We start from the raw sequence: 966,384 nt of genomic DNA, 5'->3' as shown, positions 1-966,384 counted from the left end.
CATGTGAAAGGAAGTCAAATTGTTTAAATATCCTTCTTCTAGCTCTCCAATCTAATAACTTCTTCAGTGGTGTATCAAGTTTCTAAATGTCACGACAAATTATGGCTATTTATTACTTTATCTTGGGGCTATAAAAGACTCAGAATGCTTATGCTTTCACTCTGGCATGTAGGTGGTGATGGGTGGAGCTTGCAGTGCTTTGGATCCAGCTGTGTGAATGAATGCTGTGTTATGGCCACCTTCTATTTTCATGCCATTTTACATTTTCTAGAAGCATCTTAATATCTCTTACTGTATTAAAAATCCAGTTTTAGAACGAGAATGGACTTTAAGAGTTAGTTGAAAGGAGTTTTCAACAGAAAAAGCAATGGCCTTAGAGCAATGTGTTCAAACTAAAGCTCTGTGATCTACTAGATAATTGGTGTTGGATCAATCACAAACTCTTGCCAACAAGGTGTCCTCATTTCTACACTGGTGTTACTAGTACCACATTTGGGAGACTGCCTTGAGTAATAATAGACGTCATAAATGAGAAAGGTTCCTAGGAGATGTTTATATAAATACTTTTAGCAATACAACACATGTTCACACCCCAACTAATTAATACAGGCAAACCTACAAGTACATGGTTCCCAGCCAGGTACTATTGACTCAGTTTTACAGGTGATGAAACGGAATCGGATGGGGACAAGCCGCTTGTTAAAGACGAGTTATAAAGAATGAATTACAACAAAATGCAGGTCTCCTGACTTTTCGTCTTGGATATTTACCTCCATTCCTGTCCTTCACCTTTGGAACTTCTTACCCTGCCGCATGTTCTCTTCTTTGGGGATTTATTCCTTCTTGTATTAGGTGGAAAATAAATAGCAACTTCAATGGGTTTTATTAACATGACCCTCTGACCTCAAACTACTACGGTTTTATATCTTATAAAAGACCTCTTTTACCATAAACTATTAAATTAAAAAAATAGAGAATGCAATATGGTAGAAAGAAACTAACCTGGACAGTGCAGTGACTAGCTGTATGATTTTTTTTTTTTTTTGAAATAAGACACTTAAGGCATAGAAAGGTTATCAAAAAAATGATACTAGACTGGAATATAGATGTCGACTTTTCTGCCCTTAATATTTTTGAGAATCTATGCATAGAAATAATAATTGAAGTGCTCATTACTTACCAGAGCAATTATTACCAGTGAAATGTGTGAGGTGTATTTCCGTAGTTGGTGCTTACTAAGCCATTCTATACATCATCCTAGAGGTTTTTTCTACTAAATTATTTCAGCACTTGGTTGGTAAGGACTTCCCATGGGAATTGATGTATTCATTTTGTATTTGTATGTTTATGAACCGCAGCAGGAATACAATACTACCTTTTGCACTCGTTGTTTACTGAACTACTTAACATTAAAGAAGCAGATCAAATGTGTAATTTTTGTGATGCCTTCCCATTCACCCAAGTGGAAACAATTACACTCAAAGCAGGTATTTATAGCACCTACTAGGAAGCTATGTAACCATTGGTTTGTATGTCTGTTTTCTGTATTGAGACTAATGTATTTCCAGAATCTAGTCTAGAACCTGGCACATGATAGATGTTCAATAATTTATTATATTATAGAGACTTTGGAAAAACTTAATTTCCATGTGTCTGTCATTGAGTGTACTAAAAAGAACAAGTTTTATATTCTAGGGGTTTCTTCATTGCATACTTGATGCATACTTGATGCCTCGTGGTGTTTACGGTAGAAACAATGATGGTGATTGGGACAACTCAAGTCACCAAAAGCCCAATGATTTGCAGGAAACTGCTCCTGTGACCTTTGAGTGATACTCAGAAGTGACTGCGACTCCATGTGTCTCTTCTTTCTTCAGTATTAGCTTCCCTTATTGAGGTGACTTGATTTGTTTGCTGCTGGAAACCGTTAAAAGGTGGAGCTGCGGAGAATAGGATGCGGTTGGAAAGAGATGAGCACACAGAAAGCCGGGGGTATACTGAGGGAGAGTTGGGTTCTTCCTTGGTGTGGAAATACCACCTTGAAAGTCTTCTCTTGGTTTGTAGGTGCTCCACAGCTGCTTCTCGGGAACACTGCAACCACGGGACCAGATTTGCAGAATTAGTGCTGGAGTTAATTGACAGCAGATTGGCCATCAGTTGTAGTTTGGGTGCTGACTGGATTATTGTAGACAACAGTAAAGGTTATTCAGTGCCAATACACTGGATTTGTTTCTAGTTCTGCCATTTACCAGCTGGATGACCTTGCAGAAAGCATGTCCTCTGAGACTTCAAAAGGAATTAATGATGCTTTTCCTTCTCTTTCATAGAATTGTTGTGAGACTCCATTTAGAAAAAAAGATTAGTGTTGGGAAGATGTAAGATGTTGTTACTTACCTCGTCCATTTATATTTTACTTTCATGAATTAAAAAATGACAGACCACACTATATTATTAGCTTGTGGTTAGGGGTAAATTTTAGCTTGGGGATAATTTGGGCAATTACACTGGTTTATGATCTTGGGCAAATTTAGAAGACTTGATGTGCCCTAATACAGGTTTTTAGTAGAAAATGAAAAAGCAGATATCCTTTCCTAATCCCGAAGAAAGGTTTTGTTCCTTTTGACTAAATCGTAGGCTTTTGAACGTCGAATCATCTGAGTATACCACAGTCAACATATGTCTTTAAGCACAAGTATATAAACACTGTTGATTTCAAAAATGAATGTTTCCCCTTGAAGATGCAATGTTGTTTGTAAACTGTGTTGATGATATATGGCTTATGTGTTTGTGAGCCTACTTAGAACTAAGAATCCCCAGGTGAGATGGGAATTAGCAATCAGGAGAAAACTGTGCTTTCACAGCTGTTGTATACCAAATATTGAATCAGAGTATTGTTTCAGTCAATGAGTTTTATAAAGACAAAGTAGCATTTTGTTTCCTGGAGTACATCCCAGAACAAAGAGAATTTGTTGGCATTATTTCATTTTTCAACAGAGGGGGTAAAGGTCACTTAGTGATTTGATTGGTTATTACTCATGGACTTTTATAGCAATTACCTTAGATTCTTATTTCACAGAGTATCTCCAAGAGCAGGACATTTTCCTTAAAAATAATAAACCACATCATATTATATCTTTAATCTTTCATAATATAAAAACACTCTAATTTAGGAAGAGGACACAAAAAACAAGATGCTTTTGTTTGGGGCCTGTCAAGATCTCAAACCCCAAAGGATCTGTGTTTGGCAATACAGCCTCTCCTCCCCAGGAGAGAGGCTTACTTTCTCTGTAGCAATTAGCATTTGCCACACACCTGAAGTTGGAAGGACTTCTGAGGTGAGGAAAAAAATCCTTTCAGAGTCTTGGTATTGGTATAAATAAAGCCCCTTAGTCAAGCAGGATAGGCATGTTTTTGTTTTGTAAATTCTGGCTTTTCTTAAACTCCTTCGAAAGGTAGCCTAGCCCTTTTGTTTGGACTTTAAACATAAGGCTCTCCTGGTAAAACTGTAAGCTCTAGGAGTCTGGCTGCCTCATTTAATTTGTAGTGTCATGAGAAACAATCCCCAGTGAAAATAGAAACACCAGACTATTATTTACCAGTGACACTGGCTTTGAGCCTAATCTTGAGGTGTGTCAAAACTGTTTTTTAAAGAAAGATCCTTTTTGTTTAGATCTGATGAAAAATTTCCATGCCTGACGAAATGCTTTGTTTTTGTGACCTTTCCTGCCTGGGTCTGTAATATATGAAATGACTTCGCAGACCAGACCTCCTTATGTGGCTTCAAGGACTTGGTGCCCTTGGATAAGTCCTATGGATTTTAGTGTCCTCTTCCTTTGAACACAAAGTATTTTAAGTGAAACCCATCTGGGAATTTATAAGACCTATTTGTCAGAGATGAATGCATTTATCCAGGAACAATACTATTTTTGCTGACTAAAACAAAATATCTCTTTTTGGTGCGAGTGTGTGAATCTCAAAGCATAGGTATTTTGTGAAGGAGGTGGATAGGATGATATTCTGTTGATTTGTTTTTTCATTTTTTTTAACATTTATTTTTGAGACAACATGAACAGGGGAGGGTCAGAGAAAGAAGGAGACACAGAATCTGAAACAGGCTCCAGGCTCTGAACTGTCAGCATAGAGCCCAACGCGGGGCTCGAACTCAGGGACTGTGAGATCATGACCTGAGCCGAAGTCGGACGCCCAACCGACTGAGCCACCCAGGGGCCCCCTGTTGATTTTTTTTTTAACGTTTATTTGTCTTAGAGCATAAGCAGGGGAGGGGCAGGGAAAGAGGAAGACACAGAATCTGAAGCAGGTTCCAGGCTCTGAGCTATCAGCACAGAGCCCGACGTGGGGCTTGCACTCATGAACTGCCAGATGATGACCTGAGTGTACCCGGAGGATGTTTACCGTCCTGAGGCACCTGGGTGGCTTAGTTGGTTATTTTTAATTTCCCAGTGTAACTAGTAAAAAATGATCATCTAGACGGCAGAGTCTGTGATTGTGAATGGTGGGAGGGAAATGTAAGATTTGGAGTTTGTAAGCCCTGGATGAGTAATGGCTGTATCATCGGAGGGAACCCACAGAACTCCTGAGACGTCAGTTTTCTCAGCAGTAAAGTGGGCATATACATACATATATACATATATATGTGTACATATATATACACACATGTGTACCTATATATGTATATACATATATGTATATATACACACAAATGTGTAAATATACATGTATATATACATAAATTGTATATACTATGGATCAAAATAAAATGTGTTTCAAAGTGTTTCATGAATGTTAGAGCAGTTAGGTATTATTACTATTAGTACTACTACTGTTATTAGTATTAAAAACTAAAATTCAACTGAGTAAACTTGAAGATCCAATTGGCTTTATTAAATAATTCAGCAATATCGCATGTACCAAGTAGGGGGCTCCCAAGAGTTGTACAAAATGGAAGATTTTTATTTTTATGTATTTATTTTCACGTTTATTTTTGAGAGAGGGACAGAGCACAAGGTGAGGAGGGGCAGAGGGAGAGGGAGACACAGTCTGAAGCAGGCTCCATCCAGCCTCTGAGCTGTCTGCACAGAGCCTGACGTGGGGCTCGAACCCACAAACTGTGAGATCATGAACTGAACCAAAGGCATTCACTCAACCAACTGAGCCACCCAGGCGTCCAAAATGGAAAATTTTTATATGAAGGAGGGTGGAGTAAGCACATTTTAGCAAAAGAAAAGGATTATTATGGGCAAGGTTGCTTTCTCTTAGGGAGAAGGGAAAGGGTCTTATCATGTAGGTGACGCATCTTGCTTTTGGGAATGGAGAGGGCCAGTGTGGCAGATTACTTCATCATTCATCAGTGCTACTGAAACTATTTCTGGGGGAGGTAGAAACCACAGTTAGATTAGGTATTAATCCCCTCTTTGGGGACTCTCCCTAAGTGGCACCATTTTGGGCATATGGTGGTTTTGTCTAGATCAACCACAATGACTCCACAGAGTCACTCTTCCATAGAGTAGTACATGCTCCCTAAACTCAATACATGTGGATGACACTATTGGGGAAATATTCTCAGAAGCAATGAATCTATGTCTAGATTATTAAAACCTTGTGGGCAGGAGCCATCTATTCTTTCTCTTGGACCTCATATATTTATATGAGCCCTGTGCAAAGTAGAGATGCTATGTTCTTTTTTTCTTGCATCTTTTCTAGATTTTTATTTTTTTCATTTAGTTACAATTAATATATAATGTTATATTCATGTATACAGCATATTGATTCGATGATTACTTAGATTACTTAGAGCTCACCACAATAAGTATAGTCATCATCTGTTATTCATTATTAGAATATTATTGTTTATAATCTCCTTTTCAGAGATGAAAAGTCTACCACTCCACCTCCCCTCTGGCAATCATCAGTTTGTTTCCTATATTTAAGAGTCTGTTTCTTTGTTTTGTGTTTTAGATTACACTTAAAGTGAAGTCCTGTGGTACGTCTTATTTTACTTAGTATAATACACTCCAGGTCTATTTGTGTTTTTGCAAATGGCAAGATACCATTCTTTTTTTATGGCTGAGTAACATTCTATTGTGCGTATATATCACATCTTCTCTCTTCATTCATCTATTGGCAGATAATTAGGTTGTTTCTCTATCTTGGTTATTGTAAATAACACTGCATTGAATATAGTGGTGTATGTATATTTTTAAATTGGGTTTTGATTTTCTTTGGGTAAATATCCAGCTGAGAAATCACTGGATTGTGTGTTCTATTTTTAATTTTTTTACTAACTTCCATATTGTTTTCTACAGTGGTTGCTCTGATTTACATTCCCACCAGTAGTGCACCAGGGTTCCCTTTTTTCTACATCCTTGCCATCCCATCTTCTACATCCCAGCAGAGCTGGAGACCAGCTGGACATGAGGATTTGGTCTTTGTTCAAGGTGTATTCATCCCTTAAGCCACAATAAATGGAAAAGTTTGGCTACAAAGAACAAAAGAAAGAGGTCACACAGGAAGATATGCCTCTTTGGGTCTCACATCTACTGTAGGACCATGTGGGGAGGCTTGGGCAATGTTGAGGCTTGTAGTGGTAGGCTAAGGTGATATTCTGAAAGCAAATGGTAAAGTAAACCATTCCTTGAGCAGTCATTGTCCTGAGAAGAAAAGAATAATCTTTTCTAGAAAGTAGGGATTCTGAAGACCTTGGACACGTGACTTGCAACAGCATGTTCACTGCCCTAAATTTGTGTAAATTTGAACCAAAGTGGGAGATTCATAAGGTGGTTGAGAAGTAAACATGGTAATGGTGGTTAATAGGATGATGTTACTCATTGGGGCAATATTATCATTTTGATAACATGAAAAAGAAAATAAGCTGTATGGATTTAGGAGTTACTTGCGCAACATTACCCAGAAATAAGCTAGATCTTGTAATGAAGACTTCTAAGTCTGTATCATTCTCCCACTCATTCTCTTTCTTCCTCAGTCACCCTCCCACTGAACAATTCTTGAATATCATGTTATTATCAAGTATTGATCGAATACCAAGGTGGCGCTAGGCTAGTGGTTCTAAACGTTGATGCCTATTTAACACCTTGGGATCCTTTAAAACAAAACAAAACAAAACGAAAAACTGGTTTCTGACTGGCTACCAACCTAGACATTGATGTAGTTTGTGAGCTGTAACCTGGGCATCAGGATTGTTAAGAGTTGCCCAGGGGCGCCTGGGTGGCCCAGTTGGTTAAGCGTCCGACTTCTGCTCAGATCATGATCTCTCAGTCCGTGAGTTGGAGCCCCGCGTCCAGCTCTGTGCTGACCGCTCAGAGCCTGGAGCCTGTTTCGGATTCTGTGTCTCCCTCTCTCTCTGACCCTCCCCCATTCATGCTCTGTCTCTCTTTGTCTCCAAAATAAATAAACGTTAAAAAAAAGAAAAAAGTTTCCCAGATAATCCTAATATGTAGCCAGATTGGGAATCCACTGTTCAAGGCACTTGGTTAGGAGCTAGGAATAAAAGGTAGGCAAACTGAAACCCTTAAAAAATTTGCAATGAAATAAGGGATTCAAGCTTACATTTCTTCACATTTACAAAGAAACCACTAAAGCCCAGTGACCAACAATGTTCCTAATATTCAGGGCATATATCATAAAAATGGTGAAATTTTACAATCTCTTAAAATGTCTGTTTGTTTTTTTGTTATGAGAGGTTGTTGAAAATCAGATTGCTAAAGTGCCTTGTATTTATGTGAAGTGCTAAATGTGAAATATGTGACTTCCATGTTTGAAACATTAAGTAAAATAGATGTGAATAGAGCCAATTGTTACTGAATTAACACCTCAAAACAGAAACTCTCAAGGGATAATTTAGCCTTCATTTTATATTGTGCTTCAGACTTTGATGTGATGAGAGGATTTTGAAATGCATTTTGAGAATTCTTCTTTTCCTTAGGTTCATATGGTTAAATGATCAGAGATTACATTTTATTTCTATGTGGAAAACCTCTATTAATTTCATGCAAAGCAGGCACTCTTGAATCCTGAGGGAAATGAGAAATTGATGGTTTTTCTTCTAAAAGCATGACAGGTAGGTAGGAGCTAGGCTATGTGTGCTCTAGGGCCTTCACCTTAGGAGGGCCCCAAAAGTCAAGGCACATTAGCAATGATTCTACAGCTCCTGTCCACCTCAACCTGGAGGAATCCTTAGACTCTAGCATATTTCTGAAATAGCAGTATTATGGCATCACCCAGGAGTATCATAGGACAAGCAAAATACAGATTGTCCATTCTGGATTTGGCTAAAGCTGAGGAAGTTTGCTCTAAAAATGGATGCGTTACAAATGGGGGGCAGTTGCTCTGTGGCAGGGACTGTAGGCAATGACTCAGAGTCAGAACAGATACATAGATATAACTGACATGTCCCATAGCATTTAGGATTACACTTATTAACATGTCAGTTACTGAGTTTGCTTGTGAAATCCTAAGATTGAAAAGGATATGGAAAGATCTTAGGGTTTTCTGGTTTCCTGAGAAATTGCCTCTAAGCCATCTAGGAATGATACATTTCCTCATCACAAATATCTCCTTGCTCTTACATCCCCTGGAAGCAATGTCAGAGCAGAATCCGGAGCTTCTTGTTAACTAACCATTAGCTGCCATATGCAATAGAGTGTGAACAGACACATGCTGTGACTTCAAAGGGATATACAGGAGCCAGGAAAGTATGCATGGCTCTGAGCTTCAAATAGAAGAGGCAGCAGAGGGGTGCCTGGGTGGCTCAGTTGGTTAAGAGTCTGACTATGGCTCAGGTCATGATCTCACGGTTTGTGGGTTTGAGCCTGGCATTGGGCACTGTGCTGAATGGCTCATAGCCTGGAGCCTGCTTTGGATTCTGTGTCTCCCTCTCTCTCTGCCCCTCCCTGTTGGTGTGCATCTGCTCGCTCTCGCTCGCTCTCGCTCAAAAAGAAGTAAACATTAAAAAAAAAAAAAAGGCAACAGAAGAAGCAATTCTTCTTTGGTCTACCATTGTCTCCTTTCTTTCTCATTCAAAATTTTCTACATATTGTTAAAAGAGCCTGAATTTTTGTAGTGATAGGTTGTAGGAGGAATAACTACTCTGTGCCTGTCATTTTATGTATGCCATCTCATTTAACTCAAATAGCCTGTCAGAAGCTATCTTCATCATCGCCTCAGTCAGTCTTGTAAGGTGTTTCTCTGCTGTATTCCTGTAGTACTCTAGGTCTAAATCTTTATTGGCAAAATGTCTATTTGCCTCACTACAGTGTGTGCTTGAGGGTAGAGGCATTGTTTCTCTTTGAACCATAGCTGCTTAGCATAGTAATTTCACATAATAGATGTTTGAATAATTAAAATTTATTTTAAATTAGTGACTGATACTTGCCAAGGAAATATTAATGGAATGAATAAAGAAAACTAAAGTCAACAAGTAGTTTGCTCAATGTTACATATAGCTATAAATTGATCAACTTGAAATGCAAACCCCAAAGCTCCAACTTCAGGGCAGGGCTTTTCCTGCTATCATAAGTCTGTTTAGATGAAGATGAAATCCAAAAGTAGAGGTCATTGTACATTTTTACAACTTGCCATTGAATGAGCTTTCTGGATATTGTCTTCTAACTTCAAGGAAATGAAAGTTAGGCTTCAAATGGAAGTTGTGAGTTAACTTTGTCACAGAGCTGTAAATTTAAATGGCTCTTAGGACAAGCTTATGAAAAAATAGTCAGATTTCTAGTCAATGTTTTGTTTTATGTTGAAGGGATAAGGCATTCTCTCTTTTTCAAACCCAAGGGAGAAAATTTCTATAAATTATAAAATGCTATGGCTAAGTTTATATTTCAGTAAAGCATATAATAAGTGACCTCTTAAGGTGCTTGAGTGGCTCAGTCAGTTGGGTGTCTGACTCTTGATTTCGGCTCAGGTCATGATCCCAGGGTTGTGTGATAGAGCCCTGCTTCGGGCTGTGTGCTGAGCATGGAGCCTGCTTAAAGTTCTTTCTCTTTATCCTTCTGCCTGTCCCCTGCTTCTGTCTCACTCACATTCTCTCTATAAAAATAAAGAAAAATAAGAGACCTCTTCTAACCTTATGTGGAGTGTCCGCATACTATCATTTTGTTACTTGAATACTCTCCCAACTTATGGGGATACCAGAGTCCAGGTGAAAGGTTAATGCTATGGTCAAAAAGATCAAGAAATCAACATAACTTCGCCATCCACTTATAATACTAAGATGAGCTGGCTAGGGTATTGGAAATTCAACTTTTTGTTTCTACGTCTGATATTTTGGCAAATATATGCTGAGAATTGGAGCATATGTGTTCAGTCACAGAAGCACTAAAATATGGTGCCATTAAGTGCAAGACAATTACAGGTGGATATATGTTTTGAGTTTTAATTATCTAGATGATATCTTTTATCTATAGTATCCTGTGTAGAGAGAGATTCTGAACTGCTTTCTAAAGACTTTTTATACAATGGAATCAAAATTACGTGTTTCTTTTTTTTGTTTTTTTCCTCCTAAGAGTCTTATATATCAAGCCTAGGAAAAAAAGTCATTATGAGAAAAGAGAAAGCTAGAAATAATCTTTAATGCTGAACATGTGGAATTAAGGAATACAAAATTGTAAGAGACAAGGTTAGTAAGATACATGATTTTTCCCTCGCTGTATTTGTGTCATTTCATTAGAATGAAAGAAACTAGGAAATGAGAAAAATTGAAACTGCTCCAGCTAAATAATGTGGGTAATTAGAGCAATCTACAGTTGGCTGAAATACAATCAAAATGACAGGGCTTTTGAAATTCCATACCCAAAACATTAAAATACAGTTAGAGTATTCTCTACAGAAATGAGGGGCAGGCATGATGTGGTAGGGTGGAAGTAGATGGGGGCAGAAGCTCAAGAATCCATGGAAAGTATAGTGTACCTAGAGAAGCAGTTGGTACTAAGCGTCCTGAGGCTTCATACATGCACAGTCAGCTGGGTGGTCTCACAGTATCACAAAAACCTACCTGCCCCATCTTGCTGCTGCCTCGTGCTGGTCAATCTAGTTATATTTCTTCCATTTAAGCATATTAAAGGATGGAGTGTTCACACAGCAAACACGTGTTTATTGCCTACAACCTGTGGGCACTAGTCTAGGTGCTCAGAATGCTCAGTGATCGAACACAGACATCTACCATCTAGCTCCAGATTCCTGTTCTTAGCTGTCAGGCAATCTTGTCTTAGATGGCCTTTGTCTACAAAACAAAACAAAAGAGAGGGCAAAGGAGTTTGGGATAGTAGCAAGGATGTTACTGAAACAATGGATCTTGGAATTTAATTTGCATATGCTGGCAATTGAAAAAAGTGTGTGAAATGGGATAAAATTGGGGGCTCAGAGGGATGGGTAGCTCATGGATTTTGCAGATTGGTCATACTGGGAGAAATTGAACAAGAAAAGTAACAGAAACTTTGAGCAGGGAATCATTGTGTAGTTGGACGAAGTGTGGGTGATGACAATGTCCTATGGTCCAAGGAATGGATGGTAGAAGAGGAATGGAGGAAAAGATCACTGGAGTTGAGCAGGTCATGGAACTGAGACCGTATTGTTGGCTAGATATTCGTGGGGCTGGTAAAGTATGTTGTGTAGTGTGTGTGTGTGTGTGTGTGTGTAAAACATGGACACTCTTCACCTCTGTTTATAAAGTCATTTAGGAGCTATTGAGTACTACCCATAAGGCTGAAAACAGTTTGATATTGCCTTCACAGGAATACTTTATTGCTAAAATAGATTCTGAAATCTAGATACTATTAGTATATGTATATTAGTTATGACAGTACTTAGAGCTTCAGAGTAATATATATAAAGTGGGAATTGACAGAAATGGGAATGTTCTCAAAGTTGTGTTTTTATTTTATTTTACTATTATTATTTTTAGTGTATTTTTTTTGGGGGGGGGGCATGTGTGAGCGAGCAGGGGATGGGCAAAGGGAGAGGGAGTCACAGAATCTGAAGCAGGCTCCAGGCTCTGAGCTGTCAGCACAGAGCCAGCTGAGGGGCTCAAACCCACAGACCATGAGATCACCACCTGAGCTGAAGTCAGATGCTTAACTAACTGAAACACCCAGTCACCTTACAAGGTTGTGTTTTTAGAGGGGGTAGTTTTTGTTAATACTTTATTTATTATGCTTTAAATATAAAATCCTCACAACACTGTGACTATACTAAATGTAGTTAATGGTAAATTTTATGTTATATGTATTGTACTACGATTAAGAAAAAATTCCTTCCCACTCCAAGCTAATCATTTTGTTTTACAGCCCAATGATTTTGACTAGCTTGATATAAATACCAATTACTTTCTGTGGTTATTGTTCAACATTCAATTATAGGATATTAAATGAGTAAAGGAAAAGGAGGAATTTGGCCTTATTTTAAATTTGGTTCAAGTCAGCACGCATTTATTGGACTTCCTAGTATATGCCAGAAACAGTGCTCAGCCTTGTGGGGAAGGCACTGGCAAACACTCAGTAGTCCCTGGAGCTCATAGTTTAGCAGGAAAGAAAGAAGCATCAATAAATGAGTCTCTGGGTGTTCCTGGGTGGCTCAGTTGGTTAAGCATCCGACTCTTGATTTTGGCTCAGATTGTGATCTCAGGATCTATGAGTTCAAACATCGTGTTGGGCTCTGTGCAGCCCAAGTGGAGGCTGCTTGGGATTCTCTCTTTAACCCCCTCTCTCTCTCTGCCTCTCACCTGCTCATGCTTGCGTATGTGCACACATGCGTGGTCTCTCAAAATAAATAAAAATAAACCCCTATCTCTTATGAAACAAACTGATCAAAGATTACAACACAAGCTTAGACTGTTTTGGTGGGTGTAGAAGGAGACTGAGGGTGATCTTGTTCCTTATTTTCAGACCACTTACAAAGTAGTCAAACAATTCTAAGATATGTTTCTTGTGTAAATTAGTTGCAACATGAAAATCTATAGAGCCACTACTTAAAGAGAGCTGATGGGCTATGCAGAATTTTTGCACAGGGTTTGTCATTCAGTCCCTTCCATCACCCTAGCAATAACAAAGTGTTTTAAACAATTGGGTTTAAGTTTCTAGAGTCAGAACCACCTCAAACTTGGACAGCTCTAGAGACACTCACAATGTCTTTTTGCCCCCAAAAGTTTGATCTAAATTTCAAATGCATTTAGTCTCAGGGTCCCACATGACTGCCTAATTTAGAGAATTAATTTTGTCTCCTTGTTCCTCTACTGCCAAGATCAGTGTGAAATGAATGCCTGTGCTTGCTGTTTGCACCTGGTCCTAAAGCCTTTGTACTGCCTAATTTTCGGAGACAGATCTCCTATTCGGGGAAATCAGAATGCATATGATGCTGGTGTCTCAACTTAATGATGAGGAAACATAATTCCTGACTTGTCTGAAGTTATACAGCCTTGTGATTAGTTAGGAGAAGACTGGCTTTTTGATCCCCATCACATGCTCCCCCTACTGCCTCTGCCTGGCATCTTCTTTTTTACCCTGTTTGTACTCTCACTGGTGACCATCTTCATTTAATCTTCCTACACCTCATAGCTTCCCCACAGTTTTGTAAGGCTGGGGATAAACCTTTTGGGTTTCAGGGCTCAAAGGGTTTCTGACCTAGTGTGATAAATTATCATATGTATTGTTGCTTGAGAGATTTCATGGCAATGTTTTCTGTATTAACTCTCACAATCTAGAGGAGATCCAAGCTGCAATATTAAAGTAGAAACTCAGTGTGGGATATATGATCTGTGTTGATCAGAATACATCTTATGGCAAAGTTTTTCATAAAGTGAATTTCTATTTACATTTTCTATGGACTTTATTACAAAATCTGAGCTGGGTATCACTGTAGTAGAATTAAATAGAAAAAGCAGATCTTGAAAGATCACATTACAGAAGGAAAAATTAAGACATTTTAATGTAATGAGGTAGCTAGGAGGCAACATTTAAAACTGCCTGCAAAAGCCTCCCCACCCCCCTCCCCTTTTTTAAACCTTTTTATAGCTTCTATTTACAGAGAACATTGAGGTCACTCCCTTACTCTGGCTAATTGCAGGCACTAAGGAGATGAACTATCCTAAATAGTTGTATCATTTTCACCCATTTCATGCAGTTATTACAGGGCCATTTGCTTTTGAGTAGAATTAGATCTGGGTGGAGAACCCTACCCTGCCATTTTCTTGTCAGGCAAATAAGTAACCCTTGTAAGTTTTAGTTTCCTTATCTGTGTAATGGGGTAAAAACTACCTTATTGAGTGTTTGCAAGATCTGTATGGGATGCTCTAGTAGACTACCATGTGTGGAGCCCCTCACATTATACCTCTTCCCTGTAAACGGTAGTTGGGTTTTACAGGATCACACGAATGGCACCAGAGTGTTCATATCCTCCCTTGGTTAAAGTTTGACTTTCTTAGTCTACTAGTGCACACTTAAAAAAACAAAACAAAACAACAACAACAAAAAACCTTTCTAAATAAGAGAAGCCCGCAGAGCTATTCCCTGGATGTAAGAATAAACTGTGACAAAAATAAAACTTTGACTTGAGATTACCATGAGCATGTTTCCATTCAGTGTGAAGTAAAGATGTGGTTTGGAAACGACTCCATTTGCTACCTCAATCGTAATTAGCCACCTATACAACTTGGATTCCAAAGTAAATTATTTTGGGGTGGTGGGGCATAATTTGTCTAATCTTACCATTTTAATAGTCAACACTTTCATATCCATTTTAACTAATCCTAATGGCAAATACACACTCTCAACTTGTGTGCAGCCAACTACTCATCCTCTTCCCAACTCTGCACATACTAAGTTGTTTTCCTTCGTCACACATCTCCGGAGTTTTTGTTGGTGTTTTCAGTGTCTTACTGGCTTTAGTGACCTATTGCTTACACATAACGTATATAAGTTTAAGTTACACAACATGATTTGATACACATATATATTATGAAAACCTTATTACCACAATAAGGTTAGTTGATACTTTCCTCTTCTCATATAATTATGATTTTGTGTGTGATTTTGTATGCATTTGTGTGTTTGTGTGGTGATAGTGTTTAAGATCTACTCTCACTTTCAATATAAAATGAAGTAGTTAGTCACCTGAACTTACTCTAGTTGGAAGTTGATACTTTTGACCAATATTTCCCCATTTTCCTGACCCCTAACCCCCAACAACTACCATTCTCTGTTTCTATGAGGTCCACTTGATTAGTTTCCATATATAAGTGATCTACTCTAGTTTTGTATATTCTATAGCAAGCAAAGGAAATGATGCATTTATTTTAAATTATCCTTAGAGATGGGTAAATTACAAAATTATAAAACTCAAAAGTGTGTGTGTGTGTGTGTGTGTATGTATGTATGCATTCTTTGCCTAAATATATGGATGAGCAAAATTCCACAATTGAGTGAATGCCTGCTTTCTGACTGCCCCCAGATCTTCTGTGCTTCCCTTTGCTTTACCCCTGAGGTTTTGTTGCAGCCAACAGCCACTAAACAATGTCCTGGAGCATTCTGGGGCACTCCAGACAAAGGAGCATGGCTCAGCAGAGGGATACTAGTCTTTGCCAAGTCCTGCCCACTTACCCAACACCTGGCCATGTGTCCTTGGGTGCTTTGGTGCTATTCTGCCACCCTCCCCCCGCCCCCCAACAAGTTTACTCTGGAAGCCTTCCCCTCTGAATCATTTGTCCTCCATAAATTGACCTGTTAGCTAAGAGTTGCTGCAGTCACTGAGCTTTGTCTGAGAAAACCTGCCCTTAATCTCTTCATAATGAAGGATGAATACATAAATGAACATGGGGATGTTTTTATCACTGGGATCAGGGAAATGGCACACAAGTGTTAAAAGCAAGTTTAGAAAGTACATTTGAATCCTGATTTTGATACTGTGTGACCTCTGTAAGCCTTCATTTCCCTAATAATAAAACAGAGGGGAAAATGAGGTTATTGGAAGTATTAAATTGGTTAATGTCTGCAAGTGACTAGCATAAGAACTAGTTTTACAAATGGGTAATGTTACTGCTGTAACATAATAGGTGTTACTGAATACCTCCTACCCTGCATCCTCCTCACTCCAAACATATGAGATAATGTTCCTTATACAAGTAAGTACTATAGCAGAATAAATTCAACCTCAAAATGTCAAGAATTTGGGGGGAAAGTGAGATGGCATGGAAATTACAAACTCCTTTCCTATTCTTCATTTATTCCTCTTTGTGTCTTCTTGACTTGTGTTTCTATAATCAAACTTGAGGAACAGTCTTACACTCCTGTTTTTTGTCTAAATAATAGCATCAAGCTCATATCTCATAATGCTAAGCATTTTGCTGGATTAAGGAATATTATTTTCTACACTGACAACTTTAATGAAGAGATCATATAAATAAATGTATGGATCATTATATGACCAATGGAATGGGAAACACAGATTGAAAGCTAATCAGCTAATGCTTTTTAGATATTACTCCTTAAAAATACGATATTTGAGCAAATATTCTGATATATTATTTCACTATAAATATGGTTTATTTCAAGTGTGTGGTTTGACTTTCAGTGTTACTTTCAAATGTCTATGTGTGTTTGCGTGTGAGTTGATTACACTCTGAGTCCATCCCAATTTTTTGGCAGAGCATGTGTCTGATGGATTCTCTTAGTTCCATTGGAGACTTGAGCAAACTTATCTGCCTCAAGATGCAAGGAAACCTGTAAGATGCTGACTGCTCCTTTTCAGTGTTTCAGCATTCGTCAGGTAACTGGCTGCAAAAAAGAATACTGCATTATTAAAGAGAGGAGAGGAATGGATTGAAGCATCGTTTTTAGTATCTTTTTTTTTTTCTTCTCCAGACATAAAATGGAATCACAGAGGAGAGCTTCTGCTCTAATTAATTTTTCCCTTGGTTAGAATATCAGCCTTCTCATCTCTGCTGCCCTCATCAGAACCACCTGAAGGTAATAACTAATAAGGGTTCATCTGCCATCTTTTGTACATGACAAAATTCTGACTGCCTAGAAATCATAGGTAGTAAGTTTTCACGGTCTGAAAAAAGTCATAACAAAGCCTTTTGTATCGTTGCTTCCATCATAGGATTTTTCATCTTACTTTATGAAAGTCAGAAGGCTGTTTTTACTGTCCTAATTCTAAATTGACACAGAAGGTAGGTTATGTTTTTTTTTTAAATGAAATTTATTGTCAAGTTGCTTTCCATACAACACCCAGTGCTCATCCCAACAGGTGCCCTCCTCAGTACCCATCACCCACCCTCCCCTCCCTCCCACCCCCCATCAACCCTCAGTTTGTTCTCAGTTTTTAAGAGTCTTTTATGGTTTGGCTTTGCCTCTCTCTCTAACCTTTTTTTTTCCTTCCTCTCCCCCATGGTCTTCTGTTAAGTTTGTCAGGATCCACATAAGAGTGAAACCATATGGTGTCTGTCTTTCTCTGTGTGACTTATTTCACTTAGCATAACACTTTCCAGCTCCATCCATGGTGCTACAAAAGGCCATATTGCATTCTTTCTCCTTGCCACATTCCATTGTGTATATAAACCACAATTTCTTTATGCATTCATCAGTTGATAGACATTTAGGCCCTTTCCATAATTTGGCTATAGTTGAAAGTGCTGCTATAAACATTGGGGTACAAGTGCCCCTATGCATCAGCACTCCTGTATCCCTTGGGTAAATTCCTAGCAGTGTTATTCTGGGTCATAGGGTAGATCTATTTTTAATTTTTTGAGGAATCTCCACACTGTTTCCCAGAGTGGCTGCACCAGTTTGTTTTAATGACTTTACAGAAGGGTTCTGGCATTGAGAGAATGCTTTTTGAAACACAAATTAGATGTACCAGCAGGGGGCGAGCATTAGCCATGAGAAAGGCTCAGTGTTAACCACCATTTATAGAGGTTAATACTCCCCTTTTATGCACTCACATGCTTGTGCTTAATTGTTTGGGGGATTTTAAAAGCTTTAACATTTAAATTATATGACCTCTGTTACAAGAAGACCCTCAACTGCTGTTTTTATAGTTTACCAAATTATACCCAGACTTTTGTGATTAAAAAAAAAATGCTTTCTGTTTTGGTGAAGATAGTTTGGAATTGCAGGATGTATCAAGCTTTGAGTTAAATTAAACATTTCTAGGTTTAAACCTCTGAGAGCTGTGTGACCTGAAGCAAATACTGTGACTTGTCTGAATTTCAGTTTCCTCATAAGAGAAATGGGGATGATAAGGTTATTTACCTCCTGTGTGGAAATAGATATATGAGATAATATATGTAAAGGATTTAGCTCTATCTGCCATTTGGTAAAGTCCTGGTAAGTATTATATATCACCAGCAATGAGTACAGATTCTGGGAAAGAGTAGACCCACAAAAATAGGAATAATACCCATTGGAGAAGCCCTGCTAAGAGTAGATTTGGAAAGGCTTATGACAGGATGAGTCGGCAGAACTGAAGGGCGGACAAAATGCTCAAGGAAGTCTGATGTATGTTTCAGCTAGCAGAGGTGAATCCACACAAGAGTACCTAGCCAATGACTAAAGTTGACGGTTCACAAACCTAAAATAACTAAGAAATTGTCAGGGGAATTGAGTGCTACACATGGAAATGGAAATAAAACAGCCCGGATGGTTTTATATCCAGAAACATAATTTACAGCTAAGCAATCGTATCAGGACAGAGGGATTTTCTGCATCTATTTCAACACCCTAGCCCTTTCTGGCAGGATCCAGGGAAGAACATATCTTTTGGAGTTTGGCAAATCACAAACAGGCCCATCTGTTGTGGAAGGAAATAGTCTTTACCCATTGCTCTTTTATAGTTTGGAGTCTTGACAGATGAAAAGATGTGAGCTTGGGAATCAAAAATGGGTTACAATTGCAGGAAATAAAATCAGAAAGGACCAACATGTTTATGGAGTAGAATGAGCACTGAGAGGTCTCCCAGGAAAGACTGTATCTACCTCTTTATACTGAACTAAGTATTCAGGGGACAGCTAAATCAAACAGCTTGATAAAACGAGTTTGGCAAAAAACTGACAATTTTGCAGGGATGTTCATCTCCTTGCTGAAAAGAGAAGTTGAAAAGGATTGATCTGTCTCCCTAAATCCTAAACACTCTGTGGATGTAGTATTTTAAGTCTAAGAATTATATTTAGTGCCACACGATATTTTTACAGTTATTTTACAGAGCTATCCCTATGGTATCCATGAAAAGTAGATAAAAATGATCTTTCTTCAAATAATTACTGGGTATTATCCCATATTTCTCTACACTCTGAGGTATGCAATGATCTCACTCAGGCAAAATAAATTCTGAAGTGATGCTTAGGTATTATTCTGGGGTATTTAAATACACATCTAAATAAAACAGGCCTGAGTACTTCCCTGACCTAGACATCTATTAAATTAAAGGCTTGGCTTACATTATTGAAACGTCATATATATGAAATACATATTCATATATACGTGAAATGTCATATTTTTCTAAAACTCTCTTTGAGAAATAAACTCTTATCCAGGGTCAGCACCAGGTGACGATTTGACAAGCAGAAAGCAAATTTACAGCCCTTTGGGTCCTCAGAGGCTGTGACAGCGGCCAGTATCACTGAAGGGAGATGGGAGCTCAGCTTAAAGCCATGTTAGGTTGTCATCCACAATCCTATGTGTATGTCACATGCTAAGGTGATTTCTGCATTTCCATACTCTCTGTGAAGGTAGAGGCTTAGCAAGACTTTCCCCCCAAAGGTGGAGGTACATTTTTCTTTTGCAGTACTGTTGTCATAATAGAGATTGTCATCAAGATCTCTCATGTGAAGTTAAGTAGTGCACCAGGATCCTCCAAAGTCACGTCTCATAGTATTTATAAGTGGTCTGTGACATTCTTAAGGCTGAAATAGTTTGGGCTATGGTCAGCTTCCATTTGCACATCTGTTAGGCAAGAAAATGTGATTGTGCAAGAAAGGAATGGTAATGATCTATATTTTTCTCTTTGTGCTAATAAACACTAAATTTTGATTTATAAAGGTATAGAGCTATTGGCACATCATATTCACACAGGCCAAATAAACTTATTCTTTTGCAACCTGATCATTAGGTATAAGATGACTTTAACTATGTTTTATTATATAAAAATTTTAAACCTAGTAAGTGGGAAGATTATAATGAACTCCCATGTGTCTATCAACTGGCTTCAGTGATGATTAACCCAAGACCAGTCTTTCATCTATACCCCATCCACTTCTCCTCAGCCTAATTTGAAGCAAATCTCAGATATTTTATCATTTCGTCCTTAAATATTTCAGGATGCATCTTTAAAATATTTAAACACTTTTAACATAGCCTTCCATAACATTGCTTCTCTAACATTATTAAATCAACTTTTGGATGTTTAAATTCTCAATTATCTCAAAGATTTTGTCTTTCCTCCTCTTTCCCCTCTTCCTCTTCCTTCCTCCTTCTTTCTCTCCTTCTCTCCCCTACTAATTAGAATCTGAATAAAATCTAAATATTGAATTTGTCTTTTAAATGTGCTTCAATCTATATTTCCTTCCTTTATTTTTTCTGCTTTTTATTTTTTCTTTCAAAGTTTACTGCTTAAAGAAACTGTTTTAGAAGGAGTTTTACAGAGTTCTCACATTCTGGATTCTGTTGATTAGATCCCTGTGGCATACTTAACACATTCTATGATTTATATTTTATGTAAATCAGTAGTTGATCTACTGGCTTGATTAGGCTCAGGTTCAAGGATCTTTGATAGGATTATTTCATAAGTAGCTGCATATACCTTTCCATAAAAGACACATTATATTTTTCTCTTTTAAAATGTTAACAACTGATGTTCAATATGACCAATTTTTATGCCATATCCCCATTCATTTGGATTATCTGAAGTTCTGTTTATAGTGTACTTCTCAAGGTGAGAACACAAGAATATTGTTTGATATTTGTATGTTTAAAGAACTTTGTACATCAGAAAAACACAGGCGCCTGCGTGGCTCAGTCGTTGAAGTGTCCGACTTTGGCTCATGTCGTGATCTCACAGTTTGTGAGTTCAAGCCCCACATCGGGCTCTGTGTTGACAGCTTAGAGCCTGGAGCCTGCTTCAGATTCTGTGTCTCCCTCTCTCTCTGCTCCTCTCCTGCTCATGCTGTCTCCTTAAAAAAATTTTTTTTTAAAAATCAGTATTGCACTAGTTTCAGGTGTACAATATAGTGATTCAGTAGTTGTATACATTTTACTTACATCATCCATTTCCCCCCACCCACCTCCCCTCTGGTAAATATCAATTTGTTTTCTGTATTTAAGAGTCTGTTTTTTTTCTTTGTTTTGTTTATTTTCTTTGTCTCTTAAATTCCATATATGAGAGACATCCTGTGGTATTTGTCTTTATCTCAGTTATTGCACATAGTATTGTACCCTCTAGATCCATCCATGTTGTTGCAAATGGCAAGATTTACTTCTTTTTTATGGCTGAGTAATATTCCATTTATCTACCTCTTAGTTATCTATTTGCCTAACAGTAGACACTTGGGTTGCTTCCATAATTTGGCTATTATAAATAATGCCATAATAAACATAGGGGTGCATACATTTTTTGAAAGGGTATATTCATATTCTTTGGGTAAATACCCAGTGGTGGAATTACTGGACCATATGTTCTATTTTTAAATTTTTGAGTGATCTCTCTGTTTTCCACAGTGGCTATATCAGCTTCTACCAACCGTGTGCGAAGGTTCCTTTTTTCCTACTTCCTTGCCAACAATTGTTATTTCTTGTGTTTTGATTTTAGCCTTTCTGAAAAATGAGGTGATGGCTAATTGTGATTGTTATTTGCATTTCCCTGATGATTAGTGATATTGAGCATCTTTTCATAAGCCTATTGGCTATCTGTATATCTTCTTTGGAGAAATGTCTATTCAAGTCTTCTGCCCATTTTTAATTATTGTGTGTGTGTGTGTGTGTGTGTGTTGAGTTGTTTAAGTTCTTTATATATTTTGGATATCAACCCATTATTGGATACATCATTTACAAATTATTTTCTTTCATTTGGTAGTTTGTCTTTTGGTTGATGGTTTTCCTTGCTACGCAAAAGGTTGTTATTTTGGTGTAGTGCTAACAGTTTAATTTTGCTTTTGTTTCCCTTGCCTGAGGAGCCATATCTAGAAAAATGTTTCTATGGCTTATGTCAAAAAGATAACTACCTGTATTTTCTTCTGGGAGTTTTATGATTTCAGGTCTAAAATTTAGATCTTTAATCACATTTTGAGTTTATTTTCTGTGTACTGTAAGAAGGTAGTTCAATTTCATTCTTTTACATGTAGCTCTTCAGTTTTCCCATAATTTGTTGAAGAGACTTTTTCCAATTGTATATTCTTGCCTCCTTTGTCATAGATTAACTGACCATGCAAGTGTGGCTGTATTTCTGGGTTCTCGGTTCTGGTGATCTGTGTGTCTGTTTTTGTGCCTGTACCCCACTGTTTTGATTACTACAGCTTTGTAGTATAATGTTGAATTCTGGGATTGTGTTAGCTCAAGTTTTATCTTTTTCAAGGTTGCTTTGGCTCTTCAGGGTCTCTGTAGTTCCCACAAATCTTAGGATTATTCCAGTTCTCTGAAAAAAGGTGTGTTTTTTTTTTTCCTTTTTTCCTTATAAGTAACTTGGTCTTTTGTTCTGGATGTGAAATCATTAGCAGAATACTGCTGGTATTGATTTTTATGGATTAACTTTTCCAGGTATGCAATGTGTCTTCTGAAACAACACATTTCAATTTTTTTTTGTTTTAAATTTGAAGAAATTTTCCTTCATTTAAAGTTTTCCTTTTTCCCCCCTGTTCAGATCCTTCTATTACATGCCTGTTACATTTTCTTTGCCTAGCTTTTATAGCTGTAATTTTTTCTTGAATTACTTTTACTATTTTAAATATTTTTAATTAAAAAAAATTACTCATTTTGCTTGTAGTTCTCAAAGTATTATCAGTTGTGTTTATGCATATTGTGTTCTTTCATTTCTAAAATAATTTTTGTTTTTTCTTACTTTTATAACCTTCTTTATTGGTTTTCTTAAAAAAATTTTTTTAATGTTGGTTTATTTTTGAGAGAGAGACACAGAGCACAAGCAGGGGAGGGGCAGAGACTGAGAAGGAGACACAATCTGAAACAGTCTCCAGGCTCTGAGCTGTCAGCACAGAGCCCAATGTCTGCGCTTACTCTTGGGAACAGTGAGATCATGACTTGAGCCAAAGTTGCATGCTTAACCAACTGAACCACCCAGGCACCCTGTGGTTTTTCTAATTGTAACTTACATTACTCTTTCATAGCTTATATCAGTATCTTAAATTGTAGCTCTTTTAAAATACTACCTTTTTTATTTTTTAAAATTTTATTTATTTTTAGGTTACTTCTTTTTAAAATCTGTTTTGTGGGGTTTTATGTCATGTTTTTACTTTCTAGGGGGATATTTTTGTTTTTGAAAATTTGCATATGGGAGCTGTATTTTTCTACTCACTTTTTCACAAAATTAGTTTGTAAGAACACTGATTTTTTTTGCAGTCATTGTGAGCTGAAGTATGTAGTTGCTGATCTCAAATGACTGACTGTGTTTTTAAGTGAGTGCCTTTGTTTTTGGGTTCTCCTGTTCTCAAGTCATTTATATATCTTACTGCTTCCTTCTATTTCTTCTCCTACAAAAGTTGAAAGTAGGAGGGTCTTGTAGCTGTTTATATTTGGGACGAAAATGTCTTATCAACTATTTTTCATTATTGGCTGTTTCTGGGATTTTGATTTTGGTATTTAGTTACTGTCTAGTTTTATTTATTTATTTATTTATTTTTAATTTTTTTTTTTTCAACGTTTTTTATTTATTTTTGGGACAGAGAGAGACAGAGCATGAACGGGGGAGGGGCAGAGAGAGAGGGAGACACAGAATCGGAAACAGGCTCCAGGCTCCGAGCCATCAGCCCAGAGCCTGACGCGGGGCTCGAACTCACGGACCGCGAGATCGTGACCTGGCTGAAGTCGGACACTTAACCGACTGCGCCACCCAGGCGCCCCATTTACTGTCTAGTTTTAAATGGTATTCCCTTGAACTAGTCTTGGAGGACAGCTCATCCTAAAGATTAAGGTGCCGGTAGGAAGGAAAGGAGAAGCATAAATTATGTTAAATTCTATTGCTCTATCAAGTATTTGTCTTTCTGTTTGGCACAAGCCAGTTGGTTGAAATTGGTTTGGTGGTTCCATGTAGATAGTAATGAACAGTGTCAATTGTGATGAGTTACTTAAAGAAAAGTTATCCTTAGATCAGTAGATTCTAGAAAGCCTTTGTTCTTAAATAGGTAGCTTCATTTTTTTTTCCTTTGACCTCTGTGTCTCAGTATATTTTGCTTATTTAACTTGGAGAATTTCTGAGAACCAATGAACATGACTTGGTTTTGATTCATACATGCATTCTGTGCACAATAGGGACTAACCCTGATGGTAAAATGGGATTGTTTTCATGGCTTTGGAAACTTGGCTTTGGGTACTAAAAGAAAAAGTATCCTTACACTCTGGGCCAGAGGGGAATGTGGCCCAACTCCTTGTATATTAGAGCATTCTTTAGAGAGTAGTTAAGAGACTATATGATACATTATAAAAGCTAATTTCTCCAGGCAGTCCCAGTGGGTTTTGACTTTTGCTGTGAGAACTAGTTCCTCAGTTTTAAGATTCAGCTCATAGTTGCCTTTAGTGAATTAAGCAGGGGCCCCTGATATTGGAAGGCTTCTATCAGTCTAAGAGTATGGCACTGGTAAGGACAGTGGAAACTTGTAAGATATCATATACTTCTCCGGATAAGGGAGAACTTAAGGAAAATAGTGTGAGGAAGCAGAGACGCTCAGGACATTGAGTGACCAAGGAAAGAGGGTTTCAGTATAATCACTGAAACTCTGGGAGGAGCTTTTGGAATCAAAGCCTATCAACTAACAATAGCTTGTGGAAGCCACCGATACCAAGAAGTATCAGAAACAATGTTGGGCTAAGGAAAGATCTTAAGTCCTAAGGTCTAATAAAGTTCCCATATTTGGGGTTCTCTATAAGAAAAGTGGAGTTAGTCTTGTTTTTATGTGTCATCTTGGGAAAAGATCCGATTTTCTTATCTCTTTGAGCTTTATAGCAAGAATCAAAAGCTGATGTCCAGTAAGCAAAGAACCCATGGTATTACTGCATTTCATTTTTACATGAAGATGGTTTTAAACATCACAAGTATTGCCTAAGTTTCCAGATTTCTAGTCTGTTTTGAAAAACAAGCAGATTTCTTTGGTGCTACTGTCATTAGGCAGCTATTCCTTTCATACAGGCCCTATCCTTTGTGGTGTACTATAGTCCCTACATCTTTGAATTTTACCACACTCAACTGACTCAAACCATTGACACGACCTGGTTCATTAGATCATTAGATCCATGTTAGATCATTAGGGCCATTTGTGATTCCAACTTGTGTCTTTCAAGAGAAAGAGAAAAATTATATTCTGAATACTTGGATTGAGTTTGCCATCCAGAAACTCTGGAGTTCTAGAGATCTCAGACTCACAGATTATAGTAGAAGGCATAGTCCAGGGAAAATGACCGTAGGCTGAAAAAGAAGTGAAGAAGAGTCAGAGCAGAATGTCATTGGACATAAGCCTAAGAGAGACAAGAGTGAGGATGGAAAGCGCCTGAGAAATGTGAGGCACCTGAGTACAGCCCCCATTCATTCTTTTAAGGAGCTTGAGTTGGAGACAGTTCCAACATTCTCTTATCTATCTCAAGCAAGAACTTGATAAATTATTTCTGAATGTTAATACGTAGTTCAACATAATACCCCTTTCAGATAGCAATGTTTTTAAAATAAAAATTGTGGTAAAAAAAACCCATAACATAAAATATGTCTTTTTAATAATTTTTAAGTATATAGTTCAGGAGTGATAAGTATATTCATATTGTCTAACAGGTACGTAGAACTTTATCTCATGAAACTAAAACTCTATTCCCATTGAACGACTTCTCACTTTTCTTTCCCCAGTCTCAGACAATGACCATTCTAATACTTTACAATTCTATAAAGTAATTTGACTACTTTATGTACCTCATATAAGTGGCATCACACAGTATTTATCTTTTTGTGACTACTTTATTTCACTTAGCTTAATGTTCCATAGCTTTATCTGTGTTGTGACATGTGACAGGATTTCCTTTTTTAGGTTGGATGATAATCTATTGTTTGTATCTACTATGTTTTCTTCATCTGTTTATCCATTGATGGACTTTTGGTTTGCTTCTATCTCATGGTTATTATGAATAATGCTGCAGTGAACATGGGTACACAAATACCTCTTTGAGATCTTGCTTTCAATTCATCTGGATTTATATCCAGAAGTGGCATTGCTGGGTTATATGGTAATTCTATTTTTAATTTGTTGAGGAAACTCCCTACTGTTGGTGACGAAACTGCATGGTGGCTGCACCATTTTATATTCTCACCAACAGTGCAGAAGAGTTACGATTTCTCCATATCTTTGTTCATACTTGTTCTTTATTTAATTTTTGGATAGTGGCCATCCTAATAAATGGGAGGTGATATCTCATTGTGGTTGTGATTTCCGTTTCTCTAATGATTAGTGACCTTGAGTATATTTTCATAGGCTTGCTATTTGTATATGTCTCATATATTTGCCATTTTTATATGTTGGCCACTTGTATATCTTCTTGGAGTATTCAAGTCTTTTCCCATTTTTTAAAAAATTTATTTATGTGACAGAAAGAGCTGGGGAAGAGTGGAGACAGGGAGAAAGAGAGGGAGAGGGAGGGAGAGAGAGAGAGAAAGAATATATCCCAAGCAGGCCCCACACTGTCAGTGCAGAGCCCGAAGCGGGGCTCAAACTCCTGAAACATGAATTCATGACCTGAGCCAAAATTTAGAGTCAGATGCTTAATCGATGGAGCCACCCAGGCACTACATCCTTTGCCCATTTTTAAATTGGGTTATTTGTTTTGGGTTGCTGAGTTGTTAAAAGTTCCTTACAGATTCTGAATATTAACCTTTTATTGGATAAAGACCTATAGAACAATGGAATAGAATACAGAGCTCAGAAATAACTTCCTGTATCTGGTCAGACGATCTTTGACAACAGTGCCAAGATCACACAGTGGAGAAACAATAGTCTTCGACAAATGGTGTCAGGAAAACTAGATATCCACGTGCAAAAGAATGAACCTGGACCTTTACACCATATACAAAAATTAACTAAAAGTGGATTAAAGTCCTTAAGTGTGAAGACTAAAATTATAAAAATCCTAGAAGAAAATATGGGGGGAAACTTCAAGACGTTGGATTTGGCAATGCCTTCTTGGATATGACATCTTAAAGCACAGGCAACAAAAGCAAAAATAGGCCAATGAAACTACATCAAACTTAAAAACTTCACATCAGAGGAAACAATCAAGGGTGAAAAGGCAACATACAGAATGGGAGAAAGTATTTACGGGAAGCTGTATTTTTAATTTAGTATAGGATGATCTATTAGTGCCAAAAAAAGTGTCTACTGGCTCTTGAAATTATAGGTGTTAAGAGGACCATGTTTTTTAAGCAGAATACCTTTCCAGAATTGTTGAAAATGCTTATTTTGGGGGCGCCTGGATGGCTCAGTTGGTTAAGCATCCGACTTCAGCTCAGGTCATGATCTCACAGTCGGCGAGTTCGAGCCCCGTGTCAGGCTCTGTGCTGACAGCTCAGAGCCTGGAGCCTGCTTCTGATTCTGTGTCTCCCTCTCTCTCTGCCCGTCTCCTGCTCATGCTCTGTCTCTGTCTCAAAAATAAATAAAAACATGAAAAAAATTTACAAATGCTTACTTTATTTCAAGGTATATGTTGGAAAACTGGTAAATTCATCTGCATGGGGGAAACTTTGATGATCTCCCTTTTAATTTTTAAATCTTTTTTTTTTTTTTTTTTTTTTTTTTTAACGTTTTTATTTATTTTTGAGACAGAGAGAGACAGAGCATGAACAGGGGAGGGGCAGAGAGAGAGGGAGACACAGAATTAGAAGCAGGCTCCAGGCTCTGAGCCATCAGCCCAGAGCCCGATGCGGGGCTCGAACTCACGGACCGTGAGATCGTGACCTGAGCTGAAGTCGGATGCTTAACCGACTGAGCCACCCAGGCGCCCCTCCCTTTTAATTTTTATATGATGCTGTAAGATACTACTTTCTTCTCCCACCTTCCAAAGGTACAGCATTTCCTCTTCCAAGCACCCTTAAATGAATGATAATGATGATGACAACAATAATGGCTGATACTCTGTCAAACTCTTTATATTTTTCAGGTATTTAATCTATAAAACAAACACATAAATTTATAGGTGCTCTTCATTTTATAGATGCCCCATAAATCAAAATTACCAACTGTATCTAAGTGCTATGATGTCTGAATTACCCTAAAAAGACTATGGTTTCATTGCTTTAACTTTCTCTTCCTCCAAGTGACATACTTGATTAAAACATAGCCTTGGTTACAGAGTCTTTCTCAGTAGAATAGCCAAAGTAACCAAAGAAGTGCTGAAGAATAAATAAAGGGCAAAGACATGGAAAGCGAAAACCTCTAAAGACAAAGTTAATATAGTTCACAGTTAAGCCAGAGCCAACACTTCTGATGATAGTAAACAGAGGGTCTTTCTCCCTGCCTCCAAACCAGAAATCAGGGTTTTGTTTTTGCTTTTTCTTTGTTCCAGGCCTGCAGAGTGTGTAGATGTGTTCTCTGGAGAAAAACAACTAGGAAACTGAGCAGAATATGAATGTCATGTAAAAGAAAGATACAATGTCCAATTACATTAAATAAAATGCTCTAAGTGAATATACTTTTGATGAAAGTATTTTAGACCATTTCAATGAAATCTGTTCTTTATGGTTTGTATGCATCCTAGACCATTATTAACTTAGGTGGAAAACACTATTAGTATGAGTCATTAATCATTGCTTACAACAGAAACTGGGCAATTAAAATCACTTTAATCCAAAAATGGTTTTAAGACACCTGTTGGACAAAGCATATATCTTCATGAATTTTGAATCTATGAGTTTCTGGGCAATAATGATTCTCACCCAGTCATCATGGAGCTCCTATTGAGGTCATTTTCATTGTTCTTGGAATGATTAGCATGTATTAAGTAACTCCTGAAATACTGGCAGGTAATATGATTCAAAATTATACTCCTTAATTTTCACAAGAAAAGAAATCATTACTGTTCTTGGAAGGAAAATATAAGAATCATCGGTTTATTACTGTGTATATAAATGTTTTATCGGAGACATTTCTTCTAATATTCTGCAAGATCAAATTATGTATGAACTTTGTTGTCAAGCATATGAAAATGTCTAGTGGGCATAAAACATTTAGCAAGCAAATATAAATCATTAAAATAATAATTTTTACTTTGCTCAAACAAAGTTGAAATAAGCATTTGAGAATCCATAAAGCTAAAAAAGGAAAAATGTAACATAATGACTGAACTCATAGTATATACAAACACAGGAAACTAAGGCTCCGGGAGTTTACATAACCGATATGGCAATACAGAGAAAGTAGCAGAGCTGGGAGTGAAAGATGGGGTCTTTGATTTTTTAAAAGTCTTAATAAATACAAGAATTCCTCTGAAAAGGAATGGAGGTCCTCGGATGAATGGAGGTCAGGTTAATAATAGTAGAAAATAATGACAATGATATCTGGTACAAATTTTGATAATATACTTATTATTAATGATTGCTGAGTACGTACAACATGTCAGTATATACTGAATTACTTGGACTTTGATATTTGATTCACTAGAAACAGTATAAATAGGAATTATTTTTTAAAAAACTTACAGATGAAGTAACCAAGGCTTACTTAAGACACTTGACCAAAGTCAGAAAGAGTTCATGCTAGGGCAAAGCTGGGTAATTAGGCATCTGATTTCCAGAGTCTGGGATTTTCAATGCTGTGTTGTATCATTAAATCATAGTTACCATAAATAAGCAAAGGTTGAAGGAGTAAGGGAATGGAAATCATTTTACTTGATTTGTCCAAATTCTGTATCTTACTAGCAATTAGAACCTCTTAAAAAAAAAAAGAACAATAAAAACCCTTCATCTGATGATTTGCTTGAGTATGGTGCTGACCTGAATTTAATAGATGCAGAGAAGAGAGCAACAGAATGGAGTTGTAGATGCTTCACACCAAACAGCATTCAGCATCTCCTGATGGTTACCCAAAGTCTAATGATTGTTACCCAAGTAGACTTATTTTAAAAGAGTATCTGCTTGTGTTGCCGGGTGGCTTAGTCAGTAAAAGTTCTGCCTTTGACTCAGGTAATGATCTCACGGTTTGTGAGTTTGAGCCTTACATCCAGTTCTGTGCTAATAGCATGGTGACTGCTTGGAATTTTCTCTCTCTGTCCTTCTTTCTTTGCTCCTCCCCTGCTCACTCTCTCTGTCTCTCTGTCTGTGTCTCTCTCTCTCTCTCTCTCTAAAAATGAGTATCTGCTTAAGTAATTACACTCTTTATTAAATTTCTAAAAGACAGCGAAATTTGCCATTGATTATGGTGTTTGAATACTGGTCAGCTACTTGCTGAAACAAGTTTTAAAGTAGAAGTTGCATGCCTCATTTCTACTCTAGTTACCACCACTTACTAGTTCTATATAGTCAGGTAAGTCATGCAGGCTTTTGTAGTGTCTATCATTTTAGTACGGGGCAATCACAAGACCATTATCATATCTTGCAGGTTTTTAAAGGTAAGTATCAAATGAAAAAAGGTATGTAAAAACACTTTGCAAGAGCATTAAACTTGATACATTATTATGTTACTGACTTAACACTGTTAGAATATGTAGTTAGGTGGTTTGTTCAGGTACACATTTTTAAGACAGCTGGTAGGAACAAAGGGTGCCATTTGGACCAAGGAATAGAACAAAGCTAATTGGCTACACAGGGACTCAACCCATGTCCTTAGCCTCATTAGCTCTGCTCTACTGACTAAACTCAACCTACCTTTCATGAGTCTTTCAACTGGACATTGGTGATAAAAAAATGAATGAACCAAGGTCTCTGGCAGTCAAGCCCATAAAGGCTTAGGGTAAAGAGTAAATTAATTGTTAACATACCTTATACTAAGCTACTACCACCACAGAGGCTTATAAATTGCTAAGTGGGCACAGAGAAGTGAGCCAGCAATACTGACTAGGGAAGTGTGACATTCTCCTGACATTGTTCCTGAATTTGTTGAACCCCACACTTCCAGATCTTTTTCTTTTAAGTTGTATTTTATTTCTAGATAGGTAACATACGGTGTTACATTAGTTTCAGGTGTACAATATGCTGATTGAACAATTCCATACATCAGCTGGTGCACATGATGACAAGTGCACTCCTTAATCCCCATCACCTATTTCACCCATCCTCCAACCACCTCCCCTCTGCTAACCATCATTTTGTTCTGTATACTTAGGAGTCTTTATCTTGGTTTGTTTCTTTTTGCCTTTGCTCATTTGTTTCTTAAATTCCACAAGTGAAATCATATGATACTTGTCTTTCTCTGACTTATTTCATTTAGGATTATACTCTTTAGCTCCATCATGTCATTGCAAACAGTAAGATTTCAATATTTTATGGCTGAATAATAACCTATTGTATGTGTGTGTATAGCACATCTTTATCCATTTGTCAATCACTGGATACTTCGGTTGCTTCCATATCTTGGCTCTTGTAAATAATGCTGCTATAAACCTAGGGGTGCATGTACTCTTTTGAATTAGTAAAAGTTTTTACATCTTAAGAGACTATAGTGTACTTAAATCCACAAGTTGAAGAATAGTCAATCTAATTTCTCTTTGGAAATTCTAACAGTATATTTCTTCCTTTTTTTTAACGAACATTAATTATTTCATGGGTGAAAAATTCTAGAATAGCATAGCTGTGTGTTTGTGCTTTAGGGGTTCTTAGGTAGTTTCATTCAACATGTAGGCAGGAGCTGGAGTCCTCTCAAAGCTTGAATGTGGGTAGAAGGTCAGCTTCTAAAATGGCTTTTTCACATGACTGTTGGTAGGGAGTCTCAGTTCCTATCTGGCAATGGGGAGGGGAATTTAGGTACTAGTCCTGCGGGCTTCCTTCTAGGCTGCTTGAGTGTCCTCAGGACATGGCAGTGAATTTTACTCAGAGTGAGCAAACCAAGAGAGAGTGGGCAAAAAGAAAGCTGCAGTACTTGTATGACCTGGTCTCCAAAGTTACACAGTGTTACTTCATTTCAAAGGTACAATTTTTACGTGACTTCTAATTTAATGGAAAACTTCAAGAATAGAACTTAGTGTGTGCTTTACTATCCTGAAATGAACATTTTGCAAATCTTTCCAGTCTGTGTGATGGCTTATTCCCAACTATTTGTTTGCCTATACATTATTCAGTTATACAAAGCTAGAAACAACTTAATAATTTTGATGTAAACATGTTTTTGTCTTGACTGTGTTGATTATTTTAACGTTAATCCAATTCACCAATTCATCTAAATGGAAACAGGAACCAATGACTGTTGAGTGTTTTTTTTTTTTAAATAGGTCCAGTGATTGGTTACCATCTCCCTAAAATAAACAGCAAGGTTTTCTAGAAAACAGAAAATGGAATTCAATACATAAAAGATTGATTCCTGCTTTTCAAGAATTCTCTGTTGCTTAAAGCCAAATGCATAGGCAGTAACAGAATTCTACAAGAACAGGCCTTTAACTTGATCTTTTTGCTTTAGTTAGGCTTTATTACCAATAAAAAATGACCAGTGACCCAGAATGGTTCTTCTCCCACCTGAACCATAAATGAGACAAATGATCTGGCCCACCTTATGTCTTGGGACATGGGAGATGAATGGTACCCCAGAGGTTTTCTCCTCCTGAAATTACTGTTGAAAGATTTAAAGCAGAAATTATCTTACAGTTTCAATCAATCCATCTGTGAGTAAGTTTTGGGGCATGTACGTATCTCTAGAGGTGTTAAGTATATAAATGGAAATCGCTCATTTCCTATCCTGTGTTTTATGTTACTAATTCAAGAATTTGATAAGTTCTTGCAGAAGTGGAATGTGTCTTACTGATAAGAATGTGTAGAACTCTAACAGATTGCAGTATTCATATGATGGTGATTATATATTATTCAAATCAAGTATTTAGATGAAAACTAGCCATCAAGAGCCAAGGAAATACTGTTACAGATTTTGATGTCCCTGCAGGTCAATAAAGTTGTAAAGCTCTGTCATTCTCTCCAGTAGTGACATATTTTATTAGCATCTGGTGTCCCTCAGATACATGATTCCTGCCACTCTCAGAGATGTAAATAGTTTCCATTTTGAAATACATAACCACGATCCTGATGATTACAGCTAAGCAGTGCATCTATCAGAACACACACACTAACTTTGGAACGTTCTTGAAAGATATATTCTTAAAAACAGACTGATGATCACCATCCCTGTTGTTGTTTCCTCTACGAGATTATTTGAATTAGAGCAATACTTTGACTCCTCTTTCATCCCAGTACATACAACACATTCTGACAACCGCACAGGAATAGGATCACCTTACCTGTATTTGCTTCTATAGGTTAGGTTTTAACGTTTAATCCACTGACATTATACCCTACTTGACTGAGGTCTCCTCTACATTGCACTATTCCGGGTGCTGGGGCTCTCCACTGAGCATAGCTTCAGCACTTTGTTCTGGGTATTGTACACCCAAAAAAGAAGAAAAAGCCTCTATAAGTAGGTGTTCTTTCCTCTGTGTATTGAAGGGCATTCTTCAAAACAGTATATTGGCTAGCCTGAATTTTTCTATCTAAAAAAGTCAAGTTTTGCCCTACCTACTTTGAGATCTGACAGTTTTCCTTTGCTCCCCTTGTGTGCTTACAGCCAGGGGCAGCAAAGCTTTGTCCTGCCTACCACTCTGGAGCTGTTGAAGGCAGGGATCACGCTGGCCTAGTGTTTGCCCCCTGATGCAGCTCATTAGACCTTGAGCAGATGCTCTAGTCCATTAACAGTCACTTGAGCAGCCGGTTGAGGAAGCTGTGTGGCTGTGAGCTAAAGGTGGGGCTGAGAGCCCGGAGTGGGGAGGGCTCAGCTCCTGGCACCTGGCCCATACATTGTGTTGAATTGGGGGCAGTTATTTTTAATCGCAGAGGTGTTATTGGTTGTCACCTGTAGTGGGTGGAATGGGTTTGGCACAGGTTTTGCCAAAAATGATCTGTCAGGCTTAGCTGTTCGGTTTGCTGTCAATGAGGGAATATTACATGTTCAGGTAAAGTAGAGTCCATCCTAAAGTTGGTCAGACCTATGCATCCTTACGTGTACTGAAAAATGCCACACAAATCTATATGTGCTACTGTCTAATCTGTTAATCATTGACTATTCTTCCGTCCTGGAAACACCCATCTATTTTCTAAAATGCGAGGAAAAGTAGATAGAAGAAAGATAACAGACCAGATGCAGCCTCAAATCTATAAATTATTCCAGGACTTGAGCTTCTTGAAGGCTCTATTTTAAGAGCCAGTACTTTTTTTTGTTTGTTTCAACAGGAGGGTTAGAGGATAGAAAATGCTTTATTGATGGAAAGTGGGAGCTGTTACTCCCTCCACCTCCTCGACTCAGCAAAACTAAAAAAGAAAGCAAGCCCGTCCAATTCCCAGCCAGATCTTTAGAACATTAACATCAAATGGAAAGACGGTCTAAGTGAGAAGCAAAACCTTTGTATTACTCTAAGTTTCCACCATTTCCCACTTTGATTTGTGTACGTGTCTTTAATTCAGATTTTTAAAGAATCACCTTCAAATGGCTTTTCATACATTAAAAAGAAGAAAACCATCTGGGATGGGATCCCAGCATCTATTCCCTTTAAATACGGGGTCCAGTCAGCTGCCTCTCAGTGGCTATTTGGGAATTAGACTGTGTGCAGTGTACTTTTCATGATTCCAAGCACAGCCAATTACATCTGAACCAGTAATTTTTGAATTATTCTCGTTATCAAAGAGGCTGCAAACACAGCTAGCTAGCAGAATTGGCCGCACAGTTGTCTCCTAGGTCATCACTCCGTGATTTAAAAAAAAAAAAAAAAGGCTGAGGAAGCTCTGGCACCCAGGCGTTTTCCCCAGCGATGAAGCTGCGTCCCACAGTTAGTTGTCAGTGTGGTGGTGACGCCGGCCACCCCTGGCAGCGGCCACGGTGCTTTTCCGTGAGCAGGGGCTGTGGCTCAGCCTGGAGGAGCTGCTCTGTACAGCAGCAGGGGCGACAGCAGAGGGAGCCGAGGCGCTCTGGGCAGAGGAGGCTGGGGGATCGCAGCGTCTGTGCTGCATTCCCCAAAGCAGCCGTGGCCCGCGCTGTGTGAAGTTCCCTGCACGCACTCAGCCGCGATGCTCCTCACCCTCAATTGTTGATGAACCTTGGCGCTCGTCAACGCACGGGAGACAACCCGGTTTGCTTTCTTACAGACAGGGATGAGAAATGAGCTGCCGAAGCAATTTGGCAATGAGGAGAGTGAAAGGCAGTTTCATGCCAGCAGCTAAGTTGTAAAATTGCTTTGGAGGCTGCTGCCTGGGGAGCACGATAGAATTGACAAGAACAGACACCGTTGCAGACCAAAGGCATGCCTGATTGCACTTGAGTCGGATCGCTGGGATGCAGCCTCCTCTCCTGCTCTAACTATTTGTGGCTGAATAAAGGAAAGGAGACTAGAAACACGATTCCAAGTGGTATTCCTGAAGGGAAAACACATACACTCCAAAAGGAGGGGAGAAACAGCCCAGCTGGTGTGTACATTTTTTTTTTTTTTTTTAAAAGGAGAATCCCTCAGGTATGTTCTTTTCCCTGTATGCTCTGCCTCATCTGCATGTGATTTTGTTTCTGTATGTTCTTGTTGATTGTTTTTATTTGCACTTTGAATCACAGCCATGAGGGTTCTCCTAGTGTAGTAGATACATTTGTAAATGTTCAGCTCTGCTCTGTTAATAATATGGGTGGCTCTATGTAGGATCATGGACTTCTCAATCATTGCTTTATTTGAAATGCAGAATGATAAATGATTGCTTAGTTTTCACTCAACTTTCAGGGGGAATATCTGCTTAGGGACAAACAAGGCTGGGATAAAAGGCTGAGATGTTTCCTAATCCTGTGGGCTTTGGGGGGCAACAGTAGACCCAACCATAAAAGTTGAAGGCTTTTAGGAAGGGGTTAAAAGCCAAAATGCCATACACTAGCACTGTGTTGCTCAAGTGTTTTTCCAGCTCAGCATCGGTCTGGAGCAAATTGAGCTTTACCAGTGGTTCTGCATTTCGACCTCTTGATCAGTCCTTCAAGACGAAGATCCTGCGGATTTGCTTTCAAGAGACGAATTGCTTAAATTGTATACTTGGTTCGGTTTTACAATTGTTCTATGGTGCTGAAGGAGGCAGTCTAAAAAAATCCTTTTGCTTCAACAGCTCGAGTAAACCCTAACTTCTGCAATTACATCATCGATATACTTGTATAATAAAGAGAAAGGGCAACAATAGTAACGTTGGCTGCCTTTTAGTACCTTAGGCTGAAATGACAAAGCTTAAAGTCAATTTTCTTTATTAGACTTAAAGGGAAAAAGGAAAGAGGTGGGTGGGTAACTCACATAAAAATGAGTTTTTGGAAATACTCTGCATTTCTTTAAAAAGTAAGAATATAAGTTTATCTTATTTTTGAATTAATAGTAAATATAGTGCTTTAAAAAATCTTGCAGTCTTTTATACTTGAGTACATTATTTTCATAAAAGTGGGTACAACTGGTAATACATTAAACATGTATTGAAATTCAATGAGCTTTACTGGAGGGGAGAAATAAGAGAATGGGAAAGTTTGTAACCTTTTTATATATATCAAAATAATTACAGATTTTTGACTTAATACAAAGAGTTAATGCCAAAGCTCTAGAAACTGACTTTATTGCTACTAGTATTTTCTTAAGATTTCAAACTCCAAATGGAGTAGAAATAAATGAGATTTAAACTGTAATTTATTCATACTGTAAAGTAAATCACCATCCTGCTCTTTTAAAATTAAAACCTCTTTTTTGCCACATGTTAGCAATACAGAGCACTGATTTGGGCCATACAAAGAAAAAATGGGTAAATCAGGTGTTTCAAAATTTCACCCTTTACTATAATAACAACGATATCAAAATATGGTAAATAATTACAAGCAGTTACTGGGCCAGAAGGGTGATTTGAAAGATGGGCATAAGTTGAGTTTGCATTCATTAGTATGGTATGGAAAAAATTGTGTATTTCTTTTATGTTGACATCTTGTATGAAAAACATAACATCTGTGGATGAAACACAATAGCAATGACACTACAGTAATCTCACTGAATCCATTAAATGATTATTTTTCAAACTGATGAATGAACTGAGCTGAGATAATTTAAAAGAATATTCAAAACTCTCACATACAAAGTTACCAGTTCAGACCACAATGGAATTCTATGTATAATTTCAGTCGAACTGTGAACTTGAATTTGAAAGTGAATAAACAGGTACAGGTTTATTTCCTAGCATTTGATTATTTGTTGTGAGGCTTCCACTACAGGGATTTGGAAAGTTCTTCTAGAAATGGTCATCACCATGTGCTCATCTGAAATATGAGATGAACATGTTAGATAAGCCTAGAAAATTCACTTACCATGTACTTATTATTAACAAGGTAAACTATTTCCCTTCCTTGGCTGTCTATCACTTTTCTATGGTAGCTAGTCTTTACAAAGCAATGAAGTATGTGGTACACAGAACTACTTGTTTGAGAACTAATGCTCTTTTTCCCAATACTCCATGCACTTCCACTCCTATTGACCTATTCGGCTAATGCATTGTAAAGTCCCTGGCGTAAGTTTTCTGAGACATAATGCCACCTGTACATCATCTTCTAGTTTTCATACCATTAGCTTTTGTTTTTCATTCTTTCCATCTCATAGTCTTTACTCTTGGAAGGACTTTCTCCAGATTTTTTGAAACGGGAATCACCTTTCTACCTGAGAAAAATATACCTGTTGTTCAGCTGGAAATTTTCAGAATTTTAAATATATGCCAAATTTGTTTCTAAACCACCCTCTTAAGGATAAAAAGCCACGTTCTAATGGTGTTACAGTTTATATAAATATCAACTTATTTGATAATACTTTTAAGATAATATCACACAAGACATAATGCAAATTGAAGGAATGAAACTTGCATCCTTTGTTGTAATGTTATTGTTACAAGTCTTTTCCGGATCTTAAGTGTTCTGTTCTGTGCTTGGATGGCTAAACTCCAGTTCCCTTCCAACCTATAAAAGGGGGGTGGTACTTATTAATAGCCCTCTCAGTTAGTAGCTTTTCAGCCTGCAGAAGACTGAGCCCTCAGTTCTACAATCTCTGTAGAGATAATGGATACGACAGCACTGTTTGCTCCATGTGGTGTATTTGACGACATAGGAGGAAAGGTCATCTTCTAACCTCTAGATCAAAAGTTCTCTGGAGAAGTAGAAACGAAGTCAATCATTTCTCCTTCTCTTGTGAAAATGGTTGTGATCCAAGAGGGATAAATGTTTCCTATCTCTTGCATATCCTAGTTAAATCATTTAGCCCCAGCCTATAGAAAATATTATGATCTTGATATGGCAAGTATTTTATATTATTTTCCCTGCATAGTAAATTATTTTCTGGAAATAAATACTGGTTAGCAAGATAAAACTCAACTTAATAAATTATACTCACGGTTTGCAAAGTATGTTTAAAAAGTGATCCCAGGAGATGGGTTTTCCTCTAAAATATTTTCTTGTCTCTTTTAGACTTTTACAACTTCACCTTCAGACGGTCTCTATTCCCAACAGCCAGTCTTCATTGGTCCAAGTCCTATGTTCAAGGTAAAATACACTTTTTTTTTCCTCTGAGCATTCTGGCTCTTAAGAATCTAAGTGCAATATGTCTTTTTGATAGACAAAAACATGTTTTGAATGAAAATATTTTGCCTCATTTGTTTCATAAGTTGAAATAACATATATGCCAGAGCTAGCTTTTCCAGGTATGTTAAAACTAAGGGAAAGAAAAGAAAAAGAGTACTTTTCAGATAGGGATGACTATTTCTGTTTCATAGATGGAAGAACTGATGACTTGGGCACAATCACTGAGGCATGTTTCTGAGCAGGGACACTGCTGATGTGATCCTAGAAACATTGGAGGAAGAAAGGACATGTTTTAAATCCTGTCTTTTTTAAGTGGCACATAACAAAACAACACCCCCCCCCCCACCCTGCGAAAAAACCCTAAGCAAATGCTTTATCAGTGAGAACTATTTAGTAAAAATTGTCAATCAGGTTAAAATAGAGAATCGGCACATTTAGACCAGAGTCCCTTGCATTTTGCTGTCTAGTAGAAAAATGCTATAGTTAGTCAAATCCTGGTTCAGTCCTCAACTGCCTGGGTAAACTGGGGCTGTCCTTTTATAAGCATTGGTTTTCTCATCTGTAAAAGACTTTGGTGCTCATGAAGACTTAGTCCTTAGACTCAAATTCTGTGAAATTTACATAGTGCAGACTCTATGGAGTTGACTTTATTTGAAATGTAGTCACAGAATTACTTGATTCTGTTTTGCTTCTCCAAAGGTGAGAGGTTAATAAATATCAGTTCCTGCCTCACAAACTGAAGAAGCAGAATTAATGCTTTCAGGACTTGTACACAATTGGTCAACGTGTTTTCTTTGACATACGAGACAATGATAAGTATTAGCTTGATCGTATTCCAGATAACTGCATATTGTGTATACAGCCCTGTATGGGGAGGCATAAAATATTTGCTGCAGCTCTGATAGATTTTGAGGTGCTGCCATTTTGTTACAAGAAACAAATGGTATTCAGGTATTTAGCTGCTCACTTTATTAGAGTCATTCATAAAACATTTTATTGAGAGGATTTAAAATTATGGGCGCCTGGGTGGCTCAGTTGGTTGAGTGTCCAACTTAGACTCAGGTCATGATCTCATGGTCCATGAGTTCGAGTCCTGCATCGGTCTCTGTGCTGACAGCATGGAGCCTGGAGCCTACTTCGATTCTGTGTTCCCCCAACCCCCTTCCTCCTCCACTCACATTCTGTCTATCAAAAATAAACAATAAAAAAATTTACAATTAAAGTGTATGTGTATTTAGTCATGAGTAGATTTGTCCTCTCTATCCAGCTGTCTTTCCTTCTGGATGGGCACACTTGTAAGAATATGCTAGAAGGGAATTGCAGGGCCCTCTCATTGCTGAAGGGGCAAACTTAACTTGGGAAACTTCTCAAACCTATTTATGTCTTAATTTCAAAGTAGGTTGATTGACAGGGGGCAAAATATGTAGATTAAACTCCAACTTGTAAAAATTAAAATTTAATTCTAGTTCTTGGACAATAATTGATAGGATTAGAAGATAATGCTAAGTACCCAATAAATTGTCACGATATTACTGGACAGTAGAAGAACATCTTTTTTTAAAAAATAAGACCTAAATCTTGATAAATAAATAAAAGAAATTACAATAAATTCCCACATCAATTGCTTTTTTCCTCCATTTAGCCTTGAGTTAGGAGCAATTTTTTGTTCCTCTCTTTGTCCTGCTGAACTGAACTTCTTTAGTGGCCTATACTAAGTCATTAAGGGGATTTGCATTACATGTTTCCCCAAAATAAAGAGATTGCATTCTAGTCTCCTCCAAACTGCTCTTTTTCCTAATTTCCTGTCTCCCACGCTCAAATCTCAAGTTATTTGCCCTGCCTTTTTCTTCCTCATGACCTGTATTGATGACCAAATCTTGTTTCTTTTTGGTACATCATTTCTAGCCATGCTTTCTTTCCTCTTCCTATTGTACCACCTTAGTTCACGTTCTTGTCTCTTTATGACTAAAATACTGCTTCGATCTTCCAATTGTTCTATCTTTATGAGCCTCTATTCCTAGCATCTGTTCTGCCTGCTATTGCCAGATTCATTGTCCTAAAAACTGCCTTGATCATTGCATATGTCACTCTCTGTGCAAAAACTTTCAAGGACACCAGTTTGTATACAACATTCTAAACTACTTAGTATGGAAAAACAAGTAACTCTTTTACAGCAAGATTTCAGACTGCCTTTCCAGCTTTGTTTTACTTCCAGTTTCTTACCCAGTCTCTGACCCAATTAAACATAATACTCAGTTTCCAAACACCGAGATTTTATACAATCCTACAAACTGAATTAGTTGCAGAATTCATTTGCTAATGCATCATGGGCTTTCTTATGAGATTTCGCTTTTGGGCTTGATGTATAGTTTAGATATTTATTATTCCACCTAATATTTAAAAAAAAATTTTAGCAATACTATAAGGCAATTAAGTACACGATCTGTGTAAACTTTGACAAATTGTTCAAAATTTCTGTTTTCTCAATCAGAAGATGATGGCACCATAAAGAGCACTGCTTCAAAGTGTTTTTACAAGAATAAAATAAACTAATATAGATTAGGTGTCCAAAGAATACTAGCTATCATTAATTTTAATTATGTTCATATTCTTCACTACTTTATACATAGAAAGTGAGTAATCAGTAAATCTGTTTGCTTTTATATTTAATTTAAAGTCTATAATATTACTAGTTAATAGAGGAAAAGACAGGTAAGGGAAGGAGAGAGACTAGTGTACAAAGTAAGAAATAACAAAAAGAAAAACAATGTCAGAAGGAAAAACCTAAGCCTCTCTTGTGACCTAAGTTAGTAATTACCTTAGCAACTACATTTAGAACAAATTGGATTAGGTTTGAACACCTTTTTTTTTTTTTTTTTTTTGATGAAATCAATGGCCCTGGGATTCCAATGTTCTTATATGTGTTCTTCATAGAATAATGAAACGGCAAATCTGAATGACTTTCACTATTACAGATCACTGAGGCTTTGTGAGGAGTCTGCCACTACAAAATGCTTCTGGGAACAGGCAGAGAGATGAGGGTATGATCAGTAACCCTGATTTATTCTTAATTTTCAGAATTTTGACTTCATGAGGCCCTCAGTAGCTCTATGGCAGATGTCAGGATCTAGCGCCCGCCCACGTAGCTCATGAACAGAACCACTGAAAGGCAGAAGTGTAGCTTCAAGAGAGGTGGAAGATGAATAAAAAGGGACGTTCCTGCCTGACTTTTCCTAGGTCGGAGCCATGTCACATTACAGATCCATGTCCGATTTCTCTGGTGCGTGTCTTCCTGCTCTTGACCAAGGGCTCTAGACTAAGTACTACCTTTTTTCAGTTAGGGGTCCCATATCTTCCCTCATTTCTTTTGATGTGAATCTTGCCTGATAATCTAGCATGTGATTTATGGCTATCCAATTTACTGTTGCAGCACATCCAACTTCCATCCACTTTATTGGTCTTAATCACCCTGATTCCTGCTTTGTGGTATCTAGTTTCCAAAGGATTCAGCAATAACCACAATCATGGAAAGAAATCCAGGGAATTTCCAATGGTGTTTTTTTAGTTTTCGAAAGGAATTCTTAGAGCATCTGTTTTTGTTTTTTTTTTTCTGACAGAGGAGGCAATCTGGCTAATTATAGACATGGTTTACACCTGCAATATTTGATTTTGGAGGAGAATTTCCCCAAAAAAGAGTGAATGAGGAGTCTGAGCCAAAATATGCTCAAATTCCTTGGCTGAGCTTGAAATCTTTAAATTCCTCAGTAATGATAGTAAGGAAAGAGGCTGCCCAATAGGGGAAAAGTATCATAAACTCTAGAACTTAAATTTGAGCCTGACTTTGTAAGTGTTCTTTGTGAGTTTTGTGTTCCTTGGTGAAATTTCACTTAATGTACTTGACACTATAAGCTTTGATGAGTTTCTCTCAGTTGGTTCCAGTTGTCTGTACTTGAGGCCTTATGTGCAAAATATAATTTGCTGATTGTTGTGTTTGGAATATAGAGCTTCCTTCCATGAGAATGAAGATGTGTCTGAGAATGCAGAAAAATTATAAAGTTCGCAAGATGTGACACAAATTTCAAGTGTCAAAATAGAATTATAAAATTCCAGATACAGTTTTAAAAAAAGTATAGGAGCACCTGGGAGGTACATATCAAAGTAGTTATAGTTGCTGCATGCCTGGTTTTCAGCTATTTCTTAGTTAAGCCATATCGTGTTTCCCTTTTTATTGTGAACTCAGTCTCTCAGTTTGGTTATCTAAAATGCCTACAAGACAGATAATTTACTGGACTGTTTAAAGCCAGATGAAAACGTTCTAAAAAGTAAAGCTTATTCATATTTTTATGCAAAGATATTTGTTACTATATGTCTCTAAATATTAATGAGAAAACCAAGCAATTTGGAGTCTAAGGGAAAGGTCTTGTGAACTCCTATTTATCATGAATTAAAATATTTTTGAACAATTAATTGGTGCCAGTAACTTTGGAACAAGAATAAATATAATAGATATTTGTAGGTGATGATACTACTTAAAGATTAAAAAACCCTCTTGTGTCTGCAGTACTGTATAATAATGATACGTACTCATTATGATAGCTTGGAAGATTTCTAAGGGTTCCCCTTAGTGCTTTATACATTATAAAATATTAAGTTATGTTTAGCACAAATGGTGTTTACTTAATACTTTCTAATTGGTAAGTAGATGTTTGGGATAAATAGGCATTTCCTATTTAGTTAAATAACACAGTGTTAATGGTGAGAGGTGGCTGGGTAATTAGAATTCTTTTTGCTTTGAGATGTAGTAGAAATAACCTTTAGAAAGTAAGTTAACTCTTACATGGATTGATTATTAGTATTGAGGGAAATATTCTGTACCAAGATCACAGACCTGACTCCTAACACATCATATTGTAAGAGAAAAACAATTGGTCATAAAGAACAAAGAGAAAAAAATAACGTGAAGCAAAATCCATCTCTCTTCCCAAAAGAGCAATTCAAAGCCAGAATCCTACTGGAGGAAAACTTGAATATCAACTCTCTGTCTGAAAAAGAGTACATTTTTTAATATTTATGGATACTAGGTTTATATTAATAATTTTGTTGAGATCACTACTGAAATTCACCTTAGGGTCCTGAGGCTTCTGCAGATGGCTACATAAGATGGGGCATGAGTGTCACAAACAATAGGAGAAAGTCAAGTTTGGGTTTGAACCATGTCCATAAAATTGCTTTTTCAGAAACCCCAGCACACCAAAATGACCATGTGCACATTTTCTGTTCTTGCTGTATGCCTTAGGCTGCCTGAGGGACCTCTCCTGTACCTTTCTGACTGGGAGGTATACATCCTCCCTCTTGCGCTGCTGCCTTTGTCCTAATTAGACGAGCTTTAAAACATTGGGAGTCTAGGGGATTCCTTCTGGGTTAATTACAGAGCTGTAAGCAGCTTTTGCAGGAGAAGTGAAGCAAGTTCAGTTTTAGACAAGATGTGTCTGTGTGGCTTTAATGTGTGATTGCTTGTGCAGGGGCCAAAAGGTTTGGCTTTCCTGACACCTGTCTCCCTCACCATCTAGTCTGGTCTTAATTGCTAGTGCCTATAACTGTCTTCTTTTCTATTCTTCACGAGACTGTGAGTTCCTTGACAGTAAGGCATGTGCCGTTATCATTGCCAAACTGATGGAATGCTTACATATATTAAAGAGAAAGAAAACCCTGGTGAATTAAAATGATTCTGATGGATACAGTACAACAATTTCCTGTGTTTGACATTGTTAATAACAAAAGATAAAGCTTAAACAAATTTTATTGATATTTTATTTTATTAAAATTGTTTTTTAATGTTTATTAAAAGAGACACAGAGTGTGAGTGGGGGAGGGGCAGAGAGAGAGGGAGACTCAGAATCTGAAGCAGGCTCCAGGCTCCAAGCAGTCAGCACAGAGCCCAACACCGGGCTTGAACTCACAAACCATGAGATCATGACCTGAGCCAAAGTCGGACACTTAACCGACTGAGCCGCCCAGGCATTCCTATTGATATTTTAAAAAATAGGGAATGGCATAGGCTATGATTATTGGTCAGAGAGAATATTCCAGACGGAAGGAATCCTTGTGGGGCAAAAGGAAATAACAATGTTTGAATGGAGAGCAGGAAGCTGTTTTTGTCGATATTTAAGAAGCCTTTGGGCACTTTGCTAGGCTCCATAGAAAGAATGCAGAAATAAATAGAAAAGGGCACCTGCCATCAAAAGCTCTTAGATTTACTGCAAGAGGAAAACATGAATACAAATTACTGTATAGGACATGCAGGGGCGCCTGGGTGTCTCAATTTGTTAAGTGTCTGACTTTTGATTTTGGCTCAGCTCATGATCTCATGGTCATGAGATTGAGCCCTTCGTGCTGGACATGGAGCCTGCTTAAGATTCTCTCTCTCCCTGTCTCTCTGTCTCTTTTTCCTTCTGCCCCTCTCCTGCTGTCTCTCTGTCTCTCTGTCTCTGTCTCTCTCTCCCTCTCTGGCTCACTGTCTCCCTAAAAAAAAAGTGCATTAAGAGGAATTGCCAAACTATTGAGTGTGAATGTGGGCTAAGTATGAAGTATAAATGGAAGGAATGTATTGTAAGATTCTGCGTTGGGACAGGGATGGTCTAGTGAAGAGGAAATAAAAAGTACAGTGTCTTCAAGCAAAGTGGTAGAGACATGTTTTGGATAGAGCACAGAATATCTAGTGAGGAGTAGGGCTGTTAGTAGGTCTGAATTTTACACGTTATGCATCAAGGAGTCACTTTTTGATGGAAATACTTGGAAAGAAAATACTATCGTGTATTGAAATTGCTTTCTTAAATAACTTTCTCGGTTTATATTGATCTTACATAGGGCAGAGACTATTGCCATTTGCTCTCCATTGTATCCCCAGACTTAGTATAAGTCACAACACATAGCTGGTGCTCAATAAAAACTTGTTGGGTGAATGAATAAAATGTTCATAGATCCATACTGTCTTTAATTTTTAAAAGCTTTTGAATTCAAATTATAACTAGATTCCTCTTGAATGTATTTTTCAATTCTTCATCTTCACTAGTAACTTACTCTGAGTAGATTACTGTGGAAGTGCCAGAATTACAGAGAATTGTCTTTCAAAGGAGAGGCTTACTGCCTTATTAGGAAGAGAAGACGTGGACAGATAACATGATTGATGTGAGTGAGAACATTACAAAATAAATTGAGCTGTTTCTCTAATGTCAGCAAATGGTTCAATGTTTTGGATGTTACGTAAATATATCTCTTCTTAAGTGTGATCAGATATTTCTTACCTGAACACTATGGCTCAATTTGCATTATCAATGAAGGCAAGTTTATATAATCTCAATTACAATCTTGAAAAATTGTCTATAAATTCTGATAAGTACAGCTTAATTGTTAAAAAAATGTTAGGCAGTTTTTCTTGGTTTCTACCTGAAATAAGAGCTTGGTAGAAAATTCAGAGGTAAGTGGCACCTGGGTGGCTCAGTCAGTTAAATATCTGACTTCAGCTCAGGTCATGATCTCACAGCTTGTGAGTTGGAGCCCCTGTCTGGCTCCATGCTGACAAGCTCAGAGCCTGGAGCCTGCTTTGGATTCTGGGTCTTCTCTCTCTCTCTCTCTCCCTCCCTCCCTCCCTCCTTCCCTCCCTCTCCCCACCCCCACCCCTCCCCCACCCCTCCCCTACTTGTGCGTGTGCTCTCTCTCTCAAAGATAAACATTAAAAAATTTTAAAAAATCAGAAATAAAAAAAGACAAAACAACAACAAAAAAACCCATTAGTCCAAACAGTTCCTGAAGATACCAAGGCAATACAAAGTCCTTAAATTAAAACTGTAATTCCTGATGCCATTGAATCTATAGATTTCTTCTTTGGCTAACATAGGATCTTGTGTTTTGCTGATAATGTCATGTAAAACCTGTTAATTAAAAAAAATTTTTTTTAACGTTTATTTATTTTTGAGACAGAGACAGAGCATGAATGGGGGAGGGTCAGAAAGAGGGAGACACAGAACCTGAAACAGGCTCCAGGCTCTGAGCTGTCAGCACAGAGGCCGACACGGGGCTGGAACTCACGGACCGTGAGATCATGACCTGAGCCCAAGTCAGCCGCTTAACCATTTGAGCCACCCAGGTGCCCTAGCTTTTTTTTTTCTTCTGCTATTACAAATACAGCCAGATACAAACCAGAGGGAGGATTATTTCTGATTATGCGTTCAAGTATTTGTTAGTTTGGAAACATGGATGGTATATAGATGATCTGCAAGCTAATGTCAATGTTAAATTCTCTAGAGAATTGGCTTTTTCTTTTTTTTTTTTTTGGCAAAATTTGCTAAATACTTTTGTAATGTAAGTATCAATCCATTGATTATACCTGTTTTTTGAATGTAAAGTTGCTTATACTGATGCATAATAGAGTTTTTGTTGGTTTGTTTTAAACAACAGACAGTATGGTCATTCTGTCTTCCACATTTAAAAAGACCTGTGCTAGGTGCTAACATGTAACACTGCAGTAGCCCTTCGTCTCAGTTTTGGCAGAGATCTCTAGCATGGTCATAATACAGAAATCAGAGGAAGTATTGGATTGAAAAGTCTAAGCTTATATTCCTGTTTATTTCAGTCGTCCTTCCCACCATCCCTAAGCAGGATAATGAGATAGGGGTTACTTTAACGGGGGAGAAATCAGAAAGGGAGAATAGGCCAATTTGTCCAAAAGGCAAATGAGCCATGACAACTATGAATATCTGTTTCCTCACCTTAACCCAGTCACTCATTCTGTGTGTGTGTGTGTGTGTGTGTGTGTGTGTGTGTGTGTGTGTGTGTACACGCATAGAATCTTCTCCCTATTAAAACACAGCTGTTTTGTGTAGCATTCCCTTACTACTTTGTAATTCTTTGTTCCGTACACTCAGATAATTATCCCATGTATACACAGGGCCATATATGAAAGACCATAAGTAAAGAATAAACAATTACAAAACTATCAAGAGAATGCAACAAACGATTAGGAAGATTAAATGCAGGAGTGTGGGGGACTGTCTTGCTCTCTGCTGGCCAAAAAACTAGCTTCAATTGGTTTATTCCCATCTGTATATAAAGGACATATTAGAGTCATGCTTTAATGCTATGTGATAAAAATTTTAAATCTTTCATTAAAATTTTTGGAAGTTTATTATTTACTTTACTTATTTATAAAGGCAGAGAGAGAGGGAGAGAAAGAGAATCCCAAGCAGGCTCCACACTGTCAGCCTAGAACCTGAAGCAGGGCTCAAACTCATGAACCATGAGATCATGGCCTGAGCTGAAATTAAGAGTCAGGCGTTTAGCTGACTGAACTACTCAGGATCCCCTTAAATCTTACATTTTTAAAAGTTTCAGTAGTAGTATATGCACATATACTTCCTACATCACACTCCTTTCTAAAAATTAGAAATTGTCTTTACACTTTCCTTTTTATCGTGTATGTGGATTTACTTTTTACTACTAGTGAAATTTGAACCTGTAGAGAATGACAAAATAGTTTCAAGGAAAAGAAACTCTTAGAAGTACAAAAGTACTATTTGTTTATTTGGTAAGATTTCAGGGCCATGAAGTTGTCACATTTGGAAATGAGAACAAAAACAACTCTACTTTTCTCCCCTGAGATTACTTGATGCTTTGTTACTCTAAAATTCTTCCAAATATCCCAGATGAGTAAATGAGTTAGGCTGTGCCAGTTATCAACATCTAGTTATCAGATTCTTTCCTGAAAGTTATGGTAGGTAAGGTAAGACCTGAGTAATTGGACACGTGAGGCAGAGAAAGGATTCATCATTTGGTAGCACAGAAAAGATGAACAGAGAAGAGGCCAGGTTGTTGGAAACAAAATTTGTTTACCTTACAAACTTTGTGTTTTAAGGGTTAAGCATTTCTGTGTTCCTCAGCTACAAGGCTCAGGCCAACTAGCTGAAAGCATTATTAGATGCTAGGAAACCTTTGATTTATTACTGGAAGTTTGAACCTCTTGACCCCTTTCACCTGTTGTGCTCATCCTCCCAACCCCACTCCCTTCTGACAACCACCAATTTGTTGTTGGTATCTATGAGGTTGGTTCATTTGTTTTGGTTTTTAGATTCCACATAGAAGTGAAATCATACGGTATTTATCTTTCTCTGTCTGACCTATTTTATTTCACTTAGCATAATTTTCCCAAGGTCCATCCATGTGGTTGCAAATGGCAAGATTTCATTCTTTTTATGGCTGAGTAGTGTTCCGTTGTGTGTGTGTGCGCGCACGCACATGTGTGCACACATGTGCATATGTGTGCACGCACCTCTTTATTTACTCCTCCATTGATAGACACCTAGGTTGTTGCCATATCTTGGCCATTATAATGTGATAAAGATAGGAGCACATGTATTTTTTAAAAATACTCAGAAGTAGATACACTAGATCATAAAGTAGTTCTATTTTTAATTTTTTGAGGATCCTCCACACTATTGTCCACAGTGGCTTCACGAGTTTACATTCCCACCAACAGTACACAAGGGTCCTATTTTTCTGCACATCCTCACCAACACTTGTTATTTCTTGTCTTTTTGATAATAGCCATTCTAACAAGTGTGAGGTGATAACTCATTGTGGTTTTGATTTTCATTTCCCTGATGATTAATGATATTGAACAAATTTTCATGTCACTATTGGCCATCTGTAGGTCTTCTTTGGAAAAAATTCTGCTCAGGTCTTCTGCCCATTTTTTAAATCAAATTGCTATATATACTACATAGTTTTATGTGTTATTTGTGTAGTTTGGTATTCTTCTTTTATCAGATTTATGATTTGCAAATACATTCTCTCATTCAGTAGGTTGTCTTTTCATTTTGTTGATGGTTTCCTTTGCTGTACAAAAGCATTTTATTCATATTATTTATTTATTTATTACAATATTTATTTTTGAGAGGGACAGGGGTAGAGAGAGAGGCAGACAGAGAATCCAGAGTGGATTCTGCACTGACAGCACCAAGCCTGATGTGGGGCTCAAATTCACAAACCATGAGATCATGACCTGAATCGAAGTCAGACACTTAACCGACTGAGCCACCAAGGTGCCCCATGTGCAGAAGAATTTCAGTTTGATGTAGACCCACCTATTTTTGCTTTTGTTGGCTTTACTTTGGGTGTCAATCCAAATATTCGTCACTAAGACCAATGTCAAGTAGCTTACCACCCATGTTTTCTTCTAGGTGTTTTATGACTTTGGGTCTTACATTCAAGTCTTTAATCATTTTGAGTTAATTTTTGTGTAATGGTGTAAGATACTGATCTAGCTTCAATCTTTTATATGTGGCTGTCTCTTTTCCCAGCACCATTTACTGAAGATACTATCCTTTCCCACTATGTATTTTTGCCTTTTTTGTTGTAAATTAATTGATCATATATGTGTGGGTTTATTTCTGGGCTCTCTATTCTGTTTCATTGATCTATGTATCTTATTTTATGCCAATACTATATTGTCTTGATTACTCTAGATTTGTGATATAGTTTGAAATCAGGGATCATGATGCCTGCAGCTTTGTAACTTTATCAAGATTTCTTTGGCTATTTGGAGTGTTGTGGTTCCATACAAATCTTAAGATATTTCTATGAAAAATGCCATTGAAATTTTGAAAGGGATTGCATTAAATCTGTATATTTATTTGGATAATATAGACATTTTAATAATATTATTCCAAACCATGAGCATGGAATACCTTTTTATTTATGTGTGTCTTCTTTAGTTTTTTTCGTCAGTGACTTTTAGTTTTCAGCGTACAGGTCTTTTACCTCTTTGGTTAAGTTTATTCTTAGATGGTTTATTCTTTTTGAAGCAATTGTAAATGCGATTGTTTTCTTGATTTCTATTTCTAATAGTTTGTTGCTAGTTTACATATACAACTAATTTTTGTATATTGATTTTGTACCCTGCCACTTTATTGAATTTATTTATGCTAACAGGTGTGTGTGTGTGTGTGTGTGTGTGTGTGTGTGTGTGTGTGTGTGTGTAGTCCTTAGAATTTTCTCTATACTACACAAAGTAATGTCATTCTCAAAATAACAATTTTACTTGTCCATTTTTTCAATTTGGATGCCTTTTTTTCCTTTCCTAATTGCTCTGGCAAGGACTTCCGATACTATGAATACTATGTTGAATGAAGGTGGAGAGAGTGGGCATCCTTGTCTTGTTCCTGTTACCCTTGTTATTCTGTTGAGGTTCATTCCATCTACACTTTGTCGAGAATTGTTACCATAAACGGATGTGGAATTTTGTCAAATGATTTTTATGCAGCTACTGAGACAATCATATAATTTTTATACCTTTTTATTTAATAGAGTAATTTTTAATTAATTTTTATTTATTCTATTTATGTGGTACCTCATGTTGATTGATTTTCAGATCTTGAATCATCTTTGCATCCCTAGGATAAATGTTACTTGATTATATTGTATGATCCTTTTAATACATTGTTGAATTCAGTTTGCTAATGTTTTGTTGAGATTTTGGAATATATGTTAATCCAGGAATATGGACCTGTAATTTTTTGTGAGTCTGTGATGTCTGTCTGCTTTTGATATTAGGGTAATGATGGCCTTGTAAAATGAGTTTGAAAGTGTTGCCCGTCTTCAGTTTTTTGGAATCTTGAGAAGGGTAGATAATAAAATGTTTGGTAGAATTCATCAGTAAAGCCTTTTAGTCTCCTTACTAGTAATTGGTCTATTCAAAATTTCTATTTCTTCCCAATTATCTTGGAATATTGTATGATTGCAAAAATTTATCCATTTCTTCTAGGTTGTTCAATTTTTTTGGCATATAATTGTTGATAATAATCTCTTATGATCCTTTGTATTGTAACTTCTCCTTCATTGCTGATTTTATTTTTTTAAGTACTCTCTTTTTATCTTGGTGAGTCTAGTTAAAGGTTTATCAATTTTTATTACCTTTTCAAAAAACTAGTGTTTAGTTTTATTGATCTTTTCTATTTTATTAATTTCTACTCCAATCTTTACTATGTATTTCCCTCTGCTTACTTAGGGCTTCTTTTATTCTTATTTCTCTAGCTCCCTTAGGTGTAAAGTTAGATTGAGATTTTTCTTGTTTTTTTTTGAGGTAGGCCTGTATGGTTAAGACTGCAACACATCATCTCTCTCCTTTGTCTTGTATTATAGATACACCTTCCCTGGCTAGCATCTCTGATTGTATAATGTAGGTGGCTTAACTGGTGGGGTGACCCCTACTTGAGGGGTCTGAGCCTTTGGTCATTTTGCCATGCTTAACTGTTTCCCATCAAATTAGTCAGGGGATTATGAGGAGTTTCCTTAGTGGCTTATTTGGGTGCCAGACATACTCTTTCTTGTTTTCATAGTGTAATTTCAGCCCTATATTCTAATGATCAGAATCAGTTCTTCCTGGCGTAAGTTAAAGTAACCAGGTAGCAACCGTATTTTAAGATTTCATGGTGCTTTCACTGTGTCCTTACAGAAGCAGTCCTTCTCTGGGAACCAAGTGCTCCATAATTACAGAAAACAAAATTGTAGGGATGTAAAGTACAAATACTCCAAGCAGAACATTGGGAGTGATAATAAGTAGGGCCACTACTTGCTTCTCAAATATGTATTTTGTCTGCTGGGGACACAATATCATGTGATGATCATGGATTTAGAACGTATATTACATTCTGAAATGTCCCATCCTATCAAGGTATCATTTCTAAACTGGCACTACAAATATTTCTTCAAAGGCTATTTTTAAATTTTATCAGCCTAGAAGCTTCTGGGATTTGGTGTAGTATGTCATAGAACTAGTGAAATGCATAGTCATGAGCCCACTGCTGCATATCCACTACTGTGAAGTAATCCTTTTGGTCTAAGGTGAAATTATGTGGGTGGGAAAAGCAAATTAATATCTGCAATTGTGTTGATTTCATTTAAAATGAAGCATTTCCCTTTCTAGAATAGAAATTCAATGTAATTAATTGTTACCAACTGGCAAGTTGATCTTAAAAGATGAATTAGGTGCTCGGCATTATTCTCTCTTGCTGTGATTTTGAACATTCATCAGCGTTAGTACGTGGATCAACATTGGTGAATGACAGCCCATGCTGTTGAGTCCATGCATTATCTCCATTTCAACTACAATTGACCAAATAATTGTGTTTACTTGGTTATATATTGCTTCTTCCATGGCGGATGCTCTCTGATGAGCATCAGCATGCAAAACCGAAGTTTTCACACTTCATGTCCATTTCCTTAAATCTATCTGCATGTTTCTTACCTGGCTCTCTTTGACTTTGGTATTCCACTTTTTCTTTTTACAGGCTCCTGAGAAATTATCCAAGTGATCTCCGTTGCTCATGAGTTCTCATACATTTTTCCCGTGGACAATTCTCTTTCCACACAAAGTGGATGATCAGGTAACCCACCTCAAATTCTGCCTATTGGGAGGATTTTCCTGCACTGTCATCATTCAGTGCCATATTAAGTAGGACTGTGTAGCAGTAGTCCATTTTCATGGACTTCCCATGTTAAGATAACCACATTCAGAGACAACCCCTCCATACACTAAGGTCAGATTCTTTTCTTCCTCCCTTAGCCTTCCTTAAGGGTTATCTTCCAATGAGGGAGTGTGTGTGTGTGTGTGTGTGTGTGTGTGTGTGTGTGTGTGTACACCCACACACACTCTGAGGGAGAGGCATTGGTGCAATAGTAATGGATGACAAAGATCTAGACTACATACTCATACAGCTTACTTGTGCCCTGTGACACTGTTCATGTCTGATAATCCCAGGTATACCATTTCCATTTTATACTGAATTCCTATTGGGTCCATCTAATCATATGATTTGGTGAGTCAAATAGAACTAACCTTCTGATAAGCAGTTTTGGCAGCATGCCACATACTCAAGTACTCTGCATGTATTTGGGCCCAGTTGCAGGTTGGGAAATACTTTTTTTTGAATAGTGTATAGGTCCCCACCGCAGATGGCATAAAGTTTCCAGAATTGGGGGAGGGGGGTCAGATTGTGACTGTCCTATGGGATCTGACCATAATTTCACAAAGTGACTTTTTTCACCACAGATATCTCTGTCCATAATGTCTGAACTGTATCAGCCTTTGATGTTAGTAGCATATGGGCTATAGTAATACTACCAAGGATAGTTTGTTACTTCCAGAACCTGCAGAGGCTACTACATTTTGAGGCAATGATTTATTTTGTATTTTGGTGGGGATATCTGGGTATCCTATAGACCACTTATTCTGAAAAGCTGCACTAGTGTTGACCTTTGAATCATAGGATTGATCTTCCTCTAGAGCACATATGTCTTATTAAGGCTGTCTTTTTCACCTTCCTGCCATGTTTTTCTCACTGGATCCAACTAACAAGATATCGTCAGTGTAGTGGTTAAATGTAATGTTCTTCTAAATATTCAGATGATCTAGGTCCCAGTGGGAGAATTAATACAGTCCCTGGGCAAGACTGTATATTCTTGTCTGCCCCATTTGAATGTGGTCTGCTTCTGATCTATTTTCCTGACAAGTATAAAAAAGAATGAATTTGCCAATTCAGTGGCCACATACCATGTATCTGAGGCTATGTTAATCTGCTCTAGCAAAGATAGCACATCTGTGAACAAGCTGCAATTGAAGTGACTACTTTGTTGAATTTATGGTAGTTCACTATCATCCTCTAGGATCTATTTTGCTTTTGTAAGGGCAAATCTGGTGAACCAAATGAGATGAATGGAGTATGATTATGATGGGAAACAACAGCTCTGCATCATTTAAAAAATCTTTATGTGTTGTACTGATCTCTGCATTCCCCAAAATAAGGTAGTTTTTTTAATTTACTTTCTTGGCCTCCACTATGATAGCTCTTATCCCACAGGCAAAGGAATCAATGTGGAGGTTTGGCTAACTATCACATATATTCATTCCAATTAAACATTTGAAGACTGAAGAAATTACCAGTGTGTGATCCCAGATAGACTCAGTGGATCACCAAGAGTTCTATCTGAGCTACGACTGTTAATATCTGCTCTTATATACACCCACTCTAAAAGAAGGTTATAATGGTGTTCTGGCCACTTAGTGTCAGCTCAGACTTAGCTCTCCCAGTCCTCACCCCAAAATATTTGGATATTCTCTTCCCTAGAATATGATTATACAAGTAGGCCTTTTTGGTGAAGGTCTATGGGAATTATTACTATTTTTATTTGTTATGATGTAGTGAGGTCCAAACCTCATTGAGACCTGGCCTCTCCTTCAGTCAATAAGTTCTGGGTGACAGTCTTCAATCTCCTGATCATCTATCCATGATTTCTTTTGCATTTCTAAATTAAACATTATCTTCGGAGGAGTGTGTATCTGTACCTCTAAGAACTGCATTCTACTAATGATATCTTTATCTCTAAGTTGCCTCGTGGTTGCAATTCCAACATTGCATCTTATTGTGATAATTGCACCTACCATGTTCCTGATAGAAAAATACTACTACCTAACTTCAATTGTTCTGTGACTCTGTCATTGCCATTGCTATTAGAGCCTAGTTCTATAACATTCCTATCCTATAGAGGATAGCCACCACTGAGATATTCAATGATGCCACTGAGAAACTTAACACATCACTTACCTCATTGTTAAATGGCGTGCCCTGCCATGGAACATTTTTGCCTGATGAGTTTTCTGGCTTTATGTAGTATAGCCACTCTAGAACATCCACTTCTCTGAGACTTATGATCTCTTTCTGTACTGTTTGTCGTATTATTTCTACTTAGTGCAGACAATAATTTTTTCCCCAAGCTTACAAGACACATTATAGCATTGTGTTATATTGTCTTCTATGGTCCTGCCAGATGATAAATTCAGGATCATAAGAGAGTGTTTCCATAGCAATACATTCTTCCCTATTTAACCTCATATACCTCTCCATTAATGCAGCACTGACAGATTCTAGTTAACAAGTATTCTCTCAGTTCCTGTGAGTACATATGAGTACATGTATTTTGGTGAGGTCCTACAGTTTCTTTGGCATATAGTCTCTTTCCTCTCTTAATGGACCGTACATTTACTCAGCTAGATTAGGTTGTGACTTTACCCTAGTTCTTGATCTGAAGGTTCATGGGGGTGTTTGTGGTAGATCTTGTTGGAAACTGCACAGATTTTCTTCTAAGTTAGAGACCTATGCATTGTCTTCACACAAAGATAGAGCACTAGCTGCCAATAGGGAGTGGACCACTTTTGGGGTCTTAGAAGGTTCCAGGGAATATGAAGATTCAAGAGTTTCAAGTGAATTGACCCAGATGTCCCCATCTCATGACTCACAGTCCAATTTTTTCCCCCCAGTTAAGGCCCTGACCTTGGAATAGCCAACCTAACTTGAGAATTAGAACTTCTCTGGAGCTCTGCTGCTCTTCTGATTAATTCCTGGGTCTAGTGCTCAGCTTTTTCTGCATCTGCTACAAGAGGTGAGAATTTATCTGATGACATGAACGTCCATTGTATTTACACTTAGCCTTAAGTTGGTGATTAATTATGTTTAGCCTTTATCTTTCTCTACTGTATCCAGAGCCCCAGCAACAGCTTTTCTATTCCATAGTGCTAATTACTTCCTCTCCTCAACTTCTCAAGTACCTGGAAATACTGTACCCACGGGTTCATTCCCTTCTACTGGTATTGCACCTCAGCCCACCCCTAGTAAATATTTTAACAATTTAATTGCTGCCACAGACGATTCTCAGAGTGACTTAACTATGTGCTTTAGCAATGAACACAAGATTCTTGACAGTTCGTAGAATGAATTATTTAGTTCTGAAGGGGTTATCTCTGTGGTACACCACACTATGCACACTTATCTTTCCATTAATTTTGGGAGTGGATTCAGATGGGAGGCTGTAGTGCAAATATTATGATTGAGATTACATTGATTTTAATTTCAAAAGTACACAGAGTGTATGTTCTCTGGGATATCTTTTTTTTATGTCCTTCTTTCTCTGAAGGCATAGAAATTTACTCAGAAGGCTTTCTCACTGATTATTTTTTAAATTATTTTTAAACTTCTATTTCTAAAATGTATTTTAAAATACCAGATTTTGGTTCCTGGATATCAAAGATCGTCTAATTTGGCATGCCATTCCTTTGGGTCTTGGCTTTGTAGTTGTCATCCAAGCCTAAAAGAAGGGTATGGACTCAGTCAGGAGGGGACAGACAAACACAGGGACATTCAGAGCCTGAATCTTAGGGTGATTTTGTGGGAGAGAGGGAGGGCTTACTTTCCTTTGTGAGAGCACTCTTTGGAAAACTTGAATTTGGATAGATAGACATTGTATATGTTAACTGCTGTGGTTATTAGAGATGTATTTTTGTACTGCCTTTTTAATTTCTTTCTTTTTTCTTATTTCTGCTACACCAGCATCTAGACGTCCTATAGATCAAGTTACCAACTGCTTTCATTGTGATTGTTTACTCCCCGATGCTGTTTGAGGTAAGAGCTGGCTAATGATAAGCATGTTTTAGTTTTAAACTGAAGAGATTTTACATGTATAATTTAGTAATCCTTAGTAAAAAATGTAAGATATTTTTAAAGAACTGCCTTGATATTTTGAGTTCTTCATTGGAAGCATATATTATCTATTATTATATGGATCATGCTATATCTTTACTGAAGAAGCTAAAACATATTTTGCTCTTAGGAATTATGATATAAGTTCTTTATGGATTTACTTAAAAAGCACCTTGTGATATAGGAAGAGGATGAAATTGCAGCTTTGTTGAGTGAGAAACTAATTTTAATTTTAGTTGTAAGTGCCACACCCAGTTTGCTTGCATCCTGTGAAGCATAAGTAATTGACTTTCACCCAAGAGTTAGAATCAAATGAAGTTCCATTGTGTGAAGAGAACTGCACTGCACCTAATACTTTAAAGGGGAAAGGAGTGAAGATGCTAATTATGTAAGCATCTAAATTTTGGTCTGTTGCCATGCTGTGCAACATTCATTCAAATTTAAAATTCTCACTTTTACTACAGAACAAGGATACATCTAGAGTTAAAGCACAATTGGTGAGGTGAGAACAGCTAGGAAGTCCTGGTAATAGTCAAGTGTAGAAGCCTATGGTGAAGAGTAAGTGAATTTATGTTTTTTAATGTGTGTGATACATGGTATGTGACTGGAATGTATTAAGACGTACAACGTTAGTTACTATGTTTTCTAAAAGAAGATACTGACCTAAAGTGTACACTGATGAGGGCCTGACCAAGATGATGGCTCTGGAAGTAGAAAAGAGGTATGGGGAATGAAATTGTAAAGTTGAGAACAATAATATTTAGAAGTGGCTAGAAGTTTATGGCAGAGAAAGAGAGGAGTTAAAAGTGAACCTGGAGAACCAGTCTGTGTAACTAAGAGCATGTTGATTTTGTTGATTAGTACTATATGAAAAATTTAGATAATATTGTTATGGATGTGAAGATGAATTGAAAAATGTTGAATTTGAGATATTAATGGTCATTCAGACCAGACTGGCCAATACACAATGAGGAATTAGTGCAAAGAAGAGAAGGTAGATGCAGATATTAATACTTTGGTAGTTAGAAAAAAGAGGAGTAACAGTCTCAAAATAGAAAGGTCAGTAGAGAACCTCATTAGGGTCTCTTTGTAAAGGATAACACTTATGGAAACTGGATCTCATACTGTAGACAAAACTCAAAGGCCTAGAAAGTAGTCAGAAATAAAGGCATTTTTCTCCCTTTGTGGCCGTATGTTGTCTCATTTTTGCTTTTGATTTCTTGTCTACATTGTTTGATTTTTCTGAAAATAGGTTTTCACCACTCAATTTTTACAAAGTTCAAAAGTTGACCATTCAGGTCACAACTTTATGTCTTTCTTCATATGTCTTCATATGTCATATGTCTTTTTTATGTTCTTTCTTCTTTCTTATTGAAATGACCAAAAAGATCTCATGAACTACATGTTCCAACTGCCAGTTCCCAAAAGAGAGGAACTGATTAGCCCGGTTTCTATCATGTGATGACTCTGGTCAAAATAGCTGTGTCCAGAGAGAGACTCCAGTAGGTCATGTTGTCATGTAGGTGTATAGAATGATTTAAAGAAAGGCCAAGTGGTTAATGGCTTCAGATGCAGCAGACAGTTGGAGAAGGTTTGGTTTATACACATATTATTTATGCCCAATAAAAGAGGAATTTGGTAGAGTTCTGGGGCTAGAATCAAATAGTAGGAAGTTGGGACGCCTGGGTGGCTCAGCCGGTTAAGTGTCCGACTTCAGCTCAGGTCATGAACTTGCAGTTTGTGAGTTCGAGCCCCACATTGGGCTCTGTGCTGACAGCTCAGAGCCTGGAGCCTGCTTCGGACTCTGTGTCTGCCTCTCTCTGCCCCTCCCCTGCTCATGCTCTGTCTTTCTCTGTCTCAAAAATAAATAAAAACATTAAAAAAAAATAAAAAAAATACCCAAATAGTAGGAAGTTGAAGATGAATGGACTCCTGAGGAAGCTGAGACCACAGGTCTCCTCTGTGCTTCAGAAGACTTTGGTAGAAGGTACAGTAACTTGAGGAGGTAACAGCGTTCAGGGAAAGCTGAAAACTGTCTTTTATTCCTTTGTTTCTAATAAGGGAAGATGTAAACATGCTTATTGTTAGTTTGGATGGACCCAGTATAGACAGACTAAGCTATAAGCAAGTGAACACATAATTGTTGGAGCATTATCCCAGCGGTGGTGAGTGGTGATTCAACCAATAGCACAAGAGGAAACAGGACCTTTGGAAAGAAGATTCTTGTATCTTAGACAGGTGCAGTGACCTAAGGGCTGAAATAAATGTTTTTCTGGATAGTTATTATAGTTTTCCAATTGGATGTCATTGAACCTCTGGACAACTTCAGTCTGTCCTTAGTCAAGGGGGCTTTTTTGGTGTCAGCTAGAAGATTTCCAAATTGGTATGAAAATTGAGGCCTGGCCTTGGTGATTAGCCTGGCTGTCAAAAGAACCTTTTGTTTCCTAACCATGCTGTCTTTCTACTTAGACTTGTATATTTTTGAGTGTGTAACTCTTTTTGTGTGCTGCGTGCTCTGAAATAACACTAAATGGTGGAACTAAAAGAAGACCTAATTTTCAAAAAAAGTCCATTAAACCAGTGTCCACCATTCCAGGGAATTTCTTCTCATGGGCTACTTCCATTATCAAAGTACACATTATATTTATTTATTTATACATCTTTATTGGAATAAGATTTTTCAACAGTGAAGTACACCGATAACAATTTTACAGTTTGAAGGTTTTTAAAATAAACACACCTAGTACCCCTGTTGAGTTACAGAGAATCTCTATCATCCCCAAAGTTGTCTCATGTCTCCTTCAAGTCCATTTTCTTTCTTCATAGGCAACAATTTTTGGATTGCTATTATCATAAGATAGTCTTGCTTGGTACTTAATATAATTTAAATAGAGTATTTACTCTTATATCTGACTTTTCTCAACTTAATGTTTTAGAGATTCATGTGACATTTTGGGTCATTCTTTTTATTCCTTATTAGTGCCCCGTTATTTTAATATAATGTAATTGGTGTATCCACTCTCCTGATGGGTAGTTTTCCACTGTTTGGCTTTCATTAATAAAGGTATCTTAGAAATTCTTCTATAAGTTTGGGAAAACATATCTTAATTTATCTCAGGTAAATACTTAGGAATGCATTTCTGGGTCATAGTATAAGTATTAGGTTTAACTTTATAAGAAACTGCCACACAGTTTCTAGAGTAATTATATTACATTGTCTTCTGTAATGCATAAGAGTTCCAGTTGCTCCACATTCTTTCCAGCACTTGAAATGGCTGATCTTTTTAAATTTGAGCCATTTTTGTCTCTACAAAATAGTATCTCCTATTTTCTTTTAATTTACATTTTTCTGATGTAGAACAAATTGCATATCCTCATTGGCCAATTAGAAATAATTTTGAAATGGTTGCTATTTACTAGGCCATTGTATTACTTTTAAGGATGTGTTCTTGGCACTAGATGAATTTTTGGACAGATCAAAAATAATAAAACTGAGTAAAATGAGCTAGAAATACCTAATCATCTATGACGAGTACTTGGTGAACAGATTTTTATTGAGACACTCAAGGTGCAGAGATCTTTAGATTTCATTAATTAGACATGTGGACATCTAATCAATGTACCACTTAGCATAAGACTTTTTTTTTGGCTGAAATACTTTATTGTATAGATGGTTCTTGTAGAAATACAGTAATAACTTAGAAATGTGAACTTTACTTGTGTAGAATGTGTGATAATTACTTCTTCCAGGAAAGGATTAAACTTAAATCAAGAAGAGTATAACTCCTTTCCTCTTCTGTCTTAATAACATTACGTTGACTTCTATTCATGGTTGAGGAGATTAATTATAATAAATGAATTTATTTTATTTCCAATGAAAATTAAATAGCTACTAAATATCAGGTACCTTCATATATTCCATTAAGAAGAACGTGAGGGATTATATTACCTCACAATATGTGCTATAATATATGTAATACAGTATACTAAGATTATGCATATACTTCAGAGAATGTATCCATTATGTCCAAATGAGCTTATGACACAGATGGAGGAACACATTAGTTCTTTCCTGGGCCATCAGGGAGACCTCTGCAGGGAGATGTTGCTTGACCTGAATGTAGAATCCAACTACCTAAGTAAGAAATTCAAGACACTCCAGCTGTCTTAATGAGTTTTGGTTTAAATAGCATTTTGTTGGGGGTAACAGAGGGGTGATGAGGAACAAAATGGAGATTAAAGAACCAAACAGTGCATCCCACGAAGAAATAAGATAGATGTGTTATTATCAAATTATCTCAAACATCTTGCAAACATTCCAAAGAAATCAGTCATATCATTTGTGGTCCATACGTGAAGAACACAAAGAATTTCTGTGGTCCCAATCCCAGTTTCAGAAATGTTAAATTGTGAAAATGTATGTCTTAGAATTAATAAAATACAGTAAAACCACTGTGCATTTCTTAGCTATCCCTTTAGAATATGTAACATTTTAAAGACTTAACTTTTAACTAGGTAGGACACTACAAATTATTATCTTCTTTGTAAACCTTTAGAGCTAGTATGACTCTTACTCTACCTTGAAAAAAATAGTGGCCAATTTTCATTAGTTGAAGTTAACAGAGAAGAGAGGTTATGTTACAGTGGAGCTTTCTTGACTGCCCTACAGTTGGGCAAGGAGTGGGAGGGGAGAAAAGGTCTCCTCAGATGGAAATCTTATTTTTACTTAATGAAAAAATTTAAGTTTATTTATTTTGAGAGAGAGCACGTGTGCAAGCAGGGGAGGGGCAGAGAGAGAGAATTCCAAGCAGGCTCCACGCTATCAGAGTGGAGTCCAGTGCTGGGCTCTAACTCATTATCTGTGAGATCATGACCTGAGCTGAAACCAAGAGTCAGATGTTTAACCGACTGAACCACCCAGTTGCCCCTATTTTTACTTATTAATGACAATAATATTTTGAGCACTTCTGATATTACAAGAACTACTGTAATTTTTATTTAGTCATTACGCACCATGAGGAAGTTGGTACCATTATCTCACTTATCAGATGAGGAAGCTGAGGAACAGAGAGGTTAAACTCTGTTGATTGTGTTCAGCTTGTATGTAGCAGAGCTATGGTTCAGAGCAGACTGGCTTAAGCCTCCACCGTGTGCTCCCCTCCTAAATTAATGAATGGTGTACACTGGAATTCAACTGGGCACCAAGTAGAATATACCTCTTCCTCAGCAAGGATGGAGGTGCTCTGATAGAACTGATGGCATTTTGCTTTGAACAATGTGGAGTAGTATGGTTTCAAATCATGCAGAAATTGTTAAATTTCTAGCCCTCTCACTTGAGTAGTGTTGAGTAAATTAAGATCTCTGAAACTTGGTGTTCTTATTTTTAAAAAGAGAGTAATATTTTACCTTGTGAGGTTCTTTGGAGCACAAAGTAATTATTTTAACATACTGAAGACAAAGTAGACATTGCGCATATGGATAGAAACAACCAAAAAGTGTTGAGGAAGCACGTGTGTGTGTGTGTGTGTGCGCGTGCGTGTGTGTGTGTGTGAGGTGATTTGTCTTACAGGAGTCGGGGACCCTGCCTAGGCATTGGATGACACTAGGCTGATAATGTGTCCATCTAACCTGGTGGGACACAGATGTGAAAAACATGAGAAGTAGTAATGGCTTTTTTTCCAGAATGGGTATTCTTCCTCAATGGCCTTACTTTACACAGCTTAAATCTCTAATAGAATTCCAACATGTTGAAATTGCTCACAAGATTTCCTTTTAGAAATCTCTTTTAACATCAAAGGATTTCTAGTTCCAGAAAATTACAGACTTGACTATAGAGAATCAAGGTAAAAGTCAAATTATTTAGGAGTCAGATTATCATATCAGAGAACATTGGGCACAGTAGGAAGTTGCCAGCCCCTTGGATGAGATTCCTTTAGAGGAAGGCAAAACAGCACAGGGAGAAAAATAAAACACTGAAGTTGAGGCAGGAGACCCGCGTTTTTGTTCCATCTCTGCTGTGTGAACTTAGGTTAGTATTTTGACCTTTCTGGGTTTTCATTTCATGCTGTGCCTAATTTGAGGATTAGCACTTCTCAAACTGTATTCCCCAAGCCCTAGGATCCTGTATAGAGGCTATATGGGCTGTAGCTGATGTGGAAGCAGCAGGTAACATGGGACTCCAGTCCTATTCCCTTAATTCAACCCAAGGAGCTCTGCTTTACTAATTGTATCATTGGGTTTCCACATCTGATTTTGTCTGGGAGGGGGGAAGGATGGATTTTTTGAAGCGAAAACAAAAAACGCACTTATCTCTGGGATGATAGCATTCCAAGTTGCACATCTGTAAGCCAGGATACTTATGCTCTACTATCCATGCATGTAAGTGGGCAGAAGTTACAAAGACTAAGATAAACATAGTTTTTATCCTCAAGTGATGTGCAGCATAGCTAGGAAGAGGGCAAGGCCATGCACGAGAGAGTAAGAGGGCAAAGCTTATTGCAAGGTTCTCAGTCTCTCATCTCTGACCTACCCTTCTATTTCCCTCCTTTGGTAGAAGACTCATTCCATCCCCAAGCTTCTTTGTTGTCTCCCTCTTTGTGATATCCCTCATATGCTTTGTTTTTTAATTTTTAATGTTTGTTTATTTTTGAGAGGAGGGAGGGGCAGAGGGAGAGGGAGACACAGAATCTGAAGCAGGCTCCAGGCTCTGAGCTGTCAGCACAAGAGCCTGATGTGGGGCTCAAACTCAAGAACTGATATCATGGCCTGAGTTGAGGTTGGATGTGAACTGACTGAGCCACCCAGGCACCCCAATCTCCCTCCTATTCTTGAGGAATATTCTAATAAGCCATTTATACCAAGATACAGAATGGCTGATAAGCCTCAAAACGTAGAGTCCAAAACGAAGTCGGATGCTCAACTGACTGAGCCACCCAGGTGCCCCAAGAACCAAAATTTTAAGTAAAGGGAATAAAACTCTAATATAAGAAACTAGAGTAGATTCTTCTTGACGGGGCAGTTCTTCAAGCATAATACATAGGTAATTGCCTTTTTCTCTAACTTTGGTTCTGATCAGCTTTACAGTATAGTGGTGTTTATGACTAAGGACTGAAGCCAGTCAGTTTGGTTTGCAATCTATCTACATAACTTGCTAGCTGTGTGGCTTTGGGCTAGCTACTCAAGTTCCCAGTTTCTCAGTTTCTTCACCTGTAAAATGGGGGTTAATAACACTATCTCTTGCAGAGCTTACAATCAAACATTAATGTAGTAATATATACAAAGCCCTCAGGATGGAGTATGACCTAAAATAAGCATTAAAAATGGAAAACATGTAAAAGAGCTATGTGATAAATAGTTTAGAAGAATAAATAAAGACTGAATATCATGATTGAGGTTATAAAAATTATATGAAAATAAAGATGACCAAATAAAGAAAATTTTGTGGAAAAGATGAGTTTTGATCTATCCTTTAAATGATTGAGATCAGTAAAACTGGAGGACGTTCTAGGCAAGGTGAAGAACATGAATAAAAGAAACAATGAAAGAATACTTTAGTGCATCCATGGAACCATAAAGTGGCCTAGTGTAGAGTTGGTATAGTCTGTAGTTGGAGACAAAGAAGAAAAAAAATAGCATTTAAGGAAGTTTAGATGGAAATCAGCATGTGGCATGGTTTAGAATGGTGTGAAATATTACTGTAGTTGGTCAGTAAGCTATTGCTGTATTAATTGTCTAAAGTAAGAAGAATGTATGTCACTATAGTGAAGGAAGCAAGTTTTTGAGTCCAGAGGCCCAAGCACCTACCTTAGCAACTCTGAGATTTACCACCTTCAAACATAAACTGCAGATAATAACTTTATTAGGTTACCATGCAAATCATATGAGTTGATACACACAGAAGTACTTTGTAGGTTCCAAAGTTCTTAAAGAAGTATTAATACTAGATGTCATCATTTACTCAGAAAATAGCAATGGGAGTAAGTAAAAAATATAAATGGGCTATAGTTGGGTGAAGAAATCACATATCTAATTATCAAAAATAAAGAAGACACAGGGGAGTTTGGGTGGCTCAGTCGGTTGGGTGTCTGACTTCGGCCCAGGTCATGATCTCAGGGTTTGTTGGTTCTAGCCCCGTGTCAGGCTTTGTGGTGACAGCTCAGAGCCTGGAGACTACTTTGAATTCTATGTCTCCCTCTGTCTCTGCCCCTTCCTACTCAAACTCTGTCTCTCAAAAATAAACAAACATTGAAAGAAAAATTTAAAGAAGACACAATTCATTTGACTTTCATTCTTGGGAAAATAGGTCTTTCTGTTTATTTTCTAAAGATAATTTATTAGCTTAGGGTAAACCTCTTAATCACTTTATGGTTTTAACATTTTTATTGAAAAAAAAATTTGATACATAAATACCCAGTTCACCTACTTTCATGTGTTTGGTAAGAAACAAAATTGTTTATTGATCCGAAAATGCTTTAACTTAATTCTGGTAAGGATTTAGTAATACATTACTGTTTAAAGGTTCATTAGCTCTTTTAGCCCAGTAGGGTACCTAGCTTTATAGTCATAGTAAATAGCTCTCTAACAAAATGAATTTAATATACCTGCAAAAATATTTTACTTTATATTCTACCCTAGTATTACTTTCAGAGCTTATATACTTGGAATCCAAATCTGGGGTTGGAGTCAGGTTGTGTTTCTTGTTAATTGCATGGCCTAAGTCAAATTTCCTAAAAAAACTTGAAACTTTAGCTTTCTTACCTGGAAAATAATAATACATATTTCACACAATTATGGAAATGAAATGAGGTAAATTTTAGAAAATTATACGCATGTGGTGCTTGACACATAGTAAGTAACAATTAAATATTCTTATTATTTTTCCATAACAACCTACTCTTGTATTTCAATGTCTCTCAAAGATCTCCTCAAAACCTTTAATCTTAACCCTAGAATTTATTACCAAAATTAATATGTGGCTGTGTTACTGAAGTTAACACAATTGGAGGGTAAGTATAAGATTTTGAATTCAAGCAGTTGAGAATCATATGATATCTTGGTCTCTCCCCATCTCCTTGACCCCCTTCTCCCTTCCTCATAAATGGAACTTCTCAACCTAAATTTCAAAACTTGTCACATTCTGTCAGCATTTTGTCCATCCAGACTCCTCTCCCTCTTTTCCTTATCTTTCTTCAGGGTGGATCTTTCTCCCTCTTTGGACAGGGCATGAATGTTTGTGATAAATGACCTCTGCTCACACTGCTTGTCTTTCTCTGGATTAAGTCCAGCTCAGCCATCTTAGGCTTCTTGGATCTCTAATATTCATCTATTAACTCATGGACTTGTTATTTGTCTATTCATTCATTTATATACTTACTCATATGTCCAACAAACATTATGAGTCTACTACATATCAGGCAAAATGGATATTTAAAGTTAAATAAAACACAACTTCACATCTCCAAGAGTTCACAGTTCTGGGAGAGATGCAGTTAACACATTTTACATAAATAATTGCTGTAAGAGTTACCATAACAAAGGTACATTCAAGGCCCTTGGGAGCACACCAGAGGAGCCACTGACTCCGAGGAGGTCAAACAGGGTGATGTTGATCCTTGCTGGGTCTGGGATATGTAGATTTTTTAGAGATGTTCATGAGAGAGACATGCGGAGGTAAAGTAAAGAAGAAAGGATGGGAGGCAGAATGAACAGCATAGACAAAGCACACTGGTGAGTTAATGGTATGGTAATCAAGGAACTGTTACTACCTCATCATGAATGGGGCAAATGTGCTTGTGGTAGTGACAGGAAATACACCAGTTAAAACTGTCAGCATTTTAGGTAGGAGGATTTATAGATTAATCTTAGGAAAATTGGAGAGAAGGGCCAAGTTCGAGTCAGGAAGACCATATAGAATACAGTGGTAATAGTTCAGATGAGAAATTGTGGAGTTCAGAACTAAGGTATTACTCAAAGGATGAGATGATATATTCCATCAGTGTGGACATGGGATGAACCATAGGGGAGCTGGAATGACTCCTGAGTATATGTCTCAAGGAAGTAGTAATTATGATAATAATTGAGATTAATAATTCATGAAAACAACTAGGTTAGATGGAGTTTAATTTTGGGCAACCAGGTGAAGATATTTAAGTGGCTAAAATGAAGGCCAATTCTTTTTCTTTAAAATGAGTTTTAGGGGCGCCTGGGTGGCTCAGTCGGTTAAGCGTCCGACTTCAGTTCAGGTCACGATCTCGCAGTCCGTAGGTTAGAGCCCCGTGTCGGACTCTGGGCTGATGGCTCAGAGCCTGGAGCCTGCTTCTGATTCTGTGTCTCCCTCTCTCTCTGCCGCTCCCCCGTTCATGCTCTGTCTCTCTCTGTCTTAAAAATAAACGTTAAAAAAAAAAAAATGAGGTTTAAATAAGTTCACACCTGTGAAGCCATCATCACAATCTATGCCATAAACATATTCATCAGCTTTATCCACTTTTTTTAAAAGTGTATTTTGTGATATGAACACTTAATGCAGATCTACCTGTTGAGCAAAAATTGTAAGTATACAATACAGTATTAATTATTGGCACTATGCTGTATAGCTGATATCTAGGATTTATTCATCTTAAGTAACTGGAACTTTGTACCCTTAAGCCAGTTCTTTTTTTTTTTTTTTAATTTTTTTAATGTTTATTTTTGAGAGACACAGATCATGAGCGGGGGAGGGGCAGAGAGAGAGAGGGAGACACAGACTCCAAAGCAGGCTCCAGTCTCTGAGCTGTCAGCACAGAGCTTGCCACAGGGCTCAAACTCACGAACCATGAGGTATGACTTGAGCAGCAGTCAGATGCTTAACTGACTTAGCCATCCAGGTGCCCCTAGGCCAGTTCTTCAGTAAGCATTTATTGAGTGCTTATCATGTGTGCTGAATACAGGATGTTTACAATAGGACAAGTTACAATTTTTACCCTTAAGGAAGATCTACTGAATGGAGAAAGAAATAAGACTGTAATACAGAAGAGTTCTAATTGCCTATGAACTGGGTTGTGGGTGTGTGGCAGAGAGAGTGAAACGCTCAGTTTGGGACACTGGCGAGGTCTTCACAGGACAAATGATTCTGGACTTTAAATATCATTTTTACAGACAGGGTGGGCAAGATACTAGTGATATGTTAGGTAGAGAATAGAAAAGTTACTAAGGTGTGAAAAATCATAGAGCCCTTAGTGAATACTAAGTCACTCTATATGGTCAGAATATAGAGCAAGTAGGTATGTAGGTACAACAGTGGACGCATGCCCTTGGGTTCATGTTTTTTGAGGCATGGCTTCAATTCAGGTTGAATTTTCCTGATTAAAAATTTTCCAACAATTATTGCCTAGAACAATAGTTCTGAACAAATAATGCAGGTCAGGAAATGTATAATGATTTCATGAAATGTCAGAAGCATTAACAAAATTGTTGCTCTCATTTAAACAAAGAGTAAGCACTTTTTTGAGGTATGATAGACTCAGGATCATGAGTTGAATGCTGATTAGAGTAGTTTATTCTATGAAAGTTAGTTTTAAAATAATTTACCTATCCTACTGCCAATTGCCAATGTCTTCTCTCCACAAGAAAAGTTTGTCAAGGGGTACAAAAAGTATTTTCTTTTTAAATTTTAATTTAGTAGTCAATTTCTTGACACTTACAGAAGTGGAAAGCAGGTCCTGGCTTATAATTATGAGTGAATACCAAACTGGTTCAGACAAGAGGAATTAGACTCTTAATAGTTTATGAGACCCAGAAGACAAGGACTTCTTTAGAATGTGTCTCTCCTCCATCTTTATGCTTTCCATTCTCATTTACATTGCCTTGCTTCTTCTTGTGAAGCTTGTCTCCTGGCCAGAGCATTTTTCCCTTCAAGTCCCTGCAGAATGTCAGTGAGGTAAAAATGGCAGATTTCTAAGGAGAGGGAGCTGATAGCCAGCCAGCTCCTAGAACAATATACAGTTGGTGATGTATTCTTTAAAGAATTACATAGATTATTTATCCACTCAAATATGTAGTTCAATGTTAGGAAAGGCTTTTTGGCTGTTACCGGTATTTTTGTGGTTTCTTTCAGCTGTAAAACAGTTAAGCTCAATTCCACAAAATTTTGTTTAGAACCTACCGCATACAAGGTGTGGTAATATTGAACCAGGAAAATTAATGTAAACTTTTTCTCTCTTTTTCTCTTTTTTTACTTCATGTAATTCACGAAATTAACCATCGTAAATATTAGTTACTGGTGTGGTCATTTGCATTATAAAATATCAACTCATTGGATGAGTTCTACCTAACCAATTTTTGATTATCAGTAGGTAACTTTTATTTGTGACACAATTTCCTTTTGTAATTTGGTACTCTATCTGCCCTGGAGATGGGTTCCCTGCCATTTGCCACAAGGCTATACCAGTTGATTGGGATGGCTCAACTCTTTCAAGTCATGTCCTCTCAAAACTTGGATATATTAAATCCAAGCATGTTTTCAAATATGTTTTCTCTTGGTATTTATTTCATTATATGAAATATTTCTCACTTGGATGACTTTATTATTTAAGAAATTCCCACTCAATATCTAGAAAAGTAAAATGTTATTTGAACAAGAAAAGGGCTTACATATATGAATAATATGAATTTGATGACTTTTAAATGTCTAGATTGGAGGAAAATTTAAATGCTTAGGTTTGTGTAAATGAAATTTTAGAAAAGGAAACAAAGTGGAAATGATAATATGTCGTTAATATAGCTTTTTAAATTGGCCTATAATCTTACACAGCCTTTTCTAAATAGCTATTATTACCTTTTATTACTGTGTGAGTTGTGTCCCCTAATTAATGATTTAAAAAGAAAAATATAACTTTAATGTAGTTATTGGTACCAATTTGCTTTATAGTTATTTTAAAAATAACTCTGTACTGAAATTCACATACTCCTCTGCTCCCCTCAGCAATATTTCATACATTGTGTATCTTGACTACTTCAGAAATATGTTAGAAATGGGATTAATCTAGAATTGAATTCTGATAATCATTTCAACATTTCTTTCTTTTAGACACTATATGAAGATATGTGGAAATGAGAGAGATTCCTGAAACCCCTTCTCCGGGAGAGAATGTCTTTCATAAATGGAGCTTTGCTTATGGTTGTCACAGGACACTGACACTGCAGCAGAACCATGGCTGCCATTCTTGTTAGTTTCAGTAATTCACAGAACATCTGAACAGAGATGCTTGCCTTGGATTTACAGATTTTCATCCTGATACTTTGTTTACTACTTTGGGGCAGGAAAACTTGCACTAATTGCTCTCCATGGTGACTAATCTTTTCAAGAGCCTGATTTTACCTTACATACATAAGCTTTGCAAAGGAATGTTTACAAAGAAACTGGGAAATACAACCAAAAAAAAAGAGAATCGTCAGCACAAAAAGGATCAAGACTTTCCTACTGCTGGCCAGACCAAAACCCCTAAATTTTCTAATACCTTAAAAAGCACTGTAAAGAAGATTGCGAAGTGTTCATCTACTCGCAACTTATCCACTGAAGAAGACGAGACTAATAAAGAATTTTCTCTCTCACCAACATTCAGTTACCGAGTAGCTATCGCCAATGGCCTACAAAAGAATATTAATGTAACTAACAGTGATAATGAGGATCTGCTTCAAGAGTTATCTTCAATTGAGAGTTCCTATTCAGAATCACTCAACGAACTAAGGAGTAGTACAGAAAACCAGGCACAGTCAACACACACAATGCCAGTTAGACGCAATAGAAAGAGTTCAAGCAGCCTGGCCCCCTCTGAGGGCAGTTCTGATGGAGAACGCACTTTACATAGCTTAAAGCTAGGAGCTTTACGCAAACTGAGAAAATGGAAAAAGAGTCAGGAATGTGTTTCATCAGATTCAGAGTTGAGCACAATGAAGAAAACCTGGGGAATAAGAAGTAAATCTTTGGACAGAACTGCACGGAACCCAAAGACAAATGCCCTCGAGCCAGGATTCAGTTCCTCTGGCTGCATTAGCCAAACACATGATGTCATGGAAATGATCTTTAAGGAACTTCAGGGGATAAGTCAGATCGAAACGGAACTCTCTGAACTACGAGGGCATGTCAATGCTCTCAAGCATTCTATAGATGAGATCTCCAGCAGTGTGGAGGTTGTGCAAAGTGAAATTGAGCAGCTACGTACAGGGTTTGTCCAATCTCGGAGGGAAACCAGAGACATTCATGATTATATTAAACATTTAGGTCATATGGGTAGCAAGGCAAGCCTGAGGTTTCTAAATGTGCCTGAAGAAAGATTTGAATACGTTGAAAGTGTGGTATATCAAATTCTAGTAGATAAAATGGGCTTTTCAGATGTACCAAATGCAATTAAAATTGAATTTGCTCAAAGGATAGGACACCAGAGGGACTGCCCAAATGCAAAGCCTCGACCCATACTCGTGTACTTTGAAACCCCTCAGCAAAGAGATTCTGTATTAAAAAAATCATACAAACTCAAAGGAACAGGCATTGGAATCTCAACAGATATTCTTACTCATGACATAAGAGAAAGAAAAGAAAGAGGGATACCATCCTCCCAGACATATGAAAGCATGGATATAAAGCTGTCTACTCCAGAGCCCAAAAACAAGAAGAATAATTGGCAGTCACCTGATGACAGTGATGGAGAGCTGGAATCTGACCTCAATAGAAATAGTTATGCTGTGCTTTCCAAGTCAGAGTTTCCAACAAAAGGAAGTACTTCCAAGTCAAGTTCAAAATCACACAATTCAAGAGCCAAGAATAAAACTGCTAGTGGCAGCAGAATTTCAAGTAAGTCTGATTATGATAAAATTTCCTCACAATTGCCAGAATCAGATAATTTGGAAAAACAAACTATAACCCATTATGCAGATGCTACACCCCTCTGGCATTCACAGAGTGATTTTTTCACTGCTAAACTTAGTCGTTCTGAATCAGATTTTTCCAAGTTGTGTCAATCTTACTCAGAGGATTTTTCAGAAAATCAGTTTTTTACTAAAACTAATGGAAGCTCCCTCCTGTCATCTTCAGACCGAGAACTTTGGCAGAGGAAGCAGGAGGGCACAGCCACCTTGTATGACAGTCCTCAGAATCAACATTTGAAAGGGGCACTTCAGGGTGTCCAAGGGCAGAGTGAAATTGAGAACACAGAAACTGTGGATAGTGGAATGAGTAATGGTATGGTATGTGCATCTGGGGACCGAAGTCATTACAGTGATTCTCAGCTCTCTTTACATGAGGATCTTTCTCCATGGAAAGAATGGAATCAAGTAGAGCAAGGCACTGATTTAGGTTTAGATTCATCCACCCAGGAAGCTTTTGACTATGACACAAACAGTCTATCTGATCAACAACTAGATGTTTACAATAAAGACCTAGAAGACTTGGGAAAGGGCCAGAGTGACTTTCAGGATGACTCTGAGAGCTATGATTTAACCCAAGATGACAATTCATCTCCATGCCCTGGGTTGGATAATGAACCACAAGGCCAATGGGTTGGCCAATATGATTCTTACCAGGAAGCAAATTCTAATGATCTGTACCAAAATCAAAACCAATTGTCCATGATGTATCGAAGTCAAAGTGAATTGCAAAGTGATGATTCAGAGGATGCCCCACCCAAATCTTGGCATAGTCGATTAAGTATTGACCTTTCTGATAAGGCTTTCAGTTTCCCAAAATTTGGATCTACATTACAGAGAGCTAAATCAGCATTGGAAGTGGTATGGAACAAAAGCACACAGAGTCTCAGTGGGTATGAAGATAGTGGCTCTTCCTTAATGGGGAGATTTCGGACATTATCCCAATCAACTGCAAATGAGTCAAGTACCACCCTTGATTCTGATGTCTACACAGAGCCTTTTTACTACAAAGCAGAGGATGAGGAGGACTATAGTGAACCAGTGGCTGATAATGAGACAGATTATGTTGAAGTGATGGAACAAGTCCTTGCAAAGCTAGAAAACAGGACTAGTATGACTGAAACAGATGAACAAATGCAGGTATACGATCATCCTTCATATGAAACACCTTATGAAACCCCACAAGATGAGGGTTATGACGTGCAGGCAGATGATATGGTTAGTGAAGGAGGATTGGAGCCATTAAATGAAACATCAGCTGAAATGGAAATAAAAGAAGATGAAAACCAAAACATCCCTGAACAGCCCATGGAAATCATAAAGCCAAAGAGAATTCGTCCTTCTTTCAAAGAAGCAGCTTTAAAAGCCTATAAGAAACAAATGGCAGAATTAGAAGAGAAGATCCTGGCTGGAGGTACTCATGTTTACATGCTACATTTTGAGCTAGTTGTATTTTAACGTTGGGTGGTGCTTCTTTAGAGTATGTTCTGTTTTACTCTTGGGAGAAAGAATGTATTTGCAAGAAATTTGCATGTTTATTCTGAGAAGGGTATTATTTTACTCTGCTCCCCCCACAAGTTGGGCTTGATGATTTAAAATCAGGGTGTTTTCAAATAGGTCATACTAAAAGGAGCCCAGATTTCTCTGCTAGGGTTAGGAACAAACCCCATTTCATATTAACTAACTTTGTGGCATCAGTCATCAAAAGGAAAAAAAAAAGGGGGGGGCAAGTGAAATCTAACAGCAACCCGGAATTACTCTTTGGTTCTATTAGGTTTACAAGGATGAGGAGAATGCTATAATTTTAAAGAATTAAGAACCATAGACTCCAGTTTTACCCCTCCCATCAAATCTATACTTTGAAGCCTGCCATAAGGGGGAGGTGGATATGCATAGCCAGCCCTAGCCAGTCCCATGGAGGACCATTGCCTCCATCACTGCTTACGGATGAAGCTGAGGGAGTACAGTATAGCCAAAACCCTAGGCCATGACTGAATGGTCACAAAGCACTCTTTGAAGAGGAGTCAGTAAAGAGTCAAGTTCTCTCCTAAAGAGAAGTCTCTTCCCCCCTTATGATATTGAAAAGAGTTATTCTTATAAAATTCTTATTTAAGAATTTTACTTGATTTTTCCGAGGGAACAATTTTGGTTCATCCACTTTTGAAAACTAGCCACTTGTAAATAGGTGTTTTTGACTTTTTATTTTCTACCAAACTTCACCTGCACTTACCCCAATCTCTTACCATTTATGTTATTTTCATGCTTATCACTTTTATCTTTAGGGTAGTTTGATATTATCTCAGTTGTAATGAAGTTTATATTGTTAAAGTTGTCCTTATTTATGGAATTGTAGTCTTTAATGTATTTACATAACATTTCTTAAAGGTATATATTAAGATGATAAACTGTCCTTGCCATTATGAAATAATATAACAATTTCCTCAGCCAGTAGCTGATGACAGCATCTTTGTCTTGAACAAATTTGTTGTTAGACATTCCTTAAAACTGGTGATTTTCTTGTTGATGGGGTAGGTTATTGAATAGTCAGATACCTTTATTGTTAAACTGTTTCAGGCCTTAAGGCAATCGAAATAACAATTAGGATTATGTAATTTATTTAAAGAACAACATGAGTTAAAGGGATCTTGGGTGCATTGGCTGTGACTTTGTTGTTTTCAGGAGGCAGTTCTCAACTATATTTAAAGCCAACGTGAATGTGCAGAGTAGTCAAAATTTTATGCAAATAATAATTCATACTGGAATAATAACTATCTTATTTAAGAGTGATGTTTAATATTTAGATATCCTTATTACTGAAACTCAGTTAATAGTTTCTTGGGATAAAGGCCAACATGTGGATTCAGGTAGGTCTACTTAAGGGCATCTTAAGACTAACCAGTGTGCTTGAGTATGTGTCTATTGTGATTTAATGGATGTTTTAATGCCAGATGGTTAAAGTATCTGAAATGTTAGGCAATATTATAAAAAATCCAAAACTATAAATTTCAAAAAGTTGATCTTCATTAACTTTTAAAAATTCCAAATTAGCTTATGTTTTCACTCATATGTGGATCTTCAGAAAATTAACAGAAGACCATGGGGGAGGGGGAGGGGAAGGGGGAAAAAAAGTTACAGAGAGGGAGGGAGACAAACCATAAGAGGCTCTTGGATACTGAGAGCAAACTGAGGGTTGATGGGGGGTGGGGGAGAGGGGAAAGTGGGTGATGGGCATTGAGGAGGGCACTTGTTAGGATGAACACTGGGTGTTGTATAGAAACCAATTTGACCATAAATTATATTAAAAACAAAAAATTCCAAAGTAGCAAAATCTACAAAGTAGATTGTTAGGAGTATTGACCCTTCGAGTAGTTAACAACCTTAATAGTCCAGCGGCACTTTTCCTTAGAGAACAGAAATACACTTAGTTAACTGCACATCACCAATTTAAGAATCTGAAAATAGGTAAAACAATGTTGTGCCATATACCTGATATCTTGGGCCTCGCTATAGAGCGCCTAGACCCCTTTGCCATCTTGGAGCTTGGCGTGTTATCCTTGAGCTAGCTTTGAATGGAATCTGTTGGGTATCATTTATCCTGAAGGAAATCAGACACACATCTTTAAGATACTCTCTGGTTGCTTGAAAGGCACCAGATTGACTACCCAGGAGGCTGCAGTAGCCTAGATTTTAAAGGCCATCTTTTCTTCCTTTGGCAGCAGTCAGGCAGTTGTCTCCCTCCTGTGCCACCAATATGCCTCAGGAGGAAGGGCAGCCAAAGAAGGGCATTTTTCAGGCCCCTTGACTGCTCAGAGCATTCCAGTGAGGTGCCAATTGTCGTGATGGATTTTGTGCCCATGGCCATCTGCTTACTGGGCTTTGGGCAGATGCCAATAGATTTTTCTCTCCATGACTACCATGGAGAGGCTCTCCATCATTAGGTAGCAGAGCTGTTTTTTTTTTTCTTTTTCCATTACTAATCTGCCAAGATTAGACTGTAGAGTTCTTGCTATAAAACTCCATAGGATGCTGTTTCCCTGATAGAGCTTTATGGAATTAGAAGTTCATAAATTTAATTGATTTCAACTTCTGTCTTCAGGGTCCTGGTAAAGAGGAATTTTAAAGACCCCAATGTTTATATGCATGGATATTTGGTCACAGTGTTTTTGAGAACTTTCACCTTGAATAGTGTGCCAGTGGGGAAAGGATTTTGTAATGTGTGTAGCCAAAAACTCGATGAGGTCATATTCTTTCCTTGTTGCTGAGCCCTGCTGAGTGGTACCTTTTGTGTAGCTGGCCTGAACCCCACACCATGGTAGTGACTCTTGGATCCCTTACCTCCAGTCCTGCTGGAATTAACTATTGTCTCCTCTGAATTCTCAGATACCTGCCTTTTATGGCACTAGCTTCTACCTTACATACTGACAGTTTCTCATTTTCTCTTCTAAATTGTCTTCTAAAGGTGAGAGGTTTGTTTTCATTCTTTCATTTGCACTGTGCCTAGACCAGTGCTTTATATGGAGTAGTCACTGAGTTAATATGTGTTGGATGAATGCTGAATCAAGGGGAACAGTATACCAAATAGAAAGCACAACAAGTTTCAAAGTCAAATCCAAAGTGTGGCCCGTAAGACTATGACTTTATGTTTTGAGAGTTTAGAAGTATGGTTTGAAATAAAAGCTTGTTATTACTATTTAAAATTTATTTAAAAGTTCTTACATTTAAAAAAATTATAAATTTGGGTATAGTTGATACATGATGTTACATTAGTTTCAGGTGTTCAACATAGTAATTGGACAAGTTTATACATTATACTGTGCTCACCCCAAGTGTAGCTACCATCTGTCACCATACAATGTTATTATGGTACCGTTGACTATATCCCCTATGTTGTACCTTTTATTCCCATAACTTATTCATTCCATAACTTGAAGCTAGTATCTCCCATTCCCGTTTACCCAATTTGTCTATTCCCCCAACTCCCTCCCTCTGGCAAGCATCAGTTTGTTGTCTGTATTTACAGGTCTGATTCTGTTTTTTGTTTATTCATTTATTCATTTATTTATATTTTTTAGATTCCACTAATGAGTGGAATTGTATGGTATTTATCTTTCTTAGTCTGACTTATTTCATTTAGCATAATACCCTCTAGGTCCATCCATGTTGTCACAAATGGCAAGAACTCATTCTTTTTATGGCTGTGTAGTATTCCTGTATACTGTGTGTGAGTGTGTGTCCCCACCCACACCCCACATCTTCCTTATCTATTCATCAGTTGTATTGTTTCCATAACTTGACTATTATCAATAATGCTGCAGTAAGCATAGGAGTGCATATATCTTTTTGAATTAGTAAAAGCTTATTATTGAGTACTAGTACATACCAGATACTTTCCAGGCAGTTTATTTGTTTATTTTTATTTCTTACAACACCACTAGGAATTATTCTGTTATGATTCTGTTTTACAGGTAAGGAAACTGAGATGGTGAAAACCTGCATAACTTACTCAATGTCATACAGATAGTAAGAGGAGGGTCCAGAGTTAAATAGATGGTTATTTTGATTATTTAGAGCAGCCGTATGCTAACTCACTTCAGAGATTAGGTATTCATGTTTTAAGGTGGAAAAACATGATCAAAAAGGAAGGACAGCATTAGTCACAGTTTTATTACAACTAAAGGATTTTCATTAAAAAACAGTAATAATATGAAAGGCACTGAGGTTTTGATATAAAATAGTTCATTCTTAGTTTTTCTGTTACAAGTCCTTGATACATCGTATAAATCAAGGCTTGTAGAGCCCAATAAATACTGTACGACAGCAGCTTGAGGGATGATTTATTTGAAGTCTGAGTACACTTGACGTGGAATTAGAGTCTAACATCAGTTTGAAGTAAATTTTTTTAGCAGAACAAAAATCTCATTTTGTTTTGAAATGCCATTCCCAGGCTGTGTGTAGATTCTGAAAGAGACTGTGACATCTGTGATTAGCATAATTAATGATATTTTTACCATGGTGTGCATTTTGTTTTCTAATAGCTATAGAGTTTTGTGGAAATATTTTGGCTTCCAACAAAGATATGCAGTTGAATGTAAAATATTTTCCTAAGATTGAGACTTTATTACATTGGACGGGTGGTTCCCAACCTGGCTGGTTGTTAGAATCATCTGGGGAGCTTTTGTAGTACTTGTTGTTCCCAACAAGTGTTGTACAATTATAAATTTTTAGGATTATGTCATAAACGTTTGATTTTGTGGTTCTGTATTTGGGACCATGGATATTTATCCAAAATTGTATGTATTAATGATGAATTATATGTGCACTTGTAAATAAAACTCACACACACACACACACACACACACACACACACACATAAAATCACAATAAAAGAAAATCCAGAAAATCCCAAGGTTAAAAGTAAAATTAACATCTCCTTCTATTCTTCAGAGAAAGATGATTTGTTTGACACTCTATAAACATATATATATATATACCTCCTTTATTTTTAAATTTAACATAAATGATATTACATGTCATATACGCATGTTCTGCATCTTGCTGTTTTCATATATATTTGAAAGATGTTCCATATGGTTCCACCATAGTTCTACAAATGGTGGAGAATGCATAGAATATAAATTTACTTAAGTTTCTTTTTCTTTCAATCAAAAGGACATTTTTAAAATTCTGTATATTTTAACATGATGAAATAGGCATGATCAAAATAGGCAAGAATAAAAACATGACTTTGTCCCCTTTAGGTCAATCACACTTGTGAGAAGCCTAGTTATTCTTTCTATGATGATGTAACCTATACATCTCCAAGATTAAATCTCTGGAATTGACTTAAATTCTGGGATTAATGTTTAAGAAGAATAATATTTCAACTACGTTTTGTGGCTTTTCTGGCCCAAATCTATCAAGAGATACTTCTCAAACTTTAGAGTCCAGGCCAGGAGGGATGGGATGTGCCTTTTTAATATACTCCCTAAGTGCTTCTGATGTAGGTGATCATCAGAACACATTTAACGAGTACTGTGTAGCAAACATTTCACCTACCCATTTATTTAGAGTTGTTTTCTCTCTTCTTCTTCTTTTTTTTTAAATTAGAAGAGATAGAATCAGTCTAAGGAAATACAGGTATACTTTTCTTAACTTAAATAATGAATTATTTCCTAGTTCTCCAGAGCAGTAGGTTATCACATTTATGGAAAGATTTTGGTAATATCTACTCATTAAAGCATAGGCAAGAAACAGATATATTCCTTGAAAGGTGTATGTAAACTGAAAATTTTAGAAAGTAGCTATTTGAAAAATTCTAGGAGATTTTGCCATAGAAAATATTCAGTGAATCACCCATCATCCTACATATCCCACATTTTATGTTTTTTTTTGTTTGTTTTTACATTTTACTGTTGTTGCATGTTTGAGACTTGAGGAGGAGGAGGAGGAGGAGGAGGAGGAGGAGGAGGAAGAGGAGGAGGAGGAGGAGGAGTAGTAGTAGTAGTAGTAGTAGTAGTAGTAGTAGTTGATCTTTCCTTAAAGTAAGTATAGCAGTACTGGTCATGGTAGAAGGCAACCCATGTATAAAATGTTCCATTAAAATGCAATGTATAGTAATAAACTTGTGGTTTAGTATGGTTTGATTTTTAATATTCTAGAATTACCTATAATACAAAGGGATTGTTTTGAGTTTTGAAACAGAAGATCTAGAAAGAATACCTGTGAAGAGTGAAGTGGCCAAGGTCCCCTAGGGGGAGCAGAAACAGCTGGCATCTTTACTTCTTGCTAGACATAAAGCCCAAATGCACAGATACAGATGTCCTTCTAGGATACAGGACTGGAAGTCAAAGGGAGTTCCCTTTGAGTAGGGAGACAAGTAATGGTGGTATATATGAGGAGATTAGGTCAAAGTGGAGCCAAAGGTTTCCTTTTCTTTTGGTTTTCTTTCCTTGTTCCTTTTCTTATTTGTTTAGTTTTTGGTTTTATTTTGTTTTTGTTTTTGTTGTTTAAGTGAAGCCAAGTTTTAAAATATACTCTGGTGTGAGGTAGAACTAAGAGAAAGAGTTAAGAAGTCAATACATATTTAATACTTTCCTATCAGATTTGGTTCTAGATATTTTAAGATGTTCAATTCTTGCTATAAACTTGGGATGATTTTCTATTAACATATAATTTATATATATAATCTCTGTGATTGATTTTTGTAATCTCTGCACTTTAAAAATGAGATGTTTGAGTCTCGGAGAAGCAAAAGTGAGTCTAGGTCATACAGCTATAATAAGAGTATTGATGTAATGTGATGTCCATCTGACAAAATCCGAAGACTGATGCTATTTCTGTGACATCCTATTGCAACTGTCTTATCATGAAAGGGCATGGCTCATGTGCTTCATGGTCAGCCAGTTTTGTGTTAGCTGCTGTAGTAGTGATCTCTTTTAACAAAAAAATGAGTAATAATGATTCGGGCTAAGAGATACATCACCTTTTTAGGAAGTTGAGATAATCTGGAAGGGTGACACTTGTCACATTGAAAAAAGTTATTAGGGATAAAGAGTTGTTAATAACAGTAGTTTTTGAGGAATTAAAGCCTTCTATAGAAGGCAGGAAAGCAATTCACAAAGATATACCAAGGCCCTCTTAAAAATAAAAACGTAGAGTTCAAATTATTTATTTATAATTATTAATGGCTTCCAAACTAAAGTACTTTGTAGAAAAGCTAAAATGGAACACATTTTTCAAGAAAATATTTACTGCCAATGAAATGTGATACTTTACAGATTGTACTGGGGGTGTTGCTTCAAAGACTGCAGTACAAATTTCCAAATTCCAGAGATTCAAGAGTTTTATGTCAAATTCTCAGATAAATAGGTTTTTTGGTTTGTTCTACTAATGTCATTCTTCATGTTCTTCATGTAAGTTCAGAACAAGATTCTATAGAAATTATGACTCACTTGAGAATTTTCTTCTTGGAATAAAGCTCTGAACTCTGACGTAAGACAGAGAAAAGTATAGCTTAATCAGTTGTTATTGATTATATTAAAATGGGAGATATTAGGACCTGGAACAGTTATACCCAATGGGGTAATTCTGGATGTGAGATAAAGCTCAGCAAGTGAAGTTAGAAAGTCCAATGTAGAAGAGAAAATCTTCCAGCTGGAGATAATATTTTGGACTATGGAAAACTATTAAACCATCTGGGAGTCTAGCTCTGGGTGTCAACTGAGTGAATAGAGAAGAGTTGGGCGCAAAGAGTATTGAGGACTGAGCTGGGCTGGAAGTTGTTTTCACTGATAGGGCCTTGGTTACTTGGTTAGGAACTAAGGAAGGCTCTCAACATCCTAGAGTGGGAGCTGGTAAGAGAAAAGCAAATCCCAGAGGGATTGATACACTAGAAAGTTATCAGGAGGTGACCTAGTTACCTGAACTAGGGTCCAAAGTCAGGAATGAGTCTCTAAAACAGATAAAAAAGTCAAATTGTTCCACTAGCATCCAGAAACTGAGTCTCCTTAAGGGCAGAATGATTTGATGCTGAGGCGCAGGTTGCTGGGATGCCCTGACCCCAAATAGGACTATTCCTCATATTTAAGATATTAAGTTAGGTTGCCTCCATAGACTACAAGACCAGATAGAACTGAATGCAGTAATGAACTTCTTTAGTGTGTCTTATTTCAATTTATAAGTATGCTGCTGCTTGTCCTTTTTATTTTTTAAAGTGTAGTTATTTATTTTGAGACAGAGCAGGGGAGAGGGGGAGAGAGAGGATCCTAAGCAGGTGCTGCGCTGTGACTGTGCAGCCTCATGTAAAACTCGAACTCACAAACCGTGAAATCATGATCCTTGCTGAAACCAAGTTAGATGCTTAACCAACTGAGCCACCCAGGCTCTCCCCATCCTTCTTTTTAAAGGTAAATATGTTATGGAATCTTGTCAAGTACACCATTCATCAAACTTCGTTCATGCCAGCTCTCAGCTAGTCACCCAAATAAAAGAAATCTTCAGAGGCTAAAGTGGCTACCATTCAGCAGATTCAAACAACTGTGATAGGACTCGTTTGGCAATCCCAAAGGGTCCTAAAATTGAGAAATGCCATTTTATTTTTATTTAGAATAAATGCATGTCCCTACTCATTCCAACAATCCTCATTGCTCTCAACTTATCCCTCACTTTTACCCCAGTTCAACAATGGTAACACTTTAAAAATGATGGTACTTATTTTAACAAAAGCATACATATTAATTTTCTTAAGAACTCTATAAGGTGGGTAGCTTAATATTGTATAACATTTGTTGAGTATTTTTTTGGGTGCTAGACACTATTCTAAATATATTACACTATATTTACATAATCCTCCAAATAACCCTATTAGATGAGTACTATTATCTCTATTTTATAAATGAGAAACAGAGATAAGGTAACTTAATTAAGGGGAGAAACTACTTTAAAAGGTGGCAGAACCAAGATTTAGAATTAGGTGTTTCTCTTCTAGATTCTATGTGCCTAACTACTACAGTGTAGTTGAGGACTTTGGAAATTAAATGTTGGTATTCAACTTTACACGATGGAGACCTGATAAGGCAAGATGTCAATTTACCTGACAGCACTGATTTGTCAGCAGACCTATAATTACAAACTATTCTCTCAAATCATAGGCAAGCATTCAAGCTATCCTATCATTCTCCCATTTTACATAATGTTATTACAGGCAACATGATTATCCAGGTGTCATTTCTGTGTAACTTGTGATAAAAGAAATTGTTGATGGCATGTAATAGTGGCAATAAGAAATGACAGTTGAATACGATCATTTTTCTCAGAGGTAGGTTAAGGTTCCCCTTAATGCCTTTTTTGATGCTCTGTGATATCTTGTGGAAAGCTGATGGTTTTAGTTTTCTATTTCTGTTCTTTAGTGATTACAATTAAATATATACATACTCAGGGTGCCTGGGTGGCTCAGTCGGTTGAGCGTCTGATTTCGACTCAGGTCATGATCTCGCAGTCTGTGAGTTCGAGCCCCACGTCAGGCTCTGTGCTGACAGCCTGGAGCCTGCTTCGGATTCTGTGTCTCCCTCTCTCTCTGCCCCTCCCTGCTCAGGCTCTGTCTCTGTCAAAAATAAACATTTAAAAAAATTTAAAAAAATACATACTCTCCTGGGCAACCACACACACACAGAAAATTGAATTCACTGAATGCTTGAATAGGGGTATTCTACTATTTGAAGGAAACCAATAGGAAATTCTCAAGGTTTTCAATATTCCCGTTGCATTCTGAGCACATAAAACAATTTTAATATTTTAAAAAGTCAATTATCACATATATTTAAACCTTATAAAACATCTAAAACATCAATGAGATAGACTATAGCCAATCTCCCCAAGTCTCTGACCTCAAGGTAATTACTGGTAGTTATATAGATTGTAAAACCAACAAGTCATGGGACCATTATCAATCCAGGACTTTTGTATCCCACTCTGGTACTCTTTGCACAACAACATGTTTTAGCTACTTGCACATATTTATGCTTTTTTACCTGGACATTAGAACCTCTGGTCTGTAACAAACTTCTGGGGGCTGTGTTGAGGTATTGCTCTGCTGAGTTTAGTGGTTCTCAGAATTTAGAGTGCATAAAAATCACCTGAGAGTAGTTGGTTAAAAATATAAGTTATTTGATCCAGTCTCCAGTTGGTTCCAATGTGGGATGATCCATGAATCATATTAAGAAATGCCTAATGGCTATTAGTTAATAGATCCTAAGTGCTTTTCTCCTTTCATTCTTTCTTGAGTGATTTCATTTGATTTTTTGGCCTAAGTTCCCATCTGTGTGCTGATAGTTCTAGATCAGTGTCTTTGGGCTAATTCTCCAAGCTTAGTCCATTATATACATTTATTCTTTCCATCATTAATTGACCCACTCGTGAACTCATTCTTCAGTAAATATTGAATCATCTGCCTGGGCATTGGGATCAAGTGGTGATAAATCTTATTTGGCCTTTGTACTTGTTAAGTGGGTGAGATGAACTTAAAATTTTAAAGTTACACTGTATCATTTTAACCATTTATAGCTGCTGTAGAAGTAAATACAGAGTATTAAAAGAATATTCTAGTTTGGAGGTTAGAGAAGACTTCTGATAGTAATGAAATTTGATCTGAGATCTGAAGATTAAATACACTGAACTAAGAGGAAGGAAAAAGAGCATTCGAGGAAGAGGAAAGAGCATGGACGAGGGTCTTAAGGCAGAAAATGACTTGACATATTTGAGGAACCTAAAGAAAGCCAGGTGCACCTGACCTACATCAAGCAAGGCAGAGAAGGATGTGAAACAAATCTGGTGTAGTAATCAGAAGCCAGATTTTTCTGAGTCTTGTGGATCACTTGGGGATTTTGCTGCTGTTGTTTTTTTCCTCTTAGTAATCATGGAAAGCTATGAAAGGGATTACTATAATGAGTTGTAGGACTTCTATAAAATAGGAGACCGCTCATGCCTCAGATACGTCATGCCTAGCACTGAACTCTTTTCTTTGTTTCCTAATCCTGCTTCTCCTTCTGGGTTTCCTGTCTCAATAAATGACACCGCAATCCTCTTGTTTGCTTGGGTCAGAGAATCATCCTCTTTGGCAACTTCACTGTCACACTAGTGGACATTTGCATCCTTTCTGGCAATCCGGCACCTGAATTCCTTTCCTGTTGGTGTTCCTGAGTGTGGGAGCCCTTGGAGGGAAGGAGTGCCCATATCTTGCTGCGGGAAGAAGCTGAAGGGCCTGAGCATTACTTCTTCCCATGCCCAGCAGCCTTGGCTTGAACACATGATTCAGAACTGGCAGATGGGAAGCTTCTGCCCAGGACTTTGAGTTTGAATCTGTCATTTCATAAGCTCTGACATTTTTACCACATAATGATCTCTCAAATACAGTCTTCTCAGTCACCATTGTCTCCACCCTTGTTCTAGAAGCTGCTTTCTCTTGTGTGGACCATGTTAGAGCTTCCGAACTAGTCTTCCTTTTTGTCCTATTACCCCTGCCCCTTCCCCTATCTGTCACGTCTCTGCATACAAATAAGCAAAACTACAAAAAAAAATTCTTTGTAGTTATTTCTAGCATGAGGTCCAAACGAGCAGTGAATCCATTGTGCTGAAGATGCCTGCTTGCTTGCTGTACCCCCTCATGAGGCTGTAAACTTGCAGGAAGCAGGGGCTGTGCTGTACCCTGACATCTCTCATACTGCCCACTGTGACCAGCAATGAGACAGTGGAAGATTGTGTATAGGAGCATGGGCTGTGGAGTCAGCCTACAATTGTGCAATCTTAAACAAGTTGTTTACTTTCTCTGTAATTCACTTTCCTCACTGAAAAAATGAAGAGATCACAAGAATATGTGAGAATAAAACAAACATAAGATGGACTTTGAGCCGAACCAGTACGTAATCAGTAGGGAGCCAATCTACTTAAGAAGCACCAAGACTTCTTTTGATCTTAAATAATTTCTGAGAACCATGCACCAAAGCCAAATAGTACAAATACTTTCCTATATATTTTTTAACTGAAGTAAAATTACCATACATAATGCATTTTGGGAAGTGATCAATTAGGTGAGTATTTTTGTGGTTTGAATCCTTGAAAAACTCTGGGCACAAGCTGCTTGAGGAAGTATTAATAGCTAGTTACTGATGTTTTCCTAAAAGACAAAGAAATGCAACAGCCTCAACTCCCTGGCTTGTTAACTTCTTTGCCTTGGGGAAGTTTCGACCTAGAGAACCAAGTAAGTCCATCAACATTTATTGAATACTTAGAAGTGTGATGAGCTCAAGATGAGGGCCTTGGGAAGAGAGAAAACAGAGGATGCAAAGACATACATTCTTTCCTTGATGAGGTTACAGTCTCATTCAGGTCAATTCAGCATTATTTCCTGAGTGAACTGTTGTGAGAATCATCATGGCTTATAGCCAAATATTAAGTTGTTGACTTAAAAAATACTGATTAGTATGTACCTGAATGTGCAGGTCATCAGAGTTAGAAGAGTAGACAACAGGAAAGATAATTTATAACTAGAGAATGAATGACAGTTATTTTTTACTTAGTAATTATTATCTAATTCATAGTAGTTATTACTACTAATGAACTTTAGAAGATAAAAAGGAGTCCTAACATCAAAACTACTGACATTTATTCAACCCAAACTACATATCAGAAGTAAGTACTTCATGTGCATTTATTTAGCTTAAGTGTCTACACACACTTGAGAGGTACACCAGATGGTTCTGGAACTCCATGTTACACTCCTGAGCCTTCCTCTGATCTCAGATGCAGCTGTGGTGGACCACAGCATGGGAGTTCGGCCTCATCCTTCACTGATAGCTTCCAACCTTCTGTTCTTTCAGATTTCTGCCTTGAAGTCTCCCTGATGTTCAGGGATTCCTTCAGCAATCTTCAACAAGGGCCTTCAGTGGTTATTAGGTAAATGCGCAGACTTCCATTCTTTATGAGACCACACCTCTGGAGGTACTCGCTGGGTCAAAGCCCTATTGTCTGCAGCAGCAACTTCAGTAATGTACCCTTACTTTGGTGTCTCTTCCTCCTATCCGTCATCCTCCCTGTTCCTCATTCCTGCTTCTAGATTACCTCTCAGAGAAACTTCCTACCCTCATGTCTTTGCCCCAGACTCTGCTGGGGGAATGCAAACCAAGACCTGAGGTCAAGACTAGTTATGTCTTCATTTTATCCGTGGGATAACAGAGCCTTGGACCAGTAAGCTGAGTATCGCTTACCTTGCTGACTCACCTTAAGCAGAACCAGGGTTTGAATGTCTGTTCTTAAATGACTTACCCAAAATTTTGTGAACAATATGAAGGTACTTGTGAAAAGAGGCCTAACCAATCACAGTAAGAATGCTTAGGTCTGAGGGGCCTTCAAACTGATCTCAGGCAGTGAGGTGAATTGGGTTAGAACCTATTGTTAGTGATACCAGTAAGTGAGCAAAAACACTTTGGTATACATTGGAAAACACCAGGACAAAATTGTATAGAAGTTAGTAGGGCTTCTATCATCCTGTTCCTCCACTCATTCCAGTCCCTTTCCACCCCAATCTTCTGGGTTGGCAGTGCTGGGTCTTTTGATTGTTAAGTGTCCTGTGGCCACCTGCTCTTTGCTTCATCATCTCCTGCCCTTCTTAACATTCCTTTGTACAATGACTCTGATATTTATTGTTATTAATTTTTAGTTAATAAGCTACATCTCCTGGGAATGTTTGCATTTTTATGCCTTTTCTGTTACACAGTGGCAGGTTTTTCTGCTGACGAAGGCATTTTAGGCAGTTGCAAACAAGTGGGGTATAGTTTTTGGAAAGCATAGCTTGTCCATATATCCTGACATCATACCATTTTAGCAACTAAGCACACATAAGGCTGAGCTTGAATGAAATCACCTTTGAACAATTTGGATTTTCTACATTTTGAGGTGGACGGACTGATAGAAATAAATAGAAAGAAACAGCATTATTTCTGTCCATTTGGGAAGGTGCACACGTGTATGTATTTGCCTGTGTGAACGTTCATGTGTGCATAAAGACTGAGGAAGATTACATCAAATTTATAGTTCGGGATCCAATGATTGCTTTGTGCTGAGTGGTATTGAGTTATGAGTGTATTCATTTATTTCTGTAATTTGATTCTGTTGGTGGCTTTGATTTCTTTGGCATTGTTCAATGTGAGTATATGAATTAGAAAAGTAGTTTGTGGGGAAGGGAGTCATTTCCACAACAAGGTAAATCAAATCGCATTGATAAGAAAACACTTTGATTATAAGGCTGAGTAAACATGGGGAATGGTTGGACCAGCCTAGAAGATAACTCTCCAGAGAAACTTTGTCCACCCTGTTGTCCTTACCCATTGCATCAGGGGATGATTACTCAAGTATTAAGTGTAAATAACTATTAGAGAATTTTTTGTCCTATTCCATTTAGCACAAGATCAGATGTTTTGAAAACTCAGATTCACACTTTTAAAGTTCAACAGTGGGGGTGCCTGGGTGGCTCAGTCAGCTGAGTGTCTGACTCTTGATTTCAATTCAGGATCTGATCTCAGGGTCATGGGATCAAGCCCCATGTCAGGGTCTGTGCTGAGTGTGGAGCCTGCTTAAGATTCTCTCTCTATCCCTCTGCTCTTCTGACCCTCTTCCCACCCCCCTCATGCTTTCTTTTCTCAAATTAATGAAATAAAGTGCAACAGTAGAAAACAAAGGAAGGCATGTAGATTTAATGTGGCATTTATTAGATTCATGGCTTTCTATGCTATCAAGAACATTTAAAATCATTTAAACCAATTCTGTCATTTAATAGTTGAGGGAAATGAGGGTCTAGAGGTTAAGTGGGTTTTTTTTTTCTTTTTGTCCAAAATCACACACTAATTGTACTGAGGAACTTACTAGCAACTGGTTCTTCTCATGTAGTCAATTGTAAAACTACATGCTGAATTGCAAGAGAAGGATGCTGCTGTTGAAATAGCTCTTCTCTTAGTGATAGCATAGATGCAATTGTCTCAGAGCCCAGTACCTAATTTATAGAAAGAAATACAAATGCAAAATACTTGATGCACTACTATTTACCAATATTAGAACAAAAATCTGAAAATAACAAATAAAAATAGAAGGAAATCTTAAAACCTTTGTGAATGTTAGAGAAACATCATTACTTGAGATAATATCTTTTAAAAAAAATTTAATGTTTATTTTTTGAGAGGGAGAATGCAAGTGGGGCAGGGGCAGAGAGAGGGGGACAGAGGATCCAAAGTGGGCTCAGCGCTGACAGCAGCAAGCCCAGTGAACCAGTGAACCATGAGATCATGACCTGAGCTGAAGTTGAACGCTCAACTGAGCCACCCAGGTGCCCCAATTTTGGTATATGTTAATCCTATTTTTCTCTATTAGGTGATAAGAAAAATGATTGTTTTGCTCACCTTTCTAACTTTGTTATTTTCATCAAATTTATGGGCTGGAATGGGTATCGTAGAATTTGAGTACAGTTGTTCCCAAGCTCAATGCATGCCAACATCACCTGGGTGAATTTTACATTCAGCGGTTCCAGGCTTTGAGTCCTGAGGATTCTGACTTAGTAGGCCTGGAGAAGGACCTGGGAATTTGTATTGCCACTAGGATTCCCTAAGTTTGTGAGGACCAGCAGGTTGGAGAACAAACCCGATCCCCTTGGTTCACAGATGAGAAAAGCTTAACCCAGGTATTAAATTCCTGGGCCTTTTTGGGGGGATGAGGGGTCAGCACAGTGAGTAATGGGAGGAGCCAGGTCTTTAGGAAGTTGTTCCAAGCTTCAGCTTCCTGAAAGCTCTCACACTGAGCTGCTTGAGTACATGTGACCTATATGTTCTTTTACTGCGTATTTTTGTGGGCTAGAAAAAGCATCCAACAGGAGCTCTCTAGTAAAATCTCCTATTATGTATACTGCAGTGTCATCATAGGGTCATTGAAGGTGTTCAACTCCATGGGGAGAGCCGGAGGGAGGGTGGGAGGAAGGGAGGTTGGGAGAGAGAAATTTAAATAGTGTCAGTGATTATTCTTGCCAATTCATTCAAAGAGAATTTGCTCCTGAGTGGACTTCTCTGGTTTGCTTTCTGCCCCAGGAGGCTGACCTGTGCCTACTGCATCCAGTCTTCTTTGCCAGCAGGCTTCTGGTCAGCTTTGTAGAAGGTCAGATGCAAGAAGGGGAAAGAGGTCAGGGTATCTCTTCTCACTTCCTGCTTCGATGTCTTAGCTCTGGCTGTAGCTGTGTCTCTCTAGTTCATGGCCCTGTTGGCCACCATAGTGGCTCTCACCCAGCACTGGGTGTACTGTTTTCGTCCCTTTGTCCTTAGGCCCCAGGCACAGTAACTGTTTCCCACAACATCTAGGCTCTAGGACCTTACCATTCACTTTTTATTCCCTTAACCTAATTCTCATTCTGTAACTGCCCCTTTTCTTTTCCATTTGAACTACTGGCATTCTGTTTCCTGTGGACACTTAGATTAATACAAGATGGGAATAGAATTATGTAGTCATTCTAAAATTCCTTTATAGTGCCAGTATCCCCTTGAGCCAAAGTGATTTATCTTTAAGCATACAGTGATGTGAAATTATCTTTTGCACAATTACTTGATTTACATTGCACATTGCTGTACATTTTATTTTGAATACTATTAATGTACAAATTTTACACAAAACTATGCACATTGTACTTTGTGAGCTATTTAAGATGTTTTCAAAGGTGATTTGACTACACAGCCTTTCCTCCTTAGACACTGATTTCAGAACCTCCTTTCTATGGTTTAGTGCAACTTTACAGTACATATCATAAATAGAAAGCTGCAGGGCATCTGGATGGCACAGTCAGTTAAACATCTGACTCTTGATTTTGGCTCAGGTCATGATCTTACAGTTTGTGAGTTGGACCCTTGCATTGGGCTCTGTGCTGTTACTGTAGAGCCTGCTTGAGATTCTCTCTCTCTCTCTCTCTCTCTCTCTCTCTCTCTCTCTCTCTCCTTGTATCCCGCTTGCACTCTCTCTGAAAATAAACTTAAGGAAAAAAGTTTAAAACTGGGAGGGAGATTATAGAACCAACCTAGAAAACAATTCATCTAATTGCCCAAACATACAATTTACTGTGTTCCAGAAGTCTCAACAAACCCTTCAAAATGCCCCATAGATGAATGTAAATTGGTACATTCACCTTCAAGGACAATTTGGCAATATCTACCAAAGTTTTAAATAAATGTATCCTTTTTCCATCATTTTTTTCTTTTATGAAAGATGCTTTGGATATATGTAAGACTGTTCATCTCAGCACTGTCATACGTTACACAGTATACAACCTAAACATCTGTTGTCACAAATAACTTAGCATACCACCTAAACATTCATTGGCATATGAAACAGTATTATATGGATTAGAGATCCATTAAAAGAGACTTGTTAAAAACGTATAATGTGTTCAGAAAATACATTGTAGAGATGTAGAGATGCTTGAGATGTATCAAGATATACTAAAGTGAAAAAATCCCAGATGCAGAAAGCATGTTATGTCACCCTGTTTGTGAAGTATATCCCTATGTTTTTCTTTTTTTGTTTTTTAATTTTTTAACATTTATGTCACCCTGTTTGTGAAGTATATCCCTACGTTTTTCTTTTTTTGTTTTTTAATTTTTTAACATTTATTTATTATTGAGAGAGAGAGACAGAGAGTGAGCAGGGAGGGGCAGAGGGAGAGGGAGACACAGAGTCTAAAGCAGGCTCCAGGCTCTGAGCTGTCAGCACAGAGCCCGACGTGGGGCTGGAACTCATGAATGGTGAGATCATGACCTGAGCCAAAGGCGGATGCTTAACTGACTGAGCCACCCAGGTGCCCTTGTTTTTCTTTTTTTTGTTGTTGTTGTTTTTTTAAATCATAAGCATGTATTATTTGTATAATAAAACCATGTGCCATGGTGATGATAGTGAGAAATTAGACATGCCTAACAGATACCTACTGCCGATTAACTTACTGACTTTGTAGGAACTCATTACCTTCAATTAGGAGATGCCCCATATGGGGAGCCACCTTCAAATTGCACTGCCTTCATTCCAACCACTTTCAATCTACAACCCATTGCTGGGTGCCTGCACCTTTGTCACAGGGAGGGGACTCCAGATCTGACAAATTCCTGTGTGCACCATCACTGGGGAATGTGGAAGCTGATTTCGGTAGGTGATGAGAAGGTTTTCATCATCAAAAATGTCAGTGACACAAATGAGAATGTACGAGAGCATTATGCCAGGAAGCAGGGAAGGCCAGGGCAAGACTCCAAAAGCCTGAGCAACTCACAGATTTCACACAGAAGGAAGGTGTTAAATCAAAGAGAGCAGGGTTTACATTCTTAGATGAAGCCATTGGCTGCCAGAAAGAGATAGAAAAGATGAATATGTGCTCATAAATTCCTCTATCTTAAAAGGCAGTTTGGGTAGTAATACTTCAGCGATTTTGTAGGCTGGCCATATGGGACTTGAGGTTGTGAAGATTTATTGCCATGCTAGGGCCTTGCAAGCCAAGTTGAGAGGTTTTTCTTCAGACCACAACCCTTTCCTTCCCAGGGACACTTGTATCTATCCACCTTTAGTCTTTTATTCATTCCTGAAGAAACTTAGAACCCTAAGCATTTGTCTGTAGATGCTAAGTGAATAGTGATAGAACACTTACAGGGGAAGTCATGGGAATGTCTTGTATAATAAGTTGGACAATTAGCTTTTAAATTGAACACTACATCCCAAAACAGGCCAGACTAATTTCTAGTGTTAGAAATCAGGTTAGTTGTTACTCTAGCAAATAGACGATCTACTACTATATTTCAAACGTTTATAGATGCTAGCATAATTAATACATTATAAACTCATTTCAATGTGTAAGTGAATTAAAAGTTTCTATTGCTGTGATCAGTAGATGCTAAGATAGCAAAAAAATTATTGACATTTTCTGATTGCTTACCCAATGGCAAGCATTGTCATTATCCTTTTGGATATATATTGAGTTACATACTTTTTTTTTTTTTTTTTTTTTTTGCATGATGACCCGGTGAGGAAAATACAATTATTCCCTTAACTTTATAGCTGAGGAGGGCAGGGAATAGAGAGTTTAAACTGCTTGCCTAGAGCACATTATGAAGAAACTCAGAGTGGAACACCTTGGTCTTTTTGAATCTAAAATGCTTTTATCCACTTCACCCCAGTGTCTAAAAATACAACTACTATTGAAGGGGAAACCTGCAAAATTATGTGAAAGCTAAAGAGAGTCTCCAGTAATCAAAATAGCTGGAAAAGGTGATGTTAAACTTGAGCCAGCAATTTCTCTTTCAAGAAGCATTCCAGGATTAGGAACACTTTTAAATGGAAAGCACAGAGAGTACTAGGCCAGGTCTCCATTGAATGCTGGATCCTTTGGTTAGCCAAGCAATATAAAAGAAATCACATTGTTTTCACACCAGGCTCAACTTCTTGGCAGTTCTGCCTTTTCATGTGGGCAGAGTGGTCATTTCTGGTGACCTAAGTAAAGCAAGGGCAGAAGGTTCATTAGTTTAGTGATTCTCTTTACTGTACCCGGGATCCTCTGATCTGAGTCATTGAAATTTTTCCAAGTTTGTGCAATTATAGAGATTCAGAGGTAAAATCTGAAAAATCTTTGGAAGTTCTTCATTTTGTTGTAGTCTTCTAACACCTCACGCTACCACTTGGAAAAATATTTTGGGGGAGTACATCTAGCATTTTGTTTCACTCGTGGTTTTTTGTGTGTCCTATTTTTTTTTCCAAAAAAAGTCACTTACGTTTATTGTATGAAATTTGACACATGTAAGAGAATCTCTATTCTTTTGCCAAAAAGTGGGACATATAAAAGTGAGCCAGTTTGTGTGTGTGTGTGAAGACAACTTTTGAGCAAGAAAATTCTATTTATATATATTGTTTGACATTAATATTCAATTTATTAAATTTTTTTAAAATACAGTTTTTCTTGTGCTTGTAAGTTCAACCTGTATATATTATTCTATTTAGGGATATAGTAAAAATCACTTGTCAAAAGCAAGGAGGTTTGAATTAATGTTATGTTCCATATACAAATGAAGCTAAAAATATAATTTTAAACTTTTTGAATTGCATTTCTACATTAAAATATTTGCTTTTCTCTTTGAGAATTTTAATTGACTGGTAAACAGAAGCTTCCCAAGTGATTAAGTAGTTCTTTAAAATGTAACAAGTTAAACTTATAAATAAGGTGAAGATTAAGTTTTCTTACACATCCCAACAAGGTTTAGAAACTTAAATTCTCTTTGAATAACTGAGATCACAATTCCAATATCAATTGTTTAAATTTAGAATCCTGAGGCTTATGTTAGCTTGATTAATGGTCTTAAATATTTCTAAAAGTTTTGTGGCCAAGTGTATCCAAACACTTTGTTTCCATTTTTACAAAATCATTTTCCTAAACTTAATACATTATTTTCTATGTATAGATTTGATTTATCATCTCCATGCTAAGTTCCAAGCATTCCCCTTTAAGGCCAATTGAGGTTACAAATCAGTGGGCAGTTGTGGGCCTGGATGTGGTCTTTGATTCTCCCTGTATGTCTTAAGTACAAACTGACTGCTTGTAATAGTTGCTGTAACAACAGAGACTCCGTGTCCTTGAGAGGACATTGTCATCTCCTAGGTTCAGACTATTATTATGTATATTTCTGTCTACTCCTATTGGGATTGCTTATAATTCTCTTCATGGCTGGCTTAGGTTTTATATTTATTTAATTCTCTTACTATATTTTAATGGTTTCCCATCTGGCTCAAAACATATTTTCTTTGTATGCCATCAAATATTTCACACACATAGGTAATGCATTTGAAATCTCATTTCACTTTATTGCCCATTTGTATTGTTGAAATCCGGCATACTTTTCATATTGTTCTCACTGGCAAAGCCACAATGAGATAGAATGACACGGCATTAGATACTGTATGTCCTTCGGTCTTCAGCTCCACAGACATACCACTGAAGTCAAATAAATGACAGTAAGAAAAATAATCACCGTCTAGAATCCTTCCACACAGACACTGCTGTTTTTGACTTTAAGCATATTCCCTTCCATTACTCCTAAGGTTAAATTGTTTCAAGGTTCAGTTCTTGGACTCTTTTTTTTTTTTTTCTATTTACACTTGCTTTTTAAGCAATCCCATTTTGTTCACTGATTTTAAATGCCACATATGTGCTGATGACAGCCACTTTTATATCTTCAACTACAGACCTTCTTCCCAAACTTGAGACTGTTATGATCCAACTGTTATTTGATTGCTGGAATCTAACTAGAATCTAGTGTAGAATCTAACTTCCTCTCACATACCTGCTGCCCGCCGTCCTTGCCTCTACTGTGCCTCCATCATCTCTGCCCTGGGTAACTGCAGTAGCCTCCAAACTCCCCTCATTGCTTCTACCTTTGACCCTTACTATCTTAGAGGATGTCATCTTATCATTCTCTGCTACAATGTTCCCTCACTTTATTCTGGGTAAGAACCAATCCCCTTACAGTGGCCCTATATCTTCTTTTCCTGTTACCTCTCCAAACTCTTTGCCTGTTGCTGAGCCCCTTACTTGGTCTGCTTCAGCCACACTGGTTTCTTTGTGTTCCTCTAGCTCACCTGGAGCCCTCCTGCCTCAGAGTATAGTATAGGCTTGTCTTCTCAGACCTTAAGACAAAGTGAATGCAACGAGATTAATTAATTTGCAACGAGTTTATTTTAAAAATGATGCCAGGCTAACACTGTGAAAGAGAAGAAATGAGTTAGAGATGGGAAGGAAGCCGATAAAGGGTGTGGTACTGCTGTGGCCAAATGTATCCAAACCCTCTGAGTAACTTTAGAACCTAACCACTTAAGGTATGGGCTGTGAACCAGCAGCACTACACCACCTACGAGTTTGTCAAAATGATAATCTCAGACTCCAGACATGCTGGATCAGAATCTGCATTTGAACAAGGACTCCAGGTGATTGGTAGGTCCTAATCGATGTCTGAAAAACACTGCTCTAGGAACTAATGTAGAACATGCCTCAGAGTTATCCCACTGAAGGGTAGGGAATCTGGAGGTGTTTATTCATCAACTCCTTGGCTGTCATTGGTCAAGTCCTGATTTCAAAACCATTAATTTTGCGATTGTTGCATGCACTCACTGAGCATGCTACCGAGACTTTGCTCTAGCTCTCCTGTCAGCATGCAATGCTCTTCCTTCAGGTCTTCACGTGGCTACATCTTCTATTTCCTCGAAGTCTTTGCTCAAATCTTACTCTCAGTGAGCCTTTCTTCCATTTAATTTTGCAAACTGCATACACCAAAATGGAATTCCCATTTCCCATTGTTCTGTCCTCCCCTTAAAAAAAAAATTCAATTGTACTTATCTTTCTAATTCACTGTATAAGCCATTTACTTACTATGTTCAATGTTTTCCTGTTCCATTAGAAAGTTAGCTTTATCATAGCTGGAACGTTTGTCTGTTTTGCTTGCTTATCTGAAAAAATAAGTTTCTGTATTTTAAAATATAAATAAAAGTATACATAAAACTTTATATTCTACACTGTTTCGCATTATATCATAAATATTTATAAAACCATGAAAACTCTTAGTAAATGTCATTTTTATTGGATGTCAAATAGTCCATTGCTTCTATAAGATACAACTTCTTACAACATTTGGCATTTAGTTTGTTTTCAGTTTTGGTGATTATAAATGATGCTCTCATGAGCTTCTCTGTGCATAAATCTGTTACATTAGAAATATTACTTCTTTACAATAGTTTCTTGGAGGTCAGAATATTGAGACAGAGGCTAAAAATGACTGTCAAGACTCTTGATAAATGCATACAAAATACGTCTAACCATCAATGAATAAATTTACGTGAATCACCGTACCCTTTCTATCAACCTGAGGCAGCATAGCATAGTGACTAAGAACGTGTCTGGAGATAAGCTGGGTTGTCTTGAATGTCAATCATAAGCCAGTTCTCTGACTTATGAGTTGTGTGATTTGGACAAGTTACTTCATTTATCTGCACCTCACTTTTTTCATTTGTTAAGTGGGAATGATGAAAACAATATTACTTACCAAATAGGGTTGTTGTGAAGAAGAGGAAATTACTTAGCACAGGTAAAGCACTTACATGAGTAGCTGGTACATGATAAGTACTATGTAACTGTTAGCTATTATTATACGGAACCCTTTTTAAATTGTTAACATAAGTGCTATGTAACTGTTAGTTATTAATTGGAACCCTTTTTGAATTTTTAAGTGAGTGAAGGGTACTTTACTTTTACCTTATTTGCATTTGAAGTTGTATCCTGAAGAAGTTGAACATTTTTCTTTATATTTGGCATTTATATTTTCTCCTTTGAGAATTTTATGTTCTCCTAGTGTTTTCTTAATTGGTTTACATAAGTAAGGATATTATTCTGTTACATTTGGGGCAAACACTTTCTAACTAAATGTTTGCTGTTTGATTGTTTATCTTTGATATCCATAAATTATGTGATATATATATATATATGTATATGTATATATATATATATATGTTATTTTCCTTAATCATATCTTCATTTTTAAGTGTAGATTTTCCTTATTCAGAAATCAGAGATGTTTGCCCACATTTTAGATTTTATTTGTATTATTTTTTTTTTTTTTACTTTTCACTTCTTTTATCTCCCTAAAATGCATTTTAGGTTTTTGTTTTGTTTTGTTTTGTTTTAGTTTAGTTTTGTTTTTTTGGGGGGCTAAATTCCAACTTAGCTTTTATTTTCAAATTAGCCTACTATTTCTGTGGAAATTTGAATAAGAAATTGGGCCAATTCACTAATTCTTGCACCAAAAGCTGTGGTGACTTGAACTTTCAAAGGAGAGGTCCTTTTCAACATTTTTACAAGAGTCCCCCCATAGTTGCTTTGCAAAATCCTCCCATAGCATTGCTAACTAGCAGGGGGATTAAGTTTCTAGTAATTGATAGTTGACTTTCTGATAGTTGAGAGAGTAGTGTGCAGAAAGTTTGAACTTGAGGGCAGGTTCTGAAAGAGTCTATGGAGCAAGTGATCTCTAATACACATAAAACATCTGGCTTCATATTTGTTTGAAGATATTGGTGTCATTTGAAGTCATTTATCAAAGGAGGCTACTGCTGGACACAGTTTTGGGTAATGGAATATTTCTAACACTTCATCCCTATTGAAGTTGTCTGTCCTGGGAGGGTAGTGCTGTCATTGGTAAAATGGATTATTTGGTAAGATTTACGGAGACTTTAATGTTTGAAAATCTGGTTCTGTACTTTTCAATTTAGCATGATTGAGTTGGGGCTTGGCATTATAAGAACTCACAATACTACAGAATAAGACATTTGAGCCCTAGACCCAAAAAGTTGCTAGAAAGTTTTTTATTTTCTAAAACTTTCACCCTTGATATAAAAAGTTGAATGAAAATACATTGGAACCTACTGATAAATTGTGAACTTACCATTGAAAATGCAAGTCTGTAGGTGAAGCCTTAATCACGATTTTTCACCAGTAACATATGAGGATGCGTATTTTGTCAGAGCCTTGCCAATAAGGTGTGCTGTCAAACATATTTTGTTTGACATAGGTGTGCCAATCCTTAGGTATGACTTATTTCATTGTCATTTTAAATTATATTTCAATGCCATTTAAATTTATATTTCTTATTGCGAATAAACTCAAGCATATTTTCACATACTTAAAAGTTATTTTTATGTCTGTTTTTGTAAACTGCCTGTTCATGCATTTCGTCCTTTTTTTTTTCTACTGCCTTTTTCCTTCAATCTTTAAGAGTATTCCAAATGTTGATTTTTAGTTCTTCAGCTGTGGTATATCTTGCAAATTTTGTCTCCTAGTTTTTCACTTTATTTTGCTTACTATGATTTCTTTTTTCATGTCAGGATTTCATGTTTAGTCACATTTATCAATCTTCTGTTATATCTGGATTTCAATTATAGTTAGAAAAGTTTTCCTCATACCCAGGTTCTAAAGGAATAGACTCATGTGTTCTTGAAGTTTTATGATTGCGCATATTTCATTCATATTTTTGCCTCAGAGTTTATTCTGGTATGTGGTGTGAAGAATGGGTCCGACTTTATCATTTTCCAAATCACTATTCAGCGTCCTAATACTAATCATTTAAGAGTGTATATATATTTTTACTTAGTGGATTGAGTTGACATCTTTATATTGTACCATATTAAATTTTTTATGTATTAGGACTTACTCTCTCCTACTGTTTAGTTTGTCTATTTATGTGCTGTCTTTTAACCATACAGGTTTTAGAACAAGTGATCTCTGGCCAGGTAGCTGTGTACTCCATGGTTTAACATTTTTCTGGCTTTCTATTTCTATTCCTGCATGTTCTCCCCACCCATAGGATCTTTATATCCACCTTGTTGATTGATCTATTGAGAGATGATAAATGATATGTTAATGGTGTTGACATGTACTATTGAAAAAGAAGGGATGCATTTCTGTTTGTTAAACTCTATCTTAAATTTTTATATGTAACTCTTAACATGCTAAATTTTATTTTAGGGGAAATTTCCTTTCCTGGATTGTAAATGTTATGCTTTATTACCACCCCCCTCTGCCATCCCCCACTTTTTTTCTTTTTGATTTATTTTCACATAACATTTAGGACATGTCTTCAATGTAATTGCTTATTTAATGTTACAGTTATCCAGTGATAGAAATTGGATGCTCAGTCAAGTGGTTACTGTCTAAATGAAAGGATACAGAATGAAATTTTGAAATCCAGTTGACTTTTAAACTTTCTCCTCCTTAAGCTGGACTGTGTTTTAGAAATTTCAGAGTGGTACAAAATGCTAATTTGAACCCCACAGGAATATTTAGCTTGAGTGTCACGTTCTTTATGAAACTTAAAGAAACATAAGCTTTCCTGCCCACCTATGATTTGATGGCTCCCTTCTCTGCACCTCCTCTTACCTTACAGATACTTCCCTCAGAGTACCCACCCACTCTTGTTTTCTTGTCAGTTACTCCCTCTTAAACTGTAAGCTCCTGGATATCAATGACTGTGATTTATTTGTTTGTGTGTTTTCCTATCACAATACCTGTCTTAGGACTGGACATGTGTCCAGTGTTAATTGTGTGATTTGCTGCAAGCAGAATTTTATTTTGTGAATAGATTTAAATGTTATGAATCTAAGGCTTTGTACCTTAAAAGTTTTTATACTTTTGCAGAATCAAAAAGCTAAGTCATTAAATTGAATGTTCAGCATTCACTCACTCTTTATAATTTAAATACGGATGTGTGATTCAAATTTGAGAGATTTTCTTCACTTCTTATTAACTTTCCATTTACTCTGCCAGTTTTACAATGTACTAAGTAAACTATTTTCAATCACAGAGGCATATCACAATATAAATTATTTACTTCAAATATGTATTTTCCTTTTATACACTGCCAACAAGATGAGAGTCCAAATGAGATTTTCACGAAGATATTTATTTTTCAGTTTTTATTTTCTCTTGTTGGCTCTTGATGAATGCTAGGCTTAAATTCAATTGACTTTTGCATATTTGAGTTTTATTTTTCTTTAATGCTCATGATGTCTGCTGCCCAGTGATTTGGATCAACTATTGCAACATCTGAACCAACTTGGCCTGCACTGTTTGATCAAAATAACTGGATTGTTTTATTTATTTTCTTGTTTTATAATTACAGTCTACAGAGAAACAGGAATAATTTTAGGGGTAGAACCTGTCTTTTCCACATTGCAAGAATCACTCTGCCTACAAAGGCACATTGACTTGATTAAATTCATTTAAATATGATACCATATCATTAATTTATTATAAAAAATATTCTTACCTTGCTTCTAAGTTGGTTAAACCAACTCATTGGTAGTATATGAGCAAAAGACAGAGGGGAAAAAAATCACAGTTCTGTATATTTGGTTTTCCTTGAACACTAAATTAGCTTCTTAGGAGTTGGTCCTAACCAACTTATTATATTTTGTCCTTTCTTTTTCCTGTCATTTCTCTAGTACAGTTATAAAAAACTAATCATTAAATTATATTTAGAGAAGTATTTACCTTGGGGAAATATATTTATTAAGATTTTATTTTTTATGTTCCTTTTTTGATATGTACTGGTATGAAGCACACAAGTGAGTACTATTGTATTGATGACAGAGATTTATTTGGGGCTTCAAGCTGATCAACTGAGGTATTTGACTCTGTAACCATGTCTAGACAAAATGCAAATGGGGTATTTGATTTTTTTTTTCTTACTGTCAGTAAGCATTTGGAAAGTACTAAGCATACTTCTCTGAGTTAATTGTTTTATAGAATTAATTTTCATCGCTGTTAACACATCTTTGCATTAGGTGGTGTTTCATTTCTCAGAATGAATTTATTCCTACATACATTTTATAGGAAACATTGACAGAGTCAATCAAATAACAGGAAGGGACAGAATTAAGGTGACACTAATAGGAGCCACAAGGATATGAAACTGAAATACATGCTTTGCTTCCAGTAAGTACAATTTATAACTGACCCCAAGGAATTTTAGGATAGCTGAATGATGCAAGAGGAGAAATCTACAAAATAACTATAGGAGAGCTATTGGTGCTCTACTCCACCCACTGGATACCTTTAATCATCTTCTGTGAATCTCTGTATTATTTCTTTAGTTGAAGGAGTAAGCAGGGTCCATCTGAGGACAAGCTAGAAAAGTCAGGGAGTTCACATCTGGGGAGCAGCTCTTACCTAATGACTAGAGGGAGTTGGCAAATACATCCCCCAACTTCCACATACTTGGGTGGAACTCTGAGTTGTGCTCTGTATCATTGCCTGGAGTTCCCAGAAGGAATGAGCCCTACTTGGGTATGGGGCTAGCTAGTTTTTCCTGTGTTGAGTTTTTTCCTTTCCCTTTCTTACTTTCCCAGTCCTCTGCCATTGCTTTCTAGGATTGCCTCCTAAATAAACTGCTGATGCTTGCACAGCCTACCTCAGGGTCTGATTTTGAGAGAACTCAATTTAAAATGGTGACTGATAACTGCATTCCCTCAGAAGGAAGAAAAGTAATACTCTACTAAGTACACGTTGGTTGTATAAACAGAAGAAATACTTTGTTTTTGCTCTAAAAACCTTGCTTTTTCCCTAGGTAAAAGTTTTTTTTTTTTTCCCCACTAATTGGACCACTGCCTAATTTCCCTTAATACCAGATCTCCCTCCCTCCCTCTCTCTCTCTCTCTCTCTCTCTCATAAGCTGGGTTAAAGCACAAAGACCAGCCTAAAAGCCTCTAATGAAGTATACAGTCCTGCCTTAGAGGCAGGAGGAATCAAGAAGGAAGAAGGGAGTGGGAAGTGAATGAAGAAGGGAGTGGGACGTATGCTTAGCACTTTCCAAATGCTTACTTACAAATGCAGAGATCTTCTCATCCTTCCCTCTTACCACCAGTGAAGATCAAGTGGTAGTGCCAGTGAAATCAAGTTCATGAATGTGTATACATTTAAAACACACACACACACACTTACACACACACACACCTCAGAATTTAGGCCACTTTTACTTGATGCCAGTGACTTGATTCTTAGTTTATGTCAAGGTGGGGAATGACTCAAGATAACTCCATATGCCTTTTAACAGTTTTCGTTCTTGTGCTACTCTCCTAACAACTTAGAGATCACAGGTTTCTAAAATGATATGATACTTCACTCCTAGCCCCCAACTCCATTTTCCTTCTACTTTCCCTGAAGCTCAACTTCCATAAAAAGCAAAATGCCACTATTACTAATCGATTCATGCTCTGACACATCTCTATGTTGTTGAGTATGTCCTTCCTTCTTATGTACTATTCTTTCTCTTGTATGTGGAAGTCAAGTTTAGTATAAGGAGGTTCTTGTCCTTGGGCCAGCAGCATCAGCATCATCAGGGAGCCTGCTATAAATGGAAAATTTTGCCCCCCCGCCCCCCCCCCAAACATACTGAATTAGAAATTTTGGAGATGGAGCCTAGCAATATGTTGTTGTTGTTGTTTTGCAATTTGTGTTTTAACCAGTCTTTCAGGTGATTCTGATCCACCATAAAATTTGAGAACTACTTTTATAACGATTGGCAACTACAAATATCATGAACTGAAACAAGGCAGTCCTGCTGTAGTTTGATAGAAGGCTAGACATCCCACTTATTCTACTCCAAACTCCTTTAAAAGAGACAAAATTAAATTGGGAAAGCTCACTAGTCTTGATTCAGGAAGTTAGTGAGAGGGAGAGAAGGGATACACATACACACATTTATTCCTATCAGGGATAGGCATGGGGAATTGTAGTAGCGATAGATTAAAAGAAAATGTGTGGTTTTGTTTTTGTTTTTGTTTTCTCCTTCCTGGAAAAGAGAGAATGCCTTCCTATCCCCAAATAGCTTTTCCACACCGATTGAAATTTTACCAATTAGAGTTAATAAGAAAGCATTCCTGAGTAGGTTTATACAGGGGAAATGATTAGTTATAAACTTAATGTGAATTAGCTTAATTAGCTTTCATTTTAATCTGGCTGAGATGCCTAAAGAAAATGGGAGTTTTGATATAGGGGAAAGGTAATTGCAAAAAAAAGGCATACATGAAGATGAGTAGGAGGTGTAGGCCTTCATAAGGAGGAGGAAAGGTGATGGGGAAGGATTTAGGCAGTTAGAGGCTTTGCTGATTTTGCACAGGGCACCCAGGGGGAGAAGGGAGGTGCTGAAGGTATACGGCAAAATACTGTCTGTTTCTCACTTTTATTTTAGATTCCTCCTAGAATCCATTAGCTCTCAGTCAAGGATAGCTGTTTGTGTGTGTGTGTGTGTGTGTGTGTGTGTGTGTGTGTGTGTGTGTGTGTGTGTTTTGCTTTTTTTAAACGTCCCTATTTACTTTACCATCAGTCGTCTTTGTTATCCTGGATTCAGGAGATGGGAGTATATGGGAACAAACTCGTATTTTTCTGGCAGCAGCATGGATGAAAAAATGTTAAAGGGCAGTCTCTCATGAATGAATTCTAGGTACCTAATAAATGCTCCAAGAGTAACTTGACCTTTGCAAAATGACCACTCTTGGTATTAAGTATGTGAAAGAAATGCTATGTTTCCATTGAGTTCCATAAACATTTTTTTGTGTGTATGCAGAAAAATACTAATGGGATCCACCAGAGATAACACAGGGAATGCCAACATGGAAGACACAGGGCAGCCTGAGAGGCTGTCATTGAGGAAAAGGGGGAAAGGGAGGTAGACGAGTAACTGTACTACAATCTGAAAATAAGGGAATTTAGGGGGAACAAAGGACAATCAGAGTTTAATGGAGAGAACAATCACTTTTGCCTTCCATAAATTTCTGATATGGGATCCAGAGCCTGGTGCAAAAGGAGCTGGATGGAGAGGACTTGATGGCTTTTACGTCTAACTTTTCACCATCTCCCTGCCTCAGTTTCTCTCCTTCCTTTAGATTCTTAAGGTACATGACTTTTTGTGTCTAACTTTTGGTGAAATTGCTCTGAAAATAGATTCTCAGCCTACAAAGGTAAGGGACACAGAATTATTTAGGGATGCTACCTCAAGGTCACAGGGCTGTTTCACAGAGATCCATGGCTCCATGATCTTACCATAATTTCATTTCCATTATTTCTACCTATAAGTATACCTACTAGCTGTACCTAAATGTAGTCAATTTGTTGCTAGAAAGATTTTATAATTTTTATTTTTAGTTTTTATAATTTTTATTTTTTAAAGTTTATTTTTTGAGACAGAGTGAGAGAGAGCATGAATGGGAGTGGGGCAGAGAGAAGAAGAAGGAGAGAGAGAATCCTAAACAGGCTCCACCATTGTCAGTGCACAGCCAGACGTGGGGCTCAATCTCAAGAACCGTGAGATCATGACCTGAGCAGAAATCAAGAGTCAGATGCATAACTGACTGAGCCACCCAGACATCCTACTCACAAGATTTTAAAGCAATGTTAACATCCTTGAAGCTTCAAAAAAAAATGTCTGTAGTTCACTTATGTAGACTCTGGTGAGTCTTCTCCTCACTTTAGAATTTAGTGTAGGGGGCTGGCAGGTCAGTACCTCAAATTTTCATTGTTTTCTGCTTAGTTAAGATGGGCAGAGGATGGCTTGGTATTGAGACTGCACAGTTTCATTCAATATGCAGGTGGGAACAGTGAAACACATTCAGTGTGGCTGATTTCCCAAGAGATGATGCTAACATGCACCAGAAGCTCATTCACAGGAATGAAATGGAAATCTTCCAAATACATATTTACTCACATCCTTCACTTCCTTCTTTTATTTCCTGTGCTTCTCGCTCCTGTGCACTCAGTCTATCAGCAGGAACCACCACCTAAAAATCTTGTTAGGAGAAGTTAAATAGGAACATCTAGAGGTACTGTTTAATTTACTTTCAGGAAACAGCCTGTAATTGAGGAGTCTCCATCTCTTTGGATGTGCTTGCCAGAACATTTGAGGTTTTAATTTGCTGTTGTAGACCATCACCAGATTAAAAAGCTTTCATTGAAGAAAGTCTTGTATTTAGTTCTCCAAATTTGAGAGGGGTGAGAATTTTTGAAAAGTGAAATATGTAAATAAATTCATTCTGTGAGGGTTTCTAGCTGACTAATACTACTCTTATAATAGAAAACTGCCTGGATGTATGATTCATTCACTCCAGTTTTGTAGTACCCTTGGAATTTCGAGCTAATATTTAGGCCTCCAAAATAGATGTGCAAACCACAGTGTCTTTCTTCAAGCTCTGGACTGACTGCAATATGCATGTCAATTGGCATGGTTATACAGGAGTTCACCTTCCTAGCCTGGATCAGAGAGATAAACACCAGGTAAGGTCAGGAAAATCCCTAGGGGCTCTCCTCCCCATTGGTGGCTTGCCTTCCTGGTCCTAGCCAGGACACCGGCTCCAAGATCACTTTTCCAGCCCTTCTTAGTCCTCTGCTGTTTCTGCCTTTGAGTTTGCAACAGTCTTGTCTACCCTAGGTTCCCATACTGTTCCCTGTTTTGTTTTTTCTGCATTACATGATTTATGTTTCCACCCCTCACTGTTTACCATTTCTTCACTGCTCCCTTTTGGATCTAAGACTATTTTTCTATAAAGATGAGTCATGCTAGTATGGCTCTGAATATTGGGTTTGAGCAAGCCCCTTCCTCACTGGGTAATGCTGGTAAGCTGCTGTAACAAACAATGCCACCATTCCAGTAGCTTACGTTTTTTTTTTTTTTTTTTCCTCTTGTTCAGATGACAGCTCAATACACATGCGGAGGCTATCTTCCAAGTTGGACACAAGCATCTGGGCGCTTTCTTTAGGGTGGCTTCACCATCTTGGAGTCCTTTACTTCTAGGTAGTGAGGGAAAGTCAGGGGCCTCACAGGAACTTTCAGGGGCCAGTCTATTCACTGGCCAGAGCTAATCCCAAAGCCCCAATCTAATTGGAAATGCTACTTCCTGTGTGCCTAGTAACAGAATCGATGAACATCAACTACTCTCTACTATACCTGTTACTGAATGATTCATTGACTTCCAATAAGAGAAGTAATATTAAGTGATTATAATACCAACCAAGGGGAAAAATGTAAACACAGTTTGAAATTATTTTCTCTTGAATGATTAATTAACCATACCCACAAATTTTACTCTCTATTTGTATGAACACCTATGCAAAGTTCTGAAGATAGGAATTTCCTTATCTGTAATTATAACTTTATTATGCTCAAGTCCATCTCAAGCATACAGAAAAAAAAAGCCAAAAAAAGCTTAGCCCGGTCAGCAAAGTCAACCCCAGAGTAGTTTTGGGAATAGTTTATTCCACTTTTATGGTTAAAGTCAGTAAACGATATGGATCATCTAATTGAATAAGTAGTTGTAGATTTATTAAGGTTCTATCTAAAGCTTTTCTTTTCTCTTGTCGCTAGATGGAAGTTAATTTCTTTCCCTTCCTCTGATGATTCCTAAACCTGAGGTAGTCTTTTGAAATCCTTTCCCAGTAGCATTGGGGTTTATGTTTGTTTAGAACCAGCTCATCTTGCACAGAGTTTTCAAATCTTTTTCCTAGGCTTGAAAGTTTCTCTTCACATGGAACGTTATCTACACACTTATTATGGTAAATAACCACCGAGAGAAGTGCTGTGAGCCAAGGATCCCATTCAGTCTCCTAACTGCAGACATACCCCAGAGCACTCAGTGGAAACAGAGGCCCACTGCGCTGAGGTTTGAGATGTTGAAGGGATCTTGCTCTGTACACCTTCATTTCCAGGCAGTTAATGCCCAAATCAACAGGTCATTTCTTTGCTCTGAGAAGGAAACCAGAAATGAAGCAAATGTGGGGGTATTTGAGCACTCTTAATTAAGGAATAGAAAAAGAAGTCCTAGACCTGTTAGGGTCAGGACATCCAGCACCGTATGCCAGAAGGCATAGCCTCTCGCACAGAAATATCTAAATTTGATCTTTGGCATCTAGGCATTAATGTTGAAGAGGAATATAGAAGTTTGTGTTTAGTTGTTTTAAATCTAGGCAAAAGAGGTTTTGCTGTGCTAATTCAAGGTGTTCCCATAGTCACTCCATCTAATGCTTGCTTGTTTTGACAGTCTTTTTAAGCTTATAGTCCTGGCTGATGCTGATATGTCTCAAGGTAAATGGGTTTCTAAGATTAAGACAGTAATTCTTCCCCATGCCCCTGTTTAATTCAATTTGACGACTATTCTCTTAATCGTGGCTGAGTATTCCTGAAAGTGATGTTGTCTCAAGTAATTACTTTTACCTCCAGGAAAATTGGATTGTCTTCACATAAATATTATTGAGTATTTATATCAATGCCATATTTAAAATGCCTTTCTGTCATTTACTTTATCTTGTGAGAGAAGAAGTGTATCTGTTAGGTTGTCTTTTTTTTTTTTTTTTTTTTTTAATTTTTTTTTCAACGTTTTTTATTTATTTTTGGGACAGAGAGAGACAGAGCATGAACGGGGGAGGGGCAGAGAGAGAGGGAGACACAGAATCAGAAACAGGCTCCAGGCTCCGAGCCATCAGCCCAGAGCCTGACGCGGGGCTCGAACTCACAGACCGCGAGATCGTGACCTGGCTGAAGTCGGACGCTTAACCGACTGCGCCACCCAGGCGCCCCTGTTAGGTTGTCTTTTAAGGCAAAACACTCCGCAACTAATTTTGGATTCTCTATTCTCCGACTTAATTAGCATGTTATAAAATTGTTAAATATTTGACTTTCTTCAATTGATTAAAAAAATTGCCCTTTGTCCCAGAGAAGGAGAATTCATTACTTCATCAATAAGTTCTGCTGTGACAAGTAAAGTTTGACCCTGTGAGGACTCGTTTAAGTATTGTGTTAGGAAGTAGCTGTAAACTATGTAGACACAACAAGACAAAAGAGAAACTGAGGTTTTATATGTTTGATAGGTATGTCTTTATGAAAGTTGATAGTAATTTGACAGTGAATTCAATGTGTGTGTCCGGAGTTACTAGGGGATATTCACTGTCACTAACCCTCTGATCACTAACCCTCTGTCACTAACCCTCTGATCTTGAGTAACTCGTAAGTCCTTGCACCTCATCTTTTCCTGATGAGAATGATGACACTAATCCCTATAACCAACAGGTGGAGGGCTGTGAGACATAATAAAACTGATCCATGTAAACATACATCTGTAAGAGCACCTACAGTCTGGTTCCTTTCTCAAATTAAGGGATTAGAGTAATGTTGCCACATGAAATACAGGATGTTTAGTTGAATTGTGCATAAAAAACACATAACTGATGCTTGCTAAATCAGCTATCCCTAGAATGAGGTTCTTGTGAAACTCCAAAGGCAGTCTCTATTACTTTCCAAGGGGAAGAGAACTTTCCTGTCCCATACCCCACCCCACTCTGTTACCTGCATTGGTGACTAAAATTCTGGGGGAGAACCTTCAGGAACTTATTTAGTCAGCCTTTAAAGAATGCCTTGATAAACCATTCTGAATGGAGCAGCAGTGAAACTTGAAAAATTTAATAGCCACAGCTGTTTGAGAGATTTTGACAAATGATTCATAGATATTTTAAAGTTGAAGTTCAACTAAAAATCACCTGAGATGCTCCATTTAGAGGTGAAGACTCAAGCCCAAAGTGGTAAAGTGACTGCTCACCATCATGCAGGTAACCAGAGGAGGGGCCACAGCTAAAATTCCATCCTCCTGACTCCTGGGCTACTGTTCTTCCTGCTCCAACATGCTGTGCCAAGGGGCTAAATCCAGGTACCTACCTGTTTTTATAAATAAAGCTTTATTTGGAACACAGCCATGACCATTTGTTTACATACTGGTTGTGATTCCTTTCACTCTGCAATGGCAGAATTGAGTAGTTGTGATGGAGACTGTATGGCCATAAAAACCTATAATTGTTCTTATCTTGCTTTTGGCAAAAAGTCTGTTGAAAGTCGCTGAAGTAGAAAGTGTTGTCTTCCCCTCATGGTTGTAAGTATGTAACTGGGTTTGCTTTTCTAATTATCACAGGCAGACCATACTAAATGTGTAATTTTCTTTTGAGAAATGACAAACCATAAGCTGCACATAGCCATGAATGAATATGTGAATTGTTGTAACTGGAGTAGTCACTCAATTTCAGTTAGGTGGTCTAGAATTGTCAGAACTGACATGTTTTTTTCCCCTATGATTTTGATTCCATAATTAATGGCCAAATGATTAGTGAATAATAATATTGAAAGGTCATTGTGCACAAGGCATTAGATCTGTTTTAGCCATTCTAAAGTAAGGCACACCACATGGGGTTTTGCCATTAAGAAGGTAACATGTAAAAATGTAATACAGAATAGAGTTATTCTGTATTATTATTGAAGATGTCATTATTATGTAAGATATCATTATCCATGACATCTTAAATAATTCCAGGAATACACTGGGATATGCAGTATATATGCATGCCAAGGTGGGTGCTTACACATTAAAGTATCTTGTATATCTGTAAGACCAGACTAGGGGACAATAGGAAGCAGCTCTAAGGAAGCTAATCTTGTCTCTCAAGGTGACAAAGGTTATCATGGGAAACAGCATGTTACCCTTTAGGTTGTATGTATGTGTAAGCAGATCGGGATGACCCTAAGAAAGTTGTAGAGCTAAGAGCTGGATAAGATGGTTAGTAAAGTCTCTTTCTGTGTTGAGATTCTGTGGTTAACAGTCTGACATTTTAGGAGTTGTATTTACAATCTCCTTTTTATCAGTTACTGGCAATGTTGTGTTCATGCAGCCCACTTGGATAGACATTAATAACATTCCAGGTGTGTCTATGAATACTGAACCACTGCACATGTTTTCCTAATGAGACTGTTTATTTTACAAATATATTGCCTTCTGCAAAAATAATGCCAGGGACCACATCCTGGACTAAACTATCTGATGTGTATCTTGAAAATCACATATGGCTTTATGTTTTGCCAATTTTGCTTCAAAAAATTTTTTTTGAAACTATGAATATCATTTTTTAAATTTTGTTAACGTTTATTTATTTTTGAGAGAGAATGCAAGCTAGGGAAGGGCAGAAAGAGAGAGAGGGAGACAAAAGATCTGAATGAAGCAGGCTCCAGGCTCTAAACTGTCAGCACAGAGCCTGATGTGGGGCTCAAACTCCTGAACTGCGAGATCACGGTCTGAGGGGAAGTCAGACACTTAATTGACTGAGGCACCCAGGTGCCCCATCTATGAATATCTTCTTGCTAAAGTCCTTGCACTTGAAGAGGTATTTTGATTGCTTTGATAGAAAATAATGATTTTTTTTAAGGCAACTCAGAAAATTATAGCTCATTTGAAATCACAAGGATACACTGTGATGTTAGATCACATCTTGAGCTACTATGAGGTGTACCTAACCCTTGGGGATTCTACAGCAGTTGTTGGACCTGATTTTCTGTGGAGGCTGAAGAGCCATGTGAGGAGTAATCTTCACTCTCTTATAAGAATATTTTCCTTTCCTTGGCTACATAAGCAAGAAAGAGAATCAATAGTTACATCTGTTCCATGCTGCGTACGTTACATACATTATTTGATTGAACCCACAGAAGTGTCACTAACCTTCCAACTTAAAAATGAAGTTGATGCTCAGAGAAATGTGATGAGCTCAAGGTCATTTAGCTTGAATTAAATATGCTGGCATTCTGGCTAGGGTGGCTAGGTTTCAAAGCCCCTGTTAAGTGATTTTACCAGTGTCCCCCACTAGCAGTGGGGAATCTAACTCAGACTTGGAGCTGTTCTGATTTAGCACTAGCTATTTATAGCCCATTTTAACATCAGTCCAGATGATTTCATTAAACCCTTGCTGTGTCCAAGGCACTATGCCAATTGTTATGGAAATTCAGAGATACATTGCCACCCTCAAGGATCTTATAATCTAGTTAAGGATAAAAGACATGACAATATGAAAAGATAACTGAAAATGGAAGGCGACTCATATCAATAGCTGCCTGAGTGGAATATGTAAGTTGCTACAGGGTTAGAGAAGGGCAGGTCACTTCCAGCTGCAGGTGAAACCACAGAAAAAGGACTTGGGAGCCTCAGTATAGTAAAAGACATTATCACTGTTCATTAGTCAGTGCAGGCTTGCAGCAGAGACGTCACATTTTTAGCCTACGGACCCATTTTGTTGTGCATATTTTTTTTTTACACATGAGGTTAAAATCATAAAAATCTGGTTTTTGGTGTTTCTCAAAAATTTTCAGAAGATTTGAGTCATGCATGTTTTCATAGCAAAGGTCAGAGCCTGTGCTGTCCCCTTTGCTGCAGCTCCGCTCTTCCAGGAGCCAAGCTGCTCGGTTTCTCCCCTGCATGTCTTACTTGGCCTGATCAGTGTGTGTGCATTTATAACTGGTGGTCAAGATGAGGAAAATGAGACTCAGAAGCGGTGAGAGGTAAATTCCCTTAGATCTCAAGTAATTGGTGACAGGATTGATTAGCCTCAAAACTTTCAACTATCAATCTAGTTTTCTTTTTTTCTTGTAATTTTTTTAATGTTTTTATTTTATTTTTGAGAGAGTGTGTGTGTGAGCTGGAGAGAGACAGAGAGAAGGAGACACAATCCGAAGCAGGCTCCAGGCTCTGAGCTGTCAGCACAGAACCTGATGCAGGTCTTGAACTCCCGCGAGATCATGACCTGTGCCAAAGTCGGACACCCAACCAACTGAGCCACCCAGGTGCCCCTATCAATCTAGTTTTCTTTTTACTAGACCACACTATCATTTAGGAGAATCCGTTCATAATTTTTAGTGGATAATATGGATTTAAAACAGCTATATAATTCATCATCTAACATTTGTGGACCACATATGTTTCGGAAGTCAGAATTTTTTTTTTAAACCTTCAGGAAGAACTTCAGCTGGGTCTGTGGCAAGAACCTAAATTAAAGTAATGTTTCTTCGGGGTGCCTGGGTGGCTCAGTCAGTTAATCGTCCGATTTCAGCTCAGGTCATGATCTCGCTGTTAGTGGGTTCAAGCCCTGCACTGGGCTCTGTGCTGACAGCTCAGAGCCTGGAGCCTGTTTCAGATTCTGTGTCTCCCTCTCTCTCTGCCCGTCCCCTATTTACGCTCTGTCTCTCTCTGTCTCAAAAATAAATAAACATTAAAAAAAAATTAAAAAAATCTTAAAAAAAAGTAATGTTTCTTCTATGAAACGTATAAATGTTAACCTTAAATGGGAGAAATAAAGACTATGCGGAACTACAAGCCAATTCAAGGCAGATTTTGCTATCAGTTCAGGTCAGGTTTTGCAATGCATTTTTTTTTTCTATTTCTAAACATTAGGTTTTTAGAGTCCCAGTTAAAGTCTTATGGATAGCAATAGCTATCTTAATACTCTTGTATTTATGGTATCAGTTTTCACATTTATAAAATGGGGATAATACCATTTCCTACTTTATGAAAGATTTAACATATGTCAAGAACAGTGACTACCTAGAACATAGTAAGATGTATATAAGTAATCGTTGTTGTTATTTTTTAGTATTTTTGTTTAAAATGTTTTTTAATAAAATTCTTGATTTGTCTATTACTGTATCGTAAGTGTCCACTTTCAAGCATACCGAGGCACTCTGTACAGTCAATTCTGAATGGACCCAGGGAGCAGGAAGCAATGACCCATGGACCAGATGTAGACCTGCTGCTTTGTAGGGCCCATTACCTAAGAATGGTTTTTTTATGCTTTAAAATGGATTAAAAAAATTAAAGGGAGAACAGTATTTTGTAACATGTCAAAATTATATAAAATTCAAATTTCAGTGTACATGCTTAAAGTTTAATAGAAACACAGCCAAATTCATTTATTTTCATGTTTTTCATTTAGTTTTAATTTTTTAAAAAGTATTTTTGAGAGAGAGAGAGCGCGCACGCGTGCGTGTGTGCGGATGAACGGGGGAGGGGCAGAGAGAGAGAGAGAGAGAGGGAGACAGAATCCAAAACAGGCTCCAGGCTCTAGGCTCTGAGCTGTCAGCACAGAGCTTGACATGGGGCTCGAACTCACCATCTTTGAGATAATGACCTGAACCAAAGTTGGACGCTCAACCGACTGAGCCACCCAGGTGCCCCTCATGTTTTTTGTTTTTTTTTTTAAATTACTGTTAACAATGGCAGAGTTGAGTAGTTGGAGCAGAGACCATATGTCCTGCAAAGCCTGGAATATTTATAATACTACAGATTACAGGAAAAGTTTGTTAACCTTTGTTCTGACCTATTCATGGTCACAATTTCTCTGCTGCTTGCAGTTTCTCTGGCTTCTGACTTGGTTGCCCTTCTCCCTCCTCTCACCTTGCCCAGTGAACCCAGACCACTGGACCTGGTTATATAAGATGGCCTGGGACTTGTTTCTGTTGTGATTTGAGGTGTCTCTCTTCCCTTTTGCAGAATTTGACCCTCACCTTTGTTCCATTACCACTTCTCTCAGGAACTTTGTATCCCCCTGCTTTTCCTGTTTGTTCTAAGAATAGAAACCAGGAGCCTGAAGTATGGCTGATTTATGACTGATCTGTGGAAGCAGAGGGTGGAGAGCAGAGGTACATTTGTTCTGGAATGTCGCAGTCTGCATTTGCAGTTGTTATTTCAAGGATGTCAAAACCTAAGCCCACAGAAAGCTTGCTAGATCACTTTTTGAAAATCAGCAGTTTCCACACTCTAGGTATTTTGCCCCCTAGTCTATGTGTAGAAAAAAGAAATGATGGTAAAGAGAAATCCAGGGCAACCTGAAATCTCCATCAGAATGACTAGAAAAAGCCTTGGTAACACTCACTTGAGGTTGTTACTTGGGTTGTCACCCATTTCTTACTTAAATGGAGCCAAGAGAGCATGAGAAGGGGAAAATTTTGCATACCACCTGAACAGCTTGGGTGTTTGCCATGGTGTCACTGTTACATGGGTCTTGATTTGCATAGATAACATAAGACCTTCTTCTTCTCCCTTTCTTTGGAGACTGTACATTTTCTTTTTTTCATACTGCTGTGATTTTAATGAAAAGTTCAGCTTGGAATAGGCAGAGGTAAATTGAGAAGGAATTTGAATTATCTAGGAACTCTTAACAAGAGAGCTTTGTCCTCATTTCTCTTGGGTAATACGCACTTTCGAGTCTTTCAGGCTGATCTGTATAAGAGAACATTCTACTACTTGTAGGTGTAATTATGTAACTGAATAATGAATTTACTAACCAAACCTTAAGAGCTTGCCAACAAATTAAACTGCAGTAGGTCCAAAGCCTCTTGCTATTCACAGTTATTTAAGAATTGATCACCTTAAAGGACTGTCTTGTTTGTTGGGGATGTAAGTTTCCAGGATCATCCATATTGTGTAGTTGCAATCAGGCAGACCTCTGCTCCCAACATTTAGTAGAGGCGAGACTCCATTTCCTCATCTGTAAATGTGTTAATAGCACTCCCTGAGGAATCAAAGGATTAGGAAGAGGGTATACATAAACTGCTTTGCCCAGTGTCTCAGATTTAGTCAGCTTTCCATAAATGATGGTTAGTGCTATTGGAAGTATTGAGCAGCCATTGTGGATTTGTCTGACCACTTGTATGGTAATTTATTATTTCAAATAACTTGCGGGTAATTTAATCAATTAAAAGAATCATTGCTGTATATTTCATGGTTTCATTGTGTGCATATTTAAAACCATTTTCTGTATAACTACCATATCCAGATATAATATTGTCAGACAACAACTGCCAAATATTAGATACATAAACAAGCAAATTATAATGATTTTTAAATCCAAAAACTGAAAAGGATCTTAGAAACCATCTAGTTAGTGGCTTCATTTTATAGACGGGGGTGCTTAATAATTTTCTCAAAGTCACATAGCTGGTTCCTGACAGAGCCCAGTTTGGAGTATGGTCTTTGAAAGTTCTAAGGCACCTCTTTCCACTTCCTCTCTTAGATTCTTGCACTTAATTTCATTTTCTTTTGTTTTTATTTATTTTTTTTTGAGTTTATTTTGAGAGAGGGAGAGAGCAAGAGTGGAGGTGGGGCAGAAAGAGAGAGAGAGAGAGAGAGAGAGAGAGAGAGAGAATCCCAGGCAGGCTCTGCACCGTCAGTGCTGAGTCCAATGTGGGACTTGAACTCATGAACCATGCAGTCATGATCTGAGCAGAAATGAAGAGTCGGATACTTAACCAACTGAGCCACCCAGGCACCCCTTCATTTCTTTTTAAATGCTTCCCCTTCTTTAATTTATAAATGTAGAAAATATTTAGACAAATTATTTTTTCAATGTTTACATTTCTCTAGAAAATACCACATATCCTGAGTTGTAGAAATAGAAAGAGTTCAGTTTTCTACCAGGTGCCCAGAAGGCTGCCAGCAATAGAGGGAGAGTCTCTATTTTTAATTCAAAATGAGTTTGCTTCAATATTAGGAAACTAGGAGCTGAAATTGTTGTCATTACCTCCCACTCAAACACATACACAAATGCCCACATAACTTTAACTTCACCATCATTCTGTTTTAGGTCAAATCATGTGAGGATGTTTTTTGCTGTGAAGTAGGGATGAAGCGGAAAGAGATGGTTGTAGCTAAGCAAACATTTCTACTTTATTTCTATGAACATTGAACTTATTAGAGTGATTTAGATAAGTTATTATAAAAACTTTTTTAGTTTTTAATTTTTTTAAAGTTTATTTTTGAGAGAGAGTGAGTGTGAGCAGGGGAGGGGTAGAGTGAGGGGGAGACACAGAATCTGAAATAGGCTCCAGGCTCTGAGCTGTCAGCCCAGAACCTGACACAGGGCTTGAACTCACAGACTGTGAGATCATGACCTGAGCTGGAGTCAGTCAGTCACTTAACTGACTGAGCCACTCAGGTGTCCCTTTAAAAACTTACTTTGTATAGTGATCTTTACAAATTATTGTAATACATTTTTCTAATATGTACAATAAACATTTTATCCCTATATGTATGCATAAGAAAACAACATTTGAGAGATGAATGATTTATCAAGGTCGCATGCCTAGTCAGGGTTAAACAGGGTCTCAGGTTTTGATCTTTATGCATTAAGTCAAGGGTCATTCTGAAAAGATCATGAGTCTTTTTCTTCCTTTTAGTCATGCATCTTAGCCTTGGTGGTAAATGGAAAGAAAGAAAAGACTGCCAAGTATAAAGAGGCTATTTCCCACTGAATACCTTACTAATATGCATTCTTAAGTCAGATTGTTAAATATTTTCTTTCTTATTGTGCATTTTTCATGTATATTTTGTGTGTAAATTATATTTCTTCAGCAAGACTTAATCTTAAAACAGCCAGTTCACTAAATGGCAAAAATATTACTGCTTTATTTGTTTCATGGTATCTAATTAAGTTTAATAAGAGTAATTACAAATCAACTTGCTAAACAAGAAATTATTACCTATATTAGCCTTGTAATTTTCTTCCTTCATCACCTCTTTTCTTTATGTACTCTGCATATTCCATTATTCTATTTCCTTTATTTTTTTATTAAAAAAACTTAATGTTTATTCTTGAGAGAGACAGAGCATGATTGGGGAGAGGCAGAGAGGGAGGGAGGCACAGAATCTGAAGCAGGGTCCAGGGTCTGAGCTGTCAGCACAGAGCCTGATGCGGGGCTCGAACTCACTAACCACAAGATCATGATCTGAGTCAAAGTCACACTCTTAACCAACTAAGCTACCCAGGCACCCCTATTCTATTTCTTTTAGTCAGATGGATCTAAGTTCCTCATATGTAACAGAATGAGTGGGCTTTATGTCTCTGGAAGATCTGTTTTTCTATCACATTTTATGGGTTCATGAATTATCCTTCTGGGTCAGAAGTGATAAATGTGGAGGCATACCCCTTTTTCCTTTCTTCGTAAATTAAATATTTCATTTTAACTATTGATTTCTGGGTTTATACATTCCCAGTCTCATGTCTAGATCATTTCCCACCTAATTTTCCACTTTTGGGGTCATGGACCTGAACCTATCTTCTCTACCGCCATTGATCATCTCTTAAGCATGTAACCTAGGGTGTGCATTGTTGACTTCTCTGAACTTTAGTTTTCTTGATAAAAAAGTGTTAATACCTACTTCAAATATATATAATTTATATGAAACAAAATGATATTCAAAAAAACATATCACACATTCGGGTCATATACTATGGAATCCATTATCTTCTCTTTTGGAAGAAATCTTCCCTCAAACCCATGGATGCTAATACCATTTGATCACTCTTTTTGTTACTTAAAATCAGGATCTTTGAGTTCCAATATCACATTTGCAAGAATTAAGAAGAAAAGGTGATGCTTTGTTTTGGGTCCAAAACAGTGGTATTTTTGAATAATAGCAGAACATGATTTTTGTTTAGGGATAATTTTGATACATGGACAGTATATTTCTATTATAGATAACTTTATTAAAATTGATTTATTTCTTATAAAGCTGAACAATTTAGTTTTAGAAATTATTATAAGTACACTTTTGGGTCTCAGTTATGGAGATTTATGGTACCATTATTGGTGAATTAGTAATTTGGATTAATTCTCCCTATGAGCATAAATATAAGTCTGGGCAAAATTGTTCAAAGACATTAGAGAACCAACCAGGCAATGGAGATTTACAGGGCTAAGATCCCAGGGAAGACAGAAATCCACAGAGATGTACCCAAAATTTGGTGCCATTTTCTTTTGGTACATTTGCTTGATTTCAGAAGAATCAGCCCAAGGTGAGGTAAAATTGTGCTTCTGACAGGCTCCTGAAGGCCAGGGATTTAAAAATTGGAGTTTAGTGTGTTATAAACAGGGACCTCATGTAGGTCCTCAGCTTTTTAGGTTGGGATCCCTCAGAATTTGGCTCAGAACAAACTTCCAAAGGAGTACATCTATGCTTTAAATCATCTCAATCACTGAATTTGGATTAAGAAGATTCTGGATTGCCAGTGCCCAGATGCCTAGAAAAAATAAATATTCTCTAAAAGAAGATATGTAATCCTTGGCCTCAAATTGTTTCTACAATTTTTTTTTCAAATGCAGTGTTTAGCACACAATAAAAAATAACCAGGCACATGAGGAAATAAGGCAATATGAACCAACAGGTGAAAAAAAATCAATAAAAAAAACATTTATTATAATTTCAGATTCTAGAATTATTAGACATAGATTTAGATAGGTTTTTATGTTCAAGAAAATAAAAGACAGGATTGAGAACTGGAGACCATAACAAAGTAACAAAGACTAAAAAATACACCAAATGGAAAATCTAGTGTTGAAAATACATGAAATTAATTACATAATGCATGGTTTTTGAGAAGATTAGACATAATTTAAAGAAGAATTAATGCACCAAAGGGTAGTTATTAGAATTTTAATCAGACAAAATAGCCAAAATGAATATTAAAATATTTAAGATTTTAAAAAGATAAAAAATTCAGAATTATAGATAAAATATGTTAAAGATTCATGGAGTAATCCTGATAGATGCTATAGAGTGTCAGGAGACAAAAAGAATGTGGCAGTAGTCATATTGGAAGAGATAATGACTGAGAATTTTCACCAGGTATTTAGCAGTATTAGCCAGAAACAACTGCTGGCTTTGTTCATCTTATTTTTATATTTGTTTTCTTGACATCAATTTCTACTCATTTCTATTTTCTGTGTGTGTGTGTTTCTATATCTTCAAAGAAATGCTTCTGTCAGTGATTTTCAGCGTTTTCTTCCTAATGTATCAATTAAAGACCATAGACTTCTCACAAACCTTACTTTATTGCATAATACATTCCACAGTTTTAACATAGTATTTTAAATGATCATTTAGTTTAAAATATTTTACAAGTTTGTTGGAATTCCTTTTTTGATTCAGGGATTATGTCATAAGGAAATAAAAACAATAAAATAAGAAAATAAAAATATAATTGTTTTCATTCATGGGAGATACTGTTACATATGTAGAAAATACAAAACATACCATATGATTTGCCCATTTAAAGTATATAATTCAGTGGCTTTTAGTTAACAACTCTTTTTTAAATGCAAGGGCAAGGAATATTCGATACATTGTTTTGGTCAACTAGAGAATAGATTTATAATTTTGTAGTTTTTTTTTTTTATTATAAGCACTTTCTTTTTCCTAAGTATTTAAGATGATATCTTTGATAAATGCTGCTGGTTGAAGTCAGTATATGGGAAAAATAAAACTCAATTCCATTTTCACATTACCCACACAAATCAATTTTATTAGACTGTAGATCTGAATGTAAAGCTAAAAATATAAAACTGTAAAAGATAATAAAAAAAAACTAAGACATTTGGTTATAAAAAGATTAAAATACAAAGGAGCGCTAATTATAAAGGAAAAGATGATAAGTGGAACTACCACTAAAATGAAGACATTTATCTATTTATCAAAAGTTAGCATTAAGAAGGTGGGGCAAAAGGGGCACCTGGGTGGCTCGGTCGGTTGAGCATCTGACTTTGGCTCAGGTCATGGTCTCACGGTATGTGGGTTCGAGCCCCACGTCGTGCTCTGTGCTGACAGCTTAGAGCCTGGAGCCTGCTTTGGATTCTGTGTCACCCTCTCTGTCTGCCCCTTCCTACTCAGGCTCTGTCTATCTTTGTCTCAAAAAGAAATATAAACATTAAAAAAAATTTAAGAAGGTGGGGAAAAAAGCCACAAAGGGACAGAAAATATTTGCTGTGCATGTTATGGACTGAGTTGTGTTCCTCTAAAATCTGTATGTTGAAGTCTTAACCTGCAAAGTGACTCTATTTGGAGATGGGGGCTTTAAGAAAGTAATTACATTTGAATGAGGTCATAAAGGTGGGACCTAATCCAATAGGACTGATGTAATAAGAAGAAAAGACACTAGGAGTACATACACACAGAGAAATACCATGTAAGGACTTAGTAGGAAGACATTTATCTGTTGGTACACAGGAAGATAGGTCTCCCCGGAAACCAGCCCTGATGCGATCTTCATCTTGGACTTCTAGCCTCCAGAGCTATGAGAAAATAAGTTTCTGTTGTTTAAGCAACATAGTCTGTAATATTCTGTTATGGTGGCCCTAACTGACAAATAGAGCTTAATGTTGACAAAGAGCTTATATTAAAAATATATAATTGATTTCTACAAATCACACAACCCAAAACAAAAATGTGCAAAATGCACTGAACAGGCACTGCACACAAAGCATAGACAATGCACCAATAAATATACAAGTAAAGGCATTCAACCTCAGTAATCAATAATACACTAATTAAAACTCCAAATTAAATAGCGGTGCCTAGATGGCTCATCAGTTAAGCATCTGACTCTTGGTTTCTTCTCAGGTCATGGTTTGTGAGTTTGAGCCCCACATGGGGGTCTGTGCCGACAGTGTGAGGTCTGCTTGGGATTCTTTCTCTCTCCTTCTCTTTCTGCCCCTCGCCCTGCTCACACTCTCTCCCTCTCCTTCTTCTCTCTCTCTCTCTCTTTGTCAAATAAACTTTCAAAAAAAACCCTAAAAAACAAAACTCCAAATTAAATATATTTGTATACTAGCAGGAGAGTTACAATAAAAGTGATTGCCAATGGCAGATATTGGTGATGGTGCAGAGCAGTGGAAACATTAATGTGCTGCTGATAAGCTTGCCTGTAGGTTGAACCACTTTAGAAAACGTTAGGCTTTATCAAAGTTAAATGACTTGTACCCTATGACCTTATAATTCTGCTCTTGGATATGCCTACATACATTTAAAGGAATATCCATGAATAAGAATATTCAGAACAGTATCATTTATAACAGCTTCAAGCTGGTAACAACCCAATGTTCACCAACAGGAGAATGAATAAATTATGGTACAGTCATACAGTGAAATGCTCTACAGCCGTGGTTCTCGATAGGGGGCAGTTTAGACTCCTAGAGAACATTTGGCAATGTCTAGAGACGTTTTTGGTTGTCACAACCAAGTGTTGGGAGGATGCCACTGGCTTGTAATGAGTAGAGGCTAACATTGCTGCACAATATTCTGTGATAAACAGAATAGCTCCTCATAACAAAGAATCATCTGGCCTCAAATGTCAGTAGTGCCAAGGTTTTGGTTTTTTTTTTTTTTTTCAATATATGAAGTTTATTGTCAAATTGGTTTCCATACAACACCCAGTGCTCATCCCAAAAGGTGCCCTCCTCAATACCCATCACAGCCCCTCCCCCCCCCCATCAACCCTCAGTTTGTTCTCAGTTTTTAAGAGTCTTTTATGCTTTGGCTCTCTCCCACTCTAACCTTTTTTTTTTCCCTTCCACTCCCCCATGGGTTTCTGTTAAGTTTCTCAGGATCCACATAAGAGTGAAACCATATGGTATCTGTCTTTCTCTGTATGGCATATTTCACTTAGCATCACACTCTCCAGTTCCATCCACGTTGCTACAAAAGGCCATATTTCATTCTTTCTCATTGCCACGTAGTACTCTATTGTGTATATAAACCACAATTTCTTTATCCATTCGTCCATAGTTGATGGACATTTAGGCTCTTTCCATAATTTGGCTATTGTTGAGAGTGCTGCTATAAACATTGGGGTACAAGTGCCCCTATGCATCAGTACTCCTGTATCCCTTGGGTAAATTCCTAGCAGTGCTATTGCTGGGTCATAGGGTAGGTCTATTTTAAATTTTTTGAGGAAGCTCCACACTGTTTTCCAGAGTGGCTGCACCAATTTGCATTCCCACCAACAGTGCAAGAGGGTTCCCGTTTCTCCACATCCTCTCCAGCATCTATAGTCTCCCGATTTGTTCATTTCGGCCACTCTGACTGGCGTGAGGTGATATCTGTGTGTGATTTTGATTTGTATTTCCCTGATGAGGAGCGGTGTTGAGCATCTTTTCATGTGCCTGTTGGCCATCCGGATGTCTTCTTTAGAGAAGTGTCTATTCATGTCTTCTGCCCATTTCTTCACTGGGCTATTTGTTTTCCGGGTGTGGAGTTTGGTGAACTCTTTATAGATTTTGGATACTAGCCCTTTGTCCGATATGTCATTTGCAAATATCTTTTCCCATTCCGTTGGTTGCCTTGTAGTTTTGTTGGTTGTTTCCTTTGCTGTGCAGAAGCTTTTTGTCTTCATAAGGTCCCAGGAGTTCATTTTTGCTTTTAATTCCCTTGCCTTTGGGGATGTGTCAAGTAAGAGATTGCTACGGCTGAGGTCAGAGAGGTCTTTTCCTGCTTTCTCCTCTAAGGTTTTGATGGTTTCCTGTCTCACATTCAGGTCCTTTATCCATTTTGAGTTTATTTTTGTGAATGGTGTGAGAAAGTGGTCTAGTTTCAACCTTCTGCATGTTGCTGTCCAGTTCTCCCAGCACCATTTGTTAAAGAGACTGTCTTTTTTCCGTTGGATATTCTTTCCTGCTTTGTCAAAGATGAGTTGGCCATACGTTTGTGGGTCTAGTTCTGGGGTTTCTATTCTATTCCATTGGTCTATGTGTCTGTTTTTGTGCCAATACCATGCTGTCTTGATGATTACAGCTTTGTAGTAGAGGCTAAAGTCTGGGATTGTGATGCCTCCTGCTTTGGTCTTCTTCTTCAAAATTACTTTGGCTATTCGGGGCCTTTTGTGGTTCCATATGAATTTTAGGATTGCTTGTTCTAGTTTCGAGAAGAATGCTGGTGCAATTTTGATTGGGATTGCATTGAATGTGTAGATAGCTTTGGATAGTATTGACATTTTGACAATATTTATTCTTCCAATCCATGAGTATGGAATGTTTTTCCATTTCTTTATATCTTCTTCAATTTCCTTCATAAGCTTTCTATAGTTTTCAGCATACAGATCTTTTACATCTTTGGTTAGATTTATTCCTAGGTATTTTATGCTTCTTGGTGCAATTGTGAATGGGATCAGTTTCTTTATTTGTCTTCCTGTTGCTTCATTATTAGTGTATAAGAATGCAACTGATTTCTGTACATTGATTTTGTATCCTGCGACTTTGCTGAATTCATGTATCACTTCTAGCAGACTTTTGGTGGAGTCTGTTGGGTTCTCCGTGTATATTATCAGCTCATCTGCAAAAAGTGAAAGCTTGACTTCATCTTTGCCAATTTTGATGCCTTTGATTTCCTTTTGTTGTCTCATTGCTGATGCTAGCACTTCCAACACTATGTTAAACAACAGCGGTGAGAGTGGAACATCCCATGTTCCTGATCTCAGGGAAAAAGCTCTCAGTTTATCCCCATTGAGGATGATGTTAGCTGTGGGCTTTTCATAAATGGCTTTTATGATGTTTAAGTATGTTCCTTCTATCCCGACTTTCTCAAGGGTTTTTATTAAGAAAGGGTGCTGGATTTTGTCAAAGGCCTTTTCCGCATCGATTCACAGGATCATATGGTTCTTATCTTTTCTTGTATTAATGTGATGTATCACATTGATTGATTCGTAAATGTTGAACCAGCCCTGCATCCCAGGAATGAATCCCACTTGATCATGGTGAATAATTCTTTTCATATGCTGTTGAATTCGATTTGCTAGTATTTATTGAGAATTTTTGCATCCATATTCATCAGAGATATTGGCCTGTAGTTCTCTTTTTTACTGGGTCTCTGTCTGGTTTAGGAATCAAAGTAATACTGGCTTCATAGAATGAGTCTGGAAGTTTTCCTTCCCTTTCTATTTCTTGGAATAGCTTGAGAAGGATAGGTATTATCTCTGCTTTAAACGTCTGGTAGAACTCCCCTGGGAAGCCATCTGGTCCTGGACTCGTATTTGTTGGGAGATTTTTGATGACTGATTCAATTTCTTCGCTGGTTATGGGTCTGTTCAAGCTTTCTATTTCCTCCTGTTTGAGTTTTGGAAGCGTGTGGATGTTTAGGGATTTGTCCATTTCTTCCAGGTTGTCCAGTTTGTTGGCATATAATTTTTCATAGTATTCCCTGATAATTGGTTGTATCTCTGAGGGATTGGTTGTAATCATTCCATTTTCATTCATGATTTTATCTATTTGGGTCATCTCCCTTTTCTTTTTGAGAAGCCTGGCTAGAGGTTTGTCAATTTTGTTTATTTTTTCAAAAAACCAACTCTTGGTTTCGTTGATCTGCTCTACAGTTTTTTTAGATTCTATATTGTTTATTTCTGCTCTGATCTTTAATATTTCTCTTCTTCTGCTAGGTTTAGGCTGTCTTTGCTGTTCTGCTTCTATTTCCTTTAGGTGTGCTGTCAGATTTTGTATTTGGGATTTTTCTTGTTTCTTGAGATAGGCCTGGATTGCAATTTATTTTCCTCTCAGGACTGCCTTCACTGCATCCCAAAGAGTTTGGATTGTTGTATTTTCATTTTCATTTGTTTCCATATATTTCTTAATTTCTTCTCTAATTGCCTGGTTGACCCATTCCTTCTTTAGTAGGGTGTTCTTTAACCTCCATGCTTTTGGAGGTTTTCCAGACTTTTTCCTGTGGTTGATTTCAAGTTTCATAGCATCGTGGTCTGAAAGTATGCATGGTATAATTTCAATTCTTGTATACTTATGAAGGGCTATTTTGTGACCCAGTATGTGATCTATCTTGGAGAATGTTCCATGTGCACTTGAGAAGAAAGTATATTCTTTTGCTTTGGGATGCAGAGTTCTAAATATATCTGTCAAGTCCATCTGATCCAATGTGTCATTCAGGGCCCTTGTTTCTTTATTGACCGTGTGTCTACATGATCTATTCATTTCTGTAAGTGGAGTATTAAAGTCCCCTGCAATTACCACATTTTTATCAATAAGGTTGCTTATGTTTGTGAGTAATTGTGTTAAATATTTGGGGGCTCCCGTATTTGGTGCATAGACATTTATAATTGTTAGCTCTTCCTGATGGATAGACCCTGTGGTTATTATATAATGCCCTTCTTCATCTCTTGTTACAGCCTTTAATTTAAAGTCTAGTTTGTCTGATATAAGTATGACTACTCCAGCTTTCTTTTGACTTCCAGTAGCATGATAAATAGTTCTCCATCCCCTCACTCTCAATCTGAAGGTGTCCTCAGGTCTAAAATGAGTCTCTTGTAGACAGCAAATAGATGGGTCTTATTTTTTTTTTTATCCATTCTGATACCCTATGTCTTTTAGTTGGCGCATTTAATCCATTTACATTCAGTGTTATTATAGAAAGATATGGGTTTAGAGTCATTGTGATGTCCGTAGGTTTCATGCTTGTAGAGATGTCTCTGGTACTTGGTCTCACAGGATCCCCCTTAGGATCTCTTGTAGGGCTGGTTTAGTGGTGACGAATTCCTTCAGTTTTTGTTTGTTTGGGAAGATCTTTATCTCTCCTTCTATTCTAAATGACAGACTTGCTGGATAAAGGATTCTTGGCTGCATATTTTTTCTGTTCATCACATTGAAGATCTCCTGCCATTCCTTTCTGGCCTGCCAAGTTTCAGTAGAGAGATCGGTCACGAGTCTTATAGGTCTCCCTTTATATGTTAGAGCATGTTTATCTCTAGCTGCTTTCAGAATTTTCTCTTTATCCTTGTATTTTGCCAGTTTCACTATGATATGTCGTGCAGAAGATTGATTCATGTTACGTCTGAAGGGAGTTCTCTGTGCCTCTTGGATTTCAATGCCTTTTTTCTTCCCCAGATCAGGGAAGTTCTCAGCTATTATTTCTTCAAGTACACCTTCAGCACCTTTCCCTCTCTTTTCCTCTTCTGGAATACCAATTATGCATATATTATTTCTCTTTAGTGCATCACTTAGTTCTCTAATTTTCCCCTCATACTCCTGGATTTTTTCATCTCTTTTTCTCAGCTTCTTCTTTTTCCATAATTTATCTTCTAGTTCACCTATTCTCTCCTCTGCCTCTGCAATCCGAGCCGTTGTTGTCTCCGTTTTATTTTGCAGTTCATTGATAGCATTTTTTAGCTCCTCCTGGCTGTTCGTTATTCCCTTGTTCTCTGTAGCAAGAGATTCTCTGCTGTCCTTTATACTGTTTTCAAGCCCAGCAATTAATTTTATGACTATTATTCTAAATTCACTTTCTGTTTAATTGTTTAAATCATTTTTGATCAGTTATTTAGCTGTTGTTATTTCCTGGACGTTTTTCTGAGGGGAATTCTTCCATTTCATCATTTTGGATAGTCCCTGGAGTGGTGCGGGACTGCGGGGCACTTCCCCTGTGCTGTGGTGTATAACTGGAGTTGGTGGGTGGAGCCGCAGTCAGCCCTGATGTCTGCCCCCAGCCCACGGCTGGGGCCACAGTTAGACTGGTGTGTGCCTTCTCTTCCCCTCTCCTAGGGGCGGGATTCGCTGTGGGGTAGCGTGGCCCATCTGGGCTACTTGCACACTGCCAGGCTTGTGGCGCTGGGGATCTGGCATATTAGCTGGGGTGGCTAGGCAAGGTGCATGGGGGCAGGAGGGGCAGGCTTAGCTCGCTTCTCCTTCGGTGATCCACTTCAGGAGGGGCCCTGTGGCACCGGGAGGGAGTCAGACCCGCCGGAGGGATGGGTCCGCAGAAGCACAGCATTGGGTGTTTGCTCTGTGCAAGCAAGTTCCCTGGCAGGAACTGGTTCCCTTTGGGATTTTGGCTGGGGGATGGGCGAGGGAGATGGCGCTGGCAAGCGCCTTTGTTCCCCCCCAAGATGAGCTCTGTCGTCCGGGTCTCAACAACTCTCCCTCCCGTTGTCCTCCAGCCCTCCCGATTTCCGAGCAGAGCTATTAGCTTATAACCTTCCAGATGTCAAGTCCCTCTTGCTGTCGGAACACACTCCATCCGGCCCTTCCACTTTTGCAAGCCAGACTTGGGTGCTCTGCTTGGCTGGCAGGCCGCCCCTCAGCCCCGGCTCCCTCCGGCCGGTCTGTGGAGCGCACACCGCCTCTCCGCCCTTCCTATCCTCTTCTGTGGGCCTCTCGTCTGCGCTTGGCTCTGGAGACTCCGTTCTGCTAGTCTTCTGGCAGTTTTCTGGGTTATTTAGGCAGGTGGAGGTGGAATCTAAGTGATCAGCAGGATGCGCGGTGAGCCCAACGTCCTCCTACGCCGCCATCTTCCCAGGATCCTTCCGATCCAGTAGTGCCAAGGTTAAGAAAACTAGTACTATGGTAATGAAATTGAAAAGCAATTCTACAAATAATCTGGATAAATTTCATAAACATAATTTTGACAGGAAAAAAAAATGCCAATCTCAAAAGATGACTGTATGGTTTCATTTATAGGAGTTCAAAAAAACAATCTAAAATATAGGACTTAGGGTTAACAGCTCATGCAGTAAAACTAAAAAGCAAGGAAGTGATTAACATAGAAGTTAATGCTAGTTACCTTTGGGGGAATGGAAGAAGATAATAATTTACACAAGGCAAAAGATGAATTTCAAGAGCACTTGCAGTATTCTATTTTCTGATCTGTGTGAGGGTTACATGAGTATTCACGCTATGATCATTTCTCAGTTCCATATTTTGTACAGTGCACTTTTCCGTTGACATAATTAAACATGGTTAAAAAGAAAATAAGTATTATGAGATTATTCTTGGAGAGCTCTGGAAAGTCATTTTGCATGCTCTCTCTTGGTGTTGCATCCCAAACAAAAAGATTTTTGCAGAGGGAAGGAAACTGTCAACAAAACAAAAAGACAACTTGCTGAATGGGAGAAGAGTCTTGCAAATAATACATATGATAAGGAGTTACTATCCAAAATATAAGAACTTCTATAATCAGCATCAAAAAAGAACAAATGATCCAATAAAAAAATGGGCATTTTTTCCAAAAAGACATACAGATGGCCAACAGACACCAAAAAAAGATGCTCACCATCACTAATCATCAGGGACATGTAAATCAAAAGAACCATAACATGTCACCTTACACCTGTCAGAATGGATAGAATCAAGACAAAAAGAACTAAGTGTGGGTGAAGATGTGGAGAAAAAGGAACACTTGTGCACTATTCATCTAAATAAGATGATTTCTTTTAAGAGATATGCATGGAGAAAGATGTGTCGATAGTATGGAACATCCAAAACCATTTTTTAAGAGATCTGTGTAAGAATTTCAGAAATGATACTTATCTCCCTAAGGGTCACATAACGTAACCAAAAATTTATCAGGGTGATGACAAAATCAAGGGTGCTAGACCACTCAAAATGTTAAAGGGCCTGGAGATGAGATGGGTTTGGTACTTCTCTAGCAAAATAACATAAATCCCTTCTCAGCTCTTCTGTTTGTTTTGTGACCACCTTAAAATGAGAGTTCAGAGGAGAGAAAGTGAGGTTAAAAAATTGCAAAAAGGAATCATGTCTGTTTAAATGAAGCAGTATGCTGCCATGGAAATGGTCTTCTTTGTTCTAAGTTTGAAACATTACCATTGACTTCACATGTACCATAGGAGCTGCTATTTTCTATCCCTGTGCTTGTCAGTTGCTGTAAGCACTATTTCTCTTTCTCCTAGCAACATAAATTGAACTTACCAAATTCAGACAAATGCCATTCACCTCCTCTGATATATTTTTCTTATTGTCCCCATTTCAAGTACTATTTTTATAAATTCTGCTCCAGACAGCAGGCTTAGTTTTGTTGTCTCTGTGCTAAATATTGTAACGTTAATTCTAACGTTTGGAGGTGGATCATTTGTCTAAGCATGTGCTTATGCTTTGGGGAAAGAGGAAAAAATCATATACATACATATTTTAATAGAATCAAAGAATCTTAAATTTTAGAGAGCCCATGAAAATCCTCTAGTTCGTCAGATATGGCAGATGGATTTGTAGTCTGTACTTGAGCACTACTGGTGTCCGGGAGCTTGTTATTTTATGAAACTCTCTCTTTGCATTTTTGCAAAGCTCTATTTATGAGATAGTTATCTTCTGTATTGGATTGAAATATGGAACCCTGAATTTTCTACTCCATTTTTACCTCCTTTGTTCTATCCTTATTGTAATACTTGTGATAATTTTTATTTCTGTTTTTCTCAGTAATAAGTGTATGCTAACTAGTGTATACAGATTGTCAAAGATTCCTTTAAGTCTGCAACTGTGCAGGCCACATACTTAAATTAGTGTGATGACTTTCACCACCACAAGTGAATTTCCTGTGCCGCACTGTTTCAGCTACAACTAAGAGATGTGTACAGAGAAGTTGTTTTAGGCAAAGCTCTGCCTAGGCACAAGGGAGAATTATTACAGATGAGCCTAAGTACCTAAGATGCTTTCTGTTTCATATTGTTCAAGTTCATTTTCTCTAAGGCCAAAATCCTTTCTCTGTACCAGGGACTTCCCTAATTGGGGAAATAATCAAATAAGTTCTGAATATGATCAATTCTGGAACTTAGATGTTGAGAGGGAAGGAACTTAGAGATAATTTCCAATAGTATTAGAACAAACCTAGTCAAAATGTAGACCAAATGGAAAGAATGCAATTTCATTGACTTAAAACTGCATCCAGTATTGAAGAATACATCTACTGTTCTAAAGACACCGCTAAAATGAATACAGATGAAACCCATGTAGATTAGGAATGCAGAACATTACATCTCTTGATTTTTTAAATCCCCTTAAATTGGGCTCCTACTGAATTGTCCTTAAAACATCCATGCACATGCACACGTACACACACACACCACATAGCTGTAGAGGCACATGCAAGCTCCTTTTTTCTTGTTTCCTTGATTTAATCACTAAAACTCTCTACTTTCCCAGCCCTAATTCTTAGGATCTAGGCACCAGGGGTCACCTCCCACCCCTATCCTTTCCTGCTTCCCTGACCTTCAGTTTGAGGGAAGTCAGTCTTTCACTCTTTGAAAAAGTTGGTCAGAGAAAAAGTAGGACATGTGGTCCTGACTGTGGGGGGAGGGTAGTGTTCTTAGCACCATTTAGAATGTGACTGTGGATGTAGTTCCAAACAATAAATGCTTTTTAGGTGTTTTTTTTTTTTTTTGTATTGTGTGTGTTTTGTTTTGTTTTAGAGAGCTGGGGAGGGGCAGAGAGAGAGGGAGAGAGAGAGAATCTTAAGCAGGGGCCAAATGCGGGGCCTAACATTGGGCTCGATCTCCGATCTCATAACCCTGAGATCATGACCTGAGACAAAATCAAGGTTCCAATACTTAACCAACTGAGCCATCCAGGTACCCCAATAAATGCTTTTAAATGAATAGGATGTTGTGCCAATTCATTGAAATTTGAACTTTTTCTCACAAAACATTATTGTCATTATTGTTTTGTGTTGTTGATATTATTTAAATCAGAGTTCAGCTACAAACAGGTTTTCCTATTCCTGGACTTTAGCTCTTACCAGTGCATACTACTTACTCCTGTTTCCAAAATATTCTCTTAAGGTTAAATTAGTTAGGATCATGGGTTGAAAGAGAATAAATTTCCTCAGTTTCTCTTTAATTTCTAAGCATACAGAGAGTGGAGACAGTCATGTATACTTTGACTCAGCATTCCTATTGCAAGTAATAAAAGAGGATTTAAACATTTTCTGCTTTTTCCATGATTAATTTACTCATCCTTCTTCCAGTGCTGGGGAGAAGAGAAGAAGGAACAAGAGAAAAATTGAGATTGATCCCTACGTGACTTTGGGGCCAGATAGCTAGGGAGAGAAACCTCACAGAAGCTCCAGAAAGCTGATGTGGGGTTTGGCAATATGGTTGCATTGTATACCACACCTCCATGCTCTGGAACATTCACAACAGCTTTGCTCCACCTTCTCCTATGCTTCATTAAAATGTCTGCGTTTCCCACATCCTTCCTCTTTCTGTGGGCGTGGGGCTATCACAGGCAATAGGACTACTAAATGCAGTGCTTCGGTTCTGAGTGGAATGTAGGAGAGAAAACACGGATTACAGCAGAGCTCTGACCTGTATTACTGGAAAGGGCTTTGGCCCAGACACAAACAGCCTGGGGCTCACATGTGTTTCCTTTGCTTTGTACAGGAGAAGTCTGACATTGGTTAAAGTTCTTTCTCTGAGGATATGTATCACCTGCAAATGTCAAGTGATAATTTTGTGCTAGCCAAAGGTAATCAGCTCACTGAAAATAGAACCAATTCAGGATTGCAGGGCAAGAATACATTCTATATGGGCCTTCTATTGGGGCCTTGCAGGCCATTCTGAAAAATTTCTTTAGGTACTGTTTTGAAATATTATTTGTCATTTGTCAGGATGCTGCCATTTCTGTAGGAAAAAGAAGTGTTGTCAGAAAGGCTTATGGATGAAGGGACTAGAAGCTATGTCTACCCAATCCTAAATGCCCTATTTAAAATAAGCAAATGATTTTATAGGACTTTATATAATAAGTATACTTCTAAATGCTTTCTGTATTTGATTATGATAATCATGGCATTATTACAAGATATTAAGCCTAGTTTCCCCCAAGACAGACCTGAAGAAATTGTTACTATCCACAAGTAGAAAGTTGTAGAGTTAGGATTCAAACCCATACCCTCTGTTTCAAGTTCATGCTCTTAACAAATTAGGCTTTATTTAGCCAATCATTGAGAAGTTTATTCTGCACACTTGCAAATATTGAAATGTTTCAAAGTATCTGAAGGATAGGAGTTACAGCCTCCCTTTTTTTCATCTGGATGCTGATAGTCTATAGAGATGTTAGACAATACAACTTTTGATGGCTCCTTCTGGAGAGGCTTTCAGCCTGGAAGCCTCCATTGCAGGGTTAAGCTGCCCAGGATTTGGGCAGGTGTACCAGCTCTGGGAAGCATCAGCTTGCTTCTGGGCCTCCATGATGGAGAGTGTGTGATGTAACTGGTACATGTTGATAGGGACTTGGCACATGTTGGTAGGTAGACTGAAGAGTACTCAGAATTTGGAGCCCATGTACAGGGGTATGAGGGTGCTGCTGGTGCCCACTTAGCCTCAGTTCTGTCAGCGCCAACAGAAGTCATCCTCAAATGCCCCAGAAGCACACACCTTCCTCAAAGGCCAGTAGGGCTTGCCCCAGAAGCCTCCTGCAACTCTTCTCCAGTGGGTCTCCTCTGACTTCCTCTGAACTCTTGCATTGTGGCACTGGTTTGATCCAGCTTCCGTATTTCAGTTTAGAGTGTACACCTGGCCCTCCTGCACTTAGAATCTCCTTTTTCCTTAAATGACCCCCCCGTGATGTGTCTTTCCAGCTCTTTTTACCTTGTACTGTCTCAGGGAAAATCTTTTCCTAGTTGTGTCTTTGTACAGCCTCAGCACTATTTTTTCTTGACTATTTTTCCCATTTATTCTTCCAGATGAATTTTAGAGTATTTTCGTACGTTCTAAATGAGCCATTGCAATTTATATTGGAGCTGCTTTAAAGTAATGGATTAATTTGACAAGAGTTGATATATTTTATAATGGTTAATCCTCCCATGTCTGTCATTTTGTATTTTTATCTAACTTATTCAAGGTTTATTTTATACCTCTCTAAATTTTTATAGATTCTACATGTAGTTTGTCTATATTAATTTGATATGTGTATTCCTATAGATTTTATATTTTGATTGCTTCTTTAAATGGGGATTTTTTTAGTATCTTTTCTGGTACCTTCAGTACTTTTCCTGGATATTGCTAGCATTTGGAGAAACTACCAATTTCTGAATTTTTTTGTAAGTTGTTTTTCAGTGGATAGGATTTCCATTCCCTTGGTTTCTTACACTAGCATTTTCCTGTAGAGATTATTTCTTAATTTTTTAGTGTTCTCATTACTGGCAAGTTTTGCTTATTATACATCCATGTTTCTTCCCTTAGCTATTAGAAATTTGATGTCAACACTGCCTTGTATTGGGTACAAGCTTACTGTACATCAGAGATTTAGGAATTTGGATGGGGAGCCTCTCTCTTAGAAGCTGGGGCAGGGTTGCTATGTCTTTTAAAATTCTTCCTCCTATATTGCCACCCTTAGAGGTCTTGGCTGTAATTTGCTTGCCTCACTGGAAGGACCTGAGATCCCAGAAAGACTTTGCCTCAGCCTGTGCAACTTAGGAGACTCCCTGAACAAATGACTGAGGGGTGATAGGATATGGTAACCTGGATTCAAGTATTTAACCTCACTTATGCTTATGGTTAACCTCTGTAATGTGTAAAATTAAGGGCTATTACTGGGCTGATGGGGTCACAGAACACATTGATTAAAAAAATAGTCCTACAGCACCTGCTGTATTTAAGTATATATACTAAGTAAGTATACACACACACACACACACACACACACACACGATAGTGTTAAACTGTCAACATTTTATAATAATGTAGCAGGTACTATATAAATCTTTACATATATTATTCCATTTATGCTCTCACTACAAGTGAGATAGTGTTACAATCCTTCTTTTAAATTGAGTCTTGAAGAATTTTACTAACCCGCTCAAAGAATCACATTTAATCTTGGAGCCGAGGTTTGAACCTAGAAAATATTTGCTCATATTTACCAAGAACACTGTTAGTTACTAGTGCTGTAAAGAATTTGAAAAGAAATGCTTAATTATTTCAATATATTTAGAAGGAGATAGGTATATAAATATATAACACGTAAAATGTAAATACACTAGAAACAGAAGTATGTATAAGATGTAACAGGATTATAGGGGTGATATTTCTAATATCACAGATTTGTTGATTAATGCAGATTTTGACATTACTTCTTTGGAGACTTCAATGAAAATCGTTTTTAAATTTCCAGTTATTCAGTGAGAAACAGGAAAATTTTTTCTTGGCTTACAGAATAATTGTCTGACAATATATTTCTCTCTGAGAAAGATGCAGTGGTCTTGGACAAAACCCCTGGCTTGTGAGATTAAAGTGTTCCAGTTCCTTTTTGCCTCTACTCATTCATGCCCCATGATACTAGGTTCCTTAAATGATTCTGTTCTTATTTGACATCTCTTGTTGATTACCAGATGTACTCCAACTTATATTTATGCTGCTATTATTCATCCCTAAAGCTATGTTTACAGGATGCTAAAACTTGTGAGTAAAATATTTAAAAGTATGTCAATCTTGGCTATTTTGACAATACAATCAAAGGCAGTTTCCAAACAAATAGTTGAGTCAGTAAAATGTGTTTAACTTATGTATTTCTTATTGCATAGAAAATGAATTATTTTTTTTACTTTCTCCAGAGCCTTTTAGTTTTATATCGATTCATGCAGATATGGCTAAAGAGTTATACTAGGTGTGTTTGCTTTACCTCAGTCTTCTTGAATTGATTTTTGCTTTTATGTAGAAGTATAATTTGATGGTTAGCAACTAATAAAAAGCATGGGTCATAACCTTTGCCAAGCTGGATATTAATGGTGCTCTCTCAAACAGTTTAATGAGAAAACCTTGTGTTTTTAAAAGAGTTTTTATGCTGAGATATTATATCAGTAAATAATTATCAAATGCTACAGAAAGTGCTGCAGTGATCTGACTTAGCATGATTTGAGAGTCCTTGGATATCCATATCAAGATTATTCCCGATATTATTTGCATATATTCTGGACTCAGTGTGACTGCCTCTTGCTGCTGTTGATTATATGTCCATGCTAATAAAACCTTTTTGATTCTCATGAAGGGAACTAGTCACATTCAGCTTTATAAATAAATTGTACAAGAGTAGTCACTAACTCTGAAAACGACACTTCTGAAAACGACATTATGAACCATAGTTCATCCTCAAATGCTATTTCCTCAGTTTAAGTTCTCATGGCAAAAATAAGTAAATAAATGAAATGCCTGTATATAATTATTCTAGAAGTTATGAGAATACACCTCCCAGATCTCTGGCAGTTAGGAACATAACTGAGCCCAGCTGCTGTGCTCTGAAATTCATTACTGCATTTCTACTGAGGTCATGCTTCCTGTTGTCTATGCCAGCCAATGACAGGGCAGGGCAGAGATGAAAAAGCAGACCTGCTTACTGGGCGACACAGGACTCCTCTGACAAGTGACTTTGATATAAGAACTCTTCAAAGTCTCTGCCAAGCTCTCAGAACGACATTGCTATCTAAGACACTTCCTCCCAAACTTCCTTTTCTTCTTTCTCCTTCATCCATGGTCAGGGTCAGTTCTACATCTCCAGCTCTCCCAGCTTTGTCCTCTTTCCCTGTTTATTTTTCGTAACAAACATTGCTCCTAACATATTTTTCTGTGGCTAATCAATCCTATCTTGACATGTGCTTCTTGGAGGACCTGGTTAACACCATCACCTATCAAGTTACAGTAATACTACTGTCTTAATTTTAAGGCCAACTGGAACTCATGAGTTTGGATTTTATATCCTGCTTTGAGATGACTGTGTAAGTATGTCTCCCAAATCCCACTCGACCACTCTAACCTTTCTTGCACACTTGAGGTGCATTTTCTGCTCCATGCTACTAAAAACTACAGTTAAGTAACCTTCTCCGCTTTTGGGGTCCCACTTTGGAAAGAGGGAATAGTTGGTACTATTCAACAGATTGATGTTCAAAGGGTGGTAAAAATACCAATAGCATCCTCACCTGGGGACTTGTATGAATGCTGAAGCTCAAATCCTATCTCAGGGCTATGGAATCAGAATCTGCATTTTAATCTGGTCCCCAGTGATTTATATTTACAGTAACTTCTGAGAAGCACTAGCCCTAAAGTATTCAGCTAAAACAGAGGTGGGAAGTTTCTATTTTAACATTCAAGTACAACTGCAGTTCTGTCTCAGCAGAAATGCGATTGGAAGGAAGCTGGAATGTGCTTATATATAAACAAAATGCAAACAATAAAATTAAAATGTTAAGAGAGTAATAAAATTTTGTAAAACTTTAGAAGAGGAAGGTCACACTTTGGCTGGATGTTTTGAAAGGAAATCACTTGAATTGAGCCTTGAAAGATAGCATTTGGCCAAATGGAGTTGAGAAATTGATATTTTATGTGGAGAGATTTGAGTAAATAAAGGTACAGGGGCAAATTATAGGCAAATATATGGAGGAGACTGGAGAAGAGGGTATGTGAAGGCAATACTGGGGCCACACTAAGGAAAATACGTGGGGGCCTTGAATGCCAAGTTGGAGTTTATACTTCATTTAGAAATGAAGTGAAGGGGTTACTCTCATGGTATAAGACATGATTCTCCTAAGCTGCTACTCTCTTCAGCAGCTTCTAGTGTGTTCGAGGAATAGTGTAAAGCTTTAATTCAGTTTTGAAGTTAAAATCTGGCTGGGGTAGAAAATAAAAGTTTGGAGATGGAGGTTGGATGGTGCTACATCAGTGATTGCAGGGTTGGTCATGTGATCTTTTGATGCTGCTCAGTTCTCTGTATGAAAGAAATAATCTGTGATAGATCGAGAGCTATGTATGGTCTCAAGTACTCCCAGAGGAATTTTAAGAAGGGGACAAGCTGGATACAGTTTTGGGAGCCTGCTTATAGAAGTGTCATTTTCTGCTCCTCTTCAGAGGAAAACTTCTCTAGTTGTCTGTATTTACTGTCTCCAATTCTTCAGCTCTCATTCTTTCTTCAGTATGGATCAAGTTGAATTCTGGACAAGCCCAGATGTCCTAAGTAGAGATAATTGGATCCTTCCTCTTCTCTGTACTCTTGGTTATAGCTCTAGTCTAACATTACATTTATTCTGATACAGTTGTCACTCAGCTGCTAGAATTGTCTTTAGATATAGTTTGATTATGACGATTTCCTGCCTTAAGCATTTAAATGCAATGTAGAATAAAGACTGGTTCCTTACTATTGCCAAAAATGCAACATGGTGTGGCTCCTGCCTTCTGCTTCAACCTTGTCTCATAGTCTCCCGCCCCTCAGTCACTACATTCTAGTCTCCAGGTCAGAGGTAGAACAAAACATAGTAAGAAAAATTTAGGCTAAAATAAAAGGGAAATCATGTATATTTCTCTATGTACATATATGTATGTAAATGTATTTTAGCATGCACAAGGATATATGAAAAATTTATAATTATATTTTATGGGGGAGAGAGATTAAGATTGAGAGAGGAAACTTTTTATCTATTATCTGTAATGTTTGAATCTAATTCTTCACCTGCACAGGAAAGCACACTCCTGTGTTTCTCCTTCCCTCTCAGACTGTCACAATTCACATCTGTCCACCATATACAAGAATTTTTCTGCACGTGAAGCAATTTTCTGCAATATCATCTGAGTGCCCTGTAATTCAAATAAGTTCTGACACTCTCTACCTGGAGTTAGCATCAGACCCCACAGGGTAAAGCTCAGTCCTACAAGATTGATCCCACTTCAGATACCATTCACAAGTTCCATATTGTCACCTGTACTTCTGACAGACCAGCTATAAATTCGGGTTCCCACCGCCCCCCCCGCCTTGGGTTCAATAATTTGCTAAAATGGCCCACAGAACATAGGCAAACATGTTTACTGGTTTATTATAAAGGATATAATAAGGGATAAAAATGAACAGCCACATGTCCCAAGCAGAGATAATTGGATCCTTCCTCTTCTGTGTTCTCGTACTAGTTTGGTTATAGCTCTATTCTAACACTGTATTTATTCTACAAATATATATGAAGACCCATTATACATATAAATGGCTAAGATAGTCACTGCCCTTTCCCTGAAGATCACTTTGCCTACTTGTTTTAGTGTCTATTTCTCTTTTAAAATGATCTATTTTACAATGTATACTATTGGTTTGCTTTTTTTTTTTCATTTTAACAATATACTCAAAGTTCTTCCTGTTACAGATCTACCTTATTTTTATCAATATGTAAGAAAATCTGTTGTTTTAATGAGGAACTTGGAACAACTCTTTCTAAGAAAATTTTGAGGTGCTGACAAATTACTATGCCTGGTGTTACATGTTGTTTATGACTTTGAGACACTTGTTTATTTATTCCTTAGGTAAGTTGTAAAGGAAACTTGGGTCCAAAGTAATGAATTGCTTTTTAGGCAGAAAACCTTGGAGAACCAGAAATTTAAATAACTCATTCATTCTGATAGCAAATTCTGGGAGTAGATGCATTGGGAACTGTGGCCCTGAGTCTATCTGTAACTCATCTAGTGCTTTGATCTACCTGTTCACCTATCTAAACTTCTGTGTCTACAAAGGATTTGAAACTGTTAATTGTGTCTAGTAATGAGACTGATAGTCTTAGATGATGGATAAACCATCTCCAGGAGGAATTCGTCAAAATAACATTGAGATCATTGCTTGCAAAATGAATGCGGTAAAGGGACTGGAACTTATTTGTATGTAGAGACACTGGAATTTTAAGAAAAAATGTCTTTTCTATAGAACCACATTTCATATATGCTAAATAGATATGAAAGTTTTTCTACAATAATTGGTTTAAATTTGCAGTAACTGTTAGAGAACAATACAGTTGAGTGTGTTAGAGGTCTGTAATAAGTCATGGCAGATTTGGTGGTCTCAGCCAGATAAAGTGGCCTGGGAATGTCCTTTTAGGGATAGCTGGACCTCGTGACTCCCACTATGCTTTTATTTCTGTCCTTCCAACTTCCTAGAAGTGCAAGAAACATAAGATCCCCAGTCTTGAACATGTCTTCATGTTTTTTCCAAATAATGTATACTATTGAGCCTTTCCATTGAAACGTAAAAAAGACGTTTTACCGGAAAAAAATCTTTAACAAAGATTTCAGTGTTTTCTTTTTGATAGTTTGCAATTAATGGTCTTTCTAATAGAGATTTCCATCTTCATCAAATGTCCATGAATGTCTAAAGGACAGTATTATTCTGCAATACATTGCTAAAATGGGCCAGCAGAATTTGACAAAGTTGAGGATATGGGTATGATGACAATTGCCTCTTTCACTCAGGGCTAGAAAATGTATTTCATTTCTGTAACTTTGCACTTTGTGACTCTCTTAAATATTTTATTGACCTAAATAATTCTTCTGATAGAAGACTTACCACAGCTTGGCAGTCCATTTGCTTTAACCAAACGTCCAAAGATTTTGATAGCCACTCAATGAACTTCTAGATATTTTTACTTGGAAAAAGTAAAAACTATTCTGACAGTTATGTCAGAATAGACTCATGAAAACTGACAGCAAATTCAGATATCCCATCCATGGCTTCTTTGCATCTTGGGTGACAGAACTTGCCTGGGCGTTCCATTGTAAGAGGCTGTGGCATCTAAGAAGGATAAGATGCTCCCTTTTCTTTTACATGCCTCTTACAGAAAAATCTAAGCCATGGCTAAATCCAATATTCCTCCTGTTCCCATACTCTGTTCCATGTCTGTACTACTGATCTTTGCTTGAGAAAAGAACAAAGCCTGATGTATTGTATTACTATAAATCTGTGCTCATGTGTCAAAGGAACCCTTTCTAGCACCTTGTTTTTTTTTTCATTTTTTTTAAACGTTTATTTATTATTGAGAGAGCGTGAGCTTGGGAGGGGCAGAGAGAGGGGGAAACACAGAATCTGAAGCAGGCTCCAGGCTCTGAGCTGTCAGCACAGAGCCCGACATGGGGCTCAAACTCACAAGCCACAAGATCATGACCTGAGCAGAAGTCTAATGCTTAACTGACTGAGCCACCCAGGTGCCCCTCTAGCACCTTGTTATATTTCCTCAATAAATTTGTGTCCTCATTCCCTATGATGACCATTTCATACCTTCTTTTTTCAACCTGTAATATTTATGTCCCAGCAATGATGAAAATTTCTAAACCTTAATGAGAAAATAGAAGGCTTCAAATAAACAAATTCATCTTTCCGTTATTGAATTCTTAAACCTATGTGTATCTGCACCCAATTATTTCCCTTTCAATAAAACAAAAGAAAAACCTTTCTTTCCTGTATACCTTCAGCCTTCCAGCATTCTCTCAGGGTTTTTTTTCAAGTATATTGTTATAAAGTAGAAGTATGTTTAAATATATCCTGTATTAAAAACACAAAACAAAACAAGCAAAACAAAACATTCTTCTTACCCTTTTACAAATACCACCCAATTTCCTTTCTCCCTTCCACATAATGGAAAGATTGTCTCTTTGTTGGGTCTGCTTTCTCACCTTTTATTCACTTTTTGACTCACTTCTTTCAGGTTTTTGCACCATTACTCACTAAAATAATCTCATCAAAGTAAACAATGAACTTGCTCAATTAAATATCAGCCTGTATCTTTCTCAGTGTATTTTAATCTGATTGATCATTCTTTCCTTATTAACACATTCTCCACTCTTGACTTTTTTGACACCACATCCACCTGGCTTTTCTCCTGTCTCACTTGGCCTTTCCTTTTTAGTGTCCTTTTTTTTTTTTTAATTGATTTATTGTTTTTTTTTTGTTTGTTTGTTTGTTTTTTTTTAGAATTAAGCCACTTAATTGAGTTATGACTGACATGTAAGATGCTGTACATGTTTAATATACACAAGTCAATGCATTTGTGGATAAGTATACAGTTAGGAAATGATAACCACCCAAAAGCCATAAACATCTCCACCACTTCTCAAAGTACACCCCTTAGTTATTATTTTGTGTGTGTAGTGAGAACACTTAACATAAGATCTAACCCATTAACAAATATATAGTACAGTATTGTTAGCTATAGACACTATATATAATCTCCAGAAGATATTTATTTTACGTAACTGAAACTTTGTACCTTTTAATCATTACCTCTGCATTTCCCTTCCCTTCCAGCCCCCTGGCAACCACCATTCTAATCTTTTTTTCTATTAAGTTTGACTGTTTTATATTTCCATGTTTAAATGAGATTATACAACGTTTGTCTGCATCTGGCATATTTCACTTAGCATAATGTCCTCCTGGTACATCTGTGTCATTATAAATGGCAATTCCCTTCTTTTTTAAAGCTGAATAATATTCCTTCATATACCACATTTTCTTTAGCCATTTCACCTGTACATGGGCATTTAGATTGCTTCTACCTCTTGACTATTGTGAATAATGTTGCAATGAACCTGAGAGTGCAGGTATACATTGAGGTTCTGATTTCAATTCCTTTGGATAAATACCCAGAGGTAGGACTACTGGATCAGATAGTAGTTCCATTTTTAATTAAAGAATATACCTCAACATAACAAAGGCCATATATGACAATCCCACAGCTAAAGTCATTCTCAATGGTGAAAAGCTGAGAGCTTTTCATCTCAGATCAGGAATAAAACAAGGGTGTCCATTCTCAATATTTATATTCAAAATAGTACTGGAAATCCTTGCCAGAGCAATTAGTCAAGGAAAGGAAATAAGGGGCTGTACATCAGAAATGAAGGAATGAAATTGTGTCCGTCTGCAGATGACATGATATATATGATTCATATATATCATGTCATCTGCAGACGGACACAATTTCATTTCTTTCATATATATATATATATATATATAAAACCCCTAAAGACTCGATCAAAAATCTCTTAGAACTAATAAACAAATTCAGTAAAGTTGCAGGATACCAAATCAACATACAAAAATGAGTGGTGATTCTAAATACTAACAAATTATCTGAAAAATTAAGAAAAAAATTCCTTTTATAGTAGCATTAATAAGAATAAAATAGTTAGGAATAAATTTAGCCGAGGAGGTGAAAGATAGATACACTGAAAACTATAAAACACTGCTGAGAAAAAAATGGAGGAAGACACAAATAAATGGAAAGATATCCCATGTTGGTGAACTAGAAGAATTCATATTGCTAAAATGTCCAAACTACTCAAAGTCATTTCCAGATTCAATGGAATCCCTTTCAATTTCAATAGCATTTTTTTTTCACAGAAATAGAAAAAAAACCTAAAATTCATATAGAACCACAAAAGATACTGAATAGCCAAAGTAATCTTGAGTGAGAAGAATAAAGCTGGAGGCATCACATTCCTGATTTAAATTATATTACAAAGCTATAGTAATCAAAACAGAATGGTATTGGCATATTAACAGACACAGACCAATGGAACGGAACAGAGAGCTCAGTTTCTTTTGCTCTCCCTGGTTCCTACATCCAAATGCTAAATGTTGGTATATTTCAGGGCTCAGGTGTGAGTCCTCTTTTTTTATTCACTTGTTACTCGTTACATTCCCTATGTGATTTAACTCAGTTTTATGGTTGTCTTTAAATACAGTTTTTTGGGTTTTTGTTTTGCTTTTGTAAACTTACTTTGTATCTTTGGCCAAGATCTTCACTCTAAGTTTAGTACCTGTGTATGCAGTTGCCTAGGTAGCAGATATTTCACAGACATCTGAAACTTAACGGGCCAAAAACCAAATACGAAAAAAGTCTCAAAACTTGAAAATCCGTTAGTAGTCACTTTCTCCATCACTACTGCTGAATCCATGCCATCATCTCTTTTAGGGACTAACCATGTATCTTTTAAACTAGTCTCCCTGATTTTACTTTTGTCTGTCCCTCTCATCACCACCTCCAAGTCCCTTTTCCACACAGCAAGAGGAATAAGCTAAAAATACATTATTAGAATATAACATGATACACATAAAGTGTGTACACATTAAGTGCACACTCAAACAATTAGCATTCAGATTGAAAATAGAACATTTTCCGGTACCTGGGTGGCTTGGTTGGTGAAGTGGTTGACTGTTGGTCCAGCTAAAGTCATGTTGCCACAGTTTGTGGGATTGAGTCCTGTGTCAGGCTCTGCTTTGACAGTGTGGAGCCTTCTTTGGATTCTTTCTCTCCCTCTCTCTCTCTCTCTCTCTCTCTCTCTGCCCCTCCTCTGCTTTCTCTCTCTCAAATAAACTTTTAAAAAATTAAAAATAGAACATTATTAGCACTCCAAATGCTGATATCTGTTGTTAAATTCACCTGTAATTTTTAATTGTAGGATTTCATTTAATTTAATATAGATTCATGTTTTATTGTGAAATTCTCCATCTCATCATGTATTTCTTTGAGCATATTTATTATGTTTTTTAAAAAATCATTTTGATAACTCCAGTACTTGAATAGTCTGTTGATTTGTTCCTGTTGTTTTGTTTTTGTTTTAATTTTTTCTTGATTTTTAGTTATTTGGTCATGTCTCCTGACATGTTTGGTTGTTTTTGATGGAAGCATTGTTACTATGTATGAAAGACTGTACAGGTTCTAGATCTTATCTTTGTCTACCAATAATCCATTTTTTTCCAGAAAGCAATTAAAGTAGGCTCAGGTAATTTTGCTGTATTAGAAATTGGTCTATTTCCAACTTTACTCTGTTTATAAGAATAGATTTCTTCAGGGATTTCAGTAGAAAGCCTGGGGCTCTTAGCAGTTGACTTAGTAAGATTCGGCTGCTGTAACAAATTACTGTAGACTAGGTGATTAAACAACAAACATTCATTTCCCAAATTTCAGGAGGGTAGAAGCCCAAGATCAGGACACTGGCATTTTTGGTGTCTGTGAAGGGTGTATATTTCCTGGTTTGTAGATGACCATTTTTTTTCTGTGTCCCCACATGATGGAAAGCAAAGAGCAGAAGCAAATTGTTTCTTGACTTTTATGAAAACATCAATCTCATCTATAGGCCTCCACCCTTATGACCTCATCTAATCCCAATTACCTTCCAAAAACTCCATCTCCTAATACCAGAACATTGGGGAATAGGGTTTGACATATGAACGTTAAGGGGACACTCACAAATTCCCTTCTTTTGAAGGGTCCTGAATTTTAATTTTTATCTACCCAGGACCACAGGAAGGCTAATATCTGCTTAGCTTTTTAGTCTCTTTGCAGTAGCTTTCTGTTTGGTTTCTTGGTGTGTCGCTCACAGATGTGCAACTCATAAATTGGCAGATGCCGCTAGAGGAAATTGCTTTTAGAATTTTGGGCTTCTTATGATGTTTCTCCTTTTGTTTGGACTCTTGTTCCCTTGAATCCCAACATTTTGGCCATTTTCTAATGCCTTCGTGAAGCTCTTCATTTTTTAAAACCCAGATTTTATATTTGTTTCTGGGGAATGTGTTAATCTGATATTAGCTACTCTGTCATAGGCAGAGACAACACTTACCTGTTTTAAATGCAAAAATCAAACCACGTCACTCCTTTGTTTTAAGCTTTCCAACAACTGTCCACTGTACTTAGTATAATCAGTATGGGTCGATACCATGACCTAAAATACTATAAACAGTCTGCTGAAAGGCAGTGAATAACAGAATTAGATAAAACACTAGGGACTTTTGATTCTCAGTTCAGGGTTGTAACAATTTTGCCTCTTGAGGGTGCTTTGCCATTGTGAAAAGCCAAATTTTAATTTCAGTGGGTTGAATGGTGTTTCCCCTGGTTAATTTGATGGAAACATACAGGATTTAGTTATGTATTATTTGTATTCCTACTGCTATCATAGTGCCTACACCATAGTTGGCCTTCAGTATTTATGAAACTGAGCTAAATAAGAGGCTTTTATATTACTTCTTCAGAATTCATATCACTGCCAAAATTTCTGAAAAGGCTTCAGTCTTTGAATTTAATAATTATTTAAAGAGAAATTTATTGGTATATTTTATTTTATATATACTAAACTTTATAATATTGTAACTAGAGAATACTTCCTTCATGTTACATATATGGAAACGGTGGTTTGTACAGGTTAAATGATTTGCTTAAGGTCATACACTTGGCTGGTAGTATAGGAGTAAAATAGAATCCCAGTTTCCTGATTCACTATTACTTATTATCTTTACTGCCTTTCTTTGCCATGTTGTTGTATCAGAATAGAGTTTTTTCCCTCTCATCCCTGTTCTCTGAGAGTCCCCTATTCCTTTCCCCATTTTTAAGGTTATACTTCATAAATACTTTTAAAGCAGAATAACCTATAATTTTTACTAAATGTAGTAAAACTAAACATAACTAAAAGCTTATTCATAATTCTAGACAAGATAAAAGTAGAGTTCCTTGGGGCACCTGGGTGGCTCAGTCGGTTGAGCGTCCGACTTCGGCTCAGGTCATGATCTCACGGTTCGTGAGTTCGAGCCCCACATCGGGCTCTGTGCTGATGGCTCAGAGCCTGGAGCCTGCTTCGAATTCTATGTCTCCCTCTCTCTCTGCTCCTCTGCCACTCACACTCTGACTCTCTCTCTCTCAAAAATAAACATTTAAAAAAAAAAAAAAAGTAGAGTTCCTTGAGATCAAGTGCAGGTGCAACATGGATTCCTTGCCATTTGTTCCTCCTCAGTCTCTTCCCAACTATTATACTTCTTGGTAAGCTAGGGAACTAAAGAACAGAATTTGAAAACTGCTGGTAGAGTGAATCGGTTAAGTTACTAAACCACCTACCTTTGCTTAGTACTTTTGCATTACGGAATTTTTGTGCATATCTCATCTGATGCCCATAGCGTCCTGTGTGAGGTATCTAAGACATGGAATTAAAAACAATTTTAATGTTTATTTATTTTTCAGAGAGAGTGAGAAACAGAGTGAGAGTGGGGGGGGGGTGGTGCAGAGAGAGAGGGAGACACAGAATCTGAAGCAGGCTCCAGGCTCTGAGCTCTCAGCACAGAGCTTGACGTGGGGCTTGAGCTCACAAACCTTGAAATCATGGCCTGAGCTGAAGTCGGACACAACTGACTGAGCTACCCAGGTGCCCCTCTAAGACATGGAATTTTAATATCCATATGAATAGGTGAGATAGTCAAGACTCAGGTTAAGCAAATTTATGTAAATTATGGAAATAAAGAAATGAATGAAGTGATTCCGAAATTTTATGGCTTGGAGTCCAGTGTTCTTCCTTCCACATATATATGGAATACATATAAACTTTTACCAGATCCTTCTTAAATAATTCTTTGGAAATTAGAGACCAAGTTCTAATAAAGTTTGTGTTATTATATAGTATTTTTATTAAAACCCAGTTTTCCAACTTTCAAAGAAGATGTCAAAGGGTGTCCAGAAGTACCTTGAGAGCCTCATGTTCTGGCTGAAGAATTTTCAAGTTGAAAACTTGAGTGCTATTGTGGAACTTGCTCTTATACATCACCCTCATGATGCACAGAGCCATTACTCGCCCGCTTGCTTTCTGTTACCTCTTGAAGCATGTCTGCACACCTCTGAATATGCTGCCATGAAGAAAGACACTAACCTCCTTTTGTGAGTGCGAGAGCAAAACGAATACTTAAAAAAATTTTAGGTACCTTTTTGTTTCTTTTTTCAGAAAGACTGAAGCAACATTGTCTTTATTTAAAGAAGACACAATAATGTATGTTGGAAATCCTATACAACCAATTAAAATAATTTAAACTAATAAGTGAAGATAATATGGCCTCAGAATATAAGGCCAACATACGAAAACCAATTTTATTTCTATATAGTAGAAACAAATAACTAGAAAGTAAACTTCAAAAACATTTAAAATAGTATTATAATATTTAGGAATACATTTTTATTTTTTAATTTAATCTATTTTATAGATGCAGGTTGCTTTATAGTTCATATTTTACTTATTTGAGTATAGTTGACATACAATGCTATAAAAAGAACTTAAAAAAAGAGGGGCACCTGGCTGGCTCAGTTGGTGGAACATGTGGCTCTTGGTCTCAGGGTTGTGAGTTTGGGCCCCAGACTGGGCGTAGAGATTACTTAAAAATAAAATATTAAGAAAAAAAAGAAAACATATGATCTGATTAAAAAATGTATAGGGGACCTGAATAGACATTTTCCCAAAGAAGACCTGTAGTTGACCAAACAGACAAATGAAAAGTCACTCACCATCACTCATCTTTAGGGAAATGCAAAACCACAATAAGATCTCACCTCACACCTGTGAGAATAGCTATCAAAAAAAGGCAAGAGATAACAAGTTCTAGCAAGGATAGGGGAAAAAGAAACACCTATGTACTATTCGCGGGAATGTAAGTTGGTACAGCCACAGTGGAAAATGATACTGAGGTTCCTCAAATAATTATAAATAGAAACACCATATGATCCAATAAATCTACTGGATATCTACCCAAAGAAAATGTAAACACTACTTTAAAAAGATAAGTGAACCTCCGTGTCTATTGCAGCATTATTTACAATAGCCAAATATAGAAGCTATCTATGTCCACTGATATATAAATGGATAAAGAATATGTGATGGAATATTACATAGCCATGAAAAGGTCTTTCCATTTATGACAACATGGATGGACCCAGAGGGTATTATGCTAAGTTAAATAAGTCATTCAGAAAAAGACAAATAAATATGACTTCACTCATATGTGGGATCTAAAAAAACAAATGAATAAACAAAAGAATCAGATCTGTAAATACAGAGAACAAACGAAGGGTGGGGTATGGGTAAATCGGGTGAAGGGGAATAGGAAATACAGGCTTCCAATTAAGGAATGAATAAGTGATGGAAATAAAAGGCACAACATAGGACTTATAATGAATGATATGGTGATGTTATGGTGACAGATGATAGCTACACTTGTGGTGAGCACAGCAGAACATACAGATTTATTGAACCAGTCACTATGTTATACACTTGTAACATTGTGTGTTAACTATAATACATTTTCTGTGTATATCTAATATCCTCTACTTTCTCAGCTTGGAACATTAAATAAAGGCACATCGTTTTCAATGTTTAAATTCAATACTTCTGATTGCCCCTTCTGTTAAGAACATATCTTGCCTTCTCCACATGTCTCTACCTTACTCTCTTCATATACTTAGAACAAGAATCACAGGAGTATTCATTCAGTCTTGGTGATTTTGCCTCATGGGAAAAAAAATCTGGTTTTCCTGAAGAACAGTATTCTCTGCTGCTATTGTTGCCATAGTATTTGGTCACTACTGGAAATAAGTGATCCCTTGGCCAGATGCACTACTAGTATCTTGTTGGAAGCCTGTTGATGGTTTTAGCACATCCATTCTCCTAGCCATGCCACCTGTTGTTCTGGAAGGAAGGCAGATGCTGTGTTCTGTGACTTAAGTGCATGGTCTGGCAGTTTCTCAAGGTACCAGTCTGAGGAAGACCTTCCTTCCACCAGTGTTTTGTTTGGTAGTGATTGTTTCATGCCTGTCCCAGACCTGGGGTTCATCCATGATGACTATCTGATGACTCACTCACACACACACAGACACACACTAATTTAACACATTCACATGGAGACATACACATGCACTTGTGCACATATATCCCCACCCCTGACACATACTTTGCCCTATGGGTGCACCAGCTTAACTGAACATAGCATAATTTCATCGCTTTAATATTTAGTCCCTTTCAAAGCCGACATCTTACCTTTTCAGACCCAAAGCCAACTCTGTTTCCTGACCAAAGTGAATAAGGTTTCTTCCAAGAAAAAGCCGTACCTGGTACTTAGGTAGAGAACATTTTATATTTATGATTGTATCTACTGTCTTATTTGAAACATAGTATCTTTTGTAGAGTAAAAACAAAAACAAAAATTCAGGGACATTAAAAGACATTGCCCAAGAACTTGCCACTTTTATATGACAAACCTCTCCCTCTTTATTATATTTCCTCTAATTTAGGGTTGTATAATTTAAAAATATTACAAACTATTCTAATGTGAAAATCAGACATAAAAACATAAAAGAATACTGTAATGAGTACCCATGTACTCACTGCCCAGTTTAAGCAATGAAATAACAGCAAATAGAATTGAACCCTGTGTGTGTGTCTCTCCATCCACTTTGATCTTTTTCCTTCTGGTAAGCAACCATTATTCTGTATCTGATGCTTATCAGTTCCTTATGTTTCTTTAATTTTTTTTTTACTACATGTGTATGTATTCTATAAACATTCTTATGCATGTCTCCATTAAAGAGAGCCTTTAAGGAATACATGGAAGAATGTGACTGTTCAGTCATGGAAATTCACATCTTCTACCTAGCCTGATATTGTCAAATTGCACCCTAAAATTATTTTACCCTGTTACACTTCACTGGCAGTGTATGAAAATTTATAGGTAGATACAATATCCCTGATGACTTTTTATATAATTTTCTTCTGCCAATTTTATCGAATTATTAATTCTTATGTTTTGTCCTTTTTCTAACAGGCTACAGACTAGTCCTTTTATCTGAGTTGAAGAAATTCTTCATATACCTTGAATTTAGAATCCTTTGTCATTTAAATTGACTAATTATATCTTCTCTCAGATTGTGGCATTTTCTTCCACCCTTTTTGGGTGACTTTTACAAAGTTTTACATTTAGTGTAGTATAATTTAACTTCTTTATAGGCTGTGTTTTGGGGGTTTTGTTGAAGAAATTTATCCCTACCCTAAGGTCATATAATCAGTTAAAATTTCTTCTAAAAGTTTTAGAATTTTAATGTTTATACTTCTCCAATTTTTCTAAAAATTGAAAGGAATAACATGAGATGGAAACTATTTTTTTTCATATGTGTATGTAATTATCTCAGCATAGTTTATTTAATCTTCATTCTTTCCCCCACTGATTTGTGAGGCTCTCTCTGTCTTCTACCTTATAGGTCTATGCAGGGTCTATTGGAGCTATCTCTTCTGTTCCATTGGTTATTGTTTGTCTCTAAACCAAATCCACAATCTTAATTACTTTGTCTTAACTATTACATGAAGTAATATTTCTTACAGTTTTTGTTGCTTTGTCAGATACTTTTTAGCCCTTTGGTTTTTCATAGAATTTTGAGAATCTGCTCAAATTCAATGAAGAAAACCATGGATATTTTGATTTGATTTGATTTGATTTCCTTTACTCTCTGTTGCCCTTTTTGTACAATAACTCTACATTCTCTTTATATTTTCCCTGATTTATGATAATATGACTTTGGTCTCCTCGAGGAAGTCCATTTTGGATCTAGATTTTTGTGTATGTCGAGGTGAGGTAAGGTATCCAATAAGTGATGGGGCCAGTGATACCTGTCTTAAGATGCAGGGTATGGGTTTCAGAATTCGGGTAACTAAAAATGACGACTCCCATCAGCACTTTAAAATTAACTAAAAAGCGAAAGACATAATTACACTTCAGTGGATAAATGTCAGGAGGTGGTACTGGTTAAGTTACATCCTAAGAACTGTTATCCTCTTCGCATCATTCAGACTGTGTCTTTGCTTCAGTAGCACACAGTGGGATGCAGTTGAAAGAACACTGACATTGTAATTACTTGCATCTTCTTCAGACACAAACTTTGCAACTTAAGGTTAATGGGGAATCACTTATTTGAACTTGTGTTTCCCATCTGTACATGAAGATAATAATACTCAGCTTATAAAGTCTGGGAAGAAATAAATGAGATAATAAATGTGAAATGCTATCTTCTATGTCATAGATGTATAACAAAACATTATTTTTTTCCTCCTTATAAAAACTAAATTCAGGATATTATATCCAAACCTTTGCTGAGAAGCAAAAAGAAACATTATTTGTAGGTGATTTAACTACTTGCTGAGGTAACGACAGTTGTGGCTCAACTAATTTTGAACGACTAAAGGATGATTTCTTTTATATTATGTAAAACTTTAAATGAAATAAGAAAGACTTTGGAATGAGATATTTCTAGAATCTCGACTTTGCTCTTTACTAGCTATATGATCCGGAGAGGTCAGGTTTCTTATTAAAGGTATTGAGATAATTCCTTTAAGGTCTTTATAAAAATTAAAGACGTTTATAAAAAAAGTAGATTCAACTTTGCCCTGCACTCTGCTATAGAGTAAATGCTTAATAATTAGTAGCTGCTATTTTTATCATTTTATAGGACTGAGCTTTCAAATGCATTGTAATAGAGGAGGAACTTCTTAATCTTCCTGCCTGCCTGAGAATAATCTCATTGAGATATGTGCCAATAAACAATAACTCATCTTTTGCTTTGTAATAAATTGAGCCTTAACACCTAAAATTTTTCATGGTCCCTTTCACAGAATCATCATTCAATAAGTACAAATAGGATAAATGGGATAATGGAAAATGGATATTCATTTATGTCAATTATTGCTGTCAGAGGTATAGTTGACAAACTGTCCTCTCATCAGGACACCTGAAAAGATTAGCAAATAAATCATTGAAAAAACTCTTTCAACTCTGGGATTCTAACGGCATAGAACAAAGGAAAAGGGACCCTATGTGTCCTCAGCGTTAAGTTGGGGGAGAATTCTGATGGACAAAGCACCATCAGAAGAAATTCAAGAAAGGACATGGACAAGTATTCATGATCTTTTCCATAAAGAAACAAAGGGATTTAAAAATTTAAATATCTGTCAAGAATGTTCCCTTTTTGGCAAAGCACGGGAAACATGAAGAAAGCTACATCAAGGCACATCATAAGCAAATTGTTCAAAAAAATGAGAAATGTTTTACAAGTTAATTTTATTGTATTTTTTATTTAATAGAGTATGTGGTCATTTGGGGAAGATTATAAACCATATAATAGGTAGTGTTTTTCTAGCCAACCAAGTTTTATATCTTTCTTCCTTCTTTGTTAGGTATCCATGACCTGTAATCATTGCCAACAGCTTCTCTTTTCATGCAAACCTGCCCCGCCCACGCCCCCTGCCTATCCACCCACACGCACATCATTGCACACACCTGTAGCCTGATGCCTGTTGATGATCAGGCTCCCAATTTTCCCTGTGCCAGGCCAGATTTCAATTTGCTCCCTCCCATCTGAGACCCTATCTGTGCTTCCCCCTCCCCAGTCTTCTTCACTTTAGCATCCAGGTGCTGTCAGGCTAACGCCGCAGTGGCACTCCAGCCCCAGCAACTGTAACTGCTGATTGGGGAAAGCTCTAGAAAGTCCATGATGAAGTGGGGGTTGGTGGAGAAGCTGAAACAGGCCAGGGGGCCCTGAGGAGGGAGGTGAGAATGGGCTCTGAGACCTTGGGAGAGAATTGGGGGAAAGGAAGTGGAGGCTGGAGATGAGTTGAGGAGCCTAGAACAGCACAGAGGAGGTGGTGAACAGGCTGGCTGGCAGGAAGAGGATTGGAGCCTGTGTTGTCCCAAGAGCTACGTGGATGAAGCCTTGGCAACTCCAGGAGGGGGAGCAGGTAAGGTGGCAAGCCCTTGGGGCAGGCATTAAAGCCCCTCCTCTCTACCTGCATACCCTGAAATGACCCTCAAGTACCTAAATGATTACTTTTAGTTCCCTCTGGGGGACTGCCTCCCCATCAGGAGTGGTGAGATTCAAGGGCAATCAGACATGACCCCCACACCCATTTGCTGATGACTGAAATTGTCTTTATAGGAAATAAGACCTTTCACTTCTATATTTAGAAGGTTGGAATTATAATACAAAGGAAAAGATCACTGACCCCAAATGGATTCATAGTAATGTGTAAGTGACTGAGGTAAAAGCTGTTCCAATACTGATAGAGTAGGAAAAGGGACACCTTCCCTAGTTTGGAAAAGGGTCTTGAAATGGGAGGCTCTGGTCCTATAAAGACCCATATCCCATCTCTGCAATTTCTCCTGGGCTCTGTTTACCTGAAATCAATCTCAGACCAAGAGATATGGCCGGGGCAGAGTTCCTGGTGTGAGCAGTGGTGGTGGTGGTGTTAGCTGCAGTGTGGCCCGCTGAATTATTGAATCTGCCTGAGATTTCACTTTAGACTTTTGTGTTGATGTATTTCGCAGATCTCTGTGTTGCAACATACTTCCACGTATTGAGTTACTCAAAAGATAATATTTATGGCCATGAACTCCCAACAGATAGGTCCTAAAAGGGACAGATATAAACATGAGGTCTTTAATTATATTGGTTCTTTAGTTAAATATAACACACTATTTTTCTGAGCCTACAGGTTCCTTTCCAGAGTAACACTAACTTTTTCCCTCTGACTCAACCTCTTTCTTCATCTCAGCCTCCTCTGCCAGCACTGTGGGGATGGCCTCATTCTGAAGTCTCTTTGCCAGATTTATGGGGACTTGGAAGTCTGTTCAACTGGTAGAACAGTTTTGTTTTTTATTTTTTTAGATGTTTAAAAATGGTCTAACATACATATAGCCATGGTCAGAATAGTGACTCAGCCACTAAAAGAGTATTTTTGGTCCATGACAAATATGTTTGAAAGCTATCTAATTGTTCCTACTCTTCCTAATTAAGACTGGAAAATGCTGGAACAGAGAGTGCACCAACCCATTCTGGAGTCCCGTGTATTTATAGTGCTTTGAATTCTCTGATGTATTTTCATGTTGTCTCACTTTATTCAATGCTAGTAGAGTAGGTAGCACAGGTGTTAATATTTTCTTTCTCTTTCTCTCTCTCTCTTTCTCTCTCTCTCTCTCTTTCTCTCTCTCTCTCTCTTTCTCTCTCTCTCTCTTTCTTTCTCTCTTTCTCTCTTTCTCTCTCTCTCTTTCTCTCTTTCTTTCTCTCTCTCTTCTTTCTTAGAAAGCACACCAGCGGGGTTGGGGCAGAGAGAAAGGGAGAGAGAGCATCTAAAGCAGGCTCCGTGCTGAGAGTGGAGCCCAATGAGGGCTGGATCTCACAATAGTGAGATCAAGACCTGAGATGAAATCAGGAGTGAGACACCTAACTGAGCCACCCAGGTGCTCCCAAATGTCATCATTTTTATTTGACAGATCAAAAAGGTAAAACAAGACACATCAAGGGTTTATCCTGTGTCACAGAGTAAATTGGGAGCTGACTTGGATCTAGAAGTGAGGTCAGCCTGGTGGTCTTTATGCAAGTTTTATACAATTTCAGAACTTGGTATCTAGACCTGCTGAGCTCACCTGAATCTAACCATGCCTCACTTGCAGGTGAGGTTGGAGGCACTCCATTGTCCATCAGGAGTATCAGCCAAAGAGAAGGTAGAATGGGTGTAGATAGATGAGATGTCTGTTCCTAAACCAAGAGCTAATGGACAGTAGGAGCTAACCAAATTTGCATTTTTTTTCATATAACCATTTTAGATTCTCAATCTGGTACTTGTAGTAAACAATATTCTCAAAATAACTTAAGTATCAGCAATGGACAAAATCTTCTAAATAAACATTACAACTAATTAGAATTCTATATATTCAGGTGTTTTGGGCTTAAAACACCACCCTTCACTTACAGGGGGCTTGCTTAAAGATACCTAACAAGGGTGGCTGTGCCAGGGTCTTTGTTTTACTTGTTCTGTGTCTTGATTAATTCTTTTCTGTCATCCTCTGTACTCTGTATGTGCGTGAGAGCAGAAAGGTTGGATGTATATGTGTGAATTTTCTGCAGTATATCTAGTGTCTGATTATTCCATTGCAAGGGCTACAGAACTTACACTTTTTTCTTCTCCACTCTATCCTGAAAGATTTTTGTGTCAGATCATTTACTCCACTGCTTATATCAGCCTCCCTCTCCCCCTCTTCAAGAAGAGATAAGCGGTTTCCCTTTCAAGAAATTTCATGGTTTAGGTGGGAAAGATCTGACTCCCTGCAGAGCCCTAAGAGAAAGATCCAAGAAAGAAAATAATCCTGTATTTCTGGCATTTTCTGGCTGCCCAAGGCATCTCTCTACAGCTGACATTGATAAAATTTCATCAAAGGCATTGGTCAGTCAGGCTGCAGGTTTTTGGGTCATATTAGCATTTAAGATACTGTTCTTTTTTCTGCAAAGAATATGGTGTAGATTATCTCCACTTGGCATGTTATTACTAAAAGCTCATACAGTCCGTAAGATAATTGAAAATAAATTTGAAAATGTAGTTTGATACTCCTGACAGACACAAAAGAATTTTTGAACAAGAAAGCATTTTGAAGAAAAAGACACTTCCCATTCTTGCATAGTATAACTATAAAGATTTCATTTTTCCGAAGTTAATATTTTTGATTTCTTGAAAAGTTTTTGAGATAAAACTGATATATAGCACTGTATGTGTATAAGATGTATAGCATAATAACAGCTTTTATACAGTGTGAAATACCATGATAAGTTAACATCCAGGATTTCATGTATGTACAAAAAAAGAACTCGTAGGGTTTCCTCTTAATAACTTACCATATAGTGGTGTTAACTATAGTCATCATTATATATTACACCCCTTGTACTTACTTATCTTAAAACTGAAAGCTTGTACCTTGTGACCACCTGCATCCAGTTTCCCCTCTGGTAACTGCAAATGTGATCTCTTTTTCTACGAGTTTGGGTTTGTTTTTTAGGTTCCACAGATAAGTGAGACCATAGAGTATTTGTCTTTCTCTGACCTATTTGACTTGGCATAATGCCCTCAAAGTCCATCTATGTTGTCACAAATGACAGGACAGACACACACACACACATGTGTGTGTGTGTGTGTGTATGTATGTATGTGTATATATACATGTGTGTATGTGTGTGTGTTGTTTCCATGTCTTGGCTATAGGAAGTAATGCTGCTGTGAATATGAGGGTACAGATACCTTTTCAACATAGTATTTCCATTTCCTTTGGAAATATTCCCAGGAGTGAAATTTCTAGGTCATATGGTAGCTCTATTTTTATTTTTTGAGTAACTTCCGTATGTTTTCCATGGTGGCTGTTCAAATTTACATCCCTTCCCAACAGTACACAAGGGTTCTTCTTCCTCCATATTGTCACCGGTGTTGGCTATCTCTTATCTTTTTGTTACCCATTATAAAAGATGTGAGGTAATACCTCGTTAGGATTTTGATTTGCATTTCCCTAATGGTTAGTGATGTTGAACACCTCTTGATGTACCTGTTAGCCATCTGTATATCGTCTTTGGAAAAAAAATCTTTTCAGGTCCTTTAATCTTTTTTTCTTAAGTATAGTTGACATACACAATAACTGTATTTCAGGTGTAAAGAATAGAAATTCAACATTTATATACATTATGAATTATTTACCAGGGTAAATCTAGTTACCATTTGTCAACATACATAGTTGTTATATATTAACTAAATTCCTTATGTTCCTTTTATTTTATAACTGGAATTTTGTACCTTTTAATCCCTTTCTCCTATTTTTCTCAGACTTCCACCACCCTCCCTTTTGGCAACCACCAGATTATTTTTTGTATTTATGAGTATATTTAAGGTTTGGTTTGTTTCTTTTGTAGATTCCACACACAAGTCAAGTCATAACACATTTATCTTGTTCTGACCTATTTTACTTAGCACTACACTATGTTGTTGTTAATGGTAAGCTTTCCTTCTTTTTTATGTTCTTCCTTTATAAAGATTAATTGACCGTATAAGCATAGGTTTCTTTCAGGGCTTTTTCTTTTGCTTTATTGATCTGTGTGTCTATTTTTGTGTCACTACCATACTGTTTTGATTACTGTATTTTGTATTAGGGTTTGAAATCAGGGAGCATGACACCTTTAGCTTTGTTCTTCTTTTTCAAGATTACTTTGCTATTCAGGACCTGTTGGGGCTTTATACAAATCTTAGAATTATTCTGGTTCTGTGGAAAATGCCATTGGTATTTTGATAGGGAATGTATGAGTCTTTAGATTGCTTTGGGTAGTATGGAAATTTTAATGATCTTGTAACCTATGAACATGGTATATCCAACTGTTTATTTGAGTTGTCTTCAATCTTTCATCACTGTCTTATAGTTTTCAGAACTTGTACCTCCTTAAATTTATTTCTGGGTATTCATTTTTAGCATAAATGGATGTGAAATTTTAACGGATTTTTTCTGCATCTGTTGACACAATGATATTAATCTTCCTCTTTGTTAATGTGGTCTATCTTATTGATTGACTTCTAGATATCGAACCATCTTTGCATCCCTGGAATAAGTCCCACTTGATCATGGTGTATGATTCTTTTAATGTATTTTTGAATTTAGTTTGCTAATATCTTGAAGATTTTTACATTAGTGTTCATAAGATGTATTGACCTATAATTTTCTTTATTTTCTTTTTTCTTCCTTATGGTGTCTTTGTCTGGTTTTGGTATCAGGGTAATGCTCATCTCATAGAATGAGTTTAGAAGTGTTAATTCCTCTTGACATTTTTGGAATAGTTTAAGAAGTATATATGTTAATTGTTTAAAAAATGTATCTATGAAGCCACCTGGTCCTGGACTTCTGGTAGTTTTTGGATTACTGATTCAATTTTATTATTAATCATTTTGTTCAGACTCTGTTTTTGATTCGTTCTTGGAAGACCATATGTTTCTAGGAATTTATTCGCTTCTAGGTTGTCCCATTGGTTGACATACAATTGTAGTAGTATTTTATTACCCTTTGTATTTCTGTGGTATCAGTTTTAAATTTTTTCAGTTTTGATTTTATTAATTTGAGACCTTTCTTATTTTGATGAGTCTGGCTATAAGTTTGTCAATTTTGTTTTCAAAAGTAAAAACCTCTTTTTGTTTTATTGATACTTGCATTTTCTTTTAGTCTCTATTTCATTTCTGATCTGATCTTTGTTATTTTCTTTTACTAACTTCAGATTTTTTTGCTCTTTTTCTGGTTCCTTAAGGTGTAACAGTAGATTGAGATTTTTCTTGTTTCTTGAGGTAATCGTGTGTAACACTATAAGCTCTTAGAACTACTTTTGCTGAGTCCCATAGATTTTGGACAGTTGTGTTCTCATTTTCATTTGTCTCAGTATTTTTGATTTAATGTTTGATGTCTTTGACTTAGTGGGTGTTTCATAGTATGTTGTTTATCCTTCATGAGTTTCCTAGCTTTTATTTTTCTTGTAAGAGACTCCTACTTTCATATCATTATAGTCAGAAAAGATGCCTGATGTGAGTTTAGTTTTCTTCAATTTATCAAGATCTCTTCTGTGGCCTAACATGATCTATCCTGGAGAATGTCACATGTACACTTGAAAGAATGTGTATCCTGCTGTTTTTGGATGCAATGTTCTGTACATATTGAGTCCATCTAGTTTACTGTGTCATTGAAGTCCACTGTTTACTGATTTTATGTCTGGATGATCTATCCATTGGTGGAAGTAGGTGCTAAAGTCCCCAACTATTCTTTACTGCCCATTTCTCTCTCTCTTTTTTTTTTAAATTTAACGTTTATTAATTTTTGAGAGAGACAGAGCATGAGCAGGTGAGGGGCAAAATGAGAGGGAGAGAGATTCTGAAGCATGCTCCAGGCTCTGAACTGTTAGCACAGAGCCTGGTGCAGGACTTGAACCCACTTACTGTGAGATCATGACCCGAGCCAAAGTTGGACACTCAGCTGACTGAGCCACCCAGGTGTCCCTGTCCATTTCTCCTTATGTGAATATTTTCTTTATGTATTTATATTTTCCTATGTTGTGTACATAGATAATTGTGTGTTATATCTTCTTGGATTGATTGATCATTAGTAATGCACTTCTTGTTTCTTATTAGTCTTTGTTTTATTTTTTTTATTTTTTATTTTTTTAACGTTTATTTATTTTTGAGACAGAGAGAGACAGAGCATGAACGGGGGAGGGTCAGAGAGAGAGGGAGACACAGAATCTGAAACAGGCTCCAGGCTCTGAGCTGTCAGCACAGAGCCCAATGCAGGGCTCGAACTCACGGACCATAAGATCATGACCTGTGCTGAAGCCCGACGCTTAACCGACCAAGCCACCCAGGCACCCCAATTAGTCTTTGTTTTAAAGTCTGTTCTGTCATGTGTATAACTGCTTCAGCTTTCTTTAGGTTTCCATAACTTTTTTCATATCTTTACTTTCATTCTGTATGTGTCCTTAGATCTGAAGTGAATCTCTTTTAGGCAGCATAAATGGGTCTTTTTTTTTTATAATTAAGCTACTCTGTGTCTTTTGATGGGAACATTTAGTCCATTTCCATCTAAAGTAGTTATTAATAGATACATACTTAATGCCATTTTGTTGATTATGTCCTGATTGTTTTTGTAGTTCTGTTTCTTCCTCTCCTCTCATAATTTAGTGACATATTGTTATTTTTGTACTCCTTTCTCTTCATGTTTTTGTGTATTTATTACTGGTATTTGGTTTGCGGTCATCGTGAGGTTTATATGTAATATCCTATATATAGCAGTCTATTACAAGTTGATGGTTGCTTAAGTCAAAGTGCATTCTAAAAGCACTGTTTTTACCACCCCCCTGCCATGCTTTACAATTTTGTTGTCATATTTTATATATTATTTTGTGCATCCCTTAACTATTATACATCTGGATGATTTTTACTACTTTTGACTTTCAAACTTCATAGTAGGTTGTCACACCAGAGGTATGGGTCCTGGCAAAACTGTCTTTGCCCCTTCTGCCCGTTTCAGTGTGATGTTTTCTTTATATCCTTAATTGTGTTTAATCTGTTTTGCTAGTCTTCATTTGTTCTCAGAGCTAGTTCTATGTGTAATTTTAGGTTTTAGTGTGTCCCTGTGAGCTCAGTATCCTCCCTCTCCATCATCTTGATTCCATTTGTCCATTTTTAAATTGGATTGGATTTTTTTGCTATTGAGATGTAGGAGGTTTTTTTTTTTAATGTATTTTGGATATTAACCCTTACCCTTTATCAGATAAATTGTTAGCAAATATTTTCTCACATTCCCTAGGTTGTCTTTTCATTTTGTTGATAAGTTTCTTAGTGTAAAAGCTTTTCAGTTTGATGTATATTTGGTTACTTGTGCTTTGAGTGTCCTATCCAAAAAAAGCCTTGCCAAGAACCATGTCAAGGAGCTTTATTCTTTTGTTTTATTTTAGATATTTTATGGTTTCTGGTCTTACATTTAAGTCTTTAATGACTTTTGAGATCATTTTTGTGGGTGGTATATGATAGGGGTCTAGTTTCATTGTCTTACATGTGAATATCCCATTTTTCCAGCACCATTTATTGAAGAAACTGTCTTCCCCATTAAGTATTCTTGGCTTTCTTGTTGTATATGGTCAACTAATATTGACCATATATGCATGGGTTTATTTCTGGGTTTTTGATACTGTTCTATCAGTCTATTTGTGCTTATGCCAGTACCATACTTTTTTTGATTACTCTAGCGTTATGATAATAGCTTGATATCTTATTTTTCAGGGTTGAATTGGTTATTTGGGGTCTTTTATGATTACACTTAAGTTAGTTTTTATATACCTCTTGAAAAAAAATCTTAAAAGTGGCTAGAGCATAAAAGATCTTAGCAGACCTCATTCCAAGAAATGTTAAGGGGACTCTCTCAGGAAGCAGCAAAATCATACCAGACAGAAATAGAAATCCACACAAAGGAATGAAGAATACTGGAAATATCAGCTACACGGGAAACATGTAAGATGTTGTCTCTGCTCACAAATGGTGGAAATTTGTTAGGAAGGTAAAAATACTGGTTGAAGAATTCATCATTAAACAAAATTGACCTAATTTATCATTAAAATTACATATTAAGAGAATGTATTCCTTTTCCCCCCTGTAATGTCAGTTTTATTCCTCTGGCTAAGAGATCCAGAGGTAATTTGAGTTTTACATTTTTTAAATAGTTACTCCATCATGATTTTAGGTGCCCCTATTGCCCTTAGAAGCTGGTTGCACATTATTTGGCTCTTACAGAACTTTAACTCTTTGTGTGTGTGTGTGACATATATTCATGAAAAAAATACGTATAAGCAAAAAGGAAACTAATACCACACAGAAATAAGTAGTTAAATTTTTATGTATGTATGTATACAGACGTGCATGTACACACACAGTGTAGGATTTAATCCTACATATGTGAGCTGATAATAAACATACTGCTTTGTAACCTGTTATGTTTTACTTTACAATGTAGAATGAACATCTTTTCTTGCATATGTGTGAAACTTTCCATTCAAAAAACAGACTGGGAAAATGGGTCAAAATACAAAATCTAGTGAGATGCTGGTAACAAGGAAGCCACCTAAAAAAATAAATTCACCAGATGATTAAAAGCAAACCGAAGGTCAAAGATACGTCAGAAAATGCTAAAATGCTAACAGAAAGAAAACAGGGACCAGATTTTAATATCAGACCAAAAAAAAAAAAAAAAATCAAGGCCTAAAGCACACAGGATAAGGATGACGGCGTGAATGTCTTTGCTTCCAATGCATCATCACAAACTTGTTTCTTACTCTTCTTAACTCTTCTCTAAGCCTTTCCAACTCCTCTATTCCTCTTATCATTTCTTCAGGGTCCAAATGCCTTATGGGAGTGTCTTCTTCAAAGCCATGACCAGGTTGGGTTAGCTCCTTTGACATTTCCTTTTTCTTCCTGGCTTACACCTTCTTGGGAAGGTTGGGGACTTTCTTCTGCCTCCTCTGGTACATCTTGTGAAGGGTGGTCTGCCTAAGCTGTTGGCATCAACATGGGTTTCCTTCATTTTCTTCAAGAATTTTACATGTTGAGTATTTTTCTGTTATCTATTTTAAATAAATTAATCCTGCAGAGATCCAGGAGATTTTCCTCTTTCTTCTCCCACTGAATTTGTGTCATGCCCAAATGACCAAGAGTCCTGAAAGGATGTGGGCACTTTTCTCCTTCTCCATCAATACAGAGCTCAAGAATGTATTGTTTTAATCTGTGATCTAAAAGACGTTTAATGAAATTACAATAGGCCTTACTTCTCTCTTTTCTTCTAAGAACGTTACTTCATAGCAACTTCTCAAAAGTATCTTGGCTTCCACGTATCAAAATAATGGCTTATAATGCTATCTCATAGTTCTCAATATTCGTAACCATCTAATAGATTTTATAGTAGATATGTATTAAACTCTTCAACATATTTCTCCTCTATTCACCCTCCTATTGCTGTATATTTCACATCTTTATTAAAATAGTTCTCATTTATGTTTACTATAATATGAACATAGTTTTTGCCACAAACCCAAGTGAATCCTTCTATTAAATTTACTTACTTGAACATCTTTCATTTTACCTAGAGTTATCAATCACCTTGTTCATTTATTGGCTTAAATTTCCGTGCCTCAATCATTTCTTCCCTACATGCACCATTATATCTATTAGACAACTATCAATATTACTGGTCCTGGGCTCATTGCTGTGCATCTCTGTTTGATCACTCTTCTTAGGATTTCTATTGGCAACCATCCTGGGAATTCCCTTTATTTTTCTCATATACTGCCTGGATTCTATTTATTTTTGGAATCACTTTTTTTACCTTTTGGGGGAAGGGGGAGGAGAGGGAGCATATTCATATTTGAAAATGTTTTTGTCTGTAGGAACTTTTTTTTTCGAGTTTTTGGATTGATTTTTTGTTGACAAATTTCTTTGTTCTCTAAGGAATTTTTTAAACTTGAGAGTGGACGTCTAGAATTGGTCTTTAGGTTTCTTATCTTTTCCTTGGCTTTTTCTTCCTGTTCTGACTTATGAGAATTTTTCTAACCTACATTTCTCAACACTTTAATTGAATAGTTGTGTTTAAGCTATCATATTTTAATATACAAGAGTTCTTTCTGATAGTTATTTTTATAGCATTTTATAGCATTTTATTTTTATTTTATGATGCCATATAGTTGCTTATCTCTCTAAAGAAGTTATATTTGCAGTTTAAGTTATACTTTCTGCCTTTTCCGTATATTGACTATGGATCATTTGTGCTCCTCTTTTGGTTTGTTTGTGTTCCTCTTTTGGTTTATTCGTGTCTGTTTTTCTATTAACTGTTTGTTCTTTATTGCCTCCTAATCATTTTATATTGGCTTATATGTAAGAATGAGGCACTGGAAGATGACTGTAAGCTTTGTTTACTTGGGTGGGGTTTGATAACTGCTGGGTTACAATACAGGGTAGTATGGTGGCAAGGCTGAACTTTCACTGGTGTGTGTGTGTCTGAAAAGTGTTGCAAATGTCACTTTGTGGAGTCTTCTTTCTAAGACTATTTACTTTGCCCAGAGAAAGGTTCTAGCTCTGAGAAACATATGCCTGCTTTTGTGGCTCTAGGAGTAGATTGAGCAGGGGAGTCTGATAGTTCAGTAGTTCATATATAGGATTTTATATAAGTTTCCTGTTTTTATCTCATTCCTATAGTTTACCAGGAGTTTCTGGATCCATACGTCTCAAATTTAATGTCTCATGAGGATAAATCTTGAATCTCATTCCTGAGGCAGAGACAGCTTGACTGTGCATGGTGGTGAACAGGACCTAGGGATCCAAATACTGTATTCGGATGGGCAATTATTCTCTTGTTTTCAGCTCCTTTCTCTTGGTCTATGTTGCTTGCCCACCCCTGTTGCTTTACAGTCTGGAATCTGTGAAGGGTTTTTCAGGGTAAGTTTAGTTTCTTTGTTTTCTTTCACGTTGCTGCTTTCATTCTGAAGGTTTTATGTGTTTTAATCATTTATTGTCACTTTTAGTGAATTGACAAAAGGCAGAAGAGATCCACGTTTTTGGCCAATTCATTTTTAAACACAAGTTCAGTGTTGTATTATAAAGCCCTCATGTGATTAAGAAAGAGCTTTAAATCAAACAACACCTTCTACAAATGACAAAAGACACATATACCAGTTTGTTAAGAAAATCTAGAGGCAGGAAAACTATACTGACTGTTGAAGAAATCATGAGAATCTGAACTATGGCAGTGATAAGATTGGGTGGAAGAGTGTGAATGTGAAAAGGAAATTAGGAGATGATTCAACCTGATTCGGTGACTAGTTGAATTTGGGGGTGAAAGGAATAAAAGGAATAGAAAGTTGAGGATGACTTCAAGGCTTTTGACTTGCATGACTGGATGAAATCCATTATCATCTTTTATGCAAAGAGAATGCAGGAGTAACATTAGCAGAAAAATAGATTAGTTCTGTTTTTAAACTTGAATTTGAGATGCCTGGGACTCACCAAAGTAGAGATGATCACCAGGTAGATACTTTGTTCTTTAGCACATGCCGCAGTCATTGCATTTGAGTTATCCTTCATAGTGTAGTTGTAGTGAGCTATAATAATTCTATTTGTTGGTATAGCAGTATTTTCAGTTCCCTTGACTCAGCAGTTATAAGTAATGTAGTGAATCCATTTCAGAAGCATTTGGCTTTCATTTGAAATGAGAAAGAATTATGAGACCTCTGAGATTCATGTTTATAGAACTAGGAGATGATATATTGAGAGCAGGATCTGAAGCCTAGAATTTAGATTTGTCAGAGTGGATAATTTCCTTTCCTATAAAAATGAATTATTATTGGTCCTCAAATCATTTGGAACTGAATAAATGTTAAAACAAGAACTTGAAATACCTCCAACGACCACCTAAACTCTTCTAACCCTTGAAAAATACATTAAGTAAAAATATTTTCAGGTTTTCTGCTGAAGTGTTTGAGATTTGAAAGTTCATACAGAATGGCATGTAATGAGCTTTCTTAGAATAAAAGTAGCATGTAAGCATCATGTCACACACATTTTTTCTCTTCCTTAGTTTTAACAGAAAAATCATCCTTTATCCTTACAAATGAAGTTAATCCTTTCTGTTTTATGTGATATGTCCTCGTATTTTCTTACCCAACAAATTTCATTCTCCAGTCATTCTTTTCTTCCATTCATCCTGTGAAAAGACATTTTATAGATAACTGCCATATGACTCTGGGTTAGGCTGGCCAGAATGTTCAATCAGCCTGTGTGCTATTGGTTAGCAACCCAGTTGGGAACTTCACTGATTTAATCTGAAACTGGCCCCTGTATTCAGGGCAGGGAGAGACTGAAGAAAGAGGCAAGCAACTCCAGATTGGTAGGTGGGAGTTTGAATAAACAAAAGGAACTTACATAGGAGGTTTGTCTTGTGTGGTAGCAAGACAAATGGATTCCCACATCCACCCTCAAATCTTAAAAGTTTATAAAGAGGCCCTAAAAACTGTGCTCAGTCATGTATACGATACAGGTGTTTTCAACACCACATCACCATCTGAAGGCTATGTCCTTGGAGTGGCCTCAGGGAGTGGGAAAGGGAAGTGGAACCCACATTCTAAGGACAGGGAAGAGTGTTAGGAGCCTCTGAGTGCAACATTCATGTTGCAGCATTCATGGTTTTTTGATAACGTACCCCAACATGTGTTTAACGGCAATTAGACAGTAAAGAATGTTCAATCAAGGGTGGTGCTGACAGTGGCAGTCAGGCAAGATAAAAAAAAAAAAAGATTAAAAAAAATTACTTTCCTTGCTTTTTTTGCTCATTTACTGTATAATGAAAGATAATTTTAGAATGATGTTGCATTCCTGGAAGAATAAATTCTCCAAGGTAGGTTCACAGGTTAGTATGCAGTAGACATCAACTAGCTATGTTGAAATAAAATATGTATTTTTTGAAAAAAGTCAGAAAGTTAACAAATATCTTACTAACATGACTATTTTTATTGGTATGAAAATTGTGACTAATATTTTTGACAGTTTCCTTTTTTAAGTACTTCTAATATCACAATTAAATGCCTAAGCCATTGTTGGATTTTTAGTTTTGTAATATACCAGTAATTGAACAGAATAAAGCTGAAACTAAGGACTACCTAGTACAAGGGTAGGGGAAGGCTTTAACAAAAAAGAACTTGTATTTTAAATGATAATCATTCAAATATCAATATAAACATTTCTAAGCCAGTTTAACTTGATTTCTGACATACTTGCCATACTTACATGTATTGCTTGATACACATAAGGATGTGCCAGGCATGGAGTTAGAATGTAGAGTTGGTCATAAAGATGATCACCTGGTTCCCATTTCTGAAGGAGCTCACAATCTGCAGAGAGGCAGTAAAATAAGGCAGTCTTTAAAATTTATGGTGTTACTCCAACTTTGGAAACAGGCTGAGAATTGAAGCAGAATTGGCTTTCAATGGCACTGCTTGCCTACAGAATGAGAACCCAACACTTAAAGGGTATTAGAGTGATATACAACACTTAAGGGAAGTAGTCTTCTCTCAAGCTTTTATATTAAATAGCCTTATTCCCATTACTTTGGGATGGTTTTGCTGTCCACTTTTAAGGAAACATGAGAATAGATTAGATCATAAAGACTTCTTTATTTTCATTCTAGGATTACATAAAAAGAGCAAAACGTTGTTTGTAATGAAACTTCCCATTAGAAGATGTGAGTTGAGTCTTGAGAAGATTGAAATTTTAGTCCTTTATACTAAGTTACTGAAAACTGCTATAAGTAAAAGAAACATGGTTTCTGTAACTCTGTGTGTGTGTGTGTGTGTGTGTGTGTGTGTGTGTGTGTGTGTATGATCCCACACATTGTAAGACAGTAGAATAAACTTCAGAGATGATTTTTCAAGCATCTTTGGTTTTTGGTTCTGTAACAAATTTTTTATGATAATGGTTTGACAATAGTTTTTCTGTTATTTCTACAAAAATGTGTTTTAGTAAATCCTTTAATTTAAAATCTCAAACGATGTAGGTCAAGAAAAAGTTATCTAGTATTAACAGTCATAGTACTGTAGTAGATTTGATATCAGGTCTCAAATTAAACCAAATTTCCTCTTTCCCCCCTTAGAATATAGATTTACCTTCAAAGCTAGGTAAAAATTATTGATGATAAAAGCGGCTTGCCTTTCACTTAGTTGCAACTTGTTTTCTCTCCATTTCTATTTCGACTAAAAACTAGGGTTAGTAGATTGAAGAGGTAAAAATACAGTCAGCTGGATTTCTTTTCCTAGTTTGACTTAGTGATTACAGAAGAATGAGTCTGCTATGGGGAATACTACAGACTTAAGTAACTCTGTAGATAGAGACACTCCTCAGCAAATTCAGAAGAAGAAGCATTCCATGTGGATCCTGGGGTGGTTTGCTTTTATATATTCGGCTGGGAGGAATTCGGATACCTGGCCTGAGTCAGAACCTGGAATATGGGTGCAAGCCTCCAGTTCTTTACCTGGAGTGCGATTACTCTCCTCTCCATATGTTTATGGGGATACCCCAGACACCTTTTCTATCTTCTGTACCTCTGTATTGACAGATGTTTCCTAGGATTAAAAATGTTTTCCATGTATGGCTGTCTCAGCCTCCAGCTAACAATTTAGAAAACTGAAAGTTAAGAATCTCAACTTCTGTGCCAGCAATGACAAAACTTTTACAAACTATATTTTCTAAGAGAAATAATTTTGTATTTAATCTTCACTCAGCATAATCCATACCTCATGAGCTCTGTGTGCACAGGCACTCCTTGATAACAGGTAGATTCATGAAATAATGTGGATTGTAAGTTGCAGGGATGGGGATGGAGATACTTTGGGTGAATATTCCTTCTCCCCCTGACATATCTGTTAAGACAGAATGTGACAACTCTTCCCTATCAAAGTCACTCTGCTTTGTGGCTATCCCTTCTTCCTTAGGCATTAGCAATCAAGAAGAGGTCTGATATAAACATCAGTTCTAAGTATGGTTGCAGGTCTTCTGTTTAAAGTAGAAGTATTAGTAGATAATTATGAATCTCAGAAATTGTGCGAGAGGCAAATAGTACTTTGCAAAAATTCCATACCAGGAGGAGTAGAAAAAAGTGTTATTATTCTATTTGTTAGGTCAAATGAGACCTGAATGCAAAATCAACTTCTGTGTTCTCAGTGTGTATCCTGGGAAGTGAAATTGCTGTCGTATTTTGAAGACTAGGAGGGAAGATTTTACAAGAATAAAATAATGCATTTTGTGGTAATTGGTTTCCAAATGATTAAAAGGGCTTTAACTTGATAGAAAAATATAATTGAATATTATTTTAACATTATAGCTCTAGCCATATGACATCTTTTGTGAAAATTAATGATTATTAGTTTTCTGGACCATTAAGCAGAGCCTGGAGCAAAGATCAAAGTTGTTTTGTTGTGAATTTTCTTGCTCAGGAACTTTGGTGCCTTAATATAATTACCCCCTTTTTAGTGATTCCTTGAAGAGAATTTATTAACTTCATGAATGACTTTCAGTAGAGGTTACCAAACTAATGGGCAGGGATGGAAAGCTGATGACTTAGTTCTTTCTCCTGCAATTTCATATTAAACAGTTGCTTTCTGAAAGCTCACACCCTATTGCATGTTTTTAACACATAATGCTTACTTACAGGGATATCACTAGGTTAAATGCATCAAAAAGTTCTGCCCAAGACAGTTGATGATGAATCTTTTTCTTCATGCCGAAAGAGCAGGGTGTGATGCGCACTGCAAAATTTGAGGGAGTGAATTCTACCTTCCCCTCTCTCCCTGAATTTATTTCAGAATTGCTGTGTTGGTAAATTAAACATAAGTATTTCATTCCTGACTTGACACTTGGAAAAGCATCCTTCTGTTTATATATGATGAGGTAGATATTAGAAACGAAAGGTTCCCACATACCTTAACAGTTTCCCATTGTAACAAGGGTTCCATAAACATCAAATCTGTTGAACATAGAAGAGTTGTGTAACCTTGCTAGGAAATGACATTAACTTATTATTTTCTTGGAAAAAATAACACCTAAACTCAGTGGTTTTCATATGCTTTTTTAAGAGAACTGTTTTTGGAAACAAAATCTTTAGAACCTAGTTATAAAGCAGATAAAGTCAGTATTGCTGTTCTTCAATCAGAGGCAGTGGGTGCAGAGTCCTACCTGCCAAGCCCTTCCTTGCCCAGTGAAGCCTCTGTCGGAACTCCAGCGCTTTTCATAACACAGTTTGAAGCCCACTAGGAAACATGATTCTCTAAAAGCCTTTTGTTCTGAGATCCTATGATCCCAACAAGCAATTATATTTCCATATTATTTGCTCTATAGTCTGCTTTACCCCATGGGTAATGGATGGGATATCATCAAAGTATGGTAAGATTTGGTAAATGGAAAAACCAAAGAATATTTGAGGGAACATAGGGCCAGTTATGGAAGGCAGAGAGGAATGTTTGCTAGTACACAGGGAGACGTAAAAGGAGCTACTGCTCCTCTTTGAAGGTTATTTCACTCTCTAGTCACCATTCCTTCATTCCCTAGGGACAATCACTGTAAAAAATCTTATGTACTCTTCCAGTATATGTTAAAGTTTTCCTATCCCTTAATATAATAAAATGATGCCATTTTAGATAATTCTGTCATCCTCAGCAGGGGCCATGCTAATCTTGTCTGTATCATTCCAATTTTAGTATATGTGCTGACAAAGCGAGCGCCCCATACTAGATGATTCTGCAACTTTTTAAACTCCATGTTATGTTCTTAAAACAACTCGCATTGATGCCAATTGATCTAATTAATTCATTTTAATGTATTTGACCATATAAACATATCAAAATTCTCTAATAGGGAATACTATGTAATATTTTTTCCTATTACAAATACTGTAGTAAACATCTTTTAATATGCAATCTGCTACCTAAGTGTAAGAGTTTGTTCATGTCACATACCTAAAAGATTTGTTGGGCAATAGGGTGAGCAAATTTCAACCTCCCTAGAAACTGCGATTTCATTTTCAAAAGTGGTTGTATAAATTTTTAACCCAGTACTTCTTGAAAGTTTCAGTCCATAACAACATGACAGTCTGAGATATTTCATTTTCTTTTCCATTCCAGTGGTTGTGAAGTGATATATCAGTGCTTAATATTAACTTGAACAATGCTCATAGTTGAAGAGTTTGAGCACCTTTTCCTATGTTAATTTCCTGTTAGGAAATGCGTTTCAACATGCAGTTTTTCTACTGGGTTGTTTTTCTTCAAATTCTTCAATGGAGGCCAAGCTAATCCTCTGTTGTATGTTGGAAATGTATTTTCCTGTTCTGTTGTTGTTTCTTTACTTCCAATGTGATACATGTATTTTCCTATTCTTGATAATTTATGCTTTCTGTGTCTTATGACAATATATAAATAGAATAATATAACACACCACACATATATATGTATATATGTATGTATATATGTATATGTGTGTATATGTATATATATGTGTGCATATATATATTTGTGTGTATATATATATATTTTTTTCAGTTTGTTTACATTTAGGTTTGGATGCACTATATTTAAATTTTTAAGAAATAACTACCTGATTTCCAATGTGATCATAGCATTTTACATTCTTAGGGTAGCAGGTTTGAGTTGCTTCACATACTTACCGACACTTGTTATTGTCAGTCTTTAATTTCAACCATTTTGCAGTAAAAGTCATAGTATCTAATTGTGGTTTTAAGTTTTATTTCCCCAATTACTAATGATGACAAGCATCTTTATTGTACTTTTTGACTGTTAATGCATTTTTGTGTGTGAAGTATCTGTTCAGATTTTTGGTCCAACTTTAAATTGGGTTTCTACTTAATATTTTAGTTACAATTTTATAAATACAGTATACTTTTATAATGATATGTGTACGTATGTACATATGTATATGTATAAGTGCATATATATGTATAAATGAAATTCATATTGTAATGTTTTTTTTTAAATTTTTTAATGTTTATTTCTGAGACAGAGACAGAGCATGAGTGGGGGAGGGGCAGAGAGCGAGGGAGACACAGAATCAGAAGTAGGCTCCGGGCTCTGAGCTGTCAGCACAGAGCCTGATGCAGGGCTTGAAACCACAAACCGTGAGATCATGACCTAGCCGAAGTAGGTCGCCAAACCAACTGAGCCACCCAGGCGCCCCTCACATTTTAGTGTTTTTGCTCAGTTTGTGCCTTTTTCATTTTTCAGTTTGTTTCTTTTCATTTTTTATGGTGTGTTTTGAACAGCAGAATTTTTAAGTTTTGATTAAATACAATTCATTTTTTAGCAGATTTTTTAAACTGCTTAATTAAAAAAATGATAGGTTAACAGGACATTGAAAGATACTATAGAGATCAAATGTACCCTTCACTCAGTTTCCCCCAATAGTTATATGTTACATAATCAGAGCACAATATAAAAACCAAGAATTCGGCACTGGTACAATGTGGGTACGTATCTGTCATTATATCACATGTGTAGATTGTATAACTGTCACTGCAATCCAAATACAGAGCTATTCCATCATGCTCTGTGCTATCCCTTTGTACTCTCTCTGACCTCTCCCTTCCCTGTTTAACCATGCATAGCACCCTTAGTAACCACTAACCTGTTAACAGTATAATTTTACATGCATGTAATCATATAATATCTTTCATCTGGATACCTTTTTTCTTTTTAATTAATACACTTAAGATCTAAGTTGCTGTGGATATTAGCATATTTTTATTGCTGATTAGTATTCCTTGATAGGGAGGTATCACAGTTTAACTTTTTGCCTCTTGAGGGACATTTTTATTGTTTCCAGTTTGGGGCTATCAAAATTAAGATGTTAAGAACAGTCATTTGTAATTTTTTGTGTGGATGTTTCATTTTTTTTTTTTTTTTTAGGATAAATGCCTGAGAGCAACATTGCTGGCTGTATTGTAGAGGTACATTTAATTCTATAAGAAATGATCAAACTACTTGAGAGTTACTGTATTTTATATTCCTACTGACAATGTATCAGAGACCTGGTTTTATTGCATCCTTTCTACATTTTGGTATTGTCAATGTTTTTACGTAACTGTTCTAATAGGTGCATGGACATATTTTATCATGCCTCCAATTTGCATATCCTGAATATCTAGTGCTACTAACCATCTTTTGATGCACTTGTTCATCATTCATATGTCCTCCTTAGTGAAATGTCTGTACATCTTTTGCCCATTTTTTAATTGTGTATGTATGGTGGCGGTTTGCTGTTGAGATTTTAGAGTTCTTTAGAAATCGCGGGAAGTAATTCTTTGTTGAGTATATGGTTTGCAAATATTTTCCTCCAATTTATAGCTTTTCCTTACATCCTTTTCACAGGGGCTTTCCAAGAGCAAAATTTTTAAGGTCAAATTATTGACTTTTCTTTTTTTCTGTCATGATTAAAAACTCTTCTCCAAGCTGTGTGTCTTAAAGACGTTGTCCTGAGTTAAGATTTTTTAATCTTATGCTTTATATTTAAATGCATGGTTAATTTTGAGATAATTTTTGCATAAAATGTGAGGTTTAGGTTGAGAATAGTGTTTTTGCTCGTAAATATCCAGTTACTCGAGGATCTGTTGTTGAAAAGTCTATCCTCTGGTAAGTTGCTTTTGCATCCTTGTGGGAAAAAAAAAGAGTTGTGTGGATCTTTAACTGGGTTCTCTATTTTGTTGCATTGATCAATATTTCATTCTATCTACTGATACCACACAATCTTAACTGTAAAATAAGTCTTGAAAAAATATATATATAATTGGAGACAATTGGCATTTTGGTGTCTCAAGGCTTCCAATTCATGGTATACCTTTGCATGTATTAATATTTTGCTTACTCTCATCACTGTAGGGTGGGGATTTAAGTTTCTGACAATAACTGGATTTGTTTACTTTTCCTTTCAGTAACATCAGCTTTTGCCCCACATGCTTTGAAGCTCTGCGTTTTCTTAATATTTTTTAGATTGTTATATCTTCCTGGTGGTGGATTTACTTTTATATTCTTATACAGTGTGTGTCTGTTAGTGTTGTTTTGTTTTGTTTTTGCTCTGAAGTCTATGTTGTCAGATGTTAGTTTATCTACTACTGTATTCTTTTGGTCGTTTGTATAGTATATCTTTTTCCATTTATTTACTTTTAGCCTGCCTCTATCATTATATTTGAATTGAATTCCTAAGCATGTAGTTAGGTCATGGTGTTTTTTATCCATTCTATTCAGTTTTTTATTTGATACATTTATTTTTTTAGTTTATGTACTTTGAGAGACAGTGCACACAAATGGGGGAGGGGCAGTGAGAGAGGGAGAGAACAAGAATCCCAAGTAGGCTCTGTGCTGTCAGTGCAGAGGCCAACACAGGGATCAGTCCACAAACTGTGAGATTGTGACCTGAGCTGAAATCAAGTCAGATGCTTAACCAACTGAGCAACCTCGGTGCCCTGTCTATTTGATAAATTTAGATCATTTACATTTTTTTTTTTAATATATGAAATTTACTGTCAAATTGGTTTCCATACAACACCCAGTGCTCATCCCAAAAGGTGCCCTCCTCAATACCCATCACCCACCCTGCCCTCCCTCCCACCCCCCATCAACCCTCAGTTTGTTCTCAGTTTTTAACAGTCTCTTATGCTTTGGCTCTCTCCCACTCTAACCTCTTTTTTTTTTTTTTTTTTTTTCCTTCCCCTCCCCCATGGGTTTCTGTTATGTTTCTCAGGATCCACATAAGAGTGAAACCATATGGTATCTGTCTTTCTCTGTATGGCTTATTTCACTTAGCATCACACTCTCCAGTTCCATCCATGTTGCTACAAAAGGCCATATTTCATTTTTTCTCATTGCCACGTAGTATTCCATTGTGTATATAAACCACAATTTCTTTATCCATTCATCAGTTGATGGACATTTAGGCTCTTTCCATAATTTGGCTATTGTTGAGAGTGCCGCTATAAACATTGGGGTACAGGTGCCCCTATGCATCAGTACTCCTGTATCCCTTGGATAAATTCCTAGCAGTGCTATTGCTGGGTCATAGGGTAGGTCTATTTTTAATTTTCTGAGGAACCTCCACACTGCTTTCCAGAGCGGCTGCACCAATTTGCATTCCCACCAACAGTGCAAGAGGGTTCCCGTTTCTCCACATCCTCTCCAGCATCTATAGTCTCCTGATTTCTTCATTTTGGCCACTCTGACTGGCGTGAGGTGATATCTGAGTGTGGTTTTGATTTGTATTTCCCTGATAAGGAGCGACGTTGAACATCTTTTCATGTGCCTGTTGGCCATCCGGATGTCTTCTGTAGAGAAGTGTCTATTCATGTTTTCTGCCCATTTCTTCACTGGGTTATTTGTTTTTCGGGTGTGGAGTTTGATGAGCTCTTTATAGATTTTGGATACTAGCCCTTTGTCCGATGTGTCATTTGCAAATATCTTTTCCCATTCCGTTGGTTGCCTTTTAGTTTTGTTGGTTGTTTCCTTTGCTGTGCAGAAGCTTTTTATCTTCATAAGGTCCCAGTAATTCACTTTTGCTTTTAATTCCCTTGCCTTTGGGGATGTGCCGAGTAAGAGATTGCTACGGCTGAGGTCAGAGAGGTCTTTTCCTGCTTTCTCCTCTAAGGTTTTGATGGTTTCCTGTCTCACATTCAGGTCCTTTATCCATTTTGAGTTTATTTTTGTGAATGGTGTGAGAAAGTGGTCTAGTTTCAACCTTCTGCATGTTGCTGTCCAGTTCTCCCAGCACCATTTGTTAAAGAGACTGTCTTTTTTCCATTGGATGTTCTTTCCTGCTTTGTCAAAGATGAGTTGGCCATACGTTTGTGGGTCTAGTTCTGGGGTTTCTATTCTATTCCATTGGTCTATGTGTCTGTTTTTATGCCAATACCATGCTGACTTGATGATGACAGCTTTGTAGTAGAGGCTAAAGTCTGGGATTGTGATGCCTCCTGCTTTGGTCTTCTTCTTCAAAATTACTTTGGCTATTCGGGGCCTTTTGTGGTTCCATTAGATCATTTACATTTAATAAAATTATTAATTTTTTAATGTTTATTTGTTTATTTTTGAGAGAGAGCATGCCGTGCACAAGCAGGGGAGGGGCAGAGAGAGAGACAGATGACCCAAAGTGGGCTCAGTGCTGACAGCAAGAGAGACTGATGTGGGGCTTGAACTCATGAACTGTGAGATCATGACCTCAGCCATAGTCATACACTCAACTGACTGAACCACCCAGGTACCCCTGATGCAATTATTGATAAGGCTTAAATGTGCCACTTTATTCTTTGTCTTCTGTTTGTTTTCTTTGGTTTCATTCTCTAACTTTTCTGCATTTCTGTAGGTTACTTGTAAATATTAAATTTTTTAGTGTATTTCTTTATATAGATTTTTTAGTGGCTGCTCTAGGTATTGAATTATGTTTAAGTTTTTTATTGCTTCCTTAAAACATTGCCACAAACACAAATTTTTATCTTAAAATTCTGAAAGTGAAAGGTCTGTTATAGGTTTGCTGGAATAAAGTTAAGGTATCAGTACAGCTATATTCCTTTCTGGAGGCTTAGGAAAGAATCTGTTTCAATTACTTTTCCAGCTTTTAGATGTACTTATACATTTTTTTTAGCTCATAAAGGTTTAGCTCTATTTTCAAAACCAGTGACTCCATATTGAGCTTTATAATACTGAATCACTCTGACCTCACTCTTCTACCTACCTCTTCCATATTAAGGGTCTTTCTGATTACATTGCATCCACCAGATAACTCTTCATAATATTTCAATATTATGGTCAGTTGATTAGCAAACTTAATTCTATCTACAACTTTAATTTCCCTTTTCCATGTTAAGTAATAAATTAAGTTTCCAAGAACTGTAACATGGCTGTCTCTGGGGGCCATTAATTTGCCTAATACACATTATATACATATACAATTGATCAAGTTGGTTGCTGTATACATTTTACCAATTAAAGTGAAATGCAGAAAGCTTATCTAACACTATTTCCCTTTATTCCCTCACATTTAAAGTAAAATTGCCTTAAATATTTCCTCTGTATACAACCCAATCAGATAGTGTTAAAATTTTTATTTCATCCATCAAACATAATGCAGAAAACTCAAGAGGAAAAGGAAAGCATATTACATACACCCACAGTTTTGCACTTATCCTTCATTTTCCTTTCTGGATGTTTCAAGATTTCTTCTTTTGTCATTTCCTTTCTGTTGAGAAATATATTTTAGCCATTCATTTAAAGTGAGTTGGCTTGTTATAAAGTCTCATATTTTTCCTTCATCTGAGAATGTCTTGATTTTCACTTAATTCCTAAAGATATATTTGCCCTGAATATGGAATCTTGGGTTGATCATTTTCTTCTCTCAATGTTTGAAAAGTGTTCTTCCATCTCTTTCTGCCCCTGTGGTTTCTACTAAGAAATCCTTTCTTATTCAAACTGTTTATTCCCTATGGATCATGTACCACTGCTCTCAGTGCCTTTAACATTTTTTCTTTGCTCTTGGCTTTCAGGAGTTTGTGATGTGTCTTGACATGAATTTTTCATTTTGTCCTGTTTATGGTTTGCTCAGCTTATTCTGCAGATTTGTGTTTTAATTTTTGCCAAACTTGGAGAAATTTTTAGTCATCTTTTTTATTGAATACATTTTCAGCTCTGTTACGGTCTGAAAGTTGGTGTCCTCTCAAAATTAAAATGTTGAAGCTCTAAGTCCTAATGTGATTGTATTTGAAAGTGGGGCCTTTGAGAGTTAATTAGGTTTTGATGCGGTACTGAGGATATGGCCCAATGTGGGATCAGTGTTCTTATCAGAATAGGAAGAAAGGTCACACCTCACTCTGTCATGTGAAGATACAGTAAGAAGGTGGACCTCTGCAAGCCAGGAAAAGAGCCCTTATCAAGAATAAAATTTTATAGCACCTTGATCCTGGGCTTTCCACTCTCCAGAACTCTGAGAAGTAAATGTCTCTTGCTTAAGCTACTCACTCTGTGGTATTTTGTTATAGCAGTTTGAGTAGACTCAGAATTCTATTCCTCTTTCTGTTTTTTTCTGGAACTCCAATGAGATGAATATTATCTTTATATGTATATTTTTTTCCAGAATTATGTATGTCCCTAAAACTTTTCTCAGGCTCTGTAGTTCAGACTGTATAATTTCTACTGTTTTATATTCAGGTTCGTTAATTTTTCTCTCAAGTGGATGTTGAGTCTATCCACTTAGTAATATTTCAGTTGCTGTATTTTTTATTTCTAAAATTTCCATTTTTTATATATTTGATTTCTTTGAGACTATCTACTCCTTCAGTAAAACTTGCTATTGATTGGTTCCAGACATATTTATAATTGTTGAAACATTTCTTATTAGCTGCTTTAAAATTTTTGTCAGATATTTCTAACATCTGTGTTATCACATTGGCATCTGTTGTTTTTATTCATTCAGTTAGAGGTACCTCACATGACAAGTGATTTTAATATGGACATTTGGGTGTTATGTTGTATGACTTTGGGTCTTACTTAAATCTTGTATTTTATCTTGTCTGACAGTGCTCCAATTTTTGAGAACTAGACTCCTTTCTTCTAGGTGGAGATGAGGTTTTCTACTTCATTTACATAGATAATGAGGAGAGGGAACTTTTTTGTTCCTGCTGTGGGCATGACAGGGTGTTGAGGCTTCCCACTGGGTTTCTGCTGATACCACCCTAGCTTAGATGGGAACAGGTGTCTAATTGCTTCTTCCTATGTAGACACCACTGACATCGAGTGGGTGACTTTATTATGGCTGAGCAGTGATGAAAGTCCTGACTTTCCACTAGACCTCTTCTAATACCACTCCATTGAGGAGGGAAAGGGTGCCTCATAACTACTTAGGTAGGGGAGAAGTTGAGGCTGTTGTTGGTGTGATTTCCAACTCTCTAATTTGGCCTTCTCTGAAAGCACTTCAGCCAATATGGGGGACTGGAGTACCTCTTTACAGCCTGGCAAGTGTAGATGTCTAAGCACTCCTTTTGACCTTCACTGACAGTGGAAATGGGGGCCACAGATTTTTTTGTGTGTGTGGTGTTTGGCTTGAGTGGGTTAATTATTGTCAAAAGGTCTGTCTTGCTGGCCTGTCCCTATCTTGGTTTCCCTGTTAGAATAGGCTTTCCTTTAAGCCTTTCATGTCTGCACCATTGATATCCTTGGGTTGCCGTGTTTGGAAGCAAACAGAACATCCATCACTGTATTCTACTTTGAGGCCACAGTCACTGGCCAGTATGTCTTCTACCCAAACTTCAGAGCTTTATATGTGTTTATTTGATATAATATGTCCTAAGATTTTAGTTGTATTTAGTGGAAATAATAGGGAAAGTAAGTCTATCCATTTTTTTTTTTTTTTCTGGAAGCAAAAGTCGGATAGATTTTTATATTGTTAAAGCGCTATTTTATTTTGGGGATAAACCCAATTTGGGTAAATGTGTACACCCATGCTGGATCAAATGCAAAAGTTTTTTTAGGATTTTTTTTATGAGCTCTCCTATATCATACTGATATATAATCTTATTTTATACTATCCTTTTCTGATTTTAATAGCAAGCTTATACTAGCTTTGGAAAATGTACATTTTTTCCTGTTTACATCCTATGTGTTCATTTTACTTCTCTAGTCAAATTTATATATAATTGGTATTATCTCTTCCATACAGACTTGATAAAACTTTAAAAAATCATTTGGCATTCTTTTGCGGGGCTATTTTCCTATTGATTAAAGTTCTTTAGGAATAGTTTTAGTTTTCTATATTTTTGTATAAATGTTAGTAATATCTTTTAGAAATTTTATACTTTGTTAATGCTTTTAGAAAATTACCTTCAGGTTTTAGCAATTATTTACTTGAAGATGTTTATAGCATACTTTTAAATTTTTAAAATTTTCCACTGAATCTTCAGTTAATACCCTTTTTACATAATGATATTTTTCATATATACGTTCCCTCTTTTTAACCAGTCTTGCTAAAGAATTGTACTTTGATTTAATGCTTTCAAGAAGTGTTCTTCTTTCATAACTTTTTTGAGTATGCTTCATAATTTTACATCAGTTTCAGGTGTACAACACAGTGATTGAACAACTCTCTATACTATGCTCAGCACAAGAATAGCTACCATCTGTCACCATACAATGCTATGAAAACATCATTGAATATATTCCCTATGCCATACGTTTTATTCCCATAACTTAGGCATTCCATGACTGGAATCCTGTATCAGCTACTCTCCTTCATTCATGTTCCCCATCCCCTCACCTTTCTCTCTTCTGGCAACCATCAGTTTGCTCTCTGTATTTATAGGTCTGATTCTGCTTTCTGTTCATTTGTGTGTGTGTGTGTGTGTGTGTGTGTGTGTGTGTTAGATTCTACATAAGATGAAATCATATTTCTCTTTCTTAGGCTAATTTGTTTCACTTAGACCCTCTAGGTCCATCTTTGTTGTCACAAATGACAATGTCTCATCCTATTTTATGGCTGAGTAATATTCCTGTGTGTGTGTGTGTGTGTGTGTGTGAATATCTTTGTCCATTCATGTGTCTATGGGCACTTCAGTTGTCTATATTATTCTAAATAATACTGCAGTAAACATAAGGATGCATATATCTTTTCATTTTCTTGTGGTAAACACCTAGAGGTAGAATTACTAACTCATATGGTACTTTAAATTTTTTGAGGAATTTCTGTACTCTTTTCCCCAGCAGCTGCACCAGTTTACATTCCCACCAATAGTACTCAAGTGTTCCTTTTTTTTTCACATCCTCACCAACACTTGTTATCTCTTGTCTCTTTGATTCTGGCATTAAATACACACATACATCAATGGAACAGAATAGAGAGCTCAGAAGTAAACCCATGCCTACATGGTCAATCTATGGCTAAGGAAGCAAGAATATATCATTGGAAAAAGACAATCTCTTCAAAAAATGGTATTGGGAAAACTGGACAGCTGCATGAAAAATAATGAACCTGAACCACTTTCTCACACCATACAAAAAAAGAAAACAAAATTCAAAATGGATTAAAAACCTAAACGTGAGGCCCGAAACCATAAAACTCCTAGAAGAGAACACAGGCAGTAATTTCTTTGACATTAGCCATAGTAGCATTTTTTTTTAGATCTGTGTCTTAAGACCAGGGAAACCAAAGCAAATATAAATTAATGGGACTACATCAAAATAAAAAGCTTTTGCACAGCAAAGGAAACCATCAGCAAAACACAAACATAGCCTACTAAATGGGGAGAAGATATTTGCAAGTTTTATGTCTGCTAAGGGTTAATATCCAAAAAATATAAAGAACTTCTATAATTAGGGGTGTCTGAGTGGCTCAGTCAGTTAAGCATCCAACTTCGGCTCAGGTCATGATCTCATGGTTTGTGAGTTTGAACTTTGTGTTGGGCTCTCTACTGTCAGCACAAGCTTGCTTGGATCCTCTGTGTCCCCCTCTCTCTTGTACTTCCCCTGCTTGATTGCTCACTCACTTCCTCAAAAATAAACATTAAAAAAATTCTTAAATTCAACACCAAAAAAAGTCCAATTAAAAAATGGGCAGAGGACCTGAAAGACATTTCTTCAAAGCAAGGTATACAGATGGCCAACAACACATGAAAAGATGCTCAGCATCACTAATGATCAAGGAAATGCAAGTCAAAGACACAATGAGATAACATTTCACAGTTGTCATATTTTTCAGAAACAATTTTACAAAATTAATTTGCATCTTTATTATCCTGATTGTTATTCTATGATTCTTGTTTGTACCTTCTTGAATTGAATTTTTATCTTGTCTATTTTAATTTTTAAATTATATTTAAAACATTTAAGGCTCTGAACTTCCTTTTAAAACAGATTTATCTCAGAAGTTAATATTCATCTACATGTATGTGTAGATGTATGTTTAATATTAGTTTAGGTATAAATATTTCATAATTTCCACTGTTTCTGTTTTTCCTACCCATATCATATTAGGGAATGTTTATGTCTCCATAGTTTTTTGTTGCTGGTGGTGGTGGTTTTAAGTTGCCAACCCGCTGTTGATTTCTTATGTAATTGCTCTTGATGATACCACTTTTATAGAATATATTGAGGTTTCTTTTGTGGCCAGATGCATTATCAGTCTTTAACAGTATTTAATGTGAAAAGAGAAAACATATTGCAGTTTGATGTGAATTCTGAACCCACACTTGGTATTGGCCTGAGGTATCTTTAATGACCAGTAAACTTTTTCCATTTATGTTTTTAGGTAGATGGAAAATTTCCTCATTGTTTCTCCATTCTCCTAGTGTTTATCTCATACATTTACATTCTAAGTGTTGACATTGTGTTAACTCACTCTTTTATTCAGGTAGCTCTAAAAGTTTTAGCTTTGGGGAATCTGGGTGGCTCAGTCAGTTAAGCATCTGACTTTGGCTCAGGTCTTGATCTCATGGTTGGTGGCTTCATGGCTTCAAGTCTCGCATCAGGCTCTGTGCTGACAGCGCAGAGCCTGGAGCCTGCTTCAAGTTCTGTGTCTCCCCCTCTCTCTGCCCCGCCCCTGTTTGTGCTCTCTGGAAACTAAATATTAAAAATATTTTTAAATTATAAAAAAATAAGTTTTAGCTTTATTTGTGCACAGATTATGCAGTGTGGGTTTACCATAGTTCTATAGTTCTATGAGAAATGGTGATATTTATCTTTATTTTCAAGTATTCTATCCATATTCCCTAGCACAATGCCTAGCACGTAGGGGTCACTGTATCAATATTTGCTGAATAAATAAATTGTTCCAGTGCTCCTGAGAGCAATTTTGGCCTTGACTTCATTCACCATTATTTTTGAGTTGCTACTTCATATGTGGTGATTGGGAGATTATGTTTGTTTTTGTTTTAAACTTAGACAGGTTTTAAAGTTTTGTAAATAATATTTTGAGTATAGTTGACACATAGTGTTACATTATTTTCAGGTATACAACATATTAAAATTAGTATATAGTTGTGGTACCTGGCTGGCGTAGTTGGTGAAATATGTGACTCTTGATCTCAGGGTCGTGAGTTCAAGCCCCATGTTGGGTGTAGAGATGACTTTAAAAAATTGTTACATAGCATTTGTGCATGTGTGTAGAATTGTGGTATAGGTGGGCCAGAGAGCAGACTCTTTCTCATATCATCTTATTCTGCCTTATTGTCCAGAGGACTGGCCTAGATATTTAAAGAACCAAATAAAATTCTGATCATGTCACATGTCAGTGTCTTGCTTGAAAACAATCTGTGACTGTACATTACAATTTGAGTATAATTTAAATTGCTTAATGGAATATATCAAGATTTTTATGCAATAAATCCTATCCATCTATGCTTTATTTCTTATAATTCTTTACTTTCACACTCCCACGTTTCAGTTCCTAATGCCCCACAGTCCTTAAAGCTTCAAAGCCTCTGCAAAACTTTTTCCCTCTAAGAATGCCTTCATTCAACTGACAAACACCATTCTAAATCATTATCCCCATGAATTGTTTACAAGCCCAATGTCCTCTCTGGCTGCAGCGTTAGATCTTTTCTTCATGCTCCCATATCAACATGTTCGTATCTTTCATATATCCTTAACATAGCATGTTCTTGTTGTGACTCAGTTTTTCAGGTTATGCCCCCTGCCGCCAGCCCCTAACTGAACAAAAAAAGTGTATGAGATATGAATGTGAATCTCTCACTCAGCACCCCTTCCATTATATCCAGAATTGCACCTGAAATGAGAGCCAGAACAAAGGATTTCCTCTGCTCTGGCAAGATCTAATGAATATTGATAGCCTCACAAGACAGTTGCCAAGATTCAATAAAAGAGCAGATAAAGTGCTCTGCAGAATATCTAGCACATAGTAAGTACTCTGTAAAGGTTAATGACAACTCAGCAAGCCCCTAATTACAATATAGGTTTTTCTGTGGACGGTTCAGCTCCCATCTCATGACTTTCAGGCATAGTATACATGTTTTAAAAGTCATGTATTTTGATATGCTGGCAAATAATGCAAGCCTGTTTCCAAAGTGAATAGTGAACAATATTATCACTAGTGGGTGATTTACATTATCCTTGAAGGCTCTGAGGGCAAAGAAGGACGTTGGAACAAAGAGTTTAGGAAAATTGCTAAGCTAGCTAGGCCTCCAGAACTCAGATTCTTGATACATTTTGAAATCTCTTACATTCAAACTTTCTTCAAAAAGTGTCATATAACAAGGATAAAATACCAAGAGAGAAAACACGATTTTTACTTTTATTCTAAATTGTGAAATAATTATAAATATCTCAAATTTAGGTGGTAGATATTAATATTTTTGGTGATAATTGGCGAGTAAATATTTCTTGTTAAACTGAAAATAAATTACACATTGAGAAACAAAATCATAGAATTTAGAGCTAGAAGCTTTAGCTACATACTGGGCAAACCCCTTTATTTCATCTACATATGAAGGGAAAGTGAATGCTCAGGAGGTCATATGTTGACTTAAGTCACATTTATTTTTTTTTTTTATTTTTTTTTTTATTTTTTTTTTATTTTTTTATTTTTTAATATATGAAATTTACTGTCAAATTGGTTTCCATACAACACCCAGTGCTCATCCCAAAAGGTGCCCTCCTCAATACCCATCACCCACCCTGCCCTCCCTCCCACCCCCCATCAACCCTCAGTTTGTTCTCAGTTTTTAACAGTCTCTAGGAATACTACGTGGCAATGAGAAAAAATGAAATATGGCCTTTTGTAGCAACATGGATGGGACTTAAGTCACATTTAAATTCCCTTCTCAGGGATGTTCACATGAGAAACGGTGGTGGGTTTAGTAGTCAGGAGGCACACTTAAATTAGGGATTTTCCTATAAGCTTAAGATTTATATTTTTTTAGGTTCCTATGCAGCGTGGTTGAACACAAGAGCGATATTCACCTAGTAAAGATTTTATAAGTTCAAAATTTCTTAAAATAACTAGTTCATGGAATATCGAGACATTAAAAACTGTACAGTCACTGGAACTTCACCGATATCCTATTTATAGAGGAGGTTTCATTATAAAGTAGATGGATGCATTGTGGCCTTATGTTAACATCATTAAGTCACTAAAGTACAAAATGACCTTGTTGTGGCAATGATGAGACTTTTGAGACAAGGAGCATTGGGAGCACCCTTATAAGAAGTATCCAGCATGTAATTACAGAATTTGTTTGTTACATTTTTTTGTATGTTTTTGTAATTACAGAGGTTTGATCAGACTAAGCAAAAACAACTACATGTGTAACAAAAGACAACTGGCAGGGAACAAAGCTATTCTTAGTGAGAGTGTATGGGTATACTGATAAAAATACATAACATGTATAATTAATATTTACTTATATATGATGTATATTATACCTGTATTATACATGTATATATGTATATACACCATAAACATTTCCTATATTTTTATATAGTATTTTAAATGTGTTTATTTTAATGGTCTCAAATTACTGAATCAAGGTCAGAGAACATTATTTTCAACCCATATTTCTGTACTTGATCATGTATGTTTTTCCAATTAGTAAATAATAAAAGAATACAGATCTTTACACATTAATTTTTTCTTTATGACTTAAAGTTACATTAGTTTGCTAGGACTGAATTAACAAAGTACCATAAACCGAGTGACTTAGGATGACAGAAATCTATTGTCTCACAGCTCTGGAAGCTGGATGTCTGAGATCAAGGTACGCTGAGACGGTAATGCTCCCTGTGAAAATGCTAGTCAAGGGTGTGTCCAGCCTCTCTCCCAGTGTCTGTTTGATAGTTCCTTGACTTGTAGCAGCAGAGCTGCGATCTCCAGATGGCATTTGTCTTGTGTGTGCACCTGTCTCCAAATGTTTTTTTTGTTTTCAATTTTTTTAAATGTTTGTTTATTTTTGAGAGAGGCAGAATGTGAGAGGGGGAGGGGCAGAGAGAAAAGGAGACACAGAATCTGAAGCAGGCTCCAGGCTCTGAGCCATCAGCACAGAGCCAGCCGGGTACGGGGCTCGAACCCACAAACCGTGAGATCATGACCTGAGCCGAAGTCGGACACTTAAGTGACTAAGCCACCCAGGTGCCCCCAAATGTATCCTTCTTATAAAGACCCCAGTCATATTGGATTGGGAACAACCCTACTCCAGTATGATGATTTTATCTTAACTAATGATAGCTGTAACAATTGTATTTCCAAAGAAGTCTACATTCTGAGGTACTGTGGGTTAGGACCTTAACATATGAATTTGGGGGTGGGGGCATAATCCATAACAAAAATAATTTTTTGAGCATCAACTGAAAAAAAGTTCTCTTCAAAACAGAGTCTACTGTTAGACATCGCTAAAATTTTTCTAAAAATTCTATTAGTTTTCACTATCACCAACCATGCATCACTATTAGATTAATGACCACCAACCGTCTTTGGTATTATTTTTAATACCATTAAAATATTCTGATCTTTAGTAATTTTATAATCTGAAGCATAGTTTTAATAAGTTTATCATTGTTCATGCATTCTACTTTGTGAATCATCCAGTCACATTCTTGACCAGTTTGGGGGGATATTAGGCTCAAATTTTTAGAGACCTGTAAGAGTTCTTTATATTCTGAACATACTATCATGTGTTTTTAGTAAATACATTTCATTTTCTTTTTGGTTTTATTTTTTTTTAATGTTTATTTTGAGAGAGAGCATGCAAGCACTATCAGGGAGGGGCAGAGACAGAGGTGGAGAGAATACCAAGCAGGCTCCACACTCAGCATAGAGCCCCATGTGGGGTTTGATCTCACGAACCATGAGATCATGAGTGGAGCCAAAATCAAGATCCAGTCAGATGCTTAACTGACCAAGCCACCCAGGAACCCCTCTTTTTGTTTTTACATACAAAAACACTAAATAGGCATAACAAAGCCTCTAACTGTAAATGTATCTTCTCATTCCTAGGGTTAGTTAATATTCTTTTCCAGTTTTACTTATTTACTTATTTAATATATCTGTAACTTCATGGGCTATGTGTAAGATAAGGATATAAATAAATAATACAGATATTTGACCTATGTTCTAAGTGTCATTTATTGACCAGTATGTCTCTTTGCCTTTGATAACAATCCATCCTTCCTTATTTGTTGAACTCTTAGGTACAAGGGTTTGTTACTTAGCTAATTTTGTTGAACTTCTTCATCTATTTTGCCAGGACAATAATGCTTTAATTAGTATAGATCTTTAATATTCTTACAGATTTTCCTCTTAATTATCCTTTTAAAAAGTCTTAAGTATTTTGACTTATTAATCCAGTTATACTTGAAATACTTTTTTTTTTTTTTTTGAGAGAGAGAGAGAGAGATGGGAGAGGGTGCACACACATGTGTGCCAATGAGTGGGGTGAGAGGCAGAGGGAAATAGAGAATTTTAAGCAGGCTCCACGCTCCCTGAGCCAAAATCAAGAGTCAGACACTTAACCGAGTCACTTAGGCACCCCCGTACTTGAAATATTAATTCTATAACAACTTGCTGTTAGGATTTTAACTATAATATCTTATAAATCTGTTATAAAAGAATTTATCTTTTCTCTATCCAGGAAGATGAAATAAATTTTATTTGGAGTTTTAGGTACTTCTATAATGTATTGTAGTTTTTTTAAGGTTGTTCACTCAATTTTCAGCAAACATTTATTGGTGTCTACTATATTTCAGAAAGTAGTAGAAACAAAAACAGAAGGTTAAAAATAGATAAAATCAAGGAACTTGTATCTATTAGGATTGCTGATAAGGAAACTGACAAAAGATAAGGGTTAGCCAGGAGGAGGGCAGCATGCAGTGCTCATTCACACAGCCATGGATCCTTGATATGTTACAATTTTCCAGGAAAGAGTGTTAAGCTTTAAGTGAGTTTTGGAGGCTGACAGACAGCTAGGTGAAGCACCTGTCGTAAGGGAAGGAAACGGAACATACAAAGGCACACAGATTTAAAAGAGCATGGCATAAAGATGAAGTGACAGGAATTTAATTGTGGCCAAAGTGCAGTATGTGAATGAGGACTCATGAGCCTGCAGTAGATGTATATCTGTTTTCTCTGGTTTGGGCATTGTGTAACATTGGTGGGTTTAATGAGGGAAGGGAAGTGATGTGATTTTATCTGTATTTAGAAAGATTTCAAAGGGGATAGTATGGCAGGTGGACAAGAAAGGAGTAGGAGTGAGCAAAAAAGGTTTGTTGGTAATTAATAAAAATATGTATTCAATGAAGGAGTGAATGAAACACTGAAGAATGAATGAAAAAGTTGAAATGTATTAGATTTAACAGCTGAAGAATAATTGATGACTCTAATATTACCATGACTCAGTGAAATGGTTGATGTACAAGTCCGTTATTAATAGGAGACAATGTCAAAGTTATGAGTATTTGAAATCAGATCTCATGTCATTATTTATCAAGCTAATTACTGGGAGTTTGTAGAAAATAACTTATTTTTGTTTACGTGTTGGTTAAATGTTCACTTTGCTACCTGTTTTAGTTTGCTACCTGTTTGCTTCACTTTGCTACCTGTTAATAGTTTTCCAGGTGATTTGTCTTTTGGGTTTAAAATTATAATGCCTGAAAGTAACAACTTTGTGTCCTGCCTTATAACATTTACATTGTTTAATTTTGCTTAAATTGGTCTGCTTTTAATATTGATCAGAATTTCAAGAAATAAGTTAAAATGATGGTTGTGGACATTTTTCTTTTTCTTTTAATGATAATGGGAATGACCTAATATTTCACACTTAAGATTATGTCTTTGGAAATAAATTTTTTTAACATATTAAATTCAAATAAGATTCATTCCAATATGATTTATGTTTAAAATTTTTTGAAATTTTATGACAGAACTTTTTGGTACTTATTGAAATGTAGATGTATATTTTCTGACCAGTTGATATCTCATATTAAATTAGTTATTCTATGATTTAAAATTATGCTTGTGACAATTTCCATGGATATGGTATATTATTTTTACTTAATGCTGAATTTTCTATATTGTATGCAGTATCTTAAAATGTTGATGGCTATTCATAAGATGGGTTTTTTACTACTTGTGCTGTTATCTTGTTTTATAGTCAAAGATCTAACTCTGAGGTTTGTGAAATATCTAAAATACTGCACACAAATAGTTACAATAATCAAGCCATACGTAATTAGTCAAGAAAACAAATGCATTTCAGATTTTTATCAATAAAAGTTGTCAATGAGCTACATGACCTAGATAAATCTTTATATTGCTGGGGCTCATCCATAAAAAAGAAAGGTTTTGACTACATGAACCCCAAGGACATTCTAGCTCTAGATTTCTGCCAACTTGTATTTGTTGAGAAGTTCTTGCTTCATGCTAATAAGCAAAAATTAATAAGTTTAAGAGCAATATTACTGTGTGAGATAGAAATGGACCATGCCATGATGACCCTGGCAGACTCAGACTTGAGTTAAAAACAGAAAGAGTCCATTGTTCGTCTCCTTGGGCCCAAGAGGAATGCTGACCCTTCGATGTCTCTTAAATTGCACTGGAGAACTGTGGCCCATCCACCCCTCTCTGTTTTGTTCAATTTACCTGGAACATGGGATTTAAAGGGCAGCAGATAGGGGGTCAGGAGCCCTCGATTTGTGTCCCACTTCTGCCATTGACTCGCTTTGTAATCTTAATCATGTCAGTTAACTGCTTTGGGCATCAGTTCTTTTATTTGCAAAGTGGAGTATATCTGTTAACTCTTGAGCTCTATGACAAGCCATAAATAAATAATCCTTTACTAAGACCTAATTAATTTATGTAGTCATCTGAGGTTGACATTCACATATTTTGATCTCAATTGATTGAACATTATTTGTAGGCCAATAGGCAAAGTAATTCATGACTTTTTGCAGAGTTGGGTCTAGACTCTAGACTCCAGAGAATTTGGTAGTTTGCCCAATGTGCTTAGTAAGTGGCAGAGCACTTCTGAAGACTTCTGATTCAACAGCGTTCTTTTCTCTATATGACACATTGTCTCATTAAATCCTGTAATCACTCTTCGATACTTTTCAAGCATTCGGGCACATTTTTCAGCTCTTTCAAATAAGAGGATGAACTATCCTTTTTCCCTCCGGGTTCAGCCTTGCAATTCTGTTTTGTTTATGGTTTTAAACAATGTAAAATAGTAACACTTTGTTCATGTATATGTTTAAATGATTTCTTAAAGTACTCTGTCTAACATTTATTCCTTCTTTTCCTGATTCTCTTTCAGATAGCAGTTCTGTGGATGAAAAGGTTTTAAATCATACTTTTTCTTCTCTCCTGAGGGATATTGTCTTTTGTACATGTTTGTTTGTGACATATGAGACCTATTTTGGTTCCTCTGTTTTAGTTGTGAAATGTGCATGTTATCCCAGCTTTCCATCCTTTGGTTGTCCTTTAAGTGTGCCCCCAATATGTTGCATTTATGAAGAGGTTACACCTTGCCAGCTGCGCTTACTTAGCTTATACTTGCCAACCTAGGGGTCTGCTACGGTCAAACTCAGCATCTGTTCTCAAGTCTGGCTAATCATGATCTCCCTGACTGATTCATGTTCACTGCACATAGCAAGTTTTAAGGGCAAAGAGTATTAGTAATATGTTTTCCTGGACTGTGCCAGTGCTTTTGTTGAAATGCTGACAGCTAATTTCAAAACCTCCACTCACAAAAACATAGTAGCTTTGACTTGGAGCTGACCCTGCTTAGCATCTGTCATACTAGGTGTTACATGTCTAGTGCAGTTGACGCGTGTCCCAAATTCATGTGTGTGCAGCTATAGTATGCTAAATGTTTCTTTCTCTTTTGTGTTTCTCTTGTTTTTCATTTAAGGCTCGAATAGTAAGTGGCAATGATTTGGAGGCTGCCAAACTCTCTGGACTCCAGGCGATTGGTGGGTGAGTACATTCATAATCTCCTTAATTCATTCCATTTATCAATGGTACTTGGCTGTGCTCTTGGCATAAGCATATTGAATGCAGGCTGTTGCATGATGGTGTAATTAACTAGCTTTACTATTGTTTTCTTGTTTCACAAAAAGGTAGCTTTTATAGTTTGTTTTTAATGGGTAGATGTGTGTGCATATATGTAATTATACTTAAATGTGTCTATATATAAAGAAGGTCAAAATGACCTAAATGGATTAGCTATTAATGTTATCACTCTATACACAAATATAAACACATAATTTTATGTAAATGAGTTTACAGTAATACAATTAAGGCTATATTTTGATCTGCTTGTTTGCAGTTAATGAAATGTGCATGAATATGTCAATAAGTAGATGAATGTAAACTTTATTACTTTTTAAAGTTACTTCATGGTTGGATGGAAATATTTAAGATTTAATCACAAAATAATGTATGCATTGTATTTTGCATGTAAAATACTCAAAAAACAAAGGATCTTCTTTAATGCCTATGGCTACACATTGCTATCAGTTTGGCATGTAGGTTCACAGGCATTTTTCTGATTCTTGCATACATGTTTATGTTCCTATAGAATAAGTAAGTTTGTGTATCTCTGTACATGCAACATAAACTAAGCCATTCTACATAGAAATAAACACTAATTTAGTCATGACATTTTAGCAATTATTGTTACAATTCTTTCCTATATAATGACTGATCTGATCCTTAAGATGGCCCTGTGAGGTAAGTACTAATTTGACCATCATACAGATTAGGGAATTGTTTTATGAAACAATTGTAAAAATCGTTTCCCTCCATACAGCTACTGAGCGGCAAAATGAGTATCCAAACCCAGCTAGTCTAGTTTTAGAATCTGTGACCTTATTTAATAGGCTATTCTGCCTCTGCAACTTGGGGTTCTTCCCCCTGCTTTTCTCTTTTCCATATAAAAGCATGTCTTGGAAAACTTTCCACTTCATTATTTCTAAGTGATGCAAATATTTCAAAACATTACTAGACTATCTATTCATCTTCTGTTAATAGATTTTCAAGAATATTTCTAGGTTCCAGTATTGCAAATGACACAACAGCAAATACATTAGATTTTTAAGTGAAATTATTGACCAAAGCTTATGCACAGTATAGACATATAGAAAGATAGATTCATTTTAAAAGTTTTGACCTTTGAACATATGTGTGTATGTGTGAACATATGTGTGTGCCCCATGGGGCACCTGGGTGGCTCAGTTAAGTGTCCTACTCTTGATTTCAGCTCAGGTCATGATCCCAGGGTTGTGGAATTGAGCCCCATCAGGCTCTGTGCTGACACTGTAGAGCATGCTTGGGATTCTTTCCCTCCATCTCTCTCTACCCCTCCCCTGCACTTACTCATTCTCTCTCTCTCTTTCTTTCTTTCTCTCTAAATTAATAGTAAAGAATACACGAACATATGTATGTATGATAGAAATATAAGCAAATTTTAGATACATGTATTAAAGTTTTTCAGGCAAAGAAATAGTTTTATGGTTAGGTTTCATAATACTTTCACTCTTTAAGTATATCCACATGTTACTTGATTTAAATTAAACATGTAAAATTTAAAATTTTAAATATGGAGCTCCTGAAAAATAACATATATCACATATAGTTGGATTTTTTTCAAAAGTCTGATGTTTGACAAATAATAAGTCATATCTTAATTACTTAATTTTATGTGTATAAACTCTTCAATGTTCTTTAAATATGTGAGGAACTACTCACATCCCTATTGCAATGTCACAATGGTTTAAATGCATTAGGAAACCAGCTGCAATGAAAGATCAATATGGATGATTCTTAGAAAATTTAAGTAATAAATGGATGACTTTCTCTCCCCTACCCCACACATATGGACTCTTTAAGTTTACTAGAAAGTGATAACTTGGCAAAATGAAAGTTTATCTTAGAAAATAATTAAGATGAATTCCAATTTGATTACAAAATCATGTATATCATGATCTTGGAGACTTATCCGACTATTTGATCTAGAGTTTCTGTAACTCCTCCTTGCTTGTGGCATCCAATACTTGATAACATCTTGCTTTCCTAACTCATTGCTGAATATGGAGTTTTATCAATGTCAAAGCAACAGTTAATCTAAACCCTGGTTCTAAGTGCAAGCTGTGTAAATGGTTACCTAAAACAGATTATCTTGGCATTTTGAATTCCCTTCCATTTCATTTTTCCAGAAATTTCTTTTCAAAGAGTTCCCAAAGGATTTTAGTGTTATGATGATAAGGGAAAGGGGTGATAATTTTCAGTAATCAAGAGAATCTGCCATTATCTGAATGCTTATTTCCTCTTGAAGAACCCAAAGAGTACATTTAAGTATGGCCTTCAATGACAATCTCTTTTAACAGGATTTACTTATTTTACTTATTCTATAAATATTTTAAAATACACTTTTTGTAGAATGAAACATTACTACAATTATTATAAATATTACAACTTCTTTTGTCCTGGAAAACAGATGAGAGCTAACTTTCAGAATGGAGTCCCTGCTTCATGATAATTCTCCATCCCTCACTCTTGTACTTTCAACATTCCTAACCAGTTTAGAGCCAAACCGCATTGATCCTTCCCTCCCCTTTCTCAGGTGCTAATGAAGGAATGATGTATGCACTGAAACCAGATTATTGTTAACCTGCTGCTCTGATCTCTGTTTATCTCTCTGTACATCTCATGTCAATGTTCCTAGAAAATACATGGCAAACTTGACTCCATTTTACCTATCTTAGTCAAAATAAAATATAGACAGGCTCTGGCAAAAGAATTGAGAGAGAGAGAGAGAGAGAAACGATCCAGAAGAAAGGAAAAGAGAAATCTGGAAAAATGCATGTTTCGGTGATGGTGTTAAATTTAACAGTTTACTTATCTCAGTGATTTTAAAAGAATTTGTTAACTTTTTTCATACATGTACACTAAGAGTCATACTAGAAGCACACCTCAAGATGTTAGAAGTACAAGAGCTTTTAGGGGGAGAAACACCTCCCAGTTAAAGTGCAGAGACAGCAAGAGTAGATGAAAAAAGCCTTTGGACCATGACATGGGTCTGACTTCTGTGAGAGGAGATGGGGAAGGAATAATTGGGCATAAAAAGCTTTAAACTGACAAATGAGGCTACAAAAAAAGTGCCAGACCAATAGGGAGTCTGAGATAAAAGATACACTGTTAGAAGAGTCCCACGTTGTGCATATGTGACCCATGTGCAGACTTATTATCTCCACCATGTCCAGTCATTGGTTTGGATCAGCTTGGTGAGTGTGGCCTTGGGATGAATGCTTTAGTGGATTCTGGAAGTGTGGTGGCTGAAGGCGGTCATCCAACTACACTTTTCTCAGAAGATCTACCCTGAGGAATTTTGTGTGACTCATGTCCATGGCTACTCAGCTTTGATAAGTCATATTGATGAAAGTACTTTAATAAATGATAGTGAATGAAATCAAACAAGTACCTTCTCCAAATATAAATCACTTTTTAAAATTAGAATTATACTCCTTTGGTTTTATGGTTGCATAAAACTTAAGTTCACCGTTCACTGGACTTTGGTAGTCACAGTTACACTGTTTGAAAGATGAGCATTGCAAAGCTTTTATATATTATCTTTTTAGTCTTAAGGTACTAAACTGTCTGCACCAGAGTCCATAAAACAGTGGTGAGAATGAGGGGAAAGACAGTTTGGGAGGGGAGATTCTGATCTTCTTTGTTTGTTTTCTTCTCTAGTTAACCAAATTTTCTGCAGGATAGCTCTCATGAAAGTTCCTCAAAAGTTTGTAAAGGACGGTTTATTCCCTGTTATGGTTCTGAACCACACTATAGCTACCTTTCCAAACTCTAGGAATCTGGTGATGACTTGGAAACCACTACCAGGATTATTGAAACTTGGCAGGAAATAGTTGATCTCGAGAGAGGTGAGAAAAAGAGATTGTTGAAATGTAGGATACTAAGAGATGGCCAAATAGAAAAAGACAAACTTCCATTTTGACCTCACTCTCCAAGAGGTACAATTGAAGAAAAAAAGTTGTATGTGTATTTGTGTGTGTGTGTGGGGGGGGGGGGGTACATGTGCATGTATAACAATACTTGCTGAGATTTTGAAGGTAGTTCAATTATTGCCATGAATGAATAATGTGGTGAGTATGCGCAAGCAGTTATCAGCCAATGTTCTGAATAATTTCTTTGCTTTTAAACTTACCTTGATTAAAATAGTGATTTTTGTTATTGTTAAAAAATCTGACATGAGTTAGGTTGTACAAGATGTGGATACAGTTGGTTTAATATACTCTTGATATTTGTCATACTTCTGACATTGCTTTTGTATTTCTCCCTAAAGTTGGAGAGGCCATATGCTGTCCTCATGAACTATTTCCCACTCTTAGTCTTGACCTTCATGTTTGGTCAGTGCCTAAAATTATTTAAGATGGAAGCTAAGGTTGTTCTTAGTCTCTAGAGGCTCTTAATTAATCTTTTCTAATAGGAGAAGTCTCCTCTTGGGTGGCTGAGAATTTGATTTATTTCCCATCTAGTCTATAAATGAGATTTGCCCTTATTTCCTCAGTTAACTTCCTTATTTTGCAAAGAAAGGCTCACAAATTCTCCTAAACCTAGAAAATTTCTGTTTCTATTTCTATAATCCCTTCCTTGGGTCAGTGGTTCATGCTACACAAATATTCTTGCCTGCTTTGAACCGTGTTTTCAAAGTATTAAGAAAATGACAGGCTCCACATAAGTTTGGCTCAATAACAGTGGCAGGTTACTCTTTGCAGGGAAATGGGAGCCTTTGTCTTTCTTTTACTCTGCAGATAGTTGTTTTTATGTAAGAGTTCCTTTCCCTCCAAGGACATCAGTGCAGAAGGAGTTCACTATAGATTTAGGAAAAAATAAATTTGGATTAGAGCATATTAATTGTTATAAGAGCTATCAGATGCAGTCAGGTCTGCATTCTTAATTCATTATTGAATAGCAATTCAAATCATCATGCTCATAATTTTTGCAACTTTTAAATTCATATTGCCATTAATCTAGTTTTGATCCTCAATACCTTTTACCTAGGTGAATACAAACTGATCTTCCTTCATTAATTGCTCTACATTAAGTTCAATCTATACACTGTTAAAGATTAATCTTCTTAAAGCACAGTCCTTTCTAGTTAAATATGTTTAATGGCTCCTTATTTCTGCAGTGTAGAGTATGGATCTTTCTTCATGGCTTTGAATATCTTGATTTCTATTTCTTCTTGATTTCTATTTCTTTATAATAAGGAATTCTTAGTCTCCCTTTTTTGTTCCTATTTGTGTCACTCCCATGGTACATAAGAATTTAATTTCATAAATTAACAAAACATGTATCTTTCAATCAGATTTTAAACTCGTTAAAGACATAGAGTTGGTGTTTTTCACTTAGGTTTTCCTCCCTAAAGCTTCTGATAGTGCCTTGACCATATGAGGACCTCACTCATAAATTAATATTGTTTTAGATTGTCAGTTTCTTCAATAAGTTGGTTAGAATTCTTTCATAAAAGATTCCAGGTCTGCTGCATTTTAGGAAAAAAATTCTAAAACAATTATGGATTCATGATGAGACATATATGAAAAGTAGTGGGAGTATTAAAAACAGCTGGATCCACCCCCCCCCCCCCCCACCAACTCAGTGTTTCTAAATCCCTACAGGCAAAACAAAATCAAGGATCTTTTCTCACACTAGATTTAACCCCAATTGATCAGAGGCTAATTTGCTTTTGATTTTGAATCCTTGTTTCTCTACTTGGGAGAAACATGTGAAGGTTGTGTTGAATGAATCCATAAAAATATTACTCTATTCATGCTTAGACATAAAATTTACCTTTTTATTCTCCCATCTGAAAACCCTAGCACTTTAGAATACCCTAGATATAAATTCACAGTGTATTAAAATTTCCCTTTAATCAGTTCCATTATTACTTCAAGAAAGACACCTTTTGTAATTAATAATTGAATCACCTTGCTCTTTATAAAAGTAATAAAAGGAGTTGTCTTGCTTAATCCATTAAAGGTTGAATAAAACCTGGCATCTTTTAGCTTGATGTCAGATGCACTCAAGTCACAGGATAGTTATATCAGCCAGAAAAGAGTCTACTGTGAGGCTAGGGCAAGTCTCAGCCCTTTCATAGACCCTTGATGGTACCAGGCCCACTAGACCTCAGCACTCTGCCTACAGTCCTCCTGCAAACACTTTATATCTTTAATACAAAGGGTTGGCCTAGATAAAGAGCCTCTTAATTGAGAAAGGTGGCAGCAATAAGACCACCAACTTTTGAAAACTCTTGTGTTAAGAATTGATTGCTAAGCTGGCATTGGCTTCCTATGCCATCTTCTCCCTCTGCTTCTCTCCCAAAAATTCCTTATCTAATTTTGGCCTACTACCAGCAATAAGTTCTCTAGTTCAGGGTCAGCTGCATGCTTCCAGGAATGCTTCCTGTAAATTACTCAGGAAGCATCTTTTCTGTTGATCTTTTATCCATTTAGAAAATCATGTGGTCAATAGAGTACATTTTGACATCAGCCACAGAAACCAGGTGCTAGGCTGACTCTTTCAATGTGTAGACCTATGAGACCCCAGGACCACAACCAAGGACCCTTTGGGAACCATGGAACATATACCTGGACATGGGATCTATGGATCTACAATCTAAATCAGTCATTTTCTTTAGGAATATTAGTTTTCCTACACAGTAGCAGAGAATTTGTAGTACTCAATGAAAGGATTAAGAAAATGAAGCTGTTAAGCTCAAACAACTAATAGCTTATAGTTGACAGAGTTAGAAATTGACAGCTTTTTCATCATCTCCTATTCAGGACTGAGTTTGTGCCTTAACATTCTATCTTACTTAGTAATAGACTGCAAAACAGAAAGGACATTTGAGTATTAGACACAGTCAATCCAGGGATACTGTATAAGACCCCCTACTCCCAATCCCCAATGAGATTGTTGAACAGATTCTTCCATCTTTACACACCTACAAGAAACCTGATTTGTATCATCATAGAAGCCTTTTTATGTGCTTAAATGGCTTTACATAAAAAAATTTTTCCAAATCCATTTTTACTTTCACTATTTAATATTTAAGAATAACAATAATAAAAGAATACCTCAGGATCATCCTCAGTTGCAGACAAGGACAACCACAAATTTTACTCATTGTATAAGTCCCCCTTATTCTTTAAACATTTTTAATGCTTTTAATTTATTTTTGAGAGAGAGAGAGAGAGAGAGAATGAGCAGGGGATGGACAGAGAAAAAGGGAGACAGAGGACCTGAAGCAGACCCCTCACTGGCAGCAGAGAACCCGACACGGAGCTCAGACACATGAATCCTGAGATGAACCTGAGCTGAATTACGATGCTTAATCATCTGAGCCACCCAGGTGCCACAAGGCTATTCTTACTCTTAAAGATAGGGGTATGTTTTAGATTTAGAGTACACATATGACCCCTCTTGTGTATCAATCCAAGATACAGATAATGTCTTCATTTCAGAGAAGGAAACCACAGCCACCATGAACTCTGACAACTTTTCTTTAGCTAGTTCATTGCACTGGAGCCTTATGTAGTTGTGCACAGCCCTGGTTGGCTTCTCAGAAATGGCCTGATTTTCCTTTTATCTTTAAGTGACCGCCAGTTGAAAATACACCCAACAAGGAGTCTGTGCCTTTCCTTAGTTTCTGAGATCGTGAACTTCATAGTATTTGAGATGCACTTTAAAGGAATACCAAATTGAGTGATAGAAGTTGTGTTCTACTCTCAGCTCCTGAGGCCACATGTTTGCTCAGCTGGAACAATTAAGGCATCCAACATAAGCTTAGATATGGTGCTACTTCTGTCTTCTCATCTTCGTGATTCTTATCAAAGATTTCTGTCACTATTCTGAGCTGCACCTCGAAAAAACATGTCTCAAGCCATTGTTTGCCATACTTTCTTTGGATTCTAAACATCATGTGAGGATCCTTCAATGTAATATAGCAGCTACTGAGGACAGTCCAGTCTCAGAAAAATAAAATTCCTAGTTAAACTAGAGGAGAGCAAATTTGTTGGGGGGAAGGGAAGGCTTTGTAGAAGCACATTTTTCTGAAGCCTTCTCTGTGTTCAATTTGCTTATTGAACATTTACATGTTATTAATTTCCTGTTCTTTAAAACAAATCTTTAATTATGACTTCAAAGTCTCTGGCTTGGCTTAAGTTTATTAGAAAACCAATAAGTCTTTAGGGATACACCATACAGAACCAACTTTAATTCTTGAATGCCTTCCAGATATTTTATGTGTTTGAGGAGTAGCAAATTAAAATCACGGAGATCCTTTATAAAGATAATATTCAAGTAGTCAGTCTTAAAAGAGTGCCAGTTCAGTAACTATGGAAAATATCTGTTATATTGAGAATAATCCCTTGTGTTAGAAAATCACCATTTTTAGTTAAAAAAAAAATTGAAAATAACCCTACTAGATGAGATGAAAATTATAATGAACATCATGGTTCCTAAACCTGCTGGTTCTTTCCAAAATGTAATTGATATGGCTATTGAGTGTATCTAACATATATAAAGCACCTTAGGAAAAGAGAAGCACTGAGCTTGATTATTGTATTTCCCAATAAAGAATATATTGAGTATGTTTTTACTTAATTCATTTACTTTTGATAAATGATCATGACTCAGGTCATGATCTCATGGTTCGTGAGTTTGAGCTCCGTGTCGGGCTCAGTGCTGACAGCTTGGAGCCTGGAGCCTGCTTTGGATACTGTATCTCTCTCTCTCTCTGTTCCCCTCCCCGACTTGTGTGCTCTCGCTTGCTTGCTATCTCTGTATCTCTCACTCTTGCTCTCTCTCTCCAAAATAAACAAACATTAAAAAATTACAAAGAAAAAATAACAAGTTTGTTTAATCTACAATGCTTTATTAAATAATAGCTTGCTGTCAGAACCATGCCATAATGCTCAGTTACTGTTTTTCAGTCTCCTTTTTTTTTTTTAATGTTTATTTTTGAGAGAGAGCGAGTGAGTGCTGGCACAAGCAGGGGAGGGTCAGAGAGACAGGGAGATACAGAATCTGAAGCAGGCTCTAGGTTCCAAGCTGTCAACACAGAGCCTGGCTGAGATCATGACCTGAGTTGAAGTCGGATGCTTAATTGATTGAGCCTTTCAGGCAAATCATAGTTTTCCTTAGCATTTAGAAACAGTACAAAGTAGAGAGGTAAAAAGAAACATTGTCAATGTTATTTAAAAAATAGGATACTATCTTAAATTCATAATGATTATAAAAACATAATAAATAATACCTTTTGAAATGTTACAATATAACAGGCCTGCATCTAAGGTTTCTTGTGCATTACCTCCTGTAATACTTATCACAACCTTGTAAACTAAATGTTACAGTTGTTCCATTTTTCATGCATAGTAAATGATGAGGCTTAGAGACATTGACATATGGTGAAAGTCCATCAGTAGCTAAGTTTTTTTTTTTAATTTTTTTTAACGTTTATTTATTTTTGAGACAGAGAGAGACAGAGCATGAACGGGGGAGGGGCAGAGAGAGAGGGGGACACAGAATCGGAAGCAGGCTCCAGGCTCTGAGCCGTCGGCCCAGAGCCCGACGCGGGGCTCGAACTCACGGACCGCGTGATCGTGACCTGAGCTGAAGTCGGACGCTTAACCGACTGAGCCACCCAGGCGCCCCCATCAGTAGCTAAGTTTTAGAGCTGAGGGTTGAACTGTGTCTATCTACTTGGCTCCATAGCCTGGATGCTTCACCATTTGGCCAAATTGATGTAATTTGCAAATAAATTATGCTTGTTTCTGGTTTAGTTCTTTGGAATAACATATTTTGTTTTCAATTCAATGTGTCATTGTGTATTGGTATTAAAAGACTTTTCAGTAGGTATATCAACTAAGTGTTGTAGATATATTTCTACCTAGATCCTAGAAAGGCATTTGCTAAGGATTTTCTGAATATACGCTAAAATAATACCACCTAGATGACTTAATAATGGGTTTAACGATTAGACCCAAAGTATGATAATTTGTAAATAATTTTGTATCCAGGGAAGCTCTTATGGAGTGCTTCAGGAATTGCCTGTAGACAGATTACTTTTAATTAAACAAGATAGAAATATAAAGGATCTCATTGTAGGCTTTCAAGGTAACATAAGGCTGGGCAAAATAACTAGTGTATTAAGATGATGCAATTAATACCCAAAAGATCTTAGTATACCACAAACATCTGAATCTAACCAGAAATATAAGTACTGTACCAACCAGGATAAGCTCAGTTATGATATAGTAACATCTACCAAATCTCTGTGTATTAATGAAATAAAGGTTTATTTCTCACCCATTCTACATTTTCAATGCCTATAAATACAGGGGAGGAGGAGACACTTTTCTCTTTATAGCTGCTGGATGTACTAGGCTGGTAGAGGTTTGTTTCAATGCATGCTTTCATGGTTGCACTGCAGAGAAATGAGAATGTGACAAACAGGGGTCAAACTCTTAAGACTTAACGTACAGATGTGACCTGCCTCCCTTCTGCTTATATTGCAATGGACAGAGCAAATAACCATGTTTAAAGGGAAGGTTGAGGTGCAATTCCACCACATGTCTGAAAGAAAAAAAAAAACTGGAACGTTTCTGAACTACCCTAACACAATTATGGATAAATGGAAGTTTTAGAGTTTGTAGAAGAAAGGAAAATGATGTTTAATGTCAACACATGAAAAGATTCACAATATTCATTGCATCTGGTGATGAATCACATAAGATTCTGGTGATAGTTTGACAAGGAAAGCAGCCTTACAGAGGTAAGAGAGTAGGACCAGAAGTTCTGCTGTGTATAGAATCCTGCTACCTCTCAGGACCTCTGGACTTGGGTCAGGGAACAATAATTTAACAGATGTAGACAAAAGAGAAAGATCAAACAAAGCCAAATAAGCAGATTGAAGAAGGGTCCTGAATCGTACCATAGGAAAAAACACCAAATATTTTGGGTTTGCTGAATCTGGAAAAGAGAAGGTTTAGGTAAAAGTATGTTACAGGCTGTCAAATATTTAAGAAAGTAGGTGTGGAAGGGGTATTAAATTGTCCTGAGCTTTCCATGGGGCAAAATACACTAGGCAGACTTGCGCTCAATATGAGGAGAAATTTGCAAGGTAAGATCTTTCTTTGTGAAAACTAAGTTCCCCATTTCTAGAGCTATTTAAATAGCTTGAGTGATTACTTGTTTGAAATGTTGCAAAGGAAATTTACATATCAGATGTGTGATTCTTTAAAGCTTCTTCCAATCTGAAGATTCTATTACATATCAAACTAATGTTATATCCCAATGAGATCACTGTATCAGGTAGATATTGCTGTGTAACAAACCATCCTAAACTCAGTGACTTAAAACAATGAATCCACAGATCTTGTCTGCCTTCGCTTAACACATGTATGGTCAGCTGGATAGGGGCTACTTCTCACATGTCTGTGGGTGTTTGGCTACTGTCTGGGCAACAGAGGGAATTGGACTATGTGCTACTCATTGTCTAGCTGAACAGACCAAGTTTGTTCATAAGGCAGAAACAAGATTCTAAGGGAAACAACTAGAAGCTTACAAGACCACTTGAAGCCAAGGCGATAACTGACAACCATCATTTTAGCTACATTTTATTGTTCAAAACAATTCATAAATCCATATTCAAGGAACATGGACATAGACCCTGACTCTTAATTGGAGGAATGAGAACCGAGGCCATTTTTTATGATCAACCATACCCACGTGTACCTACAATGAAATGCTCTTCAAAATTACCTGTTACTCATAATTTGAAGAACATAGACTGATAGTTCATATATTTACCTGTACTTATAATGTGACATCCTCTGTACTTGGAATAATAAAAAAAAAATCAACTGCTATGAAAGCATCAGAATCCTATTTCTGCTATTTACCCAGTTATCTCAGCTGCAGTACAGGGTGATTTACTTTCTAGTGGATGGAGTGCTGTGGAAACGTAAGAGAGGAAGAGATTTCTGATTTGGAATTACCAAGGCAGACTTTATGGAGGAGATGACATTGAATTGAAATTTGAAGTTTGGGTAGAATTTTGATACATTGTTATGTAAAAGCAGGAAGCAGTATAAAAACTTGAATAGTGTCACAGGCAAGAAACTATGTTGGAGAATAATGTGTCAGTATGTTAGGGGAGAAACGGAAGGTATATTTAGACAAGTAAGCTGAAACTTTGAATGCCTGACTAAAGATATTAAATATATTAACCTTTTGAATGATACGTCTATAATTTTGAATACCTGCATCTTGTGAAAATGACTCAGGTGCTGAGGAACATAGCAGTTGAACAGTAACTACTGGATCATGACAATAAGAAGAAAGAAGCTGTGAATTCATTTTCAAAAGATAGTACTTTTCATTAACTAGAGTAGAGTCATCTGCCAAAAGTATGAGAAACTTAATTTTTAGAAAGACATTAGTGTCCATGAGCAAGTGCACTCAGGCATAGCAGACATCTCTTTTGCATTGAGTACTTCTGCATAACTCTGTCAACCATGATAAACATCACTGTAACTCTTGCTCATTATCTTGATGTTCAGTTTCTAAGGTTGCAGGTAGGAAAGGCCAAAGCATGAGATTGGTAAAAGCCATCACTGCTGGGAACGATCTGAATCGATTTTTTTTTCACGCAAGATGATACCATCTGCCACATAATCTTTACATACAAAGATCCCTTCAGGAAACAATCCTTGACTTGGTGGTTTCAGAGTCATAGTGACAACTACAAAAACTGATGTTTCAGAAAATTCCCAAAGCATAACAATAAGATGAATTTATTTTTATCAAGTGTGGGAAGTACCAAAGCTATCTAGTGAATAAAACCTTGGATTAGCACATAACAGTTTCCTATCTGGGTCAGAGTGGAGACTCTGATTTGTTCTATGTCCTGAGGTCTGTGAAAACTCTCTCCTGTGTATATGCCTCCGATTGATGGAGAATCTGAAGAGAGTACTTGGACAGTATCACAATTGGAGTTTAGATCAAGACCTATTTTATGGATGGCTGGGTTAGCAGTCATGAAATTGATGGGCCGCAGAATTCAGGAAGGACAGTGGAGTTCTTGTGAGAAGCTTTATCATAAGGGAACAAAGAACCTGACATGTCAATTCAAATTCAGTTGTGAGAACTTGAACATCAGGGGAAAGGAATTCTGGTGTGTGTGTGTGTGCGCACGCGCGCGTCTCTGAGTGTGTGTATTTGTATTTGTATTGTGCCGTATGACTAACTTTTAAGGAGAAACAAAAAGCTAAGTTGAGCTGTTTCTTTCGGAAATAGTTTTGAAATTCTCCCTTGCCAACTGGGTGCAAACAATTCACAGGACACAAACTAGAGACAAAACACGAAGTGAGGACAGACGATATCTTCACTTATTCCACTTGGTCAGTGGGACCTAAGCAGCAGAATATTCTATATAATGTCTGAAGAAGACAGACAAATCACGTGTTATAATGGCAAATACAGATAATTTGGAATTAGAAGGCTAAGTTTTTTTGTTTTTTTTTTTATTTTTTTTATTTTTTAATATATGAAATTTACTGTCAAATTGGTTTCCATACAACACCCAGTGCTCATCCCAAAAGGTGCCCTCCTCAATACCCATCACCCACCCTGCCCTCCCTCCCACCCCCCATCAACCCTCAGTTTGTTCTCAGTTTTTAACAGTCTCTTATGCTTTGGCTCTCTCCCACTCTAACCTCTTTTTTTTTTTTTTTTTTTTTTTCCTTCCCCTCCCCCATGGGTTTCTGTTATGTTTCTCAGGATCCACATAAGAGTGAAACCATATGGTATCTGTCTTTCTCTGTATGGCTTATTTCACTTAGCATCACACTCTCCAGTTCCATCCATGTTGCTACAAAAGGCCATATTTCATTTTTTCTCATTGCCACGTAGTATTCCATTGTGTATATAAACCACAATTTCTTTATCCATTCATCAGTTGATGGACATTTAGGCTCTTTCCATAATTTGGCTATTGTTGAGAGTGCCGCTATAAACATTGGGGTACAGGTGCCCCTATGCATCAGTACTCCTGTATCCCTTGGATAAATTCCTAGCAGTGCTATTGCTGGGTCATAGGGTAGGTCTATTTTTAATTTTCTGAGGAACCTCCACACTGCTTTCCAGAGCGGCTGCACCAATTTGCATTCCCACCAACAGTGCAAGAGGGTTCCCGTTTCTCCACATCCTCTCCAGCATCTATAGTCTCCTGATTTCTTCATTTTGGCCACTCTGACTGGCGTGAGGTGACATCTGAGTGTGGTTTTGATTTGTATTTCCCTGATAAGGAGCGACGTTGAACATCTTTTCATGTGCCTGTTGGCCATCCGGATGTCTTCTGTAGAGAAGTGTCTATTCATGTTTTCTGCCCATTTCTTCACTGGGTTATTTGTTTTTCGGGTGTGGAGTTTGATGAGCTCTTTATAGATTTTGGATACTAGCCCTTTGTCCGATGTGTCATTTGCAAATATCTTTTCCCATTCCGTTGGTTGCTTTTTAGTTTTGTTGGTTGTTTCCTTTGCTGTGCAGAAGCTTTTTATCTTCATAAGGTCCCAGTAATTCACTTTTGCTTTTAATTCCCTTTAGAAGGCTAAGTTTTAAGTCAACTCTATAATATATTAGCTGGGTGAACTTGGACAAGTTATTTAACCTGTGAAACATAATGTCTCATTTCAAATATGGATTATGATCATAATTAGCTCATAGCTCTCAGCTCTTGGACTTAGCACACATAAAAGTAAGTGTATTATGATACAGTATAGAAAATAAAACTTTGCTCTTGGTGGCCAGTGGTAGGCTTTCCTGTGACCGAGGGGTTTCACAGGAAACCTGGGGTTTCACATGCTAAACCTGGGAGAGTCCTGAGCACACCAGGATTAGTTGGCCACCTGACGGGAACTGGGGGACTCTAGTGCCCCAGTTGGCAACGAGAGAGTTTCTCTGGGATGAGTAGCACACCTATCATCATGTAGCTCACAGTATGCTCTTGGTTAAAGATTTAAATTAGGCAGTATAAGGGGTGCCTGGATGGCTCAGTTAAGCATCCAACTTCGGCTCAGGTCATCATCTCGAGGTTTGTGGGTTTGAGCCCCGCATTGGGCTCTGTGCTGACAGCTCAGAGCTTGGATGCTGCTTCAGATTCTGTCTCCCTATCTCTCTGGCCCTCTCCTGCTCATGCCCGCCCTCCCCCCCCCCCTCTGTCAAAAATAAACAAACATTAAAAAAATTAGGCAGTATACCTCATCTCTGTAGCTCTACTTTTCTGGGCTTCTGCCTTAGAAAATGCTTAGAATCAAGCTCAGAAAAGTAATTCTTTATACCAGTTTCCTACTTGGCATATTTCATTAGACTTGATTATTTGCCTCTTGAAAACATATCTTAAGAAACCAAAGTAGAACCCATCTCCAGAAAGACAAAGGAACATGTAAGAGAGGGACCTAGGAGCCCATTTTTTTTTTTTTTTATTTCAACAGTGAGGAGAAACTTGGGTAGAACAGAAATCTGTTCTATTACTCCTTTGAGGAAGTTACAGTAAATAGAATTCAGGTCTGTCTCATTAAAAAAAATTGATGTTTGAGTGAAGACATAGCAAATACTGACAGACTTACCTTTCACTGTGTCTTGCAGTGTAATTGTCTGCTTTTATTAGCTAGATATTTGTCTCAACTGAGATAAGTCGTCGTCTTCTATTATTGCAAGCTGGGGCATGGGCGGGGTTTATTTCACTATGTTGGCCAGAAGGGCCAACTTCTTGGAGTCAAAGTTGAAAACAGGTCTTATTTATTACTGCTTAGAAACTTGACGTTTCCTGCAACTCACCATTAGACATCTCCCTAACGGAAGTGTGACTTACTTATATTTCAGCTATTTCACGCTCACTATTGAGCTGCCTACAGTATAATTATCTAGCTAATAAATATTCTGATATAATAATTCCCAAGTTTCTCTAGTATCCAAATTCTATTGAAACCACTGGTCCAGGCAGAATGAACACAGTAAACACACACACACACACACACATATATGTATGAATATAAATGAATATATATTCATGAATACATAAATATATATGAACACATATGAATATATATGAATATTTATGAATATATGAACATATATGAATATATACATCCATATATATGAATAGAGAAGGGAAAACTAAAGGAGCAGAACTGTAAAATTTCAAAGTGAAATCGACACATTTACTGAGTGCACTGGAGGTCCAAAGGCACTGTTTATTCAATGGGTCATTCTAATTAGAGGATGCAGAAGCATGAGGCCATCTCTCTCCTTGTGCATGTTATATTGATCACGTAAGAAGATCATTGATGGGATAAGACAGCCGTGTGAGTTAGGGGGAACCATAGGAAGCAGGAAAGAAAAACTAGGTGGTCTTGAAGCCAAAGTAAACATAAATGATTTCTTATTATTTAAGGTTCTATGGGCATGGGTAATGACTTGGACGTGGAAATTAGTGATTGAGTGTGGTAGATGAATAAGGTTCACAAGGGATTTTTATGGGACATTAAGGATTTTGAAGATAGGAAACTGCTAGGTTGAGAAGGACCTTAAATATCAGCTAAGAAGCATGGGGTTTTGGTTTGTGTTTTCTAACCTACTTTTATAACTCCAAATATCCAAAGAATATGTTGACTCACCATTGTGGCAGTGGTGCACTGGAGAAAGTATCCAAATGATACTGGATGCAGAAGAGCCATGTATACCTTCCTCGTGCTTTGGCTATTAAATCATTTGCATAATTTGTCCTGCCAGTTTTAGGGAATCAGGAGCCAGAGGAGGCATCTGAACAGTAAGTTAAAAATATTTTTATATAAAATCAGATAGGAGTTATATATAATATATTCTAGATATCAGACAATTAAAAGACTTTTGTAATATTGATAAAAAGATATCATAGAGACTACTTTCTCAGAGTAATCGATACCTTTAGCTTTAAGCATCTTCAGCTTGGAGAAAATATAAAATGGATGGTTAAACAGAAATATTGGGTGGACCAGTAGGAGTGAGGAGCTAGACCTTAGATGACAGTTTAACACTGGTAGAGCTTTGAGATTCAATTCCATGGAAGTGCTAGCTAGATGGAAAGCAAGACTACAGAAACTTAGATTAAATGCCAAGAAAAAAGGATGTTGAAAAACCCTCGTAACCGTGAGTACAACTTCTTTTTCCCGTGTATCAAGTGGCAAAGATTTATGGCACTTTCTTGGGTCTTAAAAACTGTGATAAGCTGATGATCACTCCTGGATATCATTGACTTACACTTATTTGTGTTTCAAGACTAACTTACAAAGATAGTCATTCATCTTATTTTTTGATTGAACAGTGAGAATCCTGAACTTTACATCTGGTATAAGATTCTGATGTCTAGGTTTCAATTTTAGCTAAATAGTTTCTTATCAGTGTAACCATGGGCAAGTTACCTAATTTCTATAAAACTATTTTTCACCAGTATCGGGGAATAAGTCCCATTTTTATCTCATTCTCTTTTACTAAATGAGTCAACATAGGTAAACATTTCATACAATGTATAGCTCACAGAAAATGCTCATTACAAGCTGGTCATTAATAATTCCATATTTTCAAATATGCCTCACTAGTTATATCTCTGGTAGTTTTTGAATAGATTTTAAAGGTAAAATTATATTTTTATAAGAATTTAAGTGTTCACATCAGTGGAAACCCTTTTTCAATGTGAAAACTCCCCACATCTGCACAGTTAGATTGGACTATGATGCATCAGTCTGAGATGGGCTAAGAAAAGCCATTGAGGGTAACAGGACAGCCCCACAATTAAAGAGCTCATCTGGTCCACCCTCAGTGGGTTGTTATAAATAGTTGTTTGGTCTATATTTAATCTCAGTATCATTCTATAAGTTGAATAATAAAAATAAGCTGGTCAATTTGGGCACAGGATGGAGGTGTAAGCTAGCCTTGGTCATAAACCCATGATTTGCTACCTGGCACACACACCTGGCTGGACAGTGGCACAAGGCCTTTTGAGGCCATCGGTTTTGTCCAGAAAGACTGAGTGGACTGATTTGATTATTAATATTTAGAGAACTGGGAGAATTAGTGACACTGCCACAATTTTTCTTACAATGGGAATAAACACCTCAATATTTTTAGAAGTTCAAAGTTTTCCTTTGTTTTGGTATTTTTATGTTTTGTTTTATACTAGATACAGTAAGCCTTTTGTAAATTAGCAAGCAAATTGTTTTTTCCAAGCAGCTCCATGTCCATGCCATAGATGGATTTGTGATTTTGTTGAAAAACAGATTTTATGTTGGTCATCTAAAATTCTCATTTCCATTCTGCCTTGCCCTCGAGTTATTAGGAAATGACATTTGATAGAGTCATGGTGTTACATGTGAATCTGTGTGTGTAAGAGAGACAGAGAGAGAATGAGAAATGTCTACTGTTAAAGATGTGTTTTATTTTTTTTCCCCCTCATGTAATCTGCTATGATTACAACCTATGGACTAAGGTGCTCCCAGATAAGGGCTTAACTATAATACTTGATAATTTCATTAGAAAGGTAGACATGCATCCATTTCTGTTTTGTTCATTGTAGGCCTTATCCCCTGTAGTTGCATAATTTAGGGACCCAACTACCTTGGCATCTGCTATTATGAACTAATGGATGAACAAACCAAAAGACAGATCACCTGGGCCAGCCTTTGCAATCAGAGATATTTGAACTATTGTGGCCCCATGCTAGAAGATACCCTAGTAAGGATATTTCAAAACCTCTCTCCCTTTAAAACATCTTGTCATATTTTACCACCTTCACTATCTTATTAAGGGTCTTTTTGTCAAAACCAGAGTCCTGCTTTTATATCAATTTCTCTCATCATGTCCTCTGACCTTTTAGACCAGTTCCACAAAGCTGACGTTTCCCTGGCTATTAGTGAGAAAGGTCTCTTGAGATCTGTGGACTCAGGAATCTTCCCCCACGTCTTTCCGTTGCATCTAAATCAGACAAGTTTACATTATGTTTGATAGGTTTTTCAGTTTCCACTTAATTCACTGACTCTCTAATCTTTTACACAGCAGTGTTTTAAATTCTACTCTGAGTTTAAAATAATTGCCTAAATAATCCCTTTTCAAATCCAACTAGATAAAGCATGAGGAGAAAATCTAAAGAAAGCATACGTTGAACAATCCACATCATTGAGTTTGATTTCAACTTTCCAACCTATGTTCCTTGAACAGGTGAGAGAAGAGATCTCTAGATAACATAAAATTATGCCACATTTTTGGATTTTCTTCTTTCTTTCTCTCTGTGATAGAATAATAGCCCTACAAATAACCTCCACATCTTAATTCCTGAAATCTGTGAATATATTACTCCATTTGGCAAAAGGAACACCGTAGACATGATCCTTAAATGGGGAGATTATTCTGGGTTATCCATAATTGCATAATTATAATATTTTTTTTACAAGAGAAGTAGAAGGGTTACAGAAAGAGATGTGATGATGGACAGCAGCAGAGGTCTGAGTGATGCAACAAAAGGGGCCCCAAACTAAGGAATGCAGACGACTTTAGCCCCTAGAATCTGGAAAAGGCAAAGAAATGGATTCTCCCCTAAGGCCACCAGTAGGAACAAAGCTCTGCTGATGCCTTTGTTTTGGGACTTCTTACCAGAATGTGACGATAATAAGCTTCACATCTTAAGCCACTACATTTGTGGTACTTTGTTATAGCGACCAATAGGAAGTTAACACCCTCTATCTCTAGGTTTTTTTGTTTTTCTTTTTTTTCCCCAATGGGTCTAAATCATCTTTAAACCTTACTGTTAGAGCACTTTGCATCTTCTGGAACATCTGTTACTGTTTTCAGTCTATCATTTATTCACTGTGTGGCCTTGGACTTAATGTTTACCCTTCAATTGCTTCATCTATAAGATGGTAATCAACTGATACAGTGAGAATTAAAGTGAGAAAGTGGGATAAACAATAGTAGTAGCTGGCACATAGTGCCTGTTTATTTTTTGTACATGCCTCCAGAAATATTCTAAATATATGCATATAATTGTTACACATTTAAAATTTTTTTAAAAAATTTTATTTATTCTTGAGAGAGAGAGAGAGAGAGAGAGAATGAGCGGGGGAGGAGCAGAGTGAGAGAGGGACACAGAATCCAAAGCAGGCTCCAGGCTCTGAGCCATCAGCAGAGGGCCCGATGTGGGCCTCGAACTCACAGACTGTGAGATCATGACCCAAGATGAAGCCGGACACTCAACCGACTAAGCCACCCTGGCACCCCTATTGTTACACATTTAAGAGCAAATAATTTATAAATTACACACTAAACATAATCACATTCTTGTTAAAAATCTTATTAATACAAAACAAGGGGTGCCTGAGTGGCTCAGTTGGTTAAGCATCCGACTTCATTTTGGCTCAGGTGAAAATCTCATGACTCAAGACTGAGCCCTGCATGGGCTCTGTGCTGACAGCACAGAGCCTGCTTGGGATTGTCTCTCCCCTGCACTACTCTCTCTCCCCCTCCGCTCTCCCCCTCTCATGTATGCACACATTCTCTGTCTCATACACAAACAAACATAGTGTGTGTGTGTGTGTGTATGTGTATATATATGTATGTGTGTGTATACATATAGGTATATATGTATACACAACGTTGTGTGTGTGTATGTATATACACATATACAATTAATATATAATTAATAAAACAGTACAGATGCTTCTTTGTTCAAGAGTTTTCAACTTCCATCTTGCATATACTGTACAGCAAAAGTATGTCACTGCCCATTAACATCAAATAGAATTTTTGTTCACATTTTGCTCTTGGGCAGCTCAGGCTATGGCTTGCTTTCTGTGCTTAGCTATTTTTGAGGTAGTTCTTGAATACTATAACCTCAACATGTCTATTAAATTCAACAACAGTGAGAGTGCCAAAACATTAAGAAATTCAGAAAGTATTGTTCTAGGTTTAAATTGGAAATTTAAGAGAAAATAAATAAAATATGTGCATATGGAATAAATTGCCAAGCCAAACATTTGAAGGACATGAATAAATCTTGCGACACAGCAAGAGCCTAGGCAATCAACATTGATCATGGATTTGAAGAATAAACATTGTTAAAATGTCTATACTACCCAAAGTGATCTACACACTTACCGCAATCCCTTTCAAAATACCAGTAATATTTTAAACAGAGCTAGAACAAACAATCCTAAAATTTGTGTGGAACCACAGGAGACCCTGAATAGCCAAAGGAATTCTGAAAAAGAAAAGCAAAGCTGGAGGCAACACGATTCCAGACTTCAAGCTATATTACGTTGTAATTTCATTAAGATAGTATGGTACTGGCACAAAAATAGACACATAGATCAATGGAACAGAATAGAAAACCCAGAAATGGACCTATAACTATATGGCCAACTCATCTTCAACAAAGCAGGGAAGAATATCCATTGGAAAAAAGACAGTCTCTTGAACAAATGATGTTGGAGACTGGGCTGAAAACTGGACAGCAACATGCAGAAAGAATGAAAGTGGAACCTCTGTTTTACACCATACACAAAAATAAAATCAAAATGGATGAATGACCTAAATGTGACACAGGAACCCATCAAAACCTTGAGGAGAAAATAGGCAGCAGCCTCTTTGATCTCAACAGTAATAACTTATTACTAGATACGTCAGTGTAGGCAAGGGCAACAAAAGCAAATGTGAACTGAGACCTCATCAAGATAGAAAGCTTGTGCACAGTGAAGAAAACAATGAACAAAACTAAAAGGCAGCCTACAGAATGGGAGAAGATACTTGCAAATGACATGTCTGATAAAGGGTTAGTATCCAAAATCTATAAAGAACTTATCAAATTCAATACCCCAAAAATAATCCAGTGAAGAAATGGGCAGAAGACATGGATAGACACTTCTCCAAAGAAGACATCCAGATAGCTAACAGGAATATAAAAAGAGGCTCAGTATCATTCATTATCAGGGAAACAATTCAAAACTACAATGAGATCCACCTGACCGTCAGAATGACAAATCTAACACAGGGAACAACAGATGTTGATGAGTATATGGAGAAAGGGGAACTGTCCTACACTGTTGGTGGGAATGCAAACTGGTGCACTCTGGAAAGCAGTATGGAAGTTACTCAAAAAGTTAAAAATAGAACTCCCGTATGATCCAGCAATTGCACAACTATGTATTTACCCAAGCAATACAAAAATACTCACTGAAAGGGGTGCATGCACCCTCATGTTTATAACAGCATTATCAACAATAGGCAGGCTATCTGAGTGGTTCAGTTGGTTAAGCTTCTGACTCTTGATTTCAGCTCAGGTCATGATCTCATGGTTTTGTGAGTTAGAGCTCCATATCCGGCTCTACACTGACTCTGTCAGCCTGCCTGGGATTCATTCATTCTCATTCTCTCTCTCTCTCTCTTTCTCTTTCTCTCTCTCTTTCTCTTTCTCTCTCTCTTTCTCTTTCTCTCTCTTTCTCTCTCTTTCTCTCTCTTTCTCTCTCTTTCTCTCTCTTTCTCTCTTTCTCTCTGACCCTCCCTAGTTTGCACTGTCTCTGTTTCTCTCTAAATGAGTAGGACAAATTAAAAAGTTATTTAAAAGGAAATTTATTAACAAGATCCAAACAATGGAGAGAGCCCAAATGTCCACCAACTAATGAATGGATAAAGAAGATGTAGTATATATGTACACTGGAATATTACTCAGCTATAAAAGGAATGAAATCTTGGCATTTGCCAATGATGTGGATGGAGCTAGAGTGTATTATAGTAAGTGTAATAAGTCAGAGAAAGACAAATATCATATGATTTCACTCATGTGGAATTTAACAAACAAAACAGGGGCACCTGGGTGGCTTAGTCATTTGATTTTGGCCTAGGTCTTGACCTTGTGCCTTGTGAGATTGAGCCCTGAGTCAAGCTTCATGCTGACAGTGGGGAACCTGCTTGGGATTCTGTCTCTCCTCTCTCTCTGCCCTTCCCCCACTCATGTTCTCTCTGTCTCTCTCAGAATAAATACGCTTAAAAAATAAGTACATATGGAAAGACAAAAAATGAGGGAAATGAACCATAAGGGACTTAACAATAGAAAACAGAGTTGATGGAAGAAGGTGGGTGAGAGGATGAGCTAAATGAATGATGGGTATTAAGAAGGGCACTTGTTGTGATGATCATTGAATGTTTTATGTAAGTGATGAATCACTAAATTCTGTTCCTTAAATGAAAAAAAAAGGAATCAATAAAAGTGATTAGTGAAATGGAAACATACTAAAGGTGTGGCTGGAACATTTATATCAATTTGGTTATCCATTAATCAAAAATTGATTCAAAAGAAGGTGAAGCATAGTAGATTCCTGCTCACGAAACAAACTTTGGCCACAGGTTGGGTAGGCAAAAGGCCCATCCAGATAGGCACAACATCAAAATGAAAGGCAGCAAGGAAGCTGTTACAGATAACCTAGCTATTACAGTAGAACCTGGCAAAAACCATCAAAGGGGGTGGGCATTTGCTTAAAATTTTTTCAATATAGATGAAAATCATCCTTGTAAAAAAAAAACCTGGGAAAATGTTTAGAAGACTGTATTTGTTTAAATAGCTTTTTTTTCATTTATTTTTTTAATTCCAGTGTAATTAGCATACATTGTTAGTTTCTACTGTACAATATAGTGATTCCACAATTCAGTACACTACTCAGTGGTCATCATGATACATATTTTCTTAATCCCCATCGCCTATTTAACCCACCCCCCATCCACCTCCCCTCTGGTAACCACCACTTTGTTCCCTATATTTAAGAGTCTATTGTTATTGTTTGCCTCTGTTTTCTTTTTTCATTTGTTTTGTTTCTTAAATTCCCTCTTAAATTCCACATATGAATAAAACCATATGGTATTTGTCTTTCTCTGACTGACTTACTACACTTAGCATTAAACAGCTTTGATTTTTTTCCTAATGTTTATTTATTTTTGAGACAGAGACAGAGCATTAATGGGGGAGGGGCAGAGGGAGAGGGAAACACAGAATCGGAAGCAGGCTCCAGGCTCTGAGCCATCAGCCCAGAGCCCGACACGGGGCTCGAACTCACAGACTGCGAGATTGTGACCTGAGCTGAAGTCGGATGCTTAACTGACTGAGCCACCCAGGCTCCCCAACAGCTTTGATTTCTTAATTCACAAGTTGTTTGGTGGAAATACATCTAAGGGACATAAGCTTAAATTTCTATTAGTCATTTTGCATTTATGCTAATGGAATTATGAACAACTTTTCAGAACCCATCCTCTTTCTAAGTATAGGATTTCCTCTATTGTGAAAAAACTATTGATTTTTTTTTTTTTTTTTAGCACTTTGTATGTTACTGGCCACCTTACTAAGCTCTCTTGTCAATTTTGATAGTTACCCAATTGACTTCTGGTGTTTCCAGGGTTATTCTCTGCAAATAATAGCACTCCATTGTACTTAGAATTAAAGTTTAATATGCTGAACATGACCTAGAGGGCCCAGGCTCCCTTCCAGCCTCTCATACTCCCTTTTTCTCCCTTAACTCCACTGCCCACCATTTTTTTTTGTTTGACCTTTTTTGTTTCCTTGAATGTCCTGATTCTACTTTGTAGTGTCAGTGCTTTAAACTTGTTGTTCTCATTACGTGGAGTGTCTTTGACATACTTCTATTCCTCCTCACCAACTCCTGTCCATACATTAGATCTCTGCTTATGGGACTGTTCTTCTAAGAAGCTTTCCCCTGCTCTGTAGTTTTCATTAGGTCACCCTCTTCTTTTTTTATCGTGGCAGTGCTTTTCCTTCAAGGAACAATTTATGTCTTTTATGTGATGTGTTTGATATCTATCTCCTCTCCCAAAAGGTTGTAAGCTTAATATCAGCAAGAAAGGGATTTTTTTTTTGTCAATAACTATACTCCTACACATAGCACGGTACATGTTATATAGTAGGAGCTCCATAAATACTGTTTAAAAATTGAATGCTATCAAAATGGATTCCTGTTTCTTTCAGATAAGACCTTGCTCTCACCTATCTGTTTAGATAGAAAGAAGAGAAGCTTGTCACTAACATAATATGCATGTCAGATAGTGACTTAATAGATTTACACTTGAGGAAATTTGTATTTGAGAAACATACAACCTGTTAGTAGAATAGAGAGTTTTTGTAATGATAGAAATCTCAGACATGAAACTACAGGGTGCTAAAAGAAGAAAAATAGGGAAAACCAAATCATTTAGTTCTAAGCCACACAAGTGACTGTTAATTTTAGGTTTCACATTTGGCAAAAGATAAGATCTCCTAATATATAAATAGTATACAGGGAGTATAAATATATGAAAGAATATGACGTATGTATTTTGGGAGATCACAAGAAATGCCATTGTTGTTATGTATGGTTCTTCATTATTAATTATTATCATTATCATTATTATTATTACTTATTGTCAAGTTAGCTAACATACAGTGTAGTCTTGGCTTCAGGAGTAGATTCCCGTGATTCATCACTTACGTACAATGCCCAGTGCTCATGTCAACAAGTGCCTTCCTCAATGCCCATCACTCATTTTCCCCACTCCCATCAACCTTCAGTTTCTGTATTTAAAAGTCTCTTATGGTTTGCCTCCCTCTCTGTTTGTATCTTAATTTTCCTTCCCTTTCCTTCCCTTTCCTTACAGTTTTCTGTTAAGCTTCTCAAATTCCACATGCGTGAAGTCATACGATATCTGACTGACTTAATTCACTTAGCATTATACCCTCCAGTTCCATTCACATTGTTGCAAATGGCAAGATTTAATTCTTTTTCATCGCTGAGTAGTATTCCATTGTAAGTATATATCACATCTTCTTTATCCATCATTTGATGGACATTTGAACTCTTTCTGTAATTTGGCTATTGTTAATAGTGCTACTATAAACACAGGGGTACATGTGCCCCTACAAATCAACACTCCTGTATCCTTTGAATAAATTCCTTGTAATGCTATGAATTACTGAATCACAGGGTAATTTTGTTTCTCATTTTTTGAGGAACCTCCACAGTGTTTTCCAGAGTAGCTAAACCAGTTTTTACTCCCACCAACAGTGAAAGATAGGGTTCTGAGAGACTGCTTTTAGATTAAATACATGGGTAAATGTTTTTTAAATTGCGTTTTTTGGTAAAATGTCTTATTTTTTTGAGAAAGAGACATATCATTTGAAGAAGTTATAGAATTTTATGTGTTATAATATGCATCCTGTACATTAAGTTCTTTGGACATTATTGATGTTTGGAAGACTCAGGCTAGAGGGAACTCCACAAACAATACTTATTTTATTTTATTTTATTTATTACAAAAAAAAAGATACTTCTTTTCAGGAATCTCAGTTTTTTCACAAATATAGCTAACTAGTAAACTGACCTAGGTTTTTTGTAAAAAACATGAGAGGATACCTGAAGAACGTTAGCCTAAATGTATAAGCCACTATTTTTGTCAGTGTCTGGGCAGGAAACAGATGGCTTTGCCAAAGAGGAGAATTAAAGAAGTTTGTTTACAAAAGAGATTACTTACAAAGTGTGAATTTAGGAAAACCACAAGGATGGGCATATACATTATATACAGTAGAATAAACATGATTTAAGTGTACACTTCAGTGAATTAAGTCAAATGCACACACTTGTGTAACCAACTTAAAAAAATATGTAGGATATTTCCATCATTGTAAAACATTATCTCTTGTCCCTTTATAATCTGTCACTAACCCTAGGTTTTGGGCAGTCACTGAGCAACCTTCAATCACTATGGATGAATTGTACCTGTTCTTGATATTTTTTATATATAGATGGAGTAATACAGTGAGTACTCTTGGACTATGGCTTCTTTGGCTCAGCATAATGTTGTTGATTACATCAGTGGCAATTCCTGTTTATTGCAGAGTAGTATTTTTTATTTTTTAATATTTTTAAGTTTATTGATTTTGAGAGAGAGAGAGAGAGTGAGCATGAGTGGGGTAGGGGCAGGGAGAGAGGGAGAGAGAATTCCAAGCAAGCGCTGAGCTGTCAGTACCAGAGCCTGATGTGGGGCTCAAACCCACAAACTGTGGGATCATGACCCAAGCAGAAGTCGGAGGCTCAACCAACTGAGCCACCCAGGTGCCCTGAAAGTTATTCTAGGTCCTTTGAATTTCCACGTAAATCTCTGCAAGTTCTAAAATAAAGTCTTCTGGAATTATGCATGTTAACATATTAAATTGCTTGATCAGTTGCTGGTTGGTGATTCTCTTAACAATAATAAGACTTCTCATAAAAGACCAACAAATATCTCTTCATTTAGGTTTTCTTTGATTTCCCAGTGCATTTATTTTAGCTTTTGTAGTTTGCAATGTGTAGTTTTTCCAAGTATGTGTTAGATTCATTACTAAGTGTTCCATGTTTTTGAATATTGTTGTAAATTGTACTTAAAAATTTTTACTTTAAATTTTTTGTTTCTCTGCAAAATTAGAGATGAAACTTATTTTTGAAATATTGATCCTGAATTCTGCAGATTTGCCAGTCACTAGTTTGTGTATCTGCAGCTTGCTTAGGATTTTCTAGATATAACCTTGTTATTTAAATCTATAGACACTTTTATTCTTCCTTTCCATATATGGCTGTTACATGCAGGATGAGGAAATATTATTCTTATTTCTGTGACCTTTTTTATATATTTGAGTTATTATATTTAAAAAATAAATAAAAGGAAGGTAAATGATAGCAACGCAAAATAGAATTTTCTTTTATACAAATTACATCTTCCTCAGGAATATTGGTGTTCCTACTAGTGAGCTTGCTCATTTATATAGTCAACTCTCATTTATTTGTGTATGGATTACACATAGAAAATCTTGGTTTTAATTTTTAATCATACCTTTGCTATTTTAATTCATATCAAAATTCAGCAAATTGTTTGACTCAGGTGTAATATAATCATATGCTGTAATGTATAACATCAAGAATAAAACTAAAACACTAGGATTACAAGTGACTTGCACTTACAAAAAATTAACATATTTTTTGAAGTTTGTTTATTTATATTGAGAGAGAGTGCACGCACACATACAAATGTGGACAGAGGAGGAACAGAGAGTGACACAGAGGGAGAGAGAGAAAGAATCCCAAGCATGCTCCATGCTGTCAGTGCAGAACCTGACATGAGGATCAATCCCATGAACCTGAGTGAAAATCAGGAATCAGATGCTTAACCAGCTGAGCCACCCAGGCAACCCAACAAATCATCTTCTTAAAACAGTATAAATAACGTATGCTTCTACCTTAGTTTCAAATTCTTAAATCAAAGTGAAGCCTGGACCATACATTAATTCCATAATTAACTTTTGATCTGGGTCTCAAGGAGCTAATAGATTAATAGGGGAGATGGACTTCCAAGCAAGTAATGAAAATAAGAGCTTTAATAAAAGAGTGGACCTAAGAAAAGAGGGGAACAGGGCTATATCCACAAAGTAGTACTAAAGATGTCTTCTAAGCTGGGTCTAGAGGGATGAATAGGTATTTCCACATAGAAAGTTTTCACTGCCAAGAACACAGGAATTTTATTTTTATTTTTTTAATTTATTTATTTTTTTAAATTTTTTTTTCAACTTTTTTTTTTTTTATTTATTTTTGGGACAGAGAGAGACAGAGCATGAACGGGGGAGGGGCAGAGAGAGAGGGAGACACAGAATTGGAAACAGGCTCCAGGCTCCGAGCCATCAGCCCAGAGCCTGACGCGGGGCTCGAACTCACGGACTGCGAGATCGTGACCTGGCTGAAGTCGGACACTTAACCGACTGTGCCACCCAGGCGCCCCAGGAATTTTAAAAGAAATAGGTATAAATTGACACAGTAAATCTGGGAAACTATAAGACTTTCAATATGGAGATAATAAAGCTAATGTGGACATGCACAAAGGGTGGGATGTAAGCAAGATCTACACTGTGAAGGGTAATTATGCTAAGGAGCATGGGTTTATACAGAAAGCTTTTTAACACTCATGTGGGATTTTACTCAATAGAATTGATAACAGTAGATTGAATTGTTAGCTTGTAAGCATGAAGATTGGGAAACCAGTTGGAATACTGTTGTAAAAAACAGGATGACAATAAATGAGGATCTGAAAATAGAAGTAGCAGTGAGAATTAAAAAAGGATAGATTTCTACTTATTTAGGTGGTAAAATTTAAAGGACCTGTGACCAACTAGGTATATTTGAGGGACATGGCATTGACAGATGGAGGGGCAAAATCAGGTTTAAATTCCATGTGGCCATCAATGAAGAAAGGAAGAGAACAATTAACATAAGTGTAGAAGAGTATCAGCCACTAACGTCAAAATCAAGTACCCTGGAAATCTGTGCTCACTCAAGGAGTTTGATAAGTTCTTCATAGATTTTGGATACTAACCCTTTATATAATATTCAATTTGCAAATATCTTATTCCTTTCCCTTGGTTGCCTTCTAGTTTTGTTGATTGTTTCCTTTGCTATGCAGAAACTTTTTATCTCGATGAGGTCCCAATACTTCATGTTTGCTTTTGTTGCCCTTATCTCTGGAGACATGCCCAGTGCGAAGTTGCTGCCTATTTTCTCCTGTAGGATTTTGATTCTTGTTTGTTTCTTCTCTTACATTTTAAATTTGTTTTTGTGTATGGTATAGGAAAATGGTCTAGTTTCATTCTTCATGTTGCTGTCTAGTTTTCCCAGCACCATTTCTGAAGAGACTGTCTTTATTCCATTAGATATTCTTTCCTGCTTTGTCAAAGATTAGTTGGCCATATATTTGTGGGTCCATTTCTGGGTTCTCTATTTTGTTCCATTGATCAGTGTGTGTCTTTGTGCAGTACCACTCTGTCTTGATGATTACAGCCTTGTAATACAGCTTGAAGTCTGGAATTGTGATGTCTCCAGCTTTGTTTTTCTTTTTCAACATTACTTTGGCTATTTGGGGTCTTTGTGGTTCTGTACAAATTTTAGGATTGTTTGTTCTAGCTCTGTGAAGAATGTGAGTGTCATTTTGCTAGGGACTGCATTGAACGTGTGGATTGCTTTTGGTAGTATAGAAATTTTGACAATATTTTTTCCAATCCTTGGATGTTGAATGTTTCTCCATTTCTTTGTGTTGTCTTCAGTTTCTTTCATAATCTTTCTATAGTTTTCACTGTACAGATCTTTTACCTCTTTGGTTAGGTTTGTTCTTAGTTATCTTATGGTTTTTGGTGCAGTTATAATGGGATTGATTCATTATTTGTATATAGATATGCAACTGATTTCTGTATGTTAAATGCAGAGATCTTTACAATGGCAGAAAAGATAGCTAAGAATCTTCAGGTGTCAGTGTATACCATATACTACAGTGCCTGTAGAACATGTAATCTCATCACTAACGTATCAGTCCTGTGAGCTGAATATTATCTCCAACACCTAAAAGGAGTTTCTCAGAGATGTTAATTATCTACCCAAAGCAGCTCGGTTAGTAAACAGAAGAACCCAAATGTGAACCCAAGTCTGCTGAAATCCATGTAATTCATAGGATTCAAAAAGAGATACAACGATATCAGAATTGAGGAGGAAAAAATAACAACTGTGCTGTGCTTATAATGTTAGAGATAAAATGATACCTTGAGTTCATCACGGTTTGGGTTCTGTCCTCTGATATTTCCACGAATATAATGAAATCACCCCAAACTGGAGCTAGAATCTTGTTATGAAGTTAGTAGTATAAACCTTTATTCCTAAAGGCTATCTCTAAACAGAAACATTTGTGCAAAGCATGATATATATATGAAGAAGACACTCATAAGTATCACTTATGAGAGAAATTATTAACTAGTATGATTTATGCATTATTAATTATACATTCAATCTCAGAAGAATTTCCAAATTAGGTCCTATATTATGTAGTTATCTTAAAAGATTTATTTCCAAGACTTAGAAATTTGGTTGCCCATCATTTTTCAATACGTGACTTGTAGTAATAGACTTAACATAGATTTCCTTAAGGTGGTTTGAATTTTAAGTAAAGTAAGTCTATTTCCCCAAATTTAAGATTTAATGTAATTTTCTATAATCATACACTTCACAGCTAATAAACTTCCTGCTGTGGTGCAACTAAATTATTGAGTGAATGCAAAGTTGATAAATCTCCTTAGACTTCAGGGTGGAATTTAAATTACGTTTACTTTTAATAACTAATTCCAACAAGTGTTCATTTAGGAATTTGTGTGGAGCTAGATGTCAGATACTGTTGTAAATCTGAGGGGTATTAATTATGCAAAATTGTTCTTGCCACTTTGTAAGTTTGTAACAGTAAGGTGAGCTTATTTAGGGAAGCTTGGTTTCTATGATAACTGGATCACTATACATAAACTTATTTGAAACTGATTTATTCTAGAAAATTGGAGTATAGTTTTAATTAAACTACTTAGGTCATCAACTTTCTCACATCATAGGATACAGAATACTGAATTAATAGTCAAAAGATGGATTACAAAACATGAAATGAATAAAATGAGGTGGATGGCCTATATCTTTTTGTTAAATACAGTAGCCACTAGCCACAAATGAGTATCAAGCACTTGAAATGTTCCTAGTCCAAGTACAGATGTGCTATAAATATAAAATACGGATTGAATTTCAAATAATAAGTATACAAATGCAAAATATCTTATTAACTTCTATGTTAATTATGTGTTAAATATTTTAAATATATTGGGTTAACTAAAATTTTACTTTATTAATACAGCTACTGCCTTGTATTTCTCTTGCACAATGCTGATGTCTAGAGATAAGATCATTAGCTTTTGTTAAAGCCTGGTTAATTATCTTTGTCAAGTGAGGGGTAGAGGTGAGATTTTAATGATATCTGAGGATGCCAACCATCCCTCTTTGCTCCCTCCTCTATTTACAATATTGAAACAACAATTAAGAATTAAATTTTGCAGACCTTTTAGTTAAAAGCTCAGTTAGGGAACTGACTTTTGCTTTGGGCTTGATGCCAAATGAGGCTATATAAAAACAGTGATGATTACCATTTATAGAAAGACTTTCCTAAGAGCTTTATATATATCAAATCACTTTTTTTCAACTTCACAATGACCCAACAAGAGAAGTACTATGAGTATCCCCATTTGACAGTTGTGTAAAATGAGGCACAGGGAAGTTAAGTTGGCCAAGCTTACCAAGTAGTGTCAGAGTTGGGGATATGAATCCAGGAAGGTTGACTCCAACCTCTGATCTTTTAACCTATATATTATATTTCCTCTAAAGGTCAAATGTGAAATTTTAGGCCTATGCTAAGGCCAGACTTCAAGGAATCCAATGAAAAAAACAGAAGAAATTGTGCCATTTGCTCCTGGAGGCTAGACCTAGGTGAATTAATCCTGCAAGCTACATGGAGAGATTTGGGAAGTTAGTAGAACATGATTCTTGGCTTTTAGTACATGTTGACTATGCCCACTGGTACACATGGCCAAATAAATGTCTTAAACTCTAACCAGTCTAATCAAATTAGTAACCAGTCCTACCAAAGTGGAACAGTGTGCATGGGCTCAGAGATGGTTTATAATAGAGGAAATAGCCTGATATTCCAAAGGGAGGAAAAAGGTCTCTTTTCCCTGCATTCTTCCACTCTTTTTTTGTTTTAATCCAGTGGGTGAAAGTCTACGTTTACAGTTAAGGTGTCCAGCTTTTAATTTTTTGAGGTTATTCTCCCAATATATACTCTGGCTTTAATATATCCTAATAAACAAGTGTGATTGGTTATACTGAGTTAACTTCATGGCCATTCTGTTTAGTAGACCAACAGTTCATTCATATCAATAACTCCCAATTATGTTATCTGTGTTATTAACCAGAGTATGACATAATAAAGACTGACTAATAACTCAAATCCAAATAGAGCAATATAAAAACCTTCCACATTTTAATAGTATAAATTTATTATTCTATCAGAGATTTAAATCAAAACCATCTTATACAAACGGAGTTCTCCACATTATTAGAATTCAAAATTCTTTGGTTTTCTATTTCATACTTTTCACTGTTTGGTTATTCAGTGCTGATTCTTAGATACTTTAGTACAGTCTTGATTCCTGATTTCAGGATCAATAGCCCAGGACCTTGTTCATGGGAATAGGTTAGCTCCTTTAGCATCTGCAGCATTCAGTTAATCCAAGATTCAGTCCATCTAGCATCCTACTTGTCCAAAGCACTAATGACTCAACAGGACACATAAGAAAATCAAACCACTAACACTTCTTCACTAACATGCTTCTTGTCCAAAGTTCACACTTTGAATTTAAATTCATTTAGAGGAAATCTCGAATGAGATTAAATTTGCCAAATGTTGAAAAATTATTTTGCCAAGCTCAAGCCTATTGACCCCATATGCTTCTACTTGTACTTTGCAAGCTGTTAACTCTAGTGGTAGACAGAAGCAGGCTTATCTGTGCATTTATCTTTGCTTACCTCCTCAATACCCCAGGCCTTAGCTGACTTTCATTATCTCAATTGAGCCGAAATATTTCCTTTCTACAACTTGTTTTCTAGCAGAAGAAACTAACTTACCATGAAAAAGCAAACTATTGATCATCCCTGAATGAGAAAACAGACTAGAGGAGGGAAGAAGTTTCAACACAAACACAAGAGAAACAGAATCCATAGTGGCTAATGTAACATCAACAGCTACATCTTACTTACCCTGCTAGTACCGATAAAGACAGTAAACCAAAGATCTGTAGTTTTGAGATGAGTCTTTCCTGGTATCAAAGCAGTTCTTTTTCCTGTGCATCTATTAGCAGCTGTAGTCATGACTTGCTTAACTTAGAGCCCAGTTGTCTCAATGAGACACTGTGCTCTCAAACACTACTTCACCAAATAAGCTATCAAAACTCTCCCTTTATTTTACTCTAAAATTAGATGATGGCATAATGACTATATTATGGTTGTTCAACTATTTGAAATATTTGAAATTCCTAAATCCCATCTCTCAATCAGCTTCCTTTTACGTGTGGAGTTCTAAGTTGCCAATACAAACAAAAAAGTACTTAACATCTAGATTCATATTTGATACCTTAATGTAGGATTCTCTGGAAAATGTGATACACAGAATGTAGCTTAGGCCAGAGACCTAAGTGCATCTGATGTTCTTTGTAAAGTCTGAATAAAAATATCAAAATTCTGTTACTGGCCTCAGCAGACAGGTTGGGTATTCAAGTGAAGAGAGGGTGATAGCACCACCTGGGTAGGACTTAAGTTTACCAACCTACCAGTTTTCATGAAGTAGAAATTTTGGGGTGAGCAGAGGGCAGAGGCAGATGGAGAAGGGAAGGGAGAATAAGATGATTACCTGAGTATATAACCACTACATGGCAGCCATATTTTAATGTGAAATGATCCTAGGCTGTTATAAATTTAGCCAACCTGACATCTGGAACTTAATCAATTAGAGTAAGATTTTTTCCTCTTGTGAAGAAATGAGGATAGAGTTGAACAGAGATTAGGTCAAAGGAAAATAGGCAGCTTGTTCCCCAAAACACTGTGGTGGCCCATGAACTCTTACTGTTCCACAAGAAGATGTACATAGGCTGAGAGTGAGGGTTTAGAAAATGCTATAGGGATTTGAAATGACTACAGTAGTCAAATCCATCATCATCAGTGGACTCATTTGATTAAACAGGGGTAGGAATCATCTGGTGTGAACTGCATAGTACTTAAGAGAAGGCAGGCCACATGGTGGTCTACAATGGATAGAAAACTTTAAAAAAGAAATCTTGCCCTTCATCATAGTTTGAGAAGCATTACTACAGAACATATTTTTTTGTGCCTAACACAATGTGTCTGCCATGTAGAGTTTCTCTTTCCCTACCCCTTAGGCAATCTTCCCTTTAGACTCAGTGTAGATGTTCATTCTTGACTTAAATTTGTATAATATCCTTCTTCATTTCAACCTCATAGTATTATAGATGAATCCTATCATAGATCAACCCTGGATCATCCTAAAAAGAATCTGAAAGGATAGGCAGTCCAATACTCTTTTTCAGCCACAATCTTCAAAGTGGTAGATTTTTTTCCCCTCCAATAAATTTTATGATGGCTTTTTCCAATGTTTTATTAGAAAGTATTCCCCACTTTTTAGTAGTATTTCTAAATCACACAGTGGAACAGTGGCTTCTGGAAGATAAGAGCTAATTCCAGTCAAGGTAATAGGATTATTACCTTTCATTGAAGAAACTATATGCCATTCCACTTGGGTTGTCTGTTCTGGCTTTCTGCCTCAATCTTTTTAAGTGTTGAATCTGGCTTAACTTAGCTCTATAACCTACTATAACCTTTTTTATTATCTCCTATAAGCCCTATTTAGCCTTTATAATAATGTTTCTATAAATATTGTATATCAAAAATGCAATTGGTACAGCTATTGAAAGACTTAAGCTCTTCAAAAGTTTTAGGGAGAAAATGAAAATTATAATATTCATATCCATAGTAATACCAGAGAGAATAAAAAAATTAAGCCTATAGAGCTGTCTTTCATAAAAGTTTAACATTGAATAATAGACTTAATTTAAACAGATTTAATATTTAATATTCAAGTAGTACCTTAAAAGCACAAATATGATATGGGTTTAATATTTGAGGGCTAAGATATCAAATCTAAAATGACATTTTTGATTCACCATGCAGTCATGATTTCTACCTTGCTCTTTGGAGCAAAAAAAAGAAAAAAGAATAGTTTATAGGAGATGTCTGAAAGTGCTATAAAAGAAGCATAAATGCTGCCAATACAAAGTCATCAAGTTAAGGTGATGAGAGGTTAATATTCTTTATCAAGTGAAGACCAGTAGCATTGAGATTGATATTACGAAACTATCTTTAAACTGGCAGGTTGAATATCATTGGATTGCCTAACTCTAACCTCCCAAATGAATACTTTTCTCTCTGGTTATAGCCTAGAAATCTGAAAACCTAAAATGTTTCAAAGATATTCTGAAGGAAGATCTAAAAAATCATCTATATCTAGCAATGTGGACACATATTTTTAGAATCATACCACTCGTGTCTAAAGGTTAACACAGTTAAAGGGAATCAATTTTATGAAGTTATTGTGCTATAAGACACTGCGGCTACTAGCACTGACACCAATAGTAATAAAAAATGAAAGTGATGGTAATAGTTATTAGAGGTACTGTATGTATAGAATGGGATAATGACTACATCAGTCTATTGGGTTCCTCTTTAATATGTGAACAGACTCTTTCCAATTCAGGGTTTCATAATACACAAATGGGCTAAGGCACCTTCCAATACTCTAGGAAAGGACTATATGCTGCTACTTCTATTAATAGAAACATAGATATAGTAATCAAATAAATACAGATAAAACTACATTTAAGTTACAGCATGAGTCACCAGTCTGTCCTCACTAAGAGGCTGAAGAAAGGCTGTAAATGAATTTAGACGCAAAGCAGGACAAAACAAGCAGAACTGTATTTTCCCATTTTGCTCCAGTATGTACTCTCTTCTATAATTATGTTTCCTGATAAATTAACTCAGAAATAAGTTTTTATTTAAACATATTAGGTATAAACTCAGACATGGTAAATTATTAAATCTTGGAAATAATGTTGCCCACCCCATCCATTCCCCTGGAGTTACTGAGTGTTTTGTTCATCAGAGATCCTGGCTAGAATTCACTTTAGAGAGTCTTACATTTCTATTTTTTAGGCCTCTTGACATCATAGAGGCAGCAAAAGCGGAAGTGGTTTCTCTTTTGAGAAAGCTTAAAGACCACTTACATATCTCACGACCCTGTGAAGGTGTACAAATGTGGTCTTCCTCTGAAAATATTTCCTTTTTACCTTGCAAAGTTCAGACCTGTAGAAGCATTTTTATATTCAGAATAGATTCATATTTTAAAACTTTATGTTACAGAGTTGATTATATGACAAAGATTATCCAAACAATTGCTGTATATTTATCCTCTTCTTGAGTTAATAAAGCATACTAGCCTGTTACTTCATTACCAAGAAAATAAGTTATTATCATCAATAAGGAGAGCTAAAATGGCATATTAGGAAGACCCTAGGCTTGCCTTGTCCCTCAAACACAGCTAGATAAATATCAAATCATTCTGAACACCCAAGAAATCAATATGAGGACTGAGAGAACAAATTGTACAACTAGAGGGAAAGAAGAGCCCACATCATGGAAGGAGGCAGTGCAGAGATGTTATTTGGGGAGAAAAGGATCATGAGTGCTGTGGAAGAGAGAGAGTCCTGATCATGGGAGGTGCGTGGGGCGGGGGGGGGGGGGGGAGAGAGAGAGAGAGAGAGAGAGAGAGAGAGAGAGAGAGAGAATTGCACAGGGGAATGCACAAGGAAAACACTTTCCTAAAGCAATTGAATGGGAAAATGGGAGGGGCTGATCATTGTGAGTTCTTAGAACCATCAGAGCTCAAAGACTAGAGTTTTGGAGGTCTGTGCCACAGCTGGTGTTGAGACTGGTGGGTGCTGCAGTGCTCCTGTGGAGAAAGAGGGCAGAAGCCTGGGAGCAGATGGCATGATCTGAGGATCCCCCGGGATGCATTGGAAGAGGCGGTTCCCTGTTCGTGGCACTCATCTGAGAGAGGTGGCATGGCCTCTTCAGGGACAAAAGAGCCAGCAGGGGCCATTATGCTCCCCAACCCATCAACATAGGTGCAGAGGCACCTGGTGATGGAGGCTAACCTGGATATTAGCTTTTTGCTTTGTTTTACTCAAAACTCCCAAGCTCCTGTGTGTTGGTGCAACTGCCCTTCTAGGTCAAACCTGCATCAGCCCCGCACAGCAAGACTCTCCACCAGAGGACCAATGTGGGTCTGTACCATGTCAGCTCCCTAAAGTTTAGAGTTTTAAAACTCATCACGTTTGCCTGAGATAAAATACAGGTGCACTGTGTTGTCAGGTGAGCAAATGGTCCAGGCCCAGACAGAATGAAGGCAGAGATCTGAGGGATGCCTGCGACACATGTGGGGAGATGCTTTGCTTTCTGTAAGGGCTCTCTGGAAAGCAGTGGCTGTGAACTCCTCTTGCTGGGGTACAAGGGAGATGTCTGGTGGTATTTCCCTCCCCCATCCTTCAGCATAAACTAACTCTAGTAAGCAGCACAGCATCAGCATTGGTGGCCTAAACTGCTTACACCAGTCCCCAACCTCCCATGCTCTGCAGGTGCTTTAGAACAAGAATAGTGTGTGTCTCCCCCAGAAGATCAACACAAAACCTTCACAAGTGCCAAGTTTATTGACCATAGAGTGCTGCAAAGCTTGAGCTCTAGTGGAAATAACATCAAGCCTCTTTTAGTGGGAAGACCAGAGCAGACCTAGTTAAAACTCATCACATTCTCACCAAGGTCCAAACACTCCCCACTGCAGGCAAGGAGAAACTCTGCAGAGGACTGACCTAAGGGAAGGACAATAAAAACATAGCACAGAGTGTACACAGCATACACCAGAAACACTTGGTGAAGCGCCAGGCACTGGACAGTATATGGCCTCTTCTTAAGCCATTATTTTCGGGAGCAATAAACATAATAGGCTTTCCTAACACAGAAAAGACAGAAATTTAGACAAAATGCCAAGACAGAGGAATTCATCCCCCAATAAAGGACAAGAACAGGTCATGGTCAGGGATGTAATCAAAACAGATTTGAGTAATGTGCCTGAACTAGAATTTAAAACATAATAAACAGGGGTGCCTGGGTGGCTCGGTCGGTTGAGCGTCTGACTTCGGCTCAGGTCATGATCTCACGGTCCGTGAGTTCGAGCCCCGCGTCGGGCTCTGTGCTGACAGCTCAGAGCCTGGAGCCTGTTTCTGATTCTGTGTCTCCCTCTCTCTCTGCCCCTCCCCTGTTCATGCTCTGTCTCTCCCTGTCTCAAAAATAAATAAACGTTAAAAAAAAATTAAAAAAAAAAAAATAAAACATAATAAACATAAGGATATTAGCTGGGCTAGAGAAAAGCATAGAAGAAACCAGGGAGTCCCTTACCACAGAGCTACTAGACGCCCAAACTAGTCAATCTGGAATTTAAAAAAATGCTATAATTGGTGTGTGAAACTGGATGTATTGACCAAAAAAATGGGAGAAGCAGATGAATAAATAAATGATATAGAAGACAAAATTATGGAAAATAATAAAGCTGAACAGAAGAAGGAAAGAAAAATATTGGAACTTGAATGTAGACTTAGGGAATTCAGTGACTTCATAAAATGTAATATTCATTATCATAGGAGGACCAGAAGAAGAAGAGCGAGAGAAAAGGGCTGAAGGTTTATTTGAGCAAATTATAGCTGAAAACTTCCCTAATCTAGGGAAGGAAACAGACCTCCAATTCCAAGAGGCACACAGAACTTCTATCAAAATCAACAAAAGCAAGCCAACACCAAGACATATCATAGTAAAATTTGCAAAATACAGAGATAAGGAAAGAATCATGAAAGTGGCATGGAAAAGAAATCCCTAACCTACAAGGGAAGACAAATAAGGTTAGCAGCAGATGTCCCTACAGAAACTTGACAGGTTAAAAGGGAGTGGCATGATATATTCAGCATGCTGAAAGGGAAAAATAGGCAACTGGGAATACTTTATCCAGCAAGGCTATCATTCAGAATAGAAGGAGAGAGAGAATTTCCCAAACAAAAATTAAAGGAGTTTGTGACCGTTAAACCAGCCTGTGAGAAATACTAAAGGGAATTCTGAGTGGGAAGGAAAAACCAAAAGCAACAAAGACTAGAAAGGAACAAAGAAAATTTCCAGAAACAATGACTCTACAGGTAATACAATGGCACCAAATTCATATCTGTCAATAATCACTCTGAATGTAAATGGCCTAAATGCTCCAATCAAAAGACATAGGGTGTTGGAATGGATAAGAAACAAAAACAAAAAACAATAACCTTCTATATGCTACCTATAAGAGACTCAATTTAGACCTAAAGACACCTGCAGATTAAACGTCAGGGGATGAAGGACTGTTTACCATGCTATTGGACATCATAAAGCCAGAGGAGCCATACTTACATCAGATAAACTAGATTTTAAAACGAATGACTGTAACAAGAGATGAAGAAGGGAATTATATCATAATAAAAGGGTATAACCAGCAAGAATATTCTAAAAGTTTTTAATACTTATGCCCCCAAATTAAAGGAACCCAAATATATAAAACAATAACAAACATAAAGGAAATCATTGATGACAATACAGCAAATAGTACTCAAGGACTTTAACACACCACTTACAACAATGGACAGATCATCTAAGAAAATTAACAAGGAAACAATGGCTTTGAATGACTCACTGGACCAGATGGAATCAACTATAAATTCATAACATTTCAGCCTAAAACAGCGGAATACACATTCTTTTCATGTGCACATGGGACACTGTCTGGAATAGATAATGTACTGGGTAACAAATCAGGCCTCAGTAAGTACAGAAAGATTGAGATCACACCATGCATATTTTCCAACCACAATGCTATGAGACTTGAAGTCAGTTATAAGAAAAATTTTGGAAAGCCCTCAAATACATGGAGATTAAAGAACATTCTACTAAAGAATGAATGGGTTAACCAGGAAGTTAAGAAATTTAAAAAAAAAATACATGGAAACAAATGAAAATGAAAACATGATGGTTCCAAACCTCTGGAATGCAGCAAAGGCAGTCATAAGAGGGGAGTATATAGCAATTTATTCCTGGGCTGCAAGAGTTGTTTAATATTTGCAAATCAATGAACATGATACTCCATGTTAATAAAAGAAATAAAATATTGTTGAAATGTCTATACTACCCAAAGCAATCTACACATTTAATGCAATTCTTATCAAAATACCATTATCATTTTTCAAATTCTACAATCCTAAAATTTGTATAGAACCACAAAAGACCCCAAATAGCCAAAGCAATTTTGAAAAAGAAAAACAAAGCTGGAGGCATAACAATTTCAGACTTTAAAGTATATTACAAAGTTGCAATCATCCAGATGATATGGTACTTGCACAAAAACAGACACATAGATCAGTGAAAGAGAATAGTAAGCCCATAAATGGATCCACATTTATATGGTCAACTAATTAAAAAAAATTTAATCTTTATTTATTTTTGAGAGAGAGAGACAGCGAGTAGGGGAGGACACAGAGAGGGGGACAGAATCTGAAGCAGGCTTCAGGCTCCAAGCTGTCAGCACAGAGCCCAATGTGGAGCTTGAATTCAGAAACTGTGAGATCATGACCTGAGCTGAAGTTGGACACTTAACCAACTGAGCCACCCAGGCGCTGCATATGGTCAACTAATTTTTGACAAAGCAGAAAAGAATATCCAATAAAAGAGACCATGTCTTCAACAAATGGTGTTGGGAAAATTGGACCACTTTCTTATACCATACACAAATATAAGTTCAAAATGGATGAGAGACCTAATTATGAGACAGGAAACAATAAAAAAAAAAAAAAAAAAAAAAAAAAAAAACTAAAGGAGAATACAGGCAGCAATCTCATTGACCTCAGCTGCAGCAACTTCTTGCTAGACAAGTAGCTAGAGGCAAGGGAAACAAAAGCAAACATGAACTTTTGGGACCTCATCAAGCTAAAAAGCTTCTTCACAGTGAAGGAAACAATCAACAAAACTAAAAGGCAGCCTACCGAATAGGATAAAATCTTTGCAGGTGACTTATCAGATAAAGGGTTAGTATCCAAAATCTATAAAGAACTTATCAAACTCAATACTCAAAAAAACCCCAAGTAATCCAGTTAAGAAATGGCCAGAAGACACGAATAGACATTTTTCCATAGAAGACATTCAGATGGCTTATAGGCACATGAAAAGATGCTCAACATCACTCATCATCAGGGAAATAGAAATCAAAACCACAGTGAAATACCACCTAACATCTGTAAGAATGGCTAAAATCAACAACAGAGGAAACAACAGATGTTGGCAAGGATGTGGAGAAGGGGAACTCTCTTGCACTCTTGGTGGGAATGCAAACTGGTGCTCTCACTCTGGAAAACAGTATGGAGCTTCCTCAAAAAGTTAAAAATATAACCACCCTATAACCCACCAATTGCATTGCTAGCTATTTACCCAAAGGATACAAAAATACTTATTAAAAGGGGCACAAGTACCCCGATTTTCATAGCAGCATTGTCAACAATAGCTAAATTATGGTAAGATCCCAAACGTCCATCGACTGATGAATGAATAAAGAAGTAGTGGTTGTGTAGTGGTATGTGTGTGTAATGGAATCATTCATATATATATATATATATATATATATATATATATATATATATGAAATATATACATATATATTTGAATACATATATATATACATTATATATACATTATATATATGTATAATGTATATATATATAATGGAAATTAGAAATATTACTCAGAGCAAAAAGAATGAAATCTTGATATTTGTAGTGACATGGTTGGAGCTAGAGTTTATTATGTTAAGCTGAACAAATAGAGAAAGAAATACCATGTGATTTCACTCATGTGTAACTTAAGAAACAAAACTGATGAACTTGGGAGAAGGAGGGGAAATGGAGGCAAAGCATAAGAGACTTTTCACTAGAAAGAACAAACTGAGGGTTGATGGAGGCAGGTGGGTGGTGGATGGGCTAAATGGGTGATGAGTGTTATGGAGGGCACTTGTGATGAGCGCTTGGTGTTACACGTATTGATGAATCATGAAATTCTACTTCTGGAGCTAATATTACACTATGTGTTCCCTACCTAGAATTTAAATAAAAAGTTGAAAGAAAACAAAAAAGAAATGGTAATATTAATATACTTCACAATAAAATGCTAACATGCAAATGTTCCAAAAAAAAGATAAATCTTGTTTCATTCATTGTATGTAAGTAGTATTAAATATATTTTGTCTTTTTTTTTTTTTTGCCATTTTTTAAAAAGCTCCATCTTTCATGTTAAATTCTACCATAATTTTGTTCCTTTAAGAAGTAAAATTATATTAATTGTGAGTTATGGTGTACTAATGACTTTGTCATCGGGCATGGTTTTCAAGGTATAGAATACTGTATTAAGTGGCTCATTTTGGATCTAAATTGAAAAAAATAAAACCACTTAGCAAAGAAAATCTGTTTTGTTTCAAGCGGGATTTAGAAACCCCCTTTAGGGATATAGGGACTCCTTTCTCCCCATTGTCGGGATAGCCTTGATAAGCATCTAAAGCAACTCAGAAATAGGTTAGAAGTTGCTGGATTTGAGGTGTCCCCAAATTCCAAAACGAAAGGTATCCATAGATACAGAGGTGAATAACTCTAGAGAGATTTAAATAACCGGTGTTTAATAAGTAGTTCCTAAAAAGAGAGATCTGTGGAAACAAAGAGAATTAGGTGGACAAAAAATCCGTGAGGCTGAGGTCTTTCTAATGTGCAAAGTTGAACACCTGTTGTTTTCTTCCATGGAAGTAATTAACAGTTCTCAGTATGGGTTAAGGATTTGGCCAAGTTCACACAAAGAGGAAAGTGAAATTAACAAATCTGTGCAGAACTTGAACATTTTAGAAAGTCTGGGAATCTTTAAATTCTACCTGTTTGGCACATGAAAAGATGTTCAACGTTGCTCCTTATCAGGGAAATACAAATCAAAACCACACTCAGATACCACCTCACGCCAGTCAGAGTGGCTAAAATGAAGAAATCAGGAGACTATAGATGCTGGAGAGGATGTGGAGAAACAGGAACCCTCTTACACTGTTGGTGGGAATGCAAATTGGTGCAGCCGCTCTGGAAAGCAGTGTGGAGGTTCCTCAGAAAATTAAAAATAGACCTACCCTATGACCCAGCAATAGCACTGCTAGGAATTTATCCAAGGGATACAGGAGTACTGATGCATAGGGGCACCTGTACCCCAATGTTTATAGCAGCACTCTCAACAATAGCCAAATTATGGAAAGAGCCTAAATGTCCATCAACTGATGAATGGATAAAGAAATTGTGGTTTATATACACAATGGAATACTACGTGGCAATGAGAAAAAATGAAATATGGCCTTTTGTAGCAACATGGATGGAACTGGAGAGTGTGATGCTAAGTGAAATAAGCCATACAGAGAAAGACAGATACCATATGGTTTCACTCTTATGTGGATCCTGAGAAACATAACAGAAACCCATGGGGGAGGGGAAGGGAAAAAAAAAAAAAAAAAGAGGTTAGCGTGGGAGAGAGCCAAAGCATAAGAGACTGTTAAAAACTGAGAACAAACTGAGGGTTGATGGGGGGTGGGAGGGAGGGGTGCGTGGGTGATGGGTATTGAGGAGGGCACCTTTTGGGATGAGCACTGGGTGTTGTATGGAAACCAATTTGACAGTAAATTTCATATATTAAAAAATAAAAAAATTAAAAAATTAAAAAAATTAAAAAAATAAAAAAAAAATAAATTCTACCTGTTTTCCTATGGCCTGTTGGCTGAATTTGAGGTCATGCTGAAGCTTAGGAAGCTTCACAGGGATATATGGCATTTTCCCATAGTTGCACAAAATTGAGGAAACCAAGTTCCACTTGAGGAATAGGTCTTCCTCAAATGTATAGTTTGTCTTCTTAAGACACTTTCAAAATTTGGAGGTAGCATGGAGTGGAAGGCCAAAGAGCAAAACTCAAAACCTACAAAGGCTGACTGAATCGTCCTTAATCTTTTAGAGATAAGGTTGTAGAGACATGCTAGTCTCTTGGACAGTAGCCTGGGACATGCCTTAAAAAGAAGGAAGAATCAGAAATAAACAAATTTTTACTAAAATACCAACTTAGCCAACTACCTATTTCAATGTATCATTGAATGGAAGTGATTAACCACTCCCCCAACCTTATCTCCCTTACAGAAGAAAAGTAAAACAGGACAACACACACACACACACACACACACACACACACACACACTAACCAGAGTATGCTTCCTTTATATGTAATATACACATATAATAGAAAACCATTAGACATGTGAATAGGCAGGAAAATGTGGCCAGTAACAAGAAACAAAAAATAAGTAGATCAACAAATAATCCAATATTAGATTGAGTAAACAGACTTTAAAATAATTATTTTTTATATATTAAAGAATAGAAGAACAGGTACACTAAAGATGTGACTAGATGGTGACTTTCACTAGAGAATTAAAATTTGTAAAAATGAAACAAGTTGACATTTTAGAGATACACAGCGTAATATATTAAATCATTCGATGCGTTTAAGAAATGGAATGACATGGAGAAGATACTATTATATATGTATTCAAAGATACGCAGATTGAAAAGGTTTAAATGAAACTTTGAGAAAAAAAATAAAACCATAAGAAAAACATAAGTGACAAGTTCAAGCATATTTGCAGTTAGAATCCCAGGAGAGAGATGTTCAACAGTGGAAAATCAATATTTAAAAAGAAAAAAAAAACCCACATTTCCAAAAATGATAAATGGCATCAAATCACAAAATCCAAAAGCACCAAGGCAGGTTAAATAGAAAATCTAACCAAGGTACATTTTAATCAAATTGTTCACTACTAAAGAAAAGTATAATTTTTAAAATAGTTTGATAACATTATCTGAAAAAGAGAAGAAATAAGATTTCACCTGACTTTTCAACAGAGACCATGGACATTAGAAGAAAATAAAATGGCATCTTTAAGTGTTTAAGTTGTTTTAAATGTCAACCTAGAATTCTCTTCTGTATAAATGTATAACCATGGAAAATATCATTTAACAAAAACTAAAAGAATTCAGCAGCATACTTTGATTTCAAGAAATACAAAATCTGAAGAACTTCTTTAGAAGGAAGGAAAGAAGATGATTCCAAATAGAAGCATGGCAACTTAGGAAAGACTAAAGAACACCAGGAAGAGAAAATATGTGCATAGATGTAAGAGGTAAATAAAATACATTGTGTGGTCCATAACACTTATAACAAATGCCATATATATTGTGTAATAGGCTTAAAATATTGTGTTTCATTCATTGTTCAAGATACAGAATTACTAATTGGAAGTTGACTTTAATAAACAAAGGTAAAATTTTAAGATCTAGAATAACCACTAAAATAGCAGATAACACAAATAAACTAGTGGAGAAAAATGAAATAGCAGAATAAAAAATATTTTATCCAGAAGTAGGCAAAGATTGTGGAATAAAGGAACAAAAGAGATATGGCAAAGAATATCACATATGAATACATAGTAGAAAAATAGTGGTTTTCCATTTATTCTATCAATATAAATACTATTTTATAAATACATTTAAATCAAATTAAGTGTGGGGCTCCTGGGTGCCTCAGTCGGTTAAGTGTCCAACTTTGGCTTAGGTCATGATCTCACGGTTTGTGAGTTCAAGCCTCGCGTTGGGCTCTGTGGGGACAGCTCAGAGCCTGGACCCTGCTTCAGATTCTGTCTCTGTCTCTCTGCCCCTCCCCTACTCGCTCACTGTCTCTCTCTCAAATATAAAAAATAAAACATAAAAAAAAACCACAAATTAAGTTTGATTTAAAGAAAAATATTAAATAAAAAGTGGTACTGATTGTGTATAGGTGATACAAATCTGGAAAACACTAACATTCAATATTATAGGGAGCTAGAGAGAATACTTTCTGAATTTAGGCAAAATGGATCCAGTACTGACTATGCAATTGACTATTTGTATAACTAGGGGATAGCAAACTGTTTTTACAAAACAAAAGATAATTTTTAAAAACTTTTCTTTAATACTTAATGATTCTTAAATCATTTTTTCCTGAGGAAATGAGTACTATTATTTTACTCACCTACATAATTTCCATATTAAATGATAAGGTTATTGAGGATCAAAATATGTGCTAAAAATAGATGTATTTACAGAGAGCATTTTTGAAATGGAGGGATTGAGTTATCAAAATGAAATTCTGGAGAACATGAGTAATGAACTTGAAATTCAGTCATTCATGCAATGAGTATTTATTTGTTGAGCACATAAAACATGCTAGTTTTGTCATAGGCACTAGACATAGATTAAAAGCATTTCAGTCTTTTTCTCTGGGACCCATCATACAGACAGTGATAGGTACTAAAGTACAAGTAAATCCCAGATTGAGCAGGGATACAAAGAGTGGAATTGAATTTGTTAGAGCAAGACATGGAAGTTATTACAGAGGACCAGGCACATTAGCTGTTTTTTAAATAAATTGAATTTAGTTGAGGAAGGGGTATTTACTCAGTTTTGGGAAAGAAATTGCAAGTAGGTTCATAGCTTTCAAAGAGTATAAAAATTCTCTTAAACTGTATGATAATTTTTAGCATTATAGTCTGAAATACAGACTATGCATTTCCATCACATTGCATTAACAAAGTATTGATGTCTGACATAGTTATTTTTCTTTTTTTTGGTCTTGTTTCTTAAGTAAAAGATGCTAATAAGAAAGTGAACAAAAAAGCAAGGCAAGGTGCTTTCCTATGTTGAATTTTAATTTTTTTTAATGTTTATTTAATTTTGGGTGAGATAGAGACAGAACACAAACAGGGGAAGGGTAAAGAGAAAGGGAGACACAGAATCCAAAGCAGGCTGCAGCCTCTGAGCTGTCAGCACAGAGCCCGATGCGGGACTCAAACTCTTGACCTGTGAGACCATGACCTGAGCCAAAGTCAGACATTTAACCAACTAAGCCACCCAGGTGCCCCTCTTTGTTGCATTTTTAAACATTTCTGTATTTGATTCAGTATGCATTTGCTCTGTGGCTTAAATTTCTTTCACTGGAAATAGATGGAGAAAATAAAATAAATTCCGGCATACACTTGATGCTTGAAAAATTACGTCTTAAGCCACAGAATAATTGTGTGGGTTCAGTCAAGTAGAGCAATACTAAAATATTCTCTCCTCAATTATACACTGTATTTTAGGATTCTAAAAACAAATTTATCTCTTAACTTCATATCATACAATGTAACTTTTTCTCAAAGTGAATAATTTATGTTAGGATTTTTACATTGTAACTGAGAATAAATCCATACCCACTGTGGGGAAAAATTTTGTTATGAATTACTGGTAAGAATGGATCAATACCATCTCAATGTAAGAACAACTTACTAATTTTTGGAGAAAATATCAGGTAGTTGAGAAAAAAAGAGTGTGTCTTTGACTGAAAAAATATTGCATGCACATTGCCCTTAATCACTAAACTATTGTAATCTGTAGCACACACAAAATACTTAGCTGGTGTGGTATTTATACATTTAAAATAAATATATAAAATGATACATATCTGTTTCTGAGAATAGTTTTCACATTAAGGCAAAATTCTAATGATCTTCTAAATCTCTTTTTCTCTCCATCACCACTGTCTTACTCTGACCTAGACCATTCTCAGTGTTCTCTGTGTGTCTTCCCTGCATCCATTCTTGCTCCACACTCAGATGTTTCCCTTATGATGGCTTGAGTGAACTTTTTCCAAATACAGTTGGGAACCTGTCATCCTACTGTTTAAAATTCCTTACTGATTTTCCATTGCTCTTAAAGATCAAAACTGTCTATAAACTGGCCTTCCACGTAGCTTTCCAGTCACGCTGAATTTTCAGTTTCTAAAATGTGTCTAGCTCCCTCTACCACTGGTACTTTGTATCTGATGCCCACTCTGCTTAGCGGAGTCCGACTGTCTCTTTGCACAGTTAATTCCTATTCATCCCTCAAATCTCTGCATGTCCTCAAGGAAGACTTTCTGGACACTGTGAAAAGATTTTCTTCAATAATAATTTCCGATGCCACCACATGGGTCTTACATCATCCAGCCAGCGATAAGTGTCCCTTTATCTGTATAATGATTTGATAAATCTCTCTCCACTACAGAGAGAGGGCCACAAGAATGCAGACGACGTGTTTTTGTCTTCCACTAGCTCCCCAGGATGTAGGCATTCTGCCTGGTGCATAGTAGGACTCAGTAAACAACTGTTTGATGTTCTTACATTGTTTAAACCAAGTAGGAAGTCATTACAATTGATGTTAATTCCAGTAACATAAAAAGGCATAAGCTTACAGTAGGCATTCTTCCTGGTGCATAGTAGGACTCAATAAACAGTTGTTTGATGTTCATACATTGTTTAAACCAAGTAGAAAGTCATTACAATTGATGTTAATTCCAGTAGCATAAAAAAGCATAAACTGAACTTCTCTTGGATAAACCCCAAATTTAAGTAATTTTCCAGTTGTGATGCATATAAAAGTAAAATACTTAAGCTTTTTTCTCATTCATGTACTGGAAACAGAAAAATCATAATTGTATAAGGTATTTTATTAATCATTGTCAAAAACTATGCAGTTTTAATAGAATTGGATAAAATAATTTTATGATGACGATATGAAATACATTCATTTTGAATTCATTATATGAGTGGAATCTGCCAATTTTCATGAACTTGTTTATTTACTTCTTACAGTGCAACTGTAAATGAATCAGTTCATCTGACTCCATAGTTTATGTTGTTAATTGTACTACTGCTTTCCTGCAGCAATTATATGTATATAATATTTTTCATATTCCTTTACACATCTATTATGTGACAGTCACTCTGCTAAGGGCTTTATGTACATGATCTCACTTGAGCCTCATTGTTAGATAGGTATGTATACATTCTCACTATTTATTAGATGCCCTCTTTATGTAGTTACACATACTAGAAATTTAAGATTGACTATCCCAAATAGGGGAAATCACTAATGCTTAAATATTACTGCCTTTTCCACATAGGAGTTTTTATCAGGAAGCAATGAAAGTTTACCCTGCCATTGTTACAGTTTCCAAATTGTCTAGCAACAAGGGATATACTTACATAATATACTATTTGGATAAAACTACATTAAAGATCAGGACTGTGGTTGATCTGTAAGTTTGTTGTGACTAAACAATATTCCAAAAAAAGTCAATCATTACTAGAAAAGTTAGAGATGTTTATACCAAAAATATATATGTAAAATATCAGGGACATCCCATTGGTTAGTATGAGTACTGGTCATCTCTTCTTTCCATATGAAAAGCTTATTTTCTTTGGCCTACAGGTCAGTGTCTGGAATCAAGGTACAATGTAAAAAAAGTGACTCAGGAAATTTTCTCTTCTCCTCATCCAGAAAATAAACATTCCCTCAGCACACAAGGGAGAAATGAGTTGGAAGATGTGGGAGTTCAGTTTGCCTGTTCATATTCTATTTAGAATTTCTTTTTTTATAAAGTGAGCTCTTTGGATGTTACCATTTTTAAAAACTCAATTTATTTTAATAGCAATTTCACGAAAAACAGTGCCTTCATAGCACCAGTTGCCTGCTGAATCTTTTATAAGTATTAGGAAAATGAGCTCCATAAGTAGTGACTGCTTGAACAGAAGTTACTAGGATATTTTTAAGAGTATCTTAGGGTGTGGAACTGTGTCAACGGAGGCAGAAAGAAGAAGGCAATTGAAGCAATATTCTAGATATTTTGAGCAAATAGAAGCAAGATAATTAAGAGAAAATTGCATTATTTAACTCAAGGGCTTTCTTTGTCATGAGTCAATATTAGTTGCAGCAAAGTTTATAAGACCACAGGAAGACTGAGTTTTAAGTGGCCCTGTAGCTGCCTTGTTACATTATGTTTATTCTTTGATGCTACTATATACCCATTTCAGTTTAAACAAAAACAAAACACAAAGCACAAAAAAAACCCTTCTATTTGGGAAAAAGATTCTACTACAAAGATAGAATTGATTTTGATACTTTGAGAAACATAAATGTGATGTAATGCTCCAGATAAAATGTGTTTTGGTCACTGTTGTTATTGTTAATGTTTTTGCATTTGTAAGAAGGCTTTAGGGGGCAAAACTGATTCTACAAAATTCTGTGAAAATATGCAGTGTAGCAAGGCCTTACCTCCTTATAGGGGTAATGTGTAAGGTCAATAAGGCTAAAGTGTCTAGTATTCTGGTCCCTGAAGTTGGCAAAACAACTGTATTTATGAATATATGTTTATATATATAGACACAAATACTGAGGTTAACCAACTTCATGTGTTAATACTATTGTGCTCTGCTATAGATTGAATGCTTGTGTTCCCCCCACCTCCAAAATCCGTATGTTGAAACCTCACCCCCATTCTGAGGGTGTTTGGAAGTGGAGATTTAGGGAGGGGATTAGATTATGAGGGCAGAGCCCTTATGAATAAGATCAGTGCCCTTATAAAAGAGACCCCAAAGAGAACCCTCACCATGTACAGTTACAGCAAAAACATAGCTGTTTATGAACTCAAAATCTGCTGGTGCTTTGATCTTGGGCTCACCAACCTCCAGAACTGTTTGAAATAAATTTCGGTTGTTTATAAACCACCCAGGGTGTGTTATATTGTTGTAGCAGCCCAAGCTTACTAAGATATCTCCCTTGCGGTGATAAACTGCTGTACGAGTAAGTGCCCGAGACAAGACTCCAATTCAAAACCTACCAACTTGAAAGCTTTTGCTTTTAAAAAAAAAAGTTTACTTAAAAATATCTAGTTCACAAACACAGAAATTCAAATGGCATCAAAAGTACATAGCAACAAGTAAATCCCTTAAATCCCTAATTCGGGCCACCTTTTTCTTTTCCTTACATACAACCACTGCTACTCATTTATTTGCATTTACTTCTTGTGATAGTCTATGCACTACAAGCATTTTTATGTATGTAATTATGTGTATAAAAATAAGGTAGCATACCATATAAGTTATCGTACATGCTTTGTTTTTTAACTTCCCGTATGATAGAGGTTCTTTATACTAAGGGATAGAGAGATGCCTTATATTTTCTAGAAGCTATGTAGTATTCCATTCTACAATATGTAATATACATGAGGGACATTTAAGTTGTTTCCAGTCTTGTTTTATTACTAACAATGTTGCAAAAACTTTTTTTTATGTATACCGTTTAGTAATTTTATTTTAGGTGTATCTTTCTGCATACAATAGAGATGAATTCTGCTTTTTGACTTAATGTTACAGTATTGAAACCATTTACATTTATTGGTATAACTGGCTTAGTAGTTTTTATCTTTTATCATTTTGTTTTCTCTCTTTGTAACCTATGATTTATTTCTACTGGCAGTTTAAATATTTTTTAGTAATCCCTTTTATTTTGGGGGGTTATAGTTAGTACACAGTGTTACTTTAGTTTCAAGTATGTAACTTGGTGATTTGACAAGTTTATCCATTCTGGTATGTTCACAAGTATAGCTTTACATTATCACTATTAGAATATCATTGACTATATTCTTTATATTCCTTTGCTTTTTATTCCCATTACGGACTCATTCTATAACTGGAGGCCTGTATTTCCCTTTCCCGTTCACTGATTTTGCCCTAATCTGCCACTGCCCTCTCCTCTGGTAACTATCAGTTTGTTCTCAGTATTTATAATTCTCAATCTGCTTTTTGTTTGTTAATTAGTTGTTTAGATTCCATTTATGAGTGGAATCATATTGTAGGTTTTTTTTTTTTCTTTCAGTCTGACTTGTTTTACTTAGCGTAATACCCTCTGATTTATCCATGCTGTCTCAAGTGGTATGATCTCATCCTTTTTATGGCTGTGGAATATTCCATTGTATATCTACATCACATTTTCTTATCCATTGATCTGTTGATACTTAGGTTGGTTCTGTTCATTCTGTTTCTTGGCTATTGCAAACAATGCTGCAGTAAATGTAGGGATGCATATATCTTTTCAAGTTAGTGTTTTCATTTTCTCTGGGTTAGATACCCAATAGTGGAATTATTGGATCATACGGTATTTCTGTTTTTAATTTTTTTGGGAAACTCCATACTGTTTTCCACAATGGCAGTACCATTTTACTTTCCTGCCAGCAGTGCCCAAGGGTTCCTTTTTCTCCACATCCTTGCTAACACTTGTTGTTTCTCATGTTTATTTTTTTTAATCTGTAATAGGTCCTCTGGTTTTTGAGACATTATTATATGTATTTCTGATGATAAGCAATGATAGAATTGGTTTAGACCACACTACTTTAATTTTTCAATTTTCTTTTCTCCACCTCCCAAATATATTATTCATTTGTTTTAAATATACTTCTAAACTTACACTTAGCTTGAAATGCTAGCCTTGCCCATGATTATAAACACAATGAGTTCCTAACTAAACTTCTTGTCACCTTCTGTTTCCCTTCCCCTTGCAACTTGTGTCAGTTATACCCATTTTGCTTCATAAGGGCTTCTGTTTACATTCCTTTTTGCAATTTTAATGTGTATACCTATTGTTGTTGCCTTTATATAAATGACTCAATGTTCCTTCCTATTCCTTTTGTCATAGTTTCTCCATTTACCTCTTGGTTAGTTAAAATTCATCCTTTACTACTATTTCCATGAAGAGTTCATGGTTTAACTGTATTCTCTGAATTCTCAATACTTAAAAAAAAATACTTAGTGTCTTTATAATTGAACAATAATTTAACTGTTTAATTAATCAGAGCTCAGTGCTTGAAAAAAAAAAAAAAACCTGTGTGTATTGTAAGTGTCCTGCAGAAATATCTTGCAGAACAATTCATACTTTATCCAACAGCAGAGTTATCACCCCTGAGGCAACTGCTGTAAATGCTGAATTCAATCCTTAAATGTATAGTTGTCACTGAGGGTTTAGGAAGCCAGAATTAAGAAGGTTCCACTGCTGCTCATATCATCACACATCCTTTTGAACCTGGAAAACTGGAGAAATAAAAATGGAATATTGTTGGGGTGGCTGGGTGGCTCAGTTGGGTAAGCGTCCGACTTCAGCTCAGGTCATAATCTCACCACTGGTGAGTTCAAGCCCCATGTCAGGCTCTGTGCTGACAGCTCAGAGCCTGGAGCCTGCTTCCAATTCTGTCTCCCTCTCTCTCTGCTCCTCTCCCACTTACACTTTGTCTCTTTCTCTCAAAAATAAATAAACATTAAAAAATATTAAAAATAGGAAGAAAATGGAATATTGCACAGAAAAACCTGTTACACTTTGTCTCTTTCAAAAATAAATGAACATTAAAAAAATTTTTTAAATAGGACAAAAATGGAATATTGCACAGAAAAACCTGTTACCATCTTTGATAAAAAGAAGCAGAGAATGAACCCTATAGCACTTCTGCCTTCCAAATCTCACCTGAGTGCCTGTGATTGATGGGTCCTAATTTAATGGTCATTTCTGCTCTGAATCTGGGAGACAGAGCTTTTACCTCCCTGATTTACAGTTGTAGAATACATACTAAACATAAGATGGTATGGAGATTAAATTAACCATCTCACAGTACCCAGTATCTGGGTAATAAAACATATTTGGGTCATATTTTATTCTCTTGAGAAACTTCTAAACAATTCCATGTTCTGAATGTTGCTGTGAAGGAATCTAAGGATAACTCCTTTCCCCCCTTTATCAGTAATGTAGTATCCTTGCCTCATTACTCCTAGTATTCTTTATCATGAAAGTTCAGTAATTGTAATAAAATATACCTTGATATCTATCCTTCTGAATTTTTTAAAAATTGGAACATAACTTATTTTCAACACGTTTTAAAACTTGACTTATTTCTGGAATATTCAATTTATCTTAAAATGTGTAATTATGTTACTATTTAATCCTTTTGGAGCATTGAACATGCATGAATGGGATCTCTTCTTATTGTGCCCTCTATCTTTTTATACATTTTTATGCCGAATTTATTTCCACCATAATTTGCTCATGCTCATTCTTATCTTCCTTGTCTATTTTCAGCAGTGTCTGTTCTCCTTTTGTTCTAGTTTATTTCTATAATGTTTTTTCTTTCCATTTTTATATCTTCTAATGGTTTATCGCTAGATGCTATCTAAGTGTATATTCTCTGAGCTTGTGTATATTTCCTGTGAAGTCTCATTTTAGAGAGGCAATTGTTTTATTACATTTCTTAAGTTATTTCTTACATGCAAAATAGTGTGGTTGTCTCCAGTTTTCATTTCTTCAAGGGAAATCTTCTGTCTTGGTAGCATTCTTCCCTGAGATTTTTTTTTCCTGTTCCTCTTCATCATTTTTCTGGTATCTTTGTGTCAATCTTCTGTTTTCTACTGCTGTTCTTGTTATTCAGTTATTTTTAAAAAGAGATGAATTTTTCTTGACTCATCTAACCAGTAGAGAAGTATCCCAGGAAAGAAATGAATTCCACATGATTTAGAGAAGTACCTGGTGACACGGAATTGTGTATCCATACATGAGTTCTTTTAACTTTTACCTCTCTCCCACCAACTGAGACTAACAGCTGCCAGACTACTCACAATGCAGCCCTGTTCACCAACATTTTATTCCTCATTATTACATCTGGATAATTCCTCTTTTTATTTGTTCTTCCTTGATTTACTTGACTACCCTAAAGCATCTAAGGCGTTTCTTTTTCACGATTACAAAATATCGTTGGTTTTATTATTTGTAGTGGGAAGTCTAATTGTGCCCAGCGTGTTATGTTAGTTTCATCTGAGAGCTGTAGCTATGGGACTGCTCTCTCAGCTTCTTCCTGTACCTTATTTGACCTTCACTGCATTTGGCAGCCCTTTCTCATATATTGTGGTCTGGATTACAGATATCTTCTAGTTTTATCTAAGATCTAATTTGCTTCTCTTTCTTTCTCTCATTAATTTCAGATGAAAGGAGAAAACAGGCACTGCTCTTTATTTTTTTATCCACTGTCAAAATAGAAACCGTGCAACTCAAATCTAATAGTCTCAATTACTTGACTACACTACATGCCCCACAGCTCTTTTTCTAAATGTTCTACCATCTTACATTCATCATCATTAAAATTGGGGCTCCAGGTACTTACACATTTTTTAAATCTCTTGTATAAAGTACTGAGTGATACTTAATATGTGGCAAATGAGAAAGAACCTGAGGTTTGGGGACTTGTAGGGACAATTGCTTTTTGAAAAGTTCTGATCAGAGTCTTCACATTATCCCCCTTGTCACTAATGACCATGTGATATACTTGTCATGATAACCTACACATCATGACTGTTCTCTACGAAGCCCGAATATATAAGGAATACGTTTCCTACTGTTACCCAGTGCGTGTTGACAACTCATTGAGCAAATCACTCCTTTCTTTCAAAGGCTTATGCTTTTTACTTTTATCCTGCAGCCCGTCACTTCTCACTACCTTCTTACCTCTCTCCTTTTTCCCCATCTACTTCTATCCTAGAAGCTTCCATCTGTATTGAGGTGACTTTTTAATGTTTTCTCTTGTCCCAACTACCAAAAATCCCTGTACTCATGTCCTCTGACCATTAAATGTATACTGCCTTTTCTATATTACCCTTTAAAAATAAATGGTTGAAAAGCTAAGGGAACAGAGGGAGGAAGAGGTAAAGTGACCTAGCCTTAACTCAATACAAAGCTTGATCTTTTTTTTTTTTTTTTTTTTTTTTTTAACGTTTACTTATTTTTGAGACAGAGAGAGACAGAGTGTGAACAGGGGAGGGGCAGAGAGAGAGGGAGACACAGAATCTGAAACAGCCTCCAGGCTCTGGGCTGTCAGCACAGAGCCTGACGCGGGGCTCGAACTCACAGACCGTGAGATCATGACCTGAGCCGAAGTCGGACGCTTAACCGACTGAGCCACCCAGGCGCCCCTACAAAGCTTGATCTTAAGGAAAATTCATTATCCCATGAAGATTTCTCAATTACCTGTATAATATCAATTCCTCAGTGTACATATCTGGGCTTGATTTTTCCTTTCCACTGAGGTCTCCTTTATTTTTAATGAATTAAAAATGAGATTTTTACATGAATGAAATTGAATGTTTAAAAATGCATTTAGTTTTCTTATTTGCTCTATTTCCATACAGAAAATTGTTTTATAGTTTTTCTCTAGCAGTTATAATCCTGCTTATCCGTTTCCTGAGAGTTGAAATTCTGGTAATACTGTTAGACTCTTGCATATTTGGCTCCCTGACAGTACACATCCTCTGAATGGTCTGTCTTCATTTAAATTCAGTTCAACAATGTAATTCACCATGGATTTCTGCTAGCCATCATATTTTGAATCTTCATTAAGTCTAACATATTTTTACACAAGTGCTATGTATGGATGAACAATTTATTATTAGTCCCTTGCTCAGAAGTTATGGTTGCTCCCTACTAAACACTGAAGAATATTCTTTAATTCATTCAACTAATAGTTATTTACCTCCTACAATGTTTCATGCATGGTTTTAGGCTCTGGTTGTAACAGAAGACAAGATCTCAAGTTCATGGAACTTAATTCTAATGTAGAGGGAGAAGTAAGTATACAAACCTGGAGTTACCTGATAATGCCCAATGCTTTGGAAGAAATAAAACAAGATAATGTGCTAGAGAGTGCCAGGCTAGCCTTTTGCATTGCATTAATTCATAACATATGAATTAATACCTGGATAATGAGATCTGGAGCCAAAAGGCCCTGGTGAAGGGAAGAGAGGTGAGATGAGCCTAGACAAATAGGAGAACAAAAAGAAGACTAATGTGGCCCAAGTATAGTAAATCAAGAGGATGAATAGTTAAAGATGGGTTTGAAAAGGCAGACTAGAACACCGAGGGCTAAACTACAACATACGGGGTGTGGACGTTATTCTAAGTTCAGTGGGAAGTATTAAGGGGATTTTAATTAGGGAATCTGAAATGTGTAGAGATCACTCTGAGAGCTCTCTGTAGAATAGTTAAGAGACTGTGCAATAATCCACACTAGAGGGAATGATGGTTTAGACTGGAGCAGTGATAAATGTAGATGATCATATTTTGAAAGTACTTTAAGGTGGTAAGTCAAATCCTGCTTTATGAAGGTCACTTCATGTTGTCCCTGACATGCTCTTAATTTTCACTCTTAATGCACAGGGATGGTTTCTTATGATAATGACATCATCTTCCTTTGGTGAAATGTTTATTTTTCAAAGTTCTTTGACATTTTTTTGTGGCAAGAATAATATTTATCCATAATTTAATCATAACATTTTTAGTGTTAAAACACAGGAGCTTTAAAAACGAAGCTTTTATAATGTCACTTGTAATGAAGATTGAAGCTTTAATGTAGTTTTATACATCAGCTGCCATATAAAAATTTGATCATTTTTTTTCAGTTCTGTGCATTAAAACAAAATGATGAAAAACTCCTTGAATTCAAATAGTTTGAAAGCTAGTTTATGAAATTACAATGTGAAGTCTGTGTAAAATCCATGAGGTGCATTTATCATTGTACTGGGAGTTAGGTATCGGGTGTGGAGTAGAACACTGTCTGGGAACAGAAGCCATCCATACTCTCCCATATTTTCGAGAAAGGACATTCTTGCTTAGTAAGCCCCAAACTATCTCCATTGACATGGTTGTCCTCATGGATATGGAGGGCTTCTGAGTGTGGTTCTTTTCCTGAGATTAGGTAAAATATTTTTAAAGTAACTTTATCATTTAACATATTTATTGAGGAAAAAGTATGAAAGAAGAAACCATCAAAGAAAAATCTTCAGTGAAAGACAAATAGGAAATGATGTTTGAATTCATAACTTAAAGCTTCTTTCCATGTAATCTGTTACCCTTACTCAAAAAGTACAATTCACTATGGGCATTGCATGTGTAGAATATTGAGTTTAGTCTATTAGGGTAAGAGAGAGTTTTGTGTGTATATGTTTATGATTTTTTCATTCTTTTCTGACAATTTCTGAAACTGACCTTATAAGGAAAGTAGAATTTCAATCTTGATTATTCTCCAGTTTTTAACTACTCCATAAACAACTCTACTGGAAAATGAAGAAGCCTGTGCCCACAGTAAGAAGCCAGTTCATGTTCTATATTACTGTCTAAGTAAAAGCCTGGCTAGCAGACAAGATGTAGGTGTGGAGAATAGTCATGTGATAATTTTTAACAATCCAAACATCATTCCAAGCTACCATTCCACTGTAGCTTTAATATTGAACCAGTGTATTAATAAATGACAATGATTTTGAAGAGAGCCATGAGCATACCAGTTCATTTGGTGATTATTATTGAGTAGCCAACTTTTTGACCAGAGAAAGAATATTGCAAGGAGAAGAGAAGTATTCATATGTATACCACAGATAGGTCAATAGATACAGCATTAATATCATGGAGATTCACAGGTACAAAATAAGTCAAACTTTGCATAACCCAAACTCCTCTGACTGTTCAAGATTATCTACTACTTGCTCTTCAGCCTCCATACTCCTAGTGAATCAGTCTCATTATCATTGTATTTCTACTTTCTTTTCAGGGATGTTTATAAATGATGTTTTAAGTGGCAACGTATGAGAAGGTTTCAGGGAAGTAAAGCCAAAGGATAAGGTGCTGATGACCACAGAGAGTGCAACTTGCTGCAGTTGGTTAAAATTGCTAAAATTAGCCTGTTGCTCTATAATACACTGAAGTTGATTTTTTGCTATTTTTTTAAACATTTATTTTTGAGAGAGAGTGTGTGTGAATGAGGATAGGGGCAGAGAGACAGGGGGACAGAGGACCTGAAGCAGGCTCTGTGCTGAAAGCAGAGAGCCTGATATGGGGCTCAAATTCATGAACTGTGAGATCATGACCTGAACTGAAGTCAGACAATTAACCTACTGTGCCAACCAGGAGTGTGATTTTTTTTTCTTTTAAGGGAGGTATCATTTTACTACATTAAAATAGAATCAAGGACATCATTTAGGATTCATTTCATATCACTTCCTGAAATTACTCCCCTATTCTTGACTCCCAAAATCATTCTGGAGGATTGTCCAGAATTCTGAGCCCATGGAAACTTTGCATCTTAATCTATAGCCATTTTTTTTTCTCAATGGTAAAAGAATACATAATGGGGAAAGGATGGTGTCTTTGGTAAATGGTGCTGGAAAAATCATACAGCCCCATGCAAAAGTATAAAATGTGACATCTTATACAATACACACAAACTCAGTGGATTAAAGGCCTAAATGTGAGACCTGGGACCATAAGACTCCTAGAAGAGAACATAGACAGTAATTTTTTGGACATCAGCCATAGCAATGTTTTTCTAGATATTGTCTCCTAAGGCAGTAAAAACAAAAGCAAAATTAAACTATTGGGGTGACAGCAAAGTAAAAGGCTTTTACACAGCAAAGGAAACCATCAATGAAACACAACAGCAATCTACTGAATGGGAGACGATATTTGCAAATGATATACCTGATAAGAGGTTAATATCCAAAATATATAAAGAATTTGTATAATTCAACTCGAAAAAAATTCAGCTAAAAAATTAGCAGAGGACCTGAATAGACATTTTCCCAAAGAGATAATACAGATTGTCATCAGATACATGAAAAGATGCTCAACATCACTCACCACAAGGGAAATGCAAATCAATACTATGATGAGATATCACCTCACACTTGTCAGAATGGTTAGAATCACAAGACAAGAAATAACAAGTGTTGGCAAGGATGTGGAGAAAAGGAACTCTGATGCACTGTTGGTGGGAATGTAACCTGGTACAGCCACTGTGGAAACCAGTATGGAGGTTCCTCAAAAAATTAAAAATTGAAGTGCCATATGATCCAGTAATTCCTCCAGCAGGTATTTACCTAAAGAAAACAAAAACACTAATTCAGAAAGATGTATATACTTCTATGTTTACTGTAGCATTATATAATAGCCAAGATGTGGAAACAGATCACGTGTCCATAGATAGATGGATAAAGAAGATGTGGTATGTATATATATATATACATATATACATACATACACACATACAATGGCCTATAACTCAGCCATAAAAAGAATGAGATCTTGCCATTTACAACATGGATGGACCTAGAGGGTGCTATGTTTAGAGAAATAAGCCAGAAACTGAATTAATTTAAAATGGCCTAAAGACTTTGCTATACCACAGCTGCATCCTATTTCGTCTAATTATTGCCACCATGCTCTCCCTCTTTCCCCCATTACTGCATCTGCATCACCATGGCTGCCATCTTTGTTTCCTCCCAAGGTCACACCAATTCTTTGAATGTTTCCCTGTAGTCATTCAAACAGAGTATATGTTTCAAGGTTAGAAAGCTCTCCCATAAATGAGAAAAGGTTTATCTTTCTCTCAACTAAAGGTATGATGCACACTCATTTCCTAAATAAAACATAAAAATAAACCTCTATTTAAGAGGTTAGTATGGCTGAGCTTGCAAGAAAGTAAGAAAAATCCTCATAATGACCTGGAGTGCAAATCCAGACAGACAAGCAAACATAAAGTATCCGCTGCCCTGTGGACATCTGCTAATCTCCAAAAATGATATTTTTAATTTTAGTGGTATGCAGGCCACAAGAGAAAAAGATCAGGGACCTCCAAAAATGAGACTTTGTAGTGGAGCTTCCTACAAAACATGAACCCTAGGAAGATCCATCCTGTATTCATTTTTGCAGGTAACAGAAAAAGAAGATACACTCTTCAACCTCTTTATGGAACTGGTATAACCTCAATATCCAAATCAGACCAGGGAAATAAAAAGCAAGAAAGTTATAGGCCATGCTCACTTATGTGTGTAGATTGAAATCACTAAATATAATATTAAATAGCATCCAATAACATATTAAAAGAATATATCATGAATAAGTTAAGTTTATCCCAGGAATGCAAGTATGACTTAACAGTAGGTAATCTAGTCTATCTGAGCAGACTATATGACCATTTCAATAAATGGGGAAAAATCAGTAAGATGGAAAACCCATTAGTGGTTTTTTGAAAACAAAAAATCCTAGTGAATTCAGAAAAAAAAAACCCTTAACCTGAAGAATTTTTATAACAAAACCTTATAGGAAATGTAATGTTCAATAGTAAAAAAATCTCACTTTAAAAACAGAGTTCTGCCACTACCTCTATCATTGTTTTGGAGATTCTAAAAAGCGCCATAAGAAAAGCAAAAGAAACAAAAGCTGTAAGATTTGGACATGTAAAACAAAACTTGCATTACTTGCAGGTTATACAGTGGTTTTAATAGAAAACTAAAATTTTAAACAAATTATTACTTTCAATTAGCCTGTTTAGAAAGAACAGTAAACTTAATATTCAAAGTTGCATTTCTCTATATTGGCAACAAAGAATTAAAAATACAGTTTAGGAAGAACTCACCATGTTAATGACAGTATAAGGACTATAGGAACACTCCAGTAGATACTTGTGCCATTTTTGGAAAAATACAAACCTTAAACACTTAAAAATGTGTAAATAAATGGAAAGATATACCACGTTTATGGATAGGATGACTCAATGTAAAGATAATGAACTCTCAGTAAATTGATCTATAGGTTTTATATAATTAAAATTTCAACAGGTTTTATTATTTTTATTTGAGAAAGAGCACATGAAATGGGGGGGAAGGGGCAGAGGGGGAGAAACAGAAAGGGAGGGAAGGTAGGAGGGAATCTTAAGCAGCCTCTGTGCTCAGCTGGGGATGGAACCTGATGCGGGGCTGGATCTGATGACTCTGGGATCATGACCTGAGCTGAAATCAAGAGTTGGAGGCTTAACTCACTGAGCCACCCAGGCACCCCTCAACAGGTTTTTAAATTTAATTGAAAAGGTGATCTAAAACTTTTATGGAAAACAAAGGGATAAATCGCTAACACAGTTCGTTAAGAAAATGAACACGACAGAGGCACTTATCTTACCAGATAAATAATGTTTAAACTCTAACAATTGAAATAATAATGTTGAGGAAGGCAAGGGAATTATTTTCAGAAAATTGAGAATAAATGTTTCCGGAGGAGAGGAATAAAACTGAGGAGGTTGAATATTATTGGAAATATTTTTTGAACTAAGTAAATACCAAAGTGTTTATATCATCTATATGTCACCTACATTATTACATAAATTATTTCATAATAAAACAGCTTAAGTCCTCATTTTATTTTAATCCACTTATTTTAATCCTAAAATAGACTTTATTCTTTTAAGATATTCTCTCAGACTGGAAAATATTTGAAGTGATGTTTCCTAATTCTGATTCATCAGAATACTAAAGTGTTTTTTAAAACATAGATACATTGTTCTCTGTAGATGTCCCTCCCTCCTTCTCTCTTTCTCTCTCTCTCTCTCTCTCTCTTTTTTTTTTTTTTTGTTAGAAAGGTATTTAGTTCATTCTCCTCATCAGTGTCTAGACGTACATGTCTTTAATCAGCATCTTGCTAAATCAGATCTTGGGTCAGGACAATACGGTAAAAAGGAGTGGAGATTGATAGTATAGTACTCTTTTAAAGCCAAACACCTACTTTCCTCTATTTTTTTTTTTTTTGATTCTCTAGATTATGATGATAATCAGCCACTTAAAAGAACTATTAGTTTTTTATTTTATCCTTTCCCTCCAAAGTAAGATTTTCCCCCTACATTATGATAATAGACCATCAAAATGTCTCAGTTTGTATATTTCCATTGGTGAGGAACTTATAAAGCAATTCTTCCAAGAACATTGGGTCATTTTTCAAAAGCATTAATGAGAAAACAGTGAGTTGCCTTTCTTTTGTATAGCTCTTAGTATTATGCTTCATACCTGGCATACAGAGAAGGTTCTATGTTGATTGTTTCCATGTTTATTGCAGTTATACTTATTAGTGATGATTCACTTCCTAATTCCCTGTTATTTCTACCAGTATGTCCTAGTTATGCTTTCTAGGCTAACTGAGAACAGGTCCCTTTTGTCTCCCATTGAACTTGTTCTTTAAACATTTAAAATGTCATGTCACCTTTGAATCTTCTGTTTTGCAAATTATTTGTAGTTCTTGCTGTCAGGAACTCAGCTGGGAGAGGGAGCTGAGCTGCCAGGTGCTCAGAACAGCTGATTAAAATAAACCAAAAATGAAAGAGTTAAGCCTTTAATCACCTACTGTTAGGGTATAAGTGAGAGTCTAAAACCAGAGGAAGTGCCTACTCCTCCTAATCCATTTTCTCCACAGATCAAGTATAGAGGGCCATGAGGATAAGTGCAGACATGTGAGCTCTTTTTACTGTTCAGGGAACACAGAATAAAGTGATCCAATAGTTTTAGAGGGGGATGCAAGAGGGAAGGGTTGGGAGTGGAAAGCACTGAGTACTGGATCAGAGTGGGGAGAGGAGTCTTCCAGGTTTCCCTCTCCAATCCCTATAAAGATACTTTAAATAAGCCACCTAAAGACCTCTACCAAAGGCCTCAGATAAGGAGACTTGCTATGCTTCTGAGAATTTATGATTGGTGTAGGATTAAATTATGCATATCTGAGAACACACTTCTCTAGCAGAACTATTAAGTTCTTACTTTGACAGATCAGGGTGTAATTTAGTTACAAGCATTTACTGTCATCTAAGATAACAAAATACAAAATCAAGAATATTGGGGCACATGGGTGACTCAGTTGTTTCAGCCTCTGACTCTTGATTTCAGCCTAGGTTGTGATCCCAGAGTCATGGGATTGAGCTCTGTGCTGGATGTCGAGACTGCTTGGGATTCTCTCTCTCTCTCTCTCTCTCTCTCTCTCTCTCTCTCTCTCTCTCTCTCTGCCCCTCTTCCACTCATACTCTTCCTTCCTCTGTCTCAAAATAAATAAAGTATAGATGGTGATTTTTTCCCCCTGCAATAGTATCTCTTCTCTTTGCACTATTCATTTACCACCCACTTGCCATGCCTAAATCAATCTTCATCAGGTTCCTACCCCTCATCCTCCAATCAACTTAAGTGCTCATTTACATGAATAGAGGTTGGTTTCCATAACATCAAAAAATATTTCTGCCATTGGAACAAAATTATTCCAAACTCAGGTCTATCTTCTTAAAGCAGTTCAGTGTAGCTTAGCATTCCTACCCGAAGAATGGTTAACAAATTAGAATGTTGTCTCTGTTTAGATATTTAAATGGTTGATGGCTATTAAAGTATAGGCAATGAATCAATGTTCACAGTATTTAAAGACTCTATCACTTTGCTTCTACTTCCTAAGGCAAAGCAGATCATCCTCACAGTTGAGCAGTAAATAGGGAGCAGTTGAAGGAAATGCCTGTCAGATATGATTCTGTCTAGATCAGAGAATAAATTTTGTTAAAGGTATTTTGTGGCACTTTGCAGCAAGTATAATGTAAAAGTAGAAACCTCATAGTGCTTCTAACAGATATAGTGAGTATAAGGAGTCAACTGTTAGTGTGGTCAAACGATCATAATCTGGAAAATTACAACAAAGTGAAACTGCAAGGCAAGGGCTCTTGGCTTATGAAATTGCCCTGGCAAGAACACAATTCACGAATGTCAGAAGTCTATAATGTTGTGACCTCCAGTTATGTTTATAACTCCCAATGTATAAAGCATTCTGTTGGGGTTGTTAAAATATAACCCACTTCCAGTGGGAAATAAGTAGCAAGAATAACCTGGACCTCAATAAAAGTTTTGACTAAAATTCTGCATTGCACAATGTCAGAGAGCAAGTGTTCTCATACAATGCAATGAGCCAATTTATAATAGCAATGACACCTGGGTGTTGGTGATAATGGTGATGATAATGATCAAGTATTAGAGAAGAGGAGGGGCAGAAGTGGAGCAGGAAAAAGAAGGGGAAGGATAGAGAAGAAATTAAGGAAACAAATATGCCCACGGGAATTCCACAATTAACCAATTATTTGAGGGGCTGGGATAACCCACATAAATTAATTACCTAGATAATTGAAGTGCCCATTAAAGATACCTAAACAATATTTTATTAGCATAGTTTTGAATAAGTTTCCTTCCAAAAAGCAATACATACGTTTCTGCCTTCTTAAAATACGCAGAACGTATTTGTTGTTTTTGGAAATAGCTCAGGTCACTGTAATGGATATTCATCGCTTATATAGTAGTTAGGAAGATTAGCTCTGAAACCAGACTCTCTGGGTTTAAATTCAGCTCTGTAATTGTTAATGGTGTGATTTTGTAGAAAGATACCTAACATAGTTGCATTTCAGATTGCTAACTTATAAGGATAATGATAGTTATCTCACAGATTTATTGTTTGCATTAAATGAGTTAATGTGTGGAAAGCAGCTGTAACAGTGCTTGACACACACTGAGAGCTCAAAAGATAATATTGAACAGTTAGTGGTTGTTTATTCATTTGTTCCCATAATATATATTGAGCACTTATGTGCCAAGCACCATTCACACCATAAGGAAACAAAAGAAAGTGTTGTGCCCTTTGTGAAACTTGAATTCTAGTAGGAATGGCAGGTAATAAAAAATAAACACAAGTAAACTATTAAATGTATAAGATGGTCATAAGAACTATGGAAATAGAAAAACATAGAGCAGGAAAAAGGAGATTGGGAGCACTGAAGTTTCAGTGGGGGAGTAGGGGCAGTCTGCATGTTGTAGTCTGCGTTAGTGCAGTAGAGTGGTAAAGTTAAGTTAGTCTCATTGACAAGATGAGATTTAAACAAAACCATAGTTCATATTCAATTAATAGCTCCAGACTATATAGTATTTTTGAGTTCTTGTGTTTGAGTTATATATTTTTTTCAAAGAAAAAGTAAAATCACTCCTTGGTTCTTGTGTATTATTTTGGCCCCAATGTATTTATGCTTACCAGTATTTGTCTATATGGCCAACCCAAGAACCCTTGCTTTGTGTGATTTCTCATGCAAGGTGAATCCATGGTTAATTAATCAAGTCCCTGGACCTTGAACACCTTGCCCTTGTTCCTCATATGGCTCAGGGCTCCTGTACTGAAAGCAAGTGTCCCTGGGATACTGGGCACTGCTCTTCAACCTTTGTCCTTACTTCTTCTGCCCTGACCTAATCCATTCATACGGTTAGATATATGGAGATATAAGTGCCTAAGAAGGAAGGGTTTCAGCGTAGCATTAGAAGAATGGTGGGGTCAATGTCCTAGAAACCCAAAGGAAAAAAAAAGCTATTTGGTAGTTCTCCCATTTTTAGTTCCTTATTTACTTTATTAGATATCTGAGAGGAGATTATGGACAACTGGGAGCCCCAAGGTGTAACTGGGAGCTCCAATTAGTAACTATCCTAAATGCTACAGAGAGAGAGAAGAGAGACGAGAGAAGAGAGTAGAGAGTCTAGCACGTGTTAATCGATATGTTTATTTTATTAAAAGTACATATAAGGCATTGTATTTCCTAACTACTTGATTAACATTTGAATCAATTTCCTGCTGCTTAGTAACTATATTAATTTTGAACAAATTATTTAACTTCTCTGAACCACAATTTCCTTTTCTATGAAACAGAAATAATTTCTACTTGAAAAGTTATTGTGAATATGATAAAGAATATTTTAGAGGAGTCTGGTGTACTATCTGACATGTAGTTGATATTCAATAAATTGATGAAATATTTAATATAATTTATTTTATTAGGGGAAAAAAACTATTTTTTTTTGGTCTGGCAAAATAAGTGTTAATTTTTCTAATCAGTGATTTTGTTGGAAGTCATTTCTATCTTGGTTCTTTAAATTAGTTGTTTTGTCATTAGATGATTAATGCTCTTATTTAGCAATCATCATGAATAAGGGTTGTGGCATAAAATAGTTATTTTGTATAGTGAAATGCAATGCTATACCATAAATTTCTTCATGATGAGAAATTCAAACATTTGTAGTACAAATCTTTTCTTTTTAAACTACTTGATATAGCTTTATATATTTAGGTTGTATGCAATTCAGTGCTTTATAATTACATGTATTCATACATCACATATTTCAAGTTTTTATGTCCCTTTACGGCCACAAATAAACTTAATGTATATCCTCCATGTCAGAAACTTTGAAGTGTGTAATATTTTACCCTAGGTAGTCTATCACATTTTCATGGATGCTGGCAGAAGACATGAGATCGCTTGGTCAGAGACAGGGTGTTATTACATAAGACACAGCAAGTAGTATGAACTTTACGTCTGCATCTGTTTCTATTGTCCATTAGGCCCCAGGGGGGCAACGTGGAGGCAGACCTAGATAGATGCAAGGTACACTGTAGATTTGCATCAGTTTCTGGGCTTAGGACACCTCAGTCTTTTAAAAGCAAACCAAATCAAATGTTACCTCAAAGGGAGACAGTACATTTACTTTACTGGCAAGGGCATGGATCTGTCCTTTACTCCAGAGTAGGACACTATCTCCATGTGGACTCTATGTATATCTGTGAGAAGTTAGTCTACAATAAAGGTTAATGCCTCCATTCACAAGTTGTACAGAAAAGTGAAAGACCCATGAAAAATTGTCTCTCAGCACTACATGGCAGTTAGTACTCTAGATATATATTAGGAGGTCAGTAATGCTAAGGTGAATTAATTTGACCAGAGAATCATGAAATCACTGCTGTAAATTACATGACTCTTTTATGTGTATTCTCTACTGACTATCTGTTCAATTGAGTCCCTGAGGAAGATATTGATTACAAACTCAATCATTTGTACAAAGATGATATAGAGAGATACTAAGGGTCCACATCAACCAAAAATAGAGATGAAGGGGAACAAAGGAGTTCAGTTAGTGAAGTAACAAATTAGAGGAGTTTCTTATTGGGAATATTAACAAGAGTTGCGATTAGTGATATGCTGGTAAATGTTTTACAACTGGCTTTCCATTAACAATAGCAATAAAAACAAAGCCCCCAAACTAATTTGTAGTGTTTATCTATTTTCCTGGTCTACATTGTCCTATCAAGGCCAATTTCAAGCTATCAATGTGACAACTCTAATTGTGCAATTCAGGAAAGATGTGCACAATCTGTTCTCCAGAATCATGAGGCGAGCTTAAGTACACCATTGCTTGCATTGGACAAAACGGAAGTAATAGTAACAAATGCCCATTTCCCCAATTCCCCCTCTTTGTCTTAGTGTTCTCTGTCACATTACATAGGGTAATAAGTGCAAGCTGGTGGGACTTCTTGGGATATACCATATTTCACATATCTAGTCTTTTACTAGAGTTGTATCTAGTTGCTTTCATTAGAGAAAATAAAAGCGAATGAATTTGTGTGACAGTTGCTTCACCTGTAAGCAAGCAGGACTCAGGTCAGGATGCAGCCTTAGCTCCCATCTCCTGCAACACTCTTATCAGTGGCAAAATTCTGCTCTTCCCTCATATATTACCCCCAGGATACAAGTTAAGAGCCACTTGATTACTTCTCATTGGCTTACTTGTACAACCTGTTTATTTTATATGGGGTCCTAATTGTCATTGGCTCAAATGCTTTAGCTTGCATAGGGAGACTAAATGACCAACTTATGATAACAGGAACTAATGTATATTGTGGCTAGCACTTGCTAACTGGTAGAAAGTTGGTATCTTTGTTCTGTTATATTGTTTGCATTTTATGAACAAAGTTGACATGTATTCTCTTTACCTCATCTCCCATGGTGAAATCATCACCCTAAAGTTATTAGCTAAGTTGTCATTGTGCCAGACCGTAGAGGAGAGATCCACATGATGGACAGATGCCAGGCAGGCATGCACCCAAAAGAAAAATCCAGGTAGAAATTTGTATCGTTGCTGCATTAATGATCTTATCAGAAACACGCCCATTTTCAAGTAACTCTGCTTATATACCACTGGCCAGATGATTTTTTCCCAAATCCAGAGAATCATATGCTGTCATTGAAAGCCAGCTCCAATATCACCATGAGTTGAGAGACTACTAATTATACACATAAGGCGCTCCTCATAGGAATCCAGCAGTCTTTCCTCTTCCTGCTTCTCAAGTCTGCATAGCCAAAACCCCCAAATCTGCATAGTTTGGTTCCCTTCTTCTCCTTTCCATCCTAATTAGATCTTTGTTTGTTTGTTTTAAATACTGGGTTTAAAATGTATTTCTTGAAAACTAGTTTTGACAATCTGCAGAGTTGATTACACATTAAGCTAAATATAGATGGATTTGTCTTTGTTAAAATAACTGTAATTACTTTTTGGTTGGGAGTGTTTTTAAAGCTCTGTTTCAGCTCCAGTAACTATACCTGTAATTGTGAGGCATGTTCATTAGGAACAAACAATACTTATTCTCTATTTAACCCCTGATTGCATTGAGTAGGCAAAATATTCCTATGTTAAGAATAGTAAGAACAACATTATCAGTTAGATAAATGATGAATTGATTTGTTCTTCAGTTTTCAGAGAAGCATACCAGTTACAATAATGAACTTTGTTCCAAATTCCAAGGTGGATGAAAAATCTAGAACAGTTTTAAAATTTCTATAATTACTTAAGATTCTAAATGTGTGTTTATTTTCCTTTGAAAGGAGTACCTCAAAAAAGAACTGAAAGGAATTCTTCCAATCATTAATTTTCCTTTTATTTACTAAGTAATATGTTTACTGATACTAATAAGTGTCAAGTTCCTATACTAAATACCAGATATCAAAAATAAATTGTACATGGTTCCTAATTTGAGGATTCTATAATTAAGGAGAAAGTCAGATATGGGCAAAGAATGATAACACAATGCTTAATGTGTGTTATAAATAGAATTAATTGAATATGAAGGTAGCATAGTCATATTGGTCCTAGGCTATTCAATAAAGTTTCTGAAGATCATGCAGTTGAGTTTTGTTAAAACCTTTGAGTTTGTGATCACTTGCACAACCCTGGGCCATCACTCCTCTGAGTACCTTCATGGGTTGCAGAGAAGTGATTTTGCAGCAGATGGACAGATAAGGGAAGCCACTTCTCAACCTGCCAAGAATAACTGGTAGTTATGCTTAAAACTTTCAGAAATGTGAAAATGGTCTCTAGTCCAATGGTACCAGAAGTCTGTCACCCATAGGACTTGAGGTCATATAATGCAGAGAGAGCACAGATAGAGCTGCTGAGGGAGAGAAGTAATGGACTGTGAATTAGTGGTCAGGGAAACATTTCCTTAAAAGTATAATTGATAGTATAATATTATTATATCCTAGCATGTGTGATTCAGATGGAATTCCTTTAACACCTACCCTCCTTGTTGGCAATTCATCCAAAATAGTACCTGTCTTATATTTATTGTTTTTCTGAAATTAGACTTTAATTCTATTTTAAGAATTCCATAAATTTCTTAAAGTAAGACAACCATGGGATAACGTACAACCAGGGCCTGGCTCCTTTGGTTTGTCTGTGACTGGGTTACTTCGATGCGTATAACATGGATTTTCTTCTCTGCTTTATTTTTTTTATCCTTTGAGGTGAACAGGTTTTCAAAACCTTTCTTGGTACCACCTATCAAAGCTAGACCACTGGGCTGAATGTGTCTTTATTTAGCTAGTTTGAGTCATGTTTGTGTTTCTATTTGTATGGTACAGGGTAACTGTAAAAAAAGAATACAGAAAATATTGTCTGTAATAAGAGGGACCTGGGCTATGAAAGTCAGGCAACCACCTAATGACATTAGTCTCTGCCATCAGGGACTACTAATTTTCATTAGAGACAGGAGAGGGATTGCAAAAAATTTCAGGCTATTAAATTTGAGGCATATGTATAAAGAAAAGTATAATTAAAAGAAATCTTAGATTTCTAAGATATCAGCTTTGATAAATATAGTTACTTTGCTATTGGATATTTGATTCTATTTAATGGCATTTAAGTAAAGCACATTAAGAAGCTGGTGTCTCATTATGAATGACTGTGGTTTAGAAACTATGTATAAATCGATGCTGAGATTTTTCAGAGAGAGATGGCTAAGAAAATTAGCTTCAAATCCGGGAACATTAATACACACACACAATGTCATATTTACTACGGCTTTGAGCCACAGAAGCATGGTTTAGGAATGTAAAAACTTACACTCTAAATTAGACCCTTTGTAGCATGAATTTTAATTAAATGGAAATGTTTTCAAACAATAATGGGTGCTTAACTGTAAGAACATTTCAGGCTGAATTTTTTATTTTCTGTGTTGTAGCCTGTCATAATGTCTGAGGTTAATTTAGCTTCAGTCAATGTTTCAGAAGGAGAAGAAATGTTTCTGTTACAGGGAATTATAAGCCCTAAAAATGCTATATTGTCCACTCGATAATCAATCTGTTAAGGAAATGAGCCCTAGAAGGTACATGTTGTAATTGAGTTGTTAGAAGTCAGTCCCCAATACTGGAAATTGGTCCCTCAAGCCTAACAATGAGAAAACTTTAAGGGAAATGTTTTAGCAGACGCATTTTACGTTTTAACTTCTGCAACTCATTGTAATAAAACCTACGACCATTTCATTGTTTTTGCTATGAAAAAAAAAATATTTTTAGTCACCGGAAACACAAAATGTAGCACCAGGATAGTAAATCTTTCACATCCCCTTTATCTCTTTAAAAACTTAAAAATGGCATTAGCTTAAAAAAAATAATGTAATGATAAAAAATGAGGTAGTCAGCACTTCTAAAACCGTGTGTCAAAGGAACAAGGGCTGGAAAGAAAGAGCCTGCCTAAAGTGTTAAAGAGCATTATGGAGCGTTAAGAGGTCAAATGCCTAGGAAAGGAGAAAGTAATTTAGTGGAATACAAAGGCTCTCCTTCACAAGGAGGCCATTTGCTCTTTAAAATATTATAGCAGTTTCAATTGGGAATTCTACCAGAGTTCATAAAGTGGAATGAAGGGGTTGAAAAACAAAGTAGTGAAGCCACCTCTGTCAAGACCCTCATTAAGGAATCCATTAAAGAACCGAGGATTACTTCAACAATCTTTTTAGACCACCTCTCTGTCCCCTTTATCCCTCCTCTAATAAATACATCTTGAACAACACTGCCAAACTGGTCTTACAACATGGCTTTCATCATGTTAGACCCATGGCCGTGTACTAGAGGAAGATGGAAGCAGCTGTTTTGTTCAAGGTGAACGGAAGATGGGAGAAAATGGAGATGGGGAAATAGGTAATTACAGAGTCAGTGAGAAGAATTCTTGGCCTAATGATAAGATATACAGCAAGATTGTGATGATCCATATATAAAGGAAGATGCAAAAGAGAAGACAATGTGAGCTATAAAAGAGAGAACAAGACAGAGACCAGAAAGAAAACGGACAAAGTTTGGTGTCTTTTGGATATTAGAAGCAAAGAAGAAGGGAGGGCTGCAGTGATTGTCTGGATCTCCAAGTATTTCCAGCTTGCTGCCGGTCATCTGGGTATCTTGTACAAGTGTTTACATTCTTTGCAGCTTACTTTCCACATCCCTAAAATACAAGAATGGGGGAGGAGGTCATTTCTTAGCCTGCTTGAGTTTTACAATCTGGATTAGCTATTATTTAGGATGGTAAACCTCTGCGATTCGCCAAATAGTGATATTATAAATAACAGTGAAATCAAAAAAGAGACATGCAAAAGGAAATTTGCAGGCAGAATAATTGTTTCTAAAATGGATGTCTTGGCTTAAAAGTGCTGACAGGTTTGTGGAAATAACGAGAACATTTAAGAACTATTTGTTGATACCTACTGCCTGGAGTGATCCAGGCACTCAGCAGAACAAACGTGCTTCTTGCCTGCTTCAGTGGAATTACTGCGGATACAAATTTACTGCATGAACTAGAGAAAGAGCAAAAGAGACAAAGCAAGCTGGAGAACGTATTTAAAAATGGTCGGCAAGTCAAGATGCCAGTACACTATTATTAACACATTCTTATTATTAATGTATTAATACATTAATATTATTAATACATGCCAGAACAAGCAAGAGATGGAAGATAGGAATATTCTATGCCCTATTTAAGTCTCATTTTCCTCTTCAGATGTTAGCAGCATTGTGCAAGTGTACATAATTTTATATCTTTGTCATACAACCATGCCCTCTAAACTCAAGCCAATTATTTCATCTCTTGCTCAACCAAAGAATTAGTGATCACTCAAGGTAAGAGGAAATATGGTTACAGTGGTCTTACTGAGAGAGAGCATGTTGGTGTCTAACATAGTTCCTTCCAAAGAGTCCATCAGTGGTAGTTTAGAGGACTATAAGTGATTTCCAATAACGACAAACATTGTACTTTATGGCCACAGTTAAGAGAATCCAGGAGGTAAAGAAGAGACGGAGGAGTCTGGAATGATTAGTACTGAGGAGGAGCTTAATGCTTTGAATTTTATTTCCCTTTTGAGACAAGGCTTGGAAAATTGAGAAGATAAAAGCAGTGTTTTTCAGAGATTAGAGTTAAGAGAAAAAAAAAAAATGAACTTGGTTGGGCTATCTCTGAGACCCTTGTCTGACAGGAAGTTAAATAGCTGGGACCAGGATTGTAGATAAGTGTGAGATAAGGAATAATCTCACTCAACATGTATCATTGTCAAAGCTGGGGTGTTAAACAAAAATGGGAGAAGCAGAAGAATGAAGTCTAGACCAAGACTGAGTCAGAAGAGAAAGTTAATAGAGCTCAGAGTACAGCATAGACTATAACCACTACTTGGGCTTTCTGCCCTTCTTTTTCTTGCATTCTTCAAGTAGAGAGCTACCTACAACTTCCTGTCTGCCAGGAACAGTGGTACTAATCTATGCTTTAGTTTGGAGGAATATCAATAGCCCTAGGGCAGCAGTGAGGCGGCACCTATTTGATCTACTTCAATAACATTCCTGCCTACAGAAGTCTATAATAAATTAATTACTACCAGTAATGTATAATCTACTCATATATATCATCTCAATGCTCCCAACACTGCTACAAGGAGGGTAATTATTCCATTTTCTGTATGAGATCACTGAGATTCATGTAAGTTAAAAAATAATTACTGGTCTAGTAACGAGGCTCTTATCTTCCTGTGACAAAAACCTTGCCTGCAAACTCACTTCATTGTAAGATCATTGACTTTCTCCCTGGTCCTCAGGCTTTGCTCTTGCTCTTTCCAGGAGTTATTTCAAAGATAAGAATCTTACTTTTTAAAACCGAGACTATGGTTAATTTAATATCTAATCTCTTTGTTGTCAAGACCTATTCACTTGAACCTCTACTTTTTATTTTTCCCTGTTACATGCCAGAGTTGGCTCTAGAGAGGTAGATACAAGTGAGATTTGTCATTTTTTGAAACATGTATTCTAGTGGGTACATCTGTATAAACAACCAAACAATGTAGTTATACAGGGGTTATGACAGAAGACTTAGAACAACTGTTCTCAAAAGTGTTTCTGCTTGACCCTTATCTTTATAGCAGCGTTATTTACAATAGTTAAATTACGGAAGCAGCCAGAGTAGCCACAGATAGATGAATGGATAAGGAAAATGTGAGATAGATACATATATGTGTGTGTGTATGTATATACACAGGTGTATACACACACCACAATGGGATATTATCCAAGCATAAAAAGGAATGAAATCTTGCCATTTGCAACAACATAGATGGAGCTAGAGAATATAATGTTAAGCCAAATAAGCCAGGCAGAAAAAGACAAATACCATATGAATTCACTCATATGTGGAATTTAAGAAACAAATCAAGTAAGCAAGGTGGGGGAGAAAAGACACAAGCCAAAAAAAACCCCAAAAAAACCCCACAAAAACCAGACTCCTAACTATAGAGAACAAACTAGTGGCTACCAAAAGGGAGGTGGGGGTGGGTGGGTGAAATAGATGAAGGGGATTAAGAGTACCCTTATCTTGATGGCACTGAATAATAGATGGAACTTGAAATTCTATATTGTACATCTGAAACTAATATAACACTGTATGTTAACTGTACTGGAATTAAAATTTAAAAAATGTTTTTCTGCTCCAGTTCAACCAAAAAGTAGGCTGTTCTCTATTAGCAACAAATATTTATTTACCTTTGAACCCACACAACTGCCGATAAGCCCATCTTTGAAGCCAGGAGTCATGATTTTCCCCTCTCCTCTCCTACTCACTGCCCAGCCCCTCCCACTGAGAATCTCTGATGTTGAGGTTACAGAGAAGTGCAGTTGTTTGAGATGCGGAGGAGGTAGGTACCTTCAAAGTCCATGAGTGTTAGGTTCAAATTTCATTTGGGAGGTAGATAAGTGTGAGCCTATGCCACTCAGCAAGGAGGCCAGTACCAGTAGAGGAAGTACTGGAGTGAAAATAGATGAGTGGGGAAATAGTGTGTTGACCCTGGGGATCTATAAAGGAGTTCAGGATGGCCGGAACAAGAAGGTAGAGGGAAAAGTCAAAGAAGATGAGACCAGAGGGACAATCATACCTTACTGGGATATAAAGACATTCGTTCTATATCTTGCATCCAATAAGTGATATTGAATATGAAAACTGTATCTTTGTATTAATAGTCTAGAAAAAGAAACTTGGCAATGTAAAAAATGGGCTGGATAACAAACAAACAAAGAAAAACAATGAAAAGATGAGCTAAAATAGTAAGACCTGGAGTAGAACACTATCAGTATGGGCGTTCAGGAGGGAGATGCCAAAAATACCATATTTTATCAAATCTACATGTTTTTAATTTTATTTTATATACGTGTGTGTGTAAGTTTGTTTGTTGGTTTATTTATTTATTTTGAGAGGGGGCAGAGTGAGAGAGAGAAACTCATGCAGACTCTGTGCTGTCAATACAGAGCCCATCATGGGGCTTGAACCCACAAACTGTGAGATCATGACCTGAACTGAAATCAACAGTTGGGCACTCAATTGAGTCACCCAGACGCCCCTACAACATCTGTTTTTACACATTATAACAAACCAAGATGCATTTAACTAATGGTGTCTTGCAGTCATTGGTAAGTTAGCAGCAATTATAAGAATTTTACTGTCTATACATTTATATATCTAGTAAAAGTGCTCTGCGGAAGTGTAATTTTATTGTTATTGCTAACGGTATGAGCTGGACATTTGCAATTTCTTAATGTTTTAGTTGACAAAAATTAGGATGATTTAAGGAAGGATAGGATGATGATTTGAAGCTTTGGGTGAGGTTGAGAGCCCACCAACATCACTGTCTGCAGAAGAGCTGCCCACTTCTTGAAACAAGAGAGACAATAATGAAGCGCTATTTTATATAATGCCACATCCCCATTGCTCTTGATAGCTTAAAAGACAATAATTTGGAAAAAGTCCAAGACATTGATCATTCTGAGTTGAAGAGTAATTCTCAAAAGCTGGACTCTGAATGAGAAACTTAAGGAATAACAATTCACTTTGTTTATATTTTTCTTTTCAGATATAGAAAAATATGATACATGACAAACCTGTGTCATTGATGAAGTTGGTTTAAGAGGGCCCTTAATGTTATTTAAAATTTTTTAAAATGCTTATTTACTTTTGGGAGAAGAAAGAGAGAGGGAGAGGGAGGGAGGCGTGAGCAGGGGAGGGGCAGAGAGAGGGAGACACAGAATCTGAAGCAGATTCCAGGCTCCAAACAGTCAGCACAGAGCCCAAAGCGGCTCGAAACCACAAACTGTGCGTTCATGACCACCCAGGTGCCGCAAGAAGGCCCTTTAAATAAACGCACAATTTAAATTCTACTTGCTAAGAAAGCATATCAGAGATTAATTTGATTTTTCCCCTAATGTATAAATATATAGTGCTGTATCTTATAACAGGTGGTGTGTTAATTATGATGAAATATAGAATCAAAATATCTTTAGGAATGGTGATTAATTGGATATGGAGAGTGAATCATCCCATTACACAGACAAATGTCATTCAGTGTTGACAATAATAAAAATAAAAAGGTGAAAAAAGAGGAAGGGAAAATATCCTGAATAACATATTCTAATAAGCAGCAGTTGAATAATTAAAGTTGATAATGATCATCTGGAAAATTGTGTTAAAATGTATGTAAAATATAAAATATTGAGCAAATGAAAATGATTATTGTATGTTTACCATTAAGTAACTAAATACAAAGAGTTGTTTTTAAAAGTCTGTAAGAGAATACGGCTATATTATAGGAGAGGGATTTAGAATGATTCATTATTAATCTTTTACATTGCCTTAGTGTTGCATAATGCTAAAAAAGATTAATTATACAGCCCTGCCCAATAATTGTCTTGGAAACATAGAAAAAAACAGAAGCACTGTGATCTGTTTTTTGTTGTTGTTTTCTTTTTTAGGCTTATAGTCTTCAATTAATTTAACAACTCCTTGTCATATAAATAGAGTCTACTAATTTTATGATTTCTAATGGAAATTATCCAGCCCGTGAATATTACCAATTAATCCTCAACCACCCACTTGTGGAAACAGCACACCTTTATCTCATAATCAGAAAGTACTACCTTTGGTAAAACTGCTTGGTAGTTTCCACAGGATAGCCTCTTGGTACCTTCTCTGAGATTTTTTCCAATCTATATACATTTAGTATGTTATCAGATCGATTCTGGGATAAGATAATAATATATATGAAAATCAGCTTTCAGTGGTGCCTGGGTGATTCGGTTAAGTGTCTGACTTCGGCTCAGGTCATGATCTCGCAGTCATGAGTTTGAGCCCCGCGTCGGGCTCTGTGCTGACAGCTCAGAGCCTGGAGCTTGTTTTGGATGCTGTGTCTCCCCATCTCTCTGTCCCTCCCATGCTCATGCTGTCTCTCGCCGTTTCTCAATAATAAATAAACGTTAAAAATTTTTAAATAAGCTTTCACGTCTTTAATCTTAGATATCACATTCTTTAACAATTTCAGGATGTATATCCTTTAGATAATGTGTATTGGTTTGTTCTGTAACAAGATGATTAACTGAATCTGAGTCAACACAGACAGCAATATAATTTCATACCTCAGATTTTATTAAACTCTGTAAATTCCCTTTATTTAAGAAGTTTTTTAATGTTCATTTCTTTTGAGAAAGAAAGTAAGAGACTGAGGAGGAGTAGGGGCAGAGAGACAGAGAGAGAGGGAGAGAGAGAATTCCAAGCAGGCTCCACATTGTCAGTGCAAAACCGGATATAAGGCTCCATCCAATGAACCATGAGATCATGACCTGAGCCAAAATCAAGAGGTGGTTTCTCAACCAACTGAGCCACCCAGGCACCCCAGTAAATTCCTTTTATAGTAATGCAAAGAACTAAGAAGTAAAATTATGAAAAATAATGACTATGTAGTGTAGAACAAATATTGAATCAAATATAGAAGACACCATAATTTATGGAATTTTATCCATTTTATAAATTTTATGTGATGATTGACTTTCCACATATTTCCTTAGGTCTCATGTTTTCATCTCATTTGTAATGCCTGTAGTCTAAAAGCCTCCTTTTTTCCTGGAGAGAACTCTTGAATGGCTGAAGAGGGGCTGTTTGGGTGGATTGGGACTATTTTATACACTGATACAGGATTTCTGATCTAAAGATAATACTGTCTTGGAATACACTTAAAGTGTTTCAAATAATAGTAAGAACTCTAGATCAATTGGGATAGACTTCTTACATCTTCCAAAAAAAAAAAAGAAAAATGTGTGTGTATAAAGAACATGGGGTTTGAGGTAAGAGTCCTTCAGTGGAAAACAAGCTCTGCCATAGACTTGTAGGCCTGGATAAGTTGCTTAACTTTAGTTTCATTAAAAGTAAAGTAGGGTTATTTGTAAGCCTCAGTTCATATTATTGTTGTAAATATGCAATAATCCAATCATATGAACAGTGGAATATGATAAGCCCTTGAGCTTGTGTTCAAATCCAATCACTGCTATCAATGACTTAGTGATTTTGGGAATAATTCTAAACAATTCTGTGCATTGATTTCCTCATTTATAATATTATGGAAATAATTGTACCTATACTTCATTGGATTTTTTTGAGAATAAAATGTAATATATGTCAAGGTTGGCTGTAAGTATTAGCATTATACCTGGCTGCTGGTAAACACAACATAAATATTAACTCTTGTTAGCTAGTTTGCTGGCAATGGTTAGCAATAGCTTAATCAAATCAGCTGTACCAAAAAGGACTGAAATTAGACTACTGCTTCCCTAGAATCAGATAGCACCTTCAGTTTCTTGTCTGCTGTTGCCTGTTTTGATGATTCTCCCTGACCTCTTCATCATTGAGCCTACCTAGTTTCTTACAGATTTTAACTGGTATCCTTGAACTTGACTTCTTGCCTGGAAAGTCAATGATTTCTTTATCTACATATAATTCCAGTCTTCACCATTTTTAGTTTTAATCTCTCCCAGATCTCTCTATTGGGAAAATACTTATTTTTTTATTTTTTTTAATTTAAATTTAACATATGTTGCAATATTGGTTTCAGGAGTAAAATTCAGTGATTCATTCACTTAAATAAAATACCCAGTGGTCACCATAACAAGTGCCCTCCTTAGTATTTATCACCCATCTAGCCCATCTCCCCACCCCCCTTCCTCCATCAACCCATAGTTCTTTAAGAGTGTCTTGTGGTTTGTTTCCTTCTCTTCTGTCCTTCCTGCCACTTCCCATATGTCCATTCATTTTGTTTGTTAAATTCCACATATGAGTGAAATCAAATGGTATTTGTCTTTCTCTGATTGACCTATTTTGCTTAGCATAATACAGTGTAGTTCCATCCACATCATGGCAAATGGCTAGATTCCATTCTTTTCGGTGGCTAGTATTCCACTGTGTGTGTGTGTGTGTGTGTGTGTGTGTGTGTGTGTGTGTATGCATATGTGTATGTATGTGTGTGTATATATATATATATAAATATATATATGTATGTGTATATATGTACATGTATGTGTAGGATAAAGAATATATACATATGTACACACACCCACATACATTACATATTCTTTATCCATTCATCAGTTGATGGATATTTGGGTACTGTCCATAGCTTGGCTGTTAGTGATAATGCTGCTATAAACATTGGGGCACTGTACCTCCTTGAATATGTATTTTTGTGTCCTTTGGGAAAATACCTGATAGTGCAGTTGCTGGATTGCAGGGTTGTTCTATTTTTAGTTTCTTTTTTTAAAAATTTTTTTGAATGTTTTATTTATTTTTGAGACAGAGACAGAGCATGAACAGGGGAGGGTCAGAGAGAGAGGGAGACACAGAATCCGAAGCAGGCTCCAGGCTCTGAGCTGTCAGCACACAGCCCAACGCAGGGCTCGAACTCACGGACCGTGAGATCATGACCTGAGCCGAAGTCGGACGCTCAACCAACTGAGCCACCCAGGCGCCCCACCACCAACCTCTATTTTTAGTTTCTTGAAGAACTTCCATAGTGGTCTCCAGAGTAGCTAGCTGCACCAGTTTGCATTTTCTCCAACAGTGCAAGAGGGTTCTCCACTCCTGCCCTGCATCCTTGCCAAAACCTATTGTTTCTTGTATTGTTAATTTTAGGCATTCTGACAGGTATGAGGTGGTATCTCATTGTGGTTTTGATTTCTCTTTCCCTGATGATGAATGACTTTGAGCATCTTTTCATGTGCCTCTAAGCCATCTGGATGTCTTCTTTGGCAAAGTGTCTATTCATGTCTTCTGTCATTGTTTCACTGGATTATTTGGTTTTGGGGTGTTGGGTTTGATAAGTTCTTTATAAATTTTGGATACTAACCCTTTATCAGATGTGTTACTTGCAAAAATCTTCTCCCATTCTGTAAGCCACCTTTTAGTGTTGTTGGTTATTTCCTCCACTGTGCAGCAGGTTTTTATCTAGATGAAGTCCCATTAGTTCTTGTTTGCTTTTGTTCCCCTTGCCTTTGGTGATGTGTCTAGTAAGAAGTTGTGGCTCTGAAGTCAAAAAGGTTGTTACCTGTGTTCTCTAGGATTTTGATGGTTTCCTGTCTCACATTTAGGTCTTTCATCCATTTTGAATTTATTCTTGTGTATGGTGTTAGAAAGTGGTCCAGTTTTATTCTGCTTGTCACCGTCCAGTTTTCCCAACATCATTTGTTGAAGAGACTGTCTTTTTTCCATTGGATATTCTTTCCTGATTTGTTGAAGATGAGGTAACCCTATAGTTCTGGGCCCATTTCTGGGTTTTCCATTCTGTTTGATTGTTCTATGTGTCTCTTTTCATGCCAGTGTCACACTGTCTTGATGACCAAAGCTTTGTAATACAGCTTGAAATCTGGAATCATGATGCCTCCAGTTTTGTCTTTTTCAAGATTGCTTTGGCTTTTTGGGGCCTTTTGTGGTTACAAAAAAACTTTAGGACTGTTTATTCTAGCTCTGTGAAAAATGCTGGTGGCATTTTGATAGGGATTGCATTAAATGTGTAGGTTGCTTTGGGTAGCATAGATATTTTAACAATGTTTGTTCTTCTAATCCATAGGCAGGGAATGCTTTTCCATTTCTTTGTGTCCTCTTCAATTTCTTCCATAAGCATTCTATAATTTTCAAACTATAGATGTTTTACCTCTTTAGTTAGGTTTATTCTTAACCAGGAAATCTCAACAAGGAAATCTCAACAAGGAAAAAATGACTTCTAATGACAAACTGGACTAGATGGACTTAACAGATAGATTCAGAATATTTCATCTTGAGGCAGCAGAATACACATTCTTCTCAAGTGCACATGGAGCATTCTCCAGAACTGATCACATACTGGGTCAGAAATCAGCCCTCAACAAGTACAAAGAGATCAAGATCATACCATGCATATTTTCAGAACACAACAGTATGAAACTTGAAGTCAACCACAATGAAAAGTTTGGAAAGCCCTCAAATACGTGGAGGTTAAAGGACATCCTAATAAAGAATGAATGGGTTAACCAGGAAATTAAAGAAGAGATTTTAAAATATATGGAAGCAAATGAAAATGGAAACATGACAATTCAAAGCTTTGGGTTGCAGCAAACGTGATCCTAAGAGGCAAGTGTATTGCAATTCAGGCCCAACTCAAGAAGCAGGAAGGGTCCCAAATACGCAACCTAAGCTTATACCTAAAGGAGCTAGAAAAGGAGCAAGCCTGCAGAAGAAGGGAAATTATAGAGATTAGAGTAAAAATAAATAATACAGACACAACAACAACAAACACAGTAGAACAGATCAATGAAACTAAGAATTGGCTTTTTGACAGAATTAACAAAATTGATAAACCTCTAGCCAGACTTATCAAAAAGAAAAGAGAAAGGATCCAAATAGTTAAAATCATGAATGAGACAGGAGAGATCATGACCAACACCACAGAAATACAAACACAAGAGAATACCAAGAAAACCTATATGCCAACAAATGGGGCAATCTGGAAGAGATGGACAAATTTCTAGAAACTCACAAAGTAACAAAACTGAAACAGGATGAAAAATGGAAAATTTACACACACCCGTAACCAGCAAAGACATTGAATCAGTAATCAAAAATCTACCAAGAAACCGGAGTCCTGGGCCAGATGGCTTCCTAGGGGAATTCTACTAGACATTTAAAGAAGAGTTAATACCTATTCTCAAATTGTTCCAAAATATAGAAGTAGAAGAAAACTTCCAAACTAATTTTACAAAACCAGCATTACCTTGATTCCAAAACCAGACAAAGACTCCACTCAAAAGGAGAATTAAACTTGGGCTCCTGGGTAGCTCAGTTGGTTAAGTGACCGACTTTGGCTCAGGTCATAATCTCCCCACTTGTGAGTTTGAGCCTGCTTTGAATTCTGTGAATTCTTTGAATTCTCTCTCTTCCCCTTCCCTGCTCACATTCTGTCTCGCTCTCAAAAATAACACATAAACATTAAAAAGATTTTTTTAAAAAACAGAATTACAGGCCAATGTCCTTGATGAACATGGATGCAAAAATTCTCAACAAGATTTTAGTAAATCAAATCCAGTAGTACATTAAAAGAATTATTCACCATGATCAAGTGGATTTATTCCTGGGCTGCAGGTGTGGTTCAGTATTCACAAATCAATCAATGTGAGAGACCACATTAATAAAATAAAGGATAAGAACCATATGATCTTGCAGAAAAGGCTTTTGACAAAATACAGCATCCATTCTTGATTAAAAACCCTCAACAAAGTAGGGATAGCTGGAACATACCTCAACATCATAAAGCCCGTATATGAAAGACCCACAGCTAACATCATCCTCAATGGGGAAAAACCAGGAGCCTTTTCTTCATGGTCAGGAAAAGACAAGAAATTCCACTCTAACAATTACTATTTAACATAGTACTGGAAGTCTTAGCGTCAGCAATCAGACAGCAAAAAGAAATAAAAGGCATCCAAATCAGCAAGGAAGAAGTCAAACTTTCACTATTGGCAGATGACATGACACTCCATAGAAAATCTAAAAGACTCCACCAAAAAATTGTTAAGAGATAATACATGAACTCAGCAAAGTCGCAGGACATAAAATCAATGTGCAGAAATCTGTTGCATTTCTATATAGCAATAATGCAGCAGAAAAAGAAATCAGGGAATCAATCCCATTTGTAATTGCACCAAAACAATAAGGAACACTTTTAATAAATATTACAAAGGTGCCTGGGTGGGTCATTTGCTTAATTGTTCCTTGATTTCAGCTCACGTCGTGATATCATTGTCTTGAGATTGAGCCCCATGTTGGGCTCTGGGCTGGGTGTGGAGCCTGCTTAAGATTCTCTCTCTCTTCCTCTCTCCCCTGCTTGCTCCCTCTCTTTCTCTCAAAAATAAATAAATAAAATAAATATTTCAAAAATATCTTACATTTTTATAGAGCTTTACAGTATTTACCAAACACTTATCCACTCTTGAAGTAAGGCCATTAGGGAAACTTCTTCTTTTTCTTCTTTTTTTTAATACTCAGATTTACAATAAAAGTTTTATTACTTGATGAATAATCCATTGAAAGTTTATGTTTATGCATACATCGTACAGTAATAATGAAAATGTAAAACTCTAAGGGAGTACAACGTGATTGTGAGCATTTTTTTAAAACGGTAAAGATTAAGAGAAAATTTCTATTGCAATTACAAATTTTACAAATTTCAAAATATGAATTTAATGAAACTAAACTCAAGGCAGATAGAAATTTTGGATTCATGTCTGTAACTTGGGCTCATTATTCCATAATGCTCAGGTTTGGCCTGGGTCCTTGGCTGTCTCTGTTATAATGAGACAAGCAAAGGAGTGAAATTTAAGACCCAAGAAAATATGTATGTGACACTGATTCTTGAACTTGTGAGTATATAAGTTTGCCCGAAATTCTAGGTGCTCTTGGGAATTTGAATTAAGTTCTATGAGCAGGAAAACATAAATCATTAGTGTAAGAAACCACACAACCCATGTATATATTACACTTTGTAGTTTATAAATCACTTTCTCAAGCATTGTCACAATTGAATGTGTTTCTTTAAATAGTTATTTAAGTCACATTATTTATCAGTCAAAACATTTCAAAACATTCAGAGGCAGCTAGTTAGTGTGATTGCCATGTAGTGTGATGGCAAGACATTTATTAATTATACTTTATGTCACTATTAATTCTCTTCACAGGAGGTAGAAAATAGAAACCACTAGGAATCCAAGCCTTAGATTGGAGCAAACGAAACTCAAAAGATCCTTCTAGAAACACACTTATATACCTTTTTCCCATAAATGTGGTATTTGGGATGTGTCAGAATCAAGAATGAACTAGCAGTGAGAGGGGAAGAATATGGAAAGAGAATAGGAGGGAAGTGAAAAGTTACACTGATGGAGGAGTTGGTTCACTTTCTGAAGACAGGTGTTGAGAAGGAAAAAAAAAGATTTAATTGCCCTTTTCCCTTGCTTGATACTGCCATTTCTTGCAGTCCATAAGAGCATGCTGCCAATGATTTGTGTGTGTGTGTGTGTGTGTGTGTGTGTGTGTGTGTGTGTGTGTGATCCTAATCTTGGTTTTTGACTGGAGTTGTGCCATTGGCCTAGAGAGTATCAATTGGCATTGTTCTGGGTAATGATGGAAACTGTATGAACTCTTTTCTCATACAGTCATTGCTGAACAGGCTCTCAAATGTCATTTTCCCCACATGTACTATCTTCCCTCCTATCGCTTCTCCTTTTCCTTTTCATTCATGTGTGTTGATCTCTGCCCTGCTATTATCCTTTTCCTGTATTCTATGATCTAAACAAAAACTTTTAGTTGAAATTCATGAACTTAAATATAATTTGCTCAGAATTGACAGACTTCTTCCTCATGTGCAGTGGTATTAATATTCACATTTATTACCGAATAAACATATAAGTTATAACCTTGCTATTTATTGACATTCTATCTTTATTAACATTTTCTTTTAGTACTATTTCACATAACAAGTTGTGTGATAACTTAGTGAATTATTCAAGATCATCAAGCTAGTGAATGATACAACTAGAAGTGTTGGAGTTAAGACCACGGCTACTATAAAAAAAATCCAGTAAGGCAAAATTTTCCCTTCATTAAGCTAAGAGCAAAGAGGCCATCTCTGTGTCAGTGAAAACAGGGCTGTGAGATGCTGATAATCTATCAGCTTTTGTGGCCTGTTCAGTGGCAGAGGTGCGTAGCTAACACCCTTGCCTTTGAATTGTGTGTGCCTGGTGGAAAAGGTGATTCTAATAAGCTGGAGTTTAGCAAGAGTTTTATAGGTCAGGTGAGCATAAGGGAAGCTCTCCTCAGTGACTTGAGCACATTTGTGGTTGTATAAAATCACTAGCTTAGATGCAACAAAAACAATTCAATGCATTCCATTATTTTAATAAAGATGAATATATTTCAAGAATATTTTTAATTGCAAACATGGTAACGCTTATTATGGAACATTGACTCTTACCAAATTTATAACAGTGAGAATCTTTGCTTTTTCTTTGACCCAGTATCACTCCACAGAAGTAACTCTGGCTATCAATTTAATGAATATCTTTCTAGGTATTTTTCTGTGTATATATAAGCACATGTAACACAGTATCATACTAAACTTACTAAAATGCAAACTTGCTTTTTTCACATAACATGATTTTTTTCATTTATACACATATGTATTTAACTCGTTTATTGTGTTCTCATTGGATAGATAATATAATTCATTCCATAAGTATTTAGGTTACCTAGCTTGTATTGCTATTACAAAAAGAAATGGTGCAGTGAATATCCTTGGATAACAAATTAATTTCTTGTTGTATTTTTCTGTGCGGTAGATTCCAAAAAAGGAAAAATTCTGATATAAGGGTTATTACAAATACTCTAAATGCAACTATGGCTCTTTGAGATACCAGTTTGGAGTTTCATCTGTGAAGATGAAACACATCAAAAAAGAATGATATTTTTTACAAATACAGGTATTTCTTATATCGTTGCAGACAAAAGTTGCAGCAAAATGGTTTGCTTCTATGTCTTCCCAGAAATACAAAGTTACATGTAACTAACAATTTTTATTATCTTCCTTGTGATGCTGACAGAAAACCAAGGTGTCAACCAAGCCAGGCTAAAGTTTCAATGTATGGAACTATCCAAGAATACAAGTGATCACTTTGGTAGCTAGAGTCTCCTTTTCACTGGGTGAGGGTGAGGTCTTAAGAGGCTTGGATTTTTCCTATTTTGTGAACCAGTTGAAAATCATGGTATACATTTAATCTTTTTTACAGCCTTTTTCTTAAAGGAAGTCCTTATCCCATTGAAATCATTCCTCTTTCTCCTCTTTCAGGGCTGGGCGAGGGCTTTATGGTATTGACAGTATGCCAGATCTCCGTAGGAAGAAAACTTTGCCCATTGTACGAGATGTGGTAAGGAACTCCTGTTTCATTCTCTTCAGTTGTATGTGTTGCCTTTTTCTTTATCATTAAGTGCCATGCCTATCTGTATTTCATAGAATAATACATATAAGAAGTTGGATTCTACCAAGTGTTGCATTTATCATTTCTTTAAAATCTATTAAATAAATGAAATAATTCTAACCTTCTGACAGCGTTTTTTTTTTAAGCCTTCTTTCTTTTTCTCCAACATGGGGCTTGAACTCCTGGCCTTGAGATCAAGAGTTGTATGTTCTACTGACAGAGACATCCATGTACCCCTTGGCCCCTTTTTTATTGGTTAAAATTACAAACCAGTTTAAAATGGCATAACAATTGGGCAAATAGAAGTCACAGGGCATGCTAATTGAGCTGCTGCAACTGGGCTTTGATAAGTGCAATGTTGCAAAGGACCACAAGTTTAATGCACACTTGGAGGCTTGTTTTGGACTTCCTCACCTTATGTCACTGGATTCTACTACTTTATAAAGCAGCAGATACTATTAACCAATTCTTTATTTAATTAAGATCAAATTTAATCACATTAATAAGTGATTCCACTCTCTGAAGAAAATTACAACTCTCAAGTCATTAAAACCTCATTAAACCTAAACATAACTCTGAATAACTCAAGCTCTCCTATAACAAAATATGCACAGGACCACCTAAAGATGCAAAGGATTAATAATGGTCCACATTAGACTATTAAAAACAAATAGCTTAACTGCCAGAAAACAAAGTGTTTTGTTCTATCATCAAAATTGTCTCCACAGTTTCCTGGAGGCAAATTCTTAACAGTTTATGACATGAAAATATGTTTTATCCCAGAGAAATAGAAATTTCCCTTTTAGCGGCAATTTATACTATTTCTTATATCAGTAATTTTTAATTTTGCTATGAAAACCTTCATCTGAAAACCATCACTTGTGTTTGAAATTAGGAAAGATAAAATCTTGATTGGAAAGATCTTCTACTGTGTCTCTGTAGCCCAGATTTCTGCCATTGTAGTGTGGATATTATTTTAAAGTGTTCAGTTTATTTAACATCATTATACTCTTTTCTCACCTTTCTTATGTCTAATTATTTACACTTTGTTTCCTCTGACACTTGGGATCTTCAGGCCATGGTAAGTGATTTTCAATTTAATATTTTCTATATTTCTGAATGTACGTTGCACTTACTCATGGGATAAAAGAGGGCAAGATGGGGAAATAAGAAGAGACAGAAGACTGAGAAATTTGGGTTCTGCAAGAATTTAACATCTAGTTCTATTCTGAAAGATACACAAAATTATATACACAACAGATACGAATACAGACTAAAATAGAATGCAAACATAATTTTAGAGACAATAGTTGTCAGAAATGGAAGATCATCTTGGCTAATTCCTTGGACGTAATCTCTCTATAGGTTTACACAGAAGGGGTGGTGATGGATGGATAGTGACTTCCTCACTGAGGATTGCTAAACTTTTATCTGAGTTTATGGCTTTGTAGCTCCAAGGTGATAGATTTAAGACCAGGTGCAAAATCCCATTGTAACTTCCCTTTGTTCCTAATGAGATAACATATTAAACATTCCCATCTAAAACTTCGGGTTTCCAAAGTTCTCTACAGTTCTGCTGAGTGTATTATATCACACACATTTCAGGTAGGAGATATAATGGTTCTGTTTTATGGTAGGGAAACAAAAGGGACTTGACTTTTATTTAAAATTACTTATGTTACCAACATTGAGTTAAGAAAACCAATCTGGGTATAATGGTTCTCACCTGATAAAATGAACACTTAGGAAAAATATACTGCTTAGATATGAAAGAATATTCCAGGGAACTGTGAACAACTCAAGGATCATCTAACACCTGTGATTTGGGGCCGTCACACAGATCATCTAGCTCTGCACCAGTGGCCATGTTTTATGAAGAAATGTGATCATGATCACCTTGAGGAAAAACAAAGTTAGAGAAGTCTCTTGCTAACATGGATACCTGGGGCTGATCAGTCTGCCTTGCTGGACCTCAGTTTTCTCATCAGTTAAATGTAAGGGTTGGGTCTGATTATATAAGGGGATTGTATCAGCTTTAATGTTCCATGATTTCACATTCTGGATGAACTAGCTGACTACTGAAAATGGCAGGTGCCTATTGACTAAAACATGAACAGTGATAGGTTATATTCTTACATTTTCACATGTTGTTGAACAATATGTACTTAGCATCCACCTCATGTGCCAATAACTCCTAAATTCTGTTTATTTTAGACTCTGGCTGCCCGGAAATCTGGACTCTCCCTGGCTATGGTCATTAGGACATCTCTAAACAATGAGGAACTGGTAGGTGCAGAGTCGATTGCTATGTATTGATATAGTCCAGGGGAAGGCAATTCTGATCAAGCCACTCAGTTGTAATGTTGATTCCAAAATTCCAGAAATAACTGGCAACATGGGGAAAGTCTGACCCTAAACAAATTTCATCCAGACCTCAACTTCATTATCATACAGATTATCCTCTGTTGATCAAACATGCATGCGCCTCTCCGTCTTTACAAATGTTATTCCGTCCTAATGCATTTTACCTGTAATTCTCCCCTTGAGAAAAATCCTGCTACATTTTTATATGATTCAAATTTTGCCTCCCTTCTGAGGCTGTCCCAAACATTTTTCTCCCCTTGTGGCTGAATTTTCAGCTTCCTCCTTTGAGCTTTTTCTAGCATTTAATCACAACCTCCATACTGTAGTATAGCAAAAGTGAAGGTTGCTTGGGGTGAGTCCCATCTGTACCTGTAAATTAGCATTGTTACACCTGGCATTTTATCTAACTTCTCTGAGTCGATTTCTCTCATCTGTATAGTGAGGTAATAAGACAAATTATTAAAGGAGTGGATACATTTTTAACACTTGGCACTGCTTAGAGTATAGTAAAACATAAATGCAAGCTGCTGGTTTTATTATTTTTATAAGCAATTAACTTTATTATTTTGCATAAACCTTTGCTTTTAGACTGCTTTCTTGAGGGTAGCATTGTGTCCTGTTTTTTTGCTCTTGTTAAATACTTTCACCCCTATTGCTTAGTACATTATCTGACATGAGGTATATACTTTGTAAATTCTTGTTGTATGAAAGAACCAACTGGTTAGAAAATACAAGTATACTCCAATATCTAGGTCAGGAATTCTTAAATTTGGCTCATTAGAGTCACCTGTGGTAGCTTTAAACCATGCACATGCCTGGGTCTAGCTCCCAGTGGTTCTGATTTAATTGGCTTCAGATGTGGCTTGGGTCGAAAGGGATTTAAAAAAAATTTTAGGCGATTTTAACGTGGAGTGGATGTTGTGCTGTGGTAACTCCTTCCTGTCCAGCCAGTCTATTGGGTTTTTACTAGAGACAATTTATATGTCCTCCCTTAGGTGAACTAGTACATTCTATAGGAGTGACACTCCTATAGTCCTATAGAATGTAAAGGACTTTGTCATTCCTATAGAAGAAAAAATTTGCCACTGATAATACTTGTTTTAAATCTCTATAGACTTGGCATTTAACACCATTATTTATATGTATATTTCACAGTTTCTTCTTCTTGTCACTGTCATCTTCCACCCAGAAGCCAACCTTTACTAGATCTCTATCCCAAACTCTCCCCAGCCTAGTACATATCAGAAAAAAAACCAAAACAAAAACAAAAACCAAAAAACGTCCATTTGAATATTTGGGTGCTACAGTAAATAAAAAACATTTTCTCTTGTGCCAAAGTATTAAAAAAAATGTGGCTGATTTTCCAAGGATCTTATTCTTATCTATTAGATTTATGATGACATGTAATATTTGAGTGTAGTTTGGATACAAATGAAATTAAACATCCTCTGGTACATGAAAATGCACCATATTGCTTGCTGAAACTTGAAGTGTCTAGTCTTGGGCTTTTGAGGGATTAAGCAAGGTTGAGCGTTTTTATCATTAAACTCCTACACTGTTTCTTTTTTGTACATATGGTATTTGGTCTGAACCACAAATATTCATTCGTATGAAAAGTTAATAGGAAAACGATAGAAATGAGAAGAATGCTATTACATCCTCTGCGGCCCTGGATAGGGAGCACACCTTCACTTTATGGTTAAATTAGTTATTGATCTTCTCATCCACTTAAACATACATTTATTTCTTTAGTTTCAGAAAACCTATGTAAAAGACTTTTCTGTGTGGGTGTTGGGTGGATGAATAGAGTTCATCAGCTCTCCATGAAATTCATAAAGCCCATTTCCCTGGGGCCCATATCTCAAAAAGTAAATGAAATATGACTTGTGCACAACAGGCATATTAAATGTCACTCTAGACAAGCTGTCACATTAAGTCATTACATCGGCAACTAACATAAATGCTGAAGCAAATAATTCCCACTTTTGGGTGTTGAAAACCTTCCTAGGCACCTTTAATGTGAAAGCATGAAATGTGTGTCCTTTACATAAAGGAAAATGGCTTTGCCATGTGGAAAATATCACATGGTAGCACATCCATTTTAATTAAAGAGATACATGGTAAAAAGTTCAGTCATCTCTTCCAAAGCATGAAAGGGCTCTCAAGTTTGATGTGAGATGACAGTGGGTCAGCCAGCACCACCTCTGTGGTCTCCCTGTGAGCAGTGGGTAAAGCAATGCCAGGTGCCCCCATCTATCACCATTTCCATCTTGCCCACAGAGACCTATTGGGGCTGATTGGAAATCACAGTCTAAAAAGCCCTTAAGGACCATAGTTTCTGAACATTTCGATCTGACCTAATAACACAAGAAGGGGTAACACTCTAGTATCCCTGTATCACAACAGTAGTATTCCTGATGCTGTAGTGTTCTGCTTTGTGCTTGTTTTCACAGACTTAGTTTCCTGGGTGTGGCCCCAACAGTGGGGAATCAAATTAAAACCATTCAATAAATCACTGATTTGAGTGTCTATTATGTGTCAGGCATTGTTGCAGATTCTGAAATATGATAGTGAATAACTCTACTAAAACTCCCTGCCATCATGAGGTTTATAATACAGTGAGAAGGGAGCTGAGATACCATGTTTTGCTCCCACTATTGCTACAGGTTGTAGTGAAAGCTTCTTAACAGGTGGGAGTATTTAAATTGACAGTGTGTGATGAGGGTTATGGGACACTCGAATAGGGTGAGGGATGCAAATCACCAAGCCTGGAAGGGATTCTAGAACCCTCTTTATTCTGTCCCAGGTATTCACATCTAACTATGGTTTGGGGGCTGGTCTATTGGCTTGCTTCCAGAAGTGTTAATTCTCATGAAGTTTGGTTTATCTAGGTGAGTGGAGCTCCTTTCAATGACAAGATCCATGCCCAATGAAAGGGACTTATAAGAACTAGGTATGGGAATAATTAGATCAGATCTGGGGCCTATTTTTAGCATAATACTGGAAAGATGACATAGAAGCAGGAAGCAGGCCAGAATACCTGTGTGGTGCCTGAGGTTCAGTCAGGAAGCTGCAGGCTCACACTATGCCCAGGTACACTGACTCGGGACAGGAACAATTTCAAACCAGATAATTGAGAACTGAAGTGACAGGGGTCTGAATTTGAATTTCAGCTCTACCTCTATTATCTTTGTGAACTCATTTCTTTTCAGTACTTTTTGCCTCCCTAAGATGTGTTCACCTCGTTTGTAAAATAAAATACTTAAAATAATACTTACCTCGTTTGTAAAATAAAATACTTAAAATAATACTTACTCTCCACAGTTTGTGAGAATTAAAAGAAAACATTGTCTTGCCAGCCAGAGCAGGTGGCAGAGAGGGAAGAGGAGTCGCAATGAGGTCTCTAGAGTATATGGTTTGTCCCATGCCTCCCTGTAACCTCTGCAGCTGCAGGTCAGATTCCAGGGTGTACTGATATGGAAATCCATGGTAATCACAAATTTAAAGGTGTTCTCTTGTTTGCAAGTCTTGTTATTGGTCCTGCGTCTCTCCTTCAAGAGCACAGTCTTTGGTTTGAGAGAGATAGAGCTCCACTATTTACTAGTTGTAGGAACATGGGCAAGTTACTGAAACTTTCTTGGCCTTGACTTTCTTATATTTGCTAGTTACGTAAGATTTTTCATCTGTGTTTATAAGTAAAATGCCCTGTGGTTTACTGTGTCTTTAAGCGATTTTGGCGTCAGTAACCTAGCTTTGTAAAATAAGTTGGGAAGCTGTCTCTTTTCTTACTTCTCTTGAATAGTTTGTGCACAGTACGTGTTGCTATGCCTTGAAAGATGGACAAACTTGCCTCTAAAACCATTGTGTAATTTTTTTGAGAATGGATATTTGACTACTGAATCAATTTAATGTAGTAGTTCCATCCATGTTCTTTAAACATTTGTTCTTGATTCAGTTTTGACCATTTATATTTTTTCCAGAAAGTTGTCCTTTTTTTATCACCTAAAATTTCAAATTCCATCAAATTGTTCATATAATTGTATGACATAAAACTTGTGCTGGGGTGCCTGGGTGGCTCAGTCGGTTGAGTGTCCGACTTTAGCTCAGGTCATCATCTCATGGTGATGTGAGTTTGAGCCCCACATCCGGGCTCTCTGCTGTCAACACACGGCCCAATTTAGATCCTCTGTACCCTTCTCTCTGCCCCTCCCCTGCTCACACAATCTGTCTAAAAAATAAACAAACATAAAAAAAAAAAAAGATTATGCCATTTTCACCTTATTTGTATTTTCTCTCTTTTTAAATCAATACTGCAAGAGATTTCTCTGGTGTTTGTTTTGTTGACTCCATATTGTTTTTTTTTTTTCTATTTCATTTATTTTCTTATTTAGATTCATATTCTATTCTCTGTATTTACCGTGAACCTACTTTTCTACATAGTTCACTAATTTTGACTTTATTAACTATTGCATACACACAAAAGAATAATTACAAAATAATTGAAGAACAGTATATATACTTGTGTATCCATGACATCTTAGGAAGAGAAAAATAAGTATTTAATAAATGATGCAATGATTAATATTTAAGTCAATTTAGAGTGTTTATTCTCCCAAAGACAAGCCATATGAACTATTATTGTTACTACATTGTTATTTTCAGAGGACATGGAATACAAAATTAGTGATTTGCATTTAATTGACTATTTTATAGTTTGGCTCATAATTTTGTAGGTATACCACATGAGCTCTTTTTGTTGGGTACGTAAGTTTTGGGACTTCTATATTCCTGAATAATTTTCTTTCAACTTTGTTGGTAATCTTATTAATGTCTTAAATGTTTTTTCTTTAAAATATTTTCTCTATGCTATTAATACAGCTATACCAAATTGATAGATTCAGTATTTCCTTGATAGAACTTTTTTAGTCATTCTTTAAGTCTTAACATGTTTTATGTGTATCTCACATAGCTTAATTTTCTTTTTTTAAAATTTTTAATGTTTATTTATTTATATTAGAGAGAGACAGAGTGAGCAGGCAAGGGGCAGAGAGAGAGTGAGACACAGAATCTGAAGCAGGCTCCAGCCTCTCAGCTATCAGCACAGAGCCTGATGTGGGGCTATGAACGCATGAACTGTGAGATCATGACCAGAAATGAAGTCACAAGTTTAACCCACTGAGCCACCCAAGCGCCCCTCACAGAGCTTAGTTTCAATTCAATTCAAGAATTTGTCTTTTTACAGGTGAACTCAATCAATTTACATTTATGATAGTGTATTTGAGCTTAGTTCTATTCCTCTTTAAAAATATACTGTCTCTTTTTTAATTGTTTTTCTAAGGTTCTTTTGTGGAGGTTGAGTTTTACTTTCCCTCTCCTCAACAGATGAATTAAAATGATCTATACTGTTTATTTTAATATAGCAGATGTTTCCTAAATGTATCATAAATATACTTTACAATTACTTTTATTGAAGTATAATTAACATACATTGCTATGTTAGTTTCAGGTGTATAATATTGATTTGACAATTCCGTACATTAGTCAGTGTTTACCATGATTAAGTGTCGTCACCATCTGTTTCCATACAATGTTATTACAATATTGACTATATTCCTTGTGCTGTATTTTTTTCATTGCTGTGATTAGTTTATTTTATAGCCAGAAGTTTGTATCTCTTAATACCCTTTATTTCACCCATCTCCCCACCCACCTCCACTTGGAATCATCAGTTTCTTCTCTTTAAGAGGAACAAGGTAGGGGTGTCTGGGTGATTCAGTCAATTAAGCCTCTGACCTCAGCTCAGGTCATGGTCTCCTCCCTCATGGGTCTGAGCCTCACATTGGGCTCTCTGCTGTCAGCACAGATCCTGCTTCGTATACTCTATCCCCCTCTGCTCCTCCCCTGCTCTCAGTTTCTCTCCCTCTCTTAAAAATAAATAAATAATTTAAAAAATTTTTTAAAGAGAAACGATGTGTGGTTTTGTTTTAGTATGTTCATTTGTGTTTTTTTTTATTGTCATCATTTTTTTAAAAAGTTTTTAAATTCCAGTTAACCTACAGTGTAATATTCGTTTCAGATGTGTAATACAGTATTCAACACTTCCCTGCATCACCTGGTGTTCATCACAGGTGCACTCCTTAATCCTCATCACCTATTTAACCCATCGCCTCCACTACCCCCGTTAACTGTCAGTTCTCTACAGTTAAGAGTCGGTTTCTTGGTTTGCATCTCTCTCTCTCTCTTTTATATTTTTGGAAGACAGAGACAGAGTATGAGTGTGGGAGGGGCAAAGAGAGAGGGAGACAGAGAATCTGAAGCAGGCTCCAGGCTCTGAGCTGTCAGCACAGAGCCCAATATGGGGCTGGAACCCACACACCATGAGATCATGACCTGAGCCAAAGTCGGACACTTAACCAACTGAGTCACCCAGGTGTCCCATGCCTCTCTTTCTTCTTTTGTTCCTTTGCTTATTTTAATAAATTCCACATATGAATGAAATGATATGGTATTTGTCTTTCTTTGACTTATTTCACTTAGTACAAAGTCTTATAAGTCCATTCATGCTGTTGCAAATGGCTAGATCTCATCCTTTTTTATGGACAAGTAATCCCTTATGTGTGTGGGTGTACATATCTGTCTGTGTATACCACTCTTTTGTGCATTTATTAAAGTTGCTTTCATTTCTTGACTATGGTAATAATGCTGTAATGAATATGAGTGTATATATCTTTTCAAATTAGTGTTTTCTTTCTTTCTTTTTTTGTTTTGTTTTGTTTTGTGAATATCCAGTAGTGGAATTACTGGATCATATGAATAGTTTCATTTTTAAATTTTGAGGAACCTCCATACTGTTTTCCACAGTGGCTCCACCAACTTACGTTCCCACCAATAGTGCATGAGGGTTCTCTTTTCTCCACATCCACACCAACACTCATTTCTTGTTTTTGATACAAGCCATTCTGACTGGTGTGAAGTGATCTCACATTATGGTTTTGATTAGCCCTGATGGATGGTGACGTAAGGCATCTTTTCATGTGTCTGTTAGCCATCTGTATGTCTTTTTTGGAAGAATGTCTATTCGGATCCTCTGCTCATTTTTTTAATTGGATCGTTTGGTTTTGGTATTGAATTATAGAAGTTCTTTATATACTTTGGATATTAACCGCTTGGATATATCATTTGCAAATATCTTCTCTCAGTAGGTCATCTTTTTGTTCTGTCAATGGTTTCCTTTGCTGTGCAAAACCTCTTTATTTGGGTGCAGTCCCAATAGTTTATTTTTACTTTTTTTCCCCTTGTCTCAAGAAACATACATAAACATATTGTTAAAGTTGATGTCCAAGATAATACTGCCTGTGTTTTCTTTCAGGAGGCTTATGGGTTCAAGTCTCAAATTAGGTCTTTTTTTTTAATTTGTTTGTTTACTTTTGAGAAAGAGAGAGAGAGGATCCCAAGCAGGCTCTGTGCTGTCATCGCAGATCCCATTGTATGGCTCAAACTCATGAACCATGAGATCATGACCAATTGAGTCACCCATGCATTACTAGGTCTTTTTTTTAATATTATTTTTTAACATTTATTTATTTTGAGGGAGAGAGAGACAGAGTGTGAGCAGAGAAGGGGCAGAGAGAGGGAGACACAGAATCTGAAGCAGGCTCCAGTCTTTGAGCTTTCAGCACAGAGCCTGACGTGGGCCTTGAACTCACGAACCCTGAGACCATGACCTGAGCCAAAGTTGGATGCTTAACCGACTGAGCCACTCAGGCACCCCTTAATGTTTATTTATGTTAAGAGGAAGAGTGTACACGTACATGCGTGGAGAGGCAGAGAGGTTGACAGAGAATCCCAAACAGGTTCCTCCTCACTGTCAGTGCGGAACCTCACAAGCCCTGACATCATGACCTGAAATAAAACTTAGACGCTTAACCCACTGAGCCACCCAGGTGCCCCTCACATTCAGGTCTTTAAATTGGTTGTGTGCATGATATAAAAAAGTGGTCCAGTTTTCATTCTTTACATGTAGCTGTCCAGTTTTCCCATCATCTCTTATTCAAGAGACTATTTTTTCCCATGGTATATTCTTTCTTTCTTTGTCATAGATTGCGTTTATAGTTGTGGGTTTATTTTAGAGCATTTTTCCTGTTGTATTGTTCTAGGTGTATGTTTTTGTTCCAGTACCATACTGTTTTGATTACTAGTTTTGTAGTGTATCTCCAGCTTTGTTCTTCTTTCTCAAGATTGCTTTGGTTATGTGAGGTCTTTTGTATTTCCATACAAATTTCAGGATTATTTTTTCTAGTTCTGTGAAGAATGCTATTGCTATTTTGATAGAGATTGTATTGAATCTGTAGTCTGCCTTGGGTAGTGTGGACATTTTAAAAATATTCCAATCTATGAGCATGATACATCTTTCCGTTTGTGTCATCTTCAAATTCTTTCAACAATATCTTGTAGTTTTCAGAGTATGGGCTTTTCACCTTCTTGGTTAAATTTATTCTTGGTGCAATTGTAAATGAGATTGTTTTCTTAATTTCTCTTTTTGATGTTTCATTATTAGTGTATAGAAACACAACAGTCTTCTGTATGTTAATTTTGTGTAACCTTTACCAAATTATAAGTGTTAATATTTTTTTTGATGGAGACTTGAGGATTTTTTATATATAGTATCATGTTATCTGTCAATAGTGACAGTTTTACTTCTTTCTTATCAATTTGGATGCTTATTTATTTATTTATTTTTCTTTTCTTTTCTTTTTTTTTCTGATTGCTGCAGCTAGAACTTCCAGTACTATGTTGAATAAAAGTGGCAAAAGTGGACATCCTTATCTTATTCCTGATCTTAGAGGAAAAGTTTTCAGTTTCCCACCATTGAGTATGATGTTAGCTGTGGGTTTTTCATATATGGCCTTTATTGTGTTGAGGTATGTTCCCTCTAAACCCACTTTGAGAGTTTTTATCATGAATAGATTTTGTATTTTGTAAAATGCTTTTTCTGTATCTATTGACATTATATAATTTTTTTATTATTCCTCTTGTTAATGTGATGTATCACATTGATGGATTTATAAATATTAAACTACCCTTGCATCCCTGGAATAAATCTTACTTAAGCATGGTGAATCATTTTTTTAATGTATTGTTGAATTCAGGTTGCTAAAATTCTGTGAGGATATTTGTATCTATGTTCATTAGAGATACTGGCCTGCCATTTTCTTTTCTTTTTCTTCCTTTGTTTCTTTGGGTTTTTTTTTTGTTTGTTTGTTTTTGTTTGTTTGGGTTTTTTTTTTTTTTTTTTTTTTTGGTAGTATCTTTGTCTTCAAACTTTAAAGTTAATAACTCTGTCCTGAAAAAAAAAGATCCAAAAATTCTTAAGCTCTCATTACTAGCCTCAATGATAACATTAAATAAAAGGTAAGTCGAAATGTCATATCAGAAAATGGTCTAAAAACTGCAAGTTTGTAACCCATAGAGTTTAACTGGATCATCCTTTGGGTTTCCGTGGAATCAGCTTTCATAATTCTGGTAGTAAGTTCCTTTTTTTCCCCTCAAGCACCTGGAGAATCTATTTCATTTTAACGCTTTTACATATTAAACTATTTTTTCTCAACGCTTCATTATATCAACTCAATCTGCCACATTGACAGATCAGTTTTCCAGCATGTAAAACAAATACATTATTGATGCTAGAGTACTATTGGGAGTATCATTGAGATAACAAATAGAAAGCACTTCAACCATTTTAAACATATAAGTGTGTAGTAAATATTGTAGTTTTTATCATAATCTGTGTTTACCATACCACTTTCCATGGCTCCATGACTGGCTTTGCTTGGTTACACAAGAGGACAGTGAAAAGGGTTCCTTTTAACAGAGATGACCTCCTTTCCTCTCTTATTTCTACAATATCCTAGCCCATCTTTCTAATTTCATGGTCTCTGTCAAAAGATTATCTGTATCTATCCCAAGTGGTAAAAAAAAAAAAAAAAAAAAAATAGACTTTCCATCTTAAAATGGTAAAAGTTACTCTCCAGTGAATGAATTCATATTTGTTTTAGTCTCTTATATTTAATAAATTACTCATCTCATACTACCTTTATTATTGTATACACTTTTTTATTGAGGTATATTTGACCTATATTAGTTTCCAGTGTACAACATAATTAATTAATATTTTTATATATGTGAAATAATCACCACAGTAAGTTTAGTTAACTTCCATCACCCAAACACAGTTTCATTTTTTTCTTTGTTGTGATAATTTTTATGATCGACATTTTTCAAATGCACAGCACAGTATTAACTATGGTCACCATAGTGTATATTATAATCCCATGACTTACTTGTTTCATAACTAGAAATTTACACCTTTTGACCCCATTCACAAATTTTACCTACCATCCTCTGCCTCTGGCAATCACCAGTCCATTGTCTGTATCTGTGAGCTTGGCTTTTTGCTTTTGCTTTTGTTTTTGTTTCTGTTTTCTTAGATTCTACGAGTAAGTAAGATCATACAGTATTCATCTTCCTGTGGTCTAGTTCACTTAGCATAATGTTCTCAAGATCCAACCATGTTGTTGCATATGGCAAGATTTTACTCTCTTATAGCTGAATTACATTCTATTATACATACACACACACACACACACACACACACACACACATTTTCTTATCCATTCTAATGACACTTAGGTTGTTTCTGTGTCTTTACTGTTGAAAATAATGCTTCTGTTAACATGGAGGTATATGTTCAAATTAATACTTTTATTCTCTTTGGATAATTACCCAGAAGTGGGATTTCTGGGTCATATGGTAGTTCTATTTTTAATTTTTAATTTTTTGTGGTAATTCCATACTGTTTTCCATTTAAATTCCCACCAACAGTGCAGAAGTGTTCCCTTTTCTCCAAATCCTTGCCAACACTTGTTATTGTTTGTGGTTTTAATACTGCCTTTCTTTTTTTTTTTTTTTTAATATTTTTATTTATTTTTGAGACAGAGCATGAGCAGGGGAGGGGCAGGGAGAGAGGGAGACACAGAATCTGAGGCAGGCTCCAGGCTCCGAGCTGTCAGCACAGAGCCTGATGCGGGGCTTGAACTCACAGACCGTGAGATCACGACCTGAGCTGAAGTCGGACGCTCAACCGACTGAGCCACCCAGGCGCCCCAATACTGCCTTTCTAACAGATGTAAGGTGTTATCTCTTGGTTTTGATTTGCATCTCTCTGAAGATTGTTGATGGTGAATATATTTTCATGTACCTTTTAGCCATACCTATGTCTTATTTGGACAAATATCTGTTCAGATCCTCTGCCCATTTTTAAATCAGTTTGTTTTCTAGCTATTGAGTTGTATGAGTTCTTTATATATTTTGGATATTATTCCCTTGTCAGATACATGATTTGCAAATATATTCTTCTATTCAGCATATTGTCTTTTCATTTTTTTATGGTTTCTTTTACTGTGAAGAAGTTTTTTAGTTTAATGTTTTTAATTTAATGTAGCTCCACTTATTTTTGTTTTTTGTGTCAAATCCAAAATACATCATCACCAAAACCAATGTCAAGGAGCTTATCCCCTATGTTTTCTTCTAGGAGCCTATGGTTTCAGGTCTTATATTTAAGTATTTAATTAATTTCTTATTAATCTTTTTGTGTATCTTATAAGATCATGGTTCAGTTTGATTCCTTTGCATGTGGCTGTTCAGTTTTCCCAGCACATCTCTTAAAGAGAGACTGTCCTTTCCCCATTGTATATTCTTGGCTCCTTTGTCATGAATTAATAGAACATATATGTGTGGGTTTATTTTGAGGCTCTGTTCTGTTCTTTTGATCTATGTGTCTGTTTTTATGCAGTACAATGCTGTTTTGATTATGGTATCTTTGTAATATAGTTTGGAATCAGGGAGAGTGTTGCCTCTAGTTTTTTTTTCCTTGAGACTGTTTTCTCTGTTCACGATTTTGTGGTTCCATGCAAATTTTAAGTTTGCTGGTTCTATTTCTGTGAAAATTGCCATTGAAATTTTCATAGGGATTGTGTGGAGCCTATGTATTGCTTTGGATAACATGAACATTTTAATGATATTTTTCCAACCCATGAGCATGGAGTATCTTTCATTTATTTGTGTCTTCTCTGATTCTTTCGCTAATATTTTATACTTTTCAATGTATAGATCTTTCATCTCCTTGGTTATATTTGCTTCTAGGTATTTTATTATTTTTGATGCAAGTGTAAGTTAAATTCATTTCTTCATTTCCCTGACGATTTGTTATTTATGCATAGAAATGAAGCACATCTTAGTGTATTGATTTTATATTCTACAAATTTACTGAGTTTATTTATTCTAAAAGTTTTTGGGTGGAGTCTTTAGAACTTTATATAATTACATTCACAATTTCATTGAAAGTTTGAATTGAAGAAAAGTGATACAGTACATGACAAATCTGTCCTAATTTGTTTCCAGGTTGTGTTTTCTGTCATAATAGGTCTGTGTTATTTTGAACTCTTCTTTAATTATTGTATCCTCTTCTTTATCATTATTCACTCTCTTTATTTGGACTTACTAAGTCACTTAGCTCAATGATAATTAGTGTCTGTTAAAAAACAATGTAAGTAATACAAATTATTCACATTTTTCCAAGGATAGGCACATAACTTTTGGTGTCTTCACTTTTCTGGTACAAAATTTTACCTGAATAACTTTAACTTCTACAGTCAGTCTTATGTGATGATTGTCCTCGTGAGTAAATCAGACCCGAAATTAGGCTGTTTTTATACTCACAAACTTCTTATGCCATTGTTCTGTCTTCTTGTTTATAACAAATTTCAAAGGTCACATTGTACATAATATTTGCTCTGCAAATATTTCTGATGCTTTTGTACAGAAAGAGTGAAATGATACCTACAGGACAGCAAATAGATTTTTTTCCCCAAGGTACATGAATAATGCTTCAAAACAAGAAGCATATTTTTTCTTGTAGTTATCAAAATGTGATTTTTTTTGAGAATAGGAAAATCATGGTTTACATAATCCCATGAGGAAACCCACAGGATGATGAGAAGATTAGAACTTTATTAGTTCAGTCACTGGTTAACATGGTAGAGGAAAAAGAGAACAGGTGTATGGCAAATGGAGATAGACATGCTTTGTTCCTATTGTATTAACATTTGGTTGATTGGAATATTGATTGTCTCAAAACACTAGTCATTGCCTTTGGCAGGAAGCCTGAATGCTTTATTTATTGGGCTCATTTTAATTTTCTCATATAGTTATGTAGAAAAGACAATTCATTTTTTTTGTGTGTGTCCTAATTGTTCAGAAAGTGACATATTATAGCATTTCACCCAAGATTATAGTTTATTAGAGGACAGATTTTTAACAAAATCATTGTTTAGGATATGAGCATCCTTCCCTTTGTAATCTGTAATCTGTATTTGGCTAAAGAGGTTTATCAGAGCCAAAGCATTTCCTACCCTCATTTCTACAGATAAAACAGTGTCTTCACAAAGTAAAAGTCACCTTCTTTTTTCTTCAGTCAGTTCAGTAATATAAAACTGATGTTTACAGGTTTTATTCCTAATTGCATAAGTCTTACATTCTGTATATAAATAGAAAAAAATCCTTGGAGAACACAAATCAAACCATGACTAACTTTCAAATATTAAATTGAGTAACTTTTTGTTTGTTTTTTTAGTGCTTTTTTGTTTTATAAATTGTTTCCACAGTGAGCATGCATTTTGATATAATTAGAAAATACATACTGGAAAGTGACATCTGAGATTGGTGGTTGTTGTTGTGGCTGCTTTGTTTTGTTTTTATTTAGAACGGAGGAAAAGCCAGCAATGTTGTTTGCCAGTGATAATTATTTTATTTTGTAAGTAACTTCCATGAAGTATTGAGCATGATTTACAAAAGCTTTGTGACTTTTAAAAGAGGGGGAAATAAGGAACATATATACACATCCATAAATACCAGCATCCATTGTCTTTTGTCGTATAGAAACAAGAGTCTTCTCTTGGATGTAAAATGCAACTTGGTCATACAGTGAATGAAAGAATATTTTAAAAAATGAAAATATATTTTAGAAAGTATTAAATGTTTATTGTGGAAGATTTGGAAATTTTAGAAACCTTTATAATAGATTAGCAGCAAGTCTTCTCTTTTGCTGAATTCATTCTGTCCTTGTTTCCTAATCCCATTAGATTAGGGCTCTGCTTGTTCTTGGCATCATCTTCTCTACATATCTGGATTTACGTAGGCCAGAAACTCTCCCCAGATAACATACGCAGTCTCATCCTTTCATATTAGTGAGGATCCTGTTTATTAACTCTACTTAATTATCTTTCTATCTGTTTAATGTACTACATAAAAAAAAAATCTCTTCCTTTTAAGGCAATTTCTAATAGTTACAAACTCCCATCTGTCATGTTCAGTGGCTAATTCTGGGGCTTCTCCTTGTTTTATTCAGTTTTTCATACCCTATCTTTTTTGTCTTATTTCACAGAACTCTTTTATTTTTGGTCCTTTTTATAATCTTGTTTGGTCTGGTCGGTCTTCGCTAACTAAGAAAGTACCTTATTTTCCCAGGATGCAGTATTCTTGTGAGAGTAAGAATCCCTTATAAGGTATATTTGTACATGCTTTCCTAGCTAATCATTTCCTGAGTTTCTGAACTGACCATCCTTACATCTTATACTTTGCTTCAGTAAGAACTGTTTCCATATGTCATTTATTCTAATTTTCAGCTTTGATAGACATGCTCATATCCCCAAAATCACAAGTGAAAAAGATACATATTATCATTTCTGTCAGACTGAGGATATATACCTTGTAGTGAAGTATACAATATTTTCTCCAGCTTCTCCATCTTTTAAATGTTCAATTTGTTTTAATGCCCCATTCAGTTGATTTTCAGTGTGTTATCTAGTAAATTTTCAATGTTACTATCGTGTTTTTTTTTTTTTAAATTAGCTTCATTCTCTTTTTATGAAATGGATCATGGCTCTTTAAACCCAACCAAACAAAACATTTCAATGAAAACTTCTCATCTGTTTACTTAGAACTGTCTTTTATTTGGTTTTCTCCAGTATGTTTAATTTTTTAGGAACTCTTCCTTAAATTTATTACTCCTGCTATAGCTTAAGAATGTAGAGGACTGACTATATATAATTTGAATTCAATGAAAAAGATAATAGTCACAGGGTATTAGATAAAATGTATGAACCATTTACTTAACCTTAAAACATGTAGATAAGTTCATGTTCAAAACAACCCTTTACCCAACCCTACTTTCTAAGTTGGTATGTTTTTCTTGTATTCATTAGCAGACTATTCCCACCTAGTGTTCTATTTAGTTAGAATTACTTTCCCCTACTAAGGGAAAAACAAATTACCTGATGTGATTGCAAATATAACTAAATTCCGCACTTGTTTTTTAGCTAAACCAAAAAGCTACATTATATGCGCGCGCACACACACACACACACACACACACACACACACACACCCTGAGCCCAGCTAGAACAGGAAACTGTCTATGGATGGCTGATTGAAAATCTGTTATGCCAAAGTGAATTGTTCAATTCAGTTTAATGATATTGATAATAATACTCTGCTAAGCTGTGCAGGAGAAGCAAAGATGAATTATACATCGTTTTAATTCTAAAAGAACTCTTAACAGTTATTTTGCAAGACGACATCTTCATTATGAAATGAGGCCAAAGATTACTTGGGTGAGGCTCTATTGAAAGGATGGATCCAGTTGTTTGTATAAACCCTAATATGGGGGTCCCCCACTTGAATAATTCCTCTATTTGATCACACTCCTGTTCTCTACACTCACATGAAGTATAAAAGTATAAAAAGCTTCAGCCAGACCCTCATGTAGTAGCAAGGCTGGATCTTGCTGTTCAAAAGTTAGAAAAAAATTTAGTAAAGCTTAACTCCCTGCAGGGAATATTCCAGTACCGTTACCAAACATATTCTGGGAAAACACACCATGAGGGGAATATACTAATAAAGGGAAATATGCTGTTACCGTACTGTGGAATTGAAGAATAATGGAAAGTTGCCCATTTCAACACTGTGGGAAGGTATTCTGAAATTAGACTTAAAGATTATTAATGCAAAATATAAATGTTTCATGTAAATGCTAGGCTCCTACTGGATTTATGTAAATATCCATTCATTATGTATCAGGAAGTTTTGTGAAATTATTTGTAAATGTAACTTCAGAGTGATAGTCTTTCTTTTAAGAAGATACCTGCATTGTTATATATGAAAAGCACAGAGAAGTACTGATCCAAACAGGTCTTTTTCCTATCAACCTAGGATGGTTTCTGGAAAATCCAGTATCAATACTAATACTTAATATTTATTTAGTATTTTGAAGTCTGTGGAATACATTTGTTACTATCATACAATTTGATCTTCAAAATAATATTGCAGATAGGTAGATAGGGGAGGAAAGTAAGGTTTGTAAGTCTCTGTGGATTACCATACTTCTAAGTGGAAGAACATTCCCACAAAATATGTGTCATATCCCTACTATGTGTCAGAGACAATGATTGGCACTAAGGAGAGAAATATCGATGACGGGCCCTAAATATGTCCTGAAGAAGCCCATATTAAATTTCATTGAATGGCCCTATGCTAGGGAACTCAGGTCTCCTCTGTCTACTCATTCAGTGAATTTTTCTACCCCACCAGTGGCTTGTCACTGAGAGTCCTTCCATGTGTTGTAAAAACTTATCTCCCTTTAAGATATTACCATTACCATGGGAGAGTCGCATGTAAGTTTTACCTGCTACTAGTGCTCTCTTATTAATTAGTTGGTGACCTTGTTCTTAAAGGATAGGCAATGAAAACAGTCCCTTGTAGAAGGAATTATAGAATGAGCATTCTTTGGAGCTGGGAAGTGTTGAAAGGTCTGGGAGAGTACAGAGTCACGGAAGAGATACCGCTGTAGGATGCAAAAGAGGGGTGGGGATGTTTCTGGAGCATTAAGTCAGCATTTAGAATGCTTTGAATCTACTTAACAATCTTACCAAGAACCAGTTTAAACCAAGGATAGCTATTTAAAGATGTGTGTGTATGTGTACACGCTCACACATATATATATATGCGCGTGTGTATATATATATATATATATACATACACACACACATATATTATGTATGTGTGTTATATATATAATATATATAATGTATATAATATATATAATATATATAATATATATAATATATATGTTATAATGTATATAAAATATACCATATATTATACCTATGTTATATATGTATATACAATATATATGTATATATTAACATTTCTTAGGCACCAATATTAAGACAGAGACTAGGTTATGCTCCAATGACTGATATAGCAATGAGCAAGAATTTCATAATCCTTCACTTCATGGAGTCCACAGTATAGCAGGGGTGTGGATATTATCAAGTAATTAGAGCTTCTTGCTGCTATGAAAGAAGCTTGCACAACAGTGGAACCCAGTCCAGTCTGGGATGTAAGGGAGTTCTTTGTGTTCACATGACAAATTGGACCGTAGAACACTGAGAAAAGAATAGTGAGCAGAGTTCTTGTCATTACTTAAATCAATAATTAAGGGGCTCTTTCAAAATAATATTTTCAGGGAAAAATGATAAAATAGTTTGTTATTTGTTGAAATCCTTGAAATACACTGAGTTGGCTGACATTGAAACTTATCTCATCTTTACAGAAAATACATGTCTTCAAGAAGACCTTGCAGGCACTGATCTACCCCATGTCCTCCACCACCCCTCACAATTTTGAGGTCTGGACGGCAACAACACCCACCTACTGTTACGAGTGTGAAGGGCTCCTGTGGGGCATTGCCCGGCAAGGCATGAAGTGTTTGGAGTGTGGAGTGAAATGCCATGAAAAGTGTCAGGACCTCCTAAATGCTGACTGTTTGCAGAGTGAGTACCTACTTAGGCTAAAGACATGTATGCATAACCTACATGCTTTCATATTAGGCCTCTGCAGTTCTTGCTGGTTTTCAGTAATTCCACCCCCTACCCCTCCTACTTCACAAAGATTCACATACCACCCATGACATTATATTGTTGATGCTGTGTTCCTATAGTGCCAGGCTCTGACTTAGATTCCTCAGAATGACCAATTGCATGCTTGTCCAGTAGAAAACTTGAAAGTGGCTTCTGATCTGTTTGGTTACTTCCATCTCTTAATAGCCCTGTGTAGAAAGTGGGAGTGTGTCAAGTTATGTTCCTCAAACAAGGACTAAGGCACACCCTTGTAAAATATATTTTTAATATTTATTTCTTTTTGAGAGAGAGAGAGAGAGAGAGAGAGAGAGAGAGAGAGAGAGAGAGAGAGAGAGAAGGGCACAGAGAGAGGGAGACACAGAATCCAAAGCAGGCTCCGGGCTCTGAGGTGTCCTCACAGAGCCCGATGCAGGGCTCAAACTCATGAACAGTGAGATCATGACCTGAATCAAAGTCAGTTGCTTAACCGACTGAGCTATCCAGGAACCCCAGAAGGCACACCCTTGTGATTACAATAATCTGAATTCTTTTCCAAACCTATTTGGTATCTTGGAACCAAAGGCTTCATTTTTCTCCACCAAGTGAACAGGAATAATAAAATTTATCTCAGAGGTTTATAGGGAAGACAAAATGAAATAGTCTTTGCTAAGAATTTGGCGAATAGGAGATGCTCAGTGAATATTAATGGTTTCCTCATCCTTTTACACTTCTGTATAGATACATATCACTTCAACCTTTATTAAAAGTTATCTTAAATTTTCCATTTCCAAAAGAAATTATTTACACTAATATTTTATATTAGGTCCAGTAATGCCAAAACATCACAGTCTAAGATATATATTATTGACTTCACTCCTGCATTGATTTGGTTGTGGCTGCTGGCCTTAAATTACTAAAACAAAAACAAAACAAACAAAACATATCACCAAAGAAATGTACTTAAACATGTACTTTCATTTGCAAACATTTTTTTTTTATGACTAAATATTGTCCCCTCTGTTTACTGTTTATATGGATATAACCAATGGATAGAGTCCATGGGCTTCCTAAACTTGAGGGGGATCAGACAAAAATGTCAAAATAAAGATTAAATCACAAATGCTGTCACTTTTGGTTTTGTAGTAAGTCATACTCATTCTACAGTTTTCTCTCCTTTATTAGTATTCTTCCTACACAGTCAAAACTATCAGATCAAATGGAGGCTGTTAATGGTAATGAATGCATTTTTTTTTTCAGAATAGGTAGTGTGTCTTTGAAAAAAAAATCTAGGAATAACTGCTTAAAAGGAAGGGGGATGGACTCAGTACTAAGCTAATTTTCATAATCTCATAATCCAATTAGAATTGAGTCTACTTATTTAAAAAGTGAATTGTAAACAGGCATCTTAAGAAATCAGCCTATTAGGGTGGTGACGTTTGAGAAAACAGAAATATTGTCATCCAGAAACAAATGGCTTGAGGGGCACCTGGGTACCTCAATTGGTTTAAACATCTGACTCTTGATTTTGGCTCAGTTCATGATCTCAAGGTTCATGAGATCGAGCCCCATGTTGGCCTCTGTGCTGACAGCACAGATCCTGCTTGGGATTGTCTCTTTCCCTCTTTCTGCCCCTTGCCAGCTCTCTCTCTCTCTACCAAAATAAATAAATAAATTTATAAAAACAAAGGACTTGAATATATTAATGAAAAGGTGTATATTATACCTCAGAAATTAGCTGATTTTTCTTTCAGTGTTTTAGAGACTAAACATGTCACCCATTCTTTAGATTTTAGAAGCATCTTTATAATCTATATCCATTCTTAAGATGTGTTGGTGGATATTGGTTAAATTAAGCAAGTTTTTCTATGGGGTTATATATTAAACTCATTATACATTATAAATTTGAAGATACTTTAAAATGTGCATGTAAAATAAAAAATATTTGCGAAAAATTAGGGTGGGTATGAATGGTCCAGGAAGGCAATATTTTCTTTAGTAATACCTCCATACTCTTTCCCTAAAATCCACACTCGCATTGAACAGAAAGAAGCTTTGCCAAGTATATGAATTCAACGTCACGCCTTTCCACAATAACTATCAATATAATTTGAAAATTTCCCTACAGAATCTGTGACATTTCCTTAAGAAATTTCTATTTTCATTGTGTTAAGCAAGAATTTTGCGCTGGTGGCACACCCTGTGTAAAATAATTCCATGTATGCCTACAATGGAAGAAAAGGACAGAGTTAAAAGAAAAAAAAAAGGAAATCAGAGTTGGAAGGTCAGTCTAGCTAATATAGCCTCCTATAAAAATGAGGATGTTCTATGATTTCTTTCTCAAAATGGTCAATCTGTTTGAACACCTCTAGGAAGAATTTAACACCTTGGCAGGAACTTAATTCATCACTAGAAAATTCCTGTGTATAAATTACAGCTTGAATCAGGCCCTGCCTCCTGGTAACTTTTACTCTTTAAACTCCTATTCTTTAATCTTACCAATGGAGGGTAAATATTTAATATATGTACTTCAATTGTATATGACAATTTTTCAAATACTTGTCTTTTTCAAATAATAGTCTTCTTCAGGTTTGTAGACCCTTATTATTTTGGTAGTTTTTTTTTTTTTTTTTTTCCTGAAGACATTGAGTCTGTCAACATAGACACACACAAATACTCAGAATGAAAACAAAACAAAACAAAAAAACACTTTACATGTGGTCTGACTAGTGATCCATGCCAAGGAGAGGATATGCAAAGTTACTTCAAATTCATTTGAGTTTGGTGTTTCATTCCTATCCAATCTTGTGTCCATGATTTATACGCTTGCAGTCAAGTGGAATGAGACCAGGTGATTGAAAACCCCGCTCACTGCTCCAGTATTTTCTCACAGAGAAGCATGGAAATGTCAGATAAGTTCCCCCAAACAGCCTCACCTCCATTCCTGTCTAGCTGATTTTATTGGTGGTTCCTTCACTTTAACACCTTCTTGGCCCAAAGCTGGAAACCATGCATAGTGGTAGACAGAAACAGGAGACCAAAGGGAAGTGGGTCTGTCTTTCAAAGAAGAGAACTGATTCATTCTTGCTCCTTCAGTTTCAGCTAGTGTCAGTAGCCAGAGTCCATCTGTTTTTTCCTTAATAACTTGTTAGTGGCCTGCTATTTAAAAAAAGTTATTTAATTCTTATTTTGGAAACAGAATTTGGTGGTAAATGAACTGTAGCTAATCGAGAAGCTGTTTGTCACCTGCATGAACTGAATATAACCCATAAGGAACTTGACGTGACAGTTACAGTGGTAGTTTTAGATAAAGAACCAAAAAGACAAAATGTATGTTGGCTGGGGTGAGGTTGTGTGCAGAGTGAGATGTAAGTAGAAGAGAAATCATGTATAAAATACTTCCCTTGATTATTGTTTTGAAGTAGAAAAGAGACAACTCAAAAAATTGGAAAAAATATACAAATAATCATGGTATGTAACGCAACTGGCTTATACTTCTTTTCACATCTCCAAAGAAGGAATCCCAAAGTCCTATGGAATAAGTATTCTGCCTAATTTTAATTCTTAACTGGAAAATATAAGTACCTGCATAAGTACAGAAAATATTTTGCCAAAAGTTCAGGAAACTAGCATCTTGTGAGATGATCTTTCATTCTGTGTGTTTTCCACTGACATGATATTAAGCTTCTGTGTTCTGTTAGCCATTGCAAATTGATAGCATTAACAAAATTTGGCTAGGACACTCCTTTCTGCAAACTAGATATTGATTCTGTTTCTTTTGTATTCGTATTACCACATTTTGCAACTGTGATATCTTAAGACATTTATTTATATATACTAAATAGCTACTGTGGGTGGGAGCTTTATTCTGGGCTTTCAGAGCTCAAGAGAACATAACCACTGCTGTCCCTGGATTCAAGCATATTTTCAAAAACTTACATGAGTGGATTTGAACACATATCTTGGAATCTTTTAACCTTCTACTCTTTTATCTATCTATCTATCTATCTATCTATCTATCTATCTTTAAATTCAACTTAGTTAACATACAATGTAGTCTTGGTTTCAGGAGTAGAACCCCATGATTCACCTCTTACATGTGGCACCCAGTGCTCATTCCAAGAAGTGCCCTTCTTTAATGAGTACTTAGGAGGCTTAGAAGTAGGATTCTGTGTATCCACTGCTCTAGGGTGGAGATTTTTTTTTTATGTCTCCAGAACCTAGTACATGTTTTAGCATAGTTAGATGCCAATAAATGTTGGTTAAACAACAAATGAGGGCATGGGAACTGTAGTAAGAAATAGCATGTTATGGTTTAAAGATCATTCTTCCATAGAATCATAGATGGTTAGGGGAGCCTTTGAGATCAGTGGATTGGAGAACCCAGTCTCCTGATCTTACTGAATTGATGCAGTCCAGTTTCTTGTCCAAAAAGAATCAAATAGATATTATAGATAGGGTTAGAACCCAGGTCTCTAAATTCCCAGCCTCATAATCTGACTTAATTTGTAAAGAAATACACAAAGTTTGTACTAAGGGAAAAATGGAATGTTGTTGAATTTTATTTTTGGTGCTTTTCCACTCTCCCATATAGTACCCCTGACTTTTAGGCAAACTATGCTGCCCTGATGTTGGCTTCACATCATGATGATGACTCAAGGCAGGTCCACTGTGGCTAACACATAAGCTTGGAGTATACACCAATCACAACATACCTACTGCATTGACTTTTCAGCAACACTAAAGAGAAAATAATAAATTAACATGGGTAAAAGTGGAACTAGTAGTTGAGTTACTTTCACACAACGGTCATGAACCTCAAGGAATAAACTAATAATGGAGCATTTTCAAGTGTGGGGTAGGCTGCTGTAGGGAGATAAAAATGGTAAATAAGCCTTATATGATGCCATATGTTCAACATAACAGAAGCAATGGATATCTGTATATCCATATCTATATCTATATTTCATAGTCCTGAGTTACTTGAGAAAGATCTGGCTTTTATTCTTGCTGCTACCAGAATTTTTCAAAATTCTCTGAGCATCACTTTCTACATATGTGAAAAAAGTTAATAATACTGGCTAACGCTCTTTGGCTGAACACCACCAGAAACATGTCTGTAGTTTTAAAAGTTCACTTTATTATCCATTGCTGCAATGGAGAATATGTATCAGGATAAACAATAGGGCATCTCAGTAAGAGGCTATTAGAAAGCAGACATTGCTCTGGATCAGTTGTTGTCTTGAAATGCGGACAATTCTATGATTATGTGGGTTAAAAAACCTTATCTCCAAGCAGGATAGACAAGAGTGCGTCTAATCGCTGTACTTAGCAAAGAAACAGTGGTTACTCATTAGGAGAAAGAATGTTTGGTATTTTGTGATCTGTACAGTGACCTTGTTTTCCTTTGTGCTTAGACAAACTTGTGAGATGGCCTTGTTTGTCTCACATTAACACTGTCACAGTGTGACCGTGTGTGAAGTTGGTGTCCTGTGAGTTTGCTCGTGTCCAATGGGAGAACAACATGGCCTAGCTTTGAGTGCCAGACCAGCTTCCAGCAACATTGTGAACTAGCTGCGTCAGCCAACTTCATTTCAAAGGCTATTTAAGAAAAGAAAAATAGAAAGAAATCTTGTGTTTAATATTGTCTTTGTTTTCCTTTTCCTTTTTTTCTTTTTTTTGACAGAAACATGAGAAAAATCTGTTACTAAGGGTGATAAGAACAAAAAAGGTCTTTGCTCTATCTCTCCCTTGATTTCTTCTTTTCCTTACATAGTAAAGAGACTTTTGAAATTGAGGACTTTTTTCTTTTTTTCTTAGTTTTAACCCTGATCTATGTAATTTGTGATGCTGCAGTAACTGGAAAAATTCTAGAAAGTTAGTATCGAAACAATGCTCATGAGGAGAGCCTGGATGGTTCAGGTAGTTGGGCGTTTGAGTATTGATTTGGGCTCAGGTCATGATCCCAGCCAGAGTCCTGGGATTGAGCCCCCTCATCCATGCTCAGTGCCGAGCCACTTAATATTCTCCCTCCCCTGTCCCCACTAGTCTTCTCCCCTGTTCCTGCTGTCTTTCTCTCTAAAATAAATAAATGAATAAGTAAATAATAAATGAATCTCATGAAATGTAGTAGCTTTGACACACAATTTTGAGTGAGCCTTCCTGATTTTATCATCTTTAATATGCAAATCTTTCTGGACTTGTTCTACAAGTTTGCATTCACCAATAATGGTACTATTGAATATGGTAGAAGTTGGGGGTGGGGGCAGGGAAGAAAGGCTGAATTTTGGTTTTGGGCCCAAGCTCAATAAAGTAAAATTACTTTATGGATGGTGGCAGTTCCATGAAAGGGGACCCCCCCTGCCCACATTCTCCCGTTGTCAGCGATGGGGCACCAATGAGAGTGGGAGATGATGATCTCCCAGTAGCTCTGTGATCTTCCAATTATTCTTCTGTTAAATGTCAGTCCTTTGTTGTGTTTGCGAAATAGAGTGGAGTATGTGGCTTTGATTAAGAGTAGAGGTTACGGCTGATTTGAAGACTAGGGGTGTTGTGGGTCTTCTCCTTGGAAAGATTCAAGGCATATTAAAAGAGGAGGGTTAAGATTATCTTGGATGTAAAGCCGCTGAAGAGAAAAGATAGAAAATACTAGCCACCAGCCAAGTGCCCACCTACATGATTTCATGGAAAAGAAAAACAGAAGCACCATGAGCAGGCCACCTACAGGATTATACTGGGAAAGGAAAGAAAAACTATGAAGTTTCTTATGTTAGGGACTCCTAGAGAACCACCTCAGTATCAGACCACCTGCATGCATTTCATGCATATTAACCACCTGCCTACTCTGAGTTCACCAGCTTCAAATGCAGGTAAACATTTTTGGATATGAAAAATAAAAATATTGTAATAATAATATCTTTTTGTTTCTCTGAACTTTAAATTTTCTTAAATCTTTAAGTGCTTCATTGGCTCCAATCAAGCAAATAGTTACAGAGCATTTAGCACATGGCTCATATTGGGTATGGCACTGTTCATGGGGAGACTTTACAAGTTGTTTCACAGGCCAAGTAATCATATAGCTAAAACCCCCAAATTCCATTTTAATGTATAATTCTTTAATTAGTATTTGTATCTTCACCTTGTGACATCTAGATGTTATACTTGCTTAATTATTAGAATTGAAACTTAAACATTATTTCATTCAATCCTTACCATGACCCTGTTAAGAAAGATACTATTATTTCCTTTTGTTTTTCAGATGAGAAAACTAAGGTTTACAGAGAAAAAGTAGCCCAATTGCAAATGGGTAGTAAGTGGCAAGTCAGGATTCACACGTGTCTGCCTTCTTCTAGCATACGAGCATCACAAGCCACTCTGCTCCTTTGCCTTATTTAAAAGTGATTTCCTTGTTGTATTTCTTCCATTTATATCTGGACTTATGCCCTTGTTTTATGCTCACTATAAGTGCATGAGGTATATAGGCCAACCAATTGCTGCTTTCTAGTGATGGGCACATAGCCTTTGTTTTCTGAAAATTCCAAACCTGAAGCCAAATGCCCAGTGTATTTTGTCTCTTCGTAAGATTCCACAGCACACATAACATTTTACACTGAATTTATTTTTGTTTCTTCCAGAATCATGACCTCAGGGTAAGAGTGTATACAAAATTCCTAACACATAAAATTGAACCTGTAGCCAAATTAAGTACTCAATATGGCAATCATTTTAGGTTTCCCCAAGAAATATTCTGTCTTCTCTATTTTTTGACTGTATCCTATTTTGTAAGCAGCATGCGTGATACTTGGAATACATATTTAGTTGAGATTGGCCTTATAGGCTAGCATGTAAGATAAATGAATACACAGGGAATTGGGTCAGTGATGATAAATAGTTAAGAATTTTGCAAGGTAGTGGCTTGAAATCAGCTGTGGTAGGAGTATTTACACCACAGAAATCTGCTAATATTACAGGTCAGGTTTTGTTTTGTTGTTGCTTTTGTTGTTGTTGTTTTCCCATAGGGGAGGGGAAAATGTGACCACTGTGTTAGGGAAGCCCCTATTTCTGTTAAGGAAGAGATAAAATCATACATTGAGAATGGAGGTTAGTGGAGTGAGGTAAGTGACTTGAAGAAAGTAGAAATGTTTTGTAATAGCTATTGAGAAAAAAAAGAAAGAGAAGAGATTGAGACCAAGAGAGAATATTGCAGTCATTATATGTATGTATCTGAAAGAAACACTGAAATTATCAATTGCTGTGTAAAGGTGGTAAAATTGTGAATTTCACATGAAATTTATATGTTTTGGGTAATAAAAATTATAGAGACAAGTAACGGTTCTGATTTGCTGTCCCTTTAAATTTTGTAGAAGGAAACCATGTGGGATAAGTTTGCCTCTGTCTAAGGATGAATTCTCTTGCAGTTTTGTTGTGCATAATTGTATCGTCTGGTTTGTCAATTAAGTGTTTTTAAAAGTAACAATGATGGGGGCGCCTGGGTGGCTCAGTCGGTTGAGCGTCTGACTTCAGCTCAGGTAACGATCTCGCAGTCCATGAGTTCGAGCCCCATGTAGGGCTCTGGGCTGATGGCTCAGAGCCTGGAGCCTGCTTCCGATTCTGTGTCTCCCTCTCTCTCTGCCCCTCCCCTGTTCATGCTCTGTCTCTGTCTCAAAAATAAATAAACGTTAAAAAAAAAATTAAAAAAGTAACAATGATGCATTCCATTTGGATAATGTATTACACTTTATAAAGTGCTTTCCTGTACATTATCTCTTTTGATCTCATTTACGGTTCATCCTTTGTTGACATATTATTTACTGTATTTCTGTGCAGCTACCAGACCTTCTATAATACACTTTGAAGGAAGAGTCATATAAATGCAAATTTGTTTATATCTGATGACTTTGAGATAAGCAGACTAAGTCTGAATGAAAACAATAGACCCAAAGGGTTAGAAATTCATGGCAAATCGCAGCTATTTCAGAAACAGTTTCATTAGAAAACTCAGAGGAGATATGTGGGTTCGAAAAACAGTAGGGCAATGTAAAGTACTTGTAGATCAGTGACAAAAATTAATTACAGATTTGTCTTTATATGGCCAAAGTAGATAGACTTAAGTTGAATCATTTCCCTCAGACCAAACATGTAAGAGTGAAAGTAGAAGTTTTAAAATTCCACATATCTTTTCTAGGAATAACAGAGAAAAGGTTTAAATAGAAGTCTCTGATCCTATGCTCTCCCCAGAATAGTGGTTTCAAAGTTTATGACTGGTCTCTTTTCTACGTATTACAGTGTTCTATTCCAACATCAAGGGCATTGGTGAAGGATTTCACAGATAATTGTCAAGTTTACCTAATTTAATTCTTTAAAAAAAATTCAAGAGGCAGTTGTTGAGTTTAGAAATTTGATTCCTTTAGATAAAAAATTTCTTGATATTCTACCTTTGAATTTGGCACTTATTGCTTGAATGGGCATTATTTTGTGGGTAGTGGTCAGCTGGCTCTTCCTGAATTTAGAGAAATAATTTAAAATATACTTAACTCTCAAGAACGTTAACACTTTTTTTTTTTCCTATAGTCTTTTGGGAACACTAATAGCCAAAACATAATAGTTACTTAGAAATTGGAGGAGAGTTACGTTTTATGACACTTTTAACCTGTTGAACATTCATTCTTAGGATGGCTGTCACATACCAAACTTTTGGGGTACTTTGAATCTTGCGGTAACTTTTTCAAGCCTCCACTGTCTTTCTATTTAATGAATATTTCAGTACTTGAAGTACAATATGCCTCTTGGGTAGCTGGAACTATTAAATGTAGCCTAAACTAATTTCATTGTATAAGAATAATGCACTGTGCAGTTAAATCATTACTGATAAATTACAAGCATGGTTAATTGTTTAAGGATGTGTAATCTACTAATGTGTAGCTGTTCCAGCGCCTGTTTAAACAGATGACTGGGACATTTATAATGTCCTTTCAAATTACCTTAAATGCAATGCTTTCATTTTTAGTATTTTTTAATGTGGTTTAAGACTCAAAGGTTTATTTTGTTTTTTAATGATAAAGACAGGGAATATGCTCTTTCTATCATTAAAATATTCATCCCTTTAACTTTCTCTAATTACATCTTGGTTATTATGAATGTATTTTTTCCACATTAGGAAACAAATGTTATACTTTTAAATAAATGGAGTTTTTCACTAAAGTACTCCTGTTAAATTGGTTATGAATTTATTATAAGGAAAGTTAACAGCTGACCTCTTCGTCTTTGTCTTAGATTCTATGCTTAAATTGGGCTTAACATGCAAAGACTTATATTCAAAGAACATTACTGAAGCTATCCTTTGTGGTAGAAATGGTGGAGATAAATTATCCCATTTAGGCATGCCTGGACGGCTCAGTCTGTTAAGTGTCTGACTTCGGTTCAGATCCTGATAGCAAAGTTCATGAGTTTGAGCCCTGCATCTGACTCTGTGCTGACAGCTCAGAGCCTGGAGCCTGCTTTGGATTCTGTGTCCTCCTCTCTCTCTGACCCTCCTTCTCTCTCTCTCTCTCTCTCTCTCTCTCTCTCTCTCCCTCCCTCCCTCCCTCACTCCCTCCCTCCCTCCCTCTCTCCTGGAGCCTGCTTTGGATTCTGTGTCCTCCTCTCTCTCTGACCCTCCTCCTCTCTCTCTCTCTCTCTGTCTCTGTCTCTGTCTCTGTCTCTCTCTCTCAAAAGTAAACATTAAAATTTTTTTTAAAATTAAATTATACCACTTAGTCTCTAAACATTTCACTAGATATTAGTATGCCTATTTCAGGAATATAATATTTCAAAAAAATGTAAGTTGGATAATACAGTCATTTAGATGAAAATTGGAATTGTTGCTAGCTATGAACATGAGTTTTGTTTTGTTTTGTTTTTATTCTTTTCACAACATCTCAGTTGTTCTGATCCAAAAAATACTTGGTTTCAGCAGTGGCTGTTCCTGAAGCATTGGTACCTGGGGTTTTGCATTCTCATTTCATTCTCACTAAGGAACCATCAGAGTTGGAATCATGGTTTGCTGTTTACCTGTTGTATAATATTGTGCAACCCACAGGCAACACAGAACATTGAGAGTATCTAGCTGGTAGTTGGAGAATGTGAGGGACCCAAGAACTGACTTTTGGAAATCCTTCACTGCCAAAAGCATTGGCGTTATAAATAAAAATGCCCAGAAAGTTGAGACCAATCACCAAAGTACTAGAAATCAAAAAGGGTTTTAAGTAGAAATAATTCAGCCTGTTGACAAGTGTGGCCATATCACAGAATGAGAGTTCAAGCCTGTGGTCTGTCAGGTATTTAGAGATCACCTAGCCCAGTGGTTTCCAATTTAGTTCCAAGTAAAATCTTACACTATATTTCAATATATAAGAGAGAGTGGTGGTGTTTATTTTATAAGAAGAATTTAAGCACTCAATTATGATAAATTCCATCATTAAAAGTAAGTACTTTGCACACAAGTATTTGAAATTCTGATTTTTGAATGACACTTGCCTTACATATACAATCTATTTCTCACATTTGTGGGTGGTATATATGTGGAGTATATAATATCATTATTGTGTACATTCTGTTTGTTTTGAAAATTTTGGGGCGCCTGGGTGGCTCAGTCAGTTGGGCGTCTGACTTCAGCTCAGGTCATGATCTCACGGTCCGTGAGTTCGAGCCCCGCGTGGGGCTCTGTGCGGACAGCTCAGAGCCTGGAACCTGCTTCGGATTCTGTGTCTCCCTCTCTCTCTGCCCCTCTCCTGCTCTGCTCTGTCTCTCTCTCTGTCTCAAAAATAAATAAAAACATTAAAAAAAAAATTTAAATGACATATTTCTACAACCCCTGATTTCATCAAATAACAACAGAAAAATACTGGGAATCATGCAAGCCCATTTATTTGCCATTAACTCAAAAGACTAGTTCTGAATATTGTCCAGCAATATTTGTCCTGATCTTGTCCTGATCTCTCCTTAAAACTAAAGCATTTATTCATTCTCATATTCCTTCTTTTTCTCCCTCCCTCGGGCTATCACAAAGTAACTTTACATACATGTACATCACCATTGATTTTTCCATTATAGGAGCAGCAGAAAAGAGTTCTAAGCATGGTGCCGAAGACAAGACACAGACCATCATTACAGCTATGAAAGAAAGAATGAAGATTAGGGAGAAAAACAGGCCAGAGGTGTTTGAAGTAATTCAGGAAATGTTTCAGATTTCTAAAGAAGATTTTGTGCAGTACACAAAAGCAGCCAAGCAGAGTGTACTGGATGGGACATCTAAGTGGTCAGCAAAAATAACCATTACAGGTAAAAGTAGTTATCTTTAAAATTTCGATTCCACACTGAGATTTTCACATGTCTTAGAAATCACTGCTAATAATAAGAATAATAGGTAAGGTAAGTAGAATTTTTCTTTCTTGTCAGTATTGACCAGTGTAGTTGTATTTCAAAGTTCTCATATATATACTAGATGATTGAAGTAATTTCAGTCTGTTGGTTGTTCTAATCAAAAGCTCTTCCAGAGGAAGAAGGTTGTCTTTTACAATAGACTCATCAATGTGCTACAATTTCCAAGAGATTAGCTTTGTAGCTGTCTGCCACTGATAAATTACAAGAGTAGCTAAAAATCTCTTTAGTCAGTTTTTCTTAATGAGAAAACACACATTATTTTACTTAATCCGTGATCGATACCCCTCAAACAATTGATCCTAGAGTCAAGGCAATTTGAGCTTAGTGATGTCTGAAAATATGAACTCCTGAAGTTGCTTACAACATTAACAACAAGCGCATGCATGTTGTGTTAATGTTTACCAAGCGTCTTAACTTACTCATATGGCACTTATAAGATAAAGAAGCTTTTTATTTACTAGGTTGACTTGATCAATAGTGATAGCAAACTTGGAGTGATATGACTCTTGGTTTGGGTTCAGGTAACAATCTCATGGTTTATGAGATCAAGCCCCAAATCAGGCTTTCTGCTGACAGTGCAGAGCCTGTTTGGGATTCTCTCTCTCCCTCTCCCTCCACCCCTTCCACACTCATGCTGTATGTCTCAAAATAAATAAACAAACTTAAAAAAATAGTAACAGCAAGCTCATAAATAGAAGTAGAGTTTAAATTACGGACATTTGGATTATGTTGGATAAACTTTTGCATACTGTATGTGCATCATTATTTCTCTGTGTGTATGCAGTAATCTATATATAAGTATATAGCTGATGTGTATATGAAAGTGTATGTATATAGTTAATATTAATTACAAGCAAAAGCAAATATTCAAGGAAGGTTTTAATACTTAGCATTTTAATTATTACATTAAATATCTTTTTAAGTCCTAATGTTCATAATAGAAGCACTGGACGTGCATCTGTAAACCCAGTGTACAATGTGTTAGAAAATGCTTCATTATAAATAGTCCCTTTTTTTGTTTGAGGAAATCTTTATATTAAAATGTCCATTTTGGCTTATTTCAGTGGTTTCTGCACAAGGCTTGCAGGCAAAAGACAAAACAGGGTCTAGTGACCCATATGTTACTGTTCAAGTTGGAAAGAACAAAAGAAGAACTAAAACCATTTTTGGAAACTTGAATCCAGTATGGGATGAGAAGTTTTATTTGTAAGTACATAGTGTGAAAATATTATGCTTGTTAATGCATTTGGGAATAAATTTAGTAGAGGCATGCTAAATATAGAAGCAATAAGTATCTCATACTACCTATGCAAAAAATATAAAAAGATTGTTATGAAGTCACTTAATACTCTTATATTCTTTATTCTTTATCTTTGGAAGCAAGTGAGTAAAAAGAGTATTTCAAACAAAAGGTGGCATGGTTGGGGTGACTTTACAGGAGAAAAAGGAATAAATAATTTTGTAACTTGGGTTGACCCAACTCAATGAGGAATTTACTGGCTTGATTGACCAATATTTTGACGTCTGAAGATTTATGTCTAAAGGCAATAGATTTGGGCAGGATTTGGCCCATCCCACCTACACCATGATGAAATGGTTGATGATAACTTTTACAACCTCTCATTATCTGAGAGGTCATTTATTTTTAAGCGTCTTATATTTTACACTAAACAGCAAAAAGTTATTTTTCTGACATGGGTTCTTTTCTTTCTAGAGACATAAAATTACTTCCACTTAGCATTTGGTAGAAATGAAAATTCCTAACCCTGAATTTAAGGACAGTCATTTCATTTTCTTTCCTCCTTTCTGTGCTGATGGTTTAAACATGGATCTTGTTAACATGCTAAGTAGGTGAACTTAACACCTCCAGCTTGTTTGGGAATATAGGCAATAGTGAGTAAGAAATGAAAAGCTCTTCTTGTGTATATGGGCTGATGAGGGAAATGTTCAGAAATAGACTTGGGAAGTTTGTTGGGACTAAATAAAAGTGGGTGCTATAGAATGAGTTTGGATGGTTCCTCCCTTCACACTGATAGAAGGAACCATTTTTATATTCCTTCATTTGTTAACAGAAGGCAAAAATCAATTGACAGTCATAATTTCAAGTTTCGAAAGCAGTAAAATAATGAATCAAGCAGGATAAGAGCAACAAAAAAGGACAGGATTATGGCAAACTTAAAGCAACTAACTCTTGGAAAAATAGTCTAATTCTAGAGTACTTTGCGTTAAAAATCCTCTTCATCCCCCTATTGCACCTATTCCAACTATTCACCCCCCTTTATCCCAGAATTCCAGACAACCAGTGATCTTTTTACTGTCTCCATAGTTTTGTCTTTTGAAGAACGTCAAAGGGTTGGAATCACACAGTATGTAACCTTTTCATGTTGGCTTTTTTCTCTTAGTAATAGACATTAAATTTCCTCCATGTCTTTTATATGGTTTGATAGTTCATTTCTTTTTAGCACTGAATTTTATTCCATTGTCTAGCTGTGTCACAGTTTATTTATCTGTTGACCTACTGAGGAACATCTTGGTTGCTTCCAAATTTTGGCAATTAAGAATAAAGCTGCTATAAACTTTCATATGCAAGTTTTGGTGTGAACATAAGTTTTCAGTTCCTTTGAGCAAATGCCAAGAGGCATAATTGCTGGATTGTATGGTTAGAATATGTTTAGTTTTGTAAGAAAACCAGCAAACTGTCTTTTAAAGTGGGTGTACCATTTTGCATTCCCACCAGCAATGAATGACGGTTCCTGTTCATCTGAATCTTCTTTAGCATTTGGTATTGTTTGTGTTCCAGGCTTTGGCCATTATGATAGGTGCATCGTGGTATATTGTATTCACTGTCATTTCTCTGATGACTTATGATATGCAGCATTCTTTCAAATGCTTATTTGCCTTCTGTATATCTTCTTTGGTGAGGTTTTTATAAGAATTTTTAAAGAAGAGGTGTTTTTTTTTTTCTAATTACTGAGTTTTAAAAGTCTTTGAAGTTTTGGATAATAGTCCTTTATCACATGTGCTTTTTGAAAATATTCACTTCTTATTCCCTTTAAATTGTCTTTCTCTACTTCACTTTTTAACACATGCACAACTTAAAACTGTTTTGATGTCCTTGACTGCCAATTCTAACATCTCTGTCCATTCTTAGTAAGTTGTGCCTGATAGATTTTTCTCTTCATTATGTGTCATATTTTCCTGCTGCTTCACATGCCTGGTAACTTTATATAGGATGCCAGATTGCAAAAATTACCTTGCTGGTTGATGGATATTTCTGGCATCCTATAAATATTTCTGAGCTTTGCTGTGAAAAATAATTAAGTTACATGGAAACAGTTTGGGGTTTTTTTTTGGATGTTGCTTTTAGAATTTGTTAAGTTGAAATGAAATAGTGCTCAACTTTGGGCTAATTATTCCTCAATACTGAAGCAAGACTCTGCTGTGTAGTTTCCCCCCTGACTCATGAATAATAAATTTTTTAAGTCTTCCAGGTAGAAACAAGCGCTATTTCTGGTGTTGGTCAGTGCTGGGCACTGTTATTTGTAATTCTTTTGATGCCTCTTACCTGGGCCTTGAGTGGTTTCAATATGTCTTATCATGACTTACTTGATTACTCAAGAGGAACCCTCTGCAGATTGTCAAACTTTTCCTTCTGTTCAGTTCTTTTTGACATTATGCCTGTGGCCTATAGCTGCCTTGGTCTTCCTGGATTTTGGCTCTGTGTTTTTCACTCAGAGTCCAGTGGACTCCACCTGAGTTCCTTCTCCTTGCACAGTGACCTGAAAACCACCTCAAGGCAGTTAACTGAAGTAATCATAAGGCTCACCTTATTTGTTTTTTGTTTCCTTGGGATCACTGTCCTTTCTTGGCATATCTCCAGTATATTAAAAACCATTCACTTTGTCCACTTTTTGGTTTTTTGTGTGGGAAGGTATCTCAAGTCCATTATTCCCTCTTGACTAGAATTAGAAAGTCTGGAAATCTGAATTTAATTGATAAGTAGAATTAAATAAAACAGTATGAGAGTCAACACAAGACATGTCAAGCAACAGCCAAGTTCTAGAGAGGTTTTGTCCATAGGTTGCCAGTTATGTGTGTGAAATAAAGCATCCATATAAAGGAATACAATAGTATAAATACTTATTGTAATATTTTAATACTGCAAGGGGTTCCCTTGAGAAATCAGCTGAATAATGTAATGATAAGTGCATACATGTGAGAACACTACCCAAGAACAAGATAAGGACTATCCAGAAGGTCTAGGTGTGCCTGCCCGATGCTCATCCAGGTCAGGAGTTGAGTTTGTTCCCACCAGACAAGATAGAAAGTCTCATAATTGACGGGGCATGTATACAGAAGAGTATACTGGAATAGACAGTTGAGACAAGAATTATCTGTATTTGGGGGAAGTTTTCACTGTACTGTATGCCTTTGGTTTTTATTTTGAGAAGATGCATTATCTACAATGGCAATAACAATATATCTATTTTTTAAGCAACACTATTTTCAAGGAAGGAGAAATTCAAATTCAAACCCATTGCGCTCTGCTGTTCATATCATATATATATATATATATATATATATATATATATATATATATATAAATACACACACACACATATATAATTTGCATAATATTTTCAAAATATTTTTTGCTCTACAGACTATGTGTGAGTGTTAAGTTATACTCACACATGTTTTCTATTTGTCCCATCTAGAATACCAAAAACAAATGCCTAAATTTTCAGCAGTAAGTCTTTTTGTTGCTGGTTTCTAGAACTCCACCATTCCATTCATAATAGTGAGTTTCTACATTGCTGGTTCCAGAAAATATCATTTTGAATTTACCTGTGCATGCTTTCATTTTACCATGAAAGGCATGAGAATTTCAAATTTATCTTCTTTTATAAGGAGTTTTCTTTTGCAGAAGAAAATGAGTTCATATTGAATTTATGTGAAGATTTTGAAAAATGCATATAAATCATAGATGAGCTCATCCATGCCTCCCACTACCTTGACAGTTCTGCCCTGTGAACTGGAGTGTAAAAACGTGTCCTGACATTCTGAAAATAGGATATCTTATGAATAGTATGGCTATAGTTTGCATTTTGGGTAATTAAATTCTAAGCTTTAGCTTTTTCACTATGAAAAATAGTAACAATCTATACCTCACAGGATTGTCCTATTGAGATTATGTGTATAGATTTCATGGCGCTTGGTAAGCATTAAAAATGGCAGTATCATTATTATTAATTGTAATTATTAGCATTAATAACATAATCACATCCCTTGTGGTAAGATTCAGGACTTTATAGCAAACACGGCAATAATGTTTTCATGTCAAAAAAATCTCTTCTGAATAGTGAGGCCAAGAGAAGACTAATGAACAAAATGCTGTAAAAGGAAAGTATTACTGAAAAGAATTAGAGAACTAAAATTAGCACAGATCTGAGAGATTGTTTTAGTCAACTCCCTCATTTTAGTGAAAAGACTATTAGGTAGGTTATAGTAGAGCCAAGACTACAAAGCAATCCCCTGTTCTGAAGCCACAAAGAAGATGCAAGTAAAAATAAAGAGGAGTATTTTTTCTGACACCTAAACTATTCTCTTGGGAAAAGTCCTTTGACCTGAAGAAGGCAGGCACTCACAAGGCTGATAAGATGAAAATGAAAATGAAGTAATTTTTCAAACTTTTTTTGTTTGAAAGTTTAATAACCCCTCATTAATGGCAATCTGATACTCTCAAGAGATTAATGCTAAGTAATTTCTATTTTAATTTTACCTCTCTTACCTTGAGTTAAAAAAAGAAGTTTAAAATTTTAATCTTCATAAGACTATGGATGTTGTATGAGTTAAGAATGGGGCACTCTAGAAGGTTTCTGCCAAGAACAGAGGCATGACCATTTGAGCCCTTGCAGAAATACAGGTTAGGAGGGGTTGTTAACACATACAAGTTTTAAAGCATCATATGGCTATTAATTAAAATAACCTATATGAAAGTGCTTTGAAATGATAAAGTATTACATAAATCTAAGGTGCTTGTTATCTTTGCTCTTTGATCCTAGTAAGTTGTATATTTGATCATTTCATAATTAATTATGACATTTGATATTATTTTCCTATGCTATAGTTAATGAAATGTTTTATGCTTATCACAAATCATTTCCCCAGGAGGAAAAGGTGTAAGTTTCTTCCAGTGGATTTTAGAGAGAAAATGGCAGTATAATCTGCCTATTTGAATAAAATTTTGGAGTTAAGAGGGTTACATTTATGTTATGTAGATACTATTCTTTCAAGACTCTATGGTTGATAGTTGGTGCTTTGTTTTTGCTAAATTATAAAATGAAAACAAAACTTCATGCTGACTCCCTCCTATAGGGAAGCTGGCAGACATGTGTTATTTTTTAATTAATTAAAGTTTTTATCTAATTTTTAGTTAGCATATAATGTAATATTAATTTTAGGTGTATAATATAGTGATTCACAATTTTCATATATCACCTGGTGCTCACCACAAGTACTCTCCTTAATCCTCATCATCTATTTTACCCATCCCCCACCCAGTTCCCTCTGGTAACCATCAATTCTCTATGGTTAAGAATCTGTTTCTTGGTTTCCCTCTCTCTTTCTTTTTTTCCCTTTCTTCATTTCTTAAATTCTACATATGAGTGAAATCATATGGTATTTCTCTTTCTCTGATTTATTTCACTTATCATATTACCCTTTAGCTCCATCCATGTCATTTGCAAATGGCAAGATTTCATTCTTTTTCGTGGTTGAATAATATTCCATTGTGTGTATGTCTCACATCTTTATCCATTCATCAGTCATCGGACACCTGGGCTCTTTTCTTATTTGGCTATTGTATAGATTGTTATACACATCAGGAAACATGTATCATTTTGAGTTAGTATTTTTGTATTCTTTTGGTAAACGCCTAGTAGTGCAAATCCTGGATCATAGGATAATTCTATATTTAACTTTTTAGGAAACTCCATACTATTTTCCAGAGTGGCTGTACCTGTTTGTGTTTCTACAAACAGAGCAAGAAGGTTCCCCTTTGTTAGTTATTTTTTTTAAATTTGTATTAAAGAGTTATTGTAATTTTTAAAAAATGATTATTATTTACTTTTGAGAGAGAGAGAGAGAGAGTCAGAGTGTGAGCAGGGGAGGGGTAGAGAGAGGGAGACATAGAATCTGAAGCAGGCTCCAGGCTCTGAGCTGTCAGCCCAGAGCCCAATGTGGGACTCAAACCCACCATTCGTGAGATGATGACCTGAGCTGAAGTCCAATGCTGAACCAACTGAGCCACCCATGTGCCCCTAAAAAATTATTTTAATAACATAGTCTAGTCAACACAATGCCTGTGGTAGGAGTACAAACATATTCCCATTACTTATGGTGGTGTTGAACAGGCACAGCAATGGTGTTTAAACACCTTACTTATGTAATTGACTAGACAACCACCTCCACTTGCTTAGTGGATATCAAATTCCACCCACATTTCCTAAGTGCCCATTTATGCAAATCGCTGTACTTACAAGGCCAGTGGAAAGTACTGACTTGAAGAGTGACTTCACATTATACCAAAAAGCCATCTAGACTACAACTTGATAAACTTAAGTTCCAGAACTTTTCTGGATAAACATGCCTCTTGACATCCAGAAGCCCTTTAGCCCCTGTGAATCTGTTTCACCATGGACAGTGTGCAAAAAAATTACTCCCTACCTTTAGTCAATAAAATTTCTTTTAAGAGACACTGTACATGCAGACTCATAACATGTAAGCACTAGAAACTCATAAAATTGTTGTTTAGAAAGGCGTAATTGCCTTGATCCATTTGAAGAATGTCAGCCATGTTCAATTTACAGCTAACCAGATACGGGGCACACAGGGTGCCTCAGGCCCATGGCTCTCCACCTTTTCATGTGCTGCTCAGCTGAGGGCTGAGTAGGAATTAAGCATAAACCAAGCTCTATAGGAGATAGCTTATTTAAATACTACAATTAAATACAAATATCTCCATAGCACAGCAGATCAGTATTTTAAAATGACAACCTGCATGTGATCAGTGATTTGATTTATTGCCTAGATCACTAGCACAGGCCTTTTCTGGGCTACTTGGGAAAGGAATATTTCCTCAGTTGTCTGTGCTAGCTTACAACAATGGTGTTAACATCAAGAAGTCATTTGTCAGGAAGATTGTTCCATAACTGTCTAAAGCAAAGAGTTTAGTCACACTTTGTGGGATTAGAAGTTCGTTTACTAATCATTGTCTATATTGTGAGTATGCCTGGCAGTAGGGAGATACAATAACCAGTACTGCCTTTTACTTAGTAAATGAGATTGAGCCATTACCCATCCACACAGCAGAGTCAGTAGAATATCTTTACTTTATCACTGCTTCATACCAGAAACTAAGGGTTTTGTAATAAGGAGAGGAAGAGTATGTGGAAACAGATTTGGGCTGAAGTCACTGAAGTGTGAACTTAAGGTCTCCAAAGAGAGTTGATTGCCAGTCAACAAACACTAAAATTTCAGATCAGGACAGATACTTGGAGATAGCACTGTGATAGTCCATAGGCCAAGGTATAAAAGGCCTTGTACTTAGTTGCAAACTGAGAATTAAGTAGAATTTAAACACAATCCCCCAAATCTTGAGGAAGCAGTTGGATTAAAAACAGCAAACCCTTGGGGGCAGTGAGAACTATTCTATAAGGGTGCTATACTTAAACTAGTCTATGGAAAAGGGATTATTTTGAAACAGATTTTATTACACAGACACAGAAAGCCCCTGCAGGAATCCAGGAAAAGGCAAACAAGAACTCCAAAATGGCAGCAGTCAATATGCTCTTTTTTTCCTCTCTGTTCTCTGACAGTTTGTTCATCTGTATCTGTTTTTCCCTGTCTCCGCTTATTTCTCTTTTCCCTCCATTTATCCTGCCACTCTATCCCTCCTGCTCTCCCTCCCACTTCTCTTTTTTCTTCCTTCTCTCCTCTCTACTCTGGTCTGATTCCTGATCACTATTAAATAGCTTTTCATATCATTAACTTCGATGTGGTCCATAATGGCCTTGGCCCTGTGGCCATGTGTCTCTCAACTCTAGCACTCGAGTTTTTGCCAGGAAGGTTCCTTGCATTTTAACCAATTAGTCCAATTCATCTTTATAAAATAAAGCATACAAGTTATGTGTTATTGGTCAGTATGTGATAAGAACACCTTACACCCATCAATTGTGCTTTGTGTGAGGAAGGGAAGGAGGAAAATCCTGGTGGTCTCCTGGTGACTAATTTGGCTTTGTAGGTTAAAGCAATTGCCCCTGAGTAGACTATATCTAGTCAAGGCACCAGAACCATCTGGATCTTTCAAGTGTTTTTGAGACCAAAAGATTACAATTCCAGTCAACCTCTACTTGGTTCTTCCTCCCACTTCTTGGGTGCACCCCATGTGTAGACCAACCATTTTGAATGCAGGAAAAGAAGATCACCATGATAGTCATATTTTGCCAAAATGGAAGTTTGCAGATCTCTAATGACCCAGAACAATAAAGTGAAAATTTGATTTCCTGGGCATTTTTTTTCAGTACCATATCTGACAATCTTTAGGGAAATAATTCACTCTTGATACTACAGACACTGAGGTAAATATGAAAGATGATTACTTCCCCTAAAGAGCCCCCCTCCCCCCCCCCCCCCTTATCAGCTGGGGACAGAGAGAGTCCATCCTTAGAAGTTAGGAGAGAATGGTCAAGTCTGCCTGGTGTTGCCGCTTTGGCTAGCTTTGACAATAGAAGAGTTTTTTTTTTTCTAAATAAATGATATTTAAGTATGATAATATTTGAAAGCTGAACAAAAGAAGTTCTAATAGAGGGGTGCCTGGGTGGCTCAGTCAGTTGCGCATCTCACTTCAGTTCAGGTCATGATCTCACAGCTCGTGAGTGGGAGCCTCATGTCGGGCTCTGTGCTGACAGCTCGGAGCCTGGAGCCTATTTCGGATTCTGTGTCTCCCTCTCTATCTGCCCCTAACCCACCTGCATCCTGTCTCTGTCTTTCTCAAAAATAAACAAACATTTAAAAAAGTTTAAATGTATCTCACCACAGGACATTAAAAAAAAAAAAGTTCTAATAGGCAAGCGCCTTGTTGAAGAAATCTTAATGTTTAGGAAGGAGAATCTAAAACTCAAATTATTGAAAATATCATAATTATAGGCATTTATATTTGTGTAGCTATTTACTCTGTCTCCCTTCCTGTCACATATATTACACTTCACAATGCTTTACAAAGCATTGTTGTTATTGTCATTTTACAGATGAGAGGTCAATAGATAATTTCTAACGATTTTATCTAGCAAGTTGAGTAAAAGAACCAACACTCATTTTCTTCTATGACCACAGTAAAGGCCCTTTCCACGCTATTTCATTCAGTTATGAGGATCATTTGTTCAAACCAATCACACAAAGAGAACCATGGAAAAGTCAGTATAAAACAATCCCATATGAGAACAAGATATGGAAATGGAGATATGGAAGCTATTTAAAACAAAAACAAAAAAAAGACAAACCTAACTTCTATAAACTAAACATACAATGTACAAAATGAAAAGTACACTGATTAGGAATGATAAATTAAGTATTACAGAAGAAAAGACTATTAAGGATATAATGATAGCAAAATAGAAACACAGAAAAAGTAAAAAATATATAGAGCAATGAGACCATTTAAAGCACCCAAAACCATGTAATGGGAGTATTCTAAAGGACAAAGAAGAAAGATCGGTACAGTAAAAAAAAAATTGAGGAGATAATAGCCATTTGTTACCAAGTTAGATCAAAAGTAGAAACCCATAGACTCAAGAAGCTTAACCTCTAGCATAAGAAAATGAAAAAAAAAATTACACTAAGATGCATCATCATCACATTATTCAAAACCAGGGGAGAAGAGAAAATCTTGAAGGCTTCTAGAGAAAAAAGACACATTATATGCAGAGTAAGATAAATAAAGATGGCAGCATACTTCTCATAAGAAATGATGTTAGTAATAATTGAGTAGGACAAAAACTGTCAAAGTAGAATTCTATACCCAGGGAAAATACCTTTCAAAACCAGATGTGACAAAATAATTTCTAGGGCAAAATAAAGGCTTTTTCAGAAATAGGAAAGCTGAAAGAATTCCTTTCTTTCTGACCTGCGCTGTAAGAAGTGTTAATGAAAGTTATTCAAACAGAAGAAAAGTAATACTAGATGAAAATGTAGATTTATATAAATGCATAAAAAGAAAGAACATTGGCCAATATTAACTATATTGACAAATATAATAAACCATTATGATATTTTGATTTATTGAAAAGATTACTCCGTATTTAAATAATAACTATTACTTGCTCATGTAATAATTAAAATATATGGTAATTGCAGAAAGATTAAAAGGATATGACACTGATTGTAGATTGTGATAATTTATTTTAATTTTTTTTCCTAAATTTATTTATTTATTTTTAGAGAGTTGGGGAGGGGCAGAGACAATCCCAAGCAGGCTCTGTGTTGTTAGTACAGAGCCTGACATGGGGCTTGATCTCAGGTAGTGTGAGATCAAAAGTCAGAAACTTAACTGACTGAGCCACTAAAGCACCCCTATTTGATGATAAATTAAAGGTGTGTACTATAAAGTCTGTCCACTAAAATTATAGAACAAACATAATATAGTTAATATACCAACAAAATAGATAAATTTTAATTATAAAAACTACTCAAAATCCAAAACAGAAAAAAAGGGAAAAGTGGGTTAAAAAAAACTAACAGGAAAATTAAAAAATAGCAAGATGATAGATTAAGACTTAACCATTTCATTGATCAAATTCAATGTGAAAAGTCTAAACACTAGTTTTAAAAGGCAGAGATTGTCATATCGAACAAAAAAGCAAAGCCCAACAATATCCAGCCTAAGAAATACATTTTAGATATATGAAGATACAAATAGGTCTATTTCTTGTGCGTCTGCTGTTTAAAACACTTCACCCAAGAACAGAAGAATACATATTATTTTGAAAGGCACACAGAACATTTGCAAGGATAGGAAATAAATATATGAAAACATGCTCAATGTCATTAATCATTCAGGAAGGCAAAACCACAATGAAACACCATTCCATAATTAGTAGAAGAATAAGTTGTCTCCTTTTTTCTCTGCCTTTTTAAAAAATATATATCTTATTGTCAAGTTAGCTAACATACAGTGCATACAGTGTGCCATTGGTTTCAAGAGTACAGTCCCGTTATTCATTGCTTACGTACAACACTCACCCACTGCTCATCCCAACAAGTGCTTCCTCAATGCCCATCACCCATTCCCTCCCTCACCCTGCGTCAACCCTCAGTTTGTTCTCTGTATTTAAGAGACTCTTATGTTTTGCCTTCCTCTCTGTTTGAAGCTATTTTTCCCCTTATCTTCGCCATGGCCTTCTATAAAGTTTCTCACATTCCACATATGAGTGAAAACATATGATATCTGTCTTACTCTGACTGAATTATATCACTTAGCATGGTACCATCCAGTTCCAACCACATTTTTGCAAGTGGCAAGATTTCGTTCTTTCTCATTGCCAAGTGTATATAAAACACATCTTCTTTATCCATTCGTCCATTGATAGGGTATCATGTGCCCCTATGAATCAGCACTTCTTTATCTTTTGGAAAGATTCCTAATAGTGCCATTACTCAGGTGTATGATATTTCTATTTTCAATTTTTTGAGGACCTCCACACTGTTTTCAGAGTGGCTGCACCAGTTTGCATTCCCACCAACAGTGCAGGAGGGTTCCCATTTCTCCATGGCCTGGTCAACCTCTGTTGTTGCCTGAGTTGTTAATTTTAACCACTCTCACTGCTGTTAGGTGGTATCTCATTGTGGTTTTGATTTGTATTTCCCTGATGATGCACGATGTTGAGCGTATTTTCATGTGTCTGTTGGCCATTTGGATGTTTTCTTTGTAAAAGTGTCTATTCATGTCTTCTGCCCATTTCTTCACTGGATTATTTGTTTTTCAGGTGTTGAGTTTGGTAAGTTCTTTATAGATTTTGGATACTAACCCTTTATCTGATATGTCATTTGCAAATATCTTCTTCCATTCCATTGGTTGCCTTTTAGTTTTGTTGATTGTTTCCTTTGCTCTGCAGAAGTATGTATGTATGTATGTATGTATGTATGTATGTATGTATGTATGTATTTTGATGAGGTCCCAGTATCTCATTTTCACTTTTATTTCCCTTGCCTTCGGAGATAGTTCAAGTAAGAAGTTGCTGTATTGGAGGTCAAAGAGGTTGTTGCCTGTTTTCTTCTCTAGGATTTTGATGATTTCTTATCTCACATTTAGGTCTTTGATCCATTTTGAGTTTATTTTTGTGTATGGTGTAAGAAAGTGGTCCAGATTCATTGTTATGCATGTTGCTGTCCAGTTCTCCCAGCACCATTTGCTAAAAAGACTGTCTTTTTTTCCATTGGATACTGTTTCCTGCTTTGTCAAAGATTAGTTGGCCATACATTTGTGGGCCCAATTCTGGGTTCTCTATTCTATTCCATTGGTCTATGCGTCTGTTTATGTGCCAGTGCCATACTGTCTTGGTGATTACAGCTTTCTGCAATTGTAGTCTGCAATTCCAGACTGCTAAAGTTTGGAATTGTGATGCCTCCAGCTTTGGTTTTCTTTTTCAATGTTACTTTGGTATTTAGAGTCTTTGGTGGTCCCATACAAATTTTAGGATTGTTGTAGCTCTGAGAAGAATGCCAGTGCAATTTGGTTGGGATTGCATTGAATGTGTAGATTGCTTTGGGTAGTATCGACATTTTAACGATATTTGTTCTTCCAATCCATGAATATGGAATGTTTTTCCATTTCTTAGTGTCTTCTTCAATTTCTTTTATAATTTTTCTATAGCTTCCAGCATACAGATCTTTTACCTTTTGGGCTAGGTTTATTCTTAGGTATTTTATGGTTCTTGTTGCAATTGTAAATAGGATCGATTTCTTGATTTCCCTTTCTCTTGCTTCATTATTGGTGTACAGAAATGTAACTGATCTCCGTACATTGATTTTATATCCTGTGACTTTGCTGAATTCATATATCAGTTCTAGCCTTTTTCTTTTTCTTTTTTTTTTCTTTTGGACCTGTCAACTATTATGACTGCATCTGATCTACTTGGAGTTGTATCTCACTTTCTTATTTTAGCAGTTGCTTTAGGATGTATAGTATATATCTTTAAATTATCACAATTAACTTATCAGTGATATTATACTTCACATGCAGTATAAAAACCTTATAATAGTACACTTCCAGTTGTCTCCTTTAGACCTTATGCTTCTGTTGCCCAGTATTATCATGAATGAGGAGGAGCTGGAACTCTTTGGCAGGTGAGAATCTAAGGTGGTACAGCCACTTGGGAAATCCCATTAGTTTCTTAAAAAGAAAGATTCATGCACAAATATTTATAGCAGATTTCTTCGTAATAGATAAAGACTAAAAAAACAAATTTTCATTAATAAGTGAACAGGAAAGCAAGTTGTGGCATATATACTTTGGCTGTAATACTACTTAGTACTGGAAAGAATTGAACTATTGGTATACACCATGAATAAATCTTAATTTAACTAAAGGAATTTAAAAAAAGTGTACAGTTTTATTCATTTTTTTATATAATTATAGAAAAATAAAAATAGAAACTAATACCAAACCAGCACTATAAGACATTAGGTTAGTGGTTGCCTGGGGAGTCAGAAAGGGAAAGGATAAGAGGAATTGACTTCAAGAAGTCCAAGAAAGCTTTTGGAGGTGATGGATATGTTTTTTTTTTGTTTTGTTTTGTTTTGTTTTGTTTTTGTTTTTTGTTTTTTAAGAGAGTGAGAGAGAGAATGTTTAGCAGGCTCCACCCTGAACAGAGAGTCTCTGAGTCCAAGAGCCCAGATATGGGGCTGAATCTCCTACGACCCTGGGATCATGACCTGAGGTGAAAAGTGGGAGACTTAACCAACTGAGCCACCCGGCTGCACCAGATGTGTTAATTCTCTTGACTGTGGTTGTGGTTACGTGGGCGAATACATTTGCGAAGATCTGGTAAATTATACATTTTAACTGCCAGTTTTACCTCAATAAGCTAAAAATCCAGTGACAAAAATTAATTTCATCCTTCTGTTAATAATCAGTACTCCAGGGGCACCTGGGTGGCTCAGTCGGTTAAGTGTCTGACTTCAGCTCATGTCATGATCTTGCGGTTCATGGGTTCAAGCCCTGCGTCAGGCTCTGTGCTGTCAACTCAGAGCCTGGAGCCTGCTTCAGATTCTGTATCTCCCTCTTTCTCTGCCCCTCCCCTGCTCACACTCTGTGTCTCTCTCGTTTCAAAAATAAACATTAAAAAAAATCTTTTTTTAATAAAAATCAGTACTCCATTAATTATGCATTTACACTCTACAATTCATGATACAGAATTTCTCTTCTACAATGATGGTGATGACAACGATCATGTCTGTGACCGCCATCACTACCATTCCTTGTGTTCTGCCTGTTTATCGTTTACAGTGTTCTACACGTTTAATAGCATTTAAATTCTAGAAGCAACTCCAGGTCATTAGGCATTTCTACACATTTGCAGCTGAAAACAATGAGTCTCAGACTTTGTTGAAGTTATAACTTGTACAGCCAGACTCTGCCTTTTTCTCTAAGTACTTGACTCTCTCACTAGAGGTTCCTGGAGGGGCTAAATTGGTACATACTACTGTTGTAAATTTTTCATAGCTTATTGATTTTTATATATAATAAGTCATTACTCAAAAATTGTGACATCTTAGGCACATCCACTTGCACTGATGGTATTTTCCTAGTAGTTACACAACATTTTAGATCATTTTTGTTTTAGTCCATAATGATTTTCATGTCTTTTATGTACATTAGTGTTCTCTTTGCACTTATATTTTGAGCTCCTTGAGGGAGAGGATCTCCTAAAATGATGTTGGGTAAAAAATAAACCTAAAAATATTTTTTCTAAAGAATATACTTAATAATTATTTTCAAATGATAATTTCTGAAGTTAATTTCTTACCAATGAAAGTGTCTTTTATAAACTTTTTTTTCATTTTCACTATTTCTTAACCCCAACTTCTTCCTTCTTACTGTTCCTCCAGTGACATTTTTTCCCCAAGAAGTTCCAAAGATTTTTCTTCTCTGTGTATGCTCCTTGAGAATTATTTAGTGAACTTGGACATTTTTTTTTTTAGTATTTGCGGTATCTGTTTTCCTGCCTGATGAAAATTCTATAAATGTCCTTAGCCTTCATAATAAGCTTGTTATTTTCTTTCAGCTATGTGTCTATCTGACAAACTTTGCTGCTTTTGAATTGAATTGGACCTGAAGGGACAAAAAGTACAAAATGAATTTTTATTTGGTTAGAGTGAAATAAGCAGTGAAAGTAACCTCTTGAGCTTTTTGTTTTGACTAGATCGTGTTATCCTTTTTCACTCTTTCCACACAGAAGTAAGGATAAAAAAAAAAAAAAAACACACACACACACAGGGTGGAAAATTACCACGAATTCTGTGGGAACATTTAGCATACCTCAAGATGATATCCAAGGATCTTTCTGACATCATACATTTATTACTTTATGAAAGTTTACTATTGACAGATAATTAAGTATGTGTGTTTGGAAAATTCCATCAAAAAAAGGAGACAGTGACTTTATTTTTTTAACACTACTAACATAAGATTTATATTTAAAGTTATTTAAAGTCTTATTCTCTAATGCTTAACTATTTAATGCGTAATTAAATATTTAATTGTAAACTATTGCTCATTTATACCTTGCTTTGTTCCAAGGAGAAATTGAAGCAACTAATCCAGTTTTATTTTTCAGTTGTGTATTCAGTCATTAGGATTTAAAAGAAACTAAATGATTTGAACACAAAATATTTTGCAATATAGGAGTAAAGTTGTGGAGAAAATGGTAAATTGAGGGAAAATTAAGTTGATACATTTGTGCACTGGCTTTTCCGAGAGCTCAGAGGTTAGAAAGTATTTCTAAAAACAGCTAGTAGCCATGTACAATCAGGAATAGTGAGTCCTTCTAGAAGACTTTTTATGTACATACCAGGAATTTGTGCAACATGCAAGTCAAGAGTAACACATATTTGTGAATGCTATCTGCCAACCTGGTTAACTCCTCACTGACTTTCTCATCTGGCGGTGACCTTACATCTGTGACTGTTTTGCCTAGCTTTTACTATTCACCCCCCTCCTTTTTTTTAATTCTTAAACTCTATTCTTTTTTCACCCCTTATTTAAAATCTAATTTTTAAAAAATTTACTGCCCCTTAAGAGTATGGATCTTACCTTTCTAGAACCCACTAAACTCCTTAACAGCCAGAAGTTTTGAAGGTCTTCCACTTTGGGGTCAAATGTCAGGACAATAAAATTCCCACATGAGCTTAAAATCTTTGTATTTTTTGACTAGACAAAATTAATCTACTGTTGCATTGGAGGAGTGGGTTGGGAAAATCCTTGAAGAGTAGATGTGTTGCTTGTAAAGCATTTATGATAATATTTTAGTGATCTCCTCTGGGATCGATGCCATTCTCAAGAGAATCAAATTTAGTAAATCTTGAAGATCTCCACAGCTTTCTCAACTGCATTGTTAAATTATCTGGTAATTAATTTGCCCTCCCAGGAGCACCTGGCTGGCTCTGCTGGTAGAGCATTGGACTCATAATCTCGGGATTGTGAGTTCAATCCTGTGTTGGGTATGGAGCCTATTAAATAAATACATACATACACAGTACCCTCCCATACCTCTCTTAATTGCTTCAGTATCTTGATTAATATTCGGGCAAGTTTTTGTGAATGCACTAGTTGTTTTTATTTATTTTTTATTTCTTTAATCTTACCAAGTACAAACTAGGATACAAACAAAACTTCATTATATAAAACTGTTTATTACTAGGTTGGGTCATATGAAATTGCTGATAGTCAACCCTTCTGACCTGTAGAAATGGCAACTTCATATGATTCAATTTAAAGTATCTTATACTAAAATTTTACCTGAATAATCAGTCTTAACTTTGTATCTGGTTGATAATGTTTTTGCATACTTTTGTTAAATTGTGTGTACAGTTGATGAAATTGGATTGTTTTATGTTTGTTATACAAAGTTTTGGAAGTTTGAAAACAGTCAAATGTTTGGCTAAATTTTTCTTCTAGCTGTTCATAATTACAAACATTCACCTTAAATTTTCAAGACACTTTGAGTTTTCATTTTAGTGATAAAGTGTAGCTAATGTAGATGCCCAAATATCACAGATGCTATCAGTTGCTTTGTTGTGTTTGTGCAGTGGCTTGTTATTTTTTTTTTTCTTTTTGGATTTCATCTCTTGGTATTTTTTGTAGCATCCACCTCAAAAGAGTCCAGGGAGGACTGAAATATAACCAGTGTTACTATTTATGAATTCGTGAATGCAGTTACCCCATTCCAGATAGTTGGTTGAAGCTTAGATTTAAGTGGAAAAGCTAATTGGAATGTATGATTCCCAGACATTGCTTCTCTTCTTTTGCAATTCCTTAATGATCACTGCTGAAGTCTTCCTTAAGCTGTGCTGTGTTGCTGATACTGGGAATGAGATGGCTGTTAGCTAATAGTATTTACCTAATTAGCTAATAGCAATTACCTGATTGCTGCTCCTGATTCAAGTGTAGTGTTCACATAAAGTCTGATCAGATGGTTGTTGTAACTGCAACTTGTTGCTGACCTTTCCATCATTGCTTTACAGTTTCGTGGGAGAAGAGAACTCATCTTTTCTAATAAAGGGTAATGGGGAGAATCTAAGAGAAAGGCAAGTTAGGTGCCATAGAAACTAATGCTCACTGATTCTGTTCTCCCCCGAGATAAATTCTGCCTATTTAGTTGAATCCTTTTTCTCTGGCCAGAAATAGTCATAAGCTCTGTAGAGGTCTCTTGGATATACAGGGTGTGAGAGGGGTGCAGAGAAGGGTACTTTTTATTAGTTTTTTTTTCCCACCTTTTCAGACATTTAATAAATAATGCACTGAATACAAATATATAATAACATGAATTATGCTCATTGCAGTGAAAATTGGTAAAAGGATGCTCAATCTTCTTTTTTTAATTTTTAAAAATGTTTTATTTATTTATTTATTTATTTGTTTGTTTATTTATTTATTTTTGAGAGAGAGAGAGAGACAGAGTACAAGTTGGGGAGGGGCAGAGAGAGAGGGAGACACAGAATCCAAAGCTGGCTCTGGTCTCTGAGCTGTTAGTTGAATAAGATTTTATTGCATTAGTATACATTGATTATTTAATAAATTTCCTATTCTGATAACCAGACTAATTATATGTTTTCCTGTTTCCTGTATCTGCAGTAACTTGTTCTTCTCTGTTAGAGGCAAATGATATTTATATGTTTGAGTCATAAAAGTAGCTGCATTCATTCCTTAGCTGTACTTAAAAACCTAAATGCCCAATATCATTCTAAGCGTTATATAAATAATCATCTTTAACAGATAATTATTGATATTCTAACTTTATAGATTGGACATGGAGACTCAATGTAACTGCATAATTTGACCCAAATCATATTTCTAGTAAGTGGCTCAAATGAAATTTGTATCAGGTAGATATTTTTCCAAGCCTTTTTTATTATTCAATCAAGCCTAATACACTTTGGCCTTGAAAGTAAAATGAAAATGGCATAACTTCTCTGCATCACAGACCTTGGGGTATTGGAGCTATAATAAGATAACCACAAAACAATGGCAACATACACTCTTCCAGGACCTTTATAGTTGTATTATATTTTGCTTTACAAGTCGTTGACATACAGCTTCTTTATTTCAGGGAGAAGTAAGTTTAAGAAAAAAATGCATGTCACCACTTAAAGTCAGACTTGGGAAGATGATGTCTGTATTCAAATGGCAAATAAATGTCAAGCACACATCTAAAGTGGACTTTATTTCTAACTTCAAACAAATGGTTCAATTTCAACTACATAATTGTGCCACGAATTTAAACATGAATATATTTGTAATGTTGAATGAGCTATCACAAGAGTATGATTACTCTTAACTGATATTTTATTTATTTTAGTTGACACACAATGGTACCTTAGTTTCCAGTGTATACCATAGTGATTCAACAACTCTGTGTGTTATGCTGTGCTCACCGGAAATGTTGCCATCATCTGTCACCATGCAACACTATTACAACATTACTGACTATATTCCCTATGCTGTGCTTTTTATTCCCATGACTTACTCCTTCCATAAATGGATGCCTGTATGTTCCACTCCCCTTCACCCATTTTGCCCATCTTCCCACAACCCTTTCCTCTAGTAGCCATCACTTTTCTTTATTTATAGGTCTGATTCTTACCATTTGTTTGTTCATTTGATATTTAGACTCCACATATGTGTGAAACCATACGGTATTTGTCTTTCTCAGTCTGATTTATTTTGCTTAGCGTAATACCCTCTCCATCTATCCATGTTATCTACATAGCATCTATCCATGTTATCTCAAGTGGCTTGATCTCATCCTTTTTAAGGATTGTGTAATATTCCATTGTGATATGTGTGCATATGTGTGTGTACATCTTTTTTTATCCATTCATCTATCAGTGGACACTTTGGTTGCTTTCATATCTTGGGTATTATAAATAAGGCTGCAGTGAACATAGGGGTCATGTATCTTTTTGAGTTTGTGTTTGTTTTCTTTGGGTAAACACCAAGTAGTGGAATTATTAGATAGTAGAGTATTTCTATTTTTAATTTTTTGAGGAACCTCCATACTGTTTTCCACAGTGGCTATACCAATTTACATTCCCACCAACAGTGTCCCTTTTCTCCACATAGTTAACAACACAGAAGAAAAAGCTTTTGCATTGTAAGGGAAACTATCAACAAAAGCAACCTACTGAATAGGAGAAGGTATTTGCAAATGATATATATGATAAGGGGTTAATATCCAAAATAGATAAAGAACTTATAAAACTCAACTGCAAACCCCACAAACAATTATGTTAAAAAATGGTCAGAGGAATTAAATGGACAATTTTCCAAAGAAAATACAGATGGCCAATAGACCCATGCAAAGGTGCTCAGCGTCACTAATCATCAGGGAAATGTAAATCAAATCCACAATGAGATATACCTTGTACCTGTCAGAATGGCAAATAGAAAAGACCAGAACTAATAAGTGTTGGTGAGAATGTGGAGAAACAGGAACTCTGTGATATTTCTTTTTTTTTTTTTTTCTTTCTCCAATAAGCAATTTTGAGTATTTGCTACAGGTATGAGGGATTAAAATATGAGAAAAAAGCCACAGAAACTCTCAGGGAAGTTTCATTCACAGATGATATTTCATCTGAGTTTTGAAAGACAGGTAAATGTTTATCAGGTACGGGAGTAGGGAAAGGAAATACTTGTCCTAAGAAAAACAATGAATAAAGTGAGCTTGGAAAAATACATGGTGCACCAAAGAAATGGTGAGTAGAAACCACACCCGTCTTAGATACACATTCTTATGCACATAAACATTTCTCCTATTTTTGAGAGTGCCATTTGGGCCTCCAGTTTTATACCTGCTATTTTTACTTGAAATACATTTGAGGTGTAACATTGTATGGATTTATGATGTTGAGCTATGTTCCTTCTATCCCTCCTTTCTTGAGGGTTTTTATCAAGAAAAGATGCTCTATTTTGTCAAGTGCTTTTTCTGTATTTATTGAAAGGATAATATGGTCCTTATCCTTTCTTTTATTAATGTGGTGTGTCTCACTAATGGATTTGAGAATATTGAACAAGTCCTGCAGCCCAGGAATAAATCCCACTTGATCTGAGTGAATAATTGTTTTAATGTACAGTTGAATGTGATTTGCTAGTATCTTGTTGAGAATTTTTGCATCCAGTTTCATGAGGGATATTGGCCTGAAATTCTTATTTTTAGTGGGGTTTTTATCTGGTTTGGGATCAAAAAGAATGAAATCTTGCCGTTTGCAACAATGTGGATGGATCTAGAGTGTACTATGCTAAGCCAAATAAGTCAGGCAGGGAAAATAAAATATTATATGATTTCACTCATATGTGGAATTGAAGAAACACGACAGATGAACATAGGGGAAGGGAAGGAAAAATAAGATAAAGCAAATAGAGAGGCAAACCACAAGAGACTCGTAAATACAGAGAACAAACTGAGGGGTGCTGGTGGGGTATTGGGTGGGGTTGGGATAAATGGGTGATGGGGATTAAGGAGGGCACTTGTTGGGATGAGCGCTGAGTGTGACGTGTAAGTTATGAATCACTGGGTTCTACTCCTGAAACCAATACTATACTGTATGTTAACCTGCTTACATTTAAATAAAGAAATTAAAAAAAAAAAACATTATATGAATTTAAGGTGTATAATACCTTAATTTCATACATTAATATATTGTAATATTACTAATATGGTGTTAGTGCCTCTATCATATCACATAGTTATTTCTTTTTTTGTGGTGGGAATAATTATGATCTAGTCTCTAAGTACATTTGATGATTGTAATGTTGTCTGTATTCAGTCTACCATGCATTAGCTCTCCAGGACTCATTTATCTACTAGTTACAAGTTTGTACCCTTAAACAAAACCTCTCTTACTCTCCCAAACTCAGTCCCTGAATATCACAATTTTACTCTTTGTCTTTACTAGTTTATACTTTCAGCCTCCACATATGCATATCATATATATCTTTCTATTTTCTGATCTCTGTCTTCCTAATCTCTCTTTCCACAGCAAAATGGGCAGTAACGTATTTGTCTAAAGTTTTTTTTTTTTTTGCCTTTATTATCCATTTATTTATTTATTTATTTATTTATTTATTTATTTATTTTTGAGAGAGAGAATGAGTAGGAAAGGGGCAGAGAAAGAAAGAAGGAGAGAGGGAGGGAGAATCCCAAGCAGGCTCCATGCTGTCAGCACAGAGCCGGGTGTGGGGCTCAAACCCACAAACTCCAAGAACATGACCTGAGCATCAAGAGTGGGATGCTTAACCCACTGAGCCACCCAGTAGTGCCCTTCTTTTATTATCTTAACATCATTAGTTTTGATTAATTAATGCTAAAATTTTAATAGTATTTAATAATTCTTAAGAATACTAATTCTTGGGGCGCCTGGGTGGCTCAGTCGGTTAAGCGTCCGACTTCGGCTCAGGTCACGATCTTGTGGTCCGCGGGTTCGTGCCCCGCGTCGGGCTCTGGGCTGATGGCTCAGAGCCTGGAGCCTGCTTCCCATTCTGTGTTTCCCTCTCTCTCTGCCCCTCCCCCGTTCATGCTGTGTCTCTCTCTGTCTGAAAAATAAATAAACGTTAAAAAAAAAAAGAAAAAAAGAATAATTCTTAGTATTTAATAAATAGTATTTAATAATTCTTAAGAATAATAAGAATAATTCTTATTCTGCAATATAGTATCTGTGGAGAAAACACTAGATATAAAATTAGAATACAAGACTTTGAGGTATTTATTATCTAATTGTGAGGCTTGAAGGTAGGGCAGGCAAATGGGTGTATCTTACCAGGTAATCCTTTGCCTTTTGGTTCTGCGATCTGTGACATTTCAAGGGCTCTTTCAGGCAGTGCATGAATCCCTCTTCACCTCCTGTCCTTTTTTGGAAGTGCCACTAAAAATATAATTCATTTCTTGTTATTTTTATCTGCTTTGTCATTAATTTATAGAATGGATCTCCAATACTCTATTACTACAAAGAAAAACCTCATGAAAACTTCAGAGTAAAATATTAGGGGCTGTTATTTTGATCCTGATACCCATAACTTGTCCTTAATAAATGCAGATGAGAAAAGTCGCTGTGCACTGTCCCTGGGTTTTGAACTTAGAATTTGTTCCTGTGCTATAATACACTTCAGAGGTAATAGGGTTGGGATCTTCCTTCAGTAACAAATGAGACATCAATATTGAAGTGAAAGTGGGCTACATAATTCATAATAAATCACTAAAAGGAAATGTGAACACTGAGTGTCTCACATTATTTCCATTTGATGGGTCAGGGTTTAAGGAATTAAGATGTAACTAGAGAATTTAATTACTGTTTAAAAGGCTGCTGCTGCTGCTGCTTTGCCTCGGGATGGCTCTTGCTGGTTTCTGGCTGATGATTTTCTCAGCCAATGTTCTGCCTTCCAGCCTGAGTTGAAGTGGGATTATTTACAATTACTAGATATTTTAAAGTACGCTTTTGTTGATTGTAAGAGATAAATATGAAAATAAAATACAAATTGTTTTGAATTCTACCACCTACATTTTGATATATACCCTTATAACTTGTTAGTGCATACGCCCACACATATTTACTCATATATATTTAGTCTCTTTTATTAAATGTTTCTATTAACCAAACTCAGTACAATACCATTTAAAATATTATAGAAATCTCATTTGCTACACTTAAAAGGTATGGCTATAATTTTATATAATTTTAATAGACATGATTTTTAATGTAACATCACTTCCTATTGGCTTTTTATGTGATATAATTGCCTCGAGAGATGTATTTTACTTTCTTCATTAGATCCAGTGCCATTATAGGTGCGGTTTCCGTTTAACAACTATTTGCTGATAAACTACATTAGTAATGACTTCCCATCAAAGTATGATTACTTGAGCAAGGGCGTGTTTTTCTTTGCATTGAATTTAGGCTTTATTGACTTTATAAAATTCATGGGCATCTGTGTAGGTAAAGCAGGTTTTCTCAGAATGGGTTAAACTCTGGTAATTTGAGTAAGGAGTGGGTTTTGTTTTTCTTTTTGTTTTGCTTTAGCCATTAGAGATGGATATTGGGCCATCTCCAGGAAACTCTAAATCTAAACATATTTGCACTGAAACCATTTGCAAAATTGGAATAAATAATTATAAAGAAATTAGTCATTTGGATGGCAGCCAAAAAAAATTGGCAAAACATTGATTGGCTCTACAGAGATATGGTACCTATGAATTAAAAACAAAACACAGACACACGCACACACACACACACACACACACACACACAAAATAGAGGTTAGAGCGGGGGAGCCAAAGCATAAGAGACTCTTAAAAACTGAACAAACTGAGGGCTGATGGGGGGTGGGAGGGAGGGGAGGGTGGGTGATGGGTATTGAAGAGGGCATCTTTTGGGATGAGCACTGGGTGTTGTATAGAAACCAATTTGACAATAAATTTCATATATTTAAAAACAAAAACAAAAACAAAAACACAGACACACATAAAAATTCTGAGTCCTGGGGGGGGAAATGTTTTCCTTTAATTTGGTAAGAAATAAAATATTGTATTCCCATGGAAACAAAACCAGTCTTTAACAATGAAAAACCATAAAATTGGACATATCATCCACTCTTTAAGAAGGGAATTATTTTTAAAGGAAAACCACAAAGCAAATGGCTCTAACAATATTCATTTTATTTTTCAAGTGTTTGTGCAGTAAAATATCTTATTCTTTGCTGATAAAAAAGCCAAATTCACAAACTGGTAAACTAAACTAGAAGTCTGGGTTAGATAAATAATCAGGTTGGATATGGTCTAGTGGAGAAAGATTTAATCAGACTATGCTTTTTCTATTATATGTGACAGATTTTTTTTTCTTGTATGTAAAGATATTTCTCTTGCTGTCAAATTTTGTTTTCTTATGTGAGCCTGTCATTTCCCATCTTAAATGCAAAACTTTGTGTTTTCATAAAAGTCAGGGTTTGGGGAACACATTAAGTAGTTAAGAAATAGCATAAAACACAGCAAGTATAAAAATTAATTGTTTTAAATTGTATCCGAGGCAATCAAGCAAAAATGAACTTTATAGTTTTTTTAAATAATTTTCCTACTTAATTTGATTAGAATTTCATTTACTTTCACATTAAACCACAACTATAGCTTAGTAAAAAGTGGTTTATTTCATGCAGTAGGAATTACAGGTACAGGGATTTGAGGGCTAATACAGTAACTGAATTATATTCCATCAAAGAACAAAGCTTATCCAGTTTTTTGTTTTAACATCTTTAGTGAAAGCTATTCTATATCCACATTCCAGAATAGTAAAAGAAGAAAATATAATAGACAAGACCAGAAGACTTGGGCTTATATTGGATTAAAAGGACTATGTCGAGTGGTCATTTCCAGTGACTAGGGAGGCTGAAGGACTTACATAAAAGTAGAAAAGGAAAAGGAGGGGTTGAAAGGTTGTTGAGTGAACATGTTTATAGTATCTGCCACCTTCTACCTCTTTGACTATTTAACATTTATATTCAACCTTTCTATCTCTTTATTTAATTTGAATAAAATGAATTCATCCTCACCCTTCCCAAGTAGGCAATCCCAAAATTGTATCCAGTTTCTGCAGTTAACTTGAAGTCCATGATGTCTGGGTAGTCTCTCCGTCAGCTCCAGGTTTGGATCTTTGTGATGCTACGTCTTACAAATTAAAGTTCTCTTCCTCCAAAGTTACCAATGTATTATTGTGGTGAGAAAAGGAGATAAGGTAATACTAATTTAGAAGTCTCATTCAGTAATAGGGAAAGTAGGAAAGATAAGACCTTTGTTGGTACATCAGCAAATACAGAGTCCTACTGGCCAGGTACACTCAGGACTTGGTGATCCTAGTGTCGGAAATAGTGCTTGGCTAACCAATCTGGCAGGCCCTTGTACTTTCCAGATGAATTTCTGTCATCCATTTTCCTCCAGGTTCTTGGTTCTACATTTGGGGACACCTTCCTTGTCCAATTTGTCAATGCCTATACTCTAAGCAGGTACTATGGAAATTTGAAAGCAAATGAAAGTGGGCTCTAAAAATAATTAAAAAGTGCTCATTTTGGCAGCACATATACTAAAATCAGAACAATACAGAGAAGATTAGCAGGGCTCTTGCATGAGGATGACATAAAAATCAGTGAGACAGATGATGATGATAATCATTATGACGATCATGATGATGATATGAAGAGCAACGCATTTGCTTTAAGTACAGCTGTAGCCAGGCTGAGGCACATTTGGCAATACTCTTCCCTGGAAAATATTTACCAGGATTCCAGAAGATGGGCTTCAGCACAGTTTTACGAGTAACCACATAGGTCTGGAAATTTTAACTCTTCACTACTGGCTCCTCTGCTCTAATTCTCTTAACCTGATAGCTGCTGCCTCACCCTCTGCAAAACAGTAAGTATGCCAGGGTGAGAATGCAACACCAGGAATCTCAGCTTTGCCTCTCAGTTCTCTTCACTGTCACTCGGAGACCTCCGGAAGGAAAGTGTTTGAAAAGCCCAGAGACAGCAGTTTTATCTTTTTGAAGTTGCGCTTAGAGACCCCTTCTTGTTAAATACACATCACATTTTTATGTACAGAAGGAGCTGGCTTTTCTCAACCTTGCAGGGTTCCAAATTATGATATCCTCAATTTATATTGCAGGACACAAGCAGAGTGAGCCTCATTGGGCATAGCTGTGCTTCTTGGCATCTCTGCTTACAGACTGTCTAGATTTAGTTTGAGTGCACCTCCACTGTAGTGCATTTTGAAAGCAGCAAAATTTAATAAGCACAAGGAGACATTCTAAATTTTATTCCTACCACTCACGTAATAAAAAAGCTTTGCTTGCCATGTGGTCAGAGTTCCAGGGCATAGCAAGAAACAGTTTGACCAGTTGTTTTGCTACTGCATTTCAAAATGAATTGGCTTTCCAGACTGAGGTCATTAAATCTTCACTGTCTGTCCCCATCATGTCCTCCATGATCAATTCCACATAATCTCTGTTATTGAAGCTCCCTTCATTGTTTAAAAATTACTACATTCCTCTGTATTCTTTTGCAAGCAACAGAGTTCACTCTAGTTTATGAAGAAGAAAGATAATTTCTTACATTGTTAAGTTGCTCAAGGTTTTTGGAGAGGTCAAGTGCCTGCCTTTGAAGCTACTGTAGAGAAACAATGTCCAATTATATCATAGGGTTTCTTTGGAGAAAACAACATTGCCATCTTTATCCAGTACTTTTGCTCCTCATAACTAAATACCAGAAACTCTATGTCAAAATATTAAAGCCCCCACCACCTCTGTTTCCAAAAGAGCAAATCCTCAGAAGAGAGCCACTGCTTCACTTTGTTCAATTTTGAGTTCGGATCTTGCTGGAATGCGGGTCAAATATCTGGGTCATAGCTACAGAGGAATCTAGGAATATGAGTTATCTAGCTTCAGTCTTTCTTGAGAAGATGAGGAACATAAAGGAGGAATGTAGTCAAAATGGAAAGCGCATATTCAGAGATGCCAAGCATCCGTCTGTGATTATTCTTTGCCACACTGCCTTAAACTAAATCTCTGATTTTATATGCATTGCAAAATCCTCCTCTTATTTCCAGCATTTGCAACGGTAATCCCACCAGTCTTTGCGGAGATTAAAATGTAAGTTTCTGATGGCTTAAACCCAAACCATAATAGCAAACATTGTTTATTTTTTAATATTCTTTAAAAAAAACTCTGGGAAAGATAAAGTAGGAACTGGCATGTCTTCCTGAGAAAAAAAATAGAAACAATGTTAGTAGTGTAAGATGTTAATAATAGAGGAATCTGTCTGGGGGACATGCAGAGCTCTCTGTATTCTCTTTGCAACTTTTCTCTCAATTTATAATTATTCTAAATTTAAAGGTTTACTTAATTAAAAAATAGAAAAAATAGAATCAATGAGACACACAGAGATATTTAAATTCCTTTCAGCAAAATCACAAGAATAGGGGCCCATCACTGATTATATTTGTTCTGAATCCATTAATATCACATGCAATTCATTTTGACATTAAGAAAGGAAGAGTATGGTTGGGTGAATTAACCTCACGAAGTCTCACTTGTGTCTGTAGATTAAAAGACGCAATAAATAACTCAATAAATAATAGACTCAATAAATAAAAGACTCAATAAATAACTGCTAAATGGGTGAATGAGCACTTGGGTATATGGGGTGAGGGAATATTGAACTCTTGATGTTATAATAAAAAATACAAACTAAATTAATGGAGAAAATAATGGAAATGTGAAAAATCATTTAGAAGGTGTAATTACATCTGGTACAAAACAGAGAAGCTATTTCTAAATAGGAATTTGAAAATAAAGATATTACAGTGTTATCTCTCCACTTGGCATATTTATACACACATACACACTTAGAAAAACAAAATATATATGTATACGTATACATTTATGAAGTATGTACAAGGAAAAAGAAAAGTTATACCTATGTGTGTTTATTTGTATACACATATATGTGTTATTACTCTTGTATATGGATTATTTTTTGTGTGTGTTGTATATATATATAATAAGCTAAAAATCTTTACCTTAAATTTATAACAAAGCCTAGGCCCTCAAAAATTTATTCCTAGAAACAAGACAGGATGTTTTGATCTTGTTAAATAATAGGTTCTAGAAATGTTTACCAATCTTTATTATCCAGAGTTTGCTATTTATCGTGCCTATTATTTGCAGGTAAAAATTATATTTGATGTCTGTTTCCTAGGATGTATGTGAACTCTGAGATTTATTTTATCAAAAGGTGACAAGAAGGATTTCTTTCTGCCTTTGTAACATCTTGAGTTTTAAGTTTATGGCAATGATAACTATTTTTACTGATATTCTAAGTTTTCTTTTGTTTTTCTAAGAATGAGACAAATGGGTTGGGAGCTGGGTTGTTTTTTTTTTTTCCTACATTGACTTTATTTTCTTTGTGATAGCAAAGAAATTGTGAGCTATTTTTAATATACATTTTGGATAAAATGGTAATGATTCCTCTGTCTAATCTCCCTACTCTAATTTCAGGTGTGTTAGGATCCTGAGTGAATAGGCCACACCTGTGCTATCATCTCTTCCAACTGTTCTGGGTGGTTGAAAGTGGTTTTGTTAGTTGCAGTAGATACAGTTTCATTGATTTAATTCTTCTTCTTTTCCTGTTATTTACACCATATTATTATAGTAAAATAGTTATCAAAATTAGAGAATTTCTTTGATAAAAATGATCTAAGAAGGATGACATTATTTTTCCTTCAAGTATAATAGCATTTTATTTTGGCAAAACTTTGCAGATATGTAATGAATATGTTTTTTAATGCTAGATGCATGCTAGAAACCAAGTCAAGAATGTAGATATTAATAAACATAGTTACTAACTTCAAAAATAACTCATGAAATAAGGACGTTATATTAGTGCCAACTATAGAACAAACACTTAAGAGTCACTGTACTAGCTGTTATAGAATATTATTTTAATTTCCAAAAATATCTTCTAAGATAGGTATTATTACCCCCTTTTTATAGATAAATAAACTGAGGTTCATAAGTCAGGTAGAAGTAGTTAGTAGTTCTCAACAGTATTAGTCCTAATGACCCCTTTTATATGATATAATTCATGATGACATTTTTATGTTGAAACAAAATAATATGCAATTTTATCAATATAATGTCAAAAAATAAGCATAATATTCCAACTATGATATAAAGAAAAATGTGTTTTATAATGTATTTTAATATATAAGGATCAAGTACCCTGGAACACATAATGTAGTAGATGTATGCTTTCATCTGTTGGTAGAATTAGCATATATGTGACTATTTCAACTGCAGACTGATACAAATACTTTGATTCAAATACTTGAAGTGATTTTGACACCGGTAATATAATTTCTCAAAGCAGAAAACAACTCTTGGTAAAGTTCAGAACAGCAACAACAATAAACTTGGCCTTTGGTGATTTACATACTAGCTGTTTTCTAGGAAATTTTAAAACTTTTTTTAAAGTTTATTTATATATTTTGGGGCACCTGGGTGGCTCAGTTGGTTAAGCATCCGACTTCAGCTCAGGTCATGATCTCTCAGTTCGTGGATTCAAGCCCCATGTCAAGTTCTGTGCTTACAGCTCAGAGCCTGGAGCCTGCTTCGGCATCTCTGCATCCCTCTCTTTCTGCCCCTCCTCCACTCATGGTATATCTTTCTGTCTGTCTGTCTGTCTCTCTCTCTCTGTCAAAAATAAAAATAAACATTAAAAAAAAAGTTGATGTAATTTGAGAGAGAGAGGTTGCTAGTAGGGGAGGAGCAGAGAGAGAGAGTCCCAGTCAGGCTCTGCACCCGACCTTGAGCCTCAAATTTACAAACCATGAGATGGTGACCTGTGCTGGAGTCTGATGCTTAACTGAATGAGTCACCCAGGTGCACCGGAAATTTCAAATCTTAAAATGTGCAAAAGAGTTGGTGCTTTTATATAAATAAAATCTCAAACTGAGGTGATCTTCAATGGATTTTGCATTTTAATTAATACTTTTGTATCGTTTCAAATCATGCAGGCTGTCCAGTAGATGGTAAGGTGTCCAAATCCCTGGCCAAACCCATCTTATGCCATTAGTGCCCCTAAACATTAGTTAACAATAAAAAAAATTCCAGAAATTTCCAGAGTGCTCTCTGTAAAAAACTCTTACTTTACATAGAAATAGTGCGGCTATAATTTTCACACTGCCATGTCATATTCCAAACTTTATTCTTAAATGTACGGTATGATTTTGCCTCATAGGTTAATGGAAGAGAGAGCATACTGTCAAGAGTCCTTAAGTATGTTTTATGCCATTAGTCCATTTGGCAATCCGGTGAAAACTACGGACTGTTTTCAAAATCATGTATTTGTAAATGCATGAAATAAAATACATGGAATTGAAAAGAAAATCAATTACTTTGAAGAATACCTTTAGTAGGGGAAATAATAGTTACAAATAATATTACAGTCATTACTCGTGATGCTACATGTAAATATCTGTGGTTTTATTAGTGATAAAATCTTACAGGTATTGATGACACTGCTCTGGTTTGTTGTTTATGGTCATAGTTGAAAGAAAATAAAGATGAAGTCATTTTATTATTCTTTTTTTCTTTCTTCAAGTTTTATTGAAATTTCATTTAGTTAAATACAGTGTAATATTAGTTTCGGGTGTAGAATTTAGTGATTCACCACTTACATACAATACCCACTGCTCATCGCATGTTCCCTCCTTAATATACATCACCCATTTAACCTATCCCCTCTGCCCACCTCCCCTTCAGCAACCCTCAGTTTGTTCTCTATAGTTAAGAGTCTATTTTCTGATTTTCCTCTTTTTTTTATCCCCTATATTCATTTGTTTCTTAAATTCCACATATGAGTGAAATCATATGGTATTTGTCTTTCTCTGACTTATTTTTATTAGCATAATACTCTCTAGTATTATGCTTCTATCCATATCATTGCACATGGCAAGATTTCATTCTTTTTAATGGCTGAGTCATATTCCATTGTATGTATATATATTCCACATCTTCTTTATCTATTCATTAGTTGATGGACATTTGGGCTCTTCCCATAATTTGGCTCTTGTTGATAATGCTACTATAAACATCAGGGTGCATGTGCCCCTTTGGATCAGCATTTTTGTATCCTTTGGGTAAATACCTACTAGTGCATTTGCTGGATCTTAGTAGGGTAGTTCTATTTTTAACTTTTTGAGAAACCACCATACTGTTTTCCAGGGTAGCTGCACCAGTTTGCATTCCCACCAACAGTGTAAGAGGGTTCCCATTCCTCCATATCCTTGCCAACATTGTTGTTTCCTGTGTTGTTAATTTTAGCCATTCTGACAGATGTGAGGTGATAGCTCATTATGGTTTTGATTTGCATTTGCCTGATGATGAGTGGTGTTGGTATCTTTTCATGTGTCTCTTGGCCATCTGTATATCTTCTTTGGAAAAATGCTTGTTCATGTCTTCTGCCCATTTTTAACTAGATTATTTGTTTTTGAGGTTTTGGGATTTATAAGCTCTTTATATATTTTGTATGTTAAGAATTCATTCACTGACCCCAGGTTGAAGATCCTTATGCTAGAGTGAATGCATGTGTAGAACAAATTGGAGCTCATCATTGATGATCCTAACTGGATCAATAGCTACAAAAACAGTTATAGAGAACAGGTGACTAGCTGCTGATGCTTAAAGATTGATTGGTTAGCAGGCAGAGAAGCATAGGGAAAAGTGTATACAAAGGCCATAGGGTCAGGAAACACCATGATAGGTGTTGGCAACACTAACATAGTATGTGTGGGCTTCAACAAGAGTAGGTAGAGGAAACCTGAAAATGAGGAATGGATTAAGTGTGCAGTTTCATCTTAAAAACAGAAGGATTTTGCTTTAATGCTAATTGGTTTAATATCTTATCCACTTACTGGGATTTTTAGTTTATTAAGAACTTGCACATAACTGTAGTCTCATTTTTACTCTGTGACATCCATTTTCTTCACATCTTTAACAATGGCTTTATGTTGATGGTGCAGTATTTTCTGAGCATGCCTATGTTGTTCTAGACAACCATTGCAAACAGGAAATATATCATAGAGAAAATACACCAAAGATTTTTGACCCATATTTGATTATATCTAGTTCAGTGAAAGGAAATATGATGGAATAGGATGTGATTTCCCCTTATTAACACTGCTTAACTAATGCAATATTTTTCAATATCCTTGACACCCACAACATCCTCTAGATGGACTATGTCAGTGGGAAATCTCCTTTATTAGATAATATGCAATGCCTTTCTGGATTAGACAGATTTAAAATGAGTTGCAGGGCACCTGGGTGGCTCAGTCAGTTAAGCATCCAACTTTGGTTCAGGTCATGATCTCACCATTAGTGAGTTTGAGCCCCTAGTTGGGCTCTGTGTTGACAACTCAGAGCCTGCTTTGGATCCTCTGTCTTTGTCTCTCTCTGTCTCTCTCTCTGCCCCTTTCCAGCCCATTCTCTCTCTCTCTCTCAAAACTAAACATTAAGAAATGATATATAAAATAAGTTGCTAACATCAAATGCCATTTAGAGCAGTTACTAATGGTTAACTTATCCACATTTATTTTCAGTGAGTGCCATAACTCCACAGATCGAATCAAAGTCAGAGTGTGGGATGAAGATGATGACATTAAATCCAGAGTCAAGCAGCATTTCAAAAAGGAGTCAGATGATTTTTTGGGACAAACAATTGTAGAAGTGAGGACCCTGAGTGGAGAGATGGATGTCTGGTACAACTTAGGTGACTATTTTTAAATCTACTTGAAAAACAGTTAAATAAAATTTCAGAATACCTGTGGCATGTGTTATCTTCCCATATAAGTAAAAATAATCAATGTTCTTCAACATTCTGTTGAAATATTTATTTCAGTCCAGTATTATTGAAAGTTGTTGGTAAATTTGAGATAAAGAGAGAAAGGCTTTCAAAAAATCAATTGGGTGTCTTTTAGGGGGAAAATCTCCCATTCTAGATTTTAATTCATAAATAGAGCTTCAAAACCTTTGCCAAATGTACAGGAAAAAGATACATATGACTTTTTGCTGTTTGATTTATTTCTTTTTGTTCCCTTAATGAAATTTCAGTAATAAATAAAAAGTATATTTTGGTTATCTTTTGAATGATGATATAAAAGTAGTCTCTAATTGGCAAAGCCAAATTATGTGTGGACTTATATTTCCTTGGTTGATAAAGATATTGAGAATATGTTTAGTTGGCATGACTTTTTAAGTGAAATTTTATTATGGAACCAAAAATTAAATGAAGTTTTAATTTGAATTTTACAGTAATTGAATAATAACCGAGAATCATCAGTGCTGATTTAATAATAATAAAAATATATGCATCAGCTCAGTTTCTATAGAGGACATGATCCTTAATATGTGTTTTAAAAAATTTTGCCTGTAGTTGATACTTAATGCTACATTAGTTTCCCGTGTACAACATAGTGATTCAACAATTCTGTACGTTATGCTACGCTCACAGAAATGTAGCTACCATCCATCACCGTGCAACACTATTACAATATCATTGATTATATTCCCTGTGCTGTACCTCGTATTCCCATGATTTAGTCATTCAATAACTAGAAACCTGTTTCTCCCGCTCCCCTTCACCTATTTTGCCCATACCCACAACCCCATTTACTCATATATAGAATATAAAAAAACAAAAGAATTGGGGTGCCTGAGTGACTCAGTTAAGCTTCCGACTTCAGCTCGGGTCATGATCTCATGGTTGCTGAGTTTGAGCCCTGAGTCGGGCTCTGCTCTGACAGCTCAGAGCCTGAAGCCTGCTTCGGATTCTGTGTCTTCCTCTGTCTGCCCCTCTGCCGCTTGCACTCTGCTTCTCGCATTATCTCAAAAATAAATAAAAATTAAATTAAAAAAAAATAAAAAAAAACCAAAAGAATAAACAAAAAAGTAGATTCAGATCTATAAATATAGAGAACAAGCTGGTGGTTGCCAGATTCAAAATGTTTTAGTCATATCATCTGAAATGTTTTAATTAAATTTTTAAGGGCTGGTTGTGAATCCAAGAAGACTTTACACAGTCCCCGATTACAGAGTTTCCATTCAGGATATCAATATATTGTAGAAAATCAGAGTGCTTTTGGTTTTTTGAAAACACACACACTTCAAGAAATGTAAAATTTGAAAAAGTAAAGGGATAAAGCCATACAATTAATGAAACTAAATATAATAATTTTAAAGAAAGAAATATAATATATCTGTACACAAATTACTCAAGCTAGACTAAGAACCCAATATCAAAATACATTTTAAAGAAATCTTCCTTTTAAAAAAAATTGTTTAACATTTATTCATTTTTGAGAAACAGAGACAAAGTATGAGTGGGGGAAGGTCAGAGAGAGAGGGAGACACAGAATCTGAAGCAGGCTCCAGGCTCCAAGCTATCAGCACAGAGCCCAACGCGGGGCTCAAACTCATGGACAGCAAGATCCTGACCTGACCTGAGCTGAAGTAGGCTGCTCAACAGATTGAGCTACCCAGGTGCCCCTTAAGAAATCTTTCGTAAAGAAACTCATTGCTTCTACATTATTGATGCAATTTTTAACTCAGTTACAGTGCTCATCCTCCTGTATCTTGTTTATACTACAAGACAACTTTCTATATGAAAACAGAGATGTTAGGCAAGAGTAACCTTCAGGCCGTTAGCTCTGTGCAATACTCACAACTTGTGTTGTAAAGTAGTTTACCTATACATAGCCTTTTTTTGTTTTGTAGTACATAAACATGACCTTATAAAGCAGTTTGAATTCAAACAAATTCCTTAAATTGTTCTTTTGACAAAAGAGCAATTCTTTTGATGTTCTTTTCTTCCTGTCAAATGTCTTTTGATGTGAATATATATAGTTTGCCAAGGAGCTTGAATGAGCTATTGTAAAATCAGTAAAAATCAGCTATTTAAGCTCTTATGCTGGAACTGTCCTCCCATTGGCGGGGAGGAAAATATGATGCAACAGGACAGGGAAGTCTTTGCGTGTTTACCGTCAGTTTGTATGTTTGTGCCCTCATTGCTGATGGGAGTTTTAGGAGAGGAAGAAGAAGAAAGGGAGGGAGGCTGAGGACAGGTTTTGAATTTGTGTGAAATCCTTCAGTAGGTTCAATCCACCTGGGTACCGTATTTGTTCTTTTTGGACAATGTTCCTTTTTCATCACATGGAATTGATTCTACCATGCATGGGAGGACTTGACCAAAAGCTCTGGGCATCTAAGCAGAACCTGTGTCCCATGATCTGTTGGGATGATTATAGTTAAAATCAAAGAACCAGGGGTGCCTCGTGGCTCAGTTGGTTAAGCGTCCAACTTCACCTCAGGTCATGATCTCTCGGTCTGTGAGTTCCAGTCCTGCATCAGGCTCTGTGCTGACAGCTCAGAGCCTGGAATCTGCTTTGGATTCTGTGTCTCCCTCTCTCTCTCTGCCATTCCCCCACTCACGCTCTGTCTCTCAAAAATGAATAAATGGTTAAAAAATTATTTTAAAGAAGAAGAAAAAAAAATCAAAGAACCAGAATTGCTCCCCTGGCTGGGACTTTGGACAGAGGTCTGTGACTCAAAGATTCCAGGATTTAGATTTCTTTTGGCCCAGCAGGCAACTTTAATATTTATTGAGAATCAACTATCTCCCAGCCAATCAGAGAAACTCTCATGATCCTGGCACTTCTAAGAGAAGAATCTTTATAACATAATGACTATTGAATATTAACAATGAAAAGTCAGCAGATATTTCACTATAAGAAAACAGGCTTCGTGGGTTGACTGTGTCTTTTATGACTAAAACCCGTTATGCTTAGAAAGAGGGTCAGGAAGTCTTTACCTTTCTCTGTCACTCTACCTCTTTATGTTTTATTTGTGAAATGGATCAGCTTGCCTCTTTTTATTTCATGTATAAAGTAGATGTCAAACGTAGGTCCCCTGTGTACATTTACCTTCTAGGAATTTTGTGATTGTGCTTTTTTTCTCTTAAATCTACTGATCAGTTCATATTGAACATACATGTACGTTATCGGACTGAATTGATTTCATATTGATTCCATCCAAATAAATAGGAGGCCTTTAGGAATTAGTAGGTCTTTATGAATCAATCATGAGAAAACTATTAATAAACTTTTTGTTAGAGCTTTGACTCATCTTTTCAAGCATAGAGAAGAGAAAGCTTTTAGAAAAAATAGTTTTCTGGTTAATTGTACTTTTAAATTATCTTGCTTTTAATTGCCAAATAATTAATTGCATTGTATAAACTGATTGAGTACACAGAAATCTGTATCAGAATGGCAGGGTTTTCTGATTAAGCTTTCTTGTTTGAAGATCTATAACACCATTTGACAATTAGTCACATAATAGGCACATTATTTTAAATTGTGTTTCCAAGAATCATAATGGGTTGTTAATAATCAAACCTGACCTAGAAAAGTGGCTTTTAGAAATGGAAGCCTTTTTTAAGCTTTTGAAAAGTTCTATGAAAAATATGATATTTCCAAAAGTCACCAATTACTTTTTTGCTTTATCAGAGAAACGGACAGATAAGTCAGCTGTATCTGGGGCCATAAGATTGAAAATCAATGTGGAGATAAAAGGAGAGGAGAAGGTTGCCCCATATCATATACAATATACATGTTTACATGAGGTAAGTCAATTGAATTGTGTTAATAATAAAATCTAGAAAAGAAATAGTACTTTATGGATCATACAACAAGGTATTTTGTTTAAAAATATAATTGAATTAGGTTTGTGAAGTTGTTCCTGGAGTTCTGACCCTGTACAATAACACGTGATGTGGAAGGGTATCATATGGCCAATGTATTGCTCTCTGAAGGGTGAGAAGATATCCTCTAATAAGAGTTAGAACAAACACATGAGGCAGGTATTAACAAATAAGACAATAAGATAATGATGAATAAGTAGACCAAGGAAGAAGAAAAATACTAAAAGTATTCATTAAAAAAATAAGTAATGATAAATATTTTGGAAGCATTAAACATATAGTACTTTAGTAATGCAAGAGAGGACCCAAATATGATTATTTTTGAGAACGCTGAGTTAATGTGCAGGTTTTGTTAAAGATTTAATTGGAAGTATTAGAAATACAAAATGCTAATACTACATTGCATCAATGGTTTTTGGTAGCCAATGTAATCAATGATTTTTTTTTTCTTTTTCTGAGTATTACATAAAAGCTTCAATATATATTGAACCATCCTCCATTTTAATTACCCATTCCACAGACAAGTCGGCAATGGAGAATATCAAATGTCTTTACCACCCAAGGGTAGTAGAGAATATACCCACCCAAACAGTAAGGCTTGGTTGACTTAGAGGTTGATACAACCCAGTTTGAATCCAAAGGGCAGATTGACCTCAGTATAGATATACAGACGTATAATCTTAGGCTTCTATTGGATGCTTTGTGTCTGAGAGCCTAAAATTGTCCCCAGAGCCTTTCTCTGATACAAATGGCCCTTGTCCTGTGTATCGAAAAATATGAGGTAAAACTGAGGAATGTACTTTTCCCATGTTCAGAGAGGTAGAGAGGAAAGTACCTTCCTAAGATAGAAAAGATAAGTGAAAGAATCTTTGCTCTTTGCAAATAACTTTTCCTAAATGTATCTATGAAAATTTATATGTGTAATTATTTGCACCTCCATTTTACCAAAGAAGGAATGGGGAGCAGTATTTAAGTCATTTACATATTACACATAATTATATAAAGGGCCTAGGCTTAATTTCCTGATTACCACCTGGCTATGGATATTCCTTCAAAAAAGGTGGTTCAGTTTTCAAACCAGTGAAACTGGCAAGATGGAGAGCCAACTCTAGCCTGAAAGATTGGATAGAGAATTTTTGGGATATGAGGAATAGCATTGTACTTTGCTTTTCAGAGTCTTTTTCTGCTAGTCCATGAACCAAAAAGACCTGAAATCCAAGAAAGGGTCCTTTAGTGACCTAAGCTGCATCTATGTAGCAGGTAGTTCCCAAAACTTGTTAGAAGCAGAAAGAAAATATGTGTAGTGATTTTTATTTCATTAAAAAATTCTCATTCATTTTTAACCTCAATTCCTTGCTCTGACTCCAACCATTTCATAGTCAAAGCCCTTTACATACTAAAATTCTGTATCAACAGCCAAAATCATGTTATTCATCCAGGGCTCTATAATTTACTTGGAGCCCATGAGTGTAAAATATGCTCTAGCATGTAGAAATGTTTACATGCAAAACTTTTACTTCCTTCTAAAATGAATTGGTATGTATGAAAAACATTTGAATCATTGATTCCGTGTAGGCTTAGGCAGAAATAAAATCAATTTGCATAAATACGAGGTGAGCTAGGATAAAAACTCAATATATTCCTATTGTTTATATATGCTAATGAAACATTAGATGCCATCACAATGCAAATATAAATTACTGAAAGTTACAGTTACATATTTATGGTCTATTCTGAGGAATTACTGAACAATTGAAAACCACTTACTTTCAGAATCTGTTCCATTACTTGACTGAAGTGAAGTCTAATGGTGGAGTGAAAATACCAGAGGTCAAAGGGGAGGAAGCGTGGAAGGTTTTCTTTGATGATGCTTCCCAAGAAATAGTCGATGAATTTGCCATGCGTTACGGGATTGAATCCATTTATCAAGCTATGACGTAAGTACTACAGAACAGGTACATGTTCGAAAATCTCTGAAATCTAAAAAGAAAGAAAAGCATTCATTTCTTTTCTTCTCATTCAAATGAAATTTTGATTCCAGAGACAATTACATTTGAATGTGCCCATTTGATGCTGGCCACTCATAGCTGTAAAGTGTTAAGGATTTGATAATTCACTACCACCATCTTCCCAAACCTTATTTTGTGCTCCAAGTGTGGTCCATTGATGAACATTGTTAGCACAATCTGGGAACTTAGCCCTCCTGATACTTCTCATCAATTCTAAAGTTGAAGAACCAATGCCTTATTTGATATCTGAGGAAATTAACCTTATGATTATAGTGCATTGTCCAACTTTACAAAGTCTATTAGTGTCAAAGCCACATCCAGAGCCATTACAGTCTCTTGACCCAAACAGTAGGCTATATATACTTCCTTTCTATATTTATATCAGTGCTACTACTTCAGCCAAATGAAGATTTATTGAGAACACCCGCACACTGCAATAAATGTTGTTCTACAGAAGTGACCCACACAGACACATAACCCTTACTGAGGAGTTTCAGTAAGCATTCAGAATTGGGTTTCTTGCCCACAGTTCACCTTTTGAAACCTGATCTAAGTGTATAAATGCATCTTGTTCAGATATATACCGTATATATAGGTATTTATGTATAGACATTAAAAAAACTGTTCTTTTATATTATTGATTAGATCATATTTTCACAACAATCAAATTGATGCGGGCCCAAATAATCAGTCATTTTCACCCATCTGAATGATGAAGGTAGACTGGACCAAAATCAGTGGTCTTCTTCAGGGTTTACTATTCCTAGCATTTAATCACCAGTCATAATTATAGAACAGCATGTGTAAGAATACATTTAAAAATTTTTTTGAATAAAAGTATGCTTTTTTATTTGACAGAATGTCCTCATGTTAAATAATAAAGACTTAAAGATTATAGAGGTGAAAAGGAAGTAGGAGGTCATGCAATTGAACCTCTCTCCAAACCAGAAGACCTGCTACTGAATCTGTTACTGATGGTCATCATCCCTGTGCTTGTTCACATAGAGTGACAGCATACTCCTTTTGAGGCAACCTATTTTGTATTTGGGCAGCCGTAATGGAGTCTATGAGTTTGTCATCTGCTCTGTCCCATGTCAATGGGTATAATTCAGAATAACTTACTAGGTAAGGTAATATGAGCACAATAAAAATGCAACTTTGATAGTTTAAAAGAGGAGAATCCTCCTTTATTCATTTTATCACTTTTATTTTTTAACCTAAGTAAACAGTAACAATAAAATATTTTTGGGTACCTTATTTTGTATCAAGTGACCCATACTTGAGCTCATAATTATGAAGAGCCACAGGGTATTTTTAGCTTTGTGGGTCCTACAATCTCTGTCACAACTGCTCCATTATGTAGTCCAGATGCAAAAGCAGCCATAGATCTTAAACAAATGGACATGGCCATGTTCTGATAAAACTTTATTTTAAAAACAAAAACTATGGGCTGGGTTTGGCTGTGGCCTTAGATTGCCAACTGCTAGTCTAAAGCGAGAAAGCAAGGCAGAGAGGCATAAGGAAAAAAAATGTCTTATTTTGGTAATAAATTGACAAATGCACTTAGATGATAACACAATGCTATAGATTATACAGTTGACCCTCAAATAACAAAAGTTCAAATTCTTTAGGTCTCCTTATAGATTATTGATTTTTTATAGTACTGTAAATATATTTTCTCTTCCTTATGATTTTCTTAATAATTTCTCTTCTCTGGATTACTTTATTCCAAGAATGTAGTATTTAATGCATATATTACACAGAATATGTGTTTATGATGGTTTATGTGATCAGTAAAGCTTCCAGTCACAGTAGACTATTAGATCAGTTTTTTGGAAGTCAAAAGTTATATGCTATCAGTGACCCCGACCCTTGCATTTTTCAGGGATCAACTGTATCTACTTCTAGTTACACATTTGATTTGATAATGGTATTTTTATTTATTAAATGTTTTCTTCTGCTTTCACTACTGACCAAGATGGCCTTAACATTTCCCTCAACTTGATAGAACTTTGGACAAACTTCTTTCTTGCCTGTAGGCCCTTGACCTCCTTCACACCTTGGCCCTTACTGAATGCTTAAACCGAAGAGTCCCCTGACCTTCCTTTCCTTACAGTACTCTTTTTAGAAAACTTATAATTCACTTTAGAACACTTAGAATTCTTTGGATTGTAAATTTTTTAAAAGTCTCTTGCCAGTCTTACACCCCAGGACTAGCTTTCTCAAGAACCTGGAGAAGTGTCTCTCAAATGTAATCATCAAGGAGTATAGGCCCCTCTCTCCCAGTCTTTGTGGGAAGGTAGGAGCCTCATTTGGGTAGGTTCCTTACTCCAAGATGTAATACTGTCTCCAGTCATGAGGATAAGTCATGAGGATAAGTCATGAGGATAAGAGATAGTTTATTTTGGATAAAGCCAATTTGCAAACACAGGTGGCTAGGATTCCCCCAACTCCAGCTCTTAAAAACTCCCCTCCATCCTTCCTCCCAAGTCAGCCCTTAAAAACATTCCCATCTGATATTTCAGTGGAGCTGAGTTCAGACTGAGCTCTGGTTTCTCTTCTCTATTGCATACCCTTGAATAAAATTTTCCTGGCCTATTTAATTTTGTCCAGTGTAATTTTGCTTTGACAGTACAAATATTACCATCTGACCAGAATAAAAAAATAGATATATTCATGTCATTTGACATTCCGCTAACTCCTAAAAATCTTGACTGCCAGTGTAAATATGATCACTTCATTTACTGTTCATTGATTATCATTAATTATGGAAATAGTTTTATAGAAAAACACCCCATCCCCATTTTATATCATTGTGTGAATGTTATAATTACATGTGTAATCAAGTTTAAGAGAGATAATAGAATGGTGGCGTTTAGAGGGGTACTTGGATTATTTGCAAAGGTTTACAAATTGAAATCTTGGATTCAACAGTCATATGTTTTATTACTGCTTTATAAGAAATTCTGGATGCATGATAGAAGGCTGTACATATTTCGAATTGAATGAAACAGAAGTACATGTTGTTTGTTCTCAACTTCTCCTGATATGTCTCTTCATGTCAGAAATTCACAGTTGCCAAAAGCATGCAAGGTGGAATTGGAAAGACTAAGCTGGTGTGGGTATCTGTTTTACCTTACATGTTGCACTTAAGTGTTTTAGAGCATCCCATATTGATTAATTATAATAATTTGGAGAAGTGTCAGACATTCTTCTGTTAGGTGTTGAAATAGAACAGAGATATTTTTTACTGTATTTTCCAAATGATACTTCATTTGGATATTGAAATACTGATATTTCAGAGATATTTTTTACTGTATTTTCCAAATGATAGTTCTGCAGTTGAATTGTAACTTGACTCCTAACAAATTATTGGGCAATGAATAAAGCAACTTTAAAAAGAAAGAGTTTATGAATAACCAACTATATGTTCATATTTGAATTGGTTGCCCATTGAATCAGTCGTATTTTTCTGTTGTCTTGAAACAATGCTTCAGGGGACCCAGAAAACCAACCAACCAACAGCAGCAAAACCTAGAAATAATTACCCGTGTTAAACTTAACTCAGTAGTGTTTCCCTTAATTTAAAAAAAAAAGTTTATTTATTTTGAGAGAGAGACAGAGAGCGAGCAGGGGAGGGGCAGAGAGAGAGGGAGAGAGAGAATCCCAAGCAGGCTCTGTGCTGTTAGCTTGAAGTGGGATGCTGGGGGGGGGGGGGGGGAGGAGGGGGTCGAACTCACGAACTGTGAGATCATGACCTGGACTGAAATCAAGAGTTGAACACTTAACCAGCCGAGCTACCCGGGCGCCCCGCCCCTTCCCTTAATTTTTAAAACACAAAGTTGGGGAACTCAGCTTCAAGGAAGAAACAGATGTCCTGTCTGTATAGTAAGGACACATACAAGTTTGGGAAAGGACAAAACTGTTTAATTATTCTGGGCTTTCCTAGACACCATTTGATAAGAAATAAAAATCAAATCTTAGCTTCTTTTGATATTTAAAATCTCCTTATGCTGATCCAAATCCCCAGGTAACCTCATAATCCTTCTCTTTTAAGTAACATTGTCTGGTTTCTTTTAAGCATACTCCCATTTCTTTGAAGATGGATTTGAAGCAGAAATACAGGAGAAGTGTGTATTAAGTCAGAGAGTCTGGTTGTACATTATTAAATTTTCCTCTTGTGTATTTCCCTTCATAAGAAGGAGGCTGGATCTATTTTGCTCGTAAATAATCTGAACATTAATACTGAATTTCCCGTTCCTCTAAGGTACCTCCTGCTTATTGTAAATGCTCTCTCCTAATAGCACAAAACATTCTATGAGGGCACAATTTATTAGCCCTATGTGTTTCATAAAAATATACCCTTTGTTTTGGAGCATTCATGAGGGAAGAAGAAAGGGATTACAATTTTCCTGTTTGGACAAGCAGTTGGTCAAGTACCCAGAGGATATATTCCCACATGGTAAATGCATCTAAAAAGAAAAAGGAAATTTTCCAACATATGACAGTAAGAATTAGAGTATCTTTCCTTCCAAAGAAGCACACTATTTTACATATTCTGCATCATGATGTTGAGCATAGAGCCTGTTTTCATGATGAGAATTTTGGGAGTTCTTGATGCTTTACATCAATCTATGCAAACGTACATGCTCTTAAAAATGTTCTGACAGACTTGCTGTTCACCCATAAACACACTCAGGGAATTCCATGTCAGCATCAGGGATTAAATTGCCCTCTGGAGGTGATTTCTGTCAAACATATTTTAACTGAGTGTTTAAGGAGTCTCATTTATTATAAAATGAAGCCCAGGGTGTGTCACAAAATCTGAGCTTTTGTTGAACCGTGGTCATGCTTCTGTAACACCAAATGTGAAAAGCATTAAGTCAGTGTTTTTTACCTTGGTATCCTCAACAACCTTGACTTTGGCACTAGCCATATTTATCTAATTGATATTTGAACCAGAACTCTTGGGATACCATTTTTTTTAAAGGCACTAGTCTATTTTAGCCGTTTGAGGCATAAGCCTAGTTTCTAAATAGAGTGCTGCTTAATTGAATCATTCATTCCTGTAAGATGTATTTATTGAGAGCCTACCATGGAAGTTTTCTAGGCACTAAGAATGTATTAACAAACAAGAAGTCAGGATCCAGTCTCCAATGGAGTCCACATTCCAGAAGATACAATTCATTTATTTGATAGACACATTCTGAGGATTTAATTATGAGGACTTAGTTATACAGGGCAGTGGGATACAGTGATAAAAGATATCTCTTGCTTCAGTGAGCTCCTACTCTAGAGCAAAGAGGAAGAAATTAAATAACAACAAGACAGAATAATTGAAGTATATGTGAGTACTATAACAGCATAGACATGAAGGGACTAAATCCAGGCATAGATGAAAAGAGATGTCAGAGAAAGCTGATGGTTAGCCTGAGGGTCCCATCCTGACTTGCTCTTCAACTTCTGTGGTTCCTCTAAACCCTACACATTTCATTACTTTCCTGTCTCCCACCACTGCCCTCATACTTACTCAAAACCTCCGTAATGGAGTTTGAGCAATACCTAGCATCTATGAAAAGTTATGATGCATTTCGCCAAAGGAGAAGCGATCCTTAAATGTTTGACCCCCTCTTTAGTGAATGCATACAATCACTGACATGCATACTAATTTGAATTTTAGGGAGCAAACGTGATAAATACTATTTTAGTGTATTTCTAGCATTAGAAATACAGATAGTCTTTTCTTTCATCTTGTATTGTTTCTCTGAAATCTTCTAAGGGTCTAAAACTCATTGTCATCTTTATGGTGCTTCTTTCTAATCACCCTGCTCTTATTCTTATTAAAAAATAATTGACCTTTAGATCTTTTGAATCAAAGGCATTTCGATCCCTTGAAAACCACAAGATGATGTGATTAGGGACAATTATCCATGAAAAGGCAGGTAAGTTAGATGATTGTTCTTTTTTTTTTTTTTTTACTTTTTCTATCGTGATAGCTACAAAACAATAGCAAGTGAATTGAATACAGATGTGCTATTTGAAATACACATAACTTCCCAACATTTTGCCAGTAATGTTTGAGAATTAATGGATCATAATGTTGTAGCAATCACTTTAATAACTGAAAACGTTCCAGAAACTATCTCATTATTGGCAATTTAAGCATCACTTTTTGAGTTTGTCTATCTAACTTTTCCCATGAAACTGAAATTTCATTTGTTTAATTGGTTTGACACTAACCCTGTTTTCTTAGAAAAGCAAAGTCAGGTGATTTAAACATTGTTAATCCATTGTTTTCAATCATGTCTGTGTGGGGAAATATTAGCATTTTCAGACAATACAGTAGTACTTTTTGACCTATTTTATTTGAAGGTGTGCTATTTGAAGGGGTGGTTTGCTGCAAGGATATATTCAGTCATTTTAAGTGGCCAATTGTCCTTTTAATTCTGTTTTCCCTCTCCCTCCTAGAATAATGTAAGTAGCATTGAAACTACAGCCTTTAAAAGGAGTTGATTTTTAAGGAGATGGTTAGAAGCAAGAAGCTTCGCCTTGGCAGTAACCACACATAAAGAAGGGGCATACAGAAAGTCAGAGTCAGACTCCTGGCAAATTGAAGGTTGCCTAGAAGCCTTTTAGCTGAAAATTCCTGAAGAGCAAAGGATGCTTCAAAACAACTTTCTTGCCCCCTTCTTTCTGGCCATTCCTATTAACCATGGGTTCCAATAAAATCAAATGTTGATTGTAGGAGGAAGTAATATATGACTGGACATAACCTATTATTTGTATTCAGAAATGCAAAACATGGTAAAGCTTAGAAAGATCAGATCTTTTAACTGCTCTTTTATTATAAAGATGGAAAAACTGAATCTAGGGGTGATAAAGTTACTTTTCTAAGGTCACAGATCAGAGCTAGTATTAGAATGAATCATGCCTATGCCATGGTATCTCTAAACTGGCCAGCCATAATCCCTCTATCTTCCCCACATACTAAAAAGCAATATGCTGACCATTTCTTTAAGGTTTCCAAGTATAGCCATTAACCATGATTAACACTTTTCCTTCTGTGAAATTTAAGTCTCTTTTTCTTTTTTTCCTTCAACCATCTAAGAAATATGTACCTTGATGCATATGATTTTCTTGGTTAAACTGACTGTCTAATCATTTACCAGTTAGGTTAAAAGTGAATGTGAAGAGGCAAGTTCAGTGTAGGATATTGTTTTGGTACCAAAATGTACCATCTGTAATTTACCATAATCCTAGTTACAGTTTCTAGAAAAAGACAGGTATTTTTACCAACCAGGGAAAAAATTTACTCCTAAGAATGACCTGGAAATTCTGAGTTTTAGTGTTTTAAATTTTTTAAAATTAGTATCAAATTCTTAAACATTTTTTTCAAATGCTTAAACTTTTTTTTTGTGGAAGTGATTTTTTATATGTAATTTATTGTAAAATTTGTTTCCATACAACACCCAGTGCTCATCCCAACAGGTGCCCTCCTCAATGCCCATCACCCACCTTCCCTCTCACCAACCCCCCCATCAACCCTCAGTTTGTGTTCAGTATTTAAGAGTCTCTTATGGTTTGGCTGCTTCCCTCTCTGTAACTTTTTTTTCCCCATTCCCCTCCCCCTGGTCTTCTGTTGAGTTTCTCAGGATTTGCATATGAGTGAAAACATACGGTATCTGTCTTTCTCAGGCTGACTTACTTCACTTAACATATCATTCTCCAGTTCCATCCACATTGCTACAAATAGCCAGATTTCATTCTTTCTTGTTGCTAAGTAGTATTCCATTGTATATATAAACCACATCTTCTTTATCCATTTGTCAGTTGATGGACATTTAGGCTCTTTCCATAATTTGGCTATTGTTGAAAGTGTTGTTATAAACATTGGAGTACAAGTGCCCCTATGCATCAGCACTCCTGTATCCCTTGGGTAAATTCCTAGCAGTGCTATTGCTGGGTCATAGGGTAGATCAAATGCTTAAACTTTTAATCTTAGTATTCTGACTGATGAACTCCCGAGTCACCAGTTTTAAGAAGAACATTTTCATGTAAGTTCTAAGAGATGGCAATTACTGTATCTTTAATTTTTAGAAATAGTGAGACTTGTTCAATGCAATTCTGATCAAATTAAAAAGGATCATATTCATGACCTTAATCTATTTACCTTTTTCCTTTCACCAAACAATGAAAATTTCGTTGCTTACAATTTTAGTTAAGAAAAACTATTACAATTTGATTTTAAAACTGATGTAAAGGACTAATGGGAGGAAAAGTAGCATTAAGTGAAATACTAGGTTTTTCTCATTGTCCTGCTTTGATGTCCAGTCTTCACCATTACCATCTTTGTATTTTGCCTTAGGGAGTTATGAGCAACTATCATTCCATTAATACCTTCAAAAGTAAGTCTTGATATATTTTATTTAGTGAAATCAAAGTAGTATCTATTTTACAGTAATTATGTAGTAATTCTTTTGCATCTACTCATTCACCAGAAACCAGTAAGGTCTGTGATAAACTTTGAAAGAAAAAACATTTTACTGGTAATTTGTTGCTGACTTCTTTTGTAAAAATCTTATTCAATAGTACTTTAAAGAGTGATACAGATTATACACTTTTACATTATATATAGTACTTTAAATTTTAGGTATTTTTAGACAAGAAAAATATAAAGAATTTTTACTTAAGTCAATCAAATAAAATTTTGAGAAGTGTTGGGTTGCTTTGTTTCATGCTAAGTTACAAAAAGACTTGTGAAATCAATAATAGGTAAAAGTTGAATTAACATTTAAAATATATGTTTTAGGGGCGCCTGGGTGGCGCAGTCGGTTAAGCGTCCGACTTCAGCCAGGTCACGATCTCGCGGTCCGTGAGTTCGAGCCCCGCGTCAGGCTCTGGGCTGATGGCTCGGAGCCTGGAGCCTGTTTCCGATTCTGTGTCTCCCTCTCTCTCTGCCCCTCCCCCGTTCATGCTCTGTCTCTCTCTGTCCCAAAAATAAATAAAAAAGGTTGAAAAAAAAAAATTTAAAATATATGTTTTATATATCTGCTTTTCTGATAAGGGTAATAAAACATGTTAATGGTAAATTATTTTTAAAATACAAAATGTATTTTTTAAAAAAACAAAATTTTATAGCTCTATCTGGACATAACATTGTACCATTTTGATTAATACTGTTTCCTGCCAGGATTTTGGTTGTTTTTTGCCTATACCTATGTGTGCATGTGTGTACATGCATGTGTGAATGTGAAAATAATATACAAAGGTGTTTGCCTCTTGCCTATTTGGCAACTTACAGGGTTCCTTTGGAATCAGTATTCGTTAACCACCTGGGTATTGTCAGCATTCATCTGCAGACCTTGAACTGGAAGTCAAGCCTCTAAAAATGTTGTACTCTTTCCCATAACTTTATTTAAATGCAGCTCTCCTTTAGATTGGTGAAAGATACTTACCTGCTCCTGTTGGTGGACTCTCCAACTAGTAGAGTTGGATTCCCCACCCCACCCCCCCCCCGCCCCCCCCCCGCCGGATGATCTAAACAACCTGTGAATTCTTGTCTTGCTGGAAGCAAAATGTAAAAGATTTTATATAATTCCCAGGATATACTGTTCCCAGTGTTCTTCCAGCCCTGTTTTTCTAACTAGCTTCAATCCCATTACCTATTTCTTATTGCACAAGCTGTATTACAATCTTGGGAGTTGTGTACCCTTTAATGGATGTAGAGGGAGTAGGTGTGGGAAACAGAGACAGCTCTTTCCTGACTGGGGAAGCCATCACCTTGGAATAGTGAAGTCATTGATAGCCTTGCTGGCCAGCAGCTGAGGCCCCAATCTTTTACAGGGTATACGCTGTGTGGTTGTTAGAAACATCCTCCTGTTATCTGTCTTGTCAGGTTAACACTTCAGGAGTTTAGACTTTAGTCATCTGCTGAATATCTCTCAATCTAGCCAGCTGCCCTAATGTTAGGCAGAGTCCTCCCAGGTACTGGGGAATCTTAGATGGGTACCCTAATTTCTAGGGCTTTTATGACTTCACATTATTTTTTGGGTTTCTTGGATATTTCCATGGGAAGTTTCAAGGGATGAATCATATGCAGCTAGCTACTTCCAGTTGTTCCCCAGAAATTATCTCAATTAAATTTAAATCAGAAAGCAAAATATTTCTGTTGTCAAAGACGAATACATGCCTAATGCTCTGGAAAGTTTAAAATATATAGCAGTTATAAGCACAATGCTATTAACCTTCATAGTTATTGTCATCATCATGGCACTAACTGCCAGGCACTTCAACAAATGTTTACAAAGCAGTTAGATGTTTTGGTAAACTGTCATACTCAAGGTAATCAACCACATACAATGTACACTCTAACTCTACATAGCCAATACCTTTGGCTCACTTTGCTTTTGTTTTCATTAATAAACATTGGTCATCTCCTCTGTACAAGAAAAACAGTAGGCTAGAGGAGGGGTGAATAAGATGATAACCAAGCATGAACTAAACATATTCTGAAAGAAACAGATGCATGTACAAGTAATACACAACATTGAAGAGAGAAGGAAGAGGATAAATTATGAGAAAGCTACACTCTAGCAGTTAAGAGATACGGATTTGAACTTACATTGCCTGAATTCCAATCCTGAATCACCTTACTTTATCTATGACCTTAAGAAGGAAAAAAAAATTAGAAAAGGAAAGAAATGTTTAATTACAGCAAACGCACAGAGGGAGTCAGGCTTCAAAAGCACTGGCAAAACGAAACAAAACAAAATAACACAACATTTCTAAGGTTCTCTAGTTTACATGGTATTCTTGTGCTGTTCTTGGTGGGACACAAACCTGGTTTTCATATTTTCAGAAGTCATAATAAGTTTTCAGATATAACATGGGTAAAATCAGGTTCAAAGCTGTTTTGTTAGAAAGTTTAGGTTTCATAGAAGAATTATTCAAGTTTTATATCTTAGAGATTCAGAAATGTGATTCTGTGAGTTTTAGATTATCTCAAGGTACAAAATATTTTGTTACTTCTTAGTGTGGTATGTGAATGGCTTAGTCATATTGCAAGCAGGGTGAAAATGTCATTTTTTTGCTTCTATGTCTTCCTAAATTGTTTTTTCTGCATCTAATACCTACTCGTTTGAATTTATCTTTACACCACTTCAGAGTCACCTTTCCAAATTTGTCTGATAATGTCAGTTCCCTTGGCAAAAATCTCTGCCAACTTCATATAGTCCACATGAGAATGTGAAAATTCCTTAGCTTGAGACCAACAGAATCTGTCCTTGACCCACTTTACCTTGGTCACCCCTGGCACCTCCCCACTTTTCATCCTGTTTCCTCTTGGTGCATCCTGTCTCTCCACTAACATTGATCTTGTTAAGGTCACAATTAAGTGTGTTTGTCAAGTCCAATAGTCTATTTTCTGTCCTTGTAAGACTTCCTCACTGAACCTAACAGCATCAATCATCCTTCACCTGCAAAGAAACTTCTCATTCCCATGGTTTCCCTGATTCCAGTGTCCTGACTTTCCTTAAACCCATCTGTTTTTTTCCTTTGCCCTTAGTCATAGAATTCACTTATTTTTTTTTCCTTTCACAAGTTCCTTACATGTTGGTGTTTCTCAAGTTCCACACTTTGACATTTCTCTTTTTATGTTGCATAATCCTCCTGGATGACCTTATCCTTTTTCATGGTTTTGACTGGTTCCAATATACTTAGTGACCCTTAAATCTAACTGTCCAGTTCAAGTATCCAATAAGCTGATGGGCATTCCTATGTGAAACCTCTACAAGTACCCTAAGGTCAAACTCAACACATAATTCCCACCTTATAATTCCTTTGTCCTGTTTTGTTCTCAGCCCACATAGCAAAAGTACCCGTTACCTGCACTGAAACCTTTGAGCGTAACCATTTCTCTTCCCTACCTCTCAGCCCTCCTCAATCACCATGCCCTGACAATTTGTCTTCTTTCAGTGTTTTTCAAATTCATTCTCTCCTCCATATTTGTATAACTACTACCCTAACTCAGACACCCACCCTCCCTTCCCTGTACAGCCTCCTAATTGAGCTCTCTTCTCTAGTCTCACCTTCTTTAAACCATCCTACTAAAGTTTCATCAAAGCCAAGATCATCTATTTAAAATTCAACAATCATGGGGCAGCTGGGTGGGTGAGTCAGTTAAGCACCTGACTCTCAATTTTGGCTTAGGTCATGATCTCATGGTTTGTGAATTCGAACCTCACATCAGGGTCTGTGCTGACAGCTCAGAGCCTTTGGGATTCTTTCTCCCTCTCTCTCTCTCTCTGTCCCCTCCCCCTGCTTGTGCTCTCTCTCTCAAAATAGAAAATAACCTAAAAAAAAATTCACTTTCTATCCATGTGAACAGCTAGAGTTCCTTGGAGATTTAATTTTTTTTTAAATTTTTTACTTACACTGACTCTAAGATTTTGAATTTTAGTTTGAAAAAGTCCTTTGATCTATAAATTAGATCTAACTTGCCTAACATATTTCATGAGACTGTCCTACACACACCCTCACTTTGGTTTTGGTCAAACTTGGCAGAGAATATTCTCTTGGAAATTTGGGATCTACCAACCTAAAATTTCTAGGGTTCACTGTACATGGTATTTTTTCCCTATTATGCCTTAGTTTATACTATTCCATTCCCCTGGAATACATCCTTTACCTATCAGTGACAGCAAGCCCTATGCTTGATTTGGCTGTCTCGTAGTTACGCATTAACTGTTAGCCCAGTCTCATTTCAAAGAGTCTTCCTTGACCTTTCCCTGACCCACCAGACCACAATATGCACACTCTAACATACTGTCCCTTAGCACTCTGTAAGGCTTTTCTTTCTCATAACATGTACATAGTTGTATTATATTTCTTATAGAACTGATTCTCCCATTCGTCTGCAAGTGGATTCATTACTATATATCCAGTGCCTCACATGGTGTCTCACCTTTAGATATGTTGAATAAATATTTATTGAACCAAATTCTAGGGATACTAAACTCTTCACTCTTGCATGGCCATTACATGAACTCTAATCCCCTAGACCTTGGCTCAGGCATTTCCCTCTCACTTCTCCTCTGTGGTCTCACCACTAGTGGGCTCAACTCAGCCTTTGAAGCTTTGTCCTCCATCAGGCTTTGTACCTTCCTCTGGCCTGTGGATACCTCAGTAATAGCACCCAAACTTTAGATACTCTGGAACAGCACTTTCTCTTAGATGAGAAAATTAGTGTTTAAGGTGTGTGCCTCTCAATTAGGGTATGCATATTTTATACCAGGAACATGTTTTAATCACCTCTAGATTCCTATCATGAAGAATCATTCCAGAGCTACAGTAAGTGTGTAGTTATTGAAGGGAGAGTAGTATGGACAGATGCCTTTAATATAAAAAATGGAGGAAAGATTAAAGGATGGAAAAACACTAGAATCCATTTTATTTGTAATCACTTCTAATAAGAGAAAGTATTATAACCCTACCTTTTAACTATACATTGAAGTTGTTTCCTAAGAAAACTTCAAAGTGTAAAAAAAAATTATTTTTACTGTTTTTATAATTTTATGAATAATATGTATTAACATCAATGATAGGTACATAGCAAGGATTGTATTAAATTATATAACTCAAAATCACATCTCTCATTGTGGTGTTAAAACTGCTTTGGGGCCCCAAAAGCAATGAGAATTTTCATCACTAAAACATTGGCTTACCAACTCAAAGTATAAAATAGGCAAACTTGGTTGTTTGTATCCCCCATCTTCCCATATTACACTCATTTTTCCCTCAGATTGCTTATAGCGGTGAACGACGTTCAATAATTGTGTCATCTTCATTATAAAACTTTCAATTTCACCTACAAAATTCTCACTCTGAATGCCTTCAGCAGGATATTTATTATGTTTCTCCTTTATTTCTGCTCAAAGTCTCTGCCAAACTGCTGCCACCCTAATTGAGCCCCAAAAATCAGAGGGTAGCAGCTACCACAAGTAAATACTAAGTAACTCAGCTGGATTAGGAGGCATGGATCCATTTTTCAAAGCCACGAACAAGATTATTCATCCTGGTGACCTCCAGTATCCTTTTAAATATATAATGCATGTTTAGGGGTGCCTGGTTGGCTCAGTTGATTAAGCATCTGACTCTTGATTTCTGCTCAGGTCATAATCTCAAGTTTACTGAGTTCAAGCCCTGCCTTGGGATCTGCACTCACCATGCGGAGCCTTGCTTGGGATTCTGTCTCCCTCTCTGTCTCCCTCTTTCTCTGTCTCCCAAAGAATAAATGGACATTAAAAAAAAATAAGTAATGCATGTTCAGGATAATAAAGTTCTGGTCTTTGAGTTTCTTACTGTTTCCCTTAGGTATTTACCTCCTATTTACAGTCAAAATATGTATCATTTACCTAAAAGAAGCAATCAGTATTAATCTTTCTGGGGTTAAATTGCAAAACCTCATGTAACAACTGTGGCGTACTTTGTTTTTCATAATCCTCAAAGATCCATGTTTAAAACTTTAACCTACTTTGATCAGCCAGTATCCTGAGGAGTTCAGTGAGTAGCCTGACTGAAATTTAAGAGAAGCCACCATTTCTAGGACCATCCATTTGTTTGGAGGTGCCATTCAGGGCATTTCATTTATGCATGCACACTCTGTGTTTGTGTTCAATAATACAGACCTCAGAGATGATTAAGTGGAGGATAAATTGCTGAGGCATGAGAACAAAATAGGTTCAGATAACAAACTGAAAATTTCTTCCTTCCATGAGTATTTTATCTGTGCATTTTTATCTTAAGCTGTGTTTTCAGTTTTCACGTCTTTTGTTATAGTTCAAATGAAACAGTTTTTCTTGAGAGAAGTAACAGAATTGAACACTTGATGCTTCTGATGTCTGTGAATGATACTATTATTCAGGGTTTAAAAGGAATGGTCTTTAAGCCTAAAGCTGGCATAATTCAATCTGCCCTCACCATTCTTCTGTTTGCTTTATTAGATCCTGGCTGTAACAAAATGCTAAGAAAACAGAAATGCTTATGGAAGGTATTCCTTTATGACAAAAGCCCAGAAACTGGACTCAAGTCAGATGTTGAATTCACTTACTCAGTAGATAGGCGGTGAAAGGGGAGACCTTGCATCTTCAGTATGATAGAAATACAAGTATAAAAGGACATTCAGGTTAAAATGCAGCATTTCGGGAACTGAAGTAAATGACGGCATAGTTGCTGAAGAAGGGGAGGATCCTGTATAATGGCTTTCCCACTGTGCTGGATTCCCCTGGAAAGTGCACTTTGCGTGTGTACACACAAAACTCCCACAGTTGAAAGGAATTATGCACTCATCCCTGTGGCAAATCACATTCTAATTAAACCACTTCACATTTGTGAATGAGAAATTTTTAAAAGCCGAAATTGCTTTCTCTTTCGTTTAGTAGAGATCGTGGGAGTGTTCTCTTTTTTTCATAGATATAGTTGGGGAATTAATTGCTGACATTAGAGGGTATGCCATTATGTGAATTAATTGCTTTATGTTTTAAAAGTGCTTAATGTTTTTGTCTTATAGGCACTTTTCATGTCTGTCTTCTAAATACATGTGCCCTGGTGTCCCTGCTGTCATGAGCACCTTGTTGGCGAATATAAATGCTTTCTATGCTCACACAACAGTTGCAACAAATGTACAGGTTTCTGCCTCAGATCGATTTGCTGCTACCAACTTTGGTGTAAGTATTTTTTGGACTTTAAAATTTTTACTAGTTTACAGGAGTTACATTTTCAAGGGACTAGGGATTCCAGATATTCTTGGAATCTTATTGCAGGAGGCACTTCTTAGGGACTCTTAGTGTAGTGGGGAGAAGGTAAAAGTTCATTAAAATAATATTCTGCAAATAATTTTGGCAGCCAATTGGCATATTCAATAGGGATTAAATCTCCCTATCTGGAATGACCTTTTCCAAGAAGGAAACACATAAATTTTGTGATAGAGTACTGGGATTTTATAGAACTTTCTCCATGTATGCAAATTTAGGATTCATCATTTCAGATGCTATTCCCTGGTAAAAGTGAGTTTGGTTGACTTTTCTGGAATCTGTTAGTCTCCATTTATAATTCCTCTTGGTTCTTACTGCTATTGATAGTTATTAGCATGTCTTCTGAGTAAATCATAGTAGGTGTATAGAGTTGAAGAACTCTCTGTACCTAATTAAGATGTCCACCTGAAATATTCAAATGCAGCAAGGACTCATTGAAAAGCAGAAATGCAGGAATCCTAAGGAAACTCAAATATTTAAAAAAAAATTTTTTTAACGTTTACTTATTTTTGAAACAGAGAGAGACAGAGCATGAATGGGAGAGGGTCAGAGAGAGAGAGAGACATGGAATCTGAAACAGGCTCCAGGCTCTGAGCTGTCAGCACAGAGCCTGACGCGGGGCTCAAACTCACGGACCGTGAGATCGTGACCTGAGCCGAAGTCGGACGCTTAACCGACTGAGCCACTCAGGCGCCCCAGGAAATGCAAATATTTATCTGTTGCACCTGTCACTGGAACTCATTCTCTATAAGCCTTGTGGAATTGAAATTGACAAGACATAAATTAATAGTAACCAGAGTAACATGATGAAGATCTAAACTAAGACAAAACTAGTGAAAATGGAGAATGAAGGACATGTTGCAGAGCTTTTCATGGCATCAAATCAATAGCACATAGTGTCTTTGGGGATATGGACAGTGAAGGAAAGGGAAAGCTTTCTGGAGAGATTCCCAAGGTTTTGAGTATGGCAACTGGTAGTTAGTAGCTCTGTTCAATAACCCTGTGAGACAGGTAGTTTTATTCTCACATGCGTATGTGTGTATACATGAAACCAAGCTCCACTATAGCAAAATGATTTTCATGACACCATAGTTAATTTTTCCACCGCACTTCCAAATTGGTTCACTGAATAGATTTTGTTATTGATTATGTTGTTAGAAATTAAATTTGGGGGTATGTGTCATAGAGTAGAAACAAATGAGACTCAGCAAATAAAAATGTGTGAAGCCAGTAGGGGAAAAAATGTGCTGCTGTGTATACTCTTTTCCTGTCCTTTTCATCTAAAAGAAAATGCATGTGAGGCATGTGAGATGAGTTGGAATGAATCAAAGGAAAAAGTAGTTGTTTAATGACAGATCAGATTAAGCACTAATAGAAAAAAGCAGTCTGTGTTAGGAGTCACGGAATTTGAGTTTGTAGTCAAATTTAGCAAGCAAGTCCATTCATTCAAGCTTCAATTTCTCAGTCTGCTCAATGAAGGTAACTACTGCTCTAATGTGTTTCTTAAACTGAAGATGAGAATCAAATGACATTAAAGATAGAGAAGCCAGCTCGTAAAAGCTGAAAATGGTCTATAAATATAAGTTTTGAAAATTTCATCTCTCTTGCCCTTACCTACAGTGTAAAACAGTGTACTAGCAGCTACTTCTGTTAGACACATTGACTCTTGTAAAAGTCAGGACCAAAGAACATTCCCTGGTCAGCTCAATAATATACTGTTATGACTAATAACAGACGATTAGAACAGTTTTGTCATAAAAACCTCATCTTGGGGTGCCTGTGTGACTCACTTAAGCATCTGACTCCTCATTTCGGCTCAGGTCATGATCTCTTGGTTCATGAGATCAAGCCTGGTGTTCGGCTCTGTGCTGACACCACAGCTCCTGCTTGGGATTCTCCCTTCCTCTCTCTCTGCCTCTCTTCTCTCTCTCTCTCTCTCTCTCCCTCTCTCTCTCTCTCTCTCTTTCTCTCTCTCTCTCTCTCTTTCTCTCTCTCTCTCTCTCTTTCTCTCTCTCTCTCTCTCCCTCTCTCTCTCTTTCTCTCTCTTTCTCTCTCTCTCTCTCTTTCTTTCTCTCTCTCTTTCTCTTTCTCTCTCTCTCTCTTTCTCTTTCTCTCTCTCTCTCTCTCTCTCTCTCTCTTTCTCTCTTTCTCTCTTTCTCTCTTTCTCTCTCTCTCTCTTTCTCTTTCTCTCTCTCTCTCTCTTTCTCTCTCTCTCTCTCTCTCTCTCTCTCTTTCTCTCTCTCTCTTTCTCTCTCTCATAAATAAGGAAACATTTTTTAAAAGTGTAAGAAAACAAAACCAAAACCTCATCTTGGTAACAGGATTGTCTTGAGATTTCACCTGTAACATAAAGCACTCTGTTATGAAATTGTTTTGCTTTTAATATTCTGCCTGGATACACTGTAGAGAATAAGCCAATCTTGTGGAACGCTGAGCTTTTCTACCTCTGAAATAGAAGATGTGTCTTTGTGATTAATATGTATCCTAAAAGCTACCTGGAGGAAAATGAGATAGAACTTCATGCCGACCCAAAGAGGAGAAACCAAATTGATTTCATTACTTTTCAGTGACAACATGATTATAAAAACTTTATTTTGTGCGTCAAATAACTTATTTTAGAAGAGGGCCAAAAAAAGAGAATGTTTTTTCAAAGTACATTTTCATAAATTGTAAATTTGGTGTGTAAATGTGACTATATATTTCTCGACCTATTGAAAGTAATGCAATTTGTTTAGTCAGATATATCTAAGTATAAAGTCTCCCACCTCCAATTTATGGTCCCAAGTTCTTTCCCTGAATTCTGAATTTGATCTGTTGCTTGTGACTCAGGAACATCATTACGTTGGCCCTTTTTTATCCTTCTCAAAAGTGTAACTCAGACATTTGATTTTCCAAATAATAAACCAGTGGAGAAAGCTTTCTTATGACAATTGTAAACAAATATATACTTAAGAAAAAATATCAGTCTTACAATTCAGATATTGTTGTGTACAGTTGCTATTTCTCATCATGGCTTGGGTGAAAAATGATCAGGAATGAAGTGAAAAGGACAGAACGCTTGGGTGTGAAGAAGAGGAACAAGCAAAGTTTGTTGAGGAAAATGGTTAGAGAAATTGAATGAAAATGATAATAAAAGAATGTAATATTATAAAAAGACAAAGGAAAACTATTTTGAGAAAAGAGAAGTATATAACATTTTCAACTGTTGCTAAAGTTAAAGTAAGATGGGGAAATAAACGACCTCTTTGTATTTGGCAAGTAGGAGGTGATTATTGACTGAAGCAGTTGATATTGAAGCCTAATTTCACAGGGTCCTTCAGTGAATGACATAGATGAATGCTTGTGTAAATTAGGTTCCTCTATTCACTAAAATATAATGCAATCACTAAAAATCATGTTTTTAAAGAAAAGTACATAAAAATGAGCAATGTCCATGATAGAATGCCAAGTGAAAAAAAAAACCCACAAAATTCTTTATACAGTCTAATTCCAACACTGAAAAAACAACATACACACTGTTTTAGAAATAAGACTAGATGGAAATGTGCCAGAATGCCAATGATACAGCCACCTGGTAGGATGACAGCTGATATTTTGTGGTTTTGCTTTCTATTCATGTTTATACTAAAATTGTAAAACTTTCCTATATTATCATTATATTTTATAATAAACATGTGAATCAAAGGGTGAATGTGGCTGAGGACATAGAGACTCTTCTGTTAAGTGAAATGAAAAGGGGGAAGATTGGGCAAGGGAAGATTTTGCTATGAATAAAGAGATTTTATTTTTCCTGTCTTGTTGGGTCAGAATTTTTTTATTTAAAAAGGTAAATTTACACATGTTTATAGATTATTAGGAAAGGGAGTAGTTGTGAGAGTCAAGTTGCAGATTTATCTGATGGAAAACAGGTGATGCAGTGAGTTCCCAGAGGAGAAAGAAGAAAGGTAGTGAAAGAGACAAAAGGAGAGACGTTCTTTGGAATGAGAAAGGACAAGTTCTGTTCTGAAATTTCGGGAATAGTATCCGTGTTCTTGCAGAGAATGCTGAATTTTTGATATAGGAGTGAAAAGCTGGGGTGTCATACCCCATTTCCCTAATCCCTGTGGTTGTCTACAAGAACAGGAAATGCTCATCTGCAAGGCAAAGACTATAATACAGAGGCAGGTGAAGGATGCTGTGCAAGGTTTGGATAAGTTACCAAAGGGAGTAGAAAGAGAAATGCTTCAGGGCCGTGGAAGAGGAATTCCTAGTAAAGCTGAAGGTATCATTTGATGTATCATTTGAGGAGCATAAACTTACTGTCACAACAATATAGGTGGCTTTGAGATTTTCTCAGAAGTTTTCAGCATTCTGATGCTCATGTAACAGATTTGGGAAGTTGATTATATTGACTCTAGGTTGAAATTTTGTAGAAGAGAGGCAATGGAGGGGCATCTGGGTGGCTCAGTTGGTTAAACGTCTGACTTCAGGTCTTAATCTCATGGTTTGTTAGTTCAAGCCTCACATCTGCATTGTCAGTGCAGAGCCTGCTTTTGGGATTCTCTCTCTGCCCACCCCTGCTTGCTCATTGGCTCGCACTCTCTCAAAATTAATAAATAAACTTTATAAAAAAAAATCAATTGAAGGGTGAGTGAAGCTGTCAACAGAGACGTTGAGATGATGCAGCCTGGGGTCTCGTTTTGTGAAGTTGTAGCAGGTGAGCCAGAGTTAAAGGATTTTGATAGGAACATGATACATTTCAGTTAAAATTACAAAGGGGAGTCTTGGGTCCAAGATGTGGCTCTGGGATATGCTGTTGAAAATTGAGTGTAAAACTCAATAGCTTAAGTTATAGCTTACATCTTCTCACAGGCACTGATTGGTGAATTTTCAAGAATAATGCAAGCTAGTTATGTAGCATAGCCATTTTTTGAAACCAGAAGTACTGAGAATATTAACATCATGGACATTGGCAAATACTAAACATGAAGGCATTTTTCATTTGAAGAGATGATTTAGCAGCATATCATTGAATGTAAAGGTTACTTGCAGTCAAGAAGATTAAAGAAGTTTATTGGATGAAACATCCTCATGGCTATTGAAAACACCATGGGTAGATCAAGGGTTAGAAAGGAAGAAAACTCTGAGTTTGGGCTCAGTATCTCAACTTGACAGGAGAGTCTTTAGAAAACTTATTTAGTGAGTTATTTTAAAGTACACATAACAAATTATTAGTTATATTGGTGTTTATTGAGCTCATTTTTTTTCCCTGGGTCTCTGATCCAGCCATTGTTGGGCAAAAATAAATAAGCTAGTAAATACTTCTTTACCATTCCATATGTTCTTTTATTTGTCCACTTGTTCATTTGATATGTATTTATGTGTTCCCTATAGCAGTAGGCACTGTGGCAAGTAGTAAAGGGATTGAATGATAAACGTTGACGTCTACTTTCTGAGGTTCATGTTCTAATGGGATAGTCACTTAACCATCTGGAACAATAACCCTAAGTCACTCCCAAAGTGTGATTAGTATCAAAGGAGGCTTTGATATTGAGAGATTGAAGAGGATCAAGTGATTGATACTTTTCAGGGACTGATGAAAGTGTGATAAAAGGAGCAGGGCTTTTAGGGATGAGTAATATTTTTCCACTGTCCAAGAAGTAGTTGGGAAGCTACCTTGGGTCTGGGAAGACATTTGAGTAAAGACCAAAGTAAAGATACAAAATAAGTTCAAAGTGTGTGTAAGGTAGCCTGCCTACTAAGTAGGGCAAATAGAATGAAGGATGGTGGAGGGGCTCCTGGGTGGCACAGTCAGTTAAGCCTGCAACTTTGGCTCAGGTCTCACTCACGGTTCCTGGGTTTGATCCCCGTGTTGGGCTCTGTGCTGACAGCTGAGAGCCCGGAGCCTGCTTCAGATTCTGTGTCTCCCTCCCTCTCTGCCCCTCCCCTGCTCATGCTCTGTCTCTTTCTTAAACATAAATAAACATTAAAAAAAATTAAAACAAAAACAACAAAGGTAGGTAGTATAAGAAGAAACTGTGCTATTGGGTTGACATTAGAGTGTTGAGGGCCTTTAAAACCTACAGAGATGTTTGGATGTCATTCTTGAAGCTTAGGGTATAATCTTTGATTTAGAAAGATAACTAACTAAGGAAATGTTGCAGAAGGGGGAGAGAGGATATATATCAGACACAGTTCAGTTGTAGTAATAGACACAATGTTAGAAACTTTAAGTAGAAAGGGATTTGGCACAGGGAATTAAATGCTTATAATATCATTTGGGACTCAAGGAAGATCTTTCTGTAATAATCCTCAAAATATCACTGATATTTGAAACTGATTTTAAGAGAAGTGGTGAGTTTTCTTACAGTTGGGGAGGTGATGAATCAGAAGGCTGCTTCTGCTAATGCAGCAGAATGTCTGAGACCACAAAGCTAGTGACCAGATACTGGGAAATGAATGTCTCCAGGACTTAGCAGCCCAAGTAAACCAAGAAGCAGGAACTAGGCCTCCATCACTCATCTGCTTTCCAAATGTAGCAGTGCACATGTATCTAATAGGCAGAAACTAAGATAATTGCATAAGCCTAGCTGCAAAGGAGTTTGGGAAATATGATGTTTAGTTTTCCAGTCTCAGAACTACTGGAAGCCACACTGAAAGAAGGTGAAATGAGTAAAACAGTTCTGGTGTTGAATACAGGAGGACTAGATGGAAATTAGTGATAGGGCTGATAAGCTAGTCCTGACAAAGCAAAGTAATGCTGTGCTAATGGCTTAGAGAAAATGAAGATTGTGGCAAAGGAGAAAATGTGTGTGGGAAACATTTTAGAAGTCATTTTTAATGACTTGACAAATGATTATTTCTGGGGAGAGGTGGATCTAGGTTTTGTGCTTCCTAAACATTATATAATTTGATGAGATTCTTTTTTAATATTTTTAAAAGTGTATTTATTTATTTTGAGAGAGAAAGAGCGCACGAGAGAGATCGAGCTCTCAAGCAGGTGAAGGGCAGAGAGAATGAAAGAACCCCAGGCAGGCTCTGTGCCATCAGTGCAGAGCCTGATGTGGGGCTTGAACTCACAAACTGTGAGATCGTGACCTGAGCTGAGATTAAGAGGCAGAAGTTTAACTGACTGAGCCACTCAGGTGCCCCTGATAAGACTGTTTTTAAGAAAAATACAAATTGTCAATAGGAAACAGAAAATTATTCGTTTTTAATGAAAAAAAAATGAATGCCAATGAATTATAAATTATAACAAACACTACAAATATTATAGATTCCAGAAAAACAGCATAATATTTTCATTAACTTCCTGATACATCTCTTTAAGAGTTTTTCTAGAGTTTTTGACTTCAGATTCTTTGATCACTTCTTCATATGATGAAAATCCTGAAATACCATTCTTATTGAAAAAAGATAATCCAGTATTTAGGAGAAAAAAAATATCTGAGGCTCTCAAGGGGAAGGTTGATCATTGGCATGTGTCCAGCACACTCAATTATATTTGGGTGTGCACATATCTTTTTCTGATGAGGCTATCTGTGTTTACTAATGGACACCCAACAAAATTAGTCTCCTACCCTCTCATAGATCCTGGGTGATACGGGTACTATCTCTTTGATGATTACCTTTCAGAGGGATAGCTCCCAAGTACTTGGGGAAGACTTCTCTGGGTTGTAAAGCAACCTGGCAAGAGGCTTTGAAACACATTCACATTTCCCAGGGACAGAGGAAGAATTACAGTTAGGCTTTTTAAAGAGAATGCTCAAAAATTAAGACATCAGGGCCTAGAGTCAGGAAAAACCTTTCTAAAGTTTAGTCAAAGTGAGGGAAACATTGAGAGTCTCTAGGTCGGTGAATGATTCCATCTCAGGGCTTTTCAAACTTGCCTGTGAAGGGACTCCTTAAATACTTTTCAGTTGATGACATTTGTTAGTCACTGACACCATCACTGTAGCCCCCAGTGCTGAAGCATCATTAGATTCAAGTTAAATCAACCCCTGCTGCGGGAGTGAGATAATAAGAAAGAAAGGGAAAAGAGCAGCTGAGAATGAGGCAGAGGCTTTTACACCCCTTCCTCAGAAGAACATTTCCTTCTACAACTCCCAGGATACCAGGGTGATATGTTTACATTTCTTGTTGATTTTAATGCACTTGTGAGGTAGCGACCACTGTCCCCTACTCAAAATCTCCCCTGTGCTCATGGGCCAAAACTGGCCCACCAGCTGGTTTTGTTTGCATGGCCCACATGCGAGGTGAGAATGGTTTCCACATTTTAAATGGCTTTTAAATATCAAAAGAATACTATTATTTTGCGACACATGAAAATTATATGAAATTCAAATTTCACTGTCCAAAAAACCAAAATTTTGCTGGAGAACAGCCATGCCCATTTGTTTGTATATTGTTTCTGGGAGCACTGTGCTACAGTGGCAGAGTTTAATAGCTGAAAAGAGTTACTACCTGGTTCTTTAGAGGCAGTTTCCTGACCCCTGGTCTAGAGTTACTTTTTTTTTTAAGTTTATTTATTTTGTGAAAGAGAGAGCATGCACAAGAGAGAGCATGTGTGAGCAGGGGAGGGGCACAGAAAGAGGGAGAGAGAGAATCCCAAGCAGGCTCCATGAGGCCCAGCTGGGGCTCCACCTCATGACCATGAGATCATGACTCACGGGGAAATCCAGAGTCAGATGCTTAACCAACTGAGCCACCCAGGCACCCCTAGAATTATTCTTATCAACTAATTAAACCTAAGTTTTTGCTAACTGGTAACAGTATTGTGATTGATTTGGCCCGCTACTAAATACAAGGCATGTGTAGACATTACCTAATGTGAAGAACAGAGTATCATGGAGGCTTCAGATGTTGTGGCATGCCCCTCAGGAGAATCATTTTTTAATCACCCAGTCTTTTGTTACTCCTCAAATCACACCGTGCAGGAAATAGGCCTCCTCAGATCTTGCAAATGCGGTCTCACTATAGTTAAATAGAATTATAATAAATACAATTAAATTTCAAGCTGCTCTTCTGTTTAAAGAATCTCTATGAAGATGTAATCAGTAGCACACTTTTAATTTCATATCATCTGATATTGTCTGGGATTTAGCGACAACAAGCCTGGCAGTTTTCTCCACAGTTTTCTGTGTTCCTCGAATGTAAATTTTCCAGCTGGGCACTGAAGACTGAGGTAGGAAGACCACACATGTGATCTGTGTCAGTCAGAATTCTGTTTGGCTGCATGAAATACAATTTTTTTTTTTTCTCCGTAGATCCCAAGTCCAGAAGTAATAAGGAATTCAGGATGAGGGTAGCTGTTCAGGATTGTAATTTTTTGAAAGGGTGGGCAGACAGGGCTAAGGTAAGGTATGGGGGCGTCCTGCTCCACCACACCTAATTGCTTGTTTAGCTTTTTATCTGAAGGTAACATGACTGTTTTACCTTCACGTGTCTAGTCTGAGTTTCAGGTGGAAGAAAGGAGAGGGACACAGGGCAGATGGAGAAAAGCCTGACAAGGAGTTACATAGTGAACACTAATACAACAACAGTGCCTGGCAAGCATTCTTTTAGAGTCTTTCCAAATAATAATTCATGGTAATGTGCTAACTGGGTTCATCCCCTTTAATAAACTATATATATCTCATTAGCCAAAATCATACTGCATGACCATTCCTGTAGGAAAAGAGGTCATGAAGTTAGGTATTTCAGAATGGCCACATTTTAATTACAAGGTTCTAGTAGTAAGGAAGAATGGAAATGGATATCAAGCACACAACCAGAACAGTCACTACCAGTGTATATAACAGGGCTAGTGACTCGGGCATTAATGTGACTTACTAGGGTCATGTCAGCTGTCTTGATGATTTATACCAATCACAGAGGTAGATAAAGCATCTTAAGACATGACGTGAGCACATTAACTTTTACAGTTATTGAATGGTTAACTTTACTGTGGCCTAAACTGATGATGGTAGTCGTTCTTAGGGTTTTCTCTTTTGATTGAGAGCTACTGACCCACGTGTTTGGGGGATGAGGGTTAATAAAAAGACAATATAGTTCACCTCTTTCCCTGGGAAAGTCTGAGGGAAAGTGGGAAAGGAAAATCTAAGACCTTTAACTCATCAGCAGTTTTCAGTAGCTTTACTGAAGAGTCTTCTGCCTAATAAGATGGCAAGCATCTTGAAGGCAAGTTTCATTTCTTAGGCTCTTTCATTGTCTCCGCAAGGGGTTAACACAGAAAATAATATCAAGTTTGATTGTCTGACATATGAACCAGATAAAAGTAGTTTATTCAGAAAATTGGAGTTTCAACTTAGGAACAGTTCATCAACTTCTGTTAATAGCTCACTTCATCAAAATCACTGACTTCAAAGAATGAGTTATAACCCCATAAATCTACCTTTTATGTGAAAGTGTTAGGAAGTTTCTGCTTCGGCCAGTATCTTCCAAAGTACACTTTGTTATTTACAGAATACTCATGTAGGCAGAGACCTTTGCTCTTACTTCCACTCTCTTATTTCTTTTTATTTTTGATTAAAATCTGAGACTCAGAATGGGGGATCATCTACCTATAAACTTTGTGTGACTTTGATGTTTTTATTTTATCTAATTTATTTACTTTATTTAATCAACATAACTTCATCTTTAGACTTATAAGGAAACTCATTATTTTCAGATCCTATGAAGAGGTCAGTCCAACACTGAGATAGCCTCAGAGGGAAGTATTAGTTTTTTGTTTGTGTTTTGTTTTGTTTTGTTTTTTTGCTTAATGTTTTATATATATGTTTTTTTAAATACTAAATCATAAACATACTGGAAAGGCAATCAGTACTTTCAGATTATGAAGTCTATACTTGTTACCAAAAAGAAAGTGCTTTTTGAAATTGTTCTTGATGAGAACAATAGCTATTCCCGCTTCCACAGGTAGGAGAAATTTCAAAATAATAATTTATTTCTGAGGAGGTACAGTGGTGTGTGGGGTAGTTGATGTTTTATCTTGCTGACTCATATTGTTGTGAATTAGTACAGTGGTGATTCAGTTCTCTGGACTCTTTCCCCTGAAAGCAACTTTTTGGATACTTTCTTATTCATCACAGAGAGTCTGTGTGGCTTATTGGCAAGAGATTGGTTCTGTTGTGAAAGCTATCTGCATTTGAATCACTGTTTTGTCACATACTAGCTCTATCACCTTAGATAAATTTTTTATATCTTTGAACCTTCCTTTCTGTAAAATGAGGAAAATAACTCCTAGAGTTGTTTTGAGGGTTACTTTTAGAATGACCATTTACTTCTGTTCTCCTATTTTGTTTTTGCTCTGTACAGAGGGAAAAATTCATAAAACTATTGGATCAGTTGCATAACTCTTTAAGGATTGACCTGTCAAAGTATAGGGTATGTACAAAATTATTTTCCTGAAGGTAAGATACCATGTTTGACTGAGATGCTTTCTTGTCATATTATAAAAAATCATCCACTGTGTAATGGAAAAGTAAAAATACTGATCTTGGGATCTCAGGTTCTATCACACTGGAAAAGTCCAGTCAGTAAGCAAGCAGATGTCCCTCGTTCAGAGACCTTGCCCCACACAAGCCTATACTAATAAAGTGTGTGTGTGTGTGTGTGTGTTTAATTTTACAATTATTTTAATAACTTTCAGACTGAGAGGCAATCAGCTAATTCTTGAGGTAAACATGTGGCATAGACCTCATCTTGAAAGCTCACCCCTTGTTGCTGAGATATCCTGCTGATAGTTCCTCAGCTTTTAAGATTCTTACTTGGACTCACCGCTTAATTCACTCTTTCTAGATCACTATAATATGCTTTTTGAAGTTGTCCAAAGTTTTTGTCAACTATTCTATACTTCACCTCCAGGTGAAACATACAAATACATACACACACAAATGTATTCATGTATTTTTGGGTGTAAATATATATATTATTTTAATTATAAAGATCTTAGATACAAAATATTCAGTTATAAATTATATTTCTAGAAAAAATTTGTAGCAATAACTCTTGCATTCTTTATTTAATAATTTATTCTAAACATCATACCTATAAATATGTGTATCTCCTACATTCATGTTTTAATTCATTTTTGATGGATCTCTTAATTGTATATTTCTGGAAATTATACCACATTTTGTCAAATTCAACCTTCCTGTTGGAACTGGGGCCAACACTGTTAGAAGATAACTGCTATTAATTAGGCAATAAAAAAAAGATAATTGGGGGCAAAGGGGCCTTGAGGCCACATTATTTGTCATCATTTTGACACCTTAACTCTGCTGAAGTTCATGAATATCTAAAGGTTACATGTGGTTTTTCAGGTCACTCTTTAAAAAGCCAATCTGAAAGCATGGTAAATGAGAAATTCCTCAATGTTACAATGTTAAAATCTTATATCAAACATTTTCATGATCACACCTTTCCTTTACTTCAAAGTTCTGAACTTCTTTATTTTTATATGACATTTCACCCAACATCACTAACAAACTTTTTGTTGAAATCCACAGTACTTGAGGGAGAGACTTGGCAGTGCAGTCTTACTCTTTTTTTTTAACTTTTAAAAGTTTCTTTGTGACTAAAAGTAAATGTAGCATATGTAAAAGTTCCCAAGGGTATTTTTGGAAAAAATTACTCATCTTGAGAAAGTTATTAAAAATATTTCCAACTACATGCTGTCCACTCCACTTTTAGTAGCAAAATTATTATAGCAACAAAGACGAATAATAACGCTGCATGAATTGTATAATTATATATACATAATATATAATAAAAATTATATTTTTATTGCAATGTGGAAATAGAAGCATATGGCTTTGTAAGACTAGCAGTATTTCCATATTGTTTACTTTTTGTAATATTTTGTGATAAAATAGTTTGGGAATACTCTAGGGATATTTTTATAATTTTACACAGTTCATTCCCCATTTCCTTTACCAGAAAGCTAGTTTTAATTTGTTTTCCCACTCTGAAAATTTACCCATTTTCTGTTTATTAATTAACCAGGAAAACTTCCCAGCCAGCAATGCTGAACGACTGCAAGACCTGAAATCAACTGTTGACCTACTAACAAGTATCACCTTCTTCAGGATGAAGGTACCTCATCTTACCTGTCACCATCTTGTTGTGACATACCACATTTATTCCCTGCTAAAGTCTGGCTTTTACTCCTCTCTTGACCAGTGCGGTCCAACCCTTGCAGTTACGCCATGATGCCTTTTCCTTTGCTAAGTGAATCCTCCAGTATGAGGTCTGTTGAAAAAGAATTATCCTAGACACCTAAAATATTCTGATACATTCGGCTTAAATTTAGTTTTAAATTAAATCCATCTTAAATACGGCTCTTACTAAAAAAGAAATCTCTAAGAATGCTAAATGGAAATGAGTTACTTCTTACTTTAGTTTTAACTCCCATGGCTTGCTAACCTTTTCATCCCAACAGAGTAGCTGATTCTTTTAAGTTTGCCCCAATTGTGACAACTTCCACTTTCAGCCCTGGAAATGTCTACATAGGGATATATTTGATTGTTGAATCCTTTTGTATAGTTAACTATCTACAAAACTATGCAGGCATTTCTTTTTAGGTAGATCTCTGCTTTAACATCAAGTTCTTTGCACTCATAATTGGGCTATCAAGACTATTCATGTCAAGTGTTTCCTAAAACTATTTGTCAGGCTATGGGCTAAAAAATTTTGCTCTCTGAAAGAGTTTTATGATGTTTATTCAGAAAATTCCTCTACAGAAAAAAACAAAACGATTTTCAGTTGCTCATGATTGTTTTCACTAGAAGCACTAAAAATGGTACTATATGAGAGACAGAAAACAAAACCATGCCATATCAGCAGTCATTTAGAGTTTTTCAAGTCCAAAGAAAATTCATTTGGCTTCAAATCACAGTGTAATTGGGTGACTGGGATAAATAGAATTTATATCCATTCTTATCCTCTGGCAGCAGCTGTTGGAACAGTGTATATAGGAAAGGATAGTGAGCTTCCAACCAGGCTTACGAGGAAAAGTTACTTTATTGACAGGTGATGGCTGCCATTAACACTGAGGCAGGGGGGACATGGGAGTGAGGGTAGGGGGTGCCTGCACAAGTGCTACATAGCTGCCATTTCTCAGTCACCAGCCTTGATGTGTTTAGAAACAAAATCTCAAACTTCCAGCACCTCCTCCTCCATCCTCACTACCAGCCGATGACCTTGCTTCACACTGCACTGAAAAAAATGGGAGCAAATGCGGGAGAGCTTCCTCAAGCTCAGACCACATGCTCCTCCCACCCACCCCATCTATCTACTTACGGGCATCTGTGTCCATATACTCTTCCTTCCTTTATTACTATTGATTAGCTGTCTCTTCTCCTAGAAAAGGCCATCTCTTCCAGCTGTGCAATTGATTTCATGCCCTTCTGAACACTAAAGCCTTGGTGCTGCAGTGGCTCCTACTCTCCTTAAAGATGGACTCCACTTTTTTCTCCATCTACAACACCCGAATTCCCCCTGTCCTTTAATACCAAAACACCTTAGAATCAGCCTCGTTATGTTTTATTGCCCATCTCTATTCTTTCAGCATCTTTTGAACAAATTTCCTCCTCCCATTTTCTTTTTTTCTCATTACACGCAGTCAAATTCATTCCTCTGGTGTACAGATCTATTCTTTTTGACAAACGTGTAGTCGTATCACCACCACGGCAATTAACCAATGAAACGGTCCCATAATCCTCCAGAATTCCCTCGGGCTGCTTTTTAATACTCACTGCCTCTCCCACCCCTTGGCAACTACCTATCCATTGCTGTTTCCTTATAGGCTTACCTTTTCCAGAATGTCCTGTGAATGAAATAATACGCTATATAGCATGACACATTGGCTGTTCATCCATCTTGTTGAGTGTTATCAACAGTTCATTCCTTTTTATTGAGTAGCCATTCTTGGTTATGCAGGTAGCCATTCTGAGTAGCCATTTACTGAGTAGCCATTCTTGGTTATGCATGTACTACAGGCATTTGGGTTGTTTCCAGTTTGGGTTGTTAATAAAACTGTTAAAAAAAATTTATGTAGAAATTATTAGTGTAAACATAAGCTTTCACTTTCCTTGGAGTGAGGTTCCTGGGTTTGCCTTCTTAGCAGCTATGTTTGAGAATCCTAATTGCGCTATATCTTGTGGTAAAGCTCTTGGTATTTTCCGTGGTTTTAAATATTACTATTTTGTTAGCCATTCTAATAGGAGTGAAACTGTATCATATTACATCTTAATTTTATTTATTATTGATAATGTTGGTCATCATTTCTTGGGCTGATTTCTTATCTGAATTTTTCTTTTAGGAACAATCTTTTGAAATATTTGCCCATTTTTTATTAGTTTGTTTTGTTTTGTTTTAGTATCAAGAGTTCTTTGGGACCCTTGGCGGGCTCAGGTGGAAGAGTATGTGGCTGTTGATTTCGGGGTCATGAGCTCCAGCTCCAATTTAGGCAAAGAGATTACTAAAAATAAATTTTAAAAACTTAAGGGAAAAAAAAGAGTTCTTTATATAGTCTAGATACAAGTCTTTTGTCAGGTGGTTTATTTGCTAGGAGTTTCTCCCTGTCTGTACTTTATCTTTTCATTCTCTAACAGTACCTTTTGTACAGCAAAAGGGTTTAATTTGGATGAAGTCTACTTTAGCAATTTTTGATTTATAGATAGTGCTCTGGGCTAAACCAAGGTCACAAAGAGATTTTCCTGTTTCTTCTAAAAGTTTTATTTTATCTTGTATGTTTAGTCCTGTGTTTTATTTTGAAAGTTTTGTTGTTGTTGTTGTTGTTTTTAATGGTATGAGGTATGGGTCAAAGATAACTTTTTTTTTCTGCATACTACATGTTCGATCATTCTAACACCATTATCCAGGGTTAATTTTTGGACTTCTTCTCTTTTGTATCCATACTCATCTAGTCCTGTTCCTTTGAATTCTTATTTAAGCTAATAATTTCTAAATTTGTATCTCTAGCCTCAGGCATCTCCATGAGTCCAGACTCATACGCAAATGTCTACTTCCATGCATAACAACCTTCTCAATCTTAACCTGCCTGAAACCGAGCTCTTCATCACCTGTGTACAGCTTTATTTGTCTAGTTAACCTACCTTCATTGTATCAGTTATCCACGCTAGAACCATGGGGTCCTAACTCCTCTCTTTCTCTCACACTAATTATCCAATCATTGAGCAGATCCTGTTAGCTCTTCCTTCCCAAATTAAACAGCTCCTAGCTTAACACCATAGTCCAAGCACTATATTGACTAAATTACTATAGTGTTCTCATCCCTGGTCTTTCTACATTTTCCATAGCCTACCTTAAAGCAGCCTAAGGGAGTTGTTTGTTTGTTTGTTTGTTGTGTTCATTCATTCATTCTTTTTTCTTAAGCCATTTATTTTTTTTTTTTTTATTTTTTTTATTTTTTAATATATGAAATTTACTGTCAAATTGGTTTCCATACAACACCCAGTGCTCATCCCAAAAGGTGCCCTCCTCAATACCCATCACCCACCCTGCCCTCCCTCCCACCCCCCATCAACCCTCAGTTTGTTCTCAGTTTTTAACAGTCTCTTATGTTCTTAAGCCATTTAAATGACAGTTGAGTTACATCACTTTGCCCTTCTGCTGAAAGAGTCTGATTCCTTCCCACCTTACTCAAAGTTAAGGTTCTTAAAATAATCTGTACATAGATTTTTCCCCTGGCTCCATCCTTTTACTTCTCTGAATTCACCTAGTGTTGCATCCTCTTTGTTAGTTCTATTCTGCTGAAACGTTTTCTATCTCCTCTGCTTTATTTTACTTTTCAATGTGCACCATCATGGAATATATTTTACTGATTTCTTTTATTATCTGCTAGAATTTAGCTCCATGAGGAAAGGGATTTTTCTTCCTTTGTTCACTGGGATATCCTATTGTCGTGCACACAGTAGGTGATAAATGTTGAATGATTGAAAAGAATGAATGGATGAATAATGTTGTGATTGGTCCTCTATGTGTTTCTATTTGAATATTTACAACTATGCTCATTTTCACTGCATTGTCATATGAGAAAATTAAACATTTACACTAAAATGGTTTTAAAGGTTTTAAAATAAACCTTTTTTCCTGAATGTAGAAATATCAACTAAAAACATTTATTGAAGATTATTTGAGTTGTTGATACTGGATTACAATGTTATATTTTTTGACTTTAAGAAAATAATTTGTCTCTCAGGTTCTGGAGCTGCAAAGTCCCCCAAAGGCCAGCATGGTGGTGAAGGACTGTGTTAGGGCATGCCTGGATTCTACATACAAGTATATTTTTGACAATTGCCATGAACTCTATTCCCAACTAATTGATCCGGTAAGAAAAGATGTATGTCTCCTTTGTTTCTAATGTCTGTTTCTATATGTTTAGAATGACACTAAATGAGAATATATGTTCAATTAATTTCACATTAACTGTGGGTTTTGAGAATTCTTAATCTTTTCTTCACATATGAACATCACTTTCATTTACATGAAATAATTCGCTCCTTAAAACAACCTTATGTAATAAAGGTAGATACTATGTTTTAGGCTTTTCAGATGAGGAATCAGTTTCACAACAATTAAGTGATTTGCTCAAGGTCACGCAGTGGTCAAGTGGCAGATTTGGGACTAGAATTTAGGATTCCAACTCACCTCTTATGTTCTTCCTCTAACACATAACTTCCTCCCTTATCACTTTACCTAATAAATGTGATAGATGGGGAAACATATAACAGGACGGTAAAATCATCCTATATGTAAATTAACTATTAAGGAATATTTCAAAAATACAAAAGAAAATATAGAAAGCAAACCAAACATATATACACTTACCACCTAGATGACCAAATGTTAACATTTAGTAATATTTGCTCTGTTCTTTATTGTCTAAAGGCATTAAATGAATATTACACCTGCAGAAAGCAGCATTTCCCTTTGTGCTTTTTCCAAAGTGAATTCTCCTCCCTTTCTCTTCCTTCAGAGATAAACACTAATAGTAGACAGTTTGAGCATATTTTCACATATGCTCAATGAACACTTCAGTTTTATTATCTGTGAATTAGCTATTGATCCTCTGTTGATTTTTCTGTGGGCTTGTCTTTTACTTATTAATTTGTAAAAAAAAATTCTAAAATATATTCTGGATACTAATCCTTTGTTGGTTATGTGATTTAATATATATTACTTCCCTCTTTATATGTGATGTATCTTTTTGTTGTGTTGAAGTTTTCCTCATACTAGGCATCATGCATACTATGATTTATGCATTGCTATCACTTCTATAAAACTGGTGTTTGGAGATGACTTTTTAATATGTATCTACTGTCCACTTTCCTCAAGAAAGTAGGCACTCCACTAGATACTGGTAATTGTGCAATCACTCTGGACCTTCTTGGTTACTTGAGTGGGGCAAATTCTAGATAATTATATTGAATGAGAAAAGTGGGACTCTTTCATTTTAGGTTTCAGGCTGAGCTTCTTATAGTATTAAAACTTTCTGGTGTCCTTAGCCTAGTAGGAGAAAAAAATTAAAGCTGGACTTTGTCGTTGTGTAAGAAAATAATGTATAACCACATAATTGTTCATAACTTTATTATTCCTGCTAGATGTGTTCTAGTTTAAAAACTTAGTTCTCTGGGATTTTTAAAGATTAAATTGTCTCTCACTATGTTTTTCCATTGGGTGGCTTTCTCATAGCTTCTCTTTGTCTATTTTCTACCATCTTCCTCCCATAAGGCCCTTCCATACTTTTACATTTTCAACTTCATTGTATTTATTTTAACTAAAAGGTAAAATTGAAACTTTTTGTTACACCAGGTATGTTATCCATACATAACTTCATAATCAATTTACCAAACCTCCCAGCTTCAATTTCGTATTCCTTGAAACTTCATACACACTATCCCCTCTCATGATCCCTAAATTCTATTATTTTCATGAATTGTCCATCCTCTTTCATATCCATGCATTTATGTATCCTGTTCTATTTGTCTATAATGTTTTTCCCCTCTTTCCTGCCTTCATCAAAATTGAACTTAAATATGACATACTATTCTACTAATTTATACCCAGTGGATGAACCATATCACCAAAATGTCTTATTTAGTGTCTTTCTACTTACTATATTACTAATAATAATAATTCACAAATAGCATAAACAGTTTTATTTTCCTAAGAGATATAGAGATATGGGCGGTTCCCATAAAGCAAACATGCTCCTAACAAATAGTAAATGAAGTGTCACCTCAAGATGAATCTAACATGGCTTAATATTTGCTAACCTGGCTTTAAAAACAAAGACATTTACATAGTTCGCCAACTGTCTAGTTATTCTTTTTAGTGAAAAGATCTATATAGATAAAATTTATGAGAAATCTTATCAATGTAGAGAATGTAAGAAATGTAAGAAATGTAAGAAATGTAAGAAATCTTATCAATGTAGAGAAGTAGAAAATTTGGAGCTATGTTTTCCATCAAAGAAAAAGACTTTTCCATAAACATTGTTATCATTTGAAATTCTAAAGGAAGTACCTATTGGATCTGAGTAATTTAGAAAAATAATATTCTCTAGAGCCCTTCTGAAGCCATCTTGGAAAAGTTTTAATGATTAAGGTTTATCTCCCCTTAGTTGATTGGAACGGTCTTCTCCCGTGAGCTCAAGACCTTTTTTTCTCATACCACACATCTAAATTGTCCTAAAATTCTGATGACTTTATCTTCAAAACTAAATACCTTATCTTCACAGTATTTCCAGAATCTGACCACTTTTTTTTAATGTTTACTTACTTTTTGGAGAGAGAGAAAAAGAGCTTGAGCGGGGGAGGGACAGAGAGAGAGAGACAGACAGACAGACACAGAATGTGAAGCAGGCTCCAGGCTCTGCACTGTCAGCACAGAGCCAGATGGGGGGCTCGAACCCATGAATCATGAGATCATGACATGAGCTGAAGTTGGACACTTAACTGAGCCACACAGGAGCCCTGAGTCTGACCACTTTTACCAGCTCCATCCTTCCATCCTGATCTGAGCCACCATCATTGCTCATTTGCATTACTATATAAGTTCCTAATAGAGAACAGTGGTTGCATCCTACCATCCTCTATTCTCAATAAAACAGTAAGAATGATTGTTTTAAAAAGGAAATCAGACCATGTCCTTCTGTTGCACACAATGTTATAAAGTCCCTTCATTTCAGTCTAATTTGAAGTCCTTAAAATTGCCTATAAGGCATAGATCTGGCTCATATTACACCTTCCACCCCACTTACTCTGTCCTGCACACATACAATTGTGTAAGTGGAGAGTCAAATAAGGGTTTACCCACAAGAACAGGGTTGAGCCCCCTGATACTTACGTGAGTGCATAGATCATAGTAGGTGCTCAGAAAAGCATTTGAGTGAATTGAATAAGTGAATAAACAATATTTTTTCTCAAACCAAATGATGATAATTTATAGGTATATTTGGCCTACTATAAACAGGAGTGAAAGGAGTGCTCTATTCTGTGGTAGACACTCAAGTGCTTGCCTAAAGCCTCTTGGAGTTGTATTGGGTCATGCCACAGGGTCCTGAATGATGAGATAGGGGAGAAATTGATGAACACCCCATCCGGTCCCAACACTTAAAAATACCTTGCAGTATTCTCCAGCCCTCTCTTCTGTGCTGCAGTAACCTTGATATACACCCATTCTAAATGGTATAGCTATCAGGTGGAGGAGGGCTATCCAGCCAGCTTCAGACTTTGGATATTTAATAAATAATCATTTACTACATTAACTCATTGAGATTTGGAGATTTATTTGTTGCCACAGCATAACTTGGCTTATTTTGACTAACATACCTTCATATCAGATTCCATCCTGCCACCCAAACTATTTAAAATACATCTGTGTTTATGTGACTCCTATCTATAACTCTATACTCCCCATTCACTTATGGGATTAAGTCTGAACACTGCCGTTATCCAAAGGCCCTCCAAGATCTAAGCTCTATCTTTCCTTATTTTAACCTCATTTCTATTTTGCATTCTGTGATTCAACACACTAAAGTCCATGATGACTTTGTCTGCATTTTTTTTCCTGTTTGGAGTTGTTTTACCTCCTCAAACCCCCTTCATGACTAACTCTAGCTCATCTGGCCATTTCTTCAGAAAGCTTTTAGGATCTCTCCTACCTATATTAGGTATTCCTGCTCTCTGCTCTTATAATACCATGACATGTTATCACCAGTGCACTTATTATGCTGAATTTATTAAGCACAGAATAATGTAATACCTGTTTGGCCTGTCTTTCCGATTAGGCTGCAATGTAGCCCCAGTGTTCAATGCTGTGCCTGACAAAGAGTAGGGTTGATAAGGTAATAAATTAATAAAAAACACATTCTATAAAAGCAGCACTATGATACTTAGCTATTTATAGTCTCTTTCAATGACTCCACTTCTAAGTATGTGGTCAAGAACATGGTCTCTGATGTCAGAACCCTTGAGTTCAAATCCTGGCATTCCTGCTTATTATTTTTGTAATCTTGGATGCACTACTGAGTCTCTTCATGTCTTAGTTTCTTCATCAAGACCTATTTTTTAATATTCATGCTACTTGTCTTTTATCTGAGTTCTCTTTAGATGAAGTAATGCCTGAAACCAAAAACCAAGAATTTCAGGGTTGTTAGACACAGTATAATTCTGATTATTTAAATGTGGAAGCATACTTTCTCTCTCCAAAGGGGTTTTAAAGAATCATGTGAAAATAGTGATTAGAATAAAAATGTAAAGTAGATTTAAGAAAAAAATCAAAGTAACTGTAGTTAGAACAACAAAATAGAGTGTGTTTTCTAAAGGCTGGCTGCACACTCAGAGAAAAGCATTCACCTTGGCTGAATCACCAAGTTCTATGTTTGTCCTTCAATTTAGCATAACTAAGAACTCAAATGTTGTAGTGTGGACATAGGTGATTGATCTCTTGCATAGAGACACATGAGATAATCCAGAAACTAGGCCAATGTTCTAATTATATTTCTTTAATAATTAGTAATGAGTTTAAGAAACTTCTCATAAGTTTTTTAACTATTTGAGTAACAATTTTTATAAATTACCTGTTTGTATCTTGTGCCTATTTTTAAAAACAGAGTTTTTGTATTTTTTGGTCTATATTATGGCGTTTCTGAGTCCTTTTGATGCTGCAGAGATTTTTCACAATCTGTAATCTTTATTTATCTTTGTCACAGTGTACGCTAATAAGAAATTCTCAGCTTTGATATAATCAAATTGATGTTTTTCTGTTTAAATTTGAGCTTTGGAGTTTTTTAAAGAGTCTGCTCTACCCATCCCACAAAAAGAAGGCCTCCTTAAGTCAACTTTAATAAAATGGATATTTTCTAGCTTGGTAATAATCATTGTTAATTACGATCATCCAATTCCCCTTGCTGTTGTTCCATGCTCCTAAGGCAGTCTTCAGATTATAGGTTGGCTTTTTATATAGATGTCCTTCTAGGAAAGGATAGGCCAAAAATTGTCAAGTCTGTTTGAAATGTTTGTATTTTTTTTTAAAAAAAACTATAATTTGTTCCCTGAAGTGAGCTTAAATTTATACTTGTGCCTAACATATCTAGGAATGAATATCTACCTACCCAACCATGTACCCACCCAACCACGTACCTACCTCTATACGGAAAATCACATGCGGATTGTCTCCAACTCACAATGGTTTTGTGTACAATTTCTTGACTTTATGATGGTGTGAAAGTGATAGGCATTCAGTGGAAGCCATACTTGAGTTTTTGAATTTTGATCTCTTCTTGAAGTAACAATATATATTATGATCCTCTCTCATTGATGGTAGGCAGTGGCTGTGTGCCACAGCTCCTTCCCCCACACGACCACAAGGGTAAACAACTGATTCAACCATTCTGTACCCCTACAGCCGTTCTGTTTTCCACTTTCAGTACACTATTCAACAAATTTCATAAGACATTCAATACTTTAGTATAAAATGAGCTTTGTGTTAGGTGATTTTGCCTAACTGTAGGATTTTTAAGTATTCTGATCACATTTAAGGTAGGCTAGGCTATCCTGAAATGTGTGGTTGGTTAAGTGTATTAAAGGCATTTTTGATTTATAATATTTTAATTTATGGTGGATTCTTTGGGACATAACCCCATCATAAATTGAAGAAAACATGTATATATGCTTTGGGCTTCTTTGTTTCCCTCCCAAATCCAGTTATTCTGCCTCTTGCTTCTGAGGAAATCTCTGCTATGAATTTGGTATTAGCTTTCTGATTCCTCGTTGTGTATATTTATTATACATGGCTGTTATCCATTTGTAGTACCATGTATATCTCCATCAATCTCTTATATACTACATTATATAAATATGCCATACCATGGTGTGGTTACATATGTTAATTCCAGAACCAGGCAGCCTAAGTGTTGTTTGGTAGGGATTCTGCAATTTTTAAAGCTCATTACTTTTTAGAGAACTATATATGGTGATACATTTAGGAACAGCTTATTGATTTTTTTTTACAGCTACCTATCACATAAATGTACCACAATATACATATCAATTTTAACATTTCACTTTTACCAATAATACTGTAACAAAATTTTGTGGTGAAAATTATATTTGCAACTTCCAGTCTGTGGTCTTTTTATGTTTATATATTTTGAGAGGGTGGGGAGGGGCAGAGAGAGAGTGAGAATCTCTGCTGACAGCACAGAGTCTCATGTGGGACTCAAATTCATGAACCATGAGATCATGACTTGACATGTAATCACAAGTTGAATACTTAACCGAATGAGCCACCCAGGCATCCCATCCAGTTTTTGGTCTTAAAGAACAAAAGCATGCCCTCCTTTCCTCTATTTTTCCAATTCTATTAGAAATAATATAAGCTTGTACAATGTGGTCAAAAGTACTCTTTTTTTCACGTGTTTAAATGTCTTTTTACTTGTCTGATTCCCATAGTACACACTGAGTTTAATGAGAACAAAAAGTCTGTCTTATTTATTATTGAATTTACAGTACATAATACCATGCATCACATAGAGTAGCAAAAATCAACAAATACTTGCTTACTTAATGGAACTTCTATGCAGGAACATCTGTTTGTACACAACCTGTGATAAGTATCCTGCTATTTATTTAAAAATGTTGACCAAGAGATCTTCTGAAAACCTCTTGGGAAAGAAAATACCCTCCAAGAATACTTCAATTTGGCAACTTAAATGAACTTAAAGCTATAAGATTTCAAAAAGTCTACCCTTGAGCTGTAGGTATGTGCTTCTTTAGTTATTTTAGCAAAAGAAGTTGCTTTAGTTACTTTTCTTTAGTTTTGTTCTTTTGCTTTTATTTTTGCCCTAGCTAATTCTAAATAATTCAGTAATAAAAGGATCCTTAAAAATAAAATCTGACGTTGAAATTTACAAATAGAAAAATTCTAATTTTTAACTTTTTATTTGAGATGCTACTTAAACAGTAATCATTAAGGAACTGGCTTGAAAGCATCCCTGACTTCTCCTAAGGTTTTTTGTTTTTTGTTTTTTTGTTTTTTGTTTTTTTTTCTTTAAGCAATGGGCTTTCTTATACAACTGGTAGCTTTAGTATAGGGAATGATGTCCATTGTGCATTTATAGTGCCTTTTCAGTACCTCATGTAATTATTGTCTTAGCACTAGATCTAAGTAAATACCCATTTAAAAATTAATTTTCTTTTAAAGTTTGTTGCAAAATGTGTAGAAGAAAGTTATGAGTATGAAATTTCTTCTTAAATATCAGTTTCATAAGCAATATATAAATTGTTATGAAAAAGAATTGCTCAAAATAAATGGTATAATGACATATTTTCTGTATTGATGAGAAACATGAAAATCCAAAGCATAATACATTATGAGATCATTGTTTTCCTCAATGTGTATTTCAATTTTTCTAAGAAAGTAAAATACATTAAGCTGAAATAAATTCTAAAATCACAAAAGTATGCTGTGTTAGTGAAACTAGTATAATCTTGATTTTAAAATGGATTAGGAGAGTGCATGCAAAGAAAGTGATAAACTCATTATGTTTAATAAACACTGATGAACAATTTCAAAATAAAATATCAAATGGCATATTTAAAATATAACCAGATCAATAAATTTGATCTCAGGAATACAAGGGTGGTTCAGCATTGAAAACCTATGAATATATTTTATTGTAATACTTAACTAAAAATATCATACGTTTATTCAATATAAGTAGAAAGAGCGATGTGATGAAATTTGATGACTCTTTATGATTAAAAATAAACTCAGAACATTAGGATGGAACACATCTTTTTTATTTTTTATTTGGTTAAGGCTATGTTAGAAAACCTCTACCTAATATTAAAGCTTAACAGATGAAGTCTGGGTGGATTTCTTTAAGAAATATAGATAATTGTCCTATTAACACTGCTCTGTAACATAATATTTGAAGAAGCAAGAGAATAAATATTAGAAAGGAAAAGAAAAAAATTTAATTGATGGATGATATGACTATACACATGTAAAAAGTAACAGGATCTACCTGAGATTTTGGTTCAAATAAGAATAAATCTCAAATTAAAAAATATAGAATTTTTTACATGAGAAATTGTGCACACGTTACTAGGGAAAGGAGAAATAGTTTAGGATGCTGTGTTAAGAAAATCATATGGAGTCTCATCATATGAAGATGGGGAAAAAGGAGTGGACTCTTGCCTAACACCATATACAATGTGAACTCAAAAGGATGAAAGAGATGAGTCTAAGTGGTAAAAATTATGGTAGTATAGGAGAATACCTTTCTAGTGCAGTATAAGAAAGACTTCATAAAACTCAAAGCACAAATTTTAGTCATTCTTTCATTCATTAATTCATGTATAATTAACATACAATGTTATATTAGTTTCAGGTATACATCTTAATGATTCAACAATTCTGTGCATTACTCAGTGTTCAAAACAATAAGTGGAGTCACCATCTGCCACAATAAAACATTATTAAAATACTATTGACTATATTCCCCAAGCTACACTTTTTATTTCTATGACCTATTTTATAACTGGAGGTTTGTACTTCTTAATACTCTTTACTTCGTGCACCTCCCTCCCCCACATCTTCTCTGGCAACCACCATTTTGTTCTCTGTATTTGAGTCTGTCTGTTTGTTTTGATATATTTAGATTTGACATACAAATAAAAACATATGCTATTTGTCTTTCTCTGACTTACTGTACTCATCATAACACTCTGTAGGAACATCCTTGTTGTCAAAAATGTCAAAAATCTCATTATTTTTTTTTTATGTCTACTATTCCACTGAATATATGTACCACATCTTCTGTATCCATTCATTTATCATTGGTCACTTGGGTTGCTTTCATGTCTTTCCTATTGTAAATAATGCTGCAAACACCAAGGGGGTACATAAATCTTTTCAAAGTAGTATTTTTATTTGGGGTGGTAAATATGCAGTAGTGGAATTACTGATCATATATCTATTTTTAATTTTTCGAGGAACCTTCATATTGTTTTCCACAGTAGTTGTACTAATTTAAATTCCTACAAATGCACACGGGTTCCCTTTTCTCCACATCCTCACCAATAATTGTTATGTCTTCTCCCTTTGATTCTAGCCATTGTCACTGGTGTGAGATATGAGGTGATACCTTTTGATTTGGATTTCCCTGATGGTCAGTGATATTGAGCATCTTTTCATGTGTCTGTGGGACATCTGTCTTTTTTGGAGAAGTATCTGTTGCTGGTGTTAAGTTGATAAATTTTTTATATATTTTGGATACTAACCCTTTATCAGATATCCTTTGAAAATATCTCCTCCCATTTAGTAGGTTGTGTTCTAGTTTTGTTGATGGTCTCCTTCTCTGTGCAGAATATTTTTTTGGTCTAGTTCCAGTAGTTTATTTTTGCTTTTGTTTCCTTTACCTCAGGGGACATATCTAGAGAATGTTGCTAAAGCTTATCAGAGACATAACTGCCTGTGTACTCTTCTAAGATTTTTATGGCTTCGGGAGTCACATTTAGGGCTTTATCTATTTGGAGGTTGTTTTTGTTGTTGTTGTTGTTGTTGTTGTTGTTGTTGTTTTTGGTATGGTGTAAAAAAGCGTTTCAGACATTTCATTCTCTTGCATGTAGCACCATTTGTTGAAGAGACTGTCTTTTCCCCATTGTGTATTTTTGCCTCCTTTTCATAAATGAATTGGCCATATAATCAGAGTTTTCTTTCTGGGCTTTCAATCCTGTTATATTGATCTATGTGACTGTGTTTATGCCAATATCATGCTGTTTTAATTACTACAGCTTTGTAGTATATTCTGAACTCTGGGATTCTAATACCTCTAGCTTTGTTTTTTCTTTTTCAAGATTGTTTTGGCTATCCAAGGTCTTTTGTGGTTTCATAAAAATTTTAGGATTATTTGTGCTAGTTCTGTGAAAAATGCTATTGGTATTTTGGTAGGAGTTGAATTAAATCTGTAGTTAGCTCTAGGTACAATAGAAATTTTAACACTCTTTGTTCTTTCAATATATGAGCATAGAATATCTCTCCATTTATTTGTGCTGTCTTCAATTTCTTTCATGAATGGTCTATAGTTTTCAGAATATAGGTCTTTTAAGTTTATTCCTAAGTATTTTATTATTTTTGGTGTAACTGTAAATTGGGATTTCTTAATTTCTATTTCTTCTACTTTATTATTAGTGTATAGACATGTAGCAGATTTTTGTATATTAATTTTGTATCCTGAAACCTGACTGAATTCATTTACAATTTCTCATAGTTTCTTTGATCGAGTCTTTAGAGTCTTCTATATATACTATCATGTCATTTGAAAATAGTGTTTCACTTCTTCCTTACCAATTTGGATGCCTTTTATTCCTTTCTCTTGTATGGTTGCTACAGCTAGGACTCCCAGTACTGTGTTGAATAAAAGTGGTGAGAGTGAACATCCTTGTCTTGTTCCTGATATTAGAAGAAAATCTTTCACTTTTCACTATTGAGTATGATGCCAGCTGTGGGTTTTTCATATATGGCCTTTATTATGTTGAGATATGTTTCCTCTAAACCTACTTTGTTGAGGGTTTTTGTCACGACTGGATGTTGTATTTTGTCAAATGCTTTTTCTGCATCTATTGAAGTGATAATATGGTTTTTATCCTTTCTCTTGTTAATGTGATGTATTATACTGATTGATTTGTAAATAGTGAATCATCTTTGTATCCCAGGAATAAATCCCACTTGATATTGGTGAATGAATTTTTAAATATATTGTAGGATTTGGTTTGCTAATATTTTGTTGATGATTTTTGCATCCATGTTCTTCAGAGATGACCTATAATTCTCTTTTTTTTTTGTAGTGTCTTTATCAGGTTTTGATATAAGGGTAATGTAGGCCTCTTAGAATGAATTTGGAAGCTTTCCCTCCTCTTCTTTTTTTGCAATAATTTGAAAAGAATTGTTATTAACTCTTCTTTTAATGTTTGGCATAATTCTCCTGTGAAGCTATTCAATCCTGGACTTCTGTTTGTTGGGAGTTTTTTGATTATTGATTCAATTTCATTGCTAGTAATTGGTCTATTCAAGTTTTCTATTTCTTCCTGATTCAGTTTTGATAATTTATATCTTTCTAGGAATTTATGCATTTATTCTAGGTTGTTCAATTTTTTTGGTATATATGTTTTCATAATATTGTTTTATAATCCTTTGTACCTCTGTGGTTTCAGTTGTTATTTCTTCTCTTTCATTTCTGATTTTGTGTTTTTGAGGCTTTTTTTTTTTAATATGGCTAAAGCTTTAACAATTTTGTTCTTTTCTAAGAGCATGCTCCTGGCTTCATGATCTGGTCTATTCTTTTATAGTGTCTATGTCATTTACTTCTGCTCTAATCTTTATTATTTCCATTCGTCTACTGGTTTGGGTTTTCTATCTCCTTTTTCTACCTCCTTTATGTGTAAGGTTAGGTAGTTCAGTTGAGATTTTTCTTATTTGAGGCTGTGCTGTATTGCTATGAACTGACCTCTTAGAAGCAATTCAGTTAAGTTTTTCAAATACCACATATGAGTGAGAACATACAATATCTGTCTTTCTCTGACTTATTTCACTTAGCATAATACCCTACAGTTCCATCCACACTGTTACAAATGACAAGATTTCATTCTTTTTCATCACTGAGTGTTTGAGAAACTTAACAGAAGATCATGGGGAAAGGCAAGGAAAAAAAATTGTTATAAACAGAAGGGGAGGAAACCATTAGAGACTCTTAAATACAGAGAACAAACTGGGTGTTGATGGGTATAGGGTTTTGGGGGGGTTGAGACAATGGGTGGTGGGCATTGAGGAGGGCATTTGCTGGGATGAACACTGGGTGATGTATGTAAATAATGAATCACAGAAATTTACTCCTGAGCCGAAGAGTACACTGTATATACTGTATGTTAGCTAACTTGACTATAAATTATATTCAAAAAAGAAAAAATATACACGCACTTTAGTTTCATCCCAAAGATTTAAAAATTTTTTTTTAACGTTTATTTATTTTTGAGACAGAGACAGAGAATGAACAGGGGAGGGTCAAAGAGAGAGGGAAACACAGAATCTGAAACAGGCTCCAGGCTCTGAGCTGTCAACACAGAGGCCGACGTGGGACTCGAACTCACAGACTGAGATCATGACCTGAGCCAAAGTCAGACCCTTAACCGACTGAGCCACCCAGGCACCCCCATCCTAAAGATTTTAGACCAATGTGTTGTCATTTTCCAGAATTTTTCTCCATGTATTTTTTATTTCCTCTTTGGTTTCTTGGTTTGCCCATTGGTTGTTTAGTAATATGTTGTTTAGCCTCCATGTGTTGGTGTTTTTTTCCAGCTTTTTCTTATAATTAATTTCTAGTTTCATATTACTGTATGTGGGAAAATGCTTGATATGTCAATCTTACTAAATTTATTGAGGGTTTTTTGTTGTTGTTTTTTGTTTTGCAACTTTAAGTGATCTGTAGTGGAGAATGTTCCATGTGCACTTGAAAACAAGGTCTATTCTATTTTTTTAAATTCAAGTTAGTTAACATACAGGTAGTATTGGTTTCAGCAGTAGAACCCAGTGATTCATCATTTAAATATTATACTAGTGCTCATCTCAACAAGTGCCCTCCTTAATGTCCATTACCCATTTAGTACAACCCCCACCTACCTTCCCTCTAGTAATCCCCAGTCTGTTCCCTGTATTTTAGAGTCTCTTATGGCTTGCTTCCATCTCTGTTTTTATCTAATTTTTTCTTCCCTTCTCCTATGTTCATCTTTTGTGTTTCTTAAATGCCACATATGAGTGAAATCATACAATATTTGTCTTTCTCTGCCAAGAGTGCAAAAGGGTTCACCTTTCTCTGTATTCTCGCCAACATCTGTTGTTTACTGAGGTGTTAATTTTAACCATTCTGACAGGTGTGAGGTGGTATCTCATTATGGTTTTGATTTATATTTCCCTGATGATGAATGATGTTGGGCATCTTTTCATATGCCTATGAGCCTTCTGGATGTCTTCTTTGGAAAAGTGTCTATTCATGTCATCTGCCCATTTCTCTACTGATTTGTTTTTTGGGTGTTGAGTTTCATAAGTTCCTGATAGATTTTGGATACTAACTCTTTATCAGATATGTCATTTGCACATATCTTCTATTCCAAAGGTTGCCTTTTAGTTTTGTTGATTGTTTCCTTCACTGTGCAGAAGGTTTTTTATCTTGATGAGGTCCAAATTATCCATATTTGCTTCTTTCCCTTGCCTCCTGAGACATGTCTAGTAACAAGTTGCTGCTTTGACCTCTCTTTGCGATCAAAGAAGTTGTTGCCTCTTTTCTCCTCTAGGATTTTGATGGTTTCCTGTCTCACATTTAGATCTCTCATCCATTTTGAATTTTTGTGGATGGTGTAAGAAACTAAACCAGTTTCATTCTTCTGTATGTTGCTGTCCAGTTCTCCAGCACCATTTGCTGAAGAGACTGTCTTTTTTCCATTGGATGTTCTTTTCTGCTTTGTCAAAGATTAGTTGACCATATATTTGTTTGTCCATTTCTTCTTTCTTTATTCTGTTCCATTGATTTATGTGTCTGTTTTTGTGACAGTATCATACTATCTTGATGATTATAGCTTTGTAACACATCTGCTACTTTTGAATGGAATGTTCAGTGTATATCTGTTAGGTTTATCTGGTCTCATATGTCGCTCAAAGCCATTATTTCCTTGTTGATTTTGTGTCTGGATGATCTATCTATTGATGTAAATTAGGTGTTAAAGTCTATTATTATTATAATATTACTGTCACTTTCTCCCTTTAGTATTGCCTTGTTTTGGTCTCCTATGTTTGGTACAGGGATATTTACAATTGTTATATCCTCTTGTTGGATTGATTCCTCTTGTTGATTGATTTATGCCCTTCTTTGTCTCTTGCTGCAGTCATTGTTTTAAAGTCTGTTTTGTGTGATAAAAGTATGCAACCCCAGACTTCCCCCCCCACTTCCATTTTCAGTATATATTTTTTTCTCATCCCTTCATATTAAATCTGTGTGGGGCTTGGATCTGAAATGAATGTATTATAGGCAAAATATAAATTGTTGTTGTGTTGTTGTTTGGTTTTTGCTTGTTTTTTTTAATCCATTAGTCATTGTTTATCTTTTGGTTGAAGCATTTAGTCCATTTGTATTTAAAGCAATTATTGATATGTACTAAGTGCCATTTTGTCATTAATTTTCTAATTGTTTTTGTAGTTCTCCTTCTCTCCTCCCTTGTGATTTGATGGCTTTTTTTTTAGTAATATGCTTGGACTCCTTTCTCTTTCTCTCTCTCTCTCTCTCTCTCTCTTTTTTTTTTTTTTTTTTTTTTTTTTTTTGGTATGGTACGTTTTTGATATGCAGTTATCATTAGACTCATATATAACATCTTATATGTGTAGTAGTCTATATTAAGCTGATGGTTGCTTAGAGGCCCCTGTGTGGCTCATTTGGTTGAGGGTCTAACTTCGGCTCAGGTCATGATCTCAAGGTTTGTGGGTTCGAGCCCTGCCTTGGGCTCTGTGCTGACAGCTCTGAGCCTCGAGCCTATTTCAGATTCTGTCTCCCTCTTTCTCTGCCTCTCACCTGCTCATGCTCTGTCTCTCTATCAAAAAATAAAAATAAATACTAAAATTTTTTTCACAAAGCTGATGGTTGCTTAAATTCAAACCCATTCTAAAAGCATGATATTTTTACGCCCCTGTCCAAATTTTATTTATCTGACATATTTTCCTTTTTTTGTTTATTCCTTCAGTAATGTTGGTTGATATTATTGATTTCACTAGTTTGATATTTTAACTTCCATAATGGATTTATAAATGATTAACCTTCTACCTTTAGTATAGGTTTGCTTTTACCTGTGCAATTTTTAAAAATAATTTTATTTCTACTTACGGTCTTTTCCCTCTCTTAAGTAATACCCTTTAACATTTCTCACAAGGCTAGTGTAGCAGTGAAGAACTCCTTTAACTTTTATTTTTTGGGAAAATTTCTCTCCTGTTTTGAGTGATAACCTTGCTGAGTATTCTAGGTTGTAGACTTTTTTGCTTTCAGCACTTTGAAAATAACATGCCATTCCCATCAGGCATGCCTAGCTTTTTCTGAAAAATCAGCTGATAGCCCTATGGGGTTTCCTTTGTGTGTTACTGTTTCCACCTGCTGCTTTTAAAATTCTCTCTTTATCAGTACATTTTGCCATTTTATTTTTTCAAATTTTTATTTAAATTCTGGTTAGTTAATATATAGTGTAATATTGCTTTTGGAGTTGAATTTAACAATTCATACCTTAGATAAAACACCCAGTGCTCAACACAGGTTCCCTCCATAATACCCATCACAATTTAGCCCATCCCCTACCCACCTTCCTTCCATCAACCCTCAGTTCTCTATGTTTTGACATTTTAAGTCTTATTTAATTTTTTTTAATGTTTATTATTTTTGAGACAGAGAGACAGAAAGAAAGCAAGCGGGGGGGGGGGGGGGAGGGGCAGAGAAAGAGGGAGACATAGAATCCGAAGCAGATTCCAGGCTCTGAGCTATCAACACAGAGCTGGACAAGGGGCTCAAACTCACAAACTGTTGAGATTATGACCTGAGCCAAAGTTGGATATTTAACTGACTGAGCCATCCAGGTGCCCCTTGCCGTTTTAATTCTTAACCAATTGAGCCCCCCAGGTACCCCTTCCCTTGTCATTTTAATTCTTTCCTGTCTTGGCATAGATATCCTGAGGTTACTCTTGTTGGAGTCTCTCTGTGTTTCTTGAACCCAGATGTCTGTCCTTTCCCTGATTAGGAAAGTTTTCAGCAATTATTTCTTGAAATAAGTTTTCTGCTCCCTTTTCTTTCTCTTCTCTGTCTAGGATCCCTATAATGCAAATGTTATTATACTTGACCATGTCACTGAGTTCCCTTAACCTATTCTCATTTATTTATTTTTTCTTTTAGCCATTCAACTTAATTGCTTTCCATTGTCCTGTCTTTCAGATTGCTGCTTCTTTGTTCTATATCTTCTAATCTGTTGATTCCCTCTAGTATATGTTTCATTTTAGCTGCTGAGTTATTCAGCTCTGATTGGTTCTTTTTAATATTTTCTAACTCCTTTTTTGAATTTCTCACAGAGTTCACCCAATGTTTTCTCAAGTCCAGTGGATATCTTTATGACCATTACTTTGAATTCTTTTCAGGCATATTGCTTACTTCTATTTTATTTAGCACTTTTACTGTGATCTTGTCTTATTTCATTCAGGACATATTCCTCTGTCTCTTCCTTTGGCAAACTCTCTGTGTTGCTATATGTTAGGTAGGATAGCTACATGTCCCGGTCTTGGAAGTGGTGGCCTTGTGTACAAGCGGTCCTGTAGTGTCATATAGTACAATCCCCTGCCCCTAGTCACCAGAAGCAGGCACTCTGGAGTATCCCCAGTGTGGACTACAGGTACCTTACTTTTGAGGCTGATTTGTATTTTTACCTTTAACCGAACCAACTGCAATTTTGTGGGTGCACAACACTGCCTGTTGTGGGTGCACTGGACAGAGTTGCCTCCCATTGATGTTGACAGGAATGGCAGAGGCCACTGAAGACTAGTTGGTGGGCAGAGCTGGCAATTAGCCTAACTGTCATAGCTGCAGTCACACCAAAGAGCAGGGCTTGCTCCCTGCACAGCCAGCTAAGAGGCACAGCTGTAGGAACTGTGGGTGCACTACTTTGTGGGGTTGTCTCCTCTCTTCCCTAGAATAGGAGTCACTTTGTGTGGTGCCTGTGCTGGCTGAGCCTACCTGCCTGTTATGGCAGTTCATGAGTTGCTTTGGAGGAATACCTCCCTAGATGGGCTGTTTAGACGGTTTGGGTCCACAAAGAAATGCTGGAGTGGGGCACACTGTGCTAGCAAGGTAGATGGAAAATGTTAGATCTGGCTCCTGCAAGCCTCTGGCTCTCTAGGCTGGGACGGGGGAGGGAAGAGAAATGTGGCTCCCTAGCATTTTATTCCCAGTGAAATCTGTTTCAGATCCCTGCCCATTTGGAACCTGTTTAAGATCAGTTAATAAATCTCCTTCACATATAGCCTAGGCACTTTTCAAACTTCTGCTTCTGTGTTGCATCCGGGGCTGAGTTATTTAGTATGCTGACTCTTTAAGGGTAAGTACTTCATTTCCTATGACCTTTCCAGAGTTAAGCCTAGCTGATTTTTAAAGCTCTGTTAGTTAACACCCCCTGGTTTTCAAAAGTAGATGTTAAGGGAACTCATCTTCCCAATGTGGGTCCCCAGTGCCAGAGGTGCCTCTGTGTGGTCTGATCCCCTCCCTTTACCTTGTGGAAAGGGAACCCATTTGTGGTTACTCACACTGAGGGTTTAGGCTGCATCTGAGTCTCTGACCTCCTAGCCTTTTTAGTGTGGTTTTTCTCACCATTATTAGCTGTAGACTATCTGTTCTGCCTATATTCAGGTCATTTCCAGAATGCATAAAGGTAGCTTTTACTTTAGTGTGTTCATGGGTCAAAGGGAGCTTAGGATGCTCTTAGTCTGCCATCTTCCTTGAGTCTTTGCTGTTTTCTAAACATTTTTCTTTTTGACAAGTATCTATATAAGAATAAAATAAACTTCTGAAAATAAAATTTCAAAGAGCTATAGTATGTAAGACATCTTAAATCTTGCCTAATTGTCTATATTTTTTTCAAGGATTAGGCAACTCTTTCCTAGATTCCCAGAATTTACTGAATTCTTAATATTAGTTTTAGAGAGAAAAATAGGTAGATGTTAGTGACACTACTGAATCATTAGTAAAATAATAAAACAAGATCATAGAGGAGAAAAGATAGTGGAACAGATTGTAAACTCATCAGAGTAGGAATTTTGTCTCTCTTGCTCACTAATGAATTCTTCATACGTGGTATAGCGTTCACATACAATAGGCTTTCCAAAAATAGTATATAATAGTAGTGATTTCTGTTTACAATGCATTCACATTAAAACCCTAAGACTCCATTTGTGATGCTAGTGCTCACCAGCTAGATGTATCAAAGAAATTACTCAATGGTGTAACTTTTATCATCTCTAAAACAAATGCAGTATTTTTACTTTCTAGTCTAGAACCAAACAACTTTAATTAATATATATTTGTGAATGAATGAGTAACTTTAAAATCCTTAAATCAGAAAGAGATGTTTGTAAGTATCTGGTAAATTAGAGAACAGTGCAGAAATATAATTAAAAGAGAGACATATACTGAAGATAGAATTCAAGTCAGAATATCATTTACTCAGTAATTTTACTGAAATACAAATGTTAGGTTAAAGGCAAATTTGGAATTCTAAAGGAGGATATCAGGAACTCTGAACCATTTTAAAAGTCCACATATATGGTTATGTTTGATGCACTTAAAAAATATCAGTATTTGCAGCCTTCCAGGAAACTTGCTTTAGCGTTCTATATTATAAATAGGAATATATATTTATATAAATATATAAATTTATGTATTTCCTTTATGGAGCATGTGTGTGTGTGTGTGTGTGTCCATTTATAGGCAGGGTAAACACTCTTAAATATGTTTTGGATCATATTGTTTTGGTTTATCATCAGCAAAAATAAACTCATGTGAATAAAATGATATCACATTAATAAAATGGGATATAATGTGTTCATTAGACATAATTTCCTTTATGAAAAAGAGCCTTATTCTTAGTAGTAGATTTCTTTTAAAGCTCCCAGCACTTCTGAATAGCATCAAAGAGAAGGTATAAAACAAATATACAATAATCAATTTTACTAATTTCTACAGTACTCATGTTGTTTAACCATCACCTCTAAGTGGTGTCTCTATACATTCTCTAATTCATGATTAGCAAAGCAGTGTAGAGTGTCATAATCCAGTAATCCAATCTCTCTTGCTGTCCCTAGAACAAGTTAAAAGATAATAGAATCTCATAAAGAAATGAATTGGTGTCTTTCTCTATTTCTTCGCTGAATTTTTTTTTCCCCAAATAGGCTACGTGGCTCTCCATAGAAAGGTTTAGTTTCCTTATCATTCTTTAAAATCTATTATTAAAAATTCTGTTTGTACTGTGTTTTATTACTTTTAAAATTTCATTTAGTGAGGGATGCCTGGGTGGCTCAGTCAGTTAAGCATCCACCTCTTGATTTCACCTTAGGTCATCATTCATGGTTCATTAGATCGAGCCCCACATCCGGCTCTGTGCTGACAGCATAGAGCCTGCTTGGGATTCTCTCTCCTTCTCTCTGTCACTTCTTTTCTTTTTCCTTTTTCCTTTTTCTTTTTCTTTTCTCTTTTTTTTTTTTTTTTTTTTTTTTTGCACCAGTATAAGTTACCAGAGGGAAGCATCCCAAAACCTATAGGAAGATGGTTATGAGTTCTCTGTGCCATATGGGGAAAAAGTATAAAAAAGTAACTCATTCATTCACAAATGTACAGTAGTTAAAATTTGTTGAGTTCTTCTCATGTGCCAACACTATAAGCAGTTTTAGTTTTTGTCTCAGCAAAAGAGGTAAAGTAAATTCAACTCAGTTGTGCTTCAGTTACCCTCTATGTAACTATCTTAACGAGATCACGAGTTATTTATATTTTACCTAAACCAATGATCAGTTCTCTGTCCTCATTTTACTCAACCTCTCAGTAGCATTTGTAACTCTTGACCACTCCATGATTCCTGAAAAAAGTTTATTTTCTAGGTGTTTGCTATCTTTGTCTGGTGTCCTCCAACTTTGCTGGCTGTTCCTTTTTGGACGTTTTGGCAGCCTCTCTCCTCTACAGGCCTTTAAATGTTGGAGTTCCCAGGGCTCTGTTCTTGGTTCTTACCCTAGCTACACTATTGATTCAGTCCAATGCTTCAAACACAAGGCAGTCTCATAAAAAATCCTGGGAGAATATCACCTTATTGGAAAACTGGGGTGGTGTCTGGGCCAGGATGAAGGAGCCAGATCATATATGGCTTTCTTTTATGTCAGCAGAGAAGATTGTTCCATTTTTGGCAAGCAGTAGCCATGTCTTAAGAAAAGATAAAGTTTTGATGTCAAATGCATCTGGATTCAAATAGACTCCTCCCCACCCCTGTTAGCACTACCAATCAACTATGAAGATAGTGAATCTTGGACAAGTTATTAATTTCTCTAAGCCTTAATTTCTTCATTTGGCCAAAGGGGATAAAGACCTACCTTGTAGGATTGCTGTACAGATTAAATTAGATTGTATTTGTGAATCACCTTACTCATAAATATTCAGAAACTTCTCCTTTTCTTTAATACTTGTTTTGGGCTAAATTCACTCCTGGTTGCAGGGGTTTGTGCTAAAAGACCATGAACACCATGCACTAAAACAGTATTTTGATTCAGTGCTCCTTATAGTGATTCTAACTGTTAGCCCAATAAGGAAGGAAGAGATTATAATGCACAAAATACACAGGTGGTTTTTTTGTTGTTTTTTTTTTTGCCCCATTAGGCTTACTATACAATGTATATACTGTTTCTCTTCATCTGCTCACAGAGCATCTTCCAGGTATTTGAAAACACTGGGATATGCTCTGTAATTAAACTGGGCATTGAAACTCCATCATAATTGCTACTGCTTGAAATGTACTTCACTGTCTGTTCCTTCTTTTGGTGACATAGCTGCAGTATAGGTTTCTCTCAGAAGTGGTAGAAGGATCAAGGTTGTACAAGTCAAAAAAGCATTCTCAACTCAAGGAAAATATGAACTCTGCTGTTATTCAAGAGAAACAACTCAAAGATCAATGATGGAAATTTTTGTATAAGATATAACTTAAAATAAAAAAATATATGGGAATTGTTACTTAGGTGTCAAAGAGAGGAAACAATTGAAACTATTTTCACCATCATGCAGCCAAGGAATCATGCTTGGTTATCGCTGAATCGAACTTGATTTCTGATTTCATTTTGCTTTTCATTCAAATTCTATTTATTTTTATCCGGTAATATATTCATTAGCTACATAATTGGAAGGGTATTTTATTTTATTTATTTTTTTTTGTCTTCCTATTTTTTTTATTTTTTTTTATATTGTACTTTTTTTTTTTCAACATATGAAGTTTATTGTCAAATTGGTTTCCATGGAAGGGTATTTTAAAAAAGAGTATACATGAAAATTATCTTGCTCATCCTGTTCTCAAATACTCAGTTCTCCACTTTCCCTCCCTGGAAATAAACAATAGTATCACTTTGCTATGTATCCTTTCAAAGATGTTATACTCACATACAAGTATATATGCTTTCCAGGTAAGCATAGTTATGGTGTTTATATACAGATATGCACATACACATATATATGCATTATCCACTTTTTTCCACAAATAGCATATAAACTATACTGTACTTTCACTGCACAATGTATCTTTGAGATGGCTTTATATCAATGCATAAAATACTTTTTTATGTACAGAATTCCATTGGATTGCTGTTTCATAATTTCATTAATCTGCCCCACTGATAGAAATTCAGGTTTTTTTTCCCCTAATGTTGTATTATTACAAACAATGCTGGAAAAGAACCTTAGACACATCACTTTGTAATTTGTGAAAGTTCAAGAGGTGTAATTGATAGAACAAAAGACATACTGATTTGTAATGTTTGATAGATACTGGAATATTATTCTCCAAAGAGGTTTTAATAATTTTCAGTTTCTCTAGTAACATATAAAAAGACTTTTCCTCCACATCTCCCTAATACATTGTTCTACTAAAGTTGTTTTTTTTTTTTTTCATTTGCTTCTTGATATGATAAATATAATTATCACTGAGGACTTTTAACTTGAATTTACCTTACTAGCGATAAGTTTAAATACTTTTCATGTGTTAAAAAGCCAATCATGCCTCATCAAAGTTTTGTTCATTTTTTTTATTGGTTTATGGATTTTTGATCTAAAGGATATCATTCTCTATTAAGGAAATTGATCTTTGTCTTGATAAGTGCTGCCAACATAATTTCTGTCCTATCCTCTCTTATTTTGCTTTTAGCATTTTCCATGTGTATACTTTTTAAATTACTTTGTTAGGTGTTTCATTTTATAGCTTCTAGAGTTTATATCCTATTGAGCAATACTTTCCCTATTTTGCGATGATTGTAAAAATCTGATCCCATTTTTTTTTAATCTAGAATTTTGATAGTCTCTTCATGTTTAAATTTGTGCCTCATCTGGAGTTTGTTATGATGTAAGTTGTCATGGAGACATTGTTTTACAGTAATGTTTTACAGCAACTTTGGAAAAAAAGTGAAGTATGAATTACAGTGCAGAATCAAATCAACCAATAGTGCTTTGCTTTGTATTCCATCCATTTCTTTTTAAAATATAGTGTGGAATACTGTAAAAAAAAAAAAAAGACTTGTTTTAGTATCTAACAAATATTTCTGTAAATTGCTTTTGTGACATAGCAAATGTGAAATGAATTGTTAAATTAGGTCTAGGAATAAAATTTTTTATTTCTTTTCTAACCTCATTATCTGAAATTCTAAAAACAAAAACAAAACAAAACACCCAAGCCCTAAATTTTACTAGTTAAAACTATGCAATTCCTCGTAGATTTTTGTACACTAATAAATGTTTTAAAAGACAAAGAAGAAATTAAAAGATGTTTCCTCAAGTTCATATACTTTAAAAAATTTGAAGCCTCCAAAGTTATTTTAAAAATAGATAAATTGGTAAGTATAAACTTTTTAGGGAAAAATGACTAGGAATAACTGGGGAAGCTGAGGAGGGGGAGTACAAACAAACACAAATGCTTTAATCCTTTCAAGAAACTATGCTGTGGTTTTCCACATAAATTGCATTTGTTCTTAGCATAGCACTTTCTTAAAAAAAACATATTTTTCCTTTTAGAAATAATTTTAATGTTTTTTCAGTTATTATCAAAAGCCATATAGGATTGGCTATGCTAATTATGGTGTTGTTCGAAGATATCTGACTCTTTTAGTTAAAAAAAAGGGGGAGAGATTCTGTATTTGAACAATGTGCACTCTAGGTTATTCTCCTAATCAATTTAAATGTTGAAAATTTGTGTGAAAAACATAGTGGTGACCATGATAGATGTTGAAATACTAGGAAATCTGGTAAATATTGAGCAAGGGAAGCCCCAAAGATAAATTTTTTCTTACTTCACCATTATCTCTATGTGTGAGGTGGTTTAAGCCCTCCAAATTTGTCAATCCATGCAATGAAAAATTTGTGTATAAGACACTAAGATAGATGCTAGGATGCCAAGGTAAATAACTCAAAGCCTCGTTTTTGAAGTTCATTTTCCATTGCGCAGTTAACAAAGTATAGTCATAGACTGGTAACATCAACATTATTTGGGAACTTAGAAATGCACATCAGAGCCCTCCCACCCAGCCCCTACACACACACACACACACACACACACACACACGCACACACACACACGCACACACACACACACACACGCACACGCACAGGAGCTATTGAATCAGAAACTCTAAGGCTGGGATCTAGCATTCTGTTTTTTCATTTGCAGGTGATTCTGATACTCAGGTTTGAGAATCCCTGATGTACCCAAAACTCAAAGGGTAATTATGATACAGTGTAGAAAGAACTGTCAGAAAGAAAAGATGGAGTGTTTTGTGAACACAGAGGAGGCTCAAATACTGCCCTGCAAGGGATTAAAGGGGATCATTGGAGGCTTTCATGAAGAAGTGACTTCCAAGAACACATATAAAAAGTAAGAAAGAATATAAAGAATAAGTAAGAGTTAAGCAAGCGGGGTGTATTAGGAAAAAGAAGGATGGCATATGGCGAGGGAAAAGAGTCAAGAGAGATCATTACAAAATGAAGGAGGGCTGCACATATGCAAAATCTCAGAGGCTTATGAGGGGGTTTCATCCTTCCCAAAACCGAAAGCTGGAACAACAGTGACCAGCCACAGTGCCAATCTGGTCATGAGGCTTAATCACAAATCTTTTAATAGTAATAATAGTGAAAGCAGTACTGGTGAAATCAGATGAGACTGAAGAGAAAAGCAGATGCTTTGTAAGCTAAATTAAGGAGTTTGGATTTATTCTGAAGGAAATGCAGTGCTTCTAAAATATTAAGTAGAAACATGGCATGATCAGATTTGTGTTCTATAAAGATGGGTCTGGCTGCAGAATAGAGAATTAATCGGAGGGCTGAGACTAGAAGCAAGGAGAGCAGCTAATGGGCTATTTGGGTAATCCAGCTTAAATTCATTTTCTAATAGATCCTGACTTGTTCTTGATGAAATAATTTATTTATGAAAATATATCCGAGGTCTTCAGTGTGTGTTGAGTAAGAATAATGCATACGGAAAGATTAAAGTCTTATCTTTTATTTTTTAATGTTTATTTATTTTTGAGAGAGAGAGAGAGAGAGAGAGAGACACGCAGAGAGAGATCATGCACACAAGTGGGGGAGGTGCAGAGAGAGAGAGAGAAACCCAAGCAGGCTCCACACTGTCAGCACAGAGCCCAACGTGGGTCTCAAACCCACAAACTGTGAGATCAGGACCTGAGCTGAAGTCAGACACTTAACTGACTGAGCCACCCAGGTGCCTCAAACCTCATCTTTTAAATAAGGTTTTCTAACTTGGGGATCCTGAATAACCGTAGGTGTTCATAAAAAGTAAGGGAAAATCAAATGCATTTTCAGCGTATTAAAAAATCCAGCAGGAATCATACCTTTTTGTAAAGGAAAATTAAAAAAAAAATTTTTTTTGCTTCTTTCATTTTGGCTGAAGTTACATCAATTTAGTATCCATACTCTGAGCCCTGAATGCTGATTAAAAACTCCATCTTGATCTTTACGTATCACTGGAGAGCAAAACATGAGAAAGAGCTTTTTGCTTAACTGATGTGGTGTGAAAGAAGAAGTGATAGGATCTATGGAAGAAAATTGAATACATGTATCTTGATACTTAAAGATTATAAACCGTGACGTTATCTATTTGATATAGCTGGACCTAAGTGAATTAGGTGGCTCCTTGAGTATTAGAAAACTGACCTGAAATGAAAATAAAAATTAAGCTGCTTGAAAATGGTTCAGTTTTTGAGATGAAAATCATATTTTATTTGTAATTAATTATCCTCAGAGCTGCTGTGAGAGGGAAAGGCATCAGCTTCCATGAAAGCCCTGTGCTCTTGGTATTTGAGCAGGGCCCTATTTCAGTGTTCATTTTTCTCAAGCATAGGGAGCCTACTGAGGTTTAATGCTATTTTGTTCACATTCAGATTCATTTCCTTTCATCTTCTGAGTGGCAGATGCTTTTGTAATCTGATCGACCTGATAACAGTTTGTACTTTCAGTGACGGACAGTATAAATTCAATTTAGTAACTTCTTTTATGGAAGCAAACTGATATGAATCTAAATAAAAAAGTCTAAAACTTTTATGGAAAATAGAGGTACCAGATCTAAGGTTCACCTCAAGACATTGGAAATGTAATGTAGTACTGATTGTCCTAAGTGTGTCCCTCCTTAGGTGACTTCATGGACCTTATTTAATGTAATTTGTTTCTAGAAAGTGCTGGTAGCACACTTGTCTAGTGATTGATTCTTGCTGATCACTAGTGGTGTGAACTAGAAAACCATGCGTGAAATGCGTTCACACATACCAGAAATGCGTTCTAGCATACTAGGACCACTTTTGGCTGGACGTAAGACTAATCCAACTGGGTCATAACCACTAAGGCTACTCCAATTCCACATGCCATTGCTGTTCCTAGCACCATATCTGGAGCAGTAGTTTTGATTGAATTGCAAAGAATCTAGCTACTGAGATGGTGCAATCTCTCCATTCTGAATTTGACTGACATTTCTTTTTTCCTGACAGAGGAGATCCCATCCCGAGCATTAAACTGTTCTCTGTCACAGCCCTAGACTGTTTTAATGACCCTCTCAGACTTAACTGTCCTGCTGTGTTCCTGACTTAACTAAATTCAGTGACCTCACTGAGCTCCTTCCTCTGTACCCTTCTCCCCGCTTTAGTCTGCTCACCTCCAGAAGCTAAGTTCACTGTGCCCACCAGAAATCTCTTCATCATCTTCATAATACCTTGGGGGAAGAGTGATTCTCTGGGCACTGCCCATGAGCACTGCACTAAAGTATTTTTCATTTATTCAAATTTATTTCTTCTATTTGCAAGATATCCTTTGCATTACATAATAATCTGCATAGAAATCCATATTAATTTACAATTTTACATGTCAGCTATAAGTACTGGGAGACTCAGCCTTTATGAGAAGAGTGTCTTTCTGGTCATTACTCATGTGACAAATTTCTTAAGCTCCCGTTTGTCCCGTTGCTCACACTGGACTCCCAGAAGCAGCTCCATCCTTGTGACCACAGTGAAACATTCTTCAGGACTTGTTCTGTTACACTGTGTTTTATGAAGGATTAGCACTTAGACTGCTCATCTTATTCAGTTGTAAAAATACTGGTTTTTTCTAAAGGACGAAAAATGTACCAGTTTTCTGCACTTTGAAGGTATTTAGAATTATGTTAACTTGTATGACCTTTGAAGCATTATAGGTAAAAGTAGACTAGGAGGATTTGGTTAGTTGTTCCATAGTAGAAAAGCACTTTAGGACATTGCCTGTGTGTTATTTCCTATTGTTATTAATGGCTCCATTTGAGATCAAGCATCACTCCCTCAGATACAAAGACCTTATTTTTACTTTAAAAGCATCTTTTAATTATTACTATCCTATTATTCAGAATTAATTACTGATGTTCATCTACATATAATTTTATTGATGCATTTCCTACCTGCTGTACAACAGATTTCGTTCCATAACATGGCAAAATGTTATAAAGAAGCTGACAGCTTAGGGTACTTATGTTTAGCCCTTCCAGATTTCCCTTATGGCTTTACAGATGTGGATTTTAATCCTGCTTTGTATTTTCCCCGAGATTTATCCCCTAGCCCAAAGTTAGATCCCTGAGGTGAAAAGCATTCTTGTCTGAAAACATTTTATTATTTTACTTATGTGCACACGGACACACACACACATCTCTACCTTGTACCTGTAGTTTTTTGTTGTTCTTTTTGGTATCTTGGTTCTACATGGTTTGTGTGCTAGAATCATAAATATTATCTGTTAATTGGTTTGAAAATGACTAATTGTTTGACTCAGGATATAGGCAGCAATTCTAATTCCAGTTTGCTGGAAGAAACAAGTCTGACACATTGATTAGAAGAGGAAGTCTCTCAGTGATATCTCTGTTAACCATCACCTTGCAAACGGATGGTGTTTTATTGTGGCATAGTGCCTCAGTGCTCACAAACACTGTACAGAAAATCCATAGAAGATATTTTTCTTCATTTCCCTGAAAAATAACCAACCTGTCTTTAAGACGTATTCGGAAAGCACTCGATTGTATGCGTATGATACACTCAGTTATCTAAGTGCTGCAAGGCACTAAAGTTAACAGAAAACAAAGCAGGACATTATTCCCTAAGACCCACTTAGATCAAGAATTATTGCACTCTAGTGTTGCTGTTTTCTCATGAACCTTAGGAGCTAAAAATGACCTTACAATCATGAAATTTAATTATGCATGAGATGAGCTATTAATAACAGTTATTACTTATTAATTTCAAGCTTTGATAGTGAATCTTTATATTAAAACTATTTCTTAAAAGTTATCAGAAGTCACCAAGAAAATATAACAAAGCGTACCAACTCCCATACATCTTATATTCAAAGCAAACCAAACAAATCCTCTCCAATATGGTTCACATTTTCTTCCTTTTCTGCCTTTTTTTTTCAATAAAGCTTTCCTGTTACTATATTCACATGTTCCAGCTCTACCTACGCTGACAGTCTCAATTTAAATACTATTTATCTATAAAGATGTCTTTTTATTTTTTTTTATTGATTTATTTTTCAAACATAAAATTTATTGTCAGATTGGTTTCCCTACAACACCCAGTGCTCGTTCCAACAGGTGACCTCCTCAATACCCATCACCCACCCTCCCCTCCCTTCCACCCCCCATCAACCCTCAGTTTGTTCTCAGTTTTTTTTAAATTTTTTTTTAATGTTTATTCATTGAGAGACAGAGAGAGACAGAGCGTGAGCAGGGGAGGGGCCAAGAGAGACAGGGAGACACAGAATGTGAAGCAGGCTCCAGGCTCTGAGCTGTCAGCACAGAGCCTGATGCGGGGCTCGAACTCACAAACTGCGAGATCATGACCCGAGCCGAAGTCGGACGCTCAACTGACTGAGCCACCCAGGTGCCCCTGTTCTCGTTTTTAAGAGGCTCTTATGTTTTGGCTCCCTCCCTCTCTAACCTTTTTTTTTCTTCCCCTCCCCCATGGTCTTCTGTTAAGTTTCTCAGGATCCACATAAGAGTGAAAACACGGTATCTGTCTTTCTCTGTATGACTTATTTCACTTAGCATAACACTCTCCAGTTCCATCCACGTTGCTACAGAGGGCCATATTTCATTCTTTCTCCTTGCCACATAGTATTCCATTTTGTATATAAACCACAGTTTCTTTATCCATTCATCAGTTGATGGACACTTAGGCTCTTTCCATAATTTGGCTATTGTTGAAAGTGCTGCTCTAAACATTGGGGTACAAGTGCCCCTATGTATCAGCACTCCTGTATCCCTTGAGTAAATTCCTAACAGTGCTATTGCTGGGCCATAGGGTAAACAATCAACAAAACTAAAAGGCAAACAATGGAATGGGAAAAGATATTTGCAAATTACATATCAGACAAAGGGCTAGTATCCAAAATCTATAAAGAACTCACCAAACTCCACACCTGAAAAACAAATAATCCAGTGAAGAAATGGGCAGAAAACATGAATAGACACTTCTCTAAAGAAGACATCCAGATGGCCAACAGGCACATGGAAAGATGCTCAACGTCGCTCCTTATCAGGGAAATACAAATCAAAACCACACTCAGATATCACCTCATGCCAGTCAGAGTGTCTAAAATGAACAAATCAGGAGACTATAGATGCTGGAGAGGATGTGGAGAAATGGGAACCCTCTTGCACTGTTAGTGGGAATGCAAACTGGTGTAGCCGCTCTGGAAAACAGTGTGGAGGTTCCTCAAAAAATTAAAAGTATAAAGATTTCTTGATAGATCTTACAGTAAATGATTTCTCCTCAGTCTGACCTCTTACTTGGGAATAGTTCCACTTCCTATTATTGTTATTTTTTGCAAGTCTTAGCTTACCTATTACACCATAGGCCCTTTGGAAGAAGGATTTGCATCGGATTCATTTCTGAGAATACCTTTCTTCTTCTTCCCCACCTATATACAGTGCCTTATACTTGTTATATGTTCAATAATACTGGTGGAATGAATGAATTCAAAATAAGTATTGAAAAGTTTCTAAAGGGAAAATGCAAATGATTCAAGAAATTATAGTTACTGTGGCTAGAGAAGTTGAGAAACCAAATTTTAATTTTATTTAAATTTAAGTGGCCACATTTGACTAGTGGCTTTATGTTGAAAAACACAGCTCTGGAACTTAGAGCGACTATTGAAAATTCACACTGTTTACAACACTTGAGTTGGACCAGCTCCACTAGGATAAGATCCCCTGGATTGTACAAGTGTTGGATTGACTCTTAAGTTTTCCACTCAAGGCTTTTATTTCACCCTAGTTCCAGACCTGCGTTCCAGTAAATATTAACAAGTGTTTCTTACCACTGATACTTTGCCTTATATTGTTTTGTCTCCATTAAGCCACAGATGGCCCATTACTTGAAACTTTTATTACTTGAAACTCATTATTCAAGAACAGTATTATCTATAGAATGGATTGTTCACAGATCTAAGAAATGTCCTTTTTACTATTGTGAGAGTCAGGATGTGTTTGCTTTTACCCTGTCCCTGTGCCTTGGTAGTTTGTTCACTATCAGACCTTCTTTATATAATCAAGTCAAATGTAATCTCTTCTGTGAAACAATACATGGTACTTTGTGTATTTACTTCTCCTGACAAAATGGGATTTGAGTACTGGTTAAGCAGTGTTACCTAAACAAGTTGTTGAACTTGCCTAAGCCTCACTTCTTCTCCCAACACCTGCGCCTAAAACATAATGATTCTGACAACCAATTCCTGTTTGTTATCTTAAAAACTCCTTAATGAGTGCCTGCTCTATGCCTGGTATTTACATTCAATGCAGATAATTTTTGCAGCAAGGGAGATTTGGTTTTCTGTTATATAAAATAGATCTAGGTCAATAATTACATAAGCAATTGTGTTAAATGTCTGTCATGACTGCAAAGCTCCTGTTTTAGAAACTGAAACAGAGTAGGCATTTGTTAAACAGAACTTTTTAATATGATTCTTCTATTATTATTAAGGTTGAGCAGTCTTTTTCATTAAGTCCAGAGAATAAATGAGTCAGTATGGCATTACTGTGCTGAACAACTATAAATTTATTTCAACTATAGTTTTTTTTAATTAAAAATAACAGCACAACAACTATAATCCTCTCTTCCATTTGCTGTTAGAATCATCTCTTTCATGAAATAATGATTTGTTCAAATATACCTTATAAGGACCTACCAGAGCTACAAATGAAGGAAAAAAAGGGTTTTGTCTAATTACAAGTGATAAAGTTGTGTTTTTACATCCACAAGAAAATTATATAAGTAGTGTAGGTTAAAGGATTATAAACCAAAGAAAAGTTGGATTTTGAATGTTGGTTCCACCAGTTGAATGGTGGGGTATTACCTTTTTATTTCATTTTAATGTTGTTAGTTTTGAACTGCAGTAATTTCAGGCAAGGTTAATTTGGAGATTTTTCTCCCTCAACAGAAATAATGCCTTTGCTGAATCCCTTTCTTTTCTTTACTTGCTTATTGCAAGCCACATTTACAACTAAATTGGTAATTGACTATTTGGATCACTGTTCCCTATGCAACACTAAATTCGTAAGTAACGATTCAGGCATTAATAAGAAGCCATATAATTTAAAAAAATGCACCACCAATTTTATGTTTACCCAATGAATTGATAAGTCCAGAAGGAAATACTAGATGGGTGCTATCAGCTGTAAAATTAAAGATAGGATATGAAGAAAGCATAGCATTCCTTTGGTTATTTGCTGATGAGTTAATCTAGTTTGACATTCTTAGATTTTCCTTTTCTATTTTTTATTGATTAAATTTTCACTGATTTATATTTCCTCTATTGGGTGGATGAGCAATGAAGAAAAGTGCCCCTTGGATCAGTCAACTTGCATGCCTCAAAGAGGAAATAAAGGGGAAAACCAAAGGGATATGAGGGCCTGTCCTTTTCTAGTTATCGATCTTAACATTTTCTACTTTTTTAAAGAAAATGGTAGTTGGTTGTATTAGAATCTCTGATTAGTCAGAGATCCTCAGCGTTGACTGCATACTCTACTCATGTTTTTAATGGTGATAAGAAATAATAGACAACATTTGTTTCTTATGAACTCATTGGTTGTATTGAATGCCATTGAATTTTTCTATGTCATTATCACTGGTATATTATGGCAAAGCTATAGAGCTAACACATGGCATTTCTATAAACAGCATTTATTTAGTGCTTTCATCAACTACTTGAATCTCCCTCTATGCACAGATTAAAAAAAAAAACCATTAGGAGATGGAAGTCAACTGATACCTGATCCTTTTACTGACCCCATTTAGCATGGCTGTTAAACATTGATAAATAATCAGCTTTAGAAAAACAGCACCCTAGTGACTGTCTATTTTTGCTAAGTCTCACATAAATTTTGGAAACTTGAATTACCCTCAAGCAATTTAGCTCACTACATATAATCAGTAAATTCCTCACAAGGAAATACAGACATTTAGGCATACAGTTTGCTTACTTGCATTAAGCCTAGAGAAAAAAATAGCCCTTGAAATCTCTAAGGCTCCTTTCAGTTCTACAACTCTTGGACTGTGAGCACTCTCACAGTTATATCGTATCATGACATTTGCAGGTACCTCAATGCTAATTCTTCTCAAATTACCCCTGACTCTATCTTGACTTTTAATCTACTTTTGACAAAATAGGAATTTAGTGTTTCCTAGTTGATTCTTCTGATATCTAAAACGACATTTGTCATCTTTTTATTTATAGATTTCATTTTACAAGCCAGTACTCCAAAGACTATTTACAGCTTTTGATCTATACTAAGAATCTTTCACCTTAGTATCTGGATAAGGTATAAGCATGTAAATTTCTTATAAGTAGCATAATAAATCTAAATTTAAAAAAATCCCATTGACACAAGCTTAAACAAAATATCAATCTTCATTAGAATGTAAATGTCCATTAATTATTTTTTTATTTGGAATGATTATCAACCACTTGTAGGAAATGTATAGAACAGATGCCCTTAGGTCCAGTAAAACACTACCCATCCTCCCTTCTTGTCATCAACATGGCGCTCTGTTAAGTTCCCAAGTTGAATAAACATATCCAACTCATCTAAAAAATTTTTTGATGGTCTGAGGCTTGTCAGTAGTTCTTAGTTAACTAGTCTGTTGTGGATAAGACATCTTACAGAAAGTTTCAATGTGATGTAATGAAATTGTAGGTCTTACAACTCTGTTTGGTATCTCTAATCTTATTTCCATGGGAAATTACTGGATTCTCATGATTTACCTATGGTTTTACTCCAGTTTTTTACTCCTTAATAATGGTCATATGTCATATTGGTGGGTTTTATCTTATTTGTACCTGTTCTCAATAATCTCCTTTTATTAAGAGCCCAGAGTACTTCTTAAATTCTTATTTTGAAAAATATCTTAAGAAAAACTCATAAACACTTAGGTTTTAAAAAACAATGAGGGACACCTGGGTGGCTCAGTCAGTTAAACATCCAATTCTTGATTTAAGCTCAGGCCATGATCTTACAGTTCATGACAGCACAGAGCGTGCTTAGGTTCCTCTCTCTCTCCCTCTCTCCCTCTCTCCCTCTCTCCCTCTCTCCCTCTCTCCCTCTCTCCCTCTCTCCCTCTCTCCCTCTCTCCCTCTCTCCCTCTCTCCCTCTCTCCCTCTCTCCCTCTCCCTCTCTCCCTCTCCCTCTCCCCCTCTCCCTCTCCCTCTCTCCCTCTCCCTCTCCCTCTCCCTCTCTCTCTCCCTCTCTCTCTCCCTCTCTCTCTCCCCTGATCCTGCCCTCTCTGTCTCTCTCTTTTTGTTTCTCTCTCACAAATAAATAAACTTTATCCATTCATCAGTTGATGGACATTTAGGCTCTTTCCATAATTTGGCTATTGTTGAAAGTGTTGTTGTTTATATACACAATGGAATACTACTTGGCAATGAGAAAGAATGAAATATGGCCTTTTGTAGCAACGTGGATGGAACTGGACAGTGTTATACTAAGTGAAAAAAGTCCTACAGAGAAAGACAGATACCATATGTTTTCACTCTTATGTGGATCCTGAGAAACTTAACAAAAGACCATGGGGAGGGGAAGAAAAAAAAAAGGTTAGAGAGGGAGGGAGCCAAAACATAAGAGACTCTTAAAAACAGAATAAACTGAGGGTTGATGGGGGTAGGAAGGAGAATAAACTGAGGTGATGGGCATTGAGGAGGGCACCTGTTGGGATGAGCACTGGATGTTGTATGGAAACCAATTTGACAATAAATTTCATTTCAAAATAATAATAAATAAACTTTAATAAATAAGTTATTTATTTAAAGCTATTTAATTTTACTTGTTTTTAAATTGATGTAAGTGGAATCATACTGAATACACTCTTCTGTGTCGTGGTCTTTTTCCTTGGCATTATGTATTTCAGATTTATATGTGCTGTATGTCACAGTTTATTTTAGGTTGAGTCCCTAGAAATAGATTCCGAGGTGGAGAATCACCTGCAGTTCTACCTAAGAGTGCTCTAAAGCAGTGTTGTCCAATGGAAATTTATGTAATAGCGAAAGGGTTCTATATCTACACTGCCTTATATAGTGGCCATAGCCTATAGCCACATATGACTATTGACTATTTGAATTAATTTAACTTTTTAAATGTTTTATTCATTTACTTTTGAAAGAGAGAGAGTGTGCAAGCAGGGAGGGGCAGAGAGAGAGAAGAAGACAGAGAATCCGAAGCAGGTTCCAGGCTCCGAGCCATCATTGCAGAGCCTGATACAGGGCTCGAACTCACTAACCGTGAGATCATGACCTGAGCTGAAATCAGATGCTTGACCGACTTAGCCACCCAGACTCCCCTTGAATGAATTTAAATATAAATTTAAAGATCTTCATGTAGCTAATGGGCTACGGTATTTGACGACACAGCTCTAGAGAGACATCTATAAGGAAGCAGGAAAGGCAGGATCCAGCAGGTGGAGAAGCTGATTTACAATATGATTATATATGAGAGTTCAGTTAATCCTACAGGAAGGCCTGGAGGTGGGATTGGTCTTTAGAACTGACCCCAGTTGAGGCAAAGTAACAGAGCTATGGTATCACAGCATAAGCTGATCATTAGTACTGCATTTTAGAAGAGGGAGTAACTTGGGTGAATCAGTTCCTTGCTTCTGAGTGCAATTCCTAGTAAAGAACACATCTATACTCTTTCAGCAGCTGCTATTACCAGCATCAAGGGAATTGTGCTTGGCCCTAAAGAGGGAATCTGAGCAGAACACCACAGTATCTACTGCACAGTTGGCCATTCACTTTCAGTACTCTATGGAAATTCCATTATACAAATAAATCACAATTTATATATTCTGCAGATGATAGAGAGTTGGGTTGTTTCCAGTTTGAGGAAGTGTGGCTATTGTAGACAGTGCTTCTCTAGACATTTCTGTAGATGGCTCCTGGTCAATGAATGGAAAAGTGTCTCTAGGGTATATGCCTATAAGTGGAATTATTAGGAGTTAGCATATCTTTATAATTGATTTTATAAGATAATGTAAAGCTGTGTTATAAAATGGTTGTGTATTTTACGAATCACAACTCTTCATTCAGCATCTCAGTTGTGTCAGCTGAGAGGCTTACTCAGAATATCTATTCAACCATTCAGCAGGTTGGACTTTGTAACATCATCTCCCTCCCCCAAACCCCTGAATAAAGTGTTAAAATAACTTTTACCCAGCAGTGGTTAGCAGAGTTCTAAGACAACTCTCAATGAGTCATGCTCCTGTATAATGCTTTTCCCTGAAGTGTGGGAAGAATCTGTGACTTGCTTCTAGCCAACAGAATATGGCAAAACAAACAAACAAAACACATAAACCTAAAACAGAAATTTAAACCCATGATTAGATTATGTTATGTAGTAAATGCAAAAGGGTTTTACAGATTAATTAAGGTCCCTAATCAGTTTGGCTGTGAATTAATGAAAAGAGGGATCAAACTGGGTAGACCTCCTAATTGGTCACCACTTTAAAATGAAACTTGGCCCTTTTCTGCATTTGGAGGGCAAGTTTCTCTGGGTTCTACAGATAGAAGGAAATGAATTCTGCCAACAGTCACATAGACATGCTTCAGATGTGATCCCATCCTGAGGACCCTGAGCCTCAGATGAGATCCCATTCCTGGCTGAAACCTTGGTTACAGCCTTGTGGGACACTGAGCAGAGTACCCAGCTATGCCAAGCCTGGATGCCTGACCCATAGAAACTGTCAGACAATAAATGTCTGCTATTTAAAGCTGCTAAAACTAGGGTAATTTGTCACAAAGCAACAGAAAACAAATACACCTGCTTAGCAGCAAAATTTCTGTGACTTTCTAATTCCCTCTATTTCATTTCCTTGGGTTCTTCATATTTGGAGAGAGAGACATTACTATTTCTTTTTTTAAAAAAAGTTTATTTATTTTGAGAGAGAGAGAAGGTGGGGTGGGGGGTAGAGAGAGAGAGAGTCTCAAGAAAGCTCCACACTGCCCAATGTGGAGCTCGAACTCATGAAACGTGAGATCATGACCCTGAGCCAAAATCAAGAGTCAGATACTTAACCAACTGAGCAACTCAGGCCCACTATTATCTCTTAGGAGAATTTTTAATCCATTGAAAAGAGACAGTATACTTCAAATTGTTGCAATGTAATATCCAGTTGTAACTGCTTCTTTTAACAGTTATATTCCCTTTTTGAAAGAAATTATCAGTTTGAAGGATAAAATATTTAAAAATCACTTTCCTGAAACTTCTAAGAATAGCTAAGCTTGAGAAGATAAAATGTAAGGATTTTCACTGTGCTTCGAGATTCCTTTAAAGACACAAAGGGTTTTAGAAGATAATGACAGAAACAAAAGGAAAATGTGGATGATACCTAAAACATAGCCAGAAAAGCCTACAGAGAGTTCACATTTATAAAGAGCAATGGGGTTGTATTAATTCAGATAAAACCATCTGCTTAGACAAATAAACTCAAATATGAGTCATGTTTTATTCTTACTCATGTAAAATCTGTAAAACTGGATGCTCTTGAATATACAAGTGGTTCTTCCTGTCACACTTTGGATTCTCTGAAAGCAGAGCCTACAAAAGGAACTTGTCATAGTTTATTTGAGACGTGACCCTGGAAAGAGAAGTTTAATAGGTGGAGAAACGGAAAATGTGGAAATCAGAAAAGCAATAAAGGGTGCTAGAATGAGCTTTTGTCTATGTTGTCAGTTGAGGCTCTGTTCCCTTGGGAGCCTAGTGGGAAACCACATAGAACATACCTCACAATTATTCCAATGGAGGGTGGGAGTGTAGTGGGTTGAGTAGTGTCTCCCCAAAAGATATGTCCACCCAGAACCTCAGAGTGTGACCTTACATGGAGCAAAGACCTTTGCAGATATAATTAAAATAAGCATCTAGAGATAAGAGTAAGGTTTTAAATCCAATTACAGATGTTTTAATAAGAGGCAGGAAAGAAGACAACAGACACAGAGAGAAAGAACATATAGAGGCAAAGGTTGGAACTATGCATATGCAGACCAAAGACTGTCATAAGTTGGCCAGTCATCAAAAGTTAGGAGAAGGACATGGAAGAAATTCAACCTTTAGAAAGAGGCAACCCAGCCAACATCCTGATTTTGGACTTCTCAGCTCCAGAACTGTGAAAGAACACAGTTCTGTTTAAACCTGCCAAGTCTGTGGTATTTTGTCACAGTAGCCCTAGGAAGCTAATACAGGAGACTGAGCTATTGACCCTTTTCACACCTCTGGGCCACTTGAATGTGCACAGAATGGCTACCTGTGATTTTATAAGAGGCCCCAAGCAGCAAAGCAGAGAGACATTGCAGCAAGTGCTTCATTTGGGACTCTGGCAACGTACATGGAATTGCTCACCAGAGATGCATTGATATCAGGTGTGCTGAAGGAATATGACACTGCATCCACAAGCACCTTATTCAGTCTTCCAGCAGCGATTTAGAGAACCAAGTCCCTTTCTTCTTATGATTCTACCATCTTAAACATGACAGTAAAGTGGCTATGCTTTTGCACAGCAAACCAGAAGAAAAGAGCATAGAGGATTATATGTGCAAGTTTAGTATGCTATAGCACTTCTGCTCACATTCTACTGGCTAGCACTCGGTTACATTTCCACAACTACCTGCAAAGGAGGCTGGGAAATAAAGTTGTTCTGCTTACCTGTTGCTGTGTAACAATACCAAATCTCAGTGGCTAAAAAAATTATCTTGTTTATTAATCTATGTCTGCTATTTGGACAGGACCCAGTTGGGATGGCTTATCTCTGCTCCATGCAGCACTAACTGAGATGGCTCTATTAGAGCTCAGGTTTGGGGGTGGGGGGGGGGGGGTGGCGGCAGAGGTCCACTTCCAAGATGGCTTACACACATGGCTGGAAAGTTGGAAACAGCTGTCATCTTTCAGATGAAAGCTCTGAAGGCTTAGCTGAAGGTGATATCAAGGAACCTTAGTGTATTTCCTTGTGGGCCTCTCCATAGATTGATTACATTTGTCTCAAGGGTAAATTGCACTCACTCCCAACACCTTACAAAATTATTTTCCTATTATAGTATCAGGTTCATGCTTGAGTTTCAAAATCACTCTAAATTATGTCCAGATGCAAATGAAGCTCTGTTGGTCCCATTTCTGAAGTGTGTTTCCTCTTGATCTAAATATCTGGAAACTACACAGCCATGTTGTCTGCGCCCCCCCCCCCCCACATGCCCGATATACAGTGGTGACATGGAAATAGTATAACAGAAACATATTTCTGTTCAAAAATAGGAAGCACATGACAGTCACTTGAACATAGAAATTCTGAAATGTAACTAGGAACACGTTGTCAGTTCTTACTTGGAGCTTAGTCCTGCTGTCTGGAAATTATTCTCTTTGACTCCTGCCTCCATTTTCTGGGCTTTTAGCCTTGACCCTACGTCATTTATCCTTCTTCATTGTTACAACTGAGTAGCCTTCTAGTCTACTTCTTGCCCATAGAAGTTTAGAGATTCAAAATCCTCTTTTCATTTTACACTAACTTAATTCCTTTCTGTCCAGACTGATACAATTTATTTCAAATATCTGTAAGCATTCCATTAGACAAAAATAGCACTCATGTTTCTTTCTGAGACAGACCTTCTCTATCTTGGATGGAAAATTATGGGCTATAGGACAATGAACTTAAGATTCATAGAAGTCTTGGGGCACCTGGGTGGCTCAGTCGGTTAAGCGGCCGACTTCGGCTCAGGTCATGATCTCGCGGTCCGTGAGTTCGAGCCCCGCGTCGGGCTCTGCGCTGACAGCTCAGAGCCTGGAGCCTGTTTCAGATTCTGTGTCTCCCTCTCTCTGACCCTCCCCGTTCATGCTCTGTCTCTCTCTGTCTCAAAAATAAATAAACGTTAAAAAAAAATTAAAAAAAAAAAAAAAAGATTCATAGAAGTCTTTCTGTCTAGTGGAAATGAACTATAAGGCACAACTTCCTTAAGATTCTTAGAAACTCTACTAGGTATACCTTAAATATTCATAAAGCTCTCAGAAAACTTGCTTTGGACCTAGATATTTTTCATGATCTTAGAGTCATACCAGTAAAGCACCCTGGATTTGATATGTTCCCTGAAGCTATCTCTCACATTGAAAGCCTTGCGTTCTGGAGGGGTTAAGGATGAAAAAGTTTTATTTTTGAACCCAGGAAATCCTGGTTTCTCTATATTTCCTATAAATTCTGCTTGGAAAATGATGTATTTGGTTTTTAGCTCCCTTCTTTTTTCCAGCTATTATCTTATTCTACATGGGTGTAAGAAACCACTTGGCATGTTTTCCCCACTAAATAATAGGAGTCACCTTCTAGCTGGCCTAAATAATTTCCTCACCGACCTTCACGTTCTCATAGGCAAGTCCTCCGATTTCATTAATGACCTTCTTGAAATTCTTCTAGCTTCTGCCTACCACCACTTAGTTCCAGATCATTGCCTCATGTTTTAAGTTTGTGTTACATTAATGACCCACTTCGAGTATCAAATTCTGTTCCAGTTATCTATATTGAGTACCAAACCTCCCCAAAACTTAATGGTTTAAGACAATAACAATAGCTTACTTCAGTCACAAATAAGCAATTTGAGCAGGGCTGGGTGGTAAAGTCTCATTTCTGCTCTATGTGGAGATGGAAGGTCTACTTCTCACATGCTTACTCATATGGCTAGCAAGTTGGTGCTGGCTGTCAGCTGGGAACTATACCACATCTGCCGGTTGGTTCTTCTCCATGTGGACCTCTCCAAAGAGTACTTTAGCATTTTCACAGTTCACTGACTGGATTTCAGGAGCAGGTGGTCCAAAAGACGGGAATTGGGAATTGCCAGCTTCTTAAAACCATCCTGAAAACAGGTCACTTCTGTCATATTCTATTGGTAAAAGTCATCCATATTCAAGGGAAGGAAATAAAGACATACCTTTTAATGGAAAAATTGTCAAATAATTTAAAGTCCTCTTTAATCCTCCACTGTAATGTAACTGTGTACTCAAGGAAAAAGGGAAACTGATTTAGGGAACTGCTATCCAGTTTCTGCCACAATGTATTCCAGTCATTTAAAACAATACCCATATGTTCAGTGGGTATGAAGTTACAGTTACACAAATGAATTAAGATCTAGAGATCTGCTGTACAAAATATAGTGCCTATGGTTAACAATATAATTTGCATTTAAAAATCATTAAGAGGTTAGATCTCATATTAAATGCCTTATCACATGTAGGGTAGGGGAAGAAAGCAAAGGGACATAAGGAAACTTTGGGGGATGATGGATAGGTTTATTACCTTGTTTTTAGTGATGGTGTCATGGAGGTATGCATATGTCCAAACTTATCAAACTGTATATATTAAATATCTGCAGTTTTTGTATATTAATTATACCTCAGTAGAGCTCTTAAAAACAATAACCATATATTTTTAATCAATATCATATCAAATGCTTAAAGCTTATGGGTTATGTTTTCTCTGTAATTATAGTTATAGGCATATAATCAAAGTATATTAAAAAGACACTTGACATGTGGTCAATTTTTAGGTACAATATAGACAAGGGATTTTTCTACATGCCTCTTAATTTCCAGGGATTTATGACATTTGGAGAGATATTATATTTAGAAAGTTTTCCTTATGCTGTAATAAAATCTTCTGTATTGAAAATTTTACTCGCAAGAACTAGGTTTTTCTTAATCACACAAGACAAATCTAATTGATCTTTTAATCTCTTCCTATACCACAGCCCATCATGTATTTGAAGTCAGCTATCTTGGTTCTCTTGAGTTTTGTCCAAGCACTACTAGTTCTTTTATAGGTGTAGTATCTTCAATGGAAAATAAGTGCCAGCCAAATGTGACCGGTTGCATTTTTCCTTTTTGATGTAAGTTTAATTTATGTAAAGAGAAGAGGGAAAAACTATAGTTTACCCACTAAACTAAAAACTTTAGTTTACCCACTAAAATAGTTTCGTATTCAAGAAAGTTTCTTATGCATCTCTCTTGGGATTCTAATAAGAGTGTTATCAGTTGGGTAAACTATATACCATATGCTATGAATTTAATTAAAGGCAAGTATTCACCTGTTACAATAATAAACATCCTCTTATTGAATATATTCTGCCTATAGACTTGCTAGAAGGATCAGAAACAGAATTGGGTATGTGTGATCCTATTTCAATATTAGAAATCTGAAGTTGAAAAAATTAAATCCTTTTCCAAATTGTACAAGTTAATATCAACCTAAGAGCAAAATATAAGTTTCTGATTCTATGTTCAATGATTTTTTTTTCTATTACACCATGCTGTTAAGTAATTTGTATATTTAAATCTACATTTAGAGCTATGATACTTTATAGGTATGTGTTTATGGATCACTTAACTGTGTATAATCTGTTCAAATTCAAGGAACCATTTAGTGCTGTTAAAAGCCATTATGAATGTCCAAACACTTTGATATGCAGTTTTGGCAATTTAAAGGTCAAGATATTTTGGACTTGTTGGAATTGAAAGGACCTAGTAAAGATTATTCAAATATTTTGCTACAGTAAAAATGAATTATTCTAATATATGCATTTTTTCTTTCTAACTAGATTAGCAGTGTTAATTTTCAGTAATTAATCTTATTTAAGACCACTAGTTGCTCGATTTTTGCTCTCAGCAACGTATATTTAGTTATTTCAGTAGATCAGTAATTTCCTAATGACTGTTAATTTAGAAAGTAATGTTTTAGAAATGGTCTAACAGAGGAGTTTATCAACACTTGGAAGAGGCACCACATAAACATCCAGAAAGATATTCCATCTCCTCTTAAAATTAGGGAACTATATGTAGTTGAAAATTTCTCAGATGTAAAGGTAAAACAGAAGTCTTTTGTTATCATGACAAAATGTAAAATCTAGCAAATCCCTAACTGATATTGATACCTAAAAGGAATTCTATCACTCTTCTTCCTAAGCAAATAAGGCCTTTTTTTACCTGACTCAATTACAAGTCAGTACTTGGGTCCTGACTCTTCCTATGAATATGAGGATTTCAGAAGAATATATCTGTATGTTTAAGTCCAGATTCCCAGGCCATACCTCCATTTACTCTGATTTTATAGCTCTGCACCAGAGGCTCTAAAGTCATATGTATTTCTTATAAGTAACCCAGATGATTCTGATGTACATGATGTATGGACAGACTTAGAAAACATTGGTCAGTAGCTTCTTTGAATGTAGTTTCATATTTCACTCCTTAGTGTGTTTCTTATAGATTCTCAATGTTGCAGTTTACATGGCCCTGGATTTAAAAAGCCAATTATACAATAATTCATGGAATCATAATATATGCTCTGCCCCAGAGCTGTCCCAGAAAGGCAAAGGTAGCACAACTTTATTTGCACTGAAAGATTAGTTTTCTTATCCATGGTATGGCCAGAATACTAAAGGCTATTCATTAAATGTATGATCAAAATCCATCTCATTCATCCCAATTTTCCAAAATCTCTCCCATTCATTTCCAGAGTTTAAGTTACTTAATATATATCAGTAAAATTTGGTGAGAGAAGAAGGCATCTCTGATAGTGACATTAAAGAGTACTAGCAGAAAATACTTTTAAAGTCGGTAGATCAAAGATGATGAACTTGGAAATGGTTGAAGTAAGTGATGAACTGAATTTTGCAAGAAGCAAAAAAGAAAAATAATAATGGGAAGTATTGATACCATCTTTAAAAGGATGCCCCTTTATATAGATATAGAGAGAGACTTAGATCATCAATTAAAATTATTAATGTTTCCATTTAGCATTGGCTCTCAAACTTTTTAAATTATAAACCCTGTAATAAGCTCTATTAATCAGTAACTTAATTTGCTTCTTTATGACTTAGCAAACAAAATCCAACTCTATCTTCTTTTTAACTGGAATAATTTTTAACTCAGTGAGAAAGGGGTCAGAGCAAAGTAGGCTCCCTGGAGAACATGAAGTTTACAAGGTTTGGGTGTTCTGATTTTTAGGACCTTACATGACCTCAAATGGGCCACTTTTAATTTTTTTTTAATGTTTATTTTTGAGAGAGACAGAGGACGAGCCAGGGAGGGGCAGAGAGAGAGGGAGACACAGAATTCGAAGCAGGCTCCAGGCTCCGAACTGCCAGCACAGAGCCTGACACGGGGCTCAAACTCATGAACTGTGAGATCATGACCTGAGCTGAAGTTGGACACTTAACTGACTGAGCCACCCAGGTGCCCCTTGGATGGACCACTTTAAACCATGTCAGCCTTAGTTTTCTCATCTCTAGAATGCAGAAATTACAATAGTTGTCTGTAGCCTTTTCAGTAGTACAATGTAATTAAAGAACAAAGGAAAGGGGTACAGTGGTGGTCTATGAGCTCTTGGCAAAAGCTGAGAAGTGAGACAAAATATTTGCATTTACTTATGCCTTTCTGTTTCTGTTTCACCTTCCTCTGGACCAAAATCAATGCTTGTTCCAGCACTTCTAGCACTCTGACCAGACATTTAAATCTCTTTTCCTGCTTTTACTGTGCCTCAGTAACACATCCAACACCATTTCCTTGATTTCCTTTTTTTCCCTAAGTTTTATTTATTTATTTATTTATTTATTTATTTATTTATTTATTTATTTATTTAGGGAAAGAGAGCAAGTAGGGGAGGGCTAGAGAGAGAATCCCAAGCAGGCTCTGCACTGTCAGTGCAGAGCCCAACACGGGGCTCAAACTCATCCTTAGATCATGACTTGAGCCGAGGTTGGAGTCCTTAGCCCACTGAGCCACACAGGTGCCCCCAAGTCTTTATTACTTACTCCTCCTCTTCTCTCAGGGTAGAAATTCCTAGCTATTATTTCTCACTTATCTGCAAGACTCTATGGCCTGACTTGGAAGAAGCCATGTTTTTCATTCGTTTGATGCCATTTGTCCCCACATACACTGAATTCTATTCTCTCCCATTTCAACAGGGGCCTCACTACCCCATCTAGGTCTATCTCTCATAAAATTGTATTATTTTCCTTTTTTTAATTTATTTTCCCCAGTGTCTTCCTTCTTGCCAAATATTCTCCCTCTCTTTGAGTAATCTTATTTACTCCATAATTTCAGCTATCACATATATCCTGGAATTCTTCTAGCTACATCAGCAGTCCAGAATATTGCTTTAAATTCCAGACTGATCTACATAATTACTTTCTGGATAGTTCCATTTGATTTTTCCCTCTCTCTCTTCTTTCTCACCAGTTAGGCAATGAGTTCTATCAACTTATTAATAATTTCATAAGTAGTTTCATAAATCTATCAATTTTCCTTAGTACCTATTTCATAAGTTTAACTTCTCTTAAACTTCCTGCGACTGCCAAATCATTTAAACATAAATGTAGTTAAGTAAGTAGACTCAAGTTTGAAATCTTCTAATGATCCTCATCTAATATGGTTTAAATGTTAATTCCTTGATATGACGCACAAGATCCTAAAAGATTTAACCCATATCTCTGTAGACTTTTGTTTCCCAAAGTATGTTCAGAGGAAGATTTATTCTGTGGAAAGTTTTACAAGATGGGATATTGGGAGTAGAAGGGGAATAGAGGTCTTTGTAAGTTGCAAATATATTTGAGAAACTCATGTTCCATTGTCAGCCCTCAGCATAGCGGTTTTCAAACTAGTCTCTGAACTAGGAGCACCAGCATTACTAGAAACTTCATTATGTATGCAGATCCTCAGGCCTCACCCTACACTTGGTGAATCAGCAACTCTGGGAAAGGGACCAACAGTCTGTGTATTAGCAAGCCTTCCTAACAATGCTGATAAAACACTAAAGTTTGAGTACCACCATCTTAGAGAATCACAATGCACATTAGCATGTTACTCCAGGATATCTAGAAATAATCTGTTTAACTTTGTTTTAAGCAGGTATTTTCTCAATTTGTTTGAGCATGGACTGTGTTTATGTGTGTGTATAACTAATACTAACTTCCAATAGAATGAATGTTAGAGAAACACCCTTTGTCAGAAGCTTGTAGCCTCAGATTACTAATAATTGCCTAATTATGTATCTGTTGTGTAGTTTTGCATTTAAATATCCCCTTACTTTACTAAATTTCTTCCCCCAACTTTTGTTTAGCCAACTCCTTAGAGGAAATATTTCAAAATTTTATGCTTATTAAACAAATACATGGAATGCCACAGCCATATTTTATAACAAGTTTAGAAGTGTTGTCCAAGTTCCACATTAATATGAAGATGGCATCTGTTATTTCAACACTTTCTTTTTTACATGTAATGGTTATCTCTATGTTGATCTCTTCATGAAATATTTTCATATTTTCTCATTTGATACTATAAAAGTATAGTGTATATCTTATCAGCTTGTCTATTAAAGCTTTTCTGTATTGAAATATTCTTTATAAAAGTGACCATTGGAGGGGCACATGGGTAGCTCAGTCTGTTAAGTGTCTGACTTCTGCTTAGGTCACGATCTCATGGTTCATAGGTTCGAGCTCTGTGCTGGGCTCTTCATTGAAGATATGGAGCCTGATTGGGATTCTCTCTCTCTCTTTCTGTCAAATAAGCAGACTTAAAAAAGTGACCATTGGAAACGGTGACCTCACATGCTGGCTACTTTCCATTTTCACAAATTCTCTCCCATTATACTCTCACAGTCTTTCAAGTCTCTTTCCTCAATAATCTATTAAGAAAATAGTATTTAGTCACTGTAATTCTAATTATCATAATTAAAATTGATCTGTTCAGTTATATTTTTATAAGCTGATTATATTCTCATTTGTTCATTGTCGTTAATGAGTTTATCATTATATATTATCTTACATAGTATAAATATTATAAAATATATTTTATTATGATAAATATTAATTTGTAAGGGTTTCAGTAAATATTAGCGTACTTATTACCAGATTCCTGAATTTCCACTACATTACCTTAATTTTTCTGATCATAAGCTCAAATGTAATAGATTTCTAAGATACTAATAATATGCTTCTTAGAAAAAAATAATTCTTAAGAAATCTGGTAAATATTACAGTATACATGATTCTGCCCCATCCTTTCAAACATACAGTCTTTTAAAGTGCATTATTAAATTAGGGAAAGCTTGGTTTCTTATAATGTCGTGTGATTTGTAAAAACTTAATGATTCAACATCCAGTTTGGTTTATTCTGGTTCAACATAAAGAATTTGATGAAAAATGGTACCGTCTATAATCTTCTGATGTCATAATAAAAAGTGATGAGAGTATAATATGTGACAGCTAAGGAACTTTGGAATTAATGCCTATTCAACTGTTATTTTTTCCTTCTTTCCATATTATTCTTTGCAGAATGACAAATGTTGGACATGTCATCTATACTCATTTCATTTAATCACATTACTTGAAAAAAATGAGACATATAGTTGGGCTAAATATGAATCATGATGATTAATTACAGTATTAATCAAGTTCAAATACATTTGACAAACAAATGCTGTGGCCATCAGAACTAATTTCGCTTAAAACCTTTATAAATATCTACCAGGTTCTCCCAACTTCTAAATACATCATAGAGGAAGAAATCTATTGAGCTTAATGTGATAAGTAAATAATCACATTATTGTGACAGTAATAAAATCTTGTTCACAAAATAAAGATGAATTTAAACAGAAAATGTAACTTGAAAGTACAAAGATGGATATTTTTAAGCCTGTATTTCTGCCTAATTTTCTTCTTGAAGATCTTCTGATGTACCTTGATGTACCTCCGGGATTGAAAGAGGAAGGCTGCCAAGAAGTTTCAAGTGGTTATTAGGGACCAGATATACAAGGTTCTTAAGAACCTTTGGAGAGTACTTATAGTTTATTTTGGAAATTTGAAGTAATTTGTGCCAGCCACTAATTTTGGACTAATTGAGCACTCCAACATTTAATATCTATTGCATTTTGGGCATAAAGGTAAATCAGCAGCACTTGGAAGTACCTTAGGAAAATATATGTCCCTAAAGGTACATTATAGTCTGTGTACAGAGGTCTCTAATAGTAAGTGGATTCAACATAGGGCTGTATTTTAACTTCAGGGAGAACAATAACGTGGTGATGACTCGTTCAGATCTGGTTGCAAGTCTTGGGCAGCATTAGAAAGTATGCATACAACCATTTGGCAGAGGGTGGCTGATCTTTGGATGAGATGTTGGAAATGGCAGTAGTTTGGGCCAAATAAAATATGATATACCTTTTATACCAGAGAACCCATGAATTTCCTGAGCCACAAATTGAAGTTTTCAGATATCCTGGACCTATAAGCTTACAAATCATTTGATAAAAATAATTAGGGAAGCCATATGCTTCCTATGGTCCCTATGGTCTGTGTCTTTGTCTTTTTTGCCTAATTATTTAAAGTAAATGTAGAAGAAGTGCTCGAAGAATACCCACCAAACAAAAGAATTTTATGTGTTGAGTATGAAGTTGATATGTGAAACATTCAAGATTGTTATTGTACTTTGTTCATCTCAATGTAAATTTAGATCATCCTGGACAACACTCTCTAGAGCTTGAGAATTCATGAAGCACGATAAATCAAGGATTCAAATATGATTTAAACACACACACACACACACACATGAAAGATAGACTTACATACTTTTCATTTAACTAGATGCATTTGTGGGTGGAATAAGAGTGTTCCAGACCATTCGTGGAACATTTATATACTGTAGAATTTAACGGTACTGGCTTGAGTTCTGCCCACTTACCACCAATGTAACTGTGAACAAAATATTTAGGCAGGATAAATTTCACACATATGCACATGCACACACCCCCACACACCTTTGTACACACGGAAAACAACCTCCCTCCTTGGAAGAAGCCACATTAAAGGGATAATTTCTATAATAATAATTCCTAAGAATATGAGTTACAATTGAGAAAGAGCAACTTCCAGTCTAGAGCCAAAGAACTTAGAAATACAAGCCTACGCTCGCCATTGTGATTTTATCCAATGGGATGTCATTCAATGAAGAAAGGAAACCTGACTTTAATACCTTTGGTTCACATGACCTAAGAATTTTTCTGTAACCACTTTTCTCTGATTTGTCCATTTGACACTGATAAACTAAAGTCATACCATTTAACCTTTTTTTTTTTTTTTTTTTTTTTTTTTTTTTAATGTTGCGTGACCTTGTGAGCAGAGTAAGAAACAGGACATTCCTCGGGAAGATCAGGGACCATCTACCAAGAATTTGGATTTTTGGCCCCAGCTTATTACACTGATGGTCACTATTATTGATGAGGATAAAACTGCCTACACACCTGTCCTGAATCAGTAAGTATGCTGTCTTGGAAATGAATGGATTTTATTCCACTAAAGTTAAGAAAACATAAAATATTTGAAGCATGGTTTATACTCTCATTGGAAAAGTTTGTTTTCCAAAATTAAATGTTCTAAAATTAAGCTATATAAAGCAGGATTTTTTATTTTTATTAGTAAATATCAATTCAGAGATATTTTAAATTTTTACTTCAAGACCGTTAGAATGAGATTCTTTGGATAGAGAGACAAATATTTCCCAGAATTTATTTTTATTTGATGTAGAAAAGTTTCTTCTTTCCTTTGATTCCTTTCATGACTATCTCATTATCTCAAAAAAGAAAAAAAACCCACAAAACTATCTCACTGCACTTCCCCCAAAACTAAAAAGAATGTCAAAATTATTAATTATATTTCATTGTGACTTGTAATAATAAAAATTTTTCAAAAAAAGCTTGCTTTCAAAATAGATACCATGGATTTAATGCAATATTTAATGCTGTTTTTTAAAGTTTATTTATTTATTTTGAGAGACTGAGAACGCTCACCCTAGTGGAGGAGGAGCAGAGAGAGTGAGAGAGAGAACCCTAAGTAGGCTCTGTGCTTGGCAGCGCAGAACCCCATGTGGTCCTCAGTCTCAGAAACCATGAGATCATGACCTGAGCTGAGATCCAGAGTCAGAATCTTAACCGACTGATCCAGGTGCCCCAATGCCATATTTAGTAGAGTAAGTCCATTTTCTCAAATAACAATGCAAGCCTATGCCTCTATACATAGAATTTGTAAATTATGACCAGATAGACAAGGCAGATGAATTAAAACTCATGACTATTCTAGAATAGCAGATTCTAGAGGAGTCTAAAATTATCAACTCTTCAAAATGCTACTTGCTAGGAGACCTTGGGCAAATTATCTAATTTCCCTGAGTCTCAGTTTGCTCATATGTGAAATAAGGATGTATTACTAGATAATATCCAAGATGCTGTCCAACTTTAATGTTGCACATTTAGTATTTATTTTATGCCCACATATTGAGGGCTATACAGAAAAAGCAAAGTAACGGCTAAGTCTACCAACAAGGCACTTGCAATATGACTAATGGAGAGTGTATCCTGACGTTTTGGTAATACCTGAAATGCTATGGGCAGCAGGAGTAGCAGAAATAGACAAATCATGAAGTAGAACATGAAGTAGAGTCAGACTTACTATAGAGAACTGGACTTATTGTTTCTCTATAATGGTCAAGACAGGGTCAAAAAGCTTACGTCGAATCCAATTGAAATTTCAATTACAGAAGAAATAAATTTATCCTAATTTTCATCTTTTCCTTGCTTCTTAACCACTGATTTTCATCTCTCCGACATTCCTCCTAATTGTGGAGAAATTGGTCCTCTTTAAAATGCAACCATTATAGCATCATTAGGTTTGTATTTATACTTTCTTCCCCCTTTCCCTATTATACTTATTCTACCTGAAGACCAGAGTGTTTGCTGCTCAATATCTATAGAGACTCTGTTTTATTTTCTTCTGATAGCTCAAGACTAGATCTTGTCTTTTAATATAAGACATACCCTCTGCTCATCCTGGGGGCTTTATGGAACAGATATGTTTTCTCCTTTATTCTTTGGACTTTTTTTTTAAATATGAAATTTATTGTCAAATTGGTTTCCATACAACACCCAGTGCTCATCCCAACAGGAGTCCTCCTCAATGCCCATCACCCACCCCCCCATCAACCCTCAGTTTATTCTCCATTTTTTTTCCAGTATATGAAATTTATTGTCAAATTTGTTTCCATACAACACCCAGTGCTCATCCCAAAAGGTGCCCTCCTCAATACCCATCCCCCACTCTCCCCTCCCTCCCACCCCCCATCAACCCTTAGTTTGTTCTCAGTTTTTAACAGTCTCTTATGCTTTGGCTCTCTCCCACTCTAACCTCTTTTTTTTTTCCTTCCCCTCCCCCATGGGTTTCTGTTAAGTTTCTCAGGATCCACATAAGAGTGAAACCATATGGTATCTGTCTTTCTCTGTATGGCTTATTTCACTTAGCATCACACTCTCCAGTTCCATCCATTTTTAAAAGTCTCTTATGGTTTGGCTCTCTCCATTTCTAACTTTTTTTTTCCTTCCCCTCCTCCATGGTCTTCTGTTAAGTTTCTCAGAATCCACATAAGAGTGAAAACATATGGTATCTGTCTTTCTCTGTGTGACTTATTTCACTTAGCATAACACTGTCCAGTTCCATCCACGTTGCTACAAAAGGCCATATTTCATTCTTTCTCATTGCCACATAGTATTCCATTGTGTATATAAACCACAATTTCTTTATCCATTCATCAGTTGATGGACATTTAGGCTCTTTCCATAATTTGGCTGTTGTTGAAAGTGCCGCTATAAACATTGGGGTACAAGTGCCCCTGTGCATCAGCACTCCTGTATCCCTTGGGTAAATTCCTAGCAGTGCTACTGCTGGGCCATAGGGTAGATCTATTTTTAATTTTTTGAGGAACCTCCACACTTTTTCAGAGCAGCTGCACCAGTTTGCATTCCCATCTGTGAGTAGATTTCCTAAAGATAGGGAGATCAATACTTGTTTTGTGCCCTTTAGTTGGGATATGCCATTTGGTAAATGAGTATTGAATAAAGAGAAACATCTGAGAAATGCTAATCAAATGTTATATGAAAGATTCTATTTTTTATCAAAGAAATTCTTTACATTCACCAAATATCAGATATCCAGAAATGACTAGTAAAAGATGCATCATAAAATCATGGAATTAATTAAAGTTTTCCAGAATTATTTTTAATCATGTACTAAGAAACATATTACAAATTTTTATTTGACTTTTTGAAACTGTATTAGAAGAAATGGAGGAAATACATTTAGTTATGGCACAAATAAATTTTAAATTATGAACTAAACAGTCTACTCAGTATAAAAAGGAGTAATGATACAAGAAAAGGAATGTCTTTCTTTTCCTTTATGTTTTTGATGTAGGGGTTTGGAATCAGTTTTTTTTTTTTTCTCCTATGAGACCCTAATCCTAAAAAAACCTGAATGCCTTCCTATATTTGTAATCGATGTTTTATGATTGTAATTGTTCAGATTTTGAGGACGTTTTAAAGATTTTTTGTTTACTAAGGATCATTCCATTTTGCTTCTTGTTTAACGTTTTAAGTGAACTTCTAATGAGTGAGATGTGGTCTTGGTGACCAATGCGTTTGTATAATTTGGTGAGATTTTCATTCACACCTGTTTCTTGATGACAGGGTGTCATCACATTTAGGCTTCACTAATTATCTCCTTTGTTGGTTAAGGCTAGCAGTGTTTCAGAGTGATGAGTCCAGACCACCTGGGTCAGGATCATGTGGTCTGCTAGTCAGGTATGCAGATTCTGAGCCTTATTTCAAATCTATGGATTCAAAATCTGAAGTTGGCACACAAGTCTGTAATATAAATAATATACCTTCATGTGCTCTATAGACGCTAAAGTTTGAAGGCACAGTCAAATCTGAGACAGATGTTTCAGGCTAAAACAAGTTTCAGTTTTATTTTGAAGGCAAAGGTAAGTGAATACATGATATAAAAATATAGGGATATTTTTTGTCATTCAGTGTAATCTAAGGTTACTGATACAAAGTTATAGAATGAAGCATTGTTATGACTGACAAAATCATTGTAAACTTTGGCTCATTCAAATTTTATGACAATTTATAATAATTATAGGATGAAACTTGAGAATAGGGTTTTATTTTGTATACTAATATAATTCCAGGCATATATATTGGTTGAATGAATGAAGAAATTAAAGCAAGCCTGTATATGTAGTTGGCATATGTTCTCTCTGTTCCTACTTTATTATTAATTGATGCACTGAAGTATTTGAGCAATATTTATTCACATTTTTTAATTTATTTTTTTATTTTTGTAATGTTTTTATTTTTGAGAGAGAGAACATGAGCAGAAGAGGGACAGAGAGAGAGGGAGATACAGAATCTGTAGCAGGCTACAGGCTCTGAACTGTCAGCCCTGAGCCTGATATGGGGCTCGAACCCATGAACAACAACCACCCAGGCACCCTGAGCCACCCAGGCACCTCATATTTATTCACATTTTAAATTTTTATAGGGGTGCCTGGGTGGCTCAGTTAAGCGTCCCGACTTCGTCTCAGGTCATGATCTCGCGGTCTGTGAGTTCCAGCCCCACATCGGGCTCTGTGCTGATAGATCAGAGCCTGGAGCCTGTTTCAGATTCTGTGCCTCTCTCTGTCTCTGCTCCTCCCCTGTTTATGCTCTGTTTCTCTCAGTCTCAAAAAGAAATAAACATTTTTTTTAAATTTATGAAGTGGCTTTCTGAATGCTTATAGAAATTTCACTATTTTATTGAAATAGGAAACCATGAAGCAAAATATTTTCAGATCTTCTGGTGTGGTTCTCTTGCTCCCTTATTAACATATTTTTGAAGTATAACTGAATACAGTAAAACTGCATATGTTTGAAGTATACAGTTTGATAAGTTTTGACATATATGTCTAGCCGAAACACCCTCACCACAATCAAGATAATGAAGGTATCTATCACCCTAATAAGTTTCCATGTGACGTTTGTGACAAAGTAGCAATACTTTGTCTCCTTTTATTTATGAGTAATTTTCCACTATATTGATGTACCTCAAAATGCTCACCCATCCATTCATTTTTTAAGATTAGGGTTAGGGTTGCAATTTGAGATTTTTTTCCAGAATAGGTTGCTATGAATATTTGTTTACAAGTCTCTACAGAGACATCATCTTACCTTTATTTTAGGTCATGTGGTAGGTATATGTTTAGTATTTCTTAAAGTTGCCAAACTACTTTCCCAAGTGGTTGTACATTGCCAAAACTTAATATGGTTAGAATTTATATTTTAGCCATTCAGATAGGTGTATAGTAGTGTCTCATCATGGTTTTAATTTACATTTTCCTAAATACTGTGCTGACCATCATTTAATGTGCTTAATTGCAATCTATGTATTTTTGATGAAGATCAAAGATTTTTGAAGATGTTCAAAATATTTTTGCCCTTTCCAAATTGGGATGTTTATCTTTATATTATTGAGTTATAGTGGGTCTTTACACAGAGTAAATAAGGGTCTACTGTCAGGTATAAATGTTGCAATACTTTTTCCTAGTTTGTGACTTTCTTTCCATTTTCTTACTAATATCTTTTGAAGAAATTTTGAAAAATTTTGATGGGATAGTCCAATTTATAGATTTATCATTTGAGTTTTTTGCATCCTATTTAAAACATCTTACAACACCCACAGGTCAAGCTGTAATACCACAGTTTTCTTCTAGATGTCTTACATTCAGGTCTATAATTCATTTCAAGTTATTTTTTGTATACAGTATGATACAGAGTTCAAGATTCTTTGGGATGTTCTTTTGTATGCTTATCTTTCCAACTCCAAATGTTGGAGAATTTATCCTTTCTCCATTGAATTAATTTGGCGACTTTGTCAAAGATCAATTAAATATACTTGTGAGAGTCTAATTCTGTACTCCTATTGCATTGGTTTATTGATCCATATATCAGTTTAGTGATGATGAACTTCAGCTTTTGTTTATCTGGAAAACTCATTCAGTTCTGAAGGACAACATTGCTAAGTAGAGTATTCCTGTTTGGCTGCTGTATTTTTTTTTTTTCCTTTCAGCATTTTGGATATATCATCTTCCTCCCTTCTAGGATTCAAAGTTTCCTCTGAAAATCCATTGATAGTCTTAGGGATATCCTCCCTGTATAACAAGCTGTTTCTTTCTTCCTGCTTTTAAAACTCTCTCTTGGTTTTTTTTTTTTCCTCTTTGTTTAAATTCTCACTTTGTTCATGCATTGATATCCTGACTTCAGTAAGCATCTTTAAACAATTATTTTGAACTCTGTATTAAGTACATCACTTACCGCTGTCTTATTAAAATCATTTTCTGGTGATTTCTCTTGCTTTTTGTGTGTTTCAAACATTCCCATTTCTTCATTTTCTTTCACTCTCTGTGTTGGTTTCTGCACATTAGATAAAACAGCAACCAGTCCCAGTCTTGACAGACTGGTCTCATTAGTCACCCCAGCCTGAGCTTCAGGTTGTCTCTCAAATTTTTATGAATGTCCAAGCCACCATCTTTGTTCTTTGTGGTTTCCATAGTTGAGAGTTTGCCAAGACTTGTCAATTTCCCAAAGGGAGGGGATAGCAAATGAAGGCTAATTAGAAGCTAGACGCTCAGGCAACTACTGGGAAAAAAATGTAATTAAGCCCTTTCAGAGAGAAACTGTAAAGTGGACATTTTTGCCTATTCCCTCTGCACTGAGCCCTGGTCTATAGCCGTGGAGTTGGGGGAGGGGGTGTTCCTGCACCTGTTGTAAAGCTGCTTCTTTGTTTGCTATAGTCCTGCTTCTTTGTTCGCTATAGTCACGAATACAAGCCCCGTTAGCTATCAGATATAGGTGATTTGAGGACCCATTCCTCAGGTGGCACCCGTAACTTGGGTCACCAATGGTACAGACAAACTCCTTTTGGAGAAATACTGGTAATTTGTTCTTGTTGTTAGAGCAAGGCAGAGGGATAACATCGGAGAAATGCCCACCAGCTCCACCAAACTCTGGGAAGGATCTCAGCCAACTCCTAGATGCACGCTAAGTTAAAAGCTAGACCCCTAGGCTCATAAAATATGCAGTCTAGCCCTTTCCAGGAGAAGACTAGGAGATGGGCATTTTTGTGTTTTCTTTCTGGGCTGAACCTTGAGGGGATATCCACAGGGAGTGCTCACAAGCCCATTAATAACTACTTATTTATTTACTATAATCCTGTGAGTCTTGAAGACATAAGCCCTCATTGGCTTTCAGAGCTAGGTGTTTTGAGGACCCATCCCTCAGGTAGGAGCCCTTTTTTTAAAAAAAATTTTTTTTAAAGAATTTATTTACTTTTTTTGAGAGAGAGAGAGAGCAAGCTGGGGAGGTGCAGAGAGAGAGAGAATCCCAAGCAGGTTCCACACTGACAGCACAGTGCCTGATGTGGGGCTCAAACTCATGAAACCATGAGATCGTGACCTGAGCCAAAATCTAGAGTCAGGTTTAACCTACCAAGCCATCCAGGAGTGCCATCAGGTGGGAGTCTTAAAAGTTGAACTAGGTATGCATTTCAAACCCTTTGCTCCTTTGGAGAAGATGACAGTTGGGAGTTCCCTCTTGATTATATGGTGCTGTGTCATGGGTGCAATTTATGGCAACACTGCATCTAACCCTTTCCTACCCGTTACAAGCATGTTTGCTGGAGAAAAGGCGGGTGGGGGAAATAGGCAAAATGGATGAATGGAGTAGAAAGTACAAGCTTCAGGTTTCAGAATGAATAAGTCATAGGAATAAAAGGCATAGCATAGAGAATATAGTCAGTAATATTTTAATAATGTTGTATGGTGATAGATGGTAGCTACACTTGTGAACATAGCATAACATGTAGAGATGTTGAATCACCATGTTGTACACCTGAAACTAATGTAACATTGTGTGTCAACTATACTCAAGTAAAAAAATTAAACAATAAAAAATTTAAATTCTTACAAAAGTGTTTATCATTCTAAAAAGTAGAGAGACTATACAATGCAGCCTTGTGCCATCACTTACATTCAGGAATAGCAAAGATTTTGTCATATTTTCTTCATATATACATGGAGGTTTTTTTTTTTCTTTGCTGAGTTATCTTAAGCAAATGTCAAACATTATATCATTTCATCCCTACATACTTCAGTATTCATCCCTAAAAATGATGGCTATTTTTTTGCATATCATAATGTCATTGTCACAACTAATAATATTACCAGTAATGCCAATATTACCTAAAAAGGCCTTTGGGGGGTGGGGGAATAGGTGGCTTAGTTGGTTAACTGACTCGATTTCAGCTCATATCATAATCTCACAGTTGTGAGATCAAGCCCAATCTCTCTCTCTCTCTCCAATCCCCGCCCTCCTGCCTATGCCCCTCTCCCACTCACACACATGTGCTCGCTCTCAGTCTCTCAAAAAAAAAATGCCTTTTACATTTGTTTTCTTCAGGATCCTAAAAAGGCTCACACACTACTTTTGGTAGTTAAGTGGCACAAATCTCTTTTATTCTAGCTCAGCTCCACTCACTTTTTGTTTATCCATGCCACTAACTTTTTGCAGAAGCTAGCTGTCCTTTAGAATATTGCAAGTTATGGATCATTGTTTTTGCTTTTTTGTTATATTTAACTTGTTCCTCTGTATTTGATACTCCCCATCTTTGAACGTTATCAGCTCTAAAAGCTCTTTAATCTTCTATTTATTTTTTTTCAAGATACATAACAGGTAACTCTGTGTACTTCATACCCCATCATATCAAGGGTCCCATTAAGTCTGGTTGTTTCCCTTTTGGTGATGCTAAGACTTGTCTGTACTGGCAGTCTGATCCCTTCATTCCAAAGTTCTCTGTTGACCTCTCCTCTAATGCTTTTAATTATTTATGATGATTTCAGAAGCAACTATTCCAGTAGGGACTGTAAAATTGTGGTGTTATAATGTTACTCTTTCAATATTTATTAGTTTGAATTTCTCTGTGAAGAACTTGCCTTCATCAGCTAGGGCTATACTTACTTGATTACTATGAAATAAAGTAAGGACAGGGAATATAAGGCAAATACTTATTTTTTTTTCTTTTAGCTTAAAGATTTTTATTCCCATCTTTTATTTCCTGCTGTCTTTATTTTTATAATTTTCCACTAACATTCTCATTTAAATTTAACAAATATATATTGAGTACTCAATATTCATCAGGCACTATGCAAAGTTGGAGCCCCCAAAATTTAATTGGAAAGAGATATGTACAAAATTAAACATTGGTCTTCAATTGGCTAATCAACGTGCCTGCCATGTTAGAAGTCCTGGGATTAAATTCTTCCCCTCATTGTCCCTTGTTGAAATAATCTAATGAGAAAAACTTGGTTTGCTCTTCGCAATTTGACTTTGAGAAATGCAGAGAATGAGACAATTGACAAGGAGAATAGATATTGAAAGGTTACAGGTTTGGTGATATGTGTAGTAAGTGACCTAAAATTAAGAATAAATCAAAATGAGGTCTAAGCAGAAGTCAGGAGATAAACATTGCTGAAAGGGAAGGAGGCAGATGTCAGCAAAAGAAGAGAAGGGATACCTGGAAGGAAAAGCAGAAATGATGAGAGTAGCAGAACCATGCTCTTGGTGGATCTCTTGAGTGAAGATCCCATCTGTGGTCACCTACTGCACTCCCCTGACTGCCTTCAACTCTGAAGCAGGTGCTTGTCCATGGTTCTACTGGTCATCGCTCCACCTGTTAAACTGAGTTCATCTTTCCTGGGGTTTTCGTATAATATGCCAGTGCACATTATTAGTCTCATTTCTCATTATGAAAATTAGGCTTCTAAAAATTACCTGTTAATTATTGGTAGTTGACTTAGGTCGATGATCTTCATAAGCAAAGTAGCATAACCTGTTACGATATGACATGGAACAACACATGTATTCCAGTGTAGCTGCAGTTACATTGCTGTTGAAGTGTAAAGGAATGCTTCGGCTTGAATTGTCAGAATATGAGCAAATGCAAGCAGTCATTTCTGCAGACTAGCGTTTACAGTGGGAAGAATAGTCAGAAAATCCAAAAGTCTGAGCTCAAAGTACCTGACTAAAGGTCCAAAAGGAAAGAAGCAATTTTGATAGTTTTTACCCATGGTAATTACAGCCAGTTGAAGTTTTTGTTGTTGTTGTTGTTATTATTGTGTTTTTTTTTTAAATGTCTCACTTATTTTGGAGAGATAGAAAGAGAAAGACAGAGAATGAGTGGTGGAGGGGCAGAGACAGAGGGAGACACAGAATCCAAAGCAGGCTCCAGGTTTTGAGATGTCAGCACAGAGCCTGATGGAGTCTGTAACTCCTGAACCTCAAGATTATGACCAGAGTCAAAGTCAGATACTTAACCCAATGAGCCACCCAGGCACCCCTGTAGCCAGCTGGAATTTTAAAGCAGATCAGGTATTTCTCTGCAAATTTCCAAAATAATACATCTTCTGGAAAAATTAAGAATATTTTTCTAAGACGGGGTACTTGGGGGGCTCGGTTAAGCATCAGATTCTTCATTTCAGCTCAGGTCATGATCTCACAGTTTGTGAGATTGAGCAGTGGGTCACTTATAGCACAGAGTATGCTTGGGATTCTCCCTCCCCCTCTATCTCTGCCTCTGTCCTGCTCATGCTCTCTCCCCTGTCTCTTTGTGTTTCTCAAAATGAATAAACATCAAAAAAAAATTAAGAATATTTTTCTTTTTTAATTTTTTTAACATTTACTTTTGAAAGAGAGAGAGAAAGCATAAGCAGGGAGGGGCAGGAGAAAGGGAGACAGAATCCAAAGCAGCCTCCATGCCCTGAACCATCAGCACAGAGCCCGATGTGGGGCTTGAGCTCACGACCTGTGAGATCATGATCTGAGCGAAAGTCAGGTGACTATCTGACTGAGCCACCCAGGTGCCCCTAAATACAATTTTTCTAAGAGCACTATTAATACAGATGCTTACTAAAAATTGTATTACTTCGATCTCTCATGAAGATTTCAATTTCCTACCTCCCTTCCTGCACATCATAGAGGAAAGAAAGGTTCATCTTGGATTTCCAAGGTTTATTATGCTTGCCAGATGATTTAGGCACCACTGGCTATCTATATGCTCTAAGTACTATCATATAGGGAACTATAGGGAAATATAGGGAATTAACCGGAGCCAGGCACTATACTAATCATTTTTACAGTTTAATGTTTGAATTAATCCTAAACTCAATTCTAATGACATCAGTACTATTATTGTCCCCAAATTACAGATGATGACACTGAAGTCCACAGAGGATAAGTAACTTTCTAGATCACACATCTAGTAAATGGCAGAACCAGAATGTAAGCACCTCTTTGATTCACAACAGGATGAACTTTAAGGAAAAGATGCTAGGAATAAAATAATGGGCATTAATCCTTCAATCCAGCCCAAACATATCTGATGTTTTCATGATTAATCCGGATCTGGTCATGATAAACCTGTAACAATAATGACTCACTGATTCACAAAAAGTTCAAAGTGCAAGATATGCCATTTGGTACCAATTGCAGTTGTGTATAAACCAATAAATAATGTATGCAATCTGTTATGTATCAGAGGAAAAATACTAATAAATAGTTTGTACTTAGTGGCATCCTCAGGAGAAATCATGATTTTTTTCTCCCTCAGAATTCACTGTTTTAAAGAATTTTAATTTTTCTTTGTTGATTAGGTGCCAGAAATGTCAGAACTGAGGTCCACATTTAATAACTCTATAGAATAAAAAATAATACATTTTTCAAGTTTATTTATCTTGAGAAAGAGAGAGACAGCATGCACACACGTAAGTGGGGGAGGGGCAGAGAGGGAGAGAATCCCAAGCAGGCTCCACGCTGCCAGCTTACAGCCCAATTCATGGCTCAAACCCAGAAACCGTGAGATCATGACCTGACCCAAAGTTGGACACCCAACTGACTGAGCCATCCAGGTGCCCCTAAGAACATACATTTTGGTGGCTCAGTCAATTAAATGTCTGACTTTGGCTTAGGTCATGATCTCACGGTTTGTGAGTTCAGGCCCCACATCAGGCTCTATGCTGGCAGCTCAGAGCCTGGAGCCTTCTTCAAATTCTGTGTCTCCCTCTCTCGCTGCCCCTACCCCACCCATGTGTGCTCTCTCTCTCTCAAAAAGAAGTAAACGCTAAAAGAAAAAGAGCATATATTTCTATGTCTAATCTCATTTTATTTTATAACTTAATTTTTCCTTTAACTTGTCTACTTTCAAGTCAAATCTCATTTTATGTAGTAATTGTGTAAACTATCTTAATAGTTTTGAATGAGATGAATACATAAAAAGTAATAAGTAAAAATAAAAAGGACTGTGTTTTAAGTATGCAGAGATAAAGGTGATTTGAGTGGTTTAGTGATATAATATTTTTGAGTGAGACAGACTGAGTCATGAGAACTTAGAAAAGTTTTGTAACATCTTTCAGACTGATATCCACATTTAAAAATTTGGGAGGGAAAAATTAAGACCTAGCACCAATATCAGGATTCAGGAGATAAAGCATATAAGGTAGTTAGCCCAAGGCATGGCATTGCCTAGATCCTCTACAGTGTGAATTCGCATCTCTTTTCTTCTGCCTCAGTCTCCTTGCCCCACAACTTGAATATGGGAACTTGCTCCCCTTCAGGTCTCTAACCTGGAGTCTTAGGTGTCGCTTGAGAAACAATTATCTGAACTCGGTGAATCCCATTACTTCCCCATGCCCATAGCCCAAGGTTGTAGGTGATTCTGACCATCTTCACCTCTTCTGCTACTGCCAGGTGACATTTTCATTGCCTTACAAAATCTTGAGTTTAATTGTTGACCTCGATCCATCTCTGATTTTTATTTTTCATGTTTAAATTAAATATGTATATAAAGATCTGAGTTTAGTAAAATAATGCCTTAGGTTGTAAATGTAAATAAAGAGAAAACAAAAACATCAAAGGGTAATTGGGTTTAAACAACATTGGTGTTCTACTTGGTTTTGGTGCAGGAGAGTTTACAAAGGAAAAATTATCACCAAAGGAAAGGTTCAATTAGATGAGTTTGCACTCCGAATATTTAAGTTGGTTTTGATCCCTAACCACAGTGCTATGATGTGTTTTAGTTCCTCTTTAATACAGCTTTAACTTGTAAGGCTACTTTATAATTTACTAATAGAGTCTTGCTTAATCAGGTTCATTCTTCTTGGCTATTCCTTCAAGATAATGGCAGTTAATTGTACTAATGCATGTCAAGTATTCTTTTTTTTTTCAATTTATTTAAATTCAAGTTAGTTAATATACAGTGTAGTATTGGTTTCAGGAGTAGAACCCAGTGATTCATCACTTTATGTAATACCCAGTGCTCATCCCAACAAGTGCACTCTTTAAGGTGGTCACCCATTTAGCCCATCCCCAACTGAACACCCCTATAGCAATCCTCAGTTTGTTCTCTGTATTTAGAAGTCTCTTCTCATTTGCCTCCCTCTCTGTTTTTATCTTACTTTTGTTTCCCTTACTCTATGTTCATCTGTTTTGTTTCTTAAATTCCACATATGAGTGAAATTATATGATATTTGTCTTTCTCTGACTTATTTCACTTAGCCTAATACACTTGTTGGTTCCATCCACATTGTTGCAAATGGCAAGATTTTGTTCTTTTGGATCACCGTTAGTAGTATCCCATTGTATATATACCATATGTATTCTTAAATGGAAAACATATTAACAAAAGCTGAATTATTAGTATTTTTTTTATAATGTGAAAAGAGCCCAGCAAACTAAATGTCTCCTAAATTATGAAGGTAATAATGAAGTTTCAGTTGTGTGCATGGCATGCAATAACAGAACCATTGCCTACTCATTTGTGACAAAGAATACTTTTTTTCAAAGACAACTTTGCATATCAAAATAATACTAAATATTTAATGGATTCTAATCATATCTGTTGTGACTAATGAATGAATCCGTATTATCCAATTTGGCAGCAGTAGATAGTTTTTCTTATTTCACTAAGAGATTTGCAGATAATAAATTGGGTTATTAAATTGCTGTGTCTTATGGGATTCAAGATTTAAAGCATTTATGCTTTGTATTAATTGCTACAAATTAAAAACAGGAGACATTCACATAACATTGGAATAGATCAGTTATTTCATCAAACCTCCTTTTAGAAATAATGGACTAAGTTAAGCTGTAACTGCACTTAATATTAAGAAGTAGAGCTGTACATTAGAGAATTGAATCTGTGTACAGCAAAATCTCACAGATGCAGACAGGTATGAGGAGAGCCAATTTTATTTTTAAAATATGAATAATGAAATATAAAAATGTAATGTGTCATCTTCTATATGTGTTTAACTTTCAAATGCATGTAATACTTACGAGCTTAGGAAATGGTTGTGGAAGTGAAAACCTTCCATACTGTTTGTTTCATAGTTTGGAATTTGTTTATAATTAGCATTTAAATTGTTAGAGTCCCCTTGTGATTTCTGAAGTTTATGAAACCAGATTACTCCTGTGAGTACATAAAAATTTCCCTCTGCAATCAAGTTCATTGCTATTAATCTTATTAACAACTTTTTTTTTTCCTGGAGACTAAAAAGTACAAATTCAAATTTAAACTTCCATTCGGTTTCTATGATAATTTTGTTCACATTAGAAATCAGTGGAACTTAAATAATATTTTCCTTTATATCTCATTTACAGTTAAAATTTAATTACCATCAGCAAACATTTATTGAGTGTTTATGATGAGTCAGTGGCTGTACAAATTATTTACATGTAAAATATCATTTAATCTTCACCACATCCCTAGAAAAAGCCCCAAATTGTACATTTATTATTGTCCCCATTTGACAGATGAGGACATTGAGTTTTAGAGATTATGCAATACTCCACTGGGTGAATTAGTCAAGTAGTAGAAGAGAAATCAAATATGTATCTTTTGGATTGTATTGAGGTGTAACCACTACGTTTTGTTGTTGTGGATTGTGCAGAGGAAATAGCAAGAGCTGTGTTAAATTGTGGAAAAGAAGGTTCCAGATTGCATAGACTTCTTAGACAGCCTTAAGAAAGGGCAGAAATTTTCAACTGTGAAGTTTGTTGGAAGAAAACAGCTCTGCCTTTTGAATAATGGTCTGGAACTGGGGATATAGCACAGTAAAGCATATAAAATTTACCAACATGAGAGTATGTAGTTGCATATGTGGACAGAGTGAAAAAAAAGCATTTGGGGGAATATGATTATTTTGTGCCCCCTGGAAATAAAATCTAACCAGCAGTTACTTAGACCTCAATAAAATCTATTAGGAGACATCTGAGATGTCTCTCCTTTCACGCCAACAACAGATTTGCTTCTTCTGTCGTATTTTGCTGATAGTTGGGAATTTTTCATCTTTTTTTCCTCTAGGTAGATAGGAGCAAAGAAGTTGTTGTAGAAACTATTAGCTTTGCAGATTTTTTTCACCAGGTTATATCTTGGCTTCTAGAAGTGTTTATATCATGTTAAATCATGTGGAGAGAATATATAATATACATACATACATGTGGTATATATACATAAATATATATATTATATTAAATAAATTAATATATATTATATTTAGAAGATTGTATAATATTGGGTAGTGAAGAGATTCTAAATGGAGAGGAATTGTCTTCTAATGCTAAACAAAATTAATCAAAGAAAAAATAAATACTTTGTATCAGTTTTGAACTACAAAACAAATGTCAATAAAATTATACTAAGTTAAATCTTATGTTATCAGTAAAATTATAGAATTTATATAGTAAAAGCACCAATCCTAATAGTAAGCGAGCTATGATGCAGTTTATAGTCATTGTACCCTTTGCCCTTGTCCTTCATAGCTAAGTAATCAGTGTTAATTCTGCCTTGAGTACAACAGAGGACTTTAGCAAGAGGTGATATTTGAACTGTGGTTTGAAGGAAGAGGGGGAAGTTATGATCAAATGGAAATTCAGGAGGAAAGAGAATAGATGGAGAAAATGGTCAGAAGATGCGGGATATCACATATGTTGAGAAATTGTAAGTAATCTTGGCGGGTAGAGCATGGAAAATATTGGAGAGTAGAGATAGAAGTTGGGATGAAATCATCACTGGCCAAGAAAGTAACTTTAAATGAATTGATACTTTTCTATGCTAATGAAGTGTAACAAGCAATTGATGATTTTAAAACAGTGGTTTGAAATATTACAGTCTGTGTTCTTAAAGGTAACCGAGGTGGTAAATGTAGAAGTGTACTGGAAGAGGGGGAAATGGAGGCAAATAGATAAACTAGTACAATTCTTGAGGCAAGTGAAGGTTAAGACTTGAATAAGGAATGTGACAGTAGGAATGGGGGTGGGACAGCAGATTTCACTGGTGTATCAAAGGAAGAATCCACAGAATTGTGGAAGGGAGAAGATGCTATAGATTGTGGCAGAGGTTGATGATGTAGTTTGCTATCCAGATTCAGGACTAAATAGTGTTGTTTTTTTCTTATTATTTAACTAGATTATATATAATAAAAAGCCATAGAGGGGCCCCTGGGTGGCTCAGTGGGTTAAGTGTGATTTTGGCTCTTGATTTCACTCAGGTCATGATCTCATGGTTTGTGAGTTTGAGCTCTGCTTCAGGCTCTGTGTGGAGCCTGCTTCGAGTTCTCTGTCTCCTTCTCTCTCTGCCTCTCCCCTGCTCATGTGCGTGCGCTCTCTCTCTCTCAAAATAAATAAACTTTAAAAATTAAAAGGAAGAGCCAGAGAAATATTTTGAAATGCACCATAGAGAAGTAGCAAAGTAAAATAAAAAAATATGGACATCAGAAGAACCTGTATAACTATTAAATAAATAAACAAGCTTTGAGGTTTTGTTTGTTGTTGTTTCTAGCTTAGGATATCCATTATCTCCTTAGGTAATGGTAAGGACAACCAAATTTGAAACCAGTATATCATAATACACTGTTTAGTAAAACAACTTAGAGAACAGATAACAGAAAATATGTCAGACCTCAAAGATTGTTTTCTGCATAAAAATGGAGCTTAGCAAGGAGTACATCTTGAGATTTAAAGAGGGACTGTTGTATAAAATATGAAGCTAATAATTTGAATTATAAATAATTTTAGGCAAAATTAATAGACTAATACAAAAAAAGTCAAAATTAGCTATGAAGACATTTTCAATGCTTAGGAATTTTTGTTACTGTCATAAAAAAAAGAATGAAAAATATGGTTGAGAAGCTAAGTTCTATTTCTGACTCTGCCATTCATTTGTTTCACGTTTTAGGACATATTTTTAAATCTCTAATGTTCTTGAGTCTAAAATGAATGTAATCAAAGCTAGCTTAATATCTCTTAGTATAAAAATTTGTTGAATGTCTTCTCTTTATTGGAGAGATCATGAACTTGGGGTAGTAGATTCAGGCTCAAATCCTGACCACCAATCCCTCATTTTTTAAATAAGAATGTGAGAAAAAAAATGTTAATTACATATTTGATAAAATTCCCATTAATTTTATTTCAAAAGAGAAATAATTTAAAAAAATTTAGGATTACAAAAATAATCTTATTTAGCTTCATAGGATGGTGTAAAGCAGAAAATAAAAGTTGTCATCTTTATGCATCATTTTTGTGAAGATAATAAATGAACATAAGAATCCCCTCACCCAAACCTTACCAATTTTCAATAGCTGGGTGTATTTTTTTCAACTAATGTTTTCTGCACATATAAGCATAGGTATTCATTTAATAGTGCTTATTATATGCATATTACATATACAGGCATCAATATATTTTTTACAAAATATGGAATCATATTATGTATACTAATCTGTAATTTGCTTTGTTCACATAACACTACCTGCTAGGCATCTTTTTTGTCTCAATACAAGCAGATCTGTCTTATTCTTTTTGATAGTTACATAATATTCTGTCATTTCATACAACATCAGGATGATGCATCCCATAGAGGGGACTCCTGGGGTTCAGGACAAAAGGGAATGGGAGTAACACAGATGTTGGAATTGCATACGATTTGGAAGCCTGTACAGAGTCATGAGATGACTTTTGAAAAACAGATTAAAACATGTCCTAAGTTTTTTACCATTGTTTAATGTTTTCTAATCTGAATGTTTTCAATAAAATTTTTCACTATTTTAATGAAAATTTCATTATTAGAAAGGTTGGACATCTCTTTTCCTAGGTTTAATAAGCTTTGTGTTTTTCTTTTTAAATTGACCATTCATCCCATTAGCCCCTTTTTTCTAATATTCATCTTTTTCCTGTAGATTTGTACCAGTTCCCTTTATATTAATATTATCCGTTTGCTCTTAATACATCTTGCATATATTTGTCTAATGTGTTGTTTTTATTTTAAATGGTTGTTTGGTTGGTTTAAGTTTTGCATTGTTGAGGATTTAATACTAATGATTTAATACTAATGATTAATGAAAAACACAAAGTTTTTCAACAGTGAAAATCAAACTTGACATAGATTGGTTCTACACTTGAGAAAATTCTGAGACAGTTTTTAGAATTTTTGTTTTGAAGTTATTTCATTGAAGCTTCCAAATTAAATGAAAATATATTTTAGAAATCACTTTTAGGGTTATTTCATGTGGTAATTATAACCATTAACTGGGGTACACAACTTCTTTCTTCCATTAACTGATATGTTTTCTCTCCATGAATTTCTTATGATGTATGCACATGTTTAGTAGGAAAGTGTGTTGGATATGTGATGACTCTCTCTCCTACAAGCATCAGCTGATACACCGAGAGACAAAGACTGAGAACTTGAGAAACTAGACAAAGAGTAGCAGCTGAAAAACAGAAAGGTGAACACAAGAACAGGAGAATAATTGAAATTCAGGCCCTATGAAGTGGTGGGTTGAGGTGAACATCCAAGTCATACATATGGGGCTAGGAAGGGATACATGCTAGGAGTGAGCGTGAATAAAATACAGATCCAGTTTGAGTGAATTCAGTTCGTGAATGGAGAAAGGTCATCTCTCTCAAAACCTAAAATACAGCTTCCAGAAGAAACATGAATCCTTTCTGAAAAATACTAACATCATCCACAGACTTAAATTGTATAGACATCTTTCACAAGCAATGTCTTTCATTCAATCAAAAATACGCAGGTAACAAAAAAAAAAAAATAAGCAGGTATTATAAGAGATTAATATAATAGAATTTAGAGACTCATATATTATAATTTTGATTGGTATATTAAGAAATTAAATAACACAATGAAAAAATTCAGCTCTGACCTTGAAACTACTGGAAGGATCAGAAAGAAATTCTAGACTAAAAACTACAACAATGAAATTAATAATAATTTAGACCTAAGGAAAGAATTAGTAAACATGAAGATGGTACAGAAGAAAATAACCACAATGAAGTTCAAGGACACAAAAGATGTAAAATAAAGATGGTTTACAAAAGTTAACTATATGATGGGGTATAAAGTAAATCTCAACAAATTTCAAAAAATGGAATCTTTCAAAATGTGCTCTTTGACCTTAGTTTAATTAAGGAGAAAACAGCAACAAAAAGATATTAGGAAATCCAAATAGCTGAAGTTAAGAAATCAAGATTAGATAAATAACATATGGTTTCACTTACATGTGGAATCTAAAAAAAACAAAATGAACAAGCAAAAAGCAGAAACAGACCTATAAATACAGACAATAAACTGATGGTTGTCAGAGGGGAGGAGTATGGGGCAATGGGCAAAATTGGTGATAGGGTGTGGGAGGCACAGACTTCCAGTTAGGGAGTGTATAAGTCACAGGGATGAAAGGTAAAGTATAGGAAATATAGTCAGTGATACTGGAATAGGGTTGTCTGGTGAACATTGTGATCCATAGTGACAGTGAGCAGAGCAGAGCATAATGTAGGGAGATACTGAATCATTATGTTGTACACCTGAAGGTAACATAACATTATGTCAACAATACTTCAATAAAAAAAGATATTAGAACATTAATATTGCATATATTCCAAAATAGAAAAAAATCAAAATTAAAAATTTGAAATATTTTGATTGGATTAATATGAATATATAATATAATATTATTAGGATACAGCTAAATGCAGTTCCTGAAAGAAATTTATACCTTAAATACACATTAGATTGGAAAAAATCTCCCAAATTACTTATTTAAGTATCATTCTTAAGAATTTAAACAAGAAACAATTTATTAAACCTAAAGAAAATGGATGTTAGGAAATAATGAGCAGAAATTGATGAAATAAAAAACACATAGTGATGTAACTACTAACATTAAAATATAAAATATATTTATTACCCCCAAATTTCTTCACACTCCTTTGTAGTCTACCCCTCTTTACACCCAAGTCACTGGCAACCACTCATAAGTTTTCTTTCTCTGTATTTTTGCCTTTTCGATAATGTATTGGAATCGTGGTATGTAGGCCTTTGACTATAGCTTTTTTCATTGAACATAATTCAATTGGTACTCATGTGCATTGTTACATGTATTGGTACTTTATTCCTTTTTATTGCTTAAAAAATTCCATTCTGTGAATCTGTCTCCATTGATTTATCCTTTCATTAGTTGAAAGACATTGATGTTGCAATTTTAGGTGATTAAGAATTAAGCAATATGTACAGCTTTTGTTGCAATTATAGTTGCATTTCTCTTTGATAAATACCTAGAAGGAGACTATTAGTTAAACATATATCTACCTTTATAAGAAATTGCCAAATTGTTTTCCAATCTGATTCTAACATTTTGTCAGCCAAAATGTATCCACATTCTAGCTCCAACGTTGCTAGCCTTTGGTATTGTTAGCTTTTGTTCTGTTTCTTTTGTTTTCAAGCTGTTCTAGTAGACATATAGTGGTATCACATTATAGTTTTAATTTGAAAGTACCTAAAGGCTAATGTTGAGCACATTGTCATGTGCTTATTTTTCATCTAATTACCTTCCTTGCTGAAGTGTCTTTGAAATTATTTGCCCATTTTTTAAAATTATTGATATTAGAGAGTAATTTATATATTCTAGGTAAAATTCCTTTATCATATATGTGTCTTGCAAACTGTTTTCTCCTCTATTGTTGCATATCTTTTTATTTTCTCAACAGTACCTTCTAAAAAACCGACTTTAATTTTCATGAAGTCTAATTTATGAGTATGCTTTGAATTTTTTGCCTCACATCTAAGCAACCACTGCCTAATGCAAACTCATAAAGATTTTTTACTCTTTCTTTTAGAAGTTTTATAGTTTAAGGTTTTATATTTAGGTAGGTATATTTATATTTAGGTAGGTGGTCCATTTTGAGGTATTTTTTTTTATATGTTGTGAAGTATGGGTCGAATTCTATTTATTTTTTTGCATATGGATATCCAGTTACCCTAGCAGAACTTGTTGAAGCTACCCTTTCCCTATTTAACTACCATAATATCTTATTGAAAATGAATTAACCTTGTATTTGAAGATGGACTGTCTTAATTACTATATTTCATTGTAAGCTGTGAAGACATGGAGATGTAAATGTTCTGGGTTTTGTAAAATTAATTTTAATATGAAATTTATTGTCAAATCGGTTTCCATACAACACCCAGTGCTCATCCCAACAGGTGCCCTCCTCAATGCCCATCACCGACCTTCCCCTCCTTCCTACCCCCCATCAACCCTCAGTTTATTCTCATTTTTTAAGAGTCTCTTATGGTTTGGCTCCCTCCCTCTCTAACTTTTTTTACCCCCTTTCCCTCCCCAATGGTCTTCTGTTAAGTTTCTCAGGATCCACATAAGAATGAAAACATATGGTATCTGTCTTTCTCCGTATAACTTATTTCTCTTAGCATAACAATGTCCAGTTCCACCCATGTTGCTACAAAAGGCCATATTTCATTCTTATTGCCACGTAGTATTCCATTGTGTATATAAACCACAATTTCTTTATCCATTCATCAGTTGATGGACATTTAGGCTCTTTCCAATTTTGGCTATTGTTAAAAGTGCTGCTGTAAACTTTTAACATGCATCAGCACTTCTGTATCCCTTGGGCAAATTCCTAGAAGTGTTATTGCTGGGTCATAGGGTAGATCTATTTTTAATTTTTTGAGGAACCTCCACACTGTTTTCCAGAGCGGCTGCACCAGTTTGCATTCCCATCAACAGTGCAAGAGGGTTCCTGTTTCTTCATATCCTCTCCAGCATCTATAGTCTCTCAATTTGTTCATTTTAGCCACTCTGACTAGCATGAGGTGGTATCTCAGTGTGGTTTTGATTTGTATTTCCCTGATGAGGAGCGACATTGAGCATCTTGTCATGTGCCTGTTGGCCATCTGAATGTCTTCTTTAGAGAAGTGTCTATTCACGTTTTCTGCCCATTCCTTCACTGGATTCTTTGTTTTTCGGGTGTGGAGTTTGGTGAGCTCTTTATAGATTTTGGATACTAGCCCTTTGTCCGATATGTCATTTGCAAATATCTTTTCCCATTCCGTTGGTTGCCTTTTAGTTTTGTTGATTGTTTCCTTTGCAATGCAGAAGCTTTTTATCTTGAGGAGGTCCCAATAGTTCATTTTTGCTTTTAATTCCCTGACATTTGGGGATGTGTCAAGTAAGAAATTGTTGCAGCTGAATCAGAGAGGTTTTTTTTCTTCTTTCTCCTCTAGGGTTTTGGTGGTTTCCTGTCTCACATTCAGATCCTTTATCCATTTTTGAGTTTATTTTTGTGAATGGTGTAAGAAAGTCGTCTAATTTCATTCTTCTGCATGTTGCTGTCCAGTTCTCCCACCACCATTTGTTAAAGAGTCTCTTTTTTCCATTGGATATTCTTTCCTGGTTTGTCAAAGATTAGTTGGCCATACACCTGTGGGTCCAATTCTGGAGTCTCTATTCTATTCCATTGGTCTATGTGTCTGTTTTTGTGCCAATACCATGCTGTCTTGATTATTACATCTTTGTAGTAGAGGCTAAAATCTGGGATCGTGATGCCTCCCACTTTGGTCTTCTTCTTTGATATTACTTTGGCTATTCGGGATCTTTTGTGGTTCCATACAAATTTTAGGATTGCTGGTTCTAGCTTTGAGAAGAATGCTGGTGCAATTTTGATTGGGATTGCATTGAATGCATAGATTGCTTTGGGTAGTATTGACATTTTAACAATATTTATTCTTCCAATCCATGAGCATGGAATGTTTTTCTATTTCTTTGTATCTTCTTCAATTTCTTTCATAAGCTTCCTATAGTTTTCAGCATACAGCTCTTTTACATCTTTGGTTAGGTTTATTCCTCAGTATTTTATGATTCTTGGTGCAATTGTGAATGGGACCAGTTTCTTTATTTGTCTTTCTGTTGCTTCATTATTAGTCTATAAGAATGCAACTGATTTCTATACATTGATTTTGTATCCTGCGACTTTGCTGAATTCATGTATCAGTTCTAGCAGACTTTTGGTGGAGTCTATCAGGTTTTCCATGTATAATATCATGCCATCTGCAGAAAGTGAAAGCTTGACTTCATCTTTGCCAATTTTGATGCCTTTGATTTCCTTTTGTTGTCTGATTGCTGTTGCTAGAACTTCCAACCCTATATTAAACAACAGCGGTGAGAGTGGACATCCCTGTCATGTTCCTGATCTCAGGGGGAAAGCTCTCAGTTTTTCCCCATTGAGGATAATGTTCGCTGTGGGCTTTTCATAAATGGTTTTTATGATGTTTAAGTATGTTCCTTTTATCCCGACTTTCTCGAGGGTTTTTATTAAGAAAGGATGCTGAATTTTGTCAAATGCTTTTTCTGCATTGATTGACAGGATCATATGGTTCTTATCTTTTATTTTATTAATGTGATGTATCACATTGATTGCTTTGCAAATGTTGAACCAGCCCTTTAGCCCAGGAATGAATCCCACTTGATCATGGTGAATAATTCTTTTTATATGCTATTGAATTTAATTTGCTAGTATCTTGTTGACAATTTTTGCAGGCATATTCATCAGAGATATTGGCCTGTAGTTCTGTTTTTTTGTTGGGTCTCTGTCTGGTTTGGGAATCAAAGTAATGCTGGCTTCATAGAATGAGTCTGGAAGTTTTCCTTCCCTTTCTATTTTTTGGAACAGCTTGAGGATAGATATTATGTCTGCTTTAAATGTCTCATAGAATTCCCCTGGGAAGCCGTCTGGTCCTGGACTCTTACTTTTTGGGAGATTTTTGATAACTGATTCAATTTCTTTGCTGGTTATTGGTCTGTTCAAGTTTTCTATTTCTTCCTGTTTGAGTTTTAGAAGTGTGTGGGAGCTTAGGAATTTGTCCATTTCTTTCAAGTTGTCCAGTTTGTTGGCATATAATTTTTCATAGTATTCCCTGATAATTGCTTGTATTTCTGAGGGATTGGTTGTAATAATTCCATTTTCATTCATGATTTTATCTATTTGGGTCATCTCCCTTTTCTTTTTGAGAAGCCTGGCTAGAGGTTTATCAATTTTGTTTATTTTTTTCAAAAAACCAACTCTTGGTTTCATTGATCTGTTCTCCAGTTTTTTTAGATTCTATATTGTTTTTTTCTGCTCTGATCTTTATTATTTCTCTTCTTCTGTTGGGTTTGGGGTGTCTTTGCTGTTCTGCTTCTATTTCCTTTAGGTGTGCTGTTAGATTTTGTATTTGGATTTCTCTTGTTTCTTTAGATAGGCCTGGATTGTAATGTATTTTCCTCTCAGGACTGCCTTCGCTGCATCCCAAAGTGTTTGGATTGTTGTATTTTCATTTTCATTTGTTTCCATATATTTTTTTAATTTCTTCTCTAATTGTCTGGTTGACCCATTCCTTCTTTAGTAGGGTGTTCTTTAATCTCCATGCTTTTGGAGGTTTTCCAGACTTTTTCCTGTGGTTGATTTCAAGTTTCATAGCATTGTGGTCTGAAAGTGTGCATGTTATGATCTCACTTCTTTTACACTTATGAAGGGCTGTTTTGTGACCCAGTATGTAATCTATCTTGAAGAATGTTCCATGTGCACTTGAGAAGAAAGTATATTCTTTTGCTTCGGGGTGCAGAGTTCTAAATATATCTCTCAAGTCCATCTGATCCAATGTATCATGCAGGGCCCTTGTTTCTTTATTGATCCTTTGTCTAGATGATCTATCTATTGTTGTAAGTGGGGTATTAAAGTCCCCTGCAATTACCACATTCTTATCAATAAGGTTGCTTATGTTTGTGATTAATTGTTTTATATATTTGGGGGCTCCCATATTCGGCACATAGACATTTATAATTGTTAGCTCTTCCTGATGGATAGATCCTGTAATTATTATATAATGCCCTTCTTCATCTCTTGTTACAGCCTTTAATTTAAAGTCTAGTTTGTCTGATATAAGTATGGCTACTCCAGCTTTCTTTTGACTTCCAGTAGCATGATAGATAGTTCTCCATCCCCTCACTTTCAATCTAAAGGTGTCCTCAGGTCTAAAATGAGTCTCTGTAGACAGAAAATAGATGGGTCTTGTTTTTTTTTTATCCATTCTGGTACCCTGTATCTTTTGGTTAGAACATTTAGTCCCTTTACATTCAGTGTTATTATAGAAAGATATGGGTTTAGAGTCATTGTGATGTCTGTAGGTTTCATGCTTGTAGTGATGTCTCTGGTACTTTGTGGTCCTTGCCACATTTCACTCATAGAATCCCCCTTAGGATCTCTTGTAGGGCTGGTTTAGTGGTGATGAATTCCTTCAGTTTTTGTTTGTTTGGGAAACTTGTATCTCTCCTTCTATTCTGAATGAGAGACTTGCTGGGTAAAGGATTCTCGGCTGCATATTTTTTCTGTTCATCACATTGCAGATTTCCTGCCATTCCTTTTTGGCCTGCCAAGTTTCAGTAGATAGGTCTGCTACCACTTTTATGTGTCTACCTTTGTAAGTTAGGGTTTTTTATCCCTAGCTGCTTTCAGAATTTTCTCTTTATCCCTGTATTTTGCCAGTTTCACTATGACGTGTCATGCAGAAGATTGATTCAAGTTATGTCTGAAGGGAGTTCTCTGTGCCTTTTGGATTTCAATGCCTTTTTTGTTCCCCAGATCAGGGAAGTTCTCAGCTATGATTTGTTCAAGTATACCTTCAGCCCCTTTCTCTCTCTTCTTCTTCTTCTGAAATTCCTATGATACGGATATTGTTCCCTTTGATTGCATCACTTAGTTCTCTAATTCTCCCCTTATACTCCTGGATTTTTTTTATCTCTCTTTTTCTCAGCTTCCTCTTTTTCCATAATTTTATCTTCTAATTCACCTATTCTCTCCTCTGCCTCTTCAATCCATGGTGTGTCTGCCTCCGTTTTATTTTGCTCCTCATTTATAGCATTTTTTAGCTCCTCGTGATTATTTCTTAGTCCCTTGATCTCTGTAGCAATAGATTCTCTGATGTCCTGTATGCTTTTTTCAAGCCCAGTGTTTAATTTTATGACTATTATTCTAAATCCTTGTTCTGTTATATTGCTTAAATCATTTTAGATCAATTTGTTAGCTGTTGATATTTCCTGGAGTTTCTTTTGAGGACAGTTTTTCCATTTTATCATTTTGGTAGTCCCTGCATAGCTCCAAACTGCAGGACACTTCCCCTGTGTTGTCTGGAGTAACTTGTGTTGGTGGGCAGGGCTGCAGTCAGACCTGAAATCTACCCCCAGCCCACCACTGGGTCCACAGTCAGACTGGTGTGTACCTTATCTTCCCCTTTCTCAGAGGCAGGACTCACTGTGGAGTGGGATGGCCCCTGTCTGGGCTACTTGCACACTGCCAGGTTTGTGGTGCTGCTTCTATGGGATCTGGCGTATTAGCCGGGGTGGATGCACAAGGTGCACAGGGGTGGGAGGGGCAGGCTTAGCTGGCTTTGCTGTATGTGGTCCCCTGAGGGAGGGGCCCTACAGCACCCAGAGGGAAGCAGGCCCATCAGAGGGATGGATCCACAGAAGCACAGCGTTGGGCGTTTGTGCGGTGCAAGCAAGTTCGGTGAGGGGAACTGGTTCCCTTTGGAATTTTGGCTAGGGGATGGGAGAGGGAAATGGTGCTTGCCAGTGCCTTTGTTCCCCACTGAGCTGAGCTCTGCCTCCCAGGGCTCAACACCTCTCCCTCCTGGTGTCCTCTCACTCTCCTCGCACTCCGAGAGCAGAGGTGTTGACTTTTAACATTCCCGATGTTAAGTCCCTCTGGCTGTCAGAACTCACGCAGTCCAGCCCCTCTGCTTTTGCCAGCCAGACTTTTGGGGCTCTGCCTTGCCAGGAGGGCTGCCCCTCCACTGCCCCAGTTCCCTCCCACCAGTCCGTGTAGTGCTCACTGCCTCTCAGCCCTTCCTACCCTCTTCCATGGGCCTCTTGTCTATGCTTGGCTCCAGGGAGTCCCTTCAGCTAGTCTTCTGGCAGTTTTCTGAGTTGTTTAGGCAGATGTGGGTGGAATCAAAGCGATCAGCAGGATGAGGTGAGCCCAGCGTCCTCCTATGCCACCATCTTCCTAATCCTATCTCCCAAAGGCTTTTGTCTTGAAATCTATATTATTTTTTGTTCTTCTTAGTCTTTTGCTTTACCAAGTAAATTTTACAGTCACTTTGTCAGTTTCCACACACAAAAAAATCCTGCTGGAATTCTGATTGAGATTCATTGAATCTATAAATCAATTTGGAAAAAAATGACATTCTAACAATATCTAGTATATCCATCCTTAAGTATAACATATTTCTCCATTTAGGTTTTATTTGGTGTCTCTCCTCAGTACTTTGTAGTTTTCTTCTTATAAATCTTGTACATATGTTTTTACATTTATACCTAAGTATTTGATAAATTTTTCTGCTATTTTGAATGATACCATTATTTTAATTTCAATTTCCAGTGGTTCATTGCTAGTATATAGAAATAATTTTGTGTATTGACTTTACATTCTGTGACCCTCTGAAACAAATTAGTAGCTTTTTTCTAGGTTATTTTTAGGATTCTTCACATAGATTATCATGTGTCTGCCCTAGAATTTTATTTCTTTTTTTGCTATATGTCTATTTTCCTCTTGTCTTATTTCTTTTTCTTGCCTTTTTCAATCTTTAGGAACACTAGTATAATGTTTAATAGAAGTAGTGAATGTAAATATCACTGCTTTGATTCTGATATTAGCTTGAGACTATTAACTAAAATGTTAGTTGTAGGTTTCTGCAGATTCTTTTTATAAGGTTGAGTCCCCTCTACTTTCTAATTTTCAGAGCTTTAGTTTATTTATCACGAATGAATGTTGAGCTTTGTCAGATACTTTTTCTGGATCTATTGAGATAATAAGTTTTTCTCTTTAGTCTGTTGATATAATAAATTACATTTATTCATTTTTTAATGTAGAACTGACATTGCATTTTGGACATTAACTTCTCTCAATCATGATGTATTACCCTTTTTATATATTGAAGGATTGAATTTGCCATTTTTTACTGAGAATTTTGCAAGTATTTTTGTGAGAGATATTATTTGTTAGTTTTCTTTTTGTATTACGTCTTTTTTTAAATATCAGAATACTATAAAGTGAATTAATATGTTCTTTGTTCTTGATTCAAAAAATTAATTTCCTCCTTTTATGAGTTTAAAGCATTCTCATTATGTCATATTAATTACAATTTTGTTACTGCATAATTGTTACATAAAAATTAATATGCCACAAATTGTGATGTTAGTAGCTATCCACGAATGAAAACTGTTGAAATAAATTACTCGCCCAAAGTTATTTTTATATCAATAGAGTAAAATTTAATATTGAAAACAAATTTGTATACATTTAGGTTATATATTTTTTTTATCATAGAAGGTGTTCTGAGTTTACTTGATAAATGTACAGATTCTGCATGTTAGTTTTAAAATATCAATTGACATTATTAGGCAAATTGATAGATGGCAGTCGGTAAGGAATATGTGATGAAACATGCCTACTTTTGGTGGCAAGTGGGGCTAGAATAGTCTTATGTAGTGTCAGTGTTGGTGGTGGTGGTGTTTTTCTTATTTGAGGTCATATTGAGGTCATATTAACTTAGATAACACTTTCTATCCCATTCAGGAGTGTTACTCTGTTTTGATTTAAACTCAAAAATATAAGTGAATGTGAGAGCTATTTTTGTTCCTTAATGTATTTTTTTTGTCTCTTAGTATATATTATTTTTTTTTAACGTTTATTTATTTTTGAGACAGAGAGAGACAGAGCATGAACGGGGGAGGGGCAGAGAGAGAGGGAGACACAGAATCGGAAACAGGCTCCAGGCTCTGAGCCATCAGCCCAGAGCCTGACGCGGGGCTCGAACTCACGGACCGCGAGATCGTGACCTGAGCTGAAGTCGGACGCTTAACCGACTGAGCCACCCAGGCGCCCCAGTATATATTATTTTTATATGCGTGTATATATTAAATATTCGTGAGAAAAGAAAGTACTTTCAGTCTTAACATATTGGCATGTGGTGTTTTCAGTATAATGAAAAGACTTGGTCATTATCTTCGTTGGGCTTATATTACTAGGAGCTTTATCATAAGATTGAAAACCCATCCACACAGAATGGGTATTTAGCAGCCATAGTAATCTTAGTCCTAAAGTTTATTTGACCTAAAACACAGAGCTGCTTGGAAATTCTAGAGTCCTGATTAATGGGTTCACAGTGGGCCATTTTACAAGAAGTGAGGAGCCTTTCTGGAGATAATTTATTTTAAGCAAATAGAGAGTGGAAGCACTCAAGTTTGCTTTAAGGAAAATGGCTAACAGATGAATGCAAGGTGTTGTTTTGTTGTTATGCAGTACCAGGTACTCAGAATCATATGCCCTATCTTTAAAATTGAATTATATGAAAATAGAGTGCTTGACCAAACTAAAGGGCTTTTTAGAACAAACACATAGCCTAAGACATCCATCACGAGCCCCAAGCACCACTTTGGTGCTAATGCTACGGAGTCTGTTTTCCCAGCACCAAATAATTGTATTTATTTCTGTACTCTGGTATGTGGCTTTTTCCCTATGAAAGTTTATAAAGAAAAATCTCATAAATAAAAGTATCTATGAGGTATATAACAATTACTGTGGCATATATGTAAAGCTTTTTTTTAGGCACATTTCTCTTTTCGATGCACTAATATATGTGTTTGGTTTTAGGTTTCCTCAAGAACTGAACATGGGAAAAATAAGTGCTGAAATTATGTGGACCCTTTTTGCTCAGGATATGAAATATGCATTAGAAGGTAATTACAAATATTTATACCTCTTTGAACACATGTTTTAAGTAAATTGTGATGTTAGTTTCTTGATCTTAAATGTAAAGAACTGATGGAATAGAACATTGCAGTGATTAGTTCTAAAACGTATTTCTACATTATTGGGAAATATAGATCTCAAAGTCTTTTAAAAGCCCTAAAAGCATACATTTTTAATCAAGTTGTCTACGTTGAAGGATCATAATAAGTATTTCACTTGTAGGACAATGCTCAGATGCACGAATACCTTATGGCAGTTCATTTACCAAAGCAGACCATATTGAAGGCGTGAGTGAGTAGAATTAGTCCAGCAATTTGTCTAGGTAGACTTGGAAATTGTACCCATGGTTATGAAAATTAGAATCTGACCAGTTTTTAAAAAGACCATGGCAAAGCTATTTGTCATGAACTCTGCTCTCAGTCAGTCTAAATCTTCTAAGGGAAATAGAGCTCTTTAAAATAGAACTCTAAGTTTAAAAATTCTATCCATATCCTTTGAGCACTCACACTATGGTTAGAGTTAGAGCACTGGAAACCAGTCTAGAGTTCCTGTCCTCTAGGAACTTATAGTCGAGTAGCAAATTTTCTTTGCATTTGTCCAACAGTATATTTTGAACTCCTAGATGCTAAATGTCCATCACTATACTCAGTGTGGAGTATATAGCAGTGAACAAGACAGCCACGGTCCCTGCCCTCAACAAAATTATGGAGGGTAGCCACAAGAAGTATGGGGTGGTCAAGTCTAATGATGATAGAATGTTTAGAGGAAAAGCACCTAAATCAGATTTGGGACATGGGAGCAAGGTAGGCTTTCTAGTGGCACTTAGTCTGAGGAAGTGTTATCTTGACCAAAACCTGAAGTATAAGTAGGAGTTAGTTCTGGGAAGAGATGAGCAAGAAACATCTCTTTCATGTCCCGGCAGAGGACAGAGTATTAGCAGTTAGAGTGAGTACAAGGTACGCTTACGAAAATCGCACTCAGCAGGCCCTATGAACAAGACATAGCAAGAAGAGAGGCTGGAAAAACTAGCAGGGACCAGCATACAGGACCTGGTGGGATGTGGTGAGGAGTTTAACTCTCTGCGAAGACAAATAAGAGACAATGAAAGGATTTCAGAAGTACATGTCTTGTTCAGATTTGCAACTTAGAAAAAGCATTTTGGCTGTAATATGAAGAACAGATTAATAGGGTAAGACTGGTACAGAGTTCATGCTCATTGTATCATGTTGTTTTTAGTTTTTTTTTTTTAGCATTGCTAAAATGTAAGCATGTTGCTGGGGGACACAGAGGGAACATATAGACGTTTTTGTTATTTGAAAAAGAAGGCACGCAGTAGATTTTAATATCCAGTTTTCTGGTAAAGTCCAGCTCTCCCACCCACAAATAGAGAGGTTTTCTGTCTTTAAAATTAAACCAGACTGTTGAGAAGCACAAACTCCTTATTCTTCAATAAGATGTTTCTTCTCCATTGTATTAGTCAGCCTTGTTCTCTCTACTTCTGTGCCTGTCTCCCACCAACTACATCCTTTCCTACCAATCTCCTTCAGTTTTCTCTTTGAAATTCAAGAGTCTCTTAAGTCAAATGGGGAGCACCAGTACACTAGGCCACTAAGGTTCCTCAGCTAGCATGTACTCCCTTCTTTTATCCTTTACACTCTTCCACTCTCCTCCAATGTCTGTCAGGCATCTCAAACTTTGTAAGATTACTAAAGAATTCTTAATGTGTCCTATAAAAACCTGCGTCTTCCCATTGTACCCTGTTGCAATATTGGCATAACCATTCACCGAGTTCCTCAAGTCATGTGTGGGGTTTTTGTGGGTTCTTTTCTTTTCCTCAGCACATTCTAAGTTCATTCCTGTCTTTGGGCTTTTCCACCATCTTGTCTATTGCCTTGACTTCTCTCCCCACCGGTCTTCATAAGCAGCCATGTGTGGCTCACTTTAACATCATTCTCTTGGGATCTAAAGTCACTGCCAAGAATAACCTTATTTTAATTGGCTGTATAGGAACTAATTACTATCTTTTATTTGTGTATTTATTGGTGTTCATTTGATTCCTTCTTAACAGTCTGTCTTCCTTACCACAATGCAATTTTTTTTTTTTTTTGCCTGAGGTGATGCCTACAAAATAGAAGCTACTCAGTAACTACTTGTTGGGTAATCCCAACTCACTAGATTAGTGAGCAGAGAAGGAGACTTCCACTTGCAACCTCTTTTACCATGTGGTCTTGGGAACATTCCAACAAGTCAACATCTTTGTGTGTTTTTCATGATGTGAAAAGTTCACACTGGATCACAGTGCCCAGCAATGTGCAGGGAGACTCCTGCCCACATTTCTGAAGAATTTGATTATTAGGAACCATTCCCAGATGGCACTACTTGCTAGGACACATTTTGTTTAGGCAGGTTCTCTCTTTGCTTATGTAGTAACATTTGTGTAACTATTGGATATTTTATGTTATATTTACTTTAAAAAACAAGCAGTTGCTTTAGAGAACTAAACATAATGTTTATGTTAAAGAATTTAAAATACCAAAAATTTGGTGTTTGTTTGCAACAACATTGAAAATAGGAATGCTAAAGGAGAGCATCTGTAACTTTGATTAGAGGCTTGGTTAATAATTTTGTGTAGGAACAGTATCCCCAAATGCTGAGATTGTATCATCAAAAATCAGCTCCAAGATCATTCACACATATTTCTAAGAAGGCATGGTAAATATAGTAAGGGAATATGTTGGGTTGCAGTTAATGATTTATGCAACTTCTTCTTCTACCAGATGAGAAGACGTTTGAGTGCAAAGATTTTTTTTTTCAACCTTTGTATGCATTGAACATCAAGAGAAAGTCACTGTGTGTTTGTTTTCTTGAAATGAATTGCAAATGAGATAATCCTATAGAAACAACCTTGGAGACAAGAATAACTACCATGTTCAAAGTAAACATTTGTGGTATTGTTAGTTGGGAGGCAACAAGATACCTGAGACTGGGAAACCCACCTTTAGAAATCTTTATCACTCATGGGCTGGGCAACCCTGGAAATTAGTGCTTCTTCAAACCTTGATTTTCTTTTCAATAAAAAGGGTGATAAGAGTCCCCAGGTTGGTGTGAGTATTGCATAGGTTAAATGTGCTTGGCAAACTTGAAAGCACTGTGCTAACTGGAGGGGGCCATTATTATTCTATACAGGGGAAAAGATCTGTCAGAGTCTCAAAGCAATCTCCTTTATGGGTCATTCAAAGTTTAAATCTCTAGGAAAGTGTTCACAAATGCATGTGAATCTGTCCACTTTCTCTCCCTTCTTCCTTTACACTCTTTCAGCCTAATAAGTGGCTTCAAGAAAAAGACTGTACCTTTTTTAAAATGTGGTATGAATAATAATCACTAGAGAAAATGAAGACTAACAGCCCCTCACAGAGTAGAGGGCATGTACTTAAAAACATTCATCTGGCAGGCTTTTTGCACATTGATAGTAATATTCTTACTCGCCCTACTTGCCTTCAAAAATGTTAAAATTTACTGACTATGGAGTAGTGCTTCCAGCTCTTGACCTAGAAAGACTCTGTGTTGGCGTTAAATAATTTGGGCTACATAGTTCGACATGTGACTAAAGCATCAGAGCCCAACTTGTGAGCAACCTGTGATGAAGTCAGGTCAACAGAGAAGAGCCAGTTAGATAGAACTTTTTGACCTGTAGCTGTTTGCAGCATTTTGCTTTTCTTCATGAACTCGTCACCTGCTGTAAAAGAATTAATCTAATTTAAAATCAAATATCTTTTCTCCAACTTCACTCAATCTATATGAGCCAAGTTATTTTGTTTTTTAACCCTTGACATTAATCACCTTACAAGCTTGATAAACAGTAATTCATTTGATCACTATAGTGATAATTTATTGAATGAACCCAGAATAAATGATTTTACCAATTAAAAAGAAAAAAAGATGAACTTTCTGTGGAAAAGAGAGCATAGAAGGGGGAACCTGGTGAAACAAAGTTGGTTTTGTGGAATTGTTTCTAAATAATTTATTCTAAAAACTCTTGGAGTCTTTACCCTGGCAGGTACAAAATGTAGGTTTTGTAGTAATTTAGACCTAGGTTTGGGTTCAGACTCTGCTACTTTCCATTAACTTCTTAGCTCTGATTTTGGACAATTTATTAAACTCAATAAACCTCACTTTCCATCTTTGTAAACAAGCAGCAAAAATACCTACCCCATAAATTATTGTAAGAAGAAATAAAAAGACACAGAGGTATGGAGATAAGGGGAATAGTTTCCTACAAAATAATACTCAACAAATACTAGCCATAATGACAACCTTAAGGATTATAATTTAGTAAACAAGAACTTGGAAATGATTTATAATACCACCAAAATGTTTAGATGACTATAAGTGACTAAAATGTTTAATTGGTAATTCCTATTGACTGCAGACATTGTGTTTGTCATGTTGGTATGCACAGATTTGGTTGCCTGCCAATTCTTAAATCAGGACAGTCCTGTTCAGGATACTGATTATATAACATATGTCTGTGTCTTCACAGCCTTTATTAAGAGCAAACCCTGCTAGGCCCCAAGATAACAGCCAGATGGTAGATTGGGTCCACAAGGATTCAGGTGGTTTCTAATTAATAGCTCTGTAAAAGAATGTTTGGGGGGCGCCTGGGTGGCGCAGTCGGTTAAGCGTCCGACTTCAGCCAGGTCACGATCTCGCGGTCTGTGAGTTCGAGCCCCGCGTCAGGCTCTGGGCTGATGGCTCGGAGCCTGGAGCCTGTTTCCGAGTCTGTGTCTCCCTCTCTCTCTGCCCCTCCCCCGTTCATGCTCTGTCTCTCTCTGTCCCAAAAATAAAAAAAATAAAAAAAATAAAAAAAAAAAAGAATGTTTGGGATTCTTTTAAACACTTAGTCTTAAATTGGGGTTTGTGGCTGGTCTTCAAGTCATGTTCTGAAATTTGTATCCACATTTAGGAGGGGGTAGGATAGGAGAGGGGTGCCTAAGGCATTGGTCACATTCTCAGATGAATCTTTGAATAGAAAAAGTCACTGAAAATAAATTGGTTAAAAATTACTGTTTTACTTTAATAACTTAGGCCAAGATAAAATTAATTATAATATGTAACACAGAATCATCTTTCACCTGGCATTAGTAAAGTCTCTCATACCAATGCTCCTCAAACTTTAGTTTGCCCAGTAGTTACCTGGGAATCTTGTGAAAACAGACTTTGACTGAGTAGATCTTTTACGGGAGGCAGGATTCTCTTCATTTCTAACGTAATCTGAGCTGATACCCAGCTGGTTGGTGTACCACACACTGAATATGGCCAGGATTAAATGCTGTAGTTAAAGTAAAGCGATAGTTCTGGACATTTTGCCTTTTTATTACTGACCTTGGTTGTCTGCTACTAAGTTACGTTGAATCTCACCAATGGGTGAAGATTCTCAAACCTGTTTTTGTAATTTTTCAGCAGCTCATCGTCCTAGTAAGCCTAACTATTGCTGCTAATTCTTCCTTAAACTTTCCCTTCACCATCTTGTCTTAACTTATAAATTAAAATATTTGCCTGTTGAGTACCTTCTGAAAGTTCTTTACTCCATTCATATTTATTGTTATGATATTCTCTCGAAAAAAGTTTGATCTCTATTGCTCTTCACCCAAATGTCAGGCCACCCTGTGCATTTAAGGGCATTGCCCTTGACATTGTAGCCACAAAGACAAGGAGAACACAAAGGCATGGTTACATCATTACTGGTCTTGTTGACTACCTTGACTATACCAGAAGAACTGACTTGTTGTCCCATGAATTTTGCTAACCTCTCTTAGAGTATTCTCATACTTAACATCTTTCTGCTCTACCTCATGCTTAGTCTACTTCAAACCATTATTTCACACTTATCACCTTTCTGGTACACTTGTCAGCAGTTTTCTGCCGATTTTCAAGTCTACCCTCACAAGCCACTGGTTGTCAATTTATCTTGATCTTCATTTTTTTAGTAGAGAAGAGTAGTTTCATACTAATTTCTACATTGATAAAATCTCTCTAGAAACAATGGATTTATTTTTTCCACTACTTCCTACTTTGAATCTTCCTTAATGTTATTTGAATGACAGAGATTAAAACTATACCTATACACTATGCCCATATATACTGTACCTATACACTTCAAAGACTCTGGATGGAGCAGAGATGGAAAGCACTTTGTAAAGGATCTCTCTGGCCTCCTTTTCTTACAGCAATAATAGTCAACCTATTTGTTGTTGTTGTTTTCCATTATCTAACATTCTTCAAAGGTCCATGAGTAACAGGGATGTGAGTGTTTCTTAACAAAGGAGAGAGAGCACATGTCTTTCCCTCATCCTGTTGAAAATTTTCAGTATTACTCTTTTCAAGAAGCCAATGACTTTTGGGGTGCCTGGGTGGCTTAGTCAGTTAAGTGTCCAACTTCAGCTCAGGTCATGATCTCAAGGTTCGTGGGTTCAAGCTCTGCGCTGGTCTTTGTACTGACAGCTCAGTGCCTGGAGCCTCCTTCAGATTGTGTCACCCTCTCTCTGTGCCCCTCCCCTGCTCACACTCTCTCTGTCAAAAATAAATAAATATTAAAAAAAATTTTAATTAAAAAAATAAACATGACTTTTGAATGATTCAAAGAAATAACATAATACTTATTTGTGAAAATATTAGCTTGGAACAGATAATGTCTTGTACCTGAAAAAAAAAATCTATCCTCTATTTCATATGACTAATAAGTCATTTTCCTATTCTAAAAGCTATTTGTTAAGATTTAGGTACTTTAAGGATGACTACCAGAATACCACAGAGACAGTTAAACAGTACTGGAGGACACTTTCACTTTCCTGATATTATAAAATAGCATTAGTATCATTCCATTTGCCTAAGCTAAAAATTGGGTAGTGAAGGTTGACTTCTTTCTCTCCTCTGCATCTAATTAGCAAATAGATACTATAAGTTCTATGTCTAAATTCTCCTCCATAATCTTCTTTTCTTTTTTTTTTTAACATTTATTTATTTTTGAGACAGAGAGAGACAGAGCATGAACAGGGGAGGGGCAGAGAGAGAGGGAGACACAGAATCCAAAGAGGGCTCCAGGCTCTGAGCTGTCAGCACAGAGCCCAACGCGGGGCTTGAACTCACGGACCGTGAGATCATGACCTGAGCCGAAGTCTGACGCTTAACCCACTGAGCCACCCAGGCACCCCCATAATCTTCTTTTCTATGCTTCTTACTATTGTCCTTGTTTAGATACACATATTTTCTGCTTTCACTTTAATTGATAGGGTTCTTCCTTTCTAGATGCCTCCCTGACCACTAGATAAAGGTCACATTCCTTAGCATAGCCTGGACCAGTACCTTACTCTTCTTTCTGTACCTAGTTTTAGCCCTAGCGTTTTATGCTGTAGCTACATCCACATGTTTGAAATTTCTCTGAAATCCTCTTAAAAGTTCCTGCCTCAGGACATTGTGCCTAATGCCCCCCCATCCCTACCCAAGCTTTTCCCTAATCACCATCCCTAACAAAGACTCATGTAGTCTTCTGGGTTAAGTTCAGAATTTCTTATTATGTTAAGTTTTCCCTGGCATTCTCAGAGAGAAATAAGTACTTGGTCCCTATTCTCCCATAATACTTCCAATTATAACATTTGTTCATGTGTTACACTTCATAAATACATGAGTCACTATGCCCTGAGCTCTTATTCATTTTTTGTTCTCTCCTTCCTCTGACACATAATAGAAATGTTCTGAACCAATGAATGCACACAGGAGTATAAGCGTGTGTCTACATACAGGTGAAAGCATAGTTGTATGTTCCATTCTCAAAGTGCTGATTTCCATTGACAATTCAGTACAGTCACACAAACCTCATACAATCTCATATAAAAAAGAACATTTCCCAACAATTATTTTCACCACATGTGGTTGTGACAGTTCTAGAAGTGTTTAATAATCATAGCTGTGAAAAAAACCTAAATACTTTGGTTTACCCACAGAAACTCAGTATGTGTGTACATGTGTGTGTTGCTCATGCATTTGCATGTGGTAAGAAAAGATGGTACATTTACCATAAAGTACAAGCTATACTTCCTTAATTAATTATAAACAATTTCTTCCAGTTATACCCTGTTTATTAGCCCCACCTTCATTTCTGTGACATCCTACCAATTTGTATTAATCTATATTCACGCTGAATTCCAAATCTAGATTACTGGACAACAAGTGAAAACAAAACTGAAATCACTAATTCTCAGTACTCATTACTGCAAATGAATAGTTCTATTCATTTGAATTTTCAGTGGCAGTTCACATCAGTCCTCTGTAAACTGAAATAAGATTTCTGGATTAATGTACCAGTTTAGATGGGACAGTTTATTTGAGAGATCATGTGTTACATCTGTACCTCAATCCCCCCAAATAAAGGCAAGAACAAGATATGTTTTATATTTTCCCCCACTCTCCCCAAAAATAAAGGCAAGAGCAAAGTGTATTTATTTGTATTTAAGTTTTCCTGATCCACTAGGCCAGGTGGTTCTCAAAAGGTGGGGCCCAGCAGTGTGTTTTCTTATTTTTTATTTATTTTTTTATTTACGTTTTGAGAGAGAGAGAGAGAGAGAGCGAGCAAGAGCATGCACACAACCAGGGGGCAGGAGAAGACAGAGAGAGAGAGAGAGAGAGAGAGAGAGAGAAGATCTTAAGCAGGCTCCACACTCAGTGTGAGATCATGACCTGAGGTGAAATCAAGAGTCAGATGCTTAAGCCACCCACGGGGCCCCTAGCAGCCTGTTTTTAAAACAAGACCTCCAGGGGCGCCTGGGTGGCGCAGTCGGTTAAGCGTCCGACTTCAGCCAGGTCACGATCTCGCGGTCCGTGAGTTCGAGCCCCGCGTCAGGCTCTGGGCTGATGGCTCGGAGCCTGGAGCCTGTTTCCGAGTCTGTGTCTCCCTCTCTCTCTGCCCCTCCCCCGTTCATGCTCTGTCTCTCTCTGTCCCAAAAATAAATTAAAAAAAAAAAAAATAAAAAAAAATAAAACAAGACCTCCAGGTGGTTCTGTTGCATGCTAAATTTTGAGATTATCATTGTTTTAATTTATAAGAAAAGAAGAATAGAAGAAAAATTAAGATAATAAGAAAAAGAAGAAAATTTTAAAAATCATAATTTTCAAGGAAATAAAAGAAGGAAGTCAAGTCCAGTAGCATGAAACTCAATAGGATAAAAATGACAGGGAAGATATTGATGACTCAGCCAAGAAGGAATATAACTCTTAGGTTAAGGAAAGTCCATGGAGTATTCAATAATATAAATGAAAATGAACCTCTGTTACAAAAGAATGAAAAATTGCTTATTTTGTTTAATCTCCTGTTCAAAAGAAAAATACAAACACATATTGCATTCAGATCAAGCCATTTTCAGTTTTTTTTTGCCTTGGAGTCATAATCCAATAAAAGCAAATAAATTTCCTCTAATATTTATATCTTTAACTATTTCTTTGAGTAGGACAAAATTCAATGCATTCTGAAACAGCTAATGCTCTTTTGTTGTTGTTGTTGTTGTTGTTGTTGTTGTTGTTGTTGTTGTTACTGTTTTAATGTTTTTCATTTATTTTGAGAGAGAGTGTAGGACAGGGGTAGAGAGAGAATCCCAAGCAGGCTCTGTGCTGTCATCACAGAGACTGACACAGGGCCTGATCCCATGAACTGTGAGACCATGACCTGAGCTGAAATCTAGTCAGAGGCTTAACCAACTGAGCCGCCCAGGTGCTCGAATGCTTCTTTGTACCATAAAATGCTGCAAAGCCAAATACTATAGAAGGTGGATAACTAGCTTTACCATTTACTTATGTTTTATTAATCTTATCATTATGACTTTAGCTGGTGATTTCAGCAAAACTTTGACATATTTAACTGTTGACCATGTTTGATATATGTTTTACAGAATAAACATTTTCATTGTTTTTAAGTAGAATGAGTGGTCTTACTAGTGATGTTCTCAATTATATGACATTATGAACTCTTTGGAGGAAGGGACCATATTGACCATGTTCAATCCTTAGCACAAATGTAGCAGGTATAGGTTCTCAGTAAATAATCATTGGATGAAAATCCAAGGTGGACAGAACTCTGTACATATGCATTTGTGTGTAGGTTAACTACATAATTCAGAATGAGTTTCATCTTGATTAGGACCAAAGGTTGCACTTTGTCAAAACTTTCTATATGGTTTCCAGAACATTCTATATTGAAGTATATTACTCATCAGTTTAATTGTTTATATTAGTATTTGGAAATAGCATAGTAAGGCTTCAGTTGATCAGGATGCCTTTTATTACATAAGCCTTTGAGATTCAGTTGTTAACCAAATAATATATATAATAACCTAATCTTATATATAATGATCTATTTTACATTAGTAAGCATAGCACACAAAACATATGGCAAAACTCTCAGAACCAAATTTTAGCCATCAAACAGATTTCACAGGCTGATTAATAAAAATCAACTTTCAAGCTACATAATCAAAAATCTAAAAACATTACATTAAGTCTCCCATGGCATTTATTGTGGAAATAGAGATCATTGAGAGTAACCGTTGAAAACGAGGACAAGACTGTGATGGACACACGTCCCTCTGTTCTGTTCTTTCCTTCCTACTGCTGCCTGCCCCTCCCCCTTCTTTATCATCCTCTTGAAAATTGGTACACTCAGGGCTTTCCAACAGATTGAATTCACTAAGGTATTTGGGACATGTTAGATATCTCTTACAAAAATCTGAAATCAAGGGGCGCCTGGGTGGCTCAGTCGGTTAAGCGGCCGACTTCGGCTCAGGTCATGATCTCACGGTCCGTGGGTTCGAGCCCCAAGTTGGTCTCTGTGCTGACAGCTCAGAGCTTGGAGCCTGTTTCAGATTCTGTATCTCCCTCTATCTGACCCTCCCCCGTTCATGCTCTGTCTCTCTGTCTCAAAAATTAATAAACGTTAAAAAAAATACTTTATTACAAAAATCTGAAATCAAAATAAGAAAGGAAAAGCATTAAAATTAAAAACTGGGCTAGGTGGGGATGACAAATAAATCCTGCTTACACGGTGAACTGGCAGTGGGCATGTGGGCACAAACATAAAGGAAAATAAAATGGAAAATAGAAATGAGCTTATTACCCTTTGCTTTTCACCTTCTAAACATAGTATTTTTTAGACATTTAGGGGATTCTTGCCTCCTTTCATCTTCACTGTGAAGGAAAGTATCAGTGTTAGTTCAAATGACCTAAACTTGGAAGCAAAGAACCCTTTTCACATTTACACTAAATGCATTTCGTAGTTTCCTCCTCTCTGGTAGCACCTCTCCCCCTGCAAATTAAGTTGTAACTACTTATTTTGTATTTCTGGAGTAGATCTAGAGGGTAAACTGTGTGTAATTAATCTAGAACAAGCTGACTAAAATATTTAGCTTCAAAATAACAGGAAGGAAAAATAGGCATTCAGGAGTGTTTGTAATGCTATTATTCATCTTAACCTTTAACCATCTACTAACTCACCTTATAATCTATTTCAGTAAAAGATAATTAAAATATGTTGACCTGAGTAATATACTGTGTTCCTTTGACAGAAATGAGTGTATTCGAGTAAAATCTAATTAAATGGACTGCCACTTTCTCTGGGTTCCCAAATCTCTGACTCAAAAAGTAATCACACAGAAGAAACAGGTCTAAATTAACTTACACTGTGGATGCGGCCTCACTAGCAGCACAAGCAGGTCCATTTGTCAAACACACCCCATGTGTGTTCTGAAATTAAGTCCAGTGGTTTTTAAGTCTGTCTTTTAACTTTAGCAGAATCCCAGGTAAATGGAAATGATTTCCCAAAAGCCCAGTGACCTGGTTTTTTAGAACCAAGAGATGGAGCATCACTTGTGCAAATATTTTAAATTGTTACATGGCTATTTATAAATAGCAATAAAGATTTTTGTGGTAATTTTCTCTCTACCCAGACTCAAGCTCTAGCAAGACAATTCTAGCAGTATTTGACATAGTCCTGTTATTAATTTGGTATTGAAATAAAAAACCGTAAGTAGTGCGTGCCAATAATCCAAGGGTTCAGATGGGCAACCTGACCATCTGACCTCCTGAGAAATACTGAGCTTTGTCACATTTTTCTTTTAGATACTCTCTGAATTGAAATTCTTTGTTGACTTAATTCAGGGTCCCTGCTGTCACGAACATAGCTGGCCTTTAACTGTTGAGATTGGTACAGCTCGAGTCTTGTGATTTTTTTTTTTTTCCTGTTTGAACATGAGTCCTCTGGAAAATATAAGGCAGGAGATTGGATTCTCTTTCTCTCCCTCATAAAGCATGCCTACTTCACTAGCTGATCATTTCTTTATATCTTAGATGGGCATAAAGAATAAAATGAAGGGATCACCTGCAATAACACCAAAATAGCAAAAGGGAAACTTTCAGGCAGTTACCCAAAAAGTATAAAGTTTAGGATTAGCGTATCAGTTATTTATTGCTTTGTAACAAATTATGTCAAAACTTTGTGTTTTAAACCATAAATAAATGCATAGTATCTCTTATGGTTTCTATGGGAGAGGAGTTTCTTGGTTGGGGTTTCCTATGAGGTCATGTTAGGATATTGGCCAGGGCTGCAGTTACTGAAGGCTTGCTGGGCAGGAGAATCTGTTTCCCCAGTGGCTCACTCACATGGCTATCCCAAGCCATTTCAGGCTTTTGGTGGGAGGCCTCAGTTATTCTCAGTGTAGACCTCCTCACAAACTGCTTGACTGTTCTCACATGTAGCAGCTACCTCTTCCCAGAGCAAGCACTGCAAGGGGAAGGGTAGAAACTGCAGTATCTTTTCTGTCCTAGCCTGAGAAGTTATGCTCCATCACTTGTACAGTGTCTTATTGGCCACACAGTTCAGTTTATTGAGTGTGGGAGGGAGTGCTCACGGACATAAATTCCAAGAAGCAAGGACTACTGGTGTCCTCTTGAAGCCTGGCTAGCACAGTTAATGTGCGCTTCTCTGACCAGTTCTTTATGTTAGCGTAGTCTTGTATTAGGATGGGTTTTTAATATTTGTTTGATTTTATTTATTTATTTTTAATGTTTGTTTATTTTTGAAAGAGAGAGAGACAGAGGCCAAGTGGGGAAGAAATTAGAGAGAGAGGGAAACACAGAATCTGAGGCGGGCTCCAGGCCCTGAGCTGTCAGCACAGAGCCTCACATGGGACTTGAACTCATGAACTGTAAGATCATGACCTGAGCCAAAGTCAGACACACTCAACCAAGTGAGCCACCCAGGCGCCCCAATATTTGTTTGATTTCAAACAAAAGTGACAATCAACATGGTTAAAAACAATTTTCTTCTTTCCTTCAGCCCCTCTCACTACCACAAGAAGGGAGGACAACATGAACCAACTCTTGAAATCTTCTGAAGATAAATTTATTTCCAAGATGCCAGGGCTCTTGTTAGCCCTCTCTAGTGTCTTAGCTAAACTCTTTTGCGAAGGGAAGTCTGGTTCACTGAGAGGAAATTAACCTCACTGATGAGTTGGGGCTAGCAGTTTAAAAACACTGCTCTTAAAATTAAGCTCCGAGGAGTCAGAAAATGTTTAATCCCGTTTACAGTTGAACCCTCATTCCTAGTCAATGTTGGATAGTAAAATAATAATCTTTCAATCATTTAAAAATGCTCTATGCAGTAGGCCTTAAGTTGCACAAAAGAACATCAGCTATATTTTCTAATTCATGACTTCAAATACCAGTAGATCATATACGTAATTTCCCGAGTACTACTTGGGAATTTGACACAACTTGGGGCTGACTTTTGTGTACCTAGTTCTCTCAAATATCTATAATGAGAATGATATACTTAAGCATAAATTTTTTCCCTTAAGACTAATTAATATATTCCTGGCCAATTATCACATCTCTTGGGGAAATTTTTGAATGGAGTATTTGAAAGTGGAAATCTGTAGTAGGTCATAATTACCTTGAGGAAAATGTAGTAAGAGTACAATCAAGAAAATAAAGTTAAAGTGGAATTTGCTAAAAATAAAGAAATGAGTTTGTATATGTCAATATCATAATAAATTATCTACTTATAAGAAAAGTATATATTTAGTTCTTAATTTTTTCACTTATTGTCTTCCTACTATAAATCCTTCAGCCATATCTCATTTGGGAAAAAGGGGAAAATGAAAGCAAAGAAGAAGTGATAAAACCTTGATTAGATTTTTCTTATTTTTTAATTTAATTTATTTATTTTGGGGGGGGGGAGGGGAAGAGAGAGAGAGAGAGAGAGAGAGAGAGAGAGAGAGAGAATCTCAGGCTGACAGCCCAGAGCCCAATGTAGGGTTCAAATTCCTGAACAGAGAGATCATGGCCTGAGCCAAAGTCAAGAGTCTAAGCCTTAACCAACTGAGCCACGCAGGTGCCCCTTTTCTTCCTTATCAGTAGCATTTGGGGGAAAAAAAAGTTTAGAGAAATAAATTTAAAGTAATTATTAAAATTAGTTTAACAAAACTTAATTCAAATAGGAAATACAAATATTTAAATATCACCACCCTAGATGCTGATTTCTGCCTTGCTGACCCTGGTAAGTATCAAAGAAGACAAAATGATTTAAGAATGAATGGATATTATCTAAACTGGTTGACTTTAATTATAGAATTTGTAAATTTAATCTTCTCATTAAATCATATCAAATCAGTCACAAGTACAGCCATGCATGCATACATACAGATGGAACCAAAGAATGCAAATATCTGTGATCCTTTTGGTAATATTTTGGCCAAGAATCTGTCTTGTTTGGAGATGGCCAATAGTAATTAAAAATGTTTTGGCAGCAAAAGAAACCTGGAGAGTAGATGACAATTGGTATAAAATCAGGTTTCCAGAAACTTTCCTGTTAAGGATCCCTAAAAACCCTGCTTTTGCCATGTTTTTATTTGAAGACCTTCCAGAGAAATATGTGAAGGCATGACCTCCTGTGGGCTCTCTTGGGGTGACTACCAATCATATGGACTATGAATGCTATGTATAGATGTGAACCGATATATACAACTTGAGGAAACGGGGAAAGGCTCTGGCTAAAACCCTTTTATTCTTAAAATCAGAGCTTTGCAAGCATGTCAAACAACATATACATATTTTACCCTGTTAAGAAACTACTTGTGGGTGGCGTGATGGTGATGGAACTTCAGACTCATTTCAGTCCCATAACAGTACTCAAGATGGCAAAAAGAGATGCATGAAGAGGCAAGAGGCAAGAAGAGGACATTTTTAGAAGCTTAACAGGAAAGGAAGACAGAGGTTATACCTGATGACAGTCTGATGTTAGAACAGAGCAGGCTGGAGCATGAAAGCAATTTGGAAGGAGAACAGAAATATTTAATGGGGAAAGTGAGTACATTCTGCTGTGCAGTATGATAATCCTCTCCTCTTTCTCCCCAAAAGACTTCAGTGCACTGTAAGCTACTTGTCATTGGAAATGTTCTTTAGGAATGCTCCAGAATGCTAAATCCTCACTTCAGAATAGGTCTGACTAGAGCTGAGTCTGACAAGCTAACACATGAGTGCCACAGGAAATTCCAGCCCTTAATCTCCCAGCAGGGACCACTTTAACATATAACAGAGTGTGACTGGCATTATTTTGTTTATATTAACATAATATATTATTTATTTCAATATTATAATACAATATCTTAAATAATAGTTTTTTCTTTAATAAAAACAGGAAATTATCTATAAGCTCCAGCACCATCGCTATGATGAACAAAAACTTCATTGTGGCACAACTCATAATTCACTGTGTAGGTGGCAGTGTGCCATAACACCATGGTCAAGATCCACTGCTGTGGCTTAGAGGAATACAAAGGCAAAAAGTTAAAGAAAAAAAAATGAAAGCTGGGCACAAGGTGGAAATATGTGTGAAGATTCTGTAGAGGCAGAAGAGAGGCCTCTAGCGATAAGTAGTTTGCAAGCAGGAAAACTCCAGCACAGGAGAATTACGATTCAGGTATAAAGCTGAGGTACCATCGCATGCTCCACGTAAGAAAAACTGACAGGTACAACTAAGCACAAGAGATTGTCTTAATAGACTCAAATGCAAATGAGGCCTAGAATACTTGTTTATTCTTTTTTCAATAATTGTAATCCCTCTTAGTGATACAGTTCAGAGGAGTTTCTCTATGTCGTGAGAAGTTAGTGTAGATCAGTTGCCTTCTCATTTGCTTTATAGAACACTATCGAAAATTTATGGACTACTTTGTGGTAAGTGAAATGTTAATAAAGACTCCAAAGCAGCTAATTTTTCCTCTCTGTGACAAAGTATGTTTATTATATATCTGTTTCTGTAAAAACTATTTCCCCAAGTTAGTGCTTACAACAAGGAAAATTTATTGTTTTAGGCAATTCTGCAGGTCAGAAGTCTCTTAGCTAAATCAAGGTATTGGAAGGATTGCCTTTCTTTGGGAAGGCTGTATGGGAGAATACATTTCCTTGTCTTTTAGAGGCGTATAGCTTTTAGAGGTTTCCCACATTTCCTGGCTTATGGCCACCTTCCATCTTAAAAGACATCAATATTTATTCAAGTCTGTCTCACACTGAATCACTCTTACACTGACTCTTCTGCCTCCTTTCCTACATTTAAGTACCCTGGAAATTACATTAGGCCTATCTTTAAATCCAAGATAACGTCCCTACCCTAAGGTCAGCCTATTAGCCAGCTTAATTCCAACTACAAACTTAATTTTCATTTGCCATGTAACAGAAGATATAGGTTCTGAGGATTAGGATATGAACTTTTTTGAGAGGGGGGGAGTGTCTGGAATTATTTTGTTGAACATAGTCATCTGAGCCTGGCTCAGCTGAGTCCTGTAGCTTAGGGTCTCTTATGAGGCTACAATCAAGGTATCATCCAAGACTGTGGTCTCCTCTGATTGCTCAGTTGTGAAGGAACTGCTTCCAAGCTCTATCATGTGGTAGTTGGCAGAATTTAGTTTTTCAAATGTTGTTAGGTTGATGGTCTAACTTCTTCCTTGGCAGTTCGCCAATGACCATTCTTAGTTCCTGGTCAGGTGGGCCTCTCCAACATGGCCTCTTCATCAAGTTGTGGAAGCCAAGAAAAAAACAGAGAGAGTCTATTAGCAAGTGGAATTCATAATCTCTTGTAACCCAATTACAAACCTGTTATCTCACAGCTTTCATTGTATTCTGCTATACAAATGAGTAGGTGAATAGGTCCAAGCTAGAGTCAAGGGGAAGAGGATTACCCCTTAAATACCGGAAGGTGGGGATCATTTGGGGTTGTTTTAGAGGATGTCTTGCACAGAGTGCTTACCAACAAAGAATACTGGCTTTAATCAGACAGGCTGAGTACAAATTCTGTCACCACTTACCATCCACTTGATATTGAGAAATTGTCATGTCAGTTCTATGCTTCAACTTCTTTACCTGAGAAATTACATTGTTTTGAGGATTAAATGAGATAAGCAATGGGGCTGGACAATTGCTTGGCACCTGTGAATCAGTGCTTGATGAACGTTAGCTTTGGTGATGTTTATTTAAGTCTTTACTTAAATGGAGGGTTCAGTGTGAAAACATGAGTTCAAAATTTTTGAACTAGATATATTCTAAAGCCTTATGTAAATTAAGAATCTATGTATTTCATTAAAGACCTAAAAGCTCAGTTTTTCCTCCTATTAAAATGCATGAAAAATATGGAACATGACATTTTATTTAACACCAGAGGATATTACAGAATGATTTATTCTTTGTTTAAAAATTTAGTGTTAGTTTTTTGAAAAAAAAAAAAAGAAATTATGGGAAATTTGGAAGATATAAAGAAACACCAAAAATAATATTAACATGGGATGCCTGGGTGGCTCAGTTGGTCGAGCGTCCGACTACAGCTCAGGTCATGATCTTGTGGTCAGTGGCTTCGAACCCCACATCAGGTTCTGTGCTGACAGTTCTGAGCCTGGAGCATGTGTTGGATTCTGTCTCTCTCTCTCTGTTTCTGCCCCTCCCCCACTCTCGCTCTGTCTCTGTCTCTCAAAAATGAATAAATGTTAAAAAAAAATTAAAAATAATATTAACATTACCTACTCTTATTATCCAGAAATTATATATATAAACATATATAATACATATATATACACTTATGCATATGTTTTCACAAATTTGTCATATTATAAATATACTTTTATATTTTTAGCTTTTATATTATAACTAACCAAGTTACTTTTTAAGTGAAAATATCCTATTATGGTTTTATTTCTTTACTTTTTTACAATGTCATCCCTGATCTCAATTTAGTTATTTGTCCAGCATATATCTGCAAGTCTTATTAGAAAGTGTACATGGTTATATATTCTAAGCCCTGCATGTTTGAAAATGTCTCTATGTTGAACTTGAATGACAGCTTGGCTAGGGTGTAATTATTGGGTCATACTTGTTTTCCTTCAAAACTCTGTAGACATTTCTCTATTAGCTCATGGTGTTCAGGGTTATAGCAAAGGAATGTAAGACCAGAATAGTTTTTTTGTTTGTTTTTTTTTAAACAATCTGTTGTGTTTTGTCTTAGCCTAGATGCTAATTAGACTTTAAAAATTTATTTTAAAGATTGAAAATATGTTGAAGAGCTGCTTTCATTGTTAATTTTTCCTGGTACTCAATGAGATCTTAAAATTTCTTAGTTATTTCTTCAATTCAGAAACTATCTTTATATTGTGTCTTTGCTTTGAATTGACAAAAATCAAATCACATCATTCATATGCTCATAACCCTCATCACACTTAGAATGAAATCCTGAAAGTCTCTACCCTAGACCATAAGGCTCTCACATTTTGCTGGCGGCTTCTCTCTGAACTCATCTCCTTCCATTCTCAGCTCATTTATTTGCCTCAGCCACTCTGACCACCTTGCCCTTCCCAATCATATGAAACACATCTCTCCCTCAGGTTCTTGGCACATACTGTTCACTCTGCCTGTAGCGCTTGCATACTTATCCACTTGAGGTATCTGAAAACGAAGTCTTTGCCAACTTACGAAACAGGAAAACAGAACCACCTCCAATCTATCACCTTAACGTACTTATCTGTTTATCGCCCATTTCCCCTGTGGACTGTAAGCTCCATGAGAGCAGAGAGATTTCTGTTTTGTTCACTGCTATAACTGCAGCATCTACAAAAGTACCTTGACACATGGATGCTAGTAGTTAACAAATCTATGTTGCATGAGTGACTTCCTCAAGTGAGTTTCCTGGCATTCTGTCTATGCCAGATCTAAAGGAACGTAAGCAAGCATAGCTGCTGAATCCCTAGGCAGTGTATCTTTTAGCCTCTGTGGTGTTTATCAAAAGGTTGATATACCCTTACTACTCCTTCTTGCTCTTTCTTCCTGCCCCACTCTTCTGGGTTGTGTACTGGTGGGTTTCTACCTCTTTGTTAACAGTTGTTTCCTCATATGCCTCCTTCCTTTCCTTTGGTCCCATGTTTCTCAAGTCTTGCGTAATTTCTTAAAGTTTTTGGCATATGAATACCATCTTTCCCTGGAGCCTTGGCTCATAGAGGCTTTTGAAAGCATGGAACGAAACAGTGCTCAAAGTCCTTTAGTATATTTACAGGGTTGGGCAACCATCCTCATAATCTAATTAGAACATTTTCATCATTGCAAAAAGAAACCTTGTGTTGCTTAGCAGTAATGTTGCTTTTCCTCTACCCCCTTTGAACTGTATGCATTAAATAGATGAACTTTGTGCTAGGTAAATTATATCTCCATAAAGTTGCATTTAAAAAGCGATTTATAAGCAAGAGTGTTCTATAGATGTTTTCAATTCTGATGATGAAAACAGGCATAGAGAAGCCTCTGAGGTTAACTGGTTAAAGCCTTCTTTTATGAACTTCCCATATGTTCCATCCTTTTACCTTTTAAAGAAATGCAATGGTTTTTAACTTTAACACATCCATTATATTTTTCAAATCATAACAGTTATTCCTTATGAACCATAATAGGTGGTTACATGTAAATAAATATGGAAACATATAGTTATAATTAGGCTTAACATATTAACTATAACTAGTAGTTTTTCCATTATTTCTCTCAAATTCATTCACATAGAGATATAAATTTCCTTTTCTAATAGGTATCAGTATTATTCATGAATATTTATTCACTTGTTATTTCATTAGTTTTTTTTTCTGAGTTGAATTTTACCCAAGTTTATTAATTTCAGGTTTTATCATCTATTAGTTATTATACTTTATGAGAAATTAATATTGAAACTGCAGTGACAATGTTGTCATTTTGATATTCCTTTATTTCTCTTTGCCTAAGGTGAAATATGTCATGTGACTTAAAAAGTAAGGATCAGAAAATAAAGAGCAATACACCTCTGAATCAAATGTATGAGATTGGATTGAGATAGTAAAAACTTATTTTTAATCCTGTTTTATCTTTGATAGTTAAAGGCATATGATATACTGAGATGTATACTTGTCACTAAAATACTTTATTATAACACAATTTGAGAAAAGGAACCTATGAACAAATATATAATTGGCTACCACTTTATTTTTTAGAGTTTACTTCATATTCAGGCATATCTTTAACCATAAAACTGTCTCTAAAGTATGTTGAAATATTGGATAAGTGAAAGTCTCAGATTCCATACTCAATTTTCATGGAAACAAGGAAAAATAAACTATCTTTTTACCCTCTTATGATTTATCAACTCTTACTCCATTTAACTTCTAGTGAGAAAGCATTATTATATTTAGTTTTATACCCTTCAAAGTATTATACCTTAAACATTTTGGTTACTATTTGATAACCAATGCAACTGGCATCACCTACCATTTGTGGTAAAATATAAAGCAATCCTAAAATTATTACTAATCTTTGCATGTTTCTTTCATGGTTATTTCTGCTTTTCCTTTATAATGTTCAACATTTTTTTAATGTTTGTTTATTTATTCTTTGAGAGAGAAAGAGACAGCATGAGCAGGGTAGGGGCAGAGACAGAGGGAGATACAGAATCTGAAGCAGGCTCCAGACTCTGAGCGGTCAGCACAGAGCCTGACGCGGGGATCGAACTCACGTGTCAGAGAGTTCATGACCTGAGCTGAAGAGATCAGCTCTTCATGACCTGAGCTGGAGATCATGACCTGAGCTGAAGTCAGACACTCAACCGACTGAGCCACCCAGGTGCCCCAAGTTTCAACATTTTTTAATTTAATTTATTTAAGTTTATGTGTTTGAGAGGAGAGAACATGAGCAGGGGAGGGGCAGAGAGAGAGAGGAGAGAAAGAATCCCAAGTAGGCTTTGTGCTGTTAGCATGGAGCCCGATGTGTGGCTTGATTTCAGGTATCATGAGATCATGATATGAACCAAAACAAAGAGTCGGAAGCTTAACCGGCTGAGTCACCCGGCTGCCCCTCAACATTTTTTTAATGTGCTACTTGCTCATGCTCATTAATGTATTATACTCCTCAACATCCTATAAGGTAAATCAGTATTAAGTACTATTAATAGAAATTAATATAAACAGAGGTTAAATGACTTGCCAAATCATATTTCCTATGCCATTGCTTTTAAAAGAGTTATCTTGCTTAAATTGCTACTAACTGAATAGAACTGTTTGCATGGGAATTTGAATCACATTTTCTTTCCACTACATGGAAGAGGGGCCTTGTGAGATTGGTAACTACACTAAATACGATCTCAGGAAGGTTCAATAGGCACAATGAGCCTGCTGGTAATGGAGGTCTTTCATTCATTTATTCCTCTGAGAGGTTCTGGAATTTGGCAAGTATATTCAATAGCTAATATAACCAAGGGAACAGTTGGTGTGGGGGTTTGGGCAGATTTTGCCTATTTTGTGAACCAAGTCTTCCTGTGGGAAATTTCAGAGATCATGAACCATGTTGCAAATTCTCTTTAAAGAAAACCTGTACAGGAGATGATAACACTCAAAGCAGTAGCATTAACGTTTTTGTTTCCCATTGCCCTTGCAAACAAAGTAATTTGTTAACTCACTGCTCAGGAAGGAGCATTCAGAATAATTATTGTTAACAGAGTACTGGATTTGAAGTTTTATTTTGGTGACTGTTTGATTTTGTTAAATTACATCTTCAAGAAAAGTAATGTATAAAGCTGATTACATTCAGCTTTACAACATGAGAATTTCCTGGAATAATTAAAATTTTTAAAACTGAAATCTCCTCAAATTTTGTGTCATCACATTGAGGAACCACCTCTGCTAATTTTACTTCTCTGAATAACAAGACTTTGTCCTACCTAAGGATCCAATACTTTTCCTCTGTCTTTATAGCAGTCTCAGAACTTATGCCTCTTTCTATAATGTCTATTTAAAATGTATAATAGAGCATTGAATATGCAATGTCACATCTTGTCAGCACATGCCACTATATTAAAACGTACACCCAGCTGGCTTTATTTATTTTAAACTTTAAAGTTTGATGAAATGAATTTTGATTGTTTCACCATTCTTGTAAGATCCACATTCTGTAAAACACATCTATTTAAAACATGTGCTGTAATCTTACGTAATATGAATTGATTGCAACTGAGGAAGTACTTTTGAAGATTGTTGGTTTTATGCAAATTACTTTCTTACTATTTTCCGGAATTCAGAATATCCTATAGTTATGTTGACTACGTCTTCTAACCAAAATAACAAGACACACAGTCTGACAGGTAAGGGATTGTTTTCATATAATGTAGAACAACATATTTGAAATAGGAACAATGTCAAAGAACCCCGACGATGTAGTCTCCATAGTTATAATATTAGGAGTTACCAAATAATCATTCTGAAAAGTCATTCAAATCATTTTAAAAAGTCTACTACAAAAATATTCTAAGATGTGAGTTGGCCTATAATTTTTATTTAAATGTGTTCCATAATCCATAGAAAAATGTTACTCATTTGTTTGACCACTTAAAGAGCTAATATTTAAAAGTCTATTCTTTATCAGGCACTGTGTTAGGTATTTTGGACCAAAAAGAGGGAGTCTCTGTCCTTATGGAGCTCATAATCGTGTCAAGGAGATAAGTATTTATCAAATATTCATGCTTATTTAAGTAAAAGTGACCGACATCTTCTTTAAAGGATGAGTATATTGTGCTTTAAGAACATTTGAGAGGGCATTTTATTTTATCGGGTGATTCAGAAAAATGTTCCTTAAGGAAGTGATTTTCATACTGAGATCTCGAGAACAAGCAGAAGTTAACCAGTTGAAAGGAATGGCAAGATCTGTTGTAATGAAAAAACATTTTAAGCCAGTAAATATAGAGCAAAGTATTTTCCTTTAAAATATTGATTATAAATAGCACCACTGACCCTGTAAGTTGATATTTTCTGAAATTAAAAATTTACATTTCTCTTTTGACTGCCTGCAATGGGAGTATTTGGTTTATATGCATACACATTCACCAATTTGGCATGTCTGGTTACAAATCTGCTTCTTCCCATTGTAGAATTAGCCTCCCTTTGGATAATTGCTCTCACTGGTTACCACTTAGCCTCAACTCTTTTTTGTGCTGGCAAGTCCCCAAAAGATCCAAAAGAGGAAATGTATGTCCATCTTTAGCTATTTGATTATGTGTATGGTATTTTAGTCATGAAATAATTTCCAGCTGGCAAGCTTGACATACATATTCAACAGCAAGCATCTAAATATTGTTGTTGCATCTATTACATAAACTGCAAAGAAACTCAACAGATGCTTTGAAATTTATAAAACTTGTAATTCTCAAAACAGTTGGTGTTTCTATCATAAAGCTGGAGTCTTATCTATGATTGATTTGATTGTTCACATTACAACCCTTCACTTCCCCGAATCTATAGAGTGTTTATTTTCTGGGCTCTCATATGTTCTCTTACTTCAGAGGTAGGCCATTTTCCCAGAAGTCAGGCTGTGGGTGAAGTTGAATTGGTAGGGAAGCTTTTATGAAGAGAATCATGCCTGTTAGAATTTAAGACATGTCAGAGGGAGCTCAGATAGTTCACCTCAGCTCTCTTGCAAACAAGAACACTGGTAACAAGGAACATCAAATAATTGCTCAAGGTCACACAGATGGTTAAAACTGAGGGATATGAGCCCCCTTTTCCGGGATCTGTCTACTTTAGTTTGTATTACACATTTTATAGGCTAATGGTTAAAATCAACTTTTGAACCCCATGAAATTAGAAATAGCTTTTAACTAAGGTACTTATAGGGAGCTCAAGATATTGCTACATATTGGCTATATGATGAAAGTTATTATTCCTATGCCCTTATATTTCTTATAGTCTTTGATTATCTCAAATCCTTAAATTTATCCAAGTAGCAGGGGTGGATCTGTTCATAAGAGGAAATAGGGTAAAATAAATTTTTTTAACATTTTTTTTAAAGAGAGACAGAGTGTGAGCAGGTGAGAGACTGGGAGATGGGGAGACACAGAATTGGAAGCAGTTTCCAGGCTCTGAGCTGTCAGCACAGAGCCCGACACGGGGCTCGAACTCACAAGCCGTGAGATCATGACCTGAACTGAAGTCAAATACCTAAGCAACTGAGCCACCCAAGCACCCAAGGGTAAAATAAATTTTAAGCAGTCACAAGCTTAGTCCCTTAACAAAATATTTGGTGGTATCTGCTCTTAAGGAAAGCTTATAGACATTCCTGGGTGGGCCCACATTACTGACCCTCCTAAGTCAGTTTTTCAAGTCAAGTCAGCTCAGCCAGCAGCTAGGTGAATCCTAAACTGCATGAAACTTGTGACTAAATCCTTACAAATTCAAATGATTCCCCAAAGAGTGTCTTCTAATGGCCATGGTTCTCCTACTGAAAGATGGACAGAAGGTGATGACAAACTAAAGATGCTCATTTGTTTGCTTTTCTTCTTAGAAAATTCTGTGTCTACAAAATAGCTGTATTTTAAACATTCAGTTCCCTTGTTTCCATAGCTTTGTGTTCACTTGTTAACACATACATTTTTAAAATGTAAATTTAGAGGTACTAAATTGGTACTAAATGGTTGGCTCAGTTGGTTGAGAGTCTGACTTCAGCTCAGGTCATGATCTCACGGTCCATGAGTTCAAGCCCCTTGTTGGGCTCTGTGCTGACAGCTCAGAGCCTGGAGCTTGCTCCAGATTCTGTCTCTCCCTCTCTCTCTGCCCCTCCCCCCACTTGCACTCTGTCTCTCTCTCTCAAAGATAAACATTAAAAAAATTTTTTTTTAATGTAAATTTAAGTGTGGTTGATGCCTCTGCTCTGGTCAACATAAGAAGTCCTCTTTAAGTCCTGGTTTCATATAACCAGAATTTTCTCAACTCTAAAATGACAAATGTACCATACTTTAATGCTTATGCCTTTGCCATAAAGGCATACAATCTCTGATTTGATATCTAGTTACAGTCTTTCAAAATTTTTTTTAGTTTTTTTAAATGTTTGTTTATTTATTTTGAGAGAGAGAAAGCACACATGGGGGAAGGGCAGAGAGAGAAGGAGGGAGAGAATCCCATGGGGATTGAGCCCATGGGGCTCAAACACATGAACTGTGAGATCATGACCTGAGCCAAAGTCAGATGCTTAACCAACTGAGCCAGCCAGGTACCCCCATAATTTTATATTTTTAAAGAACCAGCTGTTGTTTTCATTGATCATTTCTGGGGTTTTTTTTTAGTGTCTATTTTATTTATTTCTGCTCTCATGTTTAATATCTCCTTTCTACTAGCTTTAGGCTTTTTTCTTTCTCTAGTTCCTTTAGGTGTAAGGTTAGGTAGTTTATTTGCAAGTGATTTTTCTTGTGTTTTTTGTTTGTTTGTTTTGTTTTCTTTTGTTTTTTTAAGGTAGGCCTGTATTGCTATAAACTTCCCTTGTGAAACTGCTTTTGTCATGTCCCTTGGATTTTGGACTGTTGTGTTTTCATTTTCCTTTATCTATGTATTTTATAATTTTCTCTATCATTTCTTTGCTGACCCACTGGTCTACCACTCCATACTCTATAGCTACATATGCATACAGAATTTTATACAATTGTAATGCTAGTATAGATGCAGTTCTGTATTTTTCAGTTTTATTTTGGATTTTGGAATATTCATGCAGAGTTTCAGCATCATATTAATAGTTGCATAAAAATCCACCAAATCCATTAGCCTCAGCTTTTTTTTTTTTTAATTTCTTAAACGTTTTTTATTTATTTTTGAGACAGAGAGAGACAGAGCATGAACGGGGGAGGGGCAGAGAGAGAGGGAGACACAGAATCGGAAGCAGGCTCCAGGCTCTGAGCCATCAGCCCAGAGCCCGACGCGGGGCTCGAACTCACGGACCGTGAGATCGTGACCTGAGCTGAAGTCGGACGCTTAACCGACTGAGCCACGCAGGCGCCCCTATTAGCCTCAGCTTTTAAACCAACACCCTATTTTTGGATAATCAGATTCTTAGCAGTCCTTAAAGTATTATGAATAATGCTACAATGAAAATATATTATGCTTTTTCCACATTTTGTTTATGTCCTTGCGGCACATTATCAGTAGAATTATGGAGTCAAAGATGATTATATGCCTAAATTGTATTGCCAAATTATGTCACAACATTTTTAACAGTGGACACTGTCACCAGTGATGGGTGAGTGCTCTTGTTTCAGTACAACTTTGACAGAATATTATAATGATTTTAAATCTGTTATTATAATAGTTGTAATTATAATTATTATAATAGTTGTAATAGTGGTGCCTCATTGTTTACACCTTGAATTTCTTTAATAACTAAGGAGTTTTGAGGGGCACCTGGGTGGCTCAGTCGGTTGAGCATCCGACTTCAGCTCAGGTTACGATCTCACAGCTTGTGAGTTCGAGCCCCGCATCAGGCTCTGTGCTGACAGCTTAAAGCCTGGAGCCTGCTTCAGATTCTGTGCCTCCCTCTCTCTGTCCCAACCCACTCGCATTCTGTCTCTGCCTCTCTCAAAAATAAATAAACATTTAAAAAAATTAAAAATAAAATAATTGCATTGACTAATTTTACTTACATATTATTTTTATTCTTGTCCCTACCCTTGAAATATTGGTCTTTAATTCATTGAATAGTTTTAATTTTTTATCTAAATGGCTTCTTTATAAATGTTAATTTTTAAAACAGTAATGCAGATTTTTTTTTTGTTTTGGTGTTTTCCATATAAATTACATTGTTTTGTTGTAAGACACTATTATATAATTTTTGTGGCTTCCTTTCATTTCAGTGTTACCCAGCAAAATAGTCTTAGATTTAAAAATTTTTTTAATCTCTTTGGTCTTTATTTAAGTAGTAAAAATCCATTTAAAAATAGGAAATGTCAGGGCACCTGAGTGGCTCAGTAACTTAAGCATCCAGCTCTTGGTTTGGCACAGATCATGATCTCACATTTTGTGAGTTTGAACCCTGCATTAGGCTCTGTACTTGACAGTGCAGAGCCTGCTTGGAATTCTCTCTCCCTTTTTCTCTGACCCTTACCCCTATCCAAATAAACAAAATTTAAAAAAATAGGAAAATGTCGTATGTTTTTATAATTATGGGAATAATTCAGTTGGACAGAGAAAAAATGATAAGAAGAGAGAGAGACAATAGCAAAGTCTTTGGGGGGAAATAATGTATAAATCAGTTCTCTGTGGACTAGTTAGCTTAAATAGTAGTATGGGTACTTTAGCCATAGTAGTAGGAGGGACAGGCAAAGTATATAGCTTTAAAAGAAGGCAGGTTGGTAAATGTGGCAGAGGGAACTGTCGAATCTAAGTGATTCGACACAATTGAGAGTGAGGAGAAGACAGGGTTTCTTGGATGTTTGTGGAAAAAGAACACTAGTATGAAATAATTTCATAGCATTGGAGGCAAAGAACTTTGCAAAATTTAGAGATCACTTTCAGTACTGAGGGCCCTTTTGAACTTCATGGCAATCATTTCAGAAAACATTAATTAGGATGGTCATATTTTTTCCAGTCATATTAAGTCACTAAGATAAAGGCACAGAATAGATAAGTAATTGGATTTCCCTGGTTAGGCCTTTGCCAGGTGAGTATGACAAAGACAAAGAGAGGCCAAGTATAATAGTGAGTGTGTATGTAAAAGAGAGATTATAATCCTGGATCATTGTCAATTAGATAAGGAGAAAGTAAAGTTATGAAGGAGGTCATTTATAGAGAAAATGTGTGGCTAAGTGGATACAAAAGGGAGTGAGATGATGTAGTAGTAAAAGAGCAGGATGCCTTTGCAAGAAAAGGCTGCTTGAAATTGAGATTTTGGAGGAATGTCCTTGCTGGTGATGATACGACCTAGGGTAGGTCCATGGAAAGGGATATCTGTGGTGTAGGGGGGAACAAGCCCAGTGAAATGGAGTTTAGAGGCTGAGAACCAGGGCACTAAATAGGCCATTAATAACCATCTAAATAGTTAATAATATCATGAAAAATGACAGGAGTGATGGTGAGGGGAAAGAAATAGTGGGTTAAGGAATGTAAATCCAATACTGATAGCAGTTTTCAATAACTTTGTGTAATTAAAGATTCCCATTAACGGTATTTGAAAGTGCTTGATTTCCCATATCTTGTCAACACCAGTATCAGAAATATCCTTAATCTTTATCAATCTCTTAGGTGAAAAACAATGTCTTGGAATTGGATTTTCCTTGTGTAGTGATGAATAAAATTGATCATCTTTTTACATTTAGTCATTTGTGTTTTCTTTTGCATTCATGTCCTTTTACCCATTTTTCAAAGCTATTATTTTTTATTAGCGATTTGAAAGAGAGAAACTCCCTCTGAGTTTTCCAATTATTTTTATATTGAGATTTTAGTGAAGTGTTAATAATTTTTCCATTTTTGAAAATAAATATTACAATTAAATATTTGTTAATATTGTAGATAAAGCATTAGGTTGAGGTGCTTTTTTTTTTTTGTTTGTTTGATTTAATGTTATTTTTTTCTTCTAAAAGAATGAAAACTTACTGTATGTGAGTAAAACATAGTTTTGAAAAGTCTTTAGTGTCTGTATTCAGCACAAGGAAGTGGACATGTCTTAAGTTTAAAAGTGATTTAACCAAAATTTTCATTTGATTACCTTAGGCTCTCAATAGCAACCATACACATGTAATAAGGTAGTACTGCTTCAGATAAATTTGTTGGATGTTTCAGTATAAAATGAAAGTAAATCACTGTAATGCTAAGGGTAATACAACTTTATTGACCATATTCCTGAGTGATGAAAAGATATTAAGGACTCACAAATGGAGCTTTTTATTTTTATTTTTTTTCAATATATGAAGTTTATTGTCATATTGGTTTCCATACAACACCCAGTGCTCATCCCAAAAGGTGCCCTCCTCAATACTCATCACCCACCCTCCCCTCCCTCCCACCCCCCATCAACCCTCAGTTTGTTCTCAGTTTTTAAGAGTCTCTTATGCTTTGGCTCTCTTCCACTCTAACCTCTTTTTTTTTTCCTTCCCCTCCCCCATGGGTTTCTGTTAAGTTTCTCAGGATCCACATAAGAGTGAAACCATATGGTATCTGTCTTTCTCTGTATGGCTGATTTCACTTAGCATCACACTCTCCAGTTCCATTCATGTTGCTACAGAGGGCTATATTTCATTCTTTCTCATTGCCACGTAGTACTCCATTGTGTATATAAACCACAATTTCTTTATCCATTCATCAGTTGATGGACATTTAGGCTCTTTCCATAATTTGGCTATTGTTGAAAGTGCCGCTATAAACATTGGGGTACAAGTGCCCCTGTGCATCAGCACTCCTGTATCCCTTGGGTAAATTCCTAGCAGTGCTATTGCTGGGTCATAGGGTAGGTCTATTTTTAATTTTTTGAGGAACTTCCACACTGTTTTCCAGAGTGGCTGCACCAATTTGCATTCCCACCAACAGTGCAAGAGGGTTAAATGGAGCTCTTTTTAAAAATAAATAATTTCAGAGGTATTCACACATTGATTTTCTCTATATCTTAGAACACCTGCAATAACATGCTTTACTAAAATTTTCATTTATTGTCATCTTCAAGGATAATGAAAGCTGACGTGGTATACAGAATTTTTCTGTGTATTAAATTGATAATATGGATCTGATGGGGAGCTTTCAGTACCCTATGATTTCAGTATGTATTGATGCAATTGTTACCTGCTTTGTGGATTTGTCTTTGAAGTACTTCAACTTGAAAGAAGCAATAAATGAGCCAAAAGAATGTCTAATGAGATCATGACAATAGGGTAAATCCCAGATTTCAAAGGAATTGTACTATTTTGTGACTCCACTAATCTTCTAATCATCCTATATATTCTGTCACCAAGAATACATCAGAAGATATTCTATGGTGTGCTATACATAGTTTACTTAGCCAATCCCTTGGCCCTTAAATGAAGTTTTTTGAGCTCCTCCTTTTTGCAGAAACTCATGTATACAAGTTGGCATGATCAAAATAGGGATCCAGCATTAGAGTTTGTTAAGGTAAGAGTTAATAAGAAAATACAAGGAGCAATTAACATGACTCCCCAACTGAGCAGAGGTCAGTATGGAATAGTACTAGCAAGTGATAATTTCTAACATGTATAATTAGTATCCCTGGAAAAAAAGAAAACAAAACAAAGAAACAGAACTTATATTTAAAACTGTAATAAAAGAAAATTTTATGGAAACAAAAGAAGACTCCATGGTATGTACTGACAAGGACCACTTGATACTAGAAAAATCCACCTGGAGTTGGAAACTCTGAAACAGATCCTGTTAAGTTATTAGATTTCAAAGATAAACTATCAAGAGAGTGTCTGGGCATAATGAACAAATGAAAAGGAAAAAAAAATCGGTTGCCATCAGATGCCTCAAGAAACACAAAAGGTCAACGTTAGTAAAGCAATGTTTTGCAGAAACTCAAGGGAAGAAACTGTAAACAAAGGATTGTATATCCATGAACCCTTTATGAGTAATATATTAGTAAGAGACCTTTATCCATCAAAGATGACTGAGGAAACTCCAGCTAAAGAATTTATGGTAAGCACTTAGTTGATTTAGCTATAAAGCTAAGACTAAAACAAAGATGAACAAGATAGGGTCAAGGGGAAAAACAACATATAAATGTCATATAGATAGATAGATAGATAGATAGATAGATAGATAGATAGAGGTATACAGATAGATGATATAGATATAGATAGATATAGATGATATAGATATACATAAATGTGTGTGTGTTCTGACAACGAAAAATACAATTGATATATGTGATCAATTGTTAGATCACAAAAAAGCATTACAAGTTCCATATGGTAGAAATATAAAAAAGTACCCTAACCAAAATGCAATAAATTAGGTATCAGTAATGAAGAAAGGTCCTAACTGAAAATTAAAACACATATTCTCTATTATTAGATGAAAGAAGAAATAAAAACTCAAATTACAGAATTTAGAAAAAATAATGATAATAAAAATACTACATGGATTTATAGGCTGTATTTTCAGCACTGATCAGAGAAAATACTTAGTTATAATCACTAGGATCAATAAAAATGTAAAGTAGAAAATAAATGAGTTGTATTCTCAACTTAAAAATCTGGAAGAAAAACAACAAAGTAAACCAAAATAATTAATAAGGAAGAAGATAATAAAGGTAAAAACAAATGAGGTACAGACAATAACTAAAAATTCTAGTTTTTGAAAAATTAGAATAACTTTCAGCTAATTTAGTCAAGAAAAGAGGATAAAAAGCACAAATATATCAAATGAAATATTTTAAGTGAAAAATAGTCGCTGAAAATTCCTTTAAATAGAAATTTTAAAAATTCAGAAGAGACTATTATACAAAACTGTATACAAATAAATTTGAAAAACTAAATGAAGTTGATAATTTCCTAGAAAAATACAATATTTCTTTGGAAATAGACCAATTTAAGCCTTTTCTTTTTTTAGTGATCAAATTTAACATATTGATGCAAAAGCATTAAATGAAATATTAGCAGGCAAAATCCAAATCCAGACTGCAAAAATAATTCTTCATGGTAAAACGGCATTTAGTTCAAGAATGAAAGGTGTTATGGTCTGAATGTTTGTGTCCCTCAAATTTCATATCTTGAAACATCATGCCCAATGTGATGGTACTGGGAGGTGGGACTTTGGGTAGGTAATTAGGTCATGAGTGTGAAGTCCTATTGAATGTGGTTTTTGCCTTTATTTAAAAAATACATACATACATACATACATACATACATACATACATAAAAATTTTAAAAAAGCGACCTCTGGCGGGGTGCCTGAGTGGTTCTGTTGGTTAAGCATCCAACTCTTGACGTTGGCTCAGGTTATTATCTCACAGTTCATGAGTTCGAGCCCTGCATCAGGCTCTGTGCAGCACAGAGCCTGCTTGGGATTCTGTCTCCCTGTCTTTCTGCCCCTCCACAGCTTGTTCGTTCTCTCTCTCTCTCTCTCTCTCTCTCTCTCTCTCTCAAAAAAAAAAAAAAAAGTCTAAAAAACCCCCTTGCTCCTTCAACCCTTCAAATATAGAAAAATCAGCAGTCCGCAAACTGGAAAGGGACTTTACCAAAAATATGACCTTGTTGGTGCCTTGATCTTGGACTTCCCAGCCTCCAGAAAAGTGAGAAATGTCTGTTGTTTTATAAGCCACCCAAACTATGGTATTTTGTTCTAGCAACCTAAACAAAGACAAAAAGCTAGTTTAACATTAGGAAACCTGTTAATATTATGGAATATATTAATAGATAAAAGAATAAAAAGCATAAGATAATCTCCATAGATGCTAAAAAAAAGAATACAACAAAATTTAGTATACATAGGTGAAAACATTAAAATAGAAGTTAATATTTTCTTAATGTATTTCATGAACTAGATATGATGGTGGCAGAGAATGACATTGTTTAGTCCATTCTTTGTCTCCATTTTTCAGAAGTAATGAAATTTGTAATATTTTACTTCACATAAAATATACTTTATATAAGTATATATATTCAACATAAATATATATATAACTTATATAATATATACTTTATATAAAAGTTGCACAAAAGTGGGGCACCTGGGTGTCTCAGTTGGTTAAGCGTCCGACTTCAGCTCAGGTCATGATCTTACCGTCTGTGAGTTCGAGCCCTGTGTCGGACTCTGTGCTGACCTCTCAGAGCCTGGAGTCTACTTCAGATTCTGTGTCTCCCTCTCTCTCTGCCCCTCCCTCACTCATGCTCTGTCTCTCTCTGTCTCTCAAAAATGAATACACATTAAAAATTTTTTTTTTAAAGTGGCACAAAAGTATAATGGACTCTCATATATTCTTTACTCAAACACAACAGTGGTTGAGTATATATCATGATATATCATGATAATATATGATATTATATAATGTTATATCACTGGATTTCCCCCCTCAAGCCCCAAAACACTGAAAGGAAGGTATAGTTATAGTCCCCTTTACTGTAAAAGGAAACAGACTTGTCGGGGCATAATGGCTTGCCCAAACTGACAAGACCAGCAATTGCTATAGCCAAGACTGAAGTCCATGTCTTCAGGCTTCCATGCTCTCTGGAATTGGCTAATGTATCCATAACCCAAAGGACAGATTAGTCTTTCTATACACTGTTGGGGGCCTGTCCTAGGCTTCCTTTGTATCCTCACAGCATGAAGAATAGTGGTTTGCACATCAGAATCAATAGGACTTGTTGAGTTGAATTAAATTACAATGTAGCATGAACAAATAGAGTGAGAAAAAAGAAAAGTCTGTGCTTAATTAGTCTCTAAATATATTGATTCTATTCGTCTGAACTTTCACCTAAAGAGTAAAATTTGTTAGCTTACACAATGATAAAGGTAGATAAATGAATACAAGTGGAAGATGGATTATATAAAAGTAATGTTTAAAGTGTAATTAAAAGATACGATGTGTTTTACTAGTTTGTATATTTGTTCTTACCAGTCATCATTATTGAATGTTAATTCTCAGTTAGGATATGATAGGGTTCAAGGATGCCAGGATTCAGGAATGCAGCATGTGCCTCCACACTGGGCCCTCCTCAGTGGTACTTGGGTAGATGCTCATGTTTGAGTTCCTTGTAAAAACGACAGTAGTTGAAAAGTACATAAGCTGCCAGAATCATAGAAATTCCAGTGACATCCCCTTTCTTCACACTGACATACTTGTGAAACCAGTTGTAACCTTTTTGAAACGTTCCAACCATCTCTTTAGGGGTGAAATCCCAAATCAATATCCAGCTTGGTCGTTCTCCTAGTTTCACATCCATGAGCTTCTCCTTCACTGGGTGACGCCATCCTGGATCCTGAATGTCCATTACGCTGAGCCAAATGAGGACTCTTTACTAGTATTTTTAACTTTCAGGTGGTAATTCTATTGATGTTAAGTTTTAAGGACAGGAAATATGCCAAAGTATTTGTTGTGTCTTTCACACTGTCTAGTGTGACATTGTCTAGACATAGTGCAACTGACATCGTGCATAAATCTTCAAGTACATGAAATACTTGGAATTACTGACCATTGCCTAAAATAGAGTTTATTTTTACTAAGTAAACATTTTATTGAACTACAGGATACATAACGTGCACAAAACATGGGTATCCATCTGGATAAATTTTCACACATTGAAGTTACCTGTTAACTGAACCTCAGAAGTCCCCACCATCTTCTTTCCAGTCAATACCTAATCCCCCTAATAATATACACTTCATTGACTTCTAACACCATAGAGTAGTTTTGCCTATTCTGGAACTGCATTTAGATCAAATCATAGGGCATATTCCATTTTGTGCGCTAAGCATTATTGGAGAGGGGGCAGATTTTACACATAAAGTGGTTTGATGCATATGGTTGCAAATATTTGTTTTTTTATTCTTGTTACTGTATTGCATTCCAGTGAACAAATATGCAGCTGTACATACATTTTACTGTTGAGGTATATTTGGATAGTTTCTGATCTTAGGCTATTATAAAGGCTATGAAGGTTATTTGTGCTGCTGTGAATGTTCTTTCAGTGAATACATATGTACATATATCTGTCATGGGTGTACCTAAGGAGTGAACTTACTAGGTGATAGGGATGCATATGTTCAGTTTAGCAGATATTGCAAAATAGTTTTCCAAAGTTGTTATAATAATTACCTCTCCCACCAAAAGTGTATAAAAGTTTCAATTACTCTACATCTTTACCAGATTGGTATTGTCGTTTTCTTTTTCATTCCAGTCATTTTGGTAGGTATGTAATGGCTCTTAATTCAAATTGTGGTTTAATTTCCACTTCCCTGATGACGAATAAAGTGGACCATTTTTTCATAGGCTTATTGGCCATTTGGATATTTCTTTGATGAACTATCTTTTCAATATTTTGCCCATGTTTTCACTGAGTTGTCTGATATATTCTTAATATTTAAAAAAACTATGTATCGTAGATGTTATCCTTTTGTTGGATATTTGTATTCCAAATATTTTCTCTCAGTCTGTGACTTTTTTACCCTCTTAATGTCTTTAGATAAATAGAAATTCTTAATTGTAACTATAATGCCTTTCTTGTTAATGCTATTTTTGTCCTATTTAGGTAATCTTTGTCTACCCAAGAACATGAAAATAATCTCCCCTGTTTTCTTCTAAAAGCTTATTACTTTACTTTAAAATTTTAGATCTACAGTCCACCTAAAAGTTGTTTTTTTCTGCTTGAAACCACCCTTGATTAGGTTGTATGACACAGCAGAAAGAGCTTAGACCCTGAAGTCAGATCAAAAAATAATCACAGAAATAGGTAAAGTGCATGCCCAAGAATAGACAAACCATAGTTTCTTGGAAATAATTTTCAATAATGATGCAAATCTAATTTCATTGACATGGAAAAATGTTGAGCGAAAGGAGTGGGTTATATAACAAAGTATTTACACAAATTGTACACATATATTTAGAGATACATAATTTACAGAGCATTATCTTGAAGGGTATTGAGTCATAGTTTAATAACAAATCTGTGAATAATGATATTTCTGGTAATACGTATTTCTTCTGTGAACTTTCCTCTACTGTTTGAGGAAATATTTCAAATTATTTTGGAATTATTTCCAAAATAAACATGAAAAATAATTCTTATTAAAACACAAATACTTCAAGGAAGAGAGTTATCCAGAGATAACCACTTTTTGGATCTCTCCATTCAACATTTTTCTTGGCATAGGTTGGTGGTAGCTCTTTCATCTTTTAATAAAAATTGTAATTCCTGTGTAATTAGATTTCTGAATCTGACATAAGTCTGGTCTAAGAGAGAGGCTTTAACATAGAAACTCCTTGGGTCCAATAGATTTATTTCCATAATGAAAAATAATGATTCATGATAAAAATGTATGGCTTTTCAGCTTTATCCCCATGCTGTTAGGAAAGAAGGAACCAATCCCTCCACATCCAATAAACCACATATCGTTTATTAGTGGAACCAGACGGTTTAGCTATTGTACCTTGCCTTCCTGTCAAAAATAAGACTGAATATATAATTCTTTAGTCCTTGGCAGGTCTTCCTCTCATGACTCTGTAGATGTTGTTTCATTATCACATCCTACTGAATGGAAGAGACACAGCCAACCTATTTTAATTTTATGTTTGTTTTTCTGTTTAAAAGCCTGTAAGGTTTTTTTTCTGTATTTTGTCCTTCGGACATTTTGGCAAATGTATCTATTCACTAATATCTAGATGGGAGTATCTTTTCATTAGTGGAGAATTCCTTAACTTCATACTTGTTTTCCTCTCTCTTTCCCACTGCAAGATGGTTTTCTTTACTTGTGCCTTTTATTATTGATTCTCCCATTTGTTTGACTTTTTTCTATCATGTTGGATCTATAATAGAAGTCTCTCTGATTTCTTTGTCATTCATTCTGTAATTTTCTGCTCTAACAATTAGCCCTGCATTCTGGAAGATTTTATTAAGCTTTTCCTGAAATTACTGATTTGTTTTCCTAAATTTTCTATTTTGCTCATTACTGTTTCTAGTTGTATTTTTTTTTTAATTTTTCTTTCTTTCTTTTTTATTTTTTTTGAGAGAGAGACAGACAGAGCACGAGCAGGGGAGGGGCAGAGACAGAAAGAGCGACGCAGAATCTGAAACAGGCTCCAGCCTCTGAGCTGTCAACACAGAGCTCCATGCGAGGCTCCAACTCGGGAACAGTGAGATCATGACCTGAGCCAAAGTCGGATGCTTAACTGACTGAGCGACCCAGGGGCCTCTCTAGTTGAATTTAAAAAAACATTTTTTTTAATGTTTATTTATTTTTGAGAGAGACAGAGACAGAATGTGAGTGGGTTAGGGGCAGAAAAAGAGGGAGACACAGAATCCGAAGCAGGCTCCAGGCTCCAAACTGTCAGCACAGAGCCCAACACAGGGCTCGAACTCACGACCTGTGAGATCATAACCTGAGCCAAAGTTGGACGCTCAACAGATTGAACCATCCAGGCGACCCTCTAATTGTATTTTTTAAATCAAGTATTTGTTTTTGAAAATGTAAGATGCACATGGTTAAAATAATCAGTGCAAAAGAATAGTGTATGAAAAATTTCTCTTTGCTATCAGACCAGTCTTCCCTAAATATGATCACTGTTTTCAATTTCTTGTGTAATTGCAGAAATGTTCTAAGCCTACGTATGTATATGTGTACATATCTTTTTCTATTTCATACCAGTGGTAGAATACATTCATACTCTCCCACTCCTTCTATTTTACTTAACAGTATAATTTGGGGCTAGTACTATATAAACATTTAAGTTTACCTCATTTTTTGTTAGAATTTTATTGTTTTCAGTAGAATGGGTATATAAAACATACTTTTTTCTCTATCAGTATATATTTAGACTATTTTTAATATTTTGCTAATACCTATAAACCCCTACTTTTTGTTTACATGTGCCCATACATTTGTAAGTAGAATTCTAAGAAAAAGAATTGCCAGAAAAATACATGCATTTAAAATTTTGACATATATTGTCAATTTTTCCCTAAAAATCAAAACTTCATAGATTATATATGAATATGCATCGTATATAAATATATAAATTCATTTATGTTACATATATGAATCTGTATATTTTTTACTTTTTGTACACTGATAAGTACCATCTCATTAAATGTTTATACCTTTAAGTATAAATGAAGTTAGGCATTTTTTTATATGTTTAAAGACTATTGTCTCTTTTGAGAATTACCAAAAAATTATTAATAAAATTAAAATTACCACCAATAATAAAATGAAAAGTAATCACATATTTAGGATGTTGTAACAACTTTTGGCTAAAATATAAATTAACTGATTTTTTTCACCTATAATAATGAATTATCAATTAGCTACTTTTCCTTTATAAGTAATAAAGAGATCATGGCAACTCAGAAAGCAAAGAAAAAAATAGCTTAGTTGAAATCTACCAAAAAGAGAAATCTTTGTATATTTATAGAAATTGATAGAAGTCAATTTTATCCTGAAAAAGAATCTCCACTACAAGTTACATTTAAATAAGTGATGAGAAAAAGTACAGGGAGCTATGAGAAGTAAAATTCATAAATATTTGAGTCTTTCAAGAAAAAGGTACAAGCAATGTTATTGCAATAAAAGGTGTAAACTTCTGAGAACTACATGAAACTGATTATTCGTAAGTGGCTTCTATGAGCTATGTATGTGGGAGTAAAATTGTCTATATTTCATGACAATACTTAATTTAAAAACTTACTGACCTAAGTAAACAAGGCCTTTTATTTTAATACAGATGATTGGACCTTTTAAGACAAAGAAAGCAGTGGCTTTTCCCCCATGAGAAGCTAATAAACTACCGCACTTATAGACCAAGTCCAATGTTGAGCAGGTACTCTACCAGTCTGCTTGATGATCTACTCTATCCTCAGCAAGACTGAGGAGAAAATGATGGAATAGACATGGCAAAAGAGCCAGATACAGTCTTTCCATCCTTTTATCTATCAGTCTATCCATCCATCTATGGTTCTAAGCAGAGAAGGTAGTGTGGGGAAATAAAAAAAATTATTAAGTCGCCCTATTTGTTCTAAGAGAGTTTATCTAGGAACGGAAGAGGTTACAGGCATGGTTATGTGACAGAAATACAGACAACCAAGAATAGATCCCATGCCTCACCACTTCCACCAGAATCATCACTATTACCACCCACGTCTAAGATGCCTCACCCATTGCTTGTTCTGCATAGTCTCTTTTATGCCCTCCTACTGTCTCCAGACGGCATCCAAAATGATATTTTACAAATGTAAATTACCCCAGAATCCTCCAGTGTTACTGCATAACTCTTAGGAGAAGAAGTCCTTATTCACAGTTTACAAGATCCTGTGTGATTTGGCCTTGGCTTTTCTCTGAAATTAGCTGTCACCACTCTTGCCCACTCAACTCTGTGTTAGTCACACTAACCTTCTTGTATCTGAACTTGTCAGCCACACACTCTTGCTCCATGACTTGTCAATTAATTCCAGTAGCTGTTCAGGGTGCCTGTATTTTACCATTATATTCCAGTCTTTTGGACCTCTCTGATTTTGAATGCTCTTTCTCATCTCATCCCACTTTTTCCTTTACAACTATCCATCTCTAGGTTTCTAGCACCAGATTGTGTGGTCTTGCCTCCATACTACTTCCTTATTTTCCCAGGTCATGAACTGGTATGTTTCCCCTTCTGGGTGTTCTGGAGCTCAGTAACTCTACGTACTGAGTTGGCTTCAGAACACATCAGAAGTATAGGAATTTGTGTCATCGATGAAGATTATAGAGAAAGTGTTGGTATGGTGCTACTTAAATTTGGCAAAGAAAGTTTTAAAGTAAAACGTGGCCAAATCACAGCTCATTTGTGAATAACTTTTTTCCCAGAAATAGAGAAAGTTCAAGTTTTGGATGGCAATGAGATGGGTTGAGGAGGTTTGAGTTCCATTGGAAAGCACTGTTCTTATTCTAAACCCGCCAGTGTAGGTTTGTGGGTTGATATATGTCTAAACTCACCACAGATGTATCAGAGTGTGTTTATGAAGTAAGTCTGATTCCACATCATTCCTGGTTTAATGAACCTGGAGAGCCTAGATGCATTCTGGGATTCTGCTGAGAGATTGATTGCATTTATGGTGACGACTGTCAGCTACTCCTTCTCAAAGGTAAAACTGCTTCTAGCATCAGTTTTAGTGGTCATGGAGTAAGGCAGATTTTATTGGCTTTTCTTTTTCCTAGTGTTTTGCTAAGGCTGGGTTATCAGAAATGTGTCATGAAAGAAACTGGTACTTTTTTCTTACCCTACAAAAATTAATGATATTTGTTGCTTTGTAGTCATTGAACCTAAGAAAGTTGATTACAGTAATTTACTATTGTTCTTAATCTTTTCTCTTGTTGGCTGATTTTCCTCCCTGGAAGCTTCCCATTGGTCCAAATTACTTTTTGCTAACATGTTATTTATATATATATATATATATATATATATATATATATATATATATATATTCATTTTTATTTTATTATTTCAAGCTATATAGCTTCTTAATACCAGCTTACTTTGGCAGCCAGAAATTTATATGATTCTCACCCCAAGATGTATGGATATTATAAGCCCTTTATAGAGCTATTTTAAAATAGAAACCTATAACTTGTATTCTCTTTTTCTTTTTTACTTCTAACTACATGGTTTAGCACTTTCAGTGTATAAAAAGGAGCCCATGATCCCCACCTATATATAGTTAATATAAATTTATGGTTATCTTTGATAAATGTTTATATGTATCTATTATACATAAAAGTCTGATACCTATTTATTTTTAGAACCAAAGTTTCTAGGTGATGTAGTTTTAGATTTGTAAGTACACAATGTGTCACAAAACATCATGTCCTTGGGCCCCTAATACCAATTTATTATTTGATATTCCTTCCAGAACTTCCATATCATCACCAGTGTAAAATACAGGGATGTTTAAGATAGTCCTAAAAAAATGTACACTACCAACTATAGGGCAACACAGTGTTTATACAATAAAACTAAGAACTAAGAACTAGAAAATCACACTGTGATGGTTGATGGCAGCACATTTGCTTTTGGCATGAGAATAGATTGAGTGTATACCACCCCATCCTATATACTAATACATAATTGTACATTACTGCATTATACATAAAATCCCATGCATAAACATCAACTTTCAAAAAAAATATATTCTTTTCAATTAAATGCTTGTAAATGCCATCTAAAGGAAAATAGGCATATACTTTCAAATTAACAAGTGTCTTTGCACAACTTAAGCAAAGCAGTTTTATACTGGTAGTAAAATATTCATATTTAGCATTGAAAGTCAAAGATTAAATTTTGTGCAAAATTATTGTACGGCAATTTGGAAAACTAATTAAATGTTTTACTTGGTAAATGTAATGAGCTAGTTAAATCTTTGTTGCCAAAATTAAAAATGTAGGAGGATTGATGGCTAAATAAATTCTAAGAGTCATTTATCTTCTATGAGATAAATATAACTTTGTCAGTGTGGTCTAGCACTAAGCAGGAGATAATTTGAATTGAATTAAAGATAATTTGAAGAATATTTTGAATTTGATATTATTTCCTACATTGATATTTGGTAGGTGGCAGTTAGGATGTAATTGTAGTTTACTTGAACTGTCCCTTTATAATATATAATTACACATTATGGGAGGGATATATAAAGACCCGAGAAAAACAGGCATGTGGATTTTGGAACAATAACAGCTCACTTTTTATAGAGTCACGTAAGTGGTAATAATAACTAGTCAGAATATAGCAGAAAGCCCACAAGTATGAAATAAGGCTGACAGAAAAATAAAAAGTGGCATTAATCTATTTTACCTCTATGATCCTTTCTCAGAGCCTATTTATTGTTTTCTTAACATAAACTTAACAAGTTTGATTAACTGATTTCCTGTGTGATGATGGATGAATTCATAGTGAGGTCTGATAGACATAGCTTTACCAACACAGTTTCGCAAAGCAAGGGAATAGCCTGAATATCTATATCCATATATACAGATAAATGCATATACACATATAAAAGAAATAAGAACGTAGAAAACAATTTGGAGGTTAATTAGCAAGTGGGTCTCAATCTTAAAACTTTTTGTAATGCAGTAGAATATAATTCCAGGTAGCCCAACTCTGTAACAAACTATTTAATACATTATCGGTTTGTTTATTTCTCACTTGTATATGTCCAAGTAGGTACTTCTGATTCGGCAACTCTCTTCTGAGAATTGGTTGAGGGACCCAGACTTCTACCCTTTAGTGGCTCTTTGATTCCACGGAGCCTTGAAATCCTCATTTGGATCTTCAGCATCTGGCTAACAAATGAGGGAAAAGAGGATTATTTCAGAGTAGGTGTTTCAGGGCAAGTCTGGAAATGGCATACATTGCTTTGGCCCAAAATTTAGTCACAGGCCAGGCCTACTGCAAGAAATGTTGGGAAATACGGTTTGGTTGTATGCCTATGAAGAAAAGGACATGGTTTGGTAGCCAAATAGTTATATTCACCACTAATACTGATTATAATCACTAATAATGATTACAAGTCACTGCTAGAAAATGTTTAAATTATAATTAATATTTTCTACTTAAAGACAAACATCACAAGTGGGCCTTATTATACAGGAGCATACCCTTTCCAGTTTTGTTTGCATTTTCCTCAAGATCAAGCTCACATCACCAACTAACTCAATAAACTGAAAACCTCTTGCTGTATCAGCTGAAGTGCATAATACATGTAAAGATGTCCATTATTCTTGTTGAATTGGCAGAAAATGAAAACAGATGGTACTGGGCTCCTGTTTCAGTCCACAGACAGCAGTAAATATTGGTTGATAGTACATGAGAAATATGACTTCGAGAGATAGGAAAGAATTCATAGGGAGGGAAAGCATTTCTGTAAGGAGGAAGCTAATAGTAATCTTCTAAGTTTATTTTCTGCAAAGAGGCTGGTAAAACCCTGATAGTTTGAGCTATTCTGTCAGGTATATTCCTAGGAACTAGAGTATGGTCTCTAGACTAGAGCAGTATTAGATTTCATTTTGCAAAAGGATCATTGGTATCCTTCCTATCTCCTTTCTCATACTGATCCACAATGGAGAGACTTGGGAGGTGGGGAAGAAGGGAAAGTAGCCTGGCTACTCTGTGGCTACAGAAGATTCAACATCTAGAGGTGATTCTGTTCTGGAAGTGTAGGAATAGCAGGAACGAGGGGAATGTAGGAATTGAGGAAGCTTTCAGAGTCCAAGTGAATGAGTCGGGGATGTTCTGTATGTTCTGAACAGAGTACCCAAATAGGGATGGAGAAAAGACTTTTGTAATTATGGAGAAGTGAAGTGTACATGGATTATGAAAATAAATTGAAATTCTTTCCTGAAAAACTGACAGGGACACTGCCTACAGCTGGCTTTTACCTGCTTTCCAAAGTATAGAGATAACTTCATTGTAAGGAACAAAGATTGGTAAACTTTTTCTTTTTATGGTACAACATAAATTTAAGGTTCACTCACACTACTAAAACATCTAAAAACCTGAGAGAAGGGATAAAAACCCACAGTCTTAATTGGAGACATAGAGCTTCATGAAAGAGACACATATATATTAAATAGTACTTCAAAGAAAAAATGTCTTGTTTTATATGACGTGTCCTTTGATTCAAATTCCTCTTTGTGCAATGAACGACTAATCACAAATCATTTCTCTATTTAAGTGTTCACCTAAAGCACAAAGGTGGGGCTAAATTCGTGTCCTCTGAGAAACAGTATTCCCCTCTGCATATCAAATAATGGCACTTGCCATGTTGTATTACATGTAGTAGTATATGTCACCCTTCCTGAGCTCTATGCACATGGATCTTCATCTTTACATCCACAGTCCCTCCTACATGACCTAGCAGAAGATAAATGCTAAATAAACATTCCTGGTATTAGCTGGAACTGGCTTACCCTTACCTCCAGGATTCTGTTAATGTGCAAACACTCTTGGAAGAGGTAACACATCAAGTCAGGTTCACTGATAACATTTGCAAAGTCAAGAGCACACATGAAGCCCCACTTACCATAGACCTAAATATTTATAATTTCTAAATCAAGCTAACAAACTGTTGAATGCAATGTAGTTCTATATTCCTACCTCAACAAATAAATGTCCTTGTATATTGACGAGATTAAAAACATTTCTTTTTTAATAGGCTGCATATTGGCAAAATGTCAAAGATAATACCACTTAATTATCAATGTGTATATTTAGGTGTTCTGGGTGGCAGTGTTTAGGTTTTCAAAGTAAATGTCCAAGTGTCATAAATTATATTTTTCTTTCAGAAAAATGTATTTTCATCTTTATTTCAGCACAGTTATAAATTAGGCAGTTATAATAAAATATTTTAAATGTTTTGCATTCTATTTACAGTCATGCTAAATCACATGATGTGTGCTCTCTTTAACTTTTTCCTGATATAAAACTTTCAAGTATAGAGGTGCCTGAGTGGCTTGGTTGAGCGTCTGACTATTGATTTTGGCTCAGGTCATGATCCCAGGGTCATGACACCCAACCCCTCATCAAACTCTGCACTGAGTATGGAGTCTACTTAAGATTAAAAAAATCTCTCTGTAAAATTTAAAAAAATTATATCTTGTCACTGAACTTTTTTTCTATTTCTTTTTCTATTCCTTTTTTTTTCTTTTCTGAGATGCACTTATATTTTTCCCATCCAATTTAAGTTTACACACAATCTTAATATTAAAGGATTAAAACATAAAGTATTATTACATTCAAAATAGACATGAACTGAATGTAATTTATGTAATTTCATGTAATTTAACATAAACTATACAAAAAATTTTAAATTATTTCCAAATGTACTTTCAGATATAGTTTATATATAGTTTGCAGAAAACTCTTTTTCTTCAAAGATACTTAAAAATATTTATTAAAATGAGGACACAATGCAAATTATCTAAGTTTTTTTTGTAAATCATTTGAATAAAGCTAAAATTTAGTAAGTCAAACCTTGTAAATTTAAATTCCAAAAATAAAACTATTGATAATTCTAGAAGTCAGTAGATAGCTAGTTGCCAAAGAATTTCAGGCTTCATGTATATTACATCTAGAACCACACATATACAAATTTTGAGAGTCATATGAATGATTTAGTATTCAAAATATTCCCCAGCCAGCAAGTGCACCTGTTTTGCATGCCTCATTGATTCATGAGTGGCTTCAAATGCATAAATTCAAACCAAAGAAAATGGGTACTTCTTAAAACTTGGAAATAATACTTTGTTATGCAGTAATCTGTTGGATTTATGCCATCCAGAGAAAGAACTGGTGAGTTAGTTTGCCCTTTCTCTTAAATGCTTCCATAGCTCAAATTTCTTCCTATACTCCAAAGCAGTATCTATTTCTTTGTCAGCAATGGCAGTCTACAAACATTAGTAGCATCTGGAAGTAGTCATCTCTTGTTTTTAGAATATAGAACAAAAGATAGTCCAAAGTGTTTCTGTGAGCTTATAGGGTGTTAATCATAAGAGCAGGTGGTGTCAGTCACAAGAGCAGATGTTTAGGGTTCTGGCTCACTCTGTGGGTACCACGTATGAGATCCCGAGTGACCACAATCTATTTAATTTTTGAGTTTGTATTTGTGATGAGTAGAGTCTTCTTAATGTGTGGGTGTTAAGACAAAGGTCTTATTTTATCTGGGTTTGAGGGTAGTGTTGCATTAAATTCCTAACTATGAGTTTATCAAATAAATGTCTCCTCTTATGGTGTGGAGGGATACTAGACATCTGAGGAGAAGGGTTGGGGAGAATTAACATTAAAAGAAAGAAAGAATGAAATAAATTTGGAGGGAGTTGAAGCAAAATGTTACCTAGTTCATAATTTTGTTTGGGAGTTTAGTCTATAAGTACTAGTTTATTCTTGTGTCTATGTATAACATTAGATTACAATTATAATCTCTACAAATTGTCTTGAATGAATAGTTGTTTAGATAATTTGAAAATGTTTGATTGGGGGTTGTGTTCCCTCCTGTGTTTATCATTGGTATTTAAATCCCTCTATAGTCACATTTTGGAAAACAAAGATGCCCTCAATTTGTGTATAACAATTTAATTGCTTCAGTTAGTATTTTCAGTCTGAAATGTAGAGTATGGGATGTCTCCAATATGAATCAAAGAACTTTGCTTAAGAAACATTCACAGACCTCATGCAGAACTTGTAAGAGGACACTTCAACTTATAGTCTGGAATATTTGGGGTTTGGTTACATCTATATTTGTAGCCAGAATTGGCAGAGATGTTAATATTGGAGGGAGGGGAGAAGCAGCGATAAACATGTTCAGTAATACTATTACTTGTCACTGTTCCCCAGTACTATATATCCAGATTTTAAAAGAAGAAAAAGAAACAGTCTTAAGCTATACTTCCTAAGCTAGAGCAAAAAAAAAAAAAAAAAAAAAAAAAAAAAAAGAAAGAAAAGAAAAAAAAAGTCACATATTCGGAAATCCTGCTAAAGAAATGTCAAAAGAGCCACAGGGTACAAAATAATTTTAGCTGAGCTTAAAAGGGGAAGAAGAAATCATCTGGCTTAGAAGTTTGATATATTTCCTCTCCTTTTCAACTCTTAATTCTTTCAATGTTAAATATCCAGGCCAGAAATGTGATCTACTCATTCACATTGCCAGTATTTATCAAGGATTATGTCTCCTAGTTTGATTCATGTTTTATCCATGCTTAGAGTTTAATTCTCCCTAGAACTTTGCATCAGGCTAAAAGTGTCAAAATATGAAAACATGCAAATAAATAGAAAAGGTTTGGTAGGTTCTAACACTTTACATCAGAATTCTCACCTTTTTTGGGCAAGCACATTAGAACATTCAAGTTACTTTTCATTATTACTTCCCCTATTCTACAGAGGACCTAGGATGCTTTTGTGCATTTTGTGAAATTTCAGGTCTGTCTTTAACAACTCACTTAGATTTTACCTCAAATATGCTATTCTCTTCCTTTTTAAATTACCACTAATAAAAGTAGATTAGAATACAGCAGTATTGTTGGCAAACCAAACTTTATTAAATGTTTGATTTTATCTGTTATAGAACATGAGAAGCAGCGGTTATGCAAGAGCACCGATTATATGAATTTGCATTTCAAAGTGAAATGGTTTTATAATGAATATGTGCGAGAGCTTCCTGCCTTCAAGGATGCTGTCCCTGAATATTCCTTGTAAGTAGTGATTTTCACCCCCAAGTCTTCAATTCATAGTCTTGTAAAAATTATACCTGAATTATGAAGCCCTAAAATCTCTTCTCATAGTCTCTGCGTGGATGCAGACATTTCTATTATAAAATTAACATTAAATGACTTGCATTTCTTTCAGACCATATTTAATTGAATTGTGTTGCATTTTTCAGCTACATATTTAATTGAATTGTGTTGCATTCACTTGGATATTCAACTCAAAGGAAAAGAAATACAAAACAAATATGGCTTACATAATGAGGTTATTTTCTGTGAAAGTGCTCAAACTCAGATTTTTATTGGGAAAATGAAGGTATTTGTATACTGAGCATTATATTCAGATTTTTCCCTTTAATTTAAACTGAAAAATGTCTTAGAAATGCATATTTCTAAAATAGAAGTTATAATTAAACAGGTAATATTTTCATAAATATGCCTGTATCAAAAACATTTCTAAGCACACAGACCTATAATACTCTGCATCTGACATTTATCAGAATTCTATTTAATTCTATTGACGAGGGTCTTCCATATGCCAGGCACCATGTCAAGTGCTATAGGACAATAGTGAATAGGATAAAGACTGCAACCTGGAAGAAGCTTGTGCTTGATGAGATACTAATAAGTATAAAATTCATGATAAAGCAAGGCAAAATTTAATAAGCACTAATTCAAGAAGCACAAGCAAAGTGCAGTGGGTTCTCACAGAAGGGAGACATTACCCTATGGAGGACTCTACATAATCTTTATGTATGGAGTAGCATTTGATATAGACTTTGAAAATTTGGTCAGTTTATGGCAAGAAAAGCATTTAGATTAAAAGGTAAGTTATGAGCATTATTATGGAATTAGGAGTATATGGGCTAGGGTCCACAGGAAATAATGCCATTCTAGTGGGGTATAGGATATGTTTACAAAATGAGTAGATAGGAAATGTAGTTTTGAACTAGATTATTATAAATAAAAGCTGTGAAGCTTGCCCCACATTCTTAGGCATTGCGGGCATTGGAAGAGACAGAGAATGGGGGACAAGGAAGAGATTTAGAAGGTAGGGAGTAATGTAATGAATTTCCATTTAGTATGACTTTTCTCATAGAAGTTTATAGAGTACAGTGAGATACTGGGATAAGTTAAAACTCTATACACATTAGAAAATGATTGTAGCAAGGATGTCAAAGATGAGTATGTGTGGGAGAGAGATTTCAAAGATAGAATTTACATAATTTGTCAACTAAATACAAACGAGGATAAAAGAAATAGGGAAGAGGGGCGCCTGGGTGGCTCAGTCGGTTGAGCGTCCGACTTTGGCTCAGGTCATGATCTCACAGTCCGTGGGTTTGAGCCCCGCATCAGGCTCTGTGCTGACAGCTCAAAGCCTGGAGCCTGCTTCGGATTCTGTGTCTCCCCCTCTCTCTGACCCTCCCCCGTTCTGCTCTGTCTCTCTCTGTCTCAAAAATAAATAAACATTAAAAAAAATTAAAAAAAAAAGAAATAGGAAAGAGTTAAACATGAAATATATGTGCCTAAGCAGCTGATAGTATCATTGGCTTGTAAAAAAGAGATGCTATTAGCTGGACACTTTTGTTTGGCTCTGTCTCGAAGAAACTACACTAACTAAAATCAGACTGGCATGCATACTGAAGACCATTATAAAAGCTGAATAAAATTAAATAGCATCAGAGAAAAATCAAGGCAACCAGGATTTAAGAAGTTATGGTCCTGAGAAAAGAGAAATGCATTGAGGTGATTCCTGTATTTGCTACAAGGTTTTTTGTTTTTTGTTTTTGTTTGTGTGTTTGTTTGGTTTTTTCTCTCCATCCTCCCTGCTCCCATGCATTTGACAATTAGCAGTGCAGGTCTTGGTGGCCAAACAGAGAATAGCAGCCTAGTTTATAGCAATCTCCCTAGGCTGGAGAAATAAAAATTGGTGTTCAGTACTATGAAGGCTGCTTGGACTTGCAGGGTCAATTCCTAGAAAGATGGGAACCCCAGAAAAGTAAACATAACATCCTGCATACAGTTTCTCCCTGAGGTATTTTCTGATTTTTAATCTGCCCTTGTGTGGAGACTGAGGCAGAAATAAGCAAGTAGAAAGCAGGGACTGAGAGGTTAAAAATTGAGTAGATATGTCAGCAGCCTCATAATACTAGGGAGACAAAAATGAGAGGTCAAGACTTCCTAAGAAATAAGACTTCCCAGACTTTCAGGTGAGAACCTTCAGGGCTCTGAAGAACTAGAAATGGCCCAGCCTAAAATTCAGCCTTGTCTCCATTATGATCCTGTAAATACAAGGACAAATTTAGATTTTCTCAGGAGAAAATGACCAATCAAAGGTTCCATAATTTTTCATAGATAATATGTAATATTCAACAAAAAAATTAGACGGCCAGGCAACAGCACCAAGTGACTAGACTCCAAGAAAAAGCAGACATTATACTTACCAGACATAGGCTTTGATGTATCTTCAAAATGTGAGAGAATTTCAACATTCTATAAGAAGAATACAATGAAAATTGCAGAACTGAAAAAGGATGAAATTAGGAATGTAACAAATGGGTTTAAAGGCAGATTATATATAGCAGAAGAGGGGATTGAAAATGGAAAATAAATTTGTATAAGAAAAATACAATGAAAATTGCAGAACTGAAAAAAGATGAAATTAGGAATGTAATAAATGGGTTTAAAGGCAGATTATATATAGCAGAAGAGGGGATTGAAAATGGAAAATAAATTTGTATAAGAAAAATACAATGAAAATTGCAGAACTGAAAAAAGATGAAATTAGGAATGTAATAAATGGGTTTAAAGGCAGATTATATATAGCAGAAGAGGGGATTAAAAATGGAAAATAAATTTGGAGAAATTTTCCATATAAAATAGAGGGAGAGACAAAAAATACACAATATAGAAGAAAGAAGAGAACAAAGAGTACATGGGACAAATTGCAAAGGTCTAATGTACAAAGAAATGAGTCCCAGAAAAGGAGAAGAGAGAAGGCACAGTGTATGGATTTTGTAAGATGGATGAAAAAAAAACATGAAACCACAGCTCAAGAATTTCTATCAGTCCTAAGCAGAATATTTAAATGCAAGAAAAACTACCTGTCATTGCATCATAGAAAATTGCTTAAAACCAAAAAAGAATTTTAAAAAACTTTCCATTTATTGAAGTCAAGGAAGGGAAGACACTTTACCTTCAAAGGAGCTACAGTAATACTCGTGGATGATTGTTCAGTAGGAGTGACTGAAACCAGAATACACTGCAATGATACCTTTTAAGTGCTGAAAGAAAACAACTAACAAGCTTAGAGTTCTATAAGCATCAAAAATATCCTTCCAAAAATAATATATATCCTTTCAAAACAAAGTGACATAAGTATATTTATATAACTGAGAAGCTGAAAGAATCCATTTCCAGCAGACCTTCACCAAAAATATATAAGCCATACTTCAGATAGAATGAAAATGACTAAAGATAAAAATATAGTAATGTAGCAAATAATGCACTACAAAATGTATGCAAAGAATAAAATTTAAAATATGTTAACTGTTTAAAAATTAAAAATCTGTAGAAGAAAATATACATAGAAGTAAAGTACAAGACAATTGGATAAACACATGCAGTTAATATGTTGTAAGATCCTTGAATTGTTCACAAAGTGTAAAATACTCCAATTTAAAAATCCTCTAGGGGCGTCTGGGTGGCTCAATCAGTTGAAGTTCGACTTTGGCTCAGGTCATGATCTCACAGCTCATGGGTTCAAGCCTTGCATCGGCCTCTGTGATGACAGCTCGGAGCCTGGAGCCTGCTTCAGATTCTGTCTTCCTCTCTCTCTGCCCCTAACCCACTCTCATTCTGTCTCTGTCTCTCTCAAAAATAAATAAACATTAAAAAAATTTAAAAATCCTCTAATATGTCATGGATATGTCATGGATATATGTTATAATTTATAGGGTAACCCCATAAGGTACAATATTGTGTATTCATAACACAGTAGGGTGGAGGGTAATAAAACATACCTAAAGGTAAGAAAGGAAAATGCAAAGAATAAAGAGCAGGCAGGAAATTTGGGTGTGTGTGAGTGGTCGGGGGGTGGGGGGGCAAGATGATATTTTTAAGACTAAATATATCAGAGGGGCGCCTGGGTGGCGCAGTCGGTTAAGCGTCCGACTTCAGCCAGGTCACGATCTCGCGGTCTGTGAGTTCGAGCCCCGCGTCAGGCTCTGGGCTGATGGCTCAGAGCCTGGAGCCTGTTTCCGATTCTGTGTCTCCCTCTCTCTCTGCCCCTCCCCCGTTCATGCTCTGTCTCTCTCTGCCCCAAAAATAAATAAAAAACGTTGAAAAAAAAAAAATTAAAAAAAAAAAAAAAGACTAAATATATCAGAAAATTGAATGTAATCATTAAATATTAATGGATTAATACTGGCCTACCAGATAAAATAGTAAGATTAAACTGTCTTGCTCATAATTTATGCATCTAGAAAGGTTAAATAAAAGGATGAAAATAATAATTGAGATAAAATTTTCACAAGATACTAATATTAAAAGAGACTTCAAGGTAAGAAATATAATAATAAGATAATTTTGAGAAATAGAAATATTTTGTGATGATTGAAGAAGCAATTTAACAAAAGATATATCAGTTAGAAATGTAAATGTATCTCATAACATGTTAACAAAATATATAAAGCAAAAATTGTCAGAAATAAAAGGAAAAAATGAATCTACAATGCTACTTGGAGATTACATTTTTCAGCAACTGACTAAACATTCGGACAAAAAAGTCAGTAAAAATACAGAAGTTCCAACAACACAAATAACATACTTAAATATATTTATTCTTCTGTATCTATATCTGTATCTGGTCACCTAGGGGTTCCATAATTTTTTGTGGGAATTGTTTACAAACACACCCACACACACACACACACACACACCTATCTACAATTTATAACAAATGATGACAAAACACACATTGTTATCATATGCACTTAGTGCATTTACCAAAATAGACTATTTGTTCGACCATAAAGGAAGTCTAATGGATTTTCAAAGATTGAAATATATACTGTATATTCTAGTACCACTGTGGAATTAAGCCAGAAATCAACTCTAAGAAGAGAACTAGAAAATGACCAGATAGGGAAATTAAGCAGAAAACTCTAATTCATGAGTTAAAAAAGAAATCACAGTGTGAATGAATTACAAAATATTTTGAACTGTGATAATAAAATATGACATATTGAAACTTGTGGATTGCAGCTAAAACAGGAAATAGAATGATATTCTATAATTCCATAGACAGAAATTCTATAGAATTCTATGATTCTGTAGTGAGAGGGAGAAAGGTATAAAATCAATAGTGTACCTGTCAGAAGAATAGTTTAAAAACCAAATTATGTCAAAAGAAAGTAGAAGGAAGAAAATGATCAACGTGACCTGAAACAAAAATAAATTTTAAAATGGAAGAAATTGCAAAGCCAAATTTGATGTTTTAAAAATATGATAAAGATAAAAGAAGACTTAGCAAGACCAATGGGAAATGAAAAGGAAAAACCGATGTCGCAAATTGTTATCTGAAAAGGACATTACTAAAGGTAATGTAAAACATAAAAAGACATTATTTATGCCAGCACATTTAGAAGTTAGACAAAATCTCCAATTCCTTTATATAACTTACTAGGCTAATGTAAAAAAAATTTAATAGGCCCATAAGTTTTAAAATTTGAATCCATAGTTTAAAATCACACAACAAAAACTCCAGGTGCAGGAGGCTCCAAATGGAATTCTTCCAACTATTTAAAGAAGAATGTCACCACTCTTACACAAACTCTTCCAGAAAAGGCAGGAAAACTTCTCAAATAATTTGTTGAGTTCAGCATATTTTCACCTACTAAAACTTATTGAAAATACGACATATAATTAAAGAACAATTTCTCTCTGAGCATACACTTAAAAAATAAATAAATAGCATAGCCAATAGAATGCAGTAGTTTATAAAAAGACTAATATAGCATGACCAAGAAGTATTTATTCCTGAAATACAAGATCGGTTTCACATTTTAAAAGTAATGAATGCAATTCACCACATTTAAGGAATGAAAGAGAAAATCCCTACAGTCCTAACACTGGACACAAAATAATAATTTAATAAAATACAAGACCGGTTTATTATAAAATTCTCCTAGAAGTTAAAAATAGAAGGGAACTATCTTAATATAATAAAGACACACTCTTTCAAAAGAGAAATGACTATACAAACATTGTGCCTATTTTTCAATTGAAATGTAGTCGACAAACAGGAGTACAACGTACTTGTTCAACATTATATACATTACAAATTGATCACCATATATCTAGCTGCTATCTGTCACCATGCAAAATTGTTACAATATTATTATGTTTCCTATACAGTATATTGTATTTCCATGTGTTACTTAGTTTATAACTGAAAGTTTGTACCTCTCAATCCCCTTCCTCTATTTCACACATCCCTCCCCTTTCCTCACTTCTGGCAACTGCAAGATTGTTCTCTGTATCAGTGAATTGATTTCTCTTTTGCATGTTGGTTTGGTGTTTTTATATTTCACACATAAGTGAAATCATATGGCGTCTGTGTTTTTTCATCTAACTTATTTCACTTGGTATTACACCCTCTGGGGGTGTTGTTACAAGTGGCAAGATTTCATTTTTTTATTATGGCTGATAATATTCCATTATATATCTGTACCATATCTTTATCTGTTCATTTATCCATGGACACTTAGGTTGCTTCCATATCTGGTCTCCTGTGGTGTGGCTGACTGTGAGGTCTGACTGGCTATGAGGTCTGGCTACTAGTGTCACAGGTGCTCTATTGCATTGGCATGCGCCCAAACCTAGGCAGCATTGCTTGAGGGAACCCCAGTGCTGGCCACCATGTGTGGTAGGGCAGGAGGTTGCTTGGAAGGGGCCCCACAACTGGTTGAAGTCTCCTGCCATATGTGGCAGTGTGGGAAACCACTTGGGAGGAGAGCCAGGCCAGGGCAGGGGATTAGGCGGGGATTCTGCAGGGTGGGGCACTGGGTGCAGTAGATAGAGAGTGTCAGAAAAGGTGCCCACCAGGGCTAGGTCAACTAAATAGAAGAGAAGTGAAAAGGAAATGGTGTCTGCCAGGCTTCTCTTCCCAGAGAATATTCCAACAGATCCTCACTCTTCTGTCACATGCTGTAAAATTAGTCAATGAAACTCCTTCACAGGTAGCCCAGGTGCTTTTCAAAGTGCTGCCTCTGTGCTGGGACTCAAAGTAAGTGAGATTGAGTGCATGTCCTTTAAGAGTAGAGTTTCCATTTTCTCTTGCTCTCTGGCTTTTCTGGATATAAGCCCTGCTGGTTTCCAAAGACATATTATGGGTGCTCATTTTCCTGGTGAGGTTGTCTGGGCTATGGAGCCTAATGTGGGTCTCAGACCCCTTATTCCTCAGGGAGGGACAGTTACAGTATCCCTTCCTCTTGTGGGTCATTACACTGACAGGCATCAGTCCTGACTAGACCACCTCTCCACCTGTCTTAGCTGTCTCCTTGTGGCTAACAGATAATATCTGTTCTGTTATTCTTCACTTCATTCTCTGAGATAGTTGTATACATAATTATAGATTTTGGTGTGCCTGTGAGAGGACAAAAGCTCAGGATCTTCCTACTCTGTCATCTTGATCCCCTTCCTCTCCAAACATTATGCTTATTGACAATATTTTGCAAGTTTCCCCTGAGATAAAAAAAATGACACTGAGAACTGATAACATCACCTTTATTTAACATTGTACTAAAAGTGCTATATAATACAATAAGACAAGAAAGAAATAGAAAAAAATAGAATGATTCCAAAAGCATATATTAATGCTGTCAATATCTGTGTATGACATAATTGTGCATCTAGAAAACCCAAAAGAAACTACAGGGTAACTAATAGAATTAAAAAGAGAATAAGTTTATGTAAAAGTTAATTAAGTTTCTATATAATACCCACAGGCAATTAAAAAATTACATATAAACCTTACCATTTAAATATCATTAAAATCATGAGAAACAAATGGTGATGAAAGATGTGCAAGCCTTCTACTTCTAGAAGGTGTTACTTAGAGACATGTTACTAAGAGACATTTAAGATGAACTTAATAATATACACAATGTTCCTAAAAGGTGTATTACTGTACAGATAGTAATTCTCCCCCCATTGACTTATAGACTTATTGACTTAATGCAATCCCATTAAAACTTTCAGCAGAGGGGCGCCAGGGTGGCTCATTCAGTTAAGCATCCGACTTCAGCTCAGGTCACGATCTTGCGGTCCGTGAGTTCAAGCCCCGTGTCGGGCTCTGGGCTGATGGCCCAGAGCCTGGAGCCTACTTCCGATTCTGTGTCTCCCTCTCTCTCTGCACCTCCCCCGTTCATACTCTGTCTCTCTCTCTGTCTCAAAAATAAATAAACGTTAAAAAAAATTGAAAAAAAAATTCAGCAGATATTTTTGTGCAAATTGACAAATTCAATCAAAAAATGAGTACAGAAATACAAAGGTTTAGGAATAGCCAAGATAATCTTGAAGACGAAGGAAGAAAAAAAAAAAACCTTGAGAGCTGCACTATTAGTTATGAAGACTTAATCAAAAGATACAGCTATTAAATGAAGTGGTGTTAGTGTATGACAAATAGACCAATAGGACAAAGTAGTCTAGAGACAAACCCACATATGCCATTACCTGATATGCACCAATAATGCCAATTAAAGGCAGCAGGGAGAAGGATTATCTTCTAAAATAAAAGATGCTTTGTACTTGCACCTCCACATGGAAAAACGAACTTTGAAACTTTGACCATTCACAAAACCCAACTTCGGATGGATTACAGATCACAAGTCAGAGGTGAGCACCTAGGATAAGTTACAGGAAAATAAATAATCAGTATGGGCAGAAGCCCAACACTAAAGTACTAAAAAGGGAGAGAATGGCATAATAGGGGACACAGCACACATGATTGACATTTTATAAAATTTTGAATTATAAAGGGAATTGTAGGGTGGGGAGTGGGAACTAAGCTTATTTTAAAAACCATGGGAAGAGCTAAGAAAGAGATAGACAAAGAAAGTAGATAAACAGGGATGTATGTGTTTGGTGACATAAAGCTAAAGGTCTCTAGGAAACAGAACTACAAAAAAGGGAATGAAAAGAGATTTTAGGTCCTGAATTACTCTCATGTAAGGAAAGAGCAGTATTCACTATTAATTATGTGCAAATGACATCTTTTATGGTATGTAACATTATTATTTTTTTTTTTAGGTGGTTTGAGCCTTTTGTCATGCAGTGGCTAGATGAAAATGAAGATGTATCAATGGAGTTTCTTCATGGAGCACTAGGAAGAGACAAAAAAGATGGAGTAAGTTTAAATTAGTTTAAGATTACTTTTTGTCAATACTCTTTCACACTATTCACTTTGAACATAACGGGGATTGTTAGGCTCATTGTTATTAATTAATTTTATTTTAATCCTCTAATGACCAAACTAAATGTAAAACACAACTTTTAAGGGCTGCTAGAAACTCTAGGGAATTGTTTAAATTAAAAAAAAAAAAAATTACCCTTTTGCTTCCAGGATTCCTTTACCTCTTGAATTGATCTGGGTCTACAAGTTCACCAAGCTTAAACAAAACTTCCTGGTCCTGAAAGCTTTCCAGGATTTCAAGATTAGGAGGAGACACCCTCCAAATCCCTCCGGAACAACTTAAAAGTCTTGAGCCACAATAGGCTTGCTAACCCATCTTTGTATCTATGGGGAATGAGAGAACTAGTCCCTCAATGTAGAAATGGAAAAACCAATTAATAGGAGCCTGTCTCTAATATTAGTTCTAATACTTTTCCAGGAAAGGAGATGAATGATTTTGAAATGGGTAAGCATTTTATTAAATGGGAAATGAAGGCATATGAGATGAAGGTACATGGTATAGGAGATTCACTTATTTACGTGATTTGACTCTTTCCACAGTCCCTCTAATGTGCTTATTGGAATGGTATCGCCTTCTCTCCCTTCAGTTCCAGCAGACGTCTGATCATGCCCTCTTCTCTTGTTCTGTGGTTGATGTCTTTGCTCAGCTTAACCAGAGCTTTGAGATTATTAAGAAACTGGAGTGCCCTAATCCTGAAGCATTATCTCACTTAATGAGAAGATTTGCAAAGGTGGGTTAAATGGAGTGCATCCTTTCTTTTCTGAGATGGTGGCATTTATTATTTTCTCACCTAGAATTTGACAAATGCTATTGTTGTTTGTAGTATTACTCTTCCTTGACACCACTACCCCAATTGAATTTCTAATTCTAGTACCAATAGGTTCTGTTTCCAGGCTTGTCATCTGACTTTCTTTCTGCCCTTTTTGTTTATTAAATATAAATTTATCATCTTTAAAAATCTGTTATTCACATTAGTGATTCAGTTGTTCATACCATTGAGGGAACTACTATGGATGGCAAAATTATTCCAGATATGGTGCTTCTTAGCTGAAAATAAGCCTTGGCATTTCATATTTAAATTGCAAGTATTTTTAACGGACCCTATACTACAATGAAAAGTCCATAAGACTTGGAGTCATGAAAACAGAGTTCTCATTTCAAATCAGCCAATAACTGTGGTATGAGTCTGAGCCATTCATTCCATTTTTATGAAATGTAGTTTTCTTAGTTGACAGATTGATTTTGATCAGATTACATACTCTTAACATTTCTTTCTCCACATATATATAAAAACAAATATACAGCTTTGACATGTTAAAAAATAAAGGAATGCCAAAACTCAGTTAAATTATATAATATTTAAGATGTATTAATTTGTAAGGGCTGCCATAATTAAATACCACAGAATCATGGCTTAAGAAGAGAAACGTTATTTTTTTAGAGTTCTGGAGGCTAGAGGTCTGACTGAGATCAAGGTATCAGCAGATTTAGTTTCTTCTGAAGCTTCTCTCCTTGGCTCAGGGATGTCAGCCTTCTTAATGGGTCCTCATGTGATCCTTCTTCTGTGCACATGCACCCCTGGTGTTTATTTGTGTACCCAAATTTGCTTTTCTTATAAAGACACTAGCTAGTTTTCTCAGGTAGGCACTTCAAGGGGCCCTCGGATCATCCCAGAGAGGTGCCTTTGAACTGCTAGAAACAGTTACTGTTCTGTTCAAGTCTTGATGCCAAGGTTGAGGGCTGGTTGAGAAGAGGGCTCAGAGGAGGCTGGCTGGAGTTTGGTCAAGGAAAGAGTCTTTGTCACCCTCTGTCATTCTGTGATTGGGATTTTAGCCTGAGAGATCCCAAAGAAGAGAGAACATAGGACTCATAGAGAGCTGATGGAACTAGAATTGGAAGCTTAGATCCTCATTGTAAGAAGTCTTGAAGAACAGGCAAAGTGGCCAAACTTCTTTTAGTAGAAAGTAGGAACTGTGAGATATATAGGTAGGTAGGTAGGTAGGTAGATAGATGCAAGAAAGAAAGGAAGGAAGGAACGAGAAAGAGAAGAAGAAAGGATGGAAGAAAGGAAGGAAAGAAAATGAGATGCCAGTGAAGACTTTTAGGTAGATAAACTGTCAGCCTACACTGTATTACATTATTTGTGTCCCATCAAGTATTTTGAACTCTAGTCTTCATCTGTTAATTAGGTAGGCTAAAGTAATCTCCTGCTTTTAACGATAATAGCTAAAAATCATTTCTCTTGATCATCTCTAGAGGAAACTGTTGGTAGCAGCTGATTTCAACCTCCCAGCGTGGTAAAATCTGCAGTAAGCTCTGCGGGAGAATTACTCTAAAAAAATTCTCTAAGAAAGTCCTTTCTCGATGAACAGCTGCATTTTGGGTGCCTGCCAAGAGAAGAATGAAAGGGGGTCATTAGGGATACTGTAGAAAAAAGTGTGTCACATGCTATTCTTGGAACTCTGTGGGACTTGTGGAAGAAGGGTCATTTGAGAGTTTAATAATCTCAGAGCTAATATATTTAGTAACATGCTATTGTAATTGTGCACTCTATGAGAAAGGTAACTAGGATTCACCCTCAGAGTGGTCATGTAGCAGGTTATGTAAGCCGGAAGCATGTAAGTATCGAGAGCAGAATGAAAGCTCCACTAGGGGTCAAGGCCTTGGGCCTCAGACCACCCTCTGCTCCTTGGTAGTTTTGACCTTTCTGCAGCTGTGAAGCTGCACCCAGCCGTGTTTAGACTGCCCAAGGTATAAGCAAGTGGGCTGGAGGAAAGTATAAAGAAGTGGGAGATTACAAAGAGAGTTATGTTAGAATCACACACAGGAAAACACATTCTCTGAAGTGAGGAGAAAAGAATTAGGCTCCATGTGTCACTGAGGAAATGTGAGGGTTTTTTTTGGCACAATAAAAAAAAATTTACATAACTAAAATTTGCTCAATCCATGTAAATTCAATACTACCCAATTATTATCATGAGGCAATAATGTGAGAAAATAAACCTTTTCTGGGAAAGTAGAAATGGGTAATTTCATTGAAAAATAAATTCTATTTTGTTGGAATGATTTTTAAAAATCATAAAAATGAAAACTGGAACTTTATGGTTAATATAATTAGGTATTTCACAGCCATGTCAGACTATTAGAATTGGTGTTCTTTCATTACATGTGACCATTGGTCTTAAAAACCCTATCCTTCTTAGAATTAGGATCCTTGTGTCAGAATATTGAAATCATATTCTTTTCCTGGAACTTACATTGATTTAAACCTCCCAGAGAAAAGACATCAAAAATGATAACAGCAAACGTTTGGGAAGACTGAGCATTCTAAAATGGGATTTAAAGGAATGATTTGTTCTTATGAAAGCATACGTAAAACTGAATATACCAAAGAGATGCTTCACATTTCATAGCTCTGATGACAGGCAAAGAGTGCATGTGGGCAGTGAACATTTCTATGGCTATATTGCTGCTCTTGGTAAATATGAGCAGTTTAATTAAAACAAGAGATATGAAGCAATGATATCTTCATTATTAAAAACAAACCAATGAATGTTGACTTTTGGCTATGATTCTGGCTGGTTTTTGTTTTTCTTTTTGTTTTTATTGAGTTTCCAGGGACTAGGGGCACTATGGTGAATGAGACACACGTATTCCTTGTTCTTGGGGAATGTAATCCTAATTTTCAAACTTACTGATAATTAATTGACCATCACTATGTACTTATCACTTTACATATTTTGTCTTGCTTATTCTTCACTACAACCCCATGACACAGATACTCTTAGTTTTCCTAATAATTCCAGTGATGAAACAAGCTTAGAAAGTTTCAGTAACTCAAACAAGGCACCCACCTAGAAATGGTATGGATAAAGTGCTTGTAACCACTGAGCATTACTACCTCCACAATCTGGTATCATCACAAATCAATCGATAAGTCAGAAAGCAGCAACTCACCATTTATTTTCAACCTTTGAGCCAAACCTAGGCAACTCTCTGGATTCTATCTTACGCTGCATGCATTAAAATACAGTGCTGTAAATCACTGAAGTGACATTTCTGATGTCACTTACTAGATAGCATACTTCTTATCCTCCATGCATTGTTCTAATCCTGAATGTTCCATAACTAAAGTGGGGCTGAAAAGATGGATTTTGAACCAGGGCTCTTATCTTACTGATTGCAAGAGTAATACCCTAGATGGACCTACTGGTGGTGTTGACAGGATATTTAGCCCATTTCAAGAGCATGCCATTAGCTCAGGAGATCATAATGACTTTGGGTAATTGATCACTATCTCACTTAGTAATACCAGTAGCTGCATGTCAAATGAGAGCAGATTGCAGATGGGAGATATTTGGATAATCCTGTCTGATCCTTTAAATGTAGAGAATCCCTAGCTTCATTGCCACAATCCTATTAGAATTTCATTTTATTTCATCTGGAGCTCTTTGAATGGCAATTCCTTTACTGCATCCATAAGAGAATCATCTACACCTCGTGACTCTGTCTTCATATAAACTGTATTTTATTATAGAACAGAATGGAAACAGCTTCTGTTAGACTCTTGCCTCTCTCTCTCTCTCTGCTGTCCCCATTTCTGAGGCCGCAAGAGTCCCATAAAGATAAAATCCTGAACTAAATTCACACAGTCAGAAGGAAGTTCTGTCTTCCAGGCTTTGCTAGGTACACCTTCCATCAACAGGTTCTCTCTGAAGAGTTCACCTACACCCTACTCTACGTTAGTTAGGACTGTGGTTTTCAAACTTTAGCTTGCAGCAGAATCACCTTGGAGGCTTATTAACAAACACCGGAATTGCTGATTCAGTAGACCTGGAGTAGTGCCAGAGAACTGGCACTTCTAGCAAGCTCCTAGGCAAAGCTTGTGATACAGCTGGAGATGTGTCTTAGGAAGGTATGTCTCATGCAACTGCTTACTAGTATTAAACAATTAATACCTGATAAGGTTTTATTTTGTTGAATAAATTAGAATGAAATTTAAGTTGCCTCTAAAATGTACATGAAGCCTGTCCTTCAGGTATACTTTGTACATTAGTAAAGAAGTAGATATTGTTATAGCCAGTGTATCTACAACTCCTATGGGCACAAGGCCCTACACCATATACTACATGGCCGAGCTCTTGGCCTTACCCACAGCTCCTTCTCATTTGCTAACCACTGGCGTCTGTAGGTTAGTAGATACAAGATCCTAGGATCAGTTGTCCCCAAGTGGGAATTCAACAGACTAGGGCTTTCCTATAAAGAAGAGTCAAATGTCAGACCATGGGGGATACCTTGAGAATAATCTGAATTGAATATCTGGATTCCCCTCTCCAAACTTTATCTGGAGCAAGTTATAGTCTCTGAGTTGCAACAAGATCCTCAATTCAGACTTTGCTTTGTTTTTATATCGCAGTGAAATGATTCTTAGCGCTTGTACAATCATTAGAACCTGCAAATTGAAAGCAGTGTTCGTATGTACAAGAGAATTAGTACTTTTTAGGTAAGTCCCAAAGTCATTTTCAGCATTATATATAGAGTAAAATTTGAACAGCTGCATTTGGAAGATGCTTCAGTCTGATCAGCCATCTGTTTTCCTAGATCTATTGGTCTCCCACTTCGTAAGATTTTATATTTTCCAAGACCAACTGTCTATTTAAATTGACACTTATTATCAACATGCTTTGTACTTCCACAAAATATCAATTTTATTTCTGCATGTTTCCCCTAATTTCAGGTTTTCACTATGGTCTTAGACATCTGTAAAACAAGTTCATAGTTCCATTTGAATTCAGGTTTATAGATTAAGGAGTTGAGTTGAAGGAGAGATGTTTAGGGTGTTTCCTGAGTTATTTTGAGCCATTCAAAGAAAATTCAGATTAATATATTGCACAAAAAAGAAAAGCTGTCCTTTTCTATAAGAAGAGATAGTATATATCTATAATTATTATTGCATTCTCTCCTAAGAAAATCATGTCCACATTTGGCTTAGGATAATTCAAGCTATGTGAGTAAAAGTAGGATACAAATGCATCAATATATCTTTGAGTAACTGAAATAAAATTTAACAAAATGTGTTTGTTTTTCCTTATTTTTGCATAATTAGTGGAAGCAGAGGGCATCCTTAAGCTGAGAAACATTTATTAAATGGAGAAGGAAAATGTGGAATTAGGATGAAGAGGACAGAAAGAAGGCAAAAATGGGACATTTTTTAGAAAATAATTTGTCAATAAATAATTTAGTAAATTAAGTTAAATGTATTGAAATCGTGTGATACAACAAAAGCTGAAGTTTTAGGTTTCCATAGGTGGTCTTTGATATTAGTAAGGCTCCTTATAGAAAATTACTGAAATATCCATTGCTAAGTGACTTGCACAGGAATGCTCTGATCCCACTTATAATTGTAGAAGGTATTTAGGAACATGGTAGAAAGTTGAGAAAATGACCAGCACAGAGACTTTGGGCATGGTATATGTATGTGTGATAAGAGTGAGAGGGGTGTAGGAACTAGACTAGAAACCATGAGGAAGGAGTCAAAGCATAAGGCAGGTTGTTTGGGGCCTAAGGGAAGGAGTGTTATTGTCATTAAGTAATAAGCATCCAATCATAGAGGAGGTTGTCACAAAATCGTATATCTTTGGAGTATTTAGTTAAGTTACAAATAAAGAATTTTATGGGGCACCTGGTTGGCTCAGTCAGTGGAGCATGTGACTCTTGGTCTCAGGTCATGAGTTTGAGCCCCACAATGGGTATAGAGAGATTACTTAAAAATAAAATCTTTAAGAAAAAAGAATTTTATGCTAGAGAGATTATATTACAATTGAATTAATTCATGTGGATTATCTTTCACAGGTATTCAGAAATACCACAAATTCTCATCTAAACGTAAAAGTTTGAGATGCTTCTTTTGGCAAGGGCATAGATTTAATCACTGCTTATGGCCCCCTTGTAGCTGAAAAAGAAAAGTTGGCCTGATTAGCAGTAAACTGGGTAGTGTGTGCATAACTGGATACATTTTACAATTCTTTCCCCAGACTATCAATAAAGTACTGCTTCAGTATGCTGCGATTGTATCGAGTGATTTCAGTTCATACTGCGATAAGGAAAATGTGGTAAGTAAAACCCTGCCTTCATGTTATCCTGTTGAGATGTACTTTTTTAAACTAATAAGTAAGCAGGAGAAATTCCTGTTTTCTTTCTGTTTTCAAGGATAATAGGGAATAAGGGATCTCTAGAAACAGTTTGAAAACTTCTCTAGGAGTCCTGAACTGGTTACATTACAGAATCAGAGAAAGGTTAAGAGCATCTCAAGGTCAGCCAACTTGTGGTTTTCCATGATCGTGAGGAACAAGATTCACATAAACAATTAAAAACCCACATAATCATAAAACATTAAACTAGGAATTAAAAAGTTGTTTAGATTGACACAAATAGAGTAGTTTGGCCTCCAGTACCAAAGTGAGTATAATTTATCTTTTGGTTTTCAAATAAATTGAGAAAGATAGTTAAAGTAAGAAATGATTCTGATTTCTACTCCAAGTTATTAACTTAGCCTTTTATTTTTTGGATGATTGAGAAAATCTTTATAAATTCAGACCAGCAATGCACCTTAATAAAAAGCACAAAGGGAAGTAAGATAAACTAAAGTGATTTAGAGAATAATCTGTGTTTATTCTATGGTGGAAGGTGAAATCTTTCCTATTCACCATATGTAATATTAGGAGAAATATATTGGCAACATTATAGGAATTTTTTTGAACACTGAAAAAATATATTACAAAAGTTAGTACTAGATTTTTAAAGAGGAAAACCAGCCCCCCCCCCCTTAAAAAATTAGTTCCCACTATCAGGCAAACCTAAAATAGAATTCCCACTGAAACCTCATTGATCTCTGGCTGACAGCTCATTAATATGTCAGTCTTAATGGTTCTTGAGGGTCCCAGAAGATACTTCTTTCTCTTAAATTTTTATGCTGCCTAGAAATTTTATGAAAATTCCCAGATATCCAGCAGTGATTTCTAACTGCCATTGATTATAAATACTCTAATAGGCAAGATATTGATTTACTCAAGGCATATATTTATAATTAAATTTATAATGCATTTGAAATATATTATGATGAAAATCAAAAACAATGCCAGGTAATTTCAGAAAAAAATTCTGATTATATTAGGATAGCCAGTTGAACATTTTGAAAGGTAGCTATGAATTACCAAGGATAATTCTTGTCATTCAGAAAAGAAAATTAGCCTTAAGGACTCCTGCAGACTTTCACTGTATTATGAGGTAACATTCTATAGTATATTTTATTTTTAAAAACATTGGAGAAAAAAATCATAAATCAATGTTTATTATTACTTGTATTTTGTCTGTATATTTTATACTTTTCAAAATCAAGTATTTATAAAGAAAGAGAATAAATACTCTTGCAAATATTACAGCACAAGAACTTTTTTCCTCAATGCTTTTCTTTCCTAGTTCCTGGTATCTTAATAAGTCTTAGACTCTCATTCAAATGCCAAACATCATTTTCCGTGAAAGAACGGCAATTACCTGCTTAGTTATGCTTTCAGCTGAGATAAATTGAAGAGGTTCCTTTGTACATTTATGCATGTACATAGAACTATTATAGGTTTCTTTCAATATCAAGAACATCAAAAGTTGTTTCTCCCCCCCCCCCCCCCAGTATATTTATGCCCATATACCTATTTCTTCTGCAAATTGACCTAGAAACTTTTAAAGAGGGACATCCAGGAGCACCTCAGTGGCTTAGTTGAGTGTCTGACTCTTCATTTTTGTTCAGGTCATGATCCCAGGGTCTTGGAATCCAGCCCCGTGTCAGGCTCAGCACTGAGCATGGAGACTGCTTAAGATTCTCTCAATCTCTCTCTCTCTCTCCCTCTGCCCTCTTCCCTCTTCCCTGCTTGCACTCTCTCTCTCTCTAAAAAAAAAAAAAAAAATAGAGACATCCTTTAAGAGATAACCATAACATGCTTTCCCAGGGGTCAGAATTAAAGATGATAGTTAAAATGTTAGAATGTTAGATAGTTAAAATGACAGAATAATTTTTTCTAAATTTTTTTAAGTTAGAACTTTGTTTTAAATTGAAAATGGATCACAAGTTTTTTTAATCTGTTGTCCCTGTACTCCAAAACACAGCAACACAACATATATAAATCAGAATTACTTTATTTTGAATATTTTTGAAAATCTTTTTCAGCTCAGAAATACCCTTTAAGTGATGTAGAAATGGCCATAGTCCCAACATAACTAACTTTCATATTCACTGTAGTTAAGGTTCCTAACTTTGTTCTAGATTTAGATATGACAAAATGCATTATGATATTTTTAGGGGAAAAGCCAAATTATATCCAAATAAAAAGATTACAGCTTGAACATAGGTTCTTTTATCTAACTAAACTCATCAACAAATGATACCTCTGAATTGGGTTAATGTTCCCTTTCCTGTACATGTTAGCTGTTTTGTTTTGTTTTCAGTGACCATGGAGGTGCTTAAAATAAAAGCTGTTTCCAGATTAGCTGTAAGTTAGATTCAGGTCTCAGTAGTGATTTGGTAAATTGATTCAATAAAATTGATAATTGGACATTTCAAAGTCAGAGAAAGCTTAATGAAAGAGGAGAGTCTCATATTTATTTTTATCTCTCTCTGAATAACTGAATCTTTTTTTTTTAATGTAGCCTTACCTGACGCCAATAGCAATCCATGCTAAGTGAGCACACAGTCCATTTTGTTTCTTAGTTGTTCTTTTCCATTGGAAATGGTCATATAAAAAGGCTTGGAGGTTGGTTTGTGCTCATACAACTATTACTAAAGTACTGTTATATGTGCCAAAAAAGATAAGCTTGAATGCCAATATCAAATAATCATAGAAGAGACCACCTAGTTAACTTAGACCCATGGGGAGCAGGGTGATACAACCTTTTACCCATCTACTCTTCCTGCTTCTCAATAAGAGTCATGGTCTTTTTTTTTTTTTTTTTTTTTTTTTTTGACCTTCATTTCCTCCCTGGTAAGATGGCCAGATTCAAGCCAAATCTTCCCCCTCTGCAATTTAAAAAAAAAAAAAAATGAAAGAAAGGAAGGGAAAAGAAAAGAAAAAAAGAAAATCCCCATGACTCTGGCCCTAAGTGGAGATTCAGTTTGTTGCCTTAGGGTCAAGATGCTGAATCCCCGAAAAATTTTGACTATGCATGTAGTGGAAAGGACAAGCCTAGATCAAGTGGCTCTCAGTCACATCTGGGGATCAGAATCATTGGTGGAACATTGTGGTTCAGCTTACTGAACAGAATCTATGGCACATGGATCTCAAATATCTGTGTTAGAGACATATAATACTTATGTGACCAGAATCAAGGGAAGAGAATCAAAGTTTAAAATTGTTTTCATAAATTGAAGTTAGAATGTGGTCACTTTAAGAATCAAGTAGAAAGTTTTTCAAAGGTCAGTAATGTGGTTACAGCATTAATAAAATCTTTCCACTGAGGAGTGCTAACACCTCTCTGATGTCCTGTAAGTCCTTTATATGCGTCTAATTCTTTATTGGCTCATTTCCCAGCAACTTGGAAGATATATCCACTTTCTTTTCTTTCACTGTTTTCCTCCCCCCAGTCAACTGGCTTTTCAGAATCAGTATGCAACAAATATTAAATTATTCTATAACTATTCTGAATTCTATTTTCCAATTATAAATTAACTCCTATTATTCTAAGGCCACATCTAGTCCTGTCACAGAGCCCTCCATCTTTATGTTATTGTTATATTTCTGCCTGCCTGGAAACATGGAGTCAAAAACATTTTTAAACATATATTCTGTGTAAGGCTCTGTGCGGTACTTTGGGAGTAAGAAAAAGCAGAGGACACAGCAGCATGTACGGTGCATTTAAGGTCAGTGGGTGAGACAGTGAAAAGCAATATAAAGTTAAATAAAACAAATGTCAAGTGAGTGACAACAGGATATAGTGTGGGAAAGAGAAAGCTCAAATCTGGAATAATGGATATGATTCAAATAGGCAAAGAGGTGAAACTGAAGAGGCCACATGCTAAGCCAAGTTGGAGTCTGGAAAGCACAGGTGTTTTGGGGGGAAAAGCTGCTTAGAGGGGAAAGTTACCTGCGGTAGACAGAGATGGGAAGGAAAACCTAATTTGGAGCCAGATAACAAAGGGCCTTGAATACCAGTGTGTGGACTTTGTCTATAGCCAAAGAGAATCTATTAAAGGTGTCTTTTTTTTTCTTTTTCGCCCTTGGATTTTTTTTTAAACTTTTTTTTAACGTTTATTTTTGAGACAGACAGAGCATGAACGGGGGAGGGTCAGAGAGAGGGAGACACAGAATCTGAAACAGGCTCCAGGCTCTGAGCTGTCAGCACAGAGCCCGAAGCGGGGCTCAAACTCACGGACCGAGAGATCATGACCTGAGCCGAAGTTGTCCGCTTAACCGGCTGAGCCACCCAGGCGCCCCTCCCCCTTGGATTTTTAAAATTCAGATGGTGATTTTGTTTTTTAAATGGCGAAATAATGGAAACGTTAAACTGATTTCTTTTCTTTTTTTTTAGAGTGTCAGAATTTAAGAATAAGGTGTTTTTTAATTATTTATTTCATTATTTTATTTTTTTAATATGAAATTTATTGTCAAATTGGTTTCCATACAACACCCAATGCTCATCCCAACAGGTGCCCTCCTCAATACCCATCACCCACCCTCTCTCCCTTCCCACCCTCCATCAACCCTCGGTTTGTTCTCATTTTTTAAGAGTGTCTTATGGTTTGGCTCCCTCCCTCTCTAACCTTTTTTCTTCCTTCCCCTCCCCCATGGTCTTCTGTTAAGTTTCTCAGGATCCACATAAGACTGAAAACATATGGTATCTGTCTTTCTCTGTATGACTTATTTCACTTAGCATCACACTCTCCAGTTCCATCCACATTGCTACAAAAGGCCATATTTCATTCTTTCTCATTGCCACATAGTATTCCATTGTGTATATAAACCACAATTTCGATACCTTTTCTTAAAGTAAATCTTTAAAAGAGAATTTGGCTCAATATTAAGAGCAAAAGAAAGATTAGTAATTAAGTCCCCAATAGTTTATTGTCTGATATATTATTAAATTGCATTCCCCAAAGTGATAATATTTCCCTCTTCCATTCTTGACTCTTAAGAAGTATAATCAAAATAGCAGAATTATTCTCTTTGCCAGATATAATACTTCAGTGATGATTGTATATTTATCACATTTAAGGTAAACTCATTCAATAATTTCATGTATAAAAGATTCTCACACCATCTTTTTTGTTGTTTGCTTTACTTCAAGCCCTGTATATTGATGAACAATATTCAACAATTGCGGGTCCAGCTGGAAAAAATGTTTGAATCCATGGGAGGGAAAGAGGTGGGTATATTTTTATGCCTGCATTTGCCAAATATCTATTTAGAGATCATTAGCAGCACAGCTCTTTGCTATGGAAGGTGACATAATCAAGTTTTTTACATGGGTTAACAACAGAAGAGGACATGGCTAATAATCTAAAATATCATTAACAATAAGGTGACCATTATACACAACAGAATATTTGAGTGATGCATTAGAAGTGTGAATGGGAGGGGGGAGATGGTCAGTAGCCTTTTGTAGTGTGTATACAGAGAGAGTGCTATACACACAAATCTATATATGCTAATGATCTGTAAAATTATACAAACTGCGGATTTTTTTTTTCACCATATTGCACAATGTCAACCTGATATCAATGTTTGCTCTGAAATGTGCTTTGTGGCCCTAGTGGTTTTGATGCATCAGTTTCTTGTTCACATCTAAAAATCTGTCAAAATGTGTTGTGTGCTGTGTCTGTAATGTGTCGTGTCTTTGTCCAACATCTTTGACTTGCATTTCCCTGAGCAGAAGAAGGAAGGAGAAAGATTCTTTTATGAGGTTTGTGATAGCAAGCATCTTACCCTTTTCTGGCTGTTTCCCCCCAGACCTAAAGACCATCGCACTTATTTATTCTCATTCGCTCATTTGGATCAAGCAGACAGTGAAATAGTAGTTGTGCACCTGCCTCCTGCTTTTGCCACGGTCTTTCCTTTCACACACCAACATGAGCGTCCAGGGACTTGGGGACCAGAGTTGGTGCTGAGAGGGAAAGGTTCATGCAGCTGGCATTCTCCCACCACTCCCCCTCCCTAAAACAACCCCAAGGGCCACTAGAATGTAGAGATATTTCTGTTGAGGATTTTAGTTACAGTGTTCCTTATTGAGGTAAGGGTCAGAGATGTACACGAAGCAAGTTTGGACTTCAAAGCAAAGATCCCTTTTATTTCTAAATGTACAAGGCTGAAAATGCTTCTTTTAACATTGGGCTTCTTCACATATGATGTTGCTTTTAACCCCATGGAGACATTTGTACGTTTCCTTCCCTTTTTTTGCTATCTTAGAGACTCAGTCTTTTGAAAACTGAATTTGCTGCTTAGCAGCCTACAAATCAGAAGCACTAGGATATGCGTGCAGAGATGGAATAGTTAAAAAATGAACTCTGATTTTTAAACCACAGTATCAGTTTATTTTGTATAAAATAAGACTCCATTCCCTATCATGTGTTAGTGCCTTTTGCACAGTATGAGGGCATCAATCTCGCTTTTGAATTATTTTGCTGAATTAGGTGAACACAAGCAATTGAGGATCATAGCTGGAGATTGCCGTTTTAATTTTAGTGATGTTTTATATTCAGAGTTTAAGTTCACTTACTGTTAGAAGCATTGTGAAGAAATAACTGATTTCTTGTGTGGGGGGGGAATTCTGTCGTCTTTTACTGAATTTTTAAGACCACATATCATGTAAGGATAAAGTTATATTTAAAATGCCATATTTCCAGGAATTTATCCTAATGCTACTTCTATTTCCTTACTATTCCATGGTTGGATTCTAATGTGAGTCATATACTGCTGACTGAATATTAACAAGACAGATCAGACCTGTACTTAAGGAAGCTTTGTGGGCCAAGCCACGCGCTAACCAAAAATGTTATGGGGCACCTTGTACACCAAACAAGAATGGATTCTTTACTCCACATAAAATTGCCAATTTGAAATGTACCGGTTTCACATTGTAAATTTAGCTACAACTCTATAGCTAAATCACACAACTCTTCTTACTGGAGAACATAATGAAGATGGAAATACTGAGGTTGGTGCCTTCTACCTTTATCACTCTTGCAAGGCCAGTTGCTAAACTCCTCATACATAATTTAAAGGGAAAAATCAATTAAGTGAATGGAATGAATATCTAGTTTCTAACAATGTAATTTTTTACGAGAACAGCATGGACCCTAGTTCTTTTCTTTTCCTGCATTTAAATATTATTCATCCCTTCCCTCCCTCTCCTTATCATCTTTTGATATTCTGTCCCCTTTCTAAGAACAATTTCTTATTATCTTATTATTTTCCATTTTCACCTCATCATCTGCTACCAAAAAAAAAAAGTGTTAGCATTGCCATTGGTATGGATGGTCAGGAGGGAGCAAGACCTCAACCCAAGTGTGGGTATAACATTCAGCCTCCAGAGAGAAAGGAGAGAAAGAATCGTCATTCTGCAGATTTATGTTAAGAGTTGCTAGTTGCTACGCTCATCCTCCTTTGGGCACCAGAATCTCAAAATTATAGGCAGAGCCCTTCCAATCCAGTTAGCTACATAGGGCACTATCTAAATGGGCTCCTTAACTTGGAGCTGTTATAAAGATAAAGAGGATTTTATTGAGAATGACAGAATTTACCCCTCACTATGAGAAGTTTATACAGCACTTAATACGGGCATGCTCGGTGGCCTTTAAAGGTAATGCATTGTGTACTGACGCCAGTCTTCCTCTCAACAGTGGAACTGGTCGTAACACCGGGACTGGTCTTGCTAAGGGAAGCTTCCCTGTCTAGTTCTTCTTTTTAGGAGTTTCTTATAGTTTGTCCCCTACCACCTGTGCTAGGATGTGCACTTCTTGCTACAAAAACTCTTAATTAGCAAATGATTAATGATTGTGCACTTGCTCAAAATGGTTTACTCTGTGTTCATTAGCTGGCTCCTAGCAGCGGCATGGCTTGCGTCTCATACCGTCTGCAAAGTGCCCGCCGCCCACACGCCCCGCTGCATAATGCTGCAGCTCTCTGCCGCTTTAGCCCCACCACTGTAGGGGCAGCGCGGCTGCGCTCTCTGTCCAGGATCAGCCTCTTTTCCCTGTGGAGATGGAAATAATGTTTAAAACCTTTTTCTAGGTGTAAAAAAACATTGTCTTAATGGAGTCCCAGTTTGAAACATGACCTGACATTCTGACAGTCTTGGCATATGTCAGTGGCTCCAAAAGCAGTCCTTGTGTAGACACCATTACTGCCTGCCTGCACGATACCCCAGAGACCATGTGGGCACATCGTTTTTTTTTTCCTAGTGCCCTACTTAGAAAAAGAAAAGCAAACCGCTAAATTTTTTCTCCTCTATTGTGACTTTCTGACATGCTTCCTTGCATAAAAATTAAGAGCATGTTTTGGCATAACAACTTTGTGATTACTGTAGAGAATATAAAAAATATAGTAAGTCACACAAGCCATGAAGCAAACGTAACCTTAAGAATGAGGCCCAGAGTCTGTTTTCTTTTTAGTAAAGCATGCCATGTGATTCTTTCATGTGCATATTGTTTTGGGACACACTATACTAAAATAAAGTAGCCAACCCACAGTATGGATTGACTTGAGCTAGAAGTTAAATTATGTGCACCACAATCCCCATACTGCATTATCGGTCCCTTTGTAACACAGTAACAGCAAAATGATTATCAGAATGTCAGGTACTTATTTTCATTATTGTGAATGATCATTTTATTATTCTCTAATAGCTGAAATACCTCAAAAGAAAAACACATATACTTTGGTTTACATTATTTTAATAGCTTAATTATTTTATGAGTATAACTCAGCTCAGAGCAATTTGAAATAAATACAGACCTTGTATTTATTTTTTCATAAAAATATATTGCCCTCACCTACAAAAAGGACTCAGTTGCATTTCCTTGCCCTGCAATCTAATTTGTATAAATACATGAAAAAGAAAATCAGATGATCTGAAATTTCATTTCATTTCAGGAAGCCATAAGATATGGGTTATGAAACTCTGGAGAACTTGTAGTAATTGATTTAGAAAATTATGACTGTGCTGTGTAAGCAGAAGAGGCATTACTCCTTCATGATATTGCATTGGTGCAATTGTCCTGAGTGGTAGAATTCATAATTATCCATAAGCCTGCTAACTTACTGACAGTACTTCAGATGCTAGAAGTCAGCCATCATTAAGTGAGGGGAATAAGGGCATTTGTTTCCTTAGCTATATTCTCTTACTCTCCTGGCCACAAAGCAGACTAATTAGATACATTGGTAATATTTTCATTGCTATGTCTCAAAAATAACTGAATCTCTTGACTCATTTCACTGTGGTAAACTTTCCTGAACAGGGCCATGGAATCTGAAACATAACACCACCTATCCTAAACATGTGTGTATTTTAATGAGCAATGTAACTATTCTTTTGTTTCAGGAAAGCCTTATCTATATCCTTTTCCACTGTTTAATGATGAATTTGATGAATTAGAAACTGCATCTGACTCAAGTATAATGCATGTCGCTGATTGAAATTCACTGTAAAACCGATTAGCTGTAAGGACTTAGTCTTCAGCTAAGCAAATCCCCACCAGAGAGGATGGAAATTAACCCCTATCATATTTTACTTAGCATTATCCTTTCAAAATTATACTTGCTGGCAACAGGGGATTGAATAGCACTGCTTTAAAGGAAACAATGCTTCACACTAGTACTTCTGTAACTTCAGCATGCATCAGAACTACCTGGGTAGCTGGTTAAAACACGTTGCTGAATTCCATCCCCAGATTTTTTGATTCTGAAGGTCTTGGGTGGAGCCTGATGACCTGCATTCCTAACAGATTCCCAGCTGATGCTAACGCTTCTACTCAGGGGACCACATTTTGAGAATTATGGCTCTGTGCTCTTAGAACAGCAACCAGGTAATTAGGAAATGGCTCAGAGCCTCCTTTGTCTTATCTGTGCCACACACCTCACTGACCTACTTAATATGTTTTGAATCTTGAGAACACAGAGGACTCGACATGTTGGAATGGATCCAGACACAGCATGCAATGGTACAGGCAAATGTTTGTATTAAGGAATGCAGTGATCCAAAAACATAGGTGACCAATTTGCAATACTAAACAAATACTCAGAATTTTTTAAAACATTCTAGACTTTATGCTTACATTTTATATGTAACCCTGTCGAAAGGTGTGGTTGTACGGAGGCTAAGCTTTATGTTCAGGTTTCTGATGTGTCTCACCTTTTGTCCTTAATGTAAATAGATACCACTCACTAGTTAATACATTAGTGACAATCGGTGTACTGTTTTCATCTCTTTTCCAGCCATTAAAAAGTAAATTATAAAATATGTATCAGACGTCTTAGATAATAAAATAAACAATTTACATTAGTCATCTCTTCCTTTTAGTTCTAAAATTGTTGTCTAAAGCAATTTGCAAAGATTTTTTTTCTATTTGGTAGAAGGGTCTATTGTTGCCACTTATAGTCACTAAATCTGTAGGGCAGTAGTTGAGACAGGAAGTTTATTAGTGAAGTCAGAACAAGTAAAGTAATAACGTTTGGGAGTGGAACCTCCTCCCCAACACTTTGCAAATTTGAAAATATCCTTTAAATGAAAGCTGTACTTGTTAAATCTTATCCTGCAACAATTCAAAGAATAAGGTGAAACTTCTAGTCTCTTCATGTGTAAATAGAGCTCCAAGGTGGGATGTCTTTTGGCTGAATTCGGTAAAAGCAAGCAGCTATTTTTAGTTTTATGGCAGCAGATAACAAGGGGAACTGAATGTTTGAAGTAGTGGCCTTTTATTTTGATGGCAGGCAGCTGTTGCCTGCTTTCTTTCTCCTCTGAACCATCTCTATGATTGCAGTTAACAAATCGGACTTAATAGAAAATTAAAAGACTAATGAGGGCCAGAGGGGCAAATTGCATTGAGGTGATTTAGTAAGTATGATTAAGAATCTAGCACTGCTACCAAGTAAAATTCAGCTAACTGCTAAGCTTGTGAAATGAAGAAAAGGTGCCATCTATTAGGTTGAGAAGTTTCTGGGTGGGTGACCCATGTCAGGATGAAATAAAAACTCAGGCGGGTACTGCTTGTTAACCTCATTCCCCAGAGCATTCCCACGAAATCATAGGGTCGCCTCTGTGCCATCAAGTCTTTATTTAAACTAACCTGTCTCTGAACCTTAAGAGAACTTGAGAGAGAATTCAAGCCACAGCCAGGAGGGAGAAAAAAAATAGAGCTTAACTGCCAGTTTCTATAATAGACCTATTTTATTGTCTTGTGATCCTCTTTGACTGTTTATGCTTGCCTTCACAACCCATAAATCAATGCAAACTAGGAAAATTTACTTCTCTAACCCAGCCAATCCCCCTTCTTCTCCTACTTGATTGAAAGGGACCTCAGGCACTTCATGCAAATGGCTCACTGAGGGAATTCTGTCTCCATGGACTGATGTTCAACAGGTACTCAGTTCAGTTGATTGAACAGACTGTGTTCACAGTGCCTAATGGGTGAATGGATTCCCTAATGTGAGTAGCAGAATGGGAAAGACAGAGTGAAACAGGGCAAAAAGGCATTTTTTATAGAATAAATTCTGAACATAAATTTTGTGCCTCCTTTCTTCTCCTGACTTAATCTTACTCTGTCCATATTCATGGTTAGTCAGCCAATAGATGGAGCTAATAAGCCCAATGTTCCTTCTCAATCAAGTTATTTTACTTGTTTAATTTTTAATGAGCATTTGCAGAAGAGAATTTCTTTAAAAAAATATGGCTTCTTAGACTGCTGCTTCTCAGTCCTCATATGTCCCCAAAATATATCATGAAGCATGGCACATTGTCCACGCCTTGGTTTTTCCACTTGTAAAAGGGAATTGTACTCTATGGCTTCTGAAGTTCATTCTAGTTCTAAAATTCTGCAGTTATAAGGACACTTGTTATAAACCCATGGAGTAGAGGTTTAGTCTGTTGTAGGTGAAGAGGAAAAAAATGTTTAAGAGAAAAGAATGGATCTTGTCACTCATATGAGGTCTGAAGGTATCATTTTTTCTTAAAAGTACAGGGATAAAGGAAAGGCTTTTTTCCCCTTCAGTTGTCTAGGCTGAAGAACCTAAGTTAACATATCTCAAAGGCATTCAGTTGATTTGAAGCACAATGACAGTTGGATTTACTGCATACTCTCTAATTAGGATGCGAGACAGCTACTGATGTTCAACTTTCGAAGCGAAGAAGTTAGAGGCATGAATTTATATAACTAATGATACTCTAGCATAACAGTTCATGCAAATCTGAATGGCATAAAGAAAATGTCATAGTCTATCTCTTAAAATTGTCTTATAAGTTCTTGGGGAGCGTCTTTCCTAACAGGAATAAAAAAGGAAACAAAAGACAGTGTAGCATTGGTGGACCTGGGGCACAATTCTTTTTCCTTCCTTCCTTCCTTTCTTTCTTTCTTTCTTTCTTTCTTTCTTTCTTTTTTTTTTTTACAATACAGAACACCATACATGTTTTTAAATTTCACGCAACATTCCACAATACCCATCCTGAATACCATAGCTCAGCAAGGTGATTTAGGACATTCCAAGGAGAGTAATTTCCTGCTGGATTCAGTAAGGAATGTTCAGTGATTTCTCAATCATATATTTTAAGTTGAGCTAGCCATTTTAGGATGTATAAATTCTGGCCAAATAGGAGGGTTGGAGAGAAATGGTATTTAACAACAACAACAAAAAAAACATAGCCCAGATAAGATTGTGATAAATTACTTGAAGCACTTCCCTTGTTGAAGCCAACTACTAGGGCCAGCAGATTTGGTCTTTATTAAAACCACTCTAGGAATAGTTAGGAGGATGGAATAAAAGAGAAAACAAGAACACAATGTGGAAATGATTGCATTCGAGTCTACATGAGGATAATTCTGCATCAAAAATTGAAGAGGATAGGACAGATGGAGAAAATATTTGAGATGTTATCAGTCATATTTGGTATCCAAGTGACTATGGAAGGTAGAAGGCAAAGAAGGGTCAAAGATGATTTTCACATTTCTGCCTTAACGGTATGGTATCAATAAAATTTGAGACATAAGTTAAGGATGGACAGGTAATACGTTCATTTTTGATATGCTGATATTTAGGTCATCCAAGTAGAAAAGGCCAAATAGGCATGTGGGAATGTAGACATGATACTCAGGCATCCTGTTAAAGCTATAGATAGAGATTTGGGGGGTTGTTAACACAGGGGTGGGAATTGAAGACATAGGCATGGATGTGATTGCTCAAGAGACACTGAGTGGGAAAAAAAAAGGAGACGAGGAAGGGAGAATTGAAGGACACTTATTTCTAAGGAGTATATAGAGGAAGAAAAGTCATCAAAAGAGAGACAAATGATAGGCAGAAAAATAGGAGAGCTAAGAGAAGGTAGTCTCTAGAGAAATAAGGAAAAAGAGCTTGAGAAAGCAAGAGTGAATGCAGGCTGAGTAGGCTGAATAGTCATTGGAGATCACTATTAAGAAACCACTGGTGATGTATACATGAACATTTCAGTGGAGCATCCAGAGCAGAAACTACACTAGAGGAGATCAATATTTAAGAAATAAGGAAGCTATAAGTTTTACATTTATGCTGTGAACAGTTTGATGGTCAAGAGAAGAAAAGATATTAGCAAGCTATCAATGAGAAGCTAGTACTAAATAAGTTGGTCTTTGTATTCTATTTTTTATTTTAACAAAGTGTTGTTTGAGTACATTTATAGAATGGGGTCTTGAAGATGATGATGAGGGGGAATGAAGACAGAAAGGGATATTTGAGCAGAATCCAAAACAAGGAACCAAGAGCTCAAGTTGAACTGTTTTCCTTGGAAATGAAGCTTGCTTGCTTTTTCTTTCTTTCTTTCTTTCTTTCTTTCTTTCTTTCTTTCTTTTTATAGATATAGTGATGGTGTCTGCATTTATTAAAAGATTGTTCCGAAAAAACCTTCAGGACATGAAACCCACCAGTCCAATGACCAAAATTTGGGACCTGTGTAGATGAAGGCCAGGGACTGATCATCCTCCCTGATATGCACTTGTTTAGATAAGCAAACAATGGAACTCTAACACTGATGAGTTGAACAGGAGGAAAAACAGCCTAGTAATGTGTATACAACAGAAAGGAGATGAGGTAGTATTGAACACTGGGGAACAGGAATACAATTCACACAAAATTTCTTCCTGCAAAGCCTTAATTCTTTTAAAGAGTTTGTATTGAGCTGTTGAAAGAGTTTAAAGCCACTTTCCAACTGACTAGTTCTATCTCCAGCAACAGCTTGATGGTTGGATTAAATTTTTTTTTTTTTTCAACGTTTTTTTTATTTATTTGTGGGACAGAGAGAGACAGAGCATGAACGGGGGAGGGACAGAGAGAGAGGGAGACACAGAATCGGAAACAGGCTCCAGGCTCTGAGCCATCAGCCCAGAGCCTGACGCGGGGCTCGAACTCACGGACCGTGAGATCGTGACCTGGCTGAAGTCGGACGCTTAACCGACTGCGCCACCCAGGCGCCCCTTGATGGTTGGATTAACCATTCCTGTTTTAAGAGGCTGAAATAACATAGATTCCCTTCACATTCCTTGGGGAAATAATGTGTGCTGGTAAAACACGAACAAACCAAAACATGCAGAGTGGGTATGGTAACCATATTTTTGGAACTAAACAAATATCAGGACATAATCTGATACGGGCTGACAGTGAGACAAAAATTTGAAATCAGGACTAAGTTTGTAACTCCAGAATATATGGTTGCTAAGGAATGAAAGATTTCAAATGCAAAAGTATTCTATTAATAGTCAATGCAAATTATCACTCCAAGGAGAAGGAGCACTCTGGGTATCAAGATTTCCTTTGAGGGATAATTTCCGTGCTTCTTTCTGCCCTCACCTCCTTCCTCAAATATTTAGTAAATGCCTAGGCATACAGGGACAGACGCCCAGGGTGGACAGTTAACTAAGACAGAAATCAGTGGAAGAGATAGATTAATAAGAGAACAATTAGAAGAAAGATTCGTACAGATGTTGTAGTAAACCGCATAGGTAGTGCAGGGGTTAGAGCTACTAACAGCACAGGGCCGGCAGCATGGAGGGCAAGAATTGCTAAAGTAAGTGATGGATGCATTGTCTTTTAAAGGAAAAGTAGAAGTGGGCCTTAGGGAAGAAGAACTTAGCAGATAGCTTGCATGCTGGCTCTCTCTTCCAGACAAGTCTTTTTTTATTATCACAGCTCAGTGGTGTAAAATATGTCATTGGTGTGAAATCTCAAGAGAGTACCTATGTATGACGATAGTTCATTCTGACCATTAGAAAATCATACCCTTCCAGCCTTGATTTTGGAATTCTAAAACCTATCATGGAGTGTGGATAAAATCTGTTTCAAAAGCTTTACTATAAATTCAGAATTTTACTCTGTATATTTAAATTCTCATTGAGTATATTCCTCTTTACATGGAGGCATTTATTTTTTATTTTTTGCCAGCCAAGTTGTTTACGTACACATGCTAATTCAGTTTGTAATTTTTAAAAAAATTTTAAAATGTTTTTATTTATTTTTGAGAGAGACAGAGATAGGGTGCCAGCTGGGGAGGGGCAGAGAAAGAGGGAGACACAGAATCTGAAGCAGGTTCCAGGCTCTGAGCCATCAGCACAGAGCCTGACCTGGGGCTCGAACTCATGAACTGTGAGATCATGACCTGAGCCTAAGTCAGATGCTCAACTGACTAAGCCACCCAGGCACCCCTCAGTTTGTAATTTAAAATAAATTTATTAACCGTGACTTTTGAATGCTTGTTTTTTTTCCTTTTAATAATAACTCTAAATAACAATATAAAAAATGCAAGTTGATATTTGATATTACATTTAGAACCAGTCTAAGTTTTAAATCTTTGGGAAAAAGATTTAAATCAGGTAGTCTTTCACCTTTCCAAAGTAGCCAATAATTTGTAAAACGTGCTGTTGGTAATTTAGGCAATGAAGTCTAAAAGCCCAAGTTATTGTTTCTTACAAACTTAAGGAAGTTTGTAGTAGTAAGGAAAATTTCTTCTATATGTACAAATAAAGAAATGCAGAACTCAAGAACTGGTTAATTTGCTGCCTAAAGGGATTGTTTTATAACTAGATGAGTATGATATTTATAATCATTATTATTGCAAAAGACCTGCAATTCAGCCTCATAATTACTGCTTCTGTTTTAATGTTATAATGGTATGATTTTGATCAGATGAACAACAAGTACTTAACTGAAATTATTATTTTTGGTTTTTTTTTGCCTGGTTCCATGACAGAGGCCTTAGTTTGCACCCACTTGGAAACTTAAGCTTCTATGAGGAAATGAAAACTGTCATCCAATGTTTAAATTGCTATAGATTTGACAGGTTCACAGTTTCAAGCCAAAGCCAACTATTTGATAGAAATCTCCATTCACAAAATACCAAAGGTAGACTAAAATAATTTATGGGAAAATAGCATAATTTCATCCAACTGATCTAACCATTTTTATATGACTTTAGAGTCATTATCTTAACAGGTGAAAAAAACCTCAATGTGTATATTAAACTAATTTGAAAACAAAATACACATTTTAAATAAGAAGCAATCCCAGGGTGCCCTGGTGGCTCGGTTGGTTAAGCATCTGACTATTGGTTTCAGCTCAGGTCATGATTTCACAGGTTCCTGAGTTTGAGCCATGTGTGGGACTCTGAGCTGATGGGGCAGAGCCTGCTTGGGATTCTCTCTCTCCCTCCCATGCCAGCCCTCTCTCTCTTCCTCTGTCTCCCCCCCCCCCCCGGCCCCCACTCCATCCCTCCCTCAAAATAAGTAAATAAACTTTAAAAGAAAAAAAGAAGCAATCCAGTTTCCTGGTTAAAACTCTACTCTCATAGCCATTTCCTTGGAGATGACAGGTATATGGGCAGGAAACTAACACCTATCTACCCAAGCGGTTTACCAAAGAGTTGGAAGCATGAAGAAACCCATGGAAGGGCTTCTCTCTCATTCCTTTTGCCCAAAAATCTTATCCAAATGAAATAAAAATGGTATTAGGTCAATAGCAAGAAAATACAATAAAAAATGTTCAGACTGAATGGTGCCTTGGGAGTGGGGCAGACAACCCACAAATATTTTCTTGGTTAAAGTTCGGTGAATTACAGTTTATTAGGCTATTTTTGTTTCAATGCCTATCAGTGTCTTTTTAACTTAAGTGCTAATTATCTTTCTGAATCACTGCCTTATGACCAGCTATAGCTTAATGGAACTCTCAGAAATTATGAGACTCAAGGATATTCTAATTTTCTAACTCCAAAAGAAGTTTGTAACAGTAGCCTATGTATCTGTGGGTGAGAGCTGTGAGCTTGTCTGTTGATGGAGACGGAAAAAAGATAAAGTCCAGAAGAATCACATTGGCTCTATAGAGGGGCAGCAGAAACTAACCAATGTTGAAACCACCTGAATTTGAGTCAAAATTGACATCAAGGATTGGTTTGATAAAATCAGTAGTCACATGCCAAGTGCAATTTTTTATTTCCATTCCAGTGTGTTTAATCATGGTAATATAAGCTAGAGCCACACAGTGTGCTGAGATATATAAATAATACTTCTTCCTAACAGTATCTTAGTCTAGAAAATGTTCTTGGACGATTACGGTACTAAATGACCAGTGTATAGTATGAGGGATATTATTTGGCCCTGGGCTGGCTTCCCGGAGTTGAAATTTGATATTGGGTCCTGTATTTTTTGGTGTCCATCTTAGGTCCTCCTATTTACTATAAGTCCTCCTTTAATTTGTTCTACCCCCAAAAGTTGGCTTTATCCTATCCCTTGTTTTCAATAGTAGATCTGCTTACATAATAATTATAGCTACTAAAGGCAAGAAACTAATTTCTAAAGCATCAAAGGAAGGTTGACTTAATTACAGAGAATATTCTCGATTGCCCTTTACATGAATTCCTATCAACTTGAGATAATACATCTGTTACAAGTCATTCTTTTTTGACAGTTTGTGAAAACTTAACAAAAAGATTACAAGTTTCTAAAGTGCTAATGAAACTTGTGTTGATCCTGAACTTTAATTACAAAAATATTCTGTCAATAGATCGATAGGTTTATAGTTACGTTTATTTATAGTATAGTTTTTCTTGTAATGGTTAACATTATTTTAAGAACTGAAACCAAATAAAAAGAATAGTTGACTTTTAACATTTGCATTGTAAAAACATCTTCAAATATGTTATCTTGATTTAATTATTTTTTATTTGACCCTAAATGTGCTCAGTAGCTTAACTTCAAGCTATAAATATTTGAAAACTTAAAGAATAATAAAAATAAAATGAGGAACATTGGATCTTGAACTCTGAATTTCTAATTGGCATCTAGGAAGAGAAGTCAGGCCTATCACCTCAGAGAAACATTGCAGTGCTTGGATAATTTATTTTCCCTATTTTTAATTCTCTAGTTTATAATTTAATTTTTAATTTTAACTATTCTGTAGTTATAAAAAATATATAAATACAGTCAAGTCACAGTACAACACTCACAAATTAATTTTTCTTACTATTTTTTTTATTTTTATGGGCCTATTTATTTACAAAGATAGTAAAAACTGAACTATATTTGAAGCAACATGTATATTCAACTAATGCATAACACAATCAATTTCTAAGTTATGAAGTTACCGTGTTCTGAAGGTTACTTTCTCATGCCTTGCATCCCATTGCTGTAACCAACAAAGGCTTTGCTATCTAGCTCTCATCTGTATGCATGCCATGCATTTCGATCAATTTTTTTCACACATATTTAGAATTTCCTAAATTTTGCACTTAATTTCAAAGATTAAAAAAAGGAAAGGAAAGAGGATATGTGTGTTGTATTGTTTGAAGTTTACCTTGTAATAAGCAAAATGCCTGTAAGAGAAACAAAAGTGTACTTTCTCACAACTCCAAAGTAATATCGTTTATGGTCTTTCTGCAGCTAGATCCTGAAGCTAGTGCTATTCTAAAAGAACTTCAAGTTAAACTCAATGGGGTTCTGGATGAGCTCAGCATCACTTATGGTGAAAGGTAAGTGGCTAAGTAGTTATTATCCAAATGTGTTGGGTTTCCGCTAATAGTAATCATGCTTTCAATGCTCTTTCTCTCCTCTGACTGGTTAAATTCATTTAACTTCAATAATCAAACCACGCACTATCTCCTCTCAACAACCTCACAATCTACCAGTGAGGTCTTGATACATGTTCGCTGGAACTTTGCATGATCCTTCAGTTGGGTAGTACTTTTAACACTGTACTCTAAATTCTGCTTTACTTGCCTATCTTCCGGACTTTACTAGTGTGCTTCTTAAGGTCAGAAACCGCATATCTCATTCCTACCTGAAGTTCTAGTGTGTCAAGCTTAGTAATTATTGAAAGAATGAAGGGAGGGAGAGACGCTTCACATACAAAAGAAGAGTGAGTTACATTCATGCCATTTATATTATTGTGACTGCACTTCCAAAGAACTGAATTCCAACCCCATAAGCTAATAAAGCCAGGGCTCTAGGTTTTAAGGTTTAGGAATCTTGATGTAATTACCCATAGGAGAGTACTGGCACATCTATATTTTTTCTATGTTTTTTAAAGTTTATTTATTTATTTTTGAGAGAGGTACAGCCCAAGTGGGGCAGGGGTAGAGAGCAAAGGAGACAGAAAATCCCAAGCAGGCTCCATGCTGTCAGCACAGAGCCCAACGTGGGGCTTAAACCCAAGAAATCACGAGATCACAGCCTGAGCCAAAACCAAGAGTCTGATGCTTAATGGACTGAGCCACCCAGTCGCCTCTATTTTTAAACAATAAATTTTCCTTCTCTATAGTGTGGCTCTAAAGAGAGAAAAATCCATCCTAGATAAACTTCATTTTGGCCCTACAGGAAAAATCCATTAGATCATCATCAAATGTTAAAATAGAAAAGCAAACACATCTTTAAAGAGGTTCATTAACTTCCTACAGATTTGCTTTAAAATTGTTTTAATGTTTATTCATTTTTTGAGAGAAAAAGAGATAGTGCATGAGTTGGGGAGGGGCAGGGACAGAGGGAGACACAGAATCCCAAGCAGGCTCCAGGCTCTGAGCTGTCAGCACAGAGCCTCATGAGGGGCTCAAACTCATGAACCCTGAGATCATGACCTGAACCAAAGTCAGTTGTTTAAGACTGAGCCACCCAGGCACCCCCCAGAATTTGCTTTAAATATTAGTTTGATAAATGTTCACTTACTGTATTCTGTTATCAGATGGCACTATCAAAATTACTCTAATGAAGGTTATCTATCTCTTTGAACCCCACTCATCAGTTATTATTGGGTTTTGGAAAGATATATGCTTAATAAATATTGATTAAATATGCTACTTTCAAATCAGAAAGACTAAAAAGAAAAAGACACTAAAATCATCATTTTTTCCCCCAAATATAGCAATGATGCAAAGTAAAGAAGAATCCCATATTGGCCTTCTCTTCATTTTTTAATTTTTTTTTAATGTTTGTTTATTTGTGAGGAAGAGAGAGAGAGAGACAGAACATAAGTGGGGAAGGGGCAGAGAGAGAGGGAGACACAGAATCTGAGGCAGGCTCCAGGCTCTGGGCTGTCAGCACAGAGCCTGATGCAGGGCATAAAACCACAAACTGTGAGATCATGACCTGAGCTGAAGTTGGATGCTTAACCCACTGAGCCACCAAGGTGCTCCGGCCTTCTCTTTATTATTCATGGTCTTTATGTAGCCCACCTTCACAGCTCAGGTGCTGAACAAGAGACAGCCTTGCTGTATTGAGTCCAAGGTGATTGCTCTGCCTTCTGTTTTGTGTTGTTAGCTGACCTGGATGATTGTGCTTACTTGACCTAGATATTCATAAGCAATTTGAAGATTCTGTGTGCCTGGAGTTGGAGATGCCGACATTGTCCCAGAGACGTTCGGGCTTACTGGCTCTGACTTGAGTGACACTTAGTTGATGGAGGCTTTTGGTCAGTCAATTTGGGCCTACCTCTCTTCAGTGCAGTTGTGAATTATTAATATGTGGTTAGCAAAAAAACTGTTGCATTAAGCTAGGAAGACAAAAATAGAGATTATTTAGCAAAGTCAGGGAAAACAAAGAGGTGTCTGGGATAGCAAGGGGTGTTCAGAACCTAATGGGAAATAAGATGACTAAACAGAATAGCAATTAGAATATAAATAGAAAACATATATTCAAATTACTTTCTGGAATATAGCCAAATCATCCTTATGAATAAATACTTTTTGTTTTGTTCTGTTTTGTTTCGTGGGAGGAATATTCAGTTTACAAAGGCTGAATTTATGATTTGAAAAAAATTGAGCTAACTTCAGTTATGAAATAAGGAGTGATGCTTGCTGTTAGAAGAGCACTGGAAGTATTTTGTTCATGTGAAGCCAGCTATTTTCACCTAGATATTGAAACTCCTGGTTACCCAGCACTATTTCTTCATTATTTTATTAAATATAGTAAAGAATTTAGTATTGTGTGCAACTATGGCTAAGATGATTGGAATAAACAACCCACATGCCATGCTTTTCTTATAAAAAGAATAGTTATTATATACCTGTTGGTATGAATTTATTTCCCACACAACCGATCAGATTATCACACCAGGTGGATGGGATGGCTATAATGATCAGCGTGACCACACTGTAAAGTCAAACTGGATCATTTTAGTCTGAATCAACCTTCTTTAGAGTCAAAATTAGCAGTCTAGAGCCTTAATATTAAGTGTATAATTAATTGCCCCAAATCTGTTCTGTCTGGTGTTTTTAAAACCCACAACTAGGGGCGCCGGGGTGGCTCAGTCGGTTAAGTGTCTGACTTCAGCTCAGGTCATGATCTCACATTCCATGAGTTCAAGCCCCGCATCGGGCTCTGTGCTGACAGCTCAGAGCCTGGAGCCCCCTTCAGATTCTGTGTCTCCCCCTCTCTCTGCCCTTCCCCTGCTCTGTCTCTCTCTGTCTCAAAAATAAAAATAAAAACATTAAAAAAATTAAAAAAAAATAAAACCCACAATCACATAATTTTTGTATATGGAGCTGGTAGGATGATTTCACAGTAAAGCCAGGGCAGAGCCAAACCACACATCTGAAGCCCAGGTTCCTGGGACTTTGACATGCTCACAGGAATCAATTCTTTTTATTTTGTCATGTTCTGTTTTGTTTGTTGGGAGGAAACTAAGTGATATAGTTTCAGTGATATCTTAAAGATGTTCTTACAGATGTTCTTACAGTTTTCAAAACTTGTGCCACTTAGGTTTCTGCTTATATTTTGGAGTTTGGCTTTGGGCTTACTACATTTCTTTTAATGATGCCTTTGGTACCAGTGGCTAGCTGGATTAAGAAAGGAATTCATGAACATTTCCTAGGAATTCTCCTGTTAGTATTTGACTTCACGGGTACTTATAAAATCTGTCATTATTAACTGGTACCACTTTTATTCAAGCTGATTGCTACAGACTTCTCCAACTAAAAAATTCACACAGAAAAAATATTTTAGGTGAACTTACCAAAAATTAATAGAGACAAAAAATTTTAGGTGAAATGCAGGTGTTGGTTTATCCTGGATTAATGTTAAGATAAAATGTCACTGTCTCTGATACACTGATAATCCTTCTTCCATATGCCTGATCTCACACACGGAGCTGGCTTCTGGTGGGAGTGTCTATTGTAGGAGAACTCATTTAAACATTTTTATAAATAACTATCATAACTTCTTCTGCTCAATCTATCCTCCACTCCAATACACTGATTTGAGAAACAGTGCAAAAGGAAGCAGCTATTTCAAGGGTGATTATTACTACAGTCAGCAGGATCACTGATGACCCAGTGGTAAATCAACTAATTCACATTTTCCAACATTATCTACCTTGCTTTTCTATTGTCCCAAATATTTGCCACTGTACCCTCACTAAATACACACACCACCACTATCACCACTTACTTTCTCACATTCTGCACCATGCCTAGCCCCACCTTCCTCCACAACAACTACCTAACAAAAGTCTAAAGGCAGGTCTGGCCAGGTAAAAGCCAAAATACACATATCTGGATTCTTCTGGACCTGAGTTTAATTCAGTGAGACATCCTCTTTTAGATAAATATGCAGGGAGCTAAGAAATGAGCTACATGCATAGGGGCAAGCTGAGGTTCAAGGATCCAGAAACCAAATACAGATACCAAGTCCAAAGAGGCAGGAATGGTATTGTCAACAGTAAAGCAAGTCCAGGAGAAGTCGGGAGCCAAAGATGGATGATGGTAAAAGTAGATTCAGGTCTTGACTCTATGCTCAAAATTACATAACAGTTTATTTATAAATCTGCTATAAAAAGTCCAGGAGGTGGGCACCTGGTTAGCTCTGTCCATTAAGTGGCTGACTCTTGATTTGGGCTTAGGTCATGATCTCACAATTTGCGAGATCGAGCCCTGTGTTGGGCTCTGTGCTGACAGAATGGAACCTGCTTGGTATTCTCTCTCTCCTCTCTCCCTGCCTCTCCTCCTGCCCACTGTCCCTCTCTCTCTCTCAAAATAAATAAACAAACATTTTTTAAAGGTCCAGGAGGAAGGAAAACATCCAAGTTGTGACAGCTTAAAATATATCAAAGATTTCCAATATTTGGTAGCAAAACCAAAAATTAGAAAAATAAAATATTGGATAACAGGCTAAGTAAAATATTTTCATGATGTAAATTCTAAAATAAATTCTCACATGTGCCACAAGAACAAGACATTCTGTGTTTTGTTCATCGATATATCTTCAGCACCTATGAACTGAGATTGGCACATAAGTATTTTAAAATATTGGTAGAATGCATGCAATGATAAATACTTATATTTTCTACTTAATGGTAGCATTATATGGTGAAAATTCCTAAACTTCTATATAAAATTTTAGAAATTAGTACATTTGGAAACGACTCAAATAATATGAACTCTATAACCTCTGTGTGTGGGGGAAGAAGAGGGAATGGACTGACTTGATTACAGTACTTTCTTTTTTTTTTTTTAGTGTTCATTTATTTTGAGAGAAAGAGAGTGTATAAGCTGGGGGAGGGGAGAGATAGAGGGAGAGAGATTCCCAGGTGGCGTCTACACTGTCAACATAGAGCCTGACATAGGGCTCGATCTCATGAATCATGAGATCATGACCTGAGCAGAAATCAAAAGTCAGATGCTCAATCGGGCCTGACCCACTCAGGCACCCCAACTGTGATACTTTTTTAAATAGACTTTTTCCTTCTAATCATCACCATTCTAGTGATGGGACCATTTTACAGGTTGTCATTTATCCCCATTCTCCTAAATTTTTTTTTCTTGCCTGCCTGTACATCTCTAATAATTACTTCTGTTGTTAGAAGTGTGAAAGTAGTAGACATTATAGAAGAATGATAGTAATGATGAGTCTCCATTATTTAAATGTCCTACTTTGTGCCAATTATTTCGGTAAAAGATAGAAAGAATGAAGAAATAATGCTAAAGATTACTTTTCACATACTTATTTAAATCCTTGGAGTGGTGAGGCATCTGGGTGGCTCAGTTGGTTAAGCATCTGACTTCAGCTCAGGTCAGAATCATGCAGTTTGTGGGTTTGAGCCCTGCATCAGGCTCTGTGCTGACAGGTCGAGGCTGGCACCTGCTTCGGATTCAGTCTGTGTCTCTCTCTCTCTCTCTCTCTCTCTCTCTGCCCCTCCCCTGTTTGCTCTATTTCTCAAAAATAAATAAACATTAACAAAAATTTTAAAAAGTCCTTGGAGTGGTGAGGTAATAGAAGTGGGTGGACGGAGAGCGTCCACTGATACATTCAGCCACTTGTTCTTGAGCAACTTCTTCGTGCAAAGTGTGACATCTGGTTCTGTGGTGTGGATAAGTAGCACCAAAAAAAAAAAAAAGTGCTTGCCTTCATAGAGCTTATATTCTAGTTGGGGCAACAGGCAATAAACAAATTAAAAGTATGCAATGTGTCAAATAATAACCATATATAGAGAATAATAAAGCAGTTAAGAAAAAAAAACTGTGAGGAAATGGAGAATGATAGAAATGTCATTTCAGATTGAGTGTTCAAGAAGAATTTTCAATGGACATGGCATCTGGTGTATGACTAAGAGTGAGGGACCAAAAGACCCATGAGAAATTTCATGGGAGAGGGAACATAACAGTGTCTATGAGATAAGAGTGTCCTCAGAGAATTCTAAGAACACTAAGAGTTAGGATACTTTATGATGACTTCCTGATGGATTGGATATTGGTATGAGAGAAACACATTGGACTTCTAAGTGGAAAGGTTTCATAGGCAGTTTAACAAAGTGGTCTGGAGCTCACATTAGAAGTCAGGTCTGCAGGGGTGCCTGGGTGTCTCAGTTGGTTAAGCCTCTGACTTCAGTTCGGGTCATGATCTTGTGGTTCATGAGTTCAAGCTCTGCATAGGGCTCTGTGCTGACAGCTCAGAGCCTGGAGCCTGCTTCGGATTCTGTGTCTCCCTCTCTCTCTGCCCCTCCCCAGCTCACACTCTGTCTCTATCTCTCAAAAATAAACATTAAAAAAAATTTAAAAAGAGGAAGTCAGGTCTGCAGATGTGTATTTGGGAATCACCAGTACATTGACATTGTGAAAGCCATGGAACTAGATACAATTGCCAAAAACAGCTATATTTGACAAAGAAATGGAGTGGTCCAATGATCAAACCTAATGACAATGTAGGGTTGCCAGATAAAATATAGGATATGCACAATTAAATTTGAATTTTAGGTAAAGAATGGATATATTTAGTATACATATGCTTGAAATATTGCATGGGGTGTACTTATACTAAAAAATGTTCACTATCTGAAATTCAAATTACCTGGGTATCCTGTTTTTTTTTTTTCAAGTTTCTTTATCATTTATTATTTTTGACAGAGAGAGAGACAGCAAGCAGGGAAGGGGCAGAGAGAGAGGGAGACACAGAATTGGAAGCAGGCTCCAGGCTCTAAGGTCTCAGCACAGAGCCTGACCTGGAGCTCGAACTCAAAGAGGGAGAGATCATGATCTGAGCTGTAGTCGACTGAGCCACCTGGTTGCCACATATCCTGTCTTTTTATTTGCTAAGTCTGGTAACCAATGCTACTCCGATGCTTAGAGGTCAGGTAACTGAGAACAGAGCATAGCCAATGAGATTAGAGGAAAGCCAAGAGGGTGTAGAGTCCCAAATGCCTAGTGAAGAAGGTGAATCCCATGCCGAGAGTCTTTCAAAAACATTTTTCCAATGCTCAGAGGAATGCTCAGCTATTTCTGTGAGAGATGGGGCCAAATAAACCCCCACTCAAATTAATTCAACCTGAAGAGCATTACTTTTTATCTGCTTCTATGGGTCCCAAGTAAGCTTTGATTGCAACAAAATTTTTTGCAGCTGAACAAGAAGTTTGAAGACTGATGAGCATGGGAATTCACACCACTTGAAACAGATCAAACTCCTTGGAGTTGAATTAAACAGACAAAGACAAAGGAATCATAAATGCTTGTTTTTATTTCGGAATTTATATTCCTTATTTTTAGTTTCCAGCTTATCATTGAAGACTGTATAAAACAGATGAGTTTTGAACTAAACCAAATGAGAACAAATGGAAATACTGCATCTAATAAGAACAGTGCAGCAATGGATGCAGAGATTGTGTTAAGACCCCTCATGGACTTCTTGGACAAAACGTAAGTTTCCTACCTAGTTTTCTCTTTAACCACTGCCCTAAATTTGACTGATACAGTTTTTAAGAGAAAAAAATTGTTTTCCTCTACATAAGATAGTTTTAAAAAGTCTTCTGGAGAAATACGCTAATTCATCAAAAAGGAAAAGACTTTTAGTTCATTACTAGATACGAAAAAAGCAGGCATGACTTTGTGCAGGAAAGGAAATAAATAATGATAACTAAGGAATTTGCTGTTCTGAGGGGAGAAAACATTAGGATTTGATGCTTCTCAGATAAGATACTGTTTTGCATCCTCTTGGACATCAAAAAAGACTGGATTAAGTCCAGAATGTCTGATTTCATGTCAGAAAACTGAAGAAGAGAATAGCACAAGTATGAGCAGAATTATTTCAATTCAGTGGCAAGTAGACTGCCTGACTCAACCTTCAGTAATTTATTGAGCACCTATCTGTATCAAACTTTTTATTTTAGGCACTAGATAGTGACAAAAAAGAGAGTCAAAGTCCATGACTCCATGGAGATTATGGCCTAGTAGTAGTGCGAGTGGGTGGAAATGGAGGCCTTTGTGACCAACTAAGACTGTGTTCTTAACCAAAAAGGCTTGATTTTTTTTTAATGCTTCTGCTCAGTTCCTACTCTTAGAAGTTCTAATTTCATAAGTTTGGAGTAGGGTCAAGGCATCTATATTTTAAAATAAGTCCACAATGGGTCACCATTGATCTAAAGCAACCAGAGACATGATTTCTTAAATAGTGGAACTTAGCACCAAACTGAAGGTAGAAAAGTAAAAAATAATTTTGAATGCCTACGAAGGGAACAGTGTTATACCTGGTGGTTTCATATGTTACCTCATTTAATATTGTTGCAGCAAATCAATTGATACCAAAGGGACCAAGATAAGTAAGGACATAATAGCTTTCTTTAAAGGATAACAAAGAAAGAATTAGTAAAGAGGACCTCTTCTATATATTTATGACATATTTTATTCATTTTTCAAAATATTTATTTATTTTTGGAGAGAGAGAACATGAGAGAGCACAAGTGGGGAAAGGGAAGAGAGAGAGAGAGAGAGAGAGAGAGAGAGAGAGAGAGAGAGAATCCTAAGCAGTCTCCATACCATCAGTGCAGAGCCTAAAGCAGGACTCAATCTCATGAGCCATGAGATTATGACGTGAGTGGAAATCAAGATTCGGAAGCTTAACCGACTGAGCCACCTAGGTGCTCCTTTGACGTAAATTTTAATTCCATTTCCCTTTGTTTATAGCTTACTGCATAACCAAGACTAATGTTCATTATCACTTTAATTTCAATTTTGGTAGACAAATTGTCTTTTCTGTTTGTATGAGGAAATATCTAGGATCTAACTTAGCAAGAGGGAGGTGGGCATGTAGGTGTAGAAGAAAGGGAGAAAAATCATCTTCATTTCTTTAGTTTCTTAATGTAGACTTTTACCATTTAATTTCCTGTATAACCCCTTGACATTTTTATCTTATTAGATGGCTCTTTCTATGAACAATACAGAATCATATCACATAAACACACTACCATTTGGTTGTGAATGTGATGGTGAATGGAAAGCAGGACAAAGCAATCCTCTTCAAACTCCTATGGAATGCCTTATGGTTTTAGACTTCCAGCCAGTCATTTGTCCAAATGTTGTGGAACATAGAGAAAGTTCTAAGTTATCCTAATCCTTTTAACTACTAGTTGAGCGACATTGAATCCATTTCACCATCTGTAAAATGAGGCCAAAACATAAAGTCAGTGGACCCTCCTTTTCAGTATATTTAGATTATTTTACTGTCTTAATTTTATTAGAATTATACAACATTATATAATATATATATATATATATATATATATATATATATATATTTCTAATTCTTAGTAGAAAGGGACAGTATATAAAGATACAAAAAAAATCTGTGAGCTTTAAAAATTTGTAAAAGATTTAAAATTTTTGGAAAGAGATATGAGGCATGAAGAGAGTTGCACAAATTCTCGAGGCTAATAAAAATGTGTAACCATAAAGCCATTTGTTAGGAGAGATTTTTAAAAGTCAGGTATTCTGTTCTTAGGGAGCCAACAGGTTAGGAAAAATACAAAAATAAACACAATAAGGTATAAGTTAATAATTCCTTGTTCAAACTGTCATTAGAAATTCCATTTGCGTTAGATCTTTCTAGGTGGGTAGGACTTAGAGGTATGGAAATGAGGGATAGGAATTCTGGAGGAGGGAGAACAGCTGGATACTGTCTTCATGAAAATCTGATCAAGTGTATGACAGCAAATCTCTCCTGCCAGCTGGAATACATGGTATTTGAAAATTGTTTGGTTAATTGGTCTGTGGTTAACCAATTTAGATAGCTCAGTTTCCAAAATATATGTTTTTTAGTTTGCATTATAGAGTGGGTTAACTCTAAATTAAGGAAGCAGTTGCTAGATCTCCTGTTTGTTCATTTAAAATGAACAATGGAGTGCTTAAAGTCTTTAAGGTAGCTTTGAGAAAAATCCCCTTAGAAATCGTGTTATATTATAAATGTATAGGCTGTCTTTGTGTAGCCTCTTTAAATAAAACATGTCTGTATGTTTAATTTTCTTCACCAAGACCTCACCACTCTATAAAATGAACTGTAAACTCTATTTCCAGATGGCAGAAATCCCATGCAGAGCTACAAACATGTCAAGGGTTTTATACCTATTCATTCATTTCCAGTCTGAACAGAATTAGTTGGCATGCCAAGTGTATGAGCTGACCATAAAGACAAGGTCAAAGCTTAAACCCAGACCTTTTGAAAATGGAAATTACACATCTACTACAAAAATGGCAGATTGGTTTTGTCTCAAATTACCCTAGGATTATCTCCGAGGTTAGGTACTTTGGTTCTGCTGTGACACATCTGCTGGTTTCTACCCTATGTCTATATCATGAATGCTACTCTCCAACAGTGGTTTCCAAATAGTGGGGCTACAGATTCCATAACTATGCACAGGGGTCCCAACACCCACCCCCACCATCTAAAGGAGGTTATTTTCATATGTTTTCCTGTTTTAGGTATCTGCATACAGTAGAGTTCGGAGAAATAATTCTACATAAATAGATATTTTGGAAATCTTTCCCTTAGCCTCTCATATGTCACCTGCATTTAGATATTAATTATATATATTTAAAATAGTCAACTCTATCTCAGAACCAGAATTGAAATTATAATTTCTGAGTCTAAAAGCATACAGAGAACTTAGGAGCACTGTAGGGAGTTGATGAAGCTATCCTGAAATACATGACCCACCTCTAGCCCTCTGTGAAACAGGTGTAATGAACTCTTATTAAAGTAGCCTTACAGAGTTGAGTGTCCTATTGCAGCACATTCAGTAAATATCGATACAGCACTGTGAATTGACAGAATGTTGGGCCTTCATATGGTAGCGTGTTTGTCCAGGGCATCATAGCACATTGGATAACACTGGATTTAGAGGACTTTTCAGCCCTCACTTAATAGCTTCACTTCCTTGAACAAGTTCCCTAACTTCTCTGAAACTGATGTTTGTTTGTTTTTTTAAGTTTCATTTATTTATTTTGAGAGAGAGAGTGTGTGTGCATGCACAAATGGGGGAGGGGCAGAGACAAAGAATCCTAAACAGGCTCAACACTGTCAGTGCAGAGCCCAACCCAAGGCTCAATCTCATGAACCACGAGATCATGACCTGAGTCGAAACCTAGAGTCAGACTCTTAACCAACTAGCCACCCAGGAACCCCTCTGAACCTGTTTTTGATTTATAAAGTGAATGTAGTAATAAACAAAAAGCATTTGCAGAAGAGTTTTCTAAATTTAGGTGTTACATAAATACCGGATGATGTTATCATCATTCTCACCATGAGAAGAATTTATAAGAAATATAAATATAAACCTATTCACATTGGTAAATTTGGCATCTTAAAAAGCTGATCTTAGAAAAACAGAACAGATTGGTAACTGCCAGAAGCTGGGGGATTGGGAGAGTGGGTAAAGTGGTCAAAAGGTACAAACTTCCAGTTATAGGATAAGTAAGTCCTAGGGATTAACGTATAGCATTGTAACTATAGTTAACAATATTTCACTGCATATTTAAAAATTACTGAGGGTAGAGTAGATCTTAAAAGAATTTTTAACTGCCTGAGGCAATGGATGTTAACTTATTATGGTAATCATTTCGTAATATATATGCATATCACATCATTATGTTATACACTTGAAACTTACACAATGTGATATGTTAATTGTATCTCAATAAAACTGAAAACTTTTGACTCTTGAGTAAAATTATATGCATCTTTGTTGTTATGTTGGAGCAGTTACAGATAGTGATAAAAATGTGTTTCTTTAATGTTTTGCCTGCATCATGAACATGGGGTATGTAGTAAATATGAATTAAGAATGTGGGTAAAAATCATCTACTTTGGGAGCCTTGATGTCAATATAGGAAACAATTTAAGGGAAGTGATATGCTCAGTATATTTTCTACCAGTAGTGAATCATCTAATATGTAATATGCTGAAATGTATTTTTTTTCAGTAAACAAAATTTAGCATTAAGGCCTATTTATATATTTAAATCTCAGTATTGAAAAATGTGAATTTCTGATCAATAAAAAAGTTGATACCTTGATATGAGGCTTATAAGTGACTGTGTTTTATTTCAGATTAAGTCTCTCAGCAAAAATCTGTGAGAAAACCGTCCTAAAGCGAGTTTTAAAAGAGTTATGGAAGCTAGTTCTTAACAAAATAGAAAAACAAATTGTCCTCCCTCCTCTGACAGATCAAACAGTAAGTATTTAAAACCAAAATTTGAGTATACTTTTTTTTTAATTTTTGAGATATAGTTGACATACAATGTTAAATTAACTTTAGGGGTGCAACAGTGATTTGACAGTTATGTACTTTATTTAATACCACCATAAATGTAGTCACCATCTGCTACTGTACAAGGTTATTAAAATAATATTGGTTATATTCCCTCTGCTGTACTTCTCATTTCCATGATTTATTTCATTAGTGGACTTTGTACCTCTTAATCCCCTTCATCTTTGTTGCGCATTCTCCCATACACCTCTCCTCTGGCAAACACTACTTTGTTCTCTGTATTTATGAGTCTATTTCTGTGCTTTGATTTGTTTATTTGATTTGTTTTTTAGATTCCACATATAAGTGAAGTCATATGGTATTTGTCTTTCTCTTTCTGACTTATTTCACTCGGCATAATACCCACAAGTTCCATCCATGTTGTCATGAATGGCAAGATCTCATTTTTTTTTAATGGTTGAGTAATATTCAATTATGTGTGTGTACATATGTATGTCTACATGTATACACATATGTACATACATACATTAATTCATGGTGCAGACCAAAAACCAAAGAAACACATTTTCATACACACACACACACACACACACACACACGCCTTCTTTTTCCATTCATTAGTTGATAGACCCTTGGGCTGCTTCCTTACCTTAGCTATTATAAATAATGCTGTAATAAATAAAGAAGTGCATAAATCCCTTTGAATTCGTACTTTCATTTTCCTTGGATAAATACTCAGGAGTAAAATTACTGAATCATATAGTTTATCTGTTTTTAATTTTTTGAGGAACTTCCATACTTTTTTCCACAGTGGTTCCACCAATTTACATTGCCACCAAGGAAAATGAAGTGCATGAGGGTTCCCTTTTCTCCACATCCTCACCAACACTTGTTATATCTTGTCTTTTTGATTCTAGCCAGTGTGACTAGTGTGAGGTGATATTTCATTATGGTTTAATTTGAATTTCCCTGATGATTAGTGATGTTGAGCATCTTTTCATGTGTCTGTTGGCCATCTATATGTCTTCTTTCAAAAAAGGTATATTCATGTCCTCTGACCATTTTTTAATTAGATTATGTGGGGGTTTTTCTGTTTTTGTTTGGAGTTTTTTGGTGTTGAGGTGTGGAAGTTCTTGATATGTTTTAGATATTAACCCCTTATCAGATATATCATTTGCAAATAGCTTCTCCCATTCAGTAGGTTGCCTTTGCATTTTGTTGATTACATTGCTGTGCAAAAGCTTTTTAATATACTATAGTCCCAGTAGTTTGCTTTTGTTTTATTTCTCTTGCCTGAAGAGACAGATCCATAAATATGTTTCTAAGGACAATTCCCAAGAGATTACTGCCTATGTTTTCTTTCAGGAATATTATGGATTTAGGTCTCACATTTATGTCTTTAATCCATTTTGAGTTTATTTTTGTGTGTGCTGTTAAGAAAGTGGTCACGTTTCATTCTTTTGCATGTAGCTGTCCAATTTTCCCACTACCTTTTGTTAAAGACACTGTCTTTTCCCCATTTTACATAATTGACTCTTTGTTGTAGATTAATTAACCACATAAGCATGGGTTTATTTCTGGGATCTCTATTCTGTTCTTTTGATCTATATGTCTATTTTAATGCCAATATAATCCTGTTTTGATTACTATGGCTTTGTAGTTTCTTAAAATCTGGGACTGTGATACTTCAAACTTTGTTCTTTCTCAAGATTGCTTTGGCCTTTCCAGTCTTCCATATAAATTTCAGGATTATCTGTTCTATTTCTGTGAAAACGCTATTATTATTTTGACAGGGATTGCATTGAATCTATAGATTTCCTTGGGTAGTATGGACATTCTATCTTCAAATCCTTGAGCGTGTTGTATTTTTTCATTTGTTTGTGTCATCTTCAGAATAGAAGTCTTTCACCTCTTTGGTTAAATTTATTCCTAAGTATTCTATTCCTTTGGTACAATTTTAAATTGAATTGTTTTCTTAATTTCTCTTTTTGGTACTTCATTATTAGCATATAGAAATGCAAAATATTTCTGTATGTTGATTTCATATCCTGTAACTTTACTGAATTCACTTATCAGTTCTCATTTTTTTGGTGATGTCCTTAGGCTTTACTATATATAGTATCATGTCATTTGCAAAGAGTGACAGTTTTATGTCTTCCTCAGCAATTTGGATGTCTTTTCTTTCTTTTTCTTGTCTCATTATGAAGCCAGGTCTTCCTGGCTTCCTGTGCTGAATAAAATTGAGAGTAGACATTTTTTTTCTTGTTCCTAATCTGAGAGGAAAAGCTTTTATTTTCTTCCCCATTGAGGATGATGTTAGCTATGGGCTTTTACATGTACAGCCTTTATTATATTTTCTCAGATGCATTTTCTACGTCTATTTAGATGATCAAATGAGCTGAGCTGAAATCAAGAGTCAGATGCTTAACTGACTGAGGCACCCAGGCCCCCCTAGTTGAGGGTGTTTATATGCATATTCACCAGGGATGTTAGCCTGTAGTTCCTTTTTGTAGTGCCTTTATCTGGTTTTGGAATCAGTGTAATGCTGGCCTCATAGAATGAATTTGGAATTTTTATTTAGTCTTATTTTTTGGAGTACTTTGAGAAGAATAGGTATTAACTCTTCTTTAAATGTCTGTTGAATTCATCTGTGAAGACATCTGGTCCTGGAGTTTTGCTTGATGTGAGTTTCTTTATTACCACTTCAATTTCATTACTAGTACATACCTGTTCAATTTTTCTATTTCTTCCTGATTCAATTTTGGAAGATTGGATGTGTCTAGGGATTTATCCGTTTCTAGTTTTTCTCAGTATTCTTATAATCCTTCGTATTTCTGTAGTGTCTGTTATTTCCCCATCTTCATTTCTGATTTTGAGTACGTTCTTTTTTTTTTCTTTTTGAATCTGGCTAAAGGTTTACCAATTTTGTGGGACATCTGGGTGGTTCAGTTGGTTGAGTGTCTAACTTCAGCTGTGGTCATGATCTCGTGGTTTGTGAGTTTGAGCCCCACGTTGGGCTCTGTGCTGACATGTCAGAGCCAGAAGCCTGCTTTTTGTGTCTCCCCTCTCTGCCCCTCCCCCACTTGTACCTCTCTCTCTCTCTCTCTCTCTCTCTCTCTCTCTCTCTCTCTCTCTCTCTCTCTCTCTCTCTCTCTCTCTCTTTCTCTCTTTCTCTCTCTTTCTCTCTCAAAAATAAACAAACATTTTAAAATATTGAAGGCTTATCAATTTTGTTTATCTTTTAAGGAAATAGCTTTTGGTTTGGGTGGCTATTTGTTAGTCTCTATTTCTTTTATTTCTATTCTGATACTTATTTCAATCCTACTGTGGGCTTTGTTCTTTTTCTAGTTTATTCAGGTGTGATGTTCGATCATTTATTTGACATTATCCTTGCTTCTTGCTGTAGGTTTGTATTGCTATAAATTTAGAGCTGCTTTTGTTGAGTCCCAAAGATTTTGGAGTGATATATTTCCTTTTTCATTTGTTTCCATGGATTTTTTAAATTTCTTCTTTGATTTTTTTTTGATACATTGATACATTGTTAAGTAATATGTTGTTTAGCCTTCATGGGTTTTTTTTTTTCTTTCATTTGTTTGAATTGTAAATAATTTCTAGTTTCATACTAATGTGATTTGCAAAGATGCTTAATAATGATATCAATCTTAAATTTATTGAGACTTGCTTTGTGGCCTAACACGTGATCTATTTGTCCTGGAAAATATTCCATGTGCACTTGAAAAAAAAGTGGGTATTCTGCTGTTTTGAGATGGAATGTTTTGTACATCTCTGTTAAATCCATCTAGTCTAATGGGTCCTTCAAAACTGTTTCCTTTTGATTTTCTGTCTGGATGATTTGTCTATTGATGTAAGTGGGGTGTTAAAGTCCCCTAAAATTATCATATTATTGTTAATTTATTTCTTTATGTTAATGTTTGCATTACGTATTTACACGCTCCTATGCTGGAGGCATGGATATTTACAAGTTTCACATCCTCTTGTTGGGTTGATCCCTCTGTCATTATGCAATGCCCTTCTTTCAATCTTCTGCAGTCTTTGTTTAAAAGTCCATCCCATCTTACATAAGTATTGCTACTCTAGCTTTCTTTTTATTTCTATTTGCATAGAGTGTTTTTTTTTTATCCCTCCCTTTCAGTCTCTATGTGTCTTTAGATATGAAGCATATCTTGCAGGCAGCATATAGATGGGTCTTTTTTAATCTATTTGAGTCATTCTGTATCATTGGATTGGAGCATTTAGTCCATTTATGTTTAAAGTAATTATTGATAGGTATGTACTAACTGCCATTTTGTTGCTTTCTGGTTTTTGTATTTCTTCTCGGTTCCTTTTTTCTTTTGCTCTCTTGTGGTTCAGTGGCTTTCTTTAGTGTTAGGCTTAAATTTCTTTGTATTTTTTGTATATCCATTATGGGCTTTTGATTTGTGGTTACCATTGGGTTAATATATCATATCCTATATATATAGCAAAGGACCCAGACATTTATGAACTTATTTCTTTTTTTTATATGAAATTTATTGTCAAATTGGTTTCCATACAATACTCAGTGCTCATCCCAACAGGTGCCCTCCTCAATGCCCATCACCTACTTTCCCCTCTCCCCTACCCCCCCATCAACGCTCAGTTTGTTCTCAGTATTTAAGAGTCTCTTATGGTTTACTTCCTTCCCTCCCTAACTTTTTTCCCCTCCTCACCTTCCCCTATGGTCTTCTGTTAGTTTCTCAGGATCCACATATGAGTGAAAACATACCTTTTCTCTGTACCTTTCTCTGCCTGACTTATTTCACTTAGCATAATACTCTCCAATAAGTTTGAACACTTTGTAAAAGCACTAAATTTTTACTCCCACATTCACATTTTTTGTCATATTTTAAGTATTTTTATTTTGCATATTCCTTGACCAATTTCTGTACATATAATTGATTTTATATTTTTGTGTTTTAACTTCCATACTGGTTTTATAGGTAATTAGTCTGTTACCTTTACTATATGTTTGCTTTTACCTGTGCAATTTTTTCCTTTCATAATTTTCTTCTAGTTATATGTCTTTTCTTTCCACTTAAATAATTCCCTTCAACATTTATTATAAGGCTGGTTTTGTGGTAATAAACTCCTTTAACTTTTATTTGCTGGGAACTTCTCTCCTTCAGCTTTAACTGATAACCTTATCGGGCATAATATTTTTCATTGTAGGTGTGTTCCTTTCAGCATGTTGGCTTGCAGTTTCTGCTGAAAAATCAGCTGACAGCCTTACAGTGTTTCCCTTATATGTAGCTGTTTTTTCCTGGTGCCTTTAAGATTCTCTCTATATCATTACATTTTGCCATTTAATTATTATGTGTCTTGGTGTGAACTTCTTGGTTTCATGTTGTTAGGTGAAAGCACTCTGTGCTTTCTCAAGCTGGATGTCTGTTTTCAGATTAGGAAAGTTTTCAGCCTCCTCCTCTCTCTCTTCTCTTTCTTGGATTTCTAAAATTCAAATGTTACTCTTGGTGATATTATAGAGGTCCTTGACCTATTCTCAGTTTTTACTTTGTGCTGTGCAGCTAGGTTGCTTTCTTTGACCCTGTCTTTCATATTGCTAATCCATTCTTCTAGTTTATTTTTCATTTTAGTTAATGTATTCTTCAGCTCTGACTGGTTATTTTTTATATTTTCTATCTCCTTGTTGAAGTCCTCACTGAGTTCACTCTTTTCTCAAATCTGGTAGCAATCTTTATGACCATTACTTTGAACACTTTATTAGGCATATTGCTTATCTCCATTTGTTTAGCTCTTTTCCTGTGATTTTGTCTTGTCATATTTTTCTGTTGCCTCATTTTGTATGATTCTGTGTTTGTTTTTATGTATTATGAGGTCATCTGCATTTCATGGTCTTCATAGTAATGACCTTGTGTAGAAGAGCTCCTGCCTGTTGTGTCCTTGCAGCTTAGTCTGTTCTGGTCACCAGAACCAGGTGCTCCAAGGTTGTTCCCTGTGTGTACCCATCTGTTGTGGCTAAGCTGTGACTCCTGTGGGCTCATTGGTGGGTGGGGCCAGTACTCATTCTAGCTATCTACAGTTGGAAACTGACAGTTGTTTGTACACCGAAGGGCAGTGCTTGCTCCCTGTGCAGTCATTTAGAGGCCCAGTGACAGAAACTGTGGACATGCTGGGATGTGGAGTTATCTGTCATTTTGATGGCAAGAGTCACTCTAGAGGAGCACTTGTTCAGGGCATGTATTGATGGCAAAGTAGATGGAGACTACTTTGCCCACAATAGCCCACAAGTGTCCAGGTATTTAGGCTGAGGAGGACAAGAAAAATTGGACCTGCCAGTACTTTGTTCCCAGAGAAAACTCCTGCAGACCGCAGACCCTCTGGCATACATCTGAAAATTAGCCGATCAATTTCACATATAACCCAGGCATTTTTCAAACTATTGCTTCTGTGGTTCTGGCCAAGTTATTTAGTTTTCTGCCTTTATAGGGGCAGGGACTTGGTTTTCTGTAGTCATCCAGCTCTCCCAGAGTGGGTCCCCAGGGCCAGGGGTACCCACTGTAGGGTCTGATCCCCTCACTTCTCTGTGCTTATGATGTCCCTACTGTTTGCATCTCTGCTTCTCCTACCCTTTTTGATATGGACTTCTCTTTACAACTAGCTGTGGAAGGTCTGTTCTGCCAGCCTTTAGTTGTTTACAGAGTTAATTGTATAGATCTACCTGTTTCCTTGGTGTGACTATGGGATGAAGTGAGCTCAGGATCCTCCTGTTCCATCATCCCCCCCCACCCCTTGATTATACTTTTAGTAACCCATCTAATTGTACTTTGTTTAAGTGAATGGTTTTCATCCAGCTGAAATGATAATTAAATCTATTTTGGGAAAACATCTTTGGTGAAGACTATCTAGACAATGATCATTCAAATGTATTTTAACATACAAATCAGTTTTAAATAATGTCAATAGCAGTCAAACTTCATACTTGACATTCAGAACCTCATTTTTTGAAGGAAAAGAAAGTATGAAAGTTCAACTCATAGAATTATCTGCTATACACATAATTTTTAAATTTAATTTCACTGTGAGAACCCAGGAAAATAAATTAAGGATAGAATATCCCCAGTTTGTTTTTTCCTTAAAACTTTATAGTTTAATAAGATAAATCTAACCCTGCTATAGAGAATTTTTTTTCTATTTTCCATTTTACTTTCATCTATTCCAACATGGAGATTAACAGAGGAGACACCTTCTAGTGGATTAGAAGAATGTGATTGTATCATACACAGCGAAATAAAAAGGAATAAGAAAGATCATTTGGCAGCAAAGTTAGACAACGGTCAAGTGGATACACAGTACCAGATATCTCATTTCACATACCCTGAGTCAAGCAAAAGAAGAAATAACCATAACATGTACCTGTTATGGAGCAAACAATTTTCTTTCTGTGACTGGGGAAGGCAAGTTGATGCAAATAAGGAGTAATTACAAACTAAACTAAACTGTTTTCACCATTAACAATGCACACCCAGTCCATATTTATCCAATGAAATTATATAGAAAATGTTTTCTTATAAAATGTTCCAAGAAGCAAAGATTTATATTTTTATTGATTTTCTGCCAGCAAGTGATAAAATACTTTAGGTATGTAATTTGGCTCTCCATATACATAGGCTATAAACACACACTTTATTCTGCTAAAACACATAATACATTTCTATAACACCAGTTAGCTATGGTGTGATTGGTAAATAGGGGAATGATGTCAGTATAATCTGGAAGTTAAGCTGGTTTATATATAAATTTTCCTAGGTGGGAGATTCTGGAATGTAATAGAAGACCTATAAATTCAGCAGAAGGAAAGAGCATTCAACTGAGCTACTGCATAGGGGTGGCGGATACATTTGTACATAGTTGTTCTATCCAAAAAGATGAAGCTTGCCTGGCTCTCACAAATGGCAGCCTACCCTCCCCCTGTGCTAAGAGCTCCACTTGCATGGGTACTTCCCCATCCCACACTTGTATTCTATTGTTTTGTTGATTTTTGTTTGGGTTATTTATTATTTTGCATTTTTAATGCCCTTTATAGCAGCCACCAGCCTCACTGAGCTCCCTGTGAACTATACAAGCTACCTCTCAAAGTAGCACTTAATGTTTTTGATAGTTGGTAATAAAATTGCATGAGTTTCACTGTGCTGCCCATTTGCTGTTTTCCCCATGAGCCCTACTATTTCTAGTGCTCAGTTTTGTAGAATGAGGTTTTTCAAAACTACATACATCATGTTGTAGCAGAAACTCTATATATGACATTTCATTTTTCTAAAAGTCTTCCCTAGCAAAGCTTACTATCACATCAATTTTCTCTAGCATTGAGATCTCAAAGTATGAAGCAATATCGATCATTCATTCATTCATTCACTATGTGTTCTTTGAGCTTCTGGTATGTTCTTTGCCCTGTGGTGGGGATAAAAAATATTAGACACAGTTGCTGTTCTCATAAACTTTGTAGTCCTTAATTTCCAAATAAATTCACAGGATCCACTAAAAAATGAAGAACAGTACTTCAGAATAGTTGATTGTTCTCTCCTGAGGCAATATTCTAGGGCACTAATGAACTTAGTACCAAATTTAGTTCTTTCCTGTCACTTATGCCAACAGCCAAGCCTCTAGTTTTTCAATCTAGTAGTGCTGTGGATGGTTTATTCCTGTGTTTTTCAAACTCTTCCCACTTTTCAAACTCTTGTCCTAGGAAGATCCTCTGGCTGAGGGAGGAGCTAGGAGGGCAGGTCTCTGATAGGCTGCACAGCATTGGAGGAGAGGCAGCTTCGTCTTCCTCAGCTCTGTATCTTGAAAGTTTGCATAGATCTAATTTGGTGCCACATAGAGTGAGAAAGCTGCCTCTAATATAAACAAACAAATGTTAAAGATCATTGATTTAATCCATATGTTACATAAAAATGGCTACATTAGTAGTAACCCATGCAGTAACTCAGCCTTCAGGAGTGGGATGCCTATGAGGACAATTATATTGCCAGCAGTATGAGATCTCTTTGGCCCAAGCTGTAAAATAGACCAATTAAGTATGTATGGTATAAATATCACAAATGTAATAAGGGAAATAAAACAAATTGTCTATTGACCACCTTTCTACTGGGTACTGAAGATTTAAGACTGACCGAATATTCTCTCTCCTTTTCTGTGTGTGTCTCTAGGGACCTCAGATGATTTTCATTGCAGCTAAAGATCTTGGACAATTATCCAAACTGAAGGTAATAGATCTCTGTGTTGATTGGAGGGGGCAGGGGCTGGAATGTGTGGCTATTCTATATTTAAAGTACTCACATTGTAAGTCTTAAATGCTTTAAATTATGGCATGAAATCTCATCTCAGAGCCCAAAGTGTCACGAATTGAGATGTCCTAAGTGCAGAGTGTGGTCATCCTTGACCACTTGCCTATATTCAGTGAGTCACGTGTGAAGCATATAGTGATGTAATTGGACCTTTGAAAAATTGCAAAGTGTTTCTATTGCTGTGATGAGATTTAAGATTTCTATATTTACCTCTATTCACAGAATCTGTCTGTAGTTTTATACAGGTGCCGGCCAATATTGTGATGTAGGTGCTGTGCACATTGAGATGCTGAAAAAATGGAAACATTTATCGTGTATCAAAAAAAAAAAAAAAATCAAGTACCTAGGTAGCTCAGTTTGTTAAGTGTCTGACTTCGGCTCAGGTCATGATCTCAGAGCTTATGAGTTCGAACCCCACGCCGGGCTCCGTGCTGACAGCTCAGAGCCTGGAACCTGCTTCAGATTCTGTGTCTCCCTCTCTGGCCTTCCCCAACTATCACTCTGTCTCTCTCTGTCTCTCTTAAAAATAAACATGTTTTAAAAGTTTTAAGGAAAGAATAAAGGGATTATTGGTTGTCTGTGAAAAGTAATGAGCTAACTACAATTCAGCAAGAAACTGTCCTCCTACTAGTAATGATATCTAGCATGCCAGGACTAGGATATATGTCTTTACTCTCACAATCTGCTTTAAGGATGAATCAGGCTGGGGCACTTGAAGGGCTCAATCGGGTAAGTGAACCAGTCTTCATTTTTGGCTCAGGTTATGATCCCAGGGTTATGGGATCAAGCCCTATCTTGGGCTTGGTGCTAAGGGTGGAGCCTGCTTAAAATTCTCTCTCCCTCTGCCACTCTCCCCTGCTCGTGCTCTTTCCCTCTCTCAAAACAAAAACAAAATTCAGGTTAAAATTTAGGGACTGAATTGTATGGTTTTCTTTTTTCCTTCATATGTCTAATATTTCAAATTAGAAGGGCAACTAGGAATTTTTTATTTTGTGTTCTAGTTTTCAGCATTACTTCTTTTGGGGTAAATTAGATAACATATTTTCTTTCTTATACTAATCAGGCTTTGTATGAATAAAGGCAAAGTTGAGTGCTTCATAGAAATCCATTAAAGTCTACACAAATCTTAAAGGTAACAAAGCTAGTGTGGGAAAATGAAGCTCATCAAAGCAGCTATTGAACTTGTCAATATATTCAAGCATATTATAAATGAGGATTTGCTGACTAAATAACCCTACCCTTTATTATTGCTGAAATTCACAGGACTGTGCAGGGAACCTCAGGTTCTGTCCTTCAAGGATAGGCACTTCACTGGTTAAAATATATATTGTGCTTCTGTGACTGACTTTTTTACTTAGAATAATGTCCTTCAAGTTCTTCCATTTTGTTGTATATGGGTAGATTTCCTTCTTTTTAGGAGCCAAATAAGATTCCATTGTATGTACATACCATACTTTCTTTATCCAGTCATTCATCAATAGATGACATATAGGCCAACATTGTGCCTATCGTAGAAATACATGATGTTTTAATTCCTTTTTTGTCTCTTAGTATATAGTGTGTATCATGGGGATGAGTTCCAGATACGAAACTCCTTGGTTCAAATTCTACTTCAATTGTTTCCAAATTGGCCAAAGTATCTAACCTTTTTACTCTTCAGATTTGGCATTTGTAAAGTGCAAAAAAAAAAAAAAAAAAAAAAGTTAACACTTGGATTACTGCGAGGATAAATTAGATAATGCATACCTTATCTTTGCATGGTAATTGCAAAAACTATGCCACCTCCCACTCACAGAAGGTGGCAGCTCAGTTAGATATTGCTGGAATTGTTTTGTGTATATAACACAGGAGAAGGATAATCTATTTGACTGCATAATTACTTACTGAGATGAGGTAGGTGTCCTATAATTTCAGTACCCTAAAGTATATACTTGCTCAGAAAGTAACATTAAAAGCTAATAATCCACTTAAAATACTGCATTGTCACCTACAATTGCTTCCCACAGGTATTCAGTTACGTTGATGGTTTGGAGGAAAGGTAAAAGGTAGAAGTTACTGCCATGCACATCTTGCTCCCTTGCTTTATCCCCCTTATTTTCTTCATGGGATTTCTATTCCCTTCTTTGAAAAATAGGTTTATACAGGGTTGAAATTTCTTATATAAAGCCATGGAGGTGAAACAGCATTGTTTCTCATTACAAAAGAAATGGCCCTGGCCCTGCTTCTAGCATCTGTGTGATACTAGGAAACATACTCTATCTCCCACGGCTACTGTTTCCTGAGTTAGAAGTTATATCAGCCAGAACTGTTTTCAGTTCCAAGTGCTAGAAAGCCAGACTAATGTAAACAAGGGAGGAATTTATTGCTACATGAAATTTTATAGTCCTAGCTAACTCTGCTTTCCATCGCTGCTTGATTAGGAACTCAAAGATGTTACAGAACCCAGTTAGTATCTCTCAACTATGTTCTTTCCTTGTTTGATATATGGGCATAACAAACCTACCTTTCTATTGGTAAGATGGTTGTCTCTGCCGTATAGCATCATTCAAACTTGAATTGTGTAGAGAAGAGCACCCAATTTGATGTGGGAAATTCCAGCAAATCCCACCAGCACATCATGGGCTCTGATATGAAGCCAACCACTATGACATAGGCCATTTGGCTTAACTCACAGACCAACCCCTGAGCTGGGGGTTTAATCCATGCTGTTCAAATCTTATGAACTTTTAGTGGACTAGAGACAGCTCCCCAGAGGGGAGCTGTTAGTGGGGGGAAATCGGAGTTCACAAAAAACATAACACTTTAGGACTTTAGGTCCCTTTGCAACTTGCAAACTTCTTCAAGAATATGCTAAACTAAAAACAAAATTTTAATAAGGTGTCCTAAAAGGATTATATCATCAGCACTGAAATAATCCAAAGGACTAAAAATAGAATCTTGTATACATAGGTGATAGAAAAATAATGTAGTTCTAAATTATATTTTTCTATTATTGGTCCTTGATTTTTTTAATTTTGAAGTTGATTATTAATCTATTTGGTCATTATTATTTGAATTATAGAACAAGACCTTTAAAATATTATGCAAAATTCAAATTTTTGTCAGAATAAAGAACTTCAAATTTTACAAAGTCATTTTCCCTTATTTTATACTAAAATGTCACTTCCATTTTTTTTCATCTTAAACAATGGGTCTTTACATTTTTCATATATTAGTTTGAAAGCATATTTGGATAAATTCAGAAGTCCTGTATGGAAATATGAACAAATAACTTGGGTGCCTGGGTGGCTCAGTCAGTTAGGCATCCAACTTTGGCTCAGGTCATGATCTCTCAGTTCGTTGAGTTTAAGCCCCGCATCGGGCTCTGTGCTGACAACTCAGAGCCTGCTTCAGATTCTGTCTCTCTCTCTCTCCACCCCTCCGTTGCTTGCCTTCTGTCTCTCTTTCTCTCAAAAAAATAAATAAACATTAAAACATTTAAATCAAAAAACACAAGTAACCAACTTATTTTAAAGAATACAAGGTCAAGGAAAATAAAACAAGGAGGGAAATTGTTTTTCTGCATTTGATTATGATTTAATAATAATCCATTAAAGTAGTATTCAGCCATTTGACATATTCTATATTACTTCCTGGTCTGGAGCTTCATAATGTATGTTTATTATGTATGCCCAAATTATTACTGTTTAATAGGATCAGATTTATTTGGCATGTTTTTTAATGTTTATTTTAAACATTAAAGAGAAGCAGAGAGAGGCAGAGGACCCAAAGGAGGCTCCGTACTGTCAGCATAGAACTCAATGCAGGGCTTGAACTCACAAACCTTGAGATCATGACCTGAGACAAAGTTGGACCCTTACCTGACTGAGCCACCCAGGCTGGCATAATTTTTTTAAAACATAAATTTTCATGGAGAGGTGATGCAATGTTAAAACCAATTAATACATCAAAGACTGTAAGTTTACTTACTGCAAGCAAGCAGTAACTCATTGGGCAATAACTCATTGCCAGCCCTTTTCACAGATTCCCTTACTTGAAAGAACTATTTTTAAATCCCAGAAAATTATTTCTTATAAAATATATATTTTTTTCTATAATATAGAAGGAGTTGAAGCCAGAGATTTAATATGAAATACTTATATTTACTTACTCTAAAGCATTTCCCCCCTATAATTTAGTAAACATTTCCCATTACTGTTTGAGTCTCAATGGGTAGTTAATACTCATATTTTTAAAATATTAAATAGACTTATATGTTTGAGTTTAGAACTCTATCAGAGAAAGATGTAGTAAGATACAGAATTGTATGTGATAGGTCCATGAAGCATTATATCATTTTTTCAAAACTACCCAAAAGAATATGCTTTCATTCAAGTGTATCGAACCCTACAAGATATGCTGAAAGTACAGTTCAGCTACCAAAAATATACTGAATGCCTAACAGGTTATAATTGCCAAGATAGGCCCTGAAAGACTGCAGACAAGATGTAGATCAAGATTATCTTCAGGAAGTCATGGTATCTACCAAATAAAGAATAAGAAAAGGGCTACAATAGGATGAGTCGCTGGGCATGATTGCACAATTTGTGCATTGCACACAAGTGCCTGTCTGCGGGAGCAAATAAACTGCTCTAATAGAGCCCATGCTCCACTTGCCAAGCCATATGTGTTGTTGTAGAGCTGTGCCCTGTAGAAAAAGAGGCACCTGTTACTACTGACAAAAGGCACTGACTGATCATTAAGTCATTCATTCTCAGAGCTGTGTCCACATGGCCTTTCCTTTAATTAGCATAGAGGCACCTAGGTAAGTTAGAATTTAAGCTCCAGGAGGACAAAACTCTTTTACTGAACAGCATATCACGATCACTAGGATAGCACTGGCATATGATATGTTGTTGGCTAGAATAGTGGCTGCTCTGGGGATATTAGCAATTTGAGGAATTTTTAACATTTTTCTCTTAGATTTCTATTTCTTGTATTATTGTCTTCAACTTTATACCATGATTTCCCTAAAAACTTTGAATGATGGGTTGAGACAGTCCATAGTGAACAATGAGGAATATCCATTGTAAGTATGGAAATCAGCTCTAAAATATTGAAAAATATTTTAAAATATTGAAAATCTGCAGAGCCAAATACAGTTAACTCTTGGGGGCTTTCATTACTAATGACAAAGCATTAAGGGGATGCAAGAAAGATACTAAATTGGGGGCATTATATTTAAAGTAGACTTTAACAGTAGTGATTGAAAGAAGCCAAAATTACCTTCTAACTCGCGGTCATGACTAATCTTCCTCAGTGTGACAGACATTGAAAAAACTTTGACACATTTTTCCGGGTCTCTCTTTTTTTTCCTAACATTAACTTGTAAGTGAAAAGTAAAGCCCCATATGGATCAAAGTTCAGTATTTCTTTTTTTTTTTTTTTTAAGAGTAGCTATTGATTAGATATATGACAAAATAATCATCTAAAATGTGTCCCTGTGGTCATTATGCAGATTTTGTTTGAAAATAGTTGTTAAATGAATGAACTGGTTAATTTATAAGTAATCATTACCCTGTTTTCTAGGAGCACATGATTCGGGAGGATGCCAAGGGTCTGACACCAAGACAGTGTGCTGTGATGGAGGTGGTCCTGGCTACTATCAAGGTAAGGTTACAGGACTCCTGAATCCCGCATCCAGAGTCCTCTGTTTACCCTCAGAGAAAGTTTTCCCACATGCCTATCTATAGTGCTGTGCCATCCATAGATACAGAAGATAGTTGTATGGGTATATTTCCATACGCACTGTGTCAGATTGAGTACATACTGTCTCCACAGTATCCACCTTACTCTGTCCTTATACTTGCTTCCTTTGAAAATGTGTGTGAAACTTTTGCTGTAACATGTGTTTGCAAAGAAAGACATATACCCCCCCACCAAAGTTCAATTAAATAGACGCTTCAGGAGGTTTGGGGTTAACAGAATTTCTTTTTATGTTTTCTATGCTTGTTGAAATGGCTTTTAAGAGATCAATCTTCTCCTCTGTCTTAGTGCAATAATTTAATTTTCTGCAGAAAACCCAAAGGCATTGTGTTGTGTGCATCAATTTTTCATAGCCAAAGGTTGACCAAAAGTTACTGTGGTATGGGCTAAATATGGACAGACCTCAAAATGTAACTTAGAAGCTCTTTGTCTCCACATAATTCCTTTTCTGTTTATGTACATATATTTCATATTTATATACATGCATTTTATATTTATATGTGAAAGCTTATCGAAGAGTGAAAATTTATTGTCTAAATTTAAACCCTGTCCATTGTCGCCATGCTTCACCGGGGGAAAGCATCTATTATCGTGCAGCATGTGTGACCAGTGTAGCAAAAACTGTTAGCTACAATGAACTCTTTTCAGAGCACAGAATAGTCTCACAGGATAGAAACAGACATTACTATGGAATTCATTAAAAGAGACTTGTGCAACAATTGGGCACCTTAACAAAACTGTTAACTCACAGCTTTTATTTTGCAGTTTCAGCATTTAATAAGATGCCATCTTTTCCTGCTTCAATGTCAAAAACTGCAAAATAAAAGTTGTGAGGTGAGAATTTTGTGACACCTGGTGGAAACTGGAGGGTATGAATTTAGGCAGTGAGAGTACAGCAATGGAGTTTCTAAAGCTGCAGCTAGAGAGTTACCTGGAAGTATGGAAATTTTGCACAGTCATTTTGAGGGGAAAAAATGGAAAACATGAAAAAAACAGAGAAAATAGCAAAAACATCTGTTTTTAAAAAATTATTTTCAGAGCACCTGGGTGGGTTAATCGGTTGAGCGTCCAACCTGGGCTCAGGTCATGATCTCGCGGTTCCTCAGCTCAAGCCCCACATTGGGCTCAATGTTGTCAGTGCAAAGCCAGCTTCAGATCCTCTGTCTCTCTCAAAAATAAACAAAAAACATTTTAAATAAATAAATAATATTTTCAACAAATGAATAAGAAATGACTGACCTTTGGAGTTAGAGCAGAACTAATAGCCATTAGTTCCTACAAATTAGGAAATGCTAGTAGAAAATAATAAGAACTTTGAAGTGAACCATGAACACGGGGAAAAAAGTAAGATTTTTAGAAACTGAATACAGCCCTTCATGGGTTTTATTAAGTCACTGTAGGACTTTGAGAGAGAAGGGAAAATATGTGCTATGAAAAGAGAATAGCATTCAGACCTGGCTCTTATCCCTAACACCAATATTTCTACCTGCAGGCTTAGTTATGCCCAAAGTCTGGGACATTCCTGATCTCCAGCCAAGTTCCCTTGTTCTACATCTTGACAGTTCAACTACCCCATCTTCCTGTCATGTCATCTGGGATGATCTTTTAATTCAGTCTCAGACACTTCCACCAGCTGGTGTCCAAGATCCAGTAGTAAATGGGTACATGTCATTATCTTGTTTCTCTAGGACTCAGGTCTGACCCTGATCCTCCTGAACCTCAGAGCCTGAGGTCAGGCCTCTATGCTACACCTACTGGGCCTATTATGAGACTCTTTTGGTCTGTAGTCTGCCTATCTGCCAACACATGTACCTGGGCATTCATTTCTATGGCCCTGTAGTCAGTTTGCCAAAGCTGGGACTCCCGTTATCTTGTCTGATTCTGAGATTTTACCCAACTGATTATCCTACCAAACACTAATTCTGTTGTTGACTACAAAGGAATTCAGGAAAAAGAGGAATACTACTTAAAAGAATTGCAGCTCTAATAGCTAGCGATTCAAGGTCGGCTTGAAGCCCAGCAGAGGGACCCCTGTAATACTAGCAGAGACCTCATGAGAAAGATGTTCTTCTGCAGAAGCACCAGATGCTACCCAGGCTAACTCACAAAGGCTCCCAAAGACATGATCCTTCTTTAACTCAGTTTATGCACATAAGCTGGAAATAAAAAATGAAGAAGGAAAATGCTATGGAGTTTATAGACTATAGACTGAAATAGTGGTTTACATTCTTTCAAATATCTTCCATTTATGTACATCTTCTCGCCTGATCTTTAAAAACATCTGGCTGTTAGGTATGTCAAGAGTTATCATTCACATCTTATAGATTAAACAATGGAGGCTGAGCAGGTTTAAGTTACCATCAAAGGCCAGAAAGCTGCTAGTAATTGGCAGAGCTGAGAAAGGACTCCTACCTCTAATGTCATTGTCCTTGCTTCTGTGTCACATTATTTCCCTAACTGTTAACAGAGTATTGGTAAAATGCCACAGGCCAAAATGGATAATATTTCTTTAGAGAAATTAGTTATTTCTAGATAAAATACCAGATTTCAATTATTTATATTATTTTCTAAAGATGATTTAAAATCTTTCAACCTCTAAAAATATTAACTCTCTTAAATAGTAAAACTTTGGGGTGCCTGGATGGCTCAACCGGTTAAGAGTCTGACTTCATCTCAGGTCATGATCTTGCAGTTTGTGAGTTTGAGCCCCATGTCAGGCTCTGTGCTGACAGCTCAAAGCCTGCCTCTGATTCTGTGCCTCCCTCACTTGTGCTCTGTCTCTCTCTCTCAAAAAAATAAATAATAAATTTTAAATACTAAAATTTTAACTGGACTATTTCGTCATACCAGTCACAGGTTTCAGTTATGAGTCAAAAGGAGAGAATGTGGCATAAGTTCCAAAAATCCCTTATGTCAGGAAGACTTAGGACTGCTATGAACTTCCCTGAAATGTGGATTTCTTTCAAAAAAAAAAAAAACAACAGACCTTTTTCTCAACAATAGGTACTCTTGACCTGAGCATGAATCCCAAGAACTTAAGGAAATTCCTGTCTTGAACAAACCTCAGGTTATTTTCTGATAAATTTGAAAATCAAAAACCCAGAAAATAAGCTGGCTGGTTTTATTTTTGTCCAACCTTCCAGATTTCCCTGGAACAACTTGTTCTTTGTACCCAAACATGACACTCTACAATGTATGTTGCATATGTTTGACATCATGTAGGGACAATACAGAGACTTCCCTAAAAATAATAACCATGTGAATTAGGGCCCTCTAGAAATGTTAATTTTTTTGGATATAAAGGAGAGAATTTGTACTAAATGTGAATATCTATTCAAATATAGCTTTGGAATTTACTTATTACATATTTAATCCGAGATAACACCATTTCTGAACATTTGGATTTCAGACAAATAGCAAGACATATGATATTATGCCTCTGAGGCTGTTACCCTGACTGAGGTCCTACACTATCCTGCTATCCATTATTCATGAGGCAGTTTTGGTGGCTGCTTCTCTGTATCTTTTTTATCATAAGTTTAGTTTTTGCATTATTTAAAATTCAGCTGCTCATGAGAAGTACAAAATCACTTACCTAGTTTGGACTATTGGAATTCAAAAATCATTACTTGAGAGCTTACTTGTATGTAGGAAATATGGTAAGCAAGGAGGAGGCTAAACCAAGGAGAGATCTTGCTCTAGACTTAAGAACACCAGCCTCTACAATTGATCAAATAAGAGGTGTGGACAAAGTGCTGGGGACTGCAGACAGGGTAATATATTCTCTGTGACTCACTAGGGGAAAGAGAGGGAAGCTTTGGGGTTGAGAGGCTGAAATGGGGCAAAGCAAGGGGGAAAGTCATTGCAGGCCTAGAGAAAAGCTTGAATGGAATGCGAGAAGGGGTGAATCAGTCTGAGAACTTCAAATAGTCCAGTGTAGAGGAACAGATCATGACTGGTTGAGTACTGTAGGGAAAAAAAGAGGAACACTGGATGGGAGCCAAAATGCTGATGCTTACATCGAGGTAAATGGGAAAGAGTAGCATATTCTGATCTGATGTATACACGAGGACTCCAGTTGTGGTAGAAAATAATTTCTAAAATATCTATCAAATAATTCCTTAAAAAAGAAATAAATCTTAGTTGTTAAAGGCAGATTATATCTGAGTTTGCAAAATGAATTGTCTGCATGGATTTTCCAAAAATATGTGATAATGGGTAAGTGCTATCAAAATAGTGTATGAAACCAGGAAGAAAATTCTTCCTGCAAACTTGTAAAGAAACATTAGCATGTTCCCATCAGTCAGTAAAAATAGATCATAAAAAATCTTCAAATTATATGACAAATTTAATGAATTAGAGGAATTGAGAATTTTTACTGGGCTTATAAAAGGAATGGCTTGTTAAGGGTACAGACAGTATTTATCCTGATTTAATTTCAGCAGTACTATTTTTTTTCTCAGAAATAACAACCAGGTCTTCAGTGCTTTATGTTTTGTAGTTTTATGAAGAATATTATAAACAGAACAAAATCTATCTGGTTTTTCTTTAATATAAGAAAATGATATTTACACATAGCTCTTTCAATCTCCATTCAGATGGAATAATAGTTTTCCTCCCCACCCACCCTTAAATTACTAAATCCCATTACTGTATTAAGGTGGAAGCCTTTGCAAATATCAGAATATGGATGTAAATACAAATTTAAATAAAATATTTGGAACCACCTGAGGAATTATATCACTGGCTATGATCAGAGTATCAGGACAGTAAGTAATTAAGAGAGAAAAAACTGCAGTGTGTAAATCACTGTCCACTCCAATGGGAAAAATAATAGGGCTGAAGAAATTATTGTCAGCAAATTAAATGAGTTATCACATGGAAAACAATTAAAATATCTCCTGCCATATAGAAAGTTCCTTATAAATGTGACTATCAAATCACCTGAAAACTGGTTTATTTTGGATGAGCCTCTTTCTGCTGTTTTACTCAAGATCTCACATATTCTACTACAATTGTTTTTTTTTTCCTCCTTCCTTAATAGGCCCTTCATTCTCTCTCAATGAAACTAAGTATTAAATCTGACTCTCTGCTCCAAGCAATGGTCCAAGTCCTTATGGCTTTACCCTCTGGCCTTATGGTTTTCTATGTTCAGCATCTTTTCTCTATAAGGGCACAAACCCCATAAGATTCTTGAGTGTTCCCTGAGACTCCCCTCTGGGAAGCAGTGCTGCTTTTTGTTGTTGTTGTCATTTTCTTTTCAAGGAGTTTCTTTTCAAGTACATTAAAAATTAAATAATGATACATGTTAACTGATAAGAAAACAGCAATTGCACTACTAGGTATTTATCCAAGGGATACAGGTGTGCTGTTTCGAAGGGACACATGCACCGCAATGTTTATAGCAGCACTATCAACAATAGCCAAAGTATGGAAAGAGCCCAAATGTCCAGTGATGGATGAGTGGATAAAGAAGATGTGGATATATACAATGGAGTATTACTCGGCAATCAAAAAGAATGAAATCTTGCCATTTGTAACTATGCGGGTGGAACTAGAGGGTACTATGCTAAGTGAAATTAGAGAAAGACAAATATATGACTTCACTAATATGAGGACTTTAAGACACAGAACAGATGACACAAGGGAAAGGAAGCAAAATAATATAAAAACAGGGAGGGGGACAAAACAGAAGAGACTCTTAAATATGGAGAACAAACAGAGGGTTGCTGGAGGGGTTGTGGGAGGGGGATGGGCTAAATGGGTAAGGGACATTAAGGAATGTACTCCTGAAATCATTGTTGCACTATATGGTAACTAACTTGGATGCAAATTAAAATATGAAAGAAAGAAAGAAAGAAAGAAAGAAAAAAGAAAAAACAGTGTAAGATATGTAACAGATGATACAGATGCCAATTGAGGGGCCCAGATTAAAAAGTGGTAAGGATTGAGAAGAGGGAGCAACAAGTGTGAGCTCAGGGGATCAGGAAAAGCTGGAGGAGGATCTTGAAGGACAGATGGGAGTCCACGGGCTGGATTGGAAAGACAGTAGTTTTTCCTGAAGGAAGATTCATGACTTGCACATAATCAGAGGAAAGGGACTTCATCATGGAAAGGCACAAGACCAGAGGACTGGCTGTCAGTGACTGAACTATGCTATGGGACTGGTCTAGATATAACTGGAGGTTTGGATAGTAAAGCCATGTAAAATGAGGATTCAGGAAATGTTTGCGTTGAAAGAACAGAGATGCTTCTGCACCTTCAGTGTATTCTATAAAAGAGCCATTGATGATTTCATAAATATATGGCATTCTAGATATGGCATTTTAGCAATGGAAATCTTACAGAAATGTGCAAAATGCATGGAATAGTTCAAGATTTAGTCACAGAGATCATTTACAGTTATTTAATGCATAAAATGATGATGGCTATCGATAGGGTACTAGCCTTAGGAGTAGAAGTGAAAGATGGATATGATTGACACTTGAAGGGGAGACTCACTGGAACTTGGCAACAGTTGACTCAGCCCAGAGGATGAGAAAGCATGGTTCCACTGGGGAAAAAAAAAATCAGGCAGGAGGGCTGTTTTTCTACTGCCACAATGAAGTTAGATATGGTAGCAGGAGCATAGAAATAAATATCTAGTAAATGCAGGTATGAGGGGCTGGTGCTTAGGAAACAAAGCAAGGCTCAAGTTTCAGGAGTTATTCTGCTAATTAAGCATGTCTTCTTCTAAGTAAAAAGAACTCCACAGTTCACAAATCTCTTCCAGATTGAAAAATTCATTTCATCCCTACAATACCACAGTCAGGCAGGGTGCATGTTTCTGCTCCCATTCAACAAAGGAAAAAATGATACTCTCTGAGATTACATAATCTATGCATGGAATACACTGCAAAGAGGAAAAATGATGAATTTACATTTTCTCACACATTTTAAAGTAAAAAGCAGAGAGTCAAAGAGGTGGAAAAGATCCTAAAATCTCAGAATAGAAACAGAATCCAACATCTCCTTCCCTACTCATATAGATGTCATCTACAATGTTGTTGGCTCATAGTCAAATGGCCACCACTTAATGGCCAGTGATGGGACCTCACTCACAGGTAGCAGCTTCAATTTTTAAGATACACTTATTATTAAAAAGTTATCAAGCCAATAACTGTTTAGTACTTTTAGCTCTACATTGGTCCTTCTGTCCTTATTTCTACTTCCTTTTCCATTTGATAGCCTCTCATACACTGAAGGAAACTGTCATGTCTCCCCGATTTATCAACAGCCATTTATTTTTTTTTAATTTTTTTTAACGTTTATTTATTTTTGAGACAGAGAGAGACAGAGCATGAACGGGGGAGAATCAGATAGAGGGAGACACAGAATCCAAAACAGGCTCCAGGCTCTGAGCTGTCAGCACAGAGCCTGACGCGGGGCTTGAACTCACGGACCGCGAGATCATGACCTGAGCTGAAGTCGGACGCTTAACCGACTGAGCCACCCAGGCGCCCCTCAACAGCCATTTATTAAATGACATGCCTTCTGGACCTTACAAAATTCTGGCAGTCTACCACCTTTGGATGCCCTCCACTTTTTCATATTTCTTATAAATGATGAGGCCTAGGGATAAATTTATAATGACCCCAATATTTCAAATATGTTCTAATAAGCAGAGAATGCTGTTGCTCTATCACAGCCTTTGTCTTGATCGGTCTATCTATATTAATGCATGATCAGAATTCATTATCTTTGATAGCTGCCCCATCACTTATTAAATCATGTTAAACCTGAAAGAAAATAAAGCTTTATGGCTTTTAAAATTTTACTGGTATTGTCTACAGCCATACCACCCTGAACACACCCAATCTCGTCTGAAATTTTACTGGTATTAAAGCCAGATCACCCCCATTCCATACTTTGCAGTAAACTTTTTATTATAAATATAGGTCTTTTCCTTTTTTATTTTTTTTCAGCCCATCCTGTAAATGTTGAACCACGATTCCAGGCTGCCAAGACCTTTCTGAAACCACTTCCTGTCATTTGAAGCAATAACATCAAGCCTGGCTGAACTGTACATTTTAAAAGCATGCTTTCTGCTTTTGTCCAAGTCCATGGTGAAAATATCAGCCAGGACAGGGCCAAGGGTAGAGAGAATGACATCCAGCTGACATCCTTATCCTTCACAACTGTGAATAGCCATCTGTCCTCAGCTCTCTAATTAAAAATCCCTTTCTTGAAGGAGGAGAAAATAACCTGTCCCAACTTACTTTTGCCAATTATTTTCTGCGAATTCATATTATTCTAAGTAAACGTCTGAATAGATTAAGCTGGAGGTTCTTCGTTTATACCACTGGTTGCAGAGAAACAACATGAAGCTGAGTCCCCATTTTTTCTTTGTTTAGAACCAATGGAGAAAAATCCACTTTTTACATGCATAAGGGAAACATCTAGCAGGCTTTAAAACCCCATATACACAAATTCTTCTCTAGCATATAATCCCACCCCCCACCCCCCAAAAAATGCTTACTATAATGAAGGGAGGTCAACTAAGCTGCACTGAGCTGTGGATAGTGGAGTTTGTTTAATAACTAAGACATTTGACAGTAAATTTCATATATTAAAAAATAAAATAAAAATAAATAAATAAATAAATAAAAAATAACTAAGACATTCACTCCCACACATCAGCCTCATTTTTATATCCTTCAAACCCAAGCCTCAGCAAAACCCAAACTCTACTTTTCCTGCTTCTTCCAGGAGCTCTCACAGAGTCAAACTGAATGTGAAATCTCCAGATGCCAAGGTGTATGCAATAATTGCAGCTCCCTTTCTTATTATCTGTGCCAGTGAGATAAACAGACCCATGTTCTCAGGAGCAGTCACCCAGGTTCTGAACACTCTGTGAAAGGCTTCTATAAAGTAGTATTTTCATTGAGTTTGCATTTGCATAACCATAAAAATCATTTCCTCTGCCCTTTGAGTTAGGAGCCTGTGGCATGTGTTATTTATCTGTACTCACTGAATAGAAGCAACTTGTTTTTTCTCCTAAAATTGCTACCTTCTGTCCAGGGTTTGTCTTGCAACATCTCTTATTATACCATGCACTCAAAAGACAAAAGCATCATTTCTGCCCTTACACACCTTGTACTGTTTCCTTACAATCCTGTTAGAGCCTTTAAAAGAATGACTCATAATACCCTATGTCTACAAAGGAGAAGTCAAGTCAGTTCAGTATCATAACCAAAAACTCTAGGGGACCCTTAGGCAGGAACAAACTCATTCCTTGTTTATGTTTTCGTTTCATGGTTAGTTCCCCATGTCCCAGAGGCCTACAAGATAATGTATTCATGCTAAAAACATGTCTTCCTATACAATTATGAGGGGGCCAAGAAAAAGGACACAGTAGGGGAGCCTGAGTGGCTCAGTCAGTCAAGTGTGCAATCTGTGATATTGACTCAGGTCCATGATCTCATGGTTGGTGAGTTCGAGCCCTGCATGGGCTCTGTGCTGACATTCCAGAGTCTGCTTGGGTTTCTCTCTCTTTCTCCCTCTCTTGCTTCTCCCCAACTTGCATGTGCATACTCCCTCTCTCTCAAAAATAAACATTAAAAAAGAAAAAGAACAAATACACAATCTATGCCTTCAGAGCCTAACTCTTCAGACTTCCCTTCTTCTATGAAGCCTTCTAGACCCTTAGAAATATCTTGCATTCTATGAAGTCTAGTCACCTGATTCTCTCCTAAGGTTCCCTAAATCATATCCCATGGCACATATCAGTCCTCATGAGTATTAATAGATGCCCTGTGTGATAGGTGTCCTAAAGCCAAATAATTTTAAAAGGCAGGTATGTTAATGAAAGGTCAAGCAGATTTCCTTACCACAGTGGGTCTCAGAGCCTTTCACATGTTGATGAGCATTGTGAATCTTTAAGGGTACAATGTCATCTCAAGTTCTCCAGGCCCTCTACTGCCTAGAGGCAACATGTGGCTCGCAGGCAGCACAAGTTTAAGGATGAGAACAGATTAACAGTAGCAACCAGTGTATTTTAAATGATACCAAGGAACTGTATTATGAGAACTATTATTTCATTTCCTCTTAAGTAATACTGGGATTGCCATGGTTTCCCTTGGTTATCTAAAATAAATGGGAGTGTCCTTTTTCTCTCCTCCACCGTAATGAATGATCTAGTTGCTGTTGAATATACAAATGGCAGTGCTAAAAGACTGACAAACACCAAAGATGTCACCTCTTTGGAAACCTTTCCTGACTCCTTCCCCAATGGAAATGATTGCTACCTCCACTATCTGTATTTTCAAATTATTTTTCTTACATCTGTAACATTATAGGAGTCATTCATTGACAGTTTGGTTACATTTCCAACTAAACTATCATCCCTTTAAGAACAACTTCTGTACCTCTACTGCTTTCTATCCTTGGCGTTCAGCACAAGGTCTGGTTTATGATACAACTTTAATAAGTATTTAAGGGATAGAAGCAGAGAGAGCAGGCAGGAAGGCAAACACCACCGATACTGTCAGTGCGAGCCCATAGTTCTGTCTTCACAAACTGTCAGTGTGAAAACTATGGCCACCCTTGTGAATGCTGTCACCACACTGCCTTCTATACACAAAGAAGTTTTTAAAACAGAGGATTGTGGGGGCACCTGGGTGGCTCAGTCAGTTAAGCATCAGACTCTTGGTTTCAGCTCAGGTCATGATCTCAGTTTTGTGAATTTGAGCCCTGTGTCTGGCTCTATGCTGTCAGTGTGGAGCCTGCTTGAGATTCACTCTCTCCCCCTCTCACTGCCCCTCCCCGACTCTCGCTACCTCTTTCTCCCAAAATAAATAAAATTAAAAAAAAAATTGGGACATTCACGCACAATAAATAAATAAATAGATAAATAAATAAAACTTGTCAAACATGTTATTTGACTTATCATTAATGGGGGAACCAGTCAGATCTTACAACTAGCTTATAGGAGAATTCCAAGAACCACAGGATGAGCAATAAGGAAGGCTGGAATCAATTTACAAATAGAGGCTAAGAGGGTCTATTCACAGAACAATAATCAGTTGCATCCCACCAGAAATAATTAATTTGCATTTCGATGGACAAGAGTCATTTACATGATTATCCATTTTCTATCATTTACAGAGTTTTAAATAGCTCAAAGACAATGAAAAGCATAGATAACCCGATGGGTACACGAGGTAGAACACCTACTGATCTTTTTGTCCAGTTCAAAGTCTTTCACAATTTTTCCTGATAACTCTCAATAGTCCCAAGAGGTGACAAAACATCATTTCAGATGGTACTCCTTGCTTTTCTTTTTATCATAATCTCCTGGCACTTGTGCTCAGGTTTGGTAACTATGAGGCTTGTCTGAAAAAGTCCGAGAAGCAGAATGTGTTCCCTACATTCCCAGAGAGCTTGCCTATTCTTGGTTCCATTTATCCAACTGCTCTTTACATTGAGGGTGAGTTGTTTCATATGATGGCTCTTTGCTTCATTATATAAATACAACTCCAGAGAGCACCCCTCCACTGCTCTGAGGAAATAGTCAAATCCAAGCTGAACCTTCCCTTCTCAATACATCCATTTAATATTTTCTACCTTAAATATCATATTTCCTGAAATAAGGAACGATCACAATTTTTGATCCATCAAGGCACCTGAAATAATTCTGGACTCATAATCCTCAATAAATACTTTCTGCATGGGAAAGTATTTTAACATTTTTAAAAGTTTTTTTTTAATTTTTATTTTTGAAAGAGCACAGCAGGGGAGGGGCAGAGAGATGGGGGCACAGAGGATCTGAAGCAGGCTCTGCACTGACAGCAGCCAGCCCAATGTGGGGCTTGAACTCACAAACCATGAGATCATGACCAAAGTTGGATGCTCAACCAACTGACCACCCAGATGCCCCATTTTAACATTTTTATAGGAAGATTAAGGGTTAGGATGATTTTAAGTATTGTATCTCATCATCTCTTAAAGGAAAAGGCTTTTGTCACTTTTCTGTACCTCCTTTACATGAACATAGGTGGCTTTTGGCACAGCTTGGGTTTTTACAACACACCCAGCTAGAATCAGTAAATGCAGTTTTAAGTGGCTATAAATTTTTCTCCCTGGGGAGGGACAGTATCTGCAGTGGAAGCAATCTTTCTTTAAATTCTACTCCCATTGCCTACTTTCTCTGGCTTATGCCCTAAATCTTCTCTTCATCACACTCTTTGAAAGTGCACTCAGCTGCCTACAAATGCCCAGAATACTTTTCTCCATCCCCCTCAAATAAGGGAGAAAACTAAGATAATTATGATTTTTCATTTAATTGAATTGTTTTACCTCAGAAATGTGTGAAGATTGGGATAAAGAGATGACACATACCCATTTAGGAGAGAGTATCAGAATCATTTGTTGATCTTTCTCAAAATATGTCATTCTGTGAGAATCATAGATCAAAGCAAGTCAGGTTGCAGTGAGTGTATAGTTTAGCACTGTCCGTACAGGGAGAGAGAACTATTTATCTAACCTTAACAGTTCACTGTAAATATGTTATCATCTATAAATGGGTAGGAAAAAAATATCCTTAGTTCTATCACATATTTGTATATATTCTGCCTTCCAAAGTGATTTCTGCACATAATATTTGCAGTATGAAAAATGCTAACATCCCTCAATGACTATATTTATTCTTCAAGAGCATATATCTCTTCTATTATCTTAGCTATAGATTCGTAGTGGTTTGAGTTTATTGGATGTTATATTACATTTATCAAACACAAGGTTCAGGGGACCTTGAAGACCACTCTGCATCCTCAGGTCAGACTGTATTTGCACTATTGTGTGTTTAGAGCAAAGGAAGATAGAGCAGTGGACACCTGGTCTAGAATCACAAACTAGTATCTGGAAAATATGTGACCAGGTACTACCCTCTTTGTGAAATTTTGACAACCTCGGATATTTTTTTTATGTCCTGGAAACCAACTAATAACCAAGTTGACAACTGTCATCTCAACCTGTCATTATATAAGCCTTCTGATCAGTGTATATTCATGATCCCATATGCTTACCTCAAGTTTTGAATGAGAGGAAAAATCTTAAGCTTCAAGGATCTGGGGTCTGTGATATAAAGCAACTGTTCAGAGATATTGAGGGAATCTGAATTACAGGGTTAATCCTTAGCAATGGGAAAGTGGTAGGACTATCCCTTTGTTGATATTTTACATTGATCATACAGTATTATTCCATTTGAGCATCACTATTACAGCCAAAAAAAAAATCCTTCCATGAATACTTTTTTCTAAATCCTTCTGCTTACGTTATATATTTTTTTTCTTTTTAGCAATACTTTCATGCAGGAGGAAATGGCCTGAAAAAGAATTTCTTGGAGAAAAGCCCAGATCTTCAGTCTCTGAGATATGCTCTCAGTCTTTATACCCAGACAACTGATGCCTTGATAAAGAAATTCATAGACACTCAGACCTCACAGAGTAAGTAACAAATTGTATGTGAGAATAAAGTAGGCTGAACACAACTAAAATTCAACATAAAAATTATTATAAATAGTATTAATAGTTTTTACTACTATAAATGAAACCAGCAATAAGAATTGAGGATTATGTTTAATAGAAAATTATCAACATGCTTTAGCCTTCATGATTCATAATTTTATATTTCAGTAATACTAGGATGTGCTTAATACCAAAACTGTATGGAGTGGTTGACTGTTGTTGGTGATTCTGACATCATACAATTTAGTAAAACTTAGTTTTGAATACCCATGGCTGTGATAGTCTTTTCAATTCAGTAGATAGATGTAGTGTTTGCTGCTCTCGGTAACTTCCAAATTATGATGGTAACTCCCCAAATCTTGACTTTAAATGTAAAATCTCGTGTTCTGGGGTTTCAGGAAGGAAAATCTCATTTTACTCTAACTTTATCTGAGAGAAATTTTAACTTTTACTTTAAAATGGACCAAGAGGTAAGAATTTTATTGGAAACTTAGGTCTGTTTCATGTGGCCAACTTCCACCTCCTAAGCAGCCTTTCTTTCAAGTTGCTTTGTGATTTATTGTATTTTAGTAATTATATGCATTTAAGATCAGGCATTTATGAGAGATTATTGAAAATGTCAGTATGAGTCACAAAAAGCCAAATGCGGGCTCAAACTCTAGAACATAACAAATTGTACCACAGAAATAATAAAAATGAATATGAGGACACTGTCTTCATTCATGAGGGATCCTAAGAAAGTGTAGCTTCTTTTTTTGTTCCTGTGATGAAAATGCTCCAGATTTCTATGTGTTTCTTAATGGGTTTTTGAACTTTTTGAACTACATCAAAGGTGGGTGCTTTGCCTGTAGTACCAAGGTAGGTGTTAGGTAGGTCCTTCGCTTGTCTTTAACACGGTGGTTTCTGATAGTGTTCAATTAAATGCTACAAATACTCCTTTTAATGTACTATGCTAACCCAGGTTATATCTTGGGATAATTCGAGAAAGGAAAAAAGAGTTGAGCCCATGAAGGATTGTCAAGAGATAAAGAAATATCCAAAACATTATTCCCTTGAATCCATCATCCCTCAAGATTTTCTGAACCTTATAAATATGAATGTAATTTTATTTTTTTTGATTTTATTTTTTAATATATGAAATTTACTGTCAAATTGGTTTCCATACAACACCCAGTGCTCATCCCAAAAGGTGCCCTCCTCAATACCCATCACCCACCCTGCCCTCCCTCCCACCCTGCCCTCCCACCCCCCATCAACCCTCAGTTTGTTCTCAGTTTTTAACAGTCTCTAATGCTTTGGCTCTCTCCCACTCTAACCTCTTTTTTTTTTTTTTTTTTTTTTCCTTCCCCTCCCCCATGGGTTTCTGTTATGTTTCTCAGGATCCACATAAGAGTGAAACCATATGGTATCTGTCTTTCTCTGTATGGCTTATTTCACTTAGCATCACACTCTCCAGTTCCATCCATGTTGCTACAAAAGGCCATATTTCATTTTTTCTCATTGCCACGTAGTATTCCATTGTGTATATAAACCACAATTTCTTTATCCATTCATCAGTTGATGGACATTTAGGCTCTTTCCATAATTTGGCTATTGTTGAGAGTGCCGCTATAAACATTGGGGTACAGGTGCCCCTATGCATCAGTACTCCTGTATCCCTTGGGTAAATTCCTAGCAGTGCTATTGCTGGGTCATAGGGTAGGTCTATTTTTAATTTTCTGAGGAACCTCCACACTGCTTTCCAGAGCAGCTGCACCAATTTGCATTCCCACCAACAGTGCAAGAGGGTTCCTGTTTCTCCACATCCTCTCCAGCATCTATAGTCTCCTGATTTCTTCATTTTGGCCACTCTGACTGGCGTGAGGTGGTATCTGAGTGTGGTTTTGATTTGTATTTCCCTGATAAGGAGCGACGTTGAACATCTTTTCATGTGCCTGTTGGCCATCCGGATGTCTTCTTTAGAGAAGTGTCTATTCATGTTTTCTGCCCATTTCTTCACTGGGTTATTTGTTTTTCGGGTGTGGAGTTTGATGAGCTCTTTATAGATTTTGGATACTAGCCCTTTGCCCGATGTGTCATTTGCAAATATCTTTTCCCATTCCGTTGGTTGCCTTTTAGTTTTGTTGGTTGTTTCCTTTGCTGTGCAGAAGCTTTTTATCTTCATAAGGTCCCAGTAATTCACTTTTGCTTTTAATTCCCTTGCCTTTGGGGATGTGCCGAGTAAGAGATTGCTACGGCTGAGGTCAGAGAGGTCTTTTCCTGCTTTCTCCTCTAAGGTGTTGATGGTTTCCTGTCTCACATTCAGGTCCTTTATCCATTTTGAGTTTATTTTTGTGAATGGTGTGAGAAAGTGGTCTAGTTTCAACCTTCTGCATGTTGCTGTCCAGTTCTCCCAGCACCATTTGTTAAAGAGACTGTCTTTTTTCCATTGGATGTTCTTTCCTGCTTTGTCAAAGATGAGTTGGCCATACGTTTGTGGGTCTAGTTCTGGGGTTTCTATTCTATTCCATTGGTCTATGTGTCTGTTTTTATGCCAATACCATGCTGTCTTGATGATGACAGCTTTGTAGTAGAGGCTAAAGTCTGGGATTGTGATGCCTCCTGCTTTGGTCTTCTTCTTCAAAATTACTTTGGCTATTCGGGGCCTTTTGTGGTTCCATATGGATTTTAGGATTGCTTGTTCTAGTTTTGAGAAGAATGCTGGTGCAATTTTGATAGGGATTGCATTGAATGTGTAGATAGCTTTGGGTAGTATTGACATTTTGACAATATTTATTCTTCCAATCCATGAGCAGGGAATGTCTTTCCATTTCTTTATATCTTCTTCAATTACCTGCATAAGCTTTCTATAGTTTTCAGCATACAGATCTTTTACATCTTTGGTTAGATTTATTCCTACGTATTTTATGCTTCTTGGTGCAATTGTGAATGGGATCAGTTTCTTCATTTGTCTTTCTGTTGCTTCATTGTTAGTGTATAAGAATGCAACTGATTTCTGCACATTGATTTTGTATCCTGCAACTTTGCTGAATTCATGTATCAGTTCTAGCAGACTTTTGGTGGAGTCTATCGGATTTTCCATGTATAATATCATGTCATCTGCAAAAAGCGAAGGCTTGACTTCATCTTTGCCAATTTTGATGCCTTTGATTTCCTTTTGTTGTCTGATTGCTGATGCTAGAACTTCCAGCACTATATTAAACAGCAGCGGTGACAGTGGGCATCCCTGTCGTGTTCCTGATCTCAGGGAAAAAGCTCTCAGTTTTTCCCCGTTGAGGATGATGTTAGCTGTGGGCTTTTCATAAATGGCCTTTATGATCTTTAAGTATGTTCCTTCTATCCCGACTTTCTCAAGGGTTTTTATTAAGAAAGGGTGCTGGATTTTGTCAAAGGCCTTTTCTGCATCGATTGACAGGATCATATGGTTCTTCTCTTTTTTTTTGTTAATGTGATGTATCACGTTGATCGATTTGCGAATGTTGAACCAGCCCTGCATCCCAGGAATGAATCCCACTTGATCATGGTGAATAATTCTTTTTATATGCTGTTGAATTCGATTTGCTAGTATCTTATTAAGAATTTTTGCATCCATATTCATCAGGGATATTGGCCTGTAGTTCTCTTTTTTTACTGGGTCTCTGTCTGGTTTAGGAATCAAAGTAATACTGGCTTCATAGAATGAGTCTGGAAGTTTTCCTTCCCTTTCTATTTCTTGGAATAGCTTGAGAAGGATAGGTATTATCTCTGCTTTAAACGTCTGGTAGAACTCCCCTGGGAAGCCATCTGGTCCTGGACTCTTATTTGTTGGGAGATTTTTGATAACCGATTCAATTTCTTCGCTGGTTATGGGTCTGTTCAAGCTTTCTATTTCCTCCTGATTGAGTTTTGGAAGAGTGTGGGTGTTTAGAAATTTGTCCATTTCAGCACCCTTCCCTCTCTCTTCCTCCTCTGGGATACCAATTATGCGTATATTATTTTTTTTTAGTGTATCACTTAGTTCTCTAATTTTCCCCTCATACTCCTGGATTTTTTTCTCTCTCTTTCTTTCAGCTTCCTCTTTCTCCATAACTTTATCTTCTAGTTCACCTATTCTCTCCTCTGCCTCTTCAAGCCGAGCCATCGTGGATTCCATTTTGTTTTGCAATTCGTTTAAAGCGTTTTTCAACTCCTCGTGACTGTTCCTTAGTCCCTCGATCTTTGTGGCAAGAGATTCTCTGCTGTCCTGTATACTGTTTTCAAGCCCAGCGATTAATTTTATGACTATTATTCTAAATTCACTTTCTGTTATATTATTTAAATCCTTTTTGATCAGTTCATTAGCTGTTGTTATTTCCTGGAGATTCTTCTGAGGGGAATTCTTCCGTTTGGTCATTTTGGAGAGTCCCTGGCGTGGTGAGGACCTGCAGTGCACTTCCCCTGTGCTGTGGTGTGTAACTGGAGTTAGTGGGCGGGGCCGCAGTCCGACCCGATGTCTGCCCCCAGCCCACTGCTGGGGCCACAGTCAGACTGGTGTGTGCCTTCTCTTCCCCTCTCCTAGGGGCGGGATTCACTGTGGGGTGGCGTGTCCCGTCTGGGCTACTTGCACACTGCCAGGCTTGTGTTGCTGGGGATCTGGCGTATTAGCTGGGGTGGGTAGGCAAGGTGCACGGGGGCTGGAGGGGCAGGCTTAGCTCGCTTCTCCTTAGGTGATCCACTTCAGGAGGAGCCCTGTGGCAGCGGGAGGGAGTCAGATCCGCTGCCGGAGGTTTGGCTCCGCAGAAGCACAGAGTTGGGTGTTTGCGCGGAGCGAGCAAGTTCTCTGGCAGGAACTGGTTCCCTTTGGGATTTTGGCTGGGGGATGGGCGGGGGAGATGGCGCTGGCGCCTTTGTTCCCCGCGAAGCTGAGCTCTGCCGTCCGGGGGCTCAGCAGCTCTCCCTCCCTTTGTCCTCCAGCCTTCCCGCTTTCCGAGCAGAGCTGTTAACTTATGACCTCCCAGACGCTAAGTCGCGCTTGCTGTCGGAACACAGTCCGTCCGGCCCCTCCGCTTTTGCCAGCCAGACTCGGGGGCTCTGCTTGGCCGGCGAGCCGCCCCTCCGCCCCGGCTCCCTCCCGCCAGTCCGTGGAGCGCGCACCGCCTCGCCGCCCTTCCTACCCTCTTCCGTGGGCCTCTCGTCTGCGCTTGACTCCGGAGACTCCCTTCTGCTAATCCTCTGGCGGTTTTCTGGGTTCTTTAGGCAGGTGTAGGTGGAATCTAAGTGATCGGCAGGACGCGCTGTGAGCCCCGCGTCCTCCTACGCCGCCATCTTCCGGCACTCAATATGAATGTAATTTTAATGCATCATATAGTGTTGCAGTTTTGTTCCCAGAAAATTTGAGTGTATGAAACCTTTGCTTTTGTAGGCACATAGCCCATCTTCCAGCATAGATGTCACAGCACACAAAGTTACCCATGTATATCAATTTTGGTGTGACTATAAACTGGAAAAGAGTTTGGTATTTTTTTTATTTTTTTAATGTTTATTTATTTTTGAGAGAGAGAGACAGAGACAGAGTATGAGTGGGAGAGTGGCAGAAGGACATAGAGGGAGACACAGAATCTTAAACAGGCTCCAGGCTCTGAGCAGTCAGCACAGAGCCCGATGCGGGGCTCGAACTCAAGAACAGCAAAATCATGACCTGAGCCAAAGTTGGATGCTTAGTCGACTGAGCCACCTAGGTGCCCCAGGAGTTTGGTATCATTTACTAAGGTTGAAGATTTGCCTTCCCTATGACATAGCAATTCAACTCGTAGGCACAAATCTGAAAGATATCTGTATGCATGTGCACCAAAAGAGACACATATAAGAAAATTCACAGGAAAAACAAAACAAAACCTGTCCATTAACAGTTGAACAGTAAAATAAATTGTGGCATATTCATGCAGTGAAAACCTATACAGCCATAACACACAACATGGATGAATAAGGAGAAACAAAATGTTCAATAAAAGCAACCAGATAACTAAGGAATATATATTGCATGAGTAAATTTATAAAAATTCCAAAAACTTTAGTGTTCAGGAATACACAGTATAATGACAACACATAGCAAGGAAAGGACTTATGTGAAGTCAAGAGAGCAGCTCTCTCTGGGGAGTAGGGACTAAGGTCTTCTGAGGGGCTGGCAGTTTGCTCTTCCTTGACCTGGTGGTGGTTAGCCAGCTTTTCTCTCTGATATCTGACTGACAGCATACTTCGTTTTGCCTGTGCTTCAAAATTATTTACAGAAATAGGAAAGTAAAAAAAAATGTCAAAACCAAAATTGTTTCTTTTTTTTTCTTATTTATTTTGAAAGAGCGAGAAAACGAGCATGAGCAGGGGCAGAGAGAGAGAGAGAGAATCCCAAGTAGTCTCTGCCCTGTCAGCACAGAGCTAGATGTGGGGTTCAAACTCACAAACCATGAGATCACAACCTGAGCGAAAATCCAGAACTGGACATTTAACCGAATGAGCAACCCAGACACCCCTAAAATTATTTATTTTAATTCAATTTTTTCATAAATAGATTATAAGTGTAGAAAAACATACTGTATCTTTCTTGCTCATGTATTTTTCCTTCTGGTTTTTTTTTTTTTCTTTGCTCCTTTCTCTCCCATTTTCGCCTTGATTTCTTTGTTTTGGAATAAATTTAGATATCATCTTTCTCCCAGCAGTAAAAAAGAGAAAAAAATAAAAACTGCTAGGGATTGAGTCCCATTAGGAATTTGGGAACCACAGAGTTCAAGTGAGAATAATCTATTTGGAAAAATCTTATTTTTTCTTTCTGTTCCAAATATGGAAATAAACCAGTCCAAGACGGATATAGAAGTATTAAGTCCTCAAGTAAAACTGATAGTTCCTTTTATAAGAATAACATATTTATTATTCTAGCTATGAACTGCAGTAATAAAACACCATCTTATTCTGCATTCACTTTATAAATATTTACTGAGTATCACCTCTGAATGAAGTTTCCTACATTGAGTCATATATTCAAAACTGAACATGAGGTTACATACACCGTTGCTTTAATAAGGCAGTTCCTCAGCAGGAAATAAGGTAACAAATAAGGTAATTTTGTTCCCCTAAGGGCATTTGGCAATATCCTGAGAGTTTTGATTGCACATCTGGGAGTGGTGGTCATGTTACTGGTATCTAGTGAGTGGAGACATGGAAAGTTGTTAAATACCTTATGGTGCACATATTTCTCTGTCTCCAAATTGCAGTAATGCCAAGATTGGGACACCCTGCTCTTATTAGACCGAAAACTGGTAAGTGTTGTAACACACAGTTCATGTCAGAAGAAGGAAAAGTTTTTTTTAAGTTTGTTTGTTTTGAGAGAGAGAGTAAAAGCAGGGAAGGGGCAGATAGAGAATCCCAAGTAGCCTCTATGCTGTCAGGGCAGAATCTGATATAGAGCACGATCCCACAAGCCTGTGAGATCATGATTTGAGCTGAAATCAAGATTTGAATGCTTCACTGACTGAGCCACCCTGGCACCCTAGAGGAAGGAATGTTTAGACTTGAGAAGACAGGAAAAGTAGAAAGTCCAGTGGGTAAACTGAGTCATGAGGTGGTACTAAGAGAGGGTATTCTGGATATACAAACTGTCCAGAAAAGTATATATGTGTGCTCTTAAAAACCCCACTGTGTCAAGAATATCCAGAGTTTATTTTTATTAGGAAAAAAATGTTTATTTTGCTTTTATAACAAAATTCACATCACCACGTATTTTGGATCAATAATTCTAGTTGAAGACATCTTAGATTTCTCTACACCATTAAAATATACAGAAATACTGTAGGTTTTGTGTAATAATATTAAAAATTATTTTAACATTTCTAATAATTATCATCTATTCTTCCTTACAGCTAATCCAATAGTTTAGATTGGGTAGTTAGCTTTAAAAATTATACTTTTGTTGTTGTTTTTCAGGGATGTATTATATTGTTAGAAGCTGGTACAAAATTTTCTTCATCTTGATTATAATATTCATTAAAAAACTTTTCTAACTGCTATTTCATTATATCAAGGGCTTTTTGAATATTTCATGGAGTAGCAGACAGTGGAAAATGTATAAAAGTTTAACGTAATAAGTAGAATTTTTTTCAGTGGATAACACAATTTGGAATGAGGTACAGAATGATTAATTGCTGAGCTACTCTGTGTCATATTGTTTCCTTATGTGAGCTTTTATAAGAGCTTGAGGAATCTGAATCTCAAAAGCTTTACAGACAAAGGGATATTTATGTCTAAGTTACAACTGACTCATAAAGAAATACATATGTAATTAAATATATGCATATATTTAATGAGTATGTGAATTAAAATTATGAGATAAAATGTTTTATTCTATGATCTGTCCTCTTACTAACTTTTTATGAGCAATATCTTTGAGTCCTTGCTTATTTAAAAAAATCAGATACTTTTGGTCATTTTAATGACCTGTTTCCTACTAAAGGAAAGAATAACGTATTTTAATTTGAAATGGAAATCAGATCACCACTGATTCACATTTGGAATCTGTGAATATACTTTACTATACACATTATGTATAAAGCAATACTTATCTCCAATTAGGTTCTAAAACTATAGAAGTTATGTCCATAAGTAGAAAAAAACCCTTCTGATATTGCTCACTGTAGAAAAGATCTCTTCTTAAATTTTTTTTAGTGTTTATTTAGTTTTGAGAGACAGAAAGAGACAGGTGCGAGCAGGAGAGGGGTTAGAGAGAGGGGGAGACACAGAATCCGAAACAGTCTCCAGGCTCTGAGCTGTCAGCACAGACCCGATGCGGGGCTCAAACTCAAAAACCGTGGGATCATGACCTGAGCTGAAGTCGGACATTCAACTGAGGGAGCCACCCAAGCACCCCAAGGATCTCTTCTTTTCAGAAATATAGGAGAACTTACATTAATAATATTTACATGACAAAAGAACTGACATCAAAATAAAGAAATGACTTACTGCATGTCACCAATGGGTGAAAACACCAAGGAATATTCTCAGCTTACATGGGGAAGTAATATTAAAATCCAGTTGGTTATCTTCAGTTTAATACTGATTGGAAAGCACAGCCAGAAGTGGTTTCTCATTTTAGCTGATAAGCCTTTCAGAGGTAACCAGAGATCCAGAATCCCATCCAAAAGATTTATGTCACTGTTTTATCCCTGGAACAGTGAAATTTAACTAGCTAGCACTGCTTTCCAAGACATTAGAATGTTTTAGCAGTGCAGGGGAAAATGGAGAATTTATGATATTTGGCTCTTCAAATGTTGCAGTTGGTCTGATAACATTTAAAGCTGGATGAGGCTCTTCAGTCCAGTCAAAAAGTTGTACACAAATAACTGTAATAGGAGTGGTGATGTGATACGGTTCCGAGTTTGTTGAATCCTTTCCCAAAGTAGAAATGGCAGGTGTCAGACAAGGTTACTGTAATGCTGAGCAATACTTTGTAGCAAGTAAGTTGTCTACAACTATGCAGTTCCTCCCAATAATCCTGTGAGGCCAGTAACAGAATCCATACCTCTCAGATTAAGAAATGGAGTCACATGGGGCACCTGGGTGGCTCAGTTGGTTAAGAATCTGACTCTTGGTTTTGGCTCTGGACATGATCTCAACTCAAGCCCCGAGTTGAGCCCCTCCCCCCACCCCACCTCCTCCACCGTGTTGGTAGAGCTGGGCTCTGGCAGTGCAGAGCCTGCTTGGAATTCTCTCTTTCTCTCTCTGTCCCACCCCCACTCATGCTTGCGCTCTCTCTCTCTCTCTCTCTCTCTCTCTCTCAACTAAATAATAAAATGGAGTCACAAATAAGAAATTTGCAAAAGTCATGTAGATAAGTGGTAGAGACAATGCCCTTGCTACTATCTCATACTTATTTTTTTAAGTTTATTTTTGAGAGAGAGGCAGAGTACAAGTGGGAGGTAGGCAGCAGAGAGAGAAGGGGACAGAGGATCTGAAGTGGGCTCTGTGCTGACAGCAGTGAACCTGATATGAGGCTCGAACTCAGGAATCATGAGATAAAAATTGGACCTGAGCCAAAGTTAGATGCTCAACCAACTAAGCCACCCCAGGTGTCCCTATCTCATACTTATTTTAATCAGAAAAGAAATCAGAATGTATTCTTATTTCCTACAGCCAATGCTTTCTTCTCTTGAGTTTGAATAACTGAGTTTACTTCAGGTTCCTTACTTTTCATTTTAGTATGACTAAATCTTTCATGTCAGCAACAAACTATATCCCCAAACTTCTAACTTCTTCCTCCACTTTTCAGTTTCCCCTCATTCTGGTTGCAGTTACTGGGCATGCTCAGTATCCAGGATACCTTTTAAATATTAATTGGGAATGGGGCGACTGGGTGGCTCAGTCAGTTAAGCGTCTGACTTTGTCTCAGGTCATGATCTCACTGTTCAGGGTTTGAGCCCCGCCCCAGGCTCTGTGCTGACAGCTTAGAGCCTGGAGCCTGTTTCAGATTCTGTCTCTCTCTCTCTCTCCCCCCTGCCACTTGGACACATGCTGGCTCTCTCTCTCTTTCAAAAATAAACATTTAAAAAAAATTAAATATTAATGGAGAATAATTACATTATAGAAAGTCAAGCTGAATGTAAGGAAATGCATACTGCTTTCAGAAAACCTTTTCTAATATAGCCTGATTTCATTCCTCTGCAATCTATTGTGTCTGTGTGTAGGATATTGCTGCTTTGGACTACCCTCCCTCTTCTACTGTTCACCACCCTTGTTCTTCACCAGCATAAGTACCATTTTGTAACTCTCCTTAGCACACTGAATCATAGAATGATTGTTGGTTTATATTTCTCTCCTATCCCAATGTAAGCCGTAGGAGGACAGAGACCTTGCTTACTCTTCATTGAAATCTATGTGCTAGATGCAAAGTGGATGATCAGTGAATTTTAGAAAAAATGAATGGTAGAAAATTAAATGCAGGAAATTAAAAATTATACAGTATGACCATAGTCCTTATATTTGAATTTATACAATTACAAATCCTTCGACAAGCCTTTATTCAAAGTAAATACGTTCACAGCCCTGTGCTAGACACTGCAGAGCACCCAAAGTGTGTGTGTGTGTGTGTGTGTGTGTGTGTGTGTGTGTGTTCCCTTAGGAAGAAAGCTTACAATTTGATGGCTGATGCTATTCAGTTTTTGTACAAGGTAAAATATACTGAATGCCAATGGAGAAATACAAACAGATGTATAAAGGTAGATTAAAAGAATAGGATTAGAAATTTTTATCAAACTCTTAAAATCATGTTTTATTTGATCTATTAACATAAAACTCAAAAGCAATGAGGAAAAAAAATGAAATACAAGACTCTTTTCAGTTTAGGCCCCTGGGTGATTCATCTATGCTTTCATTTGATGCATTTTTAGGAGGATTTACCATGTGTCAGCCTTTGTGCTAGATGCTAGATAAACTACAGTGAAAGGCTGGGCTAAATGTCTTCCATTTGCCGCTCCTAATGGACCCTTTTCTTCCCAGGAGGCTGGGCTGTATGGGTTACAGCTATGGACTCTCTTACTCCTTATTTCCTTATTGGGTCAGCCAGTAGAGGGCTCCTCTGAAGCTCCATGCGAGGAGAGACTAGGTCAGTTATTCCTTCTCCAGGCTCCCTCTGGGCTTGGTCCATTCAGTTTACTGTCCTTTCAAAGTACCTTTCTTCCCTAGAAAACTCTCTCCTTCTGGATCCCAGTAGCTACTTCTGCCCCTCATATTTTACAGACTGTGGGTGTTAACAGATCCACTACCCCTTCTGTTTTTCCCTAAATCCCCATCTAAACCTTCACAGGCAGTCACTTTATTAAACCATCCAAAATTACTGCAATTTGAGTTTCTGTTTGCTATTGATACCCTGGCTGATACAAAGGCAAATCTTCATGACTTTGCTAGGTTTTTCTTTCATACTGACTCTCATTTGGGTTGTCAAAAATTAATACATTAAAATAAGCAAGTCAAGCATCAGAATAATTCTCTCTGGAGTGAGGTAAAACATCACATTTTGATGACTGAGCTGTCCAGAATGAAAAAAAAAATGTTTTAGCTTTTCATTCACAGGAATATTTCCATTACATTCTGGCCAGAGCATCAAAATCCCAGATCTCCATTTCTCATAATGCAATTTATCTTGCTCAGCATCTCAACTTATCTGGAAACCTGAAGCCAAACTGAGACAACTGGGAGTCATTGGTAAAATCATTTGCAAGATTAGTCCTCACAGCACAGATGAAGCAGATATTTGTTGTATGTCACGCAAGGGGGAAGTTATTATTCTTAGTGCAGTATTCTAAGTATACATATTTATAGGTCAGAATAGATATACTTTTATTATTTTTTCATTTTTTTAACATAAATATTTGGAAGATTTTTTCCTAACACTACTCATGTAAAATCAACAACTATGTTGCTCTGTGTAATAGGTCCATCTTTTGATTTCTTAGTCGGGTGAGAACCAGATCTCATTCCAAGGCCATGAAGAATATCAGTGGTATTAGAACCTTGTTTTCTAATATTAAGTGTTCTCTGTTACTTGCCTCTCACTGGCTGATATTATTTAAAATAAATCTGGAAGTAATGTATATTTTTCTAAAATTAATTACTTTTGTTTTGCTATTAGAAACAAAACACTTGGCATTTGGCATTGCATTCAAAGATCTAAGTAAGCACTCACATCTGGCATTTACTGCCAATTACAGGCATCTTCAAATACCTTTTTCTCACTCGAGTCTCAGAACATTGAGAAGTCAAAGATCTTCAAATTATTGTTCTGATATTCCATACTGCCTCTGGGTGTTCTTTTGAGACAGTCATTTCACCCAAGAGCAGTAGACACCATGGAAGTAATTTGAGCAAGGGTGCAGTGTGAAAAAGTAGAATGTTTTTCTGACATCTCAGAAAAAAGATTGAAGGGAGATAAGAAGGGCTCAGGCTGATACTTTGGCAGCTGGGCTAGCAACAGTGATGGAGAGATGTGGGGAGATTGACACTGCAGTTTAGCAGTACAAAAGGCATGGGCTAGTGAAATAACTCTTGTTAAAGGAATAAAGATTTAGGATAATAAATTTCTTTTAGAAGATTTCAAAATAAAGCCGCGTTGACTTCTGTGTGGCGAAATTATGGTAGATTTTTTCTACCTACTTACAATGTTCTGCCCTTCGAAATTATCCCAAAACGTCCCAGTATTTCTTTTTGAATCATATAAAGAACATGTAACACTCACCACTCAAATAATCCAATTAAAAAATGGGCAGAAGACATGAACGGACATTTCTCCAAAGGAGACTTACAGATGGCTAACAGACACATGAAAAGATGCTCAACATCATTCATCATCAGGGAAATGCAAATCAAAACTACAATGAGACACCACCTCACACCTGTCAGAATGGCTAAAATCAACAAAACAAGAAATAACAGGTGTTGGCGAGGATACCGAGAAAGGGGAACCCCCTTGCACTGTTGGTGAGAATGCTATCTGGTGCACCCACTCTGGAAAACAGCATGGTTCCTCAAAAGTTGAAAACAGAACTACCCTACTATCCAGCAATTGCAGTACTAGGTATTTACCCAAATAATATAAAAATATTAATTTGAAAGGATATATGCACCCCAAAATTTATAGCAGCATTATCTATGATAGCCAAATTATGGAAAAAGCCCGTGTCCATTGCCATAAAAAAGAATTAAATCTTTCCATTTGCAACAACATGGATAGAGCTCGAGAGTATTAAGCTAAGGGAAATAAGTCAGAGTAAGACAAATGTCATATGATATCACTTATAAATGAAATTTAAGGAACAAAACAAGCAAAGGTAAAAACCAGGGAGGTAAACCAAGAAATAGACTCTTAACCTTAGAGAACAAACTTACAGTTAGTTACCAGAGGGGAGGTGAATGGGGGGATGGGTAAAATAGGTGATGGGGATTAAGGAGAACACTTGTTGTGATGAGCACTGGGTGTTGTATGAAGTGCTGAATCACTATATTGTACACCTGAAATTAATATTAGATTGTATGTTAACTAACTAGAATTTAAAAACTTTTAAAAAAAAGAAATATGAAGAGCACACTTTGTTATGCAAAGTAAATTAGTTTAATTGAATTCCAAAGTATAATTAACCCAAAGCAGTTCATTTTGAAGTCCTTCAGGGCTTTAGATTTAAATCTGTGGGCTAGAATAAACAGCTCAATTAAAGTTCCTCTGAAGGATTCAAAAGATCTCAAAATTGTTCTGGAGGTAGGAGAATTGTCTGGAATGGGAACTATACACGCACACACACACAAACACACACGCACTTTATATTTGTACATAGATATGATATATATATAATAGATATAATAGATATAATATGTGTATCTGTAACTGAATAATTTTAAATCTTATTTAATGAAAAGTATCAGAGTAATTATGTAAAGCATTAAAATTAAGCAAATGCTAAGTCAATGATAAAACAGATATTTCCAAAATCATATAATACTTTCTTACTGTGGGTAACTATGGTATTTTTTCATGTTTTTGTTACTGCTGTTATTTTGGTCTTAGATCTGATTGGAAAGTGAAACAGAGGTTAGAATCAGTTATTTGAAAATTCAATGGAAATGCTGACAAACTGAAATGTCAGAAAAACATTCTACAAATCACTGAGTCAAGAAAGCAAAATGCAATACAGTATCTCTGTACCTACTGAGCCATAATGTCTGCTTTTTATTCACTGAGAGCAGGTTTTGTGACCAATGAGGTCAGTGGCATTAATTGAAAAACCACAGACTACTGCCTCACAACCTCCATATGCCCTTTATAACTAATTTCTGAAAAAAAGACGGGATGTTTTCTCCTTCAGTTACCCCTTGGCGGTAGACATTAAGCCTTGTTATTAAGTGCTTGATTTATCTTAGAAAAAGAAATATGAACTATGTCATGTGGCATGGAAATAGTGACTCTAAATCTCTAAAGGTTGGAAGTCAACCTTGTATAAACCTCTGGCATAACGTGCTCTCATTTAGGAGAAGGGACAAGGAACTGATATTTTGGTTAAGACGGGAACGGGTAACCATACAGTCACAGCTTAAACATCTCCACTACCTCTGCCTGGCTCTGTGACCTTGGGATCAATCACTTACCCTCTCTAAGCTTCAGTTTTCCCATCTGTAAAGCAGCTAGCGTAGTATTACTAAGTCCATTGTGTGGCTGGGAGGATCACAAGTAGTAATACATGTGAGACAGTGCACAGCAGTCTCTCATTGCCAATTCTTATTGCACCATCATTATTGCTAGATGCACTATCAAAAAAGTACCCCTTTCTTCTACAAACATAAAGAACTCTCTTCAAATACAACTAAGCAAGGAAACCAACAAGCACATTTGCCTGTAAACTAACTTCATAATGCCAAGAGCCTCTCAGAGTGATGGAGAAACCTATGACACTGACACCTGAAGGAATCACAACTGCAGTTTTTATGAACTTCTTCTCCATACACGCAATGGTTGTCAAATAACAACATGTCTCACTCTTGCTATTGCAAAGCACTATGCTGGGTGTAAGACATGAGAAAAATTATCTGTTCCAAGGAGCTTACAGTGAAGCTATAACAACTATGTAAAGTGAAAAACAATCATACAAGGTAGTTTATGCTAAATATCAGGTGGATCCAAAGGGGAGGGAGAAAATAACTATGGGCAGGAGAGCTGAGAGTCTTCAGATAACAAGTGTGGCCCATGGTAGGCTTTGAAGGATGTGTGAGGTTTGAGTAAGGGAGGAAGAGGAAAGCCGGTCAGCATGGCGCAGAGGCTAACTTGACAAGGACCCATCAGGAGGCTGGAGAAGTGCTTCTCAAAGTGTAGTCCCTGGAGCAGCAGCATCAGGGTCTCCTGGTATGTTGGTAAGCTAAGACCACTAAAACAGAGTACCATAGACTGGGTGGCATAAATAACAGAAATTTATTTTCTTACAGTCTGGAGGCTGGAGGTACTGATTGATTCAGTGTCTGGTGACAACCCTCTTCCTAGCTTACAGGTGGCTGCCATCTCATGATGTCCTCACCTAGTAGAGAGGGAAATCTCTAGTGGCTGTTTCATAGGGGCATATCCTATTAGGTCAGGACCCAACTCTTATGACCTCATTTGACCTTGATTACTTCCTCAGAGGCCCCATCTCCAAATAGAGTCATAGTGGAAGTTAGGTTTTCAATAAATGAATATAAGCAATAAGCAGTTTATCCATTAATAGTTGAGAACTCATTAGTAATGCAAAATCTTGGGCCTTACCCCCCAAAGACCTACTGAGTTGAGGGGTAGGTTCCAAAAATCTGTTTTAACCAGCCCTCCAGCTGACTTTAAGAGCCACCAGAGTATGGGGTGCCTGGGTGGCTCAGTTGTTTGAACATCTGACTTTAGCTCAGGTCGTGATCTCACAGCTCATGGATTTGAGCCCCATGTTGGGCTTTGTGCTGATAGCACAGAGGCTGCTTCAGATTCTCTGTCTCCTTCTCCCTCTGTCCCTCCACTGCTTGTGCTGTCTTTCAAAAATAAACATTAAAAAAAGAACCACTAGAGTAAAGAATATGTAGGAAGGAATGAATGAAGGAGAGTTGAAAGAAATTGGTTGTGATCAGAACTTGGAGAGCTGTGAATGTTAGGCCCAGGTGTGTGGAGATTGACCTGTAGTCAGTGGGAGGTACGAAAGGAGGAGAGGTCAAACAGGTTAATTTGGAACACTCATGCTATGGTTTTGCTTTTGCATAGAAGGGAAAGGGAAAGGGAAAGGGAAGGAATGAAGGAAGGAAAGAAAGGAAATCTTTAGAAAAACAATTTTGTACTTTAAATGCTTACAATCTAAATATAGCAACAGCAGAAATAGATGAAGGATGAATATGAGAAATATTGTGAAGGAAGAATCTATAGCTCATCACAAGATAAAGCAAGCAAAGGACAAAGAGTTCTAAACTTAAGTAATGTAGGTCTGTGCCACCTACCACTGACCAAAATGTGGAAGTGTAGATGGAGAGAGGTTTTGAGTCATATGATAAATTCCATGGTATTTATTTCTACAAGAATTAACAGTAGGACATAAGGTGACTATATTCACTGGCAAGTTGGAAGATACAGTGAAGAGAGCAGTCGGTTCGGAAACTACATTCAGGAGGTAATTATTGAATCCTTGGGAGTAGGTGCAAGCTCTTAGAAAAGGCACACAGCAAGGGGAAATGAGCAAAGTCATGGAGTAAGCCACCATTCAAAAGAAAGAAATGGCCTGGAAATACAGGCTGAATATCAGAGCAGGGTAAATATCAATACCATTAAAACTCTTTTGCTACGAGCACCTCAAAAGGTCTCTAATGGAGTCTGAGCATTTCAAAATATGTTGTTTATAACTCATTGTGAGTCCTCTGGGTAAGTCATCAGTCTTGTGAATTGGGCCAACAAGGAGAAATGTGAATTATGACTGTCAGTGCTATTAGCTTGACCTGTACCATCTGAAGGATCTAAGGATGTTAACCACTTATATGTATGTAAGAGATATGTTCCCTCATGAAAGATCTTCACTCTGAAACCTGGAAGACACTGATGAAAGAAACTGAAGCAGACAAACATCAATGGAAGAGTATGTCATGTTCATGGAATGGAAGAATTAATATTGTTAAAATGCCAATACTACCAAACTCCATCCTAAGATCAATGCAGTGTCTATCAAGACTTCAGTAGCATTTTTTACAGAAGTAGAAAAAACACTCCTAAAATTTATATGGAACCACAAAAGACTCTTAATAGCCAAAGACATCCTGAGCAAAAACAAAAAAGAAGGCATCGCCCTCCATGATTTCAAGCTTATGCTATAAACCCACAGTAATCAAAACAGTATGGCACTGGCATAAAAACAGATATATAGACCAATGGAACAGAATCAAGAGCCCAGAAATGAATCCGAGCATGTACAGTCAGCTTATATTTGACAAAAAAAACAAAAAATACACATTGGAGAAAAGATGGTCTCTTTAATAAATGATGCTAGGATAATTAGATATTCACATGTAAAAAAAATGAAAGTGGAGCCCTTTCTTACACAACTCAAAATTAACTCAAAATGTATTAGAGTCTAAAATGTAAAACCTGAAACCATGAAATGCCTAAAAGAAAGCATAGGAATAAAACTTCTTGACATGGGCCTTGAAGAGAAATATGATACCTAAACCACAAGAAACAAAATAAAAAATAAGTGGGACTACATCAAACTAAAAACTCCTGGACAGCAAAAGAAACCATCAACAAAATGAAAAGACAACTAGAATGGGGAAAAAAAAGTATCTGCAAGCCACATATCTGATAAGTTAATTTCCAAGATATATAAAGAACTCATATAATTGAATAGCAAAACAAAAACAAAAACAAAAACAACTGGGCAAAGGACTTGAATAAAGATTTTTCCAAAGATGGTAAGGCCAACATGAAAAAATACTCAACATCATTAGGGAAACACAAATTCAAACCACAATGAATATTACCTCAGGCCTTTTAGAATGGCCATCATCAAAAACACAAAAGGCAACAAATTCTGGCATAGATGTGGAAGAAAGGGAAGCTTAGTGTACTCTTGATGGGAATGTAAGTTGGTACAGCCACTGTGGAAAATAGTATGGAGGATCCTCAAAAAGTTAAAAATAGAAATACCATATGATCCAGCAATACCACTTCTGGGAATACATACAAAGAAAACAAAAACACAAAGTTGAAAAGATATACACACTCCCATTTTCATAGCAGCATTATATACAACAGGCGAAGCATGGAAACAGCCGAGATGTCTATCCATGGATGAATGGATAAAGAACTTGTGAATACAATGGAATATTATGCAGCCATAAAAATGAGGAAATACTACCATTTGCAACAATATGGATAGACCTTGAAAGCACTTATGCTACAAAAAATATGTCAGAGAAAGACAAATACTGTATGATGTACTTTTATGTGGAATTTAAAACAAAACGCTTAAAAAAAGAGATCAGACTTGTGCTTACCAGAGACTGGTGTGGGGAAACTGAGGTAGGTGGTCAAAGGCACAAACTTCCAGTAATAAGATAAATGCTGGCAATGTAATGCACAACATTTTGACAGTAGCTGACACTGCTGTAAGATATAGAGGAAAGGTGTTAAGAGAGTAGATCCTAAGAGTTTTCATCACAAGGACGAACTTTTTTTTTAATCTTCTTTTCTTTGTATTTTATCTATACGAGATGATGGATATTAGCTGAACCTATTGTATCATTTCACATTATATATAAGTCAAGCTATCATGCTATATACCTTAAACTTATACAGTATTATATGTCAATTATCTCAATGAAACTGGGGTGGGGCAAGAAATGTGTCACCTCATTTAGGGTTTCCATAACCACAAGCTTGTGGTTCTCAAACTTTAGTGTATGTCATAATTACTTGTGGACCCCACTCAGAGATATTCATTCATTAGGTCTGGGTGGATAGAGTCTGAGAATTTGCATTTATGCAAGTACCCAGGAGCTGTGCATGCTGCTGGTCCAGAAACCACACTTTGAGAACCACTGTTAAGTCTTACACAAGGGGCACTCCCTATGATAAGAGCTACGTGTAGCCAATTCATGGTGTTGGCTATAAACTATAATTGCAGACATTTTCTTCTGGTAGTAATGTGTTCCCAGGCTGAAATCTCTAGATAAAAGGAGTACTTCAAAAGCATTAGAGCAAAGTATGGAGTCAATAAAAATGTTCTTTTCCAAATGAAAGCATGTGTTTTACAGCCTTATAGGAGGATCTTCATGTAGACTGCACCAAAGCCAAACAAAACTGAAAGCTAAAATAAAGGAAACCCTTTATGAGAGAAAAACAAAAGCACTTTCGTTCCTGCCAAAGTTGATGTTCAGGCCTACGTATTTTCCTCAGGTTTTTCTCATATTTAACTTTCAGTTAAAATGACTTTTGCCTTTTAGCCTATAATAGAAGGACCTGAAAATTTGATCCCTGCCTGTTATCCCCGCAAAAGAGGGTTATTTTAATTACTTTCAGTTTCGTTTTTGTTCACAAACAATATTATGTAAGTGATTTCAAGTCAGTTTCTGTGGGACAGCTTGGCTGTTTACATGTATGTTTACAGTGTAAAATTTTATGATTTTGAACACATTAGATCCATTTTAGCTTTAAATGGCATTACTATCTTGCAGGATTCACTTACGCCTCGTTTCATTTTATTTTCCACCTGAAGTCATTTCATTCCCTTGGTTTATAAACACCTTCAAATCTCTTTAACTGAAAAGGCAAGGTAACTTGATAGAGCATCCCCCTAGCAGTAATAACCCCTGAGGCAGAACCACATTAAACAGAGCAAAACTATAAGCAACATGTCCTATATCATTAAAGAAAGGAAATAAAATGGTGCTGTCAAAAGGCAGGAAAGTCACTGTGAAGAAACTCAAAAGTGGGGAAGAAGAGCCAGATGCCCTGGAAATGGAAAATGAAGTCAATTTTTCTTGTCTTTTGGAGTCAGCCAATTTGGAGATTAGCAGGTGAATGTTACAGCTATTTTTATGGCAAGGTTAGTGAATTCTAAGCAAACATGGTGTAAATTTCCATTATATAAATCATACCCGGGTAGGCCACTTGATCTTCTCAGTGACCCTATGAGGAACATGAGACTATATCCACTTCCAGATGAGGGGACAGGGTTCAGGATGAGATTGGTGACTTATAAGAGCCACATCAAGAGGGTTGGAATTGGGCTCAAATCTAAATTCTTCCAAGTACAAACACAGGCCATTTTCCACTATGCAAAGCTTTCATCAGAAAGCTAATTTTCCAAACACTTAGAGTAATTCTGTGGACATGTGAGTAAAACCAATTATGGTCTACAGTCGTTATTCTTTCTCATCAGCCTGCGGCTGGTTATTTGATATGAGTAGCAGAATTAAGATATAAAGTCTAATAGACCCCCTTATTATTTGTGTGGATATATTAGTAACAGAGATAGGAAACTAAGGATATTAATTCAACAGATGTTTATACATTGCTTAATATTTGCCCTAGCGTTGGGGAATGCTTGGAAAAATACAGCCAACAACAGTATTTGCTCCCAATCTTAGGGAAGGAAAGAACTGCAAAAGTGGATGTATAGAAGTAGAATCACATCGATACTTGGAGATATAACTAGGTTGTACAGAATATTAAAGTCATCAATCAATAATAATTCACCAGCAGCCCAGTTATTCATTCCTTAATTCACTTATTCCTTCACTCAATGCTTAGTCATTCATAGATTCATTTTACACACGAGCATGGCTAAAGGCTACCCAGATAATGTATATCCCTCCAGAAATCATTTACTACCATTATAGACTTATAAGTCTACTGATTGGAATTCAAACTTAGATTTCAATTTCAGACTGTTGCATCATGTTGATTTGACACAACTATCCAAGACATGATGTGATAGAACATCAATGGCAGACTTTTCCTCTTAGTACAATTCAAAATCCCATGAAACATTTATACAGCCTAAAGCTTCTTCTATGCTCAGAGCCTATTATGGGAAACAGAATTTTCTACCTCCCTTCCCAATTCTTAAAAACAACCACCAAGCAATTAATACAACTTAATCAAAATGGTATAAAAGGCCATCCAGACAGAGTATGAATTTATAGTATTTTTAGAGATTATGTAGTTTTGTAACTTCCACATTTAAGGAATACAACTTCCACAACTAAGGAGTTTGGCATCAGTCCCCAAGGCCTCTGTACCACCCCTTTCCTCAATTTATAGGCATTTGTGTTAGAGTGGAGTCATCCTTGGAGTCAATGATACCTTGCCCCTCTCCTCAGACAATCAAGCTTGGAGGGAGCTTAAGTAAAGGTAAGATGATTCTAAGCCTCCTCCCCAAGTCTTCCCACCTTTTACTTCTTTATTCTGCACAACCCCTGTATATGCATTGGAAAACATCTTTTTATTTTAGTCAGGTAAAAATGTAGACCACTTCATGAAAAATATTAATATGTTTAATAATAAAATCCTAAAAGGAGAGTCCAGTTGGACATGTTTTCATGACTGAGTCACCATATTTTTAAGGAAAAAAAAAGATTCATTGTGCATTTGCTATACTAAGTTTCAGAAGGCAATAAAATTGGTCCTGGTCCTGACTCTAGGTAATACACTTTAATCTCAGAAAGATGGACTTTGTACCAATTCCTGGATGAGGCAGAATCAAAAGGTAGGAAGTAGAGATCGCTAGGTATGATGGATCATCCAATTACCCTAGAATCCAAAGAGTTATGTGCTCAAATACAAAGGAAATGCTAATATATTTTAAATGTGTTTAATTTTTTTGAAGAAATTGAACTTTCATTTGTAAATATGGTCATATTTCCTCAAGTCCTGAGTCTGCCACTTACTAACTATGTAACATTGGGTATGGTATTTACTCCTCAATGTCTCAATTCCCTCATCTGTAAAATGAGGATAATAGTATCCCCAAGTGTGCATGGGGAGAAGATTAAATGAACATATGTAAAGCTCATAGGACAATGCCTAGTAAGTACTTTATAACCGGATTCTTAATTATGGAATTACTGATATTTTATTATTTTTGTTTAAATTAACTAAGGTAACTGTGTTTTCCCCTCTTATTTTGCTATGAAAACTAAATGGAAATACATTTCCATCCATTCAAGCTAAGAGTGGTTTTAGTGATGTGAGCACATAACATTGTTCTCCAGAAATAATTTAAAATTCTTATCCAGCTTCTATTTGATTCATTCTTTGGCTCATTTGAACAGACTCACTTTTTGAATGGCTTACTTGATATTGTACAGAAATGTAGCTGACTAATTGAAAAAGAATCTTTTACTCATTTTTTAAATCACCTGATCTCTTGAAAAATAAAGAAAAAATGAAGTAACCAGGAGGTTTCCTCACAGTATAATGAATGTTAAATATGAAAATGACCAAGAACTTTCAATGAATAAAATTCTTTCAGTACCAGTTATAACTGTCTATTTAGGGTGTGGTTTGAATATTTTGATTGTACTAACAAGTAATTTTGGCCAAACATCCAACATGACTAAATCTAGCTGAATCGGATGGGATTTGAGCTAGTCTAAAAATACTTGTAAGTTCTATTTTACAGATTATATCTACCAAAAAGTCATATTTTTAATGGCATATAAGTATGAAATACTGGCTGGAGGACAAACCCTCCTCCACCTTTAGGACCCAGGATCCTCTCGTAGAAAGATACTCCACAGTACCTCCAGGCCACAGTTGTTGCTGCATTAGCCTCTCCACTCTTACAGGGCTGTCTTAGCCCAGGGCTTGGGGGTCCTCTGTTTATGGATCCCACAGATAAATCTGGGAGATCCATTTGATATGGAAGGGGAGTGGGAATTATTAAGCCTGGAGAATCATCTCATCCCTGAGGCATTGTACAAGGGGGCAGGAAAGCCCCAGATGTGTGAAATGTAATAACGACAACACAAAATTGAACTTTGATCTTCTCAGAACTGATAACCTATTGCCTAAAACACAGTAGCTCAGAATATTATCTGAGGGGCGCCTGGGTGGCTCAGTCAATTAAGTGTTGGAGTCTTTGTTTCAGCTTAGGTCATGATCTCACAGTCCCTAAGTTCGAACCCTACATCAGGCTATGACAGTGCAGAGCCTGCTTAGGATTCTGTCTCCCCCTCTCTCTGCCCTTCCCTCACTCTCTCTCTCTCAAATAAAAATAAACTTAAAAAAAGGGTACTATTTGAGTAAATAAATTAGTGAACAAAGTATTAATACACTGTACCAGAGATATCACAGGGGGATGATTTCAGGTGTTAGAAATACAAATACATTATATATAATTTTTATTCTGATTATATAAAACTCCTGTTAAGTCCAGCTAATAATGAAAGTCATTTTCCACTGTATCTAATTTTCATGGAGCACGATGACTTTCAAAAAAAAATGAGGTGTTAGATATATTCCAGAGAGAGTTCGGCTTAATAGTAGGAAAAAGTACTAATCATGGGAACGATACAGTAAAGGATGGGATGCCTTTTTAGAGAGTGATGTCCACATGGTAGAAAGCAGTTAAGCTGAGACTGGTCAAAACTGTCCAGGCTTGTTGTAGAAAGGACTCCTGCAATGAGTGGAATATTTTAACTTCTAAGGTCCTTTTCAATTCTAAGATTATATGACATTGCTTTAGGATGCTACAACTTCAGAGTAAAAACCCCATGCAAATCCTGAGTATAATCCCACAGTTTTATACCATCTGGAGACCGGTGCACATACAGTATGTATGATTTGGATGGATTCAAGTTCTGTTGACTCAAGCAGAAGGAAGCAGCATTAGAAAAGGTTTATTGAAGTTTTCCTAAAAGAATTTAGTTTAATTTTTGCTGATTTAGCCCAAGAACTATAAACTTCAAGTTCTAAAAATTGAGTTTTGGTTGATTTGCTATAATTTTTACTACATTTCATAAATTCTCCCTTCTCTTTTTAGAAAGATTTGATCACTCCCCTGTCAGACTCTATTTTAAACATCAAGATCAAGCTCCTAAAGTTCATGTCCGTTTAGAGGACACCAGGATATATGTCCATATATCACCAGAAGTTAGCGACTGTTAGGCTAAATAGAATAGCAAAGTCCTTCTACTTAAGAAGTACAAGGTAAAGAAGAGAGCATTGTTTCCCATTTGTTTTATGGGTGATGATCAAAGATATCGGGGGGGGGGGGGGGGGGCGGCGCCTGGGTGGCTCAGCCAGCTAAGCTTCCGATCAGCTCAGGTCATGATCTCACAGTTCCTGAGTTCAAGCCCCGCATCAGGTTCTGTGCTGACAGCTCAGAGCCTGGAGCCTGCTTCAAATTCTATGTCTCCCTCTCTCTTTGCTCCTCCCTTGCTCATGCTCGGTGTCTCTCTCCTTCAAAAATAAATAAAAAACATTAAAAAAAAAGATAAAAGGGGAAAAAATACAGAACCAAAATCTAGGCTGTGAAGTCAAATTTGTTTAGGGACGTTGGGCTTAAAATTATCAGTTAAGCAGTCTCCTCTAATTTTTACTTTTCTAATGTGCCTCATGAGGAGGACCTAGCAACAATATTTCCACATATATTTGTTCATGGAAATCTTTTATAAAACTCCTTTGGTATAGAGGATTCATAATACCATTTATAATTTTGATTAGTGTAAAACATATACACTTAAGAGTTTGTTTTCCTTTGAAAATGACAGTAGGAGTATTTACCTGTTTTGTTCATTTCTGTACCCTTGGTGTCTGGTGCTCAATAAATATTTAATGAAAAAAATTAGCAATTGTGCTACTGCCAAAAAAAAAAAAAATCCAAATGGTCTCCTCTATTAGTCTTCTCACCTCCCCACTTCTTCCTGATTTACCCCCTCATAATAAGCCTCAGACCTTACAGTAATAGGAGATTTTAGCATTTATCAAATATATATGTATTCATGATCTTACCTGATCCTCACAGAAACATAGGTAGAGAAATATTATCATTCCTATCTCATCAATAGAGAAAATAGAGGTTCAGAAAGGTTAAAGAGTCACTCAAAGTCTAGTCACTACTGACTAAAACACAAATCCCTTTTTCAAGATTCCACATCCAGGATGTCCTCTACTAAACATGAGCATTTATGCCAGCTTTGCAGTTACAATCAAGAAAAGATAAAGCCTGAGCAGTTTCTGCTACATGTGACTTTTTTTGGCTTTCACTTGTATCTTTTGTAAATCTGTGATGTAATTTCTATTTCCTCAGCATCTCCTTGCAAACATTGTTACTATTTTTATCTATAATAGCATAAAAGGTAAGAACCTTTCCTCTAACCCTGGTAACACTGTCCAAGTTTTGAAAAATAAGATTCTCACAGGGCGCCTGGGTGGCTCAGTCAGTTAAGTGTCCAAGTTCGGCTCAGGTCATCATCTTGCAGTTTGTGGTTCAACTCCCACGTCAGGTTTGTGCTGACAGCTCAGAGTCTGGAGCCTGTTTCGGATTCTGTGTCTCTCTCTTTCTCTGCCCCTCCCCTGCTCGCACTGTGTCCCTCTCTCAAAAAATGAACATTAAAAACATGTTTTAATAAAAAAAAAAGAAAAGAAAAATAAGATTCTCCAGTTATATTTGATGAGCGTGGATCCAGGATCCTGGAAGAACCTCAAGAAAGCAATTATCCTTACAGTAGTCAAATGTTTAAACCACCCAAAACACATCGTTGTATATACTACTTTTTAAAATCTCCTTTAGGTGGCCAGTGTTTCATCATTTAGACAGTAAGAACTTCTTCCCTACTTCTAGTCAAATTCTGTGGGCATGTGTTAAGTCTATTTTATCTATGTTTCTGACTCTTTGGAAATGAAGGACCTCTGGTCTTTTCTTCCTGAGTCTTACCTATAGAGTAAGGAAAAATATGGTCTTCTCATTCTTTCTTTCTTGCCTATCCCTAACCATTGCAATTCATTGCAATGGTTATGAACCATTGCAATGGTAATGAACCATTACCTTCATTGTAATCTGAAGAGAACAACAATTAGCTATACTATTTAAATTAAAGACAATGAAAAGATTAACTTCCTCCTCTGCTTTTAACATGATTGAGTGATTTTTTAAAAACAATCTGTACTGTTCATTTATTTTTGAGAGAAAGACTATGAGTGGGGGAGGGGCAGAGAGAGACCGAGCCACAGAATCTGAAGCAGGCTCTGAGCTGTCAGCACAGAGCCCAACATGGGGCTTGAACCCACAAGCCATGAGATTATGACCTGAGCCAAAATCAGATGCTTAACTGACTGAGCCACCCAGGTGCCCCTTGAGTGATTATTTTTGTTTTTAAAAACAGATTTCATAGGTGTAAGCTAGCAAGCATATGGTCATTTATTAACCCCTTGTTCTACTAAGTGCTTTAGCCAAAAAGAATAATGGGTACCATTCCTATTTCAAAGTAGTCTTAATTCACCAGAGCATAGTAGGTAAGCATGGGACTAGAAGAATGTCATTTCAAAGTAGCACATATTAGTGTGGGAACATAGTAAGCCTCGGACTGTTCCTTGGTCTTGTTAGAGTGAGGTCTGTCTAAATCCCAAAAGAATAGAGTTGTTATCCAGGGAACACTGTGTAGTAAAGCAAAGTCTAGGGAGGGATATTCATGGAGGCCTATGATTTAGAGAAGAAAAGGGGATCTTCTATGAACACAAAATGGTATCACCAAAGGCAAAGAGATAGTAACAAGCAGGCTCTGTTCAGGGTAAGAGGCAACAAGCCAGATAGGCTGGAGCAGAAGGTCTATTTGGAGAGCTCAGGTAGATGAGATTACATAATAGGAGGCCCTTTACATTTCTTTTCCATATAGTACTTTCATATTGCTGAAGGCAGAGTAATTATAACACCTGAATACTCACTACAATTCACTTTTTTGGTGGCTTCTTTTTTCAGGTGTTTATTGATAAACAATAAAATAAACTGAGTTATGGAACATCTAATCAGGGTTTTATCTATTATATAAAAGAAGCATTTTTTCTCTTAAAAAATCATCTATTTTATAACTTAAGAGAATTCATAGTTTGATCATTTATTCATTCTTGGGACTGATGTAAGCTAAGTTTTTATCATGGATCAAGCACTATACTAGATGTTGGTGACACAGCATTGAATACTTCAGCCCCTACTGTCAGGTAATCTATACTCTAATAGGTTAGATTAGATTAAACTACTGCTTTCTTTCTAGCAATTAATTCTTCAATTCCAAAGAACACCTGGCATGTCATGCAATGGATAGGAGTAAAATTAGTCAAATAAGTGACAAGCATATTTGATGATTTCTATGCCAGGAACCCTGCTAGATGTTACAGAAAATCCAAAGGATAGTATAATTGGGTTTCTAACATCAAGAAGAAAATCTCCTGGGAGAACTGGCCACACACAAAATTACTGGGTAGTCCACACCCAGGACTAGCAGATCATTACAGGACAGGAAGAAAACAAAGACAAAAAGCAGGCAAAGTGGTGTAGCAACAGTCTTATTTGCATCAGTGTCTCCTACAGGCTACTCATAAAAAGTAACTTTGACATTCATTGACTAGGTCAACAGAAAAATGATCCAGATATTCATCTCACTTCCCTCCTACCTCTACTCCCTAAAGGAGTTTTATCAGTGCTGTTGAATTTAACAAATCACCCAGGTGTCAGCCTTGGGCCTCCACCATTCATCTAAGACCTGATCCCCCTGAAAATGAAGAAGTGGAAGTAGAAAAAGACAAGTAAAGAGTGAAGGTGAGAATAGCCTAGTCTTTACAATCTATCGCAGTGATTTCTAGTCATCCCCCTCCCACTGTCCCACCTGAGAAGAACAAAAGGACTGACTTGTACACTCCCCCCCACTTCACTCTTCTTGTGATCCCCTAGTCAGCCCCCCACTCTTCTATTTCTGCCCTCCTCACTAGCATCTTCTGTCACTGGTTCACCCTGGCTTAGACTCAATAGGAAACCCTTTTTCCATCAATTAACAGCTATTGAGAAGAGATCAGCTTCTTCACTGCCTTCAAAGGACCAAGAAAGCATCCAAAGAAAGCAAAGCTCTAAGTGGTTTCCATGGAGCTTTGCAGCCTAGAAATATAGGAGATAGCTTTCTTTCTAAACACCTTAATTATCATAATAGCTCTTTAACACACTACTCAGAATAATAAACACAAATGTTTCTAGTTTTTTACAAGAATAGATTAATTTCACCAGGCTGAAAGGGAGAAGGTTAAGAATAAGGAGGTTAAGAGTAGGAAGAGTCTCCTACCATCCCAAAGCAATCTCATAGAAATGAGACACTAAGAATATAGGTTAAGTGGGCACCATCATTCTAATGTCAAGTGAGTATTTTAATGTTTTTATTTTTAGATGTATTATCAATGGATCTCATGGTTTTTAAGTATTTTTTATACCTTCTAACTGTAAAATAGATATAAAGAACTTCATAAAAAATATGAAGACAAAATCAAAATCAACACAGAGGGAAAAACTGAGAGCTTTCCCACTTAGGTCAGGAACAAGACAGGGATGTCCACTCTTGCCACTGTTAATTCAACATAGTGTTGGAAGTCTTAGCTTCAGCAATCAGACAATGCAAAGAAATAAAAGGCATCCAAATCGGCCACGAGGAGGTCAAACTTTCACTCTTCGCAAATGACATGATACTCTATATGGAAAACCCTAAAGATTCCACCAAAAAACTGCTAGAACTGATTCATGAATTCAGCAAACTTGCAGGATATAAAATCAACACAAAGAAATCGGTTGCATTCCTATACACCAACAATGAAGCGACTGAAAGAGAAATCAAGGAATCAATCTCATTTACAATTACACCAAAAAACATAAAATACCTAGGAATAAATCTAACCAGAGAGGTGAAAAATCTATACATTGAAAACTATAGAAAGCTTTTGAAAGAAAATGAAAAAGACACACAAAAAATGGAAGAAGACTCCATGCCCCCGGATAGAAAAACAAATATTGTCAAAATGTCAAAATGTCAATGTAAAAGCAATCTACATATTCAATGCAATCCCTATCAAAATAACACCAGCATTCTTCACAGAGCTAGGACAAACAATCCTAAAATTTGTATGGAACCAGAAAAGACCCTGAATAGCCAAAGCAATCTTGAAAAAGAAAACCAAAGCAGGAGGCATTACAATCCAAGACTTCAAGCTGTACTACAAAGCTGTAATCATCAAGACAGTATGGTACTGGCACAAGAACAGACACTGAGATCAATGGAACAGAGTAGAAAACCCAGAAATGGACCCACAAATGTAGGGCCACCTAATTTTTGACAAAGCAAAAAAGAATATCCATTGGAATAAAGACAGTCTCTTCAGCAAGTGGTGCTGGGAAAACTGGACACCGACATGCAGAAGAATGAACCTAGACCACTTTCTTACACCATACACAAAAATAAACTCAAAATGGATGAGAGACCTCAATGTAAGACAGGAAGCCATCAAAATCCTCGAGGAGAAAGGAGGCAAAAACCTCTTTGATCTTGGCCGCAGCAACTTCTTACTCAACACGTCTCCAGAGGCAAGGGAAACAAAAGCAAAAATGAACTACTGGGACCTCATCAAAATAAAAAACTTCTGTATAGTGAAGGAAACAATCAGCAAAACTAAAAGGCAACTGACGGAATGGGAGAAGATATTTTCAAATGGTGTATAAGATAAAGGGTTAGTATCCAAAATCTATAAGAACTTATCAAACATAACACCCAAAAAACAAATAATCCAGTGAAGAAATGGGCAAAAGACATGAATAGACACTTTTCCAAGGAAGACATCCAGATGGCCAACAAACACATGAAAAAATGCTCAATATCACCCATTATGAGGGAAATACAAATCAAAATCACAATGAGATACCACCTCACAGCTGTCAGAATGGCTAACATTAACAACTTAGGCAACAACAGATGTTGGCAAGGATGCAGAGAAAGAGGATCTCTTTTGCATTGGTGGTGGCAAGGCAAGCTGTTGCAGCCACTCTGGAAAACATTATGGAGGTTCCTCAAAAAACTAAGAACTACCCTATGACCCAGCAATTGCACTACGAGGCATTTATCCAAGGGATACAGGTGTGCTGTTTCGAAGGGACACATGCACCCCCATGTTCATAGCAGCATTATCAACAATAGCCAAAGTATGGAAAGAGCCTAAATGTCCATCAATGGATGAATGGATAAAGAAGATGTGGTACACACACACACACACACACACACACACACACAACAGGGTATTACTTGGCAATCAAAAAGAATGAAATCTTGCCATTTGCAACTATGTGGATGGAACTAGAGGGTTTTATGCTAAGTGAAATTAGTCAAAGACAAATATCATATTACTTCACTCATATGAGGACTTTAAGACACAGAACAGGTGAACACAAGGGAAGGGAATCAAAAATGATATAAAAACAGGAAGGGGGAAAAAACATAAGAGACTCTTAAATATGGAGAACAGAGGGTTACTGGAGGGTTTGTGGGAGGGGGATGGGCTAAATGGGTAAGGGGCATTAAGGAATGAACCCCTGAATCATTGTTGTACTCTATGTTAAGTAACTTGGATGTAAATTAAATAAATACATAAATACATAAATAAATAAATAAATCTCTTGGCTAGGATTGGAAAAAAAAATCAACAAAGAGAACTTTCCAGACACTGCAGAAGCTTCTCCATATGCCCTGTGTCAATTACACACCCATCATCCTTCCAAAGGAACCACTGTCCTTATTTTTGTAATTGATTCCCTTGCATGTCTTTATACTGAAGAGTATCTTTAGACATTAGAGTTTCATCTTGTCATTCCTTTTAATTTGATGGCTTTTAAAGCCCTTTAATTTATGAGTTCCTCCTCCATCTCTTTCTTGCCTTTACAATTTATCTTTTGAAGAATATGGATTGCTAGATTGTAGAATCTCCCAGTCTGGATTTTCTTGATTGAGGATGTAGTAGGTGATTCAGCATATCCTCCTATATTCCTGCAAATTGGCCACTGGGCCCAGAGGCAAGGCTGGACTTCAGTTCTATTCCTTAGGCCAAAGGACAGGTAGAAGCAGTGTGGAGGGTGCATGGGGCTAGGTTGCTCCTACCCTTAGGTCCTTACTCTGTTCCTCATGTACTCACCTGTTCTCAGATTGGGCAAATCCTCTCCAAATTCCAGTTGCTATCTCAAGTTGGCCCTCAGGACCTTCCAGTAAGTACCTGCTGGCTGTATTGGGGTTTTCTCATTCTCAAGTCTGTCAGATGTCCCCATCTCCAGTTATTCAAAGGCCTCATGGCTGTTGGTGGTGCCTCCTGCATCCATCCTCATATTTAGGGGTTCATAGGGCTACCTTGGCACCTGTTTCATGGTAAATACTTTTCTTAGGTATTTGATTTCAGTGAGTAGTTTCCCTTATGCCTTTTGTGTATTTAGGAAGACCCCAAAATTAGACTGCCACTATTTCAGCCATCTCCCCAGAATTCTGTTAGTGATATTTTTTTTTATCATATAGGAATAGAATCTTGAATTTTTAATGAGAAAAATATTTCATATTCAGAAAACTGCTTTACTGGAAACTTTGGAAGAACATACTTATTATATGTATTAAGAGATGCTTATCAGGTTGTTTATCATTCCAAAGTTACACTGCTGTCAAAATCCTGTTTGTAGCATTGCACTCTTTTTTAGCCATTTACAGGAAATACTTTTGTTGCTAATATTCCAGTTATCTGTAGACATTGCTACTCCAAACTCTTTCACACACAGATGGTAAAGATACAAAGGACTTTTCTGTTTAAATAAACCTCTTGAAAGCTCACTCCTGAGCATGACTTTTCTCTGACTTCCTGAATACAGCATTTCCACTGTCTTTATTACCAAATCTAAGTGCTCATTCCTACTTATTCTAAATAGGTACTATGATCTCCCCTGGCCACAGAGGTTCATACCCAGATTTCCAGACCTTTGATCTACTTCTGATGCTTTAACCCTCTCAGCTTATTTATCTGAGACCTGGAGCCCTGCCCATGTCTTTATGGAGTTGGCTTTGTCTTGATCCTACGCTGGACTGGCCAGCCCCCATTGTCATCAATGTCCTGGCATTGTATACACCATATGGTATATTATAATGTGGTCTGATTTTTTCCGATATTATATAATACTTTCATGTGTTCTTTAAACATCTCTAAAAGTAAAAGTGGTAAAGAATGCATAGTTTCCCATCACATAGTTAGGCTACACTGTATTTAACCATGCGCCTAACATGAGTAGTAGAATGTTTTCAATTATTTTTCAAGAAAAGCAACTACAAGTTTGAAATTGTATTAATTTTTAAACAAGAAAAAAGTCACAGCTGCATCACTTCCAAATTTAGGCCCAGATTTGCTTGTAGACACTTTGACTAGGGCAGTATAAGTCTTTTGGAATCACTACTATCTCTATCCTTAAGGGGTTCCCCTGACTCTCTGATTCTCTGGAAGCTCTAGTTGCAAATCTTGATTCCAGAAAATAAGAAGCCATTCCTGTGAGGGAAGAGTTCTCTCTGATCTTTCATCTCTAAAACCCTCCTTAGAACACAGTGCTTCTCATTCAATACCTCCTCTTCCATTGCCAACACAGGGCAGTCCTATGGCAGCAATGTCCTGGAAGACAATGAGTTGCTAAATCTAAAACAGCTTTTTTTCTCTATGTTGAGATGAGTAATGTCCTTCAAAAGATGCTGCATCAGCAGGGAAACTTGGCATGGGTTAGGATTCACTGCCTGAGACACAGGTCACAACACCTGCTGGGTAGTGAAGCTGGAGGGGGAGGCCATGAGACAGGTCACAGAGACTCAGGTCAACAGAGATTCCAAAGGAAGAGTCAAACAATCTGCCTCCAGTGCCTGTCAGGAAGACATCATATTCCATCCTTAGGCTGAATTAGATGCTTGAGATCTAAGAGGAGTCACTGTTGGAGGAAGGGCAGCTGAATGGTACAGAGTAGAATCACTGAAATTGGGCCCAAGGTTCAGCTTCTGAACCAGATGCTAGAGGAAGCCTTCCCTCTTTGAGCCAGTTTACACCTACTCTCAGTGAAGTGTCCTCTTTTGTGTTCCCCAAGTCCCATATCTTTCCTGTCATCATAAAAATACCACTAGTTTGTGAGTGCCTGTCTACTTTTCCATCTCTCCTTGAGCCTATGAGCTCCTACAAAGGTTTGTGTACCTCACTTAGGAGCTGCTATACCTGTAGTTCCCAACCTTGGCAAACCTAAACCACCTGTAGAACTTTTAAAAAATACAAATGCTGGAGCTCTACCCCAAATATTCTACGGGCTTGGAATGAAGTCCACATCTATGCTTTATAAGTCCCCAGATGTTTCTAATGTACAACGTGAGGGGTGGGAATCACAGACTTAAACCACTTTTAGTGTCTAAGATATAGATGCCCAGTAAATGTTTGGTAGATTCCTGAATGAAAAAATAAATGAATGACTCAATGCCAGTTTCATTCAGTTAGGATGCAGCTAGAACAAGGCAGGAACTCGTCTGACCCATGTAACTCCAAGGCTTAAATACTTTGCAAGCAACAAGCTCCTTCTCTTTCCCCTGATTAAGGGGCAAAATTCAAGAACATTTCTGCTGAGTGTAAACATTATTCATGGACAGTGGGTCACTGTTGCCTGAAACTGCTAATAATGACTTTTTGAAGACAGGGAGAATAAACCAGAGCTGGTTGCCATACCATGGGCAGAGTTTGGTCTCTCTCTTCTTTGGAAAGCAAAGGGCATCTGCCTATAAGACCATTGCATGTCATTGCTGGGCTACCTGTTTCCCCTGTTCTGAGATGTTTTAAAATTTTATTGTACTGTAAAAAGTACATTTATTAAGCAAATATATTCTATAGTTATGGGGTTTTGTAACAGAAAATGCAGCAGATTATATTTCTCTGATTCTCTCTCACACAGTGTGGTTGAACCATCTTGCTTTTCAGCACAGATTTGAGCAAGGATTTAAGGCTTAGAGTTTTATTCAGAATGAGAATACCTTATGACAAACCTTATAAAGTTTTGCAAGTGTTCACAAGAGACATTATAATTTCAAAGAGTCTGTTTACAAATTTAAGAATGTGTGTGCTCCATATTCAGTCAGTAGCTCATGTCCAACTTTGCGTGTCACTCAAATATTACCATAGGAATTACCTTAGGAATCTCATCAACAATCGGGGGAACCTAGAGAGTCGCCCTTGTCATTTTGTCAGCTTTAATTTAAAAAAAAAAAAAACTAAACTTTACTAAAATGACTTACCTAGACCCAGAGTTCTGAATTCATAAGCTTTTGGAGAGACTGAACTTTAGAGATGTTAGCCACTAGCATTTATTATGTGCTAGGCACACTACTAAGTCCTTTACACTGTTCGACCTTTGAAATAACACTATGAAGTTAACACTATTACTGTCCCATTTTTTCATATAAGGAACCAAGGATGGAGAGATTAAGGAAATACTCAAGAATCACACCCTGAGTTAGGAGCTGGATTGCTCTGGCATCTGACTCCAGACCCTGTGTTCTTGCACCTTCTCTGTATTCCATTACTGAGCCCCTAATAAGTTCATGCACTGGGGGAAGGCATAGCAGTTATAGAGTAGCATCTATTAAAGTCCTTTGTCTTTAGGAAGTTTATAGTTTACTGAACTATATGGAAATAGTTTACTGAACTTATATTGGAAATATAAGCATTTTGTATGTAAATAACTTTAAAAATTATTAAAAACTTTAAAAGAATTATAACTGAAGTTGTGTAAGAGGAGAGACTTTCCTGGTGGAGGGGTCAGGGAGGACCTCATGAAGAACATGGCATTTGACTTCAGGCTCAGATCCTGGATGGATGGATGGATGGATGGATGGATGGATGGATGGATGGATTTTTAGGGCAGTGGTATCCAGTTTTATGGCAAATTCTGCATTATGAATGCAACCAGTGGTTGGCTCTGACAGAGATCTAATCCTAAATAGTTTAAACAAAAATGGGAATGAATTATAAGAATGCTGGCAAGTCTCAAGTTGGAACCAAACCACAGGGCATAGGGATATACTGGGCCATGGAAATTACTAGAAGCCAGTATTTACACTCCTTCAGAACACTGTCTCTTATCTGTGTTTTTCCATGCATGCTTGCCCTTTATCAGAGTCAGATTTAATGTTTTCTTTAGAAAGATAAATAATTTTTAATGTTGTACACAGCCTGGGAGTTCCTCAGCATTGTTTGAACTTACGAAGTTTTTAGAATGATATAGTTGTAAAGAATACAGTTTGGGGGAATTATTTCTGAGGCCCTTTGCTTTTTGTTTTTTTCCTGATAGCTTCAGGCAAAGAGTTGATTTGGTAGTTTTATGTGTGTTTACTTCAAAATTTAAAATCCCCTCAAAAATGCGTATTCTCCCTTCTTTAGAAAAAAATTATCTTCACTTGTCAGACGAGGTTCATAGTTTCTGCAAGAAAATAAGTATTACCGAAGAGTAGATGTTTAATACTGCTTCAACAAATCTAAGGCTTAAGTTAAAGCTAAAATAAAATCAATATATTCCAGATACAGTAAAATCTTGGATTGAGAGTAATTTATTCTGCACATGTCCCACAGGAGGAGCAAATATTTCTAATAAATTTTAATTTGATAAATGAGAGAAGTCTTGCAATACGAGTAGTACATGACACCGAACATCACATCATCACAACTGAGCCAATGGTTCTTCTCTCTCACTCTCCGTGAGATTATGGGTGATTGTCTCCCATGCTTAGATGCTTGGTCTCAGGTCATGGTATTTGGCAGAAATCAGTGATTTTTCAGTATGTTGGAAGGTGCCCTCAACTGGCACTAGTATATTTTTTGTCACCCCAAAGCACCTACAGACAATCCTAGACTTTTTCCACAAAAGAGTAAACTTAGGAATGCTTTGCTTTGTTATGGGTCAGGCTGCCTGCAGATATAGACCCTTTCTTCTGCTGCCTTTATTGCCTCTTAAATTAGATACAGTATCTGACAAGAGTTTATTAATACTGTACTGTAGTCAACATCCATGTGAGTGTATATAATGGCCCTCATGCAGAAAAGATTCCATTGAGCCAATAGATAGCAGTGATTCTGCAGTGATAGTGAACGTCGTCCTACACAATAACCCTCCTCTCTCTTGTCTCCCTCACACCAGCCACAAAGGTTTTCAAAGGTAAGTGCAGATTAACTTGTTTATTTACCTTCATTTGTATTCTCTTTATTATTTTGTATTACAGTATTGTAATCATTTTTATATGAATATTTTTGGGTTGTAGAATGAATCATATGAGTTTCCATTATTTCTTATTGGGAAATTGACTTTGATATTCAAGTGCTTTGGATTACAAGCATGTTTCTGGAACAAATTATGCTCGTAAACCAAGGTTCTACTGTATTTGCCTTTATAACAACTCATTTTTTTGCTTTAAATATGAATTTTTACAACAAAAATTAAATAGATCATCTCACCCAAATTAAAATTAAAGAATATAGAGGAATTAACGTTCATAAGCACCTAATACTTGGTAGACAGTGAGTTCAGTTAGGTTACCTTTTATCATCCTAGTATTATAAAATATATGTGATTACTTGACTTCCACAGATAAACTAAGTTTCAGACGTGGTAAAATGATTGCCAAGACCACAGCTAATAAATGCCGCAGCTAGGATTCAAACCCAAATCATTCAGGTTACCAAAATAGTATCTTCAAATACAGTTATTTATGTTAATATTTTATTCCACTTATCTGAAGGTAGGGAATGCAGTAACATCTAGAAGACTGGCAGGTTTTATATATTAATTATTACCAAATGAAGAAATTATTATTTTTAAAATCTGTACAGTAACCCAGTTTTTACATATTCCAGATTTCAAAGTTTTATTTAGTGATGTGTAATGATCAATAAGCAAAAAAGATTAAAAAAAAGAAGAAGACGAGGAGGAGAGAAGTCATAGGGGTGTTCTTGCATGAAGTTCCTTGTGTTCACTCTATCTGCTGAAAGTGGAACCATATGTATTCTCTGTTTCTCTTCTGACAAATGTTATTTATTCTGTCCATTACATTTCCTTCTGTCTTGTTATGTTATCCTTGCTGCACTACATTAGACCACTTCTTGATGAAAAGGTCAGGGCCATGTATTACCAACTCTTGTTGCCTTCTCTGCAGAGGAGTTAATTTGTGTAGGCACGCCTCCTGTGGCATAGCTGCTCCAAAGTAATGGTGAGGTTATGTTTTACTATTTCAACACTAGTCTCTATTTCTTCCATTTTTGGCCTGCAATAAAGTCTTCAATATGAAATGAACCTTCACCCTGTGAGCTACTCTTGGTAACTGTGGTCGTCTCTTGGGTCTTTGCACTGTTATACCTAACAAAGCTGATTTTTTAATGGCTTTTACTGCTGCTTGAGAATATTCTGCTTGGTGAGCATTCTTGACTGATTACCGTGAGGAAGTGAGCTCTATCTTCTGCTGTCATCCAGGTATCTATTACCGGATCACTGTGAACACGGGTCTGTCTACCCATCAATGCATATTACTAATTTTCCTCTCAACACTGTTCAATTACTTGCTCACAGGCTGCATTCAGCAATTTGTTCATGATATCTGCTTGGTGGGGTAGATAATGTCCTGGTCAAAATGACAGCCATGTCTGCAAAGTGTGTACTCTCATTGTTAGGGAAAGCACAGGATTCTAAGTCTGTGAACTGAACTCATCATGTACATTTTCCTACTCTAAGCTTCTGGTTCTTTTTATATATGGAAACATTTTAATTAACAAGTGGAAGATGCTCACTAAAAACAAATCAGGTAATATGAAAGTGTTTCCAGTCCTATCATGGGTACTTGTATGTTTATTCTCCAAGACTTTAAATCATACACATATGAAACTTACATTCTACTTTCTTCCCCCACTCCCCCCGCATAATTGAATAATGTGCATCCTGTTAGGCTATTTCTCATACACATATTTTCATAACTTATATAGAGATTTTTTTCCCTCTTTTAGTGTGGCTTCATATTTCATAATAAAATATGATTCATTTGCTATTTTACAATTTATAAACATATAGGTTGTATCTAATTTTTTAACCATTATAAAAATGTTGCCATTAACATCTTTAGTCATATACATCTTTATATAGATATAGATATACACACACATATATATGTAATTCATATAGATATATAGATATATAGATATAGATATACACACACATATATATGTAATTCTGTACAACAGGTTCATAGAAAATAGAGATGACTAGTGTAATATTTTAAGAAACAACCACAATAATAGGAAGGACTTTGTATATGCCACATACTTTTGTTAAGTCTCTTACAGGTAATAACACATTGAATCTTTACAACATTTGAATGAGGCAAGTGCTGCTATTATTTCTGTTTTACAAATGAGGTAATTAAAGCACAGAGAGATTAAGTAACTTGCCCAAGGTCACCCATCTAATAGGTGGTGGAGGCTGCATGCAAATCCAGGTAATATGGCTCAGAGACTGAGGTCTTATCTTATACGCACACTGCATCGTAACAATGTTGCATCTCCAAAACTTACTTTCCAAATATTTTTTTTTTTTTACATCAGTTATCCTACCTGCTTTTCAATAGTGGATATTGTCAAACATTTTAGACAATTATAGTTGAAACTATTTTAATATTGGTGTAACTTCATGATGAAATAAAGTTTGGTAGGAGAAAACACAGGAATATAGGATGAGGCAGAATATTATTAATCGCCAAAATGGGCGGTATAAATAAAAATGCAGAAGTGGCTCCAAGTGACATTGAGCAACATAGACTGGACTGATGGGGAAGCCATGGAGGGGTGGCGGAGCTTGGAGGGGGTAGTACTCGAATACATGGAATAAAGGCTTGTGAAAAGGGATATTGCTGGGTGTGGTGAGAGAGAAATTTGATTATAATTAATGAAGGCAGAATTTCTAAGGCCAAGAGTTACCTAGGGAATCTAGAATTTCCTGTCAAAGCACCAAGAGCCCTTGATTTTAAGAGAAGAGTAACAGGATGGAATCCGTATCTGGAGAAGTTTAGTCCTACTAAGTTGTATAAAATATAATTGAAGTACATGAAAACAAAGTGACATCATGGAAGGTGACATAGCTATCTAGATATGGTGATAAGGTCCTAAACTAAAAGAGTAGAAAGTCGAAGTAGAAAGTGAAACAAACTATGTGAAGAGTAATGCACAGCATTTAGTTATTATTAGGATCAGCAAATAAATCAGAAGGAAAGTTCCATACGGTTATCAATGATTTCAGCTTGGATGGAAGGAAGAATGGTGTTATCAAGGTTGGTTGGAAATGGACAGGTTGCCAGCTGAAGAGGTGTGAGAACACCTTAAATTAATTTTTGGATTTAATGAGGTTAAGTGACGGAGAAAACATCAAACAGGAGATTCATTAGACAATTGGCAAAGGAGTTCAGCTGAAAGATCAGGATAAGGACTAGAAATGTACATTTAAAAATTAATGAAGATGACAGTTGGCGGGGGGCGGGGGTGGTGCCTGTGTAGCTCAGTCAATTAAGTGTCTGACTCTTGATTTCGGCTCAGGTCATGATCTTGTGGTCATGGGATGGAGCCCCATGCTGGGCTCTGCACTGACAGTGCAGAGCCTGCTTAGGATTCTCTTTCTGCCCCTCCCCTGTTCACAATCTCTCTCTCTCTCATAATAAATAAATATTTTTTTAGAAAGATTACAGTTGAAACTATAAAACCAAGTATTAGGACAAGAGAGGAGAGAGCCAAGGACTGATATGGGGAGTATCACACAACAAAGAGCTGAAATAAGAAAAAGGAGGCTCCAAAGAAGAGTAAGAGTAAACAAGAAGCAAACAGTGAACCAAGAAGGTAGACAGTGAAGAAGGCCAAGTGGGAAAGGACTGCAAGGAGGTAGCCAACTATATCAAGGTCAAAGACATAGCAAACGGCAAGGAACTGGAAAAAATTTGGGATCATTACGATTCCCAAAATTTCTGTGGAATTATGCTGCAAGATGAGATGACAGGAAACTAAATGAGAAATAAGTGAGAAAATGGACAGTACAGTCAAGAAATTTGAGAATAAAATATGAGAAATAACATATAAAGAAGTCAGAAGACCAGTATAAAGGCTGGTTGAGTTTTTTAAAAATTTGTGAATTAATCTCTGGAGGATTTATAAGAATCCTGAGAGACTCAGCTATTTATAATCTTTATCAAACTTTCTGCAAAAATGTATGGATGTATTATTTCAAACCCCTGTAATCAGTAGTTTAAAATTCCTATTTATTGAAAAACTTTGTGTTTCAATCAATATTAAATCATATTCCCCTGACACAAGTTTTAAAACCTTGTTTTAATAAGCTTATTTTATTTTGATTATAAAGGTAACATATGCATATTGGAAAACAATAGAAAATACAAAATATAGGGGCTCCTGGGTGGCTCCGTCTGCTGAGCATCTGACTTTGGCTCAGGTCATCAGTTCAAATTCCACTTGGGCTCTGTGCTGACAGCTCAGAGCCTGGATCCTACTTCAGATTCTATGTCTTCTTCTCTCTCTGCCCCTCTCCCATTCACACACTGCCTCTCTCTCTCAAAAATAAACATTTAAAAAAATATTTTAAAAAATACAAAACGGTATAAAAAAGGAAAAGATTACCTAGAAATTATTAAACTTTTGATAGTTGTCTTATATTTTAAGTACTTCAAAAGCTTTATATGCATTTATGTGTTCCTTTCATATAGTATTTCAAGCTAAGGATTTTACATGATATTATCAGCTTTGTCACTATTTCATGCTTATCTCCAATCCGATAGATATTTCATAACTTATTGTTTATTCTCGTTACAATATACTTAATTTTATTTTTCAAATTTCAATTAATATTTTAAACAGTTAACTATTTTTATAAGTGTAAATCATTATGTATTTAGAATTACATTTTGATAGAATTCCATCATGTAAATACTAAACCCAAAGTTGTGAATATCTAAAAAACATGTAATACCCAAGTATTTCTCCAACAAACGTTTGTTCCAACTTCCACTCCCATCAAAATGAGATTCGAATTTGATTTTTTCACTAAAGCTCTAGCATTAGGTGGTTGTATTTGCTTAACACGTTTGCTAGTGTGATAGGTAATATGAGATATTTCATTGTATATTAATTTGATTACAAAAAAGTTAAACATTTTCAATACTAACTAATTGAACTTCTCTTAGTGAATTGTCTGGTTATGACCTATATTCACTTATTTACTGGCATCTTAGAGTTTATCGATTTGTATGATTGCTGTACAAATTAAGGGTAGTAACTCTCTATAACATTGCTGCCAACATTTTCTTGATCAATTGCTGAAGATGTCTTTTGACCTACAAATGTTTTCAATGTACTTTCCTTTGTGATTTATTCTTTAAGTCCCAGGAGTCTTTCCACATGCAAATATCAAATTAAAATTTGTCTATATTATATTCTTCTATTAGTTTGATTTTTTTAACTTTTTAATTATCAGAATTTATCTTTAGTATGTGATATATGATGAGAATGTAAACTTTTTATCCCAATAGTAGCCAATTCTTCCACCAATTATTAAGTAATCTTTCCCTTTCCTAATAATGATCCTTTTGCCATTGATATCTTAATTATATTGGAATTCTGTTTCTGGCCCTTTTATCCTTTCTCCCTGACCATGTACAGTCCAGAATTAGACCAATTTAATTACTGCTGCCTAATAAAATGTTTTAACAGTTTATAATAATAAATTTTCATTTTTCTTTTTACATATGTTCTTAGTTACTATTCATTTAATAAGTTGTGATAAAATGATATTTCTCTTTAATAAGTTCTGCTTTTAATAAGTTCTTAGTTTCTATTAGAATTGCATTTCCAAATGGGCTTTGGATTCTGTTAAAAAAAAAATTAAGCCTTTGGGATTCTAATTAGAATCGCAATAAACCTGTAACTAAATATGCAAATAAGTGACATCCTCAATGTATTTTATCTTAATGTTAGAGATATTTTTCTTTTATTTATAGCTATCTTTTTATGCCTGAAACAAATTCCATGGTTTTATCACATTTTTAATTAGATTTCAGGATATATATTTATGACATATACACACATACACATTTATTTTGCTGCTTTGATAATGATATATATTGTCATCCAAAATCATATAACTACTTGTTTCTTATGATTTTTATATCTCAAGTTAATTAAAGAAATTCAAGGCAAATAATTTTTGAATTATATTAGTTTTTTTATAAGCATAGTGTTGCGAAAAAAATTAATGTTGCCATTTCAAAGAGCCACACTGTATTTTCTATTTTGAAATCACCGCCTTCATATAAATTTTCAGACCACTGTATTTATTCTTATTTTGCTACCAATTTAAAAGTAGATTTCTAATAATTAACATGTGGGTATCATACTGATTATTGTTTTAAAATGAATATTCTTTATCACATTTAGAAACCATCCTCAAAATCTGAATTATGTAAGAGTTGTTATCACGAATGGGCACTGAAATTTATCAAATGTTTTTTTGTTTTTTTCTTCAGAATTTATGAGATAATTTTCAGTTATATTTATTAGGATTATAGTTTGAACAAAGTTTTTCTAGTTAAAATAAACTGTACTTGCTGAGTTGCATTTTATCAATATTTCTTTCAGATTTTTATAGTTATATGTACAAACTAGTTTGGTGGGGTTCTCTTTACACACTCTCTGCGTTAGGTTTTTATCTCAAGGTTACATACACATAAAATTAATTAGGGAGACTATGCTTTCTCTACTCAAAAAGTGAATTGAAAAAGGAAAAAAAGCCTTATAAGCAGACATTATTATGAATAAATAATGATCTATTCATAAAATGACATAGTAGTTAAAAATGAGTGAACTATAGCAACATCTATTAAACCTCTGAAACCATGTTGACTGAAATAAAGATGTATTTATTCATACACTCCCCTATTAATGATTGTTTCCAATATTTTGCTATAGCAAATAGAGCAATAAAATAGCAACACCATTTCGATAGCCATTTTTTATTATGTCTCTTGTTGAGATTTTGAACGGCATTGCATTTAATTTATAGATTAATTTGGAAATTGGGACTTTGATGATACTGTTGCACAGTACATTAGCACGGTACTTCTCTCCATTTATGCAGTTATTTATTTATGTACTACCTTGAATAAAATTAATATTTTACTAAATTTATTTGTAGGTATTTTATTGTCTTATTGCTATTGTAAATGGTTTTTTCCTTACTTCCTAATTGTCTATTAATTGTGCAAAGGAATGCTGTTGAGGTTTCATGTTGATTTTGTAAGCAGCAATGTTACTAAAACTTCTTATTCTAATAGTTTATAGATTTGCTTATGCCTTCTAGGTAAATAATGTCTGCTTATAAGGCTTTTTTTTCTTTTTCAATTCAATTTTTTGAGAGGCAGAGCAGGGGAGGGGCAGAGAGAGAGGGAGACAGAATCTGAAGCAAGCTCCAGGCTCTGAGCTGTCAGCACAGAGTCTGAGGCAAGGCACAAACCCTCAAACTTCTACCTTAAGTGTTATTCTTAACCTTTCTCTGACATTTTGTCACTGTGTATATTTGGCAAAAACTTATGAGTACCTCCTACATATTGTGTCAGGCACTAAACATTTGTGACCGTGGCAAAGATCTTTTCCTCACAGAGCTTATATTTTGGTGGGCAAGACAGACTAGAAGCACATAAATAATGTATTGCAACATCAAAGAAGTGCTGTGATAAAATAAAAAGGGTAAAAACTCCATCGCCATTTCCTAGTGTTCCAGCTGTTGTAACAAGGAAAGCAGTTCCCCAGAGGGACTAGGTGGGGAGAGGTTCTTAATTAATTATCAAGTTTCTCTCCTTATTTCTTATATTTAATAATTTTCTTGTTTTTCCTTTTATGAATCTTTACATAGTATAAAAACTTCAGGTGAACTTCGTATCTAGTTTTGTAGACTTCCTCTATAATTTTAATTTTTTTCTCCCCAGGATTTATCTTTTTATTCTTCTTTCATTATTGCTAGTGTTGTGTCATTTTAACAAAATATTAAATAGAACCTGTGCCATTGCTAATACCCACAACCCCAAACTCCCAAAATCTCTATAATTAAGAAACTGCCATGAGTATCTTTAAGCTGCTACAAAGCAAATTCTTCATAATCACCTGTTCACACAACAGTTTTTAACTATTTGAATTCACAGTTTTCCTGGAAAGATGGTAACTTACCTCTCTGTAGCTATTACATTACAAGAAGAGAGTACTTCTGTGTAGAAGCCAGGCATAGATCACTACCTATTTAGTTTGATAAGGAAAATCTCCATTGAGTATGTCCATAATTTCATTATTTCACCACTGACTCACCCAATATTCCAACATGAGAACCAAGAGACAAACCTTTGAAAGTTATATTGCCATTAAAGACTTCATTCCTTTTTTTTTTTCAAACGTTTAATTTTGAGAGAGAGAGAGAGAGAGAGAGAGAGAGAGAGAGAGAAAGCATGCACAAGTGGGAAAGGGACAGAGAGAAGGGGACAGAGGATCCGAAGTGGGCTCCCTGCTGATACGGGCTCCCTGCTGATGGGAGCCAGCCTGATGTGGGCTTGAACTCAAGAACCTGAGATCACAACCTGAGCCAAAGTCCAACACTCAACCGACTCATCCACCCAGGCACCCCCCAGTTCATCCCTTCTTACTATCTGCCCTCCTGTTCACACATCATCCAAACTTCTGTTCTTTCATCCCTTTATGGAGCTGCTTCATTGTGTGAGGCACAGAGATAGGTGTTCAGAATATAAAACTAAGAAGACTATGCCTGCCCTCATAAATTCCAATCTAATAAGGAATATGTATCTATTTGATATCCATCTGATAGTTACAATAAAATGTATTCTTGTATTTAAATGGTACCAACACTCATTGCCATGCTTTATACAACACAACTTCTCCAGTCTTCTCTGAAAAAATATGTATCTATATATAAAATATAAAAAAGGTTCTTAGCTCTTGAATTTTTGCACATTAATTTGTTTCTTTCACACCTGAGAAACAACTTGGCTAGATTCAAAATTCTAGGATCATAGACTCCTTCATAACTTTGTAGGCATTGTTCCATTTCCTTCTGAATTTTATTTTGTGAGGAAAAATAAAGGCCAGCTGAAATTCTCTCCCATTTCTTCTTGGATATATTTCTTCACCCCCTCTTCCTCCTTTCTTCCTCTCACTTTTCTTTATCCTCTTCTTTCTACTCGTCTTCTTCTTTCTTCTCCTTTTTTTACCTTTATATATTTTTTTGCTTTATTTTTCTGAAACAAACTGAATTGTTTAAAAATTTGGAATCTTTTAGCTCCAAAAATTTACTTTTTATTATGGCTCCACTTTTTATACCGGTTTCTTCAGGAACATCATTTCTATTGATAGTCTTTCTCCTTTGAGTCCTTGAGATATTGTTACCCTTTTCTTATGCTATAGATTTTGTTCTTCAGAAACCCCTTACTAAGTTTTGTATGTTTATTCATTCTCAAAGAAAATGACCTATTCAGGTAATACATTCAGGTAAACCAGTAAGATAAATAGCCACTTCTCAGCACTATTTGGTCACTGATACATCCAACATTTGCAGCTAGGGGTGCATAGAGCAAATAGTCCCTAAGGCCCTGTTTAGATCTAACATCCTTTTATTTTAAAAACTATTCATATTTTTCAATCTCAAAATGTATCTTTTTTTATTTTAGAGAGAAGGAGATAGAGCATGCATGTGAGCAAGTAGAGGAGGGCAGAGGGAGAGAGAGAATCTCAAGCAGGCTCTGCACTCAGCACAGAGCCTGACATGGGGCTCGATCCCAAGAACTGTGAGATCATGCTTTGAGCAGAAATCAAGAGTCAGATGCTCAAGTGACTGATCTACACAGGTGCCCCTCAGTCCTAAATTGTTTCAAGTTAAAATAACTAAACTTTCCAAAACAATTTTTTTTTTCCAAAACAATTCTAAAAGGCTACCCGGCTAGCACAGTGACTTAATTCAAAGATTTGACACTTATTTCAAAACTTATTAATCACTGATGAATTTCACAGCAACACACTTCAGCATGTTTTAGCTGTGGAAACTCACTGAAGTAAAGCAGGAATATGTTTCGATCAGTAATAAGTTTAAAGATAAAGCACAAAGATCTAAGAAACCATATTGTTCCAAGAAGCAAAATTAATTTAAATATACATTTGAATGATTACTATGAAGTTTAATGGGTAAAATACTGGGGAGTTTAAAATAAAAAGTTACCAATGCAAGCTAAATGCTGTCACATAAAAACATATAATCTTACATACACATTTGCTATCCATCTATGTAGTATGGTGTTTATCTTTCGTTTCACATCTTTACTGCATTTTAGTTCAGCAAGATTTTAAATGCCATAAAACAAAACAAAACAAAACAAAACACCAAGACAGAGTTTGCTGTTTCTTTTTGATGTGACAGAGGTGGGAGGGAAGAAAAGAAGCTATTTAATAAGCATGGGATATACTGTACCCTATTAGCCAGAGATCTGAAATCAAATCCCAATTTTTCCATTTAGTGATTTGGACAAGGAACCCCTAGGCCCCAGTTTTACTATCTGTAAAATATATGCATTACCTTTATCTAATATCAAAGCAAGATCTTATACCTAATGCACTTAATACAATGTCTGCCAAACATAAATGGTTATATATTATAACCATTATAATTACCTATTATAATTACCATGAACTTCTTCAAATATATATTAAACACTGTGGAGTTAATGAGCAAAGAACAGGGAATAAACAGGAGGAAAGCCCAAGAAGGGGTAAGAGAAGGATACAGGTTCAAGTCAATAAGCCACTTCCTGGTTTATTCAACCCCCATCTTTTTTTTTTAAAAACATATCCTAAAGGTTTTATTTACCATCTTTTATCTACCATCTTTATTTACCATCTTTGATGATGTCTAACAACTCAAGGGAAGTAGGCTACTCTCCCACCTGGAGTCACAAACCTGCCAGCTCTGATATTCAACTGTGACATTGCCAGAATGGTTGTCCCTCATGAAGTCCTCATGCCCCTCCCCCTTTGAGAGTTCCAGCCAAAATCCATGGGAACAGATTCAACCCCGCTTCTGAGAGGCTTAGGCGGTTTGGCTAATATATAGGAGTCACTTGAGAAGCTATAATATTTTCAACTAATATTTTACAAGATGCTTATTGAGGACGTAGGGGTAATTATCGACTTAAAATATCACATGAATAATCATTATTAAATGTTTACAGTATTATTTATTCCCTCCCAGAATATGCAAAAACTATGGAGGATGAGAAGCTACCTCTTTTAGAGTTATAATGGTATATCATAATCTGATCGTAATTAGGATCTTTTATCCTCAAAAGCTGCTCTTCTAAAAAAGACTTCAAATAAAGCAAGCAATTCTTTCATCCTCCACCATGCCAATGTTTATTCACATAAGCTGTACTCATTCCTGAAGTGGAAAGCTTGGTAATCGTGACCTACTAATGTTGGTGACAAAGGACACATTTCAGAAGCCCACGTGTTGGTTTGAGACACAATCATCTAATTCCTATGGATTTTGAATAGTCAGGATTATGTAACAGGCATAGCCTGTATTTAAATTCTCATTCAGTGCTCATAAAAATTGTTAAATAAATGAATAAAAACCACCATATTAGGTGATTTTTATATTCCATTCCATGGGAAATGGGATCTCTTATATGCTTCCTTTCCCTGTTTGAGAAATAACTGCCTGATCAATATATATTTTCTTCAACTTGAAAATGCTTTTGTTTAATTCCTTTCTTTTATCCTGGGATAGGCAATCAACAGATTTCACTGAGTACAAATGCTAGACAATCAGATTCAAGGCTATGGCAAACCAAACCTGCCAGATGGGAGGAAAAGTGTATTGCAAAGTATAACACACATGTAACTTACATCTCACTTAAGTAAGCAACTTGTATAGTTTCAGCACCTGCAAAAGTAGTAAATGAATCAATTCAACCATATGTACACAGTCCCCACTTTACTGAACAAACTGCAACTCTGCAAAGCAATTTTGCTAATTAATAGAGAAAATTAGGATTTATTCATGACTTCTGAAAACATTTTGTCAAAAGACACAAAACCTTTTACTGTCAGTTATAAATGTATAGGAAAATGAATAGTAAAACACTTAATACACTGTAATTGGAAATACTAGAAACATTGCGAATTAAAGTGTTTTATTTCTTTTTAAAATCTTATCAAGACTAGTGAGAACTAGTTTCTTCTCACCACGTGCCTCGGTGGAATGTCCTCCTCCTTCCAAAGTCCGGATCCATTACTGATAATTTATCCTTTCTACTTGCAATGTCATAACATCCCAGAGTTCCTTTAATATGAGGCTTTTCCTCTAGTGTCACTTCCACCAGGACATCTTCATCTCCTTGTTCATTTATGTCAGTAAGTTCACTTTCGCTGAGTTCCCAGCTGCTTCTCTAGTCTCCCCATTGGTGGTAGTGTCAACATTCCCAAGCTCTGTAATCTTGTCAACTAACTAGTTTACATTCTATGCAAATTCCACTCCAGTGTTACCACTTTTTCTTTCTTTGCTGCACTTTCATCTTTGCTGACCGATTCCCTCTTTTGATCATCCATGTTTGTAAAATATGACATGGGTTTATCACTGGGAATCAAGGCAGCAACACACCTACACCCCTTGCTGTGTGTAAACTGAATGGATGAACACTACCAGACTTTGAAAGAAGCAACGTAGTTGATTACTGATGACAGATCTGTTATTTAGGTTGTGATTTGTGGACTAAAATACTAGCAAGAATATTTGTTCCTTATGCAGTGATACACATTTTCTATACCATGGTAGCTGAAATCTGAACCTGTTTGTTGGGAGAGGGAGGTTATTTAATTAAACCCTGGGAAATGAAATCTGGGCATATCACACTGCAAAGTGAGGACTGCTTGCACATTTAATCAAGGAATTGGTCATTAGTACCTTTCAAAAAAATACCATAAATTTATTATATAATTGGAGATAAAAGGTATGAATTATTCATAGAGGTTTCTTGCCCCTATGGAATGTAGTTAGGAAGGAAAAAATCTGCATAATTAACTACATTACCAGGTATAACCTGGTTGCTAGGGAGTGGTATCAACACCTGGCCATGGATGCAGGACCTGGAGTCCTAAAGTGACAATCGTGAATAGCATAACTATTAAAGCAATAATGGCAATAATGAAAAACCCTTTTAAACTAGTTCCTTCCTAATTCCATTTGTTTAGGGCTGTGACACTAATGTGACACTTGTATTTTTCATGCCTATGTTTGACTTAACTGAGCAGTAAATTTCACATTTTGTGTAAGAAAAGGAAATGTGTATTTTTAGAGTCTAGTAAATGTTTCCACCCAGGCAGTTTCACAGAAGTGTTCAGGTACCGCTGAGTATATAAGTATGATTTTTATTATTATTTTTCTTCCCAATGCAGCTGTCCCTATCTCCTTAGGAACACACACACACACACACACACACACACACACACACACACACACACACAGCATGTACAAGAAGACTGAAGAAAAGCAGTTTGTAAAAGGGGATAACTTGTATCTGTGCATTTAAACAGTACCTTTTAAGAGGTTTTAGGCAAGTTTCTTAAGCTGTTGTTTTAAAAGAGCATAAAAATTTTCCTCCAAATAAGGACAGCAGACAGAAACCCAGTTTCCTTGCTAGAATTTTCTATTTTCTACCATAGAAATCTCTCAAATTCTATAACAACACAATTAAAGACTTTAAATTACTTGGTGATTAGAAACTCAAACGAAGAAATGACACCTCCTGTTGAGTGCTTTGATGGAAGGCTTTTGCACTTACAAACACATTAAATCAGTAACTTGCCTGACCATCATTTCATGATGTTTACTGTGGGAAGAAACCAGCCACTGCTGCATCACTGCTCATAGAATACATAGAAGATGATCCGTAAAAGTTTTAACCACAAACCCAGACACTGATTGGGCTCTGATCCTTAGTGAAACAAGAGGCAAATATGCAACTTGGATGAATTTTCCATGTTGCTCAGAGGCCTTTTCTCATGGACTGTGATTTCAACAATAGTGAAAAAAACAGACAAAACATTTTTATTAATCAAGAAAACTCATTTCACCAGATTCTCAGTTAATAAAACATTTCACATTATAAAGAGGGAGTTTTCCCTATTAGACATTTGAGGGCTCTACATATCTGCTATCTCTATTCTATTCAACCCAGAAAGTCTTAGTGAAGAAAGGAGAATTCCAAAGTTTTTGGGCAGAATGTCCATCACTCTGGAGTTCTTTACTTAGAGTCCTTGATCTAGATAATCATAATATCCATGGATTTTTTTCCATAATTTTTGTATGTGGGCATTATGCATGAATCTTCAAGGAATTTAACAACTTTGAAATATTCTCTTATTAAGAATTGAATTATTATCATAATAAACTTGAAACCATTTACTAGCAGCTGTTAAATGCAAGACTCAATATAGTCTATATACATTTTTTAATTATCTCTTTTTAACCTCACCGCAATGCTGTCAGGTAAGTGGTTTTATCCCTGCTTTAAAAATAAGAAAATGAAAGTCCATGGAATTTTAATTAAGTGTTATCTCAGTGACTGAGAGCATCTTCATAATCAAAGCAGTCTGATTCCAGTGCCCAGGATTTTATAGTATTTGAGGAAATCACAAGTGCAGATTATTTATAGGACAAAAAATGAAAATATTTTTGTAGTAGAGGTGTTTGGACAGGGCTTCATAGGATAATGGATAAAGGGTATTCCCAACATGTGGTTTGTCTTGGTGAAAACATGAAGAAAGTTTTCAAGAATTAGGCTCATGAGAACAGCATGGACCAACAACACAGATTAACTAAAAGATCATCATAAGCATCCTAGGAGGGGTGCCTGGGTAGCTCAGCTAAGCGTCTGACTCTTGATTTCAGCTCAGGTCATCATCTTAATGGTTTGTAAGTTCAAACCCCACATGGCGTTCTGCGCTGACAGTGCAGGACCTGCTTGGGATTCTCTCCCTCTCTCTCCCCCTCCCCTGCTCACATGTAGTCTCTCTCTCTCAAAATAAATTTTTTTAAAAAAGCATCCTAGGAAAGCACTGGGTTTTTAGGACTCGATACATGGTACAGTGAGATGTAGGTGTGAGTCTTTCCACAAGAGAATGTAGTGATGAGAATGATCCATCTTTTACTCAAATGAGAAGAATTATTTCTAAAAATAAATCTGATTGTGCCACTCATGGCCAAAAACTAAAGAGACTTCTCAGCAGCTCTGGGATAATGTCTAAATACTTCTAAATGGCATTCAAGATACCAAGATTTTCTTTAAGGTTTCCTCTTGCTACTCCTTCATCTATGCTCCATCCATCCTGAACTACCTGCAGTTTCCAGGACCCACTATCCTGTCTTATGCTTCCACATGTGTGCTCATGCTATCTCCTTTAGCCCCTTTGTCTAAAAGATGAATTTCAACTCAGCCTTCAGGACCCTCCTTCAGGATTTTCTCCCTTGTAAAATCCATAACAATAATAGTGGTTAAGTAGTGTCTTTATTTTAAGCTCTACTCCTCCTCCCAAAGACTGTCTCATTGTTCCACAAAACAAACTCTTGGGAAAATACCAGAAGCATTTTCATTTAAATTATGAGCAAATCAAAAAACGTGAACTCTGTTAACCAAAGTCCCAGCAGGAACTGAGGGACTCAGGTTAACTGAGATTTTTTGGAAAGGATTTAATAAAGAAAGTATGTAGAAAGGTATGGGCAAGGGATATAAAGAAACCAAAAGGAATAGTGACCTATTGAACTACTCCTTGCATTAACAGTAACAAGAGAGGAAGCAGCAGCTAGAACCAGGAAAAATATTGTCACAGAGTGAGAGCAGATGGAGGGGAACTGTGATATTTGGTTGTGGGATTTTGCCAGCACAAGGTGAACCCACAGGAAGGAGACTAAAGAAAAAAATACCTGAACTCTCTTCCCTCCTTTTCATGTTTTGCCAGCACTTCCCATTGGCCAGACCCAAATAGACACTAGAGTGTAGAGACATCACTGAAATTGTCAGCCTCTGAGGGCAGAGGGCAGTGTGGAGAAGGGTAGAAAATGAATTTGTAGAGTCAAATGGAAGTTAACAAGCACATCTACTTTTAACATTATCATGGAACCATTAATTTTAAAGAGATAGTCCAGGCACACTCTGTGGCTGGTTGTCCCCCCATTTTGGTCAGGTCATACTGTCTGCTAAGGAAACCAGTAATTCAAAAATGAAATGACCAGCTTGCTAGCACTTCCTAGGTTTAGGAGTATTTGTCTTGGAGTTTTCTTCCCTTTACCAGGTAAAGAAAGCATTTCCTATCCTCCCCTCCCTTTCTTTGTTTCAATCCTTTTATTATCAGAGGAATGGGATGGGTGGGGGGCAGGGAGTGAAGTCCTTGTGGTGAACTAGCTCTTAGCAGGTCCTGTTGAGAGGTTCTGGCCCGAAAGTGATTCTCTGAAGGTAGAAATTGGAAGTCTCTTAGAACTTTTATTTCCAGCTTTGGTCATTAGCCATTTATTTTTACAAAAAGTTAAGATTCTGTTAATCTCATATATTGCATATGAGAGGATAAATTGTTAAGATCTCTATGGGATAGTTCATGGATTGTAAGAACAAGTATTATATGCATACTACACAAAGCAATCTAACGATTTAATGCAATCTCCATCAAAATACCAACAGCATTTCTCACAGAACTGGAATAATCCTAAAATGTATATGGAATCACAAAAGACCCTGAATAGCCAAAACAATCTTGAAAAAGAACAAAACTGGAGGCATCATAATCCCAGATTTCAAGATATACTACAAAGCTATAGTCATCTTCACAGTATGGCACTGGAACAAAAATAAACACATAGATCAATGGAAAAGAATAGAAAACCCAGAAATAAACCACAGCTATACGGTCAATCTTTGACAAAGCAGAAAGAATATCCAATGGGAAAAAGACAATTACTTCAACAAATGGTATTGGAAACACTGGACAGCTACATGCAAAAGAATGAAATGAGACCACTTTCTTATACAATATATAAAAATAAACTCAAAATGGATTAAAGACCTAAATGTGTGACCCGAAACTGTAAACATCCTAGAAGACAGCATGGGCAGTAATTGCTCTGATGTTGACTCTATTAACATTTTTCCGAATATGTCTCCTGAGGCAAGGGAAAGAAAGCCAAAATAAACTATCAGGACTACACCATAATAAAAATTTCTTCAGAGTGAAGGAAACAATCAATAAAACGCAAGAACAAGCTAGTAAATGGGAGAAGATATTTGCAAATGTCATAGCTGATAAAGGGTTAGTATCCAAAATATATAAAGAACTTACACAACTCAATACCAAAATAATAATAATCCAATTAAAAAATGAGAAGACATGAATAGACATTTTCCCAAAGAAGACATATAAACTTATGAATAATAAGTATTCTTTATAGTTTGGTTATAATAGCAAAAGATTGGAAACCAAATTATGTTTTACTAAATTATGATATATTCATATAATGGAATAAAGGTCAAACATTATTTTAAATGTTTTAAATATTTTAATGTTTTAATTATTTGTAAACCTTTCAGTGATTTATTTTCATGCAAGTACTCATTGAACAATTACATCATAGTTAGTGCTGTAATATCCGAGGGTATATTAAAGAACAAAGGATTATACATACTGAAATGGAATCATCTTAATAACATAGTTTTAGGTGAAAAAATAGGGGTAATCCTAAGGATAGAACATGTGTTCCTATTTGTGGGGAAAAATATGTATGTTCACACATGTTAATAGATGTGTATATATTAAGAGGTTGGTGTTATTATCCCTTTTTTACAAATAAGAAAACAGACTGGAGAAAGTGTCAAATTCTGATCAGCGAATCAGTAGTGATATAATTATGATTTGAATTCAAATGTATCTGACACCAAATCACAGGCACTTTCCAGTACAGCATGTTAACCCTTCACTAACCTTTACCAGGGGAGATAGACTATGCGTTTTTATTCCATGAATAGACCTTGCAAATATACATTATAGAACTTAATACGCTATGTTGCAGCAATGTGTTCATAGGTTGGTCTCTCCTGGACTGCTTCGGACTTCATGAAAGCAGGTGTTCTACAAAGCCATCTTGGTGGCCCCAGTGCTTTGGCATGGCATTTTGTAGAAAAGCTCTTACAGGAATGAAAAGCAATAATACATCTTTGTCCATAAGCAACAAATAGAGCTTAATTAAGTGCTTAGTAAGCAACTGCAAGTTCTTTTAATGGTAATACTACTATACTAACAAGGTATTGTATGATATCTGTGGACCATATGAAAGTTTAGCTCAGCGGGCTCAAAATGATTATACCAAAGCCTCACATCTCCATAGCAAGTTAGGGAACATTTATCAATACCTATTATGTGCTATTAATGAAAAGAACCATTCATTTCCATGAACACACTTTAAAGTCCCTAATGCAGAAAATGTGCATGTCTATTATTAAAGTAGTCTGAAAGTTCAAGCCAGTAAATATCTGTTTGTTTGCAGGTCGCCCCTCCAAAGATTCAGTGGGTCAGATTTCTGTTCATGTGGACATCACCACTACCCCAGGAACTGGAGAGCATAAAGTCACTGTAAAAGGTATATATTGAGTCCAGATACATCAGTCTAGTAGATTTTAACCTTTGTAATAATATAAAAAATATAATTTTTTTCTGAGATTTATTTTTAAAAATATTTAATGATTTTAGGACATGCTCACAATTTTTTCCTGAAACCAGAACATTTGATCTAAAACTGAAAAAAATCAATGGCACAGATATTTAGTCTATATTATGTGAAATATCTAAATGGTTTAAATACACTGTTGATTACATGTCAAAACTATATACATTGAACATTGTCTCTAGTTGATGCTAGAATATACATTGAAGATTGCTGCTATGGTTGGCTCCTTAACCTGTGAAATTTTATATGTTAGGTCAGTTTATGCTTACTGATGAGGTTTTGGGGAGATGGGGGTTTGTGGGGTCCAGAGGCAAAGACCAAGAAAGAATTCTTGAAGAGGTCTTTGGTGTAAAAAGGTGATTTTATTAAAGCACAAGGACAGGGCCTATGGGCAGAAAGAGCTGCACTGCAAGTGTGGGGGTGATCTTACTATGGAGTTGGGGGAGATAAAGTCAAGTAGGAGTTTCCAAAGAAACTTTCACATGCTAAAGACTTATTGCAGGCCTGGCTATTGCCAAGCTAAGGTTGTTTTTCCCTCTAGCAAGGAATTAACATTAAGACAAAAGGGAGTTCCTAGACTTGGGCCTATTGATAGGATTGCATTTTTCTGGTTAACTGGTGGAGATGCCCATCAGTTTAACCATTTGTGGGTTTTTTTTTGTTTTGGATTGTTTGTTTGTTTGTTTATGTCCTTTCTTGTTTTGGTGTAGCTGGGAGTGTCCAGGAATGTCATACGAGTCCCACCTGGGGAAGGGGTTCTGTTAGCCTGCACTTTGCCCTCAGCTTTCCTCAAGCTCCCTCATCATTACTATTCACATTACTTACCTATTTACTTCTTTTTCTACGTGATTTCCAAAACTTTTTTTTTTTTTTTTTTTTTTTAATGACTAGTTCAGTCTATTGGTTTTACACTGCAAAAATACAATCTGAACGCTGGGTCATTTTTAAGGTGAAATTTAATGGTTAATATTTTGCTCCATAGAACCATATTCTCTATTTTATATCATTAAAGACTTAGTCACATTATCCACCTTAATAAGAACCATGTCCTTCTAACACATTTAAAACTGCATTACCTAGTGTATGTTTGCATTATAAAAGTAACACTGCTATAGTCTATAAAAGATTATGTACGGTATTGGTAAGTGGGAATGCCTACCTACACATGTCAGTCTTTAAATATTTTTCAAAAATATTTTGACTCTATTTATCAAATGCCCAAAGTTTTATGAAACTTCTACTTAACTATTTTAATTATAATATACTTTTTTAAAAGATTTTCAAAGGATGAACAAAAGTATACATATGAGAATCTACACTGAAGAATTATGATGCCTGAAATTAGGAAACAGCCATAACATTTACAATAGATGACTGGTTAAATACAGAATGGAATATCCATATAGTTAATTGGAACATATATAATTAATGAGAAAGCTATCCATGATAGACTTTAAATATATATATGTATTACATAAATAATATATAAATTATAAAATATTATAATATATATGTATATATGTATACATATATATATACACACATACACACACATATATGTGACTATATTACATTGATCCCATTCTGTATATAAAGTAATTAAATACTGAAAGTATACGTACCAATGTATTAAGTCATTTACTCTTACTGATAAAATTATAGACTTTATCTTAAACTATTTTTTATTTTCTGTATATTTTCTAGGTAGTTCATGAACATGTCTTCATTTTTCATATGAAAAACATCACATTTTTACTTAACCAATAGAGCTTAATTAACTGAGAGGAATGATAACATTTCAGTAGTAACAAATGACATTTGAATTACAACTAACTTTTTACCATACCAATGCCACACAGCTTAGAGCTTAAAGCTAAATCAAGTACATTCCAGAGAGTAAATTGTTTGTTCTTCAAGGATATTTTCTTATCAATGGAGTAAGGGCACTATCAAGTTCAAGCTATGGTTTGATACATCATTTTTTTAAAAGTTTACTCTGAGGACCAAAGGGGAGGCTAAGATTCCACACATTTGTTTGCTAACATTTAGTATTCCTTTCCTCTTTTGGTTTTTAGTGATTGCTATTAATGATCTTAACTGGCAGACCACTGCAATGTTCAGGCCCTTTGTGGAAGTTTGTATACTGGGACCCAACCTTGGAGACAAGAAGAGAAAACAAGGCACAAAGACAAAAAGCAACACATGGTCACCCAAGTACAATGAAACATTTCAATTGTAAGTCCTCACCCGACTCATCTATTCAGCCAGGCAATAGCTATTGTACATCTTAACATATTAAGCGGTTTAGGGTAGGAATGGCACTGGGCTTTGCTAAGGAAAGCAAAACCTATAGTTTTAAGTATTCCTGTTGATCTCTCATCCCTGGCAAATTAAGACAGCTATGATTTTACTTTCCTCCCACTGCTCAACAGCTGTTCAGTGTCTACCATGCATCAGGCCAAATTCTAGGACTTTGGTATATATAACAGGAGGTCTCTCTTCTCATGGAAGTTACTCTCTAGAAGTGAGGAACACATGGTAAACAAATCACAAATAAACAAAAAGTTATCACTTGATAGTGACTACTACATAGAGAATTGAAACAGGCTGATGTAATAGATTGGTTGATTGGGTGCTTAGATTGGATGTTTGCAAAAGCCCCTCTGAGCATGTGGTGTTTAAATTAAAACTTGTAGGGGGAAAAAGAAAGAACCAGTCATGCAAGGATGTGGGTTGAGAGCATCTCAGGCCAAATACAATTGCTAGTGCAGAGACTAAGGTGGGAGCACACCTGGCATATTTAAGAAATAGTATACGGTAGGCAAGGGAATGAGATGAAATGAGTTTGAAGACTTGACCAGAGTACAGGGACACAGGACTTTGCAGTCAGGGTAAAGAAGACTAGATTACATTACAAGTTTAATTGGAGGCCTTGAAGAATTTTCAGATAAGAAAATGAATGATCTCATTTATATCTTTAAATGATTATTCTGTTTGCTGTATAAAAATAATAATTATAGGGAAACAAGACCAAACATGTGAAGAGAAGTTCGAAGTCTATTGCAGTAGTTCTGGCAAGAGGTAATACTGACTCACCAGATGGTAGTAGGAAAGTGGAAGTAAATAGTAGAGAGATGGAAAGAAGAGGAAAGATTCTAGGTATGTACTGGAAGTAGAATCTATAGAACTTCCAGTCGACTCGAGGTAGCACATGAAAGAAAGAATATATGATTAGGTTCCTGAAAACATTGAATTTAGGATAATTCAAGATAGCCTTATTTACAAAGGAATTTACTAGGATATGATAATGGAAGGACTATAAGCAATAGTGATGTAATCTGAGGCCAGGAGTGGCCAGGTTATTCCCCCTACTGTACGTGAAGGAGAGGAAGACTGGTTACTAAAACTCGGAAAACAAAAATTTCCTATGTCATCAGCCCCTCAAAAAGAGTAATGGCCTTCTAGGGATGGACAGTATCCTAGAGGCAGCATCACACAAAAGGAGCCAGGGAAATAGACTCTGACCTTATTCTCATCATTACTTCTGATTTCCTGAAGTGCCTCCCTTGTGGCCAAAACCAACTAGAAGCCTCAGTATGAAGAAACTTCATTGACATAATCCTTACAGGTCAGCATTCTATTGCAAAGTACAACGAGAAGGATGAAAAATATATCCAGTTGAGGCAAATGCAAGTATCTGGCACTGAATGAAATCAAAGATGACCTCTAGGTTTTTGGCATAAGCAGTGGGTAGACAGTGATTTACTGAGATGAGGGAATCGGGACAAGAGATGAGGAGATCAAGTACTGTTTTAAGTCTACTAATTTGAAAATGCCTGTAGTACATTCCAGAAGAGGTATCACATATATTGTTGGATACAACTTGAGAATCATCTGCATGTAGATGTAATTGCATGAATCTAGATGAGCTGAGCTACAATCAAAGAGAGGACACCGCACCAAACCTTGGGGTTTACATACACATGCACACATGCTTACCGAAATACTTTCTCACTGGTTTGGTCCTCTTTGCTTGTTTGTTTCACATTCTTAGTTTCCCAGAGACTTTTCAGCACCCTGAATTCTGAATACTAAACTCTGTTACCACTCATTAAACTTAGCCAACCTACCACATCTATTAAAATGGCTCTAATAGATTAATCATATCCATAATATTTCCTAATAAACCAGCTCACAAGATTCCACATATCTATCTCTCTAAATTATATGCAAATTTTGATTAAATTAAGTTTCTAGGAATTACTTGAATCACACAACATTCAGATATAACACTGTGAGGTACCAAGACCATGATTCCGGGAAAAAGACAGCATTATGATACATTTTAATTCTTCAGAAGATCTGGTTCCTATCATATTCTGCACTTCTATACTTACTCATCAGGCTTCCAGTTTCTTTCACATTATTTCGGTTGTGTCTGAAGTACGTACACACTTCAGTTATCAGTGTTGCCAAGAAACAAAAGTTTGACTCTGCAAATGTTTGATCTAAAAAAAGTCACCTAGAAAAGGAAGGGATTTGGAAGCTTCTACTGCTGAGGAACAGATGTGCATTCATTAGAAAGTCAAGGATATCTGAGAATGAAGTAAAATAAAGGGCAGGGGAGGATTATTCTCAGTGTATTACCTCTCAGCCTTCTTCATTATGTTCAGTTCTGCACTGCCAAGTTGTTATTAGTGGAGGACACCCTCAGCCCCACACTTGACAGGTGTCTAACTGTTGCCATCAGAAAGAACTGGCATTGAAACATCACGCTCCACTGGAACTGATTTACTCTGGAGATTTGTATCTAATTTGGCATCTTGTGAATAATCTTGTTGTCTGTGTTAGCTAGATAGTCTGTGTTGTTTATTCCCCAGAGAAAAGGCTCCTAGATATAATAGTATATCCAGGAGCCTGAGGTAAAGAAAAGAAAATATAACTCATGTTGAATTGGCATAGAAATTCTTGCAAGAACTACCCTTTACCTTGGCCAAGCCCCCTAGTAACCCCATCCTACCCCAAATCAGTGAGAAGACCATGCCTCCAAGAATTAAGTATAACAGATTTTAATTAAAGTTTATATTAATATGTTCAATATCAATATAGTAAAGTATATTCATACTGACTTCCTATTTTTATCTAGGGAAAGAAATTTTTAAATTAGATTGCTAAGTAATATCTATGTAAAAACAATCTACATAAAATGTAAATGATATTTACATCAGAATTAAAACACAATGATGCTCTATTTGCCAAATAGTATTCTGAGGAATGTATAAAATTTTCAACAATATTTTAGAACCTTATTGATCCCTAGGTGAAGTAAAATTTTTGCTCAAAATTCTCTTTTTTAATCCACATAGCATTCTGGGTAATGAAAACCGGCCAGGGGCTTATGAACTTCATCTATCAGTTAAAGATTACTGCTTCGCCCGAGAAGATAGAATTATCGGAATGACGGTAATTCGGCTACAGAACATAGCAGAAAAAGGAAGCTACGGGGCATGGTATCCCCTTCTGAAAAATGTCTCCCTGGATGAAACTGGTTTGACTATCCTTAGAATACTCTCTCAGAGGACCAACGATGACGTGGCTAAAGAATTTGTAAGACTGAAATCTGAAACAAGATCTGCTGAAGAGAGTGCTTGAAACAGATACTGCAAGATATCATCATCAAGAATTCATAAACTATAACTGTTTGACTACTGCATGCATGTGCAAATACATGGGAATGTTTAATAGTTCACTATGTTTCAGTGTTTGCCAGTACTCAGTGTCCACAAAGTATGTGGAAAACTTGCTGAACTTTTTATACCAATTCTGGTCTTTGGGAAATAAATGTTCCATGAAGTGCCAAAATTATGATGTAAAGTGAAATATCCAGCATATCTTTTAAAATGTTTCATTTCATTACCAGTTCTCATCCTTTAAACATACTAAAACACAATTAGGTGTTTTTTGTTTTGTTTTGTTTTGTTTTTGGTTTGTCCATTGTCTTTTAAATTAGCTTATATCGCCCATGGATCAGAAGGCATTTGTTACCCACATTCTGTTTTATTTAGACTTACCTCATTGTAGATGTCATACAAAGAACTTTTTCTATCATAACTAGAAAAACAGTCACTTCTAGAAAGTGTTTGTAATTTTATAGTTGCAGATCTATTGTGATGATTTTTGCATACAAATTAAAATAGAAAAGGTGGGAAATATTTTATGCTGACCAGTTTCCAACCTTTCTGAAATATCACTGTGAAGAAATGCTATTAAAGCAAACTTATACAAAGCAATGCTAAATAGAGTTTGTTAACAATGTTTGATATATTGACAAAACTTTGTTCTTTAAAACTGCCAAGGTCACATCACATTTGTAAAAAAGGTAAGTTGATGCATTTGCCATCTAGCACTATGTCTTGGCTTTACCAAATTTCATTCTTTAGAAAATCATTGGATTAAGGGTTTAGAAATGCAATGGAAGGTTTGTTTCTTCAAATTACCTATAATAAGTAACTATACTGTTCGTGTTTTCCCTCTGACAGTTATGACTATCTCTTTATTTAGCACTATAATCATTTAATTGCTTTTTTCTTTTTAAAACTAGTCAACAATTTGTACTGAATGCAGCATTACTATATATTGCACTGGAGCAAAAAGACATGTCTTCATCTATTTAATGAAAAATGTAAAATAAGGTCTGAGAAATTGCTTCTAATTTTGTAATTTATGTTATTTATGAGCACAAAAGCATAAGATACAATAAGAAAACAACTTAGTACAGCTTAGTACGTAAAAAATAACTAGATTGGATTTTCATTATGAAATAGTTTATGAACATTTGCATTTTCTGTGTTTTTATGGTTTGACTTTTTAGAGTCTGTATCTAAATACTTGGCTGTACAACAGTACTTCGTAATTGTACTTATGGTCATAACTGTTAGTGGACAACATACACATGCAGAAACAAGAATCTGTTACAATGATTGTGTTTTGTGAATAAGCTGGTCTGATATGCTAAGGACAGAAATGAATAGTATCATGACTCTCAGAACCATTTTGTTACTGGATGTAAAAACACATACGGGAGACATCCACTATTTCATGTTAAATTGTTAGGCAATTGCTTTGTTAATGACTTCTTCAAACGCATAGTACAATACTATCCTCTGGCATATGCATTAATAAATGGATGTTTATTGAACACACATAACACTGTTGTATTTTCTGCCTTTTTATTTCATTTATACAGCATAATTTCATTCCTTAGGAAGAAAAACCCCAGACCCTTTTTACTGGATATAACATAACACTTTTCACATTATATGGTTCTACTCTCTCATTAAAATTTGAGAAACTTTTTCCAGGAGTTGTATTCATGGAAACAGCTACATATTACAAGATCATGACACTGAAAATAAGGAAAAACTTAGGTATCTACCTACCTCCGTGTCTCCGAATATTGTTAAGTCCCATGAGGAGAATACAACACCCAACATAAAAACAAGCCACATTCTTAAAAACTTATTATAAACTGTTTTATTATTTTGAATGATTAATTCTAGATTTATCTTACAGTGATTTTACAGAACACTGACCTAGGCTTTTCAGGAGTGCACTGTTATAAAGCACAATACTCCTGAAGAAATGGCAGTCTGAGTTCATATGGATCACTTTAAAAAATTATGAGCTTATTATTTTTTCCTAGTATTTGTTTAATTGAACCTATTTATTCTGTCTTTTAAAAATACATACATATATATCAAATGCTAATGGTGACATTGTGAATTGAGTCTATTTATTAATACACAAAGTACAGGTAGTAATTTAGAAATAGTTCTAAATTCTGCAGGCTTTGTTGTTTCTCCCAAAACACCAAGCCTGTTGTGTTTACATACCCAAAAACACTGAAGTTCTTAGCGACCACTGTCAACTGTAGGATCCATTAAAATGTGTGGCAATTTATTTTTCTTATTGTAGATAAGAGACAAAGCTCTGTTACTCATCTACAGTTAAACTTCACATTAGAAGTTCTTAAAGAAAGACATGAAAATCAAATTTGGCCAAAATGAAGTACTTAAAACCATAACAGAGCACTTACTATTTAAAGGAGTTCTGATGAATGATCATTTAAATAATCAGATGTCCCCATCACTACCTGCTCTAATTCATCTCTTTCTAGGATAATTTATATATTGAATTTCCCTTAAATGAGTTACATTTATAAATGACAATTCTAGCTTAATGTTTTTCATCAGGGCTTTTTTAAAAAAATGTTTGATGTGAGCATTATTTTCTCCTTTTCATTTCTCTAGCTTATACAAAGGCATGACTACACTATCTTTTTCATGAAGTAATGGAATAGCATTAATCTTTACACTTAAATAATAAAAGAACAATCATTTATACAGGATTCAGCAACTATCCCTGGACGGCTGTCTGATTCCCTTGTTAACCACGTGCAGTTCTCTTGGACACAGCAGGAAAGAGACTGTCTTGCATGGCACTACCTGTGTTTATCCTCACTCCAGCTCTTTGTCTGAAATAGCTGGCCCTTCCTTGCTCTCCGCCTCCCAGCCCTCACAGATTGATGATCTCTCTGTTTGAGGCTTCCTCTGTTTTCTTAAAATCAAAAAGGCTGCTGCTGTTTGTTTTCTTAAAATAAATAATAGGATATTAATGGGGGATAAATTCCAATTTGTAAATATCACATTAAATGTATTCTCAATTATCCTTTTTTTCACATTATGACAACTCTGAAATCAACATACATTTTATAAGCAATGGCACATTATATTTCACTTGATGTTTTCCCCTTCAATAGTTTATAAAATAATGCATAATGAGATGAATAACTTCTTAGAAACAGGAAGTATATTTACAAAGATTTATAAATGGAGAGAAAGAAAGTAATGATTAGTTACTGATTAAAAAAAACACATCGTGTATGTTTTAAATTGCATATACTCTGTGGGTATACATTTAGGTTTTGACATATTCATAGAATCATGCTTGTTGAATATTTTTCCATTTATATTCAGGAGCTATATTGATCTCTAGTTATCTTTTCTGGTAAAGTCTTTGTCTTGTTTTGGTATCGGGCTGTGTATGGCCTCCTCAAATGAACTGGGAGTTGTTCCCTCCATTTCTACTTCCTGGAAGAGATTACATAGAACTGATTTAAATGCTCCCTTAAAATTTGGTACAACTCAACACTAAAAACATGTGGATCTGGATTTCTTCTTTATTGAAGTTTTAAACAACAAATTCAACTACCTTAATGGATATAAAACTATTAATGTTATCTATTTCTTCTTGAGTGAGTTTAAATTTGTCTTTTAGGGAACTGCTCCATTTTACTCTATCAAATTTATGAACGTAAAGTTCCTAGAGTATCTTTAATTATCCTTTAATATTTGTAGGATCTATACTGATTTTCCCTCTTTAAATCTTTATATTGATATTTTATATCTTGTCTCTTAATTTCTTGTTCAATCTGACTAAGGATTTACCTATTTTATTTACCTTTTAATAGGAACAGCTTTGAATTCATTGATTTTTCTTGTTTTTCTGCTCTGAATTCCACTTTCTTCTGTTTTTGTCTTTATTATTTTCCTACATCTGCTTGATGAGGACCTTTTTCTTCTTATTAAAGTGAGATATCCAATTATTAATCTGGTACCATGTGTCTTTTAAAATGTAAGCACTAATACAACAAACTTTCTTCTAAGCACTGCTTTAGATTTATTTCACGATGTTGATATGTTTTATTTTTTTAAGTTTAAAAATATTTTCTAAATTCCCTTCTACCTTCTTTGATCTATGGGTTACATTTTAAATGTCTTGTTAAATTTCCAAATATTTGAGAAATTTTCCAAATATTTTTCTGTTATTCATTCTAGTTTGATTCCACTCTAGTTAAAAAATAAATAATTTTATGATTTCACTTTTTTAAAGTTTAATACTATTTGTTTTATTACCCAAGATATGCCTGGTGAGTGTTCCACATGCACTAGAAAAGAATGTATTTTGCTGCTATTGGGAGGAAGCTCTACAATCAAGTCTAATTTATTGGGAGTGTTCTTCAAATCTTCAATATTCTACTGATTTTCTGCCTCTTCATTCTATTAGTTACTGTGAGAGAAGTGAAGTCTTCAAATATAATTATGAATCTTTCTACTCATCTTTTCATTTCTGTTTTGGTCTGTATATTTTGAAACTCTGTTGTTAGGTATATACACATTGTGATGTCTTCTTGGTGAATTTACCCTATTACATAATGTCACTGTTTTCTCCTGGTAGTTTTCCTTGATTTAAAGTCTATAATAACTGATATTAGAATAGCTTTATTTTAATTAGGGTTTAAGAGGTATACGTTTTTTCCACTGTTTTTCTCTTAAACTATCTGCATCACTATATTTATAGTGTGACACTTATAGACAGCACATGTGTGCATCATTTTTTATTCCAATTTGACAATCTATTAATTGGTATATCTACCACTTTACAGAGATAATTAATTGGATTTTTTAAATTGCAAAAATCCGGAGCTGAGAAAGCTGAAATAAAAAGACTTAAGATGCACTGGTCTTTTGCCTTCTTTAAAGAAAGGCATTTAGGCTACAACTTTGAAAGATTATTACACATTAAAGCCATAACTATCTACATTGTTATTTCCTGGAAAAGATCATAAAGTTTAAGAGCTAAGAAGAATTGTGCAGATCATTTAATCAAAATTCTTCACTTAAGATTAAGCAACTGAAAGAGAAATGTAATGACTAGTCTAATATCAGCCAGCTAATAGCCTAATGGGAACACGGAACACAGATAAGCTAATTCTCCTAAAGCTATTTTCTCTTCTCCACCCCAGTAAATTATCTGGGGCACTTCTTATTTCTCTAAGACTGGTCCTCATGGGTGCTCCTCAGAAAGCAAAGGGATCAATTTGGGCCAAATTATGATTATATATCAAAGTGGTACCCAAATTAGTTAATTTTCATATTTTTTGTAGCTATGGTATTTGATGGTTGAGTAGTCTATTAAAATGTAACATTATGGGGTGCCTGGGTGGCTCAGTTGGTTGAGCATCCAAGTTTGGCTCAGGTCATGATCTCCCGGTTCTTTAGGTTGAGCCCTGCATTAGGATCTGTGCTGACAGCTCAGACCTTGGAGCCTGCTTCAGATTGTCTCTCTCTCTCTTTGCCCTCCCCTGCTCATGCTCTCTTTCTCTCTCAAAAATAAATAAACATTTTTTAAAAATTTTAATGTAACATTATAGGATCATATGGTACTTCTATTTTTAGTTTTTTGAGGAACATCCTGTTTTCCACAGTGACCACACCAAGTTACGTTCCCGCCAACAGTGTGACGGTTCTTTTTTCTCCATATTCTCATGAGCACTTGCCATTTCTTGGTTTTTTATTTTGGCCATTCAGACAGGTGTGAGGTGTTATCTCATTGTTGTTTTGATTTGTATTTCCCTGATGAATACTGATGTTGCGGACTTTTCATGTGTCTATTTGCCATTGGTATGTCTTCTTTACAAAAATGTCACCAGGTACTCTGCCCATTTCTAATTGGATAATTTGTTTCTTTGGTGTTGAATTGCATAAGTTCTTTCCATATTTTTTGATATTAATCCCTTATCAGATATATCATTTGCAAATATCCTCTTTCATTCAGAAGATTGTCTTTTTGTTTTGTTGATGGTTTCCTTTGCTATGTAAAACCTTTTTATTTTGGTGTAGCTCCAATGATTTATTTTTGTATTTGTTCCCCTTACCTCAGGAGACATATCTAGAAAAAATATTGCTATAGCCAATGGCAGAGAAGTTACTACATATGTTCTAGGAGTTTTATGGTTTTAGTTCTCACATTTAGGTCTTTATTTGGGGCTTAATTCTGTGGATAGTGTAGGAAAGTGGTCCAGTTTCATTCTTTTGCATGTGGCTGTCCAGTTTTCCAAGCACCATTTGACGAGACTGTCTTTTCCCTATTATATATTCTTGCCTGCTTTGTCATAGATTAATAGACCATTATAAGTATGGGTTTATTTCTGGGCCATCTATTTTTCCCATTGATCTATGAATCTTTTTGTGTGGCAGTACCATATTGTTTTAATTACTACTGCTTTGTAGTGTATCTTGAAATCTAGAATTGTGATACCTCTGTCTTTATTTTTCTACTTGGTATTTACCCAAAGAAAATGAAAGCATTAATTTGAAAAGATATATGCACCCCTATGTTTATTGCAGTATTATTTACAATAGCCAAGATATAGAAGCAGCTCAAGTGTCCATCAACAGATAAATGGATAAAAAAAATGTGTACACACATACACACATACACACAAATATTGCTCAACCATAAAAAAGAATGGAATCTTACCACTTCTAATAATGTGAATGGATCCAAAGGGTATTATACAAGCGAAATAAGTCAGATTGAGAAAGACAACATCACATGGTATCATTAAATGTGTAATCTAAAAAAACAAATGAATAAACAAAAAGTAGAATCAGACCTATAAATACAGTGAGCAAACACTGACGGTTGTCAGAGGGAAGAGAGGTGAGGGATTGAGAAAAGTGGGTGAAGGGGAGTTGGAGACACAGGCTCCCCAGTTATGGAATGAATAAGTCATAGGAGAAAAGGTACAGCATAGGAAATATAGTCAATAGTATTAGAATAGCACTGTGTGGTGACGGATGGTAGCTACACCTGTGGTGACTGTAGCATAACATATAGAGTTACTGAATCAATATGTTGTATAACTGAAACTAATGTAACATTATGTGCCAGCTATACTCCCCCCCAAATTTAGTACTGTAGAAAGAAAAGGTTAAAAATATTACCACATGCTAATCATTTTCTTTACTTATAAACTTCAATAAATTCTTTTTATTATTTAATTTTTTTAAAATTATTTATCTTTTGAGAGACAGAAAGAGACAGAATGTGAACAGAGAAGGGGCAGAGAGAAAGGGAGACACAGAATCCAAAGCAGGCTCCACGCTCCGAGCTGTCGGCACAGAGCCCAACGCAGGGCTTGAACTCATGAACCATGAGATCATGACCTGAACCAAAGTCAGACACTTAACTGACTGAGCCACCCAGGTGCCCCTATACTTGGCTAAATTCTAAAGATTCATATTCTGTGAAATATGTTTTTATTCTCAATTTTATATTTGAGAAAACTGAGCTTTGAAGAGTTGAAATGATGTGGCCAGATTCATACACATTCTTATTTGTTTATCCTCATGTAAAGATAGATGTACATGTTCATAACCAATTAAAAAATATATTAAGAAAAAGGGAAAAAATATCCTATTCATAACAGCAACAAAGTTCTAAGAAACCAAGGAATAAATCTAACACACAAGGCATAAGACTTTTTAAGGAAATTCTAAAACTCTATTAAAGAGCATAGAAGATAACACAAAGAAAACCAGGTTTTCTTTATGGATGACAAAACTCAATATAATGATGACAATTTTCTCCAGATTAATCTACAAGTTTCATTATGTCCAATGAAAAACCCAATAGATTTTCTTGGTAATATATTACAAGTTCATATAAAAATTCATAAATGTGAAACAACAGCCAAGGCAATTCTGAAGAATAATCAAGCATTCCACCAGTTGCACATCTCTACTTGATATCAAGATGTGTCATACGACTGTAGTAAATAAAATAGTGTAGATTTTATATAAACATAAACAGACAATGAAATAAACTAAGTTTCTTAGAAATATATCTATGAATATGTGAGATATTGGTATCATGTGGGATAGAATAGACTTACAACTAATGTAGACATTCAGATAGATTTAATAAATTTATATATTCTATATCCATATAGAAATAGATACAACCATGTCTCAATGCACAACACAACAAAAAAAAAAATGAAATTAAGTTGAATTTCACATCTAATAATTAAAAGTCAAAGAGTAATATTTTAGAAGGAAAAAACCTTCACAATATAGGAATTAGAAATAATTTCTTAAGCAGGAATTTAAAAAGCATAAAAGAGAAGAAGGAAGAAATGATTAATAAATTTAAACATATTAAAATTTAAAACTTTTCTATGATGGAAGGAGCAAAGTTAAGTGAATAGCCAATACAGAAAAGATCTATTTTAATATGGTTACTCAATAATGGATTCAACTACATTTTGGCTAGTACATACAAATCATTTAAAACTCCAATAGAAAAATGGGGGAGATAATCAATGAGTAATCCACAGAAGAGAAACCACTAATGAATGAGAAGAAATATATTTAGAAATGCTTACTTTCCATGCAAATAATAAGATTGTAAAGTATTTCTCACTCATCAAGATGACAAAAAAGAATGAGCGTAACATTTTGAACAATACCTCATCAATGTCATTAAACAAGATCTAAGAAGATACTGCATATATGAACTTCATGAGTCAAACCCAAAATAAAATATGCATGACATGCAATAAATAGCCTACATTGTAATGATGATGGCAGCAAAGAGAAGTAAATAATGGTAAAAAATATTGTGTGTGGGCAGGATAATCCTTTGTTGTCGGAGCAGTCCTATACATTGTAGGATGTTTAGTAGCATCAGTGGCCTCTACCCTAAGTCAATATAATTATGGCCTTCACTTTGGAAACTGCCCAAAACCACTCAACATTGTGAATGCTCTGTTAAAGCATAAACAGGTTGGCTGCATAACAATTCTCTCCTCTGTACCCACCCTTCTCAACTCCCAGGGCTTAAAAAGCATAACCTAAGCCAACTGTGTCCCTCCAGTGCTCCTTTCTGAGAGTTTATAGATAAAGCTCTGACAAGCAGATGTTTCCTAGTGATGCAGTGCCCTGTAGAACTTGGTAATGATATCTCTTTAGTGCCAAAGGCTCTATCCTGGGGCTCATCTTCCTTAACACACAGGGAAATAGTGACTATGTTTTGTTAGGGTTTATCTTCTGTAATAATTTGCAAGAAAATACTCAAGTTAAAATTCTACTAGTGACTAATGTATAGTTCTTTTCATAAATATAGTCATTATCTTTATATGTGCATAAAATAACTTCTATCTTACACCTACCAGTCAAGAAATGTAACACACTTATTTCTTGGGGATTTTGTTTTGTTTGTTGGTTTGGTGTATTTTTTCAAAGATCAGTTTATTTCCTTTATTTATTTATTTTTTCTGGAGTTTTCTTCCTTTATTTATTTATTTTTCTGGAGAAATGAACCCTGTTGTTTAAAATATGAAAATTTTCAGGTCAAAATATTTTTATACTTGTCATTACAATCCTACTTAATCAATTACTCATATTTGCTGTATCAATATTTTTCCTTTGAGTGATTCATTATTTTATTCAATATTCCTTTCTGCTTTCTTGGCCTCAGTACTTAATAACTAATCAATACCATTCAATGAGCGCTAGAATATGCCAGTCACCGCTCTGAATGCTTTAAATGCATCAACTTATTTAATCTTCACAATATTATTATGAGGTTGGTATTATAGTAACCATTGTAAAGATAAGAAAATTCTCCTATGTCATGAAGCTATTCAGGAAACAAGATTTAAACTTGGTCCAATTCCAATTTTAAATTCAAGGTCAAAAAAAAAATCTCTAAGAGGGACAATGACATACCTATCATGAACATTTCCTTAGAAGTACACATGTATATCAAAATGTATTTAAACAAAAACTTACAAATCTAGAGAGGAAAAAAAAGAGAAACCAGAAAAAATAGTTGGAGAACTTAATATGATACCATCTCAAAAATTCATAAAGCCTTCCCAAATAGTCTTAGACATCAATGATCTCAACAATGTAACTAATGAGTCTATGCTATCATATATATATACATATATATACATATATATATATATGTATGTATATATATATATATATATATATATATATATATATATTTCTGTATTCTGCAAATGGGATATGGGATATTCTGCAAATATATATGTATATTTCTGTATTCTGCAAATGGGAAATATAAATTGCTCTCCAGCAGAAGCAGAATATTTACAAAAATATCTAATAGTCTACAAAGGATCAATAACACAATGACTGTGTTCCCTAACCATAAAAATGTAGGTATAAATTAATAACAGAAATAATGCTGAAAATCACATGTTTGAAAACTAGTATATTATCAAATAACCTATTTATGCCTTATGGAAGAGATAACAATAATAAATTAATAAATACTTCAAGGTGAATTATCATATAAACACAAGTATGTGTTAAAGCAATAGCCTTAAATATATTTATTTTTAAAACAAGAAATGATAGAAAATATTAGTATCCAACTCATGATGATGGAATACAAGCAGAAGAGTAGTCCAAAGACATAATAAAAAAAGAAAGTACCAAAATTAAGGTTAAAAAAAAAATGAGATTTAGGAGGTATCCTGCAAAAGAAAGTCTATATAGTTTAACAAAATCAAAACCTAGTTCCCGAGATTTATAAGATAGATAAATCTTTGACAAGACTAACAAAGAAAAATAAGAGAGAAGATATTACTGTGTGAAAAACAGAATGAAAAGGGGAACTATAGACATAATAGAAATATAGTAATATTAAAGGTAATAATAAAAATAATCCAATAAATAGATGCAGTGGATAAATTCTTAGAAAAAATATAAAATGTCAAAACTGGATAAAACATATATAAAATCTCAAACTCTTAAGCATTTGTTGATTTTCAAAAATTTATCAAGAAATTCACCTGTCCAAAATACCAGTGAGTGTGTAAATTGGCACAGCCCCTCAGGAAAGCAATACAACAGCACTTAGTGGTCTATTCCATGGGCTTTATATCCCAAAGAAGCTCTCACACAGGTCTAAGTATTGAGATGAATTATACAAACACATGACACAGGGACAGAGCCTAAAATGCATTATGGTTTTTCCGAAGTATAAAACAACAAAGTCTAGAGCTTGTTATTTAAGTGTTTAGTTATTTATTTTGAGAGAAATGGAGAGAGAGGGGCAGGAGCAAAGAGAATGGGAGAGAGTCCTAAGGAGCCTCTGTACTGTCAGTGCAGAGTCTGACATGGGGATCGATCCCATGAACCCACGAGATCATGACCTCAGCCTAGAACAAGAGTCAGTTGCTTAACCAACTGAGCCACCCAGGCACCCCCAGAGTTTGTTACTTACATTAATAAAAAAAATACATGCAGTTCATGAAAAATATGTATTTTAAAATAGCATGTGTGTGGGAGTGGGGGGAGGAACAAATACCTTGCGATGGTTGCAATCCAGGGGATTGAGGTACATAATGGGAATGGGGATTCGGGATTAAGAAAAACTTTTTATCTTTTAGAAGGTAAACATGTTTGGGGAAAAATTTAAAGATACTCTTCTTTCTGTTAATTTTTTTTTAATTTTAATTTTTCTACCCCATTAATTCCTTTTCTCCCTTTAAAGTGAGAAAACAAAGGAATTCACCCCAAAAGAAAGAGCACGAAGAAATTAACCAACACAGATAGAACCAAGATGTCTGAACCAGAATTCAGAATCACGATAATAAGAATACTAGCTGGAGTCAAAAATAGATTAGAATCCCTTTCTGCAGAGATAAAAGAAGTAAAAAATAGAATGAAATTAAAAATGCTCTAACTGAGCTATAATCACGGATGGATGCAGCGGCGGCAAGGATGGATGAGGCAGAACAGAGAATCAGCAATATACAGGACAAACTTAAAGAGAATAATGAAGCAGAAAAAAAGAGGGAGATTAAGGCAAAAGAGCACAATTTAAGAATTAGAGAAGTCAGTGACTCATTAAAAAAGAACAACATCAGAATCATAGGGGTCCCAGAAAAGGAAGAGAGAGAAATAGAGGTAGAAGGGTTATGTGAGCAAATCATAGCGGAAACTTTCCTAACCTGGAGAAAGACAGAGACATCAAAATCCAGGAAGCACAGAGGACCCCCATTAGATTCAACAAAAACTGACCATCAATAAGGCATATCATAGTCAAATTCACAAAAATACTCAGGCAAGGAGAGAATCATGAAAGCAGCAAAGGAAAAAAAGTCCCTAACATACAAGGGAAGACAGATCAGGTTTGCAGCAGACCTATCCACAGAAATATGGCAGGCCAAAAGGAGTGGCGGGATATATTCAGAGTGCTGAATCAGAAAAATATGCAGCCAAGGATTCTTTATCCAGCAAGGCTGTCATTCAAAATAGAAGGAGAGATAAAAAGTTTCCCAGACAAACAAAAATTAAAGAAGTTTGTGACCACTAAACCAGCCCTGCAAGAAATTTTAAGGGGGACTCTCTGAGGGGAGAAAACATGAAAATATATATACAAAAATAAATAAATACCAAAAGCAACAAAGATTAGAAAGGACCAGAGAACACCACCAGAAACTCCAACTCTGCAAGCATCATAATGGCAATAAATTCATATCTTTCTATACTCACTCTAAACGTCAATGGACTCAATGCTCCAATCAAAAGACATAGGGTAACAGAATGGATAAGAAAACAAGGTCTATCTATACGCTGTTTACAGGAGACCCACTTTAGACCTAAAGACAACTTCAGATTGAAAATAAGGGGATGGAGAACCATCTATCATGCTAATGGTCAACAAAATAAAGCCGGAGTAGCCATACTTATATCAGACAATCTAGACTTTAAAATAAAGACTGTATGAAGAGATGCAGAAGGGCATTATATCATAATCAAGGTGTCTATAGACCAAGAAGACCTAACAATTGTAAACATTTATGTGCCAAATGTGAGAGCACCCAAATATATAAATCAATTAATCACAAACATAAAGAAACTCATCAAAAGTAATACCATAATAGTAGGAGACTTCAACACCCCACCCACAGCAATGGACAGATCATCTAATAAAAAAATCAACAAGGTAACAACGGCTTTGAATGACACACTGGACCAGATGGACTTAACAGAAATATTCAGAACATTTCATCCTAAAGCAGCAGAATATACATTCTTATTCAGTGCACATGGAACATTTTCCAGAATAGACCATATACTGGGACCCAAATCAGCCCTAAGTAAGTACAAAAAGATCGAGATCATACCGTGCATATTTTTAGACTACAATGCTATGAAACTCGAAATCAACCACAAGAAAAAATTTGGAAAAGGTAACAAATATTTGGAGACTGAAGACATCCTACTAAAGAATGAATTGGCTAACAAAGCAGTTAAAGAGGAAATTAAAAAGTATATGGAAGTCAATGAAAATGGTAACACCACTACCCAAAACCTCTGGGACACAGCAAAGGTGGTCATAAGAGGAAAGTATATAGCAATCCAGGCCTTCCTAAAGAAGGAAGAAAGATCTCAGATACACAACCTAACCTTACGCCATAAGGAGCTGGAAAAAGAACAGCAAATAAAACCCAAAACCAGCAGAAGATAGGAAATAATAAAAATTAGAGCAGAAATTAATGCTATCCCCACCAAAAAAAAAACAGTAGAACAGATCAATGAAACCAGAAGCTGGTTCTTTGAAAGAATTAAAGAAATTGATGAACCACTAGCCAGTTTGATCAAAAAGAAAAAGGACCCAAATAAATGAAATCAATAATGAAAGAAGAGAGATCACAACCAACACAGCAGAAATAAAAACAATAATAAGAGAATATTATGAGCAATTATATGCCAATAAAAAGGGCAATATGGAAGAAATGGACAAATTCCTAGAAACATATACACTACCAAAACTGAAACAGGAAGAAATAGAAAATTTGAACAGACCCATAACCAGCAAGGAAATTGAATTAGTAATAAAAAATCTGCCAAAAAACAAGAGTCCAGGGCCAGATGGCTTTCCAGGGGAATTCTACCAAACTTTTAAGGAAGACTTAACACCTATTACTTGAAGCTGTTCCAAAAAGTAGAAATAGAAGGAAAACTTCCAAACTCTTTCTATGAAGCCAGCATTATCTTGATTCCAAAACCAGACAGAGACACTACTAAAAAGGAGAACTATAGACCAATTTCCCTGATGAACATGGATGCAAAAATACTCAACAAGACATTGGCCAACAGGCTCCAACAATACATTAAAAAAATTATTCACCACAACCAAGTGGGATTTATACCTGGGATGCAGGGCTGGTTCAATATCCGCAAAAACAAGTAATGTGATTATCACATCAATAAAAGAAAGGACAAGAACCATATGATCCTCTCAATAGAAGCAGAGAAAGCTTTTGACAAAATAAAGCATCCTTTCTTGATAAAAATCCTCAAGAACGTAGGGATAGAAGGAGCATATCTTGAGATCATAAAAGCCATGTATGGATGATCCAATGCTAATATCATCTTCAATGGGGAAAAATTGAGAGCCTTCCCCCTAAGGTCAGGAACAAGACAGGAATGTCCACTCTCGTCACTGCTATTCAACATAGTATTGAAAGTCTTAGCCTCTGCAATCAGACAACACAAAGAAATAAAAGGCATCAAAATCGGCCAGGAGGAGGTCAAACTTTCACTCTTCACAGATGACATGATACTCTATATGGAAAACCCAAAAGATTTCACCAAAAAACTGCTACAATTGATTCATGAATTCAGCAAACTTGCAGGATATAAAATCAACACACAGAAATTGGTTGCATTCCTATACGCCAACAATGAAGCGACAGAAAGAGGAATCAAGGAATCAATCCCATTTACAGGTGCACAAAAAAACATAAAATACTTAGGAATAAATCTAACCAAAGAGGTGAAAAATCTATACACTGAAAACTATAGAAAGCTTTTGAAAGAAATTGAAAAAGACACAAAAAAAATGGAAAAAGATTCCATGCTCCTGGATAGGAAGAACAAATATTGTTAAAATGTTGATAATACCCAATGTAATCTATATATTTGATGCAATCCCTATCAAAATAACACCAGCATTCTTCACAGAGCTAGAACAAACAATCCTAAAATTTGTATGGAACCAGAAAAGACCCCGAATAGCCAAAGAAATCTTGAAATAGAAAACCAAAGCAGGAGGCATTACAATCCCAGATTCCAGTTGTACCACAAAGCTGTAATCATCAAGACAGTATGGTACTGGCACAAGAACAGACACTGAGATCAATGGAACAGAATAAAGAACCTAGAAATGGACTCACAAACATAAGGCCACCTAATCTTTGACAAAGCAGGAAAGAATATCCAATGGAATAAAGACAGTCTCTTCAGCAAGTGATGCTGGGAAAACTGGACAGCGACATGCAAAAGAATGAACCTGGACCACTTTCTTACACCATACACAAAATAAACTCAAAATGGATGAGAGACCTCAATGTAAGACAGGAAGCCACCAAAATCCTCTAGGAGAAAACAGGCAAAAACCTCTTTGATCTTGGCCGCAGCAACTTCTTACTCAACACGTCTCCAAAGGCAAGGGAAACAAAAGCAAAAATGAACTACTGGGACCTCATCAAAATAAAAACTCCTGCACAGTGAAGGAAATAATCAGCAAAACTAAAAGGCAACCGACAGAATGCGAGAAGATATTTGCAAACGACATATCAGATAAAGTGTTAGTATCTAAAATCTATAAGAACTTATCAAACATAACACCTAAAAAATAAATAATCCAGTGAAGAATTGGGCAAAAGACATGAATAGACACTTCTCCAAGGAAGAGATCCAGATGGCCAACTGACACATGAAAAAATGCTCAACACACTCATCATTAGGGAAATACAAATCAAAATCACAATGAATTACCACCTCACCCCTGTCAGAATGGCTAAAATAAACAACTCAGGCAACAACAGATGTTGGCGAGGATGTGGAGAAAGAAGATCTCTTTTGCACTGCTGGTGGGAATGCAAACTGGTGCAGCCACTCTGCAAAACAATATGGAGGTTCTTCTAAAAATTAAAAATAGAACTACCCTACGACCCAGCAATTGCACTACTACATATTTATCCAAGGGATACAGGCGTGCTGTTTCGAAGGGACACATTAGCACCCCCCACGTTTATAGCAGCACTATCAACAATAGCCAAAGTATGGAAAGAGCCCAAATGTCCATCGATGGATGAATGGATAAAGAAGATGTGGTATATATATACAATGGAGTATTACTTGGCAATGAAAAAGAATGAAATCTTGCCATTTGCAACTATGGATGGAACTGGAAAGTATTATGCTAAGTGAAATTAGTCAGAGAAAGACAAAAATCATATGACATCACTCATATGAGGACTTTAAGAGACAAAACCGATGAACATAAAGGAAGGGAAACAAAAATAATATAAAAACAGGGAGGGGGACAAAACAGAAGATACTCATAAATATGGAGAACAAACTGAGGGTTACAGGAGGGGTTATGGGAGGGAGGCTGGGCTAAATGGGCAAGGGGCACTAAGGAATCTACTCCTGAAATCATTGTTGCACCATATGCTAACTAATTTGGATGTAAATTTTAAAAAACAAAAAAATAAAACAAGTTAAAAAAAAAGTGATCCAAACAAAAATGTATAGCCATTTAAAATTTCAGTTTATTGAGGGTTGATGGGGGGTGGGAGGGAGGGCAGGGTGGGTGATGGGTATTGAGGAGGGCACCTTTTGGGATGAGCACTGGGTGTTGTATGGAAACCAATTTGACAGTAAATTTCATATATTAAAAAATAAAATAAAATTAAAAAATAAATAAATAAAAAAATAAAAAAAAAAATAAAATTTCAGTTTATTTAGAAAAGTTAAAACATAAAGACTAAATATAAGAAAATATCTTCAATCATGCTGAATATTTCTAAACCCATTCATGTAAGCTAATCATTTTCTATACAGAGATTTAATAATGGCAAAAGGTTTAATGCTGGGTAGTTTTGTGGTAACATGAAAATAACAACTAATATAAAAATAACTTATTTCTTTTTACCTATTAAAATATAATTATTACAAATTTTTTTTAAAAACATACTCTTCTTTCTAACCATATCTTTCTTTTTGAATCACAATATATACCTTGGGTATGAAATCTTCATCAAAAGAAAAATCAAGTTATACTAGTATTTACATTTTAGGATTAATGTCCTTAAAAAATGCTTCAATTTTGGTAAAATGCTATTAGTCTTATATCTGCAAATAGTTTTGCTCTCAAACATCAATCAATTCCAAGCAACATAAATGTTAATGGGTTTCCTAACCACATTTTCATTATTTTGGCAAACTTTCAAATGTCACAGAACTACATTACTGGACTTCAGACTTCCTCTATTCCTCACCCATGCACTCCTCTTTTAAAATGCAAAAAGTCTAGGCACACAGTTAGATCATTGCTATTAACGCAGTTCTTACTGTTATAATAGTTTACATGTCAGAGATCAATATTATTAATTTACATTACTTTTTGAATCAAGTATCACTAAAGAAATTGGGTTTTTTTTATTATTGTTTGTTCATGAAAGAATAATACATTTATTTTGAGGCACTAAACTATTGTTCCTCTAGTTTCTATTTCATTTATTTTCACTCTGATCTTTATTTCTTTCCTTCTGCCAACTTTGGATTTAGCCAAAAGCAATTATGAGAAAGAAGAACAAAGCCAAAAGTATCATACTTCATGATTTCAAACTATACCATCAGGGTATAGCATCTAAAACAGTATGGTATTGGGATAAAAATAGTCATGTAGATCAATGGAACAGAATAGACAGTTAAAGCCCCGCATATATGGTCAGTTAATAATCAACAAGAAATCCAAGAACATCCAGTATAGAAAAATTTGTCCCTTCAACAGATAGCAGCTGAAAAAAAATGGAGAAACACATACAGAAAAATGACATTGGACTCCTATCTTTCACTACTTGCAAAATTTAACTTGAAATGGATCAAAGATGTAAACATAAACCTGATACCATAAAATTCCTAGAAGAAAATGTAGAAAGAAGCCTCTTAAAATTGGTCTCAATATTGATTATTTGGATATAACACCAAAACACTAATCAACAAAAGTAAAACTCAACAAATAGCACTGTATCAAATGTAAAAGCTTCTGTACTAAAAAAGAAACAATCAACAAAATGAGAAGGAAACCTACTGAAAGGGAGAAAATATTTGCAAATCATCTATCAGATAAGGGGCTAACATCTAAAATATATAAAGTATTCTTTCAACTCAATAAAAAGAGAAAAAATCCAATTTGAAAAATAGGCAGAGAAAGTAAATAGACATTTTTCCAAGTGAGACCTCCAAATGGCCAACAGATGCATTAAAAGGTGCTCAGTATTAGTAGTCATCAGTGTAATGCAAATCAAAACCATGAGATACCACTTCATATGGTTAGAATGGCTATCCTCAAAAAGACAAGAGATAAGTACAGGCAAGGATGTGGAGAAAAGGGAACCCTGGTGGGAATGTAATTGGTACAGCCACTAAGGAAAACAATGTGCAAATTCTTCAAAAAGTTAAAAATAGGACTACTCTATGACCAAGTAATTCCACTCTGGGTATATACCCAAAGTACATGAAAACAAGATCTTGAAGAAAGATATACATTTCCATGTTTACTGTACAATCACTTACAATAGCCCAGATAAGAAAATAGCCTAAATGCCCAAAAGCAGATGAAGAGATAGAAAAGATATGTATGTGTATATGTACATAAGTGTGTGTGTACACCATACACACACACACACACACACACACACACACACACACACACACACTCACACACTGAAATATTATTTGACCATGAGCAAGAAGGAATTCCTGCCATTTACAACAACATGGATGGTCCTTGAGGACTCTATGCTAAATGAGAGAAAAACAAATACTGTAAGGTATTACTTACATTTGATTTGGAATCTAAAAAATGCTAAACTCATAAAAATATAGAATAAAAAGGTGGTTAACAGGACGTGGAGAATGGGATAATAGGGAAATAGAAGTGCTGTTTAAGGGTACAAATTTTCCACCAATAGGTAAATAAGTCTTTGAGATTTAATGCACAGTATAGTGATTATAGACAAGAATATTGTATTATACATATCAAACTTGTTGAGAGACTAAATCTTAACTATTCCCACCACAAAAGGGAAATGATAATTACATGATAGAGGTACTAACTAATGCTACAATGACAATCATACTGCAATACATGGGTGTATCAACCCAATATGTTGTACACTTTCAACTAACACAGTGTTGTATGTCAAATACATGTGAAGTTAAAATTATTATTTGAGGGGCACCTGGGTGGCTCCGTTGATTAAGCTTCTGACTCTTGGTTTCAGCTCAGGTCATAATCTCATGGTTCATGAGATTGAGCCCCACATCAGGCTCTGTGCTGACAGCACAGAACATGCTTGGGATTTTCTCTTTCCCTCTCTCTCACTCCCTCTCACAATAAATAAATAAACTTTGAAATATATATATTATTTGAGTGAATATAAAGTAAATCCAAGACACAAGAGTAAGGACTAAAAGCAAACACTAGTTGAAATTTAAAAAGATATTGGCACACCAAATAGAATGGAAAATACATAATCAGTTGAATAATATACTTAGAATTGATAAGTCCGTCTTGAAATTTATAAATATTATAAATAGTGGATATATTTTCTCAAGCCTAAATAGAACATTTACAAGTATTAATCAAATATGCTGCCATGAAGGAAATATTATATAGGTAGGAAGGGAAGGAGGGAGGAGAAAGAGTCCCAGTGAAACTAGACCCACACTAAAGGGTAGTAAAATAAGTAATGAAGTTAACTCACCTTTAGCAAAGTAAAAGATGAAAAGACAGGCAAAATTGGGAATTAAAAAGGTACTTCTTTTTTTTAAAGGAAAACAACAGAAAGACAAAATTTTAAGAAATGTATAACCCCATGCTAATAAAATTAAAGTATGAATAAAATACCTACCTTTCTGGCAAACTTTCACTTACCAAATATATTAATCAGTAAATAATGTTAGCTTCTGTAGCAAGCAATCTCAGTGGTTCAGAATAATAAAGCTTGATTTCTTACTCACCACAGACCCAATGTGGGTTGGTTGATTCCTGGGTAACTTTTCTTTAAGCAGTGACTTTGGCATTCTTCCTCTACTTCAGCCATCTAGACAAAAGAGAAGATAACCATGGAAGTCACATGGGCCATTTTAAGGCAGTGTAGGAAGCTGCATACATCATTTCCACATACACAGTCCACTGGCCTCATTGCAAGTCTGCCTAAGCGCAAGGCAGGATGAGGATGGAGACTAAGGCATCCTGTGTTACCTGAAAGAAAACCAGCATCCCTGAGAGTGTAGCCAATTTCTGCCATATCAACAACGATTCAAAATGAAGGAGCAAAGATGAACTGTAACTATGAATACATTAAAATTATTATAGAGAATCTTCTCCCCAAAAGTTCTGGAGGAATTTGGTTTTATTGGTGAATTCATTGAAATATTCAGGAAGCAGTTCATCTCCATACTCTATGAAAAAAAAGAAACTACTGAAAAAAAAAATTTTTGGAACCCACTCAATTTAGTTTATGAAGCTAATTTAACACTGATTTCCAGTGTGATAGAAATACTGTCTCATCTAGCTCATCTGCAAAGTAGGGATAATAATATTCCCAATGTTGAAGTTATTTAGATAATTAGATGAATTATGTAAGATGGCACATGGTAAAAAACATATGTTCCTCTTTTTACGCCCCAAGTAAATAATACATCAATCTCCATTTTAAATAAAGTATCAATTGTAAGTAAAATTATTTCAAACTGTATTCATTAGCACTATAAGAAATTATCAGGGTAAATTTCTTCTAGGAATACAAATATCTAACATTAGGAAACCCATGAATAAAATGTTTCATTGATATATAACATTTAAATCCTCTCTTTAGATGCTAAAATTGTAAAATTTAACAAATATACTAGATGAAAGTTTAGAAACAATAAAGAGGTAAATCAATAGCTCTCATACAAGAAACTACCCCTTTAAAATGAGAGTAAAGACAAAATTATTTAACACTTTTCTAAAATTTTAAAATAATTCAATAATGCATGAATCAAAGCAAGAAAAAGCAAGCTTTCTGCTTCACTCATAAAAATTACTGAAATGGCAGATTTATAAAATAATGATTTTGTTGTTTTATACTGCCACTAAAATTGATGGTTATGAGTATTACATGTGAACATGGAACAATTCCTATAATGCAATATTAATGGGAAAGCAAGATACAAAATTGTATTTCGGTAGGGCTACAGAAAAGGAATACTCATACATTTAAAAGAGTAACCTTTATATCTGGAGTCATACTTTTGAAATCCAAGTAGTCTTTCAATATAACAAAAATTGAGCTACTTTTCAAGTACCCACAGAGCTAATTAATCACTTTAGAAATTCCAACAATAGCTAACTAATGTGTAACATTGACAAAACACCTTTTTCACATACAGTGTATCATTTATTCTTCACAAAGAGGTGTTTTCTTTTTTCAATTTTTTATTTAAATTCCAGCTAGTTAACATACAGGGTAATATTAGTTTCAGGTGGACAATATAGCAATTCGACATTTATTCTTCCCAAAAGGTATTTAAATATAGCAAAACTTATTAACAGCAAGACTTGGAATTAGACCTAATATTCACATGTTCTATGGCAGAGGGATCTAGTTTCCTGCCCATATTCTTTCTCCTTTTCTTCTTCACTAACAGAGGAGGAGAAAAGACATCATTACAAGTGGTAAAGTGCCCTGTTAAAAGAGGACATTTCTCAGTTTCTCTTGTAGCTGTAGGTGAACGGTGCCCTTCTCTTCAACTTTATATTTGCTTCAGGAATGCAGGTTTAAGGATTAGAGATGTAGCAGCCATCTTGGATCATGAGGCAACCTTAAGGTCTTAACTCTTGTTCTAAGCTTGGAAACCTGATAACTGTGGAGCCAATACACTGGCTCCCAGACAGCATGAAGAAAAATAGTCCCTTAGGTTTTAGTCACTGTTGTAGACTAGAACCTAATTCTAACTAATACATGCTGTTTCCTCTATACCAAAGGGGAGATCATCAAATTTAAGTGTAAGCATAGGATGAAAGTATTTTAAAATACTTAAAACAACCTTAATCACCTTCGTCCTGTACCCAAACTTTAGTGTTTGAGGAAGAGTTATATCTCTTCAAAAACACCTATGGGAAAAAAATTAAACTTCATATGATCAGAAGCTTATTAGACAGTCTTCTTTTGGCACCATCACTTTGAGGAATTCACTTTTTAAAATAAAGAAGAAAAATCGCCAACATTCAGCTATACCCATAGCTTCAACTACCATTTGGCCCCAAGCCACCAAATACATTTTATTAGCATACACCATGCCTGTGGATCCTCAACATCCACACCCAACTGCTTACTGATATTTCAACATAAGCATCTGAAGCACTGAACTCAACATAATCAGAGCTGATTTCAGAAACTTCTGTTCAAAGCTGGATACCTTAACTCTTTCCAATCACAATGACTAACTTCTATTGGGTTATGCCAGCCATAACTTAGGGGTCAGCTTAAGTGATCTCCCTAAATTCCTACACCCAATTTGTGAGCAAGTACTATCTGTTTAAGTTCCTAGATATTTCTCAAATTTGCCTGCCTCTTATTTTTCTTCACTGTACCCAGGTATATGCAACTATCATAGCTCTTATATTCTACCACCACAACGACCAAAGCTTTCTACCTGAATCTATTTTGGCCTCCCCTTCATCTCTTTGGAACTAGTGTGACTTTTTAAAAAGTTGATTTCATCATGCCAGTTCTTTGCTTAAAACAATATAATGGTTCCCCATTGTTTTTATGATAAAGATAAAAATTAATTGCAATCTAAAAGAAACTATTGTCTGGCTCCTGGTACTTCTTCAACATCATGTTTTATGCTCCTGTTTCTCGGGCCTTCTTTTATTTTTTTTATAATTCAGACATAGTTGACATATATTAGTTTCAGATATGTAACGTAATGATTTGACAATTCTATAGATTACTCAATGCTCACAAGTATAGTCTACATTATTCTATTATTGACTAAATTTTCTATGCTGCTCTTTTCATCCCCATGACTCGTTTTATAACTGTAAATTTGTACCTCTTAATCCCCTTCATGTATTTTACCCATTCCCCTGTCCACCTCCCCTCTGGCAACCAACAGTTTGTTCTTTGTTTTTAGGAATCTTTGTCTGGTTTTGGTTCATTTGCTTTTAAGATTCTGCAGGTAGGTGATATCATTTGGTATTTGCCTTTCTTTAACATTTCATTTAGAATGATACTCTGTAGGTCCATCAATGTTGTCCCAAATGGCAAAATGTCATCCTTTTTATGGCTGAGTAATATTCTATCATGTATATGTGCACATCTTCTTTATCCATTCACTATCAGTAATACCTAGCTTGCTCTCAATCCTTGGCTATTGTAAATAATACTGCAAAACACATAGATGTGCCATCAAATTATTTTTTCCAGAGGGGCTGCACCAATTTACATTCCCATCAATAGTGCAGAAGGGTCCCTTTTCTCCACATCCTTGCCAAAACTTGGTATTGTCTTCTTGATACTGATACTAGCTGTTGTGACTAGTGTAAGGAGATATCTCATTGTGGTTTTGATTTGCATTTTCCTGATGATTAGTGATGCTGGGCATTTTTTCATGTGTCTGTTGGACATCTGTATGTCTTATTTGGAAAACTGTCTATTCAGATCCACTGTCCTTTTTTAAATCAGGTTTTTTATTTTTGTGTTTGTTTGTTTTTAGTGTTGAGTTGTACAGTTCTTTATATATTTTGGATATTAATCCATATCAGATATATAGCTTGGAAATATCTTCTCCCATTCAGGTTTATTTTTCATTTATCAATGAGATAACAGACCTACACTCTGGGGTGCCTGGGTGGCTCAGTCAGTTGAGTGACTGACTTTTGATTTTGGCTGAAGTTATGATCTCATGGTGCATGAGTTCAAGCTCTGTGTTGGGCTTTGAGCTGACAGTGCAGAAAATGCTTCGAATTCTTTGTCTCCTTCTCTCTCTGACCCTCCCTCACTCTCTCTCTCTCAAAAATAAATAAACCTTTAAAAAAAGACCTACACCCTGAAAACTGTAAGACAGTGATGTAATAAATTGAAGATGACACAAACAAATGGAAGGACATTTCATGTTCATGGATTTTAATTATTTGTTAAAATCCTCATACTACCCAAAGCAATCTACAAATTCAAGGTAATCCCTATCAAAGTATCCATAGTATTTTTCAGAGAACTAGAACAAAAAATTCTAAAAATTGTATCGAACCACAAAAGACCCCAAACAACCAAAAGCAACTTTAGAAAAAGGAACAAAACTAGAGGTATGACAATCCCAGATTTCAAGATATACTATAAGACTATACTACTCAAAACAGTATGGTACTAACACAGAAACAGACACATAGATCAACAGAATAGAATTGAGAGCTCAGAAATAAACTCAAGATTATATGGTCCATTAATCTATGACAAAGGAGGCAAAAATACATAATGGGGAAAAGACAGTCTCTCCAATAAACGGTGTTGGGAAAACTGGACAGCGATATGCAAAAGAATAAAAGTGAGCCACTTTCTTACACCATACACAAAAAAAAATTCAAAATGGATTAAAAACCTAAATGTAAGACCTGAAACTATAAAACTTCTAGAAGAAAACAAAGACATCAATCTCTTGGACATCAACCTTAGCAATATTTTTCTGGGTATTTCTCCCCAGGCAAAGACAACAAAAATAAAAACAAACAATTGGGATTATATCAAACTAAAAGCCTTTTGCATAGCAAAAGAAACCATCAACAAAACAAAAAGAGAACCTACTGAATGGAGTAGATATTTGCAAATGACATATCCAGTAAGAGGTTAATACCTGACCTTCCTTATGTTCATCAGATGCAGCCTCTGTGTTCCCCCTCAGAGTCTTGGATATTTCATTTGCCCGATATTTCTTTCCCTCCCTCTCTCCTTACTTTGTATTTCTTATTTTCTACTCAGCCTTAAGATCTTTTCTTAAATCTTCTTTATTGAAGAACTTATCTGGTAAGATAGTTTCCTTATACCTCATTTATTTATTCATTATGTCATTTATTTTTGTTTCTAGTTATCTGATAATTTTCTCTTAGGATATCTCATTCTGTCATATACTTTTTTCTCCACAGCACTACATCAGTGGCAATTACATATTTGTGTGATTATTTAATATTTGTATCCTCTCTCAAAATACACATTAGATGCTGTGAAAGCTTCAATCATATTTGTTTTACTCATTATTGCATTCCTATGCAGTACTTTGCACAAAGTAGATATTGACAGAGATGTGTATGTGGAGGGAGATACAGACAAAATAGATACAATAAACCAATATATAGTTTCTGTGTTTCTTATTTCCTACAACTAGTATTAGTAGTTTGTAGGGCGCCTGGGTGGCTCAGTTGGTTAAGTGTCCAACTTTGGCTCAGGTCATTCATGATCTTGCAGTTTGTGAGCTCAAGCCCTGCATCAGGCTCTCTGCTGACAGTTCAGAGCCTGGAGCCTGCTTCAGATTCTGTGTCTCCCTTTCTCTCTGCCCCTCCACTGCTCACGCTCTGTCTCACTCTCTTTCAAAAATAAATAAACCTTAAAAAAAACTTTTAAAAATAATTTTTAAAGCACTTTGTGGGTTTTTTTTAATCTTAAAAATACACAATTGAATTCTGTCAATTCTGACAATTGAATTCTGTCACCTTTAATTAAGAGGTATTAATTAAATCAATGGCACTATCTTTTATTCCATAGTAGCTGTAGTTTGGGCAAAGGCTAAGGCTTTCACAGAATAACTGAACAGTCAAGTCCACAGAAACCTATTTTCCCAGGATAAAAAAACATGTCTTAGCCTAGTCCTGAGCTGGAAATAGAGAACCCTAATTTTTCATAAGCAAGACCTCCAGCATCTACACAGGTCCCATAAGTCCATCTTCATCCAACATTACTAAAAGAAAAAAAGAAAAAGAACTCTCTCAAAAATAAGAGAACCATGCAATGCTTCAACATAGTACCTAGTGATGTTTCAAGATCCTACCTAAATATATAGTGTTATGCCTCCTTACTTAACCCTTCTTCAGGCAATTTTCTCACTTCATTAAACTTTCTTCTACATTTAAAGTCAAATAGCTTTTTCTCTTTGCAGGTATATGCTAAGATTTTTTCTTTTTTTTTTTTTTTTTTTTTTTTTTTCTGATTTTGACCTTTGCTTTTCTCTTCTGAGCCTTCATCTTACTAACTGCAGTGTGGTCTTGCCATAAAAATCACCTATCTTAGATACTCAGTAAATGCTTTTCAAGCACTTATTAGCACAATATTCAGTCATTCATTTAAGAGGGGGGAAAAAAGCATCCTTCAAGGGTGCTTAGTTTTCCTATGTGTGCATAATCACTTTGCAGATTTCCATCATTTCTGATTCTTATAAAACATGATGTGAGTTACTAGAAATGTTATAATGCCCAACAATTATATAAGTCATGGTGAAGAAAACTAATTGATTTGAAAAACTCCCCCCTTTTTGGATTTTGGGTGTGGGTATTATTTGTTTTAACAATTTTTTGTTTCTAAAATTAGATAAGGTCCTATCACTTGTTGGTATTCTAAAAACTGGAGAAAATATTTCAAAGCTCATACTTTGTCAGAAGAGATGAGAATTTATGTTAGGATGGGTTTTTATTGTTTATTTTGTTTGATTTCAGTGATTTTGAGGTGCTAGAGATTAAGTTAGTGGTTTCCTGAAAATATATATATTAGCACTTCTCTTTGCTTTTGGAGGCTCCATGACACCTTAATGTTTTGGGATGCTCTCTTATAGATGGAGTATAAGAGAATGAGGAAAGACTTCAGCCTCAAGCAAATTCGGCTTATATCCTTGCTTAATGTTAACTATGTGACCATGAACAACTGTTTTACCTCTGAATTCCAACTTTCACTTTTGTAAAGAGAACATAATACTTGCCTCATGAATTTGTTTTGAGAATTGATTAGAAAAATACAGGGGCGCCTGGGTGGCTCAGTTGGTTAAGTGTCCGACTTTGGCTCAGGTCATGGTCTCGTGGGTCAGGAGTTCCAGTCTTGCTTCGGGCTCTGTGCTGGTGGTTCAGAGCTTGCTTGGGATTTTCCCTCTCCCTCTCTCTCTGTCCTTTCCCCACTTATGTGCACGCGCACTCTCTGTCTCAAAATATATAAACTTAAAAAAAAAAGAACTAAAAATACATATCATACCCAGCACAAAACAGGCACTCAATAAATACCAGCTTCCGTTCCCCCCTTTTCAGAAACTATATTACACTTTGAATCACATTTAAATAAAGGATTTTATGAGGTGTTTAGAGATTCCAACAAGTTTCTGGTTTTTGTTTCATGAAAAAATGTTTGGGGTAAACTCTAACAGAAGATGACAAAATAGAAATGTTAGAACAGGAGCAGCATTTAAAGAACATTCTGTGATTGGAGACATGCCACCAATAGCAGAGAGCTACATGTGGAGGATGTGTGATGTAATCAGACCTACAACTTCTAAAGAGCACCCATTAAAGGTCATCTCAGGGAAAAAATACCACACAGCACTTCGAAGATGGCTTTTCATTTAATATCATGTAGACAGACACTCGCTGTCAACGTTTTGCTGTGTCTTCTACTGCTGAACAAACATGGACAAGGTTTAACAAAACTTTAACAGCTAATAAAGTTATTAGTTATTAGCTCATCAGCTAATAAGTTATGCATTAAAAATTACAGACATACCCATATCCTCAGATTGGAACTATTAAGCCTTTTTTTAATGGCTCTGAATGCCAGTCAGTGTGTGGCTCTGATATATTTTTCCACATATAATTATGACTTAGAGGATAAGTTATCCTGAAATTTGACACTATGCAAGGAAAAGCATATGAAGTCCTAAGACAGATGTCTTTTTTTTTTTTTTTAATCGAGGATTACCTTTTCTGACTCTGATTGCCTAGTGAAGATACTTTGTTTAGAAGATAGAATCACCTGTACTTCTCACTGGACAGCCAACTCTGTAACCATGTGTGCCTCCTGCTGGGTGAGGAATGCCACTTATCCTCACCAAACAAACACTGTCTCTTTTCAAACCTATAAAACAAGGCTGATTTAAGAGATCCCCAGAAGGCACTCTGTAAGCCCTTCCTCCCCCTTCAAGAAAGTCCTCCATCACTATTAATGAACCTAATGATGCTTCAGATTCACCCATTTCTCCAGTTTCCTGGAGGGTATAGTCACACGAAGTGTTTCAAGGAGTTTTTCTCCTTCAGGCAGTTTCTGGCACTGTCAGCCGTCTCCTGAAGTCACAACTCACCTATTTTTGAATGAAAGAAAAAGAAAGCTTTCAGGGAACAAAATGCCTTTCAAATGTACTGATGATAAAGTAAACATCTCTCTGAAGTGATAAAACAAAATGTCCAAGTAGGAATTGACGTCAAGCTCTGTCCTCAGCCTAGAATGCCCTTGCCTTCATCCTTTTCTCATTTGGCTAAACTCCTCCAGGCCTTCCTTTAACTTAAGTACAGAGGTCACATTTTAATAAGCATGTATCCCTCTTTGCACCTCCCTTCCCATCTGACACACGGATGTCCCCTTCGTGTCCTATGCATCTGTTACTTGTCTATTTCCACAAAGAAACCTTTATTTCTGAATCCTGAAGGCATGAAAGTTCAAAGCTTCCTAAATGTATGGGCAAACAAATAGCAAATGAACAAACCAGAAACTCTGCTTACCTACATCTGCACAGAGGATAGGACTCAGAAAGCCCCAGAGATTCACACTTGCCCTTGTCTAACTATAGCATCCAGAGGTGACCTGACAAATGTCCTCTCTCTGAAAAATGTCCGAAGACTATTTGGCAGCCAGTTATACAAAGCTCTAATATGAGTCATATGTTTCAAGCTTTATCTCTTTATTATATCCATGGTCTTTAGCCAAGTCTAGTTCATTCAAATCCCCCGCTACCAATTTAGTAACATTTTGATTCCAAGTGTGTGACCTATAGTCCTTCAGGATGATTGCTCTCATCAGAGTGAGAAATCTGAGAGCTAAGGAGATCTTTGGCACCTTAAGTTGAGCTGGAACGAAGGAACAAGTAGGGAAATAAAGAAAAACTTGCCTTCCTTCCTTCCTTCCTTCCTTCCTTCTTCAAAGTCACACGTAGGCTGCCGTGTGTGTGGTTTGCATAGGGTATGATAATCCATCTCCCGTGGACTAGCCATTTCCCCAATAACAGCTCATTTATCATGTTGGTGTTTAATCTCCAAATCAAAATAACTATCTTATTGATATTTGATATCTGTATTGATATCCAATAAGTACAATGGAGTACATGGTACATGTTGATTATGACTTTGGTAATATATGACCTATTGTTTTTTCGTTTTATTAGTGGCTTTAAAGTTAGCTTTTTCTTAAGTCCCATCCTCATTACTTCTGGCTTAGAATATGATAATAGTACTACACTTGTCTCCACATGTTATGTTTCATTTCCATTCCATCCTGAGAGACCACCTGCAACTCCATATTGAAACTCTTTGCCTACAATTCAATGATGGCAGATTTCTGGCACTCCTTGGTTGGAAGTCCATTTTTTATACATTGTTTGCTTTAACCAGGATGATTTCATTGTTCTCCACCACTATCTGTAAGTCATGACACTTAGGCCCATCTCTGAGCCTTTGTTCAAAATACTGTCTCAGCTGGTAACATCATCAATTTATGTGGATCAAGTTCCCACCCACTCTGCTTAACCCAATTCAACTATGTTCAAGCTAAGTGTACAGATTCCATAGTAGTGGTAAGTAGGATAAAGTTAGACGATTCTGAGAAGCTGCAACAGAGCCCAGAGGACAATCTGTGTGCCTGTGTGCACAAAGGATATTGATAGGCTTGGCCTGTCATGGGTGTGGAAACTCATTTTGGCATTGAAAGGAAGAAGTCAAATTTGCTCCCATATGTAACAGTTTCAAACTATACATTGCATTCTCATCTAACAGTAACAATTAATGCCAAAGGGAAAAATAATCAATGCCTAAAACAAGCGCAGAACAAGTATTACAAATCTACACAGCCTGATAGAAATGGATTTGAAAGGAGGCAACGTCATTAGGGCAGGTGGATACCACAAAGGTCTAAGGCAGCCCTGCTTCTGTGAACTAGCAGCTGCCATCTACGGAGTCAGATCAAACCCAGGGGAGCCCAACCATTCCCATGGGAGACTGTCCAGGAAACCACATCTAGCTGATTAATGTAATGTTCTCCACCAAAGAAATAATGTGTTCTATGGCTGCCAGTTTCATTTATAAATCTAGTAAGAGTCAAGAATCTTGAGGATTTTTATTTTGTTATTATGTCAAGGACATTTTTGTTCTGGCTATGTTTCGCAAAAGCTATATACCTTGGGCAAGTTATGTACTTTCTCCCCACATCAATTTTCCTGTCACCTCTGACTTGAAACATATGGTAATGGGATATAGTCCCCTCAGGAGCAAAAATGCTGTTCCTTTTCTTATCTTAGATTGTTACATTAACCAACATTAACTCAATGAAATCACATCCAATCACAAATCATGATGGAAGCTCCCTACATGTCATACCTTTGCAAAAGACTCCCTCAATCACCTGAATGACTCAGTTAACTAGTCTGCCTAATAAGGATGTTCTATAATATTCCATTTTAACTCACAGTAAAGACATGATCTTAACATTACACTCATGTATAAAAAAAGTCACCTTAGTCTTTTTTTTTTTAAGTTTATTTACTTACTTTGAGAGAAAAAGATAGCAAGCACGGGAGGGGCAGAGAGAGGGAGACAGAGAATCCCAAACAGGCTCAACAGTATGGGGCTCAAACCCACAAACTGAGATCATTACCTGAGCTGAAATCAAGAGTCAGATTTTTTTTAAATTTTTTTTAACGTTTTATTTATTTTTGAGACAGGAAGAGACAGAGCATGAACAGGGGAGGGTCAGAGAGAGGGAGACACAGAATCTGAAACAGGTTCCAGGCTCTGAGCTGTCAGCACAGAGCCCAACGCGGGGCTCAAACTCATGGACCGAGAGATCATGACCTGAGCTGAAGTTGGCCGCTCAACTGAATGAGCCACCGAGGCGCCCCAAGAGTCAGATGTTTAACCAACTGAGCCATCTGGGCATCCCCACCTTAGTTTTATTTTTTAATGAGTAATAGCTGACATTTTATAAATGTGATCTTTTATTTTTTTATAGTAAACCATGCCAATTATCTTGACCTTCCCACAAAAACAAAACAAAAAGGACCCCCAAAAAATTGTGTAATGAGTTTCTTTTACTCTTTCCAATACAATACTTGGTGTACTGATTCCATGTTTATCTTATCTCTAAAGCTCTTAAGCCTACATCTTAATTTTCTATTTTGGAAACTTACCATTCCAGTAATTTTCCAGCAAAATAATCATATTCACAACTTCTTGAATGAACATAGTATTTCACAGAAACTCCAAGAGTATGAAGTTAAATGCCAAGTTAAAAAAATTAGTCAATTAAGCATCCAACTCTTGATTTCAGCTCAGGTCATGATCTCAGCATTTATGGGATTGAGCCCCCCATCATGGTCTGTGCTGACAGTGTGAAGCCTGCTTGGGATTCTCTCTCTCTCTCTCTCTCTCTCTCTCTCTCTCTCTCTCTGCCCCTCCCCCACTCATGCTCTCTTTCTCTCAAACTAAAGTAAAATAAATAAATAAATAGTTAATCCTAATGAGAAATGGAAGTTCTACACCATAACCTAGTATTCCCCAAATTTTGCAAATTTTTGTCTACATCTTAAACCAATGCATTTTCATAGTAAACAATGGTAAGGGAAGTCCTGACAGCCTAGACCAAAATAATATCAATTAGAAATTATTTTATCTGGAAGAATCAGTCCTTAAATTTTGACTGGTGAATTCTAAAAATTAAATGCATGTATCATCTTCAGAAATATCCCTCTGCTTCTACACACACACACACACACACACACACACACACACACTCAGAGTTTGATTTATGATAGGAAGCAACATTAGTATACTCCTCTATAATACATGTCACATTTTCACACAGCTATTGAAATAAGTTAATGTTCTCATCTTGATGAATTCTTTGCTAAAGAAAGGGCACAATGTGAATTGATCTATATAACCCTTCAATTAAAAAGTAAAGCATATCATGCTTGGGCCATTGAACTGGCAAGTTCATTTTCATTCTTGTTTTATTATCATTATTGTTGTTTCAAATAACACCATCCATTGAATTGTAGCTGACATTTTGTATACCATGGTGACTAAAATTTTAAAGGAAAAAGGAGTTCATTTTTACTGAGTGCATTTGGTATACAATAAGGTTAGATGCATTATCGTACTGAAACCTAAAAACCAGCCTATGTGATAGGTGTTAGTTCCACTTCACAGATTTATTCATTCTTTCACTTACCAAATATTTGTGTGTTTTTGACATGGGAGGCATTGTTCTAGGTTCTACATCAATGAACTGAATAGATAAAAACTACTCACCCTGGTAGATTTTACATTCTAAAGTTTGTTTATTTTTATTATTATTATTTTCTTAGTAATCTCTACACCAATGTGAGGCTTGATTCATGACCATGAGATCAAGAGTCACAGGTACCAGCTGAGCCAGCCAGGTGCCCCAGATTTTACATTCTAGTGTGACAAAAGGACAATATTGAAACTCAAAAGCACTGTGCGACCTGCCCAGGATAATTAGTTTTTAATAGTGTTTGGTAAAATGTGAGCACATGAATATCTGTTTTAAAGGCATGGAGGGTGCTTGTTTAAAGGGAGCAAGTATTAGGTTCCATTTCTGAATCATGAGAGGTGGGTAAGCCCCAAGAATTTGCCTTTTTAAAAAAGAACCTATATTTCCTTATCCACAGAGACTTTTCAAAGCCATGAGCAAACAAATGAAGGTGCTTAGGACCAAGCTCGGGTCGGTCTAGATTTCTGTCTCAACGAAATGAAAGCCCAAGTGTATAAAATACGTGTAGAAAGATATCTAAAGCAGCATAGTATGTTGAAAAAGAGAAGACCAAAACAAAGTGAATACTCATTAATGGGCAAATGTTTGAATAAATTGTGGTTCATGGGTACTATTAAATACTCTGTAGCCATGAGAAACAATTATACACACACATGTACGTACAAACACATGTGAGGAAGATGTTTACTTCATATCGTTAAATAAAAAAGCAAATCGCAGAATACTACATACCATATGATTGCCTATTAACCTACCAAATGGACAATATATTATGTGTTTATGTTTCTATAGGCATAGGAAAAAAAATACATAGTAAACTGTTAATGGTGTTTATTTCATCAAGGAAAACAGGAAGAAGAAAACTATTATTATTTTTTTATTTCTTAATTGTAATAAGCACACATTATTTTTATAGTAAAAACAGATAAAGGATGGTTTTTCCAAAGAAAAATATTTAAAATATGGATGCAAAAACAGTTACATCAAAGGAAAATGATGCTTTTCGTAGAAGGGCAACTTTTGAGTGACATAGATAGGTGAAGAAAGAGACCTGAATCACAGGTGAGAGGTACAAATAAATGCTAACCACAAGATTTCAAGCATCAGGAATATATGAACAAAGAAGACCAAATAATTGGTCTGTAAAGCCCATCGAAATCTAAGGAGGAACTGCATCTAGTTATTTTAAGTTATTGGTATCTCTTCACATCATGAAAATATACTTTTTTTTTTTTTTACTATTCAGTATCCCCTAAAAAAACAAAAACAACAGACAAACAAAAACCCACAACTACCCTAAAGCTACATTTTAAGGTAAACTCAGTTGATTAGCAAAATATGTGAAGGATGCAAAAAGAGTTTATTTTTCTTGGAAGGGCAAAGGCTTTCTCAGTTTAAAAGAAAAATGTGTGCTTTCACCATAGTGTGGCTTATTCTCTAGACATAAATTTATTGTAATGTTTCTTTTCTTATTCACTGGTAACAAAATAAACAATAGAAGGACTTACATGTATTTATTTTTAATCAACTTTATTAAGGTATAATTTATATTAAATAAAATGTACCCATTTTAAGGGTACAATATGATGGGTTTCAACAAATGTATACAGTCTTGTAACCAAGACCACAATAAAGACATCAAACACTTTCATCCACCCAAAAAAGTTACCTTGTACCTTTCCCTAGGCAATCCTGTCATTCCTGCCTCTGAACCCAAATCTATTTATATGCTCTTTTTACCTATCAATTAGATTTATCTTTGCTAAAATTTTACATGAATGGAATATACAGTATGTAACTTTTATGTTGACTTTTTTCACTCAACTCAGTATTTTTGAAATTCATCCACATTTTTGAATGTATCCGTACTTGCTCATTTTCATTATTCAGTAGTATTTCCATCAAGTGGAACTCATTTATCCTTACACTTGCTAACCACTTAACTTACTTCTAGTTTTGGCTACTGTAAGTCATGCTGCTGTGAGTAAGAGTGTCCACATTTTGCATAGTTACATGTTTTCCTCTCTTTTGAATAAATCCCTACAAGTGGAATGACTAGGGTTTATGGTAAATAAGTACATTTATTTAACTGTCTTAAGAATTTCAAGAAGTGGGTGATGGGCACTGAGGAGGGCACCTATTGGGATGAGCACTGGGTGTTGTATGGATGCCAATTTGACAATAAATTTCATATTAAAAAAATTTTCCAGAATGTTTTCTCAAGTGATTGTTTCATTTGGCATTTTTCAAAACAATGTATAAGCATTCCAGTTGGTCCATATCCATTCCAACATTTCTTAGTATCAGTATTTCTAATTTCAATCATTCTAAAGGGTGTGTAGTCATATGGTACTGGAGATTTATTTACTTTGCATTTCCCTAATGGTAAATTATAGTGAGCATATTTACATGTGTGTATTAGCCATTTGTATACCCCAATATGTGAATGGTCTAGTCAAATATTTTGCCCACTTTTATTTTAAAGTTTTTTTTAATGTTTATTTATTTTTGAGAGAGAGAGCACAAACAGGGGAAGAGCAAAGAGATAAGGAGACACAGAATGCGAAGCAGGCTCCAGGCTATGAGCTGTGAGCATGGAGCTCACTGCGGAGCTTGAACTGGAGAACTGAGAAATCATGACCTGAGCCTAAGTCGGACACTCAACTGACTGAACCACCCAGGTGCCCTGCCCATTTTTAATTGGGTTGTCTTATAAAGGGTTGAATAGACACACACATACACATACAGATCTATACACACATACAATTTCATCCTAGTCTTCAGTGTCATGCCTATTCATTTTCTCAAGGTTATTTTTTTGATGAGCAAAATTTTTAAATTTCAAACTAGTACAATTATCACCTTTTTTTTTTCAGAATTCATACTTTTTGCATCCTGACAGATCTTCTATGTCAAGACTAAAAGATTTTATTATTTCTGTCATATGCTTCCTTTGGGAAATTTTATAATTTTAAATTTCATGTTTAAGTCTTTGATACATTTCCAATTAATTTTTTGAGTATAGTTTAAGGTAAGAATTGAGGTACTTTTTAAATGTGTGTATCCATTCCTGGACTTCCTATTCTGTTTTTGATAGAGTCGACAGTTAACCAGACATGAGCAGGAAACAAGTGTTTTCTGACTGTTAAAAATGGCAAGGGCACCTGGGTGACTCAGTCAGTTAAGCATCTGACTTTGGCTCAGGTCATGATCTCACAGTTCTTGAGTTTGAGGCCAGCATCAGGCTCTGTGCTGACAACGTGGAGCTTGCTTCAGATTTTGTGTCTCCCTCACTCTTTGCCCCTCCTCTGCTCACACTCTCTCTCAAAACAAAAACAAAAACAAACAAACAAACAAAAACACTAAAAAAAAGAAAAAAGAAAAAAGAACAGCAGAAACCAAGTTTCAAACAGCCAGGAAAAGCCATGGGGCTCAAGCGTGTGTTTTTCCCCATAACCGCTGCCCTATAGTAACCTATATAGCTTCATTATAATACAGTCACCTTGCAGTTTTGAGCCCCCTTGCAAGGGATAGCCGCTATGACAGTTCCAGTAAGGACCATAAAGGACCAAAAACTTGCCCTCTGGACCGGTAGGAGGAGACCCTTATGATGGGAGGCAACCCCAGAGACAGCTCTACCTGCGAACCAGAACCCTTGTAAACAGAAAGAGAAAAAAACAACCCGCCACCTCCGGGCTTGCCCACTGTCCCACCTTGAGAGTGCACTTTCCCTTTAATTGCTCTTAAACTCTTACTCGCTGGAGAGTTTGGCTCTGAATTCTTTCTCCTGCTAACTCAAAAACAGAGGCAGAGGTCAGGAGAACAGTGACAGGACACTGACATTTCTATTTTGTTTTTTTGTTTGTTTGTTTATTCTTATGCTAACTCTACAGTGTCTTTATTACCATAACTATATAAATCCTTAAAATAAGGTAATCCATGTCTTCCAACCTTGTTTTTCATTTTAGAAATGATTTAGAATATTCTGATTCCCTTATATTTTCTCCTTATATTTTCATGTAAGTTTCAGAAGCAGCTAAATTTCAAAAAGAAAAAAAAAAGGGACTATAGGCGTTGTAATTGGCATTGTGGTGAACCTGAATTTTTTTTTTTAACATTTATTTATTATTCAGAGACAGAGCAAGAGCAGGGGAGGGGCAGGGAGAGGAGGAGACACAGAATCCGAAATAGGTGCCAGGCTCTGAGCTGTCAGCACAGAGCCCAAAGCAGGCTGGAACCCACAAACCATGAGATCATGACCTGAGCAGAAGTTGGGGGACACTCAACCGACTAAGCCACTCACGCACCCCATGAACCTATATTTTAAAGAGGAGAACTAACATCTTAACATATTTAATCTTCTGATTCATGAACATTTATGTAAGTCTTTAATTTCTCTCAACACTGTTTTGTAGTTTTCAGGATATATATCAAAAATATACTTTATCAAATGAATCCCTGTTTCTTGTTTGCTGATGCCGCTTTAAATGGAAACTTTAAAAATTTTATTTTCCAATTGTTCTTTGCTAGAATATAGAATATAATTAATTTTTATATATTAAATTTGCATCCTGCAAAAGTGGTATCCTAAATTTTATGTTTTGCTGTCATTTTAATTCGGTGTAAGATATTTTCTCAATCTTCCTGTTTTCTTTCTTGTACCATGGGTTGTTTCAAAATGTATTAATTTCCAATTGGTATTCCAGAGGAGGAAGAGAGAGGGAAAGGTGCTGAAGATGTACTTGAAGATATAATAACTGAGAACTTCCTGGATCTGGGGAAGGAAAAAGGCATTGAAATCCAAGAGGCACAGAGAACTCCCTTCAGACGTAACTTGAATCGATCTTCTGCACGACATATCATAGTGAAACTGGCAAAATACAAGGATAAAGAGAAAATTCTGAGAGCAGCTAGAGATAAACATATAAAGGGAGACCTATAAGACTCGTGACCAATCTCTCTACTGAAACTTGGCAGGCCAGAAAGGAATGGCAGGAGATCTCCAATGTGATGAACAGAAAAAAAATGCAGCCGAGAATCCTTACCCAGCAAGTCTGTCATTTAGAATAGAAGGAGAGATAAAGGTCTTCCCAAACAAACAAAAACTGAAGGAATTCGTCACCGCTAAACCAGCCCTACAAGAGATCCTAAGGGGGATCCTGTGAGACAAAGTACCAGAGACACTGCTACAAGCATGAAACCTACGGACATCACAATGACTCTAAACCCATATCTTTCTATAATAACACTGAATGTAAATGGACTAAATGCACCAACCAAAAGACATAGGGTATCAGAATGGATAAAAAAAAACAAGACCTATCTATTTGCTGTCTACAAGAGACTCATTTTAGACCTGAGGACACCTTCAGATTGAGAGTGAGGGGATGCAGAACTATTTGTCATGCCACTGGAAGTCAAAAGAAAGCTGGAGTAGCCATACTTATATCAGACAAACTAGACTTTAGATTACAGGCTGTAACAAGAGATGAAGAAGGGCATTATATAATAACCACAGGGTCTATCCATCAGGAAGAGCTAACAATTATAAATGTCTATGCGCCGAATACGGGAGCCCCCAAATATTTAACACAATTACTCACAAACATAAGCAACCTTATTGATAAGAATGTGGTCATTGCAGGGGACTTTAACACTCCACTTACAGAAATGGATAGATCATCTAGATACACGGTCAATAAAGAAACAAGGGCCCTGAATGGTACATTGGATCAGATGGACTTGACAGATATATTTAGAACTCTGCATCCCAAAGCAACAGAATACACTTTCTTCTCGAGTGCACATGGAACATTCTCCAAGGTAGATCACATACTGGGTCATAAAACAGCCCTTCATAAGTATACAAGAATTGAAATTATACCTTGCATACTTGCAGACCACAATGCTATGAAGCTTGAAATCAACCATAGAAAAAAGTCTGGAAAGCCTCCAAAAGCATGGAGGTTAAAGAACACCCTACTAAAGAATGAATGGGTCAACCAGGCAATTAGAGAAGAAATTAAAAAATATATGGAAACAAATGAAAATGAAAATACAACAATCCAAACACTTTGGGACACAGCCAAGACAGTCCTGAGGGGAAAATACATTGCAATCCAGGCCTATCTCAAGAAACAAGAAAAATCCCAAATACAAAATCTAACAGCACACCTAAAGGAAATAGAAGCCGAACAGCAAAGACAGCCTAAATCCAGCAGAAGAAGAGAAATAATAAAGATCAGAGCAGAAATAAACAATATAGAATCTAATAAAACTGTAGAGCAGATCAACGAAACCAAGAGTTAAAATTGATAAACAATTGATAAACCTCTAGCCAGGCTTCTCAAAAAGAAAAGGGAGATGACCCAATAGATAAAATCATGAATGAAAATGGAACGATTACAACCAATCCCTCAGAGATACAAGCAATTATCAGGGAATACTATGAAAAATTATATGCCAACAAACTGGACAACGTGGAAGAAATGGACAAATTCCTAAACACCCACACGCTTCCAAAACTCAATCAGGAGGAAATAGAAAGCCTGAACAGACCCATAACCAGCGAAGAAATTGAATCGGTTATGAAAAATCTCCCAACAAATAAGAGTCCAGGACCAGATGGCTTCCCAGGGGAGTTCTACCAGACGTTTAAAGCAGAGATAATACCTATCCTTCTCAAGCTATTCCAAAAAATAGAAAGGGAAGGAAAACTTCCAGACTCATTTTATGAAGCCAGTATTACTTTGGTTCCTAAACCAGACAGAGACCCAGTAAAAAAAAGAGAACTACAAGCCAATATCCCTGATGAATATGGATACAAAAATTCTCAATAAGATACTAGCAAATCGAATTCAACGGCATATAAAAAGAATTATTCACCATGATCAAGTGGGATTCATTCCTGGGCTAAAGGGCTGGTTCGACATTTGCAAAGCAACCAATGTGATACATTACATTAATAAAAGAAAAGATAAGAACCATATGATCCTGTCAATCGATGCAGAAGAGGCATTTGACAAAATTCAGCACCCTTTCTTAATAAAAACCCTCGAGAAAGTCAGGATAGAAGGAACATACTTAAAGATCATAAAAGCCATTTATGAAAAGCCCACAGCTAACATCATCCTCAATGGGGAAAAACTGAGAGCTTTTTCCCTGAGATCAGGAACACGACAGGGATGTCCACTCTCACCACGGTTGTTTAACATAGTGTTGGAAGTTCTAGCATCAGCAATCAGACAACAAAAGGAAATCAAAGGCATCAAAATTGGCAAAGATGAAGTCAAGCTTTCACTTTTTGCAGATGACATGATATTATACATGGAAAATCCAATAGACTCCACCAGAAGTCTGCTAGAACTGATACATGAATTTAGCAAAGTTGCAGGACACAAAATCAATGTACAGAAATCAGTTGCATTCTTATACACTAACAATGAAGCAACAGAAAGACAAATAAAGAAACTGATCCCATTCATAATTGCACCAAGAAGCATAAAATACCTAGGAATAAACCTAACCAAAGATGTATAAGATCTGTATGCTGAAAACTATAGAAAGCTTATGAAGGAAATTGAAGAAGATATAAAGAAATGGAAAAAACATTCCATGCTCATGGATTGGAAGAATAAATATTGTCAAAATGTCAATACTACCCAAAGCTATCTACACATTCAATGCAATCCCAATCAAAATTGCACCAGCATTCTTCTCGAAACTAGAACAAGCAATCCTAAAATCCATATGGAACCACAAAAGGCCCCGAATAGCCAAAGTAATTTTGAAGAAGAAGACCAAAGCAGGAGGCATCACAATCCCAGACTTTAGCCTCTACTACAAAGCTGTCATCATCAAGACAGCATGGTATTGGCACCAAAACAGACACATAGAATAATGGAATAGAATAGAAACCCCAGAACTAGACCCACAAACGTATGGCCAACTAATCTTTGACAAAGCAGGAAAGAACATCCAAGGGAAAAAAGACAATCTCTTTAACAAATGGTTCTGGGAGAACTGGACAGCAACATGCAGAAGGTTGAAACTAGACCACTTTCTCATACCATTCACAAAAATAAACTCAAAATGGATAAAGGACCTGAATGTGAGACAGGAAACCATCAAAACCCTAGAGGAGACAGCAGGAAAAGACCTCTCTAACCTCAGCCGTAGCAATCTCTTATTGACACATCCCCAAAGGCAAGGGAATTAAAAGCAAAAATGAACTATTGGGACCTCATGAAGATAAAAAGCTTCTGCACAGCAAAGGAAACAATCAACAAAACTAAAAGGCAACCAACGGAATGGGAAAAGATATTTGCAAATGGCATACCGGACAAAGGGCTAGTATCCAAAATCTATAAAGAGCTCACCAAACTCCACACCCGAAAAACAAATAGCCCAGTGAAGACATGGGCAGAAAACATGAATAGACACTTCTCTAAAGAAGACATCTGGATGGCCAACAGGCACATGAAAACATGCTCAATGTCGCTCCTCATCAGGGAAATACAAATCAAAACCACACTCAGATATCACCTCACACCAGTCAGAGTGGCCAAAATGAACAAATCAGGAGACTATAGATGCTGGAGAGGATGTGGAGAAACGGGAACTCTCTTGCACTGTTCGTGGGAATGCAAACTGGTGCAGCCACTCTGGAAAACAGTGTGGAGGTTCCTCAAAAAATTAAAAATAGACCTACCCTATGACCCAGCAGTAGCACTGCTAGGAATTTACCCAAGGGATACAGGAGTACTGATGCATAGGGGCACTTGTACCCCAATGTTTATAGCAGCACTCTCAACAATAGCCAAATTATGGAAAGAGCCTAAATGTCCATCAACTGATGAATGGATAAAGAAATTGTGGTTTATATACACAATGGAGTACTACGTGGCAATGAGAAAGAATGAAATATGGCCCTTTGTAGCAACGTGGATGGAACTGGAGAGTGTGATGCTAAGTGAAATAAGCCATACAAAGAAAGACAGATACCATATAGTTTCACTCTTATGTGGATCCTGAGAAACTTAACAGAAACCCATGGGGGAGGGGAAGAAAAAAAAAGAGGTTAGAGTGGAAGAGAAACAAAACATAAGAGACTCTTAAAAACTGAGAACAAACTGAGGGTTGATAGGGGGTGGGAGGGAGGGGAGGGTGGGTGATGGGTATTGAGGAGGGCACCTTTTGGGATGAGCACTGGGTGTAGTATGGAAACCAATTTGACAATAAACTTCATGTATTAAAAAAAAACAAAATGTATTAATTTCCAAATATGTACAGTCTTTCTCAAGTCTACATTTTGCTTGGTGCCGAATACTTGAGTTCTCAACCCTCTCAGACTGTGAGCCAATAGTTAGGGATATAGAGGCTGAGGTTACTAAATTCCAATTTCTAATAACCATTTAGTGAAAGCTGCTAGCAATCTATGATTTTGCTAAGCCACCCTTTCTTCCTCTCCAGCTCTTTTAGAAATGAGGTCACAGTGGGAAACAGCCTACTCAAAAGGGATGACTGCATAGAGTGCAATAAAGGGACTATTCACATAGGCAGACACAGGTAAGGGAAACCACAAAGGATGGGGAGGCATCCTGGGGCAAGCAACAGCAGAAAGCCAACACTGGGAATGGTTAATGGCAACCACTGAAACTTCCAAGAAAGAGCCATCCATCCAACCGGAACTGTGGTCTCAATTGGCAAGATACAGAGAGGGAACCAAAGACAAATACTCCAAACTTTTTTTCTTCCCATACTCCAATCTCCTTTTGATTCCTCCCATTGGCCATTCCAACCAAAAGCTTAAAGGTAAGAGAGACTGTTTTAGACAATACTTGGGGGTCAACCTCCTGGAATACAGAGTGAGGCAAAGCTGGAGGGTAAACCCCGAGAAAAGATGAAAATATTCAGGAGAGACAGCATGCTATCAATACCCATGAACCAAGTTCCAATTCTTATCAGTGAAGTCACCAGCTTTGAAATGACAAAATAAGATCCCTTCCTTTTTCACTATGATAGAACCTACAAACAAAAGATACTGTTTCTCCTAGCAGGCACACACATGCACACACAAACAAAAAACAAGAAGAAAATGAAACAAAACAAAACAAAACACATCTATTTTTCCTGCCCAACTTTGTTCTCAGGGTCCTACGGAGTCTGGCTGATTGACACACAGATCTGGAAATTAATCTTAAATGACATTTACTCTTCCTTTAAAAGCTGCCTAGCTCTAGTCTGTAGAGCTATTAGCTCATTCTGGGTTTACTAAAGAAAAAAATGCCAGACGATAGCCAAACTTCTAAAAAACAACCACATAACTGTATCTAGGTGTTTTTCAGGACATCAGGAAACCACAATTGAGTATCAGTGGACATGTGGCCTTTAATATGGCTTTATGTATTCTTCAAGTGGAGAATTTTCAGGCAGCTGTCAGCACATACTCAGCAAATACTGGTCTGTGGTCTCAGTACCTCCTTTAGGATCATCTAACCACTGACTAGTCTAGTATTATGTCTAATAATCTTACTACTGACAAATTTCTTTCTGGGGGCCACTGGGTAGCGGTATAATGAGCAGAGGTATATTTGTAACTGCTGTAAATCAAGTTTTTCCAGTAATGAGTGTTGATCAACCCAGGCATTTCTTTAAGATGGATGGGTATTAATTGACTACCACGAGTGAATCTAGTTATACCTTGGAATACTCCCTTTCCAAATATTTCACTACTCCCATCACCATTAGCAACTTTTGAAAAAATAAATATTTGGGATTTGGGAAATATTTTCTTTATAGCTATCAACATCATGGAATGGAAGACTGTGTGTAATTATTTTACAAGCCACTATAAACACAGAGTCTGGGAAATCTTTTAGAAGACAGGTATTTTCTTTCCTTAACGATAGTTGCTCCTGTTTAAGGAACATCTACCATATGCCAAAAATTGTGCTCAGTTTTTAGGCACTTTATATTATTAATTCTCATGTATCTGTCATGAGAATTGCCATCCTCCGTCAGATGAGATTCAGAGATTTGTAACTTGTCCATGGTTACATATCCAGTAAGTGGGAGACCCTGATGGAATTAAGATACTGGTTAGCCTGATTGTGACATCCACGTTCCTACCTATCCTGGTATTTGTTTACCTAACAAAACATCTGACAGAGCACCAATCTCAGCCTCACAGGACTGGATTAGCTGTGCATATAGAATGTAACTGTGTATATAGGTAATAACATGCCACCCACACTTTAGTATTTTTCCTCTTTTTATGGCAAAGCCTTAATTAACTTTTCATGATTCTTGAGCTCTCTAAGAGTTGTGAGTGCACAGTGGGAACTGAATTTTTTTTTTTTTTTTTTTTTTTTTTGCATTTCTATTTGAGCGATTCCTTGTGTTTTCTTCGGCCAGTTTGAGAACATTCTTTACATCCATGTCCCCAACAGTTCTCAGCTACTCAGCTGGGAGGAGACAGGAGGGGGCCTGTCTTGTGGTTCAGATAGACGATGTGATAGCATGTTTCTCTCAGTACATTTCTTATAGTAGGAAATACTCAAGTACAAAGAAAGTCAGTTTTTAGGTGACTGACTAAACCTGTGCAGAACAAGCATGGAGTTCAAAATGACGTTAAATTGAAATGATTATTTAAGGGGTGCCTGGATGGCTCAGTCGGTTAAGTGCACAACTTCGGCTCAGGTTATGATCACACAGTTTGTGGGTTCGAGCCCCAGGCTGGACTCTGTGCTATCAGTGTGGAGCCTGGAGCCTGCTGTGGATTCTGTGTCTCCCTCTCTCTGCCCCTCCCCCACTCTCACTCTGTCTCTCTCTCAAAATAAACAAACATTAAAAAAAAGAGTACATTTATTAACAAAAAGAAATGATAATTTAAGGGCAGGGCTATTTACAATCAGAGAAATAAACTCTATTGGTATCGGCACTGTTAATTAGTACTGGGATCCTCAGAGATCTCAGCACCTAATATGTGATCGAACTAACAAGAGTCATTGACAACAATGGTCACGTAAGTTTATACACTGTGTACTGGTATAATTCTACATGCCTCAAAGAATGTGGTATTAAATCAACTTCTGAACACCATTTTAAAATTAATAAAGGGGCTCCTGGGTGGCTCAGTCGGTTAAACATCCAACTCTTGCTTTCGCCTGAGGTCATGATCTTACAGTTTATTTTCATGAGACTGAGCCCTGCATTGGGCTCTGCACTGACAGTGTGGAGACGGCTTGGGATTCTTTATTTCTCCCTCTCTCTCTGCCCCTTCCCTTTTCATGCTCTCCCTCTCTTTCTCTCTCTCCCTCTCTAGGAAATAAATAATTTTTAAAATAAAGTAAAAAAATTCTGTATTTCATGTGATATTTCAATGTTAAAAAATATCCTAGAAACCAGTAACTTTTCAGAAATCTGAGTTACAAAGCTCTAGAGTTCATGTCAGATCCAGTGTTTACTAGATCAAGAGGCAGCAAGTGGAGGAGAATGGCAAATCCATCCTTTCAGTTAAAATGCACAAAAAGCACATTCAAAAGGACAGACTAATTTCCACTGCTTTAGAAACTCCTTTAGGAAAGCATCTTTCATATCAAGGCGAGTTTCCCTGCCATTGACGAATTTGAGTAAGTTAGAATCCCCCCTCCCCCAAGGAATGCTCTATGGCCAGCTTGCAGGTGCCACTAAAGGTGCCAGTTATAGTAAAAGTCTCCTTAAAGACAAAAATTAGAGCACAATACCTCTCATATGGGTCACAGCATCCCACAATGCTGCCTGAGAAACAGAGATGTGAAGGGGCCCAGGACCCGGGTGGAAATCAACAGTGCCAGCTCACCAGGACTGGACTACTTAATGCTTAAATGCCTTCATGATATTCTGTAATTAACATTCAATGTAACATATGGGTAAATGTGTTACTTTTTTTTTTTTTTTTTTTAAGTAAGGGATGAGGGGCAGACTGCTTAGCTCCTCTCCCAGACTATCAGTAACAACAAAGAGAAGTTAATCTCTTTCAGCCCATTCCAACATATTGGACTATGTCCCTCATCCTAAACAAATAAATAAACTCACAAATGGCAGAGCTAGAATTCACACCGTTCTTTCTGACTCCAAAATCTGGGCTATTAAATATGCTCTGCTGCTTCCACTAAGTAGTAACAAATTATTATTGAATTTATCGAAAATGCATGAATTTAGTATAAATTTGAGTTTTCTATCCCTGTTTCCATTCATAATTGCCCTAAAAAAGACAATTTATGGAAATGAATGGGAATTTAAGAGATTCAGTATTTATTTGGGAGCCATTCCTCCAAATAAACAGAAGTATTTAGAGTCTTTTAAGCAATAAAATGATACAAACCTGTCCATTAGCCCTTAGGCGTACAATGTTGTTAATAGTTAATGGTTGACTAAAAGCAGTAGTTACTTTCAGTAAAAAAATAAAATAGGAAAATCTCTAGGAATCTGCTAGAAGGAAACAGTGTGCCACTTATGTATACCAAGGTCACTTAAATATTAAAGAAATGGAATTCAAATGTAAGTTCGTCCTATTTCCAGAGGAAATAGATTTAGATTTCCATATCTAAAAGTGATATGTATATTTCATAGCAGAATAAAAGAATATTAGATCTATAAGATATATCTCTAGAAGTTAGAGGTGTATCAACAATTAAAATTTCAAGTGCCTCTTACTGCCAAGTCTAAATATTAATTATGAATTCAAATATTAAAATAAAATTGAAGTTCACTCAAACAGAAAATCTTTGAGTATGACCCTTAGCCTATTCTATACGTGGTATTTGATTTTATATTTTCAAAGCATTTTAGAGTTGACAGGGCATGTATTTGCTGACAGCTTTTCAATAGCACCTGTTAATTGATAATAGAATACCATGGCAACGCAACCTTCCTGGGCCTATGACAACCCTTTGTGCACAGAAGTATGTATATAACACTGTATTATATGACATGTAAAACCTAAATTAGGAATTTTGGGGCCTGGCACAAATGCATAGGCATCTCTCTGTGATCTATTTAGTGAAGTCATAAATCATGGACTATCAAAGAAGATAACGCTCAAAAGAGAAGTAGGCACCAGGATCTTCTTTTCCTGCCCTTTGCTATATGGGTTAAAATGGAAAAGGGAAGGGGCACCTGGGTGGCTCAGTCGGTTAAGCTCCTGGCTTCGGCTCAGGTCATGATCTCGAAGCGTGTGAGTTCGAGGCCTTCATTGGGCTCTGTGCTGACAACTCAAAGCCTGGAACCTGCTTCAGATTCTGTGTATCCCTCTCTCTCTCTCTCTCTGCCCTCCCCACTTGCACTCTGTCTCTTTCTTAAAAATAAATAAACATTAAACATTTTTTAATGGAATTGGGAAAAGGATCCAACTGAAAAACAAGAAATACTATATTATTGTATTTATAAGATAGTCATAGAATTTCTCCTTTCTAGGACAGACTTAGGCCAATACATAGTCTGATTCCCACTGCATGGTAAAGGTCATACAGGAAAACAAAAGAAACAAACAAACAAAAAAACCAAGATATTTTAACTTTTCTCCATTATGGTACCCCCAAATCCTAAGGGAGCTGGTTAAATGGAAGAATGATCCTAATGCATGGAGAACACAAGCCTGTTATTTACAGATGAAGTTGGGAATCAGAGATGAGATGTTATACTGCTGATGACAGAGACAAAACTGAAATCTTTAAATCTGAATTCTGAATCAAATTCATAAGTTGTATCTTTCCAAAGAGAGACCTTTTAATATTTTGAGAAATTAATTTTGTGGCCAAAATTGGTAATTTAAGAAATATTTATTAAGCATTTACTATGTATGAGGAACAGTCCTAAACACTGGGCATACAGTAGCTAACAAGACATACAATCCCTGCCTTCATGGTTCTCTGCCTCTAATGAGAAGACAATTTAAAATAATTTTTTAATTAAAAAACAAACCTTCCCAACAACATATAACCTTAAAATAGGAGAAGTGCTACAAAGAAAAACCATAGGATTTAACGCAAAGGAACAGCAAGGCCAGAGGGAGAGTTCTAGATATAATTTAGATAAAGTGGTCAGAGAAAAAAAAAGTCTCTGTAATTATGACATTTAAACTGAAATGCAAAGAATATAAAGCCTTCTTAGTACATGTTTGAAGTACTTTATTCTAATGGAAAGAGCTGGGAGTAGAGCACTCAAAACAGCACTGGGAGAAAATCCATTTTGTCAGAGTTTGTAGGACAAAATGTCTAGTTTGTAGGAAAATATAGGAGCCTGATCATTTAGGGCTATGTAGAGTATAATACAGAAATTATATTTTATTTTAAGTATGATGGTAAATCACTGAAGAACAGTGACAGGATCAAAATTTTTTTCAACTTTTAAAAATATTTTTGTTATGCATTTTTGAGAGAGAGAGAGAGAGAGAGAGAGAGAGAGAGAGAAGGAGGGGAGGGGCAGAGAGAGAGGGAGACACAGAATCTGAAGCAGACTCCAGGCTGTGAGCTGTCAGCAGAGAGCCTGACATGGGTCTTAAACCCACAAACTGTGAGATCATGACCTGAGCTGAAATCAGACACTTAACTGACTGAGCCACCCAGGCTCCCCCAAATTTATTATTTTTTTAAGTATGTGTGCACTGTGTGTGGAATAGATGGACTAGAGGATCCCCAGAGCAGAAGACTGGTTAGGCAGCTATTGAAATCGTCTATGAAAAAGATGATAGTGATTTTTGTCTACAGTGATGCAGAAAATTGGATTTGAAATATACTTGGATGCAAAATCAATACACTTGCCTGATGGGTCGGATGGTGACATGGAAATGGAAGAAGGCAAGATTAATTGTCAGGTGGCAGCTCAAGTAAGTAGATGGCTGGTGGTGTCAGTGACAGATTGAGACTGGGAAGACTGAGTAAGATCCAATGTGGAAGGGCAAAGCATTCAGCTTAGAAAACATTAATTTCAGGTATTGTGAGATATTCCAATGGAAACAATAAATAGGTGATTTAATATGTGAGTGGGATACTCAGAATAAAGTCTAACCTAGAGTTTTTATACTCTCAGTAACACAGGATATCATGTTTTAATGACTACTTGGGGACCAAGAAAAAATCTCAGATCTAGTCAAGATTTGAGTAGAGATTCTTTCATAAATACAGAATCCCAAAGGGTATATATCAGGCTGGATTTTAAAATCATCTAGTCGCACATCTAAAATAGAAGTACAAAAGAAAAAAAGACAAAAATAAAAGTATGGATAAAAAGCACACCAGGCAAATGTGAAAAAAACAAGCTGAGAAACTTATTTTGGTATTAAACCACACATTCTTTAAAGCAAAAGGCAATAAAAAGGTTCATTACATAATAAAAAGCTTCAACAAAATAGAAATATGAAATAATTCTAAAGTTCTTTTCCCCTAGTAACATTGCTTTAAAGAAAATGAGACAAGATTACAAGGCACAAGATACTAGCATAATCGGAGATTTGAACATATCTATCACTAAATGACAGATCAAGCATGATGCACATCAGCATCAGTACAAAAACGTTTTAGCAACACAATGAATAAATTTGATCTAATAGGCCCAAATAGAAACATGCACTGAAAAATTTTGAATCGTATAAGAAATATATGGAAGACTAACCATGTATCAAATGATATAAGGAATTCCAACAAACACATATGGTTTTAGTATATAATAGCATATAATAAAGTAATTTTTACAAGGTAGCATCTCCAACCACTGGGACAAAGATGAAATTTGTAGTAAATGAAGCTGGTGCAACTGGGTAATATCTAGGAAAAAATACAATTACATACACAGTTTATACCATACCTAAGAACAAATATCAAATGGATGAGAGATTTTAATATAAAAGGAAATCTTACAAGAACGAGAACAACAACACAGATAAATTCTTCCAACACCTAAGTATAGAGAAAGACTGAACTATGACTCAAAAATCCAGAGATTATGAATGAAAAACTGAAAAATTTTACACAGAATTTTTTTTAAGTTTCATGGAAAAAAACCTCAAAGACCACTAGTAAAATATTTGCAACATGTACTACAAAAGGTTACTCTCCCTAATGTGTAAAGAACTCCTGAAACTTGAGAAAAAGTGAATAAAAATCCAATAAAAAATTGAACAAAAACATGACCAGGCAATTCACAATAAAAGGAATAAAAGTGGGCCTTAAAAGAGGTCCCCATGGCCAAATCAGGACAATTTGAACAACAACAACAAAAAAAATAGGTGATGATGATAATGGATTATAACCCATAAAATAAAATGAATATCCTTAAGTCTATCCTGATACAGATAACTAATTGAATAGATAAAAGAGCTTCTCTTTCTTACAGTAGAATTGCAATTGATTAGTATAGAAACAATGAGGAAAATACAAAATATCCAATAGGCAACCACCATAGCAATAATTGAGGCAGGCAAAAATTATCTATTCATACCAATTCTAACGTGTCAATGTCAGGAAAGATAAAAGCTAAGGAAATATCACAAATTAGAGAAGACTAGGGGACATAAAAACTAGACAAAATGCAGGATCCTGGATAAGTGCCTGGATTAGAAAAAGCACGTTAGCAAAGTGGTCACAAGTTGTGATTGAGGTTTTAAGTTTGTAAATATTATGGAGTTGATGTTAATTTCCTGATTCTGGTCATTGTGCCCTGTTTCTTTAGATAACTTTTACAGAAGCTGTATAAAGGGTATACAGGAACTCTGTGTACTCTTTTTAAGTCATCTCCACACTCAACATGGGGCTCAAACTTACAACCAAGCCCAAGATCAAGAGTTGCATGCTGCCCTGACTGAGCCAGCCAGAGGCCCTGTGGAACTCTTTGTACTCTTTATGTAACTTTCTGTAAGTCAAAAATTGTCTAAAACAAAAAACAGTGAAAGTGTATTCTGAAGTTTACAGTATAGGTTTAAGTAAAATTTAAGAAAAAATAGCATAAAGATGGGAGAAAGAATAGAAGTATACTTCATAGTCCTTAAACTATACAGAAAATGGTAGATTTGAAGGAAGACTAAAAAAGGAGTGATAGCGATATATTAATATATATCTGTATATAATAAATATTATATATACATCAACATATCTCTACTATATGTATATACCATAAGCCATAGAATAAATACTAAAAAAATAAAATAAAAAGGTACAAACAACTAAGAAGTCATAAAGATAGGAAAGGCAGAACCTAACACCATAGTTATTCACAGATGATACAATCAACAATAATGAGAATACAATAGAATGTATAAGAAAATTATTTAAAATATATTAGGGGTGCCTAGGTGGCTCAGTCAGTTAAGCATCTGACTTGGGCTCAGGTCATGATCTCATGGTTCATGAGTACAAGCCCCGTGTTGGGTTCTGGGCTGACAGCTCAGAGCCTGGAAACTGCTTCAGGTTTTGTGTCTCCCTCTCTCTCTCTGCCCCTAGCCAACTTGCACTCTCTCTCTCAAAAATAAACAAACATTAAAATAATTTCAAATATATAAATAAATTTGATAAGCTGTCTCATAAGAATAATATAGAAAATGTGTTTCTAGACACAAACAAAGAGCAACTGGAAAAAAAAGAAAAGATGCTTTTTAGGCCAAGATACGGAGTTTCAGTTCTGGAAATAGCAGTCTCAGTAGACCAATAATCTTGCTGTAAATAATTGGAAACCTGGGGATATGTATTACAAGAATGATGTTTAACAGTATTAAAATGTTCCAAGTTAGTGAGGAATCATGAGGCCAAGACCGGGAGAGTAGGTAATCAGGGAAGTGAGCCAGCATTTGTAGCAATTTTTCTTCTCAAGGCCTCTGTTGATTCACAAACATCAGCTTGGAGGCTAAGGACAGAGCTCACAGATTTGTTGGACTGTGTGAATAAAGTTGAACACAAGGGTCCAATAAGAAAATTAAGCTCCAGTAAGTCCCCCAGGGCTACACTTTAGTGTAATAATGGTAAACCTCCCTCACAGCCCAGAATCCTTTTATTCCTTGATTGGATTATGGTACTCAATGCTTAGCTGCTTCCAAGAAACAAAAGTGACTCCATATTATGAGAAGATTAACCAGAGCTTCAAATTAGTTTGATAATCTTTCCTAAACAATGTTCAGCACACAATAAAAAGTAACTAAGCCTATGAAATATATGAGGCAATCTAAAAAAAAAAAAAAAAAAAGCAAAAACAATAAGCAGACTAAAGGGGAATTAACGCAATGGTATTATTAAGATTTAAATTTTAAAATAATAAGGAATAGTATTTGCAAGGAATTGTATGACCCAATTGAGATTTTCTCACAGAAATGCAAACTTTAAGAAAGAAATCAAATAGAAATTCTGGAAATGAAAGATACAACTAATAAAAGAAAAAGAATGTAATGAATTAGATATTGCTAGAAAGATAAATGTTAAATGGAATACAAAATAGAACATATTTAGACTAAAGAGGCAAAAGAATGAGAAATACAGAAAATAAGATGATACATATTAATATGATAAACAATTCTATCATTTTATATTGGAATCATAAAATGAAAGAAGAAAGAGAATGAAGAAAGTAATATTTGAAGAAATTTGCCTAAGAATTTTTCAAAATTGATGAATGGCACCAAGCCACAGATTCAAGAGTGACCATGAATAGAAAGAATAAATAGAAAGAAATTCACATCGTAGTAAACCTGCAGAAAATCAAGGACAAAGATTTCTTCTTCTTCTTTTTTTTAATCTTTATTTTTCAGAGAGAGAGAACAAGTGGGAAAGAGGCAGAGAGTAGGGAACAGAGGGTCTGAAGCGGCCTCTGTGCTGACAGTAGAGATCCTGATGTGGGGATCAAACTCACAAGAACCATGAGCTGAAGTCAGATGCTTTACCACCCAGGTGTCCAAAGGACAAAGATTTCTTAAAGGCAGTAAGATAAAAAAGATAATCTTCAAAAAAAAAAAAAAAAAAAAAAAAAAAGAGGTGACTCACTGACTTTCAACAGAAACAATGGAAACCAGAAAGCAATCTTGATTTAAAAAAAATAACATAAAAACAGGAAAGGGAACAAAACAAAGAGACTTTTAAATATAGAGAGCAAACAGAGGGTTACTAGAGGGGTTGTGGGAGGGGTGATGGGCTAAATGGGCAAAGGGCATTAAGGAATCTACTCCCAAAATCATTGTTACACTGTATGCTAACTAACTTGGATGTAAGCTAAAAAATAAATAAATAATTTTTTAAAAATATTGAAAACAGTAACTGCCAAAATAGACTCCTATACTCAGTGAAAATAACATTCAACGATGAAGGGAAAATTAATCATGTTTTCCAATTAATAAAAGAGTATCACACCAATAAATCTCAATTAAAAGAGGTGACACTTGACTACAAAGAAAATCACACTAGGGGCGTCTGGGTGCTCAGTTGGTTGAGCATCTGACTTCTGCTCAGGTCATCATCTCACAGTTCACCAGTTTGAGCTCTGCATTGGGCTCTGTGCTGACAGCTGCTTCAGATTCTGTGTCTCCCTCTCCTTCTGCCCCTCCCCCACTCATTCTCTCTCTCTCTCTCTCTCTCTCTCTCTCTCTGAAATAAATATTTAAAAAAGTAAAAAAAGAAAAAAAAATCACACTAAATGAAAGACCAAAGATGCAGAATAGAAAAATAACGAAGAGAATACTGAATGTAAGAAAACAACAATGATGATCTTAATGTTCAGTGTGGATTATATTTAATGTAAATTAAAATGAACAACATTGATATATAACTCAAGAGATAAGGGTGTCTGGGTAGCTCAGTTGGTTAAGTGTCCAACTTCAGCTCAGGTCATGATCTCAGCGTTTGTGAGTTCGAGCGCCACATCAGGCCCTGTGCTGACAGCTCAAAGCCTGGAGCCTGCTTCCCATTTTGTGTCTCCCTCTCTCTTTGCCCTCCCCTGCTCATGCTCTCTCTTTCTCTCTCTCTCCCTCTCTCTCTCTCCCTCTCTCTCTTTCAGAAATAAACATTAAAAAAAGTTTTTTTTTTAAAAGAAAGAAAATCACACTAAATGAAAGACCAAAGATAAAGAATAGAAAAATAATGAAGAGAAAAAATACTGAATGTAAGAAAACAACAATAATGATGATCTTACTGTTCAGTGTGGATTATATTTAATGTAAATTAAAATGAACAACACTGATATATCTCAAGAGATAGGGGTGCCTGGGCAGCTCAGTCAGTTAAACGTCTGACTTCAGCTTCAGGTCATGACCTCCCAGTTCTGTGCCAACAGCTCAGAGCTTGGAGCATGCTTCAGATTCAGTGTCTCCCTCTGTCTCTGCCCCTCCCTGCTCACACTCTGTCTCTCTCTCAAGAAGAAATATTTTAAAAATTTTTTTAAAAGATACAAATGAACATTTTAAATTCTTTTCATTGTCCACAAAGCATTAAAAGCTTTTATCTATTTTAGATTTTAATGAAATCATGATGCAAGGTAATTGAAAAATTAAAGAAAAAGAAGAGTATAAAAATGAAAGAATAAAAAAAGAGCAGATAATTATCTAGCTAATAGAAAACTAAAAGGGAAACACATTTTTGTGAAAGAATACTAAAGAAGGCAAGAAAGTAAAGAGAACTTTATACAGCCATTATTATATGAAATATAAATGAAGTAAATGCTCCAAAGAATTTTTTTTCTAAAAGTCATCTTCAGGTTACTAATTGTTGCCTGAGGCTGAGAATGGAGGAAAGGGGCACAGGGATATATTCTGTGGTGGAATTTGTTCTATAACTTGACTGTGATAATGGTTACATTTGCCAAATGATGATGATGTATACATTTGCCAAACTTTTTTAACAGCATACTTAAAATGCATACTATTGTTACAGTAGTATTGTTACAATAGTATGTTTACATTAAAAAAAAAAAAAAATAGGAGCTCCTGGGTGGCTCAGTTGGTTAAGCATCCGACTGTTGACTTCAGCTCAGGTCATGATCTCATAGGTTACTGAGTTTGAGCCCCTCATGACTCTGTGCTGGCGGTATGGAGCCTGCTTGAGAGTCTCTCTCCCTCTCTGTAAAAAATGTGAAAAATGTAATGAGGTTTATCTTTATATACAGATAAGGAATGATCTTCAGGATATGTTTAAGTGAAAAATAATGTGTAGGTATAGTGTGCCTTATTGTTAGTAATAATATTAATATTATATGTATAATACAGAATAAGGGAAATAATTATGCTAATGTTATTAGGAATTAAGATTATCAGTTTAAAAAAAGATAAACTTATTTTTTTAATTAACTAAATACCTGAATTTTTAATCCTGAATTCTATCAACTTAACTCATAATTTATTTGTTAAAAAATGTATTTTTCTAGTACTGCCCCCTGAAATAGCCTAGAAATAATGAAAACCCAGTACCAATGAACATCAGAATTGCCCAGAACATAGCGTCTAAAAACCAATCCACTAGAACCAAGGATCCTTAGAAAAAGTGCTAATTCCAGATCTTGGGTAGCGAATATACAAAGTGAATGCGGTGCATATTTTTATGCAAGAAAGAAAGAGAAAATACCAAAGAGTACTTACTGGGCTAGTGTCAAAAGGACACCAAAGCGGTCTTGAGAAAAGTTCAAAGACAAAATTAAACCCTGATTCTGCCTTTCTCTATGAACTGTGTTTTAGGTTAAACAAATACCTCTTCCACTACTACAATGCGTAACCTGGGTTTCTTCCTCTCTGAGCCTTATCATCCATCTGTAAATGAGGATAGCCAGGCCTATCTCATAGTGCTATTAAGTAAATTAAAATAGGTAATATGTGTAAAGCTTTAGTCCAGACGATTATTTTTCTCTGAAAAAAGATTTTTCTAACTCCTTAAAACAATTAACCTTTTATGAACTTCTTTTGTATTTGCTAGTTCATTAGTTTAGCATTCAACTTTATCTGCTCAAGGGCTTACTATATATCAAGAACTCTGTGAGAGTTGAAATATGAAGATCAAAACATACTCCCCGAGGGGCGCCTGGGTGGCTTGGTTGGTTAAGTGTCCGACTTCGGCTCAGGTCACGATCTCGCGGTCGGTGGGTTCGAGCCCCCGCGTCGGGCTCTGTGCTGACAGCTCAGAGCCTGGAGCCTGTTTCAGATTCTGTGTCTCCCTCTCTCTGTGACCCTCCCCCGTTCATGCTCTGTCTCTCTCTGTCTCAAAAATAAATAAACGTTAAAAAAAAAAATTAAAAAAAAAACAAACATACTCCCCGACCTCAGCGAACTTTTAAGCTAGTAAAACAACTACCAAGAAGATAGTCAAGTCTCATTAAATACTTGAATTCAAAAGAAATTTTCAGACTGACTTAGATTTTAGGAACCTGTCAGGTGGTTCTTTACCACTCATGCTTACTGTACTATAAGGAGGACAGCAGAAATCTTGGTATTAAATTACCAAAAATATAGATTTCACGTTAGATTTATAAGTAACAACGTTAGAGGGTATGTCTGTATTTCTATTTTAGCTGGCTGAAAAACACCACAGTCACCATTAAGCTATTCAGATCACGTTAACTCTATAGGACAAATGGGGCAAGAGTGAAGATTAATGAAGACAAATAGCATTTGAAATGGCAAGATCTAATTCTAGGTAAGCTGCCCTAGAGATGACAGCTGAAATTCACTCATACCCCAAAACTACACCCAACAACAATTCATTATATGCATGAAATGAGATGAGAATCAATGACCCAGAGTATGAGCATGCCTACTGGGAATCTTCTACAAGCAGGTGACGAGCTGCATGCAAAAATCTATTCCACCTGGGTAGAAAGATTTCTATTGTAGGAAGGAAGGGCGGGAGGAAGGAGGGAAGGAAGGGAGGGAGGAAAAGAGGAAACCACACACACACACACACACACACACACACACACACACACACACACGTAGTACCCACAGGGAAAACCTGTTAATGGTGATAGAAAATGATTCCTTGGTTTAATGTTACCTGTTACAACCAGTTGTGGGTTAATTTTTAATTACATACTTTTTCTGAAAGTATTACTGAAAAATACTACAAAGAAAGCAAAACAAATGAAAGCAAACACAGTGAATAAATAAACTTGCAAAAAAATACCCCAAACATTTAAAGATGCTAAAATTTGCTCATTGAATTATTAATTGTTGTAGTGTTTCTGCAGCAAAATTTGAGGCCATGTCTCTGGTGACAAAACTGATTTAAAAATAATTTCTGGGGCACCTGCGTAGCTCAGTTTGTTAAGCGTCCAACTCTGGCTCAGGTCATGATCTCACAGTTAATGGGTTCAAGCCCCGATTGGGCTCTGTGCTGACAGCTCAGAACCTGGACCCTGTTTCAGATTCTGTCTCCCTCTCTCTCTCTCTCTCTCCCTTCTCTGCTTGCGCACTCTCTCTCTCTCTCTCAAAAGTAAACATTAAAAAAATAAAACAACTTCTTAGACCAGTGCTTCTCTATATCAGGGGAAGGCACATCAGAAGACACATGGGAAATGGGAATGTCTGTGCAGAATGACACTAGTGGAGGCAGTTCACCAGGGAGGGATCCCGGTTAGGTAAATTTTTGCATTCTAACCCCAGGACAGCTCCCTTTTTCCTGCTTCATTGAAAAAATTCCACTAGAAAAATAAGTTATTTTGAAAATTACTTCTTTGGTTCTAGAATCACTGAAATTGAATTCAAAAATACAAGTGCGCTTAGAGACTTGATAGCTCATTGTAGCAATGCTTTTTAACGCTTTCTGTGCATCCAGTGGACTTTTTGAAAAATACAGAGGCCTAGGGTCTACTCTCAGTGATTCTAAATCATTCATGGTATGTTTTGGGCATTTAGAATTGTTTACAACCTCCCCCATTGATTCTCATATTTACACAAATTTGAGGAACACTGAATTAGAGAGATCTACTGGCCAGTCAGAAAAACTCCTGCAATAAGATTCAGTTGAAACCCAGATATGCTTGTTACAAGAACCTTGTATGGGTCCTAATTTTCTTATTCATAACACAGTAGCAGGAACACTTGCAGATTGTTTTGAGTTTTCCAAACCAAGAAATTTTATGAAAAAACCCCCGAAGTGGTCAGGATAAGATTTGGAGGCAACAGTGTGGGAAAAGAGCCTTGACTTTTCTTAAGGAGACAGAAAAACTGAGTGTAACAAGAAAAAAAAAAAAACATAAATTGTTGAGAATTGGGTGTTCTGAGACTTCTTATTATCTGTTCCTTCCTCCCATTCTCTCTGACACCCATTAGTGAAAGTCAAGGAATCAGGGTCAGTCAAAAATGGAAACTAAGAGAAAAGACAGTACAAAGCTGGAGACCTCAAGAAAGAGAAAAAATGGAACTCAAGAGAGGCATGGAAGAGAAAATCTACAACCAAGATGTGGTTTGCTAGATTTGTTTCCTAGAAACCTAGGATTTCTGGCAAAAAAAAAAAAAAAAAAATTATACAAGTAGCACGGAGAAAGAAAATCTGTAAGACTTCTGGAAGAGGAGAAAAACTAGCTGTGACCTGAGGCACAAAAGATACATCCTCACGGTTACTTTACAATTGGAAAGCATCTGAAGTATGCATTGGCTGAAATACTGACTACTGAATGAACACTTTTATGGGCCAGATGTTGCATTAGATGTTTCACACACATTAGCTCTACTATGTGTATGTGTTTATAACCATCCTTTACATATACTATCTTAGAGTTTTATTATTTCAGTATCCTGGAAAGTATTGTTTGTATTATCCAAAAAAAAGAAACTGAAGGCTGAAGAAACTAGGTATCAAGTCCTCATAATCAGAATGAAAAATGGAAGTTATTTCAGTTGCATTCTGTCTCCAACATCTGATATCCATCCACAACACTTAAGAATGTTTAGGAATTAAAGCATTTCTAAAAGCTTTGGATCATTGATAAACACACATATTATTTTGGGAACTACAGCAATAGAAAGAAAAAGCCCAAAGAGATTTTTTAAATTGTTTGAAATAAAAAAATTTGTTATAAAAGCAATTAAAAAATTATGATGTAAGAAAAATCTGAGTAAAAGTTGTCAGGTTTGGATCTAGGAAAATAAAGGTGAAATAAAATTGTGGCAGTAAAAGAAGGGAGAAACCCATATCAGGTATAGGTCTGATAAAGAGAAGAAAAGCCACATTTTCTGAATCCAGAAATAAACTGAATACGTAGTAAATAAAAACATCACAGATCTTTTCAAAACAAGCTCACTCCTATTCTTATCATGGGGAAAAAAGCAGGGATAAAATTATGTAATTTGTGTTTTAGAAAAGGACTTATCCTGTTCAAGTTGCCGGAGACTATGCAATGAAAAAGACTGGGAGAAAGGTACACGGGGCCAGGACTAAGAATACAGGATGGGAAAGAACCAATAGAGCAAGTGAAATTTGCCCCAGTACATTCTGGATTATCTTCTGTGAGGAAGGAAAATCTCAAGTGGAGATTTTAGAAAGGCATAGGAGAACTTAAAAACAGTGATTGGTTTATGGAATTGGGTTGGGGAGAAGGAGAAGGAAGACAGGTAATTTCAGCAGGAAAATGAAGATTATCTGTGAAGACAGAAGATTCGTTTCAGACGAAAAGAGGGACCAATACTTCCTTTAGAAGAAACCTGGGCAAAAACCTCAAAAGACTAAAAATATGACAAAGGGGGGAAACAGAGTGCTTTTTCTCTTTTCTACCATACAATCCTGTTATCCTAATACATGGTCTGTGCTACATATCAACTGGTAAACACAGCAGGCCACTTGGGGTACTTCATACTGGTGCCCACAGAAAGATTATGGTGCAGCTTGATTTTTCACACACTATCAATTTTCACTGAATAAACAACAAATAAAGGATACTTAGGTCAGAAGGTTACTATGTACCTAATTCTTCCAAAAAAGAAAAAAAAAATGACTTGATACATGTTCCTACCCAGTACATGGACTATGGCAGTTGGAGCAAGAGCAGAGTTCAAAAAAGGAGAAAAGACACAAGTAACCATGTGGGAATCCAAATATTACAAATGTTTCTATCAATTCAAAGAAATGGAACATATTTACTCAAAAACAAAGTAACCCAGCAATTCTGAGAATATGAGAGTACGCATGGCTAGGGAAAAAAATAGATGAGAAAACTACTACTTTTCTAAACATGCAATGGCAATGACTCTTTTTTTGCCCAAAAGTTGAGAAATTTTACAGAGTTGTATTGAATACAGACCGAAAAAAATTTCTATCTCTAAAAAATTTAACCCATGAAGAATAAAAAGCTAAGTAAAACTAAATTAGGAGAAAACCCAGAGGCTTTATGGAAGCAAATAGATATTACAACAGTTCACCCATGTAACAGATTACACACATAGAATTTAAAAAGTGGGAAATTAGAGAAGATAGGTTAGAATATTCTTAATAAACACAGTAATGGCAATTAAAGGAATATGAATGGACAAAATAAATGCTTAACTTACCAAAAACTTTACACTGACAAAAAAGAGTGGTAGGTGCTATGAAGCAACAGCAAATAGCTGCCTGAGCTCTAGGGTTAAAAATCGTAGAAGACCATAAAGGAGGGAAATATAAAGAACATATTTAAACATTATCAATCTTTTTTTTTAAGTTTATTTGAGAGAGAGAGAGTGTGTGTGTGGGCATGTGAGGGAGAGGCAGAGCAAGAGGAAGAGAGAGAATCCAAGCAGGCTCCACACTGTCAATGCAGAGCCCAACACGAGGCTTGAACCCATAAACTCCAAAATTATGACCGGAGCTAAAACCAAGAGCCTGATGTTTAACTACTGAGCCACGTAGGCAATCCTAAAAGTTATTAATTTAACAGATGATTTCTTATTCAGGATATTGCAAAATAACCTTCACCTAAAAGGCTGTGGATGTGTTGATATGACAGCATCCCTAGGTATCCGTAAGTTGGATATGGAAAAAAATAAAACACCGCTAAAGTGAGAGTAAACAGGTTGCTCCTTGAGCCCCTTTAGCTCCGTTAGTCCACAGAAATTCATGGGGTTTCAAGATTATTTCATAGGAAATACTTAACAAAACTGAGAATAGTATAAATATGCATGGGGATATCCATTCACAGCCAATCCAGTCATGCCTTGTGCAGTGGATGTTTCTCTAGAAAAACCCAAAAGATGTAGAGTCTATAAGAGAGATCAGCCAGGTGATGTAAGGGCAAAACTCAAAACTACAAAAATGGAAAAGAAGTACAATTGAAGTGAAGACAAAATCAGTGGAGGAGCCAAAAAGGATTATTTATTGTCCTTTGTGATGGAAAAGAAATGAAAATAAGTGAAGTATTAAGGGAAATATATTCATGGATAATTTACTATCTGATAGGAAATGACAATATGGTCTTGGTTAACTTTTATTCTTCTATACCAGTTGTTGACAGTGCCTGTCAATAGGGTCCATAATAACCCTATTCAAAAACAGGGTCCACCTGACCACAAGTGCTTATACATCTCTAAGTAGAGAAAGGCAAATTGAGCAAAATCAGTGCAGAGGAGTTCAATGTTTCTACATGAAACAAAGAAGAGCAGAGGATGATATCATTGTAGATCTTGCTCCAGATTCTACTTGCCAGTTTTGAAAGACTAGTGGAAAGATTTTTCACACAGAGTAAACATTTTAACATGAAAAAAGTAACACACGAAAGTGAAAAAGATGAGTCACTGAGGACGGAGCCTGAAGATTTAGACAGACAGCAAAGGATTATACAAAGAAATCTTGGAGGAGAGCCATTACCAAGATGGGAACACTGGTCATTCCTGACTTCATTCCTCCTCACATGAAAAACACCTAACTACTACTCTGAACAAGACACTGCTGACAGAATATTGGAATATGGGGGTGATGTTGAAGCACCCCTGAACCTCCAAGACCAAGACAGACTGCAGTAGAAGGGTAATTGCAGCAGCCACACACTGACTACATTGTCCCTCACCTATGCCAGTGCGGAGAGGTCACCCTGAGGCTCTGGTTCCTCTAGTGAGAGAAGAGAACTTAGAGGAACAACCAGCAGCTCCCCTCAGCATTGTGGATTACTTTGAAGTAACCTCCACTCTGAACATACTCCACAGGGACTTCAGAGGAATCTGGAGGGCCCAGACACTGGGAATCTGACAGTGACAGACAAGGGAAGAGGGGCTTGTAACAGCCAGCACATGGATCTTGACAAACTGCATTTACAACTGCAGTGCTCAAGTAGTAATCCCAACCAGCAGTTTTGCTCATCTGTAGAACCAAGTTGGGGATGCATTCTGGCCAGGGAACTTGGCAGTTTGCAGATCTGACTGGTTTGCATGGCCAAATGAAGAATTTTGCTGGCCCCAGAGCCTGGCTAGCCCACACCCAGCTGAGGATCTGAGCCCCACCTGCTGTGGAGAGTGTCTCCTGGCCATATCTGACTAGTGGGCTGGCAAGAACACCTGGAAGCTGTGCAGCCCAGCAGTACTCAAGCAATGAAGTAGGTGAGCAGAGCTGATCACTCCCAAAGCAAAGCCAGTAGAAGGCATGGAGGGTCTCTATTCTAAACACACTGGAGGATTAATTTATAGCCAAGAATGAGGGTAGCTCCCAAACCCTCCCAGGTGGAAAGCCTGCTTGGGAAGTGGAGAGTTACCTGTAATGGTCTGTCCTCTTGTCACCCAGGCAAGGGACTGAGACATAGCCTTACCCACTATGGTTCCTGCACCCATCTGACTAGAAGGGCTGTCAAGAATACCTGGAAGCTGTGCAGCCCATTGGCATATGGGTAAGAGAAGAATAGGCAGAGATGATAGTTTGCAGAACAAAGCCAGAGACCTGTTTGAGCAGACAATTTGGGGTGTGGGTCAGCTTAAAATAAGACAATGAAGCTTTACTGGCTTTACAGCTGCTTCTCCCATTGTGCCCAGGGGGAGAAACTAATTCACAGCCTCCATTTATTGGTGAATATAGTTTCCAGTTTGCCCTAACAGAGGGCCCAACCAGAGCACATGGAAAGTTACACAACCCATTCAACAGCCCTGCTTATAGTGGCACCTGAACAGAGAATACAATGTGTGATTTTCCTCATCTGTAGAGCAAAACTGATGGCCTCATCTGGCCAAGGAATTCAGGACACATACTTGCCTGATATGAGTTCCCAAACAACAATCTGTATGGGGTTCTGTCCTGCTTCCCTCCCAGGGGAGGTAAGCTAAATCACAGCCCCATCTGTTACTGAATATAATACCTAGTCCTGACTATCTAGTAAGTGTGCCCAGAGTATCCAGACAATTGTGAAGCCACCCTATAGCCTCACTTGGGTAGGGAATCAAGCCAGCAGTCATATTCAACTCTTCTCAGCCAATGGAACAACCACCTATCCCCAACCTCAGAGTATAAACCAATTACCTCATCCCAAAATAGACCACAATAGTAGGCAACACCTGCTCAAGACCATGATCATGTGTCTGTGAAGACACAGCCAAAAATCCAAACTGAGCTGGTTAAAATCTTTCTCTGCCAAAGGAAACATATGAAGTCTGGTAGATAAATTATATTACCTAAATGTAAAAATACTAACCTAAGGATTCAAGGAACACACACACACACACACACACACACACACACACACACACGAAAAATGACCATCAAAGAAAACCAATAAATCTCCAATAACTGATCTTAAAGAAATACAGATCTAGGTGCTGTCAGAGAAAGAAGTCAGAATAATTGTCTTAAGGAAGTTTAGTGAAATAAAAGAAAACACAGAGAAGTAAACAAAATTAGGACAAGTTCAACAAGGAAATAGCAACCATCAAAAAAAAATACATACATACATGAATACATAAATGAATAAATAAAACAAATCCTAGAGGTAAAAAAAATAATAACTGAATTGAAGAATTCAGTAGAGAGTTTCAAAAGTAGACAAGAAAAATCTCAAACAATATAACCTTATACCTAAAGGAACTAGAAAAACAAAGCTCAAAACCAATAGAAGGAAGGAAATAATAAAAATTAAAGCAGAAGTAAATAGAGACTAAATAAACAACAGTATAGATCAATGAAGCCAGGAGTAGCTGGTTATTTGAAAAGATAAACAAAACTGATAAACCTTTACACAGACTCATCAAAATCAGAGAGAGAGAGAGAGAGAATGCAAAATCAGAAATGGAAGAGGATAAATAACAACCAACACCAAAGAAACACAAAAGATTATAAAAGAATATTATGAAAACTTATCTTCTAACAAATTGGGACAGCCTAGAAGAAATAGATACACTTCTAGAAACCTATAAACTCCCAAGACTGAATCAGGTAGAAATAGAACATTTGTACAGACCAATTACTAGCAGTGAAATGAAATCAATAGTCAAAAAATTTCCAACAAGCAAAAGTCCAGGACTAGATGGCTTCACAGGTGAATTCTACCAAATATTTAAATAAGAGTTAATACCTATTCTTCTGAAACTATTCCAAAAAATAGATGAGAAAGGACAGCTTCCAAATTAATTCTATGAGGCCAGCATTACCCTGATATGAAAACCAGATAAAGATACAACAAAAAAGAAAACCAGAGGTCAGTAACAGGTGAACAAAGATGCAAAAGTCCTCAACAAAACATTAGCAAAACAAATCCACCAATACATTAAAAAAACATTCCCTACAATCAAGTGGGATTTGTTCCTAAGATGCAAGGGTGTTTCAATATTTGCAAATCAATGTTATACATCACATCAATAAGAGAAAGGATAAACATAGTAATTTTTTCAGTAGATGTAGAAAAAGCATTTTACAACATGCAACATCCATTCATAATAAAATTTCTCAACAAAGTAGGTTTCAAGGGAACATACCTCAAAGTAAAAAATGCCATATATAAAAAAGCCCACAGTTAACATCTTACTCAACAGTGAAAAAATGAGAGCTCTTCTTTTAAGATCAGAAAAAGACAAGGATGTATAGTTAACATAGTACTGGAAGTCCACAGCAATGAGACAAGAACAAAGAAAGAAAAGGCATGCAAATTGGTTATAATAAGTAAAATTTTCACTATTGCAGATGACATAATACTATATGTAGATAACCCTCAAGACTCCACCAAAAAACTACTAGAACTGGTAATTCAAAGAAGGGGCAGGATACAAAATCAATGCACAGAAAGCTGTTACATTTCTATACATGAATAATGAAGCAGCAGAAAGAGAAATTAAGAAAACAATCCCATTTACAATTTCACCCAAAATATAAAATAAAATGAAATGAAATGAAATGAAATAAAATAAAATAAAATAAAATAAAATAAAATAAAATAAAATAAAATGGCTAGGAATAAATTTAACCAGGGAGATGAAAGACTTCTACACTGCAAACTATAAAATAATGATGAAAGAAATTGAAGACATAAACAAATGAAAAGATATTCCATGTTCATGAACTGGAATAACAAATATTGCTGAATTATATATTTTACCCAAGCAGTCTACAGACTTACTGCAACCCCTATCAAAATACCAACAGCATTTGTCACAGAGTGAGTGCAAATAATCCTAAAATTTGTATGGAACAACAAAAGGCCCTGAATAGACTAAGCCATCTTGAAAAACAAGAACAAAACTGGAGGTATCACAATGCCAGATTTCAAAATATGCTGCAAAGCTGTAGTAATCAAAACAGTATGGTATGGGCACAAAAATAGACACATAGATTAATGAAACAGAATAGAAAGCCCAGAAAGAAATCCACAATTATAGAGTCAATTAATCTTTGACAAAGGTGGCAAAAATATGCAATGGGAAAAAGATGGTCTCTTCAACAAATGGTGTTGGGACAACTGGACAGCAACATGTAAAAGAATAAAACTGGACCACTTATCATAACATACATGAAAATAAATTCAAAGTGGAATTAAAGGCCTAAATGTGAGACCTGAAACCATGAAAGTCCCAGAAGAAAACATAGGCAGTAATCTCTTTGACATCAGCCATAGAAATGTTTTTCTAGATATGTGTCCTTTGGCAAGTGAAACAAAAGCACAATTAAACTATTGGGACTACACCAAAATAAAAGTCTTTTACACAATGAAGGCAACCACCAACAAAACAAAAGACAACCATTGAGTATATGAGAAAGAATGAAATATGGCCTTTTGTAGCAACGTGGATGGAACTGGAGAGTGTGATGCTAAGTGAAATAAGCCATACAGAGAAAGACAAATACCATATGGTTTCACTCTTATGTGGATCCTGAGAAACTTAACAGAAACCCATGGGGGAGGGGAAGGAAAAAAAAAAAAAAGAGGTTAGAGTGGGAGAGAGCCAAAGCATAAGAGACTGTTAAAAACTGAGACCAAATTGAGGGTTGATGGGGGTGGGAGGGAGGGGAGGGTGGGTGATGGGTATTGAGGAGGGCACCTTTTGGGATGAGCACTGGGTGTTGTATGGAAACCAATTTGACAATAAACTTCATATATTGAAAAAAAATAAAATAAATAAAATAAATAGAAATTAAGTTAAATAAAGTTACAGCTAAAGTATACTGAAAATAAAGGTGATAAATACTTGAAAAAAAAAAACAAAAACAAAAGACAACCTACCAAATGGGAGAAGCAACCTGGAAGGGCAGACATTGAAAATTATCCAGTCAGAGTATCAAAAAGAAAAAAATGAAAAAGGAGACAGCTTGTGATAAGCACTTTGTTGTATGTAACTGATGACCCACTAATTTCTACTCCTGAACCCAATATTACACTGTATGTTAACTAACTAGAATTTAAATAAAAACTTGAAACAAATGAACAAAAAGGCTATGGGAATTATAAAACACAATGAAAAGGACCAGTGTCACTTTGTGAAGATTCCAGAAGGAAAAACAAAGAAAAAGGGACAGAAAACAAATTTCTAGCCATAATGACTGAAAAATTCCTGAACCTGGGAAGAGAAATGGACATCCAGATCCATAAGGTCCAAAGGACCCCAAGGTTGAAACTGATAGGGCTAGTTATGCAGCATATTATAAAGAGGTAATATATACAAATAAAAATAATTAAAATTACATTTCTGTGACATTAGATATTCTCTTTAAAATCACTATTATGTTACTATTGTTGTTAAGATATAGAAATTAATTTTTAAAATGATGTCCTTTAAAAAAACACCTCCAAATTAGAGTTATATGGAAAGTTGAAAGTAAATCCTAAGAGTTCTCATTACAAGGAAAAATTCTTTTCTTTTTATTTGATTTATATGATAATGGATATCAGCTGAACATACTGTGGTAATCTTTTGACAAGATATGTAAATCAAATCATCATGCTGTATGTCATAAATTTATATAGTGATATATTGTTTCTCAGTAAAACTGGGAAAAAATCTCACAAGAGGTTTCCACCACTCATAAAATAGATATTGATTTCTTTGACATTGGCCATAGAAACATGTTTATAGTATGCCTTCCCTGCAAGGAAAATAAAAGCAAAATTAAACTATTGGGACTACACCAAAACAAAAAGCTTTTTACACAGTGAAGGAAAACATCAACAAAACAAAAAGACAATCTATTGGATGGGAGAAGATATTTTCAAGTGATATATCCAATAAAGGGTTTATATTCTAAATATATAAAGAACTTATACAACTCAACATACACACAAAACCACATAATCCAATTAAAAAATGGGCAGAAGACCTCAATAAACATTTTTCAAAGAACACATAGGGTGGTCAATAGACAGATAAAGATGCTCAGTATTACCAATTAATCTGGAAATACAAATCAAAACCACAGTGAGAGATCGCCTCATGCTACTCAGAATAGCTAAAATCTAAAACTCAGGAGGGAACCAGTATTGGTGAGGGTGCGCAGAAAAATGAAGTTTTTTGACTCCTGCAAGCTGGTGCAGCCTCTGTGGAAAACAGTATGGAAGTTCCTCAAAAAATTAAAAATAGAATTACCTTATGATCTAGTAATTCCACTACTGGGTGTTTACTCAAAGAATATGAAAACACTAATTCAAAAAGATACATGCTCTCATATGTTTATTACAGTGTTATTTACAATAGCCAAGATATGGAAGCAGCCCAAGGATCCATCCATAGCTGAATGGATAAAGAAAATGTAGTTTATATATGCAATGGAATACTACTCAGCCATAAAAAAGAATGAAATCTTGCCATTTAAAACAACATGGATGGACCATGATGGTATAATGCCAGTGAAATAAGTCAGAGAAAGACACATATCTTATGATTTCACTCATATGTGAAATTTAAGAAACATAACTAATAAACAAATAAAGAAAAAGACAAATAAGAAAACAGACTCTTAAATACAGAGAACAAACCAGTGTTTGCCAGAGGAGAGGTGGGTAGGGGGGGATAGGTGAAAGACGTGATGAGATTAAGAGTATACTCATCTTGATAAGCACTGAGAAATTTATATAATTGTTTACTATAAAAAATAGATATTATAATGTTCTTGGGAACTACATGAAATTTAAGAGGTAGTTCAGAGAAGATATGTCACATGGAGTACATTGCTTTGAAAATTCTAGTGAAAACAAAAACAAAGTTCTGTGTTTGTGAGAAGGAAAGAGGGAGCACCTAGAAGAGAACACAGAGAAGACAGAATATTCAAGTACTAAGACTCTGAAAACACCAGACTTAAAGATGAATCTGCTCACACTACAGAGGGGAAACAAAATTAGTCTAATTGATATTCATGAAATAATTAAAATCCCACCAATTAGAGAATTTTTAGACTCTCTCACTCTTAACATTCAAGGGAATTACACACATATATGTCATATATATGTATAGATGATCTGCATCAAGTTCAGAGTCATAAACAAGTCAGTAGGTGAACACATGGCATCAGGTGTCAGAGCATCTAGCTTACAAAACTTTCTCTTGTTCACTGTTGTACCTTTAGAGAGTAAACACCTCGCTCTGAATAAGTATTTATTTAATGAATAAATAAATGAACTTATCTTTTCTGGTGACAGTGTTAGTAATAATAAAATATGCTATGTTCTTTAACAACAAGAAAACATCACCATAGTGACAACTTAGCAATAAAAATGCACAAGAATATAAATATGTAAAAGTTACCAGAGAAGAAATCATGAGGGTGAGAAACCTTACCCAAAAGAGGAAGATAAGTTAACTGAAGGAAAAACATCAGCATTTTGAGAGCACTGAATTATCAGAATCTAACAGGCAATGTTTATGAATATTTTGAGACAAAAGAATTGCAAGGAATGTGTGCACGTATAGACCTGTGAAATAATCCAAGATTCCATGCACCACCTCTTGAGACAGTGTGTTCTCTGAATAACCAGAGGAATGTGTACATCATGTTCATGAGCTGGTGAGATGTTGTAGCAGGACTACAGAAAAGAAGTTTAGGAAGATAGTAGGTCTTTAGGTAACACTACGTTGCCTTCCAGCTTTGAGTCTAAGTTTCTATTCTTAAATATAAGTATACTCCTTTTTATTAAAACAGATAGCAAAAGGATTATAAGAGAAAATGGATTTGAGACCTCTCTCTATGGTGTGCTGAGCCGATTTGATTTCTACCTGGAAAACAAAGTCTTTTTTTACTTGTTTTAATGCTGACTTTTTAAAGAGAATGAAAGAAGGGTATGTAGGGTGATTACATGTGAACAAATAACACTGAATGTATTTTTTAGGGTAATAATACAGACTGAGGACAGTTAGTTTGAATATTTTGCTTATTATTTTTTGCCTTTGCTTAAAAGTATCTTTTCTCACACTTATCAGTTGTAAGTTTGCAGTTATAAGTATATTTTGGAAAGCTGCTTTTTGTCCCAAATGCAGGTGTCCCTGTAGGACTGTTTTTACATGGAGTAGGACTTAGCCGTTAAAAAGTCTATTAGTGGGGCACCTAAGTGGGTCAGTCGATTAAGCATCAGACTTTGGCTTATGTCATGATCTCACAGTTAGTGAGTTCAAGCCCTGCATCCGGCTCTGTGCTGACAGCTCAGAGCATGGAGACTGCTTCAGATTCTGTGTCTCCCTCTATCTCTACTCCTCCCCTGCTCACTCTCTCTCTCTCTCTCTCTCTCTCTCTCTCTCTCTCAAAATTAAACATTTAAATAAATTGAAAAGCCTATTAGCCATTCATCTTAGTTTTATTTCATTTCCTAATTAACATATTGGCTTTAGGAACCAGAGCTTTCATGGGGGTGATATGGAAGACATCTGGTATCTGCAGAGCGTTTAAGGAAAGTAATCATTAAGAGAGTTAGGACATCAAAACAAACTAACACTGAAATTTGGCCTAGAATTCTAGTTGCAACCAGCACATAGTTAAGTGTTAATATTAAGACCAGTTTGGAAGACAAAATTCTTACATTCCTAAATTCCAGTCTTCACAGTTTATACTTATCCACATGCACAATTCCAGAACAGTGTATCACCATCCCTCTTTTGCCTTTATTTGGGGTAGGATAAATAGATTCATCTATGGAGATGAGTAACTGATAATGATATAGGAAGTAACGTTTCTTAAATCCCCACTATTTGTCAGTCTTCAAGACAGAGTAATATATGTATGTATGTATGTGTGTGTATAATATACATATAAATATAAAATAAAAATATATATAAAATATAAAAATATAAAATAAAAATATAAAAATAAAAAATTATATATATTTTGTAACCTGGCCTGACAAACCCTACATAATCTGGTTCCTACCTGTCTTTCCAAACCATCCCATTCTGCTCACCCTCCCTCTCACTTTGTTACAGGCTGTGACTTTCCTGTTGCTCAAAAAACTAAGCTCTCTCCACCTCAGGGAAGGCTTCCTCATACTTGCTTCTTCCTATGCCATAATGCTCTTCTCTTCTGACCTTCATAAAGCTTATTATTTTTTTTCTTTACTATCACTCAGTTTCCAGTCAAAAGTCACCTACTCTTATATGCTGGCCACCCAATGTAATACAGCTCCCATCTGACTTATTAATCTCTATTCTTATCCTGCTTTATTTTTCTTCAAGGTACTTATTACTACCTGAGCCTTTTTTTTTCTTACATGTTTAAAGTATGTCTATCCCCAGTAAAATGCAAGCTTTGTAAGAACAAGAGATTGCTTCTCCAGTGTTATCCCTGTGTCCCAAGTATCTTCAGTGATATCTGGTATACTGCAGATGCCAAAAAAAAAAAAAAAAAAAAGTTTGTTGAATAAACTAGTATATACTAACCTTAATTATAGTAGAAAATTACGCCACTTGTCTTACATTGCAAAATAATTATTGCTCAAAGTATTTATGTTTCCCAATGCCACCTGTAAGTGGCAAGACTATGGTTTCCACCTAGTATTGTCAGGCTACAAGTGCAAGCTTTTAAATTCACCATACCATTCAATCACATGGCAACCTCTGGCTCATATTTCTTTTTAGGTAGCATGAGAATGTGCATAAAGGCTAAAAGTACACAGATTGAGACTATTCATTCAGCTACTATTGCTGCATAAATTCCTAGAGCCAGGAATGACTTCCTTCTTTTTAATATGAATGGACCAGGCATTTCTACATCCACTAATAGAAAACTTGAAGAGACGTAACTCTTACCCTAACAACAAAAACTTGAAAAATCTCCAAAATCATAAATTTTCTTGAGCCTTTTATAGAGGTGAGATTTCAGAATAACCCATTGCAATGAGTTCCAAAGGAGAGATCAGATCCTGAGCTATTTCACCTACGATAAAACATCAAGGTAGAAGCAACTGCCATGAAAGAAAATAAGAAATCAGCAAGGTAACTTCAGTTGATGTCTGATCAACCTGAGTTTGAACTGTGCAGGTCCAATTATACATGGATATTTCTCAAAGGATATAGTGGCAAGTTCCTTTTAACATTTTCAACTATTTGAAAAAAATTGCAGATACACCATGTAGAATAGAAACACTAAAAAATTAAGGAAGAAAGTGTAATAGTACAGTATATAATACATAAAATAAAAATCAATGTTAAGTGGCTGTTTTTGTTATTGATAAGGCTTCCACTCAACAACAGTCTATATTAATAGTTAAGTTTTGGCCAAGTCAAAAGTTATGCATGGAGTTTTAACTGTGGAGAGGTCAGTGCCCTTAACCCCCCATGTAGACCAAGGATCAATGTAATTCTTAATGGCTGTGTATTAGTTTAACAGTTTGGGATCACTGGGAATGCAGACATAAGGGAAGCCTGCATTCATTCACAAGTTCTTTTCCTTACGTCTCCACTCACAAAAAATTGAGTATCAGAGCAGAAGGTCTAAATGAGCCCACTTAGTGGTACACAGGGAAAAGTGTGTCCATTCTCTCAATCATTCTTCTGTGAAACAAAAACCTTAAGCCATCAGAGATGATTAGGAAATCCTACTGTCCCCTTAGCAGAGACAGAGAGAGAGAGAGAGAGGAGAATAGTAGTAAAAGTTGTTTGCTGCTGAGGCACCTGGGTGGCTCAGTCAGTTAAGCATCCAACTTTGGATTTCAGCTCAGGTCAGGATCTCACAGTTCCTGGGTTCGAGATCCACATAGGGCTCTGCACTGTGTGGCGCCTACTTGGGATTCTCTCTCTCTCTCTCTCTCTCTCTCTCTCTCTCTCTCTCTCTCTCTCTCTCTGTCCCTCCTCTGCTTGCATGCTCTCTCCCTCAAAATAAATAAATTGACTTTAGTAAAAAAAAAAAAAAAAAAAAAAAAAAAAGGTTGCATGCTGCTAAGGGAGAGTGGAATGTAAGGAGAGAGACCCGTTATGGTCCAGCTATGCCAAGTGGAGCAGCAACATTGAGAAAAACTTTATGAATCCCCAAGCTGAAGTGCAGGTAGCAGCAGCCCACTGCAACAACAACAAACTCAAACCTAGCTCATCAACTGACTAGATGATCTGATGGAAGAGGTGAGCCCACTTTCAGGCATAAATGTTATTTACTTCAGACTCTACCATTCAAAATACCACAGTGTTTGGCATTCAAATGAAAATTCTCAGACACACAAAAGGGTTAACATAAGAATAACCCAATGACCAGTGAAAAAGCAGTTAATAATCCAGTGAGGACTCAGAATATAAATTAAAAATATCTATGATTGATGTGTCAAAATAATTAGAAAGGATGGGCAGTACACATGAATGAATGGGAAATCTCATCAAAGAGACAAAACCTATTTTAAAGAAATCAAACGAAATGCTGAAATTTTAGTGTGTATTACTTTTCACTTTTTTTGGCAAATAAAATTCTAATGCTATATATGTATTCTTTTTACATATCTGTAAATATACAGAATAAATGTCACATCCTAAATATAGACTTAATGAACTTTTAAAAACCAATGGTGTCATGTCTGACATTGCTGTTAATCTCAGCCACCAGCAGAGGTCCAAGAGCCTCCCAGTCTTCAATTATGTGAATTCTAACACTGTCAGTATCTTATACATTATGGAAAGTCTCCCATCTCCTCCTCCATACTTCACCTCCTGAGACTGAAACAGACCAGACTTTGGCTCAGCTACGTACTGTGTATGTGGATTTGAACAAGCTGATGTGCCTTTATGAGCTTACATTTGTAAAACGAAAAACATAATTACCAGGTCACAGGTTGTTAGAATTATAAATACCATATGACATGTAGGTAACATATATAAGGCACTCAATAAATGGTGGCTATCATGACTATAATTAAGGACTTGTGTTCATAGTTTTCATACACCTAAAGGTTGAGGGTTAATTGATCTGGTAGAGCAGTTGGTCACCTGTCAACAAAGTAAGCCATGTTTGTCATGAAAATCAGAATCAGATTCTCCTTGATCCACTTCAAAATCATCAGAAAAGTCACCTGAGGATTCTGGGCCCTAGTTTCTGCAAATCCAAAATGATCAAACCAGATCATCTCCCAGGTCTCCTGATATCCTAAAATTCTGTTTCCAAGACATAGGAATCCTGAAATTGTGATTTTTGGATCATTTAAGGAGGTTTATTTTTCTTTGTCTATCAAACAAAATGTTATCTCTACCATGACTTTATATAGTGTGATCAGGAGATAGGCTAAAATCTGCCATCTATCTGTGGAATAATGAGTGAATAAGTGAGGCAATTATGTTTGTAGCATAAGTAGGTAGAATTCAGGTATACTCATTTTATCTAATAATAGACAACCATATTTTCTTCCATCTTTTCTGCTCAAATTTCTATTTCTGTGTAAATTTTTGTTATGAGACTTTCTATTTTGTTCTTTATAAAAGCATATAAAGAAATGTGGTCATTGCCCAATCATCACTTAATATACTCCTGAATTTCCACTAAAGTTTTTCACCTGTAAAACTATTTTCTAGATTTCAGAAAATAATTCTGCAGCACCTAGCTTTGTTCTTGAATTACATGTGGCAAGATTAATGAAACTGAAGTAAATCATACATTGGATTAACATGAAACATTTGGTGTTGCCATTAAGAAGTTTTGATTATAAATTTGCAAATTACTGTAAGCAAAATATCCAAATAGGATTGCTGTCAGAACATTCAGCTTTTTTTTTTTTTAATAGCTGCATCATCATGGCTACCAAAAGACTAGACAAATATCCCTCTGGATTCAGCATAGTTGTGGAAAAATATAGGAACAGTTAAAAATTATTTTTCCACAAAGACTTTTTTGGCTATAAGTCACCAATATTTGGAAATAATTGGATTTTTGGCTAAATTTTATATATTTTATTCAAATGTCATATAAGCACAGTTTCACCAAGTTAAACAATCTGATATTAAAATAAGACAGTTAAACTTCCTCTTAACTGAAAATTTCTATGCCCTAGTGATTTTTAAAATATAGCAAATTACTTTGTAATGTGGAAAAGAAGGTCAAGGAACATTTATTTCCAAGTCAAATAAATCGAAAATAATAATTTTCCAGAGAAAATTATTTCAGGCCATTTTTATCTTAGTTTAGGAGACCTAATATACAAGCAGTAGCATCCAATTTATACGTCACAGGACATTATGATCAATATGCCGAATCATTTCATAGACACAATGACAGACCACATAAGTTAAAAGATGTCATGTTTTTCAGAGACCACAGAATTTTAGAATGCGGTTTTAAGAGTGAAATATCCATTTTCCTCTCATGGTTTACCAAGAATAATTATTTAAAATAGAGTAATATACTGACCTATTTTTAAATAGCTTGATTCCTACTTTCTTAAGTAAAAAGCCCGACAGAGCATAGTTAGGCACTCAGGGAATCAAAGGGTGGACACAAGTAAGAACTGCTGTCACAGACTTCCCTCTATAAGGAGACCGGAAGGGTCCTGGCACAAGGCAAATCAGGAAATGCACACAAGCAACAAGCTGAGGTGGTGTCCGATGGCCAACAGTCTATTGTGGCAGATCCAGAGGACTCTCTAGCTGTCCTATATTCTACATTATGATTGCATCATTAAGCAGATTAACTTTGCTAAATTAACAGAGAAGTTATAAGTAATGGTTCACAATCTAGAATTCCTGAGAATAGAAATGATATTCGCTAATCATTTGAAACTGAGTTCAATATTTCAAAAAAGCCTAACAGAAATAGTGTCCTAGAAATTATGTGTACTCAGTAACAACCAAAAAAAAAAACTTCTTTGCACAGATTCCTATTGTGAGAAACACTAACATTTGTCATCGATAGTAAACAACAAATTACTATTTTCGAGATACCTAGAAAATAGGTAGGCAGGAAAATGAAGATCAAAGGAAATACATGATTTTTCCCCATCCCCTTCCTTTCTTTAATTTTAATTTTTTCTGTATTCTCTTTTCCCTTCCTCCTTTCTATTTTCCTTCCTTCATCCATCTTGCTTTCCTTTCTTCTTTTTTCTCTCTAGCTTTACTAGCTAAAAATCAACCATCCATTTGGATCACTGGCAGACCCTCAATGAAAACTGTCCCCTTGATTCTACTAGTACACCAACAGCTTCTTAAGAACCACAGGGATACATAGCAGACCCAAAGAATGAATGAAAGCACCCAAAGAATGGTGCTTTCACTTGCAAGTTCATCTTTCTGTTAAGAGATTTTATGGTCTAGAGAAACAACTGAGTTTTTCTAAAAAGATCATACATCTATTGGCTTGATCCATTTCTAGACAGCCTGATAGCCTGAGTGAAAGTTTTTTACTTACACTTTGTGAGAATGTAGCCCTAGATTAATATAAAAACAATTAGATTTAACCCAATAGGCTAATAGTAAACAAGGGAACAAAAAAATCTCAGTGCTCCTCAATTACCCTATCCTCTTAGGAGTTAACAGTTAGCTTCCGGTCCTGTCCATGGTTCTTTAAGATCAGGTCAGGGTGTCACCACATGTCCTGTCATGTATCCATATTTCACTTAGAGCTTGTCAAAATTCACCTGTAATGGAATGATGCTATGGCACCACCAAGAAACTACATAGTATTTACCAGTTAGAGGAGCTCCCTCCTAGATCAAGAAATTGATTAGAGATGTTATAGTAACATTCAGCTCTTGCAATGAGAGTATATAGCTCAGTTCCTTCCGATGATCTCAAATAGGTTTACGCCTGCTCAGAAAATCACTCAGTTTTTTCTCCTGGGCCTAAAGATAATACCCTAGTACTTTGCTATGAGATAGGCCATCTCTCCCAAATAGTCCAAAAGTGTCACGATCTGTTGAATGCATATTCAAAGCACACATGAAAATCAATACATTGAAAGCCAGTTATGATTTTGGGTAACTCTGAAGTATTTTGGAAATTCACCACCTTAAATTACCTACTCTCATGAAGTGAGATTACCTTAAATTTTAGGTAGTGAGTGACAGACATTTTTTGCAAGCTAGTTGTTCATTTTCCCAGTTTCAGTTGACCATTTTTTCCTGTGCTGTTTCTTGACTAAATTCCTCGCTCACCCAATCCAAGCACAATTTATTACAGCAGGTTTTTTTAAAATAAGCTTTCATTGCTTAAATTCAATTTATGTGATTTCAGCAGATAGTTCTAATAGGCCAATACAAGCCAGTAATTGATATAAATTAGAAAACTATCCCACGCAATTCTAATTTCAGAGGACAAAATTATCAGCATGAATCCTGAATACTCTGTATTTTTCCCTCTTAATAACTTTGCCCTTGGCTCTCCCATATATTCTCATTTTGACCACTAATGTTTTGTCACTTGGTTGCTCACAAAGCACATTTGTCTTACCCTGTTCTTACAAAACTGCCTATGTCTACTCAAAGCAATAAATATGAAAATGCAAAGGGTAACAAAGCGCACATCATCTTTACTATTTATAATTTATGAAAACACTTAAATCCATGATTTTTCAAACCTTCCAACTCTAATGCATCATCCAGCACTTATCATAGAGCCTTGATCATCTCTCTCTTCTATTTTCATATGGTACAAGATAAATTGTCTCCTATCTTCTTCCACTGCCTCATTATTCATCACAGAAGTCTGTGCTTTCATGGATGGTCCTCCTGCATATCCAGGCCAGGGATGTAGTGTTTCTAAACAAGTATGGAAAAATCAGGAACAAGCACTTCTAGAGTTCATACACATAAAGGACCAAAGAACCCCATGGGGGAAAAAAATCCATCCTAAGAAAGGAAAGCTTATATACACACATTTAGTCAAGTGCAGTGGCATTTTGATAGGGATTGCATTAAATATTGGTCTCTAGACTCATGAAATCTTATGTGGTAGGTAGTTACTTAGAGAACTAGAAGGTCAACAATTATATACAAATCCAATTGATAATAATTTTGACAAGTTTTGCAAATAGAGACATGGGGTCCTTAAAACCTATAATGTAATTTCTTATCATAAGATTCATTTGTTTCTTCAAATAGTTTGTGAATACTTACTTGAGTTTAGATGCTATGCTACTATAGATTTCAAGCAAAGAAAATACAGAACTGCTTAACATGAGACATCACCACCCTCTATTTTTTTCTGTCTCAATGACGATAAAAGGAGGCAGAAACAGCTGCAATAACAGTGCCCTTTGCAATAAGAATATGCATCTTTAGTGTTCTCATTTTCTATAGCAGCTCTCTAAACACTGGGTACAACCTTGTTTGGCAGGTAACAGAATCAACCACTTTAGGCTTTGGTAATAGTGCTTTGGAAGGGCATCAATGTCACAGAGGGACAGTCACTGTTAAAGCTAAGAAACCAGAAAATAATGAAAATGGCTATGGTTAGGAAGTCAATGTGAAACTTCACTTTCTGAAGGCTAGCAAATTTTAAGAGAAGAGCCAATCTTATGTCAAGTAGGTGAACCCAAGGAGAAAATATATGGTTTTATATATGGCTTTATTTTTGTACCTTGTCTGGTCTGACAAGGCAACATAAGATATAGAAAATATCCATACATGAATTTAAAAGTAGAGTTAGTAAGATTTTGTTTAGGGGAAGATTCTCATGCACTGAGGGACACATGCCTCCTGCTGATGCAAAAATCTGTAATATTGAAGCCAAAATGACAGATTCTGGGACAAAAAAATTCCTAGTCTTCTTAGAGAATACTCTTAACTGATAACAGGTGTATAGTTATTTGTCTTCTGAGGGCTTTGTGCCTTGAGGAATATGTAAGCACATTAGCAAAGGGTATGATCTCATATGCAGAATATTAAAAAAAAAAAAGAACTCATAAAAAACAGAAATCAGATAGATTTTTTTCATAAAAAAACAGAAACCAGAGGCAGGGGGTGGGGAGTTGGGGAATGGCTGAAGGTGGTCCAAAATTATCAACTTCCTGTTATTAGATAAATAAATTCTGATGTTAGAACGTACAGCATAGTGACTGCAGTTAACAATATTGTACTGCATATTGGAAAGTTGTGAAAAAACAGATTCTTAAAGTTCTCATCACTAGAAAAAACATTAACTACATGAGCTGACAGATATTAACATTGTGGTAATTATTTCACAATATACACATATATCATTATGTTATACAACTTAAACTTTAACAATGTTATATGTCAATTTTATCTCAATAAAACTTGGGGAAAAGGGAGTTTTATTGCCAAAAATAAAAACCAAACAGAACAGCCTTGAACCTGAGGATTCAGAACCAGATTCATTGGAGTACAATGCATTTGCTACTGGTCTTTCCCACACCAAGTTGTCAACACCAGGCATGTACAAAACCCAGTTATCTCATATGAGGAGATGGAAAAGATGATCCACTGGAGTGTAAGAAAACACCAGAATTTTTATTTTTTACAGTTATAGTTGTACGTGTATAAAAATGAACACAAATAAATTTCATTTAATATATAAATCAACACCACATATCTGTGTCAGATAGCCTATTCCCAGCATTGTGTCACCCTGAAGTACAATTTCCTTCACACAGAGTAGATGAGAGAGGCACCTTTACTCATGTGCTTGCTTTTAATATATTGCAACATATTGCATTATATGTAAAGCTGGTTAAGTGGATTTTATGTTTATACTGTCTCTCTTTGCCTGACAAAAATAAAAACAACTTCGAAATTTTCAAATGAAAAAATCATTTGAGCAACAAACAAAAGCAGAGCCAACATTTTCCTCACTCTAAATATAAACTCTTTCTCAGTTTCAGATTAAAAATATGAAATCACATCCTCCCAGAAGTAGGCTACAGAAAGTTGGATTTATCAAGATTACTATAAATATAGATCTACATGCACATCTACTATGGTTACCAGAGAATCTCATCCTAAGTATACATTGTGCCTTGAGATAGTAGCTAATGATGGATGAAGCCATCAGCACACTTGAAAATTAATCATCTTGACTCTGGATGCAAATACCCACAATGCTACAGCAGTCATGTGGTTCTTAATCTGAGATATGGCAAACTTCATGAAATATAACAAATATTTTAAAAACCTCTTTTGAAATTTCTTCTTTCACATTACAAGCCAAAAGAAAGAGAGAGGAAGGAAGGAAGGAAGGAAGGAAGGAAGGGAGGGAGGGAGGGAGGGAGGGAGGAAGGAAGGAAGGAAGGAAGGAAGGAAGGGAGGGAGGGAGGGAGGGAAGGAGGTAGGCATGGCTTTGGGGGCAGCACTTGATTTACCTGAAGCAGTAAAAGTGGCCAAAATAACACAGTGAATACAGTGTAACAACTAAAATGCATTTCTAGCACATCATGCTTTCAGAAAATGCAAAGATACATTGCATTTTGAAGACACAAGCATTAGAGTAAATTACCTATTATGGGAGGCTTGTTATACAGTTGGATGAAAGAACAGATGTTTCTAACATCTCAGCATATGGTATTTTCTGGGTTCCATTTCAATAATGCATCAAGAACCATTTTTTTTTTCACGGAACACTAAATGAAAGAGTACACACACACACACACACACACACACACACACACACGATAGTATATATATTTTTAATGAAAAAAATACAAATCTCTATGAAGAAAACACACAAGTAGAATTTCTGATGGAGTTGTACTTTAACCACAATCTTTAAATGGTATGGATAATTCAGATTCACTCAGTTATTCATCTATTCATTTATTCCAAGGCAATATATTCTTTTACTGCATAAGCAAGCAATTCCATCAAAAGATAAGAGGCCAAACAATGCACAAAGTATTAAAGGACGTCATGATGTTGCTAGTTGGGTAAAGGTTACAATTTTAAAATATAGTTGAATCTTTAAAATACCTGATAATGAGATGAAAAGAAAATATTTAAGTTTTATACACACAGAATTTTGCTTATGACAAAACACTTAGAAGAGCTACAGAACTTAGAAATTCTTCCCTCACAGAGAACATCAAAAGTCCTTAATTTTTTTATGGTCAATGTTTCAAAGCAGGTTTTTAAAAATACATAGACATTTAATTTAGTCCTTCAAGATAAAGATAGTATTTTAATGAGTGAGAAATATAGTACCTTTTATTTTTGTTTTTTTTTAAAGGTCATACTTCACCAAGAATATTTTAGGAACCGATATTTGGAACATTTTTGAGGATCGCATCATTTTGATGCCAAGCATAATCTAAGTGTGTCAACTATTTTAAAATTTGTCATATCCACTCCCTTTAAAAATTCAGAAACAGAATACTCTAACCTGATTTCAAAAAGCTTCAGTGCATGCTAGGATACCTTGTTAAAAGATATAAAAAGACAACATCACCTTCTGATTACTTTCTGAGGGTAAGTAACTGATTGGTAGAGAAGGTGGAAATTTTATACCTAAGTTGAAAAAAATTTGCATAATTAGTACTTAAAATTAAAATATGGAGGTTTGTGGTCAAAATGTCTTTTCTCTTAGTGTGCAATGAGAATTTTGAAGACTGCTGATCTATAGAAACAAATGGTAAATTATCTCTTCCTATGTCTGCCTTTCTTAGGAATGATCACCAGTCAATGTATTTAGTTTGCTTTCCTGTTTTGTTCTTCCACTTCATTAAATACTATTCATAGATTTCCCTCTTCTATTTATCTTAAATTGGGTTAACTGTGTCTCCCAATACTATGAGGCACCTTGAGATTTCATATATATCCCTTGGTATTTTTTTCTTTAAAAGTTGGCCAACAAGTATTTTATTCCCAGGAATTAGGCTCCTACTTATTTCCCTTGATGTAAGAAGTTAGTACAAGAAGTAGTGAATGATGCTACATGTTTTTAGGTCCTTAGAAAGTAAGTAATCCCACAGTACTCACAGCCTAAGGACAGAAAATGAGGAACACCTCCCTCACTACACATTTACCATTCTGATGTCACTTTCTCCAGGTCTCCCTTCAAAATCTTCACAAGTGTAATGTTGCTTTTCCAATAGGATTTAAGAATACAAATTTTCAGTTTTCACTCCAATACAAACCTGAATGTGCTTAGACAAATTTATCTAACAAATAATCAAACAAAGTTAAGTATACATCCCAAATCCACAATGGCATAGTGGAAAACAAATAAGATTTGTGATAATATCCTGTTACACATCCAGTAATCACAACTGGATGACCGCGTGATTATGGCAAATCATCCAACCATAGTACAATGCCCAGCACTTGGTAAACGCTTCTAAAAATATACTGCCTATTAGTGTTATTACTACAATAGTCATAAACAACTCTCAACTTCAGTGTCACCATGCTGAAAAAATGGGAGGGGAGGGTATCATTTCTGCTGCACCCAGTTCCCACAACTTTTTGAAGAATCAAATAAAATTATGCATATCAAAGTTCTTTGAAATATTAATAAGCTACATAAAACTAAACATCCCTGGTTGATATGTTTTGCATTGTAATCAAACAGAACAATTATAATTTTAACAACTTGTCTACAAGGAACTTTATAAAAGTTAATGTACTTACACATCACTAACTATATACAGTCTCAAAATACTAGATAAGATGGGTATGGGAATCTTTAAAGGAGTTTTTATTCCCAAATGTATGGGTGAACTGAAGCTGTGAGCTCACAGCAGATCCACCAAGAGGCACCAGTTCTCTCTGATCCTGGTGCAAAGTGTTCCCCTCTACCACACTAACTTCCACAAAGTTTCTACAGCTACTTATCTGCAGATTTATAACAACCTATTAAGACTCTATAAGTGTGAATAATTTAAGAAATACATTTGCTTAATTCTCTACCCATAATTACAGTAGATGAAACTTCTTCCCCTGGCTCATTTAAGTTATGATTCATGAGGCCTGTTGTAGGCTGACCACTTAGGTAGAAAATGTTTTAAAACACATCATTAGCAATAAGAAATTCCCATCAATAGTGAAGCCCTAGGGAAATTTCAAGTGAGTGGTGAATATGTGTACTTTATATATCATACTGTTACATAATGAATTTGTGTGTATGTTTTATTCACTTTTAAATGTAAAATGTATTTGCTACTTTCAGTCATATCTACTTATAATTTTTTCCCATCTGTAAACTGAATGAATCAACTAAAATTTTGTCTGGTATCATTTTTCCAATCATCATCCATGAATTCTTAATAGAAGAATGTTGAAAGCCATATTAACATAAGTTTTACAAGTTTTGAAGAGAGAGCAAAAATTCCACCACAAAACAAAAATTTTATATAACTAAAAATAACCTATTTTGAGCTATCCTAAGAAAATAAAGGGAGTGAAAATAAAGGGGGGTGATCTGTATCACTAATACTCTCATTTGCCACAATTATAGGCATGTAGCTGGCCCTCAGAAGGACTGAATCAACACCTACAAAGTATTAAGAACCCGGGTGATCTTCACCTCCTATCTATTGGTCTCTGCTTCTCTGCTTCATTACTCTCTTACAACATTAGCTTTCTCTCTTTATAGGATCATTTACGTAGTGTAAGGTGATTCTGTAACAACAACTAAATTTTCAAATAACCTCTATTGAAGACATCAAATCTGGAACTGAGGCCTAAATCTTCATTTTAATTCCAAATTAATAGAGAAGCACTCTGTATCAAGGAGTGTCCCAACAGAAAACATAAGGCTTACTCAACGGTTATTTTTCAGCAGAATTTAATTAAGGGCATATTCACAGTAGTGGAGAAAAAAAATCAAATAACAAATAAGGGAGGAGGAGGCATCTAATATCTGGCAACAGAAGGAGATATTTATCACCCCTAAGCTTGAGGGAGCAAAGAGCGGGAGCTTTGGGAGCTTAGGATTTCCCAAAAACAGCCATTATTAAAGACAGGCACAACCACTTTAAGAGCCATGGTGATGAGGGAGAAAGAGAGAAAGGGAAGAAATATTGAGACTTCTGTCCTCCATACTCCAAACTCAAGTGGAAGCCAGAGGACAAGAGACCCCCACTAACATAGTCTATAGGGGCTAGCCACATGGACACAGAGCAGGGCAGAGAAGGATGAAGAAGGAAAGAAATGTGGGCTGTGGGGAATAGGAGATGGGGAGAAAGAAAAAACAATAAACGCCAGCATACATTCCAAGTGATCAGATTCCTTACTCCTTCATTCAATCAGTTATGATTAAGAGGTTAAATAAGTGAAGAGTGACTTAAAAATGCCTTTATAACATCCTGAACTTATTCTTTGTAGCAGTTATCTCATTTGATGTGTATAATTCTTACTGCTATTACTTTTTTAATGTCTGCATCTCACTCTGCAATTTCCCATAGGACAATGACCACATTCTTTTTTTTCACTACAGTATCTCTCCTAAGTTTAATGCCAACCTCTAGCGAGCATCCAACAAGTATTGGATATGGGTGAACGCATGCATGAAAATGTTTAGCAAAATTATTCTGTTTCATAATACCATCAGAATTCAATTCATTCAATTAATTTTTTTAAGTTTCTAACTTTATATTTGGGAACAATTTCAAAATGCAGGAGAGTTACAAGAATAAGACACAAATAATTCCTATATACCCTTTACTCAGATTCACTTAATGGTACCATTTTACTCCATTTGCTTTACTATTTGAGCATTTGTGCTCTGGGCATATCTATATATATGTTATATATCTATATCTAGGTATAGATATATAGACATATATATTTTACAGAACCATTTATTTGAAGTTATGTTATGTGCATTGTGGCCCTTTACTTATAAACAGATGAGCAGGCATTTCCTAAGAATAGAATATTAAATGGCCATAGCACAGCTCAGTTAACTTAATGTTATTAGGATAATTCATCATCCAAATTCCAGTTTTGTCCTTTGACACATTTTTCCCCCTCCTGTATAGGATGCAGTCTAGGGTCAGGTATTGCATTCACTTTTCATGCTTTCAATTAGCCTCCATTAGTCTGAAACATTTGCACACTCTTTGTGTGTGTCTGTATGTGTGTATGTGTGTGTTTTACAACGTTGACATTTTAAAAAACTACAGTACCCTCTTTTAATGGAAAGTTTCACATTATTGGTTTGGCTGATGTTTCTCCATGAATATATTCATATTAGGTATTCTAACTCAGAACACTATGTAGGTAACATCTTGTCCTTTTCAAAGTATTACAGACTTTTGGCTCAGAATGTCCATATGCCCTTTATTAATGACATTTTTTGATCATCAATTTTGTGAAAAAGCTTCCAGATATTTTTCCCACACATTACTATTACCCTATTGTTTTCTCTTCCTGATACTTTAATTCTATATGCACTATAACTTTTAAATGTATTATGTATATATATCTTCTTTTTGCATTTTTCATGGCTGTATGAAAACACCTACAGCTTTTTCTTTTGATATAACCTTCTATTTCACTAATTCTCTCTTCACTTATATCTAATCTACAGTTAAACCCATTGAGTTATTACATTCAGGTATATTTTCAGTTCTAGAATTTTTATTTGGTCCTTACCATCTTTCATTTTATGCAAAATTGGCCACCTAAATTCTTCATTTAATCTTTTAGTTTCTTGAACATATTAATCAAATGATTTTCAAGATTGTGTCTAAAAATGCCATTATCTAGAGACTATTTTAATTACCAATTTTGACTCATAGATTCCAATAATATCTTTTCTTCTGTTTTATCTGATTATTCTTTATTGAGTTCTATATATTATAAATGAAGATTAGTAGAGATAGTTAAGATTCTATGTTATTTTTTTCTAGAAAGAATTTACTTTTGTTAGAGATCCCATAATCCTAGGTAATTTTACTTCAATTAGGAATTGAAAGGATTTGAAGCTGGGCCATAATCCTGTGAGGGGTGAACTATTACTTGTTTATCATTAACCCCAGTATATAGCATTTCAAAATTTCAGATGTCTGAAATATCTGCCAGAGACCAATATTTTTCAAGGCCTAATTTTTGCTCTATTCAGGGCCTATCTTTACCATGTATTTTATTTTTGTCTGAATTTTTCTCAGCAAAATAATAAATCACTTCTGTTGCCCACTAAGACCACATATATCAAATAACCTTTATGCCCGGTCAGTGTCCAATCTCAACTCCTTAAAGCAAATATCCACAATAGTGGTTTATATGGAAATTGAGTAATTCTTAGTATTTATTTTGCATGCTGTGGAAAAAAAAGGAAAGTATGAATTGACAATTCATAAGAGCTGTCAAAAGTCGTATTTACAAACTTTTTTACTATAGTGTAATAGGTGAGAATAAGGATCAGTTAGCAACATCTAAATCCTCTTCTAAATATAATATTTTAACTGATAAAATGCAACTTCATAACTGAAATGTTTTTTTTTTAATCTTTCACTTGAACAGAGAAAATATCAGGGACACGGAAAAGTTTTGCTTAATTTTCTCCTGCTGTTGTTTTTTTCACACTTAATTAAACAAAAATCCTTAAAATTGGGATCTGTTATTATTGTTTTAATCATTATCATAATTACATTCTTCATAATCACGAACCCAGAGATTTTTAAATAGACAACACAATCTGGCAATTAAGATTTTGTAAGCAAAATCTATTTTTAAAAAATCAGACATTAAATGAAAAGTAATTGCAGCTTACATGATTCATTTAACTTAGCACCCAAGTCATTGTCTTAAGTGTTAATATAAAGTTAATTCATGTCATTCAATTCTTTTTAAAAAAAAGTTATCAGGCACCTACTATGTGCCAAGGACAGTTCCATGCACTGAGGATACAGTGGAGAACCCAAAGTTCCAGCCCTTATGGAATCTACATTCTTGGTAAGAGAGTGGACAATGAATAAACACAAAGGTAAATACAAAACACATTCTACCAGCTGAAAAATGATGAAGGCAATGGGGAAAAATAAAGTAAAAGGGATGCAGAGGAATGGGTAAAGAGGGATTCTGTCAGGTATCTGGGAGGTATCTGGGACAAGAGGTATCTGGGAGCAGAGGTATCTGGGAGAAGAGAATTCAAAGCACAGAAAAGGCAAGGACAAAGGTCCTGAGGTAGAAGCATGCCTGGTATGATTAACGAACAGCATGGAAGCCAGGACATGTGGTCTAAATAAGGTCAGAGCAGAAAGGGTAAGGCTATAACGTTTAGTGCCTTAGAGGCTATTATGAAGACCCGAACTTTTACTCTGAAGTATGGAAAGCCACTGAGGAATTTTAAGCAGAGAAGCAACATGATCTGACTTATGTTGTTAAAGGACCACTCAGATTTACATATCAAAAATAAATAGCAGGGTGTGGGGAAGAAGGAAACCAGTTATGAGGCTACTCCAATAGTCCAGCTAACAAATGATCATTCTTGAACTGGGGTGTTGGCCTAATTATGGTAAAATTTCATCAGATTCAAAATGTTGTTTGAAGATACAGGAACAGCTTTTGTTAAAGAATGGAACATGGGGATGTTGGCTTCACAGTTTTTTCCTTGGGCAAGTTGAAGGCTAAAAAGTTTGTCAACTGAGATGTGAAAAAAAAAAAAACCAGAATAAAAGTAGATATGGTGTGGCTGGGTTAATATTTAGACATGATACATTTTAATAGCCATTAGACACCTGCAGAGAGATGTTGAGGAAATCATAAAATATATGAATTCGTATTCTGGGGAAAGGGACAGATATAAATCTGGAACTCATCAGCTGATTGACAGCAATTAAAGTCTTTATACTGGATAAGTTTAGCTACTTGGCGAATATGAAAACAATAGAGTACAAGTCTGAAGACTGAACCCTGGAATATTCTAATCTTCAGAGGTCTAATAAATGAAGAAAAAGCAAACTGAAAATTAACTGCCTGTGAGATAGGAAAACCAGAGGTTGGTCTCCAGAAAGCCACGTGATGAAAGATTTTTAAAGGAGAATCAAGTGATCAAGTGATCAAATAATGCTGATAAATTAGTTAAGACAGGCTCTAAAAATTGACCATTGGGTTTAACAACATAGTACTAACTTAAGACTTTCATAGAATGCTAGAGGTAAGGCCTGATAAAATTGAATTCAAGCAAGAATGGAAGTAAGACTACACATACTGAGACAAGACAGGCAATGCTATTGAGGGGCTCTGTTCAAAGAAGCTGAGAGAAATAGAGCAAGAATTGTGGAGGAACGTGAGTTTGAATATAACTGTTGTTTAATTGAGACTATTACTGCTTATTTGAGCAAACCAGTCAAGAGGGGAAATTGACGATGCAATGCAGAGAGTCAGGACAATTACTGGAGTCTGTCCTTGAAAGGGGAAGGGATTCAATGTAAAAATAAAAGCGTTGGCCTTTAACAGAAGCACATACATTTCACCAGCAACAAGAACAAAAGCAGTATATGTTGGCATAGAAGCAGTCAACATTGTTTCAGTTCTGTGGAATAGAAAGAGAGTTGAATTTAGCCTGGTTTGAGAATATTTTGGAAACTTACGATGTAGGAAGAAAAAGGCCATCAAGGTATGTGCTAGGGGTGATTATAATGATGGACCATGAACTCCATATGAAAGTCAAAAACATGAGGACATGTGACATTTAGAAATATTGTAGCAGTAATAAAATAAATGGCTTGTAGATCCTGGCAGGGTTCAAGAATTCTTATCACCAGGGCACTAGAGGGAGAAAGCTGGAAAAGAGGAGTGTTGTTTGGCGAGTATAATGTTGAAAATGAAGATTATGGGGAAGTGTAATTAGTGGTAATGCCAACACATAGCTTATGATCATAGAAGTGAGTACCTGCGACAAAGTAAGGGATAAATGCAGTGGAGGACAGAAGGTCGAGTAAATGAGATGGCAGCTGAGTGGATAATAAAATTTGTAAAACTGTATATGTACACACATATAAAATTCACTTTATCTCTTCATATACAAATAATATAAATCTATGCCTCATATATACCTAGAAAATTCATTTATATATATTTATATAATACTTTTCATATATATAAGGAGAGGGGGAGAAAGGGAGGAAAGAAGGGGCAAAGAATGAATTTACCAGATACTAAGAATATGAAGAAGAAATATGTGTGAGAGAGTGACCTGGGTTGATAGATATTTGCAACAAGGTGGAGTAGAGTAATGAGTGGCATAATCTTGTAATTTGAACCTCAAACTAGGTATTTTTAAGGAGAGTAGGGGAGTAGTGTGAAAGTTACCAAGGAGTCTACCTATATCCAGGATCAGTGGCACAAGAGTGCAGAAGGAAAAGTATCCCCTCCTTCATAGGCTTCATAGGAAGCTGATTCTTTACAGAGTCAGGTTTCAAAGGGCAAGTAGGTGAAAAAATGTTTGGCAAAGAGGTTAAGTAATCAGAGGATTTTGCTGGTAATAGGCACTGGATTCCAAAGTACTCAATGGGAGATTTGGGGAGTTAAAAAGAGAGAACGATTTTACGAGTAAAGAGACTTACCAGGATGAAGGATGAATATGGATAATGAGAGAGGACTTGGAAATGTTGTGGCTCACAGGATAACTGACAGAGACATCAGTGAAAGGCACAATCTGGTTAGTCCTGGGTCCTTAAGCAAGATGTGGTCAGGAGGAAGTGAGTGTGGTTGAGAAGGGAATAGGGGGTCTTACCAAGAATATATAAAGCCTCAGGATCCAACTCTTCACTCCTACTGATGACAGTGTGAAGGCCAGAAGAGTCTCCCCTTTTGGTGAGATAATCATATAATATATAGAAAAAAATTGATTTACGTGACAACTGCTAAGTCACTTTGCAATTAAGTTTGAGCCAAAATATTGTAGAGTCTATGGAAAAGCTAGCATTACGATTTTAGTTAAAAAGTAAGAAAGATAAAATGGGTAATTTGCTCTCTCTGGCAGGTAAAAAAAAAAAATCAGCCTCAATTTCACTGCACTGCCAGGCTCTCCACCTACTGATTGGGTATCTAAATCTTACACATTTATTTTCAATCATCAACATAAAATATCCACACTGCAGATACACACACAAACTTTGAATTGAAGAGAATTCTTAAAAACAATTAACAACTATATATCACTCACCAGTCCAGGTAACATGCTTAAGCCTTTCTCCCAAGTAATACTTGCAATAGCCTTGTAATGGGTTATTTTCATTTTCTGGAGGTAGAAACTGAGACATAGAGAAATAAATTTGTCCTAGATCATACAGTTTTGAAGTTGAGATACAGTCTGAGTTGAGATCACTATTTGAAAATACAATCTCTATTAGGATTCTGCAGTAAGTATTTCTCAAAGTGCAGTCCCTGAACCTATGAATTTATAGCAAATACTAATTTTAGGACCCCATCCCAAACCTGCTGAATCAGAAACTCTGGGTTTGGTGTTCAACAATCTATGTTTTAATAAGTCCTAACAGGTGATTCTATTGAAGGCTCAAGTCTGAGAACTCCTGTTCTAAAATAAGTAGAGACGAGTATCATATTATTGAGAGCCTGATAAAGGACAGAATAACTACCTATCATTCCAGGTTTTTTAAAATTATGACTTGTCATGATTCTGTGTGTGTGTGCATGTGTGTGTGTGGGTGTGTGCGTGTGTGTGTAGGTATGTGGGTAGCCAGCAAGTATGTGAGTATAGGGATGTAGTACTAGTTAATCTCTCTCCCTCATACTGAATACTTTCAGAATTATTACTTTCAGGATGTACTGAAGACTTCTGTGAAAGTCCAACAATTTTGAAACATCCAGTTTACAATCTGGCCATTGTAAAGATTTAGATATTAGCACAACTGTAATCCTTATGTTATAGTCTAGTAAATATAAAAGGAAACAACAATTCTTACTATTTGAAACATTAAAGTTTTCATTTTACTACAAAATATGTAACTTAGAGATGTTTTGCCTGTTATGAGCCTCCCAATTTTACTAGAAGCCAGACCTTGCTGAACATGACAGTAATGTGGGGCTCTAAGACAAGAAAACTGTCATGACATTAATCTCTGATTCTATACAAGGAACAAACACCTTGTTACAAAAGATGTTCGTTCTTACTGCCACAAAGCTGTTGTTAGGGGAAGTTAAATTGCTGATGCAGTCAGTTAATCTTTTCTTTTTAAGTGAATATAGAATATGAAATAAAGTACAACTGAATTTTTTTACATTATATAAATAACTGAATTTCATGAAAAATAGATTTTCCAAAAATTATAGCAGAACTTCTCTCACTTATTTCTACACCTTGTAATAAAAATAGAAGCCATTACAAAACTACTCATCAGTCCAATACTTTTTCCTCTAGCCCTAATGGCATAATGAAAAATGAAATTTATGAAAAAAGAACATGTTTGAAGAGAAAATCTTGCATCCATTATTCATTTTGTGACGCACGGATGGTAAAAGGCAATAGTGGTGAAAAGCAATTAACCTCTTATATTTATCTGCCTCTCCCAACTTCTTTTCCAGCCACTTTACAATTGCCCTATCATATGTATCATCACAGAAAAATTTGGAGAGTTATAGTATCTCCATTTTACAGAAGAAACTAAAGCCCATCAATGTTTTACAAATAGATATGGATAATGCTATATGTTGGGGCTAAAATTTGGATTATAATCCAGACTACTGATTGTTACCTCTCTGATACTGTTCCAGTTCTCACCAAAACCCCTGAGTATGTCAAGACCAGCACATGCCATTCCCACTGAACAAACAGGTAATGAACTAGACCAAATTCTTAGGCAGTTTAGGGACAACACTAAGTTATTACTAATCTTTTTCACTTGCATTCGTTCATTCATGCACAGTGAGGTTCTCCAAAGCTCCATGATATATGATGTGGGAACAGATGAATACAGAAGCAAATAGGAAAATCCAGCTTTCTTCTATTAAGTTGTCATTAAAGATATCTTTAAACATGTTGTTTCTTTTTAAAAAAAGCCTATACTAAATAGTTGTTTCTGAAATTTTCAGAAAATTATGTTACTGTATAATAATATTATCATTGTTTCAAAATGAATACACATCTCTAAAATTTCTTAGTGTAATTTCTAATGCAATAAATATCAAGATATATAATCTACATTTTAAAAAGTTCTTTGTAAAGAAGGGTGGTCCAAGATGGTGGTGCACAAAGTCCCTGAACTCAACTCCTGCCATGGACACAAGGAACTTATACCTATATACAGAGCAATTCCTTCTGCAGGAGAATTGAAGGCTGACTGAACAGCTTCTGTACAACAAATTATTAAGGGACCACATAGAGAAGGGTAGGAGAGATGGAGATATGGTGATAATAGGAACATCACCCTTAAATTTGTCACTAAAAAGGAAGGGCTATTACTAAGGGGGCGATGCACAGACTCACCTACCATGGGGCACAGTAAAACAAACAAACAAACAAAAACAGCAGTTTAAAGGGCAATTAGAGTATATATGAAGGAAATCTGTTTAATAAAGAGTGAACCCACCACATGAACAGAGAACTGCTGGAATACTTTCCACAGTTGGACACACTGGTGAGTACAATTCTCTTATTTTCCCTCTCCATGTAGACAGAAGCAAGATTCAGGACTCTAGCTGGTATCCTAGGACTGTCCAAGTGTACCCTGCCCTCTTGTCCCATACCATCTCTAGGTGTTTCTGCAAGGCAGTCCTAACAAAATGTGTTCCACAATCTCCTAGCCCATGCTGTACCAATTCCAACTATACCATCAAGGTGGCCCCAGTGCACCACGACCCAGGAAACCTCTACCTATGCACACTCTAGTTTCAACCAAGGTGGCCCCAGCACAGCACAGCCAAGGACCACCTGGCCTATGACTGCTGCAACCAGTCTGCCAAAGCTGCAAGACACATGCACTTTACACAGGGGATTCTCATATGCAAGCCTACTCCTTCAAGACTGAGTGAGGTAGCTGTTCTACAAAGCTCATAGAAAAAAACACAGAAAGTCAAGCAAAATAAAGAGACAAAGAATTAAGATCCAAAGAAAAGAATATAAAACCCCAGGGGGGGAAAATCCTAACCTGACAGAAATAAATGATTTACCAGATTAAAAGATCAAATTAATAGTCATTAAAAACAGTCACTGACTTTCGGTGAAGAGTAGAGGAATAAAGTGAGAACTTCAAAAAAGACTTAGAAAATATAAGCAAGAACTAATCAGAGTTAAGACATACAATAACCAAAATGAAAAATATATATTCTAGAGAGAATAATCAGCAAATTAAATGATACAGAGGAACAAATCAGCAACCAGGAAAGTAAAAGAGTTGACAATACCCAATACATAGAGCAAAAAGAAAAAGAACTTTAAAAAATAAGGAAAGTTTAAAGGACATCTAGAACAATATCAAGTATACTAACATTCTAATGGTCCCAAAAAGAGAAGGAGAAGAGAAAGAGAAAAAGTGGCAGAAAACCTACCTAAAGAAATAATGGCTGAAAATTTCCTTAACCTGGTGAAGGAAACGAGTATCTAGATCCCAGAAGCAAAGAGACTCCCAAACAACATGTATTCAAAATGATCCACACCAAGACCTATTATAATTAAAATGGCAAAATTTCAGGGCACCTGGGTGGCTCAGTTGGTTGAGCATCTGACTACGGCTCAGGTCATGATCTCACGGTCCGTGGGTTCAAGCCCTGAGTTGGGCTCTGGGCTGACAGCTCAGAGCCTGCAGCCTGCTTCTAATTCTTTGTCTCCCTCTCTCTCTGACTCTCCCCCGTTCATGCTCTCTCTCTCTGTCTCAAAAATAAATAAACATTAAAAAATTTTTAAAAAAATAAAAATAAAATGGCAAAGTTTAAAGATAAAGAGTGAATACTGAAGGCAGCAAGAGAAAAATAGTTACATGCAAGGAAAACCCCAAATGATTATCAGCTAATTTTTCAGCAAAAACTTTGGAGGTCAGAAAGGAGTGGAAATATGTTTAAAGTGTGGGAAAGGAAAAGTTACGACCAAGAAAATTCTACCCAGTACGTTATCATTCAGAATTGAAGGAGAGAAAAAGAATTTCCCAGACATGCAAAAACTAAAGGATTTCATTACCACCAAACTAGCTTTACAGGAAATGTTAAAGGGTCATTTTTAAGTGACAAAAAGTATATAAGTAAAAACAAGAAAACATATGAAAGAAAAACCTCACTGGTAAAGACAAATATATAATACAGGAAGTAAATCAGCTATTTAAAAGCTGTCATAAAGGTTGAAAAACAAAACTAATAAATCAACTAACTATGTTAAGTATATAAGGAACCCACAAAATAAAAAGATGTGAGATATGACATCAAAAACACAAAACAATGGTGGGGGATAAAAATGTAGTGCATTTAGAACACATTTGAATTAAAGTGAATATCAGCTTAAGATAGACTGCTATAAATATAGGTTGATAAATATAAACCATATGATAAGAAACCAAAAACCTACAATAGCTACACAAAAATTAGAGAGAAAGGAACACAAATATGACACTAAAAAAATAAATAAAACCATGAGAGAAGAGACCAAGAAAAGAAGAAACAGACAAAAAGCAACCAGAAAACAATTAACCAAATTGCAGTAAGTACATATCAAGAATTACTGTAAATGTAAATGGACAAAATGCTCCAATCAAAAAACATGGGGTGGCTGAATGCATGACAGAAACAAGACCCATCTATATGCTTCTCAGAAGAGACAACAATCAGATCTAAAGACACACACAGACTAAAAGTGAAGAGATGGAAAGAGATTTCACGCAAAAAGAAACAAAAAGAGAGTTTGAGTAGATACGAGACTCTTACCAGACCAAATAGACATTAAAACAAAGACTAACAGAAGACAAAGAAGAGCACTACACAATGAAAAAGGGGTCAACCAAGAAGATGATTTAACATTTGTAAATATTTATGCATCCAACATAGGAAAAGCCAAATATGTAAACCAAATATTAACAGACATAAGTGGAGAAATTCAGAGTAATATAATAATACTAGGGGACTTTAATGCCCTACTTTTATCAATGGATAGATCATCTAAACAGAAAATCTATAAGGAAACATTGACCTTAAATGACACATTAGATAAATTGTTACTAATATATATATACAGAATATTCCATCCTAAAACAGAATTCTATTTTTCAGGTGCACATGAAACATTCTCTAGGATATATCACATTAGACCACAAAACACATCTCAATAATTTCAAGAAGACTGAAATCATATCAAGCATCTTTTCCAACTACAATGTTATCAAACTAGAAGCCAATTATAAGAAATCTGGAAAAATACAAAGAAATTGAGACTAAAAATATGTTACTAGACAACTAATGGGTAGACAAAAAAATTGAGAAGGAGATTAAAAAAATACCTTAAGAAAAATCGAAGTGGAAATACAATGGGACACAGCAAAAGGACACATTTCCTCTAAGAGGGAAGTTCTTAAAGATAAAAGCTTACCTCAAGAAACAAGAAAAATTTCAAATAAACAACCTAACCTTATGCCTAAGGAACTACAAAAAGAACAAACAAAACCCAAAGTTAGTAAACAGAAAGAAATAAAAGATAAGAGCAGAAATAAATGAAATAGAGATAAAAAATAGAAAAGATTAATTAAACTAGAGATGGAAGTATGAAAAAAACACAATCAGTAAACCTCTTGCCAGACTCAGTAAGACCTCAAGAGAGAGGGTCCAAATCAATAAAATCATAAATGAAAGGAGGGAAATCACAATTCACAACACAGAAAAACAAAGGATCATAAAAGATTACTACAATTTTATGCCAATAAATTGGAAAATATAGAAAAAGTAAACTCCTAGAAACACACAACCTTCTAAGCTTAATCAAGGAATTGAAAATGAACTTTTTCACAACATGTTTGCCACCGGAACACAGGTGTCATGACAACTAAAATGGGAAAGGAAAAGATTCAAATCAACATCATCATCATTGCACATATACATTCAAACAAGTCTCCTACTGGTGGTCACTTGATCTACAAATGTGGTGGGATTAACAAAAGAACTATAAAAATATTTTAGAAGGAGGCTGGTGAGATAGTAAAGGTCTCCTTCCAAGTATGTCTGGGTCTTAGACAAAGTGAAAGTTGTAAAGGGCTCCTTCCAAGTATGCCTGGGTCTTAGACAAAGTGAAAGTTGCCTATGAATGTGGTATCACCTTTGATATTTCCCTGTGAAAATCTGAGACCAGAAAGTATTATGTGATCATCATCAATGTCCCAGAACACAGAGACTTTCCCCAAAACATAATTACAGGCACATTTCAGGAAGACTGTGCTGTTCTGATTGTAGTTTCTGGTGTTGGTGAATTTGAAGCAGATACCTCGCTGAGAACGGAAGGATCTGTGAGCACTCTCTTATGGCTTACACATGGTGTGAAACAGCTAATTGTTGGTGTAAACAAAATGGATTCCACTGAGCCACTCTACAGCCAGAAGAGATAGGAGGAAATCATTACGGAAGTCAACACCTACCTTAAGAAAATAGACTATAACCCTGACCTACTAGAATTCGTGCCAATTTCTGCAGTGGTGACAACATGCTAGAGCTAAGTGCTAACATACCTTGGTTCAAAGGATGGAAAGTTACCCTTAAAGGTGGCAGTTCCAGCATAACCACATTGCTTGAAGCTCTGGATTGCATTCTGCCACCAACTCATTGAATTGACAAACTCTTGTGTCTGTCCCTTCAGGACAGACACAAAATACAAAATTGGTGGTATTGGTACTGTCCCTGCTGGCTGAGTGGAAATGCATTCTTACACCTACCATTGTGGTCACCTTTGCTCCTGTCATTGTTACAGCTGAAGTAAAGTCTGTTGAAATGTACCAGGAAGCTTTGAGTCCAGGAGACAAATGGGCTTCAATGTCAAGAATGTATCTATCAAGAATGCCACAATGCTCGTTGTGGCAATGTGACTGGTAACAGCAAAAATGACCCACCAATTGAAGCAGCTGGCTTCATGGCTCAGGTGATTATCCTGAGCCACCTAGGACAAATCAGTGCTGAATATGCACCTATGTTGGATCATCACACAGCTTACGTTGCCTGCAAGTTTGCTGAGCTGAAGGACAAGATGGTTGTTCTGGGCAAAGGCTGAAAGATGACCCAAGTTCTTGAAATCAGATGCTGCTGCCATCATTGATATGGTTCCTGGGAAGCCTATGTGCATTTAGAGCTTCTCTGACTAACCTCCTCTGACCTGTTTGCTGTTCATGACATGAGACAGACTGCTGCTGTGGGTGTCATCAAAGCAGTGGACAAGAAGGCAGCTGGAGCTGGCACGGTCACCAAGTCCACCCAGAAAGCTCAGAAGGCCACCCAGTCTTAATCAGTGGTAGAAGAATGGTCTGTCAACTGTATGTGTCAAATGGCCATTTAAGTTTAATAGTAAAAGACAGGTTAATACTAACAATGCATCATAAAGCCTTCAAGAGGAAATGAGAATGTTTTGTGAACCATTTGAGGTGTGTGTGTGTGTGTGTGTGTGTGTGTGTGTGTGCGCACGCGCGCATGAATGTGTGTCAGTTTTTTAGTTTTTAAATTCAGTACTTTTTCATTGAAACAACTTGACCAAAAATCTGTCACAGAATTTTGAGACCCATTAAAACAAAGTTTAATGAGGAAAAAAAAGAAATAGAAAATGTGAATAGACCAATTTCAAGTAATGGAATTGAAGAAGTCATTTTAAAACTCCCCCAAAAAACAGATCCAGGACCAGACAGTTTTGCAGGTGAATTCTACCAAACATTCAGAGTTAGTACTTCTTTTCAAATTAGTGCAAAAAATTAGAGAGGAAGGAATGATTCTAAACTCTTTTTATAAGGTCAGCATACCTTAATAACAAAACCACACAGACATCACAAAAGATAATTACAAGCCAATATCCCTGTTTTGCACATGATGCAAAATTTTTCAACACAACATTAGCAAAGTGAATTCAACAATATATTAAAAAGATTATATATACTATGATCAAGTGTACTCCACAGATGTAAAGGGTGCTTCAATATCTCCATGTCAAACATGATACATCTTATTAACAAAGAATAAAAATCTTAAGATCTCAATAGATACAGAAAAAGCATTTGAACAACATTCAACATCCATTTATGAAAAAAATTCTCAACAAAGTGGTTTACAGGAAATGTACCTCAGCACAAGAGAGGCTATTTATAACAAGTCCACAGCTAACATTATGCTCAATAGTGAAAAGCTGAAAGTTTTTCCTTTAAGATGAGGATTAAGATAAGGATGCCCACCCTTGCCACTTTTATTCAACAAAGTATTCTAACTCCTAGACGCAACAATTAGACAAGAAAAAGAAAAGCCACCCAAATTGGTAAGCAAAAATTAAAACTGTCATTATTTGCAGATGATGATACTATATATAAAACACTCTCAATATGTCACCAAAAAAACCCCAGAACTAATAAATTCCATGAAATGTAGAATACAGAATTAACATACAGAAATTAGTTACATTTTTATATACTAATAGTAAGCTATCAGAAAGAAATTAAGAAAACAATGCCACTTATAATTGCACCAAAAAGAATAAAATACCTAGGAATAAATTTAACCAAGGAGGTAAAATATTTGTACTCTGGAAACTATAAGAGAATGATGAAAGAAATCAAAAATGGCAAAAAGAAATAAAAAGATATATCATACTCACAAGAATTAAAATTCTTAAAATATCCATACTTCTTAAAGCAATCTACAGATGTAATGTAATTCCCGTCAAAATACCAATGGCATTTTCAAAGAACTAGAACAAGAATCCTAAAATTTGTATTGAACCATCAAAATACTAAACATCCAAAGCAATTTTAAGGAAGAACAAAGATACAAGTATCATGCTCCAATTTCAAACTATACTACAAAGTTAAAGTCATTAAAACTATATTTTATTGACATAAAAACAGACATGTAGACCAATGTAATAGAATAGGGAGCCTAGATATAAAACCACACATGTATGGTCAATTAACCCACGGCAAAGGAGGCAAGAAGATACAAAGGGGAAAAGACGTGTGTCGATAATAAGGACTAGGAAAATTGCAAAAATAAATTCAAATGGTTTAATGACTTAAACATAAGACCTGAAATCATAAAACTTCTCAAACAAAACATAGGGCATAAGGTCTTTGACATCAGTCTGAGCAATTTATTTTTGGGCCAGTTTCCTCAGGCAAGGACAAAAAAAAGCTGTAACAAACAAATGAGATTATATCAAAGTTAAATAGCTTTTGCACAGCAAAATAAATAATAACAAACAAAAGGCAACCTACTGAATGGGAGAAGATATTTGCAAACCCTACCATCAATAGGAGGTTAAAAATAAATTATATGAAAAACTTTCACACCTTCATATCAATAAAACAAGAATCTCAATTTAAAAAAATGGGTAGAAGATGTGAATAGACTTTTTTTTTCCCCCAAAGAAGATATACAACTGTACATTAAAAGATACTGAGTATCACTGGTCATCAGAGAAATGCAAAATCACAATGAGATATCACCTCACATCTGTCAGATTGGCTATCATCAAAATGGCACACAATAAAACATATTGGTGAGGAGATGAGGAAAAGAGAACACTTGTACACTGTTGCTAAGAATGTAAATTAGTACAGACACTTTGCAAATCAACATGGAGTTTACCCCAAAAATAAAAAAAAAATAGAACTACCATACCATCCAGCAATTCTGCTTCTGAATATATATCTGCAGAAAATGAAAAACCAAATTTTTAAGTATGAATGTACCCTTATATTCATTGCACAATTATTTATAATAGCCAAGATACAAAAGTAACTTAACTGTCCATCAATAAGTGAATAAGTAAAGATGTGGTATACACATACAATGAAATATTACTCAGCTCTAGAAAAAATAAAATTCTCCTGTTTCCAAGAACATGGATGGACCTAGGGGATATTATGCTAAGTGAAATAAAATCAGAGATTTTATCATTTCACTTACACATGGAACCTAAAAAACAAGTGAACAATAAAGACAAAATAGAAACAGACTTACAAAGTACAGGAAACTGTTGGTTGCAAGAATGGAGAGAAATTGGGAGGTAGGAGAAATAGGTTAAGGAGGTTAGGAAGTACAAACTTCCAGTTGTAAAATAGCAAGTCATGGGAATGCAATGTATACAACATAGAAAATATAGTCAGTAATATTGTAATAACTATGATGACAGATGGTAACTAAACTTATTGGGATTATTTGATAATGTATAAAAATATAAAATCAGGTATGATGTGTACCTGAAACCAAGAGGATATGGTTTGTCAATTATACTTCAATAAAAAATTAACAAAATCTAAAAGTTATTTGGGGTCCTCAATTATTTTTAAGAGTACAAGGGAAGCCTGAGAAGAAAAATTTTGAGAACTGCTGGGCTAAAGTAAAAAGGTGATCCAGAAATCAATTCCCATGTTTCAATTATGTTCTTTATTCATTCTTCTTAATTAATTCTTCATTCATTATTATATTCTAAATTCAATAATTATTTCTTGAGCACTATTTTATGCAAAACAGTTCTAGGTATCAGATACACAGTGTTGAACAAAACAAGTGTCATTATTTCTAGTGAGCATTGAAAATAATCAGTACAAATACATGTTTACTACAAACTTTGATATTGTTTTTCTAAGAGAAAGAACAGGATGCTGTGAGGTAGAATAATGGAGTGAGGGAAGTATAAATTACAAAGTCTGTACAGAAGGATAAAGAGAAATCACCATAAAGTAAATAAGAGTAAAGAGACCTGACAGAAGAAACATGTACTCCAGGAACTTAAGTATGAACAGGTAGCTAGAGTATAACAAGCCAAGGAGAGGCTGGAAAGGAAAACGCTGGAAACAGAGGCAGGGGACATATCTTACAGGCCATTATGTCATGACAAAAATTTTAGATTTTATTCTCTGTGCAGTAGGAGGTTCTTAAATACGTCAAGCAGTGGAGTGGCATAACTTGTGTTCAAAAGACAGTGCTAATTAAAATGTAAATGTATTGGATTGGAAGAAGGGCAGCTATCAAAGTTAACCCATAGAAATAGAATGGGAAAAACTAGTAAATCCAGTGAAAAATCTGTACAGTAGTTCTACCCCTATCTGCAAGGGATACGTCAAAAGACCAAGAGGATGCCTGAAATCATGGATAGTATCAAACCATATATATCCTATGTTGTTTCCTATGATACCTATGATAAAGTTTCATTTATAAGTTAGGCACATTAAGAGGTTAGTAATAATGATAAAATAGAACAATTATAACAATATAGTATAATAAAAGTTACATGAATGTTCTTTCTCTCCCTCCCTCCAAGTATCTTATTGTACTGTACTCACCTTTCTTCTTGTGATGATGTGATATGATAAAATGGCTACATGACTGAGATAAAGTGAGACGACACAGACATTTTGACATAGCATTGGGCTGCCAACCTTCTGAAGATCCATCAGAAGGAGAATCGTCTGTGTTCCAGACTGTGGTTGACCATGTGTAACTGAAACCAAAGAAACCAAAACCATAGATAAGGAAATACTACAGCACAACTCTGAAACCTTTTAGAGAAAGAGGCAAACTATTTGTGTCCTCTATAAATTGGCCTTGAATTAGAACAAATTAAACACTTATTGTTTAGACTATCCTCTCTGCCCTTACTCTCACCAAGGAAAATTGTAGCTGCTCATATATGTATACGTAAACATTTATTTCATTTATTTTTTGAGGGGATGGGAGGGGCAGGAGAGGGAGAGAGAAAATATTAAGCAGGCTTCATGCCCAGTATGGAGCCCCAAGGCGGGGGGTGGAAGGGGGGCTGATCTCACAACCCTGAGATCATAACCTGAGCCCAAATCAAGAGTCAGATGCATAACTGACTAAGACACCCAGGCACTCCTATACTTTATGTCTAAAAGTTCACTTCAACTGCCATGTAAGAACAGACTGGGGCTAAGGGAGCAAAGTTGGGGGGTTTCATTAAGAGGATTATACTTGTCAAAGAGAAAGATGTTGGTAGCCTGGATAAAATGGTGACGGTGAAAATGGAGAGAAGTGGATAACTGTAAGACAAGAAGATTAAAAACTTAATGAATTTTTCTGTATGTGAAATGTGAAATGAATTGTGAAGGGTGAAGAAGGGTAGAGATAAAATATTACAAAGTATTGTGCAGCTGAGTACATGATGATTCCATTTACTAAGATGAGAAAAACAGGAGAAACATGTTGAGTAATAGAGAAGGAAATTAAGACTTTGGGACATTTTAGGTTTGGCTTGTTTGTCAGACATCTCAGTGGTAAATATCATGGAGGCATTGGGCAAAAAAGTATGGAACGTATAGGCAAGGTTTGGAATGAAACACATAGGAATCAGTATTTTTCTTTTAACACTCAGAATTTCAAGTGTTCCCTTAGCATCTTTGAGCTGTATAGCCTCCAAAGACCTAACCATGAGTTTTCCTGCTCTCACCAGGTGTGCCCACCCAGGAGTAATGGCTTCTAAATGAGCTAGTTTCCCTATCACCTGTACCATTTGCACCTCACCTGGTATTCAACCTGAGGGTTTTTACTTCTCTGACAGCCTACAGAATTATCCAAACAAGTCAATTACATCCATCCATGGGAAACCTGGGGTACCCAACTTTCCTCTTATTACCGAGTCTGCCTCCCACAACCCCTGCTAGTTCATTCCATTCCCTGTGCAACATCCATGTTGCCTTACATGGTCCCTAGTGTCTTTGTTCACCAGAGTGTAAATGTATTTGACAATAAACAGTTGTCAATCTCTTCTGTACAGGGTTGGGTGTCATGTATTGAGCTATCATACTATTTAAGGCAAGGGATCCTTTCTTCACCAAGGAGCAAATACAAGGTGATCAGAACACTACATAAATGTCATTTAAAGCTAAGTATATAGATTAAGACATGCAGGCACAAAGTTTAAAGATGAAAGAGTGCTTAGCAATAAGGTATAGTAATGATCCAGTAGGAGAGGCTGAGAAGTAGGTTGATAAGTGAAAGGAAAACTGGTAAAATGCAGAGTCCTAGAGGCCAAAAAAATATATATATATTTCTAGAAGAGGACAAAATTACGTATAATCCCAGCATCAAAGTTAGAAGAAAAAAATATGTTAGTAGATATAAAATATAAAAAAGAAGCAAGCTCTACAAGAACACAAAGTGTGTATTGAGGGGAATAAAAGTGGAGAGATTTTATGTGTGATTATTGAAGTGATATCTACTTAAAATAGATGGTTTTAACTGCAAGCTATTTTATGCAAATCTCAAGCTAACCACCAAGAAAATAAACTTGTAATAGGCACAGGAAAGAAAAATAGAAAAGAATTAAAGTCACTAAAAAATTCTTAAGTCACAAAAGACAGCAATAGAGGAAGAGAGAATAATGATAGCACAACAGACAGAAAACAATTAACAAAATGGCAATAATAAGTCTTCACCATCAATAATTAAATTAAGTGTAGGGGCGCCTGGGTGGCTCAGTCGGTTAAGCGGCCGACTTCAGCTCAGGTCATGATCTTGCGGTCCGTGAGTTCGAGCCCCGCGTCGGGCTCTGTGCTGACAGCTCAGAGCCTGGAGCCTATTTCAGATTCTGTGTCTCCCTCTCTCTGACACTCCCCCATTAATGCTCTGTCTCCCTCTGTCTCAAAAATAAATAAATGTTAAAAAAATTTTTTTTTAAATAAAAAAATAAAAAAATAAATTAATTAAGTGTAAATGGATTAAATGCCCTAATCAAAAGGCAGAGGGTGATTGATTTTTTTTTTAATTCAGCAATATACTATCTACAAAAGACTCAGTTTTATTATTTTTTTTTATTATTTTATTTTTTTTATTTTTTATTTATTTTTTTTATTTTTTAATATATGAAATTTACTGTCAAATTGGTTTCCATACAACACCCAGTGCTCATCCCAAAAGGTGCCCTCCTCAATACCCATCACCCACCCTGCCCTCCCTCCCACCCCCCATCAACCCTCAGTTTGTTCTCAGTTTTTAACAGTCTCTAATGCTTTGGCTCTCTCCCACTCTAACCTCTTTTTTTTTTTTTTTTTTTCCTTCCCCTCCCCCATGGGTTTCTGTTATGTTTCTCAGGATCCACATAAGAGTGAAACCATATGGTATCTGTCTTTCTCTGTATGGCTTATTTCACTTAGCATCACACTCTCCAGTTCCATCCACGTTGCTACAAAAGGCCATATTTCATTTTTTCTCATTGCCACGTAGTATTCCATTGTGTATATAAACCACAATTTCTTTATCCATTCATCAGTTGATGGACATTTAGGCTCTTTCCATAATTTGGCTATTGTTGAGAGTGCCGCTATAAACATTGGGGTACAGGTGCCCCTATGCATCAGTACTCCTGTATCCCTTGGATAAATTCCTAGCAGTGCTATTGCTGGGTCATAGGGTAGGTCTATTTTTAATTTTCTGAGGAACCTCCACACTGCTTTCCAGAGCGGCTGCACCAATTTGCATTCCCACCAACAGTGCAAGAGGGTTCCTGTTTCTCCACATCCTCTCCAGCATCTATAGTCTCCTGATTTCTTCATTTTGGCCACTCTGACTGGCGTGAGGTGGTATCTGAGTGTGGTTTTGATTTGTATTTCCCTGATAAGGAGCGACGTTGAACATCTTTTCATGTGCCTGTTGGCCATCCGGATGTCTTCTTTAGAGAAGTGTCTATTCATGTTTTCTGCCCATTTCTTCACTGGGTTATTTGTTTTTCGGGTGTGGAGTTTGATGAGCTCTTTATAGATTTTGGATACTAGCCCTTTGCCCGATGTGTCATTTGCAAATATCTTTTCCCATTCCGTTGGTTGCCTTTTAGTTTTGTTGGTTGTTTCCTTTGCTGTGCAGAAGCTTTTTATCTTCATAAGGTCCCAGTAATTCACTTTTGCTTTTAATTCCCTTGCCTTTGGGGATGTGCCGAGTAAGAGATTGCTACGGCTGAGGTCAGAGAGGTCTTTTCCTGCTTTCTCCTCTAAGGTGTTGATGGTTTCCTGTCTCACATTCAGGTCCTTTATCCATTTTGAGTTTATTTTTGTGAATGGTGTGAGAAAGTGGTCTAGTTTCAACCTTCTGCATGTTGCTGTCCAGTTCTCCCAGCACCATTTGTTAAAGAGACTGTCTTTTTTCCATTGGATGTTCTTTCCTGCTTTGTCAAAGATGAGTTGGCCATACTTTTGTGGGTCTAGTTCTGGGGTTTCTATTCTATTCCATTGGTCTATGTGTCTGTTTTTATGCCAATACCATGCTGTCTTGATGATGACAGCTTTGTAGTAGAGGCTAAAGTCTGGGATTGTGATGCCTCCTGCTTTGGTCTTCTTCTTCAAAATTACTTTGGCTATTCGGGGCCTTTTGTGGTTCCATATGAATTTTAGGATTGCTTGTTCTAGTTTCGAGAAGAATGCTGGTGCAATTTTGATTGGGATTGCATTGAATGTGTAGATAGCTTTGGGTAGTATTGACATTTTGACAATATTTATTCTTCCAATCCATGAGCAGGGAATGTCTTTCCATTTCTTTATATCTTCTTCAATTACCTGCATAAGCTTTCTATAGTTTTCAGCATACAGATCTTTTACATCTTTGGTTAGATTTATTCCTAGGTATTTTATGCTACTTGGTGCAATTGTGAATGGGATCAGTTTCTTCATTTGTCTTTCTGTTGCTTCATTGTTAGTGTATAAGAATGCAACTGATTTCTGCACATTGATTTTGTATCCTGCAACTTTGCTGAATTCATGGATCAGTTCTAGCAGACTTTTGGTGGAGTCTATCGGATTTTCCATGTATAATATCATGTCATCTGCAAAAAGCGAAAGCTTGACTTCATCTTTGCCAATTTTGATGCCTTTGATTTCCTTTTGTTGTCTGATTGCTGATGCTAGAACTTCCAGCACTATATTAAACAGCAGCGGTGACAGTGGGCATCCCTGTCGTGTTCCTGATCTCAGGGAAAAAGCTCTCAGTTTTTCCCCGTTGAGGATGATGTTAGCTGTGGGCTTTTCATAAATGGCCTTTATGATCTTTAAGTATGTTCCTTCTATCCCGACTTTTTCAAGGGTTTTTATTAAGAAAGGTGCTGGATTTTGTCAAAGGCCTTTTCTGCATCGATTGACAGGATCATATGGTTCTTCTCTTTTTTTTTGTTAATGTGATGTATCACGTTGATCGATTTGCGAATGTTGAACCAGCCCTGCATCCCAGGAATGAATCCCACTTGATCATGGTGAATAATTCTTTTTATATGCTGTTGAATTCGATTAGCTAGTATCTTATTAAGAATATGGATGCAAAAATTCTTAGTAAGACTCAGTTTTAAAAACACATTGTCTGAAAGTAAAGTTTTGGGAAAGTACACTGCATGAAAACAGTAACAACAAAAAAAGCTGAAATGGCTCTAATACTACAAGACAAAATAGACTTAATGTCAAAAATTATCTCTAGACACAAAGTCATTATATAATGATAAAAGGCTCAATCAAACAGGAAGATCTAACAATAAATATGTATGGATCCAATATAAAATAAGCATTAGAATTAATAATCTGAGGGGCACCTGGGTCCTCAGTTGGTTAAGCATCCAACTTCAGCTCAGGTCATGATCTCATGGTTCATGGGTTTGAGCCCCACATTGGGCTCTGTGCTGACAGCTCAGAGCCTGGAGCCTGCTTCGGATTCTGTGTGTCTCTCTCACTCTCTGCCCCTCCCCTACTCATGCTCTGTATGTATGTGTGTGTCTCTCTCTCTCAAAAATAAATAAACATTAAAAAAATTAATTAATAATTTGAAAGGAGAGATTGACAATACAACAATAGGGAAAGACTTCAACACCAACTCTCAATAAAGGATACAAATTCAGACAGAAATTCATAAACAGCTGACTTGAACAACACTGTAGATCTGATGGACCTCAACAGACATATGTAGAACTTTCCATCGAACAGAATACACATTCTTCCCAAGAGCTCAAAGAACATCTCCAAAACAGATTACATGGTACTTCATAAAACAAGTCATAACAAACTTAAGAATATAAAAATTATTACAAGTATTTTTTCCAGTCATAATGCAGTGAACTAAAATATCACTAACACTAAGAAAATGGAAAATTAACAAATGTGGAAACTAAACAACCCTTGAACCATTCGGTAAAAGAAATCAAGATGAAATTTTAAGCATATCTTGAGAAAAACAAAAATAAAATCACAACATAATACTTGAGATGCAGCCAAGAGTACTAAGAGAGCATTTTATAGCAACAAATGCCTATATTAAAAATGAAGATCTCAAATAACAATATAACTATACATATCAAGGAATGACAAAAAGAACACACTAACCTCAGAGTTAGCACAAGGAAGAAAATAATAATGAGTAGAGCAGAAATACATCAACTAGAGACCAGAAAAACTATAGAAAAAAATAATAAAACAGAGTTTGTTTTATGAAAAGATAAACAACACGACAAATATTTAAACTAAAAAAAGACTCAAGATCATAAATGAAATATCACAATGGTTGTTTCATAAATAAAAAAGACAGACTATTATGAACAATTATGTACCAAATTTAATAACCTAGAAAAAAACTGACAAATTTCTAAAAACATACAACCTACCCAAACTGAATCAAGAGGGAATAGAAAGCCCAATAATAAATAAGGAGACTGACTCAGTAATCAAAAACCTCTCAACTAAGACAAGTTCAGGGCCAGATGGCTTCATGGGTAAATTCTACCAAATACTAAAAGAATACTTATTCTTTGCAAACTCTCCCCCCCAAAAAATTTCCACTCATTTTGAGGCCAAAATCACCCTGAAATGAGAGCCAGAAAAAGCCAATATAAGAAAACTATAGGAGAATATGTCTGACAAACATAGATATCAGAATGTTAAATTCAACACTAGCAAATTGGGGCGCCTGGGGGATGAGTCCATTACCCATCTGCCTCTTGTTTTTGACTCAGGTCATGATCTCAGGGTTCGTGAGACTGAGCCCCGCATCAGGGCTGTCAGCATGGAGCCTGCTTGGAATTCTCTCTCTCCCTCTCTCTCTGCTCCTCCCTCACTCTCGTGCATGTGCTCTCTCTCAAAATAAAATAAAATAAGATAAAATAAAATAAAAACTAGCCAACGAAATTCAACACCACCTTCACAGGATCAACTACCACAACCAAGTGAGATTTATTTCAGGGATGGAAGGGAGGTTCAACATACACAAATCAGTGTGACACACCACGTGAACAAAATCAAAGAAATTGTATAATTGTCTCAATGGATGGTAAAAAAAAATTAGACAAATTTCAACATTAATTCATGATAAAAAACTATAGACAAAATAGGTATAGAATGAATTTAACACAACGCAAGCATTTATGAAAAGCCCACAGCCAACATCATAATCAATAAAAAAACAGCTGAAAGCTTTCCCTCTGGTACAAGGCAATGATGCCCACTCTTGCTACTTCTACTCTACATAGTAGTGGAAGTACTACCCTGAGCATTTAGAAAAAAGAAAAGACATCCAAATCCAAAAGAAAGAAGTAAAATTATCTTTTTGTATATGACCTGACCATGTATGCAGAAAATCCTCAAGACTCAAGGATAACTACCACGTGTTAGAATAAACTAATTCAGTAAAGCTGAAGGATGCAAAATCAACATCCAAAAGTTAGTCACATTTCTATACACAAACAACAAACTATCCCCCCCAAAATTTAAGAAAATTATCCCCTTTATAAGAGCAACAAAAAGAATAAAATATCTGGAATAAACTTAACCAAAGAGATATAAGACTTGTACCTCAACAGTTATAAATATTGATGATGGAAATTAAAGAACACACAAATACACGGAAAGACATCCCATATTCATCAATTGAAAGAATATCGAAATGTCCACTCTATCCAAAGTTATCTACAGACTCAATGCAATTCATATCAAAATTCCAATGGCATTCCTTACAGAAATAGTAAAAGTAATCCTAAAATTCCTATGTAAGTACAGAGACCCCAAAAAGCCAAATCCATTTTAATAACAAAGAGGTATCATACTTTCTGATAAACAAATATGTTACAAAGATACTATAATGAAAACAGTATAATACTAGCATAAAGATAGACAAGAAGACCAAGGAACAGAATAAAAAGCCCAGACATAAATCCAATCATATACAGGCAACTGATCTTTGACAAGGTGTCAATACAAAATGAGGAAATGATACTATCTTCAATAAATGGCGCTGGGAAGCTGGATACTCACATCAAGAATGCAACTGAACTTGTATCTCACACCATATACAAAGCTTCTTGACATTTATCTGGGCAACATTTTTGTGGCAAAACCCTTAATATGCGTTATTTTTTTAAAGTATAATTAATATACAATGTTATATTAGTTTCAGGTATACAACATATGGATTCAACAACTCTATATTGCTCAGTGCAGCATGAGTATACTCACTATCTGTCACCACACAGCATTGTTACAATATATTCAATATATTCCCTATGCTTTACTTTTCAATTTCATAACTTATTTTATAACTGAAATTTGTACTTCTTAATATATGGAATTTATTGTCAAATTGGTTTCCATACAACACCCAGTGCTCATCCCAAAAGGTGCCCTCCTCAATACCCATCACCCACCCTCCCCTCCCTCCCACCCCCTATCAACCCTCAGTTTGTTCTCAGTTTTTAAGAGTCTCTTATGCTTTGGCTCTCTCCCACTCTAACCTTTTTTTTTTTTTTTTCTTCCCCTCCCCCATGGGTTTCTGTTAAGTTTCTCAGGATCCACATAAGGGTGAAAACATATGGTATCTGTCCTTCTCTGTATGGCTTATTTCACTTAGCATCACACTCTCCAGTTCCATCCACGTTGCTACAAAGGGCCATATTTCATTCTTTCTCATTGCCACGTAGTACTCCATTGTGTATATAAACCACAATTTCTTTATCCCGTTCATCAGTTGATGGACATTTAGGCTCTTTCCATAATTTGGCTATTGTTGAGAGTGCTGCTATAAACATTGGGGTACAAGTGCCCCTATGCATCAGCACTCCTGTATCCCTTGGGTAAATTCCTAGCAGTGCTACTGCTGGGTCATAGGGTAGGTCTATTTTTAATTTTTTGAGGAACCTCCACACTGTTTTCCAGAGCGGCTGCACCAGTTTGCATTCCCACCTACAGTGCAAAAGGGCTCCCATTTCTCCACATCCTCTCCAGCATCTATAGTCTCCTGATTTGTTCATTTTGGCCACTCTGACTGGTGTGAGGTGATATCTGAGTGTGGTTTTGATTTGTATTTCCCTGATAAGAAACAACGTTGAGCATCTTTTCATGTGCCTGTTGGCCATCCGGATGTCTTCTTTAGAGAAGTGTCTATTCATGTTTTCTGCCCATTTCTTCACTGGGTTATTTGTTTTTCGGGTGTGGAGTTTGGTGAGCTCTTTATAGATTTTGGATACTAGCCCTTTGTCCAATATGTCATTTGCAAATATCTTTTCCCATTCCGTTGGTTGCCTTTTAGTTTTGTTGATTATTTCCTTTGCTGTGCAGAAGCTTTTCATCTTCATGAGGTCCCAGTAGTTCATTTTTGCTTTTAATTCCCTTGCCTTTGGGGATGTGTCGAGTAAGAGATTGCTACGGCTGAGGTCAGAGAGGTCTTTTCCTGCTGTCTCCTCTAGGGTTTTGATGGTTTCCTGTCTCACATGTCAGGTCCTTTATCCATTTTGAGTTTATTTTTGTGAATGGTGTGAGAAAGTGGTCTAGTTTCAATCTTCTGCATGTTGCTGTCCAGTTCTCCCAGCACCATTTGTTAAAGAGACTGTCTTTTTTCCGTTGGATATTCTTTCCTGCTTTGTCAAAGATGAGTTGGCCATACATTTGTGGGTCTAGTTCTGGGGTTTCTATTCTATTCCATTGGTCTATGTGTCTGTTTTGGTGCCAATACCATGCTGTCTTGATGATGACAGCTTTGTAGTAGAGGCTAAAGTCTGGGATTGTGATGCCTCCTGCTTTGGTCTTCTACTTCAAAATTACTTTGGCTATTTGGGGTCTTTTGTGGTTCCATATGGATTTTAGGATTGCTTGTTCTAGCTTCGAGAAGAATGTTGGTGCAATTTTGATTGGGATTGCATTGAATGTGTAGATAGCTTTGGGTAGTATTGACATTTTGACAATATTTATTCTTCCAATCCATGAGCACGGAATGTTTTTCCATTTCTTTATAACTTCTTCAATTTCCTTCATAAGCTTTCTATAGTTTTCAGCATACAGATCTTGTACATCTTTGGTTAGATTTATTCCTAGGTATTGTATGTTTTTGGTGCAATCGTGAATGGGATAAGTTTCTTTATTTGTTACTTCATTATTAGTCTATTAGAATGCAACTGATTTCTGCACATTGATTTTGTATCCTGCGACTTTGCTGAATTCATGTATCAGTTCTAGCAGACTTTTGGTAGAGTCTATCGGATTTTCCATGTATAATATCATATCATCTGCAAAAAGTGAAAGCTTATCTTCATCTTTGCCAATTTTGATGCCTTTGATTTCCTTTTGTTGTCTGATTGCTGATGCTAGAACTTCCAACACTATGTTAAACAACCGTGGTGAGAGGGGACATCCCTGTCATGTTCCTGATCTCAGGGAAAAAGCTTTGAGTTTTTCCCCATTGAGGATGATGTTAGCTGTGGGCTTTTCATAAATGGCTTTTATGATGTTTAAGTATGTTCCTTCTGTCCCGACTTTCTTGAGGGTTTTTATTAAGAAAGGATGCTGAATTTTGTCAAATGCTTTTTCTGCATCGATTGACAGGATCATATGGTTCTTATCTTTTATTTTATTAATGTGATGTATCACGTTGATTGATTTGCAAATGTTGAACCAGTCCTGCAGCCCAGGAATGAATCCCACTTGATCATGGTGAATAATTCTTTTTATATGCTGTTGAATTCGATTTTCTAGTATCTTATTTAGAATTTTTGCATCCATATTCATCAGGGATATTGTCCTGTAGTTCTCTTTTTTTACTGGGTCTCTGGTTTAAGAATCAAGGTAATACTGGCTTCATAGAATGATTCTGGAAGTTTTCCTTCCCTTTCTATTTTTTGGAATAGCTTGAGAAGGATAGGTATTATCTCTGCTTTAAATGTCTGGTAGAACTCCCCTGGGAAGCCATCTGGTCCTGGAGTCTTATTTGTTCGGAGATTTTTGATAACTGATTCAATTTCTTCGCTGGTTATGGGTCTGTTCAAGCTTTCTATTTCCTCCTGATTGACTTTTGGAAGCGTGTGGGTGTTTAGGAATTTGTCCATTTCTTCCAGGTTGTCCAGTTTCTTGGCATATAATTTTTCATAGTATTCCCTGATAATTGCTTGTATTTCTGAAGGATGAAATTTGTACTTCTTAATCCCATTCACCTATTTTATTCATCTCCCCATCTACCTCCTCTCTGGCAACCATGAGTTTCTTCTCTGTATAGAGGAGTCAGTTTTTTTGTTTGCTTTCCTGCTTTGTTTTTGTAGATTTCTCATGTAAGTGAAATCATATGTTGCTTGTCTTTCTCCCTCTGACTTATTGCACTTAGCATAATACCTCCTAAGTCCATTCTGTTGTCACAAATGGCAAGATATCATCTTTTCCTCATGACTGAGTAACACTCCATTGTGTGTGTGTGTGTGTGTGTGTGTGTGTATTCATATGTTAATGGACAATTGGGGATATTACTCACCAGTCAGAATGGCTAGTATCAAAAAGAGAATAAACAACAATTGTTGGTGAAGATGTGGAGGGAAAAAAACCCTTGTACACAGTTGGTGGCAATGTGAATTGGTGCAACAATTTTGGAAAACAGTATGGAGATTTCTCAAATGGAAACAACTTTGGAAAACATATGAAGATTCCATATGATCCAAAGCCTGAGGATTTACCCTCCAAAAAAGACAAAAACACTAATTATACACACACACACACCTGTGTTTACTGCTGCATTATTTACAACAGCCAAAATATGGAAGCAACCCAAATGTCCATCAATAGATGGGCAATAATTTTTAACACAACACCAAAAACACAAGCAAGCAGTATTACATCAAACTAAAAATCTTCTGCGTGATAAAGAAAACCATTAACAAAATAAAAAGGCAGCCTACGCACTGGGAAAGCCTATTTACAAACCATGTTATCTGTTCGGTGATTAATACCCAAATATGTAAGGAACTCATGCAACTCAATAGCAAAAAAAGGAAAAAAAATGTGTAGTTTAAAAGAGGGCAAAAGATCTGCATAGGCAAATTTTTTTAGTATTTATTTAAATTCCATTTAACATACAATGTAGTAATAGTTTCAGGTGTACAATTTAGTGATTCAGCATTTCCACAGATTTCTTAAAAGAAGACATACAAGTGGCCAACATGTATATGAAAAGGTATTCAATATCACTCTCATCAGGGAAATGCAAATGAAAATCAAAAAAAGGCATCACTTCATGCCTGTTAGAATGTCTATTATCAAAAAGTCAAAAATAAGTATCAGCAAGGATGTAGAGCAAAGGAAACTTTTGTACAGTGTTGGTGGGATGTAAACTTGTACAGCCATTATGAAAAATAATATGAAGGCTCCTCTGCAAATGAAAAACAGAACTACCTTGGGGAGCCTGGGTGACTCAGTCAGTTAAGCGCTCAACTCTTGGTTTTGGCTCAGGTCATGATTTCAGGATTTGTGAGTTCAAACCCCATATCTGGCTCTGTGCCGACAGTGCGGAGCCTGCTTGAGATTCTCTCTCCCTCTACCTCTCTCTCTCCCCCTCTCCTACTCATGCTCTCTTTCTCTCAAAATAAATAAACTTAAAAAGAAAAAATAGAACTACCTTATAATCCAGCAATACCACTTCCAGTTGTATATCCAAAGGAAATGAAATCACTGTCTCTAAGAAATGTTTACACTTCCATGTTTATTGCAGCATTATTCACAATAGCTAAGACATGGAAACTTAAATGTCCATAATGAATAAATGGATAAAGAAGATGTGATACACACACATACACACATAAATATTATTCAGCTTTCAAAAAGAAACAAATCCTGACATAAGTGAATCTGGAGGACATTATGCTAAGTGAAATAAGCTAGACACGGAAAGATAATGCAGCATGATCCCACTTTTATGTAGAATACAAAATAGCCAAACTCATTGAAGCAGAGAGTACATGGTGGTGGCAACAGACTGAGGTAGAGATAACGGAGGACATGTTGGGAAAGGGATACAAAGTTTTAGTTATACAAAAAGAATAAATTCTGAAGATCTAATATAGTTCTGAAGCATGGAACTATAATTAATAATACTGTGGGATGCCGGGTGGCTCAGTAGGTTGGGTGTCTGACTTCGACCCAGGTCATGATCTCATGGTTGGTGGGTTCAAGCCCTGCATCAGGCTCTGTGCTGAGAGCTCAGAGCCTGAAGCCTGCTTCAGATTCTGTCTCTGTCTCTGTCTCTCTCTTCTCTCTCTCTCTCTCTGTCTCTCCATGGCTTGTTCTATTTCTCTCTCAAAAATAAATAATAGGGGCGCCTGGGTGGCGCAGTCGGTTAAGCGTCCGACTTCAGCCAGGTCACGATCTTGCGGTCCGTGGGTTCGAGCCCCGCGTCGGGCTCTGGGCTGATGGCTCAGAGCCTGGAGCCTGTTTCCGGTTCTGTGTCTCCCTCTCTCTCTGACCCTCCCCCGTTCATGCTCTGTCTCTCTCTGTCCCAAAAATAAATTAAAAACGTTGAAAAAAAAAATAATAATAATAAACATTTTTAAAAACTCACAATACTGTACCATATATTTAAATTTGGTAAGAGGGTGAATGTTAAGTGTTCTTACCAGAAATTTTAAAAAAATTAATTATGTGCTGTGATGTATGTCTTAATTAGCACGATTGTGGTGCCAACTTCACAATGTATATATGCAAACATCATTGTCTGCCTTAAGTATATACAGCTTTATTTGTAAAAAAAAAAAAAAAACAAACACATTTACTCAGCTATATTTGGTAATATAGAAATCATTGGTGAATAAGAAATCTGGAATGAAAGAAATAAGCTTATTTGCATGCCAGAAGGAATAACCCACTAAGGAAAAAGTTTGAGGATTCTAGAGAAAGAAGAAATAGAAATAAAGAGAGGTCCTTAAAAGACAAGGTGCAGTAGTGCATGACTGGAGAGTATGGCCTTTGAAAAGAATAAGAACTCATCATCCTTGTGATTATAAGAAAAAATTGAGTGTACACCCTGATATTTTCTATATTTGGTATCAGAAGAAAGAGTTCTTTTCTGGTGCTTCTATTTTCCCATTGAAGTATGGGGAAGGTATAGCTGCAACTGTGAATAGGAATTTGAGGAAGGAGAATATAGTATCAAAACGAGTTAATGTGGAGGTAAAGAGCCCACTTGAAAATTATGATAGAATTTTGATAGTTTTGATTCTCAATTAAAATAGTTCTTAATTGTATGTAAGTCAGAAATATGACAATAATTGCTACAACTTTATAAACACCTACTATCACTTCACATACACCTTTTTAATTTAAACCTTGCAACCTTATGATGTTGAAATAATTTCCCCTATTTTCTAAAGAAAGTGAAGCTCAAACTTTCTGTAATTCATCAATCTGGAAAGTGACAAGGCACTGAAATGCATTAAATTCTATTCAACCTACAACGTCATTCATCATCAAGGAAATAAAAATCAAAGCCACACTGAACTACCACCTCACGCTGGTCAGAATGGCTAAATTGAACAAATCAGGACACTACAGATGCTGGAAAGGATGTGGAGAAATGGAAACCCTCTTGCACTGTTGGTGGGAATGCAAACTGGTGCAGCCGCTCTGGAAAATAGTGTGGAGATTCCTCAAAAAATTAAAAAAAGAAATACTTTATGACCCAGCAATAGCACAACTAGGAATTTATCCAAGGGATACAGGAGTGCTGATACATAGGGGCAGTTGTACCCCAATGTTTATAGCAGCACTTTCAACAATAGCCAAATTATGGAAAGGGCCTAAATTTCTATCCACTGATGAATAGATAAAGACGATGTGCTTTATATATACAATGGAATACTACTTGACAATGAGAAGGAATAAAATTATGCCATTTGCAGCAATGTGGATGGAACTGGAAGGTATTATGCTGAGTGAAATAAGTCAGTCAGAGAAGGATAGAGATCGTATATTTTCACTCATATGTGGATCTTGAAAAACTTAACAGAAGATCATGGAGGAAGGGAAGGGGGAAAAATAGTTACCAACAGAGAGGGAGGGAGGCAAACCCCAAGAGACTCTTAAATACAGAGAACAAAATGAGGGTGGATGGGGGCAGGAAAAAGGGGAAAATGCGTGATGGGCATTGAGGAGAGCACTTCTTGGGATGAACACTGGTTGTTGTATGTAAGCCAATTCGACAATAAATTATATTCATAAAAAATTCTATTCAACCTAGTTATAGCTATATTCAATGCACTATATCAGTGTCTCTCCAACTTGGGTAATGCAGATGCACTTTACAGGGAAACAATTCTCATGGACTCGTAGCATTGACTGAAATTAGTTTTTATTTAATGTGTACAAACAAAAATGAGAATAAACTCTATACTTACAGCTCTTATATAACTACAAAACCATGTAGAATTTATAAATTACCAACAACAAAACTATAAGACCAGCAAAATTCCAACTACCAACATGATTCTGAAGCAGTATTTGTTAAAACAGATTCATTTATAATAGATCTAAAAGTGATATATTTTTGTGTAATATATTTCCCTTTTGTTAATCTCTTTATTTTGAGCATAATAAGCTGTCATTTGAGTTGCTATCATTAGCATTATTTTTTCTTAACAATGGACTAATTTTTAACTACCAATTATTTTTATAGTGCACTTAAAATACTGAAAAAATTTAAGAAAAATGTCTTCTTTGTGTGTGCACTATGCTTATAGCTAATGCACATTTTAAGATGATACTTATAAAGATGATATGTTTTTTATAGTTTTGGGCATGCTTCTGACTACCTGAGTGCAGGTACAGCTTAATGAACTAATTATCCAGTCAATGGCACAGGTCTCAATTCCAGCTACTGTGCTATGGTGTACTCTTCACACCAGAAGATTTATAAACCAAAATACAAATGCAGGCACTGACATTGTGTGAAGGTATCATTTATAGGTAGTGATTCATATGCTCTAAAATTTGAGGTATTATCCCATCTCAACTCTAATCCTCCCCTACCAGCAAACACAATCACCACCATGCCCTTTTAAGTGGGTGGTTAGCTCTGTGCTTGTTACTGTAAAAAATCAATGAACATATTCAGTTGAAAGAATACAGGATTCCTATGGAATAATAGCAACTTCTTAAATCTAATTTCTTCTTCTATCATCCAACCATCATGGAAAAAAGAGAGCAAATTGAACTACCCACAAAAGGTGTCAAGTTTAAGTTGAGAGACAAAGAATTCAATTCAATACACATGTAAGTAAGGCAAATATAAGAAAATAATAGAGACATGCAGGAGTAGATAGTCAAGTAGAGACTGCACAAGATGGAGGATAGAGTAGTGGAGGCCTAACAGTTGGAAAATACAGATAAAATCACTGCCTGGAAAGTCACACACTGAATGGGGGAAATCACTGATACTCAGACTGTAGATCAGAGCACTAGCTCCTGGGAAATCAAAAGGACAGGGATTAAATCTGTGGGAGTGATGGTAGCAGTCTTAGCAAGGAGTGTTTAAGGCTTGTGAAGAGAAAATAAGCAGTGTCAATATGGGACCTAGAGTAATAAAAAAGAATCACAAAATCGGAAGACATATCACCCCCTTTTTTCCTCACCCACCCAAAAAAGTCTAAAAATTGTTCAGCCTGAAGAGGATGCTTTTAACTAAAACATCTAAGAAGGCACCCAAATTTCACAGTAATATAATCATCTGTTATTGCTAATCCAGAAAAATACAGACATTTAAAATAAATGACAGGGGCTTCTGGGTAGCTCTGTTGGTCAAGGGTTCGGCTCTTGATTTCAGCTCAGGTCATAATCTCACTGTTCAAGAGATCAAGCCTCACCATCAGGTTCTGTGCTATCGGCAGAGGGATTCTCTCTCCCTCTCTCTCTCTCTTTGCCCTTCCCATGTGTGCATTCTCTCTCTCTCTCTCTCTCTCTCTCTCTCTCTCTCAAAATAGACTTTTAAAAAAGTTTAAAATGAATGACAAATGGTAGATACCATCCCTACAAAGCTATTATAAGAAAAAAAATTATAATAAAACATAGTAGCTGATAACCCCCCCCTCAAATAAGTAAATTTAAAGCAGAGAAAAGTTGAACCACAATATCCCAAGCTGAATTAAATACTTGAGATGAGAATACGCAGATATTAAAGAAGATGTTCATACCAAATATTTAAATCTCTGAATGTAAATGGACAAAAAAAAGCTATGAAATGAGAATTAACTCAGAAAAGAAACTGAAAATACAAAACATCTCAAAAGTTTAAATAATGTGCACAAGAAAATAACTACAACTTAAAATATAATAAGGAGAATTGTGAAGAGAAATCAAAATATCTAAGAAAACTAAAATAAGATAGAGGAAGTGGTTAAAAAAAAAAAGACTACAGAGATACTGATTAGTGGATATGCAAAGCTCCAATACATTATTGGAGCTCCTGAATGAAAAAAAAAAAGCAAAATTGAGTATTCAAAAACATAGTCTAAGAAGTTTGCAAGTATAATAGAAAATCCAAATCTACATACTAAAAGGATTTTTAAATTTGAATTTTTCCTAACTTCATTAAGATATAATTGGCAAATAACATTGTGTATTTGAAGGTGTACCAGGTGTTGATTTGATATACTTTTATATAGCAGTATGATTACCACCACAGTGTTAGCTAACACTTCCATCATGTCACATAATTACCATCTTTTTTTGTTATAAAAACATTTAAAGATCTTGTATCTTAGCAACTTTCAAGTATATAGTACAGTGTTGTTATCTATAATCACAAGGATGTGTATTAGATCCCCAGAACAAAGTTATCTTCTATAGATGTTTTAGATCCATATCTCCCCATTTCCTCCACCCACCAGTCCTGGGTAACCACAATTGCACTTTGTTTCTTTGTTTCTATGAGTTCAGCTTTTTAAAATTCCACATATAATTACGATCATATGATGTTTTTCTTTGTGTGTCTGACTTACTATGCTTAGCATAATGTTCTCTAGTACCATCCATGTTGTTGCAAATGGCAGGATTTCCTTCTTTCTTGTGGCTGAAAATCATCCCATTGTATGTATTATATAGCACATTATCTTTATCCATTCACCCATTGAAAGACACTTAGATTGTTTCCATACTTTGATTATTGTGAATAATGGAGAGAGTACAGAGACCTCTTTGAGATCCTGTTTTAATTTCATCAGATATACTTACACAAGTGGGATGGAATGATAAATCATATGGTGTTTCTATTTTTAATTTTTTGATGAACATCCACACTATCTTCCATAGTGGTTGTAGCAATTTACAATCCCACCAACAGTATACGAGGATTCCCTTTTCTCCAAATTTAACACTTGCTCACTCTTGTAATTTTGATGGTAGCCATTTTAACAGTTGTAAGGTGATAACTCATTGTGGTTAGATTTGCATTTCTCAGATGATTAATTATGCAGAACACCTTTTAACACACCTGTTGACCATTTGGGTATCTTCGTTGAAAAAATGTCTATGCAGGTCCTCTTATCCTTTTTTAATCAAATTGTGTGATACTGATTTACATGAGATCTTATACTTTCTCCCATTTGATAGTTTGCCTTTTCATTGTGTTTGTTTCTTTTGCCATGCAAAAGCTTTTTAGTTTAATATTGTGTCACTTATTTTTGTCTGTGTTGCTTGTGCTTTTGGTTCCATATCCAAAAAATTGTTGCCAAGACTTAAATCAAGGGACTTTTTCCCAATGTTTTCTTCTAGAAGTTTTATAGTTTCAGGTCATATATTTAAGTAGCTAGTTCATTTTTAATTAATTTTCTAAGTGGTATCATATAATGAGTCCAATTTAATACTGCATGTAGATATGCAGTTTTCCTATTACCATTAATTGAATGCTAACTGACTTCCCCATGGACTGTTCTTGGCTCCATTGTCAAATATGGGGGTTATTTGTGGGCTCTCACTTCTGTTCCATTAGCCACAGTGTGTATTTTTAGCCCAGAGCCATACTGTTTTGATTACTATAACTTTGTAGTATGGTTTGAAATCAAAAAGTATGATGTTTCTTGGTCTATCCTTCTTCCTCAGGGTTGCTTTAGATATTTGGGATCTTTTATGGTTCCATACCAGTTTGGGCATATTCTTCCTATTTCTGTGAAAAATGACATTGGAATTTTGATGGCAATTATATTAATCTGTACATTGCTGTAGTATGAACATTTTAATAATATTTGTCCTCCTGAACCATAAACATGGACATTTTTTCATTTGCTTGTGTCTTATTTTTTTAAACCACAGTCTTGTAGTTTTCAATATACAGATATTTTACTTCTTTGGTTAAATTCATTTCTAAGTATTTTATTATTTTTAATGCTACTGTGAATAGCGTTGTTTTGTCTATTTCTTTTACTGATATTTTGTTGTTAGTATATAGAAATAGATTTTGAATTATATTAATTTGTATCCCCCAACTTTACTGAATTCACTGACTAGGTTAAACAGTTTCTTGGTTTAGTCTTTAGGGTTTTCTACATATAAGATCATAAAATCTTGAAATAAAGACTATTTTACTTTTCCTATCTGATTTGTATGTCTTTCATTGCTTTTTTCTTGCCAGGGTGCTCTAGCTACGGCTTCCAGTATTACACTGCCTAACAGTGGTTAGAGTGAGCATCCTATCTTCTTCCTAATTTTAGAAGAGAAGCTTTCAACCTTTCACCATTGAAAATAACATCAGCTGTAAGCCTGTCACATATGGCCTATATTATGTTCAGGTACGTTCCCTCTACACCAAGTTTTGTTGACACTTCTAATCATGAAAGTATGTTGTACTTTGTCAGATGCTTTTCTGCATTTTGAATATGACCATATAATATGTATCTTTTGTTCTTTTAATGTGGTGCATCACACTGATTAATTTATGTATGTTGAACTATATTTGTATCCCAGGGATAAATCCCACTTGAACATGGTATATGACCCTTTCAATATGCTATTCAATTTGGCTTGCTGTATTTTGTCAAGAACCAAAATTTTTATATAAAATTTACATAAAGCGTCATTTAAAGAAGTATAACTTGGTACCTACCTTAAAAGACTATATAAAAAAAAAAAAAAAAGTACACATGAATCCCAAGAATATCATTTTAAAAATCCTATTTAAAAATGCTAGTAAATGGAACCCAGCAACAAATTTTAAAAGAATGAACGTTCTAGTAATGTCAAAGTGGTTTCTGACTAAAAAGTAATGCATTACTATAATTCACCATATTAATATTTCTAAGGAGGAAAATCTTAGTATGTCGATGGATGCTGAAAAGGTCTTTGGCAAAATCAACACCCATTTGTGAATTTAAAGTAAGAATTGGAAAATACTCCCTGAAGATGAAATAAACATATGTCAGTTCCAAGCCAGAATCATACTTCATAGGGAAATATCAGGAACATTTCAATTATTATCAGTAACAAAGCAAAATGCAATCAAACAAGGAACACAAGTAGAAACCTAAGGATTGGAAAGGAAGAAATAAACTAAATATTTTCATATGATATATTAGTATGCCAGTTAAACCAAAGCAAATTAATATCCAAAAAATAACAATAGTAAGAAATTCATCATTGTAACAGTATATAAATTTAAGATATAAAAATTAATAATCTGTACATCCATACAATAACTAGCTACAAGAAATAAAAGGAAAAATCCATTTATAATGCATCAAAAATGGTTATAATATGTAGGAAGAGACCTGAGAAGAAATATGCAAGCCTATGTGAAGAAAACTTCAAAATCTTTATCAATATAAGACCATTTCTTGTTCTTTAGTAGGATTGCTGAACACCACAGTATATCATTTGTACTTTTTAGAGCATTTCTGCTTAAGCTATTATATAAATGTAAGGCAACCCCCCCAATAAACAGTGTTTTTATCTAGAATTACATAAGTTAATTCCTAAGTTATGAGGATACATGTAATAATATTTAGGACAACACTTAGGGAAAAAAAGAGCCATTGGGGAGACTGATCATGAAAGATATTAAATCAAAAGAGCCTCTATAATTAATACAGATGAATGGATAAGGAAAATGTGGTGTATATATACAGAATATTATATATCCATAAGGATGAAATTGTGTCATTTTAAACAACATGGATGGACCTAGAGGGTATTATGCTAAGTGAAAGAAATCAGACTGAGAAAGAAATTCCCTACAATTCAACTCTTAAATGGAATCTCAAAAAAAAAAAAAAAAAAAAAAAAAAAGGAAAGAGCAGAATCAGACCTATTAATAAAGGGAACAAACTGATGTTTGCTAGCAGGTAGGGGAGATTGGTGGTGGCAAAAATGGATGAAGGGGAGAGGGAGATACAGACTTCCAGTTACAGAATGAGTAAGTCACAAGAATAAAAGGTGCAGCATAAGGAAGACCATCACTGATATCATGATAGTGAATAAAGGGGACAGATGGTAGCTACACTGTGGTGAACATACCATGTATAAACTAGTCAAATCACTATGGTGTATACCTAAAACTATTGTAACATTATGGGTCCACTATACTTTATTTGAAAAAAATATATATATAATTTATATATGAATATATGGAAAGACTTAATAGTACTGTTTGCATATAGTTAATACATAAGAAAATGCAGTAGATGACATGAACACTGTTCCCAATCATCAAGGAAAAGATAAAGTGTGTTGGGTTAACTGGATAGCCATTTGCAAAAAGATAAAATTGGTTCCATACCCCATACCATAAGTAAGAGTCAACTCCAAATAGGTCAGAGATCTAAATGTAAAAAATTTGCAATCTTACAAGTAGTAGAAGACAATGTAGTTGGTTCTTTCTATCTTAAGATATTAAGAATCCAGTCACATTAGGAGAAACAAATACTGATATATATAATCTACTTAATGGGAAAAATATTGGCAAATTATATATCTGATAAAGGGTTAATATCCAAAATGTATTTAAAAAATTCATACAACTAACAAAATATTTTAAAAATTGGGGATCTGGGGGCACCTGGGTGGCTCAGTCGGTTGAGCATCCGACTTCGGCTCAGGTCATGATCTCAAAGGTCGTGAGTTCGAGACCCACGTCGGGCTCTGTGCTGACAGCTCGGAGCCTGGAGCCTGCTTCAGATTCTGTGTCTCCCTCTCTCTCTGCCCCTAATCCACTCGCATTCTGTCTCTGTCTCTCTCAAAAATAAATAAACATTTAAAAAAATTTAAAAAAAAAATAGGGATCTGAATACACATTTTTCCCAAGAAGAGCTGCAGATGGCCAAGAGGTACATGAAAAGATGCTCATCATTAATCATCAGGGAAATGCAAATCAAAACCACAATGATATATTACTTCATTTTCATTAGAATGGCTATTATCAAAAAGAGTTAGTGTTCAGGAGGATGTGTACAGATATGTATCTATAATACTATTACACACAGAAAATGGAAATAAAAGTTAAAATGTGTGTATGCATGCACTTCAGCTATTTTTCCAATTCAAAATAAACAGGAATGATTAAACACAATGAAAATGGTTATCTACAGAATGAAAGAGAATTAAGTGAAAGGGATAGTGTTAAGAATAAGAATAAGACTTCTCTGAGCATATTATTTTCATTGTTTTGATTTTGAACTACGTCGTTTTCACATCCAAAAGTAAAATTAAGTTAAAATAGAATGAAGAAAGACAAACACTAAAATCAAATAGGAACGAAAATAACTTTGCCCTAGCTATGTATTAATTTGACCACCACACAAAAATAATTCAAATAACATAGTACTCTGATTCTAAACCTTAAGTAAGGTATTTTTAAGAAGAAAAGAGCGATTAAGAAATCTTGAAATTTATTTTGTAGTTTTGTTGCTACTGAGGACAGTGATTCTGAGACTCTTTTGTATGTCATTTAGAATACAGTAAATAAGCTGATGTTGAGAATCAAGGTTTTTGTTGTTGTTGTTTTTAATACGGAAAGAGAAACACTTGGGAATGAGGGAAGAGGAATTACATACACCCTTCCTTGGTCTGTTCAGTTAAAGTACACAGTAGTCATGGCAGTTCAGTACCACTGAGCACATGTAGCTCCTGGAGCCGGTTTCTAAATACCATTCATCACTAAAAGGAGAGTAGGCTCCTTGGAGAAATGTTTTTCTCATAGGCTAAAAGATGGCTGACAAAAAAAAAAAAAAAAGAAAGAAAGAAAAAGATAGGACTTTCTAATTATTATTTGCCAGATTTTAATTAATTACAAAGGTGGAAAGCTACATTTAAAATGAAGAGATCATATGTATCTTCACCAATATTGGGACAAACTGACATTATAAACTTCCTGATGTGATGTAATGGGAAACATGTAGTATCTAGCCCAGACATTTTAACCATAATCTAATCCAGAGGAAACAATCAGACAATCCACTTTGAGGAGTGTCTCACAGGACAATTGGTCTGAACTCTTCAAAAATATCGATATTTCGGAAGAAAAAAAAATAAAAGAAAAAAAGAAAAAGAAAGAAATAAAACAGAGGGCGAGCTATATTTTAAAGAGATTAGAGACATATAGTAAGAAAACCAGTGTGTGATTTCTCTTTGATACAAAGGATATTTGGGGACAACTGGAGTTATTTACATTTAGACTGTGTATCAGAAAATACTATCAGTGGCAAATGTCTTTTCTGTAATTGTTGTTGTAATAAATACAAAAATGTCCTTGTTCTTAAGAAAAAACCTCAAGTACTATTGGGCATAGTATCCTGATGTGTGTGACTTACTTTCAAATAGCACAGCCCACTAAAGTGTGTGTGTGTGTGTGTGTGTGTGTGTGTGTGTGTGTGTGTGTGTGTAGAGGGAAAAAGAAAAAGAATCAAATACCAGAAAATGAAAATGTTAGTCACTAGTGAGCTTAGGTAAGGGCTATATGTATCCTTATCATACTACCTTTGCCACTTTTCTGTGGGTTCAAAGTTGTATTAAAAGCTGGGAATTTTAAAAACATTTATTTGGAGTAAACATGTCTTCAACTATCTGCTGGATTTTGTTTTGCTATAGTTTTCTAATGTTCTCATACCATGTGATTGCGTTATGACTAAGATAAACCCAGACACAGAAGAGGTTACCCACATAGACACCAAAGCTGAACAATTTTTCCATTCAGTAGAAAAAAACCCGCCATCACTAAACTTACGGTGATTTTCTTTTAAACTGTTGTTCTCCTAATGTAATGTAACCAATCGTTGCCTTGTGTCAGCATATCCCAACAGGGAAAGAGAAACATAAAAGAATTTATGCCCACTTACACTATGGAAAATTTTTTTATATTCCAATAACAATATATCAAACATTAGCAAAATACAGAAGGTATTTTTTCATGATTTGTAAGACGGGAAATTACATTATCTCCTTCTATTACATGATTAAATATCACAGTAAACATACATTCAAGTTTATAGTTATAATAGACAGATATAGAAAGTATATAAACAATCCTGTGATCCCTGATCACTACAATCCCAAGCTGAAAAGGAGCAAAAAAGTGACACATGTAGAAAGGGGTATTGGCCCAACAGGCACAAGACCTATGTTACAGTATTAGCTGTGCTTCTAAATAGCTTTACTTTTTTTTGTTTTTTTTTTTTTTGGAAATCAATTCCCTGGTCTGAGTTTTATTTTTATCCATAAAATGAGTCAACTGAACTGAATTAAGATTGTTAGAACTGTAAAGTCAAGAGCTCCTTATTCTTCAAGGACTGGGGGAAGAAGAAGAAATTTAAAATAAGCATTTGACAGAAAATAAAAACTCAGTCTGATATGGATATCGTTCATTAGAACCCAAAGGGATACAGAAGGGAACAAGGCAGGACATATGTAAATTATTAGCCTGATGGGTCAGTCACCCCCTTTAAGACTACGGGACTACACTCTGTGGAGAAGGTCACTTGGCCGGAAGGCCAGCCTATGAAAGTTCTGGAGGGGGGATGGCCCCAGAACAGGGGTGGTAGATTGGGACAGCATGGCAGCCACTAATTGCCTGTTGTCTGTTGTTAGTTTTCTAACCAGAGCCATAAAAATCCTTATATATTCGGTGTGGTTAGATTTTCTTATTATGAATTCCAGAAAGAATCCTTTGCAACTAGGAAGCAACAAAAATGTAATAGTCTCCCACAAAGGGAAAACAAGTAAACCCTGAAGAAATCAACTCAGAAACGTCCAAACACTGTGAAATTGGGTGTTTTAAAGAACTGTTTTGCTTAAACTTTAGAGGACATGGATGCCTCCAACTGAGGTATGGGTTTATTCAAACACAGTAATACCATGAATGAGCAGAATATTGACAAATAGACTATCCTATCTGACTAACTGCAAGTTAATTTGGAAAATTGTCAGTCTCTCACCTCTGCACTATTAAAAGTGGGGTTTTGTTTTTGTTTTTTTTTTTTTTTGTTTTTTATTTGTTTGTTTTTTGTTTTTGGGGTTTTTTTGCAAGTACACTAACAAGTTTTCTTTCCTAAATAGGAACAATCTCTGAACATAACTGAATTTTCTTTGGATCATTGTAGGCCCTGTGGTACCTCCAAGTAATTATTTTAAACATTACCACTGCATAGAATTGAGGATGTGGGATGTTCTCACATTGGACTGAAATAAGGTAGGAGTCATGCATCCCTGGAAGATGCATTTTTGGAGCAAGATAAATCTTGAATAGGAAGGATTTCTTACTCTTTGCCTCTTTCTCATGAAATCTATGTGTGGCAAAAAACAACAGAAAGAAAGAAAGAAAGAAAGAAAGAAAGAAAGAAAGAAAGAAAGAAAGAAAGAAAGAAAGAAAGAAAGAAAAAAAAGAAAAGAAAAGAAAAGAAAAGAAAAAAGAAAAGAAAGAAAGTTAATTGAGATTTTGATCAGTTTAGCTTCATGGATTTATTTAATCACACTCTTCTCTTACTGGATTTTCTCTCAAATCAAAGTGAATCAAATTAAGGTCTACATCCCCTATAGTAAGACTTCACTCTTCCAACAAGAGATTACAGCAACATTTCTTTGCCCATCCATTTTCAAGGAAGTTCCTGAAGCTTGTAACTGACAGGTCATTTTTTAAAGTCCAAGATTTGGAAAAAGAAATTCTACTCACAATTTAGCTTCCTTGAGTTGGTGGACATAGTGTTTTAAGTTCCAATTCTACATGTGGGGCATACGTAGAATTTTAGGACCACCAAAGTGTATTATGTGCACTCGGAAATTGTATGTATCAACAGAGTTTTTGATCCATGATGGCAGGTTCTGCTCAAGATGTTTATGCTTCTAGGAGCTATTAGGATTCTTCCATTGGAGTATTTGTACACAGAGCAGTGTCCACAAACTTTGAATGACACTGACGTCAAGTCTAGTAATGAAAAAAACTTTAAACATATAAATATTAACCGATTGAGGATCAATTGTTTCTGAATTAGTATCTGACTTTGAGCTTTTACTGAAAGATGCTTACTTACTCAAATTCGTTGTTAAAAAAATGGAAATAGCATATGAATGGGGGACTGCAAAAGGCAGACCACATATCCATGAGATGGTTTGTTGAAGCATTACCCATGGGGATTCTGGACCAGCATTTTCAAATCAGGAAAATGGTTCAAAATTCTTCAGGTTGTTCCTTGATGCAATTAAAAAAAGAAGTTTAAGCCTTTAACTTTCTTTAAAAAAAGGAAAAAATCCTCATGTGCTCATAACAGGCCTGTTGATATTATGGTAGAAATTGAGGCATGCATAAACCAAATTGCATATAAGCTCACACAACAAGGATTATCTACTACTGCCACTGTCAAATGACATGACAAAAACCAATCATGAGCCCTGATACAGCACTATCCTATGGAGAACAACTGGCCTCTTTGTGGTCAGCTAGCTACAAAGGAGCCTTTCTGGCCCAGAAGGCACTTTAATTAATTTTGACAAGAAATATTACACATTCCAGGTAAAGCGTCATAAGCACTACTACCAAAGGATTTACAGAGCATTTGATCCACTCTCAGAGCACCTCACACATCCTCACCTCAGACCAAGCAACTCTCATTACATCAAAGGAAATAAGGCAGTGTGCACATGGCCACTTGTCCTTCCTTTTCACTACCCAGAAGTTATTGGCCCAGTCGTGTGTTCGAATAGCCTCTTAAAGGTGCTGCTGAGGCCCCAGATTAAAGACAATATCCTCCCAGTATGGGGTACCATCCTGCAGTATGCTAAATCAGTGACCATTATAAGCTGCATTATACCCAGAACAAGAATAGATGTGTTTCAGGAGAAAGGCACAGAAACAATCCCCTTTACTATCACCACCAGTGACCCACTTGGGCGATGTGTGCCTTCCATTTCCAAACTTCTGGGCTCTGCAGATTTACAAATAACCCTTCCCCAAGTAGATATAGCTGAAGTCCCATTGGACATTTGATATAGGTGTCACTTAGGTACCTGGTGTCCAAGGCTAGTAAAAAAAAAATAAATAAATAAATAAACAAACAAACAAACAGAAATATCATCCTGACAAGGTAACTGACCTACTCATCAGGAGGAGGTAGAACTGATATTATACACTTGGGGAAAGAGGAACTTCTTTGGCACTCAGATGACTGACGTTAGTACTCCCCTCCACACACACACAGTTTTGATAAAAAATCCCTAATCGCCACAGCCACAGTCTAAGCAAAATATGGTAAATGGGGACTGGACTCCCCCAAGAATAAAGGTCTGGGTGACTCAAAAGAAAGCTTCCCCAACCAGCAGAGCAACTAACCAATGGTAATAGATCTAGAATGAATCATAAAGGAATTAACCTCAAGCCTGCCTGTAACAGCAGTAGGGGTTGCCACTTCCCCTACTAACCTTTCTCTTCAAAGTTTCCCCCAGAACAAGGAGCACCAGAGTCCTAAAGGAGATGCTCCCTAGACTTATAGGACAAATAGATCTGAGGGCAAGAGATGGACTCCCCAAGTCTCCTCCTCCCCATACCCCCTTCAGGACTAAAAATCTTATTTTCCCATCTAAGTAGGGCTTCAGTGAAGGCAAGACCCCCTTCCCCTATTAGCTCCTATTCAAGGACTGACATGGGGACCCCCCAAAAAGGAGTCCTTGCCCCAACAAACTTCCTGCACACTCACTTCCGTCTGAGTCTGTGTCCTTGAGTAAACAGTCTGCTACAATAACCTTTCCCTAGGGAAACTCTTGTATGCCCCTGCCAGACTGAAATAAGAAAAATTTAATCTCACTATTTTACTTAGGCCTTATGTACTTTTCTGTATCCTTGCCGTATTTTTTTCTTCATCTTCTTAAGGTCTTTCAAAAAGCAAAGCAATTTTTTCCCCTCAAATGTATTTATATTCTAACAAAAGCTGCATTATCCAAGATTATTTTAAAAATTATCCTTGATTCCACACATAGAGGAACATATTTAAGATAGCTGAAGAAAGACCATGAATAGGACAAAAGAGTCTGATTATCTCATAGAATATTTGGGTCTTTATGGCAAAGAAATTCCTGACATATTTATTGAACATAATTGGCAAGTAACCTTAAATTGATACAGATCAGAAAGCAAATGACTTGTACAGTAGGAGCATATTGTAATACCATTTGCTAGCCCTTCTCTCTTTTTGCTCCCTGTCTTTGCTCATCTCTCCATCTCTGAAATGTGTTTCAAGCCTGAAATCCCAGTAACTGTGCTTTCCTACTTGTCGTTGTTTATCTCTGAAACCTGTTTAACACCCCAGACCTGCCAGACTCCCTTTATTAGTTATCTGCTGACAGGAAGCACCCACTACCTAGACCCACACTATCCTGCAGTATCCAGTGTCTACCTTAATTAGATACTTGTCCTGGCCAACTGTATTTCTTAATCATAATACAGATGAGTCTCGGCTTGCTTTTGAGTTAGATTATAACATAAGTCTATAAGGCAAAAATATATCAATACTATGCTTGAAAACCCAGTAAGAACAGTAAAAACAATAAATGAATTTCAATAAATGATTTCAATAAATGAATCAATGTTTTTAATTCCAACATACGAACCTATCGCTCTGAAGTGTTTGCTTTCATCCCTTTAAAATAATACTGTGTTTAAATGTTAATGTTTCACTCAGCTTAGAAAAATGCTAACACTTTATGTGGCATGGAGACTTGAGACCCATTGAAGAAAAGTCCATTTCTGCTCATGGAGGGAAATCACTAATGTATTCATTTGCAAAATGTAAATGCTTATTTTTCCTCATTTTTTTTTACTTTTTGGCTATCGTTATATAGACTTGTATTCTTGTAACCTAAATGCATGCATACAATGTGACTCAATGAATTTAACAGGGATAGGATCACCATGAAACTAACTCACCCCAGCCGCTGTCAGACTCTCACCTGTGTAAATGCACTATCTTGCTGAAACCCTCTCGTTTCAGTGACTGTTTAAACTCTTCCAGATGGTTTCAGTTTACCTATGTCCAGCCACTAATTTCCACCCACAAACTAATTTCAATGGAATTTCAGCCCATGTCTGGTGTACAACTTTAGCTATTCTGCATGAACATTGACCCCCCAAAGAGTCTCAGACCCATTTAGCTCATGGATTATTACACAGAAAAGAAAAAGAAATGGTGAATTCACATAAATATATTAGCTTTTTACAAATCAGATCAACACTGGCAGTGAAGTTCACAATCCATCTCTTGGTTCATTAATATTAAAACCAAACGTGTCTCTGTGAGAAGACTCAAAAAAATGAGAGAAATGAACACAGCTGCACTGATAGAAATCACAGGGGTGCCTGGGTGGTTCAGTCGGTTGAGCGACCATCTTCACCTCAGGTCATGATCTCACGGTTTGTGAGTTCAAGCCCCGCATCGGGCTCTGTGCTGACAGCTCGGAGCCTGGAGCCTGCTTTGGATTCTATGCCTCCTTTTCTCTCTGCCCCTCCCTCGCTTGCTCTCCCTCTCTCTCTGCCCCTCCCTCACTTGCACTCAGTCTCTCTGTATCTCTCTCAAAAATAAACAAACATTAAAAAAAAATTTTTTTAAATCACAATGTGAGTAATTTAGAACATGAAGAAAAGAATTTGAAAACCACATTTTAAGTACATGGGTTCTTCTAACATTACATATGTGACATTTTAAAATTTATTCCCTAATTAATCTGTTCAACATGGTTTTAACAAATTATAATCAAATACATTATAGTACCATCCTTTCCTCTCAGCAATGTTTTTTTTTTACCCTATCTTATTGGACATGTATAAAATTATCTCCTCAGGTCAGATATATTCACACCCTTCTAATTTACCAAGCTGTGTAAGTGTCTTTAAGTCATAATGGTTCAATACGTTACCAAATGAGGGATGCCTGGGTGGCTCATTTGATTGAGTGTTGGACTCCTGATTTTAGCTCAGGTCATGATCTTAGGGTTGTAGGATCAAGCCCCATGTCAGTCTCCATGCTGAGAGTGGAGTCTGTTTGGGATTCTCTCTCTTCCTCTGCCCCTCTCCCCAACTCATGCTCATGTCCTCCCTCTCTCTTTAAAAAAAAAAAAAAAAGACAAAAATAAAAATTAAAAAAAAAACAAAACAAAAAAACTTGGGGCACCTGGGTGGCTCAGTTGGTTGAGCCAACTTCGGCTCAGGTCATGATCTCACAGTTCATGAGTTCAAGCCCCACATCAGGCTCTGTGCTGACAGCTCAGGGCCTGGTGCCTGGTTCTGATTCTGTATCTCCCCCCCCTCTCTCTCTCTGCTCTTCCCCTGCTCACACACTGTCTCTCTCTCAAAAATAAATAAAGATTTAAAAAAAATTTTTTTAAACATAAAAAATGTTACCCAATGAGAGAACAAGTTACACAGTAAACAAGTGGGTATCTGAGAACATTACTGTGTGTTCCTGAATTTCATATTTGCTTCAAAGTTGCAATAAATGGAAAGATAGGGAGTAGTTTTAAAAATCAAAGTGTGTCAAATTCAGGAGCACTGTTGGGTGATTTCAGGAGCTATGCAGTTCTAAAGATGCAAAATCATGTTACATCTGTGGAAAAATAAAAGGGTCCTAATAGCATTAAAGATTGCAAATGAAGTATTTTTTTTATGGCAGGCCTCAATTCAGTTTTGTCCTTTTTTTTTTTTTTTTCAAGCAGCAGTTCTAATGATAAATCTAGCTTTAAAAGACACAAGACAGATCCATCCTTTGACATTCTGAAGTTATCCTTGTTCTCTAACAAATTGGATATTTGAGGAGGAATGCTTTTAAGTCTTATAGACCAACAGGCTACTATGTTTAAAAAAAATCTTATACTGTTATTGCCATTACAAAGTGCTCCCATGTGTACCAGCCTATCTGATCACTTGAAAACAAGTCAGTCAGGATAGACATTATCCCAATTTCGTAGCTGAGGAAATACATGTAAGAGCTGTTTGGACTTGTTGATGTCATCAAGTTTCCAATGCGATCTTCAGTTTTTATAACATCACACTTTTGCCACAGTCGGGAGTGAAGAGAATGTGTTCTGTTCATGTTTGCATCACTAGGGCACAGAGCAGATAGCCAGCAGTTTAATGTATGTTTGATGAATGAATGATGAGTCAAATGGCACAGTGCCTGATGATTGTTGGGCTGTACAGGTGAGGAATGACATGGCAACTCTTTGATAAACAATGGATGATTTCAGCTCACCACTGGGGTACTCAAGCTCCCGAGCTCTGACCAGTTTAAGTGATTCCTACAATTCGAACACCTGAGGCCCAGTTATAAGCCATTTAAAAAAGCCTACCCAATTCTACTGAGAAACCTATAAATAGTATCACCTAGAGATATACAAAAAATTCGAGGAAAAAAACACCCCTATAACTTGGGTGGACATAATTACCAAGTCAAAAATAATCTGCCATGAATCAGCCACTTCAGTGTCTAGCATTTCTAACAATAAGCCACTGGGTGTCAATTATGTTAAAAAACGATTTTGGAAGAGTAAAACAAAAATAAGCCACTAAACAACCCAACCCTGGAATTGAACTGAAATTTGACCTATTCAGATGTGTTGTTTTTGTTTATCAGTAACTACACAAAATGTTTAGAAACCAGGATGATTTCTATGTTCTCATGAGGTAGATTCAATATTATGGGTCCCATTAAAATGTTCCTAATTTTTCTACCCATATATTCACTAAAACGTACTATGATATAAACACTCAATAATTCAGTAGAAATACTTTTCTCTAGTTACTGTGAATTAGAGTGAGACTTAAATGCCATCTAAGAATGCAGAGTGGGCTGACTGCCAATTGCCTGCCTTGTGTCATGCGTCACAACTCATGACTATAGATCAGAAGGACATGTAATTGTTCCTGCTCACTTCAGTAACATGCCCTCTAGTTTACTAGATATCTAGGTTACTAGATAATCCTGTGCTTGTTTTAAGAAAAGAAATTCTACAGGCTCACCAAAATTTAGAGCTAAAGTGAATCTGAGATCCAGGAAGGAGTGGAGACCAGGTGTAATTGGAATGGGCTAAAAATTCTCACAAAAACAAAGCACAGCTAAGGCAGATGGCAGGAAGAGTTGAGGGAGTTAAATTGCCTGCTTTCTGTCAAAGACAAGGAGCCTTTTCTTTCTCCTAAATATCAGACTGTTTTCCTCACAGCAGTGGAGGAGAACATTCTGCAGTAAAATCACACACAGGTTAGCATAGGACAGATAAGCTATCATTCAAGAGAATTTTCAAACTGGTGAGATTAAAACGTAAGCAAGATCCATCATGGCAAAGACCAAATATGCAATAATGATAAAGAATACCTATCAATGTCCTCATAACCATCTACTCAACTTGCTACTATGTACCAAAAACACATTAAAGTACTTCGGATTCACCGTCACAAGATCTCTATGAGCCAGGTACTCTTAGGAATTTTATTTACCAGATGAGAAAACCAGAACCTGTAGAAGTCTTAAGTAACTGGTCCAAGGTTACTATGCCAACAACTTCAGAGATTCCTCTCACTCTCCAGCCCCAGTCTTCCCAAATGGGCAGAGTAGAAACATGAGTGGTTTTGATATGAGAACATGAGGAGCCTTTAGATAAAGCGATAGAATGGTATAGGAGTAAGGAAAGAGAACATAGTATGGAATAAAGGAGAAAACAAGTCAGATTAGTAATATAATTAGGAGACCAACAGAGTCAGTGGAGTGTTTGTAGTGAGGAATGCTGGGAGACCATGTGAACATAGACTGGGTACAAATTAGTCAAAGATATTTGAGTACTAGGTTAAAATGGGCAATTTGAAGCCATTAGCCATTTTTGATCAGGGAGTCTAAAGCTTGATTAGATAATCCTATGCTTGTTTTAAGAGAAGAAATTGTACAGGCTCACCAAAATTTAGAGCTAAAGTGAATCTGAGAGATCATTTGCTTAAACACCTTCAATTCAGGGATTAGACACTGAGATATGAACTGAGGATCCCCACCATCTGCTTCCATAATTAATTTAAAAAATCAAGAGAAGTGAACACTGTATGTAGCTGAGCAAAGAAATAACCATTAGCTGCATTTTGAACATTATCCTTTTAATCACTGTTAAGACATTTTGTTCCCTGTGAATCTGTGATCTTCTAAAATAAGTCCCTACTGTTTTGGCAGGGAATCTATAAATATCTACAATGAGTAAGAAGCAATTATTTAAAGTGATACCAGCCAGAGAAAATATGAAAGGGAAAGGAAAAGAAAAAGTCTTGTCCCCCACCATGACAGTTGTGTGCCCCAAGATGTCTGGAAGATCACTTATCCACATCTGCTTATTGACTTTCTGTGGCTTTCAGGGCAAGGAACACAGGGATTATAGACAAGAGCACTATTTAAGTCACCTTTCCCTTCAGCGCCCTTCTCGGACTATGTGCTTTCTGAGTAATGAGTTATATCTTACATCTTCCCCATTCTAGTTTCTGATCACTGGCTTATAGAATATCTGGCAATATGATACAGCAATAGGCACTTAATATAGGCTGCCAAAAACAGTTCCAGAAGGGCTGTGCCCCACATCTGAGAACTGAATTTTGGTTTGTTTCATCTACTGATTGATTTTTAGGCTGGGAAGCAAATGCATCCTTGAAGGCATAGCTAAATCTTCCCATCCTCTGGGAAGACTTCTCTTCTTGCAAGACTCCTTCAAGCCCAGAAATTTTATTTCTAAAAAAGATCCAAAGTGGCAAAACCATGGTTGACAAGTTCAAGTCTTCCTCAATAGTTCAGAAAAAAGTAAACAATAAAAATGACATTGAATACATGTATTCACATATGCGAGACCAATAGATAATACATAGAGGTATGTAAATAGTAATTCTGAAGGGTATCCATTTTTAAGATAAAATGGACTAATATTAATATGTTTCTCTTTGCTGTATTCTTCCTCCAGAATCACCTTCTTCAGACTTTTAACAAATACTGCAAAAATGTTAGTATCTCTTAAGGTATGTTCCCCAGACTTTTACTTTTTGCTTCTTTTGAAAAGCATTTGAACCAATGCTTACTGTTTTTTTAGTTACTAATACTGCATTGCATATTTGAAAGTTGCTAAGAGTACATCTTAAAAGTTCTCATCACAAGAAAACAAATATGTATCTATGTAGTGATGGTTGTTTAAAACTAGGGGTTCCTGGGGGGCTCAGTGAAACATCCGACTCTTGATTTCAGCTCAGGTCATGAAATTGCAGCTTTCCAGGTTTGGCCCTCATGTTGGACTCTGTTCTGACTGTATGGAGCCTGCTTGTGATTCTCTCTCTCTTTCTCTCTCTCTCTGCCCCTCCCCCACCCCTGCTGTCTCTCTCTCTCTCAAAACAAATAAACTTTTAAAAAAAATAAGGGGTGCCTGGATGGCTCAGTAGGTTAAGCATCTGACCTCAGCTCAGGTCATGATCTCACAGTTCACGAGACCCAGCCCCCCATCAGGCTCTGTGCTGACATCTCAGAGCCAGAGCCTGCTTCAGATTCTGTGTCTCCCTCTCTCTCTGCCCCTCCCCTGCCACTCTCTCTCAAAAATAAACATTTTTAAAAAACTAATAAAAAAACAAAATTAGACTTACTGTGTTATCATTTCATGATATACACAAATATCAAATCATTTTTGGTACACATTATTTGGTCTTTTACATGAGCATTTTCTCCTGTTTTGGTTCACATATATTTGCCAAAAAAAAATTATTGTTGTTGCCATCACTATTTGATTTCTTCATCAGATAACTTGGTGCCTAACATTATGTTTTGCTGAATTGGATCCATTTATGGATATGTATAGACATTTCTCTGCAGATGACCCCATAAAGCTAGTGTCCAGGGACAAAGGATGGTTGTTATATGTTGTGTTCACGTGCACTCAGTTAAATACAGCTTATGTAAAAAAGAGCCCAGATTTTTATTTAAAAAAAAAAGGTAAGAGAATTATTACAGCCAACTCCACCCTCATTCCTCTTGTCATTTTCCTCTTACCTTCCTTCTAGTTCAAATCTATCAGTGTTGAACATGCATTTGAATCTCATTGTTTACCATTTATTTTTGGTGCTTCATATAAACTAATTTTGTCTTTTTTTAAGTATTGATCTCAGAATCACTCTCTCCCCCCAAGTAAAATTTCTCACAGCATTAAGTAAGGGCTACTTTGACTTAGTGACTTTTTGCACATGGTTTCTTACTCAATTCTTACAAAAACTATTTTAAAAAGACCTTAAGTTGGGGCAGCTGAGTGGCTCAGCCAGTTAAGCATCTGACTTCGGCTCAGGTCATGGTGTCACAGTTCTTAGGTTCAAGCCCTGCATCTGGCTCTGTACTGACAGCTCAAAGCCTAGAGTCTGGAGCCTGCTTCGGATTCTGTGTCTCCCTCTATCTATGCCCCTCCCCCGCTCACATTTTCTTTCTCTCTCTCTCTCTCTCTCTTAAATAAATAAAAAGACCTTAAGTCATGTAATTCAATATGGCAATAATGCAGCAATCTGTTCATAACCTTTGATCAGTTCCAATCTTGGAAATTTATCCCAAGAATCAAAAGATATGTGGTATTTTTAGGCATTAAGTATTAATAATACCAACTTTTAAAAAGAACACAATGTCCACTAATTAATTGGTTAGGTAAGTTACATCTGTATGATGTAGTAATGCATGCAATGCTGATTACAATATCAAAGATCAAAGAAAGATGTAAAACTATGCACATTATGATGTCAATTTGGATATATTTATATGTGGATATGTACACACAAGGGCTAAAATATGTCTCTAAATGATGGGCTTATACATGCTTTTTATTTTTATCTTTATCCTTTTATCCTTTCTGTGAGATATATGTACATACATGTATTTACTTATGTAGATGCACATATATATACATGTATTTGTGTATATACTCACATATATATAATTTGCATCAGAGTACTCACCAAAAATTTACTTTTAAAACAGGAAAAAGAGAAGTTACTATTTATGTATAACTCAGCAATTCCACTCCTAGGTGTGTGTCTAAGAGAAATAAAAACACACTTCCACAGAAAACTTACCACAAATAGTTGTAGCAGCATTATTCATAATGGCCAAAAGGTGGAAATATGCACATATCCACCTGACAAATCAATAAACAATATGTGGCAACCATACAATGGAATATTTTCTGGCCACAAAAAGGAATGGAGTGCTGATACATGCCACAACACGGATGGACCTTGAAAACAGTATACCAAGCAAAAGGAGCCACCCATTACAAACACAATGTATTATTCTATTTATATTAAATATCAAGAATATGTGTATCTACGGAGACAAAAAGTATATTAGTAGCTGCTTAGGGATAGAAGGAATAGAGGCTGAGGAACAGAGATAGATATGGGTTCTTTGTGAGGTGACAAAAACTAAAAGTGATGGTAGTGACAGATGCCTGTATCAGCGAATACACTAAAAATCACTGTATTGTGTATTGTAAATGAGTGGATTATATGGTATGCCAATTATCTCTCAGAAAAGTTTTAAAAAACAAAGAAAAATAGCACTTGCACTACGAACAGTGTTGTTTCCTTTGATAACTTTTGTCTACCTTTGGAAGAGTACTTTGTAACAAAAAAATCACAAGTCTGGTACTTAATTGACACAAAACAAGTAAGTACACACCCCTTGATCTATGACAACTATGGAATCCAACAAATCTCAGTGTGGAGGCTACAGGCTGATGTATTACGCATTCTCTATGTGCATATAAAATGAGTATGTTTATTTTAGCAGCACTTGCCTGTAGAAATTTAGATCCTTTTTCCCCCTCACAAACATATATTTAATCTGAGCTGTTGATATTCCACAGTGTCATTTAAAGCTACATAGTCCATCCTTTGAGCAACAGACTGGCAACATTATGAGTGTGTTTCCTGGGTCAGGGAAGGCTTAACAACAACATTGTACATGGGGTGGGAGTTTCCAAGAAGAAATGGGTGTTACCATCGTCAAACATCCAACATCATGAAATGAGTAAATCTTCCTTAGACAAAAGCAGAGAAAGCCTGCTTCTCTCTCTAGCATCCACGAAGTATGCTTCCAGGTATTCATGGTCTAAAATGGTAGATATTACTCATTGATGAAGCTGAGATGTTTCTGACCAAGCAACAGCCTGCCAGGAGCTAGGCAGGAACTGTGGGGCTGGGTTTCTATCTGAGCACTAAGAGAAACTGGTGCTAACAGCAGTGAAATACACTACCCCTACTTCGATCTAGTAGTGTACAATCATTCACTAAAATTTATTACACACCACAGACTCCGCAAACATGCAATTTGGAGAAGTTAAGGGACTTGCGTTCATCCAGTGAATGAATTGACCAAGAGTAATATAACCCAGGAAAGTCCTTGGAGACAACAAAAGGTGACCATAAAATTCTAGAGATTTGAAGCAAAAATAGGACACAAAACAGTAAAACATTTTCCAAATATAACCAAAGAGTAGATTTTCAGTACATATTCTGTACATATATTTTGGGAATTACCAGAAATTTCTTCAATAGAGGAATGAACTTCCTCCTGTGACCCAAAGGAAAATTTTCTGAAATCATCATAACATAGGTTTTTAAAAGAAGTGATAAAATATTAACATTGTAACACAGAAACAAATTTCCTTTACCTAGAAAAAAACCTACACAGAAGTAAAATATTAATTATGATTCCATGTGAATTGTAGGGGAAGATTTTCCCTTTTCTGATTCATACTTTATGCTTTCAAGTTTTCCAGTATGAATTTCTATGTAAGTATGTATTATTCTTAGTTGTAAAATAGTACTTATTTTTTAAAACTTTATATATTTTAAGTGCACAACATATTTTGACACACACACACGCAAACACACACACACACACATAGTAAAATGATTATTGCAGTCAAGCTATTTAGCATTTTCATCTCCTCATATGGTTACATTCTTGGGGAGTGGAGCATGATAAGAGCACCTGAAATCTACTCTCTAAGCAAACTTCTAATAAGCCACACATTATTAATAACTATAGTCACCATGCCATACATTACAAGACCTATTCATTCTACCTAAATGCAACTTCATGCCCTTTGAACATCTCCCCATTTCACCTACCTCTTTGCCCCTGGCAACCACGATTCTACTCTCTGTTTTTATGTATTTTTTTTAGATTTCACCAATAGGGGAGATTATGCACTGTTTTTCTTTCTTTGCCTGGATTATTTCATTTAGCACTGTGTTTTGAGTTTCATTCACGTTGTTGCAAAGCAGAATCTTCTTTTTTTAAGGCTGAATAATATTCCACGGTGTGTGTACACACACACATATTTCTTTATCCATTCATACATCAATAGTCACCTAGATTGTTTCCCCATTTTAGCTATTGTGAATTATACAACAATATATATAGAAGTGCATATATCTATTTTGAGGTACTGATTTCATTTCCTGTGGGTATATATACCCAAAAGAGAGACTGCTGGATCATATGGTAGTTCTATTTTTAATTTTTTGAGAAACCTCCATACTGTTCTCCATATGGCTGTACCAGTTTATATTCCTACCAACAGGGCACATGGTTCCCTTCCTCCATACCCTTACCAACATTTTTATCTTTTTGATAAGACTCCTAATAAGTATAATGTTATACTTAAAAGTCATATACTTTTGTTATATATTATATGCTATAGATATTAAAATTTAAATGTTGGAAAGGTTTAGCACTTAGAAAATTCATGTTTATGTTAAGAATAAATCTGTCCTAGGTCTAAATCTATAATCTGTAGTTGATCTCCATCTAGTCAATAAGCCCTACTGTATCTGGAAAGAATATATCCTTCTGGAATCTGCTCTACTTCAAACAAATACTTCATTTTTTTCAGATACTCTCCAGGGGATAGAGGGTAGAGTTCCTTTATTCAGAGGTGATACTAAAATTACTTAACATAGTATATTATAGATACTGACCGATCAAAACCAGGAGCCAATTAATCAGAAAACATGCGGGTCAATCAGAACACATTCCCAGCAATCAGAATGGACAGAGTTGAGTGCTCTAACCGGGTCCTGGAAGCCCTTCTACTATGCCAGGTATAATCTTATCAGTCGTTAAATCCAAAGATTCACAGAAGGGACAGGAGGCTTGAACTATCAACTAATAACCAATGTGTATGAAAGCCGTGTGAGTATTTTAACGTGGATATCCATAACAATGCACAATGGCTGATAATCAGTCCTGCCTTCACTTTCCTCCCCTCTGATGTCATCCATGGTATTCTAAGTTCCTTTTTAAATATTTTAACAACAGAGTTATGACCAAAGTGATAGGTGACTGCACAAAGGAGAAAGCTGCAGCCTAAGTGGATGTTAAGGAAAATGCCAATGAGAAATACGCTAACTAACCTTTACAACCCTGGAAAACTTCAGACTTGAGACATCCAGTGTCTCTGAAGGTGGGAAGTGGGGGAGGCATGCCTGTGAAAATGACCAATTATTTGGCAGTCTGTACAAGAGCAATTGGGCCCCATGTCTTCTTCCCTGACCCCATGAAAACAATTTATCCTTTGTTCAGTCTCTCCAATGAGATGACCTACTTCTTTTCTGGAGAAATAGAGTCCAAGAATCTCAGAATCCAGGATCAGAGAGACACAGTAAGTATTGAGATAAGGTACCATACTAGAAACAGAAAGACTTAAAGTACTCGATCTAATACACCCTACCCATACCCAAATTCTGAAATGTTCAGAGGCAAGCCTTTGGTTAGTCTCTGGAGAAAATGTTGGCAGGAATATAAAATGCTACATCCACTTTGTACAATCTTTTGACCATGTCTTAAAAAATCAAATAGACACTTAGTTGATCCAGCTATTCTATTCCTGGGTCCCAAAATATAAGAACATATGTTAACACAAAGACTTGTATATGAATGTACATAGAAACTTTATTTGTAGTAGCCAAAAACTGGTAACACTCTGAATGTCCATCAAGAAGCCAATAGAGCAACTGTGGCCCATCTACAACAGTAGACTCAGCAACAGTAAAAAAAGGACTACTGGTACATGCAACAATCTGGATGAGTATCAATAATTACAGTGGGTAGAAAAAAAAATCTACACAAAAAGGAGTAAATTCTATGCTCACTTTGGTAGCACATATACTAAAATTGGAACAAGAAAGGAATACGTTGTGCACATATGTGAGTGGCGCACAAGGGAAAGTGGGAGCTGAGGAGGGGCGTGAATAAACTTTGGAAGATGGTAAGTATGTTCACTATCTTAGTTAGCTGATGTCCTAAGTGTATATGTCTGTAAAACATTAAATTGTGCATTTTATATACACACATTTATCACCCATTTTAAGTACACACAGTATTGTCTATCAGTTGTAACTCAAAGACTATAACTAAAAAAATAAACAAGTGAGTGAAAACAGGCATCGCTCTAGACCTTCACATCTTTAAGATTTGGATAATAAGATTTTTTTTAATTGTTAATATTTATTTATTTTTGAGAGAGAGACAGAGCATGATCAGTGGAGGGACAGAGAGAGAGGGAGACACAGAATCCGAAGCAGGTTCCAGGTTCTGAGCTGTCAGCATAGAACCTGACGTGGGGCTCAAACTTACAAACCGTGAGATCATGACCTGAGCCAAAGTCAGACACTTAACCAACTGAGCCACCCAGTTGCCCCTTGGATGATCATTTTTAATCATCATAGATCTAGATTGTCCTCTTTAGATTACTAGTAAATGAGATGATGATCCTTAGGTCACTGGCATTGTTATTTTTAAATTTAATTATTACATAAATCATTTTATAGCTATATTATTCGTCATTTATACTTTTGCTTTAATGCAAACCTATCTGAATAATGGACACAAGTATCAAATAACAAATTGCAAGTTTTTAATGTAATTAAAAGATTAAGTTTTGAGACATCAAAATATAAAATTTTCAAGTATAGAAATGATAGTTTTGCCTTTATTATGTAGATAACTTCAGAGCATGATAATTGTTATGTCCAAAAGTGTTTACCTTTATTTAAATGCTTTGATTCCTTTTATGAAGAGGGAATCTAAATTTGATGTATTTGTTTTGTGTCTGCTTTAAAGTAAACACAGGCGTATACTGTCTGATATACTAGTTAATCATTTCTGCTGGAGGATGTGAAAATAATTTTTATACATTCATTTGGAAAAGGTTGAAAACATCCCTATGGATGGAGAATAATTCAGTTCCTTTACTACTTTATCAATTTCTTTTTGAATAACTTATCATTGTTTGGATTTGTATATCATCTTTACCCTATGCCTGGTATGCTTCTATTTTTACATTACCCCAGGCTTCATATATACATATACATATATACATATATACACACACACACACACACACACATATATACATACACACACACATATATACACATATATATATATATACACACATGTATACATATATATGTACATATACACACAGACACACCTATGTATATACATACATTTTTACATTACCCCAGGATTTATATATATATATATATATATATATATATATATATATATACACACATATGTATATACATACGTGTATATAAGTATCCATATAATATATATAAGTATATATTTATACACACATAAAACTTAACCTGGAATTTAGTGCTGGTTGCATATTGAAACACCAATGCCCAGACCTAACTTGCGACACCTGATTTAATTATCTCAGGCAAGGCCCTGGTGTAGATATACATATTTTTAAAAACACTCCAAGTGATTCTAATGTGCAGCCAGTGCTAAGACCTACTGATTTAACACCCTTTGTATATCAGTGTTTCTCAAACTTGTTGGAATAGAACAATATTCAAATGAGGTATGTTTTAAAAAAGACACTGCAAAAGCACTGTCCGTGCAGTGTTAGAATAAAAAGCCTAGCCACAGACTGAAAGAAAATTTTTGCAAACCACACAACTGATGAAGAATTGTTATCCAAAATGCGCAAGAACTCCTAAAGTTGAGTAAGAAAAATAACCTAGTTAAAAAATGAGCCAAAGATCTTAACAGATGTCACACCAAACAAGATATAGGAATGGGAAATAAGCATATGAAAAGATGTTCCACATCAGTATCATCAGGGAAGCCCAGATTAAAACAATGAGATACAACAACACACCTATTAGAACGGCCAACATCTGAACTCTGTTGACACCAAATGTGTGTGAGGATGTAGAACAAGGGGTATTCTCATTGTTGGTGGGACTGCAACATTGGCTCATGTATTTAGCAAGACAGTTTGGTGGTTTCTTACAAAACTTAACATACACTTAGCATATGATACAATAGTCAAACTCCTTTGTATTTACCCAGAGGAGTTGAAAATTTACATCCACACAACAACCTGCACACAGAGTTTTAGTCATCATTGCTAAAATTTGGAAGCAATCAAGATGTCCTTCAGTAAGTAAATGAATAAATAAACTGGTATATCAAGATGATGGAATCTTAGTGCTAAAAATAAGGGAGTTACCAAGCCGTGAAAAGACATGGAGAAACCTTGAAAATTTATTACGAAGTGAAAGAAGCCTATCTGAAAGACTACATACTATATGATTCCACTCATATGACAGTCCAGAAAAATAAAAACTATGGAAACCGTAAAAAGTGCTATGGTTGCCAAGAGTTATAGGGGAGGGAGAAATAAAAAGGCAGATCAGAGCACAGAGGATTTTTAGGGCAGTCAAATTCTTCTGTATGTCATTGTAACAGATACATGTCATTATATATTTCTTCAAACCCGTACAATACACAATACCAAGAGTGAACTGTAATGTCAGCTATGGGCTTTGAATGGTGACGAAGTATTAATACAGGTTCATTAGCTGTGACAAATGCACTACAATGGGGAATGTCAATGAGGAAGGCTATAGGTATGCTAGAGCATATGGGTATATGAGAAATCCCTGTACCTTCCACTCAGTTTGCTCTGAAGCTAAAACTATTCTAAAAAAATAAAGCTTATTTAAAAACAAAAACAAAAACATGTAATTCCTGAATTCCAAAACCTCAAGCCAGACTTCTAGAATCAAGAGCTCCAGGCAAGGAAGAAGAATCAAGAGGCCTAGAAGGATAAACACTATTTTCTAAGACTCCAAGAACATTATAATGAGCCTCAACAAGGATAATAAACAGGGGGAAAGAGTAAATAGACATGCATTGGGGCTTTTCAATTGCCTAACTTAGCATCCCCACTTCCAATGTATCACACACTTCTTAATTTTACTTGATAAATATCTTCAAAATACCTCTAATTTCCATCACTCCTTATTGCCACTTTAGTCCAACATCTTAACATTGAGCCTCAATGCTACTGTGACAGCCTCCCCTGGGTGTTTTGGCTTCTACTCTTGCCTTCCTCCAACATATTTCCCCATTAGAGCCAAAGTTAATGTTTGGAACATCAATCTGATCATGTTGCTCAGGTCTTACAATATTTCCCATAGCTTCTAGGATAAATACAAACCTTTAACGTAGCCTCAAACCCTTTGTAGTCTGACTTCCACCTTCTGTTCCAGCCTCACTTTGGCTTATACTCCCCTTTCCTCCCTTCACCTCTGGCCATGAATAGCTTTCTTTCAGTCTTTCCATATTGGGTAAGTGCCCTCTTGCTACAGGCCATTTACAGAGGCTGAGCCCTCTGCCTGGAATGTACTCTGACTTTATCTAGTTCATCCCATGCATTTGTCAGACTTTAGCAACAGCCAAGTCCTAGCATTTCTCTAAGCTAGGGTCCATCTCTCAACTTCAAGCTTTCTTGGCACCATCCACAGCTCCTTTCTAGAATTTACCACAATTGTAACATGACATTTACATGTTAACTTCATTGTTTTCCCCATCTCCCCAACACCCATTTGACAATGAACTCAAAGAGGATAATAGTTTGGCTTTCCTAGACCAGACTGACTGGTTTCAAACTTGAGCTCACTGATTTGATGACTTTAAGCAAATTCTATTTCCTTTCATGTCTCAACCTCCTCATCCAGAAAGTTAAGTCCATACTAGTACCTACCTCACTAAATTGGTTTGATTATCAAATTTACACTCAGAGGGTGCCTGGGTGGCTCAGTCAGGTTAAGCAACCAACTCTTGATTTCAGCTCAGGTCATGATCTCACGGTTCTCATGACTTTGAGGTTCTCTTTGGGCTCTGTACTGACAGTGTGGAGCCTGCTTGGGATTCTCTATCTCTCTCCCTCTTTCTCTGCCCCTAACCTGTGTGAGCTCGCTCGCACACTCTCTCTGTCCAAAACAAAACAAAAAGTATTTAAATTTACATTCAGAATCCTTACTAATAGGGTTGATAGTTTTTACATTATTTTGTACATCTGTTAGCACAATACCTACTTGTGGTAGACAGAATAGTGACCCCTAATCTCAGGCACTTGTGAATATGTTACTTTACAGAAGGTAAAACAGGCAGAAGGGACTTCTGATATGATTAAGTTCCAGACTTTGAGATGGAAGGATTATTTTGGATTATTCAGGTGGGCCCAATCTAATCACATGTCTCATTAAAATCAGAGGAGTAAATCAATGAAATCACATGGAGAAAGGAGGAGAGATTTGAAGTGTGACAGGGACTCAAACTGCCATTACTGCCTTGGAAGATGGAGGAAGAGGGCCGTAAATCAAGGAATACCGGTGGCTTCTACCAGCTGAGGACAGCCTCCAGATGATACCCAGCAGAGAAAGATATCTCAGTCCTATAGCTGCTAACAAATGAATTCTGAAAATGACTTAAATGAGCAGACAATTAACTCTCCCCTAGAACTTCCAAAGAGGAACACAGTCTGCTGATATGTGGATTTTAGCCCATGAGACGATCCCAGGCTTCTGACCTACGAGACTGTAAGTTAATGTTTCTTCTGTGTGAAGCCACTAAGTTTATGGTAATTTGTTATGACAGCGATAGAAAACTAATACACAGGCATAATGTACATAGTGTTAAGAAAAAATCCTGCTGCTGCTGAAATACTGGACATGTAATATGTATTACATGTTATTTCACTTATTTATCATAGTTATTATGTGAATTTCATGTTAATTTCCCTATTTTTGAGAAGAGATAACTAAGGCTAAAAGTAATGTCTCAAAAGTCACCCAGTCTTTGTAGTGACTTTTCTGACTCAACTAAAATTTTCCTCTACTACACTGCAACTCTACTCACCAAAAATATCAATTTATATACCACTTGTGAGTTTGCAAATCACTTTGTATTTACATTTCCTCAGTGCATCTCCTTGTAAATCTAACATCTTTGCACTTTGCAGAATGAAGGCAAATGGTTTGGTTTTTTTTGTTTTTTGTTTTTTTTTTCACGTTTTTATTACAGGGTACCTGGGTGGCTCACTCAGTTAAGCCTATGACTTTGGCTCAGGTCATGCTATCAGTTTGTGAGTTTGAGCCCCATGTCAGCTGTCTGTGCTGACAGCTCAGAGTCTGGAGCTTGCTTTGGAATCTGTGTCTCCCTTTCTCTCTTCCCCTTCCCCACCTTTGCTCTGTCTCTCAAAAACACATAAACATTAAAAAAATAAAATAAATGTCAGTTAACATACAATGTTAATTTTAGCTTTACCATATAGTTATTCAACAGTTCCCAAAAATGCTCAGTGCTCATCACAAGTGCACTCCTTAATGTGTATCACCTATTTAAGCCATCCTCCAAAACAACTGCATTCTGGTAACCATCAATTTGTTCTTTATAGTTATAAGTCTGTTTCTTGGGGTGCCCCTCTCTCTTTTTGTTCCCCTTACTCATTTCTTAAATTCCCCAGGAGTGAAATCATAATGTATTTGTATTTCTCTCATTTCACTTAGCATAATACTCCCGTTCCATCCATGTCATTGCAAATGGCAAGATTTAGTTCTTATTTATGGCTGAGTAAAAATCCATTTTATGTATATACTGCATCTTTTTTTTTTTCAAGATTTTATTTAAAGTCTAGTTACTTAACATATATGGTAAAATTGGGCTCAGGTGCAGAATTTAGCAATTTATCACTTACTTATAACACCCAGTGCTCATCACAACTTTCCCTCCTTAATATTCATCACCCATTTACCCCATCCCCTGCCCACCTCCCTCCATCAAGCCTCAGTTTGTTCTCTATAATTAAGAGTCTCTTATGGTTTGCTCCCATCTCTTTTTTTCCCTTTCCCTGTATTCATCTATTTTGTTTTTTAAATTCCACCTATGAATTAAATCATATGGTATTTGTCTTTCTCTGACAGACTTATTTCATTTAGCATAATGCACTCTAGCTCTAACCACATTACTGCAAATGTCAAGATCTCATTCTTTTTGATTACTGAGTAATATTCCATTGTGTATATATGCCACTTCTTCATTAGCCATTCATCAGTTGGTAGACATATGGACTCTTTCAATAGTTTGGCTATTGTTGATAGTGTTACTATAAACATTAGGATATATTTGCCCCTTCAGTATTATTGTATTCGTTGGAAAAATACCCAGTAGTGCAACTGCTGTGTCATATAGCTCTATTTTTAACTTTTTGAGAAATCTTCATACTGTTCTTCAGAATTAGGGCACCCCTTTCTCCACATTCTAGCCAACAAGTGTTGTTTCCTGTGTTATTAATTTTAGCTATTCTGACAGGTTTGAGATGGTATCTCATTTTGGTTTTGATTTGTATTTCCTTGATGATGAGTGATGTTGAACATCTTTTCATGTGTCTGTTAGCCATTGGGATGCCTTCTTTGGAAAAATGTCTGTTCATGTCTTCAACCCCTTTATTAACTGGATTATTCATTTTTTGGATGTTGATCTTGATAAGTTCTTTATACATTTTGGATAATAACCCTTTATCATATATGTCATTTGCAAGTATCTTTTCCCATTCCACCGGCTGTCCTTTAGTTGTGTTGATTGTTTCCTTCACTGTGCAGAAGCTTCTTATCTTGATGAAGTCCCTATATTTTATGTTTGCTTTTATTTCCCTTACCTGCAGCAACATGTCTAGTAAAAAGTTGCTAAGGCCAAGGTCAAAGAGGTTACTGCCTGTGTTCTCCTCTAGGATTTTGATGGTTTCCTGTCTCAAGGATTTTGATGGTTTCCTGTCTCACACTTAGGTATTTCATCCATTTTGAATTTATTTTTGTGTATGGTGTAAGAAAGTGGTCCAGTTTCATTCTTCTGCATGTCACAGTCTAGTTTCCCCAGTACTCTTTGTTGAAGAGAATGTCTTTTTTCCACTGGATATTCATCCCTGCTATGCCAAATATTAGCTAACCACATAGTTGTGGGTTCATTTCTGGATTTTCTCTTCTTTTCCATTGATATATGTGTCTGTTTTTGTGCCAGTACCATACTGTCTTGATACCTACAGCTTTGTAATACAGCTTGATTTCCAGAATTGCGATGCCTCCAGCTTTGCTTTGCTTTTTTGAGATTAATTTAGCTATTCAGGGTCTTTTGTAGTTCCATGCAAATTTTAGGATTGTTTGTTCTAGCTCTGTCAAAAATGCTAGTGGTATTTTGATAGGGATTGCATTAAATGTGTAGCTTGCTTTGAGTAATATAGACATTTCCACAATATTTGTTTTTCCAACCATGATATGCAACGTTTTTTTATTTCTTTGTGTCATCTTCAATTTCTTTTACAAGTGCTCTATGGTTTTCAGAGTACAGATATTTCAGCTCTTTGGTTAGATTTATTCCTAGTTATCTTGGGTTTTGGTGCAATTACAAATGGGATCAATTCCTTGATTTCTCTTTTTGCTGCTTCATTATTGGTGCATAGAAATGTGATAGATTTTTGTACATTGATTTTATATCCCACAACTTTGCTGAATTTGTACATCAGTTCTAGTAACTTTTTGATGGACTCTCTTAGATTTTCTACATAAAGTACCATGCCATCTGCAAATAGTGAAAGCTTGACTTTTCCTTGCTGATTTGGATGCCTTTTATTTCTTTTTGTTGTCTGATTACTGAGGCTAGGACTTCCAATACTAGGTTAAGTAACAATGGTTAGAGCAGACATCCCTGTCTTGCTCTTGACTGAAGAGAAAAAGCTTAGTTTTCATTGTTGAATTTCTGCTTAGATGGTCTGTCCATTGCTATAAGAGGGGTGTTAAAGGTGAGTTTATTTATGTTTCTTATTAACTGACTTATATATTTGAGTATTTCCCAGTTTGGGGACATAAATATTTACAATTGTTAGATTTTTTGTTGGATAGACCCCTTTGTCATGATACATTAGTGCTCTTCTGCATCTCTTATTACAATATCTTTGGTTTAAATTTTTTTTTTTCAACGTTTTTTATTTATTTTTAGGACAGAGAGAGACAGAGCATGAACGGGGGAGGGGCAGAGAGAGAGGGAGACACAGAATCGGAAACAGGCTCCAGGCTCCGAGCCATCAGCCCAGAGCCTGACGCGGGGCTCGAACTCACGGACCGCGAGATCGTGACCTGGCTGAAGTCGGACGCTTCAATATCTTTGGTTTAAAATCTAGTTTGTCTGATGTAAGTATGGCTACTCTGGCATTCTTTTGACATCCATTTGCATGATAGATAGTCTTTCATTCCCTCACCTTCAATCTGGAGGCATCTTTAGGTCTAAAAGTAGTCTCATGTAGACACCATACAAATGGGTCTTTTTTTTTTCCCCTCATTCTGATACCCTATGTTTTTGGATTGGCACATTTATCCCATTTACAATCAGAGTGAATATTGAAAGATATGAGTTTAGTGCCACTGTATTAAAGTCATTGTTTCTGGAGATTTTCTCTGTTCCTTTCTAGTGTTTGTTGCTAGTCTTAGTTTTTCTTTCCCACTCAAAGAGTCCCCTATAATATTTCTTGCAGGGCTGGTTCAGTGGTCATGAACTCTTTAGTTTTCATTTTTCTGGGAAACTCTCTCTCTCCTTCTATTCTGAATGGCAGACTTGCTGGATCAAGTATTGTCAGCTGCATATTTTTCCCCTTCAGCACAATGAATATATCATGCCACTCCCTTCTGGCCTGCCAAGTTTCTGTGGACAGATCTGCTGTTAACCTGACTTATCTTCTGTTGTAGATTAGAGATTCTTTTCCTTTGTTGCTTTCAGGATTCTTTCCTTACCTCCATGTTTTGCAACTTTTACTACATTATGTCTTATTGTTTTCTGGCTTTTGTTTAATTTTAATGGATTTCTCTGTGCCTCCTGGATTTGGAGGTCTATTTCGTTCTCCAGATTAGGGAAGTTTTCAGCTATAACTTGCTCAAACCTTCTGCCCCTTTTACCCTCTCTTCTTCTGGGGCTCCTATGATATGAATGTTACTGTGCTTTATGGAGTCATTGAGTCCCATAATACATTTGTGATCCACTACTTTTCTTTCCTTCTTTTCAGCTTCATTATTTTTCATAATTTTTTTCTAGATCACTTATTTGTTCCTCGTTTTGTCCATCCTTGTTGTTAGTCAGTTTTTCATCTTTGTTTTAGCATTTTTTAATTTCAACCTGACTAGTGTTTAGTAGTTTTATCTCTGAAGAAAGGTATTCCCTACTGTAGCCTATGCTTTTACTCAAGCCCAGCTAGTATCCTTATGATTGTTGTTTTAAATTCTAGTTCAGGCATATTACTTATATCAGTTTTGATTAAATCTCTAGCTGTGACCTGTTTTGTTTTTTCTTTTCTGGTGAATTCCTCTGTCTTGTCATTTTGTTCAGGTAACTATTTTTTGTGTGTGCATTACGAAAGTGTGTTATATTTCCTGCTCCTGAGAGTAATGGCTTTATTAAGAATGCTGTCCAATACTGTCCATGGCCTGGCGCTTCAGGAAGTGTTTCAGAATGTGCTTTAGCTGCTCTTTCTCTCAGGTCAGTCCTCTGCAGTTTCTCCTTGCCTGCAGTGAGGACTGTTTGGACCTTGTCCAATGTGTGGTGTTTTAACTAGGTGTGTTTTGGTGGGCTTGTTAAGAGGACTATTTTCCCTAGAGCTTAAAATTTCTAGCACCCCATCGTCCCTGGACTTGGTGTGTGCAAGGGGTTGGTGCTGGTCTTCTGGGGGAAGGAGCCTTCCCCACTGGTTCTCAGGACCACTCTCCCTAGTAAAGATGTACTTGCAGGGCACAGGAGAGTGAGGCTTGGTATAAATGTCTCCACCCTCCACTGAGGGCTGCTGTGTTGTTCACTAAAGTCTGTCAGTCTTGATGGGTGGGGGAAATGGCATCACTCTGCTCTATCAGTTCTGGAGTGGGGAGTTCACACCCCTCACAGAAGAGGGAACACTTTCTTCTTGTGTCCCTGGCTTCCATCAGACCCCTGCCATTGCCCTGTGCCCAAGCTGTCTGTCAGGCAGCACTGTACTTTTTTTTTTTTTTATCTCAGGCATTCAACTGGGTTTCAAAACTCCAAATTTGAGGGACCCAGTGCAGCGCAGACCTGGTCTGATCCTCTGAGAGGGGGGTCTCACCACCTTGCAGCTAGTGGCCTGTTTGTCCCAGAAAACCAGTCGCCCTGTTAAGCAGCAGCTTGGAGTTTATGGTAAAGTACAGTAAAAAGCTGGAACCAAGGTTTGCTGCTCTCAGCAGTTATTTCTGTTCCTACGCTAATGAACGGGGCATCATTTTGGTTCCAGACAGCTCTTCTGTCCCCTGAGAGGCCATACCACCTCTCCCAAATGCACTCCAAGAAGAGGAACTTTCTCTCCCAGGGCAACCCAGGGGATCCTCAAACCATGCTACCCACTCCCAGGCCTCTGCCCTCCTTCCCCCACAGGAAAGCCACTGTGTCTGCCAGGATCCACCTGGCAGTGGTGCAGACATCTGAAACTTTAGACTTTCATCTTCGCTGCTTATAAAAACTTGCAATTATCAGCCACTCTAGTTTTCCCAGTCAATGGTTTTGGGAAACGTTTCTCTTGTGCAGTCCTCCGTGTGAAACTTTGTTTCTCTAGCACTCTCTCTCTCTGCCCAAGATCAAGGCTCCCTCCCGTCCACAGCAATTGAGATTCTTTTCTCCCTGGAAACCCATCTCCATGCCTCCTACCTTCCATGATATGGCTTCTTTTCTCCCTCTAGTTCTGCATTTTGTTCTCTCAGCTTTGACATCAATTTATTGGGTTTTTGGAATGATTTGCCATTTATCTAGGTGTGTTTGAGGAATGAGGTAAGCATAGGGTCCCCCTATTGCTCCCCCATCTTAACTGGAAGGACAATCTATCTCATAAAATATGTGCTACAAAGCTAAAAATAACTTCTGTAACAGTAATAACTAAAATTCATTGAGCACAATATGCCTGGTACTATTCTAAACACTTCAGGTATGTTAACTCATTTAGCTCAAACACTAATATGATGGCAATTACTCCGATTTACTTCTCACTGTCCATTTTTTGCTTAAGAGCAGTTAGTTTTTTCAGATTTGTATGGTCACGTTAAGCTAAACCCTTGATATTATTATGGCAGAATTAGTCAAATATTTGTATTGTCATTAAGCCTTTCAGATCAGAAATTTAACATATGTAACAAAATGGTAGCAGACATTTTCCTATCATTTTTCTTTTCCTTTCTAAGGGTTGTGAGTTTTTTAAAATTTCTTTTAACATTTATTTATTATTTATACAGAGAGACACAGAGCGTGAGCAGGGATGGGGTAGAGAGAAGGGGAGACACAGAATCTGAAGCAGGCTCCAGGCTTTGAGCTGTCAGCTCAGAGTCTGACGCAGGGCTCAAACTAACAAACTGTGAGATCATGACCTGAGCCGAAGTCTGTGTCCTAACCAACTGAGCCCCCAAGGCACCCCAGATTGTGGTTTTTAAAAACACAGCTTATGTTTGAATAATAAAGTGAGATATGTTTCAATGGCAACAGATGTCTATGGAAGAGATACATCCTCCAGATTTAAGGCTCCCTTGAAAGTCATTAAATTTGTGAATGTTTAATCACAACTCAAAGTGTTAATTGGCACAGTAAAGAATTTTTTCAAGCAAAAGTATTTTTATTACTTTGGACTTATATATTAAGGGAACAATTAGAATAGAAAATGAACACCTAATTTTATTGGTACGCATTTCAACTATACCAAATTATAAAAGTTCTTTTAATACTCTCCTATGGTTATCCTTTGACTTTGTTATTTTTAACATACTATCCATGAACTCAGGTAAATTTTTATCATTCCATTTGAAGTGCATTATTTCCACATGAGTGCACACAGATAATCAGCCTAAAAATCTACCCATCTCATTTAGAGTGTGATGCAACTTGAACGATGCACCTTCATGAAAGATGCCCAGGCACTTAACACATTTATCTGGTTTATGTCTCCACCAAGGACTATGAGTATCTGGAAGTCAGGGACCAGGAATCCATCACTTCAGAATCCACAGGATGCATAGTTTCTTGTGCATACACAGTATATACCTGACACCAGTATTCATCAAATAAGGGCTTTGTGGAATAAAGTGTGTAAGTGTATTTATTCATTCATTTTTTTATTCTTTCAGTAGAAATCCTTCAAGTGTTTTTCAGATGCCAAACAATTCATCATTCACTCAAGATACCATGAAGGTAATGGCATGGCCTTGACCTTAGAGGTAGCCAGTCTTGGAAAACCCTAAGAAATCATCACAGTGTGACAAATTCCTTAATGGACGCTTACTATTGTTTACTCTGAAAAAGAATGTGTGTGTGTGTGTGTGTGTGTATGTGTTTGTGTGTGTGTGTGTGTGTGTGTGTGTGTGTGATATAAATATTTATGTATATGGACATATATAGACAGAGATGTCTTTCTGTCTTTCAAAAAAAAAATAGGGGCACCTGGTTGGCTCAGTTGAGCATCCAATTCTTGATTTCAGCTCAGGTCATGATCCCAGGATCTTGATTAAGCCCCACTTTCGTCTATGTACTGAGCATGTAGCCAGCTTAAGGTTCTTTGTTTTTCCCTCTGCCCCTCTCCCCTGCAAGCACTCACAGACAACTAAATAAAATTAGAAAACAATGCATGTACAAAATTAGATTTTCAACAAAAAATACAAACAATTAAATCCAATAGCTGAAAAGTACAATTACTAAAGAATTTACCAGAGAACTTCAACAACAGAATTCACCTGCTGAGGTCAGAATCAATGACCTGGAAGACATGACATTTGAAACTACCCAGTGAAAGAAGAAGAAGAAAAAAAAGAGGAATCAGGAAAACTTACAGAATTTATGGGACACGATCAAAAGGAAAAGAGTATCAGCATTATGTAAATCCAGAAGGATTATGTAAAAGTGGTTTACATTTACATGTAAAACCATGTAAATGGTTCAATTACAAGTCCACATAAATCCAGAAGGAGAAAGGGACAGAGAATATATTTAAGGCAATACTGGCTGAAAAACTTCCAAACCTGGGCCAAGTAATAGACATCTAGACCTACCAGACCTAAAGGACCCCAAATAGGTTGAACCTGAACAGGGTTACCTTGACATGCATTATAATTCAAGTCTTAAAAAGCAGCCAAAGAGAGAAGTTGTATGTAATGAAGTCTCCAGTAAGACTATGGGCACATTTCTTGACAGAAAACTTTCATTCCATTAGAGAATGTGATGGTATATTTAAAATATGGAAAGAAAAAACTGCCAATCCAAAATGTATTCCCAGTCATACTGTTCTTCAAAAATTAAAGAGGGATAAGGACTTTCCAAAACGAAACTGAAGGAGTTCGTACCAGATCTGTCTTAAAGGAAATGCTCAGAGTTCTCTGAGTAGAATTATGCTAATTAACATCACAAAAAGTAAGAAGGTAATGTAAAAGTTACTGGTAATGGTAAATATACAAAGTTAGGCTGTGTAATTTTTTAATTGAAGTACATAATACACTTACAACTCTAGTAAAAAAAAAATGAATATTCAAAACTGACCTTAAAAACAAATTATTGTATTTGTTACACAGCATGAGAAAACACATGTATCATAATGGCAATAACCTCAAGTGTGAGGAGGATAAAGTGTAAAGTGCATTGAAATTAAATTGCTATCAGCTTAAGATACGGTGTTATAATTTGAACATGTTCTATGTAGACTACATGGTAAACCACAAGGATAAAATTTGCAGCAATTACACAAAAGAACATGATAAATTATCAAAGTATACAATATTAAATCCTTAACTTTCAATAATTACTTTATACATTAACAGACTGAATTCTCTAATCAGAAGGTATACAATGGCTGAATGAATAGAAAAATAAGATCCAATAATCTGCTGCCTTAAAGAGATTCACATTAGCCTTCAAGACATGGACAGTGAGAGTGAAGAGATGGTACAAGTCCTTTCAAGCAAAAGGTAACAACAACAACAACAACAAACAGGGATAGCTACACTTATATTATAAAAAAATAGACTTTAAACTAAAAATGGTAAAAAGAGATAAAGAAGGCCATTACAAAATGATCAAAGACTCAATCCATAAAGGAGATATAACAACTGTCAATATTAATGCATGCAATATTGGAGCATCTAAATTTTAATAAAGGGGGAAATATAACAGAGCTAAAAGGAAAAATAAACAGTAGTATACCAATACTTTGGAACTTTAATACCCCATTCCTAATACTGGATAAATCATCCAGACAGAAAATCAATAAGGAAACAGCATATTTGAACAACACTGTAGACCAACTGTATGTAACAATCATATCTTGAACATTCTACTGAACAGCAGAATACACATTTTTCTCAAATGCACATGCAACATTTTCTAGGATAGACCATGTATTAGGCCCTATGTATTAGTCTTAGCAAATTCAAGAAGACTGAAATTATATCAAGTATATTTTCTGACCACAATGACATGAAACTAGAAATAACAAGAGGAAAAGTGCAAAATTCATGAACACATGGAAACTAAACAGCATTTTCCTGAACAACCAATGGATCAGAAGAAAGGGGATTAAAGAAGAGATAATGTTTCTTGACAAAGATGAAAATATACCAGGACTTAGGGAAACAGCATAAGCAGTTCTAAGAGAAAAGTTTATAAATTGCATACATTAAGAATCAAGAAATATCCCAAATGTTTAACTAACTTTACACCTTAGGAAACCAGAAAAAGAATAAATAAGGCCAAAGTCAGCAGAAGGAAGTAAATTATATGAAGAAAAACAAATAAAAGCAATTAATGGAAAAAAATAGAAAAGATTAATCCAACTAAAAGTTGGTTTTTTGAAAAGATAAACTTGACAAATCTTTAACTAGACTAACCAAGGAAAAAAGAGTAGACCCAAATCGACAAAATTATAAATGAAAAAGGAGACATTACAACTGATACCACAGAAATGTAAACAATAAGAGGCTACTATGAACAGCTATATGCCAACAAACTGGATAACACAGAAGAAATGGATACATTCTTAAAGACATGCAAAAAGCTACCAAGATAATCAGGAAGAAATATAAAATCTGAACAGATCAATCCCTAGTAATGAGATTGAATTAGTCATCAGAAATCTCCCAAAAAAAGACATGTTCAGAAACAGATGGTTCCATGGGTGAATTTTATTTAACATTTTATTAAAAATAATGACAATCCTTTTCAAAGTCTTCCAAAAAAATCAAAGGGAACACTCTTAAAATCATTTTACAAGGCCAGCATAATCTTGATACCAAAGCCAGAAAAGGACACTACCAGAAAGTTAAAACTACAGGTTAATATCCCTGATGAATACAGATGCCAAAATTCTCAGTTAAAACTAGCAAATCAATTTCAACAGCACATTAAAGGGACTGTTTATCATAACCAAGTAGGATTTCTCCCTGGAATGCAATGATGGTTCAATACACACAAATCAGTGTGATGCATAGCATTAAGAGAAAGAAAAACATCATGATTTCAAAGATGCCAAAAAGCTTTTGACATATTTCAACATTTTTTATGATTAAAAACTCTTCACCAATTAGATATAGGAGTGCACCTCAACATAATAAAGGCCATATATGACAAGTCCACAGATAACATCAAACTCAATGGTGAAAGATTGAAGAATTTTCTAAGATCAGGAACAAAACAAGGGTGCCCACTCTCACCATTCCTTTTCAACATAATACAGACATACCTCATTTTATTGGGCTTACTTTATTGCATTTTGCATATATTGTCTTTTTACAAATGGAAGGTTTATGGTAACCCTATGTCAACCAAGTATATTAATACCATTTTTCCAACAGCATTTGCTCACATTATGTCTCTGTCATTTTCTGGTAATTCTTGCAATGTTTCAAGCTTTTTCATTATTACTGTATTTGTTATGATGATCTGTGACCAGTGATTTCAAACTACTGAAAAAAATCAGATGGCGGTGAGAATTTTTTCAGCAATAAAGTTTAATAAACATGTGTACATTATGTTTTAGACATAATGCTATTGCACACCTAATAGATTACAGTACTGTATAAACTTTTATTGCACTGGGAAACAAAAAAATTCATTTGACTCCCTTTATTGCAGTACTTGCTTTATTATAGTGGTCTGGAACCAAATCCACAATATCTCTAAGGCATACCTGTACTGGACCTTTACAAAGCAATCAGCCAAGAAAAAGAAATAAAGAAATGAGAATCAGAAAGAAAAAAGTAAAATTGTTTCTAGTTGAGGATGACATGATTTTATACAGAGACAATCTTAAAGATGTCACCAAAATCTGCTAAATCTAATCAAAGAATTGAAAATTTACATACAAAAATCAGTCATGTTTCCATCCACTAACCATGAGTTATCTGAAAAATAAATAAGAAAAAGAATCCCATTTACAATTGAATCAAAAACACTATTTAGGAATAAATTTAACCAAGGAGATCAAAGATCTCTATAATGAAAATTATAAGATGCTGATGAAAGAAATTGAAGACACACACACAAAAGGAAATGTATCCTGCGTTCATAGATGGAAAAATATTGTTAAAATGCCAAGAGCATGAAAAGCCATTCCAAGATTCAATGAAATACCTATCAAGATTACAGTAACATTTTCTACAAAAAAAAAAAAATCCTAAAATGTATATGGAACCACCTAAAATCCCAATAACCAAAGTAATCCCAGGAAAGAACAAAGCAGGAGACATCCAAATTCCTGATTCAAACTTGTACTATGAAGTATAGTAATCAAAACAGTATGGTATTGGTATAAAACAGACATAGAGACCAACGAAAAAAACTGAAAGCCCAGAAATAATCCCAATGTATATGGTGAACTTAATGTTTGATAAGGGAACCAAGAATAGTCACTAGAGAAAAAAAATAGTCTCTTCAGTAAGCGGTGTTTGAAAAATTAGATATTCACATGTAAAAGAATAAAAATAAACCCCTATCTTGAACCATTCACAAAAATTACCTTAAAATGGATTGAAGTCTTAAATGGAAGTCCTAAAACCATAAAACTCCTAGGGGAAAAAAATGGGGAAAAATTTCCTTGGTATTTTTCTTGGATATGACACCTAACTCACTAAGAACAAATCAAAAGTAAATAAGTGGAACTGCCAACTAAAAGCTTTCTGCACAGCAAAAGATACAGTCAACAAAATAAATCTACAGAGTGAGAAATTTTTTTCTGTAAGCTATATATCTGATAAGGATTTGATATAAAAAATATGCAGGCACCTCATACAATTCAATAGCAAAAAAAATTGTTATTTTTTTCCAAAGAAAATATATGAATAGCTAACAAGTGCCCAAAAAGATGTTCAACATCACCAATTACTGGGCAAATGCAAATCAAAAATACAGTGAGATATCACTTCACACCTGTAAGAATAAAAAATGCAAGAGATAACAAATGATAGAGAAGACATGGAGAAAAGGGAACCCTTGTGCACTGTTGGTGGGATTGTCAATTGGTACAGCCACTGGGAAACCATTATGGAGGATCCTCAAAAAGTTAAAAATAGAACTACAATATGAGCATGTAATTCTGCTTCTGGGAATATATCTGGAGGTAAAAAAAAAAAAAAAATATATGTTCAAGAGCTATCTGCACCCCTGTGTTCATAGAGGGCATTATTCACATAGCCAGAACATAGAAGTGTCCCTTGATGAATGAACAGATATGAAAATTGTGATATATATATATGATATTTATATGTGATATATATCACATATAAATAATATACCATTAGCCATAAAACTTAATGAAATCCTCCTAGTTGCAAAAACATGTATGGACCTTGAGGGTATTATGTTAAGTAAAGTAAATCAGACAGAGATAGAGAAACACTGATCTCACTTATATGTGGAGTCTAACAAAACAAAACAAAACAAAACTGAATTTCAACGTTTTTTATTTATTTTTGGGACAGAGAGAGACAGAGCATGAACGGGGGAGGGGCAGAGAGAGAGGGAGACACAGAATCGGAAACAGGCTCCAGGCTCCGAGCCATCAGCCCAGAGCCCGACGCGGGGCTCGAACTCACGGACCGCGAGATCGTGACCTGGCTGAAGTCAGACGCTTAACCGACTACGCCACCCAGGCGCCCAAAACAAAACTGAATTTAAAAGAGATCAGACTTGGGGTTACCTAAGGCAGTGAGGTGGCGGGGGGAGGGGGAGTTGGGGGAGGGAGAATTGGGCCAAAGTGGTAAAAAGGCACAAACTCCCAGTTTTAAGGTAAATAAGTACTAGGAATGTAATGTACAACATGACGACTATAGCTAACATTGCTGTATGATATACAGGACAGTTGTTGACAGTAGATCTAGAGTTCTTATTGCAAAATGTATGTATGTATGTGTGTGTGTACACACAGACATGCATACACACCCAAGATATATAGATAGATAGATAGATATATGAGATGATCGATGTTTGATGATAGTCATTTCTCAATCTATGCAAGACAAATCATTATATTGTACAACACAAAGTTATACAGTGTTCTATGTCAATTATATCTTAATAAAACTGAGGTAAAAAAAAAACAACGGTCTCTTTATCCTTGCTAATTCCAACTTGACAAAGAAGAGCAGTCACAAATAAGGAATCTGCTGGAGCTCTGCAATGTGGAAACTCCTGTCCTAATTCTCATTAGGTGGATGTCTGACAGCCTAACTTCAAAAAACTATTTTCCTGGTTTTTTAACCTATTAACCACTTATTTTTATATCTATCTAGCCAGAAGGCACACTAAGTATCTTCTCACATGCCCACTGAATTTTTATATTTTAGAGCTAGTATTTTTTTTTAATTTTTCAGAGTCCTTTCTGGTTCCTAACTTTTCCTGTTATAGAAGATAGTGCTCTTATCTCATTGAAGATGAGATGCTCCTTCAGTGCGTATTTAATTATATGGTTTTAAGTTTTTTGCCTGAGGGGTGCCTGGGTAGCTTAGTTGGTTAAGTGTCAGACTCTTGGTTTTCAGCTCAGGTCATGATCTCATCAGTTTTGTGATTTCCAGCCCTCCTTCTAGCTCTGTGCTGGGTGGAGCCTGCTTGGGATTTTCTCTCTCTGCCCCTCCCCTGCTCATGCTGTCTCTGTCTCTCTCAAAATAAATCAACAAACTTAAAAAATAATAACAATAAAATTTAAAGTTTTTTGCCTAAGCTTTTCTTTTCCCTACATTTTTTTCATACTCTTTACTTAATGTGATTTTCTTCTTTAGATTAAAGCCTTGTCTAATATGCAAAGACTAAAAAGCTGATTGGAAATTGTGCATTGGGGTGGGTTGTTTTTAAACTAGTCTTAATTAGGGGATAATGGTAATTCTTACTGGGGGTATTTACACAAATATAAATTTCCGTAAGTATTTTCCATAGAAAAGAATCTCCAGAGAAGAATCCATCCAGTCCCCTGTAAGAGGAGGGGATGAAGATAAAATATTTAAGAATTGCTATAGCCCGGGAACCAACCAAAAAGGCCACCAGCCAGGAGGGCTGCAGCAGCTTCTGCTACTGTGCCAACAATTATCCCTTTAGTTGCCAGGAACAGGAAAAGGAGCCATGTCAGCAGGATGGGGGAAGTAAGATCAGAGTCTGTATTGTCTTTCTGCTGAATAACTGGGGAAGATGCAGTACATAAACATGACTGCTAGAATTCTAGAGATGGGTAGAATAGCTCCAGGGTTTCCCAATCAGTATGCAGACCCAATCTTCCTATTTTCACTATGTCATCTAGCTGCCTCTCCTCCGCCCCCAGCATTTCAAGGCTTTGTGGCTCGGTTTCTCAGAAAATAAATCTCCAGCCTCCCATGGGAGTGGGAGGAAGGGTAGGTAACTGTGTGGTTTGGAAGGTAGGGTTATAAACGTTATCTATCTCCATATGCAGATTTTCTTATGATCCCCTGTAGCTTATCTCCATATTCCTGGGTGTAAACTATCTTATTTCTGGTCAGAATGTCCACTGATAATCAACCCTATAGGAATTTACAATTGACTTGCCTCATCTCTGTCATCACTATGGTCAAAGCTTATAGGTATCAGTGTATTTTCATTGGAGTAGGTATTTTTGTTTCCGTTTCTTATTCTGGTCATTGTTTTGAATGATTTTTTAAGAAAATAGAGAGGCAGAAACTACTTTACTCCACTCTTTTGAAACCAGTACATACCCACCTGAGCACTCTGAACAGACCCTGTCCTACCACTTTGCTCTCTTTACCTGGTACTGGGGTTTATGTACACATCGTAATTCTACTATTAGACCTCGTGTTTCTACAAAGAGGCTATCTGCATCTCCTTCGGCACCTAACATAGTGACCTTATATACCAGGTTCTTGGTGTGTGTTTGTGGAATGAACAAAAATAAAAGGAAATCCAAAGATTTTCTTCCTTTTTCTGTAAATTCTTTTTCTGCAAAGTATACAGGCTTGACTGTTGCAACTTTTTCTGGAGTTTAATTAAATATTTGACTAATACTTGCTTGATTCTAGCACGAGAATACAAAAAAGGGGATGCAGACCAAGCAAAAGTCAGTCAATGCCCTCAAGGACGTTAAGGTCCTTCAGCAGTTCTAGGGTTCATGATTACATAACTCAACATGACTAGTAAACAGTATTTATTGAAACATTCCACATTTTGCAATAAAAAGTAAGACCAAGGATTCTATAATAGATTCGGTTTCAGTTGTCTCCCTCTTTATCATGGATGCACCCCCTTTGCAAAGTAATTCATACATTTTCCAGGACTGGCAGTCCACTTACAACTTCCCAGTAAAGATGTTTAAGAGTTAAGTCTCCTGAAGAAACCAAAATACATTTTCATTCTTCACTCCTTGGAACAATCATCATCATCTGGTTGACATCTTCATTAGATTGCATTATTTATGACTTTATAAATGCTTCCTCCTATTCCAAATGGTTCTGAATTACCTTCATCAATACATCATAAACCTTATCTTTAATTCAGAAATTCTCCACAGGTATTTATTAATAGCAAGTGATTTGCCAAAGAGCCAAAAATTCAGAAATTCAAAAATCTTGGAAGGCTTATTTTTCTAAAACTTTGAGAAAGTTACTACATTAGTTTCTAAGGTTCCTTCCAGATCCAGTTTCCTGTGATTAGCTATATAGACACACATTTGCATTATATACGTACTGTACAAGTATGTATTATGTGTGGCATGTGTGTTGTGTTACATATTTTTGTATTACATATGTGAATGATGGTCATTCAGCTACTTTTGAAATATTTGTATTCCTTCTAATAACTTCAATGTCAGCAGCACTCTCCATATTGAATGTGTCTGATATTCAAATAAATTATCTCTTTTTATCTAAAAGACTCATAATTTATATGGGGCACCTGGGTGGCTCAGTCGCTTAAGCATCTGACTTGGGCTCAGATCATGATCTCACAGTTCGTGAGTTCGAGACCTGTGTTGGGCTCTGTGCCGACAGCTCAGAACAGCCTGCTTTGGATTCTGTGTCTCCCTCTCTCTCTGCTCCTCTCCTGCTCATACTCTGTCTCTCTCTCTCTCAAAAATACATAAACATTAAAAAAAAAATTTTTAAAGACTAATAATTTATAGAGAAATTACAGATGGATATAGGTAGATAGACAAATAGATTAAATATTAATGGGTACGTGGGGCTCAGTTGTTAAGTGTTTGACTCGATTTCAGTTCAGGTCATGATCCCAGAGTCATGGGATTGAGCTCCAAATCAGGCTCTATGCTCAGCATGGAGCCTGCTTAAAATTCTGTCTCTCTCCCTGCCCTTCTATCCATCCCCTCTAAAATTAAATTAAATTAAATTAAATTAAATTAAATTAAATTAAATTAAATTAAATAATTAAATTAAATTAAATTAAATTTTAAAAAATTTTAGTAAAAGGGGCTCCTGGGTGGCTCAGGTCATGATCTCATGGCTGGTGGGTTTGAGCCTCACGTCAGGCTCTATGCTGACAGCTCGGAGCCTGGAGCCTGCTTCCGATTCTGTGTCTCCCTCTCTCTCTGCCCCTCCCATGCTTGTACTCTCTCTCCTCTCTCAAAATAAACAAACATTAAAAAAAATTAGTGAAGTTTGGCCTCTGGAAGCAGATATGTGTGAAGTTGACTTTCATTTCTTTTGCTAGAAAATTATGTTTTATTTATAGGATTTACTATGTCCACCTGTAAAGTGGGCATGGTAACATTTACCACCAAAAGGTGCTGTATTAGATGGGATAATGCAGGGGTGCGTGGGTGGCTCAGTTGGTTGAATGTCTGACTCTTGATTTCAGCTCAGGTCATGATCTTAAGGTCATGGGATTGAGCCCTGCATAAGGCCCCACGCTGAGCATGGAGTCTGCTTAAGATTCTTTCCACCCCACCCTCTCCCCCACTCACACTCTCCCTAAAATAAATACATTTGTCAATTAATAATCAATTAATGAATAAGGCATATTAAGTACGTAATTCTGGCACATAGTAAGTGTTCAATTAATGTTAACTCCTTACTTTAATCAAAACTATCAAATGTTCCAAAATCCAAACCTTTTGCAAGTATAAGATGCTTAGGGCACAGATAGCATTTTTTTTTCCTTCATGGACCATTGATCTAAAAGGCTCAGAGCATTTGACATTTTTACCAGATATAAAATGGTGTGGACTGTCTCTAACATAATCTCCTATTACTCTCCCAATAGCTCTAATTTATACCAATGTTTCCCAGATGTGTCATTCTATGCTGTGCCTTCAGCCCTTTATAATGTTCTGTCAAAAATTTACCTCCCTTCTTTCTCACCTGTATAACTACAAATATCTTAAGAGATGCCTCAGGTACTTCCTCCTCTTAACCGTCCCTTTCACCTAAAAGCAGAATCAATCACTTCCTCCATGATTCCACCAAATCACTTGTAAATGACTTCAATTACTCTATATTTCAGAGTTCTGTTTATGTATAAGTCTCCCTGGCTGGTCCATGAGCTTTCTGAAAATATTTACTATTTCTAAGTTATCTTTCCAACTACTGGTACATAGCATAGAGCCTGACATTAAATAAGAAATATGGAAATATTGAGTTAATGACCAAACAAAATATATTCTAAAATAACTCAATTTCATGAGCTATTAAAATAGTGTTAGGGAAGCTCTCAGGTACTGTGATACTACTACACAGATATACCACTTAAGAACAGATTCAATTTCATATGATAGAAAACCCTAAGTAACAGTGGTTTAAAAAAAAATTGGAAGTGTCTCTCTCTCTCTCCCTCTTATGATACAAGTCCACACTTAGGCATTCTAGTGCCCATATGACAGTTATAAAAACTTAGGCTCCTTTAAACTCTCAGCTACACCATCCCTAGGATGCGACTCTTGTATACTTGATTTAGAATGGAAGCTAGTGCTCTTTTCATCATTTGATAGTCTATCATATTACAGCAATGGAATAGAAAATAAAGATGAAGGACATATTCTTTGTAAGACAACATCTTAGAGGTACTATACAACACTTCAGCTTATTGGTTAGAACTTAGCCACATGACCACATGGCTGAAAGTGTTTATCAATAGAAGATAATCACGCATTTCCATCTGGGTTCTGTCATCAATGAAAATTAAATGAACGCATATTAGGAGCATTCAGTAGTTTCTATCCCAACGAGTAATCAGAACAACTAGCCACTTCTCTGCATGTTAGTTTATAGCACAAAGTTGGACCAGGAGATCTCTAAGATCCCTTGCAATTCCCATTTGTCTATTATTGTAAAAAGAGAATATTAGAATTACAGATGGTAAAAATACAGTGTAATACATTTATCCTATGACTTTGTGATTATTTTAATCCCTCAAATCTGTATCTAGAAGGGTTCCACTACCCAAAGAACAAGAAAACACGACCAACAGTGGGGGTAGAACTGTTTTTAGAAGAAGAAAATATATTTGAAGAAAATCCTTTAAAGACATTTCTGTAATATTAAAGATATGTCTAAGCCTGTATCAACAATGGGTATTTTGGGGCGTCAGCACCCTCATTATTTCCAGTCTCCCTAAGACCTGTAATTTTAATACATCATTGATACAGACCATTGGGATTTCCTCAATCCTGTACTAAGCATGAAAAAAAATAATTTTAGGCATTTTTTTTATTTATCTGTAATATTAAAAGCAGTGTGCTTGCAAAACAAACACAGGTTTAGAAAAAGCCCCCCAACCTTCCTGCAACTGCACCACTGCCACTGCCACCACGCTTGACAGCCAAAGCTCTCCCCCACAGAAATTCTGGAAGCACCCATTTTCAACTTGAGGAGAAGGAAACTCATAGGCATTGCCAAAAATCAAGTCATTACATAACAAGGAATTTCTATAGCTGTCATGTACTAAAGGCTTTATTAAATTCTTTAATCATTGTCATTTTCAGCCACTTGCATTCTGTGGCCAATCCAAAAATGAAAGGACTCTTCATATCTCCAAATTTAAGCACTGGTCAAAGCATCAATATGAGGCGTCTCTGTGAAACCACAAAGGCATGCCAGTGTGCTCTGAGCTAATATCTCATACCTCCTAATGCCAATTTACTGCCAAAGAAAAAGTGAGCCCATGTGAGACCGTTATTTTTCTCTTATGTTATCTACTTACATGTTATCTTCATTTTGGAGCAATCAAATTCAATTTCAAGGTTTTGTCACATGAAGAGACATCAAAAAATTATGAGTTATTTTCATGTGCATCTCATGTGCATCCTTGTGCATCATGTGCATGTCATGTGCATCTCATACTGCTATCCTTGTGACTATTGAGAATCTAGATTTTTTCCCCCATTATTCAGCTTTGACTGGTTATAAGAAATAAAGAAGTGTGATTCACTGGTAAAATTTTTCCTGGGTCAGCACTGAGATTGAAAACAACACATTCCTTCAGTGTAGATAACCCCTTATTAATTTACTAATTGAATCTCATGCCATGTCCCTGGGAACTATAAAACAATTACTATTAACATTTCCCCAAGGGAGAAGAGAGGTCATAAGGTGACCTATTTCACATCTCAGAAAGGATTTCAGCTTGAAATGGGGTAAAACAGCCCAAGTGCCTGTTGTTTTATTTTGAGAGCTGCTAAGCCAAAAAAAAAAAAAAAAAAAAAAAAATCAGATAGTTTTGAGTTTGAGTCTAATGCTAACATAATAAAAAATAAATAGATTATACTTGTGTACCAAATGCCAAGTCATAATGCAACTAACTGCCCGGTTGTCGCTTGGAGGATGTCACCAGTGCATTTTCTTGTCATACTGAGAACAAGTACCTCATTCCACCTTCAAACCCATATGCTTCATTTTCTAATCAGGAAAGTTTTATCACTCCAACTTTTATTTCCCCCAAATTCTCATAAAACTCCTCTCAGGCCACAATCTTGTCCAAAATATTGCATTCCCCATAGAAAATCATTCACAAGTTTTCTATAATCTACTGAATCAAATTCAGATTTTTTATTCACTATGTTCTTTTTTTTGTACTTCTAGATTTCTATTTAGCACTTACATAAATTATGTCAAGTATACCTAAAATTCATTGCTGAGCTCCTCAAAAAGAAATATTTCAAAAACACAAAAGTACAACAAAAAACACAAATCTAAAAGAAGAATGGTAAGTGACTTCAGAAACTAGAGCTATCTTGGAATAATGCTGATGCCAGAAACCAGAGGTCTAGGGATCACCTCACACCTGTCAGAATGGCTAAAATTAACCATACAGGAAACAACAGATGCTGGCAAGGATACCGAGAAGGGAGAACCCTTTTTTATACTGTTGGTGGGAATGCAAACTGGTACAACCACTCTGGAAAATAGTATGGAGTTTCCTCAAAAAGTTAAAAATAAGGGTACCTGGGTGGCTCAGTTGTTTGGGCAGCTGACTTTGACTCGGGTCATAATCTCACAGCTCATGAGTTCAAGCCCCACTTTGGGCTCTGTGCTGACAGTTCAGAGCCTGCAGCCTGCTTCAGATTCAGTGTGTGTCTCTCTCTCTACCTCTCCCCCACTCATGCTGTCTCAAAAATAAATAAACAATAAAGAAAAAGTTTAAAAAAAGTTAAAAATAGAACAACCCTGTGACCTGGCAACTGCACTACTATACTAGGTATTTACCCCAAACTGCAAAAATGCTGATTCAAAGGGACAAATACACAGCCAAATTATGGAAGGAGGGAAGAGCTAAGATTGTGGAGTAGTACGAGGACCTTATGATTTCCCTGTACCTTGAACACAGCTAGGTAATTATCAAATCCTTCTGAATATCCAGGAAATCGATCCAAGGACTGAGAGAACTGCACAACTAGAGGGAGAGAAAGCCCACATCATGGAAGGTAGGAGATATGGAAATGTGATTTGAGGGAGAAAAGAATCATGGGTGCTGTGGAAGGGAAGGAGCCCTCGTCATAGATTAAGGAGAGCGAGAGAGCGAGAGCCAGTGACACACAGGGGATTGCACAAGAAAAACACTTCTTCAAAGCCAATGACTGGGAAAAGGAGAGAGGCTGATTATCACAAATTTTTACAAGCAGGGGAGCTCAAGGTCTGAAGTTTTACAAGTCCGTGCCATTGCTGAATAGAGCTTGGTAGGGGTAGTGTTGCTCCTATGGAGAAGGAAGACAGAGGCCTGGGCTTGGACACCGTGTTCTGCGAATCCCCTAGACCAAGCTGGGGGAGACAGTTCCCTTTCTTAGAGTGCATTTGGAGAGGCAGCACTGCCTCTCAGAAAAAAGAGCTGGCAGGAACCACAGAGCTGCCCCATTCATTAGCATACTTGCAGAGAAGTCTGCTGAGGGGAGCTAACCTGGATGCCAGCTTTTAGCTGCACTTTACCATCAAATCCAAGCCCCTGCACAGTCATGCACCTGCTTTTCTGGGACAAGCCAGCACCAGTCACAGCATAGCAAGACCCTACCCAGAGGATCAGCATGGGTCTCTGCCACACCACATCCCTAAAATTTAGAGTTTTGAATCCCAGACAACCGCCTAATATAAAACACAAGGGCACTGTGCCACCGGGTGAGCAGATAACTCAGACATAGACAGGGTGAAGGCAGCGATCTAAGAGAAGCCTGGGACACAGAAGAGGAGATTGCTTTTTTCTGAGGACTTCCTAAAGAGTAGCAGGCACACGCTCCCCTCTCCAGGGAAGAGAGCGAGGTGCCACTATTTTTAACCCATCACATCAGCACAGATGGAATTCAGTGAGCAGCACAGTGTACACAGTGGAGGTTTGACCTGCACCCACCAAGCTGTACCCCCTGTGCTCTGCAAGTGCCTTTTTTTCATGAGGGCAAGTGTAATTGAAAGCCAGAGCAGCAGCAGGCCCCACCCCTGGAAGGCTAGCACAAACACCCACAAGCACCAGATCTACTGATCAGTGAGGGCTGCAAAGCTTCAGCTGTAGGAGAAATAGGACCAGGCACAGGCTTTCCTAACACACACGCCAAAAAAAAAAAAAAAAAAAAAAAAAAAAAAAAAAAAAACAACAAAACAGAGTCCTAGACAAGATACCAATACAGAGAAACTCATCCCAAAAGAAAGAACAAAAAGTCATGGAGCTAATCAGAATAGATATAAGTAATATTTTGAACCAGATTTTAAAACAACAATCGAAAGGATACTAGCTGGCTTGAGACAAGCATAGAAGAAACCAGAGAGAACCTTACCATCAAGATAAAATTTTTAAAAACTAGTCCGGCCAAAATAAAAAATTCTAGAACTGAGATGCAAAATGAATTGGATATAATGACCAAATAGTGGATCAAGGAGTACACTTAGGGAACTCAGAGAGTTCATAAAGCGTAATTCATATCATTGGAGTTCCAGAAGGAGAGAGAAAAAAAGGGGCAGAAGGTTAATTTGAGCAAATTATAGCTGAAAAATTCCCTCTTCTAGGGAAAGAAACAGACATCCAAATCCAGGAGACACAGACAACTCGCAAAGTCAACAAAAGTCAGCCAATACCCAGATATATTATAGTAAAACTAGCAAAATACAGACATAAGGAAATCCTGAAAGCAGCAAGAAAAAAAAAGTTTCTAACTTATAAGGGAAAACAAATCATGTTAGCACAAGATCTCTCCCCAGAAACCTGGCAGTACAGAAAGGAGTGGCATGAAATAGTCAACATGCTGAAGGGGAAAAATATTCAGCCAAGAATAGTTTATTCAGCAGGCTGTCATTCAGAATGGAAGGAGAGATAAAGACTTTCCCAGAAAAACAAAAACTAAAGGAGTTGGTGACCAACCAGCTCTGCAAGAAATGTTAAAGGGGACTCTGAGTGGGAAAGAAAGACCCAAAGCAACAAAGACTAGACAAGAACAGAGAAAATCTCCAGAAACCATGACTCTACAGGTAATAAAATGGCACTAAATATTCACTCTGAATCTAACTGGACTAAATGGGCCAATCAAAAGACATAGGGTATCAGAATGAATTAAAATACAAGATCCAACTATATGCTACCTACATGAGATTAAGTTTAGACGTACAGATACCTCCAGATTAAAAGTGAAGAGATAGAGAACAATTTATTATGCTAATTGACATCAAAAGAAAGCCGGAGTAGGTATACATATATCAGAAAAACTAGATTGTAAGCCAAAGACTGTAACAAGAGTTGAAGAAGGGCACTATATTATAATAGAAGTGTCTGTCCAACAAGAGGATCTAACAATTATAAATATTTATACCCCCAACTGGGGAATACCCAAATATATAAGTCAATTAATAAGAAACTCATTGATAATAATACACACAATAGCAGGGTATCACCCCACTTATAGCAATGGACAGATTATCTCAACAGAAAATCAACAAGGGAACAATGACTTTGAATAACACACTGGACTAGATGACCTCTAAGACATATTCAGAACATTTTATCCTAAAGCAGAACATACATTCTTCTCAAGTGCACATGGAATATTCTCCAGAAAAGATCACATACTGGATTAAAAATCAGGCCTCAACCAGTACGAAAAGATTGGGAGTATAGCATGCATATTTTCAGACCACAACACTATGAAAATTACATCAACCACAAGAAAAAAATTTGCAAGTCCACAAATACATGGAGGTTAAAGAACATCCTATGAAATAACCAGGAAATTAAATAAGAAATTATAAAGTACATGGCAACAACTGAGAATGAAAACACAACAGTCCAGAACCCCTGGGATGCAGCAAAGGGGGTCATAAAAGAGCAGTAGATTGCAATACAGATCTACTTCAAGAAGAAAAGATTCAAATAAACAAACTTACCTTACACCTAAAGGAGCTAGAAAAGGAACAGCAAATAAAGCATAAAGCCAGAAGAAGAAATGAAATAAAGATTAAAACAGAAATAAATGATATAGAAACAAACAAAAACAGTAGAAAAGACCAATGAAACTAAGAGTTGGCTCTTGCAAATTAATAAAATTGATAAATTACTAGCCAGACTTATCAAAAAGAAGAGACAGAACCCCAAGTAAATAAAATACTGAATGAAAGAGGAGATATCACAACCAACACAACAGAAATACAAACAATTATAAGAGGATATTATGAAATATTATATGCCAACAAACTGGGCAATCTGGAAGAAATGGATGAATTCTTAGAAACATATAAACTACCAAAACTGAAACAGGAAGAAACAGGAAATTTGAACCAGCCTATAACCAGCGAACAAATTGAATCAGAAATAAAGTATCTCCCAAAAAACAACAGTCCAGGGCCAGATGGCTTCCCAGGGGAATTCTACTACACATTTAAGGAAGAGTTAACACCTATTCTTCTCTAACTGTTCCAAAAAACAGAAACGGAAAGAAAACTTCCAACTCCTTCTACAAGGCCAATATTACCTTGATTCCGAAACCAAAGACCCCACTAAAAAGGAAAATTGCAGGCCAATATCCCTGATCAACTTGGATGCAAAAATTCTCAACAAGATACTAGCAAGTTGAATCCAGCAGTACATTAAAAGAATTATTTACCATGATCAAGTGGGATTTATTCCTGGTGGGCAAGAATAATATTCGCAAATCAATCAACGTGATAGACCCCATCAATAAAAGACCCAGTAAGAACCACATGATCCTCTCAATAGATGCAGCAAAAGCATTTGACAAAATACAACATCCATTCTTGATAACCCTCAACAAAGTAGGGATAGATAGAATACACCTCACCATCATAAAGGCCATATGTGAAAGACACACAGTTAATATCTTCATCAATGGGGATAAATTGAGAGCCTTTCATCTATGGTCAGGAACAAAACAGGGATGTCCACGCTCACCATTGTTATTTAATGTATTACTGGAAGTCCTAGCTGCAGCAATCAAACAAAAAGAAATAAAATTATCTATATCAGCAAGGAAGAAGTTAAGCTTTCACTCTTTGCAGCTATCCTGACACTCTGTAGAAAACCCAAAAGATTCCAGAAAAAAAAATGCCATAATTGAAACACAAATTCACCAAAGTCTCAGGGTATAAAATCAATGTATGGAAATGTGTTACAATTTTATACACCAATATTGAAGCCACAGAAAGAGAAATCAAGGAATCGATCGTATTTACAGTTCTATCCCAAACCGTAAGATACCTAGGAATAAACCTAACCAAACAGGTAAAAACATCTGTAGTCTGAAAACTATAGAACATTTATGAAAGAAATTGAAGAGGACACAAAGAACTAGAAAAACACACCATGAACATTGTTGGAAGAATATTGTGAAAATGTCTATACTACCCAAAGCAATCTATACATGTAATGCAATCCCTATCAAAATACTACCAGCATTCTTCACAGAACTAAAACAAACAATCCTAAAATTTGTATGGAACTACAATGACCCCAAATAGCTAAAGAAATCCTAAAAAAGAAAATCAAAGCTGAAGGCATCACATGATTCTGGTCTCAAGCTATTTTACAAAGCTGCCGTCCTGAAGACAATATAGTACTGGTACAAAACCAGACACATCCATCAATGGAAAGGAATAGAAAACCCAGACATGGACCCACAACTATATGGTCAACTAATCTCGGAAAAAGCAAGAATCAGAATCTAGTGGAAAAAAGACAGTCTCTTCAACAAATGGTGTTGGGAACAGTGGACTACAACAGGCACAAGAATGAAACTGGACCACTTTTCTTAGACCATACACAAAAATATATTCAAAATGGACTGTGTATTAGTGTATTTATAAACGGCGAACTCAGTTTCTGAAATTAAACTTTTTATTTGCAATTAAAAAAAATGGATGAAAGACCTAAGGGTGAGACGGAAACCATCAAAAGACCTAAGGGTAAGGGAGAGAGAAGAATACAAGCAGCAACCTCTTTGACCTTGGCCATAGCAACTTCTTACTAGACACATCACCAAAGGAAAGGGGAACAAAAGCAAACATGAACTATTGGGACTTCATCAAGATAAGGCTATTCTGCACAGTGAAATAAGCAATAAAACTGAAAGGCAATGGAAAGAATGGGAAAAGATATTTGCAAATGGAATGTCTGATAAAGGATTAGTACCCAAAATCTTTAAAAACTTATCCAACTCAACACCCAGAAGACAAATAATCCAGGGAAGAAATGGGTAGAAGACATGAATAGACATTATTTGAAGATATACAATGGCTAGTAGACACATGAAAAGATGCTCAGCATCCCTGATTGGGGAAATACAAATCAAAGCCACAATGAGATACCACCTCTTATCTGTCAGAATGGCTAAAACCCACAACACAGGAAAAAAAACAAGCGCTGGCGATGATGTAGAGAAGGGAAACCTTCCTGCACTGTTGGGGACAATGCAAACTGGTGCAGTTACTCTGTAAAACAGTATAGAGAGTCCTCAACATGTTAAACATAGAGCTACACCATGACCCAGCAATTGCACTAGGTATTTACCCAAAAGATACAAAGATGTTGATTCAAAGGGACACATGCACCCTGATGTTTATAGCAGCATTATCAACAATAGCCAAATTATGGAAAAACTCAAATATCCATCAAACGATGAATGGATAAGGAATAGTTGGTATATGTATATGTGTGTGTGTGTTTATGTATGTGTATACACATATATAATATATACATTATATATTATATATATATAATGAACCATTACTCAGCCATCAATAAAAATGAAATCGTCCTATTTGCAAAGATGTGGATGGAGCTAGAGTGTACTTTGCTAAGCAAAATAAATTAGAGAAAGACAAATACCATATGATCTCACTCATTGTGGAATTTAAGAAATAAAACAGATGAACATAGAGAAGGGGGAAAAGGGGGAAGTTAATCATACAAGACTCTTAACTAGTACAACCAGTTGAGGGTTGACAGAAGGGAGTTGGGAGAAGGATGGGCTCAATGGGTGATGGGTATTAAGGAGAGCATGTATTGTGTTTAGCACTGGTAGTTATATGCTAGTTTTGAATCACTACATTCTACTTCTGAAATCAGTATTACACTGTATTTTAACTGGAATTTAAATAAAAATTTGAAAAAGAAATAAATGACAAATCATGCAAAGAGCCCAAATGCCCAACAGCTGAACAGATAAAGATTTGGGGTGTGTGTGTGTGTGTGTGTGTGTACACATACACAATGGGATATTAGCTATAAGAAAGAATGAAATCTTATCATTTGCAATGATGTGGATGGAAAGTCAAAGTACAATAATACTAAGTGAAATAAGTCAGTCAAAGAAAGACAAATACCATATGACTCCACTCCTTTGTGGAATTGTGGAATTTAAGCAACAAAACAGATAAACATAGAGGGGGGGGGAAAGGGGGGTAAACCATAAAACAGACTCTTAACTATAGAAAACAAACTGTGGTCCAGGGGGTGGGTTCTTAAGTGTTAATAATGATGGGTATTAGGAAGGGCACTTGTTGTGATGAGCATGGGGTGTTCTATGTAAGTGATGAATCACTAAATCCTACACCTGAAACTAATTACAGTGTATTAACTGGAATTTAAATAAAAACTTGAAAAAAGAAAAAAAGAAGAACAGGGAAACAGGCATAGGTTTGTCAAAGGGTATGCACATGTAGGGGAAAGGTGTTGAATCTGAGACCCACACCTAGAGTCAAGACACTTGACTCCACACCTAGAGTCAAGGAAGTATAGAAAACATCCACCCAGTATAGTAATTGGAAGCCTGGTGACCTCTGCTAACATTTATGTGTAAAGTAACAGCAATAAAAGGGGTAATCCCTGACAATTTGTAAACATAGACCTTCCTTTACATTGATATGCAATCCAAATATACAGTATCTACATCAAGACAAGTCTTATTCAAAAAATTGAAGTAGTTTAAAGAAGGTCTTAGGAATGTGTCTGTTGAAATGTAGATGCCTGAAAGAAAATGCCGTATGTATTTGCTAATTGGTTTTATTCAAAGGAAAATAAACCTACTATGTTATCTTTAATAAGAAGGCAGTTTTGTAGCTTGGAGCAAGGTATCCTTGAAGTCAAGTTCCTACCCTCCCAGAGAGCAAGCAGCTCGCTCTTTCTTTCTTTCTTTCTTTTCTTTCTTTCTTTCAATTTGATTATAGTTGGCACATGATGTTACATTAGTTTCAGGTGTACAACATAGTAACTCAACTTCTCTACATTATGCTATGCTCACCACAAGTGTAGCTACCATCTGTCACTAGACAACTATTACAATAACATTTACTCTATTCCCTATGGTGTTATGTGCCTTTTATTTCCATGACTTATTCATTCCATTACCAAAAGTCTGTATTTTCCACTTCCCCACATCCTTTCCCTTTGGCAACCATCAGTTTGTTCTCTGTATTTATAGGTCTGATTTTGCTTTTTGTTTGTTTATTCATTTCTCTTTTAATTTTTATTCCACATGAGTTGACATCATATGTATTTATCTTTCTCAGTCTAACTTATTTTACTTAGCATTACACTCCTTAGGTCCATCCATTTTTTCATGAATGGCAAGATCTCATCCTTTTTACAGCTGTGTAGTATTCGTCTGTGTGTGTGTGTGTGTGTGTGTGTGTGTGTGTGTCTGTGTACTACATGTTTCTTACCCATTCATATATTGATGTACAGTTAAATTGCTCCCATACCTTGGTGACTACGTTTCAGAGGAATGGCTCCCAGGTACTTGAGAAAGACACCCTGGTTTGTAAAACTGGCAAAAAAAAAAAAAAGGCTTTTAAAAGATTTACGTATCAAAAATACAGAGAATCAGTTTATAATTACAGTTGACCCATGAACAACATGGGTTTGAACTGCATCGGTCCCCCTTATATTCAGTTTTTTTTTCAATGTATTGGAAAGCTTCGGGGAATTTCAGACAGTTTGGAAAAAAACTTGCATACAAACAGAATAGCCCTGAAATATCAAACACATTCAGAAAAATTAGCTATGCCATGAGTGCTTAAAATATATATATTCTATTTTATCATTAACTACCATAAATAAACACAAATATATTACAAAAAGTTAAAATTTATCAAAACTTACACAAACACAACCATGCATACCATAATTTGCAGCTAATAGAAATGTAAACAAATGTAAAAATGCAGTTTTAAATTAAACTTACATAAAATTAGCTATACCATCAACCGTTGAACAACTGGGTTTGAACTGCATGGGTCCACTTATATGCAGATTTTTTTATAGTACTGTAAATGTATTTTCTCTATTTTATAACTTGTTCCCTAGGTTACTGTATTTTAAGAATATAGTATATAGTACATGTGATATACAAAATACGTGTTAATCAACTGTTTATGGTAGCAATAAGGCTTCTAGTAAACAGTAGACTATTAATAATTAAGTTTGGGGAAGGGAGGCTCAAAAGTTATATACAGACTTTCAAGTGCATGTGAATTGGTGTCCTAACTCCCATGTTGTTTAAGGCTCAACTGTTTAAGTTTTTTAAAGTAAATGTTCTAAGGAAAAATTCAACAGGGACCTAAAGTTAGGAAAAATCTTGTGCCAAGTTTAGCAAAACTGAAGCCATCTTTGTCAAGGATTATAGATGAAACCAATAAATCTAGCTTCAGTGTATGAGATTTAACATTTCTCCTTAACTAATAGATCGAAGAGGCAAATATTAAAAAATAAAAAAAAATCATCTAAGCAAGACAATTGGCATTTTGATTTATTGGCACAATAATTAGAGAAGACACATTCTTTATAAGGGTAGGTAGAATATTTATAGATACAGACTATGTAATAGACCATAAGGCAAGAAATTTCAAAGTATTATACAAATAGCTTTCAGAAAGCAATTATATTAGAAAATAAAAATATTTATTGTTTTAGATAACAATACTTTAAAAAATCTATTATTTGTCAATCTCTTATTATTTGTCAAGCCTCTTCTTGGGAAGAGAAGGAGAGGGAAAATTTGATAATGATGCTGAGACTTCTATTAGGTAACTGGATGAATGGGGGCCAATTAACCAAGACTGTGTTGCTTATTTAAGAAGTTTTATTTTAGTCCTCTAGTGTTATGGTGTATGGCATTCAGAATCTTTCTATTCTAAACTGTTATTTTAGCAGTATCTAAAATATCTTCTTATCTTCCCAACCGAACTCTTGAAATGCAACCAATCCGTCTCCTATACTACACTAAAATTTGGTTCTTAATGAAGACACCCAGCCCCTATCGCACCCCCACTCTGCTATTAGAGATAAATAGAATTGTTTTCTTTCACCAAGGAGTGCCAATCAGGTTCTCTAATTTTCACAAAAATACTTGACATCAAAATCATCTGGATCTTGCTTCAGTTACCCACACACAATGTCAATACCTATCAGAAAGTTTTCTCTTAAATTTCTGTCAAATGCACAAATCCTTCTCCTTACTTTCCTGGACCATAGCTAAATGACATTTCTGAACCTCCCTTCAAGTGACCAGTAGACAGATGAGTTAAGTGCTACACAATGAATTGCATTCACATGTGATGAAAATTCAATGTGGCCCATAAATTCTAGTACAATTTCTCCTTCCTTTCCCACCCCCTGGGTAAATGGAAAGAAATTCAAAGATCAGAAAACAAAGAGCCACAATATGAGTTTTGTTTCTTACTAATATTACTACCAAATACATTCTGTCTATTATGCTCTTCAATGCTATTACATGCCAACTTAGAATTTAGGAGCAGACAAAATCATGTTTCATCTAAAGAATTACTATACTTCCATCAGATAAACTGTCATGTTTACCTTTCTTTATTTCATTGTGAGGAAATTCAGAGATAAATGTAAGGCTTATGTTTTTCTGTGTTATGTAACCATTTAATGTTATTTCAAGCTGTACTGATAGTTGTTCTTCTAAATTTGCCTCAATTCCATTTGGAATTGGGTAAGATAGAAATTATTATGAGTGGCATGAGTACTACTCAGTTTAGCCTTTGTTTATGTAGTTCCCCCCAAGTGAAATGTTTTTGCCCCATTCTTTGTTGAATCCTATTCAATCTTCCAGATTCAATACAAATACCACTTATTTTGTAAAGCTATCCCCCAGGACTCTAGCTTACTTTTGTTCTACTTCCTTTCTGATCTATTAATGCATTTTCTGTCTGTAAAATGTGTTACTGGCTGTACTAATGTTTCCCTACTGCCCCATTTGAGATAAAAATAATCACAATCTCACCTTCACGGTAGCAGTTGTGCTTTCAGCATTCCACAAAAAAATAAACAATTGAATGGGCACATACATTGGGCAATTTTCTCCACCATGTATCCATAGCCCACAAGAGGAACCCCAAGTTCTTGCCACACAGTTTAGCCAGCTGACAGACCATTTTCCTTCCAACTGTTACATTCTAATTCTCAGATTCAGAAGAAAAGCTTCTAGAGATTAGGTGCCAGTATTATGCCATGGTTAGATCTTTCTAAGATCCTAGTAAAATGGTGAGCATAAAGTATGTTCTCAAATAGCTGAAAGTAATTCAGAGACTGAGACATAGACTGGCCTAGGTAGAGCAACTCGGTAGTGGCTAAAACCAAAGCCCCAGAAATTAATCTTCTACCCAGGAATCACTGTGTCCCAATCCCTAAAACTGTAAAATCCTGCCTCGATTTCCTTATGTTTCATCTCAGAAGCTCTTAATCACAGAAAGCAAGGCATATTAATAGAGAGTGAGCTCTGGAGCCCTGGCAGAAAAAGTTTTGTGTCTTCCATCTGTTTGGCTGCCTGATGCTGGGTATGTTCCCTAGTCTCACTCAACTTTAGCTTTCCCTTCTCTATTATAGGAATGATAGTTAGTAACCTAAAAAAGTTGTATGAGGAGCCAATAAGATATTGCCTGCAAAGCACATTGCACAATGCCTTGCACACAGGATCACTTAATATTTTCCCTTCTCCCTTCTAGAAAAATCTACTCCCCTTCCTTTTCACCCCCTGCTTTACCTTCTGTTCCCATGTTTATACACACTCAGATGCAGTTTAATACTTTGGGGCTACCTGTCCCATCATTATCCACTTGAAATTAGAATCTTATAGACTATGAACTCTTACCAATTGAAAACTTAACAACATATCAAATCAGATTTTATCATCCCAGATTTTTAAGTATTATGAAGTGAGGGAAGTAACAAGAAATCTTTCCTTGCATGTAACCAAGAAAGATCTCTATCTATTCTCGTCTAGACACAACTACTTACTGGAAAACAGGAAAAAATCAAGACCCTTGGTTAGACCTCAAAGCTCTCCAGCTTAGTGAATATTTCTGACCTTCATTCTTAAGCCTACAGCAAATCCAAATAGCTATGGAAATAAATCTAATAACACAATTATAAAGAGTGCTAGGATTCATCAGTTGTCATCTGTGGAACTTGCCACTTACAACATGGGATCACTAATTCCCTGCCAACTTTCCCAGAATGATCTTTCATAGTTTCTTACCTCTTAAAACAACTTTTAAAAATATACATCTTGAATGTTTGTATTCAAAGATACTGATTTTCACTGTGCCTTCTATTGTTTTCTGTTCTAAATTCAACATTTTATATGTACATTTCCAAATATGTAATTATTTTATTTTAAATTATTTATTTTTTTAAATTTTTGTAATGTTTATTTATTTTTGAGGGGGAGGGGAAGCTAGAGAGGGAGACCCAGAATCCGAAGAGGCTCCAGGTTCTGAGCTGTCAGCACAGAGCCCAACACGGGGCTTGAACCCACAAGCCATGAGATGATGATGACCTGAGCCAAAGTCAGACACTTAACCGACTGAGCCACCCAGGAGCCCCTACTTTTTAAATTATTTTAAATGCTCTCAGCATGAATGAAATACTTCTCTCTGTGCTAAGTGGGCTGGATATAGACTCCTAAGGAGCTGATATGTAATTTCTTGAAGTATTATTGGTAGAATAATAAAAGGTTTATAGAAAGAATAAATTTAAGGTATCTTTCTATGATGCATGTTTCAAGACAATTTTGGATTAAGTATTCTGAGCCTTCACACGTGTAATTTTACTGAGCCAAAAGAAATGTGCACAGCATTTTATGAAGACTTCTAGTGTTCAAGACGACTTGGCATTTGAGACAGTATTAACTGCTATTAATGAAATTTAAGTTCAGAGTGGGCTACCTATATCCAGAAAGTCTCAAAATGACAAAATCAGCCTTTGTATATCCATTTAGTCAGGAGAGATTTTGGCTTCCAAGATAAAACAAACAAACAAACAAACAAACAAAAGTAAGAATGTTTGTTACAAAGAGGATTAGAGCCAAGATGAAGACAAATATGATAACTGGAAAAAAGGTATGGAATTGACTGCTTAAAAACCTCTAGCCTGTTTTAAATTACTTAAGCCTTGTCCCCAGGCCACTTCCATGCCCATATCCTCACCTCTTTAAACTTACTGTCAAAGTGGGGGCCATTTCTCCAAGACTCTGCTTAGTAGTTTCCCTTCTCTCTAGCCTACTTATTTGTCTTCCTTCACAAGCAAGCAATGTTTGCTAGCAAAACCCTTCTTGTGATTCTCCTGTCAAGGTTTGGTCAGTTGGGTAAAGGCCTAACCAGTACTTAGATCCAAACCTGTGGCCCAATCATCAACCTGCTCACTTCTTCAGGTATGAAAAAGCCTGAGAGTAAAACGAAGCAGACTGAGAAGGAGAACACACAGGAACTCCCAGTACTTCTCTCAATTTTGCTGTGAACCTAAAACTCCTCTAAAAACTTGTCTATTAAAAAAAAAAAACTAATAGGACTCAAAGTAGCAGCAACTCTGAAAGTAATAACAAGTAAGAAGAGAATCTCACTCATTCAGACCTGAGTAAGGAAATACATTTTTGGTAGCTATGGTCAGTAGTGCCTAACTGGTTATAACTACAGTGTTCTCTGCATCTTGTACAATCTAAAACCAAATATAACATGATAAATACAGTGTATTTTCTCTTTTCCCTGGTGAATCATCATTTGCAATATTTCTACCTACTCCTAGTTCCCACTTAACATATGGAGGCAAGAATATGTGGTGATTCTGAAGAGCCAATGGCTCAAAAACAATTTTTAAGGAAATAAAAGAATATCTTGACACAAATGAAAATGGAAACTATATATACTTACATTTTAGGGGATATAGCAAAAGTTGTTCTATAGTTAAGTTTATAATATCTATGTTAAGAAAAAAATACCAAATAAACAATTTAACTTTACACCTCAGGGAACTAGACAAAGGCAACAAACTAAGCCCAAAGTTAGAAGGAATGAAGGAAATGATTATCAGAGCAGCAGTAAATGAAATAGAGAATACAAATATAATAGAAAGGATCAATGAAACTAAGAGCTGGTTTTTTAGAAGATGAAATTGACACATCTTTAGCTAAGCTAATAAAATTGTTTAACATCAGAAATAAAAAAGAGATGTTACCAGTAATAACAAAGAAATACTAAGGATCATAAGGAACTAATACAAAAAAATTATATGCCAAGCAATTAGACAACATAAAAGAAATGAATAAGCTCCTAGAAACATATGACCTACCAAGACTAAACCATGAATAGAAAATATGAACAAATAATGAGTAAAGATGCTGAATCAATAATCAAAAACTTCCCCACAAAGTAGGACCAGATGGCTTCAATGGTAAATTTTACCAATTGTTTAAATAAGAATGAACACCAATCCTTCTCAAATGCTTTGGGAAAAAAAAAAAACTGAAGTGCTAAGAACACATTCCAACTCATTTAACAGGGTCAGCATTATGCTGATAACAAAGCCAGAAAATAACACTAGAAAAAAAGAAAATTATAGGCCAATACCCTTGATGAACTACACATGCAAAAATCCTCAACAAAGTATTAGCAAACTGTATTCAACAACACATTAAAAGAATCATACACTATCACAAACACACACAAAATGTTATACACCACATTAACAAAATCAAGGATAAAAATCCTATGATAATTTCAGCAGATGCATAAAAGCCCTTGATAAAATTCAACATCCTTTCATGGTAAAAATTCTCAACAATTTGGGTGTAGATGGAATGTACCTCAACATACTAAAGTCCACATATGACAAGTCCACAGCTGACATCATACTCAACAGCAGAAGGCTGAGGACTTTTAGTCTAAGAACAGTAACAAAACAAGGATGCCCACTCTCATCATTTTAATTTAATATAGTATTTTATGGCCTAGCCAGACAATAAGGCAAAAAAGAAAAAGAAAAAGGCATTCAAATTGGAAAGGAGTAAGTAAATCTGTCTCTAATTACGGATGACATGATCTTATAAATGCCCATCAATAGAAAAATGGATAAAGGTGTGGCATATACATACAATGGAATATAACAGAGCCTTAGAAAGGGATGAGATCTTGCCTTTTGTGAAAAACATAGATGGACCTAGAGGGTTTCATGCTAAATTATGTAAGTCAGACTGAGGAAGATAAATACCATATGATTTCACTTATGTGAAATCTAAAAAACAAAACAAAATGAATAATAAACAAACAAGCAAGACTGAACCCATAAATACAGAGAATAAATTGATGGTTTCCAACGGGCACGGGGATGTGAATAAGTAAAATGGATGAAAGGGAATGGGAGATATGAGCACCCAGTTATGGAAGGGAGTAAAAGACACAGCATAGGAAATATAGTCAATGATATCATAATAGCATTGCATGGGGAAAGGTAATAGTTACACTTGGAGATGTGGAATTACTATGCTGTACACCTGAAACTAATATAACATTGTCAATCAACTATACTCAAAAAATTTTAAAAATGATCAAGACTCCCCAAATAATACAAGAAATCAGTAAAGTTGTAGAATACAAAATCAAAATACAAAAATTAACTAATTCTATATATCAGTAACCAATTTTTAGAAAGAAATTAAAGAAAAAAATCCCACATACAATAGCATAAGAAGAATAAAATAACTAGGAATAAATCTAACCAGAGATGAAAAACCTGTATACTGAGAATTACACGACATTAATGAAAGAATTTGAAGATACAAATAAATGGGAAAATATTACATGCTCATGTGTTGGAAGAAGCAAGATTTTTAACATGTTTGTACTACCCAAAGCAGTCTACAGATTCAATGAAATTTATATCAAAACTCCAATGGCATTTTTTTAAAGGAATAGAAGAAATAATCCTAAGGTTTGTATGGAATCTCAAAAGACTCCGAATAGCCAAAGTGATCTTAAGAAAGATCAAAGGTAGAGGCTTAATTTCAAACTATACTACAAAGCTATAGTTACTAAAATATTTTTATTGGCATAAAAACAGACACACAAATCAATGGAGAATATACAGAACCCAGAAATAAACCCAAGCATATATGGTCGATTAATTTTCAATCAAGTCACCAAAACTACACAATGAGAATAGGATAGTCTCTTTTATAATGGTACTGCATATACACATGCAGAAAAATAAAACTGGACCCCTATTTTACACCATACACAAAAATCAATGTGAAATGAATTAAAGATTTTAGTAAGACCTGAAACCATAAAACTCCTACAAGAAAACCTAGGGGATAACCTCCTTGACATCAGTCTTGGTGATGACTTTTAATGTTTGATAGTAAAGGCAAAAGCAATAAAACCCAAAATAGACAAGTCATGGTACAATTAACTAAAACCATGCAGCAAAGAAAACCACAATAACACTAAAAAAAAAAACAAAACAAAACAAAACAAAAACACTGTAAAGGGGAAGATATTTGCAAATGAAATCCGATAAACGGTTAGTATCCAAAAAGAATTTATACAACTCAATACCAAAATCATCATCATCATCATCATCATCATCCAATTAAAAATGTGAAGACATGAAAAGACATTTCTCTAAAGGAGACATATAGGTCACCAACAGACACATGAGAAGATACTATAACATCATTCATCATCAGTGAAATGCAAATCAAAACCACAATGAGATATCACCTCACACCTGTCAGAATGACTAAGATTACAAAGGAAGAAATAACAGGTGTTGTTGAACACAGTATGGAGCTGCTTTAAAAAATTAAAAATAGAATTACTGCATAGTCCACGAGTTCAACTACTGGGTATTTCCCCCAAAGAATATAAATACACTAATTCTAAAAGATATATGAATCCCTATGTTTATTACATTGTTATTTACAATAGCCAAATTATGGGAACCACACGAGACTCCATTAATAGATGAATGGATAAACAAGTGGTATGTATGTATGTGTGTGTGTGTATGTATATACACACAATGGAATATTACTCAGCCGTAAAGAAGAATAGAATCTTGCAATCTGCAACATACTGGATTGATCTAGAGGAAATAATACTAAGTGGAGTAAGTCAGAAAAAGACAAATACCATATGATTTCACTCATATGTGGAAGAAATAAAACAAAGAAAAAAGAGAAACAAAGAAAAGACTCCTATATGTAAATAGATTGTTACCAGAGGGGAGAGGGGGAATGGGTGAAATAGGTAAAGAGGATTAACAGTACACCTATCATGATGAGCACTGAGAAATAGATATAAATATTGAATCACTATACTATACACCTGAAACTAACATAACACTGTATGTTCATTATGCTAGAGTTAAATGTATATGTGTATATGTATGTATACACACACACACACACACACACACACACACACACACACACAATTCCTACAACTCAATGGCAAAACAAAAAAGCCAATTTCATGGGGCACCTAGGTGGCTTAGTCAGTAGAGTGTCCAACTCTTGATTCCATCTCAGTTCATGATCCAAGGGTCGTGGGATCCAGCCCACAACACTCAGCATAGAGTCTCTCCCTCTCCCCGCATCTCCATCTCCCCCGCCTTCTCTCTCTCTCAAAAAAAAAAAAAAAAAAAACGTTTAAATTGGGCAAATTACCTGAGCAGACATTTCTCAAACAGTGACATACAAATGACCGAAACCTTCATGGAAAGACACTCAAAATCACTGGTCATTGGAGAAATGCAAATCAAAATCACAGTAAAACAAAATCACAGCTGTTAGGATGTCTATTATCAAAAAGACAGTAAATAACATATACTGTAAGGATGTAGAAAAGGGAACACTTGTACACTGTTGGTGGGAATATAAACTAGTACAACCACTATGGAAAGTAATATGAAGATTCCTCAAGAAATTAAAAATGGGAGGCGCCTGGATGGCTCAGTTGGTTATACGTCCTACTCTTGATTTTGGCTCAGATCATGATCTCACGGTTTGTGAGACTGAGCCCTGCAACATGCTCTGTGCTGACATACGGAAGTTGCTTTGGATTCTCTCTCCCTCTATCTGCCCCTCCCCTCTCAAAATAAACAAACATTTTAAAAAACAAAAAATAAAAAATGGAAGTGCCATCTGATTCAGCAATCCATTTCTAAAGGATATTAAATCACTAACTCAAAGAGATTTCTGTATTCTCATGTTCATTTCAGCATTACCCACGATATCCAAGATACAGGAAAAAATGTCCATAGATGATTGAATGGATCAAAAAATGTAGTGTATACATAAATATTTGTACATACATATTTCACAATATATACATATGTCAAATCTTTATTTTGTACTTTTTAAATATAATGTAAATTATGTTATAATAAATCTGGGAGGAAATCATATTAGGTAAACCAAGAGAGATTCTATTCCATCATTGTTAAAACAACTGCACTCTTACCCACTTTAGAAGACCTGGGGTACTGATCTAAGATCCCTTCTCTAGTACATGCATAGAAATAAAACAGTATTTTCCTTTCCAGATCCATTAATTCATCATAAAGACCAAACAGGGCTCCAAGTATAACATCTATTAAAAGATATATGTCAACGAACAAGGTATAGTCTATACTCCCAAAAAGCTTGCTGATTACCTACCAGGAGAAATTTAAGACACTCCAAATAACCATAGATGAAAAATGACACATGTGGACAGAGAAATGAAAAAGGGTAGAGAACGTTATGGGGGTGTCTAGGAGAGGGGAAATTTTTCCTGAGGACCAAGAACTACTTTCATGGATGCAATGCACTTGAGAAAATACTTCAAGGATAGATCAGGGTACTGTTCACAATTACAGCTGTTTTCAGTATCTCACACTGGGGAAGAATCATATATCCCTGGCCTTTTGAATTCAGAAATGTCTGTGTGACTTACTTGGCCACAAACTAAAGTGAAAGTGTGTGTGCTTGCCTTGAATCTTTCTCCTTGGTAGCTGGGACACCTACAGATGTCTAAACGGAGGCTGCTGCAACAGCCATCATGTCTTAGAGTGGTGTCCACTAAGGCCTTTTTCCCCCTCTGGCTGTTCCCCTTAAGCTACCACCAAGGCCATTAACCTGGAAGAGAGAATTTCCCAAGGCCACAGATAGCAGGTTTCCCCCTCATTTTCACTTCCCTTACTGACAGCCCATGTTTGCTCAACGTTTTTTGCCAACATTTTCTTCTTGTCAGGACTGGGCCTGCCAAGTTCAGTCGTATGCAGATTCCAAATCCATCCTGTAGCCTACTGGATAAAAACAATCTAGTACCAGTGGGACCAGAAGAGAAATAACACTTGTTGTCATAAACCATTGAGATTTGGAGACTATTGATGACTGCAGCATAATTTATTCTATTCTAGCTCATGAAGCAGGATTTGAATTTGTGCAGGGGGGAGACTACAGATAAATGGGGAAATTCTGAAACTCTGCAAGCATTAATGAAGAACAATGACCCAAAAGTATCACCTAAGGGGTATAAAAATAAAGTGAAGCCTACTGTGTTTGAACCTACATTTCAAGAAAATTTTCAAGTTCTTATACCCAGAGATATCTATTCCTACCTCAAGTAATTTTTTTCCTCAAATTTTCTTTGATTTCTATACCTGCTTTTGTTTAATCTCACACACACAAAAAATGACTCAGTATTATTCCCTCATCTCCAGGTGACATTTAAAGATTGAATTAAATCCAGCAAACTCTGATTTATGTGGCTCTGATAAACCATGACATTTCCCAAATGAGTCTATGAAAAATGCATAGGTGCTAGATTCTACTAATGCTCTAGGGGTATGATGCTTTCTGCACTAAAGAAATACATAAATTCTGCCTTTTAAATTGTCATTATATGCCTATGCTTTTTGATTTAGAGAGTGAAATGAATATATTATAAGAGAAGTGCTGCTCTTTGAAATTTACAAACTTTTCTCTGCTAAGAAATCTTTGGACAAGTAGCCAGCCTCTCATAGCCATTTTCTCACCTTATAACAGAGATACATGATATTTACGATTATATTATGATTGTTTTATTGGATTGGAATGGTCACATAGAGCCTAAAGCTATCATTGACATTTACTTTATAATAAATAAAATGTATCTTTCATCCATGTAACTGTTACTAGCCACAAAGGACTTTCACATACATAAGCTCATTTAATTCTAACAACTCAGAATAGCATCATTATACTTATCTTACAAGGGAGTATAGTGAGTTTCAGAGAAGTTGAAATTTTCCTATGAATTGTGTTTATGACAAATTTAAGTAACAGAATTATACATAGTAGGGCTCAAAGTTAAACCCCCAAATTCTGGCTTCAAGTTTTCCAGTCTGCTTGGTACCCTTCATGCTTCACCTTGAACCCTCCTCCATCCTATGATAAAGCATCATATTAAATGCTTGCTCACTCTCTCCATCTGTGCTTTCTACTGCAGCATCAGACTGTACTGGCTCCTTTTGGTCTTGCTCCCAGTCACAAAGCCTTTACTGTGCATCAGATCTCCTTAACATCTCAGAAGTTCTCCTTGGCTTCTGAGCTCTTGTTTTTCATCTTTCTCAGGTAATATTAAACCTGGTCTCTTCCCCCTCACTCCTGGCCTTGGTGTCTGAGGTGGCCTAAAGCTCCAAATGCTACTCTTTGCAAGGAATTCAGTACCCTTCTACTTTTGCCATTTTATACACTCTTTTCATGCATATATGTACATAGTGGACTCTTACACAAAACTGTTCTATCATACATTTTTAATACTTCAACACATTATCCTATAAAAATAATTCACATTTTAAATCCCAACCCAGACTCATAATAATATTTTGACATGTACTCTTCCCACCTAAATGGGTTGAGATTTCTATCACTTATTTCTAGGATACACACACACAAAATTGGTCACAGTGATACCTTGAAGCCAACAACCACCTGCACTTGTAGACAAGTCCCCAGCTCAACAGCTGGTGTCAAAAGAAATCAACAACTGTAAACATCCTCTAGAATCAAAAAATACATCACAATTCAGGAATAAGGTATGTGAGGGGACAGCAACACACTTTGCTTAACAATGTAATTCTTCTTGACTACATATAACCCAGACAGTGCAGAAGTCAAAAGATTTACAATAATTTATGTGGTAAATTGAGTAAAGCACATGGCTATGTAGCAATTTACTTTTGGCTAGTCAGGTAATAGCTGTCATTATGGCTGACCCTAATCTAGAGAGTTAAGAACAAGATTTTTAAATTGTCACAATGTTTCATAAATCTGGCAGAAAATTTCAGACTGAGATTATCTGGCAAAAACAAACCTCAGGCTTTCCCAACTTGTGAAATATCCCAAGGGCTTTGGCTGTATTTGAGGATTTTTTGTTGTTGTTGCTATTCAAGTATATAATTCTAAGAGGACAAAGACCATGCCTATACTTAGCTCATTTTCCATAGGGTCAAGCACAATGCCAGATTCTTAGATCATGACATGCTGAAAGACTCCTGGAGTGGAAATCAAACCATACACTTTCTGCTCCAAGCCCTGCCTGTACCTTTGAGACTTTTTTTTAACTTCTCCCAATCTCCACTTGTTCATCTGTGGCATGAGGGGAATGGCCTAGGTAACCTCTTCCCACTGAAACTTGTTGGGCTCTCTTGACTTGACAACCCATGCCTGCTGATAATATATTTATGCAAATAATGTTCTGATCATCTTGAAACTACAGGGTTGATAGAGTTCTGTTGGACATATTTGGTACATCTCTCAGTTGAACAAAGATCCCTTATAAAAGCAAAGTAACTGAAGACAGTGTTGAAAATGAGAATAGTATCTTTGCTGGAGCCAGCAGGTTAAGCTAGGGAATGGCTCATTGCAACAGAGAATGGGAAAAATGAAGGCAAAACTAATTGAAAAGAAAATTAGGACTGTTATTACTATGGGCCACTAGTTTTCGTTATCAAATCCTGACAATACTCTTGACACTGATTCTCCCAACCTTAGAAATGTTTACTGTGATGAATTCAGCAGCCAGCGTTATAGTGAAGGACGGGTTGGTTTTGTAAATGTCCACTAGACAGTATTCACCACTTTTGAGCCAAGAGTTGGTGACAGCAGATCATGTGGTTTTCTTGCCAATTTCTATTACATTCCTCATCTCTAGCAGAGAAAAAAAATTGCCTGACACAGTCATCAGTATGCATAGCTGTACTCTCCTCATGGAATTTCCATCAAGTTATTAATTCCAGCTCTCAAATGTCTTTATAAGCTGCCCAAGAAATGTTAAATTAAGAAGCCAGAACATTTTCTATTTATCAGATATGAGGTCCTACCAGCACCTACCAAGTTTGTTCTGCCTCCAATACTCCTGCTTCTTCCATTGCCATTGCCATCTTCTCAGTTACCAAGGGCATAAAGCCTTAGCATTATTATTGAATTTTCACTCTCCTACTTCCCCAATGCAGTTGACCCAATCTCTTAGTTGCACTTCCAGAATGTTTTTCAAATTCACTTTGCCTTCCCCACTTATATATCACTCTTCTACTTATAAGTTTTTATTTTAAGTTTATTTATTTATTTTGAGAGTGATGGAGGGGCCAAGAGATGGAGAGGAAGAGAGAATCCCAAGCAGGCTCTGCACTCTCAGCAAGGAGCTGGACATGGGGCTTAAACCTATGAACCATAAGATAATGGTCTGAACTATAATCAAGAGTCAGATGCTTAACTGACTGAATCACCCACCAGGATCCTCTACTTACCCCATAATTTATCTTGCCTAGACCAATGAAATAAAGTCCTATTTTGTTCTCCCTTCTCAGTCTGTGCTTTCTTCAATCCATCTCCCTTTGAAATACTCTCCTCCCCAAGTACATGTCACAGCTCTGTTCAAAGCTTTGTATTCTTCTTTACTACAGAATCAAGTCCAAATCACCTTAGTCTAGCATTAGAGTGCCATTGGCCCATATTTCTAAATTATGCTGTCCATCAAATAGTATTTTTGGAATTAATTAACTGTAATGGTTAATTTTGTCACCTTGACGAGGTCACTGTACCAGATATTTGGTGAAACAATTTTCTAGATGTTTCAGTGGACGTATTTTTTAGATGACATTAACATTTCAATTAGTAGACTTTGGGGGCACCTGGGTGTCTCAGTTAAGCATCTGACTTCAGCTCAGGTCACGATCTCACAGTCCATGGGTTCGAGCCCACATTGGGCTCTGTGCTGACAGCTCAGAGCCTGGAGTCTGCTTTGGATTCTGTGTCTCCCTGTCTCTCTGCCCCCCCCCCACCCCAGCCCCCGGTTCATGCTCTGTCTCTCTTCTCTCTCTCTCTCAAAAATGAATAAACATTATTTTTTTTTAGAAATAAACAAATCAGTACACTTTGAGTCAAGTACATTATCTTTTATCATGTAGGTCAGTCTCATTCAATCAGTTCAAGTCCTTAAGAGAATAAACACTGACCTTCCCAAAGTAAGAAGGAATTCTGCCAGCAGACTGCCTTTGTATCTCAACTGTAATACCAGCTCCTGCATGGATCTCCAGCCTGTCAGCCTATCCTGTATATCTGAACTTGACAGCCTCCACAATTGTGTAAGCCAGTTCCTTAAAATCTCTTTCTCTCTGTCTGCATCCCCACTACTACCCCCTACGCACTGGTTCTGTTTCTCTGAAGAACTCTAGGCTATTTATTAGTTTAATGCAAAAAAAAAAAAAATCAGTGGGTAAATGCCTTCAGAAATGCTAGTTTGAACAAGATACAGCATGTTTTTATAGTTTTTATGAAATTATTTTTATGAAACTAATATTTATGTATGCATTCTAAAGCATTAAGTCATGCTAGTTTTTTTCCCCAAAATACATTGGACGGAAAAAGGTGTCAGTGATAAGATGGCTGTAGTCTGAGCCAGCTTCAAAATGAGAAGAGCACAACACTCTAAGGGAGAGAACTTCTACTTTTTTTAGGTAGAAGTTATGCTTGGTTGTAAATGGTGAGGCCACCACGTGTAAGCAGAGTTCAGATATGAGAGGTTTAGACAATGAGTTAAATTGTTCTACATGTTAACTGGCAACTTAGAGCTGTCCTTTGCTGTCTAAATTAGGGACTTAAGAACCTTCAGAACTGTTTGACTAAATGAACAAAGCAATGTCAGACTTAGGATTAGAACATGACTCCTATGCCATGTTGAACACAGAAACTTGAGGATCACACTGAACATGGAAGAGGAAGTAAAGTCTCAAGTGAAAAGAAAAAGTAGAGATCAAAAATAGAGATTGGCAAGGCAGAGTCTTGGAGAAGGGAGTCATCTGCAAAGTGAAGAAGTTCACTCTACAAAGAAGAGGAATTCAACACCTCTGAAATAAGAGAAAAGGAACTCAGTGGTAGAAAGGAAAGTGGCATGCTCTAACACTTTGAGGTTAGAGAGAAGGGAAGTTAAAGCAGCATGCTGAATTACTTCACCTTCTCAGGAATGTGAAAGGCTTAGAGTGAAAAAGAAGTAGGCTTCAGATTCAGAGCCCTGACGTGAAATTTGTGCAACTGAGAAAACTTACTTTCTTCACTGTATTAAGGAAAAATATGCATGCAAAAATAAATCAATGAAGGTTTATTACCATTGGTAGCATTCTAATGAAGCTCTAGTTTGACAGATTTATTTAACAAACCATCAGTGTAATGTTTTCTATGTACCAAGCATTATTCAACAAGCTTTACAAATATTATCCTACTAAATCATCATAGCAATTCTATAAAGCAGGTAGGATTATTATATCCCATTTTACTCATGAGTTAATTGGGGCCAGAGAGGTTAAGAATCTTTCTGAAGGTAATAGGTGGTATATGAATTAGATAAAGAGGTTTATCACTAGATATTCTGGAAGCCAACTATCTTTATCCTCAACTGGAGATTTAACAGATTTATGAACTTAAATGTGCACTCACTGGTAAGCAGACTGGGGCCAGAGAGGTCAAGCATCTTTCTTAACAAAAATAACACAATGATATTAAATAAAATCATGATAACACTGTCTCTAACATGCTGTCTAGAAGACCAAATAAGTACAGTGATTTTATATTTTCAACATTCTGTAAACATATCTTATACTAGTAATTCTTTTATTTATTTTTTAGAAGTTATGAAAGTTTCTAGAAATTTGCAAGATATAAAAATAGAGGTCTTCTATTGTACTTACACATAAGATAATGAACTTTATATTTTAGAACAAAGTATCTGCTCAAAATATCTTCCAAGTGTGATACCAAAGTATGGTTTACCTATATGTAAATTGACACACGAAGGGATCCAAAAAATTTTTAGAATTTGAGGTTTACATCTGCAAGGATTATAAATCCTGAATTTTTATTCGACTTTGAAGGGTAAAAATACTTTCACATACACACATTCTACTGTCATTCATCCCATGATGAGAGCAGCCATTTCACACAGTAAGAAGGGCACAGCTTTGGAATCAGGGAAATGGGGCTTGATGCTTCCTCTCCCTGGTGCTGGTCTGCTGTGTAATGTTGACAAACTCTTTTAGGTACTTGATGGCTAAGTTTTCTGAACTCCAAGAATGAGGAGAAATAACTGCACTAGATTTTGTACAATTATAATCATGTATAAAAGTTTCCAGCATCATGCCTGGCCTTTTTTAGGGAAAAGAGTAAACCACAATCTTCTGGAAGCTAAGTTCTCCTGGTGAGTCTTAAACAACTCTGCTTTGTCTGTGTCTAGAATTTTAAAACATTGTCTCAGTAAAAATAAAATGTGCCCTACAGAACATTCAGTGATAATAAAGCCACCATTCACATTGTTCATGTTCTTGTGATGGAAATATTGTGATATGAAAGTTTCACGACTCCTGGAAAAGTGTCCATTTCACACTGACTTTTTTATGTCTTGACATCTCTAAACATCTCTACTTCAGACTGAGACCGAAATTCAGTTTTTTTTTTCAGAACAGGACCTGGGGAATATATAGTGGAGTAGGAAGATTGTGAGCTCACATCATCCTCCAGACACACTGATGCAACAACTTTATCTATTCAACCAACACTGAAAACAACCTGAGGACTCGCAGAACAGATTTTTCATAGCTAGTTGTAGAAAGAAGGCCAAATCAAAAAGCATAGGAGGCACACAGATGCAGTTGCAAAACCAACCCTCTGCATGACTCACCAGAAAAAGGAAGGACATCACATGTATAGAGGAGTGAGGGAATCAGGCTCCACACTGGGCAACCCCAGCCAGGAGGACCCGTACAGGGAAGTTGAGTCCCCATAATGTCTGGCTTTGAAAATTAGTGGGACTTAACTCTAGGAGGTTTTAACTCTAGGAGAGCTTGAGGGAAACAGCAAACAAAGTCTCCACCTTTAAAGCTCCAGCAAACCAAATAACTCAGTCCGAGGCACAGCATAGAAGCAGTCGTTTGAAAACCACATGGGGTATAAGTGAAGGAGATGTACTGACTAATCTTAGAACATGTGCTGGTGGACCAAGAATGTGCAGGAGATTTCTCCAGGAACAATGGTGTCATTTTTTGCCCTTCTCCAGTCTAGATAAAGTGACATGTACAGAAGCCACTTACAACAGCCTCCATCAAGCATGCTAGCACTACAGACCCCAGCCCAGTATTCTCTTGCAGACCCAACCACACTCAACCTGCCTGCCTTAGCAGACATCCCCCCAGCTGACTTCCACCATGCCACATCCCTCATGTAGCCCTGGATGGTTTTGGCAGTACTTCAAAGTTACTTCTCTCCTGGGGAAGCAGAGGGAGTTAGCCCCACACACCAGCACACCCACATTTCCTGAACCTGGACCTCTTAGGGAGATAGGTCTACCTAAAGAAACAAGAAAAATCTTTTTTTTCTTACTATCTTTTTTAAAGATAAAGACAGTTTTCGTGAATAACTAATGATATTAATTATATCATTAGTTATAGGAATAACTATACTCAAGTTATAAACTTGAATATAAACTTTTAGTTTATTCATTTATTTTGAGATAGACAGAGATGCCACAAGTGGGGGAGGGGCAGGCAGAGATGGGGAGAGAGAGAATCCCAAGCAGGCTCTGTGCTGGCAGCACAGAGTCCAATACAGAGCTCAAACTCATGAAACCGTGAGATCATGACCTGAGCCAAAACCAAGAGTCACAGACTTAACTGACTGAGCCACCCAGGTGCCTTGAAACAAGAAAAATCTTAAACAATATAACCTTATAACCTAAAAACACTAGAAAAAGAACAAACAAAACCCAAAGTTAGAAGAAATAATAAAGATTAGAGAAGAAATGTAGACTAAAACAATAGAAAATATCAATGAAAAAAGAGCTAATTCTTTGAAAAACAAAATCAACAAAATTGATGAACTTTTAGCCAAACTCATCAGGAAAAAAAAGGAGAATTCAAATAAATAAGATCAGAAATGAAGGAGGAGAAATAACAACCAACACCAAAGAAATACAAAGAATTATAAGAGAATACTATAGAAAATTATAATGTCAATATATCAGACAACCTAGAGAAATGGATCAATCCTAGGAGCATACAATCTTCCAGAACTAAATCAGGAAGAAATAAAAAATCCCAACAGACTTATCACTAACAACAAAACTGCATTAGAAATAAAATAAAAAACGTTTCAAAAAACAAGTCTAGGACCAGATGGCTTCACAGGTTAATTCCAACAATTAAATTCATTATAAGAATTAATACCTATTATTCTCAAAATATTACAAAAAATATATATAGAAAAGAAAGCTTCCAAATTCATTCTATGAGGTCATCATTATCCTGATCCCAAAAACCATATAAAGACATTTAAATAACAGACAACTACAGGCCAGTACCTCTGATGAACATAGACACAAAAATCCTCCACCAAATATAAGCTAATCAAACCCAACAACATTAAAAAAATTATTCACCATGATCAAGTGGGATTTGTTCCAGGTATGGGGGTTTGATATTTGAAATATCAAATATTTTAAAGTTTTACAACTTTGATATTTGATATTTGAATAAAGGTCATATATGAAAGCATTTGAGTATCAAATATTTGATATTTTAATAAGGGCCATATATAAAAAAAACCCACAACTGGGTGGGGCACCTGGGTGTCCCAATTGGTTAAGTGCCCCAGTCTTGATTTCAATCAGTTCATGATCTCACAGTTCATGGGATTGAGCCCCGCATCAGTCTCCAAGCTGACAGCATGGAGCCTGCTTGGGATCCTCTCTCTCCCTCTCTCTCTGCCTCTCCCCTGCTTGTGCTCTCTCTCAAAATAAACATCATATATATACACACACACAAATACAAATATACATGTGTGTATATATATATATATATGAAATACACATATGAATATATGTATGAAATACACATATGAATATATGTATGAAATACACATATGAATATATGTATGAAATACACAATGAATATATGTATGAAATACACATATGAATATATGTATGAAATACATATATGTATATAAGAAATACATATATGAATATATATAAGAAATACATATATGAAAATATATATGAAATATATATGAATATGTATGTGAAATATATATACATATGAATATATATACATGGAATATATATGAATGAAAGAAGAGAATTTTCCCCCCTAAGATCAGGAACAAGACAAGGATGTCCATTCTTACCACTTTATTCAACATAGTACTAGAAGTCCTAGCTATAGTAATTTCACTATTTGCAGATGACAGGATACTATATATAAGAAACTATAAAGTCTTCACCAAAAAACTACTAGAACTGATGAATGAATTCTGTAAGGTATAGGATTTAATACCCAGAAATCTGTTGCATTTTTATAGACTAATCATAAAGTGACAGAAAGAATCACTAAGCAAACGATTTCATTTATACTTACACCAAAAAAAAAAAAAAATACCTAACAATGAACTTAAACAAGGAGGTTAAAGACCTGTACTCTGAATACTATAAAAACGTTGAAGAAAGAAATTGAAGATGACACAATTAGAAATATTCCATGCTCATGGTTTGGGAGAACTACTATTGTTATAATATTCATACTACCCAAAGCAATCTACACATTTAATGTGATCCTTATCAAAAAATGATGTTTTCCACAGAACTAGAACAAATGATGTCAAAATTGTGGATCCACACAAGACTCTAAATACCTGAAGCAATCTTGAACAAGAAAAGCAAAGCAGGAGGCATTATGGAAAGACCTGATTTCAAGATATACCACACAACTATAGTAATCCAAACAGTATGGTACTGGCACAAAACACACATAGATCAATACAACAGAATAGAAAGCTTAGAAATAAACCCATGATTACATGGTCAAGTAATGCTCAACAAAAGAGGTAAGAATATGCAATGAACAGTCTCTTCAAACAGTGCTAGGAAACCGGATATATACATGCAAAGGAATGGACCTTTATCACTTTCTTACACCAAACACAAAAATAAACTCAAAATGTATTAAAGACCCAAATGTGAAACCTGAAACCATAAAAATCCTAGAAGAGAGCACAAGCAATAATTTCTCTGACATCAGCCATAGCAACAGTTTTCTTGATGTCTTCTAAAGCTAGGGAAACAAAAGCAAAAATAAACTATTGGGACTCCATCAAAATAAAAAGCTTCTGCACAGCAAAGGAAACAGTCACCATAACAAAAATAAAACCTACTGAATAGGAAAAGATATTTGCAAATGATATATCCAATAAAGGGTTAGTATCCGAAACACATAAAAACTTATATAACTCAACACCAACAAACACAATAACCCAATTTAAAAATTAGCCAAGAACATAAGCAGAGATTTCGCCAAAGAAAACATACAGATGACTAACAGACACAAGATGCTCAACATCTCTCATAATCAGGGAAATATAAAGCAAAACCACAGTGAGATATCACCTCAGACCTGTCAAAATCACTAAACATCAACAACACAAGAAACAATAAATGTTAGGATGTGGAGAAAAAGGAACCCTCTTGCACTGTTCATGGGAATGTAACCTAGTGGAGTCACTGTGGAAAACAGTATGGAGGTTTCTCAAAAAATTAAAGATAGAAAAAAATTGAAGATATTATTACCATATGATCCAGTAATTACACTGCTGGAATACAAAAACACTAATTAAAAAAGATAAATGCACCCCTATGTTCATTGCACCATTATTTCTAATAGTCAAATTATGGAAGCAACCCAAGTGTCCATCAATAGATGAATGGGTTAAAAAGTGGTATGTGTATCTATATTCACACACACCCACAATGGAGTATTACTCAGCCATAATAAAGAATGAAATCTTCCCATTTGCCACAAAATGGATGAACATAGATGGCATAATACTAAGTTAAATAAGTTATTCAGAGAAATACACATACTATATGATTTTATCCGTATGTATAATTTAGCAAACAAAACAAATAAACAATGAAAAAGAGACAAAAAATAGACTCTGACTACAGAGAACAAACTTGTGGCTGCCAAAGGAGAGGCAGGTAGAGGGATGGGTGAAATAAAGGGGATTTAGAGTACACTTATCTTGATGAGCACTAAAAAATGTGTACAATTGTTGAATCACATTATACACCTGAAACTATATAACACTATATGCTAATTACACTGGAATTAAAATAAAATTTCTTAAGTTTTAAAAATTTTTAAAAAGTAAAAATAAAAAATATGATAGCTTAGCTTTAATATTATTCAAATGCCCATACTACCAAAAGCAATGTACAGATTCAATTCAATCCCTATCAAAATACCAATCACATTTTTCATAGACTGGTATAAATCATCCTAAAATTTGTATGGAACCACAGAAGACCCTGAATAGCCCAAACAATCTTGAGTAGTAAGAACAAAGCTGGAAGTATCACAATCCCAAATTGAAAGGTATACAATAAAGCTATAGTAATCAAAGCATTATGGTACTGGACAAAAGAGACACATAGATCAATGGCACAGAGTAGAAAGCCCACAATTACCCCAAACTTCATGGTCAATTAATCTACAACAAAGAAGGGAAGAATTAACAATGAACAAAAACCAGTCTTTTCATAAATGGTTTTGGCATCTGCAAAAGATTTTAATTAAACCACTTTCTTACACCATACACAAAATAAACTCAAAGTATCTTTGAGACACAAATGTGAAAGCTGAAACCACAGTACTCCTGAAAGGAACCATAGGCCATGAGCTTTTTGCCATTTGTCTTACTGATGTCTTTGTGGATCTGACTCAAAGGTATGAGAAACAAAAGCAAAAATAAACAAATGATTACAACAAAGTAAAAAGCTTCTGCACAGGAAAGAAAAACGTCATCAAAACCAAAAGGGATCCTACTAAAAAAGATATTTGCAAATCATATATCCTAAGGGTTAATATCCAAAATATATAAAGTCATACAAAACAACAAAAACACAAATAATCCAATTAAAAGTAGGCAGAGAATCTGAATAGACATTTCTCCAAAGACACACCGATGGCAATAGGCACATGAAAAGATGGTCATCCTCACTAATCACCAGGGAAATATAAATCAGAACAACAATGACATATCACCTAATACCTGTTAGAATGGCTATTACCAAAAAGATGAGAAATAGTAAGACTTGGAAAGTATGGAGAAAAGGGAACTCTCATACACTAATGGTGGGATTGTCAATCGGTGCAGCCACTATACAAAACAATATGGAGATTCCTCAAAAAATTAACAAGAGAACTACCTTATGACCCAGCTATTCTACTTCTGGGTATTTGTCTGAAGAATACAAAAACACTAATTTGAAAAGATATATGCACCCCTATTTTCATTGCAGCATTATTTACAATAGCCTAGATATGGAAATAACCTAAGCTTCCATCAATAGATAAAAAAAATGTGGTGGAATTTATGTAATGGAACACTTGTCAGTCATAAAAAAAAAATAGTCTTGCCATTTGTAACAACATGGATGGACTTTGAGGGTATAATGCTGAGTGAAATACATCAGATGAAGAAATACAAATACTGTCTGATATGAATTGTGTGGAATCTAAGAAAAGAAACCAACAAAAATACAACTGTAGATAGAGAAAACAGACCAGAGCTAACCAGCAGGAAAAGGGTTTGAGAGATGGGTGAAATGGGATTAACTTTGTGGTGATGGATGATAGCTAGACTAGTGGTGGTGATAGCTTTCTAGTGTATATAGATGTCAAATTATAAATGTGTGCACCTGAAACTTACTTTTTAAAAAGAGTGTCTATATCTTTTTTTAATCTCAAACATAAAAATGCTTTTGTTTGTGTGATCAGGGTGGGAACGTTTTAAACAAGTGCCACAAAATAAAGTCTTTGGACACTTAGAATATATTTCGACAACACCTGTGTTATATAATATTTGCAGGAATACTATAAATGAGTTTATAAACATCTTTATGATTCCCCCAAAATTCTAGCAAGCAAGGAAGGGCAAAAGGAATTTAATTATACATTAACCATCATCACTAAGTCATGTAAAGAGACATTATTTCTTTTAGTTTGCTGCTTTAATTTTTTTAATTAACTCATAAAACCAGGTTGATAAAGGTTTTTTTTAAGTTTGTTCATCACTTGGACCTGACGTTATCTTTTCCTTAATTCCTACAGTATTTCTAACCTCTCCTCCTACCAAAAAAGAGTTTTCAATACAACTCTCATAGGTAGGGCAATTGTTGGACACAAATAGATGTTGAAACCAAGGTTTCTGATATGTAACTAATAGAATTCAGTTTTTAATCTTAAAAAATTGTTTTTAATTCATTATAATTCTATAAATGAAGGACTTCACCAAGGTCCCCCAGGAAATTTATACATGTCACCCTTCTTGAAGAATGAAGTGTAAAACAAATACTAGAATTCCTTCCAGTTTATGGTTGACCACGATTCCAAATCCAAGCTTCTTTCACCAATAAGTGGCTCTGGCTTGATAAAAGGAAGCCTGGACGTATGGTCTTGTGATCTGGGTTCAAACCTTAGGTCCACTTTTTTAGCTGTCTGAATCAAGGCACATTCTCAAGCTTTTTCCAACATTTTTTCTTTAGTAGAGTTTTATTTGTTTCATATATAAAACATTAAAACCTAGTACATTTGGCAATTATATGAATTAACATATACAAATATGACTGGAGATGTTGGATAGATGAAGTATGTGTTCTCCCACTCTCTCCCCCTAAAGTCTGAACAGGCTGAAGAGAGAATGAATAAACAGTGAGTCTAGGAAAGTTCAAGACGAAATGAAGTATAATCATAAATAAAGGAGGCTATTCTCTTTTCCTTCCTTCCACTCATGTTTAATTCATAAGCTTGGAGAACAAGAAGAGTCCAAGGGGAGAGGGGAGGAGTGTCTTTTATTCACTTCCCCTCCACTCTTGAGTCTTTCACTACCTATCTCCCACCATCCTCTGCCTAGGCTTCTTCTCATCACTTCTTTTCCTTCCCTTCCCTTCTCTTTGGACAGAAGTGGTCTTTGGCTTCAGACCCTTGGTCTTTGGAGAGTTAAGAAGATTCAGGTTTTGGATCAGAGGAAAGAAGGAACATGCTGATTGGAGACTTCTTCAGACTGCAGGGAGTGGTAGAGAAGACCTCTCAATCAGTGAGGGTTCAGTCATACTTCAAACAAAACAGGATATAACACAGTGAAATCAATCATTGATAAATTTTTTAAGTGCTGGAGAAATCTAAGTTGGGAAATAAGGTCACTCTGGCCAGAAATCAGGAAACCGCAAGAAGCTTCAGCTAAAGCACAGCTGTCCACAGCTCCAAAACTAGAGATAGACAGTAAGTCTCAGATTCTAAGGAAGCCATCACCACCACAACTGCAGGTACCCTCCCTAGTCTACAACCACCACAGCCAGAAGAGGAATGTCCACTTCCCTTCTGTTTTCCAAACCTCATACCAGTCTCTCTCCTTAACAGGCTGGGAAATACAGTTCTCAGGCTTGCAACACTGTGATAGAGAAGAGACCAGGAAAGGAACAGCATGGTATTAAGGGCCAAAAATCAACCTATCCCCATATTCCACTATCATTCTAGCTACTTAATTGGGTTCTTTTCATTTTTTTATTTTCAAAATAAATAAAATAACCCCAAAAGATAAAAAGTCAGGAAATCAATGTGAAAAAAATATATGCTTTGGCTGGAGTGTCCCTCCATATCATTTATCTCAGGAACCTACACATAGTGGGCATGGTACAGGAAGATCTAAAGCCTGCTAAACACCAAGGTTAAGAATTCAACATCATGTAAAGATGTTCAACGTCGCTCCTTATCAGGGAAATACAAATCAAAACCACACTCAGATACCACCTCACGCCAGTCAGAGTGGCCAAAATGAAGAAATCAGGAGACTATAGATGCTGGAGAGGATGTGGAGAAACAGGAACCCTCTTGCACTGTTGGTGGGAATGCAAATTGGTGCAGCCGCTCTGGAAAGCAGTGTGGAGGTTCCTCAGAAAATTAAAAATAGACCTACCCTATGACCCAGCAATAGCACTGCTAGGAATTTATCCAAGGGATACAGGAGTACTGATGCATAGGGGCACCTGTACCCCAATGTTTATAGCGGCACTCTCAACAATAGCCAAATTATGGAAAGAGCCTAAATGTCCATCAACTGATGAATGGATAAAGAAATTGTGGTTTATATACACAATGGAATACTACGTGGCAATGAGAAAAAATGAAATATGGCCTTTTGTAGCAACATGGATGGAACTGGAGAGTGTGATGCTAAGTGAAATAAGCCATACAGAGAAAGACAGATACCATATGGTTTCACTCTTATGTGGATCCTGAGAAACATAACAGAAACCCATGGGGGAGGGGAAGGAAAAAAAAAAAAAAAAAAAAAAGAGGTTAGAGTGGGAGAGAGCCAAAGCATTAGAGACTGTTAAAAACTGAGAACAAACTGAGGGTTGATGGGGGGTGGGAGGGAGGGCAGGGTGGGAGGGAGGGCAGGGTGGGTGATGGGTATTGAGGAGGGCACCTTTTGGGATGAGCACTGGGTGTTGTATGGAAACCAATTTGACAGTAAATTTCATATATTAAAAAATAAAAAAAAATAAAAAATTAAAAAAAAAAAAAAAAAGAGTGAAAGCAGAAGGATTTAAGGGCACCTGTCACTTGGTTAAGGATCTGACTATTAATTTTGCCTCAGGTCATGGTCTCAGAGTTCATTAGATCAAACCCCAAGTCGAGCTCAGCACTGACAGCATGGAGGCTGCTTAGGATGTTCTCTCTCCCTGTCTCTGCCCTTTCCCCTCTCATGCTCTGTCAAAATAAAAAACAAGTAAATTTTTTCTTAAAAAAAAAAAAAGAGCAATTTAAGAGCAGGGCTATGACTTTTCTGAATGAAAACAAATTCTACCTCTATACAGTAGTTTGGGCCCAGTGTCTCTCGTCTTTATACGTATAGTCTTCCCTTGATGACTGCCTGCTCTATAGTACTGGTCTTGCTTAGCCAGCCCCCATAATCACATGAGCCAATTTCCTTATAATAAATCTGTGTGTGTGCACATGTGCGCACACACACACACATGCACACATTCATGCCTTTTATTGGCTCTGCTTCTCTGGTTGAACCCCCACTGATACATATACCAACTACTCTCTCACCTTCAAAGTATTTGAAGTTCCATATGTCTGAAACGCTCTTCCTCTAGATGGATGCAAAGCTTACTCCATCACTTCCTTCCAATCTTTCCTCAAGTTTTGCTTTCTTAGAGATGCTCTCTCAGGCCACTATTTAAAATTCCAACACCTAAACCTTGATATTCCCTATCCCTATTCCCAGATCTCTTTTTCTCCATAGCATCATGTGACATAGTCTTTATTTTACTTTTTGTCTTCCCCTAGTTGAATCCAAGCTCCACAGAGACAGGTTTTTGTCTTATGTTCACTTCTATTCCCAATACCTGGGATAAAGTAGGTGCTTTACAAATATTTAGTAAGTCAACAGTGAAAGGGTTTACAACTATATATTAGTCCAACTTATAGAAATGATCCTTTGCCCTCATTCTCCAATTAACTCTACAATTCCTCTGGTAGAACTTAAGTCCAGCCCTGAATTCCAGCCTACTTGTTTGGGACCTTTTGACACTACCATTTGTCAATGCCCTACCCAAGGGATGTCTCCTACTCCTTGTATTCCAAATATAGTTTTGGATTCTTTAACCAGTGGGTAGGTTTTCCACAACAATGTCACCACAAATTTCCACTACTGCTGAGTTCATCTATGTTTACCCAGGCAACACCTAAATTTCCCTATCACTGGATTGTTTTGGGCCACAGAGATGCTCTGCTAGAAACAAGTAATTTTATATTCCCCATGTTATGCTAGTTACTACTTCTTTCTCAGTGATCTCTGAGAGGTCAACATGCTTTAGTTTTAAGTTCACTACCAAATGACCCATATTTTTAGGATTTTACAATTGTCTTGCATATATCCAGAAATGGGAACTTTTCCCTTTATGACTCAGTTTTTTAACTCACTTTTTACAATTAGCTACAGATTAGTTAGGTTTTGTTCCCACTCCTAGTGAGAGAAGGAAAATGTTATTTGTTTTACACCCTGTGGTCATGTAGCTTTCAGGAGGGGCTGAGAGTCAAGTCAGCATTGACACTTGATGTTATAAGTCAAGCTTCTAGAAAATCTGGAAATAATTTATCCTCTTTACTGATGAATATACAAACAGAAAACCAACTAGTTGAAGATTAATACCTAAAATAAAGCAGCTCACTTTAAAAAGCCACTAGTATTTAAATTAATATAAAATTCTTGTGTATCTGTCTGGAATTCTTTTACTCAACAGTTGTTTAAAAGTAGGCCAAACCATCATTGAGATTCATCAATTCAATTCACTAATATAAAGACATTTAATTACTTCTTAGAGACAGATGGATAATATAGTTAATAACTCTCTTTATGTCCTCTTCCCTCACATTCTCTTTTATTTTTAAATGTGTTAATAGAAATTCACAGGATTTCTACAGATTTGAAAATGGGTCGAACTATCCATGTTTGTTTCCAATTCACTGTTGTAATGGTGAATATGGTCATATTAATACATATAAGAGAAGACAAACCTTTCTTAAACATACCCCAGAGCAAAAGATCCATAATGGAAACTATCAATATATTTTATTATTTTGAAAATTTCAAATTCCACTGTAAAGTTTAAATAAATGAGAAATTGGGAGAAGACATTCACAACATAGATAATACATAAACTATTTCAATCATGGGTTTTTAAAAAAAAAAAACACTGCAAATGAAAAAACAAAGATAATCACCAAATATTAAAAATGGACAAAGAATTAAAAAAGGCAAACTCAAAGAATCACCCAAATGACCAATAAACATGTGAAAATATGTTCCATATCACAAATATAAGGAAAAATGCAACATAAGGCAATTCTAAATTTGTCCATCAGTTGGGCAAAAATGAGAAACATTGGTAATATTGAATGCTGGCAAAAATTCAGAGAAATAAGTATTCTCATTTTTCTGTTGAGGGAGTATAAATGGGAACATTTTAGAAAGCAATTTGTCAGCATATATTAGTATTTTAAACATGTACCCATTTTGACCCAGAAATTCCACTTTTTATTATCTATATGCTTGGACATGTTTGAAAAGAGACTTCATTTTAGTATTCTTTGTAATGACCAAGAAAAAAATATCCATCAAGAGGGGAGTGGTTAAATAAACTATCATACACACATCCTATGCACTCACAGCATACTGCATTAAAAATATCTAGAAGATTGAGTTAAAAAGAAGAAAATTGTAAAACCATCTATATGTTGGGATTACATTTCCATTTAAAGACAAGATAATATTTGATTTTCTAGGTGTAAAAATAAATATAGAGGAGATACATAATGAGGCAATGGGGCTGGTAATAAGTAATGTTCATCTTATCTATTTCAGTTGAAATGTGCATACTGACCTAATAGCCATGCACCCCCTTTTCTCATTAAAAACTCACAAGTTATTAAAGAAATAAAACACACACACACACACACACACAATTTTCACACTTACTAGTTAGAAAAATTATTCTGATTCTCTTATTCTACTCCCTCAGTGCCCAGAAATTATCCTAATCAACAGCCCACCCTATGGGTAATTTCATTTACTAAGATTTTTATGACTAATCCTTAATCAGAAATATTTTGTTCTCACATCTATTTTCATTCTGCTAATACAACTTCTAACTGATTAAAGCATATAAAATTGTCCTATTCCTTCATCTTTCACTAAAATGAGCCTTCTAAGGGCAAGAAATCTTAATCCATCATCACTAATGTGAGGTCTGGTCCACAAATAAATTAAGTTAAAGTTTAGGTCTCTCCTTTACTGGAATTTAAGTAGAAGCCACCCACATCATCATCCTTCTAGACGGTTAACAAGACTTTTAACTGAAGTCTTACTTCTCTTCCTGTTTGTCAAACTTACTCAACCCTATAGGAACCCCAGTCCTGAGTAGGCCCTATTTCCCTTTCTACTTCATCACATCTTATCTTCTATCCTCTACTTGGTCTTGCTGGAGTCCCACAGAATATTGTTTGATAGGGTAGAAAGAGGAGAGAGGTATTTAAAGAAAACAACTAAGTCATATAAATATTTGAATCTCCCACATCTATTACAGTGTCTATCACATGGTAAATGCCCAGTGCATGAATGAATGATAAATTACAATAGTGAACCTAATTACTTAAAGGCCCAAAGTCACTACAGTTACCACATCCTCAAGAAAGTCCTTCCTGACTCTAAACCCACACCAAAACCCCAAAACTTAGCCTTCTGTAAATGAGCCAACAATTCTTCTGTATGGGTAATAAAAATGTCACAAATTACATGGACTAAAATATGTGTACTTTATAGGGAAACCACCTACAGCATAGTAGTTAAAACTGAATTTCAGAGTCAGACACCTGACTGAATCTTGGCTAATTGTGTCATCTTGAAGGGAACGACCTTCTCACTGTGCCTTTTTTTTTATTATTTGGAAAAGTTGAGAGTAAAAGCATTGATCTCCAGTATTATGCAATAGTGCAGACAAAGTGTCTACCACAGAACCTGACACCTGTTTGATTCAGACCAGTCATTACTGTTATTGTTGCTAGATTTTCTGCCTGACACCATAACAAAAGCAGAACATTAGAAGAAAAGGAGAATGACTATTCAAGATAAATCAAGATCTAAAGATAGAAGTTTCTAGAATATAAAAAGCCTATTTATCTGTGGTCCTTTAGTGTAGATCAACATACATCCACAGTTCCACAAATGTTGAGAGAAATACAACTAGGTCAAATACTGCTAATCACATTCATGTCCAAGACAAAATAACTAGGTTTCTACTTACACTATTTGAATGTTTATTTTGAGAGAGAAAGAGACTGAGAGTGCATGCAAGCAGAGGAGGGGCAAAGAGAGAGGGAAAGAGAGAGAATCCCAACCAGATTCTGTGCTATCAGCACAGATGGCTATGTGGGCTTGTTCTCACAAACCATGAGATCACGACCTGAGCCAAAAATCAAGAGTCAGATGTTTAACTGACTGAGCCACCCAGGGATCCCACAACATATGTATATACTTCTAATACCATCACCACAATCCAATGAACATATCCATCCGCCACCTCCAAAAAAAATAAATAAATAAATAAAAAATTAAAAAAAAAAAAAAAAGCAAAGACTATCTCCAAATAAGGTCACATTCTTATGTACCACATGTTAAGACTCCACCATATAAACTGGTTCCGGATGAGGTGGAGGGAGGGGGACATAATTCAACCTGTAACACATAACACAGGTGAAAAACACCTTAAAGGGAGACCAACAACCCAGTGGTTTAATATATACATTTAGGAAAAAAGGATGATGGTGACATCTTTCTATGTGTTAATTTACAAGGAACTAATGCAAAAGGGCTTGTTCAGACAAAAACATTCATGTACCTAATACAAAAAAACACAGGTTAGTTGAGCTCAAAAATAGACATTCTCTCAACATAATTAGTAACAACTTTGAGGGGGGGAAATTATGTTTTGGTCCTTTGCATCTTTTTTTGTCTCTGGAAAAACATATTGCATTATTCATAATGTAATAAACGTTTACTTGATAGAAATAATTTTCATTGAAACATTTAGGGAAAGAAAACAGGGAACAGATTCTTACCTTCCTTCCCACTTCTAAAAATATTTATTTTTGAGAGTGAGAGACATGGCATGAGTGGGGGAAATGCAGGGGGGGGGTGGGGAGACACAGAATCGGAAGCAGGCTCCAGGCTCTGAGCTGTCAGCACACAGCCTGATGGGGACTCAAACGCATGAACCCAAGATCATGATGTGAGCCAAAGTCAGACACTGAACAGAGCCATCCAGGCACCCCACCTTCCTTCCCATTTTTAAAGAAAAAAATGGCTTTCCTCTTTTTGTATGGCTCAGGTCTACAGACAATGTTGAGCTTCCAACTTTCATATTATAGAAACTATGAAAATGAGATTGTCAAGAGTAAAATAGGGCATCATCCATCTGTTCTCCATCCTATTAGAGATAATCAACACCCCATTTTACCTTAAGCCAGACTTCTGCCTATGCTTTAGGTTCTATTTTCTTTTGTTTCTGAGGTATGCTCACTATTGATTCTCTTTTGAGAAACCTCCAGGTTTACAGGTTGTATCCACGATTCCCAGTTCATGGCATATTTTCATCACTGAACTATACATAGTTTCCTTTCATCTGTCTCCTCTAATCACCTTACCATTTCCCATCCTTTGCCCCATGAGCAACTATTAAACTTTAATGTTATTCTTCATAATTCTATGTTCTCTTAGTCAATGTTCTTCAGGAAAACAGAACTAATGGAGAGACTTTAGAGGACTGGATCATTTAATTGTGAGGCTGGCAAGACTGAAATCAGTAGGCAGGCCAGCGGGCTGGAAATTCAAGTAAGTGCTGATGTAGTTTTGAGTCCAGTATCTATGGAGTGGAAACAGAGTTTCTAGGTTTCAGTTTTCAGAAAGAATTGCTGTTGCTTTAGGAAATCTGTCTTTGCTCTTAAGGCTTTCAGCTAACTGGATGAGGCTCACCCAACGTTATGGAGGATAACTTGCTTTGCCTCCAGTTAAGTGATTTTAAGTATTAGTCACATCCACCAATACCTTTACAGACACACCTAGACTAGTGTTTGACCTAACAACTGGATAACCATAGCCAAGTTAACACAAAGTTAACCATGATATATGGGTTAAAAAAATATATCCTTGTTGTCATGTTATTTTTTTATTTATGTCAATAATATTGTGTTAATCCTTCATACTCAAAGTGTAGTCCATTGGCAGGCAGCATCAGCATCACCTTTGCTTTTTATACAAGTACACAATATCACTTTCACCCCAAACCTACTAAGTCAGGACCTGCATTTAACAATAAATATCTCCCTTATTTCCCACTCACCTCACAGAAACATTCAGACTATAAAAAAAAGACTACAATCAAAAGAATAGGTATTATATGATTGCATTTACATCAAGTTCAAAAACACTGAAAAATAATGTGTAGCATTTAAGGTGGCACCTGTTATGCTAATGAATAATGGAATTAGAAAGTGGTCAGAAATGTGGAGTGTACTTGGAATTCTCTCTCTCCTTCTCACTGTCTCCTTCACCTCCTCATACAATTTGGGAGCAGGAGGAGTTGATACTGTTTTATTTCTAGACCTGAGCAGTGATTATATCAGTGTTTATATTATTGCATTAAACCGTAAATTGAAGTTTTGTGCACTTTTCAATATATGTTTTATTTCACAATGAAAGAGTTTACAAGTTTGAATGGAATAGCATGTATAATGCCCGGACATTCAATGAAAGTTATACCCATAAATCTCCCAAATATACTCTGCCTAGTTTAGAATGGTGGAGCTTTAGAAATTTTTTCTTGAGTATGTTTAAGTTTAAATACCCAAGTTTCATGTTAGTAAGGGTAGAAAATTTTATTTGGTAAACAGAGCAGCTTAACTCATTTTTGAATATAGAAAAGCAAGCAGGCATGGTTTATAGAGAAAGAGATAAAGAACTAACTGTCTTTCAAGAGCACAACAATTCAAAGGAGTGAAATGGAAGCTTAGGAAGTCAGAAGGATTCAAGGGAAAAATCAACCATCTACAAGATGATGGATAACCCCAGGACCTAGGATGGGCAAGAGCTCCCTTCCTGGTAGAGGTGCGATGAAGTTCCCAGACAGTGTCTAATATTCAATTTTAATTTGTTGTGTGTTAACCAGACAATAAGCATATTAGCTAATTATGCATTGATCAGTGTTGTGCATTTGTCAGTGATTCCATTCCCCAACACTTCATTAATCTTTAGCCACAATGATAGGCTATGATAATTGGTACTGTAAGGAAGTGAAGGAATAAACACAATGCTCAATATGACCAAGACTACAGAAATAGTACAGCAGTTATGCAATCAAGAAACATATGGAGATCAAGAATTCCCTGGATGAAGACCAGAGAAAAATATTGCTGGGATGGGGTGGGTAGGGTGGATGGGGAGGACACCCTGAAATTCCTTGGCCAAAAATCTGGATTTCCTACAACAGGTGAAATGAGGGCTAAGGCCATTCTACTCAAGTATTTCAAGAAAGAGTAATCCCAGCAGTCTGAGGACTTGAAGGTTCCAGGAAATAGACACTCTGTCACCTTTACCTTATTAGTCTTTGGCATGAGATACAAAGTTTTTACCAATAGCCTTGCACAATCTTTAGTTAAGTATCATAAAAGTTATTTCATTTTCTTTTTTTTTTTTATTTTATTTTTTAATATATGAAATTTTCTGTCAAATTGGTTTCCATACAACACCCAGTGCTCATCCCAAAAGGTGCCCTCCTCAATACCCATCACCCACCCTGCCCTCCCTCCCACCCTGCCCTCCCTCCCACCCCCCATCAACCCTCAGTTTGTTCTCAGTTTTTAACAGTCTCTAATGCTTTGGCTCTCTCCCACTCTAATCTCTTTTTTTTTTTTTTTTTTTTCCTTCCCCTCCCCCATGGGTTTCTGTTATGTTTCTCAGGATCCACATAAGAGTGAAACCATATGGTATCTGTCTTTCTCTGTATGGCTTATTTCACTTAGCATCACACTCTCCAGTTCCATCCATGTTGCTACAAAAGGCCATATTTCATTTTTTCTCATTGCCACGTAGTATTCCATTGTGTATATAAACCACAATTTCTTTATCCATTCATCAGTTGATGGACATTTAGGCTCTTTCCATAGTTTGGCTATTGTTGAGAGTGCCGCTATAAACATTGGGGTACAGGTGCCCCTATGCATCAGTACTCCTGTATCCCTTGGATAAATTCCTAGCAGTGCTATTGCTGGGTCATAGGGTAGGTCTATTTTTAATTTTCTGAGGAACCTCCACACTGCTTTCCAGAGCGGCTGCACCAATTTGCATTCCCACCAACAGTGCAAGAGGGTTCCTGTTTCTCCACATCCTCTCCAGCATCTATAGTCTCCTGATTTCTTCATTTTGGCCACTCTGACTGGCGTGAGGTGGTATCTGAGTGTGGTTTTGATTTGTATTTCCCTGATAAGGAGCGACGTTGAACATCTTTTCATGTGCCTGTTGGCCATCCGGATGTCTTCTTTAGAGAAGTGTCTATTCATGTTTTCTGCCCATGTCTTCACTGGGTTATTTGTTTTTCGGGTGTGGAGTTTGATGAGCTCTTTATAGATTTTGGATACTAGCCCTTTGTCCGATGTGTCATTTGCAAATATCTTTTCCCATTCCGTTGGTTGCCTTTTAGTTTTGTTGGTTGTTTCCTTTGCTGTGCAGAAGCTTTTTATCTTCATAAGGTCCCAGTAATTCACTTTTGCTTTTAATTCCCTTGCCTTTGGGGATGTGCCGAGTAAGAGATTGCTACGGCTGAGGTCAGAGAGGTCTTTTCCTGCTTTCTCCTCTAAGGTTTTGATGGTTTCCTGTCTCACATTCAGGTCCTTTATCCATTTTGAGTTTATTTTTGTGAATGGGGTGAGAAAGTGGTCTAGTTTCAACCTTCTGCATGTTGCTGTCCAGTTCTCCCAGCACCATTTGTTAAAGAGACTGTCTTTTTTCCATTGGATGTTCTTTCCTGCTTTGTCAAAGATTAGTTGGCCATACGTTTGTGGGTCTAGTTCTGGGGTTTCTATTCTATTCCATTGGTCTATGTGTCTGTTTTTATGCCAATACCATGCTGTCTTGATGATGACAGCTTTGTAGTAGAGGTTAAAGTCTGGGATTGTGATGCCTCCTGCTTTGGTCTTCTTCTTCAAAATTACTTTGGCTATTCGGGGCCTTTTGTGGTTCCATATGAATTTTAGGATTGCTTGTTCTAGTTTCGAGAAGAATGCTGGTGCAATTTTGATAGGGATTGCATTGAATGTGTAGATAGCTTTGGGTAGTATTGACATTTTGACAATATTTATTCTTCCAATCCATGAGCAGGGAATGTCTTTCCATTTCTTTATATCTTCTTCAATTACCTGCATAAGCTTTCTATAGTTTTCAGCATACAGATCTTTTACATCTTTGGTTAGATTTATTCCTAGGTATTTTATGCTTCTTGGTGCAATTGTGAATGGGATCAGTTTCTTCATTTGTCTTTCTGTTGCTTCATTGTTAGTGTATAAGAATGCAACTGATTTCTGCACATTGATTTTGTATCCTGCAACTTTGCTGAATTCATGTATCAGTTCTAGCAGACTTTTGGTGGAGTCTATCGGATTTTCCATGTATAATATCATGTCATCTGCAAAAAGCGAAAGCTTGACTTCATCTTTGCCAATTTTGATGCCTTTGATTTCCTTTTGTTGTCTGATTGCTGATGCTAGAACTTCCAGCACTATATTAAACAGCAGCGGTGACAGTGGGCATCCCTGTCGTGTTCCTGATCTCAGGGAAAAAGCTCTCAGTTTTTCCCCGTTGAGGATGATGTTAGCTGTGGGCTTTTCATAAATGGCCTTTATGATCTTTAAGTATGTTCCTTCTATCCCGACTTTCTCAAGGGTTTTTATTAAGAAAGGGTGCTGGATTTTGTCAAAGGCCTTTTCTGCATCGATTGACAGGATCATATGGTTCTTCTCTTTTTTTTTGTTAATGTGATGTATCACGTTGATCGATTTGCGAATGTTGAACCAGCCCTGCATCCCAGGAATGAATCCCACTTGATCATGGTGAATAATTCTTTTTATATGCTGTTGAATTCGATTTGCTAGTATCTTATTAAGAATTTTTGCATCCATATTCATCAGGGATATTGGCCTGTAGTTCTCTTTTTTTACTGGGTCTCTGTCTGGTTTAGGAATCAAAGTAATACTGGCTTCATAGAATGAGTCTGGAAGTTTTCCTTCCCTTTCTATTTCTTGGAATAGCTTGAGAAGGATAGGTATTATCTCTGCTTTAAATGTCTGGTAGAACTCCCCTGGGAAGCCATCTGGTCCTGGACTCTTATTTGTTGGGAGATTTTTGATAACCAATTCAATTTCTTCGCTGGTTATGGGTCTGTTCAAGCTTTCTATTTCCTCCTGATTGAGTTTTGGAAGAGTGTGGGTGTTTAGAAATTTGTCCATTTCTTCCAGGTTGTCCAATTTGCTGGCATATAATTTTTCATAGTATTCCCTGATAATTGTTTGTATCTCTGAGGGATTGGTTGTAATCATTCCATTTTCATTCATGATTTTATCTATTTGGGTCATCTCCCTTTTCTTTTTGAGAAGCCTGGCTAGAGGTTTGTCAATTTTGTTTATTTTTTCAAAAAACCAACTCTTGGTTTCGTTGATCTGCTCTACAGTTTTTTTAGATTCTATATTGTTTATTTCTGCTCTGATCTTTATTATTTCTCTTCTTCTGCTGGGTTTAGGCTGCCTTTGCTGTTCTGCTTCTATTTCCTTTAGGTGTGCTGTTAGATTTTGTATTTGGGATTTTTCTTGTTTCTTGAGATAGGCCTGGATTGCAATGTATTTTCCTCTCAGGACTGCCTTCGCTGCATCCCAGAGCGTTTGGATTGTTGTATTTTCATTTTCGTTTGTTTCCATATATGTTTTAATTTCTTCTCTAATTGCCTGGTTGACCCACTCATTCGTTAGTAGGGTGTTCTTTAACCTCCATGCTTTTGGAGGTTTTCCAGACTTTTTCCTGTGGTTGATTTCAAGCTTCATAGCATTGTGGTCTGAAAGTATGCATGGTATAATTTCAATTCTTGTAAACTTATGAAGGGCTGTTTTGTGACCCAGTATATGATCTATCTTGGAGAATGTTCCATGTGCACTCGAGAAGAAAGTATATTCTGTTGCTTTGGGATGCAGAGTTCTAAATATATCTGTCAAGCCCATCTGATCCAATGTATCATTCAGGGCCCTTGTTTCTTTATTGACTGTGTGTCTAGATGATCTATCCATTTCTGTAAGTGGGGTGTTAAAGTCCCCTGCAATGACCACATTCTTATCAATGAGGTTGCTTATGTTTATGAGTAATTGTTTTATATATCTGGGGGCTCGGGTATTTGGCGCATAGACATTTATAATAGTTAGCTCTTCCTGGTGGATAGACCCTGTGATTATTATATAATGCCCTTCTTCATCTCTTGTGACAGCCTTTAATTTAAAGTCTAGTTTGTCTGATATAAGTATGGCTACTCCAGCTTTCTTTTGGCTTCCAGGAGCATGATAAATAGTTCTCCATCCCCTCACTCTCAATCTAAAGGTGTCCTCAGATCTAAAATGAGTCTCTTGTAGACAGCAAATAGATGGGTCTTGTTTTTTTATCCATTCTGATACCCTATGTCTTTTAGTTGGCGCATTTAATCCATTTACATTCAGTGTTATTATAGAAAGATATGGGTTTAGAGTCATTGTGATGTCTGTATGTTTTATGCTTGTAGTGATGTCTCTGGTACTTTGTCTCACAGGATCCCCCTTAGGATCTCTTGTAGGGCTGGTTTCGTGGTGACAAATTCCTTCAGTTTTTGTTTGTTTGGGAAGACCTTTATCTCTCCTTCTATTCTAAATGACAGACTTGCTGGATAAAGGATTCTCGGCTGCATATTTTTTCTGTTTAGCACACTGTAGATATCGTGCCAAGCCTTTCTGGCCTGCCAAGTTTCAAAGGAGAGATCAGTCACGAGTCTTATAGGTCTCCCTTTATATGTGAGGGCACGTTTATCCCTTGCTGCTTTCAGAATTTTCTCTTTATCCTTGTATTTTGCCAGTTTCACTATGATATGTCGTGCAGAAGATCGATTCAAGTTACGTCTGAAGGGAGTTCTCTGTGCCTCTTGGATTTCAATGCCTTTTTCCTTCCCCAGTTCAGGGAAGTTCTCAGCTATAATTTGTTCAAGTACCCCTTCAGCACCCTTCCCTCTCTCTTCCTCCTCTGGGATACCAATTATGCGTATATTATTTTTTTTTAGTGTATCACTTAGTTCTCTAATTTTTCCCTCATACTCCTGGATTTTTTTATCCCTCTTTCTTTCAGCTTCCTCTTTCTCCATAACTTTATCTTCTAGTTCACCTATTCTCTCCTCTGCCTCTTCAAGCCGAGCCATCGTGGATTCCATTTTGTTTTGCAATTCGTTTAAAGCGTTTTTCAACTCCTCGTGACTGTTCCTTAGTCCCTCGATCTTTGTGGCAAGAGATTCTCTGCTGTCCTGTATACTGTTTTCAAGCCCAGCGATTAATTTTATGACTATTATTCTAAATTCACTTTCTGTTATATTATTTAAATCCTTTTTGATCAGTTCATTAGCTGTTGTTATTTCCTGGAGATTCTTCTGAGGGGAATTCTTCCGTTTGGTCATTTTGGAGAGTCCCTGGCGTGGTGAGGACCTGCAGGGCACTTCCCCTGTGCTGTGGTGTATAACTGGAGTTAGTGGGCGGGGCCGCAGTCCGACCCGATGTCTGCCCCCAGCCCACTTCTGGGGCCACAGTCAGACTGGTGTGTGCCTTCTCTTCCCCTCTCCTAGGGGCGGGATTCACTGTGGGGTGGCGTGTCCCGTCTGGGCTACTTGCACACTGCCAGGCTTGTGTTGCTGGGGATCTGGCGTATTAGCTGGGGTGGGTAGGCAAGGTGCACGGGGGCTGGAGGGGCAGGCTTAGCTCGCTTCTCCTTAGGTGATCCACTTCAGGAGGAGCCCTGTGGCAGCGGGAGGGAGTCAGATCCGCTGCCGGAGGTTTGGCTCCGCAGAAGCACAGAGTTGGGTGTTTGCGCGGAGCGAGCAAGTTCCCTGGCAGGAACTGGTTCCCTTTGGGATTTTGGCTGGGGGATGGGCGGGGGAGATGGCGCTGGCGCCTTTGTTCCCCGCCTAGCTGAGCTCTGCCGTCCGGGGGCTCAGCAGCTCTCCCTCCCTTTGTCCTCCAGCCTTCCCGCTTTCCGAGCAGAGCTGTTCACTTATGACCTCCCAGACGCTAAGTCGCGCTTGCTGTCGGAACACAGTCCGTCCGGCCCCTCCGCTTTTGCCAACCAGACTCGGGGGCTCTGCTTGGCCGGCGAGCCGCCCCTCCGCCCCGGCTCCCTCCCGCCAGTCCGTGGAGCGCGCACCGCCTCGCCGCCCTTCCTACCCTCTTCCGTGGGCCTCTGGTCTGCGCTTGACTCCGGAGACTCCCTTCTGCTAATCCTCTGGCGGTTTTCTGGGTTCTTTAGGCAGGTGTAGGTGGAATCTAAGTGATCGGCAGGACGCGCTGTGAGCCCCGCGTCCTCCTACGCCGCCATCTTCCGGCACTCCCCCATAAAAGTTATTTCAAAGAGAGACTGTGGGATTCTGAAACCAAGAGCTCTTAACACAAGGTTTCAAAATTGAAGATCTGGCACCAAAGTGAACATTATCTAAAAAATTATCCAAAAATTCTCATGGGTGCCTGGATAGCTCAGTTGGTTAAATGTCTGACTTCAACTTCATGGTTTGTGAGTTCAAGCCCCACATCCAGGTATGTGCTGACAGCTCAAAGTCTGGAGCCTGTTTCAGATTCTGTGTCTCCCTCTCTCTCTCTGCCCCTCCCTGGCTTCCACTCTGTCTCTGTCTCTCTCAAAAATAAACAAACATAAAAATTTTTTAACTCTCTAAAAATTCTCTAAAAAATATCAGTGTAGTGGCCTTAAAAATCCCAGGTTAAAAACTTTCTAAGAAAGCAACAGATAGTGTGCCTGGTTAAGTACCAAAATTGAGAAATGTCATAGTGAGAAGGAAAGCTGGTAAAAAAAAAAGCAGATAAAAATGGACATCCAGATGTCCAAGGCCAGATACTCCCCTTGCATGCTTTTGGCTTCTGCAATCATGCTTACCTCTTGCATCAGCCTGCAGCCAGGAGCCAAAGGTTGACTATACTAGCCCTGCTCACACCAGAAGCACAAATGTATAAAAGATTGGTAAAACCCAAGCTGGATGCTCAGCCTTTGGAAGTCACTCCACTGGACTGACACCAGTACAAAATCAACAGCCTTTTCTGATTCCCCAAGTGTGTGTTGCTTGTCCCTTCCTAGACGCCAAGTATTTGCTGTAACAATCTATGTTAACCATCCATGATACTTGTACTTAGAATTTAAGGAATCAAATAAAGAAAAAGGAGACCAACCAACCAACCAACCAACCAGACTCTTAACTACAGAGAACAGACTGGTCTTTGCCAGAAGGTGAGGGGTTAGGTGAAATAGGTCAAGGAGATTAAGTCTACTTGTCATAATGAGCACTGAGTAATGTATTGGATTGTTGAATCATTTTATTTTAACACTGAAACTAATGTAACACTGTATGTTAATTTACTTGAATTTAAAAATTAATTGGAAAGTATTGCCATAGAGAAAATAAAAGTCAACAAAGATAGCAACTGAATTAAAAGTGTTGAAATAATTATCTCCTAAAAAATAGTTCCATAGATACATAACAGTGGAATAAGTGATCAAGACAATAGCAAGAGAAAATCACATGCTGATGTCAAAAAGAAGGTGAGAGCAAAAAACCATGATAGAGATGTGTATCACATCAGAAAAAACATAAAGCAGAATATACATTAAAAACAGGACAAGAGAAGGAGGAAAACAAGTAAAATGAAATGGCAATGATATAAAAATATAATAACAGATATAAATACGAAGTTTCAGTACCTAAATCTTTTCCCTGAGAAAGATAATTGCAGTGACAGTTCAAGAAAAATGCACACACACAAATATGTGTAGATGTATAAACAACTACACACCTCAAACTGTGATGAAGCAGCACTTTTTAAATTTGCAAACTATTTAAAGTTGAAAATTTTGTTTAAAATAACAATAGTGGGGCATCTGGGTGGTTCACTTGGTTAAGTGTTTGACTCTTGATTCCAGCTCAGGTCATGAATGTGATTCTGAGTCCCACATGGGGCTCTGCGATGACATTGTAGAGCCTACTTGGGATTCTCTCTCCTTCTCTGTATGCCTCCCTCATTCTTTCTCTCTCAAAATTTAAATTAAGTTAAATTAAAAAAAATAACAACACCATAATTTCCATATCAAATGGCTGTAAGACTTTCCAACTGCTTACTCTTTTAAATGTTTATTTATTTTGGGGGTGCCCAAGTGGCTTGGTCTATTAAGCATCTGACTATTGATTTCAGCTCCAGTCATGACCTCACAGTTCCTGAGTATATGCCTGTATCAGGCTCTGTGCTGACAGCAGATAGACTGCTTGGGATTCTCTATCTTCCTCTTTTTCTGCTATCCCCGCCATTCTCACTCTGGTTCTCTCTCAAAATAAACAAACTTAAAAAAAAAATAAATGTTTATTTATTTTGAGAGGGATAGTGAGAGGGCCAGTAAGGGAAGGGCAGAAAGAGAGGGGGAGTGATAGAATCCCAAGGAGACTCCATGCTGTCAGCACAGAGCCTGATGTGGGGCTCTAACTCATGAAATGTGAGATCATGACCCCAGCCAAAATCAAGAGTCTGATGTTCAACTACTGAACCACCCAGGCACCCGCCCCCCACCCCAGTTGCTTAATCTTCTTTTCTGAATCTCATGAGCAAACAATTCTTGAACCAGCACTAGTCCACTGACCATATCTTGATTATCTAGTTTACACATAGCTGAAGAGAAATATTCCCTGAGAAAATATTCAACATTTGGGCAAACATACCATCACAAATCTTAAGCAAAATGAAAAACAAGAAATCTATACCTAACTACATCATGGTGAAAAGTCAGAATGCCAAAGACAAACACGGTACCATATAAAAGCAAGCAAAAATCAAGATAGTTGACCTACAGAAGATCCATAATTATACTGACAAAATAGACCATACTAAGAATATCTTTTTAATGATGAGAAAATGGTACCTTAAAGAAGTTGAGATAAAATTATTATTAACAACAAATTCTGTATCTTAACTAGTTATGCTAGCAAAATTAAGATTTTTCAGACACAAACTAAAATGGGTTTAACAATAGATTCTTACTAACGGAATTACTATGTATTTTAGAAAACACAAAATCATTCAACTCCAAAGAAGAATTGAAATGAAAAAAGACTGGTGATCAAAAATAGTATAAACTTTTCAGTAAATACAAACATGGAGAGGCAACGGTAGTAGTAAATTAATTTGGGAAGTTAAACAAGCTAAACTTACGTATTAGCCAAAAATAACACACACCAATCTTCTTTGTCTCATTAGACAGTATAAAGTTTATAGTTTTATTTTTGTACTGAATGGAACATGTGCAAGTATATATAAAGTTTTATTTTGACTTTTTCTAACAAGCACTGGTGATTAAGTCAAGCAGGGGTAGAGAGAAACACAGGTTATTCAAATACTATCTGTTAGGCACTGACATGTTGTAGGCTTCTGAGTTAATATATATATAAAGTGATACAGAAAATGACATCAATTTAAATTATTTAAGGCAGTTACAACTGAAGAATAGTAAATGCATACTGTAATTTGTAAGCATAAGTACTAGAGATATATGCATGGACTCTCTTGCTTTAGGGTGTTAAAATTTTTAATAATTTATAACAGATTTTATATGTAATATATAATATAATATATTATTATAAATGTTTTATTTATAATAAAAAGCTTTTTATTTTGAAATAATTTCAAACTTGAAATGTTTCAAGAATTTAAAGCATTTCCATTTACCTTTCATCAACATTTTCCATTGTCAACACTTTACTACCTTTATCTCTCTGCCTCTGCACACTTTCTTCTGAATTGAGAGAAAATTGCAGACATGAAGCCTTTTGTTCATAAATGCTATAGTGTGCATTTCCTAAGAATGAAAATACGATCTTGCATAATTGCAGTGTGATTATCAAAATCAAAAATCTACATTACTAGTCTTATATAGTCTGCCAGCCTTATTCAAATTTTGATCATTTTCACTGTAATATGCCATGTAAATCACTTAATGGAAAAGAAAAAATATGGTGCAAGATCACACATACAGAATTGACATGTCTCTTTAGTGTCTTTACTCTTGAACAGTTCATCTTTTTCATTCATGATCTTGATGTCCTTGAAAACAGTATTTGAAACTAAAGGACACTGATGTTTGTAGCCCAGTTAGTTTATACAAGGTCCTTCAATTTAGATTTGTCTGATGTTTGCTCATCATTATACTCAGATTATGCATGTTTTGTAAGCTGTACAACTGAAATTATGTCATGTCCCTCTCAATGCCCATCAGGAGGTACAAAATGTCAGTTTGTCCCATTCCTACTCATGATTTTGATGATTTGGTTAGTGTTATCTGTCATGTTTCACCTTTGCAAACTTACCATTTTCCCCTTTATAATTAACTTATGTTTTAGAGGTATGATTTGTGAAAATCATTTAACATCACTAATAATTTTTCTTTGGATCAACTATTAGCATGGTTATTATTACCTGTATTAATTGATATTTTGCCAAAAGGAAGAACTTCTCCCTGATTTCTTGTCATTGTTGCTGTTTTTTTTTTTAATTTTTTTTTCTTAACGTTTATTTATTTTTGAGACAGAGAGAGACTGAGCATGAACAGGGGAGGGTCAGAGAGAGGGAGACAGAATCTGAAACAGGCTCCAGGCTCTGAGCTGTCAGCACAGAGCTCCACGCGGGGCTCAAACTCACGGACCGTGAGATCATGACCTGAGCCGAAGTCGGCCGCTTAACCAACTGAGCCACCCAGGCGCCCCATTGTTGCTGTTTTTAATTTCATCAGTTTGGACTCACATATTTTCATTTTACTAAATAGGATTGGTTCATCACAACCATGAATAATTTTTTATGTCCAGGTTAATTCTCCTTAAATCTTTTAGCAACTTCTTGCTTTTGCTGCGGCAAGATGTTTTACGTTTGTATTGTACTTTCCATGCCTCAGCTTTGGAATCAGCTGTCTCCAAGGAGAAATGGTTCTTTTTACTGGAGAATGTTACTGAGAAACCAAGACCTGGTGATTATATGTATTCATTGCTGCTGCTGTGTCCTTGCTTCTAGGACATCTCAACACAAAGAGTTAGGAAATAAACCTATGCATACCTGCACATATATATGAACAGATGCAAAAACCCACACTATGAATTGATACTGAAAGCTCTACTCTAATACAACACTGTTTATTCAAATCCTCCTTTCTGAATTTGTAACTTCTTTCCCCCAAAAGACAAATCTGGTGCACAGTAACAAATATAATTACTCTATGCCCATTCCTGAACTACATAGAAAATAGTTTTAGAATTGCTAACCCATATGAATGCAAAAAAAAAAATTACTATCCAGAGTTCAACACGTGATTATAATTTATGTTGTCATTAGCCCAAGAATATACAGTGCAAAGATTGTTCAAAATTAGCCTTTCAGTTATTCATTTGGAATATATTTAGGGGTAATCATTTTATTTATATCCATTATGACGAATCCTTTTTACATCCTTATGGAGGTTTTGTTTTGTTAGTTTTATCTTTTATTTTTTGATATGTAAAACAAAACAAAAAACTTCTGCACAGCAAAGGAAACAATCAACAAAACTAAAAAATAACCTACTGAATGGGAGATGATATTTGCAAATAACATATGTGATAAAGACTTAGCATACAAAATAAAGAGCTTATACAACTCAATAGCATTAAAAAAACCCACAAATAATCAAATTAAAAGTGGGCAGAAGACATTAACAGACATCTTTCTAAAGAAGACAGATGGCCAACAGACACACATAAAGAAGTTCATCACTCATCATGAAGGAAATACAAATCAAAACCAAAATGAGATATTTCCTCACACCTATCAGAATGGCTAAAATCAAAAACATAGGAAACAAATGTTGGCAATGATGTAGAGAAATACAAATCCTCATGTACTATTGGTTTAAATGCAAACTGGTGCAGCCACTATGGAAGACAGTATGGAAGTTCCTCAAAAAATAAAAAATAGAACTACCATACAATCCAGTAATCACAGTACTCGTAGAGTACAAAAACACTAATTCAAAAGGATACATGCACCAGTATGTTTACTGCACCTTTTTTTTTTCAATAGCCAAGTTATGAAAACAACCCAAGTGTCCATTGACAGATCAATAAAGAAATGGTACATATATTGAATGGAGTATCATTTTACCATAAAAAAAGAATGAAATGTCACTCGCAACATGTATGAAGCTAGAAAAAGTGTAATGCTCAACAAAATGTCAGAGAAAGATAAATACCATGTGATTTCATTTGTATGTGAAATTTAACAAATGAACAAAAGGGAAGTAAGAGACAAACCAGTATATAGACTATAAACTATAAAAGAAAGTGAAATAGGTGATGGGGATTAGAGTACACTTACCAAATGAGCACTGAGTCATGAATTGTTGAATTCATGTACAGGTGTACCTTGTACACCTGAAACTAATATAACACTGTATGTTAACTATACTGGAATTAAAATTAAAAACCTTTTTAAAAAATGTATGCATTTATCTTCCATTTCCTCCCTCTTCCTCTTCTTTTACATAAAAATTAGCATTCTAGATAAACTTTTTTTCAGTCTCTTTCACCCAACAACACATCTTGGAAATCACTGTTTTTAAGTTTATAGTAATTTTCTTCATTCTTTTTATACTACTGTGATACTCCAGTTTGTTAATGTACTATTATTTAACCACCCTCCTCTGTGTAGGTATTTATATTGTTCCTAATATTTTTCAATTACACATAATGCTGCTGTTAACATATTATGTATATGTGTTGTGAGTTTATAGCTGTAGGATTTTTTTGGAGTATTTTTGGCATGTTTCCTACAAGCAGATTGCTAAATCAAATGACACAGACATAACTTTCTTAAATATTGCCAAATTGTGCCTTGTAAGAGTATACATTTTTATTTCCATCAACAGTGTATCAGTGTGCTTGTTTTTCCAGCTGTTTTTCTATAGTCTTGATACTTGAAAGATTGGCTAACTGTAAAATCTTATGTTAACACTCCATTCCTGTATCTTGAAAATGCTGCTCCAATATTCCTTTGCTTTACTTATTGCTTCTGAGAAGTCTGATGAAAGTACAATTCTGTTGGTCTTTTAAGTTACTTTATCATTTTTCCTGGACACCTTGAGCATTTTCTCAGTCCTTAAAGTCTCATCGGTTTATTATCCTATGTCCTAGAGTTGATTTTTCATAATGAATTTCCCAAGGCTCCCTTGTAGATCCTTTCAATATGTAGATTTAGTTCTTTTTTTCTTGAAAAGTTTCTTTGATTTATATTTTTGTTTCATAGTCTTGTTTTTCTGCTCCATGGATTCCAATTATATATATGTTGGTATCTTCTGCCTGGCTACCATTTCTAGCACTTTCTTTCTGATACATTTTACTTCTTTATCTTATTTATGTTCTGTTGGCTGTGTGTGTGGGGTTTTTTTTTTTTTTTTTTGGTTTTTTTTATTCACTGCCCCTTAATAACTTTTCATATATGTAAGTTCTTTCTTAGGGACTTATAGTTTAGTTATTTGTTTTTTTTTTCATTATTTTCTTTATTGAGTGTAATTCTTATATCTTATTTACTATCCATTTCTGTTCTTAACCTTTGAATTTCTGACTTGATGTATTATTTCACATATGTTTATTTAAGGATATTTAATTCACTTTGGGATATTATAACTTTGTTTCATGGTTGGTTTTGAGAAAAATTTTCATTGGCCTCTAAGTTTTGATTCTCATTTTATTATTTCCTGAGATAGTTTTGTTTATTAAGACTACTTGTGTCTCTACATTGCATGGACAAAGCTAACATTTGGGGTGGTTTACAGAGTGCCTAGTTTAAGAATGTCCTCCTCCACTTTCTTCAATGTGTAGCTTTTTTGAGGGATCAGAAACAAGTGTTTGGTGGTGGGGGGGGGGGGTTCTTTAATTTTTTAGTTTTATCAGTATTCTAAATTTCCCTCTATTGCTTTTTATTGCCTTTACCACTCAGTTTCTCAAGGACTGATTCTTCATTTTCAATTCTCCTCTTTTCCTAAATTATTTCCCTTTCTAAGACCTCTTCCTAAAGTCCTGCATATATTTTTAAATCACTTCCTTGTGTCAGTGCTCTAACCTCCCAGGACTCTTTTTTCATTATTGTTATGTCTAAGTGTAAAACCCAGGACTTTATCTTTCTAGAAGTGACTCATAGCAGTATCTTCTCTTTCTTCCAAACAGCTTTTCCAGACACCACAGCTCTTCACAAAGTCTTGGGGCTAGAAACTTCAGACTCAGATTTAGTGGAAATTACTCTAAATTAAGTTATTGTAATTGTGGTGTAATTGTAGTGGAATAACTCTAAATTAAGTTATTGTAAAGACATATGATTTGTGTAGTTTTACTCTATCTTTCCACTGATCTATGTAACTATGGGAAGTCCAGGAGAGGTAATGTGGTGAAATTCATATTTCAACAGCTGCCATTACCTCAGGTACCCCTACAATAACTTTTGAAGAAGTATGGCCAAAAAATTTGTTTATAGTAAATAGGTTACTTATAGTAATTGCACTTTTTAAATGTTTATTTTTAAGAGAGTGTAAGTGGGGGAGGGGCAGAGAGAGAGGGAGACACAGAATGTGAAGCAGGCTCAAGGCTCTGAGACATCAGCACAGAGCCCAATGCAGGGCTCCAACCCACCAAATGTGAGATCATGACCTGAGCCGAAATAGGATGCTTAACTGACTGAGACACCCAGGTGCCCCAGTAATTCCTTTTATAAGATTTTATAGAACATACAAACTTAGATGTTAAAGGCAAGCCGTAGAAATCCCCTAATCTAGAATTTTCTGAAATTATTTTCATTTTTTTAAGTTTATTTATTTATTTTTTAGAGAGAGCGAGTGAGCAGGGGAGAGACAAAGAGAGAGGGAAAGAGAGAGAATCCCAAGCAAGCTCCACATGGTCAGTTCAGAGCCCAACATGGACTTCAAATTCATGAACTGTAAGATCATGACCTGAGCCAAAATCAGACATCAGATGCTCAACCAAGTGAGCCATACAGGAGCCCCTGTGTTTTTTGTTTTTTTTTTTTTTTAGATAATAGGAGGCTCAAAAGAAAAAAAAAATCACCTCTGGCATTAGCATACAGTTGTCAACATTTTTCAAGTTAGGATTTTAAAACCAGCACCACTATCACATTTTTAATGCCAATATAGCAAGAATAGCAAACTAAAGAACAGTCCTTAGAAGGATTTTTTAATGTCCTTATTTTTTTTCACCTTCTATCCAACAAAGATTTCATAATTAATTAGCACTTATCTTTGGACTAGTTTTGATTTAGTTTTGGAAGTATTGATTTAGTTCAGAATGTTCTTAAGTTAGTAGCTGAGACCCAGACAGTTTACATGACTTATCCAAATTCATGGCAGAGCTGCAACCAGTGAATTTTTTTTTACCACATTATTTGGTCATTTACATATTGTATTAATAACAGTAAACACCTTTTAAAAGGCTGCATTTTTTGTTTGTTCTTCTATTTGTTCCTGGTTACATTTTCCTTTTTTATCTAATGAGCACAGCTATCTTGCCAAATTTTTGCTTGCTTGCTCATGCATATTATTGTCTTACTGACAATCACTGTAAAATACTTTCAGAAAACTGTTCTTTCCTACTTTACTTAATTCTGACTAATGAGCTGGACCATAAACCTTTCAAAACTCTGAATGGGGAAAAAAAACAAAACACATTGTAAAACTATATTGGTATAAAATATGTGAGGGACTCTTATACCGGAGCGTCAGAACTCAAGACATATATTTTATTACTAGTCACACAACATTGTTTTGTTTGGTGATGAGGAGTAAAAAGTTGCTTTTGCCTCACATTTTAGAAACATTTCTATTATCTTACTTATACAGAGGGATATAATTAATGGTACACTGAAAACTGTTTAATGTTTCACCATCACTCAGATTTGTTCCCATGTGAGCCAGAGATCTGTGCTCTATAGACTAGCCATCCAATATATTAATCTAAATCTCTTGATGCCTTCTATATTTCAAAGTTTCTAGTGAAATAATTGCATACTGCACACACCTTAATCAATTCTAATAGCTTTATTGGAACATGATCAAAGGATAGGAGTCTCACTCTCTAACAAAACTACTTTCCTATATAATTTATATGGAATTGCTTGTATTTATCTTCTTTTGCATGAGTAACTCAATCCTTTTGAGTTATGATTATCACTATCCAGTGGAGTCTCCCAGATTTTTGGGGGTTATATACATCCTCTCAAAACTATAGAGGTCTCCAAAAGATTGGAAAAAATCTCTCTTTCCTTTGTAATTGAAACGTCCTGTTTGCAATACACTCTTGACAATGGTAGTTTACAAACTGGGATGACCACCAATGCCCAAACACTCAGGGGTCTTCAAACAAGGAAGACACTTAGGGAACAAACTTAATGTATTGGGAGTGTGTCAATTGTTATAGAAAGTTAAGAATTTTAGACAAAGTCACTCTCAGTTAAAATAGGGGCATTTAATAATAAAATCAGGTATGGTTAGGAGGTGAATGTCATTTCAGCACATTAGAGTGAACATTTTGTAGGGAGAATGTTACCTGGAAAAACATTCATTCCTCATGTGAACTGGACTTCGCAAAAACATTAATGCTCACTGCAGCAAGGTGTGTCAATCTTAGTAGTTTTTGATGGGGGAAGAGTAAAAAAGAAATCCCTCTTTAACATTTAGATAAAGGCAAAGGTATTAAAAGGTATAGAAAATTGGACTCCATCTTTAAATGTGGACAAAAAAAGTTTAAAAAATGAGAAAAAGGAAATTAAGTCAGAAGGTCAAGAATATGAATATGCTGTAGAAAGATGACTATAGAAAATGACAAAAACAAAATTGAAATGTAAAATGAGTTAGAGATATTAATGGAAATTAAACATCCTCATGAAACACTTAAAACCCTCAGCAAAGTGTAAACTAAGAGTCAAAGAGAACTGTAGTTCAGAAACAACTCTATACCTGAAAAATAATGATAGATTTTCCTGATCCCTCACTCCAGAGGACATCAAGCCATGCAACCAAGTAGATGGGATTTTACACAATTTCATCTTATTTCATGAGAAACCTCCAGAGATGATGGGATCTTGAAAGTAGGAATTGTGCCTACCTCTTCCCCTCTGAAACTCTAACATTCCAAGCCACTCTTGGTACACAAAATTATGTATATCTGTCAGTTTCATGATAAAGCTAGTAATGTTGTGGCCCTTAATTATCTGCTAGGTAAGTTACTGGAAAGAGCATCTTTCCAAGAATAAAAATATAAAGCTGTGTGTTGGCCCAGAATGAAAGGTTAACAGGTAAAGCTTCAGCCATGTTTTTCTCTGATAGAGAAACACAGAAGCAGTACTGTGCATAGGCCTGGCAGACAGATTAGATGGGCTCTCTTAGGCTGGGAGCCATATTCCACTGTCCTCAGGTTTCCATGTAGGTCTGTCTACATCCCACTCCCTAACAAAAAGCAAAATTGGCAAGAACGATGCAGGCTGAGAGGATGGTAACAAACTAAGGTGCTTTGGACCTTACCATCTAGGTGGCAAATACCACTGTATTAAGGAAATTGACCATCTTTTCTCTTTGTCCTTCAAGGTTGTGAGGCATACTTCAAAGTTCTATTTACGTTGCTAGGAGAGTATGTTTTGAGGTTATATTCCTAATGTTTAACCTTCTCCAAGACTGCCCCTCAAGGTCTAAATTTAGGAGTAAAAAGGGTTCAACATGATCTCATTTTAGCTTCAGGCCAAACCCATATCCTCCAATAGAACCTAACAGAAACACTTTGTTTTCCAAAATGATACACAGGATGGTATCTTTTATTTCATGAAATTCTTTCAGTCTCGAATCCATGTTCACAACACAAAAGGACCAGCAAGTTATTAAATACCCTTTCAGATCTGAGAGTTCTACTTCTAAATGCCCACATGAATTTAACAAGAAAAATTAAAAATGCAGCCAAGTTTTGTGTTGATTTCATATCCAATAATGAAGCAGCAGAAAGAGAAATCGAAGAATTGATCCCATCTATAAGTGCACCAAAAATGGTAAGATACTTAGGAATAAACTTCATCAAAGTGATAAAATATCTGTACACTGAAAACTATAGAAAGCTCATGAAAAAAATTGAAGAGGACACCAAGAAATGAGGAAACATTCCAGGCCCATGGATTGGAAGAATATTGTTAAAATGTCAATACTAACCAAAACTATCTACATATTCAATGCAATCCTTATCAATTAACACTAGCATTCTTCACATGGCTGGAACAAACAATTCTAAAATTTGCATGCAACCAGAAAAGACCCTGAATAGCCAAAATAATGTTGAAAAAGAAAACCAAAGCTGGAGGCATCACAATCCCAGTACTACAAAGCTATAATCATGTAGAGAGTATGGTACTGGCACAAACACAGACACATAGATCAATGGAACAGAATAGGGAACCCAGAAATGGACCCACAAATGTATGGCCAACTAATCTTCAACAAAGAGGGAAAGAATATCTAATGGAAAAGAAAAAGATAGTCTCTTTAGCAAATGGTGCTGGGAAAACTGGACAGTGACATACAGAAGAATGAAATTGGACCATTTTCTTACACCATACACAAAAATGAATTCAAAATGGATGAAAGACCTAAATGTGAGACAGGAAACCATTAAAATCCTACAGGAGAAAACAGGCAGTGACATCTTACTTTGACCTCAGATTCGATGATCTCTTACTCGACATGTCTCCAGAGACAAGGGAAATAAAAGCAATCGTGAACTATTGGGACCTCATCAAGATAAAAAGCTCCTGCACATTGAAGACAACCATCAACAAAACTAAAAGGCAGCTGACAGAATGGGAGAAGGTATTTGCAAGTGACATATCAGATGAAGATCAAGTATCCAAAATCTATGAAGAATTAATCAAACTCAACACCCAAAAAACAAATAATCCAGTGAGGAAATGGGCAGAAGAATATATGCTTTTTCCAAAGGAGAGGTTCAGATGGCTAACAGACAAATGAAAAGATGCTCAACATCACTCATCATCAGAGAAATACAAATAAAAACCACAATGAGCTACTACCTCACACCAGTCAGAATAGCTAAAACCAACAACTCAAACAAAGGAAGTTGGTGAGGATGTGGAGAAAAGGGAACACTCTTGCACTGCTGGTACAAATGCAAACTGGTGTGGCCACACTGGATAACAGTATCGAGCTTCCTTAAAAAGTTAAAAATAAAACTACCCTATGACCCAGCAATTGCACTACTAGGTATTTATCCAAAGGATACAAAAATGCAGATTTGAAGGGGCACATGCACCCCAATGTTTATAGCAGCACTACCCACAGAGCCCACATGTCCATCAGCTGACGGTATATACATAGAATGGCATATTACTCGGTGATCAAAAAAGAATGAGATCTTTCCATTTGCAACAACATGGATGGAACTAGAGTGTATTATGGTAAGCAAAATAAGCTAATCAGAGCAAGACAAGTATCATATGATTTCACTCTTTGTGGAATTTAAGAAACAAAACAGATGAACATAGGGGAAGGAAAGGAAAAGTAAAAAACAGGGAGTCAAACCATAAGAGACTCTTAAATACAGAGAACAAACTCAGCATTGCTAAAGGGATATTGGGTGGGGGAATGGGCTAAATGGTTGAGGGGCATTAAGGCTGTAAAGGTACGGCCTGACTTTGGCTTGGGAGTCAGGGAAGAAAACAACCCCAGACCAGATGGGAACACAGGCTTGGATGCTGTGGCCCAAGGAGGATAGGTTAGGAGCACAGCAAGTCAACACACCCTTCACTCTCCATGCTTTCTTCCTGTTCCCTAAGAATCTCACTTAAACTTTTTTCTCCTGCCCTGAACTTTTATTTTCAGACTAATTTTATGAATACCATATTCTTTCACAACTTTTCAGTCACTTTTGTTTTCTGGAACCCTATCTGAAGTCTATTTATATTTTACTATGCCTAAATAAAGGAGAAGAAAACAAGGAAGGCTAGACTGAGAAAAAGTGAAAGTATAAATTACAATAAATCACAGTCTTGCTAAATCTAAGACTAAAAACTCTTTTTTTTTGCTTTTTGTATTAGCTATTTCCTTTTTTTCTTGTTGCTCTCTTATCTCTCTCAGAGAGGTTTTTATTTATTTTAATCATTTTATTTTCATCATGGTAAGTGTACTCTTTAGTTCCCATCTCCTATATATCCCATTGCCCTTCTGGTAACCATCAGTTTTTTGTCTATAGTTAAGAGTATTTCTTGGTTTGTCTTTTTTCCTTTGCTCATATGTTTTGTCTCTTAAATTACACATATGAGTGAGATCATATGGTATTAACTTTTCTCTGACTTCTTTTGCTTAGCATTATACTCTCTAGCTCCATGTATGTTGTTGCATATGGCAAGACTTCATTCTTTTTTATGGCTTTTTTATGGAATAATACCACATTGTGTGTGTGTGTGTGTGTGTGTGTGTGTGTGTGTTTGTGTGTGTGTGTATACACACAGATATATGTATGCATGTATGTGTGTGTGTGTTTATATATATCACATCATCTTTATCCATTCATCTATCAATGGACACTTGGGTGGCTTCCATAGTTTGGCCATTATAAATAATGCTACTAGGAACATAGGGGTGCATGTACTCTTTTGAATTAGTCTTTTAGTATTTTGGGGGTCAATACTCAGTAGTGCATTTCCTGGATCATCTGGTAGTTCCATTATAATTTTTGAGGAGCATCCATACTGTTTTCCACAATGGCTGAACCAATTTGCATTCCCATCAATAGTGCAAGAGGGTTCCTTTTTCTCCACATCCTCACCAACATTTGTTTGTTGTGTTTTTTATTTTTGTCATTCTGAAATGTGTGAGTTGCTATCTCGTAGTTTTGATTTGCCTTTCCTGATGATGAGTGATGTTGATCATATGGATGTTGACCATCTGTATGTCTCTTTCGAGAAATGTCTATTCATGTCTTCTTATTTCTTTCTGCCTATCTTTAAGTTGAATTATTTGCTTTTTTGGGTGTTGAGTTTGAGTTCTTCATAGATTTTGGATACAAACCCATCATCATTTACAAATATCTTCTCCCGTTCAGTAGGTTACCTTTTAGTTTTGTTGATTGTTTCCTTCATTGTGCAGATACTTCTTTTTTGATGTAGTCCCAATAGTTTATTTCTTCTTTTATTTCCCTTGCTGCAGGAGACCTATTCAAAAAAAATGTTTTTATGGCTGATGTCAGAGATTATTGCCTGTACTTTTCAAGGATTTTTATGGTTTCAGGTCTCACATTTATGTGTTTAATCTATTTTGAATCTATTTGTGTGTATGATAAAAATATGTGGCCAAGTTTCATTCTTTTGCATGCTGCTGTCCAGTTTTCCCAACACCATTTGTTGAAGAGGCTGTCTTTTTCCCATTGTATATTCATTCCTCCTTTCCCATTGTATATTCATTCCTCCTATATTACTGACCATATAATTGTGGATTTCTGGGTTTTCTTTTTTATTCCATTGATTGACCTATGTGTCTATTTTTATGCCAGTTACATACTGTTTTAATTACTATCACTTTGTAATATAACTTAAAATCTGGAATTATAATACCTACAGTTTTGTTATCCTTTTTCAAGGATGCTTTGGCTGTTTGGGATCTTTTGTGGTTATATACAAATTTTAGGTTTATTCTAGGTCTGTCAAAAATGTTGGTATCCTAACTTTTCAACAATCAAAAATTCAACCTAGGACTTTCAAATAGCTGAAGATAATAACATCCAACTAGCTACCTATTTTCTCAGTATTTACTTTAAAATATTTTCAAAAGGGGATATAGATAGATAGATAGATAGATAGATATCTCACCACCTTAAAGACAGTCAACAATGATACTTCAAAGTGACAAAAAAAGAAAAATCACCAAATGCGGTATGCAATTTCTCATGTTCCTTTCCCACTATTGTCTCACCCTGACACTTTATAGCAAGTAAGGACAGGTTGACAAAACTTGCTAGGAATGCTGAAGAAGGAAGCTAGCAAAGCGACATCCGGGTAATTTAAAATCACGTCCAGAATAATAAGGATATCTTAGCCTCTTATACATGGATAGTAAAGTGAGAAGACATAATGATGGAGAAAATTCTGTTTACAACAGGAACACAGATTGTATGCTTAGTAAATATACAAAATCTGTGTAAGGATAATTGTTCAACACCTACTGAATACACACCAAAAAAGTTGAACAAATGACAAGAAATTAACCTGTTATTAGAAATGATGACATTTAAATATATTAATTCTCTGCAATTTATAGATTTAATATCACCCTCCAAAAATATCAATAAATTTAAGACAACAGAAATATCAGTGTATGTATGTATGTCATTATTCACATATATTTTTTGTATGCTGCTGAAACAGACTAGAAACAATGACACTCCAGAGCAATGAGTATAGCCAAGATCTTGGATTCTAAATACCATTTTCCAATAAAAGCAATCAGGAGCCCCTGGGGAAAAGGCTGATTCCAGATCTGAGGCTGAGAAAATACAAAGCCAGCCTCAACTATCTCTGGTGCCAGCAAGTAAAGAACTGCTCAAAAACTGATGAGCCATATTGATAGGAAATAGGGGCCAACATGAAGAGGCTTCTAACAGCAAAATATAGGTAATTAGAACAGTAAAACACTGACAATATTGGATTAAATCCCATAGTATATATATAATAAATATGCATGAATACATACTGATATAAATAAATCATTGAAACAGATAAATAACTGCTGGGGAGAAAAATGCAGTGGTTCCTTATAAAGGGATTCTGATCAATAAATATTAAAAGGAATGAGAAATTACAAATCACCATCAGGAGAGGTGCCTGGGTGGCTCCCTTGGTTGAGCTTTGGACTTCGGCTCAGGTCATGATCTCATAGTTCATGAGTTCAAGCCCCACATCAGGCTCTGTGCTAACAGCTCAGAGCCTGAAGCCTGCTTCAGATTCTGTGTTTCCCTCTGTCTCTGCCCCTCACCTGCTCATGATCTATGTTTATCTCTCCCAAAGATAAATAAACATTTAAAAAATTACAGTGTTTTTTAAAAAATCACTGTAAGGCAAACACTACAGTAATAACTGTTGCAGGTGAGCACCATTAATTGATGTTATAATTACTGAGCAAAAATGTGAGGGGAAATAACAAATTTGCTATGTCTGAAACAAACACCCAACTTATATGATACTTACAATACTTATCATAGAACATCATACTTATACAGGAAAAGAAACATTAACTTTATGATAAAGAAAGTTCCTTTCTAACTAATCTACCTACCTTATTCGAATCTCGTAAGTTTTATGTCCTTAATTTGTCCAGGAAATGTTCTTGAATTTCACCTTTTTCCTTAACCAAATGATCGAAGTTGACATTAGAGTAATGACATCAGTCAACATTATGTTACCTCTAAAATGATGGAAGAGAAAACCATGGCATTACTTCCATGTTTTTTTTGCCAAAGATATGTAACCTAAGATATTAGGAAACCCAACTGGAAATATTCTCTAAAATAAATTAGCAGGGGCACCTGGGTGGGTCAGTCAGTTAAGCATTTGCCTCTTGCCTCCAGCTTAGGTCATGATCTCACGGTTCATGAGTTGGAGCCCCACATTGGGCTCTGTGCTGACAGTGCAGAACCTGCTTGAAATTCTCTGTCTCCCTCTCTCCCTCTGCCCCTCCCCTGCTTGCTTTCTCTCCTTCTCTTTCTCTCTCTGTCTCAAAGTAAATAAATAAACTTAATTTTTTTTGTAAATAACTTAGCAGAACTCCTCAAATATATCAAGGTTATGAAAGACAAAAAATCCTGAAGACTGTCACAGGATATAAACTAAGAAGATCTGATAAAGAAAAATAATGTGAAATTCCAGAATGGTTCCTGGAAAATTTAGGACATTAAACTTATGAGATTTGAACAAAGTAGGTATATGAGTTTTACATCAATACGACTGCTATCAGTATTGCATCAATATTGCCAGTTTCAGTAATTGTTGTTTCTGTAAGATGGTAAAATAGGGGAAGATGAGCTACAGTTCTATCATAGCTCTATAGAACTTCTTGAACTTCCTGAAATCAGTTCAAAATAAAGGGTTTTTTTTTTTACAGAAAAAAATACCAATATGAAATTTTATCAATTTTTTATTAAAATATTGCCACAAGATATCCAAATTACAGATTTTCTAACAAATATTTTTGAGTCTCTACTATTTACCAGTCATCATCTTCTGACAGGAATACAGTGTCAAGCAAGACAGTCAAGGCTGGTCAAATTTTAACACTTATGTTCCTATGGGGATCAGGAGAGGGAAAATCAACAAATGAGTGTGCAAATAAAAAAATTTGAGATAGAAACAACAAATGCAATGCAGGGAAGGGGCAAAGATAATGAAATGTCTCCAAGGACATTTGGGGATAGACCTAGTATCTGTCTTTATTTATTATACCAATTTTCCCAAGGGAAAATAAGTACATGCCAGCCCCAAATCATTTGTCTTCTTACCATTTAAGTATTATAGAATTTAGTAGCTTCATAGATCTTTGTCAAGCTGTCCCCTGTCAACAGTTACCATGTCAACCCTAACTACAAAACCCTGGATTAACCCCACGGCATCTTGTGATATCAGGATTATGTCAACATGGCACTATCAAATGTTCACAGCCCAAAGACAATGTCCCAAGTGATTCTGGAAAATATACTGAAATGTCATCTAAGAAAACAGCACCTTAGTGCATCTGTGCAATTCAGGTAGCCTAATTTTCTAAATGATGAGTCAAGGCAGCATCTCACAACTATATAGAATAGGGTTTCTGCTGTCTGCACTAGAACGTGAAAAGTATAGCATCAGGAAGTTATGTAGTCTTATTACAAATGTAACAACTTTGTGTGTTGGTATCCAAGTGCTAGGAGCAAAAAGCAAGTATATTCTAGAAATTTAACTTAATCTAAAAGTCACTAGGCCATATTTCATTTATTAGTATAAATGAAGTGATATTTACAACTACAAGGGAGGCTGTTCAAGGTCGCAGCATAAGAAGATACTGAACTCACCTCACAGACAACAGATCTATAGCTACATATGGAGAAATTCCTCCTGAAAAAGACCTGGAAGATAGCTGCATCTCTACATAATAAAGGATAGTCTACACAGAGATGGGTAAGAGAGGCAGAGATGTAGTCTCAGCAGAAACTTATCTGGCACAGCAAGCCACCATCAGAAAGGATCTCACAAGGGCAGCTGCGTGGCTCAGTTGTTTAAATGTCCAACTTTTTATTTCAGCTCAGGTCATGATCTCATGGTTTCCTGGGTTCAAGCCCCACATTGGTATCTGAGCTCATGCTATAGAGCCTGCTTGGGATTCTCTCTCACTTTCTCTCTGCCCCTCCCTTCCTTGTTCTCTCAAATTAAATAAAAACTTTTTTAAAAATGAAAAAACAAGAAGGGATCTCACAAATATGGAGCTTCTCCCTGAGGAACAAGGGGTTCAAGCCCCACATCAGGTATCCCAACTCTTGGAACTTGCACTGGAGAGACAACCCCCAAAATGACTTTGAAAATCAACAGGACATACGGGCAGCAGACCCAAAGAGCTATAGGAAACTGAGAATCTACTCTTAAAGGGCTCATATACAGACTCATCCTAGAACATAGTGCAGAACTGGCAGTTTGGAAATAGCAAGAGGCTATATGTGAAGTAGATTCATCAACTAATCCTAAAGCATATGCTGGAGAGGCAGCGGACTGCTGTGACTCTATTCAAGGACAGAGGCAGTGGTGGGCACCATTACTATGCTCTCGCACTATCTTGCTACTGCCAGAGGGTGCATCCCACCCCTGCCTGCACTCTTCTGTGGTTCAACTCAAGCTATCAGGAACATGCAGGCCATATAGGGGATGCTCCTTGAAAACTTGGCTTTGATGGTCAGTGGGGTTTACATTTCTAGGCACCACAGGACTGCAACAATTACAGATATAGTTCACGGCAGAGTAATCCCAACCCCGGACATGGCACAAACAACAGACTGAATACACCCATGTCTATCTGTAAAAGAAGACCTATTTACTTGTCCTACAGCTTCAGCCTGAGGGCCAGGCTTCAGATTAACCACATATCTATAGGCTGCAAAAGTGCTCCAAGCGAACATGGGCAGGGGGGTGCCATTTTCGCACTCTCCCTTAGGCTCACTACATCTTTCTTACAGCTCCCCCACAAGATCTTATACACTTATATGAAGCCCTGATTTTTCCAACTACTGCCAAGGTAACATCTCCTGATTACCCGACCTAAAGGGCAGAAGGGTTTACAATTGCAGCCCTACAACTGTGTATATTTGTATACATTAAAGTCCACTTACTGCCTGAGGGTCTGGCTTCCCATCCAACTGAAATCAGGTGTTGAATGAGACCCTTCCCTTTGAAACTCTGAGATATCAATAACCAGAACTTATCATAAATAAATTCAGCTGCTTAGACAATTACAAAGTTTCAAGAGATAAGCACAAACTAGGGCAAAGTTGACCATAAGGTTTTATCTTGCATGCAGCCACTCCTTCAAGACTAGAGAAGTGTTTCATCTAATACATAGAAATAAACAAAGTCCAGCAAAATAAGGCAACAGGAGTATGTCCCAAAAGAACAAGATAAAGCCCCAGAAAAAAGTTAACAAACTGAAGTGAAGTAACCTACCTGATAAAGAGTTCAAAGTAATGGTCATACAGATGCTCACCAAACACTGCTTGAAAATGAACACAGTGGTAACTTTAACAAAGAGATAGAAAACAAAGAAGTACTAAATAGAAGTCACAAAACTGAAAAACACAGTAAGTAAACTGAAAAATACACAACAGACCGGATGAAGCAGAACAAACGATCAGAGATCTGGAAGACAAGACAGTGGTACTTACCCAATCAGAGAAGCATAAAGCAAAAAAATAAAACTTTTTAAAGAAAATAGCTTAAAGGACCCATGTGTTACCAACAAATAAAGCACAAGTCCCATTATAGAAGAGAAAAAAGAAGGAGACCCAGAAGGAAGAGATAGAAAGGTTTCTTGAAAAAAACAATGACTGAAAACTTCCCTACACTGGGGAAGGAAACAGACATCCAAATACCAGTAGCCCAGAGCTGCCATAAGATGAACCCAAAGAAAACCACACCAGGGCGTATTATAATTCAAGTATCAAAAGTTAAAGAAACCATCTCAAAAGCAAGAGAAAACAACTTATTACTACAAGAGAAAGCCCATAAGACTTTTTAGCAAAAGGGAATGCCATGATATATTCAAAGGGCTGAAAGGATAAAACTGATAACCAGTAATATTCTACCCATCAAGTTTATTATTCAGAATTGGAGACAAAGAGATTACCAAATAAGCAAAAACTAAAGGAGTTCATTGCTACTGTAAAAGTCACTAATTAGTAACAAGAAAACATACATAAAAAATCTTACTGGTAAAAACCTATAGCAAAAACACAAAAAATGAGAATGGGATCTAAGCATAGCAATAAAGTAAACCACTAGGGAAGAGAACAAGAGAGGAACAACAGAGAGCTACAAAACAGCCAGAAAACATTTAACATAGCAATAAAGTATAAATAAATACTTTAAACATAAATGAACTAAATTCTCCAAAAGGCAGACTAGGGGAATGGATTGAAAACAAAACAAAACAATTAGGCTGAAAAATGCTGGTATGTTTAAATGGAGCGACATTCTACTGAATAATCAATGGGCCAATGAATAACTCAAACTAGAAATTAAGAAATACCTCCAGACATGTGAAAATGAAAATCTGACAATCCACAATCTATGGCATGCACAAGAAGCAGTTTTAAGTGCTAGGTTCATAGCAATACAGGCCTACCGCAATAAACAAAATCTCAAACAATGCAGCTTTTTACCTTTTAGGATAGAAAAGTATAGAAAAAGGAAGAAAAAAAGACAAAACCTGAGATTAGTCAAAGAATGAAATAATAAATATTAGAGCAGAATTATATACAATAGAGACTAAAAGGACTAAAGAAAAAAAATAATGAAACTAAGAGTTGGTTCCTTGATAAGATCAATTGATGAAACTTTAGCTGGATTTACTAAGAAGTGGGTGGGCTCAACAGAAAGCAAAGTTCCAGCTGATACCACAAATACAAAGGATCATAAGAGACCACAATGAACCATTATATATAAACAACTTCGACAACCTAAAAGAAATGGACAAATTCCTAGAAAGATATAATCTTTCAAGACTGAATAATGAAGAAATAAAAAAATCTGAATAGACTACAGTTAGAAGATCATCCAGTAATCAAACACCTTCCAACAAACCTAAGTCCAGGACCAAACAACTTCACTAGTGAATTCTACTAAACATTCATTTAATACATATCCTTCTCAAATTTCCAAAAAATTCAAGAGGAGACAGTGCTTCCAAATTCATTTTTTGACATTAGCATTTCCCTGATAACAATATAAGAAGACCTCACAAAAAAGAAAATTATAGGTCACTATTTCAGATGAACCTAGATGTAAAAATTTCCAGGAATCCAATAGTAAACCAATCCAACAATACATTAAAAGGATCATACCATGGTCAAGTGGGTTTATTCCAGGAATTCAAAGATGGTTCAATATCCACAAAAATCAAAATGAGACCAAATTAACAAAATAAAGGATAAAAAAATCTTATCCCAGTAGATGCAGAAAAATAATTTGACAGAATTAAACATCCATTTATGATAGAAACTCTCAATAATGTTGATATAAAGGAAACATGCCTCAATATAATGAAGCCCATCTATGAAAAGGCCACAGTTAATACCATATTTAAATTTGAAAAGTTAAGATCAGGAACAAGACAAAGATGCTCACTTGCCCATGTTTATTCAAGATAGTATTCAAAATCTAGCCACAGCAGTTAGGTAAGAAAAAGAAATGCATCCAAAAAGACAAGTAACAAGTAAAACTGTGACTATTCACCAACAACATGATTTTATAAATAGAAAACTATAAAGCTACCACAAAACTTTTAGAATTCAGTAAAGTTGTACAGTGGAAAATCAATATACAATAATCTGTTGCATTTTTTTATACAAATAATGAACTATCAAAGAAATGAAGAAAACAATTTCATTAACAATAGCATCAAAAAGAACGAAAACCCTAAAAACCAAGGAGGTGAAAGACCTACCACTGGTGAAATAAATTGAAGAAGCTACAAATATATATAAAGATATTCCATGTTTATGGATTGGACGAATTGTAATTATATTTCCATATTACCCACAGAAATATACAGATTCAGTGCAATCCCTATCAAAATTCCCATGACATTTTTCATGTAAATAAAAAAAACTGTTCCTAAAATTTGTATGGAACAAAAATATCCTTAAGTAACAGCTCTATGTTCATTACATCATTATTTAAAATTATCAAGACATGGAAATATCTTTAATGTCTAGTAATGGATGAACACATAAAGAAAATGTAATGTATATATACAGTGGAATAGTACTCAGCCATAAAAAGAAGGGAATCTTGCCATTTGCAATAACATGGATACACCTTGGGCTATTAAGCTAATTCACATCAGAGACAAAGACTAACACATATGATTTCACTTGCATGTGGAATAAAACAGACCAACTAACAGTCAAAAAAATGAACACACACAACTAAACCCAGACTTACAGATACAGAGAACAGATTGCCTTAGAGGAGGTAGGTTATGGGTTGGGCAAAATGGGTGAAGGGAATCAGGAGGTACAGACTTTAAGTTATAAAGTAAGTTATGACTATAGTCATTAATATTATATTGCATATTTGAAAGTTTCTAAGAATCCATCTTGAAGGTGCTCATCCTGAATAAAAAAGTTTAACTTCATATGCTGACAGATGGTAACTAGACTTGTGGTAGTCATTTTCCAATGTATGCAAATATTTTATCATTGTGTTACATACTTCAAACTAATCTGTCAATCATTCCTAAATACATTTTTTAAAGGGGGGGGGGACCAATAAGCCCAGTTTCCTACCTTTTCCCTCATTTGTTTATGTAGAGTGTCTGTAATCTCAAATTTTCTCCCTTGATGGCTTCTAGTGTTTCTTGAAGTGCCTGGGAGTGTTTGACATATAGGCTGGTCTAACAACTATTTACCCTAAAGGTATCTGCCATCACTTTTCTTTCCTGCTCTTCCACAAATGTCTTCATTGCTCAGTAAACTTTGTGAGAATACCTCAGTTTTCTGCTACCTGATGACCCGTATATCCCCAGAAATCGCCAGTGTTTGCAAGGTTGCTGTCTACTCCATGTCCCCAATGTCATCACTCCTTAAGTTACAAATTCCTAATTTTTTTAATGTTTGTTTATTTTTGAGAGAGAGACAGACAGACATAGCATGAACAGGGGAGGAGCAGAGTGATAGACACAATCAGAAGCAGGCTCCAGGCTCTGAGCTGTCAGCACAGACCCAACACAGGCTCGAACTAACAAACCGCAAGATCATGACCTGAGTTGAGGTTGGACACTTAAACGACTGAGCCACCCAGATGCCCCTAGTTACGAGTTCTTAGAAGAAACAAGAAAAATGTTCCCTGTTCTACTCTGTGTCAATGTTCCGTTTTTTGGTTGACCATCTTCCCAGCCCCCTTGAGCCAATGTCAATTCAAGAAGGTAACTTAAAGGTCTAATTCACAGGATTTTGACTATACAAAATATTGTACTGTAATCAAACTTGGTAAGAGACTAGATCTTAATTATTCCAGCCACTAAAAAAAACAATTATTTGACAAGATAGAGGTGCTAATTGTTGCTACAATGTCAATCATATTACAATCAACATGTTGTATACCTTGAATTTATAAAGCATTTTAGGTCAATTGTCTTCCAATGAAAGAAGGAAACAGACTGAATGCATCTAGATTTTTTCAGAATTGTCCCCCACTTGTGGACAAAACCAGTAAGGAATAAAAAGCCTACAGGGTTGATCATTTTAGTCCCTCTATTCTCCTTTTCCCCCAAAAGTTAAGAAGCAGTTTCCCCCTTTCTCATTGAGTCAAAAAAGGAAAAATATATGTATCTCTTTTATATCCCTTGGGATAACATCAGACACATTTATTCCCATGTAGCTCAGCTGGGACCACCCACTGGCTCAGCTACCAGTATTTCCAAATATACTCCAGTTAGGAGTATCTGCAAAGTCTTTGTCACTTTAGAAGTACTTATCAATTGTAAAGCATTTCACAAGTATTAATTATTATGATTTGATCAAATCTGTGCCAAAATTTCTAACAACTGGTTCTCCAAAGTTCTTTTCCTACATTATTTTTCCCATAGATAAAACCTCCCTCTCCCCAGCAGGAATAAAGTTATTTTCATTTAAAAATAATCATGTCTGATGAAACTTAGGAATGTCTCTCAAAGAGGCTTATTGCAATTTTGTATCACTGCCCTAAGTATTAGCAAAGTCTCACACACGCGCACGCGTGCGCACGCGTGCGCACGCGCGCGCACACACACACACACATACACACACACACACACACTAACCTGTGAGAAAAGGACACCTGGCTGGCTCAGTCAGTAGAGCATGCAACTCTTGATCTCAGGGTCATGAGTTCAAGCCTCATGTTCGGCACACTGCTTACTTAAAATATCAACAATAAAAAATTTTTCAAAACTCGTAACAAAATATAGGACACCTAATACAATGGATTATATCCATGTGTCTTCTCACACTTTACCTTAGACACATTTCTGTTACAATAGCTCCCATATTACATGATTATCCTCACTTGTATGACTAAGTCCCCCAGAACTAGAATCTACTCCACTTTGTATCCCTAGAGCTAGCAAAGTTTTTAAACACATAAGTAGTCAATAGATATTTGATGGATAATAGAATGAAAAAGTTATGTTATTTTATTTATTTATTTATTTATTTATAATATATGAAATTTATTGTCAGATTGGTTTCCATACAACACCCAGTGCTCATCCCAAAAGATGCCCTCTTCAATACCCATCACCTACACTCCCACCCACCTACCCCCCCCCATCAACCCTCAGTTTGTTCTCAGTTCTTAAGTCTCTTATGCTCTGGTTATTTTAAATGATAAGGTTTGGTCTATACCAGAGACCCCCAAATCAGTAAATCATACACTAAGATCATTTAAAGCGCAGCCTACCGATTTTAGAAAACTTTACCCTAAAGGGGCACCTGGGTGGCTCTGTCAGTTGAGTGTCTGACTTCAGCTCAGGTCATGATCTCATGGCTTCTGAGTTGAAGCCCCACATCAGGTTCTTTGCTGTCAGGGCAGAGCCTCCTTCAGATCCTCTGTCTCTCCATCTCATGATCACCCTCTTTTTCTCTCTCTCAAAAATTAACTTTTAAAAAAAGTTTACCCTAAAAAATCCCTCTTTTCAGTTTTTCTTCAAGTATCATCAACATGGGTCCCACATTCCCAATAAGGAATGTGTCAGTTGGAGGTGAGTTGCAGTCATCCCCATTACTACAACATAGTCCTCACTGTGCCATTTCACTGACGTAACCCACTGAACACCAGACATATTTGATTTTATGATCCTTTGACCAGATGATCTCTATGGCTTCTTCTATCATAGATTTTATTAACCTTTATCTTCTCACATATACACTGGCCATCTCCCTACACAATTCCTTCTTTGTTCCTTTTGGAAGCCCAGAATATACTTGGTTTCCTATGACTACAGTTCTGCCAGCTGAGTCTTGCCTCATGGAATCCACTGACCTCATGAGTATAATATGACATTTATTTCTGTACACTCTAATTTGAATCATTTTGTAAAATAAAAATTCATAGTTTTATAGATTTTATGCAGAATACAATCCCTTCTAGTCCTTTTCCTTCCAAAAAAAAATCACATCTTATATAATGTCTTCTCACAAGAACTCTGTTACTTAAGCAGCCAGCTACTACTTAGTAAAAAATAGTCTGGGTACTTATGTAATAATTATACCTATCATTTGCTTCATGATTTTTAGTTTTCTAAGAACTTTTATATCATTTATCTCATTTCTTTTTAAGTATAATTAATAGTGTTATATTCATTTCAGGTATATAATGATTCAATTCTATACATTATTCAATGCCCACCATGAGAAGTTTAGTAATCATCCGTCACCAAACATTCACTATGCTGTACTTTTCATCTCTGTGACTTATTTATTTTGTAACTGGAAGTTTGTACTTCTTAATCCCATTTCATCTATCCACCCCCCCCCCCCAAAATTCTCCTTTGGCAACCACATGTTGGTTTCTGTACTTAAGAGTCTAAGGATAGGTCAGCATGGCCTGCTTGGGATTCTCTCCCTCCACACCACCACCACCACCCCACCCCACCCCCATCTCTGCCCCTCCTTCCCTTTCTAAATAAATAAACATTTTTTAACAAGAGTCTAGGGGGCTTCTTGTCTGTTTTTTCTTTATGTTGTTTCTTAAATTCCACAGAGGAATGAAATCAAATGGCATTTCTCTTTCTCTGACTTATTTCACTTAGCATTATTCCCTTTAGGTCCACCCAAGTTGTTGAAAATGACAAGATCTCATTCTTTGTTATGGCTGATAAATATGTATACCACATCTTCTTTATCCATTCATCTCTTGATGAATAGTTGGGTTGCTTTCATTTCTTGGCTATTGTAAATAATGCTGCAATAAATATAGTGGTGCAAGAATCTTTTTGAATTCGTGTTTTCAGGGGGGAGGGTAAATACCCAGTAGTAGAATTAGTGGGTAATATGGCAGTGGTTTGTTTGTTTGTTTGTTTGTTTATTTTTGAGAAGCCTTCATACTGTTTTCCACAGTGCTTAGAGAAACTTACATTTCTACCAACAGTGCACAAAGGTTGCTTTTTCTCCTCATCCTTGCCAACATGTTATTTCTTGTCTTTTTTTAATTTAGCCATTCTGACAGGTTTAAGGTGCTATCATATTTTGTTCTTGATTTGCATTTCCCTCATGATTAGTGATGGTGAATGTCTTTTCATATGTCTGCTGGCCATGTCTAGGTCTTCTTTGGATAAATGTCTATTTTGGTCCTCTGCTCATTTTTTAAATCAGATTGTTCTTATGGTGTTGGTTGTCTAAGTTTTTTTTTATGTTTTGGATATTAATCCCTTATCAGATATATCCTTTACAAATATATTCACCCATTCAGTAGGTTGCCTTTTCACTGTGTTGGTTTCCTTCACTGAGCTAAGGCTTTTTTATTTTGGTAGAGTTCCAGCAGTTGATTTTTGCTTTTGGATCCATTGTCTTATTATTCTTTAAAGCAAGTATGCATTCCCTAACTAGACAAGATGGATCTTCTATTCTCAGTTTACAGTCAGGTGACATCACAGAGAAGCAAGAGACTTAATGTCCTGAAGCCGGAAAGGACCTCAGAGATTACCTAGTTTCTAAAAACAGAAACCAGAGGACCTGAGAGCCTCAAATTTACCCACAGTTAAGTATCTACATAGCGGTATAGGGAAAAGGTCACTTCTATTATAACACACTGTTTATATAAAGTCAAAGATTCTCCTTCCTATATGGGGTGCTGATGGATATATTCACACACTCCCCCATCATGAAGAACAGATCTAATTTTCCTTGAAAATTAAAAACTACAAAAATTCTTATTTATAAGTAGGCATGTCAATCAGCCTGTCATAGAAGATACAGCCAGATCTCATCAGAGAAAACTTCTCAGCTCCGGCGAGAAAATGGAGATGATAAACTTTAAATATCCGCACTGTCTATAGCCTCAAAGTTCTTTCAGCACAGATAGGTGAGCTCTCAAAAATAAAATATCCTCCTGCCAAGTTGATGGTTTTTCATTAAGGTTTTCTCCAATGGCATTTTTTTTGAGGCTTGAGGATAAATTAACAGTTCATTTTTCTTTCAACAATTTCATAGGAACAGATCTGGATTTCAGGAAATACATTGGTCAAAAAATAAATGTGGTTGCATATCATTCATCTGTCACAACGTGTTTGGGTAGTGTGCACCTCAGATTATTAGTTTCAAGTCAAAGTTTCTCTAATTTTCATGAAGTCAGAGAGAACTGCTGTGAATAAGATCCAAGATGGCTCTGTTACTAACTGGCTATATGAATTTGAAGAGGCTCAGTTTCTGTTTTCTCATTTGTGTAATGAATTTACAAACATCTTAATGGTGCTACTGTACAGATCCAACTTTAAACACGTCCCCCGCTTCTTGTGCATTCGAACTACACTTGTATGGGGGTCAGGAGACCCACATCATTCCTGTTCCTGATCCCCAAAGAACCCTTTTAGACTCTCTTATGTATAAACTGAGGGAGGATAGAAGGGGAGAGTGGATGGGGTGCTTTCTCTAGAGTTCCTTACACTATCAATTATATGAACTATGGACTCTAAGTGACTTAGACATTTGAACATAATAAAGCAACACTATAAAGTAATAGGTGACTATTAGAAAACTGGCTACAGACTCTTACCAGCTTTTACCAAGGGGAAAAAGATACCAGGAACATCTTTACAGAGTAGTTCCAAGAGGCTTTGGAAGAGGCTGCTACAAACAACTCTCCTCCTCTTCCTGGGAATCTACAGTGGAGAAGGCAGGTCCCCTCAGGGAATAGCATTTCTCAGTATCAAAGGATAAGACAGAAGTAGAGGAGTGTGGAAGGGCGAAAACATGTAAGGGTAGTGGATGAAGATGAAAAAGGAAAAGGAAATGTACCAGGTGTCTCAGTGGAGCCAAATACAACCTGATTTGATGTAAAACTAATGGAGATTTAAAGACTCCTCTGGGATCTCTTCCCATACAATGGTATGCTTAAAAGATCTTTGTTTGGGGCTATTGTCTAGTTTGGTAAACTAGGGTAGACCTGGAAAGGGAGATGCTACTCCATCCAGCCCTTGAAAATTGTTTGAAATATCAAGGAGATGAGGACTCAGGGCTCATGAGTGGCTGAAGGACTATACCTGGCATTATCTGGGATGCTGCTTGGGGACCAGATGACAAAGTAGGACATAGAGCAGAGAACCTAACGATCTTCATGGAGACCCTACCTCCCACTATGTAAAAAAAAAAAAAAAAATACAGTGGCTCTGAGGACACCAGGAGAAGGCACCTGGGGCATAGACAATGGCATCCTTATGTTCCAACCCAAATAATACTGAAACCCCTTCAGGTGGATTTGAGAGGGGACACAAAGATGCTGGATCAAGAACACTAGGTCTCTGTGATATTATAGTTCACCAGCTGTTATGGAAAGAATTCCTGTAAGTCCCAAGATGTTCTTACAAGACTGAAGGTCCTGAATGAACAGATGGGTTAGTAACAATAATGGGTCTTCATTTATAATAGCCATCTTTGCAAAAGTTGGTCGTTTTTCCATTTTTAGTTATACCAGTGTAACTTCTCTCAGAGACAACCAAACTGTGAGGATTCCTTTAAGGTATTGAGTATGGTATCGTGGGGGGAACATTCAAATAATGATCAGTTCCCAAATACTCCCTTGTTGTATCTGTATCCTCTTGCACTGTGCCCTCCAGTTACACAAAACTGCTATGTTTCTAAGAATGCATCTGTCTCTTCTTTAAGTGCATACCTTTAAACCTGCAGCTCCTTCAAACAGAATCCCTTTTCTCTATCCTTTCTTCCTAGCTAATTCACACTCTTCATTCAAACCTCACTCACACCTTACCCTGCCAGGGCAAACTTCTCTAACTCCATAGTCTGGGTGAAGGGACCTTCTTTATGTCTCCATAGATCCAGTTATGGCTTCTTGTGTAGTGTATTGTGTTTATTTTTAAACCACATTGTCTGTATTATTAGCAAAGAGTGAACATTTTGAGGGTAGGGTCTATAACCTGCATGTCTGAATTTTTAGTACCTAAAGTCAAATCTGCCATACACCTAACATTCTTTAAGGCATTTAAAAAATGACTAAGATGAATCAATAAGTGAATTTGATCCCCAAGTCCTCATCAGTAAACTAGGATTAATAACCTGCCTCACAATATCATTCTATCATATGAGATTCTACTTTCCAAAACTTTTAATAAATGCTGAAGAATGTCAATTATTTTAAAAAGAAAGATAAGGCTTACTTTATTTTTGGAACTTCTGACTCTTTTGGCCCTAGTTCTTGAACTGCACCTGCTCATTTAATCCCCAATTTGCAGTATCCCCACTGTCCTTTTACTGTTCTTCTTATGTTTCATGCTTACACAGCTCTGCTGGAGAGAGCTTCATAAACAAACTGATTATCTCCATTACAAATTTATGATCTCCAACTTCAGCTGGGCCCTCGGTGCTTCTCAGTACTTATTTTCCATGGATTCCTTTCCCATCCCAAATAGCAGTTGTTAAAACATTTACCATCCTCCTTAAGTTTTCTGAATCCCATCCCTCATTTTCAGTTAATAACCAAATCTCAACATTTACCTAGTAAATAATTTGATCAACTGTCATTCCCTCAGCATGCAATCTTAATCTCAAGGATAAACATCCTTTTATACTTCCATCTTATCTCTTAATCTGTTCCAAGCTCAACACCTCTACTAATTTAGTAGAAATATTTTAGGTCTTTCTTCTACTCCTATGTCTATGTGTTGAGCACAAGCTGACTGATACCTAAATGGCAAAAGCAGAATTGGAAAGTATTTGTCCAATTTTGTTATCCAAATAAGGATGATTTTAGCTGAAATAAAAATTCACCTAACATTAGCTTACCAAAAAAAACAAAACAAAACAAAACAAAACAAAACAAAACAAAACAATACTTCACTACAGAAGTAGAACAGGTTCAAGACCAGTTCATCTGACCTCATTATCCAAGACCTGTATGCTTTCTATTTCTCCATTTCCATGCACAGCTTCATCTTATTTCTGGGTTTTTTTTTTTTTTTTTTTTGTAGTTCTAAGTCAATAACAGGTTAAGGCTATAGTTTCCTTATTTACTTTTGAGCCAGAGAAAGACTAATTTCTCATGAGACCGTCTGAAGAAGAAAACTTTCCCCCAAAGGCTTGGGATAGGTTTTCTTGCATCTCATCAAGTTAGATGTCATTTTCTGAACCAATCATTGACAAAAGGAATGAAAATATTTTTTTATCAATCAAGGCTTCCACTAGAGCTGAGGAGAATTCTCCAAATTTCATTAGCAAGGGGTACAAATATTATCAGGGCATCAACCACAATGGCCACTATGCCAACCAAACTAGCCTCTCACACACTTAAGCATTGTATCTGAAGTGGCCCCTTATAGCATGGCAAACAAAACTTCTTCCAATATCACCAAGTTCCTGCCTTTCTCCTAGTGAATTTCAGTACCCACAAACCCAGGAAGTATAATATGGCACTAATGCTGGCAACATCCTCCAGAAGAATGATATTCTGTTCAGGTAAGTTTAAAGCCTGTACTTCCATCAGTCATCTTTTCATCTACATTTCACCTACATCTACTCCACACATAGATGTACAAGTAGGTCAACCTCCTCAGTCCGGGGTTGTGTTAGTTCAACTGTGAACTCAAACACCTTCATTATCACAGGTGGTTTGTCCCTGGGCATCCAACCTGGGCTATACTTGAGAACAAACAACATATTTTCTTTTGTAAGATTTTCTCCCAAGAAGTCCTGTTTGAACTCCTTCCTCCTTTAGACATAAAATCTTCATGTAGAATGTCTAATGCAAAAATACCTTCTTTCTAGCCACTTACTAATCTTCCAAAGGTGCTCAGATTTATCCCTCCCCTAAACGTGGATATAGCCTAAGGAAACCAACATGTAATAGTGGGATAGGAGTTAGAGAACTTTTGGTACAAATGTACATTAAATCCACCTTTGTTGACTGAGTATACAGATATATAAATGCATTTCACTTCTTTCAGCCTCAGTTTTTTCCTCTGAAAAATTGGGTTAATAGCTAACCTCACAGGTTATAAGGGATCAGTCTATTTGGATATATTCTTTTTCCTCCTTAGCCTCAAAATGCCTCCACTGCAAAATGTAGTTTATAGGGAACAAAGGACAGAGCTTGAGTAACAAATAATGTACACCAATTGTCTAAAAGGATGCCTAACTCACTGTAGGTGCTGAGTAAGTGTTGTTCTCCTCTCAAACTTATTTAATCCACCTATCAAGTTAGAATGTAACAGGAGAGATATAACCACAACTACAAATGCAGAGCTGACTATGTGCTAGTCACAATGCTAAACTCTTTATACTCTATGTCTTGTTTAATCTTGACAAGAACAGCCAACATTAGTATTAACGTGCTCCATTTTACATATGAAGCAACAGGTTCACAAGTTGAAAGGGATGTACAACCTTCTTGCAGCCAAAGTGACAGAGCCAAGATTCAAATCTACAAGTCTCTGGCTCTAGTGTCTGTACTTTTAGCTACCATATCATCAGCCTCACTAAGATGGCTGCATCTGGGGGGCAAGGCAGGTACAAATCAAATAATGGCAACCTTGGGAATTTTCTGTGCATGTATTTTAGAAGTAGAAAAAATGGCTTGTGGATCTTGCCAGAGTGAAGAATTGTAGTTTTGCATTTTACTGCCTTTTTTCCTACTACTTCAACCACCTGTCTTTTTTACACATGCCAGAATATTCTCTACTAGCATCCTCTTATCAAGCTGTGTGACCTTAAATAATTGACAGTCTCCCTAAAATCTATGCCTTCATTACTAACATTAGATTTTTAAGAGCATTTCCCTCACAGGGGTTTTAAGAGGATTATGTAACCTATTTGTAAAGTCAGTCACCTGACATTTAATGCAATCCCACTTAATACTGACCCATTATTTTTGACTCAAATATTGCCTGAAGTTACCAGGTCTTTTAAAATCAAGGTAAGATTGGAGTAATATAAAAGTGAAAGTTTGTGCCAAAGTCTTACGATGTGCCAATATTTTTGCAAATTCCTAGGAGAGCAGGAAGGGTTTATATTCTTGTTACCTCTGCTCTAAACTCTCACTGAACTAGCTTAATTTATCAATTATCTTGCTGTATTATGTATGCTATACTTAGTCCCAGTTACACTTTCTAGACATGAGACTCTGTTCCTTCAATTGATTACTATTAAGTTTTCATATCCTCTTTCTCAGATACAGCCTGTGCACACATCACTTAGGTAAGTCTCTTCTGTGTGAACAGATGGGATTTATATTGAAACAAACTCAACTCTTAAAAATTTGTATTAACCATGTTTGTTCTTAAAACATCTCTTGGCTTGTTTTCCAGTCAAACTCCAACCCACACAAGTGTTGCATCCTGTCTTTTCTCTCTTCCTTTTCTTTATGTTCCCACAATGCTAGATTCCAGTTAATTTCCAGAAAGAAATACTTGGCTCTCCTTTGTAGCCCTATTCTCCTACAAACTTGTCCCCCAACAGTAACAATTTCTGCCCCAAATGTTAAGACAATTTCTCATTCTCATCTTTTAGATGAATCATTCATTTATCCATGAACCTTATTTCTCAGACCTTCTGGCAGCTTTATGCCATAGCTGAAATTTTCATGTGACCACAGGGTGAGGATTTGAGGAGTAGAAAATAAAATGTCTTTAAAGTCATTCATTCTTTCAATGAATATTTACTGAATTTAATCTGTTTTCAACACTGCTAAATTCTGAGGGTATCTGAGAACAAGACAGACTTGTTCACTGTCCTCATAACTATCAAAGACAAGGTTTTAAATAGAGTAATTTAAATAGTGCTGGATATTGTAGAAAGGTAAATATAAAGTACCATGAGTATATCTGACACAAAGATGACTATGGATTTAAAAGAAAACCAACATGGTAAGAAAAGAAATGGAAGATATGCACAACATCCAAAACAAACTTCTAGAAATTAAAATTACAATACTTGAAACCATCATTTCATTACATTTAGGTAACAATAGACTGAAGATTGCTTAAGAAAGTATTAGTAAACTTGAAAATATAGTAATAGAAATTATCCAAAAGGAGTTACCAAAAAAAGACTGAAAAAATAATGGAGCCTCAATGACCTGTGAGAACTTATCAAGCAATGTAATATATACACGCATGTAACTGGAGCCACAGAAGGAAAAGAGGGGAAAATGATTTTTTCAATGGTCAGATTTTCTAAATTTGATGAGAACTATAAATTCACATATTCAAGAAACTCAATAAAACTCAGGTCAGATTCTGAAGAAACAATACCAGGGGCACCTGCATGGCTCAGTTGTTTAAGTATGGGACTTCAGCTTAGGTCATGATTTTGCAGTTCCTGAGTTCAAGCCCTGCATCAGGCTGTCTGATGTCAGCACATAGCCTGCTTCAAATACTCTGTCCCCATCACCTTTTGCCCATCCCCCAGTCATGCACATGAGGTCACGCTTTCTCTTAAAAATAAACAAACATTCAGAAACAATACCAAAGCTTATCATAATCAAATTCATGAAAGTAATAAAGAGAACTGTAAAAACATATAGGGTGGAATACATAATAATGAAGAAATACCACATTTCAAAAACCATTCCACCAATAAAATAATGCAATATTGTTAAGGTGCTAAAGGAAAAAAGAGCAACCACACACTTAGATTACCATGTTCAACAACACACACATTCATTTTAAATGAATGCAAAAAAATCAAGACTTCCAGACAAGACGTGAGAAAAGCTTTCACCAGCATACATTCAGTACATAAATTAGTAAAGCCCTTTCTTCAGAAAAAACAAAAAAGATGAGCACCTGGGTGGCTCAGTGGTTAAGCATTTGACTCTTGATTTCAGTTCAGGTCATGATCCCACAGTTCCTTAGTTCTAGCCCTGCCTCCGGCTGTGTGCTCTCAGTGTGGAGACTGCTTGGGATTTGCTCTCTCTCTGACCCTCCCCCATGCTCTCTGTCTCAAAATAAACTTAAAATTTTCTTTATAAAAAATTTTTTTAAAAAAAGAAAGACAACCATAAATAATAAATGTTATGTTTGTTAACTATCAACTATGTTATCATGTCTTAATTTCTTTAGCAGAGAATTCAGCATTTAAAACACAAATTATAATGTATGTGGAGTTTACAAAGCATGTAGTAGTAAAATTTATGACAATACTACAAAAGATGGGATGGAGCAAAGGAAAAATTTTTTCCAAGATTGTTATATATTAAGTGATAGAATATTGTTTTAATATTTTTGACATTCTCCTGTGAAAAGGTTACTGTGGAATATTCTAAACCTATGGCAACCACTAAAAAAAAGAGGGAGATAGAGAGACATGGTTAGTAATTCAATAGTGGAAATAAAATAAAGTAGTATTCTGAAAAATAGTTAATACAAAAGACAACAGGAAAGAGGGAAAAGAGGTCAAAGAACAAATGAGACAAGCAGAAAACAAATAGCCTGTACAGTAGATTCAAGCCTAACCATAGAGATAAACATTTAGAGAGCTATAAATATTCTAAACCTTCCATTTAAGAGGCAGAGATTGTCAGACTTGATAAAAGAGACCCAACTGTAAATGGTCTACAAGAAACGCACTTTAAGTATGACATAGAAAGTTTAAAAGTAGAAAGATGAAAAAATATTTCATGCAAAAATTAATCATATGAAAGCTGGAGTAGCCATGTCAGAACAAGTAGACTCTAAATAAAGAAATATGATGATGGATAAAGTAGGACATTTCAACAAAAAGCCTTGATAATCCTCAAACGTCATGCACTCACTACAAGAATTTCAAAATAAATGAATCAAAACTGACAGAACTTCAAGGAGAAAGTGACCATCTATAACTAGAGTTGTAGATTCAACAATTGTTAGCAATCAATAGAACAATTGGACAGCAAGTCAGCACAGAAGAATAAAATATGAACAATGTTATGAACCATGACCTAAATGACAATTACACATACACCTTACTCAAAAAGAATGGAATATACACGAAACATACACCAGCATATAAAATATCCTGGGACATGAAACAAATTTCAATAAATCTAAAGGGAGTAAAATTGTGTAAAACGTTCTGTTTACAACAGTACTGAATTAGAAATCATTTTAACGGTATCTGGGAAATTCACAAATATTTAGAAATTAAGTTTTAAATAACTTGTGAGTTAGAGAATAGCTCAAAAGATAAAGAGAAGATAATTTTAAATGAATCAAGATAAAAATACAGCATATCAAATTTATGGGAGGCAGCTAAGTCAGTGTTTACAAGGAAGTTATGGCTTTAAATATTTATGTTAGGGGGCACCTGGGTGGTTCAGTCAGTTGAGCATCTGACCAGCCCAGGTCCTCATCTCATGGTTACTGAGTTCTAGTCCCACATCGGCCTCAACGCTGTCAGCACGGAGCCCACTTAGGATCATCTTTTCTCATCTCTCTCTTCCCCTCCCCTGCTTATGCACGTGTTCTCTTTCAAAAATAAACATTAAATAAATAAATAAATAAATAAATAAATAAATAAATAAATAAATACTTATGTTAGGAAGGTTCTAAAATCAAAAGTACCATCTTCCACCTAGTAAGATAAAAAAACAAAAAGATATTATATTCCAATTAAGTAGAATAAATCAAATAGAGCACAGAAATCAGTAAACTAGAAAACAGAAGAACTTTGTCAATTAATTAAATCAAAAGCTGGGCTTCAGGATAGATTGAACAAAATGATAGATTTTTAGCCAACCTGAGAAAATAATTAAAGAGCATGTTACCAGTATTACTAATTAAAGCAAGATTACTACAGATCATCCAGATATTAAAAAGATATTAGGAGAATATCACTTAAAATGCCATGCAAATAAATTCAGCAATTTAGATTAAATGATAATTTTTTTGAAAGGCATCAATTAGCAAAACTGATCCAGACATACAAAACTTGAATTGAATCCTCATTAAAAACCCTCCTCCCTTCCAAAAAGAGAGAGAGAGACAGAGAGAGAGACAGAGAGAGAGAAAAAAAAAAGTTTAACACCAGATCAGGTAGCTTTACTGGTCAATACATAAAATAAAATCTTACTAATTACACAGAATGAACAAACAACTCCCAACTCATTTTATGTGGCCAGCATTACTCTATTACTAGTCAAAGACATTGAAAAGAAAAAAACGTTTACATCTCTCATGAATGTAGTTAAAAAATTCCTTAAATTAGCAAATACCATGCAACAATATGTTAAAAGATAATAAATCATGAGCAAGTAAGGATTATCAGATACAGGAGGTTGGTTTAACATTTAAAAAAGTATTAAGGTAGGGCACCTGGGAGCTCAGTTGTTAAGCATCTAACTTCAGCTCAAGTCATGATCTCACAATTGGTGAGCTCGTGCCCTGTTCCAGGTGAACCCCACTTCTCTCTCTCCCCCTCTGCCTTCCCACCCCTGGATTCTCTCTGCCCCTTGCTCACTTGTGCTCCCCCCCTTAAAAACTGTCTATTAATGTCATTTACCATCTTAGTAACTTCAGTGGACAGAAAAAGTTAATCTCAATCACTGCAAAAAAAAAGTTTGATAAAATGTAATATCTAGATGGAAAAAAACATTTCAACACACTAAGAGTAGATAAAAACATTCATTTCAATAAAGGCCATCTAACAAAAAAGAAAAAAAAACAGACTGTTAAAATGTCCACATTACCCAAAGCAATCTACAGCTTAATGTACTCCCTACAAACAACAATTTTTCACGAAACTAGCATGTTAAAATTTGTATGGAAATACAAAAGACCTCAAATAGCCAAAGCTATCTGGAGAAAGAAAAACAATGCTGGCAGTTATCACTATTCCAGATTTCAAGATATACTGCAAAGCTGTAGTAATCACAACAATATGGTACTGGCACAGACATAGACACATGGATCAATGGAACAAAATACAGAGCCCGGAATAAATCCTTGCTTACATGGGCAATTAACCTTCAACAAAGGAGGCAAGAACATGAAATGGGAAAAAGGCAGTCTCTTCAATAAATGGGGCTGGGAAAACTAGACAACTACATGTAAAAGAATGCAACTGGACTACTTTCTCACACCACACACAAAAATAATCTCAAAATTGTTTAAGGACCTAAATATGAGACCTGAAACCATGAAAATCCTAGAAGAGAATATAGGGAATAATTTTTCTGACATCAGCCATATCAACATTTTTCTCCATTTGTCTCCTAAGGTTAAGAAAACAAAAGCAAAAATAAATATTGGGACCATATCAAAATCAAGAGCTTTTGCAAAGCAAAGGAAACCATCGACGTTAAGAAAGCAACCTACTAAATGAGTAAAGCTATCTACAAATGATACATCTGATTGGTGGTTAATATCCAAAATACATAAATAACATAAAAAAATTAAAAACCCTGAATGCTTTCCATGCAATTGAATCAAGGATGTCCACTCTTACTACTTCTATTTAACATTGTATTTTAGGTCTAGCCAGTGTAATATAACATTAAATAAGTAAGTAAATAAGAAAACCAATAAATAAGTCAGATTGGAAAGGAAAAAATCTAACTTGTTTGCAGATGAGATTGTCATATAAATAGAAAACCCTAAAAACAAAAACAAAAACAAAAACAAAACCTGTGCAAAAGCCTCACTAGAATTTAAGAGTTTAGCAAGAATGAATTCAAGATCAATAATCCAAAATCTATTGTGTTTCCATATGGTACCAATTAACAGTCAGGAATAATTTTTTTGGATCCCTTATATGGTAGTATCAACAAAGCATGAAACCATTAGGGATACATTAACAAAATATGTGCAAGACCTCTGCAATGAAAACCACAAAATATTGTTCAAAGTTAATGAAGCCCTGAATGAGTCAGGAGACAGACCATGGTTATTGATTAGATGGCTCAATGGTGTCAAGATACAGATTTTTAAAACCTTTAAAAAAAAAAAAAAAACTCCAGAAGTTCAAAGTTCTACACTATCTTATTTCAAAACTTACTACAAAGCTACAGTAATCAAGTCAGTATTGGATTGTTCCAATAAACATTTAGATCAATGAAACACCATAGTCCAGAGAGAACCACCTACATATCGTCAATTGGTTTCTGACAAAGGTATTCTAGCAATTTGGGACTTGTCCTATTTTTAAAACAGAATCACCTATTTCAAAATCGATCACAGATCTAAATATAAGACATGAAACTGTAAAATTTGTAGAAGGAAATCTTTGTGGATGGAAAGCAAAAATATCAGAATAGACACAAAGTCATGAAACCATAAATAAAAAACTGATAAATTTGACTTCATCAATATTAAAATCTTCTCTCCTCTGAAAGACATAATTAGGAAAATGGAAAGACAATCCCGGAACTGGGGGGAAAATATGTGTAATAAATATATACCTGATACAGAGCTCATATCAGAATACATAACGAACCTTTACATTTTATCAAAGAAGTTGTAAAGACAGCCAGTAAGTACATGAAAGATGCTTCAGCATCATTGGTTATCAGGGAAATGTAAATTGAAATCATGAGTTCCAGTATGTATCCTCTGGAATGGCTAAAATTAATCCAACTGAGTACCAAATTGTGGCAACAATATGGAACAAGTGGGATTTTCACACATTGTCGGTGAAAATGTAGAAGAGTAGAACAGTTTGTAAAATAATTTGACAATTTCTTACAAAGCAAAATATACACTTAATATATAACCCAGAAATTTCACTGTTATTTACCCAAGAGAAATGAAATCTTTGTCCAAGGACTTGTACACGTATGTTCACTGCAGATATATTCTTAATAGTCCAACACTTTGAAAACAATCCTACTTTTCAAGTGATAACAGGAAGAAGGCAAAGAAGATAGATACAATAGCAGTCAAGTGATTTCTCTTGCTAAGGATAGACTATATGGAAATGAATGGTGGTTATGGTTATACAACAATGTGATTGCATCTAATGCCACTGAGCTATATACCTCCAGAGAGGTAAAATTGTCGACTATGTTGTACTTAACTTTGCCATATTTAAAAAAAAAAAAAAAAAACCAAAAAGCTAAATTGTCTTGCACTTCATCACAGATAATGGATAACCCAAAAACACCAAGAAAGGCAAAAAACGTTGTTGAGGAAACAATTTTAGGAATTTAAAAAAAAATGTATATACCTTGTCAAAACTATCTTGAACATGTAAAATTTCTGGGGGGAAATGTCCCTTTTTCCTCTTTCTACTTTAACCTGTTCATTAAATAGTAATGTAATTGTTTAGAATTTTGTTCGAGGAAAAATCAGAATAGCATCCCTGAAGGATTATACAGGATGCTCATGTTTTCCCAGTCCTTCCCAGGTCTCTCTCCAAGCTGTGCCTTTTTCTAGGATGCATGAAATAGATGCTCTCTAGTCCTCTTAATGCCAATGGGTTCTGCCTTAATCACTTTTCAGAGAAGATCCTTCTCTGACTGATTCTCATATATTCCTTCCCTGGGCTTTAGGTCATTCTTCACTGACTTGCAATTGCCTCATTGCTCTATCCTGGGGCCTTTGTGGTTTTCACAGCCTTGCAGCCCTCCTCTATCCCATGGTCTATGTTTCTCTCTCCTTCATTGAGTGTATCTGAAACATTCACTAGCCAATTTCTCAGTGTCTCATTCTTAGGTAACATTCTCAGGATGTTTTTGTTCCACTTGTTTTTCATTTATTTGTTTTTTCAGAAAATTGGACTTATTTTCACCAAAAGTGAAGTGTCTTCATTAGTGGACCCCATTGGATTCTTCTCTATCAATCATGGTTTGGTTAACAACAAACAAAAACCCATCTCTCCCTGATCCAGGATTGTTTTTGTTTCTGTTTCTTGTAAAATTAGAGTAACAATATCATCTATCTCAAAATTGTTATGAGGATTAAATGAAATAATATGTCTAAAGCACTTAGAACACTGGCACATGGTAAACACTATTTACGTGTTAGTCATTATTATTACTTGGGCTCCTCTTAACATGATGGAAAAGAGCAACACTTCTATCACCATTGTTCAATGTATGTCCATTCTAATATGTTGACTGATATTCAAAGTTGCTTCCTATCCCAAGGATACCTATGGTTCAGTTGACTATCCAACGTTTACAACACCATGAAAAGTGACCTGAGCACAGGTTTGCTTTCTTACAGCAACATTGTTGGCTTTCTACAAATACCTTTAAGTTCTTTATCTTAGCACTGCCTATCTGTGTGACATTGAGCGAGTTACTCAGTTACTCAAAGAGCTTCAGATTCCTTATCTAACAAATGGAGATAAACATGAGAAGCTTTGGATTAGAATTTTTCATTATGTCAAAAATATCGGGCACAATGAGCAAAGCGGAAGAAAAAAAAAGCTACCTATGAGGTATCAGCTGCACAAGTAATACAGCACCATTTATCTGTTGAGGAGCCATCCTTTGCCTTCCTCTTATATTCTATACAGCACCCCCAACTATGAGCTAGACTTTTTAGTAACATAAAAAGTAACTCAGATGAATAGCACAATGGAGGTATTCCTATGGAAGATTTAATGTTCACTTAACTGGGACTCAGTAGATCTCTTCTAATCCCATGTGACCAGAATTTAATCTTAACGCATTCACCCAAGACTGGAACTAGCCAGATCAAAACATGTTTCAAGATTCCTCTAATAAGAGGCTTAGAGGGGCACTTGGGTGGCTCAGATAGTTAAGCATCTGACTTCCGATCAGGTCATGATCTCACAGTTTGTCAGTTTTAGCCCTACAACAGGCTCTTTGCTATCAGCACAGAGCCCACTTCAAATCCTCCCTCCCTCCCTCCCTCCCTCCCTCCCTCCTCTCTCTCTCTCTCTCTCTCTCTCTCTCTCTCTCTCTCTCTCTCTCTCTCTCCCCGCCCCCACTCTCCTGCTTGTGCTCTCAGAAATAAACATTTAATTTTTTTTTTAAAGGCTTGGAATTCAATCAGTCCTTGATACATCAGATAATGTGAGGAACCCTGTTTAGAATGTGGTATAACCCAATTAGACCTAAATCTGCCTCTGCTCTGAATATTCTATTTGAGCTGGAGAGAAGAAGCTGAATACATGACCCTGGTCATATCTCCTTGCATTTCATGGTAAGAGGAAAAAATTAAGAAAACTAAAACAATAATCCATTTCAAGTCCTGCATTAATGAAGTCAATCGAGAGGTTCAGGTTTACTTTAGAGGCTGATCAGTGTATGACATGTTCTAATTAGTTCAGGGTTCTCTACTTTATCTCTTTACCAAAAGTCTCATGGCAAGATTCAACATAACCAGATTCTTTTCTAAAATTGCACTTGTGAAAGAATTTCACTGAGAGCCTTTTGTTATGACCACTCCCTTACTTCTTCCTCAGGAAATTTGTGACATATTCAAAGTTAGAAGGTTATGTGGGCACACAAACATTTTTTAGAATTTGTACGAGTCTCTGTTATGGAAGCTGATTTTGTGTTGTTGTTGTTTTTAATTAAAGAATTCCATTCTATCACTCTATGAATCAGTTACATTTAAGGTTGTCCTTATGGTTTTCTGTGTGAGAGACATTTAGTATGCACTATTGCTAAGGTCCCTGGAACTATAAAGGTAGATACAGGGCATCCTCCTTTCCCACAAAGTAAGTATTTTTAGGTTTTTTTGGTTTTTTTTTTTTTTTGTTTATTTTTTTCAGATAGAAACATTATACAAGCTGGGGAAGAGCAGAAAGAGAGGGGGACACAGAATCCAAAGCAGGCTCCAGGTTCTGAGCTGTCAGCACAGAGCCTGACACAGGGCTCAAACTCACAGTCTGTGAGCTCACAACCTGAGCCAAAGTTGGATGGTAAACTGACTGAGCCACCCAGGCATCCCCACAAAGTAAGCTTTTTAAGGTGAAAAACCATGCAGGATTACTTTAAGTGAGAAAGAACAAGAGATCTATCACCTTCTTCATTGGAAGAGAGCTTACTCCTAGCATAGCTCTCATTGAGTAACATACTGGGGGAAAAAATTCTTCTACTAGCAACTTTACTAAAGTTAAACAAAATCCTTTGTTTAAATCAAAGCAAATAAAAGTTGCTGATTGATGCTAAGTGAAGAGTTGCTAGGCTGATTCTTCTTAGAGGAGGACATCTAAGTACCCAAATCATAAAGCAAGCACAGAGATTAGGCTCTTAGGAAAAATGAGTCCTGTGGTTTATTTCCTTTTACTGAAGCCAAAACTTTCTACCCCAGATCAGATGTTTACACACATCTAAAAAGGAGATGATATATAATTATGCCAAGCAAGGCTCAGCAGCTCTAATAGGCTGAGACAAACCCAGGTCACATACCACACAGGTAGCTCCTGCCATTCTGGCCAGGAATTTTCCTTTAGGTTCAAGCTATAAACATTGGAAATTGTCTTTATAATTTAAAGATAAGTACTGTAAATAACCATGAATCAGGAAGTTAAGTGAAGAGTCTGGAGAAATGCTGGAGTAATCTTTTTCCTAGGATACTTCAAGGAAGAACAATGTCCTTTAATGAAATGAGGAGAGATAAAAGCAAAGTCAATGCAGATCTTTTCTGTACTTCATGAGCTTTAACACAATAAAAATAGGTCTGGAGCTAAAGGTAGCCCATTCATGTAAATGCAGTAATTTCAAAAGAGAAAATATACACCTGTCTGCAGGGACTGACACTGTCACCATGTTCCCACCCCCTCCACAATTTGAGTTTGTGTGAAGAAGACTTTTTTGGGAAATAAAGGCCAAATGCAAACACTCATGGTGTCACCAGCTACAAGATGGGGAATATTCAGAAGCTCAAATATTAACCAATAGCAGAAATAGATTCAGCTAGCTGAACATATCAGCCTCTGAATTACTGGTTCAAGCTCATTGGAATTCTAATAAAATTCTATGCCTGAAAATCTTCAAGTAGGTGATGCATGGGGAAGCACAATTTAATGTAGAAAGCCGTTCCAAGTTTACATACCCCTAAGTTACGAATTAAACTATTCTTATTCTAGGTTTTTTATAGTAGGCAGAATCAACATGAATGGTAACATGTATTATTTTAATAGTCTTTTTTATAGAGAATTGATTTATTTTCCAAATCAAAGATTCTCAAACTATAAGGTTATATTTATCTGCAGATACTGTTAAGAAAAATTCCCATCTACACATAAAGCCTTTTATGGATTGAAGCCCAGAAACATGCATTTTTAGAAACAAACAGGTGATTTTTATGTAGGCAGTGGGAAGCTCACACTTTGAGAAACACTATGTTCTATGTGTTCTCTGTACCACATCAGTGACCCCTAACTGGAGTAGATCTACCAGCTTCTCCTAGCTAGCACCATTAAAGTTTTCATAGCTCCGAGAAAGCAGTTTCTTGCTAATACATTTTGGCCTGAATATGTCACAGGTTAGGCCAGAGAAGTGAACAGTATTTGACCATAGGGACCAAAAACAATTTGAAAATTAAAAGATTTAAGAGGTTTGCTTAATACTATCTATCCTACTGAATGTGTCATCCAAACATGTCAAATACTAACATGTCAAAGGAAGGTTGGCAACAAAATCATTGAATTACTGCCAGACAAGGTCCAAGTCTTGTTCACTCATTACTTCAAGCTATTGCTTTTAAATATTCAAGAAGTTAGTTGATAGGTTAAGTGACACTAACCACCCACACGAACAATCTACCTCTGTTCAACTTCCCTGTTTTTACTAGCTGGCTTCCTTCATGCTCTGCACCGGCTGCTCAATGGCCCTCTACTTGTTACACATTAACCAAACTTCAATGTCCAAATCCCTTTCTCTGGCAGCCAATACCTCCACCCTTAGGCTAGACTCTACCCACACAATTTCCCTGATGTTCAAGGCCACTGCCCACCAAACACCCCATCATGTTACCATGTCTACTGAGCATTTCTAAATCCTACTGATTCTCTGCACTTATGACAAACTCAATTTTCTCTAGCCAATTTTCTGTCATTACTACCTGCATAGGCTTGCATCCTTAGGCCAGCAGCCTGGTAAGTGACCCCAGGAGAGAGCTCATCAAAATACCCTTCTAATGAAGGCAAGAAGAACAGGTTTGTTAGACATGAGTACAAAGCAGCAGGCAAGGAGTTCTTCAGGCTGATGTCAGGCAAAGGATTTCAGGATAATTGGCTACCCTGGGTTATCAAGTATAAGACTATCCATCATAACCCAGACGTGCAAAAAGAAGTCCATCAGTGGGCAAGCCCGGTGAATGGTTTTAAATGCCAAGATTAATAAGAACAATTTATCTTGGGGTGCCCAGTGGCTCAGTCGGTTAAGCATTTGACTCTTAGTTTCAGCTCAGGTCATGATCTCATGGTTTGTGAGGTCAAGCCCCACATTGGGCTCCATGCTGACCGTGTGGAGCCTGTTTGGGATTCTCTATCTCTCTCTCTCTCTGCCCCTCCCCTGCTCGCTCTCTCAAAATAATAAACTTAAAAAAATTTTTAATAAAAAAAATCATCTCATAAAATATTGGAAATAGGTCTCAGGTATTAATTATTATTGTTGAAAACTCCATCCTTTCTACCATTGATCTAATCTATCCCCATGCTTTGGTTAAAATTTTATCTGAATATTAGCCATACAAAAAATCTTTTTACAAAAAGACAATAAGGTGAAGTTGAGGTGTCTCAACCTGTTCTTTAAAACACTAATGAAACAAATCAAGAGCAAGAGGTTGAAAATTACTGGTGTATTTCCTTCAACAGTTCTTGGGGCCCCTGGGTGGCGTAGTTGGTTAAGTGGCAACTTCGGGTCAGATCAGTAGCTCACAGTTTGTGAGTTCAAGCGCTGCATTGGGCTCTGTGCTAACACCTCAGAACCTGGAGCCTGCTTCAGATTCTGTCTCCCTCTCTCTTTGCCCCTCCCCTGCTAACACTCTGTATCTCTCAACAAAAAACATTTAAAAGAAAAAAAAAACGTTCTTATCCACTTGAAAGCACACATGTTGTTCGTTGCTCTTCTGCTCCTTTGGCTAGTCCAGCCACTCATTTAAAATAGAGCTCATTTATTGCATGGATTCAAATGCCCATTTTCTAATCACATTTCCCAAAACTTATCTATTTACAACAAAGAGTTCATAGAACTGAGTTAGTCTGAAATAAGCACTTGTTCCCTCTTCCAAAGCTGAAAGATTCCATGTGAAATTTATTATACTTTTTCCCACAAACTTTTACCATCAGCTTGTTCTAATTTAAGGTTGTTATGTCTTCTCAATTGCTCATTATGCCAATTGAGTAAGTGATCACTGGGTATTAATCAGAATTCTCTTTGTGAAGATTTAACCTATAGTTTAAGCATGATGGTCTATCTATTCAAGTCTCAAGGACACAAATAATGTTAGCTTCAAGATCAGTTGAATCTGAAGACTCTAAGACCATTAGGGCTTCCCATCTCCCCTCAGCTTCTCTATGCCCTAGTCTCCTTTCCTCAGACAGCATGGTGGCTTACCGCTCTGAGGTCACATTCTAAGAATTCACGGTCTAAGGGGAAGGAAGATACAGATTTAATATTGGAACAATTGGAACAGGGCTGACCAATTCCTGAAAGAAAGGAAGATGGCACTATGGAAGGGTGGGATGTGGAAGAGAAACAAGCTGGGCAGAGTCACTGTCCCTGTAACAATTAGCTAAGATATGGCCTTTGTCTTAAATCAGGTGAGATTAACTGACCAATTGGCATGAATCTTCCTACAATCTTGCCAAAGTTGATACACATGTAAAAAGTATTAAAATATGAAAATCTGAATGTATTTGTATACATTTCTTACTTTTAATGAGCACAATTATTGCACATTTAAAATTATTTCTCCCAACATAGAGTTTCTTCACAATACTTTAACAGTTATCTTACATTCAGACACCTTCATAGAAAAATGCAGAGCATTAAGCCCTTGCTGTATTTAAAAAACAAAAACAAAAAACTCTCCTGAACAATTTGTCCCTAATTCTTAGCAGTTCTTTGCTTTTTCTTAGATATTAGAAAAAGCCACAGTTTGACATTCTAAACATTTTGAAATTATGTAGTTTATTTCCTCATTTCCCGAGTTCTAAGAAGCACCCACATTTTTCTGTCCATTGACTGGCAGGGAAAAAAAGAAAGGTGATGGCCAGGTACAGAAGGTAGATGTTTTTAAATATTTCTCATTAGTAGACTCACTCAGAGAACTTATAAAGCCAACATCTACCTCCCTCAGCACTTGAATGTGGCTTCCAATAGGCTCCTAGTACTTCACACTCTCAAATTGTTTCCTTCAACTCATTGCTTCTCCATAGTTGCTTAATGATCAGTTATCATAGACTTTCTTTAACCACCATTTTTAACTCATCAACTTTACATGATGTACTGAAAGGTGTTATAGGGATACTTGGGTTGCTAAGTTGGTTAAGCATCCGACTCTTGATTTCGGCTCAGGTCATGATCTTACGGTTCGTGGGTTCAAGCCCCACATTTGGGCTCAATGTTGACAGTACATAGCCTGCTTGGAATTCTCTCTCTCTCTCTCTCTCTCTCTCTCTCTCTCTCTCTCTCTCTCTCCCTTCCCTGCTCTCTTCATCTCTCTCTCTCAAAATAAACATTTTTTTAAAAAAAATAAAGGTCTTATAATAAAAAACAGCTATATAATGAACGTGTTAATTTTTTTAAACCAAAATTATATGGAATAAAATATACTCATATGTCTGTGATTATTCAGCTCCTTTCTTCATAAGTCATGTTTTTATCAGGAAAATGTATACTCCAGTGGATTGATGTACCTGTAGTTATTTGATAAAAGGTCCAACTTTTCTATAAAAGTACTTCTCCTAAGTGGATCCATCACTTTCTCTCTGCTAGGTCTGGATTACAGAGGGAGGAAAAAAACCAATTTCTAGATTCTGTCACAGAAAGCCCATCTATAAAGCTTCTGTTTCAGAGGAGCCCTAAGGGATATTAGTGCCTGGTCTCTAAAATCTGTTGCAAGCATTTGAGCAACTGGTATCATTTGTGTTAGGTCAAGAATGTCTTTTTAAACCTTTCTCTAACTGTACTGTACTTATACATACTTAAAACTGTAGTTTTTTTTCTAACAAATGTCACTTTGTGTACACTGCATTTCCATCCCAGAACAGTTGCAGAACAAATGCTCAAGGTTTTAAATGCATAAAACTAAGCTTGCTAATGACAGTCCAAAGACTCGGAAGACACTTAAAAGCACCGCATTCAACTTCATCATGCAAATACTCAAAGACCTTCATAGAGAATTCTTGAGAGTCAAACAAATCTGTGGCATTGATTTTGTGCAGTAAAAAGCAGTCTTTGATCTTATATGCAAAAAATCTCCAAGGAATAGAACTTAGTTATCACATCTGTAAAATAAGAATCTGTGGGTAAATCATACAGCCACTCAAATATTCTTTGATTCTTTATGTCGTTATGCACTATTTTTTATCCCTGATTTTTCAACTTGTTGGAAACTAGCAATTCTGTTATGTTAGAGATAAAAAAAGATGAATCAAGTTTCAGTTTTTGCTTCCAATTTCATTAGGCAATGTCTTTGAAATATATTTAAGAGAAAAAAACAACAGACCTGTTTTGTCCTCTTTGGTTTATATTAAATTGACCTTAAATCATGATTTTGTTGTCAGTGCAAAGTGGAGAAAGGATTGAAAGATGGTGACAAAGGGAAGAAAAGGAGAGAAACAAAAGCTACTGCTGTGTTTAGAAATGATTTTGATTTTAACAAATTTGCAAAACATACAGCAGTTTCTTAGTGGGTCATTTGCTAAATCATGAAATAAATTATGCCTGTATTTGCACACAATCAAGTAAGTTTCCTAAATGAACATAAAATTTATGTTGGTACTCAGGAATCTTAAGAAATGGAGGCTAAGAGGGGCGCCTGGGTGGTTCAGTCGGTTGAGCGGCCGACTTCGGCTCAGATCACGATCTACCAGTCCGTGAGTTCGAGCCCCGCGTCGGGCTCTGTGCTGACCACCTGGAGCCTGTTTCGGATTCTGTGTCTCCCTCTCTCTGACCCTCCCCCGTTCATGCTCTGTCTCTGTCTCAAAAATAAATAAACGTTAAAAAAAAAAGAAAGAAATGGAGGCTAACAGCTTTTATTTAAAAAGATGCACACATACACACGTTTAAAAAAATTCTCTCTGCGGAACATTTCAATTATAAGGTAAACTTTTCTGGCAAATTACCATGCACCAGTAGCTTGTCAAAACAGTGACCTATAAAAAAAATCCCTAATAAAATAATGCAGAAAAACACATCTTATCAAATGTGCCAAACAAGATTTTCATGGATTTCTGCTGACTAACTGCTTAGTATTGTACCAGGTTTTGTGCTTACTTAGGCATTTGCACCAAGTAAATGTAACATAGAAGTGACACCAATTACCAATACCTAAATATATACAGCAGTAAGCTATGAAATTTCACTCCCAAAAGCCTCAGAATCAAAGTGGATGTGACAAATGCATATCCCAAGTTTCACATCTAAAAACTAGTATCAAGGAGACACAGAAAATCATGTGTCCCATTAACCCTGAGCCCTCTTAAGTCCACTGGCTAATCCTGCTGCTTGAGTGTCTGCTCTTCACCCTTCCTGCCTTTCTAAAGGCTCACCACACCTCAGTGAGTATGAAGGTGATGATCTGAAGCCCATTGAATACCAGAGCATCTGCCAATGGGAAGCTGGCCTTAGCCACACTTAAGCAGGAGTGCAGGGATAGACTGGTGCTTATCCAAATCCCCCAGGTCTGGCCAGAGAGTGAGCAGGTCTAGGCATCCACAGACAGTGTGTCCCTGTGCCCACAGCCTGCCATTTGCCAGATGCCTTCCAGAATTAGTTGGCTCTTTGCCAGGGGACATTCTACAAAGAGCAGGACATTTATGTTTCCTTCCAGGGGCTGGAGCCACATCAGGGAGAAAAGGGGCAATCAACTCATCAAAGCCCTCTCTTGCCAGGGGACATTCCACAAAGAACAGGACATTTATGTTTCCTTCCAGGGGCTGGAGCCACATCAGGGAGAAAATGGGCTATCAACTCATCTAAGCCCTCTCTTTCTGCTTCAAGTTCTTTTAATACTGATCTCCTATTCATACAGTCAGGTTATAATAACGTTAGTATCAGTCAAATAGGCTTTTTCATACAGTGTTATTGAGAGTAGAATTTGGCCCAACCTGTTAAGGGGATGAAATAGACACAGGAGTTTTGACACAGTAATTCCACATGAAGCATTTATCCTAAGGCAATCAAAGATTTGATCAAAGCTATATTTCAGAGTGTTAATTGGATTATCAATTACAAAAGCAAAGATTTATAAACATAGTGAATTTATTAAATTGTACTAGGTCAAGATAATTAAGTATTACTCAGCACAAAAAACTATACTTCTGAACAATAGGTAACATCTGGTGAAATTCTGATGATAATTCAAGTTAAAAAAAATAGCATGCAAAAATGCAATATACTCATTATAATTAAGAAATATAAATATAAAATGCATGTGTGCATGTAGGTAAGACTAGAATAACAGTATTTTTACTGGCTACTTCTGTATAATGGGATTAATCAGTGATTTTTTTCAGCTTTTTCCAGAATATTACTTTTAATTTTTAACATTTGTATTCATTTATTCTGAAGGAGAGAAAGCACATGTGACCAAGCAGGGGGAGGAGCAGAGATGTAGAGAGAGAATCCCAAGCAGGCTCCCAGTTGTCAGCAGAGCCTGATGTTGGGCTTGAACTCATAAATCATGCGATCATGACCTGAGCCAAAATCACAGGCTTAACCTACTGAGTCACCCAAGCACCCCTCCAGAGTATTTGTTTTTTAATTTGTTTTTCAAAGAGAGACAGAGTGCAAACGGGGGAGGGTCAAAGAGAGAAGACACAGAATCTGAAGCAGACGCCAGGCTCTGAGCTGCCAGCACAGAGCCCAACACAGAGCTCCAACTCAGGAACCCGTGAGATCATGACCGGAGCCGAAGTCAGATGCTCAACTGACTGAGCCACCCAGGCATCCCACTCCTCCAGAATATTTTAAATAAACATGAGTTATGGCTAGCACATTTTATATTTTTCTAATCATTTGAAAAATTTTCAAAGAAAATGACTCTCAGAAAAATCAGAGCCCAAAATGTTATGCTTTCTCCCAAGATTCTGTATGAACATTTGAGATGGAGTGTCCTCCTGAATTTAAAGGGGAAACCTAGAAGCTGAGGCAAAGGGAGGGTAATTCTTCAAGCACTATCCGAATCAAGCCTTCAACAATTCTGCAGCTGCTAGAGCTGCATTCAGGGGCTCCCACCCAGGGGCTCAATGCATCAGCTTTCTGCTGTTGGTGCCCAGAGATTAATGAAATCCACTAATTCTCCAGGAGACTTCTGCTAAGGTTCCAGCACTAATCACTGCTATGCAATTATCTTTTGTAGAGATAATTCAAGGCTGTACACAGAAGGGATCAATGGTGATACACAAACCTCCATTTACATAAACAATGAAGTGTAGAAGAGAACTGTGTTTCTGATTCACAAGATACATTTCTGGTTCTAAACCAGAAATATCAGCAAGTGAAAATTACTTTATAGCTATCCAGTTATATTTCTGTGTTCTTGGCCCAATCCAGGGTCATAGAAAAGTATCAGAAAGTGAGAAATCTCTCAGGGTATTATTTTGTTTGGGGACAGGAAATCTGCAGGAGGCCTATACTGCTACTAAAGACTCATAGCATGACCATGAAATCAGAGCCTAGAGAAGCCCCTTTTGGTGCTCATGAAAATAGCACTCCCTGAGCTGGTGTCCCTTGATCTCTAGCCTCCAACACAACCCCAGAAATTCTAGGTACACAATCCTGTTGAAAATGTATGATGACCCAATGAATCTGGAAACCTTCCAGATACTCAAGAAACAGAAGACACAACTCTTCCTTTTCACCAACCACACTGTAGGAGTGTTGTACAATAAGTTTCATTGATTCCTATGACTCACCTTAAAATGGTTGTTCCACAAAATGGAGTCACTTAGGCTAAGAGACATATCAGTCTTTGTAATAGATGTTTTAACAGTTGTGACAAGAGACCAGCTGTCAAGGAAGAGATGTTTTACATTCCACACCCCAATGTATTTAGAATTACCCAAAAATAACAGTTGTTCCATCTGATCTTGCTTAAGTTTAGACACAAGACTGGAGAGTCCAGTAAGGGCTGACCTCCACCCTTTCAATGGACAAAAAAACCATATTGGTGGATTTCAGTTATCTTACAGCATTTCCCATTTTGCTGCAAGGTTTCATTCTGACTTGCATCTGCTGCTGGAGGCTCTGCCTAGAAAAAGGGCAAAACCCAACTGTACCATTGCTTAACATCCAACTTCAGATCAATCCAGGTAAATGACAGCAGCTGGTCTCCTGGACTGCTGGATCACAACACACTGCCATACATATTATTACCTCTCTTCTTTTTCTACTAACTATTTTCTCTGTGTGTGAGCCTGTGTATATGTGTACATAAACTACCTGAGCTTAATATTCCAAATAATTATAATTGGCTTACTTGCTGTGCATAGACAATTCAACTTCGAATCATGACTTCTATAAATAAAAGGTAGAACCACCAATTAGAGGGTGGCCATAGCACAAAGAGGTAATTGAGAGGATAGGACTGCTGGTTTACCCAAGAGCTGGACCCCAGACAACTAAGGTCTCCTGACCCTTTCCCCTGCCCTTGGGATATACGTTCTGCCTACCCTTCCCACAGTGGGAGCTGTTCCAAGACATAGCTTTGAGAGAGTAAGGTCTTGTTGAAACCATCTGGACTAGAAGTACCCAAACCCAGGTAGGGCCTCTACATCCACTTTTAAGATTCTGGTAGGTGGGCGGAAAGATCTATTCATCTTCCAAGTGCCCAAGACAAACCTCCTAATTAGGTTCTCTTGCTTATTAAACCTGCCACCTACCAATCTGGGGTACTCTCCCTATTTCTTTGGTCTCTCCCTGAGAGCTTGCAAACCACTACACATCAGACTTCCTTACACTTCCAAGTACCCATACCTGCCCTAATTGTTGGTTGTGAGCTTTAGAGAGGTATGTTCTAAATTAATCTAAACTTTGGGTGTGGGTTCAGTGCTTCTGGAAGCACTAAAAAAAGTCATCACGAGACTAGGCACAACATATGTGCTAAAGAGCACACACATTTCTCTGACCACAAAAGTGTCAAAGAGCTGGGCATATCATTTGGGGCCACTGATCAAGGCAAATACTAACAAATTCCAAAAAGGTAAAGTTTATTTTAGCTCCTTTCCTTTCCTTCGTTTCCTTTCCTTCGTTTCTATTCCTTTCCTTCGTTTCCTTCGTTTTCTATTTCCTTTCCTTTCCTTCGTTTTCTATTTTGTACTTTCTCTACCTTCCAGAACCAAGCTGGGTTTAGCACTCCCACAAAAATTCTCCTTGAAACAGGATTTCTCAAAAGTCCCTTTCCCAGAGTATTTGTTGGCCAAGTGATTTGGCAAAATAATGATAAAATTACATCATTGGACATTGGCCTGAATGTATTTATGGATAGGTGTCCACAGGCATGGGAAACTAAAGCAAAAATTAAATATTGGGACTACACCAAAATGAAAGACTTTTGCAAGAAAAGGAAATCAACAAAATGAAAAGGGAACCTGCTGAATATTTCCGAGTTATTGATCCAATAAGGGGTTAGTAAGCACAATATATAAATAACTTTTACAACTCAACACTAAAAAAACCCCATTAATCCGATTAAAAATGGGCAGAAGACATAAATGGACATTTTTCTAAAGAAAACATACAGATGGCCAACAGGCACATGAAAAGATATTCAACATCACGTATCATGGAAATGCAAATCAGAACCACAATACTGTATCACTCACACCTATATGAATGGCTAAATTTACAACTCCAGAAGCACCAAGTGTCAGCAGGGATGTGAAGAAAATGGAACCCCCGCTATACTACTGATGGGAATGTAAACTGGTGAAGCCAATGTGGAAGACAGTATAGAGATTCTTCAAAACATTAATGGAACCACCCTATGATCCTGTCATTGCGCTACTGGGTATTTATGCCAAGAATATGAAAACATTAATTTGAAGAGATATATGTACCCCTATGTTTATTGCAACATTATTTACAATGGCCAAATTAAGTAAGGAGCACAAGTGTGCATTCATAGGTGAATGCACAATGAAGATGTCACACGCAGAGGAATATCATTCAGCCATAAAAAAAAGAACGAAATCTTGCCATTAGCAATAATATGAATCAATCTAGAGACTATAAAGCTCAGCGAAATAATCCAGTCCAAGAAAAATAAATACCATAGGATTTTACTTATATTTGAAATGTAAGAAACAAAACAAAGGAAAAGAGACAAACCAAAAAAGAGACTTAACTAGAGAACAAAGTGATGGTTACCAGAGGGAAGACATTTGGTGGGGAGAGGTGGGTGAAATAGGTGAGGGGGATTAAGAGTACACTTACCTTGATGAGCACTGAATAATGTATGGAAATGTTGTACTCTAGAAACTATTCTAACACTGTATGTTAACTAAACTGAAATTAAAAGTAAAATTAAAATTAAATCATGTATTGTAGATTTTTAATTTAATGAGGGAACTGGTAAGATGCTGTAATAAATCCAAAAGGAACTCCAAGGAACAAAAAAAATAGAGAATCAAGAACTCTGAAATAAATTTGTAAATAATACAAAATTATTTTTTCCCCAAGAAAAAAAAATAATTTGCATCTCACTGGACAAAATCTGCAATTCTATGGACAAGGATTATTTGCAGTATTATCAGTTTGCTACAGTTTGAGTCGTAAAATAACTCAAAACAACAAAAGACAACAATAACTCAGATGAATGAGCTAGGCAAGACACCCACTAATCTTTCTTTGCACATTTCAACATCTTTCACTGTTTTTCCTGACAGATTTTTTTTTCTTTTCAATCCAGAACTTCTAGAGACCAAAAAGGAAACAAACAGGCAGTAGGAAAGATTTAAATGAGGGCTCTAATGATTTTTAAATCATACTATCTGAGCAGCTAGCTTCCATACTTTCTGAATGGCTTACTTACACCAAGCAGATAGGATTCCCATCCTGCCTTTTTAAATATACTACATTGGACCAACTCATACTGCAATCTCCTTTCTCTGGGCTACAGTTTTGCTTATCTCCCCAAATGGCTATTTTCTCCAGTCCTCTGAGATAGCAGGGTAACTTCAGATATTTGAGATTAACATCTCCTCATGTTCCCAATTTGCATATTGTACCAGATTTGCCTCAGATGTTTCTAGTAATTTGGAGATTACTATTATGTGTGGCCACAGGGACTTTTAATAGAATCACTGAATGGGGGGCAAATTTATTTTAGGACTATAGACATCTGCTGAAGCAGAAGAAGTTCTAACATGGTGCTGGAAGAAGTTCTTGCTGTGCAACACATTTGCAAGCAAAGGGGAGATTTTGTAAAGTAACTGACTTCCTTTGCAAGTTCTGAGAGTCCCAAAGAGACCACATATGCTATACTGCCTATTGCTCAGCTGAAGCAGAAACCCCGTATGCAGAGTTCATGATGTTTCAAGCTGCTATTAAGTGTTCAAGTTGACTAATGATGGTTGCCATTTATTGTCAATGATACAACAGTTCATTCTCACCAAACTAAACCCAAGCACTAAACCCCTTGGTATGATTGAGGGATACTTGTGCTTCATTATCAATTAATATGAGAAAAATTTTTAAGTTGGGGCATCTTATCCTTTCTTAGCATAAAGGGCTCTGCTAAATGATTTTGTTTTATTTTCACAACTGAAGTTGTTAGCCCAGGTTCCCTTTTAAATAGTAACTTGAAGGTCACTGTTTGCAACTACTCCTGTCCCTTCGGGTACATCCACCAGAATGTAACCTCCATAAAGGCAGGAAGTGGGCCTCGCTTATTCCTCTATGGTACTCCCAGTCTTAGACTATGTAGGATATAGTAGTCACACAATCATCTGCAGCGTGGATTCTTGAATTGACAATATATACACACATACCATAACCAAGAGTCAAAACTCAAACTTCAGACCTGGGGCTGTTTAAGGACCCCTAATCCCCATGTAAGTAAGATCTACCTTTACATACCTCCAAAGTTTGTAAACCCTGGTATGGAATGAAAAGATACAAGGAAGGAGCAGCAAATTTCAAAGGACAAAGAACAGAATGTAGGCAAACAATCTACGAAGCATAGTGCCAACAGCTTTATGTCCATTATATCGTTTAGCATTTGTAAGGCTTTTTACTTTGTAATTCTCAGCACATCAGTATTACGACCAGTGAAACATCATAAAGACAAAATAAAATTCTAATCCTCTTCTCTGATCTAACCCAAAATTTTAAGTACCGAACAGTAATAATACAATGTGTCTTTGCACACTTTCTCCTTGCTCAAGTATTTACCTATTAAGATTTATTACATTTTCTTTAAAAAAAAAAAAAAAAAGAAAGAAAACTCAAACAGAATCACATACCCCATATTATTCAGTACCTTGTCTTTTTTCTTAGTTTTTCCTGAGTATTTCTGGTCACACCAAACTCCTTTTTCTGGTTTATTTATGCTTATACCCATACAATAAAAAAGAATTTTTTCAGGAATTTACCATAATGTAGTTTAGGACTTTAAGTTCTAAGTATGTTAAGCCAATTACAGAAGAACAAATGTTACATCATTCCACTGATGTGCAATATCTGTATTAGTCAAAATCACCATGAGTGTAAAATGGTGGTTATCGGGGGTTAGAGAGAGGAGGAAAATGGGGAGCTATTGAACAATGGGTGTGAAGTTTCAGTTATGCAAGATGAACAAGCTCTATAGGCTACACATTGGAGGTTTCCCTGACCCCTTCCTTGTAATAGAGACACTAGTCTCAAGTCCAGGTTGTTACCCGTCCTCCTGACCGACTCAATCAGAGATTACCACCACCCCCTCTTTAGTTTCGTTTTCCAGAGCAGCTCACACAACTCAAGATTTTACTTACCAGATCACTACTTTCTTATAAAAGGATTTAACTCAGGGACAGTCAGATGGAAGAGATGCATAGGGCAAGTATGTGGGAAGGGATATTGAGCTTCCCTGGCCTCTAGAAGCACACAACTCTTAAATATCCATGTGTTCACCAACCTGGTAGCTCTCTAAACTCTGTCCTTTAGGGATTTTATGGAGGCTTCATTACACTGCTATGATTGACTTAATCACTGGCCATTGGTGATTAATGCCACCTCCAGCCCTCTGCCCTACCTGAAGGTTAGGGGAGGAGACTTACATTCCCAACCCCCTAATCACATGATTTTAATTTTAGTTCTTCTATCAGTGACACAGAGCTGACTCAGATGATCTTTGAAAATAAACCTATTTCTGTAACTTCTTCTGTGACAATCATCTCAGGTGCAGTGCAACAAGACCCATTACCATCCATATATCACTCTTCTGTCATGGGACCACCTGTCCAGTTATCAGTACCACTTCAACATTTGCCTACTATATCCACAAAACTCCATACTAAGTTGCCTATCTCATTTCAGTTCAGTATTTGCTGTTTTGTTCAAGTCAGTTAAATGTTGAGTAGATGAATCAACACTTGGAAAAACCATTAAGTTTCTTTTGATAATCCAAAACCATTTTTTAAGACAATTGTAAAGGAAAATACAACACCAACTACAGAGCGCTGAGACAACATTGCTTCTTTCTCCTTGTAACTTTTATGGCTGTCCTGAAGTGAGGATCCTTATTTTAGGGTCTTCTTACGTATCTGAAAGCATTTTCTGATAGGTTTACCAACTAGATAATGATGCCATGCCTCACTTGTCATCCCCAATTCCTGTCCATGGTTTGTTTGCATTTTTTTAGCAGTGAATAGACAACAGCAGTAACATTTCCTGACACCACCACCTCCAGCCTCCAATCAGGCTTTTTCTCAAGTGCCCCTTGTGGCCAGAGACGTCATTAGAAGTTCTGTCGAAGTCCACCTATGTTGCACAAAGTTCCTAATTTGCAGGAAAAGTAGTTCCTTGGACCAGGTGAAGAGGAATAAGGCAGCATAGAAATCATACAAGGACACTATCTCCAACCTGAGACCCCTGTATCCCTTCTTATTTCAATCATAGTCCCTTGGGACCTTCAGTGTGATGGTGGCTGACCATCCTGCCTTTGAGCTGTAAGAGGCCTAATAGGCTCACAGTACCAAATGTTATTCCCAAGACTTGTATGCCAAGTATTTTCATTTGCCCCCTCTCCCCAAAGGAGGCTTTTATGTCCAGAAAGTACTTTGATGACTCAGATCACACTATGTTCCAGACGCAGGGGTGGGATTGGAGTTATAGCCTATCAGCAGCTCAACCTTGACTGCTGTTTTCTAGCTCAAGGACACAGTAAAAAGTTCAAGTGATACCTGGATGTTGACACAAAGAACAAGCACCAAACTCTACCAAAATTACTTTTTGCTTTTTTTTTCAAACTTTAGATGTTAAGTGTATCAAGAATATTTTTTCCTCTGTGTTTGTTATTCAGCTCAAAAAGAAAACACTGTCATCAATTTAAGATGCTTGTTATGTTTTTAAATGTTATTTTCATGTGCTGTTGTATATATTCTTCAGTTTCATTTGGTTCAACTATGCATTTGTGACCTTTATGCACTATTTTATAATATTCTATTTTACAGTTATACGTAACTTTGTATTTATTCTTCCAATGATAATTAGGTTTATCTCCAAGTATTTTTTTTTTATTACAAACATAGCTGCTCCTAGTATTATTCTATCTATCTCCATGCCACCTCAGGTAGAGTTTTTCTTCAGGTATACATGTAGAAATGGAGTTACCAGATCAGAGGAGAGACACATTTTATTAAGACACAATCTTTATTAAGATTGCCAAATTGTACCCCAAGAGGATTGTGCTAATTTATATTTACACCAGGATTGCCCAAGAGCTCCTATTGCTCTCTGTTGTAACGAACAGACTTTCTGGTGCCTGTGAAATGGCTTGTGTATGGGTCCTTTTAATTTTGTATTTTGCTGATTAGAAGTATCAAACTTAGAAAGCTGAGACTTCATGCAAGGCTATTGCAATGACAGAGACCAAAGTGCAATACTAACTCCAATCTACTGAAATAAAACACAGGACAATTTTTCAAAGCTGGCGTGAGCTAGTGGGTGAGTACTGGAGGACCTTAGGAGGTGTATCGATGGGATGTATCTAGCACATTCTGTTATTCCTCAGTTTGTAACTGTTTCTTGGAGGAGGCCACCTGTGCTTTCCCTCCTGTAGAGAGGGAAAATGGGGCCAGGTGCTATCTCCCTTGATTACATTACAAAGGGATAACTCCCAGGTCCTTGGTAAAGACATCTTTAGTTTATAAAACTGACACAAAACGTTTTTAAAAAGATTTACATCTGAAAGGCACACATGAAGAATTTACCATAAAAAGTTTTCTTAGTTAAATGCTCTAAGAAAAGGGAGGTCAGGGGCCTATAGTCAGGAATAAGCCTGTCTCAAGTTTAGGGAAAGCAAGGGGAATGTCAGAGCCATTTGCTCAGAAGTTATCAGCCATTCACTTTTCTGAATGAAGATTGCCTGTTCTTATCTTCTGTCCACTTCTCCACTGAGCTGTTAGTTGTTATAAGGATTTCTAAGAGATCTTTATATACTCTGAATACTAATCTCTTATAAATTATATGCATCGCCTATCTTTCAGTTTGTGGCTTATCTTTTGATTTTCTTTATGGTATCTTTCAGTAAAAAGCAGCCTTTACTTTTAATATAAAGTTATCCATTATTTTCTCTTCTGAAATACCTTTTTTATGTTAACAAACTGTTCCCTAAACTCATCAACTGGTTTGTTTTATTCTAAATTCTGCTTTCCAAGTTTAGATTATGAAAGGTGAAATAAAATGGAGTCACTTATGTCAAGGGGTTTTAAAACAGAGTCAGGGGGCCATGAAGGCAGAAAGCCTTCTGCATGTCCTTACAGGATGGAATCATCCTCCAAGGACTCTGCACAGACACTTGCAACTTGCTACAGTAACCAACTTTTGCTTAGTTGTACCTTTACCAACCAATTAAGTTTAGCCAAGATTAGTTTTCTTCCACCAATACCACTCAAACTTCTTTATCAACAACTTTGCCAACAAGTGTCTCCTTTGGTCTTTGAAAAGCTCTGACTTTTGCTCCCTAGTGTAACACTATTTGGGGTGCCACCCAAATCAGTGTGCCCCAAACTGCAAGGCTTTGATCCCAATTCAAGCCTTTCACTTATTAATTGCCTCCTGACAATTTTATGTTGATATGATCATCTGCTGATTGTGTGTGATATATATACACCTTTGGAATATCATTTGTTATACATCAAATTTCCATATGCATGCCAGTCAATTCATTGATTTACTCAATCCCATTGATCTATTATCTGACATCAAAAGATAATATAAAGAAAATCAAAAGACCAATACCACATTGTCTTCTAAAGTTGCAGTAGACAAATCTTGGTATCTGTTAGGCCAGGTCTCTCAACATTTTTTCTCAAACTGTTTCTGCCTTCAGTTGTTTCAGATGAATACTCTGTTCCTATGTTTACAATATCCCAAGGAAAGAACACATTGAAGTTTATCTCACCAATTAGGGGAACATGATTGTATTAGCTATTATTTTAGTAGACATTAGTATACTATGTGTACCAGTGGAAATGGAAGTGGAGGAGTTCACCAAAAGCAAATAAATACTCAATGTCCATGGTCCATTTTGCCTGCATCATTACTTTGCTGAGTCTTGCACTGCATAATACGGTTTATCCCCATCCTTCCATTTTCCAGGAACACCTAATTCTTTCCTGTCTATATTCTTATGCACACATCTGGAAAGATCCTCTCAGCAAACAACAACTTTACTCAATACATTAAACCCAACTCAACAACTAAGGAAAACATTAGGGCTGGTAGTAGTGTTTTAAGTCATGACTGTTTCCTTGGAAACACCTTCCTGGGCATTATAATTCTCTCGTTTTTTAAACACCAACCCTTCCAAATGGCTATTTCATTGCCCAATATATAATGACTACTCCTCTATCTTTCAGCCTTACTAATTTTCTATTGCTACCAATCGGCTAATCTCAAAGAAATACAGCAATTAAAAAAAAATAACTGCCACGGTCTTTGTACCATCAGCTGCTTAAAGCTTATTCTTTTGACATGCAGAAGTCTGGCAGCAGAAACTAATGAATAAGTAATACTTACCTTAAAACTTCCTTCATTCCTTTCTTTAAAAAAAAAAAAAAAGGCAAATTTAGCTGCTCTTCAGCTATAAACTTTCTTTGAATGACCATATCATTTCCGTCTAAGTATCAGATCACTGTCAGGTTATTTTGACAGCCCTTAAGCTTTTATACATTAATATCCCTCCCCCTGCCTTTGGTCCTACTTCCCTAAACATGTTAGCTGTTTTCAATAAAACTGTATCAACTGCAAATTACACCTTTAAATCAGCACATCCAACTATGAGCTCCAAAGAGGTAGTCCAAATGCCACTTTCAGTGCGGTGCAATTTCAAGGCTATAACTCACCTCATTTTCTGTTCTGCTTATTTTTACCTCCTTTTCTAGGGACTAGGACAACATAAAAGCTCACTACAAAGAAGAGATAACAAAATCAACTTTTGCTAGCCCAGAATGTAATTTTCTACTACAGCATTGGAAATGGATAGGATTCCTTCAATTCTCAGAGCTGGGTCCTTTAGCACTGAGAATCTCTCTGAGCCACTCTTGGGTCAGTCTTTAGAGTTTCATTATGAAACTAAAAACCTCAGATTACTTCACTTCTAATATTGTACTGCTCATTTGCCTAGTAAGTAATTACCGGGAGTGGTTTCCTCTTTAACTATGTCCTCTTTGGACAATTCCAATTCCAGTGATTTATGCTATAGAAGTAATAGCAGAGGGATTAAAAGCAAGGATTTAAACCAAACTGATGAGGGAGCATAAGGCAAGCTGCCAGGCCGCAAACACTGCTGCCCCCTTCCCCCAGGTGGGATATGTGTGATACTCCTCAGGCACTCCTGGCTGCCCAAAAACAAAAGAAAGAGGGAAAACAAATGGTTAACTGATAGAGATCTTAGTCTTGCAGGACCTGTCTCCATCACCCCTCCATAGAGATGTGGGAAACATCTTAATGCTAATGGGAAACTGTGGGAAACTGTCTTAATGCTAATGTTTTGCTAGAGGGAAAAAACAACCCTAACTTAACAATAGCCAGGCCTCCAGTATCCTCTGAGTCTTCTTTAGCATATGAAAATCCCATTGGAAACTTCCCCTGTACTTTAACCTCCCTCAACTTCACAGTATAAAACCAGTCTCTCCTCCTGGTCCCAGGGCAGCTCTTCCTGCCCATGGGTCCTGTCCCCATGCTTCAATAAAATCACCTTTTTGCACCCAAGATGTCTTCAAGAATTCTTTCTTTGTCATAGGCTCTGGACCCCACGAACCTCACTGCCACCCCCCACAAAAACCTCATCATCAACTACTTGAGTTCAAATCCTAATTCTGCCGTTTCCAGGTTGTTTGATTTTGTTTAATTCAATATATCTCTGTGTCAGTTTCCTCATCTGTAAATGGGGATGATCGTAACAAACTCCTTGGATTATTGTAGGAATTAATAAATTAGTATATGTAAAATACTTAAATAAGTGACCTTTATGTAACCATTTGCTATTGTTTAATAAATAGTAAGCACGCTCTTTATAGCATTGATTCTGATAGAACAAGTTTTTAAAAAAATAATTTAGTATTGCTTATCACTTAGTTCAGTAGTGGATTACTAAGAAGCTATTAAAAATGATGGTGCAGAGCTTTAAGGAAGGCTAGCAGCATGGTGTTCCTAAGTAGGCTAAAAAGGAAGACAGGCTCTTTCAAAGAAAGTATACTGACCAACCAGGCAAAATTAGACCTTTAGCATGGGTGGTCACACTCCTGTTATTTTCCTTATTTTGGCATTGGAGTGTAAGTGAAAGAAATTCAGACATTTAGAGACTGAAAGTTCTCTTCCACACCTATTTCCCAACAAAATTACTTGAGGACGTATTCCAGCAAACAAAGTAAAAATTTTAAAGTAAAAAAAAAAAAAAAAAAAAAAAAAAAAAGTGATCCAAAAAGCTAAGGGCATAACCAAAAGGAGGGAAATTGCCAACCTAGGAATTTAGACCCACCCAGATGTAAACTAGATTAAGAAGTCAACACATCCCTACAACAAAGTCTTTAGGAAAGTAGTTTTTAACAGCTCAATTAAAATTTAGTGATGAGCTTTCAACAACCACAAAAATTAAAGTAAAAAAAAATTCAGGGGAAGAAAATAGAATAAAAAGATTATTGTCCAAATATGAAGGAGACTGGAATGCAACATGATTTGGAACCAAGTAAAGGCATGTCAGACAAGACAATTTTTCAACCTTCACGTTTAGGACATTCTTGCAAAAGTAGCAGAGCTTTAGCCACATGGGTGTCTACATTTCCAGAAGGATCACATCACACTGTTCTACAGTGAATATAAACCTTTATCATATTTATTGGTTTTCAGGTTTTAAAATAGACATGTGGAGAAAAACTTCATTGCAGTTTTATAGAATATACTGCACAACATTTATTAATCTTGCCTATTTTCAGCCAACAGTATATTTGTGTGAATTACAAAATAGTACCCCCTCAGCAAGGCCTTTTACTGCAGTAACTATACAAATGTATGATGACTATGAATGATTGACGCCACCTGAAGTTGTCTGAAAAACCATCAACTGTGGCCTTGGATAAATGAACACAACTTGTAGAGAAAAGTAAAAAAAAAAAAAAAAAAAAAACAAAAAAACAAAAAAAACAAAAAAACAAAGATTGCTAGAGATGCATGTATTTCCTAATGGGAGTAAAAATCTGTATTTAATGTTATTAGAATCCTAAGATATATTTAAGTTTATTATTTAAAATTTTATTTATTAAAATTATTAACCAAATGGGAGAAGCTTATGTATGTTTTAGAAATAAATATACTTCAGTACTCTGAAGAAAAGGTATAAGCATTTGTGTTTTTTGAAACAAAAAAGCAGCAATTATCAGACTCTCGCTATCACATGTGTATACTGGACATCTACAACTGAGGTTTTTCAAAGGACCCACAATGGTGTTTTCACATTGAAAGCACTAGATTTAACTAGACTAACAAGTTAATCAATGAAAAGTAAAAAACCAGGTATATGCAGAGAAAGACAGATACCATATGTTTTCACTCCTATGTGGATCCTGAGAAACTTAACAGAAACCCATGGGGGAGGGGAAGGGAAGAAAAAAAAAAAAAAAAAAGATTAGAGTGGGAGAGAACCAAAGCATAAGAGACTCTTAAAAACTGAGAACAGGGGCGCCTGGGTGGCTCAGTCAGTTAAGCGTCAGACTTCAGCTCAGGTCACCATCTCACGGTCCGTGAGTTTGAGCCCAGCGTCAGGCTCTGGGCTGATGGCTCAGAGCCTGGAGCCTGCTTCCGATTCTGTGTCTCCCTCTCTCTCTGCCCCTCCCCCGTTCATGTTCTGTCTCTGTCTCAAAAATAAATACAACGTTAAAAAAAAAAAAAAAAAAAACACTGAACAAACTGAAGGTTGATGGGGGGTGGGAGGGAGGTGAGGGTGGGTGATGGGTACTGAGGAGGGCATCTTATGGGATGAGCACTGGGTGTTGTATGGAAACCATTTTGACAATAAATCTCACATATTATAAAACAAAACAAAAAAAAAAACAAAAATAGGTATATGTTTCTCATGTCTGTGCCACATAATCTCATACTCTGGCCATGTAAGCTATATTCAGCAGCAACCATCTTTTTATTTTCTGTGAGGAAAAATTCGACTACGTGTGTGCTCTGAGAAGCCTAACTGAGCCCAGAGCTCCAATGTGACTATCTGCTAGCAAAGATTTTGGCATTTCTTAGCACGAGATGATATATAGGGAGTATTTCTAGTTGAAATAGACACTATGCCTTATGTCCCCTCAAGAGCGTTCCATTTCTGTTTGTGACAACAGTGGAAATAGACGAGGCTTGAGAAAATTAAGCCCCAACACACTAATACATTAAAGTGAAGAAATTATAAATCCATTTAAGTGACAAGGCTAACACTGATGGACAAATTAACTGTAGGTAGGGCTAACTCCTGCATCTGAGAGGCAAACTAGAGCAAAGCAAAGTAAATCGAGGATATTTTGTTATAACTTCTGGAAGCCAAGTGAAATGTGTTACCAAGAATAATCCAGTGAGACCATTATATTTAGGTCCAAGGATATTCTTCAGAAACTATTCCAGTCATGAAGGGAACTAGGTCACTGAGGAAAAAATTTGATACTTAAATACTCCCAAGTTCTCTCTGGAGAACCAGACCCCTGCCTGCCATCAACCCCATTCCCAAGGGGCCTCAGGAGAGCACAGACCTTCAGAAGAACTCCAAATTCATCCAATGGATAAAGACTAAGTGGGGGTAGATCAGGGAACATTTTGCTTAATGTATGTGAAAATCCCTGTTATAATCTTCAACATAACCTGTAAAAGATACTGCTAGCCCTTTTTACACATGCAGAACTAGAGTTTCCGGTTAAGAAGCTTGTTCAATGACCTCCATGTAGGAAGTGGTAAAACTAGGAATCTGGCTCCCAAATCTGTTCTCTTCTCACCACACTATCCTTCTGAGTATACAGTAAAGATCCTTTATGCCTAGTGGACTCTACCTTTATCCTAACTGACAATGTTTCTTTGAGCTAAAGAACTTCACCCTCAATTGGCAAAAAATCGGGAGCTAGACAGCATTGAACAGCAGGAAAACATAGGGGCTGAGGGAAGGCTACCTCAAGATGAGCTGTTTTGGCATGAAAATTATTGTGAGCTGAAAACAAACTTTTGCCCCTTGGCTAACCACACAGAAGAATATCAATTGTGTGTGGGGTGGTCTTTCCCAGGATAAGAGGCATTGCCTGAGATAGTTTTTATCTAAGTAAACCATCTGTATGACAGAGCTAACATCTGTTCTTATTACCCTGTGAAGTACATTCCCTTCCTCTGAAGTCTCAGATTCCCACCCTATTGTCCTTATTTCAGAACAACATATAAACCTCATTATGATTGAGTATCTCTGCCATTTCCATGTCTTTGCGGATTCCTCACACATAACCTATTAACTTTTATTTTCCCCTGTCAATCTGTCTCATGTCAATTTGATTCTTAGTCCAGCTAGAAGGGCCCTTTAAGGGGACAGGAATTGGTGCTCACAAACCATGTCCTTGACAAAGTTACTTAGTCATTAAGTTTTAATTCGCTCATATCGAGTATCAATGATTGAGCTTCATGCTCTCAGAAATCTCTGTTTAAACTGAAAGGGATAAAAAGAATGATAGGCCACCTCCTTTTTAAGTACCTCCAAATCCCTATTCTTCATTTACTGTCCCCCATAGGTCCTATATCATCAGCCAGCTTTGTATTTTTTCTAGCACTATCATCTTCAAAGGCTATTTAATGTACAGAAAGTAATGTCCTCAGTCTTCCCACTGAACTTCCTGTTAGCTAAAAACCACTCAAGTTTTTCATTTATTTTTACTGTTAACATTTGGGGAAGTAAATATCCACTCACAAATTTCCAGTGTGAATGCTCCTTATTCCTTTTATAGTTAGTATCTATATAAACCTCAATCTTCTGTCTAAAAGCTCCTATGGGTTATTTTTTATGATAAACCCTTCCTTCACAGAAGACCCCTTCTCTCTGGCATGCAGAACTAAAGATATAGTTAGAATAGAATTAAATGGAACTTAACCGTCTGCTCACTTAAGGTGAATGCCCTCTTAAACATCCCACATAAAGTGATTCACATCCTGGGGGTACTGAGCTTTACCATCCATAAGCTGTTCTAGGACTATTTCCTTACAAGAGAGGATATTGCTGCAGCTATGTTTACGAGAACAGGCCTTGCAGGACAGAAGGTCACTCTCCAAGAAAAGTTTAAGTAACCTTGGAAGAATTATCTTTTTAGTTTCACTTCTAAGCATGAAGCTCTTCTATAAAATAGCAATAAATGAAATCAATTTCTTAGCTTTGAAAAAGTAGGCCTCCGGAATTTTTGGAAAAATTTTCCTTTAATTTTCCACATTATTAGAGTGCCTGGGTGTCTCGGTCAGTCGCTTAAACATCTAACTTGGGCTCAGGTCATGAGCTCACAGTTCTTGAGTATGAGCCCTGCATCAGGCTCTGCACCTAACAGGCAGAGCCGGCTTCAAGTCCTCTGTCTCCCTCTCTCTCTGCCCCTCTCCCACTCTCTCTCAAAAGTAAATGAAAATTTTTAGAAAATTAATTTTAATTTTCCACATTACTGATACATAGATCCAACTAGACAGAAGAAACTATCCATTCATGAGGCAGTGTTTGCTTGACTTGGTGATTCCTACATTTTTTCTTCCAAAGCAAATGGCCTCATCCTTATGTGGAGGTGGCCATCAGCTGCTGCAAGAATGCCTTACTTCAACAATCCCCACCTTTGCCCAACTCCCCAACTACTTCCAATAGCACGATGCAATCTGGGAAATCGTCTCAGGGTGGTATCTTGCCAGCTGATGGGTAGTTCTGTCATGCCCACTGCTTTTAACCTTAGATTAAGGTTTAGAAGGAATTATGTTTGACTTGGAGGTAACACAGGAGGAAGCAGAATCCACATTCTAAAATATCTCCCTTGTTAGGCTGGACCAAAACCAGCACCAAGAAACAGTAGTATATGTAGCTTTCTTTACTGGGGCTAAAAATAAACTAAATGCTTACAGTTAGCTATTATCAAGTAAGACCTGAGAAAGTTTTGATTGAGAGTTTCAAATAATCCAACAGTATATAATCCAGCTGATGAATAAATTGATGTAATCTGTGCTGCATTAATAAAACTGATGTCAAGATGAAGAAAGGAACAAAATGATTTCAATCTACTTTGCTGGTCACATCACATACTGTATTCTTTCCTGGGTGCCACAGTTTTAAGAGTAACATCAAAAAGCTGGAGAGCATACACAGTATATATCCAGTTTAGTCAAAAAATCTAGAATATGTATAATTTATAATCATTTCAGGGAAACAAAGGCATTTCTCTGGAGAAAAGAAAACCTATCTGAAGTGATGTCAAGTGGAAGATGAATTGGACTAACTCTGCTGTTCCAAAGGGCAGAACCAGAGCCTGTGTAAAGAAGTTCTATGGAGGCTGACTTCAATTCAAAGAAAGGAAGCACATACTCTGAATTTGGACTCCTCAAATGAAGCAATGGACTATGTTACAAAGCCCAATGTTCTCTGGTGATATATTTAAACAGTCTGCAATCATCACTTTTGAGAATGCTATAAAGGAATTCCTGAATGACAGAGAAGTTTGAACTATATTTTTAAAATCCCTTTCCATGCTACAGCAGTTCAATGCAATGAAAGAGGAAGAGAAAGTCTGGGTTTTAGTCCCAGCTCTACCACTGTTATAACAGAACTAGGTTAGGAGGGGGCTTTTCATTTAGTCCCATCCTCTCATTTTGCAAACATGGAAAACCAAGTCTTGGGAACACAAGTGACTTGCCCAACATTACACAGTTTTAAAGCAGTAGCTCTGGGTCTCAGATCAAGTCTCTCTGAAATATGTGCTACTTTATATTGATGCCTAGAAACTAGAATGGAGAATCAGATAATTTAATATCAGATAGGAGATATCAAAATTCTTTTTTTTTTTAAAAAATAGGCTTACACTGATAGTTAGAATCTTTTTTCCCTTCAGCCAAAATATATCTGAATTCTAATTCCTTCAGAAATGACATTGGGATACCCAAGTAGCTCTTGATTTCGGGTCAGGTCATGATCTAATGGGTTCTGGGGTTGTAGCCTTGCTTCAGGATCTGCGCTGACAGCATGAAGCATGCTTGGGATTCTCTCTCCCTTTCTCTCTGCCCCTACCCTGCTCACTCAAGCATGCACATTTTCTTTCAAAATAAATTTTTTAAAAATGACAATTAGAAGAAACTTATTATTTTTATTTTAATGTGTTTATTATTTATCTCAAGATAAGGGTTTCAGCCTCCTTGTACATTTTTGTAAATATCACATTTATGGTCTTCCCATGTTTTTCATGTATAGGTATTATAGCCAAAACCTTAGCAGTTATTCTATGCTAAGTTTTTGAATACTTCTCCTGCAGAGCTTACAATGGAGAGGAAAATAGTGATGTAAACCAGCCAAAATAAAACAATCCAGTTCTGAAACCTTTCTGATCATGTAGCAATTTATCACATGTATTAATTATAGTTACATAATTATAGGTGATTATGTGAACCAACTCCCTCCCCCCCAGTTGTTCTTGATCCCATCTTACTTAATGTAATAGAATATGTTTAAGGCTAAGAACCTGGGCTTGATTCTCTTTATCACTGCTTTGCTAACTGCATTATTGTTTCATCATGTTTACCTGGGAAGTCATGGTGTGCTAATGCCTGATACATGCTGACATCATTTCCATTTTGCCAGATTACCAATGCCTTTATACAACTTATGTCAGCTTAAAATATTCAGATGCAAACAAGGCAGACCACAAAAAAAAAAAACGTACTCTGACAATTTATGTTTTAATGATGTTAACGTCCATAAGCCATCTTCTATTCATTCCCTGCTCCTATGATCTCTGTGAGGATAGGGATGGGAGTTGGGAGGGGTTGTATTTATTCCTATCTTCTCAGTGCCTCATACATTCCTTGACACTCGGTGGGTACCAACATAACCTACTTCTTGTATATTCAATTAAACCTTTCACACCACCCAAGAAAATACAGTTAGACAGGGATCTTCAAGTCTAGAGTCTTCTCACAGTTCTATGAATCTAATATTCATCAATTTCTCCAGAGATTAGGCCCTACAATTTAACTCTTAAAATCAAAGTTCATACCAAAATGAAGTATCAGTTTTCAATTTTTCAAGGCACATATACCAACCAGTTATTACAATCCTTACTGACACAAGCTATATTCAAACTTTGTTTGGTTTACACCATGTATGTTAAAAGACAGTCAACAACATCTATCAAGTGCAAATCAAAACCAGAATGAGACATCACTTTACATCTACTAGGATAGTATCAAAAAATAAAAGTTAAGTTTTGGCAAGGATGTGAAGAAACTGGAATCTTTATACACTGTTGGTATGAATATGAAAAAAATGGTGTGTCCACTATAAAAAGCAAAGTGACATTTCCTCAGAAAGTTAAATCTACAACTACTATATGATCTGGCAATCTTGCCTCTGGATATATATCCAAAAGAATTGAAATCGGGTTCTTGAAGAGCTGTTAGTACTCCCATGTTCATTGCAGCACTATTCACTATACCAAGATGTGGATACAACCTACATGTCCAGTAAGGGATGAACAGATAAAGAAAAGGTAATTTATGCTTACAATGGAATGTAATTTAGCCTTTAAAAGAGGGAAATTATGTCCTATGTGACAATAAGGATGAACCTAAAGACATTGTGCTAAGTCAAAATAGTCACACAAATATAAATACTTCATGACTTCGCTTAAATGATCTATCGAAAACAAACTTCAGAAAAAGTAGATTGGTGATTGTCAGGGGTTGGGGGCTTGGAGAAATGAGTATTTGCTGCTCAGTGGGTATTAAATTTGGTGTACAAGATGAGCAAGTTCTAAAAATATTATGTATAACATTGTGCCTATAGTTTTTACTGTATTGTGCATTTAAAAATTGTCAACAGGGTAGATCTCATGGTAACCATTCTTATAATTTTTTAATGGCTCTGTGTGGCCTATAACTGGCAAGCTTCAATCACTGGGCAGGACATACTTTCCTGGGTTTGAAATAGATCAATAAAGTAACAGATAATTTAGTATTTGCTTGGAAAATACACCAACAGGGCACAATTCATTAGATATGGTTAAAATATGCTTCCTTCCATCAAGCAGGGGCAGTCTGGTCCATCACACTTCCTCTCTGTAGAGATATACCTGACAAACTAGTAGACTATTTACATACTCTAGTGAAGGGGTTTCTCTTTTAGACACTGCAAGAGACACTGGCAGGTCCTTATTTAACAACTCCACTTTTCCTACTGTTACGGGTTGAAATGGGTTTTCTAAAAAGGTATGACAAAGTCCTAGACCCCAGTATCTCAGAATGTGACTATTTAGCAATGGGGTCTTTATACAAACACTGAGTTAGAGGAGATGATTAGGGTGAAACCTAATCTAGTGTGACTGTCATCCTTTACCAGAAGTGGAAATTTGGACACAGAACAGATACACAGAGTAAAGGAGATACAAAGGCACTAAGACAAGACCAACTCAGGACAGGAGTAATGCGTCTATAATCCAAGGAATATTAAGGATTGCTGACAAACACTGGAAGCTGGACAAAACAAGGAACAATTCACCACCGGAGGCTTCAGGGGGAACAAAGTCCTGCTGACAACTTGATTTCAAACTTCCAGATTCATTAAAGAGTAAACTTGTGTTGTTTTCAGCTGCCCAGTTTAGTACTTTGTTAACGTAGCCCTAGGAATCAGATACATCTGTAAATAACACTTCACAGCCTTTTTTGTTTTACTACACTTTCATTATAGAACAGGATCATATATTTTATGGCTTATTCTATCAATATCTATAATCTATATATCAATCATGAATCTACCTACTTACCTACCTGCTTACCTATCTATCTATTTAATTTATATAAACTTACTCCTTTCTAAGCAGAAGTAGGAAGGCATAGTCATTTGACCTTTAATATACCTCCCTCCCAACAGATCTTCTTACAGCCATATTCCTTATTTCATCCTTTCAATTATTCCTTCTTATGTTTTGGGGGGGATCTTTGTATAAGCCCAGGTGGCTCTTTTCTTTCTTAGGCCTATTTATTATGTTTGTTACAAAATAAAAATGAGGTATATATTAAACTACATGAGACTGACCAGTCAAAAGGATTTTTCTAAAGTCCCTTTACTCTCTATCAAAAAGAGTGTTGAATAAAAATTATTACCCAAACATTTCCTCAGCCCTCTGCTGGTGATATTTGCTTCCCTTTTTAAAGGTCCAAGCAGTTTTGGATACGTAATGAGAAAGTTCAGAACCAAGAAAGATCTTCCCAAGGCCAGCATTGGAGGGTTCAACTTACAGATTACAAAGGACATAGGTATTCTGATATCTTGATTACTAACCCAGAGTAGAAATTATCTATGGAGAGGACATGTGTTTTTTTTTTTTATTTTTTTTTAATGTTTATCTTTGAGACAATGGGAGAGACAGAGTACAAGCAGCAGAGGGGCAGACAGAGGGGGACACAGAATCTGAAGCAGGCTCCAGGCTCTGAGCTGTCAACCCAGAGCCCGACTCGGGGCTCTAACTCATGAACCGTGAAGTCATGACCTGAGCCGAAGTCGGATGCTTAACCGACTGAGCCACTCAGGTGCCCCAGATGACATGTAATTTTAACATTTGTTCTCATGTGGGGCACTAAGAAGCATTTCCCCCCATTTTCAACTAGGAAATGTGGCTGTATCTAATATGCATCATTTCTAAACAGAGAAAAAATCATTTTAACAGATGGCACATCATCTTTAAGTTCCTCTCATTTATAGCAACAAATAAACATTTTCTTTTGGTCTGAAGTGTTTAAAGCATTGTCATCCAAACTTCAGAAACAGTAGTTCCAATTTTTCAAAGAGAAAGAAGAAATATCAATGGCTAATTCTCAAACACACTCAGCCCTACACTAAGACTTTTAAGGGTCTTCTGGAACATCTGAACCCATTTCATGTCCTACATACTTCCAGTATTGCACTCAACACCTAACACCATTTATACCTACTTGCTTATAACACATTTATGTTGAGGGGGCTGGAGGTTTGGTTCTTTTCAATGGCTCCAGTATCTGACACTCAGCGATCTTTTGTTAGTTGAATGACTGAACAAATTTTCTAATGAATTCATCTCTAAATCATAAAAAAAGAACGTCCTAAGCAGGTTTCCAGTGAATCACCACCTTTACTAATGGCTCATGGAGGTTATTTTCTGTAACATCAGAGGGATGCTGAAGTCTTCTTTTTTCCACTTCATTTTTTATTATTTTCAGGTATACAATTTAGTGACTCAGCACTCCCATACAACATATGCTGCTCATAGGAAAAGACCTCTCTGACCTCAGCCGTAGCAATCTCTTACTCGGCACATCCCCAAAGGCAAGGGAATTAAAAGCAAAAGTGAATTACTGGGACCTTATGAAGATAAAAAGCTTCTGCACAGCAAAGGAAACAACCAACAAAACTAAAAGGCAACCAACGGAATGGGAAAAGATATTTGCAAATGACATATCGGACAAAGGGCTAGTATCCAAAATCTATAAAGAGCTCATCAAACTCCACACCCGAAAAACAAATAACCCAGTGAAGAAATGGGCAGAAAACATGAATAGACACTTCTCTAAAGAAGACATCCGGATGGCCAACAGGCACATGAAAAGATGTTCAACGTCGCTCCTTATCAGGGAAATACAAATCAAAACCACACTCAGATATCACCTCACACCAGTCAGAGTGGCCAAAATGAAGAAATCAGGAGACTATAGATGCTGGAGAGGATGTGGAGAAACAGGAACCCTCTTGCACTGTTGGTGGGAATGCAAATTGGTGCAGCCGCTCTGGAAAGCAGTGTGGAAGTTCCTCAGAAAATTAAAAATAGACCTACCCTATGACCCAGCAATAGCACTGCTAGGAATTTATCCAAGGGATACAGGAGTACTGATGCATAGGGGCACTTGTACCCCAATGTTTACAGCAGCACTCTCAACAATAGCCAAATGATGGAAAGAGCCTAAATGTCCATCAACTGATGAATGGATAAAGAAATTGTGGTTTATATACACAATGGAATACTACGTGGCAATGAGAAAAAATGAAATATGGCCTTTTGTAGCAACGTGGATGGAACTGGAGAGTGTGATGCTAAGTGAAATAAGCTATACAGAGAAAGACAGATACCATATGGTTTCACTCTTATGTGGATCCTGAGAAACATAACAGAAACCCATGGGGGAGGGGAAGGAAAAAAAAAAAAAAAAAAAGAGGTTAGAGTGGGAGAGAGCCAAAGCATAAGAGACTGTTAAAAACTGAGAACAAACTGAGGGTTGATGGGGGGTGGGAGGGAGGGCAGGGTGGGTGATGGGTATTGAGGAGGGCACCTTTTGGGATGAGCATTGGGTGTTGTATGGAAACCAATTTGACAGTAAATTTCATATATTAAAAAATAAAAAAAATAAAAATAAATTAAAAAAAAAAACATATGCTGCTCATCAAAACAAGTGCACTCCCCTTAATCCCTATCACCTATTGAACCCATCTCGCCAGTCACCTCACCTTCTTACTTTTGGCCTATGTCTTTTTACTACTGACACGTTAAATTAAACTGGATCCTGGAATGCCATTCCTCTCCCTTTTCTTCTAGCCAAACATTTCTGGAGTAGAAGATTGGTCACTGAAAACTCTCATATTCAGTCTGTCCCTAAAATTTTGGGTGGCAGCTCAAGTTACACTAGCCAATACGTATGAAACATCTGGTAGGATAAGAAGACACTTCTTAAACACGGTCAAACTTTTGAGGTCATTGCATTCAAGGTGATTGCAATCCAGTTATTTTTTCAAAACCTACCAGACAGATTTCTATTGGACACTGAGACCATCTTTCTTTAGAACATAATTTTTGTCTAACAAAACCTATCTCCTCCCTTCGTCCCTCAAGTCCTTTAAACCAATGAAGAACTTCCTATAGGAAGCTTTCCCAGTGCACAGACTCCTCTGTCATACATACCCCCGACTTTAACACCCAGGGAACTCATCCTCCTTAGGTTATTATTTGAGTGCAAAAACCCAAGGCCTTGTACAAAGGAATCTGAATTAGAACCCCAGTTCTGTCTGCACTAAGTGTATCACTTCAACAAGTCATTTCTCAGCCTCAGTTTCCCAATCTGTGAAATTGGGAAGATTATGTTTACCATATGAGGTTATGATGAGACAGGTAAACTAACATATTCATGTAACCAGCACAAAGTTTTTTTATAACTTTCATTTTTCTTTACTTTCTGATGTGTTTCCTTACTCATGTCACTAGAGAACCTACATTTTAGTAATATGTGTGTTACATGTTTGGGTTTTGTTTTCCACTAGATGCTGCATCATTTAAGAAAGGAAACAAAGTCTTAATCTCCCAAGTGCATGTGACCCACTCCATACACACACACACACGCACACACGCATACACACACATCTCCCTCATGAAAAAAGAAAGGATGAAAAGATTTCTTCTGATGTTGCTAGTGCCTGTGATAAACCTTTAACTTCAGAGAACAAAGTTCACATGCATCACTGAAGATGAAGTTGAAAAAAAAATAAGCCCCCACTGTGTCTTTACTTCTAGTAAACAACTTTTTCTCTGCTGAAGAACTATTTTCATCCTATTTTCATTTGTATTGCTAAGCAACACCCTGTACCCCCAGTTTTATTTCTGGTTCTGCATTTATTGTCACAGACACCTACAAAGTTACAGCCCACATGCTGGAGTATTTTTAGGTTTCATTAGTGAGCAGTCATATGTGCTATCAAGTACCTCAAGTCACAATAATGATGTTTTGTACTTGAACAGAAATTATATTAACTAGCAAACATGTTGTGAACTTTCTCACCAATTTTATGACTCCTGAACTACTCGAGGGAGTTCTTCCTCTGGTGATCTCACTATGAAAAGAATTGGCTCATCTAAGACCTACATTGCAGGAGACAAGGACTCAGAACAAAGACCCATTCCAGGTTTCCTAGCCCTCATACAATTCTAACATATGATGGGCCTCAGTTTACTTATCTGCAAAATGTAGAGATTTGGCTTGATCATCTATGCATCTGCAATTTACATGGTATCTAATATCTCATGCCTCATGAGAAATTTTCTTGCCTCCTTGTGACTCGTAGCTTTATTCTACCAACCAATTTTGAAAATGGAAACAAATAAAGGTTTGACTTAATGTTTTATCAAAACTGACGAAAATAAAGCCAAGGAGTTCACACCATTCAGGAGTATCATTATAAAAAGAGTAGGGTAGTAAAAGGTATTCTTGACTCAAGGTTTTAATTTTACCCTTCATCTACTTCTTCCTAGTATCCTAGGATCCATAAATACCTGAGAGTATTTAGAAGATGCTACCTACCAAGAATCAATAGTTACTCCAGGCTCAGAACATCATATGACTCTAAAGTCAGAGACCATAGAGCCCAACAAGTCATGAGTAAAAACCACAGAAATATTTAACAGGCCAGCAGTTGGTGTTTCAGGATATGGATGAGAGTGAGGAATATGGCCTAGAGGCCATACTGCAAGACTACTTCCAAAGTGGCCAGAAAATCTATGAAGAAAAGCTCTGTGAGAGTCTGTCAAAGCAACTAGAAATCATAGTATGAGGCTAAGATATCCATTCCATGCAATCATAGCTTTCCTAGTTTGTATGTACTTTTTTTTAAATCTTCTCTTGTTCAAAGAAAAAAAAAAAAAAAACAAGCAAGCAACAAGAAAGTAAAGTATCCATTCCATGCAACTATAGCTTTCCTAGTTTGTATATAGGTTTTAGGTTTTTTTTGAATCTTCTCTTGTTAAAAAAAAAAAAAAAAAGGCAAGCAAGTGAAGTTTCAAGCAGTTTACCAAGAGGCTTATAATAAAGCAAGTTTAAATAAACTTTTAAAAGGAAAATAAAATAGGCAAAGAAAATGTGAAGGAAAGAGGTGTGTTTTTTTAACTGAAAGTCTCTAGCACTGCCTAGAAGCACGTATTAATACATTCTAAACAACTCAACATTATTGTGACAGGAAGCACAGTGCTTAGCACAGTGCCTAACAAATACTCCTAAGTTATACTTAGTATTCATGTTATTGATTTAATTTTTATTAGCTCAATGTTAATTTTCTTCCCTAATTGACTCCCAACATAAGAGGTCAAACCTGGCCCACCGGAAAACTCTTTCCTGTGCTACCCATACCTTCCCTTCCCATTTCCTTTTTTTTTTTGTCCCCAAATTCTCTAACTTTATCAACTAAGTAAAAATATAATGAGCCTTCAGACCCTGGGAGCTAGAATCTACACTGTAGGCAGTATAACCAGCTCTTAGCAAAGGTGTGAAATTAGCACATTTCTCATCCTTTTTCCTGGTTTCCCTTTCATTTCTGTTTTCTCCAGCATTGTGTAGCCCTATCTGTTTCTCTTGAACTTCATTCCACCCCACCAGTCTACAATACACCCCATACCCTGAAGTATAAATACTTCTAACTAGTGAGGTACAAAAGCCCCATGAAGACTACATTTTCAAGTGTAGAACAAAGTTTTGAAAAAAAGGCATTAAGCTCTTAAAGTGGATATCCAGTTGTTCATTAGTGAAGGGGTATAGGAGGTTTTGTTTTTATTTTGTAAAAAATTTTTTATTCACTTATCTGCAAAAAAATAAAAATAAAAAAAATTAAGTCTACATCTGTGGTAAAGGGTTAACTACCTAATTAATATACAGCAGAAGTCACTGAAATGCTTTAGTCCATCTTGGCCATATGCTCACCTCCCCCACCCCCCCCACCACCCCCACCCCTGCCAGATTCTCTAACTCAATCTCTCCTCCCCAAACAATCCTGAAACATTGATTTACTGGCCCCTTTTATTTTTTGACTCTTTCTCTTACTTTACTCCAGGTTTCTGGCTCATTCCATTCATTAGCATGATTAATGAAACAAAAGGCCTGTGGCTTAGAAGTTAGTCAAGCTTGCTTTAAAAGGATGGCAAGGGAAACTTCTGCAAATGACAGCATAGGAAGATTCTAAACCCACCTCCTCCCAGACATACCAAATCTACAGCTAGAAAGGGTAATTTTCCTCTGAAAATTAAATCAACTGCTTCTCTACAACCAAGGATAATGAGACCACATCCAGACAGGTAGGGGAGGCAGAGACACAATCTTACCAAAAACCCTACTTCTGGTGTAGCAACACACAGTAGGAAGGGATCTCACTAGTTTGATGCTCCTCCCAGAGGAGCAAGGGCTTGGTGCCCTACATCAAGCATCTACCACCTGGGATCTGCATTAATCCAAGTGTACCAAAACCAGAAGGCTGATGTCCAAGAAACCCTAAGTGCTATACAAATAGATTCCCCTTTAAAGGGCTTACAGTCTTACTCACCCTGAGATGGAGAAAGAAATCAACCACACAGCAGTTTGACTCTCTTCCAAGAGGGACATACCAGCAGAAGCCAGCTGATTTTATATTCTCCACCTACCCTAGTAGCCCAGGAGGGTGAGCTAGGATGCTGTCCCCTACCAGTACCAAGACAGGCAAGTGTCAGTAGTGAGGACCTAACCCACTGTCCTGTTCAAGTTAGAGAAAGAGAATAATTGTAGCACTTTCCTGCTCCCTGGCTGCATCAAGCTATTACAAACAGTTGTACTGTTCTCCCATTCCCAACCTAAAGCCAGTGCCCACACATGGATATGTCCCTCTCCCACTACATTCCAGAAGCCCCCAAGTGTGTACAGTTAAGACATTTTCCACTGCCTTTCTGAAGCCACTGAGCATGCCCCATCCAATACAGTCACTAACTACCTAGGCTCAAGTCAGCAGATGCACACAATCCACACAAGAAATGCCCCTTAATCACCTGGCCCTTTTAGCCAGAGGAGATGGGTGTGACAGAGGCTGGAATTCTTAAGCTCCATGGAAAGATAACAATCAGACACAGTTCTTGGCAGGCCACTCCAACACTGCACAGACAGGATTCTTAAACACAGCCTGTCTTCCTGGGAAACAGGCCTATTTACGTGGCCTGGAATATCAGCCTAAGGATATGCTTTGGGTTTCTCAACCCATCTCAAGTAGGGGGATGTCATCCTTGCATACCTCCATGGCCTCAATACAGCTTGAAAATACCTCCCAGAAAGGAGTTCTTAAACATTCATGTGGAGCCCTGTTTTTTATAATTGTTTTACCCAGGGGACACCTCCAGATCTCCTAGTCTAGAGGCCAGCAGGAATTACAATTGTTGCCACCCAGGAATGTATGTATTTGCCCAACTTAAAAACTGCTGCCTGAGGATCTGGCTTTCAATTAACTTGAAACTAGTGCTCAGTAAGATTCATCCCTTTGGAAGAAAGACACTTATAGGTCTTGGCACACCCTAAATAATGAGAACTTATCAAGAACATATCAATCTTTGCACTTAAGACCATCACGATGGTTTTCGAGACAATCAAGACCCAACACAAGGTTGAACAAGCCGTAACACACAAAGTTACTCCTTCAAGGCAGAGATATAACTGCTTTGCCTAATACACACACACACACACACATACACACACACAGTCAAGCAAAAACGAACAAGGGAAATATGTTCCAAATGACAGAACACAAAAGCTTAGGAAAAGACTTTAATGGTACCGAGTTAAGTGACCTAGCCGATACAAGAATTAAAAGTAATGCTCACAAAGATAAACAACAAACTCAGGAGAAGAATGAACACATTGAGAAGTTGAAAAACAGAAAATTTAAGTACCCAAAAGTCAGAGCTGAAGAATAACTGAAAAAAAAAAATTAGAGGGGCTCAACAGCAGATTGGATGAAACACAACAACTCATCAGTGATCTAGAATACAAAACAATTAAACACTCAGAGCAGCAAAAACAAATGATTTTTAAAAACAAAATCATTTATGTGACCTAATACAACATCAAGCAGAGTAATACTCATGTTCTATGGGTCCCAAAGGAGGAGAAATAAAGGGGCAGAAAACCTGATTGAAGAAATAATTGCTGGGGTCCCTGGGTGGCTAAGTGTCCAAATCTTGATTTGAGCTCAGGTCATAATCCCAGAGTAGTGAGATCAAGCCCCGAATCAGGGTCCAAACTGGGCATGGAGACTGCTTAAGATTCTCTCTCTCCTTCTGCCCCTCCCCTGCTCATGCACTATCTTACAAAAAAAGTAGCAATAATTGCTGAAAAATTTCCTATCCTGGAGAAGAAAACAGACTTCCCGGTCCAAAAAGCCCACACAGTTCCAAAAAGATGAACCAAAAGATGCACAGAAATCTAAAGTTAAAATGTCAAAAATTAAAGATAAAGAGAATCTTAAAAGCACCAAGAGCACAACAACTTGTTGCATACAATGGAAGTCCCATAAAGCTCTCAGTTTCTCAGCAGGAACTTGGCAGTCCAGAAGGGAACGACATGATATATGCTAAGTTCTGAAAGGAAAAAACTTCCAACCCCTAATACTTTCCACCCAGCAAGGTTATTATTCAGAATTGGACAAAGTGTTTTCCAGACCAGCAAAAGGTCTTACCACTCAAGTGGTCTTACCAGAAAAGGTAAAGGGATTTCTTGAAATGGGAAAAGAAATGGTACTAATTAATGATAAGAAAACATACAAAAGTATGAATCTCGCTGAAAAATTATACAGTAAAAATAGTGGAATAATCACTCAAAGCTACTTTGAAAATTAAAAGACCAAAGTAGTAGAACTAGAACTACATTAAAAAAATACCTAAAATAAAGAGATGAAAAATGTGACACAAAAAACACAATGTGGGGCTCCTAGATAGCTCATTTGGTTAAGTATCTGCCTCTTGATTTCAGTTTAGGTCATGACCTCACAATCATGGATTCAAGCCCTACGTGAGGCTCTGCACTGAGCATGGAGCCTGGTTAAGATTCTCTTTCTCAGTCACTCTCCACCCTTCCTCCACTCACACATGTGTTCACTCTCAAAAAAAAAAAAAAAAAATAGGAGATAAAATCCTTTTAAAAACATGTATTGTAATAGCTTTGTATAGTAACAAATGGTAGTTAAACTTGTGATGAGCATAGCATCATCTATAGACCTGTCGAATCAATATGTTGTACACCTGAAATTACTGTAACATTATGTCTTACCTTTACTCAATGAAAATAAAATTCCCAAGGGAGGATAAATGTGAACCTCATAGTAACCTTAAAACAAAAACTGATAGTAAATACACAGAAGAAATAAGAAATCTAAACTTAACACTGAAGAAAATCATCAAACCAGAAGTGAAGAGAGGAAAAGGTACAGAGAGAAAGCATAAAACAGCCAGAAAATATTAACAAATGGCATTAAGTACATACCTGTCACTAATGAATTTAAGTATAAATGGACTATATCCTCCAATTAAAAGACAGCTAAATGGATAAAAGAGAAACAAAGCACATCTATATGCTGTTTACAGAGACTCATTTCTGAAGCACACACAGCCTGCAAGTGAAGGGATGGAAAATTATATTGCATGCAACCGGAAAGTCAAAGAAACCTGGGGTGAGGCGTCTGGATGGCTCAGGTGGTTAAGTGTCCAACTTCTGCTCAAGTTATGATCTCATAGTTCTTGAGTTTGAGCCCTGCGTCAGGCTTTATACTGATGGCTTGGAGCCTGGAGCCTGCATCAGATTCTTTGTCTCCTAGAGAAGGAGGCATCCAACATAAGAGCACTAAGATATTTAACACAAGTATTAATGGACCTAAAAGGAGAAATTGTCAGTATAATTATGGGGCAATTTAACACACCCCACTTTAACACCTTACTCCTATACAACGTATGAATATCTATGGAATGTAGCAAAGACTGTTCTAAAAGGGAAATTCCTAGCAATACAGGCCTACCTCAAGAAACAAGAATAATCTCAAAAATTCTAACTTTATACCTAAACCAAGTATGAAAGAATAAATCCCAAAGTCTGTGGAAGGAAATAAAATCAGTGCAGAGGTCAATGAAGTAGAAAACAAAAAAAAATATAAAAAAGACCAGTGAATCTAACGAGTTTTTTGAGAAGAGAATACTGACACACCTTTACCTAGACTTTAAGAAAAACAAGAGCTCAAATAAATAAAATGGAGTGAAAGAGGAGAAATTACAACTGATACCACAAAATAGCAAAGAATCCTAAGAGACTATTATGAATAGTTATGCCAACAACCTAGACAACCTGGAAGAAATTGATCCATTTGATTTCTGTAAACTAAAAATCTTCCAAGACTAAATCATAAAGAAATAGAAAGTCTGAATAGACATTACTATTAAGGAGATTGACTCAGCATTCAAAACCTTCCAAAACACAAGTCCAGGACCAGACAGGTCAGTGGTAAATGTACCAAATATTCAAAGATTTAATACCTATCCTCATCCAACTCTAAGTAACTCAAGAGGAGGGAATATGTCCAAACTCATTTTACAAGGGCAGTGTTACCCTGATACCAAAACCATACAAAATTACCACTGAAAAAGAAAATTATATGCCAATATCTCTGGTGAACATTCATGCCAAAAGTCTCAAAACATTGGAAATGAAATTCTACAGTACATTAAAAGGATAATAAACCAAGATCATGTGGGATTTATTCCAGAGATGCAAGAATAGTTCAACATACACAAAATAAATGTGACATACCACATTAACAAAATGAAAGATAAAAATTGTATCATCTCAACAGATGCCAAAAAAAAAAAAAAAAGCATTTGACAAAATTCAAATTCCATTTATGATAAAACCGCTGAACCAAGTGAACATACCTCAACATGATAAAAGCTGTTTTTGAAAAATCCACAGTGAATATCGTACTCCATGGTAAAAAGCTGAAAACTTTTCCCTAAGGTCAGCAACAAGACAAGGAAGCCCACTGTCACAACTCTTTTTCGACACAGTTTTGGAACTCGAAGCTACAGCAGTTAGGCAAGAAAAAATGAATAAAATCCATGCAAATTGCAAAGGATGAAATAAAACCCACTATTTGCAAACATGATACCATGCATAAAATATGTATGGGAACCCATACATAAAATATATATGGGAACCCATACATAAGATATATATGGGAACCACATATAAAATGCATACCATTTTACATATATATATATATATATATATATATATATATATATCCCCCTAAAGACTCCACTGCACACAAAAAAACCTGTTAATAAATGAATTTAGCTATATTACAGGATACAAAATCAATATATAGAAATTACTGCATTTCTATACAGTAGTCAATGCTTAGAAATTTTTAAAAATCCCATTTACCATAGCAAAAATGTCCAGAGATAAATTTAAGCAATGAAGTTAAATACCTGTGCACTGAAATCTATAAGACATTGCTGAAAGAAACTGAATACTAATAAAATATATTTCAAACTCATGGAATGAAAGAATATTGCTCAACATCCATTCCACCCAAAGTAGTTTATACACTCAATGCAATCTCAATCAAAATTGCAAAGATATGTTTAACAAACTACACTAAGCAATTCTAAAATTTTCATGGAACCACAAAAGACCCCAAATAGCCCAAACAATATCAAGAATGAATCCAAGATATCATTATTCCTTATTACAAACTATGCTACCAAGCTATAGTTATCAAAGAGTATGGTATTGCATAAAACCAGACACATAGATCAACAGAACACCATACAGTGGCCAGAAAAAAACCCACATTTATATGCTCAGTTAATCTAGGACAGAGGCAAGAATATACAAGGGGGAAAAGACAGTCTCTTCAGTAAATGGTATTTACTGAGCTACACTCAACAAAATGAAACCCAACCCCTATTTCACACTATACACAAAAGTCAAGACTTCAATGTAAGACCTGACACCATAGCAATACTACAGCAAAATATGGGCTATATAGTCCTTAACATCAATCTTAGTGATGGTTTTTTTGAGTCTCATTCTCAGGCAAGGAAACCAAAAGCAACAGCAGATGATACTACATTAATCTAAAAAACTTCTATACAATGAACAAAAACATTAACACAACTAAAAGACAAGCTAGCAAATGGAGGAGGCATTTGGAAAATACATTTGGCAAGGGGTTAATGTCTATAATCAGTCAAGAACTCCTACAACTTAATAGCAAAAAAAAAAATCCAATTACAAAATGCACAGGGAAACTGAATAGACATTTTTCCAAAGATACATACAGATGGCAACAGGAAAATGAAAAAATGCTCATCACTAACCATAACCAGGAAAATAGAAGTAAAAAATGCAATGAGATATCACCTCACACTTGATAGAATGGCTATTATCAAACAAAAGAAACAACTGAGAGATATCAAGAAAAGGGAACCTTTTGGTGGGAATATTAATTGGTGTAGCCACTATGCTCAATACAGGAGTCCCTGTGAAAAGGACAAAGAACTACTGTATGATCCAGAAATTCCAATACTGGGACATCAATCTGAAGAAAGCAAAACACCAATTTGAAAAGGTATATGCCCCCCTCTATTCACTGCAGCATTATTTTAAGTAGGCAAGATATGGAAACATCATAAGTGTCTGTTGATGGGTGACTCCATCAGGATGTGATATATATATAACAGAGTACTAATTAGCCATAAAAACAAAAAAAAAAAGGAAATGCTGCCATTTGGGATAACATGGATGGACTTTGATAGTATTATGGTAAGTGAAATAAGTCAAAGACTAATACTCCATGATTTCACCTATACATGGAATCTAAAAAACTAAACAAAAACAAAACAAAACAAAACAAAACAAAATCTGGACTTACATAGAGAACAGATTGTAGTGACCACTTCACAGTGTACACAAATGCTAAATCACTATGTTATACACCCGAATGTTGAATTTCAGTTTAATTCCAATTAAAAAAAATGTTAAGGATGGCAAGGAAGAAAAAGAATATCTGCCTCTGACCTGAAAATAAAATTAATATTGACACTGTAGAGAAGTAAGAGGAAGGGACCTGGAACAGGAATTTTCCTATGAGATATTGTACTCCTAAGACCAAAAAACCAAAAACACACACAAAAAAAATCAGTATCACTATGGCCTGAATTTCCTGAGTATAAAGTACTGGCAAGCAGTTGGAAGGTAAAAGCAAGCATACCCTTTTGAGAAGAGTATGCATGGCCATACTTGAGCCCATTTATCCAGGTAGTGTAGAGCCCAGGACTCTCTACTTTTCCTCAATATTAAAGTCTGCACTGAGCTCTTACATACCCTAAAAAGATTGTGTCTGCATAATCTGGAAATACAGCCTAGAATAAATGTTTTCAGGACAATTTTGACAGCAATGCTGTCATGTTACCATACAGAGTTTTTTGTCTGGAGTCTTCCTCTCCCAAAAGCATTCTATAGTTTTACATGTGCAATTTACTATCATCTATCATAATGGATAATAAGGAGACCCCTATCCCCAGTTCTATAAGGTGTGGAATTAACACCCTACCTCTATTTCTTAGACAAGATCATATTCCAGAGTTACCCCCCATTGTTAAGGGCAAGAACTTTGGTCTTTGAGTATGTTAGGGACCACTTTGCATTATTATAATACACAGCTGTAGCTCAATTTGTTGAGATGTATATACTTGAAAACTATATCCTCAAAATAGCATTTACGGTTATACCATTTATCCATAGGTATTCCTAATTTTTACCTTTTTTGTCTCCGTGTTTAATTTTCACATTATCTTTTTGGTGACCACGGGCCACATCAAGAATAATCTTCATTGCAGCAAAAGAAACAAAATAAAACAAACAAAACTCCTTGCTAACTTAAACTAAATATGCTATAGCACAAGACTACATGAATTAAGAGATATTCAATAACCACCAACATTGAAACCAGAGAACCCCCAGGACCTAGATCTATACTTCTTTAGTTCAGTAGCTATTTCTACTCAGTGTCAAATCATTTAGGATTGGTCTTCATTTTCAGTTACAATAGAGAAGAAGAAGAAGAAAGAACCTCACTCCTGGGGTAGCCAGATAAATTCAGACTTAATTAGATTTGTCTTTTCTGTGGGACTACAATGAACAGTAGAATCAGAGAGAGAGAGAGAGAGAGAGAGAGAGAGAGAGAGAGAAAGAGAGAAAAGACTGATGAACTGAATTCCAGAGAGAAATGTATCTTTATAAGTGAGCTTAGAGCAACAGCAGCTTCCATATCTAGGGGAAGGCATTTGATCTGGATAGCAACAATCAGAAAGCAGGCGGCTATAGCCTGGCAGAGTCTGCAGAGTCAAAAACAACGTTGAATGGCAATATGGATTTGAATCTTGAAGAGTCCAAAACGTAAAAACAAATCCCTTGACCCAGTAACTCTCCACCCTGGAAGCAGCAGCAGTGAAAGGCTAGGAAGCAGAGAGAAACTGTAACCTTACACATTCTCATAGAGCTTTGATCCTAGGATTCTGCCGGATTTGAATAGAAGGTAGAATAACAATAGCTCGTGTTAGAGACCAACCCTTTCCCAGAAGAGCCATTGGCCAAAGAGGCATTGGTGGTACAGGAGGGTTTTTTTGTTGTTTTTTTGTTTTGTTTTGTTTTGCAGCAAGAACAGATGTATTTATTAAATGAATAAACACGGTGGTTGGCATTGTATACAGATAAGATGAAAAGTATACATACCTAAGAGTTTAAGGCAAGAAAAAACTGGTGGGCAGCACCAAATCTTCTTCTCCCGTACATGTCTGGCAAGACTGTGTTTTCAGGCTTTTCACTATTTCTGTCCCTTAATAGATCTACACTTTTGGGTTTTCCACATAGAGTATCTGCTAAGAGTGAAAATTTGACTTCTTCCTTACCAATTTGTAGGTCTTTTATGTTTTTATTGTTGTCCAATTGCTGAGGCTAGGACTTCCAGTACTATGTTGAACAACAGTGGTTAGAGTGGATATCCTTGTCGTGCTCCTGACCTTAGGGGAAAAGCTCTAGTTTTTCCCCGTTGAGAATAACGGGGATTCCTTTTATGATGTTGTGGTATGTTCTCCTTCCATTCCTACTTTCTTTAGGGTTTTTATCAAGAGTGGATACTGTATGTTAAGTACTTCTTCTGCATCTATTGAGAGGACCACGTGATTCTTAGCCTTCAATTTATGTAATGTAGCATGTTGATTTATTTGAGAATATTGAACCACCCCTGCAGCACAGAAATAAATCCTGCTTGATCATGGTGAATAGTTCTTTTAATGTACTCCTGAAATCTATTCACTACTATCTTGTTGAGCATTTTTGCATTCATGTTTATCAGGGAAATTTGTCTGTAATTCTTCTTTTTAAATAGGATCTTTTGTTTTGCAATCAAGGTAATAATGGCTTCATAGAATCAGTTTGTAAGCTTTCCTTCCTTCTCTGTTTTTTGGAACAGCTTCAAAACAATAAGGCATTCACTGTTCTCAATGTTTGACACAATTCCCCTGGTAAGCCACCCAGTCCTGGACTCATTGGTTGGAGATTTTTGATTACTGATTCAATTGGTTTTTTTTTTTTTACTGGTTATGTGTCTGTCCAAATTTTCTATTTCTTCCTTTTTCAGTTTTTCTAGTTTATATTTTTCTAGGAATTTATCCATTTCCTCTAGGTTGTCCAATTTGTTGGTATATAATTGTTCTTAATATTCTCCTATTACTTTTTCTATTTCTGTGGTGTTGCTTGTGATATCTCTTCTTTCCTTAGTGATTTATTTTGGTCCTTTCCTCTTTCTGGTAAATCTGGCTAGGCGATTATCAATTTTGTTAATTCTTTCAAAGAACCAGCTCCTACTTTTGTTGATCTGATGTACCTTTTGATTTTGGTAACATTAATTTCTGCTCTTTGTTTCCCCTCCTCTGCTGCTTTTGGGCTACATTTGCTTCTTTAGGTGTAAGGTTAGGCTGTGTGTTTGAGAACTTTGTTCCTTCTTTAGGAAGGCCTGGATTGTTATATACTTCCCTCCTATGACCACCTTTGCTGCATCCTAAAGTTTGGGGCTATCATGTTTTCATTTTCATTGGCTTCTATGTACTTTTTAATTTCCTCTTTCTTTGTTAACCCATTCATTCTTTAGTGGATATTTTTTAACCTCCAAGTATTTGTGTTCTTTCCAAGTTTTCTCTTATGGTTGATTTCAAGTGTGATAGCATTGTGGTCTGAAAATACACATGGTATGCTCTGGATATCTTTGTATTTGTCTAGAGCTGATTTGTGACACATTATGGAGAATTTTCCATGTGCACTCGAGAAGAATGTACATGCTGCTGTTTAGGATGAAATGTCCTGAATATATCTATTAAGTATATCCGGTCCAGTATGTCATTCAAAGCCATTGGTTCCTTGTTGATTTTCTGCTTAGATAACTTGTACATTGCTGGGGTGTTAAAATCCTCTACTCTTCTTGTATTATTTTCTATGAGTTTCTTTTTGTTTGTGATCAATTGATTCATTTGGGTGCTTCCAAGCTGAAGGCATAAATATTTACAATTGTTAGATTTTTTTGGAGGATAAGCCCCTAAATTATGATAGAATGCCCTCCATCTTTTGTTGCAATATTTTAACGTCTAGTTTGTCTGATAGAAGTATGGCTACCTTATCTTTCTTTTGAGATGCATTAGCATGGTAAGATGGTTCTCCATCCTCTCAATTTCTATATGCATGTGTCTTTAGGTCTAAAATGAGTCTCTTCCAGACTGCATATAGATGGATCTTTTTTTATCCATTCTAATATCCTATGTATTTTGATTGGAACTTCTAGTCAATTTATATTCAGAGTGATTATTGAAAGATATCTATTTAGTGCCATTGTGTTGCTTGTAGAGTTGGTGGTTCTGGGCATGTTCTCTGGTCCTTTCTAGTCCTTGTTGCTTTTGGTCTTGGTTTTTCTCCACTCAGAGTTTCCCTTAGAATCTCTTATAAGGCTGGTTTAGTGCTCACAAACTCCTTTAAGTTTTGTTGTTTGGGAAACTCGACCACTGCTTCCATTCTGAATCCAGCCTTGCTAGATAATGAATTCTTCGTTGCATATTTTTCTCTTATCAGCATGTTGAATATATCCTGCCATTCCTTTCTGCTTGCCAAGTTTCTGTGGATAGATACGCTGAGAACCTAATCAGTCTTCCTTTGATGCATTCATTCTGTGTATTTTGTGAATTTGACTATGATCTGACTTGGTGATGGGTGATGCTTCTGCCCCTTTTCTCTCCATCTTCTGGGGCTCCTAGAACACACATGCTATTATCTATAAGTTGCTGAGTTCCCCAAGTCTTTTATTTTGCCTTGATTTCCCTCTTTTTTCTGCCTCATTATTTCCCATAATTTCATCTCTTGTATCACTGATTATCTGTTCTGTTTTGTCCATCCTCACCATCATGGAATCCATTTGAGATTACATCTCAGTTATACCATTTCTAATTTTGGCCTGACTAGATTTTGTTTATCTCTGCAGAAGGGGATTTTCCAGTGTGTTCTATGCTTTTTCAACACCAGCTAGTATTAAGAGTGGTTTTAAATTCTAGTTCCTCTAATTCCTCTGTCTGCCAAGTCACCTGGCTCAGATTATATAAATTGTTTTATTTATCCTCAGATCTATTTCCTAGGTGTTCCAAATGGTTTAATGGTGATCTAGCTGTGTTTCAGGGATGAGACAAGCTCAGAATCACCATATTATTCTTCCAACTTAACTCCTCCCCAGGACATTTGGGTTTTGACTGAAAAGGGATAATTCAATCTGTTTTGGGGGTAGAGTTGATGACTAAGAAGCAATATAGACTTGTGTAACCAATTTCTCTCTCCTCTGTAGTTAGTCACTATTTCTATTCAAGTCCAACACTGATCTTATTCTATCCCTATCATCTGGCCTATCCCGAATGTCAATTAAGTAGCATGTTTTACTATGTAATCTCTTTGTGTTCATGTTCCTTTTTTAGCATAATTCATGCAATACTCATGCTTGTTTCTGCATCTATCACTGATTTAGCCCTTTTTATTATTAAATAGTATTTCATAGAATGGGTGAACCACAACTTTATTCATATACCTGGTGAAAAGAATTAAAAGTTGCTTGTGGCTTTTGGCAGTTATGAATCAGGCTGCTATAAATATTTGTCTACCAAGTTCTTCTGGTGGAATGTTTTTATTTCTTTGAATACCGAGGAATAAAATTATTTCCATAGTAAATTGATGTTTTGAGTTTTAGAAAACTGATACACTCTTTTCCAAAGTAGATTTACCATGTTGGATTTCCACCAAAGTCTGAGAGCTTTGAGAATTCCTATTGCTTGATAGCCTCAAGAGACTTGGTACTTTACTTTTATCCATTATATAGATACGTAGTGACATCTCAATGTGGTTTTAATTTCCAAGTCCCTGATGACTCGTGATGTCAGGACTCTAATTTGTCATCTCTCTTTTGAAGTATTTGTTTAAATCTTCTATGATTTTTATGGTAATATTTGTTTTCTCATTTATGTCAATTATTTACATACAATCGCATTCTTTATAGTCACCATGTAGAGATACAGCTAAAATAGGAAATACAAAAAAAGAAAAAAGACCTCAAGCTACAAGGAAACAAAAGAAAATGATCTCTCACTTGTTCTAGACCTGAGTTTCCAATTTCCTACTATGTATTCAAAGGATGTTATTCAATCCTTTTCAATGAACACAGTGTTTAATTTTGATGAATTCTAATCCATACTTTATGGTCTATCCTTTTTGTGTGTAGTAAGTCCTTGCCTAACTCCAGACGACAAAGATTTTATTCTACTTAAGATTTTGCAGGGTTAGGTTTCACACTTAGATTTATGATAGATTTATTAATTTTTATACTGGTTTACTTTTTTACACATGGATGTCCAAGTGTTCTGGCACAATTAATGGCAATTACTGTCCTTTCCCCATGGAGTTACCTTGTCATCTTTGTCAAATTTTTAACAACTTATATTTGTCTGGGTCTGTGTCTTAAGTTTCTATTTTCTTCAATGATCTATATGTCTATCTTTAAAACTTCTGTAAGAAAATATAGAGATCAAGCTCCTTGACATAGGCTGGAGCAGTGATTTCCTGGGCATGATAGCAAAAGCTCAAGTATCAAAAAGCTAAAGTGGGATTTAATCAGCTAAAAAAAACTCCTGCACAGGAAAAGGGACAATCAAAATGAAAAAGCAAGATATGTAATAAGAGAAAATATTTGGTAATCCTTTATCTGGTAAGGGGTCAATATTCAAAATATGTAAGGAACTCCTACCACTCCATTACCAAAAAGAAAAAAATCCATTTTAAAGATTGGCAGAATCTCAATTGACTGTTTTCCAAAGACATACAGATTGCTAACAGTGACATCAAAGAGTCATAAATGTCACTGTCAGAGAAATGCAAATCAGAAATCACAATGAGGTATCACCACACATCCATTAGAATGTCTAGCATCAAAAAGCGATACCAAATGCTGGCAAAGATGGAGAAAAGAACACTTGTGCATTGTTGGTAGTATTGTAAATTGGGACAGGCACAAAGGAAAATGGTATGAAGGTTCCTCAATAAATTCAAAATACTCTATGACCCAGCAACCCCACTCCTGTTTGTGTATCTAAAGGAAATCAGGTTCTTGTAGAGGTATGTGTAATCCCATGTTTACTGCATCATTACTCACAATAGCCAAGATACAGCAATAACCAAAAGGTCCATCAATAGATGAATGGATAAAGATATGGTAGGTATGGCCGCCACACACACACACACACACACACACACACACACACACACACACAAGCACTGTAATGTTACTCAGCCATGACAAAGGCAATCTTGCCCTTTGTGACAATATAAATGAATCTTGAGGGCATTAAGCTAAAGGATATAAAAGACCAAATGACAAATAATTAATAGATTTATTTATGTGCAATCAAAAAAAGCTTGTCTCAGAAACAGAATGGTAGATACAGGAAGTCTAGAGGTAGGGCAAATGTATAAATATTGGTCAAAGGGATAGTAATTAGGTGACAGGATGGAGGGGTTAGCTAATACTGTGGTGTTAATCATTCTGCAACATCTTTCAACCTGTAGTATGCCTTAAACTTATGTTATAGAGGAATTATATTTTTATAGAACTAGAGGAAAATGGGCAAATGGCAAACATTTCACTAAAGGATCTATGAAGTTCAATTAAGCTCAGCATTACTAGACACTGGGAAGATGGATATTAAGACTATGATGAGCCATTATATACCTATAAGAACAGCTGATTTTTTTTAAATGATAATACCAAATGCTAGAGACGATGTGTAAAAACTCGATTGGTCATACTAGTCATTTAATACTTCGAATAGCCATGTAACTGTGGAAAACAGATTTTAAGTTCCTGAAATCTGATTCAATAGTTCTATGTAATTTATGCATGTGATAAATTGACACCAAACTCTATTCATCTATTCTAACAAGGTCCAATCCCTGGTTTTGATATTTCATTCTAATTTAAGGGTTAACTGGGTAAATTGCACATGGGACGTACCTCTCTCTACTAATTTTACAACTGCCTGTGTATTTATAAATCTTTACCATTATCATCCATGCAGGAAGGCAGATGAATTGTTATTAGGGTGGTATCAGGAGAAGTTGTGTAAATGTTTGCACTGACATATTTTGAATGTTAAGCTATAGGACTCACTGGCGAATTACAAGTGGTATATGAGAGAATAAGAGGAAGGTAATGCCAAAGGTTTTCTTTGCTTGTTTTTACCTGAACAAAGGGTTAAATGGAGTTTTGATGCATGCAGTATGACAGGAGAAGTGGTTTATGGGTAGTGGTAATCATTTTTAGCCATGGTATGTGAGGTGTCCATTAGCCATTCATGTAGGAAGCTGTTTATGCAAATCTGGAGCTCATGAGAAAGGTTGAAGCTAGGATATAAGTTGTGACATCATCAGCTTCCAAATAGTACTTGGAGCTTTAAGACTATACAAGATGACCCATGATATCTAGATAGAAAAAGTTCTGAGAACACTCCACAATTTTAGAGGTTGGGAAAATGTGAATTCAGCAACAAAGTCTGAGAAAGACACTAATCATATCACTTGACCCTAATTGTAGAGTACATTATTTCTGAACATGCATCAAAGTGACTTACCATCTGATTATTTGCCACCTTCTTGCATTTTAGATTACTGTCTATACTCCAAACTGGAAGCAGTGGAAGCTTCAGGGAACTTAGTTACATAAACCACAGGCTGCAATAGTAATGTTTTCACATAGTTCATTCTCTTTAGAGCTTAAAATGCTGAACACAGAAATAGCTTAATTAGTCTCTCATCTTTCCTCCAAGGTAAGAGGGATAGGATCATGTATTCCTCAATTAAGAGCTGAGGTTCAGAGAAATCAAGACCCATCTCCCTCCCAACCGCCTGGCTGCTCTGAGGCAACAACTGTACAATCAGCCAGCTAATCTCAACTGAACTCTGGTACAAGGACAGCCTATAGCAGAACCTTACAAGCTCAGTTCTTTGCCATCAGCTGTTTGCCTGTTTGTTTAATCATATAGATCCAGCCTACCTCTTCTACATGGGCAGAGACCTTACAGTAAGGCAAACATGCACCATCCACATAGGTACTGAAGCTCTGACCATAACATCACAAAAACACCAATAAATAATTATTGAGAACTAACTCCAGGCACTTATGTGTAAGTGAATTGCCTAATTGTCTATTGCCAATTGTGAATTGTGAATTGTCTAATCCTGACAACAATCTTGAGATATGTGTTATCTCCACCTTACATATAGCAAGGTGAGACAGGGATTAAAGTAATTTGCCCAAGTTTGACACCTAGTTTAGTGGCAGAGTCAGGATTTGAACCTAGTCATTCTGGCTCCAGAGCCTGAAATTTTAGCCAGGACCTATTTTATACAACTATATATGCTGGCAGAAATCATTTCCAAAGGTTCCAGGAGGTGTGGGACCACTTCTCAGAGCAAAGAAACCCTTTGTTCCTGGACAGGATGACACTCTTGCTTCATTTCACCCCTAAGCACTTTATGATCTGGAAACAGCTGCAACTCAGAATAAGTTTGTGCTTGGCAGAAAATTATCTCCTAGTACAGTGGTTCTCCAACTTTAATGGTCACATCATTCATTAATCCAGCTTATTAAAAATACATTTTCATGGAACCAAGCCTCCAGGGTCTGATTCACTGGATCTGGGATTGGGTCCAATAATCCATGCTTTTAACAGGCCTTACCACAACCACCACCACCAACAGTCAAACTAAGGAACTGGCTCCCAGACCACATCATGTCAAACATTGCTCTCAGAAAAAGATTACTCTAATTATAAAAAAGGGAGTGGTCACATGAGACATTGTAGTTTGGTTCCTAAGTAAATAAGTCAAAACCATGAACTCTGAGATCTTTTTACAGTGAAAAACAATTTAAACCCATGCTAGTAAAATGTTAGCAAAATATATTTGAACATGTACCTGGGAGTTGGAGAAATGGATAATAAAATCTCAGACTTCGTGCTTTACTAGCTCTATACCTCGGGAAACTGTGCCTCCATTTTCTCATTTGTAAACCAGAGGTGATATTGTGTACATGTTGTAACCTTTTCTTCCAGCCTGGGATGTGTATACAAGGCTAAAGATAGGGCTGCTATCTTGCCCTATGAAATGTGCAGAAAGGTACAAAGAGCTTGGGTCTAACACCATCACGGAATGCCATGCCAACTGAGGACTGGCCATTTGTGAAGGTTTCAAGAAGTATCTAAAACTCCAAATTTAAGCCATAGTTTTTCATGTGTCTGTTACTCACCACTAAATGCTATCACCATCTGATATAGATTATAGGTGATTTTATTTATTGCTTATGCTTTAAATTTTCCCAGATGTATAAAATAAAGAAGCCCTACATGGAAAGAACATCACTTGTTTCCATTCCCGCTTTTATTACTAATTCTAATACAAGACCTTGCCTATGGATTCCCAGAAGACTGATTTTTCCTTTGTGAAGTCAGAATGGAGATCACTGAAAAATGAAAAGGAAAAAAGCTCTGATGTCTTCTTAGAGCAGTAGACCAGTAAGTTTACTTCATTCCTGTATGCAATTCTATTAATAGGCTATCAAACAAATTATTTTTGAGCACTTGCAGAAAACACTAATTATAAAGCAATATAAATTAAGACCAAATCTTGTCAAATAAATGGCTTTACCTAAATAAATGGGTTGCAAACATCATCCCTAGACAAAATGGCCCAATATAGATTGGCATAAAATGTAGCTAGGCAGGTTTCTAGTTGAACTGTGTCCAAAGAAGGCTAATTAATGAATTGATACTAAGGAAATCCAATACCATCAATATTTTATCAACATGCTGGAAGAAGGTATAAAAGTTGTGTTTATCAATTTTGTAGATAAGGTAGGAGGAGTAATTTGTCGTGTAAAAAAATCAAAATTGAATAATCTCCCAAAGATAGTTAATGGGGATGAAGAGGTGTGCTTTATAAATAAGAATAAAATATCCAAGAATGTTTTGTGAACCCATGCTTGACAGTAGTTAATGCACAGAAGCAGGCAAACCTCAAATAACTGTTGAAAAGACCCAAAGAGCTAACACAAATCCAGGCTAATTTAATGTAGTTACAATTTTCTGATGAAACTATACTGTCTTGGTGAATACCTTTAATAAAAGGGTAAGGTATTTTTAAGCAGGTAAGCCACAGCTGGAACAGTGTGTATGGTTTTATGTCTTAGATCTGTGGTTCATATAATATAAATTCCACCTGGAAATTCAAGTACTGACCAGAATCTGGAATCAATAGTCTCCACTAAGTAGTTTCCCTTTTACTCTCCCTAGATAGGTAATGTAACTGACTTTCTACTGTGGGTTTGATTGCAGAGAAAAAGATATGTTCTTAGCTCCAAAGTTTGAAAGGCTGTAGATAGAAAAATAAACACTGCTTACAAATAAAAAGGTCAAATATTTCTTCCTGCCCTAATTAGGTAGGGATAAATAGCTATCCTACAACAGAAACAAGAAAGAAGGGCAGAAGGCTTATGCTTTAAGTCTGCCTCCCTGAGTTGGTAATGTCTTGATTGTTCCCACATCTCTATATATCCCTCCTTTCTCCTGCCTCAGCTCCTTTGCCATTTGCTTCCCAAGTACCATCGGTTAATGGGGAGGCATTGATATAAGACTAGAGGAATTGAGGAACTAAAGCTAGAGTATTTATGCCTCTTTTTCCAACTCAGTCAATGCCTCCAGCAGTGACTTTGCCTGTTGCATGGCTCCAGGTGCCACTTGATAGCCCTTCTGTCTGCAGTTCTGGCTTCCATTAAGGCAGTTCTCTCCATAGTTCAAAATATCAAACAGCCTCCTGATTCTTACAACACCATATTCTCTCCTGCTTCCCTCCAGTCCAAGATGGCCCTGTGTTCCTTTGTGATCCCCTAGTTGCTCCTTTAGGTCTTTTGTCAACTAGGTAAATAATTCCATGTATTAAATTGCTTCCATTGACTTATCTGGGGTCAATTATTTTTCCTTCATAGAATAGTACAGTATCAGGCAGGGTCCATTACAGTCATTCAGTGGAGTGACTGAAGGAAAATAATTGTTTTAATCCCCTTTAAATTTGGAAATCAGCATTGAATGTACTTATTCCTCACTAATGGCTGGAAATTTGAGAGCTGCCACCTCAGAGAAACTCTAATGTGGTCATGTTTAAGGCAATATAATTATCAACATACTACATTGAGACCAAAAAAGGCTCATTATCACTCCCATATTTCTGTGGCTCCCAGTGTCAAAGAGATGGTAAGGCTCTTAATGGCTACACTGTTACCTCATATTTAATCTTAGACCTTCTACAATATAACTTCTGCTCCTCTCTAAAACCAATTTTAGAGGTCAAAGTGACCTCTTCTTTTTTTTCAGTGTTTAATCTATTTGATGCCTTACCAGCATTTGACTGGGTAACTACCATCTCAACCTACAATTCCAGGTGGTCTCACCCTTCCTTGCTTGCACTAAAGCATAAGTAATGGGATTTAGTTAGAGCAACAGACGTTGTGTATTTTCCTCTAATCCCAATTCAACTATGATGGTTCTCATCTCCTTGATTTTACAGACTTCTGTTTTAAATATTTAGGGTTATTGAATTCTCTTAAGTTTAAATTTGTAGATATCTTCTATATCCTTAGAACTGCTTTTTATCTGATATGTAGTCACCACAGCTGTATTTGTTTACTATCCATCTGGCATATTATATCCTTTCCACTAAGGGACCGGTTGTTCCATTCTGTGAGACCCTCAGAGGATGCAGTTATTCCCTGGAGCAGTTATCCATTGGTTGTTACCTATACACACCTAGAAGCTCAGCCACAATTAAAGCCCCTTGCCATCAGTACTTAATTTTCACTTGCACAAATTTGTTCCTCAACTCCAAGCCAGCTCTTCCCTCTGTTATCCTCTAAAATATCATCAACTTCACCAAACTAGCATCACTCATATTTTTGTAATAAGGATGTTTATTACTTGGGCCATATTCACCTGATTCTATTGACTTAGTACACCCTACTCATAGGGTTTCCAGATCAAATAAAAACAGGATGCCCAGTTAAATATCTGAAATGCATATTTATTTAAGTCTCAGTACATCGTATCTAAAATTAGCAACCTACATACCTACTAAAAAAAAATTCCCCTATGGGGGGAAAACACAAGTAATTGTGTTTTTTTAGAAGTCCAAACCATGTACAAAGTTTATTACCCATATGTTTACCTAACCACATGAACTCTCCTGGTCTATTACCATGTATTTCACTTTTAATCAATACTACCAAGTTTCATTGTCTTGAAGATAAAGCTCCCAGGGGCGCCTGGGTGGCTCAGTCGGTTAAGCGTCCGACTTCGGCTCAGGTCACCATCTCGTGGTCCGTGAGTTCGAGCCCCGCGTCAGGCTCTGGGCTGATGGCTCAGAGCCTGGAGCCTGTTTCCGATTCTGTGTCTCCCTCTCTCTCTGCCCCTCCCCCGTTCATGCTCTGTCTCTCTCTGTCTCAAAATTAATAAACGTTAAAAAAAAAAATTAAAAAAAAGATAAAGCTCCCATCCCTAACATGGTATACATACCCTATCCTGATTTGTCTCCAACTTAGTTCTCCAATGTCATTTCTCATCCAATCATATTCTCTTCAGACTACCTCCTACATTGATCAACTATAAACTGCTCCCCTATGCACAACTCTCCTAGCTTGGGGTTTTGTTGCACTAACTCCCACTTGCCCAAGAATTGGCCTTCCTGACAATATCTTCCTCATCCATAAGTCATTCTTAACTCAATTCCACCAAAATTCCTATCACCCAAAAATCTGTTCACAGAACATTATGGTCAGATTCTGCAGAGTTTACACAATCTGTTATTTCTGAATGTTTAGCCAAAGAGAGCTATAAATTATGTTTAAGTCTTATTACTGTAAGAAATACAATTTCCTAAGGAAAACAAGTACATTTTCCCCTTGAAATTTAACTCTTAGCCACATTGAATATTTGTCACTACTATCCTTATGTGCAATATTGTTAACCTCGGACTATAGTAAGTTTACTCTTTCCTTCTTTCACTCCCCCAACTGTGTACTTTCAGGATCAAATTCTCTGGTCTCAAGGTCTTGGGTGATGGTGGCAGTGAAAGGACATGGTGGAATTAAATTCTCATTTCCCTTCCCAGATTGTATTGGAAAAGGATTGCCAGACTCTTCATCACAAAGTCATTAGGTCACAGGTACCAGCATAGACAGACTAAAACCAGACTAGCATAAAGCACTTCTGAAGTAAGGAATAAATGAAAAAATGACTGTCCAGCGCATTCACTTAATATTTCTCTAAAACCTCAAGATGCGTGTTTTACATCTCAATCCCTATTTTAACATCTCTGGAGTTTAGAAGGCAAAAACCTGACCAGAGTTTTGCCTGAAGAGAGGGTAGCAAACAGTGGTTTGTGATGCTTAGGCCTTTCTAGCCTCTCACCTGTCTCTCCTTCTCTCCTTTAAATTCACAGAATGCAGATTAGTAACTGGTCTTTAGTCCCTCTAAAGGACTATGTCCCTACGTGATAATACATAATAGCTGATATCCTTAGGAAAGGAGGAGATCTTAAGTGAAAAATATCCAACTAAGGAGAATAAAAACCTTTAAGACACCAATATATACCATCTGAAACAATTACTGTTTAAAATAGGCTTAATATGGGGCACCTGGGTGGCTCAGTCGGTTGAGCGGCAGACTTCAGCTCAGGCCACGATCTCGCGGTCCATGAGTTCGAGCCCCGCATCGGGCTCTGGGCTGATGGCTCCGAGCCTGGAGCCTGCTTCTGATTCTGTGTCTCTCTCTCTCTCTGCCCCTCCCCTGTTCATGCTCTGTCTCTCTCTGTCTCAAAAATAAAATTTAAAAAAAAAACAATTAAAAAAAATAAATAAAATAGGCTTAATATACTTAATTGATGAAGACATTACATCACTATTGTTAAGACGTACATACCATCCTAAGAGATCTACAGATCCAATGCAGTTTACAGAAATACAAAAAATCCTAAAATATACATGTAACCACAGAAGACCCAATAGTCAAAGATCAACTATATCAAACCAATCTTAAGAATGAAGTGAAAGGCATCACACTTGCTGCTAACAAGATGTATTACAAAACTCTAGTAATCAAAACCAGTATGGTATTGGCAGGAAGACATATAGACCAATGCAATAAAGATCCCAGAGATAAAGCTATACACACACAGTTAACTGATCTTCAACAGGGATTCCAAGAACACACAATAAGTGACAATCTCTTCAACAAATTGAAGATCTTACACCATATAAAAAACCAACTCAAAATGGACTGAAGGTTCAGGTATTATGTTTAAATCTACAAAACCACCCCTAAAAAATATAGAGGGAAAGCTTCATGACAGTCATCAAGGTAGTAACTGTGTGATAGGACACCAGAAGCTTAAGTAACAAAAAAGCAAAAATAAATAGAATTACAAAACTAAGAAGATACTGCATAGCCAAACAAACTATCAACAGAGTCAAAGGCAACCTATGAAAGAAATAGATGGTTTTAACTATCTGATAAGGGGCTAATATCCAAAACAAAACCAACCAACCAACACCAACCAACCAAAACAAGTAACTTCATTAAATTTCTCCAAAGACAACCTACAAATAGCAAATAGGTATCAAAAGATGCTTAACATCAGGGAAATGCAAATCAAAACCACAAGGAGTTATCACTTAACAACTGTTAACATGGATTAAAAATACATATATATTGATGGAAATGCACAACTGTGCAGCCACAATGAAAGACAGTATAGCAGTTCCTCAAAAAAAGTGAAAAATGCAATCAGTTATAATTTAACAACCCCACTTTTAGATATATATCCAATAGAACTGATAAAGATCTTCAGGGGATAGTTGCACTTCCATGTTCTTTGCAGCATTATTCATAGTAACTAAGATATGGAAACCACTTAAATGTCCATCAACAGGGGATAAAAAAATGTGGTATATATGCTCAATAGTTTATTTTTTCAGCCTTAAAAAAAGGAAAAGGAAATCCTGCTGTGAAAACAAGGATAAACCTGGAGAACATTATGCTAAATGAAATAAACCAGTCACAAAAATAGAAATACTGTAATATTCCACTTACTTGATTTATGTACAATAGTCAACAATCAAGTATCTAAATTTAGCTTAAAGAAATTGTCTCATATAGAAGAATCTTAATCTAATAAAGGACATAGAAGATGAATATACATGGAGATTTCCGTAATCATGGGTGAGAGCAAAAAAAAAAAAAAAAAAAAAAATCATGGGTGAGAGCAATCATCATTAGAGACTATTTCATCCCCTAGATTGGATTAGGGTTACATTAAATTTGATCAAACTCCAGCTGGACTCAAAATCGTTTATTCTAAAATGTGTATGACAGGGCGCCTGGGTGGCTCACTCAGTTAAGTGTCTGACTTCAGCTCAGGTCATGATCTCGCAGTCTGTGAGTTCAAGCCTCGCGTCAGGCTCTGTGCTGACAGCTCAGAGCCTGGAGCCTGTTTCAGATTCTGTGTCTCCCACTCTCTCTGACCCTCCCCCATTCATACTCTGTCTCTCTCTGTCTCAAAAATAAATAAACGTTAAAAATTTTTAAAAATAAATAAAGTGTGTATGAAAACAAAAGTACATGAATAACAGCATTGAAAAGAAAGAAAAAAGTGCTATCATGTTACACTAGAGACATGAAGATATACTACCAACACTAATAAAAACCAGTATGGTACTTTTACAAAACACAAATTATCTAATGGGATAGAGATCTGAGGCACTGATTTACATAAGGGAACTTAATATGTAATAAAAAAAAATGGCCCCACAAATCAATGGTGAAAGGGTAATTTAGACAGATCTGGAAAAACTGGTTCATATATAGAAAAGTTAAAATAAATTCTTACTCAACTATAAAATCTGGGCTCCAAATAGAAGAAGACATCAACAGGAAAAGTCAACCATGAAGTCAGTAATATGGAAGCATATCCTCAAAATAAAGGCCAAGAAGAATTTCTTAAAGTGACAGAAATTCATCACAAGAATAAAGACTAAATGAAGATTTAGCTTGTACCTAAATTAAAAATTTCTATACAAGACAATCACAGTAAGAGTTAAACAGATCACCGATTTGAAGAAACTACCCAAGTCCAAACTTAACAAGGGTAGAAACAATTTACAGAACAGGGAACCCAAAAAGCGAACACTATCAAAGTATGGTCACACCTATTACTAATAAAAATGGCAATTAATGCAGTATCATTTTATGCCTAGCCAACTGGGGGGAAATGTTAGGTGGTTCCAAATGTTCCTAGTGCGTGTACGTATTGCTCTCCAGAACTTCCGTACCAATCTGACACCACTTAATCAAATTAAGTACTTATATACTTTGACTTCTAATTCCATATGTGAGCATACATCACAAAGGAATTCTCACATAGGTACAGTAGGTGGCATGTATAAAGGCCTTTATTATAGTTCTGTTTGTGTTAAGGTACCAACAAAGGTATCCCCCAACTTCCACCCCTGAAAAATGAATGAATATGTGATACATACACCACAGAGTACCATGAAGTAGTTAGAACAGACTATATGTACCCACAAACACAGATACGAATCACCAAAAAGCAGTGTCAAGAAATAAATACTATATACTTACAAAATACTATAAACTCATTTATCTAAGTTTAAAATATATAAATTTAGAAATTGAGTCTGAGACTTGCTTCAAAGTAATCTGGGCCAGGAGTTTATTATTCAGGTCGGTAATGAGTACCAAGAGTTTATTCTAATTTTCTCTTTTGTATACCATTTTTTTTTTAATGCTTGTCTACAAAATACAAAACTTGCCAAAAGAGAAATAAAAGAGTGTATATAAAACCTATTAGAATGGTTACCTGAAATGGAATGGAAAAGCAGGAAAGATATGTAAGGAAAAATAAGAGGCTCATATAGGCCGATGATGGTAATACCCTGTAATACTACTTGTTGACTGGTTACCATTTTTACTTTAGACAAGTTTCTAGGTATATGGTATTAAAAGGCAGTTATTTTATGTTCCATTTATTGGTAGTCATTGTTTTCATTTGTCAAAGCAAGCTTAAGTGAAATTTAGTAATTTAGTGCCATGACTTTCCCTGTAACAAGACTATTTCCCAAGTGCTTCCTTTGGCACATATTTCTCCACCGATTTACTGTTACTGTTTATTTAATTATTTTTAAATCATTGATTTATTCTTGTCT

At 36.2% G+C, this 966,384-nt stretch overlaps 1 protein-coding gene, 2 long non-coding RNA genes and 2 other non-coding genes across 7 annotated transcripts; 4 read left to right on the top strand and 1 right to left on the bottom strand.

Annotated features, from left to right (window-relative positions):
- The first annotated feature begins 16,714 nt into the window (after positions 1–16,714).
- On the top strand, positions 16,715–17,204 carry LOC132670419 (uncharacterized). The gene is made up of 3 exons (XR_009606661.1): positions 16,715–16,797; positions 16,893–16,997; positions 17,134–17,204. It is a non-coding gene; the product is annotated as an uncharacterized LOC132670419 (long non-coding RNA).
- Positions 17,205–35,243: 18,039 nt separating this feature from the next.
- UNC13C (unc-13 homolog C) lies at positions 35,244–648,100 on the top strand. Of its 3 annotated transcripts, XM_060618475.3 has the most exons (36): positions 35,244–35,909; positions 38,903–38,977; positions 53,359–53,454; positions 56,385–56,506; positions 57,458–57,522; positions 70,664–73,912; positions 188,814–188,836; positions 189,411–189,475; positions 277,017–277,095; positions 279,361–279,432; positions 297,239–297,458; positions 309,612–309,839; positions 311,006–311,147; positions 343,910–344,079; positions 347,870–347,985; positions 349,837–350,000; positions 365,638–365,794; positions 377,177–377,245; positions 378,866–378,955; positions 383,085–383,213; positions 431,452–431,585; positions 461,303–461,388; positions 508,530–508,656; positions 517,981–518,077; positions 518,731–518,874; positions 525,179–525,256; positions 530,475–530,552; positions 544,288–544,376; positions 551,871–552,020; positions 556,701–556,824; positions 566,064–566,120; positions 571,770–571,850; positions 585,283–585,430; positions 640,714–640,806; positions 642,969–643,128; positions 646,260–648,100. In XM_060618475.3, exons 6-36 carry the CDS (start codon positions 70,921–70,923, stop codon positions 646,543–646,545), a joined length of 6,648 nt encoding a protein of 2,215 aa, XP_060474458.1. In that variant the 5' UTR covers positions 35,244–35,909; positions 38,903–38,977; positions 53,359–53,454; positions 56,385–56,506; positions 57,458–57,522; positions 70,664–70,920; the 3' UTR covers positions 646,546–648,100. The 3 variants fall into 3 exon arrangements, with proteins under 3 accessions (XP_060474458.1, XP_060474459.1, XP_060474460.1); XM_060618476.3 differs by lacking the exon at positions 530,475–530,552; XM_060618477.3 differs by lacking the exons at positions 642,969–643,128; positions 646,260–648,100 and having other exon boundaries at positions 585,283–585,448; positions 640,714–640,805.
- Positions 169,141–169,245, bottom strand: LOC132670511 (U6 spliceosomal RNA). The gene has a single exon (XR_009606747.1). It is a non-coding gene; the product is annotated as a U6 spliceosomal RNA (small nuclear RNA).
- LOC132670501 (U6 spliceosomal RNA) lies at positions 336,816–336,922 on the top strand. Its single transcript, XR_009606738.1, has one exon. It is a non-coding gene; the product is annotated as a U6 spliceosomal RNA (small nuclear RNA).
- Positions 648,101–781,896: 133,796 nt separating the features above from the next.
- LOC144616702 (uncharacterized) lies at positions 781,897–792,865 on the top strand. Its single transcript, XR_013556293.1, has 4 exons — positions 781,897–781,954; positions 786,936–787,066; positions 787,548–787,626; positions 792,792–792,865. It is a non-coding gene; the product is annotated as an uncharacterized LOC144616702 (long non-coding RNA).
- The last annotated feature ends 173,519 nt before the right edge of the window (positions 792,866–966,384 follow it).

Source organism: Panthera onca, chromosome B3 (assembly GCF_046562875.1).
Source record: "Panthera onca isolate mPanOnc1 chromosome B3, mPanOnc1 haplotype 2, whole genome shotgun sequence".
NCBI classification, from domain to species: domain Eukaryota; kingdom Metazoa; phylum Chordata; class Mammalia; order Carnivora; family Felidae; genus Panthera; species Panthera onca.
This window is presented reverse-complemented; position numbering and strand designations above follow the sequence as displayed.

Excerpts from the sequence above, each read along its gene's own strand:
- UNC13C (XM_060618475.3), top strand. The coding sequence starts at position 70,921 with ATGGTGACTAATCTTTTCAAGAGCCTGATTTTACCTTACATACATAAG. Across the intron at positions 277,096-279,360 it reads TGCCCATTGTACGAGATGTG|ACTCTGGCTGCCCGGAAATC; the intron begins GTAAGGAACTCC and ends TGTTTATTTTAG. Across the intron at positions 640,807-642,968 it reads GCATAAAGTCACTGTAAAAG|TGATTGCTATTAATGATCTT; the intron begins GTATATATTGAG and ends TTTGGTTTTTAG.